The following is a 950,829-nucleotide window of genomic DNA, read 5'->3' on the forward strand; positions in this document are numbered from 1 at the left end:
GAGTTTAAAAACTTAGTTATAAACAAGATTTGTACGTAGTTCAATGAATACACCAAAAAACTTTTAACCATTTCCCAATTTTTGAGTACATAAATTACGTCTAAGGTTTTGCTTTTATAAGTAATGCTATAACAAACACCCTTACAAAACCAGAATCTTGATCGCTTCCCTGATTGTTTTCTTTTAAAGTCCCAGAATTGTGGAGTTTCTCAAAGCGCATAAACATCTTCATTTCTTAGTCAAAATGCATGAAATGTTTTCAGATTTGAATTCTGAAAACCTGATCATGTGGGGAAAAAAGTGTTCATGAATCAACAAGACATGAATATGTAGCCAAACAGATTCTAATTAGGTGACTCGAGCCAAATAACCTTAGTGGCCAGCTTTTTTGAAAGAATTTCAAGCCAAATGAACACAAGAATACAGCTCAGCAGGGAGAATGGAGCCCTTGGTAGAAGAACGGGAGAATGTCCTCACAAAAGAGGGTCCTCAGCCGTGGTCCATCCTGAAGATGAACTGATTTTGTAAAAGAAGGTTAGAACTGTTCCTGGCACATGGGGAGAGATAGAGAAGGATTTGCTGCTTTGCTTAAGTGCTTGTCATATTTACAACTGAAAACTGGCTACAGTGGAAAGTAACGGAAAATCTACATATTGTAGGAAAGTGCACTGTTATGGTCATAAACTTACACTAGATGTTCAGTTTCACAATTGTAATTCCATCATAATTATCCTTATCAGTAGTAAAAATTTCTCAGCTTTCTTATCCATATAAACTTTGGTTCAGGATCTGTTTGTATGAATGTGTGAGTAGCTGCTAGAAAAATACGTGGTATCAAAAGTAATTGGTTCAGGGTTTTTCTTCTTGGGATTGGTTTTGCAATAGTGCCACCTTCTGGTTAGAGTTTTCTTTTACAAGCAGGCATCGTGTGCTGACTCCTTCCCATCCTGTCTGGTGCGTTGTGATTTTGTGGCAGGGGATCGCTTGAACAAGCGGTGGTAAATCAGTCTCAGCAGATTACCTACTTAAGGGGCTGTCCTGTTGGTGCTATAGGATGGAAAAGCATTCAGAATACAGGAAACTAAGAAGCGATGCCAAGCATATAAGTAAACCACTACTGTGTCTAAACTTGGAATGCTTCCTGGCATCTGATGAAATGCTTCTCCTTTAGAAAGTTACAGTGGAGGGGCACCTGGGTGGCTCAGTGGGTTAAGGCCTCTGCCTTCGGCTCAGGTCATGATCCCAGGGTCCTGGGATCGAGCCCCGCATCAGGCTCTCTGCTCAGCAGGGAGCCTGCTTCTCCCTCTCTCTGCCTGCCTCTCTGCCTACCTGTGATCTCTGTCTGTCAAATAAATAAATAAATAAAATCGTTAAAAAAAAAAAAAAAAGAAAGTTACAGTGGAAATTATGGCCCGTGTTCTTCTCTAGGATTTTGATAGATTCCTGCCCCAAGTTGAGGTCTTTCATCCATTTCGAGTTTATCTTTGTGTATGGTGTAAGAGAATGGTCGAGTTTCATTCTTCTATACATAGCTGTCTAATTTTTCCAGCACCATTTATTGAAGAAAGTCTCTTTTTCCACTGGATATTTTTTCCTGCTTTGTCGAAGATTATTTGACCATAGAGTTGAGGGTCCATATCTGGACTATCTACTCTGTTCCACTGGTCTGTGTGTCTGTTTTTGTGCCAGTACCATGCTGTCTTGGAGATCGAAGCTTTGTAGTAAAGCTTGAAATCAGGTAACGTGATGCCCCCAGTTTTGTTTTTCTTTTTCGACATTTCCTTAGTGATTCGGGGTCTTTCCTGGACTGTGGATTCTGAGAAACAAACTGAGGGTTTTGGAAGGGAGGGGTGGATGGGTGAGCCTGGTGGTGGGTATTAGGGAGGACATGTATGGCATGGAGCACTGGGTGTGGTGCATAAATGATGAATCTTGGAACACTGAAAAAATAAAATTAAATAAAAAAAAATAGAAAGTTATAGTGAAACTGAATAAGTTGCTGAGAAGGCCAGATGAAATGATTGTGTCCAAAAGTCTCTCTCTCTGTGTGTCTCTAAACCTGCTGTGTGCATAGGTCAGGAACCACCTAAGATGGGTCTTTGGGCCACTAGAGTGCCTTTTTAGCTTTAATATAAGCATTTGGATGTAGCCATATAAGTCCATCTACAGCGATGGTTGTCAAACCTACACCTCACCCTGTCCCCTGTAAAGTAGGAAGTTAAAATTTGAAACAACTGCTGTCAGCATACTTGGGTCTTCCCAAAAGCTCCTCCCATTTTTATTTTGGTAAAAATAATGCCTTACAGCAATTTGTATTCAACAGAACACAATTTGTATTCAGATCCAATAGTAAAGATAGTTTATGGCTCATTTCGGGTCCAAGACGTGCACAGTTCCCCGCCTCTCTCACTCGTTCACTTTCTCATTCAGAGAAGCTTGTGGAGGGAATGGGAGTCTTTTTGTTATAGGAAAACCCTTGAATTCCCTCTAGGGTGCAAAGCTCAAGGACTTTTTCACTACGTTTGTTCTTGGATCCAGTCTCAGGGTAAAGATAAGAAAATCCCCTCCTATCAAGCAGCTCCCGGTTAACATAAAATTGACAATTTGTTAGTAGCAACAGTTTGCTTGCGGCAAATGTCACACATAATCCTGACGGCTCAGACTGAGCCCCTCAGGCTGAGAATCTCCCATCTCAATGTCCCAAATTCAATGGCTCCACGCAGGTACACTCTTTATTCTTGGTTATTCAGCCTTTCATGATGGATGGATCGAAAGCAAAATCTTCCCATGGCAAGGCCACAAACAGCTTACTGAACTAACTTCTGGGTATGTGAAATCCTTTGTTGTATTATGATACTTTTAAGCAAAAAACACATACTAATTCTCAGTTATAGAAAATAATTCAGAGGTCTTTCCTGAGAGAGTAACTGGCTTGTTTTTGTTGTTTGTTTGATTCTAAATTTGTTAAACAGACTTCTCACCAGAAACTGAAGCTGACTCAAAGGGCCTGTTCTCATTTGAGGCACACAAACCAAACTTTAGTCCTGAATTGATACATGAATATTATGAAATTGATAATGATTATTTCTCTTTATTCCTTCTCTAAATCTCTTAAATCTCTGTCTCCCCCCGCCACCATACACTCTTGTGAAATTTGCTGCTGTAATCCAAACCTCCTGCTATCCCAGCTAAAAGTAGATTTGACAGCCTAGATTTGGTGGCTTGTAAATATAGGTTTCCCTCAAAGAACCAAGACCTGAGTGCTGTTCCAAACAAGGATGAACCTGTAGACATCTCCGGTTCACCTGCTATATTAGGATTTGTAAGACCATTAGTCAGAGGCTTACTTACCTCCTACACAAAAGTATTTCAAGGTCTGTAGGAGTGTTCTTCAGTCAGGGTTGATCAATCTTTATTACTTTCAATTTATAGCTTCCCAGACACTCAAGTTGGCAAAGACTTCTTTTTTAATTTTAGAAAAGCAAGTTCCTTGATTAGTTAATAACACTATTCTATACTTGAAAGTTGCTGAGAGTAGATCTTCAATGTTCTCACCACAAAAAGGAAATAGTAATTATGTGATGTGATGCAGGTGTTGGCTAATCTAGGGTGGTGATCATTTTGCAATACATAAGTGTATCAAATCAACACTTTAAAGTTACACAGTGTCATATGCCAATTAAAAAAAGAAAAGAAAAACAAGTTCTTTATCTGCCCTCGTTAGCCATTTTCAATGATTTCATGTGGCTATCAGAATTAATAACAGAGAGACTTAAAGAGACCTTTATCTCTGAGAACATGTACAGTATAGCATGATCAAATAAGAGACGGCTGAGGGGAGGGGGTTGGGGATGGGCAAGATAGTGAAGGGGAATGGGAGGTACAGGCTTTCAGTTTTGGAAAGAGTATGTCAGGAGGCTAAAAGCTACAGCACAGGGAATATAGTCAATGGTACTGTAATAGGGTTGTATGGTGATGGATGGTAGCTACCCGCCATGGTGAGTATAATCATGTATAGACTTGTTGAATCACTATGTTGTACACCTGAAACCAAGGTACCATTGTGTGTTAATGATACTTCAATTAGAAAAAGGAAAAAAAAAAAAAACCCAAGTGTTGATAGGTGTAGGCTTTTGAACCCAAGATGGCTGCCTCGAACCTTTTGAAAACCCATGAACCCTCCATGTTTAAATGGAGGGGAACTACAATTTAATTTGTTCAGCTAAATAAATCATTCATAGAGGAGGAGAGATTTGGTGCTTAAGACCTAACTGACCGTAAAACAAAGAGCTAGATTTAATATAATTGTGTTTCTGCTTATAGTAAAATCTCTCTATAAATGTTATCCGAAAAATGAATCATTAAACCCGTCGCTGGCTTCCATGTGACTCTGGCTTGTTACTCCCCAGATGCTCCACACCACCAAACTACATTGCTTTTCTGTAACTACACATCTGGTTTCCCCACCTTGCATTGTTATCCTCAAGCAGTACCTCTGTCAACATGTTCTTCAACATTTCCCGCCCACTAATGCTGCAAATGTATATGATTCACAATTTCTCCAGCAGTGAACCATCCCACCTGTGGTTCTTCGCCTGGTCCTTCAGGGACTCCCAGGGCATCATGGCTTCTGTTGGTTGGTTTCCTTCTCCACCTTTGGCTGTTGGATTCTGGTCTCTGGCTCTGGCGGTAGCAATGCTATCGTGTTTACCCCTGCCCCCCGCCCCCCTCACCCCTGCCTCCCTTCCACTGTCCTCCATCTTGTCTCCAGCATGTCCCTTTCAGGACCCTTTCTCTGTTATCGGCCAGATAGCAGCAGAGGAATCTCAATTTTTATATCTATGCCTGACCCTAATATCGCTTTGCAGCCATCCCTGGTGTTTGCCTTAATTAATTAATTTATTTTTTAAAGATTTTATTTCTTTATTTGACAGACAGAGATCACAAGTAGGCAGAGAGGCAGGCAGAGAGAGAGGAGGAAGCAGGCTCCCTGCTGAGCAGAGAGCCCGATGCGGGGCTCGATCCCAGGACCCTGAGATCATGACCTTAACCCATTGAGCCACCCAGGTGCCCCTGGTGTTTGCCTTAATTTAATATCTACATTAACCTGCTTCAAGATTTTCCAGTAGTTACTACTTGCATTTGCATTCATTCTGCCAATCAACAAGTATCCCACAGATCTGGTATTTAAAACCTCCTGCAAATGCAACTCGAATAAAGGGTTCAATTTAGGAAGAGCCTTCACCACACCATCTCGAGAGATCAGTAGTCAGCTCGAATGGAATAGACATCCATGCATGTTACTACATCCGTAGCAACAGCTCCCTACTAGGAAGGCTCTTCGACATCTTCGGACTGAAAAAAATACTGTATGTGTAGAAAGATTCTTTTCCATGACTCTCAAAGAAAAAGGAACAGCTAATATTTCTGGAGAAATGAGCTCTAACCCTCAATGAATGAAGATGAGAGGAGATATTTTCTCCCAATGCAGCCATTCAGCTGGAAAAGTGTGATTTGGGGGGACTTTTCTTTCCTTTCAAAAATAAGATACTCAGACGCTCATAAAGCAGGCCCATGGGTAGGTGTGAGTTAAGGGCTGAGAGCTGGGGAGGCGTAGCGAAAGCAGGAGGTCGCGACACTCTATTTTCATTTTCGTATTTAACAAGTAGGGGTGCCCCAGGGTGACCACACTGGGTGAGGCCAGCATCAGAGGGAGGAGCTCAGTATCAAGAACAGCTGGGACCAACAGTCCTTGAACCGGAGAGGGATGGCCTTGTGTGACATTTGCACGTGTAGCTTCGGCACATGCTCCTTTGTAGACTGTCAGCCACAGTTCCAATGTCTTTTTTTGTCACTTACAGCCCTTCCCTGCTGAGGGATTTCCCTCCCTCTCCCCCAGGTTTGACCATTTCACTGAATTTCCGGGACGTACAGTCTCCTTAGTTGAGGACAGAGGAATGTGCCCATACTGGGGGACATGCCTTCCAAGGCAGACGGCATGCACAGGAAAGAGTCTTCTTTGCTGTTAGGCAAAACCATACACTGTAATAAGAGTGACTGGGTATTGGAAGAAGTCTTTGATATAATAGATACTTAGATTTCCTTTCTTTCTTCCTTCCTTTCTTCCTTTCTTTCTTTCAAGATTTTATTTATTTGTCAGAGAGAGAGAGAGAGAGCGCGAGCACACAAGCAGGGGGAGCAGCAGAGGGAGAAGCAGGCTCTCAGCTGAGCACGGAGCCCAATATGGGGCTCGATCCCAGAACCCTGGGATCATGACCTGAGCCAAAAGCAGATGCTTAACTGACTGAGCCACCTAGGTGTCCCTTTTTTTTTTTTTTTAAGATTTTATTTATTTGTCAGAGAGAGAGATTTAGATTTTCTGAGCAAAGTGATTTGAGCACAATAGATATTTCATAAATATTTATGAGTGATGGTTGTTAGGACTTACATGATCCATACAAGCCCACCATTCTGGTTGGAGAAATGGATATTCTGAGAAAATAAGCCAACCCCATATTTCTAAGTATGAAAAAACCTAAGGAAACAATCTAATATCATAAATTCCCTACCAGACTGCTATTTCCCAATTGTTTATGCTGAATTCTGTTGAGCATACATATGTGACGACTGCTCAGACGACGATCCCCCATGACGCCCCCTCAAATGGGAAGGCATCTGTTTGGTCTCGGTTGGGAAAGCTTGCTAAAAATGTCTTCACTTTGGCATGAAATCAGCTTATTGGAACAGGGTATACTCCAAAGTAAACGTTTCCTACTTTTCTTTTTTAGTAAGATATTTCATATTTATGATCTATCTCCGGAGGATCTAGGGACTTCACACACTGCATTTTTAAAATGTGAAGGTGAGGACATAGTCTTGGTCACGAAAAGTAGTAATTGTGTTAATTACCAGAGATGAGAGTGTTAACTAAATATTTTTAAAAATGTATTCCTGAGATCATGAAGACACATGGGTGTATTTAGCTTAGCAGAAAAATCAACTCCCACCCTAAGCCAAAAATATGACATCTAACAAAATTTACTCCAAAAGGAGGATTTTCATAGTTTGTTTGGTAATAAACTAAAATGTTATGTTCTAGACAATAGAGAACGATTCAAGCTCTTTGTGTCTTCAAAAAGTAACAAATTCACTTACTTAGAATATGTAATACTCTTTGACAGGGGAACACTAACAGGTCACTTTCCAATGCTTTAGTGACACGTGAGAATTTACTCCAAATGGGTATCTGCAGTAGTAACGCTGGGGCTTAGTGCCCGATGAGAGTGACGCTGTGACAGGGAGATATTCGTGAGCTCGAAACTGGTGATGTCATAAGTGTCAACGATGGCTAAAATAATAGTGTTGGAGTAACAGGTATCTTCATACCAGAAGGTCTCACTCCAAGGTAACCCTGGTCGTCTCTTTTTGTTTGCTTCATGAGAAAATACTTATTGACATAAAACTGTGACTTACATTTCATAACTGGGCGGGTGATTTCACACCCTGCCGGTGTCTCTACCAGATTTGTTCCTTCAATACCAGGGTGAGTGTTCTATTTACTAGAGTTGAGGCTTAGGGACCATTTGTAGCAATAAACGAAAGGTCCAGGGCTGGAAGCAGAATGTTATGGTCGCGGTGGAGGAGTGTGTTGAGATGAGGGGAAGAAGTGTCTGCGGGAAGACATCTTCGGGGGGAGGCCAACTTGTCTGTCCTTGCTGCGCAGGGCACAAATGACTTCTGTAATCTGTGATCCCTTCAACCATTCTTGATTTCCCCAGCCACCCTGGGTGTCACAACCATGGTCAGACACCTCTGGACATGCCTCTGTTTCCTGAGGTGCACACAAGGGGACTCTGAGTTACATAGGTCATCAGTAGATTAAAGATACAATGGATTTCTATGGTTCATTGAGGGCTGCAGGCCCCAGAGGAGTCGAAGGAAGTGTCAACCATCTTAAACTGGGAAAAGAAGAGAAGCAGTGCAGCCTTGAGGCCTGACTGGAACCAGGGACACAAATGCCACAAGGGCCCTTTCTTCCAGCTCTTGACTCTGTTTGACTCAGTATGTTGGCTTCATTCTCTTATTCTGTGCACTTCCTGCATTTGATGGACGTACGGCTCCTGAGCTTAATGTCTTATGGTTCCACTAAGGGAAGATTACCCTTTAGCTCTCTTCAGCATCAGGTCAAATATCTTTATAATGATGCTGGAGGGATGGGAGGGTGGCAGTTATTTCATATTTCCGAGTCAGTCAGAAATCCCAAGGAAGTCCCACTGGAACAGCTCCACTTACAGACCTATCCTCATGCATCAGCTGGGGGCGGATGGGTGGGATCACTGAGAATACGGAACCACCATTCCAACCAGGAGCACGGAGCAGACCAGCTCTCGGGGAGAGGGACATGTGCTTGGAGGACGCATCATGGATTTTGAGGACAGGAATAGGATGGTTCCATCTAGTTGTGAGTCAAGAAGTCAATTCCTTTCATTATTGCTCTGTGAAAGTCCCCAATTTTATTTCACCGAATTCCAAGCTTAATTTCTTGTTTCTCTTGTTTTATCAAGCATCATAACGCCTAAAAGATGCTCAAAAATATTTTTGCTAAGTTGAATGGGGTTTGTTTTCACATCAATGATGGCATGCAAATACATTTTACAATTTTCAAATATGGAGTTGAAAGTTCCAGAAATGAGTATTCCATATTTCCTTTCCACATCTGTCACAAATATTTCATTTTGTAAGGAGCTGTAGTCACAACCCTTGGTTCTTGCTTCCTGTACACCAGTGAAGTCCAGAGATTAAGGGGAATATCTACCTACTTTCTCTTTAAAATTTACAGTAAAGTGGCTGTACAAAAGTGCAGAAGGGCTGAGGTGGTGTCACATATTTGGTGTCACTGTCATACTACAGGGCTCATAGTGAATTACATGATGCACTTCCTACGGAAAAGGCTTTATTAAATAAAACAAGGCAGAGTCATTGCGAAGAGAAAGCATGAGTCTCCCATTCTTATTTCTCTAGTTATCCCAAGAAAGATGTACCAGAGTCCATTGGACACACACTGTGGGTTTGAAGTTCAGTGGAGAGACCCTCCCACTATGGGTTTTATGGGGCCAGATTAAAAGCAACCTGGTCAGTGAGGATCACAGCATCTGTTTGGAAACCAAACAGTCTAGATTTGGGTTCCAGCTGATTAAAAGAGTTTCCCAAGGATACCAGTTACTCAGAACCTGATGACTTTGGAAGACATGGAGGGATAGAGGTGCCAGAACTATGGGAAGATGTGCTTAGAAACAGCTCTTCCTGCTGGACGAAGGGGGTCATTCTTGCTGCTTGTGGAAGATGGCCCATCACCCTTGGAGTCATTTTTTGGGGTAAGGAGTATAGGGATACAGAGAAGAAAGATTGTTTTTAAACTAGGGGGCCAATAGGCACTGGATGTTTTCCATTTACTCCTACAAGACCACTTTCCATTCTTCTTTGCCCTTCTCTGTGCTCCAGGCAATGACCTTATCATCTACATGCCCCTTTCCTCTCTCTTTCAGCCAGTGGGAGGCCTTGGCGGGACGGGATGGGGAAGGTGGGGGAGGCCAGGGTGTCTACTTCCCAAAACCTCAGTCTTTCTGTGAGTTGGGCTTGTCCCCCTTCAGAAGGCTACATCTCTTGTTGGTTGTCACGCTTCTATTATAGCTACTGTCTGGTTTCCAGTACCTGCTCCCTGACCTTGCCCCTTGACAATGGTGATAACTACTCCTAAAATGTGACAGCAGCCCTGCCCTTGGCCAGACCAAAGTTTCTTCAATGAAATGGGACCTTGGTGACACATACTATGTCCATCACAACCTTATTGCTTCCTCTTCTATATTCAACTCCACGGTCCCCAGTCTTCCAAGTCTTTTCCAAATTGAAATTTCATTGGTTCTGATTTTAACTCTTTATTCATATTTAATAAACTGAACTTCTACTGTAAACCTGAAAAAATTTAAGATTTATTGAAGTCCAGCTATGAATCCAATACTATATCAGACATTTTCATAAGTCGTTGTCTTTTATATTTTTCACAGTAGCCATGTAAGATGTATTATGCATCTCATTTTGAGGCTTAGAAAGACTGAGCTCAAGACGTCATGTCTGTTTGGCGTGGATATGTACATTATAACCACTACGCCACATTTCCTAAAACCTTCATGAAACAAGGCAAACTCATTTCCTAATTCAAGTAGAAGCAAGAACATACCCCACTCTATTCTTCATCAGTTCTGTACATAAAATGAAGTTAGGACCAAACAACCGTGTTGGAATCAGTCAGTTGTAAGCTACCCGTTTAAACATGCTAATTTTTTTTCTTAATCTCATTCTGAGTTTTGTCCCTAGAGAGTCTTCAAGCTGTTGCTTCTGCCTATCTTGGCTCTGTTCTGACCATCTACTCATCTGTCTTAAAATCAATTCACCATGGCTTCTGGATCCTTTCTTTCTTTTTTCATCATAAGCCCCCATCTGTTTGCAGTTGATTCCAACCCCACTCCCTTCCTTGGCTCTGCTCTGCTTTAAAAAAAATTATTTAAATTCAATTTAGTTAACATATACTGAATCATTAGTTTCAGCGGTAGAGTTTAGTGATTCATCACTTGCATATAACACCCGGTGCTCATTCCATCAAGTGCCCTCCTTAATGCTCATCACCCAGTTACCCCATCCCTGCCACCCTCCTCCAGCAGCCCTCAGTTTGTTCCTCCAGTTAAAAGTCTTTATGGTTTGCCTCCGTCTCTGTTTTTATATTATTTTACTCTTCCTTCTCTTCCCCTACATTCATCGTTTTTGTTTCTTAAATTCCACATAAGTGAAATCACATGATTATTGTCTTTCTCGGATTGACTTATTTTGCTTAGCATAACACCCTCTAGTTCCATCCATGTTGTTGCAAATGACAAGATTTCACTTTTTTGGATGGCAAGTAATATTCTGATATATATACATATATAATATCTATAACATTCTAATATTACATATATATGCGAATGTATATATAGGTGTATACATACACACATATATATATCACATATTTATGCATTCATCTATTGATGGAAATCTGAGCTCTTTCCATAATTTGGCTATTGTGAACATTATTGCTATAAACATTGGGGTGCAGGTGCCCCTTCGAATCACTATGTATCCTTTGGATAAATACCTAGTAGTACAGTTGCTGGATCAGAAGGTAGTTCTATTTTTAACTTTTTGAGGAACCTCCAGTGTGGCTCCTCCAGTTTGCATTCCCAGCAACAGTGTAAGAAGGTTCCCCCTTTTCTGCATCCTCACAAATAACTGTTGTCTCCTGACTTGTTAATTTTAGCCATTCCGACTGGTGTGAGGTGGTATCTCATTGTAGTTTTGATTTGTATTTCCCTGAGGCCGAGTGATGTGGAGCACTTTTTCATGTGTCTGTTGGCCATTTTCATGTCTTCTTCGCAGAAATGTCTGTTCATGTCTTCTGCCCGTTTCTTGACTGTTTTTTTTGTTTTGTTTTGTTTTTTGGGTGTTGAGTTTGATACGTTCTTTACAGGTTTTGGACACTAGCCCTTTATCTGAAATGTGATTTGCAAATATCTTCTCTCATTCTATAGGTTGCCTTTGCTCTTGTTGACTGTTTCCTTTGCTGTGCGAAAGCTTTTTGTCTTGATGGCATCTCAATAGTTCATTTTTGCCTTTGTTTCCCTTGCCTTTGGAGACATGTCTAGCAAAAAGTTGTTGTGGCCAAGGTCGAAGAGGTTGCTGCCTGTGTTCTCCTCTAGGATTTTGATTGATTCTTTTTTTTTTTTAAGATTTTATTTATTATTTATTTGACAGAGATCACAAGTAGGCAGAGAGGCAGGCAGAGAGAGAGAGAGGGGAAGTAGGCTCCCTGCTGAGCAGAGAGCCCGATGCGGGGCTCAATCCCAGGACCCTGGGATCATGACCTGAGCAGAAGGCAGAGGCTTTAACCCACTGAGCCACCCAGGCGCCCCTTGATTGATTCTTGTGTCACATTTAGGTCTTTCATCCATTTTGAGTTTATCTTTGTATATTGTGTAAGGAAATGGTCCAATTTCATTCATCTACATGTGGCTGTCCAATCTTCCCAACAGTCTCTTTGTTGAAGAGACTGTCTTTTTTTCATTGGATATTCTTTCCTGCTTTGTCAAAGATTAGTGGACTGTAGAGCTGAGGGTCGGTTTCTGGATTCTGTATTCTGTTCCATTGACCTATGTGTCTCTTTTGGTATCAGTACCACTTGATGAATATAGCTTTGTAATAGAGCTTGAAGTCCGGAATTGTATACCTCCAGCTTTGGTTTTCCTTTTCAACTTTCCTTTGGCTATTTGGGGTCTTTTCTGGTTCCATACCAATTTTAGGAATGTTAATTTCAGCTCTGTGAAAAATATTTGTGGTATTTTGATAAAGATTGCACTGAATGTGTAGATTGCTTTGGGTAGCATAGACATTTTAACAATATTAATTCTTCCAATCCATGAGCATGGGGTGTTTTTCCATTTCTTTGTGTCCTCCTCAATTTTTTTCATCAGTGTTCTATAGTTTTCAGAGTACAGATCCTTTACCACTTTGGTTAGGTTTATTCCTAGGTATCTTATGGTTTTTGGTGTAATTGTAAATGGGATTGATTCCTCCATTTCTCTTTCTTCTGCTTCATTGTCAGTGCATAGACATGCAACTGACTTCTGTGCGTTAATTTTATATCCGGCAACTTTGCTGAATTCCTGTATCAGGTCTAGCAATTTTTTGGTGGAATCTTGCTCTGCTTTTGCAGTTCTGGATTTTCAGGTCTTACATCATAGCCAGTTTTACTAGCCCTCCTTCAAGATTTGGAGGGAAAGAAGGCACCTTACAGAGGAAGATGCAGTTCCCTTGGCACTGGGCTTAACTCGTAGATGTCGCCTTTGTGCAAATAAGATACAGCCCTGAGCTTGAATGGCACATAGTTTGGCTGGTGGAGCAGGAGCTGAAAGACCATTGGTATACCTGGGGAAAGGCAAAGGACTTAATGTGACCAGAGCCTACAATGTGGGATTGTGGGGTGGCATGTCAGGATAGGCAAAAAGAGCCATAAGTAAATATAATTACAGTAAGATCACTTTTTTTTTTAATTTTTTATTTATTTTCAGCGTAACAGTATTCATTGTTTTTTCACCACACCCAGTGCTCCATGCAATCTGTGCCCTCCCTAATACCCACCACCTGGTTCCCCCACCCTCCCACCCCGCCCCTTCAAAACCCTCAGGTTGTTTTTCAGAGTCCATAGTCTCTCATGGTTCACCTCCCCTTCCAATTTCCCTCAACTCCCTTCTCCTCTCCATCTACCCTTGTCCTCTATATTATTTGTTATGCTCCACCAATAAGTGAAACCATATGATACTTGACTTTCTCTGTTTGACTTATTTCACTCAGCATAATCTCTTCCAGTCCTGTCCATGTTGCTACAAAAGTTGGGTATTCGTCCTTTCTGATGGAGGCATAATACTCCATAGTGTATATGGACCACATCTTCCTTATCCATTCATCCGTTGAAGGGCATCTTGGTTCTTTCCACAGTTTGGCGACCGTGGCCATTGCTGCTATAAACATTGGGGTACAGATGGCCCTTCTTTTCACTACATCTGTATCTTTGGGGTAAATACCCAGCAGTGCAATTGCAGGGTCATAGGGAAGATCTATTTTTAATTTCCTGAGGAATCTCCACACTGTTCTCCAAAGTGGCTGCACCAGTTTGCATTCCCACCAACAGTGTAAGAGGGTTCCCCTTTCTCCACATCCTCTCCAACACACGTTGTTTCCTGTCTTGCTAATTTTGGCCATTCTAACTGGTGTAAGGTGGTATCTCAATGTGGTTTTGATTTGAATCTCCCTGATGGCTAGTGATGATGAACATTTTTTCATGTGTCTGGTAGCCATTTGTATGTCTTCATTGGAGAAGTGTCTGTTCATATCTTCTGCCCATTTTTTAATATGATTATCTGTTTTGTGTGTGTTGAGTTTGAGGAGTTCTTTATAGATCCTGGATATCAACCTTTTATCTGTACTGTCATTTGCAAATATCTTCTCCCATTCCGTGGGTTGCGTCTTTGTTTTGATGACTGTTTCTTTTGCTGTGCAGAAGCTTTTTATCTTGATGAAGTCCCAGAAGTTCATCTTTGCCTTTATTTCCTTCGCCTTTGGAGACATATCTTGAAAGAAGTTGCTGTGGCTGATATCAAAGAGGTTACTCCCTATGTTCTCCTCGAGGATTCTGATGGATTCCTGTCTCACGTTGAGGTCTTTTATCCATTTCGAGTTTATCTTTGTGTACGGTGTAAGAGAATGGTCAAGTTTCATTCTTCTACATATAGCTGTCCAGTTTTCCCAGCACCATTTATTGAAGAGACTGTCTTTTTTCCACTGGATATTTTTTCCTGTTTTGTCAAAGATTATTTGACCATAGAGTTGAGGGTCCATATCTGGGCTCTCTACTCTGTTCCACTGGTCCATGTGTCTGTTTTTATGCCAGTACCATGCTGTCTTGGTGATCACAGCTTTGTAGTAAAGCTTGAAATCAGGTAACGTGATGCCACCAGTTTTATTTTTGTTTTTCAACATTTCCTTAGCAATTCGGGGTCTCTTCTGATTCCATACAAATTTTAGTATTATTTGCTCCAGCTCTTTGAAAAATACTGGTGGAATTTTTATTGGAATGGCATTAAAAGTATAGATTGCTCTGGGCAGTATAGACATTTTAACGATGTTTATTCTTCCCATCCAAGAGCATGGAATGGTCTTCCATCTTTTTGTGTCTTCTTCAATTTCTTTTAGGAGTGTTCTGTAGTTCCTCGAGTACAGATCTTTAACCTCTTTGGTTAGGTTTATTCCGAGGTATCTTATGGTTTTTGGTGCTATAGTAAATGGAATCGATTCTCTAATTTGCCTTTCTGTATTTTCATTGTTAGTGTATAAGAAAGCCACTGATTTCTGGACATTGACTTTGTATCCTGCTACATTACTGAATTGCTGTATGAGTTCTAGTAGTTTGGAGGTGGAGTCTTTCGGGTTTTCCATATAAAGAATCATGTCATCTGCGAAGAGAGAGAGTTTGACTTCTTCCTTGCCAATTTGGATACCTTTTATTTCTCTTTGTTGTCTGATTGCTGTTGCTAGGACTTCTAATACTATGTTGAACAAGAGTGGTGAGAGTGGGCATCCTTGTCGTGTTCCTGATCTCAACGGGAAGGCTGCAAGCTTTTTCCCATTGAGGATGATATTTGCTGTGGGTTTTTCATAGATAGATTTGATGAAGTTCAGGAATGTTCCCTCTATCCCTATACTTTGAAGCGTTTTAATCAGGAACGGATGCTGGATTTTGTCAAAAGCTTTTTCTGCATCAATGGAGAGGATCATGTGGTTCTTCTCTCTTCTCTTATTGATTTGTTCTATCACATTGATTGATTTGCGAATGTTGAACCATCCTTGTAACCAGGAATGAATCCTACCTGGTCATGGTGGATAATCTTTTTAATGTGCTGTTGGATCCTGTTTGCTAGGATCTTGTTGAGAATCTTAGCATCCATATTCATCAGTGATATCGGTCTGAAATTCTCCTTTTTGGTAGGGTCTTTGCCTGGTTTGGGGATCAGGGTGATGCTGGCTTCATAAAAAGAGTCTGGAAGTTTTCCTTCTGCTTCAATTTTTTGAAACAGCTTCAGGAGAATAGGTATTATTTCTTCTTTGAAAGTTTGATAGAATTCCCCAGGGAATCCGTCAGGTCCTGGGCTCTTGTTTTTTGGGAGGTTTTTGATCACTGCTTCAATCTCGTTACTAGATATCGGTCTATTCAGGTTGTCAATTTCTTCCTGGTTCAATTTTGGGAGTTTATAGTTTTCCAGGAATGCATCCATTTCATCTAGGTTGCTTAGCTTATTGGCATATAACTGTTGATAATAGCTTCTGATGATTGTTTCTACTTCCTTGGTTGTTAGTTGTGATCTCTCCCTTTTCATTCATAATTTTATTAATTTGGGCTTTCTCTCTTTTCTTTTGGATTAGTGTGGCCAATGGTTTATCGATCTTATTGATTCTTTCAAAAAACCAGCTTCTAGTTTCGTTGATACGTTCTACTGTATCTCTGGTTTCTACCTCGTTGATAAGATCACCTTTTTTATAGTAAGATCATTTTTAACAAAATGCTCAAGTTGGCAGGGATATGGATCATTAAGCATAAATCCCAAATACATTTGATTATGTTGATAAAAGTTATCTTCAGCACCCATTGCCTGTGTTGTGCCCCCTTCCACCCACCTGTGTTTACACTGCTTTTGTAACAGAATAGAAGTTCTAGTTAATAGTAGGAGTTTCTGAGTCCTACACAGGTAACAGTTTGCTATTATCTGAAACTTCAGGAAAATAAGCACTCAATATTTTCAAGAAGGCATATATGAATAAAAGCAATATGCCAAAGTTGGCTAGAAATGACTTGTAGTGGGTTCAGTGGTGTTCTCCTAAAAGATATGTCTAAGTAGTAACCCTTGGGAACTTGTGAATTTGACCTTATTTAGAAAAGGGTTTTTGAAGGTGTAGCTTAGTTAAGGATCTGGAGATGAGGCCATCCTAGATATGGGGGGACGGTAATTCCAATGGCAGGTTTTTTGTAAGAGAGAAGAGAAGGAGCTCTGACACGGAGATATAGGGGGAACACCACGTGAAGACAAAGAAAGAGACAGGAGTTACATAGCTACAAGCCAAGGAACGCCAAGAAATGCCACGACCACTAGAACCAGGCAGGTGCAAGGAGTGACTTTTCTTCAGTCTTCAGAGGAGTGTGGCCTGTGGATACCTTGATTTTACTTCTGGTCTTCAGAACTGGGAGAGAATACATTTCTGTTATTTTCAGCCACCAAGTTTGTGATAATTTGTTATAGCAGCTCCAGGAGAGTACTATATAGCTTTTAATTGAGTAGGGCTAGAGTCTTATCCATAATCATGTCTCTCTAAAATAGAGTAGTATTTTCAGAACTGTATGGATTTGTCATCATCCTGGCCATATTCAGAAGGTATAATCTCATGACTAAAGTCATTTTCTCAAGTCTTTCAATAATGGTCTAATATTTAGCCAAACTTAGATACATATTAGATATTTTAAATCTTTGATCTTTGCAAAGATTTTAAGGTGGTAATGACATTTTTTCCCACATGAACTATATAGCTTTGGTCAGGTTTCATCTCATGTGTTCATAAAGCCTGCTCAAATTTCCAGCCACCATGGATCTCTTCTTCCCAATGGCCTGTACCCCTGCAGTGTCTGGGGTTGCTAAATATTAAATATTTTGGCATATCAATTAAATTTGACTCTACGTTATATAACCTGGTACAGATTAATCCTGATTGTGTAACAATAGGCAGCATTTTTGAGCATATAGTTGTGTGTGCATAGTATGTATCATTTCTAAACCCTTCAGCAATGCTGCAAGGGAAATATTAACCAAATTTTGTAAAGGAGGAAGCTGAAGTTTGGAGAACATAACTGACAGCTAATTCAGGGCAGAATCACAGCTGGAATTTGCTGTCTTTTCGACTTCAGGGCGTAAAGCCTTTCTACTGGGTTATTCTGCTTTTTCAGAAATTTCTATAAGTCAGCAAGTTGAAATTAAAATTTTTTTTCAGAGAAATAATATCTCCCATATATTTATTTAACTTACAGTGTATCTGTACAACAATCTGTACAGCCTTAAGTGGATGTTCACAGATGAATTCCTACTGGATATAGTTTGACTGTATCCTTTCCAGTTGGAACAGCAGAATTTGGGAACTTGGACCCTGGATTACTGGAGCACATCTGAGAACTTGGTAGGACTGGCTTAGTAGGATTTCTGATGAGGTAGGGGCTTAAAAATGAGATGAAAGAGATCCAAGGGTTTGGGGAGCAAAATGTGTTGTGGGGGCACTTCATGTCCTTTTGCCAAATTGGACACCTAGGGACCCAGATGTTTTTCCTTCTGCTTCTCACTTTAAGAAGAGTTTCAGATGAAGAATGAGAGACTGTGGACTCTGAGAAACAAACTGAAGGTTTTGGAGGGAAGAGGGGTAGGGGGATGGATGAGCCTGGTGGTGGGTGTTAAGGAGGGCACGTATTACGTGGAGCACTGGGTGTGGTGCATAAACAGTGAATCTTGGAACACTGAAAAAAAATAAAATATAAAAAAATTTAAATAATGAAAAATTATATATAGAGTAGCGTAGCTGCTATGCATAATTACATACTTTTTTAAAAAAGTTACATGATTCAGCATTCCATTTCAAGCTATATACAGAAAATAAATCAGTGAAGTTAACAAGTATTTGCATGCCATGTTTATATCGCCATTATATATATTACCCAAAATGTGGGTACAACCCAAGTGTTCATCAATAAAAGAGTGGATTAATAACAACAACAACGGAATTATCATGAGCACTGCCTCAGACTAATTGGGGATATTATGAAATAAAATTATATACATTGTCTGATACTTCTGAAGTCCAAAAAAAAAAAAATCTGAATTCTAAAACTTATCTGCCTCCAAGATTTTCTGATAAGAGATTTTTGAATGCTGAGGCTGATACCTTGGATTTAAACCTTATCCCTGCTATGTAAATGGTGTGATATGGATTAGTGTAGTCAACTTCTCTTTAATTCAGAATCTTCTTCTATAAAATGGTTCAATGTCTATACTTACCCAATGTCTATACTCACCCATAGAGTAGCTAACAGAACTCTATAAAAAATGCACGGAAATTGCTTTAAAAAAAAGAAAAAGAGAAGAGTTTCGTGGTGGAGAGGTTTTGTCTGCAGGCTTTCATTTCCACTGCATTCAACAGTGGATTTCGTTGGGGGTTTCCCTCCTTGGGCCTCCTGCTGACTAGAACAGAATCCCACAGCTTTTACTAAATGGTTGAAGTAACCACAGATCCCTCTAGGTATGTTCTATGGTTGCTGACCATTAGCATCCGTGGAGAATTATGAAGCAGAAGCAATAAAAAAGTAAAAACTTTCAAGTTAATAAATCTATCCCTGCCCCCAAAAAAGTTGCCCCTGGTGTTCATTGGATGCAATGAGCATAAATTTTCTCTTGTTTTTCCTTTGCTATAAACCCTTCTCCACTCTTAGGAGCACCAGACAACCTTCTCTTCCTTTTTTTTTTTTTCTTCCAGAATTAATGGGCTTGGGTCCCACTCCTTAAAAAAACAAGGCTCCATCCTGCGTCTTTCCCTCTCAGTTACTTGGCTCTTGAAATGAAAAATCATCTTTTTTTTTTTTTTTTAAATTTTGGAGTTTTCTGATTAACCTCTTGGGGGCAGCAACTGCTTAGTACTTAATGTCATTTTGCCAGATGGGATGATGTAAATTTCCAGTGAATCGTGATGGCTTATTTGTTGTCTTCTCTGCTGAAGTGTGTTATGATGTCACTGTTTCAATTCTATGCTTCCTTCCATTAACTAAAATAGTAAACATATGAATCAAAGTCATATGTCTTTGCAAATTAAAAAGGGACAAATTTGCATGTTCAATGAAAGAAGCAGTTGATAAATTGGCTCACAGCTTAATTTAGCTCACTTTCATTTTTCTGAAAATCATAGTGAAAAATTCATTTTTTCCTACTAACTCACCCAAAATTGGATTGTTCTTTTTTTTAAAGTTTTTATTTAAATTCCAGTTAGTTAACATACAGAGTGATATTAGTTTCAGGTACACAATACAGGGATTTAACACTTCCATACATCACCCAGTGCTCATCATGACAAGTGTACTCCTTAATCCCCATTACCTATTTATTTATTTAATTATTTTTAAAATATTTAATTTATTTATTTGACACAGACAGAGAGAGAGATCACAAGCAGGTGGAGAGGCAGGCAGAGAGAGGGGAAGCAGGCTCCCTGCTGAGCAGAGAGCCCAATGCAGGGCTCGATCCCAGGACCCTGATCATGACTGGAGCTGAAGGCAGAGGCTTAACCCAGGTGCCCCCATCCCCCATTACATGTTTAACCCATCCCTCCCTCCTCCCCTCTGGTAACCATCAGTGTGTTCTCTGTAATTAAGGATCTATTTCTTGGTTTGCCTCTCCCCCCAACTCATTCATTTGTTTTGTTTCTTAAATGACACATGTGAATGTAATCATATGGTATTTGTCTTTTCCTGACTGAATGATTTCATTTAGCATAACATACTCTAGCTCCATCTACGTCATTGCAAATAGCAAGATTTCATTCTGTTTTATGGCCAAGTAATATGCCATCGCATGTATATACCACATCTTCTCTATCCATTCATCTATCAGTGGACACTTGGGTTGTTTCCATAATTTGGTCATTGTAGGTAATGCTACTATAAACATTAGGGTGCATGTATCCCTTTGAATTAGTATTTTTGCATTCTTGGGTAAATAAAAATTGGATTGCCCTTTAATTCTTTTATGTGTTTTTTTTTCATACATGATTGTAACCTCCATTTGTAGGTCAAAGGCTACAAGTTACATTTCTCATTTGTTTTTTAATTATCCCAGTACTTATGAATGTATTTTTGTAGGTATTTAATAATGTGAAAGCTATTGGCTTGAATTGAATTAAATTATTTTTATAATATTTATTTATTTATTTATTTGAGAGAGAGAGTGAATGAGAGAGAGAGCACAAGCAGGAGAGAGGCAGAGTAAGAGAGAGAAGCAGGCTCCCTGCTGAGCAGAGAGCCTGATGTGGGGCTCCATCCCAGGACCACCCCAGCAGAAGGTGGACACTTCACCGACTGAGCCACCCAGGTACCCTGAATTAAATTATTTTAATGAATATTTAAGGGTCTGTTTTAGAGAAGGCAACATTCCAGATAATGAAGACACAAAGATAAATAAGACATAATCCTTTTATTCTCGAGGACCTCACATATCCTTTTTTATTTTTATTTATTGATTTTATTTATTTATTTGACAGACAGAGATCACAAGTAGGCAGAGAGGCAGGCAGAGAGAGAGAGAGGAGGAAGCAGGCTCCCCGCTGAGCAGAGAGCCCGATGTGGGACTCGATCCCAGGACCCTGGGATCATGACCTGAGCCGAAAGCAGAGGCTTTAACCCACTGAGCCACCCAGGTTCCCACCCCACATATCTTTTTTAAATCTTTATGTTCAAGTCTTTATGTATCGTTTTGTATAGGTAGTAGAGACATGTGATTCCAAGTTAAAGCAATTGACATTGAGAAGTGTAGTTCCTATTTATGTCTCTGCCCTTCCTCCCTCCAAGTCCAATCAATCCTCAGCTGGTAATTATTTTCATTAATTCCATGTGTCCTTTTGATGTTTCTTTACATAGGTACAAGCTAATACACAAATACATATATTTTCCTTTTTTTTTTCTTATAACAAGTTAGCACATAAGCCATTCTTACCTTGCTTTTTCCACTTAATGTCTTCTGAAGACCCTTAAGTTCTGTACATAGTGTTCTTCCTCTATTTTTAAAAAATGACTACTAGGGGCACCTGGGTGGCTCAGTCCTTAAGTGTCCGCCTTTGGCTCAGGTCATGATCCCAGGGTCCTAGGATCGAGCCCTGCACCGGGCTCCCTGCCTGCCTGGCGGGGAGCCTGCTTCTCCCTCTCCCACTCCCCCTGCTTGTATTCCCTGTCTCGCTGTAATAAATAAAATCTTTAAAAAAATGACTGCTTATATCCCATAAAATGTTACTATCCAAAATATATAAAAAAAATTTACATAACACCAAAACCCCCCAAATAATCCAATTAAAAATGGACAAAGACATGAACAGTCATTTTTCTGAAGAAGACTTCTAGATGGCCAACAGACACACGAAAAGATCCTTGACCTCACTGATCATCAGGGAAATGTTAATTAAAACCACAATGAGATATCACCTCACACCTGTCAGAATGGCTAAAATAAAAAACACAAGAAGCAAATGTTGGAGAGGATATGGAGAAAAAGGAACTCTCATGCACTGTTGGTGAGAATGCAAACTGATGCAGCCACTGTGGAAAACAGTATGGAAGTTCTTAAAAAAATTGAAAATAGAATTACTATATGATCCAATAATTCCACTACTATTTACTCAAAGAATATGAAAACAAAAATCTGAAAAAATATATGCACCCTTATGTTTATTCCAGCATTTTTTACAATAGCCAAGATGTGGCAGCAACTCAAATGTCCACTAGTAAAGAAGATGTATATACACATACACAAGGAATATTATTTAACCACAAAAAAAGAATGAAATCTTGACATTTGCAGCAACATGGATGGAGTTAGAGTGCTAAGTGAAATAAGTCAGTCAGAGAAGGACAAACACTATATGATTCCACTCACATGTGGATTTAAGAAATAAAACCATTTTTTTGAAAAAAGACCCAAAAAAAAAAAAAAACCAGATGTAACTAGAGAACAAACTGATGGTTTCCAGAGGAAAGTGGAGGGGGGGATGGGTGAAATATGTGGAGGGGATTGAGTACACTCATTGTGATGAACATTGGGTGATGTATGGAAGAGTTGAATCACAACACTGGGCACCTAAAACTAATATCACACTCTATGTTAACTATATTGGAATTAAATTTTTTTAAATGGCTGCATAATATTCATTATGTGTATGATCGTTTAACTCAGGATTTTCAGCCTTGACACTACTGAAATTTGGGCTGGGATAATTTTATTATGGAGGTTGTCCTTTGCCTACTAGAAGCCAGGACCATGCTACCCCTGGTGTGACAGCCAGGGATAAATCATCCTAGTTAAGAACTGCTGGTTTAAACAATCTTCTAATGAGGAACACTTGGGTTCCCTCCAATTTTTTATTTCACAAACCATGCAGGAATGAGTAATCTTATACATATGTTATTTTGTATGTGTTTAGGATATAAATTACTAGCCATGAGATTGCTGGTTAAAGTAGAAGTACCCTTGTAAATTTGGAAGTACTGCAAAATTTCTCCCCCTAGGGCCATGCCATTTTGGAAACCCAATGACAATGTATGAGATGGTGATTATCTTTCTATGTAACAGTCTACAACAGAAAGAAACATGAAGAATCATGACAGGCTTGGTATACTCAGAGCTTCAGTGTGGCAGAGGTGTGGGGTTCACTGAGAGAGCATAGACTGGGAATGGTCTCCTATGACAAAGAAGGACGTAGAATTTTATCAACTGGAACATGGACCTCACTACTGCTGGTTAGCAGGAGAGTGGGGATGGAATAGAGCTTGGTCTGTGTTAAGACAAAGCTGGGGGCACACGGGCGACTCACCAGAGCTGGAAGAGATTTGTGCCTGGACCTCAAAATCCACCGTGGCAGTCATTCAGAGAGAGATGGTGGGGAATGGAGTGGTGCAGGGAACAGACTAGGGCGGAGACCACATCGGGGAGGTTCCCCCAGCTCTCCACGCTCTTCCTTGATCCTGCTTCATCTGCGGTTAACCATAAGTCAGATAACCTCACTTCTCTGCTTATACCCTCTGGAGGCCCCCAGTACATTCTGAGCGAACATCTAATTGCTTGGAATGGCCCCCAAGGCCCTATGTAATCTGCTAGTCTGTGACTTTGGGGGAAACTGAGGCTTTTCAGGAATTAGGGAGGCACACAGACTAAACTTCTCATCCCCCCCAACCCCTGAGCCCCCTGCCACCCCCACCCCACCCCCTGCAGCGTCTCTCCTCTCTCCTCTGTCTTTCATTCCACAGGCTCAGCAAGTACCAGGGGCTGGGGGGTGGGGCTGGTTTCTGGGCCAGTCAAGGCAGAGGCCCACATGACGTGTCAAGAGGGATGGTGTGTGGGAATTTGATGTGTGTCTGTAGTTCCTACCCTAGCCTTTAATATAGGTGGCATTGATGAATGTAGTAACTAGAAGCGAGCAAATTAATTCTGCTTCTGTAATTGTTGAGTTTCTTGGCATGTTATTGTAGCTAACATAATACATTATCTTTAGCCCTTGATTGCTTCTAAGTCGCCAATATACATATGTTTATTTGTAGTAAGCTTCTTGCCCAGGTTCCTTTCATATTTATCTTCTTTCATTCTTGATGGTTTATGATCTCTTTTATCTTCCTTGTCCTTTTGTGGTAGGCTGAATAATGGCCTGCCAAAGATGTCCACCTAATGCCCGGAACTTGTGAATGTTACTCTACATGGCAAAGAGGCTTTGCAGATGTAATTAGGGTTGTTGAGATCGGATTGTCCTGGGTTATTTTCATGCACCCCATATAATCCCAGGGTCCTTCGGAGTTGGATGAAGGATGAGTCAGAGTCAGAGAGAAGATGATGTGATCACAGCCCCAGAGATGGGAGTGATACCCTCTGGTGAGGAAGGGGCCATGAGCCAAGGAACACGGGCAGCCTCCAGAAGCTGGAAAGGGTAAGGAAAGGGATCCACCCCACATCAAACTCTCCGGAATAAATCAGACCTGCTTTAGCCCAGTGCCACTAGTCCAGTGAAACTGACTTCAGATTCCTGGCCTCTAGAATGTAATGTGTTGTTTTAAGCCTACCTTTGTGGTAATTTGTTAGAGGAGCAATGAGAGACGGGTAACTTTTAAGACATCTTTTGTTATTATCAATCTCAGGAGCTACAGTCTGGTGATCAAGAGCCTGGGATCGAGGGTCAGGCTGCTGGCTCTACTATTCACTCTCTGCGTAGACTATCCCAGTGGTTAAATCCCACCAAGCTTCATTTTCCTCACCTACAAAGTGGGCATATTTATTCCTGCCCTTCAGTTACCGTGTGAAGGTTTTGCCAGGGCACGTGTAAAAACACGTAACACAGGGCCTCATGTAGAGTAGCTTTTTCATAAAGGTTTGAATATAAGCACCGGAGACCTAACCACCAAGTACCTTCAGCAGCGGGTATCCTGCCTGCCATGCATTCACAATAAGGTTCCACTTATTAAAAGTCCATCTGGGGGCGCCTGGGTGGCTCAGCGGGTTAAAGCCTCTGCCTTCGGCTCAGGTCATGATCCCAGGGTCCTGGGATTGAGCCCCGCATCGGGCTCACTGCTCAGCGGGGAGCCTGCTTCCTCCTCTCTCTCTGCCTGCCTCTCTGCCTACTTGTGATCTCTCTCTGTCCAATTAAAAAAAAAAAAAAAGTCCATTTGGTTCTATGTTTGTGGGAACCCAAGTAACTTGCAGCTGTGATAGGTTGTCAACTGGGCACCTCATCATTTCTTCTTCTCTCCTTCCGCTAATTATGAAAATGGAACATTTAAAGTTACAAATTATTTTGGAGAGCTATACTCTGTCTCTGTCCAAGATGAGGGGCTTGTAAACAGCAACCACTGATGTCTCACAGTTCTGGAGGCTGGATAGTCCAGGATCAGGGTGCTGGCAGATTCAGGGCCTGGTGAGGACCTGCTTCCTGGTTCAGAGACGGATGTCCTCTCACTGTGTCCTTGTGTGGCAGAACGGACAAGGTCTCTTTTCTAAAGGCTCCACAGTCATGACCTAATCATCTCCCCAACTCCCTGCTGTTAGTACCATTACCTTGGGCTTAGGTCTCAACATCTGAAATCTGGAGGGACACAAGCACTAGGTCTATAGGTTTGGTATGTCTTCATTAATAGCTTAAGATAGTTTCATTTACAAGATCCTTTATGTAGAAACAGAAACATTTCATAGAACAGACTAGTTTGAACATAATTTAAATGAAGCCATAATAATATCTATATCTTTTTGGACTCTTTCAGCAACAAGTAACGGAAATTTAATTCAAACATTATGTATGGAAATCTATGATCTGATCCCAACAGAAAGTCCCAAGGCAAGATGGCTTTCGAGATTGGGTTCAGGGATTCCGCAATGCTTGGTGTTGGCTTCATCACCAGCCAGGTAGCATGGTGGCTTCTCCAAAGCTCACCTTAGTCCCACAAAGATCAGAATCCTGAGCCAATTGCTGGCAAAGAGAATGAGATGGTACTGGAAGAGGGTTGTAGTCAGTCCCCCTGGTGGCTCCGGCTATGGGGGAATGACATGCATAGGGAATACTGTGGAGATCTATTAGGGAGGGCGAACAGGCAGTGGCTGCTGGCTAAGCAACAATGATCATTATAGAGTTGATATTTTTCCCCCTCAAATTAAATGTCTCCAGAAAGTGCTTCAAGATTTTCTTAGAATACCATCCATATGTCAAAAATGAAATATTTCTACTTGGATATTTACAAATGGCAAAACACACAACTTCTGAAGTCAAAGTTTTAAAGATTTTTATTTATTTATTTATTTATTTGACAGAGAGAGCGAGAGAGCACAAACAGGCAGAGCAGCAGAGGGAGAAGGAGAAGCAGGCTCTCCACTGAGCAGGGAGCCTGATGCAGGGCTCGATCCCAGGACCTTGGGATCATGACCCGAGCCGAAGGCAGTGGCTTAACCAACTGAGCCACCCAGGCACGCTTGAAGCCAAAGTTTTCATCTTTAGGCTTTCTTTTCATGGAAAAAGACAACCATGTTTTCCAAAATTTAAAAAGCTTTGGGTTGAGATATGCTGTAGAAAATTTCATGTGAGCATGTGATTTAAAAATATTGAAGAGCTGAAAAAAATATTGAAGAGCTTGTTGAGCAACCTCTTATTACTGGAGTCACAAATCTTTGATAGCCATTGTATTAAAAGAATCCCACTGTTTAATTAAAAAATCTGTAAAATTTTCTCTGTGCAGCTGGTAAGTGACTGATAGTGAGGTATGTGTGTGTGTGTGTGTGTATATATATATATATATACACACACACACATTATATACAATTTATATGTATAATGTAAATAATGTATATGTCTGTGTATTATGTGTAGGTTGGAATATAACGTAAATAAATGTGTATCTATGTACACATGAGTATATGTATATATAGTTATGTATCCACGTATGTGTGTATATGTAGAAGGTACATACGTACTTCTGTATGTATGTTTGTATCACTGTAGTTCCATTAGAATATCAATAGTACTCTATGTTCTCATGTGGAAAAAATCGTATTTATTCTCTCACAAAGCTCCCATAAAGCTGGCAAGTTTTAATTTTGTACTTTATGATTTTTCTGGAATGGCTCCTCCTATTTGCCCCTATCCCAATGCTTGCTCCCTTTGGACTAGATCCCAAGGCTGTTATGATCCTTGTTGTTTCATTTATTTTAAAAGAGACAAAGTGGCTATATTTCACTCAGAAAGATAATGTTAAAATATCAGGAAACAGTAATGGGAATTGAAGAGATGTAAAACAACAACAACAACAACAACAAAAAACCCAAAAACCATGTCTGGGGATATTGTTTTGCTTAAATTTGCTAGCAGCCCCAAATTATTCTTCATTTTTCTGTAGAGGGATTATTTAATCACCATAATTGAGATTTTCATTTCCAGGGCAATTGAAAGTCTTTTGTGAAGGTTTCACATTGACTTATTATTATTAACCTCAGGGAGCAGAGACATAAAGAGAAGCAACGTGTGAAGGGACAGAGCTCTTCACAGGCAGAGAGACTAAAACAGGGGGAATATCAACCATTCCAAAAATAAAGTGTTTAATATAAACAGCCTTGGGAGATTCATAAACACAGAAACTTGACACCTAGTAAGACTCACTCGGGCTTTAAATATCAAGAGGGTAAAATTAACGTGTTTAAACACCCCTCCGGTTCAAGGATGTCTTTAAATCATTTTAAGTGTACTTTCTCTTCTTAAAAGGAATTAGCCATGTCAATACATGTATGATAGCCCTTTACAATCACTACCCTGAAAGCCTCTAGGTTAATTATATAGTACCTATATCCTGACGTCTTCAAGCTCTTTCCCCTGTTCTCTACTCAAACCTCATTTTCCTCATTTCCTCATTCCCCCTGCCCTCCACCCCCATGCAGAGAATTTTAGGGACCTCCAACTCTACTCCTAAAGCTCTCTGGGCATTTTTGTGTATAGATTTAGTCAACATCTCCAATGATTGATGTTTTCCATGTCCATCTTTCCTACCAGAGCATTGGAAGGCAAAGGCTATACCTCACTTTTGTGTCCATCATCATGGGCACAGTTTGTGACATGTCGTGTTCTATACATGTATTAACAAGACAAAATAAAGGAAGGCATCATGTACGTTTCCCAGCTCAGTTTTCCTTTAGCAACTTCCGTGGTTGTCTTTGAGATATTTGCATGTTAAACAGTATCAGAATTTCATGTCACTTTAGTCAGTGCTGACAATGTGGCTGGCTCTTTCTTGTTGAATTCCTATGTTGCAAGGAGACAGATGGAATGGGATGCCTCTCTCAGGGGGTCCACAGTCCCAGCTGGAAGTAGACAAGGAAGGGGAATTGTGTAAAAGGTTTAAGACAGAAACAATCTCCTTCAAATATTCAGACAATGGAGTCTGAGTGCATGCAAGATGCCGTGGGGAGATGTAGATTAAGCAATATTGGTTTAATTTAGATTAAATAGACAGGGAAAATGGCCAATTCAAGATAAAATCCACTTAGGATATTGTAATGCCCAAATTACTTACTTTTTTTTTTTTAGCAGCACAAAATCACCAAGTCCAGTCTCTTTTCTATTAGGTGATACAACAGAAGCATTTGTTTGTCTGAGTCAAACAGGTAACTGTCGTCAGGTTCTCTTTCCTGATCAGTAATTTTTCAGGAAATTAAACTCACTTTCCGTGACTAACGGATAATAAGCCAATTGGTCATTTGGCAAGGGGATAAGGAGAGAATTCTACAACAGACATTTCAGGGGAAAAAGAAGCAGTTGAACGATTTGTGCAAAAATACTGGCCGTGAGATTGGACTCCAGGCTGTTGCTGGAGAGCCTCATGGTCACAGGCGTTGAGGGGTCTCTTTGGCTGTCCGAAGTGGTCTGAGGCTCAGTTCTGTGTAGACAATGGGCCAAGGAAAAAGCCAAGGAGAGCCAGGGCTGGAAGTACTTCCTTTCGTACAGACTGTTGAAGACTCACCTGGAACATGTCCTTATTTCGGAGAGCAAGCTTCAGTGACCAGTCGCATCGCAGATACCTCTGGTGGATCATCGAGCTGACAGGAGGGCTGGTGCTGGCACGTAGCCTCCCGAGCCATCTGGGAATGAACGCCCAAAGGAGGAGAGAACCTGTGAAACACGTGCTGAAAATAAATTTGCGGGGAAAAAACCCTGGTTTTAAATCTTCAGGTCGGTCTGGTTATAGGCACAGTGGCAAAGGTAGCTTTTCTCTTGGATGAGTAAGCCATACAGTATTTGCTTGAATTATCCATTTCACATTTCTATCCTTCCTACATTTATAGAATTCAATGGAATCTGCAGTGAATTTATTTAAAAGAAAAAGAATTTTGCCATTTCTACTTGGAGGGCCTGCGTGGCTCAGTCAGTTAAGCATTTACCTTGGGCTCAGGTCATGATCTCAGGGTCCTGGGATGCCCCCTCACCGCCTCGGGCTCCCTGCTCAGGGAGCATCTCTGTCTCTCTCTGCCTCTCCCCCAACCCCGTGCACTCTCTTGCACCTGTTCTCTCTCTTTCAAGTAAATAAAATCTTAAAGAAGAAAGAAAAAGAAAAAGATTTTGCAAGTTTTCCTTGTTTTAGCCTTGAGTCATTTTGCTATTTTTTCACATAAAACATTCAATTAATTGTAAGATATTTGTCCAGGGCCATTACCCTTCCAATCAGGCACATAAACATACATAAGCTGTAATTACGTAATTGCTGGATGTTAAAATGTGAATGCTTAGTTTTTAAAATGTTAAATTTGATCGAAAAAGTAAGATATGGGGCACCTGGGTGGCTCAGTGGGTTAAGCCTCTGCCTTCAGCCCAGGTCATGATCCCAGGGTCCTGGGATCGAGCCCCGCATCGGGCTCTCTGCTCAGCAGGGAGCCTCCTTCCTCCTCTCTCTCTGCCTGCCTCTCTACCTACCTGTGATCTCTGTCAAATAAATAAATAAAATCTTTTTAAAAAAAAAGAAAAAGTAAGATATGCAACAGAAATATATGTGTTGTATTTCAAATTAGCACCATCACAATAAAATAATCTCTTGTCTTATTTTTTAAGTAAAATAATTTCTTATCATATCACACAAACTTTACTTTTTTTTCCCTCTTTGATAGTGGAACAAATAAAGCAACTCTTTCAACAATTGTTCTCCTAACAACTTCAAAATGTTTTAAAATCCATGTGACTGACCTACTGACTATCACTTTCAAAATATAGAGAAAGGGAAAAAAACCCCAGTGAGATAATATTTTAACAAGAAAATAAAAATTGAATTGCTGGCTTGCCTATATGAATGAATCTAGTTAACTAGCTGTTCAGTTTAGACAAAACTGAATCCAAAAATCATCTAGACTCAAATTCTAGAGCGAATTTTGTCCTAAATAAGATCAGATCTTAAGAATTCTCTTAACTATGATATTCTCTACTTTTAAGCTCAGGTATAGCCTTTATATATTTTTTTTATTAAAAAGGAGTACATAGGAAAAGAAGAAATAGAATTGCTTTACAGGCCACCCCTCGATATTAATCATTTTGTTTCTAAAAATTCAAACAAGTTTTATATACATTATGTATCTTCAACGACATGGTTTAAATTGAAGCTGAACATCTGTGAGTTTCTGGAATAGGGCTGCTTTCCTTCGGTTTATGAAAGAAATTGATTCTGGCCCCTTTTGCTCTTTAAATTTATTTCTATTTAATAACTGTGTTTTGAAGGATTGCCAGCTTCATCCAGGCGATGAATTCTATTCTATTCTATTCTATTCTATTCTATTCTATTCTATTCTGATGAATGTGACTCTCCTGGGAATCTTGATAAATGGTGGATTCTGATTCAATAGGTCTGGCTTGGGCCCGGGACTCTGCCATTTCTAACAACTCTCAGGTGTTGCTATTGAGGCATGACCACACTTTCAGCTGCAGGGACTTAGAGAAATGTTTTATTTTCAAACCCTCCGTTGTCTCAGTACTCCTTGAAAACCTGCTTGCGGGGCAGAATCGAGGCCCGTCTATAGGGACTGGCTATGATGTGCACATTAAAGGGGATAATTCCCCTCGGCTGTCTTCCTACTGCTTTAAAGATGCTTACTATGGACACTTAAAAAAATTATTTGAGAGAGAGAGCGAGCGAGCATGAGAGCAGGGAGGGGAAGGTTAGAGGGAGAAGGAGAGAGAGACTCTCAAGCAGACTCTATACTGAGTGTGACCCCGACATGGGGCTCCATCTGAGGACGCCAAGACCACCACCTGAGGAAACCAGGAATCGGTGGCTCAACCCACCGTCTTACCCAGGCGCCCCCAATGGACACTTCTCTTAGCATTATAAACTTTAAAATCTTTGAGTAAAAGCCAAGTCATTCTTTTCATGAAAAATAATCTTCCTTACAAAAAAAAAAAATCTTATTTTAAAATACAAAATTCTAAAAATGAATCTCAGAGTTTTAAAACAAATACTTTCAAATAATTCAAAAATCTATTTTAAAAGAAACTAAGGGGGCGCCTGGGTGGCTCAGTCATTAAGCGTCTGCCTTCAGCTCAGGTCAGGGTCCCAGGGTTCTGGATCGAGCCCCACATTGGGCTCTCTGCTGGGCGGGAAGACTGCTTCTCCCTCTCCCACTCCCCCTGCTGTGTTCCCTGTCTTACTGTGTCTCTCTCTGTCACATAATAAATAAAATCTTTTGAAAAATAAAAGAAACTAAGAAGGTCATTTCTGTACATCTTGAACGAAACACATTAATGGTTCCTTAAAATCCAGGATGTAACAAAGTAGAATCTTTTCTCTACAGAAACACATTTGTTTTACCTTCTCAGGATCAACATTTATCAAGAAGTTCTATACCCAGGACTTCAGGATTTCTGTCTCTCTCACAGAGAGAGTGTTTCAAAGTCATTATAGAATAAGATCTTTTCCACACTTGTAAGAGGGAGAGTATTATTCATTTTAACTCTTGATCTGGCCCCTTAACTCTCATAACCGTGGCAAGCAAAAAAGAATGAGAAACGTCATCTTTCCTGTATCACGAGAGAGATTTGAAGGTCTCATAAATTTTAAAATTTCATAAAGAGATGTGGGAAGTAAGAAGGATGACGGATTTTCCACTCAGCAGCATAAGAGTGCTTTTTGTTTAAATAACATTCAAGGGCCATGTGTTAATAACGGAAACCTCGGGGCGCCTGGGTGGCTCAGTGGGTTAAGCGTCTGCCTTCGGCTCAGGTCATGATCTCAGATCCTGGCATCAAGCCCTGCATCGGGCTCTCTGCTCGGCGGGGAGCCTGCGTCCCCTTCTCTCTCTGCCTGCTGCTCTGCCTACTCGTGATCTCTCTCACTCTGTCAAATAAATGGATTTGCTTGTTTTGATTAATCATGTTTTTGTGTGTGATGAAATATTTTCAATAGCAAATATGCATTTTGGGGATATACTTTCCGACTTCACACATGGTTTAAACAGGTGGTTCTCAAAGTGGGGTCCCCAAACCATCAGCATTAGCATCCCCTGGGAATCATTAGGGATGCAAATTCTCAGATGGCGCCAGATCTATCGAATCAGAAACCCAGGGTGGGGCCCAGCCCTCTGAAGTTCACGAAGGTCTCCGGATGATTCTGATGGACGTTTAGTTAAACTACATCAGCTGTTCCCAACTGGGATGGATTTGCCCCCCAACCCCTCCTGGAGACCTTTGACAGTGTCTGGAGATAGTGTTGGTCCTAACGACCGAGGGAAGGGTGCTACTGCCATCTAGTGGGTAGAGGGCAGAGGTGCTGCTAAACATCTTAACAATGGGGGCGGGGGAGGGGGAGGGGGGCGGTGCCCAAGGAAGAGCCCAGCAGCCCAAAATGTCAATAGTGTCGAGCCTGAGCAACTCTGGACTAAATCCTCAAAGAAATCAGTAAAGCAAGTAGCTAAATTTAGTCAACAGAAAGGCAGGATGGATTAGCGAAGGAGCAAAGGTGTAGAATTTAGGTTCTGGCTCTGTTAATTAATAGTTGTGTGATTTCATGTAAATCTCTTAATCTCTCCAATTCAGTTGTCTCATTTATAAAATGGGAATAATCCCTGCCTATTGAATGGATTACTGTGGGGATCGAACGAGATAATGTGTATGAACACACCTCCTGAACTGTAATGCTCGTCCGATTGGACCCAAGGATTTTTCGGGTGGGGGGAAAGGCATAGACAGGAGGTGGGAGGAGGGTGCTGTGCAGGAGGTGGGAGGAGGGTGCTGTGCAGGCTGCGAGCATCTGGTCCAGCTGCCTGAAAACGGCCCGACGACACCGACGTCTGAGTTGTGCCGCAGACTTTCTCCTCGGCGCTCCTTGCATGCCTTCCTGGAACTGCTTCAATCGAGCTGTGCTTACTTCCAGTCGCTGCAAGATAGAGAAATAGCATGTTCCGTGTGCATTCGAGGTTCTCAGACTTTAGGCCGCATCAGCCACCAGGAGATGTCTATTCTATTCTATTCTATTCTATTCTATTCTATTCTATTCTATTCTATTCCAGAGAACGCTTAACCCTCTTCATAGATTTTCACGTGTTTTTAGCAATACATTGTCTGTTATCCGAGCAGTGTCGTACCCCAGATCTTTAGAGCTTTTTCATGCGGCTTAACTGAAACGTTAAGCTCATTGATTAATAATCTGGATTTCCCAGGCCCTGGCAACCCGCATTCTGTGCTCTGCTTCTGTGGTTTTGACCTCTTCGGAAATCTCATGTGAGTGGAATCACGCTGTATTCATCCTCCTGGGACTGGCTTGTTTCGCTCAGCATAATGTCCTCCAGGTCCATCCGTGTTGCCACATATTACAACATTTCCTTCTTCCCAAAGATGGGCCGTTCAGGGTGTTTCAGCATCGCGGCTGTTACGAATACCGCGGTGAACAGGGGACTTTGCAGACATCCTTTTGAGATCCTGATTTCAGTATTTTTAAGGCAAAGACCCAGTTGTGGGGTTGCCGGATCGTGTGGCACGTGTACCTTTTAGTTGAGTGACCTCCTCGCTGTGTTCCCTAGCAGCTGCACTGTTCTATGTTCCCACCACCAGGGCCCAAGGGTTTGGTTTCTCTCTACCCCCAGCAACGGGCACCATCTCTACCACCAGAGTCTTGTCAAAGCTCATCGAAACACGGCTTGATGGGTTCAATCCCCAAAGCTTCCAACTCAGGGGGTCGAGGTAGGGGGGTGGTGTGGAGCTGAGAAATTACAGTTCATCAGTGTCCCAGGGGAGGCTGCTGTTGGTCTTGGGACCACATTTTTTTTTTTTTATAAAGATTTTATCTAATTATTTGACACACAGAGAGAGATTACAAGGAGGCAGAGAGACAGGCAGAGAGAGAGAGAGGGAAGAAGGTTCCCCGCTGAGCAGAGAGCCCGATTCGGGGCTTGATTCCAGGACCCTGAGATTAGGACCTGAGCTGAAGGCAGAGGCTTTAACCTACTGAGCCACCCAGGCGCCCCTTGGGACCACATTTTAAAGAATTGCTCCATACCCCGGCACTCACTGGACGACAGGAGACAGTAGTTAGAGCTAACGGGTAAGAGTCCTGGTAAGTTTGGCTTCAATGCTTTCTTTCTTTTCTTTTCTTTTTCTTTTTTTTTTTTTTTGCCAAACTCCTTCTGCCATAGGCATGGCTTTTATTTTCTTGGCAAGTGAAACCATCTCTCTTATTAAGCCTTTGCCTGAAAAGGTCCGTTTATTTCTCTTTCCTATTTTCAATGATGTTAACAATTTTAGCAATTTAATGTTGATCTTGGCTCGTGGTTGGTTAATGGAAGGCACTTTAGCAATCATATTTAATGGCAGAAGATGCACACTTGGCTTAAGCAAAGACAGGATGTCCTAATGTATTGTATTGTATTGTATTTATTCATTTATTTATAAGATTTTATTTATTTATTTGACAGAGGGAGACAGCAAAAGAGGGAACACCAGCAGAGGGAGTGGGAGAGGGAGAGGCAGGCTCCCCGCAGAGCAGGGAGCCCGATGCGGGACTCCATCCCAGGACCCTGGGACCATGACCTGAGCCGAAGACAGATGCTCAAAGAGCCACCCAGGCACCCCTATTTTTTTTTTAAGATTTATTTATTTACCTGAGAAAGAGAGAGAGAGGGAGCAAGTGCAGAAGGGCAGAGGGAGAAGGAGAGAAGCAGATTCCTCCCTGAACTGGGAACCCGAGCTCAAGAGTCAGGTGCTCAATTGTCTGAGGCACCCAGGTGTCCCCCTAATGTATCTTAGATAAAGAATAGTTTTGTTATTCAGTGTTTGTCTTTAATTCAGGAAACACTGTATCAAAAAAGCAGAAACATGAACGTGGAGGGACAGGTCTGAACGGAAGGTTTTGTATTTGAAAGGCTTTTTACAGTATGGCTCAGGGACTTTTTATCTCAGACTAAGCTGGGATATTTGCTTAAAATGCAGTTTCTGGGGCTTCACTCCAGAAGTGAGGGTGCTCAAATTTTAATTGCTACAGAGGGACTCTGAGGAGGGGCCCCTGCAGGGTTCTGCACAGAACGTGAGCAGGATGGCTGAGTTTCCTACCACCTTCCGCCTCCCCCGAGAACACTGATGAACCTACAATGACACATCATTATCCCCTTAAGTCCGTGGTATATGTTAGAGTTCAGCGTTGGTGTTGGACTTTCTCTGGATTTGGACAAACGTGTAACGACACACAGCCATCACTACAGTATCATATAGAGCATTTTCACTGCCTTAAAAATCCTCTATGTTGGTTTCACTCCTAAGTCTCCACCGTGCTGTGTGGAGTATGACATAACACACATTTGCAGAAAAAATATTTGCCATGTATGAAGGTACATTTTTCATACTCATGTCCCTGAAAATCACTGCATCTTTAACACTGAAAAGATTATTTGCCTTCCTTTGTTTTTGTTATAGTTGAGGACGCTGAGGTACAGAAGGTTGGTTGCTTGTTCAAGGTCCTACATCTAATTAATGACAGAGATAGAACTAGACTCCAAACATTTCACCTCCTGTAATCTTTCTTTGTCACTTCATAGACTACACACGGGGCAGAACCCGTGGCATTTATATCAACACTGAGTTACACATTTCTGTTCTAAGTGAGACTTTTCTTTTTGTCATCCAAGGCATTAACGATTGTTTTACTAATCTAGCACCCTTCCTCCCTTTTTCTAGCCACCTCAGATGGCTCACATCCAATCCCCAAATAAAACATATTTTCAATCCCTCCGTATCTTTGCTTATGCTGTCTGTGTTCTCTAGAATATCCTTCCTTTCTCCTACTCAGTCTACAAATCCCAGCTTGGGAAAGACTTCCTGATCTCACTCAATGTCTCACTCTTTCCTTTGAGTTCCTGCAGCATTCTAAATATAACTGACCAAATTGTATGATACACACAGTCTCCTCTCAAAGCCTACAAATTCATAATGATTGCTAATGAGAAGTTGGGGGTCTTGGAGGAGACAGACGTAGAAACGGTACTGGACACTGAGTTATTTACTTGGAATCATTCCTTTTTAAAAAATATTTATTTATTTATTTATTTATTTATTTATTTATTTGAGAGAGAGAGAGAGAGTGTGCGCACATGCGCAGGGTGGGGAGGCAGTGGGAGAGAGACAGGCAGGCTCCCCAGTGAGCAGGAAGCCTGGAAGCACGGCTTGATTCCAGACGCTTAACCGACTGAGCTACCCAGGTGCCCTACTTAGAATCATTGTTCTGTGAACCAGGACCACCGAAGATTCTCCCTTTGTAATTATACATAGCGTATTCAGTCCCTGGACCTTCCAGGGCTCTGGGCACAGTACTGTCTACAGTACTGTAAGACCCCTTTCTCTCGTTAGTGACAAACTGAATGACTTCCTGTTTCCTGTGAAATTCTGCCTTTTATCTGCTGGTCCTCCCTCTCCCCACATTACGGTTCCCACCGTAGAACAAGGTCTTGCTGATTCATTAATCCCAGCACATGGACAAGGACTGCTGGCTATGAGTTTCCCTCACACCAGCTAGTAGGGGCTCAGTAAATATTGGATGAATAAATACAACACAAAATAAAGGAAAATAAGCTATAATTTTGCACGGCAGTGAAATACTAACATATTTTACTCTAGACAGCAAGGCCCACACAACATTGTTTTAACACCTTAGTTGACAAAAGGTTTGCCCTTCTCAAGGGAAGTATAAAACGAATACTATTTATTTGTGATGGCAATTAGCTTTTTAATGTCCTCGCAATTAACTAGTCATGGCCTGTATCAACCCAGGCTGCATGCATTTCCTTATTCCTACATTTTCTTAAATATATACTTAGTATGTTGTACATTTCCTTATTCCTATGCTAAAATGAATATAGACACAGGCATAGGTTATATTTGTGTGTTAGGAGTAGGTTCTGGTCAATTGGAGGGGAGAGTGAGCTAAGACCTAGAACTCACTGTACCTTTAGTGGATGAGTGTCTTGAGAACCTCTGAAATATGTGAAGTGTTCACTGATTACATTTCCCATTGAGGCTTCTATCAATATCAATCGAGAATGATAAAGAGTAGGTCTTTGCATTTTTAGATGTGTAGCTGTTGGGAATAATGTGAGCCTTTCCATCTAACTAGGGTAGTGTGCAGAGTTCATAAAATCTTTTCCTGATGTGATATTAATGTGTATAGAAAATGCTCAAGTAAACTTTACTGCCATTAATTAATTAACTTATGGCAGGCAATTATTTTGAAAAAATCCATTTGCAAGGCTGAGATAACTCTCTCTTCAGCCATTTCCCCATCTTTCCTGTCAAATATTTGTTGAATTCCTAAGACTTAGAAAGAGCTGAGCGTGAGAACTTTCTATGGACCTGCATGAGCTACACTAAGTGTTTCTCTGAACTTTTATCCACTTTTCATAAAGGACTTGCATATTTTTAATTCTGCATGGTCTACTTGAGAAACGAAACAGCCCATGGTCTACATGCTCTGTGTACACTCATTTAAAAGCAAATCACATACTTGCCTTCCATTTCAATGAAAGCAACAACGTGTTCCCGAGGACCTAGTAAAATGATTTAAAGAAAGAAGGATCTGTATAATTTATGACCACAAAGGTGTTATATAATCTGGTCAGTTACAAATAACAACACACAAGTAACAACACACAAATATTACAAGGCACATTCATACGCCGCATGTGTAATTTGGGGAGGAATTCAAAGGAAGGAAATAAGCATACAGGATTAGGTAATCCAATTGGCTGTCTTCTCAGGTGTTGACTGAGTCCACAGTGTGGTCCTGGAATCATAAAGCTACACCCGGTGAAGGCTTTATTTCAGTAATAGGAGTAAAACACGAACAAACCTCACTTTTTTTTTCTAATCTGGGCTTTGGAGCATACTTTTCATCCACTGGCCTACCAGGCTTGTTTTAGCATTCAGACAGAAGCGGAAGACCAGAAAGAGTCCAGGTGGCAAGTGCTTGCTTCTAACTTACAGGGGAAAAAAAAGCAACAAGAAAAGAATTTAATTTCCCTGCGAAATGGAGCAGCTGCTCTTTGCAGGAAGAGTATTGGCTTCCGTAGACCATTATACACAGTGCGCATTATGTGCAAGGCTGAAGTTCTGGAACCTTATAATTTGAGGTGTGTGTGTGTGTGTGTGTTTCTACAATCAGCCTCCTTGCTGTATGACTCACCATGGAGTTGTCATGGGGGAAAGATGGAAAGATGAATCAGATGAACCAGCTCCTTTAAGAACCAGTATTTCCACCCACAGACATGCCAGTTATGGTGGTCCTCCTTTCTCCAAGCTTTTCTGCTCTGGAAGGAACTCTGGCTACCCTGCAGTGGTGCGTGGCACTATGGTCAAGGGAGACTTTTGAGGAGAGCTTTTGAGCGGAGACAATCCGTGTTTTCATGGAAGGTAAGGGGATGTTTTTGACAGAGTAAAAGGGTGGAATGAAAAAAATAATCCCTTGCCCCTGTGATGAGACAGGTTCAACGTCACAGCCAAGCAAAGCGTTGAGGACTCGTTAGCATCCTAAAATCACTGGTGCTAAAACTGAGCAAACTAGACTTTTCTTTCCTCTTTTTCAAGATTTTATTTATTCATAAAAGAGAGAGACAGGGAGGAAGGAGGGGAGAGAGCATGAGTAGGAGGGGCAGAGGAAGAGGGAGAGAGAATTTAAGCACACTCTGAGCCGAGTGCGGAGCCCAATGTGGGGCTCAATCCCCTGACCCTGAGATCATGGCCTGAGCTGAAATCGAGAGTGGGATACTCAAGTGACTGTGCTGCCAAGGTGCCCCTTTCTTTTGTTTTTATATTCTCTTGCTTCATACATTTTTGGTGTATTATGCTAAATGAAAGTCAGTTTTCTCAAATTCTAATATATTCCAAATTTGCTCATTACGAAGGTGTTATTTTCTTTGTTTAGTGTTTTTTTATTATATGGTTACGTTATCCACCAGAGATCAGTGAAATCTTACTAGTTAGACAATAAAGTTTAAATAGCTTTTATTTCCTGTAAGCTTAATTTATAATAAATGATAACATTAGAGTGTGATTTCCTCTATAAACTAGTCTCAAACCCAAGCTGTCACAGAGGCTATATATGATATTATATGATATATAATATTTAAGAAATATACATATATTTAAAGATATGAATAGCTCCTAGACATTCATAGATATAGAGTTGTTAATCTGAAGTCTGTGAATCACCAGCAATTTTGGGCACAATTTTGTGTGAATATGCATTTTCCTGAAAATTGGATCTAGAGCTTTCATCATTTCCCTCAAGGGATCTGTGATTTTTAAAAGATCATGAATTACTATATTAAATAAATGACCTAATTTATATAGTTTATGTATTGTCAAATAGTGTTTAAATACTGTCAGACTGGGGTGCCTGGGTGGCTCAGTCATTAAGCGTCTGCCTTCGGCTCGGGTCATGATCGCAGGGTCCTGGGATCGAGCCCCACATCCGGGTCCCTGCCCAGCGGGAAGCCTGCTTCTCCCTCTCCCACTCCCCCTGCTTGTGTTCCCTCTCTCCCTGTGTCTCTCTCTGTCAATAAATGAATAAAAAAAACTCTTTAAAAAATTTAAATACTGTCAGACCTACCAGATAATGCTAACAGGAATCACTGCGATTAAAGAAAAATACATTTTTCCTGTTAATAAAATAAAACTCTGTCCCCTATGTCCATGTTGTAGTAAACACTTACACGATGAAAAATGTTGGATATTTTCACCCTTTTTCTTCCGGTGATTCTGATACCACATGTATTCATGATGTGTGCTGACATTTTATAAATCAGAATTGGAGTTTTATGGCTCAATAGTTAATCTAAAATAGAGCGGGTTTGCATCCATACATTTCATGATTTTGAATCAACAATTTCCTACTAGATTCCTTGTTGTTTAACTACATTAATGATGGAGCTCTTAAAAAAATTCACCAGGGTGTATATGCAACTTACCTGGTTCTGTCATTAACATTGCCAAGAACAAAAGGCTTTCAACTTGTTCCTCAAAGTAAATGTTGTCAATATGCGAACTCTGGTAATTTTTTTGAATGCGATTTTTTCCCAAGGCAGTTTCTCAGTAGAACAGGCATTTGTAGAATAGACCGACTCATTCTGACATTTAAAAATGGTCATAAAAAAGCAAAATTTCTCCATTTCAAAATATCGAAAGGCTCAGACATTTAAAATGTTCTTCAAAATGTGGGTTCCAAGTGTGTTGCTAAGCATGGGGTACCCAGGCTAGTGCAAATGAAAGGCCTCAGAGTCCAAATGACTCACTGGATACATAATGAAACAGAGACTATTCTGGATGGCTCCTAAGTAGGCCAGAGGAATCAGAGACCACCTGTTTGGTTCTCTTTAACCCACTCCCATGCTCTGACAGAGTTGAAGGCTCACTCCAGGCACCCATAGCATAAGGAAACAAGACCCCTATGTTTTGTGTGGTAGGTGACCTTGGAGATGGCACCACCTAGACAAGCCCATATTTCCTAATCCTTTGTCACAAAGCAGGGCACTCATTTTTCAGGCATTCTTCACCCTTCCCCACCCCCCGCCCTGTTTTTTTAAGTAGCTCCATATCCAGTGCGGAGCCCAACTTGGGGCTCAAATTCATGACCCTGAGATCAAGACCGGGGTTGAGATCTAGAGTTGGATGCTCACTCAACCGAGCCACCCAGGCGTCCCCCTCCCCCATTCTTCCCTTCTTAAGAGTCATAGCCATCTGGCCATGGTTGGCCTATAGCAACACCTCCCTCTACCTGCCCCTACTGGGACTCAAGTAAAACTAAAGTGGAATGCTTCAAAAGTTTACAACTCTGATGTTTGTGAGTTTAGAGTCCTGGTCATTAGAGTTGTTACATTCAAGCCCAATGGAAGAACGTTCCAACGCACGTACATGTAACTAGAGCTTTAAGAAGCTTATTTTGGAAAACATTTAAGCTTATTAAATTTGTGTCTCATCTCCTTTCAAACTATAACTTTAAGACCCCCATCTCGGGACACTTGGGTGGCTCAGGTCATGCTCTCAGGAACCTGGGATCCAGCCCCACATCGGGCTCCCTGCCCAGCAGAGAGTCTGCTTCTCCCTCTGCCCCTCCCACCACTCATGCTCTCTCTTTCTCTCTCTCAAATAAATGAAATGAAATGAAATGAAATGAAATAAAATAAAATCAGCATCTCATAAGATAAAATATAAAGTCTTCACCTTTGGAAGGATGGCAACATCTCAGGCAGGAAGGATGGCAACATCTCAGAAAGTTTTGGAGCATTTGAGAGTGGGTTGAATCTACTTAGGGATTATGTTGTCCTTGGTCAAATTACTTAATCTACGCAAACCTCAGTTTCTTATCTGTTAAACAAGAAACTGAGGGGATGAGTAGCATTTCTATCAAATGGCTTTTGTGAGTATGAAATTATTACATGATACAGAGAAGAAATATAGCTCATGGTAGGTACTCAATGGACAGAAGTCACAGCTCCCTCCACACACCCATACGGCCACAGTTTTTCCCAGGATAGAGGAAAAAAAAAATCTTTAATGGCATTTATTTATAGGTCATAAATTCAAATCAAAACTGGAAAGGCAAGGTAAAGACTAGTAAAGTAAAGTAAAGTAAAGTAAAGGCAAAGTAAAGACTAGTACTTCCAAAATACTTTAAAAAATCTTTCAACGTAACACATAGACAAAATGTAATTAAAATACATCCTTCCAGGGGCGCCTGGGTGGCTCAGTGGGTTAAAGCCTCTGCCTTCGGCTCAGGTCGTGATCCCACGGTCCTGGGATCAAGCCCCGCATCAGGCTCTCTGCTCAGCAGGGAGCCTGCTTCCTCCTATCTCTCTGCCTGCCTCTCTGCCTACATGTAATCTCTGTTAAATAAGGAAATAAAATGTTTTAAAAAAATACATCCTTCCAGCTTTTTAAGATCAACTTAGACTTTTGTCTTGCTTGGAACAGAAAAGGAATAATAGCAGTAGAAAAATACACCTTTTTTGAAGTAACTACTATAAATGTCATTCTATAACTTTTGAAATTCAGTCAGATATAAACAGAAAGAGTCACTAAAGCCATAGTTCAACCAGTAAATAAAAACATTTGCAGAAAATATCATTGTAATATTAAAAAAGAAACTTATGCATACTGTGAAACTAAAATTAACACAAATACATGCCTGGAAAACAGAGGTGGTAGCTCCTGATGCTAGTAAAATGCTATTAGCATTAACCTAAGTTGAATTATTTGTTTTATAATAGGAGTCATAGCAAGTTAAAGTAGTCATGTAACTAATGATATAAACATTGACTTTCTTTTTTTTAGTATTTTATTTACTTATTTACTTATTTAATATTTTATTTACTTATTTACTTATTTGACAGAGAGAGACACCGTGAGAGAGGGGACACAAGCAGAGAGAGTGGGAGAAGGAGAAGCAGGCTTCCTGCTGAGCAGGGAGCCCAATGCAGAGCCCAAACCCAGGACTCTGGGATCATGACCTGAGCCACCTAGGCACCCTAACATTGACTTTCTATCTGACTTTTGTCTAATCATGCCTGACCGACATACATTCTGAAATTTTTTTAAATTTAATTTTATTTCTTACGTGTTCCGAGATTCATTGTTTATGTACATTCTGAATTTTTTGATCTGTAAGAAGAAATCAGTCGGAATTGTTGGGGTTTACTAAAAACACAAGCTCTGTTTTGTTATCTTTCAAACTTACTCCTCTTCTCTCTCCTCCTTCTCCCCGCTTTCTGCTTCCTCTTCCTCTTTCTTCTTATCATCAGTGTCCTGATAATCTAACATTATTCAAGAAGTGTTGTTTCATGCAATTAAACATGTTCCCAAACTCTGTCTTTCTAAAATGCAGCAATCTTAGTTGTTTCTAAAATAATACCCAGTATGTACTCAATAAATACTAGCTGTTGCCTGATGAGAATAAAGAGGTAGGACGATACTTTTGGTAATATGTCTGTTTTCCTTTTCGACTGACATGTAGCTTCCCTGCCTCAGCTGAACGAACACAGGACTATGTCCCAGGATCAGATTCACTGGTAAGTAAGTGACCAGTGCCGCTGCATGGGACCCCACACTCAGAAGAGTCCTGCACGTGGGATATGATGCTCTGTAATTGCTGTCTTGAAATTCTTAATTTTGTCTTTGAATTTGTGAGCATGGGCATGACTTTGTGAGCCCAGGATTTGGAGCCTGGCACACGTGGAGTTCTGTCTCCCTTAACCCTTCGCCCCCTTCCTGGGTTGGGTTCTTGGCCACCTGGTGCCTGGGACGTGCCTGTCCAGTGTAGGCAGGAACTTACTGGGTTGCATGGTGGGGAGGAAGTCCTCCTTCTCCCATCCCCCTTTTTCTGGGAGGGGCCAGATGTGGGCACCTGGATGGGCTATGTCAGGCACCTGCCTGGGAGTCTCAGGGTGGGACCAGCACCATCTGGTGCTCTGGCCCATCCCCTTCCAGGTCCGATGCGTCCTGGGAGAAGGTTGCGATCCCTGAGACTAGGTGGTCTGCTGTGGTTTGAGCAGAGGGCCTGGTGGGAAGGCAAGATTGATTCCCAGATCTCATGGAGACTGTGTTTTCACTGTGCATTGAACCTGGCGAATTATGTAGCTGGCCCTGTGTCATTATTTAATACTTATTGAGCATTCTGGTTGCACAGAGACATCTCCATATTAAATATTAAGAAACTAAAAGTATTAAAAATATGCTTTCCAAACCTAGCAAAGCATTAAATAATAGTTGTTTGGTTAGATATTGATTCCCAATAGTACGAGACTAACCTGAAAGAGTTAAAAACCTTTTTTAAAAAAAAATGTGATGACTTTCATTTCATATCTATTATAAGTACCATTTAACTTTGACCATGTGTTTGTGAGCCCAAAGCATCTGAATATCTTTGCAAAGCACTGTTAAACTGAAAATGCGGGGCACCTGGGTGGCGAAATCGTTAAGCGTCTGCCTTCGACTCAGGTCATGATCCCGGGGTGCCGGGATCGAGCCCCACATCAGGCTCTCTGCTCAGCAGGAGGCCTGCTTCTCCCTCTCTCACTCCCTCTGCTTCTGTTCCTTCTCTCTCACTGTCTCTCTCTGACAAATAAATAAATAAAATCTTAAAAAAAAAACAACAAAAAAACTGAAAATGCATGGGACCAGTGACTTTAATTAGGGAAGAGAGGGCAAAAGAGAAAAAGAAAGTGGAGTGGGAAGCACAAAGCTCTCAGAAATTGAGGAATGGAGGAATGACGTCAGCAAGAGGACAGACTAGGAGGTTTCAGCCCTCAGCTCTGCACAGAAACAGGTGACCTGCTGGATGGTAGGGACCACTGGAGGAGAAGCAGATTGGAAGGTGGACAGTGGCTGGAGGTAATGGTACTAACAACAGCCAGATCTATTGAAGATAGGCTATGCGTCTGGCCCCAGCTGGATGTATGATGTTTGTGAACCCACTTAATGCATACCAGAGCCTTGCGGGACAGACTCCATTATCACCCCCACTCTGCGGTAGAGGAACCTGGGGCTCAGAGAGGTTAACTGATGTGTTCTAGGCTATACAGCGAAGAGCTAGCAGAGCAACAATCTTAATCTAGGCAATGGGTCTAGAGACCATGCTCTTAATCATTACCGCACAGATGAGTTGCGTTTGAGTCTGCGATTCAGTCTGGGCCGCCCATGTGCGAATGACGCCATGACAGAGAGCAGCATCAGTGACACAAGAGCAACATTTTAGTTCTTATTCTACTCGTGGACAGAAGAATAACGGGAGGATTCAGGGAAAAAGCATGGGATGAAAATATCAAGAAACTTTTGGTCTAACAGTATTTTACATTTGTACATAACATTTTGTACTTTTCAGAGCATTTTCGTCAGTACTATCTCATTTATTTTGCAAAATGACTTGGCAAGACAAGTATTATTGTCCCCATTTTCCACAGATAAGGAAATTGAAGCCGGGAGAGATGGAGTGATCTCCAAGTCCAAGTAACTTATAAACTGGAGATGCCAGTCTTCTGACTTCTTTCCACCAAGGGCTATTAGGGAGAAAATTGTGAAGAATGAAATATTTTCTAATCTCAGTTGAAATAGTTAATTATAGATAGTTTTCTTCTCACCGAAATCACTTTCAAAGGCTGCCGTGCTGGGTCTGCTTTCATTAATTGAAATTACAATCAGCCGAAATAATTAAAAATTGAAATATATAAGGAGGAAGCTCACAGATTTCAAGACATGATTTAATCCAGTTTATTAATCATAAAAGCCATCTGGACCTCGGTACTCATTATTTTATCTCTTCTTTGGGCAGATATTGCTACACCGACTTCAAACAATCGTCTTTTAGTATATTTTATTCTTGAGTCAACATTTAAGAAACACTATTTGAGAGTGGGCTTTGGCTTTGAATTATAAAGAGGGAATAAGGGGGAGGCAGAAAGGCTGACTCATCTTCCAGAATTATACATGTTGGAGAGGGCAGCACATTGAGTGTGCTGCTTCTAACATTTCCAGTGGATGCTGGGGGGAAGGGTTTGGGGTGGTGCTTACCGGCCAGAGGGTCGTTCTCTTTATTCCACTGGCTAGAGGCTGGCTTTTTGGTTGTCGTTTCTGCGTTTCTGCCAAGGCAATACTTCTGTGGCCTGCAAACTCTCAATTAGCATGTGTAGAACAGTATTAAGAGACTGAAACGTGGTATTTGTTTTCCCCAGAGCTCCAGGAAGAACAAGATGAGAATATGTTGCAAAACTGAAGATGACAGGGTGGTGATGTCAATAATATCATGGTTTTTTTTTTTTCCCTCTCTCTCTGTCAACGTGAAGCTCAGACCCTAGAATCAGATTTAAAGACTGTTTAGGTGCTGCAGCTCTTAGAGAGCTGATGAAGATCATTAGTTCATGAATTAATTCATTGACTAATTAATGTGCCACACTCTGTGTGGAGGTCAGGCTACAGTGGAGAACAAGAGATACGGCAGTTATCCTCATGAAGCTTACAACTTAACAGGCGAGAAATATGGAAGCTTCTGGTGAGCATGACCAGCCACGGGTTATCCAGCCGTCTTGCTATCCCGTCCAGTGACTGGACAATGCTCAGTGCATAAGACTGTAGTATAAGGCCTAAAGTTAAGGCCCAATATTATATGTCCCTTGACATTTGGGAAAAAGTAAGAGGGCACTAAAAGACAGACTTGCAAATTCCCCTACCCACGCTGCTCCTGAGGAGGGGATCCCCCAGCCCAGCAAGTTCCTAATCCTGGGGACCAGGTTCAATCGATGCCTGTTTATTCCTGCAAGGCGGGCTGTGGTTCCCTGCACCAAAGAATGGTTCAACCAAGCCAATCACATCCTCGCCTATGAACCAGTGGTCGCCCTCCCTCTTATAACTACAAAGTCTACCTCCTACAGCCTCTGGTTGTTTGTTGTGTTCCAGACTACAATTCCCATGTGGCCCTGCAGGGCACAGTGTCCTTTTCTCCTGGGCTGGAGTGCATGCAACTAAGAAGCTGGTCAGTCACCTCTGTCCGGTGTTTGGTTTTGCTATAATCCTAGGGAGGGAATCCCAACCTCACCGATGGAGGGTAGACATAGAGCTAAGGTTCAGTTTCTTAGTAGGTCCGCTTAATGCAGGGAGTTGAGAAGGGAATGGCATTTGGGCCACAGCCCATACAAACGTAGACTACACTTAGAAGTAGCTGAACACCAGACACACAGAACGAGGGAAACTTCCTGATGCTGTCCACCTTCCCCCCAAACCTTATTTTCTTATGCTCAGAAATGGCTCAACAATAATGAAACCATTTTGTCGATTAGTTTTATTAACTTGAACTATCAAGCGATCGAAGCATTTGGAGACTTTAAAGAGGCAGAGATTGAAATTTCATATCGTTCCGTTCCAATGTTTGGCTTCCTTGGGAGGTTCAATTTTTCATCTGTCAGTTTTCAATCCTAACCTTGATTTAACAAGTCTTGCAGAAAATTATTCATCTTTGTGTGAGAAATCTACCGAGAATGGCTGACACAGACTTCTAATGCTTATCAGTAGAGAGATGAGATGGCTCATGCATGTGACAGCACTTTGCTTGTTTCCCTGAAGCAGTCATTCCCTGACTAAGGACACACTCATCACTTATCATCTCATCTTAATTAACTTATGTTTTCATTCTGGTCAAAAGCAAACAAATCACAGTCTGGCAACCGAGGATGGATGTTCCTCAAATCAGATGCTTGCACTGTTCGTCGGGCACGTGCCCTGGCTTCCACGATCATGGCGATCTGAAATTGACGGGCATAATTCTACTTAACCAGACAAAAAGGAATTGGAATTAAACCCTGTAATTGTATGAAAAAGTAATCAAAACAGCCATATTGTGTCCCTGAATAGAGTTGGAAAGACAGAATCATAAATGGTGACCCTCCTGTTACCCTAGAGATACTGAGAGGACCCCTTGGTCTGCAGAATGTCTCACTCTGAGTCCTCGCAGTATGGAGGTCTGCTTGGAGACAGTAACTCTCTATCTTCTTCTGGCACCTTTAATTTTAGGGGGATTAGCTTGCTATTTTATTAAGGGACCAAATAGGGAGATAAGAAAGAAAAGGAGAGTCTGGAAGGGAAAAAAGGAGGATGATGGTGAGGGCAAGGAGGCTCTTGTGTCAAATTTTAACTCATGTGAACAGTCCGGAGACACCCCATGTCAGAGAATGGAAAGAAAGGGTGGTCAAAAAGGCATTGTGAAATTTGACAGGACATAATGGTTATAGTCTCTGCAGACTGAAAGTCTGCTGAGGGACGGGAAGTGTACTCGAAATTTATATACTCTAGAGCAATAGGGTTCTTAAACTTGGCTGCACATCGGAATCCCCTGGGGAGCTTTAAAAAGTATTGTTATCTATTCCCAATCCCAGAGATTTCGATTTCATAGGTCCAGGGTGAGGCTTAAGCATCCAGATTTTTAAAAAAATATTTTACTTATTTATTTGATAGAAAGAGAGAGAACACCAGCAGACAGAGCCACAGGCAGAGGTAGAGGGACAAGCAGGGGCTCAATCCCAGGACCCTGAGATCATGACCCGAGCTGAAGGCAGCTGCTTAACCGACTGAGCCCCCCAGGCGCCCCCAAACACCCAGACTTTTAAAGGCTTTCCGGGTGATAGCTAAGGTATAGTAGCGTTTGAGAAACAACCAGTTTCATTCTCTCCACAACCTTAGAAGGTAGGTATTATAATCCACATTTTAAGAGTGGCGCAAGTAAGATTCAGAAGTTAAATAAATTGGTCAAAATCACGTGGCCAGGCAGGAGGCACCAACGCAAAGGACTGGAAGCTGCTGGGCCCGTCTCTGGGGCCTGTGCTCTTCCATGAGCTCGTCTGCTGCTCTGCTGGAGAATCCTGGAGGGCAGGGCAGGCAGAAGAAGGAGACCCTGCCCTGGGTCAGTGATAGAGCCCTGTTCTTCATTATTCATCTTTTATATTAGAAACGGAGCATCCGTGTGGAAACGGGTATGGCAGCAGCTTAAAAAAATGCTACTAACATTTTGTAGCCCCTTGTTCCTAAATTAAACTGATTTTCTATTTTTAGGGACATGCAAGCAGAGGTTGGTTCTCTGAGCTCCTTGACTGAGAGAAAAGCAAGGTTATATTGGAATTATGCTTCAGACATTGAAATCAGTTCCCTTCTGTTTTATGAATGGATTGCAGTGAATATATTTGGCATTTTATAATTTTTCTTACCACTCCCATTATCTTTTTTCTAGCTCACTTTTCAAGGGACAGAGTGATTTATTGACTGTCTTTTAGAAGTTCCATTTCACTGAACAAATGGTGAATATAAAAATCTGCCACTTGACCTAACACTGACTCAGATATTCAAAAGCTTCGTTTGATTAAAAAGAATTCACAGGAGTGGAGACCAATAAATGCCAGATTATAAGAAAACTGAGAAAATTCCATGATTCGTTCTTTTAAAAATCAGCAGGAGGTAATCCAAATGACATTTTCTTTTCGGGTGACCAGAGGCTGGGTCTGCTTTCTCTCTGTAAATTACACATGGCTGTCTGCCACTGACTTCAATTATCTTCACCTAATGAACCCCAAACTCCCAGCACATTTCAACAAAGAGCCTCAATAAACATGTCTTCTTTCCTCTTCCTGCCAAAATGCAGAGCAGGTTACGTACAGGGGGACTTGGATGTGTAAAGCAAGCGTGTATTAGAAGGGGAAACCCCAAACCAAAATTAAACTTCTGTATCTTTTGGGGGTTGCATAGTTATGAAAGGTCTGATAATCACCTATAAAAGCAAGAGACTAGAAAGAACCCAAATGATCCTCAGTAGAGGACTGATGAACAACAACTACAACAAAAAATCCTCACTACGCAACCCGCGTTGTGTTAATTATTATTATTATTATTTTTTTTTAGGTAGGATACTGGTATTGTGCTTATGTGAGATAATGCCCATATTACTAGGAATGAGTATTGAAATATTTAGTGAGAAAATGATATCACAGCTGTGACTTTACTTAAAATTTTTAACTAAAATAAAAATAGCATCCCATTTCAAAAAAAAAAAAAGCCAACAAAATAAGACAGGGAAACCTCTGAAAGGGTAAAACTAAGTATGACAAAAAGGTTGATAAGTTTTTGACTCTGAGTGGTGGACATATGGGAGTTTATTGAGCTGTTCTCTCTACTCTTAGGTGTGGTTGAAAGTATTCAGGGGCATCTGGGTGGCTCAGTCAGTTAAGCATGTCTGGATTTCGGCTCAGGTCATGGTCTCAGGGTCGTCACATTGAGTCCTGCGTGGTGTTCCACAGTGAGCGTGGGGCCTGCTTAAGATTCTTTGTCCCGTGCACTCTGTCTCTCAAAAAAATACGTAAATAGAATCTCCTTTTAAAGAAGTATTCAAAATAGAAATATTTAAACACTGATAGAATCTAAGAAGTAACAACCTGCTTCTTGCCACTTGCTAAGGGATATACAACCGAGCGTTTACATTCCTTACTGTGTTTCGGCATCCTTCTGTAACAAGATGGGTTGTTACAAACCTGGAACCAGGTCACCGAATATAGTATTCAGGTTTAACCAACTATAGGTTCATGGAAGTATCCCATAGATCAAGATAAGTAGGGTGACCTCAGGGAAAACTGGGCTACAAACCCCATAAATGGAGAATATTCTCGTTCCGGTTGGGTTTGGGGAATATTACTTGCAGCCTCCATGGCTTAAAGTAGCCAAGTCGCTGTTGAACAGACATGATTCAGTTTGGACTGGTTGGGATTCTAGCAAAATGAGATCTTATTTAAATTATTTACTATTATATAATATATATCATATTATTATATAATAGTTTATTATAAAATATAGTAAGTTGTTGTAATATATTAATTAATAAATTATATAATGCAATAAACTATTATATAATACATAAACTATTAAATATAGAAATATATTAAATATATATTAAGTATATTAAATATGTAATATATAAACTATTAAATATATAATCCATAAAATATATAAACTGTTATATAATAATATAAATTATTGACATGATTTAAATACGTTAATAAGATTGGAAAGAGCCTTTCAAAGGTCTGAAAGCTGCCAGATAGGGCTTTTATCCAGGTGTGGCCTCAGGTAAATGTGAAAGAAGGTACTAGTTTACGTCTGGAAACGTCACTCCCACACTCGTCCTCCAGAACCATCTCCACACTCAATCTCATCCTGCCTCTTCCTGCACGAGGGCTCACAGTGCATCTGGGGGACACCAGCGGGGTCAGTACCACAGTCCCAAGCCACTCAGGACTTTGCTGCACTCTCCTCCTGCTTACTTTATCCTACAAATAAGACTTTTACTTGGGAGAGCCATGAAATCCATGATGTGAAATAACCGCCATTTGGGGAGATTGAATTTGAGTCCGAATTAAAGTGGGGACGCTGGAAAGGAGCTTAGAAGTTCCCAGAGTAGTACCTTAGAGTCCCAGCAGAAACAAACACAAGCCCTTACTGGAGGTAATAACCTTGTTATAGCTTTCAGTTTCCCTGAAGATTAAAATCAACTAAATATGAGCTCATAAGAAAAAAACTATCAAAGTCCCAAGAAAATAAATCACCATGAATGAAACTCAGCAGAAACAACCAAAAATAGAGCCAGGGCTCCAACATTTCAGATATTGGCATCATCAAACACAGAATACAAACTAGTTTATAAAATGTTTAATAAAACAAAGGATAAAATCTAAAAAAAAAAAAAATCATTGAGGTGATCCAAAATGACCAGTTATATAAAAATATGATGCTATCACATGACCAGGTTGGGTGATCTCACAAATGCAATGTGGAATGGTACAGACCTACTATAAAAGTTATAGCTAACCACATATATGCATATATGCATAGATATATATCATAAAACTACACACGCCCTTACAATGCAACACAACAATGGCACTCTTGGACACTTCCCCAGAGAAATATAGGTTTCTGTTTACTCAAAAATACATACATGAATGTTTATGGCAGTTTTATCCCTAAGAGCCCCAGGCTGGAAACAGCTCAAGTGTCCTTTAGTGGGTGACTGACTAAACGTGATGGCATCTACATCACAGGCTACTCAGCAATAGAAAGGAACAACAATTGATACCTGCAACACCACCATGAACCTCAGAGAAATTATGCTGAGTCAAGAGCCAATCCCTGAACTTTACATGTTGTATCATTGTGTTCAGACGTTTTCAACATGACAACGTTTTCTATACGGAGAGTGCATTAGTGGTTGCCAGGCGTTCGAGAAGTGATGAGCGGTTGGGAGGAAGGGATACTGATGTAGCTATAAACTTAGAGCATGAGGGATTCTTGTGGTGACCGAGTTTTTGTCTGTCTTGAATATAGTGGTGGCTGCGTGGGTGAAACTGCACGTGATAAGATTGTATAGAACTAAACACACATACACGTGCATATAAAACTGGTGGAATTCAGATAAGATGCATGCATTTCATTAAGATCAATTTCCTAGTTGTGATATTGTACAGTAGCTAGGAAAATGTTACCACTGGGGGAAATGAAGTGAAGCATAGACACTGTTTCTCTGTGTTATTTCTTATAGTTGTGTGTAAACCTGCAATTATCTCAAAATGAAAAGTTTAATTAAAAAAACAAACAACTATATACCATTTTTAAAGCAAGAAAAATGGAAGGTACCTTGGCATAACTCTACCAAAATATGTGCATTATCTATATGGACAAAATTATTAAACTGTATTAGCAGACAACTAGAAAAGAGCTAAATAAATGGAAAGATAATACACATTTATGGACACATTTAAAGACAATATTGTAAAGATAACATTGGAGGTAAAAATCCATAAAATTCCAATAAAAATTCCGAAAGAATTTGTTAGGAAAGTTGAAAAGTGGATTCTAAAATTTAAAGCCCCAAGAATACTTAAAATACCTCCAAGAGGAATACGATGGAGGTACTTATGCTACCACATTTGAGGACTTCCTATAATGCCGTGGAAATTGGTATCAATGCTTATGGTCAGACATAAACAAATTATCTAATGGAAGAAAGTCATGTACACATGCAAATTTCTTTATAATAGTGCAACACATAGTGGATTTCCTTGGAGGAAATTAAAAATTAGTAAGTTTCATTGGACTCTTGGCTAAATAAAAACTGAAATTAAATTGCTATTTTATACCTTTCATGAAACTAAATATTTAAACATGAAAACCTTTAGGAAAAATATAGGAAAATAATTTCTTAAGAAATTTCTCGAGAAATTTCTTAAGAAAATATTTCTTAAACATGATACAAAAATGTATCAACATAGCAGAAAAGATTGATAAATTTGGCAAAATTAAAATCAAGAATTTTGGTTCACCAAGACCCTGTAAAGAAAATGAAAACAAAAGCTCAAATTGGCCAAAAATATTTATGAGGTATAAAATCAATAAAAGATTAGTAATCAGAATACATAAGATCTATAAACCAAATAGAGAATGTCAAATCAGTAGAAAAATTACAACATATAGAAGAGGCATTATACAGAAAAAAAATACAAATGTCCAATGAACTTAAGAAAAGTTGCTCAATTTTAATCAGAAAATGTCATTTCAGACAACGAGATACCATTTTTATATCACTAGATTGGAAGAAGTAAAGAAGCCTATTAGCATTTATTAGTGAGGATGTGGAATAATGGATAATTTTTACACACTGCTGTTATTAAAAACATGTAAACTGCATTCTGATGAGCACTGGGTGTTATACACAACTAATGAATCGTTGACCACTACATCAAAAACTTACGATGTACTATATACTGACTAACTGGACATAATACAAAAATATAACCTGCTGCAATCTTTTTGGCCATGCAGCAACAATTCCATTGTTAGACTATACGTATAGAATGTTTGCTCCTATGTTAGGAGGTATGCATATAGATTCCCTTAACGACATTGTTTGCAGTATAAAATGAAGTCAATATAAATGGTTACTGACAAAAAAAAAGATGCACTATTGTATACTTCATGCATTGAAATAGCACATAAAAAAGAAAATGAATGAAATATAGCTACAGTGAAAAACTTCAATGAATCTAAAAAAATTATATTGGGTGAAAAAAGCAAGCTGTGTAGACAACTTTTGTATGTCACCATTTTTATAAACCTTTAAGGCAAATAAAATTAAAAGTTATGGGGCGCCTGGGTGGCTCAGTGGGTTAAAGCCTCTGCCTTCGGCTCAGGTCATGATCTCAGGGTCCTGGGATCGAGCCCCGCGTCGGGCTCTCTGCTCAGCGGGGAGCCTGCTTCCTCCTCTCTCTCTGCCTGCCTCTCTGCCTACTTGTGATCTCTGGCTGTCAAATAAATAAATAAAATTTAAAAAAAAATTAAAAGTTATATTCACTATACATGATTATGTTATTTTTTAAAAGATTATGTCTATTTATTTGACAGAGAGAGACACAGTGAGAGAGGGAACACAAGCAGGGGAAGCGGGAGAGGGAGAAGCAGACTCACCGCCGAGCAGGGACCCCAATGCGGGGCTTGATCCCAGGACCCTGGGATCATGACCCGAGCCAAAGGCAGACGCTTAACGACTGAGCCATCCAGGTGCCCCTGATTATACTTTTTTAAAAGCAGAAATAAATACACAATCCAAGGCAATGGTTACCTTTGAGTGGGGGCTAGACACAAGTGTATCCCTGCAAATAACATAGGGAAGCATGAGATATTGCAGGTGTAAGCTTCTAGGCAATATTCTAGATCTTAAGTTATGAGTTTAGAGTGACTCATTTTAACGTTTTGCTTCATAATTTACATATGTGTTCTATATTTTTCACATTTCAGATATTAAATAATACATTCTAAATAGGAAAGAATGGTCCATTATAGAAAAGTACAAAACAAAATTTCAAAAAAGAAGTTCAAATGTCAATGAAAATTCAAGTCCCTCAAGAGAATGAGAAGGAGAGTCACAGACTGGGAGAAAATATTTGCAGAAGATTTATCTGATAAACGACTTATCCAAAATATACAAAGAGCTCTTAAAATTCAACAATAAGAAAACAAACAACCCAACTACGAAATGAGCCAAAGACCTTAACAGACACCTCCCAAAGAAAATATATGGAGATGGCAAATAAGCATATAAAAAGATGCTTCACATCGTATGTCTTCAGGGAAATGTCGGTTAAAATTGGATATCACTACACCAAAATCCAGAACACTGACAAAACCAAATGCTGATAAGGATGTGGAGCAACAGGAACTTCTATTCATTGCTGGTGAGAGTCCAACATGGTACAGCCATTTTGGAAGACAGTTTGGCAGTTTCTTATAAAGCTATCCACACTCTTACAATATGACCCAGTAACTGCACTCCTTAGTTGAAAACCCAAAAGAGTTGAAAACTTAAATTTACACAAAACCTTGCATACAGATGTTTACAGTAGTTTAATGCATAATTGCCCAAACTTGGAAATAACCAAGATCCTTTAGTAGGGGAATGGATGCGTAAACTGTGGTACCTCTGGACAGTGGAGTATTATTTATTGCCAAAAATAAATGAGCTGTCAAGTCATGAAAAGACATGGAGGAAACTTAAATAGGTGTCACTAAGGGAAAGAAGCTAATCTGAGAAGTTTCCATACCATATGATTCCAACTCTATGGCAGTTTCAGAGAAGGCAAAACTGTGGAAACAGTGGAAAAACCAGTGGCTGGGGGAGGGATGAACAGGCAGAGGATTTCTTTAGGCCAGTGAAACTATTCTGTACAACACTCTAATGGTGAGTGTGTATCATCACACATTTGTCAAAACCTATAGAATGTAGAATACCAAGAGTGAACCCTTAAGTGAACTGTGGATTTGGGGTGATAATGATGTGTCAGTGACGGTTTATGGATTGTAACAGATGTGCTAGCCTGGTGCAGGATGTTGACCTTGAGGGGGCTGTGTGTGTGAGAGAGAATGGGGGTATATTGGAATTTTTTGCTGTGAACCTAAAACTGCTCTAAAAAATAAAGTGATAATGTACCAGTGTTAATGTTAATTTCCTGATCGCATTGTGGATATGTCAGAGAATGTCCTTATATATAAGAAGTATACCCTAAAAGATACAGCAGTAATAAGGCATCATGTTAGCAACCCGCACTCAAATACTTCAGGGAAAAAAAAAAAATTGTTCTTGCAATTTCTCTTTAGAGTTTGAGATCATTTCAAAATTAAAAAAAAAAAAAATTTTAAGTGAAGCCGGTCATGATCAGTGTTATAATGGGGAATTTCAGTGTTTTCAGTTTTTTTGTCTGCTCTTCTTGTCTCCCCAAGTTAGAGGCATGTAGACTCCTAGTCACTTTGCAAATCTGTAAGGCCCCAGGGGAGCAATTATTCTCAATCTGGTGTTCACTTCAGATGGCCACGTTTTCTTCGGGGCTGACTCAGGTTGCTGACCCAGTGAGTAAGAGTCTCCCCCAGGAGACGAGTTATAAATGGCCATCTGCCCAGGTGCAATTGTTTTTTTTAAGGTTTCCATTTCTGTGTTCCAAAATATAGGGATGTCAGATACAAGTATGAGGGCATTTCGGGCCATTCCCGGTCAGGCAAAATTAAGGAGATTCTCAACCTGTCCATCATGTACCTTCTTTCTTTCCCCAACAATGCATTCTTGGCATTTCCCAAACTCCCTGCCCTCTGGTACACCTTCTCTGTCTGTGCCACCTTCCTTCCTGCATGGGCCTGACTCAGACGGACCACCCTTCTGAGCAGCCCGAATCCCATGCTTGCCACTGATGGTCTACTTTTTGGAGCTTTCTGGGTTTGTCGTCTTTTTTTCCTCATGGTTGCACAAAAAGTGGTTTACTGCTTTTGGAACAAAATAAGATGTTTTCAGAACTTTTGTGAGTGAAGAAAAACTGTTAAAACTTGAACTTTTCTAAAACAGTATTTTGTCAGCTCATGGAAGTCAGCCCTTCAGTGGGGACAACTTCCCCCTTGCAAGTGCGTGGAGACCCAGCTGTCCATAGACACGGCTAACCTAGAATTGGGGCTTGCACGGGTTGCCTGCGTTCTAGGGTCAGGTCTGACCTCCTTGCCCCGACGTCTGAGGCGCTCCTTCCTCTCTAGCACCCAGCCCCGGCTCTTCCTCACCACCCGGTCCCTCACAATCCTCTCTGGGACCCTGTGCGGTGTTGCCTATGCGGCAGGCAGAGAGCCAAGCTACTTTCGGGGCAACACGGACCCGGATCAGCTCATGAGAGCCTGGCACGGTCCAAGGAGAGCTAGAGGTCCCACGCCCAGTGCTACCCCCTCAGACCCAAGTCTGGCTGTGGAATCAGCAGGCCTGGGATAGACCAAGTGGGGGGCTCCCATCGACTATTAATGTCTGAGGCGGGAAAACAAGGCTGCTGGCTCATGGCAGCTCTGACAGGGATCCTCAAGGCTGATCTTGGCCTCTGGTCCCTGCTGAGAAGAAAAGGGACCCCTCCCAGCCCCATGGGAGAGAGGCCCTGGCTGGGTTTCTTTTCTTAATTGAGATTTGCCTCTGAATATAAAGTGAGTTTACTATAAGCTTAATGAGCACAAGCTGGATTTAAATCTAGAAATGCGTCTGGTATGAGACTGAGTGGCTTTGTCCCTGGTGGGAGAGCCCGCAGGAGGAAGGTTGGAGAACGTGGAGTTGGGTTTGGAGCCCTGGCTGTTGTAGGTAAAGCCACTGCTCGTAGAAATCTTAATTACCCCCTTCATGTCTCAAGCCTTCGGGAAAGATCGGATTCACTTTAGGGTTCAGGCTTGGATGTTGGTTTTTAAGGGATGGAACAGTGAGGAAGAAGAGCTTCTCAACCAAGGCTGATGGCAAAGTTAAGGAAAGTTGGTCATGAGGCGTAAATGGACTCTTATCTTTCTTATGTTTTTCTAAATTATCTGCCATGGGTATACAGTGCTTTCATAATCAGGGAAATATAAATATTTGCGAACGATATAGCTACACGGTCCAATAGTGAGTGGCATGGTGAGCGTTTCAGGTCACAGGGAATCCCACAGTGAAGATATTTTGGGCAGGCATCTACCACTTTTCTCCTTTTTCTAATTCTAATGTAAGGACAGTAGATATAGAAACATTTTTTGCTCTTGAAAAATAAAATCAAACTTGTCCTTTGCATTAACAATGCCCACTGATGCCGGTTTTGAGAATGTGATTATCAATGAAAAAATAAGTTCAATATAGATACAGTGGTATCCTTCATGAAGAATTATGTTATTTACTCCAGATACTAGTCCTGTACTGATGATGTGGTGAAAAGTTGAATTTTCCTTAAAGGATATGCTGTGTTTGTTTCTAAGTCTGTTAAGTGGGTTGCTATTTTGAATCAATTTTGCAACACTCTGACTTCATAGTCTTCCTTTTCTTTTTTAAAGTTGGTCAAAAATTAATTGTGTCATTCAATTGGAACATTAATATTGCAGGAGACGCCAAGGCATTCTGCAAATTTAAAGATCGTCTAAATGTAACTCTTTGTTACTGAGTTGGCTGGACACTTACTATTAATTATTTAGAGGCTTTTTGAGTTTTTGTATTGAAATCTTCGTCCTTGTTTAAAATGTCTCATTTACAGTTCTTCTTTCCGTTGCTGATTATTTATTCATGGCACTTATTTTGGGTTTCCTCTATGAGCCATCTATGGCTCCGTGAATAAGAATCGGCTCTTGTCTTCAGAGAGGTTCCCGTCTAAGGAGAGGAGGTAAGAGGCATTTGAGAAATGACTATACACATTAGACAGTGAGAAGTCCAGCAAGAGTTAAGACAGGTTACGTGATGGGGAAAGAGCCGGTGAGCCTCTTCTCAGGGGAGGGAAAAATATGGCAAAGGAAGGAAGGCAAGAACCCAAGGTATGACGTGAGAACAGCTTACATAGAAGAACTGCTATGAACTGACCACGATGGTTTATGTACAGTGAGTGGTAGGTTTGTGGGCTTTATGGTTCGTGTTCCATAATAACCTCAAATCTGTTGCAGGTGACAGGTAGGTTTCCGGGTGACACAGTAGACATAGAGGTAGCCCTTTCACCTGGTTGGGGAGTGGGCTTCGTCTGTTCTGTTCATGAACTATTTCTCTCTCTCAGTCATTGATGAAGAAGGGTTGTTGTGGTTTGTTTTGTTTTGTTTTGTTTTGTTTTTATGTTCACACCTGCAATGGTCATTTTTACATGTCAACTTGGCAAGGCTCCCTTCCCAGTTACTCAATCAAACATTAGTTAAGGTGTTGCAGTGAAGGTGTTTTGTAGATGTAAAGTCCATAATCAGTTAATTTTTAAGGAAGGATGATTGTTCTAGATAATGTGGGTGGGCTTGATTCAATCCACTGAAATATCCTAAAAGCAGAACTGAGGCTTCTCAGAAGAAATCCTGCCTGTGAAGTGGAGATTGAGCCCGTGCCCCCTTCCTGACAGCCCTCCCCATGGATTTCAGACTTGCCTTGGTGACTCCTATAGGCACAGAAGCCAATTCATTTCAACAAATCTCTTAATATTGATCTCCTACTGGTTCTGTTTCGCTGGTTGAACGCTGACTGATATGATACCCAACATGAAGATTCTTACATGCCTTTTTCTAATTATGCTCCTTGGCTTCCTTTACTGAAAATTTCTCTTCCCTAGTGGTCTGAGAGATGTCAAATTCTCCAACTTTTCTTTTCCCAGGATTTGTTTATTTGATACTGTGAGCTCCTAAACTCATGATATTAATTTTAACAGGTTAACTTTACTCTATTTATTTATTCTTTACTATCTAGTGATTGTTGTTTCTAGTATGTTCTTTCTCTCTTTCATATCCTTCAGTTTCTGTTTTACTCCTAGGAATTAAGTTCTACAGGAGCAGGAGTCTTTGACTGGTTCATTTTTGTTTGCCAAGAACCAAGAACAGTGCCTGGCACATAGGAGATATTCCTTATATGTTTACTGAGTGCATGAATGACATTTCTTTATAAATATCCATCTTTACATTTATATGCTGCTCATACAATGATAACATCCTTACATAAAACATTTATTTCTGTCTTCACTGTGAGGTTTGTTGGTGGGAGGCAGCTATTTTGGGTTGGCAAATCTGCTTTGAAGATCCAAACTCTCCACTGGGTTTGTAATCCCAAGATCTAGACATGGGGTCAGATATAAGGTAACTAGGTACTGGCTGTAGCTCTGAAATTCCCTCTAATTCAGCCTAAACACAGGTAATTTAATCTCTGTTCATTGAATACCTGCATTTATCTCTTAATCAGTTCCAAACTCAGAGACAATTCAAGAGGGATTTATTAATTATATCCCTCAAACCCTGCAACATGCATTTATGGAACAAATCTATTTTGGGTCTTTTCTGGGAATAACATGCTTTTTTGAGGGGAGAACCAATGGCTCTTCTGACTTGAAAACTTTTATTATAGTGGGAACTGCCAGTCATATAGTCTTCAGTCCTTCTGTCCTCAAAGATGGGTGCATGACCCAAGTCAGAGTTCTTCCCAGGGATTTTATTTTTTTGAATTTGAACTAAGGAAAGTAAATCTGTTCTTCCCTTGTGTCGCTGTGATATATTTTATATTCTCCTTTTTTTCATACAAGTTTAAGACAGTGATAGGCTTTCTTTCTGCAAAATTAGCTATGAATTTTGGAAAGACATCTGGAGGCAATTCTAGAGCTGATTGACTAAGCGTGCCATTTGTCCTGTGATGCCACCACTGAAATGAGAAATATTAGGTTCAAAAAGGCCCTAATGCAGGTTCTTATAGAATTTCCTTTAGTAATGCCAAATATTGTAAGAGTGGGGAAGGGAAATGATAGGGTGAGCTAAGAGGAGGATTCCTAGCTAAATTTAACTTTCTAGGTGTTTCAGATAGTAAGTAGTAAGATGTCATTCAGTCTGGATTGTTGAAAAGGGATTCAAACAGTAGAACTATAGCAGCCACTGCTTTCTAATAAACATACCAACTTTCTCAGGTGAATAGTCTTTGGTTACTGTCCTTAGAGACCTCCCTAGGATTTCCCAATCTGGTGCTACATTGGGCAACTGCTGGTGGTCTCTCCTCTTGGTTCTCAGTTGAATCTGACGCCCACTCTGCCTTTCTTTAATACCAACATCTCCAAGCCATAAGCCTGCTGGGTACAATAATATCCACGTTCTTTTACCAGACATGGTATTACTTAGTCTCTTTAGTAGTTTAAAGCTTTCAAATTGTTCTCTGGTAGTAAAATAGGAGTGTATTTTCATTTGGGAAAACATAAAGATTTATAGTCTTTTGAAATACTGGGCTTGTCTTACTTTCATTCAATACAATATTTATCACTTTTGGTCATTAGAACATAATGTTCATCTCAAACAAAGTCAATACTTTTATATGCCTTTGAACATGAAGTGCTGTTAGATTCTAAAACTGATTCAAGTAGACAATAGAGTGACTAAGCAATGAGATTTTGCCTCTTCTTTGAAAATCTCCTACTCGTAAAACTCTGTGATTTATGAGCCAAGCTGAAAAGGTTTATTAATCTCTCTGGTAATCAGATAATTATAGCGAAATGTACCTTAGTTAGAACTTGGCAGAGGGATGTTTGAAGTCAAGTGTAGGCAAAATCAGGGGAAACAAAACAAAACATTGAAGGCTTTCAGATATATGTAATGAAATCCATTTTGTTCAGAACCAGGAGCATAAAAGCATCCCTCTCCCCTGGTCTGCTCTCTACTACCCTTTCTGTTCTTCTGACACTGGTATATGTTTTGTCAAATACACTGTCAAGGTAGCATCCTTCCTCCCTTCTTGAGTGTCTGTTGCCTGTGCTGGGGATCTGCTGCATGCAAACATGAGGAAAATAGTTTCTTTTGCTGGGGAGCTTCTGCAGTCCTGAGGGAGATAGGCATGTACAAAGTGTATAAGGCAGACGTTGTAACTGTGTCCTCTTCCACCTTGAGGAAAGGGTCAGCTGTGGTGTCTCACACTGTTGAGGGATCAGGGCCTGGTGGGGCCACTGGAGGTGGATGGGGAGAAAGGCTAAGGCTGAGTCAAAATGGCTGCCATCCGAGACTGAGAGCGGATCTCAGGAGGGGGCATAAGATTAGAGGCTAAGAGCTGGTGAATGCCGGCATATGATAGGACATGAGCCACGTATCAGGAAAAAGATAGGAATCTTCTGAGGGCCACAGTTAAGATTCAGGTACGGAGATTTTTTTTTAATTAATTGAAAAAATTTTTTAACTTTTAAATTGAAATACACATAGAAAAGACTACACAGATGATAAAATACACTTCAGTGAGGTCCAACGCCCATGTAACCTTGAGCAAGGTCAGACCATAGAAGATATCCAGCACTTCAGAAGGACCCCCTCCGCCACCACCCTGCAACCCCCCTTCATCATTACTATCTTCCTCCTGTCCACTGGTCCCATATTTGACTAGTTTTGAAATGCATATAAGTGGAAACATACATTATGTATTCTTTCATGTCTGGCTTCTTTTACTCAGCATTATGATTTTAGTACCTAAGCCTATTGTTGCATTTAGCGGGATTTCATTCTTTTTCATTGATGTAAAATTTTCCATCGTATGAATTTTCAGAGATTTTTCCATACTCTCTACTGTAGATAGATATCTGGATTGTTTCCAGTCTGGGGTCTAATACAACTGTTACTATAATAAACATTTTGTACATTTATTAATTACATTTATTAAATACATTTATTAATTACATCTGCACCTGTTCCTGTTGGCTGAGTCACAATGTATCACAATTGATGCAAAGAGCTTGTATCAGTTACATTTCCTCCACTAGTTGTGTTTGTCATCTCCTTCCACAAACTTGTCCACACCTGGGATTGCCAGACCTTGTACTTTTAGCCTAGTGTGTGTACTATGACATTATACTTTTAACTTGCTTTTCCATAATTATGAATGAGGTTGGACATCTTTTCATATGTGTATTGACAGGATATCCTGTTTGATGAAATGCCTATTCAAGTTTCTCATGATTTTTCTATTAGATTGCTTTTTCTTATGAATTTGAAGGCATTCTTTACAGATTCTGCATATGAAAACTTTATTAGTCTTGTGTTCCATATATCTGTTCCCTCTATGTTCCTCCAATTTGCACTGTCTTGATGTCTTTTGATAAACATTTTCTTTATTTTGATGGGGTTCAGTTTACCAGTCTTTCCATCTTGGTTAGTATTTTCTGTGTCCCTTAAAAATAGAACCACCCTATGATCAGCAATTGCATTACTAAGTATTTACCCAAAGGATACAAAAATAGAGATTCAAAGGGAGTACATGCGCCCTGATGTTTATAGCAACATTATCAACCATAGCCAAACTATGGAAAGAGCTAAAATGTCCATTGACTGATGAATGGAGAAAGAAGATGTGGTATATATACACACAATGGAATCTTACTCAGCCATCAAAAAGAATGAAATCTTGCCATTCACAATGATGTGGATGGAACTAGAGGGTTTTATGCTAAGCGAAATAAGTTAGTCAGAGAAAGACAAATACCATATGATTTCACTCATATGTGGAATTTAAGAAACAAAATGGATGAACATATTGGAAGGGGGAGAAAGAGAGAGGGAAACAGACCATAAGAGACCCTTAAGGATAGAGGACAAACTGAGGGTTTATGGAGGGATGCGGGTGGGGGTTGGGTATTCAGGAGGGCACCTGTCCTGTTGAGTACTAGATGTTGTATGTAAGTGATGAATCACTGAATTCTACTCCTGAAACCAATATTGCATAGTATGTTAACTAACTCGGATTTAGATAAACATTTGAAGAAAAAAATCTTTTCTGTGTCCCACTTAAAGAAAGTTTTTCTATGCTAAGATCTTGAAGTTTTATTGTTTTGCTTTTCATATTTAGACCTAAATTCATGTAGAATTTACATTTATATATAGTTTGAAGTTGTGAACAAGTTTAATTTTGTTTTCCATATAGATACCCAATTGACGCAGAATCATTTATTGACAGGATTGTCTTTTCCAAAGGGAAAAAAAAAGGTGGTCTTCTCCTACCCTTCTGCCATGCCACATGGATTAAAAATCAAGAATCCATATATGTGTGGATGTATTGCTGGACTCTACTCTGCCCCAATGCTATATTTATCTATCCTAATGTCAATACCACTCTGTCTTAATTACTGGAATTTTATAGTATGTTTTCATATGTAGTTAGGCAATTTCTCCCACTTTATTCTTACTCGTTAATATTGTTTTAACTATTCTTGGCCCTCTGCATTTCTATGAAAATATTAGAATTCAATGATCAGTTTATGCTAAAAAAAAAACAACAACCTATCAGTGCTTGGTTTAGGATGAATCTGTTTATCAGTTTAGGTAGAATTAAAATCTTTAGTATTGTTCATAACATGGCATATCCCCCCCCCTCATTTGTTTAGCTCTTTGAATTTTTCTCAAAAGTGTTTTATATCTTTCTGATTTGGAGTTTTGAACACATTTGGTTAGATTTACTCCCAATTACTTTTTTTTCTTGAGGGTTTTTTTTTATTCTTGTATCTATTTCTTGAAGTCATACAGAAAAATGCATATACCGTAAGTGTGGGTAGCTTTGTGAATTTTCACAAATCAAATACAACTGTGTAGCCAGCACTCAGATCAAGGAATAGAATATTTCCAGCACCTTAGAAATGTGTTCAAGAAATAAATACATAAGAAAGTATCATGAAGATATTCCCTGATGTTTTTGCTTCAAAGTTTGTTTAATCTTTCGGTTTACAATTCTCCCACTAGTTCACAAAAACCTATTGGATTATAGATCCATGTAGAGATAGGTGTCAAATTAATTTTTTCTTATACATGTCCAGTTGACCCAGCACTATTTATTGAAACAATCACCCTTTTCCTTGTACATTGCAAAGTTGCCTATATCATCAAGAAGGTGGTTGTATGTATGTGGTTCTTTTTCTGGACTCGACAGTTCCATAATCGAGTTTGTCTCTCCTTGCACCATTCCATACTTTCTATTTTTGTATCTTCATGAAAGGTTTTAATATGTGATGGTACAAAGTGTCCAGCTTTGTTATTCTTTAAAATTGTCTATACTTGGTATGTTACCTTCCCATATAAATTTTAGAATCAAATAATTGGTTTCAATAGATAAAACCCCACTGGATTTTAATTGACTCTCTTATCTTAGTTATCTATCTGCTGGCTACCAAAAAAATAAATAACCCCAAACTTAGAGGTTTAAAACAACAACATTTATTATCTCACAGTTTCTGTGGGTCAGAAATTTGGGCGTGGCTTACCTGGATCCTTTGGTTCAAGGTCTCTCACAGGCTTCCATGAAGGTATCAGCTGGGACTGTAGTCATGTCAAAATTCAGCTGGGGGAGAATCTACTTTTAACCTGGCTCATGATTGCTGGTTATGTGGGCTGCTCCAAGATGGCAGATTGCTCCGTCAAAGCATGCATGCTCTGAAGGCAATAGAGAAAAAATAACAGCAAGATAGAAATCGCCGTCTTCTTTAACCTTAGTGGAAGTGACATCCCGTCAGTTTTCAATAGGACACTTTTACTATGGTAAAAAACACATAACATAAAATTACCATCTTAACCAATTTTTAAGGGTGTAGTTCAGCAGTATTTAGTATATTCACATTGTTGCGTTGTTATACATCTCTAGGACTTTTTCATCTTGCAATATTGAAACTCTATATACCTGTTAAACACTAATTCTCCAGCTCTTGGTAAGCACTCACCTACTTTCTCTTTATATAATTTTGACTATTTTTAGACATTTCATATGAGTAGAATAACACATTTGTCTTTTTATGGCTTACATCACTTTCGCCATGTTATATATATTAGGCACAAGTCATTGGGCTAAAGTCTCTATCAAGTGGAGGGTATGAAACAAAAGTGGAAATAGTAGGAGATGGGAATTATTGGGATCACTGTTGTTTAGTTTAAGTATTTTTATATAGTCTGAATTTTAGACCATCATCAGATATACAATTTGCAAATATTTTATCCCATTATGTGAAATCTCTTTTCACCTTCTTTCTTTCTTACTTTCTTTTTTAATATTTTATTTATTTATTTGACAGAGAGAGAGATCACAAGTAGCCAGAGAGGCAGGCAGAGAGAGAGAGAGGGAAGCAGGCTCCCTGCTGAACAGGGAGCCCTATGAGGGGCTCGATCCCAGGACCCTGGGATCATAACCTGAGCTGAAGGGAGAGGCTTTAACCCACTGAGCCACCCAGGCGTCCCTCACCTTCTTTCTACTGTTCTTTTATGCACAGAAGTTTTTAATTTTTATGAAGTCCAATCTATTTTCTCTTTTGTTGCTTGCACTTATGATGTCACACCTAAGAGTGCTTTGCAAATCCAAGGTCATGAAAATTTACCCTTATGTTTTTGTCTGAGAGTTTTCTAATTTTAGCTCTTACATTTACTTCATTGATCCATGTTGATTTAATTTTTCTGTATCGTGTGAGTAGGGGTTCAATTTCATCCCTTTGCATATGGCTATCCTGTCCATTTTCCCAGCACCAATTGTTGAAGAGTCTGTTCTTTCCCCACTGATTAGTATGGATATCTTTGTTGCAAAACAATCAGCCACGGGCACCCAGGTGGTGCAGTCAGTTAAGCGTCTGACTTTTGGTTTTGACTCAGGCTGTGATCTCAGGATGGTGGCATCAAGCCCTTTGTTGGACTCTGTGCTCAGTGTGATTTCAGCTTGGAACTCTCTCTCCGTCTGCTTCTCCCCATCTCCTCTCTAAAATAAATAAATAAATAAATCTTAAAAAGAAGAGAAAAGAAAAGAAAATCAACTGGCCATAAATGTATGAAGTTGTTTCTGGACTCCCAATTTTTTTCCATTGCTCTATGTGCCTATTCTCATGCCAATGTCACACTGTCTTAATTATTATAGCTTTATACTTAATGTTGAAATTGGGAGATGTAGAACTTCCAACTTTGATCTTCTTTCTCAAGACGGTTTTGTCCATTGTAAGTTCCTATACTTCCATATGAATATAAGGGTCAGATTTTTCATTTGTGCAAAAGAAAAAAAAAGGCCATTGGAATTCTGATAGGTATTGCACTGAATCTGTAGATTGCTTTGGGTAGTATTGATTTCTTAACAATATTAAATTTTTGAATCCATGAACATGGGATGTCTTTCCATTTATTTAGGTCTTCTTTAATTTCTTTCAGTAATTTTCAGAGTATAAGTATTCCACCTTCTTGATTAAATTTATACAAACAGATAGATGTGTTATTCCTCTGGGTACTACTATAAATATAATTGTTTTCTTTATTTCCTTTTTGAATTGTTCATTGCTGGTGAACCCTTTGGCTTTTGAGTCTCTTGAGAATTCTGCTCAACGTTGAGCCTCTCATCTACCACCTCTAGAATTGTCAGATGCCTCTGAAGGAGAAATGGTACAAACACTGGTCTTAGCACTTTGGATTTTCTTCATCTCCTGGATATTGTCTTCACAATTATACACTTGCTTGGTAGAAAAACATGTTGTTAAGTAAGATGTAGGCTTCACGGTATTTGGTTGAATCAACTGGAGTTCCAAGTACAAAGATGGACAGAGATAATACATGTGGGAGCATAAAAGTGAGAAAGAGCAGATAGAACTGCAACCAGTCCTGAGTTTCCCCCCTCTCTGTCTCACTGACAAATTGCCAATTATGGCAATTTTATTACCTGAATGGAAATGCCACCTCACAGTGTGCTTTTGTAGATTCATGGAGAGAAACTGAGTACAGCTCCTTTTAAATGGTAATTGTCATTGCTAATTATAACACTAGAGAAGGAAATTAGTGTGAGGATGAGCTGGTAAAACCCTGAGCAGGGTTATTAGATCTAACTTGGTATCTATCCCTTATTATTTCATAAGTACACCTACCTATCCTAAAGATTTTAGCATTTACCAGGTTACCCTAACAAGATTTTTAAAATTAAAAATGGTAACATGAAATTAAAAATATTAAATTTGTCAGCATTCTGAAATAATTTCTTTCTAAGTGGAAAATTTTCCTTTTGAACAAAGATGAATATAAACAAGTCATAATTTAAATCTATGCCGGAATTAGTGTCAGATTGGGGACATCCATCAAAAATGCTCTATAAACAGCAACAAATATTAAAAAGAAGAAGTGGAAAAATTAAGGAGAAACATTAGCAATTAAACATGTAAGTGTGGTTTAGGTCTTAATTATAAGAGATTTTTAAAATGTCCTGCCAATATGTTATAATTGATGTTTAGAAATTAAGAAATAAATAGGCAAATTGAACCCCATTAGATACAGGCATATCTTTAAAAACCCTCAATTATTAAACTGCATTGGTAAAATCCAAAATTCAAAAGGTGATGGTTTTATTTGTATCTTGTTTCTGCGAATTTTTCCTGTCCCTAACTTTAGCCAGCTGTTATGGAAAAGTCTGTCACTTATCATATGAGTAAAGGGAGGGTAGATGGATTCACTTATATCTGTCACTACTGGTGAAAACAACTTTCACCCTGTACTAATAGTGAGTTATTATGCCTATTTTCTCATATGAAGGATAACACTTCACTTTTTTCATTAGTTCAGCTACCAACCTTTTGAATAACCACTGATATGATTAAGTGACTTACTGACAAGTTGAGCCAACAAAATAATGAGAACATATGTCAGCCTCTGAATAGTTTTGTTCAAAATCTGATATTAATTTTTGAAAAAAAAACTAAGAAATTCTTTAAAAATCTTTCTTTGTGAATTTATTATTGAGTTTTAAAAATATTTTAAACTGTTAAGGCAGCAATTTCCGAATTTATTTGAGATTTGGTTATTATTATTAGAAAATAAAAGGTGTTTCAATTGTTAAATGAGTTTTAGAGACTTTGGGAATTCCACCAATATAATCTGATTTCTTTGCTTTAGGACATTGCAAAATCTGTAATGTGATAATGCCCATTGTGACTATCTAGGAAAGTGAGTTTGGGCTAGGATTTACCAAGTATCAGTTCCCAGAATCACAGAGTATATTTCTCAGCCTCTTTTCTTTGAAACACTCAGGAGGAGAGAATTTAAATTAGTAACCATTCACCAATGGATCTACTTCAAAAATTTCATCCTTCATATTCTGAAAAATGTTATTTAGATATTTAAATGTGATTTACTTTTATCTGTAAGATACAGCTCTTTCTTGAAAACTCACACTTCAGGATCAGTACAGTAAGAAATTTAGCATCAACAGGCGATGAAATGCCATCTTAGCCCCGTTGGGCTGTTATGACAAAATACCCACAGACCACGTGGCTTAAATAAAAGGAGTTTATTTCTCAGAGTTCTGAGCTTGGAAGTCTAAGGTCACGGTGCTGGCCGATTCTTTCCTGGTGAGAGTCCTCTTCCCTTTAAGGAATAAAAGAGGTGTCCAGTACAATGATAACATTTTCAATTCAGCAAGAAGATACAGCAATCCCAAACTAGGTCCACAATATAGTTTAAAAATGTGTAAGGGTGAAAATTCATGGAACCAAAAAATGCACAAGACAAGTGCTTTATGGGTGCCTGGGTGGCTCAGTGGGTTAAAGCCTCTGCCTTCGGCTCAGGTCGTCATCCCAGGGTCCTGGGATCAAGCCCCGCATCGAGCCCCACCTCGGGCTCTCTGCTCAGCAGGGAGCCTGCTTCCTCCTCTCTCTCTCTCTCTGCCTCTCTGCCTACTTGTGATCTCTGTCTGTCAAATAAAAAAAAAAAAAAATCTTTAAAAAAAAAAAGACAGGGGCGCCTGGGTGGCTCAGTGGGTTAAAGCCTCTGCCTTCGGCTCAGGTCATGATCCCAGGGTCCTGGGATCGAGCCCCGCATAGGGCTCTCTGCTCAGCAGGGAGCCTGTTTACTCCTCTCTCTCTCTCTGCCTGTCTCTCTGCCTACTTGCGATCTCTGTCTGTCCAATAAATAACTAAAAAAAAAAAATTAAAAAAAAAAAAAAAATAAAATAAAATAAAAAAAAAAAAAAAAAAAAAGACAAGTGCTTTATTGGAATATTTTTAAATCCTTGTCATAGTGATTGATAGCTGAAGAAAGATATTTACTAGGGCTATAGAACATTTAAACAATGCAATCAATGAACAATCCTAATTAAATGGACATGTATAGAACTCTATACTCAACAGCTAGAGAATGCATATTTTTTTTCAAATCCACAGAGCACATTTATAAAAAGGAGCTACATACTATGCTGCAGACCAAGTCTCAATATAGCTTAAGAAGTGTTATTATACAGATTATGTTTTTTTTTTTTTACTTCAATGCAACTCAGGAAAAAATAAGAAATAAAAATAACTAAAAAGTACTATGCATTTGAAAGTATAAATGTGCTGTTTTAACACATTCAAAAAAAGATATTTTAATGGAAATTGGAAATCACTTCGAACTGATAATAGATACACTACATAAAAACTTGTGTGATGTAGGGACGCCTGGGTGGCTCAGTCAGTTAAGCATCTGACTCTTCATTTCTGCTCAGGTCATGATCCCGTCGTGAGACTGAGCTCTGTGCTGAACTTTATGCTCAGATTCTCTCTCTCTCTCCCTCTGTCCCTCCTGCTCTGCCCCAAACAAACAAACAACTTGTGTGATATAGTTAAAAACATACTTAATAGGAAACGTATATCCTTAAATTCTCATATACATAAAGAAGAAAGGATGAAAATCAATAAGGTCCAACTTCAGAAATAAAAACACCAAGAGAGCATCCACTTATACCATTCTATTTCTTTTTTGTTTTTCTTACGATTTGTCACGTAACACTGTTGATTTTACTTTCTAATCATCTACAAAGTCTCTTTTCCATGCCCTCGTATAGGTTCAAATTTCCTGATATTCTTCCCCCGTCGCTGGTTTCCTAACAATATTCTCTATCATTCATATTCCCCTCTCTTTAGTCTATTCACCTCCTTGGTTAAATTCCTAAGTACTTCATTGTTTTTGATGCTATTGTAAATTAGATTGCTTTATCATTTGTTTTCAGACAGCTCATTGTGAACATATAGGCAACTGGTTTTTGTATATTTTTGTATATTTTTATATTCTTATAATATTATATTATTATTATATTATTTTTATATTATTATATTTTATATTATATATTTTTTAATATTTTTTGAATATTGCAACTTTATTGAATTTAGTTATTAGTTCTAACACTTTTTTGGGTTATGGCCTGATCCTATAATAGTTCTATTATTAGTTTCTGAGGAGTCGCCATATTGTTTTCCATTGTGTTTGCACCATTTTACATCCCCACCCTTGCCAATTCTTAGTATTTTCTGTGCTTTTGGTGGTAGTCATTCTAATGGGTGTGAGGTGGTTAGGTGTATTTTTAAGCACATAAATTCAACAGGCCTCAGACAATATTAAGCTTTCACTGAATGCAATAATATCTTCTCAAAGCACCACATAGTGCAAATATCTAGTCTACGTGGCCAGTAGTCTACCAAGTCTGTGAGAGCAGGTACCACACCCTAGCATATGCCTAGTGCAGTGCCCAGCACAGGTCCTGCATGTGGTAGAGGTCAAGGTATATTGGTTGAGTGGAGGGTGTGTTTCTATTGACAATGAGCTTGGGAATGAATGATGTGGTGCTTGTTACCATCCATGGATGCCAGTGTCAAATGTGCAATTACTGATAAGCTTGGGATTCAGGGGACCCTCTGTTTCCCTTTAGTAACAGATTTGAAGTGAATGCTTGCCTGGCCTTGTCGGTTGGCATCAGTTAGTCTTAAACCTCTATGAATAGTAAAGAGCTGACATTCTGTGTGTTCCCCGAAGGCCCAAACGTCTTACATTTTAGCAAGAGCATAGTGGAGTAAGGAGACATTTTGGAAAACATGGCTCTGCACCTAGGAGGTATGTGACCTTTAAGAATGATTCGATCTCTCTAATGCTTTCATGCATAAAATGGGATTATAATATCTATATGAGGAGATTGTCAAGAATTTAAATGAGGTAATATAGGTAAAGTGCAATGAGTATGTGTGTAGACTTTGTTATAAATGCATTTTAATTAATTATACTTTTTCCTTTAATGTGTGACTCCCCCTCCCCAACCTTGGTCAGAAATTTCTTGCATTGAAATCTGTGAATAAAGTGTAGAAAACTCCTGAGATTTCTCTGGATTACCTCATTAGAATTACTTTGATCAGAAGATGAAAATCTAGCACTGATGTGCTACTTTGTAATGTACATTACACCAACTAGAGTAAGGATTGAGTGAGATTGCCATATTTTACCTGAGCTCAGATGGAGGTGAATTAAGGAATCTACGCCTGCTCTCTGTCATGAATGTTCTTGATCACCGTGGTGGAGTTTACATGTACCTCCCTCAACTTTAACAAACATTTATGTCAGCTAAGTCATTAGCGGGCCTTCCTTTGAAAGTTCCTGAAGCAGTGAAGAAATCAAATTTTGCTGTGAGCGTTCTGAAATTCAAAGATAATTGTATCTCAGAGAAGGCTTTATTCTCATGATTTACATCTGAATCTTCTTGATGGTGGTTAATTCCATACCTTTGGCCCCAGATTAAATGCAGGTTAGTATGTGTTATTCAACATGTGGGATGTGTTTTTTTGTTTTGTTTTGTTTTGTTTTATTTTCTATCTAGACTAGCACTGTCCAGTAGAAATTTCTGGACATCGGTGGAAATGTTCTGTAATTTTATACTATGTCATAGACAAGTCACTAGCTGCATGTGGCTATTGAACACTTAAAATGTGGCTAGTGTGGATGAGAAACTGAATTTTTAATTTTATTTAATTAATTAAAATTTAAGCTGAGGGGCGCCTGGGTGGCTCAGTCAGTTAAGTGTCTGCTTTCAGCTCAGGTCATGATGGACCCCAGAATAGTCAGGCTCCTTGCTCAGAGAGGAGTCTGCTTCTCCCTCTCCCTCTACACACCTACCCCCTACCCTGCTCCTGTCACTCGTGTGCACTCTTTCCCTCTCTCAAATGAATAAATAACTAAATAAAATCTTAGAAAAAATTTAAACTGAAATGGCCATATGTAGCTAGTGACTGCCCTCGTGGATGTCTGGACAGCCCAGCCCAGCCCATCTTTAAGAAAATGAGAGTTGCTGTACAATCATATGAGATATATTAACAAATGGCCAAAACTGGGTAAACTTAATTGTGGTCCCTCGCTCTGCCTTTTTTGTTTGTTTGTTTCAGTTTTAGTTTCAATATAATCAGGGGAAAATGTTATTCTAAACCCAAACTGACCAATTCTAACTGCTGTTGGAGATAGGTGCAGGGAGGAATAATTCATTTCAGTGAGAAAATGTGTTTCTCTACTGCTTTTTGCCTTTTGTAGAGACAGGAGGGAAAGAGGTAGAAACAAAAGACTGAAATTTCAAAGCCTTGGTTAATTCCTGTATGTGCTAGTGGCAGAAGTCCGGGTTAGAAAAGCCCTCCTGTAAGGAGGAGTATTAACAACGTTGTAGAAAGACAAAAGTAGATCCAGAGTTTCATAGTGGGTGAAGAATGACTTCATCTGAATTTCCAAGTAAGAGAAGCAGATAGTTCAAAATTTAAGAAAACAGGAGCAGAGCATGATGGCGATGGGGGGAGCATAGGGATGCACTTGGTACAGAGAAGGGCAGGACTTTGCCTCATGATTGAGGGTTGTGTAGCTGATGAGTAACCCCAGGCTTGGGAAGGAAACTCTGACAAAAGTAATGTTTAATCTCCAAGGTAACTTGATTGTATTCCTGCATTTGTAATCCCTTCTTCTGCACTCCGATCTTTAGCAAACCCTACTCCACCCACAAAGCACTGCACGGATTGTTTGGGGGAAAGGAAAGAAGAGGGGCTCTGTTTCATATATGGATCAGCACAAGGATAAGAGAGCAGCCACAGTGGGCAAGTTCAGGTAAGATGGGAACTCCAGTAAAAGCAGCGAAATGATGATGAGACTATGACCCATGATCCCTCTGGAGGGATGACATGGTCAAAATCTCAAAGAGCCAAGTCACCGCCACAGACATCTACAGTGCACAAGGAATAAAGATACCGAACATGTTGTACTAGCTTAATACATATCTCCCCTATGCCCATCGATGGAATTCTGCGCATGGTAAAATTGATGTCAAGCAACAGGTGCCATTTCAACTAAGGGTTTTTTAAAGCCTCGCCCTGTTGTCTGTATCACCAACAATTCTGATTTACATTTACAGTGATCTCCTGAGTATACTTCAGTAACTGAGTGTATACTTTGGGCAAAAAGAAAAACATCTTTTAATATAGAAATGTATGCCACTAGCTATGCAGACAAAGGTAAAACCTCTGAGTCCCCAGGGGACTTAGACATTGAGAGGAATTATGACACATTCACAGAGAAACCAGACAGTCCTTTCTGGAAAATTCCAGGCGTGAATTAAAGCAACCACAACAGTCTTTCCTGGAGGTAAGATAATACAGTGAGAAACGTAGGGTTTTCTCTGAGTCCTGCCCTGAAATTCTTTGATTTCCACAACTCAAGCACCTCCTTTATTAGAATTTGGCCTATCGGGTTCCTTTCTGCTTGTCGTCCTTGTCTACTGGGAAACTGTCACAAGTGGATCACGACTTTCCTTTACTTCCTTAACTTACTTTCTTTTTCGCCAATGGCTTTCAAAGCACAGGTTGCCACACATTGAGTTGTCAGCGCTCAGGAAACAATTTATTTGCCAGAACTCCGCGATGTGTACTTCAAACACACACTCGAGGGCTTTGGTGTGAGGCCATCTGTTCATTTTGAAGACCGGATTTCAATATGCTGGTGACGGGACTCATGCACATTCCGTCCTGTCTTTCGCAGCTCCTCCCACAGCAAAGAATCTTCCTCCTGGAATTCAGAGACGAGTCCAAGTCTTTTCTTTATTATTTGGAAGCTGGTTCTGCTCTGGCTGTGGTTCTTCTGTTTCACCTAATAATCTCTCCTGGGCTCTCCTGGGCCCCCGCCCTTCATCTCAGAGAATGAAAGGGAGAATGAATGGTGACACATTTGCGTAGGACGCAAAGGAATACCTTTCTGTCCTAGATGAGTTAGTTACTCTTCCCTTTGAGGTGCCTTTGAACCTTTTCTTTGAGCTTCCTCTCCTCTGAAATGTATGCAGAGACCTGCCTGGGAAACAAGCACTCGAGTTGCTCTGACACAGGGCCCTAAATCTCCGTGTATGGTCCCCTTGGGGTTGCCTGGAAATGTGACAATGCTTTTGTTTAGGCTAGTCATAGGCCTGTGGCTTATCACTGAATTTCTTGTTTTTCCCCTTTTCCTATAACATGGTGCTTGACTCAGTAAGGAGGAATGGTGAGGCTTGTGGATTCTGAAGCCAAGTTTCCGTGTGGATCCTGTCACTAAAGAGGGTTAGGTATTACAATTGTTACTGAGTTTGGGAACTTTTCGTGAAAATGGAAGCCAGAGGAAGTCAGCAAGGGTCAGAAAAAAACAAAACAAAACATAACAAAACAAAACAACAACAATATCAATCATGCCAGGAGAACAAATGTTTCCGGACAGTCTTGTGTGTCCTGGTAAATCTCCAGTTCTGGAAAACACGGCCAATCAATCAGTGTAGCTCTTCGCTACCCCTGTGGGATAAATCTGGACTCATCCTTGGTGAAGACTGCTGTATGGCTTGAATGGGTGAGCAATGAGAAAAACAAAACAAAACAAAACTATGTGGTTTCTGCTCAAGACCTCAGTATTGATCTACAGAAATGATTTGCTGAAGATAAATCAAGTTCCTTGCACACATGGTAATGCGTCCTCCTTGTTACAGTAATGTCAGTGGCAAAGTTTTCCTCTTTGTTCCCCTTTCTTCTTGTGATGGTATCAAGATTTGTTTGTTTTTTTTTTTTAACTTTTTAATGCAGATTCCAGGACCCACAAATGATTATTTCCACCTGGAGATTAAGAAAGGGATGGAATGATGCCAGGCTAATGTGACATCATTACTTGAAAAAGCTTAGTTCAGGTTATATCAGATTATATTAAATTTTATCAGATTTACCCTCTTTGAATCAATGGCTATCAAAGTTTTTTTCAATAGCAGGAAAACTCTTTTGCATATATTCAGTGAAATCCTATGAACCACATGCATTGTGTAAATATATAAAATAGATAAAAGGAGAGGCTTCTTGGTGGCCTTGGCCTGGCATTGGTATGGCCCACATTCTCAATGTCAAGACTTTAGAAACTCTTGAGGAAACTGTCTCTACTCTGGGGCTGCGCACAATACAGTTGGACACCATTTAATTAACTGAACGTTTCCCATATTTTTACCATGCAGGGTCCCTTATTGTTACTGTTTTCTCCACAGATTCTAAAATTTCTTACTATGCCATCAAAAGTGAATTATAGTTATCTCCTTTCATCTTTTCAAAAACCTTATTAGGTAGGTACAAATGTGCCCATTTTACAAGTGAAGACGAACATTACCAAACTTGCCCAAAGTCACACAGAAACTGTGGACCTGGGTCATGAATCCAGATCTTCCTTGTTCCAAGGGCTTGGGCCAGTCCATTGGTATATATCCTTACACAATTTCAACTCAGAGTAAAGGAACAATCTGTCTGGCTCAGACAGAAAGTCTTATCATGGGCATTTTATAATGGATATTAGGATTTTTAAAATACTGAAAAGAGTTGATAACACCAGTTATAGTTGCTGGAGATTCCAACTTGACAACGATTTTTTTTTTCTGTTGTAGCTGTGGGTTGTCCAAACTTTTGAGGCTACTTAGCTTCAAAGGCAGTGAGTAATAAAAGAAGGCTTCCAAGTAAATAGTTATGAATTCATTGTTAATTCTCATGCCGCTTATGAGCTTTATCCCTCCCCCTCATGAGTTCAGGCGAGAATACTTTTTCCCTGCCCATTCTTCTAAATCTCCTATTTCACATAAAAGGAATGGGACATTCAGGGGTCGGGGTATTTCTGATGCAGGTGATAGTCCTGTGCAAAGCTCTCCAGAGTGCCTCTTGGGAGATCCCGGTCTGGACACCTTGTTCTGCAGCTAGACATCCAGGGCTATGATATGACCATTTATTTCATTCTCTTCCCCTACAGAGAGATATTAATTAATGCCTTCACTACAGAAGAGACCAGAGTGCCAAGTGAGTATAAAGTGTCAAGACCAATACATAAATGATTCGTGGGGGGCACCTGGGTGGCTCAGTGGGTTAAGCCTCTGCCTTTGGCTCAGGTCATGATCTCAGGGTCCTGGGATCGAGCCCCGCACCGGGCTCTCTGCTCAGCAGGGAGCCTTCTTCCCCCCTCTCTCTTCCTGTCTCTCTGCCTACTTGTGATCTCTGTCTGTCAGATAAATAAATAAAATCTTTAAAAAAAAATGATTCGTGGGATATTTTGTTCAGTGTTGAAGTGCGTGAGTCTAATATACTACAAACTGTGTGCTCATTGCTCTTATTTGTAAGATTATTGTTACTTCTCAGTGAGTTCTCGAGCCATCTCTCTATGCCTCACAAGAGCTGTTTTTGTTGTATTGTTATTGTTATTGTTGCTTGTGGGTTAGTTTACTCTTATACGTCTGTTACCTTGCTGCAAGGTTCAGCAGGTGCTGAACCTCAAAGTCCTCAAAAAGTTGCCAGCTCTGGTCCCCGGGGGCTCAGCACAGGTGGAAGCAGTGAATTCCTGGTACCTTCTGGAAGGTCTTGTATAAAACCAGATCTACAGCTTGGGCAGATATAAGACGGCAGGCAGGCAGGCACTCTCCACGGAGCATCAGAGGCAGAAGGACCCACATATGCTGTCATGCCATGATGCCTGGGTCCTGCCAGCCTCCTCCTTTGTGCGGCCTGCCTGCTGTGCCCACGGAGGCCTGCACCCTCCTGTCTCTGATCATGTTTAAGACACTTCCTTTGGTATCCTTTCAGGCAGCTCTAGCCAACAAATAAAAAGCGAACCACTAAAGTACTTAAAATTATCAAGCGGGGGCGCCTGGGTGGCTCAGTGGGTTAAAGCCTCTGCCTTTGGCTCAGGTCGTGATCTCAGGGTCCTGGGATCGAGCCCCGCATCGGGCTCTCTGCTTGGCGGGGAGCCTGCTTCCTCTCTCTGTCTCTGCCTGCCTCTCTGCCTGCTTGTGATCTCTCTCTCTGTGTCAAATAAATAAAATCTTAAAAAAAAAATATCAAGCAGCCACATTAATAAAAATAAGAAGGAATAGGTGGTAATAATTTTAATAATATATTTTATTTAACCCCATATGTCTAGAGATATTTTTATGTTACAATTAATATAAAATATGATTATTGAGATATTTTATATTCTATTTCTGTACTGTCTTTGAAGCCTAGTGGGTATTTCACACTTACATCCTGTCTTATTTTGAATTAGCTGCGTTTCAAGTGCTCAGGAGACACATTTGGAGGCTACTGAGTTGTGTGACACAGGTCAGGGATCTTTATTCACTTGCCTTGAAATTATTATTTTTTAAATACCATTTCGTGGAATGATAGTAAGACTGAGATGAAAGCAGATAATATTACTCAAGCCATTTGCCTTTTACTGTAAAAGGATAAACAACAAAGCTTCTTTTTTCAAGCGTTCCAACCCATTTTTTTAAAGTTTTAAGTTCCAGGTAGATTACATATAGTGTAATATTAGTTTCAGGTGTACAATATAGCGATTCAACCCTTCCATATATCAGCCAGTGCTCAACACAAGTGCGCTCCTTAATCCCCACCCACCTCCCCTCAAACACCAGTTTGTTCTCTATAGTTAGGAGTCTGTTTCTTGGTTTCTCTCTCTCTTTTTCCCCCTTTGCTCACTTTAAACACAACACTTCTAATCACTTCTGATACTCACACTGGCCCATATTCAATTTTGAATTTATGCATAGAAATGTCCATATCTCTATGATTTTTATATTTTTCCACAAAATACTCCAGGGTACAGTTTCCTCAAGATAAGATGAAATGACAGGATGCCTTTAATGCAACTAATTTTCTTCTTACTGCTTTCAAGTACATGATAGGGCATATTGACTTATTTAATTTTATGTCAACCTCTCAATTGTCAGTCTTTCATATTTTGTCTAGCCTTGGAGGCATCATAGTAAATGTAATTGTACTTCAATAAGTTGAGAAATCAATAAATACGATCTGCAAGATATTCTGTCAGGTTTAATTGATGAGTTATTACTTTTTTAAAGGTTTTTATTTATTTGACACACAGAGAGAGAGAGAGCTCAAGTATGCAGAGTGGCAGGCAGAGGGAGAGGGAGAAGCAGGCTCTCTGCTGGGCAGGGAGCCCAATGCAGGGCTCCATCCCGGGACCCTGGGATCATGACCTGAGGTAAGGCAGCCACTTAACCGACTGAGCCACCCAGGTGCCCCTAAGTGATGAGTTATTGCCTGGAATTTATAAAGCTTAATTCTGGGTTTTACAAGAAGTCCTTATAAAAAATTAAAAATTTACCCATTTTATTATTTCATTAAATTAGAAATGACCAGAATCTGCCTCTGAATCCCATTTAGGGGTTTAATTTTGCATGAGACCATCCATTTGCAAGCTCTGTAGTGTTGCTGAAATTTCCTTTTCCCTTAATTTAACCCCACATGTCTGGGATCTGAAACTCCGTATCTGCAAATCACAGTGGGTTGTCTTACATGCATTCCCAAACAGGTACTCTCTATTAATATACTTCTTGTATCCCCCTTATGTCCAGATAAAAGATAAAAATGTCTTGTAAGTATTTTCATGATATCTGCAAAGGCCCAAGTGAACGTGCTAGCACTGTGCCTGGGCCATCTGCCAGCTGTCAGTGCTTCTGTCAGGAGACTCCCTCCCCCCCAAGATGGGACACTGCCCCAGAGCTGTACTGCACTGAGGACACCTGCATAGACACAGGATGAAATTACTTCCCTTTTTGCCATGAGCCACTACCTACCCCCCCAACCGCCCCATAAAAGACACATGATGTGTAAAAATGATAATGTGCTGTTTTTAAAATTGCAATGTTCTTCCCATTCCAAGAGTGGGGGCAGAATTAATGTTTGGTAGGAACTCACATTTTGGAGAGTCTGGGCACATGGCAAATGCTTTAGTGGAATTCTTGTTATGCAGAGTAATATCCATCCAGAACCTGGTGCAGAATGTGGAGATTGGGATAAAGAAGAGCCAAGCTATTTTGCAAGATAATAGAAAGTATGGTCTTGCTGGTGGTCAAGATGGCATTGGGTGAGATGATTATTATAGGTCAACTGGTTTATCTTCTATTGGCCAGAAGCCAATAAAAGACCGAGAGATTTGCTGGAGATTGGACTTGGCAAGAGAAGACACGGAGAGGCTCTCACAGCATGATGACAAGCTGGGAGAGTGAGGGCAAAGATGGTGACACGACACAACAGATACCTACCACAGGAGGTCCCAAAACAGGTGCTTCAAAATTAGGATCCTCATCAGGCATTTTGCAAAAAACCAGGAAAAAGCAAACAGGTACCCAAGAAGGAAAAACATTCCAGTATATAGCATTTTGTTGCTTCTGGATGCTTTAAAAAGATTTCATGGATAAAATCTCTTAGATATGACATCAAAAACACAAGGAAAAATTGTGAAATTCTCAACTTTCTGCTGCAAAGGACATTTTCCAAAAGGTGAAAACACAAGAAAGTATTTGCAAATCATCTATCTGGCACAATTCTAGTATCCACTTCAGAATCTGGGATTGGTATCCACTAGAATGTAGCCAAGAACTAATGGACATACATTTGGAGGAGGTACGGAACATCTTCTATACATTAAAGTGGGAGCATTGATGCTCCCACTTTAATGGGATGATCTGGGAGCCCTAATCTCTTGGGCAAGATGAAGCCCTAATCTCTTAAGATGGTGGCCCTAATCTCACCTGGTGACCTGGGAGTCTGATCCAACCCCGGGCCGCTCAGCTGCAGCATCTCTGAGTCTCAAGGATCAAAGAAGCTTTTCTTCTCTCAGAGCAGCTTCACCTTCAGTCCCCTGGGTGGGAGACATTTTGTTCTGAGGAAATATGCACCTGGTTATGTACATGAATCAAATTATATCAGAGGAAATACTTGAGGTCTCACTGTATGTATTAAATTGAGAAAGCTATAAAGTAGTGCTATTATTTAATTTCATTTTTAAAGTGTTTTACTTAATGAAGATAAAATCAGAATATGCCCCCAGCCACTTTAAAAAACCATGAAAGATACATTATTAAGAGTTTTATATCTCTTTAAGCCTCTATGAATTCCATATTGATTCATATATTCATATGTGGATTCTATATATGAATTGTGATCTTCGTTAAATTACATATGAAGCTTTATGTACTTCCTTTTTCACTTCATATTATTCTATCAGAAATCTCTAAAGCCACTGAAATTCACCAAAGGCTTCATTTTTAATAACTCCCTAATATTTTTAAATATGAATTTACCAGATTGATCTAATCATTTCCCTTTCATAAAGTTTAATCCAAGTTTGTCATAGTTATAAACAATTCAGAAATGTAGCCAATTCCAATCTTGGCTCGTTCTTCTCATGCTGACGCCCAAAGCATCATTTCAACATGTCCCGAGAAGCGGAGAAAGGCTGTGGGACTTCACAGCGTGGAATCAGGGCTGCGATGGCCCCAGCGATCCCGTCCCTCATCACCATTGGAGGATATGGAAACAGACATTCAGGTGGCTTGAAGAGCGCCTGCGACGTCACACAGCTACCCCCTGGAAGGACTGTGTGAAGTAAGACCTGCCGGAGGAGGGCTGGAGTCAGCTGGTTTAGCAGTGGTGCAAAGCGGTGAAGTCTCTTTGCTTCTTGCAACTGGATCCGGTCCTCTCTCAACCTGCGAAGGGCTCCCTTCTCTGCGCAGGCGTCCTGCTCCCGGCAGCGCCCCCGCGCAGAACGCGCATGCGCAGTCGCGTAGGTAAGACACCCTCAGAGGCTTTGTCATTGAAGTGTCAGCAGTCCCAGTCAATAATCAGTTGTGGCAGAGAGAAAAACAGAAGTCGAATGGTCTCCTGCTGTCCCTGTAGCCGTTGCTGCCACATGGTGTCACTGTTGAAACACAGGCCGGCCAGCTGTCCCAGCGCGGTCTGCTTTGTCCTGGAATTGGCCGTGGACCTCCCAACCCCAACATCCCGCCCCAGAACGCGCCTGGTGACCTGGGAGTCTGTTCCCATCCCGCGCTGCTCCCCCTCGCATCTCCGAGTCTCAAAGATCAAAGAACCTTTTCTGCTCTCAGATCAGCTTCACCTTCAGTCCCCCGGGTGGGAGACATTTTGTTCAGAGGAAATATGCACCTGGTCATGCACATGAATCCAGTTACACCAGGGGTTCACGATGTGAAACGTGTCTGTGTATTCGGGTCGGGTCGTTGCGGTAGGGGAGCAGGACTATTCCCGTGGAGTAGCAGACCCGCCGCTGAACTGCTTCTTCGTAGGTTTCCCTGAAACCAGTGGTAGAATGTTAATAGCCTTTGTCCCAGAAATCATTTGGAAATGGTCACTGGTCTGTGCTCAAGAGGGGGTGCCAGGTACTTTCCTATGTTGTCATCTCGCAGATCTCTTGCATTCTACTCTTTCTTCCCCAAGTAGTATCAATGTTACTTTTCCCTTTCTCCTGGGCATCTTGGGGACTGTCTCTTTCCTCCTCATGGATCTATGCCTGCAGAAATTCTTTGTAGACAAGCTGAGAAAGCTCTTCTTGTCCCTTCCCCATTTACTTTTCACTCTTATTTTGTAACATAACCCTGGGCTGCCTCCTTTGGACATGGGATCTCTCTGGATTTACTTTGGACTTGGTTTCTGATTTTCAGATCATTTAGGAAAACACCACTACTTCCTTCATTCGATTTTGTTTGTCCCTCTGATCTTTTGATTTTGACCCACCTGTCCCTGTTCACAGTGTGCACATGGTTATTGCTTCAGCGGAGCTAGTGTGACTAGTGACCTCCCTAGTCGATAATGCTTGGGCATGTGTGATGGTGTTTGTTCTACAGGAGGCATCACACTACAATGTCTGGAGTCAAAACAGTTAAGGACCCCCCCTCACCACCACCACCATAGGAGCTTTTACATCTTTAGCATCACCATAGCGTGGAGAATGTTTCTGCTGGACCAAAAAAGGGCAGAGAAGAAACCCTAATTTTTGTCTTGAGTGTCCAGATACAAAGAAGACATACAGTCTTGCGTGGCTCTACTCACAGGTAAGAACCACTGGTAACATTCATAGTGGCCAAAAAGAAAGAAGCAGAGATCCCAGGGCAGGTCAAACTGGAAACGAAAAATACGCGGAGAAGGATACAGACCTGTCCGGCCCAGAGCTTGTTACTTTAGTGTGCCATTACAGATTCACTGTGAGTAATTAGTATGCATAGTAAATTACCTGCTATTCTCATCAGATCCTGGGACATCTTAGCAAAATGTTTCCTTCCTGCCAGAATGAAAAACATCCCATCACCCACTCTCAGGATCCGGTTGCCTCTCGGACTTCTCTTGACCAATTGCCCTCTTTTCCTGTGTCTTCAGTCCCTTGCTTGTTTTGATCTCCTTCCCATCAGCTTTTAACGCATCCCCGTTTCTTCCACTTTAAAAAGATTTCTAGCGCTTGCAGAATAATCTTTGCATTCTCAGAGTAGTGCCCTCTGTCTGTAGTTAGACCACTGACCAACGCCTACAAGAGTGACCTTGTCCTGGTGCCTGCCAAAAAAACTGCTTATGGCCCAAATGGCCAATTGCAAGATCAATAATTGAAGTGTTTGAGGCCATAATGCAGTGCTAGAACCCAAAGCCCCTATGCCTCCAATCCTGTTTGCTTTGATTCCCTGTTTGCTCTGGTCATCCTCAGAAGTCCAAAGCTCTGCAGACATTCATTACTGCCTGAAATCTCCTTTATGTTCACTGTATACCCTTAATCTGTCCCGAGCTGCAAACTTTCCTTTCATTCCTGTCACTGCTCTTTGACTGGCCATCTCCCCTCTATCTTAGTCAGCTTAAACTGATAGAACAAAGTACCATAGACTGAGTGTTCAAACAATAGACATTTATATCTCTCAGCTCTGAAGGCTGGGGAATCCAAGATCAAGGTGCTGGTAGATTCTGTTCCTGGTGCAAGCTTTCTTCCTGGCTTGTGGACAGCTGCCTTCTCACTGTGTCTTGCATAGAAGAGAGAATCAGCTCCAGTCCCTTCTTCTTCTTAGAAAGGCACCAGTTCCATTGTGGGGGGCCCACTCTCCTAGCCTCGCTTAAACCTAATCACCTCCCAAAGTTCCCACCTCCAAATACCATCACATTGGGGACTAGGACGTCAACATGAACTTTGGAGGGACAGGAACATTCTGTTTCTGGCCCCCCACCCCTAATCCATTCCCCTTTTCATGCAAAATACATTAATTCCATCCTAACAGCTTGCCCCCCACAATCTTAACATACTTCAGCCTTAACTCTAGAGTGTAAAGTCTAAAGTCTAAATATAATCTAAATCAAAATGAGTGACACCCAAGGTATGATTCATCCTAAGGCAAATTTCTTTCCAGCTGTAAACCTATGAAACCAGGTAAGTCATGTACTTCCAAAATACAACGGTGGGACAGTCATGGGATAGACATTTCCATTTCAAAAAGGAGAAATCGGGAAGAAGGAATGGGTGATGCGTCCTAAGCAAGTAAATATCATTAGATCTTAAGGTTCCAGATGCTCTTTATTTCAGTGCTCTGCTTTCCAGACCCAGTGGGTGGAGGTCCTGCCTCTGTTGCTCTGCTGGGCAAAGGTCATATTCCCAGGGTTCCAGGTGACTGCCATCTTGCCTGTTGAAACTGAGACAATGGCCCTCTTCTCTGAAACTGAGGAGGCAGCTCTGATGGTGTCTGAGTTACCTTTGGGGTCATTACTCCCCTGTCTCAAAGGGAAGTAATTCTTATCAGAATGGTTCATAGATCCATAGGAGCTAAGAAATCTGACAGCCTTCCTCTCATTTGTTCCATATTCCTCTCCACCATCAAATCTTTTTTTTTTTTTTTTTTTTTTTTTCATTCTTTCAACTACTGACTTCTACCAGATGTCTGGCAGGTCACTAAGGAAATGGCTTTCCCCAGAGCCTTCCAATCAGATGCACTATTTTTCTCTTTCTGAGAAAAATATTTCTGAGCCACGTGGTGGGGCAGGTGTCCTTTTAATCCTCATCACCACTTCTGGATCGATGGTCTCTTTTTCTTCCTTGCTAACTTCCTTCCTTCCTTCTTCCCCTTCCTTTCCCCTCCCCTCCCCCTCCCATTCCTTCCTTCCTTCCTTCCTTCCTTCCTTCCTTCCTTCCTTCCTCTCCTTCCTTCCTTCCTCCCTCCTCCTCCTTCCGTCCCTCTCTCCAAAACTCCATGCTCACACTGTTGGATTCTATCATGGTATCAGTCAGAGTACCAGCAAGGAAACAGATGGCACACTCAAAGTAGGAACATTCAAAGAAGGCTTTAAAAAGGGAGCATTCAGAAAAATACAAATAGGGCGTAGAGAAACCACACAGAATAGTGCAGGAACCTGGAGCTAAAAACAGAGGCCACCTCAACGGAGGAAGGAAGGAGTTATTATCAAAACCTGGAATGGGAGAATCTTGTAGGATTGTCTGTCTTGAGTGATTGGTGACCTTCAGCCAAGGGACAGTCAGCCTCATTCAATCTGGGGAATAGATATCCAGGCCTACTTGCCTCCAATCTCCTGAGAGGCTCTCCAGTGGTCGAACAAGAAACCAGAAGGCAAGGGATCCCTTGAAGTAATGCATCTGGGAGTGTCTGGGGGCACAGAACAAGTGCAGGGTTGATCTGATGGGCAGATGGTCTCCAGCCAGTGTAATAATTCTCCTCTCTCCCTCTTTGCTTTCTACTGAGCTCCTGGCCTCTCTCCCTCATTTGGTGAGAGCTTCCTCACTAGAGCTTTCTCCTTCTTCCTGACCCATACCATCCCTTTCAGTGACTTGGACGTCCTGGGATGTGTCCCATCCAGCATGCTGGCCTCTCAGTTCCTTGACTAATATTTCTCCCATCATCCTTTGCTTCCCTCCCCTGCTAGCCTTCCACTCCCACAGTCCAACCGAGAACTTGTCATTGGGAGAAACTGTACTGCCTTTGAAATCCTCAGTTTATCCCAATTCTGCAATATTTCCCTTCTTAACAGCTCATGGACATAGATAATCTTACTGTAAAAATTCTCATCAATTAATCATCTCCAGTTAATCTACCCCAATATTTTCTTACTATCTAACCCCTCTTTCCTGTTTTCATGATCTTCCCTGTGCAACTCACAGCCCATGCCTTATCATGATTATTCCTCACTTGCAATTTCCTTAACCTTCTTTTTGCTCCTTCTGTCATTTTTGCCTGGTAAAACCCCAGTCTGTGATGACTCAACATCCAACCACAAGTACTGTGCTTACATACAGACAGATGCTCATTGCAGGGGGAGAGAGATGCAGTCGGGCCAACTGGTTTCCCTTTAAAGAAATCATACAAAATTCAAAAGGGACACTTGACTCTGACTGGCAACTCAGCTGGATTTGTCTTGTAAATTGCTTTCTGACTTTTTGATTTAACTGTTTTGTTCTTTTTCTTTTCTCCATAAATTTCTCATTCCCTCCTCCTATACTTTCATTGCCACTCTTAATTTGGATTTATATTTTGCTTAAACATCGAAATCATTAGCTAGAAATTTCTCCGTCTTTTCACTTCCAAGTCCAGAAATACTCCGATCCTTTATTTGGGCTCTGTATCCCATCGCTTTTAGCTCTCTCATTTCCTTTTTAAAAGATTTAGTTATTTATTTTTGGAGGAGGTGGGGGGAGAGAGAGAGAGAGAGAGGAAGCAAGCAGGGAGAATGCAGAGGAAGAGAGAGAGAGAGAATCCACAAGCAGGCTCCATGCTGAGCATGAAGCTCCATGTGGGGCTTGATCCAGGACCCTGAAATCATGACCTGAGCCTAAAGCCAGAGTTGTCCGCTCAACCAACTGAGCCACACAGGTGCCCCTCTCTCATACCCTTTGATTCTTGGATTCTTATACTCACCCTCCAGCTTTGTTTGCTTCTTCTTTTTCAACTGGACCATCCCACAGGGATATTAGCAGTCTTTGGAACCTCCCATCTGAGGGTTCTAGAGCCACTCTTCTGACTTTCCCCTTCCTCCCACTCTCACTTATTTCTCTGTCTCCCTTCCTTTGGCTTGACTCCCTACAGCCCACTTTATGATTTCCTTCTCCCTAACTGGCAGCTTTTCCTCAAGCTCCTTCCCTGGAATCTCCTGCAAGGTAGCGAGGCTATAAAAGCCAGGAGAGTGGTTACTTTCAGAGGAAGAGAGCTGTGATTACCATTAGACACACTGGGAGCTTCTGGGAGCTGTTCTGGTTCTTTCTGTGAGTACAAGAGTGTGTACGTCATAATAATTCACAAAGCTGTGCCAATTAAGTAAGTAAGTAACATTAAAAAATTATTCATACAAAGTGACTCATTATTCTCTCTTTTTATTCTTTTAGTATCTGCAAGATCTGTGGTGATAGCCCCTTTTTCATTTCTAATATTGCATGGGTGCATGGGTGTGTGTGTACTTCTCCATTTATTTTGGGGGAGTAGAGTTTATCAGGTTTGTCAGTTTTTCAAAGCTTTGTTGATCTTGTTTAGCTTATAATTGTATTTCTTAGTTTATTTTTTGTATTCCATCTTATTGATTTTGTTACTTCCCCAACCCCACCCCGGGTTATCTGGGCAATTTGCTATTCTTTTACTGAATTTCTGTGATTGACTTTTAGCTGATTAAAATTTCAGCCTTTCTTCTTTTCCAATACAAACATTTTAGATGATAAAATTCCGTCCATTTTTCGTTACCATTAGTTGAATATATTTTTAAAAGATGTATTTATTTTATATATTTATTTAATTTTTAAAATTTTATTTTATTTTATCTTTTCCGTGTTCCAAGATTCATTGTTTATGCACCACACCCAGTACTCAATGCAATACATGCCCTCCTTAACACCCACCACCAGTCTCCCCATCCTTCTACCCTCTCCCTTCCAAAACCCTCAGTTTATTTCTCGGAGTCCACAGTCTCTCATACTTTGTCTCCCTCTCTGACTTCCCCCAATTTCCTTTTCCTTTCCTTCTCTTAATGTCCTCCATGTTATTCCTTATGTTCCACAAGTAAGACAAACCGTATGATAATTGACTCTTTCTGCTTGATTTATTTCACTCAGCATAATCTCCTTCAGTCCCATCCATGTTGATACAAAGTTGGGAATTCATCCTTTCTGATGGAGGCATAATATTCCATTGTATATATGACCATATCTTCTTTATCCATTCGTCTGTTGAAGGGAATCTTGGCTCTTTCCACAGTTTGGCAATTATGACCATTGCTGCTATGAACATTGGGATACCTATAGCCCTTCTTTCCACAACATTTGTATCTTTGGGGTAAATGTCCAGTAGTGCAATTGCAGGGTCATAGGGTAGTTCTATTTTTAATTTCTTAAGGTATCTCCACACTGTTTTCCAAAGTGGCTGCACCAACTTGCATTCCCACCAACAGTGTAAGAGGGTTCCCCCTTCTCCACATCCTCTCCAACACTTATTGTTTCCTGTCTTATTAATTTTGGCCATTCTAACTGGTATAAGGTGGTATCTCAGTGTGGTTTTGGTTTGAATCTCCGTGATGGCTAATGATGATGAACATTATTTTACGTGTCTGTTAGCCATTTGTATGTGTTCTTTGGAGAAGTGTCTGTTCATGTCTTCTGCCCATTTTTGATGTGATTATCTGTTTTTTGAGTGTTGAGTTTGAGGAGTTCTTTATAGATCTTGGGTATCAACCCTTTGTCTGTAGTGTCATTTGTGAATATCTTCTCCCATTCCGTGGGTTGCCTCTTTGTTTTGTTGGTTGTTTCCTTTGCTGTGCAGAAGGTTTTTGTCTTGATGAAGTCCCAAAAGTTCATTTTCGCTTTTGTTTCTACTTTAAAGAGAGAGAGTGTGTGTGCACAGAGGGGAAGAGGGGCAGAGAGGGAGAGAGAGAATTTCAAGCAGATGCCCTACTGAGCTGAGCATGGAGGCAGAGGTGAGGCTCCATCCCACCAAACCGAGATCATGACCTGAGCCAAAATCAAGAGTCCCATGTTCAACCAGTTGAGCCACCCATGTCCCCCATTAGTTAAATAGTTTTAATTTCCATTGTAAAGTCTTCTTTCACCATGGGTCACCTAAACATGTATTTCTGAATTCTAATATATGTGGATTATACTTATTTTGTTGTGTTTTATTTCTTGATTAATTACACTTTGATTAGTGAACATCCTGTGTACTCTTTCATGTCTTTGAAATTTGTTAAGACCTCCTTTGTGCCTCAGCATACGGCCAAATTTTATAAAGATTTCAAATTTGCTTGAAAAGAAGATACAGTCATCATTGCTGGGTGCAGGGTTATGTATTTATAGCTCTGTCTCCATTAGTTAATATTAATGATGCTGTTTAAATCTTATATATGCTTTATTAATATTTTTTCTGTTGAGAGTGTTAAAATCTCCCATTATGTTGGTGTGTTTCTCACTTCTCCTTGTAGATGCATATATTTTTAATTTAATTTTAATTAATTAATTAATTAATTAATTATTTTCCAAAAATACATGTGTATATTTTAAAAAATTTCTGGAGCCACAATAACATGTATACAGAAATGTAAAATTTGTTTTATATTTCTGATAATTATACATTTTATCATAATGAAGAAAAACTTTCCTTTGCTTAATATCTGCATGGTATATTTTTTTTATTATTACTGCTTTTTTCCTTCTGATTTCTTATGTTGCATGTCTCTTATGAATAATTTAAAGTTGTTATCATTGTTATTGTTTTTTTAATCCAATCTGAAAGTCTTTGTCTCTATCTGAATCTTTTCATCTGCTTACACTTAATATAATTAGGAATATATTTGGGTTAAAATTCTCCCTTATTATATATATTCTATTTGTTGAACCTATTTTATGTGTATTTTGTTTTTTTCCTTTTTACTTCTTTTTGGATTGATAATTTTTATGATCATATTTTCCCACTATTTAAAGTCATACGCTATTTTTATTATTTAATTATTACTCTGGAAGTTATAATATGCATTCTTAATTTATTAAAGTCCAGTGTTAAAACTAAGCTCAAAACTATGGCTGTTATGTATTTTATTTCTCTTTGTATAGAAAATAAATCCCATAAGACATTATTGTCACTTGTTTTAGAGTATTTATTTAGATTAAGTCTTTTACTTATCACTTTATTTATTCTTTATTTCTTCTAGTATCTCTGACCTTCTGTTATGTGTTCATTTTCTTTCTTCCTTGAGAATGTTGTTTGTTGCTGTCTTTAATTTAAAACATGCTCTGTGATTCTTAGCCGTATCTGTCTGTGTAATGTGCTGCATAGATATTTCTTTCTAGTTCAAAGTCTTAAGTCTGGCTTGATCTGCTCTTAAACCTGTTCCTCTAGCTCCTAATTTCCCTTGAATGTTTCAGTTATAGAATCCAGCATATTTGTAGTTCTTATGTCATTTCACATTTTCCAGTTCCCTGCTAAAATTTCCAAGTCTGGCTTTATCTCTTTTAGAAATAGTAAGTATATTTCTCTGACTTGATAAATTCTAACATTTTCCACCGAACCTAGCTCTGCTTCCTACCTGAGGATGAGACTTACCTGTCTTGTGTGACCAGGGGAGCAGAAGTGATGTCTGTCACTTTTAGGCAGAAGTTTTTAGAGTCATGCTTCACAAGCTCTTCTTCCCTTTTGCTGTGGTTATTGGTGATGTTTCAGAGAGTGACTCTTCTTATCAGCCTGTAGCCCAGAGTAAGGACAACAATGATGGGGATCAGTGCCACCATCCCATCTGTAATGGACATTAAAATGTGGCACAGGGATAAACATTTGTTGTTTGAAGCCACTGAAATTCTAGGGTTTTTTATTCCTGCAGTGTAATCAGATCCATCTGATGGAAACAGAAATTGGAATCAGGATTGGAGTGCTATTTTAACAAACAACCTTAAATATGTGGCTTTGGTTTATGGGGTAGGCATTAGTTTGCAAGGAAACTGATAATGGAGGTTAGAAGCACAGTGATCCATGTTATGTAGTGGCCAATTACTTAGTAAAATGGTTGCCTGTGTTAACTTAGAAGGCAAATTATATGTCTAATCAATGTGTAGCTTTACGGGAAAACAAGTTTTTAGAAGCATGTATTGGCTGCTGTTGCCTGCATTTGAAACTTTATTACAAGAAAGAGACAAGATCAGGATAATATTGGCTAATTTGCGAGCAAGAATGAAAAAGAACAGAGATTGTCTATATATTCAGGGACCTGTAGGTTGAAAAGAGAAGTACATGTCAGACTGAAGCATCAAAAGATAAAATTGAGAAATTCCTGGAACGTCAAAGGCTAATGAAGATTTGATCTTAAGGTAAGGACCAAGTAAAGAGCCTGTTGATCACAGTGGTTGTTAAACTTTCTGAGTAGATTAACATTCTCCAAGTAAACAGTTGGGCCAAATGGCTCAAGAAAAAGAGACTGTGTGTGGCTTTCCCACAGATGCCTTATGAGCACATGACACCGGCTGTGAGGCATGGAACAAGAAAATGGATGGGAAGGAGATAGATGACAAGATGCCTAAGTTTTTGAGAGAATTATACAACACAAAGAGGCATCAGCTTGGACTGAGAGAGACTATGATTGATACTTAATAAGCCACATAGGCACCTGCTGCTTATTCATATTTTGAAACCTAATGCCCAATGCGATGGCATTTGGAGGTGGGGCCTTTGGAAGGCGATTAGGTTGTAAGGACAGAGATCTCATGAGTGAGATCCATGCCCTTATAAAAGAGACTGGAGAGATCCCTTCCCCTTCTGGCTTGTGAAGAGGGCCCTCACCAGACACCGAATCTGCCAGGGCCTTGTCTTGGACTTCCCAGCCTCCACAACTGTGAGAAATAAATTTCTGTTTCTAGGCCGCCCAGTCTAGGGTATTCTGTTATAGCAGCCTGAACAGACTGAGTGCCCTTTCTTCCATTGGAGGGAAGCTGGCTGAGAAGCTTGGCTCTCAAGGAAGGCATATGCTTCAATGCTCTCTCAAGTTGTGACCGAGGATGGTAAAGAAAAAAAGGAGGCCCTCTGCTGAGGTGAATCAAAGGGTGTGGAGAGCAGTGGGCTGGGAGGTCCTCCCGGAGAGAGCACAGCACATCCCACCCCTGGCATTTGAGCTCCTCATGGCATTTGCTCAGCGGGAGTTTAAATTTGCTAGTTCCTAGTGCCTTCTGTGTGTGTGTTTCTCAATTTCTCTCTCTCTCTTTTTTAAAGAATTTATTTATTTATTTGACAGACAGAGATCACAAGTAGGCAGAGAGGCAGGCAGAGAGAGAGAGAGAGAGAGAGAGAGAGAGAGGAGAAAGCAGGCTCCCTGCTAAGCAGAGAGCCCGATGTGGGGCTCGATCCCACGACCCTGGGATCATAACCTGAGCCGAAGGCAGAGGCTTTAACCCACTGAGCCACCCAGGCGCCCCAATTTCTCTCTCTTTTTTCCCTCTTTCGGCAAAAGCAAGTACACCAGTGTTATCCTTTCCCACGATCTTCTGGGAGTGTGAGAAGCAGATACTTTGTCTCTTTTAGTTCCAGCGTCTCCAGATCAAGAAAAGCCTCATCTCAGTATGTGGTAGAAACTATTGTGTGTCGCTCAGAGAGCCTGGCTTTGAGCAGTGATTGGATGGAAGTTTTAAGTCTCCTCTGGCAAGGGTTGAGTATTCTCAGCCTGGAGAAAGGAGAAGAAGGCAGATGCTTGGTGTTGGGCAGGACAAACCTGTAACATTGTGTTCCTAATGACCAGTCTCTGGTTTCCCATCTTGTGGGAGGGTTATATTTCACTACACTGTCAAACGGTTGTGGTCAGAAGACCAGTTGTGGTGAGAAGAATTGCCATAGGGCCATGGAAGCACAAGTCATGTGTCTTGTTTCCAAAAGGAAGCTTCTAAAGCCAGTACGTGCTTTTCCACACTCTTTCTTTTCTTGCCACAGTTACTGGAAATGTTCCAGATAGCAACAACCCTGCCATACTAGGCAAGTTTTCAGGGTCAAGCACTGCATTGGGGATTTAATGTGCAGTGTCCTGTGCATCACCGCAGCTTGTGAGAAGCAGGAATGCTGTAGATTTTGGTCTGGACAGTGGGCCTGGCAGGTGCTACAGGGAGGCAACAGCTGTTAGGCAGAATGAGGGAAAACGGAGAGGGGAGAGAAATAAAGATCTAAACAGAATCTTCCTGCCCACCTTCTAAAAGCCTAAATTCCAACACGCACTCGAATCGTATGCTAAGAAAAACCACTAACAAAATCAACGGTCAGAATGTGAATTTAACCCACGTGACATTTACTTCATAGGACAATATGACAGAGACTTCAATGTGAGTATGCTTAAGATGCTTTAATAGAGAAATAAAAACACAGCTTACATCAAACACGCACAAGAAATCATAAGCCAAACACAAGAAGTAAGAAAGGATCAATATTTTCCACGTTAGAATTTCTAGGAAAAGAGAAGAAGAGAATGACAAAGAGTAAATATTTGAAGACTAAAGAATTTTGGAACTCAGGAAGAGGGCACACTGCATAAAGTAGCCTCAATAGAGATAAATCTACCCATAAACGCATCACAGAATAACTACAGATCATCAGAGAAAGAGAAAAATTTTAAGAGTGATCAGAGAGTGAAAATCAGCCATGCACCAGGTCCTACGGAAGTCTCAACACACCATATTCTCTAAACACATCACTATTAAATGAGAATAATGATAAAAGGAAAATAGTATAGGGACCAAGGACAGAAAGATAATAAAAAGGAAATTTTAATAGATGAACTATTAAAAGACAGAGTTTATAGATTATTGGGATAAGTGAATAGCAAATAAATGAATACTTTGAAATAAAAATGCACTTAATGATGTTTTCCCCAAAGAGTCTAATTTTAAACACACAACTATAACATTGCAGAGTGCAGAGGGTCAGTGAAGCATTTTGTTCATGACTTGCTGGTGAACTTGCTCATTTTCCATAATTCCAGCGTGGACAAAGGTGGTGGAGAAGAGGTAAGAGAAATGGTGTGTTGGTCTTGGAAAAACTATTTAAAAGCCAAACCTGTTAGGATTTTACTCAGCCCCATTTTGTGGAAATGGTCCCAACCTCTTCCATATCCTTACTTCCCTGAAGCCAGTGTTTTCAAAAAGCCACAAAATCCCTTTCTGCAGGCAACACTGTGTCACTTAGTTACTTTTCAGAAGGATGTGATAAAAATGGTTAATTTAGGAAAAATCAAACTCAAATAGTTTTGCGTATGTGTGTGTTCATGCAAGTAACATGTTGGAGGGAGAGAGAGAGGGAGAGAGAAAGAACTAACTGAGATGGTTGGAAAATTTTTTTTTTTTTTTAAGATTTTATTTATTTATTTGACTGGGAGAGCACAAGCAGGGGGAGCAGGAGAGAAAGAGAGAGAGAGAGAGAGAGGGAGGGAGAGAGAGAAGCAGGCTCTCCACTGAGCAGGGAGCCCGATGCAGGGCTCCATGCCAGGACCCTGGGATCATGACCTCAGTGGAAGGCAGACGCTTAATAACTGAGCCACGCAGGCCGACGATGGTTGGAATTTTTAAACATTTATTGGTCAGTCTCACGTAGACAAAGCTGAAATATTTTAGGGGTGCAGATTTTCTCACAGACATAGAGGCTGGCCGAATTTCTGATGAATTGGCTGGTTAAATGCTGGAGATAAAATCGGCAAGCATGCATGATACAAATTGGCAAATATTTTGGAAATAAATAGAACTATTAATCCTCAAATACATTAGATACAGACCAGCGGTCCAGTTGGCTTCTGGTCGACTTCTATTCAATGCTGACTTTTGCATATTTTAGATATATATTCCTCCTGTGCAGAAATGAACACATAACAAATTGGAGAGACGGGGTGTTTGAGAATAGATTCTGGTACAAAGATGTCAATAAAGCCAGTGATTGACAGGTTTTAAAGAACAACAAAATTCTTTAGAATATCATCATCATTATCGTCTGGGCTAACCAACTAAAGAAGGGTGGCAAATAAACCAAGATCTAAATTTCAAACTTCCTAATGTATTCAAAACTTCACCATTCCTTCTGAATCTATCTTCTTTGATCAATCTATGTGCAACATTCTCTTCTTTAGAGAAGAGTCTTCTTGGTCTCATGGGAACTTCTCGTGGGTCTCCTTTGTCTTCATATGTCCTAGGCAGGAAGGCTAAGAATCCAGAGCTCTGTGCAAAACAGGGGGAAAAAAAAATCAGGAAAAAATGCATCTCTTTAAGGCATACCATCAGAAAAAGCATACCCTCTGGGTTGGCCAATTAGAAAAATGCACTATGTCTGGAAGACCAATGAGAAAAAGTCAGCCCCAGGGTGGACCAATCAGATGTAGGCTGATGCCTAGGGCACTGGCTTGCCCAATGGAACACGGCTTGCATTTTAGTCCAGACACACACGCTCCCACATTTAGCTGGCACTGAAGTTTCAGTGTTCAAGAAATACATGGTCACGTTTCTCTGTAACTAGTGGTGTTTTTTTCCTACAGTGTAGGAAACAAAACTAGAATATTGTTGATGGTGTGTTTTTTCCCCCATTTTATTTTTTCTCTCAAATTCAACCTGAGATTGTGATGCCTGCCGGTGCTGCTGTTCATACTATAAACTAATAAAGACTGTGGAAGTATTATGTTTAGTGATCTAAGTTTGCTGTAACAGCATGTCACGTGCCTCTGCATTGAGCGTCAAGACTTCCACCTTCTGCTGCCTGAACATATCTGAAAATCTGATGTTAAAATATTGCCTTAATATCATACTTTAAAAGCTTTAAAACAAACACATCCAAAAACGTGGAAATGGTTACATAACGTATGTGCTTATTTTAAAAGCTAAAATAAAATTTAAAAATATCCAAATGTGTATCAGAGCTTGAGGAGTATCTGTTAATTGAAGAAAAGTGGTTGATGTAGAGATTAAAATATGATGTTTGTATATTTTTATTGCAATTTTATCCAAGTCATAAATTCCTTAAATAAAACCTAAACTATTGGCCTGTATATGCTTGATTAATTACTTGTGTATTGTTTATTGCCATGTTGATCTTAAAAAAACAAAGTTAATGCTAAGTAATAATTATCTTGAGCCATTATACATATGTGTATATATTCTACTTTTTATGTCATTCAGACAAGTAATAAAGTATAAGTGCATTACTGTCCAGATGCCAAAAATACATTAAACCAAATTAATGTTCAAACACAGTATTTTAAACATTTTTCACACCTGCATGGACAGCAATTCAATTATGTGCATTTAAATCTGCAATATTATAAATGATCATGAAAATGTCTGTTGATGTGAACAAAGAAATGGGATGTTTTTCTCATAGTGAAATCTTTAGAATCTACATTTTTGTGGAAATCACATGTTCAGGATAATTAAATATGTACACATCGAGATTATTAGTGTGCTGTAGTAAGCAAGTTAAGTAGCTTCAATCTTTGACCTCTAGAAATTTATGGTCCAACAAACTTGTGCCATTTATTTTTTGGAGTGTAAATCCTCTGAGTTGGCATTTTTCTTCATTTACTCCACAATCTAAATGTTAGTATATATGACCCATTTTTTCAAGTTGTAATTTTTACATTGATTTTGGTAAATTGCTTTATAAAAGACATATTTTAACTTAATGACAGGGAAATTGGGTTTAGAAGTAAGATAATCCCATGCATTTCTTCTAGAATAATTGAAGTTGATTTTATGAATCTCTTTTCTGGGGGAAACATAAGAAATAAGCCCAAATAAGTCATATTCATTCAGTTCAAAGTGGTCTATGGAAGTCCATGTTTGGTAGGGCACTCAGTAAATACTTTTAGGAAGAAATAATCTCTCTGTTCATATTAGCTTATATTTTTACTGATGTGTAATAAAACATCCTGGATCAAAGTTTTTACTGTCATGCCGGGTATTTAGATATCAAATAAACTATTACAAACTCAATGAAAATTCTTTATCAACAGGTACCAGTTACCTGTAATGGTTTGGAATGTAGGCAGAGAAAATACAGTGTCTCCATCCAGGATAAATCCGGAAAACTGAAGACATTTGTTGTATTCTGATTTCAAAGTGTCCTAATATGCGAATTGGGGATTTAGGACTGTTGGAAAAGCTAGGAATTAAACTCAAGTCTACTATTATGCATTATTTCAGCCCAATGCGCCGAAAGCAGGAACCGAAGAATTGACTGGGATGATTCTTGGGAGAGCTATGGTTCTTAGGAGCCACCAAGAAACCACCATGAATCTTGCACTGCTTGTCAACTGCCTTCAGAGAATTGGCCTTTTCTTTTCTGCTTCCAGATCTCATTTTGAGGGCCTCTCATTGGAGAGAACTAACCTGGAGCCACACAGAAAAGGTACTTTCAGAAGTGGGTTCCTGGCTTCTCCGGGCAAGCTTGGATTGTGGCATTGGCAGTGGCTGAGTTGACCGTAGATAGTTCATCGTGCAGAGGGATATACGTCTGCTTTTCAGGCATGTATTCCATAATGTTAATTCATATTCCCCACTTACACAAATTTTAGAAAATGAAGTATTGTCCAGGATAAATAACATTCTGCATTTCTGAATATGTAAGTCTCTTCCCGAATTGAGAAAGTGAGTGGACAAATTTTTCCTGTAAATGAAAAATGATATATCCAAAGTCATCCTATTCAAGAGTTCTAGAGATAAGGAATAGGATCCTGTTTACAGAAAATGTAGTTTTCCTTGAGAACACTTCAGATCATAAATGGCAATGGTTTTCACCTGGAGCGTACTTTCCTAGAAGAAGGCGTAACAAAATTTTGGGTTAATGGGGAGAAAGTAGAGTGTAGTTTGAAGTCGTCTGTAAAGAAGTTGCCATTGCTTTGATTTGGTTTTAGTAAAGATATTTAATTCATATTGAAATTAAATCAAAGATTTAATGTTTTTAAGTAAGAAGCATCGTCGTAAGGGTCTAGAGATGTTGATATGACAGCACAGCTGTAGAGCCCTTGCAGTCATTTGCGGGCAATCCTGTTTTGTATACGGTTAATTCCCATCTGCCTCAGGTGCAAAGAAGGGTCCCTAGACACTCACTGAGGTTGTATAGGAAATTGGGGTTTTACTGCCAGGCATCCTTAACCTATATGGGCTGAGACACAGTTCCTTTAGATGAGAAATGAAGCTTTGTGGCATTTTGCCAAGAGAAACTCATATTTCTGAGGACTCAGGGGAATTCACCTGCATTTGCCTGTGTCTCTTGGCAGGTTCCTCACTGCTTTAGGATTATACTCTCTGAACGTAATAGGAACAAAGATGGGAACTTTTCTCATATTATTTTCTAGTATTTGGGGGTTTTATGAGGTGATAATTAATCCTGCCTCTCTTCTCCACTTCTGAGTTCAAATTCACTTAGGGAATGTGGCCACACAAGTTAGAAAGATAGTAATAAATATTAGTTTTATTACTGATGAGGTTGTTTGGGGGAATGAAACTTAACCTCTCGACAATAATTGGTTTCACCAAATATTACCACCCCATCTGGAAACTTCAATGAACACTCAAGGAAGAGTTTGCTTCTAGAGAGTAGGCACATTTGCCCAGAACCCTTGCTTTCTCTCTTAACCCTTATTGGTTTGAGTTTTTACAGAGGATGTCATATAAGTAGTTTATTTGAGAGAAAATAGAGCAGATGAGTGGGGAATGGATATGGGGAAGGGGAGAGGCCCAATTACATGTTGATAAACCAGCCATCCCAGTGCAAGACTGTCTCAATCCCTTAGGGAAATTCTGGGAAAAGATGGAAAACACATGCCTCATCATTATCCCTCCAAGAGGTAAGGGAGCTGGCTGTTTTGTCACGGAGAAATTCTCCTAGGGAGTGTTCATTCCCAGGTTTTTCTATGAGTACCTGGAGAGCGGGGCCTCCCACGGTTGGAAAGAAAAAATCCCTCAGGTACAGAGATGGAGATTCAGGAAGCTGGAAATCAACTAGTACACACCGATACAGCAGAATGAAAGCCATCTATATGGGGGCACTGATGACGTTTGCTCCAAGCCCCCTGAGGAGTACAGAGAGAGACCAGTCTGCAGACCTGCTTCTAGAAGACAGGCTGTGGGCACCAAGGCTGACCCAGTGTTTCCCACAGAGAAGAGCTGAAAGAGAGGAGTCTGAAAACTTTTTGCAGATAGATCTGAAGAATGAGAGAAGAAGCGGCTAAACCACTCAAGTCATTCCTTCATTAGTAAGAAATTGGGAGGAGGCAGAGAGAAGGACTAGAGTTGTCTTTCCAGACTGTTCCCTCTAGGAGAGAGGAGCAGAGGTTCTGTACGTCATGAATCAATGTGGGTACATAGGGAGAGGGGGAAATGGTACTAATGAGTGGTACAGTGATGCAGAACTTAGAATTATCCCTTAAAAAGTGATGATAATCCTTAACAGTAACAATAGAGAAGGAATAATGTGCAAACAACAAAAGGCACCATGTTTTTGAAAAAGGCTTACGAGGTAAATATAGACATGGAGGTCCTCATGTACACACCGGTCTTCTTTTTTTCTTTCTGACCTACTCTTTCTTCCAATCACTCTGCCCTCTGTCTTTCTTCTCCTTTCAGTGATCAAAGCCTTATTGTAATGGTCATAAGCTCCAAACTGTCATAGGTTACGTCTGATGGGCTGGGAGCCGGGCAGAGAAGGAGACAGAGGAAGTAAGATCTGACAATGGGTTGTTTGCACCGGTGGTGAGGATAAGCAAGAGAGTTTATAAAAGGCAGCTAAGAGATCAGTAGCTGCTTTGGTGAATGGAAAGGAGAGTCACAGGCTGTGAATAAAGCAATAGGTTATAAGTGATGTACTTGCGTTCTTTATCCTTTTAACATAAGCAACCCAAATATAAGTATGTTGTTGTTAATTGCAGACCAGTCCCTAAGAGAGTAGAGAGAATAAACTGCTGTGATAAATTCACACAAAATACAGTGGCTCAAACAAAATAAAAGTTTCTTTCTCTGTCATCTAAAGTGCAGAGGTTAACTGGGCAGTTCAAGGACAGGTTGGCTGCTCTGACCATTTCTTCTATCTCGGTACTTCATTCCTGGGGTGTGTACCTGTCTGTGCTGTCAAAGCTGCTCACACAATTCCTTTCAGCTCACAGAGAGGATAAAAGGGAAAAATGAAGACAAGCGATTTCCTTTAAAGAATGTGACCGGGAAGTCTTCTTCTGCTCACATCTCATTGGTCAGAATCCAGTCACATGACCACAACGTCGCTGGGATGGAGATGGGGAATTATCTTCTCTACCTGGGTAGCCATGTGCTTTCCCAAATTGCGGTGGGGACTGGGATTTTATTATTAAAAGAAAGAATGACATAGAAAAGTAACTCCTGGGAATAATTAGAAAAAAGCATGCTCAGGCAGTTACAAAGACTTTTGATTCCTAATCTTATGAAAGTTCAAGTTTTATATTAAAATAAAATGTATATTGTGTTCTGAAATTCTAGTTATTATACTTATCTTTAGGTTAGTTAACTATGATGTGCTGTAGATATGTTTAATTTTTAGATGACCTTGATAGTGACTAATGGGTTTATTTTATCTCAGCGTAATGAAAGTCTTTTCTACCTATATATACTACAAATTTTACTGCTATTTCTTATAGTTATGATGAGGCTTTCCTCATTTTAGCTTTACTTACACGTGTTCTAAAGCTTGCATTTTTTTCTAAGAGTTCTAATTTTTTTTTTTTTTTTTTTTGTCTAATAGTGATTTGTAGCATGGCAAAACATAAGTAACAGTACTCATAGTCTTCCAAAACATGGTCTTAAATAATGGTCTGAACTCAGGTCTCTGTAAGTATCTTCAGATCATCCCTAAGCTGGCAGCCCCCAGAAACCTATGTTGATTCTTCACTTCTTGTGGTCTTCTTTATTATGTAACTGTAGAGCTGGTTTAATTTTATGGGTTAGCCTGCAAAATGGAGTCCTATACAGAAACCTTTCACGGGCAGGGGGCGGGGGTCAATGCTCAAAAAAGAATGGTTGAATAATTGAATTGGGTGCCTCAGAGGTCATCAGAAATTGCAAGTCCTTTGAAACCAGGGTTAGGCCATCTTTTCCAGACAAAAACATTTGGTATTTTTTGTTTGTTTGTTTAATAATGTTAATAACAGCCTATGTAACATAAGTACGTAATGTATCAATAAATATAGAAGGGAACTATAGAAATCTCATACATTGTACTAAAAGATTTGTTTTTCATTTAAATGGCATAAAAGATGAGAAGCAACTAACACAGTGCCTGGCATAATAGATTCTCAGTAAATAGTAGTCATAGTTAATGACCTTTTATGTTGTTCCTTAGGTGATAGGACAAAGATACAATAAATTTTCCATCAATATATAGGAAAACAAACCACAGCTTTCTGGCAGTAAATCTTTTTTTTTTTTTTTTTTTTTAAGATTTTATTTATTTGACAGAGATCACAAGTAGGCAGAGAGGCAGGCAGAGAGAGAGAGAGGAAGGGAAGCAGGCTCCCTGCTGAGCAGAGAGCCCGATGCAGGCTCGATCCCAGGACCCTGAGATCATGACCTGAGCCGAAGGCAGAGGCTCTAACCCACTGAGCCACCCAGGCGCCCCAGTAAATCTTTTTTTGAGGAGGGATCAAATTCATGGTTGTAATGTAAAGAAGAGGGTCCAGTTTGGAAATGCAAGAAGAACCAGTATGAGAAGTGTTCTTTCTACACAAACTTAGCATGTAAAAAGTTTCAATAATTACAGAACATCTCCCCAGGTTTTACTCTACTTGTGAAATACCTCAGGGAACTGAGCAAACTTTTATAGAAACTTAGAGCTATGTGAACTCAGAAGAAGTTGATGGGAGAATATTTTTGACTCAACTGTTTCTCTGGCCTCCATCCATATTGGGATATTCTAGAACCAGGAGAGGACACCAGAATGTTATAGAAGCAGCATATGGTATTCGTCCCTGATTGATTAATACAAAAAATGCTTTCTTAATTTTTGGCAATACTATCCCATTTTTCCCCTTTCAAAAAGGAATTCTGTTCTTCATTTCTTTTTTTTTCAGACTGCTTGTCCCAAGTCATTTGGCATTAAATTTTTAGACTCTTTGTATTCTCTCTTTACTTCCCAAACTTTATTTAGACTGCTGTTAATCTCAGTAGTTTCCTTGGGCTTTACGACATGACTCTTTTGGCACACTGAGGGCATCACTATTTAACTTTCCAGTTTCACATCATTAATAGAATTTATTCATTTTAGATTCTTTTTCTATCTTACCTAAAATTGACGAATGTTTCCCAAAAGGGTTTTGGGTATTGGATACAAATTTTGACGTCTCATCTCAGATATTAAAAAAAAAACTCACAGTGGGAAAGTTATTACCCTTTTATTTTTTGATAACTGCTAATCAAAGTGTTAATTTTTAAAAAATCAATTTCTTGACTCAATCCTCAACAACAAATCAACAGCTCTTTGTTTATAAGATAGTTTGAGATCTCATGCAGTAGAGGCATTTTGAGATTTTATTTATTTTTTTTTTGGAATTAAAATGGAGCTTCTAAGGAAATATTTTTGTTTTTTAAAATATTTCATTAATGTATTTATTTGAGAGAGAGAGAGAAATGAGCAGGGGGAGAAGGAGAGGTAGACTCCCCACTGAGCATGGAGCCTGATATGGGGCTTGATCCCAAGACCCTGAGATCACGACCTGAGCCAAAGGCAGCTGCTTAGCTGACTGAGCCACCCACACACCCCTAAGAACTTATTTTTAAATTAGTTAAAAAATCTTATATCAGTTTTCCATAAAACGGAAATAAATTGTCATAACTTTAATCCACTTACTTAATAAGAGTGAGAGAGGTCAATTTTACTTTTCTGAAATGCTCAGGTCACAAATGTGTTGAAATGCTAACATTTGTTAATTTGAGTACGCTGGAGTTCGTGATATTATTCTTTGTAATAGTTGCTATATCTTATACATTGTATTTTTTCCCCAAATAAGACAAAATCTTTAGTTCTGTCTTAAATCTTTTGATTTCCTGAGGAAGTAAGGAAGCTGGATTGTATCCTGGGGAAGCAGAAAATTTGCCTGTTTGGTTAGTTTAGATGGTGGTGGCGGGTGACACAGTTGTATGTTAGTGTAGATGAGAAGGGAATGAAGGTGAATTTAATGCTAGCTCAATAATGGGCACAGAAACAAGCAATGAATTAGGGTGTAATCTAAGCAGAGTGTTTCTGTTCAAAAAAATTATTTGAGGATAATGGATTGTCTGTCTAAAAAAGGTGTTAACTTTTCTCATATGACCCTCTCCACCAAAAGACAGTTTGCCACCTAGATTTTAGTGGTTATCTTTTTAAAAGGCTGTTTCTGGAAGTACATATTTGTCCTATGCCTAGTCTACATTTTTCAAACAGCACTTTAAGTAGAATTCAAATAAGAAGAACTAAAGGAACTTGAGTTTTCCTTCATGTTTTAGAGGCTTTCTATGCTGTTTTTGCTAATGTAAGTGAGGTGGAACTCATTTGGGCTGTGAGGGGTGGTCATAAGCTACTGTTTCTCTTCAAACCCCTTCCTTCTCGCATATTTTCCAAGGCTCACTAATTATAATTGTTCATTTTCCTTTTCAAAATCCACTTTTCACTCTTGTTAGGTGGCTCCAGGAGCAAGCAGCCGGCCGACACATTCTGGGCAGAGGAGGGAGAGGGTCCAGGGCTGGGGCTGGGGCTGGGTGCGGGAGGTGGTGGGGGACTTCCAGGGGGACAGTAGCGGAGAGACTGCAGTGACACTGCCCTCCCCGGGCGGGTTGAAGCATCTCACTGGTGACGGGTCTGAAAGCACGTGGCTACGTCATGGAAAGCCAGTCTTTTCAATGCAAACTTCAACTCCTCCTCCTCCTCCCTCTAATGCCTGTAACTCACATCCGAGGCTGGGCGAGGAATCCGGAGGGGAGATTTTCCTCATGCTCACCGTTGTTGGAAACTGGGAGAGTGACGGGAAGGAGGAAGGGGATCTGTGGCGCTCTCTACCTACTACCAGCCTGACAAGGGGAGGGGGCACCTGGATTTGCATCTTTTCTTCGTGGTGATTGAGAACTGCAGGTTCAATCCGATCCCACGGAGCACTGGCGATTGATTATAAAAAAAAAATCGACACTGGGAGAAGGGAGGCTCTGTCTTCGGCTGTTAGACTCGATTTCGGAGGTGGTATTGGTGTGTGTGTGCGTGCTGGTGGTTTTTTTTTTTTTTTCCTTTTTTTTTCTTCTTTCTTTCTTTCTTTTTCCTTTTTTTTTTTTCCTTCTCTCCTAGGGGCTACACAATGGCAGTCTTCTCTCAGTGAGATGAATCCAGTTTGCCTTCTGCAGACCCACCCATCCTCATAGCGATCAAGTAAAAGGCTATGGTTTTCTCTTTGGGGATCTTTTGTGCATTACTGTTCTCTCTGATTAGTTCTGGTCTCTGTTGGGATTTCTTTGCTTTTTTGTTTGGCTTCATGCTGAAAAAGGATTTTTTTTCCAACCCTTTGGTAATAATCCAGTGGTGATCGAGGGGGATAAATCATTCACCCTGGCCGAAAAAAAACAATCACTGAGAAGTCTCAAAGAAATATACCACGTGAGGGGAAAAAACTGGGAGAAGATCCGGAATATTATCGTTTTTCCTATGGTAAAACCGGTGCCCCTCTTCAGGAGAACTGATTTCAAATTATTATTATGCAACCACAAGGATCTCTTCTTTCTCAGGGTGTCTAAGCTGCTGGATTGCTTTTCGCCCAAATCAATGTGGTTTCTTTGGAACATTTTCAGCAAAGGAACGCATATGCTGCAGTGTCTTTGTGGCAAGAGTCTTAAGAAAAACAAGAACCCAACTGGTAAGCAAAACATGCATCATGTTATGTTTTTCCTCATAATAACCTGTCTGTTGCTCATTGAGCTATATCTGCAGTTCTGCTATGCAGGAAGGCAGGGGAAACAGAAAAGGAACCAGGACAGTGTTGCATATAGAGGTGTTGATGGATAAACAGGTAACAGCTGGATCGGCGTCTCTGAGCCGGAAAACCATTATCAGCATCTCTTGGCTGTGACACAATCCATCACTAGGAGGGAGGAGGAAACTTTTTTTTTTTTTTAAATGTATTTGGTTACCTATGTTTGGTGGAATATTGAAGGGCTGTGGCTTAAGGTTTTGCCCGAGGCAGTTGAAGGTTCGGTAGTTGCCAGGAAAAAGAACCGCGAGCTCTCCTTACTTCTGCTGCAGGTTCAGGGACATAGCTAGGTGCCGAGGACCTGCTCTAGACTTTCTGATTAGCTTGCACAATATCCGCCACCCCATCACCTTTACCAAAGTAAAAGAGGCCCTCTCCCTCGCGGCCCCGCTCCTCCGTCAGCCCCCGCCTCCCTCCCCCGTCTAGCTTTCCGGGCACGAGTATTAACTCATTCCCCCGTCTGCCTCCGACACCTCCTGCCAGTGGGAATACTTGAGCTGGGCTTATGCCTGGGGGAACCCCAGACGGAGAAGACAAGCCCAGCCCCTCCAGTATATGCAATTTAACCCCCCCGCCTTGAAAAAGCAGTGTCAAAACCCTGCTTCCGAGTCCCGCGGGTGGGACGAGCCGGGTCGTGGGTCCCAGCTTCAGGCTCCGGTCATCATGCGCCCCTATTCCAAAGGCTCCAACCGGAAAACTTGCAGTGCATTACATAAGAAATGCAAATGCAGGTGATTCGGGGAGTCGAGTCCCGGGGGTTCACGGTATCCCAATCTGAGGCGTTTGGGGGTGGCGGCGAAGCTGTGGGCGAGCAACTGGGGGAGGCCAGGCCGGAGGGCTGCGTGGTGGCGGCGGCGCGCCGACGAGGAGGCTGGGCGAAGCCAGTCTGGGAGCCGCGCGCGCGGGCAGCGGGGGTGTGTGGCGTCCCGGGGTTCAGCCCGGGCTGGGGAGGGCTCGGGGGCCGGGTGTTTGTGTCTGGGGCTGCGTCGGGGGCGGGGGCGGGGCCCCGGGCGTCCCGCAGTGGCCGCCCGGCGCTGGAGGCTCCTGACGCCGGCACTGCGGTGTAGTAGATCATGGCTCCCCGCGGCCGCCCTGACACCCGGAGCTCGGCCGGGGGCCGCGCCGGCACCCCGAGCCCCAGCGGCCGGGCAGCAAGGGGCGGCTGTCTCCCTGCCTCCGAACATTTCAAACGCAGCGTAGCTGGGGCGGCTCGCTCCGAGGGGGGACGCCGTCTGCGGGTGCCCGGAGCGAGAGGGGGAGGAGGAGGAGGGAGGAAGACGAAGGAGGAGGAGGAGGGGGAGGAAGCGAAGGGAGGGGAGGAGGAGGAGGAGTGGGTGGGCGGAGATGGAGGTGGTGGGTGTGGAGGCTGAGCACCCCGGGAGGCCCCCACTGTGGCCGGAGGAGGGGGACTGCGAGTTGTTGGACCGTCCGAAAGGGCAGATGCTCGCTTGCGGGCGGGGGGCGCCTGGGCAGTTGCCCCACCTGGGACGTCCGGGGGGCCGTGGAGGCCCTGGGAGAGCCTCTGGCTGCCCGCGGGCGCCGTGCTGCAGTGGGCCCCGTGCCCTGCCCTGGAATTCTCATTCCTGTGCTGTGGCTCTACCCCTTTCTCGCCGTCCGCCTCTGTTCCCTCCTCTGCCTCCTCCGCCTCCTCCTTCCCTTCTCACCCTCCTCCTCCATTCCCCGTCCTTTTACCCTTCTCGCGCTCAACTTCTCAGCATTTAGCAACTCTGAACTGCTACCACCCATCCTGAGCATTGCCCAAGGAGAGAGTGATGTTGTCACCTTACCGCTCGCATTTCTAATTCAACTGTGAGGTGTACCCCAACCCCGCAGGGAGCCCAACACTTGCTGACGTTCCGGTGATATCTAGAGCCGCACCGGCACTGTCTCACGCGTTGATGTGAAGACCCTTTTTGCAAGACTTAGCAAAGTGGGACAAGCCAAAGGCTGCTCTCGGGAGGGAGGATTTGTGCTTTCAAGCAGTAAAAATAGTGGGTTTTGAAGGCTTCTCGTGTCCTGTAGATTTAGCTCCCTTCTGAGAAAGGAATACTGTAAGAGCATCTTTTTTTTTTTTTTTTCCTTTTCTTTTCTTTTTAAGACTTGGCCATTTGTTTAGGAACCTTGAAGTCAGTCCCTCTATAGTACTGGAGAATGGGAAAGAATTCTGCTCAGAAGGCTAAGTTTCCTTACTGGCCTTTAGCTCTTTTCTTTCTTTCTTTTTTTTTTTTGTAAGCAGTTTTACTGGAAAGACTAATTTCCCCGCTGTACACGGGCAAGATATTTTTATTACACCTCCCCCACTCCACCTACTTCCATCTCTCTGGAATAAAGTAGATTTTTTTTTCCCCCTTTCAAGGCATTTTGGAAGGTGTCAAATGACAAATTATTTTTAGGGTAATTTATTTTGCAGCTTATGAATGCTAAAGTACTTGGGTGTGAATTGATGGGTTAATTCAAAGCATGTCTGACAACATCCCCAACTATTCTAATGGGATGGTGGAGACTTAGATTGCTAGAAGTTAGAATTCCAACCTGGAAATGGGAGGATTTTGTGAATTATTTTAAAAATGTGACATTAATGTGTCCTATCTCATCTTCTAAAAGTTTTGCTTTTTGAACTCAAATCAAATCCATGCTTAGCCACTCCCTTTCGGGATTGTAGTTGGTACGTTCCATTCTCCTTCTGCTATTAACATGAAGCCTAAAATTGTTTGCAGGTTTTTGATCCCAAGATAGCAGTATAACCAAGAAGTTAATTGGGTAATTAAAATAAAACAAAGACTAAAATCTTCTTAACCGTTAAAACCAGAAAGAACAGATTGACTACTACCTATTATGTTATCTTAAATCTAAAATGAGGACAATTAACTGGTTTCAAACTAAGAAGCTTGGCAGAATACCTCCAAGTGCCAGTAGCAGGATCATGAATTTAGTGCAAAGACTTCTTAGATTACTCATTCTTCTCAATCTTTGCTAGGTATAGAATAAATTGCTGATTATTCCCAATTTTTAAATTGTCAACAACTATAGGTAGTTTGATCAAGGCTCCCGAGAGGACTTTGAGAGCACTGCTATATAGTTATGTTGGTGTGAAAATAAGTAGATAATAGAGTCATGAACTTAAGGACAGAGTTATTTATCTACCCAAAAGTTAATAGCACTCAATAAATGGTATTATTTTAAGAATTTTTTGTAGTTATATTTATGTAAAATTTAACTGGAAAAGAACATGAAGAATAACTCACACGGTATATGCTTTTTAAAATAAATTGCAATAGCTGAGAAATCCTGCTTATATGCATATAAATCCTGCATATAAATCTACCCATCTTCATAGAAATGTCCAGTATCTCACAATACAACTCTTGGCAGAGAACACATGCATGCTTAAATGTCCTACTTTCCCCTATTTTCCTGGTAGAGCAGTAGCTGTATGTTTAGAATAAAAGTTACCTGCCTTAGCTTTCACTTATGAATTATGCAAGGTGATGGCATTATAGGCAAATCATTAAGCAGGAATGCTAAGTCCAAGGCTGTTACTTAGCCTGGAGGAGGGCTTGGTATGTTTCTTTAAACCAGCAATGATAGTTTGGACTCACCAATGTGTATCACAGGCCAGTTTGGTACTAATATAGGTCACTAGACTTTGAGTGACAGCTGCTAAGAAATGTGGTTGGAAAAAAAAAAATTCCACGATAAAGAGAAACACTAAGGTCATGTCATGGATATCTCCTCAGACACATCATCTACAACAAGCAGAGGAAACCACAGAGCCTTGAATATATGCACCCATTGAACCACAATCACGAGACCCCCAAATTTTCTTGGCTGATAGGGTTTTGAAAGCACAGAATTTAAGATAAGTTATAATCAAAGATAATTTTATTGAGCAGTAAGAGTGGCAGGGAGGGTGCAAAGCAGAAGTCCTAAACCTAGTTCAACAGAGCACATTTAAAAAATCCCACCAACTCATGGCCCAGAGGGTCTCCTTTTATGAACTTGGTCTTTCTTTCCGCCATATAACTTGGAGATGAAACAAGCAGGGCTTGGTAGAACTCAATGTCACTTTCTATTTCCTACTTTTTTTTGGTGTCTCTCAGTTCTGCTTTTGCCTTTCCCTGAAGCTGTTTTAGGTGCCCCAAACATCTGGTACGCCTCTGTTCCTCATTTAAATATATGTTATTCTTTTAAAACCCTTTGCTTTACATGTAGGACTGTCATGACATTTCAGAAGTGGGAAAATAGGGAGAGATGGAAGAAAAAAGGAAGTAAGCATTTTTTACCTTCCCTTTCTCAGCCTGCCAACTCATCCTGGGTTCCTGTAGAGCTGGATGAGCCATACATGGGCCATAACTTCTGCATTTCTAAACACTGAGCTTGTATCCAATGGAGACATCAGATTCCGACTACATGGCTGGAACACCTAACAGGTGTGAGGTTCTTCTCCTTCTGACATGCTTGCCTTTGGAGTAGGAGTCCATGGAATCAGAGCTGGCCTTGGACTCCATCCAGGAGGCTTTAGTTACTGTAGTAGCAAAATGAATGGCACTTCATGAACCAAAAGAGGGCATTTTAGATAGGTTTCCCAGTATTGACTTGTTGGGAGAGTGGATTTTTCTTTTTTGAAATTATATCCAAGTTAACAAGTGTGAAATCCAATGCATGGTAATTTCAACTTGGTTTTAACAATGAGGATGACTTTGGCTGTACCCATATCCAGCCTATTCTCGTATTAGACAGCATCTAAAACTGAGAATATTTGTTCAAATAATGCATTGCTTTCAGAAGGCACTAAAGGTAATTCTATACTATATTTAACATTTCCCACGTGAAACCATTTCTTTAAAAATGTTCAAACCCAGTTTTCCATGTTTTAGCAACACAAACATTGGGAACTTTTGTGGTGTTTTTATACATATGGCAACAAGGACAACAATCAAAGTTTTCACTCCTTGGTACATTTTGGCATCATAACTCACTCAATTGAGTCATAAGCCTCCTATAAATACCATGTAGATGTCTCAAAATGGAAGCATTTATTCAAAATAGTTTCTTATGCTTTAAGGCGAGATGGTTGGAATTTAACAGTATATATGAAGCTCCTCTATTAAGATTTCCTCCCCTCTATTAAGTTTTAAACCAGACAGTGCATTGTAGTGTCTATATTCTTTTTTTGTTTTTAAGATTTTTATTTATGTATTTGACAGAGAGAGAACACACAAGCAGGAGGAGCAGCAGGCAGAGGGAGAGGGAAAAGCAGGTTCCCTGCTGAGTAGGGAGCCCAATGCGGGACTGGATCCCAGGACTGGATCCCAGGGCGCTGGGATCATGACCTGAGCAGAAGGCAGATGCTTAACTGACTGAGCCACCCAGGCATCCCATAGCGTCTATATTCTTAATAAAACCTTTGAGCGTCACCTTAAGATCACCTCCAGGAGGGGACTGTAGGTCAGGGAAATACTACTGACACTTTCACCTTCTCAGTGCCGTAGTCTCTGCTTTTTAAGGATTCAGTTTGTTTGTCACAGAGCAGGTTTAGTTGTCAGAGCTGAACTTGAGCACTGGAGAGCAGGGAATTTTCCGAGGGAGACTTCTCGGTTCCTCCATATGCCTCTAGAGATGCACTGTTTTTGCTCTCCTGCTTTTTAAGGGCTGAGCATTGTCCCGATGTGTTTGCTGTGTATTTCTCTAGTTGCTACAAGCTAACTTTCTGCTCTGGTCAGAATGTAAAAGGTAGGGTGACAAAAGGGAAGTTGAAAGAAGGAATTCTTAAGGCCTTGCAAGGCAAAAGGGAGGCATAATGCAGATATGTTTTACAGGGAAACTGAAGCTTTTGTTTATCAAAGCTATTAAAGCTATCTAAGAAAGTCACCCAACAATTGTTGGGCACTATTGCCTTTATCATTGTTCCCTGACAAAAACTTTAGTTATGATACACAGCAGGTTTTCAGGACACTTTTATTAAGTGAATTCATAGGGAAAATAGGATTCCTTGTGCAAGCTGACTGTGGGAATGTAACTGCAAGTATCACAAATTACAGTTGCTTAAGTTCACTTAATGCTTACAACTTTCCAACAATGCCAACCAAGAATTTGGTTTCTTAATGATAAAACAGAGAGGGAAAGTTGTTGGTGGACTCCTAGTTCTTCTTCCGGCCATGATAAAGCAAACCTGGTTGCTGACATTCCCTAGGCCCACATTTTATAATACCCTCTTTCGAAATCTCAAAACTTGAGGTCTCACTCAAAAATACAAACTCAAGGGCCAATCGCAGGTTCCCCTTCTGGCACTGTCGGCCCTTGAATAGCGAACGCACCATAGGTTCCCTCTGCAAGAGCCCCCTTCCTTTTCTTGTCTCATCTTAAATTTGCTTCTCCTTAAAAGCAAGACATTCCACCACAGTCGACGGAATCGTCCCTCTTTTCTTTACTGAGCTTCCTTATCTGAAGATGGTAACTGAGACTCTCCTTTGGGGCTTTATTTTGCTCTCGCGAGGCAGCACCTAAACAGCCTCTAGTTCAGCTGCTTTGAAAAGAGGTACCCCCCTCCCTTAGTATTTTATTCTTTTCAGTTTTAAAGCCGTCATCTTCAAACTCGGTAGCTCCCTGGACATCCCACCACCACGTCTATTCCGCTTCTCCCTTCTGGAGCCGCTGTCAAAGGTGGAGGGCGCTGGGGCGCCGGGGCCTCGGGCTGGGGGCGCGGAGTGCGCGCCACGGACAAGGTCTGGCACACGGCACGGATGCAGGCGGGGCCGCTGCGTTCCAGAGCCGCGTGCCACAGTCGTCTGCGAACCGCGAGCCGCCACTGTGCGGCTCGGATCTGCTTCCAGGAGTCGAGCCCCTCGGGGTGTCCCGGCGAAGTCGGCTTCGGAGTCTGCCCGACCGAGCCCGCGGACAGGCGGCACGCAGGCCAAGCACCGTCTTCCTCCGCGTGTGACGCGCGGACCGCGCCTCTGGGACCCGCCGCCACGCGCTCCTCGCCTAGGAGCGCCGGGTGCTCCGCATCGCAATGCGGCGGAAGCGGCCCGTCTGAGCCGCCGTAGCGCGGGAAGCTTCCGTTGTCACAGAGATGACCTCTGACCCCGGGCCGTCTCTGGGGACCGGCGGCCGGTGTATCCGTTGCTATGGAAACCGGGACGGCCCGAAGCCCGTGCTGGGGCGACCCGGCGCGCAGGCAGGGCCCGGGTCCTGAGATGGCGCGTTTGTGGGCTACTCGGCCGCGGTCCACGCAGGGGCGCCCCCGAGCACCGGCTGGAGGGGAGCGGAAACAGTTTGGTCCGGGCCCACAGGTGGGCGCCCCCACCCGCCGCCCCTCAACGCGCCGCTGGGCGCAGAGGCGCAGGGACTGGGCTGGAAGAAAGAGCTGACCTGCGGGGCATCGCGCCCCAGCACAGGACTGGCAGAAGATGAGCCCCGTGGGGCTCTCCGCTTCCCCCACTAGCTGCTGGAAGAGCCGGGGCTGCCTCCTGAAGTTCTCTGGGCCTCAGTTTCCTCCACCGCAATATTAGAACAATCTCAGGTCAGCCTCAGCCCTCTTGTTCTAGCTTCTGTAACCCTCCGCCCGGTCCGGGCTTTAAGGGAGCTCTTCCCTCTTCCCTGTATCTGTCCTGGACTAGGCTGAGTATACTTAAGTTGTATTCTAGAATCAGAGACCGTGAGAGACGGAGGGCCACTGCAGGGATCATGCCTGACCCGCCCCTCTTGGAGGTGTGGCCACTCTTCACGGTGGAGGAGGGGACTGGTCCAAGAGCTGGCTTTGAAGTGGAGACACACACCGTCCTTGAACCTGGGAAGAAGAAACGAATTGTATTTTACTGGTGACACCACAAAGAGCTCTTCGTTCGTTTTGTAGAGTTGTGTGGTTGGTGCAGAAACAAGACGGCATTCTGTCCTAACCGTTATATTCCGGATGCCTTTTCCTACAGCCCCCATACATGTTGGGGGGGAGGAGCCTCTCTATACCAGCTTCTGTCCCCCTTAGGTTACTGGGGAGAATTGCAGGCGTTTTGAATCTTAAAACGTCACTGTAAATTTAGAAATTGAAAAAAAAAAAAGAACTATTTTGAGGATACAGTAATGCAAAACTCACTAGTTTATAAAAGAACAGCTGGATCCAGATTGATGGAATAAACTAAGGTAAACCGTTCAGATGGCTTTTCACTTTTTAAAGATTTTTCATTGGCCTAGTTTCCAAATAGCTTCCCCCACTTTTCTTTCTTTTCTTCCTTCTGATGAGAATTACCTCCCTGAAATTTGCTTTTCGAAGAGAGGTCGAAGAGAGGTCCTTCAGTTCCTAGAGAGGCAAGGTAGAACATTTACATCTCAAAGGCACAAGGAAAGAACACAAGCTTCTCCTCCCATGAGGATTTGTTTCCTAAATCCAAGATTTTACAATACCTACAAGCTTTTAACGAGTAGCAGGGGAGGTTTGGGGATTGATAAAAATGATGTATGGGTTTTAAATTGCTTCTAGGGCTGCATTTTTATTCTTGTAAAGACTGAACTTGTAAGACAAGGACTGTTCTTTTTAATTCCTCAAAGAATTGGGTTGCATTTTTTTGTTGGGTTTTGCAATTTAAAGTTGGGGTTGCAATTTAAAGTGGGGCTGCAACTTAAAGGGCCGATCACCCATCCAACTACATTATCTTCTATTTGCTTCTTTAGGTCAGGGAGAAGATCTTTACCTAAGATGGAAACCAAAAGATTCCTGTGTTCTAGATTTAGAGCTATGTGTCTTTGAAATAGTTTTCTTTCCATCTGGGTACATAGTTTCATTTAGCTTAAGGGAGAAGGCCTAAAAAGTAAGTTTTCATGAGGTTCTGATTGTCAGCCTCCAATATCAGCAAATTTCTAACCATAGAGCTACTTAAAAAAGTCCTTTTGAATATCTTGTCAGGTTTTAGCCAGGACAAACAGTAAATATTCCTGGTGGTATTGAACAGTCTTTTAGATGCAAGAGGCATCCCCAAAGAAGGTGCAAAAAAGATACTGCTCTCCCAAGATCTAGAGCCACTCCCAAAGATAGCCAAAATTAAGACTTATACAATCCCCTTGAGAGCTGGCAACAGTCTCTAGGACACTAACCACCAATGGAGTGCAACCTCCACTTCTGTCTGGCTGTATTTTGACGGTCCCCAACCTTTTGGCTGCCAAGCCAAGTGGACATAAAATGAGACAAATAAGAAGACAATAGCTGCCCTTGGGAGATAAAGCATCAATATCCAATGCATCTTGAAAAGGAAGGGATAACATGAAATTTTACCTTCCTCTCTTGACCAGGCATTACAGACAGAGATCCAGGAGAGCTGATTCTGGTAAGAATTTTCACCCTTTACTGGCTTTTGTCAGTCTTTCCCGATCCCTTCTCCAGGGCTCCAGAGTGAGTGTGTTTTGAAGAAGAGAGTGAAGCTGAGGTATCTACCAGAATTTGACAAAGCTTTTAAATTAATTTTATTTTAGTTTCCCCTTGGCTGTTTAAGGGAATACTGGTAGTAATTTACTGGAGAATCCCTTGGCGTCCTGTCAACCCTGAAAAGGGCCCATGTGGGGGCACTGTTTTGGTGGAAGATACAGGGATCTCTGGATATAGGCCATTATAGTCTGGATATCGGCAGACTTTTGTTTATGGTCATGTAGTCTGTTAGAGTGGAAAGTCAGTGCAGATAGAGGATTAGTGAGTACTGAGGTCAAGGAAGATCAAAGAAGGGAATAGTAGAAGTCATTTCATTCTCATAGTCTTTTGTTTTCCGTACTTCTTGTGTCCTTAATTTTTCATAAGCTTTTTGCAGTGAATCTTCCCATAAAGGTTTTTTGGACTTTTGAAGTCTTTCAAAGGCTTCCGCATGCCAGTTAAAATAGGTATCCCATTCTGTTTGATTTGGGAACACTTACTTTCAGGCTCACTTTTTAAATGAATGGTATTGTCTAATTGGAATGTTTGCCATAAAGGCCATTTTAAATCTAGGTTGTCTTGCTTAGATTTGGCCATTTTTGTAGATATCTACAACTTTGGGGACTGCAGTCCTTAGTCATAAATGTTTGTGCTGAGGTATGTCACACTTAATTCTTTGGAACTTGAGGATCCCATTTCTTCAGTGAAGCGTTGGGTCTCTCAGAGCCAAATTTATAGCTAAGAGGGATGTGCCTTTGGGTTGGGGATTTTGTGGTGGTTTACAGTGTGGCTTGTTACATAGAAGTTTTCTTGGGGTTGGCAGGTGGCTTAGCGTCGATCTAACCCATTCTGTGATCAACTTACCCTAGCACAGGAGTCTTCCAGTTAGGTGCCAAACACTTTAAGGGCTTTTAGGTGTTTGACCCATGCCCACCAGTTCTGTGACTTAGGCTTATGAGATCCCCATTAGCAATACAATAGATCTATTACTCCTTTCATAAGAAAATGTCTTTATAGCAGTGGATATCCTAATGGCTTTTAATAATCCAACTTGCACTTAGATTTTGATGTGCCGTTGGTTGGAAAAGTCTGAATTTCTTGTCTTAGTTAATTTCCCTAAGTTTCCTAGCAGTTTGTGCTGTGGACTTCCTTGGAAGCTTTGTGAATCCTGTCACCCCAGTGGCTGCCATCTTGCTTTCTTTAGATTGAGAGATAACCATTATTTTCCCTTTAAATAACCCATCATAATTCAAGCAGACTTACTATTGTTGGCTGCCCGCACAGTTCCTGAGACTTGTAAGAGCACCCCCAGAGGAGCTTACCTTGTACATGAGTTTGGCCACAAACCTCACTGTGAAAAACTTGGAGTCCCTCACACCCCAGTTTTCCATCTGGAAGGGCTAAGATAAACAAACTTGAGGAGCTCAGAATGCAAAATAAGTAGAGCTTGATCAGAGAGAAGCTTACCAGAGCAGCCAGAGAGGCAGCAAGTAAAATGGTTCTCTGGGTACCTTCCACCTGCTTCTAGAAGCTGTCCCTGGAATCTTTAGCAGCTGTCTTCAGGTCCCATCTCGTTGTCCAAACTGGCAATTTGCAAAACTAAAACAATTTACTAATCAGTTTGATGTCCTTTCTTCAAGGGAAAACAGTCCTTGATTGGGGCAGTACAGTGCTCGCAAGTAGTTGGAACATCCTTCTCAAGGAATTTTGGGCAAGTGTGAGTTTTAAAAAGCATTAGAAGAGGGGCGCCTGGGTGGCTCAGTGGGTTAGAGCCTCTGCCTTCGGCTCAGGTCATGGTCCCAGGGTCCTGGGATCAAGCCCTACATCGGCCTCTCTGCTCTGTAGGGAGCCTGCTACCTCCTCTCTCTCTCTGCCTGCCTGTCTGCCTACTTGTGATCCCTGTCTGTCAAATAAATAAATAAAATCTTTAAAAAAAAAAAAGCATTAGAAGAGGCAACACGAAAACAAACATGATTGGCTAGGAGGTTAGGGATTCCCTCATAAAGACAGCAAATCCTATTTTCTAACGTAAAGTAAGCTAGCTAAAGCCTAGTTGGAGGGCTGTGATTTGTATATGTTAGATTTCCTTGACTGGGCAAGGTCACTGGGCCTGTCTCCATTCTGTGGGTCCCAATATACAAATCGTGCGCTTTGTGGCATGGTCAGATTTACACTTGAGACAAGTGCTGTAGTGGAGAGGTGGGTTAAAATAGCTTTGAGTGGGGCAAGACTGAAGGCAGTAGTCCACAAAGGCAGCAACTGAAGTACATACAGGTGGTAGGTCCAAGACAGGAGCTGGAGAGGAAGTGCAGTCCTTCTATCTCAGTGGCCAGTTCGAATTTGGGAAGAAGGAGAGGAGAGAGTCTAGAATGTTTTGATCACAGGTTTTTGATTTGGACAACTCTTGTGGATCCTGATCCGCTGGCCATTGGCCAATAACACGTCTCCATCTCCTTGAAACATGGGGTAAAAACTTGGTTCTCTTCAGACTGTTCATATCAAAGAGCTGTGGTAGTGATAAATAGCAAGTAGAAAACTGACAAATTTCTCTTTTTAGATCAAAACTTAAGCAGGCAGTTCTAGGAGAGTTGCTCTAGGATAAAGAGTTCATTTTCTTCACTTCACACTTGGAAGTCCTCAGGGACAGAAAAAATGCTTTACAAGGAAGAAAAGTCAAAAGTTTTTTTTTTATGATTATATATATAGGTCTTTGTCAAAAGTACATGTTTTTGTACACAATACTTTGTTCAGTTGAGGAGTCCACGAGTGCAATTAAAAGCCAAGTTTTCCAATTAACTATTCAAGTCTGGCAAGAAAAGGAAGTGTGAACTTTACTGAATTTACATATGTAAGTGTGCGCACCTGCTTTTTAGATAGAACTGAATGTAGTTGTAATTAAAATGCTCCCCCCTCCCCCGCCCGTAACATTTTGTTGTCTGCACAATTACAGTGGATCGCTGAAGTGCGTGGTAACCTCTTCTATAATGCTGCCTCTTAGATAAAGCGTCGTTTGGGAGGGATTGCAATCTCTTTTCTTTCCACTTCCTGTGTGGAGCCCAGGGTACACTACTGTTGTACTTAAAAAGGAAGAAATGTGAAAAAAAGGCTAAGAGATTAAAACAGTTTGTTGTTGTTGTTTTTAATAGCCAACTATTTCAAAGGCTGAAACTTGTCTTTGGTTGTGTTACTGTTGTACCCCAGGTATTGTAATTCTTCGTCAAAGAAAGGATCTGTTTGCCTGGAGGCCCGAGTCCGTTCTCTAACTAAATTCTCAGTCATCACCATCTGCTTCAACGTTATCCTGGTGGGGCAGATTGGAAACACTAACCCAATAGGCCCCTTCCTCCTTTATTATCCAGTGACTTGACTTGTTTCCTAGGATTTTGTGTTTTTCATTGACTTCATTACATTCCTTTTTACATTGAAAATTTCCTCTCATATGCCAACTCAGTGACATAAAATTTCTCATATGTCATACATATAATAGTGGATATGAAATCCTGGAAATACTTTCAATGGAGTGGATAGTAAGTGTTAGAACTAGTTTAATGATGCAGTAAAAAAAATGAAAAAAAAGAATTTTAAAAGGATAGAAATTTTGCATCTTTATGGCTTATTGTTTATTTTCTCTTTCCTAACTCTATTTCCTTTTGCAATCTTGGGAATAATCTTAAAGAGCACAATTCTGAGGTGATTCTGTGGCAGACACACCTTTTTATGGGGACATTAACCAGTGGCTTACATGCTAAAGATAGAGTGGGGCTTGATCTACAGAGCCATGAAGTTTGATCTCTGTTCTTTGCTTTGTCCTTTACCAAAGTGCTTTTCCAGCACTGAGAATTCACCGCTTTGGCCCACTCTCCCGTATTTGTGCTATCATATTCCAGATTTTGTCCTTTTACATATTTCCTTGAGGCTTGTCTTTCAAAAGTTTTGTCCTCAATTTACTCTTTAGGCAAGGTCAGGATTAACATTCAATTGGATCTTCAACTTTCACATGTATTACATTAGGGAAAAAAGGGCAAAAAAGGCTAACAATACAGTTGTCAGAAAGTAAATGAGACACGTTTATCTGGACTTGAGATATTCACCAAAAGTGGCATTTATTTGACTTACTTTTTTCTTTCTGTGCTTTCAGTAACATTTAAAGAACTGTGATATGGGGGTGCTTGGGTGGCTTAGTGGGTTAAAGCCTCTGCCTTCAGCTCAGGTCATGGTCCCAGGGATCTGGGATTGAGTCCCACATTGGGCTCTTTGCTCAGCAGGGAGCCTGGTTCCTCCTCTCTCTCTCTCTGCCTGCCTCTCTGCCTACTTGAGATCTCTGTCTGTCAAATAAATAAATAAAATCTTAAAAAAAAAACAACTATGATATGGATCTATTACCTTATTAGATTATATAATAAAATGACTTTTGGGTGGTATTATTACAATAAATATTTGACCTCATATTCCCACTAAAAAGTGTACTTTAAATTTTTTTTTTTTTTTTTTATTTTTTTTTTTTTTAATTTATTTATTTGTTAGAGAGAGAGAGCAAGCACAGGCAGACAGAGTGGTAGGCAGAGGCAGAGGGAGAAGCAGGCTCCCCGCCGAGCAAGGAGCCCGATGTGGGACTCGATCCCAGGACGCTGGGATCATGACCTGAGCCGAAGGCAGCCGCTTAACCAACTGAGCCACCCAGGCGTCCCTAAAAAGTGTACTTTAAAGTTACTAGATTTTTAGGTGCCTGGGTGGCTCAGTGGGTTAAGCCTCTGCCTTCAGCTCAGGTCATGATCTCAGGGTCCTGGGATCAAGCCCACATCGGGCTCTCTGCTCAGCAGGGAGCTTGCTTCCTCCTCTCTCTCTGCCTGCCTCTCTGCCTACTTGTGATCTCTCTCTCTCTCTGTCAAATAAATAAATAAAATCTTTAAAAAAAAAAAGTTACTAGATTTTTTAAAAGCCTATTGCTCTCCTACTTTAACAGAAATATCCTGAATTACTTTAAATTTTATGTTATCACTATCCCTAAATAAATAATAATTGCAATTTATCTTTAGAGAATGCTTTCTATTTTCAAAGCAATTCACCTATAATACCTCTTTAGTTCTCATAACCACAGGTAGGAACTTTTTTTTATACAGTTGACCCTTGAACAACTTGGGTTTGAACTGTGTGGGTCCACTTGTATGTGGACTTTTTTCAATAAATCTATTGGAAAATTTTTTTGAGATTTCTGACAATTGAAAAAAAAACTTGCAGACAAACTATGTAGCCTAGAAAGACTGGAAAATTAAGAAAAAGTGAGATATTATAAGAATATAGTATATAATACATATAGCACACAAAATATGTGTTTGTCAGCTGTTTAGGTTATCGGTAAGACTTCCAGTCAATAGTTAAGTTTTGGGGGAGTCAAAAGTTATACATGGATTTTTGACTGCACAGGGGGTCAGCGCCCCTAAGCTGGGTATTGTTCAAGGGTCGACTATACTTGTATTTAAAAGGATAAAACCCAGGCATGAAGAGGTTAAGGAGGTTGCCTGACAATATCTAGCTAACAGCTGAAGATCCAGGCACAAACCTGAGCAGTATTACTCCAGAGTGCCTACTCTTAAACTCTTGTGTTGTAGCTGCCTCTTGAAAGATGATGTTCAAAGAATGCGTGTGAACCTGGCCAGTATGTCTTAGTGTGTCTGTGAATCATTATATCCTGAAACTAAAAGAGACTACAACATATTCAGTATTTAGACATTTAGAACTTGTAATTTTTTTTATTGAGCATAATTTATATACATTAAAACACACAGCTCTTACTGTAGTGTTTGCTGTCTTTTGACTATTGTATCCTTATAACCAGCGCCCCAGTCAAAACATAGAACATTCCATCACCCCAGAAATCTCCTTCTCTTTTATATTCCATTTCCATCTGGGAGTCTCCTAAGAAACAGCCACCATTCTGATGTTTCTCGCTTAACCTTAGCATGCAGTAGAACCTCATATTATTAAATTATGGTGTCCTCACGCTTTTGAGTTTGCTTCTTTCACTCAGCATGTTGTTTTTAAGATTCAGTCATAGCATTGAATGCTAGATATGCAGAATGTGGTGTGGTAGCTTTTGTTTATCTTTTTTGTAAACTAGAAACTCCTAATTGAACAGACTTACTTTTGGTTAACAGGCAGAAGTTGTCTAAAACTACAAAGGGTTTGCAAGTTGACCCAGTTTTCAGGCTACCACGTTAGCCTGCCCCAGTTACATAGATGCTGGCTGAAGACAGGAGACTCCTGGGTCAGAGATAAAGGATTTTATTACTCAGGGCACAGCAGGCAGCATGAGCTTCATGTTCTCATTGATTCCCCTTGTCCCCAAATCCCCCCAGGGATAATGCTGAGTGACCCAGGCAGAGCTTGCACTTGGGGTTTGTGTCATGGCTGAGGAACTCCGGGGTTAGGCAATTTTCTGTCTTTTAAGGAGTGTCTAGCAAAACTGCCCAACCTTTGCTCTGTAGGGAGGCATTATCTTTATTTTCCTGGTCAGGAAACAAATCCGTCTTCTAACCTGGAAGGAGGCATTATCCCTGGATTCCAAGGTAGCAATATCCTTGCAAAGAGTCTGAGATAAAAGCTGTTTCAAGACATGCAGAAATCCCATGGATGTGTTGTCCTTTTAATCTGTTTCTGAAAAGCAACACTTTCTTCCCTTTCTGTCTTTCTTGGGACTGCTCTTTTTGTTGTTCCAAAGATGCAGTTAGTCTATAGAAAATATCTGTTATTTGTAAATTCGAAAGTGACCCTGAGGTTTTGAGATGATAGATGATATATAATCCTATACAATAATCTTATCGGTATTTATTAAATAATACGTGGTATGGTCTATGTTAGTTACTAGGCAAGATTTAAAATATCCTGTGAAGATTTGGTCTTTGGCCCACAGGTACTTAGTTAAATGAATGGAGAATACCAGAAAGGAGAGAGTCCTGTTCTGCTAAAGGCTAACTGGAGTGCTGTAGGACATCCATGTGGGATGTCACGGAAGGAAAGGGAAATCTTTTAGAGAAATGTGACCTGAGCTGACTCTCGAATGCATGTTTCAGTTGGCAGGAAAGAGAACTATATTCTTGGCAGGGGGAGAACTGTGAGTGAAAGTCAAAGACTGAAGGAAAGGTACATGTCTGGGGATTTGTGGGAACACTAATGAAATCATATTTTAAAGGATTAGAGGAATCATAATTTGGAGTCCAAAAGCCTGGCAGAGGAGTTAGGCTGGATGTGGTAAGAATCAGTGAACTAGAGAGCGTTTCCACAGCAGGGAGTGACATGCTTGGGAATTGCTCTGGTACAGTTGGAAAGTATTACTGGTGGAGCTGGTTGTGGGAGGGTAGCACAAGGCGGAGGCTTTCATAGTAAGAAGCAGGCAAGTGAAATATCCTTTCTTAGTTGGAGATGGGAAACAGGAGCTCCGATCAAGGGGTGGTTCCGAGTATGGCTGAATACGGGCTGGCGAAATACCTCTCGGTGCTTGGGAAGAGATGAACCGAAAACACACCGAGACGCTCTGCAACAGAAAAGCCACTGCTTCCTCTGAACTTTGTAATGCTGAAATAAAAGGTGTAAATGGGAGAAAGCGATGTCATCGGGGAGGCTCAAGGTGACTCCTTGAAATCAATGATTTGCTGAGAATGTGAGAGAGGAAGTGTAGCAAATATGCTGTTGAAAGTTACATGTCACTGGTATACAGATGAACGTACATCATATGTTATCTTATATAATTTGAGGCCAGATCCCAGTTTAAATTCTCTAGCTCTGGTAGCTTTACTGGCTTCCTAAATATGGTGAGAATGACATTCAGTACTTTCAAGGTGTAGTACTGAGCAACTTTGGAGTACTTAAGTACTCATAAGGCAGTTTATTTCTCTGCAAGATGATATTTTCCAGTGAAACACCATACCGGGAAGGACTAAAATGTCATAGGCTATTTGGATACAAGGTTATTTGGATATTTCAACCACTTGGACCACATTTTTTTCCTGCAAGAGTCCTGGTACAGTGTGCTATTCTGGCTCTAGTGGTGGACATGTGTTTTAGTAACCCTTAGTGGATCAAGATTAGTGAGGAGATGCATTAAGGAACAGTTTGTTAGAAGCACAACTTTTGGAAATAAATTTTGTTTTTCTACTTTCTGTTATAAAATTTGAATTGTGTTTTAGGGGTCAATATCTATTTCTTGCATGTTTTTACAAACTGATATTTTAAGGAAGATAACTTTTATTAAAATAAGCCTATTAATTAAATTACTAATGGCAATTTAGCCTTTATAAAAATGTGCCTGGTAATGTCTTAAAAGCAGCAGATTCAATTTCTTTGATTTAGAGCTAGGATCCTTATTCAAGGTCACAGTTTGTAAGAGTGATACTTATGGGGTCACAAGCATAATTAATGCAAGAGAGGGAATGGGTTTATTTTAGGTGACAGCAGTAGTAGATGCACTGTGGTAGGAGCAAACTGGCAGCATTAACCTGAATTCTGTCATTTCTGTGGGTTAGTGCATAACGGAATTAATCAAACTCTTTGCATATTAGGATAAAGGGAATAGTTGTACAATGCGAAAGGTCAGAATATCGCAGCAGAGTTAAGTAAAGGGCCTAAGTGGTGTTGTATTAGCATAGCTTTCAATAAAAAATTAAAATGTACACCCTTTGCATATAAAGGTGCTACTTCAGAATTTACATTGTGTTATATGGATTGACATAGATATATGCACACTTTCTTGTCTGGTCTTTCTGGTGCCCAATAACGTGGATTTCTGAGAGCCTTGAGAAAGGACATTAGAGTCATCGAACTCGTTCTGAATCATAACCTTCTTCTCTTCTTTGTGTGATCCAAAGCAGAAGGAGGCATTATCTCTGAATCTTGGTAACAGTTTTTGCCAAACTATGTCTTTCCGTTCACTGTAACAGATTAAATGTAAGGCAGATCCTCAACCCTTTCTTTCTTGTATTCTTTTAAATTTATAATTGGTAGAAATGCTTTTTAATATTATTGTAGATTTCATTAGGATATCTTCTAATCTCCTCTTCAGAATTATAAGAAAATTAGGGAAAATCGTAGAAGTTGGTATTGCTAATAAATACCATACAATTGCCATACAGGTACAGGGAACTTAAAAAATTGTGTAGAAGTGACTTTCAGGTAATAAACATTGTATTTATTTCCTAATTGCTATATCCCATTATGGCAAAATATCTATATTTTGAGATGCTGAATAGTGATATACTGTTTTAACTAAATTGTGGTTTGAATTTTTTTAATTTTCAGGGCAAATTCTAAGTGTGTTGAATGTATTTATGGAATGTATGCTAGGCATTTTAGCTTATTGTAAATCCGGGATGTTTATGTACCTTCTTCATCTGCAGGCTAGTGCGATCTTTCACCCAAGAGAGCCATTGGAGAAGGGCTCATATTAACAGTAATTTGAGGGCAGAAAAAAATAGCTAAGAAGTAGGATCAATTCAAAAATAATAGATTACGTATTTTGTGTTTTTAAACTTATGATTTTGAAATTAAAAAACAGAATATTTCATAACTTTACCAGTTCATCTCATGGCTTTCAAGTAGCTTTTTGTTGAGATGATTTTTAATTAAAATAAGATACTGAAATCTGCAGCATAGGTGTAATGACTGAACCGGACATCTTTAAGCATGTCTACTTGTAAATAATGTTAACTAGTCTGACATCTTGGTATTGGGTAGTTCAGGATCTCTGCACTATCACCAGCACTTAAAACTTCTTTCAGAGAAGTAGGCCATGTAGGTAGCTTAGAAGTCAGAGTTCCTGCCTCCAAATATGTGGTATATTTAATTAACACTATAGGTTTTTTAAAATAGATTTCAGTGTTGTTTTCTATCATGATCCCTGCGTACGGACCAGTATTAGATGAAAGCAGAAAATAAGACATGAAAGAAAAGAATATATGGTCGGTAGGACTTCAGGCTATTTGAAAATTCATTGGGAGGAAATGAAAACCACTCTGACTCCGCGGCTGTTGGACTCGTATGGTCAGTGCAAAGTTTTCCGATGTCCAGCATCACTGATTCCACTGTCTGTGGTGAGACATTCAGCCACCTTGCAGATCCGTGGTTTTGCTCTCCAAGCTTTCAGTTACCCGCCTGCAAACATGGACCGGAAGCGGTTGATTCTTCTGACCAATGGTCAGAAGTTCAAGAGTAGCCGAACACTGTGTTCCAATACCCTCATCGTTCCCCTCACTTTGTCTTCTCATGTAGGCATTTTATCATTTCACATCATCACAAGATGAAGGGTGAATATAGCACAAGTAGATATTGTGTGTGTGTGTGTGTGTGTGAGAGAGAGAGAGAGAGAGAGAGAGACAGCACATACACACAAACTTTTATTACAGTACATTGTTTAATTGCTCTACTTTACTATTATTGTTGTTAATCTCTCACTGTACCTAATTTATAAATTAAACTTGATCATGCATATGTATATATAGGGAAAACATCTATCTAGCGTTTCAGGCATCCACTGGGGGTCTTGGGATACATCCCCCACAGATAAGGTAGGGGGCTACTGTATTTGCCAGTAGTTTTTTTACTTTATATTCTCCTAAGGACTGCTATGACTCTTCCATAGCACCTTATTAACCTTCTATCTAAAGTAATAAACTGGGAAAAATCTCAATTATTTTAGATGCTCTCATGCATTATTTTTTGTTTATTTTGTTTTTTTCGTTTTTCCTTTGGCTACTTCATTTGATATGGAAGGAGGAGATAATAGCCTTCATTCTAAGGCTCCCTTTTTTTTTTTTTTTTAAAGATTTTATTTATTTATTTGACAGACAGAGATCACAAGTAGGCAGAGAGGCAGGCAGAGAGAGAGGAGGAAGCAGGCTCCCTGCTGAGCAGAGAGCCCAATGCGGGGCTCGATGCGGGGCTCAATCCCAGGACCCTGGGATCATGACCTGAGCCACCCAGGCGCCCCTCTAAGGCTCCCTTTAAGTTAATTCCCTGTGGTCACTTTGGGACTGACCCTTAACTAGATTAGAAATTATGGTTTAATAAAAAATAAAATATGTAGACTTGCGGTATATATCTGTAGGGCATAACATCTAACTAATTTCTTTTGATTAATATTGTAGGGTATAAAAAAAAATATTGTAGGGTATAGGCCTATCTGTGGCTCTGATGCTATGGGGCCAACGAGAGGGCATGGAGGGCTCTCTGGAAAGAATACAAGTTTGAGTCATGATAAATAACATCCTCACGTTTAATACATTTCTATGAATAATTGTCTCTGCTCATTAGTTGTCATTTACTCCTTTCTCTACTTAAGAAATAATATTAGAATTAATATAATAAGGACATTGTTAGAACAATAGCCTTGAATATATTCTAATTATATAAAAAAGTCAATCATTGACTAATATTAATACTCTATTGTTAGTGACAAACTACTTGAGGAGACATCATGGTACATGAGTGATTATGACACCATGATTAAGAACTGATATTTTATTTTATTTTTTTAAGAACTGACATTTTAGATTTTAATGTTTGAAGATTGGATTCCTTTTTTTTTTTAAAGCTATTTTAATTTTTTAAAAACATTTTTAAAGCGTGAAGTCCCATTTCAGTTGGTTGATTCAATACCCAACACTTACTGAATTCCTTCTACATGAAGAATGGTATGCATGGCCCAGTGGATGATTCATGAAGACAGGATCTTAGTTCTTCTAGGGGGAGTAGGGGTATAGGAAGGTTGGCTAAAGATGGAAGGCTGCTGGGTTGGGTCAGTCCTGGAGCTAAAGAAGCAATATTGCTAGAGGTGGAGGGATGACCTGGTTCATCCTCCTTCCTCTTTTCTCTCCTGTTTCCTTTTTCCCTTTGCTACTGCCAATTCTGTCATGAGAGTCTGCATGTTGGACCGAATGAGGAATAGATTTGGGCTGGAGTATTCCAGACAGAATGCAGAGTCCATGCCTGTCCTTAGATAGCATTTCACAATAGGTTGGGTGCATTTTTAAGTCGAAAAATGCAATGTCAATAGTAACAGCTGTAAAATAGGCTATGACTAGAAATTGGTTTTTCCCCACAAGGCCCACTGGAAATGCCCTTGAGGGTGTTTGTACATTTTTTTTTGTTGTTGTTCTTTTAAATAAGTTTACATGGCTATTAATAGGCATACTTGTCTAATGAATTATAGGAAAACTAAAGAACATTTTTTGTAATAAGAGCAATCTAAAATAATTGGTGGTACAACTATAATATCATTGTAAATGCATTTCTTAGATCCAGATTATGAATTTTAAATATCATTTTTATGAGAGCTTTATTGAGATATAGTTCATATACTTTAAAATTTACCCTTTTAAAGTGTACATTTTAGTATTTTTTAGGTATATTCAGATCTTGTGCACCTGCAACTGTTACCACTGTCTAATGTTAGAACATTTTCATTAACTTAAAAAGAAACTCCTTACCTATAGCAGTCATCCCCTATCTCTCTCTCTCCCCTCATACCCTGGCAAGGATGAACATACTTTTAGTTTCTGCGGGTTTTCTTATTCTGGATATTTCACATAAATGGAATCATAAAATATGTGAGTGCATTCAATTAGCATAATGTTTTCAAGGTTCATCTATGTTGTAGAACATATCAGTACCTCATTCTGTTTTATTTTCCAAGAGTATTCCATTGTATAGATATACCACATTTTGATTATTCATTCTTCAGATGAGGCACATTTGCATTGTTTCCATTTTTTATTACTAAATATAATGCTGCTATGAACATTTGTGTATAAATTTTTACCCATGTATAAGTTTTAGTTTTCTTGGGTATATACCAACCAGTAGAATTGCTGGTCAGATGATAATTCTGTGTTAATAGTTTGAGAGACCACCAAATTGTTTTTAAAAGCAGCTGCACAATTTTATATTTCTTCCAGCAACATGTGAGGGTTTCAATTTCTCCACATTCTTGCCAATACTTGTTATTGTCTGCCGTTTTGATTATAGTCATCCTAGTGAGTGTGAAGTAATATATCATTATGGTTTTGATTTGCATTTCTCTAATGACTAATGACATTGAGCTTCTTTTCATGTGCTTATTGGCTCTTTGTGTATCTTCTTTGGAGAAACGTTTATTCAAATTCTTTGCTCATTTTTAACTGGATTATTTGTCTTTTTATTTTTGATTTGTGAGAGTTCTTTATATATTCTGGATACAAGTTTCTTATCAAGTATGTGATTTACAAATATTTTCTTCTATTCCGTGAATTGTTTTTTCACTTTCTTGATGGTGCCCTTTGATGCACAAAATTTTAAATTTTGATGAAGGCCAATTTATCTAATTTTTTGGTCATTTGTGTATTTGCTGTCATATCTAAGAAACCATTTCCTGACTGAAGATTTAGTCCTAAATCTTCTCCTGAGAGTTTTAGCCCTTACATTTGAGTCTTTGGTCCTTTTTGAGTTAATTTTTATATATGGTATAAGGTAAGGGTCCAGCTTCATTTTTTCACCTGTGCACATGCAACTGTCCAAGGAGTATTTGTTGAAAATATCATGAGAGTTATAAATTTTATTTTAAGTTAATATATAACCAAAAGACCTTTTACCATTCTTAATTTACTTTACCAAAGAACAATCTAAAAATGTCTTGGTATTTCAAAGAAACAATTTTGTTGTATAATACATGAAATTCTAAGATACTATGAAAATTTTTTAGTAACAATATATGCATACTTTTACTGTAGTTTAGCTTATAAACACTTAAAAAATAATAGTCTGTGGAACTTACAAACACTTTCAAGAAATTAATATCCCTGTGAAAATAGAACACAGACTATAGATATATACACTATATATGGAGTGAAGAGTTTTTATATATTTATTTTTTATTGAAATATTGCTTTGACTCTCCTTATTTATTTTCAAAGCATGGGCATTTCATTGATATAATGACAATATGATACTATATTTATATTTAATTTGTCTAGTTAGCTTTTTTTTTAAAAAGATTTTGTTTATTTATTTGACAGAGAGAGAGAGATCACAAGTAGACAGAGAGGCAGGCAGAGAGAGAGGGGGAAGCAGGCTCCCCGCCGAGCAGGGAGCCCGATGCAGGGCTTGAAGCCAGGACCCTGAGATCATGACCTGAGCCGAAGGCAGAGGCTTAACCCACTGAGCCACCCAGGCGCCCCTGTCTAGTTAGCTTTAATGTTAATATAATAAAGGTGAGAATTCACTGTGAGATAGAAATTATATTTTCATTTACATTTATTCTGGTTCACTGCCTATCTCATTCAAAACCCAAACATTCCTTGATATGAATGTCATCTAAAGTTGTGACAGTACAACCCCTGCTGCTACAGCTTACTATGCTTTGTTTAAAAAAATTCACCATATTTTCTAGTAGAGTCAAGCCCTGTCATATAAAGGTGGGGCCTCTCCCATAGCAGGTGGACATTCTCAGGTCCAGTCACCTGAGGAAAAGTTCAGACAGAACTTAAACCTTGAAAGGGAGAGTAAACTACATAGGGAAAGAAACTTCATGCTTTCCCTAATGCTTCTCTTAGGTTTGGTTATTAGGTTATTAGATGTAATTAGACATTTGGGGCAGGTTGGAAGCTTAGCACGGAGGCATTCATGTATTGAAGTCTAAACTGAAAACAGGTAAACTGTCTGCTAGATTATCTGGTTCCGTGGCATTCTATATTGATTTTCTTTGTGTTATATTCAAATATTTAATTATCTTATATTTAAGTATTATAGCCTTGCCTTGGCTGTGCACTGGGGGATTAGGAGAAGGGCTATTTACCTTTGCTTGAACCAAAGTATTAAATTCAGAGCAGTGCCAGTATTCTCTCTCTTGAAGCCATCATTAGTGAGATACCCAGGGGGGAGATGAGTCTCAGGAGGCACGACGGAGGCTATGAAAGGTCTGGCTGGCTTTCCAGCGAGAGCGTTGCAAAGTCTTGGTGTTATTTTCTAAGGAAGATAATAGTTTTTCCCCTCCAAAGGTAATTTTTTTGTTTGGTGATGTAAAAAATGTGTTTTATTTTCAAGTGCATTGTCAGAGAAGAGTGAAATAATGTGAAATGACTTCGTTTCACCTTTCTTAGTAATGTACTTTTGTCCCCAAACTTTAGAACAGGATAGGATTGCTAACATCATCAGCATATTATTAGCATGCTGATGTGCTTTGGTCTAATCTATATGCACATTTAACATCCAGAAACATATATATAATAAATGCTTTGTGTGTGTGTGTATGTATGTGTATTTGTGTTTATGTGTGTGTATATATCCACATTGCCTGGAGGTAGGGGTGATATACAGATGAACACAACGGAGAGATCTCTTTGCTATTTTTGCATCTCCAGTGTCAGACACACTGCTTGACACTTACCAGGTTCACAGAATGAATGCAGGTTAGAATAAGTTTGGTTTTCTTGAAAGCAATGGTCATATTTTTCTTAGTGCCCTTAATTTAGATATCTCTAACCTAAACTTGGGAGTAGAGCTCTAAGCACAAATAATGGCTTTTATAGTGGTTTTTGATGGTGTTATTATAATGTTAAAAAAATGAAATATTTTAAAATCTGGATTTTTATTTGCCTAGGCATTTTCCTTTAGTAGGAAGCCTACAAACTTTTTGGTCTTTTATATCTTCCTCCATATTACAGAAGGATCTTTTTTTTTTTTTAATTTAACTTTTTTTTCAGTGTTCCAAGACTCATTGTTTATGCACCACACCCAGTGCTCCATGCAATATGTGTCCTCCTTAATCCCCACCACCAGGCTCACCCCAACCCCCACCTCCCTCCCCTTCAAAACCCTTAGCTTGTTTCTCAGAGTCCACAGTCTCTCATGGTTCATCTCCTGCTCTGATTTCCCCCAACTTCCTTCTCCTCTCCAACTCCCCATGTCTTCTGTGTTATTCCTTATGCTCCACAAGTAAGTGAAACCATATGATAATTGACTCTCTCTGCTTGATTTATTTCACTCAACATAATCTCCTCCACTCCCCTGCATGTTGATACAAAAGTTGGGAATTCATCCTTTCTGATGGAGGCATAATTCTTCATTGTATATATGGACCATATCTTCTTTATCCATTCGTCCGTTGAAGGGCATCTTGGCTCTTTCCACAGTTTGGCGATTATGGCCATTGCTGCTATGAACATTGGGGTACAGATGGCCCTTCTTTTCACTACATCTCTGATACAAGTCCAAGCCAGATGATTCTCTCTTCTTTGGGCTTGTGCTAGCCAAGATGTCCCCAGACCTACTGGTGTGGAGGGCTACTTTTGATGACTGTCTAAAGGCCACTCAGCGCCTCTGTGTTGTTATTGGCTTCCTTTGACAGTTACTGTTAGATAGTTGTGTATTTAAAAAAATCTTTTTGTTGCCTTTTTTCTCCCTGATAAAGAAAGTATAAGTGTGTGAACTTTGGAATTAGATAAAGATGGGGATCCTCCCTGTGATTTCTCGGGAGCTGGGAGTTGTTTTCTTAGGCTTGCTTGTTTTATTTTTGGTAGTAGAGGGAGAATACATCCTTTATATTCTGGTACTGACTGAAAGAGGGTAAGTAAGTAACGGACCCGACACAATCCCCAGCACATGGACATCTGCTTATTTGTTCCTTGCTCCTCACTTACTTGTCAGAAACAATGTTAGTTTCTTTCCTACATTTTCCTGTAGGTGACCCTGCTAAAATAATGATAATTTTTAAATTAATGTAATACTATCAAGCTTTTGTCTGTAGCTAATGCTATATGGTTCATAAATAAATTTTTGATAGGAAGTAAAGGTTGAAGGAAGACAGATTTAGGGCCCTAGTACAAGCTATGCTCTCACTGAGCCTCCTTTGTACTCCCGGGGTCTACCCAGCTCTTTGCTCCCAAGCCTTTGGGGCTGAAAGGAACCTGGAACATTTGGTGTTTGACCGAGACTGGGACTGACTGCAGACAGACAGTTTTGAAGTCCTTATATTGTTCTTGAGCTGAAGAATGTTGTCAAATATCTGTGCTAGAATATTACAGTATGTGCTTTTCCCTGTATGTATGGTGGAGTTGAGTTTTAATCATCTATGCCAAAATAAATATTTTAAAATATTTTATAAACTTTTCTAATCTGTATATTTTACTTCATTTTTATTATTATCCTCCTTAATTGCTTATATCCAACAGTAATTACCTCAAAAACTTTGAGGTAAATTTTGTGGGTTGTTCTCATTCTCTGATGCTGTTTACTCTAGTAAATGAATGAAACACATTTTAAAGCAGCCTTTTGTACCACTCTTTTGCTGTCTCAGAGATTTGCTGCCTAATCATTTTTTTTTTTTTTTACTTTTTTGGCCATAAAAGTCTCATCTGTAGCTTTGAACTTTTCATTTTGCTCCTGGGGATCCCCACCCCACCCCCGCTCCCCCACCCCACAACATTTCCCTTTCTATTGTGTATTCAACTCTTTGTCACCCCACAACATTTCCCTTTCTATTGTGGATTCAACTCTTTGTTTTGTTGTTGGTGATGCTGCTCGCACCTGAACTCTATAAATAGCTCATCTTTTTGCATTATTCATGAAACTTGTAGCCCGTTCCTTTGTTCCTACCTAACAACGTTGGGCTCTGTTTATTTTCTTCAGAAAAAATTTATTTTTTTGTGAAAAAAATGTAACTTAGAGATCTAAAGCCTAGCTTTAATTTGTCTCTTTTAAAGAAATTTGCCTCCTTTAGGAAATGCCCTGCCTCATCAGTGAGAATCCTGTCTTGGGCGGGGAGAGAGTTTGGACCAGTGAGCACACACACTCTGCTCCAGAAGTCAGATGACTAGAGCTATTTCTAACTCCTGGCACCGCCAGACTCATGTCGACTACTTACCACTCGGAAGCCACAGCGAATACCAGACTTTTCTTTTTCTTGTGTTTCATGGGAAAACACAACATTTCAATGTGCCAAGAAAATAGAGTTGAGAACCTAGCAAGTAAAGATAAATGGCCTGATTTAAAATGTTGATCAACTAATTACAATAACTGATTTTCTATTGGATATTTAATATAATACCAAGAACAGTGAAGTTTCTTTTAAAGTTATTTTGTCGTTCCTTTGATATTTAGTTACTTTATTTATTTAGAATTTTCCAGTGGAAGTTCTTTCCAGGAGAGGCTGTTGGTGAGGAAAATATATGTTTAAGAACATTGTGGACTAAGCAATTGTATCTACAACTCAGAAGAAAGGCCTGGCTGCATGAAGACATGTGGGCACCATCGGTTTGTGGCCAATAACTGAAAGCTTAGGAATGAAGAGGGCAGGGAGGAGAAACAGTGAGGGGAAGACATCTTAGAACAGGGTTCTTAGACACTCCAACGTTTAAGACACAGAAGCCAGTCAGGCATTTGTTACTGACAGGAGAACCCTCTGACTCATTCTTTAAAATCTGAATATCAGTGTGAGAAATGGACTCTAGATACCACAGTTTCAGAATGAATAGATTAAAAAAAAATTTTAGTTAGTTTTGCATTCGTAATAAAGGGAGGAGATACATTTAAAAAAAGAAGATACATTAGGTTGTCCTGGTCTTTGGGTTATGATTTTCGCCTTTATGTTGAAGTTTTTATCTATTGTTAATCTTTTTAAGGAGCAGTTTTGAAAAATAAAGAAGACAGAGGACTTTTTACTGACATTTTATTTGCTGACTTGAGGTTGGTTCTTAAGACCAAGAACTGGTTATCTTGTGTGGAAAGAAACTCATGAATGTTTTTCATTACTAGAATTTGGAAGACATGGCTCTAAATGACAAACTAAATTTTATACTTCAGAATGTAGCTTCCTAATATGCAGTCTTATCTTCTGAACATCAGCTCTTTAATTTACTTCACTTAAAAGGTAGGTTTAATGATAGATTTAATTTGATTTTTTAAGTGATAAAATCTTTCTCATTATCATAATAGAATTATAATTTGTGTCAAGGACTTGACTTACCAGTCATTAGTACGTTCCGGCATCTTACACTTTCAGCTAAAAGATTTTATTATTTGAATCACACACTCTCGCTGTTGGCTCTGGTTTGATCACAGCTGTGGTTTGTATACCATGCTGGAATTAGAGGATGAAGAGCACAACTTCCTCTGGCTCCTGCTAACCCCCTGCCCCGCAATCGATTCTGCATCTATTAGTGAGGGTTAACTAAGATCATATGGATGTGGATTTCATGTGTAGGGGAGTATCATTATGACAGCTGAAGTATTACTTTTTATCTGAGTGGATGGCTTTTCCTATCACTTTAAGAATTTCCAGTTCCACTGGGGTAGGGTCGGCTGAAATGACTGGGCAGATATTATCGCTTATTTCATCCAAGTCTTCCTTGAATTCTAGATCTGATGCCTTGCTGTGCCTTTCTAGACTCTGGCTTGTGTAAGTTTAGTTGTCTATTGAACTACAGTTTAGCAAATGTCTGTTTATTAACTGATATTCTTTCATATCTGAAGTGTTCTTTCTACCGTGGAATCAGCATAATTTACTAGCAAGCTTATATTTTTATGAAATTGTTTCAAGGTATTGGGAATTTGGCTAGGTTGCAGACTGCCAATATATCTCGAGTCACTTTAGAGAAGTTCACTTTAGCCTTTGAAAGAATCTCTAGAAGGATTTCGTTTGATTTTCCATGACAACATTCCTGTCAGTGAGTGTTTAGGGAGTTAAAGGAGTCTGACTCATCTGCTTATTGATAGACATAAAATCTGATCTTCAACTTTAAATATTACTTTGTGATTTATTTTCCTTCAACCAGAAGTCTCAGGTATGGTTTTTTATACTGTTAAACACATAATCCTGCCTGCATTCCCTCTTCTTTACAACCGGATATAATCTCTTAAATGAACCATCATGAGCTTAGACCTCAAACATATTTACCTTACTTTCGTATTATAGCCATCTGTGCTTATTAAGTTGCAAGTTCCAATAAGATCTCAGTCTCTGGCTAACTCATTATTGAATGTTTGGTACCTTAAAAAAGTGTCTTGAAGATAGTAGATGCTCAGTAGATATTTAATAATTTAATTCATTGAATTACTCAGTTTTTATATTTCTTTACTGTATTAGTCTCTAAAACCTGGAGAATATAGGCTACCTGTGAGAAGGAGGTATAAATAATAGTGGCATCCTCTTTATTCTTTGAAACTACCCCTAGCCAAAAACATCACTGCAACAGTTTATTTCTACTTTGCACATACAAACAAGCTTCAGGTCTAGTCTAGTACAGTCTAGTCTAGTCTAGTACAGCATAGGTCCCATCAACAATCAAACTTACTTTTGTGTTGGCAGTGTCCTGAAATGTCATCCACCCCAACTTTCCATCCAGTGTTTGAGTTCCTGCTGTGGCTTTGGCTTTCAGCCTTGGCCATCTATTAGAATGACCTGAGCCTTGGGCCTCAAGTGTTTAAGTCCAGTTGTTTAAGAATCTCCAGGGAGGGGACTGAGGCATTGGTGTATTTTAAATCTCCTTTGGTGACTCCAATGTGCAGTCAAGGTTAAAAGCCATTACTTTGTAACATCCGTACCAAATGTTTTTCCATCCTAATTGAACTCCTTTGAAAATGAGAACCTCACTACCAACTTAGTTTTGTGTTTATTCCATTTATTCAAATACTGGCTTAATTATAAGAATGTTTGAATCATATACTGGTTGAATTACATAACATAAATCAAGCTTACCAATTTAATACTCAACTGCTGATAAACAACACTGAAGAGAGAGTGACATTTAAATTTGAATTATCTTCTTTGAAGTAGTATTGCAGTATTATTGAATGACATCCAAAAGGCTGATAATAAAAATCACCTCAATCATTTTCAAATTTCACTTTAGCAGTAACCAGGTTACTTGGTGTGACTCAGATGAACATTCTGCTCTGTCTTAGAGTATTATGATCGCTTTATTTCCTGGTACCCGGGGAGCCAGAAAAGTGATGGGAAGATTGTTTTTGTATTTACCTGCCTGTACCTTACTGATTGAATACACAATGTTTATATCTAAAAATTAGGTGGGTCCTTTTGGAAATGTTTCTTAGGACAGTAATGTACTATCTAGGAAACTTCAAATATATTGAAAGAACTTAGGGGAGTGGTGATAGTTGGCGTTGCAAAATGCTTTTAGAGAAGAATTTTTAGAGAAAGCTGTATGTGATCACACACAGATACATGTGTATTCTTATATAGGAACTTTTCTATCTGGAGGCCATTTACCTCTATGTCAGTTTATTTGAACATGTTTGCATTTTCTTTAATTTTAAATAGAATGTGGGCACTTAAGGTCAGTAAATAACATCATTATTAAATATTCAAATGGTTATAGAGACAGACAAACCTGGATTTTGGTCTCCTTTCCAGCCTTCCTCGCTGTCTGTCCAACTGCAGATTATTACTTTACCTCAGCCTCTGATTCACTATTTGTAAAGTAGAGCTAATGGCACATATCTTGTAGGGATGTTGTGAGGATTAATAGTAACAAGGCATATAAGTCTCGCAGTGGTGAGACTTCCCTTGGTTATAGAAAGTGCTTGTTAACTTAAATTTTTTTTTTGTACCACATTATTGTACCAGTATTTTGTACCGCTTTTATGTAAAAGGCTGTACAAATTTAATGTACACCACTGGCTGAGTTTAGGGGTGAATATGCACTTGTTATCACCATCATTAGGCCACAGACATATCTATCACCTCCTAAAGTTTCCTCTTGCCTCCATTATTATCAGTAGTAGTAGCAGTAAGAATACTTCACGTAAAATCTGTCCTCTTGGAAAACTTTAAGTATAGAATTAAGTTTTGTCAGCTCTGGGCAGTATGCTCTATAGTAGATCTCTAGAAATTATTTATTTTGCATAACTGAAACTTGTACCGTTGCTTCCCAATTTTCCCCTCTCCCTAGCCCCTGAAAATCATTCTCTGTTTCTATTATTTGACCGTTTAGGATTCCATATATAAATGAGATCATATATTATTTGCCTTTCTGTGTTTGGTTTACTTTATTTAGCCCATGTCCTCTAGCTCCATCCATATTGTCACAAATGGCAGGATTTCCTTCTTTTCTAAGGCTGATTGATACTCCATTGTGTATGTATATACCACATTTTCTTTATCCATTCCTCCCCTGATGGGCATTTAGGTTGTTTTCGTATCTTGGCTATTGTGGATAATGCTATAATAAACGTGGGAGCTCAGGCCTTTCTTTGAAATCTTGATTTCAGTTCCTTTAGACAAATACCCAGAAGTGAGATTGCTGGATCATCTGGTAGTTCTATTTTTAATTTTTTGAGGAATCTCCATACTGTTTTCCATAATGTTCATGTTAATTTACATTCCTACCAACAATGTTTCCAGGGTTCCCTTTTTCCATATCTTCAGTGACACTTGGTATCTTTTTTTATTATTAATAACCATCCTAAGAGGTATGAGATGATATTTCATTGTGATTTTCATTTTCATTTTCTTGATTAGTGATGTTCAGTTCCTTTCCATATACCTGTTGCCTTTTTGTATATAATCAGTATAATTGTGCTGATTACAATAGTTGTAAAATAAGATCTTTTTTTTATTAAAATTTTTTATTTATTTTCAGCGTAACAGTATTCATTGTTTTTTCACCACACCCAGTGCTCCATGCAATCTGTGCCCTCCCTAATACCCACCACCTGGTTCCCCCAATCTCCCACCCCCCGCCCCTTCAAAACCCTCAGGTTGTTTTTCAGAGTCCATAGTCTCTCATGGTTCACCTCCCCTTCCAATTTCCCTCAACTCCCTTCTCCTCTCCATCTACCCTTGTCCTCTATATTATTTGTTATGCTCCACAAATAAGTGAAACCATATGATACTTGACTCTCTCTGTTTGACTTATTTCACTCAGAAAATAAGATCTTTTAAGACAATCAGACAAAATCCTGGGACTAGTTCTGTTGAGAACATCACCTTTGCACTCCTTTATAAAAAACTACCATCAGACATGATCTTGGATATGCCTTCACCACACCGAATTTCAGACCACGGGTGGGGAGGGGGTGGGAATGGTTGAGGTCCTTGGGTTTTCCCTGGGGTGTCAGGAAAGCTAACCTTTCTAGGTAGCACTCTTTGGTGAACTAAGACTGTTCTAGCATCTATTTATTGCTAGTCTTCTTGTCTGTTACATGTAGAGTTGTCAGATAAAGGACAACTATTTAAATGTTAATTTCAGATAAATTACTAATTTTATTTTAAGTGTAAGTATGCCCCCCATATTGCATGGGACATATTTGTACTAAAAAAAGTATTTATTGTTTATCTAAAATTCAAATTAAACTGGGCATTCTTTAGTTTTCTTATTTTTGTTTTCCTTCTTCTAAATCTGGCAATGCTACCTAAATGCTATAAGAATATTTTGGGTTAGATGTTTGGTAGGTTTTTAAAATAAAATGGTAGTATTTCTGAACAAAATAGAGAGAAATACTGCTTAAATAAGTGAAGAGGCTAAATTATAGCACTGAAGTGGCTTAATTTGTTGAAATACTATAAATATAAGTGTTACTGTTTAATAATAATAAATAAAATTAGACAATGATGGTGCAGGTAGAAGAATATCTTCCTACTTCTCTAAACTCCAGAATTTAAGTGACTTCTAACCCTAGCCCTCTTCAGACTACATACCTACAGTATATTAAAGAACATGTATCATGGCATCAGTGTATCCTATTTTGAGAAAGTCTGAAGTTAAAAAGGGTGAAGGCATGATTATCTATGCTTTGAGTAATTTCTTACTTTATTAGTGCATGTAAAACATGTTACGTACAAACTTTTTATTTGTGTATATTTTAATGTAGCAATTCCTGATAACCTCAGAACATACTGAATTCTCCCTTCTCTAAGCTTTAATTAATTAATTAATTTTTAAAAAATTTTTTTCCCTTCCATAAGCTTTTAAAGTGCTCACTTTTGTATTCATTTATTTAACATATTTAACATGACTAAGCATCTTCTATGTGCCAAGAATTATGTTTAGTGCTGGAGATATAAAAATAACTAAGACAGAATCATTGCCCACATGGAGCTCACAGTATAGCTCTAGAAAGAGAGAGGTGAAATTGACATTATGATGACATGTGACAAATGTTATAACAAATGAAATGAATTGCATCTACGTCCACAGAATGTAGCTTGATGGAGGCTTCACTAAATATGTGACATTTAAGCTGGTTGGGAGGAATAAAAGTTTGTTGGACAAGAGGAAAGTTAAAGTCTTTGTGGGGGCAGGGATGGGGGCACAGAGAGTCAGAGAAAATAAAAAAACCTCCAGCAACCCAGCCTATGAAAGAGTCTGGAGTAATTGGTTAATAGTAAGAAGAGGGTGGAGCGGGGGTGGGGGGCACTGGAAACAGCATAGAATGTGGAGTGGCCAATAGGTTTAAAAACAGGTAAGATGAGCCCATGAAGACATTTTATATCAGTTTGTAAGTTTGGATTTTATTGTCTAGTCAACAGGGAATTACCCAAAGTTTTAAGTCAGTGAGATCTGTTTATGTTTCAGGAATGTAACCTGAATATAGAAAGACAGGGGGCCAGTTGTTGCAATCGTTCATAGGTGATGACATAAGACACAGGAATAGAGTAGTTGTAGTAGGAGTTGAGGATCTTGGGTAGGAAACATTTCTAGGAGTTATTAGGATTTGAACAATTTTTTGTCTTTTTTTGGGGAGGGCATAGGGGCAGACAGTTTGAGGATAAAAGATAAGGCTGAGTTTTGAGTGTGTGCATGTGTAAGTGTGTGGGTGTATTATTTCCCCAAGACCTTAATGTCATTAGAGATGGGAACTTTTCCTAACACTTTTGTTTGGTTCCTCACAGCACATTGAACAATGCTCAGTAAATTCTTGTTAAATTTAAACAAGAAACACAAAATGCTTAAGATGGGGCATATTTATATATGAGTATTTTATTATTATTTTGATAAATCTATTGAGTATTACAATAATCACCCAAGATAGATGGTATAATTCATTCTTCACCCCATTTGATGTTAAGTAAAATAGTCCAGGTGATGAAGTTCTAGAACCTAGGTGAGGTTCGGTGGGCTGAGGTCTGGAGCCGATGACCAAGAAAGAATTCTTGAGACATCTTTGGTGCAAAATGGTGGTTTATTAAAGCACGGGACAGGACTCATGGACGGAAAGAGCTGCTGCCCCGGGTTGTGAGGGATGGCAGGTTATGTACCCTGCAGTTGGGGGGAGGTGAGGGAAAGGGAGGTTTCAGCAGAGCTTTCATATGCTAAAGAGGGCCTACAAAGGTGGATACCGGAGGCTTGATCGTTGATCAAGGCTTGATCTTTTGGCAAGCCATTAACATCAAGATGGTTGGGAGATTCCTGTCTTGCAGGATTGTGATCTCTGCAAGTTAACTATTTGTTTCCCGTTTATGGCGGTCAGGGGTGCCTGAAGAATGTCACACATATTACCGAGGGGAGCGGGTGGAGAGGGGGTGCAAGGTGCCAGCTTTTGCTTTGTCCTCAGTCAGCCTCCTGCTCCCTCATCACAGGTGTCTGGTAACATAATGATCTCATTAAAATTAATCCTTGTGTTTAATAATGTTTTCTGCTTTGTAATTATTACCATTTACCTTAAAATGTGATTTTAACAGTGTTTTTAATTTTTTCATGTGTCAATACAATTGTTCTTCCCATTGTGCAATTAAAGAATTCAGGGCTAGGAAAGTCTGAGGCAGAGCAAATTGTGGACTTTGAATTCATGGTTGTAGCTTTGCAGCTCAACACTTAAATCATAAAACTTGAGACAAAGAAGCAACGAGCAGTGATGCTAATAGAAAGGCTTTCATGTTCCAGGAAGTGTATTGCTTTATACACAAAATAGCATACTATTTAAATATTATTACACATGCATTCTTATACTTCATTTTTCTGTATAATTTTTTTTTTTAACTGAGATGACATCTAATGCTTTTTGACTGTAAGTTTCACTTTTCATTGGTGCATGAAAGCAAGCACAGCAGTGGAGGAGGTGATGTGTATGTCCTGAAACACCCAGACTCTAAGGCAGTGGTGCTTAACCTTGAACAGGTAAAAAGCCACATGGCCACAGAGTAGGGAGAGAGAGCGACCTTGTAACATCCCATTTGATGATGTCTGCAGTAAGATACTGTGTCACCATGACTCAGCACCGCTCACACATTGAATTCGCAGCACAGGGAACACACAGAAGAGGAAAGCTGGTCTGTCAGATCACTGATAATTTGAGATACGGCACCTGCATTCTCAGTAGTCATCTCTCATTTCCCTTTATCTTTGGCTACAATGGGGGAAAGCAGGACGGACCTGAGCAATTTATTTTTGACTCACGCTGAGGAGAGGGAGAGCAGCAGAATGCATGCTGTTCTACTTTCTCTGTGCTGCAGTGGGCATGTTGGCCATGGCCTGGAGCTTTCAGTGAAGGACGGGGACAGAAGAACACCAAAGTGTCCTGAGTCTCCGTGTGGCTGAAAAGCCACATCTCACTGACATTAGCACTGCATTGGTAGGCTGTGTGATCTGGGTGCCTAACAGATGAGCCAACAATCCAGGGCTTATATCGCAAAAAGATCCAGTGACTAGTTTTTCAATGAGGAAGCCGATGAGTTGTACTAGTCTGTTGACTAGAGCTCACAGTATATTCTTGATGAAATCTCTGAAACAAGCTCTGTGAAATAGTATAATGACTGTTGGCACACAAATGGCTGGATTCTCTTAAAGAAAACAATTCTCATTATTGTCTCGTACTCATATTCATTTAGGTCCAAAGGATCCAATTATACCTCAGCTTTTTATGGTATTGGGTTTAGAAATGGCATAGGTCAAATCACTTTCTACGTAGTTTTCTTGGTGGGACAAGAGCCCAGAAAAGTGGCATTTATGGGCCTTTAATATCAACATTAAAAAGGAGGTGAATTACATTTTCTTTGTATGTAAGGAAATAATGAGTAATTTAGAGCAATTCTGAAATGAAGTGTTTGCATTATTGTCAACAAAATCTTTAAAATTATGATCTATTCTGTTATGCATTTTATGTCCTAAGTTGAAAACATAATATTTTGCTGAAACTATCAAATAAACACAGTATATCAGCTTTCCAGGAACTCTGAAGCTTTGAAAGTAGAGGAAGAGGAGTTCTGATAGGCGAAAAAAAGTCCGTATGAATCACCTCTGATAAAAATTCAGAAGAAAAAAGGGGAAAAAACCTCCCTGAAGTTTGTTACCTCATTTGTATGTGGTAAAATTTTTCAGGTATTTTATTCCTTTTGATTTTGTGAGATAAATATTACTCCCTTTTTTTTTTTTTGAATTGACATGTTAAAACATCTACCTATCATGTGTTAGCTGCTGTGTTAGGAGCTTAACTTGTATTTTATCACTTAATTCTTAAAGTTAATTTCATTATTTTAGGTATGTGAATTAGAACAGGCTAGATTATACTGTATTATCCAACAGATCAAAAATCTCAGTGGCCAAGTAATATACAGGATTATTTTTTACTCATACTAAATTCACTATGGTGCCAGGTGACTTTCCAAGGCAGTTTCTCCTTGTGATTACTTGGCAGTCAAGATGGAGGGAAACATCACCATACTTCAATTACACTGTCTGGAGTTAGCAGTCGTTGAGGCAGAGGAAAGTCACAGGAGACCCAGGTATGGGTTTCTAAGGCCTCAACTTGAAAGTTATTACACACGTTACTTTGTCTCCAAACCCATTCCAGGGAGCTAGTCACATGGTCCCACTTCACAGTCAGGAGGATGGGAATTAAGAAGAAAATGGGCAGTAGTGAATACGACTGGGTCTGCAACAGTCTTATAACCCCATTTTAAAGATGAGAAGACTGACGTTCAGAGAAGTTAGATCATGTTCCCGAATCACACACTTAGTAATTGGTATATTTAGCTCTTGAAACTAGGTCTCTTCCAGTTCAAGGAATTTTTATGCCGTCTATCTCCACCCTGCCCCACACTGAGTATTTTAGTGGCTTAGAGTTATGAGTGGATCTGTGGTAGCCAACCTCCAGGTTGACGTGAGCCTTGCCTGCTGGTACTCATACGCTTGCACAATTTCCCCCCTCCGTGAATAGGGTTGATCTGTGTAACAGATACAGTCTTACAGAAATAACAAGTATGGCTTTTGAGACTAGGTCATAAAAGACAGTAGTTTCTTTCTTGTTCTCTTGGATCACTCGGTCTGGGGAAAGTCAGCTGCCTTAACGTAAGGATATTAAAGCAGCTCTACAGAGTTTCCATATAGCCAGGAACTGAAGCCTCCTGCCAACACCTAGAGCCAACTTGTCATCCATGAGAGGGAGCTGTCTTGAAAGCAGAAGTGTCGCCCATCAGCCTTGGGATGACTGAGTTCAGACCAACAGCTTGACAGTAACTCCATGAGAGACCCTGAGCTAGAATTTGACTAAAGATACTCCCAGGTAATTCTTGACCTACGGAAACTGTGTGAGATGATAAATGTTTACTGCTAGTATAAGTTGCTAAATTTTGGTATGGTTTGTTATGCAGCAGTAGATAACAGCACAGACATTTTGGGATTATTTCTTTTCATCGTGGTTTTCTTTCAACTCTGGAATTCTTCCTATTTATGACAGTGAGTTTTAAAATCAGCTGAATTATAAAGTAGTACATTTCACAGTGATTGTCACATAATAGTATCTTAAGAAATTTTAGTTGAATAAGTCTTATTATTCAAATCGGGTAGTCCTAAGGAACTTCAGTGTAAAGGTCTATATTAAAATGATACACTGCTCTAATTCAGAAGAGGGAATTTTTGCAATTTATTTTCAAGCAACTGTTTTTTTTTTTTTTTTTTTTGCCTTAAGATATTAGCTGCTTGAGATAATTTTTTTTTTTAAATCACATTTTAAAGTTTTGAGAAAGAGCAAGCTAGGATGTTTTTATTAACAGTTTATTGCAGGGTGGAAGACAGAATATAGAAGTAACTGCTGGCTTCTTGGCAAGGGGAAGTTTCCAGTATTTTCAGTGTTTCAGTCAGTGCTGCATTGCCTGGGCAGAAAGAGGACAGGATTTATAAAAAGGATAATCTTGCAGTGGAGGGCAGGCAGCCACGTGTGAGCCTCATTATTCCTGGCACCCCTGATGAACCAAAATACTCACCAAATCGAGACATGGGTCTCAGATTAAACCATGTCTTGGATGTTGTGCCTTGACATTTTTATGTGATTGTATATTGTTTGTTGATACTTAGCTTATTAATCAATGAACATGGTATATTTATGATTTTCAGAAATGTTATAAGTGAGGATTGTGAACAGTGGTATGGCATGTAAAATATTATTATGCTTTTATGTTTCTTAATTGCTCATATTTTACTTTTGAATGTTGCACAATCTTTTAGAAATGGGCTGTAAGCTGGATATCTCAGTGTTTCTTAAGATACTGGGAGGAGAAATGTTGGATATGACTCAGCTCTTGCCAGAGTCAGTAGTCTATGAACCCATGGAAGAGGCAACAAGATACTATTCTATTTAACATTTTAATATCATTGTTTCAAAATCTTACTTCTATTAGATGAGATGAAGTTTTCCTAACAAAAGCCTCTTCATTGTTTATTCATGCCCATTTCCTGCCTCCCCCATTAGCAAATGCTCTCTCTCTATACATGCTCTAAATTTTCTCTCTTGGCTTACTTTGTGCCAGTTGGGCAAATGATAGGAGAGAGAACATCATTTAGATCAAACAATGTGTTATTGTTGGAAACATGGTTATCTACTGGAAACATAGCCAAGTCAGGGGGATAAGTGAATGTATATTCACATATTTAGATTTTGTATAGTTACAGAGACATAGAGGAACATTATATGTTTGTATTTCTGTTTATTTTTTAAGATATCCCAATTCATAGCTGTAAAGTAGAGATCAAGTTTCAGACATAAGGACCAGAGCGAAATGGGTGAATCAGAGAGATGAACAGATGGAGCATAAATGATTTTAGGACATAAGTGAAAACAACTCAAAGACATCTGCAAGGTTGCTAATGAAAAGATAAGCTTTACCTTACCTAGGGATATAGAATTATAAATTTTGATGCATGCAATAATTTTTCTTGATAGAACCCAAAAAGGTGATGACAGCAGGAATTTTGTAATTGAATTGCAAAGAATTTTAATTCATTTGCTTCAAGTCTTACAGTTAGTAAGGGACAAAACTAGAATTTGAATCTGGGAGTTCTGTCTCCAGGTAAACGTAAGGGTCTTTCCATTTCTAAGGACCTCAACTTGGGGTTCTTGAATGGCCCTCTGGGTATCCATGAAGCGCTAAGATGGCATGTGTGTGAATTTTCTGAGTTAGAGGACCGAGATTCGAGATTCTCAAAGGAGTCATGACTCAAGAGAGCTACAGAAATTGGTTTCTTCTGGGTGAGTGCCTCGCCAGTGTGAGTAGAGGATGATGTAGTACGAGGGCCAGTCCTGCTTAATAACGAGATCATGGAAGAGTGCGTTCCCAGAGTGTAGGCTCCAGTGGCGTGAAGACTCCCGAGTGTTGGAAGCAAGAGAACAGAGCAAGAGTGTTGGAATTGACTGAATTTTTAAAGGAAAACTTCCTATGGGCTGGCCTATCTCACACCCCAGTTAGGAAAACAGGTCAGATTTAAAAAGTTAGGCCACACAGATTTTGTGACCAGACAAAGGACTTGCAGCTTGCCCGTGGGCATGGGGCTTCTCATCCCTCTGGCAGTTCTCGCATATGCACTGGGTTTTGCACCTGCTGCATGCTGATGACCAACTGTGGGGAAACGGAGCGGGGACTTCTGGGAGAAGGGTTTCCAAGCACTGTGGGGCTGGGGCTGGTTCCTGTGAGGGCTGGGTGCCTTTTGTTGAAAGCAAGCTTAGAGTTTGTTATCCAGGGCCTGTTTGTGCCATTTTCTAATCTAAAATCCAACAGATCCATTTTCACACAAGTGAAATACTATTAGGTTTAATTGGCAAAATATAGAAATGCGTATTAAGTCCTTCTGTTGCCACAATACCTTTTTCTCAGCAGTATTAAGTAGGAAACCTACTTCAGCGTGAAGCAGTGAAGAATTCGAGAGGTTTCTGCAATCTGAAACTGCCCAGCACTTTGAGCCTGCGGGAGAACCCTTCGGCTGGAGTTACCGTGACACGCTAGCAACTTTCTAAGGGTAAATTGAGTCCACTGTGTGGTTTTGGCCTGTTACGAAATTTTTGAAGCCATATGAACAAATCACCATAAGAGTAGTGTCAGGGCAAAGTATCCCTGATTGTTCTTCTCCTCAAGCATGGGCCCCTGAAATGCATTTTAAAACAGCTTAATTTTTTTTTTTTTAAAGATTTTATTTATTCATTTGACAGACAGATCACAAGTAGGCAGAGAGGCAGGCAGAGAGATAGGAGGAAGCAGGCTCCCTGCCGAGCAGAGAGCCTGATGTGGGGCTTGATTCCAGGACCCTGAGATCATGACCTGAGCCGAAGGCAGAGGCTCTAACCCACTGAGCTACCCAGGTGCCCCCAGCTTAATTTTTTTTGACCATTTGAGTGTTTATTAAGGAAAGCAGTGCGATCACATCAGTATGGATGTGTACATATATGCTGTTGGCAACAAGTTTGAAAAGCTTAGAGGAAAATCTGGTGGAACTTAAGCAACATCCCTCTAATAGAAAGAAACAATGGCTTTCTTTCCTTCAGATTCACTGCCATGGACCAGGGTATCCAAATGATCTAAGATCATTTGTTTGGCTCTGCCTCCATCTCAGGTGGAGACAGGAAGTTGAGAGTGTGTTTCAGAGCTAAGACATTCAAATGCAGTTAAATCAGTCAAGACCTTCCTTCAAAAAAAGATCCACTGAAAGATGCTTGTCAGAATGCTGCAGGGCATCGAGTTCCATTCTCCTGAAAAACTGATATAGCTCCCTGTTCAGTGTTAAATATGAAGGTAAAGACTCTTGGCTATATGTTTGTGGGGGTGGGTAGAACGGAAATCAATCAAACCATTCAAAATGGTAACAGTACAAATAAAGCGCTCCCAACAGCTGTCATAAGCAGACAATAAAAACATCACATTAAAAAAAATTACATATTTTCTTCAGTTCAAGAGAATGCCTGTTGTTTTTCCTTTTGGAATAACAGTAAACATTCATCTTAATGTTAGTATCATGCTATGGGAAAAGGAGTCTTTTGTAAAAGAATTTAATTGAAGTCTATTTGAACACAAGGTGTTCTAATCGAGCTTGTACAGAACCTACACTTTTATAGCTCTTTATAGTTTACAAAGCTCTTTGAACATTTATTATCTTATGGAATAAGTTGGAGTCCTATTTCTGATTTCCCAGTTGGCCTACCATGTGAAATGCAGAAAATTGCTAAATCTCTCCCAGAGTCACTTTTTCTTGCAAAATGAGGAAATTAATACCAACATAAATGAGTGATTTTTTTTCAAAAATAAATGAATAAGAGTATGTTTTCTCTACAAATAAATTAGCAAAAACAATAACAGAAGTTTGCAATCTACTGATCTAAATGCTAAGTCAGTTAACTATTTAATTTGAGTTTTGGAGTATATTAATTTTGCATATGATTAGAACAGCTTGTGCAGAACTACATCTCAGTATATCTGATATTTAAATGTCTTTCTTTCACATGCATATATTTCTTAAAATAACCAATTTATATTGTATTTTATGTGATGATAAAGTCAAATCAATCTGTAGTAGATTGAGAAGCATTGCATGTAAAGGTTTATTTTTCTTAACATGCTCATTATTTTTAATATTTTTCTCCTATGGAAGGTAAATTTTTTTTTCTTTTTCCATACCTCAAAAAAGTAGTCTTTTCCACTTGGATTTAATTAACATGTAAATTTTTTTTTTCTCTTCTTCTTGATGGGACTAAAGATAACTCTATTATTTTCATCTGGTTTTAAAATTTTTACATTACAATATAGTAATTTAAAGTTTGAACTTTTCCCCCTATAATTGTACAGACTTTGTAAGTGAGTGTCAAAATGAAATCCATTTTATTTGTTTTGGCAATGAATAAAATGGTAGGGTGGGTAGCATGCTCTCTGTTCTCAACAAACTCATAATTTGGCAGGGAAGAGAGATATGTTTATTGAACACACAAGTACTAAGTTAACAAACTGCTATTGTATGTAGAGGTAGAACAATTGATTTCACCTGCGGGCAAGATTAAGCGCTCCCATATCACTCCATTCATGTTGCCGATATCCTGTAGATAATGTTTTATTATAATGATTAAAGTTTCCATCTCAGCTTCTAAATATTTAACCTCTTACGGCAGAAGCACTGTTATTTATCTCAGTATCTCTAGGCCTTACCTTGCGTTATGCTCATGAAATATTTATTGAATTGAGTTTGGTGGACAGAAGTCAGAAGAGCTCATAGAAGAGAGAACATTTAGCAAATGAGATAACATTCAGCGTGGGCCTGGAAGAATGATGGGGCAGAAGAGGGACAGAAGAGAAGCAAGGAGGGATGTTCCAACTTACCGACACCAGGAAGGAGCCAAAGTTTAAGTGTTTGGGTGGTGGTGGTACAGTGAGAGGGAGTGGCTGGAAATGGGGATTAAATGTTGAAACGAGGCATAATTTTGAAGGGCTTTGGCTCTCATGGTAATGAATTTAGACTCTTCTGGAAGTAATCAGATTAGGTCAGTTTCTAGAAGTAGTGAGGAAGCTGTCAGAAGCAATGAACCCAGAAAGAAGCCATGGTAGTCATGTAAGTAAGAGAAGATGAAGTCCTGGAGTAAGACGGTGGCCATGGGAATAGAGAAGAGGACGTGAATTCAAGAGACAAGCCTGAGGGGCACGGGTTCCTGCCACTGAGACAACCATGTCAGCCTGGATGGCTTACGCTTGAATTGTTACTTGAGAGAAAAAATATCCCAGCATGTTTAAACTTACGCTCCTCCTGGACCACAGATAATTACAGGACAAGCATGCTGAGTATTTGACATGCTGTTGACAATGAAATTTATTTTTCTTTGGGATTGCTTTAACGTGACTGTCTGTCGTGAAATGGGATGTCCTAAAAACAGGCCATCAACCAGTACTGCAGTATTTTATAAGTTAGACCTTAATTTATTATTAAGACACTGAGATATGATTTGTTCTGCAATTTTGACATGCAGGTCTTAACCCATTCTCTCTTTATTTCTACTATAAATTCTATAAATCAGACTAATGATATAATCTGACTAGGAGATATTTTAGAATTACCTTCAAATACAGCAGCAATGTAATACCTGCTTTGCTTTGCAGTTTATGACCCATGTGCAGAGACCATAGGTTACAACGCCCTGGTGTTCAAGGCCCGTTTCTGCATCACTTATTCAATGGACAGGCTCTATGCACATTCAGAAGGAACGTGTCTGCTGCTGATACAGTTGTGGGTGTGTACACTCTGCAACATTTAGAGTAGAATACACAGTGGGAACTGGCTTCGCTCAGACATAAGAACATAATCTTATTTCAAGGGAAAATACAGTCCATCTAAGGAGGTCTTTTGAGACAGACATGGACGGTTACACAGAGTGAGTGGCCATTTTCCTCTTTGACATGGACTTCCAAAGATGTCTATACTTTATCATCTTCAATTTGTCTCAACTATATATGATTTATATAAACTCTAATTGAGTGTTTCTATTTTCATCTTGTACTACCTTTGGGGTAATAAGTTCACTAAGTAACTAGCCCTGCAAGGAGTACCGTTTTGTCTTAAAATTATCTGCCTAATTTTTAAAGGTTGTGGACAAGCTCTCCTGTTCCTTTTTAACCTGCTCCACCTCCTCCATGACATTAAATGTTTTGAATCAAGATACTTTCATCTAGGCCAAAATGCTTGGGTTTATTTGCCCCCCAGGTGGTGCAAGAAATGACCGTTTTGTGGCAAATAGTTTAATTATTTTACAGATTACTTTTTAAATCTGTAGAATGTTCCTAAGAAAGTCTTCTAATTGTATCCACATGTTGTTTGTAATTTGATGTAAAGAATACAATATGTCATAGTTTTAAAATTTCCACCAGGTGACAAAAAGCATGATCTCGATCCCTTCACACCAAATTTTTACACATAGCACTTCCTTTTCTCACATGTGCTAAGACACTGCTTTATGTAGTATTAATGACTGCTGCATAAAAGTGGAGTTAGGATGGCTAAAGTTGCAAATGGATTATCCATTCTTTCATGTGTTATAGCTGTTTCTAGTATTCATAGCTCTGCAACTTTGTTTTAAAAGACATCATTATATTTTGGGTTGAAATGACATTTTTAGTCAAAATCCAGTTTGTTCACTCTGTGTATTTTATATGTGTGTTCTGAAAACTAGCAAGTTGTATAGGAATGCAGATTTCCATGGTATTTTGATTGAATCATCAAAATATGGAAGGAACTTTGTCTTAAAAGTGATAAGAATATTGTGAGGAGTATTAGATCATAACAATAGTTTATATGTTCTTCTGCAGTGTGTGCAAGCATATTTTTGCTGTATGCCTGGCACATATTAGGTGGTTATAAATCTTATCTGAATCTGATTAACAGATTTTTCTAGGGTTTAACTACTATTCATTGTTGTATCTCAGATAAGCATTTATAGCATTTGAATAGGGAAATTTTGTGATCTGAATCCTTTTCAGTGTCTTCATTATAGAGCTTAGTTAGTGTCAAGAAATCTATTTTTGTGGCCTATTCAGAGAATGATTTTGTGTCATGAAAGTAGAAGTAGAATGTGTACCAAAACATACCTATTGTGTTTTCAGGTGGACAGGTAATAACACACACATGTGCACACATACCTACATGTGCATGTGTACACATGCATACACTGTATGTTAACATGAAGATGCTCGAATCATAAACTGAGCTGAGTTCTGATGGTTTGCACATGCTCTCCACTGCAACCCTCAGACCTTTGTTAGCATTAGATTATTATGGTCAAGACTCCTAGCAAGACAGTACATGAGTAGAAGTCTATAGGCGGAAATCCCGAAAGTGCACCAGGGTATAACATATTTTAGAAAATCCCTAGAATTTTGGTGGTGTCAATGTCTACTAAGTATCAAAAACTAATTTAAAATGATCTTTAGTGAAGTTCATAGACGGTCAGGGTGGAGGAATTCTTCATTTCATGTAATTGGTGTATTACCAAAAATATATTCATGGATCGGATTTTTGTTAATGGTTCATACTTCAACTATTTTTTATGGGCAGTCACTCTTTAGAAGAAACCAAAGATATTTATGTAATTTAAATTATCATTTTCAAGGGCAAATAACCACTCTTGAATTTTCTTTGTACAAAGTTCAGGCTTTGCCCACAGAAATGAGATTTTCCTGATGTGAGATATTCCTATCAAAATAGAAATGATCAGGTTGCTAATGGTGAAAAGCCTTTCCATTCTGATATCTCTGATCATATAATTCTTTGGCATGTCATTGCTGATATAGTTAACATGTGCCTGCAGATATGCATGCATATTGGCTCTGGAAAATGATAAGCCAGACCTCAAGGGCTCATGTGAGTGTTTCTTTCTGAAGTTGGCTAGTCGGAGACATTTAGAAAGTAGCTCCAATCAGTGAGCTCCATTTTAACCCTCCACCCCCACCTACTGGTATAGAGACAAGAACACTATCAAAATGTGATGTTTATTGAACACATATTGTGTTCCAGGAACTGTTCTAAGCACTTTTATTCTGCACTCACTCATACCTCACACCTCACAATGTCCCTAGCTTACAGGCTGTGAAATAAGGCACAGAGAAGATGTTTTCTCAGTCCTCTGGCTAATAACGATTGGGCTCAAGATTCAAACAGGCTGTTTAACTGCTACGTTGATTTGCCTTCTTTGTAGCAAGAATACGACTTCCAGAATTAAACAGTGTATTCTTTTTTTTCTGGGCCTTGGCTGTGGTGTTGGTGGGTATTTTCGGTGTCATGTTATCAGTGGTCCATACAGCGGAGTGACCTTCTCAGTAGACCTCTGTGCCCCAACCTCAGCAAGCTCTGGAGTTCGTGTGCAGGTGTGTCTCCTCCCTTCCTGGAGGAGATCTCACATGGTGCACTGTTAATGACATGTACGTAGATACGATGTACTTGACATGTGTGCTCTGGAAGAGAGCAACCTGGTAAGGGAGGGATTAACCTTGATTAAGAGTTAGGACACTTTCATTTTTATGAAAGTAGTCCAAGTTTGTTAAAACGGGACAGTTGAGATTTGTGATGTAGAATGTACAGGGGTCCCTGTTCTGTGACTTGCAGAGGTAGTCACCTTTGGCAGTTGGAAATACAACTTTCCAACTTAATAAATATCTACACAAATGAATCTCCCTCTCTTCTATATACAGTTTATAATATATAAACATATATATTGGCATTTTATAGAATAAAATCATACTTTATATATTGTTATGAAGTTTTCTTTTTTCACCTAATAGATTATAATTGTATTTTGATTTCAGAAATCCTTGCTAGTATTTTGAGAATTGGCTCATTTTTTTTTAAACAGTTGCCAAATTTCCGTTACAGGAATCTATTTAAAAGAAATGCAATAAATATAAAAATAAATAACATTTAAAGGAATAAAATAATTTAACCAGTCCCCAACCAATGCAAATTGAATTGTATTTCGTGTGATTCAGTGAGACAGGGGACAGTGGGATGTGGGATATTCAGCATAAAGAGGCATAATCTTACCTTCAAGTGGTGAAGCTGGTGTATTTCTTGCCTCTTGGACTGCCAGATCTTTATCCACTTGGCAAAATTTCAAGGTTTGTCATTAATAATGACAGATTTTATGTATCATACAACTTTGTGGTGGGGAAACTTCAGGACATCTCCTTAAGTTTGACTGACTCATTAGTTTTCACTATTTTTTGGTCAGATGAGAGGTAGATAGTAGCTTTCTGAATACTGTGTTTTTTTTTTTTTTTTTTAATGATCAGGCAAATAAAAGGTTTCCAAGTCCAAAAAGTTCCAGGTTTATGTCTAATTGCTTCAGTTATTCTTGTCTTAGAAGGAATTTGTCAGTCTTGCTGAAAGTAGGATCATTTTTAAGTCTAAAAGTTGTCACCTGTTGTAGGCAGCAAAGACTTGTATTAAGGAAGAGGTGATGTTTCCTGGGTCTGGCTTTACCTTCAGCTAAGATGGCTGAGACATTTCAATTGCTTCTCAGCAAGGACTCATAAATGTCTCCTTCCTCTGTTGAAATATTCATCACTTCTCCAATTCTCTACTTAAAAGTCTGCTCTGACCTCACTTCAGGTGGTAACACTATTTCGTGAAAAGTTCTAAAAATTATATCCTGAGCAAGTGACTTCAATAAAATTGATGTCCAGGAGGGATGGGGTCATTGTGCTGTTATGTGCTCTCTCTGCAAAGTAGCATAGGATGGAATACAAATCTGAGGACCGAATTAGTCTTAAGGTAATACATTATTGCATTGTGTCAAATTGGAATGAGCTTTTCTTGTGATTTATTAAAAATTAATTTTAAGGAAGAATTATTTTAAGTGTTAGTCCCACACATTGTATTCAAAGTGTACTTCACATGGCTTCTGGCTTCTGAAGACAAGCTATAATGGAGCTTATACTGTAAATAAATAATAATCTTGTAACATTAGAAGGTAGAACTGCTTAAAATTCTATTCCTTCAATAGACCACTCATGTTTGTCTAAATTTAGGAGGATAGGCAGATTGTGTTAATTCACATAGCAGTTTCACACATCCCGTCCCATACAAGAGGGGGCTTTTAAATTGGCCTTAAGCAAACATTCCCACTATATCAGCTCTCTCAATTTCCAGCCAACGGAACATTGCAGGAATCACCATCTGTAGGAGGCAACAGCAGCACAACTACGCCCTGTTAAGTTTGTACTTACCCCACTGAGTTACTCTTCGGAATATGTCACCAGAACCCAAGCAACCTTGGACAGAAGACCTCGGTGTTCTAATATCTGTGAAATATAATTGTCCTGCAAATTTCATTGAAAATTATGCTACTGGGACTTAAAAAGCCAAATACAGCTGTTCCTTTCCCTCAATCTATGTAAGTCCATGCTTGGTTAGAATCTGTGTTAGAAAACGTGGCACTTCCTTCATTTATCACTCATTCAACCTAACATTTACTAGGTATCTTGTAAGTAGTATGTTTTGGATAGTGAGAATACGAAGGTGAAAAAGATATACTTCTTTTCCTCAAGGCTAGAAAAATGGCAGAGTTACATTACAGTGAGAAAAAGGTGAAGTACGGGTCAGTGATGACCGGTAGAAGGGCATGTATAAGCTGTAGCTAGGTTGTGAGGAGAGGTTAAGGAAGTTTTTAGAAATAAGGTAATTCTTAAGTTTCAAAGGGTGAGCAGATGAATGAAAGGAAAGAGGTTCATTCCCAAAAGGAAGAATGCACACAGAGGTAGGTATTCAACATGTTATGTGAGGGAAACAGCAAATGATTCTTTCAATAATATAATTGAAGTGTGTACACCAAACATGACCAGAGTGTAGAGCTAAGGGCAGGAAGCTCCTGGAAGGGAACCTAGAAAAGAAATTAAAATGAGGTCAAAGTAAGCTCTATACAACTGTGAAAATGGATTTGGACTCTCTCTGGTGCTTGAAGTGTGTCTTAGTCAGTTTGGCTTGTTATGACAAAATACCGTAAACTGGGTGGCTTAGGCAATGAATATTTATTTCTCACAATTTTGGAGGCTGGGATATTCAAGTTCAAGTTGCTGGCAGGTCTGATGTCTGGTGAGGGCCTGCTTCCAGACTTGTAGACAGCTGTTTTTTTATTTTATCTTCACATGGCTGAATGGAAGAGGGCAAGAGAGAGACAGAGAGAGAAGGAGAGAGGGAAAAAGGGAGGGAGATCATTCTCTTTTGTCTCTTATAAGGGCACTAATACCATTCCCGAGGGCTCTACCCTCATGACCTGATTACCTCCCCAAGTCTTACCTCCACATACCATCACATTGCGGATTAGGGCTTATACATATGAATTGTAGGGGGATGTGGACGTTCAGTCTATAGCAATGTGGAAACCACAGAGGACTTTAAGTAGATGACTGATAGTATTAGGAAAAGCACTCTAGCTGTAATGTGAAGAATGGATTTGAGGAGTCAAGGGTGTAAGAAGGGCCTGTTAGGGGGCACCTGGGTAGCTCAGTCAGTTAAGCATCTGCCTTTGGGTTGGGTTGATCCCAGAGTGCTGGGATTGAGCCTCGCATTGGGCTTCCTGCTCAGTGGGGAGTCTGCTTCTCTCTCTCTCTCTCTTTCCCTCTTTCTCTCTCTCTTTCTTGTTCTGTCTCTCATGAACAAATAAATAAAATCTTAAAAAAAAAAAAAAAAAAAAAAAAGAAGGGACTGTTAGTTAAAAGGCTGTTGTAACCCATAGTCCAAGTGGGAGATGATGAGGTCCTGGAGATGAGAGTCATTTGAAGAGATCCATCTACTTGGCAAGAAAGTAGAGTGAGCAAGTATTGGTGACGGATTGAATATGGGGGACATGGAGGTGCAAGAGGGAAGCTTGGATTCAGGGTAGTTGTGCCAGGAGGTACCCAAGGACAAGGTTTTGTGGAGAAGATAACACTTAGGTGAGGATATTTTGAGTTTGAAAGACTTCTGGGACTTCTAAGTGAGGCTTTTCAAGCGGCAGTTGGATATCTGTGTCAGAAGCTGAGGAGAAGAAGCTGGGATCAGCTTTGGGAGTGGTCACATGTAGCTGGTATTAAAACCATGGGCGTTGGCCAGACCACCAGGGGAAGCATTTTAAATAAGAAGAGAAGGGACCATATGCAGAACCCTAAATAATACCAGTAGTGAAAGACCTGGATGGTGATAAGGGCCAGCAAGAGATCGAGAGACAATATAGGGAAGGATAGAAAAAGAAGTTTATTAGCAACCTGAATGTATTGTTCTTGCTTTCATGGGCTATATGTGATATTTTTCGTAAGTAAGATATACCTTCTTACCAGGTATATTGCTTTTATTTTTAGATATGATAGTTTCTGATTCCTTGTGAACAAGACACTGGACTCCAGTTATTTTAGGCAAGACATCTTAGAATTTGGACCACAATTTCATGTGGCATTTATAGAGGAAGAAAGTAAATCTAAGCTCTTCTGGTTCAAGATACTTTCCTTCAGGACAGGAAAGCTAGAAAAAGAGAATGGAAAGGAGGTGGGCATTAGAGCAACCTATAGTAAGAGAGGATATTTTGAGAGGAAAACTTTAACTCCTAAAGACACGTTATTTTACTCACTGTATTTTAAAAGAAGCCCTAGATTATGTGATCACGGATGGCGAATGATGGACTTGTCCTAGTGTATGAGTAAATGTAGACAAGATTTATGAACTACTAAAACAACTTGTCTCCTTGGTAGTTAACTTTTCCCCCCATTTTCATCTATGAGTCATCTAATCCTGTTATTTTCTCTAGAACCCTGTTTGTATTCTATAGTTACTTTAATTTTCAAATTGTATTGTTGAGATAAAGTGGACATGTGTATGTATACATATACATAGAGATATTGATTATTTTGTAACAGTGATAAGTGATAACTATAAACTTCTAGTTTTCAAGTTTAAAAGTCTCAATAACACATTATGGTATTTGGCAACTTCGTAGACATAGTTACACAATATGGGGTGTATTATCCTTACAAAAAAGCTATGTTTTAAACATATGTTTGCAGGTAATTATAGCATTTTTTCCCCTTGGGGAAATAATGTCAGAAGAGAGACTTGAATTCAAGCCTTGTCCATTGTGGTTGTTTGAAATATGTCTAGAGGTTCTTTGACACTTCCTTTGAATGGTGGAGCCTCATTTCTTTCCCTTCAGTGTGGGCTGGATGTAGTGATTTATAAGGAATAGGACGAAAGCAAAAATGACTAAATGTGACGTCAGAGACTAGGTTTTAATTAACCTGGCTCCCTTTTCTCCTTTCGTCCTGGATTACTAGTACTGAGAGAGGTCAGATGCCTGTGGACCCTTAGGTGACCTGGGATAAGGCCCACATGTTGGGGAATAGAGGCCTCTTGTCAATAGCCTGTGAGTGCACCATCTTGCAAGTAGACCTTTCTGTTCCCATCAAGCCTTAAGAAGACCATAGAGCTGGTTGATAACCTGACTGTAACCTCGCAAGAGACTCTGAGCCAGAACCACCCAGCTAAGCTACTCCTGGACTCCTGACCCACAGAAACTGTCAGATAATAAAGGTTTGCTGTTTTAAACCACTGAATTTCATAGTAATTTTATTAAGTTTTTCATTTTAATTCCAGGATAGTTAACATCATGCAGTGTTATATTAGTTTCAGGTGTACAATATGGTGATTCAACGATTCTAACAGTAAGTTATACTCACTAATCCCCATCACCTATTTCTCCCATCTCCCCACCCACCTCCCCTCTGGCAACGATCAGTTTATTCTCTATAGTTAAGAGTCTGTTTCTCGTGAAACCACTAAATTTTGTAGCAATTTGTTATCCATAACTAATGCACCCCCAAGCCCCCAAGCTGAAATATTCTCTGGAGATTTCCAATGAAACACTAGTTAAACATGAATTTAAGACATTGTAGAATTGTGTAAAGAATATGATTTGAATATAGTTGTGAGAGGAAAAAATGACATCTAACTAGAGAAAGACTAGGAAGAAGATGCAACTTGTTTTGCTTTGTTTTGTTTTAAGGTTCTAAAGGGAGATTTGGGGGATGTTCAGTGACTCAGATTTTTAAAATTGGGTATAATTTTATTATACTTATGACTGTATTTTTACAGTGTTTTACAAAAGTCATGGTCTTTCTTTTTGATTCATATATTGAAGAATTACAGTAAGATAGTGAGAAATGAGAGAGAAAGAATAGTTTTCCTGGGGCGCCTGGGTGGCTCAGTGGGTTAAAGCCTCTGCCTTCAGCTCGGGTCGTGATCCCAGGGTCCTGGGATCGAGCCCCACGTCAGGCTCTCTGCTCCGCGGGGAGCCTGCTTCCTCCTCTCTCTCTGCCTGCTTCCTCTTCTCTGCCTGCTTGTGATCTCTGTCTGCGAAATAAATAAATAAAATCTTTAAAAAAAAAAAAAAAGAATAGTTTTCCTGAGGCTATAGTTGGAAGAGGTAGGAGGGTTGAAAAGAAGTATGGGAAAGGAGTGGAAGACGTTTGGCTGTAAGAGGAGAAGCAGAAGAATTGGAGAACAGTATGAATGCAAGCCCATTTGAAAAACGATAAAGGTGATGCGGACACTGATATTTCCACCCTAATAAGGGGAGAATTCGTTGCTCCCTGAGGGAAGTTAGGTCGGAATGATTTGGGGTTTAAGGTGGTGAGAGAGATGCAGAGATGCAGAGATGACCACGCAAATGACTAGATGTTTTTACCACTCTTTACTTCAATGTAAACTTTGTTATTCCCACCTAGCTTCCTTTGAAGTCCCATGTCATTGTTTTATACCTGGATACCTGGAGTGTTAGTAAATGCTTGTCAGCTGACTGATTGGCCCTTTATGTGTTCTGCCTACAGACCAGCTTGATTTTTCTAAATATAAAGAGGACCTTTGTGCTCCAGTAAGTTTTGTAATTTGCCGGGGAAGATATGTAAGTTAACAATATGATACCAGAAGATAGAGCTGGTTAAAAATGAGAGATGTCAGAATTTCTACCTAGGCTGGAAATACAGAGAGATGAATTTGCTTTGCTCAAAATGAGCTCAAAGGATACTTTCTGTAACACCCCCTAACTTCTTTCTTTAAGCCCTTTGGAGAGGTAGATTTTTGCAGGTGGTTCTGGTATAGCATGTGGGGCCAGCCTCTGTGCTCAGATGAAAAGGCAAGCAAATTAAACTTCCTGCTGTATGCTATCACATGGGGCTTTGGTACATACGGCATGAATTCACTGCTACTGAATATTTTCACAAGCATGTGGTTTTCATAGGTCACCTATTGTCATATTCACTGTTGCTTTCATTCCCTTCTCAGGTTTGTATCTGAAAACAGTAGGTCATAATTTGGAATATATATATCCTTAGTATCACTTGGTGTACACTCTGGAGGAGAAAAGTAGGGTTTATTATTTCTGTGGGACTGATGATTAACAGAGGTACTATTTTTAAGATACTTTGTAGATTTGTTGCTTTGAAAATTCCTGTAGAGTACTCAGAATTTAACCCAAACCTATGGGTTCATAGTATGTTGTATTTAGGTAAAACCAAGGAATCAGATATGGTTAGGGTTTTTAACCTCATTCCTAGAAAAAGTCAACTCTCAGCTTCCTGGCATTGAAATTTCTGTTGATAAAAAGTAAAAAAACAAAAACAAAACAAAACAAAAAACCAACCTCTGTTTCTGTAGAGATAATTATTTTCTATTACCTTTGTAGAATGAAAATTTGCAGATTTTTACAATTCCCTACCAAGTGGCATTATTATGCAAACTCTTTCTATATTTATACAACATGTTTAAGTCAGAAGAAACGAAATGCTAATAACAGACATCAATTCTCTTTTGGGATCTTTAAGTGATAGAATGAATGTTGACATGGAAGTTGCCCCTAAGAGGCTTCTATCACCTCAGAAAACTGTATATAATTAAGAGGAGTAGATGGAGGGTAGATATGGAGAGGTCTGAATATAAAGGGGGATTGACTCTAACAATGGAATGAGGATTTCGCAAATTTTAGTGGAACCAATTTGGGTTGGAGGAATGGAGGAGAAAGTAGGTGATGTTTTGTGTGAGTTTTGTTCTCATGAGAACTGATCTACCTCAGAGTTTCTCAATAGCAGACTACTGACATTTTGGGCTGCATAACTATTGTGGGGGCACTGTCCTGTGTGTTGTAGGATGTTAAGCAGCATCCTTGGCCTTTTCCCAGTAGATTCCCAGTAGCATCCCTCTATTCCACCAGTTTTGACAACCAAAAATGTCTCTCATTTTGCTAAACGTTCTCTGAGAGGCAAAATGGCCCAAGTTGAGAACCACTCGTCTAGACATAGCCTGTGGAAAGCATTGTATTAGGATAGAAGCCTGTATTTAAGTTTGTAGGAAGAGGAGATTGCTGAAGAAGAAGTACTTTTTTTGCTAAAGTAATGTCAAAGACCCTTCGACTGATGAGATCACCTACAAACCCAGCTTCCCAGGTAACTACCCAGACCTGGGGGTTGAAGTTGCTCTTCTTAAGTTTCATGTATTGTCATGACTGTTGGTCTCTAGAGTAAGGGTTCTCAAATTTGAGTGTTCAATAGAATCACCCGGAGGGCTTATTAAATCAGAGTACTGCCCCCTCCCCCCACCCGAGTTTCTGATTCAATAGATCTCACTCAATAGATCTGAGGGCTTGAGAGAAGTTTTGCATTTTTAAAAGATCCCAGGTGATGCTGTTGCATCACAAAGAGACCATATTTTGAGAAGCAATTTTCTAGAATAAACTACCATTGGCATTATCTCATATTGATCTTTCTTGATTACCTCTGTAATTCTTTTCATGCTCAGGCTTGCTACCTTTAAATTTTTTTGTTTGCATTTGCTCTTTCTATTTAATCTTTGGCATTTTTTTTTTCTTTGCTTCAAACCACATGAGACTCAGTTTCCCTCATGCTGCATCCCATACTATCTCCCAAGGTTGCCCATCTTTCAAGACATCTGTGCCTTAAGGACAGGTTACTTACATATGCCACAGTTGTCAAAAATCCGGGGTCACTTAGCCTTTGATATGCTCTTTTAATTGTAGTAACACATTTTTAGGGAATATTTGACTCTTAGATATTTTCTTAGCTATACCTGATTTCTTGGAACTCATCTTTCTACAAGGGACATTTGAATTATTTTGCATAAATGTATAATTTTATACTTGCCCACATCAAAGCTAATCTGTGAATTTCCTGCCCATTCAGCCCATTCATACATCCTCTTGAGATGTCATCAGATTGCATTTTATTACCCAGTTAAGATTAGTTAAGGTTAGAGAGGGGAACCCTCCTACACTGTTGGTGGGAATGCAAGCTGGTGCAACCACTCTGGAAAACAGTGTGGAGGTTCCTCAAAAAACTGAAAATAGAGCTACCCTACGACCCAGCAATTGCACTCCTGGGTATATATCCTAAAGATACAAACGTGGTGCTCCGAAGGGGCACGTGCACCCAAATGTTTATAGCAGCAATGTCCACAATAGCCAAACTGTGGAAAGAGCCTAGATGTCCATCAACAGATGAATGGATAAAGAAGATGTGGTATATATACACAATGGAATACTATGCAGCCATCAAAAGACATGAAATCTTGCCATTTGCGACGACGTGGATGGAACTAGAGGGTATCATGCTTAGCGAAATAAGTCAATCGGAGAAATATAACTATCATATGATCTCTTTGATATGAGGAAGTGGAGATGCAAGGTGGGGGGGTTTGGGGGGAGGTAGGAAAAGAAAAAATGAAAAGATGGGATTGGGAGGGAGACAAACCATAAAAGACTCAATCTCAAGAAACAGACTGAGGGTTGCGGGGGGGAAGGGGGATGGGAGAGGGTGGTGGGGAAATGGACATTGGGGAGGGTATGTGCTATGATGAGTGCTGTGAAATGTGTAAACCAGACGATTCACAGACCTGTACCCCTGGGGATAAAAATACATTATATGTTTATTAAAATAAAAAAAATTAAAAAAAAAAAAGATTAGTTAAGGTTATCTGCATTCTTAGAGATATTACTGCGTCCTATCATTTCCTTAGTCATTAAAATGTTTTGTATTCTTAAATAGATATAGATTGGCCCTCAGGAGTCCCATAACTGTTTATATTTTTATGTATCCATTCCCTTTGCTACATGTTGAAAACAAACTCCCTATCCATGACAAATCAGAGACCCGTGATTCTGTAGGAGAAGAAAAATTATTTTCCCTCTACTCTTCAGAGTTCTTAACTGAGACCCCCATAATAAGAGACAGATTAACAAGAGAAAAACAAGCTTATTAAGACGTATAAGTCATGTTGGTGGAGACAGGGAGAGAAGTAACTCTCAGATGTAGACCAGAATTCAGATTTCAATACCATCCTAATAGGGGAAGAGGAGGAGGATGTAGGCATCTTGGGAGATTTAGGAAAGATGAATAGGTCCTCAGAAGAAGAGATGGAAGGTATAATGGTGTGCGACAAAGTTTACATGGGTGAGGTGTTGATTTCTAGTCTCCTCTTCTATGACAAGTGTCAGTCATAGACACTCAAAAAATAGCAAATGCAGGGAGAGATTTTCTGTAAACTCCTCTTAACTCCTCTTAACTCCTAAGAGGAGTTTACAGAAAATCTCTCCCTGCATTTGCTATTTTTTGAGTGTCTATCGCTAAAGATAATCAGTATGGCAAAATGGCATATTTTGGAGTGGCATATTCAGCTACCCTTCAATCTCATTTCAATTTTGGGTCAAAAGTAGACTATTTCCTCTCTAGTTCCACCTGATTTTCTTAGTCCAGATTTCACTTAAGGTAGCTGACCCCAGTGAATCACCATAAGTTGACAATTTGGTCACTTTGAATCTTGAAATAAGCTCGTTCAGGTGTGTTTCATTGCTAGGGCAATTTGAATTGCCCCCTCCTTGCCAAGCCAACTTCTACTCATCCTGCAGGTGTCAGCTTGCACATGACCACCTCTGCACCTCAGAGAGATCCTCTATGACACCCAAGCCAAGCCGCCCTGCCATTTGCTCCTGGTGCACCTGTACTTTTTTTCAGAACACTTTGCACAATGTTCTTATGTAGCTATTTGTAATAATATGATGCATAACACACCTGTGAGTTCTTTAGGGACAGTGTCTATTGTTTTGGCTTATGTTAAGTGTCTGGTGTCAATCATAGAGCCGCTGTCCAGAAGGACCTCCATATTTAATGACCAGTGAATCTGTTCATCCTGTTTGCTCTCTGGAATAACACTTAAAACATAGAATTTTGTTTCTAAACTCTCCCATTTGATGGTCCATGATCACCTCTCCCCTGTGATTTCTCTTTTGTTTTTATTCCCTAACTCTGCTCAGTTCCTTAGGTTTTCTTCATAGGATATGGTCTCTAGACTTCCTACTGTCCTGGCTACCTGCTTCGGATATTCAGTTGAACAGTGTTCTGAGTATCAGCACAAGACACATGGAAGTGTTCTCTTACTCTCTTTAAGGATGGCCCTTCTGTAATACACACGGGAACTGCTTTAATGATTTTAGTACCTGAGTCACACTGCTGACTAATGCTAAAATTCTGATCACTGCAATGCCTCAGTTATTTGCATGATGCATTTTAATAATACAAGCATTATACAATCTATAAAAAACTGGGAAGTTCAGATTAAAAAAAATTGAAAAATCACAAGATAATGCTGTCTCCAGAAACATCCAGTGATAAACTTTTAGCACCTTAAAGACTTTTCCCATGAGCTATTACGTTTGTGTGTGTATGTATTTTTATATGTGTGTATCATAAGCTCACATGTTCATTTTATATATGACTCTGTACTCTGTCATCTATTTCAAAGTCTCTTCATGTCAGTAAATATAGTTCTGTTCTGTCTTGGGAAGCAATGTGCATAATAGTTAAAAATCCATGTTTGAATCCAATTGGCCTGGTCTCTACATCCCCCTATTACTTATTAGCTATATGATTCAGGTGGGTTACTTATCTTTTCTGAATTTCAATTACATAGTTATATCGTGTATTATATTTATAATAGCTATGTAGTTCATATATATAGCTATATAGCATTTCACCTTATGAATATACCAATTTTTGGCATCTTTAGATTAAGTCTCCCCTATTCTACAATTTAACTTTTGAATTCTAAAGTGGATTTTATATTTTTATAGTCATTGAAATTATCTTGTTGATATCAACCCAATATTTCAGGCTTTGGAGTAATTTAAAAATAATACTCAGTATTTATCTCTTGGATCTCTGTGTCATATACAGATTTGATCATTGGACATTTTAATTCAATTTACAGATTAAAGTAAAAAACTTAGGAAATGTGGTAGAGAACTATATGCTTCATCATTGTTATTACTGCAGTTGCATGTCCTCCCTTATTGTCTTGGAGATGTTAATCCACTAACTGACAGATTTTGGTTAAGGCTACTGAGTGTTGAATCACTCCAAATGACCAAGTGTATTCTTGACCAGTTTCTTTCTCTGGTCCCAAGCAAGGGCAGGAGAAATCCTACCAGAAGCCCTGATGGAATAAGAGAACAGTTGACCCTTGAACAATGCAGAGGTTAGGAGCACAAACCGCTGCCCTGCCCAAAATCTGAGTGTATAACTTTTGACTCCCCCAAACTTGACTACTAATAGCCTCCTGTTGACCGGAAGTCTTATTGATAAACTAAACAACTGATTAACACATATTTTACATATTTTATGTACTACATATTATGGTCTTATAATAAATTAAGCTAGAGGAAAGAAAACGTAATTAAGAACATCATAAGGAAGAGAAATACATTTACAATACTGTTTTGTATTTACTGAACAAAAACCCGCATGTAAGTGGTCCTGCACAGTTCAAACCTATGATGTTCAAAGGTCAGCTGTACATTATCTTTGCGGGTTCTCGTAATGTCCAGTAAGAGTTTCATAAGAGTAGATAGGGTTAGATTAGTCTGATGAATTTCTAGTGACCTCATACTAGCTCCTTGAAATTTTGACATTTTTGCTGATAATATAGGGGCTATGGACCCGTGATTTAAAACATTAATACCTCTGGAAAAAGAACATCTATAGCAAAAATCTATACCAACATAAAAATATGAAATATCCACAGAAGCCTTAGACCTTAGAAAGGGATGAGGAGTCGGGGGAAGGTATACTTTGGTGGGGGAAAGGAAGGAAAGGAGAAAAAAAAAATCAGTTGGAGGATGGGGAGGAGTTTTTATTTGTCTCATTTATTTTCCCCTTGTTCTGTATCTCAAAAACAGGAGGAAAGGACAGACCACAGTGGTGCTATGTTGAATAAAGTCATTCTAGAACTAGATACATATAAATAAATGCTGTCCACATATCTTATAAAATGTATGTGCTTATTATTCTTATTTACCTGGGGTGGTTCACTCTATGCATAATAATTATTATTAGGATGGAGAGGAGAAGTGAGTTGGGGGAAATTGGAGGGGGAGACAACCTATGAGAGACTGTGGACTCTCAGAAACAAACTGAGGGTTTTGGAGGGGAGGGGGGTGGGCGATTGGGGGAGCCTGGTGGTGGGTGTTATGGAGGGCACGTATTCCACGGAGCACTGGGTGTGGTGTTCAATGAATTTTGGAACACTGAAAAAAATAAAATTAAAAAAATAACATAATACTTTTAAGTAGTATTGTGCTTATGCTCTGCAAAGTACTCACTTATTATTGTTTTTACCTCTTCAATATACCTCAGTAAGTTGGTAGGGTATCTCTCAAAAGGGAAAGGGGACATTGAAAGACTAAGTGATTTTCCCCAGAGGTTCAGAGCACATTATTAATGAAATTAAGACCATAAAGCAGAAGTTATGTTAGCAGGATCCTCACCTGGAATTCAGTAGAATTTTCTCACCTTCTATTCTGGGAGAGGGAGCCAGGCTAAGTATTTGGTTCTAGAGCATCCAAGATCCGGGTCCCACCTACTTCCATAGCCTCTTCTCCCATGGTTCCACATACATCATCTGATGCTCCAGGAACACCAAGCTGCCAGTGGTTTGCTCCACACCAGTGCTGCTCCATGCCTTTGTGTGTTAGCCAGACACGGCCATCTAAATAAAGAGCCCTTCGCACCTTTCTGTACCTGGAAGCTTCTCACACCTGTACCAGACTCCTCCAGGAAGCCTTCTTTGAGCCACCAGATAGGGCTCATGCATGGCCGTTCTAGCCCTTCACATTGCAAGGCACTTGATGTTGCAATGATGTCTTTCTGTGCTGTAACTTTTCTGTACATCCAGAACCTAACGTGGAGTGAGAGTGCCCAAATACTGTCAAAGTGGGCTAAACTGACAGGCTGATGTACCAAAGAGGATGTGAGTGTAAGTCTAAACCAATGAACAAATAAATACTTACAGATTATATTCTATTTAAAAAGAAATCCAGTTTGATTTTTTTCAAAATATAATGCGCAAATGGCTACTCTAGCTATAGCCATTGTTTGTGTGTTACACATCTAATTTGTATTTTGCCCAATTGGGCGAACATGAGTATTTTTTATCCAGAAGCAACACATGTTACAATTTCAGTGGCTGATGGGCTTACAAAGTTCTTTAAGGAAGTGGTTCTATTTGAATTCAGAAGACTTAAGAGGTTTAAGGAATCTTTACCAGAAATCATTGCATTTTGACAATATCTATCTTTTAAAACATTCTGACGTCCAAGTGATTTGATTAATTTCAATTTTAATAGGTATGAGGGAATTTAAAAATATTATACCCACAGGATAATTTATTCATGGAAGATCATTTTATAAGTGATGAATTTCATTCCTTCTTTCCTGGTAGAAATAGAAAAAATGTGGATTGCAGCTGCTAACTTAATAATTTTACTGATAACTAAGAATGGAACAGATCTTGCTGTGAATTATATAATCAGCTTAAAAAGCACTCCATATTATTTCTGTGACAGAGTATGAAAAACACAAGGCAGAGAATATGGTTATTTGAATTTTTTCCTGGCAGAAGCTTAACTACATTGTATTCAATAGTATAATCAGAGAAACATTGGGTTAGAATGATCAAAACATCCCCTCAAGGAATGTATCTTAATGTCAGCCTTGAGTGGCATTTGTTTTTCCAGCTAAGGAAATCTAATAGTATACTAAAAAACATTAACCTTCAAAATATGTTTAGATTTTGCTATGCTTCTAAGGAGGCAATATGAGAATATGAGAGCTGTGTTTAGTAGGTTTGACCCATAAAATTTGTAGAAAGGGGTCACTTAAATTTAGTTTGAAAGCCATCACTTTTGCATGTGACTGTCTCTAATATCACACCCCTCCACTCCATTTTCCATGCCGCTAGTACTGTTGCCTTCTTTCTGAAGGCAAATCTGATTATGTGATATGTCTGTTTAAATCCCTTTAGTTGTGGAATCTAAACGTCTTAGCTTGGCAGAATAGGTCTTCCCTAAAAGGTCTTGCAATAACTGCCATTAAAATCCATGCTTAAGCTCCAAGGAGCCACCACTCCCAGTGCCTAAAATAACTCAGCCATTGGCTGCTACTTATTATGATGCAACCATCCCTGTCTGCCTGGAATGCTTGGTCTCTATCCATCGCCCAGGAGAATTGACCACTTCCCTCCTTTGCAATATAACTGCCTCCACACCACTGTTCTTCCAAACCTTTTTTTACCCTTCCTCCTTAGACTCTAAGCTCTTATTATCTCTGATACTTGGTCAAATAGATTTATGAATGGACTCACTGATACCTGAGAGACAAATTGAACCAGTTACTCTCAATAATAGTATCCTTCATGGAAGTTTTGCCAATAATTGCAGAGTAAATGAGCTCCAGCTTGGGATATTTTCCTGAGCTTTTTATTTATTATATTTACTAATTTTGTTTTAATGTTGTATTTGAAAATATTGGAGAGCAGTAGCTTTGATTTCTAATTTTAATTCTTATTCAAATACTTACATTCCTGCAGAAGAAAATACTTTAGGCTAAGAAAAAAATTCTCAATTTTGACCTTATTTTTCCCATATGGAAATGTCTTTTGTTAACCTTAAAAATAAAAACTGCCAGTTGTTTTACCAGCAAAAATGGGTTTATTCAGGAATAAAAGAGAATTGTAATTGGGACAACAAGCTGTGGCTAAATGGAAGGTGGGTCTGGAGAACAAAGGAGAGGTACACTATTTTAGAGAGGAAAGTGTAAGTTAAGAAGGCTGCTGTCAGCTGAAAGTCTATTGGAGTAAACTGGGAGTTTGAAACACAGTGGCTTCTCATTGGCTGAACCATGGTGGGGGGCGGAGAGCACAAGGGAAGCATCTCTTCCTCCTACTGGGATAGTAAAGTAGTAGACACTTGTAGGAAAAGTCTGTGTAAGGTCCGATCTGTCACTTCCTGTTGGGCCTGCAGTTGACTGCCAGTGGTGGGGTGTCATGGCTCCCCCTACCTAAACCTCCTCACTCCATTTTAGTGAGGTTTCCCCTTATTAATTTTCACATTTCCAGAATGTGCCCTTTGACCCATTTTGTCCTCCACTGGTGTTTTTGGATGGGTTTAGGACTTGCGGAAGATGAAATTTGGAAAGACCTCACCATTTTTAGCTAGATTCCTAACGATTTAGAGTGATTCTATGTTATTTTGTTCCTTGAGCTGTCACTAGTCTTGATTACTGGTTTCCTGTTCTGTCTGAGTTATCTCAATGGTACAAAGTCATAGATCAGCATGTTAGGTAACACGTACAGTTACAGAGTTTGTCATTGCCATTGTCGGCAGGCTTACAAGTGCTGGAGTAGATACTGTCACTGGGGCATAGGTAGAATCATAAAGTGTTGAGTTAATTGTGCCCACCTTCCTTTTATTTTTGAAGTTGAGAAAGCTGAAATCCAGAACAAGAGTTCATGGTAAATTCAGAAAAGCATTGAGCCCCGTGCAAAGTATTTCCAAACGCCTCTCCTGCCTTTTGTATTTGAACACCTTTCCAGGGGCACCATAGTGCAGTGACTGTTCGGGAGGTCCGAGGCTTGGAGCTGGGAGTTAAACCATAGCTTGCTTTCCGTTATCTTTTATATCCCCTTGTAGAAGAGTGCCACATGAATAATTAGACCTCAATTAACTAAGAGATGGAAGCACAAAACTGCCTTTTTAAGTTCTGGCTATACACTTTAGGGGGATGCCTTAGAAGTGTCCAAACCACTGTTTTCCTGCTTGAATTATCAAAAACTTCGACGAGTGAGTGAAGATGTTGCTTCTCCCTATGATTTATGAGAGTCCATATTGAGTCAGGGTCAGCGTGGGTGGCAACATGGAGTTACGGATGGGTTCATAATAGACAAGGGAGAGAAAACAATCTCAGACACAGATGCAAATAGTCCTGGGAGACCTTTCTGAATACATCCCCACGACAATCTCTGCCTGGCACCTAACCGGGTTTCTTCCTCAATAGGTCAACTATTGTTGCTAGGTGGCTTTAATCATTTTGCAATTTCAAGTAAAAAAAAAAAAAAGTAATAGCATAGCTTTGTGTCCGCTTCCTGCCTTTTATTCATAGTTAGAAGGACATGAAACGGTCTTGAAAAATGCCCTGCCTTGGGAACCTTGCAGGAAGGTAGTCCTTTCAATCATAAAAATATTTCAAATAGCAGCTCTGTCAGCCTTCTTGCTTTGAGCTGACAATGGGTTAGGTTGGGGGAGGGGAGAAGAACAGCCTTTAATTATACATCAAGAACACTTTAAAGGAAGGAACTCTACATGTTTGTGTCCTTTAAACTTGATTGTACTAAACACCCAATCTGCACTTTAAAATGTTTAGTGAATGAGGAAGGGTTGGATCCAAGAGATGGATGGATGGATATTTTGCATCTATCTTCTTTACGTCATTTGGAATGGCACAGGATCTCTAAAATAAATTTGTCTCCTCATGATGGAATGCTTTTCTTTTTTTATTTGCACAAATTAAAGAATTATCCTCTTACTCTTCTCTAATCTCATATCAAAAAAATTCCCTTACCTTTTCTTTGGATTACTTCCTATCCTGTTTCTGCGGGACCCAGCCCCCTTATTATCTCCCTAGCTATCCTAACATTGGCCCCTTCAAAGGGGCCCAGACTCTCTGCCATACCATTTCTCCTTGTTTGATGCTCAGCTTCTTAAAAGTGTGATATGTACCGGCCACTCTCCTTCCCAATGCCCTGGTAATTCTGCACAGCTTGGCTCAAACTCTTTGAGGGTGAATACCAATGCACATTCAAAGGAAACAAGAATATGCCCTGGCAAAGTGGTTTCCAATATTTTCTTATTGTCTGGAAATAACTGTGAAGTGGTGTCTCTAATTGTGATGATTTCGGTTGACAGTTTCACAGACAAAAGTCTTCTTTCTCTTCAGGCTCGAGGAAACGTCTTTCTGCTTTACTTTTCTTAATTTTGCCTCATATATGCAATTCAGCTGCCCCTCCTCCATGAAGGTTCTCCTTTACTCCTGTGTCTACCTGATATTTATTTAATTTTCTTACTACAGGAGGCAAGGTGATAACACGTATTTTATCTTAAAAAAATCTCAGCATCTAATTCAGGGCTCGGCACACAGTAGGTAATTAATAAATACTCAATTGACTGAACTATTACAGACCTATGGGGGACTCTCACTTTTTTGGGTCAATCTGATTGTCATTTTATTAAGGACTCTAAATGCCCACAATAGTACATTCATCATGCTAAATTAATTGATTACCTTCTTGCAGGAGCTTTAACTATTACAATAAGAGGCCCTTTGCATCTCTATTACTGTCTTCTTGGTCCATATATTGATTGGAAGTTTTGTTGGATACGTTACTATATTCTTTTCCATATATAAAAAACTATCCTACGGGTTATTGCTTCAGAATCAGGAAAAATGCTAAATAGACAAAAGGACTCACTAGGTAATTGAGAACTGCTGGAAGATATTTTGGGAAGCATAACAAAAATTCAGGATAAAAGGCTTGCATATATTGTGGGCCTTCTAGGACTGATTAACACTCATCTTTGGACTGTGTGTGTGTGTGTGTGTGTGTGTGTGTGTGTGTTTGCACTGAGACTAGGATATAAAGACAAAGGATTGCTAATAATCCTATATGTAACTAGAAGGACTCAAAGTTAAAACTATTAACTGTGATACATTTCTCTTTTGGTTTCTCTCTTGCTCTCTTTCAAAAAACCCACAAACTTTTGGTATGAAGTACAGTTGCTCCCAATTCCAAATTACATGACTTCCTACAAGGGATTTGTCAAAATGAAAAAAAAAAAAAAAGGTGGAGTTAGGGGCAAATGGAAAATAAAAATAATTAAAATTGGGAAGACATTCAGAGCCATGCCTCAGTGGACAGAATGACAAGTGACTGAATTTGTTTGAATTTTTGTATGTTTATCAGGAATCTAAAGATATTATTGTTCTGAATTATTTACTTATTTATTTATTTAGACATACAGCAAACTGATCAAAGTGCCTGTGAAATTCTATTAATCTTTTTTCCAAACCCAAGTAGACCACTTCATTGTTCAGTGTGTCATTCACCTCCACTTCTCCCTCCATTTGCCTTCTGCCAAATAGTAAAAATGGAACATGACTGTGCTAGATGCTCAATGTCCTTTACATGCTGTATTTTTTTTTTTCATTCTTGTTTACTATGAGTTATGTAGTCCATGCTACCATGTTGGAATTTCCTTAGTTTTTTTTTTGTGTGTGTGTGTTATGATAGGGACCCTCTATCTCTAGGATCGCATACCACCCCTTACTCTGGTGACTCCTTGAGAAATGAAACATGTGACAGTGCATGTCCCAGAATGTTTTTACTCTACCCTCATGCTAGACTGATAATTTTGTTGTCATGAATTACCACGTTCAGAGTTTTAGGATGAAAATTATTTTTTCTTGAGAATTTTGAAATCACTCCGTCATCCTCTAGCCTCTAAAGTTAATGTTGAAAATCTGATCTCCATTTTCCTAATTCTTTGTATGGAAACTTCTTTGTTTGTTTATAAGTCCTTTCTTTGTCCTTTTGTTCTTTTTTGGGACCAATTTCCTTGTTTTTATCTTGTTATTCCCTTATTTGATGAAAAAAATCTTTACTTTTATATTTTTTATTTCAAAGAACTTTTTTCTTCTTTTATTATTTACTCTTATGACATTTTATTCTGAGTTCATGGATCAATGTCTCATGTCTACAATGATGTCAATTATCAGTTATTTGAAATTTTCAATTTTTTTTATCTCCCTATTTTATTCTCTTCCATTTGGAGACTTTTCTCAAATGTTTGGTAATTCTTGCTTATCTACTTATGTTCATGCTTAAACACTGATGAGAAGCTCTGAGAGAAAGGCGTGTTTGTTTATTGCTCAACTTTTCTATGACCAGCCACATTATTCTTGGCTGGGGACCAAGCTGCTATGTGCACATCTTTCCTTATTATCTGTAGAGCTAGATCATGTAGTCTGCCTTTAAAGAATACACCTGGCTTTTGACATCCTAGAGCTGGCAGGAGGAAGACATGGATGTGTCAATGTTTTCTCACCCCCACCTTCCACTGTCCCCAGTATCCCAGAATTTTGAGATTCTCAGGCTAAATTTTTCCATGGAATATTTCTCAACACTCCTGTAGGAATGAGGGATGGGTCATTATTTAATAAGTTGGGTTGGAGGTGGGGACATAGGAAAATAAATATTCCTTATAAAGACTTTTAAAATATCTCCTGTTTTCAACCTTCTTACTCCAATATACAATTTCCTTGCCTTCTACCTGGTCTTCCAACTGCTGAGCTTTTTCTAAGTTCTGCAGGAAAAATTGGAGTGCCTCTCATTGGTGTCCTCCTTTAGTAAGTACTTGGGTTTTTAAAAAAAAATTATTTTAATTCAGTTAATTAACATATAGTATGTTATTAATTTCAGAGGTAGAGGTCAGTGATTCCTCAGTCTTATATAACACCTAATGCTCATTACATCACGTGTCCTCCTTAATGCCGATCACCCAGTTACACCATCCCCCCACTCCCCTCCCTTCCAGCAACGCTCGGTTTGTTTCCTATAGTTAAGAGTTTCTTATGGTTTATCTCCCTCTCTGATTTCACCTTTTTAAATTTTTTCCTCCCTTCCACTATGATCCTCTGTTTTGTTTCTTAAATTCCACATGTGAGTGAAACCATATGATAATTGTCTTTTTAAGATTGATTTATTTTGCTTAGCATAATACCTTTTAGTTCTATCTACATTGTTGGAAATGGTAAGATTTCATTTTTTTGATGGCTGAGTGTGTGTGTATATATATATATATATATCATATGAATGGATAAAGAACCTGTGGTATATATAGATATATATTGTGGGATATATAGATATATATGTCAATGGACATCTGGGCTCTTTCCATAGTTCGGTTACTGTGGACATTGCTGCTATAAACATTGGAGTTCATGTGCCTCTTCAGATCATTATGTTTGTATCCTTTGGGTAAATATCTACTAGTGCAACTGCTGGGTGGTGGGGTAGCTCTATTTTTAACTTTTTGAGGAATTCCATACGGTTTTCCAGAGTGACTGCACCAGCTTGTATTCCCACCAGCAGTGTAAGAGGGCTCCCCTTTCTCCACACCCTCACTAACTTTTGTTGCCTCCTGACTTGTTAATTTTAGCCATTCTGACTGGCTAAAATTTGTATTTCCCTGATGCTGGGTGATGTTGAACATGTTTTCATGTTTCTGTTAGCCATTTGTTTGTCCTCTTTGGAGAAAGGTCTATTCATGTCTTCCGCTCATTTTTTGACTGGATTATTATTATTATTTTTTATCTTGAGTTTGGTAAGTTACTTGGGTTTTACCTTCCTCTTTTCTATTAAGATTTTTGACTCTGCGTCTCATTTCTTGGTGGGGATAAGGATAGCAGCAATGTCTGCTGTAGCCCAACTATGGAAAGAGCACAGATGTCCATCTACGGATATATCTATATATACCATAATATGTATCTATATATACCACAGCTTCTTAAAATAATTTTAGTAGACATAAAATTATTTGCCCTTAGCAAAATATTGATCTTATTGAGATGCCTTATGATCTTATTGAGATGGTTATATGTGGAATATATTGACGTATAGTTAGATAGATATCTTGACTACAAGTAATTTAGAAAATCCATGAGGTTCAAAATCCAACCAATAGGAGTTTCAGCAGGGAGGATTAAACAAAACTGTATGGAAATTATCAAAGAATAGTGAAATGAAGGTTAACATTATGGTACTTTAGTGTATCTATAATGGTGGTGTTCTGTCTCTCTGCAGTATCTTCAGAGACTCAGCTATGCAAAACAAGGAGCCTAACTGGAAATGCAGATATATAAACTGAGAGATATAAAATGTTAACATGTCATCATGAATTACTTTTTCTGTAGTGAGATATAGGAAGGCCCCTGAAGGAATGGGATCCGGATGGGCATCGATGGAAAAGTAGGTTTAGGTAGAAGCAGGTGTGGAGATTAAAAAAAAAAAAAAAAGCAGATGTGATTATACCTCTAACACTATGGCTTCTAGTCAGACGTGGTACTAGATATCTTCACAAAGGTGGAGTCACGTGTCAGCGTGGGTTAAAAATGGGTGCTCTCTTGGGGATAGAGGGGTGCCACCAACAGAATTGCCAAATGGCCGTAGAACCCAGAAATTTGCTTGTTATCATAATGAGTTATTTTGAAAAATCTAGGACATCCTTCACATGATCATCTCAAAGATAATTTAAAAAGCAAGACATATTCTAGGGCACAAAAAAAGCAAAATTCAAAATATTTTAGAAAGCTAAATTATTTCCAGTAGTGTTTATAAATACTGTACATGAAACGTGAGGTTAGGACTCTGATCACAAAAACCTTATACTAATGCATTCTTGTATCCCAACTTAAGCTGTCATGATTGGCAGTTTTCTAAAATAGATCATGAGTCTTTGTGCAACAGGGTGATGTTAGAGGCAAGAGAGAACATCCCGTTTGGTTTTATTTCACGCAGTAGAGCTATGTGACTCTGCTATTTCGGAAGAGTGGCCATCTTCTGCATGCTTTGTTGCAGACAGCCTTTCTGGCTGCAGTAATTTAGGGGCATGTGAGAGCTGAGTTTGAAAGTACACTAAACACCATCAGGCAAGCGCTGAGCATGACGTCTTCTGAGGCTGGTCTCATTTTGTAGGTTGTGTGCAAGGTGCATTTCAATTGATTGACCGGATCTACCTGCCAACATGTCTATGAGATAGGACTAAGCCAGAAATATTCGAATCAACTTAACATTTGTTTAGGCAAATCGATTTAAAGATAATTGACCAGTTCAAATCTATGACTTGATTGGACTGGACTGCTGAGAGAGAGAGGCTGAGTTGGTCCACAGCTCAGGCTGGGTCTTCTGGTTTACCTCAGGTGGCTCATTAGCAGGGCTAGAGCACACCCCTTTCAACATCATCTTTCTGTGTGTGTTTGGAGAGGCTGGGACCTGAACAGATGGCCTCGATGTGGGCTCCCATGACTACCAGGCATGCCAAGCAGGCAGATGAGTGATCTGGCTTGTTCCTTCTCTTTTAAATTGCTGTCAGCCAGGGAAAAGTGGTGAAAATAAATCAATGGCTCCCTCCTCCAGACCCAGCATGTACCTTTCAGTCATCAAAATAAGAAACATCCTGTGGTGGCTGTTGGGTGATTTCTCTGATAGGAAGAGCCCTTCACACACTGGAGATTAACATAACAAATGGCCAAATTGTATCTCAGAAAGGACATTTTTTTGTCAGGGACCAAATGTTGGCACTGAATGGACAACAGCAGGTTTGGAGGGAGCATTGTTTATTCACTCCCAGACTCTTCGTGTCCTTTCTGACTGGGTTCAGTATTTTTGGTAACCGGTTGGTAACTGTTTACATCTCCTGTCATTAGAACACAGGAAATCATAAACAGGAATCATGCTGAATATCTCTGGCAGTGCTTTTGTGTTCCTACTGTACTCAGGCTGAGGGGCCTCTTTTTGTGTAACTTCCATCTTTTCGATTCTCATTGAGTTCAAAGAAAACTGTGTAGCAAGGCACTCGGTTTAAGACCAATGATGTAAACTTCGACTCCTACTTAATCTTCGTATATTAACAGTTAACCCTGAGCTAGGCCACTTTTTGGAGTCACATCTCAAAAAATTGGTCCTGGATCGGGAGAGTGTGGGATCTTTTATTTTTTATTTCAGTTTTTGATACATCATTGCCTGATTAAATGCTAATCATTAATATATTAACAAATCAACTCTGAACTGGAATGTTCTGTAGATTTGTTTTCCTTTATTTGGAATAAAGGCCCACCTACCTTGCTTACAAATCTATGGGTCGTATTCTCACAGATGCAAATTGATTTTCTAGTTACAAATCATGGACCTTGATGTGTTTTCAAACAATAAACATTTCACATATGTGAGAGCCATGTTGGGTTAAGGTAGAAGGGAAGTTTTACTTTTTGGAATGAATCTGATATATATATGGCTTCTCAAATTTGAAAGCTTCATATGGCCCGTGGGTGGCATGTTGGATATCCCAAGACTTACTTAGTGCAATATGATAATCTAGTTCCTAAATTTTACATAGTTTGACACATAGAACTGGTAATGTTTCTAGAAATACCATAAATAGAATTATCTTCATAAGACCTTTGTGTTGTAATCTGCTTTAAGTTGTCTCACTACTCAACTAGAAGCATTATGGGACAGTCAGGTCAGAGATTTAAAAGTCAGGACTTCCGGCCCTATTTCTCATTTGGTTATAACTGAGCTATTTCTTGAGAAATATCACTTAAAATGTCTCTTCGCTGATGCTTAAAATATATATGCAAAGTAAAGCTATCTAACTTGCAAGGCTTTGGGGGGGTTCTTTATAAATGTTAAGAAGCTTATATGTAAAAATTATTATTAATGACTGAAATACTTAGAACTGTCAAGAAGGATGGCAACATTTCTACCAGCCCTTGGGAAGAGACAGGTCTGCTCTGAGTTAGTCATCATCTATGGATGATGTATTTGAGGACATGATGCACAGCAGTTGAATTTATAAAAAAAAAAAAAAAAATGTTGGTAAAGCTCTTTTGGAGAAGTCATGGATTGCAGCCTTAAATTTTGGGAAAATGGAATTTTCCCTCAGCTTTACAAATGTGGCAGAAGGGATCCTCACTATTTTGCACTTCTGGATTCTCATTAATGACACACACACACACACACATGCACAGACACACATGGACACACAGAGACACACACATGAGTCAATAAAATCTGTGATAATTAAAAATGCTATCCTAGATTTAAGGTGTATTTTAAAAATATTAACATAAAGTGACATCTCAGAATAATGGCAGGTTTACTTCTGTTGCCTCACTAATTCATTTTCTTTGGAGTTAATGGGCAGTCAACTGTTCATTCTTACCCTTTTTTGCAAATGTTTCTTTTCTTTTTTCTTCTTTTAAGAAACATTTTATTTATTTTTAATATTTTATTTATTTATTTATTTATTTAAGATTTTATTTATGTATTTGACAGACAGAGATCACAAGTAGGCAGAGAGGTAGGCAGGCAGAGAGAGAGAGGAGGAAGCAGGCTCCCTGCTGAGCAGAGAGCCCGATGCGGGGCTCGATCCCAGGACGCTGGGATCACGACCTGAGCCGAAGGCAGAGGCTTTAACCCACTGAGCCACCCAGGTGCCCCTTTAATATTTTATTTTTAAATAATCTCCACACCCAATGTGGGACCCTGAGATCAAGGGTCCCATGCTCTACCGACTGAGCCAGCCAGGAGTCCCCGTTTAATTTCTATTTATTGAAATAGAATGTGACCTTTAGGCCTTGATATCCCAGAAAACAGGCCCATGAGTCTTCCCATAAGAAAGTTAGGAAATTTCCTTTTCTTTTTTCCCCTCCCCCTCCAAATTAGTCAGCCACCTGATATGCCTGTACGTTGGTGGAACCTACTCATTGTGATGAGACCAAAGAGGGGAAGGAGCTCATTCCAGGAGTGTTTGGTCAGACCTGTGACTAGAATTCAGGTCACTTCTTTCAGTTCTCACACAAATATTTATTACACTGGGTGCCGTGCTGGTTGCTAGTCTGTGAACTTTCTCTTCCATCATGCCACCTGCCTGTCTGCTCTGGGGGATTTGATCTACGGAAGTTACTTTTGTTTCCACAGGGAAGCATTTTCCTAGTGTCCATTCTCCTCATATACACTCAGCGGACCTCCTCAGTCTCCTCATTTATAAGACGAGGATACATGCTACCTACTCCAAACTTTCTTGCTGCTATCCTCCTTTAATCAATTATACATGAAAAACACACTTGAGCCCTGAACATCCTTCGTTGTGCATTTCATGTAGCTATGTTCATCATGCTGTGTTTTACTTATTTTTACTTCACCTTGTTCCTAAAGATGGCACGAGGAATGATGCTGTAATGTCCCTCTCTGATACAGTGATCAAAGGAAGGGTTCAGTTATTTTAAACAGTGGAGTGCATTTTGCTTTTGGTCCCATGTTGCGAACAAGCCAGGCTTCGTCTCGCTGTCCTGGTTTTCTGTGCCATTTTGGGTGTGTGTGCAGGCACACATCAGCAGCATCATGAGCTGTTGTCCTCGGGGCCTAGCAAAATGTGAATGTATAATAATGAAGCAAAGGTTTAGCTAATAAATGCAAGCTGGTGATGCACACATGTAATGGAATAGAATGACATTTCTATTTGGGGTCCAAAGTATTGGGATTATGTCAATATCTGTGTTAAATTGAATAAATTAGAACTATGTCTTTTGGGGCCTTGAGATATTAAAATAATTAGAAAATGGAGCAGTTCAGAATGTAATCATTAGAGCTGCTCTCTCTCTTCTGATCTGGGAGAATGTAAAAATGGCCATTCATTGGTTGGTTGGTTGCTGTGTTCTGAGGATTTTGCTGATTACTTTACATAGAACATTTTCTTTACTCATTTTAACAATCTGTGGAATAGTTTATTATCCACATTTTACAGAAATGAAACTCAGTTGCAGAAAGGTGAAATGACATGCCCAAGCACTCAAATTGCAATTCAAATTGAGAACCGTCTGATACCAGAGTCTTACTTTTGATCACTTTGCTATAATTCTCCCAAACCCACTCATTCATTCACCACATTTTTATTGGTACATTAGTGTTTGGGATACCAGGAAAATGGAATAAAACAGACAACTCTGGTCTCATGGAGCTGTTGTTCTTACAGGTGAGGAGGTAAGTGAAGATGTAGAGGATGTCGCATGGTAACGCACAGTCCCAGGAGCTTACAGAAGAGTGAAGCAGAGGAGGGAGTAGAGAGTGATGAGCATGGATGTGGGGCTGGCCCCTTTGAGTAAGGTGGTCAGGAAGGCCTTGCTGAGAAAGTCACATTGGACAGAAACACAAGCAAAGGCACAATTGAAGTGGGGGTTGTGATGGCATTGAAACAACCAGAGGGTGTGAGCTAAGGAGAAACTGGGGAGAGACGGGAACCAGAGAGGGCATGAGTAGAGACAACTATTTGGAGTCACTTGCCAAAAAATTGGTCCTGGATCAGGTGAGTGTGGAATCTTTTATTTTTTAAGACTTTATTATTTTAAAAAAATTATCGTGTTATTAATTGCTAAATGTAACAGTCTACTAGGAAAGGAAATTTGATTGATGATGCAGGAGAGATGTGAGAAGTGATACCTCAATGTTCCAGAGCAGGTGAGATGGGTTGGAGCCTAGTGCAGAAGGGGGTGGCTTAGGCAGGATTATGGCAAATAGGAGGGAAACAAAGTGCTGGTGGCAGAGAGATGAACTTGTTGCGGTTGAGGGCATTGTCTTCAGATGGCTCCTGTGTTCTCAGTAGAAAGGCAAAATCAGATCTTGAGCTGAGTGTGCTGGTGGGGGATGCCATGTTGGAAGTCCAAGGAGGCACCAGCATAGAGCTGTCCTCCAGAAGAGTCAGAGAGTGACCAGAACACATCTCCATAGTTTTGTTACCTGCCAGCTTTCAGCGTCCCGTTGGAGTTAGTGGCCATGTCTTCAGAATGTGATTTCTGGAGAGTGAACGTGCTTCTCACACTGGATCAGGATGAACAGAGCAGGTGGAAAGTTGCATTTCAATGTGGTCATGGTTTTGCCAGAAGAGTGTAATAAAGAGGTCTATGATGTGACCGAAGACTTGATTATACATTGTACTTTTTAAAATAGTCATCCCAAATAACATGAGGTGCATTGTTACAGGAAGTCCCTTGCCTTCACAAAAGCTACCACATTTCTCCCTGAGGAGAAGGGCCAGTTCTCACCCAAGTCTCACCCAAGTCCAGGGGACTGGCATTGTTTTTGTGTAAATTAAATAGTCCAATTTTTAAAAAATCTTTGCCTTAAATATTTGTTTTTTTGTTTTATTTCGAATGGTCTATCATCATTGTTCCCTTTTTGTCCCCCGAACTTGAGATGTATGAAGGCTTTTGGTTTCCCTGGGAGTGGGATTGAGGCATAGAGGTAGTCAGGGCTCACCTGTACACTGACTTGAGAGCAGTTCAATAAAGTCCATGCCTTAAAGATGAAACAAGATAATAATTATGAAATTTAAGATGGAAAGATGGGAAGTGAGGATATGGAGGGTGGGTGGTGGGGACATGGACAGGGTGAGGACATCAATGGAGTGTGAGTGCTGGAAGACCCAAGAGTGGGGAACTGAGGTGGGAAACAGAAGACCACAGTGGGATGCCTGATAGTGAGGTTACTCAAGGGAGTAAGCCTTCCTGACTTGAACCATCGGTCTGAGCAGCTGAGGTGGACAGAGGGTAAAGTCATTATGGGAAAGGTGCAAGGACCTGGAAGACCACAGTTACCTGGGAAGGGAAGTCACCAAGAAATATTTCCAATTTTCGAGAGATTGACAATGAGTTAAAAGTTAAGGAACTCCAACAAGGAAGGAGTCATGGTCATGGGTCAATAATGATTGTAAGAAGGAGCAAGCTGTCGATGCATTTTAAGGGAGAACAAACAGTCTGCTCACAAGTATTGCTTGTGAGTATTTCAGGAAGAGGAAGAGAAGGGAGAATCATCTGGCAAAGAGGAGAAGGAGGACACCAACCTTGCCTTTGGCACCTTCCTTTGGGTGGTGCAGAAAGGAAAGCAGATTTCACTCCCATGGTGAAGAAGCACAAGAGTCGTCAGAGGAGAGCCAACTCTCAGGCTGGAGCGAGACGCTAAAGGGGGGAGTCAGAGAAGGGTTTGAGCAAGAGAGGGTTTTGCTGATGATACTAAACTAGGGCGTATACAGTAAAAGGATTTCCAGAGTTGGGCGTGATGGTTGGGGCCAGAGAAGAGGATGTGGAGAGCAGGGGAGGATGCAGTCTGAGAGAAGGAATGAACTGGAAAATCCCAGGCTTCGTAAGGTGGAAAATCAAGTTAGGCCCAGTGGACTCCAGGCAGATAGTGGTGCTGGGGCTGGGAATGGTGAGAGGAGAGAAGGAGGTTTGTCAAGACTGTGTAGGGTTTGGGCTTCTCCTATTCCTACAAGTGATGGTGTTGAGTTTGGGCGAGAATCAGTTTTGTCTGAAGCACATTATCTGGAAAGCTTCTCTAATTCCTAGAACATGAACAGCATTATGGTGCACTCTGAATTTAAACTAGGTATTTATACTGAGGAACTCATTTTCTTCATCTGTGAGGATGCCCAGCTGTGGAACTACAGATTTCTCCCGTGTGGTAGTCTATGCTCACAAATGAAGAAAATAACAACAACAAAAAAATAACAAATATATGACAAATAACTGCAATGAGGACAGAAAACTATCATCTATATGGGGCAGGGGAGACAGAAGAGATAAGGACATGTTTAGATGGCTGACTTCCTAGAAATTGGGAAGACAGAATATTCTATCTAGAGGACAGATGTCACTCATTTTTGTCAGGCCATTAACAGAATTTTACAGCTCCTGCAAAGAATTTGATTTTTGGGAAGCTATATAGTGTGAGCACAATGTTTATATATAGTACATATTCAAAATGCTTTTGGCCAATAAATTAATAGATAAGTGGATTGATAAAGCCCTTGTGAAGGGCTTCAGGCTTTAAGATTATTAACTTGAATTAGTAGCAAACATTTCCTGTTGATGTTAAAATTAGAGTGCAGACCTTTGAGAGTTTAGAGTCTAAAACCTTTGGACTTCATCACCTTCAACTCCAGGAGGGGAAATGGAGGACAGGAGACAATGTGTACTCTGATTGGAGGCTCATGAAGTGTCATTCTCTGTCTTCATTTTTCACCCATAGCTGTGAAGGGGCACTCCTCCTGGGTCGTAGATCCTTAAATCACATTCTAGTGACTCTTTAAGATCTTTTTTGTTGGTCCTTCTCATTGCCTTTATGTTGCCTTTTGCTTTTTAATTTATTTTTATTTTTATTTTTTGGAAATGAGCACATTCTCTGTTTTCAGGATAAGTGCAGTTGTACTATCAGATACAAGACATTTATAGAAGTGATTTTGCTACCTGGGCATATTTATTTAAATTAAGAAAATCATTTGAGTTGGAGGCATCTGTTAGTAATTTAATGGACACTTTGCCCTGCATCGTAGATTGATAACAGAGCTTCTGTGAGATAACTGTAATTACTGGTATTGATTTTTAAGTGCTTTTATGTTGTTCTCCACCGATCCCCTCTGTACCCATCTCCTCCCAAGTAGTCTGAACCTTTGGATTGTAACAGACGTATCACAAGGCAGCCAAATGTGAGAGGCTGTGTGCATGATTTTGTATTGACATCAATGTTACTGAAAGCAAAGAAATAGTTAATTCATTAACTAATTAATTAAATCTGGTCCTTAATTTGGAGGACCAGAAGGCCACTCCCAGGCTAGCATGTGATTGCCCGCCATTCTTTAACTTTATTTTGATGACGATTCCTTGAATTCCAGATGCTGGAAAGCTACCTATTTAACTTTCTTCAGGTGGAGCTTTCAGATTTTGCTGTGTTTATCCCATACTAGGTTGAACTATCATTATGGTTTAACAGAAACTTTTCTTGAGGTCCACCTTCGGTGGAGGAATAATCCGGGATTATTATCCTGACTTTTTTGTTCCATTCATATTCTACTGATGTGTGGTTTATCTGTTTTAGTGTTTATGAACCTTCTTTTTCAGTCACATTTTTTAGGACATGGGAATGTTCATTTGCTTTGTCTTTTTTGTCCTTCCCCTTTTTATTTAAAATGCAGGATTTTTGTAGCATATCAAATTTAAAATGGTTTGTAATGACTTTGAGCTGTTTTCTTGTGTGCCTGCGCCTCCTGTCATCCAACCATGTTTCATAACCAACATGATGAGAGATGAGTACTTTTTCCTCCTGTCAGTGATGAGGAGATGCTGCTAGATATGCTATTCACCATCTATTGATAATCATTAACTTTTCCCAGAAAATAACTTACAAGGCTAAAGAAATCTTAGGAAGGGGGTGAATATTTTTCTGTAGGTTTTGATTTATTCACAGTGAACTTAGACTACAGAGTAATTCCCTCCTAAGGTTGGCCTGATTATACTGATAAGGTTTTTGTTTTCATTGTTGTTGTTGTTTTGTATAGTGCAGTTTGTGGTTCTAGCATATTAAATAATATTTTAAAATATTTTGTTTGCCCTATTTCCGGTTAAGTTTATTTTCTTTAGTCATTTGCATTTGATATGTTGATTATTTTTTCTGAACTTCTGGGCTTATTCTTTACATTTCACATTTGTTATTTGAGATTATGTTCTAAAACTTGAATTAAAAAATACTCTGAATGTGGGGCGCTTGGGTGGCTCAGTGGGTTAAAGCCTCTGCCTTCGGCTCAGGTAATGATCCCAGGGTCCTGGGATCGAGCCCCGCGTCGGGCTCTCTGCTCAGCAGGGAGTCTGCTTCCTCCTCTCTCTCTCTCTGCCTGCCTCTCTGCCTACTTGTGATCTCTGTCTGTCAAATAAATTTAAAAAAAAAAAATACTCTGAATGATTATGATTCATTTCACATTTCTATCCCATCAGTAATAATGAGTGTAGGTTTCCTTTTCTCTCAAGAATGCCCAACCAGAAGCACAAGGACTATTTTTTTTTGTTTTGTTTTTCCTTTCAAGCATCACCTGTAGCTGTTGGAGCAAGTATAAAAAACATTGACATTTTATATTTATTGAATACTTTCTGCTTGTTTACACTAAGTGCTGTTTATGTACAGTTAGGGTTCATCAATGAAGTGATGGACAACACCAAAAAAATCTGTGCTTCCTTGAGCTTATATACAATTTGGGGCAGACGTTTGTGGGGGGTGGGAATAGACAACATGAAAAACAAACATGGTAGATAAATACAGGATCTAGTGTGATGGAGTGTGATGATCCAGTGTGATGGACAATACAGGATGGCAGTGTTATAAAAACATTTAAAGCAGGGTAGTGGGATTAGGAGTGCTGGAGTGAGGCTGAGGTTGCAAATTTTAAATTTTACATAGTAAGGTCAGTGTAGGGCTCTCCAAGAAGATAAGGGCATCAATCGGGTTGGGATCTGGAAAATAGAGTTCTGGGCAGAGGAAACAGCCTGAGAATGTCTCACTGCACGTTCGGATAATAAGTACCAGAGCTGCCAGGATCCCTGAGGGACAAACAGAAGAGCAGGTGATGGAGAGAGGATCAGAAAAAAAGTGCTCATCAAAGTGAGGCATCCGTCTGTGAATGGCCCAGGGCAGTATTGTGCAGACTGTCAATACTGTGTCTTATCAACGAGAGAAAAATAATTTCATTGTATGTTTTTCTACAAAAGAAAAAAAATATATATATATTGTGCCTCTGTTGGTAATCTTGATCTCATTAGATACTCTCTGCTCCTTTTCAAAATTCTTTGGAAAAAAATAATTCCAAGTATGATTAAAAACCAGTATAATCCTTTCATCTTCCCTTTGGTGTCCTTTATTCCTTGTTTCTGTAGGTGATATTTGAGTGCTGTTTGTGGAAATCTGGCCCCATTTCCTTTTTTCAAGTTCCTTCCATTTCCTTTGAGCATTTTCTCTTTGATGTACTTTGATTTCAAAGATATTTTCCTTTTTTTTTTTTTAATTTATGGGTGTATGTGTGTTTATGACATTGGATTGAGAATGAAAAAAGTTTTCAAAAATTCACCTTTAACATTTCTAAAATTATCAACAGAAATAACATAATAATGATAAATATCAAATTAGAAATTGATGAATATTGATTAATGGTTACCAGAAATGTGGTAGAGTTTCTCATGTAAAGGTATAGTATCTGTCTATTATAGAGAAAAAAGAAAGAACTGGAATGGGCAAACACTCCACCTCATTTAGCCAGTTTTCTTACCTGTAAAGCTGGGTTAATAACCATGACACCCAGTTGTTTTGCAGATTGGAGATCATGTGTGTGAATGTCTTGCATGGTGTCTTGTGCCCAGGAAAATAATAATCCTATTAACTGACATTTATCGAGGGCCTGCTCTGTCCCAGCCACTGTGCTCAAGACTTTGCCTCCATGGTCATCCTCACAAGGATGATTGACATAAAAGCTTCTCGAGAGAAGAAATAGTACGGCTCACTGGTGTACATCCAGTATGGAGAATGGTGCTTGGCATACTAGTCACTGAATATGGATTTGTCGAATGAGTGAAAAGAAATGCCCTTCTTACAGCTAAAAAACCTGAGGCTTGGTGAGATTATATAAATGATCTCTAAATGACCCAATGGGACACATTGAGTAAATGATGGAGCCTGATTTTGAACTCAGATGGACTGCCTCAGAGCCCAAGTTCCCCATTATGACATCAGTAGGCTCTTACAAGTGTTGTGTGTGGGGCAACAGAGACAGGGTTCTCTCTCTCCATGATCTTAGGTGCACAGCTCCTCCTGTCTACCTTTATCTCAGAGTGAGACATGACATTGGTCACAGTGGATTTCATAGCTATGATTGTTGTCCTTGGGTGCAAAAATATTATCATGTCCCTCTTTGGCCCATAGCATCAACCAGGTGTAAAGATGGTAACATCTCTGACCCTGTGCATGCTTTCAGATACAACAGCATACACAAAGCGTGTGCACACGCATACACACACACACACGGGCTGCACACTGGGATCCTCTGAGAGATTCCTATGCCTTATAAACTCCTGAGGTTCCTGTTGAGTGGTAGTTTGAAGGCTCGTTGAAGTAATCACGGACCTGGACCTAAATCTGTTTCCTTGTATGTAACAAGTGGGAGAACAGGAAATTAATGTCAGAACTCAAATTTAAATTCCCAATAGGTAAGACATCTTATTGCTACTAGGAGGTTAATTTTATTCCAATCCTTTTTTTCCCCTTAAACATGGATAGGATATTGGTTATTGTAAGCCACATACCTTTTTCAGCTCTCAAAGTTAAAGAAAAACAACAAAAAACCCCACAGATGTTTGGTAAGGCCTTCCTGCTTATACTCACAAAGGAGCTGATAAAATTTTTAATTTTTTTATTTTAATTTTTAAAAGATTTTATGTATTTATTTGACAGACAGAGATCACAAGTAGGCAGAGAGGCAGGCAGAGAGAGAGGAGGAAGCAGGCTCCCTGCTCGTCAGGGAGGGGCTCGATCCCAGGACCCTGAGATCTCGACCTGAGCTGAAGGCTGAGGCTTTAACCCACTGAGCCACCCAGGCACCCCCACTGATAAAATTTTTTAAAAGAAGAGACTCTTGGTAAATTTAGTCTAGATTACTGTACAGATAATATGATATCAACTTAACTCTAAGATATTTTTCCTTACCAATGTCATATCAATACCTTATGAATGTTAAACCCGCTTTTTATGTATTTTTTGTTAGATAATTTACATGAAAATTATGAAACACCTTTTAATGGTATTCAATTAGCTTACTTCATCAGTAATCAAGACAGGGAACAGAATAGAAAGGAACAGATTAATGAAGGATAGAAAACATGATTTTTGACTGCTTTGTAACTGCGTGCGATCCTGCTTTCATTTGAAGACTCAGAATTCCAGGTGTTCTTAGAGAAATCTGTGACTAATGCAACTTGAAAGGTCTCAGGCTGACGTGTAGCAATTTTTCTCAGTGGTTCTCATATACTGGAACATGTCAAATGCTGACGCAGTATTAACAATAATTCATAAATTGACATCACAGCAACTTTTTTAGCCTCACACTTGGGCACAATAAATGGAAAAAATCATTACAGTCAAAGCCAACCAAATTTATATTATGGGCAGAAACCACAGGGGTCCTATTCCACATTTATGCTGTTTGTCAGTTTAAGAAATACTCGCTTAAGGATCAATTTGTGACAAAAGCAAGGACCAAAGAGGTCAAAGTAGAACATTTCCCTAGCTTTTATTTTGTTTTGTTTTTAATATCGCATATTGAGGTTTTTTATTTGCTTGGTTATTTGTTTCGTTTGTTTGTTTGAAGGTATATTGGGAAGAGTTAGAGATTTGACAGAGAGGATGGATGTATATTTCTTTATTGGATATATGCGGGGTTAGAACACATGTTACAATGTCTGTTTTAGGAATGAGTCATACACACTTTGGTATGAAACAACAAATGCATTAATCTTCTGGAACTCTGAAAGTTCCATGTAGATTTCTATTTTACATTACTTTTGCAAAGTTAATTATGATAATTGCACCTGGGGGAAGTTATGGAGGGGTCAGGGAAAGACATATTAAATCAAACCTTTATTTATAAATAGGAGTTGACTTAAATGTTATGCAAAGTTTTGGATAATTTTTTAGAGTATGTGCACCTCAAGGGTCCAATGATAGACACCGAAGTATTCCATCTTCATAAATGCCCATGACTCACCACGATTAAAATCATGGCAGCTATGGGATCCCCAAAGCCGCAGGGATACATTGTATATTGGCGTTGTGACAGAAAAGCCTAAGAGGTCTTTCCCATTTGTAATAAATGTGTTCCTGTACTCCATGCCCGGGTATGTTTTATTGATCTCCTCCATTACCACAGCGAGTTCTCAATCTTGGTGGTAAAGCATATTTTAAGAAATTACAGTTTAGAATTGTTAAATTGTGAGTATCAGGCCACTGAGTTAACTGTTCATGGAGTTCATGGCATGTCTGTGCATCTTGGCATGACATTCAGAAAGCAAGATCTAGGTGTGTTTAGAAAAGCCATGCTGAAGCTCTTCCTGGAAGGCAGGTCGTCAGCTCATTATAGCCCATCGTCCCACTGAATGCTGGAAGGCAAGTTTACTTGGTGAGCAACCCCCTGTTCCAGTGTTAGGTGCTTCTCTCGGATCTGGATGTTCCTGGGCTCAGTCTAACCTTGCCTGAGTGAGACCGCTCTGGCCTGGATATGCCCTAGGAAATTTGGTCTGTTCCTGGTACAGTTTGGGTTAAAATTTTTTTTAGAAATCTCAGGTCTTGGGGCGCCTGGGTGGCTCAGTGGGTTGAGCCGCTGCCTTCGGCTCAGGTCATGATCTCAGGGTCCTGGGATCGAGTCCTGCATCGGGCTCTCTGCTCAGCAGGGAGCCTGCTTCCCTCTCTCTCTCTCTGCCTGCCTCTCTGCCTACTTGTGATTGCTGTCTGTCAAATAAATAAATAAAATCTTTAAAAAAAAAAAAAAAAAAAAAAAAAAAAAAATAGAAATCTCAGGTCACTTTGAGCCTTTGAAGACAATTTTGTTTGAAGACAAAGGTTTGAAGGTTTGAAGACAATTAAAATGTGAGGTGAGGAAGGGACATAACTTAATCAGAACCAATTAATAACAATGAGCTATGATTTTTTATTAGTCATAGAATCACAAATTACTGGAATCTTTCTGGTTATGAATCAGACGTGGAATCTCATTTTGTATTTAGTATCCCCTGCCCAAATTTAAGAAAACACATTGAGGCCTAATCAAAATTAGTGAAAGGCAGTAGTCCAAATGTTCAATTACATTTACCTGTAAGAATCTCATGTGCACATGCTTTAAAAAATAAAGTATGGCTGAGTATAATAAGAATTTATCAAAAATTTACCATTACCTTCGAGATTTAACAGTGAATGAAAATGTGTGCTTATAGTGATCCTGGGACGTATTAAACTTCAAATTCATTAAAAATTATATGCTGATAAAGTTGCATTGTTAAATATATATATTTTTTGCATTAGGATTCCTTGAAAATTGGTAATTGTTACATGGTAACTCCAAGTTAACTAAAATACCTTACCATCTCATTTACCCATACTGTGGAAATTAAAACAGTCCATGTAACTTGACTTTCTAGTAGTCAGCAGGAATCTGCTTTATCTGATTAATACCAAATCAAAAAATGTGAGAGTTATAGATTTCAATTCAGTCACTTGATTGAAGAAAAATGTGATTCATAGCAATGGAGGGGTTTTCTCAAGGTCATCCAGCTGTTTGCAGGCAAAGAGAGACTGCACTGTGCCCTTCTTTCTTGAAAATTGGTGCCCTTTCTTCTACAGTGTGTCAAGCAGAAATAAAAATTTTAACACTTTCGAGTAGCATCAAGTTTCTGTGTGTTTGAACTATATTAAACCCCAAGGTTGTGAATTGAGCCCATAGTCGGTAAAAGCTATTTAGGATACAACCTTACTGGTTCCATAGGGTGTCTCTTTTATGTAGGGTTGGCCAAGAATTTGGTAGAAGGAGCAAAGGGAATGGGAAATGTGATCTTACTACCTAAGGGGTTGATGATAAACATGCACTGTGGCTTCATCAGATATTGCTTTGCTGTCTTCCAGAGTTTAGCACGATTCAAGGAGGTGTGGTTACGTGGGTATGAGCCATAGAGGTGAGGAGCTAAATGCTGGTCAGCATTTCTCCTTGTGTCCCGCGTTTGTCCTCACAGACACTCTTTCGAAGAGCACATGCTCCGGTTAGGGGCACTGCTTTAACTGCAGCCTCTTACAGTGCCCACCCCCTCCATCCACGGTTTCACTAATGTGATGTCAAGTGCTAGCAGGAAGCAGATGCTCCTCCTGTGGCCTGACCCTACACCAGGATGCCCATGTCTTTCCCCACACGTCATCTCATGATGTGGTCACCTTATCGTCTCACATCATCCCAAGAAGAATGAGTACAGTACAATGAGATTCTTTGAGAGAGCCCACATGCATAACTTTTATTACAGTGTATTGTGATGACAATATAACAACATTATTGGATCTAACAATTATTGTTATATTGTGTATTACAATATATTGTTGTATTTTATTATTAATTGTTGTTAATCTCTTAGTGTGCCTACTCCATACATTTATCATAGGTATGCATGTGCAGGAAAAACAGTAGATACAGGGTGCATGCTACCTGCAGTTTCAGGCATTCGTTGGGGGTCCGGGGGTCTTAGAATGTATCCCCTGCAGGTAAGGGGAAGGCCTACTGTTTCGAGAATGAGCAAACCTGATCTCTCTGGTTGCATGAAAGAATGAGTCTCCAAAAAAGGAGGGAAAGGGTGAAAAGTATAAAAGTATGAAAGGTATAAAACATTGAAAAGAGACTTGGCCTAAGTCACCATTTTCTCTAGAATAACTCCAATCCCACAGCAAAGGCTCAGGCTACAACCAGAAGCCTCCTTCAGCACAGCCCCCATGGGACGCACGCTGGGCTGCAGGGTCAGGAAGGGTCAATCCTGGCTCCACCTGGAGCAACACAGAGTCTCCTGAGACTTTTACCACACGATTCTTATCTTCGCTGACCTGTGGGATTCATGAGTGTCCTTGTATTTTTTGTAGTTTGTAATATGCTTTCACATAATCTCTTATTATTTCACATTCACAGTTCAGGCAGTGGAAATCATTCTTCCCATCTTCCATTAGTGGCAAGACTGGGACTCAAACTTAGGACTCCTGATTCACTCACAAAATGTTATTCTTTGCAGTACCCTATGTTGCTTTGGGAGGACACACACACACACACACACACACACACACGCACACACACACACAGACAGGCCCATGCATACATTTGGAATAGGGAAACCACACAGCTGTGCATCTTTTCACAGATAGACTTTGGTAGGTCCTTTCAGAAAAATCACCAACAATATGATTTGTAAACTTGGAAATTATAGCACAATGACAATTTGTGACAAAATGGCTTTCATCCATCTCTCTCTCTGTGCATGTTACACACACACAGCCTTTTGCACATAGATAATTACATCTACAGATCAATTACTATTTTTCGTTGGTGTCTCCAAAAAATGTGCAATGGCCATCAGTATAATCCTACAGGGCTAATTGTTTCAGAGTTGATGGAAGGACACAGGGCACCCTGACATTTGACCTGAAGGCATGGACAGCTCTCAGATCCGGAAGGACTTTCCTGACAGCCCTTGCACTTACGTAGCAATCGCGCACAATCACAGCTGTCCGGCTGGTAGCAGTGAGAGCAAAGTTGTCATCTCCCCTTGCTTCCTGATCGCCGCAGTCATGGGTCCGTCCTCACCGCAGAACTGCCAGGCTGTGTAATATCCACACGTGTGCCGGGGCCGGTGAGTCCCAAACAGAGTGTCATCACCAGAGCGGGAGGGAGAGCGCTCCCAGGACCACATTCTCAGGTTTTTCTCCTGAGCGTCCAGAGCCAAGGTGGTCTTGAGTGAGGTGAGCACCTGCAAAGAGTAAAGGTATGCTCCTCAGTCCAAGTGTGCGATTTCCAACCTTTGCCAGCTATGATTAGACAAGTAATTGTGCATCTAAATTTAGTCTACCATTTGCATATGTAATTAATTATAATCTAGTTAGTTCTCTCTGGTCTTCTTTTCCTATAAATCGAATTACTCAGAGACTCTTACATGACACCAAAATCTTCTTAAAAGTACATATGACATTTTGAAGGATAAGATTAACTGCTCTTTATAGCCCTGGAGCTGCAAATCCAGAGCCTTCTGCTGTGATCAGACAGCTAGGAGTGCCTCCAGTTCTCAGGAAACAGTCTTCGAAACTTTCTCACAGCAATAGCTCCTCTTTTCATCAGGCTTCAGCATTTAGCAGTGATCATGAAAACCACGTTGCCCCAAATCAGGTACCTCTTTATCACCCCAAAACGGAAGAATAACCTTACTTGGCAAGAGTTAGGCATTCCTGTCCAATTTTTTTTTTAGCATGTATCGGAGACTGACATGCTCTGTGCCAGGCCCTGTTTCAGGTAAACCACGGGTAGTGGTAAATATCATCCCAGTGTTAGGAGTTGAATTGTATGCCCCTCAAATTCATATGTTATGTCCAAGTTCCCAGGACCTCAGAATAGGACCACATACAGGGTCATTGCGGTTGTAATTAGTTAAGATGAGGTCATATTGGGGTCGGGTGGGTCCTTAACCCAAAATGACTGGTGTCTTTACACAAAGAGGACATTTGGGCATAGAGATAGACACACAGGGAGGATGGAGGTAGAGATTGGAGTGATCCTTCTCAAACCAAGGAACATCAGAGATTGTGAGCTGGTGGGAGGGAGGCAAGAAACAGATTCTCCCTCATAACCCACAGAAGGAACCAAACTTGCTGACACCTTGACCTTGGCCTTCTGGCCTCCAGAACCGTGAGACCATACATTTCTTCTTGTTAAGTTCTCCAAGTTACAGTCCTTTGTTATGACAGCCCTAGTAGACTAACACAGCTGGGTGCCTCTTTTGGGTTGGGTAGGACACATGAAGGTTCAGGGTTTATACTCAAAACCCTCTGGTGCTGGCAGCTCATACAGTGTCCAGGGAGCTCCCTCTGTGGTTAGAGTCCAAACTGAATTCTGGCCTTTTCTAGCAGTTTAGATCTTCCCCACCTCTGTACCTTGAATGGCCTATGGGAGCGTGGACGTATTTATCCTTTTAGCCCTCAAGGTGACTAAGAGGGACACAGAGTTGCGGACCATCCTGCCTCTTCCATTTACTGAGAATGTGAAATACTATAATCAATTTTTATGTGATGCATGATGGTAAGAGAATGGAGAAACACCAGTGTAAGAAACCAAAAAAAGAAAGTACGATTAGGGTGAGTTTTGATTTTAGAGGATCCAGAGTGAAAGACAAGGCCTAGGTACAGCAATAGATTCTCTTGTTACAGGGGTTTGCAATCTTGCAGAAAATTATAGGAGGCTAGATTGGGCAGGGGAGGGTTTATCTGAGTTGAAGGAAGACGCTTATAAATTGAGGGCTTTCCTGGAAGGCTCTGGCAGGAACTAAGCAAGGTTTCTCCTTGGTCAAACTGGAACTGAGAGCCTGGCGGCCACCCAGGCAGAGCATGGAAATGGGACTAGAAATGTGGGACTGGGCAGAGGCCGTTCAGGCAAGTTGAGGCATGCAATAGATGTCAGTTGTGGTGGAATGTTCCTTCCACAGGAGACAACGAGGGGCAGGTCCTGCCTGGGAGGGAAAGTCATCTATAACTCTCCCACTTCTGTGCTTGTCCAAGCCACCCAAGCATGTTGAGAATTTGCTCCTACAATTTGGGGAGTTTGCAGAAGAATTAAAGGATGTTTAGACATCACATCTCAAAGCTATAGAGAAAATAAGAATTCATTCATATTGAAGAAAAATAAATTGTCTTCGACTAGAGGCAGGTACACTGACAATCGGTAAGCTGCTCTCTCTATATCACATGTCTGCAAAAGTAAATGATTGCGAGAATTGAATTGATGAATGTGGAATGACCCACAAAAACAATGAAAAGCAGTCAGAAAACCTAAAGAAGTACAATGCTATGGACTTACTTCACGTGGGTGAGCTGCTTTCCACATCTCTGCCATCCTGGAGGGAGTCAGCATATAAAACTGATGATTATAATGATTACTTTGACAGAAGGCTACATTATTTTTGCTATTTTTAATTTTTCAGTGTCTCAGAGGTTTTATGGTCAGCCCTAGAAAAACTTGTTAGAATTCTTAAAAATTCTATTTATTAAGAGGTCTGCTTGACATATCTGAACAAAAAGTATGTATGAAATACTAGAAATATTGACACTCTGTTTTTTAGCGATGATTACGCGTGCGCGCGCACACACACACACACAGTCCAAGAGGACTTCAATCTGTAAATATATCTTGTTTAATTTTTTCTAAGTGTTTCTCAATGTTTTAATGTGTTTAATTTCTCAGTGAACTTGCACGACGCCTGGCATTCATGTGTGTAAGAATTTTCTTTTGAATGTTCTGTCCTCGATGTGCTATAGTCTCCTCTCCACTCTACACTCAAACAAGCCTACTGGGATGCAAGTGGCAATAATGATGTTGGAGAGCTTATTCTGAATCTGCTATAATTTATCAGAAATACATTTTTTGCAAACATTAACATTTTAAGTATTATCGGTAGCATTGTTTTTGACCCTCCTCCCAGCCCATAGTAGCATGTTGTGAAGACTCGGTTGAGTACGGTGGTTGAAGCATCAGGAATTTAGGATTTAAGAAAGTTAAAATTATTCCCCCCAGGCACAAGGTTAAGCTTTCTGCTAATTTTTGGAATATTGTAATCCTCTTGGTTTAATATGGAACTCCAAGGGGGTCCTCTGGTTTACAGACCTGTGTCTGGCAGGGTGTATTTCCCCTTAATTAGATTGCACTGGTGAAATGCTTTATTCTTCCCTGAACAATGTAGCTGTGGGATTGCATAGTACTTACTATGCACCAAACTAGTTATGTCCTAGTTTCTGCTCTTTCACAGTACTGGTAAATTCGTGAAAGAGAGTAATATAATATACAATAGTTTTTGTTTTTGTTTTTGTTTTTTAACTTTCTGGGGTATTGTGAAGGGGAGTCATTTGTTAGGAAGGTAAGAAGAGGGAATTAAGGCTTTAATGAATCTGTGTTAGGCTCACTGCCTTGCTGTATTTGAGGTCTTACTAGTTTATTTCAGGCCTGGGATTCTCCCTAAGGTGCATAGGAACAAGCTCATATATTTTAGAGTCATGATATTTGGGACAGAAATTTCCAACTCTCGTTTTGTGATATGCTAGGGGATCCTCAACTATTTCTTTTTTTTTTTTTTTTTTTAAAGATTTTATCTATTTATTTGACAGAGAAAGAGATCACAAGTAGGCAGAGAGTCAGGCAGAGAGAGAGGGGGAAGCGGGCTCCCCACTGAGCAGAGAGCCCGATGCGGGGCTCGATCCCAGGACCCTGAGATCATGACCTGAGCTGAAGGCAGTGGCTTAATCCACTGAGCCACCCAGGTGCCCCGATCCTCAACTATTTCAAGGGGGATTACAAAATACCTCAAAAGAAAATGCCTTTTAAATTTAATTTAATCTAATACACACCACTGAATCTCTTTTCCTGCACTGGTGGGGTCTGACCTGGACTGTGCTGGGTAGCAGGCATTTAAAGATGAGTGGTTCACAGTCCTAGCCCTCAGGGAGCTTAGTCAAGTTCAACAGACCTGCAAAGAATGCAGGGAAGTATCACAAGTTCCATTTAGAGGAGAGAGTTCATAGAAGTGACAATTCTTGAACTTGAAGTAGGAGTTTGGAGGATGACTCTAGTCTTCTCTGCTCGGTCAGGATCCAGTCTGGGAGGCACCTTGGAAGTGGTTTCTTACGTCTGTTTAAGCGTGACTGACTTTTAGGGCAACGTGTGTTTCTTTTTGAAAAAAGCCTGAAAGTTTGTAACAAGGGGGAATAACAGGTCTTATAATATTTTCTCTTAGCACTGATTTCTTTGACCTACTTACTAGAAAAGGCATGCATGTATATGTATATATATGTTTGGATATGTGCATTATTTGGATTATATATATATATGTTAATATATACATCATATATATGAATTTTTTTGTAGCTAAAGCTCATAGAAATGAGATCAATAAAACATTATACTCACTCCTGTATCCACAAACACCAAACCTTCCTAGCAGGTATGACCTAGTGCTTGATCAGAGCTTGGTGGGGCATTCCACGTGAGATGATTTTTTTTTCCCCTGACAATAGAAATGAACTTTCAGAATAATAGCAGCGACTCTCATTCTAAACATTTTTGAAATAACACTTGGCATTTATTTAGTCGCACGTACATCCACCTGTTTGTTCACCAAGTATTTCTTGGTGCTCACTATGAATAATTGCTTTGTGAGTTACTGTGATAATAAAATGAGGCTGCCAACTTTCGTGGGCAGAAATGGTTTCTGATTAATTGTTGGATCCTATACCTCATGCAGTATCTGGAAAACATAGACATTCAAGATATGTTTGGTTGGTTGAAGTGACGTGTACTGTGAAGATATATGGACAATGCCTCTTCAACTTCAGGAAATGGATATGGCCCAATTGAGGACAAGCTCAGAAGGAACTAATAAGTGCTCAGTATAGGGTCTGTGCTGCCTGATTTTGTATATAATATTTTGGAAAATCCATGGAAAGAAGGACTATTTCATTTGATTAAAATGTGATTTTACATGTTGATTGGTTATACAGATACTGGTAATTTTATTGATAATTTCAATTTATAGTATCACCATGTCAGGCAAAGCACAAAGCTGCTAATTGACATTGGCTCAAGATAGACTTTTCTCTTTTTGTATAACAGCAAAAAGAAATTCCACTCTCTTCCCTCAGTTGTCCTCTCAAAAAATGAGCCATTTCTCTTCAATGTGTAGTGCTTCATGACTATGCTTGCATATGGCACATGGAACATTTTTTAAAATGGAATAAACATCTTGGTATTTGTGTGTCCGCTGTGTCTTTCTGCTTCAGTCTGGCAAAGCTGTTTTTCTATTGCTGCCTCTCCTACCTGAGTGGTGATAGAAAACAGGCATGGTAGCTTCAGAGGTAAGAATCGATATGCAATAAGTCCATGTTTAATTCTTGTCCTCTAAAGCTTTTTTTATTTCCCTGTCTTGAACAGCCATGCATGATCTTGTGGGATTTGGAAGTGTTTGGGTTATATTGTTATTCTTTCATTTGAAGCTTTGAAGAAACCATAAAGATTGATGAGTATGGGTGATTTTTCATAGAATTTAATCTGAAGGTTTTGGTGAATAGCTCCTTTCATTAAAAGAAAAAATATATTTCGGGGGGCGGTTAGAGATAGACATTTTAAATGTCGTGTTAATAATTTAAATATATATATATATATACATATATATATATATACATATATATAATTTAAAATCAGTTAAAACCAAGAATTCATAGTGTTTTCAATCATGTAAGTGGTGTTTTTCCGAGAGAATCTTTTGTTTGGATCACTATCTGCGATGCCCACACTAAATTTCTCCCCAGTTCCTATACTTTCCTAAATGAGGATATTCATTCTCCTATGCCTTTCCCTCAAGGTGCAATACCTTGTCACAGCTCCGACTCCCCCTTATCTCTCAGGGTTAAGCTCAAAAGTTACCTTCCAGGCCCCACACAGTTCCTGCGATGTCCACGGAAGTAATTTACAAAGACATCAAGCACTTAACTTGTAATTTGACTACTTGTGCGTTAGCCTTCCTTGCCTGCACGTCCTTTCAGCTGCAGGATTGTGTTTTATGCTTGGTGCTGCCTTCAAGGCACAGTGCCCTGTTCACAACCGAGCTTTGAGCTTTAATATGTTTTCCAACTGACTGTTGGCTAGATCAATGGGAAGCTTGCTGGGGAGCCTCGCTTGGTACTTCCTTTCTCCTTGGAGAATCCTTAGGCTATCAATGTTTTTAAGGTGCTCCATTGTCCTTGAACTAAATCTAAATTTGCTCACGTGGCTGTGGCCCAGGAAGGGACAGGCTGGTCTACATGCAATCGTATGGCCAAAGAGAGGGACTCCCTTGTTTTTCTCAGGTTTTATCTCCCTACCCACCTACCTTCTTTCCACACAGCTCAGGGATACCATGCATGGAGACAAGAACTGTGCTTTGCTGTAACAGCTAGTGTCTTTATTCTGTATGTTTCTGGGAACATCGTTGGTATGAAAAATAATCAGCAGTTGCTTCCTGCTGCAGGCAGCTTTCAAAACTGTGCCCTGAAAAAAAAAAAAAAAAAACCTCCTTCGAGTATTTATAACTACTGTTATATTTTTCCTAAGGCTAGCACTGAGTGTCTTCATTGTTTTAAAACCATCCGGGAGGTAGTTGGAATATCTAACAGTACTGGATTCATAGTGAACTGACGTAATGCTGGCAATAAATGTCTGTGGGCTGTACAATTTTTGGTGGATTTAATTTGTTCTGGAATATACAGACTTTCAAACCATCAGCCTGAGTTCCAGTCTTTCCCCCCCCCCCCCAAGATTTTTCTCTGGTGACCTTTGATAATCACCAAATTTCCCCACTGGTTAAACACTGATGAGTATTAGCCTCCAGAGTCTGTTGTAAGAATCAAATGACACAATGTCAATGAAGCCTCTTTGAAAACAAAGTATCAGTGTTGTCCAGATGTAGATTGCTGTTACAAGTTCTTTCCTACTTAAGATATTGTTTTCTTATTTTCATTACATTAACAAACCAGGCCTGTCTTTGTCTAGATCTAGTATATTGTTCGTTATGTAATCTAGTGGAGATGCGGCCAGTATTAAAAAGAGGACAGTGATGCTTCCGTAAATCACGGAGGACCTCAACGAGACTGGAGTCCTTATTCAGCAGATGGTGAACTGAAGCTCATGAAAAGCCAAGCAGTCCTTAGCAGCCTAACTAAACTAAAACTCAGGTCGCTCGGTTCCTAAACTCAAATTCTTTTAACCCATAAATACAAAAAAGTGAAATGTAGTTAATACTTAAGAAAATAGGAATGAAGATCTCCACCACCCCTTCTTTTGGGTGAAAGCTCTCTTGTGTGAGTTGTGTTAAGTAAATATTGGAAAATATGAGATCCTGGTGATATTCAAGTACTTGTTTCTGTTTGGTTTGACTCAGTAGATGAAAGAAACTTTTAAGCACATTGGTAAGTTTTCTACTTATTCCTTTGTTTTATTTGGTAAATGTTGTGCTATGTCTTCTGTATTTCTAAGGAATAGGAAGAGAGAAGCCATAACTTGGTCCCCTCTTCAGTCACAGATGTTTCAGAAGGGGGTTTGTGGTTGTGCTTTAGAATAGCTCTGTGCTTTGTTCATTTAAAATATCCTGTGTTACACACTTTTTTTTTTTTTTTTTAATGCTCTGCTTTGCCTGTCCCTTGATCTCTTCTGCTTACCTGCATTCCCTCTCCATTCTACAGCTTTATTTTTGGTCGTTGGTAGTATGATAGCCTTTCGAATTGTAATGGTGGTGTTTTTCCATACCTCCAACCTGTCCTGTCCCAAATTCATGAGGTGACTTTTAAATCAGCCAGATTCAGCTACAGGAAAGTGTGGATGCTTGCCAGCAGGAGCGTTGTAGCTCAAATTAAAGATACTGTTCTCTTCTGGGGAGAATCATTGACAAAACTTAGTTTTGTTTTAAAGAGCTCACATAGAAAAGATGTTTTCTTCAGCACTAATCAGATAACTGTACCCTGTAGATCATAAAGCACAGCTCTCCAGGGCCCAGAAACCAGGGCAAGAGACACTCTTAATGCAATGTGATCTGTTTATGACCTTCTTAGAAAAGAACATCTCCATTCTCCCTGAAGAATGCATTTTCAGATGCATCTCTCCTCACACCCTTAAGAAATAACCTCTTCCTTTGGACCACACCAATCACAATGAATGGAAGAACACTGAATGAAGATGGCCCCAGAGCAGCTAGCCTACTTAAATGGCTGACCAAGTCTTTTCTGAAGTGTGCGCGTGTGTACGTGTGTGTAAATGAACGGAAGTGGGCCATATGGACACAGCTGGTAATATCAACAGAGGTAATGCCGGCATAGGGGAAGGACATAGGCTTGAATTAGGTCATGCCCTGGATGCAGTTCTCAGCTCCTGAAGAAGAGACCCTGGCAGTCACTTCCCGCCCCCAAGGGGGAACAATCTGGTCTGGCATCTGGACCCAAATGATCGGTTAAGTCCTGAGAGAAGGAACCTCAGTCCTGATGGAGGCCAAACTTCCTTCCTCAGGATTTTGGGGCTTGTTACCTCAAAGACAGAGAAAGCGGGAATTTCCTGGCAGTTCAAAAGAAAAAAAAAAACAAACCAAAAAACAAAAAACAAAACAACAGAGAAAGACAGGAGGTTTAATTCCTTACCTTCCTCTATCTCTAGCCCAGAAAGACACTCCTCTGTGCCTTATGCGCATAAACTCAGAAGCATCAAAGACACGTATGGAAACACAGCTCATGCTCAATGAGGAGACTCTGTTCTAATTTTAAAACGTTAATTCTCTTCTCTAATATTTATCAGCTCCATTCATTTCTTGTGCTCTTCAAGGTTTCTCCCCTTTTTCAAGTTCTAGGTTTCTGACTGTTAGGATTCTTACTCTCAGTAGCTGCTAATCCAAATAAAGAACGGAAAACAAGAAGACTCTGAGGAAAGGGTTGAAAGGATGTGTGTGTGTGTTTCACTTTAACCAAGACTGAATCAGGCAAGAATACGACTAAACTCGCATTTCCCTTTCTTTTCATCTTCCGGACTTGTTAGATTGGAAGCCCCTCAAAGCCTTCATGGTTTTTCCCAGTTAAAAGTCATGCCGTTTAAAGATAAGCATCACAGAGTTAGAAGGAAACACAGTTCTCATTTCATAGGGTAAGAAAATGAACTCTAAATTGGGGAAGTGACAACTTAGGGTCACCCAGAGATGTTGCGGGCAGCAAGCACCCTGTATATTTTGTGAGAGAGATCTATGTGTGAGTGGAAACTCGAAGGTCATGAAGACTTTATTGATGGTTTCCATTGATATGAGATTCCAGGGTATCTGGTTCGAGAGTAACTGAGCTTCAGGACCAAGCCAAAAGCACGATGAAGACTCAGAGAGGCCTCTGAGATCATTTACAGAGCAGGGTGTGGAATGAGCTGACATTTGTGCTCTGAGAAGGCTGTGATTATTGAGTTCTGTAGACTTTTCATTCATATAATCCCTGTCATGGATGAACATGCAGTTACAGCATCTCCAGCATTTTGCAGTAGAAACCCTAGTTTTATCATTGTTTGCTAAACGTTCACTGCTCTGCCCCATTTCTGCAGTTTACTATGGAATTTACCTTCTCATGATTCCATGCTCTGTGCCCCAACTGCACCATCCTTTTGTGCAAAGAAATATCACTTGTGGGCCCTAACCATCAACTTTCTTCATCATTTGATTGATTCCTAGCAGGATCCAGGCAGAATCCCCTTTCCTCTCCTGTACTGCAGAGTGGACTGAGAAGCTGCCTTTCCCGGGGCTGCCGAGTACCAGCTGGTAGTCCCATCATTTCAGCTGGTTAAATGAATGCCTTTACCTAGCTGATAAAAGCATCAGGTTTGGAAGAGTTCCAGGGCCTCCTTTGTGCTTGTAGGAAGACGTGGTAGCATTTCTAGGCGGGCTGTGTGTTCAGTGAGTTTGGTGCAGTGCAGCAAGCTTGTATAATAGCTCCATGTTGATGCTTGGATCAGCTCTTCGCTCCACTTGAGAGAGTGGGAAGCACTCACTCATTTGTGTGCAAGGGGATGTGTGTGTATTATATGCATGCATACATTTGTGTGGGTGCATGTTTACTTTTCTTTAAATCCCATTAACCAAGTGTCAAGTACATCTGAGATTACTTAGCAGGGTAACTATTTCTGGTGTCCCATTTTTAATTCAGGTCTTGGAAAATTTACTACATTTTTGCTGATACTTTGGAGTGCTCTTTTCCCCGGGTCTTTTTTTTTTTTTTTTTAATATAAGAAACCCTCCTAGATCGTATAGGACCAACTGTCTCTGGCCCCACTCTAGGAGTCAGGTCCACTCCTGCTGTCCAGCACATTGCCTGAATGTAGATAGTCATCCAGTGTCAGGACAGAAATCAGGCCTGGGAGGATATTTGATATTTTATAGACCAAACCTCTTAACTTACAGTTGAGGATATGGAGGTCATACGTGAAATGACTTGTTCAAGGTTACTCAGCTAGGACCTGGGTCTGCTGAGTTTTAGTCCAATTCTTTTTCTGACACAATTGCTTTGACTTTTTCTCGAGGATTATGAGAAGTTGATTGAATTTCCCCTGACATATCCTGTAAGTTTCTTCAGGGCCGTGGCTGTCACCCAACAGATCACTGAAGCTCTTTTGACTTCTCTTCAAAATTACAAAGTTGAATCAATACACTCAGATAAATTATACCTGTTTGGATGTTTCTTAATGCTCCCCATATTGATTTGCATATAGTAGGTACTCAATAAATGTTTATTGAATCAATTTTGTAATCAGGATTGAATTGAAAGTGGGAAAGTGACTGATGCTTATTGTTGTTGTTAAATACAAAGATTCCCAGTTGTTGACTTGGCATGCAGGAAGCCCACCATCTGTCAATGGAAAGGATCTCAAGTGTCCTTTGGGAGAGATCTGGCTTGATTCAAGTGTTTGGGAAGCCTTTAACTAAAACACTCCTCTGTAGATGGTTCAGAAAAGGACATCCTCAAGCAGCCAGCTGTACATTTATGCTGCAAGCCCAGACTTACTGGGCTTCTCTAGGACATACTGGGTGGTTAAGAGGGTCTGTTCTGGGATCAGTTCTGGGATCAGTTCCAACCATAGCCATTTGTTCGTTGTGAGACATTGAGTGAGTTATTAAGCCTTTATAAGTTCTGGGTTCCACATCTGCAAAACACGGTGCTGCTGGGGCAGCAGCGTGCCAGTGAATGGAAACCATTTGGCCTGGTCCCTGGAACACAGTGTTCTTCTGATGAATGCTCACTTCAATCAGAGAGCAGCCACGGGGATTAAGTGATTACTGCCGGCAGGACCTTAGCATCTTACTCACGTTCTTTGTGTCTCAATTCCCTCATCTGTAAAATGGGGATGATGATAGAAGTTGCTTTATTGAAGATTAGTTGAATCATTGCAAGTAAAGTGCTTAGAACAATGTTTATCATCTACTAACGGGCATACGCATATATTAAAAAGTATCAGTGATTACTGTTGCTCTGTGGAACACTTTGTACGATGATTAGTGCCTGGTATTAACTCAATAAATAGTAGCTCTTCTTATTTTTTTTACCCTTTTTTTCCTTTTAGAAGAATTGTCCATAAAAATAAGTGGTATCACTGTAACAGTATTTCTGTATCTTGAACAGCATGTGGACCAAGTGATCAGCCTATATTTGTTACTCTGTCTTTAAGATAAAAACAGAATGTGTAGGTGTATTAGCTTTTGATTACTGCTGTAACATGTTACCGTGAACTTACCCGTATAAGCAACATAAGTTTAGTATCTTACAATTCAGTAGGTTGGAAGTCCAGCATGGGGCTCATCTGGCTAAAACCAAGGAGTCAGCAGGCCGCATTTCTTCCCGGAGGCTCATTCCAAGTATTGGCAGAGTTAGTTCACTTCCACGTGGTTGAGGGACTCTAACCTCTGTGTCCTTGCCGGCTGTCAGTCATGATGCCGGGGATTCTTGTAGATGGTGCCGTCAAATGGCTCAGCAGGCATGGTGGCTTCTGTTGGGTTTTTTGATAGACTTCGCTTCTTAGGATGTGTGGGCCTTTCTCCCTCCTCGCATGGAGCCCCCTGCAACTCAGAACTAGCAACAAAGTACCACATCCCGTTTCATGCTGCCCTTTCTCTGACCACAGCCAAGGTACGTTCTCCACTTTAAAGGACATGTGGGATTAGACTGTATCCACCTGGGTCCTCCAAGCTGTCCTGCCTCCTCAAGGTCCTTAACCTTGATCACAACTGCAAGCCCTTTTTGCAATGTATGATAACATGCACACAGATTCTGAGAATTAGAATGTGGGCATCTTTGGGGGGAGGCATTATTCTGGATACCACAGTTAGAATACAAAAAAAAAAAAAAAAAAAAAAACAAATCTGGCCTCTGAACCTCATTAATTGTGGATAGTTCAAAGTAAACATAACATAAGCTCCAAATTTCACTGTTGAACACCTTGCCAGAAAACGTGCTAATTTCTTTCTTCATTCTTTTGGTCTTATGGGCCCTTAGAGAACCATTTATTTGATGCTTACTCTTTTAGAGACGTTTCCAGCACACAGTCAAATTTCACAGAACCTTCAAGTTTGTTGCATACTGTCTACTCTTGCCTTGTCAAAACCGAAGTGTCCGCCAGGAGTCCTTCCGCTTAAAGATCAAGACCCAAGGTCATTGTCTTATCGTGTCCTTTTCTGCATTGCTCTGCTCAGGCTCTTTATCCCGTATTTCTTTCCAGAATTTAGGATTCTTCTCTGCCTTTCTTTCCCTCGTCGGTGTTCCCTCACTTGGGATGTGTTTCCCTGCCCTGGTGGTGGTCTGTGTACATGCCTGGGTCTCCTGCTGCACTGTGAGCCCCTTCACCTGTCGGACTGTTCCTTAAACTGCTTTGTATCCTTCGCGCCTAAGACAGTGCCCGAGAGAAGATAGTATGCAAAATGCATTGGGTATGCTGTGAGCTGCTTAGAAGATGAGAATTTGTCTGATCTGTTGCTCAGCAGGTATCTATTGGCGAAACACAAGATGCAGAACTTGGGACCAGAGGCAGAGTCATAAACAGACACAGTTCTGGTACCTCGGGGTCTGCAGCCTGATTTCTAGGGGAGTATCCAGGGGATATATCTAACAAAATGAGTTGCACATTTCCATGAAGAGATGAATGTTAAGTGCTTTATCCGAGGGCAAGAGAGGTCAGTGAAATTATTTAACTCTTTCCTGAAGTGCTTTCCCGGCTCTTCAAAACCAAAGCCAAACCTTTTTTCAGGTCTTCTGTCTTCACTTTAAGATGTATGACAGTTCCGTCCCTGTCATGTGTAATACATTATGATAAGAGTAAATGCAGGCAATATTAAGTGCCTGTAGAAGTTGGGCGCACAACATTTAATCTGCTTGCTTGAATATCTTATATTGTCCGCGGTTGGCAACTTGAGTTCACCTGGTTGAGGTTCCTCTCTTTAATATCAGTCCAAGGAGCATCAGTCGTGTAACTCGGGCAACGGAAGGGTTAGTTGAGAATGACTGATGTCATATATGGAATGGCTTCTGTTCAGATTTTTAATTAGTTACTCTAAAGAAATGCATGTTTACACAAGAAAGCATAGTAACTGTACAGGTCTAATTACAATGCCATTCCAGTATTAATGCCAAACCTTCAACCTTAGAGTGAACATTTCTTGGTCCTGATCTTGATATTTTCAGTTATGGCCTGGCATTGTCTTTAATCTTTTGTTTCTGTCTTAAGCAATTCAGTTGGTTATTATTATACTTCAAATCAGGGTCATTACATTAATAGCAGAAAATAATGTGTTTTAATATTTCTCAGAGTTTAAAGTTCTGAGTCTTTGGAGATCTGTTTTCTATATTGAAGCTATTTGTGCTATTACACAGATTTATTGAAATGCTGACATTTAGGGCTCTACTAAAGGTCAGAAAAAGGCAGCTAATAAACTTTTTTTTTTTTTTAAAGCCATAGTCAAAACTCTAAGCTTTGTAAAAAGACATTGTATCTGTCTTATATGCCACATATATTTTGAATGGTGGGTTGAAATTATACACAATTTTTCTTGTTATACTTTCTAGGCTTTCCTTACAAATGGATTTTGTCTGCATGTTGTTTTAGCGCAGACTTTTACTTTATAACAAAATTACCTAAAACTCAGTGACTTCAAAGAAGAAGAAATATTTGTCATTTCACACATTTTCTGTGGGTCAGGAATTCAGGACTGTCTTAGCTGGGTAATAGTAGCCCAGATTCTTCTTTCATGGGGTTGTGGTTAAGATGTCACCTGAAGGGGCAGTGATCTGAAAGCTGACTTTGGCTGGAGACTCCTCTTCTGAGATGGCTCATATATGTGGTTAATAAGTTGGTGCTGGTCATTGGCAGTTCCTTCCTACATGGACTGCTCCATAGGGCTGCTTTTGTGTCTCCATGGCATGGTTGCTGGTCATCCTCCAGACAGAATGATCTAAGAGTGCAAGGAAGACCCTACAATGCCCTTCAGAACCTAGCCCTAATTACATGTCTCTGCCCTATTCAGTATGGAATGGGCTTTAAAAAAATGTGAATATCCAGAGGCAAGATCACTGGAGTCCTCTTGGAGGCCAGCTATCACACACCTGTTCCTCTTTCTTAATCCTTAACCCTATCTGGATGTGTAACTACAGATTCTGCACCCTTAGAAAATATAATTTAAATGTATTTGGTTTTAATAGAGAACCATGTCAGGTAAACATCAGAAGCTAGTGGAATATAGGGTTAACAGGCTTGGAGATAGTAGGACTGGATTCAGAATCAGAGTAGCAGCAGGAATCTGGGTCACGGAGAGAAGTCCAGAAAAGAGTAAGTATGAACCAAGCACATCTCAGGGCAGCTGCTTCCTTTGGTCAAGAGAATTTGTGGGGTTAGGTGAGAAGGTAGGACTCTGGAGGAATGGGTCCTGGAGAGGAGAACAAGTACACTTTGCTATTTATCACTAGAGAAACTATTTAATCTAATATTTTTTTTTTTTTCTGGTTTGTGCATGTGATGATGGGGAGTTGGGTTCAGTAGCACTTTGGCAAGTAGATTTTAACAACTTGAATGTTAGCATCACAAAAAACCAAGTAGCTTTTGGGAGCTCAGTTGAAGATATGCTAATTCCAAAGTTACAGTGGTGGTGCCTCTCCATTTAACAAGGCAATGAAGTTATACTAAATGTCTAAAATCTCTGTTGGAAAACATGATGCATAGCAATCTACATAGCTGTTTGAATCTGATAAGTTATCATTTAGTGTTTTACCTACTGTGTAGAGTTTGATTTTTTAATGATGCTAAGTGCTGACATTTATTGTGTTTAATGCGCACTAAGGTCATTATTGAGATTCATCCCAGTAACACAGCTATGAGATGTGCAGAGTCGATTCAGAAAAGCAGTGGGCTGTGGAGTCAATCAGACTCAAGTATCAGTCTCAGAAGTCTACCACGTAGTGGCTCTGGGAGTTTGGGTGAGTTCTTTGACCTTTAGAAGTCTTAATTTCCTCATCTGTAAAATTGGGGATTAAAAGAATCTACCTTAAAGATTGTTGTGAGGGTTTGGAAAGACAGTACATATAAAGAACTCAGTATGCCTGAGAGTTGAAAGAATTGAGGGAAAGAGTTTATACAGGTGTCTGGGAAGACATTCTAGGCAGAAAACAGCAAGTGCAAATGTCCTGAGACAGGAGCATGCTTGGCATGTTGGTAAAATTAGGTGTCCACTTTGGATGGAGCAGGGTAAGTAAATCCGTGGTAAGGACGACATCAGAGAGGCAGTGGGTGGTCAGCTCATTTAAAGTTCTGTAGGTTAGAGTGAAGAGTTTGCCTTTAACTCCTAGGGGCAAAGGAAGGCATTGGAGGATTTTGAACAAAGGAGTAACATGATCTGATTTACATTTTATAAGGATCACTCTAGCTACTGTGTTGGAATAGACTGTGGGAGCCAGAGTTAAAATGTGATGTGTATTATTGAGATGATCTAGGCACAAAATAATGGTTGCTTGAACCAGGGAGGTTTTGATGGATGGGGTAGAAAGGTCAGATTCTAGACATATATTGAAAGTAGAGTTGACAGGACTTGAAGAGAACTCTAAGTCTTTTGGCCTGAGCATCTGGAAGAATGGAGCTATTTATTGGGATGGGGAAGTTTCTGGGAGGATGCCTGAGAGTCTGGTTTCAGACATGAGACATTTGAAAAGCTTTTTGGAAACATTTAAGGGAAGTTAGTGAGTAGAATTGGATCTCTGAATCTGCAACTCAGGAGACAGCACGGGGGGTGGGGTCTTAATTTGGGGGGTTTGTAGGTAATTGATTGAATTTATAGCTGGAGAATCAGTGTAGATGGGGAAGGCGAGGGCAGTGAGGATGAGCCCATGTCTGTAAAACAGGTTCGAGGAGGAACCTCTGATAGGAAAGAGGACAAAGAAAGTTGATTCCTGAAGCCACGTGGAAGAAGAGAGAGAGACCAGTTACACTCAGTGCTGCTGTTACCTCAAGTGAGATGATGACTGAGGGTTAACCGTTAATATATCTGCAACATGGCGACCCAGGCATTCCATTTTAGACCTTTTGCAGGAAACAATGAAAAACGCTCAATATTGTATTTTTCAAAACTTTTTGAATTCTCCATGACACAGTAAGGACGTAGAGGATCCTCCGGGAGAAAACTTGCTACGCAGTGCTCTTGAACAGGCAGTATGAGAAAGGGGTGTCGGTGGTGGAGGCTCTGTATCAAAGTTTGGGCATTTCAACAAAAGTAGCGAGAAGGAAGATAGCCTGTCTGGACACACGTGCAGGTCTTTGGAAGACACTGTGGTGGGAACGTATAGTCCTCTTCCGGATGGCTTCTCATTGACATCACAGGTAAAGCCATTAGCTGAGAGGAAAGGTGGGGAAGAGTATTGAGAAGAGTTTTGAGAAGAAGAGTATAATGTAATCTCCAGTGAATATTGCAAGATTGCCTTCCCGCACTAACCACCCACTCAAAAGTTAGCTGTTGTGGGCTCAAGGGGGAATGGGCCAGGGCAACCTGTGTTTCTCAGTATGTTTCACTGCACGGGCACAGGTGTGGAGTAGGTTTTGTTTGGAAAGTCACGGAGAGGCAGGGTAAGGTAGGGAGGAGTGAGCCTGATGACACACCTTGGAATCTAAGTGGGTAAAGCAACATGTCGGGCAGAAGGAAAGAAGAAGGAAGCTTAGAAATCAGAGCCTTCACTTTTCCATTTGTCCTTGATGAGAGCCCCCCTCCTCTGCTACCTTCTATTTCTCTCCAGGTCCCCCAATTTCTTATGAGCCTGTGTCTCATTCTTCAGTGTTTCCAGTATACCCTGTAGCAGTTCTCTTCTCCAAAGTAGGAAATCCATAACTCAATTGCATTGTGTTTTCGTATTTTTCTTAGTCTTTATATATCAGTTTCGGTATGAGAAATTTTATTGAAAATTCTTTTTAAAAATAAGCTCCATATAAATATGTATAAGGAACTATTTTGCTCCCAAGTGCTACTTTAGATTATAGGTATATCAGCATGGCTAAGGTAAATTAAACTTTTGACAATATGGTTATTTGGTCAATTAAGTAGATGGATGAGACGAAATGTTTCAATAAGGTATTTGGCCCGAACTGTTTGATTTGACCTGTGTACATTGAATCAAATGGATCTAATGCTTGCCAATTTTCTGTTTTATTTTGAGGAAAGCTTAGAAGATGAAAAACAGAAGGCAGTCACCTTTTTCTTTTGAAAATAATATCTTTACAATGGTTAACAATTTGAAGTTTTATTAAAGTTAGGGTGTGCGTATATGTGTGTGCACATTGGTGGGGGGTTGGTGGAATTGGGAAGAGAGTATGCAGTATAAAAGATGTTAGATTAGAGGTAGGTGATTGGCAAAGTTTCTCTAAAAATATCCTCCTGTGTGTGACTATGGCTAATGGGAAAGACAGAAACTCAAAGTATGTCTGGAGTTCAAGTAACACATAACTTTAGTCAACAAATATGAAATATGTATTTTGCATGTGGTGATGTACTAGGTGCGGGGGCGGACTGTGGTAATTAAAACATAAAAAATAAAATTCTTACTATCTTGGGTTCAAAATCCGATGGGGCTGTAAACTAGAATCCGTGTGGAGATGGAATGGGCCGATCTGGGTAACTGACTGCACGCGAGGCGGGCGTGGGGTGGGGGAGGGAAGTTCTGGAAGATCATACCAACAATTTGATGCTGACGTAAGAAGATGATACTGACGTGCCTTATTTAGGGAAAACAAGAGGACTGTAGAGTCTGGGGAAAGATACTGATTTAGATGATGCATGACCTGTTGAAGGGTCCACGCAGACATCTGTGTGGAAACGTCTGTGGCAATTCGGTGAGAAGGCAGAGGACAGGCGTGCTCCTGCTGTAGTTGGTAGGTGCAGGGAGGAAGGAAGGATGTGAGGAAAGAGCAGGAAGCTTGGTGGCAGAGGTGAGTTAGGAGCCGGGCCGTAAACAAAAGGATGCTCATGGTTGCTGCATTTGTAAGGCGAGCAGCGCGGTACACAGTACTATACTTTCATTTTGTTTTTGAATATGAGTTTTGAACTTTCCTCCCACAGCAGGTCTGAAGTTATAGGAGAATGTAGCAGAAAAAAAGATGTCTATTCTCCAGGCAGAATAGGTGACCTTAAAAATAATCAGTTAATAAAATTTAATTTCGAGCCCTCAAAAGTTTGGAACACCTCAGCAAACAGCAGTTTGGGATTAGATCCGTGAGCTTTTAAAGTTCATTGGATTTTTTTTTTTTTCTCTTGCATTTGGCTTATGGATTTGTTTTCCCTCCTATGTTCTTAAAATGTTTCTGGGGGATGCTCATACGGTGTGTTACCCTGGCCGCTGTGTTCTCAAGATCTGACCTCCCTCAGGCCTCGGGAACTTCCGCTGTGCCGCCCAACTCCTCGTGTTTGATTCTTTCCTTCTTGTGTTGTACTTTTAGTCTCAAGGTGGTTGGCTGGGGGAAGCAAAGAGGCGGAGAGAATCGAGGAACCTTGGCCTTCCTGAGAGCCTGCCTCCTGGAGAACCCCACCCACTGTATTTCCCGCTGAACTGGGTAAGGCCCGAGATCATGGGGAGAAGTCCAGCCTCCTGTCTGATTCTCCTCTTGATCTCTTGCCTACTTGTCTGCCTGTATTACTGGTAATCATGTTCATAATGGACATATAAGAAGCCCAGTCAAACCTACGTCCACACTGAAAATCCTAACCTTTCAACTTAGGCAATGCTTAATCCTAAGAAGCATTGATTTCTGGATCCTCTGCACGGCTTTGTATCCCCTGAGGGAGAGTTAGCATCCATCTCGACGACTCTCCTCGATGTCTTTCCAAGTGTATTTTTATAAATGCCCTATTTAAGAAATTACTCCTCTGAAGCATATTCCAGACAGAACCACACTAATGTTTAAAGGATATATATTTGGTAAACAGCTGATTTTGAAAACAACTATTTAATTCCATTCCTTGTATCCTTAGGGCGTCTTGCTGTTCTTTTGCTTAGAAAATTTTAACCACTTGGTACCATTCAACTTTGATCGGAATGAGTTTTCTACTGATGCAGAAAGAAACAGCTTTGTCACCGTCGTTGAAAAGATAGATTCTGTTGGGAGAGATAAAGTGTGTCTTAGTGATCCTGCTTTCAGCGTGATATAAGAAACAGATTCAAATGTCGTGTAATCATCTGGTGCACAATTTGTTACCTAGAAGCCAGGAGAGAAGCACATCACGTTTATTCAGCTCTCGTCTCCACTCCTACTTAGAGTTTTTTGAAAATAGATTCACTTAATTTTGAGGAAATCACATTGTCCTCCCAGACATTGGATTTATGTATTAAAAAATAAGCGGCTTTTTTCTCCAGCTTTCACTTGATACTTTACATTGTTCCCCTAAGAAGTCACTTTAATGAATTTGCTTCTAAAGAGCAGCACAGAGTAATTAGGCAATTGCCCTTGTGTCTTGAGTTCACCAGGGGAAAAGGTGACAGAATTGCACAATAGGCTCATTATAAGACAGTGCAAAATCAAAACCTGAACTCACCAGTTGAAGGAAAGATAGCCAAAACTGTGCTGTAAAATACTAATGCACGAAAGATGAAAGTGAAAATCCTTTCGGTAGAATGTCTTGGTTAGTCAGTTGGGATCAGTAGTAATTGGTTAATTGAAAGGATAAATTAATGAAAAAAGCAGTAAAACAGGGCAATTATTAAAAATGATACACATGTGCCTTAAACATTTCACTTTATATTAATGCTCATTCACCAGTTACTTTGAGCCCCGTGGGGTTTTTTTTGATTATGGTTGAACTGATTTGAGTTCTTGTAGAAATCACACCCATGATCGCTGATTTCTAATTTTGGTGTCTTTAAGTGGAGCAGAACTTGAAGGATGGAAGCAATCTGAGTGCAGGATCTTTCTTGATTTTCATGACATTTTCTTTTAATCTTTTATGGTACGAGAACACCCATATTCAAAGGAATATTTTTAGCCATTTGCCTTTATCAAGTTTTTTCAAATCATTCAATCTATTTTTTCCCTCAGAAATAGCAACTCTTTCTGTTGCAATTATGCTTGTGATTTCAAAAATAATTAAATCACATAATGAAAATAACAAGTACAACTTGTATAAATGAGATTGGGGGCATGTGTGGGTAAGAGCAGACCACCACTGCAGGGCCCGTCTGTGAGGGCGTCCCGGCCACTTAGGCAGCTTCCCTCACAGTCTTCAGAAAGCAGAAGATGTAAAAACATAGTTGGTTCAGTTGAATTACTCCGATCTGTAGACATCAGTTAAAATAGAAGGAGACACTTTTTTTTTTTTTTTTTTAAGAAAGCTTATTTTGGAATAATTTTGGATTTACAGAAGAGTCGTGAAGATCATACAGGGATTTCCCACAGACCCTAACAACCAGTTTTCCCTTCTTAACATCTCATTACTGTGGTACATTTGTGACACTCAATGAACTGATATTGATACGTTATTATTAACACGAGTCCATATTTTGTTAAGATTTCATTAGTTGTTAACCTAATGTTCTTTTTCTGTCCTGGAATCCCAACCAGGATACCACATTACATTTACAAATCATGTCTCCTCAGGCTTCTCGACACTGTGACCATTTTGCAGACTTTCCTTGTTTTTGATGGTCTTGACAGTTTTGAGGAGCACTGGTCATGTGTTTTGTAGAGCCCTCCTCAACTTGAGTTTGTCTGATGTTTTCCTCAGGTATAGCTTAGGATTATGGGTTTTGGGGAGGAAGTTTCCAAAGAAGTAACCAAAAGTACCGTGTTCATCACACTGGATGAAATGTACTCAATACTCTGAATACGACATGAACGCCATTGATACTGACCTTCAGCCCTTGGTCCAGGTGGGAGTCAGACTCCTCTGCTGCCTCTGTGTGGTTTCTCTATGCAGCTGGTTTACTACAAGGAAATGGGAATATGTGCAGGAAATTCTTTCCATCACGTTCTCTTCATGATAGAGTTAGATACTTTGGCCCCTCCGTGAAGACTTTGTGAGTAGCTGAAAGAAACACACTTAACGTCATCCTAGCACTCCTACTGATTTTGGTTTTGCTGCCTTGTTTCATGTTTCTTGAGCATTAGGCTCTCACTGAATGAGACACAGGTCCGAGGCTGTCTTCGGCTGTGGTTTGGAAGGAAAATGGAGCGCCACGGTTGCACAATTGCACTTCTGCAGTTGAATGCTTCAGGATTCCAAGCTCAAGATGAAATTTACCATTCCTTAGTTCAGTTTTGCTCTATGCTGTGTTAGTATTCTATGACAATTAAACATTTTTCCTGCTGCTCTTGCATGCATTTAACAAAAGTGTACTTGAGAATCACCTTGTAGCATATCAGTGGATGACCAGGCCCATTAAGCATTGGTAAGTCCACTGCCCTATTCACGGACTACACCGAAGATGGAAAGGAATTCTAGTATGGTGTAGGGAGAATTTTTGTGCCACCAACCTAAGCTGCACACCACAACAGCTCATCTCCTATACTTCACAGAAGTTGTATAAAACCTGAGAAACAATCTTTTAATAAGGAATCAGACTCCTACACTATGTCAATCTATTGGAAACATTTTAATATAGAACACAAAGAGATCTCTAAAACTCAGAGACCATCTGTTGCCTTTGTGGGCCTGGAGATATCATGAGGATATGACACAGACTTCCTTTACTAAAATTTCTGTGATGAGAATGTGAAAAGTTTTCATTTCAGAATTGAAATTCACTTACCTTACTTAAACAATAATGATTTCCTAACCCTTAAAAAATAACAGAAAGAGTGGTCCTGAAAGTTTAAACTCAGACCTTCATTGTTAATAGGAAAATAAGGTTTTTCAATATTTTCTCTTCTATAGCCCCAAAGGACTTTATTTTTCAACCCTGTCTTGGCTGAATATGGAACTTATGCATCTGTCTCCCTCAAATCTGCATCAGAGTGACAGTTTCAGTGTGAGCTTGACTTTAAGCAGCTGAACGAGTAAATAGTTTACTGCCCATTCAGGCATTATTTTTCTGTTCCTATGTTGTCTTGGTTCTCTGCCCATTGCTAGGATGTTTGCATCCACCAATATGGTGATGTGAAACAACATTTGGGGACAAGCAGCATGGCACCGTGAAAACACCTTTGGATGGGAAATCCTATAGCCTGCGCTTTTCAGGTCTCTCTGGCACTTCTAATACTACCACCCTGGGCAAGATCCTAACCTCTGACTCCCAGTTTCCTGGGGGTGGCTGGGGGGTGGTGATGAGGAGACAATTATAGCTGCCTTGCCCCTGCCCTCAGAAAGGTCTTTTCAGGATCCAGTGCATGGTAATCATGCAAATAAAATGGATTACAAACCGCAGAGGGCTGGACAGTCAAGGGAAAAGAAAGAGTGGATGTCTGCATAGGGGCAAGGAAAAGTCTACAGAAATCCTTTCCACCTATACCAGAGCCTATACCACAATGCAGGATGTGGTGACGATTCCTGCTGTTAAAAAAAGTGAATCGGGAGGACAGACGAAGAGAGTGAATTTGTCGATACTGTTGAGGATATCTCCCTGCGTACAGCTTAGATTACAAATGTACTTCAGCGGCATCAGAGTCCCTGAGAAGGGCAATTAGTTGTTTCACAAAAGCCTGATGACAATAATCGTGATGATTAAGAATGTACTGTACAAAATGAAAGCTGGATAACATGATTTTTAGGATCCTTTCTGGTTTTGAAATTCTATGGATGGTCAATTTAAAATAATCAAACCAATTACTTGAATTAAAGTAATCCATAGACCAGTGGGGAGAGAAACAAATAAAAATGGATACATTAATATACTTTGAATAATTAATAAGTAATCACATTTAAAAACTTCTACTTTCAAGATGGGAACAGGAACAAAGAGCTTCCTGTGTACCAGATGTGGCCCTATGCGCCACCCTAACGCATTAGTCCCCACTGTAGCTTTAGCAGGACAAGGGAACTGAGGCACAGAGGGAAAAATGACTGAGGTCACATGGCTGGTTTTGGGGAGCCAGGACTTGGACAAAGGCAGTCAAACTATAAATATGAAACAAAAAATAAGTTGGAATGGGGATGCCTGGTGGCTCAGTCAGTTAAGGAACTATATTCCGCTCAGGTCATGATCCCAGGGTCCTGGGAGGGAGCCCCACATGGGGCTCCCTGCTCAGCGGGGAGCCTGCTTCTCCCTCTGCCTGCATCTCCTTCTGCCTCTGTTCTCTCTGCTCCTGCTCCATCACTCGCTCTCACTCTATTGTAAATAAAAATCTTTTAAAAAAATGTATGTTGGGACGATATCACTAACTGATTCAAGGAAAACAAAGAGATGTTTGAACAGTTAGGAAAACAGTGGAAACAAAAAGAGAGGAGTGGCTAGCACAGACTGACAGTCCGCTACCAGTAACTGTTCAACTGCTGAAACACAAATAGGAAGTGCATTTGATCATATTAAGCAGATATGCGTTTTCATTGGCTCCAGCACTTTCGCTGTACCAGATTGTTCATAGATGAATGCCATCAGGTTTTGACTAAAGAAACCACTGGTGTTGTGAGTACATAAAAATTGCTATGTTCCATTTGTTAATAATTTTTTTCTCGTGTTTGCAGATGTTAAGTGTTTTTTATTTTATTTTTTTTTCAGATTTCAGGTTTCTAATTCTACATTTCTCTCTCTGAATACTCACGAGAAATTGCTGAACCTATGACAGGTTGCACGATTTTTCCCCCCTCTGTGTGCTCGATTTGTGTATTATTGTATCATATGACATTTTGAATCAAGTGCTGCTAGTACCAAGCTGCTATCAGCAGCTGATGCCAAAAATATTCATTATAACACTTCTCAGCATGCAAGTGAGAGCACTTCAGATCACAGAGACAGAATTTCCAGCCATTGTGCTTTTCTTTTTTGCATATTATAAGCAAAAAGAATGCGAAACAAAGGGAGGTTTATTAGAAAATAATGCCTTGGTAAAATGTTGTAAAACACGCAATTCATGAATTTATGAATGTCTTGTGAGATTCAGCACTGTGTTAGCGATACCCCCTCAGAGGCCTTGTCCTCCTTCTTTTATCTGGTTCCAAATGCTTTTTTTCAAGGGGCATCTTTCTTGGGTGTTTGATTTCATTTGGGACAAACTATTTACCCATCTGGAAGTAAGTAGTACCCTCAGGAGAAAACCTTGGAATGAGATGCGCACCTCCATTTGCCTTTGTATGGTCTCTTCATGCGAATAGGCCAGTCAGGACAACTGTTGTCCTTGTGGTAGCAACAAGGGAGATGGGAGACATGGAAGGCTTTCCTCTCTAAAGGAGGACTATTAAAAAAACAAATTCAATAAGTAAATTTTGTCATTTCCTAATATGAAGAGTGCTGAGCCTGCATCCGTCAGCAAATTTCTTATACACTAATTCATTCTACAAAGTGAACACCCAGACTGGGTAGCCAACTGACAAGATGCCAAAAAAATGTCACGGCAGAGAAGAGGGAGCCTTTCAGTAGCACTTTTGAACACCTGCCCTCTCACCCGTACTGTCTTCTGGAGGAAGAAACATGGAGCTTGGGTTTGGGGATGGAAAAGTGGGATTGGCGGGGAACTGCAATTTGCAGACTCTTTTTCTACTGCCTGATACACTGGAGGGTAATAACCTTGCCTCCATTCTTCACTGAATCTGGAAAGACCATAAGCAAAGGGTTGGAGCTGGGCAAATGTCATTTTCATCTCAGCCCGAGGATACATACCAAGTGCCCCTGAAATCTGCAGTTCCTGCTCAAAGTGCTGTGACCTCAGTCTCCTGGAGAGGGGCAAAGTCACACTTGTCCACCAAAGAAATCAGGGCTATTGCTGTGGACTACTGTGTTGCAAAGAGATGCCTAGAACCCCCCATCGGCTCTCCGTGTCGTCTTCCATTTTACCTGCCCCCTATTCATTGTCTCAGTTGACTCCGTATTTTTAAGAATGTGTTCATATAAAGATGTTTCTTATCCTGCTGAGTCTCAAGCCATTGCTGTAGGTGCGTTGCTGTCTCCTGTCTGGTTTATGTTTGGCTGGCTTTTAGGTTGGAAATCACAACGTCTTCCCCAAGCCTTGAAGGAAAAGCTAAGAATTCAAGTTTATTGAGTACTTAGCATGTAGTTGACATTATAGTAAATACTCTCTATATGGAAGCCCAGAACAAGCTGATGTGTTAATCTTTTAAAAAAATAATAATCTAATCTTACCTGTGGAAGTGGTTTAGGATATTGATCTCACATTTTCCTGTTACATTTGAAATTCTGGAAGATAATAATGTGAAAGATTTACCCTCGAGAAGAACAATACATTTGAATCTTCTGCTTTGAAAAGACATAGAGATTTCCATATTTATTTTGCTCTGGAGTATATATTAGGAAATGTTTGGCAGGTAAAATCTGACTTCTTTTAAACTCCATGAGTTGTTGTCAGTTCATTGAAATTCATGAAAAACAGACCTTTTATTAACAACAACACAGCCCCATAAAATTTAGGATGCCGTTAGTGGCATATCATCGAGCCATTTTCCAAAACCTATCGGCAAATTTCCGGCATGAAAAAAGACTTAAGAGAGGGAAGGCTGGTTTAGGATTGACCACCGATTCCTGTTAACTGAACAAATGCCAGCCAGAGGGACAGGTTTGCACTGGCTCTGCTCAGCTGGTCTCTCTGCAGCCGTTGGGTTTGGGTGACCTGGGGTCACAAGCAAGACTGGCTCTAAATCAAATAACGGTGGAGTCAGCTTTAACGTGCTGACTCATTGCAGTGACTCCCAAGCAGCTCTTTCAAGCGCCTCCAAGCTGTGTACAGCAAGGGCTGAGTGGGCGTGGATGTGGGGTGGCCTGGGTCCTACACTGCCAGTTGTTGTGCTCGAAACCAGAGTGTGGGGGGGGGCAGCTCAAGAACCTGTTCAGTCCTTCCAGGTACGCTGCAGCCTCCAGCTTCTGAGCTCCAACTTTCTTGCCAGCCTCACTCTTAGGACCCCATTTTTTTCACATTAGATTCTTGAAATTTTGGCCTCAGTTTTTCCAGTATAGCTTGATGTCACATGGAGTTCCTTAGCTTGGTGGTTGATGATTATCTGGTTCTAGAAAGTTTTATTTATCAATCCATCTATTTTAATTTGTATTTATGTATGTATGTATTTTTAGTGAAAAGATAACAGATTCTTTAGACGGTTAAGAAATAAGCTCCTCTAGGCTTCTCTTAGCACCACTGGGCAATCTTTTCTGCTTTTTTCTCCCCAACATTCTGAGCATGCCAGCAAGTTCCTCTCTGTGTTCACTGAGAGCTCTGAGTATGGTTCCTCTGCTCTGAAGATAGGATCAAGCCCAGTGCATAAAATGCCCTGAGATGTGTAAATTCCAAAAGAAGAAAATGCTTAGTTTTAACTTTTAAATGATAGTTCACATAGGCATGAAGGAAATTCATAAGATTATTTTGAGTTAGTGAGTCGGTAGTTTCAACAGTTTGCAGCTGAAAAGTTAGAGAGTCTGTATCAGTTACCCTTTTTAGCAAGAACATCTTTTTACTGCTTTTAGAATCATACCCTAGGAACCATGCAGCTTACTAAAAAATAATATTGCTCAATTTCCACCCTCTTTGTTTTGATTTTTAAAAATTTGTAAGTGCTCGCTTCAGCAGCACGTGTACTAACATTGGAACGATACAGAGAAGATTTGCACGGCCCCTCCACGAAGATGAGGCATAAAATTTTTATGTGAAAGTGATACAAAGTGAAAAAGAATGATGTCGTTTTCTAAAATGATATTGGTTATATAACTTCTGTTTGATTTCAGCAACACTGTATGTTCCACTAGGGGACAGTTACAAACTGTGTGACTTGCGTGGGTCCATTGAGCAGTTCTCACGGACAGGGTGGCTCTCTGCTGCTGCCATGTCATCTCTAGGGCACCTAGTCCGGGCAAGGGCTGGTGACAACTGTGGGGGCTTAAACAGTGATGTGATTTGAACGGAGGATGGGAAGGGTGACGTGGCCTTGGACCTCACTCAGGGCTGTACCCCATTACTCACTCCAGACAGAAGTTCAAGGCTACAGCCAAGTCTTGCATATGCAGAGAAACACGATGCCACACTGAGGCTGGATTCAGGCACAACACTAGAATTTGATGGAAAAATTGGTAGTTGGCACCAGAACAAAGTCGATCAGGTCCAGAGAACCAAAGGCGAGCTGTTCCTCTGAACTTCAGGGTTGGGGACTCCTGTGTCCAGAGGCTGGGATCGCAGAGGAGCGGCTGTGGCAGTTTTAGTACCGAGCAATGTGACTGACCTTGGCACTCACTGGTACTACAGTAGAGAGGAGGAAAATGCTGAAAGTTCAGAGTCGAGAGGAAAATGCTGAAAGTTACATACGTTTAAAAATGAGAAAAGACACTACCTGTTCAGATACAAGAAATGATAGAAACATATTTTACTCCATAAATTAGCACAGTGCTTATTACTGTGCTATGAGGTGACTATTTAAAATTTATGAGAATAATACTTTTCATCTGAGGGATTCGAAGTACTTTTGATTTTCTAAATGTTATTATGGAGTAGTGAAAAAAAAAACAAGACAGTAAATTATCTTGGTCTGGATTTAAAATTCTTATGAAGTTGTATCAGTTTGAATTCAGCTTTGAACTTTGAATCAGTTTTCCTCTTAATTATTGAGAATGTGAGGATACATGAGGATAAGACTGTCCTAATTACAACAGATTGTTGCCTGAGTTTGCAACAGGCGATAGTTTGCCGGCTTACGTGAACACAGACCGCTTTCTCAGTCTTTCCTGATTGTGACTGAAGGAAATTAAAAAGGTAGATACAATAAAATTATTGTTTCAAAGTGGTATGGATATAAAACAAATGTTGGGGTAACATAGAAGGGCCTTTGAATTTTTAGGTTCATAGACAGATCAACTTCAAAGACGACTTTATCCTTTGATGCAAATTTTTTTTTATCACCCGCCCTCAAAAGATTTTAGTTCACTTGTGTAACTTCAAAAGATTCTCATTTATTCACTGATCAAACAATTATTGAGTGCCTACAGTATGCCAGGCATCGCGCCTGTGCTTGACATAGAGGATGATGAAAGAGGGGCACCTGGGTGAATCAGTCAAGTAAGCGTCTGCCTTCTGCTTAGGTGGTCATCTCAGGGTCCTGGGATTGCGCCCCCCCCATCAGGCTCCCGGCTCAGTGGGGGGTCTGCCTCTCCCTCTGCTCCTCCCCCTGCTCGTGCTTTCTCTCTCTCTCTCAAATATATAAAATCTTTAAAGAAAAAGGTGATTAAAGAGAGTTTCTAGCATGCTCAAGTAGTGGAAAGACTGAGGGAGAAAAGTGGAAGTCCAGCGATTATTCTCCCAAAGGATTATTCTCCCAAAGATAAAATTTTTTAGGGGGCGAGTGGTTTAATGGAGAAGTAAAAGGACGAATATTTTATGCCTAGTAACAATAATGTTATCAGTTTCTCGTCTTTAAAATTCTATTTGGTGTCTTTTTGTGTCATCTTGGCTATTTATATTAAAAGCAAAAGCTTTTAATTTTTAAAATTAGTTTTTAAAATTAAACATTCAGTATTAGAAATTTGATTAGACATTAGACTAAGGTATCTTCTGATTATAGAGATATAAATTGTTATGTGATCTGCCCTACAGTTCTCATCTGAAACCTAAATAAATACAAGTAAAAAATATTTGGGGAGGAGAAGAGAAACAAAAAGGACCTGGCATCAGTAGAAATGTTTTCACGAAGAATTACCAAACGATTTGCGTGTCTACCTTTTAAATAGTTCCTGTGGAACAGATTTGTTCACTGTGATTATATCCCAAATAATGTCATAAGCTAAGGTGGCTTGGAGATCTAGGCCCAGTGACATTTAACTTCACATGCTTAGTGTAATGCCAGACAGAGCACATGCAAACATGCAACATCCATATGCAGCATTTTCAGAAAGGTCAGAACAAACCCAGAATATATTTATGCCGGGGACTTGCTAGCCTTGAATTACAGGCTTCTTCCTAATTGCTATCACTATTCAAACTCAAATTTATGAATTGTTGTCAACTATGTGTTAGAGGTAGGAAAGACTGACTAGGAACAAAACATATGCCTTATACCCTCACCAGGCATGAAGGAAGGAAGAAAATGTTTGTCTTCTTTAGAAATGAATCCCAGGGGTAGTGTTCACAGCATGGCTTCCGTGGAGTTATGCAAAGTGCTTTAGGCATTTTATATTATTTAAATATTATCAATTTAAAGTAACAAATACTAGGTTATAATCATAACCTTTTATTGTTAATTCTACAGTCTCTAACTCAACAGTAAGGTAATTAATTAATCAATAAAGATTTATTGAGCATTTTTTGTGGACCACAAATGAATAGGTTGATGGTTTAAAAAGTAAGGTAGCACAAAAGTTATGGTTTTCAATGATACATTCATTTAACAAATATCCATTAGGCATTTTGTACAAGCGACTCACTATAGTGAGCATTATGAGTGATACAGGGAAGTGATTGTACATGGTCTCTGACCACAGAAAATTGCCAGGCGAGATGCTCATGCAGAAAAACAAAACATTTCAATGAAATATATGACTGTGGAATATGCAGATAATAAATACTGTGCTATTTCAGCCTTTAAAAGGAAAAGTGGGATTTTATGGAAGAGGAGCAACTCGATCCATTTCTGTGTGATGGGGACACTTTGGGGAGCAGGGAATTTCTTTCAAGGAGTATAGAGGAACAGCAGTGGGGAGAAGGGAATAAGCAGAGGTAGTCCTGGGAAGGAAGTGCTCTTATGCATTCAGAAGAGAAGATGTAGACACATTTGGTTATAGCAGTCAGTGACTGTCTAGGATCCTTGGTCCTTTAAATTAAAACATCCACGAGTGGGATTACGAAACGCCACCTATAAGGTTGGAGCCTGCCCTGAAGAGTGAGACCAATTTTGCCCTCAGTCAGAGAATGTTCTCAGAATCTCTAACCCACGCTTTGGAGACATAGTTTTTTTTTTTTTTCCCCCTTCTGCTCCTGCAGAATAGAGAAAAATTCTGGGCAAAGATTGTGTGATATTAATTCAGTAACTTTCCAAATTTTTCAGAAATCAAGTTTATTACTGATCTGATAAAAGTAGCGATGAGCATTTTCCCCATCAATCATTAGCTCACTCTGCTTCTGGAAATACATGTATGTAAATCATTCCAGGATACTTTTCTAGACTTTTTATCATCTCCAGAAAAACAGTTTCCGTGAATATATTTCATATAGCACACACATGCACAAATCTGGGAATTCTTTTTTTTTTTTAAGATTTTATTTATTTATTTGACAGACAGAGATCACAAGCAGGCAGAGAGGCAGGCAGAGAGAGAGGGAGGCAGGCTCCCCGCCGAGCAGAGAGCCCGATGTGGGCTCTATCCCAGGACCCTGGGATCATGACCTGAGCCGAAGGCAGAGGCTCTAACCCACTGAGCCATCCAGGCACCCCAAATCTGGGAATTCTTAATGAAGTAGTGAAACAGCCCTTGAAGCAACATTCATTATCAAAAGAATTGTTCTAATTGGGGTACCAGGAACATGCATCAAATCACCAAAGGGACGATTACAGGGTTATGAATATTATCCTTTGCTCTATGAAAAATTTTCTCTGACATCAGGAGGGTATACAAGTTTGTAGCTATAATTTCTAAATGAATATACATGTTCAGTTAATGGTCCTCCAAAATTTCTTCTTTCTTTTATGCCTTTGGTGACTTTTCTTTGCCTTTTTGCAAAACATGTAACATACGCAGCTCAGACAAAGTGGTGAGACCAATACACATGCACATACACACACAGAGCGAGAGCACTAAAGATCTATAAGCATTGTTTGCAATAAGCCATGATTATGTTAATTATTTAGAGTCTTTTGTACTCATAATTAGTAAGAAATATCTTAAAATTTTTGGAGGATTGTTTACATTGTTAAAACCATGAATTAAAAAATTTAAAAAATGAATAAGCATTTGTATTTGAAATCTCCATTGAAATGCTTTAACTTTATGTTTCTGTTATTTTATAGTGGATGCATACACTCAAATGGCGTTCTGGTTACTTATAATAAATTTATAGTGGCATTTAATTTAAAAAAATTCATGTCAAAATTAATATAGCAAGTTCACTTCTGAAAACTCCAGAGCAGAAACGTATCTTACAGAGCCTCCAGTCTAATTCTTTTTTTTTTTTTTTTGGTGAGAGATTTAAATGACGGGTAGTTGCACTGTTTATTTCCTGGTGTTTGTATTATGCCAAGGTTGAACTTTAGGCAAAGTATAATTTGCTAATGAGTTTTTTCTTAGGACTTTGCCATATTTATCCTCATTAGGTTTTTCATTTATCCAGAAACACTTAATCATTCCCTTAGTTAACAAATTTTATTGAGGACTTTCTTCCTGTAGACTTCATGGAGGCGATAAGTACATCAAGACAGTCTTAGGAAGTTTTATGGTTGTTCTTTGTAAAACAGTTAAGATCTGGAGGCCCTCAGGGCACCTGGGTGGCTCAGTCATTAAGGTCTGCCTTTGGCTCAGGTCCTGATCCCAGATTCCTGGGATCGAGCCCTGCACCAAGTTCTGTGTTCAGTGGGGAGTCTGCTTCTCCCTCTCCCACTCCCCCTGCTTGTGGTCCCTCTCTCGCTGTCTCTCTCTCTGTCAAATAAATAAATAACATCTTAAAAAAAAAAAAAAAGGTGGAGACCCTCAAGTGGGCTACCTGAAATACACTAGTGTGTGTGCAAGAGCTGTTTACTAGCGTCTGAGACCATGCTGGAGGTATCAGCTTATGTTAGAGTCCTGCTCTCTCAGTGGAAAAGGAAAAATCACAAATGGACTCCAGTGTTTCCTGAAGTCCCAGAGCCAGTACTGTGTCTACAACATCCCTCTACACTTCAGTGTTGTTCTTGTCATAGAAACAGAATATTTTTAAAGATCATCTAGTGAGGGGCTCCCGGGTGGCTAAGTGGGTTAAGCCTCTGCCTTCAGCTACGGCCATAATCCCAGGATCCTGGGATCAAGACCGGCGTCAGGCTCTCTGCTCATCGGGGAGCCTGCTTCCCCCTCTCTCTCTGCCTGCCTCTCTGCCTACTTGTGATCAATCTCTCTGTCAAATAAATAAATAAATAAATAAATCTTAAAAAAAAAAAAAAAAGATGATCTAGTGATACCTGCTTTTAGCTTGTGAAAAAGTGTCAGCAATTATTGACCACGTACTGCCTTCTAGTACTTTATATGCATTATGCCATTTAAAACCCACAATAATAATGCACTGTGCATATTATATCTTCATTTTACAGTGGAAAATTGAGACGCGGAAAGGTTAATTGGTCCAGCCAAGGTTACATTGCTGGTGAGTGGCAACCTTGAATTTAAGGATTAGAAAATGAAATAAATTACTTAGTATCACTTAATGTCCTCCCTATGAACATATACATGAGAAAAAAGTAATTTTGATAGCATCTTTTCAATGTAGAATGATTGAGGTGGATAATGAGTTCCCAGAAAATACATCAATGTAAATCTTTGAAAATTCGAGAATGGTCAGAATCTACAATAAATCTGAAGGATATGGAAAAATAAAACTTATGACAAAGCACTGTTTTTCACTGTGAACTTGTGGATATTGCCAGTAAAGCACTTCCTTATAGTTTGCTAAATATATCCCCCACAATCTCATTCATGTTCGTCATGTCTTAAAGCCAACATGTCCCCAAAAGGGTTCTATAGAAATTACTAGTTCTTTTCCTCTCCCTGTTCTCCTCTTCTTTTATAGCAATAGATATTTTATTTTTTATTTTTATTTTTTTAAAAGATTTTTATTTATTTATTAGACAGACAGAGATCACAAGTAGGCAGAGAGGCAGGCAGAGAGAGAGAGAGAGAGAGAGAGAGTAGGAAACTGGCTCCCTGCTGAGCAGAGAGCCCGATGCGGGGCTCCATCCCAGGACCCTGGGATCATGACCTGAGCCGAAGGCAGAGGCTTTAACCCACTGAGCCACCCAGGCGCCCCAGCAATAGATATTTTAGATAAGCACATGACCATGTCCCTGAAGACCACATACCAGCCTTCCTTGCAGCTAGTTGTGGTCAAGTGATGAAGCCATGCCCAATGAGACATGAATAAAAATGGGATGAACAATTTCCAAGGCATTTGCTGAAAATAGAAGGTGTAGTGTGTTCACTTCTCTTTTTTCCATTGGATGGAGTGTGAAAGTGATGGTGGGAGTTGGAACCGTCAGGATATGGAATGTTGCCTACTGAGGACCACAGAGCAACAAGATAAAAGGAGTGTGGTCCGTCATGCCTTGGAACCATCATGTCAGTTTTAGATTGCTTACCTTCCCTGGAGAAAGAGATCGACTTCCACCTTGTTGAAGCCACTACATATTTTTACATTGACAAACTGTATCCTAACACTCTCAGATACTAATAAATATAACTTAAGAAAAGGGATCTGTGGGTAAGATTATTTGGCAAATATTTACATAAAAAAGAAAGTTTTTATTTTTAATTGCAGGACTTTTCAGAGCTTTTGTTGTATGAGTTTTGGAGCAAATTTTAAAGGGGAGGTATGCAGCATTTCTAATTTTTTTTTTATTATGAAGGTCATTTTTAAAATGGGGCATCCTATGGACTTATATATGTGGAATGCACTTTGAGAACTGCAAACTTAGGAGAAAAAACTTTGGGAAGCTCTTGGTGTCTAAACTTAAGATAAATGTTGAGAGTGGTACACTGAAGGTAGATGTGGCGATGAGGAAATTTTGGTCTACAGAGCTGTTCTATTTAACATATTGTTAGGAAGTGTCAGGTTAGGAAGTGTCTGTATCTATGGAGACACAGATACATTTCTCTAGAAGGAAAGGGAAATCAATTATTGTTATAGTTGCTCAGCTAATTATGATGTTAAGATAGATGAAATAATTTCTAAATAAGATGCGGCCCTATGATCCAGCAATTGCACTACTAGGTATTTACCCAAAGAATACGAAAATACTAATTCAAAGGAATACATGCCCCAATGTTTATAGCAGCATTATCTAGAATAGCCAAACTATACAGGCAGCCCAAGTGTCTGTCCACAGATGAATGAATAAAGAAGATGTTATATAGATATAGATATAGATATAGATATAGATGTATGTATTTATATATATATGCTCCATGTAATATTATTCACCCATAAGGAATAAAATTTTATCACTTACAATCAAACCTGTTAGGTCCCTTCGAAGTTTACATAAAGCTGACTCAAACTCTCAACTCCACACTCTGTAGAAGCTTAAGATGCTCTTCCAGTTCCTCTTATTTCCCAGGGGCTCATGTTCTCAAGTTCACCCTCGATGTGTTTTCCTATTTTTGCTGGGCTCTAGATCTGACTTATATCTTGGCTGCTGGAGCCCTTCCTATAGGTTCACAGTGAGGAAGAGAGTTTATGTTGCAGCCCCAAACTCTGGCTTCCTTAACAGTGCCCCGACTTCACTGCCACTTGGGATTTTTTTTTTTTACTGACTTCCTTTTCTGCATGATCAAACCTTTCTGTTGTGTTGCTGTCTGCTGTCCCCTCCGCTCTCACTGACAACTTGTCCACCTTCCCTCTGGATGCTTCCTTCACCCTCCAGATTCTGTTAACATCTTGTGGAGCAAACTATCACTTGGTTTTGCTGTCTTCACATAGAGCATTCTCGCAGGTCACACTTCCCCACATACAACAGTCTACCAGGTATTTTCTTAAACAAAGACCGTTCTCTCCCTTAGGGGAGCCCCGGTGCCAGCTGTTAAAATGACATTTTTTTTCAACCTGCTACATAATTTTTTTTTAAAGAAAAATATGTTATTTATTCTTCAGTGGTTGACATGTCTGGAGACTGCTGAAATAATTGCCTATTTTTCCTGCAGCATGTGGTCTAAGTAGGGACTTATTTGAACAGACTGAATAAAGCAAATAATAATTATTTTATATGTACGGAGCAGCAGCCACAATATACTCAAATGATGCTTGTAATTGGTGTTTACCGTGTAGAGAGCTTCCTCTCTGATATATTAAATCATGCACAGAGTACAGTTTTAGGCCTGATCTCTGAGTAGCACATCCCCAAGTCCATCTGTTTCCAGTAAGATGTAAACTCTGCAAACACTGTAACATTTGGGAGCAGACTCTGAAGGCATCCTGTGTATTCAGTGGGAGCAGGGATGTTCGGATGTTTTTCAGGGGAACCTAGGTACATTTCAAATGGAGTTCCCAAAGGATTTTATTCTGAACAAGACATTCATAGTGATATTATAAAAACTTAGACTTTAAACTGCATTGTCTCTGAGGTGTTTTTTAAAAATTTAATTTAATTTTTTCAGTGTTCCGAGATTCATTGTGTATGCACCACGCCCAGTGCTCCATGCCATACGTGCCCTCCTTAATACCCACCACCAGGCCCTCCCAAGACCCGCCCCCCAAAACCCTCAGTTTGTTTCTCAGATTCCGCAGAGAAGGGTTTTATTATTATTATTTTTTATTTGCTTTGTTGGGGGGAGCAAGGCAGAAGAGAGGAAAAAAGTCACTTAGTTTACATCAGTCCCTGTGCTTTATTTATGGTATTTGATTTCATCCCCACATTTGTACCAAGGGAGAGGTTGACATCCCTATTTTCAGATTAGAAATGTGACACCTAGAGAGATAAGTATGTCCTCTATGGTTGTGTCCAGAAAAGAGTCAAGTCAGAATTCATCTCAGCTCCAACTTGCCTGGGGAGTCCCAAATATGGAAATCACAATACTCCGTTATTCACTTTTTGAACTTAAAACTTCGTATTTCCATTCTTTCTCTCAAAAAATATGGAAGAGTGTGGATTGTGATCCTGCAAGAGGAGGAGTAAATGTTAGAGAATAAAACTGTTAATGAAAGAGTCGAGTCACTGGACTCTTTTCCTTTCTGTGTTTTTTTTCCTCTGAAAACTAGTCATTATCCAAATATATGAATATGCCTGTTCTTACGTGATACCCTTTAAAATGGGAACTATATTAAAATAACATGTTTAATAAACACATGATCTTATCCTTCCTTTTTTTAAATTTTTTGATCTTGTTCTTTAGAGAGATGGTACACTTTCACTATTCAGAGCAGGGCCTGGCGCCCAGACTCAGGGGTTTGTGTCCCTGATGATCCCAGGTCAACTGTGTCCTCAGGAAAGTCACAGAAGCTTCTCTCTGTGGCTTAGTTTCCCCTTCTCTTCAAAGATGATAAAAGATAAGAAGAGTCCTATTTCATAAAGTTATTGTTAAGATTAAAATGTGCAAATGTGTGGAAAGAGCTTAGAACAGCTTTTGGCGTATATATACATATACATATACATGTATATACGTAAGGGATCAATAAGTTTACTAGTATTGTAAATTCATGAGGGACAATAGACAATGGTAATAAAGACACTTAATACATAACTCACAGTTAGAATATTAAGAACACTCTGGCAACCAAACTGATTAAATATAACATGTAAATTTTTTAAAATATTGCTAATTGTAGTGTTTTTTTAATAGCCAAAAGGTGGAAATCACCCAAACCTCTAACAATAAAGAAATAGTTAAACACCTAAGCTTGTATGTGCTGGGAGCTAGTAAAATAAATATTGTGTGGAACAGGATTAAAACATTGTGTAAACCTTAATAAATCTTATCTGTCTTTCTATTTATCTGTCTGTCCATACATATGCATATAAAGGGCTGGAAGGAAATACAGCTGTAAGTTAACAATAGATATTTCTTGGGGTGCCTGGGTGGCTCAGTGGGTTAAGTGCTTGACTCCTGATTTTGGCTCAGGTCACGATCTCAGGGTCCTGGGATCAGGCTCCGCGCTCACAAGGAATCTGCTTGTCTCCCTCTTCCTCTGTCCTCCTTACCCCCACTGCGCTCTTTCTTAAATAACTAGATAAATCTTAAGAAAATAGTAATTACACACAATTTATTTTTTCTTCCCATTTTCTTCCATAAGTTTTCAATACCTTAATAGTCACCAAAAAAACATTGAAATAAGGTAAAAAATAAACCCAGTTGGTGCATAAGTCACAAAATACATAATATAGGTTGTCACCCCATCTTCCTTCCCTAGACACTGTGAAAGCCACCACAGGAGGGGCTTCAGACCCACTCTGTTTACAGGTGGGCTCACTTCATCTTTATAATTTTTTTTTTAAGATTTCATTTATTTATTTGACAGACAGAGATCACAAGTATGCAGAGAGGCAGGTAGAGAGAGAGGGGGAAGCACGCTTCCCGATGAGCAGAGAGCCCAATGTGGGGCTCGATCCCAGGACCCTGGGATCAGGACCTGAGCCGAAGGCAGAGGCTTAATGGACTGAGCCACCCAGGCGCCCCAGTTTTAACCATTTTTTAAAAAGATTTTGTTTATTTATTTGACAGGCAGAAATCACAAGTAGGCAGAGAGGCAGGCAGAGAGAGAGGAGGAAGCAGGCTCCCCAGTGAGCAGAGAGCCCAATGTGGGGCTCGATCCCAGGACCCTGGGGTCAGGACCTGAGCCGAAGGCAGAGGCTTTAACCCACTGAGCCACCCAGGCGCCCCTCATTTCATCTTTACATCCCAGACCTTCTGTATTTAGTGGAGTGTGATTCCGGCTCTCACAATTGCTCTTTGCTTTCAGTCATTTCTCTTAAAAATTAACAAGTGCCCATTATGATAGGGGCTGAGAGGACCTTTTCAGAGTAACACATACCCTGGAGTGCGATGAAATATGTTCTTTTCGCACACAAAGCATATGTAGAGTGATGCTTACTTCTCAGGTTGAAAATTCTGCGTTTTAGAGTCTTGATATTGTTTTCTAAAGGAAAGATGCATTTTGAACCTATTCCTGGCCACTGTGTTAACTACCCAGAGCGCTAATTAAATGCTTTAGCTCATAAAAGAGTAACTTTAGGAATGGCTAGGAGGTGATGTCAATGTATATGGTTGTATTGTTCACTCCTTTTTTTTTTTTTTTAAGATTTTATTTATTTATTTGACAGACAGAGATCACCAGTAGGCAGAGAGGTGGGCAGAGAGAGAGAGAGAGAGAGAAAGGGAAGCAGGCTCCCTGCTGAGCAGAGAGCCCGATGTGGGGCTCGATCCCAGGACCCTGGGATCAGGACCTGAGCTGAAGGCAGAGGCTTTAACCCACTGGGCCACCCAGGCACCCCTGTTTTGTTCACTCTTGTCTTAAAAGCTACCTTTCTAGAAATTTTGACTTGTCCACTGCTTATTCTCTGAGGGGCAGACCCTTGAGGCTCAGGAGATGGCTTCCAATCAGCTTTGCAATTCTGCACAAACCATTTTATACCTCCCGGGCCGCTATTTCTTCTTCTGTGAAGAAAGGGACCCTTCAGAAATCTTATCCTGTAACCAGGAAGCCTCTTTTCCTGGGCTGCAAATGTTAGTGGGATCGCCTGAAGGGCTTAAGCTACATTTGTGCTCTTTCATTAGAATTCAGTTATGGAGTCTGGTAGCAGAGATACTTAAGCTGAGGGATGGGTGGGCCCCCACATTTCTGCAGTTCTTACAGGGGCTCTTCAGAGACCCCTGTCAGCCTGAGAGGAACATTTACTCTCACAGTCACATTTGCTTCTGGGCCAATCATTTTGCAAAGTGAGCTGAGCAGATGTGATCCCAGCCGTGTATCATTTCCAGTCTAACTCAGACAATAATGACCTGGACAGGGATAGTAAGGATGTAAATTTTAAAAATACATGCCTTAAATGAGATCAGTTACATAAGCAGGCTAAGAAGTCACTGAGTGCAGGAGCACCTCTGTGGGTTATTTTTAGCTGATGAGAATACACGTCAGAGAAGAGATTGAACAGCTGTAAAATTCGTGAGAAAGGGTACTCAGCACTCGACTTTGTTCCCTTTTTCCCTTGGTGGGATTAGGTAAGTGATTGGAAGGTCTTCCCTCTCTTGGGATTCTCCTGGTGTGGGGTGCTTTCCAGCAGGATAATGGAGGGCAACAGAGCAGAGCCTGGGGCTGGCTTCCTGATCCTGCCTGGAGACCTTCCCAGCCCTGCAACACGCCCCCCCTTCCAGAAATGGAAGAGCAAGTTTGCAGGGCACAAGCTGGACTGGTGAGTTAAGCTTAGGAGGAATCTTCGAAGTGACCCCCGTAGACATGGCATGGGACCAGGTGCTGCTCCCACATGTGACAGAAGGCATCAGTGTGCTGCGCACTCCTCAGGGGAGGGAGGGGCGTTTGAGACAGGAAGTAGATATGGGACAGTCTTTCCTTTATGAGAATGAATGGCGGCTCTTCCAAGTTTTGGATAACTTTCAGCTTAAACACAAGTTTAGAATTAAAACAGGGGTGTATGAATTTAAGGCAAAGTGACATTGCGGTTGTTTAAAATAGGAATATAAAGTCAATAATGCCTTCTAAAATAGATTTTCTTGACAGGCATTCTAAAATAGAGTTTCATCAACCACAATCTCTCTGTTGTCTAGCATCTGTTTAAAAATAAGGTTGGTAAAATTGGCCATATTCTGCTAATGTGGCAGTTGATAAAATTAATCTACATATAAAATAATTGAAATTAGAAATGAAAAAAAAATCAGGCAAAGCCTTAATCCTCACATCATCTCTGCTCTACCTGTAGCAAGCATCCCTGACTTCACAGTCTATACACCTTGACCTCTATTACTTTTATAAGGGTGACTATCAGTTCAGATACCCATAGACAAACACCCAAAATAGTCAGTCACATTCTCCTATTATTAATGGCAACACTAAGACCTTGCAACCTCTGATTTTTTGCATCATTTACTGTCAACTTTAAAAATGTCATGTTAGTAACTAAACACATCATTCATATGTTTCTAGTTGCTTATATAAGATATTGCTTAAATAAAAATATTCTCTGAAAAAAATTCAGTGTTTCTGAAAGAAAACTGTTGTATGCCATGACAGTTATGGGTTTTTCAGGCAACTTGAATAACATACCAGAAGCTTCAAAACTCTTAAAACGATGAAGAATTCTTTGAACTGACAGTGAACAAACAGTCTTTTCAGAGCTGCAGAATTTTTGTTTGATGGCCTGTAGTGAATGTAATAAACTGCAAGAAAGGTTCCATAGTCTAAATATGTCAGTAGTTTAGAGAAGATCTGAGATCTTTGCTGAAGTGTTTTTGATTCAGTGATCATAATTATATATGTATTTTTACATATACTGTTATAAGTATATTGTGTATTTAATATGATATAATTTATAAATTTATAATTTTATAAATTTATAATTTATATATTTCTTATTTTACTAATAACTTTATTTAAATAAAACACAGGAGCTTCTATATTGAAAAAATAAAAAAACAAAAGCCACATATTTCTTCGTGTAAAACCATGTTATATAGTAACTCAAATACTGTTGAGTGCAGTGGCTAGAATTAAACAGTACATAATAATTATATGTATGTATCCATTTCCAAGGTAGGCAGCCAGAAATCCCCAGAAAACCCTAGCCAGCATAACTTAGTAGTTAGGGTAAAAATACAATTATTGAGATCTCATTCTACAGTGGGGCTCCCTCATATCATCCCTTGCAATCCTCAAAACAACCTGGAGTGCCCACCTTAGTAACAAAAATATAAAAGTCTCAGGGCGCCTGGGTGGCTCAGTTGGTTGAGCGACTGCCTTCGGCTCAGGTCATGATCCCGAACTTCCAGGATCGAGTCCCACATCGGGCTCCCAGCTCTTTGGGGAGTCTGCTTCTCCCTCTGATCTTCTCTCTCATGCTCTCTCTCACTCATTCTCTCTCAAATAAATAAATAAAAAATTAAAAAAAAATATATAAGTCTCAGATTGAATGGTGTGCTGAAAGTCATTCTGAGTCTAGAAACTTGGAAGTTCATAGTTGTTTCATTTCCCACAATGATTCTTAATAATTGTATATTCTGCTTCCATCTTTGCATAGTAGTAGGAGGGTAGCTCAAGAAGTGGGTATGATGCGAAGTTTTTGTTTGCTTGTTTGTTTGTTTTTACTGTTTATTGCTCTTAAATCCAAACTGAGAATGTGTTGTTTTTACTCATGACCATTCAGGGGTGTCCTTCTGTCATCTTTACTATGCCTGTCCTGGTCATTTTCATTATCATCTGGGTTAACATGGAAATAGTGCATGCCTGGGATCATATCTGTTTAATCCACTTTGCAAAGTGAATTTAGAACACTTGAAACTTAATATGCAAAAAATCATTTGAAATAATCCTTCCTTTTTACTAGACTTGAGAAGATCATACAGGGAGTTAAAATGGAGGCACGGTAAGTTTCTCAGGCTAAGCAGAGTTGAACACGGGGAAGGGAAATCTCCTTGAAGGATCCAGAATTTGGCCTCACATCATAGGACAGCACATTATAAGTACCATCTCTGTTCTAAAATCTAAGAGTTCATCAATCACAAAAGTCTGAGATCCAGATTCTATATCTGATGTTCTATCGAGAGACCCCCATAAGCCATTGAGATTATCAACAAGCTGTTTCTCAGTGGACTGACTCCATGTTTGAATGCTTAGCTCATTCCTCTCAAATTCATTTTTACTCTCTTTACTTTTCAAATGTTCCAAGAGCTGTTTTTAATCTAAGGATTAGGAAAGAAGTTCTTCCAGTTTTAAATGCATTTTTTTCCAAAAATTATAGAATAAAAAATGCTTCTAGCCCAGACATCATGACTTAGTTCTTCATGAAACAGTATATTTTTGCACATCTTTTAATTTATACAAAAGACAAGGGATGAATCACTTGTAATTTTAGAGTGACAAAAGAAAGTTGTCTTAAGAGGTAGATGAGTGTCTTCTGCAGGATGTTACAGAAGGTTTTACCATCAAGAGAAATAGTTAATCTTTGTCATTTGATACAAAGATAGAAGGCTATAACCAAAATCACTCTGGAGAAATGCTTCAAACATATGCTAAGATCCCCTTACAAGTGACATATAATCTTGATGTGCTTCCATAAAATCAATATACATTTAATTATTGTGGATTTCACAATAACTTATTATAATAAAACTGTTAATTTAATAAAATTACTAGCTTCAGTTATTTATAAGTTGAATGCTATTATCACTATTATCTAAATAATCTATTAAATAATGGTGAGTAAAAACAAAACAAAATACTCCACATAGGGCACAGAGTGTACAGACTCTGTAGCTGAGAATTAAAAATATAATGTGCCAAGTCAGATATAACCGGGACATGGGTTAAATTAGTGTTTTACAACATTTCCTCCATAAATGCTCAAACGTGTGTGTGTGTGTGTGTGTGTGTGTGTGTGTGTGTGTGTGTGTGTTTGGATCCTTGGATGGGTTTTTAACCTCTAAAAAAATTACATTCTTAAAAAAATGTATTAGATACAGGAGTTAATCAGGACTCCTGAGAAGCATTAGAAAATTGGCATTTTGTTCTTTTTACTTATTGATCACCTGCTTTTACTAGATAGAGTAAATGAATTAGTGAATATTATAGTTGGTATGTGCGTGTGTTGGGGGAGGGTGGAAATAATAGTTCAACTGATAAAAATTCCAGACTTACTAGAAGGGAACTTGAGGTTTTAGTTGGCTTGTGCAAGTTTTCACAAATATATATTGTTTTTCTTTAGAATTAAAACAAATGTTTCTGACTTCCAGAGGTACAGGAACATCAAGATGAGATTCATTGTGTTAAAACAATTATACTTTTGCAGCTGTTATTGTATTAAGGACCCCAAAAGAGTGTTTGGGGAGAAAGTATGATAACGGGGATCATGGCGTGAAGTGGGATGCCCTCCCTGTAGATGGGTATGGTCAGTGACCACAAGGATAGATACAGTAGTGAGCATTCACTACATGCCAGATGCTGTTTACATGGTATGTGCGATTCTTAACAAAACCCCATGAAGTAAACATTTTTTTTTCACTATTGTTCATATGAGAAAACGAAGCCTTGGGTAGAAGAAATAGGGTAACTGGGTAATTTGGTCATGGTTACATGATTAGAAGTGATGGTAACTGGATTTGGACCCAAATCACACTGACCAGATTCCGTTTTATGGGGAACGGGCAGTTATCAGGAATAAATGAGAGAAGGAGGATAGGAAAAGAGCTGAGAAAGAAACATTTAGTTGGAAAAGGTATTCAAACTGGGCCTGTGCAAAAAGAAAGGGAGCTGAAGATTTTTAAGCCGAGCAAAGTATTTACTGTGAATGGGGAATACAGCTTGGTCATAACAAGCACATTAAAAGTCACTACTTTTTGCCTACGAAATGTCAGGTGTTCTCAGTGAGTACACATAAAATATCTGTTACTAAAATTAAGAGATTGAGAATTGGGAATGTTACTATTTTTTACTTCATTCTTCTTTAGATCACAAAATTTACCTTTCGGCAAACACAATGTTTATTTTAATTATGTGGTGTAAATGAATGCCTTTAGTCGTTTTGGCGGGAGGCCATTCTAAATCTTACAAAAGGCACATCTGAACAGGTGGCGAATCTTCAGATTTCCTCTTGGTGAAGGCGATGCACAGAGAAGGAAATTGCATGTTGTGGATTAATTGTCTCATGCTGCTATTTCTTTTTCTCGTGAATTCTATTTCCTATAAACACCATTAGTTGACGGATCAGTGGTTTGCTATTATTAACCAGGTTAGGTATATTTTTTAGTGTCCCTGTCCAAAAGTTACTCAGCATGGGTTTGAGTCACACCATATGTCCAGGTTGCTCCTTTTTTGTCAAGAGAATACAGCGAAGTCCCATGTATTCCCTTCATCTTTCTTTCGGGGAAAAAAGTCTACTTTTTTGGTAAGGACAGACATTGGATTTAGCTCTTATGTCACTGGTCTTTGTCTGTCTAATGGCAGGTTCTAAGACATGATTTCAACACCGATAAACTAATATGTATTTTTATTATTTTATTATTATTATTTATTTTATTATTCTTTATTTTTTAAACCTAAGCTTTATTTTTTTAAATGTTCTTTGAACTTGTCAGATACATGTTTTAGTTAAATCAAAATAGATTTAAAACTAAGATATAACAATCTTTTCGATGAATGTACCACTTTGTTTTTAAAATGATATGCATATAATAGAGTGGTCGAGAGAGTAGGCTTCCCTGTCTGTAAGGACATAATTCAAATTCTGGCTCTGTACTTCAATAGCTGTGTGACTTTGGGTAGTTTCTTAACATCTCTGCTTTTTAGTTTTCACATCTCTCAAGAGGGGGTGATGACAATGAATAGCTTTTCTACTGCGTAGTTTCATGTGTGTATGTATTTGTGTGTGAAGTAAATGTGTTAACATGTATGAAGTATTTAGAACAGTACTTTGTGTGCCATAAGTAGCCATTCAGTAAGTGTTAGATGCTGTTACCACTGCTTCCGCTGTTACTATGTATCATTTAGGACATTTGCTATGTACCTAGTTTGTGCCAAGCACTGGGCTTACAATGATGAAAAACATATAGACAAGGTCTCTGCTATCCTGGAGCTTACATTCTATTGGTAAGAGATAGGTAAAAAGCAAGAACATATAAGCTCAAAAAAAAAAAAAATCCAATGAGAAATACATGAGTTAACATGGGGTGATATGACTGAAAGATGGGAGATACTTTGGTTTCTAAGCCTGTGACATTTAAACTCAAATTTTAAAGTAATAAAAAAATCAAGCCAAGAAAATGTGAGTGGGAAAACCACTACTGGAGGAGGGAATGGCTGGAGGGAGTGGGCAAAAGGAAGAGAGTCAAAAAGGTGGGCCAGGGCAGCTCTTTAAGGGCCATCAGGCCAGGATAAGGAATCTGGATTTTACTTAAATGTACCTGGAAGCCATTAGAGAGGAGAGACTGGTTCCCAGTATGTTCTGAAATTCTTCTGAGTTCTGAGTGGAGAATAGACTCTGTGCCGGGAGCAAACAAGGAAGCAGAGACCTGATAGGATGCCACCAATGTGTGCCAGGAGAGACATGATGGCAGCCTGGTCTAAGGAGGTCTGAACTGAGGCGGAAACAAAAGAAAAGATTCCAATTAAAGTTTTGGAATTATTTTTATGCCATGCCTTCTTCTTGACCACTTATCAGACAGGCACCCAAAAGTACTGGACAAAGACATTCATAATCACATATTTATTGAATACCAGGCACTGTAGTAGTTACTGAAGATTTAAACTTTTAGTCTGGTGGGGAAAATGGGTACATTAAAATTAATATGATACAATGTGATAATGATTTTAGTGAGTATGAGTAAAAGGCACTAGTACTCATAGTAACTCACTTGTCTGGGGCTCTTCCCAAGAATTCACTGAAGAGATGATATTTGATCGTAGCTTCAAATGATAGTTTGGGGTTTGCTATGTTGACGAATGAAGAAATGCACTCTGGACAGAGAACGGAGGAGCATAACCTAGAATAAAAAAATTTCATGGTGTGTGTGGGGAAAAGTACATCTACTGATATGACTAGAATGTACCAAATGGACAAAAGGGAGAATTATGAAGAGAAGGTTGTAGATGGTAGAGTTTTATTTTGCAGGACAGAAAATGTTGGAGAATTGGCAAATAACATGGTATATGTGTGTGTGTGTGTGTGTATATAAACTTTGACAAGGATGTAAAATTTAATCTGAGATAGAAATTTCACCAAATACCAGATGAGCCAATAACTATATATCTTCATTTTAATTCTGATGAGAATTACCACAGAACCAAGAGCAATTAAGAAAAGCACTCCTCTACAGAACAGGATAAAACCAAGTGTCTCTTTGCAGGGCATGCAGTGTTAATTAACTAATATGAATACATAAAATTTTAAGCTAAGCTGACTACTTGTACAAAAGTTTATTCACTCACTCATTTCTTTTAACAAATAGCCTAAGTATGGAAGTAATACTTTAGTGTATTTATTCAATGTTAACAGCAATAATACTGGCATTATGTGAAATTTGTTGAAAAAAATTTTTTTGAAAGCCCTTTACACAAAATAAATATATATACAGAGAGTAATTGCTACAAATATGACAAATATATTTACTGCATCATGAATTCACAAAAATACGTAATTGAAAACATTAAGACAAATAAATCAGTAAAGAGTTTGAAGAGACAATTTAGAAAGAAAGGAAAACAGATGATACATAATGCAATGTAATGTATTATATATAATAATGGATACATATATGTCTATATATTTAACTTTTAGTTGTAAGTGTGTAAGTTACAATTCAACTTGTATTGTTTATCAAATTAACTTCTTAGAAAGCAATTTGACAATATGTATAAAGAGCCTCAAAAGTTTTTATATATTTGTTAGATAATTCTGTTTCTGGGAACTTATCCTAAGTTGACAAACCTAAGTGAACCATAAAGAATGGAAAACAACTTAAACTTCCAACTATAGGGAAATGTTTTGAGAATCAGTGGTAAAGTTACTTCATGTAATATGAAACAGATTTTCAAATAATATTTGTGAACAATATGAAATAACATAGGAAATACTTTTGGTAGAAAATAATGTAAAGAATCAAGTAAAATTATATTTAGGCTTCAAATATGTGAAATATATTAGAGAAAATAAAATGAAAGATATTTAGTATGTCATTGTTTTTTTGTGTTTTTTTTTAAAGATTTTATTTTTATTTATTTATTTGACAGACAGAGATCACAAGTAGGCAGAGAGGCAGAGAGAGAGGGGGAAGCGGGCTCCCCGCTGAGCAGAGAGCCCGATGCGGGGCTCGATCCCAGGACCCTGAGATTATGACCCGAGCCGAAGGCAGAGGCTTTAACCCACTGAACCACCCAGGCGCCCCAGTATGTCATTGTTTTAAGGTTAAGAGACATGGGTCAATTTTTTTACCCCTGAATGTTCCATATTTTCTTCAAGTGACAAATAATTGTGTAACATATAATTTTATCTGGAATTTTACACCTGTCTTGTCAAATGACAGATTAATTCTGCTTTATATTCTATTAATAATAGGATTACTAATATTATACTAATCCTATTATTATGGGAATTTGACTTCATAGAACTTTTTTCCTACTTGTTGAGGCACGGTGCTAGGTGCTGGCAGCCAATAATGGACAAAACCCCGATTCTTGTCCTTGAGGGTCTCCCAGATTCAGATGTAGCCTGGTACAAATTCCCTGGTCAGTCCCCTGGCTCATGGACATCATTATAACCTAGGAGTGCTAAACAGATAATATCTACCCATTTTTTCAAAGATAGCCAGGGTGATCATTTGACTTATGCAAGAAACTCAACACCTCTCTATTTATATCAAATACAATTCTCTCCTATATAGTTTAAACACATTGTTCCTAATACTGTCTTCATAAGAGATAATGAAGAGTCGATTCTTCATATAGTAACCCTCTAATATAAAAAGTAGAATTGCATTCCCCAAATAACCTGCGCATGCTATCCATATTGGGAGACATTTTTAGAGCTAGTAAAGACTTTGTTTTACTGTTGTCGTTAACTGATGATCCATGCAGTTTTTGATATATTTATGGAAATCGTCTTACCTATTGACTCCACATATGTCCAGCTGGACTTTACCTAGTACCGTGGGGCTTTTGCTTTTCCTGATGCATCGTTTTTCATTTTTATGCATATTTGTGTCTGACAAGTCTTTTACTGACTGTTTCAGACCACCTTTTCCATACAAACCAAACATTAAGCTCTAATTACGTTTTTCTCAGGTGAGTATGATTTGGACACTTATTGAGAAGGTTCTATTTCTCCAGATTGTTCTATTAAGTGATGTGGTATAAAATCTAAATCTTATCTCACCAGCCTAAATGACATCTCTATCTTTTCAGTGACTGATGAGCCATCTTCTTGTTATAGCAGTAGATAAAATTGGTTGTCATAGCGAGTTTATCATTAGACTTATCATTAGGCTTTGGATGTAAATATTTTTCTTAATTTGTCTCTACTTGAATAGTGCAATGTGTTTTTCCCCATATGTTTTGTGATCTAAGGATTAGTGCTAGACATTTCCAGATGACATTTGTAGTTTATATTTTTAATCTAAATGATTGAAATTATAAAAAATTAATATGTTCATTGTAAAAAGTTAAAACACAACAGATGAGCCTGAAATGAAATGTAAGATTCTTCTCTCCTCCCTTTATTCCCTGTTTCTTTCATTAGCACTTCTATTGAGATTTTCAGATATATATTTTTATATTCTAGACTTTTTTTGTATAAACAATATATGTATGTATAATGTATGATGACATATAACTTTTTATATAATACTGATATATTTTGCACAAAAGAGGTCATAGTCTAATATTTTTCTGCCATATACTCTTTTCACTTAATACAATGTCACATTGAACTTTTCACATCAGTAACTTTTAGATCTTTCTTAGATCTTGAGATCTTTCTTACAGCTACACATTATTCTTTTGTATGGATTATTATGAATCAGTCCAGCTAGTCGATGATGTTGAATTCCTGCAATGTGCCTGGAAGTATCCTAGGTGCTAGGGATGCAGTAATTAACAAGACAGACAAGATCCCTGTCCTCAGTGTTCACATTTTTGTGCTCTTAAGATGAGCATTTATATTGCTTTCAGTTTTCCCTATTTAAACATTTTTTTAAGAACTGATTTTATTCCATTTACATTTATTGACTTGGTCTTCCGATGTCTTAGAATGCTCTATTTCATAATTTATTGCTTTCCTCTGATCTGTTTTTAGTTAAATTGACTGTTTTTCTTTGCACTTTTTTGAGCATAAAAAATACCACCTGAAATAACACATTTCTCTTAGTGGTTTTAAAATATTCTTCAGTAGTAAATTTGAATAACCGTTTATTGATTATTAACTATTCAATTTTTACCTGCCTTGATAAATGAGAGAATTGTTATGTTTATATTTTCCTTTACTTCCTAACTTCTTTACATTATTATTTTTAAGTTATCAAGGGTTTCACATTCTATTTTGCAAGCACAATTTCCATATTCATTTAGATTTAGTTTTCTCATTTATATTGATCTAAAACTAATCCTTAATATAATACACATTATTTTGATCTATCACTTGGTTAGATATATATATATGTATATATAATATTTATATGTGTATGTATATATTTTAGAGAATCACTAATAGATTATTTATGCTCTTGGAAGTTTAAAAATTAATTTGTCTATATATTTGACTCATAATCATGGCAGAGTCTGAAGTCTGGGAGTCATATATTTTCTTCTGTTAGAACTTTGAAGGTGTTTCTCCACTGAGTTGGTCATTGATAGTTGAAGTAGAAATGTTTGTCTGAAATGCTCTTAATATTTTTCCTATATTACATTGTGCCAGGCACATATTAGTTGCTGGAGGATGGAAAAATTCTCAGACTCTTTCATTGAGAAGTTCCCAGACTAGGTGTGGTCAAGTTCCAAATCAGTTGTCTGACTTATGGACATCATGCTAACCAACAGTTTTGAATAGAAATTTCACCTTTTGCCTTGAGGTTCAGTAACTTTGCCAGAAAATATTTAATATTATTATTTTATATTTAACATTAATATTAAATAAATATTTAATATTAGTATTTCTGTATCATTTCTTTGTAATTATGGCATGACTGTTTAATCTTTAGGTCAGCCTTTATTTATTTTTTTTTTTTTTTAAGATTTTATTTATTCATTTGACAGAGAGAGAGATCACAAGTAGGCAGAGAGGCAGGCAGAGAGGGTGGGGAGTGGGGGGAAGCAGGCTCCCCGCTGAGCAGAGAACCCAATGAGGGACTTGATCCCAAGATCCTGAGATCATGATCTGAGCTGAAGGCAGAGGCTTAACCCACTGAGCCACCCAGGCACCCCGGTCAGCCTTTATTTTAAGAAAGATATCTTGCATTAAATCTATGAATATTTCTGTTCCATTATTTTTCTTCAAGAATATCAGTTTTGCACATTTGGATGTCATTTTCTTGTTTTCTGTATTATTTTCTCTCCAGTGAATTTATACTTTCATTCTCTTTATGTTTTATGTAATTTGCTTTTGAAGATTTCCCTTTATGTTTCTTAATGGCTTCAATGGTATATATTCTGCTTTTTGCTCTTTTAAATATAGATTTCATATGAAAAATGGCTGTGCAGAAATTTTCCATTTCTTTTCTGAAATTGGTCTTTTCACTTATCTTGGTTTGTTACCTTTGATCCTCTTTTATCTCATTCTTAAATTCTTTGCTCAGGATCCACATTCTCTTTAGATTCTTTAAGAGTATCATTTGATTCAAATTTGCTTCTGTATGTTGGGAGCAGTTCTTCCCTGAAATGTAGTATTTACCTGATCTTTGCCTCTGTCTCTTTATCTTTCTCTCTTTCTCCTTGTTTAAGTCCTATATTCTCTCTTTGGGATGAGTAGATCACCCACTCAAAAGATCAGGCTTGTTGTTAGTGAACATATAAATCACTTTTTTTTTTTTTAAATTTTGTAATTTAGTGTTTATTATTCATCTGGTGAATCTTGTCAGTGCCTACAGGAAGGGATGATCCTCTCTCTTCTGCCTTCCCAGTTCCCTCTTGGGCAGTTTCTTGGTGTTAGGAGTCTTAGTGGGAAAAAAAATCTAGACGGCTTATGTGTGTTGTTCACCTTTAATCCAACTTCTTGTGCTGTTCTGGGAAGTAGAAGTTGAACCAAGTATTCCTCACTCCGACCAAAGTATCATTAATTATGCCTTTTGAACTTACTAGTTACTTTCTTTTGGTCTTGCTTTTGAAATTTTAATTATGAAATTGATAACTTATTACAGATATATGTCAAATATAGGTGCAATTTATTTTTATGGGCCAGAAAGTGATAGTTTTCCTAGGTTAATTTAAAATAAATCTAACATAATTTTCAGTAGTGACCTTTACTCACTCTCAACTTACTCACATGTTCTCCTGTACTCAAATTTAACAGTTTGCTTATAAACATTGGAGTGTTCATTTCCTTTATTGGTCTCAATTTGTCAGTTGGTACTTAACAAAACTTAGTCCACATTGCAGTGATATTAGATAAAATACTGTCTTAAGTGCAATGGACAAGGGCTAAATGATTTTATCTAAATAAATCAATTATAGAGCAACTAATATCAATTCACCATTGTTCATCATTGGTTTTACTTAAGCCAGTATTTATAATTAATTAAGCAAAGATAATTTTATTTTTTAAAATTTTTATTTATTTTTTAATTTCTTTTCAGTGTTCCAGAATTCATTGTTTTGAACTTACTAGTTACTTTTAAGAAATCTTCATTTTGGTCAAGATCTAGAGAGATATAAATTGCCCATAAGTCCTTTTCTCATTTTGTACCACTTCTATTGTGTTTTGCACCAGTATTCTTAGTTTTTCTTGTGGGGTTGTCGTAACTTCCTGATTTTGTTGCAATGACAATTTTATTTTTAAATTACTTCCGTTGATGTTTGTGAGTGGCAATGCAGGGACTAAACAAATATTTTTGTTCCTGTACTTCCCAGAAGTCTCCACTAGTATGCTCCAAAATAAGTAGTTGAAATAATTTGTGTTGGTTGAAAACTATGTGTGTGTGTGTGTGTGTGTGTGTGTGTGTGTGTGTGTGTGTTTAAGATTTTATTTATTTATTTATTTGAAAGAGAGAACAAGTGTGAGCACAAGCAGGGGGAGGGGAAGGGGCAGAGGGAAAAGCAGGCTCCCAGCTGAGCACAGAGTCTGGCCTGGGGCTTCATCCTAGGACTCAGATCATGACCTGAGCTGGAGTCAGGTGCCTAACTGACTGAGCTACCCACGTGCTCCAAAAAACTACATATATGTTTTATTTTATCTACTTTCTTTAAAAATTTTTTGAGGTGTGCGGAGGGAAAGGGAGAATCTTTTTTTTTTTTTTTTTTTAAGATTTTATTTATCTATTTGAGAGAGAAGGAGAGTGAGAGGGAGAGGCAGATTCCCCACTGAACAGAGTCCCAAGTGGGGTTTGATCCCAGGCCCCCAAGATCATGACCTGAGCCAAAGGCAGATGCTTAACCAACTGAGCCACCCAGGTGGTCCTACATAATATGTTTTAAATCAAATTATTTTGGTATTAAAACTATATATGTCTCTATATGTATGTTTTAAATCAAAATAAAAATGTGTTTTCAGGGGCACCTGGGTGGCTCAGTGGGTTAAAGCCTTTGCCTTCGGCTCAGGTCATGATCCCAGGGTCCTGGGATCAAGCCCTGAGTCGGGCTCTCTGCTCAGTGGGGAGCCTGCTTCCCCCCCTCTCTCTCTGCCTGCCTCTCTGCCTACTTGTGATCTCTGTCAAATAAATAAACAAAATCTTTTAAAAAAATGTATTTTCATACATACATATAAGAGGGTCTTCAATTCATAGCGACGAATATATGTATGAAATCCCCCCCACCCCAAATTCTAATATTTCCCCTTTTGTTTGGTAATTTAGCATTCCCCAGTCCTAAGGGGATACAAACTCCTACTTCCCTCATAGGACTATGTTGTGGGAATCAAATAGAATAAAACATGTGAAAGTTTTGAGGGCTACTAGTACCATGCCAGTATCAGGTACAGGTAATAGCTTGTTACTATTCATTACTTCAGAAGAAAACCCAAGTTGGGGCTTACAGAGGACCATAACAGATTTGCTTTTCTGCTGTGCTGTCTCCAGATGAGCTCCTATTTTTTTCTAAGTACAACAGAGATAAACAAAGTACATACCAACGTGCCCATGCATGTAGTATTTCTCCCTTGGAGCTCACCTTCTCTGTGTTTGCTGAAAGAGATAACGAACCTGCCATTTCTTCTTCTGAGCATTTGCAAAGCAGAGCTGGGGATGAAGGGAGCTGAAGTGGGGTTGTGAGTTTATACCTGAAGGAACCACTATTTATTTACAGGAAAAAAGTAATAGACAAATAAAGGGTGATGAGGGTGCCATTTTGGAGGGAGATTTTGATGGAAGGTGTGAATGGAGAGGAAGAGAGAAAAGGCATTTTAATTCGCGTTTTGGTTATGAATTGGATTTCTTTTAATGCTTTCAAAAGCTGTAAGTAAGTATTAGAGCTATTTTTAATTACTTAGGGTGAGGAACCATGTTTCATTGTGATACCAAAGAAATGACTTAGGACTCAGGCGGGATTCCCTTGTCTGCTTTTCCCCAGTCTACTCTCAGCTCTTCTTCACCCTCCCCTGGGAGGCTGGGAGGCTGATCCTGACCTTTGACCATCAGGGAGCATTAGCAAGCAGCTAGCACAAGGGAGAGAGTGAGGTCAGGGACCTATTTTTCATACTGTCATGCTGAAGGGTCACCTTGGGTGAGCCGTGTCCTTTGACCACAGTCACAGTTCATTTGAGGGGGCTCCTGTGACTCCAGGTTTGAATAACCATGCCCTGCCTCATCCCTTTGGCTCAGGTGTGGTTGCAGCCCTCTGACTCCCATCTTTAGTTCCAGGGTACTGTTACTGTCCCTTGTGGTTTCTGTATACCCTGCCCAGAGTCTTGTCAACAATTCTTTTATAAGCCCTCTTCTCAAATTACCCAATTTAAGTGTGTTGCTTTCTGTGGGACCTCTGAGTGATACTGGACCATGCGAGGCCCTTGAACTTTGGCTTATTTAAGTATATTTATAGCATCCAGAATTCCACTAGAACAAACACAGATGGCCTAGTGCACATAGCTCAACCAGCTGAAATGGGCAAAGCATTTGTTTTTGGTCAGTGTTCATACTTTAAATGGCATCTACATAATATTCACCGAGTTAGAGAACAGGAAGTATGTCTTAATGTCAATAGTAGATGTTAATTTTAAGGAAAGAGGGGAAAGGATGTAAACCTTTTTTGAGCATCAATTTTCTGTTGGTATCAGTGCTAATTGTTATATTATCCTACGTTTCTGAGTAAGACTCTTGTTAGAATGGTATTTTTCCTCCATTTTATGGATGAGATAATGGCAGTTGGTCTAAGTTGCCTGTTGCAATGTCTCACAACTGGTAAATGGGAGACCTGTGATCCAAACTCATTTGGTCTCAATCTACCAAAAGTTGGTTCTCCAGACTGGCTGTGTGTAAGAAGTGTGTAGGGAGCTCTAAAAACCCAGGTGGCCAGGATCACCCCATGGCTGCTGAAAAGAATCTCTAGATGTGAAGCTTGTGGTTATGTTTTTATTAGCCCTCCTCCCCACCCTTCCAGGCAGTTCTAATAGGCAAACAAATTTGGGGAAACTGAGCTAAAGCTTCCTCTTGGTCTGCTCTTAAATGACAATAAACATTCCTGGTTCTTTAGTTTTAACATTCTGCTATAACTTTAAACAGAGACATATACCAGAGAGTAAATTATTTCACTGTGTAAGAGAGTTTATTGTGATGTTCCCTCTAGGCTACCTTTTTTAAAAAAAAGTTTGAATTTTAACAATAGTGTATTAATTCAAAGCAATATTATGTTCTAAATCTTTGTGCTGGAAATATTTTTATCTCTACTAATATTTGTTATCTAAAAACAGAATATTACAGATTCCATGAAAATATACTGACTTTAAATTATCAATACTGATAAAGTAAAAAAAAAAAAGTCTGTTAGGTGTAGGTTTTAATAAAAATAGGCGTAAAATGAGAATATTGACATTCGGTAATCTTATAATCTCTCTAATCTTCAAGTACAATAGATATTATTGCTATTGTGAGTGCCTTATGTTGTTTGAAGAGTGAAGAAGAAAACGTGTCATTACAGAAGCACTTGGGACTGAATCTTAGTTATGCTCATCAAATCATAATACCTGTAAGTTTTCAATGCTCACGCTCCACTTCCCATCTATAAAATGAAGATAAATTCACTCTACTTAATCTCATAGGAGTATCTACCAAATCTGCTGTTTAAAAATAAATCACTGATTCCTAAAATGGTATGGGATGAAAACATCAATACAATACAGGGAAAAAAGAACTATTGGGGGTTTATAAAAATTCCAATGAAAATGTGTTATTTCTGAGAATCCAGTGCCCAACATTTGCCCACCTCTGAGTAGGTGCTATGCTTTTGCCTGTATATGGCTATATTGAATCATTATTATATGTTTAATAAAACATATCATATGTTTTATTAGCATGAAGATTTCTCAGACCTACATTTACATAAAAAATTTATCACAAGGAATCATCCCAGTTGGGAAACATAAGACTATCTAAAGACTATCTGAAACAAATCTAAAAAACAAATCTAAAACTATCTAAACACCTGCCCGTGCAGAAATTTTAAGGCTGGAAGGTTTGCACAGTCGGGATGATTTCACCACTTACCTTTTCTGTGGCTCCTCGCAGGGACACAATGAACATGGAGCACAAAGTAAAACATTTGAGTTTCGTCCATCGTGAGAGCGCTCCAAGAAATATTAGGTAGAAAATAATGATTTTGAATTTTTGTTTCCATTTTACATCGTAAATGATTACTTTGGAAAATTTTTAGAGTGTTTAACCTAAATATTTCATCCTTAGCATTTAAAATGTTTATTTTTTAATGTAAAAACCTTAAAATGGGGGCACCTGGGTGGCTCAGTCGGTTAAGTGTCTGCCTTCGGCTCAGGTCATGATCCCCAGGGTCCTGGGATGGAGCCCCGCATCGGGCTCTCTGCTCAGCAGGGAGTCTGCTTCTCCCTCTCCCTCTACCTGCCTCTGCTCATGTTCTCTCTCCCTCAAATAAAATCTTTTTTAAAAAAAATCTTAAAATTGTTTTAAATCTTAAGTATTTAAAATATTAAAAACAGGGGCACAAGGGTGGCTTTATCGGTAGGGCATCTGACTCTTGATTTTGGCTCAGGTATTGACCTCGGGGTCTTAAGATTGAGCCCTGTGTTGGGCTCTGTGCCAGGTATGGAGCCTGCCTGGGATTCTCTCTCCCTCTCCCTCTGCTCTTCTCCCCTGCTGTCTCACTCTAAAATAAATAAGCAAAATAAAATAAAATATTAATAACGAAGAGCAGTTTTTCCATACTATGTGATAGTGAAGATCACCATCAGCTTTACAATGTGCTGACCTGTTTGTCCATCCGAATTTCCTGGGGCCCAGCTGATACTGAGTGAACACATGAGCCCGCTGCATCAGGCAGTCGAACACCAGGGCACTGAAATGAGCGTCAGCCGTTGATGGGTCCTGGTCCTGCTCGTTAATGAAGCCATTCATTTTGGATGATCTGAGAATGACTCTGGATAATCACATAGAAGAGGCAGAAAGACTCCTGTTAGTTACCCTCTATTTTAGGGTAATAATCTCTTCCTTTATTTGAAATTCGACAGGAAAAACCATTTTGTCTCTAAAGCATTATGAAAATCCTTGAAAATCATTTGGGGTAATTTGAATTCTAGGAATATGTGTTCAGATTTCTTTGTGTGTGATGTATTAATAGAAAATATTGGACACTCAAAGCTGATAACCTCCCTTGTTAGTAAGGAGCCATATAGCTCTTGTTTTTGAGCCTGCTGCCACCTTTCCTTCGCCAATTGGGGAGAAAAGAGGGTAGTGTAACGGGTTATTTTGGAATATGCAAGACATTCACTGATGAGCTATAATTACATACTGACATCTTGGGAATTGCTATTTGGATGCTGTTCCCAGCTAATTTATTATTCTTTAAAGATGCTGCATTCATATCGGTTTTCATTTACTTTCATTTTTCCCCCCTTTCTTTATAACTGGGATCACTGCTATGGGTTTAAATATCTCAAAGATTTTTCTCTACAACCTGCAGCCAGCTGAATTAAAACTTGTTAAACCAGTCAAGAAGCTAAAGGTAAAGCTCAAAATCCTCTACTTGCCTTTTGCAGAATGTTTGCTTTGTTTTTGGTGCTTAGCTATGTCCCCTGTGAGATAGTTTTGATGGATCTTCCTAGGAGCCCCTTGCCCTTTTCCTGAGAGGTGACCCCATTTCCCTAGGTACTCATCTAAAATAAAATTACATGAATTTTATTTGTCAAACAGTCTAGATGATCTATTTTTTCAGATGTTTTTGAGCATCTCCTGTGAACACAGTCTCTGCTCCTGAATAACTGACAATGTGTTGGAAGGGAGGTGTGGGAAGAGACAAGGGCCATAGTGAGCATTATGGAAGCACCTGGCTTGGGGGGGAGGGGGAGGTCTCTCACTTCTCCTGAGGAGTTAGCAGAGGCTTCCTGAGGGAGAAACTTCTCTGCAGAGACATGAAGTCAAATCGATGTTATTCAGAGTAGAGGCATGGGGCAAGGAAGAGCACTAGACGCATTGGGATCCGTACATGTAACTACAAGGAGATGAGAGAGGACAGGCTGCGTCAGGGATACTGCAAATTCTGGGTGAGACCCAGAGCATTCACAGAATGTTTTCAGATATGGCCGGTTATTCTCTTAGATCTGGTGTCCGTTCTACTTCCTGGCATCTTTTAGTGCAAAAAACCACAGCCAGTGTGACAGAGGGAGAAAAAATATTTTGATCTTTACATGTCCTATTTGTATGTTTTAGAGAATTGGAGAAGAGAAGCAACTGAAGTTTTGTAGAGGGAATGAAAACATACCAGAACTGGTGATACTCCCCTTGGAACTGCCATTACAGCTCAGCGCAGAGTAGCTCAGGACAGTCCAGCACACTGGCTTGTGGCCATCACCGTGCCCATAGGGAATCCCTTTGCTCTACACTTGTTCAGTCTGCATTTGATACTGAAACGCACTTTCTGTTCTTCAGAAAGCGTCGTTGGATTACCGTGATCGATGGGGCCCCAGTTTCCTTTGTACTTGAGATAACTTGAGATTTCGGTTTTACTTGAGATATAAATAACTGAGGATTTGCCTGTCAATTTCTATATGAAAGGTAATTAGGCTTCAACTGGTGTCTTTTTTTTTTTTTAAGGTTTTATTTATTTATCTGACAGAGAGAGATCGCAAGTAGGCAGAGAGGCAGGCAGAGAGAGAGGGGGAAGCAAGCTCCCCGCTGAGCAGAGAGCCCGAAGCAGGGCTCCATCCCAGGACCCTGAGATCATGACCTAAGCTGAAGGCAGAGGCTTAACCCACTGAGTCACCCAGGCGCCCCCTTCAACTGGTGTCTTAAAGAAAATTTGCCTAAAGTTGGTCCGTCCTCTCCTTTTGTCTCTTCTCCTGTTTTCTCCCCTCCCTTGTTCTTTTCTTCCCTTTTCCTTCTTCTTCTACCTCTCTTTCCCCTCCCTCTCCCCCGCTTCCTCTCCTCTTCCTCTCCTCCTCCTCCCCCACTCCTTCTTCTGCCTTCTTGTTCTTGTTTTCCTTTTCTTGTTGTTGTTCTTCTTTTTCTTCTTCCTCTACTTCTCCTTCCTCTCCTCCTACTTCTTCTTCTTCCTCTCTCTCTCTCCACTGAAGATCAAGGGCTTTTCTACTGATGTGTTCACTCAACCAATTTTCAAATTAGTGATTCTCTGAAAAAGGGTCGGGCAGAGAATAATCCTTGTGGAAAAGATGGGAAAGAGCTGTCACTATCTGGTGAGGTCTGCAGAGGCAGTAGTTACATTTTATGTTTCTAAAACATGCAGGGAAAAAAATGCTCCTGATTTTTTTTTTTTTTTTTTCAGAGCAAAAGACCTAAAGCACTAGGACCCCAAAGATAGAAATATCATTGGAATCAGCAGTAGGTTCCTTGCTCTGGCTCTAACTACATGGCATCTTGGGCGAGCTGGTTTATTTATAAAACATAATATTTGGACTGTGTAAGATATTCAGGGCCTCATGTTTAATATTCTGTAATCGGTTTTTATTCAGTTTGTTCATTTGTATAACAAACATCTGAACCTAGAATGTTCCAGGAGCTGTGTTAGGTCTGGGGAGTATGAGGGTCAAAAGGTTCTTCAAAGAGCTGGGTGATGAGTAGGGCTTCCTCGGGAGTGATAAATCCAAAGTTAAGAAAATGCACATTAATAGTGGGTTGGGGTAAGTGCTATGAGAGAGGTATGCACAAGCTACTCCCAAAACAAAGAACACTGTTGCCTAATAGACACTGGAACTTTGAGGCCATAGGAAGGTTTTACAAAGGAAGGGATGCTTGGTGAGCCTACAATGATCCATTAAAGTTACCTGGGTGGAGGTGGTGATCTGCTCACAAAGAGGTAAAATTATGAGTGTTTGGTCTGTCTGCAAAAGGCGTGCATGAACGTGGAGAGGGGGCTGTGAACATGGACAGGTGGCTGAGGCCAGATCCCCACACAGGCCGAGTGTGTCATGCTTTGGATTTTATCTGGAGAGTGGTAAGGAGCTACTGAAATCTTTTCAATAGGGGAGTGGGATAATTATATTTATATTTCAAGATAATCTTTTTGTGCTTTGGAAGCAAAATTTATAAAATGATCAGATGAATGAGGAGAATGACTTCTAACTTTTTTAGATCATGTTGTCTTCTGAGAATATTAAAATTATCCCCCAAAAAGTAAATCTACAGGTAAAATTATACCTGTATTGTTGCAGGGTTCACAGGGACCTCCTGAAGCCCATCCATTGATCACAGTGGATAAACTCTCTGTGTGAACATTCTATATTTAGTTTTTCCATTAGTTTTACTTCAGTGGGATTTGTTCCAAACCTGCTTAATGGATCCTGAAATTTTATGTTATCTTTCATATTCTCCATTCAGTTAATGAAACCAAGAGCACATCTCTCACGAGTTCATGTGTAGTCTCTCTGACATTATCCACAGCATAAAGTAGGTAAAATAAATAATTCATTGAGACAGCTGTCACTCTAGGGGCTCAGGCTCAGGGCATGCTGGAGTCATCAATCTGCTGCCATATGTTGCCATATTCTTTCCATATGCTCCCACTCCTCACCTTAGACTGAAGGTACAAGGGGGCAGGAGATGTCCACTAAATAGGGGGGCTTGGCAAGCAATAGGCAAGCTGTTAGTATCCCAGGCAAGCAGGCCAGCATTTAGGGTAAAGGTGCAGTCCTAAAAGGGAGTAGGACAGAGGGAGCTGAGAGCATCATTAAAAGAATCAGCACAGTGGGCAAATAGGCGCGAGGTGGGGCAGTCGGTTGGTAGCGGGTGAAGGGGTATGAAAAGCAAAACAGGGTTCGTGGCTGCCCTGCTTCCTGACCCCCACCTCTGGGGAGGGTACAGAGGAAATGCATTACCACCTCCTGGTCTGTACACAGGCTGGGGTTGTGGCTGTGCTTTTAGTTATAGGCATAACTGGCTGAGGAACTAGAGTAAAGAGTGACATCAGTTGACTCTCCTTGAAGAGCAGGGAGGAAGAAAGGAACTGAGAAGACTCAAAGTGGTCTCTCTAGAAACGCTGCATACTGGTAATGTTGGGAAAATCTTGTGTTGATTTATTTATTTAGATTTATTTATTTACTTCTTTAAAGGGAGGAGGGGCAAAGGGAGAGAGAGGGCATCCCAAGCAGACTCCTCACTGAGCCTGGAGCCCAGCATGCCAGCTCCATTTCAAGGCCTGAAGATCATGAAAGCCTGAGCTGAAATCAAGAGTTGGAGGCTTAGCTGACTGAGCCATCTAGGCGCCCCCAAATCCTGTATTTCTTGCAGGAAGCTCTACCTGTTCTTTGTGGCCTAGTGGAAGCAATTATGAAAAATGGAAGTTTAGAGGGAAATGCACATGCCTGTGAAAAGGAAAAATGAAAAAAGAAAATCAGGCAATACTAATCCATCAGTAAACTTTTGAAAGAATGTACTTCTAACAACTAATGAAAAAATCTACTTCCAGAAAAATGGTTTTATTCTGACAATTTAATTTCTATCTCTTGATGGGCATTTTTTTCCTATTGGGTAAACTGCATATATCCACCATCATTTAGTTTATTGCTATTGTCAAGAAAAAAATATCAATTTTAAGGCAACCAATCCTTAATTATGCAATAATCTTAGTGTCTTTATTATGCCAATTATTATGCAAGCCAATCCTCTCTTTTCCTTATATTTTAGAAAACAAGTTCAAAACAAACCATTAAATTTAGACATAAATGTGTTAATTCCATTTAAAAAAATGAAGGCAAATAAATGTTCTTTCATGGGGAAAAAATACCATTTATCTTTTCAACAAATTTTCAGTTCATCTTCTATTATTTTATTTCAAACTATCTAAATTTAATTTAGAACCCTGATATTGCATGAACATAGCTGAAAGCCAAACTGTATTCTCTATCAAATAATATTCTGTTATCAGCACCAACTCTTAATTTTAAATCAAGCCATGTCACCCATTTATTAAGCTTCTCTTATACTCTAGCATGAGCAATTGATAGTAACTTGTGTAGTAATATTATACCAGATCTTGTGGATCTTGTGAGGATGTAAGTTCTGCTTTAGATGTGGGAAATTCCAGATGTGATAACTCTTTAGAGTGTCCAATATAGTACTTCTCAAGAGAAGTTTGGACATCATTCCAACAAAATTTGATGAGTTGACTGGCACCTCTATTCTGGCTTCTACTTTAGTTACTCTTTAAAGGTCTCTTGGATGTGTGTGATCTAGGTTCTCAGTCTTTTAATTTCGACCTCCCTTCCAGCCACTCATATCATTCCGTCATGTTCTCAAATCAAAATACTGCTCTGTAAAAACTTGGAGTTTGGGTGAGTGCCATGCCCAACCTGAGTTCTCATCTCGGGTGGCAGACTGAGTTGTCTTGGATACTTTTCTAATCAATTTTTATCCTATTGTCAAATTCCCATTTTACTTTCTAAAACCTACCTACTCTGCCAGAATTTGCCCCATAATAAGTATGCTTCATAAAGGTGCCTAATGTGGGAGAGTTAGAGGAGGTATGCATTGATGTACTGAGTTATGGTCCCAATTGAACATGCTCAGTCACAAGACGAGTCCTTTAGAAACTAGGTGATAGTGGGTGGTATTTTTCCTCTCTGTAGTCATGTGGGATTAACCTAAATAGACACATAGTATACCGGGTAGTAGTAACCTTTCGTCTCCCAGTAGAATTTTTGAGACAAAGAAAAGTCTATGTTTCTTCATCTAATTGCTCTCCAGAAGCAGAAATCCTTGATGAGATAATTACTTATTCACTACTTATCCAGGAAATTACATTACTTTGTAATCTTGCCTCATTTACGAGCAAGGGTAAATCTGCTCCCATCAGACCTTTCTGATGATGTCCTTACCTGTAGGGTTAGTAAGACAACTGACTGTACATGATAGTCTGTTTCCCTTCCTGTTTTATAAGTCTAATTTATTCCTTAAATGGATTGCTTCCCTGGTGACTGCTTTATTTCTTTTGTTTCTGTTGTGTGTGTGTGTATATCTGTGTGTATTTAATTGCCTGAAAGTAGCTCAGTAAATTTTTCCTATCACTGTATTTAATAATGAAAGATGACAAGACATTTGTATTTGCTCTTGGTCTTGGTTTTTCATTCAGTCCCTTTCAAGTTCAAATTTTGCTCAAATTTTATCAGAATAAATTGCCAAAGGAGTTATAGATTATAGGAGAATCATTTGCTATCTCAGTAAGGCAGCAATGAAAGAGGGAAATTCTGAGTGGCCTACACTGTATTTCTGATTTACAAGAACAAAATGATTCTGTTCTAATTGATGGAAACAGAGCACTGAGAACAATGACCAGAATAAAAGGGGTTAGAATTTGAACTCTTGTTCCAAAGCTAGAGCTATTTTGGTAAATTTAAATGGAACTATCTCAGAAGATCAGTGATTTAGAGGTGCCACCAGCCGCTTTCTGGAAGATTCTATTAACAATGAATTAACAAATAAAGCAGGTGGGTAAGTAACATGAATTCTCTACTGTGTTTTCTCCAGGACTTTGCTACACTAATGGTTCTGAACTCAGAGCCATTTTGCTCCTGAGGGATATTTGGCAGTGTCTGCAGACATTTTTAGTTGTTGTATAATTGGGGGATAGTGCTATAGGCATCTGTTGGGTAGAGGCCATGCTGCCAAACATCCTACTGCGCACAAGACAATCCCCCGCCAGAGAGAATTATCTGGCCCCAAATATCAATAGCATTGCTGTTGAGAAACTCTGAGTCGTATCAACAACTGTGACCAGATGTTTGGTATCTACTTGAATCAGATAGAGATTATCTGGGAGAACTGTAGCCATCCCTGCTTTTGGGGATTCTTAATAAAGTAGAAAACTTCTGGGGTTTGGGGTTTGAGGAGTGATTTGTTATTTGGGGTTCCCGAGTTCCCCCAGCATCTCCTGCAAACCCAGTGCTGAGGAGTTTTAGGATCCTGGTTCAGTCCGTGAGACTGTGTGCTCATATTCAGTTGTCACCCCAGGATGATCCAGAGCTCTGGCGGAACCTCCTAATGACTTTGCCTTTCTCCTGAGTTTTGGGCAATTTTAGAACAATCCCACACACCTTAGATTCTGGATTTGTGCCATGGGCAACTATCCATGATATATTTTGGAAAGCTTTTGGATTATTTGGGGGGCATTAATGTAATCAGAAATTCTTTTCCAAATAATGAGAAATTCACTGTTATCGACATGATCACCCTTGGCCTCTATTGCTGGGGGTATAAATCTTTACTGTTATTTTTTCTTTCTGAAATTAGTGAATTTCCTACAGTACCAGAGCTAGATCTCACCACAGTGGCATCCCCCACAGAAATGCGTGTCAACCCTTAGGATGTGTCCTGCTTCAGCGTTTCTCAATGAGACCTGCATTTGGCAAGTGGTTCATCCTTTCTCTTTGGTTGCAACTGTGCCTAATGCCAGCTCTCTTCTTTTTTAACATGGTCCAGACAGATTGGATTAGCCTCATAGATATTCAGGTGTCTGGATCAGTAATAAGTTGTGGCCAGGCCAGTCTAGCATTATGTTGACTTAATTTTATCCATTTGTAGGTCATAATCTCTGTAGGCTGAGAAGCAGAAGATTAAGGAAAATGACTTTTGTGGGTGGGTATATTGCAGCTGTAATGTATCAGCAATGTTTAGATAATGGTGTATTTTGCCAGTAAAGGGGGTATTGTTTGAGGAATCGATGAGGCTTGGTAGGACCACTTTGGAGACCTCATTTGGGGGATGCTGGAAGAGAAGTCTAAAAACACTCATGTAAAGGGAGTGTCACCTAATTGGGCTACTGGGTTGCCCCACTCCACCCTGTGTCCCTGCGTCCAGTCTGTAGTTGCCTCTGGGGGAATTAGACAAAGTAGCCTCTGCCAGTGCAGTCCTGTGAGTGCAGAGCTCAATCAGGGAGAAAGAGAAGTTCCACAGGCTCCAGACGCCATGGCTGGCCCCTGCTAGATGTTCACCCCACTCACCTCCTGGCCTCTGTCCTTACTGTGGTGCACGAACTGTGAACTCTGTGTAGCAGCCCTGAGAACTAAAGAAAGACTGTTTTGTCATGAGATCCTCTTTCCCAACATTTTAAAGAGATCAAATCTGGAAATGAGTAAAAGCAAAACCAACAAGTGAACAGAAAATGTTCTCAGGTAACCAACAAAGCTTTCACAAAGGCCGCGGAGGACCATACATGCCGACAGCCTTCATGCAGCGCCCACTGACTGCAAGGAAGAGCCGACCAATTGACGGCAAGAGGGGGGACAAAAGACCATTTAAGACAGATACCCAGGTCATCAAAAGCAGCAGCCTGAGGGAGCCTTTTACCTTTCTCTTCACAGTCCCAAAGGGCAGGGATACTATACCAAGTAAGGACTGTTGATAACATTCGTGTTTATAATGACTACTCTGAATCATAAAAACACTGAATTATTTTCAGAGGTTTTTATTTTCTTTAATGGTTGGCATTTTCAAATGTTGACATATATAGGAGTAAGTTCTAGTTATTATGAAAATTCTCTAAGGATGTTTAATCCCTTCATGAGATGAAGCAAAGAATGACAGAGTAAAGTAGGATAACTATCGTTTTGTTGTAACGTTTATAAGTGAAGGAATAACATTGGGTAGCTCATTCTTTAGAATGAGCCATTAAATAATTAAATATTCCAAAATGTATTTTGGAGATAGAGCGGTAGTAATATGCTCAATGTCCAGAAAAATGCTTCTCAAACTCTGTTCAGTGAAGTACTAGATTATGTGGGTGTTAATTAGAGTTCTCTGAAAAAAAATATTCCTTGGATAAATGAATGTGGGAAATACTCGGATAGTAAAGTAGACACACTTCTTTGTTGTGGGACTTTCAGGGTCTATAATATGTTAACATGCATTGTAGCTCCCTAGGAGAGGAACATAATATGAATATCTGTCACGTGTATAAACTCATGATTAAAACTCATCTCTACTTTGCCTATTCATCCCTTTAGATATTTGGGGGGGGGGGTGAGATTTGGGTGGTATCGGATGCCCTGATATTTGATCACTCTCGGGGGACAGAATTCTTGTTGCAGTGAAAACAGACTTATTTCAGAAAGCGTGTGTATGATATGCTGTGTATAATTACACTTCTAAACAAGTACTGTAACTCAGTCTTGGACTTCTAGTGCAGGTGTTGTTCAGGTTGGATGCCGTAAGTCCCAGAGAAGTGGTGGCTGTCCTCTCATTGCTCGGCAGCACTATTGGCAGCTGCCACTTAACGTCCTGACAGGGTTGGGCATAGGTAAGGGGGTAGGTAAGGCAGGTATGGCCCAGCTCTGCTGCTTTTCTCTCATCTTGGCCCATATTAAAGCTTCCCTTCTCTCCTTCTAGTGCTTTCAAAGGCTTCCTCTCCCTCAGTTCCACTGACCGAGAACACGTGCTTCTTTCTGCCTGAGGTGATCTCTTCCCAAACTTTGGGTAAAGATACCTCTCTCCTCATTCTGCCAAGGTCTCCTCTTCCAGAAGGGGGTCTATGTGGGTGGGACCAAGGCCTGTTTGGTGTCCTACCTGGCTTTCCTCTGGTCTGGGGGGACCACTTATGCTTCCCATCCCTCGTGAGCCTGGGAGCACAGGTCACGCTGGGTCTGCCTTCAAAGGACATGGCGAGCTCTCTTCTTACCCACAGTAATCAGAGCGAGGATCCATTTCAGGTGTTTCCTGGGAGGAAGAGGGAAATGTTACTTCATTCTAACTCTGAAGAGATCTTTTCTGTCTTTTACTGTCACGAAAGAGTTTAAGAGATGTGAAAGAGCTTCCCAGGACGGTTCTCTTCCTCAATTCTGCTTAGGGATTGGGGGACAGGGAGAGGGTGTGCTCGCACTCTCTCTCACGCTCGCTCGCTCTCTCTCGCCCTCTTGAGTATCTGATCACTGCTGGAGTCAAACCAGCCTCCGCATTTCCATACTGAACACATCAACTCTATGTCCCCCCTTCTCCTCTTATTTGACTCTTGAATATCTTAAAGAAGCTACACGTCCTCTAAACTTCTATAACAGTGTCAGCGGCATTTCCTCATTGTATTTTAGTTGGTAAAGAAGTGCATGATAGGGACAGTGTTTTCTATTTCTTTACATATATCCCATAATGCTGATTACAGTTCCCCGAAAATGTGATATATACTAATTTAATATTGATAGATTGAAGCATAAGAGGGCCAGTCATAAATGGTCTCACAAACCTGGTTGGGAAGTGTCCTCACTTTTCCCCATGGGTAACCAGGATTTGTGTTTCTCTGTATCTGAATTCCTTCTGCCTTCTCTGCTGATGCCACCCCCGTGCTTTTCAAGGGCTTCTGCACGTGTGTGGATTAACATGAGTGCTTGCCAACTCATTTTGATTGAAAAAGTTGACACATACATTTGGGAAGTATTATTTGTTTTCCTTTGTTAGTTCGATGTTTGTGGACTAATTGGCTTTGGAAATCTTAACAACATCATCATGATTGCAAGGTAGCATAGCAACTTTATAACTTGGCTAGTCTCTTGTTTTTTCAGTGCTCGTATTTATTATGACCACTGTTAACATTTATGAGAGGTCATGTTACAAAAGCAGTGATTTAGAAATTAAGGAGAGATGAATTCTGGGAATAGCTCTTCCTGAAGCCTGCTAGGTATCTTGGCAAGGTCACTGGAACTTTCTGTGCCTCACTACTTTACTAGGACAAAAGGAAAATGTTAATGTCCACCTATTACATAATCTGTTTTAAAAAGAAAGGAATAAAACAAAATATTAATAACGTTTTATATATCATGTTCAGTTGCAGGTAGTTTTTCAAGTAGTAAGTAGGAAAAATGAAGGCATGTAGTTTTAATTAATTTTAACTTGCTAAATTAATGCTTTCCTTATTATACTTTTAAATGGGATACAGTGGATCTCTCCTGCACATGGATTTATCCTTGAATATTGAACAGAGACCACATTTATGTTATCAAATGACCCTTTAAATCCATATCTCAATTCCCATTTTGTTTTTTTGAGGATAAAAGAAGGCTCTAACACATGTAGTTTATGAAACACATGTTTTACTAAATGAGGTAATGCTGTCAGTTATTGATTTATTCTAGCGGAGGGTGTGTGTTCAGTAAGTGTTAATATTATCCTATTATAATTTTTTTCATAAGGGCCCCATAGGAATAAAAGCTAGAAAAAATGATATCAAAATATTAATGGTAGTTGAGTTAGAGATTGTAGGTATTTCTTTTCCTATTTCCAAGATGTCATTATTTATTTAATCAACTCATTCCTTCATCTAGGAATCATTCTAGAGCGACTGCTGTATGTCAGGCCCTTCAGTAAGCTCTAGTCATCCAAATGTGGATAAGACACACATGGTCCCTTCCCTGGTGAAACAGTCTACATTTTATGAAGACTCACTAGAGACGCTTGAAAGAAAATTTCTGATAATTGTTCTTTGTTTTTTCTAACAGATTCTTTTTTTCAAGTTGTTATATTCAATTAATGAATGATGGAACATTGTATCAAAAACTAATAATGTACTATACCTTGGCTAATTGAATTTAAATACAAAAATTGTTTTGTTGTGTAAAGAACACTCAACATCGCTATGAGCTCGGCAAGACATACTTCCGTTACTCTTCTGGAGTAATTCCTATAGTAACCTTTAACAGTGGACATTCAAGTCCGATCATGTCTGTTTTTCAGATATGGTTAAATAACTCAGCCAAGCACAGGCAGGCAGTAAAAAGCAATGGGATCATTGGAAGAAGGGGTACATGCGAGGCTGATCTGCCTACTGGTTGTGCTTTCTGAGGAACAATGAAATAAATGTCTCTGTGCCTTTCCTTAAGGGGGGAGCAACTGCTTTTCTTTTCTTTTCTTTTGACATTGATTAGACATAGTTGGTAGTTTCCACATTTCATGTAATAAGAACAAATTGTTGGTTTTTCTACAATGTGTTTGAAGGGCTATCATTGTGAAGTTATTTCGTTCCCTGGTTCAGACACATTGAACATTTTTTTCCTCATGCACTTATGTGTGTTCATAGAAACATATGTGTTTTTTCCTTAGAAAGGCTATTTGACTATCCTAGGATGTTTGCGGTAGAGGACTCCTCCACACGGCCTCTGCCAGGACTGAGGCATAGTTTCCTTCACTGCACGGGATCCAGCATGTTTCCCTGTTATTTTCAATAGACTTCATTTTACAGGAAGATATATTTGCTTCCCAAAGCCATTTGTGGTCAAGTAATCAATGGATTTAAATCACAGCTGGTCTTCCTTCCTCCCATCTTACCACTCATTTTGTTACCGTAAAGGAGAGGCTGCTGTGATAGAAAGACCCCAAATGATAGTCACTTGAACACAGAAATTTACTTCTTCTTCTGTAATAATCCAACCAACTTCCTGTGACTGCTTAGCGCTGGGTCCTTAGCTCCACAGACCCAGGTTCGTTCGATATTGCTGCTCTAGCTCCTCTGGGGTTTGTCCTGATATTCATGGTTATAGCTGGGTCATGGTTATATCTCTGCTCTAGTTTGTGGAAAATGGGAAAGAAGGAATCCATGCCCAAGGTCTCATGGACAAGATGTGGAAGTGGCATATATTTTCACTCACTTTTACAGATAAGAATTTAGTCACAATATGCCCAACAGCAAAGGAGGCTAAGAGGTTCTGTCTCTAGCTACACTACCATGTGCCCAGGGCAAGAGCAGAGGACTGATTCTGAGGGAAAGCTAGCAGTCTGCCACACAAGATCGGTTGAACAACTACATTTCCAAGCAAAATACTGGGAAAAGGGCAAAAGCTAAATATGCAAAGTGGGTATGTGCAGAGGAGACACTACCGTGTCCCTTTGTGGTAGAGGCCAGGGCTTGACTCTTTCTCCTGGCCAGGTTCTTTTTGTCAAAGTTACAGATTTAAACACCTTTAAATATTAAATGTTACATATATTTAACATATAAATAGAAATTTAAATATAACATGTAAATATAATATTTCCCCTATTGCCTGAGGAATGCTAGAGAAAGAGAGGGGGTATTAAGGAGGAGGGCTGGTTAGGACCTCTGTGAGCTCAAAACTTATTTATTCAGTTTTACAGATCTTTTATGTATATATCTTTTTATTTTAGACTCTCAAATTGTGTTATTCCAGTAATCCTCATTATACAAATGCTTTAGACTTGAAATTAAGGCCAATGAATGGAAGGGAGAAGGTTTGCTTTCCTGTTATCAAAAGCTACTGTACCACTTTGGGGTCCCAGAGTCTGAAGATAGCCCTTAGTTTACTTTCCATTTTCAGGTTGCCAGGAATAAAGATTCTTTAAATCTTAGATACAAAGCAAGCAAAACTTGCATGGCTTGTAGAAAATTATTTCCTAACTAAAAATAAGACTCCCTGGCAGGAGCTATTTGCTGGATCAGAGCTTTAGGCCTTCTCATTGGCAAAAGCTTGTCTCCAGTGGTTTGTCTATCCGCATTGTCCTGCAAACAAACACTTTCCTTCTTCATTAAGTGGATTGTTCCGTAGGTAATGGGAGGACAGGTTGGCCACCACTCATGGAAAGAACTTTTTTAATAATCGAAAAAAATAGACTATCTTCATGTCGAAGTTCTTGAGCTCAAATTAGCAAAGCAGGTGGACAGATATTTTCTCTCTAGCCTGACTCCAGGGGATTCTGAGCTGTCTCTGTTGGTTGTCCCAGTTCCCTTTGAGTGATATTCAACAAAGAAATCTGCATCTTTTAACTTGATTGTTGTTTCTTCTAAAGAGGCCTTTTATGGTGAGGAAAGAACAGGGTTGCCAGGTTTGACTGGATTGTGCAAGGTACAATTCCAGGACAATCCTGGGAAAGTGAAGGTATCAAGAGACCCCTAGAATTTCTTTTTTATGGGGTAAAAGTATAAAGAATTTGGAATTGCCTCCCTTTATTACGGGGTGGCTCACACATATATGTAGCCTGTTCTTTTATGCAAAGAATGATAACAGGCATTGTATTGCCTGAGAGATATCTAGCCAGGATATGCAAGAGTGTCTCTTTCTCTACAACCATCCAGCCATAGTTTATTATCAATCTGGTGGGAAATATCGCCTTCAATTCTTTTAATTCATATTATCCTGATTCTTGGTAAGACTGAAAAACTTTACTTCTGTTTGCCAGACATTTGCATTTTTTTTTCTTTTTCTGGGAATTATCTTTTCAGAACTTTTGCTCATTTTAACATTGGGTTGTTTATCTTTCTCTTCATAATTTGTGGAGAAGAGAATGTTTTTCCTGTTACAGACCTTAAACATTTTATTTCTATATATTTTGATAATACTTTCCTCAGTAAGAGGGTAAACCTTAATGTACTGTTTCTCTTCATTTTATTTTCCCACCCATGTTTGAATATTCAGTCCTTCTGGAATTTACATGTATTATTCTGAGCCGGGGGTTTACCCGCCGTCCTCATTTGCCTTCCCTGTAGCCGTTTCCCCGGAAACACTTAAAGAATGGCCCCTGGCTGGGGAGACGGACTTAAGGGCTGTATTTCCTATGATGCTACTTTGTGACTAAAGAGACTGGGAACCAGATGTGGTGGGAAACAAAGAACACTGGTCTATTATTTTTAAAAGATTCAAATATCCACTCAAACTTGCTGAAAATGTTTATTTCAGTTGGGCAATGTTATATAGGACAGGTAGGAAGGGAAGATGTGTTTTTCAGGGTGAAGACAAGCCTTTATTATATAATGTGTGAGCCAAGGAAAGCATGATTTCATAGAGCAGGGAGTAGCAGGAATAACAGAATGACTGCATGTGGTTGGCCATATGCTTTATATTCTGTCTAGAGTTAAGATCGCTCTACATAGAGATATTTTATCTGTAACCTCTGAGCCCCTGTTCACAATATTGCTGAAAGTTATGTATATTATCTGTTAGAAGGATTTTCTCCCCGTGATGCCGATAAAAACAGTAATGGAGGTGCAGGAAAGACACCAGAGTTTCTGGTAATATCCTTGAGCTAGGCTATGCCGAGAAGCGGTAAATGCATTGTGCTCAAGTTTCCATTGTAAAATTGCACATTCTGGGAGTGTTCCTTTGAAAGAAAGGGTCTTTTTCTAGTCAGACTAAAATACTAATATATCCTTTGTGCTCTCCCTGTGAAATTACATTCTCGATTATTCAAACCTAATGGCATGTTTTTTGGAAGACTTTCCTGCTTCCACTGACATTGTTTTTTCCAAAGGTATATTTTCTTAAACTTTGTGTTGGAGGAGAGGAACTTCTTTTTCTCCTTTTGGATGGTAGCCTATTCTGAGTGGGTGAAGAATAAAAAATAATTAAGATAATGTCGGAGGGATCACGGTAAGAAAAGTGAATAAGAAGTTACAGACCCCGGTAAAACCGTGTCCAGATTTTCTTGGTCGTTTAGTGGCCCCATTTGTCTGGAGTGTTTCCAGAAGCCCCATGAGCCCCTCTTAGATAAGGACCTGATTTCATAACCCTCATCTCTTTTTTTCAGCTTGCAGGTGATTGCTGTGTTAGATGTGCAGCTAGTGCTACAAATGCTTACACCCAATTTAGCAATTTAAGTTAACCTCATTCAAATCCCTAAGCGGAAACTTGGTTGTAGTCTTCCGTAAGCTTTGCTGCTCTCTGTGACCTTTGGACCAGCAGCATGAGCATCATCACCTGGGAACTTTCTGGGAATGCTCTGCCTTAGGCCTAGTGAATCAGCCTCTGCATGCTTTTTCCAGGATTCATGTTTGAGAAACAGTGTTCTGCATCACTAATAGACCGAACATTACTTGAATCTTAATGTCTATTATCTTTAGCTCATTCGAAAAATACTCTCTCGCATATGTCCTGATGTACCAAAAGAAAAAGAAAATAAAAAGCCCCACTTTGTCAGAATATGATGAAAGGGAGGAATCCACAGAAACCAGGTAATAGAAATGTATTCTTTGCAATAGCTGGCCCAGGGCTTTGCAGCCTGGCAAACCTGGGCTGGAATCCTGGTGTTACAATTTACCAATTTCTTCACCAGTAAGTTGGTTTTAACCTTTTCTCCACCCTCAGCTGAAATGAAGAGTTCTCTCCGTTCCATAGTCTTTCGATCCCACCACTTTCCGCTATGCCAAACTGAAGAGCAAAACAGTTTGTGTGTGTACACGTTATATTCAGGTGTTCTTTTCAATAACTTACACTTTATTCTAAGTATAGACATAAACCAGACAGACACACAGACACATAACCGAGCTAAGGGAAAATCTGTGTAAAAGCATTCTTAGGTTTTTTGTTTGTTTGTTTATTTTAAGATTTTATTTAATTATTTCAAAGGGAGAGCACTGTTCACGTGAGCAAACACAGGTGGCAGAGGGAAAGGGAGAAACAGACTCCCCGCTGAGCCAGGGTAGACAAGGTTCGATCCCAGGACCTGGAGATCATGACCTGAGCCGATGGCAGATGCTTAACCAGCTGGGCCACCCAGGCACCCCAAAGCATTCCTAGGTTATTTTAACAGTTTAAAATACATTAATAAGTTTCCAATTAAATATTTTGCCAACTTGCTCTAAAAAGGACTCAGTGACCCTGGCTATCGGCTGTATCGCTCGTGTCTGTTTCTAGCCTAACTTTCTGGCTATCACAATATGGGGGAACTTCCAGTGGAGGTATAAAGGCTGACAAATCTTGAGTACTTTCATTATTATAAACTATGTCCACAAATGTTTCTTAGAGAGAAAGGCAAAGAGAGTTTCAGCTTCTTTCTGAAATATCATCTGATTTAGGTATGAGATATGTAAATTAATTTCCACTGAAAAAGATCTAGTGCCAGGCATGTTGATGAAATGTGCATCTTTTCTAATTTAGAATAACATTCCAGAAAGAAAATATCTCTCCGAGTTACATGGAGGTAGAAAGACAGGATCTCCAAGATAGTACAGGAGATGGAAATATTCTTCATATTCTACACATTTTTAGTTGTCTCTAGAAGAGTGCCTGCAACCTGTTTTATCTTGAAATTTGGCATTTGTTAATCATTGGATTAACCTTTATTTCATTTTCTTAAAGCTGTTATATTTTCTTGTTGAATAATCTCTTCAATATATTTCACAGTGTTTTGACTTGGTGCAGTTTTACAATATGAATTTCTTAAGACTCAATTATTTCATTTAGTAAGCATGTCAATTTAGTTAAGAGACAAATTTAATGATGATAAAGAAAATGTCACCCCATTATGCACAAGCCAGACACATAAATGGTAATTAACTAGATCTGGGAGGAGTATAAATAGCTGCATAATTAAAATTTAAGTAGATCTTAAAAACATGATTACTCAGGTAATATGTGTCCCTAATACTAGTTCAGAGTTGATGCCAACACACTGATTTCTCAAAACAAGTGGTCCAAAGTTCTGCCTATGAATCTATCACTGTAAATCAAAATACTTTGCTGTTGAATTCAACACATTTAAAAAAAATTTTTTTAAAGATCTTATTTATTTATTTGACAGATAGATCACAAGCAGACAGAGAGGCAGGCAGAGAGACAAAGGGAAGCAGGCTCTCCGCTGAGCAGAGAGCCTGACGTGGGGCTCGATCCCAGGACCCTGGGATCATGACCTGGGCCGAAGGCAGAGGCTTTACCCCACTGAGCCACCCAGGGACCCCTCAACACATTTCTTTAAAGAGATGTTTGAGATTTGTTGTTTTAGTTGTTTGTTTATTTACAGAAGATTAGAGTTTTCAGGCATTAATTCTTCACTGTGAAATTTTTACCTTGAGAGCATGAAGACAATTCAAAAATATATTTAATTTATAGCTTAAATAATTTAAACATTGTTGGTAATATTACTTTTTTTTTTTTTTTTTTGCTTGATCTTGGGTCAGGTTTGGAATCCTTTTGTCTGAAAGGGGAAAATCTCAGATGGTTTAGAAATAGGTGCAAATACTGGTTTTGTTGACATTCAGTTAGCTCCGGCTAGTTGTCCCTCCCTTTCAACATAAGTTACAATGTGACCCTCACCACTTCTCGAGGGTGTGGCAGTGCCCTGCTTGCTCAGAAGAGGAATGACCACTATTCCCTTGGACTTATTTCCTGAAGAATGTCTGCAGGACTTTTCCTGGGGCTGGAGAGAGACGCTGGGGGCCCAGTCCCCTCTGCAGGGAAACTGTACTCGCCTGTGTTTTACTGGCCTATATGGAGTGATTCCACCTCATTTTTTTCTGATGTGCTCAGGGAAAGACCAATGTAAGTCTCTAGGGTCCCTAAGTATGGGTAAGCACATGTGGGAAGGTCTCAGGAGTGAGCCTGAGGATGAGAAAAGTCTTCCCCTTGGGGGGCTGAGCACCCACACGCAACAAGAGTGCAGCCTGCAACCCTTCTTCTAGGCTTATTTGGGAAGAGGACTGCCTAGTGAGGTCATACAGGGGAATCCCAGTCACAGAGCAGCACAGGGAATGCAGGACAGGCCACTGTCTCAAGCCCCATGTCTGTCCAGCAGGGAGGTGAGGCGAGTGGTGGGCCCTCCAAGCACTCAGTGTCCACCAGCCCAGTTTCCTCTGGTCTCGCTGTTGGACTTGGTCCAGCAGAGTGAAGGAGGTGTCCCTGTGTCTGCTGTAAATAGGCAGCCCCAGTAAGGGTTCTGGATCTTTCTCCATGTTGATGCTGTGTGCCCACTGATACAAGTAGACTGAAAGAAAATGCTCTTACTCTCTAGCTTTCTTTTTGTTCAATGTCTGTCCTGGGAACCAGGTACACTTCAACTCTATCTCACAGGGCTTCTTTCCTTAGAGGAGGATAGCCCTGGGCTAAGCAGGTGACATAGTTGCTGTGGATGCCATGGTCCATGCTGGGGGAGGCCAAGCACAGTCCAGAAGTGAGGGTCTTCTTCCCATTCCCCAGGAGAGCTCTACTTACTTTAAAGCTCTCACAGTACTGCCTGGCTTCCCTGGGCAATGCCGTTGGACCTGTTCCTGCCCAAATTGTTACTCTTGAAACCAATTGGGTCAGGCTTTTTGTATGTTTACTACAAGGATGGGGAAAGAAAATGGTCAGCAAGTATTGATGGGTTAATTGCTGTATGCAGCATTTTTCCTGAGGCTCTTGAAGCATTTTCTTTCTGGAGAAACCTTTATTTTAGGCCATTCTGAATTACTTCTCCCTATTTTCATTTCTGACCTGGTGATCCTGATGTTTAAAAACAGGGATCCTACATCCAAATATCGAGTTATCCTAATCAGACGTGATTTTCTCTAGGAAGTGTGCTTTACTAGTTAAGAAATAAGGGATCAAGATATCAGAAAAGTAAACAAATGTTCTTTTCTGGATTTACGTTCCCTATGGCCATAAATGTAGTAAGGAGACCATTTTTAAAAAGTCAAAATTTCATTATATATCTTTATATATCTCTTGCATGGTTCTTCTTAAACTTTAATGTGTACACAAATCTCATGGGGGCTCTTATTAAATGAGGTCTGGGGGGAAGCTGAGATTCTCCAAATCTAATAAATATCCCAGGTCACCTACATCCTACTGGTCCTCAGACCAAGCTTTGAGTAACAATGGTGATCAGTGAATAATTTTATTTGGTTATATTGCTAGCTGAGTGGAGATTAGATCTATTATTCATGATTTTATAATTTATTCATTTGTAAAACTTTAATGACATGCTGGAATTTTAATATTATCTTACATGATTAATAAATGTTATTTGGCATGATTAAATATTACAAGAAATATAAATAAATAAAAAAATATAACTTCCAAGGGAATAAATGCTCCTAAAATTTTTTTGACTTTTGTCTCAGAAATTTGCTGGGAATATATACAACAGAATTTGTGTATAAACTAAATTTATGGGTCAGATAATTTTCAAATGATACATGATTTTGACTAGACAGGAGAGATCTCCCTCCTTGGGACTCTTTCAGTATGAATGCGGACAGCATCTTCTATGTTTAAATCATTGACATAGAGACACATGAAAATGAGAATCAAAAATTTTTGATCTTCTTGATTTAATTTTGATCAAAATCAAAAAAGATTTTGATTTCTCACTCAAAACTGTTTTATTTATCTTTATTTTTTTTTAACTAATTTATTTGGGGGGTGGTGTAAGCAGAGGGAGGGGCAGAGGGAGAAGGAGAGAGAGAGTACTCAAGCGGACTCCTGGCTGAGCGTGGAGCCCTATGCAGGACTTGATCTCACCTCCCTGAAATCATGACCTGAGCCGAAAGCAAGAGTTGGACACTTAGCAGACTGAGCCACCCAGGTGTCCCTCAATAGTGTTTTAAATCTTCACTGATTCTCAGTCTTTTGAATACACTATTAAACTATCTACAGAAAATAACTGTGATTCCAAGTTTCTGTGTATTATAACTTATGTGCACCACTGAGGAGATATCAAGGCATCAACTTTCATAAGGTCAGACATAATTTATGAATCATATGCTTTTAATATGTCTGACATACATATGTATGACATATATAATATGTGTATGTGTCAGTAAAATATGTATAGAGCTTGAGAGAACAATTCTGAACTCTTTAATACCCAGCCATTTAAAAAATGCTGAAAATCACCTACCAACTTTTTAGTATTTAATTGTGTTAAAATATATATAACATAAAATTTACCATCTTAATAATTTTTACATGTACAGGCACACTGCTGTGCAACCATTACTACCATCTCTCTCTGGAACTCTTCCAAAGTCTTGCAGACTGAAAATCTGTCTCCTTTAAATAAGGAGCACCCCCAGCAACCACCATTTTACTTTTTGTCTCATTGAGTTTGACTATTCTAGGTATCTCATACAAGTGGAAAATTGTCTACTACTTTGTAGTCAAGAATGGAAGTACATAATTTAGTTAATGGTTATATATAGGTGCTCAAAAACTTGACAGGAAACCAATCAAAACACGTTAAAGTCAGCATGATGCAAAACAAAGATGCAAGAACCCAGTTTCTCACGGACTTTATTCTTTTGCATGTCAACAACAGTAAGTGCTGTGTTGAAGTTACTAGGTTTTCTACTAAATCAAGAAAGCAGAATGATGTTACAGAAGACTCTCACATCTGCCTTCCCCTTCGGTTGGGAGGAAATCAAGGGAGTTGAACTAGAGATGATCTTCTAAGCCCATTCATTTGTCCAGCAATGTAATTTGAGTTCTTCATTTGGCCAGGCTTCTTCTTTTTTTTTTTTTTTTTTTTTTAATAGGTGCTGGGGGTACAGCTGTGAAAAGAACATACAAAGATCCCTGTCCTCAGGGAACTTTCATTCTAGTGGTGGAAGCTAGACAAAAAGTAAGCCAAATTTAAGAAATGATATTGTGTATTAAATGGTGAGGAATGATTCAGTAAACAACAAAGGAGAGGGGAAGGGTATGGTTGGAGGTGGGACCAGCAAAAGTGAGAGGGGTTAAGACTTCAGGGAAGGGAAGACAGATTCAGGAAAGGGTAGACATGCCAGGAGCAGCAAGGATAATACTGGGGCCAGAGTTGATAGTGAGGGGACTGGGGGGGTTGATGAGATTAGAGAGGTAACAAAAGGCTAGCGCACCTTGTAGCCAATTTTTTTTTTTTTTTTTAAGAGAAAGAGAAAGTGTGTTTGTAGAGGGAGAGCAGAGGGAAAGAGAGAATCTAAAGCAGGTTCCATGCCCAACCCAGTACAGAGCCTCACATGGGGCTCAGTCTTAAAACCTTAATCTTACGCCCCATGTGAGGCTCTGTCTTAAGACCCTGAGATCATGACCTGAGCTGAAATGAAGAGTTGGACGCTTACCCAACTGAGCCACCCAGGTGCCCCCTTGTAGTCAATTTTATGGAACTTGCTGCAACTTGAAAGGAGACAGGGGCCTCAGAAGGGGTCTTAGCAGTGTAATGACTCCATCTGGCTTATGTTTTAGAGGAGTCACTCTGACTGCTGAAGGAGGCAGGAGCAGAGGTTGGGAGACTGCTGCAGAGATTCATTTGACCTATATGCAGTGGCTTGGACCAGGATGGCAGTGATAGAGGGGTGGGCCATGGTTTGAAGGTAAAAACAGCAGAAATTGCTTAAAGCTTAGAAAACTAAATCTGCAGTTTTGGCCCAAGCCACTAGAAGGGTAGAGCTTTCAGGTACTAAAATGGGAAGGACTGCAGAAAAACAGGTACAAGAGGGAAGATCTAGAGTTTCATTAAGATTGTTAAGTCTGTTGGATGTCCAGGTAAGGATGAGAGGTAGGTCGTTGTACCAAGAATGAGTCTTCTGTTTTCAGGAGAAGGTCCAACCAGCCGCAAGTTTGAAGAGTATTTAAATCCACTGGAGGAGATCACCAAGAAGGGAATAATTCTGGATAGAAAAAAGATGTGGTCAAGGATAGCTCTAGGGCACTGGGGTGGGGAGATGCTTAATGAGGTCTCGGGAGTGTGTGTTAATGGAGAGGAATCAGCAAAGAAGGAGAAAAGTCTGGAAGGAGAGGCAGGAGCATGCAGTATCCTAGAAGCCAAGCAAAGAGTATTTGGACTTCATTGTTGATATAAGCATTTTTCAGTTCTACCTGTTGTCTTCAGAAATCCTGGGTATGGCATCCATTACCTGCAGAGGCAGACACACAACTCTCTCCCAATCTAAACTTCTCTGGAATAACTTGTAGGTAGAGTCTCCTAAGCTTTTGTGAGTCAGTGATTCCTTTTACATTAAAATAATTCGGTTAAAGCCTCCCCTGTTTCACTTAGTATATGATAAGCACATTTTTAAGTAAAATAACTTTTTTTATTACCATCTTTTACTTTTTTAAAACCATAAGTGGTTTTTCATTCAGTGTTTCCTTATATTCAGGTGTGAAGGCAATTTTTGACATTTTCCCATTGAATGTGTGTTGTGTATTGCTTAACTTTAAAGTGATTAGAGGGATGCCTACGTGGCTCATTCAGTTAAACGTCTGATTCTTGATTTCTGCTCAGGTCATGATCTCAGGGTCATGAAATCAAGCCCTATATCGGGCTCCACAGTGGGCATGGAGTCTGCTTAAGATTCTCTCTCTCGGGGCGCCTGGGTGGCTCAGTGGGTTAAAGCCTCTGCCTTCGGCTCAGGTCATGATCCCAGGGTCCTGGGATCGAGCCCCGCATCGGGCTCTCTGCTCAGCGGGGAGCCTGCTTCCTCCCCTCTCTCTCTCTGCCTGCCTCTCTGCCTACTTGTGATCTATGTCTGTCAAATAAAGAAATAAAATCTAAAAAAAAAAAAAAAAAAAAGATTCTCTCTCTCCCCCCTCTGTCTCTCCTCTGCCTTAAAAAGAAATGAAGTGATTATAAAAGAGAAGCAAAATTGAGAAACTAAAAGGACATTGTGTCATGTTCATTTTTGTGACCAAATATATGTTAAAATATAGATTGCATGCATTAGGGAATCAAGAGTATGTCAAATTGCTCTCATGACTTGGATTTGCAGTTCCTATATTTTGGCATATAAAATCAACTTGTTCGTTATTCATAATTTTGCTTTATTTCTCTATGTCAAAATAAAAGAGAAGGGTTCAGAGTGATATTTGCAAACAGTCTCTGAAAATAGCACATTATGGCTGTGGTAGTTGTTATTCCAATAAAGTCTAATTAGATATAATTGTCATGAAGTGTTCACCTAGTACTACTTATTTTTAAATTTCTGTAGTATCTTGATATATAAAATTGCAACTTACTATTTAGGTAAAGTTGATATTGATGTGACTATGAAGAAATATTTTAATTTTCATGCTCCTCGTTAGCTGGTAGCTCAATACAGTGTGATTTTTTCTTGCTGCTTTTAATCATTTAAAGGTTAAAATAAAAACAGTTTAAACAGTTAGTGTTAACCCTCCCGAGCTTTGTTCCATTTATTCATAATATTTGACTTTTGGATACTTTGAGGTAAGGTCTTGGGCTTCATTTGTTCAATCTCATATTGATAGTAGTATGCCTCTCTCTCTATTGAATATCAAGGAGAGTCAGGAAAGGATAAATTCTGCATATAGATCACAGCACACTTCAGTAGGACATAGTTTATGTACTAATCTCAGGGCATGGCTTTCAATCACAATTAGTAACAACTGAATACAATCATAATGTGTATTGAACACTTATTATGTGCTGGTGTTTTTTGCATGCGTTCTTTTATTTTGTCCTTGCAATGACCCTATGAATCAGGAACTGCTGTCCTATTCACTGTCTTGCAGATGGAGGAACAGAGTTTAGGTAGAACTTAGGTCATCTGCTAAGCATTTTATAGCCAGAAAGGGGTAGAGCTGGGTATCTATATTCAGAGTCTGTCCTCTTAACTTCACTGGATTGTTGAGACCTTACTCCATGGCTCTTTCTTCAGCAGATTCTCATCAGTCATGAAATAGCCCTTGGACTAGATCATAGCAGGGAGAACGACATAACACATGCTATCTTTGGTTGGATTGTAGTTATTGAATATTTAATTCCACAGCAGCATGATTAGGATATATATAAACCTTCAGCATTACGCATTATAGTTCTTTACTTTTGTGTGTGGAGATGTTCTCCTCCTTGTCCACCCCCAACCCCCCTCTCCCCCAGCCTTAAACTCTGCCTTCTGCTCCACTTTAAATTCTTCTCCTCTCTAAACATTTCTAGCTCCTTCTTGTAGCCACCTCACGTCCTGGCATCGCTATTCATCGAGAATATTTTTCTAGTTTCACAGTGTGCCACAATTTTAAAGAAAGAGATGAAAATGCGAAGTGGGCTGCTTGTTTTAGGAAGGAAAGCTTGACCGTGGTAAACTGTTCATTTGTAGTCTGCCATTCCATGTAAACAGTTCTTTGGCCATCAACGTAAAACTCGAGCCTTTTCAAGAGGGATCCATATATTTCACACCCATTATACTCGCATCTGAGAGAGGGAGACAGAGACAAATATATTCAGTGACAACTTGGTTCACTGGTTGGAGGACAACAAAATATGGTATTTTGGAAGAAAAGAAAAAGGAAAATAATTTAGCAGAAAGCATATATTTTTAATCAAGATATCCAAGGTCAGACTCCTGCCACTTAATGTCTCTGAGACCTTGAGTAAATCACTCTACCTCTTTAAGTCTGTTTCTTCCCCAGCTGGATAGGGACACCTCCCTCCCCCCCAACTTGGTCTGAATATTAGTAAGATATTTCTATAATCTGGCTTTAGTCATCTCTATACATTTATTTAATTAACTTCAGCTTATATTACGGCCTTTTTTCCAGGGCACTCTGGAGGTATTCTAGCGGATTGTAAATAAATGCTCTGATTTCTCCCATCTACTCACTCAGAATCAGAAGAGAAGTTAAAGGCTTTCAGGAATAACTGACACAAACCGTTTCTGGACCGACTAAACCAATAATAGGAATATTAATAAAGTGTGTGCACACCGCTTTCTTCTTGAATGGCTCTCACCACTTCCACCTCTTATTGCCTACAAGAGCCCCTTGAGTCACATCCTCTGAAGCCTCCTGAGACTTACTCCCCAACAGTGGAGGTTGGGCTGGCTGGGGCTGGAGGTGGGGTTCTTGAAAATGAATCTTTTGTGTTCTCAATATACCTTTACTAGAGCTTTATTATTGGACTCTTAATATTTTGATTTGTAGATGTTTACCTGATTTTATCCTCCATTAGACTATGATTTATTTTTAAAGACAAAGTCTTTATCTCAGTGATCTTGGTTTATCAGTGATTAATACAATGTCTAGAACAGATAGGTAAATACTATTGAATAACTCAACATTTTTTCTCATGTGATTAATCCCTGTACAGTATATGCAAACAGTTCACCCAAGTTTACCTCCAGTGTCCACTGGCAAAACCCAAGTTCATCTGGCCATTTGGGAATTAAGGCTCCTGTTTTTGTTTAGCCCAAAGTCTCTTATCAGGGCCATTTGCAACCTCACATGTAGGTGTGGGAAGTGCAGAGCTTGCTATATACACTGTGACCATGTCCTGAGGAGTCCTGAGATCGGATAAAGAAAGAGAATCCAGAAAAGGAGGCTGAGAAAGAGTCAGTAAAGAGAGAGGAGAAAAGCCAGGGGAGTGGTTTCTCCCAAGCCAAGAGAGCCCTGTGTTTTCAGGAAAAGACAGTGGCTTGTCAGTAAATCCTGATCAATCAGAGCTTTAGACTCTTTTATACCGAATGTTGTTGAGTGGAAGGAATCTGGACAGGGACCACAAAGTATCAGCTTATGTCCTCTTTATCCATTCTTCCCTTAGCTTCACTCCATCTGTGAAAAGAAGAGAATAGTCATTATTAAGCCATTAGCTTGTCATTGGGGTGAAGTCAGAGAGGTCCTGTGAAATGGCCCACATGGAGCCCTGCATGTTATTAGTGCTAAGTACTTTTGTGGGTTGTGTGTTTCCACTGAAATGAGTACAGTAGACCTTCATATCATTAAGATTTTTGTCTCTAGCAAACAAAGAACATCCATAAAACCCATTAATCTGGCTGGAGCGGGAACTCCCAGCAACATGGGCTCCTAGCTCTTCTGGGCTTCAGGATAGTCTGGACTCAGGATGGCTCTCACCTGGGATGTAGAACCATTCAGAGTGGAACCAAGAGAAGCAGGATTTTTTCTCCCTCCAAAGACAAGAAGGGTAAGAAATAAAGGGATACAGGAAGAAAGTCCGTGGAGGAGAGAAGATCCAATTCAGTATCAAATTCTTGAGAATATCATTTTTAAATCAACCCCAAATATATTTGAGACCGTTCTTAAGAATAGATTTAATGACGGAGGAGGAGGTTTTATATTTTAATATTCGGCATGCACAGGACACAGGTGTGCTATGTTTAGAAGGCAGGAGGCAGAGCTATTCAGAGCACACTTTTAGAGTCGTAAAATCCGAGACAGAAATCTCCACATTTAACACTTTATTGCCTGTGCGATCATGGGAGGTTTCTTAACTTAGCTAAGCCTCAGTTTTCTTATCTTTAAAGTGGGAGTTACAATAGTTAACATACTAGGCTACTTTAAGGATGAAATTGAGTAATATTAACAAAAAACTTAACAGAGGGTCTGGCGCATAGGAAAGGATCAATCATGATAGATACTGTTAGGATAATAGAGTATGACAGATGGGTGGATAGACAAATAGATGGATAGAGATTGTTTTCAATCCCAGGAAAATTAAAAAAAAATTACTGGGATTGTTTTCAATCCCAGGAAAATGTTAATTAGGCAATTCTAGTCTGAACCTTCTTTAGTCACATAAGTCATGCAATTAATACCTCAGTGTCAGAATAGGAAAATATTGGGACTTTGAGTGACTTAGAATTCTGTTTAGTTCACCTTCACCATTTCCTAAGTGGCACCCTTGCTACCTGGTGATGAATCTTCATTTTTAAACCTCAATTTCTAAAGCTCCTGTTGAACAACTAGAAAACATATTTGTGTTGGTAAAGAAGTAAAATTGTCTAACATACCTGAGGATAACTACAGTAGGAGAAAGTTAACATTATTTATTTTTGACAAAAACAAACCTTTGAAGTAGGAAAAACTGCCCTGAGGAAGCAACAACAAAAAAGTATGTTTCCATGTTTTCGTTTTGCAGTCAGTAAACGTGAACGAGAATGTCGGTCAACAGAAACACTCAATAAGAAAAGTTGGCTGTTACTCATTGAGCAATGGAGAGTGTCATATGCAAAGTTTCCCCTTGTGAGCATATTTCAAATAAAGAAATCTGGAAGTGTCTGTGAGTCAAAATTGTGGTGCATGCAATATATGATGTAAAACAAAGGCGGGTGGTTTACGTAGCTCAGCAGACAAGATGCCAGATGGCATGTATGCTTGATTGAATGGTACCCAAGACAAGAAAGCACCCACCTGTCACTCTGGGAGCACAGTGGGCAGAATCCTAGATTTTCACATCCCTTTCGTTGATGACTCTTATATTTTAGTACTTTCCCCTTATTTTTCAGTACTTAATGTTTTTATATTACCCGTATCTATTATTCCAGGTCACAGCAAGTCCTTTTGGGAAGGCAGAAGATAAATAATATAATTTTATTAATAGGCAAGGATTAGTAAAATGTTTCAGTTGGAGACAGATGTATGAGTGACGTGGATAGATTTGTGTGATACAGACCAGTAATCATGGTGGCATGAATTTGTGATTGCGTTTGACAAACATGAATACGGACTACCTATCAGACATTGTGACAGGTACTGGGGACAGGGACGGGAAGACAAAAAATATATATAAGGTATATTTTTGCCCTCAAAGAGACTGCAAGGTAGTGAAAGAACACACCATGTAAAAAATACAAAAACTGGCAAACACCAAGTTTGTGTGATTAATTTGGCTGGAAGAGAGGTTTACCAGAAACTAGACATTTGGGGAGTGCATTGAGGAATGAGTAAGTGTACTTCCCTTGAAGGTGGACGGCCTAGAACATGTCAAACTAACAAAAAGCAAAAACAAAATTCCATGGGGCAAGAGAGTACAAGGAGCAGCCTGGAGGGATACACATGTTGGTTTCATGGTGGATGGAAAGGAAAGTAGAAGGAGATAGTAAAAGGCCTTGAATGGGTATTAGAATAATGTAGACTTTGCTCTGAGAAAAATGAGAGTCTGTTAAATGTTAATAAACTGGGGAGTAGAGAATGACGAGAGCTCAATTTTAGGAAGACACAGAGTGTAAGGCTGGAAAACAAGCCCCAGGAACTTGAAATGGTAGAGTCTGGGAATGCAGAGAGAGAATTGGCTCTGAAGTGCCAGTAAGGGGTTAAATAAGATCTCCTTGTTCCTAGCTTGGATCTCCAGGGCGAAAGTTGGTACCATTAACCAAGGTAGGGGATGAAGAAATAAGAGAGGTTTGAGCAGGGGCTAGAGCACTGAAGGTAAGGCGTTTACTTAAAATCATAAATTTAATTCTGGTAGCTACTTATGAGGAAATGTGCTGAAAGTTTTAGAAATAAAGATTTGGTTGAAGTGGGCTGGCAGGCGTAGGTTTGTGAATTATCTGAATCCCAGCAGTAATTATAAGCTGGAGAGTAGATGATTTTTGCCTAAAGGGATAGGCTCAGGTACAAAGAGAAGGAAAAGACCAAGAACAAAAACTTAAGGAATAAGTACATTTCAGGGATGAAGATAGAACTTGCAAAATGAGAAAAACCAGGAGGAAGTATTATAGCTGAAGTATCAAAGCTGAAATGTTAAAGAACGCTCAAAAATACCACATTCCAAAATTCTACATGTTGTAAAACAAATCAAATAGGATAAGAAGTAAGAGAATATCAGAATGGGCATTCCACAGACAATGATAAGAGTAGTTTTCCCTGATCAGCAGGATAATGAATTTAAAAATAAGAAAACTAGTTATTATTCATTGAGACCTTCCTTGGTGTCTGGGCATTGACTCCAATCCTTATAATAACCCAATAAGATAGGATTCATCATTAACTCATTTTTTCCATTGAGCAAACTGAGGCATGGAAAAGTTAACCAATTTCATGAAATCATCACGTCATCTAGCTAATAAATGACTACATTAGGTTGAAAATCTACTCTGCAACTGCCTGCTGCAGAGCCCAACTTTCACCAACTAGCTATAGTGATATAGAATGTAAAGTCAGATGCAGTGTGTGAAGGTGTGGCAAGGAGCGGGCTGGCCAGGTGGCTTCCTGATGTGCTATCATTTGTGGAAACTGAAGGACATGTGAACCCTTGCATAGTCGACGAGAAGTCAATAGGACCTAATCTGTGGATTCCACAGGGACTTCCTGCGGACGTGTAATGATACTCTTTTAGCTGCCACTCCAAGCTAAAAGGTGTAAATATGGGGCTGCAGCCCCAACTCAGAGACTATCCTGGTGATAGCTGATGGAAGTTGCTAGGCAGAGTTTGCAAGTTCTATAACCAAAGAAATGCATGGCAGAATGTTGTTTTCAAGGAAAGCATGATTTACTTTATTATCTAAATGTTAATTTCTTTCCTTTGCCTCTAAAAAGTAGCCTGGTTTATAAAACAGCAAGAGAAAACCAAAAGAAGGACGTATTTTGTTGACATCAAAGTTAAAAAGAAATTTTAGACTTTTTGGAATCAGTTTTTTCATCTGTAATTTACTTCTATCCTCAGTGTGTACTCTAAGAGACTACTATTACTTAGAGCGGATTGAGAAAGTACCAGATGAAAGACACCTATAAATCAGTTAACAGTAGCATAGGTTGAGTGTGTGAAAGAAATCTCTTATTTTGCACTGACAGAAAAGCATGCACCTTGCATGAATGGGAAATTGTCTCCTCGGAAATCGTGAACTAGAGGGCATGAAAGCGTTAGCTGGTCCTGAGTTATCTGGTCCACCCCTGAATGAGCGTGCAGTGACAAACAGAGGTGAGAGTTACTGCATCTAGAAAGATAATGTTGGACAGCAGGATATCGAAGTACCAGGGACTCAGTGGGAGGTAAGATTTCAGGGAGACTCTTCAGGCTTGAAATGCTTGTCCATGGGCTGAGGAAGTCTTCCTGAGTCAAGAGGAAAGTCAACAGATACTGGGGGCAGTTTGTGATTGAGGATGTTGCCACTGTTACTGCCACTGTTACCCTCAGAAGGGCTTCTTACTCTCCAGCGATGTAAGAGCCAGCTCTTCTGCTGGGAATTGGGGCTGAATTTGGAATGGAAAGCAAAAAGATATTTGGAACATTTCCGTGAAGAAAGGGAATCAATTAGAGAGTGAAAGGTTTGCTGCTCAGTGGTAAGTTGCAGATGTAAAGCATCCAACTTAGATGAGAATGTGTTAAAGAGTATGTTACTTTTCTGTATGGACATTGGGGAGTGGGAAACAATGGAAGCTATAAATATTCAGTTATAAGTAAATGAGGACGTGGAACATAGCATTAAAAAATCGTCACTAGGAGATGGAGAACATGCCAAAATTGAGCTAAAACACTTTCTCTCCAAAGCATCTTTTAAGATAGTCCTAATTATTGATCCTTAAGGTATTTACTCAAAGAGATAAAGGTATAGCTAGTTTTTGAGTAGCTGTATTATGTCTTATATTTGATGGAAATATATTGTATGCAATGTACCATTTGGTTAGACTTAGAGATGTGAAGATATTTAAAGCAGCTTACCTAATAGTTGAAAGTCTATTTGGTATACATAACATAAGGTGCCGTCTAGAAATACTGCCTTCAGCAATTCTTGGTGCTTTTTAAAGATTGTTTTTGTCTCCATTTCATTTGGGAAGAACCCTGAATATTGCTTTCTCTTGGTCCAGGGACAAACTGTGTAAATGATAAATGGAATCTATTAATTCATAGCAACAATCAAGTATCATATAATAGTGCATGAAAGGGTTAATACCCCAATAACCCTTAACACAGTACAATTAAAAGAATTTCTTATTTAGATAATGAGCTCTCCTATAGAGATAATATTGTAGAAGTTTTTCTGAAATAATATTTCCATAATACTAAAAACCTTTGATCTGGAATTTCCCTTCAAGCTTTCTAGAGCCCATTAATATGACCCAGGAGAGAGCATGTTTCAATTCAAGGTCTGTTTGAATACAAGTAATGCATGAAAATGTTTTTGGAGATACATTTTAGAACTAGTTTTTTCTGTTAATGGGGCAAAGTCATGGGATGAAAATAATTTTCATAACATTATATAACCAGTATTTTTATTATTTCAGTATCATTTCAATACATTTATATATGAAAAGAGAATCCAGATGATAAAATTGAAGTGCCTTTCAAGACTGGAATCTCACCTGTCACCATCCTGATTAACCTGTAGCTCAACGCGAGTTCTCATTACCATTATATTACTCTATCATTTACAACATAATGAAAAATCAAAAAATTTATTATAATATATTCAAAAGTAGAACATTTTATATGTTATGCTGGTGAACTATAAAAGCAAAATGTAGGATAGATGATGGAGATTGAAACAGGATATATGTGAATTATGAGAGTAGATTAAAGAGATAAGACAAGACCCTAGTGATTTAAAAATGTTTTTAAAATAGGGGAAAATACTTTTGAAAGCCATAGCCATTATAGATGACTGCCGTTCAGTTAGAAGAAAAAAGCCCAGTAAAATTATCATACCCAATTTAGATGAGAAGTCCTAACAAATTCTAGTCCTTCTTAAAAATATTTAAACCACAGAGCTGTCAAGAGTACTTACTGTGGTCTCAGGGTCAGCACTGAAAGCAGATTTAATTTGGGAGCTACAAAAACTGTTGATAATTCTGGTTCCTTTTGGATGTCCAACAGTGGTGACAGTTGCCACTTTTGCACTGACAAGCTCCTGTCTCCATACACTGCCCTCTGCCTCCAGCCAAATACTCACCTCTCTATCTGGCCATTGATATTGCCTGTACTGAGTTAGTCACCTTTTAGTAAAGTGGTCTCCCATATACCCTTACCTTCACCCATACCGAATTTTGGTAAAGGTGTTATGTGTGGCTTTAGCATTTTTCTAGGGTGGTTTTTCTCTAGATAATTTGAAACCTATATTTGGAACTGTAGGAAATGAGGTTTTAAATAAAGTGAAACCTAGCTTATTCCAGGATAGTTTAATTGACCCAGATAGCATCCTGATAAGTAATGAAAGACATCTATTGAAAGCCAATTTCTAAATAACCTCCAACAATATGGTTTAAAATAAATTTTTTTCTATTTTTCCTAACTTGGGTCTTGGACTGTGTTAATGGAGGACTTGTGCCTGGATTTTGCTATATAATCAGTACCTAGAAGAGGACAGTGTTCCTTTCTGATGTATTTCAGGGAGGACATTGATTCAGGGAGTGTTTGGAAAAATGACCAAGTTGGTCATTGATCCAGAGACCACATACCACAGAGACTACTCAAGGAAACTGAACAATTACTCTGGGGAAGAAACATCTTGCTGACCTATATTTGAAAAAGAACATCCTCTAGAAATAGTAGAAGAAGCTGGTCAGCCTTTCTCTTAACAAAGAGAGTCAGTAGAGTAGGAGATAGGAGAACGATTTTAGCTCAGAAGAGAATTCTCCAACGACCAGGGCTGTCTCAGGACATTATGGCTGCTGGAGGTATTTAAATTGGGGCTGACAAACTATTGGTCAGAATTTCTTAATTGGGTAGCAGATGGCAAGGTGTAGCTTTTAAACAATGCTTTTCCCTTTCAAAACTGTATACTTTGCTGAACAAGTATTTGTGGACCATGTGTGTGCCGCACATTGTACTAATGCCATAAAATGAAGTATTGAATATAAAATGAAGCCGCTAAAAGGTCTAGCAATCCTTCTGGAGGAAATGGCATGTATAAGACTAGGTACTAAATGGCACAAGTGGTGTAACAAGAAAAGACCCAGGGTCATTACCTAAGTGTATACAAAGTCCGAGGGAGACTCAGGGAAATGAAGTTAAGGAAGTCATTGAATATTTATTTTATACCTACCATTTTACCAACAGGAATATTTACTGTGTCCTGTGCTCTGAGTGTAACTGAACTTTGTAGTACCCAAAGACTATTGGTATGGGGTGGGAAGGCTTTGAAAATCCGCAAGACAAGCCATTTCTGCCTCCTAATCATCTCTGAATCAGTGATAAAAATCCCTAGTGCCTCCACAATTAAGCAGTTAGTATAGACAGGTAGTCAACAGTTATCTATTGGATGCCAAATACATTCTAGGTAGGGGCAGGGGTACAGAGAACAAAGAACAAACATGCTACTTTCAAGAATCTTGTGCTCTAGCCGGAAAAATTCAGGAATGATATGAGATGAATAATGGTTGAGGAATTTAACAATTCTTTATTACCCCATCATTCTGCATTTGCACTTGAAGTTCCATTATGACTTTCATCCCACCTCCTTACAAATTATATGTTAATTCAAAGAATGTGGGGTCACATTTTAATTTAAAATACATTTTCTTCATGAGATATCTCCGTGAGACATCATCCCCATCAACCTGGCACCAAAGGATGGATGCTGAAGGGTTGAAATAGTCATGCATCAGTTTCTGGGACATAGTCTTCTTTTGACTCATGGAGAGATTTGTGCCCTTCCTGTTTAGATTCTCAGCTTCTTGAGGACAAGGCTCTAGCTTGTTCCTTTGGATCAGTGCTCAAAGCAGTTGTAGGCAATGAGTTTAGACTTAGTCTCTCAACAAACTTGTTCTTTTACTTTTAAGAACTACATCATAAAAAGTTTAACATTCCTTCTTTGTTATTGGTATCATTAAGTGACTGTGAGTTCTGATTTCTTTTATAAAATTTCCACCTGAAAAAAATCATTTAAACTCTAAACTTAGTTCTTTTCTGGTAATAATGGTCTTTATGATGCAGTTTTGCTTAAAATCATATGACTGTGGATGTGGAATTTAAGAAACAAAACAGAGGATCATAGGGGAAGAGAGGAAAAAATAAAACAGGATGAAACCAGAGAGGGAAACAAACCATAAGAGACTTTAATAATAGGAAACAAGCTGAGGGTTGCTGGAGAGGAGGAGGGTACAGGGTTGGGGTGATTGGGTGATGGACATTAAGGATGGTATGTGATGTAATGAGCATTGGGTATTATATAAGACTAATGAATCACAAGCCTGTACCTTTGAAATCAATAATACATTATATGTTAATAAAAAATGATATGGATGCATTTGTGAAAATCTGTTCCTTAGTTATTTGCATTGCTGGATTATCTAGAGTTAGTTGGACATTCAAGACTAAGGGCTCATGGGAAAATTCACAGAATCTGAGGTAAGCGTGCTCTCTTCCTAGCATGGTGAATGTTAATGCTGCTGTAACCCATTTACAGAGAGTTCTTAAACTGCCTTCACTTTCACTGCCGTTTCTCCATACCCATATGCCTGTGCATTTCCTGATTTTACAGAAGGGGTAGAAATGTCAGAGAGATTAAGTGATTTGTCCAAGATTATACAGCTAACAAAAAGCTAAGTTGGGAGACCAGCAACCAAGTTTCGGCCCAGAACTCCCTCTCCATGCATTAACAGTGGCGTGGTGTTGGTGTGTATGCCCTCGTGCCGTGGGCTGTGTGCAGGCTGTGATCTCAGTGAAGAAAGCACGTTAGTAAATGGTGGCTGCAAACACTGGGCGACGTGCCTCTTAGTGCCAAGTTACGGCAACCTACAAAATGTGCTTTTTACCTTGAAAAATTCTGCTGTGTTTTAGAACAAGAATATGATCAAATGTTATACTTTTATGAATTAGGCTGGGAAGCCGAAACAGGAGGAATATAGCAATATATGAACCATGTCTAGCTACTTGAACTGTGTTTTGGCAAATACCCCAAGTAAAAATACACTTAATGTTTTGAAATTTCCAAAGACATAGCTCTCTCGTCCTTATATTTCTGTGTCTGTTTTTTAGCGTGGACTACGTAAAATATCCAATGTTGGATTTTATGTGCAGATCTAGAGTTTATACCTGCTGATGGCAGAAAGTGGGGTTTATTTAGAGATTTTTCTTTGGAATCTATCTGGATTCTGAATTGAATACACTTTATTTATCTTCTTAAATGACAAACGTGGCCACACATTTTTGTTAGGAGAATTATCACAATTACTCTGCAGGCAAAGATATCTTTCTCCATGCTGTGCTGGGTTATATGACTTTGGAAGTTTAGATCAAAAAGACGGATTATGAAGATATTTTAGAAATTTGATTCTCATCCAACTTTTAGATTTTACGGAAAGGAAAATGAAAACACAGGATTGTAAGGTCACTTTCCAGGAGTTATGCATTCATAGTTTTTGTATGATTATTATTTATAGTAATACTATGGTGAAAAAAAATTAATTTAAGCTATAGCCAAGCTATAAAATACAAGTAATGTACTGGGATTAGGTTTGACAAATATTTATGAGATGCTCTGAACATGGCTCAGGTTTAGCAAAAAGGAAATCTTTTGCTTTTTAATTGCCATTCTTGGCTATGAATTTTAATCATGGTGCTGGAGCTATTTCATGGAATCCAGAGCTGTGATTTGTGAATTGGGACTTGAGATATATAAATTGGGGGTATTTTAATATCAGTTTCAACAGCTGGGGAGCCTCCACCAAAATGGTAATCCAATCTTCCAGTTCCAGGAAGAAATTAAAAAGTAAATATTATAAATTCTTTATAAATATTATAAACTTATAAAATTATAAATATTATAAATTATAAAGTAAATATTATACATATTATAAAAGTAAATATTATAAATGCCAGAAGCATTTACCTTTTCTTTCATGATTGAGAACATCACGCGTTCAAGTTCTCAATCAACCTCCACAAGTTCAGAAGGTTCAACTCTACAACCTATTTTAATAAGACTTGACATGGAACAGTCTCACTTGACAGTAGAAGCCAGTAGAAGCCTAGGAGAGCGTGATCAGAATCTAAAATAAGAATTCTTTTTTCTCTCTCTGGGCTGTTGGCTGCACGGAGGGAGCAATGCCAGGAGTCACTATGAAGGAGACATATGTCTCCATGACTCCAGGCAGCGGGAAGACTTTTGAAGTGCTGGGTATGGACAGTCTATAAAGCAACACTCAGCAAAAGACAATAGAACAGAATGGTCTTTTATCTAACTAGTACAGTTCCTTTGAAGCAAGAGAGAATTCAAAAAAGAAGAGCAACTGGCATAGGAGGCAGTAAGGAAATAATGAGTTATCCACGAATGTGCTCTTGATTGAAAGGATCAATTTATAATCTCGGGTTGTAAAATAAAGAGAAAAAACATTCTACGTATTTATATTTCTACATACTCACATGCCAACACATTATTTTATGAGCAAGTATAAAGGTGTGAATGAAAACACACAAGATGGTAATTTGGGATGGGAAGAAAGGAGGTACTGGGTACTATGGGTATGAGAGAAAAGAAAAGATAAAGAAGGCTGAAGTTAACACTCCAGCTTAACTCGATTCTTTTTTACCACAACATAAATGTAAGCTCTGTGTGATTTGATTTTTCTCTCAATATATAATATTTTCTTTCCTTTAATTTCTTTGCACAAATCAGAAAATTCTGAGCTCTTTGAAACTCAACTAGGAATTCTATATATTCCAGTTACAACTTCCAAACCAAAATTCCTCTCTAACTTCCAATTCCAATTTCACATGCCTGGATGGGCTCTTTCATGCACTGCAAGTCAGGTGTGGATGTGGCCCTATCCCTTGGTCATGGGCCATTCTGATGTGGTCAGAGCTCTAGCTCTCAGTCATATTTGTTGAGAAAATCAGATGGAATGAAATCCTGCTTTGTGCCCCATGATTTTTTTTTTTATTAAGTAGAGCTCTAGCTGATGATGAGAGATCTTACTTCAAGTGGCTATTGATTTCCTCTAGGAATTGATACTGCATTTGCAGGATTGGATAAAGCTGGAGTTGATAAAGCCAGGAAGCAGATTGTGCTACTAAGAAAATGGAACACACGGTTGTTAGAATGGGCTCTCTTGATGAAGGATCGGAATTTTGTTCCCGAGGAGGATTTGCTAAGCCATTTTAAGTGCTCATTTTTAAACATCATTTTTAACCCTGCAATATTGACCTGCTCTTCCTAACCATGATTGGGTCATGCTGGTCCTGAACCTTATCTTTAGGCTTTAACTCCTTCCACTAGTGAGTGTGGAGTGTGGCTCTCTCTCCCCACCGACCACAGGCTGCTAATTGTGGCACCTCGTCCAGGGTTGTCCTAACTCAAAGGTTCTGTCAAAGGCCTTGAATCCTCTGGGGCTGGTTGCATGTTGCTTTGTCTGTGGAGCTATGTTGGGGGAGTGACTTTGGTTTATTTATGAATTACCTTTATTTTTGTAAGTCAATATTTTCTTTCCTCGAGTTTCATGTTTATTATTACTCTGGGAACTTAAATCCTTATGTCAACACACAGAGTAAGCTTTTATTTGATACTCATGGGTAGAATGAAATATTATTTCCTGAGCATTAAAATGTCTTCTCATCTCATTTTTAACACATGGTTTCTTAAGATATACAAATAATTTTTTGGCTGGTAATCACTTGAGGCATTCTTAGCACAATGGATATAATGCTGACGTTGGGCTTGGAAAATTTCTGCAAAGGACTTCTGTTTTCTTTAAAACAGACACGTCTTGTTATGACGGTTTTAAGAGTGTCTTGTTTTTCTTCCTTGCAAGAAAACAGTTTTTCTCATATATATATGACACTTGTATATATAATTTTAGTGCTTTAAAGTCTTCAGAAAATGGTTTCCCCTCTGGGAGTTAGTGGTTAGCTCATGAAGTTTTAAATTGTCATCGGATTAAGAACGTTTATAGTCCAATTTTCCCTTTGCTGTCACTAATATGTTTTGCATTAGGTACTTAGAGTACTGTGTTGGGATGATAAAGCACTGCACAGAACATTGCTAATGCACCCAATTATTTACACATGTCACCTCAACCCTGTTGCGTAATCACAATTGCCCCCATTTTAAACGTGAGAAAAGGGATTTGGGGAGATTTGAGTGACTTGTTTGAATTTATGGAGCTAACAAGTTGTGCAGCCGTTGGTGTCTGTTCTGCCTGGTTTCATGGTTATCATTTTCTTCAGCTTCATTCTGCTTTCCCTCCAAGCTATGCTGAGAGCCTAGAATGAGGCACATCATAGATTTGGTATTTGTATTGAGAGACTGACATGGCACCTGAGAATACTGTTTATCTCCAAGCCTTTCGAATACCTCTTTCCTCTCCTACCAGCTTGCGTAGGTTTTATGGCTTCTCTCTTCTTCCTACCCCTTAACTTTATGCACTGTTTCGTGTCTTGGCTCCTTTCTGTAAATATTCTTCTGCTCGGCTCATGTTCTCTTGTGCCTTCCGTTCACAGGTCTGTATCTATCTGGAACCCACACCTCTATCTCTCACTTTTCCTTCTTTTTCCAACTACACCAAGAACTTGCATGTTACAGTATCAACTCAGACTAAGTCATGAATAAAAACAGCGCTTTTAGATGAGGAGGCTTGTGGCTAATGTACATAGCATCCCTTATTGCCTTTCCCATCAGAAATAAAAATGGTCAACCAACATGTGTTGAGTATTGTACATATAACCTTGTGCTTGAAAGAGCAGAGTTTTATATGATTCAAAAACTCAGTTTGCTTTCAAAAAGTTCATCATCTCAAAGACATAAAAATGTTCTAATCAGAATTATGTAAATAGCCTAAACATGCATGGTAGCATTGATGATAAATACGTTGTTTGCCATGAAGAAAGGACTAAGGGCTAAGATAAATGTGTGGTGGTTTAATCTTGATATCAAGGCCAAATATCATGTAACTAGAAAGGCTCAATGCAGGCATGGGGACTGGAGATGATTTTTATTTGAGAGCCCTGGCTGTCTGGGAGAGTTCTTTCTACCTTTTTTTGGAGTTCTGAGCCAATATGCCTGAAACATATGTTGGATTTATATTTTATCTTTAAGAATTACAGAGAAAAAATGAAGGAGTAAAAGCAGTACCAGCTTCTTTAAAGACTATTTTAAAGAACTGGAATCAAATCAGTGAAGGTTAAGTACATGTGTTATATTATCAGTCATTCTAACTCAACACTCAAGGTGCCAATGATGCACCCACCATAGGGAGCATGCTGACCCTCTCCGATGCCCTTTTCCTGCTCCCTGATTTCTCAGCATCAGTTCTGTGCAGCTGGACCAGAGGAGTGGGAGCAATTAACCTGTCAGTGTCTCCCATTTTTAGTACATTATAATTTGCATATGAACCAAAAAGAAGTAAATTGTGAAATTTTAACTTAATTTTCCTAGAAGAGTGAATAGTGATATGCCTCTCCTTCACAGAATGTGGGTGGTGACATTCAGTTCCCACCACAGAGTGTATCTGTTTCCCACTCCTTTATTTATAAGTGAGTCATTCTTTCAGGATTTATGGGAACTCTTCAGGCTGATGAATAAAATAGTCTTTTTCACAACAAATATGAACAAGGAAGGCAGGAGATAATATCTGAAAGGGGCTCTCTTAACCTTCACACTATTGACAGTTTGCGTTGGAGAATTCTTTGAGGGCTGTCCTGTGCATTGTAGGGTGTTGAACAACAGCCCTCACCTCTACTCGTGACATGCCAGTAGCATTCCCCCAGTTGTGACAATCAAAGGTGTCTTCAGCAGTAGCCAAATGTTCCCTGGGGGAAAAGGAACAAAGACACTCCCAGCTGAGAATTCCTGATCTAGAAATAATGCATTATAAATAATGAACTTAGTAACAGCTTAGTGGGAGGAGACCATTCAAGATGGTTACCTGACTTTGCCAGGGAGTGCTGAGAGCTCAAACTAACTGATATTCAGAATGTGAAGAATGAACTTAATGAACATAATGGTGTTTTGTCAGGTTTTCTGTGTGACGACCAATTTTTTTTCATAATTTTATGGAAGATTGTGGACCCATCTTGAGGTTACCCAGTGACTTATCCATAGGAAAGAAAACCTAATTTTTTAAGCTTCTGAATCTTTTTTTTTCTTAATAAAGATTTTATTTATTTATTTATTTGACAGACAGAGATCACACGTAGGCTGAGAGGCAGGCAGGGAGAGAGAGAGAGGAGGAAGCAGGCTTCCTGCTGAGCAGAGAGCCAGATGTGGGGCGGGGGGCCTTGACCCCAGGACCGAGCCAAAGGCAGAGGCTTTAACCCACTGAGCCACCCAGGCCCCCCATTAAGCTTCTGAATCTTAAATGGTAGATCAGATCCTCAAATTAAGAATGGAAAATAGACAATGAAATGACTCTCAGTCATGACTTCAGAATAAACACAACATTTTCTTTCTTTTTTTTAAAAATTTTTAAATTTTTTTTAATAAACATATAATGTATTTTTATCCCCAGGGTTACAGGTCTGTGAATCGCCAGGTTTACACACTTCACAGCACTCACCATAGCACATACCCTCCTCGATGTCCATAACCCCACCCCCCTCTCCCGACACCCCTCTCCCCAGCAACCCTCAGTTTGTTTTGTGAGATTAAGAGTCACTTATGGTTTGTCTCCCTCCCGATCCCATCTTGTTTCATTTATTCTTCTCCTACCTCCCTAACCCCCCATGTTGCATCTCTACTTCTTCATATCAGGGAGATCATATGATAGTTGTCTTTCTCCGACTGACTTATTTCACTAAGCATGATACCCTCTAGTTCCATCCACGTCATCGCAAATGGCAAGATTTCATTTCTTTTGATGGCTGCATAGTATTCCATTATGTATATACCACATCATCTGTATCCATTCGTCTGTTGATGGACATCTAGGTTCTTTCCATAGTTTGGCTATTGTAGACATTGCTGCTATTAACATTCGGGTGCACATGCCCCTTTGGATCACTACGTTTGTATCTTTGGGGTAAATACCCAGTAGTGCAATTGCTGGGTCATAGGGTAGTTCTATTTTCAACTTTTTGAGGAACCTCCATGCTGTTTTCCAGAGTGGTTGCACCAGCTTGCATTCCCACCAACATTGTAGGAGGGTTCCCCTTTCTCCGCATCCTCGCCAGCATCTGTCATTTCCTGACTTGTTAATTTTAGCCATTCTGACTGGTGTGAGGTGGTATCTCATTGTGGTTTTGATTTGTATTTCCCTGATGCCGAGTGATGTGGAGCACTTTTTCATGTGTCTGTTGGCCACCTGGATGTCTTTTTTGCAGAAATGTCTGTTCATGTCTTCTGCCCATTTCTTGATTGGATTATTTGTTCTTTGCGTGTTGAGTTTGCTAAGTTCTTTATAGATTTTGGACACTAGCCCTTTATCTGATATGTCGTTTGCAAATATCTTCTCCCATTCTGTCAGTTGTCTTTTGGTTTTGTTAACTGTTTCCTTTGCTGTGCAAAAGCTTTTGATCTTGATGAAATCCCAATAGTTCATTTTTGCCCTTGCTTCCGTTGCCTTTGGCGATGTTCCTAGGAAGACGTTGCTGCAGCTGAGGTCGAAGAGGTTGCTGCCTGTGTTCTCCTCAAGGATTTTAATGGATTCCTTTCTCACATTGAGGTCCTTCATCCATTTTGAGTCTATTTTGGTGTGTGGTGTAAGGAAATGGTCCAATTTCATTTTTCTGCATGTGGCCGTCCAATTTTCCCAACACCATTTATTGAAGAGGCTGTCTTTTTTCCATTGGATATTCTTTCCTGCTTTGTCGAAGATTAGTTTACCATAGAGTTGAGGGTCTATTTCTGGGCTCTCTATTCTGTTCCATTGATCTATGTGTCTGTTTTTGTGCCAGTACCATGCTGTCTTGATGATGACAGCTTTGTAATAGAGCTTGAAGTCTGGATAAACACAACCTTTTCTAATGACATTACTTCATCATTAGATTGTAAATAACTGACGGCAAGGAAGGGAATTAATGAGCAGGTGGAGAAAGTGAAAGGGTCTTTCAAAGGAGGCAAACTCGTTAATCTTGCCAAGTGCAACTAGTCAAAATTTAGAAGTTATTCAGTGCAGTTCAAGACAGCGGAGGCAAAGGTTAGGTCAAGGCTAAAGACCATTCTACCGTTATGGACTCAGTGCTTTTTTTCCCAGTTTATGAGTCATTTGAAGAGAGGGGCATCTTGTCTATAGGACCTGACTCTGGGTAATGATCTGAATTCTCATCTGTAGGTTGTCTCAGGTGAAAGGCTTCTGCCCTTTCTGAGGCTGGGACATCCTGAACAATGCCTATTGGCTCCATAGTCTGAAATGCCTTCTAATTCAAGGAGATGGGAAGACTATTGGCTGTTCTTCATTAGTACAGTCTAAAGAAGCTCACTTACCTGCAAATTTATTCAGAGACAGGAGTGTTCTTTGAGTTGGCTTGATTGTCTGGCAGGCAGAAACAAATGCTGTTGAGGTTGCTTGTTTGGGAAGGCAAATAAGAATGATTCTATTTAAATTGCTGAGTCTGTTCTTACTCATTAATGTTGTCCTGATTTATTGCTCTTTTCATTAACAATGACAACAATAATTATTGAGCATAAATAATATTTCAGGGTCTCCAAAGGACTTTCTCCTTTGGTCTCTGACTTATTGGCATTTACTCCAACAGATTCTTCACTTCAAAGTCACTTGATGAATCTATTCACAGACCCCCTGAAAATGAACTTGACATATATACTCCACAACATTTCTTGGACTTACCATGTAAATGCTATTTTGATCCTATTCCCAGCCCTGCCAGTAGCCGGGGAATGTACAGTGCTTTAAGTGAAAGGAACATTCTAGAAGGACTGATGTTTTTTCCTAAGCACAAGTTTCTAAACACTTCCATGCATATTTTCCCCAGTGTGATTTCTGTATTAACATGTAGTACTCTTGAATGGAAATGAAATAAACTCTGTTAATATTTATACTGTTTGTAAAAAAAGGAAATGGCTGAATTCCCCAGGCGGTTCACTTCATTTAATGTATACTGATCCTAAAATTGCAAAGCAGGCTGGGTGAATGCTGGCTGCAGCCACGAGCCTCCTGCTTAGCGGGTTTCTTCAGAGAGCTTTTCTAAAAAATCTCCATCTTTGTCACTATTTCCTTCAAGGTGTTGAATAATTTTGAAAGTGGCAGTTGAAAGAATATGTTAAAAAAAAAAAAAAAAGCTGACAACTGGGTGTATTCAGTTTACTTTTCTGTCCCTTTCATGGAAAGCTAAGAGTGTTTTACTCTGTGGGGGTGGGGGGAGTGGAGGTTCAGACTTTATTTGGGTTTCTATCTGCTTACAATTAAGACTTTTACCTGGGTACAGTTTTTTGAAAGCCTTGCACCATGGTATTGGCACAAGCCCATCTTGCTTCATCTATACTAACATGTGCTGTGATACCTATACTTTTCAGGATACCTGTTTATTTTGAGGCAGAAGATAGTTTTTTCTTTTTTTTCTCCCAGTGGTCTGTCTTGTAATCCATTCTTGTTCATCCGATAATGATGTCAGAATCATAATTTGCTGTTTTCTTCATTCAGTGAATGTTCTGAAAGCTGTGCCCAGAGTACTTCCCTTGTAGCTCTAAAGTAGTCCAGAGAAAGACAAGGAAGATATGGCCTGTGACTTCAAGAAGGTTAAAGGTCTGGTAATAGAGAAAGGTACACGCCAAAATAACTCTGCAACCCCACCTCTGAGGGGGTGCAGCACTGCCCAGCTCTGCCGGGGGTGGAGGGGATCCAGGCTCAGGGATGCTTCCAGCTTCCTTCGGTAAATTTCAGGGCTATTGCATTCTAGACTGGACTGTGTGCAATGAATCTGTGTGGGCCAGAGACTCCTTCCCTTGGCCTCTGGCTTGGGAAACAGATTGACCTCCATTAGTGGTTTAAGAAAAGCACATGATACTAAATAAACAACAACAACAGCTTTGGAGGAGGCCTGGACCTGTGGAGAAGAAAGTCAGTGGGAACTGGTGTGGAATAAAATGCACAAAGGCTGATCTTTGGGAAGGCACATTATGGAGCCAGTTAGGGAATTGGAGTCAGGGCCATCTGTTCACCCCTGATGTCCTCTAATAAGAGAAAACCTGTAAAATAAGGGGCCCTAAATGCTCACTCAGAAAACATCTGAGAACTGTGGAAAGGAAATCTAAGCAAAATCCGAGTGTTTGACTTGATGAAACAGGAATTTAGGATTGAAATAGGAAAAATAGGGCGAATTTACATGCATGCCAAATTGAACTAAGAAGCATTAATAACAAAAGTAAGTCTAAAACATCAAAAACCTTTTTTAGGAAAACCAGTCTAAAACGTAGCCCCAGCTGGTGACCACCTGAGATGCTTCTCTTCCAGCTTCTTGGCTCCATTCGGTAAACTGTTCTGGGATAAGAGGAGTCCTGTGTCACATCACGGATCTTAAACCTCTTTTGCGGGGCGCCTGGGTGGCTCAGTGGGATAAAGCCTCTGCCTTCGGCTCGGGTCATGATCCCAGGGTCCTGGGATCGAGCCGCACATCGGGCTCTCGGCTCCGCAGGGAGCCTGCTTCTTCCTCTCTCTCTCTCTGCCTGCCTCTCCCCCTACTTGAGATCTCTGTCTGTCAAATAAATAAATAAAATATTAGAAAAAATAAAAAACAAAAAATTAAACCTCTTTTGGTATCAGCATTTAAAAGAGGAAACAAGTTTCATTGAAAAATCACTAAACAAAATTAAATTTTAAAGATTTGAAAGCTGTGTATCCTGGGGGTCTAGCAGGTGCCTGGCACACAGTGAGTGCAACATGGGCTTGCAGCCTCCAAGTGGCAAAAGAGGTACTAAGCAGGGAAAATCTGCCAACATGGTGGGTTTTTCTGTCATTCCAATTTCAAGAATTTTGGAAGTAATTGAACTACAAATCTGATTAGTTTCAAGCTAAAATGGCAGGCACCAAAACAATCTTGGAAAATAATTTAAAGGTGTCATTTTGACGTAGAAATTCTGATCAGAATGAGGGGAACACACAGCTATGCAATCGGGCAAGGCATTTTTAAGATGTTTTAATAGATAAGGCTGGGGGTAAATCACACACATATTGTTTATCTGTAATTAGTTTTTTGAGGGATACGTATGGGGAAGGATCTAAGAGACTTACCAAGGTGTGTTGTTGATATGTTCTTTCTTGCCGTAAACTTACTTTGGCCAATCTGTCTCTCATGTTGGCAAAATAATGAGTGATTTTTATGTTGCTCATTTTGCACTATAATCATAATCATTTCTTTTTTAATGAGATAGGGATCTTGAGAGAGTGTAAGAGGAGGAAGAGGACGGGGAGAAGGAGGAGCTAGAATAAGAAGGAAAAGGAGGCAATGAAGGGAGGAAGGACAGAAAAAAGAAATGATGTGGTGGGAGGTTGCATTTACTCACAGCAACATCACTCGGGGGCTCCACCATGTCCCCAAGAGCTTCTTCATCTTCTAAACCAAGACTTACCTGATGACAGTAAAAACCCCCTAAATGGGCTTACAAGATGGTTGAGAAGCTTAGTATGAGTGTTTGAACTCAATACAATGCAGCATTTGGCCTTCTTAATTTAGACCAGTTGGATTTTTGTCTCCCTTGGAAAGCCTTTATTTTTCAGTGACAATCTCTCCTAGATTGTTTTTTGATGTGATCAGATTTCACTCCTTTACTGTGCTGAGTTGGATTCTTAAAATGCTTCCTGGACATTTAGTTAAACATCTTTCTGTTGAGTAGTTCTGAGGTGCTACATAAGCAATAGTTTCAGTCCTGTGGGGAAATAATTATGAGCAGCCAAAAGTTGGGACATACTCTTTAAATTCTTTTGCTTCCTTATGCCGCTCACCTCAAAAGTTTTGAGAATCTGTCTGCTCCTTGCACATTTTCTAACAAAGCCTAATTTTATATCGTAGTTGTAAAGTGTATAATTTTTAAATATATATTAAATATTATCATTTTAAAATAAAAGTACAACAGTACTCCTTTTAGAGTAATGATCATATCCGGAAACTAGTGATTTGTTAATCACCATTTTCCATTTTAAAAATTTATAAACAAGCCCTGCTTTGACATATAGAAATTTTCTATTACTTTTTTTCCTCCACGAACTCCTATTTCCATTTAACTTCCCTTGCAGAACCAAAAGTAGCACATCCGTGCTTGAAACACCCCTATTCTTCAGGCTTTCATAACTTTCTGTAACAACAGTGTTATATCACTTAAAAACATATTTTTCTAAATTGAGTTCTCATTAGACTTACTGATCAAAACAACATAATTTATAGATTTGATAATTAGTAGACACAAAAACTCAAGTTACATTAAAACGAGCATCTTAATGAAATGGATGGGGCTTTGAAAAATCTCAATCAGTTTGTGTGTCTAGGGTAAAACTTAAGGCTAGAATGAGAAAAAGTCCAGTGTCAATTCTCATTTTTATACTTTAAACTGCTGAGAACACTTGTTCACATAAATGAGCTGATACAAAAACATGTATTTATCCTTCTTCTCTTCCATTTATTTACTTTAAAAATTTTTTATTGTCTCTTGATTAGTAGACTCTTGTTCGTTGGTCGGGCATCCTTAAAAAGTATCTTAGGTCTTAAAAGGTTGAATCAAGGGGTGCCAGGGTGGCTCAGTCACTGAAGGTACTGCCTTCGGCTCAGTTCATGATCCCAGGGTCCTGGGATGGAGCCCCACATCAGGCTCTTGCTCAGCGGGGAGCCTGCTTGTCCCTCTCCTTCTGCCTGCTTGTGCTCTCTCTCTCTTTCTTTCAAATAAATGAATAAATAAATAAATAAAATCTTCAAAAAAATAAAAGTTTGAATCAAGATTGCTTTCACTTGAAGTCTGATGTGGTGCTTATTTTAAGGAAAAATCCCCTTTGTAGGTGATACTGTACTGTCCGTTTTAGATAGCTTCTTTTGGTCAGAAGCACCCACCTCAGGGGCTGTCAACATGAGCCACTGAGGGCTCAGGGCCGTACGCCTCAGTGGGAATTGCAGTCCGCCTCCAGGAGCTGGCTGGCCCAAAGTCAAGCCTGCAGAGCAGCCGCCTGTGTCCAGCTGGTGCAGAGGTACCAAGCCATGCTTCACTTGGGGGCACATCTACAGGGTCATCCCAGCTCCAGACCCTCTTTAGAAGGGACCTGAGGCTTCCGGAGTTACCATATGCAGGGCTTGCTTTTTGTTCTGCCCGATCCTGCCTTTCTCCTATCCTTGCAGGTGTACTTCTGGGAACGTTGTTCCAGCTCCCCTTGCCTCTCTATCTCCGAGTCTGTTCTCAGGAAACCCATTGCAGAACGTACACTCATTAACTTGCACTTCAAGGGTGTGACTCTGCAGAAGGAAGTAAAAAAATCACTTTGTTTTGGGTGGAAATGAGACAGTGGGCTTATGTCATTTATTGTAGTTATTTCTGGTAGTATCTTTTTTGCAGTGTTCATGGGCTGAAATATCTCTGTTCCACAGGAGGACAGCTGTTGAAAATATGGCCCACCCTTAATAAATATTCTCCTTGATGTTTTCCTAATGACCAAAACTATTTTGGTTATGTCTTGGATGGCATGTTTTCATTCTGATGTGAGAAGTAGGATAAACTGGAGTGTGCTTTCTGCTCAAACGTAATAATTTAATAAACTTCAAATGTAAAATGCCCCAATAAAAGCTATGTTGTTGTTTAAGATTCCATTTCGAACAGGGAACCTATACACACATACACTTACTCCTCAGTAGCATGGAGCCTAGGGAAAAGCTCACTACAGTTCATGAATAATGCAGAATTTTGCTGTTTATGCCATTTCCATCTGTTGTGTGCATGATATTTATGATATTCACAATCCAAACTGATAGGAGTGTGTGATCTGCTAATATGTATATTTTTAAAAGCTTTAATGACTTTTTATGGAAGAATGACATCATGTCCTGACAAGAAAATAGCACGCAAAAAATAAAGACACTTTTGCACATCCAGGCATTTTATTTTTAAGTGAATGATCCTTGATTCGTGTCCTACCAGTTCCAGGATCTCAGAGTGCTTGCCAGCCTTGGTTTCTGATGGCGTGTTGGATGGTGAACGAGGAGAAAGGATTCAAGTGCAGTGATTCTTGTCTTTCTCCTGTTGACTGTCCACCAGCACTGCTTCTCAGTGGCCCTGTGTTGACCAGCTGCGTGAGGAGGGATTCCTTTTATGTTGTTCAAATGATATGCTCAGCTTGGAACTTATCTTAGAAATTAAAGTTTCAGTGAACTGAGACAACAGAAAAAGACATTTTTTCTTCTCCAAAAGGCAAAGGCACAATCTCACCAAAGAAAATTTTTTCCAGGTCTATGAGCACTATCTAAGTCTTTATAAAACTGGACACTCTTTTCTTTCTTAAGGAAGAATATTGCCAAATATTGCCCTTGTTATTTTAATTTCAGCCCAAATGTTTTCCAGTTATTCTGAATCTCCATTTTTTTTTTTTTTTGGAGAAGATTACTAAAATAATTTGAAGACTGCCTACCCCCATTTTTTGGATAATCATAGTAGTCTGGAAAGAGGTCAGTTTGCTTGCTTTCTTTGATGATCGTCTTCTGACAATTTTCCCGAGTTTAGAGATTTAAGAGGTATAAGAGGGCGTCTTAGAAGCCTTCACGTTAACTGAATTAGGAAAATGTGAATCCAAAGTATTGGAGATATGTTTCTGAACATTTTATCATATACAGCTTTCATGAATTATTGACATATAAGTAATTTGTGGTGCAGTTAAAGATGAGACAATGCCTGAATATTTCTTCCACACTGCCTGAACTGACAGAAAATATGGATTCTTTTGGTCTAGCAACAACCTCTTTGAAAAAAAAAAAAAAACACCATATAGTCATGTGTGTGTTTGTGTGTGTGTCTACATATCTTGAATTTTTACTGGTGTGAGTTAGTTAGATGCCTTATTTAAATTCTAAAACCTAGATGAGTTTATGCTGTAACCCTTGTAGTAGCCACAGGTAAGTTCTTCAGCTACTTGTAGGGGGAAGCAAAGTTTGAGGGAGTGAGTCATGGAGCTCCACCAAGATAGCCTAGTGGGGGTAACCCTCACTGTCTCCAGTATAAATGTGCTAGTCTCAGCTTGCTAGGTACCCACTTTCTACTTCCCATATGGGATATGTTCTTCGGTTTTTTATAGATTCACTGGGCCATGGGAGCACTTTAGGTGGATTGTTTCTGAAGGTCTCCTTATGTCTCTCAACTTACTTGGGGAAGAGATGGTAACATTCTCTTTCTTTCTGAAGATCATTTTCCAATCCAGTACCACCCATGTGGGGAGACTCTTTCTCTCTGGAAAATAAAGCCCAAGTCACCAGTTTCTTGCTGTGTCTTATAAATTCCTCCCCCTCTACACTTTGAAGGCAAATTGAGATCAGGCACCATATATGATACTTTGTATCCATCACAGCACAATATGTTATATATATATAATGTCTAATGTTTATGTGCAATATCTCTAGGTACTTTTCATTAGCTATGATAATGGTAACAGTTTTTATGTTTCCTGCCAAGCATTTCACACTCAGCTTCTCATTTAGTCATTCCATCAGTTCTGTAAGGTCACTATTAGAAAAAATACCCATTTTATAGATGGGAAAACCAATGTTCAGAGGTTTAATAGCTCAAGTTAGCACACGTGCACTTGCATGCACACACAGGCATGTAGACCAATGCCACAAGCCAAAGCCTTTCTCTGGATTTCTGCTAGCTCCATAAGCAGAAGGGAAGAAAGCTATTCTGTTCCCGTCTTCACAATGGGGCCAGAGCGAGTGTGTGCAGAGAAAGTGAATACTCCTAATCTGATTTGCATCAGTTTCCCGTGAAATGCAAAAACCAACCTTCCTTATACCTAGACCTTTATTTGTTTTCTGTAGGACATGCCTATATTATCTATCTTGTTGCCTCATGTTAACATGACTTTAATCGTACACCTTGTGATACAACTGGTGCCTTTGGTATGCTAAAAATATATTTGTCCCTCTCCAGCCCTCAGTTTTATCATAAAGACGCCTCTCCCCCAGATGAATAAAAAATAATCAAGGCTGCACCAACCAAATGGATGGTGCCATGCCCAACTTGTTCTATCCTGATTCATATGTTCCTATGTTTTCCTGACCACTAAAGTGAGGCAGTGCCCAGGAGGTGGTGGTTGTGCTGGAGGTGGGGGGTGAGGTTGTTCAGTTCATCCAGTCCAAATCTTAACCAAGATATGGGACCCTGGGATGGGGAATGGGAAGGGTGCCTATCTCCTGAGAAAATGGAAGGAAATAGCTAAGCAAAAGCTGTTTGGGGACAGCCATATGTAGTGCACCAGCTAAGCACAAAGGTATCTCCCTCCCTACTTTGCCTCCTATAGAACCTGATAAATTTGAAAGCTGAGTCCAACCAACCACACTTTTGTTGCTGTTACCATTGACTCACTTTGCCCTGCCTGTTCTAATTGAAAGTTTTAACTGGAGCACACAATCAAAACCCATGTTCTGCAAGGCTCACCCTTCTATAGTACCTGACTCTATGATCTTTTCCACTGAGCACAGTTTAAGCTGGTTGTTCTGACAGAAGATATCTGTTTAAGCTATCTAATTAAGTGAAAAGTGCACACTAGGTAACAATTAAGCATTAATTAGCAGTGGTTTCCAATTGTATACAATTTAATGGGGGAGGGGCAAATAGTCACATTAAATTAAATTATATTTACAAATTGGTATAAAAACTTGTGTTAATTGGGAGGGAAAAAAAAATAAGGAATTGCAACCTAATTCCATAAGAAAAAAAATCATTTCATGAAGCAAAGTGGAAAAGTGTTTAAAATGAATTATTTCAGGAGAATTTTATTTTTTTAATATAAGCACCTGAGATTTGAGAAGTACAATAAATATGATTTAATTTCATTAATGTTCTCTCATTGGTTTCATTCTTTATGCAAATCAATGAATTATATATTTTCAGAGGTAATAGATGCTAATCAAGTGAAACTCAAGTATGTGACAAAAGTCACCCAGTGTCTTTCTGCAGAGGCAACTCTGTGTTTGCTTTGATATCTTCCCGGAGTTATTCAGGATTCTATTTTTTCTTATGAAAAATCATACCCAAAATTTTGCATATACATCATCCAGTTTGGGATTTATAAATATATATGTAAATTTTTTTTTTTTTTTTTTTGTCACAACCCAGACCTTTTGGGGGCTGCCTCACTGCATTAGTTGTTGATACATTCTTGGGAAATGCAAACTGATTTTTTACAGTACTCACTCACACAAAACAGAATTGAGAAGGCAAATGTACTGCTATTAAAGCAAAGGAAAATGCATGTGCGTGACCATGTCAGACTGAAGCACAATTTGCTTGGTGCTTAGATTATTATTCTGGTTGTAGCTCTTCGTAAGCACGCTGGAATAGGGCCTCCTATACCTGCTCTGTCTCACTTTGAATACACTTAAGGAAATCCTTATCAGGTTATTAATTAGGTATACTGAGATTGAAGGCATTCAGGGATGCCTGCAGTAACGTTCGGGTGAGTGCCGCCTCCCAAAGCTCTGACAAAGAGGCCCATTGGCTCTTTTCTTCATTCTGCACCTCTCAGACAATTTGGGGCCGCACCTGAAAAAAATACCAGCATTGCACTATTCTGACTCTGAGTCCTTTTGGTGCCAGTGGTCAGGGTAGTACCATGGATTCAGAAATGGAGATTTTGCCGAATTATCTGTTGTTTAAGGATGTCACTGATATTACAAGTGAAAAACAGGAACTCTGAAAACCCTGGGGTCAGACCTTTTCCAAGATGAGTTTGCCCTTACTAGAATGGCTATAAAGTCAGCAAGGTAGGGTAATAAAGTTTAATTCTGGGAAACAGCTATAAAGGATTTTTTTTTTCCTAATACAGCTGAGTATAGTGTGGCATAGAAAGAATGTTTTCTATGTAATATTAACAACGGGCTAGTGTTCATTCTAGAACTTCTAAAATTCCTCCTTCTGCCCCCTGGCTGTGACCCTCACACATCACATTCCCAGAACCCATATGAAGTATCATAAATTGCTTATTGCTAACGAGACTCCTTTCCCCGTAGGTGAATGAGAGCAAGTCTTACCAGCATCCACATACCCCCGCTGGTCAATATCTGCCTACTCGTGGGCTCTTTGGACTAACTGCGTATAACAGGGACCGTGACAACCTTTCCAGGTTCACTGGCTCAGAGGAGGGGCAGCTGTTACTGTCTTCCCCCAGTGACAGAAATAGGAAAGTGCTACTTTTTCGTTTCCAATCCTCACCTCTCTTTGGATCCTTGTCCCCCAGTATTCTCTTCAGCTTCAAGATCACAACCATGCTAGCTTAATTTTTTTTTAAATGCTTTTTCCCCAATCTCTTTTCCACTTTGTCTAATGAATCATCCTCGGTCACTCATTATTCAACCTCCGGACCATCCGTGTAGCGTCCTCTAAGCTCTTGCTAAACATTAGTTGCATGTGTTCAAAAGAGATTATTTCATTGTCCATCCTGGAAGGGTTGTTCAGTGATACAATCGGGGACTTAAAATCATGGAATTAGAGGTGCCTGGGGTGGTTCAGGCAGTTAAGCAGTCTGCCTGTGGCTCAGGTCATGATCTCAGGGTCCTGGCAAGGAGCCCCATGATTGCACCCCCAGTAGGGGAGCAGGGAGCCTGCTACTCCCTCTTCTATCTCTTCACTGCCCATGCTCGCGTGCTCTCTCTCTCTCTCAAATAAATAAATAACATCTGAAAAATACTTAAAAGAAAAGATGATGGAATTATATATAGAGAGGCTTCTGGAAGGATATGGAAAAGATGGTAGCTGCTTTTATTTTTCTGTACAATTAGTCACTCTTTTTTTCCTGTGATGTTCGACGACATAGTTTACTAATCCATTAGGTTTGGCTATTATTCTCTTCCAAACCTCTCCATATTCTCTGTGTTTTTCAAGTCCGAGGATTTAAAAATAGACAGGGAAGTCAAATGTTCCTAAGTAGTATTTACTAACATGGAGATTGTCCGCTGGACCTGAAATTTCAGTGGTCACATTTTAAACATTTTTGAGGAGACTCAAAGAAAACAATCTTTTTTTTTTTTTTTCTTAATGCGTGGTCTTCTCAACGCTGTTGTTTATATGTGCCCACATCTTCAAGTTGTCAGGATTGTTTTGAATTGCAGTGACACCCTCCAAATGTAGTTGACACTCCACCCACTTGGTGCTATCCACAAACAGCAAGTACATTCTCTGAATGTCATTATTAAAAATGAAGTCCGATTCATCAAGGAAAAGCTGACAGAAGAACCTGGTTGGGGGGGAAAAAAAAAAACTCATGTGAGAATTGGATCCACATTTGCCATGGACTAACGGTTGACTGGTCACTGATGTGCTGCTTTAGCCTTTACATACTTCTAATGTGTAATATGGGAATAGTGATTTCTCCCTAGGGTCTTGGAAAAATTCTTATTCAAGTATTTTCTGAGCATTCTTTATATAACCTTACGCTAGAACCTGAAAAGGATAGCAACAAAAAAGGTTACTACCCACTAAGAATCTAAGATCGATCTCTCTCTCTCTATCTGTACATACCAGTTAACATACAGTAATGCTTCTTCACCTCTTGAGAGCATTTCATAGCTTTCAAAACTATTGTGTGTGTACAAAAGCATATATACATGTATGTCTTCATGTATATGTCATATATATGGCACACACATACGTATGTGTGTATTTGTAATTTCATTTTCATCCTTATAGCAACCTGTGACACAAAGGGTAATGACTCTGCATCATAAATGTAAACCCCAAGGCTACAAGATAATACATAAAATTACAAAAACTAGGATTTCAGCATAGGTCTCTGGATTCCAAGCCCTGTGGTCTTTCTATTGAAGCAGAGATTGTTTTCCTGGGCTAGTGTAAAAATGAGTCCCCAAAGTGTAATCTAACTGCTAAATTATGTAGAAAGCTTCTTGGAGGAAGTAGGGCTTGAGAAGCGTGGCCAGTGTAGAAGGAAGGGGATCTCAAACAGGGAGAGGAGTGCGCACTGAGTCTTGAAATGTGATTTTGGTAAAGAAGAAAGAAGCTTACTCAGTATTTTTACCTGGAAATAGTAAGATCTGTTGCTTTGGCACATGGGGTCTGAATGTGAAGAGTGTGTGAAATTGGTTTTTTTCCCGAAGGACTGGCTTACATGAGTGAGTGAGTATAACAGGTGTAGGATGAAATCAACACTGTAGGAGGATCAGGGGGGATTGTGGACTAGGTTACAGCATGCAGGCGGAGAGACGAGTTACAGGACTTCTGGGTCCTCCAGTCATGAAATGTCAATGGGGACATGTGGAAATAAATTAGGCTGGATAATAAGGACACTTTTGAAGGACTGGTAATCCATCAGGTAGTCTATTGTCAAGGATCGGGATTCTAACTAACTAACTAACCAGCTTTGTGACCTGAGTCCGTTTTTCATCTTCATCAAGTCATACTAGTTCTTGCTTCATCCGGTTGTTTGAAGATAAATGAAGTAATACAGACAAAGCTAATCTTAACCCAGACGTAGCATTTAGAAAATGATCATTAACTCTTAGATCATTAACTCTTAGAAAATGATCATTAACTCTTAGCAATTATGGTTAAAGATACAATTTCAGGAGTTAAGATTTTAAACAATGACATACTGTATGAGTGTTTTAATTTTTTGAAGAAACGGCGCTCTTAATAAATGAAGGTACTAGACTATTCTAACTAATAAGCGACCAGTACCTGCCTTCTCTGTGGATGAGGTTTGATTTGAATGAATGCAGAGGTTATAAGACAGACAACTGCCTACACGGCTTTACAAATCTCAAGAGATAGGTGGTAAATGAAATAATAGTGTTTCTGTTCTTGAGTCAGTTCCTTGTATTTTTCAAGACCTTGGTCACTCTTAATCACATTTAGACATGAGAGGGTAATTTCACTGAGGCAATTTTAGATTTGGAGTTTGGCAAAGAGTGAAGAGTGTTTTCCGTTTGTTCGGGGGGTTCAAAATCCAGTTCCCATTGAAAGGCTGAGGCTGTCTAGCAAATGTGTCAAAGACTGCAGGAGGAAGGTATCACATGAGCGTGGGGAGGCTCCTTTCATCCCACAGGGTCAGTATTTTAATGATTCTTTAAAGCATTTGAATAATCAAATCACTTTGGCAGATTTTTCCTCTCAATACATAAATGACAGTCAATTCCAGGAGCAATATTTAAGAAGTCCAAAAGGATATAGAATTCGCCAGGTGGAGCAGAAATCTTCTCTGGTCTTCAGAAGGAGGAAGTAAAATTGCCACGCCCCCACTCCCCCACTCAGAAGTAGGCTCTGTTCAATTTCTGCATGAATAGCCTGGTTGCATATTGCAGTGCAGGCTCCTATGGCTTCCTAAAGGCAATTTGAGAAATAGGCAGCTGCCAAGAGAATATAATGTCGGTGGAAGCAGAAAAGCCCACGTGCCTGAAATATTCACTCTTTGAATTATTAAGACTGGCTGGGTAATCGTCCCTAGAAGGCTACAATTAAATTTATATGTGTCATATTTTGCATTGGTGTGGACTGATTTGTCCTCGAATTATACAGTTGGAAGATACCTTACCTACCACTGTAGCCGCACTTCCTCTTCCAGTTGGGATGACAGACCCTCGGCCTCAAAACATTGTTTATTCCTTTGATTCTTGGTCTAGCACTATGACTTGGCTTCTGTTGGCGTCTAATGGAAGCACGGTGGTTTGCTGCTGCCGGCGTCAATTTTCAATGGGTGAGGTAGAGGAAGGACCTCCTAAAAGAGAGAGTGTGATGGAGAATCCGAAGATGGCAGCTCTGGGTCAGGGCCTGTAGGTGGCCAGGAAGGCTGGGGAAGCAGGTTGGTGCCCCATAAAGAGAGGGCTAAAGTGGACAAGTGGGAGAAAACATGGTTTATCTCATCGCCATGTCTGAGGCCATTTCTGCGGAGATAGCATGTTTCAGATGTTGGTTCCTATTCAGTCAAAGGCCAAATACCAGCCTGAGTCAGGAGTGGGCTACTGTATGCCAGGAGGTTTTTCCACCTTTTGATTCTGAGAAAGTGAAAATAATTTTGTACTGACCTAAAAGTACTTTGTATGGGCTGTTTAGAGACTGAAAAAACCCCTATGAGAATATATCTTGTGTATATAGTAAATCTGTGTGTGCTATGCTCTGTATGTAAAATACTTACATATAGATTGACATTATTTTTTAATTATGTATAAACATATTTTATTATATATAATATGTTTACAGATAAATATATAAGTATCTATAATTATATATTTATATTTTATTGATTTTAAAGGAATTGAAGAATTGATTTCATAGGGAAGGGGCATCTAAAACCGTAGAATTTTGAAGATATAAGTTTACCTTCCTCCTTTTACAGATAAAGAAACCGAAGGCAAGCAGAATAGAGTGACTTGCAGAATAGAGTGACTTGGCCAAGGTCTTAGGAGAAGACACAACCCCATGCAAACCTCACATTGCTCTCTCCAAGCCAGGACACCCTCCAGGGTAGCCCCTGGTGAAGGGGTGAGGCTATGGGTGGAACTTGACAGCATACCCTGAGGGGGATTCCAAAACATTCCACCTCTAACAGTGACCTGATATCTACTGTAGCAGGACCAACAGAGAAATGTTAAGAAGTAATTGCCTTAGAGAATGTAATAAAACTTCAGTAGGAAAACTACACATGGTTCACTTGCTATCAAATGCAAATGAATAGCAGGTCTAACAATCCTTTACCCCTAACTGTGATCTTGAGGAACTATCCTACCAGGTCCTGCTCACAGTAATGGGTCTTCCCCTTCTATTTTCTCTCTTATTCATTAAGATCACTACCCTCCACCTTGCTTTAAGTTGAAGTCATAAGGGCAGGAGAAACAGAGTCTTGTGCTCAGCTATGGCCTCTTTTCAAAGAGACACACCTACCCCTCTTATGGGAGGCTGTTTATGGGATGTTCTTCACTATCAGGCGGTCTGAGAACCCTGTTGGTTGGATAACATTGCTGTGCAGGAAGGCTCTTTCTTCTTCCCGGAGTCTTTTTTCTTGAATCCAAACATCTTTACAATTGACTCATTTCTTTCTCCTGCCTCTGCCCAGTCCTGTTAGCTGTTCTGGGAAAAATAGCAAATGAGTTTAACATTTGCAGCCAGTGGCTAGAGGCCACAAGACCAGGACACTTAATATGATATGGTTATCTTTGTTTCAAATTAAAATTGGAACCAGTAATGTCTTAATTCCCTTGTCTAGACAATTGTCACGGCTGTAAATTACCATCATAATAGCCACTGAATGGCTTATAATGACCTTACCAAAACATTATTTGCCAATCCTATAAACTTTCTGAACATGGTGTTTAGTTTATCCTAATTAATCTATTAAGAGAGGACATATACATCCTGCTTCCTCTCTCCAAAGTGACATTTGTGGATTCAATTCCTTTCTCATCGTTAATGCTACCCTGTAAACTCACTACTGATCTAATTCTGTCTTCTGTCTGTCTGCAACAAATTTGATCAGAAAAGTCATTATCCAAATGCGATGTTCTTTCTATGCTTAAGACGTGACTCTTCCTTCTGTAGACTCTTGGTTCTCTACCTTTTACGTCCTTGATAGCAGCTTACATATATTTTGTTCAGGGTAAGGATGGTAGTTTATTGCATAGGCTACTAATAATTGTGTCAAAAATGAGTTTCAATTAACTCTTCAAACAAGAACTTGAAAGAGTTCACAATGTCCAGGAGAGAGGCCTCTGTACCTAAAGGCTTGTCTACAAAGTATGTAAGCATGGCCTTCAAACCAAGCTGAATAAGAAACGAATTCACTTTACAGTGTGTGTGTCAGCTGATTATGTAGTTCAGCTCAGCTAATATCTAAATTACCTATACCATGCTTCTCTGTGTGTGTCTGTGTGTGTGTGTGTAGGGGGCGTGCAGTGAGTTAAGGCAGTAGGGAGTGAGAACAGATGCCAAGTCATCAAGAAAGTGTCTGAAATCCTTGTTGTAGGACTCCGGTTTCTCTAGTTATCTGCCAGGAATGTTCTTGCCCTTTCTGCTTGAGAAACAGAACCATCTTTTGTGTTGTCCCCATTCGCTTTTCTTCATTACATATTTGTTTTTATTTGGTGGCTATTATACGTCTACTTGTCTATTTCTACCAGCACAATGTGATCTCAAGAGTGGGGAACGACTGCTAGTGACTAAGGACCTTGAACTGAATTCCATTTTTGCTATTTTTTTCCCAGCTGGTTAACTTTAACAGACTTCTTTGCTTCTCTACACTTGATTTTATCTGAAAATTGAGGATAAAAAAAATATCTGCTTCATAGAATTTTTGTATAGGTTAATTAATCTTAGCTATCTTCCTCATCATCAATACCATCATCATCATCATCATATTCATGTCTTTACTGCCATTGTAAAGCACACAATTAATTTTTTTCAATAAACAAATTGTTTTCTTTTATCAACCAACCTTTCAGTGCCTCCCAGTATTTTTTAACTTGAGATGTAATTTGCATGCTATAAAATTTACCCTTTCAAAAGTCTATAATTCAGAAGCCTTTACTATTTTCACGAAACCATATGAGCATCCTAATTCTGGAAAATTTTCATCACTGCAAAAAGAAATGCTTTCCCCCATGAGCAATCACTCTTTATTCTCCTGCTCATTCCCCCAGCCCTGGCAAAGCAGAAATCTACTTTCTCTTTGGATTTGCCGATAGTAGACATTGCATATAAATGAAATCATGCAATATGTGGTCTTTTCTGTCTGACATTTTTCACTTAGCATAATGTTTTTAAGGTTTATCCATGTGGTAGCATGTATATATTTCATTCCATTTTATGGTTGAATAGTATTCCATCATATACATATACTATATTTATGGCCTAATACTGCATACATGACCTAATATTTAATCTATCCTGGGGAATGTTCTATGTGCACCTGAGAAAATTTTATATTTTGATGTTTTTATTTTTTTTTTAAGATTTTATTTATTTACCCGAGAGAGAAAGATAGAGAGGACTTGAGCAGGGGAAAGGGCAGAGGGAGAAGCAGACTACCTGCTTAGATGGGAAGCCCTCCGGGGCTTCTGGATCATGACCTGAGCTGAAGGCAGATGCTTAACCAACCGAGCCCCCCAGGCACCCCTGGTTTGATGTTTTTAAAGGGACTGTTCTATTTATGCCTGTTGGATCTGTTTTACAGTGTTATTAAAGTCTTTTATTTTCTTGTTGCTCTTTTGTTAAGTTGTTCTATTACAGAAATTGGCAACTATTACTGCCGAATTGTCTATTTCTCCCTTCTATTTTGTCAGGTTTTCCTTCATGCATTTTTAGGCTCTGTTGTTAGGTACATATGTACCTATAATTTTTATGTCTTCTTGATGGATTGACAATTTTAATCTTATAAAATGTCCTTTGTCTCTAATAACAATTTTTGTCTTATAGTGTATTTTGTCTGATAATAATATAGTCACTTTAGCTGTCTTTTTGTTGCGGTTTGCATGGTATATCTTTTTCAATCTTTTTACATTTAAACTACGTGTGACTTAAATCTAAAACATATTTCCAGTACAGTGTATAATTGGGTTATGTTTGTTTATTCTGTCAATCTCTCCTTTGATTGGAGTGTTTATTCTATTTACATTTAATATAATTACTGATAAGGTAGATTTTACATCTGCTATTTTTCTACTTGTATTCTATATGTCTTATTTATCTGTTTCTCCATTACTATCTTCTTTTGTGCTAAATAAATCTTTTCTAGTATATCATTTTAATTCCTCTATTGTCTTTTCTTCTATTTTAAAGTTATTTTCTTAATGTTTACTCTGGGGATTACAATTAACATCTTAAAGATCTAGTTTAGGTTAATACCAACTTAATGTCAGTAGCATAAAAGCTTTGCTGCTATACAGCTCCCTTCCCTCCCCTTTGTGCTCTTGTACATCATAAGTACGAATATTTATATATAATAAGTCCATCAACACAATCTTATTACTGTTGGCTTATGCAGTTATCTTTCATTTAGGAGAAAAATTTACAAACCAAAAGTACATCTATTTTGTCTTTTATATTTACCTATACGGTTGCCTTTACTGGTACTTTTAATTTTTCTGCATGTGGATTCTATTTGTTGTTTAGTATTCTTTCATTTTACTCTGGAGGACTCCTGTTAGTCTTTCTTTCTTTCTTGATTTATGTATTTACTTGAGAGAGAGAGAAAAAGAGAGAGAGAAATTGGAGGGGAGGGGCAGAGGGAGAAAATCTTCAAGCAGACTCCCCACCCTGCTGAGCGCAGAGCCTGGTGAGGGGTTTGATCCCACAGCCCATGAGAGCATAAAGTGAGCAGAAACCAAGAGCCAGTCACTCAGCCTACTGAGCCATCCGGGCGCCCCTCCTGCTAGTATTTCTTATAGGATAGTTCTATGAGCAATGAATTATCTCAGTTTATCTGGTAATAATGTCCCATTCATTTTTGAAGAAAAACTTCACAGCCTGTTTTTCAGTTTGATCAGGATCAACTTTTCAAGTTGAAAAGTTGAAGACCTCTAGAAATTCCAAATTTTTTCTTCTAAGACCTAAACTTTACTGTTTCCATTCTATATTTTCTGGCCCTGTGCATTTTCTTATGCTATTTTGACAACAGAATATTTAAAATAATAAATATAATGAAAACAGGTGGCCTTAATTGAGCACTAATTCTGTGCCAGATATTGTACTTTATCTCATTTAATTCTTAAAAACAAAAATAAAATGAAACAATTTGTTAAGTGCTTCCATTGAGCCTTCTGGTACATAAAAGGAAATTCTGGCTTGAAGAGGTAAAATAATTTCCCAAGGTTACACAGAGAGCAAATGAAAAAAAAAAAAAAAAAACTGGAGCATGAACTTAGATCTTTGCAGTTGACCATATTCTTACTTTTTCTTTTGCTCTTCTTAATTTTTTAATTTTTTTTTTAAAGAGAGAGAGAAAATGTGAGTGGGGGTAGAAAGGAGGGACAGAGGGAGAGGGAGAGAGAGAATCCTAAACAGGATCCACACACAGTGCAAAGCCTGATGCAGGGCTTGATCTCAAGACCCTGTGATCATGACCTGAGCCAAAATCAAGAGTTGGATGCTCAACTGACTGAGCCACCCAGGGGCCCTTCTTTGCAACTCTTTGTTTTCCCTCTTATGTCTCTCTGTTGCAGTTCTGATGTTTTCTAGTCTGAAGTTACATGCCAGTTGATCCATAACACATATCCCCATCCTTTAGTCGAGAAGCAGTCTGTCCTGTCCTTAATCTTTTGCTGAACCCAACACAGTGCTTACTACATCAAGATGAATGATCAATATATGTTTTAAAGATTTTATTTATTTATTTGACAGAGAGAGATCACAAGTAGGCAGAGAGGCAGGCAGAGAGAGAGGGAGGAAGCCGTCTCTCTGCTGAGCAGAGAGCCCGATGCGGGGCTCGATCCCAAGACCCTGAGATCATGACCTGAGCCGAAGGCAGAGGCTTTAACCCACTGAGCCACCCAGGCGCCCCTCAATATATGTTTTAAATAAAGGAGATGGATGAATAAAACTTGGAGTCTAGGTATATTGTTCTTTTATTTTATCATTGATGGAAAGAGAAAACTCAAAACTGCACAATATTTTTCAGATCACAGTTACTTAAGCATTTGTTAAATTGAATGAATTGCTGAAAATTCAGTAGATCAGCTTATTGGGTATCTGTTTCTCTTCATGCTTTCCTCATGAGACCGTAGCTGTATGTGTAAGAGCAGGCTATGTAAACATCTACCAAATATAGGTGGAATGTCCATTGCTGTCTGTGTTAACCTACACACGTGAGCAGGCCTTAGAGGTCGATTATTTTGTGGTTAATGAAGAGAAAAGGCCTCAGTCTTAAATATTTGGAGGGGAATTTGGAATTTCTAGCTATGCGATTGACTCTAACCATTATGGCTTTCCTTCCACAGAGGAGTTATTTAATGGGTTGTCAGTATGACATTGAAACAAATGTCAGTATGACATTGAAACAAATCGGTTTCAATGGTGTGTCTGTTATGCTTGTCCCAAATGAGTGTGGTACGTGTGAGGGGCAAGGGCAGGGCAGTAAGATGGAAAAGAGAGAAGAGAAGAAAGAGAAGATGACTGGCGAGGATGGAGACCAGGCTCAGTTAGATGCCTGGGCTCCCAACCCAGGGTTGCTGTTGCTGATGCTGTTGGTCTGAGTCGGCAACAAAAATCAGTAACTCGGATCTGGCCGGACTCAGGCTCCCTAGCAATTCTATTCAAATCAGTAATTCTAGGATTCTACTTAATTAAAAAAAAAAAAAAGCTTTTCAAAATATTTGGTATAGGTATTGGAGTTCCTCAAACAGGAATGTATAAACATTTCCCCAGTGCCTGAGTGTTCCTCAAAGAAATGATTAATTTTATAATTCCATTTTGATTATAGTCTAAAAAAAAAGTCATGTAAGTATGTTCCAAATACTTACATGAGTTCAGTCATGCAATTTTATTAGCCATATTTCTGATTGGGTTGATCATGTGATTAGCATGGGTTGATCATGTGATAAGCATGATGACTGCTATTTATTTATTCCTAGGTTAACAGAGAAAGACTGGAATTGTCCTCCACATGCAACTCAGGCATGTGCCTGCACATGCTTCTTATGTGACCACGTGTATTACTCCAGTGTGTGCCTCTGTGTGCTCCCTGTGCACATCCCATGTATAACCCAGGCATGTTCCATCCCAGTGGAGATTTCATAGGAGTTAGAACAGAGAAAAATGTTGGGAAAATTGCATATATAGATATGTTAGACTTTAAATGTGCTTGTGTATTATCACATTCACAGTAAGAATAGTTACTTTGGGGGCGCCTGGGTGGCTCAGTTGTTAAGAGGCTGCCTCCAGCTCAGGTCATGATCCCAGGGTCCTGGGATTGAACCCCACCTCCTGCTCTCTGCTCTGTGGGGAGCCTGCTTCTCCCTCTCCAACTCCCCCTGCTTGTGTTCCCTCTCCCTGTGTCTCTGTCTGTCAAATAAATAAATAAAAATCTTAAAAAAAAAGAATAGTTATTTTGTTTTAGCAAACAGTACGGTATTTCACATTAATGTTACTGTTTTTCATACTACTTTTGTAGCTTTGTTTGCTTTTAACTTCTACATTAATTTTTTAGTTTTATAGTTTTTTAGTTTTATAGTCGTAAATAAGTCATATGGATAGACAGATGATACTGAGTTCTATATATTAATATTGTTATAAACATAATTTGTCAAAATTTGTAATGAGTGAGAGGATCTTTTCCATTAAAGGAGATCTTTCCTAAGTTGGCAAAACACTATATCATTCTATTCTGAAGTGCAGGTAAGTCCTAATCTGAGCTATTTTAGAGAAAATAATGGTTATGTTACCCAGATAAATATTAAGCTTATTAATGGCAATATTTCATTTACTATTACAATAGCTGCAATCTTCCTGTTTTGTAAATTGTCAGCTTTACTTATTGACATATGTACATATTTTCTTTTACTTAGAAAATTTATACCATGTTAATGCAGGTAAATTCTTGAGGCTACATTCAAGGGAAGGTGTAGTATTAATTAAAATATGGATATCTTTATAAGATAAGTTTCTTATTCTGCATCTGATATGGTTTATTATTATTATTGTTGCTACATATATATTTCCTTTTTAAATATTTTATTTATTTACTTGACAGACAGAGATCACAAGTAGGCAGAGAGGCAGGCAGAGAGAGAGAGAGGAGGAAGCAGGCTCCCCGCTGAGCAGAGAGCCTGATGCGAGGCTCGATCCCAGGACCCTGGGATCATGACCTGAGCCGAAGGCAGAGGCTTTAACCCACTGAGCCACCCAGACACCCCTACATATATATTTCTATTGAGATATAATTGACATACAACATTATATTAGTTTCAGGTATACAACATAAAGATTTGGTATATGTATATTATTGTGGAACGATCACCATAGTACGTCGAGTTCACGTCATTATTCTCATGATTTGTTTTATATATATTAAATGAATAATAAATCATATATAATATATATGTAATTATATAGGCCATAAATATGTATATTATATATATATGTTGATAACCAAAAGGGATTTGGATAAAACCCTATATAGTAGATCCTTTAAGTCAGATTAAAATATAAAAGTCAAATAATAGAGGAAGAAGATGGGAGAAAATAAATATTTTAAAATGTCTCTGCTGAGAAAGTCAAGGGACCACACATATCACAGTTGGATGCAGTGCAACTCTTCAGACTTTTGCAGAAAGAAACTTTTCTTTCCCTGACTTCTCAGAAATTTTTTACGGGTGAAATAACTTTAAAGCATCTAGGAAGAGAATGTAGCCTGGATATATTATAAAGCTTTAATTCTATTGCATAACTATTCAGTCAAAAGAAGTCTGGAAAATGGAAATGAAAAATGCCATATTATGTGGCATATATTTTGGAGAGAGGTTTAGAAAGTTTCTTCTAGGAGCACCTCCATCTTCAAGAATTTATTTTGCCACCTGTGGTACCTGGGTGGCTCAGTGGGTTGAACGTCCTCCTCTTGTTTTCAGCTCAGGTCATGATCTCAGGGTCATGGAGTCAGGCCTGTGTCGGGCTCCCGGCTCAGCGCAAAGTCTGCTTGGGATTCTCTCTTCCTCTCCCTCTGCCACTTCCCTACCTGCCCTGCTCACGCACATATGCACGCGCTCTCTCAAACAAACAAACGATCAAATAAACAGATACATAAAATACTTTAAAAAAATAATTTATGTTGCCACCTGTTTCTTCTCATAGCCTCATCGCCTCTCTGAAATCAATAAATAAAATTATTTTTCCAGTGAATATTTTCTTATTTTTCTATGGACGTAAGGCCTCAGAACTATGAAAGAAAATAGACAAGAACAGTTCGATTTTATCTTTTTTCTTATTATGGTAATTATTTTAGCTTTATATCCTTCCTGAGCTCCTGAGCTTAAGGATAACACATATGCTTTTAGAATATTTGAAAAAAATACAAAGAATCAGGAAACGTGTGTTCATAATTCTAGCAATATTAATTTCTGGGTGTATTTTTCTCAATACATTTTTAGCTTATGTGAGAACATATGCTTTCTTTACTTGACATTTCTAATGTTATTAAATTTCCCTATGTTATTGAAAAGCCTTTATTTTTAATGGCTACAAAGTTCCCCAGCATATGGATATGCTCTGGCTTTTTAAAGCATCCTGTTAATATTGAACACTTGGGGGACTTCCAATTTTCTCTGTTGTGCCTCACTTCTGTACATAACTTTTTGTGAGCATTTTGGCATGTCTCCTTATAACTCCAGTATGATTGTTTCCAGGAAGAATTAATAAGTAAAAAGGTATAAACATTCTAAATTATTTTAATGTCACCAAATTATTTTTCAAACTCTTAACATCAATTTGCATTTCTGCCACCAATGTCTGAATGCATCTATTTCCCTGTGCCCTAGTCTGCTTTTTAATTCTTTGTTCATTTGATAGGTGAACATTGCATCACACTGATTTAATCTGCATTATTAAAAAAAGATAGATCATTTGTTTTGCTTATCTTTACTAGCCATTTATCTTTTTTTGAAAAACGGTCTAAATCACCTTCTTACCTCTCCATTGTCATTTATCCCTGAGCTACCTCCAAAGAATAGAATTATTTCAATCACAGAACTTTAGTGCCAGAGTGACCGTGGTCCCCACTCACCAGACACCTGAGTGCAGATGGGTAGAGGGACTGCAGCAAGTGCTCTACATAATTAGAGATGTGCGCCTGCCTGCCTCCTGCCCGCCTTGGTGGCCCCTCTCGCTCCGACTCACCTTTCCCTCCCTTCCTTCCATGCATCTCTTATTCTTTCATTCTCTCCTCAATTTAAAATTGTTGACATCCTCGTATTGTACCGGGATTAGCAGGCTTCTGTGTGTCTCTGGAAATAATAGTCAATACTGTGCCTTTGTTCCAAGTTGTCTAATGGGACATTCTTCCCTTAACGGGCGCATTTTCACCATCTCAGGAGAGTTCTACCGCAGGTACGTGTGAGGTACGTGTGCGCATAGAGCAGGGGCTCCTTTACTGAGGCGCCTTTGGGAAGAAACCTGGTTAGTGAATAAGAACTCTACGGAACTATTCAAAGACGTCTTAAGTGTTCTATACGTTTGCTTTATCTTCTTCAAAGGCAGTCGTGGTGGTTAAATTTTACTGAGGACCTTCTATGGTAGCCAGCTGGATGAGCTTCTGTGTCTTCTTAGCTCACCATGAAGGACATGCTATGCTCATTTTATGTCTTAGCTCTGAAAACCAGCCCATCTGTTTTCCCACTGTCACCTCGCTGATAAAGACAGTGGATTTGAAGCTAAGTCTGACTGACTCTGAAGTCCATGTGTGGCCTGTCTAGTGTATTTCTTGAGCTCTCTGGCAATGGTGGAGATATTTCTGCGTGTGCCTTTTGTCTGCTAATGGGGCACACGGACCAGCTCCTGTGGGGTAGTGTCGGACGTGCTGAGGGATGAGGGAGGCAAGCATTAAACACACTCACTGTTCTAACAGCAAAAGACTGAGTTCACTAAGGAGCTGGGGTAAGTCTGGCTTTCCTGTTCTCGGTGCATGGTAGACACTAAACAACTATTTGTTATTACCGAATAAAAGATACTTCTCATTAAGCTACCGTCTTCTCTCAAACAAGATCAGGGTTCACTAGTTTGTAGGGCAGGGACAATCTGGCGGTGTTAATCACTTTTCTTAATGACTCAGCCTGTCTTCAGCAATCTATTTACACCTTCTTCGCTTCCAGTTCTTCCTAATGAGGCTCCCAACCTCCAAATGGTGTGATTAAGACAAATAAGTTTTGAACTCTTTGAACAGATGATTAATAAGCAAGAACAGCAACTTATTTAACTTTACTGATTGTCTCATTTGGAATTTCTGAATTCTGAAGAAATCCTTAGAGGAATGAATTCTGAACATATTATAGGTAAATCTCCTTTTTTCAAGTTGGAAAGTTTTTATTATTTTCTCAGTCTTGCACTGAGAAAGTCTTATCAAACACTTTGGCTTTTATATAGAGCTAGTTCACTGTTGGTCCTACAAAGCCCCCTGTGGGTAGGAATGGTAGCTTATCCATCTGTCTGGGATGATTGGACATGGAGGGGTCTCTGGAAATAGAAGTCAGTACTCATCTTTGTTCCCGGATCTTTAATACCTCCTTCTCATTCTTGACTCATATGTTTGCCATTCCAAGGGCACTGTGGTGGCTCATCAAAGACTGCCCAAATGGGTTTTAAAAAGAATCAATATAGTAAGAGTGAGTATATTTGTTTCAATTTTTCTGAGCATTACAATTATACAGCTTTTCATAATAATTCTCCTCTAATCTGAACTTCAGGAAACTATTCAGCAAGAAATATCGAGAAGGGAAAGATCTACACTTTAAATATTTTCCTTTTAACTAACATGAAACTTGCTAACACTCAAAAGAAGGGGTCAACAAACTTTGTCTATAAAGAGCCAGATGGAGAACATTTTAGGCTTTGTGGGTCAAGGTGGAAAACTGAGGACATTAATTAGGTACCTACATAACAAGAGAGAAGACAGAGTTCCACAAAATTTGATGAAATTCAAATAATAACAATAATAATGTTGATTGAGTACACTGTTTTTGTAATCTAGGCCTATTGTATTAGTTTTCTACCACAGCCATAAAAAAATTATCACATACTTGGTGGCTTAAACCATGCAAATTATTATCTTACTGTTCTGGAGATCAGAAGCCCAACATGGGTCTCAGTGAGCTAAAAGCAAGGGGTTGGCAGGGCCACATTCCTCCAGGAGACCCTGCTATAGAGTCTCCTTCCTTGCCTTTTCCACTTGAGAGGCCTTCTCTCTTCTTAGCCTGTGGCCACCTTCTTCTGTCTCCAAGTCTGCCAGCATGGCATCTCTCTAACTCTGTTTCCACCATCACATTTCTCCCTCTTACCATGGTCTAGAAAGGTTCTCTACCTTTAAGAATCCCCGTGATTGTGTTGGGCCCACTTAGAAATCTAGGACAACTGACTCAACTTAAGGTCCATGAATTAGTTTCTTTGGACCGCCCTAACAAAGAACCACAAAATGAGTGGCTTTAAACAACCAAAATTCATTCTCCCAGCTGTGAATCTGAAAGTCCAAAATCAGGTGTCAGGGTAGGGTCCCTCTGGGACTGAGTTGAGGTGGAATTCTCCTTTGCCTCTTCCTCACTTCCAGCTGTCAGTCTTCGGAGTTCCTTGGCTTGCACGTCTATCACTCCAGTCTCTGCTTCTGTCATCACATGGCCTTCTCCTCTCCTGTGTTTCTGTCTCTTCTGGCTTCTTATGAGGATATCAGTCACCTTGGATTAAAAGCTCACCCTAAAGTCCTCATCTTGATTACATATGCAAAGACCCTTTTTTCCAAATAATGTCACATTCACAGGAAATGGGGATTAGGATTTCAATATATCTTTTTGGGGACATGATTCAACCCCATAATAGGCCATAACCTTAATCACATCAAGTGGTTGTTGCAAATGTCATGGGGACAAGAAGCGTGCTGGGTGGAGGAGGCAGAGATGGGGCCGTCATCTACGGTTATGGGGATAGTACTGGTTATTGGGTCAAACTGGGTATTTCTCCATGGTATCCCCGTTTCTTTACCACTTGTTGTAGGAAGCCCAGGAGAGAGTGAGGACTTCACATTACAGACCCACTTCTATCTTATTTGATATGTGGTTACACTATTGCCGTAGGCTGCCTTATTGAATTCCATCCTCCAGGCTACCCTTGGGATTTCTTTCAGCTTCTTTTCACCTTTTTTTTTCTGTCCTTCCATAATGTGGTTTTCTTAGTATCTCTTCCTCATCACTGCTTACTGTTTCCATGATATCCACTTCCCAAGGGATACATCGTTCCATGATCAAGAAGTGAATTAGATAAAATTTTTGAGTTTGAGTTTAAGTTATAATGGTAAATTTAATTAAAAATTAAAGTTAAGGGGTGCCTGGGTGGCTCAGTGGGTTAAAGCCTCTGCCTTCGGCTCAGGTCATGACCTCAGGGTCCTGGCATTGAGCCCTGCACCGGGCTTCTCTGCTCAGCGGGGAGCCTGCTTCCCTTCCTCTCTCTCTGCCTGCCTCTCTGCCTACTTGTGATCTCTGTCAAATGAATAAATAAAATCTTTAAAAAAATAAAAATTAAAGTTAAGATAACAAATGGGTGAGTATTCAGTAGTTACATTGGAGAGCCGGGGGACTGAGTGAAAATGGTGACTTAAATCAACAGTTGACTTTTAGTAGGCACTGGGACCATGTTTTACACAATGGGAGAATTATGATCAGTTTGCAGAGTTTTGGTTTTCCAACCTTCTGACCCATAATAGTGTTTCTGAAATCCCCACTAGCAGTTTCTTACCTTTCTGCAGTCCTTATTATCCTCTTTTGTCCAGCTACTGAAGCAGAGCTGGGGTGCTGGGCTTTGGGCATTCTAGAAGTCAGGACTCTGGACAAGGGAAGAGGCTGGGTCAGTCAAGATATCCGTGAATGTGGGAAAGCTGGTCAAGGAGGCATTGGTCTTATATTTGTGCAGGAGATGAGGGTATGATGTATGGAGACTGCTGGTTTAAGATGTCCACATGAGGTACTATGTGTCCTGTGTTCAGGAGAGGCACAGGTCCTATGAGTTGGAAGTGATGGGCCAAGATCCTGGCTTGTGTTATTTTCATTTATGCTTACTGAGGACATGATTTAAAATCTGCCTCTTTTCATTAATAATAGATTTAAAGGAGTCTAATGGTATCAACTTTCACATGTAGAAATTATGTAATGAAAGGGCACTTTTGTTCTGAGATGGGATTTTATTTTCTTTACAAATTCTTCAGTATCACACTTGAATAGCTCTTGGTTATAGACTCCTTTGCATGAATGCAGGATTCCAGTGAGCCACAAGGTTCTTGAGAAATCACTCAGGCAGACTTTGGGAGTTTTGTCTTTTTTTTTTTTTTTTTTCCCTGGAAATAACTTGCTGACAAAACAGTTTAGGATAGATTTGGTACACAGACATCAGCAGATGTGAAATCGAGAAGAGGCGGCAATGCAGAAAAGGAATAGTATTTCCAAAAGGTAATAGTCATTGTGGCACATATTAATTAAAAAAGCTAATGATTTTCCTTGAAAAAGAGAAAGGAGCACTGAACATTATTCTTTTAGTAAAACAGGGAGCCTGCAGTCTGGAGGGTGTCAGAGACATCAGGAACCAGTAGAAAGGACATGAGGGCTGAAACCACTGGGCATGATTTAAATTTAACTTGATTCCGATCAGACTTTGTGTGGGTTACTGAGTGATCCAGCTACTTAGACTCAAGGTCTAACTATCTTCTCTACACTATGAATGAGTAAAAAAGGATCAGTTTTCAAGAAAGTCTGAATCTTTCCAATCACTTGGTTTTCACATTGACCTCTAAGCTTCAGAAGGATAGAGTTCCCACTGGACCAGTCCCTTGCTAAGAATCAATGGGTGTGCTTTGGATCTGAGCTAAGGAGAGGCAAGTACTGGCGCCCACTTCACCAGGTAATCATTCGTCCACCAAACCCTTACTGTTCTTATGCAGCAGTAAATGCTTTGCTCACAGATGACTTTTCCTTTTAAAAAAAAAAAAAAAAAACTTATACAGAAAGCACATGATGAGCACTAAAAATGAGGGGACACTTAATACGTTTAGATTTGTGGAAGTATTTAAAAAACATTCATGTCCACAATGCCTCAAATATGACACGTTTGTATTCCCAGTTTATGCTTGCTTTTGAGCTACCGGATGCTGTGGATTAGGTAGATCCAAATAGCTGAAGTGTCGTCCAGTGCTGGGACGCAGCTGTTAATGCGCCAGTTGGGCCATCCTGGTATTCACAGCAGTAGCAGGTCTGGCTGGTTTCTGTGTCTACGTGTTGACAAATGTACTGAGTGTCACCTGTGCTCGGTAACTGACCTAGCAAAGGCCAATGGTACTTCTGATGGTACTTGCTTCAGATTTCCTGCTAGGTCCTCTCTAGTTTTGCCTCATGTCAGCAGGATGATCTCTAGACGAAAAGTACAAGTGGAATTGGTGGAGAAAATGTCTATCTTACATGAACAAAAAAGGGCCTTTTAGACTGACTCTCTGTAGTTACGGGTTACACACTTTGCTGAGAATTAGGACAATGGCTACGCTGGCAGGGCAGCAGCCACATGCTGGCCTGAAAGGATGAGTAGATTCGGGGGGACAAGTGCTGAAAAGATTAAGCCAAGTCATATTAAGAGGCTTTGGAACATTTTTCCAGGATGACTGACCAAAGTTCTCCAGTCGATTTAGATTCAGGTGCCAGGGGACCCTAAAAGAGTAGTAGCAAAGCAAGATGGTTCCAAGCTAGACTGGGGAGAGGCTGAGTTATTTGGGTAGAACAACTTGTTTTAAATCACTAGTAAGAATTGATTTACTATTGACATTTTTTTCTTCCTGAAATTCAATAGAAGTATTATATATAATATCTTAGAAACATATAGGTTTAATTTTAAAAGGTAAATATAGTTATCCTTTTTTTTGCAGAATTTATCTTGAAGTCTCTTAAAATATACAGTGCAGCAACCAGACAGAACACTGAAAGATTTTTTTTTTTTTATTTATTTCCTGAAGATTAATTGGAGGGTGAGAGGCTGCTTCTGTTTTTTTTCTTTCTTGAGGTGCTTTTTAAGAGGATAACAAATCTTATTTAAAAAACTGTCATTAAAAAGTATCTTACTGACTGGCAACGTAAGTCTTTTCCAATATGGGTTTTTAAATTCAGTAACACAGGGCGCCTGTGTTATTTACATTGGCCTCCCTGCTTGGCAGGAAGCCTGCTTCTCCCTCTCCCGCTTCCCCTGCTTGTGTTCCCTCTCTCTCTGGGTCTCTCTCTGTGAAATAAATAAATAAAATCTTTAACAAATACATACATACAGACATACATACATTCAGTAACACATACAATTATTTTCAGAATTAAAAAAAAAGAAACCTTCTTTTGCAGAACTATTTGCTGCTTGCAATGATTTTATTCATTTTTTGTACAAGTTAAGTATTTTTCAGCAAGATTAAAATGAGAAATAAAACACATTAAGACTTGCTATTTTTATTTTCTTTGTTTATTTGTATACTAAAAAAAGAAGAATAGACTTTTTGTCTCTTTCTGAAAGGATTTTCCAATTAAGGAAAATTTAAGTCAAAAGAAGAAACTTCCTTCTATATCCAGATGAAGAGTCTGATATTAAAAGCAACAATACCATTTGTCATTTCTGAATAATTTTAGTGCTTTAAGCTTGACAGTCCATATACCCTGCCATTACCAAGGCATTGGTTTGTACTGTCTGAAAGAATATAATGCTGGGTAGCTGAATTTCACTGAAGGCTTCATGTCTTGTTTTTTAAAACAAGCAGTTGCTAAGGAATGTCTCTGCTTACCTATAGTTTTATTATCAGAAAGTTTACCTTATGTTCTTGGTCACTATAGGCCTTTCATTGAATTGTAACACTGAACTAATTGTAGAATAAATGTTTTTGTGGTAGATGTGTTTAGAAAAACACCTTGCTTCTTCCGTTGCTTTTGTCTATAAACAGCTCTCTCTGTAAGTTAGACCAGGACAGCCATCTGCTTGGGTGTGGGGCAGAAGTAGTAGCATTGCTCTAAAAGGGGAGGATAGAAAGAAGATGTGGTATAAATATACAATGGAATATTACTCAGTCATCAGAATGAATGGAATCTTGCCATTTGCAACAATGTGGATGGAACTAGAGGGTGTTATGCTAAGCAAAATAAGTCAGAAAAAGAGAAGTACCATATGATTTTATTCACATGTGGAATTTAAGAAACAAAACAGATGAACATAGGGGAAGGGAAGGAAGAATAAAATAAGATGAACATAGAGAGGGAGGCAAACCATAAGAGAGTCTGAACTCTAGGGAACAAACTGAGGATTGCTGGAGGGGCGGGGGTGGGGGGATGGGGTGACTGGGGGATGGGCATTAAGGTGGGCATTTGATGGGGTGAGCACTGGGTGTTATATACAACTGATGAATCACTAAATTCTATCCCTGAAACTAAAAATACATTGTACGTTAACTAAATTGAATTTAAATTAAAAAATTAAAAAAAAATAAAAGGAGAGGAACAGGGGACGAGGGAGAGGAAGGGGATGAGGAGGAGATGGAGGAGGGAAAGAAAGATAGAAATGTGGTGACTTAGTCAACAATATTGTAGTGCATATTTAAAAATTGTTAAGAGAGTAAATCTTAAAAGTTCCCCCCCCCTCAAAAAACCCTGTAACTTCGTATGGTAATGTAGGGGGACTAGACTTACTGTGATGATCATTTCTCCGTGTAGACAAATACCGAATCACTATGTTGTACACCCGAAACTAACGTGTTAAATGTTAATTAGACCTCAATTTAAAAAAAAGAGAGAAAAAGAAGAGCCGATACTTCCTATAATAGGATTTTATTTGTGTGTGTTCTCATCAAGATAACAGACATGACAACCAGGATCTATCAAAAAAGAAAACTATGATCTAAATACCTTCACTTCCTCCTGTAACCTACCAGGAGACAACTATATCCTACAGTTTTACCAGATTCTCAGTGATAGAGGCTATGCCAAAGAAGGGATGGGTGGTCCTATCAGCCTGCTGTGGTCCAGCCCACTGTTCTAGGATGAATGGGGACAAGGACACCCCTGCCCTATGACATTGTGTCAGCCACACACCCACAGGAGCATTTACGTTCTATAGTCATGTTGGTTCATTGGCAGTTACTGGTCACACACAGCTATATGGATTAATTCATTAATTAATTTTGTTTTCCTGAACACATTATCATATCAGATCAATAGAATAGTGAAGGAGTGTCTCAGAACACCTAACTAGCCACAGAATCCCTTGTATAAATCAACCTGTGTGTATTTTTTTCTTTGTTTTATTTATTTATCATTGTTTTAAATATCATCTATATCCTGATGACTCTAAAATATGTACCTCTCTGTCCCTTGTGGCTCTGTAAATCTCAAGTAATTTTAAAAACTCAGTCTTGCTAGCCACTTTTCTTTTTTTAAAAGATTTTTAAAAATTTACTTATTTAAGAGAGCATGAGAGAGAGAAAGAGAGAACAAGCTGGGGGTAGAGGGAGAGGGAGAAGCAGACTCCCTGCCAAGCAGGGAGCTGGATGTGGGACTCGATTTCAGGACCCTAGGATTATGGTCTGAGCTGAAGGCAGAGGCTTATAATAGACTGAGCCACCCAGACACCCTTCCAGGCCCTTTTCAAGTGATCAATAGCCACGTGTGGCTCGTGGTTTCTCTGTTGGATGGTGAAGCTCTGTCACATTTCCTTCATTGCAGAGGCTCTACTGGATTGCAGTGGTCTAAAGCTTCCATGGGAAAATGGAGTTCCTGAAAGATCACCCAATTAGATTACTTTTTTTGAGGCTTTTAAACAGGGTTAGATCACTTAATGGGAAACAAAGACTTCTCCTCTCTTCTCCTCTCCTCTCCTCCCTTCCCTTCCCCTCCCTTTTCCTTCCTTCTTTCCTTCCTTCCTTGCACATCTTTAAGCAACAGTGTGAATTTGCAAATTTGGTCCTGTAAACCTAAAGAATGGGATGACTTCCAGGCACCTGGGTGGCTCAGTTGGTTGAGCAGCTGGCTCTTGATTTCGGCTCAGGTCATAATCCGGGCGCTGGGATCAGGCCCCGCATTGGGCTCCGTGCTCAGTGGGGAATCTGCTTGAGGACATTCTCCCTCTCTCCCTCTGCCTTTCCCTCTGGTCACATACACTCTCTCTCTAGAATAAATAAAATAAATCCTAGACAAAAAAAGAATGGGGTGATTTCTTTTCCCTGCAGAGGGGCCTTTGTTACAAGTTTTGCTTTCTGGAATGCCTTACCGGCATGATGCTGAATGATGACTGTCTCCTTTTATAACTTCCCATTTGGGGCTTATTTCCTTTGCACTTTGTCCGGTTAAGAAACATGCAAAACTTGGCCTGATGATCTGGTCCGTGTCCTGTCCTCAGGGGCCTGAATGACACTGGCGCCAGAACCGAGGACAGGTGTCTCAGGGAGGCGGCGAGGGATGACAGGTGTTGGGTGGGAGACTGGAGACAGCAGAAAGCAAGAGCTCTTGGACCGAGGATGTCAGGAAAATGTCGTGAAGCAAAACTAAGGGCAAAATAGCTCCACCAGCGAGTCTGTGAAAGATCTGAACCTGCGAGTGAGAGGAGGACTTGCTGGCTGAAAGGCTGAGACCCCTCGGCATAACCTTCTTGTCTAAAGATTGCTCATTTTCCTTAAATCCAAGGAGAGGACATGGGACGAATGACAGATCAGCGCTCTCAGTCTCCGAGAAGGGAAAGCGTAGATTGTTGTTGTGTAGTTTTTCTTTTCTCTCTCTGCCTTGTTCCAGATACAACTGAGCTTCTGTCTCCAGTCCTGTTATTTTCTGAACGATGATGTGGTATCTCAAGCTACAGACCAGCCGCTTGTACAGATTATTTGAGCACAGGCCTGATCTTCGAGTGTGTGTCTGTTGACTGCAGCGGAACAGGAAGGGAGGAGACATTTGTCCAGGGGTTATTCTCTCCTGGGAATCTCCACGGTTTCTCCCCAAGAATGGCTGTAGCCCATTCACTGGGTTTGGTTGTACTCCCTTTGCTCATCCAGAAGCCCCGCTACCCTGGCTCAGCTGGGGGGAGAAAGGGCCTGCCTTCAGCAAATACGTACGTGTCTTGTCGATGCTGTCAGCCACGGTCAGAAGTCAAGAGAGCATATCCTGAGGTTCTCAGGTCTCTGGGTAAAATAGCTCAAGATCCTCTGTAAGAAATCCAACTCTTGGGGCACCTGGGTGGCTCGGTGGGTTAAAGCCGCTGCCTTCGGCTCAGGTCATGATCCCAGGGTCCTGGGATAGAGCCCCGCATCTGGCTCTCTGCTCAGCAGGGAGCCTGCTTCTCCCTCTCTCTTCCTGCCTCTCTGCCTACTTGTGATCTCTGTCCGTCAAGTAAATAAATAAAATCTTTAAAAAAAAAAAAAAAGAAATCCAACTCTTATCGTGCTCTGTGCATTGGATTAGTACAGGCTTTCTAAGAAAGTGTTTTCCAATTCTTACAGACCGTTTGCCACTTCAGCCAAAGGGTAGCTGGGCTCCAAAACCCACCATTTAGGCTCTGTAGCCTGCATTGATGCCATATTTCCCCCCACATTTTGGAGGACTTACCACAAATGTTCTCATTGTTTCCAAAAATAATAAAATGAAAGCAGTTTTTGGCTCCCTTTTACACAATTTTTTTTTTTTTTTAGTATGATAAAGAAGGCAGCTGCTTTTTTTTTTTTCATGAAACCAAATATATCTCAATTTTTCTTTTTGTCTGTCCCTCATCTGGCCTTAGTTCAGCAATAGGGTGATAACTGTTTATTATTCAGGTTGATTTTCAGTTATGAGTGTTTCTGATGCCAGATTAAATACCCAGATTTTCAGAATACATTTTGCACAAGTTCCTCTGGGTGCAAGTCCTTCACTAGCAGTGCTATTCTCATAGGAGAGAATATTGATAATCTAATATTGATTATTAGAGTTGAAGCCTCTAATTCAACATTTAAAGGAATGGTTCTACAAAAGGAAAAACAGTAGGCTTTGGAAATTTGGGTCACATTTAAAAAGAGAGAGAGAGAAAGGAAAAAGCCTTATCTCTGTTCACAGTATATCCAAACTGTGTCAGAATTAGCAGAAATGTCAAAGGTAGGGACATATGAACGACAGTTCCCTTGAGAATTTGGGTGGAGGGAGAAGAGGACCAGCATAATCCTTCTTGTAAGTGCTAATAGCTGAGTAAGAGGTCAACGCTATTTATATCTTAAATTATCTGGTCCAGTGCACTTGGAAATGTGGCATGTGTCGTTAAAATTAGGAGACCATTTATAGAATAAGGGATAGATAATTGTCTTTTTAAGATGATGTATAGAAGACCCTTAACATTTGAGGAATTAAATTGACGACTACTGTGCATTTTGAGTGTGACCTCATGATCTATGATAACTTTTATCTGTTGAGACTTAAATTTGAACCTTGAGTACTTCCAGCCTAGCACATAGAATCAAGTCTCTTAGCTCTAAGCGACTATATATCATCTTCTCAATTGTGCTTGACTGTTTTGCTACACTAGTTAGCTTAATGCTCCCAAGTGATTAAAAACCATATCTTCTTTTCAAGGGTAAAAAATAAAAAAGGCAAGCTTCAACTGGAAAGCCTATTCTTGGGTGTGAGAGATGGAAGCCAAGATCAAAAGTTAGGGCATTTTTGAATATGAGTGTTCATCAGAGCTGCAGGAAACAACTATTATAAATAGAAATGTCTGCACCATTTATTGAGACCTGTGTGCTCTGCACCGAGTTGGGGAGAAGAGGCCACACAGAGGAATCATAAGGCTCAACCCTGCTTTTTTGTAAATCTGTTCATATGAGGCATGTCCTTTCATTGTATGTTGTTTTGTTCCCCATATGAGAACCTAAGGGAGGGGTACAGAGATATCTGAAAAGGGCAGAGATTCATTGGTTCATTGACTCATTCATTCACTGAACAACAGTTCCCATGAGAAAGCACCTCCTGTGTGCAGATACTCAGCTGAGTACCGAGAATGCAGTGGTGAGCAGAACAGGTCTCCTGGCAGGCACTTACAATCTACCCGGGACAGAGTTATTAATTACAAAGCTGCATGACTCTAAAATTTCAAGTAGTCATGAGAACCTTGAAGGGGATCCCAGGGAGCTATGAATGACATGGTAACAGAACAATTGCCAGGGTGTTGGGACAGACGCAGGTATTGAAGAGTTAGTGTAATTTGATGAGATCCTGGGGATTTGTCATCTTTGCCCCCCAAACAACTCCGTGCATTTTTTCTTCATTCTCTGGGAATTGTTTGCACTGTAGAAGCATGTATTTCTATTGTTTTAGATTAGCAACACTATGCAAACGTACACTTTCAGCTTTAATGAAAATCAGTGGGGGTGTTTCAGGGTAGGCTGTCAGTGATTTGCTTCATATTTTTACTCATGGTCTATGTGAAGGAACTGAATTTTTGGCTCAGGGTTTTTAAAGCTACAATTTTATTGGAAGGGATTCAATGGCTACATACAGTAAAAGGCCATGGAATAAAGGCAAGAAATTTAAATTACAGATTTTTTTGACACATAGTAACCTGACTCGTATTTATTTAATTTCATTGATCCATCACCTGAAGGACTACAATTCTTGGACTTGTTTCTCTTACAAATTGATTCCTTTTGAATATGTCCAGCTTCTTCCAAACTGCATTTTGAGAAAAAAGATCTGGTATTTCAGTTTCCAATATTTTAGTAAGGATTCTCTTACAGATTTTTCAAAGCTCAAGCCTTTTTGGAACTAAAATCCCACAGATACATACTTGGTAGCTCAATGGGTTCAGTGTACCATTTACTTTTCTAACTTCTAATTGCTAACTCTTTGGATAAAGAAAGAGTGTAAAAATTAAGACGGGGAATGATTCACATAGAGACTCAGAAATTAGAAGTCCCAGACCCAATTTTTTTTTTAAGTTTAAAAAGTGAAGCATTAAAAGTATTGCTTGGATTGTCAGTAGCAATAGATTTAAAGACTAGTCTGAGTATGCATGACAAAAATACCAGTCATGAGTGGCTTCTTTCCAGGGAGTGTGAGAAAATCTTCTGCTTTACTTGACAGAAAATTCTGGTTTGGACTTGGTACCATATTGCTTTAATATGTACAGTCTGAGGTGTCCATTAATTTGTCCTTTGTCAGCCTCTTAGTGTCCAGCTTCTGTCACTGCCTCTGTGTAGTGTCCTTTCCACATAATTCCAGGATTCACAGTGTGTAGTTGGGGTCTAGAGTCACTGTGAACACAGGAATTCGTGAACATGGAACCATTGCTCCCAGGGGAAATAAAAGCTTAGGTTCCTGGGAGCCTCTGGTCTCCACATTTTCATCAACTGATCAATATATAACCTTGTTTTATGTGTATTTCTGTTTAGAGATGTCCTATTTCCAATCTGTTGATTAACTAACGTCAAACTCGTGGCTGATAGCTGTCTAACTCATGCCTGACTGGAGCTCATCCAGTGTTCTCTCTGGAAGGCACATTGTGTGCTTGTGTGCTTAGGATTGCCTTGTGTGCTTAGGATTGCCCGACAGCACGGCAGCACCATACTTGGGAGCCATTTTAAGCAGTGAAATCACCAACAAAAGGCACAAAAATGCAGAAAGTGTGCCACTAAATAGACCACAGAAAGGACACTTGTTTGCAGGGTGAGCTGAAACGAGAAGGGAGAACATCACTTTGTTCAACCTCAGCCGGTCACTAGGTGATTTAAGTTTCCTCCACTCTGCCCCAGTCCATGAATGACCATGAAAGCGCAGCAAGTATTGAGTTGGTGGTTGACAAATACATTTTAGTGACTGAGTGAATTTGCAAACACAGGATCTTCAAATAATGAGAATCGACAGTCCTGCTTTCTTTCCCCCATCCTTACCATCATTGTTTTGAACTAGATCCCTGTCACTCAATTCTGGATTGCTGCAAAAACATTTCATTCTTCTCTCTCTCCAACCTTGTCTTTTGTTTATTCTCCCTTCTTGCTGCCACTAATCTTTTCATTTACTTTTGTATTGTCAGTCTCCCTTCCAAATTTTGGATTTTTCCAAGCAAACATTATCCTGGCATTCAAGGACTCTCCGGTCCTACATTTTTTTCTCATTCTGTAGTTCACTTCTCCTAGACCAGTGCTGTCCACTAGAACTCTTTGTGGTGATAGAAGTGTTCTGCTTCTTCATCGCGCTAGCCACTTTGGACTATTGAACACTTAAACCAGGCTAGTGTGACTGACGAACTGTAAAGTGTTATGGCTAGTTGGCCTCTGGCACCAGCCAACATAGTGTTTGGCACAGACATTAACTGCCTATTAAGAATGGTCTGTTCATTCTGTCTCAAAGAAGAGTTTCTTCTTTCTTGCCTTTGCCTATATAACTCCATCATCTCTCTGTTCCCCATCCTGGTCTTTATTGCCTACCATCTTTATTTCTCTCTGTTCACATTCCACCATAAGGGAAACCACCCATGACCCACTCCATCCAGATGGAGGGATTTGTATGCTTTTCAATTCCCAAAGACATGGTTTTGTTTAATGTTATCTCTTTCTAACATGATTGCAAAGTTTCTAAGGGTGAAAAAATGGTCAGTAGTAAATGTGGTGTCTGATATTTGAATAGATATCCAATAGGTATTTATTGATTGATTGTCAGCAGTGCTTTGCAGCACAAGAAAACAAAAATAAAATGTGTGCTATTTGGGGTTTGTAGAAATCAGGGTAGGCTAGGAACATAAATATCCCCATATCTCAGCAACGTATAAAGACAAAGATTTATTTCTTGCTCCTGTCCTATGCTCATCTTGACCTGGCTATACACAGGGTCTTTGCTGATTGATCAGCCTCTTAAAACCTGTGCCTGTAAGTGACACTCCCCTGCTGGGTCGAGGGGGAGGGAATGCATGACCCTCCTGCATGGAAGATATCAGAACAGTTGGTAAAAAGCAACAACCTACAACAAAACAGATTTTTTAGTTAAGCTTTCACCATTTCCCCTCTATTTCTGGAATAGCTTCATTAATCCATCTCTCTGCATCTCTCCCTGCTCCAGACTCTAAGTAGCCTCCAGAACGTTTTTCAGGGATGCAAATCTGATCATTTCATCACCCTGCACAAAAGCCTTGGAAGGTTCCCCATTTCGTATATGAAAACCCTAAACTCCTAAGCACTGTACTTGTGATTCTTCATAATCTAGCCTCCCCTTGGTCACGTTGGCCCTGTATACCCCATGGTTTTCTGCCTCTGCATCGCCTGACATTGGAACCAGCCAGATCACCTACTAGAATACTAATCTCCGATAACCATCCTGCAGAGATCTAGCCCAAAATGACCTCTTGATAATTATTGCTAGCAACTCTGCAGAGAGAATTGAACCCTCACTGGTGCTTCTGTAAGACACAGTACATATCTCTTGTTACAGCGTGCCTAAACTATAGCATTTCTTCATGTGTTTACATAGCTGTCCTTCCATTTTCTCCAAAGTCCCTTAACCACATAGCCTTGACACTAATTTACTCATGTTGTAATCTTAGTGCCTAGTATGGTGTCTATCATGGCAGGTGCTGCTTCATATATATATCCTCTATGGAAAATGAGTTAGCAAAATTTCTTAGCAATAAAACATGACATATTATGCAAGATTATACAATTGGTGTATAATATCTCTTTGAAAAAGGATAATTTGTAAAATTAAAGCAGAATTGGTATGATACCCATAAACTATCTAGCATGCTCTTGTCACCACAGATATAATTTATCTGTGAAAGGTCACTAATGGAATTGGGGAGAGAGTTTTTTAAAGTATTTACATTTACTGGAAGTCTTGGCTATGTGGTTGGCAACATGATGAGCTTTTTTAAAAGAGGGAAATCAAATGTTTCCCATATTCCAGGAAACATTTACGAATTCCTCCATATGAAATATGTGGATGTATGTTTATAGAAGAGTTATCTATTTAGGGACATTTTCAAAGCAAGTGTGTTTCTCTAAGAATTGGAAATGTCATTCACGTTATCCTTTATTGTTTTTATCACTAACCTATATACAAATGAGAGGGACACTACTACCCACTGCTACTGACTAGAAGAAAGTTACACAGATTCATAACGTCTTTCCAGAAAAGTCTTTACTGAACTTAGAATAGAAAGAAACTGGACACCTTCTCACACCCAAGGCTGGAGCACAAACACAATTCAGGCAGGTGCACATTTTTGACAGCCTTCTACCCAGAAGAGAAACCCAGAGAACCATAGCTATGGTTTCCCAGATTATTTATTATCTCTACAATTTCCATATTTAAATCAAAGTTCACTCTCAATTAACACATAACAGAGTCTCATGTTATGTTGAGAAATGCCAGAAACTTTACTGGTTATTTTTGAATACTGGGGCATCTGTCCAGTAATACTTGCAGTATTACTAATATTATGAACTTGATGGACTCTTTTGGTTCAAGTCTTTGTGATACTTACAATGATGCAAAGTGCTCATTTGTAGGACGAGATTATAGTCTCGATACCCTTGCATTTCATATAAAAGAATTGATTTTTTAAAATGTAATGTTCACTTACATTAATTACTTTGGAAATTTGCTCTATGGGCTTCATAATGCCAAAGACCAGAATAGCTCATGGCCACTTTTGCCAAAAATCTGTTTTTCTAAAAGCTTTCTCCTCAATTGCTTTCCAGTAAATTTATTCCTGTGATCCATTCTTACAATTTATCACGAAATGCCTAAAATAGAAGTCTCGTTCAGCCTCTGACCAAGAGGATTCAGTTTTCGCTGAAACTTCGGTTGCCCTTTAGAACAGCATTGTTTGAAAGCTGGTAACTAGTCACTTAACTCCAAGGTAAGAAACCTGCAACTGATTGTAGTTCCTTCTCTAGTAGATCTTCAAAACGAGAGATAACATACTTAAAAATGCTTGTAACCAAGATGTCTTACATGTGCTACATTTTCGTTGTTCTATTTAGTTTTTACATTTAGATTAAGTAACAGAGGAGTATGAATCAGAAATGCACATCAGGTGTGTCTGGAAGCACTACAGATTACTTTCCGGATGAAGGAAAAATGCAAAATTCGGGTTTGTCTTGTTAAGGAGATTAAAGTCAATGTCCAGAGTGAGCAATATCATTCATGCATTCATTCATTCTCCAGATTTTTTTTTTTTTTTTAGTAGCTTCTAGGTGCATCAGGCTGGTAATACAGGTTTTAATCAAGCAGTCCTGGCTGTCATAGTCCTGGCTAGGACACAGCCTCACTGAAGAATTCTTCAATAATTTTCTTTTATCTGTATTCTTTCTCTTGGGATGATATGACTAACGGAAAGTTGGTTGCATAAATATTGATATTTACAACTAAAATACTATTAAATATAAAAGACTTCCTGAAGAGCTTTCCCCCGAGCATCTTCCTTCCTTTCTTTTCTTCTGTGAAGACATGGTGACGTTGGCTATGTCACTGTGGCATTTCTCTCTGGAAGGGCATATTTGCTGCTTTCCCATCTCTTAAGCTAGATGGACACCAGAAATATAGTGGTGACAAGACGGTCAGTTACACGAGTGGAAACTGGAACAACAGGCTCAACCTTCCCTCAAAAATGGTAATAATTCCTTGTTGAGAGTGAGGAAGATCTTCCATAGAAAAACAAATGTGGAATTCTGGCAGCTGCTCTTCCTTCCCTCTTTTCTTTCATCCTTTTGACTTTTATTTTACTCAAGCATTCGGTCCTTCAAAACATTTACTTAATGCCTAATAAGTTGTAGAAGACATTTTTGCATTATTTCTATGTTTGAATTTTGAGGAACAGTTTCTCCTTTACATTCTGCTTTCCTCCCTCTTTTCTTACTCTTTCTCAGGAATATGCTCCCTCTGTGCAGTTTCCTCTCGTATTTTTTTCTATGCTGATCTTAACTATTAGTGTTACCTTCAACGTCCTCCAAGCAGAATGCGTACATGATCTGATGTGATTTTGAAGACTGTCCGGCTGAAGCACTGAGGTTTAGTGTTAAGTTCCTCTGTTGGGTTGTAATGCTACAGTTAGATCTAGATGTTGGAAGAGGCTCTTTACCAGCATTTTACCCCCTTATAACCACTTTTTTGCCACCAAAATAGATATGTTCATATGCTTCACATCACACACCCTTAATATGCCCGACAGTGAGTGTTTAGTCCTCTTCTCCAAGCCCTGCACTCTCTAGAATTCTCCTTCCTTCTTGTGACTTCGAGGTTGCTGGTCTTGAGGGGGTTGTTGCATTTCTTTTCTTTTTTTTTTTTTAAGATTTATTTATTTATTTATTTGACAGAGAGATCACAAGTAGGCAGAGAGGCAGGCAGAGGGGAGGGGAAGCAGGTTCCCCACTGAGCAGAGAGCCCGATGCGGGGCTCAGTCCCAGGACCCTGAGATCATGACCTGAGTTGAAGGCAGAGGCTTAACCCACTGAGCCACCCAGGCGCCCCTGCACTTCTTTTTTGTGTGTATTTTTTTTTTATTATGTTGTGTTAGTCACCATACAGTACATCGTTAGTTTTTGATGTAGTGTTCCATGATTCATTGTGTATAATATCCAGTGCTCCATGCAATACGTGATTGTTGTGTTTCTAATGAAGGAGAAGTACCTCCCCTCCCTGGAGGGCATGTTTTTGTCTTCTCAAAGCCTGGTGAGAGGGACACCAAGATAAGCTCTTGTGGAGTGTAGGACATCTGCCAGAAAGAGGAGGTATCTCTTTCCCTAGTTGGACATCATCTCAAGCAGAGACCAGTTCATGTATCCCTACATCTCCCTTAGGTAGGGAGTGGTGGAAAGAGAGCTGGATGTGGGGGGAAACAGACATAGAGAAGGTGTGGTTTGGAGAAGCCAGCCCTCTCCTGCTACATTTGGTATGGTGAGGATGCTGAGTGTCCCTAGAGTGAGTTGGATGATGTGGACTATAGCCAGGCTAGGACCATTTTGCTATGAGAATATCTCGGGGTCTGTCCCTAGAAGAAGAGACCATAGCATCAAGAAACAGTGGGTACACATTATGCAGCAGAAACTTCAGAGTGAGGAATACTGGGGAGACACCTGCCTCCCACATCCAGGAACTGTGCACAGGGGAGCCTCTCAGAAGAGATTGCACGTGTGTTGCCTTCCCTTGCCTGCAAGGATCAATAAAGAAGGACCCAAAATGTGCCATTCCTCCCACTGTTCTTAGAGGCCCAGTAGGGAAACCCAGAAAAACCGAAGAAATGGGTATGTCAAGAGCGGAGTGTCCTGTATAGGGGGAAGGAGCACTTTGAATCAAGAAGGACACTAAAGTTTTAAACTGACCTGGACAAAGTTTTAATAACTGGATATTCTGCCTGATAAGAAAGGAGGATTTGATATAGCATATTTAGGAATATTAGTTAGGAAAATTAAAATTCAAGGGTATAACTCATTGAGATGAGACACTTCAGTAAACTGGTGACAAATGCTAGTTTTCTTGGTACCTGACAGGGAAAATTTTTAATTGTAAGATTTCTTGTGGTACAAATCCAAGAAAAGAAATACAGCCTGATAGAAATTCAAGCAATACTGACAATATATTACAACTGGCACTTAATTAATCAAAGTGTGTTAAATTCTCCTGTGTGTCAGGTACCATGCAGGGAGTTTGACATACAAAGATAAATAAGATAGGATTTCATAAAGCAATAAGCATATGATTGTGCCACCATTTGATGGGTGCTAGAAGAAAGGAGTGAACAATGAATTATATCTCTGATTTTATTGCTAAAATGACTTCTGAAGATCTAGAATTCCATTGTAGACATGGTTTCCAGAGAACCCACTGAAGATTAATGGAGAAGAGCTGCTATCTTCTCTTGGGAACTGTTTAAACTATAATTAATAAGGCATTAGGCCATCCATCTCTCAGTTCTGTACTCTGAACTGATGCTAATTTCTTCCTGCTGCACCCTTTCCCCATTTGGAGAAGACCCGTTTGTCCTTTGGGGCTCACCTAAAGTGCCAGTCTCATGATCTTTTTCTTGACAGTGTCAGATTCAGTTAATGCCTTATAATGTTTTGTTCATACCACTAATTATTCAATTTGCCATATTCTGTTATGGCTAGTTTTTTACATTTGTATAAAAACATATGTTTACTTGAATTTTGTTAATAATGGGAAATAATAAATTTTGATTGATATTGAATAACTTATAGTAGTTTCCAAATCTATTAGCTCTTACTCATAATATAAAAGTTATAAATCAATTTGTAGATCCAGAAATCCAATTTTGGAATCCCTAAAATAGAGTCACTGTTTGATTTCAAAGGTCTAACTATATTTACATTCTTGTTATTCTTCATGGACATCTGGTTTTAGTAGGAGTTAAAAGCAGGGATGCCGAGGTCAACAAATCCTGTGTTTGACTATTACCTCTTTAAATATCAGGTTAGCCTGGCGATTCACAGACCTGTACCCCTGGGGATAAAAATACATTATATGTTTATTAAAATAAAAAAATTAAAAAAAAATAAATATCAGGTTAGTTTCCTCAGAGCTAGAAAAGAAGAATGATGCCTTCCTCAAAAGATTTTTGTGAGCATTAGATAAGACAATGTTTATAAGTTGCTTAATACAGAACTTGAACATAGTAAGAGGTTAAGTATTGGTTGTTAATATCCCTTTTAAGATTATATATGATTCCTTCTTCTCTCTCAGTCTCTGAGATTTTATGGATTTCTAACTAACGAAGGAAGGAGTAGGTTCATTGGTGTGCTTGGTGTGCAAACTTGTGTTAATGCCCTCCCCACCCCCATACTTCCAGTGCCCTCAATGGAGAAGAAAGCTGGAAGCCATTGCAAGATTGAAAACCCTAATCTGTATAGTGGTAAACTTGTTCCTGAAAAGAATGCCAAATATTCCTACCATTCTATTTTGAAAACACAAACTTCATTTAAACTTTGGCCTACATTTGGGGTTGAGCTGACGCTTAAAATCTTGTGGTATATGTTTAGCTACTTATGGCAGAATTTGTCTTCAAGAAAATGAGAAAAAGCTGTAGAAAATGAATTTACTCTTTCCAGAAATACATTGCTCACTAAAATTCTTAAAGTGGAGATAGTTTACATTAGCATTTCGCATACAGTACCTCATTTGATCTGTAGGAAACCTGTAAAATAGGCAGTACTAAGATTATTAACCATTCAATTGTAGGTGAAAAAGTGAACCTCAGAGAAGGATAGCAATTTGCCCAAGGGCATGAAAGAAACAAATGGCAGACTTGGGGATGTAATCCAGACTTTAAGATCGAAAAATTAGATTCCTTCTATTTCTACAATGTACTGTTATTCCATAGATCCATTACCATCTTCTTGATTTCAGAGAAAAACACATTTGTTTATCAGGAGGTGTCTATGTATAAAATTCTAGTTCTTTTCCATTCTCCATCAACAGAGCAAGGCTAACCTCAGCTGTTCCCTTTTCTATGATGTTCTTTCTTTCTCCTCCAGCCTCTCAAAATTTGAGAAAATGTCAGGAATGTTTAGAAAAGCTTTGTTTTATTTGAGATAATTCTGAATTCAGACAATCACTTCATTATATAGGAGAACCTTGGGTTAATGTAGCTGGAAGAAAGGTGAGCAGGGACCTCTCTGCTCACAGGAGCTCCCACTGAAGCTAAGCACTGCCTGATATTAGCAAGGACCCAGGGCTGCCACGGTGTAGGCGTGGGAGGGAGAGAAGTCATGTAGAATGTCAAAAAGTGGTTTCCCGAGCAGCCAAAAACAGACCTCTTGAACAACCCCCTCACATCTTTTAAAATTAAATGTTCAGCAGAACTTGAAACATTAGTAGATTAACATGTCAATACATTTTCCACATCACTGCACAAAGCTAAGCTCTAAGAATAAAATGCACTGTTTAGGTATTTTTTTTACAGATTAAAAAAATTATAGGTGAAAGCAGAACATGGCATAACTCTAAAAAGATCTTTCTATTTTGGAATTGAGGTTTTAGCTATTCATGCATAGGACCCAGATCTGAGCTCCAAAAAATCCTCTGACACCGGTGTTACAGGCTGATTTGTGTCCCCTACTAATTCATATGCTGAAGTCCTAACCCCCAGCACCTCAGAATGTGACTGTACTGGAGAGAGAATTTTTAAAGAGGTAATTAAATTAAAATGAGGTCATTGGTGTCAACCCTAATCCAATATGATTGGTGTCCTTATAAGAAGAGAAGATTAAGGTGCAGACACACACAGAGAGAAGATTATGTAAAGAAAGACACAGGAAGAAGGTGGCTGTTTACAAGCCAAGGAGGGAGGTCTCAGAAGAAACCAAACCTGCCAACACTTTGATCTTGGACTTCCAGCCTCCAGAACTGTGAAAAATAAATGCCTGTTCTTTAAGCCCCCTGGTTGCAGTACTTTGTTATGGCAGTCCCCACAAACTAAGACAATGAATGGTCAGAAGCCTTGGTCATGGTGTTTAGGAGTTTTTCCTGGTCTTAAATTTCCAGTGATAGATGATGATGAAAGATTGTTAGCAGTAACATTTATGTAGCTTTGGTGAGGAAAACCACCATTTTTATTGTCAAGGGTAGAAAACCAGAATTTCTACCCATTTTCAAGGATAGAAAACCAATTTGTGTCCCCAAGTGTGGAGAGTGGTAGAATATCACACATATCAAAATGTTCATGCTTTATGTTGGGCAGTGTGAAAACGTAGCCACTTGCTTGTGAATCAGGATTTGCTTAAAGACCCTGTGAGTAGTGAGAACTTGAACTTCCCAAAAGTTTTCTCCTTAGTAAAATGGGCTAATAATGTACGGTAAGGTTGTTGTGAGACATAAGTGAGCTAATGGCTATGAAAACTGCACCATGTAAATGATAAAGTTATATAAATGCACATGTTATATAAGTGTTATATAATAATGTGAGTCATTATTTCACATGGACCCTTTGTTTGACAGTGAAAGTAGAACTGGAGGCATCTGAAACTCAGCTTATCTTCAGCATATGATTTAATGTTAGTATGGATGTTATAGTCCCTCATCTTCTTTTTTTTTTTTTTTTTTAAATTTTTGAAATAGACTTAAGATAGTGGAAAGGTCCCAGCAAAGGGGAGAGAACATGGAGTTCACAACCTTGCTCTGGATGTGCTGGGCCCCCCAGCATCACATTATCACCCTATCCTGCAGCTCACTTCCACTTGGATTTAGAGTATATTCCATGAACTATAGCTCATTACAGTGGAAAAGAATAAGAGAGTTTGGAAATCAGCATCCTGGTAACCCCATCTCTTGGTGCTCTAACAGAAAAACTACAAAAGGCAATGGAGTTTTCGAATGGTATCTCTTGCCCTCCTCCAGCATGTAGTCGGGGAAAATTTCTTAGATGAGTCCATCAAAAAACTTTTTAAAGTGTAAAAGAGACAAATATTAAAAAAAAAAGAAGAATATAATCCTCACAAGTCTGTGATCTGCTCCTAATGTATCCTTTTCCTTTACATGCTCAACACAAAGTCTTTGTTTTGCTAAACTGTACACTGGAACTAGGCAGTTTCTCAGCCTCAGCACTGCTACATTTGGGGCTGGTTAGTTCCTTGTGGGGGCTGTCCTGCATGCTTTGCAGGGTGTTTAGCAGCACCACTCATCCACCTTCAAGGTGCTAGACCACCCTCCCCGCTTGCTGTGACAATCAAAAATGTGTCCAGACTTTGCTGAACGTTCCCCTGGAGGGACACCCATAGTTGAGAACCATTATCCACGGATGAGAACCATTGTCTCCATCAAGTGAATGATGCTTTGAGGAGCCTCAGAGAAGAATGTGAGGAGATGGACAGGCTGATGCCCAAATGAGAAACACTGTGTTTACCCCTTCAGCCCTCCTCCCCACCCAGTGCTGTCTCTCTTTCCGAATGTCTTACCCCTCTACTTGTTATGTTTCAGGGAGGCAAGAGGAATGGGGACAGATGGGGCAGGCATGACCATGGAGCTTGGAGGGAAGCCTCTAAGTGTCAATGTTGGGCACAAGGTGACTGCCCTAGAGAAATCATAGAGCAATTTAAATGATGTTGTTCATCTTTTAAATTAAATAGCACTTATAACCCCTCTTCTAGGAAGGTATTATCTTTCTCATTTCATATCATAACATTTACTGCTGCTATTGGAAAAATAAAACATGCTCTAGAAAGCATAGATGAGGCCTGTGAGGTTCAGCAATCCTAAGGGACTTGCTTGGGGTCACCCATATGGTTGAGCCAGGATCAGAGCAAATTTTTCCATTCCCTGGTCAATGCTCTTTTTGCCATCTTGTACTGCTTAAGTTAGGTCAGCCTCTTGCCTTGAATTCACATTCAAAGATAATGCCAGCAAATACAACTCAAAGAGACTGGTTCTTCTACAAGTGTATAAGTAAATAATGATTTTTATCTCTGAGTTGGTTTATAAACTTTTCAATGAAGAGACCTATACTTTTTGTCATAACTAAGTAGAGGCTGTTGAACAGTGTCCTGTAATTTTCTGTTGTCTCCAGTAAAGGAAAGGAGATAGTTTGAAGGAGCATATCAGAATGGGGCTTTCTTTATTACTTCACTCCCTTACTTGATTTATAAGGCCTTGCTCGATATGACTTGGTCTGCTTTTGCTGTCTTATCTCCATTTATCTACCTTGTCCTGCCTGGCCACTGTGTCTTTGTCCTTGTCATTACCCTCTCCTTCCATCAGTCAGATTGAAAGGCTCCTTTCACACACATTTCAACTTTAATCTCCTTCGTGAGCCTGTCCTGCCCACTGGACCCTGACATGAGATTTCACTTTGAGTGTGTGCATTAATGTTTCCCAAGGTATGCTCTGTGGAACCAGGTTGAAGAGATGCTCTGTGATGTAGTGTGAACTTCAGCATGAGTGTGCACATCAGGGTCTGCAGTCTGTCTCCCTCACAGGGTTCCATATGCAATTGTATAATAAAGGCTTTAAGAAGTGCTCTGGTTCAGAGATGTATCTGACTTGCTTTACCTTATTTTTTCTCAAATTTATTTGCCATCTGTATGAGCAGAGTTCTCCAGAGGAACAGATCCATTAGGATATCTATCTATATCTACAGATATAGATATGTAGATATTTAATATATATCTATTATGTATATATCATCTATTATATAGATTTATATCATAGATCATATCTATAAAGATATAGATATATAGGAGAATCGATTTATTATGGGACTTGGCCCACATGATTATGGAGGCTGAGAAATCTCACCATATGTTGTCTGCAAGCTGGAGAACCAGGAAAGCTGGTGGTAGAATTTAATCTGAACCAGAGGCCTGAGAACCAGGGGCATGAATGGTGTGGCATGCGGAGGGGGTGATCCCTGGTTTAAGTCCTGGAGTCCAAAGGCTTGAGAACTAGGAACTCTGATGTCCAAAGGCAGGAGAAGAAACAAGTCCTGACTCAAAAACAGAGAGAGAGAGAGAATTGTTTCTTTTTTTGTTGTTGTTCTATTTGGGCCCTCAATGGATTTAGGATAATGCCTGCTCACATTGGTGAGGGTAGATCTTCTTTATTCAATCTACTGATCTCTTCCAGAAACACCCTCACAGCCACCCCCAGAAATAATGTTTACCAGCTATGTGGGCATCTCTTAGCCTAGTCCAGTTGACATATAAAATTAACCATCACAACGTTTTTTTCCAAGTCATATTTAGTAGTAGTCAGAGAAACTAGTATTTCATAGGATCTATCATAGGAGACATCATTTTATATAGATAAATGTTTCAGGGCACCTGGGTGGCTCAGTTGGTTAAGTGTCTGCTTTTGTCTCAGGTTGTGATCCTGGGGTCCTGGGATAGAGCCCCACACCGGGCTCCCTGCTCAGCGGGGAGCCTGCTTTTCCATCTCCCTCTTCCCCTCTTCCTGCTTGTGCTCTCTCTCTGGTAAATGGATAAATACAATTTTTAAATAGAAAGTTTCAAGCATCTCTTTGTAAATCAATTGTTTTTAGTGACAAGTGGCCTTAGAATTTTTATTTTGACCAAATTACATTTGTATAAGTAGGGAGATAATCCAGGGAAAAGACTTAGCACACAAGCTGACACATGGTACTGATAAATGTGAAGTATTACTTGTAATAACTGCAGTTTTCTCTGTTTTCATGATCAACTTATCACATCCTAATGTTTATATGAGTGTGTGTTTGCGTGCCCATATGTGCATACACATGCAGGCAATAATGCTACACCAACTGCATATTCAAGGTATACACCGGTTAGTGCCCCAAAGAGCATCACCATCTAGAGTACAATTTAGAATCTAGTCCAGGTAACCAATAAATATTTATTTGTTCAAAATATTATCATGAAATGGAACATAAGGCATACATGGGGCTTTTCTTCAAAACACTTCAAAACACTATTCCTAACACACACTTGAGTCCCTACTCTGTATGTAATTATAATTTTCTCATTCTTTTAATAAAGAGCAGTATTGACCCAAATTACAAGGAAATTAAAAACATACAAGAATGTGTAATATAAAATTCAGATTCAAAAATAATTCTTTCTTATAATCACTAAGAGAACTAATGTGATTTTATAATTTTTTTTTGCTGAAATCATTGATTGTTCAACCAAATTCTCAGTTGGAAGTCTTAAAATGACTTGTTTCCCCCCCTAAATTATATTGGATATTAACTTAAGATTTTAGAAAGTAACTGAATAGAAGATAAGTGAGCATTTTAATGTATTTTTATGTATATGCATTTTCATTGTGGGGACTATTGACACATTATCCGTTATAGCTTTGGAGGCACTATATTTGGCAAAACATTTTTAATTCAGATTTATTAAATAAAGATTTTGCTAAAAAATCACACACTTTCCAGGTCTGGGAGAATTGCTGTGTTTTGGGCACTTGCCAAATTTTGAAGAGTAATTATTACTTATATTGTGTCTGAGCACAGAAATTCTCTAAAACCATGATCTGGCATACAGAATAGACTAAAACCCACATATCTTTCCCCTAAAATTTAACAAGAGAACCAATTTTGAAACACACACAGCTTTCTCACGGGACAAGCATGAGATCAGACAGAAAGGTAAATTAAGTAACCTTTGACTCCCTTATTCCTTTCTGACTTTTCCATACCCTTGTCCTTACAGTGAACTGGGCAGACCAGCTACCCTTAGCCCCAAAGACTCTGGGCTCCTATGCAGGACTATTTGCATTTTTAAAGTCTCAATGGGTACACCAATGATTAGTACAAAGAGTGATAATTTTTATGATACTATTTTTTATATGTGCAAGAGAGGTGATTTTTAAAAGTCATCCTTTTGGTCATCTTTTAGTTCAGTCCACTATCGTAATATTTAGCAGATGATCATGTGCCTGTTTCTGTGTCTCTCTTCCTTTTCATCACATAAGCTCCTTCAAAGTAGACCCTGCCTTATTCTTCTTTGTGTCACGTGCCCTGACCAGTGTCTGGCATGTAGAAATGTTGAATCAGTGCCTTGCATTCTAAACGTGTACACCTGCATGTTTATAAGGCCTGGCCTGCTTTCACAATAAGTCCATGAATCTTATCTGGTCAAACACAGGGCAGAAGGAAATGTGATCTAGAGTCCAGAAAACTCCAATCAGAATTCCATCAGTTACTTCCTGGCTCACTCTGGGTCAGTCACCTCACTCTGAATCCCATTTTCTCCATCTACTAACAGAGTCTTGACTAGACATGAGTAAGATGCTTTTTGATAAATATTTGTCTAAGTGTGATTGAAAATAATTCAGCAAAAATACTTTATAGTCACTAAGTTATACCATAACTCATTCTTGGGGGTCACAATGGGCACTCTTAACCCAGCACCCAGGTTTGGTAGATGAACATCATTAGTAACTCTTGGTGTCAGAGTTTAAGGCACAAACCACTGGCAGAAGCAAACATGGAAGCAAGGATTAATAACGTTTCCCTCAGCACTTTGGGCATTGTTCTTTTCCCTCCCGGCCACTGTTCTTTCTGTGATAGTCTTCCCTGTGTCTCGTACATATCCATTTTCATTCATGTTCTTCATGAATGCATTGCATCACTAGGGCTGGTTTGAAAAAATATTTTTTTTCTTTTCCTTTGAAGCTCATGTTTGAGCTTCAAACATAGGTTGAGCATAGGCAATAATTTGGAGGATTTGTATTGTTGAAGAGCATGGTGTGGTTGGAAGAGCAGTGGCCTGGAAGGTGAGAGGTTTAGAATCGAGTCCTGATGCAGTCACTAAATCGCCGTACTGTTGTCAATTACTTCACTTCATTGGGCCTCCATTTTCCCACTTATAAGGAACCTGGAAAAAGGTATTTTCTAACTATGATATTTTTCCCTCTATAATCCTGTCATAGAGGCAGTTTCAGAAGTATGTGTTGAATGAATTAGGAAATTAATGGAACATTTCTGTATTTGAGTTCTCTAGCACATGTCAAATAGAGATAAAGGTCCACCTTTTTTCAGCGTGTTAGTGGGCAAATGGTGCTATCATGCTCTATGATAACACCATTATGTTTATGTTAGAACTAGTATGACTTTGGTGCCCAGCCCACAGAATGCCTTGTAAACCACCAAAATCAACATTCCTTTTCATTAGCTAGTTAATACTTCAAGGCGCTATCTCAAGAATCAATCTAAACCACCATGTACTCCATATAAATTACATGGGACACTGTAAAGGCTAAAATAAAGCAGAACACAACTCTTTTCTTTGCCCACTGACATTGACAGTCAACATGAAGTGACTTTGGATAAGCAACTGGGAAGACTTCGATGACTCACAAAAACAAGGCTTGCAGAATATAAAAGTTCCCGTGTAATTGAATTCAGTAATTTCCATGGCTTATCCGAGTGCTGGGTTAGACTTGCTCTTTCATGACACACTCGCTACTTTTCCCTGATGCACAGTCTTTGGAGCCTAAGTAGAACATTACGAAAAATAAATAGGAATGATTTTGCAAGTATGTTTTCTGGTTTGTTTCTTTCACAATAAATAGATTTCATATCTCTTGCACTCAAATAAAATAACGTTTATACACTTCTGTAAACATTCTCTCTCCCTTTTGGCAGGATTTTCTGTTCAAAAATGTATTAGGGTAACCAAGTACGATTGTTATGTTTATTAACGTGCCGATAATCCCTGAGGAGTTTTATCACTTCTGCTGTTCAGATAGTTATAACCGACCATTGAAGGGAATGGCATATGTAGAATAGACATAGGTTGTATGATTTAACATATTTTCAAAACAAAAAAACAGAAAACCCAACTACAATTTTCTTAACTATAGGTAAGAAGTCAGGAGGTAGGGAAGTTCTGGAGTCGGTTAATTCAGCAGCAAAATGACATTCACTGGGATCTACTTTTCACATCTTTCTACTCTGCTACATGGGTGGATTGGCTTCTCCCCTCAGGATTGCAGAATGGCTGCAGCAGATCCTTATGTCACCTAACAATGTCCCAAACACCCTCCATCCTCAGTAGGACTTCTCACATTGCTCATTGGCCAAAAGTGGGTCCCAGGACAATTCCTGTATCAGTCATGGTCTTAACTTAATCAGGATTCACATAGTAGCACTAAAAAAATGGGCTCAGTCTCCTCTATGTGGCACAATTCATACCCCCATTCATAATACCTTGAACAAAATTGAGGTTCTATTAGAATAAAAAAAAGGTAACAGTAGCTGTTGGCAATCAAGATGATGTCACACTAGTCAAATAGCATAACAAAATCCAGAAATGTTTACTTTGGAATTTTCATATAATATATTACTAGAGAATTACCTTGTGGTCATATATTCATTTTACTTAAAAAGCAATAGACAAGTGGATGATAGATGGTCATTGTTAAAATGGTTTAACTTTTCTGATTTAGATCATAATTTTAGAATCCTTTTTTCTTTTATGTTTGCATTATGCTCATTCAGTGGAAAGTTGTTTAAAGTACTGTACCTTTGAGTTTTAAGTTGCATAAGATCAAGAATAGAGGAGAAGTTGTGTTGGAATGGGAATGCATTAAAGTTAGAAAATGTTGTTGGGACTTACTGATGAATATTGCACTTATGAACACATGTGGCTTAGCTAGGGTTCTTGGGTGGGCAGAGAATAATGGAAAAAGAAATTGGTATCATTCCATGGTGACCATCCAATGGCCATAAAGGGCAACACTTAACACTAATTCCATTATGATAGCCTCACCCTCGTGACTTCATCTAATCCTAATTGCCTCCCCAAAGCCTTGAAGTATCATCATATGGAAGGTTAGGGCTTCAACACAAAAGTTTTGGGGAGATACAAGCATTCACTCCATAGTAGGTGATAAAAAAAATTACACTAGATGATAAATACTCTAATGATCCCATTTTTAGACAGAACATTTCCCAATATCTTCTAAGAGGATCCTGGGTCAGTATAATTGCAGAATTTTCCAATTACAAGGCAAACTGTTAAAAAACTATTACCATTTACAACCACTTACTTGAATAATTCAGGGTTTTTGTAACTCTCTACAACTAAGATACAATCCAGAAAAAAACTGAAAGAATAGACAGAAGAAAGACTATAGTTATTTCAAATTTTCTTGTAAATATGGACCATATTCTCATTTACTTATTTTGTAAATAGCCATCATAAGTTTACATCCACATAATAAATTTATATTAATAAAATGTCACATTAATCATTTTATCTCCCAGACTTATGTTTATGTTTTCCTTTGAATAAACAGTGTATCACTGTTTACACATATGCGCACGCGCGTGCACACGCGCGTGTGTGTGTGTGTGTGTGTGTGTGTGTGTTAGAAAGAAAATCATGGAGAACTTATCAGACACTAAATTGTAACTTATGATTATTTTGTTCCTTAAGCACAAGGAGTGTGATGTGTAATGTTTTGGTTTTAAGACGAGGGCATTTCTCGGGATAATCTGGACCACTTCTTTGCAGGAAACTATTTACTAGTAAATATTGCTATCTTAGAGGAACTGGGTAACCCTATGGAATCCATAAATTCAGTTGCTCCAGGCTCAACAGACAAGGAAGAAAGTACAAACATTCTCCAGGCTAGATACTCAAGGCTCTAGAGGGTACTGTGCTGCCCTACTGTGTGTGTGTGTGTGTGTGTATGTACATTTATATATAAGTACTTATATATCACTTACTAACATATGCTAACATATATATGTCATGTGTGTGTATATATATAAAACACAGTATTATTAACATTATTATATATATTATATGTAGCATATATACTGTGCCCTCTAGTGTGTGTATATATATATTTATTTTGTGCCCTTCTATAGGACAAAACATTCTAATGCATTTGGTGGAGGAAACTCTACCCTTGGGTTCAGATTTGGAGAAAAGCTGTTTCTGAAAAACGCTACTTATTTACTGCTCCATGGATGCCCATTAACGGGAGGGTAAGTGGGCATCTGTGTCATTACTGCCATTTCCTGCGCATCTGTTCATGTCATGGGGATAAAATGCGGTGGAGTCTCAAGATGGAATCAGGAGGAAAGTGACAAAATCCAGAGCAGGAAACTGGGTTCAAGTAGTGGAATACAGTTGAAGAAGGTGTCAGATTTGTAGCCTGTGGAATGGGACCTTTAAAAAAGTAGTTTAAAATATGCTTTTAAAAAAGGCAACATTAGGAGAGATCAAGCTGAGGAATTTTATGAACATCAGTAAGTCCTTGTTTATAACATTTAAACTTTGTGTTTTAGAGAAATTTCAATAAAACGAAGGTAACCTGTATTTGGATACATTCTTGAAAATTAGTGATTTGAAACGTATCAGGGAGAAAATCAAGGTATAAAGGGTATAGGAGCTACCCACCCATCACTCTTATCAATTCGCTACAGTGTTTTCACTTTCGTCATGGAAGTCAAATCATTGGGCCCCTCACTTTCCTTTCTCCACCTGAAGGCATCTCAGCAAACTTTGCTCTGTTGGTTTTGTTTTATTTCCAGCAGAATCAGTGGCTCTAGAACAGTCAGTATTCTTCCTTGTAAAATCCCCGAAAACACAAATCAAGAGAGACATCAAATCTAACCATAGTGATTAGTACTTGTCATATATCTAGGGTGACAAGATTGGGGACTATTTGCTTTTTTTCTAGTGAAGTTGGGTTTTTCCCCCCCTCTTTTTTTAAGGAGTAAAACAGCTGTTGAAGACGGAGGTATTCTGCAAGCATGAGTCAAGCACATTATTGTGTGAAGACAGCAACCAGATCATACCCTATTTTTACCACAGTACCACATTTGCTAAGAAGAGATGCAATGTATACCTGATATTTATAAGATATAGAATCAGTTTCGTGAACTGTATTGTGCTTGTTGATTTAAGGAGAGAATTATCCCAAAGGTTCACAATGTGAGTTAGATAAATATGAATATTTGTGTTAATTTGTGGCATATTGCCATGTTGCTGTAGCAGTAATTTTATCTTAGTTTATGTTTTCATAACCATTTCACTTCAATAATTTTATGTATGTCTAAATTTTTGTAAACCATTATTTCTTATTCTCCTCACATATACTTTTTTGGGAGAGAAAACAGAACAAAATGGTCTGTGTTTAACTGTGCGTATGTTTTGATTTTCCTTTTCAGATTTAAAGAAAACATGCTATATCTTTATATCTTAACTCAGTCACTGTTCCAAATATGGAATTTTGTCATTTTCAAAACCTTTTTCCCAGAAAGCAGCCTTATTTGTGCCCTCTAGTGGTAGATACAGAAATTTATGCAGGAAGTTAGAGAAAGCGGACTTTTTTTTTTACCCCCCTTTCGGTGCATAATGATTCAGCATCCAAATAGCTAAATAATAATGTTAACCCATACACATACTTAGAGGAACATCTTAAGCAATTGAACCTGATATATTTTTAAAATGTATCAAAATTGTGTACTTAGAAAATAAGCCCACCACTTGTCTGACTAGAAAAAGTTCTTAGATCACGGAACTATTTTCTTAAGATTTTCATGGTCCATTTGTCCAACAAAATGCTGTGATTCCTTGAAAAAAAGTAAGCACATTTTCCACAAATGCCTTTTTTGTCTTTTTGGAATCCACTTTAGGAAAACTGGTGTATTAACCCAAAAATTGTTTCTTATTTTTGTATTCATGAGTAGCCTTAAAGAACTATTATGATAAAAGATACTGTCTTGTTTAACATAGCAAGAACTGACTCTGCTAGAAAATACCTGGATAGAAGCAGATCTTGACCCCATGGCTCTAGCAGACTTCTCCTGGATTCATGCCCAGTTCTTTTTTCTCTTTCTGAAATGCCACTGCTTTCATTTGAGATGTCCATTTTCTTACATGGTCAAAGTTGATTGGTCCAGGAATAGACTCTATCCAAAGCAAGCCAAACCAACTAACATCTCCCCCTGGAGTTTCTGAAACAAGAACTGAATAAGGGAGCAAATGCTTTGATTTACTGCTAGAAATGAGTTGCCTTTGAAGGGTGCCTGCCACTGTATTCAGGAACTAATGTCTGGCATCCTTCTCTTGTGCCTCAGTGAGATGCTGGAGGCGTTGATGTCCATAATCCTCTATTGGTGACCATTCCCACTGTTGTCTCTCTGACCTTGGATGGCAGGCATCCAGCTTAATGCTTTTTTTCCATGTAAATATCTAAGGCTCTTTTCCTTAATTCCCACATCGAAACTAACTATGAGAAATAATGGAAGAGTCTTGTGATACTAGGAACAAAAGGTCCACCAAAGGAAAAATGCCCAGTTTTTGACTTGCCATGCTTTCTTTCTCAACTTGGCACTAGCTCCATGTGGCAGTCCACTTGCCACCATAAGAGGTTTCCACTACTTTAGTATCTGGCTAACCTGAAGTCCCAGGCATAGGTCCAGTACTTTTCTCCCTGTTACCCTAGTCTAAGGCCCACCTCCTATGCTACCCTATCTTATTCCAGGACTCATACCTTTCAGTGATGGATGATGAGACCATTCATTCTGTTCAGACAAAGCCTCATCCCACCTGACAGATGTGACCTGACCTATGGCCCTACTAAGACAAAACATGATAGTATAACATCTGTACCATTGCTAAGATTTGGTTGTCAGATCTGAAGGGTACTGATGTATGATGACCATATGATTTATCCCCCAAGTCAAGACATTTGAGAGTAAAGTGAGGGATACTATTAGCTCTTCCAGGACAGCAAACAAAAACTGGTATATTTGCATCAGCCTACAAATCTATAGTGTTAGTCCAGAAAAGTGAGTTTGCACAAAGCTTAAGTCTGTTCCTTCCCAAGAACTCCTTATCCAGTGGTAAAATATCCTGGAGTCCAGTCTTATCCTGGGCATATCAAATATGCAAACAAATACTTGGTTGCATAGTATTTTATTATAATTGGATAATCCAAAGTCTAGATACCTATGTGCAGCCTCCAGATTTTCTTGCTCAAATAATTTTATTTATTTACCCAGAGTCTGTTTCCAGAGGATAAAGTTGCAGTTAATTTGTGAAGATAGAGAACACTATTTGGTTATAAATTTTGGCTTTTCACCTCTGTCAGTTTTTTTTTTTTGATTGTCAAGAGATATAGATGTCTGAGATGAGTTGGCTTCAACATAAATACATGATAACCATTAAAAACAATTAAAAGTTGCTTATTAAAAAGTGGCAGATAGATAGCAGGTACTAGAGGAATGACTGTATGGCTGTAAACCATATTGAAGCATTAGCATCCCAAACCTAGCAGAGTTTAGAAGTGACCTCATTGCTGTTTCTAAAATATAATGGGAGAGTGGCCTAGTTTCAGATTCTTATCATTGTCACAAATTTTGTAAAATTTCTTTGCATAGGTACAGTAGTTCCCCTTATCCGTGGTTTCACTTTCCACGGTCTGGAAGCAGATGATCCTCCTGCCCTATTGCCAGAAAGTCAGTGGTAGCCTAAAGCTCTGTCACAATGTCTGCATTATTCACTTCACTTCGTCTCATCTCATAAGCATTTGATCATCTCACATCATCACAAGAAGATGGAAAGAGTGCAGTGCAGTAAGGTATTCTGAGAGAAAGAGAGAGAGAGAGAGAGAGAGAGAGATCACATTCACATAACTTTTGCTATGGCATATTATTATAATTGTTCTATTTTATTATTAGTTATTGTTGTTACTCTCTAACTGTACCTGCCTTTTAATGAAACTTTATCATAGGTATGTGTGTATAGGAACAAAGAGTATGTGTAGGGCTCAGTAGTAATTGTAATTTCAGGCATCCACTGGGGTTCCTGGAATGCATCCCTGTGGATAAGGGGGGACGACTGTAATCTAATGTCCAAGCATTTATCCTCGCTTTGTTAAAGACTCCTAGATGATCTGAAGGCAAGTATAGGAGACAAGAAGGAAATGTTGCTGGATCATTATTTTATTTTTATGTAGCATAAATCAAAAATATATGAGCCAGTTAAGATAACAATCATGGAGAAAAATAAGTTGCTTTTGGGTATTTTTTATGTGTGTGTGGGGGTTGGCTAACTGGGTACAGTGAATTTCCATATTAATATCAGTCATTCTTTCTTTGGATTATTTCATGTGTTCAAGCCTGTGGACTCATTTTATGAATCTCAGCTTTTTTTCTTAGAATTTATTTATTTAATCTTTGGGCTGCTTTATAGCTAGACTTGCTGACTATGTCGATCATAGGAAAACTAGTTCTTCCAGCAGGACCATTCTGGTTGTTATAGTGCTTTTTGCAATGAAAACTTTTTGAATAAGGGGGCCTATTTTCAAAGCAATGCTATGGGTGTATTGGAACTGATTATTTTCTGTGGATTTTTGTCATTGTCATTATTAATATGGGGGGGTAGATTAGTGTAACAGTCATGAGCTCAAACTTGCAATGAGACCACCTGAGTTCAGTCTTCAGTTCTGCCACATAATGACCATGGACATGCTGCTTGAAGTTTCTGTTTCTTAGTTTTCTCCTTTATAAAACAGCCGTAATGAAGATAATGATAACACGTACTCCATGGGGTTGCTGTGAGGATTGCATGCATTGACGATGTATCATGGTTAGTGGTTTGAAGCCTCATAAAATACATGACAAATATCAGCTTACCAGTGTTTGCATTTCAGATGTGAGTAATATTTTTATTGTTGGGATGTAAAATGATAGTTGTTGATGGAAGTGTTGAATTTAAAACACTATCATTGGCTAGAGAGTTTGGGGTTATAGTATGATATATTTCACCTTTGGAGATCTTACTTCTTTTGGGGACCACAGTTCCGCAATGCAAATGCATCGAGACATGTAAAATAAGAGAAAAGAATTACAGCCCGTCTTACTTAAAATTCCACTGAAACTGAGCTTCAAATCCTACATGGAGAGAAATACTGTTTACAGTTTTCCAAATATCATAGACTCCATCTTAGAGCTGCCACCCGAAGTCCTAGTATCTTACTCATTTTTATCTCTCTTTATGCTACTTGTAATAAAAGCAGCCAGTTAAAAGAGTTTTTAATGAGAATTCAGAATATAGCTCAGATAGTTTTTTTGTAATTGCTTTCTTGTAAATATTATGTGTCCATGTGACATGTAGAAACTAAATGCTGTTGAGCTTTTTCATGGTGCAGTGGACATAGTTTTAGGTGAGTGACTTGATGCCAGATCTCAGTTGGGTCAGGTGGGAACAAGAGTTTGAAGAGGAGACGACTGTCACTTTTTTTTAAGCATGCGTGAAAACAGTTTCTAGGAATTTTTTTTTTTTCTGTGATTTATTAGTTCAGAGTAACTTGGCCTGAGGGTACACTGAAGAGGTTTAAGTTGAAGTATTTAGATATGTTCAGGAAACATTTTTACTGACAGAGATATTTGTTTCATTTAATGTTAAAAATTCTCAATTTCAGCAATTTTTGTAAAAGATAACCACAAATTATTGATTTGGAGTTATCCCATGTCAAATGCCATTTCAGTCATTACTAAGAACATGCGTGAATTCACACTGCTGAGCCTCAGCCTGGTGCTCCAAACAGCCACTACCAATGAGGCCAGCTTGTCGCTGGAGAGGAGACCTCTGCCAGGTTATGCAGTGAGCTGGTTCTCACTTTCCTACCCTAAAGTGATTGTGATTATTAACTATGCTGTGTGCAAAGGCATAAGTCCTAAGACAGGCTAAATACTATTTGATGCCCATAATCACTTTAATTACTGAGCTCCATGGGAGCATAGACGCGTGCCTTATGGAGATGCCAATCATAAGCATTGCTTTCCATCCACTAGACTTGATTTTCTCCAAGTGGCAGATGCATGCCTGTGCCATTGAGCACATTCAGGGAAAGCTCACAGATCTGATCAGATGATGCTCATTGGGGATCTTCTTTCTTGAGCACTGGAAAGACTAAGAAGGCATGGAAGACAATTCAGAGCTTGACTTAATGCTTATACAGCCTCCTGTGGGCATAGTTCTCTTTAGAATGTCTCACACTTGCATTTTTCTGATGAGATTTTAATCCTCCCCAGGCAGGGCTGTGTCTTATTTGTGTTTGATGCGCAATGTACAGGCCAGTGTCTTATTCTTCTGTTTTTGATGCTTCAGACATTTGCTTAATTTGGGCTTTTCACAAAGAAATCAAGGAAAGTGAAGTGTGTCTGATTTCTCATAACAAATAGTAAGGAAGTGTGTACACAGTCTATTCCCTGTGCACAATGGCATGGGTGTTAACCCCCACACGCAGAAACCAGGGAACCCCCAACAAGGCAGCGCCGGCCAACCCTGCTGTGGGACAAACAAAACTAAAAACATGCTTTCAGTGAAACCAAATGAAACTTTCAACTAGTTAACCCTACCTCCCCTTTAAGTCGGTTGTCAGTTAATAACTGATCGAAGAATGTTGGGGCAGTTTGCATGAGATTTTCAACTCAGCTAATCATGACTGATAGATTAGAATGAATTTTTTGCTCTTTCCTTGGGAAATGCTGCCTTCTTTCTCTATTTCTATTTCCTGTGTTTCTTTTACTTTATATATTATTCTATAGAGAAGTATTTTAACATACATATAGTCTTCTGTAGTAAATTTAGGCATATAGATATATAGTGCTATTATATATATACATATATATATTCTTATATATAAATATTACAGAGAACTTATCTGGCATGGCCTAAATTACTAGTCCATTTTATTTATTATTTTTTTAAAGATTTTATTTATTTATTTGACAGACAGAGATCACAAGTAGGCAGAGAGATAGGCAGAGAGAGAGGGGGACGCAGGCTCCCTGCTGAGTGGAGAGCCCGATGCGGGACTCAATCCCAGGACCCTGAGATCACGACCTGAGCAGAAGGCAGAGGCTTTAACCCACTGAGCCACCCAGGTGCCCCTACTAGTCCATTTTAATAAGACTCTTGTAAGTCTGTGATTCTCTTGTTTCTTAAAGTATAAGCAAACCTTTCTATATACCTTTTCTATGCACACTTGTTTAATTAGGAGAAACAATTCCAACCTGGTCATGTTATTCTAAATTTTATATAATAACTATGAACAAAGAGCCATTTGTAATAGTTAAGTCAGATTAAAAGCAGCACAGACATAGAATTGCAAACAAAAAGAATTATTTTAAAATAACACTTCCATTAAAATATCATAGTGCTGTACTTGTGGGAAATAGTTGGTGAAAAATAATGTGTTGAGGGTAGGAAATAATGGTCAGCAATTCATTTCAATGTAATTGTAGGCGATAGAAAAGAAAGGCCTTCTGTTTTGATGGTTTTGATAGCAGATGTTTCAAAGCTCCCTGCTGGCTGTGTTTTTCAGGGATAAATGCAACTGCTCAAATGGAAATGTATTTAGGTCAACAAAACACCTGAAAGTCTTTTTTTAACAGTTCTACAAAATGTTTCTTTGGTCACTTTTAAATTTATATAAAAGGGTAAATAATGTTATCCTTGGTCAAAAGGAAACCCTCTAAGAGACAGAAAACTGCTTGTAACTTTTAAATAAAGGATTCCTGGAGTCTGTGTATCTGCACCTATCTGTGTGGTGTCTGCTTCTTTAGTTTGGACCCGAGAATTAGTTAATCACACCCTGAGTTTAATAGCTGTATATTAAAAATCGTCTTTGCAAGGTCCCTCATCTGTCTTATTTATTTGATCTACCTATCATCTGTATATTTATGCTTTTCTCCTAATACACACATTCATTGTCCTTAAATATATCAATACGTAATGTTTTGTGTGTATATGTTTTAAATTTAAGTAGTATGATGCTATACATTTTTGCCCCTCCCATGTGTGTGTTTCCTGTCTTGCCGTGTTGCTTTCTCTGCCTCTCTGCTACAAACTAGCCTAAAGTGTGTTTCCAGTAACTCCTGCTGTTCAGGTCCCTCACGGTGGACTCCAGGGCCACCTCTAGATCCCCATTTCTGCATAAAAGACCATGGCCAACATTTTCATCCATGTCCCTGATGAAATTTGTGAAATCTTTGAACTACTTATCCAAGAGTTAAGACTGCTGTACCTTAAGGCAAACAGATTCTTAATTTCATAAATCCTGCCAATTTGGTTTCCCAAATGGTTGCCCAACCTTATAGCCACACATGCATAAGTGTCCTTGACTTTCCATATCTCTACTAATAGTTGATAATATCAACTTTTCTAAATCTTATTATCTTGATGAGTCTAATGTGTCATTATTTTTCACTGTTGTAATTTGTGTTTCTGTGATTACTAGTGGGTTAGAGCATTTAGTTCTGTCAGAAGTACTGGGAGAAATAGAAAACAAGATGTGGGATATCATCTAATTAAGCTTAGAACATGCTTGAAGATCAGCAGAAATGCATATAAACAAATTAACAATCCCTGTGGCTTTGAATATGCCAGGATTTCAGAGTAAGAGATTAATCCATGTGGCAACATTTGATCAAGACTTCCTATAGAAAATAGGGTCTGGATGTTGCAATGATTTTGAGAAAAGGAACTAATTACAGGCCAAATATCAAGAACAAGATCTTGAAGAAGAGCGTGGGTTGAGTGTGTGTCTGGGAAGTTGAGCAGACAGGACTGAGAGCAGAGGACTAGGGTAGGAGGCATCCTGAGGGAATCCTAAGCAGGAAGGAGGAAGCCATGTGACAGAGGGAACTGAAAGCTTTGTTTTCAACTGAGTGTTAAACAATGGAAGGTACTGTGGTTTCTTCTCGCGAAGACATCCAATTAATATAAATTTGCTTTTCCTGCCCGGTTTGAAAAGACGACTAGTTTTGTGATGGGTTTCCTCCTGCATAGGGGATGTTTCACAAGTAGCAAGTATGTCTACAGTCTATATCAATTTGTCAACTGCTCACTTTCAGAAAAGGCTTAGCTTTCTGTACAAGCTGCTCTAGGCAGGAAGGGATGCAGGTTTGAATGAGGCCATCAGAAATACATGAGATAGAGAGTTCTGTTTTTAATTTCAGTTAGTTGTAAATTACCCTCATTGAATATGTTGTCTCTCCACAATACAAGAATGCACCTAGTTTTGTTATGTATGTATTCATTTTGTGTAAATTCTATCTTAGCAAGCAGGAAGCAGGGGCAAACATATTTCATTGTTCTGGGACGACATTGACCTTTTCCACAACCTTTCAGAATAAAATCCCCAGGCATTTGCTCTGTAATTATACTTTGCCGGTATAGTGAATTTCATCCTGCAGGCTAACCAGGGCCTGACCTACCCTCACAGAAGCTTACGTGTATCACGTACTCAGCTTTTTGTGTGCTTTAACTGTTTAGCTCAAGACAGGTGGACATGATGTTTGCAAGTGTCACTTAAAGGCATTTGATTTTTCCTTGTATTTACTCCCATTTTCCTTTATACTAGTGCTAGGTAGAATAATGTCCCCAAATATGTCCTTGTCCTAATTCCCAAAACTTGTGAATATGTTTGATTACATGGCAAAGGGGAATTAAATATGCAGATAGAATTAAAGTTGTTAGTCTGCTGACCTTAAAATACAGAGATTAGGGGTACCTGGGTAGCTCAGTCGCTGGATATCGGCCCAGGTAAATGATCTCATGGTCCAGGGACTGAGCCCCACATGGAGCTCCCCACTCAGCAGGGAGCCTGCTTGAAAATCTCTCTCTCTGCTCTCTCCCTCCACCCCTCCCCCTTAAAATAAATAAATAAATCCCTTAAAAAAAAATAAGGTTATCCTGGATCATCTAGGTGGGCCCAAAGGAATCACAAATGTCCTTAAAAGTGGGAGGCAGAGGCAGAAGAGGAGATCAGAGTGATGTGAGGTAAACACAATTTGACTCATCATTTCTGGCAACGTTGGAGGAGGGGCCACAGCCAAGGTATGCAGGCAGCCTCTAGAAGATTGAAAAGCCAAGGAAATCTATTCTTGTCTGGAGCACCAAAAGGAACACAGATCTTCTGACACATTGACTAAATCCAATGAGACCTATTTTGCCCTTCTTTCCTTCAGAACTGTCAGATAATAAATGTGTGTGGTTTTAAGCTGCTATGTTCGTGATAATTTGGTAAGGGAGCAACAGAAAACTAATATAATACTTTATTACTTTTTGGGGGGGCTAAAGAAATCATATGTTATAGTCCAATAGAATAGATCTGAAATGGGGAACTTCAGTTTGCAAGATTGTCCCTTAATTCATTGTTAGTAAGAACTCACAATAAGGATAATGTGTTATTACACATTGTGAAATTGTCTTCCCAAAGAGAATGGTGAGCATGCATATATATTATAAGGAATTGAGGAATGGAAATATTCATGTAATATACATTTCTTCACTGGAGATAGAAATCTATTCTAATTGTGATGGAATTTCTCCATGTTTTGGTAAGAGATGATTTATGCTAGTCAATGGTTTCTCTAAGCAGATACAAACTATATCATAATGACATTATTAATGAAGCTCAATATTCAGAAATTCGTTCAATGTAGAGTGAGCAGATTTCTTAAAGGGGGTTGTAATTTTCAAATTTTAAGAGAACACAGCGTTAATAAAAGCCTGCCTGTGGCAGAGGGAATGCCATTCATACCTTCCAACCTAAGTCAATTCTTTTTAGAAGCGAGCACCTATTTTTACCCCGCACATTGACCAGTGATTGTTGAGACCCAGCTTCAAGTTTTATATTTGCATTCGGATCTATGAAATTGAGATGTTAACAAGTGTTTATGGGATGGTGAGAGTGGGCTTTTCCAAAATCAGCAGTCACCTCAGAGTGAGTCATGTGGCCCATCCTTTTTAATAAGTCTAGTAAGTTTGATTTATTAGAACTAATTCAAACTTCTTTTCTATGGAACTTGAGTTCAGAGGTACAGTCAAATGGGGATTATAGAATTCCCTTTAGTTCTCTGTTAGCTGCAGTGCTTTGGAGACTAAGGGGCCTCCTGCCTATGACTTAGCCAGGCTTCCTGTCAGATACGATCGTATTTGGCCAACTTCTTGCAGAAGCCAGAGTTTATGAAAGGCTGACTTTCTCTGTAAGGTAGGAAGGGGTAATAATAATAATAGTAATAATAGCTAACAATGATTGAGCTCCTAGTATAGGCTACTATTCCAAGTATATCCCTTTTAACAATCTTATTAGTTAGGTGGTCCTATAATTATCCTTCTTACAGATGAGAAGACCAAGGTACAGAGAAGTCAAGCAATTTGTCTAGTTTGTCAGGATTTGATATTGGTGATATGAGCAAAGACCACACTATTGATCACTACATGATTAATAGTAGCATCTCATAAATGGTCTTTCTAGAAGAGCTGAGGTGGGCAGTGTTCACGAAGCAGTCCTTCTCTCTTAGTGAGGGAACCGGGTACTTCCTCATCGTTGCAAGAAGGAGATGGAGGAATAAGCACTAGAAAAGCAAACAGGTTAGACATGCTTATTTGTTCTGTCATTTATAGTGAGAGACACATGACAGCTGAAAACTGAGATCACGTAATGTAATAGGTCAGAAAAGTAGTTATTACTATTTACTTGTAGCTCTTACTATAAACATCATTCTTTGTTTCTTTAGTCATTCCTTCATGCAAGTCATTGGCACTGCTCAGTGGTGTGGGAATTTCTCCCATTTTTGCCTTGTCCAGAAGGAATCTAGGATCAACCACATTTCATGAGTTTGACAGTTGTGACCACAAAAAAAAAAAAAAAAGAAAGAAAGAACTTTAAGAAATTAAATCATTTTTAATAATAAAACCATAAGCACTGGTAATTCTAATTCATGGCTTCTTGTTTTGAATGTAAAGAAAATTTGTACTCACGATGTTTGATCTGATTTTCTTTATGATGGAGAAGTATTACAGAAGAAGAGTCAACATAAGGGACTTCAAATTTGGGCAAACCAGCAGTCAAAATCTTGCTTTAAAGCTTAGTAACTATGTGACCTTGGGCAAGTTCTTAGACTTTTCTGAGACTTCACTTTAACCTGAAAAGCAGAAATGAGAATACTTAGCTCACAGGTTTGTTGCAAAGTTAAAATAAGATAATACATCTGAAAAACTTGGTCTAATGCCTGGGGAAAAAAAAAACAACATTTCTCAATAAATAGGTATTCATTATTTTATTAATTTTTGTTATTATTTTACCTAATCTTTATTTCTTCTGATGAGTTACACAGACCTTCATTTAAAAGAGAATATAAATTTATAGACATAATATGAGGAGTATTTGGGCAAGCAGCCTGGTGCAATGGAAAAGACTGGACAAGTCATCAAGAAGTGAGTCATAGTGTAGACCCTGCAGTACTTTGAGCAAATCATTCTAGTCACTGGGGCTCTGAGTCTACCCATATGATATCATCAGTCAGATTTTCTTCAGGGGTTTCATAGAGACGGGATTTACGTTCCAACTTCACCACCACATAAGCACATGGCCTGATCTTGTTAGCCTCAGTCCTCTCATTGTTAAAACAGGATTAAGAATGATAACTATGGCACAAAGTTGCTGAAAAAATTAGATGAGATGCTGACATAGAGGAGGTGTTCTATAAAAGTTTGGCATTCTAATTAATGTGATTGTTATTGCTATTACTACTATTATTATATTGCTAACACATAAAATTGGAGTATGGTTGTGAAGATGCTTGAGAACACTTTGACATAGAAGCACAGAAGTACCATATGACCTGGCAACTGCTCTCCTCGACGTATAGCCAAAGACTTGAGCAGATACTTGGGTGCCAGTGTTCATAGCAGAATTGCTCACAACAACCAAAAGATCGAAACAAGTGTCCATCAGCAGATGAACAGATAAAGAAAATGTGTTACGTACATGCAGTGAGATTTTATCCAAGTCATAAAAATACGTGAAGCTGTAATACATGCTACAACATGGATGAAACTTGAAATCCTTATGTTCAGTAAAATAAGCTCAACATAAAAGGACAAATATTATGTGATTCCATATATGTGAGGTCACTAAAATAGGCAAGTCATGGAGACCTAAGTAGATTAGAGGTTACCAGAGCTGGGGGAAAAGAGGAATTGGGAGTTTAATGGGTACAGAGCTTGTATTTGGGATCATTTCCTTTTGAAAATAGTGGTGATGGTTGCATAATATTTAGATGTGTTTAATGCCATGGAGTTGTACACTTAAAAATGGTTAAAGTGGCAATTTTTATGTTGTACATATTTTACTACAATAAAAAAGTGATAAAGTATTAAAAATAGATTATATTGGGACACCTGGGTGGCTCAGAGGGTTAAACCTCTGCCTTCCGCTCAGGTCATGATCTCAAGGTCCCGGGATCGAGCCCCACGGCGGGCTCTCTGCTCAGCAGGAAGCCTGCTAACCACCCCCCCACCGCCCCTCGCCTGCTTCTCTGCCTACTTGTGAGCTCTCTCTCTGTCAAATAAATAAATAAAATCTTAAAAAAATAGATTGTATTGAGACATATAAATATTCTAAGACATGTACTTTTGGTTTAGGTGAAATCATGACTTAATGCATCATGAAATATATAATATGTGAAATATGAAAGTATTTATATACACAAATTATTTCTACACCATTAACTAGCATGTAGTAGAACTCTCAATACCTTATTTAAATTGATATAAATATAAAATATATTAGGTCAGCTCTTTGATCATTCTATTTTAATCTCTGAAAAATATTAGCACATGTAAGACATAGAAATTAAGTTTAAGGCAGAGATTTAAACTGTATGTTTGACCTATCGGGCTCAGTGTTGGTGGTTTTATTTTCAATCCCATCAATGGGAAGGAAGAATTGTTACCATATCCTACAAGCGTCCTTTTCCATTTTGCATCTAAGAATGTTGAATGTTTCTGTGGCTCCTATATTCTGTTTTGAGTCATTTTACTGGTTTTAAAATGATTTTGTTTATTGAAAACTTCACATATACAGAACACTTGGAAAGTAGAATAGTAAACACCCACCATCTACCACTCAGAAACTGTACATTTTGTCAGTCATTTAACTTTATCCCATGTATGCACATGATTTGGTTGGGGGGGTATGGACATCATAGTTTGCATATAAATAATAATCCAGGCAAGAAATGGGGGCTCTACTTCCTTGTCTCATTTGATTCTCCAGCTGGTTCTATGACATAGGCATTAGTTTTCCTCATTTTATAAGAAATGCAATTTGGGGAGGTTGAGTAACGAGCAGTCGATCACTCAGCATGGTGGTGGAGGACCTGTGTTTTTGACTGCAACACTCATCTCTTTTGCATTCCACTGAAATGCCTCCTCGTTAATTAGGGATTGTGATCCTGATTAATAATGCAAGTAGTAGTGGATGAAAATGCAATAATTTTAATTAATTAATTTATAGTTGTATTTATCAAGCTCTTACTACTAGAACAACTCTGTGCTGGGTGAAGCGTTTCAAGGAGGTAACGTTTTAGTCTGTGTTCTCAAGGAGCTTCAGTCCTGGGAGGAGATGTCAGGTAAACAGCAGTAGGGACAGAGTCAGGGGACTACAAGAGCACAGGTCTCCAGAATACTGGGGTCAGAGCGGGCTTCCCGGAGGAGTGATGTCTAAATACAGATCTTGAGTATGATATTGAATTAGTGAAGCAAAGCAGGACCCACATGGGGGATGGGGCAAGAAGAAAGGGGAAATAAGTGTTCAAGGCAGAAGTAAAATCATGAACAAAAGCCTGCATTCCAGGGACCCAAGCTTGTTTAGTAAGGCTGGAGGTAGAAGCAGAAAAGTGTAGGAGTGAATGGAGGTCAGATAGTCAAGGGCCTGTGGTGTCTGCTAAGGAGTCTGAAATTCATCTTGAATGAATGAAGAGGCAGTGACAAACATTGAGCCACAGTGGTATGATCAGAGTGGGGACAGATTTTTTTAGATTCTCTCTTTTTTTTTTTTTAGCTTCTTTTTGGAGAAAGAACAGAGTAAGGCAGAGAGGTAACAGTGAGGACCTTTGAGGGAGAGACTTGTTCAAACCCAGTGCCCAGACATTGCAAGAGAGGAATGGATATGACCTAAAGATGTGAAGCTAGTGCACGAGAAAGATGTTGGGATAAAGGGAGGGGAAAATGTCGAGGCCTCTCTGGTTTGTGTGCCCAAGTGAACGGTGGTTCTAACTCAGGCAGGAAATTGAGAGAGGAGAGCAGATTTGGGTGAGAAACAGCCTAATCCCCAGGCAAGCTTTCCCCAGAGAGCTGGGAACAATCATGTAATGGCATAATTTCTGAGCTCTAGATAGTGAGATACAACTTTTGCATTCACCTGTTTCAAATGCACATCAGCAGTTGCTAAAAGGAACGTTAGACAATAAATATTTGTTGAAATACTGTTGTGTATGTTGCACCATGTGATACTATGCAAAATCTATTCTAAAAAGAATCAGTTCCAATCCATTGCTAAATAGAAAGTAAGAGCAAACAAGCAAATAGTTTTTCAAGTGCTGATTGCCTGATTGGTCAAAACAGCCCTAAATACCAAAAGCCAAAAATGGCTTTCTTGTCCTGCCATCTAGCCATCAAGATCTTCCTGAAGGAAGATCTCCAGAGCCAGAGTGGCCAGTATTCAGTGGCTAGTCAAGACACACACGCATCAACAGGTGTCATGAACGAACATTTTCCTAATTCAAGGACTAGTCTTCATATGTGAGTGAGTGAAGGGTTTTGTCTATTACTCTCTGAGAAGTAGCGCTAAGAATCGAAGAGAAAATGCCCAACAGAATGTCAACAATGGCTACCTATTGGTTAAGTTATTGTAAGTAAATCTCTTATATTGTTCTACATTTAACAGTTTTTCTATGGGTATGTATTGTTTTATATCATAAACACATACATAATAAGAAAAGTCTATAAGGCTTTCCAATTTGGCAACCACAAAGAAATCTAATTGGCTAGTGAATTGGAGAACTAGCTTGACAACCTTAGCAAAAAAAATAAATAAATAAAAGTTATTGATAGGAATACAGTATGGGAGAAGCGTAATCAAGTTTACATATTGAACAGTAACATCTGAGGATTTTATTTAGCAAAAGAAGACACAGTAGCTTAAAATTTTAAGAACAAGATAAACAAAAAACAATAGCAACATCTACAGAACTGTATATTTATTATGTTCTACTTTGAATTATCAGAATTTCATAGAGTTTGCTGGACTTTAGAAACCATGTGGAGACATTGAGGCATGCTCTCAATAGTAAAGTAGTAAAATATTATCTCTAAGAGTCAAGGGCAAAGAAATCATTATTTTTAAATATAGAGAAGAGGAAGCTAATGATAACATTATTGTTTACCATCATAAGCTTTTTATTCCTAAAATGCATGTGGAAGGACTTCTTTAATGAACATATATAAACACAGAAAATGGAGCAAACCCAGCTGGGCTCAAGAGAAAGCTAGTCATGCTAAAGGGAACAAAAGGGAAATATTGGAAGCATTGGACTGGTAAAATCAAGGAAGGCACTAACCCTCCTGCTCTTGGGTGAGAAGAGACAAAAATCTGCCCAGTGTGTCAGAGGATTGAACAGATGAGCACTACAGAATGTTTCTAGATCTGATTCCATGTTTAAGTATTAGAGAGTCTGATTTCCCTTTTGCTTTAAATCTCCTTAATTTCAGCAAATACCAAATAAATCTGTTAGTATGGAAAATTAGCCTTTTCCCCCTAATATAACAGCTGAATGTTCCATTGTCTTCTATTTTGCTATGACAGAACCCCGACGTGGCTACACCTGAACATTCCTCCCTTCTTGAGAGTGTAATTATCTCCATCTTGGTAGTCAAAATGAATGTTCTTTTTAAAAACTCCCATCTAGTGGGGCACCTGGGTGGCTCAGTGGGTTAATCCTCTGCTTTCGGCTTAGGTCATGATCTCAAGGTCCTGGGATTGAGCCCCACATTGGGCTCTCTGCTCGGTGAGGAGCCTGCTTCCTCACCTCTCTCTCTCTGCCTACTTGTGATCTCTCTCTGTCAAATAAATAAATAAAATCTTTAAAAACAAAACAAAACAAAACAAAACTCCCATCTAGCTTTCTATTCTATAAATTACATTTTCCTATACTCTCTGTTGTCCCAGATCCACACTTCACAGCCCACAGTCATGTTTCCAGGTTTCTTTTAGTAACCCAGTTAATACTTTCAAATGGGGCAACTTTTTAATTTTTAGTAACTTTTAATTAATACAAATTTCTATTCTTCCCTCCTTTTATGGCACAAACCTTGTTCCCCAGAATTTACCTGATGATGATCAGTTTTCATTCTTGCTTTCTACCCTCAAATCTTTTTTTTTGGTCATCATTCTTTCTTATCCCTGCCCCTTTGCTATTCCCTGAATTTTAGAGAATAGGCCAGAATACCCCTCTTCTGTATATAAATCGGTGTCTCTCATTCATACTATCTGTGTCTAAAACATTCTTTGCATTCTAGAGAAATGTTGAATGATCTTAAGGGTGGAGGTGTTTCCATGGACTAAGGTCACTTATTTCTAGGTCCAGACACTTCCACTCTAAATTATTAAATTCACATGAATGACTGTTGTCCTTCTTGTTTCTTGCCTGTTTTGTGCAAAGCCTGGCAGTAGCTCTTTAAAAATGAATCCAAACCAAGTCTTAGCCGGCAAAGAGCTTAAAACCTGGTTGAGGGTGGGGCTCGGGGAATGAGACTTAACAAAAATCATTCACCTTTAAAACTGTTGGCGACATCAGCTACAGAACTGGAAAATTACTTTCAAGATGTAGAGCAATATGAAAGAAACGAAAGGCCACTGTGAGCAGAAGGGCCAGATGTAGGGACTTTGAAAACTTTCCATTGTTTAAATTTGGAAAATTAAGCGAAATTTTGATCATCTGTTTTTAAAGAATTTATCACAATTTCTTCTTTGTGTACCCCTCAATGTTTTGAATGTTAGTGTCTCTCCAGAAAAATGGGAATTTTTCTCAAACCTCTCTGGGCTAAATTCCTATAGCAGCAAGATTATATGCTTTTTAATTAATTGTCCTCGTGCTTTTCCCAAATATCTTATTCTTAAGGAAAAGTTCATTTTCTAGCTTTATCTAATTATTGATTAACCTTTCATTTTCCCTTCAACCATGTCTGTAATTTTACTCAGCAAAGTACTTAAAAGAAAATGTTGGTTTTTCTCAATCTGAGTGGCAGGCATGGTCGGCTGCATATGACCTAGAAAACTCTGTTGCAGACTTGATTTTATGACTTTCAACAAATTCTTTACTGTTTCTGTGCTTTGGTTTCAGTCTACTTACTACTGACAAGCTACTTGACATGGAAGTGCTTCTTTAGGAATTCATTCTTACCAGGCTCCTCCCTCCCTCCCTCCCTCCCTCCCTTCCTTCCTTCCTTCTATTTCTCTTTCCTCCTCTGCTCCCCATCTTTCTTTTTTCTCTTCCTCATTGTCTTTCTGTAAGTGTTTTAGATGTTATATACCTTACAACCAAATCCCAATTAATGTGATTGCATGAGGCCTTCTGGTCAAGCGAATTTTATTGGTGACAACATTATTTGGTGAGTAGGAGGGCAGGTTCTGGAAGTCAGGAAGCTTGAGTTCAAATACATGCCACCTATATGGCCTTGAGAAATTTAGTTAAAATTTTTCTTTAGCTCCTATGAAATGGAGAAAGTATGAGCACCTATCTCATAGAGTTATTTTGGGATCAAATGCATTAATAAATATGAAGCATTTGAAATAGTCCTTAATCAATATTTGCTATTACTATCTTTTCATGGGAAATGTTTATTTCAAAATTATTTTCAACAATCTTTCTAAGACCAAATCGTTGACTTTTCTGCAGGAATAAATGCAATCTAGGGAATATAACTTAACCTTTCTATTATCATCAGAATGCTTATAAGAAGTTATGTTTTGATTTTTAGCAGTGTTAAATGCTATCAGATAGTCAGGGTTCCTAAAGTCTGAAAAACTAGCCATTGGATTTCACACTAAGGTAGACTGCAAATCTGGGAGGGGGGAGGGGTCTCTTAAGAGGTGAAGAGGACTTTTCCCAGGGAACATAGAAAAAGAATCAACTTTACAGTGAGATGCTCCTGCTATCAGTGTATCTGTGGAAGAGAAAGTGGTGGATGTGGACAAAGGAATTCTAGGGGCTTATTGTCAGGAGGTCATAAGGTAGAAGGTGAAAGATGCCTGCTGAGATTCGGAGGATCAGGGTAGTGACGGGAGGGAAGGTGGAGGAGAGGGTGGAAGAAACATAGAGGAAACAGGAGCCATGCCCCGAAGATCAGAAGTCCTACTACTAAAGTGTGGGCTGAGTATAGAGATAGCAGGCTGATAGAACACTGGGAAACCCAAAACTTCCAATAAATATAGAGAAGTCCTCAGCCTGTTGGGTGACATTTTGCTCAGGTGGGCTTGTGAATAAAGTAAGTTGCTTTTCAATCTGTTGCTTTTTAATGCAAAAACAGCCCAGGAGAACAAAACTCTGTGACTCTAATACGGCTTCTGATTTTGTTGGGAATACAAACAACTTCAGTCCTTTAATGGCTTCTCATTTTGTCCTGGTCAATTTCCATTTCACTCCATCCAATTGAAACAACTCTTAAATGCCAAAATAAGGTTCCTTCAGCAGAGAACGGTTTTCTTCGGCCGCCCCAAAGCAAGCTGTACTGGTAGTTTTGCTTGCATTAGACATCTTGAATTTGATGTTTAGCTGCCTTTTCGCCAGACAAGACAGACCTTTGATTAGGAGCGTGATGACATTCACACCCCATTAGCTGTGTTCTCAACACTTTATAAAGCGAAAGTGGCTCCATTACATTCCCAGTCTTTTATCAAAGGCACACTCTGGGGTCTAACAAATGCTGAAGAGTGTTTGGGTATGTACAATTTATACACGTAAGAATATTTTCAGACTAAAATGCAAGGACAAATAGATTAATGTAAGCAGACCTTCCCACCCAAATACTAATGAGCCGATGGCATATAGTTCTGAGCAACAAAATGACAACTGAATTTTAACATTTTCTTGGGAAATAAGGTGCTAAAGATAAAATCTTCTGTACTGAATTCTCATTACAATTATTAGTAGTAAACAATGACTCAGAATAGTCTTTTTTTTTTTCACCAAAATTTTGGTAATTACTAAATAGAAAGTCAAACTTTTTTAGGTGTGCCTATCTTCCTAGGATGGAAGGGGTGGTAAGTGAAAGACACTTGGCAACACCACTGTTTTGAATTGGGCCTTGACCAGATCTTCTTTCCTCTTCTTTTCTTTTTTACTTTACTTTTCTTTAAACATTTTATTCATTTTTTTGGCAGAGAGAGAGAGAGAGCAAGAGCCGAAGCAGGAGCAGGGGGAGGGGCAGAGGGAGAAGCAGTCTCCCCACAGAGCAAGGAGCTCAATGTGGGACTCTATCCCAGGACCCTGGGATTAAGACCTGAGCCTGAGACACACGCTTAACCAACTGAACCCAGGCATCCCTTCACCAGACTTTCTACATCAGGCCACATACCACAGAAAGATTCCTGGTCAGGAAGAGGTGTGCTTTTCCTCAGTGCAGTGGGGGAAGCCCATTTGTGGGAGGAGGCCATGGGCAAGCAGACGAAGTACAGCATGAGACCTCCGAAGGAGAAGCTTCTCAAGCAGGTGAATTTTAGAAAAGAGTTCCCACGCAGGCTAAGGACTCTGAATCTGATTCCTTGAAACCACCCATGCCCCGAGTAACTTGGGAAGTGTTTCTGTATGCCCCAGGGTATACATTGCCTAATTTAAAGATCATTTATCTCCGGTACAGAAGCCATAAGTTAACTCCACGTTGCACTGTCGAGTCTTGTACAGGTTTTGAACTATTAAGCAATTATTTGAAAAGCCTCATTTCACCAGGGTGCTGCATGAAGCCTTTGTGGGATGTGGGTGAGGCAGAAGATTATCTGGGAACACAGCATGCACCTGTGATGCTTCCAAAATTATTTTTTCTTCTGGCGAAATCACTGTTATTGGACCAAGTATATCCACCTTTTCTCTCTGTTCCTCTGAATCCCAGCGTCTGAATCCCTCTGATAGATCTCTTCCGTATAAAACTACACATGATACTGGCGTGTTTAAATCATAATCCTCTAGGCCCTTTTAGTTGCCAGGGTTGAAAATTTTATTTTTAAATAAAAATTTAATACTTAAAAAAAAGTTAATACTTTAATATTACAGTTTTTCCCCCTTAACTTTGTTTCTCTCTCTTTTAAAAATATTTACCATCTTAATTCCTATTAACAAGATAACTTAACTCTTCTATTTTTAAAAAGTTTTATTTATTTATTTGACAGAAAGAGAGCGCAAAAATGGGGGGAGAGGCAGAGGAAGAAGTAGGCTCCACGCTGAGCAGGGAGCCCCACAAGGGGTTCAATCCCAGGACTTTGGGATCATGACCTGAGCCAAAGGCAGATGCTTAACCAACTGAGCCACCTAGATGCCCCAGTTACTTAATTATTCTATAATATAAATATAGTAATTTCAAAATTACAATTTCAATATTGCTACAAACAATAAAAATGTTACTATTTCACATTGGGAAGACAAGTGAAGAGACAAGAAATTGGGAAAACTCAAAAATGGAGAACAGGTAGCTCCTTCAAGAACCAAGCCAACTACCTGCAACAGAAAAACTGTAGAAACATAAAAAGTAGGCTAGGTAAGTTGAGAAATGGGCAAGAAGCTCCAGATAGCTGAAAAAGACTTTGGGAACTGAGGCAAACAAACAGTTGGCACAGTGAGAATATGACCAAGCCCTCCATCTGGCTAACATGAGTTCCTCAAGAATAGATAAAATGGGAGAAAAGTAGGAGATCCTGCCCGGGGGCTAAGGTGATGATTCCAAGTGGAATGGTCCAAGTCACTATTTGGGGTGAAGCAGGACTGTGTGGACTTGTGAGATGAACTGGATGATAAAATGCCTAATACATTGTGATTTTAAGAATTTTGGCATATGCAGAGGTAAGGTTTTGTTAAGGGTATCCTGACTAATGCAGTTAGCTGTGGACCATTCTTTCCTGATTTGGGGGTTCATGGGAATCCACCCTCCCCTTTTTTACCAAGGATGTTTTCATTTAATTTCTCCCAAGTCCATGTTGATCACCGTTTTTGCTTTTTCTACCAATATTTTTGTTGACTAAATTCGTCTCTCTCTGATCACTCATTCTTTCTTCTCAAAACATGAAGGCCAAAGCACTTTGGGCTTGATGACATGTTTCTTCATACTGGTTTCATTTTCATTTGTACTTACTGTTACACTCCAAACTAACTGACTGTAAGCTCCTTGAGGTTTGGGTTTCTGTTTGTTTGTTTGTTTTTGTTTTAATTATTTTTGTTGTTGTGCATATGAAGTCCTTTATATATGATATAGTCTTGGTATATAGTAAGTGCTCAATAATTGCTATTATTATTGTTGCTATGCACCACAAGTGAAAATATATTTTACACTTAATTCTACTCAAAGCACTGTGCTAAGATTTGAGAATGTGAAGGGACATGAGATAAAATTTCTGCTCTGAGAAACTTAAATATAGTGGATGAGAGAATGGGAGCTCAGCCCTAACTCCAGCAATGGACATGTGTGTGTCGAGCTGACAGAGTATCTTAGCATGGCTCAGAGATAGCCAATCTGATCCCAGATTTGACTTTTTGAACTTAGCAAATATTTCCAATCCAGCAAATATTTCTAACCCTTTGCTCATTTGGCCAATCTCTAGTACTCCTACATAGTTCTGTGTCTTCTACATATAATGTTAAGATTACAAATATGTAGAAGACACAGTTTTCTGGGGCAAACTTCTGAGAAGTAAGCAAATGACAACTCAAATAGTAGACTAACCACATCTCCTGTTGTAATAAGTAGGAAAATTTGGGTGGTTCATAAAGAAGGGGATTATATGTGTAACACAAAGTTTATGGTCTGGAAAGAAAACAGGGAAACACGTACTGACTTTCCCTAAAATTAATGCAGTAGATAAAATTTTAAAAAATCAATTCAGAGCACAAAAATCATTTTGACCATTTTCAAAGATCAGCACATAAATTATGTAATTCATATTTAATGAATTCATATTGAATGTTCAATGAATTACTATTAGTACAATTCAATTTTACATCGCCTTTAGTCTAAATAATTTACAAATGTCCCAAAGAAATGTTATGAAAATATATTCATTTAATCTATTAAAGTCATTGGGAATATTTTATACATACTGAATTCCCAAATTAGATTAGATGTCTTTTTATTACTACACAAGATAACTCTATCTTTGGTGTTAAGGAATGCAAGAATTCTTCCTTTGCCCCAGCATGCCAACAGCAGTCAAACCAAAAGCCTGTTTCCAGAGTATGTCCTGTAATTTTTGCTGTGTGTGTGCCATTAGTCACTTGGTTTCATTCTCCTGGAATGCCATCTTTTTCTTCTACTTCTGAAATCATACCCCATCTCTAAAGTAAGTCTGAATACTAACTACTTCTTAAGACATTACTGCCCCTCCCTCTTACACCAACTATATACAAACACTTATTAACAGTTACATCTCTTTTTATATATTAAATCAGAAAAAGTGCTTAGAAGTATCTGGGGCATAGTAAGTGCTTAATGAATATAGCACTTTCTTGATCTTCCTTCTCTTGGTCTCTTCCTTAGAGCTCACTCACTGTGTTTTCCTCATCTTCAAATAACCTACAGGGCTGAAAATGTGCATTGAGTTGAATTTTACTCACTACTAAAAATGTAACTGTCAAGATGCAGTTGGGTAAATCGAACAAAAAGAGACTTGGCAAGTTTCCAGCTATCTTTCCTTAGCACTCAAGCCACTTTATCATCATGTTTGTATCAGTTCTGACCTGAAATTTAAATATTGTACCATTTATTAAAGTTTTGAAACAATTTATCAACAGTACCAGGGAACCAGATTTCAAAAGGGTCAACAACTAGGACTTTGACAAAATTCTGTATCCAACTCTGTTTCAGACTAATTTTTATGGAAGTTGTCCCTAAATTGTGTCTCTTACACAAAATACAACCAGGAGTCATCAAAATGAAGTTCAAGAGAGGGTAAAATCAGCCAGAGTTTCAAAATGATTGGTTGCAAGGGACTCTAGAGCCCAATCAAGAGAGAAAAAACAACAGAACATTAATGTGTCTTGCTTATTATATTCTTTTTTTTTCTTTTTTGGGGGGTCTTGCTTGTATTCTGAGACAGTCCACACCATGGATGCATTTCTTAACATGGTTCTATGAACTATTCAGATTATCCTCAGTGCAGGCGTGGGCCATCTGATTTATTCTCTTTACTCACAACTAATATTTATTTTAGTGATATATGATTTTGGTATAAATAAAGAGGAACTGAGTATGTGGGTAACTATTTTATTTATTAACCAAAAGCCATAATGTGTTTCTCCTATATTTACAACAAAGCAAGTAAGCATATTTTCTCTTAAACCAGTTATGTTGGAAATATGTGAAGCTACTATTAATAAACACAAACAGAAATGTTTGCACAAAGCTATTTACCTTGTGATCATGTTCTTTAGAGGTAAAGCTTTTTCAGTTATTAAGAGTGACTTAACGCTAGAGCTTTTTATTCTTAGCAGTTTGTGTATCTTGGCATCAATCACTCTGTATTGCATGGGTTCACTGAGCATAAAAATATTCAAGTTAAGTGTTTTTATATAAAGGAAGTTTTTATTTCTCTAGAAAATTTTTTTTGAGGTGGAACCATTTTTTAAAGTGCTTCTCAACAGTAGTTCTGTGATCCAATACCAAACCTGCTGATCTGTCTGAATGTAACATGCTATAGGTAGAGACCCAGTAATCAGTATATTTACTACAGTCTGGGATTCATCACTATCTTCAGTAAATATTCCCTGAATATGCAAAATGTTGATTACAATATGTGGCAATATATGTTGGCATTTGAGCATCTTTAATAGATGATGACATTGATCATTTATAATTAAGTACATTCTGTGTTTACTCCAATATCCCTTGATATTCTGACTACCTAACTCATCTGGTGGAGGGCACTGAAATGCTCTGAAAATTGAGCCTGCAAAATGTCAGGCACTTCCCATTTAATTTTTCCACTTAAAAAACTACTGGTTCTGGATCACTGAGTGTATTGTAAGAACAATGTGTCAGCCAAGCCCTGTTGGAAAAACAAAATAAATGTCCCAGTTAGCTATATTTAACATCGTAATATCTCACACTTTTAGAAATCTACTCTCCAATAATGCAGAAAAACTCTCCATCAAAGCTTATTATTATCAGTGATAAAAATGCCTGGAGATGTCTTAGAATCTCTAGCAATTAAAGATTCATAAACGTTTAGAATCAAATCGGATTTTTTTCACCATCTTGTCAAATATTGGGAAACATGAAAATGCAATAAAATAGGTCAGTGGTTCCCCATGAAAGAGATTTAATTGGCTCCAATAGAGGTCAACCATGGTCAATTAAATGATCAGGGGAAATACCTAATTATTCCTCCAGACCTACTTAATACTGGCAGCAATTTTCTTCTTTTCTCTTGGAAAAAAAAAATAGACTGCCTGAAACAATGGAAAAATACTTCCTTTTCGGTCAAACTGTGGAATTCTCGCTTCTAGCAGCAGATCATCTTACAGTGCCTTCAGGACAGTTTACTGATATTAAGAAATGAGCCACTTGCACCGTTTTTGTGAGCTCCTCGGGGAATGTCCTCTCAAGCAAAAGCACAGGGCAACAGCGTGGTGGGACACCACCTCCTCAGATCAGAAAACTGATGTTCTCCTTGTATGCCTTCTATGTTGCTCCACACCGTAGTCCTTGCTCTCTTCTTATCTGGATTCCGGGAAATGAGTTTCACCCTTGATTTAATCCCTTTGTGTTTGCACCTTGGACCCTGTTGCTGGGCTTGCAATTTCAGGGGCAAAAGAAGGCGCTCGGGCTGGGAGCTGCTGAAATGTCAACATTTCTGCTAAGGTTTTTGATGTTGCTCGACTGCAAATGTCTTTGGGAGAGAGCTCCTCGATCACCAGTCACTTCAAGCAGGGGATAAATGAGCGGATCTCACTGATCCTATGACCTCGGGCAAGTGACTTCAGTTTTTCTACCTGTAAAATAGAATAAGGAGAGAATTCACTATTACTGTGAGTTCTTATTGTTGGTGGTATCATGAGGATTAAAGGAGGAAGGAGCTTAGTTCAGGGACTGGGAAGCACTGTGTGTTTACCAGATGTTTGTTGCCCTTAGTTTCGTTCTCACTAAAACTTCTTTGCAATTTTAGGTCACAATAAAATCTTATTGGTGAGCATAACCATGACAGTGGCACTGATGACCGGTTTAGGGAAAGAATGGCACCAGAAGGATCCTTAGTCCTTGGGTATACTGAAGATAAATATATTGCTTCACAGTTTGGTCTGTAAAGCAGTTGTTTAGGGAGGGGGATAGTGGGGAAATGAGCATTATATAGCAAGGGCAAACAATGAAGTGATAAACGGAAAGATTCCTGAATTAGGGAATTGGGGAAATAAAATTGAGCTTCAGCCTCTGTCACTAACTTTCTGGACAGTCAGGTTAAATGTCTCTGGGTCCTGGTCATGCAGAAAGACTTTTGTGGAGCTAGTAATCCTTGATTATTAGATGACTGGTGACTTCTGCATTGTTCCAGGACTGAAAATAGGGGAGTCTACAGCAGGGCAGTAAGGACCGAAAATTATGCCTAGTTAGGTAAAGGATCTCCAAAACAGTGCTTTTCCGATGTAAGGTGCATGAAAATCACCTGGAGATGTCATTAAAGTGGAGATTCTCATTGAGATGGTGGCCTATGGGTGGCATTTCTAGCAGGTTCCCAAGTGATGCTGGTGCTGCCCGTGTCCCGTGTGAGGACCACACTTTAGGAGGGACACCGAAGACACTGAGGACTTGTTAACAGAAGCAAATCAAGTCGGAAAGGGGGCAGAAACATGATTTTACTCATAAATGGAGGCCCTCTGAACCTTTCGTCAAAAAGAGCATAGTTTCAGTTCATAACAAATAAAACCTTATAAATGTCTTCACAGAACACATGTAAATTGTCAAAATACTTAAGAGTCTGTCATAAGGTAAGCCTTTTCCTTTTCCCCTGTAAGGCCTGTGATCTGAAACAATGTGGTTATTTGTATTACGTGTGAGAAAGTTAGTGTTTCTTTGCTTTAAGAACTTTCATCTTTCAGAGCAGAGATATTTTTAGCAGTTCTTGAACTGTGAGCCCGTGATTCACCACCGCCGTTCTGCCTCTCGCTTGGTTCCTTTACAGAGAGTGGAGTCAGGGACCGTTCCCTGCCGTGATTCTGCTATTCCTTCCCCCTCACAAGATTTCATCTGATTGTTAAGGATGGCCAAGTGACATTCCATATCCTCTTGAAAAATGGACTTTTGGGAGAAACAATATTTTGCCAGGCAAGATTTCATGATGATTCCTTTGTGATTTAGACCTTTCTCTGCATTTCTTTCTGCCTGACATTGTACTAGAATGAGGACTTGTGAGGTTGGGAGCTGGCCCGTGTCCCCAGTCTCCATATAGAAGCTCCACCTAACTGTGCCGCTCACAACAAATAAGCACAAAGTTTCCTGCTTTCAGGATCAAGCTGACAATAGGTCTTGACCAAAAGCACCTGCATTTCCAGCGCTGGTCAAACCCCATAAGCTCTTTGTCGGGCATCGTCAGCCTAGCAGCCATACTGAAGCACCATTAAATATCTTGGAGGCTTTGGAAAGAAAACACACCTTACTGCCCTTTCTCCCTACATTTTGTTCTGCTGCTATTGGTGTAGAGTTCCCTTAAAATGGTTTAACTGGCAGCATTTAGGAAATAGCCAAAATGTGTGTCATCATTTGTGCAAAATAAGTCACTCATGTCGTTTATGAGATCAGTTTTGAGTAGAGTTTGCCTTTTGTGCCTTGAATGGATGCTCTGTAGAGTAAATATTTGGCAACTTACGTCTGTTGGAGGTTGTCTTTCTCAAAGGAAACTGGAAGAATGTCTATAGTGACTATTCCTGAGGAATGTGTGTTGTCATTACCTGATTCTTAGCCATCTATGTACTTTGCTTTAGAAAAAAACAGACAGTGTGTTTGAGATTAAGACTGAGCTTGCAGTATAGCCTTTCTAAAATCATACCATAATATTTTTGTTTGGCAGACAATTCAAAAGGATCTAAATGATGAATTGGGGCTACACGCGACATGACCTTTGTTCAGTGTGTCCATGATGTGTCTGTCTGCTCATCCTTACCTTTGGGTTTTCCTGTTTATCGTATTATATTCTGTTGATTTGAAATATAACTATAGGGAAATGATGTGTTCCCAAATGACCCGCTTCTGTGTAGATTATTGCTAGAAGGCCAGCTTCTAAGCAGAAGGGTCCTAGAAGGCTGTATAATACAGAAATAAGAGGGCAAGTTGTGTGAATTTAGGCAAGTCACGTTACCTTCTAAAGTTTCAGATTACTCAAGATTGGATGATACGATGTCATTGAAGAACTGCTGCAGAGTGTCATGAGCCAATGCACACACACAATCCAGCGTAGCCCCTCCTGCGTGGACATGCACAAAGGAGGCTACTCCCAACTGGAAGCTGAATCGTCGGGTCTCCAAGACCCACACAGTCTCTTGCTGAGTCACTCTGAAGTATTGGATTTCCGGAGCAGGGTGTTCCCAGTGCTCAGACAGTTCTCATCTTTAGTCTCTGACATCCTTGCCACTACCAACAAGTCCTCTCTCTCCACTGGGAATGGAAGGTTTGGAAGGACCATCTTTGGCTCTGCAAAGCCAGGGACCTGCTGCGGCCCAGAGCAATCAAGCATCTTTCCTATATCATGGTGGGGGGAGGCGGTGCCTTGGCAGTTTGTCCAAGGTTGGGCAAGAAATGGCTCTCCCCTTGTGTTAGGAGAGTCCCACAACAGCACTGCTTGTGGCCCAGTCTACAGATTTGGGGAAGACAGCCTTTTTTAGTTTACATATATAATCCTCTGTCACCCATGATCACAGTCAGCCTCCATGACTTGGCCATGCGTGATGCATGATTTCTGCCATCTTCTACCTGACGCACCACTTCCTTTGATTCTTAGCCTCTGGTATTGAGTTTGGCTTATCATGCCACACTGTTCTCTTAGGATGAATTCTTTTTCCTGGGATAAATAAAACCAGCTTTTATCTTCCCCTCCTAAGCTGACCTCAGTACATGGAGCACTCCCAGATAGACCTCAGCTTCAGCTGAAGATATGAGTTGTAGTTTTGATTTTTTCAAAAGACTCCTTGACCTTTATGTAAATCTGTGGATGGAAATAAATATTCCAAGCAGAGGAATGTCCCTGGACATATCTGAATATCAAATCTCATACCAGTAAGACCCTATTACAAATAATAATGTCCATCATCATCATCATCATCATCATTATTTTATTGATAACTTTATTAACAAGTATTATTTATTAAAAATTTTATCAGGGAATAAAATAATAACCACATATATTTATCAACAAATAATTTTTAAATCCTTTTTAACGTTTTTATTTTAATTCTATTTAGTTAACCTAGAGTGTTATATTGATTTCAAGTATATAGTATAGTGATTCAACACCTCTGCATAACGCCCAGTGCTCACCATGACGAGGGCCTTCCTTAATCCCCATCACCTAGTTCCCCTGTCCCCCACCTGTCCCCCTCTGATAACCATCAGTTTGTTCTCTATAGTTAGGAGTCTGTTTCTTGGTTTGTTTCTCTCTCTTTTTTCCCCCAAATCTTTGCTGGTTTGTTTTGCTTCTTAAATTCCATATATAGTGAAATCATATGATATTTGTCTTTCTCTGACTGACTTATTTCACTTAGCATTATAGTCTAGCTTCATCCATATCATTGCAAATGATAGGATTTCATTTTTTATGGCTGAGTAATATTCCATTGTATTTAACAAATGATTCAATATTAAATTGTCCATCTTATTAACAAATAAGAGATTATGTCATGGAAGTATACATGATGAATGGAAAAGGACTTTGACTTTGCAGTTAGAGAAAGCTTGGTTTGAATCCCAGCTGGCTACTCTATAATTATGACTTTGAGTAGGCTACTTACATATTTCTTTCTTTTTTTTAAAGATTTTATTTATTTATTTGACAGACAGAGATCACAAGTAGGCAGAGAGGTAGGCAGAGAGAGAGGAGGAAGCAGGCTCCCTGCCGAGCAGAGAGCCCGATGTGGGGCTTGATCCCAGGACCCTGGGATCATGACCTGAGCTGAAGGCAGAGGCTTTAACCCACTGAGCCACCTGGGCACCCCTTCTTACATATTTCTTAATTGACTGTATTTGACATATAACATTGTATAAATTTAAGGTGTACATTTTTGACCTTGAAAAAGTAGGCCAATAATATTGTTATAAGAATTAGATAATATAATTGTATGAGGTTCCTTGCACTGGGTCTGTACCATAACAGTTACTTAATAAATTGGATTTACTTTCATTTATCACTAACAATCTAGTCCTAAGAAATCATGTGTGGTTGAGAGGCAGGTGGCTGAGGACTGGGGAAAGTGAGAGGTGGAGAGACGTTTAGTGGACAATGGTCAGTGGTGCTGTGGTGTTTCTTGGTACATAAGTATCCTGTTTTACAAGCACTCTGTCATTTTGTCCTCTTTCCACTAGTTTTGGTCCTTGTAATATGTCATGCAGTCCTTTTCTTTTCCACTCCATTCTTATTCTCCCTGCAAAAATTTGACTTTTAGGAGCATGTACACAAAGTGTGTGATTAATAGGAAAAGATCCTTACTTAGCTGATAGCCGGTAGTGGGACATGAAGAATTGCCTTCCCCCTTGGCTAAACGTTGAGGTGGCTACTTCTGGAGCCTTGTCCCTCAATATCATACTCTTGTCTTTTTCTAGCAGTCCCTTTCAACCAGATTTATAGTCTATAGCTTATACTTCCCACCCCACTTCTATCAATACTGAGAGAAAAGACAACTTTTTTTTCCTCCCTTTACATGTTAATATGGATTCAAGTCAGTATGTTTCTTCTCCTCAGGGTATTTATATTTTGAAGTCTAGTTTAATTTGGTATAAAAGGCCTTACCCCTTGTTAAATAATTTTAGGCACATTTGGTCTCTTGGAGGTCACCTGAGCATTAAGATAGTCTTTTCTGTGCTAAAAGAATGCTAATTGATGTTCAGTGATAGGTCAGCTCTGAAATGCAGGGGTCAAGGGCGTATCTTGAGCACACAGACCTCAGCATTCAGCTTGTAACACTGCTTCTGACCTCCACCAGTTTGAGTCATTTTTAATAACAGCAACATTTTCAACATCTTCTGCGTTCAGCGTACATTCTTGCTTGTTTCATGGTTCGGTATCTAAACCTAATCAAGCTAATTATACACAGTGTATTTGTATAAATATTTCAATAAAATGTGGCAAGAGTAAATTATTAATTACTGTAAATAAAACATATTTCTGAACTGTCACATTCTGCCTCAGCATACGAACATGAAAGTTATATGTAAATTGCTGAAAAAATCCACACATAATTCTGCAGTTTGCTCAGAAAACAAGAAACAAAAAACTCCTTTGTTTGGAAGAAACAAATCTTAGAAAATGATCTTGATGTTACATCCGGATGTATCAACCATATTATTGTTCTAAGTGCCTTTTTAGAAATGGGATATTAAATAAAAACGCGAGTTGGTGGTAGACTACCTGCTTGTTTTCTGCATCCTCAAGGTGTGTGGGGTGGGAGGAAGCTCTTACCAGTTACTGATGACAGTACACAGAGTTAGCTAGTGGGGTTTTCCAGGCACTTTCATCAAATGTGCAGGATTAGGGCAGAAGCACAGGTAATACTAGAGATGAGAGTCAGTCCTCATCCTGAAGAGGGAGAGGAGGGCAACCCATAACTCTAATGATGCAATTTGGGCTGTGTCGGGAGCTGTGACGTTTTCCAGTAAGCAGCTGGTCTCCCAGACTTGGGTTTTTCTGTCAGTTGGTTGCTCGCTGTGATGAGTGGAGGCAGGGCTCTTAGCTTGCGGTCTGGACATGGGCCTCAGTCGGTAGTGAGCTTTACACACCAGCAGCTGATACTTTCCGTTTGCTTCTGCTCGGTTCACACAGAGTGGCTTCAAACACTCCTTGGGGAATTGTTTGACAGATGTGCTCCAGGACAGAAACAGTTCGTCTGTAAAGGAGGTGAAGTTGGTAATTTGGAAAGGGGAAGATGGCAAACCCTTTCAATCATTTTACATCCCAGGGAGTTTTTGATGTCAACAGTTTGGCCCTCAGCTCCAAAGTAATTTTTGTGCAACTGGGGCGATGGGTATGGTCTCAGACACCGGACTCAGAATAACTCGCACCATAAAGAGTATGGCACAGTGTCAGCCGAGTCTGTTTTGCTGCTTACTAAAAGGAGACATGATAAATAGATCTGATTTGGCACTGTGATCTAATAGACAAAAGAATTCATTAAACTCCCCATAAATTTGTCTAGAAGCATATTGGAAAACTATTCATCCTAAACAGATTCACCAAATGATAGATTTCTAACACTGTCTCTTACTCTCTATGGGAATTTGGAAATCTATGGCAATGCTCAATTCTGAGTCTTTCAGGGCACAATTGTATTTCCAAAGGAACGTGTCAGCCATCTACGGGTTGGACATAGTCAAAATTGCAAAGCAACGGAAGTTTGTCTTGGGCATTTTGCTGCAATCTCGTGGGATTCTGGAATTCTTCCTAGGAGGAATTTTTTCAAGAACACAGTTTTTTTTGTCCTTATGACCCAATCCCATAGCCAGTGAAAACATTATGCTCTCTGGTTCTTTGCCTGGGGCACAGAGAAGACATTTTACTACGAGTACGTACTCATGTACTCATGGACTCATGGGCAATTCCCTGTACAGGAGTCCCCCTTCCCAGTTCCCCTTTCTGGGGTTCAGTTAGTTGCCGACACCGGGGGTCAGATGCAGATGAACCTCACCTCACCCAGAAGCTGTGTTAGTGCTGACATTACTCCCCCACCCCACACTTCAGCTCCTCACCTAGGGATTTTATCATCTCATGTCATTACAGGAAGAAGGGTGAGTATACTACAACTAGCTATTTTGGGAGGGAGAGAAGGAGACCACATTCATACAACTTTGATTACAGTGTATTGTTATAATTGCTCTATTTTACTGTTAATAATTGTTAATTTCTTACTGTACCTAATTTATAAATTAAATGTTATCATAGGTAATGTATGTATAAGGAAAAATGTATATATAGGGTTCAGTACTATCTGGGGTTTCGGGCATTCACTGGGTCTTTGAACGTATCCCCCATGGATAAGGGATGCACGAATACAAACAGGCAGTCACCCGTGCTGGCAGTGGCATAAATTGTATCTTGTGCATGATTTGTTAATGTTTTAAATTTCTCATTATTCAAACAGAGTCTTGGTTTTTCTCTTTCTCTTCTCAGATCATAGTTACCTTTCTGGTGTCCTAGGTTAGGGCTTTAAACACAACTAGATTAATAAATATATTCACTCTTAAGGTCCAGTTTCTTCCCTTTTTGCCTGCCTAAAAGTTTGTATTTCTTAGTTAATTGTTTTTGACATCCACCCTTTGCTCAGAAAGAATAATCCAGGCATGTTATGCAGCAGCTTGAAGTCCCATGGCTATGGGTTGGATCCCTGCCTCTGACAGGTGGAAGCTACGTGTCCTTGGAAAAGTCGGGTACCCTCTCTGAGTCTCTCGGAGTCCTGAGGTGTACAACAGGATGAAAACACCTCCTTGCTTGGTTGTTCCAATGAGGAAATAAAATCACAGGTGAAAATCTGAGAGTACAATCCCTGGCTCATTTTAGGTTTTTAACGAATGTTACTTATTCTTATTAAACTTAATTTTTCTAAATTTTCAAGCAAGGATGACCATCATTCAGGGTGTTGTTGTTGTTGTTGTTATTTTAGAATGAAAATTAATGGATACCAGGAAGGCAGGCATAAATCAGGACCGTCGTTGGCATACCAGAACGTTGGTCACCATTCTCCATAGAGGGAGGTCTACTCTCCAACTCCAGCATCTAAATGAGATTTCGTGCTTTACCATTAACTATCTCTTGCTGATCATCTGGACAGCAGTTGAACTTGAACATCAGCATTTACAATTTTGTTTCTTTTCATTTTACTACGCTTCCTCCCTTCCTCTATAACTTGTCACTTATTTCTGGTTTTACGGATACTTCACAAGCTGGACTTTGCTAACATCCGTCTTTATTTGTATTCTGCCCTAATAACTCCTCTTTCACGTATTTGATAAACTGGATATACAAAGTGATATATGCCAACAATTTTGAATAAGGTACAAAAAATGATATCCTGGGGCGCCTGGGTGGCTGGCTCAGTGGGCTAAGCCTCTGCCTTCAGCTCAGGTCATGGTCTCAGGGTCCTGGGATCGAGCCCCGCATCGGGCTCTCTGCTCATCAGGGAGCCTGTTTCCTCTTTCTCTCTGCCTGCTTCTCTGCCTGCTTATGATCTCTCTTTCTCTGTCAAATAAATAAATAAAAGCTTTAAAAAAACGATATCCTGTTTATGCCAAAGAAGTAAAGATATGTGTGCAATTTGTATTTGATATGTATCTATCTGGGTCCACATTCATAGATTTCCAGAGTGAAAATGCACACATGCTTTGAACATACACACGCACGCATGTGCTCTCACTCAACTCCTAAAAACCTTTGTTTTTAGGACCCCCAACCCAACTTCATGCTTTCTTGCTGCCTCCTATTCACAATGCTTTAACCGTAAACTAATGAGGTTTTGAACTACTATTATCTTTCTTTTCCCTAAACCTAATTACTTTTCTGCTATCCTGTGTTAGGGCCCTCCAGGACAGCTAGACTGATCAGCATGTTCACCCTCAAGATCGAATGTAGTTGTACCAAGGTATTTACACATTACACTATTATTCTGCCTTAACGTTAATATTAATTAACATTACCAAACCTACATTAATAGCAAGATTAATGTAGTATTATCATTATAGTTGTGTAGTGGTTTTATTTCCCTCCTATTAAAATTAACATATGAAAGCTGATTTTAAAATATGCTTATAGATAGTTAATGATTCATTTTAGTATGTTATCCCTCCTAGGAAGAGAACTTCACTTTAACTCACATGGAAGTTGGTCCTATGAAAAGAAATAAGACAGGGTGTCTGTCTGTGTGGAAGGATATTGGGGTGAGCTGCCCCTCAGCTCAATTCATAAAGGAAATTTTCCCACCTGCCTGTTGCTGCCGTTTTGACTCTCAGCAGATGTGGTATTACTCCCGAGGTGTTTGCAGACGTCGTCCCTGCCCCCCACCCCCGCGCCCCCCCCCCCCCCCCGCCCCGGGGAGAGGTACGCCGGCGCTCGGGGCTGGAGAGGCGACTCTTCATAGATGCACAGCAATTCGTGACTGTCCCACACAATGGGTTTTCCATATCTCGCATGACCGTGTTTTACATATAAATACAAAGCGTTTTTTCACTATTTGAAAAAAAAAAAAAAGTGCTGGATCTCCCAGGAAGGAAGTTCACCGTGATGGGGGGAGAGTGTGGTCCCGTTCGGCGCCTTGTCAAGAGCTATTCCGCACCTTTGAAAGCAGCAGCATCCGGGCGGCGCTGCTGGCGCGTGCCCTGCCGTAGTATCGGATCCGCTTGCCTTTAGGACCATTTTACGTGTAGACAGAAGCATCCTTTTTGGTCCTTATTTCAGATGTCCAAATAAAAAGGAGATAATCTTGACAATCTTCAGTAGAGACAGCAGTCACAGTGGGGTCAGGGGATAGAAATGACCCCCGTTATTTGAAAAGAGAAAGTTTAACATAAGTAATTCTTAATTAGTTAAAAAAAAAAAAAAAGCTGTCAGCTGGTAATTTAAAAGGCAAAACAGAGACTCTAAGGTATCAGGAAAGTAGCAAATTCAGGAAGCCAGCTACCACTACTAATGTTGAGGGGGAAAAGGTAAAACTTAGAAACATCATGGCAAGACCTTGTGAATTTTAGGCTCTGACCTCTGGGGAGCAGGGCGGCTTGGCTGGCTCTGGTGTGTCTGACCCCTAAGGAGGAGCCATGAAGCTGGGCTCCGGACCACTGGGGAAGGAGCAGTGGCCTCTGGTGTCACAGGGAGGCCAGGGCCGGTGATGCTATTTCTCCAGGTGTTGGACAACAAAACCACAAACTGCATTCAGGAGCTGCCCCGGGAAGGATGGCTGCTTCTGGGGTGATGTGACATGGTGGTGTGATGCTCACAGGAGCCGCAAGACACGGGGAGGCTCCCCGAGGCAGACAGGAGGGAGCAAGCTGCTGCTCGCCTCTGCAGCTGTGCCTCTCCTGGCAGATCCTAGCGGGGAGAAACTTGGCGCAAGCAGAAAGGTAGTTTGCAGGTCTGGTTCCGTGCTTGGTGTCATGAAGCAGAATATGGGAGAGTAAGTCTGGAGCTGAGAGACAGTGAGTACATCACCGAAACACTTGGCTAGTGGCTTCCATTTCCTAAGTCCAGACTTACTCATAACCCCATCGCCCCACCTCATATCATTGTACCTAGGTTTGTGCATATTGTACTATACACTAGCATTCACCTATCAATTTCCTATTCGTTTAGATTACGAGGAGCACATTAACTCGCTTTAAGGTTATGTTTAGAGTGAGTTAGTAATTTCCCTTCGGATAGCAAAGGACACATGACAAACTACGTTACAAAAAATGGGTATTGAGTCTGGTAGGATCGAGAGCCCCCGTCTTGGTTCAGATGGTGTAATATACATTTAGACTTTAGACTGTTGGCTCCTCTCCAACTCCCAATGACAGTGCCGTCTGATCTCAGCTACAGGGCTTGGATGTGAAAAGGACTTCATGTGCTTTTAGATTCTCCCTGCACCGAAGACACCATTTCACAGTTGGCTGACATTGATCTTTTTTTTTTTTTGGAGTGGGCATGCATTAATGGGAATGTGAATCCCACACGTCCTTAGTTTTCAGTGCTACTTTTCAATGCTTTGAGGGCCCGTGGGGGAGGTGACGCCCTCTACGGCTGCCACCTGTTCAGGTGGGAGGATACTGAGTCCCCATCGTAGTCAGGGCCTGGGCTTCTCATGACAATTATATTTAAAAACAATAATTAACAGCACTTGAGCTTCTACGGCAGTTGGCCCGGTGGTAGGGATATAATCACAGTATAGTTGGTCGCAACAATTTCTAAGTAGTAAATATTACCCCCATTTTATAGATGTGGTAATTGACTACAGAGACCTTGGGACTTGCCTGAGACTGCACAGCTAGCAAGGGAGAGAACCCAGCTCCATTTTGCCTGTGTCCTAGAACGTAGAACTCCTTCCCTCTCTCCCTCCCGAGTCATAGCACGGAACACAAACTCGTTATGTGTGAGAGGCTATTTTTGCAAACAGTACAATCACTAGACAGATTAATAGGGTTCAACCAAAAGAGTCGATAAATCCATAATAGAAATTCCTGATACATATTAGAACCTCAGTAGATATATGTTGAATATATGTGAATATATTGACAAAAAATATTTCTTGTAATCATAGTTTTTCAAGTTGATCCATTTTGACCTTGAGTGAATTAGCTATCTTATTTTTCTAAAAGGCCAGATGTACAAAGTAAAGCTAACCCCCCAGCACTAGAAGATAATTCTTTAATGGGGTCTTCCATTATATGAGCTTCAGGTATGATAAGTGGAATTTTGCAACACAAGAGAAAAAAGAGACAAGGCCCTAAAAATGACAGTTGTTCCCATAGAGTTTCCAAGTATAAATCTTGGACACAAAATAATGAGTTCTTTCATATCTATACAGCGCAGAAAAGAATTACTAAGAAGACAAAGGCATTAATTAAAATGAACTAAAGCAATTATGTGATTGATAAATCACTTGTCTCAGCCACTCAGAAAATCAGACCTATCAGAGCTACCACTGTTTTCTGTTTCTGTGTCTTCTAAGCTTTGATGAAGGGGAATCATTTTTGAAGCCTTGATATCATGATAAACATTCTGTTATAGCCACCTTACATAATACTATGTTGTTATGAATAGAAAGGACTTTTGTAACTGAATGCTAAATGCAAACTTCTTGGAAAGTAAAGCTTGGGGAAAATGTGGAACCCTTAGGCAGTTAACAGTGGCTAGGATCACACTGTTTTGCTGGCTGTTAAAATTAACTTGCCACTAAAAATACTAGTGTCGGTTTTCAAAACATCATTTTATCCAGATGTATTAATGTCCCTTACAGTCGCATTGCAGGGCATAAAAGGAAGCACAACTTGCTGAAATATGCACTTATTATATTTGAGCTTTGCTTTCCTCTCTCTGAAATATCAGATATTGGGTTGAATGTCTGCCAGTGCCCTCTTCTGGATAGAATATGATGCATTTACAGAAATCTGCCTTTTTTACATATGGACTCAACAATTTCTTCTTTACCTCTGGAAGTGGAAACAATTGATAAGAGAATACAATTTGGTTTTGTTGTGAGCATAAAGGATACACTATACCCACTATTCTGGAACAAATGTGAACAAATGTTTCAAATAAACATAGCTAGAGTTGAATCAAAAGAGGTTTGACCATTAACCTTTTATGGAAGCACAATTTTTGACATCATGCTGAATTGGATACAAATTTTGGTTTAGTGTCTCAGTTTCCTAGGCTGGAAATATAAATCAAAACACTTAACTACTTTAAAAGGCACTTAAGAGAAATAAATTAATACATGAGGGGCACCTGAGTGGCTCAGTCCCCTAAGAGTCTGTTGTCAGCTCAGGCCATGACCCCAGGGTCCCGGGATCAAGCCCCACATCGGGCTCTCTGCTCAGCACGGAGCCTGTTTTCCCTCCTCCTCTGCCTGCAGCTCCCCCTGCTTGTGCTCTCTCTCTGTCGTATAAATAGATAAAATCTTTAAAAAAAAATAAATTTATGCATGAAACACTCATCTTTGTGCTTGACCTATGATAAACATAATTCTATCATGTCTGCTATGATAGCAGTTTTATGACATAAATAAGTTTTTAATATAAAGTATCAAAATATGAAAACAATTATTATAATTATATTTTATTTTTTAAACTACTTTTATTATTATTATTATTATTATTTTAAACATTTTATTTATTTATTTGACAGACAGAGATCACAAGTAGGCAGAGAGGCAGGCAGAGAGAGAGAGAGAGAGAGAGAGGAGGAAGCAGGCTCCCTGCTGAGCAGAGAGCCCGATGCGGGGCTCGATCCCAGGAACCTGGGATCATGACCTGAGCCGAAGGCAGAGGCTTTATCCACTGAGCCACCCAGGCGCCCCTAATTATATATTATATTATATTTGATTAAGATATGTATATTTCTAAATGTTAGACTGTAGAATTTCAAATCTTTAGATGTTTCCAATTAAACCATGTTTATATTTTTCAGTTGTATGTGTCAACTATCTTATGGACTGACTTTGATTTCTCATGAAGCAAATACTACAGTATAACATCTTTATCATAAACCTCCACAATATACAACATTTATAATCTAAAAATATAAACTTTGAAGAATAAAAGAACACTCCATTTGGTGCATTTAATTTCATTAAACTTCTTAGTTTTGCAAGTTGGACATTTTACCGCTAACTTCTTTTTGAATTCACAGTACATATAGTCTACGCTTGACATCCATTTTTATTAATATTAAATATAGAATTCTCTCTGATTATTAAACTGATTACTTTTTTTTATTTCTCCCAACTTAGGTTCTTCAAGGAGACTTTATTAAAATATAACATTTCTAAAACTTGACAAAATATGAGGAGAAACTTGGTTTCTGGCTCATTTCAGGTTGACAGTTGAATACCTATGCTAGCTGAATAAATGAACTCAAATAAGAGTGTAAAACTAACCTGCTTACCATGTGACTTGGGGCATGTGATCCAGCCTCTGTGCACCATAGTTCCTCTTATGTAAAACAGGAATAATGGTTTCAAAGTTATCAGTTAGATGTGTCAATGAGAGGTGTAATACAAAGTAAATGCTTAGTGTAAGCTAATTCTCTATTATTTTTACACACATACAGAGAAGTAGAAATGCCATGGGTTTTTAAACCAGACAAACGTCTATATAAATACTATCTTCTACACTTGTTTCTGAAATTTCTATTTCTATCTGTAAGATGGTTGTTGCATTAAATGAGTTAGGTGTGAAATGCCTAGTGTGCTGTCTGATGCAGAGATGGTGCAGGGGCGATGCAAAAAACCGACACCTTCTAATGTCATTCTTGCAACCTACCTGCTTTGTGGCAGATCCTGGGTTCAGAGTTACAATCTTTAATCCTCATTACATTCTGGCAAGGTCAGCATGAGGAGACTCACCCCAGGCCACACTGCTGGGAAGCCCTCTTTGCTTTCATTCTTCACTTCCTTCTTTGACGTGTCACCTTCTCAGCACCGTGTCTACTTTGGGTTGCACCTGTCTATACACTTCGGGACCCACCACAGTAAATAATCTCCAGAAATGCACCATGGCCTTCTCTAACTCCAGTCCTGTTCACTTGTGCCGGTCCTGTGTCCTATTTCCTGATCCAGCTACTCCGAAGAACTAAATTATAGCAGGGCTATTGTTGAATGCATGTGCTCCTTCTGACAAAGGACACATTTGCTTCCTGAAGACTGGTTCCGTCTGCCTCAGATTTCACAAGTCGTACTTGTAAGGGAGCTTCCAGGTAACGCAGAAAGTTGGTATCAGTAGCATTTGGGGGTTCTCTGACTGCCAATTCACCCCACGTCATTAGACCACCTCCTGTCTAACTGTCTGTACTCAGCTTCCGTAACTCTGAAAAGTTTTAAAAACTTAATGAGCAGATTTATATATGTCAACCCACCTTCAAAGATAGTTACACGTTTTACATGTTGAATTTTAATCAAATTGGGTAAATTATTTTGTCTGGAATCAGAAAAGGAAGAATGAAAAGAACCCATTCTTTATCTATTATCTAGCAATCCAGTATATGTGATCTTCAAAGTCTGATTTTAAGAAATATATATTTGCTAAGTTTTGTTGTTGTTTTTAAATTTTCTTGAAAGAGTTATTTACATCCTCACTGTAAAATAGAGAGATTTGATGAAATAAGGTCCGAGGTACCTCTCCATTCTAAGATCTAATATTTAATTTGAGTTTAAATTAACTAGCAAATTGCATTTAAAGTTAAGTTCAACCACAGCCCGTGAAAATTAGGTTTAAGAAAAGGATTTAGTTTTAATCAAGACATGTCATTCAGCATAACTCCCTACTCAGAGCCCTTCTGCTTACTGAGTAAACTCTACATGGGGTGTCCCAACGGTAGGCTGTCCTTCTGCCTGCTCTAGGGACCTTGGAGAGTAAACGCATATGAAACAACCATTTATTTTTAGCTACGATTTAATAGAACTGTGAAAATATCAGAGGTTTAATTATCAAGACAGCTCCTAAAATAAAATACCAGGAGCAGAAGTTAAAAGGTGCTTTCTTAAAAATAAATAAATAAATAAATAAATAAATAAATATGCTTTCTTATTTCTGTTTTTTACCTTGCCTTCAGTTTATCTTCTGTATATGAGTTAAAATGGTTTTTCTTTTTTAAAATTTTCAACCTCTAACTACCTTAAGGTTCCGTTGAAAAAGTCCTATTTTACCTCCTCTGGGCTTCCAATAGCCAAAGAAATTAGGTAGTTGGTTTCATTGCACTCGGGAGGCTCAAGCGCTTCAGCCCCACACGAAGATCCATCCTCTTTCCTTAGTAAGTTAGCTTCCTGGGAACGTACATCATCAGAGAAACTAGTGAACTCACTTTTATTGTCCTGGATGTCAAATTATTCTGCTTACGTCTTCCATTCCTAAATATTGTCATAGTCACTGTTTGTTCCCTGAGTTCTCTTCTTAATATTTAATGGGAAAATGGGTTGATAGCGCCCTTTCGTTCTAACCAAAATGGTAAGGTGGTTTTGAGAAATCACAAAAAATTATAAATTGCAAAACAAACCAAAGAGTTATTCTACCACTTATCAATTGAAGGATTATGGGCAAAGGTACCTCTGTTTTAGGATTGTCTTCAGATTAAATAAACTTGGATTAAGAATGATTTTCAGGCATACAAAGAGTTCGGTAAATGGAAGCTCAGGTCTCCCTTTCTGGATGGAGCATGTGGGCTTAAATGCGAGCACATACGAGTGCGTGGAGTGGGGTGGGGTGGGGGGAGAAAGAGAGAGAAACTTGGCTTTAATTCAAGTAGAACCCATTTGACTGATTAAAAAATGTATAAAGAGTGAATGACAGGGGCGCCTGGGTGGCTCAGTGGTTTAAGCTGCTGCCTTCGGCTCGGGTCATGATCTCGGTGTCCTGGGATCGAGTCCCACATCGGGCTCTCTGCTCGGCAGGAGCTTGCTTCCCTCTCTCACTCTCTCTGCCTGCCTCTCTGCCTACTTGTGATCTCTCTCTCTCTGTCAAATAAATAAATAAAATCTTAAAAAAAAAAAAAAAAAGAGTGAATGACAAAGTGTGCGGAGGACAGTGGGAGAGGTTAAGCAAGGCCAATCACACTACTTCTTCTGCTTCACTTTGCTCTGTTACATATGGGGCCAAGGGTATTTCCTGTGAGAATTTCAAATGCAGTTACAGGATAAATGTTGGGAGATTTGTGGAAACTTTCCACTTAAAGAATGAAGACCAGAAATTGTTATAGTAGGAGGCATTGGGAATCAATGTTAATGAGTGTTTTGGGAAGCCATTTCTGACAGCCTAGCTCTTTGTATGTAGTAAAGAGTGTCATAATCATTTCACTTAAGAAGCAATCCAGCTAGCATGTTAATGAGAGAATTCACACCTGGGCAAGGAGGCTCTGCATTTCTCTTGTGCTGATTTTGATTGTAGGCTATCTGGGGAATACATCTTCAAAGCCCTTCCTGTTGCCATTTTTTTTTTTCCTGTGATTGCCTCAAAAACTTCCTGCTTCCTTTGACTATATATAACTCATACCATTATTATGATGATATTCTCCGCTCAGTGTTGGAGCCAGCCTTAATTGCATGCCCTCTCTTGAAATAATCAGCAGGTAACACGAGTCATTTTAATTACTAGTCTATAATTTTTTCTTCCTAAATGCCTATTAGAGCATGAAAGTATGGAACTAGAAATACTTGTTAGCAGAAAAGTTAAACGGAAGAAAGAAAGAAAAATAACATTTCTTTATTCACTGATTTATTTTTTTTAAACAAGCACTGACAAGTAATTCTTGGTGCTAAGAATATATCTGGGAACCCATATGACCAAAACATCCTACCAATGAGTTTATGGTCCAATGAGGCAAGAATAGTCACAATAAATAAGAAAAATCTAGAATGTATTTGAAGATGATGAATGGAAAGGAGAAAAATGGAGCAGAACAAGGAGTTGGGAAATGTATGGGGAATTTGCAGTTTTCAATAGGGTAAGCCTCACTGGAAGATGCTATTTGAGTGAACATTTGAAGGTCTGAAAAGAGTTCATCTTGTGGGCAAGAAGAAGGAACAGTATAGGATGAGAGAATGTTCTGAGTAGCATCAAGATGTGACAGGAGTCATACAAATGATGACGGTTACGGAGGAAAGAGAGGTGGAGAAGAAGTAGGGTTTGAACTATGAGAGTAAGACACAGTAATCTTGTGGGCTTTTAAGGCCATTAGAGGAACTGGTTTTTACACTGAGTAAAATGGAAAAATATTTCATCTGTTTCAAGGTTTAGAACAAAAGACTGACAGTCTCCCTAGCTGTTGAAAGTCTGTAGGCTTGAGAAAAGATGAAAAGAGAATAAAATAGAAATAGGAAGCTTCATTAATAATCCAGATACAAGATGATGGAAGCTGGGACCAGAGGGATAGCCATGGGGGTGATGATTAAGTAGCTCTGTTATATTTGAAGGTAGAGTAGACAAAATTTGCTGATGAATTAGGTGTAGCATTGAAAGATAGGGAGGCATCAAGCTCTAATCCAGGTTTCTTGGCTGCGATACATGGAAGGTTGTTGAGACTGGATAAAGGAACTAAGTCAAGTGGATTTATAGGAAAATGGGTTCATTTAAATTATTACATAAATTGCTGAAGTATATTCCAAGAGATTAAGTAGTAATTTGAGTTTAGAATATTTTACTTACCAAGGACAAGAATTTATGCATAAGTTTTCATGTTTCATGTTTCCCCATCCCTGTTTTGGAGTGAACAGGGTTCAGAGCCCATTATTTAACTATCTGTTTATCAATTTCTGTAGCTGTGTGTGTGTATGGTGTGTGTGTGTGTGTGTGTGTGTGTGCGTGTGTTTATAATGCTAAGGAATAGCTTTGTAGAACGGCTTGCTGAATTCTAACTGAACTAAAGTATACTCTATCAATGTTCTTCCTTTTAAGTGCCTTCTCCCAGACAATAGCATTTCATAATAATTTTTCACATTTATCTGTATAATGATCTCTTTAGACTGCTTGTGACAAAACGTTAAGGTCTTGATTTTCTTTTTTCCTTTTCTATTTTGGGTTCATACAATGAATTTCTTGGTGGTAATTTATTTATAGTCCCTGTATAGTAATAACAGAATGGGTAAATTCAAACATTTTTATTTATTTATTTTAAATTTTTTTTCAGTGTTCCAAGATTCATTGTTTATGTACTATACCTAGTGCTCCATGCAATACATGCCCTCCTTAACACCCACCACCAGCTCCTCAAACATCTTTAAATAGAATTTTTGGTTTCTCTGTTTGGGTTGGTCGAACAATCACAGCTAATTTAAAAAACAATTGTTATTTTAAAGATTTCATTTGAAATAAATCATTGCAATATACATATGATTCAGTTTAAAGATACTAAGTCTGGAACATTATAATTTTACACTTGGAAACTCATTCTAGTTGTTGCTTTTATAACTTTTACCATACCTGTTTGCAATTAATATGGAGGTCTATATGACACTACCTCAGAGTTTTGACACATATTAGTGACCAGATATAAAGAGTTTGTGGTTTCATATGGAAGGCAGGACTTATATTCATAGTGATTTAAATAAGAAAAAAATTATATGATACTTATATGATAACTGTGTGACAGTTTTATAATTATAAAAATTGGAACATGAGCATTTATTCATATTAATAATTAGATCATAATAAACAGGAAGTAAAAAGATGTCAAGCTGCATTTGGCCAAAGATTACGGAAGTTGGTGGGAAATATTGCTGGGAGTATTTCCACAAAGGTTAGTGGGATCATTGGGAGGAGCAATTGCATAGAGCTGAAGAATGTAGAGTTGAACTGAACAAAGCATCACAGCGTGAGTGAAGGCAAAGAAAATGTAAAATGTCTTGGAGATTCCTTGGGATTCCCTAAAATTCTTCTTCATTGGTTGATGCTGAAATTCTGTAATCAGATTCTCATTGCTTTATTTGAACTCTTTGATACATACTTAAGTAGAGGCATGTAAGGCCTCTACTAAGAGCTTCAAAGAGTCTATAGACCTCTAAAGGTACAGAAAAACATTTCTCTCTTTAGCCTGGTCTAAGGGTTAAGCTTTTGCTGAATTATGAGAAAGAGAAACAACAAATTGGCTTTGGCTAAATAGCATAAGGGGCCTTCTCATTCTCATGTACATTAATTCAGGGTTTTGTTTTAATGGTTTGGTTTTTATGTAGGTTACCATTTCCCCTCCTGCTATTTCAGTTTTCTCTCAAAAGTGTTTTCCTGTAGAGAAGTTTTCAGGCGGAATAAATTAGTCAGAGGATCCTCATCCAAAGCAAGGGGTCATTGCCTCAAAGCTGGAAGGACATCCAGGTCATCTCTGACTTGGTTGCCTAGTAATTTCCCTCAGGTGGTCTCCTGATGCTTTCTGCTTTCCTAGATTTTTGCTGGGGGACAAGTTTTATTTGGTCTTTGATTTGATGGCACAATATATCTATAAAATGATTTTTTTAAAAATGTGGGTAAATTAGATCCTTATCTTAGAGTATGATAAACTCTTCTGGGGCCAACCTAATTCCTATTCTATGGTCTGTCCATTGAGAATTAGTTCTGAAAGGAGGAAGGAGGCTATGTGCCGGCAAAATGTCAACATTAATCGTTTAAAGTCTTAGTCACTTATAACACTTTTAAAGATAACTTAGCCTTCCTAAACGTTGTATGCATTTAGAATGTAGACATTGATTTTTGGAAGAAAAAAATGGGATAGATGATTGAGAGTGATGTTCAAATTTGCTAATCCTGAAAGAAAAAATTAGCTAGTGGGGGACCAGCAGTCTCAGTGTGAGAAAGCAAGTGTGGAGGAATTGAGGAAGGCCTCAGCAGACTTGCCTAAAGACTTTGAGATGACTGCAGCACCAAGCTTGGAATCATCCCTGACACCTCTCTCTCACACCCCACCTTGGTTCTTTCAGCAAAGTATGTTTAGGACACTTTAGGATGTATTCAGATTATGACAACCCATGACAACTGCCATTATGAGAACACTAGCTCAAGCCACCTTCCTCCCCTAGATTATTGTAAAAGCTTCCTAATGGGCCTTTCTGTCTTAATGCTTCTCTTCCCACAATCTATTCTCCATCCAGAAACCAGATGGAGCCTGTTGAAACCCAGTGTGGATGGCATCATGTCTCTCTTCAAAAGGCTCCCAATGGCTTCCCAAGTCAATAAGAAAAAGATCCAAAGTCTTTATGACCAGCTCTCTCTCTACCCCATCCACTGCTTTGCTAAACTCATCTCCTGGCCCATCCCTCTTGCTCACTCTGCTCCAGCTGTAATGATGCTCTGGTCATTTCTCACACATGCCAGGCAGGCTACCTCTTATTGATCCTGCTTCTAGATTATTTTCCTCCAGATATCTCTGTATTTCTGCTATCAGTTCCTAGTCTCTGTGCAAAGATCACCTTCACAAACAGGTTTTCCCTGGCACTCTGTAGCAACATCTCCCCTCCCCACCTCCAGCAACACCTGACACATTATATATTGGCATTTTACATATTATACAATTATACACACACACACACACACACACACACACATTTATATTGTCTGTTTTTTCCCTAGAGAATATAAGTTCTATGGGAGCAAACTCTTTCTATTTCATTCACTGCTGTTCCCCGGTACTGAGAACAGTGCCTGGCATGTAATAGACTCTTAATAATTATTTATTGAGCAGATCAATGAATAACTTACTTTTATCCCTGATATGATTCTTTCTGGGAAAGAAAACATGTGAATCCCCTTTTTATGGCTTCTTGAAAGTTTCAGACTGAATTGTATTTCATTCTGGCAAAAACCCAGAGTCCCTGTGTGTCTCTGAGGAAGGGACAAGGGGATGAGCTACCCAGGGGCCCGTCAGGTGATCGTCAGCAAAGACATCAGATCAGGAGAAGGAAGGGACAGCTTTGACTTCCACCCAGATCTAATGGTGTCAAAAGAACCACAGCCTGTCAGGTTTTCTTCCCAAGTATCTCTGTGGACTTTTCTATTCTCTATATTCTCTCTCGTCTTTCCCATTGTCCATGGGATCTCTTGTATGTATTCTAACCAGATTTCCAAAATTTCAAATTTCCTTCTCTTCCTTGTTACCAGGCTGAAGAACTCCTTGTAAAATGTGAAGATGATCATGTCATGTCCTTACATACAACTCTGATAGCTCCCCCTTTTAATCTGAAAAGAAATCCAAGTTCTTAACACGCCTTACAGATTTCTGGCTTCATGGCCCCCTTTTCTTCCAGCCTTTCACATTCTTCGGATGAGCAGCATTCTCTCAGACTGCTGGCTCTTTACAAACATTGATCTCTCTGCAGCTTCAAATCTTACTCTCTGGAAGACTGGATCACTCTGTTCATATTTTGTATCTCAACCTGGATAAGAAACCTTCCGTGATACCAGCTTAACCGAGCTGGATGTCTTTATAATAGTCCAGTAGCATCCTACATCATAAGGCAGAGTGCAGGTATCACCTGCTATTAGAATTGCATGTTTACATTTTGGTGTTTCCTCTGTACTACATATTTCTTGAAGGTGTAGTCTAAATTACCTTGTTACAGTGTTTGCAGTGCCTAACACAATGCCTGCCATATAGTTAAGACTTGAATGAATAGTTTTGTTTCCCTGCATGTCAGTATCTGTGATTTATAGTCTAGGAGAATATCCCCAGGTAGGGAGTTGGGTAAAAAGTGACTTCCCCCACTAGAGACACATGTGTGGACCTGAGGCTAATAGAGAATAACTCTTTCTTCTCTGGAGAAATTTTGTCCTGGATCTTGGGGGGGGGGGGAACAGAGTGGGGAGAAATGAGAGAGGGATCTAAGTAACACTTTGGAGACAGTTCTCATGAGGGTCTTTTCCTTGGCTCTGGAAGATTCTCCATCCCCTTCAGATCAAGGTCCCAACCAGGATGGTGTATCCAAGTCATGCCTTGAACAGGGAACAGAGGCCCACTCAGGCTGGGACTTTGAAGCTCACTGATGAAGATCCTGTCTGCAGAGGTGTGGACATCTGAAGGGAAAAAAAGGGGATGGGAAACACCCCGAGAAGAGCATGGTAAAGAGCCTCTACCACTGAGGTCTGAGCAGTGGCATTAGCAGGGGCTAGTGAGAGCCAGAGCTGTGCAGAGGGTCCATTCATAGAAGTGGGGGCTTTGGAGGAAAGCAGCCTCTCCCAAGACCATGGCCAGGAGACAGCAGAGGAGGAAATAACCCAATCTTCCCTTCTGTTGTACTCTAGTTTCTTTTATTTTTTTTTATTTTTTTTAAAGATTTTATTTATTTATTTGACAGAGATCACAAGTAGGCAAAGAGGCAGGCAGAGAGAGTGAGAGGGAAGCAGGCTCCCCGCTGAGCAGAGATCCCGATGTGGGACTCGATCCCAGGACCCCGAGATCATGACCCGAGCCGAAGGCAGTGGCTTAACCCACTGAGCCACCCAGGCGCCCCCTCTAGTCTCTTTTAACTGCCCGCCAATTGCCAAGCAGAGCTAGAAGTCAGAGGACAGGGAAGCCTGGGTGCTGCAATCCTCAAAGATCTCTCTGCACATTATGTGGCATACGGAAGAGCAGGAAGAGCAAAGATGGACCGGGGAAGAGGCTGAGGGTGGGCAAGTGGAGAATCACTTGGGTTTTTATTCAGGACTCTTACCTCCATGCTCTGGGAAGATTCACAGGCTTGACTGGGCACCAAGAGAACAACTTCATCATCATTTTCTGAGTTTCCAATTCTCAGAGCATTTGCCTCTCCTTGCTCCACGCCCTCCGTATCACCCCCATTCCTGTTCACACAGCCCCAATTTCTTCAGTGTCAACATCCAGCTCTACTGGCAAGGTACAGTTGATTCCTATGCAAGGACGTGGATCCTGTGTCCTACTGATCAAGGGCCATGCTCACAGAGGCATATCCACCAGGTCATTCAGTATTTTTGCAAGGGCTAGAGATGAGCAAAGAGTTGATGCAGGGCGCCTGGGTGGCTCAGTGGGTTAAGCCTCTGCCTTCAGCTCAGGTCATGATCCCGGGGTCCTGGGATCGAGGCCCGCATCGGGCTCTCTGCTCAGCGGGGAGCCTGCCTCCCCTCTCTCTGCCTGTCTCTCTGCCTACTTGTGATCTCTGTCAAATAAATAAATAAAATATAAAAAAAAAAGTTGATGCAGTTCTGGATCTACTACCCACAGCTGCTGCTTGCAATACCAAGCACCCCATCTACAGGGGAGCAGAGAATACTTGGTGAAAGTCAGACCTGGGCTTTTTTCTGGGGATCTAAGAACCAGTGATTCTTCTCACTGGCAAGACCCTCTACAAATCTTGGAGATGTCACTTGATAAGGTCACTAGGATGCCATTTGAGACATGCCTACACTAAAAGTTATGCATTATCTGTTATCCAAAATTTTTTTTTTTTTTTCATTTGAGAGGGAGAGAGACAGAGAGAACTAATAGGAGAGAGAGGCAGAGAGAGGAGGGAGAGGGAGAAGCAGACACTTTGCTGAGTCAGAAGCCCAACATGGGGCTCAATCCCAGGACCTGGTGATCTTGACCTGAGCTGAAGGCAGATGCTTAACCATCGGAGCCACCCAGGTGCCCCTCTGTTATCCAAATCTTACCAGGCATCCTCTATTTTTATCTAGCCATGCTACTTGGTTGGACACAATGAACAGTGTGGGTGCACCTAGACCCTGGCCTCAAGCAGCTGAGAGAGACCCCAAAGATGAAACCACCCCAGGCCCTTGGGGAACTCTGTATAATACTTCAGAGTTTCTATGACTCCCATGCCAGACCACGCACCGAGCAGGAGTCAGGTGACAAGGAGGACCGTGTGTCTTTCTTCTTCCCCACTGCTAAAACTTAACCAAACCAAAATTCCCTAATATGCACCTTCCGTTAAGAAGGTCGTAATTGTCAGAGTTGTGGCTGACTTGTCAAAATTACATGAAATCAGCTGCCTAAATGTTGAAATATGTTGCAATTTGGATGTTCTCTAGTAAGGTAAAAAAAATTTGCAGTTTGTCCTCAAGGAAGAAAATAAAGCCATTGAAAAGCTCTTAGGTGCTACTACATTTAATAAATTGGTGCCCAGCCCCTAAAGCAGTTTTCGTCATGCTACATTTGTGTGCCACATTGCCAGACCCTAGTATACAGACCTCTTCTTTCCAGAAAGCTAAGTACCAAGGAGCAGGGAAATTGCTTGTGCCTGGGAATTAATCCAACCTTAGCACTTGGCAACCTCCAAACCGACACCGTCAAAGGCCGTTCATTGCAGGCTTCCATGTGGCACACATATGCACACACACACACACACACACACACACACAGACACACACACACACACACAGACACACACACACACACAAAGGTTGAGGCTACCTGAAGCTGGCTTGGGCACCTGAGCCAACCCCATGCAACTTCCCCAGAGTGACCTTGTACCCCATTCAGGTCGTCAAATGGGGTGGGTAGGCTTTCAGCTTCCCTCCTATCACAGAAGACGCCCTCTTGCAGAGAGCGGGATTCATACCTTCTCCTCTGCAAATGGCCCCAGTGGTTGATGAAAAGAAAAGAAATGCATTTTTGGGGACCAGAATAGAAAGTCCAAGGAGGTATCTGAAAACTTATATTCTATTCTAATAACATGCATGGGGTTTGCATTATACTTTATAATATATACATTTTGGTATGACTCTAAAATATCCAAAATTATTTATATCTGAGTAAAATTTTCACTCCAAGAAGTAGCCCCAAAGTCTATTCTCTGGCTTCCCATATGCCCACCACTGTTCACATTCTAACCACTGATCTGGGCCAATACACATGGGCCAAGAGCAGGGCAGGTGCCTAAGGAGTTCCTGCCCTGTCTCCTCAAAGACATGGCAAAAGCAGCAAAACTGCCTTTGGAAAGGATGTCCTCACCTCTCTGCAGGATTTCATGTGTGCTGTAATTGCTTACTCCAATGGAAGGAAAGACCAGCCAGACAAGCTATATGATTCATCTATTTCAGATCCTCTGAGATCCTTGTTGCTTGGTCATTTTTTTGAGCCCTGGTAGTTCCATGAGTAAGCATCTTCCATGGCCAAGGAGAACTTTTAAAATGTGCAAAACTGCTAAAACTTAAGAGTTCCTACAAACCATCATTTTTTTTTTTAAATCAACTCATTCCAAACAATGTTTTTTTCCCCATGGTGTTGATATTATTGTCAGAATAGTTTTGATTGAGGTAACTGTTAAAAATCCCCAGAGCCAGATTCCTTCATGTTGTTGCACATTTCAGTGGTTTGTTCTCTCACTTTTTTGGTTGAGTGGCGTTCGATTGTATGACTAGATCATAATAACAAAGGTTTGATGCTTTTACATTTGGACTTGTTTTGTCATAAGTAAGTTTGCTATTTAGTGATATTTAATTCAGAGACACGGAATAATGAACTTTATAACCTGTAACTTGTTGTTAAATTCTACCTAGCATTCAGTGAATATTGAATGAATGAATGAATGAATGAATGAATGAATGAAAAGATCTACCCTACAAAAGAAAGATAGCCTACAATTATGGAACTTGGGTATTTTTATCATAGGATATTTAAGGTATTCTTAACATAGAATATTTAAGAAAACAAACAAAAAATCAAGCAGAAAAATAATTTCCTAGCAAATCATTACCTAGAGGTAAACATGATGGAAATTTTGATGTATTTTCCTTGTATAATTAAAATCATATTGTACATATACTTTTTTTCTTAACATTTTATTATGAGGATTTTCTCATTATTCAATTATTTTTGAAAACATGATTTTGATGGCAGTATATTGTTTTAAGATGTGGATTATCAAAATTAATTTTATTATGTTAATTTTAGTTATATAAACTATGTATAAAGCTGCAATGAACATCATTTTAGAGAGAGAGATAGCAGTAGAGGTAGAGATCTGTGTCCTTAGTGTAAGTTCTCTCATGTGGTATTACTAACCCAAAGCTATAAAGAATATCTGAGACCCTTAATGCCAGGTTGCTTTCATAAAAATAACAATTTTCTCTGTATCCGTAGAATAGGCACTGATCAAACTCCCTGCATACTTATCAATAAAATATTAAGACTTAAGATTTTAAAATTCCTTTGCCAATTTTCTAGGCCAAAAAAAAAGGTCTGAAAGGGCGTTGTATTGATGTTTAACTTGAGTTTTGAACTGGTCACTATCTGAATTTGTTTTTATGTTTTTCCTGTGTTTTCCTATTATGAGATATATCTTATGGATCTTTAAAGACTTTTATCTAACATTGATATAAAATTTGCCACATCTGTGGTTTAATCTGTTGATATTTTTGCTCTCTGTCCTTTTCTTTTGGTTTGTGCTTAGAATGTGTATTGTGGTCACATATGTGTAATTACCAATACACCTTTTCCTACTTACATTAGTTTAACATTTACCTTTTTCACAATCTAGAATTTATTTTTGCAAAAGGCCTGAGGCAAGGCCTCACCTTTTCTTTTTCACTGGTGGCCTTTCAGAAAATAATTTTGAATAGTCACCCACTGACTGTTAATTAGGACTTGGGTATTCAGAATGCAAAATAGTTATGCCGTTAATTGAAGTCAGCAAATTCTGAGAGAAAATGGTGTGTCCACATGTCCAATGACTAGATTAGAACTTTATTTTATTATGTTTTATAATAAATTATTATAAATAAGTTGAGATAATTCCCCATTTTAAGAGAATCCATATTTATTGTCAGAATTTTAGAAGAATACTTAAGAATATTAATTTGTTTTTTACATAAAACACAAACATAGAAACTTTTGGATGCACGTTCTAATATGGAAAATAACCCAGAATCTTATAAAATAGAAACGTTGCTATATTTTCTTAGTCATTCTTTTTCCATTAGCTTTTACATAGTTTGAGTTTAGCTGTGAGTATGGGTTTTAAACATGATTAATGCAGATAAAATTGGGTTTTTGGTATAAAACATTATGCAACCAAAGAGATCTTCCAGTTGATAATTCTTGCTTGTTTCAATTAGCATGAATGAATTAGCCGATCAATAGAAGCTTTAAGGAACCAATGAATCACTGATTTTAAATGTGTTGCAAAAATGTCTTGTGATGAAATTGGCAATAATGTTTCTCTATTCAGATTAAAAAGGGGGAAATACATTTTGTCGGGTATCTTTACATTTCTTGGCAGAATGTCCCAATCATATAGAAACGTGAGGGTGTATTAGCTAGTACTGGAATAGAGCAAAACCTGTGATTATTTTAACCATCTTCGAAGGTGGTACTAAAGCCCCCATAAACTGCACAGTACGGATGTGATACATTGCCGGATGGGGGAAGAGGGATGGAAGGGGAACTGGGACAAACTGGGGAAATGCTGCAGGACTGAGCTGGTGGCTTTAAAAATCTTTCTGATAATCCAAGTGGACCACTGCATTCGGAATGTGAACTCACAGAGGGAAAACGCAAGTGTGTCTTCATATCAGAGGTCAAAAAATGATGCCCCTATGGCTAGAAAAAGGCAGTGGTTGTATTTTCTGCATTTGCATTTCATGACTTTAGGTGGGGCATGAGATTTTTCAGTTTGCCTAAATATCACTCCTTCTCCAGCTTTGCGGCAGCCAATTTGCACATTCATATCACCAGCGCTCTTCCAGTAAGACATGTGCTTTGAAACCTCAATTTACAACTCTATTTCCCTATTCCCTAAGTCCCTGACTTCTGTTTTTCTATCATCCAAATGAGGTTTCAGGTAATCTTTTCCAGCAGTGTAAATGAGTGATATGCTGTCCGGTTCTTGCTTATCTAAAAATGTCCTTCTGTTTTCCTCATACAATAAAGCAACTCAGCTGTTTGTAAAAATACCAAGTCCTAAAAGCTTTGCCTTGAAGCCCTATATGATGTTGCCCCATGGTTCCATAATACCTGGTTGATAATGCTGGATGGATTTTGGGAGGAGGAAGTTATTAATTCTGTTCAGAGCTTGTAGAGTCCTGCATACAAATGACTTTTTTTTAATTAACATATAATGTATTATTAGCCCCAGGGGTACAGGTCTGTGAATCGTCAGGCTTACACACTTCCCAGCACTCACCATAGCACATAACCTTCCCCAACGTCCATAACCCAGTAACCCAGCCACCCTCTCCCCACCCCTCTTCCCCTGGCAACCCTCAGTTTGTTTTGTGAGATTAAGAGTCTATCAGTTAGGAAACACTTCTTTCATTAGGCTTTTAATTACTGCTTCCATTCATACTGACTCTGAGTAATCCTATAATCCTGAGAGGGAGACTTGGCTCTCCACCTTTTATTTTCTCAGTCCCTTCTGCTTTATTGTTCACAAATCAATTTCTCTTTTCCATAACTTCTAGGAATGATTCTGTAGGTGGTCCTATATAACAGCGATTCAATTTGCCCCAAGGGTTAATGCTACTCTTTGCCCCGTTTATATTTTCCCAGTAGTAAGTCCGTTTATAAGGGTGCAGTTCCCTTATCTCCCACAGCAGGCTTTCATCCACTGTCATTTTTCAGGACTAAAATTAGACTTCCTCTTATCCCTGTTGTCTAGGTCTCCTCACATTCCAGTTTCAGTTCAATGATGGAAAACAGAAACGATTGGCACTGTATTTACCAACAGGTAGCTTCTAAGGAGAGAGAAAGAATAGAGAAAGGTGGGATGGATCTGTATCGAGGTACCTACCATCAGTACACAAAGATGGGACGCAGGAAGAGGGAAAAGAAATTGATCCTTTTTCATTATATCCGAGAGACCCGTGCCTACGAATCTACGCGAGAAAGACAGTGATGAATCTCAGTTTACTGTTGCTTTTGAGAGAGTGCTTTGCTCTTGAGTTTTGACATGATGCTTATAAAAAATATTAAGAAGATAGAGGAAAAGCAGAGCGCATAGTAAACAGAGGGAGACCAGCAGAAAGTAAGAAGGAGGCAAGTCATATATCAGATAGATTACGGTCATTAATTTAAAGCTGAGTATCTCCTAAAGATAACTGGAGCATCAGATCAGCAACCCAAAACTTGTCTGCTACACATTTTACTATGATTTATGTGGGTAATGGAAGAATTGCTTTTGGTAGTTTCTCTTTGCTTATCTACAAAGACACTGTACTTAAACCTCCCCTACCATCCTGATCCTGTTCGCACTCTTGGTTTTGTTTTGTTTTGCCACCTATTATCGACACACAAGAGCTTCCAGGGGCAGGAAGTAACTCCTGCCCTTTGCTTTCTTTTCCTCCTCCTGCGAAGTTTACTTACAATTCAGAAAAGGAACGAGGTGGAATGATTCTGTCGTTGGTATGATCTCTTACTTATTTTGGCATTACAGTGGAAAGGTATGTGATCCACATGCTTTTCCCCTCAGATTCGCTTAGAGAATGTTTCATGATTCTTTCTTTTTTCTGGCCAGTAAGGTTGCAGTGCTTAGAGAACCAGTTACCAACTGGAGCTAACATTTGTGTGGGGTTTTGATTTTACGGCATTATTATGAGGACAGGATATGAAAATAGATCTTTGTATTGTGTACCACGAAAGAAATATTAAATCCTCTTTAAAAAACATGTTGGATTGGGGCGCCCGGGTGGCTCAGTTGTTGAGTCTCTGCCTTCCGCTCAGTTCATGGTCCTTAGGGTCCCGGGATTGAGCCCCATGTCCTGGGGCTCTCTGCTCAGTGGGAAGCCTGCTTCCCCCTCCCCCACTCCCCCTGCTTGTGTTCCCTCTCTCACTGTGTCTCTCTCTATCAAATAAATAAATATCTTTTTTAAAATGTTGGATTTAAATTGATATCTTACAGTTGTCTTATAGTCCATGAAAACTCCCTGTATAATTCAGTTCCTTTGTCAAAATATTGCTCTTACAGTATAAATGGAAACATTTTCTGTGTAATAGCTCAAATACAGGGATTGGGAGTTGAGACAACAGGGTCTCAACAGTTTTTCAATGGGCAATGAAAGTATCTCATTACCTCTTATCCATCACCATTGGCAATGTTTCTAAATTATCTGCATGATCTGAAATAACCAAAAAATGGTAGCTATCTGGGAGGGAGAATTCTGGATCTAATTTATCAATATCTGGCTGGGGGTCCATATACACGTTACTTAATGATCTTACACTGCAGTTTGATATTCATGTTTATGAAATGAGAGCATTGAACCAGACAGTTTCACCTGGGCTTTTCAGGGCGGAAATGTGATGATCCTATGACTTGGAATGGAACCAAACTATACATATGTATTGTTTGTTTTGAGGAAACTTGTGTGAGAGGCTGAGAAAATTCATGACTTCAGAGTAGGCTAAGGTATGCACTGGAGGCATGCATGGCTTCAAGGAGTGAAGTGGGAGGCAGGAGGAGATATGGTCAGAAGGCAAGATTTTGTCAGACTGGAGAATTTTGAGGATATAATTCTCCCTGCAAGCCATGGGGACCCATGCAGTGTTTGAGCAGGAATATCTCATGATTCAAGCATGAACTTAGGGGTGGTGTGGATTGAAAGGAAGAAGACCGGAACAGAGGCCTGGGTGCTCCTGCAAAAGTCTAGGTACAACATTGTAAGCCCTTGGACCAGGAGGAGGCATATTCTGCAGATTCAAGAGAGATTTTAATGACAGCATAACTAGGATTCAATAATAAGTAACCATAATTAGAGAAGGACACTGGGACTTAGGACTCAGAATATGGAGAGTAATGTGTGTGAAGAGAAGTATTTCTGGAAACTTGGGTAACACAGTTTGAATGTATCACCTGGAAATTTAGAAGCGTATTGGAGGGAATAAGCATTGTATTATTTTTCTGGCTTCCTAAGTTGTTTTGGTGGGAGCTTTGTAAACACAAACTTAAAAGAGTAAAACATATTTGATGATGGAAAGCTCATGCCTATCAGTGTCTTTACTGCTCACTGCCTTTGGTAAAAGAGCATCATTACTGATAATTTCACTGGTTCTTCTGTTTCTGAGTGTCTAATTGGTTTCCAGTTGGAATTTAAGAACCTGATGCAAATTAGATGTCAGAATAAGCAGTAGCTTTTTAAAATGTTCTCAAATCATGTGCTAGAGTAACAATGATAATGAACATTCAGTACATGGTAAGGCACTTATTAGACATTGAACCAAGCTTAATTTTTTTAAATAAAAATTACTATGATGAATTTGCCTCCAATTTAAAATTCTGGGCATTCTACCATGATAATTAGTATGGGTTCATAATATATTAATAATCCCCTGCTTAAAATTAGAGTGTATTTTAAGGCAAATGTTATTATTAATGTGTTACTTAAGTGTATGCCTGTGCAATGGCCTTCCTAACTAGCTACATCTGATATATAGTTAAATAGAGCCAAGAGCTGCATTCCTCTACTCAAAATCTACATGGGCAAAATGATTTTGATGTGGTTCATGCAGAACTAAATACTCCTTTATTCGATTAGATATCCTTGTATAATTATTTCAAATGATGGATAGTTTGTCATTAAGTTACTTGACGATTTGGTATACTCCTGGTCAAATCAGAGCAACATTTTTATTATGTGTACTTTTTTAATCCACTTGTGTGTTCCTTATTGCTCTGTCATATATTTTAAAATAAACTATGTCTTTTTTCTTATACTGCTGGAATGAATTTTTATAATTGCAGAGAAGCTAACATAGAAGGAATTTTTTGAAGGGATGTTTTAAACTATGTTGCTGCATATTCAGGACCCTCTGAGCTTTGCTGTTCACTGAAATGTTGTGATGGGAGGAACCAAGGGTACTGGGCTGCATTTGACTTCAGTTACTAGCAACAGGACAGTCTATCATACACCAGTTGTTTGTCTTGAGCAAATCGTAAACCTTCACAGTGAGACAGGTACCCCTACAGAAAGGGTGTTTCTGTGCTGGAAACTTCTAGAAATCCAATCTCCTTTCTCCTTCTCATGAAGTCTGTCCAGGCCTAATAGATAATGATTAATCAGTAGACTGAGCGGATAATGATTAGTTGCTTTAATAACAATGATATTTGGAGCAAAGAACAGTTTTTAAACTTTTGAAATTTTCTTGGATATATTTTAGTTTTGAAAAGAGAGTGACATTATAATATCACCTGATATTATATGATAGATATTTACATTCAATTGTCATTTTATGTTTTATAGCTTGTTAAAAGAAACAATTATATGTATTTGATTGTATGTTATATAAATACTTTCATTTTAAAAGCTACCTTTTATTTCTATTTTATGTTTTTTTGTCAATATATATTTATATTTGGTTTTACATCTTTTTGTTTCTTGAAATTTGTGTAACAGAGACAATAGATTTTTCTTCTTATGAACTGCTTAAAAACGGTCTTGAGGAGGGTCCTCAATTTGTATTAAATGTGATACAAACGACTGCAACATAAAATGAATATTTTCTGACATCAAAATCCAAGTGTTCATATGTAATGTCCTTGAAACAACCCTAGGCAATAAATCTCCTTTGAGATTTTAAGGAACATTTAAACCCTTTCTAGGTCTTTACCTGAATCAGGTGGTCTTCAGAACTGCGAAACCAAACGTCAGGGTGAGGATCTCTTCAGGCCACTCAGCAGGGGCCCACTTTGCACTTTGTGTCTCAAGAGCACAAGCAATAACTTTTCAACTACATTGCTGATTAGCTCAGTGCACTCGAAGTAGGAATTCATCTGAAGCCAGTTGTCTCTGCCTTCAGATATTTCAAATTAAACATGCTTTACCTTCATGCCTCAATTCAGTTTTTATTTTGACCTCTGATAAGACAGAGTAGTTTTTGCATGACCAAATCATGTCCCAGTTTTGTACCTAGGGGTACATGAGTCTTTTTTTCAGATCCATTTCAAATATAATTTCTTCTCTAAAGCCAGATTTCATTCAGATAATATTGTAATTCCTCAACATCCTTTTGCTTGAAATAGCTAATCTTAGAAAAGAAGAAGGGCTTCTGGAAGAAAACTTATTTCAATTTTGGACATACGTTATTTGTATAAGGTTCCTCCACATCAAAGAAGTGAAGATGTTTAATAAGTAATTAAATATATTTGGATGTGTCTTCAGTAGACAGGTGGTATTTGAAGGTATGGATTTGGAAAAATCCACCTTATACATATAATGAGATAAGTAGTACTTCAAGGAAAGATTCACAGATGACACCACACTTAAGGAGTTGTTGGATATAATAAAGAAAAAAATTAAAATATTTGCATAAATAAAAGTAAAATAAAAATTGGATTATCCTGGTAGTGTATGCTTCTTTTAGAAAATATGGGAAATACAGAAAAACATAAAGAATAAGATTAAAATTGCCCATCATTTCATGAATTAGAGATGATCATCATTATTTTCCTTGATTTTTAATTTGTCTTTGAAAAAGAAGCTTGTAATTAGGGCAACTATAGTTTTCTAATTTTTTTTCTTAAATGAGAATGTCAAAGATTCTTCAAAAACACTGTTTCTAGTGGTTGCGTTGTGGTCCATCCCATGCATATGCCAGCCTCATCATTGTCACGATATATCCATCTTACATTTCAGTTGATTTTCTTGCTTTGGGGGAAGTATATAGGTATATCACCTGCAAATTTTGATCAGTTTCTCCCTCTTTTCTAATAATTTGTACATCTTATTCCTGGCTCTTGCCTTATTCCATTACCTTGATCTTTAGATCAAAATAAAATATTTGTGATAATAGACGTCCTTATTTTGTTTGCGGTTTTAACTATATTGTGTGTGATGTTTTAGCCCTAAGAGTAATGTTGCCAGTTTATAACAGCAGTACCTCTATCTAGTATAATCTTTACTTGTTTATTATTTTTTAGAAGATTTTTATTTATTTGAGAGAATGAAAGAGAGAGCATCCGTGGTGGGGGGAAGAATGGGGAGGGATGGGAAGGGCTGAGGGACAAGCGGACTCCCCACTGAGCAGGGAGCCTGACATAGCAGGGATCCCAGGACCCTGGGATCATGACCTGAGCTGAAAGCAGACACTTAACTGACTGAGTCACCCAGGCACCACTCTGGTATAATTTTTAGATGTTATGAATAGGAATATATCAATGTTAACTTCTTGAGTTTAACGTATTTTGTATCTATGTTCAAAGACAAATCAGTTTATAGTGGCATATCCTAAACTGTGTCCTACAGTCCTTCATGTCACTGTTTTATAGCACATTGCTAGTATTCTGTGAATAAAGTATTTTATAATGAAGCAGTTTCGGAAAACAGAGATTTCTATACTCTTGGAGATTCATAATGTACATTACTTTATTATAGACTCAGAAGTTCTTCAGTTCAGTAACAACAAAAATCCAAATAATTTCTTCTTGAGTTTAATGCATATTTTATCATTATTTTTTTTACGTAAACTCTACCCCCAACTTGGGGGCTCAAACTCATGACTCTGAAGTCAAGAGCGGCATGCTCTACTGTCTGAGCCAGCCGGGAGCCCATATTGTATTATTTTTTATCTTTTCATAATTTGGAGGAGTCAGCTTAACAGTAGCCGATAAGTGGATTTTCTATTTCAACTCAATCTGAGTACCTTTTCCAGTTGATTAAGATATTTAGACCATTTGCATTTATTATAAAAACTGTATTAGTTGGGTCTTGATTTATGCTTTTTACACTTTCTGTAGTTTTCGTTTCTCTGCTGCTTCTTATGTGCTTTATTTTATGCACAGACACTTGGTTAGCTGTTATACAATTATTTATTGCTGCGTGACAGACCACCACAAGCAGCATGAAATAAGACAATAACAGTTCTTGATTATTGTTGTGTTTCATGATCCTAGAGGTTATTATTCTGGGCATGCAGGGGGCTGCAATCAGTTGGTGGCTGGGGCTAGGTAGTTCTCAAGTGCTTCTCTCATTTGTCTGACAGGTGGTACTGGATGTTAGCTGGACCGCATGGGGGCCTTCAGCCCAAACACCTACATGACCTCTCTTTGAGCCCTGGACGTTTTCACAGAATGGTGCCTGGGTCCAAGAACCAGTGTCCTGAGAGAGAGAGATACAGGAGGAACTATGCATTGTTGCCTTTTGTGACCTAGCAGTGGAAGTCACTGAATGTCACTTTCATCTTATTCTTTTAGCTGAGGCACTCCCAAAGGCCTACCAGGTTCTAGAAGAGCATGTGGGATAGGAAATATATTGTTGTGACCATTTTTGGAAAATAAAATCTTCCCTGATAGGCATTAGATTATTACTAACAGTTACAGAAACATTCTTAAACATATATTACCCATCTGTAAAAGGAACTATAACCCACTAATTTTTTGTCTTCTTTTTGGAATATTAGAGGTTTTTTCCTGTTTTTTTTGCAATTAATTTCTAATTTTGCATTAACTTAATATAAAAAAATAAAAACTTAAAAAAACAGTTAATGATCTCTATCAAAACATCGTGAAGCATTAATTTTGTGACACTATTTAGAACACTTGTTAGGACTTACTTTTTCTCTATACTTAACTGGTTTCATGCTCCTTACAACTCTTTATAACTTTATTTCTTCCTTCTTCCTTTACTAACTTTATTTCTTATTATTCTGGTATGGATCATCCCTTGGATTATTTAGGAAGAGTTCCTACGTGGTACATGTTTTGAGTGTTTGCATTAGTATTTATTGTTGCTTTCTACGTTGCTGCACAATAACTTGGTTTCTGTATAGCTTTGGAGCCACGGTATTTTCCCTTCAGAGATTCATGCCTTGCCCTCTGCTTGGTGTGGGCACTCATGGCAGAAGTGGGTCCTTTGTTCTCCAGTGTGACCAGTGCACTCCACAGGCTACTGGTCTACAGAAGCAAAAGAGGTGCCAAGTTGGGTGCCACTACTGTGCTGAGGACTGTTTCCATGTCTAACTCCAATGGGTAATGGGACAACAGTATCTTCCATTTACTTCCTCGACATATGGGGCTTTTGGATAGCATGTCTTTCTTTGATCCCAGTCAATCTACATTATGTCTAAAAGAAATTCTTTATTGGTTCTGGCATTGAAAGTAGCATTCAGCATTAAGTTTCTAGAACATAGAGAGCTCTCTTCTCCATTTTGGGGAGTCCTGTTGTCATCAGGAATTTGATAGGATGGAGTTATCTACTTGTGGTAATGTAGTTACTTATCTTAATAATCCCCTATTTTCTTCTGAGTTAAGAGAGGAGAAATTTCTGGTCTCCTTAGCAATTCAGTATCATAAGAAATGACTACTCTACATTAAAAAGCACTTCACAGGCATGACAACTAGAAACCAATATGATCCTGCATTGGATCCCAATTCAAACAGATTAGCACTAACAGAAATTTGGGGTAAATCGAAAGTTTAAATAGGACTAGGTTTTAGATGATGCAAGAATTTATTGAAAATGAGATATAGAACTCCTTAGCTGAAAAAAAAATCACAAAAAAATCTGTGTTTCGTATTATCTTATTTTGAAAAAACTGCTCACGTTTGTGTGTGTGTATTGGGAACCATACCCTGCGATGTGACGGTGGCCATCTCTAAATGGAGAGGTGATAGTTTCAATTTGCACCTTTTCTGTATGTATCTACTTTCTATATTGTGCACATACTACTTTTTAATAATAAGATACCAGTGTTATTTTTCAAAAGAAAAAAATGATATATATATTTAACTTCATGGGCCTATGTAAAATGCCTTGATGACAATTAAGCAGCTAATTTTCCTCTTAGAAGGAAGAAGGACATGCAGACAAACTTTTGGTCTGCTATCTGATAAAAAAAAAAAAAAAAGAGTTGGAGTTACTGAGAAAATCAATACAGATGTCCTCTAAGTGCATCTAGATTTCATTTTCATGTTATTCAATTTCTACATATAAGTCAAGGAAGTTCTTAGAAAGCCAAGAAATTGTTCACAAAATGGTCCTTATTTTTCTGCACTCTCCTCAAATCTCTGCTTGTATTAGTAGCAACGAAATGCATACAAGCAGGGTTGGTGTCATGGTTGTGACTGTCAGGGAGCCCCAGACCCTCTGCAGCAGTGTTTGATTATAGGGGCTCACGTCCTTTGTGACAAGTGCTAATAAAAATAATAGAAGCTTCACGGATTTCATGTCCATCTGCTTTGAATATGTTCTTGGCAAATGACATGTTCTGAGCTGGTGGCTGAGACACAACAATAATAAAGTTATATGATTGTTGGTGGAGAAGTTTCATGGGCTTGCACAAAATAATTTAAAAATATGCTTGGTGATGGAAGAGAGTGATTCCAAGACTCAGCACATAGAGAAACCATGGTATTGAAAGAATTAACCCCAGGTCTAACATATTCCGTTGACTGAATTGGGAATATACTCCTTACAAATCATGAATCCAGTCAATCATTCGTCCACTTACTTACTTTTTCATTCGTTCAAGAAGTATTTTTGAGTCAGCACTGCATTATGCTGACTTGCGGTCCATGACAAAACTTGCTGTCAACCAAGAGAAGTTCATGGGCACAGATAATTACATTTTCATGCTATAAATAGGTATTTACTCAACAAATATTTATTACATGCTTCCTATAGTTCTAAGACTTTACTGGTTACTGTGAATACACTTCCACAAGACGGGTAAGATCCCTGTTCTCATACCAATTGTTTGCTGTCCGGGGGAGTCAGGCATTAAGTTAATACATTAATAAGGATATACCAGGTGTCTGTGGGTGCTGAAAGGAAAGCAAGCCAGACTTATATGGCACGGAATCTAGGGAGAATTCCCTTTTGTTTCAGAAAACTGATGCTGGCCCTTAATCTGGGGTTTGATTATCAAGCAAAGCCAGACTCAAGATTTTCTACACCTCTAGTAGATGTCAAGACTTTCTACACCTCCAGTAGAGGGAATAGTGGTGCAAATGCTCCAAGGTGGAAACAGCTAGGAATATGACAGGAACCCAGGAGGAAGGTTGAAATGAAAGGTGGTCAGGGGCCAGACATGAGCCCCATAGGCAGACCCGCCCCTTCTAACTGTGGGGCTCGGGTCAAGAATGCAAACAGAGACCCACCCACATGCTGTAGGCCTAAAGAGCTAGCGTTACAGAGCAAACTCACAAACTGTTGACTGAACTATGCTCTCCTCTTCTACCTTGACAAATACGTCTTCACAAGGAAAAGATTTTTAAAGAGTCTTAAAACTAAAATTTGTATGACTGTTAACAAAAGATTCCAGACAACCAAATTTCACTACTATTTATTATTTTTGGATGCTCTGTAAATAGGTCAGCGATCTTGTAGTCATAAGGTTTATAAAAATCTTCATCATTTCTAAGCTATTAGATCATTCCTCCTTAGATTTTATTTTTTTTGCTTTCATTTTGACAGAATCACTAATTAAGCAAGCTTAAATAAAAAACAGTCACATAACATTTTATTGGCAGCAATCATCTAAAGAATTAAAAATAAAACATAATTGTATTTAAAGTGTACAAAACTTAAATATATCACCAAGAATGCAAGCTGAGGCAAGTTAAACAAGATGAAAAATATTTACATGTATTTAAAAAAATGTTTTTCCTAAAATATCCAGAATTACCTATTATAGAGAAAAAGGAAAGTACTAATTATAATACTTGTGTATCAAAATTATTTATTTTAAAATGTAATTATATTTTATATAAATATAAATTATGCTCATTTTAGTTTTTATAAATATGTCTATGTTATATTTTATAAATATAATACAGTATTGGTATTCACTGTTGAATGTCTGTGAAAGTAAAGAATCAGGATCATGTTTCATATGTGTGACATCTAGGCCAACTTACAAATAAATTGAAGACAAAAATGAATGTTTTGATATTACAAAGTGTTTCTTGGCTGCTATATAGGACTGTTGCGTACAATGTGCCAAACTGTGAGTACATCTGGAATCACAAATGAGAACATGAAGAGAAGTAAAATAGACACTTAGCACTTTGAAAAGAAAATAGACACTTAGCACTTTGGAGAAATAATGTTTCATTATGTAAGTATCTATTGCATCTGTATTCTCTCAGAGGAAGGACTTGACAGATTAGTTTGTGAGTCTTTTCTCCAAAGTATTCCAGTCCTCTCTAGTCCCTAAAGAAGTGCTCATCGCTGCTGATGGTGACCACACAGCCTACAGATCTTTGCACCACTTGGACAAAAAGTAGCCTTTGCTTTAAAGGCAAAGGTAAATAGGTGCTGACAAGTGTTTCTGTGGGCTTGAAATGTTGGTCCTCACAGGGTTACAGAGTGCACCAGGAGCTGGCAAATTTTTCTGTAAAGCGTCACATATTTTTTGGCTTTTTGAGCCTTATAGTTTGGACCAGCTAGCCAATGCTGCAGTTGCAGCAGCAGCTTTGCCAAGATGAGAGTGAGTGGTGTGGTGACTGTGCCACCGCTGAACTCCGGATCCCAAGTGACAGAGGCACCCGCGTGTTCTTCAATAAATGGACCATGAACATGTTTTTGATGTGCTCACTGGTGGGGCTAAGGCAGAGGCCCCACTATCTCATTCTAAAGGGAGGCTCTCCAGGAGGGCCGGGAAAGGAGTTGAGATTTTATTCTAGGTAGGATAAAGAGCTGTTGCAAGGTGTCAACAGGAATGTGTTACAATTTTAGTTCTGTTTCAGAAAGGTCCCACTGACTGCTGTTTGGGGAATGAATGAGGTACTGTGAAAACACAGAAAGGAAAAAAAAAAAAAAAAAAGAATAGAGATTAGTTAGTCCTCCCAGGGGAAATGAGTAAACATTTCCCAGAACAGATGACATGTGATAAGGGTCACAAAGAGTAAGTTGGATTTTGCCAGACATTGGCCCAGGGAGAGATGTTTCAGGCATAGACAAAAGTATGTGCAAAAACTCAGCAAATATTAGGGATGATTTAAAATTTCTAAGTGGCTTGGGGCGCCTGGGTGGCTCAGTGGGTTAAAGCCTCTGCCTTCGGCTCAGGTCATGATCCCAGGGTCCTGGGATCAAGCCCCGCATCGGGTTCTCTGCTCAGCAGGGAGCCTGCTTCCTCCCTTCTCTCTCTCTGCCTGCCTCTCTGCCTACTTGTGATCTCTGTCTGTCAAATAAATAAATAAAATCTTAAAAAAAAAAAAATTCCAAGTGGCTAGAAAAGGCTTTCATGTGTGCAAGAGAGATCAGACCAGAATACCTTCTAGTCTGTGCCACAAATGGAACCCTGGACTGGGAGATGCAAATGAGAACTGGCAGCCACTTTTGGTGGGGGAAATCCAGGTTTTATTTTTTGGAAGAGAACAGGGGCTGGAGTGTGGATTTGGGACTGGAGCAGGAGAAAAGCATTCCTGCTCATGTAGTCATTGAAATGGGAGGTAAAGCCAGGATTGTAGGAATAGAGGGGAAGTTTGTTTCAGAAGATATTTTGGAAGGAACTCTGATGGGATTCAATGACTGGTTTGATGATGGGCATGAGTTCAAGGGAGGCATGGCTCTGGCAACTACCTAAGGAATGTTGAAGGGGTAATACATTGCTCTGGGGTGGGAAGAGGGTAGCCATATGGTGACTTATGGTTTGGATCCCAGAGCTGAATCTGGTGATGGTGGAGGGGCTGGGGGTACTGATCCAGATGCAATGACCTACAGAACACTGAGGTTAAGAATGGGGGAAGTCAGCAGAGAGCAGTAACAGCTGATGCCATCAAAGAGCCTGAGAAAACCCAGGGAAAGTCAGTAAACAAAGAAGAGGACAAAGAATGGCTGTCTGGTTAAAACCAACCAACGAGGGATGGTTTGAGGAGAGGATATTAAGAAAATGAATGCTTTCTAATCCTTGGAGTAATTTTGTGGCTCACTATGTCTCATCCATTATGTTACAGGGTAGTTGGTCAAGCAGAGATACATAAGCCTTTCCCTCATATTACAAAATGGCTGGTGTTTAGTTAAGTGTAGTTTAAATGTATAGTCTACAAATGATGCCCATTATAAAGGGGATGCTAAGATCCCAGGAGGGAGAATCTCTAAGTACACCGATTTTTAAAGCTTTATTTTTGTAAGAAAATTATTAGTACGATGTCTCATACAAAAAAGTGTGGGCAAATGTGCAGTCTTCTAATACAGTTAACTATTATTTCTCAGAATGTAATCTTACACTTTAAGTTACATTTTTAAAAAGTAACTCAGTATTCTCTTGCATAAGTGACAACAGATTGGCTTTTCCTGCTTTAAATTTAGTTCATTTTTTCTTGCCTTGTTCCCAAGGATGCTGCAAAAGAGTATGAGTAAATGTCCATAGCTATGGAGACATATGTATCAGCCATTAAGTAAATGTTGTCCAGTGCCTTCAGTCTAAAGGAATTTGAACAGTGAAATCTCCTTCATTCATTCATTTAAAACTTGCTGAGTGAGTACTATGCGCCAGGTACTGTGTTCAGTGTTGGGGAGCCTCTATGCTCACGTGATTTGCATCTAGTAAAAACGAAGGAAATGGAACATAGCAAAAAACAGAACTGGAATCCTGTTTTGTATGTAAAGATGTAATTATTGAGTAAAATCATGGTAGGGGAGATTTTGTGAAGTAGGGTAAGTTGAAGATCTAATTTTCCAAGTATAATTCTATAAAGTGGACCCTTCCTGCCTCTTTCCCTGTAGTACACTTTGACTGTTACCTATAAGGGAAATTGGCACAAAAAGTATAAACTTCTGAGTCAGATGTATCGATCCATTTCCAAATCCCAACTCTACAGATAACGTTTTAGGTCATTTGCGCGTGCTGCTTAACTTCTCTGAAATTTCTCCTCCGGCAAATGGATATAATTTATATCTACCCCAGGGGTCCATGCCAATTAAATGATATAATATTTATAAAGCATTGAGTAAGTATCTGACACTTAGGAAATGCTAGAATAAATATTGCTTCATGGCGGGGGGTGAGGGCAGAGTGGGGGAAGCTTGCACTATGTGCTCTAGGATCTTTATGGGTCTTGGTTAAACTTAGTTCAACCTAATACATTTATTGTGTTTTGAATAAATAACCTTATTGTCTATGTTTATTTGTCTAAGGATAACAGATAATTTCTTCTTAAGTGCAAAGTGAGATTGCCTAGTTTAGGCGTATTTTCAGGCAATTCTTTCTCAGAGGGAAGAACGAGGGCTGCCAGGGACAGAGGAACAGAGAAACAGACTTGACAGCTCTGGTTTGGTAGTTAATCTAGGACAATCTGTGACATTTGTTATAGCATGCTTTTCTCTAGTGGATTTATGTATCATTAACTTGATTAGATTGTAAACTGTTAATAAATTAAGACTCTGTCTTATTTGCAGAATCTGCAACACAATAGATATCCAATAAGAATTTGACTATTTTGTTGTTGTGAGGTGGAGAGTGTAAAAAGATTATAAAATTCATAATCCCTTATCCAAAATCCTTGAGGCAGAAAGATGGGTTTTAAAATTAAGATTTTTTAAAAAAACTTATGTATCTATTGTATCATATCTGTATATCTCTATATACTATATATAGTGTATTGTACATTGTATATAACCATCAGGATCTGGTCAGCACCCCAAAACCCAACACTTCATTATATCTGCAGGAAAACTATGATTGCTTATGCTAAGTGAGATAAATAAGAGGTGTAAAGAGCAATACATCAGTTCAGGTTAGGTTTTGCCACCAGATGTGTTAAAAACTAAATTTTTAATTTTCAAATATTTTAGGGAAAATTGTTAATGTCACAAGTTGTGGAATGATCTGTCATTATCTAAAATATCACTGAGGAGACTACAACATATGGCTTCATTTTTGAGTACACTTGATTTTTAAATAATCATTCACTAAATTTGATTTTTAAAAAGTCATTCGCTTTTAAGAGAACCAGATACCTTTTGATAAAATATTTCAACCAGATTTTGATTAGGAATTCTTCAAATTGCTCTAAAATTAACATTTAAAAGAAGCATTTCTTATGATACCTTTTTGAAAAGTTATTATGATATGTTGCTTATAGATTAATTCATTTTCACTTAATCTCGTAATCTGCATAATACATTGACTCTTAAAAAATATGTGGATTTATCAACTCACTTTATTTTCCAATCCCCATGATCAGCCAGAATATCAGTTTATTTCTAAGATGAGTATGGGTATATTAGTTGCTACTGCCTGTCTATAGTGTTCTGAGTGTAGGTATAATTTTTACAAGTTTTACAGTGATCTGTAAAAGTCAATGGTTATATGATTGTGGCATGAGGTATGGTTCCAAAACTACATTGAGCTACGGTTCCAAAACTACATTGTTTTGTTTCTTTGCTTATGGGAGCTTCCCTCAACTTGCAAGGTGTTTTGCTATATATGATCCAAAAAGACTTTACTGTATGAATTTTTTATTTGTTATATCGGTTCTTGATGCAGAAGGGAAAATAAGTACATCTGAGAAATTTTTCATTTATTTTCCTCTTAACACATTTGAATCATCCACTTAGCATTGGACTTTGTCTTGGTTTTCTGTGTATATCTAAAGTTTTTAAAACTAGAGAACCGAACACCAAGTTCCAAAAGTCTGTGATCAAGACAACTTGCGTGTCCTAGTTTGCTAGGAGGGCTGTTGTATACAAAGGGATACAGATTGGGGGTTTAAACAACAGAAATCTGTTGTCTCACATTTCTGGAGGCTGGGAGTCCGAGACCCATGGGTCAGAGGGGTTGGTTCCTTCTGAGGCTGTGAAAGAGAGTATGTTTTATGCTTTTCCCCTCACTTCTGGTGGTTTTTCTGTCAACCTTCCATGTTCTTTGACTTATATAGATGCCTCTCCTCCATCTCTCTGTTCATGTTCACATGGCGTTCTCCCTACCTGTATATCTGTATCCAAATTTCTCCTTTCTACAAGGACACCAGTCATACTAGATGAGGGGTCTACTCTCCTCCAGTATGACCCACCCACCCTTCCTTCCTTCCTTCCTTCCTTCCTTCCTTCCTTTCTCTTCCTATCCATCTGCACAACCCAATTTCCAATGAAGGTCATATTCTGAAGTATTGCAGGTTACAACATGAATGAATCTTGGAAGGACACGATTCCAACCATAACTCTCAGGCAGGCCAACAATGGATATTTATGACACTTTGGACTTTTAAAAACTGATTTCTGTCTCCAAGGACTTTTTTGTTTGGAACTGAACAAATTATTAGAAGACTCAAAATTATGAAGTCCATCCAAACCATTAGGGGCTCCCAATGACAGCGAGGTCCTATGACAATGTGTCTAGTCTGGGTGCTCTGTCCTGGAACAGTGATTTTAGAGGCAAAAAGGAATTGGATTTTGTGATTCATTTAGTTGGAGACAAAACACATTTATTGATTCATTGGACTCAAGAATGTGGAGGTAAAGGAAAGAGTACTGGATTGTGCAAATCAACATTTGTGCCTTTTATTATAAATTATTTATGGCCTATAAGGATTTTCTGGCATGTTTGAGATTAATATTGTCTCAGACTTATATAAATTTTATTTGCCTTCTAAAATTTTCTTCTTGTGTGAGTGACTGGGCTTCCTTTGACTATTGATTTTTATGTTGTTTTCAGGAGACACAGGTTTATTTTTTAATTTTATATCACAATTTCTTGCCTTTCCTTCAACTCCAACTTTTTTCTCCCATTATCAGGTAAGAGATGGCTAAGTCAAAGACTGCTGTTTTAGGGCAGGAAGTTATTCAGATTTAAATAATCAGTGTGACAGCATCTGAGGACTAGGAGCTGGAATCCAGAGTAATGAACCCGCTTTTCCCCCATAGCTAGTAAAACAAAGACGAATTAATATTATAAAGTGCCTGATAAGGACAACCTCAGGTCTGTAGTTTGACTTAAGCTCTGGCTACTGTGGATTTACAATGGCCAATGCCTAGTAGTGTCTTTTCATGAAATTAGTTGCTAAACATGTGGTGGCTGCTTGTTACACAGAGGCATATCACTGTCCGTGCTTAACATCCACCTGGTGTAAGGTATATCCCACGAAGGAAGAGTCATGGAAAATATCGTCTGGATTTGGAATCAGAAGACTCACAGTCGAGTCTGATGTGACAACAGGAAAGTCACTGAACCTCTAGGAGATTATAATCAATCTCCTAGTGTTGTTGGAGCATAAAACATGGGAAATCATACTGGGAAATATAGTTACCATATTTATATATATATATTTATTATATATATATTATTATATATTATATATGTATATGTATGTATGTATATATATGTATATATTTATATACATATATATTTGTATTTATTTATATATATGTATATATATACACATATATATAAATCTACAATATATCAGGCATTCTGCTAATTGTTTCACACACACCCATTATCCCATGATAATTTCATAGCAACCATGCAGTGTAGATATTTATTATTACCCTCAGTTTTCAGAAGACAAAATTAAGACTGAATATTTTTCCCAAGGTCACAACAACTTATAAGTGGCAGAGCCAGAGGTTATCATTAAAGCCTTGTCTTTTCCCAGTTTTCCGTATCATTAAACAGTTTGTACTAGACCATCCCGGGGAAAAAAAAAATTGGTTATATGAGCCTAAAACCAGTCATTTCATGGACTAGAAACTCTCTTAATCTCTTCAGGGTAAACTTTGGTTACAAAAAAACAAAACAAACAAAAAAAAAAAACAAGAAAAAAACTTTGTATCTGGTACTGCTTTTTCAAACAACCAAAATAATAAACCAGGCTTAAGAAAGTCTCATTTCAAAAGAATGTCACCATACCAAATAAAGAGATCTATTTTCTTTTTTTACTAAAATATTTTTTCACTTTTAAATAGAAGGCATAAAAAACATGGGTTTTACTTTCTTTTTAATGTTGACAAAAAAATACTTGTAAAGGTGAAGATGTTTAAAACATCTCAATCCTTATCCTTCTTGTCCTCAGCAGAGGAGTGATAAGAATGGCTATCTCTACACATCTCTCAAGACAAGAAATTATTCCAAGAATCTTTTAGGCTTGCATTGTCACCTAAAATATTCCTAAAATCAAAATTTGAGACTGCTAAGACGTGTGTGTGTGTGTGTGTGTGTGTGAGAGAGAAAGAGAGAGAGAGAGAGAGGAGTAGAGGTGCATGAACTGGCTAACTTTGTTTAAAAAGTAAGAATAACATTTGGATGATATTTCATGATATCTGGATGTATTTAAAATTTTTAAATTTCTCATTTAAATGTCTTATCACCATCTTCTTGTTGAGGCTACAGACAAGAAGGAAATACATGTAATACATACTTATTTTGATATGTGAATTTTGCATTCTGAATATAGTTCTCTAATTCATATCCAAAGTTGCATGTGTTTGGGTCTTTGGATGCTATTAAGTAACACACTCATAAGAGTTTAATGCTAAAATGTAACACTCACCTGATACCTCCCCCAAAAGATCCATCTGATAAGATGGCTTGGTGGCCTGATTGATATTTCTTTTCCGAAGTAAATATGGCAGTCAGTGGTGGTCATGGAGAGACATGAATTAGCAGGATAGCAACATTTACTCTGAACTACTTTATCAACGTGAAAATCATGCTTCAGATCTAGCAGATCTGTGCATTTACATTTATTTAATTTTTTTTTTAAATTATCACTTGCTGATGGTAGAAAATGAATTAAGTCTTTTAATCTAAGAATACAATCTTGTACTTTTCAACAATTGTGTGAAATCATATAAAGTAATTTTAATAAAACTTTTCAGGATATTCCACCATTTATTGGCTATCAAAGAGAATATTCACAATTTGTTAATTGTGCCATTTGAGGGAGGATCAGGGAAAGCAGAACGGTAGTTGAACACCACAATGAGCTCCATTGTCAAGTAATACGTGATGACTAAGACCCTAAATTTAGGCCTGATCACCTATGCTCACTCTTCATATCAGCTGTATGATCACACTATTGCCCTTTGTGTTTCTTCATATTTAATTCACGTTCCTATAAAATAGTAATAACTTGTGAGAGCTATTATATTGGTGTTCTTTGTATTAATAAAACTCAAAAATATTTCCTGACAATATCATTAATTTTTCCCAGTCATTGTGGATAAATTTTAATGTTATTAATGTTTATTCATGGGTATAGCTAAATGCAGCCCATTGGTGTTTATAATTATATCAACATATCTTCTTTTATGTTAATAATTTTATTCTGAATATCATTCTAGAAATCAGGTAGAGACTAGAGAGAGGCTTTGGAAGAAGAAGTTAGGAGCTGGATGGCTGGACAAATAGGGTATCTTGATTGGTGCAAGAATAAAAGGCACATTTTTATGTGTGGGGGGTTGAGTGGAGGTTATGGGTGATTTTAATACATCAACAGAGACCCTTGGTGGGAAGGGAGAAGGCAGGACTTCTTTAGTGATTTCTAAGTGGTCATACTTGTGAGGGAACTTTGGTGAGGAACCATGGTGTTCAACCCCTCTCACCCTTACTCGGTGTCGGACTCTGGACCCCTCTGCATGAATGACTATCTTCTTGCTTTATAGTCTCCATGTAGCTACAGAGAGGTTATTTAGAGTTTGAGGAGCAAAGGTTTTCAGACTGAATTAGGATATTTGAATCATGAAATTTATTTGTCCAATTTAAAAATTGTCCAATACCACCATAACCGAGCAGAAAAAGATGTACACATTGCACTTCTCTAAATTGTATCAGGGATCAGTATGATTACCAATCAGACATGAAAGTTGTGGTTCTTCTTTTCAAGGGGTCCTCATGAACAGTCAAATATAGGCTACAGCCCCATTATCCTGCACCTGGGTGCTCCTTTCTATTCTTTGCTTGCTTGTTAAGAAATGTGCATGATAGATATCATGATAGATATCACAGTGCTGCTTAGTAATCTACATCAGAAAAATGAGTTATGCTGAAGGTTTCTTTTCATCATAATTGAGTCCTCCCATCTCAGCCTTTCATGCCACTTTGCATACTTTCATCATTGTGAAATTCTAAAAACTTTATGTTTGTGGAAGATACCCAGCATGCCTGTTTCAGGCATCCTGTGAGATTGAAATGTCTGTGTGTATTGACATACATTTTTGTGTGTTTCAGCCTTCTTTTATCTGCATAGCAATTTCCCCTTAAATCATTCTTAAAAGATGCATATCTAGCTGATGTGACATTCTCAGTCAACCAATGTGCTCACATAGGTGTTTGACTGGAAGCATCTGAGACAGTTCTTGGAACTTTACCCTCCATGTACATTTTAACTACTTAAATGGATAGTAAAAATTACCAGATGAACAAAAGCTGACAGATAACCTCAGACTCTGAGAACAGCTTAACTGACACGGATGTGAAATGTCAGTGAGGTACAGCCACAAATTTTGGTCACTGTTGCTTTTCTATTCTTGGGAAGCACAATGATGAGAAAACATCCCAATTTGCAGGCCACGGTGGGGAGTCAGAGTACATCAATAACATTTCTCTAGTAAATCTGGAATTTTTTGCTTGACATGTTTTATCAATATTTTTATTAAACTGAAAGTGATCTGCATGTATCTGATCTGGACAGATAATGAATTTGGGATTTGGTATGGGAGAGTTGTAGGGGACTAACAGTGTATTTCTCTCCTCTTGAATGGTGGAGAGTAGTCTGGGATGCCTTGTGCAACCATGAAGGAACTTTCAGGGGCCATGGGTTTAGAAATAATGAACATTATAGTCACTTCAAGACAGCACATTTCTTTTAGTTTCTATTTATTTATTTATGTTGAAGTATAATTAGCATACAATATTCTATTAGTTTCAGGTGTATATCACAGTGATTCAGTATTTTTATACCTTATGAAATGATCTCCATGATGAGTCTAGTTACCATTTGTCACCATATGAAGTTATCATATTGTTATTGGCTATATGCCCTGGGTTGTGCATCACATCTTCATGACTTGTTTATTTTATAACTGGAAATGTGTGCTTCTTAATTCCCATCACCTATTTTGCCTGGCCTCCTTCCAATCCCTCCCCACTCTGGGAACCAACAGTTTGTTGGTTCTATGAGTCAGCTTCTGTTTTGTTTGTCCATTTGTTTTATTTTTTTATATTTCACATAAAACTGTAATCATATGGTATTTGTCTTTCTCTGTCTGACTTATCTCACTTAGCATAATACCCTCAGGGTCCATCCATGTTGTCACAAATGGCAAGATCTAATTCTTTCTCATGGCCACATAATATCTCATTACATGTATTTATCCTCTCTATGCCAGTCATCTGTCTACGGACACTTGACTTGCTTCTGTATCTTGGCAGCCTTATTTACAATAGCCAAGGCAGTGCTTTTGAAATTGGATTTAACTCAATGCTTCAGAGTATAGCTGTATCACCTAGAAGTGACACAAAATTTGGTACATTTGTCTCTTTGGTCTTTTCTTTTTTTTTCTTTTGGAAGAGAAGTCCTTGTTTTATCTGAAGAACAATTTCCATTCAACAATAAATATATAAAGTATGTTTTTATGGATGTATTATTTTATTTGCATATTTCCTTCTTCCCCCAAATAGAGCATTCATATAATTTACTTAATATAAGCAGCTTTCAGAGTTTCAATCTCTTTTAGCAGTTGGGGTGGGGACGCAGCAAAAAGAGGGGAATCTTCTCTGGGATAATTGGCAATTAGGGCAGAGCCTGCCAGGAAGAGGAGAGTACCTGTGTTAAGTGGGGAATCCAATTAGAAAGTACTTTCAATTGCAACTCCCTGTAGAGTCACTCAGATATCATTGGCCATCCTGATCTTGACCCCAGTTAAGACTCAGTCAGGGAAGCACAATTGTTCTGGAAGTGCAGCCTGTGCAAATAGGTTTCAAGATCAATTAGCACAGCTGGGTGGAGCCACTCTGTCTTGAATTTCGGTTTTCACATTACAGTGTCATCTCTGTGCAACCCACTCATCATATCCCCAAGTCAAAGCTTAAAAGGCTTGAAACCAGTGAGCCTTGAGGTCCTTCCAATTGCCTTGCTTGATGAGGACAATGCTGTATCAGTGACAAAGGCCCAGCAGCCAAGTAGCATGTGAGCACTGCATTGACATTACAAACCCATGTCAGTTAACCTACCTGAGAAGGAGGGGTGTAGGTAATCTAGAATGAGACCCAAAAAAGGCAAATGACTTGTTCAAGATCAATAACGAACAGAGTGGAGTGATTGGAGGAGAACCTGGGTTTCTGAACCCTCATCAGCCGCCCCCCAACCCGATATCTTACATGGGTCACTCTCAATCAGGTTTTGTTTTTATCCTGCTGGCTGGATTTGAGAAGTATCTCAGTTTTCACGTGCCAAACTGCATTCCTTCTCTTTTATATTTCTCCTCAAAACCTGATTTTAGAGTTGTAAGACCTTCCTCTTCAGTACACAGTTTTTGGGGTTTTTTTTAGTATAATTGACACACAATGTTACTTAGTTTCAGGTGTACAGCATAGTGATTCAACAAGTCTATACGTAGATGCTGTGCACACCACCAGTCTAGCTGTCCTCTGTCACCATGCAACACTATTATGATGCTGTGAGCTATATTCCCTATGCCGTATCCTTGAGGGGAAAATGCCCAACTTTCAACACAGCATCAAGGATTTGCCAACTAAAAGGAAACCTACTGCTCATAGTTTTAGCTGCAACTTTAGCAAAGTGTCTGGCATAGGGTCACCATGTGGAATAAAGTCTCTTGGTTGAAGTTATTAAACTATTGTGATTTAATGCAGATAGACACAGACTGGATGAGTAAGTAATCTGTGTGGTTAATGTGGCTCAAAATGCAATAAATATTGAAGGAAAATTTTGAAAAGGACAAAGAAATCACTAAAAGCTAAGATTGATCTTGGGAACCTCATTTGACTTATCTGGACTATGTTTTCATTTTATAAAGAAAGAAACATCTACGCTATTTTCTCACAAGGTTGTTTGTAAGGATCACAAGTGCATGAGTGGACTTACATCATATATTATAAGAGCAGTATAAGTACAAGGCATTTATTATTTCTTTTTATTATCAACTCAAAAATATGTGGTCAAAGGCAAAGATAAATATGGTCCAGACATTATTAACCAGAACCTCATGATTTTCTCCTCTTCCTTTCCTCTGTCTGGTAAGCCCATATTCTTTAAACCAATTTCTTGTCTGGGGGAACATTTGTTTTCATATATTTTTGGTTGTCGCAGTTGGGGGGCTTGCTACTGGCATCTACTGGGTGGAGGTGAGAAATAACATTAAACATTCTATAAAACATGAAACAGCCCCCCGCAATAAAGATTATCTGGCTCAAAATATCAATCATGCTGAGGCTAAGATACCCTGCTTTAATCTGAATAAATTATTTCAAGTGTCTCTTGACCCACAGGAAATATTAGTTCTCTGTTCTTTTTTTTTTTTTAAAGATTTTATTTATTTATTTGACAGACAGAGATCACAAGGAGGCAGAGAGGCAGGCAGAGAAAGAGGGAGAAGCAGGGTCCCCAACGAGCAGAGAGCCCAATGCGGGTCTCGATGCCAGGACCCTGAGACCATGACCTGAGCCGAAGGCAGAGGCTTAACCCACTGAGCCACCCAGGCACTCCATATTTCTCTGTTCTTGATATTATCCTAGAAACGTACACAACATGTATTGGCATGTGGCACTAATATTAGGAGTTTACCTCCCCAGTTTACTGAAAGTGCCACGAGGGCCGAGAGTTTTTTTCTTTTTGTACTTTTTCTTTATCATGGTACTTCACACATGTTGGTCACAATATTCATTTTTTCATTCATCATTCATCCCAAATATTTTTTAGCATCTATTATATGTCAGATTCCTTCTAGATTCTGGGATATATCACTGGATAGAGATAACCAAAAACCTTGTCCTATTGGAATTTATTCTGGTAAGTGGAGTACTCTTGCTGTACCTCTAATATCAAATACTGAGAATAGACAAGGTCACAAAAGAACAATAATTTTGACCTTTTAAATTCACTGAGGTAGACCGCAGTGAGTAAGAAGTGAGAAAAAAAATGGTACATTGAGCTAATTCATTGGCAATGAGATGAATTACCTCACATTTTGTGGTTTTGTGTCATACATGGATGAACCTGTTTTACTAAGCATTACAATATTTTTTATTTGCATGCCATAAAATAGCTGTCATGCCGATCTGAACAAACTCACTGTCATCCATGATTCAACGTATGGGTCCTACCATGTACTAGAGAGTGTGTGAACCAGATCTTAAATGGGGAAATTGATTCCATGTTTCAGAAAATTATTTTGTGCAAAAGGAAATGACTCAAGAAGAGAAGTTTTCTCTTCTTAGGTATGTTCAATTTTTTGGTCATAATTTTGTTGTGTTGGGCATCAAGGTAAGTTCCATCATTAAACTTTGGTTGGCCGTCAGGGTGTAAGGACATGCATCTTCAAGCAATAGGACTTGGAAGAAATGGGAAGGAAATCAGTGATTTGCTCTTGAATGGGGATGAACAGTTAGGAAGTGACTCAGAGAGCAAGAGTCTGAAGGGACTCGGCCCACGGTTCTCCATGAGGGCACTGCCATCCCCGGGGGGGGGGGGGGCTGGACACTTGAGAGGAAGCATGGGAAGGACTTCCGGCCTCTTACAGAGTTAAGGACCCCTCGTCCCCAAATTGTCTTTAAAGTGGAGGGCAATCCTACACACAAAGAATTAATCGCTCTGCATATTCTGACTTTCAAATTTCCTCTTAACTTCAAAATGGGAAACACTTATTAATAGTAATAAACCCAATACTTTTAAAAAATGTACTTTGTTTTTTAGGGGTGCCTGGATGGCTCAGTGGGTTAAAGCCTCTGCCTTTGGCTCAGGTCATGGTCCCAGGGTCCTGGGATCGAGCCCCTCATTGGGCTCTCTGCTCAGTGGGGAGCCTCCTTCCCCCTCTCTGCCTGCCTCTCTGCCTCCTTGTGATCTCTGTCTGTCAAATAAATAAATAAAATCTTTTTAAAAATGTACTTTGTTTTTTAGAGTAATTTTAGGTTCACAGGAAAACTGAGAGGGAGATACAGAGATCCCTCATAAGCTCCCTGCTCCCACACCTGCCTTGCCGCCACTACCATCACCATCCCCCACAAAACTGGTATATTTATTACAGTGTATGAACATCCACTGACGCATCATAACCATACAAAGCCCATAGTTTAAATTAAGGCTCACTCTTGTACATTCTATGAATTTAAACAAATGTATTCACCATTGTGGTATCATATGGAGTAATTTCACTGCCTTAAAAATCCCCTGTGCTCATCCTCTTCATCCCTTCCTTCCTCCTCGCCTCTGGAAACCACCACTTTTTCTACTGTCTCTATAGTTTTTCCTTTTCCAGAATGTTATATAGGGGTATAGCCTTTTCAAACTGGCTTCTTTCATTTAGTAATATGCATTAAAGTTCCTTCTTGTCTTTTCATGGATTGATAACTCATTTCTATTGTTGCCGAATAATATTCCATTGTTTCGATACACCACAGTTTACTTATCCACTCACCTATTAAAGAATATCAGAGATGCTTCTGAATTTTGGCAGTTATAAAGAAAGCTTTTATAAACATCTGTGCACAGGTTTTTGTGTAGATATGTTTTTAAATTCTTTGGGTAAATACCAAGGAACAAGTTGGATCATATGGTAAGATAAATTTAGTTTTATAAGAAAATGCCTATCTGTCTTCCAAAATGGATGTACCATTTTGCATTCCCACCAACAGTGGAAGAGGGTTCCTGTTACCCACATCCTCCCCAGAATTGGATGTTGTTAGTGTTTTGGATTTTTGTTATTCTAATAGGTGTGTGGTGATATCTTACTGTTAGTTTGCATTTCCCTGATGGCGTATGATGTGGAGCAACTTTTCAGTGACTTATTTTTCCATCCAAACACCTCCTTTGGTGAACTATTTGTTAAACTACATAAGCTCATTTTAAAAATCCTGGGATGCCTGGGTGGCTCAGTTGGTTAAGCGGCTGCCTTCGGCTCAGGTCATGATCCCAGCGTCCTGGGATCGAGTCCTGCATCGGGCTCCTTGCTCAGCAGGGAGCCTGCTTCTCCCTCTGCCTCTGCCTGTCTCTCTGTCTGCCTGTGCTCACTCTCTCTGACAAATAAATAAATAAAATCTTTAAAAAAAAAAAAATCAGGTTATCTGGGGGCACTTGGGTGGCTCAGTCAGTTAAGCCTCTGCCTTTGGCTCAGGTCATGATCCGAGGGTCTGGGGAGTCTCTTCTCCCTCTGCCTGTACCCCTGGTTCATGCTCACACACTCTTTCTCTCAAATAAATAAATAAAATCTTAAGAAATAAAATATAAATAAAAATTGGTTTGTTTGCACCTACATCTTTTTTAAAAAACTAAAAATACAAAGTAAGGTTTACATGGTTTTAACATGAGCTGAAATTTCCAGGAACACACCTGTCATACAAATTGGAAGACGATCACACTATTTTTGTTGAGAACTTTAACAAGAGTTGTTTACCATTTTGGAAAAACTTGTTATGAATGGCAACACAAATAAAATAGATGTGTAACAGCTTGAATTTATAATTGTCACAGTCACTGGGATTCTCCAAATAGATCGGAGGCCTCAAATTTCACTCTCAGTTTTCTAAATTCAGTTCTGTTACCTCGGAACATATAGTTTAAGAGATATCTGATTCTTTATTATTTCTTCTAGAATAGTCATGCTTAATCATTTGTATATTGAGATCTATTTGTTTCATTTAAGGTAATTATCCTTCTATTGCTCCTTTATATTATAATTAGGGCATTATATTGAATTTTTAAAAAAATTGTGTGAAGGAAAGTTGTATGTATTTTACTTCAGGTCAGCAAATAGGTACAATATAAAATATTTATTTTTTAAAATGTGGTGCAGGGCTGCTGGCTTAGGAACCACAGACTTCAGTAGAGAGATTTAGTTCAATTCATCATTTACTGAGCACCCGCTGGGTGCAGTAGTATGGCTAAGTAACATTGTCTCTGCCTTGAGCAAGCACACCTGTCTGATACAGGAAGTTATATTACCTCCTAATAGATAAAGAGGCTTGTAATACCAAGGATAGTGGCTGGTCTTAAATTTTAATGCATAGCCAGTGCCTCACAGACTTTATGAGATGAATCAGAGAGTAAATTAATAAAATGAAGATCCAGTGAATCCTACAAAAACAGTGGGCAAGAATTTTGATTTTTCCAAGTTTATCTGGTTTGATTGCCTAGAAAGAAGATGAAGTAAACAAAATGCATTCTGTAGCTTTTCATTGATATGCCTCTGTCAAGACTCAAGAATTTTCAGGGCTTAACAAACTTAACAGAATCAGGAAATTAACACTCAACAGCCAACAAATATTTGTTCAATACCTACCACATGTGATGTATTCAGTATTTCACTTGATATTTGTCACCTCAATGTGGAGTGGATATTATTATCTTTATCTATATTTTACATATTTGAAAGTTAGAGTTCAAAGCTATGAAATGACATTAGATTTTTCATTGCTCTTTCAATAGCAACTCTCTTTGTGGAAATGCAAAAATTTTCTGAAATTCTTGACAGTAGATCTGTCAACTCATCCAACACTTTCATCAGCACTCACTATGTGAAAGGGGTTGTACATCAGGAAATGTAAGAGATACAAAGACAAATGTAATCACAGCTGTCATGAGTATAAGAAAAACATAAGATAGTAAGGAAGAAAGAATTGATAATAGAAATTTTAGGGCAGAACAGAAAAAGTTCAACATCACAAAGGAAACAATATACCAGGAAGTGGAGAAGCAAGAGAGAAAATTTTAGGGTAAGAGAAGATCACAATTTTAAAAGTGCTTTAAAAATGCACAGGATTTTGACAAGACTGAGGCAACAAAACCCAGGTGAAATTTTCGGAGAGGGCAGTAGTTTGGTTTAACTATGGAAACCCTGGCAAAAGAGACTCTCTAGAAAAGGAGAAGGATCACTGATGAAGGCTTTGAGATGTAGAATAACATTCTAGAATTCTAGAATCTATGCATAGGATGTTTTTCTGTGGCTGGGGAAACCACCAAAAGGAGGAAACCCAAATAGAACTTCATTCTCTTTCTAGGGAGTAAGAAACTGTTATGGGATCCATTTTGTCCCTTCAAAAGATATGTTAAAGTCCTAACCTCTGACACCCATGAAAGTGACCTTATTGGGGGATTGGGTCTTTGTAGACGTAATCAGGTTAAGATGAAGTCATATTAAAAAAAAAATGAAGTCATATTAGCGGGCACTAATGCAATACGACCCGGTGTCCTTAAAAAAAGAGGGGAAACAGGATACAGACATATTGAGAACAGCACGGGGGGCAGAAGCAAAGATTGCAGTGAAGCTGCACAAACCAAGGAATGCCAAGGATTGCTGACAACTACCTGAAGCCAAGAGAGAGGCATGGGGCACACCTTCCCTAGACAAATATTCTTTATATGGAAGTATTCATCAGAGCATCCATACAGTTTCAGTAAACCTACTTTTCTGGGAGAAATAACTACTCTTGGTTCTGTGTCTCTTCCAGTGATATGACCCCCTTAACTCATGCTGGTTGTACTGTGAGTTTTACTAGTATGCCTAAGCTTTTTAATTTTCTTTTAAAGATTTATTTATTTATCTGAGAGAGAGAGAGGACAAGTGGGAGGGGCAGAGAGGGAGGGAGAGAATCTCAAGCAGACTCCGTGCTGAGTGTGAAGCCCCATACACAGCTCAATCCAAGGACCCTGAGATCAGAACCTGTGCTGAAATCAAGAGTAGGTTGCTTAACCAACTGAGCCACCTTGGTGCCCCAAACTTTATAATTTTCTGAGTTGCTTTCTGGAGATGGGTCACTTCCATGAAACTTACTTCTCATCTGGCTTCCTTTAGGGAATTTTGGCCACATCGTAAGGAAGTTTTATATGGCCTAAATCATTTCCATTTACAGAAAGAGGTGGAAAAGAGATAGAATAACTTCAGATTCTCTATGGTTTCTGACTTTCAGCTTAAAAACTCTGCAGACATACACAACCAAATAGTGGCACTGGGTTTGAACCGCAGGAGCAGCTTCTAAAGCAACTTCTAAGACCATAGTGATAAGACAATAATAGTCATGCCATGATGGTCCCAGGTTCCTCAGTGAGAAGAAGAAGGAGAAGGATCTAGAATGGGGAGCTCTCCCCTTGTGGTGCACATGGAGCCTACTTGATGTAGAGCTCTTTGCTGAATCAGGAACCTGGGAGGTGGGCCCCCACAATCTGTGTTTTCACAAAACTTCCTGGTGACTCTGATGTTCCCACAGGTTCAAGGATCACTGAAACACACACTGTCAGAAAAAGACAAGTCAGTCCTGATAGAATGACTAAATTAATGAAGTCATAGGTGTCACCCCTAGAAACTGATCACTGATTCTCCAGAGATGTCTCCATGGCTGGGAATTTACATCCTCACATTTCCCAGGTGACCTGGCTACTGCTAACCAGGTGATCACGTTTTGAGAAAGACAGCTATTTATTTTATCCTGGCCTATTTGTTTGTCTTAATGCTTAGTGCTTAGTACTAGGGGGAAAGAGTTTATATGAACATGAATTAGTTCACTTGAATGCTCAATATAAAATATACTGATGGAAAGAGAAATGACTTCCAAATTTAAAGCAACGTTTATATTCAGTTAGCTAACTGAACATAATAAAAAAATAATAAAAAAAGAAAACTAAAAAAATTTTTTAAAAATAAAGCAGTGTTTATAAAGGCATTATAATTGGACTTCTGCTAATGCAATATTTTTAAAAGGCACTTCATTTCCTAAGAATAAGTATTAATAGATAAAATTATGGTAAAATATACATCTCACTGAATCTTTTAAACATATAATATTAAAAATTTTATACTGGGTTAAAAATTATTGCCTTTGCTCTATGAATGACGAGGAAAGCTTGCATATCTGCATTTCAGTCACTCCCATGCAGGGGTAGAAAACTAGTCAGCTAAAGATTAATAAGGAAAAGAGTTAATTATTATTCTTTAAAGATTTTATTTATTTATTTGACAGAGATCACAAGTAAGCAGAGAGGCAGGCAGAGAGAGACAGGGGGAAGCAGGCTCCCTGCTGAGCAGAGAGCCCAATGCGGGGCTCGATCCCAGAACACCTGATATCATGACCTGAGCTGAAGGCAGAGGCTTAACCCACTGAGCCACCCAGGCGCCCCAGGAAAAGAGTAAATTAAAAATAAGAAGAAATCACTTGCATGCCTAGGAGTCCCACAAGTCCCTACTCAATAAATTTGTCGAATACAAGTTATCTGTGATAAATGAAATGGAAATTCATGGTGCATTGTAATACTTGGGAATTTACAGCATCAAGGATACTAGATAGCTAATACAACTGTTCTCAACTGCTCACTGACCAATGTCTTTCATACTGATTTTTCCAGTTTTGCATGAACCAGGAACATGGCTTCCATCAACCCTGCTCTACTTTTGAGTGTGTAATTCTAGTGTAGAGTAGTGTAATGATTTCTTGAGTTGACTGTGCTTCCCAACCACATGTATTCTCAAACAAACTTTATACTATCGAGTAGTATGATGTTTTTTCCATTTTGGAATAAAGGAAGTTAGGATACTTTAAATGATGACTGACCCAAACCCACAGGTATTTCACTTTTGTATGAAGTTGTGAATATACAGCTCAATATGGGCACTTGAATGTTGCAATATTTCATGCAAATTGATGAGGGGGTACTGTGGGCCCCCAGTCATCTCTCTCTGACTATGGATTATGTCCTTTTACACCTCACTCTTAGACTAGTGCAGAAAATCACGTTTACTCGTTTCTGCCTCGTTTGCATTGTCTTCTTTGTTGCTAGTTTGCTTGTTCTTACTGGAGGTACAACATGGAAGGACAGCAAATGTTTGATATAAAGATCTTTCTCTTAGTCAGGGAGGTACTTGCTTTGTGGTGGATGACCAGGAACGTGAATCAAGCACTGATTCAAGAACATGAATGCATTGGGAAGCTCAATTCATTGGATATTGATTTGCAATATGTAATTGATCTTCTTTAGTTAGTTTTTATGTCACCAGTTTAGAACACCTCTTTATTCTAAATCAGCTTATCAAAACACTGACTTTTGACTCACAAGTAATCTAGCATACACTAGCTACTTATTCAGTGTTGGTAGTTATAGTTACTATGATCTTTTCCCAATTCTCTTATTTTCTCTTATCTCTTGATAAATGCTCTGTCTTCAACCTCCCGATATTTACTTTCAGAATAGAATTATTTAGGAAGTCATAATTTTAAACATTTGGGGATGGGGTTTTAAAGCATTATACTCATTACAAATAATGGTTAACTAATTGTGTCATCTGTTATGAGTAAAAGCAGTCCTATGTTGTCAGCTGAATTATGTGCCTCGTCCCTGCCCCATCTGCAAAAGTATCCATGCCCTAATTCCTGGAGCTTATTAACCTGCGAATATGATACCTCCCATGGCAAAAAGGATTTTACAGATGGAAAGGACTGTTGATCTAGAAAGATTATCCTGGATTATTCAAGTGGATCAGTCTAACCACAAGGGTCCTTACAAATGGATGACCTTTCCCAACAATGGTCAGAGAGGGGGGTGTGACATTGGATGAAAAGCACAGAAAGATGTGATATTTCTGGCTTTGAAGATGGAGGGAAGAAGGCATGAGCCAAAGAATGTGAGCAGCCACAAGAAGCTAGAAAGGACAAGGAAACAGTCTCCTCTTAAGCATACAGAAAGTAACATAGCACTTCCATACCTTGATTTAAGCCCAGTGGGAGCTCCATCAGATTTTGGACATACAGAACTATGAGATAAAAAAAAAAAAATTCATGTTGTTTCCAGACACTAAGCTTGTGGTAATTTGTTATAGAAGAGACAGGAAATGAATGGAATGGGTAGAGTAAAGCTGCAGTACATAATTTAATAATAAAAACTAGTAAAAAGTTATAGAGTTTTTGTTTTGATCCATAATAATAATACATCACAAATAAGCTCTTAAGGACTCAAGAGATTGGTTTTCCAAAATGCTACTTGGTCAAGTCACTCATCAGCATGATTAGTGTGCAGAATCCAGTAAGCCCCTCTGGAAATTTGTTCCTCTGTGTATTTTGATGTGGCCATTCTCAGATTCTGTGATTCGCAAGGGGGAAGGATGTCTCCTTTTCTTTCTCAATCTCATCTTTCCAAAATTATTAAGATATAAGAGCAGATATTGGCATTCCTTTTTCTTTTTCCAAGTTACTATTCTTCATTGCTCTCAGATGTGTTTGCGAGGTGGAATTCTGCATTTCTCAGAAGCTGAACATTGAAGTCCGTAACTTTGATCCAAGGCACGATGAGTTTTTATACTTGTTGTTCAGTATGAAACTCCTTTTTTCTTTTATTTGATCTAAACTTTTAATTTATTATTCTTTCCTCATCTCTTCAGGAATTTATGATAAATTCATAAATTATAATAAGCACAATATTGGTCGGTGCCAGTAATGGCATAATATGATGTTATTTTCAAAATTTACCCTTCATCACGGCCAATCTAGACTGAGCCTGAGCTGCTTCCTTTCCTCCCTTCTCAGGGTTGCCACCAAACCGTTAGAGGTAAACAGTCCTTCCTTTTGGTTACAGAATCACAGTCCTGGGACAGATCAGTGGTTGTGCATCCATCGTCAAAATGACAGGAGGCGTAGTATGCCTACCAAATTCCTAGAGACATTGGTGGAATGAGTGTGCAGATTAGCTGTCACATCCTCTTTTGCCAAGAACTCTAACCATACTCTTACCTTTTCCTAGAGCTCACTGACTTCCCTGATAAGTCACTTCAGTGTTGACACATGCACTTTAATGGAAATATCTCTTAAGGAGGCATTGGCTCTGTATGTTAGCCCTGTGGTTTTCAAACTTCTGTGGATATCAGAATCATCAGAAGGGCTTGTTTAAAAAATTCCTTGTGACTGTAATATCTAAAAGCATCTCTCTCCCTCTGTCTACCTAAATCCCCACACCCCACCCAGCCTAGGTTACAGCCTAGCAGCTGTGACTCTTCTGTTCCTGTCAAAAATTAATCCTTCTGCCCTTAACTTTTGACATCAGAGGTGATTTCTCTTAATTTGGTCTTCTCTCCCCCAGGCTGTTCTTTCTGACTCATTTCCCCTCTATGTGCCCCAATTTTTGCTTCTGCTGTCTTTGTCTTTAGTATGTCTTCCTTGATATGGAAATGCAGAACTTTAGTTAGAAAGACCATGGGTGAGTCTCAGGTCAAATATTGCAAATTTCCACGTGTAGAGCATTTTCACCTAGGACACAGATGGAAAGAGGAATATTCATTCTCTGACTCAACAGAAAGGTAGTGGACTGAAAGAATTTAAATAGTTAGAAAGTGCTAAAAAGTGTTAAAATGTTATTACAAAAACCTAGCTTCAGGATATATACCCAGGAGTGCAATTGCTGGGTCGTAGGGTAGCTCTATTTTCAGTTTTTTGAGGAACCTCCACACTGTTTTCCAGAGTACAAACGTGGTGCTCCGAAGGGGCACGTGCACCCGAATGTTTATAGCAGCAATGTCCACAATAGCCAAACTGTGGAAAGCGCCTAGATGTCCATCAACAGATGAATGGATAAAGAAGATGTGGTATATATACACAATGGAATACTATGCAGCCATCAAAAGACATGAAATCTTGCCATTTGCGACGACGTGGATGGAACTAGAGGGTATCATGCTTAGCGAAATAAGTCAATCGGAGAAATATAACTATCATATGATCTCTTTGATATGAGGAAGGGGAGATGCAAGGTGGGGGGGTTTGGGGGGAGGTAGGAAAAGAAAAAATGAAAAGATGGGATTGGGAGGGAGACAAACCATAAAAGACTCAATCTCAAGAAACAGACTGAGGGTTGCGGGGGGGAAGGGGGACGGGAGAGGGTGGTGGGGAAATGGACATTGGGGAGGGTATGGGCTATGATGAGTGCTGTGAAATGTGTAAACCAGATGATTCACAGACCTGTACCCCTGGGGATAAAAATACATTATATGTTTATTAAAATAAAAAATTAAAAAAAAAAAAAAAAAAAACCTAGCTTCTTCCTCCCTGCAACTGAGAGAGGCTTAGAATAGCTGTAGCAGTGAGAAATGAACGCTAACAATGCCTTGCCTATGACAGTGTTAGGCAGAGATCCCGGGCCAGCTTTTTGACTTCTTGACCGTCCTAAATCAGCCTATGGGCCTGGCGTGGTGGCCATCAGCACACCGGCCATAAGAAGGGTCACCTCGTGGTCGACAGTGCTCACATGTGTTCCGCAGTCATGCAGGACTCTTCACGCACATGCAGTCTAGAAACCAAGAGCTATCCTGGTATAGAGGTAGATCAGAAATTGCTCAATGTATTAGAAAGCAATTCAGGACAGGACAGGCAGGGCAAGGGGTGAGAGACCCTTCCTAGAAGTTCCACATTTACCTAAAACTATGCACTGTCTTTGAACCAATCTTCATCCAGACACATTGCTGCAAAAGAAAAATAATAGAAGTAAACAAACATGAAGAAGGAGTCCTATGTTCTCTTCTACCTTCTTTCTCTTCCTACCTCAGCTTATATTTCACCCTGAGTCTCCTTAGAACCTTGTTTCTGACTTGGATTTTGCTGACAGGCTCATTTAATGGCACATGGGATGGGGGCAGGGACTATTCAGTTGTTTATCAACTTGGGCATCAGAGATCCCCACGCTGTCTGTTTTATTTCAAGTCTCTAGAATGCATCAAGTTTCAATAGAAGTTTTTTTATTGGTGGATAATGCATGATGTGTGGAAAGAGCACAGGAAATGGAGTGGGACACCCAGGTAAAGTCCTGGCCCAGATACTTGACTTATGAGAACCTTAGTTTCATACCTATCAAATGGAACAATAAAGAAGACTTTAAAAGTTTCCAAGGATGGAGTGGGACACCATTTACAGAGAGCCTAGTAGGAGGCACCTAGGTGGCTCAGTCAGTCTAGTGTCTGACTCTTGATCTCTGCTCAGGTCTTGATCTCAGCATCATGAGTTCATGTTCTGCACTGACCTCCACATCCAGCATGGAGTCTATTAAGAAAAAAAAAAAAAAAGAAAGAAAGGAGTCTATAGGCTCATGCATGGATCTTAGCAGGTGTTCAAAGGTGATAGTAATCTTTCTTTGTGGAACTTCCTGGCATACCCATTGTTTAATGTTCATTTAAGAATACAACTGATCTGGGGTGGGGGGCAGGTGAGCTCAGTGAGAAACAAACAGGATTTTTAATTAAAGATGTGATATTTTGTTCATCATTAATATCTCCACCAATTTCCATTTTAAAATATTGTTATTGGAATATTACCTTGATCCTGAGTGTTCTGGATCCCCTTAAATGTTGTAGCCAAGACTTAATAATGCCTCATTAGCTTCATGCTCATCCTGCCCTGGTCAGAGGGACAGACAGGAGAAAGGATATTTCCTTATTTTGGACAGAAAGTCCCCATGCATGACTAGTGCTGTCACTGTCGCCTTTTGATTGCCTAAACAGCCAGCATTATGAAAGAGTCGTTTGTACAAATCACTGCCTCGTAGCTACACTTCTAGCTCTGGAGAGCCTTCTCATTCACTGTCCTCTCCTAGCAACCTGAAAACACTGTGGCTCCATCAGCGGTCCCAGCCGACTTATAATGTGATGACTTGTCATGCCCCATTGAGCCAGCTCTATCTCATTTTGTCGGATCCTGGAGTCCTGGGCTCCTGGGGGGTCTGGTCTCTAGGGGAGTTGAGTTGTAGCCTTGCATTAACATTCTCTCCTTTTGTATATGCTGCACATTACACAATCATCTTCTTTCCTGCTGTTAGGTAAGAGTATCGATCCCAGAAAGAAGGGAGGCACAGCTGTTGAAATCACAGCAAAATAAAAGCTTGCTTTTTCCTCGGATGTGGGGCATCCCCATGGTAGGCTTAGTCTCCTGAAATGCAGTATTTCGCTTTCCAGGCGGATGGCATGCTGATACCCTGCAATATACAGACCCCATGTCCCCATAAGGTACATACATCTCCACATGGGCGAACAGGGCTAATAGGGAGTGTGGGTTTCAACTGCATTGAATTACAATTGTGAAATTGTTTCAGTGTCTGTGTTTTGCTGAAACCAAATTATCCTTTGCATATAAACCTTAAAATTGGTATAAATGCCTTAGAACCAGAGAGGATTCTTATTGAATAGACAATGCATCTTAATATGGCCTCCTGAGTACCAGGGCTCCTCTTCTTCCTTGTGCATATATTTCAGCAAGGGTAGCTCAGATCTTGTTTGAAAGAGGGGCTTTAAAAACCAAGAGAAGGTAATGCTGACATGACCAGCCTAAGTCCATAAGACTTTTAAGTTCCCTTAGAGTTTTTTTGGTGGTTCTGTGAACATGTGCATGTGCATGTGGCGGGGTGGGGGTAGGGGGGCTGGGTAGGCTGAAATATTGATTTGGATGGGTCTGTTAAACTGAGTTTTCTGTTAAAATATACAATGCCACTTTTTCTGCCAGGATTGGGTCCAACCTAAACCTTTTCTTGTTAAGTACTCCACTAACCAGTCACTTCCTTCTGATGATCCTATTATAGAACTACTTTATTTCACTTGTCTTCTGGTATGTGACCTTGCTACTATTTGGCGTATTCTGTGATTTTACATGGTTAGTTATAGTCAGGTGTGATCAAATGTACCTTAAACTGGAGAATGTTTGAAATGCAATTAAAATGTTACAGCGTTCATGAAGATACTATGAAGACTAGCATGTGTTTTCGTGGAAAGAGATTCCAACTTTTAAAGTCTGTGAGCAGAGTATTTTAGAATTTTTTCTAATTGCAAGGCATTTTTCTAGAGTATGAGAAAATTCCAGAAAGTACATCCATGGTTTGGGTTAAGTAAGGTCTTGAATTTTGTCATTAGTTTTATTCTTCTGAAGAGCCTTGGACCAAAATGAGCGGCCAAGCAATTAGTCACTGTTCCTTCTTGGGTAGATTTCATAAAGGACATTTCCAGGAAATAAAACTGTGGCTGGTAAGACTGGAATGTCCAGGAGAGTATGAGTAGAACACATCCGGGAATACTGATGTCTTCCGTTGGGACTTTCCTAGTTGATTGTTCCTCAGTATGATGCCATCCTGATATGGCTGCGACAAAGCAATTCTGAGGGACAGGGCTGCTCCTGAAGAGAAGCAGAACATTGTACAGTGTCTGTCCCCATGCCTGGCTCCCCACAGTCCAACCTGCACAACACTCACTCACCAGCAACTCACAGAGTGCAGCTCTAGGGGGTATAGCATTAAGGAACACAGCAGATGCAAACAAAACATACTTCAAAGTGACTCAAGAGCTATACTGGAATCTCTCAAATACTATGAAGGGAATGAATGTATAGTTTCTCAAAATATCTTAAGGTCTATTCTCTTTTCTCTCCCATCAGCTGCCTCCACGCACTGTAGCTTCTATCTTTCTTTTCTTCCAAGTTTTTTTCTCTTTCTGTAAAATTCCACCCGTCCTCATCCTTTTGCCTGACTTGTTCTCCTTTTTCTTCCTGTTGCTTTCTGATTCAATCACAGAACACAGCAACCAAGCAGACAAACTAGGGCCCTTCTTGTAAAGGAGAAGAAGATAGAAGACGAATAAAGCCACGTACAAATCATGTCAAGTGGGCAGGGGAGAGGAAAGGCTAATGGAGTTTTTATTCCATTTTAATAGAAGCTCCCAGTGGGTAGGGGTGCTTGTGTTGCCATCTGCTGGGTGTGAAGGGACTTGGAGCTATAGAGGCTAGCACTCATCACCTTTGTGTAGAATGTCGAGAGCCACAGACTTATGGGGCACCTGGGGGGCTCAGTCAGTTAAAAATCTGCTTTTGGCTCACGTCTTGATCCCAGGGTCTTAGGATCTGACCCCACTAGGGGAAATCCCTGCTCAGTGGGGAGTCTGCTTCCTCCTCCCCTTCTGTTCCTCTTGAGCTCACTCTCTCAAATAAATAAATAAAATCTTAAAAAAAAAAAAAGAGTAGCAGATTTATAACCTTTATACTGATGTTAGAAATTTATGTTCCCAATCCCCATCATTTTCATGATTCTGTTTTTAGGAAGTTAATAGGTTTGTAAATTTAGAAACATAGCAAACTAATTTTATTGCTACCCTTAAAAACCTTGATGAATAAATTCAGCTGTAGATATTTATTGTGGGCTGTATATACTCTTTAGCTTTAAGGAATTCTTAAGGAGTTTTGATACCCATTTATGAGCTCAAAGCCATTCGAAGGTCCAAAATAGAGAATGTTGATATTGTTATGCTTTTTGTTGTTGTTCTTGTTGTTGTTTTATTCTTTTGTTGTATATTTATTGGGATGTTAGCCATAACTCAATCAAATAAGGCAAAACAGATTTTTCAGTCTTTCATCTGGAGGAATATTTATACTTCTAATCTCATAACAAGAGATGAATATGCCAAACTTGGAAAACTATTTATAAATTAGGAAAAAGAAGAATTTTAGTGAAGAGGCTTCACAGTAACTCAAATTTGGGTTCTAATCCCAGAACTAGATATACAAATGTGACTAATCACTTAGCATTTTTGAGCTTCAAGTATCATCAGTGCAAAATACCTATCTTATTGTGAGGAGTAAATGGTGTACAGTGTGTTGTAGCTGTAAGTCAGAGCCACCTCATTCTAATTAAGCTCAACTTAAATTTCATTTTTCACTACAGAAAATATTCTATGCTTGGCTCTTTTTCACAATCAGTCTCAGTTATAAAAGATGTAAAGGAATCTATAGAAGGGGAGAGAATTAACCAGTTTATATATTCATAGTGGGTGGTTACATAATAAGACAATGCACAAAGACTTGGTAAGCCATAAATATAAAGCATGAATATTTTTGCTACTTAGGATTTTTATGTAACTATATGGGAGGCATGGAAACCAATTTTATTTTGACTTATGTTATAAAGCTGTTGCCAAACACCCTGAGCTTAAGTCATGCTTCACATGGAGATAGTAATGTCTAGTGCATTTCTATGTAATGTGGACCTTAATTTTCCCCCATAATAACAGAATTGCATTGTGATCGCACTGAAATTCACACTAGGTGTTCATTTAAAACTTATTTTTAATTGAGAATAACCTCAGGAGTCTGGATCGTTATGAAAGCAAGGACAAGGCAGTCATTGGGACAGGAGGCGAGTGGACAGGGGAGCTAGGGGAATTTTGTATGTGCTTCCATCTGTTACCTTTCCTCCAGGCTTCCCCAAGGTCTCTGCCTAGTACTCAGGCTGACCTGTGATGCTGGCGAAACAGGGATCTACCGATGACATCAGTGAAGTTGCATGCCCGAGCTCTTCTTGCAATGGATTCTTATATTCAAAATTTTGCACAGAAAAGGATCAGAAACTATCCTAAGGACACTTTCTGGTTTGGAACCACAAAGTTTATGTAAATCTTTCCCCTGGATACAGTCACTTCAGCCCTCTTTCATTGCCTGGTGATCTTCCCTAGCTAGCCTCTCTGCCCCTGTGCCTTGGCAGCCCTGTTGAATGCAGGTTGGTTGATAGGTTGTTGTTTACAGCCATGTCTACACAAACCATCCCCTTGTTCTCCTTGCTTCATCCTTGAAGCCATGTAGTTGTATGACCTCGCTGGAACACTGATCTCGGGACCCGGGCAGATCAATTAAATTAGGACATTTATTTTTACCATCCAGTAAAGTTTACAAAGTGAAAGTACATTTTTTTTGCTTCCAATAAATTTGTCTGAAAACAAGTTGCCCATAGACAAAGATAAATTCCTTTTATTAAAGTATATTACTTACTCATATTTATATACTTATATATAATATATATTAAAAATCTTTATTTCATATTTATTCATATTTATTTACCATAAATTGTGGTAATATGAATGGAAATCTTTCCTATAGTTGATCTAGTATTTTTAAAAATTATACTGTATGCTTGACACATAATGGCTCTTTCGGCCTTCTAACAAGGAGAATTCATAATGTATAAATGTTACCTTGTTTATTGACTCTCTCTCACACAAGATCATAAGCTCTATGGAGACCATTCAGAAAATCATTTCTCTTTTGTTTACTCCTATATTCCTAGTGCTTAATTATTGAGACTAAAACAGAATGGAGTCTTAATATGTGATAAATAACCTACTGAACTGAACAATCCAGAGCCCTTCCCCATCATTATTATTAAATAGTTATGCTGACTCCCCAGAAAATCACATTAGTGCTATTTCCATTTTGGTCATTGTTCTATGTGGGTAAATGATGAAAGTAGAGAGAGAAATAGTATGATAAATCAAATTTATCATATTATTTCAAAGACTTCCGATTTATTTCCTCTTATAAAATCTCAAAGTCAAATATTTCTGTAGCTTTCTACTCTGGGCTAGGTTCTTAATATACAAAGACTTCAATGGGTGTTAATGATAATTAATGTTGCTGAAGCTCAACATTATTCGTAATGACACAATTTGTGTCAGTCTACATACTTGATGTTATGGTTACTCAAATGGCTTCTTTTCTCAAACGTATTTATTTTGAAATAGTTTTTTCATTTGATTAGATCAAACAAGTTAACATATATATGTCTTTGGTAGAAGGCAAGAAAGGAGTGTAAGTGTCAAATGTACTGGATTTCATCTTATCCGGCCTAAGACAAAATATTTGTGATGTAGGCATTTGATCAGTAGGTAAAATCTTCTTTCTGTGTTCCTTCTTTACTCAGTTTTTAAAAATAAATATTAAAGCAGACAATATTTCCTTCTCACTTCCAGAAATCTATAATCATCATAAGATTGAATGAGGAATGAGTGTTTTAAATTGATTATGTTCTTCCTATGCCCTAGGGCTTTTCATAACACATAGCAACTAAACTCTTTATCTGCTAGATCCAAATGTTACAGGAATCAACTGAGCTCCACAAGACCTCATAATGAATGCTTGTCATTTTACTGATTTATTCTACAAATGATTGACCATGGTTGGAAGAAACCTGTAAAAGGGACAAATTGTAGACAGGGGATCTAGTTAATGAGGACAAAATGAAGACGGTTTTGGATCCTAAGTTACATTATTATAAAAAGAAAGGTATCTGATATGCATAATAGCACTGAATTAACCAAATCTACCTTTTTAGACATAAGAACATCTGTTGTAGGGACATCCAACTCTCGATTTCAGCGCAGGTCATGATCTCAGCATCATGAGATTGAGCCCCACAGTGGGCTCTGCTCTCGGTGGGGAGTCTCCTTGAGGAGTCTTTCCCTCCTCCCTTCTCCCCACTCATGGGCTCTCTCAATAAATAAATAAAAAAAAATTTTTTTTAAGAACATCTGTTCTGAGTAGATCTGGCCACTTGACTTTGAAGAAAGGCACACATGACAGGCAACAAAAGAATCTTACTCTGCCCCCTCTTTGAAGTGCCTGTTAGTTGATTTTTTGGATAATTTCCCAAGCCAGTGAAGTCACCATGTGTGCTGTGACAATCATGTCACCATTGTTTGTATATAAATCAGGCGTGTTTGATTTCTGCACTGATGAGCTGTGGATTTCTAGCATGTTCAGGGCGCATATTCTGCTGAGCCTTGTCTCCAGCTGAGAGTTCCTTCTCCCGTGGGGAGAGAAGTCTCCTTCCTGTTTCATACGATATAGAGCCAACAAAGAGACTTGCAAAGCCCTGGAAACCTAGATACTGCGCACAGGATTAACAGAGAGGGTTTTAGGCAAAATGGTTCATTAGATGAAATTCGTTCATTCCTTCAGATTTCTCCTCATTCAATCTGCAATTATTCTAAAATAAGAAGCTGGTATTTAAAGCTTACAAAAGGGGGAAATACCCTACTGTCAAGACTCAAAGGCCAGGGAAATGGCTATTTCCTCCATGCCTTCCTCAGTGCATGGATCATATGATTTTACATAGTGAGCATTTGACAAGTGCTTGAAGATGGAATGAAGGAAGGGAGAAAAGGCATTAACACAGCTGTCTTTTGAAAGATACACTTCATTTGCCTTCCTCCCTTTCCCTTTCTCTTCTGGGAATGATCTACTAGTATGGTTAACGCAGTTGTGTTGTATCTTAGAGAATAGGTAGGAGAGAAATTTAGGTGTGCCTGGGGTCAAGTGACACTAAATCAAAACCAAGAGCTTTTTTCCAAATAAAGAGTGATGAATAATCGGAAAACGTAGCTACTTCTATTGGTTTCTCTACTGAAAGAAAAAGCATGCCTAAAATTGTCCCCTTATTTGATGACAGAAAAATTATAACCATTGAGAGATGTTGCTATAGAAATATCTATAGCCCAGCCCATAATAAATGGATATGAGTTTTGAGGCTGAGGAAGTGAAACCCACACGTGCACATGTGTGTGTGCGCACACACACACACATATACACCTGAATTCCATGTCTATCTAAACTCCTCTCTAAAAGGTTGCTGTTGGCAAATCAGGTTATACCAAGTCAAGCTAGGATGGGTAGTTTAGAAAACGAGATAGCCATATGCTAAAAAGTAGCTAAACTTCAAGTATAGATTTGGCATTTTTCACAGATTTAGGACAGTTCCTCTGTCACTTTTACTTTTCTTTTTATGTGTAAATAGGAAAATTGTGGAGATTCAAGATATTTGATGCCTTTGGAAGATGTTGTATGTGTAAAGTATCATTAGAATGATCTTTCCTATTAGCTATTTAGGATATTAACAAAGTCATAGATTCGAGAAACTTTGCTTACATTATCTCCTATTCTCCTCATTTAATCTTGGTTTATTCTAAAAGAAAGAGAATATTTTGTGATTTAAAGCTTAAAATGAAAAACATATTCCCCAGCTGGACTCTTATAACTATATGTATGTCATTCATATCCTATTTTATAAGTATGTGTGTGTGTATGTGTACTACATGCATGTCCATATGTATATCTGTGTGTGTATTCCTTTTATTTTTTAAACTGAGTAAATTAATGTTATTTAGGGAGCTGGTTTACCGGTGACCCTTATTTGAAAGTCTGATTTTAGATCCAATCTTGACTTTGGAATTGGCAAGGGAAGTGGAGCAAAGATATAACCTACTTTGAACATTAAGCATATTGAATGGTTTTCTGGCAAATTCATAGAGAAAGGAAGTGAATTAGTGCTTTGCAGGGGCTAAGGAAAGCAGGGAGTAAGGAGTGACAGCTAATGAGCGTTTGGGTTTCTTTTTGTAGCGATGTAAATTATGTAAAATCAGAGAGTGGTCATGGTTGCACAACTCTGTGACTATACTCAAGGCCACTGAATTGTACTTCAAAAAGGTGATTCTTTTAAAATGTGAGTTAGATCTCAAATCACTGTTATAAAATTATAAAAAATAATTTATTAAGAACTCTGTAACCTGTCTAATGCTTGTATTTTTTTCTTTTTAATCAAGCAAGTCCTTCTCATTATTCAGAGTGAGGTTGGTGGCACAGCACAGTGAAAAGATCAAATCTGACTTTAAGTTCAGATATTGGTTTGCTTCTTACCAGGTGTACAACCTGGAGAATTAATTTACTTACTGAATCAAATGAGTTTTGGAAGGGCTTGTTAGCCCCAATTTGATCTATCCACCAATTTGCCACCTTTTTGATCTGTCCCATCTCTGAAATACCACTCGTGCTTTCTTTATTCATCATCTAGCAATCAGTTAAGCATTACCTGGCCATTTCAACCACACAAGCTGTTTTTGCCTGGACATCTATGTGTGCATATTTGAAAACATTTTACTATGTATGCACAGTTTCCTTACCAGACTGTAAATTATTTTAGATCAGAGGCCCTGCCTTGTGCTCTTTCCTCTTCTCTAGGGAGCCCAGGACATGACTTCACACAAGATGGTTACTGTGATTTGTGTAGAGATGAGAAATTTGCTCAAAATGCTGTGATAGAAATAGGTACCTTTTTGAATGCACATTGTGAAAAGTGATACATAAAACACTCACACAGAATCCATAATTATTATCCAAAATTTTGTCTAAGGACGTTTTTCTTTTTTTCTAATTTCAAATGGAACTTAACATATATTGTATTTTAACACTATTTTACTCAGATATACTTCTTAGCATTTTGTGGCATTTAAAATATATTAAATGAAGACTTCTTTGGCTTTCATTTGGGTGTTAAATTGAGTAAAGGCAAAATTATTGGCTATCTGAGACTATGTCCTCTATCTGTTTACCTTCCCTGAAGTCCTCCCATTTATTTTTAATCTCCAGCATTCTTCATGCCAAGCCAGGAAGAAGATACAGTTCTTCTAAGCCAATGGAGTCAGGGAGGTGGGGAAACAACAACAAAAAAGAGAGATTGATGTTATTATCATCTGTTTGAGAAAGTTTAGCTCCTTTTCTTTTGGTGGGTCTCCTTGTTCTTATGATCTGAATACACCACCTATCTTTGTGGGATTTTTTTAAAGACCTACTGGGAAATCTCCCAACTGCTATTACTTTTCTCTCCTCTCCTTTTTTTTTGAAGAGATGATTTCTAACACTAGAAATGTGTGTTGCCCATTTGCCAATTTTTAGATTGCGATGAGGTAACCTGCTTTGTCCTCTAAATAATAGAAGGATTTCCCTAGCTGATGATACAAAGTAGACTCTTTTTTACTGTGTGGCAAGACCATTAAGTGAGGAGGGCCCCAGCCAGTGGGACTCTGAATGTTTGTGGGAACGTGGACAAAGTTAGAGGTCAGCCAGGGTAGTTGCCAAAGCAGAAGTCAGGTACGTGTGACTAGAAAGGTAATTAGTGATTATCTAGCCAATTATCAGTCATTTTGAGGATACGGAATCAGTGGTTCTGGGAATGTGTTTGCTCAAGGTCTAACGATTGGTAAAAGAACCAATGATGGAAGTCATAGCCCCCGGCCCCTCCCTTTCTGGAATCTAAGGGAACATGCTGCCTTGTGTATCAGATGAGTGCATTGGACTCTTTGAATGATGGGCTTGGGGAAACAATTCCGCATTTCTGGAATGGAAAATGGAAAAGGTTATGAATTGTACCATCTGTGGATTCTTCACCAAGATAATTTTTTGGTAGATACCTGTTGAGATTGCTTGATCGCAGTTGGCCCTGCTTGGTTTAGGGCTCACCAGTTTTGCACCTCTTCCGCGGACTGTCCTTCCTTTAGCTTCAGCTATGCCAGGGTGTGTGGTGTCTTTGTTCTGTCTGACTAAGGGCTGCTGCTGAATGAAACACAGTGTACAGCTATTCACAAAAGCAATGGACCACAAAAGATGAGATTTAGAAAAGCAGAGTTCCCCCGCAGATCTCTCAAACGCTCTTTCTCTTCCCACCACATTCCTTCAGAATCAGGAGGTGAATTGGTGTCCACCTTGAATTCCCCTGCTGCCAGACCAGTATCACCTCACCCTCTTTTAAAACCCTTTGCTCCTTCAAGAATGTTGCCATATAAGTGTATCATTATTTTCTTCTATTCCCAGACCTACAGACTATCCATTTTCAGCTCTTTAATTACCCAACATTTTTACACCAGACTCATAATCTTCTTAATTCGAAGTTCTGCTTTCTTAATAGTATATAATTCATAGTTAAGGGTATATGATTTGTCCTGCTTCAGGCCATCAGTTCTTTGAATCCTTCATCCCCAATAGTGTTTCCACTCCTCTTAAACTACACATACCCAGTGGTTATAACCAAACACTATGATCCTTAAAAACTATCCCCTTCCAAAACCACTAATTCAAATATCACAGGTTCTGACCACAATACTCTCCCTGTGTGTTTTGTTTATCTTCTCCCTTGGGACCATTCTTCAACCTTGTTTGAACTCCCATGTTCATGGACATCTTGTTTTCTCATCCTCCTCCCTCCCATACACCATTTTGATGATTCTTATGTCAATGCCCTAAACTCACTTCATTCTGAATATTCATTGTCTTTGTCAGGCAACACTCCAACTGTAGAGCACCCCATTTGTCCACTTTCAGTGTACCTGCACTCCAAGAACTAAATTGCAAATGCCATTAGACAAAGTCACAAACACTGGAAAATACAAATTCATTATGACCAACTTAGCTGTACCTTCGTCACTACCCAGAATCCTGCTTCGTTTCTAGTTATCTTACTTTCCTACTCTTTAAATATCTGACCACTATTCTCTGTTAAACTATTCCAGTTCCTAGAGAAAATTTAAAAAATAAGTGCTCTCATCCTTTCATTACTGAAAATACTACTTCCCATTAGACCATTGCCTCCATACTTCCTCCAAATTCCATACTTTCTCAAAAAACATACACAACTGTGTTTATACTGTTCATCATCACCAACATCATGATCATCAGATGACACTTTCTATACGTTAATAAGATTAAATGTGTATGTTTTCCCTGAATATTTTTTACATACTATAATCTCATGCTCTATTTATTTTGTTGTAGGAAAGTACCTGACAAAAATAAAATTATTCTTTCTTTTTAAACTAAGTATCAAAAAAAAAAAAACACCAAACAACAACCCTAAGTATCATTTTTAACTGAAAACATCTGCAGTGTCTAAACCTGTGGCTTAAATGAGATGACCCTTCTTGTGGACAAGAATACAAATCTAGCTCTCATCCTTTTATGACAGAAGGACAGTTCTGCCTCTCCCAGCTCTGGCATTTAAAATATGCAGTGCTTACATAAACAAAAGAGCATGCCTTCAATAAAAGTACAACATAGAGAAAATTTAATTATGAATGTCTTAGGATTCACCACCTGTCACAAGCTTTATTAAAACATCTCATTTTTGAGATAAATATCTAATCAGAATGGTATAAAAGTTAAAAGAGTATGACTTTTAGAATCAGAGACCCAAATTTGCATAGTTGCTCTGTAATTTATTCCTTGTAAGAATTTAAGGAAGTTGTAAGTTCTCCAAAAGAGAGGCAGGACCATGGGGAAAGATGGAATGGTTATCTCTCACAGGAATCAGGGAGACAGGCACAAGGTGGGCAGGAAAAACTATAGAAAGGGACCAGTTTCCTGAAAGTCTTAACCAGCAGAAGAAGGCAGATGATTGGGCACATAGGACGCCATGGTCATTCCTGGAAGGAGGACTAGCAGAGCCATATTTATCAGGTGCATGGAACAGCAGAAATGAATCATGAATCCTACTGGGTGGTAGGGTAAGAGTAGCTGATGTCCTCTCCTGAGGAAGGTTATGTGGCTTCTAATTCATCTGGAGCTCAAGCTGAGAGGGGTTAGAATATGAGGAGAGGGTTTGACCAACTAATTACAGTCTCAAAATTATCAGGGCTGTGTCAGGTTGGCTCATTGCAAAGCTAAGCATATTGTAATGCCTTGCAAAATGTCTTCACTGAGTCAGAACTTAGTGTTATTCTTTTAGCATCTTGCATTTGTAGAGGATTGGTACATGAAGAAGCATTTGAATGTGGTAAATTATAATGGTACATATTCTCTGCTTTGAGGATAAAACTCATTTTGGGTATTTGTAAAATGTACATGTGTAAGCCACATAGTTGGAGGTTCTGATTGAGCCATCTAGAATATTACTTTACTTTAATTCATGCTTTTATCTTGTTCTGAACCCTTTGCAATACAAGCTATGCTATTATTTAGGCATATGGATGTGTATAGATTTTGTCCAATAATGAAAATTCCTAGGAAAAGCAGCTGTGGCAATCACTAATCTCAGTTGGCTCACACAGAGCCCGTTTCTTCTAGGAGGCTTTGTTCAACTTGTCAGCTTTTATGTTTATTTTGCATTATGCTTATAACTTCAAGACATTTTCAAATTATCCTGGTAGTAGGTTAGTTAGAATTTCTAAGTTGGTGCAGTCATACATGTTATGATGTGGGAAGAGAGAACACAGAGTTTTCCTTATCTTCCCTATACCTCACTTTTTCAACTGTAAAATGGGAACTATATAGACTAAAACTGAACTGTCTCTTAGGATCTTTTTTTTTTTTTTTATTAAATGCACTAATTCATTTAAATACTTAAAATGCTGCCTTGACTTATATTGGCCACTCAAATGCTAGGTTTTTATTCATGACAATAATGGATTTCATTTTCTTTTATTGAGAAAAGATATTATTTATGCACAAATCCGTATAACTGTCTTTCAGAGGGAGTTTTGGAATGATGGACTAATAGTTCTATATTCTAACAGCTCATTTTTGAGGACTAATAAAGTATCAAATTTGAAAGAATATTTCTATTTGTTTTGGTAAACTATTTTGAAAAGATAGTACACTTCTTGCTGAGATCGCTATTAAAGCTGAAAAAAAAAAAAACCCTTGAACTAAGACTATTTTCAGAGTCTTTGTGGGGAGAAATGAATATTGCGTTTCTTAGTCAAATTTGTTTCCATTCAGATAACAGCATGCATTGAGCTTTTAATTTTATTAAGAATGCTGCTTCAGAGCCTTTGGGTAGCACAGAATTAGGCAGTGGTAGGGACGCCTAGGTGGCTCAGTCAGGTAATCCTCCTTCCAGGCATGACCATGACATCCTATGTGCCCAATCATCCCTTAATCTAAGCCTTTGGCTTAGATCTTGATCCCAGGTCCTGGGACTGAGTCCAGCCCTGGGAATCCTTGCTCAGCAGGGAACCTGCTTCTCCCTCTGCCAGCCACTCCCCTTGCTTGTGATCTCTCAATCTCTCTCTCTCTCTGGCAGATAAATAAAATCTTAAAAAAGAAAAAGTAGGTGGTATTCCTATCACACCATCCTTCAGGCCCTGACCCCACAGGATGTTTATGACCTGGTTATACATTGCTTCCATGTTTGATGTGCACCAAGAAATCTGTGATAATCAAGCCATATGACATATCCAGTTAGAAACAGCCTATCACAAATTCCCTTCAAAATAATGTATTTGAAAGACCTTCTATGCGTAAGAACTGTCACAAAGCAGATCCATTAATGTAAATTGATAGCACATATTCTTATTGCTAGACTTAAAGGTAATCGTTCTTTTGAACTTATTCTTCTACTGTGAGTCTTCTGGAATCCAAGTGTTAGTAATTATGTAGCCTATGATAATTAATATAAGTTTATGGGTTAAAAGAAAATCTTATGGGGCACCTGGGTGGCTCAGTGGGTTAAAGCCTCTGCCTTCAGCTCGGGTCATGCTCCCAGGGTCCTGGGATCGAGCCCCGCATCGGGCTCAGCAGGGAGCCTGCTTCCCCCCCTCTCTCTGCCTGCCTCTCTGCCTACTTGTGATCTGTCAAACAAATAAATAAATAAAATCTTTAAAAAAAAAATCTTAAGATAATACCAAAGAAGAAATCTTTACTGTTTAGCACAAAGTAGGGAATGAATAAATATTTGGTGAAAAAGTCACTTGAAATGTAAACAAAGACTAAATTTGTTTAGTCTTTGTTAGTCTGGTATTCCTCATTATGATGTTTAGTAGGAAAAAAAAACTTTTTTTTTTTTTAACTGGATCTGCCCATCAATCCTATTTTACACATACTGACCTTTCTTAAATCTTACATCTTTCCATATTTTGCTACAAAGAATCATGACAATTGCAATTAAAAAAAAAAAAAAGGAAGAAGAATATTGTAAAGGGCATCTGGCTGGATCTGTCAGTAGAGCATAAAACTCCTGATCTCCAGGTTGTGAGTTTGAGCCCCACATTGGGTGTAGAGATTACTTAAAACTAAAATCTTAGAAGAAAACAAGATTAAGGGCGCCAGGGTGGCTCAGTTGGTTAAGCAACTGCCTTCGGCTCAGGTCATGATCCTGGAGTCCTGAGATTGAGTCCTGCATCAGGCTCCCTGCTCAGGGGGGAGCCTGCTTCTCTCTCTGACCCTCCCCTTTCTCATACTTTCTCTCTCTCTCTCATTCTCTCCTCTCTCTCAAAAAAAAAAAAAAAAAAAAAAAAAAAGAATAAATAACACCACCCCCCTAAGATTGTGATATTTTATTTGTATTCTTTGGCTGTTCTTATTATGATATAACCACAAACTTGTAAAATGAGTTGTCATACAAGAGAAAATGAAGCCTTACTTTTTTTTTTTTTAAGATTTTATTTATTTATTTGACAGACAGAGATCACAAGTAGGCAGAGAGGCAGACAGAGAGAGAGAGGAGGAAGCAGGCTCCCCGCTGAGCAGAGAGCCCGATGTGGGGCTCGATCCCAGGACCCTGGGATCATGACCTGAGCTGAAGGCAGAGGCTTTAACCCACTGAGCCACCCAGGTGCCCCAAAGCCTTACATTTTTGAATCAACAGGAGCTTTATGTATTTTAAAATTCAAATTACTAACTTTTTTCTTTTTTTTTCTTTTTTTTTTCAAATTACTAACTTTTATAGACTATGAAGAGGTGAAGAATATAGTTCTTGATTTAATTAATGCAAATTACCTTTTGATGATCAGTCTTTCTGCATTTTTCGCTACTTTTGTTTACTTTAGTTGACCTGGGATCCAACTCAATGCATTTGCCATTATATATATAAACATTTGTGTGTGTGTGTGTATACATACATACACATCCTTCATGACTTTTTGGCTAGGTTTTAAACTTAGCTGTTTAGATATAATGGTCCTTCACAGTGTTCATTGTTAATAGAGGGACATGGTTCTCTGAACGACCGGGATGTTAGGTTTGAGGAATTCTGTATACCATATCGGTTTCTCTTACCTAGCCTACACCATTCCTTTTTCTTTCCTCCTCCACCTCTTATCCCTCTCTCTCTTCTTCCCATTCCATTCCCCACATTCACATATTAAAGAGTTTGAAACTCCTGGAATTTGTAGAAGTTGACTTATTTTTGTTTAAAGCATTATATTTTCAGTGAATAGGTGTTATATATTTTTGTATATATTATAGATTTTGTGTTTATACATTTTCTCCTTAATCCATGATGTATACATTTCATATTTATACATTTTCTTCTAACCCATGATTTACTTAGAGCTTAATACCTGGAATAGATATTGTAACTATCTTTGCAACCTCTAATGTGAACTTCTGATCTAACAGAACAACTTTGTTGGAAAGATTAGCTCTATTTCCAGCTTCTCTGTTAGGGCTGGTTGTTAGCACCTGTCTTGGTGAAAATGCTGAAGATATTATAGCAGACCATCGCAATGTTTGATAATTTTATTGTATATTATGGTTTTTGAAGTGCATTTGAATGTATGGTCTCATTTTTGTTCTCTGAACAGCCATATCACATTCTGATTCCCAGTTTGTAGACCATAACACTCTCACTCAGAGGAGAAAATGGCATTAATAAAGGCACATGGCGTGTGAGCACTTGTACTGGAACACAGCACTTTCTTTCTTTCTATTTTTTTTATTGTGTTATGTTAGTCAACAAACAATATACACAGCACTTTCCAGCTCACAAGACACGTTTACAAAAAGCATGTCTTGCCACTAAATCTGACAGCTCCTCTCTTGTTGACTCCTCACAGTGCTAGAAAGGACTCTTTCCTAGGGCTTTCAAATTTTTTACATGCATTATTGGCATGATCGATCTATATATAACTAAGGTTACACTACATTTTATAAAGCTGTTAAACTGTGAAAATAAATGTTTCATTTAAAAAATTAAAAGTTGCTTTTTACACTCTACTTATGTCAGTCAACTCCCCCACCCCCCAAAATATTGGAGAATAAGAGATAAGGAGAAAGTCTTGAAATCAGTACAGTATATTTAAATGTTCTCTATTGCCTTGTGTTTTTTCTCTTTCCCTCACATGTTCGGGCAGTATATGTAGTATGTGTAGTGATTCTGGAGTCAAATTGCTGGAGTTCAAATCCAGGCTCTACCATCTAGCTCTTTGACCTTAGATACATTTCTTAACCACTCTGTGCCACATTTATTCATATTTACAATGGAACTTTTATAGATGTTTAAAAAATTGTTATGAGGATTAAAATCATTATTACATTAAAATTACTTGACATATAGAAGGTACTCAGTAAATATTAGCTATTGATCTTCTTTTATGCCCTTTTTTTGGGAGACCTCTATTCTAAACCTGATTAAGCTATTAGACTCTAAGCAAGACTCATCACATTTTAACCTGAAACAATTGTCTTAAGGACAAAATAAAATGGCATATATGACAGTGCACCGTATGTAGTAGGAAACAAAAGATGAACAAAAGTATGAACCAAAAAGTTGTCAAAAATAAATCCTTCCAAGCAAATTTGCATTTCTGCAGTGGGATTAGGAGGGAAGATAGCTAAGTCTAAGCTCACTGCATTTAAATTGTCAAATTATGTAGTTGGTGGAATCTATAATTCAAGAATTGCACAATTCCTTTGGGTCTAAGAACCTGTTTATTTATAAATCCATGTTTCAGTGGAAAATTTCAAACAGCTCCATAGCAGGATAGCAGAGAGTTTGTGAGCGTATCAAAATTTGTGACAGAAACTTAAAGTACCATTTGAGAGTGTTTCTTTCCAAGAAGATGATCCTTAGAAAAACTGTGATAGATGCAATCAGTAATATTTCTTGAAGCATCCACATTTTTGACATTTTTTCCCAACAGTTTTCTCAGAAAAGCTTATGATTAGCCAATTTATAAAGATTAAAGTTTCCCACAACTAAGTTGGAAATTCCAGGAATGGAGGGTTAATAAAACTTCTTATATTTTTTTTTCTCTTTCTTTCTTTTCTTTCCTTCTCCTCCTCCTCCTTCTTCCCTTTTCTTATGGTTCTGTTTTTTTTTTTTTAAGTTTTTAATTAAGATTCTATCTTTTAGGAGCAGTTTTAGGTTCACAGCAAAATTGAACAGAATGTAGAGAGATTTCTTATACATGGTGTGTCCTCAGACATGCATAGCCACCTTCATTATCAACATCCCTTACGACAGTGGTACATTTATTACAGTTGATGAACCTGCATTGATACATATAATTATCCAAAACTCATAGTTTATATTGGGGTTCACTCTTGGTGTTACATATCCTGTGAATTTGGACAAATGTTTAATGATAGATATCCATCATTACGATGATATCCATCATACAGAGTATTTTCACTGCCCCCCAAATTTTCTGTGTTCCATTTACTCATCTTCCCTCCCTGGAAACACACGGAAACCACTGATCTTTTTACTAAAAGTCTCCATAATTTTGTCTTTTTCACAGTTTCGTATAGTTGAAATCATATATATGTAGGGTTTTGTGATTGGCTTTTTTCATTTAGTAATATGTGTTTAAGATTCCTTCCATGATAGTTCATCTAATTTTAACGCTGAATGATATTCCATTGTCTGAATGTACCATAGTTTATCCATCTGCCTACTAAAGGAGATCTTATTTGCTTCCAGGTTTTGGCAGTAATGAATAAAGCTGCTATATATCCGCATGCAGGTTTGGGGGGGGAGGGGGACTTGTTTTCAAGTGATTCTGTTTTAATATCTGTATTCTTCCTCTGAAAGGAATGATAAGATATTTTGAAAGAGTGACTCGTCATACCATTCTCACCTCAACTTACATGAAATTATTAGTTGATTACTTGGCATTTCTTTGAGAGAACAAGCAGAGAGGGCTTACTAAGTGGGATGGGGCACCCGGAAGCAGTATATCTCATGCAGGAAACAGAACTGGGGCCCAGGGTAGAGAGGCTGGAAATTGTCAAGTAGTGCCACAGATGAGCTTCTCTGTGTCCTCACAAACCCCAGGTCAGGAGTGCTTCCTTTTTTTTTTCTCTTACCATCTTAACTGTATTGAGTTCTGAAAACCCAGGCTATTATGTTACCACATGATTTTATTTTTAATCTATTTAACTTGCTTTATTTTCTTTGCCCTTGTGATAATTTTCTTTCACTCCAAACACCAATATACTATGAAACAATCTGATATTATGTCCTGCCTGTTTTTAATCAACTATTTCATGTTTGTCTTGCGATATCCTGACAGTGACTACAACTACTTTCTTCCGGATCACTAGTTTTGGCGGGAAGGTGTGTATGAGCTCTCCACAAGCAGATAAAATAATCTATAGAAAAGTTTTCTAGAGGCCCAGAAATAACAGTGCCCTTCAAAGAGATCTAAATTATTATGAGAGTAACTACTTGTCACATTACCATCAAAGACCTCAGTTTCTCTTTCCAAACTCAAGTACAAAGAGTGAGAAATATTATGATTATAGTGAAATTTTAATTTTTATAATACTTATGGCACTGTGTAGCTGAGGTTGTGGCTTTTTCTTATCCTTATATCCTTTTCTCCTATCCAGTGTTACAGAGCATTGCCTGACCACTTAGATAGAAATTGTTCAAGTCTTAATGTGGTATTTCTTCTAGTGGCAGTGTTGGGGAGGAGCTTTTTTTTTTTTTTCTTTTTACTCTTTAAGATTCTGGCTGGTCTAAGAATTAAATTGGCATGAAATAGATGAACAAGAGAAAATCAAATTTAATTACATATTTATAGGGAATCTACATTAAAAAAAAGAGATTCCAAATATAGGCAAAATGAGATAAACATGTCCTAGACTAAAGAGAATTGGGTAGGGTTCTGGGGCAAACCAAAATATTTGCTAAAAAATTTACTGGGCCATCCAGAAACAACAGGACATAGACAGGAATTTTAACAGACTTTGCTGAGTTCCTCCCTGTCTACCTCACCTAGTTCAGATTATACTACAGTTATCTATAGTGATAGCTTCCTTCCTGAAACAGGTCCTCTATCTAAATTCTTTTAGGCACTTGTGGGGGAGGCAAAAAGAAATGCTTCTTAATTCATTTGTTTCTTAAAAATAATTAGCTTAAAATAATTCACACGTCAAAAAGACATATTATGGGTGGCAAACTTTTCTCCCGTAAAGCAGCATAAGCTATCATGACTATTTTACCCCTGTTCCTAATTTAGTCTCCAAGCTAAACCTAGAAAAATCTCAACAGACAATATTTGGTTTTGGAAGCAAGAAAAAAGTAAATACATTGCCATGAATTACCATTCATAAAAAAGTTGTGAGTGACAGCTGAAGATAGATCACTTGTTCCATCCATTTTTTTTTTTTTAAGGGAGGCTATTCTCCATTTAATTCAGGTGCAGGAAATACATTTCCTTGGCAGAGGGTGAATTGGAGATGGGTATTTATAGGATCAGTATGCCCAGTGATATCGCCTCAGAAAATGCTCAGAAAGCTTAGGCAATTGAAGACTCACACAACTTTGGTCTTTCCAGAAACATTGTTTTGTGATTCCCACTATCTGGAGAAAAAAACAAAAACCAAAAAACACCTTTTAAAAGGCATCCTGAAGTAATTTTGCCCATGTTTGTTTGGGCTGGTTTTTAAGTTCTGTGACTAAGCTAAATACTCAAGCAGTGTAAGGTAGCTCTATCTAAGTCCTGTCTTTCTTCTGGGTATTGAGAAACTAAGAAAAGGGAATAAGTGGGGATTGGAAGTGACGGTTTTTTAATGTATTAGGTAAATCTAACTGGAAGTTCCTTGAAAGAAAAATCAAGGTATATTATCACAGTAATTCTCTCCATATAGTATCAAGGAGAATATAATGAACAATTAAGCAATTAATAAAATGTTTAATAATGTCATTCTAGATGATTTCTAAAAAAAAAATGCACTGTCATAAAGACGATGTCTTTAAGTTTTTAAACTGTGTTCCCATGGAGATGGGACTCTCAGCTTCTTATAAAGGGCACATCACCAAAATAATACACGAAAATGAAGAATGACATTATTAAAATAGAAAACCTAGTCTAAGTATATTCACTTCTTAAATTTAGCATATTCTGATTTATATATTCAATGTTAAGAGAACAAAAAGCTACTTTGATTTTCTTAAATATGCTTTTCTCCACGTATTCTCGTCCTTCGTCCCTGCCCACAGAGGATGGAAATGCAGCAAGTGGTTGTCACTCTGATGCGCTGTCTCATTATTTCCTTTCAATTTTGTACCCTGTACTGGATGCATTATCTATCCTACAGTAATTCAACAAGGAAAGCATTGTTATCATCATCATTATTTTGTAAAAGAGAAAGTTGAAATTGAGAGAAGTTAACATATGCAAGTATTATGATTGGTAAGTGATAGAACCAAGTTTTGGACTTGGATCTTCTTAATTTTAAAGTCTAGCTTCTTCCACACACAGGGATGCGATACTTCCTCAGAATCTCTTTCTGTGCTGGACATATGAAAAAGTGATTAGTAAATGCTTATTTTATAAGTAAATAAATGAATTAAACTCTTTCTTTATAAAAGATAAGCACTCTTTCTTTTCCTTCTCTAAGTTTACACCTGAGAAGAAATAGATTCTGGGCAGAGCACTTGCCGGTTAGACCCATTTGTGTTCTCTCTGTGGAATATGTACATCTCTGTGCTCTGAAATGTAGACTAAACCAGGCTGAAGTTGTCTTTGAGATTCATTCCCTCCTTGTAGAAATGGCCCCTGCCCTCATGCCTGGTGTTATCTGCTGCCATTTTAACTGTTTAGTTTAATGACTTCACATCAATTTTACTTTGTTTCTAACCTGTTATATAACATAAACCCACTGTGAGAGAATGTTCTGTTTCTAAACTGAAGTGAGGAGTTATGCTATTTCAACCATGTATTTAGTAAAAAGAGATGGTTCATTTAAAGTGTGAAAGTAACTAAATAGGGCCCTGAGGTAGCAGCCGTACCATCTTCTTTTTCTCTATTCTACTGCTGCTTAATTTTCGAACTACTTGACTCTTTCCTCCATCTCATTTTGGGTATATTTTTTAATCACTCAAAATTTAAGAACTTCTGAATTTTTAAATTTTGTGGTCAACTTTGGCAGCATTTCTATAAAGAATTGGAAAGGATCAGTGTTCTCTTTCTCTGGCCTTGAAAAACTTGACTCATAAGCTTATCTTACTGTAGTGTATGCTTTGGGGAAGGAGAGGAAAAGGGAAGACAGGATACTTATTTGTTTAGATCACTTCCCTTATAAATCTGGTCATTGGTTAATGATACATTTAATTATAAACAAATTGAATTTTTATTAAAATTATTGATGTATTAGAATGTTAAAGCAAGCTATAACTAGTTTTTAAAGATCTTATCCTAATGATAGATGCGTAAATTGGTGGAAACTTTTTGAAGGTCAATTTTGAAATCTCCATAAAAATATTTTAAAAACATCTATTTTGACCAAAATTTCTATTTCGAAAATCATTTCCTAAAGATATAATTTGAAACATGTATACAGTGTAACTACAAGTGTTTATTGCAATGCCTGTGAGAACACAAACTCATGAACATCAAACTCATAAACAATAAACTTCAATTACCTGACAACAGAAAATTGGTTAGAAAATTAACAAATAAAATAGAATGTTAGTCAACAAAAATGATGTCCTAACGATCTATCTATCTAATCAACTATCTTAAGTTTACATGTAAAGATACTTACAATATATTATTAAAAGGGGATTAAGGGGGGCCCAAGTGGCTTAGTGGCTTAGTGGGTAAAGCCTCTACCTTCAGCTCAGGTCATGATCTCAGGGTCCTGGGATCAAGCCCCGCATGGGGCTCTCTGCTCAGCAGGGAGTCTGCTTCCCCTCTCTCTCTGCCTGCCTCTCTGCCTACTTGTGAGCTCTCTCTCTGTGTCAAATAAATAAATAAAATAAGAAAAAAAAGGGGGGGATTAAAATATAATATTCAGCACGATCTTATATAAACACGGATATATGTGGTAAGGGTATGAAAGAATATACAACAAGTTGTTAAAAATATAATATATATGGAACTATGGGTTTTTTTTCTCATTAATCTATCGTTTCTACTTTTATTTCAAAGAACACATACGGCTTTTGTATTAAGGGAGGACTTTTTTTTTTGTAATTCTATCCTCACAACTAACAAATATTCAAATTGGTCTAAATTTTCAATTTGTTTTCTGCAGATCAGGGTTGATAGCTCTGATACTCATTGATGATGTAATATAGATCTAGAATTTGTAAAGTTAAACCCTGCAACAGAGATAACAGAAAGGACTCTCAATCTTTTCCACCCAACAACTGAATTAGGTTGTGGTTGCTGATCAGTTTCACTGGTCTCAAATTTCCGCACAGAAAATGCTTGATTTATACTACATAAGTGAGTTCCCATAACAAGTTCAAGAGAACATTTGTTCATAGTCTACCAAACACTAAAATTTACATCCATATTCATATTTTCTTTGGTCCATAGAGCCGTCAAATCATCATATGGAAAGGACTGAGAAATGTACCAATCGTCTTGCTATTGAAAGACAGTCTGTTGTCCTAGTGTGTGACCTAAAGGCAATGGGATATTTACATGATTAAGCATCAGCATGGTTGTATTTTCCCAGTGTAAGATGACAGGTCTTTCTAGCACCTGTACTAAAATATGCAGAGATTAATGACAATATTTGCGTAATGCCAAAATTAAAAAAAAAATACCTCAGGAAGTGCAGAACAGCACCATTCAGCACTGAGGCCTGTTCATCAAATGGACATTCACCAGAAATTATTTTAATAATGAGGGAATGGTTTAAAGAGGCCTTCCTGAACCTGGGAAATAATAATAAGTTCATTAATTTGGGTCTATAAAGAATGGATCAATATGTTTTCAAGATAGATAGATCAGAAGACCATTCCATAACTTTTACTAATGAGAGATTTGTACTGGAGCCCCCAGAAACTAGTACATACCCAGCATATACACGCCAATTAGATGACAATTGGTAATATGATTTTCTTGCAATTTTCTCTTGGTGGTCATAAAAGTGTTGTCTCATAAAATGGAATTGGAGGATGTCTTAACTAGAAAATTTATTTCTTTATTTTTGTGGTAATTTCCACATAAATTACGAGCACTGATGCAGTGAGACAGGATGACTCACATGTGACCTGTAGTTTGGTGTCCTCTCTAACTTGATCATATGTGGGATCCAAGGCTCATCATTTTATATCCTGATTCTCTGATTTCTTTTTCCTTCTTCTGTCCCAGTTTATCCTAACAGATATGAGATGTCTTAGAAGTACAATAGGACCTCATTACAGCTTTCTCATTATTATATTAACTCAGGTACATTACCAGGAGGATCACGTCCTTAGAATATCACAGTATAGAATAAAAGATCAATAACAAAAATAGGAAGAGTTTGATTAACCCTGTTTGACAGATAAAGAAATAAAGTCACTGAGTCATTGAATATCTCTACCTGTTGGATAGCATCAGAGCAGTGATGGGACTCACCTCTCCCCATCCAGCCGTGGTAGGTGCCTTCCTGTTCACTCACCACCAGTTCAGAAACAAGTTCATAGTTTCACAGCTGACTCATCCTTACCTGCGTCCTACTTCTTACATCTATATTATATTACGAACACATTCACGGCTCTTCACATTTGTCTCAAAGCAAAACTTATTAATAATGCCTCAGAGGTATTGAACACAGACACTGTACTTTATGCATTTTATTCAGTTTGACCTTGGGATTCAGAAAGAGTGAAACCTGAGGTCATCATTATTTCTAAGAATCCTTCTTTTCCTGCTTTTTGTTTCCTCTAAAACAAACTGAAAAGGTTTCGTTAGCTGAAATAGCTGCACTGGGAATTATAATTGAAAACTCTTTAAGTATCCTACATTTTTTAGGAAATTAATTTCTATTTAACCTAATGGTATTTGTCCACCTCTCAGAAGTAAGATTTTGGGCGCCTGGGTGGCTCAGTGGGTTAATCCTCTGCCTTCGGCTCAGGTCATGATCTCACGGTCCTGGGATCAAGTCCCACATCACACTCTCTGCTCGGCAGGGAGCCTGCTTCCCCCCCCCTCTCTGCCTGCCTCTCTGCCTACTTGCAATTTCTCTCTCTGTGTGTCAAATAAATAAATAAAATCTTTTAAAAAAAGAAGAAGAAGAAATAAGATTTCATGACTTGAATTTCAGACCCTGGTATTTTCCAAAGTTTCTTATTATTGATTTGGTCTGATTTCAGATAGTAAAAGGTAAAAATTGTAAAATTCAGTTTGGCTACTTTCGGTTTGTTTGTTTCTGCATTAGGTAGAATAAGGGGGAACCACCTTTTAGAAAAGGTGAACTTCAATACAATTTTTATGATAACTTGTGGTATTTGAAAAAAAATCTTTTTCAGAGTTCCACAACATAATTTTAACGGATTGAAAACAGATGCCCTCACGCAGTGAAGTTTTGAAACTTTCCTGTAAATCTAAACTTATTCCCAATAAGAAATTGCTACTAAACTCTAATAATAAAATAATCCAATAATAAATATCTACCATGTGCTTCACTAGCTGACCTGCCCTAAGCTTTGCCAGCACCCACTGCCAATGTAATTGCTTAATCAATTAGGCAGAGTCACCTTCTATTACCCTTCCTCTGCTGTCTTTCCATCCTATCTCTTTATAATTACATATAATACCTTTCTTTTCAGAAGTTCACATTATGCCACTTTGCTTTTATAAAAGACCTACATCGGTACCTGGTTTGGCTCACCAAAAAAAAAAAAAAAAAAAAAAATCCAAAGAGGATTTTCACTTTTACAAAGTGGTAATTTCTTCTTTGCTTTTGCTTTGAAAGGTTTATGAAAGGTTTCATAGGAACACTCTACTTTGAAATAGTAGGGAAAACCAGTATTTTATTCCTCCAATAAGATTTTTTTTAAAGATTTTATTTATTTATTTGACAGACAGAGATTACAAGTAGGCAGAGAGGCAGGCAGAGAGAGAGGAAGGGAAGCAGACTCCCTGCTGAGCAGAGAGTGCGATGTGGGACTCGATTCCAGGACCCTGAGATCATGACCTGAGCCGAAGGCAGAGGCTTTAACCCACTGAGCCACCCAGGCGCCCCTCCAATAAGATTTTTTTGATAAACTTGTTATTGAGGAATAAGTTCAGGGTCACCCGAAATTGCAGAGGTAGTAGAGAGAATTCATGTGTACACTTTCTTCTGTTTCCCGCATTGCATTTTTCCCAATTCTGTTGACAGAATATGTCTTATTTGTTTCTAGAACCCCTCTCAGCACTCAGAACTTGTACCTTGTACTTACTCATTGGGTTTCAATAAATTGAGGGTAGATGGACACTTGGAGAAGCATATTTTAGCTGATTTTTATTTTATACATAAACAAGAGTGGTTGTTGTAATTACTACAAATATAATACAAATACCCAATAGAATTGCAAGTTCAGGAACAAGCTATCATTTATCTTCTAGGTGATTATAATGGTGGCCTTAGTATGCAAAGGTTTTAGTTAAAACTTTGAGAGGGATAAAAGTTCATTGCGCCAAACTGATTACAAGTTATAACAGGAATAATATGTCAGGAAAGATTGACATTTATCTCATCTGTGATATCTGCATAATGCGTTTTATAAGTTAGTTTTTAAGATTGTAATTCACAACATAAAACGTTTTCAAGTTTGGTTAATGATGAGAAGCCATGGAAAAGGTATGCCATCTTTTTCAGCAGGCTTTGGAACTCTTAATTAGGAGTCATCTTTGTGTATATTGTTTTTATTCGTGTCACCTGGATAGGGCATATGCTGATGTGTACTATCCTTCAAAAACCAATCAGAAAAAACACACACAGCATATGGGAAAGATTGGCAGGCTGATATTGTTCTTGATATGTGTAAAGAAAAAGATGATATGAAAAAATCTGGAAGCTGAGGCTGCACGAAGATATTTTGTGTGGTGTCGGCATTAAGCAGAGAAAGCTCTGTGTGAGTTTAAAAGCTACTCTTTGCAGAGAGAACGCTGTAATTCAAAAGCAAAATCATCATTTCTTAGGCTTATTTGCATCTGATTATGTATCTATGTGGGAATTTTTATAACAGTCCCTAAATGGGTATAAGAACTAAAAAGAAGTTCTCTCTGTGGAAAATAGATTGTAAAGCAAAATGTGCCCAATTTGCATTAAATTTTGGATTGCTTCCTTAGAATAAACCCCAGGAATAAATAAAATCAAATGTCCAAAATGCCAAAACATCATTCATCTCCTGAAGTTCTCATGCAGTATCTTCTTTGGAAAGGAATTGATGCGTCCATATAAATGCTTCTTTCTCCAAAGGCAAATCAGCCAAGATCCTTACTGAGGGATGAGACGACCTCAAGTCCTGAGTCAATGAAGTGAATCAATGCAGGGAGGGGCCATGAATACAGATAGATACTTTGTCAAGGAGGGAGAACACTGCTGAAGTCAACAGGCCTTCAGATGGAGACTAGAGGATACTCTGGCCAAAGGGTCATTGCTTCCAAAAGGGGCTTCCAAGTCAAACATCTGTTTATGCCAGGGCTTGGTCTGTGCATCGGCAAACTTGACCTAGCCACAGCTAATCTGATGAAACGACTGTTTTACTCCTGTGTTGAATCACATAAACTTTACAGTCTAAAGTGACTCATCTCTTCTCTCCCCAGCCATAATTGGACTCACGGAAAATGTCTGGAATAGATCTAGTTCCTTTTCAGGTATAATTCTTTGCCCCTTGCTGAAGGCACTGGATGCCTTATCTTCTAACCTGCTGAGCAAATATATTACATGGATACCTTCACTCAAATAATGCCAGCCAATGCAGAAGAAAGGCCTACAAACTCTCCAGGGAACTCGGAGACTCAGTGTGCTTGATTCAACTTGGCGGCTTTTCTGTCAGTGGGGTAACATACAGTGACCTCTCTAGGGAGAGGAACGACAAAGCAGAGGGGGAGCTGGGGCCAACAAAAGCACCAGACAGTGAGTTGAAAGGCGAGCTCTGTTCTCTACTTGACCACTACCTGGATGGTGACTTCCATTTCTTTGCTGAGTGTAATGTCTGTTTTGGCTCTGCACATGGGCATTAGAAATGTTTAACAAATCCACTGGTCTCAGCTAGACATAGGCACTTTTGAAACAGAAGAAAGCTGGCCCAAGAGAAGACATGCATTTCCTTCAGGTGTTTCTTAGCACTAGGGTGTTTTCTGTGTTCTAACTGTTGCTATGTGTCCAATTGTTCCTATGCCCATGTTAATAAAAGAAAGCCAAATTTTGCAAACATTCCAAAAACAGATTTCAAAATTTCAGAACAAATTTCAAAAAACAGCCACTTGGCTATGACATCTTTGATGTAACAAAGCTTACGCTGTGGTCCATGACTTCATACTATGAATGTTCTTAGCTTGGCATTGTATTTCCATAGTCTCCCATTACCCTTGGAACTGATCTTTATAATGAAATGTCTGGCATCAGAATTTCCATGAACTAACATACGGGTTTCCAAGTGACTCTTTGAGCCTAATGCTTGCTGGTTTTCCTGTCATAAGGCTTCCTTCGTTAGCATGCATGACAGCCAAAATTTCTTTCCTGGATTTTATCCTTCTTCTGGAACAGGGTATTATGTTCAGGGTGCCGACACACATTTGTAATCATAAAGGAAAGATACAGAAATTTTTCAGTGTGTCCTTTTTCCTGGAATTTCTCTTCTATGTTCTTAAATAATCAAAACAGTGTTTTGGCCATCATTCCTTGTTCTCAACTTATTTCTTAGTTGTCTGGATTCTGTTACTACATGTAAATAAATAGCATTCAGTACTGTTGATCTTTCTTTTTGATTTTCATGAGAATACTTTTTGCTGGTTTTTCTCTTTGTTTCCTGACTCATTTCTTCATCCCAACCCCAAATGATGGCTCTCTCCCTAAATTCCAGCCTTGAATGTCTGTTCTCTTCTCTTAGCTCTCTAAGAATTCCTTGGCATTTTGCTCTCCTGGCTTTCGCTATTCTCTGCACTTAGGTGACCTACCAGCCTTCATCTTCAGCCCTAACTTTTCACTCATAGTTTCTCGGTTGATTCTAGGACATTCCTATTGAAATGTTCCCACACAGTTAGAGTATAAGAATACATACTGGAATGCTGTGCTCCTCTGGAATCAGAGGTGTAGTATAGGGCTAAGCTGAAGGTCGATGTAAGCATTTATATTCAGAAACATGGAAAGCAGTTATCAGGGGACCCAGGGTTGGGAATCTGGGGGAGAGATCAGGGTCAAGGAAAAAGGGAGAAAGCCAAGAACAAAGGATCAGAATCTTTACTTGCAGAAATATTTACTTGCTATCCAACTGTTATTTCCTCTCTTAGTTACAAAAATAATACATACTTTTGAAGAACATATGGAAATCATAGCAAACTACAAATTCACCTGCAATATGAATACCTAGAGTTAGTGCCAATTCATATTTTGGTGTATCACCTACCGTACTCCCTCTTTTGTATTTGCAAATATTTGCATCGTAACATAACTACCTTTTGTAACCTGCTTTTTAAACAATATGTCATAAACATCTTCACATGCTGTGAAATAGTCTAAAATATAATTTTTTATAGGTCAACTGGTTTAGCATATAGGTTTGACATAATTTATTTAGCAAATTCCTTTTTGTTGGAAGTCTAGGTCATTTAAGAGTGACTTTTATGAAATCCAAGGACCCATTTGAGGGACCCATGGAGAAACCCCCTTTGAACTGGTCTTTAAGGGTAAGGTGGAGAGGGAGTGTGATCCCCGCTGAAAAGAGCCAGATAGGGGCTTCCAGGCCTAGCCCTTTACCTGTATCATTTATGTGACTTTGGATAAGTTCCTGCATGTCTCTGGATTGGTTTTCTTCTAGAATCTTGGGTTAGTTTACTTGTTAGGTGCTTTCATCTCTGGTATTTTAAAATTCAATGTGACTGGGGATAATGCATGAGGAGTATTTGGCTGTGTAGTATGGAGTAGCGACGGAAGCTCAGAAAAATGGAACTTGGGGCAAAGATCCTGGAATGAGAATAAAGATTGTCCCACTTGCACCGCACCACTCATTAATGAATTCTGTTTTCCTCCCAACCCCTTTGGCAGGCAGGTGCTTCTACCGAGAAGAACCATTTTGAAAATTAGTTTGGTGATTAGTTTGGTGATTCTAGGGAATCTGTGACTCCCTTCACATTGGTAGAGTCTCTTCATTCTCTTCATTTTCTTTGAAATGTCTCTAGAAACTCCAGGAACTATGTATTGATTTCTGTTAGTGTTTCTTATCACTTATAAACCTATGTCACCTAGGAGGAGTATTTAAAAACTTATACTCAGCTATTGTGGTGACCACTGAGTAACTTACAGAATTGTCATACACCTGAAACTAATATAACATTGCATAGTAATTATACTTCAATAAAAAATGGGTTGTGATTTTTAAAAAACTTACATTTCCTTTAAAAAACCCCTCAAATTATAAGATAAATACTGCATTTTTAGATAATAAGTTTGAAGTTTTCTCTTTGGTTACTTTCTAAATTATGCCCTAGTCAGTGTACCTCTCCATTCCCAACCCTTGTGTTTGGGTATTCTGAGATGCACATTGAAATTACTGGAGTTAAGAAATTATATTAATCTCCTATGATAGTAAGATTAAATATTGGTCTTATGTATGCTTTGGGAAAAAAAGAAAAGAAATTATATTAATCTCTTAGGAAAGCAAGATTAAATTTTTGCCTTATGTATGTTTTGGGGGGAAAAATCGTCATGCTTTGTAGGCCATGATTCTAGGTAATTTTGACATAGGTAATTCTATGGGGTAGAATTATCCCTCACTTAACCCTCAGGAAACAAGGGAGGACAGAGGTCCCAGGCCACACAGCAGAGCTAGGATATAAACTATGTTTTGCCTAATTCCCAAGTTCTTTCTCTTGCGCCAGGATCATACGCATACACCACTGGGAAGCTCCAACCTGTGCACATGTCTGAAGATTTGCAGTGTATGAGGGTAGAAGGGAAGACTTTCTGAAGGTCTTGCATGGCAACTGTAAATTAATTTTAGAAACCCTTCAGAAGGATCAAGCAAAAACCAGCCAGTAAATAACAAAATGAATTTTTGTGACCCAATTTTTATTTAATACATTTTCCTTACATTATTAGGATGATCATACCCCCTGCCATAGTCCTGTGTGATAGCTACAAACCCAGTGAAATTAATAGCACCTTGTTCTCTCAGAGTTCCCTAGTTCGTGTGATAAATAACGTGATTTTTCTATTTATATTGGTCTTTAATTATTAAAATCCGTATGGTCTTAAATCAGAAATCAACAGGGCCCAAGAGATAATATTAATTCTCAATAATTGCATCAAGACATCTGATAGTCTTTGATGTGTCCTTGTTGTCTTGATAGTAACTAGAAGTCATATGGGGGCATTCTCCTAACAATGACTTTCATTGTTCCCTATTACATCCTCAATGTTTTGTAGTGTGAATTTAGTTCTTTTGAGCAGTGTAATGCAATGGAATGAAATGGAGTGTAGCATCTTAATCCAATTAGGAAAGCAAAAAGGCTTTCGAGGTATTTTTAAAGTAGGTTAGAAAGCTGCAAGCCCTGCAAACAGAAGCAGTGATCTCTTCCCTTTGGGACCCACTCTTCCATTACCAAAACACTGAAATATCTTAACTCCCTGACTTTGTAGACTTCTCTCATGCTTCTGCTGAAATTATGTTATAGTTGGTAATACAGTGGTTCTTAAAGTGTGGTCTCTTGGCCAGCAACAACATCACTCGGGAGCTTGTTGGACCTCTCCCAGACCCACTGAATCACAATCTCTAGGACTGAGGCCAACAATCTGCTTCAACAAGTGACTCTGAAGCTTGCTCAGGTCTGAGAAACACTGCTATAATGCCAAGCAACTGTCAAGTCAGCAGTCTCTGGGAGTAAAATAGTAAGATAACACTCGTAAAAAATAATTGTATTTAAATTGAATAAATAAAAAAGAACAGAGTTGCCTTATGATATGTGCAGTTGACTGCGAATTTGCACATGTAGTAATTAATCATCTTGAGAAATCTTGATACTAGGATGTCTGAGAACTCCAAGGCCAAAATAAGAGCAACGTTCATTCAGTTAATTTTTATTCAGGGCCCACTACATAGTGGGCACCATTCTAGAAGCTGAGGATGTCGTTGTGGGCCAAACCACAGGCCCTACTCTCATGGAACAGTTTTTTGTTTTTTTCTTGCTGGGGGAAAACAGACACCAAACACAGATCAAATACATCCATGTTGAGTTGTGCATAGGGTCAAGACCAGCACTGAGAGGTGCTCTGAAGCACTGTGAAGCTGAGAAGCAGGATGCAGAGTGCGTTGTGTGGGGCAGCGCGGCTAATTCCAGGAATTCCCTGGGCTGCAGAAGCCCCGCATCAGAAGGCATTTCAATGGGGAGTGAGACAGCCAAGGGATGCTGCTGGTGTCCCAGGCAGAGCACACAGCAGAAGCAAAAGCCTAGAGGCAGGAATGCGTGAGGCCTCAGACCCTTCCTGCGTGGTTTTACAGTTAGGATGCTGAAGGGTTTTGTCAGTCTGTGTTTGGGAGGTGGACAGAATTGTCCCATGCGATAGTAATGTTGTAAACCAGCTTCCCTTTTGTGCCACTTGTAACTTTGGAGATAAGAACAAAAGAAGAACAAAAGGAACCCAAGAAGAGAGTGCTTAGAGCCTCAAGAGTGCCTTTTATTATTGGCCACTGATCCCTAAAGTACTTCCAAACTAGATTTAAGGGATGGCTGCAGTGTGAGTTCATAAAGCTCAGTTCTTTGTTGTCAGATCTCCATGCTCCATTTTGGTGCAAGATGTCAACCACACCGAAATCCTGAGTTATCTTTAATCTGGCTTCTTTTCTTTCCCCCTTTTCCTCAAGTCTGACCCAAGTTCATCTGCTGTGTCTCCTGGATGTTTCTGTGACTACGCCTTCTTTTTCCTTTCATCATTTTCACTTGGATTGTTCTAACAGCCCCCTAACTCATGCCCCTGCCTTCAGTCTCTGCCCACTCCAGTTCATCAACTACCGGAGTTGGAATCCAAACACATGAGCATTAGCCACAGCCCTCCTCAGAAAGTTTCTCCATTGACACATGCTCAGGTCCGATCTCTTCGTCCCCAAGTCAAGACTTCCTATAATTGGCCTCTAACTAATTTTCACTCTCGTTTTCCACCTGTCCTACAATTTGTACTGGCTAAAAAACCCAAATAAGCCATCCCTTTCTCATCCAGTTTTCAATATCTCTTTTTGACTTCAAGGCATAGTTCAAATGCCAGCTCCTCCACGGAAGAGTCCCTGATTTCCCAACTAAAGAAGTTGTTCTCTCTTCTACTGAAGCAAGTTGGGTTTTCTTCTATTTAGTACTTTGTTTTGTTTTACAGTTAGGTGTTGATCTGTTATTCTAATTAGATTATTACTTGTTTTAGAGTGAGCAACGAGTTTTAGTCATTTTTGTATCACTCCAAATCTTAGCACAGGGTTATGCAGTTAAGTACTTGTTAAATTGAATCCCATTAAGTATTAGAAGATGGCATGCTTTATGCTATGAAATAAAAACATGATTTAGCTCTTCCTTAAGCAGGGTATTTGAGGTACTCCCACACTCTCATTCCACCAAAGCTGGCAAACAACTTTCTTTTTCCTGAACAACATTATATTTATAGTTCTGAATTTCTACTTACTGAGAACTTTTTTATTTCTCTTAAAATATGATTCCTTTTGGTTTAGGGTCATGCTGTTTAGAGAAATTCCTCACGTATCCATCTTAATTGAGTAGCACATACACAAAACGTGCATGCAAGTGTATTTCTTTTGAAAGATGATGAAAAAGCAAAAAACTAAATGAAGCTTTAAATTCATTTTTTAGAAAATTATTACCCTTCATATTTTTTGACCATTTACACATGACAGTTGATCACAGTGTTATTTATTATTATTATTATGTTATGTTATGTTAATCATCATACAGCACATCATTAGTTTTTGGTGTAATGTTTCATGATTCATTGTTTGCATATAACACCCAGTGCTCCATGCACTCAATGCCCTCCTTAATGATAACAGATATTATGATCCTTTAACTAGCAGATGTTCTCTTCAAATTGCCATAATTATTTTTTATCTTGTGGTTAAGATACTAGTATAAAGAATTTAAAGTATAAATATAGGTGTTTATAATGGTCTCACAGTTTTATTAGCCATATATTAATGTGTCATGCCTAATTACATAACACAACTCATGATAGTGCTGTTACTGGTCTTTTAATCATGGTGAGAATGTACTATAGAATTGCAAGGCATCTTTCAAATAACTAGGCGGTGGACTCAGGGGGCAGTAAGTTTCTCCATGTGGAATAGCATGATATAATTGTAAATTTAGCAAAATGTGTTTATTAGCTCATTTTTAATTTCACATGCTACTAATTTTATTTCCTGCAGTTCCTATAAACCTCAGATTACTTCTCATTACACAATTATATTACTTAGGAAGTAAAATAAAAATTGCACAGCTTGTGATTTATGGGTTTAAGTGACCTACAGCTAATCTCTTGTGGCCCAAACCAAATTCTCTGGAAATTAGAGTAAAAATAAGTAGCAACATCACACACAAAAGATCTCATTATTTAAATTTAAAGAACAAAATTCATCAAGCTCTTTAACAATAAATCATCTGCCTTGAGATTCCTCAAAGATATCATGAAAGTTAAATGGGGATTTTTATCAAAATCTTTGCTGTAAAGCCTACTCTAAAACAAATACAAGAGGTATATATTGGTATTAATTAATCCATTCATTCATTTTTTCATTTTTGAAATGGTTTTTAATCATTTTGGAACATATAGGAAAGTTGAAGGAACCACACACCAACTACTGTGTATCCATGACCTAGATTCAACAATTATTGGAATTTTCTATTTTTCTTTATCTCTTTCTTTGTGCATAAACACACACATACACACACACACGTGAATCATTTGAGAGTGAGTTTTAGACATCAGGGTGGCATTTCATACCTAAAGACATCATCATACATCTTCTCAGAATAAGATCTTATTCCCATGTAACCACAATACTGTATCACATGTAAGAAATGACATAATTCCTTATTATCCTCTAATACCCAGACTTTATTCATGTTTTCCCAACTGTTCCAAAAATTTCTTCCATAGATTTTCTTTTCTTTTTCTTTATTTTTTCCTTTGACACTTACTGCCTTCTCAGGTTTTAACTGACTATTTTATATTATCCCAGTTTCTCTCTTCTCTTTGTTTATCGATTAGACTTCTATTTTAAAAATGCTTGTGGCTTCCCAGAGTTTGTTATATACATGTAGACTTAATTAAATCCACTTTCATTTAACATTATACCACTTCACAGAGAGTGCTAGTACATTAGAGTATTCCCAGTCTCTCCCTCATTGCATTGCTATCAATCATCCTACCAGTCTATAAATTGTAATCCCCCTATAAGATGTTGCTAATAATAATATTTTGAACAAACTTTTAGCCATTAGATCAATTAAAATAAAAAAAAACAAATACTTTCTTTTACTTTTACTTATTCATTTTTCAATTCTTATCCACTATGTAGTCTGAGCTTTTCATCTATGTTTCTCCCTTCTCTTTGAAGAAGTCCTTTTAACATATATTACAAGGTAAGTTTACTAGCAACAGAGTACCTCAATTTTTATTTGAGTCTTATTTCTCCTTCATATTTGAAGGACAGTTTTGCAGGATACAGATTTCTAAGCTGATAATTTTGTTCTTTCAACACTTAAATATTTCACCATTCTCTGTCTTGCATGATTTCTAAAGAGAAGTCTGAAGTAATTCCTATTTGTTTTTCCTTCAAGTAAGGTTCCCTCCCCCTTTAGCTTCTTTCAAGCCTTTTTCTTTGTATTTGATTTTCTGTAGTTTGAATATGGTATGTCTAGGTGTAGATTTTTTGGACCTATTTATTCTGCTTGGTGGTTTCTGAGATTCCTGGATCTATGATTTGATAGCCATCATTAGATTTTGGAAAATTTATTTTATTTTATTTTGTTTTATTTTATTATTTGTCAGAGAGAGAGAGAGCACAAGCAGGGAGAGTGGCAGGCAGAAGGAGAAGCAGGTTCCCCACTGAGCAAGGAGCCTGATGCAGTACTCGATCCCAGGACCCTGAGATCATGACCTGAGCTGAGGGCAGATGCTTAACTGACTGAGTCACCCAGGCATCCCAGATTTTGGAAAATTCTTAGTATTATTTCAAATATCTACTTTATTCCTTTCTCTTTTTCTGTTCCTTTTGGTATTCCAAAAATGTGTATGTTATACCTTTTGTAATCGTATCATACTTCTTGGATATTCTGTTCCATTTTTTTCTATTCCATTTCTTTTCATCTTTTTTTTTTTTTTCTCTTTGTTTTACAGTTTGGGAGATTTCTACTGACCTATTTTCAGTCCCACTGATCTTTCCTTGGCCATGGTCCAATTTGATGACAAGTCCATGAAAGGCATTCTTCATTTCAATTTCAGTTTTTAAAAATTATTTAAAATATTTCCTTCTGATACTTTCTTAGGGTTTCCATCTACCTGCATTTCCCATCTGTTCTTGTTTGTTGTTCACTTTTTCCATTAGAGCCCTTAACATTTTAATCAGATGTTTTAAATTTCTTATCTGGACATTTTAAATTTTGTACCATATCTGAGTCTTACTCTGATGTTTTGTCTCTTCACACTGCCTTATAATTTTTTGAATTGAAACTAGACATGATACATCAGATGAAAGGAATTGAAGTAGATAGCTCTTTAGTGTGGGGTTTCTGTTTATCTTCCTAGAATTTAGGCTGTGTTTGCTGTTTGCTATAGCTATGGTGTCAGGGGTTAAATTTTCTCCTACTGTCCTTGTTTCTGTCTCCCCAGATGACACTGGACTTCCCTAGAGACTTTTTCTTAAATAGGTTGCAGTTCTTTCAGCCTTAACCTCCTCTTTTTAGAATGGTTACTTCCCCTGTAACTCCTGGAAGCACAGAATAATTGTTTCTCTGAGAACCAGGTGGAACATCTGGAAGTAAAACTCAGGAATGTATGTCCCCCACTTCCTAGAGTGTTTAACTCTTACACTACTCCACAAAGAGGCTCCAGCAATTCATCAATTATAGCTTAAATGTCCCTATCAGTATCAGTTCCTTCTGTGTATGTCTGGTCCTGGGCTTCTGCTTTTGAAAATATATGATTCTCTGTATACAACTCTCTCTCCAATTCTCAGGAAAGTGATTTGCCTTGTGATCTCTGTACTCTGATGGATCTAAGAAGGGCTGTTAATTCTCATTTTTTTCAACCTTTTCCATATTGTGAGAGTGGGAATGACAACTTTCAGGCATTTTGTATGTCAGATTAGAAACAGGAAGTCTATAACTTCTCTATGTATGACCCAGAGCCAATCAGTGTTATTATGTCCATGTAACCAAATTAATCTAGAAACTATTCAACTGAACTCAAAGTTTTTTAAAATTGTCATTGCCAATTGCATTACAGAAGTTTTACATTATGATTTTTTCAGATTGTTTTCTCATGGTGGGGACATCCTTTGGTCATGTTGCAAAGGAAATTCAAGAATATATTGCATTTTGGGTGGTGATAGTTATACAGTTTGTGAATTACTAACAACCATTGATTTGTACACTTTGGGTGAATTTTATGGTATGTGTATTGTGTCTCAATAAAGTTCTTTCAAAAAGTGTGTATTAGGTATGTGATTAATCTTGATAAATTAACCTTCTGTGAAAGATACAAAACAAAGTTTTGTAATTGCATCGTTAAGGAAGTGCATTAGTATTAATATAAGTGCATTAGTATCATTTCTTTTCCCTTAAATTTAGATTCAGTTGTGCTAGGAGCTCTGCTGATTTTACTTAAACTATCTTTCTTGATTATCATAACGATTTTGTGAAGTGTATTTTATTATCTTAATGCTACATGTGAAAAATTGAGATGCTAAGGATAGTGTAGTTAAGATTGTGTGGCTCCTGAGGAGCTGAACTTCATTTTAACCATTTTCTCAGATTATAATGTTATTTGTGGTTAATTTATGATGCTTATTCTCTCCCATTCCTATAATCCTAGTTGTCTAAGTCAGCATCCCCTGAAACCTATGCATAGCAAGTCCAGTAGAGCCACCCAGAGCCCCACAGAGCGCCACAGTAAAGCAGTACCAGAGACAGTTCCCTTTTGGTTTCAAGATCATGTTGCCCCTAAAGTGCAGTCACTCCTAAATACCAAATGACTTTGAGGTGGGCAGTAAACTGAGATGTAAATACAGAAGTAGATGTACATATGAATGGATCTTTAATTAGGGGGAAAAAAAACCTGGAATAAGCATATACAAGAGTTTTGATACCCACCCATCCTCAATTACTGTTGAAAACCATGTTCTTTCTAAACCACATAGGGCACTGCCACTAACTTCTGAATCTGCTAGCTCAGGGATCGCAAGTAGAAATCACCTCATGTGGAAATCAATCCAATCAATCTCTAGCAGCTCCCTGGGGTTCTGTGTGAAGAAGGATTGTGAGGCCAGAAGAGGTTTACAATTAAGGGACCAGGTCTGCCAATTAGGGAGAGGCAGCATTCAAACCTTATATTTGCCAGCACTACTCTGAGTGAGGCCATCAATTGTGAAATGTGGATGTAGATTCAACTTGACTGTTTCTTGTTTGTGTTCTGAGCTTGGACTCATAATATTTCATGAGCACCACAGCTCACGTGATTTTGAAAAGTTATTCTCAAATAAAAAAATCAACAAAAAATATTTGGGAGAAACCAAGACAGAGCTTTCTCAAGGACTAATTTATTAATCTTATAATAAATCTGCTTCTGTTTGGAATGAGTAATAGAAGTTGGCAAGAAATTAAAAATAGAATTTCTTGGTGAAATAACTTCAGGGTGAAAAACAATAGGTGCAGTGAGCTATCTAATTAAAATTTACAGGAGGATCCATGCTAGAAAATCCATTTAAAGCTCATAAATGGTATTGGGGTAAAATTCTATGCTTACTTGTTTACTCAACAGTTTAAGACTAAAACATGTCTCTTAATTAAAAAATATCACTGAACCTATAAAAAATGATCCAAGTTGATGTCTGTAAGCTTCTAACCAATGATTATATATTTACATACACAAAAATATGCATGCCTTTATGCCATGGTCTATGTAAGCTTTGTTTATTAAAGGAGTAGCTGTAGAGGATCACTGATCAGTAAATTATTTTTGTCTAAGAGATTTAGAAAATAGCCATTGTGAAATTGACTAAGAGTAATCCAGTATTTGTAAAAGTAGAAGGAAACATTACGATGTACAAAACCAAAGGTACAACACCCTTCTTTATAATCTACAGAGAATTCTCTATACTGTTAGAAAAGCAAAAACTCATAGGTATTTGTTTTTTAGGTAAGAGGTGAAGATGGAAGATATAAAAATCCACTGACAAATTTTAATAGGTTTTTAATAATTTTTAATTTTTAATAATTTTTAATTAAAATGTAAATAATTTTAATAATTATAAATTAAAATTTTCAACTTTTCATACATTTAACATGGTGAAATTTACAAATAACCAGAGATAGCGGGAAATTACTTGATTATTTTAAAGTCTGTTAACTCTTTCAAGCATATGTAGTTCTTTGGAAAAAGTACATTTGAAGAGAAGTAAGTGATCATCAAAAGATTCTTTTTAAATCACTGTAGTGTCAGAGACCCGAAGGACTGGGAAAGACTGTTAAGAATGATCTAAGATGCACTTCTCAAGCAACCAGAGAAATTCAGGCTTTGCCTTGACACTGGAGAGTCAGATTCAATGTGATAAACTCAGATCCTTTCAAAGCAATGAAGCTTTATCTCAGGGGGGTAAAGTCTTCAGGTACACATTGTCTCTCTACTGATAAAAAGCATTTATTTATGTGGGGTTGAAAGTATTGGATGAGTTCAGTTTGTTTAGCACTATCCGTGACAGTCCTTAGTTACTCCGTCTTCATTGCTTCCTTCTGAGCTATTTTTTACTGCCTAGCTACTAGCTCACACTCCAGTTTGCCAACTCCTACATGTGTCTCTCTGGCTGTGGTCACCATCTCCGCAGTTACAGTGTCCTCTTGCTTTGTTCATTAGCACTAGGGTAGCTCTTGTTGATTCAGTCACATTTTGTTTCCCTCTCACTACAACAATCTAAGACCCTGATTCATCATCTGTCTTTGCTCATGACTCAGGATTTGTCTCAGCTTCGCAAACCTGAATTTTATTTCCGCATTTAAACTGAAGTATCTCTAAGAGATTTACTTATGATTCCTTGTACAACAAATATTGTTTTGTATGCATTTCATTTATGGCTTGAGAATGGGAATGAAAACAAATCCTAGCTATTCACTCAGCGTTTAACAAATGCTCCAGGAAGGATCAGTTGTAGGCACTGGTGATATATCAACAAATAGAATAAAATCCATTCCTGTCCTTATGGACTTGATGCTCTAATGGAGAGAGATGATCATTTAATTAGTGACTCAGGTAATGTCTACTGTGATTTTGCCTTTAAAAACACTAATGAGGGACACCTGGGTGGCTCATTGAGTTAAGCTTCTGCCTTCGGCTCAGGTCATGATCTCAGGGTCCTGGGATCGAACCCTCTGCTCTCTCTCTGAGCCCTCTGAGCTCTCTGCTCAGTGCGGAGCCTGCCTCTCTGCCTACTTGTGATCTCTGTCTGTCAAATAAATAAATAAAATATTTTTTGAAAAAATAAAAATACTAATGAAATAGAGCACCTGGTTGGTGGCTGCCTTCAGCTTGGGTCGTGATCCCAGGGTCCTGGGATAGATTCCCATATCTGGTTCCCCACTCAGCAGGGAATTTCCTTCTCCCTCTCCCCATTCCCCCCCCCCCCAAACTCGTGCTCTCTCTCTCTCTTCTCTCTCAAATAAATAAATAAAATCTTTAAAAAATACTAATGAAATAGATTTAAAGTCTCCCTAGATACTTCTTTACAGAAATATATTAAACATTATGCTCATGTTGGTTAATTCAGCATCCACATGCGAAGTGTTGTTCTAGGTGCCAAGGATAACTGAAAAAGGAAAAGCAGACAAAATCGTGCTTTCATTGATTTAATGTTCTTATACAGGGAAAGTGAAAATAACTATTAATAAAAAGATAAACCTATAAAATTCAGGCTAGAAGTTGCTGTGAGCAAGAATTTAAGCAGGAAAGAGAGTGATGAGACAAAGACTTTTTTTTTTTTGGTCAGAATTTTTTTTAAATTAATTAATTTATTTTAATAAACATATAATGTATTTTTATCTCCAGGGGTACAGGTCTGTGAATCGCCAGGTTTACACATTTCACAGCACTCATCATAGCACATACCCTCCCCAATGTCCATATCCCCACCACCCTTTCCCATCCCCCCTCCCCCCAGCAACCCTCAGTCTGTTTTTTGAGATTGAATCTCAAAGACTTTTAATATATATAGTGGTCAGCAGTAACATCTCAGGTAAGGTGATGTTTGATTAGGATCCTCAGAGGATTTGAGGGGCAGGAGATGCCAAGGTGGAATTAGAAGGTGGGTAGAAGACAAGGTCACAATGGTAGTCTGGGCAAGAATGTGAGATTTTACCCTGAGTGGGGTGGAAAACTATGGGTGAACTTTTCATAGAGGAGTATGTAATCTGAATTATGTTCTCAAAGATAGTACCTGGAGATCAGAATGCAGTCTGTAGGTGACAGGGTGGAATTGGGGTCAACAGGAGTCATTTCATAATCATCTAAACCAGAGGTGGCAATGGCTTGGATGAATACAGTAGCAGTCGAAATGTCAGGGAGTGATTAAGTCCTGGATGTACTGTGAAGGTAGACCTCACAGAATTTTCTGACAGATTGAACTCAGGGCGTGGGGGAAGATGCAAAATTAATTTCTTAACCTTGAAATTTGATTTTCTCTGCTTCATCAGTCTTCTGTGTGCACATAGATCAGTCATTAAGAATCATGGATATAACCCCAGGCTTGGGTAGAAGTCGAACGCCTTTGGAATCCTCACAGACTTGGCAGGAATGATGAAAATGGCAGAGCCTAAGAAGTAGCTATTTGGACAAAACTTGAGAGGAAATGGGAATTTGGCATACTATTTTATTCTACTTTTAAATATTTAAGCTGCATCAAATTCTCTGTGCTTATTCAGCTTACATTTTGAGTAATTTTTATTGTGAACTGAATAGTAATAACCTCAAAAGTTTATGCATAGCATTTTACAAAATATCATTTGGAACTACAAAAAGAGCCAGAGATAAAGATGAAAAACACATATTTTCAGGTTTCTTCATTTGAACCACAGATTTTTTTTTTCAACAAAGAAAAAGCTATTTCCATGGTAGATGTTCTCACACCATGAAGGACAGCACTAATGCATTAGGAATATGTCATCTATGATTAATGCTGATGATTCAGTGAAACACAGCAAGATACTGAAATAATGGGATTTCTCTGCATTTTACAAATGCAATCATCTTAACACATGGTCCACGGGATATTTTTATGGGTGCGTTAATTTCTTTTTATTTCTAGAGGTTATTTAACATGAAGAGGAGTTCTATGAAAATAATAAAACACACAGAAATCGAACTTCTCTTTTTCTAAACAGAAATCACATGCACATGTGGGTATTCAACCACTTTACTTAGGCTAACTTAAAAATTGCCAGTGTATTGGGAACTCCCTCCATAGATTAAGCATCTGTTCTGGGTTAAGTTATTTTAGAAGTAACCTGAAGGTCTGCTTGCATAGGAACTAGAAAAATTGCTTCTTCCTAGAAGGAATTTCTGAGATAATTTGGTCATTGTGCTGACAATCTTGAATTCATGGTTAGTTCTTAGACCTGCATGACTACTAAAATGGCTGACTGATATGTTTTCACATTTTAAGTGTTTATATTTTCTAATCTGTAAAATGACAGAGTTTGATCCATTGCTCAACTGAGTTTTTAAAAAATTTGTATTTTAAAGAAGTTTTTGTGCTTTTCTTGTTATATATCATCCAGATTCTATAATGCTATCTGCATATGTATAATTCTAATATTTTCGTAACTCAGGCCTATTTCCTCCAAAATACTCCTTTTGTTAAGTTTTTATGAACACATATCTTGAATGTAATTGTCATGATTTGTTTTTCAGTTCATGTGTTCGCCTTTGGGGAAGATAGATTCTGATTGTCCTTAAAGCAGGCTCCCATCTATGAAAGTGTTCCATTTTATAGGAGTTGGTGATTCCGATGGCTTTAACATATAACATTGGTTAGCCTTAGTTTAATAATATTGAATTGAATGAATCCATTCTTCTTCAAGTATTCTTAAAAATTGCAGTTGCAAATGAGTTTCAGTAAAATCCATTTTATTTATTTATATTTGAATGACTCTTAAAGAATAGTAATTCCATCAGATCCCCTATCTAATTAAGGAGATTGCAAAGCAGGTACTAGACAGATGACGGAACGGGAGTTTTTTAAACTTGATTTATCTAGTTTTTAATGTTCATGGTGACAGATGATAGATTGTATTCAGCTCAGTTCTTAGAAAATGTATGACTGCAAAAATGGCTCTTAGACGCAGTATATTCCCCCACACTTTGAGTGTGAAATACTTATGGGAAAGATACAAAACTGAAAAACATCACATGCCAATCTTGGGATTTATTTACCAGGCCTTTTGAAATCAATTTAAAAGAGAGCCATATTTTTGAAGGCATGTTACTTTACATGCATTATCTTGTTTGATTCCCACACAATGTCATGAGAAGGAAGATATTATCTCCATTATTAGGATGGAAAAGTAGGCTAAAAAAGAAGCTATTTTATCTGAGTTCACAAGAATAAGATGTAGCAATAATAAGTAAATTCGGATGCCACTGACTCCAAAGTGTAAATGGACAACCACGGTCAAGCGGGGAACTCAGATCTTGGGGAAATGCTAGCACAACCATGATCAAGCGGGGAACTCAGATCTTGGGGAAATGCTAGCACCTGTGTGGCCACTTGCTGTCAAGCTCTCCTCTTATGAACAACCCAGCTGGTGAGGCAGTTTCTCGACAGTGTGGGACAGGTAGACAATGGAGGACCCAATCCTTATCTAAGTGGGCAACTGATGTCTGCCCAGAAATGTCTTAATGCCCCATTAGGTTTGAGTCTTTTGAAATATTTCCTCTGTCGGTACTTTCTCATGGTCACATGGATAAAATATGAAATTTAATTCCTGGGTTCACAGAAATAATGTTTTCTAACTAATGAGGAATCTAAGGTCAGGAAAACTATAAATTGCCCACAGAAAATGCAGTTAACGAGGCCTGAATTTCTACCTTATTGAGTGGATCCAGGACTAATAGTAAAAAATAGGAAAATATTTTTTTTTCTCTTTTGGTTTGAATTTATTATTGATTATTTTATCCTATTCCTAATAAGTATCATATTACTTTATGTATTAATATTAGCTTTCAGTTAGTGTTTGAGAACTAGCCAGAGACTTGAATTATAAAGACACAGCATTGGGGGTAAATGGGAAATGAATGATTCTGGGTAATAAACAGCTGCACAAAAGCTGATTTGCATCCTAACAAAATGGTTCTGAAAGACACTTTATCAGTTCTTTTATTTGTACCTCTAAATAGACACCATAATACAAACAACAATTCATATCACTGGTTGGCAATAATTAATTGATATGCTTTTGCATGGGTATCTGGCTTGATTATGTCCATAACTTTTAGGTAGAAAGTTCATAGAGGAGCTTCTTCACGCATTACTGCATCTAAATAATTCAGTTACATCGTGTCTCTTAAGTAATATGGGTTTATACAGTAATATGCTTTCCAGTTTTTCCATCTGCTTACTGAAAGATTTGCTTGGGTAAAATAACATAAGAGAAACTTTTGCAGGCTTACAAAGACAGGACATTTCGATCAGACCATAAATAGGTTTCATTTTGTCCAGTTTTTCTCTCTGTTCTCTAGGACAGAGGAGGCCACCTAAACTCACTGAGTATCTTTAATAACATGAATCCTAGAGTTTATTGTATCTATCACATATTCCTTAAGTTTCTGTGAGATTCAGCATGTGTAGCTCCCAGGCATATTTAAAAATGCAGATTTGCACTTTAGATAATATATGAATTGTTGTAATCTACTTTTTTAGAGACTGGCATTGCTAAGTTGACCTCATACCTCACCAGCATCCCTCTTGCTACTGTGGCTAGTGGAGGGGCTGAATTCTTCCTTCTCCTATCCATTTGGCGAAGAGTCTGAGGAGTGTATGTTTCCTTCTGAAGCGCCTTCCTGATCTTCAGTAGAGTCCTGAATACCTTAACCTGAACTAAACTTGAGAATCAGTAGTTTATATTCCCTCTCCCCACCCTAACATAATTTTTAGTTTATCTTTTTTGTTATTGCAACTTTGTTTCCTGTGGTTTTGAGCCTGTGATCTTTTCTAAATACATAGTCCTTGCATTGTTTGCTTTACTAGGATGTTGGTTAGACCTGGACTGAATTTTCTATATCCCATGTGCTGAAAAAGTTTGTTCCCAAAGCATCTTTATCTTTACACCCATTCATTCTATTCCTTCCCTGTGCAATGGGTCTTAGGTGTGATTTACAGCATACACATGAGTGTGGTAATGCTATCTCGTGGTGTGGTGGCATTTGATAGGGGAGGGGTGTTTTCTGGAGAAAGTGACTTGATCCATTGCAACAAATGTATTTGAATATTTTGGAGTCCAGAAGAGATGTTTTCGAGAGGATAGCCAATTTTTCTAAGGCCCTGAAATTCTCTGATGAATCAAATATAGATTCACACTTAAAAATTGGTCCCTTATCAACTGCTTTCCAATAGCAAATTTTATCAAAAACCATTATGATGCTCTAGTTTCAATTTTATCATTTCCTACTTTCAGTAGACTTATTTTACATTCTCATATATACAGAGGCTTTCAAAACATTCCCATAGTAGAAAACCTTAGAATGTCTTCTTGTTTTGTAATTTTTTTTCTAATAAGTAATATTATAAAATGAATTCCTAAGTCCCCATAAGTCAGAATAATATCCTAGCTTTTATTTTATCTATATTTTTTTGTAAATTATTATCTAAAAATTATCTAAAAATATATCTAAAAATTATCTAAATTATTAGAAATAGCTACCTTTTTTTTTACACTTTTACTTAATTAGTATATGTCCTGCCGAAGCGAGCACTACACTTTTACTTAATTAAATCACACTTTATTGCACATTTATCTGTTTATGAAACAAGATTTTTTTTCCCCTTACGGAATGCCAGAAGTGATGAGCTGGCATTACTTATAGATAATTAATCTTTTTATTCTTTATAAATGGTATCAGTATCACCTTGAGGCTCGGCACTTCCAAGTAGTGTAAAGTCCTTTCAAATGGCATTGGTTGAGGTACTACTGATGGTGGGCAGCTGCTTTCTCTGCAGTCAACAATTAAATGTTGACTGACAGTTTAGATGAAATTCTGGAAGTCCCTGCACTTCTGATGTTTCTCTGGTTGCACTTTGCCCTTCACTTGTAGTGAATGGCTCGGCATTATCATCAAAATGAATCTCCATACTGTTCTTGCCTCAATTTCTTTTTGGCATGTTCTTTTCATCATTAACCAGTTCCACAATAAGGATGTTTTCTTCGTTATTTCATAGGGCATAATAACTTTGATTGTGGCAAGAGAATTAACAGACCATCCTCTTTTGCCTTCAACGTATTTAGTATTTGTTTTTATCTACTTCGCTTTGTTTATCCTCTTTGAATCTCAGTTTCAGGTCTTCACCATGCTACTCTAGCTTCCAGAAATAAGATTCTGCAATGGAAAAACAAACAAACAGCGCGTCAAGTTTCAGAGCTAAGGAGACTTGGATGCAAATCACAATGCCCTGGAACGAGTTGCTTAAGCTCTCTATCCTCATTTATCTCTTCTGTAAAATAAGAATAATAATGCCTATTTTGATATTTTTAAGAAGAATTTTATCAGACAGAGGAAGTAAAGTATCTATTTCACCAAATAAATTCAAAACATTTTCACTCTTTTTCCCTATGTGGGAGCAATTATAAGGGTAAAACTGCAGTAAAAGGCCACAAAAATGTTAGTCATACTTTCTCATTTGTTTATTTACCGAACTTGTATATAATACTTAATAGTGTTAAAAGTATTTTATAAATATTAACTTATTTGATTCTCATAACTACTCCCAAGAAATAGGTATTGTCATTTTTCCTATTTTTGTGCTTGAAAAAACTGAACCACAAACAGTTAAATATCAGGACACTTGGGTGGTTCAGTCAGGTTAAATGTCTGCCTTCAGCTCAGGGGTGATCATGGGGTCTGGGATCAAGACCCACATTGGACTCCTAGTCCTATTTCCCTATCCCCCTGCCCATGTTCTCTCTCTCTCTCAAATAAATAAATGAAAAAGAGGGGGGGAAAACACAGTTAAATATCATGTTCAGGACCATAGAGCTAGTGATGTCCCGAGTGGGATTTGACTAGGAGGTCCTGGCTATGGAGGTCATAGTTCTAACCACATCATGACCCCTCTTTGCTGCTCGTACCTTCTCTTTATTCTCTATTCAAGAAAACAGCATTTAAGGTGACATGTTTTCTTGTATGGGGATTTTTCCATGACCACTTCCTTGGCTACTAGCCTTATCCTGCCTCATTTAGCTCTGCTTCTTCTGTTTAGAATTCTATCACATATTGGCCATTTCTCCAGGAAAGTCTCCACATCACTTTGTGGCAGGTGTGGTGTGAGGTATAACGACAGCTAGCCTTTGGAGAAGGAGGGGGGATGAATTGTCCTCCTCAAGGGAGGGCTTGTCCATTAGAGGTACTGTCCTGCTTCTAGAATCGTAGTACTTCTAAGTGTTCTGACAGAGGTTAGTTATTCAACAGAGATATTCTGAAAGTAGATCTGGCATTTACTAGAATTACCATTATTTTCCACAAATACCTAATGAATTCAGATGATATCAGCCCCGTAATTTAAGAGATGCATCCTAGCCTGGTTTGGCAAGTATCCTATTTTAATGCTTAGCATTCTATTTGTTATTTAATTTAAAAGCCATTATTTTTTGCCACATACGCAAATGACATAATTTTTTTCCTTTAGAAAATTATAGTTTGGTTTGGCCTTGTAAAGCATTGGGAAAATGTCTTTGCTAACAGTGTTTTCTGAATGCTATCTGGTGACATTTCTGGCTCTGTGGAATTATGATTAAAATCAGAGACTAGGGTGAGTTGTCAGTTCTACTATGCAGATGAGGCGGACACAATTAAGGAGTGTGATTGTAGTAGGACAGGAATGTCAAGAAAATGCCACATCAAATATCTCCATTCTATACAGATTATAGGTAAGTAGAAAACTTCATTAGCAAGATAAGGACAGCAAGAGGTTTTTGCTTTGAAAATGTAGCTCTGTTAAAAGAGGAGATTTGTCTATTGCAGCTGAAAGGTTGCCCTAAATGGGATAATTAAACCTATCAAAAAGTACCCCAATTTTGGTTAATCTGTTTAAATCGCCCTCATTTGCAAGAGGGATGAGTAGGGGTTAATAATTGAGCCCTAGAAAGCTAAAGTAATTATAGCAAAAACCACTTTAGTGGATTTTTCTCTTAGATGGAAATTTTAGTTCACTAGCATTTTCTTTCCTGTTAGGAAAATTACATTCTAGTTGTCTACTTTGGGACCTGGGGGTTTGCATTACTGAAGTTTCCAGTTGGTTGATATAGAACTAATCTTATGATTTGTTAAGCATGTAAGTTAAAGAAAACTCAAACTCAAATTAACATATAAAATGAGAATGTATTGGCTCACATACATGTAAAGTCCAGCCATGACTCAGTGACTCAAAAATTATACAAGGGAACATGTTTTGTTTTTGTGGGTTTGTTTTTTCTTGGATCTGCCTTCTGTGATTTTGCCTCTGCTTAGAGGCAAGCTCGTTTTCCAGTTGCAAGATTGCTTTTAAAAGCTCCTGAGGTCACCTACTTCTTTGTTGAGCTTAAACAGAGAAAGTGTTATATTAAGAAAAAAGGAAAAATAGAAAGAAAGGAAAAAAAGAAGGAGGGAGGGAAATCCTGGTACCTTTCTTTGAGTCATCTTAGGTCACTTTTCCAACTTGGGCAGGGATTGTGACTGGGTGATTGGTTTTAGTTTAGGTAAGAAATTCATTCCTAAGCCTTAGACCAATTTCGGGTTAATCTTCATAACTTCTTCACCAGGGGAAGGGGTGGGTGAAAAGATTGAGAGGTATTCTTCACTGAAATTTTAAAAAATGGTTACATTTCAAACAAGTGCTTTGTATTCATAGGGAGGGAAATCTCAGTTATGGTGTTAGAAGTCAAGATGGTGATTACCTTTAGGGAAAAAGGGGAGCTGTGACTGGATACGGGACATCAAGGATTCCCGTGGCCTATTATTAATGTCCTATCTCCGGATTTGGGGAGAGGTTACATGGATGTGTTCAACTTTGAAAATTCATTTGGATGTATATTCGTGATTTTATACTAACTAGGTTTTCATAAATAAATTAAAGGTAAACTTTAACTTGGAATAGAAAAGATTTTAAAGTTATTTCTGTAAAATAACATACATAAAATATACTGACTATACCAAGGTTCTGAAACAATGCCCTGAAATACCCCAGGATGCCACAGCAAATTCATAGTGATGCCATGGATGGTTTTCAGTTTTGAATACAGCCTTGCAATATGCAGCATCTACTGAACACCGTCAGCTATCAGCTGGGGTACTTTAGAATTTCTGCAGTGTATCATGCTGTCTTCCTTTTGATCATATGCTATCTCTGAAAGTCTGGTTTGTTGAAAGTTGCTCTGAGAAGAAACAAGCGCTGCACGAAACATTAATGAGGCCCAGGAAGTAAGGGAGGTTTGGTGTCCCATCTGATTCCAAGATTTAAGAAGTCACACAGTGCCCAACAAGAGCACAATCCCTTCGGTCATTGTGGCTATCAAAGAATGAAATAAAAATATGGTTACATTAATTCTTTTCACTTGGCTACTAAATTGTTAGGACATCAATGCCTATTAAGTTCTTTGGATCTAATTACTTAATAGATGTGACATATTTTTCTTTGGGCCTAGAATATAATGAAACAAAAAACCACCAAGATACCTACCTAAGACCCTTAGGAGTTTGGGAATGCCTGGATTGTACTATTTTTGGACTGTGAGACTGCTTCCGCTGTTTGACTACTGCGCAGCTGGGCCAACAAATAAATGAATGAAAACATCAGTGATATATTGTGGAATTCTCAGGCTTCTGAACTAGAACATATTTGATAGAGGAAACATTCTTATAATAGCCCAGATTCATCGTTCTAAATATGAAACCTTACTCCTGACTTTAGTACAGGTTGGAAATGCTTCACCATGGAACCGGGCTGGACATTGGAGGCCTAAGGACCCTCAGTGTGGCTTTGGGGAGCTCTTGGCATGCATATATTTTAGGCTAGTATTAACAGTTTTCTACTTCATATAACTGGGTTTTGTTTCCTCGTCAGAAAAACAGGATCAAAGAATGGAAGGGTCGTGGGCTTTTGGTAGGTCTATACCAGGATTCTGGTTCTAACATTCACCTTTTGGTTTTAGTAAGTTACTTCTCTGAAACTCAGCATCTTTACTGTGAAAGGAGTCCAAGAAGGCCTGTGTTTCCATGTGAGTTTACAAGAAGCCTGGCGAGTGCCAGGCCTTTAAGACACTGTCAGTGCAAGTATTTATAATATAGCTACCATGTGTCTGATCTGTGCTCAAACCTCTAGAGGCTAAAACCATGATTAAAATACAACGCTGTTTTCAAAATGCTAAAAGATGTAATAAAGGGAGCTGGATCATGGCTAAACAATCAGGCAGTAAGTGGAGGGTGGTTGGATGCAGGTTTTAAGTGCAATGAGAGCAGAGAAGAACCAGGATGACGGAAGTGAATGGAGAGCATCTCTTGCGGCACATGATGTCCATGGTGGGGTTTGAGGTAGGAGTGCACTTCCCCAGGGACATTGCAGCCCCTTGATGGGGAGGGGGGCCAGTTAGCAAGGGCTTGCAGCTGAGGGAGAGAAGATGTGACAAGCAGGCCAGGCCCACGTGGTGGCGGAAGCAGCCTCCGTGTGCAGTGTTTAATGGGGGGTGGGGGGGAGGTAGGAAGGTGGAGCAGAGGAATGCGACCTGAGGCTGGGAATGAAGCTGAAGCAAGGTGGGGTAGCTGTTCATTATTTTCTGGAGGCTGGCTTTAAGTTTGTCATTGAGGATTTTAAGCTGAGCTGGGGAGGCTTCAGTTTTCTGGAGGGAACATCCAGAAAAGGCCGGCAGGAACCAGGAACGTGTTAAAAAACTCATCCCTCTGTCCTGTCTCAACCTTTATGCTTCTCATTATCCCCTTTTTCCTTTCTTACTCTCTCTCTTCTTCTGTCTCTCTTTTTTATGTAATGAGATTTGAGTCCCTGACACTTTTCCTTACGTTTCTTTGCTTTTATCCCCAAGAATTTTGGCCTATTTAGCATCACCTCTTAATGAAAAATCTATTATTTCCGGTCAGGGCCTCCTGGACATAAATTTATTCAACAGGAATTTATTGAATATCTGTACAATACGTTATTTGGGTCTTTGACTTGAGAATTAACAAAAATAAAGTATTTTTGTGGTATTATTTGTTATTTCCCGGTACTGCCCATGGGATTGTTTTTTTAACCCATCAGTCAGGAAGACTTTATCATCAGGGCTGTCATGGATGGCTGTCAGGGTCTGGGTGCATGACTCCAAGAGAGGTCATTCCTATGGGATACGATGTGAATGATTGCCCCAGAGGTGTGCAATGTGGTGGTTCTGGTTCAGAAAGCCAGAGTATGTTGTTGTAGGGTAATTGATATTTACAAACATAGTTCTACAGCACCACATTTTCTTATGTGGAGACCCCAGTCATTAAAGCTAGTTTACACCATGAATGTACCATGTATTTGACTGCAATCTAGTATGAGAAATATGCTGCATAGTACACTTTAGAGTCAGGCAGTCCTGGGGAGTTCTGGCTCCGCCACTTACTACCTCTGTGACCTTGAATATGCTTCTTCAACTTTTCTGAGCCTCAACACCCTCTTCCTCAAAATGGAGGAAACAATACATGACTCTGAACGTTCTTGTGAAGACGAGGAACCATGTGTTAGTCCTGACACTGCTCCTGTGGAGTCTTGAGGTAGCCACGTTCTCTCTCGGCTACATCGTGGATGCTGTAACATATCAAAATGGGCTAAGAAAACACGCATCATTTATTAATTAGACTTTAGGGTTGTCATGAGCACAATCCTGAGTGGTTATAATGAGTGATATTGAATGAGATTTTTTTATACTGATACATAAAAATAAAAATTCAAACCTTTACAGGATTATCTAAGGAAGCAAGTATGGTGATAATTAGCTAAACTGAACAACAATATCACCAAATTGGGGCTTCTTTATCAAGTGTAAAATGGAAGGTAAAATAGTTAGTGTGGCAAAGGAGAGTATCTTCAAGCCAACCTGAAGTATTTCATGAAGTATTTATCTTGGGGTGCCTGTGTGGCTCAGTTGGTTAAGCTTCCGATTCTTGATTTCATTATTTCGGCTCAAGGCATGACCTCAGGGTTGTGAAATTGAGCCCATCATCTGAATCCACACTGGGTGTGGGGCCTGCTTACGATTCTCTCTCTCCCTCTGCCCCTCAGCTGCTCGCGGATGTACGCCCTCTCTATCTCTCTCTCTCTCTCAAAAAAAGTGTTTATCTTTGTAAATGATGTTTAAGTTTTCTTTTCAAAGAATAGCCATATTTTATTTAAAGGTATTACAAGGTTTCTATGACTACGACCTCTGGAGGAAGGGTATAACTTTTTTTAAACATGCATGTGTATCATTCAGTTCACATTATGTACCAAACCAGCTGGTTAAATGCTTTCTCAAGAACTTTAAAAAAACAGAAATAAAGTAAAATGAAGTGTGCTCTCTGATGTCTTCTGTCAGCTAGGGAAAGTATGCATGAAAATGGTGAAGATAATTTTCCCTTTTTAAAAGGAGAGAAACTACAGTGCTAAGGGGTTATATGTCCAACCCACTGAGCATATCACCAGCATTTCTGAAAATAAGTCTCACATCTCCTCTTTTACTTATTATTATTATTTTTTGTTATTATTATTATTATTATTATTATTTTGCCAAAAAGTACCCACAAAGCCTCTCCTCCAGGAAAGGAATCCCTCTGCCATTATTCTTGGGCTTGTCTCACTGCTCCCTCCAAAAAACATTCCCCAAAAAATCCTTGAAAAAAAGACTTTATCAATAAGATTGCAGTGAGTTATAAGGGTGAAAAAAGAATCTCTCCCCCCCGCCGAAATTACGAAAAGAGAAAACTGGATTTTAGAATCTCTCAGGGCACTTTCACTCCAAAATATTCTGAAATTAAAATATCCAAGGGGGTCAGTCCTGTAGATGAGGCAGTTATACCCTGGCATCTAAGTTCTGCCTTCTTTATATCAAAATATTGCAGCCTCAGGCAAAAATAGCCATTAACTTGGTTGCCAATCCTCACCTAACTAAACAACAAGACCTGTGAATTTGGTCTAATGTTTCCAGTCAGTGACTTTGAAACAGTCTGAGTCTGGCTGGTGTTTATGGGGTCCAGCAACGTACTCTGACTTTGGGGGAGACCAGATGGAATAACTCTAGGTGCCATACCAACAAAAGAAAAGAGGACTGTTGGAAGCATGCTTGTTTTTATTTGAAGTGTATATATAATCTTATATTCACCTGCTCTTCTACTGAGTCTGATTGATTCATCAGCAAAAGTAATATTGTTGGAAGAATGGCACTTGCTTCCCCCCCAGTTCTTTCATCAGCATCAAACTCCCATGTAGGATCCCCATCTCCATGGAAAATGCAAAGGTGGGAAATGTGGCCCTTACCTTGCTCTATAGAATATACCCGTTTATATATTTGCTTGCACTACAAAATTTCAAATGCTCATGTATTTGCTGCACTGACATGATTTCAAAGGAGAAGCCACTATATAATCTAAATAAGGTTTTGTGTTAGATCTTGACAAAACATTTTCTGCCAGCCTGAAAGTGGTATACAGCTTTAAAAACACTTAACTGAACAGAAATTTAATTTTGCGTAGATAATTTCTGAGTGCCCCATTAAGTGGAGACATCACCGCAGAAAACTATAAAATCAATGTTTTGTGATTTTCTCATCTGGGATTCCAGTGTCTGCATATTTGATTAATCTGAAGTCTTTAAATGTCACTCAGAATCCTCTAGGCAGGGCAAATTATAAAAGACTATAAACATGTTTTTGTACAAGGGGCCATATGCAAAGAATAAAATATATGATGTGTCGGGGGAAGTACTTTCAAACACATCCTGAGAATAAATTAAGTTGAAGAAATGTTTTCTGGCTGTATTCAACATAGAAATAAGAAAGAAAAGATGTGAGTTCAAGGTCTAGATCTCCCATGTATCGTTGCCATAAGCATTGACAAATATGTAGCTTCTGTGAACCTCAGTGCCCTCATCTTAAAAATATGAGACCCGAATGTGGTCCTCCAGAACTGACAGCCAAAGCAACCATTAGAAAACTCTGTTACCTTGTATTCATTTTGAATAGAATAAAAGAGTCAAGAGATTGTTAGGAGGCAAATTAATGATAAAACCAGAGGAAAAAACATCCAAAGTGTCCTAACTTATAAGCCGTAAATGTTTGTTGTATGTGTGAGTGATGAAATAAAAAAGAACACTCTGTGTTGGCCCCTGGAGGTGAGGCTTTGTCAGGGTGTAGGGTGTTTTGTGCATGGAACAAAGGACCACCTCTGCCCACCTCCGACTCCCTGTGCCAGTCATCACAACCCAGTGCTCTATCAAATAAGGATTCCTTCTTTTTTTCTCTATGCCTAATTGGATGTTGCTTTTCTACTTTAGGCAGCAAATCTTTCATATAAAAACTAACATAAGCCAACATTTAAAATAGGTGGAAATATGCCAGTTTTAAGTTTAATCGGGAGTGAAAAAAAGTAATAAAACAGTCATGTGGACTTTGTGTGTGTAGTGATGTAAGGAATAAAGGGGGGTACCAGGAGCCTATTGCATTCCACACATAATTCATTTGAACCCCTTTTCCTTTGCTGCATGGAAAGAGAATGTTGACAAGGCACCAGGGAACTTCAGTGGCAGGGGCTTATGTATGACTCTCCGAATGAGGCCAGCCAGAAGCACTAGGCTGTATTGTTTCTTATCCTTCAGCCAGAGTCACAGGACCAGATCAATTTGTTTAGGTCATTTAGTTTAGTTTAGTAACTTACCAACATGTTATGAATGCCGGCTATAAATTAGGGGTTTATTTGGAAAGGTAGGTAAGAAGACCTAGGCCATCCATCCCTTTGCAAAGGAGGCTCCAAACATGGAGCCCATGAGCTAAATGTCACCCACACTTTCTTCCAAGAAAAGGTTTTGTACCTGGCAGCTAGTGAGTTCTTTGATAACTTCCCTCCAGGCGTACCCTTCTCTTCTGTCCAAACCAAAGGGATCCTAGGTTGAAATTATGGATGGAAAGCAACCTGGTTATAAAAATCAATTTCCCTGAAAGTACCCTCACAACTTTCAAATTCCCAACTCTGTTCAACTCAGTGCCCAGATCAAAAAAATAAAGTCTGTTGATGGAATGAATGAATGAATGAATGATTAAAGAATGCATGAGAAGAGAGACAAAGGAGCAGTGGGGGAAACTTAGTTTAACAGCTGTGTGCTCTGACTCTTTTGCCAATGGGGTATTCTTAAATATGAAGTACTAGAAATCTTGAGCTGTGGTGTCTTCCTAAATGTTTTCTTTTTTTTTTTATCTTTAAAACAAAATGCATCCAAGAGCTATTATGAGGAAACAGAATTTTGTACATCCAACAGTTGGAATTGTATGTTACATTTTGGTAGGTTATGAAACTAATTCAGACATATTTTTCAGACTTCTTGTTAGATTTATGATAACACTCTTAATAAATGAGGCATAGCCATTACATCACAATTTCACCTTTCTTCATTTATCTTCATTTCTGAGATAATATTTATCTACTTATTGCTGCACTTTTACTTGTTTGAGTAACAGAGATTCGTTGTGGTATGTAATCAATTATAGTTTCCACTACAAGTCATCAATCTTAGCTAAAAAAAAAATGCAGAAGTTCATTTTAAAACTCATCTTGAAGTGTTGGCAGAGCATTCACAATATGACCATTGACCCAGTGACTTATCTTCACTACAATCACAGGTAAGCTTCAGAAAAAGGCAGTGTTATCTTCTGTCACCTGTGTGTTGGAACCATCGCCCCCTTTTATCCCTAGAGTATTAATTGATTAGATTTCCTCCTACCACTTAGGCAGCAGATATATATTGGGCTCTTCATGTGTCTCAGGCACGTGATAGATTTTATGGAGGATTCAAAGGTGACACAAAGACATCACAAGCAAGATGTGCTCCATGCTCGTAAAGACAGTATCCTGCAGAAGGGAACACACAGGTGCATAAACAACTCCATGTGAGGGTCTTTGAGGAAATAACCTTGATTTGGAAGACGTTATGAAGGAAGAACATTTAAAGAATGTGTTTGCCTACTTATAACTTCTAGTGTTTTCTTCGTTTTTCTTGCAGTTTGAGTTATTCATTAGAAGGAATAAGAGGTTCTTCCCACACAACATAAAATTTCCCATCTCATGACCTTGAAAGGATCATGCTTTGCCTTTTCTACAGACACTATATATTGGCACACATTTTAACTTTAGCATAGTCAGAGGGAAGCATTATAGATAAACACTCAAGGAAAATATAGAACGGTAATTCCCAAACTTAATGGTCACAAGGATTATCTGAGAGTAATTAGAAATACCTTCAGACATTCTGGTTCAATAAGAAACACCCCCCTCACACATTCTTATTCAATAGAAGAGACTACTCTCTCCTCAGGTATTCTGTCTGATTTGGTAGGTCTTGGATGAACATTGGAAATATCAATTTTAAGGGTCATTCTGTGTGACTTTGATGCAGGAAGCCACAGGCAGAGATGTTCTGCTATAGAAAAAAAAAAAAAAACAACAACTAATGAATGTCACAGAAATACTAGCGTGGTGCTATTTTTCAAAGAATTAAACATTATAGTATTGTGCCGATGCTTAGCTCTTATTATAAGACTGGGTTCATTAACTATTGATGTGAGTTTAAACTGATTAAGGAAACTCACACGTTTCTAGGATAATTTTCTTAGACATCCCTTCAAGCCTCTTTTCCTTTTTTAAGTTTTATTTATTTTCTGGCTTCATTATTGGCATATAACATATGTAGGCTTAAAGAGTACAACATGATGATTTTGTACATGTATGTGTTGCAAAATGATTTCTACAATAAGGTCAGTTAATACCTTCAACCCTTCACATAATTACCCTTGTGTGTGTGTGTTTGGGGCTGGATGATAAGTTTTAAGATCTGCTCTCTTGATTGAACAATTCCACTTCTGGGTATACATCCAAAGAAAACAAATCTATCATCTCAAAGAGATTATCTATACTCTCATGTTCATTGAAGCATATTCATAATAGCCAATATATAGTAACAACCTAAGTGCCCATTGATGGATAGATAATCAAAATATGATATGTGATAAATATATATATATATGTGTGTGTGTGTGTATATATATATACACACACACACACGTGCGTGCCTGCATATCTATTTATATCTATATATGTAAAATGGAATATATACACATATATACATATACATATCACATATATACACATATATGTGGAATAATATTCAGCCTTAAAAAAGAAGGAAATCTTGCCATTTGTGATAACATAGATAGACCTGGAGGGCATTATGCAAAGTGAAATAAGCCAGACCCAGGAAGACAAATACTGCATATCACTTATATATAGAATCTGAACCAACCAACCAAACAAACAAAAAACTTCATAGAAAGAGTAAACAAGTGATTGCCAGGGACTGGAAGTGTTAGGAGCGTTCAGTGTTTTCCAGATTCACGTCTGAGAGTGCTCAAAGAATGAGAGTCCCAGACAAGGCAAGAAAAGGGTGAGAAGCAGAATCTTTATTGAGCAGAAAGAAAGACTCCCACTTAGGGAAGCTAAGCCATGACAATGGCGTTGTCTAGGGGGCTTTATGAGTTTTATCTGGGCAGGGGGCAGAGTTTGTGGACCCTGGTAACAGTTTTCCCATTGGGCAGATTAAGGACTTTTCTATATAAGGCTATGGCGCCCAGGACTTAGTGGGCATAATGCTGTGTCCTTGCATGCTGTTATCCTATTATTTGGCCTTACATAGTCTATTTTCAACTTTTTAATCTTCTTTATGGTCCTTGGTGGATTCTTTGTTCAGTGGCTGTCCAGTTTTAGGCACATAAAGCTTGACCTGCAGATGTTTCCTGAAGGTGTTTGTATAACCTTTGCTTAAGCCCAGTTCCTTGACTACCTATCAGTTCCTTACTCCTATCAGATGCTGGGGGAAAACAGAGAGAGGTCAGTGAAAGGGGATACATTTTCAATTATAAGAAAAATAAGGTCTGAGGATCTAGTGTAAAACATGGTCATTATAGTTGATAAAACTGGATTGTGTAATTGAAATTTGCTAAGAAAAAAGAACTTAAATGTTCTCAAAACACACACAAAAAAGTAAATAGGTGGGGCGCCTGGGTGGCTCAGTGGGTTAAAGCCTCTGCCTTCGGCTCAGGTCATGATCCCAGGGTCCTGGGATCGAGCCCCGCATCAGGCTCTCTGCTCAGCGGGGAGCCTGCTTCCCTTCCTCTCTCTCTGCCTGCCTCTCTGCCTACTTGTGATCTCTGCCTGTCAAATAAATAAATAAAATCTTTATAAAAAAAAGTAAATAGGTGAAGTGATGAAGGTGTAATTAACTCCATGGGGGGGGGCAGCCTTTCACAATGTATACGTGTATCAGTATTGGGCGCTTTGAATATCTTACAGTTTTGTCACTCATACCTCAATAAACCTGGAGGAAAGAAGAGATTTACTCTCTTCACAACTTCCTAGTATAAAATACAATATTGTTTATTATGGTGCAATTGCTGTACATTAAATCCCCAGAATTCATTCACCTTATAGCTCGAAGTTTGTACCCTTGCACCAGCATCTCTTCATTTTTGCTACCTCTCAGCCCCTGGCAACCACCACTCTCTTCTTTATTTTTATGAATTCAGAAGCACCTTATCTGATCAGGATTCTTGATGTAATTTTCAAATAATAACCAACTGTCTCAGAATCTTTTGCATTCTTTAGGGCTTCCCTAACAAAGTTTCGCAAATGAATGGCTTAAACAACAAAAATTTAATCTCTCACAGTTCAGGATGCTAGAAATCCAAAATCAAGGCAATGGCAGGGCTATTCTTTCCTTCCTTGACTCTTTGGAAGGTAGTTTCTGGAGATAACTGTTGATCATCCCTTTGGCGTCCTATGTCTTTTAACTCACCACCCAATCTCTGCTTTCATCTACATACAACGTTTCCTTTGAATGCGTATCTGTCTCTGTACCCAAATTTTCCTTTTTTATAAGGAGAGCAACTGAAGTCCTTATATGAATTTATATCTACATCAGATATTTGAAACTTCAATTACAGATCCAATTCACCAATTATTTATTAAAATTGTATTATATACCAGGTGGAGAGTTGGGAAATCCTTAGGGAAAAGAGACATAAATGAGGCATGATTGGAATTCTCCAGGAGCTTCCAAAGCTAGTGAAGAAGAAAAGAAGTACATAAATAACTAAAGGGCAAGATAGAGTAAATGTCAAAAATGAAATATGAACAGGACACTGAGGAGAAAGTGATAGGTTTTGACTGGGAAATTAAAAAACTTGCTTGTAGAATTTAACCTGAGCTTTGAAAAATAAACAAGGTTTTGAAGTTAGGAATTAGAGGAAGGAAACTCCAAGTTAAAATAATAGCTCAGTACAGAGATGTGAAAATATAGTGTGTGTTGAGGGAAACACAAGTAGTCTAATGAGTTGGATATGAGATCAGAGAGTAGTGTAAAGCCAAGTCAGGGAGAGTGTTCAAAGTCACACTCAAACTGTCAATGCCCTTCAGCCAAAGACTCCCAGGAACGCACCTATATAAACAAATTGCATTATTTCATGTTGCATCAAGAAAGAACACGCACCATGGGGAACTATAGAGCCCTCCACAGGGGGACTCTAGAAGGAAACCGTTATAGGATTTGGGATTGGTTTGTTGATTTAGGGGAGCGTGTAAGCAATTGGGGGTGTGCTAAGTAGGTGTTGGCAGAAAGTTGGAACGGGTCTGTGATTGGCTCCCTCAGTAAGCCTTCTCTATCAGGAGAGGAGACTAGAATGAGGACGGGAAATGCAGCTGGGAAAGCAGCTGCAGGGGCTCATTTTGGCCACAAGTGGTGCTGTTTGGTATTTTGGGGGTGGCACAGTGGCCTTGTTTTTGTCAGTGCTTAGGCAAAATTATGAAGTACTCTTGCTTTGTCTCCCTATATTATGGTCTCAGAGTAACCTTTCTCTGTGGTAGGTATTCTGTGAGATTGTTTATGCACAGGGGAGTACCATGGCCCAGCTCTGAGTGCCAGGCTAGCTTCTAAGTGTCAGAGATGCTCTTTTTTTCTTTGTCAAGACTTACACTGGCATTCTGCAGGTAGAGAGAGTTATAAAAAACTTAGGAGCTAAGGATTAGTAAGTACCTCCTGACTGCATTTTGCCCTGGAGAGCTGCAAGTGAGATATGGTGGCCAGGAAACCAGTAGAAATAGTCCACACAAGGGGCGCCTGGGTGGCTCAGTGGGTTAAAGCCTCTGCTTTCTGCTCAGGTCATGATCCCAGGGTCCTGGGATCTAGCCCCACATCGCGTTCTCTGCTCAGCAGGGAGCCTGCTTCCTCCTCTCTCTCTCTGCCTGCCTATCTGCCTACTTGTGATCTCTGTCAAATAAATAAATAAAATCTTAAAAAAAAAAAAAGAAATAGTCCACACAAGAAATAGCATCAAACCACACTGAATGTACAAGTCCATTGGAGTCCAGGAGGACCCACAAGTGCCTTGGACTCTGAAGCAGGGCAGGAAGAAGGAGAGACAAAGGAATAGGTATGGTAGCACTAATTCACAATTTGTCCAGTGACTTGTAGCACTCCTACATGCTTTATATCCTAATATCCCTGCCAACATTTGGAGCTGCTGATCATGGCTTGCTTTTGGTTAACCTCTCTTCTCAAAGTTCATTCTGAGCACTGCTTCTGAAGCACCTTATTTAATAGATTGCCAAGTTCACAGATGCAGAACATGCTTTAGATCATTCCCAATTAATTGGTACTCAGATGGGAGTTGCTCTGGAATGTTAACAGGTTTGCCATAGCATGGTTTTATTTATTTAATTCATTGGACCACTGGATTTTGGACAAGTTGCCACTTATAGCCTGTGTCCACTCTATGTCCCTGCCAATTTTTTTTTCCTGTCACAGTCAGATAGATGGAGGGAAATGACTCTCTGTGAACATATATGTACTCATATGATATGGATCAAGGAGAGAAAATCGTTTCCTTAAGCCATGCCACACATCCTACTTTAGAATTGAGCCTCATACGTGTTCCCATATAAACAATCATAGCCCTGCATAAATGCATAAATATTGCCTAGGGGGGTATCTGGTTATGAAACAATAGGATAGTTTTAAATCATAACAGGCACAAAGGATGCTCTGATCTAGAGCGTCTCAGATGCAAACCTGCATATGAGTCATTGGAGATCTCAAAGTGCGGGTTCTGATTTGACAGATTGAGTAAAGCCGAACTGCTGTGTGTCTAGCAAGTGCCCAGGTGATCTGACCCTGCCAGTCTGCGGACCACACTCAGAGTGGCAAGGCGGCAAGGCTCGTTTGTCCTTGCGCTTACTTAATTTGTTGACAATCCAATACGCTGTGAGCTCTCATCAAGTCCCCTTCTCTTTTCCCCTGCCTATGTGACACACGTGGTCTCTCTTTGCTCCTGTCTTCCACTCTCATCTCGGCTTTTTTTTTTTGCCCACAAAGGATAACCTCAGTGAACCCACTGACTTCAGTACTTCATTTAAAAAGCTAGCCTACATTTTGAAATAGAGAAGATAGATACAGCACTCGAGGGATATTGGTTTATATCTTTTGTTTATATTTTGTTTTGTATTCTGGTTCTCACATCTAAATGCAAATTTGAGTATCTGGGAAGAAACACCCGGCATATAGGCACTTCTTGGGATTCACAGCCTCTTTATAGCTTGGAAACCATCTGCATTCATGAAGCAGATTCTTGATTATATTCCTACATATTATCTTGATTCTCTTGAATATTGATTACATTTAGCTATGGTCTCATTAGTCACACAATCAAATGTGTCTTTGTTGCAAGCATTTAATTTTCCATGTCTAAAATGAAATAATGAACTCTATAACACAGAGAGAGCATGCGCACAAGAACAGAGTAAGAATATTTTATTTCTTTTTCATCTTTTGTAGGAGCCTCTCAGCAGCCTATTTCTTTATAGTCTTGAAGATTAGTGTTAAAAATACTTTTTCTTTTCTTTCTTTTTCTTTTTCTTCCTCTTTCTTTCTTTCCTTCTTTTTGGTAAACTGAATAATTTATGAAGAGCAGCAGAGATCTTTACATTTAAAGATCACCCACCGTGGTCCCTTTTGCAAATCAAATAATAGTAATAATAATTATCCCATATGAGGTCTTACTATTTCAATGGCATGTGATTGTTATATTTTTTTTATCTCATCATCTCTAGCAGATATATAGGCCGAGCCTCATTGTTGTTTGTATTTTATAGAGAATTAAAGCTCAAAACTAAAGTGAATTCCTTAAGATAATCTAGCTGGTGAGTGGGGAAGCCAGCAATAAAATGCCACTCTCCCCATAAATCCCAAGCTTTGTACATTCCACTGTGTGGAATGATTGCTTCCTAATAAAGCTCTTGGACAAATTTCCTCTATTTGCTTTAAAAAGTTTTCTGTACCTTAATACAGTATTACTAGTGTAATATAATCATGTAATCTAAATTAGCGAAGAATTACGCAATATTATGAAATACCATAGAAGTGTGTGTGTGTGTGTGTGCGTGTGTGTGTGTAAAGAGAGATGCTAAGAGATAATATCTGTATCTATCTGAGATTCAATATCCATCTTTAATAATATAATATATCATGTGAATAAGTTTTATCTGGGTAGAGATTTTTCATGCAGTATTCCTTTTATGTCTGGGAGACTGATGAAATTGACTCGTACCTTTAGGAATTTGCAGGGATTACAAAGGAAAGATGAAGCAGATTCGAGATGATGAAGTTATAATATTATTACAGGTTATACTTAATTTCTTCCTTTTATTTTTTCCTCTGGATCTTCACCAATAAATCTATTTGCTAGGTGTCTGAAGGAAAAACAAAAATGGAAAAGGGAGAGTTGCTTCTTTGCTCTCTGCTTTGTAGGACTAGTGGTAGGCAGTGGCTAGCTTTGATTTAAATGTTAATCTGAGGTTTAACTTTATGTAAAAATTCAGTTTGGAGGTAAAAGTTAACTTTGATGCAAATAGCTCTATCAAATAGTCATACAAATGTTTATAAATCAAATGTCTTATTATTTTAGAACAAAAAAAAAATCTTGATTCTGAAGCAATCCTTTCAGAAATGTATGTGCCATTACAGGAATTTTTACCAAAGAAAATACTATGAGATGAATGTGTCCATACTTTCTGCTCAATATTGACCACTCGTGTTTCATCCTTTTCCTCAAGAGTCTTGAATGTGAAGGCGGTGTGTAATGCATATTCAACACTGTCTTCATTAAGGCACACATGACTTTGACATCTAAATACATACGTATTTTATGATATTTTAAGCCATTTCCCATTTTATTGACCTGAAGCATTAGAATGGATCCTTTAAAAAAGCTAATTTCTGTGTCTTAGTGGGTTTGCTTATTTGCCTCAGGACTTGTATCCCTTTGTAGTTTCACTGGAAGCTAGTTTATCCATGGCTGAGACAGTAAGCCATTGAGCATAGCTACAACCAGGAAGAAGGTTATGCTCAATGGACCCACTGGCTTCTAGGATCACTGAAGCCATGTTAATTCTGCATTTTAGAAACCAAACCAACTGCAGTGTAAACTCCTTTCTTGGCAGTTGCCCAGTGGTTCAAGAACATGCCCAAAAAGTGAGTTCCATGCAGAAAACAGCTTTTGAGCATTGCTGTAATTTCAGACATCCAAAACAAGAGGGATCAGGGTGCCATGATGTCTGAGATTGCTAATTCTGGCCTCCAAATGGGGATGCCTCAATCAAAACCATTTAAGAGCTCAGTTTTCTTCCAAGGCAGGAAATGAGAAATGTTAGCCAATGGTTGGTAAAAGCCACAGCAAGAGTGTCTGTAAAGTGTTTATTTTGGAAACAGTCCTCATTTTACATTTAATCTGGGGAGTTGGGGGTGATTATCAATAGACACCAAATTATCTAACTCTGTTCCTTCTGGTTAAACACTCTCCTCCAAAGCCAAATGTATTCAAATCCTGATGATTTTCCAGACTCAGGCCAAATGTCGTGTAGCTGAGAATCCTGACAGCCACTTTCAATACTGAATTTTTCTAGCCTCTGAGCTTCCATAGTCATTAAAGCCTGTACCACTCTTTTGTTATATATAATATTTGCTTGTCTTATGGACTATGCGTGTGTAAACACACCCATGCACATGAACACTTTTAGTGGATTCTAAACCATTTTGCAAAGTTCCCTAAGGCAGACTGTGGGAACATAGCTCAGTCTATCTCTGTCTTATAGAACTCTCCTCTAACCTTTTATTGAAGTACGCAGTCTACAGATAAGTATAGAAACCATTCATATGTTTCATATCCTCATTTTCTGTTTCTTAAAAGCATAAGTTATAACTTGAAATTGTTTCTGCTTCCAATAAATATTTACGGACCAACTAATTTTACTGAGCAGAGGTACTGAAGGTCAGGCCTGGTCAGGTTTTCTACAGTTCAAAGAGATTGGATCTGACATTATTTGCTTTTCTAATGCTAGATGACACATTTAGTTCTATGGGAATGCTCTCAATGCTGAACACTTCACAGTGAAACCAAATCCAGCCTTGCTTTTACCTGTTTCTTCAAGAAATTAGAAGATGCCCATCTTCTAAAAGTCCGCAGAGCTATAATAGAAAGAAGTTTGTAACATAAAAACTAGCAGAGCAATCTCCAGGTATTCATCCAAACTCAATTAGTCTTTTCTAATGGCTGTCTTGATCTAAATTCATAGTAACGATGGGTCAATTCCAGCAAGCTAGCAATTGGCCAAGCAACATCTCATGGCATTTAGAGGAGTGTATAGAGCCTTTAGACAAGGCAGAGGGGATCCAGGAGTGAGTGTGACATTACCCAGTTGAAGCTCAAGAGCAGACTCACATATCACTTTGCTGTCAAGTTCATTCATCTCTGCTGGACCAGGACAACACTGAGATTTCCTGCCAGGTTAAGCAGACCCTCAGGACACTCAGTTCACCATCCTTCTAGAAAAGGGAGAGTTAACAATGATGTGTAGGTAGTGGAATGAATCAAAAAGTAAAAAGTAAATAGAAAAAAGTCAGAAGGATATAAAACGGTGTACACATGAATCTAAAGAAAACATTATTTTCAATTTATGGAAACATAGCAAGTAAAGGTAAAGAAAGGAAGTCTGAGATGATGACAAACTTCTCAAAGTGATATAGCACGCTGCTGACACTGGCCAACTCATATAGGGAGATTACAAATGGATTATCTGCAAAAGTCACTGAGATGTTTTTAAAATTTTATTTTGCCCTATTCATCAGAAATCAGTATATGAATAGGCTAGGTGTAGTTTATTTTAGTGCCAGGTTTCCTTGGTGATAGTCATTTGCCACCAGTTAATAAGACTGGATTTATGGAGAGGTACTTATTCCCTTTGATGACAGTGATGCAGGGTGCCGCTCCGTGGTGAGCACTCATCTCTGCCTGAGCTGGGAAGCTTACTCTTTAGTCCCTACTCCAGATTTGGCAGCTGAGAGGGAATTGGCACATTCCAGTACTCAGGCATGGGTGTTATATAGGACTGTGTTTTATTCTTTTTAAAAACAAAAGCAAAAACTTGTTATCTATTCATGATAAAGGGTAGATTTTAAAATAATGACATGTTACAGGGCCGGCATTAAAAAAATATACAAATAATGAGGTAAATAAAAATGGTGGCTGTTTTGATGAATTCTAAACCATGATCAATCAAACACCTTCACAATGACTTTTCTGCATATGTTAATTAAAATCATTCTACCTCCTCCTTATCTTGGCTGTAATGTATGAATCTCAGTGACTAAAAATCTCGCGGAGGCTGTGTGACTTCTGACTGCTCCAAGGAACCTGTGTTCTTTGACATGTCAGGAAATAAAAGACAGGCAGAGCTATATGGAGGCAGGATCTCAACATAATACCTTTAACTATCTATAGCAACAACCATGGGAGTTATTTTTACCAATTATGTCATTTCATCATTCAAATTTATTATTCTTGTACCATAGACTAACCAATCTAGGACAAATTTTATTTTTTGCTTGGTACTTTGTTCCTTTCAGACAACGGAGGCAGAAAAGAAAGGAAAATGGGGATAAAGAAGAAGTTATGAAGACAGGAGGAAAAATGCATTAAAGAAGGATCTAGAGAAGCCCTGCCTTTCAAATCTGGCCTCATTGTGTAAAACAAAGGGAAACACCTAATGACCATGTAGTATGGCAAACTAACATTGAATTTGCAGTGAAACAACTTGGAAATCAGCTCTACTAGTGGCTAATATAAGATTATGGACAAGTTATCATAATTTTCTTACCAATGAAGTAGGATAATAATATAGAATTCATATGCAAAAAATATCATCCATCGTTTAACATAGTAGGCACCTCATAAAGGTTGACTGAATTTAATTAAATAAGTTACATCAAATTTATGAAGCACAAGTTATCAAAGTAGAGCAGTTTTATTAATGTAATTGAAAAACTTGAGTAGATTTGATAGATTGGCCATTGTCTAATATTTAATAGATAATTCCAAGAAATTTAATAAGATATATTATTCTCCTTCAGGTAGTAAGGACTTTACAGAAGAATCAAAAGGATTAGAATAGTCTGGGTTATTAATGTTATTAGTAACAACAATAATGATAAATGAATGATGATGATGATGATTCACCATACTGCTGTGAGGACAAGATCACATACTTACCAGTTGATTCCAAATCAGAATTCTTATTAAAACCCTGATCATCTGAAGATGATGTTAAATTGTATATTGATAAAATCTGAAGGCTTGGAATTGACTAGTTTGAAATCCACCAAGTTTGAGCGTTCATAAAAAGATTATTAAATGTTGAAATTAATCTCTTTTAAAGAGATGGGATATCCATCTTCTTGGGAAGTATATGTTAAGTCTAATTCTGCTATTCCATTCCTTAATGTTTCCAAGCTCCTAGATTCCATTTAATATATATGAACCGTGGTTTGTTTGTTAAAATAATTTCTGAAATTGTTCATCTTATAGATTATAATTGAGTACTGGGAAAACTGAGCAAAGGGAGTTAAATTTGTTCTCTTCCTATATCCATTGCTATAGCCTATGCTTGGACTTTCATACTGTCTTCGTAGACTGATAAACTCTCTTAACTTGCCCTCCATATTGGTAATAATACCACTTTACTAGTGGAACAATGTTCTATCACATGCAACCAATCATGAATCGGGTCCTATAGCTGCACACTTCTCCAAAGAAAGCTGGGGAAATGACTTTTCTGGAAAAGGAAAGTGGGCAGGCCATAGCTGGCTTAGAGCAATCCTGTTTCATTCCTTGGGGCTGAACATAATGCACAGTGAACAAAATCAGGATTGTTTTTAACAAAAATGAGTAGGATACTCTGGTGAAAATTTCGTGTCTCCCACACCAAGCAATTCAAAGCCTTTTGAAGTTAACATCTTTCTGGGGGGAAATTGAGGCATTTGAGGAAGTACATGAATTAAATCCCCATTGTACAATAACTAAAGGGCTTGCATTTCTAAGCACCAATGTGCCTTTACTGAATTTGTTTTCTGTTTACTTTTCAGCACTTACCAAATTAATAGTATCTGTAAATGGCATTCATTTGCTAAATAGTTCCCCAGGGGCCCCAGAGAGCTATGAGCCAAGTCCCTCAGGTTTCTGCAGGCCTACAGTTGAGCAGCTGTAGCGGGCACTGGGGAAGAATATTAAAGAAACTGTAGATACACAAGACTGCCAGCTAGTACTCATTAGACCGTGTCATCATGGAACTCCATACTGCGCAGTAATTGCATTCAGGAGTAGGATAGAGTTACGGATTATTACTAGGGAAGTTTCCTGGAAGAGAAGAATATTGGGCTGCCTTCTCAATTTATGGCCAAAATTCAATTTCTTCAACAGAAAGTCTATTTCAAAGAAGGGAAACTGAGGCACAGAACTCTTAATCTAAATGTAAGATTGTGAGACCACTGATGAGATATCTTCTAGTCCATCATAATCATTCTTGTAAGTGCTCTTTCTACCCACCCATATACACAATGAAAAGAGAAAGGAAATCAGTCTTGTTACACATCTTCAAATCCTTGAAAATGAGATCATCACAACCACTTGAATTGGACTTAATATATGGAAGAGTGAGTCAAAAAAAAAAAAAAAAAGACTGTTGCAAAGTTGCAGGAAGATGATGACTGTATTTCAAAATTCCAGGGCAAATTAGAGCTGGTGTCCTATTCTAGGAGTGTTTGGTGATTATATTATAAAAGCTTATGCAAATTTGGAAAACTGTGTGTCAAACTCTTTTTATTTCTTCTTTTTTAAAAACAGAGAAAAACCCTCTAACATTTGCTTCTTTGTCATTAACGAGACTTGTGAATCAGGAACTTATTTAATATTACTGCTAAAGAAGTCGTTTTAATATCTGCATTTGTAATTAAGCTGACTTCATTAGAGAAATCTAGAAGTCTGCCCCCTTTGACAGTGCAAATGTTATGCAGCTTTCTCTCTCTCTCTTTTCTCTTTCTCAGTCATTCCTCTATACTTGTTTGACAACACTAATTCTCAATGTACATTTATTTGGTATGCTATACATTGGACAATGAAACTTGAGATATTTTAAAATTTATTTTGATGACTAATAACTACTGGTAATGACAAATAATCTCTAAAAAATAATTATATATATATGAATATGTATATTCATATATATATTCAATATAATATATATATAATGACTTCCCAAAATATGACTCTATGTATTTGCTTCATCATGATGTTTATTATCCATCACTGCTAAATTTTAGCAAAGTTGGAAGGCCCTCTTGAATACAAGTCTCAAAAAGAGTTGACAAAAGCAAGATTATATTGGAAATGCACATGAATGGTCTACTTGGACATCATTGCCTCTCAACAAAGTTTTCCTTTCCTTAAAAGTGAAGTTTGTTTGTTTATTTTTTAATTTCTTATTTTTTTTATTAACATATAATGTATTATTAGCCCCAGGGGAACAGGTCTGTGAATCACCAGGTTTACACACTTCATAGCACATACCTTACCCAATGTCCATAACCCCACCACCCTCTCCCTCCCCTCTCCCTCCTCCCCCCAACAACCCTCAGTTTGTTTTGTGAGATTAAGAGTCTCTCATGGTTTGTCTCCCTCCCAATCCCATCTTGTTTCGTTTTAAAAGTAAAGTTTTAAGGTTTTATTTGAATTAATATACTTTAATTGCCCTGAAAGAACTCTCCTATTTTAAAAGGTTTTTTCCCCCATTTAATTGCTAGATCATTGCCTTTTATGTATTACTTTTATTGTTGGAGACAATTCATTCTAAAGAAAAGTTTATTTCTAGAACTGCTTTATTGGAAAATCTCAGCATTAAGTGATTAAAAATTCTGGGACTAAAGAATTCTTCCTGTAGATATAATACCTAATAACCTAACTAGGTTCAATATAAAAAATATCTTATGAAATTTAGTTCTCTAGATCATAGAGTAGTATTTTAACAACTATAAGTAACAAACAATATCGTACTATTTATGGGAAGTGATACGCAGCATAGATTTTTATCAGGAGCATTTCATGGGAGTGAAGCTATGTTGACATGATTTTCCATTAAGTTCTGATATTGCACAGCAGTTTTCTTTTCAAGACAATGAATGGAATTCAAAGTAGAACAAACATATATTTAATACTTATTACTTGTATTGAGAACATATAATTTTAAAACACAAACATTTAAATGTAAGATAATTATTAAGCATGTATACTCTAGCCATGTCTAAAAGATTCATTCTAAGTGACCATTCTGAATTTAGGGACCTTAAGGGTGATGAAACCCACCAGCAGTGCCCTAGTCTTTTTCATACACTTTCTGCTTGGCCTGTTCAGCAAGGTTTGGACAATCATTGAAACACTAGAGTAACAAAAAGGTAAAAACAAAAAACAAATGTCTCCTAGAGGCAGTTGTCATATGGTAAAAAAAAAAAAAAAAATTATTTCATTCATTTATTCCATAAACATTGACCGCACAGCTAGTTTGTCAAAGTAAGGTTCTTGGGGATTAAGGAAAGCTTTTTTTGGAGGGAATGATGCACTTGAAATGGAGTTAAGTTGCACTGAGGCAGAGAGGAGGAGAGGGGTGGGGTTATGGGTGTCCTAGATGGTGTCCCAAGGAGCTGTGGCTCCAGCTTTGTGGTGGCTAGAACCTAGCGAAGTTCTAAAAGCAGATGAATGGAGGAGAATTCACATTTTAGAAAACTTACTCTGTTAGTCTTACAGATGATCAACTGGGGGTAGGAAGATTGGGTGGACAATAAGGGAGGAAGAAGATCGGTGGGAAGTCTGGTTCATCAAGTACCATTTAGACCAGAGGTCAAGCAAAGTTTTGTGCAAAATTCCTCAGAGTAAGTGTGTTAGACTTCATGGTCCACATGGTCTCTGTCATAACGACCCCACTCTGTGATGTAATGGGAAAGCTGCCTTAGATAACATGTAAACAAATGGGCATGGCTGTGCGCCCATAAAACTTTATTTATAAAAACAGTTATCGGGCCAGATTTGATTGAAGGGTCACAGTTTGCCAACCCCCAATTTAGACGATGAAGTACGCATTAAAGATTAAAAGTTGACTGCCATGTTAAAACTTACACTATTTGTATCTATGTTTATAGCAGCATTATTCACAGTAACCGAATAGTGGAAGCAACTCCGGTGTCCATCAATGGAAGAATGGATGCACAAAATGTGGTGTATACATATAATGGAATATTATTCAGTCTTAAAAAGGAAGGAGAACTGTGGGGTGCCTGGGTGGCACAGTGGGTTAAATCTCTAACTCTTGGTGTCCATTCAGGTCATGATCTCAGGATGGAGAGATCCAACCCCATGATAGGCTCCACCCTCGGGCAGAGTCGGCTTAATATTCTCTCTCTTTACCTCTGTCCCTCCTGCTCATGCTCTCTCTCTCTTTTTCCCTTTAATATAAACAAATAAAGCTTAAAAAAAGAGAGAGAGAGAGAGAGATTGTGACATTCTACACCATGGGTGAACCTTGAGGACATTACGCCACGTGAGATAATCCAGTCACAAAAGGACAAATACTGTATGATTCCACTTATATGAAGTGACTAGGGTAGTGCTATTTGTAGAGACAGAAAGCAGGAGGGTGGTTGCCCAGGACTAGGAGAGGGGGAACAGGGAGTTCATGTTTATAGGGCACAGAGTTTCAGTCTACAAGATGAAAAAGTCCTAGAGATGGACTGTAGTGATGTTTGGACAGTGTGAGTACACTTAGTGTCTTTAAACAGTACACTTAAAAATGGTTAAATGGTAAATTTTATTTATATATATTTTACCATAATTTTAAAAATAATGACTGAAAGTGCAAAAAACTCTTCACTACTGCTCCATTCCAATTCTGTTGTATTATGACTGTTAGGCTGGTTGGTCATGTGCATCTATTGCAGGAAAGGGAGGGAAACCTATTCTCCAACAGTGATGCAGGGGGACTGATACAGCAGCAAGATCCTAGACTTCACCTGTACTGATTTGGATGTTTTTCACTTCAGGTAACAAAAACCCGGAATCAAACTGACTTCAACAACATGGAAATTTATTCTTAAACATTGCAGGAAGTCCAAGGGGGAATGCAGCGTATGTGGCTGACTTGTAGTTCAGCTGTATTCTACAACCACATCCTGCAGATCTGCCCATTCCCCTCTTCCGCCATCAGGGGAGTTGCTGTCCTTCTCAGCCTGCTGGCAAAGTGACTATTACAGTCCCTGGCACCCTGAACAGAACCAACATTTGGGGGGAAAATAAGGTTGTCTCTCCTAGGACTATTTCTTAGGACTGAAAACCACTTTTCTCATTGGCCAGAACTAGGTCACGTGGCTGGCACTGATTCTGTGTGAAGTGCGCAGGATTGACCTGGCATCAGTTCAACGGTGGTTCATTTCTGAATTTTAAGTGTGAGGTTGTTTCTGGAGGCACTTGGTTGCCTGGGCTAAGGAAGATCCCTAAACAAAACTGGATTTGGTTTGGGAAGGAAGGCATGCAGTTGGTGGAGAGTGGGGTTTGCCTACAAGTCAGACAAAAAATAGTATACACATATACTCACTTTGGAGGATGGAAATCATCACTTTTAGGAATATGCTATGTGTGAAACAATATGAGAGGGTCTTTGCAATACCTCATTTAATCTTGAGGCAAAAACTGTCAGAAGAAATCCACCTCCTCTTTTTTCAGTAGAGGAAGGGAACTGGCTTGGAAGGTTTGAGAACTTGTCCTTCTTTCACTCCAAAACCTCCGCTCTGTACTCTGTGGCACTATCTTTGAAAATACTCTATAAATAACTCCGCAGTAAAAAGCAGTCAGTTTTTTCCACAACCATAGTTGTCAGGTAGTTTTGTTTTGTTTTGTTTGTTTGTTTTTACCATTTTAATGGAAGAGACTGGGAGGTTCAGGGAGTAAGTTCACAAATGTCATAAGTTCACTCAGTTGGTAAGTGACAGAACCAGGATTCAAACCAAATTCCCTTACTACGAAACCCTATTTCCCAACCTCAGTATCCTTGACAATGTGACCTGGGCAATTCTTTGTTGTGGGGCTGTCCTGAATGTGGTAGAACGTGTAGCATCAACCTTGGTTCCTACCCACTAGATACCAGAAGCACTTCTCCCTTGTCCCAATAATGAAAAATGCTGTCATCAAATGTCCTTTGAGGGGAGGGAGATATCACATAGAGCTGAGAACCTCTGGTTTGTACCCAGGTCTTTCCACGGTGCTGCTCTTTTGCCTGTCCTGAGGCAATTCACAATCTAGTACATGGCAGAAGACATATGTAGAGTGTTGTACTGAGAGTCAGCATGGAACCCGAAAGGGCAGAACACAGTAGTTTTAAAAGCATAGGCGTCCCAGCTAGATTGCCTGGATTCAACACTTACTAACGTTCTCCATGGGCTAGATATTAATTTTCTGTACCTCAATTTCCTCATCTGTAAAATGGGAATACTAATAATACCTATTTGGCACAATGTAAACTCCCTGATCATGGCAACCTGGACTCCTCTGTAGAGCAGGGTAGAAAGTGGAGAGTAAGAGGCTTCTATTTTGAGCCCACTGTCTGATTTTCATTAGCTCTGCAGGTTGATTTTCATTATCCTTGCCCCAAGGGCCGGGGTTTATGTTATTGGTCTCATTGCAGAAGAAATAGCTGTTTTATGAGGGTAATTTTTTTTTTTTGGATGGAGATTAAATAAATAACACCTTACCAGATTACACAAGTGTAGTGGAAACTTTTTACTCTAGTCTGTCCTGAGAGACTCCCAGAAACACAGTTGTCAGGGTAGGAGTTTTTGGCAATTTGCTGATGTAGGTCTCAGAGAGACCGGTGATCTGTTTAGGGTTGCAAAGCTAGTTTGTGGGAACCCAGGACCAACAACTTGGCTTCTGTCAGTTCAGTTTTATTTCTTCCACCTCTCGTCAACATTTTCTAGGATGGAGATCTTTTGTAGATGCATAAGATGCACTTGGGAATGATAATGATTGGAAAATTTGCAGCTAATATATATGTCCCATAAATGAAAAACAAAAATCCAATGAGAACTGTATCTTTAAGTGTACATACTTATTTCTTAGTAGTGTTTGGATGTCCAAGAGAAACATTGATTTTTTTTTTCTACAGTTTATTTTATTATTTTTCCAGAATAGTCACTGATGTTACTGACTCGGATCTATTTAAAGAAATAAAGAGCAGGCACTTTGTGAGATATTAAGCTGGGTTTTCCCTAGTCACTCTGTGGTTATAACTAGAGTAACAGTGTCCACTACTGGCAAATCAGATAATTGCACCGTACTTTGTACTTTGTACAGTTACTGTCTGTAAGGAGTATTTTACCTTCACCAGGATACAATCTCATGTCAGGTTTTCAAGGCATATATTCTGAAAGGATACCTCTGTGTTTAAAAAAAAAAAAAGTTAGTTTTCAATTAACCCAATAATCAATTAATGATTTGGCTCTATAAATCTAAGAAGTAACCACTTCTATTTTAAGATAATTGAGATTTAATATATTAAGAGAATAGACAATATAATTTTATAGAAAAACATTTGTACTTGGTGTTATCAAATAAGCAAAGTCAATTATGATTTTATGGTGAACATTTTTTTTACCATTTCAAAAAATAATTCACCAAAACTGTACCTGGATTTATCCTTTTCAGTACATTCACTGTAGGCTTGAAAGATGAAGAGGAGAAGACTATTGAAGTGGGATTCCCACCCCCCAATAATTTGCTCAAAATCTTAAAGGACAATTCAGTTTGTTAAATTTCTGAAGCACATTTTGTAATTGAAGGACTTCATCTATTTAACTGGGCAATTGGATAAAAGCCCAAGTAGAAATGGCTTCTTTTTCCAAGATTTCTAGTTTTGAAAAGGCTTTTTGGGTTTCAATGCCAAAAACAGGCAGCAGAGGGCCCAGCAAATTTTACCTATTAGGAGACTTGCTGAAACTGAGGACACACATCTGCTCCTCTTTTAAATTTCTCCCTAAAATGTGTGCTTGTGTATGGTAAAAGCCAGAGGTAAGTTTTTGTTTTTGTTTTTGCTTTGTTTGTTTTTTGCTATAGGAAGAAAAATCATGAAGAACATAGATAAAACAGTCCTATCATGTTGGTATAATTTATGGAAATCGACAAATAGCAATTTATCCTGGTAATAGAAATCTTGCCTGGACAGTTAACAGCTACTGTAGAATTCCAGTGTTTGTTTGCTTCAAGATTGTGTAGCTACAGCTAGAAGAGAGACCACCAATCCTCAATGAAGATCGTGTGCATTGTTGAAGATCGTTAAACTGTATGGACATGTTGCAGCCCTGTCCCTGTTCCCTCTGTTCTTGCTCTGTGATAAATCCCAGTTTTTGAGATTTGTAGCTATTGACCTCTAGGCACCAGAACTGCGTAGGCTAATAATATCAACGTATGCATCATTTTGCTGCTTTTAGTTCATGAAGCTATTCTTCCTTCCTTGCCTCTTCAGGTCTCACTTGACGTCCAGGATCAAGCTTTGTCCCCTCCCTATGTCTTACCGGTGTCATCCACTGGAAATATTATCCCCCTAGGAACTTTATACATTCTTACCATACTCCGTTTCCAGCTTCTGTCCTTCGGGTCTTTTCACAAGCAGATTTCAGTTGCAGCATCTCTTAAACATTTATTCATTCAACGAATATTTATTGACTTTGACTCTGTGCCAGGGCCTGGGAACGGAGCAATGAACAAGACCTACAAGGCCTCTGCTCTCATAGAGAAAGAAAGGTCAGGAGTGCTTAAAGACAAAAATCAAGAACTATCACACACATAAAAGATCTCTACAGACAAAGGAAGTGGGCTGAAGTCTAGAGTGCAGATGGCTACTTACACTGGATGGGCAGGGACGATCTCCCCGAGGGGGTGCTCTTGGAGTGGAGACCTGAATGACAGGGAAGGACAGCTTCTACCAAGTATTTTAGATACAAAAGAGCAATTTGTGCTGAAGCCTCAAGCTTTGCATCTTGAAAGAATAGAAAGTGGGCCACTCTATCTCCCTGTACTGTTTTCCTTTTCACCTTGAAAGGACAGGTGAGTGCAAGGAATACTTTTCTCATTCATCTCCCACTGGAGAATCATGGCTCCATTGAATGTCTGTGCCTTCCCTCCTCTCTCTTAACCACTGTTTCCCTATAGACTTCCAGAAGGAGGTGACCTCCTCTCCCCTCCCAACTACGCTTTGAAACTAGTCCCCTGCTTATCTAGGCATGCTGATTGCTGAATTTCTTGCTAGCTAAACCAAGACACAGATAGGTATTTATTGCCTAAAAAAAAACTTTGATCAAGATAATTCAAGGCAAAAAATCCCATATTTTGCCGGTCCAGAGAGGTTACATGACTTGGACATGGCCATTTTGCTGATTTAAGGAGGAAAAGAACGCAGGAATTCTGCATCTCACTCCAGAACTCTTTGGATTACCTGTTCTGTCTGCTCTAATACATTCCTCTGCCACATTCTGTTCTCCCATCACTTTTTCCCCTGTTCCCTTGGATCATGTGGATCTTCAGCTTCCTGACTCTCCCCTTCCTGTGATTTCCTTCCAAAGCATGCCAGTTCTCTGCCCCGCCTCCGTTTAATAGGAACATTTAGACCCACAGAGTTTTTTTCCCTCTCTAAACTCAATGGAATGCAAACAGTAAGGCTACACACACATCTGATCTTGTTCACACTGAGGGTATTTCAGCTGGATAGTGCAGTCACACGAAACCAATTGGCATTTACAGTTCGTGAGGCAGGAATTACAAAGATGGAAGTCTGTGTCCCATTAATGAATGACGACAAGATTTTTACAAAGCTTTATTATTCAAGATGCAAATCCAGCTGCGACTAGTGCTGCATTCAAGGGTCTTATGTTAACTCCTGGGGGCTTTCCGGACCTAATTCTTAGTCCTTCACTCAATCTTACTCAAGGTAGGAGTTGGCTTATAGTCAGGGATAATGGACAGAAAAAAATGTGATTTCACTCTTGGGATCATGAAAAGTCACACAAAAATAGAGGATGGACTGAAATTGTTTAGTAAGCTGGCTACCACTTTAAGCCATTTCTAATGATCATTCTATGAATGTTAATATTCATGCTGTTAATGATGTTAAAGCTATTTGCAAGAGGAATGGAGAAGTCCTGCTGCCAATACTCAGGGAAAAAGAGGCCAAGGCCAGAGGTCTATAAAATGCACAGAATTGTACTGAGTGATAATTTGTCAGGAACTACAAAATATAACGTGGGAAAAATTAGAAATCAGTAAAGAAGGTGAAATTCATCAGACTTTATTTATTCAACAACTATTCCACATTTAGCCATGGCCTTACCAAGCTCTTCTGATGTTGCAAATGTGCTAGCTCTATGGCAGGTTGGCTCAGCCTTGGCACAGTTGGCATTTGGGGTGGATGACTTGTTCCGGTGGAAGTACTATATGATGCCCAGCATCACTTCTGGCCTCTTCCCACTAGAAACTCCTAGCACCCATCTGTCCCAGTTGCAACAACTAAAAATATCTCCATATGCTCCATACAACTAAAAATGCCAAATATGCCCTGAGGGGCAAAATTATCCCAATGGAGAACCACTGCTCCTGGATGAAGACCTTCATTTTTCTGAGAGAGATAATTCTTATTCATTATTGTGTCCTTTCTAATTCTAGAAAAGGACTTGAAGGAGCTTATGGGGAAAAATACAGTTTGGCGTATTTGTCAGTTTACTGACTGAAGATTAAATGAAATATAGTAACGAGGGGGAGAGAGAGGAGAAATCTAGGATGAGGATAGTAATTATATTCAAAGAATGAGTTTAACTTTGAGATTCCAAGGGGACACATTTAAAAGGGAAATAAGTTACATAATTCATATTGACCGATAAGTGGAAAACATACACTAATTTTATTTGAGAGGGCTTCTCTTTTCTGCCTGTATTGTATCAGGAGAAACATGCCACGATATTATTTTTAGTACCAATTTTTATTAGGAACTAAATAAATATTCTTCCTATGTTTATACTTACTATCAACCAAGAGATAAGAGCAAAAGGGTCATGGTAAACATTAATTTCATAACAACATTCTTCACTAGATGTTCATCATAATTAATTGTAACAGTGCTTGAGTAAGAAGAATCATTTCTGGTAAATACACTGTATGCCACTGAATTTCATTATCGTGCATTCGGCAAATGGGTGAAAGTGGTCTCTGGCTGCATGGGGATGGTGCTTTATATCCACAAACAGATTTCATTTCCAAGACCAAACTGTGAAGTCACAAATGAAAACCTGTAAGTGGCCTGTGGGTACACCTGTGGATGTCAGTACAGCAGTCATTCCGTTGCTAGCAGAACCCATGAAAGGCCCAGATTCAGGGGTACCTTTTCGGAAAGACTGTAAAAAGCAAGCATGGATCTAAGCAGTGTCACAAACTTGAAGGCTGGCCTTCCTGACTTCAGAGTTTTTCCTGTTCAAGAAGCATGAATTTGTTTTCAAATAGTGTGTTTGTTTGCTAGGACTGCCATAACACAGTCCCACAGACTGGGTGGCTAAAACCACAGGAAACAATGTTCTCACCATTCTGGAGGCCAGGAGTCTGACACCAAGATGTTGATTGGGTTGATTTCTTCTGAGGCTTCTCCCCTTGGCCTTCAGAGAGCACCCTGCTGTCGTGTCCTCACATGGCCCTGTTTCTGTGTGTGCATTTGGTGTCTCTCTTTGTGTCCAGATACCCAGTGGGGTTGGATTAAGACCCATGCTAAGGGCCTTATTTTAATGGAAGCACCCCTTTAAAGGCCCTAGCTCCAAATACAGCCACCTTCTGAGGTACTGGGGTTAGGTCTTCAGCATATGAATTTTGGGGGAACACAAGTCAGGCTGTAACAAAGGGCTTGCATGTTAATGTCGTTTATGTGAGAGGTGATTCTAATGTATTCATTATCCCCAGTTAGTTCCATTAATCCATACAAAGAGATAGATGCAGAGAATTTAATCCACAGTGACAGTGGATTTAAAATAAAAGCACGTTATTCAGGGCTGAGGCAGGCTTTGGAGGTGCTGTGACAAATGCAAGTGCCATCCTTTTTAGCAAGTGGAGTTTATGGGTATTTCACAGAGACACAAGTTGTATAAAACAGGCTTCATTCTGCTGGCGTTCCAGGAACCCCCAACCCACCTTGTTTATCTGACCTTTCTGAGCTGATTTACTCCTCTCTGCTTTAGATAAAGAACATGCACACGCAAACATCTCATGGAGGGTAGATTGAGAGGCTTTGGAGCAACTGATTCAATTCGGGTTATGGGCATGTTCGCTCATTCATTCAGTCATTGGTTTATTCTCCCAACAAAGACTAGGGACAATCTGTATGTACTAGGTATTGGAGAGACAGTGGTAAACAACATGACTCATTCTGCTCTGGAAAACAGGAGAAATAAGACAGGAGACTCGAGCCCTCAAAGGGTAGATTTCTGGTGCTGATCTTGCACGGTGCCCTAGATTCTAGATCTTCTGTGTCAGATACTAAAATAATCTGCACCATAGTTTTCACAAATAGTTAAAATGCCCCGAGATGACATTTTGCTATCCACAGTGATCTGCATGTTGTATTTAGAAGGATAATATGGGGGGATTTATGTCTCTGAATCGGGTTCTGGAAACTATGGTGAATATATTAGTCAGCGCTGTGTCAGGGAATGAATATGGCCTGAAGCACGGCCTTGGAGACCCCTGGGGCAAGTGTCAGGATTAATATATCCCTCAAAACTCAACTCTTCTCAGTAATCACTACTGGAAGTATCCTTCCAAGCAAATACACTGTGAAATTCTTTTCATTCCTTTGCCACATAAAGGCCCATAACCTTCATGGTTTTCAGCATTACAAAGCAGTTTTGATCTGGTCTCAGGAAACTACAGATGCTGTGACCTTGCAGCATACTTGCTTCCCCGTTTAGGGAATGGGAGGGAGGATCTTTCCTTTTAAGGTTGTCTCAAGGATTAAGAGATGATGTATGTTAAGGGTCTGCTACTGTCTGTGCCTGGCACTCAACAAATATTAGTTTATGCAGGATGTTCAAGACCATGGAAAGACACTTTCAACCACCACCATCCAGCCTCCAAAATTTCTCTCTTCACTGACTACCAATATCTTACTTGTTTCAGATTATACACACTATTTAAAAATATCATATTAAAAATTAAAACATCTTGGGGCACCTGGCTGACTCTGTCCATTAAAGCATCCAGCTCAGATCAGGTCATGATCTCAGGGTCATGAGATTGAGCCCCATGTCAGCTCCGTGCTGGGTGTGGAGGCTGCTTGGGATTCTCTCTCTCTCTCTCTCCCTTTGCCACTCCCCACTGCTTGCATGCATGTTCTCTCTCTCACAAAATTTAAAAAGTAAAAAAGGAATTAAAACATTTTTCCTAAACAGGAAAAGGGAATGCATTGCATGCATTCTCAGATTAACTGAACACAATAACTAGATGACAACTAAGAAGCCCTGTGGGGAAAAGGGACAATGTGTTGACAGACATCTGTGTGCATTTTGGGTTTTGTGTATGTGTGTGCATGCTGGGGTTGTGGTTGGGGGCAATTTGGGTGTGAAGACCAAGAAGCACCCAACTGGTCTATTGGTAGGCTATGAGGAGTCAACTCTACCTGGTTAGTGGACACTCAACAGTGTATATCAGGGGACCAAGGGGCTGCTGGATACGTCCTTAAATGGGCTGAAAGGAGGATTTTTGTCTTATAGCAACTCAGTCACAATTTGCTTATACCCAATTATAGATAGTGATGAGCTTCCTGTTATCATTTCAACTTCAGCAGGAAATATTTTATTAAAATGTATTTTTAGGAATAATTGCCTTTCCTTCTCTTTGGTATCAATGTACTGTATCTACAGTTCTATAATGTGCTTCTGTAGCTTTGTAACTCTAAAACAAAAGCCAAATATGAGCTTCCTTTATAACAGTTTGTAGTGTGGAATTACCCAACACTGGAGAGTCTGTGGCAGGGGGACCTTACATCCCACCAAAGTCCACCCAGTCAGAGGACCTTTAATGGAGATACTGGTGTAGAGTAGGGGTAATATGGACTTCCAGAGAATCTCCATCTGCTGTAATTGGGCTCAAAGCTACCAGCTCATTTGAGTAGATGCTTTTATTGTTTTTATTTATTTTCTTCTAATAATGCTTTATTGAAGTACAACATAGACAAAGTAAAATGCAAATATGTTAGGTGTACAGCTCAGTGAATTTTGGCAGATATATGCATCCCTATAAGCATTACCCAAATTAAGAGAGAGAATATTTCCAACAACCCAAAAAGTCCACCTGCCCCTTCCAGCCAATCCCACCTCTGACAAAGACTCTTGATGTCTACAGATAGCAGATTCCACTTTCTCAATGGAGTCACAATTGTACTTGTTTCTGTCTACCTTCTTGAACTTCAACATAATATTTTTTTTAGGTCTATTCTGTTATTGTGTGTAGCAGTGACTTGGTATTTTTTTAATGTACTATAATGTATGAATATAGCACAGTCTGTTTTTCAGTTTTCCTACTGATGGACATTTGTGTTGTTTCCTTCTGTTGTGTTTTGAAGAACCAATTAGGAGAGATGGAGATGGATAGAATGAAAAATTAAGGGTAAAAAAAAAAAAGATTGTTTTAAGAAAAGAAAAAGAAAAAGAAATGACAGAAAACAAGACTTCAAGTTGTCTCTTATGGCTGGTTAGCCAGTCCTGTCTTACCCTCAGATTTTAACATCCACAAAACAAAAACAAAAACCACTTCATTTTAGATAGCTTGCCCATAGCTTAATTCAGATCAGCCACTAGTTATGTGAGACCCAAGAACCAAAGTTTCAGAACTATCCCCTGAAATTCTGTATGATGTTTTTTTTCTTTTTTCTAATATTGTGTTATGTTAGTCACCATAAAATATATCATTAGTTTTTGATGAAGTATTCCCAGATGCATGGTTTATGTACAACATCCAGTGCTCCATGCAATACATACCCTCATTAATAACCACCACCAGGCTCACCCATCCCCCCAATCCCCTCCCTTCTATAATCCTCAGTTTGTTTCTTGGAGTCCACAGTCTCTCATAGTTTGTCTCCCCCTCCAATTTCCCCAAATTCACATTTCCTTTCCTTCTCCTAGTGTCCTTCATGTTATTCCATATGTTCCACAAGTAAGTAAAACCATATGATAATTGACTTTCTCTGCTTGACTTATTTCATTCAACATAATCTCCTCCAGTCCTGTCCATGTAGATACAAAAGTTGGGTATTCATCATTTCTGATGGAGGTGTAATATTTCATTGTATATATGAACCCATATCTTCTTTATCCACTCGTCTGTTGAAGGGCATCTTGGCTCTTTTTACAGTTTGGCTACTGTGGCCATTGCTGCTATGAACATTGGGGTACATATGGCCCTTCTTTTCACTACATCTGTATCTTTGGAGTAAATACCCAGTAGTGCAATTGCAGGGTCATAGGGTAGCTCTATTTTTAACTTCTTAAGGAATCTCCACACTGTTTTCCAAAGTGACTGTACCAACTTGCTCTCCCACCAGCAGTGTAAGAGGGTTCCCCTTTCTCCACATCCTCTCCAACACTTGTTGTTTCTTTTCTTATTAATTTTGGCCATTCTAACTGGTATAAGGTGGTATCTCAATGTGGTTTTGATTTGAATCTCCCTGATGTTTAATGATGATGAACATTTTTTCATGTGTCTGTTAGCCATTTGTATGTCTTCTTTGGAGAAGTGTCTGTTCATGTCTTCTGCCCATTTTTTGATGCGAATATCTGTTTTTTGAGTGTTGAGTTTGAGGAGTTCTTTGTAGATCTTGGGTATCAACCCTTTGTCTGTAGTGTCATTTGAGAATATCTTCTCCCATTCCATGGGTTGCCTCGCTGTTTTGTTAACTGTTTCTTTGCTGTTCAAAAAGTTTTTATCTTGATGAAGTCCCAAAAGTTCATTTTTCCTTTTGTTTCCTTTGCCTTTGGAGACATATCTTAAAAGAAGTTGCTGTGGCCGGTGTTGAAGAGGTTACTGCCTATATTCTCCTCTAGGATTTTGGTGGATTCTTTTCTCAAGTTGAGGTCTTTCATCCATTTTGAGTTTATCTGTGTATATGGAGTAAGAGAATGGGTGAGGTTCATTCTTCTATATATAGCTGTCCAATTTTCCCAGCACCATTTATTGAGGAGACTCTTTTTTCTATTTAACATTATGATTTGCTTTTAAAAAAATGATGAAGAGAACAGCATGCACCTTTCCAATGGGTTCAAAATAAGTGTCAGACTGTCTTCAATTAAAGGACTTTGTTTTCTATATGCTATCAGAAAAATTACAGAGCAAGGTTACAGGTCAGCACATAAAAGATATGTTTTCAAAAAAACCTTTGAAAAAATGTGTCCTTAATTTTAATTGAATGTTTTGATCATTTACATAATATTTTAGTATTTCAAATTGATCTCAGAGAGCTTTTAGAGAAGGTTTTTATGCTTGGGGCCCACACTCATCCCTGGAGGTTATTTTGATGAATTGCCTATGTTATTCTCATGAGCAGCAGCTGTGGAGCTCTACTGGACTAAAATAATAGACAAATTTATAATAGGAGGTGATGTGAAGAAGACTAAGAATGCAATGGGAAGGTTCAGGATGGGCCAACCATTTCCTCCAGCCATTGGACACAGTGATGGGTACAGACCCACAGCAGATTACCCTGCTTATCTCTACAGTATGCAATTCTGATCTGAGGGTTTACTGATGTGACCATCAGCACCCTGTCCAGTGTACCCAGAGGAAATAAGCCTTCTGAAATTATGGAACAGCCAGTCACTGAATCACTTCTGGGACCAAGCATGATGTTGGGCTCTGGGGGCACATTGTATGAGCACAGTGAACAAAACAGACAAGACTTAGGGAAGCTGAGAATTTCCCTCATCTTTCAAACATGATAGAGGGGGAGAGATGGGCATCTAGTTCAATGTTTTTCAGAAAATTGAGATACATGCAACCTCATTTTGAAGTCTTGGTGTTTGCAACTAAAGAGAATATCAAAATGTATATTCTGAAGTGCCAAGGACAGTGAGTGTATGCTACTAACTCACTGTCTCCCAAAGGCTTAGAGAAACAATGGGTGTTAAGACTTGGAACTGAGACTGTGTAAGTTTAGGATATAAGGACTTAGGAAGCCAAGCCCAAGAAAGAAGAGAAGGCAAGAGTGAAAGGCTTTGTTTGAACTCTAGAGACAAGTGAAAAAACTCCTGCCACTTTGGTGGTAGTTCTCATGGGTGGGTCAATGTCATTTAAATGTGCATACTGACACCAGAAGGACAGATATACAGGTGGTTTGCGTTGTGATAAAATACTTAAAGACTGTCATGTGAGAGAGGGAACCATATATCATTCCAGTGAGCAATACAAGATTGGGCTTTGGGCTCAGTTCTGAGAACGGCATTCTAAAATTCAAGGCATCTGAAAATAGAGAGGTGACTCTTGAACTTTTGGGTCCTCAGTCATTGGAGAGTTCAAATGGAAATCACACAAACGCTTGAAAGGATTGAGAGAACGAAACAAGACTAGATAATTATAAGGGCTCTTCCTAGGAAATTCTGAGCAGAAGAGTAAATGGGAATTAAACAAACTAGTCTCTGGAACTTTCAGTGGAAGCAGTTGGTTTTATTCTCCTTGACAGACCCAGAGTGTTTAATGATAATTATGTACATGTCTGTTGTGTCTTTGTGTCTCTGTGTGTAAATCTAAACTGAAAACACAAGGACTATCACAGTATTACATAATTTACTTCTGTGAAAAAAAAATAAAATTGAATTGTTGATATCCAGCTAGCCAGAAAAGTTGATCAAGAAAACTTTGCAAGTGACTATTTCTCTCTTGGATAAATTAAAAAGAATCTGTGTGATTGTATAACCACCCAGAGGGCATTATGAGACCCAGGTGTCTCAGTGACAGAGATTATTTCTGTGTTTATTGGTATAGCATTAATACTGAAATATGGGGACATGAGTGTACTATAAATAAAATCAGGTCTGTTTATCCAGGATCCAAGGTATGGCCATAAAGAAAGCAATGTTTTATTGCAGGAAATTAAATTTATTCTTTATGACACCAGACCTTGTAAATACTCTCAACTCATAAATTATATTACTCATATCCTAAAAAGCCATATTGAAGGCTGTCTTAGAGAAGGTAACCTTGATTTTTCAAGGAAAATATGTTCTTTCTTTCTTGTTTATTTTTTTGTTTGTTTGTTTAGGATGATCTTATTGGCACAGTAATATTTGACATCTCTGCAAGCAGGAAAGGAAAGGGAAAAAATTTGATGTTTAAGAATTCTAAATGTAAGGCTTTAGATACCACATAAATAGAAGATGCTCTCCTTCTATTCTCTAAAAGGAGAAACAGGATTATCTGAAACTTAGAAAGAAAGATCTAATCAGCTGATGGGCGTCCACAGCTAGATCCTCGACTAAACATAAGGACTTTCTTCTATATATATGTGTTTTCCTCCTATTTCTTCTAAATCAACATCCTCTGTTTAAAAATATCAACCTTTTGTGATTATGAGGGCAGCACATGCTCCTTGAAAACTTGGCAGGGGAGAGTACAGAGAATAAAAATAATTAAATACCTATAATGCACCACATATTGATAAACCCTGTTTATACTTCAGTCTATTTTTATGCATGTACACGTATGTGCTGAATGACATACATCCTACACATATCGTGTGTTGTGTATATTTTAACTCCAATGACCCTGCCTCTCAGATGAATGGAAAAGCATGAAGAAAGCTCAGCATGAGAATAGTGAGATGACATGAAAATACCCGGGTAAATCCGTGGCTCCTAGTACAAGCCTATATGGAAAGCATTTTTCTCTGACTTATTCTATACTATTTATTTGCTCAGCTGTTCTACAGCTGGAGCAAATTTTTCCAAATGACATATGACTCCTAACATGGTCACCAGCTGAGGCTTTTTGTACCCTTCCTTTCAACACGGATGGGGTGCTTCGGATGTATACCGCTGTTGCATCTGCCCTCACACGTTAAGCTGTCTTACCTTGAGGCTTCTCTCATTGGACCTCTTTTCTCTGGACTCTCCATGCCCCACCCCCATCTATCTGGTGAATACCTCCCATCTTTTAAAACTCAGTGTTACTCTTTTCAAGAGACACTTCCTTACCTTTACACAGGTAGAACTGACTTTTCTTTCCATTCTTCTTGCACGAGCTTTACACACAGCGCCTGTAACACTGGGTCCCACGTACATATGCACCCATCTTCCCCTGTACTCTGAGCTGCTTGAGAGTAGATTCACTTTTTGCTAATATCTGAATCCTGGGTCAAGCATAGTGATGGAGAATTAATACTCAGTAGGTCTGTGAATAAGGTGAATTAATGAATGACTGCATAAATGTAGGTTGATCACATAAACAAAGACATATACCTTTATAAAAATTACCTTTTTATAACTGTATTGACCGACAAGAGCTTTTTTTTACAAATGTCAGATATAATACTGTTGACCCTCGCACAACACCAGTTTGAACTGCGCAGATCCACTGACATGTGGATTTTTTTTTATAAGTAAAGACCTATATTTTTTCTTCCTTATGATTTTCCCAGTAACATTTTCTTTTCTCTAGCTTACTTTATTGTAAGAATAAAGTATATGTAATATATATGACATACACACTATGTGTTAATTGACATATGTTATTGGTAAGGGGTCAGTCAACAGGAGGCTCTTAGTAGTTAAGTTTGAGGAGAGTCAAAATTTATACGCAGATTTTCAACTGTACGGTGGGAGTTAGCACCCCAACCCCCGTGTTGTCCAAGGGTCAATTGTAATTCATAGACAGCTCAGGTTATTTAAGAATCATACATGTACCTGCGCAGAAAAAATAATGGATGGTTGCTTAGCAAAAAGGGAGAGAGCCTAGTTGTGTTCTAGAAGTGCTAGGGGGACAGTGTGATTGGGAACTTTTATCCAATGAAGCCAAACTCTTGGAAGAAGTAGCAAGGTGTAAATGGGAAGCTCTTGCATGTGATGTCAGGATGTTTGCAGTCCAGGCCTGGAGCTGCTTCCGGTTAGCTTATTAAATAACTCATTATTTAATTTAGCAAATTAATTAACTTCCTTGGGCCTGAGTTTATTGCTTAGTAAAATGTGGTTATTAAATTAGATCATCTCTAAAGTTATTCCTTGTTCTAACTTTTAAAAGTGAGAGATAAGGATGTAATATAATAAATTAAGATTTCATTCAAATCCATAAATGATTAGAACTGAGAAATAAGATATGATTCTGAGGCACATATAGTGATTTTCCATTTGTTGAGATTAGCAAAAATTAAGATCGCTGAGGACCTCCACAAACCTTGATCTCTCGGTCCTCTTTTAATGCTTCATGAGTAAGAGTAGCTTCCTTTAGAGAAAGTATTGTTTTTAAAAATTTCCCATGTTACCTGGCATGAGACGGTGAGAATGGGGGAATGGGACCAAAAGTCTAGAACCCAAGGCTATTTCTTTCTGATTCTGTTCCTCCCTTAGACTAACACTGATCCAGTACCTGTGGTGTGGGGGTGTGTGCAAGGCTCTAAAGTCATGAGCTGTGCATTGGTACAGCTGGGAGTGCTTAGGAGCCAAGGGATCATCCTTGGTGTTTGAGAAGCTGGGAGCCAGAGGCAGGAATTTTTTTTTCCTATTGAAGTATATAGTTGACACACAATGTTACATTAGTTTCCAGTATATAGCTTAGTGATTTGAGAAGTCTATGGGTTATGCTGTGCTACATACTCATGTGCTACATGGGTTATGCTGTAGCTACACTACCATCTGTCACCAGACAACATTACTACAGTACCATTGACCGTATTACCTCTGCTGTAGCTTTCACTCCCGGGTGGGCATGAATTTATAGACAGAAGGTCAGGAAGCACGTTAGAGTCGTGAAACAGAAGCTACGTCAAATTTCAAAGAATTAGGACACCTGGTTTGTTTCAGCCAAAGCAGATCTGAAAAGTAGAAAGCAGCATTTGAATATCTGCTCTGATTCTTGCAGTAGGGCACCAAGGGGTAAAATCAAGACTTTGTAGAAAAATATGTCAAAGTGCTATCTCCTCTTTTATAGTCCAAAATGTCTGGCATAAACTAATCTGTGACTCATCCTGTTAGAATGAAATCTCTTGAGAGGGTCTCTAAGCCTATTTCATGGAGAGATGAACACAGGCCTGTGAGTGTGGCCAGAGCTGTCTTCTCCTTAGCCCAGCTCACTGCATCTGGGGGAAAAATAATTCCCTTTGGACAGTTTATCACTGTCCGCCGGGAGAGATCCATTTACTGATGTGTCAAGATGTTTCCAATTATATATGAAAATATGAAACCTGCAAAGTAGTATAGCTACTATTTTTGACTCACTGCCAAAGACTTCTTGGATCCATTGTGTACCTCATCTCTGGAAACCAGTTACAAAGCTCAGAGGGATTCACAGGAAGGTAAAGTGAGTGACAGCATAAGACAAAAGTGGGGAAGAAGGGAGCAAAGAGAAATTTAGAGACCAGGGCTCTAAAATTTGTTGTATAAAATTCTTCATGGTGTTCTGCTTGAAATTATTCTTTTTTTCTGAGATCCCTTTTCCTCTGTCTATATCAAGTTCAGGGAAATATTTGGTTCCTTTAAAAATCTTTGACTTGAAGGATACCTTTCATTTGTAGTCAGTGTCAAATCTACAGGTAAGGCAAATTCCTACCTAAGGAGCTAGTCTAAATTTCTAAAAGGAAACAGCAATTATCAACCACCCCTACAGGCTAAAAATGAAAATGGAATGGGGAAAAAAGACTTTCAGAATCCATTTCCTTCATTTGGTGATAGCCTTGGGCTCTAAATCTCATCCTGTAGAACATCACATGTTTGGCCTTAGTTTTATTCAGGTCGATTCCATGGCCCTAAATCTTGTGAAAGGCATGATATAAACTTAAGAAATTAGATTTTTCATGGATTTATGTGGGACTGGGAAAATGCATCCTCATGATCTACAAGGGAGCACAGTGGCTCTGTTTCCACAACTGCTGAGAAACGCTGTACTTATTTTTTTTCTGAGAGATGCAATAATTGAAGTCATAAGAAATTCAGGTAAGCAGGTGGTATCAGAGAGGCCCAGCCAATGATAACACATTATTCTGAGCAGGGAGTAAAGCAACAGAGATACAGAAGCAGGCAGAAGCAGACAGTAGTTAGAAATTCAATCAAGCAAGCAGCTGGTATTTAAATGTGTATATATATATATATATATATTTATATATTTATATATTTATATATTTATATATGTTTGTAAGAAGCAGAACTGTAATTTAAAAACTGTCATTCTGGAGCAGTTGTCCTGTCCATAGTAGTGGGGTTAGGTGGGTGACAGTCAAATGCTAGGCAGAGCTCTGTTTCCATGTACCTTAGATATAAGGGTAGGTTTGGTAGACTGAATAAGAGCTCCCAAAATGTCTAAGTCCTAATTCATGCAACTGGTGGCCCTGTTAATTTCCATAGTAAAAGGGACCTTGCAAATGTGGTTAAATTAAAGATTTTTGAAATAGAGAGATTATCCCAAATTATCTGGGTGGGCCCACTTTAATCAGGAGGATCAGAATCAATAGCAGGAGATGGGACAAGAAGCAAGAGGGTGGAATGATGCAAGGAGAGCAGTGTGGACCACGCAATGGAGTTGACCTCTAGAAGATAGAAAACCAGCATTCAGACTCTTTCCTCAGAGCTCCCAGAAGAAATCAGTGTTGCAGCCCTCTTGATTTAAATCCAATGAGACTGATTTGAGACTTCCTAACTCTAGAGCTGTGAGAGAATAAATCTGTGTTGTTTTCAGTAACTGAGTTTATGGTGATTTGTTACAGAAACAGTAGGAAGCTTTCAGGTTATTCAGGGAGATTCAGGGGAATAATTAAAGGATTTAATTTTTAAGTTCTTATATACAAAGTAGGACTAGGCTCAAGAATATGGCATCCGTTTATAACAACATTTCTTAAGTGCATTGCACCTTGGAAATTATTTTCACATGCATCTTTTAGAAGCAGATTATGATATCAGAGGTGGATTAATATCGACTTTTCCAGAACTCTAAGTCTTAAGATGTTTAGCTAGACTTCCTGAAACTCTGACCACTGAGGCAAGGATTGGTCCCAGAATTCAGAACACATAGAGCAAGACTTAGAAGAAAGTGATTTCTGAACTGTAAAAGGTTTTTAGATGTGTACAGAATATAACAGCTTCTGATGGACTCCCAGGTCATATAATTGTATTTTCTTAGTCACTAAACTGTGCCAAAAATAGAGGAGCAAATTTTCATGTGAAATGATTTTTTTTTTAAACTGGAAAAATACACCAAAAGGTTTTAATGTTGGAAATAGAGTTGGCTTTTATTTATCATTTACTTTTATATTGCAATTATTTCTCAACGAGCATGTATAACTTTTATAGTTAGAAAAAACTAGTATTGGGTGTTATGTGGTTGTTTTTTTTTCCCCTCCTTCAATACTTGTGGTTCTTATTCTAGCTTTGGATAGAGATTTCTTTAGGAGTTGGATAAACACTGTGAGTCAGCGTACATAAACGTCCACCAGCACACCATCATTTTCCCTTTAGTATAAATTCAGGAGAGTCACAGATAATCCAAAATCCATCCACAAAACTGCTGGGAGTCTTTGAATCCCATCTAAGTCCCCATTGTAGACTCGGTGCTGTGACAGCTGGTTACACTGAATAGCCGAGTGCTAGGTGGGCATGGTATGGTAGAAAACGCAGGAGCTTAAGATCTAACTCCTCCACTTCCTGGCAGTGTAAACACATGAATCATTTAACATCTTGAGGGCTTAACCTTCTCTGCTATTAAACGAGATCGGGACACTCCCTTCAATAAATGCTAAAGCTCTTTAGGCACAGCTCCCTTGCCACCACCACCACCACCAACAAAAATGCTAAAGCTTGTCACAGACTATTAAACCCACATTATTTAGGTGTTTTAAAAGTTGAGAGAGACATTGTCTTAGTTTACGTGTAAAGAATTATGACGAAAATCTATACTCTAATGTATTGCTAATTTCTACTTAACCATTATCGAGAAAAATGCAAAAGTAAATTTAGAGAGGTATTGCACACTCTTAAGGTGGTAAAAAAAAAATAGCTATCTAAAGTCTTGAATTTGACCCTTAGAGTTTGCAAGTGATTCTCCTTTAGAAATCACCAGTGCTTCACCATTACTTTTGCCACAGTGAGGAATTTAGTTAATGTATTTTGGCACATATACATATGTGCATGTGTGTATGCATGCATACATGTGTGTGCAGACACACATATTTATATATGTGTTTAACCTATACATACCAAATACAAAGAACATAATCAGCCTAGAGCAATTGATTGTTGTGAAACTGGTCTTTTTAGTAATTGAATAGATACTGTTTCTAGTAATTGAATAGATACTGTTTACAATGTCAAATATAGATAAAATTATATATATATATATATGCACAAAGAATCTTTGCAAAGAGATTACAAATGAATGTTTATTTCTTAATTTTTTGGACATTAACTAATATTTTTTCTGTTAAGATATTTGTCTTTTAAAAAACCAACAAATTAATATATCATTAAAATTAGTGTTATCATCTACCACTACTGATTTAGAGTAAGGAAATACATTAATATTCATTGCTCTGAAACGAATGCTATGCACATTTTGGGTTTATTTTAATATAGAATGCTGGAAGCCACTAAGAATTTTTTTTCCAATGTATCAGTCAGATTAAAAAAAATACACTAGATTTGTAGAGTTAAGCCATCTGCTAGTATCAGTCTGATATGGCTTTTATAGGAAAGAATGTTCGCAAGTTTTTGGTACCAATAGTTTTCACTTTTTCTTTATTGAATCAAACTATTAAGTAACAATAAAATTCCTTCCAGGTTTTTTTTTAATAGATGGAAATCTTTCACCTACTAGAAATAAAGGTACCCAGCAAAATACATCAACAAGATTGTTGTGACATTAATACAATCACTTATTTCCTGAAAATTTAATTTAAAATGTTTTAACATTCACTTTGATTAGCCTTTGAATCTAAAATAAAAGTCAATAATACTATCACAGAAAATATATGATTTTGAACTTGAACTGTAATGGATAAGTATTCAATCTCAAATAACTAGCTGAAAATATGTCCCAAGTGCATCTTAGGACATTACTTTTTGATGTTCTTCCAAATGAGTAAAAAAGGAAGAGGAACATCAGTATTGACTACATTACCAGGATTATCTTACACATTTTCAAATGGAACCCATTTATCTGGGGGGGGAAAAGGATGAAAACATAAATGGTGATATATCCTTTGTAACCCCACTTCAGCTCATGTCAAATTAGTTTACAATAAAGTATTTGTGAAAAAATATTGGATCTTCATATTTTACCCTTAATTTAGGAGACATTCAAAATGTTCAAAAGTGATTAATTCACAAAGGAAACCATGTTACAAATTGAAGTACATCCCTCACTGTATACAGATGATCAAATAAGTAACTAGGAAATGTTTGAAACATTTTTTTTTTTCAACCTTATCTATCCCTCCAATTCAGACACACTGGGAAACAAAGAAATTACACAAAGAACAATATCAATGAAACCAAAGACGTTTTAGGCTGCAGGTGCTCTGAAGCACCTACAATCTTTTCAACTAGAAGATGTGTGCTGTCTAAGTAAACTATAGAGAACAACAGACTTATAAAAGTACAACTTCTATATATAGACTTATATAGTACCATTATACCATATTTTATTGATCATAAAATGCAAATATACTCTATGTATAAATGTCTCTGAAATTGGTATACAGCTTTTAATCTATGGCATGACATAGTTTAGTAAAGTTTTTTTTCTTTTATTATCATATCTAAAATAATGCATCCTAAAATCAGTGATTTTGTAGGTCTGAATTTGGCTAAGTTGAAATAATTGTTGTGGCAGTGGCAGAAATGAAAGATAAAAAGACAAATTGTTACTTTGTGAAACATAGCATCTGATACAGACATCAATACCATTAAACATATTTTTTGAACTTTTTGTTTACTTAAAGTTAAAGCAAACACAAAAATTATGTACTTTTTTTTAGTAAGCCATACAGAAACTTATCTACTTGAAATATAAGCAGTCTACATAACAAAATCACCTGAAACATAGCAAAAACTCAGAAGTCAAGGGAGAAGAAAATCACCTTTGATAATGAAATTAACATGAATAAGGCTGTTTCTTGTTTATATGCACTCCTCCATTAGAATTCATTTAGTTTATAGACACTTCTGATAAATATGCCCATCAGTGTTTCTAATTTACAATGGATTCGATGTATCAGGTTTGAAAAGGTGCACATTGTCAGTTGGCAATGCAAAAGTGAAGAAATTAGTGTTTGGGGGGATGAGTCACAAAGATCAGTAGTACATATTTCTTTGCGGCTGAGTAATATCCCATTGTATATGTATACCACAGCCTCTTTATCTATTCCTCTATGGACGAACACTCGAGTTGCTTCCATATCGTGGTTACTGTAAATAACGCTACAATAACAAAGAGGTGCATATATCTTTACGAATTAGTGTTCCTCATTTGCAGCAACATGGATGGAACTAGAGTGTGTTATGCTAGGTGAAATAAGTCAGTCAGAGAAAGACAAATACCATATGATTTCACTCAACATGTGGAATTTAAGAAACAAAATAAAGAAAGAAAAAAGAGATAAACACACACACACACACAAACCCAGACTCTAAATATAGAGAACAAACTGGTCATTGCCAGAGGGAGGTGGGTTGTGGGGGAAGGCGTGACATAGGTGAAGGGGATTAAGAATACATTTATCATGATGAGCGCCAAGGAATATGCAGAATTGTTGAATCACTATATTGTACACCTGAAATATAAAGCTCTATGTTAATTATACTGGAATCTATAAAAAAAAAAAAAAGAAGAAGATAATAGTAGAGTTCTCTCCAATTCAAGTACAATCAGTCTCACATCTTCCAGTAAGGCCCAAGGTTATCCCTGATGGAATCCAGAATTCAAACTCCATGTCCTCATAGACTGAGGCTAAATCATCAAGCAAAGGTTAAAATACTCTTTGTATACCCTACTAATGGGGTTGAGAATATGTGTAATCCAAATAGAACATTAGATGCCTCAGTGCTTAGAGAGATCAGCACTATGGGGTAATTCATCCTTGACGGACTGGGCTAAGCACGATTTTCTGACCCTTTTATTTGGTAATAAATATGTATGTATTCAAGTTCTTAATTCTTTCAGTAAGCAATTTTTTTAAGTAAACAAGTACTTATCAAGTGCCTACTCTGGTACCATTTTAAGCACTGGATAGTGTGGCAGTTGACCAATTAAACCAAATATGTTTCTTCATATATTTCAAAGTAATAAGACAGTCCAAATAAATAAGGAAATACACAGAATTTTTTAAAAGTTATAAGTGTTACGTAGAACCATAAAGCAAGGAAGGAAGAAGGAAGGGATTATGTTTGGGGGGTGCAATTGTCGACAGATTTGTCAGAGAAGATCTCATATGAGAAGATAATATGTGAGCGAAGACTTGAAAGAGGTAAAATAGTCACACTGAAGAACAAATACAAAAGTCCTGTTATAGGATAGGAGCATGCCAGGTGGTCTGAGGAACAGCAACTGGTGAATGAAGACAGAGAAGTAGAAATTATGTCAGAGAACAAATGAAAGCAGATGTGGATGCAAGTCGTATGGGACATTGTAGGCACTGTGAGGTCTTCAGTTTCTATAGAAGTATACGATTTTGAACAGGGGTGTGATGAAATGTTATTTATATTTTCAACACTTTGGCCACAGTGTTGAGGGTGTATCAAAGAAGAGCAAAAGTGAATCCCAGGGGACCAGTTAGGTTGCTTTTATTATAGTCCAAAAGATGATGATGGTAGGTAGTAGTGGAGAAAGCGATAGAGAAGAAAAATGATAATATTTTTGATATATCTTGAAAATATACTGAATAGATTTTGCTAAGGAATTACATATGGGATTTGAAAGAAAGAAATGAGATTAGTGTGTTGCCAAACTTTTTGATCCATGGAACAAAAAGAATGGAGTTGTCATTCCATAGGTAGGTAAGATTAGAGAAGAACAAGTTTGAGAAGGAAGAATAAGAGTTTGATTTCAGCCATGTTAAGCATGAGATGCCTGTGAGACATCTTCATTAAGATGGAATAGATGAAAATGGAGTGATGAAAAGTTATTACAAAGAGCTACTATATGTTGCGTTTCCAATGTGACAGGCACTGCTTTAAGTGACTGACACAATGTTGTCATGTCATTATCATAATAACCTGATCGTATTATTATGACCGAAGTAGAAAGTGATACCTAGGGTTAAATGAATTGCTCAAAGACACGCAGTCAAGCCTATGTTTGCCTTACTCCAATTGTGATTTTAGCAACTGCTTTATATCATATTCCAGGCAGAGGGAACAACGTGCAAAGCAGAGAGGTCAAAGGGAGCATGGGATCATCAAGAGAACTGCAATCACAGGGAAGATATTTGAATAATTGCCTTCCAATGAATGAATGTTTTATGATTCTTTACAGTTTTAGAATTGTTTTCTCATAGGCACAAACATTAATCTCTACAAGGGAGGGAAATGATTTTATTACCAGTATTCAGTGGGTGGGAAATGGTTTTACAGAGCCAAGTTCACAAATTTAGTCAACTACAAACTAAGGTTAGAAGTAAAACTGCTCGCTCCAAAATTAAAAAGTAAATAAATATATATTTTGTACACTTCTGAATATTTTAAATTTTATCATGAATCCATTTAGGACAGGAAAAATACACATGAGAATACATTTATTTCGATATTGGGAAAAAATGGGAATTGGAAAGGAATTTACAAGATAGGAATGAGTGATCTGGAAAATAATTATAATAGTAGTAGTAGCAGTAGTAGTAGTAGTAGTCATTTTTGAGCACCTAGGAGGTGCCAGACACCGTACTAGGATCTTTATATTCATTTACTAAATTTGATCTCACAAGAATTGAAAACGAGATTCTATTATTTCAGTTCTAAAGATGAAGAAATTGAGGCTGAGAGAGACTAAGACAACTTGCTGGAGCTCATTATACACTAGGTAGTGGCAGAGTTAAGTAACAAACCAAGATTGTGAAAACAGAGTTCAGACTGCTGACAGGCTGGTCAGGGGCCGCTTTACCTAGGCAGTACTTTATTGCTTGTTTTTGCAAAGTCAAAGGTGAAATTAATAACTCCGGGGGGGTGGGTTCTCATAAGTGAGAAACTATTTTCTGAATTAACAGCAAGGTATAGATTTGTATTCACTCGCCCCGAACGGGTGGATACAAATTTCACTGTAGCTTTGCACACTCTTTTATCACAGCTTAAGACAGCAGATGGCTCTCTTGCGCTTTCTTTCGCTTACCTCCTGATCTGTAAACAACTGAACAGTGTTTGGGGAGGTAAAAAGAAAACACAGGGATTAAACTAAAGGACCTTGATTATCCCAATGCTGCCTCCCGGGCCCCCCGCCCGACTCCCTTAAAACGAGACACCACAGAAAATAGAGGACCGCTTATGGCTTGTGAAAACGCCCTGACCGAGGAATCCGCGGTTCCCCGCGCTGCGCCAGGGGTCGGAATGCATCAGGAAAGAAAGAGTTATTTCTCGTTATCAAAGAGCTGAAAGGCTTGATGCTAAGAGGAGTGTTATTAATGTTAGTGGAAGCTGTGAGGATTAATTTCCTTTCCACCTTGAAGGGGGTGGGGGGAGGGGTGGTGGAAAGCTGCTTTTAAGGGAGGGAAGTATCAGAGATTCAACAGCCAGCGCTCCACACCCGGGAACCTGCTTCTGCTGGGAGAGCTACCCCGGGGGCAGGGTCCCTATCCGCGGTGCTGAACCTCAGCCTGCTCTGGAGGGCGCTGGACAAAGACAGGAGGGGTCTGAGGGAACCGAAACCCCCACCTCCAATTACCCAAACTGAGGAACTGGGGAAAAGACTGCACTATAAGAAAAACGCCCAGAAAGTAAATAATTGACACAACTATAATAATAAGAAGCTTAATCTCAATCTGTTAAAATTAATACAGTAGGCACATATGTCATAGGATAGAAAAACCTTTCAAAGCAAACTAGGTTATGTTGATTGGGGGAGTAGTACTAGATTTAAGAGGTCACCATCCTTACCGCTTGGCTTCTTAGAAAAACTCACCACTAGCTTTAGATAAATATGTTTATTTATTTATTTATTTATTTATTTATCTATTTTTAGGATTTCTTTTTTTTTAAATTAACATATAATGTATTATTTGCCCCAGGGGTACAGGTCTGTGACTCATCAGGCTTACATTACGTTTCGCAGCACTCACCATAGCATGTACCCTCCCCAATGTCCATAACCCAGCCACCCTATCCCTAACCTCCCCTACCCCCAGCAACCCTGTTTGTTTTGTGAGATTAAGAATCTCTTACAGTTTTTCTCCCTCCCAATCCCATCTTGTTTTATTTTTTCCTTCCCTATCCCCCACAACCCCTGACCCTGCCTCTCAAATTCCTCATATCAGAATGTTTGAGTGTAATTCATTCAGAAGTTCATGTCTATAAAGCCTGAAATGTCCAAATGGCCTCTCTTCAATAATGGAAGGCAGGAAAGGCTCCTCTTTATGTTCACCGGGATTTGTTTCGGTGAATTTTTAAGAAGACACAATTAAATAGCCATCTCTGCAAAATGGCCTTTCCTTTTTCAGCAGGAACATGACAACACAACATAAATATACACTTAGTAAAAATATTACATTAAAATAAAAAATAAAGTGGTAGAGAAAGAGCAAAATTCTTAACACACCCCTTTTCCTCACTTTTACTATCTCGTGGGTTACTAGGGATTACAAATTTCTGGCAAAATTACTTCTGCGTGCTCCTTTTAATAACATTATTTTGTAGATATCATAACATACCAAGGTGTGGAAAATAAGCTTACAGAGTATGTTCTTAAATGTCAAATACAATATACATCATCTTAAAGCCAATGATGATTGCACTGGACCCTAATCTATATACAGTCTTTAAATGTTCTTCCATAAAGAAAACTTGCTAGTAAATATGGGGTAAACAGTGAATTACAGATGAGAAATAATTGCTTACATGAAAGGTTGTGGATAAGCTCTGTGGAGCAGAAGGTGTCTAGCCTCACTATAATCAACACTGGGCTGAACTCCCACTTGCTGGGTTGCAAGTCTTTGTAGTAGTTAACTGCTTATTCTTAAGACAAAGAGAAAGTGTGTCTTGGTTCAGAACTGTTCTCAGGACTGTTGGCAGTGTGCCTCTCCCCTTTCCGGCTCTAAGGCAGTCACCAGAGAAGTGATTGTTAAAAGTCTCTCAATCAACAAATGAATCTTCTTTCCTCCATCCTTCACACCAGATTGCTAGAAGTCTCGTTTTTGCATTTCTTTTCTTTACCTTCCTGAAAGGATAAGCCAAACAGATTAAAGGGAAGGGGAAAAGGTACAAAACCACAGGAGCAAAATCTACACTTGGTTCTGTCATTCAGAGTGTATCCTAGAAACCACAGATCTGTATTCATCCAGGCACGAAGTGTTTCTCTCACAACCTTCTTTCCCAGGGTACCCTCTCCTTGCTCCCTTCCTCTTGGACCTTTTATGTTTTCAGTTATCCAAGACAGAACACTGCCAGGACACAGACAGGAAGTCAAGGGGAGGAGGCAGCAGCTGTTGTATTGGACTCTCAGACACAGTTCGTATGGCTTTGCTCCCTGACAGAGCGAAGGGACAGGGACGGCAAACGCAGCAGCTCGAGTTGAAGTGTCCCTCAATCTGGCTGCTCTTTGTCGTCCCTGGAATACTGTGACACCATCCCCCACCCTTAATATTTCTGCGGTGACTTCTTCAATTTTCAGTTGGGCAGTTATCCTCTCCAGCTGCTGTTCTGTAGCTGCTACGGCCGCTGGCACCTTCCTCTTCCCAGTGCCAGAGAGCGAATTTGGGAAGGGGGTCTTTCCGCACAGACAACCTTAGCATAGCTTCTCGTCTTCCCCTCCTCCCTCCTTGTTTTGCTCCGTGTTGTGGTTTAAAACGACAACAAGAGGGAGAGTCCGCAAGTTTGGGTAGACGGGGTGAGGAGCGGAGGCGCCTCCCTCCTCGGGACACACTCTCCTCCCTCCTCCCTCCTCCTCCTTCCCGGGGTGGAGGGGTTTGGGCGCTCAAGGGATTAGCAGGGAGGGCGGAAACCACCTCGCCCTCCAACCGCAGCCGAGAGTTTCTGGGGACCAGGAGACACGTTAAGATTCAGAAGCCCCGGCCAAACCGCGGAAGCCTCGGAAACCTGCGAGTTTCAGCTAAGAAAAAGCGCACCGATATTCCTTCAACCCCACCTGCTTTGGCTCAGCCTCTTAGCGCCCCACCCCCCCCTGGATTCCATTTTAGCTTTCTTTTTTTTTTTTTTATTACCATTAATATTTTTAATCATTACTATATAAATTTTCTTTCTTTCTTTCTTTCTGAAGAGAGACATAGGAGGGGAACGGGAGGGAGGTGTAGTGGGGTGGGAACGAAGCGCTTTGATTAGAGAGCTCCGGGGAGAAGATTGCTCTCCCCAGATGCTGATTTCCAAAGCACTTGACAATCACCGGCAGAACCCGCGAGCGGGCGGCGGCGGCGGCGGCACCGGCCGGGGGGCAGCTCGAGCCCGGCGCTGAGTCCTGCCGAGTCTGCCCCGGACGGACGCACGCGCCGGGATCCGGCCGGGACCTGCCCTCCATCCCGTGCCCTGGAAGCCGGTGGGCTCGACCTCCCGCCCCGGGGGGCGGGAGAGGCTTGAAGGCAGCGCGAGCGGCGGTGGCGGCCCCCGACAGGGCTTCGGCGGCGCGGGGTGAGCGGCGGCGCCCACAGCCCCGGCCCCACTCCCGGCTCAGACGCGGCCGGCAGGCGGCCGCCGCGACCTCGGCTCCAGGGGCTCGCCCCGCCGCGTCCCGGGAGCGTCTGCGCGCCCGGCCCCGCGCTCCGCCGAGAGGGCGATGGGTCCTAGTCGGGACTGAGCGCCCCTACCCCTGTCCTCACCCCCTCCGGCCTCCTCCCCACTCTTCCTCGAGGGCGAGCCGCCGTCGGCGCCGCCCCTTCCCTCTCCCGCGTCCCCGGCTCCCCTTCCGTCCGTCCCCTCCCTGCCGGGACCCATTCCCCGGGCCACCATGGCCGCGGCCATAGCCAGCGGCTTGATCCGCCAGAAGCGGCAGGCGCGGGAGCAGCACTGGGACCGGCCGTCCGCCGGCAGGAGGCGGAGCAGCCCCAGCAAGAGCCGCGGGCTCTGCAACGGCAACCTGGTGGACATCTTCTCCAAAGTGCGCATCTTCGGCCTCAAGAAGCGCAGGTTGCGGCGCCAAGGTCTGTGTGGGTCACTGTCGGGAGGCGCGCCCTCGGACCTCTCCCCTCCCCCCGCCCGCGTGGGGCCGCCTCGGGCTCCCCTTTCGCTCCCTCCGTCTCCCGGATCCACCCCACCCACCCCCTAGTCTCCCTTCCGAGCGCCCCGAGCGCCTTCCGCCCGCCGGTGGCGGCGGGGAACCTGCTCTCAGGCAACCTGTAGCCGCTGAAAACTCAACCCTGCCAGGAGCCGGCGAGTCGGCCGGGTCGGTCGCCGGCTGCCTCTCGCTCCCGAGTCTCCCGCGGGCCGGCTTCCAGGGAACGTGTCTTTCTACCTGGGGGGCTCGGCATCCCCCGGGGGGTAACATCGGACTCCAGAACGCGGGAGGAAGGTCTCCGCAACACCTCGGGGTTGGGGTGGCTGCTTCCAGTCTGACTGGAGGGGTCAGGAATGTCTGTGTGTCTGGCCTCACCTGGCCTCCCCGGCCCCCTGGAACCCTCTTTGGCTTCCAGACCTTGGTGAAGGTGGTGATGCCCACCCCACCCCCGCGCGCCCTCCGCAGGGGCCGGTGGCAGAGCAGTGCAGGGTGTGTGGGAACTAAGGGCCAGGTCCGCTGAGATGCCCCAGTGCGCTGCTCCGCGGGCGGCTCTGAGCGCGCTGAAGCCCGAGGTCACAATCTTGGGATGCGGAGAGGGGCCCAGAGGAGGGAAGAATGAGTCCGAATGGAGGGTTGGGCGAGGGGCGCATCCCTAATATGCCAGTTTAAATTCAAGGACTCGCGAATTACATGAGGCAAAACGAGCAGTTACTACAAGCAGATGACTAGAATAGTTGCCTCACTATACGTATTTTTTCCGAAACACCGAGTGCCCAGCGTGACCTGCTTTTGCTGCCTTAAATGTCAGGGTCTGAGAAGGCACCTTCGGAGCGGGAACCCCACTGCTGTTGTCCATCTCGGCTTGCTTCCACTGCCAGTTGCTAAGGGCGATTGTTTTGAGACCATGTGGGGTGTTCTGTGGGAGAAACGGGGATTGCTTGCTTTTCATAACTAAGTGGGCTTGGCAGGAAACATCGAAGAATATATTTACATTAATAGGAGTATATGTTTGCCCAGCACATTATATTCTTGGTGCCCAGCTGTATTTGTTTAAAATACCCTGTTGTTGCAAAGACAGGGAAGACAAGCATACGCTATTCATGTGTATCTGAGTGTGTGTGTTCTACACGTTTACGGATTTATGACCAGAAGTTTTAATGCTTATTTGTTTTTTTTGTTTTTTTTTTTTTTAAGGCTGTAGCTAAATAGTTTTTTAAAGGACAATAGCTTCTTGGCACATTAGAAATTGGAAATTATTTGCTCTTAGAATCAAACTTAAAAGGCAAACATTGAAGAAAATTAGAGTGGCAGTTCAAAGGAAGATAAGATTATAGAAATATAATATCTAATGGCATAAATATAATACCTCTTGATGAAGTATTTGAGGACAATATTTTCAGATGAGCATAGGAGCTATTAAGAAAAATGGGTTTTAATTTACCACTTTAGCCTAGAGCCTTATCCAGCAAACCACAAACCTTTGTATTTCAAGAGCAACTCAGTTGTTTGAAACATTGTTGATCCACGGAGTGTCCGGTTATCTTAGAGTGTTTGCTTCTCCCCCTTTTTAAAATCAGATTCTTTTTTAAAACACAGTTTTCACCAGGTAGAGCTCCAAATTTGCCATCTACTTGAAGTAAATAAACCTGTTCTCTTCTAGATAAGATTACTCTAATATAAACAATGATTAATACTTACTGTGTGCCTTCTTTAAGTATACAACCAGTAGATTATTTTGTCAATATGGACAATAAGTGTTTTTTCATATTGCATAATGAAGGAAGGTGTGCTTTACACTTCTGTATTTTAAGATGGGGAAATAACTTTTCCCCCCCAGATATGGGAAGATATCTGAGTGAGCTTCCTAATAGTCTGTTACACCATTTTCAACCCTGACTGCTCTCTTGGTATTCATGAGTTCAAAATGATACGCATGCATCAATGATCTGTAAGAAAAATATATTTGAGGTCACTTCTGCTCCCTTATTTCCCAAAGAGGTAATAGGCTAGAAGGAAATTTCCTTTTAATCCTCCTTATACTTCTCATATATAAAGAAATATATTCTTTTGTGAAGAAAAAGATAGATACATCTCTGGAGCATCAGACATCAATTTATTATTACTAATTTAAGCAAAATAAGTGTTAAAACCTTATATTATGTAAGTTGTAAAGTGATATCTATATGATTTTATATTACATATATATTTATTTGAATGAATGAAATATAATTATTTCACTATTTATTTAAATTCTCTTTAAGGAAATATTTTTAAGCATAGTTATTTTTTACCTCCAAACCCAGTTTTTGCATAGGAACTGCCTTCAGGAAATTTAAAAAATCTGATTTGTTAATTTAAAGATACAACTTTTAGGTATGGCAATTTTATGTATCTTCACATTTGAATGTCACTAATTTGACAAAGAGTTATTGACTCTTCCTACTCTGTCAGGCACTGTTCCAGGTGTTACGTGTAGAGCAGCGAATAGAACAAATAAAGTCCCTTCCATCATGGAGATTGCAAATGTGGGGTAAAATTCATTGCATACGGAAAGGAACAAAATAAGAAACTTAAAGTCCTATAAGGAACAAAGAAGACTGAGGTGAAGGCTGCAGGGGCAAGGGTGGTGGAAGAGAAACCTAATTAGATCAAGTGTGCAGGGAGGGCCATGCTGAGAAGTCCAGGCTGAGAGCCGACATCTGAGAAGGACAGCGAAAGCCCATGAGTTGGGAAAAATCTTAACCTGTTGAGAGAAGTGAAGGAGATAGAGAAATCCAGTACACTGTCATCTTGTATCATAGTCCATTTAGCTGAAGTTTACATTTTGACAGGTGAATTCAAATGCACGTGACGTGTCGACCAACAGAAAACAGAACAAAGAATAGCTCCACATTTAGGGGAAGAGTAATAGACATTTCTTAAATGTGGGGTGTTTTTCCTTTTTAATGCTTCCTTAATTAGTAATTTATTTAATGTAAAGAGTATGACTTATATTTACTTTTGTGCTTTTAGTTGGAGCCCTATCCCCCACTCTGACCAGCTCCTACCCTCATAGAAGGTTGGTTTTTGCACCAGTGAGGTACCGGTTGTACCATTTTGTCCTCTTGTAAAGGACAGGAATCTACAAAATGGCTTTTAGAGATTGTGTGGGCACCATGACTATCCCGCCTTTCCAGATTCACCTCTCTCTACCTTTCCTACCTCCAAAGACTCCAAACACCATTCAAAGTTCCTAAAATTAACCATATGCTTTCAAATCCCTCTTCTTTTGTTTGTCCTTTACTCTGTATGGTATCTTCTGTCTTCTGTTCACCTGTTGAAATTATCTCCATTTCTTAAAGCTTGGAGAAAATACCATTGCCCCTAGGAAGTCTTCCCTAATTGCAGAGAAGTAAGAATAGTTCTCCTGTGGCATTCTATACCTCACTATCATCGTTTATGCCTGATAATAATTAATTGTGCCCCATCCCAAGATGTGATTAATTGTCATTAAGAGGAAAGTCTGTTTTCTGCACTTTCATAGACTCTCAAATCTTGACAGTGTCTGCCATGTCCTGAGTACTTGGCACTGCCTTTGAGTTGAAGTGAAATAGGGATGGTCCATAGGTCCAAAGCTAAAGGAGTGTCCTTGAACCACAGTACTCTAAATAGATCATTTTAGAAGTATATATACTTTTCAAGTTTTTATGTATTTTTCTCTCCACACATATATATATGCATGTGTGTGTGTGTATGTGTGTGTGTGTATATATAGGATGAAGTGTATATATATACCTCATCCCTTTTTTAAAGGACTAGAGGGTGATTATATATAACCAACTTCACTTTAAGGCTTAACTAATTCATCAAAATAGATATTTAGGATACCTGTTAATTTAGCTAAAGAAAAAAAGGGAACAAGGAAACCAACAATTTGCAAACATTTTTATTTGAAATCTTCACCTTTTCTTGTAAAAACTGAAAAACTAAAACAGAAACTACAAGCAATGATGTATAATTAACATTTTATCCTAAAAGTGTTACATTTTCATTATTAATTTTTAAACCAAAACAAGAACCTTTATTGCTTGTAAGACAATAACCTTTCAAAATTTTTAGTGTGACTAATGCAATTGTTTCTTGAAATCTACTTTTTTTTCCACTACTATCATAGGAACCTACAGTATCATGTGTCATGTATGTTTAAATCAGTAGTTGTGTGGGTTTCTTACTAGTGCATTTTACCTAAAATAAATTACAGGAGTCATAAGAAACAAGGAAAGAAAAATGAGTTACTTAAAATTTGTTTTCTTGTTATTGTGTAATATAAAAAGCAGAAATATGTGTATGCTTCTATCAACAAAACTGCTTTGCTCCAGTGTGATAGTGAAACCCATCAGTTATCCTAGGAAAAGTGGTCTTCCTTCTTACAAGGTATTATGTAAAGAAAGGTGGGTCCACCTTTTCAGGAAATAATCAGCAGCAAAAAGACATCAAAAGACCACCATCCTTTGTGCTACTGCTTCAAAGCCATGTGGAAACACAGCCCACCTGCTTATATTGGTGGTTTAGGTCAATATAAACAAGGGAATATTTTTCCCCCTAAGTATCATCCTTCTTCTCTTTAGAAAGTGTATTTTCATTTCTTTTCTTTTCTTTAGTTATCTAAGGCCAAGTATATGGGAGTCTTCCTACTCATCTTTTGATAATACTTGTTGCTAACTTGTTGATGATCAGTATTTTATTATTTGTTAGTTGTATAAACATAAGACAAAAATCAGTTTTTCAGTTGAAATGTCTAATTTTTCAACGAGCATGTTTTACCAAATGCAGTGTTCCTAAGTAAGAGCTCTTATGGGCGCTTTACTGAATTGCTAAACAAAACAACGTTAGAGATTTTTTAAGAACTTGACCCTTGCTTGTTTATGCATTTTTTTCTGGGCCTTAATTGTTATGATTTCAATAGTCTACATTTGCTCTAGGCTTCTGAAATGGTTGATGCCACAGTGGTGCAATAAACCAAGAAGTGGTACAGCGAGCAAAGTGTAAGATAGCATAGTAGTTTAGGTAAGACATAAGGTTGAGTAGGATGATTTGCTTTGGGTTGAGTTAGGTTCATAGGTTGAGTTTACATGTATTGAGAAAATAACACTGTTTGGTGGTGAAGAAATCCTTTGACAGTTCATAATACAAGATTTCAGAAACACCATTTGACTCCAAATCCCCCACCAGATTACCATTATCAGTTACAGGGTTCACTTTACATTTCAAATTATTCATGTAGTTCTTCTACATTTAGCCCCCAAATTCTGTCCTTCTGTTAACAGTGCTATTCTATATAATGTTACTATGAGAAAATTGTTTTCATGTCCTCCCCTCCCTTCTTGTTGATGTAAAATGATGTCTTTTATATTTGATGTCCTTAACTTAAAAATAATGGCAGAAATTCAAAGGAAAAGTAGGGTGACATATTTTTCAATCTAATTTATCTATTTACTTTTGGGAATCTAGGTTTCTTTCTAGGTATACTTTATATTAATTTCTTCCCCAGTGATAAGAAATTTAGCCAAAACAGACTATGACATGTCAGCAATATACATTTGTATATCATGTTTTAAATATTGTCATTAGCACTCAAAGGCCAAAAACACACAAAAAAATCATAATGGAAACTCAAACATATAAGACAATTTTAACAAGGTTGATGCAATTTAAAGTCAATCAGACTGTGTTGGCATGACTACGAAACAGCTGATTTAGTAATGTGACCTGTAAAGATTACAATGTTCATTTTAAGAAACTCAGATTACATGAATATGTTACCATTTACTGTTTATTGGGAGGAAAGCAGTAGGGAGTGGTAGTAGGAATCTAGACACCTTTTTAAAAAACCTTTTTATGACAGCTACTATGTTGTCATTCAGGGGAAAGACTCTTCATAAAGCTGTATTGTGTGAAATATATGTGTGTGTGTATGTGTGGAGTATGTGTTACACCCTATGCTTTCAAAATTCTTGGCTATCAGGTTTGATAGGGACCCTTATGGTATGACAGGGTCATACGTTATGTATAATGGGGCACGGCCACTTAAAAGTCAGTGTCTCACCAGTGCGTGGCATATAACAAACACTGCACAAGCATTTGCTGAATGAATGAAAAGTTGTGTATTTCTTAGGATTTACATGTGACATAGAGTGACCATTGAAATCAGTGTGCACATAGCAGTGGCCATAATTGACTGGACTTAAATTGTTTATCAGCTGCCTACATGGCACCTTGTGTCAGGCACTGTACCATAAAGTAACAGTTCATCGTCACAACAAATCTGTATGGTAGGCACATTACATTATCTATCCACTGTTACACTAAATTATCCATTAATGGATGATACACTAATATTATCTACCCATCCATTTTATAAGTGAGGAATCTGAAACAAGTTAATAAATTGGTTAACTGGCCAAGTTTATATATCTTTAAAGAGTGGGGCTGAGATTGAAACCCAAGTTGCCAGGCTGACACCAGTGTCCCTGTTCTTAAATGCCAATTCTCGATTATCACATACTTTATTGCATTGTCTCAATTAGTTGAGACACATCAGCATTTCACAGCAAAGGAAACTGAGGCTCAACGAGTTTGCATTTTGCCAAAAGACTTACACCTGAGCAAGTAACACCAGCAGAATTCATAAACAAATCTGCTGTTTATAGTCAAACCCACTATTCTCCCCACTATTTAACACTTCCAGTTCTACAAGACATTGTGAACTCTTCATTAATAAGTGGTTGGATATATGCAATAGTGTATTATTAACTTTTTAAAATTGAAGGTGTGAGAAGGCTTGCCTGGAAGTAGGGACTTATTTGTGGGCTTTGGCAAAAGAGGCAAAAAAAAGTGCTGTATTTTACCAAACCATTTTTCAAGTAGGTATGTATCTTTGATTTTCTATTGAGTGTCTGGACGTGACACTCATTGTCACTTGATGAATTGCAACATTGACCTGAAACTCTGAAAAGGATTAGTTTGGAGTGCTTTCACCGGCATGTAATGAATTTTATGTTAAGTCTTTTATTAATTTTCCTAGATTATGTGTTTTAGACGTTTCTCATTTCTAACAAGATGCTTTATTGGTTACATTCTTTATTGGCCTTATTGTACATGATAAACTGAAGCAAACCACTTTTAAAAAAAGTTACAGTCACAAATTCATCATGAAATTTACAGATTGTTAGAAAACTAGATACTGTATGTCGTATGCTCTTTTGAATTAACACATTGGTTTCGAGTTCTTGTCTAATGAATTCTTAGATCTTGTTCTTAATACTGATACCAGAAGAACATAATGTAGTCAAGTCAAAGTCATGTGAAAATTGTACTAGGCACTTTATAAAAATTGCCCACAGATGAATATTTAACTTTGAGATAATCTTTGAAGTCTAGTTATATGTTATTTGGATATTTTATTGACTTATACTATCTGCCTTTTTTTCTTGTTCACCTTACTTACATGATAAAACTAACTGGGTAATCCAACTGTCAACCTATTTTGTGCCTGCACATACACAGCTGGTTTCGGCTGAAGAAAAAACATACACACACATGGGTTGTTCCTACTTTAAATTTATAGTAGTTACATCAAGTGGGTCCCTAATACATTAAAAAAATCTATTTCTATTCAACTAGATCATTTTCTTACCTTCTTTCTCTTTAAACCTCTTATACCTCCTCCCTCCAGCCCATAGTCAACTATGTTCTTACATCTCTTTCTCTGAGAAAATAGAAATAACAAAAAATAAATTTTCACATACTCCACTACTGGCTTTTCCAAGCTGATCTGCGTATCTATCCATTTACCCCTCTTTTTCTTCCTGAACTTGGGGATGAACTCTTAGTGCTTCTATTTAAGGTTAAGACCACTTCCAGTTGAGGGATAAATCCTTTCTCCTACTCAGGGATATCAATCCAATAAGTTGCCTCTCTCTTCTGCATCATATAATATTCAGATCCTGCCAACTTATTCTCATCAAAATATAAATATGCTGTGATTTACCCCATCTTAAAAAGTAATCTTCTCATGATGGTGCATTCTTCTCTAGCTACTAGACCGATTGTCTTTTGTCGGCAAAACTCCTTGAAAAATAGATCTCCAATTTTCCTCCTCCTGTTCTGTCTTGAATGCTTTCTAAATCACACTTTTGCTCCCACCAGTAAGGTGCTCTTGTCAATGATCTGCAAGTGGTCAGACCCAAGGATTTAACCCTTTAACCCTTAATCCTATTTGTACAGTCTTCAGAATTCAACTTTTCATAATAAACTTGTAGTTTTTACTACACTATAAGTAAAGTTAACATCAAAATACTTTTGACGTATCATTTACTCCATCAAAACCATTCATGGTGATTATCTTTTCATAGTTATGATGTACCTGGATTAATTGTTACTACATTAACTATGGCCATCAAACAACATGAAGTGCTGCCAAACACCATTAGTACTCAGTTGGTACTCAGGTACCATTAGAAGGCAGTGTTTGATGTTTCCTCACTTGGGAAGAATATTATTTTCATCACATATATTTGTATTGGGCCTAAACAACTTATCTTCATGAAACAGAATTTGAATGGTCTTTCTAAGAATTAGCCTTTTAATTTTTTGTCTGTACAAATATAATAGATTTGTACTAAGTAATTGCTGATTTACAAACTCTTTAATTACTAACATAGCCTGTTTTAATAGGCAAATTAAAATATTTGGTTAATTTGCTTAACAATAAACATCACTCAGATTCAAGCATTATACATAAAGAAATAGTTATAAGAGGGAGCAATTTGACAATTTATTTTCTGTATATGAAATGTTTTCACTGATATATTCGGTTTTAAGTAATGCTGATGGGTTCTCTTATGTATCTACCTATTACATGTGGATACACAGTTATGAGATCTGGTGACAAATTAAGGTAACTTTTTTACATTTGTGGTTTTTTTTTTAAGATTTTATTTATTTACTTGACAGAGAGAGAGATCATAAGTAGGCAGAGAGACAGGCAGAGAGAGAGGGAGAAGCAGGCTCCCTGGTGAGCAGACAACCAGATGCCAGCCTTGATCCCAGGATCCTGAGATCATGACCTGAGCCAAAGGCAGAGGCTTAACCCACTGAGCCACCCAGGCACCCACATTTGTGTGTGTGTGTGTGTGTGTGTGTGTGTGTGTGTGTGTGTTTTATCTCCTGTTGGAATGACAAATGGCTTTTGAGATATGAGACATGGCGAAGTACTGGCAGTTAGAGTTAGGAATAAATTCATAGACAGTGTTCTATCGTCTCTTCTTATTAGGTTATCTGGGCAATATGTAACCAATGAGTTCGGTAGCTGTGACATGAATATAGTGTCTTTTTTCAGGACACACCTGAATGTTTGATGGGCAATTGTTCATTTTCTTCAGAATCCAACAATTTTTTCCCTTTGTAAAGGTCTTTAAAAGAGTCAGAATCTCATGGCTTGATGTCTTTTTATTTCTCCACATGCCTCATTTTCTCTCTTTAAATTTATGTAAATAATTCTTGCCTAGCCTTGGTTTCATCATGCCCTTTAAATATTTGTTCATGGCTTTTTATCCTCCTCACCATTTGGCCAACTTACAATTGTTTAACTCTATTAATCTTTCTGCATAAGTAAATGCCACTAGCCCCTTAATCATTTCAGTGGCTAAGATTGTTCAATAATTACCTCATCCTTATTCCAGCAAACGAGATGGCTGCTGTTTTCATGAAGAGAATTTCATGCTGAGGCCAACCCTGGTGCAGAGAAGATTGCATCTGCTGTCTCTCTCCTCGCTGGGGCCAGGCTCTGACTTGAATGGAGGGATGAGGAAATTGGACAAGTCTACACAAGACAGAAGTATTTGTCTTGGCTTCATGCCTGACAAATTAAAGGAAAAAGCAGGGAAAGTAATCAAATGTCTTTACCGCACCTGCTAGGATTAGAAGCATTATATGCCACATCTCTTACTTCTCCCAACCATGGGAAATAGGTGACATTATTTTCATTTTCATGGATGAGAGGAAATGAAGTAATTTTTCTAGAGACTTGTACTTGGCAGATGTAGTATTTCAATGCAGTCCAGGTCTTACTGATAGAAGTGGATCTTAGATAATAATAGTATTCACCATTATATCCCAGTGTCTTCCTAGATTATCCTTCGGATGGGCCAGAACTTCAACCACAGGATTTGCCTCTGTTCACCCTTACAGGGTCCATATGACACAACATGTTGCTCTGACAGCTGCTGTGGCTAGAGGTGTTGCACACTCAATAACCACCCTACGTAGAAATGTGCTTCTCGCTCTGCCTCCACTTTCCCATTTCTGTCTGATGCTTGGGACACCGGGTCAGAACTCAGACATGTTCATTCCATCGTCTCTTAGACTTTCTTTCTGGAATGAGCCATCCCAGATGGTGTGGCAATGTTGATGTTTTCCTGGAAAGCTTGGAGGATTATATGTCTGTCAACTTTGGTATTCTTTATCCCCAGGCCTTTGCATTTTGGAAAATTATGAAAATAATACAAGTTGCTGAAGTTTGGAGAATATGGAATTAATGAGCAAAACTGTCCTCTTCCTCTGCTACTGCTGCTGAGCTAACACAATTGTTAATCATTAGAAATATCTCTGGGGGCGCCTGAGTGGCTCAGAGGGTTAAAGCCTCTGCCTTCGCTCAGGTCATGATCCCAGGGTCCTGGGATCGAGCCCCGCATAGGGCTCTGTTCTTGGTGGGGAGCCTGCTTCCTCCTCTCTCTCTCTCTGCCTGCCTCTCTGCCTACTTGTGATCTCTCTCTGTTGAATAAATAAACAAAATCTTTAAAAAAAAAAAAAAAAAAAAGAAATGTCTCTGGTATCCAAATGGTCCCATGACTATTTTCATTTTACTTTCCGGATGGTTTATTGTTGTGTGATCAAGTGAAACAGACTCATAGTATGATGTTGAGCACTTTTTTTTTTTTTTTTTTGCAATTTCTACACCAATAAATCAGCCAAAAGGCAGACTTTTCATTTCTGCGTGGGTTTTTTTTTTCACTCCATGACAGTAGAACCAAAGATTATCTCAGCACCAGCTTCCTAAGTTCATTAGTTTATAACATAAATATTCCTATTTATTCACTTTAAAAAAAAAACATAGCACTTTATGACATTGCAGCTGTTTAATGTTAACAAATGTTATCATTGTTGGCTGGTTTCATACCACTGTTCCTTATTTCTGTCCCCTCCACAACGCCCACTGTTGTCTTCTGAGGCAGGCTCATTGATTTTTTTTTTCCTTAAAAAGTGAATGCAAGGAAATACCCCAAATCTCACCTGCACTGCATCTCTGCATTTCCATCACTGTTATTGATGGCTACTCCTATACAGCCCAGCTGTTCCCGCACACCAACTCTGTGGAGTCCTGGGGAAATGGAGAGAGCATATGCTCTGACACCAGAATCTGCCTTCTACCCGCTGAACAACTCAGACTAGAGTGTGACTATGTGGAGACCTCCACACAAGGAGCAGCTTGAACAAGATGATCTGGAAGACATCATTTAACTTTAAATTCCTTTGCTCAGTTGTTTGGAAGCCCACATGGGCTCAGCCTTAGAAAATCAAGCTAGAGATAGGTTTCTTTGCACAGTTTGTGCCTACATTAAAAGACCCTCTGAAGAGCAGAATCGTCTGCTCAATGGTCTGTTTTCAGCGTCTGTTGCCCTATTCCCCTGGCCCAGAATCCCATGCCCTGATGCTTCCCAGCCTGTGTGCCTTTCTAACTTACTTTGGTCCCATACTTCCTGTTGGCTGTTTACCAAATACAGCCTGAAAACTGTTGGCTAATTATCCCTGTATACTATATTTATTCTACTTCTTATGATTGACAATCCAAACAACTACAGTCTTATCTGTTAAGTTTGAGGAAATTGCAGCTAAGAGTGCTTTGCTCTCTCCCACTGTGTGTGTGCTTGTGAGTGAGAAAGTATGTTGTATACGTGTGTAAATAAGGTCAGCTTGAAGAATGCTGTGCGATGGAGACACAACATGAAGCATAAAAGCAGAGACTAAGTGTGTTCAATTCCAAATTTATATATATTTTAAAAATTGGTGTGCTCAGCCCTCCAACCCCACCCCTACTGTTACCGCACTCTGCCTTTAGGCAGATAAAAGCTACCATTCTCCTAGATTCACAGATGTGAATATTAAGAAAGAAAATAAAAAAGAAGCCTGCTCAAGACTCTAGTAAAAGTCAGTTTAATGCCTCTCGGTAACTTCTAGAATTCAATTCTTTCAAATACCTTTATTTGTTTTACCTTGACAAACCTCATTAAATTCTTCTGCGGTTGGCATCTACACAGATTTTTTTTTACAGCTTTGATACATAAAACACAGTTATACTAGCAACTAAGCTAAAACTCATTTTCAGGGATTAAAACTTCAATGAGGAAATATAGAAACAGTGACAAACCCATCCAGAAAGAAGGGCATAATATAAAATAAATGACTATACACACATACACACAAATACACACACCCCATAGTCATCATCCCCCAACCATGATCTGCAACATAAATGAATGTCAAGGTGTTCATAGGAATTTCATCTGCATTTTTAAGTTCTGTTAAGTAATACTGAACATATTGCTAAAGAACAGCATCCCATCCCCCAAATGGCAACTAGAATGCATTTAAGGAGAATGATAAAAGGAAATCAAACAGAAACCTGAAAATAATCTAGATTGGCAGCATTGGATGGACAAGAAAAATAAAACCATCAGATATTAACCAGTTGGAATTGACAGCAGCAACCAGCTTTCTTTGGAAGAGAAGGAGAAGCACTAAATAAGTGAGCTTCTCAATTTTAAGAAGTTGAATTAATCAAACATAGAACTAAAGCTCTTGGATTTGTATCAAAAGTACTGAAAGTTGGCCAGACTGATGTGTTTCTGATGGGTGACCAGCCAGTGAAGCTTCAGAGTCTCAAACACCATGACAGGGTTTGGAAGAGGGAAAACATCCTTTCATAAATATCTCAGCAAATAGTTATTTTCCTAGTAAAGAAAATAATTATAAGTCAAGAAGATTCCTTTCTGCTTCAGGGAGTTGGTAATTTGTGGTTATTAGCACTTGTATCCAAGGTGATTCCATTTAAAGACTGCATTACACCCAAATGATTTGATTAAACCTACTGGTTTCATGGTTGCCGTATCAGTATTGGTTGCAAGTATCTTGTTTCATGAGGAAAAATGTGGATGAGCCAGATACTGTATAACCTGATAAGGGGTTTCAAATTGCAGTGAAGAAACTATACAGCACAAAGAGGAATTTTTGATACCTGTGTATTGGATTTATTCTTAAGAAATATATAAGCCCCTTTCATTCAAGTACCTCTGAACTCCACAAAGAAAACCTTAAGTTAAAGCACTTACCATCCAGCAGCTACAAAGAGAAAGAACAAAAAGAAAAAGAATATCGAGAGAGAGAGAGAGTGAGAGAAAACCTTAAAATGTAGAAGGTACAGTCAGCAAGAATTCTTAATGCCGGGACCTTGTGTACTTTTGTAGGTATTCACTTGGAAAAGTGGCTGTATGTGTCTGCTCCTCTTTAAGAATCTGTTACTTCAAATAATCCAAAGAGGTTGTTGAGCTGATAAACCTGAGACCCTCCTACTTTTGCAAGTAAACATAAGGGAACAGATTCCTTAGCTCGTCATAAATTTTACCATCCATCCTGAACCTCACAAAAATTCTTTAAAATAGACATGATGTCTATTTTTCCTATTTATTTATTTATTTAAATTTTATTTTATTTAAAGTCAATTAATTAACATATAATGTATTATTAGTTTCAGGGGTAGTATTTAGTGATTCATCAGTTGCATACAACATCCAGTGCTCATTACATCACGTGTCCTCCTTAATGCCCATCACCCAGTTAACCCCTCCCCCAACCTCACCCCTCCAGCAACTCTCAGTTTGTTTCCTATAGTGAAGAGTCTCTTATGGTTTGTCTCACTCTCTCATTTCATCTCACTTTATTTTTCTCTCCCTTCCCTTATGATCCTCTACTTTGTTTCTTAAATTCCACATGTGAGGGAAATTATACGATAAATATCTTCTCTGACTGACTTATTTCACTTAGCATAATACCTCTAGTTCTAACCACATCCTCTCAAATGGTAAGATTTCTTTTTTTGATGGCTGAGTAATATTCATATATATATATGTGTATATATATATATATATATCTATCTTCTTTATCCATTTATATGTTGATGGACATCTGGGCTCTTTCCATAGTTTGGCTATTTTTCAAGTGAAAAAATGGAAATGTATGGATATTTGTAATTTTCTTGGATCATATAGTCTGTACTATAGGGGTATATAATGGGATTATAACCCTGTATTTTTGGATTTCTACTGTGAAGGCTGCTCTCTTATGATACAACTACCATCTCCCCTAAAGTTTCCTTAATAATGAATAAGAAAAACATGTAGAGAAACTTCTTTTCAAGTAGGGAACAAGTTGCAAGTTTTGAGAACATTCTTCCCAATCTGGGTTGGAAGTCAACCCTTGGAGAGTGGGAGGGAGATGCTAAGAATTATGGCTTTAGTTTATCTGTTCCCACCTACTCTCTTTCTCTGACATGTTTCTATTTAATTATGGGCAATTCCACTCCATTTTTTTCAAAAGGGTTTTATTCATGTTTATTGTTCATAAAATTTTCAAGGCTATAAAATCCAAGAGACAACCTAACAGATTAAGTGTTCCTCTCCAATTTGGGGGAAACACTATAATTCTTCTTTTTGTACACCCCTAGTTTTCCTTTTTTAAGAAGGTGTTTGTTTTTTTGTTGATTAGAAAATCCTCTAAGTATTTCTTATGCAAGACTATAACTGAAGGTGTAAAAAATTCCTGGTGTGAACACTCAGCAGATTTATCAAATGACCTATAGCTTGAAGATAATGTGTATGTCTCATACTATCCCGATTTTAAAATAGATATTTTATTGATATATAACATGTGCATTGAAAAGTGCACACATCACATACAACTTAATGCATTTTCACAAATGAATACACTTGCATAAGGACCACTTGGATCAAAACAGAAAAGTGCCCCTTTCCAATAATAAACCCTAAAGTTTTGCACTGTCTTGACTTCTAACACAATGTATTAGTTTTGTTTATTTCAAAACTTTTATTGGGGTGTCTGGGCGGGTCAGTTGGTTCAGTGTCCAACTCTAGGTCTTAGTTCGGGTCTTGATCTCAGAACTGTGAGTTCAAGCTCTGTGTTGGGCTCCACATTGGGTGTGGAGCCCACTTTAAAAAAAAAGAGGAATATAAATTTATCAGAAATTTTGTTAACAGAAACACCTGGGTGGCTCAATTGGTTAAGTGGCCAACTCTTGTTTTTGGCTCAGGTCATGACCTCAGGGTTCTGGGATCAAGGCCCATGTCTGGCTCTCCACTCAGCAGGGAGTCTGCTTCAGGATTCTCTCTCCCTCTAGCCTTCTCCTCTGCTTGCTTATTCTCTCTCTAAAATAAATGGATAAATCTTAAAAAGAAAGAAAGAAAGAAAGAAATTTTGCTAATGACATATACTTGTTTTCAGGTACCTGGGTGGCTCAGTCAGTTAAGCATCCCACTCTTGATTTGGCTCAGGTCATGAGATCAAGCCCCATCAGGTTCTGGACTTGGTGTAGAGCCTGCTTAAGATTTTCTCTCTCTCCCTTTGCTCTTACCCCCTCCCCACTCACTCTCTCTCTGTCTTAAAAAAAAAAAAGTGGGGGGCACCTATGTGGTTTAGTCGGTTTCACATCTGCCTTTGACTCAGGTCATTATTGAGACCCACACTGGGCTCCCTGCTTAGCAGAGAGTCTGCTTCTCCCACTCCTTCTGCCCTTTCCCTTACTTGTGCTCTCTCTCCCTTGAATATATAAATGAAATCCTTTTTTAAAACTTTATATAAATTTGCATTTTGTGTCTGGCTTCTTTTACTTAACAGTGTTTGGAGACTCACTAGTGTTATCTCTGGGAGTTGTTCATCACTTAGCAATATTCCCCTTTTTGAGGGGGGGATACTGATAGTTTTTGCCTTTTGCCTTTTCCCTTTTTTTATCTGGAACACTTCTGTTAAGATGTATTAAGTTTTATTCATCTTTTTTAAAGAAGCCACATTTGACTCAGTTTCTTCTATTTTCTATTTTTGTGTTTTATTAAATGCTGTTCTTAATAATTATTGTCTCCTATTTCCCTTAGATTAAATTTGCTGGATTTTTTTTTAACTTCTTGAGAGTATAAATTATAAGCATATTAATTTTAGGCCTTTAAGCATACATTTAATTTTACACTGTAAATTTATCTGTAAATATTGTGCTGCATTGCACAAATTGTGCTATGCTGTTTTAATTTGCATTTAGTGATGCACAAGTGGTGTGGGTGCAGGCAGAGCAGGGAGGGGCAAAGGGAAAGGAAGAGAGATAGTCTTAAACAGGCTCCATGCCCATAATGGAGCCCAATGAGGGGCTTGAACACATGACCCAGATATCAAGACCTGGGCAGAAATCGAGAGTCAGATGCTTAACTGACTGAGCTACCAAGACACCCCTAGTAAACTATTTTCTAATCCCCACTGTGATTTATTCCTTTACTCATGATTATTTACAAGTTCTCATTTCATTTTCATATATTTAGGGATCATCTAGTTATCCTTTTATAAAAATAAATCACTTGATTTGTGGTTTAAATCCACTATAATCTGAGAAAAAATTAAATATGAGGATTGAAGACACAATTTTTTTAGTAGCCAGATGTAACATTTTATGCACATCAACTACATTAAGTTCATTCATTGTGCAGTTCACATTTGTATTTTAAAAATTGATTTTCCATGCATGTCTCCACTTTTGTCAGTTACAGAGACAGCTATGTTAAAAATTTCTCATTATGGTTGTGGATTTTTCTGTATCTCATTTAGATATGCCAGTTTTTGCCTTCTTTATAGGTTAATGTGAAATGATTGTATCTCAATGGTAGATACACCCTTTCATCATAATGTCTTGCTTTTTGCTTTTTTTAAAATTTTTAAAAAAATTTTTTTAAGATTTTATTTATTTATTTGACAGAGATCACAAGTAGGCAGAGAGGCAGGCAGAGAGAGAGAGAGAGGAAAGGAAGCAGGCTCCCTGGTGGGCAGAGATCCCGACGTGGGGCTCGATCCCAGGACCCTGAGAACATGACCTTAGCTGAAGGCAGAGGTTTTAACCCACTGAGCCACCCAGGCACCCCTGTTTGTTTCTTATTGTCATGCTTTTATTTCTATGTATATATAAAACTCATAAGAAATTATTTTTATTGTGTTATAGACTCAATATTTGTTAAGATATTTATACTTGCTCTTTATTTTTTCCTACATTTTTGTTTTTTCATCCAGAAAACACTTTGTTTTCTGGCCTAAACATCTCTTTATTATTATTATTATTATTATTATTATTATTATTATTATGGTTATTATTCTAGTGCGGTCTACTTGTTATTAATTCTGTCAGTTTTGTTTGAGTGAACATTTAATTAGTTTGTTTTTGAGTGGTGTTTTTACTGAGTGTAGAATTCTAGATTGGAAGGGATTTTTTTGCATCACTTTTTTTTTTTTAATTTTTTATTTCTTTTCAGCGTAACAGTATTCATTGTTTTTTCACCACACCCAGTGCTCCATGCAATCCGTGCCCTCCCTAATACCCACCACCTGCTTCCCCCAACCTCCCACTTAATGATGTCATCCTGTTGTCTTCTGGCTGCCATTATTTCCTACTGAAAACTCCACTGTCAGGCATCTGTACTCATTTTCTTCTGGCTGCTTATAAGATTTTAGCTTGCTTTTTATTTCAGTAATTTTATCATGATGTGCTTAGGTGTCACTTTGTTTGTATTTTTCTAGTAGGAGGTTTGCAACATGTTCTGAATGTGGGATATAAGATTTTATGTCAGCTTCAGAATTTTTTTTTATTATATTCACATATTTCAAATATTTCTTCACTGTCCTCTCACTTGTCTTTCTGGGACTTCAATTACATTTATGTCAGTACTTTTCATTATGTCTCCCATGTTCTTACTCCATTTTCTAGATTCATATATTTGCCCTTTAGTTTGGATATTTTGATTTGAGTTAGTTTTCAGTTATTTAGTCCTCTCTTCATTTGCTGTTAAACTCATTTACTGATTTTTTTCTATTATAGTTTTTTTTTTCAGTTTTGAAAGTTCCATTTGATTAGTTTAATTCTCTGTTTAGATCTCCGTCATGTCTTCTATTTTCTTAAACATATTAATCATAGTACATCAAAGTCTAAATCTGTTAACTCTTATCTGGGAGATCAAAACATCTGTTTTCTTTCTGTTTTTCTCTTGGATCTTTTTTGTTTCCTTTCATAATTTTGGCAGTTTTTGAGTGTTGAACATTTTGGATAGAAATCTGTAGAAACTGTCTATGATTTTATCTACCTCAGAGAGGAGATTCTTTGTGTGTGTAGGTAATTAGAGTAGGGGCAGAAAACCTCAATTTATTCAAATATGAAATATAATTGAAGTTGGCTTTCCTGTGTGTGTGGGGGGGTGTGGTGTGTGTGTGTGTGTGTGTGTGTGTGTGTGTGTGTGTTAGCTTGTCTATTTCTAGTTTGTTTTTTGGCTAAGGAACAGCTTTGTAGGGGTTCCAATTGAAATCCTGGATGTTTACCAAGGGCACTACTCATTGGCACACTGGAGCTCCAATTTAATCTTCAATTTTGTCTCCAATTTTTGTCTCCAGCATTGTGGACTATCAAAAGCCTTGCTCTGATTTTCAGGCTTTTTCCTCTCTCTACTTCTGAAATAGCAAATTCTTGAGAGGAAGAATGGTGTATAATACTGTTCTCACCTCCATTATTTTTTTTTCTTTTAGATTTGGCCCCTCAAGTTCTTCGTATGGGAAGCTTTTTAAGACCTTTAATCAAATTTATTTTCTTTTTTAAAGTATCTAGCTTTCATATATGGAATGAAAGTTGATATTATACTGGCTAGTTGGTTATAACAGAGGTAAAATTGCTTTCCAAATTTTGAATCCTAGTTCTCAGAGAAACTGGCAATCAGGAAATATTATCTTCTTTTTAAATCACCATATCCTGGGGCGCCTGGGTGGCTCAGTGGGTTAAGCCTCTGCCTTCAGCTCAGATCATGATCCCAGGGTACTGGGATCGAGCCCCGCATCGAGCCCCACATCGGGCTTTCTGCTTAGCGGGGAGCCTGCTTCCCCCTCTCTCTGCCCGACTCTCTGCCTACTTGTGATCTCTGTCTGTCAAATAAATAAATAAAATCTTTAAAAAAATAAAAAAAATAAATAAATCGCCATATCCTGAAGATAGAAAATCAGTATCTTGACAAAAACTAAGAGGGATTTTATGATTTATAGGTATGATCAAATTATAAGTTCCAAATTTTTTTGTAAGTCGTTTGGAGGAAAATGTTGGAAGAAATTCTTGACCATCTTTTGATTTGACCTGACTTTTTAAAACATTACTGACTAAAATTTATTTTCAGTTCTAATTTCTAATAAAATCTGGGACAAAGATGGATATTTTTGTCAATAATTTTTTCTAGGTATACATCTTTTGTGTATTGAATGTGCTGTGCTATTATACTACTAATACTGCTAGCTGGAATTATTTTTAGGCTTTTGTGTTCTATTGTAAAAATTGAATTATTCTTTCATTCTCCAAATTCATTCTCCGACAGTTGCTAACAGTAACAAAATTGTAAATTATCAAACCACCTTCCAGAATGTTAAAAAAACACATGGGTTTACCTCACAAAGAGTAATATAAAGATGTGTCCTGGTTTTGGCTTAGCTCTTAAAGCCTACAAAAAAGATGAAATGGTGAGTTCCATGCTCCAGGCTGCTATAAATACTCTGCAACAAGTTTATTCTTACTAACAAATACTCTGGAGAGGTCGGGAGAGTCTTGACAAGAAATCAGAGTATTTCTAAAGAATTCTTTGACACAATTTGATGCTGGTGTTAGTGGAGGCCCCATTCCAAACTTGCTTGGTCTTGAAGAGTTCCTTCAGCTTAGAGTTGTGTACTTCTGAATAAATGACTCAATCATTCCAACCTTTAGTCCTTATTTGTCAAATACGTTAATGTAATTATGTCTACTTTGCTTGCCTCACAAGTAAGACTCAAATGAGATAAATGGGGGCGCCTGGGTGGCTCAGTGGGTTAAAGCCTCTGCTTTCAGCTCAGGTCATGATCCCAGGGTCCTGGGATCGAGCCCCACATCGGGCTCTCTGCTTAGTGGGGAGCCTGCTTCTCCCTCTCTCTCTCTGCCTGCCTCTCTGCCTACTTGTGATCTCTGTCTGTCAAATAAATAAATAAAATCTTTAAAAAAAATGAGATAAATGTACATAAGATTGCTTTGTGATTTAAATTTGATAATTTAACCAAATTTGGTAATTTAAACCAAATTTAAATTTGGTAATTTAACCAAACTTCATGCACATAGTGAGGGACAAACTTTGGACCTGGTAAAAACATTCAACATTTCTATTTGATCAGAGCCCTTCTCTTCTATACACATAACAACACATCTCCCAGCAGATCATGTTTCTAATTTCATTCTTAAGAACATTAATAGAAACCAGTTTGAAAATCTGGACTGGGAGGAAAAGGTAAAATTGTTGGTTATTTACTTCCTTATTTTTTACTTTTATTTGAGTTATAGTGTGTTTTCTATGTCTTGCCCAGAAGAAATTTTAAAAGTCATCCAGTTCAATCACCATATTTTATAGCTAAGGTAACCCACGAGTACCTCCATATGTGAATTCCTCTGTTATGGCCTCATGATTACTCATAGCCAGAACCAGATAAGAAAGAATTCTCTTAACTCATTGTGTTGATGTGCTATGGATATGACATAGCATTGAACCATTTCAGATATAACACACAGAGATCCACACATGTGTCTGCCTATGTGTACTTCCATACACACAGGAAAAATAGTAACTTTCCTCAAGCTTTGAGAAAGGATCTGACTTCATTTCTTATCTCGTTCTCTACTTCAAAGTGGATTTCTTTTCCATTCATATACCCCTCTAGTGAAGCAGTTTGTTTGGAATCTTTTGTTGGCTCATCACACCATGAGAAAATCTATTAGAACCCAGCATTTGTGAATGGTGCCCATACAGTTGTTGAGGAACAGCATAATGCCTGGAGAGCGATGCTAGATGAGCAGAGGTGAAATGCACAGGATGCTGAAAATGCAAAGGGAGTTCTGGAATGTAGGCAAGTATGGAAAGAGAAGATACAACCCTTTAGAGTCAGTGATAGTTTTAAATTTTGTATGGGGTGTGGAAGGAGGATTGATTTGGAAATAGAAGGCAAATATGTAGAGGAGACTGACATGGTGACATGAACTCAAAATAATAAAAATATTCAGGGTGTGTTATTGTTCTGCCTCAATAACACTCAAGTGTTTTCTGCCTGGCTAGCATCCTTTGCAAATGGGTGATATCCTTGGGAAACAAAGCAGTACATCGGAGTATGAGAACCCATAAGTATATCTTTGTGCAACATCAATTTTAGTTATGACAAGTAATTTAAAATATTTTATATCAGGGCGCCTGGGTGGCTCAGTCACTAAGCCTTCAGCTCGGGTCATGATCCCAGGGTCCTGTGATCAAGCCCACATCGGGCTCCCTGCTTCTCCCTCTCACACTCCCTGTGCCTGTGTTCTCTCTCTCACAATCTCTCTCTCTCTGTGTGTCAAATAAATAAATAAAATCTTTAAAAAATACTTTACATCAAATGAAAACCGATTATTGACTAGAATAAACTTTCTAATTTAAAAAAATGGGGGTAGAATCAAGATTCCAAAGGAACTCTTCCTAACCAGGTGCTGTTTGGGACTCCGTACCTCAGATTCACCAGGAAACACGACCACTCACTTTCCTCTACCACTGAAAGTATTTAAGTAAAAATATTTGGGAGTCCCTGGAGCATTTGTGGTGTAAAATATGCCTAGGTACCTCAGATAGTTTCCACAAATCCTTCCTTCCACATTTTGGCCTTTTGATGATCAGACGTCAGATGTCGCCCTTTCTAATTCCTAATGCGAAGCATAGAAAGTGGATTCTTTACATGTCGATGCATTCTCACCTTCTACATTTTCATTTGCTGAAGTGATTTCTCTTGGACAGCTGTGTTTGTACCCCGTGTCCCTTTTAATGAGAGTAATTATTTTTCACCTACCTTTAAAAGGTTTCACATATTTGAATGATTCTTTGCCTAATGTGAAAGAACGTGTGATACGCATGTCCAGAATAAGAACAGGGCATTTGTACTCTGCAAAACCAACTCTGAATGAATGAAGAGGGGGAGGAAATCAAGGGAGAAGCAGAAAAGTACATAAATCCTTTCACCTGATAGAATCATGTACTGAAATTGGTGACCTTCACTTTGTATTTGTAAAGGATTCAAGGCATTCGAAAGGAAATGAAATTATCAGACTTTGAAAATCACTGACAATCCAATGAGTTATTTAAAAATATGACTTAATATACGTCAGAAAAAGTGAAATGATCCTTCCCAAGCAGTCATTAAGAGATCAATGGTGTGTAAGATCTCTGAAGTGTGTACCCACATTAAATTTCTGACAAAAGGAAGTATGCTTAGACCTTAATCTAGGAAAGGAAATCCAGAGATAAATATTAATATTAACTGAATCTCTAAATTTGAAATACCAAAGATATATTTAAAAAATAATTTATTTTAAAAGTCCCAGGTTTAATGATTTGAAAAAAAAAAGTTCTATGCTGGATAAATTAATATTTTTATATGGTCTTAAGTGGGAAATAAAAGAAGTTTTATTGTTTATTTTACATTGTTGTCTCAGGTTACAGTAGAATTAATATTTTTTCTTTTTCCATAAGAGGCTTTCAATGATGCAAATACAAATGGTTCCAGAAAGACAAAATTAAAAGTTCAAATATATTTGAGTCTGCATGACTGCTCCATTGTTACTGAGTAGAATCTCTCCGCATCTTCCTTCTTTTTTAATCTTAAAGTCTAGAGAAAACTTATTAAATACCCAAAACCTTTATAGGAAGTTTGAGAAGCTCAGTTTCCCAACCCACTCTAAGGTAATTGATGATCGATTCTGTGAACAGGTATGTGGCCAGCAATATAATACAAGGATCGTCTTGACACAGGTGGTAAGTGAGAGTGGACATCCCCTATTCACACTTTCAGACGAGTAGCCCCGGTTGAGGGACAGGACCTTCTGACCCTGCTCCCTTGTACTTCAGACAAAGATGGGTCTCAGTTCCTCTGAAAGCTGAGGGGTTCACTGCAGTAATAGGTAACTCCTAAGATACTGTCCACTGTGACTGTTTTATAACCCTAAGACCCATGCAGGTGGTGTTCTTTCCACAGCAGTACTGGCTATGAAAGGATCATTACAGTAATCACACAAAAGCAAGTTTAACACTTTACTTTTGTGTGCAACACAACCATTTTATTTTTTTAATATTCTCTTCCATATTTGTACATTATTTTAATCATCCTGTGGATACAATCCAGTCTTAGCTGGAGAGAGTAAATCTCCGTTGAGTTAAGATGTATGAAAACACCTTTAAAATGCTCCAGGGCCCTTCCAAATGCAAAGGAAGCCAAAGCTTGTTTTCATTAACAGTCTTTCTTTATTATTTTTTCATATCTCGTCAAGGAGGAAAGTGATTTCTAAAAGGGTAGGAAAGGTAGGGGAGGCTGTGCTAGTCAATGAAAGTGCTTTCACGAGCAGAGGGCCTACCTATATGATACCTCAGGGGGTGGAAGATGTAGTCCTTCCCTTTGAGATGCTAGCAGTCTGGCGCACGGGTATTCACTTAGTATTGCTACTGTAACAAATTAGCACAGGTGCAGTGGCTTAAAACAATACACACTTATTATATGATTCTGTAGGTTAGAATTCTGACATGGTTCTCACGGGGCTAAAATACAGGTGTCAGTAGGGCGACATTCCTCTCTGGAGGCTCTAGATCAGAATCCATTTCTTTGCTTTTTCAGATGTCTAGAGGCCATCTGGGTTCCTTGGCAGGTGGCTGTTCCTCCATCTTCAAAGTCAGCAACATTGCACCTGTCCATATTATTATTCCATAGTCATATATTCCTTTCACTTTTCTTATAAAGACCCTTGTAATTACACTGAATCCACCTAAATTATCCAAGATAATGTCACCATGGTGAGGGTTTTAACTTAACTCTTTATGCAAAGGCTCTTTTGCCAAATAAGGTAATGTATTCATAGATATCAGGGTGTAGGATGTGGACAACTTTGGGGAACCATTATCCTGTGGATCACAGACCATCCCATGAACAGATAATCACAAAACAACACAGTCAACACAACAACAGCACTTGCATAAGGTATTGTGAGAGCGTAAGGCAAGTCGGCTTCATACAGCTCTGGATGCAGAGGCCAGGAAACACCTGCGAAGGGAGGTACTGGATGGAGAGGGGATGATGGTGAACAGGAAATAGCCATTGGAAAAGATGCAGAGGCCAGCTTTAAACAGCAGGCAGCCAGTGCAGAGAGCAAGCTGCTGTTAGAATTCATCCTCTCATTTCTGCCTCCTCCATACCTCTCACAGCTGTGCGTTTGTCACCATCCCACTGCTGTCACTTGAGAAAAAGGCCAGCTATGACATGGGCCCAGGGATGGTATTTCAACTGCTTGCATCATACCGGACAGTCGGGTGGTCAGAGCATGACTTTAAGCATCTTCACAGGATCTTGTCACTTGCCTGCTTTAATTTATTGACCTACAGGATAGAATTCATTTTTGACATAAGCTTTGGACGCTTACCCACCATTCCAGCCTCATTTCTTGATTTTGCTCCTTACTCCTTTAAAATAATGTATGAGTTTCATATAGCATCCTGTGATGTAGGTGGGCCAAATATGTTGATGTCCACTTCACAGAGAGATTTGGGAGGCTGTGGCTTATGATTTAATGAGACAGCCCACACCTGCTCACCCCCAGGGCTCTTCCCACAGCACGGTGGTAAGGCCAGTGTACTTTCAAACCGCAGATTTTGTTCCTGGAGATTCTGGGGACTCGGGAACAAAGTACCTCATTGTTTTCTGCAAATTCATTTTCCCTTAAACCAGATAACACTGGGACTGGGGTATTTTGGGGGCATGGTAGTGAGTCATAACAAGTTTAATTCCGTTTACTTCACGTGTTCAATGGCCCACGTAATTGCAAAGCGTAGACACTTCCTCTCTGCTGTTAAGAGAATTATCAAGTTAAGAATGTCTTGATCTTAATTAGCTTTTACTAAGCCTTTTCTGATGCCCAAATAATATATGTGACTAAATGGTAAACAATTAAGGTGAGGACCATTTTCCTTTGTTTCTAAAACACTTTTTGAGGAATGCACAAAGAGAACTTATATGGAAACCTTCATATCAAAAGTCTCTCTGTAACATATGATGCTTTTCCTAAGGGGAAAATGATGACTTTGAATAAGGGACATATTTTTTAAAACAGAAAATAAAACAGCAGCTGTTTCTTTTGCATCTTTGTATTGATAGTGAGTTGTCCATTTCCTTATTTTCTCTTCCCTGCTCTGCAAACTTTAGATATCTTAAACCTTAGCCGTTGATACTATTAACGATGATACTATAAATCCTATCAAATAATTGGGTGACTTTTCTTTGTCCATGGCTCAGCCTCTGCCTGTGACATACACACTCTTGTGCTCTGTGCTTATATGTAAAGCTCTATTCTGCATCTTCTTCCCCATCTCTCATGTGCGCCATCAGAAGTCTAGATCAGAAGATAGCTCTGTGACTGGCATGGAATAAATGAAAACTTCATATTTATTTACTGCTACATCCAGCAGGTTTGCAAACAGGCATCAAAACCTAGATTTACAACGTACTATGCGAACATTGTCAAATGCCTTATCTGGTTGTCTCAAATTATACATACGTATTTAAGTAAATAAAATTAAAGTAATAATTATTGATTTGTATGGTTTTCTAAGGATCATGTTAAGTAATGCTTATACAATTCTGAGTTTTGTGCTTGACACATACTGAGTAATGACTAAGTGGTGGTTATCATTATTATAGTTACTACCTTTACCAACACTCCTACTATTTCTTATTGGAATATACAGAGCAGAACACGAGGGCTATTCCCTCAGTATGGGAAGCATGGAGAGGCAGGGAAGGAGAAGAATGCATCTTGATATCTCTAGGAATGAGGGTGCTTTTTGGAAAGAGGCAGTTCTGAAAAGTTCTCCTGGGATGCTCCTATCTGAACGTTGGTAGGCAGGGGACGATTTGGGAAGCTCTGGAATCGGGGGACTTTTTACACCTCTGAGGAGGGGGATGGGCAAGGGCATTGTGAGGGTGCAGGCATCTAGAACGTGGTGACTGGTGGGGCTCCTGTAGGGGTAGACACGCAGAACAGAGGGTAAATTTTCTCTCTACAAACTACCATCTCTCTTTATTATTGCTTCCAATTTCACCAAAGATTTGGATATTAGATATTCCAATTTAAATTCCTACAAAAGGAGCAATGACAGTAATTGTCAGAAGAGGAAGAAAATTTAACCCCATTTACCCTCTCCTAAATGCCAGCTAGAGTTCCCAAACCCCTATATAGCTGCTGTGGTCCTGCATTGATGGGTAGATGTTATCTCACTGGTGTTCATACAGATGAAAAAACAGGCTCTGAAAAGGTAGGCACTGATCCAGCTCACCAATCTGGAGAGAGAGAGAGAGAAACTGGCTCCACTTTGCCCCAAACCCCATCCTATGTGGAGTCAGTCCTGCAGACGCCTGAGCAGAGGGTTGGCGGAAGCATGTGCACCAATCTGGCTGGATGTTTTGCTGTGCACGATATCGTCAGGGTAGTTCTGGTGTTCCCGGGGATCTCGTCTGCCCTTTTGAGTGTACGGAGACATAAATTCTGTCTCTGACTGGGGGACATTTTGTTCCAGCACGGAGGCTGTGTGGGAGTAGAGCATTGTTGTTACAATCCATATTGTTATAATCTATTTTATGCTATCCCCTCTGAGATTTGAAGGTTCTTTTTTTAGTTCCAATTTTACTTAAAGCTTTGTCTTTCTGGGATGACCTTATGAACTGCAGATCTCATTTTAATGGAGGGACTTAAATGAATAGCAGGCACCAAACGGCTCTCCCTGGTCTACTGCAGAGCAAAGCAGACACGAAGCTTTCATAGAGGAGTCCCAAGAAGCTGGAATTAGTCCGTTTCACAAGATCAGTGTTTTCTCAGGTGAGCCAGGAAATGCTTTTTGCAAACGGAACTTACTGGTATTCCATAGACATGAACTGATGAGGACAGAAACAAGAATGCCAAACCTCCTCCCAAGAAGGGCTCTGAAATCTGCACAAAAGGACTTTTTACCTTGTGTTCAGGCCTTGGCATGAGTCAAGATTTATATCAGAAGTTAACTGGAATACTTTTCACTATAGAGAACGTATGTTTTGTTTTGTTTTGTCTAAATAAATGGAGTTTTAAAACTCAACAAAGATGGGTTCATAAGATATCCAAATCAAGGAAATGAAGACTGTTTCCCTACGGGGAGGATAAGAGACCGTTTCATAACAGGGCATATCCAGGAGCGGCCTTGATACAGGGCATAGAGGCTGAGGAACCAGCCTGAATGCATATGTGTGTGATATATATGTCGATGTGTAAACATAACAGCTCCACCAAGCAAAGGCTCATTCAAAGCCCAACACATGTCCGATTTAGAATCAATGCCATCCCTTACTAGCTGAGAAATAATAGGAAATGATGGATGTTCTGAGATTCAAATTTTCTTCATAATTCCATGGGTAATGCATGGGCTAGAGATTGAAATAGACAGCATGCATTAAAATTTCTAGGTCAAATAAGCATGTAATAAAACTTCATTCCTCTCTCATCTGATGAAACATCACCTTCACACTTCACTTTTGATCCGTGGTTTGCTGTTCATTTCCCAACATGGAAATGGAGGAATTCTCCAAAGGTGGTTTTGTAAACGTATTCAGTTTTGTCTTTTCTCTTTACTTCTGCATCCCATGATTAACTCTGGAGGTATAGAATAATTCTATAACTCCAGAAAATCCACATGACAGTCCCGATGGTGTGACACAAAATTTACATCAAATTCATTTCTTCAAATATTTTAGTACATGAATAAAGACAATAGCTATCTGAGGAGATGGAAATTGCAGCTCAGACTTTTCTTGTCTGTTTTTACACCAAATCTGTTTTCATGATAAATGATAGTAAAACTTTGTTTTAAATTGATACTCCCTTTGAGGCTTTCTCATGATTGTACATAAGCAAGTAGAAATATATCTTTTAAGAAGTATTTTTTTGTTGTTGCTGTTTTTTATCAGGAGGTAACCTCAAAAGAAGATGTGACCTTCTAAAGTCATCTTTGGGTTGTTGGGGGAGATATTACAGCAATTTGTTTAGCTACATGAGCACATTTCAGAGGAATATTGATAGGGATTCAAAGTTTTTTTTTTCCTATTAATGATCTTGTTGTGTATCTATCTTCATGAAGCAATAGAGCAAGCTTGCTTAAAGTATTATTTAAATTAATCTGCTGTGAAAGTGCCAGTATAGTAATCTTCAGTGATCTAAAGACCTAAGGTCATAGCATTTAACAGAATCAGTCTTCATGTTTCATTACACACACACACACAGACACACACAAACACACACATATGTGCACGCACACGCATGCACACAGCTAACATTCTCTACAGCAAAGCTTCGAATTTTAGATTTGGTAATTTAGAAACATAATCAAATGAGCTTCTCAGGTTTAATCTTTTAAACATTTGTTTTACTGAGCATTCATTGTGTGTAGAGTAGTGATCTACGGTGGATAATGTTCTCTAAAATGTCCCAACATCAGATCATTTCTCAATTAAGCAGAAACAGACACGACATCTCCTTATCTCTGCACTCTTTAGTGTGCCGACTGCTCAGGTTGAGTTACCTGTGTGCCCAGAGCTGCCTGCAGACTGCCAATCAGCCTGGTGTGCCATTATCCCCAAAACCTCTAAACCTTTCCTGCCCATGAACATGGCTGCAGAAACTACTTCCCCCACGGGGACATTCCCCTTACCAGGAGAGCCCCTGACTCGGTCCACCTTCCACATCCTGGCCATCTCTGACCTCTGACTCTGTTCACACCTCACACTCCCTCTAAGGCTTTCCACTGACCACCTGGACTAGAATGACCAGCCCTTAGTAATTATGTCTACACCACACTTGTTTCAGTTGATTATGAATGATTCCCTCTTCTTTGGCTGGTGGTATTCTCTGAATGAATATTTAAGTCTTTTATTATCATTGATCTATTTTCTATCCCATCCAAATTGAAGTCCACATAAAGCTGTAAATTCCCTAAGAAAGAAAACACCTTAAACTTTTTACTGGATTTGGGACTTTTGTGTGGAGTTGGATCTGAAGGAGGAGTTTTAAATCTGGTTCTGTACATGTGTGCTGAAGGACTGAACCAAAATTTTAAAATTAGTGAAAATGTTGGAATCTCTATTCCCTAAAAAGTTATATTGTAAAAGAAAAGAGCAAATAACAGGCATGGGCATGCACATAGTTAAGTGGTGTTTCTCAGGATAGTGTTTCAAAGTTTTGCTTTTTGTTTTGCTTGTGCTATTCTGTCATTTGAGACCAGCCTCAGTGAGGTATGACTGCAAACCTTCCAGATACCATCCTCCTTTGAGGCTCCAGCACTTCTGGCTCTTCTCTAGGACACTGATTTTTTTCAGGGTCCCATTCCAGATCAGTTTCAGGTCAGAAAGGTTTTTGGGCAAAGGGAAACTTCATACACTGAACGAAGCGGTGCTCCCTGAGTGGTGACCTTCCCAGCATTGTGTTTCTTTCCTTTTCCTTTCCTTTTTTTTTTAGAAATTGAAAATACAGATCTGATGCCAAAGCTATGAACCATAAATCCATAAATCCACTTTAAGCAAAGGACTTAAAAGTCAAGACTCAGGACTTAAGTGTACATTCAGAAAGGCTGAGGAGGGCAGGATGAGGATGGGATCCTTAGCCAGCAACCACACTTCTCTTCCTTCTGCCCACTCTGCACCCCAGAACATATCCAAATAGTGGAAATAGTCCAAATAGTGGTTGAGTGAGCATTCTGTGACTATCCAGCTATATTTATGAACTAAAGTAAAAGCTAAAGAAACTTGAAATACAAAAAAAAAAAGGGGGGGGGGAAATTGAATACATAATCTGCAAATTTCCTCCCAGACTTGAGTTGGTGTCACTGGTGTTAAAATATGCCTGGCTTGTCTGCAGCTCCACATCCCACAGTTCATTTTATGATATATCCAAACATTCTCAATCTTTCAGCTGCCATAGATTTCCGTCTTCTAATCCTTTGCTCTAATAAACAAGATCTGTCTGTTTTTCTTCAACAACTTACTAAGAAATAATTTCCTTTTCTCCACCCCCCACCTCCTCTCTAGTACCCACTCGGCCTCAATTCCTAATTTCCCATAATCCCACCCCTCAAGAGAGGAGAGGGATGAAGCTTGTCATAGTTCTTTATGTGTGCAAAGGGAGGGACCATAGGCCTAAAATGGTCCTTTGCCAATGATGATGGCTTCCATTTTTAAAAAATAAATGGTCTTTTTCTCATATTTGTTTTATATCTTCAGATGAATGCTTTTTTTTTTTTCAAAGCAGCCTGAAATTAGAGCATGCAAAGCAGTAACTCCTTCCCTGGTTCTCTGGATAGGCGACCAACAAATCTCTTCTTGAACACTTCAGCGCCAGGGAAATCGTTGCTGTGTGGGACAGTTGACTCTTTCTGTCACTGCACAGCTAAATTTCTCCACCTTTATGGATCCATGTATTCATTTATTAGTCATTTATTTATTGAGCACCTAGTATATGACAGGCACTCTTCTAGACACCTGGAATATAGTAGTGATCACAGAAATGACAATCACCACCTTCGCTTAGGCTCTATCTTGGTATCACTCTACTTATGTCTTATTTTCTTCTTCCAAATCTAGACTAAATATTTCCTCTCTCTGTCTTCATGACAGCCCCACAAATATTGCAAAACAACCAAATTCACCTGCTTCAGATTAAACATTCTTTAATGTAGTTTCACCCGGGCCCACCATGTCAGTCATTGCCCTCTAATCGGTCAGCATCCCTTCACTGCGTGCTTTCAGTGAGTCACTGCGCTCTCTGTTGCTCTGAGTACACGAGGGTCTTCAAGCAGAGCCAGGCTGCGTGGTGCATGGATAGGCAGGGACCCAGACTCCTGAGGCTTCAATCTCAGCTCCATCATATCCTTCTTCTGTTATCTCGGTGAGACACATACCCCTCTGTGCCTTAGCTTGTTCATTTGTAAAATGAAGATAAAAATGCCACCAATCTCAAAAGGTTGCTATAGGATTAATGAGTCAATACAGATGAAGCACTTACACTAGTTTCCAGCCCAACCTATGTGCTCAGGAGGTGACCACTCTTACTCTTCCTACTGTTAAAATTAGTGTTGGCCCTTTCTGTTTGTGCAGCCTCAACATTTCAGGACCCACATCATATGTTGGCTTACGGATGCTGGCGATAATGGACGGCAATCTGCTTTGGCTACAAGTCTCTCTCAGTTCCTAGCAGAGAGCCTGGAATAAAGTAGATGTTCAAGAAATACCTGCTGAATGAGCCATTTAAATACTGTAGCTTTTGAAAATACACTTAAGCAGAACATGGGAAGGATTTCTTCTCTTGTTTTTCAAGGTGAATTGATCTATTCCTATAGCTATCTTGTGGAGTATTAGTGATTGATGTGCCATTAAGGATTCTTTGAAGAAATTGTTATGAAATGCCACTTATTTTAAGCCTTAATAAATAAAAATGGTCAGAGGCACCACTTTCTGATAAATTATGCAGAAGGTTTGAGTTTTCAATATACATAGACCTTGTCACAACTGAATTCTAAATCCAAGGCTAAATTCTGCATCATCCTTTATGGAACGTCCACATTGATTTCTAGGAGTTTTGTTTTGTTTTGTTTTCTTTTCTTTTCTCTTCATGACCTTTGGTTTAAATGTTTTCCCTCTCTAGTTGAAAGTGTCCATGTCAACTGTGATGAATAGGTATCTTTCAATGCCTTCGTCCTGTTCCCTACCCTGCTGCTTTAGAGGTTCTAGACAGAGTGGCCTTGGTTTACTAAAGAGTTTATGACTGTCATCTCCTTCTAGAAGCAGCTGGAGGACAAATGTCTGAAGCAGAAACTTAGAAGGAAGTAGAGCTCAGATAGCTGCACCTTCCTTAAATGGAAGCAGCCTTATGGGACTTACCAGTATCGCCTTCAACTATTCATACAGCCAGCTCTGCTCCTTGGGTGGAGGTCTCTACGTAGGTCTGGAGACAGACAAAATAGGATTGAACAGACAAAATAGGATTATACCTGCTTCAAAACACTGTTTCTCAAATGCATGATCCTCAACTCTGGAGAAGGTATTGATCAGTCCTTGTCATGGGCAGTGATTTTCTGAAATTCAGCTACTGTCCTGATTATTTTCTTGGCATAGTACACTCAGAGAAATGTTTCCTGACCCTGAAACAAATGTATGTTAAAAAGTTAAACACATGTGGGGGTTTTTTTTCATGCATTTTCCAGTTTACTCCTTGACAATTTCTCTTAAGAAAGCTAATAAAACTATGCATCTACCATAGTTCTTGTTTACATGGTTAATGCTATACCATATATTGTTTGCAATATAACTTTCACTGAAAGCCTTTGGATACTTTAATTTCAACAGATGCCCTTGATTCCTTAACATCATACCTTTTTCATGCTAATCCTCAGTTTTAGTTAATGTAGTAACAGTTGGAGAGCAAATTAATATGACCTGCTGTAGGTCCAATTGGCTGTGAAAATTCCATGAATGAGTCAAATACTAGTTTTCAGATTCCTTAACTTTAGGAAATCCCATTTCTAGTTTCTGAAAGGAAAAGTGAATCATAGTTTGTAGTGATTTAGCTGAGTATATTAAATTTAACATATGATACTCTAAGCCTTAAGACATATCCTCACTGATTTCCTGAATATTTGTTGCATAATTTTTTTGAGAACAGAGCTGAAATTTCTGACTATAATTTTATATTTTTCTGTTTCTCCTTGAAGCTCCATCGATTTTTGCTTCATGTGGTTTAAACTCTGTCAGCTGATGCATAAACCTTTAGGATTCTTATGTATTAATGAACTGACTCCTTAATCATTATGAAATAATCTGTTTTTAATCCACTGTTAGGTTTTTTATCCTGAAATCTCTTTTGTCCTTTATAATATTGATTGATGTTTTTAACCTTTTGTTTTTATTTTTAATTACTCTACTAAGGTACAATTTTTGTAAAATTATCTGTACATATTTAAAATGTATAATTTTATGAGTTTGACATAAAACCACAATCACACTGAAGATTGTGAATAAGTCCATCACCCCAAAAGTTTTCTTATGTCTCTTGACATTCCTAACCTCCTCCTCCTCTGGCCTTTCACCAATCTCCGAAGTTGCAGACCCTGTTTTTGTCATTTTATATTTGTTTAAATTATAGAATATTGTATGAACAGAATCATGTGACTTTTATTCAGCACAATTATTTTGGAATCCATCCATTTCATTGCCTTATCAATAGTTCATTCCCTGTTTTTTGCTGAGTAGTATTCCATCGTGTGGTTATACCACAGTCTGTTTATCATTCATCTTTGGAATAGACATTTGGGTTGTTTCCAGTTTGGGACTATTACAAATAATTACAAATAATCATTCACATTCAGTGTTTGTATGAACATATGCTTTCACTTCTATTGAGAAAGTATCTAGGAAGGGAATGGCTGGGTTATGTTGGCAGGTTTATGGTGAACATTTTAAGAATCTGCAGCTTTCCAGAGTGGCTGGAGCCCTTTCTGTTCCTCCCATTAGTGTCTGTGAGTTCCCGTTTATCCACATCTTTGCCAACAATGGATCTGGCATTCTTTTAAATTTTATTCTTCTAATATGTGTAACTCCAACCTGTTGTGGTTTTAATTTTCACTTCCCCAATGACTAGTGTGATGTTGTTCATCTTTTCGTGACCATCTTTTTCATCCACAAAATTCTCTGATAAAACGCTCTATAGTTTTACGCATTTATCTTATTGGAATCTTTGTTTTCTTACTATTGGGCTTTAAGTCTTTATGTATTAGTGGATACAAGCTTTTATTCAGTAAAAATATGCAAATATTTTCACCTTGTCTGTAACTTGTCTTTAAGTCTTTTAACAGTTTATTTTGAAGAAAGGATATTTATGAATTTTTATGCAGTTCACTTTATCAATGTTTTCTTCAATGGATCATGCATTTGGTGTCACATGTAAGAACAGAACAGGGTATATCATTCAAGGAGCTCAGGGAAAAATGAAAATGCAGGGTCTATGCTTAAAAAAATTACTAATAATTTCAACATGGAATCAAAAGAGCATTAAACCAAATGTGGGGCCTTTCTAATAGCATGTATGGTATATATTCAGGTATGTATAGTATATCTCTATTTCTCCCCTCTTGTCTTATGTTTGACTTTTACACATATATCTCTTTAAAAGATATTGACTATTAGCTAAATAGTCAATATCTTTTAAAGAGATATAAATAACAGAAAAAATGTGCGTATTGACTGGTATGTTTACCATCACCAGTGCTCCTTATTCCTTAGACTAGATCCTTATTTCTATCTGGTATCATTTTCTTTGTTCCTGAACGCTTCCCCTCAACATTTCTTGTAATGAAATCCATCTGACAATACACTCTTTCTCCTCTGGGTGTCTAAAAACATCTTTATTTTACCTTTGTTTTTGAAAGACATGTTCACTGTTTTAGAATTTTAGGATACTTTTTTCTTTCAATGCAGCAAAGATGTTGCTCTGTTGTCTTCTTGCTTGAATTGTTAAAAAAAAAATGTGCTATCTTTCTTGTTTTTATTCTTCTGTATGTAACGTTTTTCCTGACTCTGGAGGAAAAAGAGATGGTCTCTTTATCACTGGTTTTAAGTACTTTCAGCAAGATGTGTCTTGATGTATTTTTGTCATTTTTCCTGTCTTCAGTTTGTTAAGCTCTTTGGATCTTTGGTTTTATACTTTCAACAATTTGGAAGTTTTTCAAGCATTGTTTCTTCAAATATTTTTCCTTCTTGACCTCTTGACACTCTTCTGGAGACTCCAATTAAATATGCATTTTGTTGCTTCAAGTTATTGCACAGCTGACTGAGGCTTTGCTTGTTTGGGTTTTTTTTTTTGAGATTTTCTATTTTTATTTTATTTTATTTTATTTCTTTTCAGTGTTCCAAAATTCATTGTTTATGCACCACACCCAGTGCTCCATGCAATACGTGCCTTCCATAATACCCACCACCAGGCTCACCCAACCCCCCACCCTCTCCCCTCCAAAACCCTCAGCTTGTTTCTCAGAGTCCACAGTCTCTTATGGTTTGTCTCCCCCTCCGGTTTCCCCCTGTTCACATTTCCTTTACTTCTCCTAATGTCCTTCATGATATTCCTTGTGTTCCACAAGTAAGTAAAACCACAAGATCATTGACTCTCTCTGTTTGACTTATTTCACTCAGCATCATCTCTTCCAGTCCCATCCATGTTGATACAAAAGTTGGGTATTCATCCTTTCTGATGGAAGCGTAATACTCCATTGTATAGATGGACCACATCTTCTTTATCTGTTCATCTGCTGAAGGACATCTTGGTTCTTTTCACAGTTTGGCAACTATGGCCATCATTGCTATGAACATTGGGGTGCATATATCCCTTCTTTTCACTGCATCTGTATCTTTGGGGTAAATACCCAGTAGTGCAATTGCAAGGTCATAAAGTAGCTCTATTTTTAATTTCTTAAGGAATCTCCACACTGTTTTTCAAAGGGGCTGCACCAATTTGCATTCCCACCAACAGTGTAAGAGGGTTCCCCTTTCTCCACATTCTCTCCAACACATGTTGTTTACTGTCTTGTTGATTTTGGCCATTCTACCTGGTGTAAGGTGGTATCTCAATGTGGTTTTGATTTGAATCTCCCTGATGGCTAATGATGATGAACCTTTTTTCATGTGTCTGTTAGCCATTTGTATGTCTTCTTTGGAGAAGTGTCTGTTCATGTCTTTTGCCTATGTTTTGACTTGATTATCTGTTTTTTTTTTTTTTTTTTGAGTGTTGAGTTTGAGGATTTCTTTATAGATCTTGGATATCAGCCCTTTGTCTGTAGCGTCATTTGCGAATATCTTCTCCCATTCCGTGGGTTGCCTCTTTATTTTGTTGACTATTTCTTTGCTGTGCAGAAGCTTTTGATCTTAATGAAGGCCCAAAAGTTCATTTTCACTTTTGTTTCCTTTGCCTTTGGAGACATATCTTGAGAGAAGTTGTTGTAGCCGATGTCGAAGAATTACTGCCTATGTTCTCCTCTAAGATTCTGATAGATTCCTGCCTCACGTTGAGGTCTTTTATCCATTTTGAGTTTATCTTTGTGTATGGTGTAAAAGAATGGTCGAGTTTCATTCTTCTAAACGTAGCTGTCCAATTTTCCCAGCACCATTTATTGAAGAGACTGTCTTTTTTTCCACTGTATATTTTTTCCTGCCTTGTCAAAGATTATTTGACCATAGAGTTGAGGGTCCATATTTGGGCTCTCTACTCTGTTCCACTGGTCAATGTGTCTGTTTTTGTGCCAGTACCATGCTGTCTTTGTGATCACAGCTTTGTAGTAAAGCTTGAAACCAGGCAACGTGATGCCCCCAGTTTTGTTTTTCTTGTTCAACATTTCCTTAGCAATTAGGAGTCTCTTCTGGTTCCATACACATTTTAGGATTGTTTGTTCCAGCACTTTGAAAAATGCCGGTAGAATTTCGTTCGGGGTGGCATTGAAAATATAGATGGCTCTAGGCAGTATAGACATTTTAACAATGTTTATTCTTCCGATCCATAAGCATGGAATGAATGCTCTTCCATCTTTTTGTGTCTTCTTTGATTTCTTTCATGAGTGTTCTGGAGTTTCTCGAGTGCAGATCCTTTACCTCTTTGGTTAGGTTTATTCCCAGGTATTTTATGGTTCTGCTGCTATAGTAAATGGAATCGGTTCTCTAATTTCCTTTCTGTATTTTCATTGTTAATGTATAAGAAAGCCACTGATTTCTGTACACTGATTTTGTATCCTGCCACATTACTGAATTGCTGTATGAGTTCTAGTAGTTTGGGAGTGGAGTCTTTTGGACTTTCCATATAAAGTATCATGTCATCTGCGAAAAGAGACAGTTTGACTTCTTAATTGCCAATTTGAATACGTTTTATTTCTTTTTGTTGTCTGATTTCTGTTGCTAGGACTTCTAGTACTATGTTGAACAACAGCGGTGAGAGTGGACATCCTTGTCGTGTTCCTGATCTCAAAGGGAAGACTCAGCTTTTCCTGTTTGTTTTTAATTATGTTTTCCCTATGGGCTTCATTTGGAACAATTTCTATTGCTATGTCTTCAAATTCATCCCTTGCATTTCTGAAGTTCCTAATCTGAAAACAATCTCATCTCATGTCTTTTTTTTTTTTTTTTCCACTTTACAACTTGTGTTTTTCATCTATAGCGGTTCATTTTTTGGTCCTTACTATGCCTTTTATGTCTCTACTTAATTTTTTGAATTATGGAATACAGTTATAATGACTGTATGTCTTTGTCTAATATTCTAACATCTGAGGAAATTCTAGTCGGTTTGATTTATTCATTCTTCCCCTTGTTACAGGTTAAATCTCCCTCCTTCTTTCCATGCTGGTAATTTTTTATTTGATTTCAAATATTTTAAATTTTATTTTGTTGGGGGCTCAAAATTTTTATATTCCCATAAATATTCTTGAGTTTATTCTGGAATGCACTTACTTTCCTTTGAAAATGTATACTCTTTTTGGTTATTGCTTTTACAATTGTTTAGAGACTGAAGCTCTGCTCATTCTAGGGCTAATTTTTTTCTACTTTTGAGGCAAGACCCTGCTTATACACTGTTCAGTGCTCCATGAATTATGAATTTTTGCAGTCTGACTGGTGGGAATAATCAGTATCTCCAGTCCTGCGTGGTTTTGTGGCAGTTTTACCTCAAATACTTTCAGATGGTTTTCCCCAGCCTGGGAAGTCACCTTACATAAATTGCAGATCGGTACAGAACTGAATTCTCATGTAAACCTGCAGATCTTAGAAGTTCTCTCTTTTAGCAGCTCTCTCTTCTCCAGTACTCTAGATACCATCTACGTTGGTCTTCCTGGACTCTCAGCTCAATCCCCTCAATTTAGAAAGTCTACTGGGCTCCCTTCCCTTCAACATGCTCTGGAATCTCTCTCAGGAAATAGGACTCACCTCATTTATTTCCCATCTGAGGGACTACTGTTTTTCATTCCCTAATGTCCAGTATCTTGCAAAATTCAATATGTCAATTTTTTATTGTTTCATGTGAAAGCATACTTCTGGTCCTTGTTAAGATGTTGAAGTTACTTTTTAAAGAAAGTTTTCACAATTATTAAGCTCTCTCAGATTATGATTTATGGTTCACATAGCATTCATATTCTTTTTCAGTTGTATTTCCAGCATTGAAATTTGTTCATTATGATAGTATGTGACTATAAAATATTAGCAAATGTTAATAGTACTCTTGCACCTTTGTTCCTCAAGCCATTCAGTTACATTTGATTAGCCTCAAACTTTATGAAGAACATAGTGAGGGGCGTGATTAATATTTATAATATGCAATTATATTTTATCTTATAATAAGTATAAAATGACTTTTTGGTTTAGCAGTATGAAGTGAAAGGATTATCACAGTAAAGAATGTGATTTTGTCCACTTAAGTGGCAAGTAAAATTTTTTCCCCCACTTTTTGCTATTTGGTGTGTGTGTGTGTGTGTGTGTGTGTGTTTATTGTGAAAAAAATATCATAAGTTCACTTTCCAACTTGTGAGTATTTCAAGATGGCAGAGATTCCTTTCAGAATTCCAAAGGAGGTTTGTAGCAGTTTTTGCCAATAGTACTTTTCTTAATTAAAAAATCCTGTAATTAAGAAATAGAAGTTTATCATTGAACATTTGGAGACTAGCTGACTAAGCATGGAATATTCTGATATTTTAACTAGAAAGTACTTATTGCAAATATATTGCTAAGACTTCGAACACTTCTCTGAGATACTTATCTGAAAACATCATTAGGAACACAAATACCAAGTGTATATTTAGAATTAAAAAAAAAATAGGGGTGCCTGGGAGGCTCAGTGGGTAAAGCCTCTGCCTTCGGCTCAGGTCATGATCCCAGGGTCCTGGGATCGAGCCCCACATTGGGCTCTCTGCTCAACAGGGAGCCTGCTTCCCTTCCTTTCTCTCTGCCTACTTGTGATCTCTGTCTGTCAAATAAATAAATCTTTTAAAGATTTTATTTATTTATTTGTCAGAGAGAGAGAAAGAGAGCGAGCACAGGCAGACAGAGTGGCAGGCAGAGGCAGAGGGAGAAGCAGAACTCCCTGCTGAGCAAGGAGCCTGATGTGGGACTTGATCCCAGGACACTGGGATCATGACTCGAGCCGAAGGCAGCCACTTAACCAACTGAGTCACCCAGGCATCCCAAATAAAATCTTTTAAAAAAAGAATTTAAAAAATAAATGTCATTTAGATAGCAACTAAACTGAAGGATCTCTGATTCCACTCTTCTGACGATGACAATAGCATTTGAAAATTTAAGTAAAATGCTTAGCCATTTGCTTGGACATCTAGAAAATATCGTGCTTTCAGTCAGCTGGTAGCACGATTGTTCCTGATACCTAGACTAATGTAAAGAAGTTGGTATAAAATATCTTCAAAGTAGTGTTAAGTTTCTTTTAGTATTTCATGTCGTTGGTGAAGAATCTGAACATGAATAATGTGTTCATATTTGTGAGTTCTGCCAATGCCACACAGAGTGACACATCAGCACACTGAATGAGACAGGGTATAGTGCTTCTTTGTATATGCACCTATGTGTTCTGGTCAGGAGGAAATGAAGTCATTCATAAATTAGGACTCCATGACAGAATATATTATCAGCAAAGCTTTCTCTAGGTGTAATGATAACAATGATTGACTTGAATCCCAAATGTTGTCACTGAAGGACACATATTTTTCTTTTAGACAGAGAAGACAGAGTATTCAAGGGAGGGGCAGAGGGAGAGAGAAAGTCTTAAGGAGGCCCCATGCCCAATACAGAGTCTGATGTGGGCCTCAATTTCACAACTCTGAGATCAGGACCAGAACCAAAATCAGGAGTCATATGTCCAACTAACTGAGCCACCCAGGCACCCCACATACTTTTCTTTTTAAAATATGCACAAGAATTTTTATTGTCTTTTGCAATTATATAATTAATGTTTATAATTTATTTTTAAATATATAATTACAATTTAGAAGGAATAAGTTAACAAACCAGAAAACACAATGTTTAATAATTATTCATCTTCAAGATATTTTTCAAGTGTAATTTGAAACCTGCAAGGCAAAGTGAAAATAGAGCAAGAACACTGAAACCCAACAAGATATTTTTCAAGTGTAATAATTATTCATCTTTGTAAGTGATGAATAAATAAAGGGAAAGAGTAGATCCAGCATTTTTAGATTTTATTATCCAGTGCTAATTATGTTGGGGCCATAAGAGGACCAATGTGTCTCTAATATGTTAGAATCTTGCAATTAGAGAACCTCGTTGAAAAACAGTATTGGAAGGGGATGCTTTCAACTGAGCTCTGAAGATGTGCTTCCTGTTTGGAGCTTGTAGACATTGGATATTCACAAAGCTAGTGAGAGTTCAACCCTGGATTAGGGATCCCAAGAACCACTCTTAGGTCTGTCTGTTCCTTGGAGCTGAGGGTCAAATATTGAGCAGGATAATATGGCATGCCTTACCTTTAGTCATCTTCTCAAATATTTTCCCCAAGAAAAGGCTCTACCCACTGTTGTTTCCTTAATACACTTCATTAAGAGTGATTTTTTTGGGGGGGGGGGCCAAAATAGTTTTGGAAAACAATTTTTCAAAGAATTATTGGTGTTTCCATTTCAAAACACACATATATCTTTATTCCAAGCATACCCTGCTCCTCCAATTCTTAAATAAGATACACAAAATACATCTTGCCTTGAATATCATTTAGGGCTTATATATAGATTCTTTTAAAGACAAACAAAATGAATTCCGTCATTAGATATTTGTTGAAGGGCTGCTCTGTGCAAAGCATAGTGATAGGCTACTTTAAATAACATATGATGCAAATTAGCAAGGTATTTATAATGGATTTGCAGGACAGGAAGACACAAAACCCAGTAATTTCAGACATGACTAATTGGCACAAAACCATATTATATGTTCTTCCTTACCCATCTGAGTAGATAGCAAGCTCTTTGAGGGCAAAAATTGTGTTTTTTTAATGTGAGATTCTATCTCTAGTACCTACAAGCATAAGGTTCTGATAGGCAGAGGTGGAGAGCGTGTTCTAGGCTGTAGAATCAACAGTTAAAATTGAACAGACATAGTAATGCATTGGATTGGGTGATAGATTAGGGGACCACTCTGAAATAGCTGAGACAGGGTTCCTAGCAGGATGGGCCCTTGAGGTAGTATGGGGGCAATTTCCAGAGGAAATTGAATGCTATCCTTGGGATGGCATTAACAAAAAGATAGAGCAGGTTTTCACATACCTTTAGTTTATTCATCATTTTACTAGTCTCCTCACCCCACCTTTATTCTTAGCCCTTTGGAAAAGTTCCTGATACGGTTTATTTTTATGGCTGAATTATATGATAATTTATGGCTTTGGGTAAATTATTCACAATGCTATATTCTGCTACTAGGAGTGCCAAAATTTAATTAGATCTGCCACGAAAATGTCTATTCCAAAAGTGGCTTTTTACCCTGTAAAAAAAACATGTGATTTTTCCATAGCTAATAGAGGAGTGACACTTAAGAACCTGCACTGATAGCCAACTTGTACCAAGATTTATGTGTAGAAAAACATGGTATGTGCGATGTATATACATTTTTATATTTGCTATATAAAAACACATGCCATATTGTGCATTTTTTCAATTTAAATAATGATTAAAAATATATCCATCATTCTAAGGATTATCCCGATTTCTCTTTTGTCAGTCTGCACATTGCATGAAAACAATTCGTGACAGTGATTGATTTAAACGAGCCCACTTCTGAGAGAGGGATTGTTTTAATTAAAATTGTTGGGTATATTTTCTTGTATCTGAAGGCATTTGAACTGATTTGCATTTCTTTCGGTTTTGAGTGTTGAGGCTAATATATCATGAAACATTTTTTTTCCTTGAAACACATGCACATTAGCTTTCATTATTTCTATTTTAATTAATGTCAGAGAGCATAGTTAGTACAGAGTTTCAGACAAGGAGTATCCTCAAAACATTTTTAGTAGAATGTCAAGTAAGTATGTTATATAGTAAGCATAACAAAAGAGAAAATACAAGGAAAAAGGGTAATTAAGACAAAGTTTTCATATTTTATTAAGCAGAGTAAATATTCTGAATACATAAGTATTTTAAGAAAGAATAAAGAACTCTAACAGTTTTATGAGTTGAAAAATATTTTTGCATTTTTATATGGCTAGCTAAAAATAGGCAAGGGATTTCAGATACTTACTTTCCTTCAGTTATTAATTGAGAATCAAGACTGTGGAGGTTGTCCTCTACACAGTAGATCTAGTAACTTAGTCATCCCTTTGCCTGACCACATATAATTGATGTGGTTGTTTTCTCAGGAAAATTGTTTCATTTTCTTTTGTTTTGTATTCTGATTATTTAGCTTCGTACTTCTGGACTTTGAGGAAAGATTTTGTTTTCTTCTGTTTTAATTATTTGAAAGAGTGACCTCAAGCTATAAATGGCCACATTACACAATGGCCAGTTTTATAAGTGAGGATCATAGTGAAGGTTTTGTGGATATGTGACTAAACACAAAGAAAAACTAATATATGGAATCCTTTAAAATTTGGGGCACCAATTAATCTACAACAGTAATATGCATTAGGTTATTTGCACATATGAATGCAATATTGTTTGCAAGTATGTATGAAATGTTATCTTTACACATCCTTTGTCAAAAGGCATTAATATTAAATCTGAATTTTCATTATAAAATTATACAAGAGCTTTTAAATAATAAAATGTTGAAAAATATATATTCTAGTAACCGACAAAATATATTTATTTTTCACATTTTGATGTATTCTTTCCCATGTTTTCCCCCATGGATAATATTTTTTACATAGTCATACTCACATTATATATGCATATGTCATTACACAAAAGTTTATAACACCGAAGACTTATTTTTAAGTTAGAAGTCTAGCAAGTACAATTACCTGGTCAAAAGTTTTAGACAATTTTTAGACTTTATTGCCATCCTGGATTTCTTGTTGTTTTTCCAAGTTTTTATTAGCAATATATGAAATTACTAGATAAATTACACTCTAACACAGTCAACATTCATTTGAAAAACATATATTGCCCAGCTCCTATTTATCTAGACCCTAGAGATGTAATGGTGAGCAATATCAAACATTTCGATTTTCTTCACGAAACTTACAGTGGAGTTTGGAGACAGATGTCAATCATAAAATTGCACAAATAAACATGAAATTCAAATCATGAATTATAAAGCAAAATACTAACACTTGTTAACTTGCGTGATGGGTACATAGATGTAGGTTGTATTATTTCCTGTAACTTTTACTGTAGTAAAATCACTTCAAAATGGAAAATTTTCATATTTTAAAAATGGGTAATGCATATGAAGAATGCTGCCATGGAAGTGTTCAGAGGAGGAATCTGAACTCATCTGAGGTGTCAGAAAAGTGCCCCAGAGGAAGAGTTGATGGAGCTGAACTTGAGAAGGAGGAAATGGAGTTAAGTGTGCCAAGATGAATGCATGTGGGTGTGTGTGCACACAAGGGCAAGGAGGCATCTTTATGCAGGTGAGCATAGGTAAAGAGGACATGATAGATGTGAGATATTATGGGATATTTGCAGACAGCCCCCAGGGACCCAGGCTGGGCTACGTGCAAAGGTTGGCATGGAGCAGTATCAAACCAGGAGGGTCAGGTAAGATGGGGCCCCACTGCTGTGGGGCGTATGAATGATTCACTGCATATTGCTGGATCTGCTGGATTGGAACAAGCACACTGCCCATGGGATGACCACCTAGGAGAGGCCAGGAGGGGCTGCAGTGCTTCCCGTGGTGAAGCTAGAACAGGGGAAAGGGAGGGAGATTGTGAAGACAGAATCTGCCGGAACCAGGCAACTGTTTAGTGGAATGACAAAAGCAAGTGTGGAGTGGATGTGAGTGGCTGAGACAGTTCGCATGAGTCTCCTAGTCAAGGCTACAAGTACCTTCTGGAGAATGACACTGGACGAGTTTAAGCCTATAGAATTAGACCTGCAACCTTGGTGAGGATTGCACAGGTGGAGATTTATTGGAAATGTGGCCAACGACAAAGTGGGGCAGGTAGTAGAAGAGATTTTCAAGCACTTTGATTCTAACTTCACTTTGTTTTAAATCACAGATCCAGCTCCAAGTGTGCAGGATTGGGGTTTAGATACAGCCATGGTTAATCTTTAAAAACCTAGTTTAAAGAAAAAAAAAAAAAGATTGGTTTGCATTTTATTTTAAGCTTTTTTAAAGTTACAGTCAATTGTTCGACTTCCAGAGGCCACATAGCTTAGTAGTTATGGCAGCAGGATCCTATTCAACCCCCAGCTGGGCACTTATCAGTTTTATGCTTGTCAATGACTCTGTCTTTCTGTCTCCATTTCCTCATCTTCAAAGTGGGCTTCCCGTTAAGTAATTTGTGATGAGTTCAATGAGTTAATCCTGCGATGTACTAAGAACAGTGCCTGGCACCTGAGAAGAGCACAATGTTATTATGGTTTCTAAAGAGAAGACATCAAATAATGTGAAACTCGATACATGGATACCAATTTCATCTTGTTTCTTTGAAATTTAGTGAGAATTCAAAAACACAGTTTTGTATTTTGCTTATACTTTCTTAACAGAAATCAGGTGTCATGACGAAGAGCTCACTTAGTCTTATGTCCTCTAGTTTCATCCATGTTGTCACAAATGACACAATTTCCCTCTTTAAAGCTGAATAATATTCTGTTGTATATAGATACCTCATTTTCTTTATCCATTCACTCACTAATGGACACTTGGTTGTTTCTGCATCTTGGCTAATGTGAATAATGCTGTAGTGAATATGGGAATGTAGATAACTCTTCAAGACCCTGATTTCACTTCCTTCGGCTGTGTATCCAGAAGTGGGATTGCTGGATCAGTTGAATATGGTAGTTCAATTTTTAATTTTTTGAGGAAACCCATACTATTTCAACAGTGGCTGCACCAATTTGCATTCCCACCAACAATGCACAAAGATTTCCCTTCTCCACATCCTTACCAATACCTGTTATCCCTTGTCTTTTTGATCGTAGAAAAGGAAAAAAAAAAGTGTTCTTTTTGTTAAAGTGTGAGGGAGCTTGTGGGGGTTGTATGTCTTGTACTGCCTTGCCTTACCTACTTAATTCAGGTCTAGAAGATGTAGTAAGCTAAAATGTAGAATTTAAAAATAAATCATTCAGAACATAAACGTTTTACAGAAGAATTATCAATCTCTGAAATCCTCTGTATGTCATCATGACAATTAAGAACCCTCCTTTTTACCTTTGTTCTCTTCTTTTCCATGCCACTTATTTTCAGTGATGAGCATAAATACAATACAGCATAAATAAGAAAAGAAGTCCTTGATACTTAGAGAGTCAGTAGCCCAATTTTACCGAGAAATGGGTGGACTAAGGCACAAGAGTAATTTCCCACTAATGTACATCTTAGAATTGTGTGTGAATTTTAAATGTATATACTACAGAATAAGGAAGAAATGTCACATAATCCCAATAATCACTTAGATTTTTTTTAATCCTCGTCTTCTAGAAGCATCTACATTCTATTATATTTAGTCAGACTGATGTGATGCTGTGGTGTTCATGCATTATTCCCCAGATTTTCTTCATTCTCATATGACCTTCGAAGAAAATCTGTGTACCATAAAGTTATTTTGCAAATTATTAGTTCTATCATATGTATGTGACAATAGATATTGACATTCTCTTTAATTTTTTGAGCATTAAACAAAAGGCTAAGGGTATTCTGGTTTGGAACAACATTTTTTTTTGGCATGTGTATTTTTTTGTTTTTACCTGTTGGCAAATCCACAAATTTTCTGTCAATTACAAGATGGTCGACTTCATTGTTCTGTACCAATCTACTGTTTTGATAGCATGATCTGATCGCATTTGCAAGTCCCATTCAGCAGTAGTGGAGAGGTGCCAGTTGCCATGGTGAGGACTATGATGTCCAACATCAAATCCAGTCATGAGATGAGGATGACCTTTGAAAAGCCATATGTAAATATTTATTTTCAAAGGTACAACTGGCCCTTTGTAAAGCCTGAGTCACTTCACTGGTTATCTTTTCAATGCATCAAATAAGAAGTCTGTTACCATATAATTTCCCTTTTCATTTTAATAAACTCCCACTGTCCTCTATCCTTGGCCCTTTTGGTTAAGAATCAAATCAAATAATTTCACTCTCCTTTTTAGTTATACATCAGTTTAATATGTCTAATTTGTCAGGATCATGGCCACAGAGATGATCTCGCAGCAGAGGTTTGTTGTTGTGTCTTACCCTGAGCTTAGAAATCAACTTTCTCATTTTTCTATGGGTCATGCATAAGTACCAGATGCTCCCATGCCAGTGACAGTGACCCTTTAGACATCAAAAAAACATTCTCCATAACGAGGTTTTTTCCTAAGAATGCATATCAAAATGTTAGTTTGATTAAAAAAAAATACAGGTTTTTTCACCTTTTGGGATTACTGGTCAAATTAAATAAAAAGAAAAATCCAGTAAAAAGCCTTATTAAAGGCTTCTTAGAACCAGAAGTTTGCAAAACTCTTGTATGAAAAAAAAAAAAAAAACAACTCTTGTATGGCCATCCTGAATGATATTACACTAATTAGTTCAGAATTTAACTAAAATCACACCAATAGATTTGGTAGCTTAATTGTTCTAATTAATCATTTAAATCCACACGTTAGTTTTATAAAATGACCCATTTTCTGCAGCTGACACATGCAGCTTCTGACCTTCTATGATTAGTATGTGCCAGGTTTGATAAATACAGAGGAATCTGGGAGACACAGAATCAAAGGTGCTACTTCTATCAAATGCCCTCTTCTGAAAAAGAAAAAAAAAAAAAAGAATCAGAAAAAGAAATAAGAAACTTTATTGTGACACGTTGTGAGGCTTATGATAACTATGTTTGCCTTTCAGATCCCCAGCTCAAGGGTATAGTGACCAGGTTATATTGCAGGCAAGGCTACTACTTGCAAATGCACCCCGATGGAGCTCTCGATGGAACCAAGGATGACAGCACTAATTCTAGTAAGTGACGACCTCAGGCCTCCCGTTAACACAGTCGGTAGAACATACACTGCTACATAAATGACTTTCTAAGCCACATTTACAAATACTTGTTACGTTGGTTGATTTTCGTGAATGTTACACACTAGAATGCCATCCACAATTTTACTGGGACCACGTGGATGAAAACATGAGCAGAGCTACACACAAAGCCTATCATTTTAAGATAATTCGTTTCTCTCTCTCTTTTTTTTTTTTTTCTCAAAACAATTGGCAGATCCAGCATTGTTGTTACTTTCATCTCATAAAAGTCAAGTAAGTACACTAGTGCATTTGGATGAAAGACGAATCCATGTTTACCTTGGAAATATTTTTATCAAACCTGTAGCTTTTTAATGATAGTTATTGAAATTAAAGAACTATAAGGATTAGTTGTTTCAAAGAATAGAAATGTAATATTTCAAATGTGTCTTCAACAAGAAAAGATAATATCTTTTTTAGAGAGAGGACATGAAGGCTCTGTGCATTTAAATACATTGTACAAAATGTTTCACTACTTTACAGAATTGGGTCTCTGATGATTTGTCTTTAATTGAAAAACGACTGACCCTCCATTGTATTAGTGTCTGTCTTCATTTTACTATTTTTTAATATATAACTTTTTTTTGTATTTTCATTCTGGTGTCCCTCTTTATTCAATTGTCTGTGTGTTCCTTTCCCATTTCCTGTTAATACTGGCATTAGATTCCTTTTAATTTAGCACATCAGTTCTAAAATAGACACTTTTTACTGCTCAGGAGAATCAATGAAAAGCAAAACTGATTTTATTGGAAATACTTATTCACATATTACTAGTGGATCAGGAATGGATATGAATCTTTTAAACCATTTAGCATTTACCCTTCATTTACAGAGCATCATTCCATGAAAAGAAGGGAGGATTTGTATACACAAATTATGGGCACTTTCTGTTTTCAATTCTAGTAATCAAATTTTCAATAGCATGAAGAATAACTAATAACATAAAGTAGACTGCCTTTGCATTTGGTGTCCCTATGTGTAATGTCCGTATTTTTCCAGCCATTGTGTTAACTTTTTAGACTTTGAGCCTTACTTCATTTAAAATTTTTCTTTCAACTTTAAATTTTTTCTGTTTGTGTTTTTCTCCTTTTCAATTTCTAATCTTTTCCTCTCTTTGTGTCTAGTATGTTGCCCTTTTGTCCTCTTAAACTTTTCTCTATCATATTTGTTCATTGATTCTTTGTCATTGTTTTTTATTTCCTCCTATTTAAAGAAAGAGTAGGTAAAGTTCAAGCACAAGGAAGAAAGAGAAGTTATTTTTACTCATAAAACTGATGTCAACCATTGGTTGCTTGTTGGGATTTTGCTATTAGGTTGAACTTTTTGAAAGTGTAAGGACTTGACCATCTTTGATCAATTAAAGATGTCAGTTTCTTCTGGCTCAAGCTAATACAAGTATATCTGCTCATTTTCTTCTATCTTGAACTCCTTACCCATTCTTTGACAAAAGGCATTCTCTTTTTCTTATGTCTTATACTTGTGGGGTTATGGACTCTCGAGATTCACAAGTTCTGATGTCTTCAGTGTTCTCTGATTTCCTTCAGCCAAAGTCCGACTGAGAGTGAGGACTAGTTTTCCATAACTTTGATACCTGCAAGAATTAGGAAATTCTGACCTACAGGTTGAGGCCATCCCTTATAACAAAGTTTTCAAGAAAGGAAATAAACCGTAGCTATATAAAATGCTGTTTAGTTGGACTTCTCAGAAAAATAATTTCTTTCAAAGGTTTTATGCATTTCTTTTCTACCTTCTTCTTTGGTTTTTGTAATGCCAAACAAGTTGGTTGTTTTTAATGACAGAATTCAATACTGAATTAAGAAGTGTTAGGTAGAGGCTGTCTTCTACAGCATATTGCTTCAGAACTTGATCAGCAGCACAGTATTTTCTAAACTGTAAATGTGCAGATGTAGACATCATATGCACACACACGTAATTGTATCTGGTTATCTGAACCATATTCAATACTACACTGGACACCTGAGACCCTGAAAGAGACACAACCTTCTATTCCCTAAATGTGTGAGGCTTCTTTTCTCCTGCTACGTAACCGTATTAGAAGGAACAGGAATCTTGGAGCAACACTTGGAATCCTCTCTCATCCGCCTTACGTGCTGGTGAAGAATGAAGTGGGAGCAGCAGCTCCTGTGTCCAAGCAAACCAGAACCAAGTTGTAGTGCTCGCACTCAAGGGCCACTACGGGCTGCAGCTGCTTTTCTTACGTGTTACACTGCATTTTCTGTGCCCATTTAGCTCATTAGGTTAGTTTTGTTACCATTTCAACATTTGCAAAGACATAGCAAAGAGAGCAAAACAAGGCGAGGTAAAGATTCACTTCTCAAAAGGCTATACAAATTGCATGACCCTAAAATTTAATAAAACATGGCAGGAATACAACAGCTTTATAAAAAGCCATGGGAGTTACTTATTAACTCTACTTTTGGGTACCATCACCTTTGCAATTGAAAACCACAGCTTTTTTTAGGTGGAATTTAAGATAATTTCCTTTTCTCTGGTTCATTATAGCAGTCTTATGAGTCTTGAGAAAACCATAAACTGTGAACAAGATTCTGTAAAAAGGGGGGGAGCAATAAAGATGCTGGCAGCCAGGTCCTCATGGGAACATTGCCCTTTTGGTTTGCATTAGGGTGTGATGTAGTAATTCACACATGTGTTTTAGATTTTTGATAATTCTTTGAATACAAAATAAGAATTAGTCATCTGTAAGTAGGAAAAATAAAGAGAAATGCCCTAAGAGTCACCATGATGCCACAGTAGAGGTTACAAACAACAAAACTGAGGACTGAACCTTAAAATCTTCGTGATTTGAGTTGGACTCATTTCGCACAACTAAACATGAGCTTATTAAGAACTAGATAAAGTCAGAACCACCCTACGAAGCTGCCCTTTGTCAAAATATTCAGATGAGTTGAGCAGAGAGAGACAGACCAGCAGGCAGGTGAGCCTAACACTAAAGTCCTCCCTGGGTTTTCCAGCCTGAGATCTAGAAATTTCTGGGAGGAAAAATGGCAAGACGACGGTCGATGATGGACGATTGGTCCAAACAGAGAAGATACTGTAGCAACTTGACCACTTCTTATTGGCTTCCATGTGCCCTAGAAAGATCTTTCACAGAAAGAAATGAGCACCCAGATTACTTCATCACCAGATTCATTTTCAGGGGTGGATCCGTGTAAAACTCATACAGCTTCCCATCTATCTACTAAAGTTTAACATTACCATGAACTATGGCATTTGATTAAGAGGTGATTTTCTTTTCCCCCAGTTGTTTTGGGGATGCCACGAGGTTTTCCTGTGCTCTTAAACTTAATTGCTCTCATTACCAGACTTAATAAATGCTCTAAGTGGAATATGACTATAGAAATATCAATATGCCAGTTACTATAGCAATATTAAAACCTCACATGCACCCAGCCCTCTCATCTTAGAAATTCCTACCTGATAATTTGATGTGTAAAAATTGCCCATCACTCACAGTGACCACCAACCCACAGGCCTTGGGATGGTGATTTTCACTCTGGCTATCCTTTAGGGTCATTTGAGGAACTTTTTAAAAAAGTCGAAAAGAACTGCCCTAAACCCCAACCTCTCTTCCAGAAAGTCTTATTTAATTTAATTAGTCCGTGGTCGGTCAGGGTTGTCCTCTCTTATGAATACGGCTAGTTTCAAAGTATAACCAGGATCGAAAATCACTGTTATATGGAAAACTAGAGTGTCCCACAGAACAAACAAAGTAGCATGAACGTTTTATTGTTCTGACTTCCCGAGGCTTTGTGACATTGCTTTATAATTATATAAAATACAAAAGGAATAGAAAAAGCAAAATGATGCCTCAACTAATGTGGGTATCTGCAGTTTTAATTAACACCATGAATTCTTTATGGTCAGCTCTGAACGGGCTCCCACAGGAAGTGGTTATATGGATTCACTTTGTATTATCATTCTGTAAATGATAATAACTGACATTTTATAATTCAGGTCCCAACCAAACTCCTAAGGAAAATCCATTTTTATATGATCATTTTAGACTGTCATCTATAATTTTTCTCTTTCCTATACCACATTATTTTGGTTACTTCATAGGTTCTTACTTTCTAGAATTGTAACATCTGGCCTATATCAAATATATGGCACCTATAAATACTATTAAGAGTATATAAAGATAAGAATAATTAAGTTTGAATGGTTAAGTTAGAATGGTTTGCAAGGACAGTCATACAATTATGTTTTTTTCTCTAAAACTTTTGCATATCAATCAGAAATTGTTCTATGGTGCCCATCCTTTCAAAATATAAGGGAGATGGGGCAGTTTAGGTGTTCTGGCCAAGAGGGGAATTGGCCAGTGGCCCTCTCCCAAGAAGAAAGAATACTGAGTTACAATGACACAAGTACCCCATAACTGCTCAATGATTCCCACTCCTGTTTACTGTTTTACTAATAGAAGTGAGCAAGCATAAACCTCATTCTTCTATAACATAAGGCCCTAGAATCCCATGGAAGATGGCTCAATATTAGTTTGCATCATGAAAGCTAATATCCACTGAACCATATACACTCCTCTGAGTATTCCTGTAGGTGTAATTATCTATGGCCATGGCCCGCCATATTCCTTTCGTCACAGACATCTTGAGATCTTGGGATTAGTAACATGTAATAATTGAAAGAGAGGGTATAATTTCCCCCCAACCTGACAATGCATTATTTTATTTAATTAAATAAAAATTAATTTATAAAGTCCATTTTTAATTATGTACTGAGTAGACCCATGGATTGAAGTCAATGTGGCCCAGTTTTCCCAATGATCTGTCTTTGTGGAAAACAGTTGAGAACCTAAAATAGGTATTTTGTTTACTTGTTTACTTCAGCATCTCAGTGCTGTCGTTGCCTGTTCAGGCCTGGTCCAGTTGCTTGGAATTAGTCTTTAGTTAAGACCTTGAATGGGAACAGATAACCACACTGTGGATAATTAACTACTCTTATAAACATATCTACAATAAAGTCGCCCAAACCATCAAGCAGTTATTACTCAGAATGGTGCTAGAATACCTACTGAAGAGTTAACATATAATCCTGGCATGGAAATGTGTTAAAGGAATGTTAAGACTTTATAAGAAATCAATGATAACATTGCTCTCTGTACTATGTAAAAATATATAAAAATACTTTCCTTGACAATAAGGGAAGAAACAAAACAAGGAACTATAAATGAGTTTTTATCTTGGATGGGTAAAATTGAACACTTTCCCTCTTCTATTTTAGTTATCACTTACAGCTTTATAAGATATTAGTAAAGGAAATGTCTCTCTAAAATGTGCATGCCGTTCAGTATGATTAATTCTTTCTAAATTGAGTACATTGGCAGCGCACGTCTTTTCTGGGCTCTGCTGGCATCTCATATTTGTTCAGCAAGAGTAATTCTGTTTTGGAATTACCTTTTTAACTTGTGACCTGTCCTACATTGCAGTGATAAAGCACACCTTCTGCATGAAAGACCAGAATAAGCTTTCAACTTTGACTTTTTAAATTCCATTCTCTGAGAATCTTCATAGCTGATCTCTTTTGGTATCGTAGGAGGTCAGACACTGTGATCCTAGAATCGGGATTACAGGGTTGACTCTGTTTATTACTCTGTCAGTTCTTTGGAATGCTATAGGCAGACCATTAAGGTGAACAAATTGAAGCTCAAGGGCTAAATTTATCCATTGCAGAAACATCTTAGTTATAAAGAGAAATAAAAGTTAAAAGTTAATTAATTGGAACTTCTCAGAAGGTTGTAACAAAGATTATCGGTTTTTGTGTTTGTTTGTTTGTTTGTTTTTTAATAAAAGAAATGAGGGAGGGAAAAATGATGGCAAGGCTTTGTTTTTGCCAGCCCATTTGTGACAGGTTGTTTATCTCTACAGCACTGTTCAACCTCATACCAGTGGGACTGCGCGTTGTTGCCATCCAGGGAGTGAAGACAGGGTTGTATATAGCCATGAATGGAGAAGGTTACCTCTACCCATCAGTAAGTAACATGCCAAAGATATTGGCCATTCATTCAATGCTTGCAAAATAACAGTAACAGCAGCAACAGAAATGAAAAGGATCTGTGTCTATTGATTCTGCCATTTTTGCTTTAATGTTTGATCTCTACACAATGCCGTAGGGGCTGTTGATTCATTATTCATCAATGTTTGATAATACCAGTATATCAAGCAGAAGAGTAATATTACCTGTTAAAGTTGTGCGTTTGCACATTTTAAAAAAATGAACTAGTTTGGAACTAGTTTGGAAAACTGAGTGATTTTGAAAGAGGTGATGTTAATATAATCTTTTTTATTTCTCTTTAGAAATGTACTTGTCTTGGAGAGTTTCTTGTAAAAGATTATTTTGTAAATAGAAACAATTCATGCAAATTCTAAAAAAGGGAAAATTTAGAGAGTAGTTCTTTTAAAACTAGGAATTCAGGTTGTGTTTGTGTTTTACTGGGGAACTACTTCTAATTTAAAATGTATATTGCATTTAATCTAAGCAAGTCTTTCTGGTTTGTGATAATGTATGCAAGAAGTTGACTGCCTTTTTAGCCATATGACTTCTTCTGGAATATTTACTATTTACAAATAATTCACATTCAGATGTGCTGTATCCACATGTTGTAGTGTACTTAGAATTAATTTCTGCCACAGAACAAAGCAACAGAGACCTAGATGAAAGTATTTCTTTTCACTATCCTTTGAGCAGAAATTGACAGTTTAAATTCATGGTGCCTCAAAGAAAAATGTTTTTATTTGGGTTTGCATGTCATCTTCATGTAAATTATTTAAAACTCTGTTGTTGGTAAATATTATCAACAAAAAACTACATGTAAATGTATATACAGACATTACACACACACACACACACACACACACACACACACACACACACAACTTAAGCAGAAACATTCTCTGGGGCATTTTCTTGAGCAAATCTGGGAAATCCTGTCAAAAAAAATGAAGTTTGAGCTGTGGATTCCCTCTGCGGTGAACTGGAAAATGTTCTTATTATTCTGGAAGCTTCATCTAGTTCCCTGAAGGGTGTTCCTGCACACAGACCTGGGCCCCACATTATGCAAATTGTGTTCTGTTTCACAAGATGAATATTCAACATACCAAGAGCAAGATCTAGTTAGAATTCTTTGTCCCCGCCCCCACTTTAGGAAAAATATGATTCAGATAAAGATCACTTTCGGGAGATGCCTTCATTCAGATACAAGTCAATTTTATGGATCTGACATTTGTTCTGTTGTTTTTGTTTCTTTCTTTTCCCTCAGGTAATTTTTGAGATGCTTGAAAGTTATTAGCTGCAGCATCTGCCGTAGCCTCTAGTTCTCAGGTTCTGTTGAAGATTTTATCACATTGTTTGCTGTACTCTGACACATGTGTTGCTGTCAGGAGACACGTGAATGTTTATTTTATCTTTTTGCTATGGAGGGACGTGCTTTCTGTTTTTTGGGATGAGGTTGCACATGTATACCACTTTTTCTTAAGGTAGGGAAATCATCTTGAGCGTGGGTCTTTGCTGAAAATACAAGTACAGGTAATGTTTGGTGCAGTTAAAGCAGAGTGGCAGGAATAGAAGTGCGGAAGGCACCAGTGCCCGGTCTATGCAACCTCCTGCCCAGGCATTAGGTCTCATAAGGCTAGCTGGGGGTGACAGCACGGACCCCCGGATTTGTCTCAGTGACTTCAGGCTTGTCACTGACCCATCATTCTCAATATCGCCTCCCTGGTTCTCCAGTTCCTTGGCATCGGCGCTTCCTGCTGGTGGCTTGATTCCCTGACTTACAGAGGTTGGCTTTCTTCTTTTCCCATCTTAACTCTTTGCTCTGAATCCAGGATCTAGTAAAAGGCACTCTATCTGCTCACCCCTACCCTGAGAGGTCCCCACTGCCTAGCCCAGGCCCTTACAATCCTCAGCCATCTCGTAGGAAAAGGACTTAGATACAAACCATATGCAATTTCCAATCTTTACTTATACTCCATAAATGCTCTGTTTATTTCAATGTAATGAAATTTGAACTTCAAATATTTCAGTAAAAAGAATATATTTCCATAGTCAATCATTTCATAATTAGCAAGTGCTTACTTGAATAACAATATAGCATGAAATAATAGAATGATTACTATACTATATAATAATACTAGGCCTACTTATCTAATAATAAAAATAATAACAACGGGTAGTATTTATATGGTACACTCTGTCCAACACTGTTCCAAGCACGGTACCATCTTACCTCAGCTAATTCTATTAAGCAAATACATCATACAGCAAATGATCATACAGGGGTGCCTGGGTGACTCAGTCAGTTGGGCATCTACCTTCCGCTCAGATCATGATTGCAGTGTCCCAAGATCAAGTCCCAGGATAGACTCCTGGGGTCGAGCCCTGCATCAGACTCCCTGCTCAGCGGGGAGTCTGCTTCTCCCTCTGCCCCTCACCTTGGTCATCCTCTCTCTTCTCTCATTCTCTCTCTCTCAAATAAATAAAATTTAAAAATAAATCTTCTTAATAAAACAACAACATAGTAAAGCGGTCATACTGATACAGAGAGAGTTTAAAAATCTCTGCAGTCTGCTAGGTAGTAAACAGAGAAGGCAGGATTTGAGTATTATTAGTCTGACTCATTAGCTTACTGTTTCACTATAGTGTTTCCATGTGCCAGACATTTTTCATCATATGGTCTGACACCTAGTCTAACAAGAAGTTATAAACACATGATGATGTAATGAAAACCTTCAGGGAATTGTTACCTAGGGAAAAAACTTCATTTCAGTTATTAAGAAGTATAATTTAAAATATGGTGTTTCCTTTGGAGATTCTCAAACTAATAAAAATCATAGAAAATTACATCTGGGAAAAGTTTGATGTTATACACTGAGTGTTTAAGATTCTGAGAATTTGTTGCATCTAACATTTGAAATTTAAATTTAAAAAGCCATGCCAAACATAGTTAACCCAACTAAGGAGTTTTGAAGTAAGTTAAGTAAGTGTTTTAAAAGGAAAACTTCAGTCATCCTTAGGTTTAAAGAAAAAAGTAATAAAGACTAGAGTCCTAGAAATGAAGAATCTGTTTTAAGCTAATGCCTCCTTTTTTTTTTCTTTTTTCTTTTCAACCTTTTTTTTTTCTCCTTAACATATAATGTATTATTAGCCCCAAGGGTACAGGTCTGTGAATCACCAGGTTTATACACTTCAGAGCACTCACCATGTCACCTCCCCAATGTCCATAACCCAACCACCCTCTCCCTACCTGCCTCCCCCCCCCAGCAACCCTCAGTTTGTTTTGTGAGATTAAGAGTCTTGTATAGTTAGACTCCCTCCCAATCCCATCTTGTTTCATTTTTTCCTTCCCTACCCCTCAAACTTCCCACTTTGTCTCTCAAATTCCTCATATCAGAGAAATCATATGATAATTGTCTTTCTCTGATTGCTTATTTTGCTCAGCATAATACCTTCTAGTTCCATCCACATCGTTGCAAATAGCAAGATTTCATTTCTTTTGATGGCTGCATAGTATTCCATTGCATATATATATACCACATCTTCTTTATCCATTCATCTCTTGATGGATATCTAGGCTCTTTCCATGGTTTTAAGCTAATGCCTACTCTAAAAAGATCAACTGAATGTTTGCCTGGTGTAAACTAGCACCTAATACGGGACCAATTTTATTGAGGATCCGTAGGTTTAGGAGGTAGGCAATAAAACACTCGGATCATTCAAAATGAATTCTGTTGAATGAAAAACACATCAGTGTTTTGACTCAAGGTGCATGTTTCTCTATCTGCATTGGAATTAACTCTTGTAAGCCCCTGCCATCCAAATAAAGATATTCAATTTGTAGATGATTTCACCTTGGTGGAGAGGGGGACAAAAAAGTGTATCTTGTCTGATATGTAAATAACCACATTTCTGATGCTGAAGGCACATGTTCCCCATGGAATCTCTCATTTGATATGACAACAGTCATTTCTTTTGTGGTCATAATGATTCTAATATGTTCTTTGAAGAAGAATCTCAAGAGATTTAATGTCAGCTATAAACAATTTGCTCAAAGGTAGAGCACAAGCTGCAAGGTTGTAGAACAGAAACTAACAAGGAAATGCTTATGTTAAAGATATGTTCAATATGATATTTGGGGGAAAATGTATTCTGACCAACTAAAAACTATCTACAGTAGTTGAGGAACAGTCTTTTTTTTTTTTTTTTTTTCCCAAACAACCTGTGACTTTGAAAGACTAAGAAAGTCCTCCATAGAGAGACATGGGTTGAATGTAAATTCTGGACACTAGAGAAAAACTTAGGATGAAGGGAAAAGAGGATTCATCACTTGGGCGGAGAAAAAGAAGAGTTGAAGTTGGAATGTGTTTCTGATACGAGCAAAGAAAAAGGGGCAGGGAAGGAAGGAAAATAGATTGATAGTGGGTAGAGCCTTGGGCTTGCTTGGAACATCTGGATCCCGGATCCAACCAACACCTGTGTTGTCATGCTCTAATCCCTGCCTCTCAACTTTCTCATCTGTAACATTAAAAAGTGTCCCTGGATGCCTTAAATTAATTTTGGGGTTGAAACGTCTGATTTTAGTCTGATTGGTTTTTTTGAATGATGAGGTAATTGATACACACAAAATGTATAAAGATTCGTTATTGCTGTCTTACCTCGGACTGACATTTATGAGAATGTTTTATTCCAGACAGTGCTGTAAATGTTTCTGTTACCCCCATGCAGGCAACCGGGGAGACAGTCAGCCCTGGTGTTCTCCAGGTATTAGTATTTCGTCTGAGTTTCTTAACCAAGTGATACAAATAGAGACAATCCTTTTCCATGTAGGCTTTTAACTGAATCAAAAAAGTACACAGTTACTGTGTTTTGTAAACATTCGGGCTCATTAGAATCACCTGGAAAGGGCGGCGAAGGCAGATTTTTTGGATCAGACTCCAGATATTTCAATTCCGTAGATCTAGTGGGACCCCCAGGAATGTATAGTTTAATAAGGATCCCTCCACTGCCCCTACCTGCCCATGGTGGGTGAGTCAAAAGGCCATAGTCCAACAATCAACAACAACACAGCAAGCATTATTGCAATGACTACCAGGGATATGATGGTAACTTTAGACCAACGAAGTAAGAGTGGAGCTGGTAGGTAGACTACCTAGGCGCAGAACCCAACACTGAGTAAAAGAAAATACTTGGTCTTCCTAACTTCCTCTGCCCCTAAGTTGACGTTTACAGGAATGTGGAGCAGTTCTGTACACTTCTTCACTAATGCAGCCACCCAGCTACCAATTCACAATGAACATGGAGGGAGGAGAAGGACGAAGCAGTCTTTAATTCAGGGAAATAAGAAAATTCTGTACGTTTTGGAAAAAGCATGTTCAAAGACCTCAAAATCTTATCTACTCTACATGAGATAGTTTTCCAATATTGTACTCACATCTTTCAGAAATATTTTCATGAGCCTCTTCTCACCACAAAGGTAGGTCTGCCTTCCCAATTCTGTGCCAGCAAGCATCTCTTACATGTCTTGATTTGTGTTCCTTCAACTACCCAAGACCTCCCAGACAGGAAAGCCTCAGAGCCCCTGCTTCCTTTACCACCAATCGTATGTCTTCCTGCCGAGTCAATAGCGCTAATAAAATGGGATGATATTTTCTTCTTGACGTTGTTCCTCGATCATTGCTCAAGTTTGGGGCTCAGAAATGGAACTGATTTGTTTTTTCACAGTGTGGTGCCTGATTTCTCTCAAACTTTTCTATTCTTCCATGAGAGTTACTCATACAAAGGTACACACAATCATTCAACCATATGTCTATGCTCATGGAGTGTTATGTGAGTCTTTTGGCCACCCCTGATACCCGTCCTATCTCTGAATACCAAGTATGGACATCCATTCTCAGGAAACTGCCCATCGTATATCATTGAGTGCTGCTAAGATACTCTGTCCATGCTTCTTGGCCTTTTTTTTTTTTTTTCCCTTTAGGTACTAGGTAGTGCATAGGGTTAATCAAGTCACTTGAGCCACAGAGACCACCACTCACCATCAGTAACATCTGATGTTAAACCAAGGGCTTCAGTAGCATCTGCAGACCTTTCACCTGGGAACCAGCCTTTCATACTCTGCCCGCTAGGAGCAGGCTGGCGAAACTATAACCAGGCAGGATTCTAAGCTCATCTGGTTACCCGAGGTGCCCCTTTCAGAATGGAAACTTTTCTACCTTTCATCCTTTAGTCCTCAGGTCTCAGTTTCTTTGTTTTCAGAAGGATATTAAATTGGAGATGATTATTAATGTCTCTTTTTCTAACAATCTATGACTCTATATGCATGTTCTTCTGAACAAACAATATCTAACACCTTTGAGACTATATATACATATATATAATTTGTGTATATATAATTTTGTGTGTTTCATTGGAATTATGTATTGTGCTTAAATTATATACACACTTATTCACATGATTATGCTTTTGGTCAGAGTTTTTCTTTATTTCTTTTTATGAAATGTTAAATAACACTTCTTAAGTTTACACATATTTTAAAGCTTTATTTGCCATGCTTAAAAATATTTCTTTTTTCATTAAGTTTCCCTATGGTTTCTCCCACGTTATGACTCAGTTGGATATATTGCCCAATTTGAAAATGGCTATTATCCTTTCTTGGTATTTTGGCTAGAATAATTTATAGTAATAAGAAAGCAAGTATGGCACTTCAGTTAATTTCCTTCCAGTATTCATGTAATCCCCACGATGCTGAACACTGATGCACGGAATATAATTGAGTATGACAAAGGCAAGGATGCTGTTGTCCTGCTTAGGGTCACTTGCCAGAAGGAAAAAACAATTGAGAAACAAATGCAAATGTTGGACTACATGTAACTAATTTTAAGTAGTCTTGGGAAAAGAAAAATGTGAAACATCCCATGTTGGGTTGAAATTAGGCAATAAAAAGAAGTAAATGTACTTTTAGTCTATGCAAGTTCCAATGGCATTTTATAGAGTACAAAGGCAGGAACTGAGGTTGACAAGGAGACAATACTGAAGCTTCAGACGGAGAAGAGGGGGAAAAAGAAAATGGAAAGGAGATCACAAGTCAACAGTAGGACAATGCACTAGGCAGTGTTAGGGAAAGAGGAAAGAGAAGAAAGAAGAGAGGATGGTAGGAGCAGACAACAAAGGGAAGGAAACAGCGGGATGTGTCACAAAGAAAAGATAGAGAGGGCCATGTCTTCTGTTCACTCCATCACCTTCCTGGGAACTGCCCGCCACCCACCCCCCTCCCTACCACCACCAACAGCTGACTCCTGGCTCCAGCCTTCCATTCTGGAGTGGAAAAAACAAGACCCTCCCTCTTGAACCCCAGACTGGGCTTTCCAACTGCATCCAAAATACCTTCTCTGCTCCAGGCCCATGATCACTTTCTCCCATTTCCCCTTCCCTTTGCCTCCTTTCCAGAATTCTGGCTGTGCTTGGTTAATGTTATTCTCTAAGCAAGGAAAAGTATGGCCATAACTTGGCTTCCAAAGGATTATACATGTGATGGTGAGGATTAGTGGGAAGAAACTAACGGCAGTCTGACCACTGAGGGCTGGTTGGTGAGGGATATACAACAAGATGATATTCAGCCCTAGGAAAGAAGATCCTTTCATTTGCAACATCATAGGTGGACTTAGAGGACAGTAGAGTAAGTAAAATAAGTCAGACACCTAAAGAGAAAAACTGCATGATCTTACCTGTGGAGTCTAAACAAATCAAATAGTTAGAAACAGAGACTTGAACCATGGTCACCAGGGCCAGGGAGGTGGGGGAAATGGGAGGAAAAAGAGAGAGAAACCTAAAGACGACTTGCAAATTAGAAACATTTGTTTTGTTTGGACAGCACACATGCGCTCTCTGTGATCTGGCGGGACATGCACTATACAGTCTACAGTTTAAGCACTGTGACTGTAGAATCACTTCTCCTGATCCCATCTTGATCGGGAGGGAGACAAACCATAAGTGACTCTTAATCTCACAAAACAAACTGAGGGTTGCTGGGGGGAGGGGGTTCGGGAGAGGGGGGTGGGGTTATGGACATTGGGGAGGGTATGTGCTATAGTGAGTGCTGTGAAGTGTGTAAACCTGGCGATTCACAGACCTGTACCCCTGGGGATAAAAATACATTATATGTTTATTAAAAAAATTAAAAATAAAAATAAAATAAAATAAAATTGTAGCCCCCCCCCCAAAAAAAAGAATCACTTCTCCTGAATCTTATAAAGGAAAATATTGCACACATCAGTTTTGTTTCTGGGCCTGAGAACAGGCAACCCCTGAATGAAGGGACTGGAAAGGATGCGAGATACTTGAAGCGTTTCTGAGGAGATGTGGAAAGAAGTCCATGGTGGTCTGGGTATGAGGGTGACAGAGTCAGGGCTCGCTGTGGGAGAACTGACTCGGAACCTGGTGGTCTGGGGTCCTTCTCACAGAGAAAACAAAACCCAGAAGGACGAGGGGGTTTGGGTGGAGGAGTCTGCTGCATCGAGTTTGAGACATGTTCACTTTGCCCACAGAAGATGCAGGTGGGTTATAATCCCACTGGATCACTACTGTATGATGACAAAGCTTCTTTCCCTCAAAAGAACCATGGCTAAGGGCTGTCTTAAGAATGATGTGCAGAGAGACAAAAAATCGTCTGTGAGAGATGTTTTCCTTTTCTTCCTGAATGTAAGACAAACGATGAAGAAATGGGGTGAATGATATCAGCATAAATGAAGTTAGATACTAGAAAGAACTTTATAAAATAACATGACTTCTTGAGAAAGTGTTCCCATATATTTTACTTAGTTCCTAAGTATACAGAATAAGGAGAGGCAGTTTGGAACACTGAATAGCAAAGCAGAGGACTAGTGAGTTAAATTTGTAACTTGTATAAAAATGATGCTAATAATGTGGGAGTGGACTATCAGGTCTTCACATATTCTCATGGTGGTTCACAATCCTCAACGTATTTAAGACATATTCAGATAGCAGTGTAAATAATCAGATCCCAGAACATTAGCCTGAATTTCCAATTCCAATTCAGCGGATCTAATATATCTTAAGAATCAGAATTTTGAATATACATCCCAGGCATTTCTAGTGCAGGTGTCTGAAGGAGCACACTTTGATAAACATGGGTCAGCATCACTGTCTTGGGAACCAGGACACTGAGATCACATGATTTTATATTTATTTATATGATGTTATATAAACATCATGTTGTTTATGATGATGATGATGATGGTGATGTTTACAAATTCACAGTCCAGTTCGGGCCCTTGCAGTAAGCAGAATGACCTGGCCATAAGTAGTGTTCACCGTCCCTGTTGACTAGGTGAGCTGGCCTATGAGCAAACAGAGAGAAAAAGGATTGTCTGTGATCGCTCTGTTCAGTTTGGGAATAGGACAAGAAATGTGTCCTTGAACATTGAGATGATGTGTGGAAAGACAGGAGTTTTGCTGAGACTTGAGAAAACAGAAACAAAGTTAAGACACTGGATTTCAAACTATAGCATAGTCTTGAAAAGGAGAAGTGGTCTCCGTCATGTAAAGCTCAGGGGAGAAATCAGCCTGAGACAGTTGGCCTGGGCACCACAGGGCACCTGCTGAATTGAATGGCCTATTCAGGCCAAGGGCATCGTGTCAGAGCAGATTTCTAAGGATGAGAAGGCTGGGTTGCTTCAGAAATTAACACTTCCTAGATTTTAAGACAATACTAATGAAACAAATACTTTATTAATAAATTGTTTTTCCTAACTTTCTATTTTCTTGAGACAATTTTGTTTTCTTCTAAGCAAGGTCTTTCTATACAAGCCTCATTTCTGGAATAAAGTAGACTTCCCTCTCTTTTCTAGGTGAACTGTGCTCGGTCCACCTTAGAGCAACTTTTCCAAGTCCTGTATAGAGAGTATGTTGATCCCGTATGGGTCCATCACTATATAGAGTTCTTAATAACACAAACCCTGCAATACCTACCTCACAAAAATCAAAAACATATGTCTAATAACCAAAGGGTCTGCCAGAAATATATGGAAGACTACTTCTACTCAATATAATTACTCAATGCTTAAATGTAGGTTGAAGAGTCAAGGACTTGGTGGGGATGTGTATCATCATGAGCTTATTTATTTACTCATTTGAGAAGAACCCTTGTATGCCTTCCACTGACAGCTAATGTACTGTGTTTGCTGGGGCTTCAAAGATAACTGAAAATTTCTGATTTAAAAACAACAAAACCCCCTGAGCATCCAATGGATAGGACGTACATCTTGATTAAATGAATTCTAAGGCTCCTGTCTTTCCTCAGAATCTATGATTCCTTGATTGTACATTTCCTATCACTCTTTCAATAGTGATGGATATATGTAGGAGGTCTTCAATCTGTAGTTCTTGATTGATTATGGTTAAGGTAGAATAAATGTCACCAGCAAATTTTATTAATTTATTCTTCAAGTGCCCTCCTGTTCATGATATTTATTATGCATGACACTTACCTTTTTCCCCACTGGAAAACATTAAGCATCAGCAGAGAATATAGGAGTCTGTTTATTTCTCAAGTTAGAATTGCAGAAAGGCACTATTTACACATTCCTTTCCTGAAAGAGCATGATAAACCCACAGAGACAGAACTTGGATATGCAATGTCTGCATTCTAACATGGTTATATTTGCATTAATGAAGTGAGTGGTAATGTCTTCACCTTATGAGAGGAGCTCAGAGCAAAGAAATAAAACTCAATTTCTGGTAAATGTTGCTACCACTTACTCGAAAATTTTCAAGCAAGCACATGAATAATGATAATTAGAGAAAGGATTTTATTATTTCTCTATGTTCATGAAATGACATCAAGTACTTTGGTTTTTTATTTCTTTTAGTGTGAAAGAAAAAATAACATTGAAGTTTGCCATTTTACCCTGATTTTTCTCTAGGGCAAAAACTATGAAATACTGTAAAGAGTAACAAAGTTTAGGTTTGATTAAAGTGTTTTAATTTTTTAAAAATCCCGTATTCATAGAGAATAGATGAAATAGAGGTAAATAATGAAAGAAATGTTTGCATACAAGGCGTTTTAAAGACTACCTCAAAAACAATAAACAGTATCTATCTAAAATGATCGGCAATGAGAATGAACTCTTTCTTTTCATTTTCTACATCATAAAAAAAATGTTAAAAAACCCTATATAAATGCCAAAGCCCATATACCCTACAGTGACTAGCAAATCAGCTCTAACAGTAAAACAACAGTTAATAGCTACTAAACTTGAGGGCAAAACTCTGCTTCTTTAAAAATTGTTTGCATATGCAGGAGGCTCATGGTTGAAATTGTTACACACCATCCACCTAAGTTGAGTTGATGGATTTTCTTTCTGATTATTTTACTTTCTGAGGATTCTTCTTCCTACTTCTGGCACTTCCTACGTGCTGGGGACTCAGAAATCCTGAGCCACAGGTTCATGGTGGGCTCTGCGTAGGAATTTCTCTGTTTCCTCAATGCAGTTAACATCTCATTTTTTAGTCACTTGGGAATAAAAAGAAAAATAATTTATTTATTTTTTAAAGATTTTATTTATTTATTTGAGAGAGAGAGAGAGCACAAGTTGGGGAGTGGCAGAGGGAAAGGGAGAAGCAGCCCCCTCCAGGGGCTCAATTCTGGTACCCTGAGATCATGACCTGAGCTGAAGGCAGACGCTTAACCTCAAAGAAAAATAATTTATGAAATAATTCATAGCAATATGAAAAAATATTCTACTTTTTCTCTTATTCCAGAGATAGAACTAAAACTACCTTTTTAAAAACAAACAAACAAACAAACAAAAACTGGCTGTTCTTCACATGTTATATAGTAACAATTGACAAAATCATTCCTTTGGTGATAATTTTCCTTGTTACCCCTTCTTTATGTTCTCTGTTTGTTTCCACTAGTTTTATATATTTTAAAATTTTCTTTGGAGTTCAATATTTTTTTAAATTTTTTACTTAAATTCAATGTAGTTAACATATACTGTATTATTAGTCTTAGGGGTCAAATTTAGTGATTCATCAGTTGTGTGTAACATCCAGTGCTCATTCTATCATGTGCCCTCCTTAATGCCCGTCACCCAGCTGTGCCATCCTCTACCCACCTTCCCTCCAGCAACCCTCAGTTTGTTTCCTAGAGTTAAGAGTCTCTTATGGCTTGCCTCCCTCTCTGTTTTTATCTTGTTTTTTCCCTTCTCATACGTTCATGTATTTTGTTTCTTGTTTCCACTAGTTTAAAGTTTATAGTATTATCAAAAGAATGATGACTAGTTATTTGGCTGAAAACATTTCCATCCTAATATTACCTGTCAACCAATATTGATGCAGCACATTCCCGAACCAAGAGAAATACGGCGAAAACGACAGACACAATACCTGACCTCACAGAACTTACAGTTTCTATAGGTGGGAGTTCCCTGCACAGTGCATTTTCACTTTGAATGATTTCTTTAGATACTGGAAGTGTGTTTTGTGTTCTGAGCTACTTCTGGTTTCACTGAATGTTGGCTGTTTGTCTTACAGTAATGTATTCGGTTTGGAAGGCTAGCTTATGGAAAGGTACATAATGCACTCTGAGCAAGGACGTAGTAGATCTCTTAAGAGTTTCATTTGGAGTTAGATATTGGTTTTAAGGTCTTATGACTATATGAAATGAAGAGACATAAGTCACTTTTAATAGGCATGTCCCAGCCCCTGCAAAAGCATCATAATTGGTTGCTATTTGCTGTCCCAGTAGAGCCAGAGACTGAATGGGAACAAGATATTTTTGGAATTGCTACATCTCTAACAAGGTGGAAATATTTTATTTGGTCATTAATCCCAGATCTAGGCCACTGTTTAGCAGAAATGGTTATGTGGGCAAGCAGGAAACATTCTACTTTACATTTAAGCTGGAACAACTAGTACCTAAAAGCACTAACCTGACAAATGATGAGTATTGTTTTATGTTACAAGAGGAGCTTTTGCTTATGTTATTTAATGAATTAACTGTGAGTGCCCTTCACCAGGGTTTAAGGACAAGAATTGATTGTCAGTGACTCTCCACTAGTGTAAACTTAACTCATCTTTCAACTATGAACCTTTTATAACTCAGTTTCTACTTTCTAAACCTGAGACTCAGTGCACGAGATCCTTGTCATCGCAAATGATTTTCTATGGTAAGCAATATTCTGTTATGGTTCAAGAGTTTGGTTTCCTGGGCTGTACCTCAGACACAGCTTTGAAAAAGATCAACATCTTTTTTGCTTGTAGGTAATAAAGAGTAAAATTATGGCATGAAGATACATTATCTTGTGGGTTGCCTATTTGTTGTGATATAAGAAACAATGGTTTTTATTAAAAGGGACATTAGATGCTCACAATGCAAAGATGCAAATTCATTTACAAGGACCTCATCTATAATCAAGGCCTATATATAACTCATTATTTTTGCTATTGTGATGATAAAGTGATGGCTAAAAAGTTATGTAACTTTGGAAGAAATCGTGGCATTTCCTGCATTATTATTTAAATGTTGTCATGTGACATTTTGCTTTCTATCCTGTAACCATCAATTAATGTTATCAATAGAAGCCGTGGAAAATTGTTTTTGTATCAAGAGTTTGCAACTTGGATAATTTTACTTACCATTTAATGGTGGCCAGGATGTTTAACTTCTACATTGTTTTTATTTCAATATCAGTTAGAACTCCATATTACTAGCAATATCAATAACAGAAGAATCAACTTCTTCTAGACAACTTTTACTTAGAGACAAGTTCTCTAGACAACTTTTACTTAGGGACAAGGTAAGAAGCATTCTCTCAATGTCCGTGGAGAAATAAACTCTAACATGTAATATCATATTAAAATAAAGAAGGAAGAAAGTGGTCCACAGGTGCCATAAATGGGTTAGGTGTTTTCCTAATGCAGTGTGAGGCTTTTGAAAGACTGTTTTATAGACTAAGCAAAGTCAAATATATACCCAGGAGAAATAGTAGTGAGCCTTTATTTAATTTAAAATTACATGAGAGGGCTCACACATTGAAATGGGAAGAATGGCCTTGGGCAATAGTTCCCTTGTGTTTATCTAAAAAAATAAAAAAACACCTTGTAGGAATTTGAATGCAGACACAGTTCTTATTAATTTTTATGTATCGTTCATGGAGAAACAATAACCAGAAGGAAAGAAGGAAAGGAAGGAAGGAAGAAGAGAAAGAAGGAAGGAAGGAAAGGAGACAGGACAAGAAAGAAAGAGAGAAAAAAACCATGTCAGTATTATGTGTTTGTTTAAAAAGCACAGGGTGTTTGGTCATACTTTAGTTTTGGGGGCTACAAAATCCCATCCCGACTTTATTTAACTCCTGATGATCAGTGTTTGGGACCAATTGGAAATTTCTCAGACTCATTACACCATTAACTGCCAAGACCAAAATATCATGTTATTTAAAATTTTTTAATGAATAACAACTTCATTATATATTCTGTTTCTAATATGACTGTGGAAAACTATGAAATATGGCACATTGTATCCATTAATTTCAATCATCTAATATTCCAGTCATTTTAACAAGAGACTCACCCAAGGATCTGCTGGAACACTGCGTATCTGGCAAATGACTGTATAGTAATTAATCCAATAGTAGCGTGTTAAAACTACCTTAACTATTCTGTTCAATACCTAATTGTATTTTCTGTTGATGTCAGTGTTCTTCCTAGAAGCAATTGGTACTTTAAAATAAACTTTTTGCTGTGGAAAGAGTGTTAGACTGCAATACTGGCTAGTTGTGATTTTTACATTTGAGAAGGTGGTGGTGGGAGCAGCAATACAATGGGGAAGAAACATAATGTCCAAGTTCACAAATGTAGGAAATGCAAAGGTCAGAGTCATTTTAATGTATTCCTGAATTATTCTTGTGAATTCCACTTTGAAGTGAGTTTGCTCAGGGTAATTGGGTAACTGAAGGGGTGAATACAGAGTTCCTGGCTATGTTAGCACTGGGGAAAGAATTATTTTACTATGTGCACTGTGTGGTATATTTGCATATGATTTTTTCTGTAATAACAAACTACTAAGACCTGTTCAGCCAATGAAAATGGCACGCCCTTAGAAATTTATATTCTGATATGTACATGCACCTATTTTTCTCTTCATTATCACTTACGTAGTTTTCTGCATACTCATTTGTGAAACACCATGAAAATAAAATCCACCTTCAGGGACATTGTATCAGATCTATCACTCACAGCTTCTGTTATTTTTAATTCCTCGAAGGAAAATGCCTTATATGATTCATTTCTTAGATAGAGAGCAATGTGGGATTGACAGGTGGACAGGTATAGCAGGAGGAGGAAAAAACCCAGCTCAGAAGAGGAAATGAAAGCCAGCAAAGCCACGAGCACTGATTAAAACATTTGGACACTCTGAGTGACCTTGAGAATACTGAATGACTTTTTATAACACGATGATGACATTTGAAATGCTTTCCAAGGAATAGATGAAACACTCAATTATGTTTCCTTTAATCTGCTGATATTGTGATTATGTTCTGGCAGAATGATGGCAATTAATTACATTAGGTCAGTGAACATCGCCATGCCTATCATATACACATCCAGAACAAGTCAGAATTTTCCCAGCTGTGCAGTTGGCCTGGTGGGCACAGTGCCAGTGGCAGTCATCTCTCCGACTCTTCTTAGGCCACTGAGCAACCCCGTGCTGAAACACTTGGGTAGCAGGAAATGAGTGCATGCTATTTCTCCTCTCTGGTCTATCCTAGGATCCCTCCTCAAAATTTTAGGAAGATTAAAATTAAAAATGATTGCAAAGGGCATTTCTATTTATCCATGAGTGTATATACATCCTTGTTATAATCTCTAATATAGATGACATTCAAATACATGGTCCATCAAATTAGTACTCACACAAGTGTGAATGCTTGAAAGAGAGCTGCAGATGTGATGGTTTTCTACATTTTTCTAAGTTTCATAAAGTCTAGTGAGTTTTCAGGAGAAATGAAATAGCCTTTCTTGTGTAGGATTCCAATTATGAAAGCAATAAGCCCATAAGAAAGATATTCTGGAGCTTTGTGAATGAAATCTTTTCTTTTTTTTAAGATTTTATTTATTTATTTGATAGAGAGAGAGCACAAGTAGGCAGAAAGGAAGGCAGAGAGAGAGGGAGAAGCAGGCTCCCCACTGAGCAGACAGCCAGATGTAGGGCTCGATCCCAGGACCCTGAGATCATGACCTGAGCCAAAGGCAGAGGCTTAACCCACTGAGCCATCCAGGTGCCCCTGGGAATGAAATTTTTATTTTTTCTTTAATTTTCTTTCCTTCCTTCTTTCTTCCTTCCTTCCTTCCTTCCTTCCTTCCTTTCTCTCTTTCTTCCTTTTTTTTTTTTTTTGTAAGATTTACAACTCAGTTCACGTCATTGGTGAACTGAGGCTTTCTTTATCATGTGCCTGCAACTGTTGTTACTATCTTTCTCCTACTGTCAGATGGCTTTCACTCTGTGACCGCAAAGATCTAGAAACAGTCCTGTGAAAGTAGATCCTGTAGAATAACGTTTCCATGCCATGTATTTGTGTCCTGAAACAAATAAAATGTCAATATAGTAGAAATAAGTGTATAATAAAGCCAAGAAGTGGGTGCGTGATTCTAAGGGGAACTTGTTACCATTTTTTAAATATATTGACTTGAAAAATAATTAAATTAATTCATTTTCAAGATAGGATATAACTTCCTTTTGATGGTGACTTCAGTAAAAACTTATTTTAAATGGTGGCTATATATATCTTATGTCCTACCCTGAAGAGGGTCATTTTACTACCTCATTTGGAAATGACAAACATGCCCTGGAACGATAAATGTATATTTTTTAATCACACTGGTGATTTTGAAAATATAATTTATTTAATTGTGATACATCTCTGGGTCTCGCTAAGAATGATCATCTATTAAAAAGTTTACCATATTTCTATCCATATTTGCATGAGAGAAATAATGATGTTGCAGGGAATATACTAGAATTCAAGTTGCTGACGTAGATGTATTATGAGGAAAGTATTTTATCTGTATTTAGTTGCGCTTTTCATTTCGGTATATTTCCCACTTAACACTTGTAATTCTGCCATAATGAAGGAGTGTGTAATTACTTTCAGCCTACTTAATGTATATGAAACAATCAGGTAAATTTCTGGATATTCAGAATGCCAGGATGAATGAAATGTTAGTTTTCTTTTTAAAAGATACTGTAAACTATTCAGGGGAAAATCATCTACTTTTAGTTCAGCTAAATTCCCTGTGAGTTTAAAGAGGGTGGGAACCCAGATAATAATATTTCGACCCATTTCCATTTTCCTTCCTGCCAAGACCCCTTATGAGGTTAGTACTTGTCATGCATTCAACCTTTGTGCAAATTTTTACTTTAAATCTTTTATTAGTGATGCTTCAGTTGCTGATACATGGTCAGAATAACCATGATATTCACGGGAGAAATAAGACACTACTTCAGATTGTATAGTTTTATATCATTCTTCTTGGACCCCATAGTTTATTTCTAGTATTCTTTTTTTAAACGTTCACTTCTATCTTAGGTATCATGATAGCACTGCTAATGAGTTGTTTGCATTTGGCAAGGAAATGAGACACAACTCTTATTAGATAAAGCTGCTGTCCACAGGATTCCAAGTGAGCTGCACAGAGCAGTACGAGGAAATGTTGGAAGTACGCACATAGCTGCATGCGGACCAGATTGTTGGCCCATTGACCAGATGCATAACCAGTTGCACTGTTATAATTATACGCACGCAGATCTCGGCCACACTCAGGATTCCGTCCCAAGAATATGAAGCCTTCTGCCAACCCACACTGTGAGGTCGTCCCCGATCCATTACCCCTTCCCCCACCACATGCCAGCAGAAGGGTCGATTTCCTCTCTTCTTTAAACACCCATGCTATGGTACTCGCACCTCGTGAATAGCTCTGATGCCCTTCTTTCTTTGCTTAGAGACATCTGTTAATAAGCTTTGGATTCCTGTTACCCTTTTCTATAATCATGTCTTTTTTTTTTTCCTCATCCTTGATTTCTTTCTGTCTCTCTCAGCATTCCAGCCCTGTGGTTTCTCTGTTTCCATGTCTTTACGTGGTGACCTTCACCACTACCGTCAAACCATAATTGGTTTCTGCCACTGGATATTTTCATGTTAATCATTCACCTTTATATGTATTTTTATCAGTGGCCACTGTAGAAGCCAGTTCTCTTCCACGCCAAGAGCAGTTCTCCCTCTCCAGCTCTCATAATTCCAGGAATGGCTTCCCAAGTTTTTATAACATGTTAGAGTCGTTATTTGTTGTTTTGCAAGTTGTGTGCTCGTAAGGATTCATTCAGCAAACATTTCAGGTCTTGGGTTAAAAATGCTTCTCACATGCCACAGGCCATGAAAGCTGTTGAAAGATGATTATTGAAAAATCCAACACGTTTCTAAATTTTGACCAACATTAAATTTTTAAAAGACACTTTGCTTTCACCAATTAAGGTTGTGTTAGATACAAGTGCCATAGTGATTTTTCTTATCCCAGACATTTAAAAAATCCCTAAACTCTAAAATGTCATATTTGTTATTGCATAAGGATTTTCTTCAGAAATGCATTTCTTTGTTTTCTGTTTTCTGCATCACTGTTCTTATGTGGCATTTACAAAGGACTAGCAGATGTATGGTGACAGGGTCCCTCATAGGTCTTTGTACCTCATAGGACAGGTTCTTGAAGGCTGAGAGTTCATATTTTAAGTAGATCATGGGAATTTACCATTATTCTACTAAATACAGAGAGAACCAACCCAAATGAAAGATCATAGGCTGTAAATCCATTCCTGTTAATTTCTGCTATGTCAGTGGTGTGAGAGCATTGGTCTTTGGGACATGCAGTACAATCTTTCAGATTCCCAACATCATAACTCTGTGCTCTGAGTTAGCTGTTTTGGATTTGCCAGGCAATGTTCAATTCCATACATGGGCCTCCATGGAAACATCTCCCAAGCCGATAGCTGCACATGATTTAGGGATATTGTAGTATTCCTAAAGGAAAACTCAGTGAGAATGTACGTTGAGAATGTATGCCATGATCACATTTTATCACTGAATGTTTGGAAATTATAAAAGGGGAGACTCATGATGGTGCCGTGTATGCTAAGCCCAGAGTACCATACATTTTAAAATGGGCAATTCTGTTCTGCCATAGGGTAAAGGTTAAAAAGCAAAAGTAACTCAGCCATATGGTAAGAGAACTGTGAAATTGTTGACTAAAAGGCCTGTATTATATGTATCTGTAAATATGGAAATATAAATGGGCTTTAAATATATGTCCTTTATTCACTAGGGCTCCAAAGCAAAAAGGTTTCTATGTTCTCATGCATATTATTCAAGCCAATTTCAAGGAATGATGTTTTTTAGTGAGGATGAGAATGCAGAGAGCCCTGTTTTGGGATATCTAGTCTATGTAGGGGCGACATAGTGTCAAAATCACTGATGACATTAGTCTTTTATGTATCTGGGCTTCCTAGTCCTTGCAAATGCCCCTAATTGTCAGCAATGCAAGGGTCTTCTTTATGTCACTTCTTTGTCATGGTTTTAAGGATGTTTTATTTAATGGCTTCAATTTGTGTCCTGATATTGTGGTAGTAGCTAGACTTAGAAAAGACACGGAAGTGCTTTCATAGTTAAAATGGCTGTGCCCCTGAAACTCACCCTGTCTCTTTACATTCATTTGATTTGATTTATTTTCCTAGCTTGTCCCTGGCAAACTTTTACAAGAAGACACTCTAAATAAATTTTGTAAGTCTCATATTATGTTCCTTTCTCATAATTTTAAAATTATATTGATAATGGACATTACTTATTTCATATTTATGTCCCCTGCTTTTATTGTAAGTCTCATAGAGTTTGAGAGGGTTTCTTTTCACATAAATTTACTTTCTCTATAACCCCCCTTTCCCATCCCCAGGCAGCCACTCATTCACTCTGTCAGGAAAACGTCCATTCATTGGTCACTGACTAGGACAAAAGGCCCCCTCCCTGAACTTGCTGAAGCTTGTTTAGTCATCATTTCTTCCCTATTCTCTTATATCTAGATCCACAATCCTTTCGTTCCTTAGTATATTTTATCATGAGGATTTGTTTACAGTGCCATCTCCTCCTATAAATAGAGTTGTGTGATTCAAGTACATATTATTCAACTTCGTGAGTTGTACCACATTATGTATAACTTAAGCAAAGACCTCCATACGTGCGGACTTGGAATCCTAACTAGTGGTGTGGGAACATGTGAATGTGTGCCCAGACTGAGTGTAGATGGGAGATGTTGGCCTGCTTTCCTTCTGTCAGATTCAGCTCTGTGAGTGCTCATGCTCTGTCCAGTGACCCTAATTCACTATACGATATATGTAACAATAGGAAACTTTAATATACATTGGCCCTGAATGCCAGCCTCTTGAGGCTCAATGAGGGAGGCAGAGTGATTGGTTTTAATGCTGGAGGAAAACTGCCTCTATTGAATACATTGAAATGATGCTCTGTTAATCGCCATAATTGTTATAGCCCAAGAAGTACTTAAGAATAATTTTGATTAAATTTAATATCTGCTTTACTTACCAATTTTAAAGCCTATCACCCCTCAGATTCAACTCCATTGTGCACCCAGCATATGACGGGTGTGTCATATATATCTGTTACCAAATACCTCAGTGACGTGTATATGTCCATACTGAAGAATAGTGATTAGGATAGCCATTTGCCTTAGTCTGACCGAGACAGTTCTGTGTCACACCAGTTGTTTTGGTATAAACATTAATAGTGCCCTCTTTCATTCTTAAAGGTGTCCCAGTGTGGAGGATATTATATGGTCACCATTACTATAATTACATTTGAAATTATTTCTGTAACTAATTTGAGTACTGGCAAGCATGATGTGGTAGGAATAAACAATGCTCAGTCAGAAGATGTGGTAAGACTTGCCTAATGGTGTTCATTGCACTTCACGCCACATTGGCAAGACCTGCCTACTTGACCTCTGCCCTCTCCCTCTTGTCAGCTCCTTCCTTTTTCTTACGTGGTGTAGAGATGAACGCCATTACTTTTCATGCTGAGATAACACTCCTTCACAGCATTTTTCTTTCCACTTTAAGCACTTTAGAAATCTCCTACCCAGTCATCCAGTAGCACTTAGCCTTTGGTTTCCGGAATGTGTTCTGACATTTGTTCACCCGTCCTCAAATCTGGGTCTGAGTCTGACCTACTGAGACTATCAGTATTCCTTCCCGGTGGGGTTCTGCATCCAGAAGCATCTTTAGTGCTCCATTCGCCATTTGTAAAACTAATATTTCATAGGTAATAGCATTGACAAGTGAAGCTTAACCTTATAAAAGAATTCTTTATAAAGGAATAGGTAATAATGTGCTGATAAACAAAAAGGGAGGCAACGTCCCAGATACGTTATTAAGATGGAGGGTGGAGAGAGGAGACACAAAGAGGAAAAGAGGACGGCAGAACAATCACACAGGCCCAGTTGCCGAGGGCAGAGAGGAATACTAGAAGGAGGAAGGAGAAATTTGGCACCCCGCAGAGCTTCCTTGCTTTTTTCCACTTTGCATCTGAGGTTCCTCAGGAAGGTTAGCTACAAACCTAAAACTAAACCAACTGAGCAATAAACTCTATAGCTGAGTTGCCATAAACACATCATAACGTTATGAAAGAAAACCTGAAATATTTAACAATTCATGTATATTTAATTATATGCATATGCAGTAATATCCTGCCTAGAAATCAGGTGGTTCACAGAAATAATTATAGCGAGTATTCTTTCCACTATCATGCAAAAAAGTGCATTTCTGGAGTCTGTTGTAGGAGGGGCTGAGGCGGTCAGGAAGAAGCAGAAATTCTTTCATTTGTGGTTCAGGGACTCTCAGATGAAGGAGATCTGGGGCATGATTCAGAGAACTGGCAAAAATGGCAGTGTGTGTGTGTCCTACAGGAAGAGAAGCATGAGAAGCTGATCACCGTACAACGGCTTCAGGGTCACCACTGATTTCCCAGCTACTAATTCCCGGAATAGTATTTACCATTCCAGTGATCAATGAATGCTGGCTCCTGCTTTCCTTCTCAGAACACTTGTCTTGTTACTAGTCTTAGGTCTCGTGACTTCATGGGAAGACGCTCTTTTTGTTTGAGTTTAACATGATGGGATTTTGCATTGTGTTTGCTTTGAAGTAAATAGTGCGTATGTTTAATAGGAAGTTACATTGCAAAACAAATCAATTGCCTAAAAATTGAACTTGACATGGGCTGACTTATAATCTCTTTGACTTGGAAAGCAGTTCAGATTCCCAAAAAAATATCCACACAGATCTTTGATTTCTTGAAACTAGCGTAAGAGTATATGAGGTTATCTTCTTCAGTTCAGTTAGTGGCCTGTTGGAGTATTTCCTGGTAAACCATTATCCCCATAGACCATGCTCAACTTGTATTCCAAATGGATAACATCATGCAAAGGGACAAAATAATAAAAAAGCAATATAAATATTCTTTTGTTATCAGTCCTTATTGTATAAAACATATAAGATTGTTCAGTTTTGTTTTAAATCAAAGAACAGCTATTACTAATAGAGATACCAAATTTCAATGGGAAGCATTTTGTCCATACTAAAAAATATAGGTAATTCATTTTATTTACCCAGGAGGACTTTTCTGTTTGGGCCCCACACTTAGAAGTATAAACTCCTTATTACAAGGAGGTCCAGTTAATAATTGCCTTGTTAATAATACCTTTGTATCAATCCATCTTTTATCAAGAGATCAGAAAAATTTTTAATTCCTAAACTTTGGTTAGAATATTTATTAAGTATAAAAGCACATTCTCAATTGTCTCTGGATGTAGATAGGTTTGAATAGTTAAGGTTACAATAACAGAAATGTATAAGACATTTTAGAAAAAAACGCGCTGTTGTATGCATGTAATTATCTATGTGTTTTAGCTCTTTGGTTGCTACACATATACAAAACACAACATTTGCTACTTTGCATGAAATATTTAAATATAGGTAATAAATTCATTTAAACCTGTGATTTCTTTCAGTATCACTTCAATAATATCCTTCTGTGCATCTTTTAACTTTCAACTTTTAAATGTGCATCTTCATTCACATCACAGAGCCTGTCACCTTACAAGAAAGTGCATGATTATATTAATGAATAAGGATTATTGCACATCACTGAAGATATATTCATGAATAGTCTTACTTTGTGATGGAAAGTACATAATCGACCCTTAAGATACCTCTTTTAAGTGATTAAGAAATAAGGAAAAGTTGTCCTCAAGTACGGAAATAAGATAAGAAATTAGCAACTGCTTTTCTCTATATGTTTTAAAGGACATATATAAAATGACCACATTACTTTTTGTGAATTGAAGAATTAACTGGAGGAACTGCCAATTATTCCACAATTTAAAACCAATTTAGGATCTTTTTAAAAAGATTTTATTTATTTATTCGTCAGAGAGAGAGAGAGAGGAAGCACAAGCCGGGGGAGTGACAGGCAGAGGCAGAGAGAGAAGCAGGCTCCTAGCCAAGCAGGGAGCCCAATGTGGGGCTCCATCCCAGGACCCTGGGATCATGACCTGAGAGGAAGGCAGAGGCTTAACCGACCGAGCCACCCAGGCGCCCCTATTTAGGATCTTTTTAAAACAGACAATATTTCTTCTATAACTGCAGATTTACAATAGCAGGTATTCACTTTACATTGGCACTAATCGAATTGGTATTTATATTTCTGAACATTTATTTCTCATTAACCAAGAAGAGATCGAGGTGTGGTTCTCCTTCAATAATGCTTTCATTGAATCACAACCATTTATTAACTCTCAGTGTTCAGAGGACACAAAAACGTATCAGCCATCATTCCTGAGTAGAATTAACTTCTCCCAGCTCTGTACAAGAGAAGAGGTTCTTGTCTCATTTCTCTAGATAAAAACATTCCCATAATGAAGAAGGACTGTACATTTTCTTCATTTTGACTCTGTACACAGGAAATGGTATTCTAAATGAGGTGTCATTTAGTCAGTGCTTTCTTTAATACTGCATGATCTGTAATTCAGTTTAAACAGCAAAAGAGCCATTGGGAAGACACTGTGGACAAAAAAAAAATGATGAAGACTTATATTCAAATTATGTGTTTTGAGATTGTCCTGAAATCATCTTTCAGTTTGCAGTAGCCTTTCTCAAGCGGGTAACACTAATAGTTGGGCTTTATTTTGATTCTGCCTTTTTTTATGAGGGACATAATTTTATCTTTCTTTTATTTCTAAATATCCTTTCCATATACTTGTTGTTTTTTTTTTTTCTTTAAAGTGAAAAACTAAAGATTTTCTCAGGATGATATTTGTATGCGGGCTACAAATTAAATTTCACATGGTATTTCATGGACCATTATTGGTACAACGAACCAAAGAGAACCTAAGTTTGCATTCCATTTAAAGTTTGTGAGATATTTTTGAAATGCTGTATTAAAATTGTTGTTTTCATCAGATAGTGCACAGTACAAACAGTGTTAAATTTGGGGGGTTCTATTTATTAATAGACGTATACCGTTATTAGTATTATCCTATCTTTCAGGTTAATCTAAAACTGAATTTCAACCTTAGCTGCCCCTTGGGCAAAGTCTGAAATATATCAGTATCTGATTGCGTCCCCTGAGAACGTGATATAACTGGTCCGGGAAGGAGTATGAGTATTTCTGCTGATCATTTTGAAAGCTCCCTAGAGACTCGAATTCTAATAGTGTTTGCCTAGGGGTCTAACAGTAGACAAGTCAAAACACAAAACAAAACCAACAAAACCTCTTGGAGACCAGCTGGAAAATAGAAGCTCCTGCCACACCGATCACACATGCCCCTTGGAACTTTTGTCCTGGGAATTTTTTTTCAATCAACTTCTTCATTTGGGAGCAATGCTGTGGGGAGTGCTAACCAGACAGAAATCATTTGCACCTTTCTGTTGCTTCTGCTGGATAACATTGTTGGCTCTGAGCTGCTTGCTTAGTTAAAGCTCATGCGACGTCAGAACGTATTTATGTGAGGACTTTATTTGGGGTCTACCATGCATAGCACCACGTTTTGCCTGTTTACTTCAGATCCTTAAAAGAGCAGAAGGGTAACAAGTTCTTTTACCTCTGAAGAGTTCTTTCGAAGGTTACGTGATTGTCAAGCAACCAAACTTCTTTGCATAAGCACTGCTTCGTTCTACAGGCATTTCTCTTTCAAATATAAATTTTAATCTTCGAAAAAGTGATTTCCATGTGCATTTTGGCTTCAGGCTTCGGATGAATCACTGTGCCTGAAGCAGAATCTTTGTCAAGGATAGAGCAGAGCATCCAAAGGAGCGGCAGGAATCACCAGGGAGCCCTCTGGCTCCAGGTCTCCTTAGAGAAGTAGAACATAATGGAACAAAACTCCTGAATGCTAAGGAAAGTTTCAGGGTCACAGATACACAGCTTTTGGGGGAAATATGAAGAGAATTAGGACGAATTTCCTGTTGAGAACCATTAGAATATATTTTGGAATAGAATTTTCTCATTTTTGTTCAAAATAAATACATTTTGTTCAAAAGAAATACATTTAAATACTAAATCTCATGAGAAAATTACTTTAAAAATTCTGACATGTGGTTCCTTTCCTTGACACTCTGCTTGCATTGCTCTGGAGTACAGCTTGGGCACTGGGATCTTTAAAAACAACCAGGTAGGGGCGCCTGGGTGGCTCAGTGGGTGAAGCCTCTGCCTTCGGCTCAGGTCATGATCCCAGGGTCCTGGGATCGAGCCCCGCATAGGGCTCTCTGCTCAGCAGGGAGCCTGCTTCCCGCTCCCCACCCCCCTGCCTACCTCTCTGCTTACTTGTGATCTCTCTCTCTCTGCCAAATAAATAAATAAAATTAAATTAAAAGGGGGGGGGCAGCGGGAGAAAATATCAAAAGAGGTTTTCCCAAGTAAGCACTTTGTTTAAAAAAAACAAAACAAAACAAACAAACAAACAAAAAAAACAGGTAATTCTCATATACAGCAAGACGGAGAGACCATTGAGTTACCCAGTTTATTAAATGAGAATCTCCAGATGAGTGTGAAGTCTTATAGTCTGTGTTTTAGAGAAGTACTTCAGATGAACTTAACCACCCAAAAATTCGGTAACCACTAGTTTTCCTGCATGGTATTTTCTTCTAAGAATTTTTTACTCTATTGTTAGACTATTTTGTCCTTGCTTCAGTGATTCATGTTTTTAGGTATAAATACTTATGGTGCTATTTTTTTTTTTAATTTAACCACCATCTGTGTTTATTCACTTTGTGTAGTTTCAGGCGTTTACCAGGCATTCTTGTTGCCTCTTACCTCCCAATTTGGACTAAATGAATATGATAGAGCAGGAGTGTTTTATAATTTCACAAATAGCTTGGCACTATTTAATCAATTTCTGAGATGAAGAGGTCAGCTTCTTAAACCATCTCAGAAAGTTAAGTCTGACAATTACTGTCTATCTAGCCTTGGGTAGGCTTCTCAACTGAACTTTCTTATATGTGAAATGATCAGGGGTTTTGTTTGTTTGTTTGTTTGTTTTTTAGAGAGAGGGGAGGGGCGAGGGAGAGGGAGAGAGATTCTTAAGCAGGCTCCATACCCAGTGTGGAGCTCTATGCGGGCCTTGATCTCAGGCCCCTGAGTTCATGACCTGAGCTGAAATCAGAAGTCTGATCGTTAACTAGCTGAGCCACCTAGGGGTCCCTGATATGGTAATTTTAATATCCGTCTCTAAGAGCTGTGACTTGGGTAAGGCAATAATACATGCTAGTACTGTGTAATCTGTAAAGTGTTATGCAAATTTTAGGTATGGCTATTTATGTTTGCAAATTAAGAACTTTCATTTACAAGGTCATTTCCATTTCAAAATCTGTGTTTTTGCAGTTAAATATGTCCAACGCATTATTTGTATCCCCCAAAAGAGTTTATATGTAGAAGGTACCCAAAGTGTGTTTTTTGATTCTCTAGTTTATAGCGATTAAATGATTTGGAAAAATGAAGAAATTCAGCAGTCAAGAGAATTTAGTGGGAATCCTTGATCTAGCATCAGGAATTTTGTATTTCTTTTCATGTTTCCTTGTTTTTTGTTTTTTGTTTTTCGTTTTTATTTTGTGTGTGTGTGTGTGGTTCTTTGTTTTGGTGAAAGGAGAGGGGAAATTTTTTCTTATTTCTTTTTCATCTACCTTTCTGCGAATGGTCATCTGTTATAGTTGGGAAAACTGTTAGAAGGATATTTTGAAAGCACCTGATACTTTAAGACAATTCCTAGTAAAATACATATTACTGGGGAAAAAAGGATGGTTGATTAAATGGGATAGGTTGGATTAAATCTTATATATAGTATTAGTGTTTGTTTTGAAGCATGCAATGATGGAACAATCTCTTTTTCTTTTAAAATACTGGAAAGAGCAAAACTGCTTATTTTCACAAAGAACACTGCCAGGCTATAGCTTAACATTTTGCTGCAATTTTTTCTGAAACGTGAGCCTGTTACATGTTTGGAACCTAAAAGATTTTTTGGTCCCAGCTGGTAATAATTGGGGAATATTCCTTAGATTGCTATTACTGTGGTGGTTTATAGCGTAGTTGTAGAGGTCAGTAATAGACTTTCACTGCACGTTTTTTCATATGCAGTGTGATTTTTTTATTGATAAAGAACGTAAGTTCATGTTTTATCTTAGCATAAGGAAATTAATGAACCAACAACAATATAAAGTTTGTTGGCGCTTCATGGGTTCTTCCTGTTCAAATATAAGATTCCTCAGTTATGAGACGTACAAAAGTTCATATAATCCCCAGAAGTGCAACTGTTCAGTATTTTACATAAGAGCTATTTGATATACCTGATCTATTCAATCGGAATAAATACATGGACAGACATGTATTTAATTTAATTTATTTAATTTATTACATGTATGTAATAAATACATGGACAGACATAAACAGAGAGGGAACTTGGTTACTTGTCGTAGAAATTTTGACTTAGTTGATCATTAAGACTGACTTAAGCCTATGAATAACCTGTACTTGGCTAACCATAAATATTCATAGGATTTCCAGAATATGTTTTATTTTGGCAATGCTTATATTTAGAATGCAGTAACACAGCAGCCCCTTCCCCCATAAGCAGTGAAAGTGAGAAATAGAAGGTCAGACAGAGGACAGGACTGGGTATCCTCAGAATTGCCTGCATTAAGATGAGAGACAGAGACAGAGAGGGAGGAAGAGGGGTGAAGCGTGGGGAGGGATGGAGAGAAGGAGAGAGAGACAAAAAGGGAAAAGGGGGGGGTGCCTGGGTGGCTCAGTGGGTTAAAGCCTCTGCCTTTGGCCCAGGTCATGATCCCAGGGTCCTGGGATCGAGCCCCACGTCGGGCTCTCTGCTCTGGGGAGCCTGCTTCCTCCTCTCTCTCTGCCTGCCTCTCTGCCTACTTGCGATCTCTATCAAATAAATAAATAAAATCTTTTTTTAAAAAAGGGAAAAGAGGGAGAGAGGAATTTTAAATATTTTAATTAATGGTAGCATAATCAGAATTAATTCATTTTGTTCATAAATGACTCTTGAAACAGGGAGCATTCACTTGAATATAGTTTTTTAAAAGTCAACTGTATACCACTAACTATATGCCAAGGGGAAAAAAAATAAAAAAAATTTTGAGGCTTCTTCTATGTCACAGGAACTTAAACAAGTCAAGATAAATTAATGCCTCTGTTATGGAGTCAACGCAAACGAAACATGTATCTCTGAAAATCAACATGTATAACTTTCACGTTCAAATTTATGACGTTGTATACAGAGAAATGTATTCCTTTCTTTATTCACCAAGTAATTACTTATTAATATTTTATGTATTCATGTAATTATTATGTGCCAGGCACTTTTCCTACTGTTAAGGGTACAGTGGTGACCAGAATAGACATACGGCCTATCCTTATCCCCATCAGTATGAGTAGAGTACATGTGTGCATGGAGGGAGGGAGGGAGGGGGAGAGATGGCAATACAGAGGAAGATTCGACCCGAAGCTCGACAGTTTATCACCAGTGCAGCTGTTTTATGACATATGACATGATGGAATAATGTTTTACATATTTTTACTCCTTTTATAGTCTAATTCTATCCTTTTTTAAATGTCTCCATAGTCGTATTTGGTTACATAATGCTTTATGATCCTCTAGGAGTCAAAAATTTGTTATCTAAATAGATCTAACTGGGTTAATTTAGAAGTTGTGCATTTAAACATCGAGGATATTGAAAAAGAAAAAAAATAAGTCTGTCTGTCTCTCTCTCTCTCTCACACACACACATACACACACCCTCTAGCAAAGTTGAGTAGATACAACGTTCTTCATTTATCTTCAGAAAAGTTTGCTGCCCATCCCAGTGCATCCCATTTAGAAAGATTGTTTGAAGCTTTCTTATATTGGAAAAAAAGAAAAAGAAAAAGAAAAACTGAATATAGAATTATAAATGATTTCAAGTGCGATTCTTGCCACAATTAGCAAAATTCTTTCTCTTGGCTCCAAATGTTAGTATGCCATTATGAACTTTGATGCCCTGTGGAAGCAACAACAAATATTTTCTGTCTAGTCCATGTGTAAATATGAGAACTGTTTACAGAAATGTTGCATATTTACTTAGTCTTGATCAAGATTAGCAAGAATGTTGTGGCACCATGGTGTCTTAACCAATATATTTAGGTCCCTAATGTAGTCCTCTTATATGACTCTTGTGTGGGTAAAATTATGGACACCCATTCTCATACATTCTTTTGGGACTTACTACCATTGACCTCTTGGGTGTTTTCAGTGGCTAACTGTCTTCTGCAATGGTTCCAGTCCTGTTTTGTCTTGAATTATCTGTAATGAAAAGAAAGAATTCTATCCTTCATGTTACATTGAGAAGAAAGATTGAAAAGTACTTGGTTCTGTTTTTGGATCTTTCTTTGAAGTCTTATTTTCACATGAATGATAGTATTCTTTTTTGAGTGTTAAAAATAACAACACATACTACCAGCCACTTAGTACCTCTAAGTGAAGGTTTAGGAAACCTTTTTACTTCATTTAGTGAATCAATGCTGAATTAATGAAAAGCCTGTAACTTTTTCTACAGCCTCTCTAGAGCTGTGGCCCACCACATATTTGCCATCTCTTTGCTTATCTATTCAGAACATCCCACTTTCTGTGAAAGGAGACATCTTCAAGGTACCCACATTCCCAAATGCTAGATTATAATGATACTTTGATGCAAATTTGGAAAGTACCTGGAGAGTAACACTATGATATGGTAACAGGCCATGGCTAAACAGGATGAACGAATTTTGTAAAATCAGAGAGACTGAGTATCAAATAAAAATGCACTACCCACTGATCAAATTTTCTAGGAACTCTTGAGTATTTCAGTTTGAGTTTTGATGTTTCACATCTTTCTACCTGTGTCATACTCTCACTTGGAGGTAATTGTTTGATCACTGGGGGAATACATTATCAGTTTCGGAAATAACATAGCCATGGTGTTCTCTTTTGAATAACACCATGTATGAATTAGGACTATGATCTTGTTTGGGTAGAACTTTCCATTAAATTTCTTGGTTTTATGTCAGGATATAACAAAGTCCATTTATTAGCTTAGGAGGTTTGCTAACTTCTGCATTCAGCCTTAAGTTTAGTTAGCTGAAGTCTGCAATTAAGCAACAAGACACAACAACAGTCTTTGAATTTTAATGGCAATTGGCAAGATGGTGAATTATAATTAAACCAGTAGTGATGACAAATTACTTAAAGATCTAAACTGTGTGTGGACTAACCAACATAAAGCTAATAGTCTATGGTTTTCTCTATTGAAATATATCTCTCTGTAGAGATATATAGACATAATTTCTATGTAGTCCTCTTGAAAATGCAAGTATTTCATATCCTTGAGCAACTTGCAAGAGATTGTCATCCAGTTTTCTAGTTACAAATTAACTAAACTTACAGATGATTTTTTTTTTTTCAGGAGAATAAGAACTCTATTTTCTCATCTCTGTACCTCCCAACCATTGGGAAGTTTATGCCCATAGTAACTATTCACTCAATACAGTTGAAAATGTTTCTTAAGTGGGAATCCTGCTTTATTTCCATTACAAGTTAAAAGGAAAATATATATAAAAGAGCAGTAGACTTGCTCAGTATCTGTCTTTTATAGGCACTTATCACACAAAAGCTTGCCATTCTGAAAAGTACTTTTGTATAAAAATAGTTTAGAATCATGGTTGCATTTATACTTTAAAAGCGAATAAGCTTTTAATGTCATGCCTATTTGGAAAGATGCAAAACGGTTTGTGTCCTATGTGCAAGAATTTGCCTCCTCCCCAAAATGGCCTGACATAGCCATCCTCAGTGATAGCAAGGATTAGAAAACAACCTCTGTTATGCTTTACCAGTCTAGATCTCCTCTCCCAAGACAATGAGCCCAGGTTACCCGGCTAGACCCATACTCCCAGGACAGTGAACTCAGTTTTCCAGGCTAGACCGATATTCCCAGGACAGTGAATCTAACTTACCAGGCTAGACCCCTGTCCAAAGGACAGTGAACCCAGATTTCTAGGCTAGACCTCTACTTCCAGGATAGTGAACCACTACTTTTCTGGTTCCTTTCTGGAAATGGTGTCAATTTGATCAGGCAAAGTAATAATTCATTTACTTACATAGAATTGACCAGAATTTGTGAGAGAACCTCAGGAGAACAGCAATATTCAGAACGTCTTTATCAGCATGTAGATTTCAAACCCTTTCATGAAGAACTTCATAGTCTTTCCTCATCTTAATTTTTGTGATAAAAACTCATCTGACTAATCCTACAACCCCTTCTCGGGAACTTTTGTGGCTCTCTGCTGAACCAACTCACATGGTTCCTGGACCCAATTCCAGGGTGGTGGTACAGGGGAGGGATCCCCCCACACAAGACCAAGCAATCCACTGAAGGTAGCATCAGATTCCACACGTTAAGGGTCCAATCCTTCAAGACTTCCCCTCTACCACCTACTTGAGACCCCAGACACACGAGCTCACGGAACTCAGGGAAACCCTTGCCAGTTTATTAAAAGATATGGTAAAGGATCCAGATCAATGACAAAATAAAGAGTTACATAGGGCAAAGGATGAGGAAAGGGCCCAGGATTCTAGGACCTCTCCAGGCTGCCACTCTCCCAGCACCTCCATGCATTCGCCAACGAGTAAGCTTTCTGAACCCATTCCTTATTGAATTTTTATGGAGGTTTCTTTACAAAGCCATGACTGACTAAACCATTAGCTGATTCAACCTCCAGCCCCTTTCTCCTCCCTGGAGTTGGGGGTTGGGAGAAGGTGAGATTGAAATTCCCAACCTTCTATCAGTACAGTTGGGTCTTCTGACAACCAGCCCCCTTCTTGGGCGGTGCCTGACAGTCACCTTCACTAATATAACAAAAGACACCTTGTCACTCTCAACACTTAGGAAATTCCAAGGGTTTGGGGAGCTGTGAACCATAAAAAATGGAGTCCCACCAGGATCTTCACCTCCCAGGGAACCTGGCAAATGAAGGGGCGTCTACCTCTAGTTGGCGCTGCTGACATCAAATATCTGTTCCTTTTCTCCTATCTTTCATCATGGTGGTTTCACTCTTACTGCTCCCTCCTCCCTACTGCCTAGAGACCTACAAGATCCTCTTCCAAAATCATTATAATGATGGGGAGGAAAAATTAAATGGTGAGACTATTCTCCTACAGAGCTAATTTTTGCTTTCTCAGGTTTCAGCTACAGCCATTATTTTATTTTGGGCACCATGACTCTATGCCACAGGCAGGAATGGTCCTTATTTTATAGCCTACGTAGGAGAGAACTGATGCTCAAGGAGATTCAGTAGTTCACTTAAGATTCCCCAGGGCTAAGAGGTGGTCACAGGGCTACTGTTCTCTTCACCCAGTGCCTTGTGTTACAGTGAAAAAGACAAAGGTTTTGAAGTCTGTAGGCCAGTTTGGTTCTAATTCGTAGTACTTATTAGCAAAAGATCATGGGCATATCCCTTAACCAGTAAAGATTCATTTGAAAGCAAACTGGAAATAAAGATCCCACCTCATATATTTGTTGTGAGAATTAAATAGGATAATGTGCTAAAAAGCTTGCCTCATAGTAGAAGTCAACTGGATGTTAAATAGCTTTTGAAATCTTATCCTCTTGAGGTTGCATCCACTGTGGGTTAGTGATGGGGTCGTTCAGCCAAAAGAGTTATTTATGAAATTCTTCCAACCAAAAACAGCCCTGGTGTTTGCTTCAGCCCTGTATCATCAGTTCCCATAACGAACCATGGATTATTATTTTTTTTTTTGTGATGCTGGAAATGGATTTAAATAAGACAGATGCTCATTTGTTCCTAATGCTTCCAGAACAATTGGAGAGCAGAACAGTTTGACGAGTGTTTGGCAATGCTGACTGCTTAATGTACTTCAAATTGATCAGAGAAATATAATTCACTACCCTTTAAACCACTATAAAACCCTTATTTCCAGGCTTTTGTTATTTGTAATTATATAATTTCTATTCTTTCTTTTATTGTGGCCGGCATTTCATTATAAATTAAATAAGGAGAGCCCTGCGATAACACCTTGTGGTGTCCCGTACCACTGACTTCACACAGATTCAGTCAGAGCTGATGGCTTCCTGCTCTTTGATATCTCACTTGCATTTTAAAGGTGCTTGCCCCACAGGGATGTACAAAATACCAGGCTGCCTGTGAGCTCGCTGCTTCTTTTTGTGACTTACTTGATTTGTACTTTCTGTAAAGACTTCGTATGGGAATAATGTTCTTCCTTGATTCTGCTTTCTGTCCTGGTTGTCAATGTTCACATGCAATTAGATCTATATCTCAGCCCAGGGATCAATAGCAAAGGTTTGAATGCAGAAGCACCAGGAACATAGCCTTGTAGACCCCGATGGGCAGAGACCACAAATGCATTTCCTTCACCTTGACTTTGTTTGTCATCAGGAGTTTCTGTTGCCCAGTGTGACACTGGCAATGAGTTTCTAACTCAAGGACAGGAGAGGTGTGAGAGAACCAGGGTGGGGTCCCATGCTGCTTTCGCTTTCTGAGCGTGTGTATAAAAATAAATGCAACAAAAGTAAATCAGTAGCGATTTCTTTAAAATGTGTTCCTCCTTTTTTAAAGCCAGAGATATTTTTATCTCAACCCAGCAAGCATAATTGGAATAAAATTAGAGCATGTAAGGAATTGAATTAATCCATGGATTAAACCCATCCATTTGGGATAGCACGGTTATTATGGATCCAATCTAAAAATCAGTATTGGCCGTGTGGAACTCCGTGTGTCGTGCAGAATACTCAGGATACCAGACATCCTTTCAGTCCTCAATTTGGAAACTTCACGATAACACTGATTACCAGGTGAACTCAGAAATAGTTATTACAAGGAATGCCGCCCCCACAAAAAGGCTGTTTGATTTTTAAAGTCTTTGCATTAGCTCTAGGAAACGTCCAACGGTTAATGAGTATATAGTGACAGAAAGAGTTAGCGGGATGAGGATGTTCATTTTAAATTGCTCAGAGGATCTCATGAGGACCTTCAGCTCTCAGTGAACAGCTTCCAGGTCAGTCTCACGGAAGTGATTTATGGTACTGTCTTGAAACAGCCACCTAGGAGCAACGCTATTGGCATTTTGGACACTTTGAGGTTTGCAAATGGACATGCAGTCGGGGATGCAACTCCTGTATTAAAACAGTTGAAAATCATTTCATCATGACTTTTATCCTTTTAAAAATATTCAGAGTAATATACACATATGAGATACAGATGTGCATGTTATATATGTGTGTGTCTATGTTTTGTATCTGTAACATGTAAGTAACTTATTTGAATGAGTTATACTTAGGATAGGAAAATAAAGGAGAGTAATTCAGGCATGACACTAAAATGCCTATCTTGACATTCCTAGAGTCAGCATGCCAGAGTACCACATGGGTTTTGGGGGCTATTTTTAGTAATTACCCCAATTAACGGTGATTTACTTAAGTTTACATATAATGATTCAAGTTCATGTCTCTAAGCAGTTGAAGGTGCTTATAGTCATAAAGACCTACATTGGCTTGATTCAGTTAATGAAACTAAAGTAAAACATTGTACCTTGGTTTTACCACAAGTAAGTGAGCAGTGATTATTTTAATATTTTGTAATTATAGTGACCACGAATGGTCTTAAACTGATAGACAATTGGGATATAAAACAGCCCAGGTTAAAATGTACTGTTCCCATTGTCCAACCATTCCTTGTAAATAAACCACACAAACATAATTGGAATAATGAATTTCATAATTTCACAGATATTTTTCAGATAATATCTTATGAAGAGATTTGCTCTTTCTAGAGATTAATAAAAGTGTAGAAAGTACTTGTAAGAGACTTTATAGAAAACAGGTCTTAGATGGCTATGACTAAGAATTACACAATATATTTTAAAATATAAAAACACATTTAATTTGGAATGCCAAATTACAAACATACTAAAAGGTTGATATAACGTTTTGTTTTTCTTAATTAAGAGTTGAATTTTTGTTGTTTATATTACCTTGAGTGACTGTTTTGTCATCAGTATCAAGCTATGTGCATGTTAAAAGGAAAGAAGGACATTTTCTAGTACGATACAAAACTTATTTTTATTTCTATTTTCTTATTTTTTATTTTGCTGGTTTTGGTAAATTTTTTTTTATTTTATTAACACATAATATATTATTTGCTTGAAGGGTACAGCTCTGTGAATCCTCAGTTTTACACAATTCCCAGCACTCTCAAAACCCATTTTTAAAAGATGACATTTCTTACTTAACAGTAAGCAAATGAAGTGAATAGCATTTCATGAAAGAGGTTATCTAAATAGCCAGAATGTTTATGAAAAAACTGTCAGCATCATTCCTCATCAGAACAATGCAAATTAAAATGACAAAGTAGTGCCCCTAGGCTCTGACCAGAATGGATAAAATTAAAATAATTGAGAGTACCTAGAGTTGACAATGATGTAGAATAAAACAAAACAAAATTTCATATATTGCTTCTGGAATGACAACTGGTACACCATTTAGGAACTCTTTTTCAGAAGGTCTACTAATGTTAAAGAAATAGACATACATCTTCAAGAATAGCAGTGACACTTCTGAGTATATAGCAAGAAAAATGTATGTTTATTTCTACTAAAAAGACATATATGAGAATTTCAATAGCATTATTAATAATAGCCCCAAACCAGAAAAACCTAGACATCCATCAGTAGCAGAATGGATAAAGCACAACATATTTATATTATAGAATACCACACAGCAGTGAAGTTCAACCCACTAGAATATGGATGGATGGATGGATGGATGTCACAGATATAACAAGGAGCAAGAGAAGCTAGACACTCAAGGGTGTATGCTAAATAACTCAGTATATGAAACGATATGTGTATGAATAATACAAAATAATGTATAAAATTCAAAAACAGGCAAATCTAGTCTTTGATGAGGTCAGCATGGTGGTTACCCTGGGGGAGAGATTCTTGATTAGGAAGAGGCACAAGTGAGGTGCTAAAAATGCTTTCTATCTCGATCTGATAACTCTGTGTGTGTGTCTACGTGTGTATGTGTTGTGTGTGTTTACGGACACAATGTAGCTGTAAAAGCAAACTTCACATTTGGATGCTTTAATACATGTAGGTTATACCTCAATAGAACAGAGAAAAGGGGGTATAAGCAGGGCCTACAAGGCACCTTCAGTGCTCCTTTTCACACTCATTCTTTCTTCACTTACATATAAAAAAAAATGACATGACTGTATTTTGATGAGCTTTTGGTATGGGAGATACAGCTTATTTTTTCAAAATCCAGCTTTAACATTTCTTCTTACATGTTAACTATGACTTGGTCGTAATAGCCCAACTCAGAAGCCCCAACTAAATCTTAAGTCTTAACCTTCCCCTTGGATATGTTAATTTTGGTTCTGTTTCATATAATCTTAACTTCATCACGAACCAATGCTGTTTAAATTTTAATCTATTTTCCCTCATTTCTAATAGCAAAGATATTAATATTAAATAGGACTCATCTAGTCACCATTGGTACTATACCTAAAGAAATCTTGTTGTTTTAAATAGTTTACCTGCTAAAAAGTGGTGCTGGGTTTTTTCTTTTCTTATACAATCTCATTACAGAACACACATCTTTTATTGTTATAATGTGTTTTGTCAAGCATCGGAAACAGCCGTTCCCTGATAAATTGCTGCTGTTGTTTCTCTGACATTTATATCCTTTGGGGCCAATGAGCACCTCTCATTGGCAAGTCCCTTGGTAGCTTTATATCAGTGTAATTAATTCTCATCTTAAATCTTTTCACCTGCTGTCAGCCAAGAAATAGCTAGGAAAAGCTGATTTGCCCAAAGCTTGCGGATCTTAGATGACAAAAATGATGAGTGTACACTTGAGGCTCAAGTATTCTCCTTTTTTCTAATTATACAGCCTGTGCCCTGCCCAGCATCACCGTCAATCACTCACATCACAAAAAGCCTCCACATCAGAGGGAGAGGGGAATGTTACCAAAGTGAGGATTTCACGTCCCAAGATAGAAGATATAAAGGCATATTTTCTCTCTTGTCATAAGACTGGTGGTTGATCTATCATGTATCTTCATGAAAATTCTAAAAATCCATTTTATGATAGTTTGTGGAATGATTGGAGGACGGTGCTAGAAAAGATACAGCTACCAATCAGAATTAAAATTCAACCTATAATGGGCGGTACAGTTATTATTTGCAAGATTCAATTTCACTTTTTTATTATGAGTGCCAGAATTCTACTACGATAGTTTTTTTCCTATTTGCCTGCAATATAAGTTAACTTTCAAGTTGTTGATATGTAGAATATAATGATAGGAAGATAGTTATTTCTATACAAAAAACCAGATTTCTCTCCTCGCCATGAATCTTTGGACCCAGTTTTGAGGTGAACCTTTTCTCTGCTGCATGTGGCTTTTATAGCAGACTTCTATAGCAGACTTCTGGGCTAATCCATGACACCTCCTGGATCTTTCAATTAAGCCTATTTTTTAAAGACAAATAACTGCCTAAAAAAGAAGAATCTCAGCTGTTTCTCTCTCCATTATTCCCCCCACCCTTTTCTTGTTGCTCTTCTCTAAACAAGTTATTTTGTCTCCGATTAAGACCTCAATTAATGTAAGGGCTCTGTGGTACTGGGTGGTTTCCTTTAGCTCTTTGAACTTTGGTTTTCTCTCCTCTCAATTTGGGATAAATACTTTGAACTTCAATGGACTTAATAGGAAGAATAAATGGGTACAAAACACTTGGCATAAGGTAAGTGCTCAATAAATCGCTATATCATATTTTTTTTAAAATTGATAACCTCTCAAGATGATTTAGTGGTTAGCTTCATGGGAAGGGAGCTGAGGAAATGAATAAAGAAGTTATTTTTTGGAGTAGCAGATCGGTAATGCCTAGCCACGCCAAAGCTGTAAAGAGAGGTAGACCGGAAATTCTATGAAATGAAAATAAATCTGACAGGCTCAGTTCTACATAGAGATCATTATATTTTAAGTGTTCATGTTGTGCTTCCTGTGATGAAATAGACCTTAGTTTATCTTAAGTTGATTAAGTTGTGTTATTCTCTAGAAGCTTATAAACTATTCTGGAATGGTTAGAAATATAATTTATTGGAAAATGTTATTGGCGGATCTTGATTCTGCCTAGGACACCTATTAATAAGTATTGACGAAACTCTCCAAACCACTTAAGAGTATAGTTGTAACACCCCAAGAAAGCCAAGAATATTTTACATTAATGTTATGTTTGTGGCAGGGACTCCACATTGGTTTCCTTTGTGCTTCAGTTGACCGTCACACACACACACTTTTTTTTTCAATGACCTTTCAGCATTATAAGAAAGCTGGAGGATTAACAGAAACTAGGCTGTAGTGTATTATCCAAAATATCCTGTAAAGCAGAGGGAGGACCTGCCTTGGCAGGTATCCAAACTGAAGTCCTCTGGAAGAGCCAAAGCTGGTGGAGAAATGAGTAGTTTGGTTGGGAATGATTTCTTTATCGCAATTACTGACTTTGGGTTTGGTCCAGGAATATTTACATCTAAAGAAGTTTTAAAAAACATAGCAAAAGAAGCAAAAACCAATCTTCCACTCCTGACAGACTGACAGTATTCTTAGTGGATTCAGGCTTCACTGAGCTTTTGAAGGTTTCATATGTCAGCAGGTACCTTTGCCCAAGACAAAAGGCTTTCATTTGGAGCTGAAAACAAGAGCATCTTCAAGTCGTGGCTCATGTCTTGATAACCTTGACTTTCCAAAAGCCTTGCATACAATAACTAATGTCCAACAAGTGCTCAATAGAGGCATCTTGCCTGGGTGAATGAATGAGCGAGTGAGTGAACAATGATGAGGCTGACCTACAATTTGTTTAGGTCATCTACATTCTGCACACTTGTGCATGGAGACTAGCAGTTTTACAATCTCTCATTCTCTTTCTGGTTGCTTCGATCACCAAAACCATAGCTGCCAGTCTTCTATGCGAGTAGAGAGTAAAGGTGTTTCTCAGACTATCACGTCTGCCAGGCAAATTTTGCTCATTTTCTCTACTTTATATAAACTCATGCTCATGCAGCTGCTGGATCCTGATAGTATCCAGGACGCTGATTAAGTTTACGGGGAGAAAGACAGGCAGCGTAACATCGTAGAGCGCCCTCACCCAGAACTTCAGACACTGAGCTAAGCCTCTTATTTCCCCAATTCCTTGCCAGCAAAAAGGAAAAAAATAGAATGTAAATGAAAAATAAGATATTAATTTCAATGCCTCGTCAAAGGGGATACTGCCAAAGTATTAACATTTATAATGATGATATTGTGTACTCAGAGATATAATGGACAGAAGGCGTGAGCACAGCTTGACTGTGACTTACTCTTCTGAATAACATGTTCTTTGTCTTTTTATGCTTAGAGGAATCCCAAATAAATAGCCACAATTTACATGTTGGAGAACATTTTGTATTTAAGGTTTATTTGATATTTTGGCTTTCTTTCTTTATGTTTCAGGCATTTCAAGGGTTCTTTTGTTAATTAATTAATTGGAAGAAAAACTTAACATCCATTTATTGAAGGAAAGAACTGGAAAACTGGGCTTTGGGGATAGCAAACGAGGCTATTACATGAAGTGAATGTGGCCTGAATGTTGCCAGTATTCTAGATGCTCACGAAATCCAGGCCCTGTGATCCAGAGAAATTACAACCATAGTTTAACTCATGTACATTTTTGGAAATAGCCATTTATTTAAGTTCTGAGAAAAATCTAACAAGACTCACAAGAATGCTCCATTCATCCTCTTACAAAATTCTTTAAAGATGAGAGGAAGAGACAGGTGAGAAATATAGCCTTAAACATGTTTTCTTTTGAAAGAAGATAAAATGATTTTATATAGTTTTTAAAACCTACCCCTTTAGTCAAAATTGATAGGTTTAGCAAAGTAACAATTATGCTGAACATCACAATAGAGAAATTTCGCCCCTTGTTAAAAGTGGTTATCTTTATGTTGTATGGAGAAGTATCATTTACAAATATACTTTCTCCATGTGAGTATGTATTACTCTTGTTTTCTGATAAAAAATATTATAAATAGCATGTTGGTTGCCCTATGTTTTTAACTAGAGTTTTGTAATGAGGCATCAATACAATAATGACACTTATGCATGAGAGTTTAAGGAGGTTAATGAAGTACAAAAATAGCATATTTTTCGTTATTAAAATATGCAAAAATCCATGCTGAGATAAACTGATTTTTTCAATCCAGTTAGACTAAAGTACTATTGTTTATGCTCTGTAATTTTTTTGAGATCTCTGTAGCTGTAGGGCTTTTTACATGATTTTATTTTAATAAATGGTTTAGATAAAAATGGTGACCCACATAATTTTATCTTAGGGAATAAATTGTTAACATGTTATTTGGTAGTCAATTATGTTATGTCACTTTTATGTGGATTTTTAATTCCTCTCTTTCACCACATCAGGTAGGGAAGGGAGAGCAAGAAGTTCTAAGAGTCAAAGAGGTAAATGTCAAACCAAACTTATAAACTTTAAATCTCCTGTTATATTTTAGGAAGCCAACCTTTTAATAGTCTTCACAGTAGTGCCAGGATAATCAGGATTTGAACTCACATGTGTAAAATTTGAAGAAATTGTTCTTGTCTGTGGCTAAGAGAACTTATCCCTTCTCTTGCTAACAACCCACTGCCCACCTGTTATCACTACACTGCTTAGTTTCTCATGTCTTCCTTGACTTGCACACAAAAGCACCACAAACCTTTTCATCCCAGCTGACACTTACTTTTTCTTGGAAAAGTGCCTAGGGGAAGTCTACTTAAGGGAGGACTACCTGATGGCTCCATCATTCTGTTCTGTTATCTGCAACGGGTTAGCATCTTGGGTAAGCTGCCTAAAAGACATATCCTTTTTAAGTCAATAGAGGAGGGGACGAACAATGTGATGTCCTTCTTGGCTTTATCACCTGCATCTGCCAGTGTCTTCAATTGGTTCTTCCCCTGTTTCTGGTACTTCTGAAAATATAAGGTTAAGGGCAGCCTTAAGTACCTCAGATCACACCCTTGGTAGCTGCAGTCACAAAAAAATCCCAGGTGAACATTAATGAGCCAGTGGAGGTTCTCCATGATTAGATTCTTGGGGATGCCATATTGTTCCGTCAATGAGCATTCTTGAAAGACAGGCTTGGACACTCTTAGTAAACCTACCTTTCATCCCTAAAATGACCTCCTGGGCATATTTCCTGTTGACAAATATCTGTCCTTTGTTTTCCAGACTTATGATTCACTATACCTTATCATCTCCTAACCACATCGATCCAATTATTGGACTTACCCACAAACATGGCTGCTTGATATAGACTCTACTTTTGCCTCCTTTCTACCAGCCCAAATATTAGTACCCAGATCTGATAGCAAAACCAGTCTTTCTCTAACCCTCGTATAGAGTTACACAACATGCCACCATTCTTGCCTCCATTTGATATCACTGAACCTCACCACATTAGGAGATGTCCACTTTGTTGGCATGAATTGTTATTGTAAAAATAATTGTCAGAGACTAACAAGTCTGGAGATACATTTATTTTTATTTTTATTTTTTACTTGCTCATTCCTTGTACACTGGATTGTTCATTGATAGTTATCAAAACTATTGTGAAGACACAAAGACTTATGTGCAAATGTTCATTGCATGATTATTCATAGCAACCCCCAAACTGGAAACAACCATCAACTGGTGATGGATGTGGTATATTCATATAAAGATATACAATAAAAAGGAACATATTACTGATTCCGAGGTGAGTCTTGACAATATCATGCTAGGTGAAAGAAGTCAGACCAAAAAATCCTAAACAACGTATGACTACATTTATATGAAATTTCTACAAAAGACAAACTTATAGTCCCTGAAAGCAGATTAGTAGTGTTCTAGAGGCAGAGAGGATTGATTGCAAAGAGGCATAAGGAACTTATGGGGATGTTGGAAATATTCTAAAGCTAAATTGTGGCTATCATTGCGTGATTGTTTAAATTTACTAAAACTTGTCAAATTGCACTCTTATAGGCTAAATACTATGCTATATAAATTTTGCTTCAATAAAGCAGTTAAAATTGTGGAGAAACATTTTTTGAAGTCCTTCAAAACTATGCTTCTGCAAAGTTCATTTTATAATTTTTTTCAAACCCCCTCCTTTCTTTTCCCCAGTGTTCCTTGGACTGTCTTTCTTCAGTTTGATGTGCTTATGAGTCACTTGGGGATCTTGCAGAAATGCAAATCTGATTCAAGGTTCTGGGGTGGGAGCTGAGAGTCTGCATTTCTGCAAACTCCCAGGTTATACCCATGTTTTTGCTCTGGGGACCACATTTTTGTAGAAAGTATTTAGGTATCTCTCCACTTGGTTGGCCTATATGGGTTACTTGATTTCCATGATAGCAAAAACAGCAACTTATCATATGGAAAGAATTTGTTTGATAGTAAGTTCTTTAGCTATGTTGGTACTAGGTCCTTTAACTTATAAAATATTTGTTGCCGCCTTGTACTGCTCTCATTGGCAATTGAAATTAAGCTGGAGATGATCTTAGTTCCTTTGATTCCCCATCAAAGACTGGTTGTTAAATCATTTTAAGAACAAGTGTCTCTGAGAACACAGCTCTGAAGGAGCAGCTCACCTACTACACTTTTCCATTAAAGGTAATGTAATTCAAATACCTGAAAACTTTATTTTAATTTCAAATACATATGTTTCTTTATCCAGAGTCAATTTGAAATTCTTTTTTTCTTGACCAAATAGTATTTAGGGTTCAAAGGCCAAGGGCATTGTAATGGTGACTTAGAGAAAAGGCTTGGCATGGAACAAAGAGTACCTGTCTGATTAAGGAGATCTGGGTACAGGTGGAGGTTCTGCTGTTGTCTGTATGTGCTATTGTGCTACCTTGTCTGTATGTGACAAGAGGCTGGCACCACAGCTCTGTTTACCTGTCAACTGGAAATATTTTTGCCATGGACCTCTCCCCCTTGGCAGTGCACTTAAGTCTTTGAGCCCCTCCTAAGAAAAGCATTTTGAAATGCACAAAACAAAAGTCAATAGGAATGAAAAGGAAAGCAACTGTATTGAAATACAGTTTTCAAAAATATAAAAAATGATGTAGTGATATATGTGCTTTTTTCAAATTAACATATTAAATAAGATCTATTAATACATCTAAGTAGTGATGAACATGAATACTTTGAGATCTCTGCAACTAAATATAAAATCAAAACACCTATACTTTTTATTAATAACAAAATTTTAAGTGTTAACAATAGCCCTGTGGTTTGCTGCTTGGTTCACAGTGGAAGAGGATGCTAAAGCTCGGTAAAAGGCTGACAAAAACAAGGATGCATTATTTTCCACTCTAGTTTGCAAATCCTCTAAACACTGCTTGATCACTGCTTGGGAGTCTGCTGTCCTGGATGAAGAATGTCTTCCCTGGAAGCTCTCCAACATCTAAAACTTAGCAATTAACTGATGATGGCTTGAGCAGTAATTTAAAGAGTTTCCATCATGTAACATGGTTAAATAATTTAGAATAATGTCACATATTTTCCAGAGAACTACCCTACTGGGGAAATACAGTGTCTTTTAATTTCTTTTATTGTAGATGAGGGAATTTAGATAAAGCTGAAGTAGTTTAGCAGAAGTCATATAACTGGCTAGTGATAAATCCTTTGGAACCAGACCTGACCATCTCTGGGACTCTTTTTTTATATCATCCTTCAACTTAGGAAATTAAATAACAGGAATTTGCTTGTTCATCTTTCACTATATTATTCAAACATTAACAAAATTACTTGTTAGAGACCTTCAAACTTTAAACCTGCAAGATAAGCTTAAATATTTAGGCCACTCCTTTCATTTTGTGGATGAAAAAGTAAGGTCCATAGAGATTGTTATGCCCAGCGTCACACAGATAGAACATTGCCGAGGCCCTTTGGATTTTGCCCATCAGCATCTCATCATGACAGGATTCAGAGATTTCACCATAAATCCAAGAAAGTCAGAAATATTTGAGAACAGGAAATTTTGGCAACTATAAAATAAGCCTTCCTATCTGTAGGAACAGATTGCGAACCAACCTAAAGAAAGAGTCCCCTTGAGGGCTGGTTGGCAATATCCATGAAGTCTGAACAGGTTTGGAATGGGAGGAGGAATCTGTTAAGTCAGAGACTGTAGAGAGCTGCGTTGAGAGAGCTGAAGTGCTGTAGACACCTGCTAAGGAGAGAGGGCCCCGGCCTGTCTGAGCAGGAGGTTCCTCAACAACAGGACAGGGCAGGAAGAGCGTAGGCACCTGCATCGTTAGATTGCTCAGCAAGTAATGTGAACGATGGTGTCACCCACCTGAAATGAGTGTTGGGAAGGATGCAGCTGGTACTGTCAGAATGTGTGCATTTGGAAGGTAGTGAAGAAGTGGGATGTTTGAAGTTGTGTCTTAGTACAGTTGATGCAATGACCAAAGGCCTAATGATCTGTAAACACTATAGGAATATAAAAGTGGATCAAATATGGATTCTGTTTTCAAGAAATTTACAACCTGAATGAGTTAAGAGGTCAAACTCTTTCGATTCAGATATAAATTCTGCCAATTCACTAACTGATTAGCTAGTGTGTGGCCTTAGGGAGTCTCTTCCTCTATAAAATATAGATCATAATGGAAACACTTCAAAGGACTGTGAGGAGACTGATATGACTTTACTGGATATTGAGCGCCGTTTGCTGGATTGCAGCTATTAATACCATGACCCGTTTAGCCAAGAGTTTATCTGCATTCAAGGAAATGCAAACTTTAGAGTCCTAGAACTATGAATGAACTTTTCATATTCTATCATATTAAAATCTTTTAGTCTGTCATGCACCTTGAAGGAACCCTTGACACTAGATCCAGGACACGAAATTGTCATGGGCTGTGGCTGCTTTGCTCTAGGTTCCTTTCACCTGTTTAATTTTGCTGGTTTGGTTCATCACTACTGAGGACAGTCTTCTGTGTTCGTCTGTGAGATAATTGATATAACCGTGAATTAGAGAAGACAAATGAAGTCCTCTTTCACTACTGTGGGTTTTGTTGTTTTTAGATTTTATGTTAAGCTCTTCAGAGCCTAGACCTGGGACAGCTAGGTGTCTGTGTGATGATATCTACAAACACGACTTGAGGCCATTGACTGCTGTGGCATCTATTGGTCATCAAAAAGCACATGGTTAAGGATTTTTAGTCACATTTTCTGAAAACCAAAATAAAATCCTGGAATCTAATCTAAACTCTTTTTTTCTATATGAAGTGTTTTTCTAATTATGTATACTTTTGTCAATTCATCTTAATATTTTACTGAAAAATGATGCAGATGAAAAATTTTGCCTGAATTATGAAAATATAGGTGTCACTGTCACACTTTTAATATAAGACATATATTCAAGTGAAATAACACCGGACCAATTTCCCAATTTACCGAACATCAAAATCTCCAGAGGGTTGTAAAGCTTGCACTCAGACATTGTGTACCTTCACATAACCAATAAAGAGTGGAAGAGAGAGTAAGATGAGTTGATAACATAGTATCCAAGAATTGTATGCAAGGATCCAAACTATAGTTTTTACATGATAAAGGAAAAAAGGAAATTGTGAATTACATCATGCACTAAATTGTTTTATGAATGTACTTTCCCCATATTAATAATGAAGTGTTAAAAAACAACCTGAATTTTTTCTGTTTACAAATCACCAACCTCATCCAGTATTTTACTCAAAACTTTTACTTGGAAAAACTTTTGTTTTTGTTTTTTTTGTTTTGTTTTGTTTTGTTTTTTGTTTTTTTCCTGGAAAAATTTCTAAAGTAGTAAGTTAGCTCAAGCTCTTATTTATATGGATACTAGCCTCCCAGTAGGTATTTCCAGTTAATAGTATGTATGTTATAAAACATGCCTTCCAACAATGGAGTGATGTCAAATTGTAGCCACCAAGCCATTTTTTTCATTACTTATAGTTCATTCTGATTCTGGTAGCAAAATCTGATATATCATACTCTATTTTTTTTTAAGATTTTATTTATTTATTTGACAGAGAAAGAGCGGGACAGGGAACACAACCAGGAGGAGTAGGAAAGGGAGAAGCAGGCTTCCCGCCGAGCAGGGAGCCTGATGCGGGGCTGGATCCCAGCACCCTGGGATCATGACCTGAGCCAAAAGCAGAGGCTTAATGACTGACCACCCAGGCACCCCCGATATGTCATACTCTAGATTTGGGGTGGCGACAGTACTTTTTATAATTTATTAAAGAATCTCAAATGAATTTTTATTGTGATTTTTGAAGATAAAAGAAACATTAAGTTAATAGTTCTGTAAAATTAGGCATGAATTTACAAAATTTTTATTAGATTAAAAATAGTTAATGCATCACTTTGTTTCCAAATAATGATTAATTTGTGGAGAACTGTTATAAGTAAAGAAGCACAGAAAAAGAAAAATATGGAAGAAAAGGAAAAAGAAAAACAATGGAAGGAGTAGAGATTTGATATATAGAGAGAAAGATATTTAGTAGATTCACACATACATGCTAGTTACAATAAGTGGTGTTCTCTAATTACTTACACATCGCAAATCATTTGAGCTATGAGTTGCTATTTGCTTTTTCGGAAACCCGATTCATTAATTTATTTCACTCATTCCATTAACATATATTGTACCTGCCAGATATAAAGCACAGCAGCAAACTCTGTGAAAGAGAACAATACAAAGCATATTTCTTGCTCATTAGCCATCATTTGCAGCTTTTTAACAGCTCCAACCTTTAAACCATCCTATTTTCCGCTCAGGATAGATTACCAGACACACATTTTTTTTCTTGGGCTATACCAGCATTATGCAGCATAATATCATTACTGTACCAGATTACACCCAAGTAAGGGCCTAGGAGTCTACTGTTTTTCTTACTTCCATGATATATTATTGTGAAAGTTATAAAAACCAAAATGGCAAGCTCAAAATAATTGAAATATCTCCTCGACTTGGCAACAAGTAACAATCTCCCCCAGCCACCCCCTATTTGAGTCTGTGATCCCAGCTACTCCCTTTCCACTCCTTTGTTTGCAGGTGATGTAAAATTATTCGGCATTTACTAATAATAAAAGTATTCGGCAATTACTTTCCCTAGCCTACGAGTCTTGTGTGCCTACCCACAGCACATTCTTCTTGTATTTTGTTCCAAATTATAAAATATTAGAGGAGAAATACGACACTTTAGTTCAGAGCCCACACAGAAAAATGCACGTAGAGTACCAGAAAGAAAAAAAGAAGCCTGCTTAATAAGAGGTAGTACATGGATATGTGGATTATTGCTTTGATAGCTTTTAGCTTTCAGAGAGAGCATTTAAGGTGAGTAATCTTCATCTAATTCTAAGAAAAATCATAATGTTATGAAGCCATTGAGCCTATTAACTTTCTATACTAAAGTAGAAAGTGATTCTGCTCAGCAGGGTTAGCAACTGCGGGGGGGTGCATTTATAAGTTTATGGGTTTACTCAAGTTGCAGTGCTAGTTTCCTCAATAATTTCGGGGGGAATTAGTAGGGGTTATGTCCCAGGAATTGATGAAAAATACAATTTTATGTTCAGCGTTAGAGGCCAGTCCCCTCAAAGTGTTGTGCTGTCTGGAGCAAATTTAGAATAAGGTCTTCCTCGACCCCTTTCCTTGCACCATGCCTTCTATTTTTCTTTTCTTTGTAATCTTCTCTGCGTCTGCCTCTTTCTGAATTTAGTACATTATGTGAGGCAGGATAGAAGCTCACATGGAAAGCTAGAACTGGTATTTTATTCCAGACAAATGAAAATAAATCAACCTAAAGAGGTGAATATGTTTGAGTCTATCTGTGTGAAATGGAGTTGTGATTTAAAGACAAATATTTATAAAGAGGTTTTTCATCTGTACGAATGTCCTGCAAGACATTGAACAGTTGTGTAGGGTGCAAAATAATCCCTCTTGTCATGTGGAGCTGCCTCCCTCACGGTGGGACACAGCATTCATGACTCCTACATATTGAATGCAAGCCACACTTTACCTCTGCACACCGACAGATTTCCAGTATGTCTCTGGAATGCATTGCCATCTGTCTGAATTTCCGCTGTTGTAGATGGTTCTTCGCCTACCTCCTTTCATTACTTTCTATCTACTCCACCATCCACTTGAATCTGATCTCCCTGTCTCCTCACCTACCCAGTTCACATGCAGAAGAGTATGGAAACCATTCTTACAAAGTCTCCTGTAGACTTCAAGTTGATATGTGCTCATCATATTTGACTCTTCAACAGCCTTACATGTAGATCACTCACTCTCCACCTGAACCACTTCGATGACCCCCACAACATCTCCCCTCCACACTCCTCCCTCCCTTCTGGCTTTCTTGCTGGCTCCTCTTCCAGTTAAACTTTAGGTCTTGTAGTTCCTTAGGGCTTAATCTTTGGCTCCTTCCAATATTACTCATCTACTTCCATGGTTGAAATTTCCATCTCAATGCCAATGGTTTCTATATTTATATTTATAGTTTAGATCTCTCTTCTGAGCTCCAAACTTGTATATTAATTCATTTGCCTACTCAAAAGTTCCACACTGATACTTCATCTGCATCTGAAATGCAATATGTGTTAGGCCCGCATTCATGTTCTTCTGCCCCAAACCTGGCTTTCTCCAGTGTTTCCTGGCTCGGTAAATGTGACAACATCTGCCCAATTCCTCATGCCAGAAGGCTGGGTGCCATCAAGGACACCTCTCCCAGATCACATAGTCAAATGGTTACCAAGTTCTATATATTTTACGACCTACATAGCTCTTAAATCTATCAACTATTCTCCATTTCCGCCATCAACAAGATAGCCTGTGCAAGTCAGCCTCTGCTCTTGATAGGGTGTCTTAGCAAATTAGTCCTTAACTGTTTTCCCAGGTGCTCTGCAAAGGTCAGCAGAGCAAACTTTCAAGAACATCCAAATCTCGTAATATTGTCCCCTGTATTTCTTTGATACATTAAAGCAAGGTCCACAAGATACGACCATGGGGCCAAATTTAGAAAGTCCCCAGCTTTTATAAATAAAGATATTAGAAAACAACCACATTCATTTGTTCCTGTGTTACCAATGGCTGCTTTCATGTTATAGCAACAGAGTTGAGCAGTTGTGAAAGAGAATTTATGTCCTGTAAAACCCAAAATATTTACTATCTCTTTAGTAAAACAAGTTTGCTGACCTCTATATTCAGTATATATTAAATATGCAATAAATATTTAATGAATTATTGTGTAATCTATGCCCTGAGTACAGTATAGGCCTCATTGCTGCATTGAGTCTACATGGACTTTGTAATTTTTCTTATAGACAAAGACCTTGTGTTCATTTCAGACTTCGTGTTCTGTCCAGACCTGAACCATGTGAGGTAAAGAATTTGTACACTTAGCATCAGTGATAACAGAGACCAAAAAAGAGCTGTTTGAAGTGACTTTCAAACATGTGTGTTTTGGGGTTTTTTTTTTAAGATTTTATTTATCCATTTGAGAGAGAATGAGAGAAAGCATGAGAGGGGAGAAGGTCAGAGGGAAAAGCAGACTCCCCATGGAGCTGGGACCTCAAAGCGGGACTCAATGCCAGGAGTCCGGGATCATGACCTGAGCCAAAGGCATTTGCTTAACCAACTGAGCCACCCAGGTGCCCCAGACATGTGGTTTGTTTGTTTGTTTGTTTGTTTAGGGCTAATTTCTGTCTGCTATAGGCTGAATGTTTGTATCCTCCTCCAAAAATTCATGTTACTTCCTAACATGCAATGTAATGATATCTAGAGATAGGGCTTTAGGGAGGTGATTAGATCATGAGGTGGAGCCCTCTTGAATGGGTACCTTAGAGAAATGACCCCATACAGTCCCCAAGCCCCTTCTGCCATGTGACGACACAACGAGATGGCCACCTATGAACAAGGAAGTAGGCATTCACTAAATACCAAGTCTGCCAGTGCCTTGATCTTGGACTTTCCAGCCTCCAGAAGTGTGAGAAATATGTCTGTGGTTAATAATAATCCTATGGACTGGGTTCTGTTACAGCAGCCCCAAAGGACTAAAACACTGTCCTTCATTCAGACATGCGCTGACACCTAGTTCTGATGTTCCTTTTAAGGGAAATATGCCAGAGTATTATGTCAGATTTTCTAAAGCAGTTTAATGGACCATCCTCCAGGCAGTTTTGTCATTAAGTAAATATTTGTGAAGGTCTGAGATGTTCTATCTTTTGATTAAGGTTGCAAGATGTGTCCTACTAAAATGCTAATTCTGTATATAAAGTTCTCTAGAAGGCAGTAGAAGCTTATACACGATACAGCTGAGCTATACTTGTCAAATTATCTTGCCATCTACTTCACCAAAATATACAATTTGGAAGTGCGCAGACACACAAAATATAAAGATTGCCAATAAATCTGATTTCATTTTGGTGAAGTAGGTGTCTATTTTACAGATAGAAGCATTTTTTTGTATTATGGTCAAGAGAAGTATTATGATGAGTTGCTATCTTAATTGAGAGATAATTAAGGACCAGATTTCTACACCAAAAGAAACAACAGTTGAATAAGTCTCTTTAGGTTTGGATATACTTTATGATTATTATAATATACACTGTTCTTACTATCTGCCTACATTATTACATTGTTATACATATAAATTTATGATTATTGTATTAAGCAGGTAATTTGAAAAATAGGTATCAATTCTCATTAGTTTTTACATTTTTTACTTCTGAATCATTTTTGAAGAGATGAAATAATCTGGAGTTATAAGTCGTTCTAAGTAAAAGAAATTTTCAGCTGACATGCAGCCAATGGTGATTTTTAAGATGCTCGATTTTTATTCAAGACACCCTTTCTGTCTGCAAATTCTAAAATACTAACTCATTAAAATAAAAGCTTATTATCTCATGGCACTGTTTCAATGTCTCTGTGGAGGGCTAGGCAGAGAACATCCTGGAAAAATAGACATTCTCTTTAAAGTTTACCTACAAGGCATTTTCCTTGCCCACACTAGATGCTAAGGCTGTTAGTGCCCATAAACATGCTTCCTGTATATGTTGTCCTATAATTCCCGTGTAGCTTCTGTAAAATGATTACTGTTACAATGTTTAGGTGTCTTCTGAAAACAATGTTTAGGTGTCTTCTTCCCCCTCGAATTATTCTCTTTAATCATTTTTATAAAGGTCTTACTTTTTCGTGTTTTATTATACTACAGTTCTCCCACTGTTCTTGGGTAGCTTATTAGCTTAAGAATAGCTCACTTGGGGAAGGGAGTGGGAAGTGTCTGCCAGGTAGAACAGAATCAAAATTCTGAAACCAAGACAGTGAGAAAAAGTAATGACTATTACAAAATAACACATATGCACGATATAGGTCTTAATTTCTGCACAAACATTTGACTGCTTGGTGTGTCTGTCAGTGCCATGCATTTTTCAGATTGACCCTAAACCATTCCTCTCTGCTCTAAATCTTTTTTTCTCCAGCACTAAACTCTGAAAAGAGATCTTTGCTGTAGCAAATTGCCTCAAAGTGTATTTGCCTTCACTGCTTGCAGGCACTCCCTTGCTTATCAAGAGAACAACAGCTGAGTCTGGAAAGGAGAGAAGGAAGGCTTACGAGACATCACATCAATGTCACACCAAGGCATTGACGTGACTTCTCTATCCTTTGGGCTCATATATTCTAAGAAACTTCAGATTTGAAAGACAAAAGGGATATCAGAGGGAACAGCCTGAATGTGAAATGAGAAGGATCAGACAGGGAAAAAAAAATGTCTCCAACCTTCCATCCCCAAATGGACTTGAGTTCCCGAAAAAGCCACAAAGCTTTGAGACTTGAGGAGATGTGTACCAATTCTGCACAATCATGATTTAATAAAATTTAGCTGAAGTCTTTCACATGCAGCAAATAGTTATTTTGTGTTTACCCCATCTGTACAAGATGACCCTTGCCTCACATCTACTCATTGCCAAGTAATTAATGCTCTAATTAACCATACCTCTGTTTAATAGCAGAATGCTGTAACTAGTTTTAGGAAACAATACTTTAAAATTGAAGTTAACTCAAAATTTTACAAATGTCATGCCAATGTCATTGGTTGTGCTTTCTCTCCACCCACTCCAATCCACACAGTTATAAATGTAACACACACACACACACACACACACACACACACCTCCCTCTCTATTTAATCTCATATTTTAGTTATTTATTTAGACATATACTTGCACAGCTTTCCCTTAGTTGCAGGAAAACACCACAAGACACTTAAAATGACAATTTGCAGGATGTATATGATTTAAAATTTGTATTAGCCTAGTCATAGCAAAAGTATTCATTAGCCTATAGGCATCTTCAATTTTGAACACCATTTCCTCCCCCAGAGACCAGTTAGACATCTGAGGTTTGGAATAGTGTTTTTCAAACTTCAGCTTGGATTTTTCTCTCATCTACTATTTTCTGAACAAATTATCATATGAGTTACAATGTCAGTAAAATCAACTGTTTATGAATCAACCTAATTTGAGTTCTTTTTATGTCAACCTATCTTATCATGGGATATTTTTTTCAGATCAGAGGCTGAGCTAAAACCCGGAAAGTTTACCAGAGCTTTTCTAGAGTACATATCATTAATTTAAAAATGAATCTCATTCCCCTATTTGTTGGTTTTACAACACAACAAAACATCTGCGTGGAATTAAACTGTCCACTACATTTTCTTAATACGTTTTATCTTTACTATTACTCTAGGAAAAAAATGTGAAAGATATATTGAGGTTGAGATTTGTTTGTTTCCTTCTTCTAAAATTAGCCATTCAGTCAGGGTTTCTTTTTTATGACAGTCTAGAGGTACTTAACAGTGGAATATGGAAAGGAAGGCAGGCAGGCAGGCAGGTGGAGAGACGGACGGAGAGAGGGAGGGAGGAAAGAGAGAGAGGATGGAAGGAAGGAAGGAAGAAGGAAGGAAGGAAGGAGAGAGGGAGGTGGGAAAGAAGGAAGGAAGGAAGGAAGGAAGAAAGAAAGTAAGCAAATGAAAAGAAAGGAAGAAAGACCTTCCAAAACACTGAGAGGAGTTGGAAGGGAAGAAATTTGAGACTAGAGCTTATCTAAGGACAGGAAATGCCTTTAGTACACACTTTCATAATTTTAGGAAGTCTTACTATCTCCTAATAACCATTATGAATTTTCTTAATTCAGCCTTTCTTTGTAGTTATTTTGTCTTTGAATAAGAGACTATTTCTTGAAACAACTTCAAGACAATGAAAAGATTATTTTGTTTTTTGGAGACTTACCATTTCTAAGATATTTTTTTCCTTGCTGATTTTAAACATCTGTGTTTCCACTGAGTTTTAACACACACACCCACCCACACACACACACACACCCCCAACTCATAACAGTTGCTTTAGTTTATCGTGGGGTTGATAATCATCATTCCTTTTGTCAGGTAACACATTTTTAAAATGAAGAAGTGGGGTGTGATTTATTTTCAAAGCAGGTATATAACATCAAAGAGCAAAGGCTGACATCCCAGTTGGGTCTGCCTGCAAATGTGATGTACTCCCTCTTGATTGATCATGTACCGATAAATATTCGTTCAGTCAGCTTTTGCTGCATCTCTTTCCCATCCCCCAACCTCACAGTTTATTTAGTAGAGATTGTACTAGAAACTTAACCACTGTTTATGTTTGTTATTCCAATTATGAGCAAACTGTTTGACACCACTTGCTGGTGAGTAGAACAACAAATGTTAACCAAGAGGTGGAAACAGCCAGAATGTCCACGGATGGAGGATGGATAAAGAATACAGGGTGCACACACACAATGGAACTTTATTTATCCAGCCATGAGAAAGAAGGAAATCCTTCCATTTGTGACAATATGGATGGATCTCCAGGGCATTATGCTATGTGAGATGAGTCAAGTAGAGAAGGACAAAGGCAAATACTTCATGGTATCTTTAAAAAAAAATGCAACCTAAAGTAGAAAAGTGGTTGCCTAGGGCTCAGGGGCGGGGGTGGTGCAAGAAGTAGGGACAGGTTGGTAAACGTATACAAATTTTCATCAGTAAGATGAATAAGATCTGAGGTTCTGATGTAAAACAGGGTGACTTGAGCTGATAACACTGCATGGTATCACTGAAATTTGAGAGTAGAAATGAAATGTTCTCACTAAATAAATAAATAAATAAATATAAATAAGGTAATAGATTGCTGATTAACTAGATGGGAGAGAATCCTTTCACAGTGTAAACATATATCACATCATCACAATGTGCATTTTAAATATCTTCTGATTTTATTTGTCCATTATACCTCAATAATAATGATTTTTTTTAAAAGATAGACTATCCAGTTGAATACAACATGGTTTTTGTTCGTTTATTTTATACTTTTTTGCTGTTAGGAAGGCCCCAGAGGCTCAAACATGTGCACCAGAAAAAGAAATTTCAGGCTTTGAGCTGCTGATAAAACACAGAAACCTTATCCATGTATTAAAGGGACACTTGTCAAAATGTCAAAATGTTTGCTATTTGGCATGAAGGAAAGGGAACCACAGGCAATTCCTTGTACCTAAATTGCCATGCCTTGCACCCTGTGGCCATCTATCTTAGTCATTTCTGATCGAGACCAGGAATTTGTGGCTGAGCTACTTACTAGTAGCCTCTATGAGAACTTGGTCCAGTAGGAACATTCTACACTGGGTCAGACCTGACTGCTGACCAAAGCAGATGCTTCCCCTGGAGAATTAAGAGCTAGAGGGAAAGAGGACAGACTGCAAAGTGGCAAGAATGACCAGAGCCTTACAGAGAGTCCTGGTCGTTGTTAGCATGAAAAGGAGATACTGAGGGGGAGGGAGGGAAGGAAGAGGGCTGGAAAGGAACAGCAAATAAAGCAGCAGTGGTGAAGCAAGGAAAGAAGGCAAAAGAATGATGGTGAAGGTGGTCAGAGGCAGACGACACCCATTTCCAAGGAGACAGCTGCTTGAGTGGCTGACATGACATTGGAGGGGGTGTGTGTGTGTGTGCGTGTGTGTGTGTGCGTGTGTGCGTGTGTGTGTGTGTGTGTGTGTGTGTGTGTGTGTGAGAGAGAGTGACACAGGGAGCTTTCTGGTTTTCCTTCAGTGTATTTACCTATCATGTATCTCTCTGTGTGTCCTGACAATAAGCTTTATCTCCTGAAGTTAATAAAGCTGCTACCATTAGTGTCTCACTAATAAATACAGCTAATTGATCATTTTCATAATACAATTTAGAGGCAATTAATCAAAAAACATCCCTATTTATGGTTTAGCAAGGGATCTCATACTCAAGTGTCTAAGAGCTCAGGCAGGTACGTGAGAAAATCAGTCTCAGGGGAGGAAGCAATAGGTATTGGTGGAACAGAGGCAGCTTCTAATCCGCTCCTTCTGATTGTGTGTCAAAGGTGTGTGTGTGTGTGTGTGTGTGTGTGTGTGTTGCTAAATCTGAATTTTTAAAAAAGAAGTTAGAAAACTCAATTTTATGTGAGTTCTGATTTTCAAGCACGGGTTCGATTGGTTAAAAAAAGAAACCCAGTATGGGGCAGAGAAAATATTTGTGCACAAGCTTTGTTGTATGATGTTGGATGTACAACTAACAACAAGCCTGAATTTTGATGGCTCTCTTGTGATGGCAGGCTGGGCATAAATCAATAACTATTTTCTATGATTTTTTTTTTCTTTCACCAAAATGACCTTGATCTGAGCTCATCTCATGAAAAAGGATTTCACTGTTATTCAGAGTTTTCATTTTTTGCTGGAAACTTCCAAGGCTTGTATCTGCAAGATAGACAATGATGAGTTGTGACATGTGTCCTGTATAACAATTGTCAACCCAAGTGACACTAAAATGAAAAGCTGTCATTTTGTACCAGAAGCCTCTGCTGTGCTTTATTTCCTGTTGTTTTAGGGATCTGTAGGCATGGTGGTATCTGTGTGCGAACCAGGGCTCTTTCCCTCTGATCCAACACTGACAATAGGAGAGTAGTTTACGTTCGCTCTAATTGCTCATCTTTAGATCACCCTTGCCAATTCTGTTTTCTGTTTTTCTTTCTTTTTATTTATTCCACCAGAATTCTTCTTAACTCTGCATTGTTAGTAAGATGGCTTCTGGTTTTAATATTATTCCCTGTGACAATTCCAGATCTTTTTGCTCTAACCATTTTGACTTACTGTTTATTTTCTCATCTGTGCAAAGGCCAAATAAGAAAAGACTGAGTAAGGGACACCTGGGGGGCTCAGTCAGTTAAGCATCTGCCTTTGGTTGAGATCATGATCCTAGGGTCCTGACATCAAGTCCCTCATGGGGCTCCTTGCTCAGTGGGGAGCCTTGCTTCTCCCTCTGCCTGCCACTCCCCCTGCTTGTGCTCTCTCTCCCTCTTTCTGATAAACAAACAAACAAATAAACAAACCACAGAAGGCTTAAAGAATATTTTCTATTTACTTTTATTGGGCACCGAAATTGATTATCCTCATTCCCTAGGAAGTGTTAATACTGTGTTAATTTTATTTTAAATGCCAACATACAGACATATACAGCTTGTCCTTTGACATCCAGGGAACTTTACTTTCCAAATGGCTGAGTTAGACTCAGATGCATATTTTTTTAAAGGAAGCAAATCCTAAATTTTTGGACACCTTTTTACGCTGTGGGTTTCAGTGAATATTTATCTACTTTACCTGAAACCAGTCATGAAAATGTTAAAATTTAACACAAGTGGCTAGAATGCAGGGTGGTAAAATCAAGGCTCTTGACTGGAACCTAGGCTTCTAGAAATCTGCCATTTTATTGTGTTTGGGCTATTGCAGAAGGTTGTGATACTCTCACTAAAAATAAATCCCTTTCCTGATAAAGAGATACTGGAGAAAAGAGTTGACTATACTATTAGTGAAAGATATTTACTGAAGAGTAGATATGCTTGTAAAATTACTCACTTGAAACATTTAGTCTCTACCGACTGTTATGTTTCAGAGAGCTCCTGAGGAGTAAAATGAGTTTTCTGAACCTATAAAAGTTGTAATTTAAAGGAAGAGAGGGGTTGTAGGAATACGAGAGTTAAACTGTCAGTTCCTAAAGACCAGAGCATCTCGTATACTATCTTACATCTCCCAATGCTTTACACCCCAAAATATTAATGCTCCCTAATGTTTGTTTCCTGTTCCTAGTACATTCTTGTTTAATTCTTACAACAACACTGGAAGGGATGACATTCCCCTGTTACACTCATGGGGAAGCACGTTTTGAGAGATTCTGTGTTTACCAAAGGTCACCCAGGTAGGGAAAGGGCCAGAAAGAGCATAGGATCCCTTTGCATACCTGACGGTCCTTCACAGCCATCCTCTGGGATAACTAACCTGTGTGTTAGTCACACACATCTGTGGTTAGCAGATGCATAGGGTAGCATCAACACTGCTGATCCTCACTTCGTTTGGCTTATTGGCTGACCAGAAGAAAAACTAGTCTGTGTTTTCAAAAGCAAAGAACTTGGGAATTTGGGGTACAAACATCCATACCCAAATCCACAATATAGTTGGTATAATAAATATCTGCAATATATAATACATATCCACAATATAGTTGGTATAATCAAAACAAATGTGACAGATTGCTGATAGTCTAAAGATGTGGAATTAATTGTTCTTTTCTGTCTTTCATCAGTGTTCATCATAATATGATCCAAAGCCACGTTGCATCAAAATAACTTTGGATCCTTATTTAGCATAATTATTTGCACGCATAAGGCAAAGACTATTTAACCAACATCTCTGGGGTGGTTCCGTTTACCCAGAAGGTGAAGCACACTGAAGTCTGAGAAATACAGGTAGCCTCTGGAATTTAGGTGTGTCATGTGTTGGGGGAACTTAGGCTCTATTCTGGAGCAAATATAGGTATTTACAAGAAAACAAACAAAGTCCAGCAATAACACTTCCCAAGTTCTGGTCCCCCTCACCCAGACACAGTTGACTGTGCTCTCTAGATGTTAGGAACAAATTAGTTCACACACATTTATATCACATATAACTTCCACATATATTCTACACATATAACTTCTATGGATATTACTAGAAAAAGGAGGGGACTCCTGAATGACAAATAGAAAAAAAGAGAAGTGGAGCAGACAGCAGGGTGAAGGGAAGTTATTACAAAAAATAAAATAAAGATCTGTAAAAATGAGAAGTAAAACTAAGGGAAAATGATGGAGAAAATGTTAAAATTAGAGCTTCATCCATGGGAGCTGAGACTCTTAGAAGAGTGGATGGGGGAGATGAGGCCAAGAGGAAAATGGAAGGCTCATAAGATCACCTGACATTGACTATGTCGTTGAAGGCTATAAGCAGAGAAGGTGAGCCCCGAACAGTGTATGTTATTTGCAATAAAGCAAAAAAAAAAGTTTCATTGAAGCATTAGGGGGAAAATCAAAGAATGGTAAATACCTCTTAATATGGAGTTATTTTTATTAATTTAAAATGCACACAATGTCACATATTACTTTAATTTAATGTACTCTTTATTATTCCATCTTAGGAAACAAATATCTTAAAAATCTTTTGTGTATTTATTCCAAAAAGTATTATTTTCACTTCAGTTTTCCATGGTATCTTGAGTTCTTATGAATCTCAGAATTTTGCTGGAATCTTCTAAAATTAGAGAACAAAAGAATCTAAAATGAATGGGAGTCGGCACTTTAAATTTTGGAGTTATCCAAATGACTAGGGAAGAAGTTCAGAATACATAAATGAATCAATTTCATGACGGCAGGGAAATCTGGGGGAGATTCGAAGAGCTGATCCAGTTGGATGGAGAATAAAGAACGTGATGTTCTTAAGTGGGTCACGAGTTATGATTTGAGGTGGTAATAAAGACACTGCTTTACAAGATCAACAAGGAGATCAGAAACTGGGACATGAGGACACCTGCAAAACTCTAAAAAGCTGATAATGTTGGAAATTGGAAGAAAATAATATCTGGTACATGGTGCCTCTGGAGGGTCAAGAGCCCGAAGTAGAGAGAACTCCCAGTGGATTCTAGAATTACAGGCTTGGAGACCTAAAAGAACAGTATGAGTGATGGTACGTGTAAAAATTAGAAGTGATCCCTTAAAGAAGAGAACTCCATTCCAGACACACTTACTCTTAGCCCCTGAATCACTGAAGTGGCAAAAGTCCCGGACATGTTCAGCACAGTGAAAGAGAAGTGGGAAGGTCTGAAATCAGAGATAATTTGTGAGTCATGGTGATTGAAAAGTTGCTAGTGAATAAACCCTTACAGGAGGGTGTGTTTAGAGGGGAAGGCAAACCAAATCATGGATCCTCCTACAGGAGGGAAGATCCTATAATGAATATGTAGATTTAAAAAGTGGGTAGACAGAAAGGCACAAAGAACAATGAAGTGGTAGGATTTCCCTTAAATTAGGGAGCAGCCTGGAGGGAAAAAAGGGTGAAGAAATATCCAAAACTCTAGACAGGTGAGGCTTTTGATACTTCTAGAACTGAAAAGCAAATCCTTCTGGTTGATATGACTAAGACAAAAACAGGAACCACGTGGAAAATCCACTCTGAAAAATCCAATTAAATGTCAATGCCTTCTCCTTCCTGGATTTGACTTTGAGCTTGATCAGATTCAGAGTAAGCAAGGAAGGAAAGCATGTAATGTCCTAGTCACATTAAAAGAATCCATTAGGTCTCTCTGATAAAGACATGCTTTGGGTTCATGATAAGTCATTAATCAAGTATTCTGTCTCAAGGCTACTGCTTTTTATTACCCTAGCAGATATTTCAAAATTTTCTTCAGTGCGTACACACATGTGTAGATTTCCTGGAGGGAGGACAGTGATTACAGTCCCCCAAATTAATTTTCCCATTCAGAGTCGTAATTACCAGTTAATTGCTCTAAATTGACAGTGGCGGCCTGGATGGGGAAATCAGAAGGCAGGCATCTCAGCAACCTCAAATTAGCTGTGTGGTTTTCCAAATCATCGAGGCACCCAATGCTAGTGTGCCTGCATTCTGCACATTCTGCATGCCAACAGAACTGCCCTGGTGATTTTAGAAAAAAGAAAAAGAAAGGTAATTGGAAACAGCCGGGCATTTCTATGTGATTTAATCTTCGCAGTGGGCGAGGTGAGCAACAGGGTGAAAACAAACACCAAACCAATTACAATCCTACACACTGTGGGGTGAGAGAATAAGAGGGTTGGAAGTGTGCCTAGACAGCCACTGCTTGTGGATGGGGACTGTGAGTGTCTGGGGAGGAGGATGGAAAGACAACGGGATGTTTGCTATCCAGAATGAAAACTCAGCTGATGTGCTCTGAGGGGATGCAGTTGGTAACCAGAAAACTCAGTTAACGTCTATGGAGAACCATGTAGGGTTGTGCAGTGAGGAAGCAGAACTGCTTGTAGACGTGATATTTTCCTTCAAGGGTTTATAATCCAGTGAGTAAAAGGGTCGGTGAATTCACATTTAAAACCTAGTATAATGAACATTATAATAAGGTGAAGTAGAAATACTTGGGGGGGGTGGCAAATGACTGAGTTTGATGTATAAAAACAGTGGGTCATCTATTTATTCATACAATAATAATCACAAGGGATAATAATAGCTATCCAATATGTTAGATAGTGCTTTATGGCTTTTAAAGGATTTTCCTACAGATTCTAACTTTCTTTGTTAGAATAGTATTGGAAAGTTAGGGAAAGTACTATTGGCTTAGTTTTGCAATGTACTCTTGAACAACATGTTGAAGGATACACCATTGATTAGTGACACGGATGATGCCACATTTTCTGAATTACAGTCTAGTGGTTTTTCCACACTGCTTATTCTTTTGAATATTCACTTAGAAGATAAAGTCCAGAATTAGCCTAGGATCCTGGCTTTTAGATAACACATCACATAGTGTTAATGGGAAAGACAAAACAGATTGTATATTGGCAGTGAGTCAGGATTAAATAGCAACATGACTTGAGTTATCAATGTTATCCACCCTGGCATATAAGTCACAAGAACCATCACACAAACGTTTGTTTGTTTGTTTGTTTGTTTGTTTGTTTTTCTAACTTTCTTAAAAGGAACACCATCAACCTTCTAGCAGCCTATATACAAGTTGTTTGGTTTAATAGTCAACAACCATAGGAGGAAATCCAAGAATAAGACAAATTGGAAGAAGAAAGTAAATTCATATGTTGAAACCCTAACTTCCACTACCTCAGAATGTGACTGTATCTTGAGATGTGGCCTTTAAAGAAGGATTTAAGTTAAAAAGAGGACACAGGCAGGGGCACCTGGGTGGCTCAGTGGGTTAAAGCCTCTGCCTTCGGCTCAGGTCATGATCTCAGGGTCCTGGGATCGAGCCCCGCATCGGGCTCTCTGCTCAGCGGGGAGCCTGCTTCTCCCTCTCTCTTTGCCTGCCTCTCTGCCTACTTGTGATCTCTGTCTGTCAAATAAATAAATAAAATCTTTTTTTAAAAAATGGTTTAAAAAAAAAAAAGAGGACACGGGCAAAAGCCCTAACCCAATACAACATGTATCTTTATAAAAGAGGAGATTGGGACTTAGGAACATGAAAGGAAAGACCATAGGAAGAAGACACAGGGAGAAGACAGCTAAGGAGAGAGGCTTCAAATAAAATCAACCCCACCTGCACTTTGGGCCACCAGAACTCTGAGGAAACACATTTCCATTGGTTCAGCCACCTAGTCTGTGGTACTCTGTTATAGTAGCTCTAGCAAACTAATACAGAAAGTATTTTCCCTTCAGAGTTAGGATCAGTGGAACTCTTCATACACAAATAGTCATTGCCTAAGTAAAATCCCTTTTCTTGTAAATAAATGGGTGAAACAAACAGAAATAGACAGTTCATGAGACTTAATGCATACTATTGCTTTCATAAGTCTGTGAAATGGGGTAAAATGCATGGTTGGGCCATGAGCCTTGGCCTTGGTACTTGGATATCAGACAAGTGACAGGCATGTGACAGCAGCCAGTCCTGTCTGGTGAGTACAGAGTAAGAGTGACATCCAGCAGCTGGTTGTACTAGCCAGTTTCCTGGACACCGGCTCACAGAATGTGACAGATGGGAGAAGTGGCCAGGGTCTTTGGGACCACTGATCAGTTTTATGTCCAGTACAGTTCTATGGTAGGTAATAATAAAACTCCAGCAGTAAGTTATGATCTGTCTATGTTCTCAAGTAGGGCAGTAGGATTCTCATGGTGTTACTATTAGAACAACATGAGTATATCCAGAGCCAAAAACTAAAAAATAAAAGCACTAAAAATTAACAAAATTTTAAATACTTCTTATACACAGTTGTTTCTTTCACATGGAAAAGACCCAGAAACAATTTAAGAAAAGAGGAGGAAGGCATCTTAACTCATATATTCCTATCAAGCCAGGTACCTTGGTAATGGGATGAGGTTGCCGCATATAATGCATTTTAGTTTAAAGACAGATATGTTTAATCCCAGTGCCCAATTATTAAACTATGCTAAGAATGGCTTAAAATGACATTTAATGTTGCAAAAACCTATACATCAAATTGCCTAGCACTCGGAAATAGTATTGTTTTACTTTATGTTTTTGACTGACTTATTTTTCTTTCTTTTAGCCTATGAGGGAAGCTGGTCTTTGAAACTTTGAATATTTAAATAGCAGCTGTCCTCATCAGCTGGGGTTGCTGACCCCCATTGCAAATGTGCCTTCCAAAGCAGAGACAAGCTTTGCTCCTTGCCTTTGAGTAGTTTACATATCTATATATAATTCAAAAAAAATTAAAACTAAGGATATGTCAAGGTTACATCCCTGTGCACATTGCACTTGTATATTGGGGAAAGGTGCATTTTTATGTGGAGGATGTAATTGTACTTCTCATCTGCTCAAATAGAAAGATCATCTAGAGGGCACTGAGGGAAAATGGACATGTTTGGGCAGATGTGGAGTCTGCCATTCCCTCTATGGGGAACAGTATGAAGAGAGCTAGAGGTGATCCTGAGAGTTATTCGTGAAATAGATGGCTAAGGCAGCCTAAACCTTCCATGAGCCCACCAGCTCACTGCTCAGCCCATCTAGCATTAGGTACCCCTCCTTTTCAGCACCTAGTTTTGTAGACTGCATGTACTAATGAACAGTGATATGAGTGATGCCTTCTTCACTTCAAGGCAAAGATCAGTCTGATTTACTCAATGCTATATTCCCATCATCTTCATCAACCCAAGGTGAGCAGTAGGTATTTAATAAAAACATGCTGACCCCCCAGAAACTAGGGCAGGAATTGACAAATGGAGGAAGGGAAAGATTAGATAAGACTGAACAAAGAGGAGAGGTCATATTCAGGAGGTGCAAACACCAAAATGATTAAAGAATGGTCAGAATGACATCAGCGAAGCATTCCGTAAGATTAGAGGCTGAAAGGGAGAGAGGCTAATATCCAAGAGCGAAAAAGAAATGCACATCCTAGAACACAAATATGTTAATGTGTCTCCTGGAGTTGAGCCATGTGGCAGCCCAATCAGAAAATTCTCCTTGAGAATAGGCCATAAGCTGCACCTTATGAGGGATCTGAATAAATGGAGAGAAGAAGAGATTGCACTCCAAGAAGTTGTCAGAGTGTGGGAAAAGTCTGAAAAACAAACATGAGCAGGGCATCTTTAGAAGATTTTCCTTAACGGGAGGATATTAAGCAATAGTAGGAATTAGGGAGAAAAGGTGTATTGGGATCACATGGTAGATGTCTACTCCCAAGCTACACCGTGCAAACTTTGAACTGTAGGCAAAGACTTTTAAAGAAAACTGTAAGGGATATAATTTGGCAGTGATACACAGGATAAATTCTAATAAGGAGACAGGAAACAAATCAATTAAGAAACTATTTGATAATCCAGGTGAGTCCACATGGCTTTGAAAAATGATACTGGCAGTGAGAATAGTAAAGATGAGATGAACACAAGGCACAGACATGATTTAAATAAGAATTGATAGGGTATGATGACTCTTTGGTTAGTTAATCAGGGCTGATCCTTAGTGACTGGACTATGATGCCATTGGTAGAGAAAATCCAGAGCAAGAAGCCAGCTGGAGACATGGAAAAGTATTGACTTTGGAGACATGATGGCTAGAACCCAAATGAAAATGTCCACTAGATATTAGGAGATAAGGCTGCAGTTTAAATGGAAGGTCAGTCTTAGAAATGCAAAATTATGGTTATAAAGCCAAAGAAGTGCATGAGATCTCTAAAAGAAATACTACAGATTGAAAACAAGGCATGCTAAATTTTAAGGGATGTGTATATTTGGGGGAAATTGGGAAGAGCCAGACATGAATGAGAAATATTAGGTTTTATTGGTTCCCTTACTGCTTGGGTTCTTTGCTTATATAAACATTCATTTACTTACGTTTCTCTCATCCCAGCTTCCGAATCAGTTTCCTTATAATACTAACCACCTAACTAAAAATTAATGAAGTCTATCAAGCTCTCTAAGCATCTTTAAAATTTGTTTACATCCGTGTCACATATAGACAAAATTACCTGGAAAAATTGAGAAGTCATTTAGAATCTTAAAAGCTAAGACTCAAATCCTGACAGTCACTTGTTAAGAAGATGCACTTGGACATGATTTGTGAATCTAAAATCTGAAGCTTCAGCTATAGAATGAGAATGAAAGATATTCCACAATGTTTTTTTTTAATATAAGATATTCAATGTGATAGTGCAGTGTTACTTTCCGACTTTCCACCACTTTCTTAGAAAATGCAGCATTAAAAGTCCACTCGTCGATATTTATGGGCAACACCCATTCATGCATTATTCAGTTAGTCTTTGAGTTTCTATCTTTATTAGGCATGTTCCAGATGTGAAGGATACATCAGAGAAAGAGACAGAGTATTGTCTTCTTGAGGTTCATAGGGAGTGGAAGAAAGAGAAAATAAACAAGTCAACTGGAAAAAAATGTAGATTATAACTTCAGTCAGTGATAAACTCTCTGAAGTATAATAAGACAGCCTAAAATAATGATGAAATTGGTGTGGGGTGGCTCAATTTTTCAATGGGACACTTGAGGGACACAAGATTGAAATGAGAGAGTGCGCCATCCATAGCAGGGTGACTGGGGACAAAAGCATACACAATGGCAAGGGTGTGGTCCAGGAGATGGTATTAGGTAACAAATATGAGGGCAGGTCCTTGTGGCTGGAGTGGTGTGGGCAAGGGGCAGGGGTCAGAGCTGTCGGCAGGGTAAGATCATGGAGGTCAAGGGCTTCTGAGCTAAGAGGAGTTTGCATTTTTGCTAAGAGTGATGGAAAACCATGAGAGATTTTAGGGCAAGGGGATAATACCATCTGCTTTGGAGGAAAATTAGACTTTCTAAATTCAGTTAAAGAAATACTTAATGAGCCTCTGTATGGTGCTTCTCTGAACCTCTTACTGCTTCCCCTACCTGGGTCCTGTATATCATCACTCTGCTGTGAGTTCTGTTCTTGATGAAAAGCAACCAAGATCCTTTCCAAGTTGGAAGGGAGAGGAGAAAACACCATCTTAAAGGGTTTAAGAAGACTTAATTTTTTTTAATAAAAAAGAAAATCCAAATTTCCGGGGTGTTGCACCTTTTCCCTACACTACTTCAAATGAACAATTAAAACAAAAGAAAAGAAAAGCCCACTATAGGTCATTATACTCAATTTTAATATTTAGGCAAACACACCCAGTCATTATAAATTAATGTCAAATAAAGAGTTTGACTTCATATTGAAGAACAAAAGTAGCAAAGACTCCAAGTTGAGGTTGACATTCACATAATGAATCCATTTTTTTTTTTTTTTAATGTTGCAGGAAAGTCTTAGAAAAAAAAAAAAGAGAGAGAGAGAGAGAGCATGCAGTGCTTCCCAGGTGTCTCCTGGAAACCACAAAACCAGCAACAATATATCTGGTGCTGAGATGCTGTGACAATACCAACTTCCAAAAGATACAGGGTAACAAAGGAAATGAGAATCCTTGATAGCTCCACCCAGTTTGGGGCATTTTACAATGGTTTCCCTTGACTGATAATGGTAATTCTATAAATCAAATGACTAGGACAGCCTCTTAGTAATCCTCTATCTTAGCTTTATCTTAACATTAAATAGCAAGTGTGGAACCACTGCCACGCTGTCCATTCCGGATTTGAAAACAGGTGCTCCAGGATCTTAAGTGAATCGCCCAGTGCCATTCAGTTCATAAACGGCTGAATCAAAACTTGAACTCATGCTCATCCATAGTCTGTGCCCTTGATATCTCACACAAACAGCAGGGTGGGCAGGTTTCCAGGGCATTACACTTAACTGAAAATAAAGGGAGACTTTAAATTTGCTCCCCAAGATATTTTATTGGAAAAACACATATAGTTTGTCTCATTCCTCTGCCATAACATTATTATTTCCTAGAAAAGGAAGAGCTAGGTTTTTTTGGTAAATATAAAAGTCAAATCAAATTACTATTAGAGCATATTAAATAAGCCAGTTACCATTGGACATTACATTAGCATGTTAAAACAATAATGACAAGAGTCTTTTCCATAGAATATTCAGATCAAAGTTTAAACCCAATCATTTCATAACCTTATATTAGACACAGGCAAATTAACTGATTTACTTGTCTTTTATGTTCAGTGTTTCTCATATATGTAAGAAACACTTGGGAAATATTTCAAAATGGAACTGATATTAATTGAAACACAGTTTGCCGTCAAAAATATTGTTGAGGCACATTTCCCCCTCAATTGTGATTTCTTTGAAAGTTTTAATAGTCCCTGAAACAGACTAAAACTCGAAGAGATTGAACCTCTCGAAGGCTTTGAGCGTTAGTTTTGTTATTTTTTTGTTTGTAGTGAGCCCATGGTTCTGATTTCTAAATTAGGAAAGAAGTTCTGTTATTGTTAATATGTATAAATGACATTGTTGTCCATGTGACTTTTGGCCCCAGCTGTAGTCTCTGGCTTTTTGAAAGTGTCCTTTAATATCATATAAATATAAGGGGTGAGGTAATGAAGGCAGATAGGAGGTCAGGGAAAGAAGGAATGGTGCTTTGACGTGTTCTATGACCTTTTTAGTCACTTATTTTTGTTAGTTAGTAGTAGAATATAACTAACCCATGGTTGTCAGACTTGTTTTATGAAGACAAAGGAATTCATGAATTGGTCCCAGATATTTTGGAAGAAACAAAACAAGTCGAAGCTGCTTTCTTTAAGAAATTATAATCTATATTTCTCTATAAATACACATGGGTTGGGGCACCTGGGTGGCTCAGTGGGTTAAGCCTCTACCTTCAGCTCAGGTCATGATCTCAGGGTCCTGGGATTGAGCCCCACATCGGACTCTCTGCTCAGCAGGGAGTCTGCTTCCCCCGCCCCCTGCCTGCCTCTCTGCCTACTTGTGATCTCTGTCTGTCAAATAAATAAATAAAATCTTTGAAAAAAAATATACATGGGTTTACACGTGTTCACAAACATGCCCACCCAGAGTTAAAGCCTGTGGTCCAGTCTATAAACACTGTACAGAGAAGGGAAGAGTTTGTGTGGATCTAAAGATCAAGGGATCACTGATGGAGTAGAACATGAACGAAGCCTTAAGAAGGATGAGCCCTGGATACTGGGAAATAGGGGAGAAGGAGAAGGGCACGACAGTCAGTGAGCATAGTGTAGGTAGATGCAAAGACGCAAGTCGGTGAGTGTGTTAGAGGTCAATGTCAAGGAGTCAACAAGGAGGCTGGTTGCCTGTAGAATGTGAAGGAGCATTGGCTGCAGGATGAGGCTGGTTGTTGAAGGTCTAAGCTTGTTCTGATAGGTGAACTCTTTACATAGAAGAATATGCTGACAACGGGGCCATAAGTCATGTGGTGTGGGTTGTACTGGCAAGAGGTGGACAAGAGATTGGCTTAGCTGATGGCAATGGACACCATTAGATCAGAAAAATACGAGTGAGGCTTCAAAGGAAAGACCAGCAGAATTGAACCGTACAGGAGCACGAAGCTAGTTAGTGCAGGCAAAAAATCACAATCACGTTGAATGACATATTATGACCAGATCTTAAATAAATAATTTGGCAGCCTAGTCTTTTTTTTGCCTGATTTATGGAAACAAGAATCACAGCCATTTGATTTATCAGCTACTCTCACCAAGAAGCTCAAGGATATGCTTCCCTTCACAGATCTCATCACAGTCTCATTACAGAGTGCATACAGATCTCCCCCTCTGGGCTTCTAAAGGGCATTTGGGGTTTAGAAGAAGTTTAAAATCTCTCTCTCTAACCTTGAGATTGAATCAATGTTATTTTAGTCTCAAAACTTTCTCCTGCACATAGTAGATCATTAATGTAATTGAAGGAGATTTGAATCCCAGATGTTTATGCATTTGCGATCCCAAAGGCTTCTCTCGGGGAGTCATGCTCATTTTCAGCTACAGACACAGCACAAAGCAAGCAAACAGTGTCAGTTAAATTCAGATGTTAGCTTGGCTCTTTGGTGACAGGCCCGGAGGGTAACAAGGTTACGCTAGGTATCACATCAGTTTCTGCATTTTGCCAATTATGATATTACAAAGGCGTCCTAACAAAGACTGGCATCTTAACAAATGACCGGTCTTCATGACCGTTCCTCCTTCGTTCACTAGGGCAGAACCAGTCCTTTTTGTAACAAAGCAGGCTCCCGCTCTCATCTAGAGAATCTCAGGGGAAGAGGGGCGGCTAGACAGAGGCGCTCTGCTCCAGGAAGTTAGATGGTAGATGAAGAGAGAGGACAAAGCACCAGGAGAAAAAGCGTTCGCAGTGCGTGGAGTTCTAAGTGTGACACGAGCGGAGCTCAGGGTGTCAGGACTCTCAGAAACAAAGCCGAGTGCTTTACTCTGCTGTGGATCATCTGAATCATCTAGCCAGCTTGTTTAAAAGAAACTGCGAAGTATGGGAACTCGGGAACCAAAGCATGCTTTTTCCCTCCTCTCTGTCGACTTTTTGTCTCCACGTGTAGTAACTTCCTCTGGCCGTCCGCAGGTAGGAGAGGCCGGGCTTGCTCTCACACTTCCTCCCGGCAGCATCCGGATTACCGAGGACTGCCGTGTAAGGTGTGCAATGGCCTGGGTTGGAGCTGGCCGGAGAAGAAAGTCGAGCCCGCTGTTCTGTCATTCACCGCTGTTCTTTGGCCTCTAATGACAGGTGTTTCCATAGAAGGAGTGTTGCATGTGTTAAGGCTTTGTATAGCACAGGAATTACGGGTGGAGTGGGCGGCACCCAGAAGCAGAGCTTTAGAACACACCGAGTGTGACGGACCTCAGCCATAGGCGTGGGTTTTGTTCAGTGGCTAGGATTTTCTGTAGCATTTCTCAACTTTGACTTACTGTATCTGGAGCGGTGGTCTTCTAATATTTTCAAGAGGTCGGCTTGAAGCTGCCTTTTGCCAGCTGAGATCTGACACCGATATGTAGAAATTGGGAAGGGATTTAGTGTAATATCCCTGAGCTGGAAACGGAGTCCCTGAATGGCAAGCTTCGGGAGAAAATCGACTGTGATGATTATCTGTGGGCTCCCTAGACACTGCCCTTGAGACACACATCCTAATAATTAGGGCTTCAAGTTAAGATGGCTATAATAACACCAAGCCAGTTTCATTTTGGTGTCTCACAGAACGACTACCTTTCTGGAGCCCAGCCCCAAATCTTAATATCTTTGCAATCTGACTGATAAGACTGATAGACACAGTCGAACGGCAAGCTTTCACTCGGAGAGAGAAATGGTGCAGAGGGCCAGTTGCCTTCCGATCCTTCCACTGATAAGAATGGGAAGCGTTGAGGGCGGGAGACATCGTTTCTGGGATACCTGTGTGTAATTTCCACCCATGTTAATGGGACTACTAAATGTGTCCTGTGAATATGAAAATGGAACTTCAGGAAGTCGTCCCTTTCCACTGGGCTGGTTTTTAATTTGGGGGAGTTGTGTAATGCTTTCGTGAATTTCTTCATCCTGGGAAAACATTGTCATGTGACGTATTCTATCATTACTCTTAGAAATAACAGTATTTACAGTGGAGAAGTCTGTGTATGTGGCCAGAGCATTCTAGCTCATGTGTACAATTGGTAGCAATTAATAATTGTGAAGGGTAAAGATGCTTTTCCTCCTTGGCTCAGTAGCTATTATTACCAAAGGAGATACCGGCATCAAGGAGAACAGTTTCTTTACCTTCCCAATTTCATTTTACATTAACTTGGGCGATGACACTTTTCAGGCACTTTTCCCCTAATAACCCCCTCCCCCCTTAAGACTTCGCTCTTCGCTCTGCTAATCTACAGAGGGACCAGGAAATAAGTCTCCGTTCATCTCTTTTCTTCCCAAAGTCGCTTTGTTGGAATGAAGGAGAAATCTCCTTGGCAAATCTAACACCTCCCCTCCCCCCACCTCTCAGAATTTCTCAGCTCCTCACAGGAGTGTGTTTTCTCCTTATGGAGAAGTTGATTTGGTTCCACTTATAAAAATAGCAGCTATTTAAATGGGAAAAGCTTTCCCTTATATTATCTTTGGGCCAAATGGTTTTCTAAAAACATACACTCTTTTTTTTTTTTTTTTGAGAAGACAGATTCTCAGTGGATTCAAGGTTCATCAAATTGCTCAAGAGTTTTCTTTGATTAACGCATTTGAGAACGAGGTTCACATAAATGCCAAGATAAAATACGTGAATTAGAGAGCTGTCCTATCTAATTGTGTGGTATGCATTTGGCTTTGCATATATATGTATTATATATACAAAAAGTCATGTTTATATCTTAATACAAAATTATATTATTTCCTATGTAGAATTTTATATAGTGATTTTTTTTAAAGGAAGGTGGGAGGTATAACCAATATAAATTGTTACTTAAATTCTGTTTTCTCTATTACAGGGAAGCAAAAAGAGGAGCTTATAACCCTTCTTTCCAGTTTTTTTAAGGCTCATTTATTCCCCACAAATTCAAAATTTTTACTTTCTCGAGCTTATATCCAGAGACTTGCAGTTGGACGTGACCTTAAATTTCACTCTTTTCCAATTTGAGATTCCCTTTATCGTCCATATTAGCTTCTGTTTAAACATTTCCACCACTGGTGGTGTGAAAGTGTGGTCAGAGCTGGGAATGGAGATGGGGGTAGACAGGACTTCAGAACCAACATAATCTCCTTCAGGCCCTTTGGCCCTGATAAACACATGTGGAAGCTGAGTGAAACATTGTGCTTACTCCGTGATGAAATGGGCTTGCGTCCAGATCGGTCTCTCACCCCCAACCCCACCTACCATCAGGTTGCTCTACCCTCTGTGCCCCTACTTGGGAAATTCTGGAATTTCAATGGATTTTCACTGATAGAGAATTATAGAATAAACTCTAATGACAGATTGCCCTTCCATTAAGACACATCTGCCCGGTGAGTTGACCCCTTGCCCACCCTTTGGAGCAATGTATAAACTGGGTCCAATCTCTGTTGAATACAATACTTCTGTAAATAATCAGAGATAACTATAACATTTCACTAATCTCAGCTTTGGGGGGTAAAATAATCTGTTTCCTAAAGCCTCATTGATAGTGTTTACTGATAATAATAGCAATTTCTTAGTTATCCATCACATTTTGGAGTTTCCAAAGCACTTCCACACACTTTCTTATTTCTCACTCACAGCAGCATCTGTAGGTTCTTAATTTTACAAATGAAAAGCCAAGGCTCAGAGAGGGTAAGTCACGTACCTTACTAACTGATTCAACAGGTACTGATGGAGGGCCTACTATATGCCGGGCTCAGAGCAAAATCGTGGAATGGTGGAGGGACAGAAACAAGTACAATGTTGCCCTCGTACCTTTTATAATCTGGTGGAGATGACATCTGGTTAAAAATCATTACAGATGATACTCAGATCATAGTCATGAGTACGACAGAGTTAGAACATTAGCACACATCTTCTGACTTCAAAATGAATGCAGTAGGACCATTGCTGTCACCGAGCTAGACATTCACCTGTGTTAAAGGGGGTCCAATTAAACTAGTCGTTCTGGCATGAACTTTTCTTGAGCTTGATCTACAGCTGTAGCGCTGTGCAGGGTCCACATATGTGTGGTCAACTTAGAGGAAAATTTCACATCCGTGTTCCTCAAAAAACCAAATTTTTTTTTGCCATTTTCTCCAATCATTCTAACCTTCCAGCAATCCTTCAAACTCCTTTTTTTAAAGATTTCATTTTTTATTTTGGGGAGCTTGGGTGGCTCAGTTGGTTAAGCGTTTGCCTTCAGCTCGGGCCATGATCCTGGGGTTCTGGGATCAAGTCCTGCATTGGGCTCCCTGCACAACAGGGTGTCTGCTTCTCCCTCTCCCTCTGACTGAAGCTCCCCCTGCTTGTGCTCTTGCTCTCTCTCAACTAAATAAATAAAGTCTTTTTTTAAAAAAAGATTTTGGGGCACCTGGGTGGCTCAGTGGGTTAAAGCCTCTGCCTTCGGCTCAGGTCATGATCCCAGGGTCGTGGGATCGAGTCCCACATTGGGCTCTCAGCTCAGCGGGGAGCCTGCTTCCCCCCCTCTCTGCCTGCCTCTCTGCCTATTTGTGATCTCTGTCTGTCAAATAAATAAATAAAATCTTTTTTAAAAAAGGTTTTATTTTTAAGTAATCTTTACATCCAACAGGGGGCTCGAACCCAGAACCCCAAGATTATGAGTCACATGCTCTACCAGCTGAGCCAGCCAGGTGCCCTTTTTTCCTTTGAACTCTTATTTAACCATCGCTAACATATTCGTTCTTCCTATCAGATTCTGTTCATCTGCAAATTTTGTGAAACTGTATTCACCTATATCACTGGCAAATGGTGTTCGCAAGTGTTTGGTGTGAACAGAAGAGCACACGTTTGTCATTAGTTGTAAATTAGATTTCCCGTTAGCTAAGTGGCCACGGGCAGAGAGCATCCTCTCCCAGAGCATCTGACTGCACATCTGTGAAATGAAGCTATTTCGAAGGGATTTCCCAGCATTAAAAGTTTTTTGATCCAACATGTTTTAAAGGACTATGCTGAGTTTTAAAAAGCCTTTTCTTGGGGGTTCCGGGTGGCTCAGTTGGTTAAGTTTCCGCCTGCCTTCTGCTCAGGTCATGATCCCGGAGTCCCAGGATCGAGCCCCGATTTGGGCTCCCTGCTCAGAGGGGAGTCTGCTTCTCCCTCTCTCTCTGCTCCTCCCCCCACCCCACTCATGCTCTCTCTCACTCGAATAGATAAAGAAAATCTTAAAAAAGGACATAAAATCCTTTTCTTCCGGGTGTGGAGAGAAGGAAACGCAAGAACATACACTGGTATAAATGAGTGGGTATCACCTCCCTCCTCACTAATGGGAGGGAGCAAGTGAGCCGATAGAGGTCCAGAAGCCATACAAGTGGCCGGTTGAAGTTTAACAGTTGTCAGAATGTGCCTTAATCTAAGACAATGGCTTCATAAAGTACCAGTAGTCCCTTCTCAATGTATTTTTTTTAATGTTTAGAAACCAACAATAAATAGACTGATGATAAAGAACTAAGCCGAATTCATTATTTAGGAATAGTCTGTTATTTCGGGTCTTCGGTGAGTCCCTTTTGCCTCCTGTATATAAGAAAATTATCTTTGATTCTACCAGCAGTAACCCTCCCAGGCTTCTTCCAAAAATGTGTCCAATAAAGGGAAGTCTTATTTTCTAACTTGGTGTCATGCTACAATTTATTTATGCTTTTAACTTGAGTGATTTGTGGATTCTTTTTTCTTAATATTGTTTCATCAAATGGCATGATATATCTGTTTTACATCAACCTTATTTTGGTTGCAATATGTATAATTTAGTCTTGTCATTGTCTTCAACTTGCCAATTAGAGAGAATTCAAATTTAATTAGAAGAAAATTTCACCCACCTTCAACTAAGGTTAAATGGGATGTAATTATAGAAACCAAAGCCTTCCCTTCCTGAGAGAAGAGACAAGAGAGCACTCACTCCAAAATGTAATGTCTCCTCTACATGGAAAGTTCTGTCCTCATACGGAGGGGTAAGGCAGGCTGTTCAGAAGGCATATCTGTGTGGAGCAGTATTGGAAAATTTTTGTTTCTCCTTTCAAAGATAATTGTGTTGATTATATGAAACTGTGGTAGATTAATTAATAAATAAGAGTGAGTTAGCTTCTCAATTTTGCCATTAAAACCTCCTGGCATTCCACAGCCCTTGCTTCTCTGAAGTTTTCTTGTGGTGCATCAACTGTGTCTGGTCTAGAGAGCATCCCCTTGTCCTTATCAACACAACAATCCATGCCCTACTTCAACACCACCTCATCTTTCTTGAGATTGTGAACGTGCTGTCATATTTTAATATATTATCTCTCATTTATTTTATTGAAGTGTATCAAAGGCAGGCATCTTTTTGATAGCATTATTTTTAATAAATATATATGCAAATCAAAGTGGTACAAATTCTTAACAAGTTAAGAATGTTTTTAGAAGTCGGTTCCCTTTAAGTTGTTTTTTTAGATTTTTATTTTGAAAGTCATTAAAACGTGTTTTGAAAAAAAGTTAAAATCAAATATGTGGAATACCTAGAGTTCTCAAAACTCAAGTTGAAAAACACGGGAGTTTTACTTGACACTGTCTGTCAGCCCATTCCTTAAATTCATGGATCAGAGAATTGGACTGTATGTTATATATTGGAGACCAACTAAAATATTCAGTATTATAGCATCCCTTAGTCTAGTCATAAGGAGAAAACTTTTCTCTCAGGTCAACACTTGAAAAAATAAAAGGTCATTTATCACATTAAATAATTAAAACTTAGCAACACACTGCATTCACCTTTTCCTCGCGTGTCTTACTAGCCTCAGTGTATTTGCTTTAAACCCTCTGTGCAATGTGCGCGGGTAGCCCTGGAACGCTGACCCATGCTAATGACCGACCCACTGAGGCTGAGCCTGTTGAAAGGACTCCTCCAGCCTGCCAGGGAGTATGAAGATCCATGACGACCGCGCCAAGCGTCCTTCCGCACTGTAGATATGTCAAGGCACTAATGCCCTTCTGAGCTCTCAGATTCCTTATACCCGGTATGTATTACACTATCCCCCTGCTTTTCTAGAGTTCCTGCTAACACCACTTCCCTTTTATGGAGGACCTCCATTCGTACCTGTCTTCACTCGATGAAAGAAATTCGACAAGAATTTTCAGTTTCACAAAAAAAAAAAAAAAAAGCAAAAATGAAAATCGCATTCAGTGTCAGGTTTGTGGCAAGCCATCCTCAAGGCGACACGTAGCCCAAGCGGTGAGCGGGGTGCCACCATGTCCTTCCCTGGGACCTACGCTCAGCCTCTCAGGATCTGGCCTCCAGAGATGTTTTACTCTATCTCTGAGCATCTGGGCTTTCTCTCCTTTTATTCTGTGCGTCTGTTAGCAAGAGGCGTCCTAAAGTATCAGGAAGCCTAAGAGAGGTGATGTTTGGGGTCTGGGAATGCTCAAAAATTTTTTCCACACACATTAATGGTCTCTGTTTGTGTCATGCCACTTTGGCATACGGAAGGTTCCATGAAGCTGACTCCGTCTTCCGATCGTGGGGGGGGGGGGGTCTGTATCCTGGCAGTTGAAAAATACATTTGGTGCATTATTTTAATTTTCACTTGGTTTCAAATCTGTTTCTATTTTTTACTGTTTGTTGTGTGTTTCCCCAGTAAGTTCCTTGATAGTTCGATGTCACTGTTTGATTCCAGATAATGTTCCCTGCACACTGCAATATGTGAATACGTTAGTTGGATGGTTTAGAAACACAGTGTATTCTGTCCACATTCTCCAGATCAACAAAAAGAATTTAAAGCATCATGTTTGATATCTAACCATCACATTAAGTCATTTTAGGTTTTTTTAAGCTTCTTAAATAGTATTTTAGACTATGCAGTTTAATAATAATTACTTATCAATATATAATTTACATGCTTCCTTATAGTTATAGAAACTTCATACAAGAAAATAATTAGAGGGGTATGTTTTGCCTAATTGATAATTTAACTATTCTCAACTCTGAGGTTAGCCAGTAAGACTAATACCAATGCTTCATGTAAGTAATATTTATTTTTTTAAATTATCAAATATAATTTAACCTGTCATTTTTTTAAAAAGATGTATTTATTTATTTTAGAGAGAGAGAGTGGAAGAGCATGAGCAGGAAAAGCAGAGGGAGAGAGAATCTCAAGCCAAGGCCAACAAAGGGCTCGATCTCACAACCCTGAGATCCCGACCTGAGCCAAAAGCCAAGAGTCTGATACTCGACTGCATCACCCAGGCACCCCTCAAACATTTGTTTTACTAAGACCCGCTTGTAAGACAATACTTAATATTTCAGTTAAAATACTTGAGCGCCTTCAGGTTTTACTAATATGCGTTGTGATAAGGTGGATAGACACATATATGGCAAAGATGACAAATTACTGATATCATTTATTCTGAATATGTCAACACACATTCGTCCATAGTGTCATAGTCCAAAAGTTCTGGTCAGATTCAGCCATTCATATAGGATTCTGCCACCATGAATGTAGGCAAATTCACAGGAATAAAAACCTCAATATAAATGTACCCTTAAAAACATTTTCTTTCTATGTGGATATTCACATTTTTTAAAATGCTTGATTCACTCTTTTTGGAGTAAAAATTTTTAAAGGATGCATGGTTCTAAAAATAGCAGATATTTATCTTATGTGCAATTAGAGACCTCCCTGCTCACACTAAAATGTCTACATGTTGTTGACTTTTATGGTTTCCTTTTATGTTCATCTTAGAAACAATAGTGTTTTCTTCTAAATTGCATAAGCAATAAAATATAAATGTGGGCATCAAAGAGGAAATGAGAAAGATATTTTAGACTGTGAAGACATAGTCTCAATTTTGTACTTAAAAAGTACCTCATTTGTATAACAAGATACTTAAATTTCAATCCACGCTTACCAATGTAAAAAAGGCAATATAATCATTTCTAGAAGAATGCATTTGGGAACAAAAGTGACTCTCTTTCACTTCAGTTTGGTTGGTTATTCTGGAGAGGTTTGCCCCCAAAGGATCCCCAAAGGGTAGCATGACGACGGTGATTTTATTATTGTCTTTAAATCCTCACCCCTTATTTCTGCTACTCTGTAAAGACGACTCCCTCTCCCTCAACTGTGGCCCCAGATCAGTGATATTGCTGACACTCTGATCACATTGCATGATCTTTTTTCTACTGGAATAATATTGGGGTAAAACATCACATGAGTTTGTAACAGATTCAGTAAATTTAGAGCCCACTCTTGGATTTTATTTGCATTTTCAATTTTGTGCCTTCAGGGGATCATTTAACATTCTTTGTTTCAGCATACCTGTTTCTAGTAAACCCTTGCCCTGTATTGGTGGTTCTCAACCTGAGGCTGCACTTCTGAAACCCTGGGGAGAAATTTTTTTTTTTTTTTTTTTTTTGGTAAAGTATGACTGACTTACTCACTGGACTAATTAAATCAGAATCTCCAGGGGCCAACAACATTCTGGTGTCGGTATTTAAAACAGTTCTCCAGGTGATTCTCAAATGCTGTGATGGTGGCCAACCATGGCTCCAAACTGTAGAACGGGCAGCTTCCTTATAAATATTAATCAGAGTCTGTATTAACTCAGCATCACATAGGTGGCCAGAAAAAGATTTGGAACAAAGAGAGAGCAATGTAAATCCTGTAATAATTTATGGCACTTGAGAAGAGCTCTCATTCGATCTCTTGCATATATAAAATGAGAAAAAAAAAACACAAAAATTCCAGGACAGTAATAAATTTCATTTCTAGCTCTGTAAAGTAAGGACTGCCATGTTTGAGAGAGGGAAATTCTCTTTTTTGATGAGGATATGCCTAAATAGGATACTAGAGAGAAAGCTCATTTCTGTCCTGGCGTTGGTTTCCTTAGGCTGCTATGAAATATCACCACACATGGTGGGACTTGGAGCAACCAGAATTTATTTCCTCACGTATCTAGAGGCCATAAATCTAAAGTCCAGGTGTCTGCATGGTTGGTTCCTTATGGAAGCCGTGGGAAGAATCTGCCTCATTCCTGTCTCCCGGCTTCTGGTGGTTGCTGGCCGTCCTTGATATTCCTTGAATTGTGGATTCAGCACCCCAATCTCTGTGTCTGTCTTCACAGGTTCTCCTCCTCCCTGCATGTGTCCACACCTTCACGTGTCCTTTCCTTATAAGGATATCAATCCTTGTATTGAAGGCCTGTGCTACTCCAGTGTGACCTGAGTTTAACTTAACTAAGTACATCTGCAAAGACCCTGCTTCCAAGTCAAATCACGTTGTGAAATTGCAGGTGGACATGAATTTTGGGAGGACCCTGGTGAGCCCAGTACAGTCCTCACATCACTTGCCTTCTCTGCAGCTTTGGATGTTGGTCAACACTCTTCCTAAAACTGTCTCCTACCCACGTCCTCTGTGTATAGTTTTCATCTTTTCCTTACTGCTGTCATAATGCTGCTAACCACATGTTGCAAAAGTCCCATGATATACCTGTTTCTCCCAAGTTTATGAAATCTTTGAGGGCAAAGTGACTTATTCAGGCCTATATGTGAATATCTAGCACCATTTCTGGCTACATGCAAGCCTTCAGTAAACACTGGAAGAAATGGAGGGAGAAAGAGAGAGAGGAAGAATGTGTGGTCGCTCACCTGAATATAGCACAAGATACAGGTCTGCCCCACAAAGAACATCATCAGGAAACATACAACATGTATATTGACTTGGTGGGTCTCTTGCAATGATCATTTTTTAATATAGGTTTTGTTATCCCTATTGAATATCTTGCATTTGAAATACAGTGGGTCATCTAGTACAGCGTCTGGTTATACAAATGCAGGATCAATGGCTTTTGAGACCTCTTTTTTCAAATTACTAAGCCTCATGACTTTTGGAAACATAATCTTCATAGATGTGTTCAAGAAATAAAAGGCTTCTGTATGTGTCCAATAGGCTTCGTTTTATATGCGGATTCGGCTATGTGGATCACAGTTCCACAATTGGCAGTTGGCAACTAGAGTTGGCAACTAGACATTCTATCAGGGGAAGAGTGGGAACATATAGCAGGTGACGGCAGCTGCCCTTGTCTTCTATAACACTTTGAGAGTTGACAGCAAAGTTTCCTTTTACTAATACTATTACTGTAATCTAAGGCAATGGTCCCAGTGACCAACATTTTCAGTTGTTGGGTCATGCCATTTAGACGCTTCATGGATTTACAGCTTTGGGCCAAGTAAGGTTTTGCACGTAGTTGGGAATTTTTAAGTTATTTCTCTGTTTTTTCCTTTTGTGTGAGTTTCTGGGTAGTCAGCTCCAATCTCATTAACTCCATAACTCATATTCCCTATTACTGAACTATGAAGCAGGGAGGAAAAAAATAAAATTAATGGAAGGAATACACATGCTAAAAGCAGAGTCATATCATCTGGTCTACTGCTTAGTCCTACTGATCTAAGCCAGTCCTCCCTACTGCTTTCATATATATTGTAGAATGCATGAACCCAACCAAAATGCAACAGTGCGAGCTGTTGGCTCACAAAATGCCATTATATATTGTGTGCACAAAGCAGCACTTTATGGCAGATATATGGAGAATTTAGATGGGGAAATTGCCATCCAGGAGTGATTATATTGAACCCAAGGGTACTGCTATCACTTTGGCATATTAAAATGCTAATTCTCACTCAAGGTCAAATTAAACTCCACATAAGCAGTTTTAAAATGTAGAATTATTTACCTAAAAAAAAGTAAATTTGAGATTCTTGGGAAATAAATACTTCAAGAAAACCTTCTGGATCCCTTTACTTCACCTTTTGCCCATCTTATTCCTAAATAGTGACTTTCCTTTAGAGCAGTCATTAATCTGGGGTAATTTTGCTCCCCCAACCCAGGGGACTTTAAGCAATATTTGGAGACCCCTTTGATTGATACAACTCAAGGCAAGGATATTGATAACATCTCATGGGTTAGAGACCAGGGATGCTTCAGAGCAGAGACAGCCCCCACAGTAAAGAATTATCTGGTCCCAAATGTCAGTGGTGCCAAGGTTGAGATACTCTGCTTTAGAATAAGCAAGAGAATGAAGAAGTTGGCTCTCAAGCTGACCAATCACCTGTCATTGTTACTCACTTATGGTTTAGAGGCCTATTCTAAACCAGGAGCAAAGATAGGGTTAGGCCACGAAGGAGTGAGTTCCGATTTTCCCTCACATTCACTCTCTCCACACCGCAAGATAATCAAGAACTTAACTGCTGCAATTTGCTTGACAATTAACAAACACTTTCTCACCATTATCACATTCATCTTCACGGCTCTGGGAGGTAGTAGGGGCAGGTACTGAAATTGTCACATGCAAATGAGAGCCCTGAAGTGTGGAGAAGCTTTGAGACCCACTAGGGGGAGGAGGCAGGTCAGTGGAAATAGCCCCTGTGCTCAGGCAACAGGATATTGCCTTGTCTGTAGAGATGTAAAAAATAACAATAATAAAGCCAACTAAAATTTACTGTTTTTTTTATTAACATTCTAAACGATGTCAGTAATGAAACACGATTTCTGATGAGACAGACCTCTTACTAGCCCTCCCACCTGGGTCTGCCCCTGCTTTGGAAGGATAAGTACATCACCCTAAATTAAAACTGGAGAGGAAATGGGAATGCATAGACATAGGATCCGGTTTCGCATATGAGGTCTCTATACACAAGCTCCTGCACCATTCCAGCTCAAGCTCATAAAGGAAGTGTTATACCGTTTTAGGGAAAGAAGTAAGCCCTTAACAAACTGTTAAATCCCAGGGTGCCTGGGTGGCTCATTCGGTTGAAGGTTTGACTCTTGGTTTTGGCTCAGGTCGTGCGTGATCTGAGGGTCACAGTCCCAGAGGAATGAGGTCAAGCCCTGAGATGGGCTCCATGCTCAGGGGAGAGTCTGCTTGTGATTCTTTCTGTCCCTCTCCCTGCTTGTGTTCAGTCCCTCTCAAATAAACAAATAAATATTTTTTTAAAATACTATTAAATCTAAGAGGTTGGGCAGATTACATATTAATTTTGGCACATTGAGTCCAGCTGAGTCAACCAAACTTTTTACTCCAATCAGTGATACTAAAATCTCTTCCTGACTTTCTGCTGGCTTTGCCACAGCTGGGGAGGGCTGGCTGGGAAATGCTGTGTGTCTTTAATTTTGTCACAGGTCAAACAATGTGCTATGACTATAATCACAGGTCCCTGTGCTGCACCTTCCATGTCCCCGCTGATCACTCTTTCGTATTCCAGCGCCACCAAACTTCTAAAGCCAAATGCTCTCATTTCCGTGCATTTTGCAGACTTCCAACATATCCAGTTGCCCTATATTTGACTCTTCTTGTGATGAGAAGGAGAAATGGCAGTTGGTAGTCTGAGAGACAACTCTTGACCTTTTCATGAAGGGGCAGAAGGCTAGAGGCTGGAGTCGGGGTGCGTATTTTGTGAGGCACTAAGAGATACTCCCCATGGCTGTGTCAGCAGCCTGCCAGAGTACAACTCGTTGACTAGCATGAAAATATTCCTCAGGGAAAGAGGAAAAATATGACAGAGCAGAAGGTAGGATCTGACATGATACAGATTTGGGGAGATGAAATGTGACAATTGCTAATACCGTACAATTCAATGAAAACGGGCACATTGCAGAGACCCAGCAGGTACTGAAGTGTATAGAAAGTGTATAGGTATTGAAGTGTAAAGAGAGCGTTAAAATAATGTTGACTGCACTATGGTTATCTCCATCGAACTAGAAAAGCATTTACAACAACGTCTTCTGGGTCAAGCTGTTTCGATTCTGCCATTTTTAAGATGTCTTCAGCCGTGTTACCCATAACCACACAGGTGGGCAACAGCTGACTCAGTTGGCATTATATTTATATGTGTGACCTAAGGCTGTATCTCTTGTTAGTCTTTGAATGGGCAGCTTAAAATATGCAGAGTGAAGAAGGCAATGATGCCTGCCTCCTGCTTTACTTGATACAATGCCCCTAAAAAGAGCTATTTTGTTGTAATAAATTAGTGAATTTTTTCACTGTTTGGAATCTCAAGCTCCCTCAAAAGCTAAGGTTTTCCACAATGAGATTTGAAGATTCATTCCCTGAAGATGATCCAGCTGAAGGCAAGTATCACCGATTTCCTACTAAAGGCATGCTATCCCAAAACATTGTATTACTGCGTGAGATTTAATGCAGCAGTCCGTAACTTGACCCTCTCCACATAAGCACAGATCTCTACAAGCTTTTTCAAGTTTAAGAGTGCTATTAGGAATCAGACAAAATGACCCTACCATTTGGGTTTTGGTTTCCTTGAGTTTATTCAAGTCTAGTAGCAATGGAATTATCTAGAATACTGTATCTACAGTACAATATGGCACCTCGTCCTGCTCCCTGCACAGATCGGCAGCACATACTGTTTTGTGTTTCAGCATCAACTGCAGTCAGCAGAATCAAAGGGACAGGAGTTAGCAGATTTCTTCCCAATGCTAGCTCCTTGGCAGGCTCTCTCAGTGACTCTTGTGTTGGCGTATTTCCCCAGAGATGGGAGACTTTAACTGTGATTTCAAGCCACTGGGTTGTGAATTGAATATTTACAGAGAAATATCCACCCCTTTCCTGCCAGTGAAGGATAGAGAGATTCTTCATTGCTGTGAGCTTGACCAAGAAATCTATATGAGCATGTGTCTGCCCTTGGCTTTCCTGAGGGGCTCAGAACACTGACTGGCTCTTGATACAGGGAACCCATGCTCAGGTGGGTTCCAAGATTTGGTCTTTCCCCTGGTTGGCCAAGGGACAGGCACTAGTCACTTGGGTCTTTAAAATATGCAGAAGTATAACAGAGATTGTGGTATAAATTTACCTTTTTTTCAAAGAGCTAGGAAATCTCTATATGACATTAGCTTGTGTGGGTTTTTTCTTTTTTTCTTTTTTAATTTTTTATTTCTTTTCAGCGTAACAGTATTCGTTGTTTTTTCACCACACCCAGTGCTCCATGTAATCCGTGCCCTCCCTAATACCCACCACCTGGTTCCCCCAACCTCCCACCCCCCGCCCCTTCAAAACCCTCAGGTTGTTTTTCAGAAACAATTTTTAAATTTTTATTATTTATTCACTTGATAGACAGAGATCATGAGTAGGCAGAGAGGCAGGCAGAGAGAGAGAGGAGGAAGCAGGCTCCCCGCAGAGCAGAGAGCCCGATGTGGGGCTCGATCTCAGGTTGTTTTTCGGAGTCCATAGTCTCTCATTTTTAACCATTATATAAATGAGAGTGGGGAGTTTGGTTTATGTTTTCCCCTACATGTTCTGTGATTTATTTGGAGATTCACAAAATGTATTTATTTCAGTTAGAAATTATTTTTAATGTAAATTAAACACACAAATACACAGCATTTATTTTGTTTTTATATACCAAATATCTCTGATTTAAGGCCTCCAGCTTTACAATCTTTATTAATAAGAAGGAATGTACCTAATTTATATTTTGCTCTGAAAGGTAAGATTACTATATCAGAATTGTAAGGCATAAATTCTTAATAGGGGGTTTGGGTGAAAGAATGCTATCTTTTATCTTTCAAGACAATAATTAATTGTACAAAGTACCAAACATGCTGACTTTGAATTGTTTTAATATTTTAAATTTATCCAACAAATGCTCTTCAAATACTAGCTAAAAACTATTCTAGGTGCTTAGGATACCAGTGAATAAATCAAAATCACTGCTATCCTCAAGTTTAAATTCTAGTGGAGGGAGACAGATAATAAACAAATCAAAAGAAACACACAAGGTGACTACTGGCAAAAGAAAAACAAAGCAATGTAAACAAGATAGCGCATGTCAAGGGAGAGAAGAGGGGTATATTTTATAAAGGGGGATTCTGAAAGCCTACTAAGGGGATATTTAAGCAGAGACATGAAAAACATGAACAAATAGTGTGGGTCTTGTTTAAGAGAAGAAGAGCATGCAGAATAATACTATACACAAAGGAGATAGCAAATACAAAGGCCTTGTGGTAGGGAAGTTTTTGGAATGGATGAAAAAGTATAAAGATGCCTTTGAGGTCAGGAGGCCAACATGGCTGCAGTGGGCTAAGAAAGAAAGAGTTGGTTCAATGTGAAATCAGAGAAATATCAGAGTTCTAAATCATCTAGAACTTTATATTAATTCCTAGTGAAATGGAAGTTAATGAACTTTTTTAGCAGGCGAAGTAAAATCAAGCTTATAAAATGGTATTTCATGGAGAAAGATTATTATAATACTGTCAAAAGACTAACATTTAAAGATGAAATAAATTAAACCGTAGTGGCATTTTGTTAAAAAAAAAAAATAGTCGTGTTCTTGCTTATTAGTGATGGAGTCAGCGGAAGAGAGCCACCTATCTTAGCTCGGGCTGCTATAACAAAATACCACAGACTAAGTGGCTTAAACAACAGACTTTTATTTCTCAGAGTTCTTGAGTCTGAAAGTCCAAAACTAGGGCACCAATGTGGTTGGTTTCCAGTGAGATCTCTCTCTCTGGCTGGTAGATGGCTCCTGTCCCCGTGTATCCTACCATGACCTCTCCTCAGTACAAGTGCATGAAGAGAGAGAGTTCGCATGTCTCCTCCTCTTTTTTTTTTTTTTTTTTAAAGATTTTATCTATTTGACAGACAGAGATCACAAGAAGGCAGAGAGGCAGAGAGAGAGAGAGAGAGAGAGAGGAAGGGAAGCAGGCTCCCCGCTAAGCAGAGAGCCTGATATGGGGCTCAATCCCAGGACCCTGGGATCATGACCTGAGCCGAAGGCAGAGGTTTTAACCCACTGAGCCACCCAGGCGTCCCTGTCTCCTCTTCTTTTAAGGGCACTAATCCCATAATGAAGGGATGTCCTCACCTACACCTAATTACCTTTGAAAGGCTTTGCTTTCAAATAACATCACATTGGGGATTAGGACTTCAACCTATTAACTGGAGGGGGCCATAAACATTCAGCCCATAATATCACCTCCAACACCATTCATCAAATGCTTGACCTCTCTTTTCTACAGCATTAATGACACATGGTTTTCTCCTTTCTGTTGATGAACTTCTATGACTACACACTCCATCTCAGACAGCTGATAGAAAATTCTTATATGATGCCAAAAATTTGTTACATGATTAGTTTTATTTGTTGGCCCTTGCTGTTGAAGTCATATGGAACTATATAAAATGAGAATGTTATCTTCTTTTTTATGCCCATATTGTTTTCACATCATTCTAACATCTCAGAGTGAGGAACTAAGAACTAAAGACATGAGGATAGGTGTGGGCTGGATTGATTTGTGGAGAAATGAATGGAGTTACTCTCTTCACCTATGCCTCAAGACAGATAAGATACACGTAGATTCAAATTATCCATTAGGACACAAAGAGCATTAATTACAAATATATGTTTAATTCTTGTCATTGGATTCTGTCATATCCTTATGGAGTCATGAGTTGAGTAAGGGACAATTTTAGGTGGTTTCAGAAGAGATTTCTGAGCCAGGCAGCCTCCAATAACCTTACAGTTACCAATCTACTTCCCAAGTAGGTCATCTAGTTAGCGAGTGCTCAGAGAAGTGCTGTCTTAATAGTACTTGTTACAAATAGAGCCAAAGGCTGAATTTTCTAGGCTGGGCAGTCGTATCCCTCTGTTGAGTCATTGAGCCTACCATCAACTACACACTTCTGATGTGTTTCAGACCTTCTTCTTCATGAGTGTCCTGTGACGTACTTGTGAAGAGTGAACTTGGACCCAAGGCCCGAATTCACTTTTACTCTCTATGAATATCATTTTATTATACATAACCTCTCACTCTAACTTCTGAGAATCTTTTCCAACTGAGATCTATCATTTGATGTATTTACTGAAACTCTTAGCCTCATGGTATCTTTGATTTGTTCAATATCTCATATTCTCTAGGAAAAGTGTTAAAGACGATTGAATGAAAAAGATGGAACTTTATGTCAGACCACTATCATCCCTGCTCATGTTGATAGAGACTCAAGATCTTTAGATGTGATCATGCAAGCCATTGTTCACTTCCAACAGATACATTCCCTAGTCAGAGGTCTCATGCTATACCTGCCTCGCGATTTCTACCCACAATCTGGCAATCCTCTTTTTAAGAAATTATGAGATGCTCAAATAATTTCTTCTAGTGTACATTTCTAGATTTTATGGATATTGACTATTTTCATTAACTCACAAGCCATGTCTTTTGATCATCAATTCTAGACTTTTTGCTCAGAGTATACATTGACAGAACTGGCATATAGTTAAAAGATCCTTTTTTTCTCATTTTGAAATGCAGAATGATCTTGATTCCTACAGATTCCCACAAATTCCCACAAAGACCAGTGTTGGTGTATAAGTTGTTTTTCCAGTAAAATTGAAAGCTATTAACAATTAAACACTAGTATTTGTTGGATTTTAGTTTTTTCTCAGGTGACCTTCAAAATTTAATAGTAGGAAACTGGGAATCACTTCACTAAAATACTAACTGAAAGTTAGCATAATATTGTCACTTGCCATTTAACATTATTAGAATTTTGAAGGGAAGTCCTAAGGTTTGTTCAAGCAATTGTTTAAACAAAAAATGAAGTAGTGGGGCCTGGTTTTCTATGATTTTGATTTTTTTAATGTTTCCTTTGAACAGTGAGTGTGATCTGTCATTTCCTAGACAATAGTCATAACTTTTAAATAATTTTTTTTTTTTGGAATTGGGACTATGATTTCAACACCACCTCTACTTTAATAGAAGATGCAGAATCAGAAGATAAGGCTGTATTGTGCACATTGAGGGAACTGAGATAAAGAGCAATTATAAAAATTGGTTATAGGGCTACAATTTATATAATTAATTGTAGCTTCAATGGAGTTTTCAAGACACCCAGCAATGAGATTGATTTTGCAAACTACCATTTGCAAGTACTAGATGTTCTTTTTGTAAACCAAGAATGTGTAATCCAGATTTAAAGATAAAACATATGAAGTAGTAAATACCTCATGACTCTGAACATGGCCAGTATTATTATAATATGATGATAGGACTACTATGAGGAAAACTCGGAGAATTTTTCAGTAGAGTTGGGACATTGTAGAAGGATTCGTGGAGTAGGTGGCATGATGTGAGGCTTGAAGTGCTACAGTCCTTGAAGATAAGAACTTGTGGGTAGAGGGAAACATGGTAATAAGAAAGTGTCGTGAGCTGGGGAGTGAGGTAGAAGGAATCAAAGAAAAATAATCTTACCAGGCAATTGGCACACAACAGATTCTCTGCAACCACCTGTTAGTGTTTGAATGAATACATAAATGCATGAGATGGTTGGTTAAGGCAATTCTGTGTATCATATGTCAAAAGAAATTCTAAGTTTGTACTTGAAGAAGCAGGGAGCCACTGATGGCTTTTCATCAAGGTAGCAGCAGGAACAGTGCTTTGAGCACCCAAGACATTGGGGAAGCCATTTTAAAAATGCATTTTATGCTAACTTCTCATAGATTTTCTTACCACTTTAACTCTCCTTGTGAGTCTTTATGAAAATTAACATGTGAATAGGCAACATTTGACAGTAGGTGTTGATAGAGAGACTATTAAGTCACCAGCCAGCCTGAGGTCGTAGAATAAGGCCTTTTTTGAAAAGGTAGAAGAGAGACAAGCAGTGAGGAAGAGCCAAAGAGATATAATTTTATTTCCCAGAGTCCAAGGACTGAAATGTTCCAAAGAATCTATTTGGCATGGTCTTGCCTTTCATTCTAGGTACTGGCTCATACTTCACTCAGATTTATCTCTGTCAAAAATAGTTTCATCCAAGGACACTTTGTTACCTTACCTTGACTAAAAAAGTAGATTTTCCCCAGAGTTGCTAGTGCCACAGTCTGGCAAAAAGGACCGTTCGTGCCACCCCTATTTTGGGGAGGCTCAGGAGTTGGTATTAGATGAAGAAACATGAGATTTCCCTGCCAGTTGGGAAATCCTTTCTCCTCTTAGCACTGTATTAAGTTATTTAGCAGCCACTAAGTTTAGCTTGAAGGAAGAGCTGGAAGCAGCCTCTGGAACTTCCAGACTGATCCTTTCATTTATCTAAATTCCATTTCTACTTTGGCAGAAAAGAGCCAGATAATAAATCTGATCTTCTTTCCTCCACGGTTATAGCTCCCACCCAAAGGCATTTTTCTAAGACCAAATAGGATGGGATCTTGAGGCCTGGGACGCATCTTAGAGATCATCAAGTCCTTCTTCTTGATTTTACACCTGAGCAAAATATTAAATTATTTTCCCCAAAGAAACACCGGTAGAAAGGTCCCATGTAAAATTAAAATAGGTGAGACAAATCATTTATGAATTGATGCAAACCTGCCTCGCCCACCTAGGGATCAGAGGTTAAGAATTATAGAAATATTTTCGCGGAGGAATGGGCACTCTGTTAACCAAGCTCTCTGATGGGAGCCTCTGATGGGAGCCTCTGATGGGAGCCAGGAGAAGCACAGCCTAGTCAGAGGCAGTCTGCCATTGATGTACCATAGATGCCATTTCCGCTGAGCACTCACTGTCCGCTGACGCCATTATGGTCCTTACCCACGCCGATCACTCTCTGATTCACCACTGCAATCTCCACTCCACCCAGGCTCCCACTGGGCATGTACTTCATTCCCTCAACGTTCAGGCACCAACCTGGCCACTGAAGCAAAGTGGTGAGGGCTGGAAGAAGGGAACAGGGAGGCGAGGGAGAAGAGCAGATGAGTCTCTGCCCCTTGTCTATCATGAGCTTCTCCCCAAGTCTGGAGTAGTTACAACAACAGGTACACAGTACAGCTCTGTAGACTTCTGCATGGACCTCTGGTTTGCACATGACACAGGATGTAGTCACAGGGACTGGGTAGGACATGCTCAGGCAGCCCCAACCAGGACTGGCTCAGAAGTGCAGCCGTGGTGGAAATGGTGCTTTGGTGATTACTGTCATTATTGTTTTTCTCATGTCAGATGCAACCAGACAGCTGGTAAACCTGTAACCCTGAGTTTCTCCAAGCATGTTGGAAATACTGCTTCTATAAGAATCATGTGGGGGCTTATTAAAGCAGATACCTTATCCCAACCCAGAACTGTTGAACACAACTGTGGAGCCTAGATATTGAATTTTGAGAACAACTGATTTACTCAGGGTCCATCTACGTGTTGGTAAGGTGTCATAATCTTTCACTAACTCCACTGACTTGTCAATCACATAGAGAACTAGAAAGTTCTGCAACTCAATCCAGAAATGGGGGAAAGTGCTAGCTTTTAGATTCCTGGGTGCAGAGTCCCTGTCATTACCCAGTTACTATCTTTATAATTACTATATCTTTATAATTCTTATGTCTTTCTGCTTGGTAAAGGCAGAAAACTTAAAATATAAAATATATTAAGCTTCTACTCTACACGCATCATCTCTCTGTGCTGAAGGAACTTCTATTGCAAAAGTCACATATGCATGCTACCTTGGTTCTTAAGATTTATGAGATTGTTAGGCAGTCACTAAGTTTAGATTTCCAAAGTGTAGTTCCCAGGTAAGCATCCTCACCTGAGAACATGTGGAAATGCAAATTCTCCCCAGACTCCCATTTCGGCTAGCCTTCTAGGTGATTCTGATGCATGCCAAAGTTTGAGGACTGTGGCTCTAAGCTTCCTGATCAATACTATAAAAAAATAATAGCGTATGCCTCATAGTTACCCTGTGTATTATTTTCTATCGTAAAGTTAATGTACAAAAAACCACTTTGCCCCCCCAAAACATTCGATACATAGTAAAAATATCATTGAGTCTGCATTTAATTTTTAAAAGTTGCTCCAGCTTTCTAATTGCTTAACTTCTAGGGAACCCATAGGTTGTGTAGAATATAAGCGGTCACATTAGAAGCCACATACACACTGGATGTTATACAGAACTAATGAATAATTGAACACTACATAGAAAATTAATGATGTACTGTATGTTGGCTAACTGAACGTTAAAAAAAAAAAAAAGTCACATATAAAGGTGACGGGAACCAGATGCTGTAAGTTGTAGTACTTCACAGGAGGAATAAGGCTTTTTATGCCCTGTTCTTTTCCTACTGTTATTGAAAGCCATTTTAAGATTTATTCAGGAGTGACTTTTACAGGGCATTAACAAGGCTTCATGGGTCTTTAAATTTCTTAATCCCAGGTGAGGCCAGTTACCTGGGGGAGTAATCTCTACAATAATCTCTACCTCTTCACCTGGTTCACCCAGATAAAAATCTCTGAATCTGGATTTGCATTCGATTTTCAAATGGCATCATTTTGTGACTCAAAGGCATGCTAAGTGGCATTTCCCCTCCAAGAGTGGGGATTGAGATTGAAATGCGTGTCAACCCCACTAGAGGGTGGCCTTTGTCTAAGTCAGGGTGCGGATGAGCTGAGGGTGTGCTGGGCAGCCACCTCCAGACTGGATCCTGCCGGTGTTGATCCAAGGTGAGGGAGAGGCCCAGGGCACCTCTTCAAGGCCCGCTGAGACCTGAGCATCAAATAACCCAGGAGTTTGCTGGGAACATTTAGAACTGCGCTGTTGCATGATCTCGGTTTGTGTTTTAGGGCAAATTCTTGACTAATAAATGCAAGTTTGAATTTTAAAATTCTGTATCTGTTTTAATTCTTTTTCTCGAAAGCCCCCTCTTCTCCACCTTCTGAAAAAAAAACAATAACTGAAAATATGAAAAAGACAACAGTCTTTGATTTTTAGAAACAAATTTTTTTTTAAAAAGCTATAGGCTATCGTTAAGTTCCATTTAGCAATTTAAAAATAAGACAGACAGACTCTCTGGATACCAAAAAACAAGGAAAGGCATGATCAGGATGTTCAGGCCATGATCAGAGAGCACAGTTTAGATCAAACCCTAAGAAATTAATATTAAACACCGGTTCCCTTTCATGGTTTAGATTTAAGAAGTAAAATATTTGTAAATGTTGTAATAATTACTCCGCTAAAAACCTCTCAATTAGACACCAGAGTTCGATGTTATTTTAAAAACCATCTTAGTAAACATCTCTTTGCGGCATGTGAAATTAACACTTTCAACACTATGAATTCAAAAAACATTTCTGTATTCTGGATGCTTGATATACTAACTTGATTTTTCTCTACCTTGATTTTTAATAATTTTTAACGGGAAAAGAAAGCTCATCATAGGATAGTGCCAACCGAACTAAAACATGTAGGTTGTATTTTTTTTTTCTCCCTCTCAGAGTATTTTAACGAATGTTTCTAAAACACCAGATAGCTGTTCTACCAACAAGAAAATCAGTTAACCTCGTGTAAAAGAAGACTGCATTAATTAGCCTGGGTTCTTAGATACAAATCATTTTCATTTTTATCCACATCTATAAACCAGAAAAACAGTGTCATACAAACTGCATGTCTATTAAAATACAAAGAAAGCTTTTCTGTGGCGTGAAGTAGTCTCAGTTAATTTTAAACTTGCATCAAAGTTCACGAGGAGAGATTGGCTTTGGAAGGAAGGAAGTCTCTCTATGAAGGATGGGTGGTTTTATCATTATTATATTCTTGAGGGAACAGATTACAGCCCAAATTGAAATTTTTCAATTGGAAAATTGAAAATTTCCAAATTGAAATTTGAAACCTTTCTTCCAGAAAAATAAGCCTGCTGTGCTTCCATACTAAAGTAGTATCTATGTACAACTGTGTACGTTTTTTATACAGAAATGGTGTGAGCTACTCCAGTAACTTTTACAATTCTCCCCAGTTGATGCATTTTTTTTTTTTTATCTGCGCACTTGTATCCCTATGTTTAACATGAGGTACTTTTCCATTAATTAAACAACTCCCACTTAAAACCAAGAGGAGACATCTCTGACAGTTCTGTGGGGTTATGTATAAGCCCGAACTCTTGCAACCACGCTAGCTTAAGGATGACACGGAGTTAGACTCTGGTTTGCAAATTAGAGTTGGAAGAGGAACATGCCGTTTAATTACTTCATGACGATGGCCCTCAAACTTTCCCTCCAATCGTGAACTGTGACTGAACCGTATGACTAACACGCCTACGTGCCCATCACCAACTAAGGGCTGACTCTTCCTGGGCATACAGAGAGCAACTCATCAGACAGGGTCTTTGCTTCTCTCCCCACTTGAAGATTAGATTGCCCCAACTTGTCTGAATTCCTCGAAAGTTTAAGGCCTCCTTTATTCCTTTTCAGCCACTTCTTCTGGGTCATCCTTTTTCAGGTGAAGAGTAAGAGGCTGACAGGCATACACAGAGCTACTGGAAGAGACTGTGTCGGGGTGAGGAGGTGGGGTGGGTGGTGTGGGGTGAGGGCTGTCCTCTCATTTTGCTTTTACACTGTTCACCTTGTGTGGAAATGTAGAAATGTGAGCCTTTCCGAAAGTTCACTAGAATGTCTCCTCTGCATTCTTGGTAGACAAAACTCAGAAATAGTGTCAACCACCCATTTTTCCAGGCCCCCCCCTTTTTTTTATGATTTCTCTAAGTAGTAATGGTTCCTGTGATATTTGTGTAGGTTTATATGTATATACTTAGGTATTTATTGTTCCCTGCTTTCTCCCAACAATGCTGGTGCAGTGTATACATCTTTCTAAGTGCTTTACTTCCACGTCCGTGTGTCTGGGAGAGTACATTCCACTTTCACTCTGGTTGATAGTTAAATGAGAACTGGTTACTGTTTTTTCACCAGTTTCAAGAACTACCAGCTTGCTCTTCATCATTATTCACGGTATTTGGGATTGTCTGTTTCTCCATTTATAAAATGGAAATCACAGGCACTGTCTGATTTTTTTTTAAAAACATAACTTAATTTTTACCTTTCATAAAGGTGTACTCTAACTATGTGCCTCCAAAGCATTAAAAATACTAAAATGAGAGGGCAACATAAAAGATTCCCTCTGGGCAGAACTCTGTTATCAGGCACGGCAACAGAGGAGAAGCAGGTTTTTCTTTACTGATTTATTTTACAGAACCCATGGCTAGCGTGAGGCAGGAGGAGGGGCACCAAGGATGGCAGAGTGGACCTTGATGCCGTCAGAGCCACTGCCCGTGTTGGAAGCACTAACTTCTAGAGACCTCAAGTGACAGAAGTTCAACTTCTACTGTTAAGCCCCTACAGTTTAGATAGGCCAGTCCTTATAGCGGAAAGCATTTTGAAATGATACAGTCTTTGCCAAGTACTTTTAGTTATTCATATAAGTGATCATTTTTATATCGTTGCTCTCAGTAGTAAGACTAGTTTGGTATTTTATACATGGAAGTTATTGTCTTTTTGTACCTCGTGGAGCTGATTAAAATTTGTATTGAATATCTTTAAAGTTTACTTACAGCAAATCCTAAATATTTCATTTTTACTCCTCTACTCAACTGTGCCTGAGACCATTGAGAGGATAAACATGATATGAATTTTTTTGAATGTCGTTTCTGGTTAAGCAAAAACAATACTTCAGGTCTCTGTTCTCCTCTTTAATTGTTGAAACTTCGTGAATTATAGCTTTCGTTCGAAATATAATTTTACTGATAGTAATTAAAATGTATCCAAGAGGTAATTAAAACAGAAATAAGATACAGGTAGAGGTCGCTTCACCTGTTTCATAACTGGGCTACTTAATGAATCGATGTGAATTCTATGTTACCTTTACAGATCAATTTGGAAAATTTTCTCCAGGATCCTAGCTCCAAATCTCAGATATTCTCAGAGAGATCTGTCCACAGATGGAGTTGTTTCTTTTTCTTCTTTTCTTTCCAGGGAAGTTTTTTGTATCTCAAAATTATTTATTCTAGAGTGAGGGAATCCCATGAAATCTATACTCAGCTAGCCCCAACAAAGGTCAAGTGCAGGGGTTGGCAGACTTTTTCTGTAAAAGGGCCAGTTGAATGTTCTAGTTTTGTAGGTCATACGGTCTCAACTGCTGCCACTCAACTGCTGTTGTAGCTCAAAAGTCACTGTCTGCAATAGGTAAATTAGTGGGTGTGGCTGTGTCCCAATAAAACTTTATTTACATAAACAGTTGGCAGCTGGATTTGGCCTGGGGACTATAGTTTACTTATCCCTGCTCTCAAAGTTCCATTTTAGCTTCACCAGCCTGCGCTTTCAAATATTGTTCTTGAGAACTATTAATATATGTTTCTTCCCTTATACGTAATTGCTGAGAATTCCTAATGGGAATTTATTTAGACATTAATGGAGGGACCTATGCAGAGCCTGCAACATGTCTGACTCTGAACCAAAAACCCCCTCTACCCTGAGTCATTTATCCTTAATTTTTTTTCAATTAAGAGACTATTCTTTTTTAACAGTTTTAGATGTACAGAAAAATTGAGCAGAGAATTGAAAGAGTTCCTATATACCTTCTGGCTAACACCTCCCCCCAATTTCCCTTATTATGAACGTCTTACATTATTAATATAGTACAAATGTTATAACTGATGAACCAATATTGATAAACTCTTACTAACTAAAGTCCATAGTACACATTAGAGTTTACTCTTTATGCTATGCGGTCTATGGGTTTTGACAAATGTACACTGACATGTATACACCACTACAATATCATCAGGTAGTTTCACTGCCCTAAAAATCCCCTGTGCCTCCCCCTAGTCATCCCTCCTCTTACAGCCCCTGCCAGCCACTGGTCTTTTCACTCTCTCCAGAATTTTCCCTTTCCAAGAATGTCATACAGTTGGAATCACACACACCTTTGCAGATTGGCATCTTTCACTTGGGAATATTCATGTAAGGTACTGCGTGGCTCGATCGTTTATTTTTATCGCTAAGTAGTACTCTATCGTCTGCATTTGCCACAGTCTACTTATACATTCACCTATTGAATGCCTTGGTTGCTCCCAGTTTTGGGCAATTATGAATAAAGTCGCCATAAATATTCCTATGCTGGTTTTTGTGAGGATATAAATCTTTAAGTTACTTGGGTAGATACCAAGGAGTATGACTATAGGATCGCATGATCACTTATCTTTTTAAAATACAACCTTTGCCATCAGAAAGGATGAATGCTTACCATTTACATCGACGTGGATGGAACTGGAGGGTATTATGGTGAGTGAAATGACTCAACCAGAGAAAGATAATTATCATATGGTTTCACTCATATGTGGAATATAAGAAACAGCACAGAGGATCACAGGGGAAGGGGGGGGGGACATCTGAATGGGAAGTAATCAGAGACAAATCCTGAGAGACTCTTAACTATAGGAAACAAATTGAGGGTTGCTGGGGGGTGGGGTGTGGGATGGGTAATTGGGTGATGGGCATGAGCACTGGGTGTTATAGCAACCGATGAATTATTGAACTCTACAGCTGAAACTAATAAGGTACTATATGTTGGCTAATTGAATTTAAATTTAAAAAAAAAAGAAAGATGCTTTCTATACAGGAAAATAAAATACAATGTCATCACATCATCCCTTTGCTTGAAAATCTCGAGGGCTCATCTTTGCTTGTTAGAAAATCACATCTCCACAGCATGGTCAATACAATCTGTGTTCCCTCTTCAGCTGACTGTACAGAACTTAGCTTCTACCACTCTGCCCAGGACTCCTGCCTCAGAGAGCTTCTTATAATTGTCATTTCCAGAATGCGGTGCTTTTCCTTTCCGTGGAATACCTTTCTCTTACCTCTTGACCTGACGAACTCCTAATCACCTTTCAAGACCTTGCTAAGGAGTACCTTATTTAAGAAGCTTTTCCTCTTCTCCTAATCAGAAAGAGCTGTTCCTTTCTGTAGACTCTCAGCCTGATGTCTTCAGTCTGTTTTGATGGCTAACTTAGTATTGATAACCTCTACGAAAATGAAACTGAAACTCTAAGAGGACAGAATCTCTATCTTATCTGTTCTTCCACTCCCAGTGTGTGAGTTGCAGAGAAGAGACACTCAAATATTTGTTGACCAAACAAGTGACTCGGATGGCACTGGGAAAACAAAAACAAAAATAGGCCCCCCAGTGTTCCCTGTAAGTTTAATTCTCCACATACTCCTAGGAGTTGGTTTCATATTAAGTGTGTTCATCTTGCGTACACAGGAGCCACACTGTTGAGCTGACCACGTTGTACTTCAGGCTACCTTACTGTCCTAAGAGTGTCCTGTCTGCTGCCCCACTGATTTGCCCAATGCAAATCACAGGATACGCTTTCCATGTCTCATGCACAATGACTGGCTGAGGCTAGAGTTACATGGGATGGGTACACAAAGTCAAAGTTACAAGAAATTTAAGCACAACATGGTCTTTGCCTCATTAACTGCAATCATAGTAGCCGATTAGACCGCAGTTTACTCCTCCAAGATCATTTGTACTCCCTCTGCCAACCTTTCCTTCACTGTCCTTTTCTAGGGTGAAGTCGGTTACAGAGGCCAAGTCTGCCCGGTTTCTCAAGCTTCGGTTGATTCTATGTTGATTCTCTGCTCCAACACTCACCAGTTTCAACACTGCCCTGCAATTAATTCCTGCTCCCTGACACTGGTCCGCCTCTGGCATTTCCTGCTTGTGACCCCCACTTCCCCCGGCCCCCTGTCACTCCAGCTTTTTGTTTCCATTAGTCGCCTTCTCAGCATCATACAAATTGTCACTCGTCTTATTTAAAACCCATCCCTCAAAATCTGAACCTTCCCTTGAAATGTATATGTTTGTATATGTCCTGCTTCTTAAAAGAATTTTTTTTTAACTTACCGTTTGTCTTCATCTTTGAAGGAAATTGTAGAGTCATCTTGGATTTTGTCTTATTCTGTATGTATTATACAGTTAAATAGACTCAGACACTATATGAGACACTGTATGCCAGCAAGGATTTTGAAACCTTCCACACTGGCAGTTATGGGTTGGGCTACACAATGTTGTACTCAAGCCAGGGTAAGCACAGAAATCTCTATGTATTTTTTGTTCTCTGTCCATAGACATCAACCTCAGTCCTTATCTTTTTAATCATTTCACAATAGTTCATACGTGTTTTAAAAATCTGATAGGAAGCTCTTAGTTGGGCCATATTTTCAAAGGTCCGTGTGAAGTAAAGGTACGTACAACTCTACTTTGAAAAGTCATAAAGATTCGCAGATGCAACCTCACGGCAACTCTTTATCATATATATTTACATGGACAAAACACAAATGTGTCCCGTGACCCTATCAATATGAGAACTGATTAGCTACTGTTCATTGAGGCAGTAAAGTAAGGTTTCTTTTTTCTTTTATACCTTAAAAAAACTTTCTTTGACTGTGGCAAAAAAACCCACATAACATAAAATGTACCACTGCATCATTTCTCAGTATGGTTACATATTGCATTTGTGGAACTGTCTAGCAGAGCCAAAGAAATGCCTTAAATTTTCCTCTTTCAACAACAGGCTCGCTGTTTCTATTTGCAGAACTCCATAATTGATAAACAGATCTAAATTCGTTTTTTTTTTTTCATCTCCCTCAGAGTTATATGAATTCTGCTAGACATTATTACAATTCTCTTCTTCCTTAGTCTTTTCATAAAAACAGTAGTTGGCATTTATTGAGTACACACTTGGCACCAAAAACCATGCTGATTTTGTGTCCAATTTAATAATTCTGTAGAGGAAAGTATTTTGGAGGTTCAGTGAATTTTCCAAGACTATTATTAATCAAGAGGCCAGGATGGGAAAAACTAACGTTTAGTTTCCACATCCTCGACCTCGACCCCTATGTTATACTTGCAAGGGGCGGGGGGGGGGGGCATGCACAGCTATCATTGGTGTTTCATCCTTACTGTTCTCTCCTGATGACTTCAGTGCACCTACATTAAAATTCATTGATCTGATTCCGACTACTTCCTTAACTCTCAATTGATTGAATTGTCTTTCTTTGCATGTTTATATTGTCCTTAAAAGCGCTGTGACTCAGGGAGCACACTGTCCCCCGGGGGCGGACTCATGGGGGCTTTGTAACAGGGTGCGGAAATACTTGTTAATTTGTTTTCAATTTTCCTCCTCAGAGGGCCTACCATTTACTTGGCCTTTTTAGTTGCAACAGCAAATTGGACTGATTGAGTGAATGGAAGAACTAATCTATGAAACCAGACCTAAAAGCTTACCCAGTTCAATCTGGACAGATAAATGTGGCGAGTATAGGATCAAGTGTATAGATTAATGAAGGCAGGAGGGATACGCTGCTGGAATTTCTGTGGTGGTTTTACTGTAACACCCATAAAAATGAAAATCAGTTTTAAAAGGGTTGGGTGAGTTCATGAATGGTGATAAGTAACAGCTCTTATGGAAACAAGTATCTCAGAGCCTACTTCTAACTGCTTGCCCTGATATCAGTACGGATAACTGTGTTTCGTAGTATTCTGAAAAAGTCACAAATTCAACTTCCTTTGGTATTTTTGGGATCATTCTTACATATTTAATCCCTGGGAATGGAATAGTTTTCTACCACAGTAAACCCAAGAGATAAACCTTTTGCAAATGTTTCCGCCTTCAACCCGGAAGTCTATGATAGCCATCTTCCTCTTATGTTTTAGTGGTGATCTGGAAATCGTGTTGTTTGTTGACTGGGGCTTTTTTAAAAGAAAGAAAACTGTAAGACATTTAAGGAACTGTTCCCTGCAAATTCTAGCCCTTTCTCTCCCAATCCCACTTGCTCTGTAACTAATAATAGTTCCTCCGTGTGATTTGTCTTTGTTAGAAAAATGCATTAAGTTTTATAAAGTAATCTGAAATTGAAAATACACACACACACACACACACACACACACACACACACACGCTACTTGAGGAAAAATGGTAAAAACACAACATTGTGGAAATTACCCAATAGATATTAGAAATAATAGTCTATAAAGGGACAGAAAGTACCATGTAAACTTATGTTATACACGTAAACTTAATTTTGCCCAAGAATACAAAACCGGAATGTCTGACCTTTCAGAAACAGCAAGGAACACACACCAAATGTCAGCCAGCTCCACAAGCAAGAAACCAGCACACTGAGCTTGACATTCCTTCTCCCTTCGTTGCCCTGTACAATCAGAGAGTGCTGGCTGTTTGACCTCCTAAAAACTTAAATCTGCCCTTTTCTCTCCATCCCCACTGGCGATGGCCTTTCTTGGCGCTGCAGTAGACAAATCAGCGCTCTTGTATCCAAAGCGACTCTGTTGTTTTCCATTTTTCACACTTCAGCCATGGTGTTTCCAAATGCCTGACTGACTGCAGCATGCCCTTGCGTAAAAACTTTTAATATCTTCCCATTGTCTGGAGAGAACGACCAAAACCTGATCATGACCATGTGGTTTGGCTCACGCCTAGCCCCCGGATCTTAACTTCCCCTTCTGTCTCCTTCACACTCTGCATTCTAATTTCACCGTTTTCAGTTTATCCTTCAAATGATCTGTTTCTGCTCCTGCCCCAGGGCTTTGCACAGGATACTGCCCTTTCTGGGAACATTCTTCACCTTGCTCTAAACCTAGTTAAGTGATAATGATGTTTCAGAGTTCAGCTCAGAGTGTAGTATTTTTCCTTACCAACCCAGGCAAGGTCAGATTTCTTTGTTACATGTTCTGAGAGAAATCATTCTTTTTCTCGTAAGAACTTGTCTTATTTTGTTTCAAGAGCAGTGATTGGTAGATACTAGAAACTAAATTTTCATTGGATAAATGAATGCCTGACTTTTAGATATAATTGAACGCAGAATAATGGAAACTTGTTTCCATGTGTTCACAATACTCAGATTTTCAAACGTATTAGCTCATAGCTGAAACAGGAAATTTAGTCTCTATAATGGTAGTTGCTTTGTTTTGCTTTGTTTTTTAGTGAATGTAATTCTTCCCATTTCATAGTGTCATACTCTCAACAAACAACCTGGAAAGTAGGAGAGTGTAATTCATTAATGCCTACAACATTTCATGCTATTGCATGAAATTACAGTGCTAATTTAGAGAGAATTAAATCCATAGCAGTCCAGCTTTGGTGGCCTCTGCTTCCTCTAGGTAGAGTAAGCTAGTCCTGGGTTGGCATTTTCCTCTCCTCAGGTGCTCAACTTCCCTGGAATGTACTGTCTCTCTTCTTGCTTTTCTGGTCTCTATCTTCCGTGTTTGATGTTTGTCCTCCTGTGTTAACCTTGGGAATCACTGAACGAGTTGTTACCAAAATCTGGGAAATCATGTCCAATGCGTTCCTAGCCAATAAAACAAAATCAAAAGAAAGTACTCCTCAGGTTTTCATCTTAGCACGATGTGGGCCTCCTCTGTGCTCCACACAGTCAGTGGTGGTGATTCTCGTCAGCTCCTGACTTCTGTCTTAGTCCAGTAGGATGATTTATTGGATACTGTGGGGGAAAAAAAGAAGCCCCTTCAATCTGCTCCATATTTTTAACATCATTTTTATTAATAAATATTTGCTAAGTAGCAGCATTATGCACATAAAATATCACGTGGTTAGAAATAAAAATATCTCATCCATTGCTTAGTGGGGCTTGTGCCCTCTGAGTCTCAAAATCATCGCCTGTGACATGAACTTTGACATGCTTTTTTCCTTCTTAAAGCATTTTTAACAGCATTATTGAGTCAAACAAAATACGTGTGAATGGTCTTTGGAAATCATAAAGCTCAATATACATTAATGTTATTCAGTAAATATGGTATTTTAGGGGTACTGTAGAACCTACTGATAGTTGCTTTATTTTTCTTTGGAAACTTGCATTTTAAAGGTTGGATAAACTGGTACTCTTGATGGTTTGGTTTGGTTTGGTTTGGTTTTTATTTATACAAGTAAACGGTTCTGACTAGGTATGTTTTATTAGGAAACCTCCACAACACGTGCACTTAATACCAAGAAAAATTCAATGGAAAGGTCTAAGTTAAGATTTTAAGAGGAGGTTTAAAGAAAGGAAAGTAGAAAAAGCTTGCAGATGTATGTAGAAATTAGCCTACAGAGAGAAGTTTGTAAAGTTATAGAAATAGTATTAAAATACAGTTCAGGGAGTTAAGTACAAGAAAAATTGGTGAAAACAAGGACGTATTTACTCATAGAATTAGGCAGAGTAAGAGTCACAGCTAAGTATTTGACGTTTTATACTCAGTTACTCAAGATAATGGGCTGAGAAGTGCAAGGAGTTGAAAGAACACGATGATAAAGGAAGATAGTGCAACCAGGAGGGATTTGGTAGAACATGGCAAGATACTGAATACCTCTGTTCTAACTAGGTTAACCTAATTAATTTTTTTTTTTTTTTGCACAGCAAATTCTGCTTGTTTTGACTAACAAAAATTCTAGTGCAATGACTGAAAACGTTTCCTACCATCAGTATAAAATCTCTTTCTAGTTGGATGTGAAAGAGCTGAGTATCTTCCCGAGCCTTTGTCCCATTTGGGAATGTGTTTGTTGCACCCCTCCCCCACCCACACCGTCACCACAGCCAATGGTGCCCAGACTCTGGGAACACAGATTTTGCTATTTTTTTTCCCCCAGTTATCTTGGAAGCCCTTAATTGTGCAATCTTCTTTCTTAAGTGCTATCTCCCTATATTTCTTTATTCCCTTTCAGGGATAGGTGATACCTGGCAGGACCAGACCAGGTACAAGTCCCATTCCAAACCCAACTCTCTGGAGACATGAGGGAAAAGTGATGAAATAAGTTAAGAATAAAATAAATGCTACAGCTGATAATTTTAAAATAATTTATCCAAATGCACTCAATCATCTTTTCCAGTCCTTTCTTGAGGGTCATTCACTGAAGGAGAAAATTTGTTCTGGAACTGTCTTAACTTGCCTTGTAGTCTACCCTCATTGTTCTCAAGTCACATTCCTTTCTTGGGTTCCCTTTTACAACTATATTGGGTTGACCAGTGGCATAACTAGTGGAGACTCAGAGAACCCAAAATGAAGTTCTGCTCTGTCTAAATTCTTCCCAAGATGCTCCACTTTAATACCATAATTTGTTAAAAGGAATAAAATAAGATCATGCAGGTAAAGCATTTAGCATTGTGAGTGGCTTAAATTAATAAATAGATAAATGTTAATTATTACTCAGATGCACTTTAGTTTTCCTTTAACTAGATTTATAGTCCCATCTAAGCCAGTCTTTAATATAATAACAGTGTTCCCCAGACATGTGTGGTAAAGGACAATAGTTCTCTTTTTGTTTTTGATCTTTTGCAGAAAATATAAGAAAAAATATAATTTATGTAATTCTTATATAAAAATATAAGAACATGAAATTATTAGAAAAGTGTTTTTAAAAATACAAAATAAATGTTCAGCATTTTTATTTTTATATTCAATAGTTATAAAAAATACTCTTAAATTGTTACAGAAGTTTGTCAGTGTTATTGCTCAGTTTCTGTACCGGTTTCCTTGCAGACAGGGAATAAACAATTTGTAGCTGGGCACAGGCCCCTGAACCATTCTTCACATAGTATTACAATGGAGACTCCGTAATATATTCTGTTATTTATCTTTCAAATGAAGTAACCCTATTTCTAAAATGTTCTAAAGCATTCACTGACATTGTCATGGTGAGTTTATATATAAAGTTGGTTCCATTTGATATTTCTGCTGTAACAAAATTACAAATCACTAACTGCATCTTTAAAATTCTTAAAATGGAAGATGAGGCAGCACTGATAATCCAACTTTGAGACGTCACTAAGCCCTGTTTTGATGAAGCCTCCGAGTATCTGTCAGACCAAGAAACTTGCATATATCCCTATGCGCATGTGTTATCTGTTGACGTCATTCACTCAGCTCTTTCAGAACATTTTTTAAAACTAGTAGCAGCATTTTTTCTGGATTTGATTACGTACATTCAGTGTGATTCCCTTCCCATAAAGCACTGTCAGTTTCACGTTTCTCTTTTAGGTAAAGCTCAGTAGAGTTAGCATATGACCCCGCATATGTTGGAGAAGTACACCATCGGGAAGCTGATGTGTGACAAAACAGCAGAACACATTTGATCCGAGAGCTTAGTTTTACTCACAACACCACCCACTATGACACCCTCATCCCATTCCAACCCTGCCCTCGGGAATTTATGACAGCCATGGATTGTGTTTTTCTAAGGGGATGGTTGACAACAGATGGCAGCCAACCCAATTTCCATTTTGTGCATTATTTCTTTAATTGACGAAGGGGGGATAAAGTTGTGCACAGGCTGGGTGAAGGGGAGAAGAGATTCATTTTGAGTTACTCATGTTTTTACACTCTTAAGAATTTACTTTTTCCTCTCCTTACAATTATATAGAGAGATGTGTCACCTTTGCCAACATGATAGCTTACATCATTCATTACTATTTTCCATCTATATTTTCTTCCACATGTAGGCCTAGAAATAAAGATCAGCAGATAAAATACATATTTTCTGTGTTTTAGTTGAAGGAGTAATTCCGTTGAATTAGCAGTTATCTGTATCATTTATCAATTGCCTTTCTGTAACCATGTAGCACGCCACCACAGGAGATGATGCGTAGTAGAACAGTTAGGCATGTATGGCTGGTGCATGTGGGGTCAGGCGCAGCTTGGCTAAGTTGCTCTGTAGATCTCGTGCAGGACTTGAGTGTGTGTCTGGAAATAGGCTAGTGTAGGTTGAACATAGGTTCCCCTATGTCTGTTGTCAAGCAGGCTAGCCCAGGCATGCTCTCATGGCTGTGTAGGAGGTAGAAGAGACAGGCCAGGGACACAAGAGTTTGTCGAACCTCTACTTTCTTCAGCTTGGCTCATAGTGGGAGGACGTGTTAAATTACATACTAAAGGGCATCGATCTGGGGGAGGGTGAAGAATACGGGCCATTTTTACAACTGATCACATATCTAAAAAAGTAAATACTTTCAGCTGAACAATATAACAAATGAGTAGGAATAGTTAAATATATTTATCCTGATGAAAAATGTATTTGGGCAAGCTACTTAACTCTATGATCCGTTACTTTATTTCTAAAATGAAGATAATAATAGCACCAATCCCATAGAATTCTAGTGAGGGTTAAATTCATTGATTATGTAAAGTATGCAGCCCAGTGCCTGGTGCAGAGTATATGTAAATAAGTATTAGTAAAAGTTATTAACATTATCATTATCATCATCATTATTATGTTGAAGATTTCACTGTTGTGTGACAGGTATGCGGGGATGATGTATGATTGTGTCGATACTTTCTTAAGCATATTTATTTTGTAAGTTTTTTGCTAATGTTTGTAACACTGATACCATCTGTTCATGTTACAAGCATTATTATTTTCAGAATTTATCCATGCCTATATTCTAGAGAAAACAGATTTAACATTATAGAACCAGTGGGCACATATTTTTATTTATAATCTTAAAATTTCTTACTTAAAGATGTCCTGTAAATACTTCATATTTTTATTTGTTTCTATTTTCTTGCTTTAGTAAATTTTATACTAATGTTAAGGAAGGGTAGCAAGAGTAATGATTAATACCAGTTTAATTGATATTTTCTAAAAAGTTTGTGAACATTTATTAATTTATTAATGGTAATAGGAACATATTCCAATGCTTCTCAGGCTCTAATATGTTTAGAGATCATCCATAGTCTTGTTAAAATGCAAATTCTGATTTAGTAGGTCTGCAGTGAGGCCCCAGATTCTGCACCTCTCACAAATTCCCAGGTGAAGAAGTTGCTATTTAGTCCCTGAAAAGCAAGGAGGTACATATATTCTCCTTATGTATATAATTAAAGGTTTTTATATATGCATATATAATATATATGAAAATATACAAAAGCACAGTTATATTAATTAATTAAATTATTTAATATTTAATCATTACAATAAATAATTATGTTCTTGCCACAATTCTAAACAAGTACGTCATTTTAAAAATATTTATTCAATATAATATAATAAAGTAAAAATATATTTAATAAATAAATCAATTAATATGTCTAAAAATAAGTCTTTTTATTTATTTATAATATCTCTAAATGTCAAATAGCATCTTTCTTGGCCCCCCCCCCAAAAAAAGAAAGAAAATGAAAAAGGAAATGTCTTCATTTACAATTTTTTTTCTCCAGAAACTACTTAAGTAACAACGTTTGGACCTACAAATCTAAGTAATGAGAGATTTCTTTGTTGGTGAGAATATACTTTGAAACCACTGGGTCCTGTAATCAAATGAAAGCTGTCTCTTAAACCCAAATGTAATTTATGTTTTAGTCTGAAGTACGTGCACAAACAATTGGCTAATATTTTTCTCCCTGTGGGCATTCGCCATAGTCTAATATTATGAATATTTGATTATGTAGAGTTTCAGATAAATACGTTAGTCAACTCGATTGTCTGCTTTTGAGTGTTAATTACAAATTCTGTTTTGTCACCAAGTTCACTACTGTAAATTCTTCTAAAAGGTCAGAACATTCTTCCCTTATATGTAATCTAAGGGGTGCTCCCCATTTTTTTAAAGATCTTTTTATTTATTTGAGAGAGAGAGAGCGCGCAAGAGGGGGGAGGACCAGGGGCAGAAGCAAACTCTCCCCTGAGCAGGGAGCCCGACTCAGGACTCCGGGTTAATGGCCTGAGCCAAAGGCAGTCACCCAACCAACTGAGCCACCCGGGCACCCTGCACCTTTCTTTTTCAAAAGCTGGCCAGAGTCAGAGCAGTATCATTAAAGCATATATCATTGATTCTGAAGCTACAGAAGGTGAAGGAGAATGAGATAATTCTCTGATGACTCCAGGATAAATTCTAGTAGACGAGATCTCCGAAGAGTAGAAAAGGAAGAACAAAACCAAGAATTCAGGTTAGGTGGATCTTTGCAATTCCTGTATGTAGGAATGTCTGCAGTGTTGAAACCTAGAAGGAATAATTAAATCACTGGTTCACTGTCCATAATAACAGTGAACATTTGAGTTGCACTTTGCGATTCTATGTATAGCTTATAAATATAACTATCAACATAACTACAGTTTACAACTCAATGTTGCATATGTATAGTTTACAAATCACTTTGCACCTCTATTATCCTATTTGACATTTGCAAGAAACCTTTATGATTTGTTACCATTCTTCAAGGAAGAACTTGCAACCTGAGGCTCCCTCCTCTCAGCTTGGGGAACTGAACTCCAAAGTTCAGCGTCAGGGTCATTACTGAGATGTTGATGGGAGGGGACTGAGCTTTTGATGACTCTGAAATATAGAGGTTAATAGAATATTAACAGCAATTACTTATTGTGCGTTTATTACTTTACAATTACTTACTGTGCTACATGCTAGTACATGTCATATATTTCTCTCTCCTCTCTTTTTAATCCATTGGAGATTTGCCCTGTATTCTAATAAATGCTGTAAATTTATCTGGAATACCTAATTTTTATATTTTCCTTTGGAAATAATGGAGGTGGTGGTGCCATCGGTAGGCAAACTTGCAGATATTAACCAAAACGTAAATTTTCCTTTAGTCCTAGATGACGCTGGGATGAAAGGAATTTGCAGGCTACTACTTGCGTATCTTTACCAGAGACCCCAGTGCGTAACACACCGTATGGGCTTTTCCAGGGACGAAAGTCATGAAAATTCCCACTTAAATGGTTTACATTTGTATTCATGAAAATAAGTGCAATCCAAGTTCAGTTTGGGAATACATAGCTCTTCAGTAACTTGAAATGGGATGAACAGCCCCTCCCCATCTATCTCGGATGGGACGTCCTCAAAATGTACCTGAGAGCAGAGTTGGCAAAATTTTTTGGCAAATCACCACAGAGCGAATATTGCAGACTTTGCAGGCCATACGAGCTCTGTCTCGACAACTCACCCCTGAACTTTGGAGTGTGACGGTGGGCAGCTGAGTCTGGCCCTTCGTCTGTAGTGTGCTGGACTTACTCCTCACAGTCACTTCTAGTTCTTGGGTTATGGTTATCCTGAATTACTGGCTACTCGCTAGTTATGGGTTATGGAACATGGACCTTCCCTTCCCTCCGCCCTCTTCTTTATCCTGAACCCGAAGCCTCAGGAGAGGCATTCTGCCCCTACCATTAAGATAATAAGTACAACACAGATGATGCTTTCAGATCACCGCAACCACAAAAAAGGAGATATGAAATTTTTGTCTAATTGTTCTGTTTCTCTGTCCTCGAGTGGATGATTGTGTCTGGCAGTGGTACAAATTAATATCGAGGCTTCTGCTGGGACTCAGCTGTCGTCGATTTTGTTGTGGTGTCGGGGGCTCTGCATGTAGGCAGGCGAGACGAGGAAAAGACACTTCAAACTCCATCTCTGCTTCGTTTCGGCAGTTTCTGAGAGTTTATATTTAAGCTGAAATTTAAATAAGCGTTCTCATATTATCACTGCTGGTTTTAGAGAATCTCGCTGGCGCTCTCATCGGATTACTCAAAGGTATCGGAGCCATACGGTCGGTTAGGGCTGCGATGCTGAGCCACCTGGGGCTCCTTCTTTCTTCAGCACTTCGGTTCCTCTACATGGTGGGGGGGGGGAGGTCTCACCCTGCAGGTTCGTGGGCCCCGTCTCCGACCCATATATGCTGTCGAAAAACAAAAGCAAGAACTAAGACATAGCTGCCACCATGAAAAGGACATTTTAGAAACCTGATTTTCTTTTTTCCTTTGGAAACCAGACTTAACTGAAGATCTAAGGTTTTTCTTTTCTACCCTTCTGTCTCTTCAACACTGAGCCCGAGAGTAGGGGGTGCACGTAGCCTCCTGATCGTGTCTCAGTCACAGCAGCTGCCTTCACTCTTGAGCCCACCTGGTCAGGAGAAGCATTGAGTTTGTGACCCCTGATGGGCACATGTCCCCTAGGGACCTCATCAGGGACAGTGCCCACCTGTGGGACTTCTCACGCCATCTGTCCCCCTAAAGCATATTGTGGGACTTGGACACAAAACTGTGACTGGGTTGACTGTATGGTTATTTCCGAGAGCAGGTATGTTTATGTGTTATGTTTTGTTCATTTGCTCGATGCCACATTTTCCCTGCAAGGAAATACCTTTTAGAAGTCAGTCCCAAGAAAAAGAAAAGATTTTCTCTCTTCAGAATTTTTAGAACATACAGACTTTCTGTTTCTATCTGGGATACCAGAAGGTTCAGAACTCAGTTTAACAATGCATCGTAATTCTGGTGATATTTCTCTCCTTATTTGATAATTATATTAATAGTAGTTACGAAAGTGAACACAAATATACACATGTTGCACAATTTCCCAGTCTATTTTGTAAGAGACTGGGCTTCCACATGTCAGTGTATAAGTGTTACTATTGTCTCAGACCCAGTCTCCGTGTTGACAATAGATGTGTATCCATAAAATACTAACCGGGCTATGTCATTATTCCCTTGCTTACTCAAGAAAGGATGTCTGCATATCTACCTCTTGCTCATAAGAAGTCTATGCAATTATCAGGGTACCCAAGACCCTATCACATTTCTCTAATCTGCCTTCCTGTCCATATATCTGTGAAGTCGCTGGCCCAGCTCCCAGAAGGAGAATGTGGAATGACTTCCTCAGAAAGCCCAGACACAAGCATTTCATCCAAAAAGACTTAATGTCAGATGTCCTTAAGGTATACTCTGAGTACAAATGACTTCTTCCCCATCGAGGATCTTCATTTTCTTTCATGTGCACCTTAGAGAAAAGACTGTGCATATCTCATTTGCTGATGGTGGTGCCATCACCCTGCATCAAGGCAGTGGGGACCAGATGGGAGTAAGGTTTGACTTCTCTGTGGAACTGCTTTTCTAGCTGGAGGCCTGGTGTCTCCAGGTAAAAGTCAGTCAGTGGTGTGGCTTTTCTCCACTCCACTCCCAACTGGTTTTGAGATGAGCTTTAACTGGTCTCAAATAATTTACTTGGATGCCTTGGCCTGCCTTGATAAAAAGCAAGTGACACGATGAAGCCTAATGTGTCGTGGAAGGTGCCCATGGAAATAATATGTTGTATTTATTAGTCTTTTGAGGACAAGCCAGCCAGCTTGACAGAATTCCACTTTATTTCCCTCATCACAATGTGTGAACACGCACGCTTTCGTCGTCTTCCTTCTGCAGCCTGGCCTGATTAACCCCCCGAGTCTGTTGTTTATTAGCAGGAGAAGTAATGGGGTGATATTTGGAAAAATAGGATTTAGTGGAAAACCAGAACATTTATTTAGATGGGATCTCATTCAAACCTGAGCTAGCGTCATCTAGAAGAAATGAAAGCCTACATAAATTCCTTTGGGAGAGTCTAAGCCCATCTTTTGGCTACTTTTAATCTCATCGAATTAATCACTGGATCTGTTATCTTCGTCATGAGAAGAGTTTGCCATTAACAAAACCTGTTCCTCTTGGAAAACTATTAGCTTTCAGTGAATTCAAGTAATAGGGCACTCTGAATAAATTGTATCCTGCAAGAGACACCATTTGATAATTCACACTCTCATGGGAAATACTGAAAGAACCTTTCTACACGCAATAATGTCACATTCCTTATTATGGTTAGCATAACTTTAACTCTGACAAGTTTTATTTTTAGTCCCTAAAGGATGTGTTTTTCAGAGTGTGTACAGAAAGTAACGTTTTAAAAGAAAAGAAAAGCAAGTTATTTTCTATAGTCATAAAACTCTATTAAGGTGAATTTTTTTTTCAAGTACAGTGATATTTTTTAAAAGATCAGTGACAAGAAAGCGCTGTTTTTGCATTTGTATTTCATATATATAAAATAGCACAGTGTTGAACTGTTTAAGATGACCACAAAAACAATTTAAGTGGCTTCCGTGTCTATAACTAGGAAGATTGAATTTTTAAATTATTATTATTTTTTAAAAGACTATTTATCAGAGAGAGAGAAAGCACAAGCAAGGGGAGCTGCAGGCAGAGCAGACAGAGGGAGAAGCAGGCTCCCCAATGAGCAAGGACTCTGATGCAGGACTGGGTCGCAGGCTCCGGGGATCTTGACCTGAGCCAAAGGCGGAGGCTTAGCCACCTGAGCCACCCAGGCGCCCCTTACATTGTCAGTTAAGGTTTAGAAGGGTGTGAAGTCGCTCTTGAATATTTATGTCATTAATGATACTCATAAGGTAGAAAGCTTTGTGCTGTCCACCAATGGGGTCTGTAGCACCGAGAGTCACGGCACTTAATTCATGTTACCCTTTCCAGAAACGCCGGGGGACAGCGGTCAGGGCAGCTTCTGATGTTTCTCTGCAAGAATTCCAGTGGGGCTCCAAACCATGGAATGAGGTTCTTATTTCCAGCTCCTGTCCCTACGGCCGGCCGACTGACGCAACATCCAGCCTCGGCTCTGGGGGCTGGTTAGCGAGCCAGCCGACCCTCCGGGTTTTAGTGTGAAGTTTCAGATTGTGTCTTTGTAGGTAAAACCTCTCCCCCTGTCATATCAGTGATCCAGGGTACGGCTAGCGACTATCAGGTTAACATATTCCTTTGGAAATATCGCAAATAGGTGATTAAATATCATACATATAAATTCTATTTTTGTTTAGCCTAGGGTGAATATATGATGCTACTTTAATGTGCTTTTTCTGGTTATACTCTGGTTGAATTTTATTGTCTGAACGAGACGGTTCTTTTTGCGCACGTCTCCTAGTTTCCTACGAAAGGACACGCGTACTCTGGCCTATGCATGTTCTCCCAGGAGCAACAGATCTTTCTCTGTTCATTGTATACTGAAAAAAGTACGCGGACAAACATCCATGCAGGACCAGGTGCGGCCAGTCATCCCTGCCCCAGGGCTGACTCCTTCAGCCTGGTGGACAGGTTTCTGGAGGGAAGAAGAAAAAGGTCAGAGAAACTCCCATTGTTTTCTCTAACTGTCATTTCTTCCTCTTCTCTCGACAGGAACTTTTTACGCCTGAATGCAAGTTTAAAGAATCTGTTTTTGAAAACTATTATGTAATTTACTCATCTATGCTGTACAGACAACAGGAATCTGGTAGAGCCTGGTTTTTGGGATTGAATAAAGAAGGGCAAGTCATGAAAGGAAACAGAGTAAAGAAAACCAAACCAGCAGCTCATTTTCTACCCAAGCCATTGGAAGGTGAGTGTTATGTGAACGTTATCCCTCTCGGTCTGTGACACATTTATTTTTCCCATTGCTAACTCTATACTGGCCACAAGGAACCCTCATGGAATACTGGAAATTTTCCATATCTTGATCTGAGTGGTGGCCACACAGATGTCTACTTAAGTGATGAATTTAAGATTTGTACACTTTACTGTGCATATGTGTGTGTTTATATGTTTTATAGACATATTATACATACATATATACACAGATTGACAAATACATAAAAATATATCACATATATCCATATATAGCTAAGTTTCAAAAATTATGGAATGCAAGTATTTGCCCATTTTGATGGTATCCAGCTGAAAGTCATCACATCCTTGTGAATTACTATAATTACAGAAAGTGAAGAGCTAATTTCTTGGCCTTTAAAGAGCTTGCTGGTGTCACCTGTCTCCCTTCCAGAGTAAACTTGGGTGTGGCACCACCTTCCTTTATAGTCACTTGTAAACAATGACGCCTTCACGTTCACTTTTATCAGATTTTCAGAGAGCAGGCTCTAAAGCATTGCTAATTAATCAGAAACTTCTGCACCTTTCTCGTTAAGGATTCTGCCAGGAGTGCCATTTACCTTGTCCTTAATATTTGAGAACTAGAAAAAAAAATTAAACGTGAGGCATTTCAAAAATGTTGTGTAGTCAAATACTTTTGTTTACCTTTGGCAGAAAAGCAGATCTACGAAAACTAAATAAACACTTTCATCTAAGTTAGTTTGATTTTCTTTTTGTTTTTTGTTCCTAGAAGAAAGGTTTAGCCATCAAGAGAAAATGTATATTGATTTTCTCTATATAGGAATCCATCTTCTCTATATAGGAATAAGATAATTCCAAATATTAAAGGTTAATTATTAATTATTTGTGGATGTATAATTCAGCTTTCAGTTTGCCTATGTTCGGAAAACCATTCTTGTTGGTTAAACCATCTTTATAATTTCAACAACGATGGCTTACTATCCCCTTGACTAGATTTGCCTATAGAACAAGCCATTGGAGCCTAGACAGTAAGCCATGAGGGCCTATCCTGGATAAGAAAAATCATGCCAGAGTCTGAAATATGAGTGAATTATTCTCATTATATGATAGATCTCCAGACAGAGTAGAAATAAGAAATGAGAGGGTTTTGCTGTCCTTCCAAAGTAACACCTCTGTGATTTGGCCTTCCTGTTTTAAATGAACTGAGACCATCAGACACACCAATATTCAAATGCAGGTGGAACATTTGCAAACTATGTCCATAAATCTTGTTTATTTGCCACCTCGCTTTGTCTCTTTACATTAACCTTTGTTTTGAATATGAACAGATATGAACTAACTCAATTCTAAAACCTTATCTTCTAGCTTGCATAAACGTAATGAAAACCGAAAGGGCCTTTATGTCCCCTAACTGAGGCCAAAGCTGGACACCAGCTATTTTTGTCTATCTAGAAGGAAATATCTGAAACTGAGATGTGACGTAATAGTATCACTTGGTATTTGACTCATATACTGAACAGTTGTGTGTATGTGTGTGTTGTGCATTTGTGGACTTCTGAGGCAGAGAGAGACAGTATTTTCAAATAATTAGCAGGCAGAAGTCCCCTAAAAACAACTAAGAGGGTATTATCATGATGGAGGTTATCACATAGTGTAATTTATAGAGGAAGATTAATTTCAAACCTTCAAAACCCCTACAGGATGTAAATTATATGATTGGAAACATTAGGGCAAATTAGGTACTTGAGTAATTATTGATGCTCTGGGGCATTCATTACACAGCTTCACCGTGTGGACAGTCAAGGTTAATGCTCTGACGCTATTGTCTCCTAATTGAATTAGGAGTGGGAGTGAGAGATTGGGAAGCACTTCAAAGACCAAGATCAATCCCGTCTAGTACCTTGCTGACTCCTCTCACACAGGTCTGGTGGACTCAGGAGCTTTCAAAGCCGTGTGAGGATCCACATGGGGCGTGGACGCGAGCACTGTGTTCCTGCCACACTGAGCGTGGACAGTGCCTATGACAGTCCACCCGCCTGACCGTGAAGAGACGGAGAGTCTCTTCATAACATAGCCTATCAATAAAACACTCTGCAAAGCCTAAAAAGCGGGCTGGACGGCTCTAATTCACTAGTGTTTATGACGGCAGACGATTCTAACTCAGCTGATTTCCCCCAAGTCAGTCTTACACGTCCTTGCACAGGATCCCCTAGAGTCAGTTTCCGAACAGCCGTATCCACGGCGGTGATTAGCTGCGCCACTGGAGCCCCCCAGCTCCTCGGGGCTCACTCGCGCCTCGCTCAAACGTGCCGTCTTGCCATTCTCGGCACCGGCCTTGTTTTTAACAAGCTATCAGGAAACGAGGCGTAAAAACACAAAATGCCCCGCCCATGCCCTCAGTTTCCTTGACGGAGGGAGAGGAGATCTCAAGACTGATCCCCAGAAGGCCCTGGCTTCAGGGAAGTGAGCTCCTGGTCGTTGCTTGGGGTAGCTTTGAAGTTGACACTAGTGTGACCGTGTTGCTTTTGAACCACTTGAGAGAAAAATACTGTAATGATCCAGGGTGTGCCTACCTGGCCTTGAAAACATGCATGGGAACGAGGGGGTTCAGGGGTTCACATCGGTGCACCCTGGAAGGGAAGTCTGAGTTTTCCTGGCTGTGCAGAGAACTAGGTTAAGTGCTCACCTGTCCCCCCCCCCCCGCCCCACAGCGTGTGTGTGTGTGTGTGTGTGTGTGTGTGTACGTCTGTGTGCACTTTATAGCTGAGGCCCACGAAAAGGCCATAGCTCCTATTTATTCGTCCTGCCCTAGCCAAAACCCACGGGCACCCATGTCCGTATCTCAGCTCTGTCGTGGTGGGGGGGCGGGAGGTGACGGCTCCCACACAGCAACTCCCTCTGCCCTGCGGGGTGGCTTGACTCCAGGCGGGAAGGGACCGGCCGTGCTTGAGCCTAACCAGGTCCTGTCTCCTTCCCTCCGTCCCCCATGCCCTCCCGCCCGCCGCCAGTGGCCATGTACCGAGAACCATCTTTGCACGACGTCGGCGAAACGGTCCCGAAGGCCGGGGTGACGCCCAGTAAAAGCACAAGCGCGTCGGCGATAATGAATGGCGGCAAACCAGTCAACAAAAGTAAGACGACATAGCCAGATCCTCACAGGTGTTGTGACTTGCTCGCCCCGAGCACGGTGGAGCGGTTTATCCTTTGCCAGACATTCCTGCGCCCGTGGCCGAGCAGCGGCCGCGAGGAAGCCGAGGCCCGCTCTCGGCCGACCCGGACTCCTTGGTCGCAAGCGGATAAACCTCCACCTGCGGCGCCCCCAGAACAAGAAGACACCTGGATAACCAGCTAAACTCAGACCATGGAATGCCCTACCAGATACGGAATGCCTTTTTAATCTCTTTTCTGTGACTGTGACGGTTCATGAGAATGACATACTTCACAAGTACACTCGACACCTTGCCTGCTGACAGCTACCCATAATCCTTTTTGAGTCCTGTTTCAGCGATATCCATGTGTTTAAGTTCGATTTTGTAGCACACGAATACTATTGAGTAATTTCTAGTTAGACGCTGTAAACCCGTGCTATTATGGATTTCTCTTCTCCCCGTTTTTCTAGGGCTGCTCGCTCTACTGTCCGTGACCTTTCGCAGGGACCGTATCCCTCTAAACCTTCAGTGTGGCAGTTGGCCTAGTTTGGAGAGCGATCAGGGAATCAGGAAGCCTTCTAGACCTGTTATTACAAATTGCACCTATAAAGATTAAGAGTGTTGTCTCCGGCTCCCACTATCGATTAAACACACTTAGACGCTCTATCCAGTAGCGGATACCGGGCTCCCGAGGTCGGCGCTGCCGGGGTGAGAAGTGGGTCAAACACAGTCCGGGGGGAAGCTCTCTACGATACGTGTTTGACATCCCCCCATAGTTTCTTTGTGTGTGTGCGTGTTTTATACATATCACAAGCTTACTGGTAATGGTAACATTTGCCTTGCCCAGCGAGCAAGACCCACTGGTTTTTGGGAAAGTGGGTCCAAAGAACTCTGTAGGCCTTGTAGGCCTGATTAAGGTTCATTTTTCATCTACTGATCCTCATTATTTGGGAAAAAAAGGAAAAAAAAAAAAAAGAAAATTCAATAATTACAACCTACAAGAATTGCGCTACCTAAATCCATTTCCCGTATAATCCTACCTGTTTTTAATGAACCGAACTGAATGCCATCCCCGGTTTTGGCTGCGTCCACTCATACTCAGCGGAGCATGGGCAAGGCGGCTGTTGTGTTCTTTTCTGCAGCAGCAATGCAAACGTTAGTTATAAATTAGACTTTAATATTTTTGGTGTTTAATGACAAGTTTTTAAACTGGACATATTAGGAAAAACTATTTTTTTTAGCTCAGCATGCTGAGTCCCGGTACTGTGTATCTCACCACTCCATTCCTGTCACTCAGCTTCTCGGGGCCCCGGTTGCCCAGTGGCTGGGGTGAGGTGCCTTGCCATGAGCTCAGAATGCAGTCTGTTGAATTCTTCCGGATAAAATTCGAGGCAAACCAACACGTTCAAACATCAGGTTTTGGGTCCACTCCATTGATTTGCTTTTGTTTTCTTTTGCTTTCTTAATTTCTTTATGCCTAAGTCCAAGCTTAGGGAAGACAACTGCTAAGAAAGACCAGGAGTCGTTGACGGCACAGGGAAGAAACCATGCAAAACGTCCACTATGGGATGTAAAGAGTTTCGAAATGTGGAATATGAAACTGTTTGGAAATATATTTGTTAACTCTGTGTATACTTAATAAAATTCAATGTTTCCTACTCAGAAGAGTTAACTGAGACCAAACTGAACCTCATTTATAGAAAACTATATGCGGGATCATGTATTGGCCTCTTAGGATTATTTCCACGTGGAAGGCTGACCCAGTCGCCATGCCCCCCACCCCCGCCCCCGCCCCTTCTCCTTCCCTCATCTGCACTGTATTTCCTGGGAAATTATTTTGCCACTGCGTTCCTAAGTCTCCATGACAGCCCTTGCCCGGCATTTAAAAATTTTGGCCTGCTTAGCTAATTAAAGATTTAGTATAAATTTAACTGTTTATGCTTACTTCATTTTCATATTGGATTTCATTTGAATAAATAAAAAGTTAGCATACGTTTGAGTAGATTTATTGTCAATAGTGCTAAAGTACGAATACAACAAAACGATTCCTTCAACCATTTTTTATTTCTTGTGACACCGTTTTAAGGCTTATCATTTTCAACCGGATGAGTTAAAATCCATTAGATGAATTTCACGAGCCAGTTATTAGGGAAGACATGTATTCTATAATCTGTGGCAAACCGAATTATTTAATTTGACATTCCAATTAGATGGGCTTCTAGACACTGCTTGCCCCACCACACGCGCGCACGCGCACACACACACGCACACACACCAAACAACCCCACCTATTTGTTTCTGGTAATCAGCCCTATATGCTGTTCCCCCCATCCCCCCTCCGCAAGCCTGTTTATTGGTTAAAATTAAGACAAGATTTATTTTTGTAAATGACTGAGATTTATGTCAATGTGCACCTCTGTTTTGTTTTTTATATGAGTTGTCTCCAAGGGCATTTATCTCTATGAATGGATGTCAAATACTTTCTTCTAATACATGTTTAGACATATTGCTGACGGGTCCTTGTTATTTGTAAATTAGATGGTTTCCTTTGTGTCTGGTCTCACCTGTTGCATGGGACGAGGACAGCACCGATGAAATGCATGTAGTAGGACCTGTGTATCAAGAACTGTTGGTATGTACTATTCAATTTACATGCAAAGAGTCTGTCTGCATTGTATAGTTTCTGTGTTTAATACCATTTGTTGTATTCACAAATACAACATACTGAATAAAATATTGATATGAAGGCATATTACAAAACATCAAACAACTTTATGTAACAAAATGGCATTGCTTCACCCACGAATATAGAGAAATGTCATGTAAATAAGTTGGTACACTCAATGTCCCCCTTTACCATGCCAAAGAAAATTTTAGCTCTTTGATGATACCTCTCTTGCTATTTTTCTGGGATAAGATGCCACCATTTTTCCCCTCAAAAATTAAGTTTGCTGTTATTAAGCAAGTGCAATCTGTCATCATTGATGTTCTGTATAGTAAATCTGATGGAATTCATTTGTATCACAGACCGTGTGTTTTGTACCTCCATGTACATATGTCAGTTGCATCGAGTCTCTCTAATGTCACATTCCTTTTGCATGCATATCTGGTAGGGGAGGATTATTTCTACTGATCTGTTAGGGTAGCTGATTGCTTCACCCATCCCTCCGCAATGCTCGGGAATGTTCTTTGTTTTGACTTTCCAGGGGACACCACTTCTATTTTCCTTTGAGTTTGCTTTCTAAACTGTTCGGCTCCCACTTTACCTGGAAAAATTATAGAAGAGAAGCAGGTGGTGCATCCTATGTAAAGAGTAAAATGGTACTGAGCAACATTTCGTTGCAAATCCTGCAGAATTTAGAAATTCTTGCTCTAAACGTTAGCCTGCCCTGAGTGTTTGGGGATAGGAGGAGGCTTTAGGAGCTCCACAGTGGGCCGACGACACTCTTGCTGCAGTCCTGATCGTTTACCTCTTGGAGGGTAAGCAGAGTGAGTATTTTTAACACACCTGACCAGTTGCTCAATTAAGGCCTAAGCCACTAAAACAGAGGTTTTCGAGCTGACCAATGTTAGATTTGGTTTTCTTTCAGAAAACAGAACAACAACAAAAACTTCTTGTTGCTGAAGTTAGACATGTAGCACTTCATTTAAGGTTTTATTTCTAATGTTACAGGGAGAACAAATGTTTGAAGGAGAAATCAGATTGACTAAGAAATGCGTTTTAGAAGGAAATAAAATAATCAAAACCTATTTTCAATTGTGTTCCTGAACAAGACTATTTCCAGGGAAAGCAATTAGCTAAACGCAGACATGTCGACATCCAGACACAAACTGTGTTACTTTGGAGTAAAACACATTTCCTAGCTGAAGTTTCTTAGATTACGAGGGGGCACACAAGGCCTGTTGACTCTTGGACACTGAGTAGGGCTTCTGAGTTTTGGTAGTGAGTCTTGTAAACAAAGGCTGAGTTGCGATTTGTTTTTAATTTTTCTCGGTTTTCTCTAATTTGGTCTGATCTTGATGTATGCTGGCAGAGACTGCTTTTGAAGTGGCGGAGGCCATTCCTTTCAAGGTGCTGCAGGAATCTAGGTTAGCTCAAGGGGTCCAGGGAGAAAATGGGGTATAATTATTATCCTCTTGGGTCTTAGGACGTTAGTCGAATTTTACTGAAAAGTCCTTGTGGAAGAATTCCTCAGTAATGGTTTGCCAACAAGCAGGGTGAGTGCCAACACCAGCTGCAAATGTGTCTCCTCCTTCCCAACTCACTTTAATCTTCACATGAACTCGAACAAGCCAATGAGCTTCGCACGTTCACCCTTCCCCTATTACAAGTTTCTTCCTGCCCTGCCTTTTTTTGAAAGAGGGAGTTTTTTTTTTAACTTAGTAATGGAATTAAAAGTCAAAATACAAAATCACATCGAAGAAGGGTAGGATTTACGTCTTTACATGTAACTATATTTTATTTTTTTCTAGCTTAAACATGTAAATTAAATAACTTCTTAATAGGCCTATTGATGATTGCATTGCTAGAGTCAAAATCATATACATGCATACGAAATATTATAGCAGACAGAAAGAAGTAAAAAGAAACTATTTCTGTTTTAAAAAGAAAAATATTCATTAATGATTAGGTACCAAGTGACTTACGCTATAACTCAGTTTCCATTCAATAATTTGTAGCTAAATGAACCCAGAAGATAGCTGTCATACATTTTCAGCCCTGTCAAAAAATTTGAACAAATCACATTTCGAACTTTCTAGTATAATAATTTCTCCAACTCAAAACTTATTTTGTAAAATACCTAAATGCTGAGGACACCTTTCTTCTATGAAAACATAAAAAGAGAAGCCCTTTTGTTAACAACGACAACGAAAACGAAAACATAAAGAGAAGCCCTTTCGTTGTCGTTGTTAACAAAAGGGATAAAAAACATAGAGAACCTCAAGAAAAATAGGGCACACTCAGGATTGCAGGATAAGACAAAGGAAACTAAGGGCGGTTTCTGGGGAGCTCAGGTTGGCAAAATGCTGCTTGGCTGGGAGCCAAATTGAGCACAGTCTGTTTTTGTAAAAATGCCCATGAGCTCCAAATGAGTTTGCTTTCTGTTTTCCCTTTTACAGTTTTAAAATATTAAAAACAAACAAACAGAAAAGAAATCCAACTTCTTCTTAGACTGTGTGGCCCACAAAGTCTAAAATATTTACTCTGGTCCTTTATAGTTCTGCAGGAGGGGAAGTCGAAGGTGGTTTGTGTTATGATGGCGAGATAATGAAGGGAATTTGGATGATGGTGCATCATCGAGTCATCAAAAATGTGACTGAACCATTACAACAGGTTTGTTTGAGGCTTAAAATGATTAAATAGAGAGGAGGAAAGAATATACTCTATATTATTTCTCAACTGCTTCTATTTCCCTCATTTTACAAAACCAATATATCAACGGACATACTCAACAATAGAGATACAACTAATATGGTTGCACTCCATAATCTCAGGATAGAGATAACAATTTTATAACTCTATTAAAGTATGAGAACACTATCAGTACTATAAAAGTCGGCATCAGATAAACTTTCTCTTACATAATTTTCAATATTAAATTTTTAAGTAACTTGGCAGATGCACATTTTCCTTATTTTTGGTGACTTGACTTACAAAGTCCAAGCCATGACTCTAGAATATTTACATCATTAAGTAAAATTTCCAAGTAAAAATTTTCACCTTAAACAATGCGGAAAAATGGTTTTGTTACATTATTCTAGGATTTTACAAAATATAATTCACATTTAGAAAAAAAAAGTGGGTTTTTTTTAGCTCCAAATAATTAAAGGTTGCCTAAACTAATGTGTGTAAGTAGATTTAACTGTAAATATGTAAGGGAAGTCCTAATTATTGTACATTTTCATAATTCAATGTGAATTTCATACAGAGCAAAATTTCACCATTAAGAAAATAAACATTTTGTTCCTATTGCTGAGTGAATATTTGTAATTTCTACTTAAGACATTTCTAGATTTTTTTTTTTAATCCTCTGAGCTTCAAGACTGGTATCATTTGATCACAGTATCTCTTCTTGCCTTCTCTGCATGACCCTACTTTTGCAGTAAATAATGTGTCCTTAGAAATAAGAGTTTTTTAAGGGAAACAAATGCATATTCTAAGCCTATCCTAGGTCCAATTAGGTATTATCTTTTTAAAAGGCAAGTTACCATGGAATAATTTAAATAGTGAAAAATCAGAGTTCTTGTACACCTACCCCTGCCCAGTTTAAAAAGGGATCTAGGAACAGAAGGTGCCCTGAATACCCATTCATTTTGTGTTGTTTTTTATCAGCAGTAGGCAAATATATATTGACACAGATTGTAAGCAACTTACATCACTAGCTATTAAAAATGTCAAATTGTACACTTTTCATACCTCCTTCCTAAGAGAATCTTCTTTTGTGAGTTTAAAGTGAGACCAGATGAATGACTTACTGGCTAAAACTGACCGGTCTTTTTCTTTAAAAAGCACTAATGATCTGCCCTCTGCCCACGCCCCCCCCACTCCCCGCCTCCCCCTGCCTCCCCCCACCCCACCCCCAATCCCCCCCAACCCAGGTCGTTGTCCCTTATGTTTGTTTGTCTTTATTGTCCCCACATGGAAATGCTGAGTGACAGGGAATCCTAAAAAAAATATGATTGATGGATCTATGTGAGGGTATTTCCTGAGATTCTCATGTGGTCTTTTTGTGAGGGATATGCATGTCTAACGACCATGGAACTCAACGTTTCTCAGCTCTGGCACTGTCAATGCTTGCAGTCTGCTAACTTCTTGTTGTGGGGGCCGTCCCGTGCCCCCGAGGAGGTTTAGCAGCCTCTCTGGCCACCACCCATTCGAGGCCTGTTCCACGGCCTCCCACCCCACCCAGTGTGACAACTGAAATTGTCTGTAGATGTTGCCAAGTGTTTTCCGGATGGCAAAGTCACCCTTGTTGAGAACCACTGATGTAAATTCTGGAAGAGAATTTCTTTCTGGCATTATTTACATCAGACTTTGCTTAACTCATTTTTTAATAGGTACCCAGACTTCATGCAGGCATTCAGAAATAGAAAAACATACAATAGTCTGTTTGACCTGTCCTAGTGGTGATTATACATGGTTTCCTTCGCATTTACACTGTTCTAATGGCCTAGAAAAGTAAGGCTCCAGTCGTCTCCCGTGTAGTTGTTAAGGATACTCTGTGCCAAGCCAGATTTCGCATGCATTTCCGTTCCATCCATCCCAGCACTCACAGTTCCCACAGTTACAGATTCCATTCCCTGCAAGAAAATACACGGGGGCGGGGGGGGGGGGAGGGGTGTCATCATCATGACCGAAATGCACCAGGTGAAAATACGTTCTTATCCACCCCAGTCGCTCAGAATCGAAGCCATCCCACTCATCCTCTGCAGCCGGCTTGCTAGTATCTGATTAAACAGCTGTGGGGAATGTGATCTTTCAAACGACTGCTGGAATCCACTTGGTGCCACCAGCTGGGTAGTGTCCATCGGTAGTGACCACCCTCTTCCATTCCAGCTCGGCTTCATCTCCTTCTCTATCTCCCCCCGACCTTGTTTAAGCGCATGCATTTGATAAGCCGTTCTCAGGGCTGGATCATCAGGAGAGCAGCAGCGACCCCACGGCCACGGGCGGCGCCCTGGGGCGGGTGCTGTCTGTCTTTCTCCCGAACAGGGGTGCGGAGTGAGCCCGGTGGGTCATACCGCACCTGTGCAAATGAGGCCGTCGTGCTTGTCACAGTCCCTGTCGTCACAGTCACAGAGTTCTCCCGAAATGTACCACTCTTCCGCGGAGCAAATGCACTTTCCACAGTGGCAAGAACCTGAAATCACAAAGGGCGTGACCCGCTGTCACCACGTAACGAAAGGCATCTGTCTAGAACAGGACACCCTCGAGGCACGGACAACAGGCTTCTCAAAACCCTCTTCCCCAAGATACAAGTTTATCGAAGAGCCTGTTGCTCAGAGGGGAGCTTTACTTACTGCAATTCATAAAGGTCAACCAGCAAAGGCTTCATTAGGGATCTAGACAGTTGCAATTAGCCTTGAGCGAGTGTTCCACGGCCCAGCCTGGCTGAAATGTCAGCAAGAGCAGAATGTGCTGATTCTTATAGACGGCCTTCCAAAAAAGTGTTCAAAAACAGATTTTCTCTCTCTCTCTCTCTCTCTTTTTTTTTTCCCTGAGTTGAATCATGTTTTTTTAAAAGTGTCTGCTCTTTAAGGGACCTGAACGGTAAGTTCTATTAAATAAGGATGCATTTTATAATTAAAATTACTACTAAATTATTGGGCTTCTACTTTTGGATTTTCTGAAAGGAGGGACACATCTGCATATTGGGTGGCTCATTAAAGTGCTCCAAATGCACACACGACCACTCGTGGGCGTCTGACTTATGGGATCTCACCTTGGGGAATCCCTTACCATGATCAAGGACAGCTCTAATCTCCCCTCAAAAGCTGATCGATCTTCTAGGAGGCTCTGGGTCTACCCAACTTCCTCATTACTTCGCCCATTTGCCCTCTTTTTATTTCCTACCACTAAGAAACTTCCACTTCTGTTATTAAAAATATCTTGGTGTACTGAAAAACAATTTTACGAATGGTGTATTTAAAAGGAGAGAAAACATACAAATTAAATGGTCTCACAAAGAGAAGAAAGTTCTCTTGGTCTACCCGTCCTTACACGATAGGCTCAAAAACCCGCCCACAGCAAAATGACTCCTATAGAGGCAGTAAAGACAACTTTAAAATTAAAAAAGAAACACACACAAAAAGGACTTCCCCTTCCTCCTATGTTCTCGGCTTGGTTTTTCCTTCCCAATGTGATTTCCTTTTACTAAATGAGGGCTATTGCTTAATGTTTCAGGCCAAAAATCACCATAAGAGAATGTGAAGTAGAAAAAAGTATTTTGATATATTTAATACAATTACAGACTTGCTGAGTTCAAAATGTAGTGGGGTGGGGGGCGGGGACCAATCATTAATTGGTGTCTCTGTGAAACACAGTGATAGAAGAGTGAGTTACGAGCTGGGAGATAAAAGTGGTTGGAGAAAGGAATTGATATTTATCACAGATTATCACGAAAGGATTCATATAAACGGGCCCCACGCCTTCGGCAATTTGTGGTATTTTATACGGAAACTGGCATATGCATTTAGCTACGAGAATCCCCAGTGGCCAAATTAAATGTGGGACACGCCTTGCCACACTCGTCGCGGTGAGAGAGTGAGTAGTCAGAATTAGTGAGAGGCCGACAACCGTGTTTACGCTAATCAACCCCTTGCTTAACCACAGCACGATTTCATTAGTCTTGACTGTTTTCCTGAGGGTCTAGGATGGTCTGCACACGCTTGAGCACAAGCTAGACAACCCTCTCTTCCGCGGAGTGACTGTCAGGCCGCCCAGGACCCGGAGCTGAGCCTCCTGGTCGGTCCCTGGAGGATGGTGGCTCCTTCTTGGCCACATCCCGGTAGAGAGCCTTGTTAGTTCAGAAGCATATTTCTCTTAAAGACTTTCTTTCGATTATCTTAGGCCCAGAAATGTTCAACATACAACGACTCACTTAGCAGATGGGTAGCGGCGATGTATCCACCACAAAGAAAACTTGGGGGCATTTTATTGACGTTTCACGGCAATTTCCTCAGAAGGCACCACAGCTACGGCTTTCTTTCCATGACTAGAGGAAGATTAATTATTTGAAGAATTTGACTGGTTTTAGTTGTTTCTAAAATGGTGCCCCCCTTACAGTGCAAAATTAGTTCTGCAAAGCAACAGAAGCAAATGACTTTATGTGTCCAAGATATTCGTCTATCACACCTAGGATATCTTTTTTTATTTCATCACAATTCACGAAAAGCTCTCACATTTCACATTAAACTGATCCCCTGGCTCTGAAACTATTTTGATCTCTGCTCTAGCTTCTGAAATGCTCGCTTCAGGCCATATGAACGTATTTTCCTAAAACTGATAAGCTCAGCTGAAGTTAATACGGTGCACACTGATAGACCGTTTGACAAGTACATTCCAGTTCCCAGAGTCTACTAGTTACTGAAATACTTAGAAAGAGAAATGCGGATTGATTTTTGTGTGTGCTGTGAAAACGAGCTTTTCTCGGTCAGCATCTTTCCCAGCTGTGTTGCTCCTTTCCTGTTTGTCAATTCTCAGTGTATCCCAGAGGTCGGGGATTCTTCTAGGGCTTGTGAAACTACGAGTGGCCTCGAATGTACTAACACAGTGGAGAGTTATGAGGACCTCTTATAGCCTTTGTCGTAGAGCGTTCTGGCTGTTTCCGTCGACAACTAGAGGCGAGACTGCCTGTCTCTGAGAAGGGAAAACTTGAGGGAGAGGATTCTGTTGGACACACACAGGCCACAGGACTGCCAAGAGGTGAGCAACTGTTTTGCTCAGCTGGCTGGGACCCACTCACACCCAGCAGACCAGTCCCGCCCTAGGGAGCAGCCGGCCCATTTGGGCAAGACCTCTCCGGTAGCAAGCTCAGGACCGCAACATCTCTAACCCATTTATTTTCTTTCTCAGTATCACGGCCCCCAAGAAGGCTCCCATCTCCCTTCTGTGCTTCTTACTGGCTTCCATTCCTGGGGAACCAGCTGCATTTTCTCATGTGTCTTCCAATGGACTTAAGAAGGGGAAGGAAATGAGATTCTTCTGCCTTCTTCAAAGACGAGGAAATGGAAGTACAGACAGGATAAGGGAACTGCCCAGGGCCACGTGAGCCAGAAACAACAATTATGCCAAGATTCCAGTCTGACTCAGTCTGTTCTTCCATCTTCCTACCTATCCACAATGCCCCTCACAGGAAAACGTCCATGTCGTTTCAAAAAATGAGTTGTGTGTTCTCACAGCTCTGATGAGACAGCCGCATCGGGGGAAGCAACTAGAACACTGGGCTGAAGCTGGTTTGTGAGGCGCAGCTGGTACCCTTTCCCTTTCCTGGGGGTGATGAGTCAGGGATGGAGTAGAGGGGATGACAGGCGGGTGGGCACGGGCACCGTGACTTCCATGGCCGATAACAGGACTCAGCAAGTCTCCTTGGGAGAGTTTAAGGAGACACCGATGACACACAACTAGAGTCACTGTCACACAACAGCAGCTTTAAGAGTATTACAGGTGACGACCTGGCTCTAGGTTGAAGTTATGATGGGAAAAAGGTCATTGGGTACTCTTGGAGCCCTAAAAATAAACCCCAAACAAACGGCCTATGAATTATATCACGTATTCAGCAACGGTGGCTAAACTCAGGGGAGACCTGGCTCTAAGCTCATCCCTCTGGCTCTTCACAGAAACGACTTGAGTCTGAGGGCAAGGCGCCCTGGTTAGCTGTCCCGTTACCAAAGCTCGACTTTCTTTTTCGTTCATCAAGCCTGACAAAATGCTGCAACCTGACATCCCAGCGGGCACTTCTCGCTATCGTACTAACTACTCCATCTGTTATGAAGATCCCAACAATGTATCCTGTTTTAACTTTTTCTATGGAGTGATTTATTGTCTTGGCTATCAATTTGTAAAGAAATAAAACGCTATTTCTTCATCGTCTCCCGAGGTGACAACTTTATTCAGAGCTCACGGGAAGTGCATGTTCCAGACTTGTCTGGATGTCGTGGAAATGCTTAGCGGGCAGTTTGGGCCGTCACCGGGCAGCCAGGTCACCCCAGGCTTACTGCTCATGCCCGTCCCATGTTCGGAGAAAGAGAAAGGCTCCCACTCCCTCTGTGATCATCAGGGGGAAGGGTTTTCGTTTGTAAATCTGACAAAGAGTATATGGAATTCTGGCAAGTCCATGAGATGGAGAAATACACGGCCCTGGTCAAGGCCCCTCTACATTGCCACTATGTTAGGAGACCGTTAGTCTACTCTTGGACCACTTTTTCGGTGGTTCTTGGGGGGTGAGGGTGGAGTGACACCTTCCATGGGGACAGGAATAATGGCTGCGCCCTCGTTCTCCTCTGTACCTACAGTTTCATGATCTCGGTTTTAGCCCCTTTCTCCCATATAATCCAGCATGGAACTCTCCAGAACAGGAGAGAAAGCCACAGCCAGCTGCGGCCCCCAGTAGGAAGGCCCGTCACCACCGCGAACACCCGCCTCAAAAAGCGCAGCCTCCAGGCGTCTTTCACATTCTCTCCTGACTTTAACGACTCTAAAACTCTCTACTCAGTGAAGGATAAACCTCTCAGACAAACAGACTTTCAACCCTTCATTGATCTCTGGATATATTTCCATCACCCAAAGCAAACAATTTGAGAAGGCATTAACGAGAGAGAGATCTCCTTGTTCTGTTTCGTTTTGAGGAAATGCCTCTGGGTCAATATTTAGTCAACCTATTCTTTTTTGCATTTTCTGCATTTATGATGCTGAAAAATAGAGACTCTCCGCAGGAAGTAGTGGCTTTAAGAAGAACGTTCATTTCTTCGAAAGAAACAACTCCTCTTTCTATGAAATTCAGTGGAGGAAACGACAGATCGGTGTTTGCTATATGGGTGAGATTGGCTTTGTGCTTTCTGCCTCTAAGGCCTGCTCATAGACCGTGTTAAGGATTCCGCAGTGCATCTAGTAAATGTAAATACACACACACACACACACACACACACGCCCAAAGTGGCTGGTTTTTAAAGTAAACTAATGTTATGAGCATACTAATGTTTTAATGTGACAGACAATCCTCACTTTCTGTAGAGTTGCTGTGAAAAGTTACTATCCTTATTCCAACAATGATGCCTTTACGGAAAACCAACTAAAAAAATCTAAGCTTTAGGGCTCTGCGTTTGGAGCTGTACTCAGAAAGAAGAAATCTAACTCAGATAAGGCTAATCATTCTCACCCTTTGGTTATTCGCAGGACACTGCCTTCTGATCTGATAACATTTCTTTTTGCCCCGTCTGCTTTCCCCTGGAAGGGTTAATTCCACTCCCACCTTCTTTTCTGTTTCCTTTGTTAATCTCCTCCTCCACAAATCCTTCCCCCTTTCGGGCTCTCCCAACAGAGCTTGAAGCTGAAGCAAGTGTTCCCAGGCGTTGAGAGCCCCTGACGGACAGACTGGTGCTAGATTCATCCGGGAGTTGGAATGAGAACGGATTGAGTAAGAGAACATGCAGGGAACAAAGTGGTTGCTTTAAACTCATTCGGTTGCCACCTGACGGCTACCGTTAGGGTCCCCCCGGGGCAGAGCCCGGGAAACAGTCTCAAACCCAGCATTCCTGGAAACCAAGGACCAGCACAGTTGTCTGTTGAAATTGAGCAGGTTTCAATTTTCTGCCTTCCTCTCGGCATCACATGGGGTCACAGCATTCCACCGGATTTTACCTTTGCAGTTAAGCCAAAAAGCTTCTCTGAGCCTGATGGCGGAGGCCTTCGGCGGTAGGTAAAGGAACAGCCCCCGAAGCCTCCTTCGTCCCTCCCCAGCCATTCACTGGGCTTCCCTGGGGTCGACAGTGCAGTTTCACCTCCAGCTGTGCCTCGTCTGGAAAGGGGAGGGGCCGTGCTTGGGCAAGGAGACCTCTGTGTTGAAGAAGAGGGTCTGGACACTCTGCGCCATCTAGTCTCACGAAGGGCGGCTCCCGAACGTTACGGAGAATCAGGTGAACTTCCAGAGCCTTCCTGGTGTTTTCCTAGGCACTAGCAAGGAGGAACGTGACAGACTCCTAGATGAGCCCATATGCACCATGAGAACAGGATTTTCAAGTCCCTCAAGAATCAGCACAGAAACATAAACATCAAGGTGCCTGAAATTTAATCTGTCAGTGTTCTTTCTCAGAAAAAAAAAAAAAAATCTGTTCTGCTTTTTCTGGGCAGGATTGCTATTCTTCTAGAATTTAATTCTGTAGTAAATGTTTGATTGGGATGGTGGCTCCTGGTCAATCAACTTGTGAATTATAAAAACATTGCAGCCTTAATTTTCATTATATATTAGATTACACACGTTTGGTTGGAAAATGGGTGATTTTTAGGCCAAAGAAAATGACTCCAAAACTTTTAGACCCATAGACTTTCCTTTCCTTTTTTTATGAAACAAAATCTTTAGTTTCCCTTTACCTCCTTCTCTCACCTTCATCACTCCCCTCCCCCACACATCCGTCTACATCACCCAGATTCCGACAGTTCAGAAACTGGCGATCACTTTTCTGCAGTTCTGGGCTGCGCTGTTCTCACAGGTGAATTCAACAGTTACCCCTCTCTGCCTTTTGTGGGGGGGGGGGGTCCATTCACCGCCCATTGTATTTGCTGTCTTTTCTTTTTCATGCAATTATTAATTACACGTCACTCAGCTACGGTGATGGCTCAGGACCTTCTCGCAGGAAGTCCTTCCCACGCATTTCATTGTCTTAGACTCTCCCCTCCCCTCCCCTTGGTGTCGGTTAACTTTGGAGTCTGAAGCCTGGTAAAGCAGAGGGCAGCGTGGTTCTCATTCCTGCAAAGGGACAAAGGGACGCGCTGCCGCACAATCCCTGTGTCAGAACAGGGACCAGGTCCAAGCTCCGGCAGAGACACTCACCCTTCCCCGAGCACAATATGCCATCTGCTGATTCACACAAGCCCTTGCTCTGCTCCTCCGTCATGTTGCACTTCCGAGGGTGCTGGCAGAGCGTCCCGAACCAGCCTCTCTCGCACACGCAGCGACCGCAGGAGCACGTTCCGTGACCTGCGAAGCAACCGCGGGGGGTAAGGGAGGGGGTGAGAAGGGGAGATGGGTAAATATCCAGCGGAATCACGGTTCTTCAGAAAGAAATACCTAAACCCTAAGACCCCACCCATTTCCTATCAAGCAAACATGCCTTCCTTCCTACAGAGTCAATTTGACATATAATTGTTTAAAAGAACTTCACAATCGAGTTCCAGATTAACATGCGACATTTGAACATAGCACAGGAGATGGTCTAAGAAAGAAAGGAAGCTTGAAATAAATTAAAATGGAATTGTATCATCCTTCCTTGATACAAGCCACTTCCTCATTTGCATTTTTATCAGCACAAAGTCTTAGCGCGCTTCCTCGTGGCGCACACCCGTGACATCCGGACCAACTTGCAAGGCTAGTCACGTTCCCGTGGCTTGCTGAATTCATTGATTGCCCTCCTATGGTTTACTAATAAAAAACAAAAAGCTAACTTCCATAGGAATGGCATTATGTTACTTTATCTGTGTACCCTTCCCTTAATAAGAACAGATGTAATTAGGTCGATTTGGTGTATAGATGTGAACAACGGCATAAGGCTTAGATGCATATCTTTGACTTTATAGTCCCCCTTTTGTTTTTGTCATTGGGTCCTCGTTCTGGGGAATATCTATTTTTTGGTGTATATATATAATACCATATTTAAGACAGTCACACATCAGCATAAAATCCATCTAATTGCTTGCCACCAACATCCCATGACATTGTCTCATCTTCTACTTTAATTTCTTATTTTCAACCAATGTTTCCTTCTTTTACCTTTATGTGCATTACCTTACAACCAGATCTCTTCAAATAGAACAACCAAAAAACTATTTGTTGGGTAAAATTTTACGGACGATGAGCAGAGCAGTTTGCTGGGCACCAGGGGACACGAAATCCAGCATGGCAGACATGATAGGTAGCTTTAAATAATGCATAATTAAAAGGTATACAGTTGGCATTCATGGGCACTTTCCTCTTGAGAAGTTTCTCCTAGAGTGGTCTTCATGACCTGGGACCCTCCTCCCTCCAACACTTCACCTGTGTCTAGTTTTCTACTTTTTTTTTTTTTCCTGACCCGATTAATGCGAGTGTCCCCTGATAGTTTATTCTTAGTCTTCTTTTCTCTCTCCATAATCTCTCTCTCGAACACTTGATAAATCACAGGCTTTCAGGTAACGGCAATGATCACAGGACTGTATCACCAGCCTCTAAATTTCTCCTAACGTCCACTCCCGTGACTGCACACTTCGTACCCTACTAGCATCCAAACCGGCTCTTCCGGGCCCGCGTCCACGGCTGTCCTTCCCACAGCTGCTCTCCGCAGGGTCCATTTCTTTTAATGGTACAACTAGCCTTCCGGTGATGCAGCTCAAACTATCTGAATCACACTTGAATCTCTTATATCCCTCTTCTAAAGCGTTACCAGAATCTATTGAAACTACCTCCAAAACATCCACCTGTGTCACCATCATCAACTTTTGAGACACCTTCTAGCAGGTCTTTCTCCAACAGTTGTGCTCCCCATTTCCCATAGCATGACTCCACTCACGTATAGCCTTGATCGCCAGCCCTGTAAGGCTCCCCAGTGCTTACGGGATGAGTTCACCTACGTAGCCTTGCTTACGTTTTAGGCTGCTGAAATAGACCCCTGCCCTACTTTTCCAATCTCACTCTCTCTCTTCTCTTCTCCCCTTTCGGATACTTCTTGACTTAAACCGATCTATTCCTTGTTCTGCGTACATTTTCCCAGCTTGCTGAGATAGAAATCCATGCCCCCCACCCTCCATAGCCTGGTCATAATAGTTTTCAAAGCTTGGGGAAAGTGACTAAACTTCAGTGAAGATTTTTCTAATAACCCCAAGTGAAGTTCATCCTCTCCTCCTCTGAATTTCTATACTACCTTATTTTTCACCTCTGTTGGGAACTTTTTCTTGCATTTTGTGGTATCTAGTTATGTATCAAAGAAACCCATTACTTGATGGTGAAGTCCCTGAGAGTAGGAATCAGAGTGCCCAGCATACCGCCTTAGACAATACTTGTAGATTGAATTGTTTTCTTAAGATTTTATTTATTTGACAGAGAGAGAGAGCGAGAACACAAGCAGGAGGAGCAGCAGGCAGAGGAAGAGGGAGCAGCAGGCTCCCAGCTGACAGGGAGCCCGATGTGGGGTTTGCTCCCAGGACCCCGGGATCATGACCTGAGCCAAAGGCAGCCGCTTAACCAACTGAGCCACTGAGGTGCCCCTGAACTTTTTTGTGTGTGTGTGACAAAACCTCCTTTTCATTTTTCACCCACAAATCCCAGCTGAGAACCATAAGCTGAATCAAGGGCATGTTTATAGGTCCTCTGGTCAATTCATTGTCATTGAAGGTCAATGGACAGTTCGTGGATGGTTCTGTTTTCTTTTTGTGTTCAGTAGGGTGGAAGGAAGTTAGAGAATCAGTGACCCCTAAGAGCTACTTACACAAAAAAACAGTTATTAAGTTGACTACATCTTTACTTTCGCAATAAAACAAAAGTCCGCTTAAAGTGAGGTCTATTTAAGATGTTAAAAAAAAATTGTCCATCTTTGCAGGCTGATAATCTGGGATACAAAAAATAAGAACGAGCTTCTGTGCACCAGTGGTATCCAGCTCAGGACTTTCCAAATGGGTCTTGCTGACCCTGGGCTAGTGAGAATTTCCATCAATTTGACATAATTGGAATCATTTAATCTCTATTGCAGTGAAAGCCATTCTCCCTTTAACTTAAGATATCACTGAGAATAACTAAATGGCTCCTCACAGCAAGTAATTTAATATAAAAGTTATATTCAAGGAAATAGGAGATTGTTTTTCATTTATTAGCTCATTCATCACATCACATTCCACAAAATGAGGTTGGCATCTAGCCCAGGCAATGGTCAAAATGCATTGGTATTTAAATGTTTTTCTTTACCTTTGGCATGGCTCTTCTTTACTTCAAATTTTTCAAAAAGCTTTGGATACAATCTTTTTAAAATAAATTTTAATGACGTAGGCATCCATTCAAGAAACTATTGTGCGCCAGGCATCGTACTAGCTCTACTGTCATGGTTCTTATAGTCCACGAAGGTGCAAAACGAGGACACAAATACACTTGAGCTGTGGGAGAACTAAAGCGGGCGCTAGGATATTCAACAATGAGAACAATGTTAACTGGAGTAGTCAGAGAAGAGCTCTGTGACACTCAAGGGATAAGAAGCCAAGATAGCCAATGTTCTGGGAAAGCTAATGAAAAGTTCCTGGAATAAGAAAGAGCTTGGCATCTTACAGGCAGTGAAAAAAGGTCAGTGTGTTCAAAGAAAATTGAGTAAGAAAAAAATGGAATAAATAACAAAGCCAGAGAAATATTCAGGAATGAGAACATAGGAAATTGTCTATTCTTGGTAAGGAGTTTCGATTTTATTCTAGGAAGAATGGGAAATCATAGAGGGTGTTATGCAACAGAGTGATATGATATGATTTACAATTTGCAATTCAGCTTGGCAGCTGGGTGGGAGAGATTAAGGTGTGTTGGGAGGCACTGAGTATGGGGAAAGTGAGAGAGTTGCAGTCGTCCAAGTGGAAGGTGACAGAGGCGGGGGCACAAATGAGGAGAGTCGACAGAGGGGGTGGGGCCTCTAGGACTTGGCGTTGGATTGGACATGATGAGTGAGAAAGGACTAGTTTTCTAGCTAGGAAAATAAAAATAATGATCTATTTGTTAGATATGGAAGCCGCAGAAAGGCACGGTTGAGAGGAGAAGATCAGCTCTGCTTTGAAGCTCATGTGTCTGAGATGCTCTTAAGACTATCAAGTAAGGGCACCAGGGTGGCTCAGTCATTAAGCCTCTGCCTTCGGCTCAGGTCATGATCCCAGGATCCTGGGATCAAGCTCCACATGGGGCTCTCTGCTCAGCGGGAAGCCTGCTTCTCCCTCTCCCACTTGCTTGTGTTCCCTCTCTCGCTGTGTCTTGCTCTCAAATAATAAATGAAATCTTTTTTTTTTAAAAAAAAAGACAACCAAGTAGACAGGTCACCTAAGCAGGTGACACAAGTCTGGTGCTCACAGGTTAGGGTTAGATTATATATGCTGGAATTTCCCAAAACAGATAGCATTTGGAACATTTGGGAGTGAATGAGCCCACCTAGGGAGAAATAAATCTTGGGGAACTCCAGTATTTAGGGCTCAGGTAGAAGAAAAGAACATGGACAGGTAGGAACATGTAGCAGAGAAGGAAGAAAATGAAACAATTTTATAAAATGACAAGGGAGGCCTACTGAGTAGAATGTTCCTGAAAATTGAAGTTAAAAAAACAAAACAAAACAAAAAAACAGAAGAGTAGTTTCAGTTAGGGACACCTGGGTGGCTCAGTCCATTAAGCATCTGCCTTCGGATCATATCATGACCCCAGCGTCCTGGGATTGAGTTCTGCATTGGGCTCTTTGCTCAGTGGGGAGCCTGCTTCTCCCTCTGCCTGCCACTCCCCCTACTTGTGCTCGCTCTCTGGCAAATAAATAAAATCTTTAAAAAAAAAAAAAAAAAGAGTAGTTTCACTCAGTTTTTGCCCAGACCAACTCTGTCACTTAGGTCTATGAATGAAACACCCGGGGGTGGCAGACTTATTGCAGCCTAATGCACGTGTACCATTCAGTAAGAACAACGTGTCTACTGGGAGGCAGAAACCATAGCGATAAGTTATCTTCGTATGATAAGTGTAAACAGATCATTCTAGAGTGAACCTGAGAACAAGCCAGCCTAATGAGTCATCTGAAGTACACTAAATCGGCCTTCACTTGACTTCCAAGTCTTCTCACCGGTGAGTAATTTTCCATTTGATTTTCACTTCCAGAGCCACTCACCTCTCCCGGATACTTGGCTCCACGCATCTGGTATCCCCATCCTCACTCTTTCTTCCTATTCGCTTCCCATCCCCCACACCAAAATATTCACCAAGGATGCTCCAGACCTGTGTTGCCCAATATATTAGTCACTAGTCACACGTGATTATTTGAATCTATTAAAATTAAGTAAAATTTTAAGTGCAGTGTCTCAGGGGCCCCAGTCACATATCAAGTGCCTGAAAGCCCTGTGGAGTCAGTGGCTCTTGAGTAAAATGAAGCAGATGCATTCCCGTTACCTTTGAAAATTCTGTTGGACAGGCTGCTCTAGACAAAGACCATTTCCAATGAAATTCACTGGTTCTGAGACACATTTCTTTAAAACACTGCAATGGTGTTTCTCAGTTAGGAAACTGACCCATGAATGGATCTAATTGTCTCAGACATACATATTGCCTGCCCAATATTCTTTTTCCCTTGTTAATGTTGGGGGGGCACTCATTTTTTTTTTTTTCAGGGAGGTGATAATCTGCCCATCTGAAAATGTTTGAATACCCAGGCTCCTTTGGATCTAAGACCCAGCTTTAACAAAGGAGATACAGGAGAAAATCTTTTGGGTGAGGTTTCCAGGAAAGCTACTATCGTCCAAAGAAAATGAGACAGACTCGGCCAGCATGTGTCCTTTGCTGTTTGCCCTTTGCCCTCTTCTCTCCCCTTTTTCCTCCCTAGAAGATAGATATACTGGAGGTTTTCTAGGAGCGCAACAGTGAAAGTCACGCTGGAAGGTCGGAAGTGAAGACAGAGGTGTACGGGACATTGACGGCTCTTGGGTAGTCCCCTCACCATCCATCCCTGGAGGGACAACCTGCAGATACATTTCTGTGATTTACCTACAGTTCTGACTGGTACACTTGGGAACTCAGAAAAGGGGACTGTGATGTCATCTGGAGACAATCCCCCTGCTACCCAAGTAAGAGAGGCTTGGCTTGAGTCCGTGGTTGGAGACCTTTGTGAAGGTGAGCAATCCAGCAGCACCTGGGGGTCACTATCCTCATATCCTCAGGCTGCATGTTCTCCTTCAATTTGCAGCTATGAACTAAAGAACTCCCAGAAGAAATGTGAGCTGATTGTGTAATTAAGAGGTGGCTCTTCATTATCCTTTCTTGTTTCTTCAATTGGACCCATGGGCCGCAGCTTTTCCAGGAACACAGAGGAAAGAAGAACAGCACTAAGCCGGCCATTTCTTATTCCTGTCCTGGGTAAATGGAGGGCAGGGGGGAGGTCTCTGGTTAAGTTTCTATTAGCCTAAAACAATTCAACACAGACGAGCCAACATGTGCATATATTTTCTTCACGAAATTAAATTAAAATTGTATACACACTTCAAATTGTATACCACTAAAAAGTGAGTGATTCTTAGGATTATCCCTCTGGACAGAGCATGTTTTTTTCAGTAGTGACTTATTTCATTAAAAAAATCCACGCACTTACAGACCATACACAGTTTTCATTGTTAATAAAGATGTCTTGAGAAGGTCCGCATGTGGTCTACGATCATTGCACGTGACTCACCAATAACTTAATTAAAGTAAGAAGGGTCTTACCTCTTACCGATTTTCTGTTTGCCAGTCATTTTCATGACTCATTTTCAGGATGTAATTTTGGTGTAATCAAACCCGAACTGCTTAGAATTATGTAATTACTTACATTCACCTTGAGGTACAATTGCCAAGTTACCCCCACCCACGGGAGATGGTAAATCATCTCCAGCGTTACTCTTGGGAGGAGATAAGTAGGGCTAATTATTATTTCTCATGTGCCTGCTCATTTGGTAGGCTTATGGATGCATTTGCTTTCACTCAGTCCTTGTTTGCTGAAATACTTAGGCAAGCCCCGCACGGCTCTCTGGCCACACGCTGGCTCACCTCTCCAGGTGAAAGACCACGCAAACTATGGTTCCGTGTCTGGTGGTGAACAGAGAAAATGACCTACGTGAGTGACTCTCAGTCTTGTTCGCCTCCAAAGCCATGCCAGGTGGAGGATATGAGTTTCACGCACTCATACTAGTAAGACTTGTTAACCCCTGGCTGCCGCGTGAGGGGGGCACTAAATGCTTTCTACAAAGAGCTGCCACTCCTCCTAGACACAGAACTGATGATTCGTATGACGCCAACTTTCTTCTTAACACCCCACAGCTAATGCTTTAAGATATCCAAGACAGGTGCATTGTTTTGTCCTCTTCCGAAGATGGACATTTCAGTCTTTTGGTTCCCGTTACATGCAGAAGACGTGCATGGATGCCCACTTGGCTGGCAGTCGCAGGCACGTTTCATTCCTTACGTCTCCTTCTCACCATAAAGAAAACTGGTGGCTGTGATATCCTTTCCACACACGTGGGTGTATCAAGGCAGAGACCAAAGAACCTGTGTAAGTTACTACAGCTAATAGGAAATGGAGCCAGGATCCAAACCCTGGTCTGTCCGAACAGGAGGTTCCCATTCATCTTGCTGTATGGCTCCTCTCACTCTCACTCAGCTTATAAAAAAAAATGACTTCTACTCACGTAAATCTTTTCTGAAGGAATACAGCAGAGTGTACCCACACACACACACCATAGAATGTGGACGTCCTCTAGAAAAAATATCAAAATACCCACAGAAGATTCATAAACCAAGATTTAAAAAAAAAAAGTTCTATCCCTCAAAAAATATAGGAAAGAATACAACAAAATATCACCAGACGTGATTTTTGAATGATAGATTTATGAGGAATTTTTATTTTGTCCTTTGTATTTTTCATTAATTTTTAGTTGTTTTAATGTTAAAAAAATAAAAAGTGTAAATTATTTTTTAATGCCCAAACATCTAAAGATGAGCAAAATAAAACAGGTGAAGTGAAATAATGTACATTATAAATGACAAATGAATAGTGTGAAAAAAAGTCCCAAGGATGGATTCAAGAGCAGCTGAGAAAGAGCTCTGATGTAAGAAAATGAAACAAATACACTCCTTCAACATAGCAAATATTTTTTCATCTCTGTGCCTTTGCTTAGCCCTCCCAGACCCAAAATGATCTTCACACCCAAGCTCCACACAGTTAAATATTAGCTGTTCCAGATTCAGGTCAAATGCTCATTCCCACCTGAAGAAATCTCTGATTCCAAACTGGGATCTCTCTCTCTCTTTTTTTTTCTCAGTCCCTTCCTCGCCTTATTTGTGGCTTTGTTAATTTTCAATTTACTCAAAGAAGAAAAACTTCTTGCGATCAATCCTTAACCTAAGTTTGAGGATACAATAATGGGGGAAGGGGAGGCTCTCACTGGTACAGCTCTGAAGAAGAGAGACATATTTAGGACACAGTGAAAGGGGGTGATATTATGATGAAGGTATTGCAGTAGGGAGGAAGTATAAAAGAATTTCAGAAAGGCTGCCTAAAGGAGATAATTTGGAAGACGAATGAAAGGATGGAAAAACGGTGAGGTATTCAAGGAGGAGTGAAGATAAGGCATACAATGCCGGGGATAAGGGACAAAATCACAGCACATCTAAATTTCTCCATCTCCATGGCCTTCTATGAAGAAATCATTCTTAAAAAATATGGAGACAAGGGGCACCTGGGTGGCTCAGTGGGTTAAAGCCTCTGCCTTGGGCTCAGGTCATGATCTCAGGGTCCTGGGATCGAGCCCCGCATCGGGCTCTCTGCTCCACAGGGAGCCTGCTTCCCCCTCTCTCTCTGCCTGCCTCTCTGCCTACTTGTGATCTCTCTCTCTGTGTCAAATAAATAAATAAAATATTAAAAAAATATATGGAGACAATTGGCGCCACATAGCATTGTCTCCTCCATCCAAATACTCAAATCAGAAACTTACTTGGGACTCATCCTTGATCCCACCCCGTCCTTCACTCATCCCTTCATCATGGATTTCTGCAAATGCTGCTCATACTCCTGGGGCAGCGAGGACTCCGCTAAGCCCTTTGGCTGACATTTGGCCCTAGTCTCCCTGGAAGGAAAAGAGGCTGGACCCACATCCTGGCAGGAGGACGGCACCAGGCTTTTCTCTCCATGCAAGTCCTTGCAGCCGTTTATGAGGATGGCAGCTCAATACAGTGGTATGGGAATGACCTTCTCTTCTGATAACACAGCTCAGATGCCTGGAGATGGGATCCATATGGCACAGACGTTGAGGCTTCCCTAACCTATAGGAAGACTTATGCCCTAAAGGAGCCCAAATCTCTCCTAATGATTCCCTAAGCAGAGTCCCCAGAAACCCCACCAGGGCACGGCACCCCCATCACACATTTATAGGTCAGCCGTACTCCCTCCCAATCTAGTTGAAATTTATCAACCACAGGTCACTATGACCAGGAGCAATGTTGTCCGGTAACACTGGCGTATACTGCCTTCCTCTGTTCCCAGGGAACCAGAGCTAGGGGATTAACAGAGGGTCAGAGTCTGTTACAGTAAGGTAAGGGTTTTGTTAGCCTGTTGTCCATATTGTTGGTAATCCCATCACCAACACACCCAAGTTTTCCATCTTCCTGTCCTCTACCTAGCTGAACAGCCTTCACCCCTCACTAGGTCTGCTCTCCTAACATCCATATTCACTCACCAGCCTCACCAACACGCTCCTCCAATGCCTACTTCACCCCACAGCCAGAGGTGCATTTTCAACATAGGGATCATATTATTGCCTTGTGTAAACCCCTTCTGTGGCTTCCGATCATCCTCTGAGTAAAACCTCAAATCACCAACATGGTTTTTAAAACATGTCACACCCTTCTCCTGTTTGCTTTCTAATCTCCAACCGTCCGGGGTTTCTGGTTCTCAAATGTTCTTGCAATATGTCACTCTGGCTTTCCCACAGATGCCTTGTACACACTGTTCTCTGTGACTGCTGTGTCACACCCACCGCTGCACACAGCAGAGTTCTAACCATCCTGTTACCACCAAGTACGGCGGACAACATGTTCAGCTGATTAATATGTGCAAAGCGCATACTATGCATCATGTAGCGTTACCCAGATATGGAGAATTAGAGTCTAGGTTAAATCCCCTGATTACGTATGTTCCCACTGAATGAGTGGTTCTGCTTTCAGCACATCTGGCTCAATGTCATTCCTTTGTCAATATCTGCCCTTCCACCATGACTGTAAGCTCCAGTAGGTTCCCCACCGAATCTCCAGTGCCAGCAAAGAGTAGAGGCTCAATAAACAGTTGCTGAATTAATGAAGAAATAAAGGATAACTTCAGATCCAACCAAACAGAAGCTGGAAGAATTTCCCAATGAAAATATTTAATTTGAATTTGAAAAGAAAAGAGTCTGGAACTCAGGAGAACGGAGCTAAGAAATCATCTTGAGAGACTGACCTGAAGACGAATGTGGGAGAGGCCGGGACGGCACGAGGACAGCAAACAGCAGAAAGAAATCCAGAAGCCATTTCAAGGGAAAATACGAAGATTTACGGGTGGGCTTAGGAAGAGGAACGAGGGAAAGAAACGAAGTGGTTAGAAGAGAAGTGGGAGAAGAAACGGGTGGGACCGGCGTTTCGGAGGCCCGGAGGGGAGACCATTTCCTGGGGGTTGCAGAATAATCACAACGCCTGTGTTTTATTCTGGCCATTTGGAATGAGAACAGAAAACCACCCAGGATTTGCGCAAGGAGGGTTTATCAGTAACCTCAGGGGGATGCAGTTATGTGGAATGGCTGGAAGGTAGAGCGGTTTCCACGGGTTTAACACTGAACCAAGAGGAACGCTGTTAAGAACATAGGTCAGAGAGAATGGCATCGAGGAGACAAAAAATACTGAGGGACCGAGCAGGGCTTTACATGGAATAAATATGCAATGAGTACTCGCTGATTTAATTATTATTATGTGCTATGATACGGTATTACTAAGTAAGAAGAGGGGTTTTTCTTATGAAAATAGATAATTTTAGATACACAGAAATACAGAAACGTTGGCAATGCATACCGTGGCTTGGGCCCCCCCTCCTGGCTGGTGTGTCTTCTTCACTGTGCTCTCCCGTGCTTGGGGGAAATCTACGAGAAAATCCCCCAGAGAAGGTGCTCTGCTGAGTAAGAACCACCGAAAACACTTCTGAGACGCACAGCGCCCACTTGGTTTCAGGAGCTCACTGTCAAGCGTGAGGAGAAAGCCTGCTTTATGCAAAGAGTGAACAGGAGGGGTGCCTGAGTGACTCAGTGGGTTAAAGCCTCTGCCTTCGGCTCTGGTCATGCTCTCAGGGTCCGGTGATCGAGCCCCACATCAGGCTCTCTGCTCAGCGGGGAGCCTGCCTTCCCCTCTCTCTGCCTGCCTCTTGTCTACCTGTGAGCTCTCTCTCTCTGTGTGTCAAATAAATAAATAAAGTCTTAAAAAAAAAAAGTAAACAGGGGAAAACCTCATTCCATCTAAACCTGAACACCAGAAAGTCACAGCTTTGAATAAACTGTTGTTACAAAAGGAATTAATAAGCAAACATGGAACCCTGTTACACATCCCATAGAGTTTACAGTAGTCCACAGCACAAAATTCTGCCTTTATCATGTCTGTCAGTCTCTTTGTATGTATACATGCCAGTAATAATATCTACGTGTGTGGATATGTGTGTGTCACACATATGTACGTCGTATGTGCACGATACTTATATGCTGGGTACTTCAGATGCATTAACTCATCTACTCTTAGAACTCCCTATTAGAGAGTATATTATGACTATCATTTTATAGGTGAGAAATGGAGGTTACGGAAACTATCTCAAATACTATTAGTAAGTGCCAGAGCCAGGGTTGGGGGCGGGGACCTACCATCTGTAGTCTTAACTACTGTACTGTATTGCCATTTGTATTTCTAAGTATTAAAGGCACATTACATAAAGGTTCATGGAGGAACTTGTGATCTCATCATTTGGCTTAGTATGCTGTATACTTTAATCTTAAAGTTACTATATGGGGCGCCTGGGTGGCTCAGTGGGTTAAGCCTCTGCCTTCGGCTCAGGTCATGATCTCAGGGTCCTGGGATCGAGCCCCGCATCGGGCTCTCTGCTCGGCAGGGAGCCTGCTTCCTCCTCTCTCTCTCTCTCTCTCTCTCTGCCTGCCTCTCTGCCTACTTGTGATCTCTGTCAAATAAATAAAAGAAAATCTTTAAAAAAAAAAAAAAATCTTAAAGTTACTATAGATTCAAACATGTTAATTAATGGCATGTCTCTTACATTTTCTTTCCAGAGAACAGCTGAGATACAGATGAAATTCAAGGCTATAAGAACCAAGGCTCGAGTAATACTCACCCTTGAAGTAGTGCTCAGAAAAGACACAAATTAAAATCACAGCACCTTCATTAGCCGGCCCAAAGAAATCACACTCTGAGCCCAAGTGCAAAACAATGGTGGGGGGGAATGTTCCCAGTGAGAACATGAATTACAGCTGATTCTCATTATTTGTTAATCCCATATTTGAGAATTTGCTTACTCGCTAAAATGTATTTGTATTCCCTGAAATCAATACTCATTAAAGTTTTCCAGGTCCTTGGGGCATGCAGGCTGAACGGGTCACGTTCCCTGCTAAGGTCAAAGAAGATCCCCCCGGTCTCTCGATCCAGCTCTCACACTGTAATCAAGTGTCCTTTCTGCAGTATGTTTAGTCCTTGCTTTTCACACTTTTGTGCTTTTTGCTGATGATTTTGGTGTTTGAGATGGCCTCTAAGTAGAGTGCCAAAGTGCCCCCTTGCGTACCTAAGAGCAAAAAGGCTGTCTTGTCCCTTACAGAGAAATCATCTGCTACGTGATCTCCATTCCCGTGTAGGTTACAGGGCCGCTGGCCGTGAGTTCCACGTTAACATGACACAAGGTGTCTCTGGACAGAAACATACATAATACGAGGGCACGTATTGATCTGTTACTGAAAATCCCCTGACTAGAGGCAGGAACATGGCCCTGTATTTCTCTTAGGAATAATGATTCGCTAATTCGATGTTCACAGCAACTTTATAGACTATGATCGCCATGAGGAAGAAGAAAAGAGAGTGTCTTGTCGAGGAATGGTAACAGAGTGCGTGTGTGGACTCCCAGTTCTATGCAGCTTTCCAGGCTGTGTGTTACTGAGGATAAACACGCGTAAGCCACTAGCGAGGGGGACATCTCTCCCTCTCCTTCCTGGAACGATCCTTCCCCAAGCACTAGGAATGACCACCAGGAGTAAAGATTCACAAGTAAATGACAAGAAAAGCAAAAAATACTGACTAGAATCTGCAAAGACACGTGCCTCAGCCCTAGTGAGGAACAGGGGGCAGAATGTAATGGTCCGCCCTGTTGCCTGGGCTGGTCAGCTCAGGGAGCTTGGATGAAGCAGAAGGAGGTTAGAGAAACAAACCATGGTTACCTATAGACAATCTTTTAAAATACCAGTATCATCCTAATCCCAGATCTCTCAAGGACATTATTCAACTATTAAAATGGAATTATGCAGAACGTAAGGTTTTTTTTAAGAAAAATTTCCAAGACTTTTCCCCTTTACATACTTGAAAAGTATCCAGAGATCTTTGGTCACTAAAATCTTTTTAATAAAATTTAGAATATGAAAGTAAATGCACAGGTGTTTTTTTTTAGATCCGGTTGCTAAGATTTAAGAAAAAGCACTGAGGGAATGCATCCGACTCCAGTGATCAGAGACGCTGTGCAAATCCGCTGCTATCTGTCTGCTGCTGGCAGGGCTGGGCCTTCCAAGGAGCACCCAGGAGCAGGAGCAACATTCTCCCCAAATTTGAAAACACCTTTGTCTTCTGATGATTAAGTTCCATGATACCATCTCTATTCAGTAAGATCAACCGCCTAAGAATTAATTTCTCACTGTATGGATAAGGATCCCCCAAATTATAAGCAAGACCACAGTATAGACCTGTCTGCCTGTCTACAGCTATCGTGTCATCTACTATGTTACATCCTGTCTAAGGAAAGGCTGGACTGGACGGTTGGTAAAATCTAGACCATATTAAAGAGTAAGACTGTGCTGGTGTGTCTGTTACACCATCCAGAGAAGATACTCGGATCAGCGGACATGAGAGTTGCAATCCTTTGGCAGGTGACATTGTGCCTACCACTACTGTCCTTACTGTTCTGGGGACTTCTACCCAGGGCCACCTGGAGTTCTCGGCCCCAAGGTCTTGACCGGCCAGAGAAGCCTGCTCTGAGATCACGTGAGTACCTTTGAGGCATGCTGGGTGTGGCAGGGGAGCTAATGCCTCCTAGAAGCAGTCCTCAGCCAATGACTGATGGATAAATAAGAATTGTGTGCTGTCCCTGGGCTCCCAGAGTTTCATCTTGTGTCCTCATATCAAGGTCCAGTTGCCCATAGCGGCAACAGGATTGATAACACAAACATAACTGAGGCCTCTGCGGTCCCATTCTCCTACCAACATCTCCTTCACGTTTCCAAAAAATTACTTGCATTCAAGTCCTTATCTCAGAATCTTACTTCCCACAGAGTTTTCTTTCTACAAAGGGTTCTCATCTCTGGTACAATTGTATTTTTCACTGTATATCAAATAACTGGTTTTCTGCTTTATACATTGGTCTTTTATTAGCTTGACTAGTGGAAACCAGTTCTCCCTAGGGCAATAATTCTGAGTAGATGGACAAAATACAGAGTGTAGACAAGCAGAGTCAAGAATTAGTCTAAAAAAAAAAATGATTACTTTGTGAGATAGTCTCTCGCTTACCTAGTAAATGTTTGATCTCATCTAGCACGTAGCTATACAGATATGTTGTCATGTTTGAGTTCCTCCCCCAAGTTGGAGAAAGACAGAGAGATTCACTGGGGGAAGGGCTTATATAATTTAATGGGTTAGTAGATGTAACAGGTTTCTAGAATACCAGCCCTTTCAACCAGGTTACCAAGGCAGATGGGCAAGGAGACCCATGGGAGGTAGACACTCCCTGGGAGGGCCATGGTGATGCTCGTAAGAGCAAAGATAGGTCTGCAGTTTGTTCTACATGCCAGGTGGATTTTGAGTATCACTGTAAGAATTAAACGAGTTGGTAAACATAATCATAAAGGAACATAAAAGAGAGAGAGAGAGAGAGACTATTATCTACTCAGATATTTCTGCTAAATACCACTGAAGAAAAAAATCCAAGCCAAAAAGAATATTGACAAAGAGTCAAAACAGTTTGATGTCACCCTGGGGAAAACTGTGGTCCCGAGAAAGATCTGTGAACGGAAGGTCAGCTCCAATCCTGGGTCCGCAGTTTTTAGTTTGGAGACATGAACGCCTCCAACTCCATTCCCTACTCCATCAGTGACCTGAAGAAAGCAGGAGCAATCTCTCAGGCTGTGGGAGACAGGCAGCCGGCACAAGACCTATTTTTAAAAAGGGGGGGGGTGTCTTTTCCTTAGGCTCCCGGAGAAAGGGAAGAAGAACGTATGTTTGCTCAAATGGCCAGTGTTCTATAGGTAGATAGAGAGAGCACAGAGAGACATGCATGGGTGTGAGACAGATGGTGTCCCCACCTTCCTAAGTTGGAGGTGCATTTTGATTTTTTCCCAATAACAGCCCCCAATTACATTACGATCATTATCTGAAGGGAGACCGAGTATTTCACTAAGTAAGCTCGGGCACCCGGTTCACTGGACAGCACCGGAGAGCTGCACAGAGCTGCGGTCTGCACACATCAGCACAGCCAAAGGAAGACTCAAAAGACTGAAACAGGAGAGTGATGGCTGCCCATCCCCTTGACTGGACGGAGCTCAGGACACACTGTCACATTCAGCCTCGGGACTCTGTGCTGCCTGAGCGCTTTCTGTCTTAATCTCTCCCTGCAGTTTTTTGGGTTTTTTTAATTAATTAATTATTTATTTATTTATTTTTACGGTCCTTCAGCTCCTGTTAGGTCTCTGAGCCATCATGGAAATGGAGTTTTGTGTGTGTATGATTTTGTAAGTAACCTTTGAGTGTAATCATACTGCTTTTTTTTTTTTTTTCCACTTTGGTAGGTAATACCTCCTTCTCCCACCAGTTTTTATTAACAGAATAATAAACATGTTCATCTGATCAGCTGTAGCGAAACCTGTCACCACCTTCACAGGACCTAGTGTAATCTCAGCGACTTTCTGCGGTCGGCATACAGTATATTCTCCCAGAGTCCGAAATCAAGCGTCCAAGAAGATACAGATCATTGCAAACCTCATTATATAATGCTTTTAGGTCTAATTGTATATTGTTTTAAGTTTACCTTCTTTTTTTTTTTTTAAGTTTACCTTCTTTTTAACAGAGTTTCCTTTTAATTTTTTTAAAAAAATTTTACTTATTTATTTGAGAGAGGGAGAGGGAGAGTGTATGAGCAGGGGAAGGGCAGAGAGAGAGAGAGAGAGAGAGAGAGAGAATCCCAAGCAGAGTCCCCAAGTGCAAAGCCCAGCAAGGACTCATCTCAGGACCCTGAGATCATGAGTTGAAACTAAGAGTCAGAGGCCCAAATGAGCCACCCAGGTGCCCCAAAGTTGGAAGAAAGGAAGGAAGGAAGAAGGAAGGAAGGGAAGGAGGGGGAGAGAGGAAGGAAGGGAAGGAGGGAGAGAGAGGAAGGAAGGAAGGCAGACAGGCAGGCAGGCCACCCTGGCTGCAGGTGGGCAGCAGGAGGCAGAGAACGTGAGGGGGCTCACCCCCACAGATGACGCCGTCCAGGCCTTCACAGCGGCGGTCGTCACACTCGCACGTTTTCCCGTACACCCTGCGGTCCCCCGGAGGGTAGCAGGTGCACTTGCCGCACTCGCATTTACCTGCAAAACAGGGAGAGCACGGGGCTTAGAAGCGTCCCAGAATCAGCCTCGCTTTCCAGGTACACACGCACACGGTGAAGCCCGTTCAATAGTTCGGCGAATAACTTTTCTTCCCTGCCTCTGGTAAGCGGACATCCAAGAACAAGAGCCACGGAGGCCCGGCAGGGGGTGCGGGGGAGCACGAAGTGACACTCGTTTCATTCATTTTTGAAGACTAATACAGTTATGAAATCCTCTGGGTATTTCCTATTTAACGTCACTTGATGATACCACATGGTATATATTTAAACATAATTTGTATAATGTCATTTAAAAAAAGGTTCTTAGATATTTTTATTTTGGGTCTACTGGCCACATAAGGAAAAAGAAATGCTCACAGGTATATTTCAATGTTTTACGACTATTTATGGACGCCAGTTTTATAATTTATAGAACTCATTTTACCATGGAATCCTTACCAAAGTGCACGACCTAAATACCCTTATGGCTCTTGACTCAAACTTTTAAAGTATAAGCCTTTTTTGGAGCGAGTTCGGTTCACAGTTTGGGAATTCCTTAACTATGATCATTATGGCTGTCATCATTACTTCTTGGGCAGTAACTATGTGTCAAACACTATAATTCTTTCCATTCCATCATTTTGTTTTCACCATTCCACTCACTGATGAGCTTTATCACTATCATTTTACTAAACAGGAAACTGACACACACAGAGGCCAAGTTTCTTTCCACGGCGAATAGATTCAAAATTTATATCCATCCTCGTTAACCTTAAAGTTTGTGCACTTAACCATGAGGCCAGCCTGCATCTTAATATACCCAATGCAGCACCACGAGGCTATGAGAAAGAAAATTCCTTCTTCTGCCCGAGGAGCTGGCGCTGGCTTGGCAGACATTCATCTGGGTGACTACCCTGAGACATCTGTTACTCTCTGTCATTAGCCCAACCGTCGTAGTGACACACCCACTGAAATGATCATGAGACGCTTTGGGGCTGACCCTGCAATGTTGTTAGTCATTCTGTGCTGCATTTGTATCTTGTTAAAGAAATTCCAAGTTGGTAGATGATGGAAGAAAGGAAAATTAGTATCTAGAATCATATAATTTCAGAGCTGTAATTAAAGATAATCTAAGGCAGTGATTCATAATCTTTTCTGGCAGAAGTGGTGGGGTCACTGTCCCTTGGAGAATCTGGTGAGAGACACTGCAATGGACAGTGTGGTTTTGGCCGCTCCTCGGCCAGCCTCTCTCCGCCCTTGGAGACAGGCCCAAGTTCAGCGGAAGGCAGAGTCCCTCTCTTTCCCCGGTGACACTCCCTCTTCCTATGTCCTGGTGGACAGAAGAGGGACACAGCAGACACTGCTGGCCAGGGCTTTGCTTCTCGAGGGTGAAAGCGAAGACACAGGGTCTGCGGCAGGAGCACCCCAGCAACAGCACAGCGGTGAGTGTCCAGGAGCGGAGGAGCTCGGCACGAAGGAACGGCAGCAGGGCGAGTTGTTGGCAGGGCCTGGCTTCCCTGGGGCGCTGCCTGAACTGGGTGTCCACGCTTGCACTCTGCGCCTAAACCCTTCGCATAAAATCCTCCTCCATCCCGTTGATGGAGGTGGTCTCTGTTTCCACAGACGAGAACTCTAGCTGGTAGACCTCAGATCTCTCCTTGGAAAAATAGAGCAGCACACGTTTATGTTTTTGTAAAATGTCAGGAGGATCCATGACTTCCCACAGTTTATTTAACAGAGGAGGAAACGCAGCCAAGCTGAGGCTGAACGGTCTAAGGCCGGTGAAGTAGACATCAGCAGGGCTGGTGCTGGGACCCATTCTTCTGAGCCCCAGGGACCTTCTGGTGCCCACAAACTTACTGGTCCTCATCATGGGGTGTGTGTGTGTGTGTGTGTGTGTGTGTGTGTGTGTGTGTGTGAATGACAACAAAAACCCAAACTGTGGAGACACAGAGACTAACTATACAACCACCAGCAGTACAACCATGTGTGGCTAACGAGCCCTTCATGGGCAGATATGGGAAACATCAACCACATTGTTCCTGAGGGGGAATCCACTCCTAGTTACCAAGTCAACATAGATTTTTAAGTTTGAGGGCGTATGTGTTTTTGGTGACAATTTTATTAACATTTTAAGGCATTCAAGAAGTTTCTTGGATAAGCATTACTGGTTTCTGTGCCTCTTTGGAAAGGATATCTGATTACCGGCACATGGGGGCACATGGGTGGTGTAATCGGTTAAGACTTTAGGTTTCAGCTTAGGTCATGATCTCAGGGTTGTGAGATCGAGTCCCATGTTGGGCTCCGAGCTGATTGTGGAGATTGCTTGGGATTCCCTCTCCTTCTCCTTCTGCCCCTGCCCACTGCTTACCCTCATGCTCTCTCTCAGAAAAATAAATACATAAACAACAAATAAGTAAACAGTGGCATATGTGTTCAAATATCTACATTTCATTGTTTTCATTATGGATAGTTTGTTTTATATTTCTTCTATAAAGTTAGATTGCAAAGTGTTCATGTTTGACCTTAGGTCCATTTTTTTCCCCTAATAGATTTTAATTCATGTATGTTTTTCAAATATCAGAGTATAGTTAACCACTTTGAAATTCTGGGTGTTTATTTTTTTTTTGGTCATGTATCTGTCGGAGTTTTAAAAAGCTGTATTAAGCCAACTATTAGCCGAATTACTTTACAGATAGAGCTCTGATACAGTTTATAGGTTGTAGTTGCTTCATATGCAAAGACAAAAAATCATAAATCAAGACAGGCTAGTGTATTACAGATAGAAAGCTACAGAAGAGTAAATTGTTCATGCAGTCCACATTTTAAATTGCATTATTTTGCTGTCTTAGTTCACCACTTTGGTCTAGTCACTACCAAGACATACCCTTGCCAGGTAAATTTCTACTCATCTTTCAAGATCCAAAGTCTATTTCACCAAATCCATGATTCTTGCATCCTCTTACTCACGCGCCTTCACAACTACAGCAGAATCAGCTGCCTTCTCATGTGTCCTCAGGATGTTTGAATCAGTATTTATTGAACAGATGCACTAAGCAATAATCACATGTAAATGGTTTAATAATAACATTCCCGTGACACACGAGCTTTAAGAGTAGAACGTGAATTGAGAATAGGATGTCTCTTCCAGAATACATATGCCTTCCCAATTACCAGAAAGCCTTCATTTGTGTTTCCCACAGTGACATGAATGAAATCTGTCCCACAGCAAGCTCATGATCTTTATTTACAAACGTACTTCTCTTCCTATGTCTTGTCATCGGGAGAAGGTCACCATCATTTGATCTGTCGCCAAGTCTTAAAAACACCTGATGACATAGTGGAGTCCTTCCTTCTTTTAATGAGCTATTCTTCTCCTTCCAATTTGAAATTTCATGAGATCCGCTTTTTTTAATTTAAATTTGATTAATTAACATACAGTGTATTATTAGTTTCAGGTGTAGAGTTCAGTGACTCGTCAGTCTTACGTAACACCCAGTGATCATTACATCACGTGCCCTCCTTAATAATGCCCCTCACCCAGCGAGCCCCCCACGCCTCTCCTGGAGATCCACTTTCTTAAAACATGTCTGTGATTATGTAATTGCCTTTCATGTGATAGTCCCACATAGACCTTCCAGGCAGAGATCAAATTCCTCAGCAGAGCTCTCCACACCTGCTCCAACTCACCTGTCAAAGCAGATATTCGATGTTCACAGCGCACTCATGTTCAGAGACTTTGCTTTTTGCTCCATTTCTTCTCTCTGCTGTGAGCTCTACCACTTGCTCTGCACGAGTGGACCCACTATTCAACAGCCAGCTCAGATATCCTCACCTCTATGAAACCTTCCTTGTCATCCCTATTCGGTTACCTGGAACGTGTGTGCTTCCTCTCTGATCCCACAGTAATCTGTTCACACCACTGGTAGATTGCTGAATGCAAGCTTTATACTGCATAAGTCCATGCTTGGATCTGACCACAAATACTGAACTCTGTGGTCGAGGCTGACAGTGAGATTTGTGTCCTGCTGTCTCTGTTGGTGGACATACAGACTTATTGTCTTCTTTTTCTTTTAAATAAGAAATCGAGTCCAATCTCTTTTCTTTATTTGCTAAATGATACTGTTATTTCAATGACTGTTTTAGCATTGTGAGCTATAAATCTGTCTTCTCAAATGACTATCAATTTTCACATAAATAAGAATGTAGGATAATGGAAGTTTGCATGTCTAGCACTAATAAGTGCTACGTTATTTAACAAATTGAGATGAAAATCTAAAGAAAGGTATGCTCAAAGAAATAAAAGCAAGCCAGGTAATTTTTGAAAAGATAATCCAAAGACAGATGGGAAGGACAGAAATAACTATCTAAGAAATAAATTCAGTCAACATCATCAATATCATCCAACCAAAACTTACGTGAACTTTACACTGAGTCTCTCCACTCTTATTAAATTTTTAAAAAGCAGATAATCTTTAAGCACACAGAAAAAGTCAGTCCAATGATATCATTTTATAAGGGACTGAAATCCCTATGAATTGCATTTTAAGGTTTTGACATTAACAAAGAGTAATGAACTAAGGTAGATACCAAGACATCGACTAAGGTAGATATCAAGAAGTTCTGATTTAAAAAGATTTTACTTAAACATTTTAAATTTGACACTTCCTTAAAATATAGAAAAAACTAAGTGAAGAATGACAAGCTGCAGTTTATTCCTAAGCACAACTAGTCATTTTAACAAATAAAATATACCTCAATTTAAATATCATCTTTAATTTAAATTTTCTTACACTCCCTAAGAAAGCTAAATATCTTTCAAACACGTTTGCCTTGAAGTACATTTTCCCCTAAGTACCAGATTAAAATTTAAAACCCTAATGCACTTACTCCAAAATAGTTCTCATATGAAATTCAGCAAACATGAAGAATTTCTTTTGTGCAAAATACTTGATTAGATATGAGAGTTTAATTCTAAACAAGAGTTATATAAGTCCATAATTTCTGCTATCCCATATAACTTATTTCATTTCACTAGGCATCAACTCCAAATAAAAGTGTTAGAGAATGATATTTCCAAATATCACACACTTAATTATTTTGAGCATTATTGGCAAAATTTACTATTGTTATTATGTATTGTTATTATTATTATGAAACTGAAAGGTCAAAATTTTTTAATATTTGTTTTAATAGAAAATTTATATGGTCTGTAGACATTGGAAAAGATACTCCTTTCTTAATCATATGGGAAATGCAAACCAAAACCACAATGATATTTCATCCCCAACTAATCAGATTAGCCAACTTTAAAGAACTGACTAAGTTTTGGAAATGGTCTGGAAACACAGGCCATATATTTTACAACTGGTGGAAATGCAAGTTGGTAGAATATTCTGGAACAGTGCTTAGCATTATCTAGTCAATATGTTTAATTTATGAACCAGCAATTCAATTCTTGGTCATATTCTCTGGAGAAAAGTATACTTGTTTGTACCAGGAAATGTTCCAGAACAATCATAACAATGCTATTCCTTATAGTCTCAAAGGGGGCTCAAATGTTCACGGATAATAGAATATATTAACATCAGTTATATTCTTAGGTGGACCACTGCGTTAGAGTGAAGGGAGCACTGCTCCTTGCCACATCATGCCTAAATCTTCAGAACATAATGTAGAGTGCAACAAGTCAGCCACAAAATGACATATATTGTTTGAAACATTTCAAAACAGATAAGTCTAAACATTCCAATGTTTGGGAATATATATGTAGGTGGAAAACTTGAAAGAAAGGCATAGAACACCTAAAAGTGACAATAATGGTTATCTTTTCAGAGGAGGGTATATGTGGTAATTGATGCATGGCAAGTGGGAGCTCTTGGGATTCTGGCATTATTCTACTTTTGCACCTGGGTCAAAGTGTGAATACTTTACAACGATTCATAATGTTATAAATCAATATGGTATATATTTTCCTGGGCATAGTGGACTATTCATGAAACAAGGCTGGTATAACCAGTGAGCTATGTTGCAAAAAAATCAGTCTTTTACTTCATTCATTCATTATAACTAAATAAATCGCCAGTGTACTCAACATTTAAATGTAAATGTTTAAAACATAAAATATTGGACAAGAATATAGGTGGGAGTTTTCATAACCTTCAAGTAAGAAAGACCATTGAAAACATGACAATAAACCAGAAACAAACAAACAAAAAGGACAACTTTGACCATAAACAATAATTAAAACCAAACAATATTTAAAACAAAAAGATAAGCAAGACTGATATAAACAATAAACTGAGACAAAAATATTTGCACAGATAAAACATAATAAAAAATGACAAAATGACTATACATATGAACTCATATATGAATAACCAGTAATAACCAATAACCAATAACCACAAGGAAAACATACCAGGGCAAAAATGGATCACTCACAATAAAGATAATACGCAATGATTATTATCAACAATAAATTATTTATATCACTTAGTAAATCTCATGGAAAAAAACTGCAAGTTTAAAGTAATTATACTTTGAAGGGAAGTCACCTGGTTCACTAAAATACTAGAAAATTCTGAAATTTTATGTTAATATGATTTTACCTGATACAGCCTGGAGAAACCCTCATTTATGGTGTTTTGGGTTTTGTCTACAAGTTGCTTCAAGGTACATGCAAATAAAATAACACTATTTTAATACTAAGAAGTAGGACTAAGTAGGACTGTCATTCTACATATACAGTAACTCTGTACCACTAAATTACAAGATGAAATAAAAGAACAGCTTGATAACTTTGTAAAAGGTAGACTGCCTCATTTATATTTTTAGAAATTGAAAGATTAAAACTTTATTTATTTAATGTTTAGAGCAGCATTATCAAAAATAGCCACACTATGGAAAAAGCCCAAGTGTCCATGGACCGTTCAACGAAGAAAGAAGATGTGGTGTATTATTTAAGCATCAACAAGATTGAAATCTTGCCATTTGCAATGATGTGGATGGAGCTAGAGTGTATTATGCTAAGCAAAATAAATCAGAGAAAGAAAAATACCATGATTTCATTCATATGTGAAACTGAAGAAACAAAACAAATGAACATGGGGAAAAAAAGAGAGGGAGGCAAACCTTAAAACAGACTCTTGACTACAGAGAACAACTGAGGGTTGCGGAAGGGGAGGCAGGTGGGGATGATAGGTTAGATGGGTGTTGGGTATTAAAGAAGACACTTGTTGGGACGCCTGGGTGGCTCAGTTGGTTAAGCAGCTGCCTTCGGCTCAGGTCATGATCCCAGCGTCCTGGGATCGAGTCCCACATCGGGCTCCTTGCTTGGCGGGGAGCCTGCTTCTCCCTCTGCCTCTGCCTGTGCTCTCTCTCTCTCCCTCTCTCTCTCTGACAAATAAATAAATAAATAATATATATTATTAAAAAAAAAAAAAGACACTTGTTGTGATGGGCACTCGGTGTTATATGTAAGTAATGAATCACTATATTGTACACCTGAAACTGGTATTGCACTGTATGTTAACTAACTAGAATTTAAATAAAACATTTAAAACTAGAAAAACCCAATCTTATCGATTAAGTTCACTAGTTTTTATCCTTATTAACTACCAGAGCACAGTTATGGTAGAAATATTCACTTCATTATTTCATAAAATTGGAGATTGTTAGAGATGGAAAATCATGGAGGATGACTGAGTTCAACCAGCCCTACAATTTACGGATGAGGAAAATGAACTCTGGGAGTGGGAAATCACGTGATTTTCTCAGGGACACACAATGAAAAGGAATCTACAGGTGGTCTCTCAAAGTCACAGAATGAGTGAGGGGACGGAAACGTTAACTCATTCCTCTATCATTTCTGGAACTATTGTTGATTGTTCTTTCTAATAGTTAGGGATGCTTGGGTAATTCTCTCCTAATGAAAATGGAGAGGTATCTGTAAGCATTACCTGAAGAAAAGGTAGTCTTCTCTGGTACAAGCTAATTTTCCAAAACTCATATAAGTCTAGACAATTGGTTTTCAGGCTATGTATCTCCTCCTCCTTTTCTTCTTTCTTCCCCTCCTATTCCTCCTCTAGTCCTTTGTCCCTCAACCAACCTCACCTCTCAATCTCTCTCTCTCTCTCTCTGTCTCTCTCTCATAAACACACACAGGCCATATTTGTTCCCTCCTTCTTTCTTCCAGGTATTTCTTTTCTTCTTCGATTCCTCTTCTTAGACAATCTTAACCATAACAAATCTCTCAGTCTGTAGACTTTGCCTTCTCCTTCCACCACTCTCTTCAAACTTCTCTTTCTAAAGTGTCATCTCCATTAGGGCACAGGCTTCAGATCATCAGGGACCAGTTACTGCATGCTAGAGGAGGAGACACAAAACAGACGCTCCTCCCTAATCTCATGGATTGACAGTTAGGGAAGGGTCCCTTCATCAACTAATCGGGTAAGCCCATACTTCATTAGGTGTTAACGACCAACTGAATCTTCTCCATCGCCACTAGTAATACGCTTGTGTCCTTGTGAGAGAGCACGGATCGGGAGTTTTCAGATACCACACGGTAGATGTATGCACCTGAACAGCAACTGTTAAAGACTGAAAACATCTCCAGAAAGCATAACTGAAAATACAACACACAACCACACACACAAATCAGTTCTACCCCATATGCTCCCATCTGAGCTGTTTCGGTAGAGACTGATGCTCTCCTCCTTCAAACCACACCACATAGAGAACACATATTCTTGCTCAAGAATAAATGCCACTGGGTGATCAGCCTTGAATATCTGTATCAATTTGATCACTCTCCCATTCACTCAACAAACCCATTTTGAATATCAACTATGGATCAAGTATTATGTTAGATGCTGAAGATACAAAATTAAGGACATTTTAAAAAATTTTAGTAGTGGAGGGAATAAAGGTAAAACAAACTAGCACACACACCTGGCAGGGTTAGAAAAAGTTCCTGGTAAAGGTGACCTGGGGATGAGTCTCAAAGTGTTTGTTAAATGTCAGTAAGGTAAAGAGACAAGGAAATACATTTTAGGGCACTGATACAATTAAAGCATGGGCTCTGACATTAAATAAATCTAGATTCTAATCTTGGGATGTACACTATTAAATGTAATTCCTTGGAAGACCAAGTTAAACTTAATTTATTATGGTTGTGTGATGGGAATAATAATAAAACTGATAATAAGGTTATTGTAAAGGTTAAATGTTGTAATGCATATAAAGTACATAAGTCAGAGCCTGGCATAGGGTAAGTGCCCAATAAACAATAGATATTATTTACATTTTTACAATAGAAAACATGTTGGGAGGCTTGAATCTCAATCACTCACATAAAATCCGTTCCTTCCCTATTCCATTTCTCTAGACAAACAAACAAACAAACAAACACCTGTATTTCCTGCTCTAGAATGAGATTAACTAAGAGGAGCACTGTATTATCAAATGCACCTGCCAGTGTGGTCACAGCAGGCACACTCTTTTTGACCTTATTTTTTTTCACTTTTAAAAATGGTAAAAACCACACTTGCAGTACACGCTCAATAGCTAGATAGTAATTACAGGCTCACATAAAACAGAAAAGAGATTAGCACTTTACTAACATAGTCCTCTTTTGCCTAAAATAATAGATTTACCATAGCAACCTGATTGCACTACAAAAACTCCTGCCAAATGCAACCTAAATTCTCCTGAAATTTCTATGAGAAGAAATTAAACACTTGAGAACTATAATATTCTGTACCATTTCATCTAAGTACAAATATTTTTATGTGCGAGAATGAAGTCCTCTTCCATCAGACATTTGAAAGTGAAGAGGCACCTTTCACCTCCCATTTCAAAATGGGTGCTGAGTCTTCTTATAATTCAAGCCACATTGACATTACAATTACCAGCCAAGGAAGAGTTGCTCATAACTTTTAAAAACATGGATAAATGTCAATTCTTCTGTTTGTACTTTCTTAGTTACAAGGATTAAAGTAATCAGTCATGGACTATGTGAGGAAAGAAGACATTTAAGCAAATGTAGCACTAATATAATTTTCTGTTGTCTGCCCTAGAGTGTCTAAAATTGAAAATGGGAAATTGGTATGCCAGGTGTCACTTTTCTCTAGAGATTTTCCAATGTATCAAACAAAGCATCACAGAGGAGGTCTGTTAGACTTCTGAATTAGAAGATCTCATTATTTCAACCTTCAGATCATTTCTAAAATAACAATTACTCAAGATTCATTTTTTCTAACAAAATATCTATAACTTAGGAAGCAATATCACACTCATTTGCCAGCGTAACCCAGAAACCAATCAGCAGGTCCAAGGTTTAAAAGTCAGTGAACGACTGAGGTTAGGAAATGTGAAGCTTAAGTAATTAATCAGTGCAGCCCATCATGAAGAGGCCAATATCAATTAAAAAATAAGACTCTCCTTCTTCTTAGCTGGTGAACCCATTAACTATACAGTGGACTGTACATTGTTTCAGAAGCAAGATTTAGGGATTCTGCAAACATAAATCCTATCCCATTCAAGCCTATTCTTAGTATTAACTTTAATTACTCCATTCTAGGTCATAAATAAACAGATACAACTAAAATTCACCATGAAAGACCCTATGGGACAAATGCCTTAAGACAGTCACAGGCAACAAATGCCATTCACCAGGACAAGTGCTGTGGTAGACAGAATCAAAGAAATGTTTTTATGGGAAGTCTCCTGAAAATAAACTTTATTTGAGCAATGGAATGATAGCACGGAATCAGGCCATAGTCACTTTTAAATTCTTGGGTTTTGTCACTTTCAAAAATCAGAAGTACAAGTGAATATATCACTTCCTTAATACACACTTCATGAGTGCTAATTAAATTGATTTGAAATAAGTGTGAAATTTCTTCCCACATCAGGGATAATTAGGAAATTTCTTTAACAATTCGAACAATGAGATCCATATCCCAATACGTAATACATTTTCCAACAACAACAAGCTAGAAAAACAGAAAAAGAAAAAATAAACCAAAAAGAAAAAATAAACCAAAAAGAAATATTTTCTACTGATAATTAGTTTGTATTTTTTTAAAGGTTTTATTTATTTATTTGAGAAAGAGAAAGCTAAAGAGAGCTGAGCTGGGGGAGAGGCAGATAGGGGAAGATAGACTCCTATGAGCAGTGAGCCTGATGTGGGGCCGGATCCCAGGACCCTGGAATCGTGACCTGAGCTGAAGGTAGACACTTAACTGACTGAGCCACCCAGGAACCCCAGTTTGTATTATTTTTTGCTTCTGTACTTAATAATGCTGATTTCTGCAAGTCATAAAACATTAGTGAAAATACTGTGTGTATGTGTGTATGTGTGTGTGTGTGTGTGTATACATATATGAGAATGTGTATGTAAAGTACATTTAATTTGAGGGTGACAAAACTCCACGTGAGCAATTTATCCTCAAACGGTTCATGTAAAAAAGCTCTTTATAATATTCTTAAGTTTTTTAAGTTTGAAATTATTTAAAAATAAAAATATTTTGGGGCGCCTGGGTGGCTCAGTGGGTTAAGCCGCTGCCTTCGGCTCAGGTCATGATCTCAGGGTCCTGGGATCGAGTCCCGCATCGGGCTCTCTGCTCAGCAGGGAGCCTGCTTCCCTCTCTCTCTCTCTGCCTGCCTCTCTGCCTACTTGTGATCTCTCTCTGTCAAATAAATAAATAAAATCTTTAAAAAAAAAAAAATAAATAAAAATAAAAATAAAAATATTTTAAAATTTAAAAATATGTAAGTAAAACTCTAGACATAATGTATCTATGTAGCTAAATTTTAAAAAAATAAAGTCTTGTCAATAATTATGCATAAAACTACCCACTCATTTTACTTTCAGTTTTGGGAAATATTCTTTAACATCATATTCAGGATTTCAGCCAATTTTTTCAATAAAACAGTGTCAAACAGATGCAGAGCCTGGGAACTGCACAGCCAAAAATGTCAGAAATTCAATAAACTTGAAATTTATAAATATAGTAAACTTACTTTAACTTTGGTATTTTACAGCACAGTTAGCATAATCAGGATTAGTAGGTAAGGGTAGCAAGGAAACAGGGCTTAATATACTGTAATAAATAACATTCTACCCATCAGAGTAGTCCATAATGGAATGCACTGTCATGGCAAGGTGTAAGCTCCCTAAGAAGGGAATCTCTGATAAGAGTTAAGAGTTTGTGCTCTGGACTCAGAAAGACCTAAGACAGAATTTAATATTGGCCACTCATATGCTCTATAATCTAGGGAATAACTTAACCTATCGACTTAAAAATTTTCAAAATTGGGAATACCTACTTAATAAGTACCTTTAAAGATACTGAAATAGAAAGCTATTTCTAAGTATTACTAAGAGTTTGGATTTCCTAAGTACCCCTATGATATTTGTTTGTAGCATAACATTTTTTAAATTAAACATATAACTTAAAAAGTAAAAGGCTTCCACATATACTGTAATGTTATATATTCTTATATAATCAGAAGTAGTATTCCATTTTTCACTGCTAATATGTTTCTATCTCAGTATGAAATTCCACTTTTTTTTTCCTCTTCCAACAATATATTTCAGATAACTCATGGTTTTTATATTAAGTAATGCTACTTCTTTAAAAGGTATTTTATATTGACATTACATTTCAACAAACTTATTGCACCTGAAATTCCTATCTCCATTCTCTCTCTAGCCTCCGCAATAATTTTCACTAGCAAAGATTCAATATATAAGATTAAGTCAAAGGCTGCCAAGGCTGCCTGACTTAAGTGACCAAAATCCTAAAGAAAAAGAAACCACAGGGAAATAAGTTTTACCTTCTATGCGAGTAATCCCCTTCCTGCATTTGTTAAAAGTGATCTCAAGCTTTTTAAGGCAAGAAGAAAGAAATATCTAAAAGATGAATAAATAAAATAGAACTTTTGACTTTTTCATCTAGCTGGAAAAACAGTAATTGGAATTCAGGGACCTTGAAAGAGGACATTGATAAACATCATATAAATATCCCAGGTTTTCACTTTAAAAGTCATTTTGGTTCCTAATTGGATTGAGGTCATCGATCTGCCTTTGCACATGTCTGCCAGAAAAAAAAAGAACATATATATATATATATTCTTTATATATCTATCTATCTATCTATGTAGATAGATAGATATCTATATATATCTGCAAGAAAGATAGTATCGCTCACAAAATTCTACCACTTTCATTAAACTGTATTTATGCTTAAAGATAACGGTATGTCAAGAGGCAGGACAAAATGATCAAAAAGAAAGGATAGATAACAGAAAGAGCTCTAGAAATGAGAGAGGTGACTAACCTGAAATTGTCAGTAATGGACTTTAAAATAACTATTATTAATATATTCAGGAAACCATATTATTAAATGGAGAAAATCACCAGAGAATTATATGTTTAAAAAAAATGGAAATTCTGAATTAAAAAATATAGTAAGTGAAATGAAAGCCTGAATAAAGATATTCAGTGGTAGGTTAGACATGGAAGAAGAGAAGATTAGTAAACTGGGAGTAGGTCAGGAGAAAATACCCAGACCGAAGCATAGAAAACAAAAAGAATGAGGAAAAAAGAGCATAAGAGACCTACTGGACATGAAATAATACCTAATGTATCTAACTGGATCCCAGAAAGAAAAGACATAATGAAGCAGAGGTAATATTTTAAGAAATAATAGTGCTGTCATGGGCTGAACTGTGCCCCCAAAAATCACATGTTAAATTCCTAATCCCCAATACCTCAGAATGTGACTATATTTGGAGACAGAATCTTCAGAGGTAATTAAGGTTAAATGAGGCCATTCAAGTGAGCCTCAATCCTGTTGATTTTATAAAAGAGAAGATTAGAACAGACACACCAGGGGAAGATCATATGAAGACACAGAGAAAATACAGTCATATACAAGCTGAGGAGAGAGAGCTTCAGAAGAAATTAACCTTGTTGACACTTTGATCTTGGACTTAGAGCTTCTAGGACTCCGAGGAGATAAATTTCTGTTATTTAAGTCACCCACTTGGTAGCACTTTGTTATGGCAGCCCTAGCAAGCTAATATAAGTGCCAAAAGAATTTGAGCTACAGATTCAAAATTCTCCATGAAGCTTCAGAATAAATACAAAGAAAACCACAAACCTTAGGTGAGACACAGCATAGTCAGTGGCTGAAAGCCAAAGGGAAAGTCTTAAAAGTAGTCAGAGAAAAAAGATACATTACCTCCGAAGAAGAAAAAGCAAGAAGACTGATGATTGAATAACCAAAATAAAATGCTTAAGCCAGATGGAAATGGAATGACATCTCTAAAATTCTGAAACTGTCAAATTACAATTCTATGCCTAACAAAAATGGCGTTCCAATTTGATTACAAAATGAGGACACTTCCAGACTAACATAAACTAAAAGAAGTTGTGACCAGAAGGGCCTTATCAGAGGCAATATTAAAGAAAAAAGTTCCTCACACGCAAGGAAAATGATCCAATAAAGAAATAAAATAAAGATCCAATAAAGAAATGAAAAACAAAAAGTAAATATAGGATAAATACAAATGAAAAAATTCTATAGAATTAAAATAACGTCTTGTAAAGGTCAAGGTCTAGAATTTAAATTTCATGATGCTAGAATAACCTTGATAACAAAATCACACAAGGACATTATAGGAAAAGGATGTTATAAATCAATCTCTCATGAACTTTGAATTCAGCCTTTTCAAAAAGATTCTGATCCAAATGGGTTTAGTCTAGGACTAAAGAGTTGGTTTAACATTTAAAAATCAATCAAAATATTTCATCACCTTAATAGGAAAAAAATTATCATCTAAGTATGTACATATTAAATATTTGATTCAAAACTCCTACATGCAAAAAATTAAGGGAATAAAAAGGTAATTTCTTATTTTGATGACAGTCTAAAATACATCTGTAGCTAACATAACATTTATTAGTCAAATATTGAAAATATTTTCCTGAAGACTGGGAGCAAGACAGGAATGTCCACTATGTCTATTTCTAATCAATATCATACAGACGTGTTATACAGTGCTCTCAAGTAAGAAAAAGAATTTAAAAGCATAAAGAGAGGATGAAATAACACTGTCATTATTCATATAAGGCATGATTATGTCAGTAGAAAATTTTTTTTTAAAACTACATATAAACAATTAAAATTAAGAAGTAAATTTAGCAAGTTCAAAAGACACAACTGGTTAATATTTACAAATTTAGTTGCATTTTAATATAGCAGGAACAAACATTTAGGGCTTAAAATTTCTTTAAGGGCTTACTTTTTAATAACATAAAAAACATAAAATAGGAATACTTGCAAAAGACATCAAAACCTCTATATTGAAAACTATGAGCTACTAAGTGTTCAGAATTAAAGAATATATAAATAGGAGAAATGGCATTCCAGGTTAATAAATTAGGATCTTAGTACTGTTAATTCTCCAACAATTGATGTAAAGATTTAATGCATCCCTAAGTGTTCAGATATCATTAATGGTATATAAATGCAAAGGGATGAAAACAGCCAAATCATTGTTGTAAAAGAAAAATGAGTGGAGAAATTTACAATACTGAATTTTAAGATATACTATAAAGCTACAGTCTTTGAAAGCTTATTGCTGATAAATTAGACAAATAGACAAATGGAGCAAAATTAAAACCCTGGGAAAAGACCTATAAAATACAAGGCCACCTGATTCATGACAGAGGTGACATCACAGTGTAGTTGGGCAAGGTTGACTTTTCAATAAAGAGTTTTATCTAGACTGGACTATTCACTTTGGCTTTTCACAATTTCAGTTTCTTGTTCTTTATGCAAAGCTATTAGACTAAATGATCTCTAAAGTGTTTCAGGTGTAACTGTAGAATTTCACTCACAAACCTTCAACAATTCTAGTTATCAGTCCTGTTTTCCAGTTAAATGTTCCAAATATGTCTGGTCAGGATGCATAATTTCTTGGACTCTAATGGTGTTGCCATGGTATTATCTGCATTTTGCATTTTTTCCTCTACGAATATTACTTTGCAATGCACAGATAAAAAAATCATATGAATTTAACATAGATATTAAAATTGTTGTCTTCCATGACATAGAAAGCCAACTACTTATGGCTGCCTTCAATTAAATTTCTTTTCTAGAGAAACTAAGATAGGGAAAGACTTCCTACCATTGGCTGTGAAGTAAATGTAGGTAAGTACAGAAATAAAATTCCAGATGATGGAACTTACTGGGGCCATAAGTGATCCCAATCAATGGAAATACAGAAATTCTCAAATTATGCCCTAATGATTATTGCCTGTAAAGGCAAAAAAAGAATGTAGTTAGAAGTCATGGAAACAGTTCCGAAGCTGTGGGAAGACATGAGAAAAAAATTGCTTGACCATCTTTTTCACTCTTTCAAGATAATTAAATACTTAGTCATAGGAGAGACCATAGAATCTCCCACAGCTAACCTTGGCTGCCTAGAAAAATTGCATGATGGCCAAACAAATGAGGGTGCTCTATGTTCCTGGGACTCTACCAAATAATTGGAATCACTCAACTTTGATAAGAATATTAAAGGGGTAGTATACAGATGGTGTGGAGGAAGAGAGGGAAATACACTGTTAATTAAGGGAAGGGAAGAGAAGGAGGGCTTTGGGGAAAAAAAAGAACACTCAAATTACATGTGATTACCAGTTTATATTGGCAATGGAAAAAAGATATCAGAAAATAAACACACTTGAAATGCAGGTCATTCATGCAAGCCTTCACATCTCCCTGATTTTAGAAAATGTAGGATAAATAGTCATTTGTTTGAAATAGAAACTGAGCTTACTTTGAATCCCTCCGTATTATGAGTTAGACTGTACTTATGTGTCTCTCATTCAAATCTTCAATGAAATCAAAGAAGTGAATACAGGATAATAAAAACAAAACAAAACAAAATCCCATGTAATTGCTAATTGTCAAAAACATTCATGCCATTGTTTGAAAGCAATGTCTTCCTTGAAGTAACAGGAAATTACAAACTCAGCTCCACAGTGAAATGACTTTTGCTTTCACCTGATGTATCAGAAGAAACAGACTATTCAACCCATCCCAGCAATAACAGTTAACATCACTACTGCTAAAGCTATTCAGGGAATGAAAAGAGGTAATAAAAGAGAACAAATAAAGCCTAAGCGAGTAGATGCCTTAAACAATGATCCATCACACAAAAAGCAGGGTTGGAAGAACCCTGATTACTTCTGTCTTGAGTCATCCTTGGCTTCAATACATCTGATTGCCTGAGAGTCCAAAAGATTGATTGCTTGCCCATGGTGTGTTATGTAATAAGATACTGCATTAATTCCACTGGAAATTTTAATTTGCATACTCTTTTTTTTTTGGCCAGAAAACGACAACTGCTTTATGGGAAAGATAGTTAATAAACGTTTGAAACATATTTCCTTCCAAATCTAGTTTCTCGTTTCTCCTCCACCTGGTTTTCAATTTGATTTATGTTTTGGTGGGGAAGTGTGATTTTTAAAAGTGAGTTTTTAAAAAAAATTAATTTTCACTTTTCGAAATACCATCACAAAAAATATACTCCAAGGAAGTACACAGTATATGGGCTCAGTTTCTAGCAATATGAACAGTAAATCATATATTGTTCCTAAAACACTGTTTGTCCTATTGTGGGGCTCACAGGAAGTAATACAATTTTCCAAGAAACCTAAAGCAAGTATCAGCACTTTAAGCAACAAACATAGAGAAGTTGAACTTGAGATTCCATGAGTAACCTAGGTACCCTGAAAAGAAGGATAAAGAGACCCAAAATCAGGCATAGCCTGTGAGACCCTAACACAAATCTTTGCCGAAGAAAAATGTCCTGAATTTAGGCTTTAAGATTTTCCAGAAATTAGAATAAACCATGTACAAACACATCACTGAAGACCATTACGTGCACACACAAGGAAACAAACCACCATGAGTGAAAGTAAGAACAACAAAAACACCCAAGACAAAAAAAAAAAAAAAAAAAAAAACCAGCAAATTTTTTTTTTTTAGCTTTGTGCTACAAACTGGGTATTGTCTAAGTACTTATCTTGCCATGTTCTTTTGTAAATATGTTATTGTTATTCTACTACCTGTTTCTGATAAACCAATAACCGGGACATTGATGCACTTTCCTCTGTTGCCTGTTGTTTATATTCTCAGTTCTGTTTCTTATTTCTTTGGTGGAGTGTCGTAAATTGCATAAGAAAATGTAACAGAGCCTATGGATGACAGTCTTTTCCCCAGAAATAGTTAACTTCTTATAAGCATACGGGGACAAATGTCTGGAGACATTTTTGGGTCTAATTATGAGCTAGAGTGCTACTGGCATCTTAGTGGGTAGAGACCAGGGATGCTGCTGAATATCTTACAAAGTGCAGGACAGTCCCCATAACAAAGAATCATCCAGCCCAAAATGTTCACAGTGCTGTTAAAATAAGTGAGCGCAGATCTCCTTAATCTGACTTACAATAGAGCTCACCTGAGACTGAGCTCCGTCATCCATCCCTTTTTTACCATTCCCCAAGAAATGCAAACACACTGGCATCTGAGCTCATGCACACATAGAGATGACATACTACCTGAAAACCGCTTCACCCAAGTCTACCTTCACCCTTGAAGACCAATCATTTTTACCTCCTCTAAAAAGCACTACCTGCCACTCCCTCAAATATGTGTTCGATCACTACTTAAGGCTTGATTTAGGTATCACTAAAATGTTTAAAATAGAACTTTGGCAGGCTCTAGTCTAACAGATACCGACTGATCTAAAATGCACTCCATGGTGTTAAAGACTTTTGTAATTTTTTAATCTCAGCTGCTTATTTGCATCTTGAATTCAGTGCTTATGCAAGTCATTATCACTTCTATGCCCCTACCTAAGACGCCTATTCACCATATTTTTTAATGTATACTCCCGTTATCCCCTACTTAAAAAATCCTTTTCCTATTTCAAATCAAGATTTTAAAAAATATTATATATTTATGTATTATACACACACATATACATGTATTAAAATACTGAGTGCCTTTTACTTTTTAAGTTACAATTCAAATGGCCTAAAACATATTATTATCAAAGCAATACTAATCATAAATCAATATAGGATCAATGTAAACAATGAGAAAATACCCACATAGAAGGCAGTAAATTCTCCACTAAACTCAGCTCCAGGGGTAATGGCTGTTAATGCTACAATGAACTTCCTTCTAGTCTCTCATCTACATCTGTTTTTACATATGTGCGTAAACAATGCAATACATTTTATCTAAAATTGTAAACATAAATATTTTAGTTTAAACTACGGTTGGACTGAATCCCAAAATATGGTACTACTTTTTTTTTTTTTTTTAGATTTTATTTATTTTTTTGACGGAGAGAGAGATCACAAGGAGGCAGAGAGGCAGGCAGAGAGAGAGAGGTAAGCAGGCTCCCCGCTGAGCAGAGAGCCCGATGTGGGGCTCGATCCCAGGACCCTGAGATCATGACCCGAGCCGAAGGCAGAGGCTTTAACCCACTGAGCCACCCAGGCGCCCCAAAATATAGTATTACTTTTTTTTTTTTAAAGGAGCAGATATATCTAGTACCAGCCAAAACCTCTGCTGCACACTTTGAATTCCCCCTGCTGACAGAACTTCAAGTGTAGATTAATTTACTTAGAGCTTGGCTAATTGGCCATTCACTCCCAATGGAGAGAGACCGCTGGTTTAGTCACTTACAGCAGTAAGTATGCTTTTTTTCCTTCTAAGAGGAAAAAAAAAATCAACTTTCTAGACTACTCTTTATTATTTCTTAAGATTTTATTTATTTATTTGACAGAGAGAGAGAGAGATCACAGGTAGGGAAAGAGGCAGGCAGAGAGAGGGGAAGGGAAGCAGGCTCCCTGCTGAGCGGAGAGCTCCATGTGGGGCTCGATCCCAGGACCCTGAGATCAGGACCTGAGCTGAAGACAGAGGCTTAACCCCCTGAGCCACCCAGGCACCCCTATACACTACTCTTTAAAAATTGCCCCTGAGCTCTCACAAAAGAGCTTCTTTGTCTTGATGGTACCCAAGGATAAGAAGAGATGTAGAGATCTAGGGAACTCTTCACTCCCTTCACTCAGAGGATTGCTCTAGTGTAGAGAACTCTGCTTTATTAACTGTCAAAACAATCATTAATATTCAAATATGTGAACAACATTCTAGGTACCATACAGAGCATGGGGGGAGAATGTTCAAAATCTAAATCAAACCAATGATCCTATGAAGACTGATGGCCCCAAGGAGGAGAAAGATACTGTCCAGTCTGACTTCCAGTTTCCACAAAAACAGACCTCAAAATATTTTGTAACTATAAAGAAAACCACTACTACGATTTGGGTAAATTTAGCTAATGTGTAAGGGGAGTCCTATATAATAAAACAAATCAAAGTGAAAGAAAGGGACCCATAAATAACGTGCTGAATGGGGAAAAGAATGTATCATAAGTTGCTTTTTATAATTTTTACTTTATGTGTGATAAGGAGAGGAGGAGGAGGATAGAATCACACCCTTGGTGTACGTGTTAAACTTTGTTTGTCGACTTGGTGTAAGTGTTCAGTTAGACTGTTCAGACAGGTTAGACATCAGATTAGCAGACAGGGGGCACATTTGATAAAAGCCTAAAACAATGAATTAAATGAAATGTTAATAAATAATTTTATTAAGAAACAAAATGGTATATTTTCACGCAATCTGAATTAAAAACTGAAGATATACCAGGCTAAGCGTAATTTTATTTTATTTTTTTTAAGATTTTATTTATTTATTTGACAGAGAGAGAGATCACAAGTAGGCAGAGAGGTAGGCAGAGGCAGAGAGAGTAGCAGGCCCCCTGCTGAGCAGAGAGCCCGACGTGGGACTCGATCCCAGGACTCTGAGATCATGACCTGAGCCGAAGGCAGAGACTTAACCCACTGAGCCACCCAGGCGCCCCTAAGGGTAATTTTAAAAGCTCACTGATTTGATACAATAAAAAAAAATAAATCAATTATATTCATATGCAAAGTTCAAGTGCAGTGCACACTCTATCAGCTTCATTATTATATTTCAGGCCAAGACAAGGCACTTTCCTTTCTCCATTTGGGCTCATTTTCCACCAGCAGCAACACTAGAGACATAATCTAAGCAACTTAACACTATTTGACTAAAGAGTAGCCTGAATATATGTCTAAGATGTATTTTATGGACAAAAAGAAAGGGGGGGAGTAAATAAGGAGGATGTGAAAATAGATTATGAAGACTTGGAGCTGCATTAAAATTTTAAGCTGCTCAAAGAGCATATTCAATAAGGCTGAGGGTTAGTTCTCCATAAAGGAAAGGAAAATATTGTCAACTATTACATACAAATTAGAATATGAGTACATTCTGAAAAGTAGGGTATTAGGCTGGTGATCCTTACATCCCTCTATGAATATACATCACATTTTCTGGATAATAAGGTTTCCAACTGCTTATCTGTAGGGCATTGTCAATTATCACCTGTAGCAATCGATGGGGAAAGGCATAGCCACGATACAAAGAACCACTACCAAACCAATCAGCTCAAATCCCCATAGTGTGGCACATCGGTCAGAGGTTGTGACCATCTGATTTGACAATGGAGAAGCAAATGAATTTTAGAGGTAATAGTGGCTCTTTTAAATGCAGGTAGAGAGAGAAGATCTACTGATAAGTTTCATAGAAAAGGAAAGTGAAAATTGAGTTTACAGATAGAGAAATATTAATGAAGAAGCAGGAGAGAGAGGAATTTAAAAATTTCAATGTTTCCTTCCCTTATACATCAGATGGCTCTCAATTCCTGTTCTGTAATTTTTCTGCCTTATCAGAGTTTAATCGCATTTGTAGGAACAGGAGGAGAACTATAACTGGGATTTGCATTTTCTGAGGATAAATTATTAGAGCATTAATTTGACTAAAATTATCTTGTCTGCCACCTCGCTTTTTATTACATTGAAATATGCATGTCTAACAACTGCTTTTTGCAACATGTCCATTCCTCCCACAGAAGAAAATAGAGAGATCGGATAAACCAACACCTATTGTATGCCATCAATCAAAGTGGCAATTTTGGAATGCCCGTTTCCTTCTCATACATTCTATGTGTTTCCCAGGGAACAATCCCTGAACTGAGTTCTCCCAATTTTTTCCCATCTATTAGTTGATACATTTAAATAATTATAACAAAGCAATCAAAGGGGAGTGGGACATTCACTGAGACCTTCATTGACTTTAGACAAATGGATTTTTTCCACGTATTTTCCGCATATCAGTACTGGGACTAAAATTGCTGAAAATGTCCTGAGACTCCATGTTTGCAAGAAAATAGTCCTTCCCTGAGGGAGTTCTGTGACTGCGACCATGTGCCCAGATTCCTGGAATTGTACTAAATACTCTGCCCACTGTTTCTTTCCCACCATGACCCCAGAGAATAAGGCCCTGATTTTGTCCCCTTTTTGCAAATGAGGCACATGACTTAGAGGGTTTAAATAATTTACTCGAAATCATGCAGTCGATAAATGGGGAAGCCAGGATTCAGTCCAATATCTGGCTTACTCAAAAACGTATATTTTAAACCACTAGCTTATACCTATTCTTTATTTTGCACAAATGCCCAAAATAAATAATAAATAGGACCAACATAAAATATATGACTTGTTTTTCAAAATGAAGTAAGGGTCATGATATAAAAATTACTCTCAATGCAACGGGAGGTAGTGGGGAAACATCCAAGACAAGTACCCAAGCATCTCCTACCAGGTACAAGAAAAAAGCTCTACCCCATGTCCTAACAAACACATTCCCAAATCATTCTGTTCATTTCAGAAACAAACTAACCTATTCAGGCTACACCTCTCTTTTTTTTTTTTTTTTATTGAAGCTCAAGGGCATGCGATGTGGTATTAGTTTCAGGTGTACAACATACCGATTCGGCAATTCTTTCATTATTCAGTACTCGTCATGGCAGTCACCATCTGCCACCAAACAATGTTATTACAATATTATTGACTGTATTTCCGATGCTGTGCTTATCTCCAAGACTTATCTACTGTATAATGAGGAGTCTGCGACTCTTAATTCCCTTTATCTGTTTCACCTACCCCTTGACCACCCTGTTCCTTCTTCTTAAGGAAAATAAGGCTCAGACCTTTAATGCTGTTAGTATGTATCTAATAAAATATAAAACCATGGTGTGAGGCATCAATTATATTTACTTTAATCACAAACATCCTGGGTATTTGAGGATCCGATGAGAACATGAATACCCACCAGCACTGTGAACCCAAGAGAGCCAAGCTCTTTTAGGAAAACAGCCAGTCGCATCGATCTCCCAGTCTCTTGCCTTCCCATTCTCCTCTCTCTGCTCCTCGGGCATCTCACACTTTATTGGGCCGAGCAGACCAAGAAGCCTACGAGTTACGACACAATATGATATGCACGTGGCAAAAGCAGCTGGGGGAACAGAGATCGGATGGGCATCTTGGGAAAAGTGGCACCTGCAGTAAGTTCTAGAGTCAGCCTAAGCAGGTGTGGGAGAGGAAAGGAGTCTGGACTTTCCCTAAAGGCTTCATACACTTTAAGCTGGAAAATTAGAAAATGAAACTTGGATTCTGGCAATGTTGCCTTGACAGCAATATGGAGAGCACATAAATCATAGTGCACGAGACAAGTATCAAAGGAACCAGGTGGTGGGTTCTTAGAGCGACACACTGAGAGATAATGATCTGTGTTAAGGTTATGACAGTGGTGGGCAGGAGATCGGACATTTTTGCATTGGACTGGAAAGGAGAATGTAGAAACAAGTATAGAATTCCCACAGGAAACATTATCATCCATGAGGTCATTATAGTAAACTATTAAAAAATCTATTTCTAATTTGAAAGATAACCCAGCTCTTCACGCTTTTTTTTTTTCACTTTTACTTAGGGATCCTACTTACATCAGTCTTATACTCTAAATAAGAAACAAGGAAATACAAGAGTAGAAAAGTCAATATTTAATAAAAATTCTCATGTAAACAAGCCAGCATACAAGTTGCTGATTTCAGGACTCTATTGTGTGCTTCTTCCCCACAAATAATATGAAGACACATCACTTGTGTTTTGAGTGATTTCTTGGTTCACAACAATTGTCTCATTTCAGAATTCACCATAAAAATATGAATCAGAAAAACAGATGTGTTTTCACATTTGAATTTCAATAAAAATTAAAAATCTGTGAACAACAAAAGTGAGCAGATGTTCAAAAGCCAACAAGATTCTAAAACTAAAATTATCCATTTTTTTGATTCATACATATACTCCTCTTTAATAAAAAGATGTGTTCACTGCAATTTTAATTATGGCTCTTCTTTTCAATCTTTTAAATTTTATGTAGGTTTCTCGTATTTGTGGTGCATTAATTCGAGTCATTATAATATACATTCAGAAAAGTCCACAAATCATCAATGTATGGCTCAGTGAGTAAAGTGAACAGACCCAAGTCACACCCAAATGAAGAAATAAAACACTACCTACACTTCCAGATTTTCCTCTTCTGCCTTCCCCATCTGCCCCCAAACATAACCATTAATCTAGCTACTATTACAACAGATCAGCTTTTTGAAATTTGTGTAAATGGATCATATGGTATATATTTTTTCGTATCTACCACTTTCGCTGAACTAAAGTTACACAACTGATTTTTTTCTTATATTCTTGTTTTCTAGGAACTTTCTAAATTTATTTAATAATTTTAATGGTTTTCCTGAAATTCTTTTGGAATTATATATAGATATTGCTATATATATATTCATAGTCATGTCACTGGTGAACAGTGATGGTTTTCTTTCTTCTCTATCCCTTAGGTCTTTTTATAATTTTCTTTCCCTTATATACTGATACGTTCACCAAAACAATGATGACTAGAAGTGGTAGTATCAGGCATCCTGTCTTCTTCTCAATGTCAAGGGACAAGCTTTAAACATTTCACCATTAAATACGTGTTTTTCATTGTTTTTGACTAATCTTCTCTATGGTTATGCCCAGCCTGCTGTTCAGTCTACAATCTGAGCTCTCACTATTAGTAACTTATTCCTATATTGATTCTAAATACATGTTGAAATTCTACATCTTGTCATCTCTCTTCGTAAACACAGATTGCATGTACCTGATATTCTAGTGTCACTATGGGTCTGTTACTATTGTCTCCATTCCCAAATGGTCCTAACTGGTGTTGTTCATTTGTTTTGCTCGCATGGACATATATTTACTGAGTATACAAGACACTGAAGAGGCTCAGACAGTGTAATATTTCTCCCAAGATAATTTATCTAATTCTCTATCAGGCATCAACGCTAGAGGTAGATCTCCCCACCCCGATCAGGGACTGAGCTGAGTCCAGTTACGCTGTCATCATTGCTAGGTTTGATCTGCCTCTGATTCTCTAACATTTCCAGGTCTCTACGAGGACATGGGATCCATGTTCCCAGTGGATCCTGAAATACAAGGTTTATCTCCCAAAACACCATGATTCCCTGAAGTTCTAATCAGCTTGTTAGTCACTTTCTTCTTGGCTTCTTAGTCTCCAATCTTACTCGTGAACTGGCAAGTGCCTTGGAAAGAAAACCAGGGTGGAGTATTTGGCTCACTTTTCTGCATCTCCCTATATTCAAGATTTTGACCCCTTAAGTCCTGGTGGCCTTGATAGCTTCAACCGAAGGTATTCTGTATCCACCCTTTTAAGATTCCAGAAAGTTCTGTCTTCTTATACCCACACCCTCTACTGGCTTCTCACCCGCCTTCCCTGGACAAGGTAAAAATCAGCAAACAAGAAACCAGGTTAGCATCTAGATGAGCTTCTCTTCTCTTTGAGATCTCAGCTTTTTGGACCCTGAGTATCTCAACAGCATTCCAATTCCTTCAAATAGACTTTCCGGGTTATTTATCCAGCTTTTCCTATTCTTCGGTCACAGCATTGGTCTAGTAAAAGTATTTCATTACAGTGAGAAATAAAACTTATTAATTTTTAAAATATTTATACTGAATTTTTGCTACACAAAATCTTATATTTCATTATAAATTAATTATAGACAAACAGTAACTTTTTTCATCACAGAGGATTTTGAAAATGGAAAATATTAAATTAGGTGACAATTTCCATTACTACTGAAACACTTGCTTGACATTAATTGATTTCTATAATTTTGGCAAATAGAGGTTTAAAATACTATTCTCATCATCATGTGGCATTTCTGCTATCAGTGGTTCTAGAAATTACTTTGTAATAGTTCAATGAATAATAAACATCATGCTAACCAAGATATTTAATCATATTTTAATTACTGAATGAATATAAATTTGAAAGATAAAAATAGCAATAACTTAAAAGTCTATCACTCAGAACTGACAACTTCTACATATTTGGCCTATTTGTTTTCTAATCTTTTATTTATTTGTTAGTTTCTATCCTTTTAAACAGATTATATATAATATTATAAACCTTTAGAATGCATTTTGAACCTTGTTTATTTTACTTATTATATCATGACCATTGTTCCTGTCTTTCAATTAATTATCCTTTGAAAGCTATTTTTTTTTTAGTGTGGCTCTGAATTCTACTGCATTTAACCATCTAATCCTATTATTCAATATTTAGGTTATTTTTCTTTTTCCACTACTGAAATAAAAGTGCAAAGACCATTTTCATATATATACATCTCGACATTTGGAAGTATTTGTATAGGTAAAGTCTTTGAAATAAAACTACTGGATCAAGGGGCATAGATTTTTAAGGCTTTTTAATGCACACTGGCAAATTACTCTATGAACATTTAGGCCAGAGCATATTCTCATAATGAAGCTTTATCAACACTGGATATCATTAAAAAAACATTCTTCTAATTTACATGTAAAAAAGCTCACATTTCCAATTCAAAGGAACTTTTACACATACACTTTTCATTAAGTTTAATTTTTTCCCTTGGGTAAGTTAAGTCCTTTGACCATTCTTTTTCATGTAATTTGTATTTTTCATGTAATATCTAGGCTTTTTCATATTAAGAATAACACAATTTTTTTCTACTGAACTCCCACTAGGGAAAGTAATTATGCCAATTACCGTAAGATGCTTTGTTCATCGAAACACTCAGCGGAGTGGTAGAATACATGCAAAATTGGTGCCCTACAACAAAAGGCATGTTATTCTCCATGCAGTGTGTTTAAAGTTCACACTATTGTAGATGTAAGGAAATGGAGGGTCAAAGCCAATGGAAACACATCAGTCTAACGGACAGCTGAGGACAGTATCCAGCAGCTCTGTTCCTCCCACTGAGCACACACTCACTGGCATTAATCATTCTTATTAGCTGCCTTTGTTAGGAGAGAACAGCATTATGTTGCTCTTGCAGCAAAATTAGACCCTGCCCCTGGAGTTAGGTAGATGAGAGGTTCAGTGGGAGGAAAAGAGAAAAGTGTAACATCAAAAGCTGCATGTTAAACTTTCCTCCCACTTAATTTTCAAAACAATGAAATTTCCAACAAACAAAACATGGAAAATCAAAGATTCACTAGCAAAACTCACTTGTCAAAATTCAATGTCCTTATACATGTGTCAGAAAAGACCATGTGTCCCTCCTGCATGGAGCAGTTCCCAGGGTCTGTGTGTGTGTGTGTGTGTGTGTGTGTGTATACATATATATACACACATATATATACATACATATATATATATACATATATATATTTAGTATTTTATTTATTAATTTGAGAGAGTAAGCAAGAGAGAGAGCATGAGTGGGGTAGAAGGGAAGAGGGGGAGAGAGGGAAGCAGACTCCCCACTGAGCAGAGAGCTTGATATGGGACTCAATCCCAGGACCCTGAGATCAGGACCTGAGCTGAAGGCTGATGCTTACCCAACGGAGCCACCCAGGCACCCCTCGGGGTCTACATCTCGAGGCAGCCAGGCTACAATGCATTCCGGAGCTTCCTCTCTAAAGGTCTGTGTCTAGACATTCTGACTCACTCACATGGCTACTGCCAGGCTCCAACTAGATGAAGTTCTTGCAAAGAGCCTGCCAACTCTCCCTATGCATCAAGGTACTGTTATACTTAATTTTTCTCAATGAAAGAAATGTGACATGATTTCCTAAAAATTTTCTTATTGACAAAACTCCCATTTTATTCACCTTTGCAAGATGCCCAAATAAAAAGCTCTACTCCAAGGCTCACTTGCAACTAGGGACACCTAGCATCCCTTCCAAAGAGATAAAAGCCAGTGAGATATAACAGAATGATACAAAAGCAGGACCCACTGCGTAGGCTCCCGAGAAAGCTCCTTTAAAAAAGTTAGTTGGCAAGCAACTTTTTTGCCCTCGGCATTTTACCTTCATCCTGAGACACAGATAAAATTTCTGGAATTTCAACAAATAACCTGAGAGCCTGAGGACAAGGGTGCTCCCACCCTAAGAATCACAGACCCAGAGCAAGCCTGGACCCCTGTTGACATTGTAGAGTTGTTCTACTATCCAAACACCACCTACCTTCAGATTTCTTGAAAATGAGACCTCCCCCCAAATTTGGTTAAGCCGCCATTTGACTGGGCAGAGGGGTATCTGCTAATCAGTCAAAAGTCATTCCTAGGGCGCCTGGGTGGCTCAGTGGGTTAAAGCCTCTGCCTTCGGCTCAGGTCATGACCCCAGGGTCCTGGGATCAAGCCCCGCATCGGGCTCTCTGTTCGGCAGGGAGCCTGCTTCCCGTCCTCTCTCTCTGCCTGCCTCTCTGCCTACTTGTGATCTCTGTCAAATAAATAAATAAATAATCTTTTTAAAAAAAGTCATTCCTAACTGATGCAATTATGCAAATACTCATTTAACTACCTCATCTCTATTTTTCTCTGTCCTCTCTGCCCTGATTATATTTTTGTTCTATTTAATATCCTTCCCTTTACAACTGACTAAATATTCTCTCCCAGAATCATGCTTAAGGTATCACATGACTCAGAAGTTCTTCTTACTTATACAGTCTAATATTTTCATCAGGTACTTCACATCTTCTAATTTGTTCCTTTATTTGTCAATTGCTTATTTACATAAATGAGTAAATACTTACTATTCATCTGAAAAAAAGTTACTATATTTTTATTAAGCAGAAAATCTGAGGCATGGTTAATTAAAGAATGGGAAAAAACTGCATAGAATAAATTGGTATTATAATCAGGAGGCTATGCAGAAAATATAATAGTAACCGAGCCTTTCATAAACTATAAGGTTGTGTTTCCCCACTACTAACAATTTATATACAAACATGACTTTGATGTCTAAGTAACTACTAAATCTCTAAAATATGAATTTGAATATTTGTTGGGCAGATTTAGTTTAAAACGGTCTTTTTGATGTAGGCCGGTAAATTGTATTTTTTCTGATGTAATCTCACTGTGCATATAGCGTAGTTAGAAATCTGAGAATAGTCCGCCTAATACTTTTGATGCTACATCAGTATCTATGTAATCACAAGTGCTTGCTGTTACTATTATCTATAGTTAATATTATACACTACTTCTATTATCTAATTTCCTTGTCCCTTCTATGAATGCAATGAAATGAACAGAGTTAAACCTAAACATTTCCTTCTAGTTCATACGTAAAATTCCATTATTTTGCACTCCGGTGGGGAAAGGACAAACTCAGGTATCTACAGTGACCAAGGCTATAAATTTAGTGAGTGAAGGTGCAGAGTAAATGTTTTATTCTTTTTTTAAAAATGTTTTATTTATTTATTTGGCAGAGAGAGAGAGATCACAAGTAGGCAGAGAGGCAGGAAGAGACAGAGGGTAAGCAGGCTCCCTACTGAGCAGAGAAGCCTGATGCGGGGCTCAATCCCAGGACCCTGAGACCATGACCTGAGCAGAAGGCAGAGGCTTAACCCGCTGAGCCACCCAGGCGCCCCATTGTTTTATTCTCTTGACTGTACTAAGTAAGTATGAAGTTAAGTGGCAGCTTGCCACTAAGGTCCAGGTTGAGGAAGCAACATGGAGAATCAGGGCCAAGGGGAAGGCATGTAAACTTCCATACAGCCATTCCTGGCCAAAGTGATGTGGCCAGTCAAGGATCTGAGCCAATTATGCCAGATTTTCTGTTTTTTCAAGAGTTCCTAAAAATCTAAATGCTGATCCTAATTTTGAAATGAAGCTAACATTGCATGGGCCAATCTAGATGATCACTGGGTTACAATTACCAGAAGAAGAGGAAAAAATAAAAAATAAAACCTTGGTGTTTATCAAGGGTTACAGCACTTCTCACTGCAAACGCAGAATAAGTGCTGAGCATGTGATTCCCAAGTGAGAACCCAAGGGCCAACCAACATCCCACACCCCAGCCACACACAGGGAGGAGTGCCGCTGCTCGGAACCCTTGGCCAGACTCTGAAGGAATGAGAGGTCAATGACATCCAGACCCCATGAGACACCTGAATGCTGGCCTCAGAGCTCCCACACAGACTGTGGGAAGCCTTGGGCTTTGCTGTAAGTTGTCTTTCATTGCAAAACTGTCCGGGATTTTTACAGTATTGAAATTATGTACATACAGTATTGACACTTCATATTTCTTAGTTTGGATTCATTTTTCTTATATTTGTTTTATTTTATTCATGACACAGCTATTATAGGCTTTAAAATTTTGGTTTTATTTCTTTATATTTATCACTTTATTTGTAATTATATCCTTTTAACTTTGGTTTGCTTAATTTAAACTACTTATCTTATTTGCCCAAACTATTTTATTCATATTTATTTTCCATTTTAGAAGTTGTTTTAACATGGAAGAGATACTACCGGTTGTGTCTGTAGTATGTTATATCAGCCATTTATTTTATATGAATTTTTAAATATACAACATAGAATTACATAACTGTATAATATAGAATACGAGTACAGAAATAGAATAGAAAACAGAAAGAAATGACTCAATGGGAAAGGTGAAGACTAGCCATTATCCTAAGAAAGGAAAGTTGAATATTGTTTCTCTGCAGTTCCTTTAACAATAGACAATAACAAAAAAGCTGGCCCTTTGCAAAATTCTAAGTACCGCACTGAATTATGCTCAAATGCTGTTTTCCCACATTGAAAGCTATCCAAATCGTTGAATAATAAATTACATGCAGTCTATAATTATTATTTTACACTACTATTGGTCATTGGATTATTGAATATACTACAAAAATACTAGGAAATAAACAGGAAAATAAGTGGGAAGAGAGAATATATTATTAATGAAATACTACTTTAAATATTTTGTAACATTATTGTCTTAATATTAATTAAAATTAATCCTTAAGACATCTTGATGAAGGAAAGACTGCTTAATTTGCAGGGCCTGGTACAAAATGAAAATGCAAAGCCTACTGTTCAAAAGTATTAAGAATTTCAAGACAGTGAGAGCAAAGGATTAAACCATGCATAGCCCTTTTGAGTGTAGAGAAATGGGTGACTACACAGGTCACAGGGCCTTAAAGCTGACTATCACCATGGTAGACAGCGGTGTCTCTGGTGTTCAGGTGAGGGTACAGAGATGGTAGACAGCAGTGTCTCTGGTGTTCAGGTGAGGGGACAGAGATGGTAGACAGCAGGGTCTCTGGACAGATGGTAGACAGTGATGTCTCTAATTTTCAGGCGAGGGAATAGAGTCCTGAAGAGATCAAGTGACTCCTCCCATATGGTCGATCTCAAAGAGCCCCTTGTCACCCAGTACTCAGAATTTGAGGGCATGAATGCAGCTCATTCCCCCTGGTGGCTAAAAATCACCTGTGAGAAAATGAAGACTTACACTTGAAAGAGCACAGTGATGAAACAGAGAAATACATATGAGGTTGTGAAGGAGTTCTGGGCAGAAGTGAGAATGAAAAGCAGAATTATATAAATAAATGATGGGAAAATTTTAAGGGGGTTTAGGAAGCAACTATTTTAACTCCTTTATTACACAGATGGAGAGGAAATGGAAATATATAAAGAGGAAATAAAAAGAAATATATATATTCTTTTTATAAATGAATATATATGGATAAAGTGCACATCACACACACGGACACACAGAGAACATTACTTTATTTGTGAGCTGACAGGTCATTACTGAAGTTACGCATTTATTCAACAACCATCATTTGACAACTACCATGTACCCAAACACACACCAATCATTGAGCATCTAATCTATGTCAGACCTTACAGAACTCATAAAATGAAGATGTTTGCAAATTCCTGCCTTTGGCTTGTTTACATTCTAATTGGGAAGAAAGATTCATATATATATTTGAAACCACTAAGGAATAATTAGACAAAGAAAACAGATACACAAGAACATCCTGATGGTTAACTGAACATAATAAAATAAATAAAGTATCTATTAGGATTAAAAAAACAAAGCAAAACAAAAAAAAAAAAAAAAAGAAGAAGAAGAAAGTATACTGACATGAAGATCCAAGATGAAGTCCTGTAGTGAGGATTTTAAAACCTTCAGTCATTGATGTGATGTAGGAAAAGTACTTGGTAGCAAAATGGATGTTCCTACTAAATAAAGTAATGGATTTTTTTCATTCATTCATTAATTTATCAGCTCTTTACTGGGACACCATAGTTCTTTTTTTTTCTTTTTTTTAAGTTGATTCCATGCCCAGCATGGAATTCAACAGGGGGGGTTGAACTCACAACCCTGAGATCAACACCTGAGCTGAAATCAAGAGTCAGATACTTAACCAGCTGAGCCACCCAGGAACCCCTTGAGACACCATAGTTCTTGATGTGACACATACTAGTATAGGGCTAAAGACTGCAGAGTTACAAGAATTATACACACTTCTGTAATTTCTATTCTAATGGGTGAAATAGATTTCTGGAAGTAAACAAAAAAAAACATATGATTTTAGGTAGTAAAAAGTGCTGGGAAACTATATGCCAGAGTTAAGGGAGAAAGAGCGAGAGAGCTTGTCGCAATTAGATTAGACAAAGCGGGCCGAGATTTTGTACTCTCCTAATGTGGAAATAACGTTTTCTACCAAATAGACACCCAAATATTTGACTCAACTTAAGTCTTATAACATTTACATTTAAGTAAATCAAATGTTATCACAAATTATTAGATTTCATAGATTTTATTCTTTAAATTAGAACTAAAAGTAACAAATTTAATCCTTAAACCCTGAATGCTTTGTTCTCTGAGATAAGAACTTTCTCAAAAGCAAGAGTGCACCAATTTTCATAGGGCGGTTGCCTTTCTCAAAGTTGATTCAAAAATTAGTGTGTAAAGTTCCTGCTTTTAAGTATAATCATTTTCACTTGTGAATATGAACAAGGAAGATTATAAGCTGTCAAGAATTTCTAGAGCTTCTGCCCATGACAGGATGATGGGTCCACATGCTGTATTTAAAATCCAGCTGAATGGGTAAAAATAGTATGTGACTTTCATAGTCATTATGAGCTGAAGCAATTTATTGAACCCTTCAATCAGGAAAGGAAACAAAAGACGGGAAATGGGTGAATGACTCATTCCTTCGTGTGTTGTCTACATAGTGCTATTCTGATAATTGGATGATCTGAAGTTTAAATGTAATTGCATTAATGCATTTTAGAGAGGAGGCAATCACAACATATTTCAAAACAAAAACAAAATGCTCTAAAAGGCTGAAAGAATCCAATGAAATGATGTCTTGTAATTAGAAATGCACAAAGATTGTGCATGAAATGCAGAAGAAAAAGGGTATACTTATATAAACCTCTAAAAATCCAGGGAGAAAAACCCTCCTTATACCTAAAAATCCAAATCAAAATCTTGCATCTCTTCAAAGTAGTAAAATATTTTGTTTTAGAATAAATATTAAAAGTAAATATTTAATTCCTTTAAAAATATAGGATAGTGATTTCAGGATTATCCGCAGGCTGTACTTTAAGTAACTGACTTGATCATATTTCATATTAAATAACTTGAAGGTGACTCACCCAACTCCCAGTGACAATCAGATACAGGCATTTTCGCTTCTTGTGAAACATTCATCAGGACCTTCAAATATCACTTGTTCAAGCAATTTTATCCCATGAATCTCAGAACCAAAAAAAATCTTATCTTCAGAGGACCTTCACCATGAGTGGAAAACATGGCATAGAAAATCTATGTGATAACTGCTTTAAAAAATGTTTCTTTTTTTCATTTCAAGATAAGGTTAACAGAATACTTATAATACTACCTTCCAAGTGTAAACAGGTCTTTTGGGTATTGACTTTAGGAAGGAGGGCTTGATCTTTAGATGTGGGTTCCTAGTGGTGAGCTTCTCAGAGCAAAAACCATACACTGGGAAACCAAACCATCTACTTGCATATAGTGCTGCATTCACTTCCCTTCTCTTTTTTCCTAGTCTGTTAGTTTTTTTTTTAATGTTTCAAAAATTGTTACTAAATGCAAACAATTAAGTAAAACAAACAACACTATGACCATGCATTATTAAGAGACAAAATTACTTTTTTTTTTTTTACTCCAAAAGAAATTACTGGGAACGATCTGCAGTTTGGCTCACTGTGCACTTCATAATAATTCCTCCAAACAATGGTAGACTTTTTTGAGCAAGAAAATAAAAAGATGTTGAACATCAAATACAAGTGTGCTAGATCACTGAATCCTCAAATCACATTAAGATGTGACCCAGGATTCTCTTTCCTTTGTACTTCACATGTTAGCCTCTAAGGGCAGCGGCGGCAATAATACACACATTGTATAATAATTACAAATATTCTGCCTTTGCTTTTATGGGGCACTAAATTACATTTCATTCCTATCAAGTAATCTAAAAAATAATGGCACTGATTTTCTTTGAAGAGAAGGAGTTGAACTTCCAAAGATGAGCACTACACTTTCATCAGAACCTCTCCAAATACCCTGAAACTGTATATAATGTCAAGTGAAAACCTTTTCCGATACATCTTCTCATTATAGATCCTTTTTTTCTTCTAAATTTACAGTAAGATTTGGTAATGTATTTTGTGTTATCCTGGGAATATTTCTTTTAAAGGACCTTCTTTTAATAGGAGTTTTCATTCAATAATTAAATGGGGCAACACAAGTAACTGAGGATTTGCTTTTGTTATAGAACCAAGTCTTACTGCACAAAATCAATTCAGTCATGAACTACTGAATGGTGTCAGATTCGTTTAAGTGCTAGCAGTGTTGGACAATGCGAAAGTGGGCTACCGATTCCCAGGAAATATATTTCTCTGTAGTTAGATATGGAATTTCCATGTCAATTGAGGAGAAAAGAAGTACTTGGCATATACTAATAGGACTATTTCTGTTTGTGTGATGCAGCCCATATAACGATAATTGATGGTCTTAAAACTATACTGAGAATTTTGACTTTGCTTTCCGCCTTAACTGATTTGATTTCAAAGCCAGTGTGTACACACACACACACTCACATATATACATATATTTATGTATGCATACAATACAAACTGAGTTGAAGGTTTAAAAGGACTGTATTTGGAAACATCTAAGTCACTGAAAGTGCCAACATGTACTGAAAATCCAGGTTTAGCAAAGCCTGCTCACAACAACTTCTGATGGTTTTTCCCATTTTGTTATTTTTGGTAATCAACACAAAAAAACTCTTTATGACTGTGAAAAGGAAATTTTCTGATTTGTACCCATGGAACTGTCTAAACTTAGCCAATTCAAACCTTAACCTCACCAAGGGGTTAATTTCAGAATTAAGTTGGGTAGGATTATTTAATTACATCATCTAAAAATACTCTATAATTAAATTCCTTCATAAAACATATTCCACGTAATGAGTTAGGACAAAATTTAGCAAAGCAAGTAGACTGAATCTTTGGCATCCAGACAAATCTGACGGGATGGTACTTCCCGTATAAGACACAGCAATCGTAAGGCCAGAACATTCAGAAGTCATAGAGCACTCTGAGGTATCAAGAATCATCCTGTCCAGTTTATACACAGCGGAAGGGAGGAATAATTATGTGCTATAGCCTCTCCTTCCCACCTCTGTGGAGTGCAAGCTGAAGTTATTTTTAAGGAATTCAATGCACTTAAAAATACTCCGCTCATCTAGGATTAGAACTCGGTGTCTCCAAAGAGAGTCAATGAAAAGGTTCCAATTAATTTTTAAATAGTTTCCTGTTACAAAAAAATCCTGAGGAAATACGAGTAATATATTTATAAGCCTGTAGTCTATAAATGTTTGAAGAGGCTTCTAATCAAATACAGATAATCTGTATGTATGGAGAGAACTACGTGCTAGCTCCTCCCGTTAGTCCTTCGCTAAACACCAGGTCAGGCAAGTTTCTGACTCATTCCGCTTGAAAATGAATCACAAGATTAACCATAAGATTTAATTAAGATTAAGAATCTTAAGAATCATAAGATTAAGTGATCATAAACCTAAGATAACTTTTCCACAGATATATTTCTGATGATGGCAGAACAGGTGGACTGGCTAATTAGGAAATAGCCTTTTTCCCTGAAAAGTAAAGGTTCTGGTGCCCAAAAGAATATTTCTAGATTTAAATGTTCTTCTAATTTGAACCGCCATTGAGAATCTCTTGGCTAACATTAGGGACCAACTGAAAAAGGAAACACATTCTGAAAGTTTTTAAATGTATTACATAAAAGGACAAAATGGGAAGAAAAGCATTAAAAATGCGCTTTCTTACCCATTGGAAAAAACGTCCAATCTCTTCATTGAGTAAATTATTTCTTACAGTTCTATATGCTCTATATTTTCTAACAGTTCATTGAAAAATACATCATTTGATAGCTTTCCGTTTTTCATGTTGATGATTAGATCAACAATAATTGTTTCCTCTCCTTTTTTTTTTTTAGATACTGACTGAATTATGCCCAAATTAAGCTTTGATAAATATAAATAGTGAAGCATTTTACAGTCGGGATTTTCTTCAGCTCATACCCTCATATCAAAACGGAAAATTAATCTGGGACTGTTTAAAGTATTTGGAAAGGCTTAATGTACTCATCGTTATGCATATACAATCCCTCTCTTCTACAGAGTTCAGGTTTACATTAGTTACTGTGGCTAATCCAAACACACAAAGAGTTGCACATTTAATTTTCTCTACCTGAGTGCATTCAGATTAAGGAATGTGTCTTCTGTCCCCAGCATGGGCACCAGCAAAGTATTTATACAACAGCACTAATTGAAATGGGGCCAGATTTTATGTCTAACACTTTAAGCATATAACACAATTGCATTTCCTTTAATAAGCTCTGCGACTGATTTTTTTTTAACTACACACAACTATATGACACAGAATAATATTGTTGTGACTAACGTAATTTACTTAGAACTAAATTGCAGTTTATTTCAAAGAGATGATATTCATATTCATTCTATTGCAATGGATGTTATTTTGGTTCTTTTATTTGGCTTATTTATACAGATATTTAACATGTGTTTTATTTTCTTTTGTTTGAGGGTGGTTTTTTTGTTTTGTTTTTGAGGGGATCAGGGGTAGAAATAGCCCGGTGACTAAAGCTTTTGCTCCATAGAATATTTTGTGCCATAAAAGCTTGAGAAACTCTAATGTGTAGAGGCAGGCCAGATAATTAAGGTAACTAAAATTATTTTTCAGAAGTGAATATGAGTGATATGAAACTTCCCAGATAATTGTACATTCTCATTTTCTTTTTTACTATATAATATACAATTTAACATGTTCCCAATATAGCTGTTTCAGTTAAAATATACCCATGAAGCTAAAAAAGAAAAAAAAAGAAATTAAAATAGAAGTTGAGCATACTTGCCTATAAAACTAATTATTTTAAAGGAGCCCAAAAACAGATATACACATGCAACCTTATATTCAAAAGAACACACATTTATTATCCATACATAGATGTTGTATCTATATATCTATATATGCTTTTAAATGTCAGAAACATGGGCTTTGTGATACTGTAGAACCCGAGGACCTGATCGCTGCCTTAAGGCTCGTCCTGAATGGTACCACCCGGCATCACTCTTGCCCTGGACTGTTCTCTAGCTGAACGTCAAACATCAGGCTCTCGCCAGAATCCTTTTCTCCTCACCCCATCTGCCCCTCTTCCTCCTTCAAATGCCCTCACTTAATCTTCTCTTCCTTTATCCGTCTCTCCACAGCACTTATGATTTTCAGAAGATTAATCCTTCTGTGTCTTTGTTTCCCTCCCTGGAACATAAGGGGTATGTGAGAGCAGGTTTATTTCCTGTTCACTGTATACAATCCACACCTAGCACACTTGGCAGAGAGCAGGTGCACCATAAACTCTATTTAAAGAATGAATAAATGAAACATTTGAGAAAGCTGGTCTCAAATGACTAGACCGATCGATCCTTCTTTCTTTTTTTTTTTAAAGATTTTATTTTATTTATTTGACAGAGAGAGAGATAGAATCACAAGTAGGCAGAGCAGCAGGCAGAGAGAGAGGGAGAAGCAGGCTCCCCGCTGAGCAGAGAACCCGATGTGGGGCTCAATCCCAGGACCCTGAGATCATGACCTGAGCCGAAGGCAGAGGCTTAACCCACTGAGCCACCCAGGTGCCCCTCGATCCTTCTTTCTTTCCTTCCTTCCTTCCTTTCGTTCTTTGTGGTTAGGTTTTTTTGTTTTGTTTTTGTTTTTGTTTTTTAAGAAATCTTTTAAAGTTAAAGTCATAGTTAAAATTTCATGAATAACATGATTTCAAAAGTTCATTAGCAGGCTGTCATAGTCAAAATTGAACTGTAAAAAGTAGGTTTGGTTAAGCCCCTTTCCCACCCAAGATTTAAGACCATTATACCTCCACTATTGTGTGCCTAAGCAACTTCTAAATTCACACCCCTCCCTCCCATATCTAAAGAAGCAGCAGTGTGTATTAAGAGAGGGATGTCCACAAAGTACACTGTAATAATAATTACATTTTAGGAATCAAAAAGAATTTTGGAGGTGACAACCCTTGGAGAACCTTTTGGACATCTACACCTCGCCCATTACAGATCTGAACAGTTTTGCAAGCCAAAAATATATTTATCGCAGTCTTTCCTGTCTTAGTGAGAAAATACCTTGCCTTGTGCATCCCTAAGCTTAGGCTTTTCATTCACACAGACTTGCTAAGCACAAAGCTCGGATCCCAAAGTCTTGGTTTTTTGGTTTTTTTTTTTTTTCAAATAGTTATTTATTTATTGGACAGAGAGAGCAAGTGCAGGGGTGCAGGACGGGGGGCAAAAGGACAGGGAAAGAGAAACCCACACCAACCCTGTGCTGAGCATGCTGCCCAGAGTCGCACTTGTTCTTAGGACGCTGAGATCATGACCTGAGCCAAAATCAAGAGTCGGATGCTTACCTGAGCCACCAGGCACTCCTCTCATCTTTTTTTTTTAATTCTTCATTTACTGCCTTACTAATAATCAATTGTTCAATGATCTATCATGTTTATATACTCAAATACATTTTTTAAAGATTTTATGTATTTCTTTGTCAGAGAGAGTGAGCACAGGCAGACAGAGTGGCAGGCAGAGGCAGAGGGAGAAACAGGCTCCCTGCTGAGCAAGGAACCAGATGTCGGACTCGATCCCAGGACGCCGGGATCATGACCTGAGCCGAAGGCTGCCGCTCAACCAACTGAGCCACCCAGGCGTCCCTCAAATACATTTTTTTAAAAAGATTTTATTTATTTATTTGAGAAAGAGAGAGAGAAAGAGAGAGAGCATGAGAAGGGGGAGGGACAGAGGAAGAGGGAGAAGACTCCCTGATAGGCAGGGAGCTCAGTGCGGGGCTCCATCCCAGGACCCTGAGATCATGATCTGAGCTAAAGGCAGACGCATAACTGACTGAGCCACCCAGGTACCACCAAATAAATGTTTCTTAAATAGGGTAACATCTCTCCAGTCATTCACCTTATTGGGGTCTACATTTCACTTTCAAACATCAAAATCTTGGCCCATCTACTTTCAAAAAGAAACCCCAATTTAAAAATTTTTGGAGAGTGAATATTTTTTTTGAAATTTCATAATCTTTATTATCCTGAGAAATAATATTTAGAAGTATTGTTACAGTAAATTTAAGTTGTTACATTCTGTTAAAATAGTGATATTGATGAATGTCAACAAATTCAATCTGAATTATAGGAAAACTAATAGGTTTATGATTAAAATTAAACTTTCAAGTAGATGTTTTTTGTTGTTGTTTTTTTTAATTTTTTTTATAAACATATAATGTATTTTTATCCCCAGGGGTACAGGTTTTAACTACACGTTTCGTTTTGAGGGGTAACAAGCCAATATTTCACCAACTTTGAATGAAAAAACCAATTCTAATAGAAGAGGTTCTGCTGTTTTCTATAGTTGCATTAACTCTGCCCATTGACTAAGATGTTGGGATTACAAAGGTTAATCTAAGAATATTTCTTAATACTCTTTAAACTTTACTGTCTTTGCAAATAATATTATTTACTTATATTTCACCATTTTATGCATTACCATGCCATGGTATATTTGAAAGAAATCTCTTACCAAAATTAGTGTACTCTCTGTAAGCTTTATTCTCCTCCCTCTAATTTGAGGAAGAATATCTAATAGGTTGACTGTGGTAACTAAAATTAAAATAACACACATAATCAGCCCAGACCAATACCTGACATCAAGTAGGAGGTATGAAGCACTCAACAATTTTCTCTAGATTTTGCTACAATAATAGCCTCCAAATCTCACTGACCTACAATAACAGATTGTTTATTTCTTGCTCAAGTTCCATGCTGGCTGCAACTCTTTTGCATGTATTTTTCTCATTCTGGCCAAAGGAGCAGCTGCTATCTGGGATATGCCCTTCTTATCGCAGAAGGGAGAAAACAGTTGAAAAATCACAGGGGGACTCTCAACCCTTCTAGGCAGAACCGTACATTCCACTCGCTTAACGTTGGCCAAGAGAACTCACGTGACTAGGCTTGTCAGGTGGGGAAAATATCCTTTCCACATATCTCCCCTTCACACAGCCGTGTTTATTTTAAGTCACATGGAAACATCTATGGAAGGAAGAGCTGGGTACAGTCATGAAATCTACCACACCCTCCCACCCCCTTCAACAAACCAATGACGTGGCTTAATACCATTTCACAATTGCTTCTCCCCAGACCAAGCAGATAGGAACACAGTAAATTCTCACCCAAAGCAGTTACATTCATTAGGAGTGTGCCGTAAGTAGCTTACAAGAACTCACACAGTAGTCAGATCAGAGACATACCTTGAAGAGAAGCCCTCAGCAGGTACTCCCGCCATACTTTGATGTTCGTGTAGTCTTTGAAATACAACCTTGAAAGTTAACTATTCTGGCTCTTCAGCCATTACCAAGAAAGCCCATGATCCAGTAGTTCCGAGACCAGCGGTAGAGGCATCGTCCGGTAATTTGTTAGAAATGAAAATTCTCAGGCCCCTCCCCAGACCTGCTGAATCTGAAACTCCAGGTGGTTCTGATGTGCATTACAGTTTGAGAACCACGGCCTTGTCATTAACAGTAATATCAGATAAAAACACTATTGCCAGGTGAAATTAAACTAAAGGCTGAATTTTGTGATTCAGGAGTTCCTCTCTTCTGAGTCGATTTTTCAGAAGAGCAGCATTCTTACTTCCAAACTTAAAAAACTTTCCTACAAAGGAAAGCTCAGGTAAAGAAAAAAATAATAATAATGTGTCTTCTTCCCAAAATTATTTTTGATGAGTAGAGATAAAAAAAAAAAGCCCTAGAAATGGATGCATATAATTGGGTTCCTCTTCCACAGAATTCAGATTTTTGGGTATATTAAGTATTCCCTTTTACTGCTTAGTCATTTTTCATTTTATGAATTACTATCCTTTATTTATCTATTAGTATTTTTTGCAGACTTTTCTCTTGGGATAATGTCTGAGAGGCATTCCTGGGTCAGAGAACAGAGCATATTTTTTGCACAGTAGGCGTTCCATTTTATACTCCCAACAGCAATGTAGGGCAGTCCCAGGCTTCACACCTCAACACCTGGTGCCTTAGTATTTTTAATTTTATCCCTTTCTGTTGGCTGTAGAGGAGTAACGCACTGGGATTTTCAGGTACATTTCCCTGGTAATGTCACTGCGTGCCTTTCCATAGAGTTATGCCAACCATATGTCTTCTTTTGAGGTCTAATCAAGTCTTTTTCTCATGTCATTGGGTTGTTTGATTTTTTATTAAGTAATAAAAGTTGTTTATATATTTTAGATATAAGTAAGTTACTGTCCGATATATGTACTGAGAATATTTTATCCTATGTGTGGCTTTTTTTCACTTTATTAATAGCGTCTTTTGATAACTAGAGTTCATTGCTGTTATTATGAGGCAGTTCAATTATCAATGTTTTATGGTTTGTGCTTCCTGTGTCTTCTATAAAAATCTCCATCTCACCCAAGGTCACAAGAATATCGGCTCCTATTTTCATCTAGAAACTCTGCTGTTTTAGCTTCCACATTTGGTTATGCATGGTGCATAGTAGGAGGTCATTCATTCTTTTTTATTCATTTATTCCATTGTTCTTGCACCATTAACAAATGGTTCCTGTTCCTGCAAAGGTTCCCTGTCCCCATTAGCCTGCCGTGGAGATTAGCTGTAGCTGTGGAGACTCTCTTCACTTTTATTTTTTATATACTTTGTGTAAACCGCTTTCATAGTCTATGTAGCTATAAAACTACAGAGTGTAATTTTTTGATGAACAAAACTTAAGTCATTGACAATTTGTTATGCTCCCTCTCCCCATACATATTGTTCAATTGACAAGTATAGGCAAAACCGTAAGTTCACATCCTGAAATTAGTTAATTTTGACACTTTTTACCATTTCTTTGCAATATTTCAATGTGACTTACAATAATACAACATGCATGATAAATGTTTCTAATTTTCTTCAGCAGTTTGCCTATGTGGGTGTCTGAAATATGTCTATAAAAACCTCATTAAATGAATTATAAGATATACACTTAACATCTACATATTATTTTCACACAACAAGAAGAAACACGGGGAAGCTCTGTAGCACTATTTATTTTCATTTGTAAAGAATTCATAACTAAATATAAAATCATAATGAATTGGCCTTGAAGTGAAATGAGTAGTAGGGGGTAATTACAGCAGTCAAAGAATTTCTCATAATATCTACAAATTACAAAAGGATATATTTTTAGCTATTTGTGGTCAATTATAATTTCATGAAGCACTAGCTCTGTGAGGTGTTTCATGAGAGAAAAGTTCGAGGGTCAATTAATTTTAGGAGAAATTGGGTTGGGCAGAATTAAAGAGTTTTCTTACTATAAAATGAATCTATCAATGCTTTTAACAAACTGATGTACATTGTGCATTTCCAGGAAGACAGAGTAATCAACATAAGGAAGAAAGGGTACCCATGGAATATGCAAAGTGACAAGTCAACCCAAGAAAACACACGCTTCTAAAAACCATTTTAGCACTAAAAGGAGGTGTTTTTGTCTTTAGTGATTGCAGTAAAAAAACAGAGCTTCAATTAAAAAATGAAAAGCCGGGGCACCTGGGTGGCTCAGTGGGTTAAGCCTCTGCCTTCTGCTCAGGTCATGATCCCAGGGTCCTAGGATCGAGCCCCGCATCGGGCTCTCTGCTCAGCAGGGAGCCTGCTTCCTCCTCTCTCTCTGCCTGCCTCTCTGCCTACTTGTGACCTCTGTCTGTCAAATAAATAAATAAAATCTTTAAAAAAAAAATGAAAAGCCATATAGGAAAGTGAACTAAGATTAAGAGAGAAGTAGGGTGGGAAAGGCAACAAAGCAAAGAAGGGAACACATTGTTAGTCAAGCACAACAGTACCAGAAGTGATAGTGAAGACTACATTTTGCATTTTAAAGTCAGATTTTAAGATCAAGCTAAGACCCATTTACCATGATCCAAGGAATGGTTCCTTAAAAGAGATTCACATAATGGTAGAATTTAAATATATAGACGGAAAATAAATGAAGATCATTTACAAAGGATCAGATTTTTTTATAACCAAAACATCCAAAGAAAATAAAGTATTTAGAAATATAATATTATCATTCAATATGTGGATATCCAAAGGTAAACTCATGTTCGGGTTTGGGGCAACAGAAAAAATAATTTTAGACCAGCAATGAAACTGAATCAGTAATCAAAAACCTCCCAACAAACAAATATCCAGGACCAGATGGCTTCACAGGTGAACTTTATCAAACGTTTATAGAAGAGTTAATACCCTATTCTTATCAAACAAGTCCCAAAAATAGAAGAGGAAGGAAAGCTTCCTAATTCATTCTACGAGGCCAGCATTACCCTGATACCAAAACCAGATAAAGACTCTACCAAAAAAAAAAAAAAAAGGAGAGAGAGAGAGAACTACAGGCCAGTATCTCTGTTGAACACAGATACAAGAATTCTCAACAAATATTAGCCAACTGAATCCAACAATACATTACCAAAATCATTCACCACAAACAAGTGAGATTTATTCCTGGAATGAAGGATGGTTCAATATTCACAAATCAATTAACATTGATAAATCACATCAAGAGACGTGACACACGTATCTCTAGATACAGCACAACAAGGAGTGTAAAGACCATATGATCATCTCAATAGATGCAGAAAAGCATTTGATAAACTATGACATTCATTTGTGATAAAAACCCTCAGCAAAGTAAGTTTAGAGGGAACACACCTCAATAAAATAAAGGCCATATATGAAAAACCCGTAACTAACATCATATTCAATGGTGAAAAATTAAAAGCTTTTCCTCTTTAAGATCAGGAACAAGACAAAGATGTACTTTCTCACCACTTTTATTCCTCATTAAATGAATTATAAGATATACACTTAACATCTACACAGTACTGGAAGTCCTAGCCACAGCAATAAGACCGAAGAAAAGAAGGAAAGGAAGAAAGGAAGAGAACATGAAAATGAAAAGGAAAAAGAAAAAAGAAAGATAGGCATCTAAATTAGTAAGGAAAAAATAAAACTTTAACTATTTGCAGATAATATACTATCTATAGAAAACCTTAAAAATACCAAAAAACTACTAGAACAGATAAATGAAATAAATGAACAGAAAAAAAAAACTACTTGAACAGAAATCTGTTGCATTTCTACAAACTAATAAAGAAGTAGCATAAAGAGAAATAAGAAAACGATCCCATATACAATTGCACAAAAAAGAGTAAAATACCTAGAAAAAACTTAACCATGGAGGTGAAAGACCTATGCTCTGAAAACTATAAAACACTGATGGAAGGAACTGAACATGACAGACAAATGGAAGGACATTCCATGCTCATGGATTGGAAGAACACGTGTTGTTAAAATGTCTGTAGTACCCAAAGCAATCTACAGATTTAATGTCATCCCTGTCAAAATACCAACAGTGCTTTTCACCAAACTAGATCAAATAATCTTAAAATTTGTATGGAACCACAAAAGACCCCAAATAGCAAAAGCAGTCTTGAAAAAGAATAAAACTGGAGGTATCACAATCCCAGATTTCAAAATATACTAAAAAGCTACAGTAATCAAAACAGTATGGTGCTGGCACAAAAATACACACATAGATTAAAGGAACAGAACAGAGCTCCCAGAAATAAACCTATGATTATTTGGTCGATTAATTTTCAACAAAGGAAGCAAGAATATGCAATGAAAAAATGAGAGTCTCTTCAAAAAATGGCTTTGGGAAAATTGGACAGCTACAAGCAAAAGAATGAAACTCCACACTTTCTTAAACTATATACAAAAAGCAAACTCAAAATAGGTTAAGGATCTAAATGTGAGACCAGAAACCAAAACAAATCCTAGAACAGATCACAGGCAGTAATTTCTCTGACATCGATGTCATCTGATGTCTAGCAACATTTTTCTAGATACATCTCCTGAGGCAAGGGAACCAAAGCAAAAATAAACTATTGGGCCTACATCAAAATAAACAGTTTCTGCACAACAAAGGTAAAAATTAACGAAACAAAAAGACAACCTACTGGATGGGAGAAGATATTTGCAAATGATATATTCAATAAGGGGTTAGTATCTAAAATATATAAAGAATGTATATAACTCGACTCCAAAAAAAACAATTCATTCAACTTAAGAACTTAACAATTCATTCAACTTAACATTTCTCCAAAGAAGACATCCAAATGGCCAACAGACACATGGAAAGATGCTCAGTGCCACTTATCATCAGGGAAATGCAAATCAAAACCACAATGAGACATCACCTCACACCTGTCAGAATGGCTGAAATCAAAACACCAAGAAGGAACAAGTTTTGGTGAGGATGTGAGGAAAAAGGAATCCTTGTGCACTGTTGGTGGGAATGCAAACTTGTGCAGCCACTGTGGAAAACAATATCAAGATTTCTCAAAAAATTAAAAATAGAATTACCATATGATCCGGCAATTCCATTACTGGGTATTTACCCAAAGAATAGGAAAACACTAATTTGAAAAGATATATGCACCCCTATGTTTACTGCAGCCTTATTTACCACAGTCAAAATATGGGAGCAGCCCAAGTGTCCATCGACAGATGAATGGATAGAGAAGAGGTGGTGTATACACACAATGGAATATTAGTCAGCCATAAAAAGAATGAACTCTTGCCACTGCAACAACATGGATGGGTCTACAGGGTATAATACTAAAAAATAAGTCAGAGAAAGATAAATATCCTATGATTTCATTCAAATGTGGAATTTAAGAAACAAAACAAAGTAAAAAGGGACTAAAAAACCAGCCTCAAATATAGAGAAAGACTACTGGTTACTAGATGGGAGAGGGTAGGAGGGATGGCGAATTGGTGAAGGGAGTTGGGGGCACAGATCATGATGAGCAGAGGGTAATGTACAGAATTGTTGAGTCACCATATTGTGTACCTGAAACTAATATAATACTGTGTGTTAACTGTACTGGAGTTTAAAAAGTAAATTAATTTAAAAAATTATCTTAGATAGTCATGGTTTTGGAACATAAATTGTCCAGATAACATATCTTAAGAATTTATTTCCAAATGCATAAAAGGAAACATAAGTAAAAGGAGATGTGGAAAACAGGACTGGTCATAAGCACTGTAGTCATTAACTACAGTATTTAGATTGAATGATTATTTTGAATAGGGTTCTACCACTCAATGAAAATGTTAAAAATAGTATTTAAAATGAAAGCACAATAAAACAGTCATAATTTGATTTTATTTACCTGGTTCTAAAATCCAAAGTTATATTAATAATTTCCAGTGAGTAAAGATGAGAGGAAAATAAAGATTCTAAATCTCTCATTTTAAATAGATGAAGGACAAATGATGCCAGTTAATTTGAGACCCTTGCAAAAATTGACACTAATGATGTTTCTAAACCAATACAGAGTAATCATTAGGAGAAATAAAAACATCTATTTCCTTGAAAAGCATTGGAAATTGAAGCCTATAAAACGTGTTTCATACAGAAATTGAAACAAAACACAGAAAATAAAAACTGACATGAAGAAAAGATAAAACAAGTTGACAGGAATCAAATCAAATGTATCAGTTAGGATAATGAATTCCAATATGCAATCCCCACCCTTTTACCAAGGAGATCTACATATTAGATTAAAAAACCAAAATAATAAATCCAAGTGTGTGATGCTCACAAGGGACAAATCTGACTCAAAAGAATGAAGAAGAACAAAAGAAAAAGCACCGGCAAAAATTTACCAAGCACACAGATAAAAACAGATGGTAAAATATAATTCAGACCCAGTAGAATCTAATACAAAACAGCTAAACAAGGTCACATGATTTTGTCCTTTTAACAGTTCAGTGTTAGTGAATATGCATGATCAGGAATCATTCCTCCATACCATGCATTAGCAATGCATGTGACAGACAAGCTGCTAGAAACAAAACAAGAAACTGATCATTGGTACGGGAATATATAGCACTCTTCCTTCCATCTTGGGTAGATTAAATCTAGATGGGATCAGACAGGATCTGGACAAAATAATCAATAAGGCTTACTCATTAAATATGTCAATTTTCTTTAAATTACCCATGGAATATTACCAAAACTGATTACATACGTCACATACTATATGGCATAAAAATCAGTGGGATATTCCCAAACAGGGTCTCTCCAAGCTATATTCCATGATCATAATAATACCATAAGGCTAGGAAAAATGACCAAAGCAAATGGAAATGGAAGACAGGTCTTACAATTCAGACTAGGCTTTGAGAAGCAGGAGAAAGTAAAATAGAGATCAGAGAAACAGAAAAGAAAACTCCACCGTTTCATCCTCATTTAATCCTAACAAGACTTTTATCCTTATTTGTAGAGAAGATAAAGGAAATCTGCAAGGTTCACTGACCTCTGTGAAGCCACACAGCCTTAAAGTGGCCGAAGCAGGACCTCAATGCAGATCTTTTCTCCTATCCCAGGATGATTTTCAAGATACCCCTGTACACTTTCTATTGAACGACTAAGATAATAATCAGAAAGCCTGTAAGTAGCCAATCCCTTGATTCTACATTTTCTTTTCATATTTTAAGTTTTCTGAAATTAGGATGAATCTTAAAATGGTTTCTTAAAAGAAAAGTGATGTGATTTCATTGCCTGAGAATAGGTAAATGGACATCAATAGAAAATATCTACTGATTCAGATCTTCTCAGCTGATTTATTAACTTTATTAAGAATGTATGCAGCTCCGTTTTAATTTAAATTCAAACCCCTCATTTGTGCTTAAAATATCTTTACAAAGCAATGAAACACAAGGTAGTTATTGTACCTGCAAAAGACTACCAGAGGCAAGGCAAAATGAACTCAAAGACAGTAAAAGTGCCAAGTTGTCTGGAGTAGATGGTACTTTTTAATTTATTATTATTATTTATTTTTTTTAGATGGTACTTTTTTAAGATAGACGAAAGATGTGGCTGATTCTTCAAAAGGACCATCAATCACTTAGGTTCTAACACCCATTAATGTGAACTAACGTTTATGATAAGCTGCTTATCTTGGAGAAAATGATTATTCATCTATAATTACATTTTTTAAACTAAAATGCCTACAAAACTCACTTTTTTAATGCCATGAAACAGTGTGCCATTTTAAAAATGCTTAATAGATTAAGGAGTATGGGAAAGGCCATAAAATTTCATGGGTCATAGTGATGCATATTTTAAGACAACAAAAAAGTTTCTGAAGAATTTGTGGACACTCTAAGGAGAAAATTTAGATTAAATTTTATTTTGTTTGCAGATAATATATTAGATACTTGCTATTTTTATTTTGTTTAATGTGGCCGTTTTATATGGTGTTCTTAACCCTAGACCTGTTATTCAAGTGTTGCCAATCATCAGTGCGGTTTATCATCGAACATCTTAACTCTAGGAAATTGTCTCTGCCAGGCATGTTGGCAGGCTAGAGCTCATCTTCTGGACCTCCACAGTCCCTTTCTAGACAACTGTCATCAGAAATTGATACCCATCCATTTCTACCTGTTCTCAGAGTTTCAATGTGTGGTTATTTCACTGAACACTCTAATCCAAGGTTATTTTATTAGGATAGTGATATTAAAGCTGACAAACATCACAAACCCTGACATATCAGTTTCATTTCTACTGAGTGCTCCAATAATTAAAAGCTAACAATGAAAGTAATATTAGGAAATATAATAAAAATAATTGGGCTTATTTTTCAGGCTTTGCATTTACTGCTTTCAGCTTCTGATATTCAAAACTTGCCCTATTATGTTTCTTCAGGGTCTGTTCAAAATAATGAGTTGAAATAGTACCTGATGGTAGAAAACTACCATTCCCCTGAGTTCTAATTTCTTCCTGGGTAAAATGAGAGTATCTACTGCATGCCCCCCACCCCCACCCCCAGTTAATTACAACTCTATTTTCCACTTGTGTAGGGTCTTAGATTGAAATAGTGACCTATTTGTGATCTCTTTATTTAATATTTCCTACATGTGCTGTCAGGAAATCCTATTGGGGGGCACCTGGGTGGCTCAGTCAGTTAAGCGTCTGCCTTCAGCTCAGGTCATGATCTCAGGGTCCTGGGATCGAGCCCCACATCAGGTTCTCTGCTCTGCAGGGAGCCTGCTTCTCCCTCTCCCTCTGCTGCTCGACTCGAGCTCTCTCTCTCTCTCTAATAAATAAATAAAATCTTAAAAAAAAAATGACATCCTATTGGTATTATTTTCAGAAAAACTCCAGAACCCAATATGCCCTCATCACCGAAATGTCGCAAACTTAGTTCAAGCCACAGTCATCTCTGGCTTGGAATATTGCAAGAGATTCCTGACATCCTGTCCTCCCTTTGCCATTCTTGTGTCTTACCTATACCATAGTCCGTACGGTCGGCTAGAACTAATTGTTCATAGCACTTAAGCCCTCAACCTTTAAACTACGTGTCAAATAACTCTAAGTCAAAGCAAAAATCCTTAACAGGACCTGGCCCTGCATCACCTGCTTCCCACATCTCTGCCCACGCCTCCAACCTTCCCCCCGTGTTAACCTGTCTACACTCCCGCACAATTTGAATGCTGTAGGAGTAGTGAAAAACTGATGTGAACTTCTCAGAATAGCGTCTAACGTATCGTTAAGTGCTCAGTGAAAACTGGCTATTACCATTACTGGATGGAAACACAGACAAAGCTGGGCCCGCGGAACTCTTGTAGGACGGGACAGTTCTGGAACTCTCTAGCCATGACACGGAACGCTCAACCGCCAGATGAAACAAAGTGGTTTCCTGAAACCAAATTACCACTGCCTTCCCGTACGTTACAGGCCGCTGACTCTTCATTGACAAAGTAAAGACATGTTAAGTCTTAACTGTCAGGACTGTAACTAATAATCAAGAATCTACCCATTTATCACTAAGTAGTTCTTCGGTGGCTGAAGTCTGTGCCAAGAGTGTTTACCAAGTCAATCCGCACACAGCAGGCTACTGTCACCGGGCTCCCTCCTGTCACTTTGTGACATCAGCCCTCCATCAAGCGTGATGATTAAAATCCACAACCTTTCATTTGTTAAAACAGGAAAGGTAATCACAAGAGCTGCAATTGTGTCAACGAAAAAACGTCTCTTGCTTTAAAAAAATTAAGTCCCCTGCCTCTGCCTCTACATTTATCTCTCGGCAGGGGACCATTATGTGGTGACAACATTCTGTGGCAGAAGTGTTGTCTCTGAATAATTACCTGCTTCTTCTCTCCACGGGCCGGCAGCAGCCCTTTTAATGTGGCACATGGCAGCATTCACAGATCACACTGTATTACTACAAAAAAAAAATACCTCTCACACCACCCCCCCCCCCCCGCCATTGCACATGAGGGTGAATGTCCATCACACGGTACACGGGGCCGCAATTCCGTTTATTTGCAGCTTAGGGCGGGGAGGGCTTCCCTCACCTTCCCGAACCACTAAGCCACAAAGGGAATCTGTGCGAGGCTCAAGCTGGTAGCGGTGACCAGGATCTAAAGGCAGAGGAAATCCTTGATGCTGGGCTCTGCTGCCTGGTTCGCAGGGACGTCACTGAGTTAGCAGGAATAAAATGCAGAGCGGCTGCACGCGTGTGTCTCTCTGCACAAAGAGAAGGCACAGCTGCATTCTCCTCTTTGGTGTCAGTCTACCTTGCCTTCTCCGTCGGTCTCCATCTAGGACTCAGCCCAGGGAAACCAGGGATCCCGAGCCCGGCCCACCTTCCCGCCTCGGACACTGACTTCGCCTCTGTCTGGAGTGGCAGGTTATTTTCAAATGCTTTCAGGTGAACACGTCAAGGCTCCCAGCAGGGAAAAATTAAAAGTATGGTCGTTACTGGAGCGTAGAATGGAAACGTTTGCTCAGAGCAGAGCTGCGACTCAGGAAGCAATGGTGATTGCTTTCACGCAAGCCAAGGTTTTCCCATCTGAATGACAGTCACAGGAAACCAGAAGAAACACTGTATCCTAAATGAACTCATGAAAAGATCCTTGCTAAATAAAACACAAATAAGTGAAATTTGCCTGAAAGAAGCAAGGGTTTGCATAACTGAAGCGCAACAGACCTGATTTTTCTCTCTCCCAAGTAATCTCTAGGAACCCTGGGGTCTTGGGTCCCCCTGCACGAATCATTATTCTGCATGAATCCAAGAGCCCGCAGACAGCGCCCCTCTAAACAGACCGCAGAAGGGTGTGTTTAACCAGTCTGATGGAATATTAGTAAATTTGTTCCTTTAGTTATTTTACGGGGTATTTTGAAATGAGGTTCAAAAAGGCCGTAGAGCGTATATTCCAAAAATACAATTTCATTTTTTTAAAAAATGCTCTATCATCAGGCTATTAGCCAGACCGGCCCTGATGATCTCATCCAAGGTGAAAGAAAAGGTTCTTATGTTAATTGCCCATTTTTAAATCTTGCATTTCCCCTTAAAACCAAACCATGTGAAGGTTACGCGTGATTGCAAGAGATTTCTTTACATCTTTGAAACTACAATGATGCCTGGATGAACTTCATTATCTGTCCTCAGATGAAAGTCAAGTGGAGACCTGGGTTTTGTAATTTTGTCAGTTATCTCTACAGAACCATACATGAAGGAGTAACTAAATGCATTGATATGCCTTTTCTTTCTTTTTCTTTCTTTCTTTTTTTTTTTAGATTTCATTTATTTATTTGACAGAAAGAGAGACAGAGAGAGAGGGAACACAAGCAGGGGCTGTGGGGGAGGGAGAAGCAGGCTTCCCGCTGAGCAGGGAGCCAGATGTGGGACTCGATCCCAGGACCCCAAGATCACGACCTGAGCTGAAAGCAGATGCTGGATGACTGAGCCACCCAGGCGCCCCGATATGCCTCTTCTTAAGATAATGACACAATGTTTCTCAGTGTGGAATGAGAAATAAAACAGAATTACACATTAGGTATTTGCATCAAAATAAGAAAATCATTTCAGAATAAAAAATGAGGTATGACTCATTTAATGAACTTTTTTGACTTTTAGAGAAAAGTTACCAACCTAGAATAACTGAAGAGGTAAGCTCTAAAAACTTCTTGCAGGTTGCTGATCATACTATAAATATTAGATCACTCTGTCACAGGATCAAGCTAAATTAATAAACAACAGGTTGCATTATTATATTCATTTTAAAAATTTTCTCCAAATCTCTGGTGAATTATTTGGCAAGATGAAAACATACAATTTAAGTGGAGAATAAAATCCATCTTGATTAATGTTAACAAGTGTCAGTGATTTATGGAAATCACATATTATTAATGAATTAAAATTTTGTTCATCTGTAAAAATATAATCTACTCCCAGTTAGAGGAAAAAAAGCACGAATACTGGAGAATTCCTGTATTATCACTAACCGTCTTTAGAAGTAAGTCACAAGTACACAAAAATACACACACCAACCTCATTCCGGGTTCAGTTTTCCCTTCCCCTTCCAGATCACTGCAAGAGAATACAGAACTAGATCCATGGGAAGGAGGTTCTGTATTCACTGAAATAAAGATCTTCTACCATAGGTGTAGAAGTCCTCAGGAACCCAGGCTGTGAACCAGTTCTTGCATTACTTACACATAATTATTTACTTAAACAAGGAAACGGTGGATTCATGGGGGCGTTCACTCAGTCATACGCTGCACCATTAATCATTGCTCCATACCTTCAGCCAAGTTCTTGACTGATGCTAGAATCTAGAAATACCAAGAACACCGTTACTACCCATGAAGCCAAAAATAGGGCAGAACATAAAACAAAAAATTGCGTTACAGTCGTGTACATGCAGAAACGAACATGTACACAGGGCTAGCTGAAAGATGAGGGAGGGGAGGTTTGATTTACTGCAGCACACAATATCCTCGGCGGAGAGAACAGACACGTGAACTTGGCCTAGAATAATATCGATGGGAATAGAAACAACGGAATTTATATAGACAGAGAACGAGAGACAGATACCGTTTAGCTGTGTGGGGATAATCATATACCACTGTTACAAGGTCATGAGAGCATTCAATGAGCCCATCACTCAGCACAGCGCCTAGCACACTGTAAACACTTATTAAATGTTAACTGCTATTGCCCACCAAATCTTCAATCTAATACTAGAAACACCGCCCAAGAACAAAAGCCTAATCGTACAGATTTTTGCATATAGGGAAAGGTTGACTCAATCAGTATATAGCTTCTAGTACATTGCTGGGCTCTGTGCAGGCAAAAGAAACGAAGTAAAAAACATACCCTCAGCCTGCAAAGGCCCGGCATGTATATACACACCACTGTCTCCAATCTGTGAAAACATTTCCTCTCATTCCTTTTTGTTCTATCTCTTTGCTCCCAACCAGCACAGGCTCTTGACCTAAGACTGTATATCCTCACTTCAATCTGAGCTGCCTTTGGTTTATTTCCTTGTCTGATCCAGGCTTTGGGGATAATCCGCCAAACTTTTCCACTTCCTTATTTCAATTATCCCCTGAAACCTTAATTTGTCATTGCGAACAGTCTTATTCCCTTTTGACTAAACTAAAGGTCTGCCTTTTCCCGGAGAGAAGTCACAGAGAGCAGTAAAGTTCTGAAAAAGCTTTCTTTTTGTTCATCCTCCTATCGACGCATTGAGACTCTGAAAATCTCCTGTCTCTAAAGTCTTGTGCATAGATGGACAAGCACATTTTAAGACGGGGACTAAAGACTGCAGGGTGTGGGAACACTGTTTTCAATGAGTATGCAAAGCTCATTTTAGGCTTAGCATCGATCTGCGGTGGTTCAGCCTCCTGATCTGTTTTTAAGTGAAGGAAAAAATAGTCAGGAGGGCTCTAACTCTGAATTTCCATCCCCTAAAATCTAGCTTTTTATGGAGTATGAAACTAAGACTCAAGGTCACGATTACATTTTGCAGGAAGACCTTGACGTCTGCAAGGGGTTCAGGTGAAAAGTGACATTCTGTATGACAAATAAATAAAAATAGAAAACTTCAGAGGCCCCAGGCTATCCACTTCCAGGTTTTTTGTTTGTTTGGTTGGTTTTTTTTAATGTATTTGGAAGCTGATAATGTGACAAATACTTCTAATTTCACACATGCCCGGGGAAAGGAAAAGATGACTGAGCTGGAGGCACCCACATGTACAAAACTATCTCTCTAACCAGATGCTTTCCTGCTGATAGTTAAGAAGAATGTTCATGATATCAACCTCATGAGATAGACAGCTGCCAGGCCAGAGTGCCAAGCGTCTTTGCGGAAGCATCATAAGCAGTCACGACGGACTTCACCTTTACAGCGATCGATCGAAAGACGGGCTGAAGCCACAGCAAGTGTCCCACCTTAGCAAGTGACCTGCTTCTCATTCTTCTGGAGGAAAGCCCAGGAAGTCAGGACAGGGCATAGAAACTCGTCGCTCTCTCCTTTGCCTACAACCCCCAAGGGCAGTTCTTCAGGGTCAACTATGAAGACTTGGGGCACATTGACCATGGAGCGAGTGGCAGTTAATCCACAGATCTCTTGACTTATGGGGGTCCTTTCCACGGTGCTGGGGAGGACACTGGAATTTCTGGAAATTTCCAAAATATTTCCAAAATAATAAATTATTCCAAAATAATAAATTATCCGTGTATTATTTATTAAAATATATTACTTATTTATTTAAATTTTATTATTTATTAGTATAATATTTACTATTATTATTATTTATTTTTATTTAAAATTTATTATTAATTAAGACTCCCTCGCTGGTCCAGCTGCCACTTAGCTATACTTCCCCCCCCTTGCCAAGTGACACTGGCATAGCTCCAGGCACCTGGGGATTTAGACAAGGGAAGTTGAGGATACATTTGCTTTGGGATTAGCGGGGGTACAGTCACTTTCATGGCGTTTTAGGGTGTAGGGATGGCTTCTAGAAATACTCCTAGAGTTAATACCGGGTCTTGACAATGTGAGGCCAGAAACTAAGTCATAATACTAAATGCATTTTATTAAGCCCAACCTACATTTGGGAAGCTGAAAAGAAACAGGTTCTAAGTATATAGAGCCATGTATACTAGATGTATAAAATTGTAATTTCGTCATATTCTGGATTTCACAGTGTTTGTGGTATTTGTCAGCTTTTCAAATGTTGATCTCTTTTCATCCTAAATAAATATTCATTCTTTGTTAATTTCAAACTTACAATTTTGAATTCATTTTATTATGAAAGACTCCCAAAATATAGGCCCTGAATACATTGGATCTACTTATTTACTCTAGATAATAATGTACATACAGAATTACTATGTAGAATTATGACGTAGAAACAGGAAAAAACATTCAGACCATAATGTTAAAATCCTGTCATTATGTTCATGGGCCATTTCAGTGGAATAATGGATTAAATAATGGAATAAAGATGCACATTATGCTTGCTCCAAATACAGTATATGGCAATTAAAACAATGTACCCACACTATATTACACAAGGAATAAACTGTAAGATCTCATGTAAGTGCAGAAAGTATGATATAAAGTTGTGTTTAAAACTAATTTCCATGACTTTAAAATAATGCAAGAGGAAAGTCAACAAGGAAATTATACCTTAGCTAATCTTTCTAGGTTTATGCCGACAGATGAAGTACTAGTGGTAAAAGGAATAATCATTTTAACATTATTCCTTCTCGGATTCTCTGCAAAAAGTCTAAAACGATTCAAAGGAATACATAAGTCACTCAGAAAAAGATTCTGAAGTATATTCTATTAACTATAGCAAAAAATATTTCCATGGATTACTGCATTATTTCTCATTGCTGTCATAGCAAATTACCACAAGCTTTCTGGCTCGAAATGACACAAAGTTATTATCAGATAGTTCTGGAGTTCAGAAGTCTAAATGGATTTCGCTAGGCTGAAATAAAGGTGTCAGCAGAACGCGTTCCTTCTGAAAGCTCTAGGGGGAAATATTCCCTTGCCTTTTCATTTCCAGAGGCTGACCACAGTCCCTGACTCTCAGCCCCCGTTCCCCTATTCTCAAAGTCACTAACAGAAGGTTAGGTCCTTCTCAGGTTGAATCACTCTGATTCTGAAACCACTTCTGTCTGCTTTTCCACTTTAAGGACCCTTGTGATTATTCTGGGTCTACCCAAATACCCAACTATAATCTCCTGATCAGCAATCTTAGTTCTGTGTGCACCTTTCCCCTTCTGCCAGGTAACCGAACATATCCACGGGTTCCAGGGACCAGGACGTGAATGTCTCTGTGGACCATTCTTCTGTCCACCACGGCCATTAATGATCTGCCTTGTAATGTGGTGGTGTCCTCTGGTTATGAATCTGAAAATATGCTATACATCATCCTTGCCAGATGAAGAAGGCTCTACATGTAATCAAATAGTCTCGAGGCCAATAGCAACCTAAAATGCAGTTATAGCCAGCAAAAACTGCTTCGTCTGCTCAGAAGGGCTCTCGGAAGTCTGGAAATCTTACACCTCGCCACCCCAGAGTTGCCTCCAAGGTGGGCCAAGTTCAATACTCCATCATCCCTCGTGTGGACATGGTGTTAGTTCAAAACTGATCATGGTTCCAGCCTAAGCCATTGAGTTTTTTCCTGAGATTTCTGCCCTCTTCCCTTGAATTGGAAGGGAAGAACCTCTCATCTTCCTTGGTCAGGGCACAGTAAAAATAAAACCTTAGGTGATATTAAAATCCGTGTCCCTCCTACATTGAGAAAACTCTACCTGCAGTAGCGAGATTAAAACCAAACTCCTGGCAGAAACAGCAATGTGTGTGCTGGTGGGTGAGGGGGCAGAAAGAGAGAAAGAGAGGGATATGAGCTTGTCTAAGTCCCTTTCCATCCATCCTAAAGGTCATCTTACCTCTGTCCTTCTTGGTTATGTGAGTACATAATTCATTTGTTTGTTTCTGGTTGAATTGGAATTGAGCCATTTGCACTCAAAAGACTCTTAATTAAAATCGATGCTGTGTAATTTTGTTATATTTTCACTGCTGTAATTAATGACAAAGGGATCAAAAACATAATCAAGAAATCTAGACTTCTTTCAGGATGTAAAGTCCATACGACTCTTTGGATATCTACACCTGGTGCTTGCTCTGAAGTGTGGTCTGGGCGCCGTAACGCTCTGCCCTTGCGTTCCTGATGATCTTCCTTCTGTAATAAGCATCAGCTACAGCTTCTTGAACACTTTCCATACTTATTGCTTACATTGCACGAATAGCAAATACTCTCAATAAACTTCTTTTCCCTAGTATAACCAATATATAATATAAAAATAAATTCTTTGGATTCAACCAGAGGCTAAAAGCAACATTAGAAGCAAAACAACATCTACTCAAATTATGTTATTAAGTTAAACATCAGAGAGATCCTTCTTGTCATTTTATATTGCCAATGTAATTAACTGCATTGAATAAATAAATGAATATATGAATAGATATATGATGAACAGTTATGAGCCCAGAAAGTAGGCCATGGATCATTCAAGATCGACAACCAACAGTTATGGCTGCTTTATGACCTGTTCATCCATCTGCTCCACTGTTTCCTTGGGTTGTATGCTCGGTCCTCCTACTGGACTGGAATTTTCTTTGATAATTTAGCCATATCCTACACGTTTCCAAGACTAATAAGGACATGAACTAGCCAGAGTTAGAACAATAATAATATGACTGAACGCTGATTGGAAATAAGTTTACGGACTCACTAAATCTCAGTTTGGAGCCGCATAGGAATTGCAAAACACCAATTATATTTCTTTATTAAATTTTTATATTTGTTAATAAAAGACTTATTTTTACATGAGATGGGTCTCCTTAAAACAATCTAATGAAACTTGATTAGCATATAAATTAAATTTCCTTCTGTTCTTATTCACATACTCCTGTTATTTCTAGAATGCCAGGTTGTGTTCTTATAAGCATCCAATACTTAAAACATTTATTGATCAGAATGGACACCTCTCATGGGTAGAGAGTAAAACCAAAAGCATTATAGAAGAAATGTCCTTCTGTTCTGACAGAAAAATAGCAGTGGGATTATCTTTTACCCTGTCTGAATATCTGCCTGTGTTTCCAGTCACCCTAATAAGAAACTTCAGTGACAAATTCTCACGACTTAGAATAAAATGGTTTGGGGCTTGGTCCAGTTTTTACTCCAAACTTATATCTTATGAACACATTAAAAAAAAAAAACAAGTTGAATCATAAGTTACATATACAATTAGATTTTAAGTAAAGTTTAATATTACAAACTACTTCTATATTTGATCTGTAGCAGTATAATGTACTGATTTAATTATTACACTATAAGTATATAGTCAGGCACAAGTACTTCAAAATATGTTCTTTAAAAATCTGCTGTGACAGCTCTCTAAAAGTGTTTGTTTTGGTTTACCTTTGGCTGAGATGATGCAGACTGTTTAGAATCTGGTAAAAAAAAAGCTATGACTCCCTTTTCATAAAAGTATAAGAAGGTTCACACAACACATTTGTGCTATTTTAAGAGGTTCTTATTGCCCTGATACTCAACCATAAACCTCCAGAGCTGCATGAACTCCAGGTTAAGAATCTCTTGATAGAGAATTCTAAGAAACCCTCATTACAATACAAATTATTTGGGTCAAGACAGCACCACAGGTTAGTTCTCAGAAAACAATCTATGAAGTTGGAAAGCAGGTCAAAGAGTTCTCAGCAATCGAGGGCCATGGAAGGACATTTTGTGAAAGAGATATACCCCCAGCATTCATACCCAAATGCTTTGTCTTTACACTGCAAATCTATTTAAAAATACAGATAAAAGACCTCAGCGTAAGGCAGGAATCTATCAAAATCCTAGAGGAGAACATAGGCAGTATCCCTCTTCGACATCGGTCACAGCAACTTCTTCCAAGACAAGTCTCCAAAGGCAAAGGAAACAAAAGCAAAACTGAACTTCCAGGACTTCATCAAGATAAAGATAAAAACTTCTGCACAGAAAAGGAAACAGTCAACAAAACAAAGAGGCAACCGACGAAATAACGCTACAGACAAATGACGCTACAGACAAAGGGCCGATAACCAAGATCTATCAAGAACTCTTCAAACTCAACACTCAAAAAACAGATAATCACGTCAATGGACAGAAGACATGAACAGACACTTCTCCAAAGAAGACATACAAATGGCTAACAGACACATGAAAAAATGTTCATCATCATTAGTCATCAGGGAAATTCAAATCAAAGCCACATTGAGATACCATCTTACACCAGTTAGAATGGCCAAAATTAACAAGACAGGAAACAAAAAGTGTTGGAGAGGATGTGGAGAAAGGGGAACCCTCTTACACTGTTGGTGGGAATGCAAGTTGAAGCAGCCACTTGGGAAAACAGTGTGGAGATTCCTTAAGAAATTAAGAATAGACCTACCCTATGACCTGCAATTGCACTACTGGATTTTTACCCCAAAGATACAGATTTAGTGAAAAGAAGGGCCATATGTACCCCAATGTTCATAGTAGCAATGGCCACAGTCGCCAAACTGTGGAAAGAGCCAAGATGCCCTTCAACAGACGAATGGATAAGGAAGATGTGGTCCATATATACTATGGAGTATTATGCCTCCATCAGAAAGGATGAATATCCAACTTTTGTATCAACATGGACAGGCCTAGGGGAGATTATGCTGAGTGAAATAAGTCAAGCAGAGAAAGTCATTTATCATATGGTTTTACTTACTTGCGGAGCGTAAGGAATAATGTGGAGGACATTAGAAAAAGGAAAGGAAAAGTGAATTGGGGGAAATCAGAGCGGGAGACGAAGCATGAAAGACTGTGGACTCCGAGAAACAAACTGAGGGTTTGGGAGCGGAGCGGGGTAGGGATTAGGTGAGGCTGGTGGTGGGTAATAAGGAGGACACATATTGCATGGAGCACTGGGTGTGATGCATAAACAATGAATCTTGGAACACTAAAAAATAAAATAAAATTAGAAAAAAATACAGGTTCTCACCCCCCACCTCAGATACACAAAAACTGGGCTGGAGCAAGTCCTTGAACAAACATACCATATTCTTTCATATTTCTGTGCCTCCTGAGGTGATTTCCTGTTTCGAAAACTATTCTCCCCTCTTCTCCAAGACCATGCCCCCCGCTGCACCACCCCCCTCACCTCCACCTCATTGCTTTCCCACCTATTCAACAGAGCATGAGGAAAAGACCCCACAGGACAGTAATTTTTCTGCAACTCTTAGCACTCCCTGAAGCCTTGTTTGCTCTGTGGGAAGTAGGGCAAGAGCACAAATGACCATCCTTTCCTGCAAGACTTTGTCCATTACAGACTCTGCAGAGCAGCGATTCTTAATATGACTGCATAGTAGAATCATCAGGGAGCTTTTAAACTCCCTGATGCCCAGGCTGCATCGTGAACAAAATTAAATTAGGTAGGAGTGTGGATTGGTATTTTTAAAAATTCTTCTTCATCAAGCTCTCAGTCTCCTCTGTGGGTTCTTCAAGGACAGAGCCCACCTGACGTGGATCTCTTCCAGGAAACTTTCATCATCTGAGTCTGAAATTTTGCATAAGCCATTGTGTTTCTGTTTTCTGGCTATCTTTCCTCAGTTCTCATTTGATCCCCTTTCAATACTCAGATCTAGCCAAAGAGAACCTCCTCAGTGAAGGTCCCTGACACCTTGTCTGGAGCAACCCCCGAACTTCACACCAGACACTTTTCATATTATCTTGACTTCCCTCTTCTAGCAGTAACCGAAATTATTTGTTTCCTTATTTAACTTCCCCCAAACACACTCATTAGAAACTCTGTGGGAGCCCTGATATTGTCTTATTTATTTTTCTTTCCTCATCACCTAGACTGGTTTTGGGCACATAGTAGGATCCCAACAAATATAGGTTGAATGTATGACTGAATTAATGAATGAATGAGTGAGTGAATATTGATCTTGTTTTCTATATGAAATTCTGCGCCCTTGGGTGGTTCAGTTGGTTGAGCATCTGGCTCTCAGTTTCATCTCAGGTCATGATCTCATGGTTCGTGGGACTGAGCCTTGCATCAGGCTCTGCACTCAGCCAAGAGTTTCCTTGTCCCCTTCCCTCTACCCCTCTCCTACTCATGTGCACACACTCTCTCCCTCGCCCTCTAAAATAAATATTTTAAAAAAATAAATTCTGTGTCCTTGGGTTCAGCTGCTATGTCATTTAGTTAAACTCTTATAATCCCTTATAATTGCAAGTTAGTTTTAAAGTTAAATAATCTCACATGTACTGTCTTTCTCATCCCTCACAACATTTTAGAGGACACAGAGCAGTTATAATAATACTGTGGTTACAGATGACATAACTAAGGATCCAGAAAGATACAAAAATGTTCAGGGGCCACATAAACGACAAATGGCATGAGTGCACCCTGTGAGGGTGTCATGGGCCATACGACCATCCCTGTAATTGTCAACCCCACAGACATACATGCCCTCACCATGGAAGTGGCCGACTGCATGAGGTACAGACAGGAAGCACATACTGGCCGTGAGTAGGAGTATCTCCACCCAAGTAAGAAACTGATGCCTGTCCATAGCAACATTTGAGAACAGGGCTGAACAATGCAGTCTGTAGCAGCCCTGCCCAACCCATGTGCAGCCACAAGACCTTCAGGCCTCCTAAAACAACCTAACACAAAGGATCTCATTTCCCAAAAATATCCTCTGGATTTTTCTCTTTATGTAGTATGATCATCCAGAAGAGTGCATCTAGAATCAAACATGAACTATGCCACTTGGGTTTTGCTACTGATTCTTTCATAATTATAATAAACTACACTCAAGAGCATCAAGTTGCGGGAGAATGTCTCACCACTGCAACTATAATTGAATAGTAACATTAATCATACCCTGACTTCTAGCAAATTAATCAAATGAGGAAGTATAAGAGACTTTACTTTCTAGTCACCTTATCCTCTATATCTGTTTGTATTTTTTAATATTTCTTTTAAGCTCCTTTCGTTAGCTATTGGGAAATATGGGGCCTTAGGAAGAAATCCAGAGAAAGAAATCCTAGCAAAGAATTCAATGTCCTTGTAAAGGACTTAAAAATGACCTCAAAGATTTGCCGTTTCATCCTTGAGACCATTCAAACCTTAAATGGCTCACGGCCGTACCATGCCAGACCATTTGGTACTATTTACAAGCATCCACATGGCATGGATATTTTAAGCAGCAAAGAGGCCAGAATTATTTAGAAACTTAAATAAGAAGCCAAAGAATCCTGCCTTTCTTCCTTTATCCAAATAAAAGGCATCACATGAGAAATAAATATTTATGGAGAACCAAATCTCATCCATCTTAACTGCTGTATTCCAAACGAAAGGATGCCATAACTGAAAAATCCATCACTCCAAACTCAAAACAGTCACTTGGGAAAGAGCAGAGTCTAGAAGAACAGCTTGGCCAGTCACCTGATTCTCCTGAGGAACAGTCAGCTCTGTCTAGTTAGCTATGCAAAACCAGAGAGAGAGTCTGTTGTGAAGTTGAGTCGGATATCACGGGCATGGAGCCCATGAGACCAAACAGAAAATGGAAGGGTCCAAATGAGTCAGAACACAGTCAAGTTCACTTACTGCAGAGAGAAACAAGGGAGAGGGAAAGCAGCCTAAAGAAGTTAAATTCACAGTCACCATTAGGGTTTTGCTGCCACTTTAGCCTATGACTTGCTGGCTCAGATAGCTAGCTAGTGACAAAGTCCAGACTGAGTGTAGAGTCACTCCCGTCCATACCCAAAATCCACTATCTTGCTTCATGATATGATGCCCTTTGCCACTTAAACCACATGGGTGGGGCATGGTGTATAAACAATGGAATCTTGGAACACTGAAAAAATAAAATAAAATAAAATACCACATGAGTATATGATGAATGGATAAAGAAGATGTGTGTGTGTGTGTGTGTGTGCGTGCGCACGCGTGTGTGTGGTAGAATATTACTCAGCCATAAAAAAGAACGAAATCTTACCATTTGTAATGACATGGATAGAACTAAGGAATATGATACTAAGCAAAATAAGCCAGTTAGAGAGAAAGACAAATGCCATATGATTTCACTCATATGTGTAATTTAAAAAACAAAACAAAGAAGCAGGGCCGGGGGTGAAGAAAGGAACAGAGAGGCAAACCAAGAAACAGACTCTTACTATAGAGAAGACACTGATGGTCACCAGAAGGGAGTTGGGTGGAGGGCTGGGCTAAATAGATGATAGAGATTAAGGACTGCACTCTCGACGAGCACTGGGTGTTGCATGAAGTACTGAATCACTGAATCGCACACCTGAAACTAATACCACTCTGTCCGCTAACTAACTGGAATTTAAATAAAAACTAAGAAAAAATAAAAATAAAACACATGGGTATGTGTAGACATACCTGGGACAGATAATGTGGCCCTTGAGATACTATACTGATTGCTGGACTGTTGTCATTTGACTACTCTGCTAATATGAACGACTTTTAATACAACAGCCGCTCTAGATTTGTGCTTGTCTTTTCCTATTGTCAGTAAATAAACAGACATGATTTGAGGTGTAGGAAGAAGAGAGACAGGCACAGGAAAGATACGAACATATTTATCTCGTTCATGGGAAGATTTCAGTCTTGGGAACTTTAGTTACATCAAGCTTTGGCATTTCATCAGTGACACAGCGGAGTGGGCCCTAAGCCAGGTTAACCGGCATTTCTATGACATCATTCTAGCGTATTTACAATCATGCTTACCATGTGTGTCCTTCTTACTAACAATCAACCTCATAAGATAATTATGAGAACAAGAGTTCTGCAAAGAAGTTGCTTTTTCTATGTCAAACCCATCACAACGTGGGGAGAAGTGGTAGGGGGTGGGAGAGATGGCATGTGTCCCCGGGGCTGTCTCCCACTACTTTTTTGTTCTTCATTTATCATCAAAAGTGAATGTTTCCTGTTCCCGACAAAAGTTATCCTCCCATTAACTCAGTGTCTCTGTTCATGTGGTTCCCTCTACCTAGAACACACTTTTTTCGAAATCATTATCTGTCTAATGCTCCTCCTCCCTGCGGACTCAATTCCAGTTTCACTCACTTCATGAAGCCATATTTGCACCCAAATGTCTTTAGAAAACAGTATCTTCCTCCTCTCATTCTCAAGACACTCAGTCCCCTTCCCACCAGGTTGGTCACCCCTGCCACAAATCCTTAGCACAGGGAACAGCAAACTTTTTCTATAAAGGGCAAAACAGTGACTATTTGAGGCTCTGTGTGCCATACACTCTCTGCGGCAACTATTTAACTCGCCATTACAGCAAGAAAGCAGCCATATGCCTACAAACGAGCTTGGCTGTGTTGTAATAAAACTTTATCAGCAAAAACAGAATGCGGCTTCCAGATCCTCCTGACCCCTGGCTTAGCACAGAGATACATGGTAGGGCAGTCAGTAGATATAAGGTTGATTAAATGTTATAAACACCACCACTAAGGAAAATATGATGCATTAATTGGCTATGTGTTATCATATGATTATATATTGAATACATCCATTACGTGAATACAGCACAATAGCCAGCCCCATCAATTTTTTAACATCTTTAATAACATCTGTGTGTCCAAGAGGGGAATCATGGGGTTCTGATCAGCTCTACAACATTAAAGCTTAGACAAAATGATGACATTCTGCCTCATTCGTTTTCTATTAAAACGGAAATTTGCAGAGTGTATGGTTCCATGAAGACTAGGGCTGATAGCCAGCCCTTATCGTTTCCCACAAAAGTATCTGGTTTGCATTTTTCTACTGAATAAAAATCAAGTACAAGACTGCTAGAGCAACACACTACGTCCTCACTATGTGTTTAGTGTTTTAATAGAAATAAATATATAATTGTAGTAACAAAATTGTCATAGTTGTCACACATTTCATTTTAAGCTCACTTAAAGAAATTGGGATTGAATTCATGTCCAATTTTCTGTTTTCATTTCAAATAGATTTTGACAATATTTGTTGCACCTCTTACTAGGAAGTTTTCTTAGCCAAAGGATTTCACTGGTTTTCAATTTACCACATAAAAATTATGCAAAATGTAATAAAAGTTGTCTATTTATTTGGATCGATTCCTATCTTTAACACAAAATGTTCTGTTGCCAAAGATGAAACATTACAGCAAGATCGTTGACTGCTACAAAAAAAATATTCACTCTGTCTTGGAAGTGATACAGTTTTCTGGACTATATATTAGAAAAACCTCAGGCAATTAAAAAATACTAAGTTTGTTGCTTTCCTCTGAAATATCTTCTATCATCTTTTTAAAAAACATACAAAATAATTGTTTCACCTTCTGAATTTCTTCCTCTCCTCTAAGTTCTATTGAATATAAAAATGCCAAGAAGAAAGGCAACATAAAACAAAGAAGGGGGGATAAGGAACAGGGATAATTACCTACTGGAAAAAGGAGTCCCTGAATAATCATCCTCTATGAGGCTGCCATTTCTATAGAATTTGGCTCTTTTCAATTCTTTTTAGCAATTCCCTTGAATCTATGAAAATTATGCCTTTAGTTTAGCAAGTGCTCCTTCCTCATAGGAATGAGAGATTTAACCCTGGATTTAACCAGGACCTTCAATGGAAGCCACCAGTTCTGGACACCTGCACCTTTGGCCTCCTTGAGGACAGAAAATGTCCCAGCACGCAGAGGTCCCAGCATCTCATGAGGACACAGAAGAAGGATGTTGGAGGCACTGTATTTAGTTCTCTTTGGACCCCAAACTTTTTCTCTTTACCTTAACTTTGAAAAAGTCATAATAAATAACATCTATATTCCTGAGGTTTTGTGAAATAGAAGATGCATATACAATTTAAGACATTCTAGTAAGTTTTTCTGAGTACAAAGAAAGCAAATAATAAACAGGCTTTTCTCTTCTTAGGGGCCCTACTGCTACTGTGGGTCATTCCATGACAACAGAACAACAGAAGCTATGGTAGAAGCCCTAGGAGTTCCAAGTGTGCTCAGAGACCCATGGAAGACCGCCTGAGGATCCACGGACTGAATTTTCATCATATAATATGACAAAATACAGATTTTTATTTCTGACATGATTTACAAATTCACTGATATTTTCCCCATTTGGTGAGTCACTGAAAGCAGCGCCATTCCTTCCAGATAAGGAGGAATAAGACGTTAATTTCACAGGGTCATTTCTTCGTCTTCTTTGGCTGTGGTCCTTAGCAGCTATGTTTAAAATGCCATAATTTAGTGCATGACCGTTCCAGAGTCCTTGAGCACCGGCAGATGTAGTAGATCTAAGATATACTTAGAATAGGGGTAAATCTGAATCCTACTTGCTGTCTCAAAATACTACGGGAAAACTCTGTGCATTTTCCACTGCAGCTAACTTAAAATGAGATACTTAATTAGGCCACCAAGAATTCTAAAAATATAACCAAAATCACAATGGGTGGTGTGGTGCTTAATTTAAATGCTTGGAGATCTATTCTCTTGAATTTTTAAGTCTAAAATCCTGTATTGTTTGCTATAGGCACTAACTAGGTAGGACAGCAGATCTCTAGAACTTATCCATCTTATATAGCTGTGTTTATACCCATTAAACAAGTCCCCATTTCCCCGTTCCCATCCCCTGGCAACCACCACTCTGTTTTCTGCTTCTATAAGTTTGACTATTTCAAATACGTTTCATATTAAGTATCCATAACACACACACACACACACACACACACGCAAAGGGACACAAGGACATGTTTGGAGGCATGGATACATTCATGACCTTGACTGTGGTGATGGCGTCGTGGGTGTACACATATGTCCAAACTCATCAAATTGTATACATTAAATATGTGCAGTTTTTTGGTTTATCAATTATACTTCAATAAAGCTGTAAAAAAATTTAGTAAAAATATAGAAAGATCCTCCCCTCCAAAAGTTTTTTTTTAAATACACTGGAGAACTTCCATTTTTAAAATACTTTTTCTCTGTTTGAAATAATAACATCTCTGTGTACATGAATAAGAAAAATAATGATTCAGTTGTCAAAAAAATCAGAGTAAAAATCACAGAGTTAAAAAAATGCATGCATCATGGGAAACTTCTCTGATAAATAAAACAAGAATATTTAAAGATGTGCTTTGCCAGTAAAAGAGATAAATTATGGCTGTAATTGAAAAATCTCCAGATGGTGGGAATTTGGCATGCTATTATTCTTTGAAAGTATGTTCCTAGCTAAGGGAATTGAACCAACTTGCTTAATTCATTAATTAAAATGTACTAATTGATAAAAATGAGGACATAGTTTCTATTTTCTAAAAACTACAATATTAAATAATTAGCCTCAATTTATCATTCTTCCTCCACTTCCCACCTTCCCTTGTGGGAGTACATGTTAATGTGTGCTTAAGGACTAAAACATACGCAATACCTCTTAGAACAAGTCTGATAAAAGAAAACCAAAGGGCACAGAGGACAGGTAACAAAAGCAGGCGAGATTGCAGACCAAACAAAAAGATGACTTAGACACAAGGACAAATGATGATCAAAGAAGGCAAATACAGCAAGCACAAGCCTCTGAATAATAATGTCTACAGAAAAATAATTCGTTTGATGATTATAGAAGTCAATGAAAGGAGTTTGATAAGTGGTAAGCTCCTAACACCAAGAGCAAAATGTATCAAGAAAAGTTGAGTATTGAAATTGTCCCTATTGGTAGGCGAAGGGAACCCCTGTTATGTCCTGGTAGGAGGGGATATTGGTACACTTCTTCTAGAGAATATGATTTGCTTGGGCGATTTTTTTAAATTGAAAAGCTTTAATATATTGGTAGGCATTTAGATGTATGTCTAAGAAAGATTTGTGCAAATTTTCTGCTGCAAGAATGTAAATGATAGTATTTAGAACTTGAATAAATTGAGATGATTTAGATGTCTAGCAGAGGAGGACCGATTAAATTTGTTTGTCACAATTACACTGTGGAATACTATGCAACAATATCAACGATCTTGCATAAAAATGCTTTTAACAAGGAAATGCAGTCATTGTATATTGCTAACAAATTGGCATTGTTTAGAGACTGAGTAAATGATCTAAAACAACAGCTCTGGAGTTGGATGGACTATAATAAAAGTCTGTATAAAAACTTACACCTCTGGCACTTATTATGCAAGATGACAAACTATTCAAATTTCCAATTTCTTTTTCTGCAAAAAGAAGAATAATTATACTTCCTACATCACTGTATTGGGGACATATTTTAAAAAAAAGATAATACATTCAATATTCTTAGCATTTTGCCTGTGGAACAAGTGTACATAAATGCTGTTGATAGAACAGCATGAACACATCACTTTTAAAATATGTACATGTGTATTGCTATTGCTAAGATATGTATATAGTTACAAACCTCAACTGTTTATTTTCCTTCTCCTTTTTTTTTTTTTAAGATTGTATTTATTTATTTAAAAGAAAGAACAAAAGAATGACAGGAGGAGAGGGAGAAGCAGGATCCCACTGAGCAGGCAGCCCCACATGGGGCTTGACCCCAGGACTCTAGGATCATGATCTGAGCCAAAGGCAGACTCTTAACCAACTGAGCCACCCAGGTGCCCCTCTCTTTGGGGTTAAGTATGGCTTTTGTGTTTGCTTGTTTATTTGCTCCAACTGCATTCCCTAAATGTTTTACCTGGAAAAGAGTCTGAGTCAGGAGTTCTCCTGCAGTAACAAAGCACCCTAATATTCCAGCTGCTTAAAACAACAAAGGTTTATTTCTCGCTCTTGTTATAGGTCCTTGGTAGGTCAGCAGAGGTTTCTCCAATCATCCTCATTCAGACACCCGCACTAATGGATCACCACCATCGCAAACCCTGCAAATCCCTGTGCGGGGACAAGAGAGATGGCAAATCTCTCACCGCCTCTTAAGCCTCTGCTCCTAAGTGATGCACATGAATTTGGCTCACATTTTTTGGACAAAGCCAGACACACACTCAGAAGGAGAACCTCAATTAAAAACTTAAAAATTGTATTCTTTAGTCAAAAAGAACTTAAAACTAATGTGTAGTCGATCATAAGCCGTTTCAAGTTTTTGAGCAGAACCCTGGCATGAAACTAGAGAAAGCTGTCCCTTAACTCCAAAGCCCAGGAGGCAGAAATTAGGATGAATACTTGTGGGTCCAAATCAGTAGACGAGAGTCATCTCATTAAATAAAACGATATTTTTTAGGCCATAAGGAATAGAAATCAAGGAGTCACAGGATTAATAGAGTTTAAGAGATTATCTAAATTATTCCCCTGCTTTCAAGACATAATGATCACACTTAGTCATCACCAGCAGAAGCAAGTAATCTAATTTAATTTCCGGTGCTCAGATGCCTTCACCTGGCCCCCGAGGTGGACTATGCTGTAGAACTTCAGTACATTCTACCAGGAGAATTTTTTTTTTCTTGGCCCCAGCTCGCGAACGGCTGTGGATCTCCGGCTTGAGAACCGATGGGCCTTGTAATTGCTTTCCTCACTCATGTAAGCACAGCTACAGCTGTCACTCATCAATGGCAAAACTAATCCTTTATAAGTTTTCATATTGGCCATTTGCTTTAAAACGTCCAATGCCAGTCAGTTTGCAAAGGTAGCTCTGTGAGAAAGAGAGGGTCTCTGACCACTGGTCCGAGCACTGGACTCGCTCTCATAAATCCCCGGTCTTCGTTCTCAGAATTCTCACATTTTGTTACGGTTCCCTGCAAAATCACTCCACTCATCAATACCTCCATTTCCCTCGAGGAAACTGGAGAAGCTTTTTATTGATGTCTAAAGTACTTTAAAAAGCTTAAATGAATTATAAAAATGATAAAAGTTTTCTAATTCTAAACATAATATTCAACACCTTTTTAACAAAATAAATTTTACATATGTGCTATTCCTTAAAAATGGTAACTAATACATTAGAGAATCTCTAGAAAGGTAAGAGACAAAGATGTGTTTGTCAGAGTTAGCAAAGACTGATATCCACAAAAATTAAAATCCACCATGATTTTCTTACCCTAACACCATATTAAAAAATTTAGGGACAAATAAAAAACAACTGGTACTAGAGAGTGATTTTCTATGTTTGAGAGATACTTTACAGGCTTTTCTTATTTTCCATCATAAACTTGTTATTTTTATTTTTTTATTTTTTTTAAAGATTTTAGTTATTTATTTGTCAGAGAGAGTGAGCACAGGCAGACAGAGAGGCAGGCAGAGGCAGAGGGAGAAGCAGGCTCCCTGCTGAGCAAGGAGCCCGATGTGGGACTCGATCCCAGGACCCTGGGATCATGACCTGAGCCGAAGGCAGCCGCTTAACCAACTGAGCCACCCAGGCGTCCCATAAACTTGTTATTTTTAAACAATGAATGAATGCATAACAGTAATCTGAAGGACACTGACTTTTAACCTTTGTTCCTTTAAAAGCATGCCAGGTTTACTCAAGCTCTCAAATGATGATATTTTATTAATGCAGGTAGAACAGTAATTTGTGTGGGGCTGCTGGTGAAAAGGGGTCAAGTCGGAAATAAAATTTATGAAATGAAAATTTTCTTCTACCCATATCCTAACCTTCTACTTATAATCAGTACGGATACACATCAGAATATGGGAACATCACCTATGGTACTAACAATCTTGGGGACTTTGTTTTCTACGTGAAGAAAACTCTAAGTAATCAAAAAGACAAATGATAACAAATAATGGGAAAGATGTAAGGAAACTGGAACCCTCTTGCATTGCTGGTGGGAATGTAAAATGGTGCCCCCACTTTAAAGACAGTTTAGATGTACCTCAAAAAGTTAGAGTTACCCTATGACCCAGCAACGCCACGTATATGTATATACCCAAGGGAAATTAAAACACACACCCACACAAAAATTTATACATGAATGTTCATAGAACATTATTTATGATGGTCAAGAAGTTTCTAGAAATAATCCAAATGTCTACTAACAGATGAATGGATAAATACATGTGGTATATCCACACAAATGAGTACTATCCAGCCATCAAAAGGAATGAAGTACATGGATAAATCACGACAAGAGTATGCTAAGTGAAAAAAAGCCAGAAACAAAAAGATCACATATTTTATTATTCCATTCATCTGAAATACCCAGATTAGGGAAACCCATGGGGACAGAAGCATATCAGTGGTTTATAGGGGTTGACGGGAGAGGAGAATGGGGAGTGATTGGTAAGGTGCCCAGGATTTCTTTTAGTGGTGATGAAAATGCTCTGGGATGAGATAGTGGTGAAGGCTGCATAATTTTGAAAATATACTACAAACCACTTAGTGGCATACTTAAAAAGAGTGAATTCTGTGGTATTTGAATTATATCTCGATAAAAAATTTATTTTTCAAAGAGGAAGCTGCAACATAAATTAAATTTCCGATCTAACACTCAGGTAAAAGGAAGTGTTTCTCTTTTTGCTCTTTCGCGAGCAAAATTTGTAGTAATTTCAATTACCAGGTCCTCCAAAGGCATATTTCATATTAACTTTGCCATTTCCATGTGAGAGGTGAAAATGCATTTCTTATTTTGATAAATCGAAAATAATGGAACCAGCTATCCTTTAGACAAATTCTTCTTTCTCTTCCAATTTGTACTTGATCTGGGACCAAGAGCAGACCCAAGGCTATGTGCCTTGTAAAACAACGTAAGCCTACTCAGAGCGGTCTGTTCCCAGGATGCTTTCTCAAAAGCCAACAAGGTCCTCAATGCAACGTTAATGAGTTTCAGAAATGTCAGTGGACAATTAAATGGTCTCATTCAGAAAGTTCTGAGCAGATATCCAAACTTTTTCTTTAAAAAAAGTATACTCTTAATCCCCTTTATCTATTTCACTCATCATCCCCGTCACCTCCCCTCTGGCAACCACTAGTTTGTTCCCTGTAAGAGTCTGTTCTCTTGTTTTTTTCTCTTTGTGCATTTGTTTTGTTTCTTAAACCTTACATATAAGCGAAATCATATGGTATTTATCTTCTTTATCTGACTTATTTCACTTAGCACTATATCCTCTAGAGGCATCCATGTTGTTGCAAATGGCAAGAGCTCATTCTTCTTTATGGCTGAGTAATATTCCATGGTGTGTACATATCACATCTTCTCTGTCCATTCATCTACTGATGAATGCTTAGGTTGCTTTCATATCTTGGCTATAGCAAATAATGTTGCAGTATACATAGGCATGCATACATCTTTTTAAATTAACATTTTTATATTCTTTGTGTAAATACGCAGTAATGGAATTACTGGATCATGTAATTCCATTTTTAACGTTTTAGATGTTTTAATTAAATTTCTGTTTTCCACAGTGGTTGTACCAATCTGCATTCCCATCAACAGTACACAAGGGTTATTTTTTTCCATATCCTTGCCCACACTTGTTATTTCTTGTCTTTTTTATTCTAGCCATTCTGCTAGGTATAAGGTGATACCTCATTGTGGTTTTGATATGCATTTCCGTGATGACTGAGCATCTTTTCATATGTCTGCTGGCCATCTGTATGTTTTCTTTGGAAAAATGTCTATTCGGAAATTCTACCTGTGTTTTAATCAAACTGTAGGGGTTTTTTGTTTTTTGTTGTTGTTGTTGATTTTGGTGTTGAGAGGTATAAGTTCTATTTTTTTTATTATTTTATTTTAATTTATTTATTTGCGAGAGAGAGCATGAGCGAGGAGAAGGTCAGAGGGAGAAGCAGACTCCCCGTGGAACTGGGAGCCCGATGTGGGACTCGATCCCAGGACTCCAGGATCATGACCTGAGCTGAAGGCAGTCACTTAACCAACTGAACCACCCAGGCGCCCCGAGAGGTATAAGCTCTTTATATATTTTGGTACTAACCCCTCATGGATATATCATTTGCAAATATCTTGTCCCATTCAGTAGGTTGACTTTTTGTTTTGTTTGTTAACTTCGCTGTGCAAAACTGTGTTTTGTTTTGTTTTTAATGTAGCACTGAACTGACCTGAACTAAACGGAAACTGAACAGACCTCAAAGCTGAACTGATGGTATGAGTAAGACTGAGAGAGAGAGAGAGAGTGTGTGTATGTGCGTGCATGAAACAGAGAGGGAGAATGAGAGAGATTATATTTCTCCATGTACTTTCTGTAATGGAAACGGGATGTATTATTAGTTCTTCAAAGATGAACCTTTCCTTATTGAGGCATCACAGCTAAATAAGATAGTATGTGATATTATGTTAAATAAGATATACATGAACTGAATGCACTGGACTCGTAGGACAGGAGGTGGTGACAAAGCCTGAGAGCCCTCACTTACCCCTTCCAGAGCAGGGCAGAGCAGAGCTTCCTTGGCACTTCCTGATGCTCTCCTCCGCAGACAGTGGGCAGGAACGTGGGTGCTCACATTTCCTCCCATACCAGCCTACCTTGCAGTCACATCTTCCACAATTACACTGTCCATGACCTTCACAGTGAGAGTGTAAAAAAATATGAAAAAACAGACAATGAAGTCAGAATTAGTTTTCATTTCAACAGTGAGTATCACAAATGAGCCAGGATCTCAATACCATATGAAACCCTAAAGCCAAGGCATCTTTTTCTCAAGTTCTTAAATACCTGATTTACATTGATTGATCACGAGGGGTAAAGAAAAGCAACTGCTCCTGATAAGATAAATGGGTCTGTAGGACTATACACGTGAATCCATCAAAATTCAGGTGCATGTGTTTGTACTGGTCTGCTGGGGCCTAAATGGAGTATTTGATGGATTTGGTAATTAATTCATGTGGAGAAGAGCCATAGGAAACTGAAAACAATTTGCTGTTGAGACATGTCTTATCTTGTGGAGTCCCCCACACTTTTTTTCATTACCTTTTTTCTACACACTACATGCTTAACCTGGAGACTCTTAGCCTAAAACCAATAACCTCTGTGGCGTTCACATTCCCTGAGGAGCAGTGTAGTATACCCAAAAGAGGAAAGATATTAAACTTCCTTACACATGGTCACAGAGCCTGTAACAAATTGTGACGAGTAGTGGTATGGTTTAACAAAAAATGGCCTATGTTGTCAATCAAATAAATGGGTCCAAATCCTGGTCCTGCTATGTACAGAGCATAGCTGGTCAAATGTCAACATCTCTGAGACTTAGTTTCTTCATTTTTGAATAAGATAATAATACATAGTCCATATTTACCAGAAAGTACATAATATATCTTAAAATGCTACATAAAAGTGAGCTACTGTTATTTTTATTCAAGTCCACATATGTAAACAAGTAGGGATAGAAAGAAAAGCAAGAAAGCTGAGCTTTTCTTAATTCCTAATCAACATTTAGATATTCATTATTACAGATGCAGAACACTGTGGATTTCCATAATTGCTGCAAACATGCATGACATTTTTTAATTTTAAGTAGTCTCCATACCAAACGTGGATCCCAATGCAGGACCCAAACTCACGATTCTGAGATCAAGACCTGAGCTGAGGTCAAGAGTTGGGTGTTCAACCGACTGAGCCAACCAGGTGCCCCCCAAAATGCATGAGAAACTTTAAAGGAAGTGGAACTGTATTTTCTTGAAGTAAACTGAGTGTGACGCTAGTGGATGAAAATCTTGCTATTTCGTTTTTGGCATCTGATACTAATATAAATCACACAACATGGAAACTGCTCTTCAGTACAGTTTCAAGTACAGTTTTCAAGTACAATTCGGTTGTTTATAGACTCCAATGGCTCTGGAGTTCTTGGAGACAAGAGGTCTCTTTCCTAGGTCAGTTAGATCTATAAGGATACTGGACAAAGTACAGAACGTGCTCTCATTGGTGAGAGACTCGTTGACACCAGGAACAGTGAAAAACAGCTATATGGAAAGGGAGGAAGAAAGCTTTATTTTTAAAAGTTGAAAATAGCTGTGAACGTCAGAAGAAAATATTCAGTAGGGATGCCAAGCAGTCCCTGACTACCCAGGACACCACCACCACACACCCAGCGTGCTGTCCTGGTCCCCCCCAGGCACGGAATGAAGCAGGAGCCTGTGCACAGGGAGAAAACAGTGACCGAGGGGAGAACGTTCTCCACTTCTGTGGCTGGATTCAGAGCAGCCATTAGATTCTATCTCAGGTTCATTCCCATATCAACATTTCAAACACAACTCGTGGTGGAATGAAATGAATTCATGAAGACTGTCAGAAGTTATGAAGAAGAGATTTTTAGAGTTAAGATCCTATCCCATTAATAACAAAAGAAGTCAGAGGATACACTGACACATTTTGGGGTGGAGGGTGGGGGAATGTAGCTGCTCTAGACCTAAAAGGAGAAATCTCTGAAACTCTCTCACCATTATGCTCCAAATTCACTCTCTGTTTTCTGTGATACTGTTTTCCTCACTCGGTTTTTAATCTCTATGCTTTCCTCCCTAAAGTTGTGCCTTTTTTCTAACGCTTTCTAAAGTTATGCCTTTTCTAACCCTTCCCTATTTCTGTGCTCTGATAGTCACTGGGGGAGAGGCAGCCTATGGGCTCCTACATCTCTATTTCCTGTACATTTAGGGCAGCATCAAGAACGCTCTCAAGAATGAGACCTATAAGCTGGTGCATCACTTCCAGGCATCGCCAGCTCCAAGCACAGCTGGGCAGAACACATACAATGTGTCCCTCACTTTTGCCACATATGCGATGAGCCCCAGCCTCCCGCACATTCCGCCTCAGCCTCAGCCTTCACCCATCAAAGTCCCCTCGATAATCCCACTGTAGTCCATTGCTTAGGCACAGGAATAAATTGATGAGACCGTGTCACTGCTGTGATGGGCTGCAGAATGAAAGCTTTGGCCTCTAAATAGGAAACTGTCACAGCAGGAGGATATTATTTAGTTCAGGATGACCACGGGTCCTCCTCAAATCACCTGCTTAGGAGTCTCCTCTACACTCTGCCATCTGAAGTCAACATCAATTGAACAAGTTTGGGCTGAAGAAAGAAGGGTTATTAAATAATGAATGACCTAAGTCAATCATCTATAATGAATGAAATTCCTGAGAGTCAGCAAATGCATGGCAACCACTTTAAATGATAGCAGGGATATAGAATGTTTCTTAAGGGTTTCATTGTTTTGGGAAAGTAGAAATACCTAAATCAAATGTCTCAGTGAGGATCACAGAGAAGCAAATGTTAAAGTAATACAGAAAGCTTCAGGGCGCCTGAGTGGCTCAGTGGGTTAAGCCTCTGCCTTCAGTTCACGTCATGGTCTTAGGGTCCTGGGATCAAGCCCTCTTTGCTCAGCAGGGAGCCTGCTTCCCCCTCTCTCTCTGCCAGCCTCTCCGCCTACTTATGCTCTCTCTCTGTCAAATAAATAAATAAAATCTTAAAAAAAAAAAGAAAGTAGTAAAGAAAGTTTAAATAATTCTAGTCTAATCGGAAGGAAAAAAGTAGTATTGACAGCAGTATTGCTGATCTTAATGTTTATTAGAGATTAGGTTAAGACATAAACATAACTTTTACTTTCTTGGTAATGAAGATTATATCCTCCATCTTTCAATAACTCCAGTTCACGTGCAGTTCAAGTATATTTTAGAACATTACGGATCTCACTTTAAATGAAACTGTACCTTTTCTATAAAATCCTTTATGATATTTCATCAGTGGAGTTAGGAAATCACTTAAAAATGCATCGTATTGATATCAGATTCTGAAGCTGGTATTAAGCCTTTTGGAGAAGACAGGAAATCATAAAACGAAATTGCAATTTCTCTCCTGGAATTACTAGTTTCTCAATTTCAGTATAAAAGTTATGCCAAAGAGGGAAAAAGAGGATCATTTTATAGGAATAAAATGAAGACGATGAAAATGCTTGATGCTGATATATAAAAAAGAGTTTAGAAATGATAAGATCTGTTTAGCATGAAAATCCTTTCGACTGCCATAATATACTACAGTAAGTCTTTTCCAAACAGTGAAAGATGCATAAAAGAAGAAATTAGGAGTTCTGTATCTTCAGTCTAAATACATCACTAGTCTACCTTTCTGGTCCTCATCTCGTTTTATATTTAAAATGACAGAATTAGAAGAAGTGAATTTTACCACACTGAAATTTCATACTTCCACGCTAGTTTGCCAAGTAAGGTACACAGACAGATAAACAGATAGACAGACAGACAGATAGATAGATAGGTAGATAGATATGGCCTCCAGGTGTTAATTTCATTGCTTCTAACAAGTATTCCTCTAAACTCTGTAGGCAGAGGATCAACAAATACAGAATCTGGTTATCGCTGATAGCAAACATGTGAAGAATGCACATTAGAGAATAGCTTTCAGAAGACCTATGACCTGCATTAAACACACACACACACACACACACACACACACACACACACAGAGCAATGGAAGAATAACATGGTGCCCAGGTGATGGGATCGCAGCCCAATCAGTACCACATGGGCAGGCAGCTGGCGGCATGGCCGTGGCCATGCTGGGCATGTAGGAGCTTTAAAGGCTCTCAGGCCATTACAAGAGAGGGTGATGATACCAAAACTTATTTTTTCTCTGTAATCATTGTGCTCTTTGGAGCAAAGTCATCTCAGAAATATCAATCCGGGACGAATGTAGTTGCATCCATTCCAGATAAATGTTCATTTGCTGTAGAAGATATTTCTTTCTTATAAGATGATCAAAACTTCTTGTGAACTGGGATCTGACTTTTATGACCAGCTTCTTACAAAGTAAGATGATGACCATTAATAGGAAAAGTTTGGGGGATAAATTAGATCTAATTAGCAATTGTTATTTAAGAAAACAAATCCATGTGGTTTATTTACTGATTTTTCTTTCAAGACAATGCAACCTGAATATACTCAGTCATGTCCTTCAGTTTCTTTCCACGATGCTTACGTAATCCACCATGATAAGTTCACCCACACAATGTGGACCTATCGAATGATTCCATTTTCCAAATCAATGGAACGCTAAGCCAGGACGAACCTGTTTTCATCATTTTGATAGGCAGGCCCAGTTGAAAAACTGAGTTTAAGGTCACACTGCGGCATATTTTAGCAGTTACGGGATTTGGGGGAATAGACCAGAGCGTCAACAGCCATCGGGAAGAAAAGTTATTTTGGGACCAGAAAGTCAACCGAGTGGAGCAGCTCATAGAACGGCAGTAACAAACAGAGCCGCTGGTACACTTCGGGATGGCTGGTCAAGCCCTGGTCATTGTAGCTACACTCAAATCGTAGCTACACTCAAATTCTGTTAATAGTAATGTCTCCGAGGTGTTGCGTATGTACGTGTATCTGGGTGTGCACATGAATTATATTTGTGTATAAATGAACTGGTGCGTGCACACACACACACACACACGCAATGTGGATGATGAACAACAAATAGGAATAAAAGAAGAAATAAACAAAACTGATTTACTTGGGACCAGGGAGCAGGTTTTAAAATAGTTGTGTCTGGTGTATCCACGATGTAATAGGCACAAACTATTTACATGTTAGCGCCTTCCTGAATAGATGAGTGGCCTCGGTGGGAATGAATGAAAACAAGGAGAACATCAATGAAAAGTGCGACGTCAACCAACCCACCGGGAGATTCCCCTGGGACTCAGATAAGACAAACACCTCAGGATGGCAAGAACGGGAGTGAAAAATAAAGCTGCGTTTCACCCGAGCCTTCTTACATCCCAGCCTTGGGTAAATTACTGGAGAACACTGACATCGTTGGGTTACTCCTGTCTCCTACCACAGAGGCACTCACAGCCTCAGCAGTCAGCTGCGTGGCACGCTTCCCGGGGTACAACTCCGAGGGCCAACGAGGAAAATTGTCAAGACTAACAGTTCACTGAAAAGAACATCTAGAATTTGACGGATCTGCTGAGAATGAAGAAATCCCAGAGATAGGAGCCTGCCTCAGATCATAACGACATTCAGAGAGGCTTTGTTTTATAAGAATTGGGAGCGTCCGGAGGACAGTTCTTCCTTACCAAAATAAAGTAAAACTGAAGAAGTTTGCATCACTTGAAGATTAAATGACATGAGTACTTGGGCTCTGTGTGTGTTCCTAGATGACACTTAATGGCTGCATGAACCCTGTCAAGTTACTTAATTTTTCTGAACCTGTGTTTCCTCTCCTGTTAAAATGCAGGTAATAATGTCTCCCCCTCCGAGTGAGGGTGAACATAAAAGGGAACAAGCGGTGGGGGGGGCGCCTGGGTGGCTCAGTGGGTTGAAGCCTCTGCCTTCGGCTCAGGACATGATCCCAGAGTCCTGGGATCGAGCCCCGCATCGGGCTCTCTGCTCAGCGGGGAGCCTGCTTCCTCCTCTCTCTGCCTACTCGTGATCTCTGTCAAATAAATAAATAAAATCTTTAAAAAAAAAAGAAAGGGAACAAGGGGCGTGAAATGGGCTAAAAGAGTGGGGTCTCTGTTAAAGTGAGTTTCTTCTTCCCTGAATTCCTCCTTTTAAGTGTGGGAGGCAGGCTATGAAGCACTGGCTGCACTCAGTTCACCTCACCCCAGGAATGCCAAGGTCGCACTTCCAGACTGATGTCTTGTCCAAACCACAACCTCTTGCCTCTTGCCTTCTTGCCACCACAACGGGTCTGCCCCCACAGCACCGAGACCACAAGGGAAGGGTGAAGCGTTCTTCCCTAACCTCCTCCCACGATAACCCTGACCTACCACAGCCACAACCACTTTCCCTGAAATCTCCTAGTTTAGGGAGGAATGGAACCTGTGAGGAAGAGGAAACTAGGGGAGAAGGAAGAGATGAGTGGAGAACTTTATTCCCAAGGAGGCCTCCTGAGAACCTCCACCTGCCCAACCTGCCGTGGTAACTCTGAGCCCGGATGACGCGCAGTAGGAATCGTGAGCTTATAATAAAAGGACTGAAGTGTCACTGCCTATCTTCAGCCCACGACCCCTCCCCCTCACCATGAGACAGAACAGCATGTGTGACCCTGAGTGGTCACTATGATGTAGCTCTTCTGAATTTTTCAGCCCCACTCCAAAATCAAGATCATGGGTTAATCAAGGAAAGACACACCCTATGTAAAACAAAAAACCAAACCATAACAAAAGCCAAAACCAGTAACATCTTATCAGAAAGTCACAAACTTATAATTTTTTATATAGCCTGATTATCACCTCCATTCCCCCATTTAAAATTATATGAAGTCCTGTTTTATCTCACCGACAATCTTAAAATAATGTTTTTAAATGGCATTTTCTGAACCTTAGTATAGTTTTTATGACCCACTCTAGGGCTCTAACTTCTCATGTTTAGTCCTGACCCTTCAGACTCATGTATTCAATGGGCTGGAAAAAAAGAAAAAAAAAAGCAAACAGCTTTGGATTGCCCTTGGTCTTTTAGGCTCAATATCTAGAAATAAATTTGCCAATTTCCTTCTATATTCCCCATTTCAGTAAATGGCCCCCAGACAACCAGACTGAAAACCTGTGAGTGTAGCATGTTGCTGCCTAAAACCATCACTAGCTCCCCATTGCCTCTGGAATAGAGTCTGGTTCTGCGGCAGGGTGAAAAGGCCTCTCGTTCTGTGTCTCGCCCGCTTTACCTTTTGTCTCTGGTGCACTCTGGGGATAACTAAACTGATGTCTAGTTCCCAGTACAGATCACACATTTCTACTCTCTTTGCCTAGGACGGTGCCTCTCATCTCTTTTTACCTGGGAGCCTACCTTTCAGGCCGGGGAGGCGTAGGCACATGTATGGTGATCCAAAAAAATCAGCAATAAAGGAACCTACTTCACCACCTCGGTGAAGAGCCGCATCCCCCTGAGGAAAATGCCAAAGGAGCCCACGCCCAACATTCTCTACACTGTTTACTTATCCCGTTTGTTCGTTTCCTCTCCAGTCCCAATGGGATGTAAACTCCCCGAGAGGAGGGATGTGATCTGTGGTGTCCGCTGCTATGTCCCCAGATCAATGAATGGCCAGATAAGCAACAAATCCATGACTCTGCGAATCTCCCATTCCACACTATATTAAAATTTCATGTTTCTGTGACAGTTTTCTCATTGTTTGGCTTTGGTTTTGGCAGGGGTTTTTGGTTGTTGCTTGTTTTGTCCTTTTTGCTATCCGGTAAGTTTTTTGAGGGTAGAACCCATGAATTTTTGTATTTTTAGACCCTAATATCTTACATAGTGCCTCAGCCTACTTGGCTCCCAATGTTTGTCCTAGTAAACTGAAGTTTAAACAAACATTTTTTCAGTAAAGAAAGAACCTTCCACGTCTTTGGATTCATAGACCTCGTTAACATTGTGATTCTGTCTCTTGGCTGTGAGGCCCTCGCGGGTTATGGAACTTCCCTGAGCCTCACTCATCCCATGTGTAGATTGAGAAGAAATAGATTCCCTACCTCGTAGACCTTGACCGAAAAACAAGTGCCACAATCTGGAAAGCGCTTAGACGGTATCCAGCACAGAGAGTCACCCAACCAAGAGCTGGCAGTGGTCTCATTTGCATTGTGGTGATAACGAAGGCCCCTCCTACATAATGAACAGCAGAAAAATCTGGAAAGGGCAACCCCTCAAGAGTAGGGTGCTCACAAAATGTTTAGGAAGTTCTCCCGAGCATGGGGGATAATCAGGAGAGGGAAGCTCTTCTCCAGTGGGAAGTTTTAGCAGCAGTCTCTCCCCTCAGCGGGACCAGAAAAGCTTCTGCCGCTGCATAATCCTGATTAAATAGGGCGGCTCTTTCATCTCCCTTTGCCGGCTAACCTTCAGGGGACGGTGGAGTTTCCTATCTACTTACATACCCATCAAGCAGTCCAGCTTAAAAAGGTGGATATGCGTAGCTCTCGGTCTCCTGGGTGGTCAAATATAATGGGGTGGAAAAGCCGGAACTCCAGTTTTTGCTCAACGATGCTTTTTTAGAGAAATCTGACTGCCTTCTTTTTCCCTCCGAGCCCCCCAGAAACCCTGGCAGGGTGTGTATTTCCTTCGCACTTACAACTGCGAGTTCCCTCAAGCCGAAGATCCATCCTGTTTCTCTCCGTCACTGCTGGAACCCACAGCCCCAACGCCATCCAGACCCTGGCGAACGGTATCTACTCGTCAATGTTCATGGAATAAAATTTTTGAATCCACTTATTGGTATTTAACCCTACACGAATCTACAGAATAATCTTGGGATATAAACTATGCCAAGGAATTAAGGCATGAAAATATCCACGAGAACTGTTATGCCAAGTTGTGCAATACATGAGTGTAGCTGTTCTCAGGGTCCCCCACCCTGGATACTGTCAACTGTCCTCGGTCTGCTGGTTTTGTGCGCTCAGAGCCGAGCAACAGATATCTGGAGGAGGGGGTTCTCCTTGGTGAGGAGTTAGACTAGTTTTAAGAAAGCGAGGCCCTGTCATCTCTGGTCTTTGCCGACGTGTAAATTCTCCAAAGGTTTTCCAAGGTACTCACAGGAGCGCTGTGACTATCAAACTCTTTCCAATGCACAGATTCAGTCCATTCATTCATTCATTCATTCATTCTTTCATTCTGAGAGAGAGAGAGAGTGTGTGAGCCTAAGAGGAGGGGCAGAGGGAGAGAAAGAAAGAGATTCCCAAGCAGGCTCCATACCCAGTTTCAGAACCCGAGGTGGGGCTCGATCTCATGACCCTAAGACCAGAATCTGAGCTGAAACCAAGAGATGGCTGCTTAACCTACTGAGCCAACCAGGGACCCCACAGACAAAGATATTTTATAGTTTCTGTGAGAATCAGTATGAAGCTTGAAAATAGGAAAATGAGTATTATATATATATATATATATATATATATACACTTTTTTTTTTTTTAACTTTAAAACAGGAATGAGAAGAGCAACATACCTGAACAGAAGTCATCGGAGTATCTGTCATAGACAGCCCTACAGTCCCTCTCGTCACACTCACAGGTGTCCCCGTGAATATCTCCCCAGTCTCCGGTTGGGTCAACATCGTGGCACGAACACTCGCCACACACACAAGTCCCTAGATGGGGGAAAAAAATGTATATGATTTTAGTGAAGAAAAATCACGAAAGAAAGCATCTGACATAATTGTTTTTTAAAATCTTTTGCTTACTGCGTATTTGGAAAATACATATATCGGAGGAAAAATAAGGAAAATCACTATCTAAAGCAGACAGGAGAGATTCTTTAATAAACAAAGGTTAGTATCTGTGTCTATAATTGGGTGGAGTTGTGGAATGTGTCGTTAGCACGGTACCGGTTTCTCTCTAAAATAAAATCAGAACAATGAACATGAGTTAGAATCCTTGCCCTCAAGAAACTTACCATCTATTTGACAAAAAGAAAGCTAACAAGAGACTGTAGGGTCATGCACCAAAATGTAAAATGTGGTTCTACCTGAATGTTTAAGATGTATTTTAAAATATCCATGTCTTTATTTTAAAAAGCGAATACACGTGGCTTTCCAAAGAGTGTTAATTGATGCAGGAGCAGGGGTTGAGGACAGGTGTGTGCCTACGTGGGTCCAGCGTGAAATGGAATATGCCATTTTGGGCAATGCTGGACTTGCATTCTATCCCCGATGAGCTGTGTCTGCCACGGAGGTTTTTTGGCCTTGGAGATGGGCTAACAAGGAAGATGAGGTAAGTTTGTACAGGGATCAGTGTCTCCTTCCTGGCCCGGAAGCCACGATGGGGAAGAGTGCCAGGGGAGACACGGCTCGTACCTTCCGGAGAAAGAAAGGACGCCTGGCAGTGATTCCCCAACTCACTCTCAGGAACCCCTGAGTCTCACTGCGAACCCGCCTCGTCCAGGCATGCTGTTCTCCTCTCTGCCCGTGGTGGATCTCCAAACCGGACAGCTCAGGGGAAAGGGGAGGCAGGAGGTGAGACTGAAGAGAGGGGGTGGGTGGTGTGTGTTTCTGAAGGACCTGTCTCTCAGCCCGCCTGCTGCCCCGCCCAACCATTTCCACTTTTCTCCTGGCTCCTTACAACACCTAGTTGCTTGCTTCCCCCGGCAACGCCGCATAAGGTGCAGATGCTGAAATCACGGTGGGGAGCACTGACCCTACTGAAATCACGATGGGGAGCACTGACCCTACTGAAATCACGATGGGGAGCACTGACCCTACTGTTTGAATAAAAAGGACTCAGGCAGCAACACGTCCTTATGGAGTAAAGGAAAACATAACATGAATGCCTATGCTCTAGAGTCAGACCGATTCTGCATGAAATAAAAAGAGGACTTTTCTTTCTGATTTTTGTTCTAAGCTCAGGCCTTTTGCTTTCCTATCCCTGCGTACAGAAATGTGGCCCATTTCACTCTTCCATGTCCATGTTTTATGCCAAGTTTTCAAAACATAGAATTGGTTTTCCATGGAAGCATGATCTATCAAGAAACATCACTCATTTATAGAAATGAAAAAATAGAGTTTTCCAACTTTCTAGATTTTTATGCTTTTTAGACGGAAAAATGGTCACTTATTTATGTCTTCAGGTAGGCAAGGAGCAGTCCCACGTGGCCCTCTTCTACTTACCAGTACAGCTAATAAGGACAAAATGACGAGTATTTTCGAGGGTTTTAAAGAGTGTTGAAAACTGATTTGATTTGATATCAATAGTTAACAGGTTAAATGACACTGTAGCAATCCTAATATATTCTTAAAGTTCATGTCAGAGGTCAGCCTCAATTTTCTATGGCCGCCTGACACGTACTTTCTACACCTCTTCAATACCATTTTATTCCTGCAGATAAAAGTGAAGCGACTGCAAATCAATTCTGAATGACAACCAAGCCTTCGGTTTACTCACAATCAAGACAAGAGAGTTTCTTGAATGCTCTCTATAATCAGATGTTCGTGCTGTAGACGGTGCTGTTAGTCAAGAGACGTTTAACGGAAGTGTCTACGAGAATTGTCTTTTAGCTGTCCTGTGCTATTTCTGGGTGGTCGCCGAAGAAATTACTGTCCCTATGTTAACTATTGGTTCAGTGAAGCTTAAGAAAACTGTAGCAAGTTTCTTATCCTTCTGCTCTTTTACTCCATAAAAAATGAGAGAGAGAAGCTCTTCGGTATAGCAAATGTGGACTTACATCAAAGTCGAACACCATAAAAGACAACTTCCCCCCATACCAAAGGAAATGCAGAGAAGAGGAGTATGGACAATTCAGAGCTCCACCCGCCCCCCTCACCCCTGCGGTCGTTCGTAACGTGAATGAATGAAGGACACACCTCTGTTGCTGCAGATCTTGCCATCTGGAGACGTGCATCTTCGCTTGCTCTCCCAGGGGCTGATATCACACTGGAGTTCACATTTATCTCCATGCCAACCAGCCCCGCAGTAACAGTTTCCACAGTAACACTTTCCATGGCCTTTACCCAAAATGAATTTGAGAGAGTGAGGGAAAAAAAGCAACTTTCAAAAGCAAGATTAACTTCCTACCCCTTCACGATCAGTTTCGCCTTTTGAAATAAAATATACCTGCCGGACCGTCCTCCCTTAAAATAATCAACTTATATATTTGCCCCCAAAACACCATTCTTGGGCATAGACCTACGTAATTATACCCACAAAGCAAGCCAAAGTGTCCTCTAACTTGTCCAAGCCAGGTAGCTGATTAAAAATGAGAGAAATTTAAAGAAATGACATAAAAGGCTATGAAAGCCTGTCTACTACCTTCTGATCTCAAAGGTACAGCCTCAAAGTCAAAGGTATGTAAGCCTTCATTCTGAGGGCATTTCTGGAATTGGTCATCCAAGCATTTCATTTGAAACCGACCACTGAGAGACCACGGGTACATATTTACTGGGATGCACAGTATTAATGACTGAACCATTTCTTAAACCAGGAGAAATAGTTCATCTTTCCATTCAAATGTGTCCCACAGGCTCCTGGGTTCCACCATGAGGAAAAGAGGTTTTTCCATTAAATCAGTGTTTCGTCTTCTTTTAGGCCAATAAAATATCATGGACCCTTGGCCTCCCAATCACATCCCCCTCCTATTTATCAAGCGGGCAAAATGATAGGGAAGGATGCCCCATCGTTTTGTGTTCCGAAGCCACCACACCCCTCTGGGACCTGCCTCTTATTAAACCTTACCCTGCTCTTTTGTACCGACTTCCAAGCAACACCTAATGAGCTGTCACATCCTCGCTTCCTACACCCCTACTGGGCAATCCTTCTGGCTCCCCGAAGGTGAAAATTCTATGTACCTCAAGTCACTTCATAGCTTATGCCACCCAGCCATGAACGCGTGTTTGTCCCAGTAAAGGAGGTGACCATGAGGGTCAGGCTGGACTTTGCTGAGTCTCTTCTATGTCATCGGAACTTGTACATTATCAGAGTCTGCCGCTAAAGGCTTTGTTCTTCCCTCTCGCTCCCCCTGCAGCCATAATCTCAGAGGGCCCATGGGAAAACTGACCAGGAGGCTATTTTTCTTTCTCAAGAAAAATATGGCATTTCTGCCTCATGGCGGGTGTGTCGGTAGGGCCATTTAACTCACACAACAAGGGGAAAATGCGATAGAAGATTCTGGTCTCTTACGCTATTCTCATCCATGAGATGAGGAACAGCAGACATACATCAGAGAGACAAAGGGGGAGAGAGAGAGAGAGAGAGAGAGTGAAATAGAAGAAAGGGGTAGGGACCTAAGCACATGATGCCACATTTTCTCTCTAAATGAGCTTTAATTTGGATTTCCAGGGAAAACCTCTTATTAACCTAATAGTCACTGATCACATCTACAACAAATTTTCATTTTAATTTGCTCACGAAGGCAAATGTCACGGCTATCCGATGATTTCACCAGTAACAAAATATCAAAGCTATACATTTTATTTATGAACTCAAAAACATCTCTCCTGTACCCACACAAAATATCACATCCCAGGGCTGTCTCCTCAGGAACTTACACTGGAAAACAGCAAGACGACTGTGTACCAAAAGCTTTTCTAGAAGTCAGGTTTTTTTTGTTGTTGTTGTTGTTTTAAGACTTGATTAACTTCTTAAACTACAGCTTGTTTCCTCTGTAATTTTAGGAAATTGATGCAAGGTGCTATGTAAGTAAGCATTACCACGACATTAACAAATAATTCCAAATCTAAATTCTTCTCACCCAAATTCTTTGTATATTTATAAAATTGAATTGAATTAGGGTTTTACTAAAAATAAATCACTGAGATGTAGGTGAATAAGGAAAGAAGAATCACGTAAAACTACATTTATATGTAGATATGAAAAATTAAGCAGATATCCTCACAACCCAAAGGAAAATACTGTTAACAAGCCACATGTGGGTAATGGAGATAAAATACAAGCTTGGGACAGTACATACTACACACAATAAATATCACTCTTTGCTTTGTGTGAGCTGATGAAGCGAGAAAATCTCCTTCTAACTTGTGCCACTGATGGGCCGTAGAGTCACCTCTCAACAGATCGGTTTCATGTGAATGACATGCAGAAAGATCTACAATCCCAGCCAAAGTCACCCCCAGAGGATATTTACTGGAGTGCCGGAGTCTGCGGTCAGACACTTTGCACCATAAAATTGCTTAAACCTCAAACAAATGGGAATGGTTAGTGGCAGGGTTGGGAGCCCAACCGTGATCACTGTGTTGTTGAAGTTAAATGTTTGCATTTACACATGCAAACAGACTTTGCTTTGGTGGTGTGCATCAGGACACAGTGGTCCCAAGCGTGTTCCCTGCCTCTTTTCTGGTCCATCGTAACTGGAAATGAAACACCAGGAGGATACATACATAATATTTATAGGTTAGGATTTACCTAACTCTTCCAATTATTTGGGTTGGAGTCCATTAACAGAATTATCTGAGCGGCATCTAGCTTAGGTCAATGCCTTGAAAAACATAACTGTTTGTGTCTGTTTTATCTCAGTGGATTGTACAGCAAGGAAACCAGAGGGAACCAAGCAGACCTAAAATAGGTCAACCTGGATGACCACAAGAATTGAAGCTATAATTTGTTTCTGTAAACAGAAGGACAGCTTGTCCCAAGTTAGGGACACTTTCTCTTTGGCTCTCTGGTTCCTCCTGCCCAATTTGTCCCTGATCCTTCCAAGGAAAATTCTCCTCTGAAATCACCCATTCTGCAGGCAGACTACGTAGGATTCCATGCACTGGAAACTTGTCAGAGATATATGAAAGAAACAACTACTTATTAATGGAGAAAGGAAGCCAGCAGGACCAGGCTGAAATGTTTACATTTAAGTAAACTGCAGGGATTCTCGCTGCTCTCTCCTCTCCTCTCCTGGGCTGGCCATGCGCGGAAATATAAACTCTGGGGACAGGCTCCCAGAGAGGTAAGCAGAAGAGAAGGACACTCCGGGTGACAAGGAGGGGCTCTCCTCATGGAGCTCCAGACTCCAGGGCATGGATACAAATCTCCATGAGCGGGGTCAAGGGCACAGTGTTTGGTGTCCGACAGACAAGTGTCTAAATCCCACTGCGATTGCTGGAATGACCCCTGGTGCATTTCCCAGGGAATTTGAAGAACTTATTGCCGTGCTTGGTACTAGGAAGTGTGGCACGTGCACACGTTCAACAGAAGAATGGACTGAGTAATGCTCTTAGAAATACCCTAGAAACATCGAAAAGATCATGAAAAATGTTATCGGAGTTATCAGAGTTATCGGGAGGGACAGATTCTAGGCTACTAATCCCTTCGGCCTCCAAAGTCTCCAATAGAACATGAAACCCTTTAAAGGCTTATGATTTAGAAAGGGAAATAGAAGGAAATGAACACATGCAATTGAGAGACAAGAGAAAAGAGACAAAATAAAAGTGGCTTCGGGAAGCAGGGAAGATGAAGTACGGGTAGGATCACTCTAGACCCACGGTTGGTTGGTTGCCATAATGATGTGGATCTCCCCTGGGAACAGTCTGATTTTGCATTTAAAAAGTACTAGTCTACCCTAATGCCTTATACAAGGTGTTTTCCAAATAAACATAAATTCAGATTTAATGAGTAAACAGTGAAGAAATGTATAGGGTGACAAAAGCACAATAAAATAGGTGAAAATCAAGTACTTTTATTAATCTCTACACATTTAATGTACCTACCTCCACATATTTCTTCTGTTTCATCATCTATGCATTCTCTATCGTCACACTCACAAAATTTACCATAAACGAGGCCGTTTCCATCTGGATTATCACACTTACACCTGCCACAGTGACATGTGCCTAAACCATTAAAACAAAGCAAAAAAGTATTTGTTAAATGCATATAAACGATCATTGATGATTTTTAATCTATCTCTTTCAGAGACAGAGAAAATTCAAATCAATTTAGTATTCTAATTAGGTAATTCTGTAGGGAGGATGCAATAAATTACAACATTCTTTTCTGATGATTATAGTCCAGCCATTATATTTTATGGCACATAGCTATCATGATTGACCTCTGATAGTCTCATGAATGGAAATCTGACCTCCCCAAGTGCAGAGCTACTTTATACATGGCCATCCAATCAACGCATGAATGACTATCTTGAGATTACACCTGGGTCTGAAGTGAACTAAAGCAGAAAATTCTAAGCTTTGTGAGGGAAGTAGTCTTGCTTATCTTCCTTACCAGTATTTATTCAATGCTTTGCACAATATTTGAGCATACTATTTATATAATAAATATTTGTGGAATTCATTATCAAATGCATAAATGAAAAATTTAGAATCTCCTAATAATTTCACCTCCACAGTGTTAAACTGATCCATGCATCCTTATGACAATGGGACCAGAGCAGGTTTTCTCAGGTATAGTGTCCTGAGACCTCACCAAAACCTCAGGGTGGCTCATAGTGATGTAGAGGCACTGGAGTCATCTGGTCTACCACAGCCCACAGACTCTGCCAACTTTGAGGATTTGACTAGAACCCCGAATGATTTCATTGACATTAAAACAGCACTCAAATGATATTGAAAAGTATAATGTCCATTTCAGGAATTCCTTTTTTAATGCTTATTTTTCCATTTTTAATTGATCATCATAGCAACCAACAGATATGAACTGAGACTTTACCACTCACCAGATACCATCCTAGACTTTGGAAACACAATGGGAGATCAAGATGAAGTCAGCCATAATCCTCCTCTCAGAGTTTTATATGAGAAAACCAAAGTGATAAAATAAATGGAGAAGTGCAAAGTGTTGCAGAAGAGCTTAGCAGGGGATTTAACTGAGACCTGGTAGGCAGACACAGAGTCCCTGGGGACGTAGCTCCTAAACGAGGTACTGAGAGGAAAGCAAAAATAACAGGCAAAAGAAGTGAGATGGTGGGGAGGCCCACTTCCCACAAGAGACAACAGCAAAGGCTCTGTGGTAAAAGAGGAAACAAGAAGAAAAAGTCTGAGATGGCTGGAACATTGAAAATGATGTGGAAAGTGGCATGAACTGCATAAGGCATGTAGAGGTGGAGTTTACTGAGGTCCTACAGCTCACGTTAAAGGTTTCCAACTTTAATCCAAGAATAATGAAAAGCCATAGAAGTATTTTCAGCCAGGGAGTCATGTGATCACGTATGAATTTTTACTAGATTATGCTAGTTGTCATTTACAGAATGAAGTGAAATGCACAGCGGATATGAGAAGAGCTTGTTGCATTTGTCTGCAAGAAAGAAGATAGAGGCTGACCAGGGTGACGGCAGTGAGTTAGAAAGAAGTGAAGATGCGCAGGGGTGTTCAGAGGAGAAAGAACAGAGGACTTGGGGACTGCGTATGAAAGGTCAAGGATTAGCAGTGACCGAAGATGATACTGATATTTAAACTGAGCCACTGGATATTGGCAATTCTGTATGTGATGGGCTAGAAAGGGAATGGATTTGGGACTACGGTGGATTTGTGGGCAAATCCAGGTTTTACTAACCAGTAGCTAACCATTTTTGAGGTCATTATGTTCATCTCTAACTCTCAAATTGCTTTTCTGAAAATAGTATCTACCTCACAGGGCTGCTACGAGAGCCCAGTGGTGAATATATCACCCGGCCATCTTTCTGAAAATACTCTTTGTTCAGTAACATCATAGGTTTTCAGAAAACTTTGGGTTCTTCGTCTTCTTCCATGAAGCTACTGAGTATACGAGTCACGTTCCCCAACATTTCCTCTGGACTCTCTGTATATTGATGGACCCCACAACGTCCCGTCTTCATACCCTCTGCCTGATTCTGTTACCCAGGTCATTCCCAATTAGCTATTATCTATAAAGAGTTTTTTCTCTCACAGTCACATAGGAATGGTGATTTTGCTGAATGTGAGCTAATTATTTTTCCACCTTGAGAAAACTCATATGAATTTTACATTTATTAAATTTCCTTTTCTTGTGTGTTTTTTTTTCTGAAAACTATTTTAATTTATAAAAGCTTATTTCAAATCAAATGCTGTAATTCATGGTACTGCCTCATCTCATTTTTTCTCTAATTATCACCCTTCTTTTCCATTTTCACATTTATTCATGCTGTCTTTCAACCATCCACATATCCATTCACTACATTTTCTTGCTGCCTATTATATTGCTGGCAAAGTACCAGGTGCTATAGGAGATAAGATGAATAAAATTAAAACTAAGTAAATCACAGACTAGGGAGGAAGAGCTTAGATGATCAATAATTTTTTAAAATATTTTTATTTATTTATTTGACAGAGATCATAAGTAGGCAGAGAGGCAAGCGGGGGTGGGGGGAGCAGGCTCCCCACTGAGCAGAAAACTTGATGCGGGGCTCCATCCCAGGACCCTGAGATCATGACCTGAGCCGAAGGCAGAGGCTTAACCCACTGAGCCACCTAGGCGCCCCAGATGATCAATAATTTTTATGCGTACATACGAGACCTGATGACATAAAGGCACATGCAACATATCTGTGACAAATGCTATATAGAAAGTATAAACCTTCGTCTGGCTCTGCAAAGGAGGAAAGGCACAGTAAAGGAGCAAGTTCTTCAATTGGCACTTGATGTGCAGATAGATTCTCAAGAGGTGGACATGGAGAAAAGGCTTGTGATGTTGAGCAAGGAGGCTCAGCTAAGGGGTAAGGATGTGGAATGAAAGCAGCGCAGAGTCTGGCTTGAGTTTGGAGAAAAGGGTCAGTTGAAGGCAGAGAGTAAAGGATCAAGAATATTGGCTAAGGACTTTAGGATTGTTCTGCTGGAATACCCAGGCCTCTCATGGTTTGGAAATAAGGTATAGCAGCGGCAGGGCAGAATACGGAGCTGATTTCAGAAAAGACAGGAAGGAACGGCCTCTACCTTTGAATTCAACAACTCGTCACTGACACCCTGACAGGCAGGCTCACTCCCATCCACACATCTGAACAATGTCTGGCTAATGTGGGACGCTTACAACAGCTCCGAGACTTCCTGTCTCACCCACCAAGTAGAATTCACAACTGAAGCTCCAAGCTACGGCAGATGGAAGCCCAGGCAAAAGTGACAGACTCTGTGTTCATGTTATGGCACACGGCTTCTCCTTCTTAGCTGCCAGTGAGCTCAGTCCCCAGGACTGGCCTTCTGTTTTATGCTAGATTATTTTCGCTCTGACTTTTCAATCTGACTAATAAGGTGATCTCTCTCTAGGAAGACTTCCCTGTCTTGAACACCATCCGTACTCCTCTGCAATGGCACTGAGCCCCACTTTGCTCAGCAGGCTCAGTCTCACCTTCTGCACCCTTCTAAGAGTCAACTTCTGGAACTCCCTTAGTCCCCAGCTCCACCTCATCCTGCGCTGCAGTCTTATGTCCCACTCCAGCTTCCCCTTCTTCCCGTTCCGCCCCAAGCTGCTTCCAGAAAACCACATCATGATATAAAGGGGGAACAATTAGTAGAGAGAACTCAGAGCCTAATGCAGTTTTGGCGGCGGGGGGGGCGGGGGGGGTCATCCGGAACTAGGCTGGTAGAAATAGACATTAAAAGAAGCCACGTGAGAATGAGATTGCTAAAGTCAACTTGAAAGACTTCCAGGAGTAGAGACTAAGAGAGAAAGATTAAGTGTTAACACTGAGTATGAATTTACCTTTTGGTGCAGCAATTTCATGTCTAGTAATTGATCCTGAAAATACACCCCCCACAAAACATGAATCTGTACCAGTTCACTGTACCAGTTCATTCTCTGCATTAATGTCTGTAATTTCAAAACACTGGAAAGTGTCCAACCATAGGAGACTGAATGAATAAATTAGGTCACTTGTATAGAGCTGAGTCCTATGCATCTGAAAAAAGAATGAGCAAGATTTCTATGTACTGATATGGAGTGAACTCCAGGAGATTCTGAGTGGCAAAGGCAGAGTGCAAAAGAGCATATACAGCACGCTACCTTTTGTGTAGGGAACAAATGAAAAAAAAATGACGACACATACATCTATCTATCTGCCTTTATTGAAAATAAACATATACACAGACAAAGCAGAATACCATAAAGTTGGTTACCTATTGGGTATGAGGAAAGCAGGAGGGAAGGTTTAAGAAGAGAATGATGATCTGCTAAGTATGCTTTTTTATATAGTTTTGACTTTTGGAAGCATGCTAATGTTCTACATATTGCAAAATAAAATAAAATCAATAAGGATGGAAAGGAGGGGGGAAAAGGTCTAAAACTGAAAGCAACCTGAAGTAAATAAGCTCAGTTGTACTTCCAACACGTATAATAACTACACTAAAGGGAGACAAAAAGAATGAAACCCAAGTAATTTATGAACACAGAGATTAATTAAGTATCCCAATCCTGAGCATGGCTGGGGTGGGGTGGGGGTGGGGGAGGAGGTCAATTGCAAACAAATCCCAACATGTCTGGTAGACTTGTTTTGTATAGCGCTACGCATGAAGCTATTCTAAAAACAATTTTAGATGTACTCTAGGATTGAGCAAATAAGTAAATACATCTATGTTGCTGGGAGCCAGAGTTTTCAGTGTGAAAAATGGGACCTGCAAATATGGTAGGGGAAAGACAGGAGATAGCGTTGTTGGGGGTGGACTGCAGTTATACGTATTGCTATGAATTCATGATTTCTAAAACATATCTGTGTGTATATCTCTGTATGTGTGTATGTGCATGTACATGTTCACGTGCATGTTTACTAGCCTGTCTGTAGAAAGGGCCAAGAAGCAAATTCATCCCAGTAGAAATAAGCATCCCCAGTACTTACACTTTTTATTCTAATACCATTCTTCACCTAAAGGAACCAAGACTCTTTAGAGACATGGTTGATTCCAAAGCTGTGGCGAATCAGGTACAAGATGAAACAAAACAGTGGAGGCATGTCACAAGGGCTGAGACGCTAGCTTGAAGGGGCTCCAACTGCCTCATCTGGGACAAGCTGAGCACCAGAGTAATTAAGTGCAGTAATGAGTAATAAACCGTGGAAGTAACAGGAACTGTGATCCTGGATTGACAATAAATCACCAAGTAAATGACATATCCAATAACGGGTAGATGAGAGAAGACTCTTACTTGTGGTACAATGTTGAGTACCAACTAGTAAATAGGGAAGAAACACTGGAGTTTGGAAATGATCATTTTTCGGTCACTAGTGTGAGCACTGGGTCAGGTGGAAGTCATCAGTGGATGGTAAATCGGGGGTCATTTTGATGAGGATGTGATGTCTTATAATTTCTAAGAGTTTCCCAATAGACTGTTCATTCGTTACAAGGACAAAATCGGTAATTACAGGGCTGAGACATCAGACAACACCTTGACCGTGCGATCAAAATTAACCTCACCAGTGAGAGCAGATGGGTATCACGGACTTCCAGATGACACATCCTGAGAACACAGAATCCTCTCTCTGGTGATTCAGCTAAGAATGTATGACATGAATCTAATCATGCGAACACATCAGACAAAGCCAAAACAAGTAACATTATATAGATTTTTTTTAAAAAGGTTGGAGAGAATTTTCTCCAAAATTTTCAATGCTGTAACACCATCGTCTGTGGAAATGGTCCAGATTAAAGGAGGCTAACAAGAGATGACAGCTAAATATAACTCTGCCCTAGACTGATCCTACGGAGGTAGGGAAATGCTGTAAAGGACATTGTTCGGTCAGTGCATGAAACTGGAATATGGATGGTTGATTATACAAAAGTATTACACCGATTTAAAAAAAGACAGAGGCTCAGGCATCTTAAAACTGTGTTTTTTATCTTATCAAATATGTTTCATCATCTCCTGAAACAATTCTGTAAACTTCGTCTTTAAGGTATGTTAATGTAGCAAATCATGTTTTTTTTTTCACTTATATGTTGAAACATATGGATTCCTAAACTAACTCCTATTTGTTTATAATGTTTTATTTAAAAAAAAAAAAACCCTAGATTTGATTTGAAAGATAAACAATATATAAATTGAGCCAAAAAGAACAAAGAAACAAAGCAGAATTCAAGCTTTATTGCTGAAAGAAGTTTGGGAAGCTTGACATTTTCAAAACAATGAGACTATACGGTAAGCATGTGAGGCTGTGTGTGTGTGTGTGTGTGTGTGTGTGTGTGTGTGTAGGGATGAGTGTTAGGAACCGGAGGTAGAAAAATTCTACAGAGAAGACAGAAAAGACTAAGGTGCTGGAGAGAAGCAAGGAGAAGATCAGTTAACACAGTAGATAACCTGACTGTTAAGATCATTAGTCATGGTGCTGACCCATCCACTCGAAACTTGCTTTGGTATGGCCTGGATTCCTACTAGCAAAATACTCTTACTGCACTTAATCTATACAGGGCAATTCACTGCAGTCAAAGACTGTGGAAAGACGATAGCTCTGAACAAAGGAGGACTCTACCTACAACGGGACTTCAAGAGGGAAGATAGTCACTACTCTTGTAGTCAAAAATTTGTCTTTAGCATCCAAAACAATGGCTCACACCCAGGGTTTTCCAAAAGAATTACTGGGAAAGCTTTCAAAACCCACTGCAGCTCAAACCACACCCACCAAAACAACTCAATCAAAGTTCCCAGCTTTGGACCTGAGAATTCCCAAATTCCACCAGTCTTTAGAAAAAGTGGACTTTTGAGGTTCCATGTGCCCAAATATGGAAAGAGTACTGAATTTCAGTAACATCAGCTAAGCACTAATGAAACCAAAACCCGTTGCTTTGTTTTATATGATCTGGGTAATTAATTTTAACGGCTTTACTATAAATTTCTAAAAAACATTTTTAAATGTCTTCTATGAGATGTAAAAATATTTTCACCAAACATAAAATCGTGATTTCACTATATTTTCCTATGAGTTTCACATCCAGTGCATCTAAAGCTTCTATTAAATTAAAAAGTTTCTATTTGATGCTAAGGTATACATTCAAAGCACCCTTGAACTGTAATAGAAAATAATTAAGTCAGCTTATATAAATCCTTTTTAAACGATTTAAACCAACATTCAAAATCATGGCTCACAATTTACATAAAATGTTGTTGGGGTGTTGTTTCCTGTGAATATCCTGCTTGAAGAAGGCATTTGGAACAGCTGGAGAGCATCAAACTTGCCAGTCTCAGCAAGATGACATTTTCCCCCTATTGATTTATCTGCATTTCATTTCAAAAAAATATACTCAAAAGCAGTCTCTCTCAGAGGTTCCACATTTCTCAACGCCTACCTTTTTCCATGAAAAACCAAGTGGGATTATTTAAGAAATTTCATAGGATGGATTTCTTACCTGCGTTAGAGCAGATGACATCTTGAGAATTCTTGCACATCTGGTTACTCTTTTTCTTCGTCAGGTCACAGTGAGTTGGGTACTGGCACGCATCCCCAAACCAACCTTCCTGACATTTGCACTTGCCACAGTCACACTTACCATGGCCTGAGAATTTAACAACATCCAGTTAGTCTCGAATTATTTTCCAAAGGAACCCATTACTGTAACTGCAAATCTTAAGGGTGACGTTGGTTCGGGACTGAGCTCTAATAAATTCAAACACATATACATTACAGGGGCTGAGGGGTAATGCTACTGTAGATGGTAGAATGTAGTTTGTGGATTTTACTTCAATAACCAAAGTTGACCACTCATTCTAAAACCATTAAGTAATTTGTAGAGACAGGAGGATAAAGAATAAACCAGAAGTTTAATTATACACTTGGTCAGAAAATTCAGCACTAAAATCCATCTAGCACCTCCACAGTTAAGACATGAAAGCACAATAAAAATTATTTCCATTTAACTTCATTTTATAACACATAAAACCACCACCTCTGAGTAACAAATCTTACATGAAACTCCACTAAACCAAACACTGACTTAGATTTATTGGAATTTAGAATGTAATAAAGTTTAATGGCTATATTAAATACCATCATGGAATATGATTGGCACAAAAAATAATTACATATTTTGTTTCTTAATGAGAAAATTTGGTTCAAGAATCAAAAGGATAAGAGCCATGGTCATCTACTTCCACAGAAATTTCTTAACTTTTTATGTTCTCAAATCAACATTGTGCTGTTTTTATTGCTGTGATAACTAACTTTCTTAAGTCTTAGTTGATGAATGTTACCAATGTTTTTATTGACTACACACTAGTCCTACCAAAATATAATATATGTATAATACTGGGCTCTTGTCTTGAAGTAACATAAAAAGTTCAAAGTTGAGGTCCATATACAAAAAAGCTGGTGCTATCTTCAGCCAGAAATGTTTGTCAGACCCTGTGTTAAGTTAAGCAATATGTCTCCTATAGAAATAAGAATGGAGATAATCTCTGAACCTCATGACCTTTAACTGGTTTTGGAAAGATGAACAGAGTTTAAATGGGCTGTGGGGAGAGTATTCTTATACTACTCAAAATAATAATGTTATGTCCCAATGCCTGAAGTTCATAGACCTTAGAATGGAATCATTGATCTAGTGCCAATAGTCATTCAGTGTGGCAGCCAAAATCTACATGATGAGGTCCAGATGGTCGGTCAGAATGAATGGCTCAGAGGTGTCCCATTTGGGCCTGTTCGGCAGGCCTGACTCTATGATTGGCTGTGACTTTAAAACTCCTCTGAATACTGCCCAGTCCAATGTTTCTATTCCTGTTACATTTTTCAAATTAATTATTCTATTTTGCAAACAAAACCTTGCATGCACCCTAACTGTAATTCATTTTGTCCAGTGCACATTACTGTCAAATTGATTGTATCATTTTGCATTCTTGTCTGGCCCTACATGATATTGTCAATCTCGGCCAACTTGGTATCATTTACAAGCATAAGTGATCTCTTCTGCCAACCGTCCAGTCTATTTATGAAAGTATTGAGCCAAATTCTTTAGGTAGCTAAGTCTCTTTTTGCAAAGAAGTATCTTGGTAACTATAATTCTCTTTGATAATATTAACATATTAGGTTGAACGACACGGATCGCCACTATTATCAGTTTAGTATCAGCTATTGCCATATGGTCCATCCCAATAAAATGTAGCTTCATATCCATAACAAAGAAAATAGAAGTGATTTAGAAGATAATGAAATGCAGTAGTAGTGATTTGCTGAATCTACAATAAAAGAACACTCAATACTTCTTTTATATTGGATGGGACAATCTCAGACCCTGACCGAAGTTATATATAATGGAAATGAGTAATGGTGGGGAGACCAAAGGTTACAGATTTTTTTTACAGGGGGAGGGGCAAATCTTAGAAATAGGAAGGAAATTAAAAAATATACAGAGGAGAGAGAGAGAGACTCCTCCATCCCAGACTGACCCAAGGAAGCATTAGTAGAAGTAATATTCTCAGGTGCTCACACACTAAAGTTAGCTCATGGAGGCCCAGGTTCAGAAACCCCTCCCATAAAAGGTTCTGTGGTAAACATGGGAAAGAGAACGATTATATTCTTCTTTTAGTGGATTATGATATAAATCAGCATACTGAAGCTTCTTCATGTCCTGCTGTGAAAAAACTATTTAGCTTTTGCTCAGAATATACAGTATTTCTTACTTAGGAATCTCTTTCAGAACCTATGTGGATTTCCTAAACCACACTTAGACCAACACTGTATTAGATAATGTACTTTCAGCTTCTCATTTAGCATCTCCTCAGAGGTGAAGATGACAGCCAGTGTCGGGCAGGGTCATCTGCCTTTATATTGTTTCTAAACTTTATACCCTGTGAAGGCCTCCTTGATTCACTTTTGCCCATTTAGGAAAGTGAACAGAAATCAGTTTTTTAATGTCAAGAATTATTAAGTAATACTCTGTATAACCTAATTTATAGGTAAATATATAATTTTTTTAAGATAGAAAATAATCTTCAGACTATTTTTACTCTTTCTCTACAGTCATTAATTTCTTGAGCAGAGCTCAGGGAATTAGGTTCCTACATTACTGTACTTACATTATGTAGCTCATCTCCATTGTAGTGTCACAAATATGGCTTCAAAAAATCATTCCATTTTTCAAAATAATTTGCCTGTTGGGAATAGACGGCTCAAGAGAACTAAAGCAGAATGCCTGAATCATGAGGCCCAGAAGAGAGCTCTGATTGCCCAAGGCTGAAAGGTGGTCTTTGCTGGCTACATGAAATCCTAACCAGCAAAGCATTCCCATTCCTGCCTGTCACCATTCACCTCTCCAGTTCTGATTCTTCTCAGATAATTCAATTTCCACACTTAAAAAATGTAGGCTTAAAATGAACAATCCAACATGCTTCGCAATAAACATGTTGCCCTTCAAGTAAATGGCTATTCTTTTTTTTTTTTAATTTTTTATTTATTTTCAGCGTAACAGTATTCATTGTTTTTGCACCACACCCAGTGCTCCATGCAATCCGTGCCCTCCTTAATACCCACCACCTGGTTCCCCCAACCTCCCCCCCCCTTCAAAACCCTCAGGTGGTTTTTCAGAGTCCATAGTCTCTCATGGTTCGCCTCCCCTTCCAATTTCCCTCAACTCCCTTCTCCTCTCCATCTCCCCTTGTCCTCCATGTTATTTGTTATGCTCCACAAATAAGGGAAACCATATGATACTTGACTCTCTCTGCTTGACTTATTTCACTCAGCATCACCTCTGAGTGAAGTAAACGGCGATTCTTGTTGCTTGCTGGATTGTCCGTGGTGTAGCCCAGTCACTAGAAAGGGAAGACAGGCCACGGCGGAGGGTAAAATCTAGTAGTTAGTCTCCTGTTCAAGGAAGAATGTGGAGGCCTGGCGGCCTTTCCCAGGGCTTCACAGAGGGGAGCTCAGCCTTGCCTTGATCTCCAACGATAAAGGCGAGGCATCCCAGCAAAGACATAATAAACTCCGTTTTGTGATTCTTTAAGGCCCTCAGCGGCTCCCCCATTAGTTCTGGATCCCTTTTACCTCAGGAAGGCAAAAGCACTAATTTACTCCAGAGGCAGTGGTGAAGAATTTATTAGTGCACAGTGGAGATGCTGCTGCTTTTTTATTTTTAAATTAAAACAAACTGTGAACAAATGGAAATACTTGACCAGTATTGAAGAACTTGTTTTTAAAAAAAGTCAATTAGCCATTTGTATAAACTAGCAAAAAATAACAGTACTTTTCTTTTCCAAATAAGAAAAAAACTAATAAAGACAAGGGGAGAGCACTGAACTCCCCTCCAAGTCTACTGATATTCTGGATAAAAATAAACTGCCAAAACTAATGTGCCCATCAGATTAGCTTTACATCTTTGGTTTCAAGTCTTCAAAGGCAAAAAAATAAGATAGACAGTAGATGCACAGGTTGGCAGATACTAGGTATAAGATGGATGGATAAAGAAGATGTGGTGTATGCATACAATGAAATGCTAGTCACCAGAAAGAAGGAAATACTGCTGTCTGGGACAACAAGGATGGCTCTTGAGGGCATTATGCTAAAGTCGAAAGAGAAAGACAAGCACTGTATGATCTTACTTATATGTAGGAATATTAAAAACAAAAACAAAAACAAAAATTAAACAAACAAAAAAACTCCAAGCACATAAAGAAAGAGATCTGGTTTGTGGTTTCCCGAGGCAGGGGGTCAGGGAGGGGAGTCAGAAGAAGGTGGTCAAAAGGTACAAACTTTCAGTTAGAAGAAGCACTTGGCATGTAATGCACAACATGAGGACTACGGTTGACACTGCTGTATGGTATATGTGAAAATTGTTAAGAGAATGAATCCTAAGAGTTCTCATCACAAGGAAAAAACAAACAAACAAACAATGTTTTTGTACCTATATGAGATGATGGATGTTATCTAAATTTACTGTGGTCATCATTTCCCAATGGATGTAAGTCAAGCCATCACGCGCCAAACTTACACAGTGTTGCATGTCAATTATATCACAACAAAACTGGAAAAATCCCGATTATTAATTATTATTTCATGAATACTGACAATAATTTTTCATTTGTGTTTTAACATTTGGATGTTTAAAAATGATCCTTTCTGGGAGCCAAGTTAGCTAGGGGAAAAGCATTCTAGAGCCTCATGGTAACCTTGAAACACATATTTTAATTTGAGCACTCGGTTGGCCCTGACTGCATTGTGTCCTATTTTCCAGTGTGCTCAAACAAGCTCAGTTAATAAGAGACACACTCAAGTTTTCCCCACTTGTGAGTCATTATATATCCCCCCACCCTCTCTATGTATAAAGAAACAAAAGAACTAGCTATGCCACACCTAGAATTCTAAGAAAAGATTGTGAAAGGATCCCTTATCTCAATTAGCAGTAGAAACTTGACAATTTTTAAGAAAGGGCACCAGTCCCTGGCTTGCTTCTCAGGCTAACAAAAAATGAGTTCTCAGATATTTCTTCTTCCCATTCCTGAGAACATTATGATGTGAATAATGGAAGAATTCTATGTAGAAGAGAGCTTTGCCCTAGAAAATAAAAGGTCTGGGCTCTAATAATTGCCTGGACACTAGTCAGCCACGTGACCTTGATCAGAAAATTCGAAGAAAGGGACACAAGTAATTACTGCCTTCCAGATACCACGGTAAGTGCTTTATACAGGATAGTCAGCTTTATTTCTAGAAGGAGCCAGTGAGACAGATTTTTGTTTCCCAGTTTTACAAATAAGAGGACTAAAGTGTAATTAGCTCGCTCAAGGTCACATAGTTTATAAGCTGAGAAGCTGTGTTTTCTCCATGATAGCCATTCTGTTTAGTTGCAATGCCACAGAGTTGAAAGGACCCTTTCTATTCTAGGAAAGATGGTGTCAGTAAAAGCCATGAATTGGTGGCGTAGACAGCACTGGTCTACTTTTTGCTGTTTCTTTTTGGAATTCACATACCCCAAATTGGATTAATGATAATCCTTGGTGAAAACACTCAACAGTAAAATTATCAGACTTTACTATTTAAAATTAATGTTAACATTGGTAGATAAAAGAACTCAGGCCTCTAGTCACCTAATTTATCACCTAATTTATCTAGACCTCCATGCTTAGCAGCAGAACTAAGAAATTGGACTGTGTGACCCCCACATTCCTTTCATCCTAAAAAACCCATACTTTGGCCTGAATTATTTTCTTTTCCTCATAACAAAGCAAAGTACTTTCTTCAAGTGGGTCACTCAGCATATGAAAACAAATCTTGTTTGCTACTGAAAACAACCATGACACAGAATTCCATTTGTTATTCAAAGCACCCATTAAAATATTGTAGATTTTCCTGATATGTGTATTTTTAATGTGAATTTTGGGTAAGTACGAGAAAATCAAGAGATTTACAATGAGAAATCTGGTAACGTGAGACTGAGGGATGAAATATAAATTATAGCAAAGCATGACACGGTATTTTGGTTGAGTCTTACGTCTTAAGTTTCCTAAATTCAAAGAAAAAGCTATATAAATTATTTCGAATTCACACACACACACACACACACACACACAAGTTCGGGGATTCAGGAATCCTCGTTGTTAGTACAGATTCTATCACAGGTGGCCTTGTGACCTTCAGCCAATTAATCTTTAAATTTTTCTGGCCTGGTTCTCTTTGTTTTTGGTCTGGTAAGTTGAAGGTCTGTGAACTCAGTACTCCTCAAGGGAGGCAGGGTATGTCTCTCTACAAGACATTAGTGGACCTGTCTTCCCTGTCTGTTCCGTCAACCCTTCCCAGGGAGCTGGTGTCCTTCCCTGCCTGCAGCTCCATGATGGTAGGAACCTGGGTTGTATTTCTCAGGTGTCTGGAGAGGGAAAAACAGAGGGAAAAGGCCTCGGGACAAGATGAGGGACGTTCTCTGTTCCCTTTCCCTCCTTCTAGCACCCACCTGGAACATTCTATTTATCCAAAATCTTTACAGAGATTCTTCACTCTCTTCTGCAATAAAAAAATAAGTAATAATAATAATTATCATTATAATAGAGGCCTCACTTCCCTTAGTTCCTGCCTTGGCCTTTTGTCCCCTGTTGGGGTCTTTTTTTTTTTTTTTAAGATTTTATTTATTTATTTGACAGACAGAGATCACAAGTAGGCAGAGAGGCAGGCAGAGAGAGAGAGAGAGGAAGCAGTCTCTCTGCTGAGCAGAGAGCCTGATGCGGGGCCCGATCCCAGGACCCTGGGATCATGACCCGAGCCAAAGGCAGAGGCTTTAACCCACTGAGCCACCCAGGTGCCCCTCTTTTTCTTTTTTAAAGATTTTTTTAAAAATATGGAATGCTTCATGAATGTGCGTGTCATCCTTGCGCAGGATGTGTGTCCATAAGTACATATATGAGACTTAGCAAGACTCTGAATTTTCTCTCTTAATATGAAGCATTGGATGATGAGACTGTATTCAGCATCCCTCGCAATATTGAGATTTTTTTCCCCAAATGTTTTGTATATGTATCTTTAATGAAAATTAATAATATTCTTCATCTGTTAATGTTAGGTTTCTTCATCTCAAGTTCTATTGATTGTCTATAGAGCAAACTCTACATATGCCCTTATTCTCACAGCCATTAAGGAACTGTGCATCTCCCCCATGAGAAAGGGTAACACAGGGGCCTAGAGCACACGCATATGGGTAAATTCAATTTTTTGAGATGTGTTCAAGAGTTCTGAGACAATTGTTTTAAGCAATGGGTTTGCAAAAATAGAAGAAAGATTTTATTTCTTAAGCTAGATCATGGAAACATCCTATCAATTTTATCTTCTACACTTTATGTAGTATTTCACTCAAAAATCTAAAAAAAGAAAAAAATTATCTGTTAGAAGCAATACTCCTATAAGTGATAATGTTAAAGAACATTGTTTTGGCCTTGAGGGGCATTCAGGAGATGTGAGAATCCTGACTCATATTCATAAGACACAGCACCAAGGAGACAGAGTCACCTTTACAGCCTGAGGGTCTAGAAGAGCCAGGTAGACCATGCTTGGTTATCTGAATGGGAGGACACTATCATCGGGGGGCTATATGCTGAGCCAGGGTGGGAGGTGCAGAGTAGAGCTATGAAAGGGTCTCCAGGAAAGGCCCTATCTCTGCCCCCTGCCCTCTCCACTGGGAGTGAAGTATGGGACACAGAGAGACAGAGTAGAGCTCCCACTGCACATCCCTGGAGAAGCCTTGTACATTTTTCTCTAGACCAGCCTGGAACAGCGTCAGCACAACAGAAATGTCTGTGAAAGCTGCAAGTACCTAACACAGGCCACCAATTGTCCTGCTGACCCAGCATGGGGCAGGACGGCAATCACAATTTGGGGGAGAAGGAAGGTTACTACCTAATGAGTGCTTGTGATAAAAATGAGTAGATGGAATTACAAAAACTGCCAACCAGAGATCAAACGGAAAGCACAGACGTAGTAAATGGCAGACGAGACAGAAGCCAGCAACTACAGAACAGGACATGAGCGGGGATAAGGAGGCAGAGGTGGTGCCCTGTGGGCCGTGAGCAGTTGACCCCCAAAGACCCTCTATCTCCACTCCAGGGAAACCCCAAATGAATGAGCATGCCCAGAATCAAATTAAATAAGGTTTTTATCTTTGGTAGCATGGGAGCTAGTACAGGTTGAATAGTATCTCTCCCCACCCCCACCAAATCCACACATGGAAATCCTAACCCTAGTGTACCTCAGAATGTGGTCTTATTTGGATACGAAGTCATTGCTGATGTAACTAGTTAAGATGTCCTGGTACTGGAGCAGGCTGGGTCCTTAACTTAATGGGACTAGTGTTCTTATAAAAATGGGCAATCTGGCCACAGAGAACATCACATGAAGATGAAGACAGAGATCGAGACTGGGATGAAGCTTCTAGAAGCCAAGGATCATCAAAGATGGCCAACAAAGCTCTGGAAAGCCCAGGAGAGAGGGATAAACCAGATTCCCCTTCATAAGATAACTTTGCTGATACCTTGATCTGAGACTTCTAGCCCCCCCAGAGCAGGGGGACAAAAAAATGCGTGTAGCTTAAACCATCCAGTTTGTGGTACTTGGTTATGACAGTCCTAACAGAGTAATACAGAAGTTCAAGGTATGGTTAAAAGAATGATGGAAAAATAAAGGCTTATCATTTTACATGTCTGAGTTTATTGTTTGAAAAGGTAATTGCCACCCACTGACCTATTCAGCACATTTTAATCCATATGCTTCGGAGATGACTCCATCAATAATGGCTGACGTTTACCTGAGTGTTGTACCTACTGTACCCAGGACCAACCTAAAGGTTACAGAAGGCAAAAATCTCTGAACAGAAGTATATAATTCTCTTTGCCTATGTCTAAAGTCAATAGGAAAAAAATCAGCAGAAATTCCCCATCTAGTGAAACACACTGCTTAGGCAATTACTGAGAAACAGGCCAAATGACTCTTCATGGCTTATCTCTCTAATCATTCTCCTTAAAATTCCTCCATGCCCCAAACCTGTTTTCTAGACAATAAAACCACTTCCTTCACCTGAAAAGAATACCACACGTCTCTAGTCAGCTCTACTGCATTACTAAATTCCTATGGACTGTGCAAATCCTCCCCTAAACAAAGCTTCCAAACTATGACCAAGAAGTAGACTTTAGAAAAAGTCTGAACTTTTATAAAGAGTTTTTGTAAAGTCTGCTTTTTATAAAACCTGTTTTTTTTTAATAAAGAACTCTTTTATTGCTCCTTAAGTCTGTGCAAGGGCTCAGTGAAAGATTATCTATGATCACCTCATAATCTCCAAATGTTATGATCAAGTAATTCTTTGGAATGTTATTTTCTCCTCACCCAACTAAAAGGGAGCAGATGGCAAAAATTTATTTTTTTTATTTCCTTCTCAGTTCAAAAATTAACATTTATATGTTCAGTTAACTTTACTGTAAGTCCATTAATTGCAATGATTTCCTTTTCTATTAACTCCGTAACTCCCCAGGGTACCTCTGTTCTAAGCTGTTATAAAGTAGGTAGTTAATAAAAGTTGTTGACAATTTGGTTGACTTGATTGGGGGGAAAAAAAAAAGGCAAAATCATTCTCTTGCAAGCAGGCAAAAGGACATTAAATCATGCACTGTCTACAATATAAAGATCAGTCACCAGGAAAATATATATCAGTAGTTGGCATGGAGACCAAATTGAACTCATTACCATTTATTTTTAAAACTCTTCAGTAACTCATGAAGTATTTTATAAAATTTGAAAAGCAATTCATGGACAAGGTAAGAAGAAATACTTTAAAATGAGCTGTCACTTCAGAGTTCCTAAAAAGAAAACCTTTAAAAACCTAGATCAGTAGACAAAAAAATTAAATGGGATATAAAGCCATAGGGTAAGCATCTTTTTTTTTTTTGTAAGGATATAATACTCTGTAACTCTGTTGGGATATCCCTACCTTATTTCTTAAGGAGTAAAAACTGGACACAGCTCATTTGACAAAGAGAGCTCTTCTAGAAACCATGGATATTGGTAGAGGAGGGGCAAATTGTACTGAGGTGTGCACTGAGGTGATCAAAAGGGAAGGAAAGATTGCTGTAACAGCCAGTTCACTCAGATGTTTCGAAACCATTTAAAGCCAAGCCATCCAGAGAAGCAGAAAAGAGCATGAAAACAGTGGGGGCCATTGTTCCAAAGAAAAGGAATATCTTCACATGAAGATATGATTAAATTCAAAGCTGACCCACCCCAGTCCAAAATGCCCTCCCTGTTCTTAACTCATGAGCCATGTCATTTTTTGAAAGTCTACAGTCATTATAACTCATGATAGATAAGCTTCACCTATTGTTAAAATTTACAAAGTATTCCATTTTTTGAAAAGATTTTATTTATTTATTTGACACAGGGAGAGAGAGAGCACAAGCAGGAGAAGTAGCAGAGCGCACCAGGGGCTTAATCCCAGAACCTCATGACCTGAGCCAAAGACAGAAGCTTAACAGAATGAGCCACTCAGGCGCCCGCAAAGTATCTCATTTTTGATCATTCTAGATGATGTATATTGTCTTCCTTTTGGCATGGGCATACAGATATTTACTCTGGAAAATAGCTTTACCAAGGTATTCTGTAGTGCATAATAACAAATATACAGTAAACTCTTAAGTGAAAAATCACTTTAATTCATATTATCCTATTTTATTATCAAAATAGCACAAAAAAAAGAAAACAAGTATTACCATCCTCACTTACAGAAGAGGAAATTCTTGGTTAATGTCTGTAAACGATTCCTCCAAATTTTTAACAAGCTCTCAAGGCCCCCACTTAGCTTGGTTACCCTCAAACTCAGGAGCAAGAGTGAAACCCCCAGACTTCCTGTCCTCCTCCTACCCCACGTTCATCAACGTCACGTCCTCTCCAGCCCCAGAGGCCACATCAAGATCCAATCCTTTTCAAGGAGTCTTGATTTCTTTGCCTTCTGGTTCTCTGGAGCCCTACTTCTTTCCCTACTTTATTTCAAGCTCAGCTTCTGTAATTAGCACCTTCCCTTTATAACGTAAAATTGAACATGAGTCTCCTTTACACAATGTAATCAATAGGGCTTCTATGAAACACATGTCCCTAATTTTAATCTCTATTCCAGTCCATTCTCCCTTTCTTATTCCAATCTCCAAAAGAGTAGTCTTCTCTCCCAGTCTCACTTTCTTGCACATTCAGATTTCAGTCCCACCATTCTATGGATGTTTTTCTGAGATGACTACTAACCTTTTTATTCCTTAATTCAATCAGCATTTAAGTCTTTATCTTATCTGTTGCGTCTCTATCCTTTGATCTCTTCTTTTTCCCCACCCCATGCCTTGTCCTTCTCTGCCTTCTCTTCCACCTCCGTATGCCCATTGATACAACATTAGTAATATCCATATTCCCCAATGCATCTGACAAAAGATAAGGCAAATAAGAGGAATAAAAAACACTGGTGCATTTATTCGGAAGAGAGTTAATTAAACCTGATAGTCTTTACAGAACTGAATCAAACTAAGCTTCAAGCAGGCTTGAACTATGTTTTACTATTTTATTTTCTTTTTTTCCCTGTCATTCAGGGAGCAGTTGGAAAACAGGAGGAAGGCTCATGAGGAATATTAGAGAAAAGTGAAAAGGAATTATACACAATATTTCTTTTGCATATCTAAATATCCAAGATTCAAGATAAATAGTGTAAAGTTCAATCTGCTACAAAATAAATAATGTAAAGTTGAATCTGCTACATACACATACTTACCAGTTTTCTTAAAATGAGCAATATAACATTTATGTTGTTCTGAGTCTTAATTATTTTTACACCTAAGATCTTGGAGAACTTCTGTCAAGAACTTTGAAGTAGGGCTGAGATTTTATTTTATCCTATTTGAAACTAACCAGTTAGCCTGCTACAGTTTCACATATTCTCGACTCATGTCATGGAGACATGACACTTGTGGGTTGGAGTCAAAGAACTCTCTTACTCACATTAATAGCAGTACCTGAAATATCAGTTTGAGTCACTTATCAAATCCCAGTTCCCACAGGACAACACAATGAGGGCCAATAAGGGCCAGATGATGCTGGCACATACAATGGGGTGTGTTAGAAGAGAGGAAGACCAGAGAGATGCATCCTGACTCTTTCATAATGGGTAGTAAGCATACTTGAACTTGCCCCTCAAGGAGACATTATTTTATTATACTAATCTATAAATAGTTCTCTTTGCTCCAGAAGGAGACACGGCTATCTTCCAAGACTGCTCTCTGTACAAATACCCATGAAAAGATAATTTGGAATAAAAGCAATCAGTACCTCTGTAAATAAAAAACACAGAAATAGAAGAGATGCACGGGGGCGCCTGGGTGGCTCAGTGGGTTAAAGCCTCTGCCTTCGGCTCAGGTCGTGATCTCAGGGTCCTGGGATCGAGCCCCACATCGGGCTCTCTGCTCCGCGGGGAGCCTGCTTCCTCCTCTCTCTCTGCCTGCCTCTCTGCCTACTTGTGATCTCTGTCTGTCAAATAAATAAATAAAATCTTTAAAAAAAAAAAAAAAAGAAGAGATGCACGGATAATTATCTCCCAGAAACTATTGATATTAGTATCAGTAGGTTAGTATTAGTATCTTAGCCCATATATACCTACCTTATTCTTTCTAACAGGTGCATAACATTCCTTTGTATATAGCCACAATAATTTAGCTATCCTTCATTGGTGAGCATTCAGCTGTTTTTGATCACTTACCACTATAAACAATGTTGTCATAAGTATTCTTCCTTACATATGTATCTTTGTGCAAAAGTATGAATAGATCTGTAGGATAAATTATTAAGTGGAGTTTACAGATGAAAGACTATTGCATATCATTGAAATGTTAATGTATATAGACATATTTGTTTCAAAACATTATTAAATACATTCTCATTAACAATGTGTGAGGATAGGGGCTCCTGGGTGGCTCAGATGCTTAAGCATCTGCCTTCGGCTCAGGTCATGGTCCCGGAATCCTGGGATCGAGTCCTGCATCAGGCTCCCTGCTTGGCGGGGAGCCTGCTTCTCCCTCTCCTGCTTTCCCTGCTTGTGTTCCCTCTCTCGCTGTGCCTCTGTCAAATAAATAAATAGGGTCTTTGAAAAAAAAATGTATGAGGATACACTTGCCAACATATAACACAGAATATTATCAAATAACCTGTGTCAATCAGAGCATTAAAAATTATAGTGGATATTTTTGATGACATCTGTCAACTGCAGATGAGTTCAATTTCTTTTGATTGGTTTACAAATAATTTTTTATAAACAAAATCATTTTATTTTGGAGAGAGGAACTAAACACATTAAGTTTAAAGGTTAATTTAGGATAAATTCACAGATACACATTAATGCATAATATAAAACAGAATGTCAATTTCAACTAATTACTATATTTCTCTTACTACTTACCAGAATAAATTTTTTTCAGGTGGTTATTTTGTCTTGTTTTGTTTTAAACATATACAATCTGAATCAAATTAATGATGGTAAGGAAAAATAATTGTTTTTTCTTACATTTAGTTATTTTTTTCATCAAGGCTTTAAAATTTATATCATGGAGATTATTTTGTTTTACACTATAAGATCCTTTTGTATATATCTAAAGAAATGTTAAAGGGAGAACTTACCTGCTTCAGTTATATTTAATATGGAATGAACAATAAAAGAACACATATTAAGCTTTTACTTTAAAAAAGAAGTTGTAAAATAAAAATTCTTAGGAAAGAACAATGAAGGACCCACTTAAGATGAAAACAGAAATTAATAAATTAAAAAGCAGTCACACAAAAAGTGAGCTCATTAAAGCTAGCAAAAAGGCAAACCCATTAGTTATCATGATAATTATAAAAATATGGAAGGTAGATATTCACAAAATACATAAGGAAAAAGGAAAAATTAGCAACAAATTCTGAGAAAAGGTAGATCACCAGATAAGTACATAAAAGATACATAAATAGTTATGTTATACATATGGAAAATTCTGACAGTATTAGCCTTGGTAGTCTAAAGTTTTGGGTTATTTTCATTTTTTTGCAAAGTTTTCAAGAGAGATTTTTAAAATTTATAATCAGTAAGGTCTTGTTTTGTGTTTTATTTGATCTAGATTAATTTTTATGTTGAAATTATAGAGAACAACTAACTCTATAATATTATTTCAGAATTCATTTTCTTCCAAATTTTTATACAATTATTCTCACATCACTTGCTGGCATCTTCAGTAAAATACTGAGTAGAACTATGTTATGAACACCCTCATCTCATTCCTGATAGTGAGCAATTTTCTGCCTTTTTAAATCAGATTAATAGACCATATGTTTCCAGACACTGATAGACTCAAGTGAATTTGCAATCTTTCTGGAAAAATCATTGTTCATTACATTTTTTAAACCATGCTACTTCTGTAGTGTATATACGCATTTTCATTCATAACATATTTCTCTTTATTTTTGTTGCTTTACTGTTTTGGTTATGCTTGTTGTTTTCCATTTTGTTTCTTTTGTTATTAGTTTGCTTGTTTGTTTTTTTGTTTTTCTTTAAGTGTGCAGTAAGACTGTCTAGTTTTTCAAAAACTTAATTTTGATTTTCTTTATTCTGTCTAGTATTTTTATTTTCTAATTGATTAACATTTATTTCTTTGAGTTTATTGTTCTTTCTCTTACTTTGATTTTAGGTCCTTAAAATGTTTAGATTTTTTTCCGCTTTTGCTATGTGAACTGTTCTGTTATGCAGTATCATAAACACAAAAGGGTATAAGACCCACATACAGGTTAACATCTACCAATGAAATAAAAGCCTTTGTACCCACCATCCAGATAGTGAAAAATCAGTTCACAGTGAGTACCGAACCCCTTATATTCTGCACAGCTGCACTAACTACCTTGAATTTTGTTTGATTTCCTTGCTTTTCTTTATTTTTAAAAATATTTTATTTATTTGAGGGAGAGAGAGAGCACAGAGGGAGGGGGAGAAGCAGACTCCCCGCTGAACAGAGAACCTGAGATCATGACCTGAGCAAAGGCAGATGCCCAACCAACTGAGCCACTCAGGCGCCCCTCCTTGCTTACCTTTATAATTTTATTTCATTTGTGTGCATGCATAAACAATGGCTTAATTCAAATATTTTCTAATTTTTATAAAAGAATCATAAGAATCATACTATAGCAACTGTCATTCAATGTTACAGGTTATTTCATAACATACCTTTTTACTCAACATAATGTTTTTAAGAGGCATCCACTTTGTCACATGTAGCTGTATTTAACTCAATTTGATTTAATATCTCACTGCATGATTACTTTTTAAAATTAATCTTTCCTATGCTGCTGGACTTAGGGTTTGTTTCCAGTGGTTGTCAATACTAATCATGTGACTATAAGCAGATGAAATACTTGAAATTTTTAACAGCTAGGAATAACCCATCAGGACACAGGCAAACCCAGAAGCTCCCTGCCAGCTTCTGCTTTAACTCTTCAGTTACTGGATAACAGACACATCCCAGATCTCAGAGAGATCCCGGGGTAAGGCTTGCAATGGACAAACAGGCAGAGGATCTTAGGAAACTTGGGGCCACATCTTTTCACCAACGGCTGGAGAATATTAACAATGGTTATAATCTAAATGGCACAGACCAGCTGAATATCACCAAGGCTGTAAACATTCAAGAAGAAACTGCAGAATTCCTCTGCTTTGATTTATTATTCCCTATACTATTACATAACTAGAACTTGGGCTCCATGAGAACCAAGAAAGTTTTAACTTGTTCACTACCGTATCTATATGCCTAGAAAAGGTGCTTATTAAAGATTCTTATCTATTCCTTGACAGAAATTTTTTCTCTGGTAGTATCTCCAAGAAATGCTATGAATATACATTCTCCTATATCTTGCATGTTTGAAAATATCTGTCTTGTATACTTATCTGAACAATGTTTGTTACATGTACGCCCCTGAACAGGTTGATTTTTGTTTACTTGTTTGTATTTAGCCCGGTTCTCCCTCAGGATTCTTTAATCTTTCAACCCAATAACTTTACAACATTATATTTTACTGTGGGTTGATCCGTATTTTTTTCTAGGACATGTTGTTCCCTTACTACAGATTAAAGTGCACATCCATAGTTTCAACAAAGTACTCCTGAGTTATATCGTTGAAAAGCATCCTATTCCGTGTTTTTTTTTCTCTTCCATCGGTACACCAATTACAGCTATGCTGGGTCTCCTGTTACCCTTCTTCATATACTATTTTCTCTCTAATTATTAGTATAACACTTGGTAATTTTTCATTGTTTTCTTAATTTTCTTTGTACCTGATTGGCCTGAGAAATGTCTATACTTTTTTCTCCACATTTCTTCCTGTGAGTTTTTCTTCCTCCTATATCCCCCACATACACACACCCTCAGTGCATTTATTTTGTCAAAGGCAGCAGGGCAGGAAGCTTGAAGTCACGAACTCCGCACTGCTGGTGTACAAGTCCCCACTCAATAACTATTGTGTGAACTTGAGCAACTTATTTAATCTTTATGTGTATCTCAGAATATTCAGCTGTAAAATGTGAACAAAAACAATATTTGCCTTAGAGGGCTTTTATATGGAGTAAATCCGATGACAACTGTGAAGTGCTGAAGACAGTGCCTGTCGCATCATAAAACACTATATAAACATTTGTCAAATCCTTAAAAAAAATTCTCTATTTTATTGTAATTTTATCCTTGAGTACCTGCATCTCTCCTTTGACTTCTTGTTGCGTAAAAGTGATATATCCATTAGCTGCATATAAAGAAATCTTTCTTTTTAATTTCATAACGTGAACAATTGTTCACATTTATTATAAGCTCCATAGTATGATCGTCTTTTAGGCGTTGATTTATTATCAACTGTGTTTGTTATGTTCACGTTCTATATTTATTTCTTGTATTTTTTTCAGAGTTCATATGCTAAATTCTTAATTACTCCATCACTGAAGGAAAGAGATTTTTCCTAGAATAATTATTTGTGAAAGGATAATGTGGAAAGGCACCAGATAAGTAAACTTTTCTATGAATATTGTTTGGTACATACGTGTAAATATTTTATTATTAATTTCTAAAGGTAAATTTGATGAACTAAATGTTACATGAATGTCTAAGTTGAATAGGTATGACTATAAAGTTTTCTGCCAACTTTTGTTTCTGCCAACAATTGTAAGTCAGTACTTCTTTTTTTTTTTTTTTAAAGATTTTATTTATTTATTTGACAGACAGAGATCACAAGTAGGCAGAGAGGCAGGCAGAGAGAGAGGAAAGGAAGCAGGCTCCCCGCTGAGCAGTGAGCCCGATGCGGGGCTCAACCCAGGACCCTGGGATCATGACCTGAGCCAAAGGCAGAGGCTTTAACCCACTGAGCCACCGAGGCACCCCAGTAAGTCAGTACTTCTTGCCTTGCATTGTGTATGCTTTCCTTCTGCTTGAAAAGCTCCCCAGCTTGCAACTGGGAAAGGAACAGTTTCCAGGCTCCCACAATACCATGTGTATATCTTTTACTTCACTAACCCATAATTATCTCCTTACATGGCTCTCTCCCCACTAAACAATTATCTTCTTTAGGACTAGGACTCTGTCTATCATCTTAATTTTATATCCGTAGTTCCTATCCAATTTTCTGGCATATAGTAATTGCCCCTAAAAAATGCTTGACAAATACATAAATGGGGAAGGTTGCATAAAATTACTGTCCAGGTTCGCAACACTTGTCAATAGTAGAAATAGAATATGAATCCAGTTTTTCCCCTACAAATCATGTAACTATAACTTTCCTCAGTTATATCAATATAGATTAAAGAACTCGAGTCTAGGTCAAAAACCTGTTTCACATACTTGAAAGCATAATTATCCTTCAAATGACTCTTGCAAATGACCCTTATTCATTCAAATACTGACAAAATTATGGTATATGGTTTGCATAGATAATAATACACTTCAATTCATATGAGATTTTAAAGCATGGTTCAAATATAGTTTCTGTCTCTGTAACCAAAGTTTGACATGGAATTAACAAACCCTTATGAAAGTGTTGCATAATTCTTTTTTGATTAAGCTCCAACTAACCAACTATAGATAATTATGAATAAAACTCAACTGTTCCTCATGCAAAAAATCTTAGAGAATCTCTTCTTTTTCAAATGAAGATATAGACTACATTTAGAGACCACTCTAAGGTAAAATGCCTGGAATTGATTATACTAATTTAGTAGTTTGTGATCCAAAGAACAATTTTGATTCTCTCAGGAAGGAGAGAAAGACTACTGTTTTATATAAAAAATATGTATGTTTTAAAATCAATAGTTTTGTCTAACTAGAATCATGGAATCAACCTTGAATCTAGAAATTCAGTGAGATTATCACATTACTGCATGCTGAATGAAATAAATTGCCCAGCTGTCAAAATTAATTCTTCCATTTCAACTTAATTTTTGCCAAAGTCACACCATAGCAACCACATCCCCATATTGTCACATACTGTTAGTCCTAATGGCTGAACTCGACGCTTTTCCTTGAAATGTCACATATCTCTAAAGCTTAAGCTATATATATAATTATTTTAATCTAATATTGTTCTATCTCAAGATACACATTCTATTTTTTTTTAAGATTTTATTTATTTATTTGACAGAGATCACAAGTAGGCAGAGAGGCAGGCAGAGAGAGAGGGGGGAGGAAGCAGGCTCCCTGCTGAGCAGAGAGCCCAATGCGGGGTTTGATCCCAGGACCCTGAGATCATGACCTGAGCCGAAGGCAGAGGCTTTAACCCACTGAGCCACCCAGGCGCCCCGATACATATTCTATTTTAAATACTGCCTAAGTTACTTGGCCAAAATTTGTTTCAGTTCTTATTGTTCTTTTCAAATAAAGAGATAGAACAGCCTGGAAAGCCAATCCCTGACTTCCAAGATGTGCTTTCCAGCAGTCAGAGCTGATACAATTTTTCTGTAGTCAGGGCGGTTTATGGTCAATTTGACTAGAATATTATGAATGTCACATATTTCAGGAGACTGATCATGGAATTGCAACAAGGAGATACAACACTGTCATCTTTATATGCTCACCATCCCAGTAATATGTGTAATCACAGTAGGGAGAAAAACACTAGATGCTAAAACAGGTTTAGGAAGTAATGTGCTGGAAATGTAGATTATGTTCATCATAGAAGAAAAAAACCACTTACCTTCATAGGTGATGGAGATAAAGAAAGGTTTATATATTAAAAATTTAAATGTTGTTGGTTTCTTAAATATGCACAAATATCATTTGTCCTAAGCAATTTTTAGGGAACTATTAACATAAGATTACAATAAGTTAATTTGGCCAGAAGTCATCCTCTGTGTTTAAGATGATTTTGCTAGTGAATGACCGTATAGGAAAATAATAGAGGGTTTATATCAATTTATTTAGAAATATTCATGAGGTAGAAAAGGTTTAAAAAAAAAAAAAAGGGTAAAAAAGGAGAACGCTAACTTTCACTGAGCACCTATTATATACCAGGCCCTTTACTAGGTCCTTCCCATTCATTAACACTATGAATTATTTCCAGCCTTGTGAACTGAGAACAAGAATGCTAACATGTAGACTCAGGGAAATCAACTGGCTTTTCTCAAATCATACAATTTGATTTGAACCCAATATCCATGATCTTGTCTTTTCTACCACACTTCTTTCCTTCAACAATCACTCTCAATTTTACCTCTTTCTAACATAACTTTCAGGAATGCACACACTCCATGACCAGTTACTTTAAAATTATGTCTGTTTAGAGATTGTGTTATATAATCTTACCTTGATTGCTCTGCTAGAGAAAAAGGATGTCTTTTTGTGTATTTTCTTTACTGGAAACTGCATGGTTCTAGAAGTTCAAAAAAAAAAATGCAACCTTGTACTACTAGTAATCCTGACATTGGGGAAGGAAGGGCAGTTAACATTGATCTTAGAGGAAATACGGCTTTATCTTCCGATTATTTGCTCAGGCTGAATCTTTCTAAATTTAGGAACCCCAACCTTCCCCAGATATCCACACTTAAGAACAAGGGAATAAACGGAAGGCCAAATGCAAAATCTGTATCAAGAAGCTAAAATACAGAACTAATACGAAAAACACACTTTGGAAACTCTATCCCAACACAAAGTAAGCCTACTGTCAATGTCTGATTTATAGCTCCTAAGAGTCATATGAAACGATTCAGGGTGAACTTTAAAAGCATGATTATGAAGAAGGGCTTTGAAGTGGGAAATCTTATAAGGAAAATGTTTTTGTAATTCTCTCTACTTCAGTTTTGAAAAATGAAATTGTCTGTAGAGAGTTTAGAACATGTTTTGTTTTTATTCTTGTTTGTGTTGTGTTTATTCTTGCTTGCTCTTGTTTGTGAAGATTATGACAATTTTGTCAATTTCTTTTCCATTCTGGATAGATCTCAGGTGCTCAGGAGAGCTGTCAAATTATTCTTAAGGAATGAGTCTAGACCCAGATAATGTTTAGTTTCCACAGAGACATGCTCTGAGTTAGCTTAGATTCCAGCAAGTCAAGGAAGTTAAGGAAAATGTCTCTAGTCATAATTTTCACGGCAGTTCATGGATCTTTGGAAAGAGTCTAAAAGTTCAAACTAAATTAATTTGAACAGGATGTCTTTTAAAATTTGACCACTAAAACTTTTGATAATTAAAATTAATATCATTTTAATTGTAGTCAATTTTAGATTGATTCTTGTAATTTTAGACATCTGTTTTATGATGATGGTATTCAGCTTTGGCTTAAACTCAGCTGAATGTTGGTATTAATACATAGTCAGTGAGAATATGGTACCTCAATTATGTATTGTTAATACTGCTTCTAAAAGGAGTTTTTTATTTTCTACTCCAAATTGTCCTAGGTTACTTTAATTATATATCTTCAAATAACCATGTAATAAAAATTGGACCTAATGTTAGGAGTTAAGACCTAATATTTCTAGACTTCCACTGATAACTATAATCATCCTTTTGATAGTGAAACACTATTATTTAGATTCATTACTTTGATCAATCTTTCCACTTTATGAAAACAGTATTACAGAAAACAAAACATTTTGCAAGGTAACAGTTTGAAACTGTTTTTACATCAATATGTTCTCACTTAATAACTTCATATTCAGGGAAAATTTTCATATGTTCAAGTACTTTCCTTTCCTCTTCCTAATCTTAAGTGCCAGGAACTGAAAAGGACTTTCTTTTTTTTTTTTTTTTTTTTTTATTTTTTATTTTTTTATTTTAATAAACATATAATGTATTTTTATCCCCAGGGGTACAGGTCTGTGAATCGTCTGGTTTACACATTTCACAGCACTCATCATAGCACATACCCTCCCCAATGTCCATTTCCCCACCACCCTCTCCCATCCCCCTTCCCCCCCGCAACCCTCAGTCTGTTTCTTGAGATTGAGTCTTTTATGGTTTGTCTCCCTCCCAATCCCATCTTTTCATTTTTTCTTCTCCTACCTCCCCCCAAACCCCCCCACCTTGCATCTCCACTTCCTCATATCAAAGAGATCATATGATAGTTATATTTCTCCGATTGACTTATTTCGCTAAGCATGATACCCTCTAGTTCCATCCACGTCGTCGCAAATGGCAAGATTTCATGTCTTTTGATGGCTGCATAGTATTCCATTGTGTATATATACCACATCTTCTTTATCCATTCATCTGTTGATGGACATCTATGAAAAGGACTTTCTAAGGAGCTACACTACTTTGAAAATCTACAACAGGGATGCCGTTTGTAATCTATAGCACTGACAATTTAGAGAGAAGGAAAGATTAATATGCAATCAGCCTAAAATATACTGACACTGAATTCCAAAAATATACATAAGGATATACTTGGAATCCATTAAAATATAGCTAAGCATCTATTAAGCAGAACAATTGTGAACTTGATGATTTTTAATTTGACATGAATAAACATACCACTTGTCAGATAACATGAATATTCACTCTGTATGTTCTCAAAATAGAAATTAGCTTCTTAGATAAGTAGAGAATTACTGCAAATGATTTTTTGTGCTTATTTACCTTTTGTTTTTAAAAATGTACTTAATGGTATCCAAAGCATTTTTTAAAAAGTTAACATGTCTTCAAATAAGCAGCTTACTTCCAGGAGTTAATTTGAAAAGACTAGTTCTTTAAGTGGAGGTGTATAACTTATTTTGAAGTGTATACTTTGTCTTGACTCTTTGAGAGCAAATTAAAAAGTATAAAACCTTCAAGAAAAGTCCAAACACTAACAAAGTGCCTAAATTACTTAATAGATAAGGTACATATTCAGCAAAACTACAAAGTAAATGGGTACTGCAGACAAAAACAATCCCTCTTTTTCAGTACACATCACTCTTCCAATTTCGTGAAAACCCACCCAATGAGCTTGACTTCGCATAATATTGATGGGTAATTTTTATTCTTTTCAGTCTATTGCTTTAAAACAGCACAGTATCTGTTAACTACTTATAGCACAGTATCTGTTAACCATTTACTGTGGTGATAATTTTGTAATACATACATACATTGAATCACTATGTTTCACACCTGAAACTGATACGTTATATGCCAATTGTATCTCAATAAAACTTAAAAAGCAACACAGTATCTACCCAAAGAAAATAGGAGGACCTGGATAAATACTTAACAACTGAATAAGTGAATGAATAGTAATGATTATGAAAGCTAACATTGAAGTTTAAGCTACAAGAAGGAATTTTAGTCTAGCAGTGAAGGAGCAGAAATATCAAACCCTGACATTTTACCATGTTAGCAATTATTTATGTCTCCTAAACTCTTTTAGTTACTTTTTAATTGTGTGAAGTAACATTAAAGAGATCCAATTTAAACAAACTAGTATAAGTTTTTTTTTAATTAACAATTGAAGCTAAAAATATAGTTCAGATACTTCAGTTGAATTTAATGATCTTGGCCATTGTTTAAATTTATCCTATTTGCCTCCCAAAGTCTTGAAACTCAACAGAATTTTCCTGTAATACAATCTTTCTAGAATGGATTGGGACTCTTCTAGTTGTTCAAACACTGAAAACAAACAAACAAACAAACAAACAAAAATATAAAGAACAAAAGAAAGTAGAAAAAGAAATCTTCAGGGTGCTTCCAAACATCTGACTTTACTTTTCTTAGTCATTATTTTGACATGGGCTCAGGTGCAACCAAACACCAACATATATGTGGTTTGCCCTTCAAGAACTTGGAGTAGATGATCAAAGAAGAGCTCACTGGGAACTACTGCTGCTCACATACAACATGTTCCAGATATGTGTTTTTAGGTCGCAAACTACCTTAATGAGTCAAAATCTTATCAGAATATTCCACAGACTCATGCCTAATTTCTGAAGACTTGTTCAACAGCATTCGTGAAATCATGCAGCTCATGAATATTCATCATGTATGCTGAGTTACAGACTAGCTGAAATTTAGAGAATGAATTAATCTCCATTCTTGTGTTAAATTATTTGTAGACGGGGAGCTACATATGAAATTATCAAACATATACAAATAATTTTAAATGAAATATTAAAAACACCAAGATGTGAAATAAAAATAATATTAATTTCTATTACAAGGAAAAGGTCCTCGGCGTATACACCAGTATAAATAAACTTTACTTTCAGTTCTGGTTTTGGAGGTTCTCCCATCAAAAGGAAAGGTTCTGGAAGGAAGCAAATAGTGGCAAAAACAATCTTAGGGGAGAACCTATCTAAATGAAACTCTGTGTGAAAACAAGGGGAAGAAAGATAACCCTGATACATGGAATTCCATTATGCTTGGAAAGTAATTCCAAAAAGCAGGAAGATAATTACTAATATCACTGAAATTACTCTTTAAGAATAGTCTACAAAAAAAAAAAATGCCCTTTGATTTTCTAACAATACAATGTCTAAATATATAGCCATTACATATCATACTCTTTTCCTTTGAACTTCATTTAGTCATATTTCTACACTAAGTCTTAATATAGCAATAAGACTTGTCCAACATAAGTAACTATAAATTTAAAGCTCACCATCTGTCAATTTTCCTTCCTGTTATTTTGGTTGTCGTAGGTTCATTCTTCATCAGATTACTCAAGAAGTATTACTGAGAACAAATTTTTGCTCATATAAAACAGTCTGTTCTCACATAGAACAGTCTGTTCCTTTGATATCAGAAAGGCAGTTTTGTTGGGTATAAAATTACTGCCAGCCATGTTCTTTCCTTGATTATCTTAACTATATTAACTTACTCTCTTCTAGAACAAAACACAGCTGTCAAAATTCTGATAATAATCATATTTTCATTTCCTTATGTCACTTTTATTTCCTAGATGCCCAAAGAATTTTCTTTTTCTTCAGCATTTCAGTAGTTATATTAAAACATATATTGGTCTTCATTGATTTGAGTCAATAATCTCAGATACTTGGTATGTTCTTTCCATATATATTTTAAATCTTTTTCTTTCTTTTGTACACTGCAGAAACTTTTCCTTGAATTACACTTTTCAGAATCTGTTCTGTCCCTTGCTTTCATTTTCTTCTTTAGGGGTTCCTATTATCAATCTTTTAGAACTTCTTTACCTTTCTTCAGTATTTATCACTTCCTCTCAAATTCTTTTTATCTCTTTCTTCATTTCTTTCCCAATTTCAAAATGCTACTACATTTTGCCTCAGGCTTCTCTTAGGACATTATCCATGTGTTTATTTGCTCTTGTAGTTCTACCAGTTAAGTCTTCATTTCTGAAATATTGTTTTTTTCATTTCTATCTTCCCCTGTGTCTTAGCACATAACTTCTGGGCTTCCTACTTCTGTTTTATGATATTATGTTTTGCATTACTTTCTTAATGTCTTAGTCTTGAAATACAAAGTTACCATTTTGATCTCTTCCATTTGACCTGTTCTTAATTACATCTAGGGATGTTATTTGTCTCCTTATTCTCCTTTGTTCTGTAATATCTTACTATAAGATTTGGCCTCGATTTTTATAGAAAATTACTTTTCCTATAAGTTTTAAGTTCAGAATATCTTTATTACTTTCACAGAGATCCAGCTTCTGTTTTTTTCTTTTTTTTTTTTTTTAAGATTTTTATTTATTTATTTGACAGAGAGAGCACACAAGCAGGAGGGAACAGTAAGCAGAGAGAGAAGCAGGCTCTCCTGTCAGGGAGCCTGACACGATGAGACTCGGTCCTAGCACCCTGGCATCATGACCCAAGCCAAAGGCAGACATTTAACTAACTGAGCCAACCAGGTGCCCCTGTTGTTTCCATTTTAAAAACGACATAAGGGCACCTGGGTGGCTCAGTCAGTTAAGCATCTGCCTTTGGCTCGGGTCACGATCTCAGGGTCCTGGGATGGAGCCTCACGTTGGACTCCCTGCTCAGTAAAGAGTCAGCTTCTCCCTCTCTCTTTGCCCCATGCCCCACTTGTGATCTCTCTCTCAAATAAATAAAATCTTTTAAAAAGTGAAAATTAAAATTAAAAAATTAAAAGAAACTACTTAACAATGTCAGAGAATGTTCATGGTATAAATTTAGTATCTGAAAAAGAAACAATTTATTTCTAAGCAAAACATGGGTCAAATGAGAAATCACAAAGAAGTTGGAAATATTTGAAGCAAAATAATGATCACAAAACAAAATAAAATTCTAAAATCAATGATATAATGAAGATTTCTCTTAGGAAGCTAGGAAGAGCGAAAAGTAGCACAGAGAAATTAATAAATATAAGAGCTAACAATAAATGAAATAAAAAAAAACCCAACTATAGAGAAAATCAGTGAAACCAAAAGCTAGTTTTTTGGAAAGATCAATGAAATTATCTGATAAACAACATACACACTTAAAAATAAAAGAATATGCAAATTAAAATGTCAGGAATTATAGTTAGCATAACCACAGACTCCTTAAATGTTGAAAAGGAAAATAAGAGATTATGAACAGCTGTATCCAAAATCGAAAATATAGATGAAATGGACAGGTTCATTGAAAGACAGAAATAACAAAATCTGACAAAAGGGGAAAAAACTTAATACATTTTCTGTATCTGCTAAAAACACTAGTTATAATTAAAGACTTCTGCATGAAGGAAACATCAGACCAAGTGGCTTTATTGGTGAATTCTATCAAAGATTAAAGAAGTAAGGCTCCTATACAAACTCTTTCAGATTTATAGAGGAGGAAAAAATACTTAATAACCGATTTTATGAGGCCAGCAACATTGATAACAATGCCAAAGATACAAGAACAAAAAAACTGCAGACTAATAATTCATGAAAAAATATTAATAGATTGAATCTATACATATTTTAAGAGAATAATACATCATAATAAACTGAGGTTTATCCCAGGAATACTCAAAAATAAAACTAGATAATTCACCATTGGACAGAATAAAGGAAAAACAAACATATACCATCACAGTACATGCAGAAAGATCATTTGACAAAAATTCAACACGTACTTGTGATAAAAACTCTCAAGATCATAGTAACAGAAGGGAAGTTTCTAAGTCTGCTACAGGTCATCTCCAAAACCCTGCAGCTAACACAATACATCATGGTGCAGTGTTCCTAACATAGAGAACAAGGCAGGAACATCTATTCTCCACTTCAGTTCAGCATATGCTGGGGTCCCAGCCAGTGTAATGGGGCAAGAAAAAGGATTAAAAAGCACCCAGATAGGTAAGTGAAATTGAAAACTGTCTTTTTGCAGACAACTTGATTGTTTGAGAATCTTCCACTTAAAAAAAAAAAAAAACTCCCAAAGGAAGTGAATTTAGCACATTTGCAGGATAACAATCGATGCACAAAAATCAAATGTATTTCCATATACTAACAACAACATATTGGAAAATGAAATCAGTAATACAATCCATTTAAAATAGTATACAAAACCATGAAATACTAAACACGCACACACAGAAAATTGCAAAATACGACCAGGATAAATTATATTTCATAATTGTAACATTTACTATAAAGGTACCTTAACCAAAATAGTGTGGTGTTGGTGAAAGGAAAGAAACAGAGATCCATGAAGCAGCATAAAAGTCTTGAAATAAACCCACAAATATATGGTCGATTGATTTTTGACAAATAAGAAAGAACAATTCATTCTTATCTCTCACTTCATAGATCCCTTTCTCTACACCAAAGCCAGAGTGATAAATTTAAAACAAATCAGATCCCAAAACACACTCTTGCTTAAAACCCTTTAATAGCTTCCCATTATTCTTGTGATGTGACACAAATTTCCTGTCTAGACGGAGGCGACGGGGCTCTGCCAGCTTCTGATTTCCTATTCTACTAACTCTCCTTTGCTCCTGTCCTTCTTTTTCCTCCTCAAACACTCCAAGTTGCGCATGCATCGGGTTCTCCAATTTCACTGTTCTTTTTGCCTGCACTACTCCATCCACAGACCTTAGCATACTCGCCTCATCTTCACAATTTCTTTTCCAGTAAAAATGGCATCACCTCCGAGAAACCTGCCCTGATCTGTCACTCAGAAGTAGCTTTTCCTGCCACAGTCACATCTCCTTCGTAAAATTTCTCATAGCTCACTCTCTGAAATTACTTTACTTGGTTTCTTATTTATTTTTTCCCCTCCTAATCTAGAATATAAGCTTATGAGAGCAGGGACTTGATTCATTGCTATATTCTAGTCCCTAGAACAGTACCTACTACATAGCAGGCACTTAAAAAATCTCAGTTGATTAGTGAATTTAGTTAGAAAGAGTCGGCTTCTATTGCTTACAAGTGTGTGTGTGTGTGTGTGTGTGTATACACACACAGATATATATACATATACATAAACATGTGTGTATGCATGTGTGTGTATATATACACACATATACATATAAATGCATGTGTATGCATATGTATGTATATAATACAAAATAACCCATAAGTCAAATAATTATATGTTATATATATATATTTATATGTTATATATAATTTATATGTAATTCTGTAATTTTTATAAATTATATACTTAATTTATATATCAACAGCTGGAAGACTAAACATGAAGTTGATATTAGTTTATTTCTGGGATGGAAAACAGAATGAGGTATTACTATTTAAAGAGGTCTTTAGCTTTATCTGTAAAGTTTTAATGTCATAGGATGAGCACTTTTTAAAAAAATTTTTCTATTTTTTTTATAAACATATCATGTATTATTAGCCCCAGGGGTACAGGTCTGTGAATCGCCAGGTTTACACACTTCACAGCACTCACCATAGCACATACCCTCCCCAATGTCCATCACCCCACCACCCTCCCCCTACCCTCCACCCCCCAGCCCCCCTCAGTTTGTTTTGTGAGATTAAGAGTCTCTTATGGTTTTGTCTCCCTCCCGATCCCATCTTGTTTCATTTATTCTTTTCCTACCCACCAACCCCCCCCACGTTGTATGGATGAGCACATTTTCACGTGTGCACATATCACCTATCGTAATAAAGAGTAAACAGAAATAACACAAGTGAAACCCAGCAGACTGCAGCCATCTCTGCCTTCTAAAGAAGTGACACGTTCTTCAGAATGCTTAATACTTTGAAAATCAAACAGAACATAAATACACTTGGAATGATGGAAGAGTAAAAAAGAGACCTAATTTGTTTCCCAGATATTAAACTAGGAACCACTGTATTGGCGGAGTAGCTTCAGGACAAAATAAGGCGGCCGGGAAAACAGGTAGGAGAAGGAGCTTAAGAAAATAAAAGTTTGAATCAGTTTCATTTTAATTATAATGGACAGGATGACCCCAACTGACTTTTATATAGTACGTGTATTTTTTTTCCCCAACAAAATTCTTTCTTAAAACAGTTCTAGCTAACAAATTAATAATAAACAAGCTTTTTGAATAACGCTTAAATGAAGGGAAGGAATAACAAACTATAAGGGTGCATTGATTGGAACATAAATTACATAAAAAAGAGCATTCCTTATGACGAGTCATTCCATTCTACACAACATCCGATTCTGTTTTTGAATAGTAAAGTCTGTTTGTGAACATATTTCAGCTTAATAAAAGAAAAAAACTTTCTAACAGCCAAAACTTTAAAATGCATTGGGTATCCTTGCGAAGAAAGGTCTTCTCTATGGCTAGAGGTGTTCAGAACGTTTAGACAAGCATTTTTAAAAGAAATGTGTGGAACTCTAATCATAGGTAGTTCATTCATTCTTTCATTCTTTAATTCAACAGGCACTGAAGCAGAGAGCCAAATGCACCACGGGCAGTGTTAGATGCTCCGAAAGAGGTGGGGAGCCCATACATCTCTGAGTCCTGTCTTCAATACCTCGTACTTCAGTAGAGAAGACAGATATCAAGCAAGTAATTACACGAACACATGTAAAATCATATCAGTGGTGATAACTATACGAATAAATCAGTTGGCCAAATGACCATCAACATCCTTTACAAACATGAAAGGGCTTCTTTTCTTTGACATTCCCTACTTTAGGTATCATTAGTGTCACATTTTAAGATTTTTGTTGAAAAATCATTGGAAAAAGAATGAGTGAGAAACCACTGACTCTTCCAGTCCATCTGTATCTCTCCTCAATAAGAGAACTGAATTATTTCCTTTATAAAAAGTAAATCATGGGAGCGCCTGGGTGCCTCAGTGGGTTAAAGCCTCTGCCTTCGGCTCAGGTCATGATCCCGGGGTCCTGGGATCGAGCCCTGCATCAGGCTCCCTGCTTGGCGGGGAGCCTGCTTCCCCCTCTCTCTCTGCCTGCCTCTCTGCCTACTTGTGATCTCTGTCTGTCAAATAAATAAATAAATAAATCTTTAAAAAAAATGTGTCCTGGAAATTCTAGGAATATATAATTTAAAAAAAAAAAAAGTAAATCATGGGGCACCTGGGTGGTCCAGTGGCTTAAGCATCTGACTCCTAGTTCTGGCTCGAGTTGTGATCTCATGTGTGGTGGGTCGTGAGATCGAACCCTGTGTCAGGCTTCACACTCAGCAGGGAGTCTGCTTGAAAGATTCTCCCTCTCTGCCCCTTCCCCGCTAAAATAAATAAATAAATCTTTTTTTTTTTTTTTTTTAAGTAAATCATGCTGGGGCAATGTGAGATGATTATATACAATCTAAAGCATATCATCGAAGCTATTGTGGCTTGGGCTTTTTATTTTTTTACTTTTTTATTTTTTTGTTTTAAAGACAGGCTATGCTCTTAATTGGGATAATTTCCAACAAGAGAGCAATTGTTCCCTGCTCTACAGCTTCTGCCCAATGTGTTAAATTAACTCCAGAGTAGAGGAGAACTGGCCAAAAAAACCCCACTGAAAATGGGTTTTTGCCCCCCCCCCAATCTCATTAGAAAGGCACAGATTAGGGCGCCTGGGTGGCTCAGTGGGTTAAGCCGCTGCCTTCGGCTCAGGTCATGATCTCAGGGTCCTGGGATCGAGTCCCGCATCGGGCTCTCTGCTCGGCAGGGAGCCTGCTTCCCTCTCTCTCCGCCTGCCTCTCTGTCTACTTGTGATCTCTGTCTGTCAAATAAATAAATAAAATCTTAAAAAAAAAAAAAAAAAAAAAAAAAAGAAAGGCACAGATTAATCACATTTAACTGCAGTAAAAATGGTTCTGTCACCTTCTCCCCCCTCTCACCCACACTGGACCAGGGAGTAACGACTCATTTGGCCACAGTCGATAATTCTCAACCCTCGCATTTCACCTCCACCACACAGACCGGTCTGAGGAGCAGGGAGGAAAGCTTGGGGGAAAGTCATCATCGTCCCGCAGCAATTGCTCACCGGCGGTGGGGAATGGCTGTCCCTCCCACAAGCTGGTCCTGAATCACGGGGACTGACGCACACTGGTGCTGGGACAGAACTGAAGATCTCTATCATGCAGCCACACACGAGCACATGACTTTATTTTCTCTGACATCCACAGATGCTCTAAGAGCTGCCTGGTACACAGCCATTTAAGCTCAAAGTGCCAACAAGAGAATAAAAATAGGGGCGCCTGGGTGGCTCAGTGGGTTAAAGCCTCTGCCTTCGGCTCAGGTCATGATCCCAGGGTCCTGGGATCAAGCCCCGCATCGGGCTCTCTGCTCAGAAGGGAGACTGCTTCCTCCTCTCTCTCTGCCTGCCTCTCTGCCTACTTGTGATCTCTGTCTGTCGAATAAATAAATAAAATCTTTAAAAAAAAAAAAAAAAAGAGAGAGAGAATAAAAATAAGTGACCCTGAACGCGAACGACACATACTCCTCCTGTGAAAAAGCAAAGTGTTTCATTTTTGACATTTGAGAAGTCGCCTGCGTTAATAACAGGTCTCTGGTTTCCTAACAGGAAAAACAAGCAGGCTTGGGTTAGCATTCCTCCGGAGCAGAAGGTTCGAGGTCGTTAAAGGTACTCAGTACTCTGTCAGTATATGCTATCTAGAGAGTAAAACCTCATTAGTTGGACATTCAGCGAGCAAAACCACTTTCAGCTACCACTGCCGTGGGTGGCACGCTGCGCCCTCCAGGCCATCTTCTCAACCAAGGTCATGGGCCAGAAAGGCGGGGAGCCGGGCTCCCGCGCAGAGGACCAGGGATGGTCTGCCAAGGAGAGGAAGTCGTGGGAAGACTGAAAAGGCGACTTTGTTTGCCACCTGGCCCTGGCCTTCTCTTCCTATGAATAGGTGATTTAGGGTCATTCGCAGATTACTGAAACAGTTCCAGCCCTGAAACCAATTTCCTAAAAAATCTTGGATGTGGGACCAAATATTTCAAGGGCAAAGGAACGAGGGTGAGCAATCACTTTTGTCTCACAGAACAGATACGTTCTAGGAAAGGTAGTGAAGGAGCGGATTTTCATAAAGAAGCATTATTTTTATTTAATTTACACAAGAGGAAAAAAAGAAACCCCTGCAAGAAATCTTTGGATGAGAAACGACTGTGGATCGAGATGTGCCCACGAGTGCTATTTTGCCTGCCGCTGGACAACCAACCGCTCTCCTTTCCTGCGAAGAAATTGCTCCATTTCCCTAAGACTTTCTGTCACGGCTCCTCGTCGCTGCTGTGCTTTGCCCCTTGTCTGCCTGCACAAAACCATGTCTTCCTGTGTCTGCGTTTAAAGCTCCCCAAATCTTTTCTGTTATGTTCATTAAATCAAACATCACGAGAGCAAGGAGCCCTGACTGGTTCCTGGCACCCAGAACTACGCAGGTGAGACACAGAAGATACGAGTCCATAGTAGATAATAAATATTTGCTGACTTGAATAAACCCCCATCAATGTCCCACGTAAGAGCTTCATCACACAAGCATATTTTGGGTTAATAAAAGGAAAACATTTCTCATAGCCAGAACTGTTTCAAATGCATCGGGCACCCTTGCGAAGAAAGGTTTTCTCTGTTGCTCTGGCTTCTCAGCAAATCACTTACTTCTCAGCTTAAATGTGCTCTCCTTTCCTGCATTTGCTAAATCCCTTGGTTCCAGTGAGTCAGCCTTGTGATGTCTCTCATATTCTGTGAGCATCCCCATGGAGTCAGCAGGACATCCTGAACGGGACAGTGATTATCCTTTAAGAACATAATTAGATGCCGTCACCTCCATGGAGCTATGACAATGGCAAGATGGAAGCTGACACATGATTTGGCTGTGTTTCCTGGCCAAAAGATTGCTGCTTTAATTTTTATCCCCGAGGAACACTGGGTTTCCTCTACCATTTGCCACTCTCACTCTCATTTCAAGGGCTTGAGCTGAAACCTTCTGATTGTAAGATTAAAACAAAGCAAAGCTGTCCTCTAAAAAGCACTGCTAATGGTCTACCAAAAAATAGAAGATGTTTCTGAAAGATCATGTCACCTGAAATTCTGATCATACTAAAGCACTGATTCTAACACATTCTTATCTTCTTTCATATCAGAAAGTTTTAACGGAGTCCCACAAACATTTGTGTTTTTCATGGAGTCTTCGATGCTTCTATATTGTGTTTCAAGAGGCAATATGATAGCACAGAAGAAAAGCAGATGAAAACGGGAGAACCTGAATGCCAGTTCTACGCAATCTGCAGCCAATCCTTCTCTTGCTGGGTTTTGATGCTATCCCTAGTAAAATAGGCCTAATCGTTCAACCCTTACCTCAAAATGCACATGTACGAGCTCACAGATGACTTACTACTCCATGCTCATAAACCACTGTATACATGCATGGCATACACTCATGGGACAGTCCTATAGTGACGAAGAAATACACAACTTAGCCCATGAGACACAGATGACACTTTCATCCCTTCTGCTAAATGGACACACCGTTAGCATCAGGACGACCATTGTCATAATCAAGGCATCATCAAGAGATGGTTTACTGCAAGGATGCTACTAGAAGCTTTACCAGGATTATCCCATTAGTCCTAAAAATAACCATAGAAGTAGATGTTAGTATTTACTGTTTGCATTTAGGAAGGAAAATCTGAGTTGTTTACCCAGATTATTACTAGGAATTAAACTTTCATTTGACTTCATAGCTTGTATTTATTCCTTTTCTTAAAAAGTGAGAAAGAGAGAGAGAGGTCGGCAGGATACCATATTGGACAGTACAAGTAAACACCCATCACTACATATATTTTTATTAGGCAGGTCTGGGAAAACATGCTCCCCTGAGCACAGTACCCTGTATCAGACATGGGGGTATCAAGATATTTTTTGTAGGGGTCTGGGTAGCATCTATCGTATTACCTTCAAAAGGTTGATTCCCAAAATATTCCCAAGATTCTCTTGATAGTCCATTATGAATCTGAACATATTTATTTTTAGCATATGTCACTAATTTTATTTTCTAGGTTTATTACCTTCTAGGAAAAGGAGGATCTTATCGTGTATGCATGGGTGAAGGGATTACAATAGTCAGTTTCAAACATCAAGAATGGTCTTCCTAATGTATGGGAAATCATTAAATCACTTCATTTTATGTGTTTATTTTATATGTGTATTTTATGTGTTTTATGTGTTATATGTATTTTATGTGTTTATTTTATTTTATGGTTTATCTAAACCATCTCTTGTTAAATCACTCTACTGTACACCTGAAAATAATAAAGCAGTACATGTTCACTAAATTGGAATTAAAATTTTAAAAACCTTGAAAAAAAGAAAAAACACTATCTTCAATCTGTATGTCCAAGTATGCTTGTTAAGAGAGTGAACCAAGTCATAACCGCAATTAACTAGCTGCATGAACCCAACAAGTGGGTTGAACAGTTTTCGAATCTGCAAAATGGAGACTATCAAATTAAACAAGACCGTGTTTATAAGGTATGAACACGGTGCGACACCTAGTAGGCACACAATTAATGGATATTCTTGTTACAATAATAGTAACATAAATTCTACCCATGACTATTTGACTTGGACTTTGTAAGGGAGAGTCGTATTTTCTTAAGACCGAAGTGCTACACACTTGGAGGTCTCCTAAGTCAGACAAACTGAGAATCTGTCCTCAGCAACAGTACTCATCAACAAACTGTCCTTCTCCCCCCCGAAATTGGCTTCAAATGCTCCCTAAATTGAAGTAATTCATCTAAGCCAATAATTAACGAGAGGTTCTGAATGACAAGAGAGGCAGCGCTGATAGGATTAAGACAAACCTGCCCTGTTCCACAGGAGATGGTATCCCCTGATACAATTCTGAAGGTGATTCACCCCGTTGGGACAGATGACAGAATTACCTGAGGGAGACAGAGACAAATTAGATTTACCTAGCAAAATAACTTGGAGTTGATGGGGCGCCTGGGTGGCTCAGTGGGTTGAGCCTCTGCCTTCGGCTCGGGTCATGATCTCGGGGTCCTGGGATCGAGCCCCGCGTCGGGCTCTCTGCTCGGCGGGGAGCCTGCTTCCTCCTCTCTCTCTCTGCCTGCCTCTCTGCCTACTTGTGATCTCTGTCAAGTAAATAAATAAAATCTTTTAAAAAAAAATTTAAATAACTTGGAGTTGAATGTTTATGTTAATGTGCTTGTTAACGATGATTTTTAACCAAGCGATCCCCATGCTGAAAAGTTTGCTTCAAGACAAGGGGTATCATTTCATAGTTCCTAAGAAGAACCTATAAACTAAAAAGAAACGTACAGGTTTTGCCTAAAGAAGAAGAGATATTGGGAGTACCTGGGTAGCTCATTTAAGGGTCTGACTTTTTTTTAACTTTTCAATGTGTATACATAGTTATGTAATACACTTTTCAATGTACACATATATATATATATATATTTTAAAGATTTTTATTTATTTATTTGACAGAGAGAGAGAGATCACAAGTGGACAGAGAGAGAGGGGGAAGCAGGCTCCCCGCTGAGCAGAGAGCCTGATGTGGGGCTCGATGCCAGGACCCTGAGATTGTGACCTGAGCCGAAGGCAGAGGCTTAACCCACTGAGCCACCCAGGCGTCCCGTGTATATATATTTTAATGTTCAGTTGCATCTGACTCTTGATTTCAGCTCAGGTCGTGATCTTAGGTGATAAGATTGAGCCCCACATCAGGCTCTGTGCTTAGCAGGGAATCTGCTTAAGATTCTCTCTCTCTTCCTCTCCCTCTGCCCTTCCCAGTGCTCCCTCTCCCTCTCTTTCTCGCTCAGTAAATAAATAAAATCTTTTTTAAAATAATTAAAATAAAAAATAATTAAAATATCAATTAAAAAAAAGAAGACGAGACATTAGTTTTGCTGACCCGAAGCTCCTTTCCTAACACCCTCATTCAACATCACATCAGTCTCTTAGAAACAGCAAAGGCACAGCCATTTCCCCAAGTCTGGGAGAAGAGGAAGGAGAAAGTGTTAGTGGTGTTTCAAGGCAGACTCCAGGCAGCTCCCCTCAGTGCCCCACACCAGGACCTGACACAGGAAAGGAAAAAGATAGAACGGGCTGGGAAGGCAGTGCTGCGGAAACCCAGCAGACCATCGTGGGACACTGCTGGTGTGCGTCTCAGCCTCAGTCAGAACAGCTCCCTTTCCAGTCCCACCTGCAAACATTTTAGTACCATGTAAGCCCCTTAGAGTTTACTTGCAAACCTAGGAAAAGAAAGAATCCTAAATGGGCCAAGATCAACTTTCTGCCATACTGGCTGAATTACAGAAGTTGGTACGTAACTCACAAGCAAAATGAAATGAGGTTGTGAGGACATAACCCGTGTTTCTGGAACATCTAAGCCTGGGACTAAGATCCCTGTCCACTACACGTGTCTGGATGAACGGTACAGGTATCGTGTAGGGACAATGACAGTGTGGACAAGACAGTGATTCTCAAAGTTGGCTCCATACTGCGGTCACCTGGGAGTTTATCATCCTGATGCCTCATTCGAATCACAGACATTCTGATTTCGCTGGTCGGGGATGCAGCCGGAACTTTAGGAATTCAAAGCACTCCCAGGGGACTGGCATAAGCAGCGAAGATTGAGCACCAGTGTTCTAAGGTAACGTATAAATTTTATTTTCTGCTAAAGAGATCGCCAAATCCTGGGAAAATAAGGATATGCATCAATGGGTTGTGAAAAGAAGGCCTCTAGGTACCATTAGTGGCTTTCAAAAAAGCTACTTGTATAGGTTTTAAGAGCTGGGCAATGCAGGTTCTCTCTGTGATCATTGTCTCCCTGTGCTGGGAATTCAATTTTCTCATCTTTTGCCTGAAATGTAAATATCAAGCATTGCTAGGGGCAGAAAGAGGCAAATCAGGGTTGGCATATCCACAAGTAGTTCCTTTCTTCTCACACCCAGAATGAGTGAAGAGAAAAGCCACATTTCTCCCTGGTGACCGACAAGGCTTCCTGTCACCTTGGCTCCAGGAACACTGGCCACAGAAACTCTCGCAAATAAATGTCAGGAGAAGCTTCTGAGCCAAAGTTCATTTTAGGCCGATTTGATTTCACATCGTCTAGAGAGGAACAAACTTTCTTTCTAAAAAATAAACATCTGCAATAGGGCCACTATCTACACATACTGAATTTCAGCAATTAAGTGATTATTCAGGAAACCTAGGAACCAGCCAGTTTATGTGAAACACTTTGGACATGATAATTAAAATATTTCCAGATATTTTTATCCCTAAATAACAGAAACTGAGAGGTAGTATGACAATTAGCAAAGACCTCCCTGAATGAAATCTATCTAAACCCAGAAGAATTTTTCCTCGATTTTTAATTCAAAGACTCCCATGAGGAACATAAAACATGAGATCATTAGCCTGTGGGTTATTGTGATATCTAGTCATTACCCAAAAAATTCTTCACCTTTTCTTTTGCTCATGCCTATTGTGAACCAGACATTAGCAATGGTGTCAAAATGCAGCTAATTACCAGCTGAAATGTTATGGGTTTCCTTGAGCAGAAACCGGAGTCAAATTCAAATCCGGTGAATCATAGAGATGAGCTTGACTAGTGGGTTACTGTGTGGTCGTAAATACCACTAACTCTACCTGAATTTCCAAAAGAGACGTTACACGCTGATACTTCCACATCCATGTCTCATTTAGACATGGTAATCTAAGTCTGAGGAGTGGAGTATTTTTTTAATCACCATTGTCTTGTGGAGAGAAAAGAGGAAAATTCAGAGAAAGCTTGCCTAGAGAAAGATCATCAAAAACCCAGATTCAAACAGAATTCATAGCCCTGTTTAAACTATTTCAAGAAGTACAAGATAAACCAAAATTAGCTCTATTTTTAAATTCTCTTTCTCTAAAGAAAAATCAAAATAATTCCGAGACTAGAAGAACATAATGGAAAAGAGGGGGAACAGATTGTTTTATTTTCTTCTGCAACAATATTTCAGTCTTCCAGTCAAAAAGACAGCATCTAGGTGTGGGTGTATAATTGAGCTAATCAGGCCTTCCACGTTGTTATTCTCTTTGATGTACATTTAAGTGCAGCAGTAATAACTAATGTATTCTAGAAAAAAAAAAAAGGGAAAAAGGTAGAACGCCTAAGCCGCATTTTCAGCGACTGACGGTAAACGAACTGTGCTTTTTTAAAAGCATCACCGAGAAGACCAGCCTGATGACTCATGGCAAGTGCTTCACCTGCATTCAAAGATGCTGTTTCCCTAAAGATGCTGTTTTCCAAGTTTGTTGGGCTGTGGACTGCAACATTTCCATTAACCGCAGACTCTGCTCTCTATCCTGCTATTGAATGCAGAAATGGGCCCGCACACATCACCTCTATGGACAGCACCTGGATTGTCAGAGCTGGACAACATGACCAGAGCAAAAGAGAGACATGACAAATGCCTCTGGGGCTTCTAGAAACCCAGAGAGTCATCCTGGCAAGCATCAGCTCCTGGGGCTGGTTTTTGGCTAACACAACTCGCCAAGAACCCGTAGTCCTGGAGGGAAGCAATCGTTTCCTCCCTCTCCGGGGGAAACACCCATAGCTCATGACATTATTCCTCTTACTACTAAAGCCCACCATTTGTTCTCTAAAGTTCTGTGTACTGTCAAAAGCACTCAGAGTTTTATTTCAGGATAATCTATATACCCAGTGTGTGAGCAAAACCTGTATGTACTCCAGCGCCTAGAGCCAACTCTATCTCTTCATAAACACTCAATGGATTTATAGCCAAATTGACTGATGTCAGTATTTTTAAGTGGAGTCACCCAGTATTAAGTATGTTAACTCTGCACCGTGGTCTCCAGAAAGAAAAACAAAATCATCCACATAAGTTAATCACCTTGTTCTACTGAAAGTGCTTAGTTTCTCAAGGTTGCTTTAAAATAATTTTGTATAAGAACACAGTGGGGGTTTGGGGCAGTTCTCCTCTGTAGAGAACGATATTATAAATTCCTACAATCCTTTTTATTTGATGGTGAACTTATTATGTTGGTTGCATTTTGTATTTTTATACTTGGAAGGAATATGGGAGCCCTCTGGTGGCCAATATTAACCGGCTTCTTAGTACAACTCCGATTCCCCTAACCTGGGCCATTGGGAACAAAGTTGGGTGCAAGAAACTGAGTCACCGAAGTTCAGGTACCTGAGTGTGCTCACATGTCTTCATGTTTTTAAGATAATATTTGCAGGGGTTGTTTCAGACTCAAAGCTAGACTTTCAGATAAAAAATGGTATCAGAGAAATTGAAATTCAAATATGGAATGCAGGTAATTTTGATGACAGCTACAGAGGAAAAAAATTAAAGATTTCATATTAATAGATATAATTTATTATATTTATCATCCCTTGTAAATATTTATCTCTCCCCATATAAATGACATCAAAAGAAGAAATGGGAGACTTTAGGAAATTAACTCCTAAAAAGGACTCCTAAATAAAAAAGAATACTACTGATTAGAAATGATTCATTAAGGAGAACTTTAGTGACCTGGAGGAGTTAATGCACTTCGAAAAATGATTAGTTTTTTGCAAAGGAGATACTTATTCACAGGAGGATATTAAGTCATGGTAATTTCAGTGATGGAACTTAGCAAGTTGTTAACGATGTCAACAATGTTTCAGCCACTTTCAGATGCACATCTCCCTCTACCTTCAATCCAGAAATAAATGTGTATTTAATTATTGAGCTTATATAAACCAATCAGCACATCTCTCTACATAATGCAGAAACACGGGGATACGTAGGAAGGGATATTTATATACAAGCTAGTTCGCCTCTAATTGCAGAAGTGTCCTCTTTTATATATCATTACATGAAAACACAACATATATTAAATAAGAAATGTTTAAAAATCTCATGATACACAGCAATAACAATGCATAAAGTATTACAATTTAAGGTATTATAATTTCATGTAATTAAATTCAAACAAATTAATGTTAAAAATTTGTTTTTAAGTTTTTTAAAAGGTATGCACACACACACACACACACACACACACACACACACACACCCCTACATGCTCAGGACAGTACCTTATTCCCAGTTACTGCAGAAAAATAAAAATAACTGTACAATATTCCCTTATAAAGTTGTGCTTTGAGAACAGGAAGTATTGCATGTGAGACATTTTCCAAGATCACTTTAATCTAGAATATTATTAGTCCAAAATAATTACCACAGATGTGAATAATACATCCTGATTAAAAATTCATTACTTGTAGGTCAATTTCAGAACTTGATTTCACAGGGTCGGTGGTTCTCCATTAAGCTGAAGCATAATTATGAAAGACCATATTAAAAGCCTTGAGCTTACAAGTACAAGAGAACTAGAAAGGCACAGAAATTCTAGCCCTAACTCAAATGCTAATTTTGGTTAATAAAAATCATTTAAAGGAGTATATGATCTCCCTTTAATTGAAATGATACTTTCTTAAAGACATAATAAAAAAATTGGGAGATTTTGGTATCTTCTCATCATCATCGTCATCATCATCATCATCAACATCATGGTCTATGACATGATTTGGGTAATAATGGTCTTACATTTCAGTATTCACAAGAATCACATGGGAGGCTTATGGGGTCTCCAGGCTCCATACCCAGAAATTCTCTCTTAGCAAGTGTTACATTGTACCAGCCTTATGCCACAACAGATGTGTACCCACCAGACATCAGTGTCACCTTCCCAGGATACTCCACATTTTTTACAGCTGGCAGGAGAGAGGCAACACTTTTTCATCTTTATACCTTCCATAGCCCTCTGCACACTCCCCGGAATAGCATCATTACCCACTACCTGTTTGTTAAGCACAAGAATGCAAGATTTTTAGGGAAGGAAGAAATCCCAGACAAAATGAATGCAGGACAAATGAAAATATTTCCTGCCACACACATGGGCAGGACACCAAAGCCACTGCTATATCCTGGTGCAGGAAACACCCAAGCAATTCTTATAATATATTCTGAATGCTAGCAGTCAGAGATGCAGGGACTGGGAGGGACCTTGGCATGTAGATCAGCTCAAGGGAAGATAATCATAGACGAGAACCCACATACCCCAGAGCATTCAGAACAGAAAAGGGGTTATCTTAGCATATCCAGGCTGCTATAATAGAGCACCCAGACTGAGGAGCTTATAAACAACAAAACGCATTTTTTATCGTTCTGGGGGTTGGACGGTCTGAGATCCAGGTGCCAGTAGATTTGGTATCTAATAAGGACCCACTGCCTGGTTCATAAACAGCTGGCATTTTGCTGTGTCCTCATGTGGTGGAACAAGGAAGATTGCACTCTGGGATCACCCTTATGAGGGCACTAATCCCATTCATGGGGAATCTATCCTCATGACCTAAACACCTCCCAAAGGCCCCATATACTAATATATTCAGGATTAGAACTTTAACATGTGAATTTGGGGGGACAGAAACATTCAGTTGATAGTAGACAACTGGTCAAAGAATAACCACATTTCTCTAGAATGCCTGTGGCCCTTGAAAGATGGTGCATCCACTGGGAATGATCTTCACGCTTGCCCACAACTTTGAATAATAAGTCCACAGTTCTATAGCTCACGCATGATGTTCATACGTGACCTGCATCCGATGAGGACACAGCTCACTCAGAGTGGCCTGTCATGTATTCACCTCTTCTCAAGGAAAATAAACGTGACACAGGAATCACACAAAGGCAGAGGCCTAGCTACACATTTCTAAATTTGAAACTTGTCAAGCAGAAAACAGAAATTCTTAAAGGGAGGTTAATCTTAAGGAGAAGAAGAGACTGAAATGTTTTGGATGCTGAGGGAATACACAGAGATCCGGAGTGGACCCAGAATGGGAATGAAAAGGGAATGCAGGTGGGAATAAGCTCCCTGACCAGGCAGAAGTGAAGAGGAAATGCCGAGTCACCCAGCAAAGACAGAACTGAAAACATCTTAGTCCTTAAAGAGAAGTCACAGAATCACAGAATCTCAGGGCTCAGGGCATTTTTCAAAGGTCATCTAGTCCAAAATTAAATTTAGTTAAATGGCATGGTAGGGGAACTCAAAATTCAAGTGCTGGCATTAATCAGAAGGGGGAATTATGTCAAGAATATTTCCTTTGGTGTTTTTATAGCATCCTTTAATAAAAAGAGTCTACAAAGAAAGAAGAAGCTGTACTGGGCCCATTCTTCAGACATGGACATAATTTCAGACGAGAACAGCAACATTCAATTAAGCTGTAAATTACAAGAGTCATTGCCCATGTTGGTGTCTGAGAGAAGGAATTCTCCCTGCAGCTGGTGCCATCGAGGACTCTCTTTGCTTTCATTTTCTGTTGCAGCGTAACAAATTCCCACAAACAGAGAGACTTAGCATCCCTTATTATCTCACAGTTTCTATGTAGATTAGAAGTGTGGACACTGCTTAGCTGAGTTCTCTGATCCCAAGTTCAGAAGGCTGGTATGAAGGTGTAAGTCTGGCTGTGTTCTCATCTGGTGGCTCAAATAGGGAAGAATCCACTTGTGAGCTTCCTCAGGCTGTTGATGGAATTTATTTTCCTGTGCCTGTAAGAATTACAAAAGCTCCTTCTTCAAAGCCAGCAAAGGAGGAAAAAAGAATGTTTTGCTCCCGGAATCTCTCACTTCAGAGAAGGTCTGGACTTTCCTTTAAAGGATGAACTTGATTAGGTCAGTTCTATTGAGTAAAACCTCCCTTAGAACCATCTCAAAGACAAGAGAATGGGAACAAATACATCAGCAAAATCTGACACCTTTGCTATACACATTAACATAATCATTGAAGTGACATCACCTTTGCAATATTCTACCAGTTAAAGGCAACTCCCAGCTTCCACACAAGGAGGATGGATTATGCAAGGACATGAGTCATCGGGGTTCCCTTACCATATATCTGCCATGCTACTTTACACCCAGTTACCTTTCCTTTACACTTCCTTCCAGAGTTCTCATTCATAATGCCTAAGTAGGTAAACTCATAATTTCTGAAAATTAAAATCATCTTCAATTCTATTTCTGGAGTGTTTTCAATATAGGGTAGAAGAGAATGCCTATTTTTAAAAAAAAAAAAGGCAAAAAAATGAGGAAAAGTGAGAAATCAACAGAGGACAGATTTAATTTCTCTAGCATTCTTTATTCTTTCCAGGTCACTGCCTAATCAACGTCTAGGCAGGCACGTTGTTAAATTTAATTATTATAGTAACTAATCACAGTTACAAAATACTGGTAATTTCATTTTGACCTGAAGTTAGCAACAGGAAATTTGAGAAGAGTACTTTTCAAAAATATTAGTCTGGGGCACCTGGGTGGCTCAGTGGGTTAAGCCTCTGCCTTTGGCCCAGGTCATGGTCTCAGGGTCCTGGGATCAAGCCCCACATCAGGCTCTCTGCTCAGCAGGGAGGCTGCTTCCCCCTCTCTCTGCCTGCCTCTCTCCCTACTTGTCATCTCTCTCTCTGCCAAATAAATAAATAAAATTTTAAAAAATTAGTCTAAGAGATTCAGCTAAGGAATATGTTAGCATTTTGAAGGAATTACAGGAGAGCATGTTACCTCCAACAGCTGTAGAGTCAGACACTGAGGACAAAAATTTCCCCCCATCCATTCTTGTCTGTGAGAAGTCACTGTAATCAGTTACAAATCTACAATCAGGTCCACGTACAAACCTTACCATCCAATAGTAATAATAATAATATCAAATAATAATTAATACTGAAAGAAATCACAACATTGTGCTAAGCAAACTAAGTTTGATGGCACCATTCTGTTCACATTTGTGAATACAGTTAAGACAAAGGATGAGTGCTTGAATGTGATTTTCAGACTTGCTTAATAATGGTACAAAAACAGGCAAGTATATAAGACAAAAACACTTTAGTTTTATGATTTTTCTTTTTGCCTGTGATATGTTCTGTTCCCTAAGAATATGAGCCCCTTTCAAATTCGATAAAGAAGATAATTTTAAAAGCCCCTAAAATGTAGTTTGTAAAAATAAATTTGACAAAGGAAGTATCTCAGAGAACTGAAATATCAAAGACATCGATAGATGAAGCATAAATTGTTCTTCTGGTCTCTGGACAAAAACTTTCCTAACAATGAAAGAAATCCCTAAAGAAAGAATCACTGAGTTCGACTACATAGGCATTTAAAACCTCTGGCATAGAACACAACAATGTAAATTTTATTTCAAAAAATATGACCAAGAGCGAACATCTATAATATACTAAAACTTGAAAAATAGTTGTAAGAGACAAATCTCTAAAACTCACTGGCAAAATATTAGCAAAAATTGAAAACATGAAAATACTCAGTTCCGGTGGTGATGTGATGAAATGGACACTCTCACACAGGGCTGGCAGGAAAGTGAACTGTAACAGTAGTCCTACAAAGCACTTGTCAGATGTACAATGTTGCATACGTGACAACCATCTGATCTCTCCTCTTTTATTGATTGAGCCAAGAAATTATCAGAGAGGTGCATGCATCATTGCAGTTCATATGGTGGTACACTGGAAAGAGACTAAATGAATCTATCACATAACCAATGTGTCTAAAACACCTAAAACCCTGACAAACTTTTAGGTACAGTGGATATAGTCGTGAATGAAACAAAGTTTTTGTTCTCAAGAAGCTTACATTCTAGTGGAAGAGAGAGACAAGAGACACAAGTGAATAATCAGATAGTCAGAAATGCTACAAAGGGGCGCCTGGGTGGCTCAGTGGGTTAAGCCGCTACCTTCGGCTCAGGTCATGATCTCAGGGTCCTGGGATCGAGTCCCACATCGGGCTCTCTGCTTGGCGGGGAGCCTGCTTTCTCTTCTCTCTCTTTGCCTGCTTGTGATCTCTCTCTCTGTCAAATAAATAAATAATATCTTAAAAAAAAAAAAGAAAAGAAAGAAATGCTACAAAGAAAATGAACTGGGTGGTGGGATAGAAAAAGAAAGAGGCCACCTGTGACTCTTTAGGCAGATGAGGTCTCTCTGCAAGGGTGATTTTGAACTGAGACTTGAAATGTGTCAGTGAGTCTGTTTTGTGAAGAGCAGCAGGAAGAGTGTTACAGACAAATGAAATAAAAGTTCAAAGACAAATACACAGGTAAGAGTTTGATGTGTTAAAAAACTGATGTGTTAAAAAACTTTCCCATACACCCTTGCAAGCAATGCCTCACACATGACCTGTTTCATGAAACAGATTCAGTAAAATAATAGGATCAAGAGGAATTTTTTTCCCAAAAACTTAGTCGTGTCAATGCTTCTTTGAGCTTGCTATACCCGTGTCTCCTTAAAACACTGGCATTAATTGTAGGAACGATGCTGTAGTTAACATCAGCTATAGAAAAACATATATGAACACGACCAGAAAGACGTAAGTCAAAGAAGTAATGGTTTCCTAAGGTAGATGTAAACTGTGCTTTCTCTGCCTCACAGTTTTCTGGATTTTAAAAATATTAAAGGATTTTTATATTTTTATAAGGAAAGATTTGAAAAGTGCATGTACTAGAAATAGATATTATTTCAAGGGCAATGATAAACAAGGGAAAAATAGTTCATCTGTTCAACAGAATCATATAAATAATCATATCAAGGGGCGCCTGGGTGACTCAGTGGGTTAAAGCCTCTGCCTTCAGCTCAGGTCATAATCCCGGAGTCCTGGGATCGAGCCCCACATCGGGCTCTCTGCTCAGCAGGGAGCCTGCTTCCCTTCCTCTCTCTCTGCCTGCCTCTCTGCCTATCTGTGATCTCTGTCTGTCAAATAAAAAGAAAAGAAAAAATAAATAAATAAATAAATAATCATATCAAATAAATATATTTCTAAACAAATAAGTCATTTATTTGTTCAACAAGTATTTCTGGATGGCCACTCTGTACCAAGCACTGTCCTTGGTATTCGGATCAAAGCAGAGACCGAAACAAACTGTCCTTCTTTCATGAAACTTCTGGTGGGTAAAGCAGAAAATATACAAATAGCTCTGACTTCACATCAGATCGGTGAGAAACCAGTATCTTCCTAAAGATTTCATGAGGGCAAAAGGACAAGGTTTACTCTGTGCACGATGTGGGAAGCCTACCGAGGCACAGAGAGAGCACAGACTTCACACGTATCCTTCATCCATCAGGCTTCCTTCATTCCTCTTCCCCAACCCAGGCAGTCCTCTCCTCTCCCAATTCACCACCCACCCCCACGTCCCCCTGCCGCTATCCTCCCCCACTCTCCATCCCCCAACCCCCGCAACCCAGCCACCGGTATCTCTATACTTCCTTTCCTTAAAGAGAAAAGCTTAGTTCTCCCAATTACACCTTGGAACCTGTTATCTCTACTGAACAAACAAACGACTCTCTTTAAAATCCCAAATCCTTAGGAATTGAAAGCCTGTCACGTTTTCATGTCACACTGGGTAATCAGTTCAGAGTCAAGAGAGGCCTCAGGAGACAAGAATCCTCCATGTCACACAAGTCAAAGGAAATCAGAAATCAAATGTAAGTCATAGGCCGGAAAAAAAAAAAAAAAAAAAAAAGACCCTGAACCTGAAGCAAATTTTGTCACCGTAAAAGAGTGTCTTGTGTCTTCTGGCTTGGAGACATTCTGTGAAGCCCGAGGCAGAGGGTGGGTCGCGATCGCACGGCCCCTCTGAATGGGCCCTGTATGCCCATTTATGCACCTGCTCTGTCACCCTGAACAGTTGGCTCCTCTTCCAAGCATCGCAAAAGCCCGCCGCATGTGGTCTCTCACTGTTGCTATGGAAAAAAATGCGTACTGTCAAAATCCCATCGCTATTCTGATACACAGGACTCTAGAAATGTATCCCAAAATAAGCAAAATGAAGAAAATATGGCCGGGGAGTGGACATATTTTAGTTTTGTCTTTAGCGATCACCTAACATTTTGTTTTTTCCGTCTCCAATGTCACAGATGTTATATAAAAGTAGAAAGACATGCCTCCTGGCATTCTGTCCTGAACCAAACCGAGGAGGAAAATTCAACTGATGTGGAATGTCTTGTTTAGCTCAGCGGTGCACCGTCGCATTTCAGGACATCTGAAGCAATCTCAAATGTCCCTAGGTCAGCTCCACATCGAGCACCCTGTAGCAAGGCCATCATCAAAGGAAGATTCCCTTGGTGGGAAAAACCCACCTCTTCAGAAGTAGCGGGCCCTCTTGGTAACAGAGCTCTCTCACGTCCCCACTGCACTGTCATCCCGAGTCTGGCAAAGCAACGTTCAACCCTGCAGACGGAGTCTCAGCAAGCCTCCTCTCTTCTGCCATCAGTTTAATCGTCGCTGAAGAGCTGGACTCCTCAAAGTGTCCTTGTCCCGGTGTTCGGTGGCCGGGTGTCCCACGGCGGCAGTGTGGCTTCCTCAAGACTTAGTGTGCAGGAAGAGGATGGTCAAGCCAGCTACAGACAGTTCTTCGGGTCCATCAGACCTTTTGTCGGCATCAGATGGTCACGGGAGGTAACAGGGAGTGAAGAATAGGGTTTGCCGCTGTGGGTCTGGGAACCCAGAGGGGAAGACTCGCTTGTCCCCTTTATACATACTGTATTCCATTGTATAAGAATGACCTGTATGTATTGTATTAAAATAAAACACAGACGGTGCCCAACTCATGATGGTTTATATATAACACTTTTTTGACTTAACAAGGGTGCAAAAGCAGTATGCATTCAGCAGAAACCGTCCTTGGATTTTCGGATTTTGATCTTTGCCCAGGCTAGAGAGAGGCGACACAATCCTCTCCTGATGCTGGGCAGGGGTACTGAGCCTCAGTTCTCGGTCAGCCGCACGAGCGCGAGGGTGAGCAACCCGTACTGTGACAACCCTTCTGTACCAGCCAGCCATTCACTTTCAGTACAGCATTCAGACTCTCCCACGAGACAGTCAGCACTTTACTGTAAGACAGGCTTGGGCTTAGATGATTTTGCCCAACGGTAGGTAATGGAAGTGTTCTGAGCACGGTTAAGGTAGGCCAGGCTCGGCCATGATGCTTGTAGGTTACATGTATTAAATGCATTCTCAATTTACAAGGGTTTATCAGGACATAACCCAATCATAAGCTAAGGAAGTTCTGTACAAAAATAAGAATATTTTAAACATCGCATATTTGTCCATTTATTATATCCTTCTTAAATCTCTTTTACTAAGAATCACCTTTCCAGGCAGAGAAGCAGATCACAAAAGCCTACTCATCAGGGCAAAAGGCAGGACAGAAATGCCATTCTAAGCGCTCAGAGGTTTAAACCTCTTTGTCTGGATACACAAATGTCGGCCAGATGTTTTATGTAAACCTTGTGGTCTAATGTGTGTGCTAACAAATCAGTATACAATGAGACCCATAGTGTTAAATAACTATGAACTAAAAGAACAGAAACCCAGCTAAGCTCTAAATTTAAAAATGAAAAAATAACACAAAGCCTTAATAAAAGCAGAAGAAAATATAAAGAAAATAGATTGATGAAAATCCGTAAAATTGACCAATATGTTTAATAATATTATTTCAAATATAACCAAAGGAAAAGTAAAACTCAGTTATTTATGAAGAAAAAACTAGGATGATATGGAAATATTAAAATTATTGTTGGAAATGAAAAATTAAATGCAGATTAAAACATTTTTACTACTGGGGCACCTGGGTGGCTCAGTGGGTTAAGGCCTCTGCCTTCAGCTCAGGTCATGATCCAAGGGTCCTGGGATCGAGCCCCACGTTGAGCTCTCTGCTCAGCAGGGAGCCTGCTTCCTCCTCCCTCTCTCTCTGCCTGCCTCTCTGCCTATGTGTGATCTCTGTCTGTCAAATAAATAAAATGAAATCTTAAAAACAAAACAAAACACATTTTTACTACTAATAAAGAACTGAATAGTAATTCGATGGTAACAAATTAGAACATTTTAATGTAACAAATAATTTTGAGATAAAGCATAAATTCATAAGATGTACTCAGGAAGCAGAAAATGTGAATTCACTCTTTTGTGCTCGGCATCCACCTGGACTCAACACCGTGATTCCCCATAAGATCCAGGGAGCAAGAGGAACAGATATGAACACCAAATGTATGCTGCCTGCTGTGACTTGAATAATAATAAAAAACATATTAAAATTTTATGTTTTATATATAAAATATAAAATTATATTTTATATATAATATTATATATAATATATATTATATATAATATTATATATATAATTATATTTTATATATAAAATATAAAATTATATTTTATAAAAATATAAAAACAATTATAAAATACAGCAAATATTATAATTTATTATAATAAATCATTATTATTTTTTTATTAGAAATCATAAAAATGTAGGTAATTCCATTACCTACAGACAGAGCCCCCTGTCTTCTGTCAGCACCCATAAAACTGCCAGGCTCACTTGTTAGCTTGCAAGGAAGCGAAAGACTCAGCTCCTTTCTGTTCCTGACACTGTTGTATTTTGTTACTGGTATATTCCCAACACCAAACACGGCGCCTGACGTACACTAAAGCACTCAGTAAAGACTGAATAAAACAATGATGTTATTAGAATAACATTTTATTTATTTAAATATTTAATATTTAAATTTATTTTAAATATTCCATTATTTTCATCCTTACTATTCCCGTAAACCCTCCAGGCAGAGTTAGACACAACTTACCTAGGATCGCTAGGGCATAAAGAACATTTCTTTGTCTCAAATATTTCATCACATTGCACTCCCTATATTTATTCACATATTTCTATCTTCTGCTAGACTACGAGCTCTTCAAAGACAAACACATCCGGCACATAGTAGGTAATCTCAAAAGAGTTCATGGAATTGATAAAAAGGCTGTTTACAGGCACACTCCTATTACAGGAATCTTCATGTTCTTGATTGTCAAAGCCAAATGACTTGGGGAGAAGTACGAATACACCCTTTTAGATGATCCTGCTGACAGTCTATCTAACAGTAGAGACATCTCATTCAAATACATTTTCTTTGTGTGAAAGCGCTCACTGTTAATTTTGGCCTTTTGTGAAGGTCTCAGCTTTAAATGTTTGTAACAAATAAGTAGGCAGGCTTGAGAGTTGGTAACAGCTTAAAGCACAGCATGGGGACACCCAAGACGTCTCCATATTAAACACTTCATGGAGAGATGACCTGCTGAACACTCTATTTTGCCCTCACCTTCTTTGACTTACCTAGAATTATCCTTAATTGTACAAAAAGGCTGTGTGATGCTGTTTTCTCCTTGACATTATGTGAATATGTCATTTTCTGCAAGTATAGTGCAGTGCGCATTAGAGAAATTTCCCAGGTGTATTTTCCCCTTAAACACAGACAAGACAGAAGCGGCGGCTACCAAAGCAGGTTGAAGTAACGTGCCAGCCACCAGCTCTCATCTGCCGTACACCACTTGGCTTTTTCAAATCCCCTTCCTGCAAAATAGGTACAAAAGCCTCCCGGCTAAGATGGAATGTTCAAGCAACCTTTTTGATTTTAGTGTTTATTTTGTTAATACTCTCCCCTCACAGAACATGTATGTACGGAATGTGTTTAGATGTGTATTTCTATAATAAATTTGTGAAACTGTTGACTGTAAACACTAGTGATGTAAGGATCATCGCATTTTGATATTCTCGATGAATACTTTAACGCAATTTTTAAGAAAATGCACAAAACATTCATTTTCTCAGTTAGTGGCATTTGACTTGTGTATAATGTTACAATGCCCTCTTCTTACTATATTTGATCTTCAAAACTAACCTGAGATTTAATATAAAAGAGTAGTTAAGATATTGGGCCTGGGAGTCAGACTGTCATGTTCAAATCCCTCATGGACTTCCTCTATGAGAAGTCTTCATTCCTTTCCATCTGCTTTGTGTCTCCAGTAACTCCATCAAGTCCTGAAAGGATGAACAGTTTTGTAACAAAAATAGATCTTTTTTATTTTTTTAATGCATCTATCCTAACCATAATGCTTTTGACAGCTCTCCTGGGAATACATCTTTATAAAGCAAAATGTTTTTAAAAATTACTTCAACATTCAGCAAAAAAATATGTTTTCTTTGACAATCAGGTTTGTTTTTTTTTTTAATTGGCCGTATCTTTTACAGATTGGAGGAATGCCCATATGTGTAGCTACAGTCTACGTTTCTCACATCATCCTTGCTTTACCAGGTCACATTAGGCAAAGATGAGCGTCAAGGTTAGAGCAGTAACTGCAGGATTTACAGAAACCCAGACCTGAACACTCTGCCTCTGCGCAGTGACCGTTCACCACGTGCTACTGTGTAATTCAGGGGTTGTTCTGCTACCCACAGACTCTATTCTGTCACCTTTAATAGCAAAAGAGGACAGTCTCAGCACTGTCATTTGTCACCTCCCTATGGCTTTAGTTGTAGAAGGGAGGATTTTTCCCCTACCAGGAACTAAGCCTCCCTAAAGATTCTAGTTCTCTGTTTCTACTGGTTCCTTATTTTTTGATAAAGCTGAGTTACATCCATTCCCCTGGGGCCATGTCAGAGTCATTTCAGAGCTGTCCATCTGGGTCGTATGCAAAGGCATGCTCTCTGCTAACCATGGAGAGACATGTGGTCTCCATTCAGGTAAAGGGGTGAGTTCCCAACTCACTTGGAGTTCTTTACTTCATCCCAGACCCCACAGTAGGAACCTGGTATGTTTACCGTCATTATCTTAGAATATTACTTCCCATTCTCTGAGGCTTGACACTCAGCTCAAATTCTTTTCACATCATTCCACAGGTTCGAGAGACCCTTCTGGGCAGCAGGAACCTGGTGAAATCCTTAACACACCCCGGTGTCTGAAGGGATCATTCAGATGAGAGCCCCCACCGCGACCATCACTACAAAGTCTTAAAAAATAATGGGTTCACATATTTAGAGGAAAAAGTGCATGGTGCTAACTTTATTTATTCTGGTAGATTGGATCCTTTTGCCTGAATCCTGATTTTTACCTCCCTAAATTTTATAGTACAGTCAGACCCTGGAGACTTTAAAATTGATTATCCCATATTTCTTCTACGAATATGACATCTGGCAGGTTGAAAATAGCACTTGCTTCCAATTTGTGCCAGTTTGAACAAACTACTATCAGATTAATGCTGTTTTATTGGGTACATAATAAAATAAGTTCCCAGGAGCACTGCATTTAAATCAGGGGAAGGAAATTGGTAAAGGATATAATCTGTCGATGGAGAGGTATAATGGAAAAAGACTGAGCAACAATCCAATTCATTTCACCTCATTCTCTCTCCTCTCCCAGGGAATGGCTGGTGGAGAAAAGGAACATCCCAAATCATTTCGCTTTTTCCTTCTGTCTCAAATGCTATACAACCAGGCATATGAGAATTTGGGGGGAAAGAGCCTCTGACATTTTTACTAGCAACATTCTCTTTGCATTATGTCTTCTGGCCTTTTGGTATAAGCACTGTAGAAACAAATATTTTGATTTATTCATATTTGTCTCTCTCTTGATTGTCAACACAAGGCACTGAATGTTATCAATAAAAATGTATTTAATTAGTAAATAGATGAACCGGCCTATCTATGTCCAAATAATCAAATCAGCCATAAAAGTAGTTCTTAAGAATCAGTTTCTAGGTCAGGAGAGTCAAATATATTTATAACTATGTCTTAGAAACCTAAAATGTCATTATCAATATTTGCAGTGGAGGAGAAAAGGCTGATGTATGCCTGATACTCTATAAGTGCTTGTCAGATCATGAATAAAGGAATGAAGGAATGGGCACCAAGACATTTGTTACTTTTGAAATGAGAGTGAAGTCAAATTTGGGATGGGACACCTGGTTTCTGGTGTGACTTCAGACTTCAATGTCTTTGCCTAAGAGTTGAAACTTCTAATAACGCATGATGCTCTATGTGGTTTTGCGTGATTGTCTTAACCTGTGCTTTCTTTAACAACACAATTTTTTAAACTGAAGAATAAAAATACTAATCTACATAAAACTTAAAGACTTAAAGGCTTTGGTACGCATCTCACATAAGGCCATCTGTCAAGGAGCAGTAATTTTTTTTTCAGTATATACTTATGAAATCCAATCAATTCTTAATGATGGTATCCCCTTGGAGGCCAGCACACAATCTCACTTGGTTTTGCCAGCATCCACTTGATTCCACTAATAGGACTAACCTAAGCAGTCATTTCTGGTCAGACAGATCACTGGAGCCCTCGGAGAAAGGGGTGGAGAAAGGTACAGACGCAGAGTAAGTAGAATGTAACGGACTTACACTTGATCCTAGGTCCTCAGTTTCTTCGTCTTTATGACAAGGGATTTCCAAAAATTAGATCATGAGGCACTTCAGGAAACTGGTAAGGCAACATATGTTCCCCCAAGCCATAGTTTGCTCACCACTGGTCTAAGAGCTTGTCCTTGGACAGACCTTGGAGAAATCTTGACCTCATGGAATCCCAACAATGAATAACACAATGTATTTTATGGATGAAACCGATTCCAGTAGAGCCCAAGGTCATACAGGAAGGTAGAGCCCAAGGTCGTACAACACTTACAGATCTTTCAACTACAAATTCTAAGTGGGGAGTGACTTTAGGGGCCATCGTGGGGTAATACAATTCTCCAGGACACTTGCTGGGTAATATCTAAGAGTCATTTGTCTTTGCACAAGATTTCACTTTGGTCTCCTACAATCAGTGCATTTCAAGTGAGGATGTCAGTGTCAGACAGTTGGACTCTCACTGGGGAAGGGCTTCCTCAGTTTTGCCTAGAAACTGAATCACTAGAAGAATGCTGGACACTGCATGCCACAGAGTCACCCCCAACAGGACCCTGAGATCTAGCAGATGAGCGGGCCAAGTAGGGCTGACGATGGGGACAGTCTGACGACTCCCTCTACTATGGTCAACCACTGTTCCAAGTACTCAGTACGGAAGGGCATACACGAGTTTCCAGAAGGTTGAAGTGTCACAGAATGACCAGGAACTGTGGAAGGACTCCCTACCATCTCCCCACGTCCCCTGCTTTCCCTCCAGAAAAGTAATCAAATCCAGGCCACTTGAATGATTCCTAGAACAGATTCCAGGACCTACACTATAAGCAAGGCAGGACAGGCTAGAGACAGCCAACCAAATGGCAGGAGACGAAAAGTGAACTCAAGTCAAACCAAACTCCGTCCCTTCCATGAAAAAGAACCAGAGGCACCTGGTAATAATCACAATAATAACCACTGAGATATATACCACTTCGCCGTTTAAAAATAACTCTTCATTATTATTTTACTTACTGTCAGGAAAAAGCAGGAAGAGCAATTAAGTTAAATTGTGAGCGATTTCAACTGGGTAATCAACAGGGGTAGAATTCCAAGCTTTATACGCTTTCATTCCAAAAAAGTCCAAGGCATTTCCAGAGTGGATACTGGAGTCAATTCAAATCTCTCTGCTACATATGGAGTTCCCGGAGGACTTATACATGTGTCCAGGTAGTTCTGATTATTATTTATTTGGCAAAAGCTGTTGAAGGCTGTAAGTGCCATTCACCACCCTCTTCTGCATCTAGGACCGACTGAAATGAAAGGCAGGTGTGGGGGGATGCTCTGACCAAGTCACCACTGGGAAAGGGAACTTCTTTTCCAATGAATAAATCTGCTTGAGTTCTCCCTAGTTGTGAGAGATGCAGAAGGATTAATTAGTAAATGATTTTCAAATTTGATGTGATTTGGAAGAATAATAGCCTCACAAGAATTTCATGGCAGTTGTTTAATATTCAGAGAGAACATTAAGCTCCCCAGAAGAAAAGATCCATACAAATATAATAATACAGCATAATGAACCTGATTGACAAAGAGCAACATGACATTTTTAACTTGGCGATGTTTTATTTAATTGCATCCTTATAAATGAAACTTTCATTTCCAATATTGGTCAGCAGGAATTTCACTACATTAAACACACTGTTATAAATAGGAACCCAAAGGGCTCTGTTCACAACAATTCAAGAAAACAATTTATAAAGAGATACTTCATGATGCATTTTATTGGACTTGATGTTAGTGAGTTGAAGCCTTCGGGCACTAGTGAAAAATGATCCTGACCATGACCGATCAATTAGAGGCTATTCTGAATCTACTTTCTGTATGCTTACGGTTATATCCTGAGAGATCACAGAGAATTACAGTATCTAGTGGGCCACTTTTGGGGAGTGGAATGGGTGCTGCCAGGACAAACCTGTAGCCCAGGGATGGCATCAAAGGTACAGAGGGACGACAGGGGGCCACGGGAAAGCCAAAGTGAGGGGAAGGAGATCTAAGAGCCGATGGCAGGAAGCGGAAACAGCAGAAGGCAGAAATGTGTTCCAGGCACGGGGTTCCATCTGAGAAGCAAATTAAAATACACAGACCCCCAAGCCCTGAGCCACCTCTCAACAATTCTTCCTCTTTTCCCCAATTACTCTTATGAAAAATTCCAACCACACATAATTTTTTTTTTCTTTTTTCAGGGTCATTCATGAATGATCCCTATGGGGATATAGGATTACAAGTAGAAAAATCCAAGTCTGCTCATTTACATGTGACTCACATTAGGGGGATAGGGACAACACGAGGAATTTACCATCCAAGCCAGAAGTGGCCACTCCAGATGACTTTCCTTGTTCTCTCTGATCGTTTCAGGATTTGGTCAAGTCATCTTATAAAGTGAAAGGGAGGGGCACCTGGGTGGCTCAGCTAAGCATCTGCCTTCTGCTCAGGTCTGATCCCAGGGTCCTGGGATGGAGCATCTTTTCAGGGTTGGGTCGGGTTCCCTGCTCAGCAGGGGGCCTGTTTCTCCTTCTCCCTCTGCCCCTCCCCTTCCCCCACTCACAGGAGTGGGCACGCACACGCTCTCTCTCTCTCTCTCAAACAAACAAAATCTTTACAAAGAAAAAAAGAAGAAAGAAAAGAAAATGAAAGGGGAAATACGAACATAAAGAAAAGAGCATCTCAGTGCTGCTAACAGTCTTCTTCCTTGCCCCAGTTAAAACCATAAAACACTGGCCGGCCTTCCCTGTAAAGCAGTCTCCCCTGCAGCCATCTATGCTGTTGACAGAATAAATTTTGCATCAGGTGCCTGTGTAATTGCTGGTACGAAGACATGGGATGGGGTTAAAGAGCAGTAGGAACAACAGGTGCAAGATCTGGCAATGGCCTTTCTTTAAGAGTGGAGTAGAGGTTATACACCACACACACAAAAGGATATGAAGTAAATGCGAAAGGAGTCTGAAGTTCTTAGCTTTGCAGAGAGCCAGGGAATGGCCAGAATGTAGTTAGAAACACACACAATGCAAAGCAAGATTGTGCTGGGGGAGCTCATTCTGGAACCAAGGCGAAACCCCATCTGAAGCTCAAGGAGGTATGACTGGCAGTTCAGAAGGCTGACGCGTACATCACAGCCATGCATAAAGTACACATCTGAATACATTATTTAGATCACCTGTAAATTTCTTTTTTTTTCAACAGAGAAAGTGCACGTGCATGAGTGTGTGGGGGTTTGGGAGGGGCAGAGTGAGAGGGAAAGAGAGAATCTGAAGCAGGCTCCACGCCCAGCTCAGAGCCCAACTCAAGGCTCGATCTCATGACCCTGAGATCATGACTTGAGCTGAAATTAAAAGTTGGACACTTAAACGAATGAGTCACCCAGGAGCCCCAGATCACCTGTATATTTCTAAACACGATGATGTTTCACCTTTTCTTAATTAATTCTTATTTTTATAAAATCCTAAATCCTTAATAAGCCGAATTACTTGAATTCTAAATTAATCTCACAGAATACTTCCCTACAGATCTCTAAACATAAACCAACACACACAGCACTCCTTCCCATATGTCCTGGAGAAGCAAACCAATGTATAAAGGTATTTCACAGGTATTAAATGATATAAAAAAGAATAACTATCATGCATATCTTTATACAAAAATATGCCTCATATTTCCACCCTAAGACACACCTTACATAACATTTTAACAGTCTTGGCTATGCATTCTATTTGAGAAATTAAAAAAAAAAACACACACACACTTACATCTGCAAAGGAAATACAATGACCACACTTTATGCAAGACAATTCTCATCACACATGTGGAAACTAAGGCCAGCCAGCAGAATTTCAAAGGAAATGTAAGTTGAAAACAGAAACCATTCCCAACAGAAGTCATATGAGGTCTCAGGTAGAGAACATTTTTTTTCGGTGCTAAGTTAAAAGAAGTGCAACAAAAATTTTAAGTGATGGATCAGATAAATTAAATTAGGATGTGAATATCAAGAATACCAAATCATATGACTGAACGGAAAACCTTACCGACTAAAATCCTACAACAGAACCAGATGCTGTTGGAAAAACATTCCAATCAGAGGTTGGCATCAAAATCTCCCCCACCTCAACTGAAACTGTCAAAGGATTAAACCCCACATAAGGAACACTCGTCTTTGAACCTGACAGCGGGGAATTTTGCAGCTGCCTGAAAGGAAAATCCATCTCAGCTGAATTACTTTGAAAAAAGAGAGGAGCACTATTTCTCTCAAGGACTCCTGAACATCAGAATCAATTTCCAGATAATTCCTCTGGAGACCACTCAGTCGTCATCCAAAGGGACCGCCCTTCAGGGGAGCTACATGGTCACCGGGGGAAATAGGGACACCACGTGCTCTCAGCTCAGGGAGACATGGGCCGGGCCACTTGGGACACAGAGCACCTCTGCGTGGGCCTTCCACGTGGCCAATTTAAATGAAAATGCACCATGCAGAATCAAAGTTTTTGATTCATTTCCAGCTTCACTCAATGACTCATTTGCTAATCAATTACATAGAACTTCCGGAGTCCCCTGCCTTCCTGGTTTGAAGGCCGTGGCCCACCCCAATAGGAAACATCGACATGGCAAGTGTACACTTTAGGGATGGGGTAGGCAGTGTAAGGAAAGCAGAAGGGGAAAGAAAATGTCTTCTCTTTGTGCCGAAAACACCCATTTCCTAAAGCTGCCTCCATCCGCTGCTACCCACGTGCACACACCTTAGTTTCCTAAACTGTCTAGGCCTTAGGTTCTTGACCTATGCCTTGGGAATTCAAGAAGATTTTACCTAAAATATGTAATGTGAGGAGTAAAATAATCCTTTTACAGTACTTACCTTGGCGCTTGCATATTTGTGGTGGCCAATTAATGTTAGTTATAATAATGAATATGATGTCTGTCAGGTAAATTTGCTTACAGAACCAGAAGACCACTTCATGTGGCCTCAGTTCCAGACTCTTCCATCTTATTAGACCCCTTCCGTCTCTTTTGCCTCGACATCAGAGCTCCCATCGGGAAGGCAGGTTCCAGAGCCTTTCCTATTGTGGCCATTACCCTCTGCCAGGCTCCCCGGGGCTGCCCCAGCTCTCTAGACCCCCTTGGCCGTGGTGACCCAAATGCTCCAGACTCCAACCCCCAGACTGTCTACTCTTGTTGCATTGATCCTGTTTCCTTCATTCTTCCACGTTCCTCTCTAGGTTTTCAAGGACGCCTCTGTTCAGGGAGCGACACTGAAGTGTCTTCACTGGACAGGAGTGAGGACGAAGGTGAGGACGGCCTGCCGTAGACTCAGAAGAGGGAGAATTTGTTTTCTGGGAAATATTATTCAACATAAGGGTCTTTAGCATGTAGGTCCACGGGTAATCACTACCATGCTAATGAAAATAATGGTAAGAAAGAAGTTGAGGAGGCAAGATTTCCGGGGAAAAAATCAAATGCCACAGAGACTGATTACTGGTATTGGAAAACCCAATAAAATAAGACAGGGCAGAGACTTAACAATCCATTTCTTCTCGTGGTAAGCCATTTATCATTTATGGCTAATTATCATACAGCCCCAGCACAGTTATGTATGTATGTATTGTTCAGTATTAAAATCAAAGAACTGGGATTTTTAAGCTTGATGAAGCTTTTGAGATCGTGTAGGTCAAGCCACTCCTTTCACAGACAGGGGGTTTGAAGTGTGAGAAGTTAAATGATTTTCTGGCTCCCAGAGAGGTGCTCAGGCAAAGGGAACCTCAGCCTGGGGCTCCTTGTCTGAGAGCTTATCTACCGGTGAAGCAAACGGGGGTCGTTAAGAGTGTGAAATTTCATACTGGGTACTCTCTGCTATTTTGCAACAGAAATACGTTTTGAACCCTGACTTCGACGTGTTAATTTTTAGATATTAGCAAATCATTTTAGTAGAAATGTTCTGTGAGAAATAGGGACTCGAGAGGGACACAGACCGGGACACAGACTGGGACACAGACCGGGACACAGACTGGGACACAGACCGGGAAATCGAGATACAGGACAAGGGCGTCTGCCTGTAGAGAAGTTCTGGAAAGAGGCTGGTGGGAACATAAAAGAGCATTAAGAAAACCAGCATAAGACAAACAACGCTTTTGAAAATGTCCTCCTCTATTACAAAATACACACTGTGTGATAAAGGACATTAACTTTAATCTCGATGAATTCCTTTTACCTAGAGTCGTCTCAAGATAAAGTTATGCCTGTTACGTAAACTAAGTTTACCTACCCAATGGGAAAGCTTCTTTCTCATCATGTCCCAGACACAGATCATGAAATTCCACACATCCCTGGTAGCTCCCAGTACAGACACTTCTCATCCTCTTCTACCTCCCTGACCCGGGCCCGCCCTATGTGAGGCAGGGCCCCAGGGCAGTAGGATGTGAAAAGGACCAAAAGTCATCTGCTTGAAAAAAGTCTTCCTCCCCTCTGTTAGTTACCTCTTTTTTGAGCAAAAAAAGCGGGTTAGCCAGAATACTGATGCACAAATAGCAGCAGTGCCATTGGGGAGTGGCGCCCACACACAGAAATCCTGAGGATCCTTGAAAGGATCAGCACATTTTGGACAGTGTGAGGACAGCACATTTTGATGAGAAGACTCCAGGATGGGAACTGAAAATTAAGCCTGGGCTAGAGGCGACTATGTTTATGCCTGCTGGAATACGGACAGGACATTACCTATGCGGGAGCTGGAAATGAATGTGAGCTGTTTCCCTGTTATGCCAATAGCGGACTCAGCCCCCTGTGACCTCAACACCACGCATTGCTGGGGAGTGGACACCAAGGGGGTTTGCTCCAGTCATCATTCCTGCTATGGAAATATTTTGGAGTCAACAGTTTTCCTAAAACACTAATTTATTTGGGGCGCCTGGGTGACTCAATTGGTTAAGTGCCCGACTCTTGATTCTGGCTCAGGTCACAAACTCAGGGTCATGAAATCAAGCCCTACGTCGGGCTCCTCGCTGGGCCTGGAGCCTGCTTACGATTCTCTCTATCCCTCTCTCTCTGCCTCTCCCTGCCTCCAAGTCATGCTCGCTCCCTCTCTAAATAAATAAATAAATAAATAAATAAAATAATGTGTTTGGAATATATATATATGTGTATATATATATTTTATGATTTTTATTTATTTATTTGTCAGAGAAAGAGAGAACAAAATCAGGGGACACAGCAGAGAGAGGGAGAAGCAGGGAGCTCGATGCGGGGCTCAATCCCAGGACCCTGGCATCACGACCTGAGCTGGAGGCAGACACTTAACTGACTGAGCCACCGAGGCGTCCCTTATCTGGAATATGTGGTTGAGAATTAAAAATAGCCAGAACCTTCCACACTTCCTTGATCAGTTTATGGAACCCAAAGCCCAACTGAAGGTTCCAAACCCTCCCTGACCAGCTAGGAAGGTTGTCATGGGGACTGGAGAAGTCCACCACTTGCCTTGTGTCCTTGTCATCTCTCTTCAACTAACATGTTCCTATTTCTGGAAAGTCTGTATCATACTGTTGTAATCACGCTGCATTATAAACCAGTGTTCAATTACAGGCATATTTAAAAGTAAAAAAAAAGCATTTAAAATTTTGCCAACCCCACCCAGTTAGTATTTCACAGAATTGTTCACATTTGTATGTTTGCACCCGTACCTCTCCCATAGCTGAGAGTTCAGTACACATACAAGAGTCTGAGTCTTTAAAATCGATTTCAGATGTACACATACAAAGTCCTCATATTTATCATTTTAATGACTACTATCACACTATGCTAACATGCTATAAATTTATTTTATACTACTGAATAAATAATTGGCCTACAACTTTCACTCTTTTAGACATCAATGCATTTTCCCTCCTCGGGGTTCTTTCTTTAGGATACATTTCCAGGAAAGAGTTTTCTTGGCTCTAAGGTTAACACTCCATATGTGGGAAAGTGTATATGAATCATATGTAATGTAACAACATCAAACATGACACAAATACATTTACATATTGACTTGTGTACAGGTATGTCTGTATCTATACACAGATGTGTGTGTGTGGAGAGAGTTACCTAGTTACACAGTCTGACTAGAGCATCATATTTTTTGACCCCTTTTCTAATTTTTGCTAGAAAATGATGTTCACAAGTTTTCCCGATAATCGCTTATTCATCAAGGAGGAAAACAAAATCTGAGAAGTAGATGAACGGTCTCCCAAACTTCAGTCCTATGGCTGATTTAGAAACTGAAGGCAAACTTCATCTGACACGTAAGCTAATGTGGAGACTTTGATAGGAAGCCCCATAAGCTCTCTGGGTTTCAATTTTCTCATTTAAAACAGAAAAAAAAAAATCAAAACAGGAGTCTCTAAATCCCCTGTTTGCGTTCCAGCTCTCTGTTCATTTGGGTTATTATTTTAGGACTACAAATATACACATGTTGTATGTTCCATCGTCTCACCGTGGACAGTACGTAAACACTATGTCCCTCCCAAAAATAGCTGAGCGGTGAGATGCTTAGGCAAATGATACTGAAAGAGAAACCCAACTATGTGCTCTTGGGTTAAATGGAAAGAAACATAATCAGTTAAAACGTCTCTATAAATCTAGCCTGGCAAATCTCTCAGATAGACCTGAGATTAGAAGCCAGCAACAGATGGCAACGTGCTTTGCACAAAGCCAATTTCTCTATAACCTTGAGATTTTGAAAGGTCCCCAAAGAAAAAAAATCAGATAGGCTCTTAGCCGGGATTGTCCTCAAGACAAATGAAGCTAATGGACTTGTGTCAAAGAAAGAAGACGAGATCGATGTTCGACGGGCTTCCGTCCCCAGGTGCAAGGACATTTTGCCATCAGGCATGTAGAATAAATCTTCAGGTGACTGGGAGGACAGATGTGGAAAATATATTGGCAAGAAGAGCAGGTGATGAAGGCCCAACTCACATATCACTCGGGAGGAGTGCTGCTGTGCATTTGGAGCTCTCCCAGGACAAAGAGGCGAGCATGCTGATGTCACTTCCCCACCCGCAGGTCACAGACACTCCAGACCATGTGAGTGAACGCAATACGTAAGTTTTAGCCAAAGACTCTCAAAACACAATTTACTGCAGTGTACAAAATTATAAGAGTATATGGCATGAGGCATATTAAAATGATTTAATGGAAAATAGCTTAATTTTTTTTCTTTTCAAAAAAGAAGTGAAACTTGGTATCCTCTTAAAGTTTCACAGCCTTCATTAGGTTCACTACCCTTTATCAAATCATTGGAGAGTGGGCAAAAGACCCAAAGGCAGGAGCTCCATTGTTACTAGGCAAGGAAGAGAAATCAAATAACCCTTTATTTATGAACTACTAGATGTTTTCTCAGCTCAAGATACCAAGTCCTCTGAGTCAGAGTTTGAAAATTCTAAGGATGATTTGAAACCTGTTCATTCCACAAAATCCATTATTTCCACCTCCCCCTGCTACTCATTCATTCACCTATTTATTTATCCATTTATTTGTGCAATAGGCTTTAAAGCGTACCTACCACGAGCTTCACAAAGGATTTACTCCCAGAAACCCTGGATTTCAAGCTCTGAGGAATTCTGGGAAAAGAAAGGACCAAAGGAGGGAAAAGAAAAGTCGGACCCAAGGAGGGAAGGCAGAGGAAGTAGGTCCACAGGGTGCCTCGCAAGCACCCCTCTCAGGATGTCGGTCCATGTAACCCTGACAACCCCTGCCTCCTTGGGGCTCCCTAGACACAGTGGAAGGAAACCCAAACGAGACACTGGTATCCACGGTAAGTTATCGATTTACTAGAAACCGCAATAGAGTGTGTCAGCTCCACTGAGCCCAGTGGATTTCTGAGATTGAAAAGCAAGTCCATTTATTCCACTCCCCTCGTCTCCAAAAATAGCAAAATCACCTTCTAAATGAATAACTGTGGAGCATGACCACAAATACGCCCTGTATTTGAAGCAGGTGAACTTCAAAAAGAAGGCACTGTGTACATTTCAAATTCTTCCATAAGAAAACTGGTCATCCAGGGGACTCAGCATCTGTCGTCTTATAAATCAGATGACAGATAAGTGAAATACTTAAAATCATCAAAGGCACGTGCGGCCAAAGAAAATGTCAATGTATGATGGGGGGAAGTTGTTAGAATGAGTGTCCAGACCTGGGTCTCCTACCACAGTTTGTCTAATCTTAGATCTCTTGAATCTGAACAAAACTTTACAGCGTATACCTGCTTACTGCTTACACAGACCTTCTCGTGATGAGAAAGCAAAAAAAGAAGAAAAGTGAGTTAATTGGAAGCTCTCAGCCTTATAAGGTAGGTAGTTTCCATGACGGGGAGGACACAAAGGTCTAAGGAGACCAGAAGATTCCTGAGTCCATCCTGCTGGCCTGGCAGAGGAGAATGTCTGTGAAGGGGGCCAGGACATTAGAGAAAGAGAACCAGACAGAGATCCATGAATGACAAAATTCAAGCACCTTTAACTCACAGTGATTTATATTAAAAATGGAGCTACCCTACGGCCCAGCAATTGCACTATCAGGTATTTATCCAAAGGACACAAACAGTGGTTCGAAGGGGCACCTGCACCCCAATGTTTATAGCAGCAATGTTCACAAGAACCACATACCCAAAGAGCCCAGATGTCCATCGACAGAGGAATGGATAAAGAAGATTCGATATATATGTATAGATAGATAGACTGATAGATGGATAAAGACAGAGATATACAGATATAGATATAAGTATACACACACAATGGAATATGACTCAGCCATCAAAAGGAATAATCTTGCCATTTGCAGTGATGTGGGTGAAACTTATTTTGCAAAGCAAAATAAGTCAGTCAGAGAAAGACAAATATCATATGATTTTACTCACATGAGGAATTTAAGAAACAAACAGATGAACATAGAGGACAGGAAGGAAAAATAAGAAAAAAAAATAAATAACAGAGAGGGAGACAAGCCATAAGAGACTCTTTGCTACTGGAAACAAACTAAGGGTTGTTGGAGGGGATGGGATGGGGAATGGGGTAACAGGGTGATGGGCACTAAGGAGGGCTAATGTGATGTAATGACCGCTGGGTGTTATATGCAACTGGTGAATCACTAAATTCTACATCTGAAACTAACAAACTATATATTAATTAAGTTGAATTGAAATTAAAAAAAGAATTTGAAGATATATAAGCACATACAAATGATTGAGCAAGGGGCACCTGGGTGGCTCAGTGGGTTAAGCATCTGCCTTTGCCTCAGGTCATGATCCCAGGGTCCTGGGATTGAGCCCTGCATCAGGCTCCCTGCTCAGCAGAGGGTCTGCTTCTCCTTCTGCCCCTCCCCCTGCTCGTGCTCCCTCTCTCTCACTCTCTCTCAATAAATAAATAAATAAATAAATAAAATCTTTTTTAAAATGATTGCATTAAAAAGAGACTTTAGAACCTTAAAAAAGATAATTCCTACAGACTTTTCCACCAGAAACCAAGAAAAATCCTACAGGAGCGCCTGGGTGTCTCAGTTGGTTAAGCCTCTGCCTTCAGCTCAGGTCGTGATCCCAGGGTCCTGGGATCGAGCCCCGCATTGGGTTCTGTGCTCAGCAGGGAGCCTGCTTCCTCCTCTCTCTCTCTGCCTGCCGCTCTGCCTACTTGTGATCTCTCTCTGTGTCAAATTTAAAAAAAAAAAAAATCCTACACCTGCAAAATGCTAGTACACCACTTGTTAACAATGGAGCCAGTATGAAAAGAAACTTTAAAGGTCTTTACTAAATGTCAATAAATGTCTTTGGCTTTGGGGCAATGCTGATGCCCGGAACACTAAGGAATTCCCAGCTTATCCACAGGAAAACACATTCTTCAATGATGCTTCTCTAACGACCAAGAAACTCTGCCCCCTTTCCCTGCAGATCCATCAGACTAAAATCTGAAGCAAGAGGATAAACAGAACCAAAGCTGTTGCATTTGACTTGGCCTACGTTTTTAGGTTTGTCATCTTTGGTCAATACATTTATTTGTAGGGTAGCCTCTTCTCTGCCCCATTTACAAGTTCCTACCCCTCTGAAGCTATTACACGCCAGAGATACAATCCCTTGCATTCTTCAAGTCCTGCTCAAAGAGTACTCTGCCTGTATGATCCCAGCCAGAATGAACGGTTTTTTGCCCTGTGCGTGAACAGCAAACTACTCAGCCCCCTGTGTACAGCATTATTTTAATCACTCTCGGCTTCATGGACTTCAGGGGTGGGCCTCCCCTTCTTGCTTAAGAGGACTCTGCGAAACAGCAGCTCCTTAAGTGTGTCTTGGTCAGCTTGGGCTACTATAACAAAATACCATAGACTGAGCGGCTTACACAACAGAAATTTCTTTCTCACGGTTTGGAGGGTAGGAGGCCCAAGATCAGGAACCGGCAGCTTTGTCTCTTGCGGAGACCAGCTGTCTTCTCACCGTATCCTCGCATCGTACAGAAAGAGACCGCCGGCGCCTTTCCCCCTTCTCAGAAATGGCCACGAACCTGTCACGGGGGATCTACCCTCATGATCTAGTCACCTTCCAAAGGCCCATCTCCCAATACCGTCATATTGGGCATCAGGGTTTTAATATGAATTTCGAGGGGACAAACTTTCAATGCATAATAAGATGCTAACTAAATTGCATAAAACACATTATTATTAAATGCTCCCCTTGAGACAAATAAGGGCTTGAGACAAAATCTGAAATGGAAACACTTGTCTTTTACTTGTTCTGAAAGCTAGCAATCCACATACCAAGGCCTCTCAGTGCACCTCTGACTGGTTCCTATTTTTTCACCAGAGTTAGACAAACTGGATGTGATTTTATCCATGTGCTTCAGGATTTCACTGTCCTTTGATACCACTGACCTCATCCCCAGCAGAACATTCAGGCTTTTTTCCCTTTAGTGTGAAAAGGATAAAACAAAAGTTCACTCACTCCCTTTGCTCAAAATGGATCTTACCAGCTATCCCTGAAAAGTCTACCGCTCTAACGTTACTTCCATTCACACGTTTCAGAAAACGAATCTCTCTGCAACAGATGCGAGGACTGGCATTTGCAAACAATTATTCTGCACGCTTTCGCTCAAGTATGTTTCATTTAAAATATTATCCGATGCTTGTTAATCCCCGTGATGGGTCCCCTCACGTTGTTTCACTTAATCTTCGTAAAGACGCTGTGAAATGATTTCCATCCTTCCTATGAGAACTAGGCTTGGAAGAGGTAAGATAACCTGCTCATTGTTGCACAGCCAATCCAAGGTATAGACAAGATTCTATAGATCCAGTATTTTTCTAACCCTGAAGCCCATAAAGATTCAACTACACCATCTGGTCTTTCCAAGCCACGTGCCAAAGCATTGAAGGGGAACTGCAATTTATTGACACATCTATGCCATGAGTTAATAGATGAGGGATGGTTCTATAAAAATTTAATGGGTGGAAATTGGGGGAAAAAAAACACCTGTCATCTTAAAGCTATATATAGTTTACTTCTCAAAAGAAGTAGAGTTCGATCCCTACTCTGGAACACGATTTTTGTTTGTTTGCTTAGTGTCATTAATTATGGCCCAAAATCCTGTAAGGAAGAAATACCGTTATTGCTGTTGTCAGAACACAGTAATGCTTCTCTCAAAAGGCTGCAGGGGGAATTCCGTTAACAATATCTAGGATCCCTAGCGTAATGTCTGGGCACATAGTATCTGCTCAACCAAGAGCTCCTTCAATTAAAAGGTCCCGTTCTGCAGCTTATAGACAAAAAATGCTGTCTGGTTTCAAAGCTTTACATCCTCACACAGATCTCACAAGGTGGAGTGCAAGGTGGAGTCAGCTTAAGTCTTCTTGGTTACAAAGCCTATAACGGGGGCATCTGGGTGGCTCGGTCAGTTGAGCATCGGACTCTTGATTCTGGCTCAGGTTGTGATCCCAGGTTTGTGAGCTCGAGCCCCACGTCGGGCTCTGTGCTCAGCTCCGAGTCTGCTTGCAACTCTCTCTCCCTTTTTCCCTCTGCCCCTTCCTACTTAAAAGTAAAGGCATGAATTCGGAAATGCCATCCACTCTTTCAAGCCAAGATGTACAGTCTGTTGACTCTACTCCATTTAAAATGACGCAATAGAATGAGCAGTCTGTTCTGAAAAAGCCGTGCCTTCCAACCTTCCAGTACAGAAAGCTACTGCTCATTTGACTCCAGAATCCTTTGTAATGACCTACTCTCCCGCTTGCTAGTGCAAGGGCTGGTTCCCTGGTCTGAAAGGCAGGGCTTGTGTAAGCCAAATGTCAGTATCTCCATTTTCTGGGGCCCCCAATCAATTTCCTCCTCAGTATCCCCTCTCCTATCCCAGCCAAGGTCCACCTGATTTCCTCCTCAAAACCCCAAGATTTCTGGGGCGCCTGGGTGGCTCAGTGGGTTAAGCCTCTGCCTTCGCCTCAGGTCATGATCTCAGGGTCCTGGGATCGAGCCCCGCATCAGGCTGTCTCCTCAGCGGGGAGCCTGCTTCCCCCCCTCTCTCTGTCTGCCTCTCTGCCTACTTGTGATCTCTCCCTGTATGTCAAATTAAAAAAATATTAAAAAAAAAAAAAACAAGATTTCTATTATCACCACCCCCACACACAGCCCCTCCTATGCCAAGTGCACACTGAACCTAAACCTAGTTAACCAGTCATCTTTCCCAGCACCATCTGACTTAGGGAGGTTAACCCTTCCTTCCAACCTGAAATAACAGGAAGGAAATAAAATGTGTAAGCTGAGATTGGCTACATTTCTATAAGTTCCCTACATTCATTTCCTTGAAAAGTATACAAATTCCTTGCTTTGGGCCAGTTGCTTTGTCTGAGCCTGACAATTACCTGGTAGGCTGGTTCAACACACACATTTATGAAATGCGCTTCTCCACAAGGGTTTAGGAGCTGATGACAGAAAAACACCGCAGCTAATCCTGAGGGTCACCCAAACTTGTAAAACACAACTGAAACAATTTACGCATCAGATATATTTATAAAAGAATTTTTTTGCAAACATAATAATACTTGCCAACTTTATATTTTCCCTGCCAACCTTTCAACGATTGCAAGCATATATTTAAATCCTTCTAATTTCCTCTTTTTTAGTGATGTTGGTGCAAACCGCCAATCCTCTACGCTAGCAAAAGGGTTGGTAATGTGGCAGGTTTGGTATTATTTTAGGTCACAGAACAAGGACAAGCTGTTATCAACAGGCCCCATATAATTTCCTGTGCTCCTCAAACGTTTCCCAGCAACTGACCTGACATGGCTCGAAATTAGCTTGAGCAATTTGACAGGATCACAACACCTGCCCTGGAGTTCTAACTACGCATTTCTCTTATGAAATTTAATGTGTTCAGGTAATGTGCTAAACCTGCACATCTTATCTATTAAAGATACAGTTACAAAAAATAAGATGGGTTATCAAAATCACTGGGAGTACCCTGAAGCAAGAGATACTATAAAAAAATATCATAAAGAATATTTAATTATAAATATTGACCTTAAGAATGTATTTTGGTAGTTCCTTATATATTTTTAAAAATATTCTTCCCCGTTTAGTTGATGCAATTTAGAAAGCATAAAAAAAAGTGACATTTGAAATCTACAAAATGACCGTGTTTGTGTTGAAATGAACCTAAGTAAAACATGGAACTCTGGAAATGTGCTTATGTCCCTTACAATGTTAAACATGCATTGATTAAATAAATGAATAGTAACATAGCCAGGAAAGAATAGCAATTAGCATGAATGATTACCATCATTACTATTATTTTATAATATTAACCATGATATTAAATAGCTTATGCAGTTTTAAAGCTGCAAGGGGTCTAGATTTTTAAAATATTAAAACCCTGTTGTGCTATTTACCATTACCTCTCATTTCTCACATAGTCTTTATTACCCCAGTCACCTAATCTGCTTTTCTCCATTGTCTCCTCCCCGCTCTTTTTTTTTTTTTTTTTTTTTTTTTTGGTCTTCTTGGCAATCACATGCCTCTCCCTCTATCTCTTTTTAAAGAGATCTGAAAAAAATTAAAAACGTATCATCTATATTGGCCCATGTAGTTAGCCTCCAGATTTCTATCCCGTATCAAAGACTCAGTTCAAGGTGAAATCATTTATCTACTGGACAGGACGTTGTGATGACAGGCAGCTAAAGCTGTCTTCATCACCATGGGAAGCCTGGAAATGGGACTAACCCAGGAGAGACAGAGCCCACAAGCAGATCCTGGTGGTACCCTTGGAGCCCTAAATTGAGTTGCACCTGAAGACAGATTAAGTTCTAGGCCACTGTTTCTCAAATTTTACTATGTATCAAAACAACCCAGAGGGCTTGTTAATGCAGAGAGATGGCTGAGCCCCACAGTGAGTTTCTGATGCAGTAAACTGGGAAGGGCGTGCGTCATGGGGAGACACTCAGAATCTGCATTTCTAACAAGCTCTCAGTTGATGCCGGCTGAAGAACATAACTTGAGGGGCGCCTGGGTGGCTCAGCCAGTTAAGCATCTGCCTCTGGCTCAGGTCATGATTCCAGGGTCCTGAGATCAAGCCCCGCATCGGGCTCTCTGTTCAGTGAGGACTCTGCTTCTCCCTCTGCCCCTCCCCCAGCTCATGCTCTCTCACTCTCTCTCTCTCTCTTAAATACACAAATAAAATCATAAAGAAGAAGAAGGAGGAGGAGGAGGAGAAGGAGAACACACTTTGAGAAACACTGTCCTAAATATTTCATTTAAGTGGGCTCACAAATTGTATTTTTTTTTCTTAAGCATGTGTGGGTTGAGTTTTCTATTACTTGAACCCCAAAAAGATGTCCTACCTGATACACCTATGAGTAGTTGGAAGATATTTTCCCCCTAAATAAGCCTGAATCACTCCATCTTAGAGTTTAGACATTAGAAGCATATGAAGGCAACTCACGAGGCAATTACTAGAATAACATATGCCTCATAATCTATTTAAGTTTTATCTACTTTATACTATACTACAGTGAAATTTCATAGTGTTTGTAATCAAATATTGGAGGTACACAAAAACTAATACTTAGATTTCTTTTCTGAATAACAGAAAGTTTCTGGTATCGAAATTTTATTTTGATGAACTTAAATTGAAGCTTTTTTTACATAATAAATATAATTACCAAGACAGATCTGATTTTACTTTGGAGACAATAAAAACCCTACACGACGAGTTGCAACTAGTGTTCATTTCACATACAACCCATAATTTGATTTCTCATTCATCTTTTGCAATCCTGATGAGAGATGGTTACCTAGGTCTAAGGAGTCAAAGTGTTCTAGACACCCCAAAATAAAAATATGTATTTAAGTAACTAGAAACCTATCCGGATGTAGCGAATTTGGGCAGGGGTCGTTAAATTTCTAGTCTTCAGGGTCTTAGTACTTTTTTGTTATGTGATAAACCACCATCTCTGGGAGTTCATTAGCCTTTGGCCACCAGTGGACACCTTCAGATGGCTGTTCTACAAAGAGTTCTTCCTGCCCCTTTTACCCTCAAAAACACTGCCTTCTCAGTTTCCTAAGGATGGCCCTGACCAAGCCCCTGCTACTTTCCCAGGTGGCAGATATTTGAAGTATTTAACCAGGAATGAGCAAAAAGCACAAGTGCTGAACACCAGAGCAGGACAGGAGTTCTCTGGGAAGCAAAGACTTAACCCTTTCGTTTCCAATTAGAAAGAGGCCCAAGGGTCTCTGGGGGAGGTGGGGAGGGAAGTTGCAGGACTTGGAATATTTGGAAACCAGTATGACCACAACAGTTTACATTTACCCAATAGGTCTTGCCCCTACCTCCCCAGTTCCACCCTCGATTCCTGCCAATTCCGTCACATCGATCTACCGGGCCTCCTCCCTCCTTTCGGTTTTTCTTTCTAGGGTCACCACCATAACTCAGAATATTCTTAGGTTTCACCATTGGCTATTAAAACAGCTTTCTCATTGTTCTGTCCACTTAAAGACTTCTGTCTTCTCATTGATCCTAAGACCAATGTCCCTGATATGTCCACCTGGAAAAGCCAATCTCTGCTCACCATGACCTGCCAAGGTCATTACCTGTCCATAGTCCTTTTTTCCTTTGGTACTGAAAGGCTCCCAATGAGGTGCTCCCAATTATCTCCTCAGACTTGCCCCGGATGACTCTTCTAAAAGCACCCATTGACCTAAGTGAGCACGACTAGCGTCCATGACTTTCACCTTCAGATTTTGCTTATTTCCTCCCTCTAGCCAATGCCAATCCTCCCACACCCATTAGGTAATCTCTTCCTTATTTTCAAAACAGCTCAGACTCCTCCTATGTGTGCCACTTTGCACCTCTTTAATACTGCTTTCTACTATATTTCAAACCCACCATTCCATCTCCTAAGAAAAAAGACTCACACCTTTTCATCTTTACAGCCCCTACAGCTACCAATGAGGAATCTAATTCATAGTAATTGCTTCAAATACCTGGTAACTGAGCATAAAAATGACATAATGATTACACATATACACCACCAATATGTACATCTTCCGTTCAATATCTTTACGTACAAATTCTTGGATTTTTATAGATGAGAAAGCAGTCCACTTTCAGAGCTTCAATTCTTTTTTTTTTTTTTTTAGATTATATTTATTTATTTATTTATTTGTTTGAGGGGGTGAGGAGCAGGAGAAGTAGAGAGAGAATGTCAAGCAGACTCCACACCGAGTGTGGAGCTGGATGGACCTGGGGCTTGATCTCATGACCTTGAGATCATGACCTGAGCTAAAGTCAAGAGGCAGAAGCTTAACTGACCCAGCCACCCAGGCACCCCCAGAGTTTCAACTCTTAAACTAATTTATACAGGCACACTTTCTAATAATTACACACATATTTTTGTCAAAGATATTTATACTCATATGGACTTCCAATAAAACTAAGTATTTTGAATTTCCGAATCAAAGTTTATGAAAAATTAGTCCCTAACGGATCTCTAGTTCCTCATTAGAAACAGGAAATACATTCTCCATTAAGTTAATGATCTACCTAACAATGTTGTCAGTTTACAATGGTTGACCACCAATCAATAGCTGTGGGACAGCTCACACGATCTAAAACTGTTTACATTCTCTTTTTTCTTCTTCCAATAAATGAATTCTGTTGTTTAAGATCTGAAAAACAGAAATCTGAATAATTCCAAATATGTTGACTGATTCCACTGCTCTTTTGAAGTTCTCAGAAGATAAATTCCAAGAACAGCTTATTCAAGAAACCAAACACAGTATTCTGCATAAAACATTCTTTTAAAGTAGAAAAATGGATGAAAATTAAAGCGAGTAATTTAGCAAAAAGTAGTTAAGTGGCTTACTAAGTGTGCATACGAAAACAGACAACTATTAACCTGCCTCGTGACATTTATCAATATTCTGGGTTTCCTAAAACCACTGTGTTTTATGGCATTTGGAGAACACATTTATGCAAAGACCCGAGGAAAGACGTCATAAAAGGACAGACTGGGTATAGTTAAGTACAGTGGAAAGAAACACTTCCCCTTTGACTCACAGGACATTGTCTATATTTAGGGAGTTCATTTTTATGAGATTCATATGAATTCCCTCACTAGAGATTAGCTGCTGGATATATTTTTGCTCGTCTCTTTTTAATTTTCTTCCCCCTTCAGAAAAATCAATATAATTTCCTGTATAATTAATATGGTTACATTTAAAACTGAAACATATTTACCTCCAAATTAAATTTAAATATCAGATATTTATAATCACATCAATCAACTAATTTCACTGAGGAGCCACGACATCAGAATACCTCTGTTAAATCTCATGGCTGATGGAGTAATTGCTGCCCCCAGCTGAATCCTGTCCCGCCATGACACCTTGCGGAGTCCAGGAGAAGGCAGAGCACAGGTAGGGGGCTGGACCATGTCACTTCCTCTGCCCAGTAGTTTGTGGGCATAATGTGCAGGCCACTCAAGAACACCTAGTATTTCCTCTTATCCTCGAGTGCTCTAGACCCGCCACGCCAAAAGCACACCCTAAGAGCAGAAGAGTAACATGGAGCTCAGCCCACACCCTGGGACCCAGCCTTGCCCGGCTGAGTCGTGAACCACACACCGAAAATGGAGAAAAAAAGGTGGGTGTTGGTGTTTTCTGGTAAGCCACTGAATATCGGGGTAGTTTGTAATGCAGCATTCTTGCAGCAGTAACAATAAAGTCTTAAGAGACGATATTAGAGAAAATACGCTGCCGCCCTTGAGGAGTGCAACATATAATTACAGTGATATGGGAACGGCCTGATAATAAGATCAATTACAGTAAGAGTAGCTGCTGATGAGCGATTTCAATAAGCCAGGATTTTCCTGAGTCGTTACTCTCAAAGTCACACTGGGAGGGGAAGAAACAGAGGCAAGGGGAAGTTTACTAACTCCCCAAGATTATGTAGTTCATAATGGGCAGAGCCAATTTTTGAACCTGGAGGGTCCTTCTCCTTCAATCCTCTCGCTGTTCTGCTTCTCACAGTTTCACGTGGGGAAAAAGCACCTGGTTATTATGGATTAGTACCGCATACACTCGTCGGAAATTGCAGGAAAGAAATTTAAATATGCTTGGGCATCTGTTACCTGGTGGCACTGTGCTAAATGCTGTAAGTTAATATGACAGTGACTGATGGCACACCTTATGGTGTCAGACTTAAACTTTCCATTTAATCTTTCTCAGCCTCAGCTCGGTGTCTTTAGAACGGCAAGACGACCCACCCAGTAGGCTTACTGTGAGAACTGAGCACAAGAGGCATACAGCAAATCCTAAATAAATAGTAGCTGTGTTATCATTACCTTATCTCGATGCCACAATACCACTATGAGATCCATTATTACAATTAAACAGACTTTTTAAAAAAGGATTTTATTTATTTATTTGACAGACAGAGATCACAAGTAGGCAGAGAGGCAGGCAGAGAGAGGGGGAAGCAGGCTTCCTGCCGAGCAGAGAGCCCAATGCAGGGCTCGATCCCAGGACCCTGGGATCATGACCTGAGCTGAAGGCAGAGGCTTTAACCCACTAAGCAACCAGGTGCCCCCAAAACAGACATTTTTTAAAGTGCATCCCATATAATGTTGCCCTTTTAGAAAGGAATTGTTTTCCAAACCCTTATTATTTCCTCCAAATAACCCCATATGCATGATTTACCTGTGGTTCTTGTAACTCACACTTGGTTCTCTCTCTAGTTTGACTAGTTCTGTCCCACACAGAGGGCAGCACAGACGGCCATGATTTCTGATTTGACAATTATGGCTTTGATACAGCTTTTGATATTTACTTTGGGGGTGTATTTCAAGATGTGCACAAATATTCTTTTATTGTATTTTAATAGGCTATGTACTGATAGTTGGGAATTTAACAAAACGCCGTCTACTTTACAGAATGTTAATGCCTATATTACAATAGAGGCAGGTATCATAGGCATTGGGCACTTGTTAAATAATAATTTATGAGAGTGAGAGTCAGAAAAATTCTCAAAGTAAAGCTTTCAAAGCAAGCGGAAGGACACAGGACATCTCTCTGTAGCGGTCAACTGTCTGAGATGAAAATCTTTCCACCCCTTTCCTGAAACAGAGGGCCCTGGATTCAGCACCCACTGCTTTCGGATGGCGCCGATCTCCCAGCTACCCCTGCCTCATCCTCTGCTAGTCGTCTTTCTGGAGACGTTTAATAAATGCTCGTTGAATTTAACTTAACTGAAGCTCAGAGACGCCAACTGACTTACGCAAGGTCACACAATAAGTAACAACGGTGGAGAAAGAACAATTTGATTTGCTTTCTAATTCCCATTCTCAGCCACTTTCCAGAGCAGTGGGCCTCTGCATTTCCATCCTATCCAAACCCGCTCACTTAGCTTTCCCAAAGGAAAGATCAGTAACTTCACCAGAGACTACATGATTTGTTAACAGATCAGTGCACTGTCACTCTTAAGTCTTAAAATTCTACAGGGAGTGTATTGGCAGGGATGAAATATAGAAGTAGAATTTCAAGAATCCTAGGCAGATTGATGAGTGACTTATACACCTCTGAAGAGTAAAGGGCGCCCTCGCGGTGATCCAGTCAAAACTGTTCACTTGTTGGGGCACCTGGGTGGCTCAGTCCTTAAGTAACTGCCTTAGGCTCAGGACATGATTCCAGGGTCCTGGGATCGAGCCCCACATTGGAGTTCCTGTTCAGTGGGGAGCCAGCTTCTCCCTCCCCTGCTCCCCCTGCTTGTGTCCCCTTTCTCACTGAGTCTCTCTTTGTCAAATACATAGGTAAAATCTTTAAAAAAAAAAAAAAAAAGTTCGGTTTTCTATAGACACTGACTTCCCTCACTGTGCATTTCTGCTAATTGCCATTGGTTTTTTCTCAAAAGGGTTATATAGATATAGATATAGATAAAGATATGGATATAGATATAGAAATAGATATTAAAAATTGCATGTTATTTGAAAGTCTGGATTTCATATTATGAATAATTTTATAAGAGCAAAAGATCATCTCAAGTGTGATTTATTCTTTTTTTTTTTTTTAAAGATTTTATTCATTTATCCGACAGACAGAGATCACAAGTAGGCAGAGAGGCAGGCAGAGAGAGAGGAGGAAGCAGGCCGCGGAGTAGAGAGCCCGATGCGGGGCTCAATCCCAGGACCCTGGGATCATGACCTGAGCCGAAGGCAGAGGCTTTAACCCACCGAGCCACCCAGGCACCCCTTATTCTTTTTTTTTAAAGATTGATTTATTTGAGAGAGAGCAGGCACAGGGCTGTGGGGGAGGGGCAGAGGGAGAGGGAGAGAGAGAATCTCAAGCAGACTCCCCACCAGGCGCAGAGCCCCACACGGGGCTCGATCCCATAACCCTAAGATCATGACTCGCCGAAATTAAGAGTCGGGCACTCAACGAATTTTGCCACCTAGGTGCCCCAAAATGTGATTTACTCTTGGTAGCCAAAATAACACTAGTCAATGTCCATGAAAATAACAAATATATATTCAGCTCTCCTATCTCCATTTTCTTTGAGTCCTACAGACTAGGAAAATCAAAGGTTACAGAAAGTTTCTCCCCTTGCTGACTCTGGAGAACGCTTATTTTGATAAGAGTTGGTGGTAAGTGCGATCCCTCTAAGAACATCAGTTACAGCTGAGAGAAATGTTCTTTGTTGGTATGAGAGTTAGTCCCAATGCTTTCTGCTACCTGGACTTCTTTTGATATTAAATGAATAAAGTGGGGGCGCCTGGGCAGCTCAGTGGGTTAAGCCTCTGCCCTCGGCTCGGGTCATGATCCCAGGGTCCTGGGATCGAGCCCCCCATCGGGCTCTCTGCTCAGCAGGGAGCCTGCTTCCTCCTCTCTCTCTGCCTGCCTCTCTGCCTGCTTGTGATCTCTGTCTGTCAAATAAATAAAAATCTTTAAAAAAAAAAAAAATGAATAAAGTGTTCTTCTGCCCAGCATTGGAGCTTTTAGGTGCATTATCCCTGGCATAAGGCAGAAATGAGAATGCAAATCTGCTCTTCCAAGAAAAAAATCAACAGAAGATATATTTTTAAATATAAAAATGAGGTCCTTCAAAATTATGTTATTTCAGGACTCCAAGTTCATGAAAATATTTTCCCTAAATATGTGGTTTCAGGACAACTGTAATATGTTTGAGGAGAAGCCTCCTCCTGATTTGGGGGGGGTAATTTTTTCTCAGGGTTCCTTAATATGATAGCTGGAGAATAACAATTTTGACTATCTCTTAAAAGCTTTATGAGAATTGAATGAATTCATAGTACAAAAATATTTTCCAGCAAAGCATACTCAAACAGACATAGATATTTTCCCATTATTCTTGTGTGTTACTAACACAGCTTTAATTTTTAAAACTCAGATTCCTCCAAGCAGGCAATTGAAGTCTATCCAGGACGCAGCTAGAATCAAATATTTTCCTTCTTAAAACAAATGAATTATTTCATGTCAAGATGACTCTTGGAGCTTATACAACTAATGATGTTGACCAAGAAAGCGGGAAAAAAAAAAAAGAGAGAGAGAGAGAGAGAAGAAAAAATCTGTAACTTGCCTTTTATATTTTGGAGAGGAAAAGGCATAAGTGGCCAAGTCATTTTGTTTAGAAAAATAACTGGTTTTGTCTAACTATTTTGCACAGCAGAAAATGATAGCTTTGACAAAGCAGTAATGGCCAATAAGGAAATACATTTGCCATGTTTTGATTTTCTGATTTTGGCTCCTTACTCTCTCCCATTGACTAAATCATGATTTACAGTTAAGGCCTTGCCATAATAGAAGTTTCTAAGCAATATTAAAACTCACTGACCTCTTTAAAAAAAAAAAAAATGGTTTTTGGCCTGCCTTTCCCCAGGAAGTATCCAGATAAAACAGTAAAACAGAAAACTAGAGTGGGTAACTATTCACTTGGAATAATTTGATGCTTGAACTAGTGACTATATACAATTAGGATGATAGGGCTCTTGGCAGAGAAACTTGTCTTACAGCCTAAGTCAGGACTGAAGGGACGTGAGGTCAAGCCAGTGAGCATCCTTATAAAGGTCTTATTTTTCTTTTCCCTTTATAAAGCCATCATTCTTCTACCCAGCCTTAAGTAAGATGATTTAGAGTAGACAGAAGAATGAGTTCTATTACAAAATATAGTTTCTTATTTGCCAGGAAATGTGATCCTTGAAAAGACAAAGCACTCTTTTCCAAAGAAAATGAGATTTGCAACCTCCTTGCAGCTCTCTATCTTTATCAATTTAAGAATTAATGGAAAATAGCCTGAGAATTTACCCATGCGGAGGCCTAAAAATGCCCCGGTAAATCCCCTTGGTATTCTTAGTCTCTGCTGTACCATATTTCTCCTCCTCCTCAGATGTGTCTCTTGACCTTGAATCCCACACCAGGTTTGGAATCTAAATTTCCCTAAGGACAAAGGCTTCAGATCTCCCAGTTCCACTTGATTTGAAGTTTCCCTTCGCCAAGATCAGCAACATATGAAGACACTTTTATTAACAGTTCTGTTGGCCTACGGCTCCCTCCCACAAGCCTGGAGACCCAACTCACTCTTACTGGAAATGTCTGCATATCCACGCAGGAACAAGGGAGGTACAGAGCTGTGTGCACATCCGTGTACACAATTTTAAATTGGATTCTGAAAACACTGCTTAAAGTCCTCCTATATTTAAAAAAAAAAAAAAAACCAACAATAACAAAACATGGAAGCCACTGGAACATTTACTAATAGGCAAATCATTTAAAAAAACAATATATCCCTACTACAGGACATCATACATCCATAAAAACTCTTAATCCTACATATTATTAAGCTAGAATGAGAGCTGTGATATATTCTTAAGGAGGGGAAAAAGCAAGAAAGGGAGAGAAACAGACCTGGGAGGGTGTGTGTTCACATGTTTACAACACAAGCGTGTACAGAACCACGGGAAAACAGGCAAGTACGTGCCCTACATTAAATATTGATTAATTCCAAGGGTTATGCTGAAACCAGATGAAAGAGGACTCACGCACACACAAATCTAACTCACTTGAATTCAATTATACGTGCTTAGGCATTGAAGGTAAATACTTGGCAATAAAGGAAGATAGAATAATCATTTAAAGATTTTTTTTTTTTTTTTTTTTTTTTTTTTTTGCCAGAGAGCCACAAGCAGGCAGAGGCAGGCAGGGGCCGCAAGAGAAGCAGGCTCCCTGCCGAGCAAGGAGCCCGATGCGGGACTCGATCCCAGAACCCTGGGATCATGACCTGAGCCGAAGGCAGCTGCTTAACCAACTGAGCCACCCAGGTGTCCCTAGAATAATCATTTAAATAGTGTAGAGATTCTGTCATTCCATTCAGCGAGTGGGAGTCCCAAGTGGGGGTGAAGGGGGAATGTGAAAGAGATGGCACTTCCATGGGCTGATGCTCTTGCTGGGCGTCCCCCAGTGAGCTGAGGGGCCCCAAAAGAACACTCCGGCTACGACTCCTCTCAGATCCAGCCAAAAGCCAAAAATGGAGTAAACACAGAAACAGCCATGGAATAAACACTCATTTGCTAGTATTTACCGTGCTAGACGGAAAGAAGGTGTAATGAACTTGGGATCTGCAGATTTGTCAGGGTCCCATGTAAACGTCAAATGTCTGATTTTGTGCAGATTTAGAATCTCTTTTCCGGATAAAATCCAACCTCACTGTACTGGCTTTTATCAATGCATTTATGTGTTGCTTGAGATTCTGTAGCGGACAGGTATGATCTTTTAATAAATTTTAAATACTGATTAAAAAATGGATAGTTTAAAAAATATTTTAATACATAAACAACGTGTTCTTTCTGGTAATTTCATTTCAGGTCACCAGATTTTTAAAAAATTACATCTTCTCATAGAAATAATACCCCCATAAAAATAGCTAGGCAAAAAAGCAGTATATGCTGCATATAGAAACAGGTACAGGGAATACATGTCCATCACTGGTCAGTCAATTACTAGTAAATACACTTAAAGCAAATATAACCTCTTTCTCAAGGACTTTAGCCTAGTATTTAATTCCTACTCAATGAAACTCTCATAGACATTTGTAGAAATTATATTCTGCATTGCATTACGGGTATTTGGTATTTTCATCTCCCTGCTCACTGGGAAGTTGTCATATTGTCCTCATCTTTCTATCCCTTTCAACAGCAGAGGGTCCAGCAAAATGTACAGCACCTCATAAGTATTGGCTAAGTTCAATTCAATTATCTCTTCCTGGTCACTAAAACTGAAACTCTTTTAAGTGAAATATTTCAAAAGTGATTAGAAAAGATTTTTTTTAAGATTTTATTTATTTATTTGACAGAGGGAGAGAGATGACAAGTAGGCAGAGCAGCCGGCAGAGAGAGAGGGAGAGGGAAGTAGGCTACCCGCCAAGCAGAGAGCCGGATGTGGGGCTCGATCCCAGGACCCTGAGATCATGACCGGAGCCGAAGGCAGAGGATTAACCCACTGAGCCACCCAGATGCCCCTAGAAAAGATTTTTTAAAACCACAATATTTTATTTAAGTTTAATCAGACCTGTTCAAATGGTTATTCAGGGATGCCTTGAAATATTAGCTGAAAGTCTTCTTATGTAACCAAACCTTTTACTCTTCTCGAAGAAATATTCCACCCAAATTAGTTTACTTCTCCTTTGACCTCCCCCCACACAGGAATAATCTCTGGGCCGGACCTTTAGAAGTCCAAGGAAGATTCATGTGCCATTTACAAGTGGACACCAGATTATACATTAGTTATACATTAATACAAATGTAATCACTTTCAACTAGGCTTAAACGAGAAAATAAGTATCTTTCTTATGATTGACAGCATAAGAATCCCAACGGACATGACTTTCAAAGTGTATCTAATACAGCTGCTCTGAGGCTGGGCCAAAATGACTATCCTTGCTTGACCTTTTGAGCTTTGGATCAATAACAGGCCCAGGCTACATTAAGAAAACTAAATGGCTCTCACGGCATCCAATGTCCAATAAATACAAAACTAGACTATCTATCTATCCATCCATCCATCCTAGCTCACCTTTGTGATAATATAATATAATATATTATGCATACATATGTAATATATATAATATTGCTGTATATATTTTATATATATATTGTTATATGCCTAGACATATGTTTATACACAGTGAGCACTCTGTGCAAAACACCATTCTAAGAGTTTTACATGTGTCAGAGCTCATAACCATCCTGTAAGGGAGGTATTGTTGTTATTCCCATTTTACAGATGAAGACATCAAGGCTCAGAAAGTTGAAGTAATTGCCCAAGCTCACACAGCTGTTACCTGGTGGCGCTGGGATGGGACTCCCAGAAATTCTCCCCCAGAGCCCAGAGTATGAGTCACTCTAGGCCACCCTATCAGAACAGGATTTTATTTTCCTCAAAGGGGTGGGGAGGTCTACGAAAGCTACTCTATTTCTAGAAAACACCATGGAGTAAAGGCACAGGTGCACATAAAAACATGAAAGACAACTTGCTATGTGTCTCTCTTCCTAGCAGAAACAGAGGAACTTGTTCTTGAAGACGGAATGGAGAAGCCACATTGGAAGCACGGTACAAGCTGGCACGTTGGCGAGCCAGCCCGACGGCATGCTGTGTGCGAAGATCTCACCCGCCTAGGCAAATTTTGCAGGGGCAGGTCATGCACGAGGCCCGGGCGAGCAGCCCTTGATGGGCATCAGTCACAAATCGGAGAGTGGGAAAGGCACACAGTTATTTCACTCAGCCTTGAAATAAAGAGAAGCATTTTGCCTTCCACGGGAATGTGTACATATGCAAACAAAACCATGCATGACTCAGGGCTGCATTTGTATCTGGGAGGAAAGAATGCAGTGACTCAGATGTTAGGGATAAACAATAAATCACTTTCCATGGGAGATCAACAAGGGCACCGGAGACCATAGCATTCTCTCTGCAGAACTTTCCAGAAAGGAACCGGAGACACTTCTTCAATAGGGACATTTTACCTGATGGCACCCATAACTAGTTTCACCACCTGAACACTGCGTCTTACAACTCTTACCTTTCCAATGAAAGAACAATTCAAAAAATGCCTTGAAAAAATGCGTTCAGAACTCATGATATTGAAGAGACCTTGCCAGAGGCAGTACAAGCCAGAGAAGCCGGGTAACAGTCAAATTTGGAATGAAATATTAGACAATACTTAGCTTTCATTCCAAAGGGCTGCCCTTAATAATACTGCAGCCTGGGGGACAGACAACATTAAAATTAAGAGCTGTGGATTTTCAGTATTTTTGAAGGGTTGAGCCCCAGCCTGTACAGGGCAAACGAACCACAGAGAAGCACCTGTACCCTTCCAAATTACTGACATGACCACTTTGCACTGCCAAGCGGTGTGCATATTAAAGATTCTCACTAGACATCTCTGGGCCCAGGGGCCAAGAAAAAACCATTTTGCTACAAACTCCTTCTTCCCCTGTTAGTGTTGGACTCTCATGCTTAAAGACATTGTGCGTAAAATAAGTGGTGATTTTTTTTTCCCCCTTCAAATTTGCCAAACCCTGGTCGGAATGCACTGTGCCGCCCTTTAACCAAAGGAGCGCCTGGATCATTCCCAGTGACCCAACTGAGGCTCCAGACTCAGGTAAGCGGCACGTTCGTGTGAAACTGGTACAGGCGAGGGGTGTTCTCTACCAAGAAATATCTTGACCCATTCCAGTATCACAACCTGAATCACTCCTTTAAAATGTACAACAGACATGAATTTATGTTTACTCCGCCCTTCCAAAATACCAAGTTTCGCGGCAGCTGAAAAATTCAAGCCGCTAGAACAACACAAAAGCAATCACTTCTAAGTCTGAATCGCTTATTTTTTCCCCTGTTACCGTTTTCTGACATGCACTTCTATCTGTGAACCGAATCCTAAGCATAAAAAGGCAAATCAGAGTTCAAAGACACAACCTGCCCCCCCTCCCACCCCGGAATTTGGGGAAACAATGTTCTCCTGCTTTTCCTTGGTAAAAAGAAACCACCGGCTTCTGTTCTGCAAATATGGTTAACATTCGCGATCCGGCTAGAGGAGCCCACCAGACTGGCTCCCCTTGTGAGGAAGGTGGGAGGTTTAATCTGTCATAAGGAGAGTTATAATTAAGTGAGTGAATATTAACAACATTATTTCCACCGCAGTTTGGACGCCAGGCCGGAGAAAAGTATTGCAACACGTGATTCCAGACTGGAGGAGCGCTAGGAAGGTTTGGGGGAGGGTCGTCACCTCCCAAAGTCACTTTACAAAGACCCTCTGAGGCTCCCCCGGGGAGGGGCAGAAGCCCCCGCGGAGAGGGCGCCCCCCCGCGCCCGCGGTGCGCCGGCCGCCCCTTACCTGCGCAGGTGCTCCCGTCGTAGGTCTCGCACACCCAGTCGTGGCACTCACACAGGGGCCCGAAGTACACGCCGGGCTCCGTCACGTGGCAAATGCAGACCCCGCAGTCGCACCGGCCGCGGCCGTGGCACAGAGCGCCCCCTGGGGGCTGCCCGGGCGCCCGGCACCGGCGCTCCGACTCAGCCCGGGTCAGCCTGCACGGGGCACCAGTCCCGCTCCTGCAAGGGCGGCAAACCACAGCGGGGCCACGGTCAAGAGCAGACACGGCCCCCCGTTGACTCTGAGCGCCCGTTTCCCCCCAGTGCCCACTCGTACGGCGACGTTCAACTTCACGGGAAGGAAGTTGGAGGTTCCACCTTTCTCTGGGCGCCACCCATGGATCACCGCAAGAGAAATGACCGGCACCCAAAATGCACACCTAGGAATAGGACCGCCTTCCAGGTGGACAGAGGAGATCCGCCCCTGCCTCTTGGTGTCTTGCTCTTGAATCTTAAATGCACATTTAGATTAGATGCAAATGAATGCAAAGGATGACATCTGGCTGACTTTTCAGTACTCTTTAAAAAAGTCCCATTGCTAGCTGCTGGCCAAGGGCAGCCGTTTTATGACTAGAAGAGGTGAATATATAGGAAGAACTATACGGGTTATGCTAGTCTAGGGCATATTTTTTTAAGTTGCATTAAGCAGTGTTTTAAACTACACTTCAAAAAAGTTTGGCTATCATTATGCGTCTCAAAGTCTCTTTCAAAATGCAATGCAATAATTTAATACAGACCCTGTGAAACAATTCTGCTTTATAAGGTAAGAGCACACCCGGGTACACAGGGGATTACTTTAGTCTCGGAGCAGAAGTTTCTCCTGGTAGGTAGTAAAATAGGAGGAAATATATTTATATATCTTACACGTATAAATATATTTTTATATTTATTCACGGTATTTTTCCAAAGGAAAAGGACAAACACGGAAAAGGACAAAAAAATAAAAGGACAGACACGAAATCACACCCACGGAAAGGAACAGGAACAGGTTGGAAACAGTTTATCCCGGGTCCAACTTTCTAACTGCTCTTGGCTCGGGGCAGCCATCCTGCAAACTTGAGCCCCGCCACGCAAAGCAGGGCAGGTTCCTCTCGAAGAATAACAAACCAGACTTACCTCAGAGATGGCGAGAAGCTCTGAGGAACAGCTGACAGCCCCGCGAAGAGAAGGGAGGACGCCAGCAGCAAGAAGTTGCTGAAGGCTGCGGGACGCATGCTGAGCTCCCGGGGCCGTGCAGGCGAGCTGGGCTCCTGCTGGGTGGGACTCCCTGTGGGGAGGGGGGAGGGCGCGGCAGGGAGAGGTGCCACCCGCAGGCCGCCTGCAGACGGACACACAGACACCACCGCGTGCAGGTCGGGCCTCTACAGGGAGCCGGGAGCGCCTTGATGAGCTGCTGGCGAGGATTTGGGCAGCGGCACCGCTCTGGGCGGGGTGCTGGTACCAAACCCTCAAGTGCGGAGTCTAGGCAGGGAAGTAATTAGAAACAGTTGTACAAGCAGATGGTTTATTTTGACATTAAAAAAAAAAATGTCCTGTTCACAGATTTGGGAAAATCGTCTCTTTCTTCAAGTGCAGGCCCCAGAAAAATACTTGACAAGGGAATATTTGGGCTGATTGATATTAAAGAGACAGATAAAGTCATCCACTAGGTATCAAGGGGAAGGGGACCGCTGGTGATAATGCCAGCGTTAGCACTTGGGTGGGGGAATTACTTTCCTCAGAGGCTTATTTTATTAATTATTTTTATTAACATATAATGTATTATTCGCCCCAGGGCTACAGATCTGTGAATCATCAGGCTTACACACTTCCCAGCACTCACCAGAGCACATACTCTCCCCGATGTCCATAACCCAGCCACCTCTCCATACCTCTCCTCCCCCATCAGAGGCTTTTTAAGAAGGTGTACTACTTGGGGTATGAGCTGTTACGGGGGAAGCACAATGAACAAATGCAACTTTTTTCTTGTGCTTTTTATTCTCTGTTTTAAATGATGGATTTTTCACTTCTTAAGCCTTTAAAAAGTGTGTCATGCTCCTGGCTGTTTGGGCCGGGAGTTTATCACACCACATCTTTTTCCTCTTGTCTTGGATGGTTCAAATTGTAATTGTCCCAGATTTACCCCATTCTCCCCCACGAACAGAATATGAAGAAACAAAATAAATAATGTCTGATCATGGTATCGACTGCATTGAAAAACATCAGTGTCACTGATTAAGAACCCACTCTGTGCCAGTCACTCAGTATATTTTATCTCTGATTTTAACAATAACCACACAGTCATTGTCTCATTTGGCAAACACAAGTTTAGCATCTATCAGGGGCCAGGCTGTGTGCCAGATAGAGAGGACACAGCTGGAGAATTCAAGAGACATGATCCCTGCTCGTGGGAGCCAGGGGGGCAGTGGACATTGATCAAAAACACGAATACAGAAGGACAAAGTGCAAAGAAAGAGGAAGGCGGTTACTTCCAGATTAGCTGGAGATGCCTGATCTACTCAAGACGGCGGCATTTGAGCTAAAGGAGGAGGAACGAAGAGAAGTAATTCCCGTGGATATGGGGGAGAGGTGGAAGAGAGTAGGAAAACCTTCTTATTCCCGTAACAAAGATCAAGAAACCAAGGACAAAGAATGACCTCTTGCTCAAAAGTGACTGCCATGCTCAGATTCATGCAGGAAGTTACAATGGGGGTTCAGCTGAAGGCTGTGGGACCCTCAAAGCCCCATACATGGTCTCCTACACTGGATGGTCACCCAGGGAGGGCTGTGGAGGGTTGTATGAAAGGGTAGAAAATGTTCTTTCTTTCCTCTAAGCACTTGGCATGCAATAATAGCTCCTCACCAACTAGAGTCATCCAAGCTGCAGGTCTGTGATCTTAACATCCAGATAAGCTGTAACCGAAAGGGATTTCTTCCTGCTACGTACACAGACAAAAGACTACCCCCAGCGTTTGCCTTCTGAGGCAAGGAGACAAAGAATTTCCTCTGTACAGAGCCCACCCCTTTCCTCCTGCTTCCCCAATCTTCATCTGTACCAAGGGGGGCCTGGGCCACACGCTAGCCCGCAGAGCTAAGCCTCCTCCAAATGTCTGACCCTTTGTCAACCCATAAATCCAGGTGTGTACGTGCTGTTGAGGAGATCTGCCGTTGGGAGGACAGACCGGGGAAGGGTGTGCACTGGCCAGAAAGTGGTCTAGACAGGGAATTCTGGAGTCCCGGATACTCCGAGTACGGTTAGCAATGAGTGACATGGGCTCTGGGTTGGCAAGTTGCCTGGGTCACGTGAACTAGTCCTCCTGTGGGGAGCAGGCGTGTCTGGAGGAGAGGCAGAAGCTGTTAGGAAAATGCAAGTTCTCAGGCCCAACCCCAGACCTGCTGAATTTACAGGGTGCCTTTAACAATATCCTAAGAAATCCATTTGCACCTCCTAATTTGAGAAGCCTTGCAAAGCGCGGGCCTGGGCCCGGGGCCATGGAGGCCTAGATCTAAGGGTTTAATACTCATTCCTGGTTCGACTTCCCAGCCACGTGGAACCCTAGGAGGACATAGGAACAGGCTCTCCTGCCAACATCTAAAAACCTTGGTGACTCAGAGACTATGGGAAGAGTGGAAGGGAAGCTTCAACTCCAAAGCCTGCCTAGGAATTTGCAGTGAAAACATGGGACTTGTAACAAATGAGTCATGTCTTACTTCTTGCGTATTTTCTGAGGGGGAAGAAAAGAATCGTTGTGAGATAGGGACGTGATGCTTGAACCTTTCTTCCATGAATTAGAACACTTCTTTGACCCTGTGGTATTTTCATACAGTATGGTGTGCAACGAGGACTATCATCGTTACCGAGCGTCCGGCCATGAAGTAGAGATCGGATGTACCAGGTGACAGAGAGCACTTTGTTATGTTACTTACTGTGACTCAGAAATAATACTCCCAGGAAGTTGAACCAGTTCTATCGTGGCCGGCTTGGTGACTCAGTAGAAAGTCTTGGACCCACAGAAACTCTGTCAAAATAAAAAGAATAGCTTAAATTTTTTTTTCCCCTTTTAGCAAACTTTTGTTTTCCATTTTCTGCCGAGGTACTAAATGCCTTGGCAGGGCCTCTGTTTCCTCTCTCCCGGAGTGCGGAAACCTCAAGAACGAGCATCCTAGTGAGGGCACACACAGAGCCCAATTTCTGCCTGGAAGTTCCTGAGTTTCTCACTGACCTTTCAGACCTCTGGGCAGCGCTGGAGAAAAGGCAGCGGTTTGGATGGCAGTGGAGGGTGTCTGAGCTGGATGCTGGGCCGGAGGACTTCCCACATCTGGACTCAAGTTCAAAGGGACTGAAAACATTCTAGTCTTTGGACATAGTCCTCGAGTCCTCATATCACAAAATCACAGAATCTCAGGGTTCGAGGGACTTTTTTAAAGGGTGTATGGTCCAAGATTAATTTTTTTAGATGATGTACAACACACATGATGATTTGGGAAACCCAGAAGAAAACAAAAATTAAGGGGAACACATCTCTTTCCAAGAGCGGCTCTGATGTTCTCAGCCCTTGGCTTCAAATCTACTCCTGGAGGTCATTTAAAATAATATCCCGGGCATGAGCCTTGCTTAAACTATTTCAAGATATAAAGTGTGTGTTTCCCTGGCCCACTGCCTGTCTACACACACCCCAGATAATTCTACACTTCTCAAGATAAATATGCTCATTTCCATCATCTCTTCCTCACTTGTGTAACTTCAAGACTTCGATACTGTAGCGCTTTTGCTGTATCTGGTACCGTATCTGCTGTATCTGGATGCTTCTGTCAAGTGTGAGACGCACAAGTGAGACCATAAAGGAGGTGTGGTCTGATGCCCGTGGAACTTGTTTCATAAAGCGGCGCCCAAACACAGAGGGCAAGGGGAGACCGAGAAAGAGGCAGGCCACTCCAGGTTGGTAGGCGGCAGGTGTGATAAGTAAAAGAACTTACTTATAAGGCTTGTCTCGGGCAGCCTCAAGACACACAGATCTTCACACCCGTCGGCTAGAATCTTAAGTGTTGATATAGAGCCCTTAACTGTGTTCGGTCACGTACGCCATCCAGATGGTCTCAACAACACGTGGCTCTCTCAAGGCTCTGTCCTCAAAAATGATTTCCACTGTGGGAACAGTGGACAGAACGTACATTCCAAGGACAGGAGAGGGGGGGACAAGCCTCTGATTGCTTGTAGCCAGCTCATGGGTCTACTGGCGGCCCCGTCCTCTCCGTGGCCTCTTCCAACAGGAACACGTTGGTGCTTTCAGCATTTTTCCTTCATGTGCTACATTTCTACTAATAAACTGAAGATTAGCTTCTTGACTGTCTCATTAGTCCACTCCTGTGCTTCTACAAGTGTGTTTACCCCCAAATACAAGTTGATAGTTGCTTTATTAAATTTTATCCGAGCTCACCTCTTTTATTTATTTAATTTTTTAAAAGATTTGATTTATTTATCTGTCAGAGAAAGGGAGAGAGGTGGGAAACAAGGAGGGGGAGCAGCAGGCAGAGGCAGGGAGCCTGATTCGGGACTCGATCCCAGAACCCTGGGATCATGACCAGAGCTAAAGGCAGATACTTAACCAACTGAGCCATGCAGGCATTCCTGGGCTCGCTTCTTTCATCCAGATTCTATCCAAAATCATTATGGATGCTATTTTCATATTTCTCTGTCTTTTAAAAGTAAACATGATGAGCACGCTTCCTCCACCCTTATCCACATAATTAATAAGGTAGTTGAAAAAAATGAAGCTGGAAGACAGTCAAACCTACGTGAGACCATTCTTCAAGACAACAGCAGTTGCCTAAGAAGCATACGTTGCCCAGGCAATCCATCCTCTTCCCAGCGTCCAGAGTTGTCTGCAATCAGCCCATTTCGTTCACGAGAATACTGTGAAAGATCTCATCAGTTGCATTACTAATCATAGTTTACCAGGGAAAACTTGGGTTTTCATTACCTTTCCTGCTAGCACTGAAAATAGTTCCCAAGGTGTGTTACAACTCGGTACCTGTGTACCGAGACGCAGAACAGCAATACCAGATCCACGAGTCAGTGATGATGCCGGGGACACAGAGGATTCCGGATCCATTGTCAGATGACATTTGTGAACTCCTGACATCGTGTAGATACAACATGAATCCAAATAACACCCACTTCTTTTCTTACACTTCTAGGATTATTAGTTATATCATTCTTTACCTAATTCCGATAGCCATAATTCTGAGAGTTATCTTTGATTCCTCTCTGTAATTCACGTCGATTCCTCATCTTAGTAGTTCAACCTCCCTCTTCAACGTCTTCACCCGTCTTTTTTTTTTTAATATATTTTTTTAAGATTTTATTTATTTATTTGACAGACAGAGATCACAAGTAGGCAGAGAGGCAGGCAGAGAGAGAGGAGGAAGCAGGCTCCCTGCTGAGCAGAGAGCCCGGTGCAGGACTCGATCCCAGGACCCTGGGATCATGACCTGAGCCAAAGGTAGAGGCTTTAACCTACTGAGCCACCCAGGCTCCCCCACCCGTCTTTTTGCTTTTATCTTGTTCACCATTGCGATAGCCTCCCAGCTGGCCTGGAAATACCCAATCTCATCCTGTCGTGTCTCCTCTTACCCAACTCCCTAGGAGACCCTTCTAACATACAAATTTTATCATCTCCGTTTCTTATTGAGAAATACCTTTTTCTTATCAAAAAATTTTAATAGTTCTCCATTGGTTATGGCATAAAGCTTAAGTGCTCTACAATTTCACACAAGACACTTCTTGTTTGGACTCTGACTATGTCCGTAGTGATGCTCAACCCAGGTGCCCACTCTAGGGCCCAAGCACCCATCCCCTGGCCCATGGCAGGAGACCCAGCTGAAGCTCACAGATATACCCCTCCCTGGGAATTGCCCAGTGGTTCAGGAACAGGCTTCATTAAGGCTAATCACTCAGATCCAAGAAAGTCTCCTAATTCCTACTTGCCACAATACTGCCATCCTTACAGCCCTCTTACACGGGGATGGCAGAGCTCTGTCCTTGTGCTTCATGTCAACAAGGCGGGGAAGATTCCAAAACGGAAAGCAACAAGATACATGAGATGTGAGGCTGAACAAGAAAATTTTTTAGAAATGTGCACTTATGTATGTATGTGTTTATTATTCCCTTCTGCCCTTCCTCCCTCCTTTTTTTTTTAAGATTTTTTTTTTTTTTTAATTTGACAGACAGAGATCACAAGTAGGCAGAGAGAGGAAGGGAAGCAGGCTCCCTGAGGAGCAGAGAGCCTGACTCGGGGCTCCATCCCTGAACCCTGGGACCATGACCATGACCGGGGCCGAAGGCAAAGGCTTTAACCCACTGAGCCACCCCTCCTTTCTTTCCTACAATCCTTCCTCCCTCGCTCCCTCCCTCCTTTTGTCTAAAACTGTTCTTCTGACCAAGCACCCTTTGTTCTGTGTTTTTTTTTTTTTCTAACATTATGTTTTTTCCACTTATTTACCCACTGTGTATTATCTACCACGCCCCATTTAAATGCAAGTTCTGGGGGCACCTGGGTGGCTCACTCCCCAGCAGCTGCCTTTGGCTCAGGTCTTGATCCCAGGGCACTGCATCCCCCCTCTGCCCCTCCCCCCTGCTCCTGCTCTCTTCTCTTCACTCTCTCTCTCTCTTTTTCTCTCAAATAAATAAATACATCTTAAAAATAAATAACTAAGTGAAAGTTCCATGAGAACAGGGATTTTTGCTCTCTTGTCCTTTGCTGTAACTCTAACAGCCTGCACAGAGTAGAATCCCAACAAATTATTTGTTTAGGGAATGATTGAATGAATCAACGAATGAATGGATTTTAAAAGTCTGATACATCTTGCTTAAATTTAACAATTTGAACTAAAAGAGAGAATTTCAGGTTTAGTGGAAAGAAAGAATCGGTACGTTGTGAGGACAGGAGTTGAGGCAAGCAAAGTGTAAAAATCAGGGAGAAAACCATGTCATGAAAAAAATCAAGAATGTTAATCTAGAATCAGATAATGAACAGCTCCTACTGTATGTATGCAAGCTAATTGTTCAATCACTTAGTCAAGTTTGAAGTAAAAAATAATCTCATTTTCACTCAAAACCCACTTGGATAGTATTTTTAGCCACAAGGACGCTTCCAGGTTTCAAATGGTAAAAGGTGCACCAAAGCTTTCAGGAAGGCTGAATATTCCCGGGCAGCAATAAAAATAAGTTTAAATTTCCAAGAAAAAGAACTTTTCAGCTGGGCCAGAGCTGTGGAATAAAAAGGTGTTTAGTTAACATCTTTTCCAGACATTAGTGCAGAACCAGAAGGCTTTTTTTTCCTCCCACGTAGTAAAAACACCTGGAAATATTAGGAGCCTTTGGGATAAGAAATGATCTTTCAGCTTCTGAATATTTTTGCAGTTCTAGTTGATGCTGAAGGGAAATTTTAGGAAAAAAAAAATTCAGAAGTTGTTTTCATTGACTTCGGGGGAAAAGAAATTTCTCACTTCAATGTTATTTAATCCCAACAAATAGACCCTCAGTTCTTACAGTCAATGTCGGCTGTTAATCGATTAATAACAACTGGGGGGATGTAATCAGAAGTGGACAAGTACAGAGAACACTGGACTATTTGTTCAGAGAAGGGTTTCTGAGGCTGCTGTTTTCACCCCCTAGCTGCCTGATCTTGGCAGGCTTCTTTGGCCTGATGAATTTCCGCTTCCAAAATGGCATGATTAAAGGGAATGTTGGTTTTCCCCAATTCTAAATTTCTGTGACTCTTATTTTCTTTGTATATTTGTCCAGAACCTTCCAGAAATAAAGAGGATTAGAAATATATATATATACACACATATATATATGTATACATATATATACACACATATTTATACATACATATATATAAGCAAATATATGTATTATTATATAAATATTGTATCTATAATATATTATGTAAATAAAATTTAATTAATATATAAATAGTACATAGTACTTCCTATGAATATTCATTCATTGTATTTACATATATTCACTTACATGTATCCATATCTCAGGTATAGAAATGATGAAAAACTAGCACTTAGTTTTCTGATAATGGGCTTTTATATAGAGCTGGTTTACATAGTGAAGTCCCCAGAAGTTAAAAATATTTCATTTAGGTGTCGTTTTATTTGAACTCTGTGCCAGGGCCTTTTCCACTCTGAGGGCTGGTTTGCAAAGCGGCTCAGGAGTGTTAACCCTTTCCTCTCGCTGGACCACGCCTCAAGCGGTCTGTGCAGCGTGTACCGGAGGGTTCCCTGGTTTAAAACTGTTATCCAGGCGGTGCCTGGGTGGCTCAGTGAGTTAAGCCTCTGCCTTCAGCTCAGGTCATGATCTCAGGGTCCTGGGATCGAGCCCTGCATCGGGCTCTCTGCTCAGCAGGGAGCCTGCTTCTCCCTCTCTCTGCCTGCCTCTCTGCGTACTTGTGATCTCTCTCTCTGTCAAATAAATAAATAAAATCTTAAAAAAAAAAAAAAACCTGTTATCCACACTAGTGCTTGCATTATCCTCACCGTCATTCCAACCCAAGCAGGACCCATTCTTCATAAATCAAGAAAAAGTAAACAGAGTAAAGGGACCTTATCTACGAGATTATCTAGGTGAAGGGAGATGCTTGGCGGTTGCAAGCCCGCTCCAGAGTCCGGAGCCTTGCCTTGAGTGTGTCATCTGAGACAGTGACAAGCACTGTGGGAATAATAACAGCGTCTAAGATCCTATATCAGAGCTGAACGTTTTCCCACAATAATATGCAACTTGGAAAATGGAATTATAGGTATAAAGAATGTTATACAGACTCGATACAATTTATTTGAGTAAACAGCTTGTCAACATTTTCTTCACAAGAAAATTGTCAGAAAAACATTTTGCTTTCCTAAACAATGACGAATTTGAGTCTTATACAACTTTTCAATGGATATAAGCCCGGTAATCAATGCAGATAAATTACTGCAAATACCAATTAAATTGCTTTAGGAAAAAGACGAGGAGGTAAATGAGGCCGATAACTAAAAAGAAGAAAAACTGAGTAGCTGAGTAAGAACTGGAATGATAAAGCCAGTTTTTCAAGGGCGAGCAGCTCATTATCTCATCGGAGTAACTCCGTCACTGACCGCTTCTCTGCCCACCTTCTGCTTTCCCCTTGTCTACAGCAATACTATAAATTACACTGGCCTTCCAAACCCTGGCTGAAATGGTCAAACCGCTCATTCCCTTAGTTAATTCTGCCCCCACATCAGGTGTTTTGGCATTATAGAGTCAAACGAAGCTTCGCACTCAACAACTGAAAACCTAAACGTCTTTAATAGTTCCTAGTATACGGAAAGGATATTGAACACAATGAGAAAATTGAGTTCATTGTTTCATGATTATTGTATTTTTAATTAACTCTCTTCCTAGGACTATTTGCAATTGATTACAGTTGTGGATGAGAAAACTGTATGAAGCAAAAAGGTCTTAATTAAATGATTTAACTTGTGTATTTTTATTTTTATTGTCTTGATTCTTCCAAAGCTTTATCGCAATGGCTTCAATACCCAAGTTCTTTAGGAATGGTGAAATAACCAATAATAGGAAACTCAAGTCCATTCACTTCCATTGAGAACCTATGAGGTGCCAGTCACTTCTCACACCATCCACTCAAGATTCCTCCTCGTTTCATGTGCCATACAGAAAGACAAAATGTGGCCAACTAAACTGTGACATGTGTTCTTATCAGTTAGCTGTTTTTATTTTATACTTCTTGAAGGAGATCTTTCAGGCTTATTTAGAAGTGCATTTATTTTTATCATATCTCTCTATTCTATAAATAAAAGGGAAAACACAAGTGAAATAAATTGGTTGAGATGTTCCTAAAACTCCTTTGCAAAATCCAACCATTCACTACTCAACTTAGAATTATATGCCTGTGTTTTTCATACCACATCATCCACTGTGTCTTTAAGTGTCGACTATGCAATTCTACTGAAGACAATCTGTAAAAGAAATCAAACTCTTTTGGTGTTGGCTTATTAGCACACTTGTATAGCTAGCCAAATTTTGGTTCCAACTTCTAGAATCTTGCTCAGCTCCTCTGAATCTCCATGGTCCACATCCGGTCACCCCACCCACTTGGTTCCAAGATTGTTCTGCTACTGTCTCTGGGATTTTATTCCAAAAGGCTGACACCACGTTTGCATGTTTCAAGATTTGAGCTTTGGACAAGTGCACATCACCGTGACTGCCTTGGCCAATGTAGATTGCAAGATGCCATCAACTGCTATTGATATAATTAGATTTTTTTTAATGTGAAAATTTTTTTCATAATTTTTAGTGGGGGAGGGGCAAAAGGAGAAGGAGAAAAAGAATCTTAAGCAGGCTCCATGCCCAGCATGGAGCTCGGCATGGGGCTCAATGTCACAACCCTGAGATCATGACATGAGTGGAAATCAAGAGTCAGACATTTAACCTATTGAGCCACCCAGGTGCCCCCCCAAATTTTCCATATTTAAAAAAATATTTGCCTCTGAGAATCAACAAGATTGATATTTTGTCTTACTTAATTCTTGCAACAACTTCATGTGGTGGAAACGCTTTGCTCACAAAAGTCAGGCAAAGAGACCAAGACCACAGTGTTAGTAAATTACAGATAAGGCATATGTACATAAAGTCAGTTGCTTCTTTTGGGGTAGAATTGGTCTTAGGTCAAAGGGCAAAGCAGGTGAGATGTGTCCCGCACTCTTCCATTCTCCATTTCAGCCACTCCTTCCTCCCTGTCACTTGTCCACAGACAACTCAGTGTTCTTTGATTCACCTTCAACACTGGATCATTCCAAACCCTTGCTGTAGCAACAATGATTGCCTGCGGTCATTCAGCTAGTCATTCAAAAACATTTAGTGTTCATCTATTAAGTGCCGTCAAAAATGATACCAGAATTGAGATACAAGAACAAATACGCACAAGGAGGACAGACCCAAGGAACACTTCTCACAATTTCTAACACTTCTCATGATTACTAGGGCGGTTCCTATTCCATTCCTCCAGTCAAGGATATTGTGCCAGAGGCTTCCATAATTTCTCACAGCTCGCCTTCAGTCATGAGTATAGCGCTTTGCTTAGAACTCTCTTTCAGAAAGGACTAGTTAACCCTCTGGGAGGAGTGTGATCAGCTGAAAGCCACCCGCTGTTGGCCCCTTCAGGGACGACCTCAGCTTTCTAGCCCGGGGCACGTTCTTGTTGAGCTAGCCCATCCCGGACTGGGGGAGGATGAGGCATGCAGCACAGACATTTCCGCCTCACATGGTTTGCTCTAAGGGACAATCAGTGCAGAAGAGCTTCCTGTGGGACAAACGCAGAGCGAAGCCACGTGGGCCGAGCAGTCTGACGGCTTCCTGCCTTTCCTCTTCCCAGGTGTTACTCCCCAACAAAACCTCTCTACTCCTCATGTGTTCTCAGCGCATGCTTTCCTATCTGCAAAATTCTGCTTTTCATCCACTCGAAAAGTTCCTCTCTTCTCCTCCATGCAGTTAAATCTCCCGCCTTTTTGTAAACCTACTTGTGTCCACTGTCTTCCACAAACAAGTCTGTTCGGTCTCCTTCAGCCCATGTAAAAAATGTCGATGGGGCGCCTGGGTAGCTCAGTGGGTTAAGCCTCTGCCTTCAGCTCAGGTCATGATCTCAGGGTCCTGGGATCGAGCCCCACATCGGGCCCTCCACTTGGCGGGGAGCCTGCTTCTCCCTCTCACTCTGCCTTCCTCTCGGCTTACTTGTGATCTCTTGCTATCAAATAAATAAATAAAATCTTTAAAAAAAGATGTCGATGATCTGAACTTATGTTGGACTTACACTGACGCTATTTTACTGATTGTTATGTCGTACTATAACTGCCTTATATATGTTGGTTATGTTTTCTCAACATCTTAAAATAGCAGACCTGGTCTGCTCAGGTCCCCCCAGATTCAAAATTTCTGTTGCTGAGGATGGGGCCCCTTTGGAGCACTTTCAAAGACCAGCCCCTGCAGATTGTCTCCTGGCCACTGCCCTTGGACTGTTGGGGCCACTCTGTCAAGACGGGCAAACAGCCAGAAGCGCCTGGGTGTTTATTTTTATTCCCTCATCATCTTCCCTCCCTTGACCTCACTCACTCTCCTGAAACCATTAACCAATCTGGTAATTGACTGCTGGGGGGAAGCCCAGCAAATCTGCATAGATTTACACAACTCTGAGGCATAAGTTAAAATCTAGTATTCCTCTGCATACCCATGATAAACCTTATTTTCTATAGGTCTTGCATCTGAAGTTGCACAGTTGCCTATCTTCTTCCTCTCACCGTCCTTCCTCCTCCACCTCCACGTTAATCTCTGGGAACACTTGCTTTAACATTGATTGCACATAAATATTCATTCCAGAGTCCGCTCTGGAAAACATATGTTTTCTGTGTACTACATGCAACACCTAATGCTATGTGAGACATGTTCGTTTAAACCATAAAAATTACTGTTATTCAACTGTTTATGACCAATAAGAGTAGTCATTTGCAGTGATTTATGAGTTGTGGCTCCATATTGAATAACTAATCAAGAGGAAATTTTGAGGCTAACTTCAACAACTGCCTTTGTAAATTAAAAAAATCATATAAACATAATAATAATAATAATACATAGGCATACACACAAATACATGGCAGAATTCATGTTGAGCAACCATTTTCTATCCACTTATAATATGACAAGGGCAGGAATAGGCTTAAGTCAAACAATATGATTTCTGATGACTTATTTGAGAAAATGAATAAACTCTTTGATCATTGGAATTTGGGAAGACTTTTGTTAACAAGAAAACCATGGCTTAAGTCCACAAATTGAGTTCCAAAGATCCATTACACTAATGGCTTAATGTAATGTAATCACAACGAGCAGATTGTGCCTGTAATTTTTATTTTGCTATATAACATAAGGAAAACTTACAAGATAAAACTTTATAAGTTTTTTCCCAAGGACATTCTTACATGAAAAAGCAACAGTATTTTTGGTATAATTTAGTTATCATCCTGCCTAGATGTGGACGCTGCGTCTAGTGGCCTCTGAAGGCTTTTTCCAGTTTCACAATGTGAGAGTGTTTTGAAGACTAATGAGGACATACTTATTCAACATCATTCTCTATTTTATTTTCACACGAAAATAGGAAGCTTTGGTTCCCTGGTGGTTTTAGTAATTAGACATTATCACGGCTGTGTATTGAGATTGGTTTCTGGTCAGGGAATGGAAAATTTTCAGTTCCTAATATAAAAATATTCGACGGCCTCACTAAAAATACCTATTGCATCAAAGGGAAATTATTCATACAAAGCATTTAAATCTTCAACAATTGAATTTGTAAACTAATTGGCATTTTGTTAATTCATTAAACAAATACTGATTAAATACCCTACTGGGAAAAAAAAGTATTAAACAAGGCAAAATAGGGGATACAAAGGCTTGTAAGTTTAGGTTACTCTCGTTAAGGGCGTTCAAATCTAATGACAAGATATATTCATAAATAATTATCATAAAAGACAGGACAGAAACAAGAATAGGCTCAATTTATCCATTGGAAAATGCTACTATAGGATAATCTATCAGGTGAATATATCTCCTATATCTTTCACAAATTTCTCTCAGCTACTTGTACTCTTTAAGAAATAGCTGTACTTTGATAGATTCTAGCTGCAAACATCTCAAAATCAACTTTGCAGGCTGCTGTTGGGGTTAGTGAGATGGAATAGTTTGGGCAATAAACCACAGTCCACGTTTCTTAAAGAATCTTTTCATTTACCTGATACGGTTCCAAATGGCTTTGTCATTTTCTCCCCCTTACGATACATTTTCTCATTTCTCTTTCTCACTCAGAAGGTATCTTCCATGAACAGACGGACTACATAATATTAAGAAATCTGTGTTAGTCCAAGTTTCGTGGACTTCAGAAAGTAGCATAAATCTGACTTTATCCTCTTAAATTGCATTTTTTACTTTCAGCCAAAACAAGTGTGTGTGCGCGTGTATGTGTTAATACTTGTAGAAATAATGCAATATAAAATGAATAAGTCTTCACCAGGAGCATTGCTACTGTTGTACACTGAACTTGAAGATGCTGCGTTACTCACCAGGCTGAAATACAACCCTGAGAAAAAACGGATTGCATCATTACTACCTTTGCTCATCTGAACCCAACCTGTACAACTAGGTCATCGGGTTTAAAAAATTATATTGTACTTAGTGGCTCAGTCATTAAGCGTCTGCCTTTGGCTCAGGTCATGATCCCAGGGTCCTGGGATGGAGCCCCACACCAGGCTCCTTGCTCAGTGGGAAGCCTGCTTCTCCCTCTCCCTCTGCCGCTCCCCCTGCTTGTGTTCTCCTGCTCTCTCTCTCTCTGTGTCAAATAAATAAAGAAGACATTTAAAATAAATAAATAAATAAAACTCAATAAAAAAAAATTAAGTAAGTAATTACACTGTGCTTAGAAAATACACTTGAACTTCGGAGCAGCTGTCATTTGTGATACAGGAAGCCCAGGACTGGTGACATTAGTCACTTTCATCCCTTCTGTGTCTTGAACGCCAAGAATTTTAACAAAATGTATTCAAACCATGCCTATGTATCCTCCGTTTTATAAACCTAGTAAGAACTATTTTCCTAATTTTATCCGGTGTTTGCTTCCAGTGTTTTTGGAGGAATGGAACCTGAGTAACAGGGGGGCCTGGTATATGAGTTGGTTTGAAACCTCAGGGCTCCCCGGGTGAAATATGAAATTGGCTCCAGGACAGAGGACAAGGTGCGACCGAAGAAAGGCCGAATGGCAGGTGGCAGGTTTGATCAACAAGGGAACTTACTTACCAGGCTTGTCAGGAGTCCGTAAGATGAGTAGATGGCCACACCCACTTGCCCGAATCTGTGAGTTTAAATAGAGACCTTCCCCCGGCTCAGGGCCCTATACGAACCAGATGGCCTCCACAACGCATTGATTTCTCAAGACTGTGTCCTGGAAAATGGTTCTCCCTGTGGGGAATGGTGGGCGGCGCATACATTTCCAGGACAGGGGAGGAGGCCTGGAGCCTTCAGTTGCCAGGTCCAGCTCAAATGAGCCGAGGAAGAGAACAAGGAAAGACGCAGGAGTCAGACGGATGCTAGCTTCTGCCGGGACCGGCAGGGAGCTCTGGGGATGAAGTATACCAGAGTTGGTCTGCTTTGAGGCAAGAAGCCAGGTTTTGGTCCGAACGTGCCCACGTGTCTTTGGTTTCAGAGCACCCCTGGGGTGGGGGTGGGGGAGCATCTTATCTTCCAAGTTGAGGCACCACCTGTTCTGAAGAGGGCCGTTCTCTGAAGAAGGGGACAGCTATGGGAGGTTAGCCCTAACCCTAATGGCAGCTGGGGATGGGTGCCCTGGCCTGTCTGAGTGGCTTGGGTGCGGCATCGACAGGATCCGACACCATCCGCCCTTGTCTTCTCCGTGCTCTTCAGATCTACTTGCCTCTCACCTTATTTATTCCAGCCAGGCACAGTCTCTCTGGGATTCCGGCTGGTCGTAATTCCTGGACAATTTACAAGAGGAGATTAGCAAGATGGGCAGCCCCCACTGTTGCGGCCCCGAGTTCATCAGCAACGCTCCTCTCTGTCACCCCTTCCAGATCCTTCACCTCCGGGCCAGGACCTCTGGGTGGCTTGTCTTGTCAAGTGCCCTCGCCCATCAACCTGGGGGGTGCTGAGCCCCTGGTTATCATGAACTTACAAGGTATTTTATACAATAAATGAGATCTCCAAGGTTATTTTCAGAACTGAAAGATTTGCTTCTATCTAGTGGCAACTTTTACTATGAAATTGTCCAAACATGCATCATTTTCTTGCTGAGTGACACTTTTAAAACATGACCTTTGTTTTCAGAAGTCCAACACTTTCTCTGGGCGATTGGCTCAGCTACTGCTCAGTACAAGGAGACCTCTGGTCTGCTCCCCCTGTAGTAGCAGTGTTTTTTATTCCTTATTTCACAGCCTTTTCTCTAAAAACATGAAGTAGAGCAATATGGTGCGCTCTGAATTTTTTTAAATTAATCTGTAACATAAGCAGAGTGTGAAGACCACACGTACTTCTCACCGTACGATTCTCAAATTCCAGCTTGTCCTCTGGATCCCTCCTCCGTTACTAGGCAGTTTATCCTTCCATAAAAGAAATTGATTACATTTCTTGCTCCAACATATTTTTGCCCATGTGAAGAGTCACCGCTTCTGTCCGAGGTTTACTAGCATCTTTTCTTCTTCTATTCACTGTTGAAGGGCGTCATGAGCCTATCCCCCTACCTGTGACTAATTTAAATGCAAACAACTTCTTGAAACATTAAATGGCCATCTGGCCTTAGAATGACCTCAAGTCTGACTCAGCCGATGGTTCTTGACCACCTAGTTGGACTCACATGTTTTTCACAGCTACAGCATAATGTCAGGGTCTATCAGGATTCTAGAACTTGTCCAGCGTCCATATGATGATGGAGGTGCATGGGACTTACAGGAGAGGGAAGAAAGTAGGTAAGTCCATTCTGGTTCTATGAAGAAAGAAATGGTAATGGACTGGTGCCAGTTACTGGAATGATCTCGCTCAAAGGGATACTTGTTTTATTAAGACAGATTCTCCATAGTTGTATATCCCACTCCAGAAATACTTAATCAGAATCTCCATGGAAATATTTAAGATCATCCCGGGGATGCTTATTATCAAAAAGTTTAGGAAACATTGTTTTAAGGAAAAGTTAACATGCAAGGTGTCTTCCAAAGCCTCGCCATACTTAAGTAGTGAGCAAATGTTTTGTGGCTGCCTGGAAAGCTGATTCATGAGAAGACAAGAACACCCCAGAGACACTCAATATCATGCTTCCTGCTGGGACATCAAGGAAACACACTGTGGTAAGCCTCCCTCAGGCTCTCCATCATCAAAATGCATCTATTCTGTATAGACTGAATTCAGAACATGCTAATCTGTGAGTTAGCAAGCAGTAGATAGATGCCTCCTGCTTCGCCTTTTTATATTTTTAAATTAGGTCTTCTGGACCTTCAGTTTCCCTGCCCCAAGTGTCTCCAACAGAGGAAATTCAATCTCATCAATATTTAGGGGCAAGTGAGCCATATGTCAACCCTGAAATCACACAATATAAGCAAGTGTGTACAGATTAAAACCAATCTTAACCTCTGTGTCATCTACACATAAATCTAATCTAATGGAATCCTGGAGTCAAACAGGTTCCTATACTCCCATAAAGCACATGGCATCCCCCATGGATTTATTTTTAAGTCCTTTAAAAAATTTTTTTTAACATTTTATTTATTTATCAGAGAGAGGGTATGTGAGAACACAAGAGCAGGGTGAGAGGCAGAGCCCCGTGTGGGACTCGATCCTGGGACTCCAGGATCGTGACTGGAGCTGAAGGTAGATGCCCAACCGACAGAGCCACTCAGGTGCCCCTAAAAGTATTTTTGTGTTTTAGTAAGTAAGTAGGCTCCACATCCAGCTTGGATGTGGGGTTTGAACTCATGACCCTTGTAATCAAAACTGCGATCAGGAGTCCAACATTTAGCTGACTGAGCCAACCAGGCACCCGATCCCCCCCCAGGGATATTTAAATTTCTCTTTCAGCAATTGTTATTGTTGTCTCAGTTACTCGCTATGGTGTCAAGTGGGATACTAATTTTAAGTGGAAATAAGCAGTAGGGACAGATGAGTTCTTGAGAAGAAATATCCCCTTTTCATTAGATTCTTTCTATCTTGAGTGTCATAGCCACTGCCATTCCTAAGCACTTGCCAGACTATGAACGAAATTTTCTCCAGTTCATAGTTTACTGTCTTGGTAGTACGTTGGCCTGGCTTCAACCTCTGTATTATAAAGATCCCTGTATTTGAGGGTTTTCTCTCCATTTGACAGCACTCCTTCCCTGATCTCATACTGTTGAATGCAGATTTAACTAAATAGGCTCTCACGCTGAGATTTCTTCCAGGGCCAGGCACTGAAACAGGCCCTTGGGAGAAGGAGCAAATGGGAGGAGTAGGCCTGCTGTAAAGGACACACGGGACATCAACCGCTGCTCTGTGCCATGTGGAAATGCACGCCTGGCCTGCCCAGATCTCCCTATTTTTCAGGGTAAACTGAAAATCTCATGGTTTTCAATGTTGGTAATCGATTTTAATTTGTCAAAAATGTTTTGCAAGTCAAACAACAGACACCTGTGAATGGTACTGAACTCCTAGAACAGCAGTTCACTTTCACTGAATTACAGCAATAAATCTAGCTACAGAGCCTGTTGGACTTCCCTAATTTTACTAATAAGAAAACGCAAGGGATGATGAATAGGTAGAGGAATAAAGTGATATTTGGGACATTAAGAATCTGTCTTTTATGATGACTGTCTACTCCCCAAGAATGCCAAGTTCCTACAGATTCCGGGAGGCCTACAGTGAGCTTTTCCATCACTGCTTCGGTCCATGCATTTCCCAAGGCCTTTTTCATAATTCATGGGGTTGTTTGGCACCTAAATGTGAATTATAGATACTCACACAGCCATAGTTTAATCAGGGGTGGATAAGGGTCTGAAATACCTGATTGTGAGGGGTGTTGCTGAGATTACTAAAACTGATGCCATTATTACTTCATTCACAAAATTTCTAAATCTTGACTTTATTTCATTAATATGGTTTTCTAACGGATTATTCTGACTCGACGAATTCTAAAAAAAAATGCACAGCTATATATTTTAGAGATACAAAGTGAAATAAACGAGCATTAAGTCAAACAACTGAGAGCAATGATGTAAGAGGATTAAACAAATGGGTCGTTTTTCTAAACAAATTGTTTATAGATTTATTAATGTTTAAATTGCTTTCCATTTTGTGTTGTGAAGAATATTTCCACATGATTTCTTCATTTGTTGGAAACGTGGGTTTTTATATAGTTGTTCCGAAAATTTCAGATATTTGAAAAAACTTCTTCCACATGCTTCTGCATTTCTTGAAATGCCAATTGTTTTTAAATTTCCTTTAAAAAAAAAAAGTGCTAATGTTGGCCTGAAGTGAATAGATTGTGCCTAGGTTTCTTTTCTCCATGTAACTTAATTAAATATACATAACCAGAAAATACATTTTTTAAAAAGTGTGCTTATGACTTTACTTTCTTCCCTTGGGCTATAATATTTTGAGAGAGGATTGTTCTTTGTTCAGGAGTTCTAATTTCTCTCTTAGGGGAAGCTTCGTTCAGTTTTCTCCTTCTATGTATGTGCCTGTGTGTATGACGTTTAAATCGCCCCTCAGGGGTTCCTCGGTGGGTTACTGCAAGGCAAGATGCCCGCCCCTGGTTGAGCTTTTCTGGGAGCACAGCCCAGAGAAAATGCCCCCCTGGCCTGAGTATGGTGCTCAAGATTCCAAGATCCCCCTAAACCTGGTTGGCGAGAAGCCGCAGAAGACAGCAGGTGCAGCTCTTGTCCCCGTCCCTTACAGGGCACGCAGGGCACCATCAATTTTTGGATGGACATCCCGCCTCAGCCACAGAGCGAAAATTTTTAATTTTAAGGGGAAACGGGGACATGTTCAGAAGACTACGATAAGTGCCCGGGCACTCATTATTTCGCAATTTCACACTCAAAAGGTGAAACTAGTCGGCATCCCCAGGAACTGTGTCCGGGAAGCCCGGATCACTCACACGCGCTCACACGCGCACGCACACGGGCCCTGCGCGTCCCTATGCTGTGTCCTTGCATGTGCCCCGCGTGTGCCCGGCTCCGGAGCGCACGGCCGTGGCCGTGGTCAGGCCGAGACCACGAGAGGAGCCGGCGGAGGAGAAGCCAGCTGTTGCTGGGAGACGGCCTGCCGGCGGCAGCCACACAGAAGGAACCTGCTCGCCCCGAGCCTCCCGCTCCCCGCCAACTGCCGCACAGCCTCCCTGCCGCCCGCCGCGTCGTCGCAGCCCCTGCGGCAAAGACAACTCTGATTAAAAAAAAAAAAAAAAAAAAACCAAAGCCGAGAGCAAAAAGCCCTGACCCCCCACCCCCTCTCCCGCAGGCCCCGCGCCCGGGTGGCAGCCGCGCGCGCCTGCACGCCGAGCGCCGAGCCGCGGCCCCGGCCGGGTGGCGCGCGCCGACGGAGTGCGGGAGGTGAGGGACCGCGTCCCCGCGGGGTGGGCGCCGCGCCTGACCCGCCGCCGCCGCCGCCGCGCCCGCGGCACCATGACCGCTGCGAGCACTGGGGTTACAGGTTGGTCACGGCCGCCCGAGGCCCGGGCGCGCGCTGGTGGCCCTCGCCGGGCGGGGCAGGGCTGGTGGGGGCGGGGGGCGAGGGCCCGGCGTGGGGGGAGGGGAAGGGGCGCCCCAAGCCTCGGCGGGGAAGGGGCGCGGGCGGCCGCCAGGCCCCTCCCTGCTCCTGCGGCGGGATGCGTCGCCCCCGCCTGGGCAGCGCGCCGGTGGGCGCCGGGAGCCGGGGCCGCCCGATCCAGGCCTGCCCGCGGGGCACCCAGGGGCAGGTGGCTCGGGCTGCGGCGGCTGCGCCGCGCCGGGTCCCCTCCGCACCTGAGGGCGAGCGTGCCGCGGGTGGGAGGCAGCCCTGCTCCAGCAGGTTTCCGAAGGGGCCGGGGCCTTGCGCACCCCACCCGGCTCCTGCGGATTGCTGTGTGCTTGGGAGCCCTCCTTTCATTAACGGGCCCGGTTGAGCCGCTGTCAGGGTGACCACAGGAGCCGGCAAAGCGGGGTCCTGCAAACGCGACAGCGTTTTGTCATTGAGCCCTTAGGAGACCGGCTCGAATCTCCAGACGGGCCCAGAACCCCCGAACAAGGAAGGCGTTGTCCCTCTGACTCGGAATTTTCCACATTACGGATGGTAGATAGCTCTGAACTCAGGTCCTTATACATTCTTGAAGTATCATAGGATAAATCTTCCAGTGTGGCCCATAATTGTTAGGGAATATATTATCAAGGGTGAGTACGCGTCCACGTATCGGTTCAGGCCTCGGGAAGGTTATGGTCTTAATCTCGTGTGTGTAGTCATCAGCTAGGCCCAGATTTCCCTGGTGCTGAAATGGGAGTTGGGCACCAGTGACTGTTGTGTATAAGAAGGCCAGGGTTGGAGGAGGAGACCTTTAACAGGGAGCAGAAATTAACAGGTGGCTAATCTTAACGGTTTGTGATTCCCCTTTCCATAGCTACTGCTGTGATTTGATTGGAAATGAAGTGGGAAGGGACAGGTGTACACTCCTGGGCATGCACGTTCATATTTGTTTTATATATTAAAACAAAGTTATGAATTGTCCTCCAAAAATGGTATCAACATTTTAAAGGTTCACTATCATGTTGTTTGAGTTTTACCTTCTTCAAAGACCCATGCAAGAAGCTTTTACACCTCAAAGTCTTTGTATGCAAACATTAAACATTTAAAAATTTATCCTTTGAATTTCAAAATCATCAGACATGAAAGAAATGACAGAGATGATAGACAAAAAAAGAACAAACGACCGTAGTCCTAATAACTGAACACAAATGATTATAATTTCTATGTATTTGCTATAGTCTTTTTAAAACTACATGACTTTGTATCGTTGGAATCATGGCATCGTACAGTTTTTATACTGGTTTTCCCATTAAATATTTAGTATATTTTAACATATTTAGCATATTTTGCCCCATACAGTATTCTTACTTAACAAATTCTAAATAGCTGTGTAAGACTGTGCACCAGGAATACAACCTCACTTCTGTGGCCACACCTCTGGTCACTGGACATTTGTTGTTTCCAGTTTCTCATCATTACAAATAACATATCAAAAGTATTTGATAATCAAAATTAAATGGATTATCAAAATTATTATGGAAATTTATATTATGGATATACTCTGTGTGTGTGTGTGTGTGTGTGTGTGTGTGTGTCTATTTCTCTATCTATCTTCAGGTTGTTTTCCTAAAGATATAAATTTGAATAAGATGTTTTCTATGTTTCTGCAGTGAATCTGCCTTCTTTTGGTATGTGTGGATTGCTTTCCCTCTTTTACAGGAATAAAGAAAGATAAAAAAAAAATCTTGGATATATAGCCTTTGCACTACGTAAAGACTTGACCTTTAACAAATTCATCTAAAATCAAGATGATAAAATATACTTCTTAGTGTAAAACCGTAAGAATGTTGTAAAAGTGGTCAGGTGAAAAGAAAAAAAAAGTAAGTAAATGCAAGGTCTTTTAGGAATAATGATTTTTCAGCCCAGGAGTCTAATTATGGTTTTTGCTTCCTACTCAGACTTCACATAAATGATCAAAGGACTTTATATAGTGAGACACCTGCACCCCACAGGTACAGAGGAGGGAAGACCATTTGCTCGTGGGGTGTGGACTCTGATGCATTAATGGTAGATTCGCCATAGATGGAACTGGACAGATGGGACGGATGGCATAACTAAGGTTCAGGCCACAGTTCCTTTTTGACTTGTGCAAAAAGTAAGGAACAGAGCTCCAGGCAGAACTCCTTCATCTGAAAGGCTGAAGTCTAAAGTTGACTCTTGAAGCGGTTTCTCCATGAGACCCCGGGGCTGGTGCAGACTTACCAGATGGAACGTGCTCCAAGGACAGGGACTGACCCCATGGTCCAGAGAGGGGCGCGGGACTGGGGCTTCCAGGAAAAGAGTCAGGAGATGAAAAGTCCAAAAGTCAGCACACCATGGCCAAGGGAAGCGCGTCTGCAGAGGCTGAGTGGGGGGCATCTCTCCAATTATGCAAAGGGAAGAGAAGGGGAGACTTTGTTTCAAACAGGATGATGTGTCTGGAAGACAGCCAACAGAGACACACACAGAGTGCTCTCCTGACCACAAGCCGCGTTCTTAGTGAAATGTGAGCACTGTTTTCTTTTAGATGAAAACAAATAACCCAAATATGCAGATGGAGATGGGTTATAATGGACAGGAAGGACTGACAGAAGGTGGCTAGCATGTTGTTAGAGCCTAGCGAACACTTCTCATCTGAAAAATTGAAAAGAGAAAAATATCCCATCGGTATTCTGATCAAGTTAAGAAATTATTTACTGGGTGGGCAAAATGGATGAAGGGACTCAAAACTATAAACTTCCAGTTAGAAAATAATTAAGTCATGGGATGGAATGAATAGCACGATGACTGTGGTTAATAATACTGTGTTGTATACTTGAAAGTTGCTGAGAAAGTAGATCTTAAAAGTTCTCATCACAGGAAAAAAATCATAAACTATGGTGATGGGTGTTAACTAGACTGAATGAGGTGCTCACAACAACAAAAAGAAAAAGGAGAAAGTTTATCTATCTACAAAGAGGACATGCAGACTGCCTTCATATAACCTTTCCAAAACTAAGTATCAGCCAGCAGTAAAATAATACCCTGAAATTGTGTAATTCCGAATAATACCAGAAGATAGTTCTTGCAGGATACTCCTACAGGGTTAAAAATGAAATAGAAAAAAAGAAGACATACATATGAGGCAAGTTAAAGAAAAGGTAGAAGGGAAGAATGTAAGTTATAGAACAGTTGTTTGAAAAGTGATTAGATGAGAAAAAAGGACCTTAAAGCAAAAAAAGTTACTATCTTTAATAAAGTTATGATTACGAGCCTTCTAGCAATACCAGTGTTCACAGCAATATAATATTTTTAGCCGAAAGTACTCCTAAGTGTACCTATTCGGGGAGACATGGCCCATAGACTCACTGTTTTCTCAAAGGTTTCTGTGACCTATGATGGGATAAGAAATTAGCATTTCAACCTAGGAAGTAAAGAAAACAACAGGACAGAACTAGAGAAGACAAGAAAGGGGGTAAGGTTTAAAAAACACACCTGAATTTGTTATAAAGTAGGAAAGCTTTAGACGTGATAGAGAAGAACCGAAGAGCCAGAGCATTCCAGGGTTTGAGGCACATTAGTGTGTAGCCAATCCACAGGATCTCAAGAATGCGGTCAAGAAGGAGAAAAATAACAGTGGGGATCAGTGAAGGAAGGTGCTGGAGAAAATGAGTGTACAGTCCTAAGGATGTGTACCTGGAACTCTACTATGATCATGGAAACCAAGAAGTGGACAGTAGATTTATCAGTAGAACAAATGCTAACAGATCCTGGTGATCAAATCAGTAGAAGGAAAGGGAGGGCATGGGTGGAAAATAAATCCAGGATTTTAAGTTTGGGTGATTGATTGGGGGTGTTTTTATTTGTTTGTTTGTTTCCTATTTAGTATGCCTAGACAGAACAACTAACCACTTTCTCGCTCACTGAGCAGTATCTATTGGTTAAATCATTTGCTTCATTATTTTTTTAATCGATTCTTCTTTGTAGTAATTATGAGATCCATAGGTCAGCTTCGTGGGTCACTTCTGAACTAGGGGAAGGATTTTTTTTTAATTACTTAATTTTCCTAAAAAGGACAAATTATGGAGGCCTCGATCAGACAAGATACAAATTTGTATCAGACAAGATACAAGTCAGTGATGACTTAAGACATTATTAAATCTCTATTATGAAAGTTGAGGTTAAAAAATCCTGGATAATCTAAACTGAGAGAATCTCTGAAGTAGGGAAACTTCCTGAACTATTCCTCCCAGGAGCTAAAATGCAGAGATGAAGAGATGTATTGTGAGTAATGGATTTAATTTTTAGAAAGAGGGCTTCTTGGATTTGGAAACACCTTCCGTTGAGTTAGTCTTTCCATCTCCTTTGATTTGATATGTCAGTACTTTATGGAGGGAAAAAAAAAGTTAAACTCTGGAGAACCTCAAAAATGTTTCTTCTGCTGTTTATTAAGTAAAAATTAAAGCAATTTTAAAACCTAATTAGTTGAACCAGATAATTTGTTTTTGCTTTCTTTGTTTCAAGAAATGAATAGCCATTTTTAAGGTATATTCTATACTAAAATGTTGTAGGAGAGAAGCCAAGGGAAAGAGTTCTTAGTTACTTTCTCATAAGACAAAAACCAAAACCCTATTCTTATATATAAAGTATTTTCCATATAGTTTTTGTTTTTTTTTTTTTTTAGTAAATTCTGAGTATCTGAGGAAAACACAAGAATAGAATATACTGTTGTTGGGTCCCCCAATAATGGGTCCGTGGTCAAAGGAGCGAGACTGATAACAAAGTGAAGGTCAGGCAAAGCTTTATTTCGCACCAAGCATCAAGAATCGAACCGACCGTCAAACAGACCGGTCGGGGCCGCCCCTTACAGAGAGGGCGACCCCTCCCTGCCTCACAGACTAATTTTTATAGAGCAAAGGCCATGTGGTTGAGCCTGGCCACACACAGGTGGCCAATGAGATTGCAACACACAGAGAAAGCTGCACAGTCATGCTGGGTCACACACGGGTGGCCAATTGAATTACAATTCTCCCCATAGTAGCTATTTGAACTAGCCTATCACCTTAGTCAGAATTGGTGCCCAAAAGGCGTCCAAAAGGCGGGGCCCACACTCCTTGGTAGCTAGGGAGACAGTATGCGCCCCCCACTGATTGGATGTCTCCACCTGGCCCGACTCGTCCCTGCATTCGGGCTCTGTTATCTCTACCTGACCTGACCCACCCTTGTATCTGGGTTTTGTTACCTGGGACTGGGTTCCCGGACTTGCTTTTAAGTAAGTTCGGGGGTGGGGGGTGGGGCGCAGGGTGAGTTTAAGTTTTACTGCAGAAACAACAAAATGGCTGTTCAACCGAGGTGGGGCCACTCTGGCTAAATAGGCCGTGACACTGTATGTACATACAGTTATAAATCAAAATTTCTGTCTCAGATTTCTGTTTTGTTTCAGTTGTTTAGAACTAGTCTTTTCTTATTTTTATCCCCAAACAACCAGTCTTGACGCTGAACTGTAAGCTCCAGAGGTACTAAAATGCTCTTCTGAACATCTGGATTAGTGACCCCATCACTAACGGGGACCACTTCTGAGAGAGTGTGTTAGAATTGCCTGGGGAGGGGTTTTTAAAAATACCATTTCCTATAGTCCACTCCAGAAGGTTCTTAGTATGCCTGGTGTGAAGGCCTCCAGGGATTAAGAATGTTTCAGAACCTCCTTGGATGATTCAAAGGTTCTGCCGTCTTTGGAAAACTACTGTTTGGAAATCTTTCACCTTCTTTGTCTAAACTCGATGGATTCTTATTACAAAATCAAATCACAAACAAACAAACAAAAAACAGGAAACTCCTTTTGAATTGCCATCTTATTTGAGTATAGCCTGGTAAAGTTTTGAAAACCACTGTTTTAAACCATCCATCTTCTTTGTCCTTTGCAGATTCATTACGAGATTAAAATCTCCTTTTCTGATTTCTCACAATATTTAAATGATAATAGCAGTTTATCAAGACAAAATGCCTGTCCTTGAACTCTTGCCAGAGGAAAACCTTCAAGGCCCTGGGGCCATGTGGAGGATGGGAAAACCTTTACGGGACTCTTCCGAGATTGGGAAATCTGACCTTCTTGCAAAGTCACACCTTCAAACTCTGGGGATTTCTAACTGATATTCTTTTCCTGAAAATTTTTTTCACCTATACTGTCCTCAGAATAAGTCACAAAATTATAAGTGTATATATCCTTTCTAAACTTGGGGTGAATGACCAGGCTTGTTAAAGGGATTGATTGGATTTTCTGAGTAGGGACCTAGCCAGAGGCTCCTTGCCTCAATTCGTAATCAGTGCAGTGATTAGGTGACACGCATACAGGCCTGTGCCCTCTCCTGGGGCTGGGCCAGTTGAGTTTCCGATGCAGGGATAACCGCAAAGGGGCGCTCCGCTGTTCTAGTCCATCCTGAGTTCCTTTCCAAATCCAGTGATTTTTAAAGGTCAAAGGAAATTCAATTTTCACAAACAAAAATGAAACAGAACAGAATTCTTAGTGAAGTAATGACAGTTTTGAAGCATTCATAGAAAGAACCAGAAAAAAAAAAAAAGTTGTATACTGTTTTTCTTTGGGATTTGGGAAGTAGAATCAGTATAAAAAGTGGGGGACCATTTTCTTTCTTTCTTTTTTTTTTTTATTTTGTTCAGTTAGCCACTGTACAGTACAACATTAGTCTTCGATGTAACGTTCAGTGATTCATTAGTTGCGTATAACACCCAGTGCTCATCACAACATGTGCCCTCCTTAATACCCATCACCTGGTTGCCCCTCCCCCCAGCCCCCCTCCCCTCTGAATCCTTCAGTTTGCTTCTGGGGTCCAAAATCTCTCATGGTTCCTCTCCCTCTCTGATTTCTCCCCCTTCAGATTTCCTTCCCTCCCCTGTGGTCCTCCGTTCTGTTTTTAATCAGTGTGCTGACAAAAGGCACAGAGAATGGAGGAGCTGGGTTTAGAGGTGGCCTTTTGAAATGTTTCACTTCCTCTGCTTGGTGGCCCGTCTTGGGTGGCCCGTGTGTTCTGCTGAGACTGGACTATGCGTGTAACCCTCTGTTTTTGCCGGGCTACATCCCGATTTAGCCAGGCTCAAGTCGTAGATGAGTAAGCACCCAAACGGAAAGTGCATTTGGAGAGAGAGTCAGCGCTTGCTGCTGTGACCCCAGGGGTCAATATTTCAATGATGTCTTAGTTCTCCCGCTAACGTGATGCGCTCTGCTGATCACTGGGGCAGACATAAAACTCAGGCTACTTTGAGAGAGGAAAAACACAGCCACCTCCCTTTTCTGCGAGCAGAAACCAATTAGAGGGAAAAACGCATCTGGCCTATAAAATTCATGAGCCAAGGGGACTGATGACAGGCTTGCTTGCGAGTGGCCTGGGAGGACTGACCTGCACTTCTGGGGGCCACCATGCTCAAATTTGGTGTCATCACTTAGACATGGGGGAGGCAAGAATTGGAGAATCTCCATCCCTGATCTCTGGGACAGAAGATTCTAGTCACCATGCCTTGGAAGGGTCAGACTGAAAGATGTGGACAGCTGAGGATCATGGGGTCAAGATCAGAAAGTGACCTCGGGTAGGACACTTCTACTACCTCTCAATCTCAGTTTAAATCTCTAAAATAAGACGAACAGAGCACCTGCCTCACTGGGGCAGGGCAAGAAGTCGGTGAGATGACCCACGCAGAGCTCTTAGCCTCGCATGTCATAAACTCTCAGCAAATGTTAGGCGTACTTTGTGCAAGCTTCACAACTAATAATTATTTTCATATTATATTTGTTTTAAAGAAATCACAAATGAATTTCATGACTGTTGTAAAACCTTTGAATTTTACAAAAGTTCTTGAAATTCAGACTCCCTGAATTCTAAAATTGTTTCCAGTTCATGTGGCATTGGGGAAGTTTGCCTCAGACTTTTAATCTGCACAATGGAGGTAATACTAAAAACTACTTCAGAGATAGTAAGGCCTTGGAATTGCGCTTGGCACAGAGCCAGGTTTCCATAAATGTTTGAGTTCATCTTTTAAGTGGAGGAGGGGGAACAAAAGAGAATACAGAATGCTTAAGGCTTGACTCTTTTCTAAAATTATGTACAGTGGTTTATGGACTATCACCCTACACTAAGAATTACGATCACATGCATAAAGTTGGGAGCGATTTCAAGACTGCGATAATAGATTTTATCATTGGAAGTTCCTTGGGATGTAATGTACTGCAAAGTCCAGACGGTGTAGGAGTCCTTTTTGCAAATTTCAGAATATATAGTAATTCTCTCTGAGAATATCCAGAAAGCAGCCAGCCATGTCTCAGGATGACCCAATGTATTATTATTAGAAACTTTTAGATTAAACGACTACCACTTGCTACCTTCAGATTGGTAACTTCCATTTAGTTTGGATTTGCCTTACTGGAAGAACCACCGCAAAACAAAACCACAACCTTGACCATATTCTGAGCTGTGGATTTTGAGTATGGCAAAAGGACTTCTCTCAATAAACTCCTTCTTTCTGCCTTGGTACATTCTCTGCAGAAAGCATATACTCTTATGCCAAGGTGTCATCAGTGGGATCCAGTTTCTAGTTTCACATTCTCAGCATATTCAGTCAAGGATTTGAGACTAGGGGCGCTTGGTTGGCTCAGTTGGTTAAGCATCTGAATGCTGATTTCTGCCCAGGTCATGATCTCAGGGTTGTGAGATGGAGTACAGTGTCCCACTCAGCGCTGGTCGTGGAGCCTGTTTAAGGCTCTTTCTCTCTCCATCTTCCTCTGACCTTACCCCCACCCCACTCACATGGGGACACACACACTCTGTCTAAAAAAAAAAAAAAAAAAAAAAAAATTAGACTAAAACAAACTCTAGGAAATTAAAAAAATCTGCCATCTGTAGGAAATTAAGACAGCCATCTGTTTTCTGGGAGATGTACAATTATTAGATGTTAGTAAATGCTTTTTTCTCATTTTTCCCCCCAAATTTAGAGAAAAGATAATAAAAGCATAATAGAACATTTCTAGAATTCACCCTAGAGGAAAAAGACTGGATAATGAATAATGACTTCAGAAACCTGAAAGTGACATTTAGATAGAGTCAATGAGACATTTGAAGATTCTTGCCAGAAAAAAAAATCATGTGGCTGGAATAACCATAAAATGAATCATCATAAAAATGAATTCAATTTTAAGAAATGAAAAATGTCTGTACTATTTCCCCCCCCCCAAAAAATTGATGTCAAGTAAGTTTATAATCACTAGGTTGTATGATGAGACTATGTTGAAAAAGTAGTTTTCTTTTTATTACCACTCTGAGTTATAGTGTAGTTAATTTTAAATTTAATAGCTCTGCAAGCCACATTGTCTTGGTTCATATCTTGGCTCATCTCCGTGCCCAAACCCCCTTATCTGTGAAAACGTCCTTGTAAGAATGGAATGACATGAAGTACAATGGGCTTAGAACAAAGTCTGGCACCTGACGAGCCCTCAGTAGACATTGGAAGGAATCTGTTTTTACATGGCAGTTGACAGATTTTGAGGGGAAGTCAACTGATGAGCTCATTATTGTTTTCTTTGTTGTGAAGCATTCAGACTGAGGAGTATATATTCAGCTTCGTATAAGATCCTGTCTGTAATACTTTTCCTTCAGTGGTTTTGGTGATTAAGATCAAAGAAAATTATTGAACACCACTAGGCAGGAGCTGCTGGGCAGTTGGAGTCCGCGTGGGAAAGTGCTGTGTGCCGGGCTGTAGAGGCTGTAAGGGGTGAGCTCATGGAGGTGGGTGTGGATTGCTGCAGCAGCACAGGACACGGGTCCTTGGTGTCCCTAGGAGAGATCCAAGACGACGTGGGCTTGCAGAACTAGAGGAGTTTCAGCCATTCAAGATGGCGCGAGAGGACACTCCGCTGGCAGTGGGGGTGCAGTCCTCAAAGGCAGTGGGGCGCCACCGTATCCTGGGAACCGGAGGATGGATGAGCGGATGGGGTGGAGAAGCATGAGGCATGGCAGAGAGATTTTGGATCACAGAAAATAAGACAAAAATAGCGGGGTTTGCTCCCTAATTTACAAGCATGGCATAAAATGCATGATGCTATATTCATTTGTTCTGAATGGACCTGTTCTGTTGTTGGGAAGGACATTTGGCCAGCCAAAATGTAGAGTCTGTATTTACAGAAATAATGGTATTTGGCAGTTCCAGCATCAGGAATAAACATCCCCTTTGTCTTCAAACTGTTATTATGATGTGCTGAAGTACAAGGGAATATTTAAGTATGCATATGGGAAAAGGCAGAAACTTGTTCAAACATGGACATCAGTGGCTTGTTGGTTTAGGTTCTGTAGCCATTTAAGCAGAACAACAACAAAAAAGAAATAGGAACACTTGAGAAAAGAAATAAGATTATAATGTTCAAAAAAATTGAAAACATCAAATTCAGTTGTCTTCCAAAATAAATAGTGATACCTTTCTCACCTGCAAATTCAATGTTGGTACCCTATCTAGAAAAAATGTCTTTTTATCTGTTTACCTGGCAAGTCCTTGCACATATAACGATGTAAATGAGCTTAAGAGACAAGAAAGACAAGGAAAGGCAGATGTTTGAAGGTGGTTTTTGTTTACAGTTAGGATTTTCTGTGCGTGCATATTTCTTGACACAGAAAGATGTTCACAAGATACTGCTAAATTAGAAAAAACAACTGGTTACAAGACAGTGTTTAAGCAGCCATTTAAAAATAAATATATGCATGGAAAAATATGTACTGAAAAGAAAATAGTAGAGATTCAACACATATGTCATTGGAGAGTAGGTGCCCCGGCTAAAGGAGGAGAGTATATCTGATTATTGCCCTGTCTGCAGCACCCTGTCCCCCCCCACCCAGGTGGGACAGGCACAATGTACGCCTACAACAAATACTTTGCAAAAACAATTATCTCTAGAAGCAGAGTTCCTGATGGGTTTCACCTTGTTCTTCATTTTGTTTTTATATTTTTTCTAGTTATCCTGCATTGTTGAGTAATGAAAATAAAAGTAAAATTATTTTCTTTTCATTTAACTTAAGATGTAGGTATTTGAGGTCCAGGAAGGGAGTGGTCCGCTACCCTTGCTTGTCACCTGAATCTCGTCATGTCTGACAGCGAAGACGCAGGTGCATGTTGGGAATCAATTGTTCAATATATACTCCTTGCCTTTGGAGGTAGGGCAGCGCTAGCAATAAGGTAGTGAGAAAATAAGAATACCAATACGTGGAAGTTGAAGAACGAGGTGCAGGAGTGAGAGGCTCTCCTTTAATTAATCAGTTGCTCTGTCGTTAATTAAACTTGTTGTTTGCCTGTGTCGGGAGCACAGAGCATTGGAGTTCTAAGAGGAGAGACCAACTATGTTTTGTTAGTGCTAAATTCCTATCACCTAACACAATGGTTGGGATTTTTTTTTAAACGACTGAATGAATGAATGAAAGCGTTTTATGCAAGCATGAATGAATGAGAAACTTCTGCTAGCCATGAAGGCTGCTCTTCCAAAGACCGAACAGTAAAGCTTGGGGTGAGAAGTCCAAGGGATGATATTGAACATTTTATTTCCTTAATTTCCTTTGAAAACTCTGCATGGATTCAGCTAGGGAATACAGAGGACTGATGTGGGATTGGCAGCTGACCATGAAGAGGACACAGGCAGAGTACAGTTGCTGAAGTCACTGAGAAAGATCGGAGGGTGGGAGTGTTGGGACGCTTAACCAGTTCAAGTGGGGCATGTGGGTTATGAGTATGACTGGAAGTGCAAGTAAACCTGAGCGGGGCCGAGTGTCCTTACAACATGAAGCTCAGCAAAGCAGGCGGGCTGCGAGCTCCGAATGCCTTTGCTCTTCCCTGCCGGGTACCCAGCGCCTGCCACAGTGCCTGATACAGAAGCGGATATGCAGTCTTTCCTGTGTGAATGAATGAATGAACTAATGAATGAGAATCAAGGAGACAGGCTGAGCTTGTCTGGGTTACAGGAGAGACCAGGTCAGTGTTTTGGGAAGTGATTTCTGATATACAGGACAGGACACAATCAGAAAGCTGGATGTTTGTGGCAGTCCGGACCTAAGTCCATGGCCCAGTAGGGACTCTAGTACAGAGGCTAAAGCCAGAGGGGCCATGTACGTCAGGACAGAGAATCCTCTGCACATTTGAGGACCTGCACGTGAGGACCCGAAGAGCCCAGGGCAGGAGAATCTGGGAGTTGAGAGGAAAGGGGGGAGGGGAATGTCGGACGGATACCCATTTGCCCTGTTGAGTTTCCAGTGGTGATGGTGTCGGTACGGCCTGTACTGGGAGGGCCAAGCAGCAGCACAGATGCACAGCTCAGGACCCAGACACTGACAGATGGTGATGGAAACTGTAGGAGCAGATGCTTATTTAAGGGGTTAAGTACAGAGGACAGACACAGGGGACAACAGGTAAAGGACATGCTGTAAACCATCATTTAGAAGATGAAAGATTCAAAAGAGTTTAATGCAAACCCAAGAGAGTTACAAGGAGAAGAAATGACCCATAGTGTTGCAAGCACTTTTTTTTTAAATTTATTTTTTTTTTAATTATGTTAGTCACCGTACATTATGTCATTAGTTTTTGATGTAGTGTTCCAAGATTTGTTGTTTAGGTGTAACACCCAGTTCTCCATGCAATACGTGCCCTCCTTAATACCATCACCAGGCCAACCCATTCCCCCACCCCTGTCCCCTCTGAAACCCTCAGTTTGTTTCTTGAAGTCCACAGTCTCTCATGCAGTTAAAGAAAATTGAATCTATTCATTGCAGTTGGTTAAGAGAGAGCTGGAATGTCCTAAGGAAAGCGTATGCCGACAGAGGTTGCTATCCCAGAATATGAAACTGGATTTTAGCCATTTAAAAGGGAGGAATGAACCAAAATATCTTTCTCCTGGAGTTGCCACTAGCTCTTTCCAAGTAAAAGATTTAGCAGTGAACGTGTTTTAACTGTGCAGCCTTTTTTCATTATTGAACTATTTAAATACCAACTACTTTTTTTTTAGATTTTATTTATTTATTTGACAGAGATCACAAGTAGGCAGAGAGGCAGACAGAGAGAGTGGGGGGAAGCAGGCTCCCCACTGAGCAAGGATCCTGATGTGGGGCTCGATCCCAGGACCCTGGGATCACGACCTGAGCCACAGGCAGAGGTTTTAACCCACTGAGCCACCCAGATGCCCCAAATACCAACTACTTTTAATAAGGGTGAAAAAGCTACTGGAAGTCTTGCTTTTTAAATTCAGTGCAATGCCTTTACTTCTGTAAACAGAAGAAAAAAATGTATTGGGTTATAAATATATCATAGTGATAAGGCTAAGATACACAGAAGCAATTTCCTATCAAAATAATCAGCTTACCTAGGATACTTAAATATCCCTGCCGCTCTTTATCAGGGGAATAATAGGTTTGCTGTACTTAGTTATATTGATGCAACATGAACAAATGTGTAAAATCATATTTCTGTGTAGAAAGGAAAATTTTTTATAACCAATTGCCTCAAATTAATTTTGAACTCTTCATATGTTTATAATTTGTGTTTATTTTACTACTTGGGTGCTTTAAATAATATTTGATATTATTATTATTATTTTAATATTTGATATTATTGTCAGTCAATATTTCAGTGATTCAGGAGCTAGTGTGTTTTAATGTGTGTGTGGATTAACTAGGTTTTATAGGAGTTTGAACAGATGGTTTTCTTGAGTACTGTTTAATTTGGTGGCGTTTTTGCAGTAGGTAGAATTAGGGTCAAACTATGATGATTAGTAT

General features: G+C 39.1%; 2 protein-coding genes across 5 annotated transcripts; one reads left to right on the plus strand and one right to left on the minus strand.

Annotated features, from left to right (window-relative positions):
• Nucleotides 1-104,758: 104,758 nt before the first annotated feature.
• On the plus strand, nt 104,759-703,623 carry FGF14 (fibroblast growth factor 14; the record flags this gene model as incomplete). Of its 4 annotated transcripts, none has more annotated exons than XM_080798338.1 (5): nt 104,759-104,966; nt 582,419-582,529; nt 588,511-588,614; nt 700,275-700,473; nt 703,487-703,623. In XM_080798338.1, the coding sequence occupies 5 exons, from the start codon at nt 104,759-104,761 to the stop codon at nt 703,621-703,623; spliced, it is 759 nt and encodes a 252-aa protein (XP_080654464.1). The 4 variants fall into 4 exon arrangements, with proteins under 4 accessions (XP_080654464.1, XP_080654467.1, XP_080654465.1 ...); XM_080798339.1 differs by lacking the exon at nt 104,759-104,966 and adding an exon at nt 534,605-534,803; XM_080798340.1 differs by lacking the exon at nt 104,759-104,966 and adding an exon at nt 534,605-534,797.
• Nucleotides 703,624-710,653: 7,030 nt separating this feature from the next.
• On the minus strand, nt 710,654-917,097 carry ITGBL1 (integrin subunit beta like 1). Its single transcript, XM_080798182.1, has 11 exons — nt 916,804-917,097; nt 915,650-915,867; nt 832,563-832,709; nt 824,994-825,116; nt 821,145-821,285; nt 818,796-818,936; nt 809,283-809,429; nt 734,826-734,942; nt 718,177-718,323; nt 711,376-711,489; nt 710,654-710,929 (listed from the first exon to the last, which is right to left on the minus strand). The coding sequence occupies exons 1-11, from the start codon at nt 916,899-916,901 to the stop codon at nt 710,838-710,840; spliced, it is 1,485 nt and encodes a 494-aa protein (XP_080654308.1). The 5' UTR covers nt 916,902-917,097; the 3' UTR covers nt 710,654-710,837.
• Between the last annotated feature and the right edge of the window lie 33,732 nt (nt 917,098-950,829).

Source organism: Martes martes (assembly GCF_963455335.1).
Source record: "Martes martes genome assembly, chromosome: 3".
NCBI classification, from domain to species: Eukaryota; Metazoa; Chordata; class Mammalia; order Carnivora; family Mustelidae; genus Martes; species Martes martes.

Excerpts from the sequence above, each read along its gene's own strand:
- ITGBL1 (XM_080798182.1), bottom strand. The coding sequence starts at position 916,901 with ATGCGTCCCGCAGCCTTCAGCAACTTCTTGCTGCTGGCGTCCTCCCTT. Across the intron at positions 915,868-916,803 it reads AGCTTCTCGCCATCTCTGAG|GAGCGGGACTGGTGCCCCGT; the intron begins GTAAGTCTGGTT and ends CCGCCCTTGCAG. Across the intron at positions 711,490-718,176 it reads CATATTGTGCTCGGGGAAGG|GTTCTTGCCACTGTGGAAAG; the intron begins GTGAGTGTCTCT and ends TTGTGATTTCAG.